This window comes from Arvicanthis niloticus, chromosome 2 (genome assembly GCF_011762505.2).
Source record: "Arvicanthis niloticus isolate mArvNil1 chromosome 2, mArvNil1.pat.X, whole genome shotgun sequence".
NCBI lineage: Eukaryota > Metazoa > Chordata > Mammalia > Rodentia > Muridae > Arvicanthis > Arvicanthis niloticus.
In genome coordinates, this window is record NC_047659.1 from 30,964,025 (window position 1) to 32,117,457 (window position 1,153,433).

Consider the following 1,153,433-nt stretch of genomic DNA (forward strand, 5'->3'; position numbering starts at 1 on the left):
AAAATGTGGATCTGGAGCCTGAGGCCAGACAGAAGGAAAATCAAGCCAGTTTGCAGACTCTAGAGTGAGAGGCAGACATGAGTTCTGGTCAATACAATCTTGGAATTTGGAAGGAGATGACATAAATTATTCACAATCAGAACTCAAAATAGTCCAACAAAGCTTGAACAGAGAAACTGCATGCTGAATTCTTGCTTCCAAACAGGCATTGTTCATTTTGACTGACAATTTTATAAATTTTCTTAAAAGGCAGGAATCATCCCTTTAACTTTACATGTAAGAGAAATAAGCCAGGGATCAATTAGTAGCCTTGTATAAAATGCAGTAGCTAGATACAGCTGGGGCAGGGCCTTGATTCCAATTGGACTCCCTCCACAGAGAGCAACCCTGACTCCTGGGACAGGTTACTCTCCACTTGGACATTTCTCAGCATAACTGAACTTAAGGGGACTCTGCCAGGTTTTGTTTCTTCATCTTCCTCCTGGGGAAAAGCACCATTATCCTGAATGTTATTTTCAAACTCCAAATTTCTTAGTAATATACAGGAACTACACTGATTGTTTCCCCTGAAGCATTTCTTCAAACTTTCTATGCCGAGGACCAGCCTCAGCTTGGAGAGTAATTCTGAGAGAAGAGGTGTCTGGGAGCAGCCAAAACACAGGATTCGAAGTCAAATCATGGGTCCAAGCTGGCAGCCTATGTTCTGTTGGAGACAACTTTCCAGCCTGCTTTTTCTCTGTCCTGCTTTCTTCCTCGCTAATCTGCTTTCTCTGGAGATCACTGGACAGCTCTTTTTCTGTTTTGCTTAAGACAATTCTCCAAGAGTTTTCTCTTGCTATCTAAACAATTCTGTGAATAGCTCACCTCCTGCAGACCATAGCCCAATCTTTTATTTTACATATCAATCCACTCATTTACTTCAGCCTTAAGGGCTGTCCTGAAGTTCCCAGAATTTACCATTCTGCTGAGACATTAGCTACACCTTTATCTCCTGGATTCATGCTGTCTGATTATCATGAAGTCATTAAGGTTAACAGGAAAGACTTTCCTTAAAGGAGGATGGTAAAATATGTACATTATTATACAAACAACCCTTATGCCCACAGCAGCCATCAACACTCTTGGAGGTCCAGATCCACTGGCCCTGTCCCAGGGCCATTACTATCTATAGGCATATTTTTCAGCCATAGTGTTAGAACTTAGTATTACAGATGGAAACAATTTGACATAATGTAACTATCATACTTTTTATGTGATTGAGTGGTTTGACAGCCAGTGATCTAGAGAACATCTTGATTTCCTATTGTTAATTTTACTCTGTAATGATTATTCCGAACATAGCCAATATGTCTCTCCACTAAAATTATAAGTTTACATCACAGACACAGAGAGTAGCTTTCTTGATTTGCTAATGCAACTATCATGATGTCTGCAAGATAACATATTCTCAACAAATAATTATAAACTTAGTTGGGGAGCAATGTGAGACCAGCTGGTCAAAGCTGCAGCTGATTTCTCATTTCCCTGCCCTCCAAAATGGCTATGTCAAGGCAAGAAGGCAGAAGACATAGAAAATGGCAGAATCAGTGGAGCTGGATCTAGTGCTGATTACCATGAACTTGTTTTTGTCTTATGATGAATAATGAGATGGCTAACCTAAGAAATATGAACTGTAGAAGAAACCACAGAAGGAGGAGAAGGAAGAGGAGGAGGAGAAAGAAGAGAAGAAGAGGAGAGGAAGGGGGAGGAGAAGGAGGAAGAGACACCTCTAATCTTAAAACTCAAAGACAATCACTCTCAATGTGTGTAGGTTTTACAATTAATGTTTGCTGTATTTTTCTGTGACAATGTTCTGATATACTCTGCATGTGTGCTTTACATTATAATTTCTAGTCAAAATATAATGTTGTTGGCTACAGAGGGACACACTATGCTTTAATGCAAGCCTACTTAGTCATTCTTCTATTGTCAAAAAATGTCACATGGTTTCTAATTTGTAGTAGTGTAATGACTTAACAATCATCTTTATATACAGCTTCTCCTTGTGTTTGTTGCCTTACATTCTCAGAAATAAAATCAATGGATCAAAAATAGTATTAACCTAACTCCTAATAACTTTTATTATATCTCTAGCTTAAGTCACCTTTCAATTCTTATAATAGGTTTTATTTACAGTAGGTGGTGATTAGCATGAGACTCCCCCCCCATCTGGCCATCATATAGATAATGAGACTGCTACATACTCAGCCCTAAAGAGAACATATAGACAACGCTCTCTACTCAAGGCTCAAGGATCATTGCTTGAAGAGGGGTAAAGGAGTGTGATTAAGAGCCAGTGGCAGTGGGTGACTATGACAGAACAGAGGATTTGCACTTAGGAACTTACAGTAATTTGTCAGCATCATGAAACACATGTTTCATAGAAGCCCAAGCCAGGAAAAAAAAAAATCCAGCATGGGGAAGGGGGTTGGCCACAGAAGTCCTCACTGGCAGAGAAGCTATTGGTCACTTATAGCAAGAATGTCTGTACATTTAAGAATATGTGGGCAGCACAAATTAGTCTAGACCAATTTAAATTAAGAATACATATGGGCACAAAGTTGAATGAGTAGGGATGAGAGATATCTGAGAAGAGTTGGGAGAGGAAATGAATATGATTAAAACATGTTATGTGAAATTCTCAAAAACTAATATTATTTAAATGAACCTGTGCAAGTAGTTGTGATGATTTGCATATGCTAGGCCCAGGAAGTGGTAGTATTAAAAGATGTGGCCCTGTTTGAGTAGGTGTGGCCTTGTTGGAGTGGATGTGTTACTATGGGTGTGGACTTTAAGACCTTCATCCTAGCTGCCTAGAAGCCAGTATTCTGTTAGCAGCCTTCAGATGAAGATGTAGAACTTTCAGTTTCTACTGAACCGTGCTTGCATGTATGCTGCCATGTTCCCATCTTGATGATAATGGACTGAACCTCTGAGCCTGTAAGGCAACCCCCATTAAATGCCGTTCTTATAATAGTTGCCTTGGTCATGGTATCTTTTCACAACAATAAAATCCTAACAGTAGTTTATGTTAACTTGACATAAGCTGAAGTCATTAGAGGAAGGAGCTTCAATTGAGAAAATGTCCCCTTAAGATCCTCTTTAAGCAGTTTGTTAATTAGTGATTGAAGGAGAAGGGCCCAGCCCATTGTGTGAGCAATACAGTAAGCAGCTCCACTCTGTGGCCTTTGCATCTGCCTCCAGGTTTCTGCCAAGTTTGAATTCCTGTCCTGAGCTCCTTTTATAATGAACTGTGAGGTGGAAAAGTAAGCCAAATAAACCCGTTCCTGTAGGCTTAGATATTTTCCTAAACCTATTTTAATTAGGTCTCTTAAATATTTTTAACCTCCCTTCTAAGCCACTTACCAGAGGTAGGGGAGAAAGAATGTTAATAGGAAAAGGAAATTGTGGGCCTGTCTAGAAATAGTTTCTTGGGGTGATTCCATATTTGTTGTCAGGATAATAGCAGTCCAGTTCAATAGCAAACAGCAAACATAAATCAGTAGGGTGGCACAAAGCAGCAGAAACAGCAAGTGCCACTGGATTGGCACAAGCAGTGGAAGCAGCTGGAATCAGCAGAATAGCATGAGAAGTTCTTTGGTGCGCTTCTCTCTGCAAAGTGAAGACTATCAAAGACAAGGGAAGGATTCCATGGTGTAACAGTGCAAGAGCATCCTTTCAATGTTTGTGGAGTTCTATTTATAGTCTTCCTTTAAACATATGTGCTCTCTCAAGTGTCTGTTTTCAGCAAGGCATCACATGCCTTCTCACAAGACAACTTCCAAGAAAATATCACATGTATTTTCTCTCACAAGACACCTTCCAGAAAAACAAAACAAAAAAAAAAAAAAAAAAAAAAAACCAATCATGTGACAAAACTGAGCTGGTAAAAGAAACCCAGAAATTTCCACTTCACTTTCATATCCAAATTAGTTTGGCCATGGTGTTTCATCACAGCAATAGTAACCTTTAAAGAACCATTAAGGCTCATGGTATATTGCTATGTCTTGGCTTGCTGAGATCAAATAAAGTGGTAAGACACTGTGTTCCAGGAAGCTGACATAAAGGAACACTGAGCTTGTGTGGTCTGCTGGTTGACTTTTTATTATCTCTAGACATTTTCCATTTTTGCTATCTGAAAGAGTGTCTGTTGAGCTTAATCTGAGTCTGTCTTGATTGAGCCTCAGAGCAATTAGCATCTCCTTTGAATGTTTAAAAAATCAAAACTCCAACTGTAAAGGAGCCTTGTAGAACCACCTTGGATTGTTTGTAACTTCAAATTAAGGAACTGATTGGGGTAAAATATTTATCCCGGTGCAGACAAAAAAAAAAAATACTATCTGAGTTTTTGTTCTATTTAGTGAGAAATAATTTTTCCATTGTCAACAGTGTGCACCATGTGAGTGGGTAGCACGGAAAATTAATAAAGAAAACTTGAAGCCAAGTTATTTTGTATGCTTTTCAGTTTATTTGAGTAGAATCCTATTTTCCTTCTATTCCTGTAACAGGTTATTTTTGATCAAGCAGACAAATCTTTGTAGTCTAGAAACAAAATTTCTACAATATTCCATTTATGTTAAATCTTTAGATATAAAAAGAGCTGCATTTAAGGGGTTAGTCTTTTTCTGTAGGCAGTAATTTGAGCAACTACTAAATCTGTGAACATAGATTTGTCTGCCAATGCAGTAAGGCAGGAACACATATTTCACCAATTAATAGGGTACTTGATTGCACTGTTTTGGGTTTTTGTTTTGTTGCTGTTGTTTTAAATGAATGTGCATTAAAGGCCAAAATAAAATAATAATAATAAAAAACATCAAAAGAGATTCTAGCAAATTTTAATGTTCTGTCTGAGGATATCTTTTAGGTTCCTTTGCTGATTAGGATAAATTTCTTCAGTCAGAGGCAGTGCAAAAAAATTGTGTGCTTCTAACAAATTTCTTATTTATTAAATCCTAACATGCTATGTAGCTGTGATTGGAGATAGAAATTATAACAATATAATCAAAGTTAACTGAGGTAGTGAATGTGGAGTACTAATGCAAATATCATTAGTGTTCTTAAAGAAGACACTGGTGAAGGCTATCCTTTAACAGAAGGCTACTACTGGTTATGTGGAGAACACAGGTGTCTACCAGGCAGAAAAAAAAACATCCTTATTGTGAGATAAATTAGCTGGAAACTTGATCTTAACACTTTCATCTTCTATAAATATTAGAAGAAAGTAAACTGTTTATTATGCCATTCAGTCTACAATATTTTGTTATGAATACTTTCTATGAAAACACTAACACAGGCAGACATGAGGCAATGGTTAGCTGTTTTCACCACTCCATTTCTTGCTAAGTCCTAGCCACCATGTCTTTGTTTACCATCAGACAGAACTATTTGCTGCTGTTCCACGGTTCTGGAATGACACCAACTTACCTTTGCCAGTCCCTACTTATTCTTATCTCAACAACTAAACCATCTATAAAATTGCTTTCTGTTCTAAATGTGTCTACTTCAAGGCCTTTCAGCATGACTGTGGCTGGCTGGTTGATTGAAAGCCATAGGTGAGGACCCAAAGGAGGCCAGAAATAAGCCCTTCACAGCTTCTCATGGGCCTGGAAACCTAATCGTTGTGTTTTATTGTTGTTTTGACATTAAAACTTTGTCTAATGAAAAGGATACTGCATGGATTGTCCACATGAGACAGAGATCAGTTGTTCACCAGGAGTGGGAAATTTATCAATGTTTGAGACCAAGCTTGAAAAGAAGCCAAGAAAAGAGAATCCAAAAAAGAACAAAGAACAGCATGTGATGATATGAACTTCATTTTAAAGATAAAAGATGCAAGCAGGTTCTGCAGAACATGGAGAGGTAAGATGAAGTGGAACTTAACCCAGAGTAACAGCTGTTGTCAGAAAGGGGGAAAAAAAGGTGTTGGAAGGTATGTAAGAAACATCCCAGGAACCTCTGGATGAATTCTATAACTTCATGAGAAAGATAATGCAGACACATTCAAAAGAACTGAGAAAGCTGAAGTTGAGTGTGAACAGGAGAGGTCTCGATTGAACCAGTATTTTCCTGTTATCAAAGAAGCTCAGCATGGAAGTAGGGAACACTTTTTAGTCAGAAATGCCACATGTTCCTTCTAACACATCGATTCAGGACATTCTACTTGGTAGTGTCAAGTCGTCTTCCTAGCTTAGGAAGATCTCATGGACTTCCAATCAAGCAATATTAGTTATGCCTTCTTAGACATAGTGTTCTGTGTTTGCCCCTGAAAGAAAACCACCTGACATACTCCACTTGGGCCACACCTACTCTAGTCTTGTATAAAGTTTGTCTGGCTCTTTAAGTCTTTCTGTTCTCAGATGTGTGATCTCACCTTGATCAATGAGGTCATGATGATGAAGTGTCATATATCCATATGATGGACATCCTGAAGACATGGATCAAGATAAGCATGGTGACAAGTACTGATGACAGAGATACTGATGGTTCGGATTGGGAAATCCAGGGGATGAATTTGTGCATAGTGATGATGATGAGCAAGAAAACCCTAAAGAGAAAAAAGTCAGATCTAAATACAATTTGTGGATATGCCTGCAAAAATCAAAGAAGGAAATGATAACTGTCTTAGTTAAGGTTTCTATTTCTGTGATAAAACATGATGACCAAAAGAAAGTTTGGGACAAAAGTGTTGCCGTGCTCACAATTCCATGTTACAGTTCATCATCAGAAGCTCTGAAGGCAGGAACTCATTAAATGCAGGAACCTGTGGGCAGGAGCTGATGTAGAGGCTATGGAGGGGTGCTGTTTAACTGGCTTGCTCCCCATGGCTTGCTCAGTCTGTGTTCTTATAGTACCACCCACAATGGCCTTGGCTTTCCCCCATCAATCACGAATAAGGAAAATGTCTTACAGTCAGATCTCATGGGGGTATTTTCTTAAGTGAAGTTCCTTCCTCTCAGATGACTTTAGCTTGTGTCATGTTGGCATATAACAATTCAGTACAATCACTAAAGATGTGATTCCTCATCAAGCCAGGATGATTTTTGTGGCAGGTCAGGAAATTTGTGAGAAGGTACTAAAAACTAAAAAAAACCTTCAGACAGTGATGAAGATGATCTCAGTGATTCTGCAGCGCAACAGTACCAGCATAACAAAGATTCTCATTCTGACAACACACCTACTGTTTTTTTTAGAGCAACAGAGTTCCCAGTCTCTGACTTCTCAGTTACCAGAGCCTTCCTGGCCAGAACTATCTCATTTTAGAACACTGCTTCCTCTGTTTAAAAGTCTCTGGGCTACCTTCAGGAACTTCTCCATTCCCAGGACTACCAAGAATGCCATGACTCTGAAGGCTAGGTAAAATCCCAGGTAAACCTCCATGTTTGCCTCTTGACTCTTTTCCCTGGGAATCACCATCAGAGCAATCTGTCTATATAGCCCCAGTATCCCTCCACTGTTGGGAGCTGACTCGTAGCAGAAAGCAACTATCAGCTTTGCAGCCATCTTGAGCCATATACCCTGACAAGAGACTTGTTTTCAACAGCCTACAACAACTGAGCACACTCTGATAAACATCTTGTTTTTCCCACATATCTTGTTTTGCTGTTTAGTGCCACCAGCTGCAAGGTGCTTGAGGTATCCATGCCTGCAAGGCAAGCGGTGCACGTGCTATCCACACTATCCATGCCTGTAAGGCGCACATGATGTCCACACCTGCAAGGCACGTGGCAAAAGTGTATAATACCCCGGACTTCCCTTCAATGAAAGATAATAAATGAGACTTGAAACTTGATCAGAATCTCTGTCTTGTCTCCATTCTTTGCATCTTTTCCCCTTCATCCCCACTCTCTCTCTTGCTAGACCCTGACCTGCAGACCAGAGCAACAACTCCGGCCAGGACATTTTGGCCCCCAAGAGTGGGGCAGAGGGGTCGGGACACTCCACCTCCTCTTCGCACAATAAATACATCTTTGGTGTAGAGCACTAATCATAAAGCAGAGACTATTCAGTTCTGCCTTGTGTATCCAAGGTATGAAGGAAGCTGTAGGATAGCTTAGCTCTGCTTCTTATCAAAGCATCTTCAATATAAACCAACAGTCGTATTTATGAAGCTTTCATGGAAGCACCACCAAGCACCTGTGATGGCTTTTGATGAGAAACAAGCGTGAGTCATAGGACAAGAGATTAATAATAAACTTAGGGGGAAGGAGCCCATGACATTGTCATAGGATTTTACAATTTCAGCTCAAAAGTTTGAGTAAGGGATATCTATGGAATTCATCACATGTAGAGAAGGCATTTCATTCAGAAGAGATGGGTCCCTGAAATGGTGATGAGGCATTCCCATCTATTTTTATCTTGTTCCTTTCCTGCTACCTTATTTGGGAATTTGTGATAAGGGGGACATTAGTATTTTTGCATTTTTTTTTATACTGGAGATGAAATTTTGGGGAAAACAGTATTATTTCATCTATACTTCCTTGTTTGATATCTTTTTAGCATTTTCCGGCAAATGCTTTGTGATATTTAACTTGAAGTAGGATGGACCCAGAGTGTCATTCCCTGGCACAAAAGAAGATAAGTGACAAGAAAAAAGTACAATTCTTTGATTAAGATTTGTCCATGCTACCTTAATCTTTGGATGTGCCATTAACAAATAAGTCAATAGATGTTCTACACCAAGTTCCAAAAGAAAAGAAAAGCTTAGGCCAGCGGTTCTTAACCTGTGGGTTGCAACCCCTTTGGAGGTTGCATATCAGATAACCTGCATATAAGATATTTACATTATGATAAATAACAGCAGAAAAATTACAGTTATGAGGTAGCAATGAAAATAGTTTTATGATTGGAACATCACCATAAGATGAGGAATTAAATAAAAGGGTCACAGCGTTAGAAAGGTTGAGAACCACTGGCTTAGGTTGTGGCTTCAGCTGTTTTGCACAGAGCTCCTCTTACAGAGACTGAGGCACATATTAATCTTTAAGTTTTCAGAAGATAGAGTGAGTTTTTCAGGTGATTTGTCCTTCAGGCAATCTTCAAAGGGTCCCAGGAATCTGCTCTGATTGACAGGTGAGCTGTGTGGAATCTGTCCTATTGTTATTTTGTACTGAAGCCTTTTTCTGAACTCATACTGCATTGACAGGGCCAAATGGCAAGTTCAAGGCATACTGTGAATGGCTGCATTCACTTTTTTTTCCACTCGTGCTCGTCCTCCTTCTTCTTACTAAAACACTTTTCTCTTGTTAGAAATATCTGTCACTCTGAATAAAAAAAAAAAAAAAAAAAAAAAAAAAAGGAACTAAAGTGATCCATGGACAAATTTAACACTCAGAGAAATCATGAACCCAGCCTCTCATCTCAGCATTGTAACTGCTTCTCTATGTTCTGGAAATGGTTCTAAAGATGGTATATTTGATGATGATTTCTGTCTTCCATGAACAATTGAGTTTTCTATGGCATATTTCAAGAAGTCTACAGAGGACTAGGTGATAACATTTCAATTAAAACCCATTCATTGTTTCAGGGGATGGATTTTCTATCTAATTCACCATAAATACAAAGTGCGTCTCATATTGTACTCTAACGTTTACCAAGTCTTCTATGGTGATATGATGAGTTTTCTTCTCTAGTGCTGAATATTTTGTGGTTAAATACCTATTAGTATAGAAATTTAACTTACAACTATATAAAGTACACAAATAGCATACTTTGTCACCTCAGAAAATATATTCTGATCCAAAATTCTTTGCAGTCATGAGTATACTCAGTACTTTTTATTTGTTTGCTTTAATACAGGGTCTTACTTTGTAACCCAGGTTGACCTAGAATTTACCATGTAGCTCATGCTGACTTTAAACTCAAAGCAATCTTGCTTTTCAGCTTGTGTAGTAACGGTATTACACACTAGGTTTGAAATGTATATATATACATATATATATGTATATATATGTATATATATATACACACATATATATGTATACACACATATATGTATATATACACACATATATGTATACACACACATATATATTATATATGTATATATACGTATATATATGTATATATACATATATATACACATATGTAGATATATACATATATACGTATATATACATGTGTATATATGTGTATATATATGCACATGTATATATATATACGTATATATATATACGTGTATATATATATATATAATACTTTTCTTATCTAACACTTTAGTAGCTTGATCTCCGTTATCTTTTCACCCATTTGCAACACTATCTGTTGTGACAGTGAGATGACAAATCTTTTAAATTCAGACTCCATTTTTAGAGAACCTGACCTAAGTTTGTACTCAGGGAAACTAACAGGCTGGTACCTAGCATTAGTATCCAAGTTGCCCCCCAACAAAACTTGAGCCTAGCTCCAGGCTTTAGGCTAATCCCCAACAAGACCAGTGTATCCAGGTTACACCCTCAACAAGACCAGCATTTTCAGGTTATTACTCTAGCAGACCTGCACACCCAGGTTACGAGCCCACACCCTGCCTAACAACCACTAAAGCAGAGGAGAGCAGAAATTAAGTTTATGATATGACTCCCAGCACCAGCCATTTGTTGAAGGCCACAGTAGCTTTCCAATTAGATGCTTGCAAATGTACTTCCTGCTTGCCACTTGCTATAAAGACTTGCCCTAAAGACATTCAGGGCTCTCCCCCACCAAAACTGTCCTGCATGATGGCATTGCATGGGGCGGGGGGGTCTGAGCTGGCTCAAATAGAACAAATACCCTGCTATGAGTGGCATCCGATTGGCTTCTGTCTGTTTTTCAGGGGGATCACTAACATTTCCCTGGGTCTACAACAGAAACCTTCTCTGCTTAAATATCAGTTAGACCTTGTAATATAAAATATTCTTTTTTCCCCTGAATCTTATGAAGACAATTTTAGTTACTAGTGAATGTATCACAAATGCTGTCATCAAATAATACTGAATTCTCACAAATTTGTGATACTGAGATGGAGACCACGAAATAGCATTTAACATCAATGTCCTTTACTCAGTGATATATATGCAACATAGAAAAATTAGAAATAAATGTCAGACTCAGAAACTGCATTCTTATTTTCCCCACAAAATTAGCATCTTTTTTTATTATTGTTACTTTTATTTTTTACAGTCCAGTCGTTTGACCCCCTTTCAGTCTGCCCTTCCACAGTTCCTCATTCCATTCCTCTTCCTCTTTGTCTCTAAGAGTATAGGCCCCACCCCCAGCAGGCCTACCCACTCCTTGGGGCCTCAAGTCCCTCTAGGGTCAGGTGCTTCTTCTCCAACTGAGGCCAGACTATACAGTTCTCTACTGTATATGTGTTGGGGGCCACAAATCAGCTGGTGTATGCTGCCTGGTTGGTGGCTCAGTGTCTGAGACATCTCAGGGGTTCAGGTTAGTTGAGACGGCTGGTCTTCTATTATTGGGCTGCCTTCCTTCTTAGCTTCTTCCAGTTTTTCACTAATTCAACCACATGAGTCCCTGATTTCAGTCCAATGGTTGGCTATAAGTATCTGCCTCTGTCTCAGTCAGCTGCTTGTTGGGCCTCTCAGAGGACAGCCATGCCAGGCTCCTGTCTGTAAGCACACGATAGCATCAGTAACAGTGTCAGGCCTTGGAGCCTCCCTTTGATATGGATGTCAAGTTGGGCAGGTCATTGGACCACCTTTCCCTCAGTGTCTTCTCCATTTTTGTCCCTGCAATTCTTTTAGACAGGAACAATTCTTGGTTTGGGGGTGGAATGGCAACCCCATCCCTCCATTTGATGCTCTGTCTTTATACTAGAGGTAGACTCTACGAGTTCCCTCTCCCCACTATTGGACATTTCATCTAAGGTCACTTTTTGAGTCCTGAGATTCTCTCACATCCCAGGTCTCTGGTACTTTCTAGAGGGTCCTGCAATCTTCCACCACTCCCCACTGAAGATGCATAGTCTCATTCATTCCACTGGCCCCTCAGGGCTTCTCTCTTGTCTCTGGCCCCCATACCTGATCATGTTCCCCTTTTCAACTCCTCCTCTTGTCCCCCACCTAGATCCCTCCTTCCCTCTGCCTCCCGTGATTGTCTTCTTCTCCCTCCCAAGTGGGATCCAAGTATTCTCACTTGGGCCCTTCTGCTTATTAACCTTGAATTACGTGGTTTGTATCCTAAGTATTCTGTATTTTTTGGCTAATATCCACTTATTAGTGAGTTAATATCATGCATGTTCTTTTGGGCCTGAGTTATCTCACTCAGGATGGTATTTTCTACTTCTATCTAGTTGCCTGAAAAACTCATGATGTCCTCATTCTTAATAGCTGAACAGTATTCTATTGTGTAAATGAACCACATTTTCTGTATCCATTCTTTTGTTGTGGGACATCTGGGTTGTTTCTAGCTGATGGCTTTCACAGGTAAGACTACTATGAACATAATAAAGCACATGGCCTTGTGATGTGGTATGGTGGGGCATCTTTTGGGTATATGCCCAAGACTGGTATACATTGGTCTTCAGGGAGATTTATTTCCAATTTTCTGAGGAACCTCCAGATTGATTTTCAGAGTGGCTGTATCAATTTGCAATCCCACCAGCAATGGAGGAGGGTTCCTCTTTCTCCAAATCCTTGCCAGCATGTAATGTCACCTGGGTTTTTGATGTTAGCCATTCTGATTGGTGTAAGGTGAAATGTCAGAGTTGTTTTTGATTTGCATTTCTCTAATTAACTAAGGACTTTGAACATTTCTTTAAGTGCTTCTCAGCCATTCAAGATTCCTGTCTTATGAATTCTCGGTTTAGTTCTATACCTCATTTTTTGATTGGGTTTTTTGGTGGTTAGCTTCTTGAGTTCTTTATATATTTTGGATATTAGCCCTCTACCGGATGTGAGGTTAGTGAAGATTTTTTTCCCAACCTTTAGGTTGTTGATTTGTCCTATTGACTATGTCATTTGCCTTACAGAAGCTTTTCAGCTTCATGAGGTCCCATTTATCAATTCTTGATCTTAGAGCCATTGGAGTTCTGTATAAGAAATTTTGCCCCCTATCGCCCCTCCACAAGTGCCAGTGAGTTTGAGGCACTTTCCCACTTTCTCTTCTATTCAGTTTAGTGTATCTTGTTGAGGTCCTTGATCTACTTGGACTTGAGCTTTGTGTAAGGTGACTAATGTGAATCTATTTTAATTTTTCTACATACACACTGGCAGTTAGACCGGCACCATTTATTGAAGATGCTTTCTTTATTCCATTGTATATTTTTTGGCTTCTCTGTGAAAGATCAAGTGTCCATAAGTGTGTGGGTTTATTTCTGGGTCTTCAATTCTATTCCACCAATCGATCTGTCTGTCTCTATACCAATACCATGCAGTTTTTAAAATCACTATTGCTCTGTAGTACAGCTTGAGGTTAAGGATGGTGATTCCCCCAGAAGTTCTTTTATTGTTGAGAATTGTTTTCACTATGTTGGGTTTTTTGTTTTTCCATATGAAATTAAGAATTGCTGTTTCCATGTCTGTGAAGAATTGAGTTGGAATTTTGATTGGGATTGCATTGAATTTGTAAATTGCTTTTGTTAGAATGGCCATTTTTACTATGTTAATCCTACCAATTCATGAGCATGAGAGATCTCTCCATTTTCTGAGATATTCAATTTCTTTCTTGAGAGACTTGAAGTTCTTGCCATGCAGATCTTTCATTTTCCAAACTAGCATCTTACAGTAACTCAAACAGCACTGTGTTTTTGCTCTGAGATAGAATTGAATTTGAGAGAAAAATTGTGTTGTGTGTGCTGTAAGTTTGCTGTGGAAAAACTTGGAACTAACGTTAGAGGCAGTGTCAGAATGATGCTTCCTTCCCTTCTTGCAATTAGAGTCTAGCCCCAGGTAGTAGGATAGATGTTCTCATGGGCCATTTGTTCTTGATTGACAGATGGGAGATTCCAGGAACTAAAGAGTGGATTCTTTTACCTTCAGGGTTGGTTTTGGAAAAGACTCTGGTTTCCTAACAAAAGAAAAGGTTATATTCTCTTCACAGGAGACAGAGTCAACCTTTGAGTGGGAGAGCACCTGAGAGACAAGCATCCTAAGTTGAGGATGGCAGAAATGACTTTCTTGAGTCCGTTCCACAGCTGACCTGCTTGACAGACTGCCTTGGCTCACATGTTCTCAGGACAGTTTTTTGGGACTGCAATTTCAGCACTTAGTTCTCTTTTTGTCAGTAAAGAGTTTCTCTCTAGTAGGTCTACAGATTAAATAACAAAGCATATGATATAAAAACAACATTATTTTCCTGAAGTTAATATATGGCTTTCAGATCAAATCATAAATTGGAGAATTAAAGTAAGAACTTTCCATAGTACATAAATAAAACTGTACAGGTACTAAATCTGGCATTAAGTACTTTTTTTATTTTTGAATAGTGGTAAATCATTTCAAGTTGGAAATCATTTCTTCTTATATAAGAACTGTTTTCTTAACCTCAGCTTTTTCCCTAAATACCCAGAACCCTACTTTAAGAAATTCATAAACCCAGCAACTACTTGTTGAGACCACATTTTCATAGATGGCTATAGAATAAAGTAGGCAGCAGAGACCTGGTCCTTAAATTTCAGGTAGTTATTATCTAATATTACTGCAAGGCTCTATCTGGATGCTCTGTGGATGAGTAACATTTCATCTTTAAATATCTGAAACCACAGTGTTGCTCTTTGAAAGGCATTTCCTGCTCCAGTATCTTTTGAGTCAGTGAATGCTTCTCCACCTGTTACCTTTTTTTTTTTTTTTTTTTTTCTATGAAAGAAAGAACCTAGGAAATTTTCCTACTCATTCTGATCTCTCATCTATTTAATTTCCTGTACTTACCACTCTTCCATCCCACTGCCAGTGATTTAGTCTAAGGCTTCAGTGTATCTTGAATTCAAGCTATGCCATGATGCCTGAGAAGATACAGGGCAGTATGTGCACATGTGTGCATTACTAAACACACTAATGTTCATAGTGTATAACAATATGTCAATATATAAATAATGCATGGATACTATCCTATACAAGAAATACTATGCACACATTAAAATATTGATATGAGCAGATGTGTAATACAATTCCATCTGTAAGTAAAAATGTAGAGACAGATATTCAAATAAAATATTTTACAGTTTCAAATAACATGATGTAGAGATCGTAAAGCAGTGTTTTTGGAAGACTGTGTAAAAGAGTTAAATGAAGAAAAAGGCTTTTCCTACTTATTTTAGATGATGATTTTGTCTTCATTTATTATCTTTTGTATTGGTTATTTTATTTATTCACATTTCAATATTCCTTTTCTCAGTTAACCCCTCCTATTCCCTCCCCTAACCCCCGGCTTTTATTAGGGTGCTCCCCCACCTACCCACCCACTCCCTCCTCACCTCCATTGGGCCATCGAGCCTCCACAGGACCCAGGGGCTCCCCTACCATTAAGGCCAGATAAGTCAATACTCTGCTACATATGCAGCTGGAGCCATGGGTCCCTCCATATGTACTCTTTGATTGGTAGTTTAGTCCTGGAAGCTTTGGGGAGTCTGGTTAGTTGATATTGTTGTTCTTCCTAGGGGTTGTTAACCCTGTCAGCTCCTTCATTCTTTTCCCTAACTCCTCCATTGGGGTCACCTCGCTTAGGCAGGTTGGCTGCCTGCATCTGCATCTGCATCTGCATCTGTATTGGTCAGGTTCTGGCCCTGCCTCTCAGGGGACAGCTATACCAGGCTCCTGTCAGCAAGGACTTCTTGAGGTCATCAATAGTGTCTGGATTTGCTGTCTGCAGATGAGATGGATCCCTAGGTGGGGTACTCTCTGGATGGCTTTTTCTTTAGTCTTTGTTCTACTCTTTGTCCCAATATTTCCTTTAAACACGGACAACTCTGTTAATATTTTTGAGATCAGTGGGTGGCCTTGTCCCACAGGGAACTGTCTAAACTCTAGATATTGTCTCTACAGCTTCTATCTCCCCTTGTTGGGTATTTCAGCTAATGTCATCCCTGTTGGGTCCTGGGAGCTTCTTGCTTTCCTGTCAACTGGAACTTTAGGGTAGCTACCCCCAGTTCCCCATCCCCTACTGCTAGACACCTACTTTCAATTTTCTGACCCTCTGTACTTCTCCCACACCTGATCCTGCCCCCTTTTTCCTCTTCCTCCTCTCCCCCTTCCACATCTCTCCCTTCCTCTACCTGCCATGATTATTTTATTCTGTTTTCTGAGTAGGACTGAAGCATCCACACTTTGGTCTTGCTTCTTCTTGGGTTTTATATGGTCTGTGTGTTGTATCATGGGTATTCTGAGCTCTTGTGTGTATGTGGGGGTGGGGCATAATATCCACTTACCAGAGGATGAATATCATCTGTGTCCTTTTGTGACTGGGTTAACTCACTCAGGATAATATTTTCTAGTTCCATCCATTTGCCTATGAATTTCATGAAGTCATCATTTTTAATAGCTGAGGTACTCCATTGTGTAAATGTACCACATTTTCTGTATCCATTCCTCTGTTGAAGGACATCTGGGTTCTTTCCAGCTTCTGACTATTATGAATAAAGCTGATATGAGCATAGTGGAGCATATGTCCTTGTTATATGTTGGAGCATCTTCTGGGTATATGCCCTGGAGTGGTATAGCTGGGTCCCCAGGTAATACTATGTCCAAATTTTCAAGGAACCACAAGACTGACTTCCAGAGTGGTTGTACTAGCTTAAAATTCCATCATCAATGGAGGAGTGTTCCTCTTTCTTCACATCCTCACCAGCATCTTCTGTCACCTGAGTTTTTGATCTTAGCCATTCTGACTGGTGTGAGGTGGAATTTCAGTGTCATTTTGATTTGCATTTCCCTAATGACTAATGATGTTGAACATTTCTTTAGGTGCTTCTTGGCCATTTGAGATTCCTCAGTTGAGAATTCTTTGTTTAACTCTGTACCTGATTTTTAATAATGTTATTTGGTTCTCTGGAGTCTAACTTCTTGAGTTCTTTGTATATATTGGATATTAGCCCTTTTACTTGTCCTTTTATAAGGTCTCTCTAAAATGGAAACTTTGTAGCATTTTAGTGTTTTATTTTAATAGAATATTTCAATTTTTCTTCAACAGTTTCACACACGTAAAAATTTATTTTGATCATACCCACTTTTGTCTGACTAAGGCATCCTGCTCCTCACTTTAAATCCTCACGTGTGTGGGGGGGATAATTTTTTTTCTGTAGCCCACTGAGTCCAGTTAATGCTGCTTGCTAGAATGTTGGCTTAATCATTTGCTGTTCATGTGCATGTAATCATAACCACAGTGTAGTTCTTGTGTAGTGGCTATGTCATCCACAAAACAGCATTTCCCAAGCATTTCTCCCATTCTTTAGTTCTTACATTTTATCATTCCATCTTCTCAAGACATTCCCTGGTCCTTGGAAATGGATAGAACTGATGTCCCACTGATGGACAAGCATATTCACTTATTCTCAGCTCTTTGGCCAGTTATAAGCATCTACATTAAATGCTGACCACAGCAGAGAAAAGCCTGTCTGGTCACAATTGAGGATAGTGAAAGTCTTTGTATAAAAACATAAATACATACAAGAAAATTTGGCAACATGACCATTTAGCAACAGTAGTAAGTTTCTCTCTAGGGTCTATAGCCCCTTGAGCCATGATTTATTTTTCAAATTTACAAACCTAGACAGAAATTATTTTCTGTGAATTGGGCTTCAAAGTCAAGCTAAAAGCAATTGGTTTCTACTATAACCTTCATGTCGTATAACCTTCAGGCACGTCTGTTCTGTAAGATCAGCATTATAGTGTGCAAAGTTCATTGTGGGACAATATCATTGGTGGCTTTTCTCACCTAGTGACCTACATAACACCTTCTGACGCTATGAAAGCTAGATATCAGAAAGGAACTTTTCAGATCAGTTCAGGCTACTTGATCTACTACCAAAATGTTTTGTGCCTTGGGTCTTACTAGCTAGTTCTGGTGGCACTAGCCTATGTTGTTTTGTGTATTTCTCAAACTTGCCTGATCAATAATTTATAGAGGGGTGTCTGGCACTCAGATTTTCATTTAACCCCTCAACACAAGGTAGGTAAGAAAGAAGGTTAGAGGGGGAAAAGGGAATAGATCTCTGTAAACTATTCCCTGATGATTAGGGGCAAGTTCTTTGGGGCAAGTCCAATTTCTGTAGTGAGGATATCTCTAAGAACCAGTAACCAGCAATAAATAGCAATTCAGCAATCCAGCACACAGCAAAGCCAGCAGCACAGCAAAGCCAGCAGCAGTGGCAGCAGTCGGGTGAGCAGCTGCCAGGCCTCTTGGGGCTCTGGCATTTTTTTTTTTTTTTACCTGCTAAAGAGTCCCCAGAATTCTAAACATAAACTATCTTCAGCTGGCAGAATCACTCCCCTGACAGAGCACGAGGCAATCGTTGTCAGCTGCTGTGAACAACCTGGAGCAGCCCCATTCAACAATCAAGCAGAGGTATTTGAATGTCACACCCGGGAGTAAAACAAATCATAGTCACATAACGAAACTGGGTTTTTAAAGAAACCAAAATTCTCATTACAGGTAACTTTCCCAATCACTCCCTCGCTCATCCTCCATCCTGCTTCATGTTCTAACTCCCAATATTCTGTTTCTATTTTGACATATGTATTGTATTAACACCTCACCTATTAAGACCTCCAAATTAAACATACATATGAGAGAGAACATGTGACTTTTGTCATTATAGGCCTAGGCGGTTACCTCATTTAATATATAATATTTTCCAGTTTTGTCCATTTTCTGTAAATTTTTTCTTTGTAGCTGCACAAAAATTCCCTTATGCATATAAACCACACCTTCATTATCCATTCTTCTAGGCTGATTTTTATCTCCTATGTATTGTGAATAAAGCAGCAATGAATATTGACATGCAAGTTTTCCTGTAGATTTGGTAGCATTTTGTAGAGATAGGTCACAGAGATAAAATACAGTAAACATTAGTTACAAATATTGAAGTACAAATGTATTGAAGACCTGTAACTGGGCAGAGATAATGTTTACAGAAAGCACAAGGGGTGAGTGCTTATCTGGAGTGATTCTCAGAGAATGAATATATAGATATAGACATAGATATAGATCAAGTTTCTCTAAAGTAATGGAACTGATAGAATTTTGTGTGTGTGTGTGTGTGTGATATGTGTGTGTGATGTTTGGATGTCTGTGTATATGATGTGTGTGTGCGCGATTTAATAGACCAGTTTAAAGGCTTGATCCAGAGAGTTCAACACTGACTGACCATCCTTCAGTGGAAAGGCCAAGATTCTGGTAATTGTTCAGTTTACAAGAATATCCCAGAAGTTCCAATCTGGTGCTGGAGTCCCAGAGGATTCTGTCAGAGCTATTGGATGTTTAACTTGTCAATAAGAGTTAGGGGATATGTAGGGGAGGTTGGCCTTGTCGGGCATCAGTGGGAGAGGAGATCCTTGGTCCCATGAAGGCTGGATGCCCCAGTGTGGGGGAATTTGAGGCCTGGGAGGTGGGAGTGGGTGGGTGGGTAGAGGGGCACATCCTCATAGAAGCAGGAGAATGTGGTATAGACTAGTGGGTTTCTGAGGGGGGATGGGGAAAGGGAATAACATCTGAAATGTAAATAAAATATCCAAAAGAAGAAAAAAGAAAGAAAGAAAGAAAGAAAGAAAGAAAGAAAGAAAGAAAGAAAGAAAGAAAGAAAAGAGTTAGGGTAAACAGGCAAAAAGCAAAAGTTTCCTTCTCCCATGCCTTTTTATGTAGACTGTAACCAGAAGGTATGGCCCAGATTTAGAATGAGTCTGAATTCAATCAAGAAAATCCCACCCAGGCATACCCATTTTATGTTTTAGTAATTTCGGATGTAGTCAAACTGACAATGGAGATTAGCCATCATAGTCGATGAGCTGAAGAGATTCATTTATGTATTGAAAGTGTCAGAGGAACATATGAGAAAAGTATTTGTTTCCACATTGTTTAAACAATGAACACTAATAATGTTTTTGAATGGCTTTGTATACATATTTTATATATTATTTATTTTTATTTATTTTTTGTTTTTTTTTCCCTAACAGTGCCCAGGTAGGCTTAAGGCTAACACACACACACACACACACACACACACACACACACACACACACACATACACACACACACATCTACAGCAACAAGGGCTTCTTTCTATTTCATCTACCTGGATCAGGAGAAGGAAGGGAGGCAGGAAGAGAGAAGATGGGGAAACATATATTTTGTTTTAATCCTCATTTAAATTTTATCTTTGGCACTATCAATATTCTTACTTTGCAGAGGGAAATAAACTAAAAAAGAAATAAGAAACTTGGCCATGACCAGAGAGTCATCCGAGCCAGCAGATACAATGTCTGAAGGAATGACTCTGGGAACATGGGGAGCATACATGTGGATGAGTGCAAATGCACACAGGTAATCATGGGCATCCCACAGAACCAACGTAAAGTAGCCAAACAGAAGTGCTGGCAGCTTCATGAGCCACAGAGCTTGACACATACCATCAGCTGCTGGGTTTCATTTTCTAGAAGCTAGAATCTGGTAAGGGCACTTCTCCATGCTCAGGACTTTCTGTCCTACTTTGGGTCAGTGCTGATTTTGAGAATCATCTTGACACAGAGTAGTCTGGCTTTTTGCTATTTCCTTGTTATACAGCCACTATGCATAGCTTGGGGTTCTTAATGCCTCTTGAGCTCCATATACTGGATGGACTGTCAAAATAAATGGGACTTGCTTTCATTTTGTATGGAGACAATTTAGACAACGTTGACAAAGCAGGTCAATAATTTTTTTTTTTAATCTCAGTTTCAAAATATATTACTCTTAAATGTGCCACCAAAAAAAGCTTTCCTGACTTCCGGATAGTGCCAGAGATCAGACGAAGCCAATAAAAGTCTTTGACTTGAGACAAATCTTGTCTCTGCTCCTTTCCCAAACAAATGGGATGAAAGCAGGGATGAGCAATGAGCCCAGCTTGAAATCAGGGCCACTTATTTTCTTTCTCTCCCCTGACTCTTAAAAGAACTGATTACAGTCTCATTGAACTAGACACTTTATCCATATTATTCTATTTAATCTATGTAAGAACACAGTGAGTAAATACTCGTTTTTACCGTGAAAAATGAAAAGTCAAGATTCTGAGAATTCTGTATTCTTTTTAAATCACCAAGTGAATAGAGCCTTGGAATTCAAACCTAGGTGTATATGATTCCAAAGATCACTGCCTAGTTTTTAATCTTTATTTCTGTATTTTCCTCATGACTCCAGCTTTCATTCTCAGTGTATCACTGTGAGGAGCATCGTCAACTGTTGCCAGGTTGGCCTCAAGCTTTTAACTACTATCTACTACCTCTAACCACACTCAAAGCTGTAACGTTAATTCCTTTATATCCAAGACCATCTTCATCTGAGAAGCCCAGAAAAGCCACCAATGCCTTTATCACTTTGCTTCTCTCCTAGTCAATCCGTCTTTTAAGCTGTATTAGTTTTCCCTCTTCAATGATGTTTAATTAAACACGTTTATTTTTTCTGTCTAAACGACTGTCATTCTAGATGAGACTACTGTAAGCTTTTGTCTTGCCCTCCTGTGGTAGATCCTCTTTGCTAATGGCCTCTTATGGTTCCTATGTGTTCTCCACAGAAAGCCAGGGTGATCCTTCTTTGTACATATTGAAGTCACTCCTATTGAAGCCAAAGTCCTTGCTCTCGCTAAATATTTCAACAGTGCTTCCTATCTCTCTAAGTACAAAGATCAGCATCTGTAACAGGACCTAAAATACCACCTCAGCTGACTCTCGTGTCCTTGCCATGACTTCGCATGCTGTGAGACCTTTATACCTGCTCTCTTAATTCTAGCTTCAAAGAGAAGAGAGCGTGTCACATTTCTACCATGTTTGGGCCTTTGTACAAAGGATTCTTTGTGCCTACTAAACTGCCACCATCCTTGGGTAAAAAAATACTCTTTTTTTTTTTTTTTTTTTTTTGCCATCAGTTTACTCATCCCACATGAGAAAAGTTTCCAGCACACCCATAGATGAATTGCTTCCACTATTTGATACCCAATTTCACTTCTCTGGACCAGTACTGAATTTAAAATTTTGTTTGATCGTATATAATTATCTGATAAATTCTAGAGCTCACAGTCTGGAGTTATTTTTATACACTATTATGTTTCCAAAACACATCTAATTTATTGGAAAGAAAATTGCTTAAGCCTAAGGTTGAAGAATAAAATGCTTTTGTAGCTTCTAATGCTCCCATGGAAATATGAAACGTTTTTCCCTCCTGTCACTACTGAAAAAGGCTTTTCCCAGTAAAACTCTTCCAGTGAGCAATAAGATATACCTTTCCATCTGACTCACTTGCTGATCCGTGTACTACACTGTTGGCTTTACTTTAATACCTGTGTTTGTGACATAAATAAAATACTCCAAGTTTAGATTCAGCTCTAGGCAACTGCTAATTAATGGAAGGCTATGTGAGCCTCACTAGGAAAGTCAAAGAAAACTTGAGGAAACAACAATAGCTGATAAGTACCACTCTGTTAGGAGCCGCAGTGAGCGTGACAACATTTGCCATCACAAGATGGTGCAGGCTCCCACAAGTAAACAACTAACTGCGCAGGTGCAAAAGGCAAAAGCGCGCCAAAGTCACTGCCTGGGCGTAATATGGGGTGATGAGTGAACAGCCAATCAGAAGTGAACACGCCACTCTAGGGTACATATAGCAGTGTCTTTCCCAGGCTTTGGGTCTTTTCCACTTCTGCTGATACAAGAATAAAGCCTCACTGTAGTAACCACCCGAACACTGCCTCACGTGTCTCTTTCGTGGGCAAAGGGGACTCAGAGAGGGGTGCGGAACACCACTCTCCTTTACCAGATTTACATGGTTCTGACTTTTATCCACATAAGGAATTCTTTAAAAAATGGAAAATATGATTTATCTATCTGTCAAAGTATTAGTGCTATTTAAAAAAAGCCAGTAAATATGGCAAAACCCTGGAAAAGTTTATATGTCACTTAAATAGTAGTTTTTTTGTTTCTTGTTTTCTTTCAGAAAATTAAATTCCATTAAGCATATTGACAGCGTTTGGCAACTTCCTCTGTTTCAGCAAATGCAGTTCACACAAAGGTTCCAGGTTTAAGAGAAATGTCTCAAATTATCTGTGTGGCTGAAATAAGCTCAACAGCTACTCTTCTTGTGCTGGTTGGTCAGCCCACGGACTCTGAATGTTCCGTCTCCTCCTGTACTGCTGTGCTATGGGTCTCCTTTATCATGGATTGTGGCTATTGTCATTTTCAGGTGGATGGAAACATAAAACCATTAGGTGTTTCTGAAGGAGCAATGCTCATTTTATCCATAACATAAATTTTATCACCTCAGACTCATTCACATTTGCGTTTAGTATAATACTTGCAGTCTCTTTGACTCATTACCTAACAGTTATGTTGATAGACCATGTATTAAGGTATTTTTAGGCTTTTGCTTTTTATATTAAAGATATATTTCATTAAAATGAACATTTTTATTTAATGCAGTGTACAAGGACTGAATTTTGTTATCACATAGATAAAAATGAAATTATACTGTATGATTTTTCATACTATAAATAATTATGACTGTCACAGAAATCAGGACTTGAAACTCATGAAATTTGCAATATGGGTTTTTGTATATTACAAAAAGAACTTTATTTATTTCCTTTGGGGGGGTGGGCAAGGATAACATGAATTTAATACTTTGTCCTGAAAGTTGTGTGACCTGTAAAGGCTCTGTAGAGGAAGAGATACTATGAACCCACACCTCAGGACCATTTTATATAGACAGAAGATATCTCAGAAAATGCCACTGTAAAAGTATGAGAGTAAGATTATACTGCCTCCATTTGGTTGAGGCCAAAGCATTGGAACATTGCAGCCTCATAACTATGGGTTGAATTCTGAGGAAAGAGACAAGGACTAATGGAAGGGAAGAAATAATTCATAGTGGAGCAGTCTCTACTACAAGCTAAGGTGCAGGGAAACAAGTTCCTGGTTGTGGTACCTGAGTTCACTGGGCAAAGTCTGAATTAGCTTCTGCCTGAATCTCTGTCTTCCAAATCCTTAGAATCCTTAGTTCTTACCCTCTCAATTAAGGCTTTAGGGAATAAGAAGAAATTTCCACTTGTTTCCATTTAAACTTGTTTTGTTGAACTTTTCAAAACAATGCACATTTCTTTTGTAATCATAAAGTAATAAAATAGTAATTGGTATTTAATCCCATATACATAAAATAGTAAAAAATAAATTCAAATTATTCGCTGAGGGTAGCACGTACATTTCCAAGGTAAAACTCTCTCTTACTTTCACTAAGTAGTCATTCATTGTGATTCCTACCAAAGCTAGGCAATTTTTGAAAGAATTACTGAAATAAATCGATGTGACTTGTGTCTGGAACCACAGTCATTTCATACTCTGCTTCTTCCTTTTAGAATACACAGGAATAAAGTTCTAGTTAGCCTCTCTGAACCTCAGGACTCAGCCTCTACTACCAGGGGTTTGAATTTTGTCACTGTTGAAAAGACTTGTCTCACAAGGAGGAAGTAGAAGCTGGTATCTTTGTGCACATACATGAAAGTGATGAAACATGCCCCATAATCCTGTATTATAAACAGGCTAGTCAGAACAGGTCTATGAAGCCATGACTTCTATCATTGCACAGAAAAACTGAGTAACTTTTTTTTTTTCAGAATCTAGAAAAGCAATTTTTTACTTTTGAATATTTACTTCCTTAAAATATAAATATTTTAGAAATCTTAATCCTTAATATTTACTTCTTTAATATTTACTTAATATTTACATCAAATTTAATGGAATGTTTCTCAAGAATATGCTTTCTGTTTACTCTTAAATATACAGAGGAAAAAAAAGTTTCTTTAAAAATATAATTTATAGCATGACCAACTTGACTTCTAGAATCCTCTTCCACATAAATCAACTCATGGAAATGAGGAGGGAGCTATCAGGATATGATAGTAAACAACCTAGCAAGCAATTTAACCTTGCCCTTCAAACTGTGGAAATATTAAAAAGAAAAGAGCAGGCCTTTCTCAGTTGACTCACCTTAAATGTTACAGGGGTTTTCTTAGTCACTATTTCTCAAATTCAGGACTCAAACACTATTGTGAGTCTTCTTCTTAGCCTGTCTATTTTGAGTACACAAACTCAAAACTTTACAAGTGAGTTAGGCTCTCATTCAATTTGTAAGCATAGGCAACAGCATAAACTAAGAACGGCTTCCTGGCTAACAGCTGTAGCCCAAGAAGAGTGGGCTTGCTGAAGCTGTAAGACCCCAAACTCTAGAACCTTCTCCACAATATCCCTTTTCTGATTTTACTTGTCAATATGACATAGCATACCAGATCTAGGCTGAAAGTGTGCCGGAGTCTTCTTATAGATTAGAGTAATAGAAAAAGAAAAGAAACCGTGTCTGCAGCTGCAGCTAACTCAGCTTTATCTTCGGTATCAGGTGAGCAAATCTAGCAGCCATCTAAATCCATGGATTCTGAAGGATGTTGTAAATCTGAGCTTTGTCAGAGTTCATGCTATAATTGTGACAAAACTGGTCACCTTCAGGTAGTACTGTGTTCAATGAGAAGGGGCAGGAGTTCTGAATGTTAGATTGTTCCTTGGAAAAGTTAAGGGTTCATTTGAACCAAGTTCAGTTCTTTGAGTGAAAAGTTTGAATGTGTGTTAGGATCAGTCAGATAGTGTATCAAAGAAAGGACCCAGTTGGTTATTTACCATCTCCTTACTGTGACAAAATATCTGATGGAAGTAACTTAATGGAGAAGATGTTTGTTTTGGCTCATGATTTTAAAGGTTTCAGTGTATTGTAGTGGGGAATAATAGCAGAATTTATATTGGTGGGATTCTATGCCCAGGGCTTTGAAAACATCTTATAGACCAGGAAGTAGTGAGCTAGACCAAAACTGGAGGCAAATATATTCTAAACCTCACTACTAGCGGTCTTTAGCCAAAATAGTACCATCATCTGCGGACCGAGAGTTCAATCATGTGACCCTGTTCAGAACATCTTACAGTTCACTACATCACATGGGCTGATTAGGTAGACACAGGGGCTAGAGGAAAGTTGTGGTTCTCTAGATCACTGTTAGCACAAACCCAGGAAGATTTGTGTGCTAAGATCTCATTTCAGGTTCCCTGGCTGCTGCTATGACATAGTAGTCTGGTCACATTTTACCCCGAAACTGAACAGGAATGATCCTTTAGGATCAGGCCTCAAAACTGAACATCAGCAGAGCTAAGGAAGTTGTAAGTGTCATTCATTTCTATAGCTCTCTAGTTGAGTCTTCTGCCCAGTTCTGGTGCTTCCAGATGCCCAGAGGACATGTGACATGGATAAACCACAGGACTCCTTCTAGGAAGCATTTCTCTCTGACAGTTTGAGACACATCATCTGTTATTTTTAAGTCTACGCTGGAAGATGATTTATTGTGGCTTCAAAGCATATGCTACTTTGTGTTTTATAAATGGAAACTGGGTGAGATGTATCCTCTGAAAGGCTTCGTTGGGCTATGTTTAATCAAGTCCTAGTGCTAAGAAAGATGGTGTTCTTGGCAGAATTTCAAAACAAAGGCCACTCTGAGGACAGGACATGAAATTACATTATAGCAAGAAGTATTTAAGCTAGATACCCAAATGACAATGCCAATTACAGTAACTTTGGAATAGAAAACTCTGAGGTCACACAATGATATAAAATTAGGTCAGGACATTTTTGATAATAAAATATACTGAAGCAAAATGCTACCTAGGTACAGACAACTTAGGTCTTATGATTTTTTTTTTTTGTTCTTTTCTCCCCTCTTTTACTATAAAATATAAAATCTGCCATTAAGAAGATATTTAACCAATACAAGGTAAATATCATTTTCTCTGCTAAAATAAATGCTGCTAAAAGCAACATGTACAAATTATAATTTTGCCACAATTTAATATTTGCATTTTGAAAACCAAATCATGGAGGAGCTATGCCAGCATTTAACAGAAGCAGAGTATGTCGTCACTCGAGAACTATTGTTGCTTTCGGAGAGATTGATGGCTCCTGCTCTGTAGCTTGCTCATCTGTGTCCACTAAGAACATCTCTACCACCTAGAAAGCCATCTAGACTATCTCTTGCCTGGTTTGTATTGTTACATGTGTTTTCTTGGAGACGTGGTAGCATAATAAACAACCACAGAACAGTAGAAAAGTGTTTCGGACTTACAACAGAACACTAGCAGAAATCGTACACCTTTCAGACCAGAGTCTAGTTTCTTCTCAAATGTTCCGAGACATAATGCTGTAACCACACATTTGAATTTTGTCTTTGCTCTCAAGCCTTTAGACAGAGATTTAGTTTTCCTTCCTAGAAACAAAGACATTTTTCTTACATTTGACTTTTACTATGACAGAGACCACATCATGTACTGGGTTATAAAGAACGGTTTACCCATTACACCTTTTATCCATAGGATTAGAAAACATAATCCTGTTAAATCCCAGAGCTGTCTGCCTCACGGATCCTTTTGTTTTGAATAAATAAGTGCCCTCTAGCTAGTTTAATTTCACTTTGGAAGCAGAGAGCTTAATATAAAGACCTGCCTTTGAACTTGGAGAAAGCTGAGAGTCCACAGCTACACCTGCCTCAGTAAAATAATCCGAAAGCCATTTTGAGGGGGGAATGTCTGAACAATCCTATTAGGGGTGATGCATTTAGAAGTGGGATCAAAGACTTAAGATATTTATGGCAAATATACATGGGGGAGTGTGAAAAGAGGCAGGCATACAAATGAGAAAGGACTTGCTAATTTTTCTTACTGTGCTTCTGAGCTTGTTAACTCAATAAAACACCCACATCCACTCAGGGCACACGTTCTCCAGTTCCCAACAAGGTTGTTGCTTGTTCCAGCCAGATAGCACAACCACCTGCAAGGTGTCTGAGCCTTCCTGTGTAAAACAAAAGAGTATGAAATCATAAATCTACAAGATAAGACATTCCAGTGATGTAGAGTTTAACCATCCATCTAATTTTTAAATCTCCTTTTAATATGTCCTCTATGTGGGCATCCACAAACAGAAAACACACTGTTCCCCAAACAGTTCATTTGGTAGTCACATAGCTCCAGTAAAAATACTATAGATGTTAAGATTTAGATTCTTTTTGTGCTCTCTCAACTTCTCATTGGCTAGTTGTACTATTTGAGTTTGTTCCGTATGTGCAGCTGCATATGCAAACTCATAGTGGTATGCACAAAACCTATGCAAACCCAAGCCATATCAAATCCCAGCATGAAGAGGGGAATTCCACCCCTAGCACTGGAAACATTGGCAGTTGTTAAGATGTTAGGAGTTGCTCCTGGTGAATCTGCCATAATCCAGTGGAAAACCAGATATCCAAGAATATTTGGACAACACAAATTGGCCTTGATAAGTTAAATTTTGAAAAAAAAAATTTAAAAAGGACACAAATTTGGAAGGATGAATAGATCTGGGAAGAGTTAAAGGGCTGAATATTATCAAACAGTATATACAACTCTGAAGAAATGGTTTTGCATGTGTATAGTTTTCTCTCTGCTTGAGGCAGCTCTTAAAATTGGAAGACAGAGGTATCCTATTATCCCCGAGGCTCTTTGCTTTCTGTTCCCAACATTAAATGCTACCAGGTCATTTAGCTTTCTTTTCTTTTCTTTTTTTTTTAATCTAGTCCACCCTTTTTAGTTGCTTTCCTTGGGATACATCTAAATTTGTTTATGATGGATAAAATATGATATTGAGATCAAACTCATGTTAAGGCTGGAATAAAGAAGGAACAGGAGAGTTGGACTTTTGCTTTCCACTTAAAAGATTTTGTTCTTCCGTATCAGTTTAAACCTACTTTGACTGAAAACATTGTTTACTTTTTTGCCAGCTTCTTCTGAGGAATATCCTGTGTCTTTTGTGCTGAGGATTTGTTGAGATGCTTTACTTTTCCTCTTCTGTACTGAGTAGGCAGTTTAGACTCAAGTACAGGAACTTGTATTTTTTTGGAGGGAGCAAAACTTTAGAAAAAGATATTTAGATGAGTACATCAAAGCAGTTACAGCAAGATGGGGGAAAAATTTCTGTAGGGATCAGATGCTATTTGATGACATTCTTAGCTGTTGATTTGGTGAAAGCTAGTGGTCTGCAAATTTAGAAGGTTTCAAAAAAGGTTTAATGTGTTAATCACAGGATGTTAGTTCTCACACAGAGGTGGGCAAGCGTGGCTGATTTTTCGAACTGGCCTTGATTATCTTCTTTATTCCTTAAAATTATAAAATTTGAAGAAATTGCTTTTACATGGAAATGTGGAATTTGGGGTAACCTATCCTCAGACCACGATCATCCAAATATGGCTTCAGAATAAACAATATCTTATTCGCTTTAAAAACCTCAAGTGACGAGAATTATGCATGCTTATGAAGAAGAACCTGGTGCTGCAACCCACATTCACAGTGTGTGATGATCCTATTAGAATGATTGGCATATTCACCAACTATAGCACATCACTTTTTTTTGTGTTGGCAGCATTCAAAATCCTCTCCATTAACAAGCTTGATGTATGAAGTGGGATGCCATCATCCAGAGTTACCCTCCAGTGCCATAGAACGTTAGAAAGTGTTCTCATCCAATGGCACCCTTGTACCTAATGATCTCTCTACAGGAACATTACTTCTCAGTTACTGGTAATCATTAGTCTCTCTACTTGTATGTGATTAATTTTGTTAGCTTTAGGCAAATGTTAAAAGTCTCAGGAAGTTCTCATTTATGTTGTCTTTGTCCTGGCTTACCTCACATAATATAATGTCTGCTATTTCTAGTCACACTGACAGAAATGATGGAACCTCACTGTTCTTCATGGCGAAATACCATTTCATTGTGTCCCTGTGGCATATTTTCTTTATTTAAGAAATAAATTAGTATATTCTTAGGGTGATTCTGTATCTTGGTTAATGTGACAGGCACTGATGTGGATATGGGAGTGGACCTTATTGAAATCATACCACAAATTAAGCCTCTCATGCTCTTTTTAAATACACACTTTTATATGTTCTTTCTGCATACCAATTACTTAGGTAACTGCAATAAACTCACCTTAAAAGATGTCTATGAGGACTATGTGACACAGCGTAAAGAAATTGGTCAGAATGGAACAAAGCTACAAGAGATAAATGAAGACAATTTTATTATAAATAAATATGCAAGTCCAGTTTATAAAATTGTTTTTTATTTTTCAGTTATTGACAGCATGCAAAGAAACCTTAACATCTTAGAATAAAATTTTTACTTAAATTGTAATTTGGGAAACCTGATTAAAATTGTAAGTAACATTATAAGTGAACATTAGAACCCTGTATAATTATAGAGTTTTACACACACACACACACACACACACACACACACACACACACACGCAGGCTATATAATCAGACAAGTTAAGACTCATTGTGAATTGCCTCCTAATAATCCACACTCCACCCCCTGGAGCCATCTGCCACTGGCAAACTCCAACTCCACCAAATGATGAATTGCTGTGCATTCCTCTATATGAAATCATTACTAAGAGCTGTAGGGGTGGATCCAAGTTGTTAATGATTAAGCCCCATGTGTGCGACAAAGTTGAAATGTTCTAACTGACAAATCTTTTCCCAGAAGAATTAGCTGGGCAGCAGTGTGGACAATGCATGGGTCAAGATGCCCTTAGACCTGGGTTCACACTTCAGCTCAAGAGCATTTTAACGTCGCTCCTGGGTAGGTTCCTAGTCCCTCAGTTTTCTCATTTTTCTTACATTGGGAGTATTGGTAACTTCTAAGTTGGTGGGCTTTAAAGTAACACGTGTAAAATAGTGTATTTACAACTAGCGGACTAGCAGTTACAGCTCATCACTCACCTGAAGGGATAACGAGGATGATGACAATAATCATTGAGGATTTATGTTATGCACAGTACATTTCTATAATGGAGTGTTGAGAATCAGCCTTGACTATGCCTATGGCATCATCTAATAGTGAGAGGAGGATACAGGAAATAGGACTACATCTTATGAAAATTGTGTGCCTTGGTCTCAGTGTGGAGGAGAAATCTATTTAAAACAATAACTTTAGAGGAATGGAGAGGTGGCTCAGCGGTTAAGATTACTTGCTTCTCTTGCAGAAGGCCCAGGTTGGGAATCCAGCACCCACAGAGTGACACATAACTTTCTGACTCCAATTTCAGGGGACCAGACACTGTCTTCTAACCTCCACAGGCATCAGGCATGGACACGGCACATGTACATGCATGTAGGCAAATCATTCATACACATAAAATAAGTAAATATTAAAAACTTAAATTAATAAAATAACAACGCTTCATGTTTCAATTTAACATATAAAACTGAGGAAAGTCAGATAAGTTTTAATATTGTTTAATATTCTTAATGTTCTTATATCTTAGTAGTCAGACATATAATTTCTGTGGAACATACAGTACAATAAGCTGTTTATAATTTTCACAGACCATTATTATTATTGTATAATGCACTCCAAGTAGACAATACTACTGGTGGCCATGTACTGTGTCTGACAGCATTTTCTTAGTGTCTCAACACTCTTTCTGAATCCTAGAAGTTATAAATTGAAAATATTTTCATCTCAAAAACAATTAAACTATGGAACCTACTTAACACTATCATTGTCTACACAGCACATAAAACATGCAATGAAACCCAGTATCAAAATCCCTAGATTCTCCTTTGAGCAGATTTTCTTTATCTAAATAGACATTGAAGTCTTTCTTTCCTTTGTGAAATGGAAGTTGGAAAAATACATCTACTCTGTGCAAAGAATTCAGTACAATATAATCTTTATTTGAGATTCTCAGGCACACTTATAAGTGTAGATTTACTTTTACTTAAAAGTAGATGTTTACAGAAACTCTATAGGAATCATTCAGTAAACACTCTTAAAATGGAGAATATTACTTGGGTCATTTTCTAGTTTTCTAACTGTAACTAGAAATGTAGTATAAAAATTAAATACTTAATCAAAGATCTTGAAGTCTTCATTATTCACTGATAAAATATAAAAATGACTATGTATTTAATTTGGCTTGCAAAGCTCTTTAAAAGTAGATGGGAATAGCAGATACTTTACTTTTTCACATGTAAAAGCATGGTTTTGTAAACATTGTATAAAGAGATTTAGCATTAGTCAAATGTTAATGTGTAAAAAGACCAGACAACAAACACTGGATCAGTAATGAGCAAAGCAGAATCGAAAAGAAAATGTGTAACTTGTTATTCAAGCTATAGGAGATAAAGTAATCAGTGAAAGATTAACCACAAGCTAAATAATGTCTGGGGATTTGGTGTTATGTTATTAGCTATTGAAAGTTTCAGGAAGTTATCAGTTCCTGAAAACTAAATTATCATAGTATAAATTGATCATCATGCCAGAAAAATGAGGACATGATGTCCAAAAATAATCATGTTCTCTCGCATTTGTCTAAATGGTCCTGGTAGGCAGTATGTGTGCCGCACACACTGCCAATGCTCACATACCTGTGCTCAGATTCAGCCCTCATTCCTGCAAACCAGAAGGAGAGAAGTGCTTCCCTGTGGACAAGAGTTGTATGAGAAACAAGCTCCCACACATCAGACTTCATGGTTGACAAAGTACTCAACCACACCATTAGCTCCCTACCCTCACCTCTACCTGAAAATAAGAATCAAGAAGGCCACTTGTGCACTGACAGAAGCTCCTGGCAAAGTGGATAGTTGCAATTAGGAGACTGGTTTCTTTCCTCAAAGGAAAGGCTGATAAAGTAGTTGGAAATCCAAAGAAATGAATAATGTTGGTTCCCTTTCTTTGTGGAAAGTTAACCTATCAGATAGAATAAGTTTAGATAATGATTATGGAAAATTTTGAAGCAGAGTTAGGGAATGCTCAAAGAATAGCCATAAAACATTATACATGTTTAACACACAAGATTTCCAAATCAGGAAGGCCATAAGTGCAACTCCATCAAAAAGATTTTGTCAAATCAACTTCTGTAATATTGGGTAAGTTTTATTGAAAATACTCTTTGTTGTTTTAATGGTGAATATTTTATTTATCCCATGGAGAGTCACAAATCTTTGAAGAAATTCTATCAGTAAATGGATCGATGGATCTACTTAAAGTTGTCTAATAATGTATTATTACAGGCTTTCTAATATAAAATGGGCCATCAATATACATCAATATACATCAATATACATCAATATACATCTAAAGCCAGCTAGGCAAAGTGAGGCCAAGTAATTCTCATCTCATGAGCAAATAGAGACGCTAGATGTTAAGGCTTAGATGGTCCAAGTTCATATTACCAGGTTCAAGGTAATCCAGAAATCCAGGATGTTGTCCAGGACACTTGGGGCTACATCAACTCAGATACAGAGAACCTCAAGAGAAATTATAAAAGTTAATCTTTGCATTTTATCCAGTTGTAGGTTTCTGTAATGATCTTTGTTGGCTGGTAAAACAGAGGATTTTTTTGATGAAGACTGAGTTATATTTACCTGTGAATATGAGAATAAGATTTAGAATGTGGTAAGAAATTTTGCTTCTCTAACAAAGTGGCAGTAATACATTCTCTTCCCAGATTCATGATCTCACTAGCCATGGAAAACTGACTAGGTCTGCAATACCAAGCATGATTTCCGTCCTGCTGAATGGGTCTTAGTCCAATTAGACAGCAGTTAGTTACCATGAACATGTAAGTGCTGCTGACTTGCATCCTTGTAGCTCTCTTGTCATACTGGTCATTGTTGTGATTCATAAGTGTTGCAATTGGGTAAGATTAATTGGGTAAGATTAATTGCTTGCATAGTATTTTAGAGTAGAAAGGAATCTAGACCACATGAAAAAAGGCTTTCAGGTTAGAATCTGCCAGAGTCCAGCTCCAGTAGGCTTCAGGTCCCAAAGAGGCATCGGTGAGGGAAAGAGACTAACACAATCTAAGGGTGAATCAGGATAACTCACGTATTTATTGAAAAAAAGTATATGTGAAGGGGGCAGATCTACAACTTTTAAACTATATTTGCATAGTGTCTTATTCACAGGCAATGTTGAAGGCAGACTTGATGATTCCAAGAAGTGTATGATCTTTTCACAGATGGTTTAAAACCCATTTTATCCCTGTTTACAACATCCAGAATGAAAGCAATAATCAACATTATTACAATATTTTTCTTTAAAGGAAAAGCAATGAATTCAGCAAGCATGTAAGTCCCTATTGTTTTCTAAGGTTCAGCAATCTCTCCAGGTGCCCCTTTACGCTTCTTCCTGCATACTCTCAGCCTTTGTGGCCAGGAGGTACCAGACACTGAGTCATAAGAAACAAACCCATAAGTGCAATTTTCATTCCTCAAGGGACATGATGCAGTGTTTGTACCGTGTAGCGTAACAAGCATTGAGTTGTTTCCTAATTGCCTTCCTATGTATCTTACAATATGGGCCTGTTCTCATACACTCCCCAAGGCTCTGACCTCTTACTCTTTCCCAATATGCCATATTATCTTGATTCCTTCAAGGCATTTTCCTGTACATGGCAAAGGGGGAATCAAGCCAGTCTAACTCCTTCACATAATCTGCTTCTTGTGGGGCATACCAGATCTTGCTGTTCATGCTGTCCATTATGTACCCACAGAATCTGTCATGGGTACTAGTCTATACTTATTAACTGAACTTTTGCCTTTAACTGCCAAGGCCCCAGGCTCTGGGTTTGGGCCCACTGTTTCTCTAGATTGTGTGCTTTTACCGTTGAGACCAGGTATATGTACTTAAGAGCTTCTGGAATCATCTTTCAGGTAATCAATCTTTAACTTCTCTCTTCTTGGTACAAACAGGGGACATACAGGGAACTCTTGTGTAGTAGGCAGAGTCATTGCACTGTATGGTTCCACAGTGGCAAAGAATTGTTTTCAAAGAGTTATTTTGTCTAGAGAAATTTTTATTGTATCCTTTCAAATCGTCTACCAAAGTCCAAACTAAATTCCCAAAGAACAGAGCATAAGGAAATTTGCATAACACACAGTGAGAATCATCGAAGATGAAAGTAAAGGTATGTTAGAGAACTGCGATTCACAACGTTCACATGCAGGAACTTTGTTAAGCAGCAGTGGTCGCCATGTGGTCCCTGCCAAGAACCAGCTTGAGTCATCCAAGTCCTGTGTCCTAAGTGTGCATGTGTTTGGAAATAAGGTCTTACCTTCAACCTAGGAGAGGAAATCAAAGATTACACTGATAGTCTGTATTGTCTAGATAGCCACTTGGAGTGTCCTGACCAACCATTCCAAAAGATGTTTCTCATGCCTGATACTAATATAAGATTTTCAGTCTAAGTAGAATATATATATATAGATATATATATACATATATATATATATATATGAGATTTGATATATATGATATATATTTGTTATGTATGATATATATGGAATTTTAGTCCACACACACATATATATAAAGAATTTATATTGTATATTAAATATCATAATAATATATTGTGCACCTATATGTATTGTTTATAATATTTGGTTAACATAAAAAAGCAGTAATGGGAATGTCAGTAGACATGCTAATGTGGAAAGGAGAAAATAGGGTCTCAGCCTTAGAAAAAGAATTATCAACAACTGATAACTACAGGGAGAGGGAGAATTAGTCATTCAGAGATGAGTCCCTTTATTGGCTATTTAATACAAAGTGGTCAGTCCTCAAATCATATACACACAAACAACCAAAATGAATGAATTTAAATAGTTGTACAAGCATATGTATATAGATGCATGTAGAAATAATAAGCACAGGAAACAAGTTTATCAATTTGAAAGTGGGGAGCCACATGATGGGCTTAAAGGGAGGCAAAAAGGAGAGGCTGGAGAGGGAAACTGGAAGACAAAATGGTGTAATACTATTTTAATGAAAATGTATTAAAATAATAAAAAAATTTCAATTTTTAAAAAAATATGTCAGCCTTGTTGAAAGACAGTTTTTAGAGATTTTAAGGAGTGCTATCTAGAGACACAGGGCTCTTTTAAAGAATAATTCTGAAGTCTTGAGAATTTCATATATATATACATATATTCAGTGAAAGTTGATCATGCCATTTCCACCTTGTGATTCCCTCCGTATCCCACATATCTATTCCCAATACATCCTCTTCCTAAGCGTTCCTCCTCCTCCTCTATATCCTTTTTTCCTCTCCTCCTCCCTTCCACTTCTTCCTCTTCCTCCTCCTCCTCTTCCTCCTCCTCTTCCTCTTCCTCTTCCTCCTCCTCTTCCTTTTCCTCCTCTTATACTTCTTTTCTTTCTTCTATAACCTACTAGATCCAAGTGCTCTGCTCAAAGGTACCCATATTAAACTCTTTATCACCTTCTCAACTCTGTGGATCTTTGGAAAGTGATCCAGTCTTTCTAGTGGCAGCTTTGTTCAGCTGGGTAACACTTGTTTACCATATCCACACCAGTTTTCTTGTTTCCTCTAAAAATCCATTCTACCAAAGACTAATAGCCCTGAGATTTGGGCAGACCCAACTCTACCTCCTTTGTTCTCTTTCCTCTTATAACACCAAGGTCCTTGCACATTTCCTAAGTACAACCTCTCTAAGTACCAGGGAACAATTACTAAATAAATACATTCTTCCCCTTTACATACCTAGGCACAGAAATTTATTCAAAGGTTACATGGGTGCAATTTCTTTCTGCTGGGATTGTTACATTGGTAACATGTGAGCATTGGACTAAGGGAGTTCATAACTATACACTCTCTTTTTTCTCCTTAACATATGGAAAGAGCTCATCTGGAAGCTGAAGCATCTGGATACATAAGTTAGCAGTTTCATATAGACCCAATGAAGTTGGATCTTTGAATCTACAACTTAACACTGTCAGGAAATTCGGTTTCAGTTTTCCTTTTAAAATGCGTTTAAATTGCATTTACAGTGGTTACAACCAAAAGAATAGTAATTAATTTGCCCATTTAGACTAAATAATTTAGTGATTGTAGGAGATACTTATCCTACTAAAACATGGGTGTAATTTTAATCATAAGAAGATTATGTATGTAGTATTTGGAGGGAGTTTTATATATAGTCTTTTTAATTAGACAGTTATTGACAATTCACAGTGAGGAAAATGAACAAAATACCTGCCCCTCAGCTGAATTTGTAGAAAAATATCAGAACCCTCAAGATACCCATTTAGAACTCTTTGTTCAGGCTTTCCACATTATGTCCATCTGAATTCACATGTATTAAGTAAAATTAGCTTTGAGTATGCTGCCAGAAGACATGAAAAAAAGTCAAATTAAGTTGTTTGCATCATTCATGGCTTGTATTAATTACCAAGAAGTGTGGAATTTTTTTTTCTAGAGGAGAAGTTATAGTATATGTGGCTTACACAGCCATATCTCTGAAGAACACGTGGACATGGATTCAGCAGGAAAAGAACAGAGTCACTAGCTCCTTTAAGGTCCATGATGCTTTGCCTTTCACTTCCAAAATCTGAGGTAGGACTCAGTGCAGAGTCATTTCTATTATAGATGTTAAATAATAGATATTTATTGACGACAAATATAGGAAGGGCTGGCAAGTTCTCTTTGTCCCTGAAAAATGAAACAATTCAGCCAAATGATGAAATGTGTGCAAATAGAATAGGGCTTCACAGAAGAGAGAAACGTAGGAAGGAATTAGCCATGGTCCACATTTGCCTTCCAATGCTTAGTCTTACCAGTCAGCAGTATTCAATTGTTTGATCAAATTGTCTAAATGTAGAATTTTCTTACTACTATTTAAAGAATACCAAGTTTGCTTGTAAAATTCTAGGAATTTATTTTCACTGACAATCAAGTTTGTAGCCTCTCTTATTTCAGCTAGCTTTAACATTTTTTTTCATGCTTGTACAATATATAATCTTCGTCTTTTCTGTCTCTTGCACTTTTTCTTCCCACCCCCATGTGTAAATGAAGATAAAAGCATATATCTTAAAACATAAATGTAAAGTATTTAATTCCAGCACTCTGGAGCCAGAAGCAGGCAGATCTCTGTGAGGTCAAGGGCAGTCTGGGAAAACCTGTCTTGAGAAAAATCGACCAAACAAACAAACAAACAAACATGACATGACTCCATGTACTTTTACTTTTACTTTATTTACTGAACATTTCAAGAAAATTTACTTGTAAATTTTCTCTAATTTTGTTATTATTTTTGTTATTGGTGTTATTATTATTATTAGAAACAAAAGTAATGTAAAATAAGGCACTAAGGGATTTGTAGTGCTTATGTTTGGTCTGTAGAAGGTTAAACACTTTTATACAGCATGGGATGAGCTGTCCATAGGAGTATGTAGGCATGCATGGACACACGTGCGCACACACACACACACACACACACCCCACACACATACCTGCCATAATCAATACTGCTTAGAATATAAACTGCAGGACCCTTCTCAGCTTACAGGAAAATAAATAAGGCAAAAGGGACACTCTGGATCCCAGGGGGATTCTTTTCCCAAAGCAATCAGACATATGGAGTCTTGGTCTGATAAAAATCAATGACTCTTTTGGGGCAGTGCATCTTTTAGATGCGACTGAGGAAAGCAGTGCATAATGATGAGAGAACTGGAGGCGAGGAAAGCAAAGAAAAATAATCATACGTAAAACTGTAACCTTTTCTGCTGTAGTAGACTGTGCCAACACATAGTCTATGGCATAATTATATACATATATTTATAGAAATCTGGATCTTGAAATGGTAGCAAAAAGCAATTCTTTAGTGTCTGACTTATGGGTAGAGTCCTTACTTTCTCTTTTGTATATCTGTCTCTGAGCTTGTGTCTTATGATTCAAATGTATAAGAACTATCTCATTTTATCCAGTAATAAGTATAGTGTGTTATGTGCACATAATTGCAGAAAAACACTACGTGGCAGTTTGAGTCATGATCTCATAAGGTAGCAGTTCTAATGGACACGGAATCTGAACTGAGAGGGGGCAGGACACAATGCTGCTAGCAACATCACAGATGACTTGACCTTTTCTGTATTGATTACTCCATGCTCACATTCACCCACTCAAAAAATATTGCAGCAAGCAAGTACTTACATACACTCATGCAGAAAACTACTCACTACTCCTTCAAAAACACATAGTCGAATACATAAAAATAAGACACGTTATTCTCATTCGTAAATACTGTTGTTCGGGTTATGAAGCAAGCTACCATTTACAAAGTGAATATTTGTAAAAATCTGTTTAATTTCTCTTATAAGTCTCTATTGAGCCTTCTGCTCAAATAGGTTTAGCTCCTCAAATATATTAAGAATGAAGCAAATAAAATATGAATATTAATTCAGCTTTTAAAGTTATGATCACTTTAATTAATGTGTAATTTCATATAACTATATGTTTTCATTTTCTTAGACTAGCTTTCCCAGAATTTTAAAATCATAGGTGTTACTATAAAACTTATCTGGACTTTCAACATCTTAAGCACTTATATCAATACAAAAAGACCTAGAATCTGAAGTAGGCCATGAAAACAAATAGTCAGAAAGCATTTAAATGCAGATGTTAGGAATCAGTTACTGCTGGAGCGGACCTTAAAACATACCCTGTTTGAGCTTTTGTGCACATGTCTAATAGGGATTTGGCAGGTGGATAAAAGATGTATTGATTTCTGTTTTGGAGATTGCTGCAGACTTACTGCTTCAATAGACTTTAAACTAGGCTTGGATCTTAAGAATCGGATACCTGGGATTCCTTCTTGGCATTATAATCTCCCTACCCTTCCCAAATATGACAAACATAAAAGCAGAGGCTTAGAACAGCTGCTGCCCAACCTCAAGAGAAAAATATTCTGGGGAAGAAAAACTGCTATTAATTTCTCTTTAACACATAAGAAGTTCTATCAGAAACCTTGCATCCTTGTTTGAATGAATACTTAGAAGAACTTCTTGATCCCCAGCTCCTGAGAGTTCTCTCCCTTCCCCCTCTCTCTCTTTTTCTCTCTCTCTCTCTCATTGAGTTACATCGCACTATGGTGTGTGAGTTACTGTATACATCTGGTGAGCTGTCTGAATTTGGCCTTGATTATTTAAAATAACATGCCTCAAGTGGATAAGTCTTTGGTTTTGGAAAAAAAAAAAAAAGACATTCTGAAAGCAACAAACTAGAAAACAAGATGCATTTTAAGACACATAGCTGAGATTTATAAAACATCTTGAAAATGTTAGGCAAATTAATTCAAAAGAATTGAAATATCCCTCCAGAATCATCCTTCATTGAGGCCTCCCAGCAGCTTAGAGACCAAAGTGACCCCAAAGTTCTAACCTGTATCTTTCCTTGAATAAGGCAAGAAGACATGGATTGACTCAGGGCTCCAGAGAAACCAAGTAGGCTGGCAGTCAGAAGTCACCGGTTACTCACTAGAGCAACCATGACCTCAAACTCAATACAGCAGGGTCACCTCTGCTCTGAATTCTCTCAATGTAACCAGCACTCAAGTCCTTGATTCATCTTCAGACCTTAGAAAAAATAAGGTGTGTTAGGTAGGGAAGGCTGCTTCTGTGGAGATCACTACATTAGGCTTAGAGGTGTCAGTGGCTCCCCATCTAGCCTGAAATTCTGCATACTTGCCACCTCCATTTCATGTAACCCTCTGCTCTCTCCTGCTGTAGTTCTAGGGAGGTGTTGGGACTTCAGGTAATTCTCCCTTGGGCTGAACAGATCAAGGGAGCTCTTAAAAAAAAAAAAAAAAACTGAGTGGCACCCCTGTCCTGTTATCTCCATCATTACTAAGCACCTGGTAGATATAAGCCTGGGACAGCAGAAACCCTTGTCTATATTTGCCCTCTCAATTCCCAGCCTCCTTAGGCTAACATTGATTTCTTAGGTAAAGTAGAGAATACGATTCAAAATCTATTTTCCTGAAAGCTTCTCTGCTAGAAAAGAAAAACACACCATAAACGCTGGGCAGGACTAAATAACGCAGAGATCCGGAGACTAAGTAGGAGGAGTGGAGTGGATCTGGAAAAGTGGTTGCTGTGTGGCCACCAGGGAAGAGGGTGTGTAAAAAGCTTCTAGCTTCACCTATGAAAACCAGAACCACTAGGCATCTCTAAGTAACAGATGGATGTGATCCAAAGAGAAGGGGTGTTGGCATGGAACTCTCTCCAGGGCTCTGCATTTTAGACTGCATTTCCCAGACATGCTCTGGTCAGGAATCTCAGCATTATGCTCCTAGAGCCTTTCTACCTAAGCACTAACCTTTATGGGGTCCCTTTTATCTCACAATCACAGCTCCCATAGAGCAAAGAACAGATATGGATGGAGAGACGAAAGTCTGCTGAGGTATAGGGAATATGTAAGAGAGGTAAAGAAATATTAAGAAGACAAAGGCAGAGGTGATATTAGACGCCTTCAGTCATACGAGGGCTGTTTTCTCAATTTGTGAGACTTTTAATTTCAATAAAAACCTGTTCCATGCAAAGCATTTCATATTGCCTTGAAGGGTTAATTTCTGTCCACTCTCTGCAGTTAGCTGGGAGCATGTATTTTGAACACATCGGACTATAAAGATAGATTTCTAGTACCTCTAGCAGATGTGTTTTTAGTGCAAATTCTTATCTCCAGAACCCTGAACATACTGTGGTGAGCTCATAAATCCTCTCCACAGACTGACCTTCAGTGGGTGCTTAACACACAAGAGTTAAGTATGAGATGCCTGACTTGTTACAAGATTGCAGTGTTTTGTTTTTCTTTGAAGCATGGAGGCAGCAGACTAACTTGGTGACACAGAAACTGTCTACAAAATAAGACATCTGTCTCATTTCCTCTCCCACACATTAACAAATGGCAAGGCCTTCCTTTCTACCTGTTGACTGTTGACCCTACTACTTCTACACAAGAACAGAAACAACCAAACCTTTTCTGTAAAAAAGACTAAACAGACCAAACTTCTGTTCTCTCTCTGTCTCTCTGTCTCTCTCTGTCTCTGTCTCTCTCTGTCTCTGTCTCTGTCTCTCTGTCTCTCTCTCTGTCTCTCTCTGTCTCTCTGTCTCTCTGTCTCTGTCTCTCTCTCTGTCTCTCTGTCTCTCTGTCTCTCTCTCTCTCTCTCTCTCTCTCTCTCTCTCTCTCTCTCTGTGTGTGTGTGTGTGTGTGCTTGCGTGTGTGTTCACTTTTATACTGTTAACATTAAAACCCCCAAACCCCTAGGCTACAATCCCTAAGATTGACTCTGAGAGGACCGGAGCCTTTGAAGTACAGGTCATGTTAGTGTTAGCTGTATCGTTTTTTTTTTTCTGTAAAAACGGGACACTGCATTTCTATTTCCTGGTACTATTACTGCTTCGATTATGTAGTCTTTGCATTTTTTTTTTCATTATTACAGTATCCTGGTAGAAAATAAGACAGGAAGAAAAACCTCTCAAACCTTTGATCGGGTTGAACTTCAAACTATTGGAAACTTTGAGTTGTTTTCTAGGCCCTTCTTTAACATTGTTCAGTTTCTGGGCCCTAAATGTGTCCGTGTGGCCTCCATCTATAGCTATTTCAGCCATATGTTCTAGTTTGGTTTCTAGTTGTCTCCAGCTAACTCCTTTGAGCCATTTGCCTGGCCCAGGTCTAATGGCTGACTAAAGATGCAGACAGATCTCTCTCTCTCTCTCTCTCTCTCTCTCTCTCTCTCTCTCTCTCTGTTTGTGTGTGTGTACATGTGTATTAATTTTAATTAATTGATGGATTGCATGTATTTCCCAGACACAATATAATGCTTGAATACATGTATCCATGATTAATTCATCACCTCAAACATGTGTCATTTTTTATGCTCTATTATCCTCCTTTCTCTAGAAATCCTAATACTTCAAAAACAACGAACCCCTCATGACTTGGAGACAATGGTTCATCCTGGGTAGTATTGCGAACTTTGAAGGCTACTTTTCCTCGCAATCTGTACTTTTCTTTTTCTGGAGCAGCATCCCGGTGCCTTCCTGCTGACGTGGGTGGGGGAAAGATGTTCTCCCTAAAGACTGGCTTGGCTGTCTCCTCCTTTCATTAGTGAGGTAACCTAGAGTTCCCCGAGGAGCCTGGCACGGAAGTGTAATTTTCCCGCGAGAATCTACCTGACATTCGAAACGAAATGAAATTTGAAGTCATGAATATGGGAGAAAACAAAGGCCGCTCTTTTCGAGATGGCTTTTATGCCTAGAGCTCTGTGTGTGTGTGTGTGTGTGTGTGTGTGTGTGTGTCTCTGTGTGTGTGTGTGTGTGTGTGTGTGTGTGTGTGTGTGTGTGTGTCGCAAATCCTTGGGCTCTCTGTCGGGCCCGTCCTCCCCTCCACGGATCTAAGGATCTACGAAGTGAAATCCCAGCTCTGGCCAGGCAAAACCTCATGTCTGGGACCCAGAGGCTGCGCAGCCGACCTTCCCCTCCGCCAGGAGAATAGAATGACTACCAGGAGGCCAGAAACAAAACACTTAAATGTTACATTTATTGAGGAAATGTTAAATAAGAAAAAAGTCAAACGGTGTCACGGATATCAAGAGCACTTTTGTGGCGTAAACCGTGCAGACACGAGCTAAGAATTCTACTCTGGATCTTTGTCCCGGGCTTAGCTGGAGCGCTAGCCTCCCATAAAGACCCAGCTGGAAATGCACTAAAAGAAAGCACTTACCCCATTCACAGTCTCAAGCTCCCATCCCCCCACCCGTTCTCCCAGAATGACAAAAACTCTAACCCGCAGGCAGGCAAACAGGCCACTAGGGCACAAAAGACTTATCAAATATTTGTATTCAAGCAAACTAACACAAATCCCTTCAAACCACAGGTTACTATCTATCAAAGTTTCACTCTCCTAGCAGGTAGCAAAACCCACACGCATTTATGTTCCCAGTTAGGTCTGCAGCGTGGCGTATAAACAGTCACTTTTTCAGGTCACTGGGCTACTGATGCCTCTGGATACCCACCCCTCCACACCATGCCTTGCTCGGCCTCTCAAGCTGTCCCCAGTGCTGAGCCCACCTGCAGGTGGAAAGGGGCCTTCGCCTCCAGGTTCATCTCCCCGCATCCCAAGGCAGCAGCCACTCCCAAAGTTCTGCGCCCTGCTTTTGCCACCTGCTGCTGAGTCCCGAAGTCTGGGCGCTCCTCGCCTACAGTCTTGCTTAGGGCCTTTCGAAGAGCGATCAGAAATCGGTCACTTTTTCCCCAAAGGCAGAAGTCAAGAGAAAAAACTGACTCCGACAGGTTTGCGTTGTTCGGTCCGTGATGGTGAAGGATGCATCGCGGCTGGCGGAGTACTGGAGATGCCTGTGGCACCTGCCTTGGGCGACCCGAGGGCCACTCAGTAGGGCCCCACGACCACTGCCTCCACCTCTTTAGACGGCCTCCGGTCTTTCACTAGGAAGTTGATCATGCCTTCGGACTTGATGAGCAGGTTACAGCCAAGAAAGAAGATGCCAAACACCACCGTGAGCGAGAGCACACACATGACTGCGATCTGCACCACGCGCATGATGTACAGGCTGCGCTCGTCGGGGCCGCCCTCGGCGAAGCCATCGTCGGTCACCACCGACGCCTGGGTGCAGCAGCGCACCGCGCGCTCCAGCGCCTCGCTACTGTTGGCCAGGAACAGGCCAGCCACGTCGGTCTGGTTGCCCAGCACTGAATTCATCACGAGAGCAAGCCGGCGCCGGGGAGGCAAGGATCGGAGGGGTGGGGACCAGAGTGGCTGTAGCGCGGGACGAACAGGTGCTCGGCGGAGCGCTGGCTTGATCACTTGTGCGAGCGGGGCTCCTCAGTCTCCCTTTCAAAGTCCCAGGTCCGTAAGTGTCTCAAGAACCTCTTCAGGGCGGGCCGCAAGCTGGCTCGTGTGCGCCGTGTGCTGCCCAGGCAGTGCTCGTTCCCGGCGCTCGCACGACTGGGAGCTCTTGGAACTTGGCGGGTTGGGCCGGAGGGGCCGTGGGAGGCGCGGGCCGTGGCGGTGGCCCGGCTGCTGCTCCGAGCGAACAGCGGCCCCTGCTGGTGACAGAGCCTAGCTGCGCTTTCTCGGCTTGGAAGGGAGGCAAAGAAAAGGCTTTGTGCCTTCTGCCATTCCAAAGGCTAGGCAGAAGTCACTAAGCACTCCTGATATGAAGAACGAGTAAAGAATTTGGGGGAGAAAGGCTGAAAGTTGCAGAGGACCCCGGGTCACACCCGCTCTTAAGTGTGTCCTTCGAAGTCACTCCTCTCACCTTTGAGCAGATGTAAAGTGGCCAGGTACTAGATGGTGCCGGGCAAGGCACAGGCCCACTGCCTGTGTTTGGCTGCTGCCTGTTCTTTTAAGATTTTTAGTGGAACATCATCGGAAGACAAAGCAGGTGGGAAGACTGGGAATTTCTTCTCTTTTCCCTTCTTTTTTTTGGGGGGGGGTGTAGAGGAAGTTGCTGATGTTATTGCTGTTTTAAGGAAGGGAGAATGAAGGAAAACCTTAGAAATCATTAAAGAACTACATCCCCACCCTACTTGGAAAGCGACTACATGCATAGTAAAGCAGGGTTTACAGTGAGCTGTGAGGCCCAGGCAAGGCGCAGGACTAAGGAGGTGCTCTGTTTGTGGTTTGTGTGTGGAGGTGGTTGCCAAGAACAGGGTCACCTCTCTGTTAAGGGAGGTGGACAGAGTGACCAAGCACTTCATTGCAACTTTAATTGCAGAAGAGTTTTTGGATGAGCTTCCAGTGTTTTCTGTCCTTGGCAGAAAATCAGTGGTTTAAGGGAATTGCTCATCCACCTAGAATGTCGGCCAGCAGCTGGGTGCCTCCCTCCAGAAGCTGATGCTCCCACCCACCCTTCCTTCCACATCACAAGGCAATCTGCAGAACATTTCAGGGAGCTAAGGACGCTCAGTCCATAGGAAGTGCTGTCGATTCTAAGTTCTAGCTGAGGAGTCTTATACACAGGCCACTTCCGTTTTGTCTTAGGCTCCAGAAGATACAGGATTCCCTCTTCTCCCTCCCTCTCCTTCCATTTTCTCTTCCCCTCCCGTAATTCCCATCATTCTTTGTTGTTCTACTTTTTGTTATAATGGCTGGAAATGAAAGGTTGAACTTCAATCAAACTTTTGAAAGTATAGTTTTATAACTTCTCTATAGGAGATATTGGAGCTAGGCTCTGTTGGGTATGGAGATGGGAAAGGATTGGTACTTAGCTCAAACTGTTCTTAAGTCGGTTGGTCAAAGCCTTAGAATTCCCCATTTGGTGATGATAGGTATGGTCAGAGCCTTCTAATTACACTATGCTTGCTTGTTAAATTTCCGCTGTAAGAAATCATCCACTCCACATTCAGGTCCTCTTAATGTATTGTCATTATTGGCATTCCTTTAATATGTTGCCACCCCTCAAGCACAAAAATGTGTGCCTTCTGGCAAGATTTTTTCTTTCCAGAAACTTCAGTATGTTCTAGCTATCTAGATGCTTTTATTTTCAAGAATGGGGAAGTATGAACAGCAAAGACCCAGGCTCCTGGACTTAGCCATACTTTCCTTGGTGTAGTGGCTCTAGTTTTCATATATATGTATTATACATATATGTGGCTATTACAATATATTACATATACAATATATAATTATATACTATATACAAATTATATATAATTCAAATATATGTCAAATTTATTATTAATGGATCATAAAGAGTTATTTACATTTTGTTATCCAGCTAATGGAATAACAGTGGCTGGATCCAAGTTCCACCCCCAGCCTCCTGCTAAGGCAGCCCACAGCCTCCTGCTAAGGCAGCCCACAGCCTCCTGCAATCCCAGTTTCAGAGGAGTCTCATGCCTCTGGCTTTCATAAGCACCTTCACTCACATACAAATACCCACGTGAAGACACATATACAAGCAATTAAAAATAAGACTGAGTCTTTAACAAGAATAAGAAGTAATGTATATTAAAAATTTACAAAAAGAACATTAAGAAACTATAACGTCATACTATGTGCATGACTGAGGCAAACATTGATTCAGGAAAAACAAATGGGCAGAGAACAGAACATGATTCATGAAAATGTGGCCCCACTATGAGTTTAGAAGGCGCACGTGATTGAACATCGAGGTACCAGTACTTTCTAGGAGTATTCAATATAATTGACTTGTCCTGCGTTTCCAGGGCCAGGATGCCAACATAGGCAAACCTTGGGGTTGAAGGAGAGAAAGGTGGAGAAGGAGAAAGGAAAGGAGAGAGTTGGGGAAGGAGGAAATGTTAATCTAATCATCGTTAGAATATATGTGAACTTGTCACTGCTAACAATTATTAGCAAATCATTTTAATGAGATCAGCGTTAAAATTATCAGATGTTTATCCACTGGATATTTCTATGGCTGAGCCAAACCTCATATTTGAGGAAATATCATAAGAAGGAGTTGGGCGGCATAGATTCTTTCCTTTCTTTCAGATGTAACTACTAACTAGACACAAACTCCCTCAAGTAGAAGGCAATGCCTCTCCCCATAAGACAGCACAGATCTATGGTTTTGTTCCTTTGATCCCCAGCCCTATGATTTTGTTCTGTAAAAATGTTTGAGTAGTTAAATAGAAATGAACTACAAAGCCAGTGAGCACAAAGCTTGCTCTGTCACCTCCTATTAGCACTAAAGTGGCCTGGGCTAACTAGAAATTTTCTTTCTATCAAACAAACAAACAAACAAACAAACAACAAACAAATAAAACAAAACAACCCCCCCCCTAAAAAACAAAAGCAAAAACAAAAAAACAAGAACCATGTCTTTCTTTTTTTTCCTGTTTTTGGTGTAGGGTTTTCCCATAGAGTCATGACTATTCCTTTACCTGCTTTGTGGAAAGTCTTAGGAGCTGTGGCATGGCAACCTTTAGGAAATATTCATATAACAGAACTTGAATTCCAGAGAAATAAGTGGTGATATGGCTGGGGAGATGGACTGGTGATTCACTTCCCCCCACCCCTGAGGCAGGGTTTCTCATGGAGCCCTGTGTGTCCTGGAACTCTATCTATAGACGAGGTCAGCCTCAAACTCACAGAGTCCCACCTGCCTCTGTATCTCTAATGCTGGCATTAAAGGTACATGCCACCACTGCCCAGCAATAATTCACTTTAATGGAAAGGTTTTGATACCTAGAGGGTCTCATTTGTATATATCTATGACTACTTCAGATTTTGTGAAGTAAGTTTGAGCTTTTGAGAACTAAATGCTTAGTATTTCAAATATTGTGCAAGGACAGAATCACTTGCTAGCTGTTTCTGAAAAGTACATCAGTAGCATGTAATAAATTCTCCCAGGACATTCTAGGCCAATGTTGATGGCAGTTATAATCTGTACTTTGGATAGCCTTGAGGGAAGACCAGATATTTTCAGTACCCAAATCCTTTTTCCCTGATGCTTTGTGCATTATGAAAATATCAAGTAGACATTTAAACAGTGTGTCAGACACTAAAAGGATGTTTATTGCTTTGGGGCAAGCACTTTTCTTAAATAAATTACGCTGTTTTTCACAATCAAAGTAAGATAAAGGAGAAGAGTTCACACACAGGAGTCATTCATAGTAACAGACTCAATGTCTGAAAACCAAGAAGAAAACCAAAATGAAGCAGTATAAGTCCGAGCCACCAAAACACATAACAAAAGGCAAACATCTAAGCTTCAGACCCTCAAATCCCCTCACAGCCTGCACACTCCCCCCATGCTTTTACTGCTTTATTTATATTAATAACAATACTGTGATGGTTTGTATATGCGCTTGGCCCAAGGAGTCACACTAGTAGGAGGTGAAGCCTTGTTGGAGTAGGTGTGGCCTTGTTGGGGAAGGTGTGGCCTTGTTGGAGTAGATGTGTCACTGTGGACATGAACTTTAATACCCTCATCCTAGCTGACTGGATGCTAGTCTTCTTCTATGGGCCTTCAGATGAAGATGTAGAACTCTCAACTCCTGCACCACATCTGTCTGAATGCTGCCATGCTCCCACCTTGATGATAATGGACAACCTCTGAACCTGTAAGCCAGGATGAATTAAAGGATTTCACCTCTTTCCAAATCCAAATTTCCAAATCCACATTCTTCCAAACAAAAGCACTGTCAGGCCTATCACAGATACCCTAGTCCCTAGTACCAACTTCTGTCTTAATTAAGGTTTTACTGCTATAAAGAGACACCATGACCAAGGCAACATTTTTAAGGACATATCAGAACCATAAAAGAAAGAAAAAGCATGATACCACTGACATGTACCACTTAAAATACTCATATCTTAATAGATGGAAGTGGAGCAGGTAACCAAGGTTTTACAGAAGAAACAGTAGAGGGTTAGTGTTTGATGAATACAGCCTCAGCTGGAGAAGATGAAAGGTTGTGTATGAACGCTAGTGGTTAGTGATGTTTTCACAATAATATGAATGTACCTAATGCCACTTAATTGTACACATGGAATTGTTGCCATGGTAAGTTTTATGGGTTTTATCCTAATGAAAATTCTAAATATTTTCATTAGTGTTAACATAAATACATGCAGTTTGGAAAGTATATCAAAAAAATACTTACTTTGAATTATCTGTCACTTCCATAGCCTGAATATTGTTGCCCTTGCAATAAATGTTTTCTTCCTATCTTTTTGTTCTTCTGCCATTACAGTCTCATACATGTTGTTTTCTTAATTCCAAAGTATAGTTTCATGACCTTAAATACTTGTAGGTACATTTTAAATGAAAGTAGCCACTATGTGAGCACACTTTTATCAAACTGTATCATTTGAACTAATGCCTTTGAACACTGTGTGAACCTCAAATATCTCTATGGTGCTTTCAAGTTTGTTTTCAAGGTGGTCTCATATACCCCAGGCTAGCGCCAAACCCATTATATAGTAAAGAACAACCCCAGAGCTTCTGAAATCCACCTTCCAAATGCTTGATTATAAAAAGGCATGTGTCGCCATGCCTGGTTTTACATGTTCCTGAACCCAGGGCTTTACACATACTACTCAAATGCTCTACCAATTAGCCACATCCCCTAATTTCAAATGTTCATTGAATCAGTAGGACATAGAGAATATTTTGGCCTATAAATGATTTCTCAACTTAGCTTGCACTCATAGGACAAATTTACAAAATTGCAATATTTTTTAAAAAATTATTGTTTTAAAATATACCCAGTCAGCTCATAATTACTTTCAATGTGCAGAAAACTTTTAGTTTCACGGCATCCCTTCTGTTGATAGTTGGGTATAGGTCCTTTGATATTGAGGTTCTCATCATAAAATTCTTGTCTCCCAGGTGTCTTGAGCAGTGTTCCCTATATGTTTTTACAGCAGCTTCAGCCTTTAAGGTTTTTAGTTAGAGTCTTTAGCTCATTTTTAAGTGCCATTTGTTGAATAGGCTTTTTTTTTTTCAATGCATTTCTTTTTCTACAGATGTCAAAAATTAGGTGGCATAGCTTCGTTAGTTTATTTCTGGATTCTCATTTTTTTTCCATAGGTTTACCTATTTTTTTATGCCAGCACTAGACTGTTTTTATCACTATTGCTCTGTAGTATGTCTGTTTTCGTGCAAAAGTAACATAGCCTATCCCAAATAGTCAAATACTTGATACAAAATAACATTGACTTTTTATTTAAAAATTTATTTAATCTTTTTTTTACAGTCCAGATTTTAGTCCCCTTCTGGTCCACCCTCTGACCAACATCCCATTCATACCTCCCTCCCCACCACTTCCACGAGGATGTCCTCATCCCCACACCCCCACCTCACCAGACCTCCCTACTCCCTGGGGCCTCCAGTCTCTTGAGGATTAGGTACATCTTCTCTGACTGAGTCCAGCCCCACAGTCCTTTGTTGTATATGTGTTGGGGTACTCATATCAGCTGGTGCATGCTGCCTGATTGGTAGCCCAGTGTCTGAGAGATCTTGGGGGTTCCAGGTTAGTTGAGACTGCAAGTCCTCGTACAGAGTTTCCCTCCCCCTTGGTTTTTTCTAGGTTTTCTTTAATTCAATCACAGGGGCCAGCAGCTACTGACCACTGGCTGGGTGTAAATATCTGCATCTGACTCTTTCAACTGCTTGTTGTGTCTTTCGGAGGACAGTCATGATAGGTCCCTTCTTAAGAGCCCACCATAGCCTCAGAAATAATGTCAGGCCTTGGGGCCTTTCCTTGAGTGGATCTGAATTTGAGCCTGAACATTGACTTTTTTTTTTTTTTAAATCTAAGAGTTAAATAAAAGATCTCAGAATTTTTATAATATGGTATGTGTTACCTTCCATTTTTATTAAATTTTTAATTCATTTCCCTTTTGAGGTACACAGAGAATGTCTAATTGATCCTTTGATTTTAATGGCTAGTCTACATTACTATTTATTGAATTTAGTTAAGAAGAAAATCAATCAGACAAGGCAAAGAATAAAGTTAAAACAAGTACCTGCCTCTTTCTCCTCTTTTGAGAACCCCTGAATCTCTTATCAATGCCATTACTGCAATTGACCTCTCCTTGTGCTACCCAGCTGAGTCCACTGACTCAGGGTTACCTCTATTGCACATGTCTGGCTGTGTGATAAGCACTTGCCAAGATATTCTTACTGGCTTATACTGTTCCAATGGGGTAAGAAATACATACAATAACCTATTCAAGCCCAACTGAAAACTCAGACCACTAAGATGTTCGGTTTAAAGACTGATAAATCGCAGACATATTCTTTTTTTTTTTTTTTTTTTTTGATATGTGGCTTTATTCACAGAATTTTGTCTGCATTTCATTCTGATTTTCTGCCCAATTTTTAAAACATGCATGGTTTAAGGAGAAAAAGCCACTAAACAGTTTAAAGCCTTTCATGACATTCTTCCCCATATTAAAGAAAAAAAGAGACAGTCTCAGCAGGAAAGAAGCAGGTGGCCCCAAAGAGGCATGAAAGATATAGTTTCTCCAGTTTTTCAGTTTCTGCTCAGTTGACTGGGACAGACTTGTATTTTCTATTTCTATGAGACATGTATTTTACTTCAGTAAAGGGCTTTAAAAAAAGCATACATGAGAAATCATCTTGGAAGCAATGAAGGGAAATAAATTCTATAGTGTCCAGTTTATGTTTATGTATCTGAGCTGAGAAAGACTTTTATTTTCTACAAACAGTAGACATACTTGTGGAAAAAAATAAGAGTTACTATTTCTGGATAACAACCAGGAGTAGCAGTGTTTCTGTTTTGTACACTTACCATTGTGACTACAACAGTACAACATTTCCTGTATGCACATCTGTTAATTCTGCTGTTGAAAATGTTAAGTCAGAGTGATAGATGTCCCTGGGCGGGTTGCTAGCTAGCACCATTCAGTGCTCAATTTTATCAACTTTTCAATCATTTCTCATTTCCTTGAAGATCTTTCTGATAACTGCTGTACTTATTTTGAAAACATTTATATAGCTTGTTATGTGCATAACAAGCACATAACAAGGTAGGACTAAGAGATAGTCCCTGTCTTCCAGAAATTGAGAAGACATATCAGAAAACAGGCAGTTTCTGTGGCCTGTGGGAAGTCTCATGGGCACTATCTGAAGAAAGTTTAATCTAGACTGGGTACTAGGAAGGTGCTCATGAGGACATTGCAAATGAGCCACAATTAAGGGTAAACAATGGAGGCACTGTTCAGGTGAAGCCCATTACACGAACAGACATGAAGCAACTTGGAATTTATTTTATTACTTGCATCTTCATGAAGTTCAACAATTTTAAAGTATTGACTTACAAATTGGGGAAATATTAAGGGGTTTTGAGGATAGATTTTTATGTTATATAGACTTTTTATTTCCACTTGTAAGCCATGTAGAGACAATGGTTTTAAGCAACAGAGCCAAAGAAATTCCAGATGCTCATATATCCCAGATGTTTACATTACAAAGAATCCCTGTGGGCAATGCTAAGGGGAAATATGGTAGGTGAAATTGGGTAGAGTATAAAATGCTGTACCTTGAATGCTAAATGAATCACACTGCTGCTTCCAGATAACTCAAGGTAATGACTACTACTTTCTGTAACTTGATTTTGCATTGTACTAATGTCAAAGTGCACAACTTGAACACTCACTGTTTGTTGTCCATTTTTTTTCAGTTGTGCTTAACATCCTCTGGAAAAGGGATGCTGTCTGTAGGGTCAGTCTGACTAAAATGACTACAGAAGGTATTTCTGCCTAGTGATTCTTTATTATTTCTCTGTGCTATTGTTATTTTGCTATCTGTCTCTGCCTTCTGAATGACACACTTTGGAACACTGAGCAGTGACTCAACCTTCTGGCAGGATGCTCTTTTCATCACTCCACACTTCTCAGCAACCCATAGCTATAACACCATGCTCCAAATAGGGCTTTCGTAGTGCTTCACAAATGATTCTTTTTTAGGCTGGTAGGTGACTCACTTTCCCTTTTGCGGTCACCAACCAACTCCATGACCTGCTCTTCAAATGATGTCTTTGATGGTTCTTGAATCAAGTAGTAGGCAACACCATCTATGGAAATCATACCTTAAATATTTTCACTGCAGGGCTCATTGCTGAAATTCATGTAAATTATGCAGGATGCATCTGTGACATGTCTAAGACCAGTCTCAATGTTAGGAGGCATAAAATAAAATTAATGTTACCAGATAGTTCATGTGTTATTAATGCACTAGTGTTAGAATGAGGAGGTTTAAAACATGCTTCTGTCATGAGGATTCTTTTCTGCATGAGGATGAGGATAGTAATATTCACTCTTACTCTTTTTTTTTTTTTTTTTTTTTTTTTTTTTTTTTTTTTTTTTTTTTTTTTTTTTTTTTGCAGGTACATCATGATGCAGTAGAAAACCCTCCAAACACTGGCACCTTTATCTTGGATGTTTTAGCCTCCAAAATTGTGTTCAGTAAATATCTGATTTTTTATGTTACTTGATCTGTAGCATCAGTAATATTAAATAGAGTAGCTGAAGATGGGATAAAAGAGATACTTCTAACAGAGGAATGAGGTGTTATTATATCAAATCCGTCTTTTCAAAAAGGAATACATAAAGAAGCTTTGGAACTCAGTCAAGAGGCTGGAACATTTTATAATTAAAAAATGAATGGTAAAAACACCTACACATTCATCAATATAGCCATACAGGACATTATAGCAATGGATTAGAAACAAAAAATAGTAGACAAAGCTTAACTTTTTGTAAAGATAGTTTTAGTCTTCACAACCAAAATGGTAGTTACTAAAAATCTTGTGGACAAGTAGATACTTCTCTATGAATTATCTGTGGGGGGATGCTTCAGAGGCATTCAAAACCAACATCACCATTGTTTGCGATTATCCATTACAAGTAAATGTTAAGCTTCTATAGCTGAAGACATCACACACTTTGTTTGCAGAGCATAAAGTAATCAGTTTGAACATGAGAGACTCTCTCTCCCTGATAGCTAGTTCTAATAGCACTGAAAGTTGCCATGTAGGCTTCTGGAGAGAAAAGATAAAAAAGATTTACCCAGCACTTGACTCTGCATACTACAATATCAATGAGTTGCCCAGTGAGTTTTGCCTACTGTGTAACAGTGGCATGGTGGTTATGGAGTTAAGTAACTGTGTTCTGGTCAGATTTGAGGCTCACTTCATGGGAACAATTTCTTTTATAATACCATAAGCTTGGTCAAAAGCCTATGACTGTGGGGAACACACAAAATCCTAGGTGTAAGAAAATGACTGGTGATCTTTTACTATTTGGTCACACTGTCAAACTACCTTCGTAATATTTGTGTTTCACACAGAGTTCTATTCTGCTTTCAGATTGAGGGGTTCTTCTATTGCAAAAGCAACATATCAAGGGTCATATCCTCTCCCTTCCTTAACAGTGAGTCATAATTTGCCAATAGCTACTCAGCTATTGGTGGGGCCATGGGATGCTCCTACTGTATCCAGGTTGCTTATTTCTCAAAAGATGGACCCCCAGCCATCTACAGATAGTTAGCACTAACTAGATGGGAAGGCTAATGATAATAGTAAGAGGAAAAGATAAAAAATCAGAAGGAAAATGGGTTGGTGGATTCTGGACAGAGCTGGGACAAGGAGATACTTGATGGTAAATCAAACCAAAATGCATTTTGTAGATTAATGAAGTTTCAGCAAACATATTAAAATAGTATATAAAATTAGAGCTAGTTTTAAGTGTTAGAGTAAGTAATTGTGTATTTTCTTGTTGCATATTTTCAAACAATTCAAAATGAAAAGCTCTTCTAAAAGACGATGTGCTTTTTATGAAAACAAGCAGTGATCATTTTATTCAGGCCCCAGAGTACTGGGTTTTAGGCATGAGCCTCCATACTCAGCTAGTACTTAGAAATTAAAGTGGGAATCCAACTAGTCATGCATGTGAGTGTGAGTTTTGACTGAATTGTTTTTGGAAGCATCACACACACACACACACACACACACACACACACACACACACACACACAAACACACACGGAGAAAAGGGGGCAAACAGAGGGAATTAACAATTAATACAATTTTTTAAATCCTCATTGGCTAACATTTCACCCATAACCTTGCCTTCCTGTGGTTCATCAAGTTCACCAAACTCTGAATTCAGCTAAGACTATGCTTTTGGGACGTTTCTCTTGAAGGAGCCTTAAATAATAGAAATGAAGCAACACTAAACCCTTAGGAAACCTTGAAGCATAGCATGAGACTCACTGTGCACATGAAATTTCTTGTAAGTTCCCTTCTGTTTGTTTCTGATAAATAATGGATGTGAGTATTGAATTGCACTAGAATTTTTTTTTTTGCTTTTGTTTAAAAGAACAGAAAAAAATGAAGTAAAAAATAATCTAGCTTTTCAAAATAACCACCTCAGGTTATTAATTTCCAATAATCATATTAAACCATAAAATTTTCTAAATCTAGAAAATATTTGGAGTCACAAATATAAGAATTTTCACATTCCCAAGGTCATCTGTCACTTCTATGTTTTAGTAAGAGATAAATACCATTCATCAGGAATCAAGTTCTATAATATTGGATCACTTTAAAAATATGAGACTTTCTTACTTCAGAGATTTTGTGGCCCCATGGGAAGAGCAACAGTACCAACCAACCAGAGCTCCCGGGATCTAAATCACAAGCCAGGGAGCACACAGAAAGGCACCCATGGGTCCAGCTGTATATGTAAGGGAGGATGGCCTTGTCCAGCATAGGTAGGAGAGGAGGTCCTTGGTCCCGGGAAGGCTAGATTCTCCAGTGTGGGGGAGTTTGAGGGTGGGGAGGTGTGGGTGGGTGGGTAGGTAGGGGCACACCCTCATAGAAGAAAGAGAAGGGGAGTTGTGATAGGGGGTGTCTGGAGGGAAATGGGGAAAGGGAATAACATCTGAAATATAAATAAATAAACTATTCAATAAAAAAAGAATAGTAGCAATTCAAGAAAATTCTGCAACTAAAAATGTGCATGTTAGTTTTTAATAGTTTTTAATTGGTTGTATAATTTCTTGGACAAATGTCTATCTATCTTTTATATTCAATATTAAGTATACTTGATAAATAATGCAAATATTTTGGCAACTTAAGATAGCATAGACAATAAACCACCTTCAATATGGACATCATTCAAAAGAATGTTCTTTATGTTACTTGAGGTCTGTTTCCCCCTTTAGAGTCTACCTGTACAGTAACACACACACACATACACACACATGCATGCAAATACTTATATTTATATTTCTTAGTGTTTCTTGATACTTCCAGCACACAGGGATCCAGGAACTATGTACTGAATCTGAAGTATACTAAGTTTATTAGATTTTTAGAATATTTGACATTGGTTATCCATATCTTTTTGTTTTTTGTTTTAATATCTAGTACAATATAAATGTAAATACAGTTTTGATGAAACAATGACAAGAATGTCTCTACACGTTTAATTGATGTGTACTTACATCCATACATCCTTTCTCTGTTTCTCCATCTCCCCTACCCTCTTCCTTTCCACTTTACCAATTCTCCCTACTCCTTTTATATCCATCTCACATATGCTGTTGCTTTCCTCAACACTTTCTTCAACATATTGGTTTTCATGGGCCCCTTTTTAATTTTCTTGTTTCTATACACATTTACTCCCACTTACATACACTGATTTAATATTTAGAACATAGAATCTGCTTGAGAGAGAACAAATGGTTTTTGTCCTTTTGAACTTGGGTTTCTTCACTTAATATAATATTATAGTTACACCAGTTTTTCAGAGTTGCCATAATTTCATTTTTCTTTATGGGTGAATACATTTCTATTGTGTACAAGTAAGTCATTTTCATTAGCCATTCATCTATTGGTTGTCATCCTGCTTGACTCCATTTTTTGACTATGTGAGCAGAGCAGCAATAACATGAATGTAGATTCCTTAGGGTATAAGCCCTGGAGTGGTATTACTGTATAATATAGAAGTTCTGCCTGCTTTTCTGGAAGCTATCACACTGATTTTTACTGCGGCTCCTTCCACAGGTCTACAACTCCATCAAGGGTAAATAAGTTTCTCTTTCTCTGAAAGGAGAAATCAACACATGCTCCATCTCTAACCCAGAAGCCATCTCCAAATGATAATAACTTGCAAATGAACAACTGATTTTCTCCAGGAGAGTCTCACTGGAGAAACAAACTACTCTTAAGGATAGATAGACCGCATGTCCTGCAGTAGGTGGACAAGAGAAAGTTAACTCAACAACACCGGTGGATGTTCCTTGTCTCATAATGTCATGTCAGACAGAGTGATCAGATCTAACTCCTACACATGCGTAGAAGTAAGAGTTGAACAGGCTCAGCCAGCAGAGTCAGTGCAGGAATGGTGGTCCCAGAAGGAAAGCCATGGCCTCATAAAGCAAAGACAAGCAGAAGATGGTGAACCAGTAGAATGATTAACACCAAGGATACTTACTATCCTGCGACATACATGCCTTAAGTTCATTTACCTCATATGCTTCATAAACTACACTTAGTTTAGGGGACAGGATGGGGCAGAATTCATTGGTAAATTAAGACCTTCATTTTTAAGTATCCTAACTACTGATAAATGTTTTCCATGACTTGATAGTATGTATTCCAAAGTAGAGTTTATGTTAGTAGTGAAGACAATGTTGTCTTTAATTATTTGAAACCCTATAACATAGCAAGCATACATTACACTAAGTAAACTGTAATGAGAATTATATGAAGGGGTGCTGGATTTTAACAAAAGGCCTTTTTATTGTCTAATGAGATAATCTTGTCATTTTTTTTTTCCTTTTAGTTTGTTTATATGGTGGATTATGTCCATGGATTTTTGTATATTGAAGCATCCCTGCATCCTATATAAATTAAAATACCTTTATCCTTTGTTAATATATGCAAAAATAATGAGATACTCACACACTGCATTTGAAATCTCATTGAGAAGACTAAGTATCACAACCAAGTTGGTTTCATCCCAGGGATGCAAGGTTGGTTCAACATATACAAATCAATAAAGGCAATCTACCATATAGATGGAATTATTTAATGTTCTCTGGTTTGATTGTCAAACCCTGTTTGATTCTTTCCTAATTTTCCTGTTTATCTCTTTCCACAAAGTATGTTTTCTTTTTCTGTGTTCTTGTATGTAAAACTGTCTTCACTTTTCCTCTGTCCATTTATTTCTTTCAAAATCTTCTGAAGTTCTACAACGTTAGCTTAGCTGTCATAAATTATCTTATCTTCTATTAATTTTGAAATATATTTTCTCCATCAATTTTAATAGATGAGTTCTCTGAGTGTCATAGTATTGGTTGACAATATTTAATTTTGAGATTTAGATGTTTATGTATCTGGGTTTGGAGAACTTTTGGCTGTGTTTTCATTGAATAAATTGTCTATGATTTGATTTTATCTCAGCTTCTTCTGCCATCCTTTGTATTCTTTTGTTTGGCCTTTTGAATGGGACTTTTAGGAAGTTTCCGTCATGCTTGCTGGCTTTTCCCTCACTAATATACCTGTATTAATTATTTTCTACACCTTAATTTCTTCCTTTTTTTTTTTTTTTTTTTTTTCAAGACAGGGTTTCTCTGTGTAGCCCTGGCTGTCCTGGAACTCACTCTGTAGACCAGGCTGGCCTTGAACTCAGAAATCTGCCTGCCTCTGCCTCCCATGTGCTGGGATCAAAGGTGTGCGCCACCACCTCCCGGCCTTAATTTCTATCCTTAAAATTTAGTCTGCTAGGTCTTTTAATGGTGTATTTTTATTTGCTGATTGATTCTTTCATTTCCAGAATTTCTATTTAGTTCCTTTTCTCAAAACCTCAATTTCTTTGAATTTTTCCACGTTTTTCATTTTTTTCTCCACTTTACCAATTTTTTCATTCATTTTCATGATTTTCTGAAATTAATTTTTGTAATTCCCCTCACTCTCGCCCCCGGTCTTGGATTAAATTCTTCATGTATTTGATATAGTCTTATGTTGGCTCATTAATATTTTTTAAAACAAGACTCAGAAATCTTTTGCAAACATTTCAACTTGAAATGTTTTATTTTCTAGTGTTGAGAAACTATCAGCTTATGGGGATGTTTGAATGGGGTGTGGTCTTGTGTTTCTTAATATCTTTGTTGTGTTTTGCATATCTCTTAGTGTTTTCCTTTCATGTTTATTGATGTGATAAAATACCCTGACAAAACGCAATCGAAGGAAGAAAGGGTTTATTTTCTTTTACAATACCAAGTTTTATTGTAATATCGTTTTGAGAAACATAGCAGGAAGTCGAGTCACATCACATCTACAGTCAAGAGCAGAGATAGATGTATGCAACCATGTTGCCTGTTTTCTTGTGCTGAACTATATTTCTTCTGATAAATATCAAGACTCTTGCTTAGGGAATGGTGTTGCCCACAATGGGCTGGATCATCACATATCTCATATCAACTAACACTTTACAGACATGTTCCCACATTAAACTGATAAAAAGTTACTGAAATGAGATTTTTTTTTCCCCAGATCATACCATTCAGGCTGTAGAGATGGATCAGTGGTTAAAAATACCATACCGGCTGCTCTTCTAGAAGACCCAAGTTCACAACTGTTTGTAACTCCTCTTCCAGAGGATTTGGCACTCTTTCAAGATATGCTGGTAAAACACCAATGCAAATAAAAATGAATAAATCTTTAAAAAATAAAAAATAAAGCAAACCATCCCATTTAGAGTATATGTATCTTTTGGTTTATAGCTTTTTGACCCATTAGTTACTGTGATATTTGTATGTATGATTTTTAATTTTATAAAATTATTATTAAATTATTAATGTTATTATTAAAGTCCTGGAAAAAAGTCACACACCAAAATTAAGCAAAGTCTATGCCATATATATGTATATATGTGTGTGTGTGTGTGTATGTACACATTGAGGCTTCAAGGTAAAAATCAACTTTGGTAACAACTATAATGGTTTGATAAAAGCCCTGCCAGTCTCAGGCACATGTTCTAGACTTTTATCCAATAGTTCTATCCTTCAACACACTGCATTAGTTTCCTGACAAATTTCCTGTGACCTATGCAGCCCTCCCTTCTATTGCCATGGTAAGTGGAATTGAGATTCTTTTGCCTTCAGAGTCCCTTAAAGTTCTGTTGTTTCTATAGCCTGTGGGACTAGGGGACTAATGCTTTGATCTGTAAGTCCTGCTGGGTTCCATGTTCTGCAGCTGAGTTGTAGAGAGTCTCTCAGCTTTAGACATCACTACTATACTGTTACTGCTACATCTACTCTATAGCTTGGGGTAGTCTATCTGATCCTGATTCTGCTCCAAATTTCATATTCTGCCTACTTTCTTCCAAGAGTTTTGAAGGGCATTTTATTCTGAGGTTCTGGGGGGGGGGGGTGCTCCAACTGGGGTTCTGAGCAGTGTGGAATGCCTCTGTGATGGAAGTCCTTCATGGGTGAGTCTTTCCTGTGGCAGTGGTGTTAAGATCAGAGGCAACCTGCTATGTGGATGAGGAGTTGAACATTTAGTGCTTATCAGCTGAGCCCTGGAACTGTTTTTCTTTTTCTATCAGACTCTATATTGAGCATGAACCCATTAGGTGGGGCTGTATTGCATGTACTCTTCCCTCTGAAATTTTTTTCTGTTTTATAGCAACGGTTTCTAAGATAATCAATGTTTATTTTTCTCTACAGTGTTGTTATTTTTCAAGATGAGAGTAATTACATATGCATTAAATGCAAACATTTTAACTTGATATTAGAGTGTGGGAAAGTAAGGGTTGATGTAAAAGAAAACTATAAGATTGCCTCCTTTTTTGTATACAATTTCTGAAGGAATTTCAAGAAGAATTCATTAGTATCCATATAATTGTCCAGTTAGAAGCCATATGTTGCAGTTTTAAAAATAGACCCAGAGATCATTTTATGCCCTGAGCTAATTTTGCCAATATTTTGCCAATATTTCAGGTCACGCAGTGACATCTAGTGTGTGTGGAAGAAACTGTGTTTGGATTCACATTCTAATTCGACTCCCAAAAAGAACATATTTTAAAGTGTTTTAATTTTCTACCCTGAAATTGTAAATGAATTGATTTTTTATGTGCTTATATTTAAAGGCGTAAAACTGTTTCTCATTAAATATTCAGAATATATTGTGGATAATAGAGAAAATACTTTTATAAAATGTTTAAGGACATTATAAATACATTATCTGAAACTTGTCAAAAATCTTCTTGGGGATAGATGCATAGTTATTTCTATATAAAGAGTGAGTGTCACTCTCTACTCCAGCCAAGCAAGACGCCCAAATGAAAGAAGGCCAAGGGTAAGAAGGTGGCTCCAGCCCAAGCCATCATCAAGAAACAAGAGGCCAAAAAGGTGCCCAATTCTTTGTTTCAGAAAAGTCCCAAGAACTTCAATATTAGGCAGAACATCCAGCTCAAAAGAGATCAATGACCCAGCTACATCAGTCTGCAGCAGCAAAGAGCCATCCTGTATAATCGGCTCAAAGTGCCTCCTGCCATTAACCAGTTCACCTAGGCCCTGGACAAGCAAATACCTTCTCTGCTGCTTAAGTACAGGCCACAAGGTACAGGCAAGAGACAAAGCAAGAGAAGAAGCAAAGGCTCCTGGCCAGTGCTGAGAAGAAAGCTGCTAGCAAAGGGGACATCCCAACTAAGAGACCACCTGACCTCCTAGCAGGAGTCAGTACAGTCATCACCTTGGCAAAGAACAAGAACGCTTAGCTGTTGGTGATTGCCCATGACGGAGACCCCATTGAGCTGGTGGTTTTCCTGACTGCCCTGTGTTGAAAGATGGGGGTGCCTTACTGCATCATCTAGGGAAAGGCCAGGTTCACATTGCCAAGCTGAAAAAGGCAAAGGCTAAAGAACTTGCCACTAAACTGGGTTAAATGTACCCTAAGTTTTCTGGACATAAATATAATTACAAAATTGTATTTCTCCCCACCCCCAAAAGAGTGAGTGTCACTGACTATGAGTATACAGCTGTGTAGTTTCTTGCTCTCTTGGGGTTGTACTATTAAAAAATTTGGTCTCCTAGATACTATTGGATCTGACTATACAAAAAAGACCTTTCCATTTTGAATGTGGAGACTATGAAGTTATTTTGCAAATAAACCTATATTTATTTCACATTTTAAAAATAATTAATTTATTTACTTTACATTCAGATCACAGATAGGAGTGCTGAGAGCAAAGTAGAGACCCCACATCAAGAGGTTTTAAAGGAGAATAGTAACTGCAGTAGATAGCATTCTTGTCATATTATGACAAAAAATGTAGTTGCTTTCTATCCTTGTCATAAAAATTTTCCTGAGGAAAAACAGAAAAATAATGGATTAAATTTCTTTGGCAGAGGAGATTTCTAGACATCCAAATACTAACTTTGCCCTATGGAAATTGGCTATCACTCTTATGTAGATCTACAGTAAAAAAGAGCAAGCAGGGAAATAGAAAAATGTACAGTTTGAAGAGAAAAGGGACACACAAAAAATCTATTATTGTTGGAGTCAAGGCTTATGCAGAAAGAGCTAAGGATAGGTCTGATTTTGATAAGAAATAAGCCAGCTCAGTCAGTCAACAGGGTCTCAAGGGAGGAACAAAGATTGAAAAGAAAAGAACAATTATACAACACTGTAGCATCTCCCCAGCATGGTGGCTAAAGTGGGTTTATTTTTTCCCAGTCTTCATTTATACCATTTTAAGTACATTCAAATAATAAGGTTTCTAGGGTCTTATCAAGATGATCAAGACAAAAGGAATGCCACACATTCCTCAGCTGAGCCTGTCCTTAGCTTTGCATTAACCCAAATGTAAATATTGTTGCCTGAGCCTAGTTCTATGTCTTGTTCCAATGTCAAATTCCTACAAGGTGGCCCCAAAAGCTCTCCACAATATATTGAATGCTTGGTCCCTAAGTGGCAACTCTGTTTTGGAAGGATTAAAAAGTATGGCCTTATTGGAGAATGTGTATCACAAGGGGCAGGCTTTGAGGTTTTAGAAGCCCACAACATCTTCATTTAACTCTCTTTACCACCTACATTTGGGTAAAGATATATACCCCCAGCAACTGCTACCATTCCATGCTTGCCTTCCTGTTCTCATGCTTCTAACCATGATGATCAATAGAATCACACTCTGAAACGGTAATCTCTTAATAAACTCTTTCTGAAACAAGTTGCTTTGGTCACAGTTTCTTTTCACAGCAATAGAAATGTAACTAAGACAATGCGATCAGATGTTTCTAAGGGCTGTAAAATGGTATAAGTCAGTTTTATTAAAAATGGGTCATTCTGCATATTACATTTTAGCAATAGTGGTAGGAACTGTTATGTTTAAAGAAAGAAGCAGGCTGCACTAATGAAAGAAGGAGGAGGAGGAGGAGGAGGAGGCAGAGGAGGAGGAGGTAGAGGAGGAGGAGGAGAAGGAGAAGGAGTAGTAGGAGGAGAAGGAGAAGGAGAAGGAGAAGGAGAAGGAGAAGGAGAAGGAGAAGGAGAAGGAGAAGGAGAAGGAGAAGGAGGAGAAGGAGAGAGAAGGAGAAGGAGAGAGAAGGAGAAGGAGAGAAGAAGAAGAAGAAGAAGAAGAAGAAGAAGAAGAAGAAGAAGAAGAAGAAGAAGAAGAAGAAGAAGAAGAAATGATAAATGATATTTTTGATGGATTTTGTTAGAATTGGCTGGCAGGTTGGATGTGGAATATAACAGTGAAGGCAGTACAAACAATGAGTCTGAAATAGGAACACTTATGTGTGGAAGAACCAATGTAGATTCAAAGATAAATTGATGGTTACCAAGAAGCAGATAAACACAGATGTAGTCTTGGAATGGAGAAATTAAGAAGTCAACTTTAGACAGGTTTTCTTTGGGAATTAATTCACATACGCAAATGTAGAGGACAGTAGGGAGGTATATATAAAATTTCAGTCTTAGAAGAAAAGGTTGGTCTACAAGTAGATATTTAGAAGATCCTAGGGCAACAAATCATGTGATATTGCTTAGAGAAGTGAATGCAGAAGAGACAGGAAGTCTGAGAGACCACCTTAGACATATCATGGATTCTAGGAACTCTCAGCCTTAGCACTATATTAGAGGTTTCTGGGATTCTTTTGAAGAGTTGGCTAAATTTGTTACTGCCCCCTTAGAGGTTCTTATTTAATTGGTCTGTTTGAAGGCTGGAACAGCAATTTATTCTTCAAAACTAATCAGGTGATCCTTATTTGTAGCAAGAATTGAGGAACACTTGTTTTAGGATGGAATATTGAGCAAAGGAGATATAAATAGTGTGGTCAGTGGGGTAGGAAGCAAACGGTACAGCTGCATTGTAGACTTCAGCCAAGAACAGACTGCAAGAACAGATCACCAGCTCACTTCCATAGAAGAAAAAGATGGACCACCATCTGGTACCTGGCAAAACTGAGGGTGCTAATTGGTTCAAGTAGATTCCCTAGAGGGACATGAATGAAAGTTTAGCAAGGTAGTAAGAGTGAGAAGAGGCAAGAGCAAGAATAAGACTACCTAGGGGCTTTTTCTCTCTTGTCAAAGAGAAATAGGTAAAATAGGATGTATCGTAGGAGTTCTCTCTCTCTCTTTCTTTCTCTCTCCCTCCCTCCCTCCCTCCCTCCCTCCCTCCCTCCCCCTTGCACACAAGTGTGTGTGTGTGTGTGTGTGTGTGTGTGTGTGTGTGCAGTCCAGAGTTGAATTCGTTTATCTTCTCAATCCTTCTCCACCTTGTTTTTAGAGACAGGGTCTTCTGATGAATTTTGATTCACATAGGCTGTGTGGCCAACGAGCTCTATGGATCTGCCTGTTTTTCCTCACACTTCGGTACAAGGATGACATGCATGCTTTCATCCAGCTTTTTACTTGTGTGCCATGTATCAAAACCCAGGTCCTCTTATTTATACAGCATTCAGTTTACTAATTAAGCTATAAACTTGGGTCCTTATTTCTCTCTTTTGTTGAAAATAATGGTTTTGGTTAATTCGTCAACTTGTCACAAACGAGACATGTTGCAAAACAGAACATCAACAGAGGAATTGTTGAAAAAATACTTATATTTGGGCATGTCTGTGGGACATTTCTTTATTAATGATTGACATGTGAGTGCCTGGCCCATTGTGTTGTTGCCACCAGACTGATCAAGTCAGGAAGAGCAAACCAGGAATATTCTTCCATGGTTTTTGCTTCAGTTCCTGACTCCAGGTTCCTATCTTAAGTTCATGGCCCAACTCCCACATTGATGCATTGTGTGATGGCTATTATCAGTTACTAACTTTACTATATTTGGAATGGACTACAATCCAGATATGGAGGACACACTTATGATCCAGATCTTGAGGATGGAAGACAACATGCTTTTGACCCAGATTTTGAGGCTGGAAGCCACAAGCTTTTGATCCAGATTGTGAGGTGTAATGATACACAATTTCCATACAGATCAACACACACTTATAATCTATATCTGATGATGCCTTTAATCTGGGCCATACTTTCAGCTGGAGGCCTATATAAGGATAATGGAAGAAGGAAGGATTCAGTTATTCTTTGCCTTCTTGTACTCACTTTGCCAGAACATTCATTGGAGCCTCCTTTTTTCGGAATTCCATCTTATACAGAAGACCAGCTGAAACACCCAGCCCCCTGAGATTGGGCAACTACTAGATTATTGGACTTTCCATTCATAGCTAATCATTGATGAGTTAGTTGAACTGCAGCCTGTAAGTCATTCCAATAAATTACACACATACACATACACACATGTAGGGGGTGATATTTAGAAAACGGTGCCTGGTCCTGCTTGTTCCCTGGTGGCCACCATGTTTCTGCTGCTCCTCAGCTCTGACCGGGGCTCTAGCTAGCTAGATACACAGGCCCTGGCACCCACGAGATGACAGTGTGGGGGATGGCTCTACCAATCTACCATGCTGTGTCCACAAAGCTCCACTGAACCCAGACAATATCTGCCATCCTCACAGTACCCTGTAGAATTGAGACTCTTAAAGCTTAATGATTATCTAAAGGATTTATATATTTAGAAATGCTCAGTCAACAAGATGCCCACACAGTTAGAGTTGTTACCCAATATCTAATCTTTTGATAGAAGTTGCTACCCAGGAAAGCTTTCCACCCATCCGTGGTTCTCCATGGCAGATAGCCTCCTTCTCCCCTATCTGTAGCCGCCTGCGGCCACAAGTCAACTGGTTCACCTGAAAGGGGGGCTGGGAATTGAAGGGGGAAGGAGGTCGAGAAGAGATGAGGCCAAGACAAAATTCTATGATCAAGGCCCAAAGCTTTAATGTTCAGCTCTCAATTTAAAGGGGAAGACCCAACCCACAACCCCTCTTGGTTTCAGATGGGTGGGATAATCCATAGTCCGTTCCAGGTCACGGCTGGAGATGTCTCAAGGCAAGCCCGGGGGGGGGGGGGCAGTTCTGCTTCTGTGTTCTGGGCAGCCAAGGTGGGTAACTCCACCTAGATCCTGTCACTTGACCTTGTTGTGGTAAACAAGGTCTCTCAGGCCTGCTCATGGTGGGGGGAAGGGTACAGTTTCCCCCATTTTGGTTAACTTAAAAAGAAAAGAGAGAGGTGAAGCAGGAATAGGGTCGTCGTGATATCTGGCTACTTCCAGCTGACATTGGGGGCGACGTGTCTCTAGAGGGAACCTAGAAGAATGGGTATGGGGAATGTTTGTCCAGCCTTAGGAGAGTTGGCTGTGTCCTGCTGTCCAGGGTTTATGGAGCCCATCTGAGGATAGGTCAGGAGGAACAGGTCCAGTAGAAGCAGCTGTGTGGGGTACACGATTTCATCCCATCTGGGGTGCCGAGTAGCTGGGCTTGTTGGGAGAGATCTTGTGTGAAGGCAACCTATCTGCTTGAGACACAAGGTTCAAAAGTTAACAGCAACATGATTATCCAAGCCAAGTAGGAAATAAGGTTGAAAGTGGAAATGTTTTAGTATCTAATCCAACTGCTGGTTGACAGGGATCAGATACAAGGTCTATGACTACTCAGGCTGGTAGATTTCAACAAAAGCTGTCTGTTTACAATAGTTTATAGCCCTCTGTTTCAGTGTTTTTCCATGGAGACCCAAGACTTTGAGCAGGCAAGTAAATCAGGCCTATTGTTGACTTTAGGCCCTCAGTGTACAGGCAGGGCTGTCCCTGACATCTCATCTCTTCGCCAAGTACCGTGGTGATTCTAATCTTCCCAAGGCAGGGATAGAGGCCTGACCTCCAGTAATTAAAGGGGACCTTGTAATGGCTCCAGTCCTCCTGTCGTTGTCCCGTAAGGCATAAGGGCCATACCCGTCTCGATGTCTTTTTCTTGGAGAAGGGATACTTTTGACATCAACCCCTATGCAGTCAGGCTTGTCTCTCAGGGAACCCAGAAACATATTCTTAACTTTTATTTCTATTCCCTTGCAGTGCTTAGCCTCACAGCCTTAGCAAGAATTCAGATCGCCAGACAGAGGGGGTTCTGGGTGGCCCCTCTCTGCTTGGTCTAGGGTTGGAAGTCCCCTCTTTTAGGTTGAGTGGAGGTGAGACTTGAGAACACCCTGGATAGAGTAACAGCCTAGAGTCTTGTGGTCCTCCATGGCTAACACACTCTGACTAGATTTGTTATCAGATTCTTCATTATCAGAATCATAATTATTAGGCTCAAGATCTGCGTCCACTGGATGGACCAATCTTTCAGGCAGCCATCAGGCTCCATTTTCTTTTTCTGAAAAAATACAGACTGATCCACGACCCCAAATTAAGACAGGGTCAGGACCATTCCAAGAATTAGTTAGGGGGTCTCTCCATTAGACCCTGGAAGTGACTGGATGCCAGTGGCGATCTGCTGCACACTGACCTTTAACATCAGTTTGCAGAAAATTTAAAACAAATAACTGTAAGCAGCTGACCTGACAGACCTGACGGCTGGAAGGCACTGCAGGTTTGTCAGCTTGAAAAGTGGTGGCACCACCACCGACTCAAAGCAGCTGCCCGTTTTTTCTCATGGCACCGCTGACTCAAAGCGGCTGCCTATTTTTACTCTCGGTGCCGCTGATTAAAAGCGGCTGCAGTTGCCAGCCGAGAGAAGCAGCGCCCCAGCCTCAAAGCGGCTGACAGCGCTGACGTTCGCGCGTCAGCCACTCTGAGGCACAATCCAAGATGGCGGCTACTCAGGCTCAGGTAAAACTATCAGTGCACTTAGGAATTTGACTCCAGCCCCTCCCAAACGGGGCATGCAAATGAGGTACAACTAGGGTACCACGAACCTGGCCAATCACCCCCGCCTGTGCGGGGTATGCTAATGAGCATGCTAATGAGTCATTGCAAATTGACCAATCGGACACCTCTATGTGCTTTGCCACGCCCAGGGCTGGGGGTATATAAGCAGCCCGTTCTGGGCATTCTAGGCAGTCTCTCCCAGAAAGCTAAAAGAGCGCTTCCAATAAAGGCTGTTGAGAAGAATCCGGTTTGTCTTCCTTGCTGGACAAGCGGGGTGCGACAAATAACACAAAAGCAAGATGTGCTTTTGGTGACCTTGGAGGGTATAATTTCCCTCCCCCTTTAGTTTAAAAAGCCAACCTTTTAGAGTTTTTGTAAAATCAGGGAAGAAGCACCAATAGTTGTTTTTCCCACACTCAGAGAGTTATAAAGATATTAAAGTCTCATAACCTCTCTTTCACAATTTTTTGTCCTTGAGGATAATAAGGAATCCTGGTAGTAAAGTTGTCAACAAAACATCTCAAATGTTTAACTGTAGTAAAATAACTGCAATAGTCAGTTCCATTACCTATCTTAGTCTGGTATGGAATACCAAGCACAGGAAAATAATATAGGCAATAACTAATTACATTTTTAGTTGCTTCTCTTGTTAAAGTAGTTGCAACTAAAAAATCTAAAAAGTGTCAAGTCATGTGTACATATTTTAATTTTTTTAAATCAAAAATAAGTAACATCTATTTGCCAACATTGATTACATATAAATCTTCAAGGTTTAACACCATTATGAAAAAAATTGAGAATACTGAAAACAAGTTTTTGCAATTTAACTTGCACACTTTTTAGAAATGCCAAATTATTGTATCAAGCTATTACTATTTTGATGCTGTAAGGAATAAGATAGTATGGCCAATTATTTGCGAGGCCTATAATCTGTCTAGTATACAAATCTGCTCTGGCATTGCCCTGGGGTTCAGGCAATCCAGTGAGCTTTTAAATGTTTTATAAAATTAAGAAACAGTACATGTTTTTAAAATTAAGCTGTATTTTTATAAATAACTATAAAATTTGAGAATTAGCAATATCTAAAAAGGAACAATTTTAAACAATTATAAATCATGAGCTGTATACTGGCTATAAGTGTATAAATTGAAAGCTTGATTTTCTAGCATTTTAAACAGTGGCTACAACACATAATTTAATTATTTGTGCTCAAGTAGAGAAAACTCAAGAAAATAAACGTGTGATCTAAACATGTGATCTAATTACATATACTGCCTTCTCAATAGATGAGGCATCTGTAAATACAACAAATATCTTTTCTATGAGCTGCATGCATAGTAAATTTCAGGAAATATAAAAGCATGCCGAGAAAAACTGTAACAACTTATCTTTTGGATAGGGATCACCAAATTTGCTTAAAACGTTTGCCATATAATAGACCAAATATTATTTTTTAATAACCAATAATAAGGGGGGAAGGTTACACCTCCCCTTCCTCTATTTCTCCCCTCCCCTTCCTTTTTTGGTCTATGTTTATTACAGCAACAGAGAAACCTAACTAATGCTAAGAAGACTAGGCTGACTCCATGATAGGCTTAAGATTGGAAGTTTAGGAGACTAGGCCTAAATCTCTATTTCCAAAAACTGAACAAGCCCAGGCAAGTCAGTTACTAGAGAAATTAAAAACAACAAACAAACAAACAAAACAAAACAAAAACCCAGGCTTCAGGCAGCTAGTCAATAACTGCCCTTCCATCAGAAGCTACCCTGCCACCTGGCCTGAGGCAAGAACAATAGGCCAGCAGCAGTTTTCAGACTTTTCTAGCAACAGTTTCTAGTTCCCAGGCCCCAGCAATGGTTCTGAAATTTTTTTAGAGACAGAGCCAAAATTAAGATAGAGGTCACCTACCCCTCCTTCTTCTAATGTTCTTTAAGTCTAGACAGCAAGCTCACTTCGGGGTCTCCTTATCTTAATAATGGGAGACTCCAGCATCCTGGAGTTTTGCAGCATAAAACATTCTTTGTGTTTACATCACTGTTCGAGTCCTGGGTATCATCCTTTGGCAAATCATGGACATTTACAATACAGTAATAAAGCATGTTTTTGTGGTTGTAGAATAAAAAATTATAAAGACCATTTTATAAAATATATACAGGCTTTTTCTTTACCCCTAGACCTGAGCAAAAGAATGCAGGTTCCAAAAAGCGGAACTAAATGTAGGATTTCAGGCCTTCACTGCCCCGGGATACATTCCTACATTCCAGGAAGAGTACATTATCCCTGAGCCAGAGGACACTTGCTGGATTAACATTCCTCAAGCCTCAGGGAAGAAACCCACCTGTGGATGGGGAAGGCCCAAAGCAGGAAGACACATTCCTGACTACAAAGAAAGATGCAAGTCATCTGGGTGGTCCCAGGAACTGGCTGACCACAAGATGAATGGTTGGGTGAGGTTACATCTTTACAAAAGATAAGTGTACTTTCTACTGTTTTTATGTTATGTCTCCTTGGTTACCCCTTCCCCCCAGTTGAGGTCTTCTCAGTGTTCCAGAAAGCTGTAATTTAAGTCTAACTAGATGCTCTGCTAACCTAGATAAGCTTCCGCCAGCAGGAACTGCCCTCTGCCTTCTGGTTCAGCCTGCTGATGTTCAAAAATTGTAAAGCAACCAATCACTTGTAACCACTCAAAAATTTCTCCCTTTCCCCACCCCATGCTATAAAAAGCCCCTCAGCTTGCTGGTCTTTTGTCAAATTCAGCTCCTGCATGAAAATGAAGGGGTGGTGTTGGACTGGGGAGAGTGCTATTCAGTTACAGGTTACAGAAGCAAAGGCAGAGTGTAAAGTATTCTGATACCGGCAGGTTTCAAGAGACAACGGAACTACTTTTCAAATTAATTTCTATTTCTTTAGCCTTAGTAAATCCATGAAAGAGAAAGTGCTATAGGAAAGATTGGGTTTGTGAAAAATGTAGAACTGTCAGCCTGCTTTCTATTTTGTGCTAGCCACAGTCACTCAAATGAGTACAGCTTAGGAATGTTTAAAGTGAATAAACAAGTGTCTTAGTCAGTATTTTATTGCTGTGAAGAAACACAATGACCATGGCAATTCTTATAAAAGAAAGCATCTAATTGACGGCTTGTTTACAATTCAGCAAGGTGGGAAGCATAGTGGCAGGCAGGTTTACTGCTGAAGACGTAGCTGAGAGCTACATTCTGGTCTCCTGAGAGAACCTTCCAGTTTGGTACAGGCTTTTGAAACCTCAGAGCCCACTCCTAGTTAAATACGTTCTACAACAAGGCCATGGCTGCTCCAACAAGGCCACATGTCCTAATTCTTTCAAACAGTGCTACTCCTTGGTGACTAATCAGTCAAATCTCTAAGCCTGTGGGCCCTTGGTAACCATTCTTATTCACACTACCACACCAAGGGAACTGATTTTACCAGAGTTTGAAACTTGCTGAATAAATTTTAAAAAACAAGATGGAAGCAAATTTGTTCCGAGTGAATACATTAAAAAAAAAAAAAAATCTCATAGTGTACCAGCAGGCTCATATTGGTAAGAGAAAACCTACAACAGGAAGGAGATGAGTAGCATGAACAGACGGACAAAGTAGTGGGGAAGGTTAGAAATGTTTGAATCTGAAGACCATTGTGGAGAAAGAAAGGGAGTGGTTAGAGAGGAGACTGGTTGAAGGTGTAGCCATTAGTGATCTGAGTCTTCGTTCTCGGTCAGGGGTGACAGGAAACAGCACCCTTGGGAGCAAAGGTGTTAGGATGTAGGGGGCTGAGAGGCAGGAGTTGGTAGTATCTCTATGAGCCTAGTGGAGCCACTAAAATTTACAGCAGAGGTAGTGTTAAGGAATGACTGTGTTGCAGCTTTTACGGGGAAAGGAGATGTCCCCTAAGTCCACAGTTTAAAAAAAAAATGGCAGTCATGGAGGGTCAGTTGTTTGGATGAAGCATGAACAACATTAACACCCTGTCTGTACACAGTGAAGAACATATGTTGGAGAACAAATATCCAGTTCTGGAAAGATGTATAGCTGTTTACAGCTGATGAGAATAAAAGTAGTGTGTGAATCCCTTCACAGGCTGTTAGAAGTGGGGGGGGGGGGGAGGTAGGGGGGAAAGTAGGGGGGAGGTAGGGGGGGAGGTAGGGGCGTGATTATTTAAATTTATCACAGCTCCTGAACTTACTGCTTTTTTGATGGTAATTATGCCTTGGTGACTTGTCTGCCTCCTGTGTAAAACTGGAGGTGGGGGTAGCAAAATCTTGTTTCATAGGGCTACTATGCAAAAAATAAATGAGTTAATGTATGTTAAAATATTTAGGATAACACCTGGCACATCTCAAGAACGTTCAGTCAACAAACATTAGCCATGGTGATGATCGCTTATTTTAATTTGCCTTGCAGAAGTGAAAAATATTGTTATTATTACTCATTTTTAATTTGCCTTTGGGGAGAGAAAAACAGATGTGTGGCAAAAAAGAAAAAAATACAGAATTGTTTTCAGCCCAGCTGAGTTTTCTCCAGTTTTCTTTGAACATTTGGTTTCCATATGCTATCCATGTATTTGAGGTTCTTTCAGGATTAGGCCTCTGTAGTATTAAATAATAATTTTCAGCATATGCTATTTTTAATTTTAAAAATTCCTAAAATATTCAGAGAAAAAGAAATCCCAAATAAGGGAGCCATCTGTTGGATGCCTGAACCCCTGAAATAGTCTGGATTTTAAAACCATTGGATAAAATAATCACCTCTGAGTTCATATACATGGAAGTAAACAATTGGATTAGTGAATATCTGGTTTTGACTTGTTTTCAATCTTTCACTTTATTAGATGCGATGTTTTCTCACGGGCATCTTATTCTTAGGCCTTTCTCATTTGAGATTTCTGAATCATATTTAGTCAGTTGTATACATGTATACCTAGTGAAATTGCTCTCTTGAAACGTCATTTTTCACTTTGTGTGTCTTGCCTGGTTCCTCATAACAAATCCAATTCTTTTGTTTGTTTGTTTGTTTGTTTTATGAAGTGTAGTTTAATTAAAAGCAGTTTTGGTTTCGATTTAAGTGAAGAAAGACATCAAGGGAAACCTCTCAGGCGAACAGTACGTGGCTGAGATGTGGGCACCGGCTTTTCAGGAGAGGAACAAATTAGACCCTACCCTTTTGGACATTGCATGTTCAGTTTTTATTTGTCCTGCAGTTCTGCACGCCCCTCACACTCTCCTGGTCTCTGGGTTCATCAACAACTGCCTGAGCTTGACAATAAAACGGCAACTGAGGGAACTTCTTCTTAGCTGAGATCACACTGTCTTGCTCTCTTCTGTTGTCAGTTTTGTGCCTGAGTTTTGGATGCTTTTGTTTTTCCATTTGTAAGGAGCAAAATGTGGCCATGGAAGCCAGGCTTGGCAGCGAGTGACAGCTAGATAAGGGGCGGAAGGCAAGGTGAACACCCAATGGAGCAGTATGTCCTCAATTATAATCAGCTGAGAGGTAGACATGATAAACTCCGATAAAACTCACTCCTCAGTTCTGATTGGTTGAAATTAGCTTAAAAATCTCCGTCTGGCCCACACAAAATTGCTCGTTCCCAGGAGCCCCAGGGAGATGTCATCATGCTGAGATCCAAGCCCTTGGCGAGGCTGCCCTTCATAGATCAAGAAAGGAGGCTGCCCTTCATAGATCAAGAAAGCCTGCATTCGCAGACCAAATAAATTCCCGCTGGTCCCCGGAAACGTCCCGAACCTTACCTGTGGCGAACCCCGTACCAGACCTAGGTTAGTAGAGTGAGTGAGTGTGTGTGTGTGTGTGTGTGAACAATGCGATCCCATTTCCCTATTTGTTTGTCTACTGTCATTTACAAATAAATAAGCTAGTGTGACCCTTCCTCCAAGTTTGAGATTTTTCTCCCCGGCTGTGTCCTTGGTCATGATTTGTGACAGTTTAAATAAAGCCTTTTATGACATCATTCATATTTAACTAGAGAACAAAATAGTACTAATTCTATCTGTGTCTCATTTTCCTGCCGTACCTGCGTCTACCTGCACACCTATGAGTCTTCTACCGCTTGCAGGCTCAGCGGAAGGCCAGGATATAGTCTTTCTGTCTCTTTTTTCCACTCCCCTTGTTTCTTCATTCTCCTTTTCTCCTCTCCTCCTGATCCCTTCTTTCTCCTTCCTCCCTGATGCTACCAGCTTAAAGACAGGACACCTGCACCTACACTGCCCCATTTTTGCTGTTGTTATTTTGTGCTCACTCACGCCACTTAGAATTGGAGTTACCAACAATTCCTGAGCCTATTAAATACTCCCCCAAACTGTTATAATACTGCAGTGCTTCTGATGTGAGATTTTATATTGCGAAGGCTAAGTTGACACCACCACAGGCCTCAAATTGTAAGTTCAGAAGACTAGGCCAAGAACTGGGCCAGTCCAGGAAAGTCAGTTACTAAAAAAAAAAAAAAAAAAAAAAAAACAGGCTTTAGGCAGCTAGTCAGAGACTGTCCTGCCATCAGAAGTTCTCCCACCACTGGTCCTGAATCAAGGGCAATGGGTCAGCAAGTTTCCAAACCTCCCCAGCAACGGTTTCCAGCTCTCACATCCTGGTAATGGTTCTGGAATATCCATAGAGATGGAGCAAGACAAAGGTCACCTACTCTGGAATCCCTCTAATGTGTTTTAAATCCGGCCTGTGAGCTCACCTGGTTGTCTCCATTTTGGAATGGGTGACCCCAGTATGCTGGACTTCTGCAGAATAGAATAAAATACTGTTTGCTTTTATATACTGTTTGAGTCCAGGGTATCATTCTTCGGTAAATCATGGGGGGGGGGGGGTATATAGCAAGACCTGAGGTTAGGTGTGTGTGTGTGTGTGTGTGTGTGTGTGCGAATTAGCAAGTCAAGAGTCTTCATTTCAGTAAGCAAGGCTGGTTGTGCCAACTGCACAGGATGTGCTTGATCACATGGAAGGAAAAGGAAATAGGTAAGCAGGAAGTATGTCAGCACATATACTTGTTCCTGGTGGTTTGAACCCAGGAAGTACATAACCTTGGGAGTTAACTTTACAAGCACCTAGTCAACATAGCTTGTGACCATTTCTCTGGAAATACCTTGCTAGTAAAAGGTATTTAGCTAGCAAGGTATTAGCTACAGAGGAGGTGGAGTTACAAGACAAAGGAGGTCCACTCGAGTCACAGGATAGCACGCACCCAAAGGACACACGAGAGACCGTCTTGCTGTAAAGTACATGAGGTGGTTTATTAAATCAGAGCTCTGGGCCAGCCCATATCCCCATATCTCACATAGGGGATAGAGGGACTGACCCCGTGGCTCAGAGGTCTAGTGATTATATATGGGCGGGGTAGGTAAAAAACGAACTTTCGCGCGGGCGCACAGGATTGGTTGTTTTACTTTTTTTGAACACTAGTAGGCCGTACCATGGGGGCAGGGTGTAGTTCCTCCCTTGGCCAGTCAGTTTCTGGGATGTTCTTAACAGGCCTTTGTCTTGTAACTCCACCTCCTCTGTAGCTAATTAAATGGGCCCAAACCTGCTGGCAGGCACTTTTAACTATTTAGGTTAGGGAAAGGGCCCTGTTATTATTATTAGTTTCGGCCTATTTCAAAAATTCCCTTTTATTAGTATTCGTCTTCCTGGCAGTATTAAATAAAGCTTGCTATCATGGCCAATCATGGTTTTGGCCTTTCTCCTGTCCGTTTTGAGATTTAACACTTACTCAGAATGTTTGCTTATAGCACCATCCACATAATGATGAATGTCATAATTTCTTTTTCTTAGAAAGTAAATAATATTCTATCATATACATACACAACATATTTATTATTCATTATTAGTTGATAACATCTAAACTAATTCTAATTTCTGTGTATTATGAATAGAACAGTATGAACATAGATGAGCAGATACGTCTACAGGAGGATATAATTTCCTTAGGGTACATGCCTAAGAGTGTTATACCTGGATAAAATGACAGATCTATTTTGAGGAAATTCCACAGTAATTTCCATACTGATTATATCAGTTTGCACTTTGAACAGCAGTGAATAAATATTCTTCTTTTGAGAGGCCAGATCTTAGGTTCAGACTCCATCTTATGATCTAAGGTTAAACTCAAGTTAATTAACAAGCCAGCACAAGTTTCCAGGTTACCCTCCAATAAATCTGCACCTCCAGGTTACAACTCTGCTTCTGACACTTCACTTCCTAACAACCACCAATCAGGAGGACAGTAGAAGTTGGGTATACGGTTTGGCTCCCAGCACCAGCCCATTATGTTAAAGGCCATAATGACCCCCCAATCAAATGTGTGCTAGGCTAGAAACCCCTTTGATTGTTTGCTTGCCTCTCTCTATAAATGCTTGCCTGAAACTCAGGGCTCCACCTTTTCATCCTGCTGTGTCAGTTTTTGCAGGGGGCCCAAGCTCGAGCTTGTAATAAAAGAGACCCTAATGTGCTTGCATGGGAATGGGCTCCTTGGTGGTCTTTTGGGTTTCAGGAAAGTTTCCTTGCATAACACTTTCCCCACATCAATTTCTATGTAGGACTTCATTGGAATTTTGATGGGGAGTGTGTTGACTCTCTAGATTTCTTTAGGAAGGATGGCCATTTTTATAACATTAATTCTATTGTGTATCATGATCATGAGAGGTCTTTCTGTCTCTAGCTTCTTTTTCAATGTCAAGGTTTTCATCACATAAGTCACTTTCTTGGTGGGATTTTGATTAGATTTATTCCAAGGTTTTGTTTTTTGGGTTTTTTTTTGTTTGTTTGTTTGTTTTTTCTTTTTTGAGGCTATTTTGAATGATACTGTTTCTTTGGTTACTTTCGTGATGTATCTGTCATTTGTATATATAAAAAAAAAAAAGACTGCATTTTGCATGTCAATTTTGTATTCTGCCACATTGCTGAATGTGTTCATCACCTGTAGTTTTCTCCTGCAAAATTTAACTTGTCTTTCAGTTATAACCAAGACTTAAAGTACTATGTTCAAAAAGAATGAGAAAAGGAGACATCACTGTCTTCTGTGGTGGTGGTTTGAATAGGAATGGTTTCCACAGACTCATATGTTTGAGTCCATATGAAGTAGCACTATTAGAAGATGTGGCCTTGTTGGAGGAAGTGTACCACTTTGGAGGTAGGCTTTGAGGTCTCCTACTCTCAAACTGCATCTCCAGGTACCTTCTTTCAAGATGTAGATCTCCTGGCTTCTCCAGCACCAAGTGTGCCTGCAAGCTGCCATGTTTCCCACTATGATGATAATGGACTAACCTCTGAAACTGTAAGCCAGCTCTAATTAAATGTTTTTCTTTGTCTCTTCACAGCAATAAAATCCTAACTAAAATATCTTGATTTTACTAGGTGTGCTTTGAATTTTTTTCCCCATTTAGGATGATCTTAACTGTGTTTCCTGTACATGTGTTTCCTGAGATTCTCTAGGGCTTTCATTGAAAAGGAATATTGAATTTTTTCAAAGGCCTTTATTGATCCTATAAAATGATTTTGTAGTTTCAGTACTTTAACCTATTTGTAAGATGGATTCTGTTTATTGATTTACAAATATTGAAGCATACTTTCAACTCTGGGATAATTTTCTTGGTTTTGGTATCAAAATAATATTGGCTTTATAAAGAAATTTGGAAATGATTTTTATGTTTCTACTCTGAAGAAGAGTTTGAAGAGTATTGGTAGTAGGTATTCTTTGAAAGTCTAGTAGAAGTCTGTACTGAATTCATCCGGTGCTAGGTTTTTATTTGTAAATTGGCTTTGTATTTGGAGATTTTAAATTACTGCTTCTACTCACAGGATGTTGTTTAAATTATTTGCTTAATTTTGATTTAACTTTGTACGATGTGTATGCATATATGTATGTGTGTATGTATGTATGTGTATATGTATGTATGTGTGTATGTATATCAGAACATGGTTAAAAGAATGACCCATGGTGAATAATGTCTTTGGGAACTGTGAGAGAAGCTCCTGGAAAAAGGCAGAGGGCCTTTTACCTCAGGTACATTTTGTTCTCTAGGCTGTTCTTGGATGTGATTCTGTGTCTCCTCAGTTAACTTTGTAAGATATGTTTTTTCTTGTTGGATTTCAGATCATATCTATAGAACCTAGTGTACCCTGAATCTGGATATGGTCTTCTGCCTTGCTTTCATGCACTCCCAGATAAAATCTATAGTGCATGCCAGGCAATTGTGTTGAAATTGGTCTGTCTTGAGAAAGTTCTGGGAAATGGCTATTCTGTTAATATTTAGTATGTGCTTACTGGCATTTATTTACATGTGTTTCTGATTATATTTTTCTGAACTTAGACACACTTACTCGGATCATTGCTTTCTTTGTTTCAGTCATGAATAGAAGTACACTGAAACTGAAGTATATTTGTCTACAGCATTGGACTCTAGTGTTCTCCATTCTTTTGGGTCCTCAGATCCCATGTCCAGCAGGCAAGCTCTGCAAAGGCCAGCTAAAAAGTTGACAAGTGGCACCTGAATCAGCTACCTGAATGAAAAGCTATGAGAGGCATGAAGACCTCTGCAAAAGGAGATAAATAGGGATTAAAGTGGGATCATAAAGTGGGAAACCCAGCACCATATATTGAGTTGTTTTATCATTCCTTAACAAGAGTGGTGCTGCAATGTCAAAGCCCAGCTGCAAGGATGTTGGTTTTTAGTAACAGAATATAATCCTTGGTTTCCTAAAAAGGGCACATTAGATCACAGAGAGTGGGCTCAAATTAAATTTTCTTGTCTTATTTTTTTTAAGCCAAATTTCATTTACTGCTTTGTTTTTTGGCCTCCAAAAGTTTGTGTGCTTTCTCCCTCTTTTTTGATTATATCCAGCTTTAATGTATGTTGGTCAGGTAAGTTGCAGAATATGATTTCAGCATTTCTGTTTTCACTGAAACTTGCTTTGTTTCTTAACATGTGTTCTATTTAGGAGACAGTTGTAGCCGGGCGGTGGTGGCACATGCCTTCGATCCCAGCACTTGGGAGGCAGAGGCAGGCAGATTTCTGAGTTTGAGGCCAGCAGGACAGCCAGGGCTACACAGAGAAACCCTGTCTTGAACCCCCCCCCAAAAAAAAAAACAACAACAACAAAAAAACAAAAACAAAAAACAAAACAAAACAAAAAAAAGAGACAGTCGTATAAGGTGCTAAAAGTTATCTGTATTGTTTAGTGTTTGGGTAGAATGTTCTATAGTTTTCTGTTAGGTCCTTTAATCTATGGTAGTATTTAACTTCAGATTTTATCTTTCTTTTTCCTCTGCCCTAGATGGCCTGTTTAGTAGTAATATCACTATTAGGATCAATCTGTAGTTTTAAATCTAACTGATTTCTTTTTAAAAAATTATGTGCCCTTTTTTGTTACATAGGAGTTTAGGATTGTACTGTCTTCTCATTGGGTGTTCTTCTTTGAGAGTTAAAAGCATCATTTCTCATCTCTTCTGACTAGTCTTGGTTTGATGTCTATTTTTCAGGTATTAGAAAGTTACATTTGCCTGTTACTTGTTTCATTTGCATGTAATCCCCCCCAATAAAGTTTACTCTAAGGTAGTAACTATTGTTGGTTGTAAGGTATGTGTCTTGGAGAGAACAAAATGATGAATCCTGTTTGCTAATTTGTAGTATATGTCTCTTGGGGAGTTGATAGCATCAATATTGAGTTATTGATTAGTATGAATGAATTCCTATTGCCGTTTTACTTTTTTTTTGTTTTTTTCATTTTTGTTTTTGTTTTGTGAAATCACTTTTGATTCAGTGTTCTGGAAATGGTTATTTAGGGCCAAAGAAAATAGCTTAAAACATCCACTCAAAAAGAGGAGACAGTGATTCCATACCAAAAGCACTACCAACAATCAAACACGTGATCTGGAATTATACTTGTATTTTAAAAATGTATTTGATTTTTATTTTCTAGCTACTGGACTTAATTAAAGAAACAGAATGAGTTCTCAATCCCAGAGAAACATTATTATTTAAGTGGAAACCCTGTAATTCTGGTCCTCTTAGTATCTAGTACATTTTTGCAATAGCACCTCATGCTTTTTTTTTACCTATTTTTATATCAGACCTAGATATGGAAATTGTCTTCATTTAATGGAAGATCTATTTGAAAGGAGAGGATCCTTGTATTGTCTAGAATAAAACTCTTCTGGAATTGGTTAAGGATCTCTGCCTTGTGGACATAGCAATGCATAGATTTGTATCATTCTCATCTCTAAAATAAAAGGCATACCATGTTCCTTTAATTCCTGGTAGCTGTGTAATTGAACTGATGTTTAGTTTGGTTCGTTTCCTCCTGTTCCTATGACAGGCCAGTGAGTTACTAGGTAAGTCTGTTAAGCCCAAGGGCCCTACTACCTTTCCAGACTGATTTTTGTCTAACTTTACTTTAAACAGCTGCTGCTTCCTGCATCGTATATGAATGTCTTGATAACTTTATGTATATATAGTCCAAAGTTTAGATGCTTTATTTCTAGCCCACAGTGTTTTAAACATTTTCATTATAAAATTTCAAGTGTTAGCACAGTTAATCAATTAATCCTGCAATTTTCTCAATTTCCTTGTAACTCTTTGAAATAGATTGGATGCAGCTAGACAAAGAATAAAATAATGAGCCAAAATGAAGGGATAGAGGAAAGTTCAAACTGGAAATTACAGTTAACCGAATAATAATCTAGTGATTATTAAATCTTCAATTGACTATTATGGATTGCAGTGCCACCTGCTGGCCAAAAGCATGTTTTTTCTTGTGTAAAATCCTGTTGTCTACCTAGGCGCGTTTTTTGCAGACATAATTTATTTCCCAATCAATTAAAAAAAAAAAAACAAACAAAAGACAAGGCATTCTACTGTGAGCACGTTATTTCTATACTAGGTTTGAATAGGAAACGTTTCGTGTGATAAAATTGCAATTGCTTGTTTTGTTATTCTTCTCCCATCTTCATACAACTTAAAGAATGTCACTGCCAAAGCTAAAGCTACATGACTCAGAAAATAGTGTGACAAGATACTGTCAGAATCAATCCCATTTCACTGCCTTGGGTTTGTCTAGCCCTTGAGGTACACTATTATTTCCTAGATGGAACTGGAGTAATGCACAGTATATCAAAGGGTGGCTACGTCCCAGCTTCATGCCAATGTGCCCCAAAGACTCTTAATTTTTAGAGCATGACTGCTTCAATCGGCTGTGCTGGCTGCAGATGTGCCCCATCTTTAATCTCTCTCCCCATAGAGCTGACAGCAGAGGCATTAGGTGAACCATTAAACATATGATGTTAGTGTGAGCTGGATGCCTTCCTGTCTTCCTAGAAAAAAAAAAATGCACTCACTTAAAAAATAATAGCTAGAGTAATTCTTGGGCCATTACTTATTTTAATTATTATTGTAGATATAATAGCATCTCTTTGAAGCATGAAGACACTTAAAGGGATGAGTAATTATTGAGTTGCTCATTTGATCACAGAAATAAGAGACTGTAAGTAATTCAAGGCAGTCTGGGTACTGATTTGTTGGGAAGATTAGCATTCAAATTTGATGAATTCAAGGAGGCCATTTGAGGTTCACAATTCTCTTTTAAAAATGGGGAAAATGGCCAGATAGTGATCTTCTATAGAGCTTTACAATTTTTATGAAATGACATTGAAAATTTAAAGGTTGCCCAGCCTCAATGAGAGGGATTTTGCCTCGTCTTATTGTATTTTGCTCTGTCCTGTTCAGTTGTCGCCTCCTGGAGGCTTGCTCTTTTCTGAAGAGGAAATGAAATGCAGGCGTAGTGGATCTAGGAGACAGGAGAGGTGTTGGGGGTTGGAGAAGTGGAGGGAAGTAAAACATGATGAAGATGTATTGTATGAGGGAAGAATCTATTTTCAATAAAAAATTTAAGATTTGAAGATTTATCAAAAGATATAATTCGGAAGAATCTCAGCTCAGTCTGACTTCAGGGATGCATAACTTCATTCTTGTTTTCTTTGTGACTAGCTTAGCAGAAAGGAACATCTGATTAGTGATTTCCAGGGATGGATTTTATCCTGATGCCTAAGAAATAAAAGATAACTACATGGAGGGTCAGCATGTTGACATTTCCCTGCTTTTAGACACCCCATTGCCTTTCATTTCTTTTATGACTCATTTTAAATACATTTCTCTTCTAATTTGGTGATTTCTAAAATAGTTTAAGAACTCTCAGTGACATAAGATTATCTTGATGGAAACCATTATAATAGAATCATCAACTCTGAATAATGCTTTTGTCCATAAAGAAAAGTATTCTGGATAAATGAGACCCTGAGATATTATGTAAATTACCAATAGGTTGTTTTGTTGAAAATGTGGGCTCATGGTAATAACGAAATAGAAATTGCTTTTAAATTGCACATTTTATTAGAAGATTTTTATTATATGTATTGTAGCTACAAAAATTCCCTTTTGGTGTGCAACAGAGCTAATCATCCGGTTTTATCCTTTAAGCAGTTGTGACTTTTCTTATGAAGGACAGTGATGGGCCATAGTTGGCCCTGTGAGATATATTTCACCCAGCTAATGCTGATGACAGATATATCTGACTTCGCCATGTATTGTAACTTATATGTTGCATTTTAAGTTTTTATCAGAATCTCATAGAGTACTTCTCCTGAAGACAGATGTATTAACTTTCCAAGGCAGCCGATTTTACCTAAGAGATTGGTGATAAATACATTTTCCTAATGGAATGACTTTTTTCCTCTCCATGATGTTTAAATTAGTTGTCTAAATTTTATAGGCACTTTTATAGGACATCAGCTACCTCTTTACAACAACTACTTTGATACAGAGTTTTATAGTAAAACTGAGAACAAGGTACACTTCATATATCTCCTGCCACATACATACTCCTCACCTCCTGTCAGAGTGTGTCCTATCTTATAGTTGGTGAGCAACTCTAATGTAGCATCAGGACCTCTTGCATGTAATTTAAAAGCATCAGGACCTCTTGCATGTAATTTTAAAAAATGCATGGTGGTTGCTCATTGCCCAGTCTCTTTCCCGGTGCCAAAGCCCCTCACAAATTAGCTCTGAAATTATGCTACTTTTGTCTCCACTTCCATCCATCCCTTTCCTCAGGCTGACTTGCTAAACCGCCCAACAACTATCCTTCCTGAGAATGCCTGGAGCTATAGGTCATGTTCCACAGACCGACTGCCCTGGCAGCTTGCTTTCTCCTGCTTACCTGAGTAGCCGTGGATGGAAAACACCAAACAATCTTACTATTTTAAAATCAGCCAGATGACACAACCATTGGGCACAGAATCTATTGCCCTTCATCTAAGGCTTTAAATCCAATTAGACAGGTACTGAGGAATGCAGGAAGAAAGGGCTCAGTTCTATTTAAGAGGTAGGCCACTGAGAATTTGATCATGATAAGATAATTGTTTTAGGGGTCTCTTGAACTCCCCTGACCGACAACTGGGTAGGGATTTCCCAAGTAAGATATTGGATATATGTGTATGTGTATATGATGTATCTGTATATGATGTATATGATATATATGATTGATGTATATGTATGTGTGTGTATGTGTATGTATGTACGCAGGTAAATAAAAATGATGACTCTGTCTTTTTCCTTCATTATTAATGTCCTTTATCCATCTGACCTCAATTTCTGAATTACCTTCCCTTCTCCCGTCTCAGTTAAAGACTTCTCAATTTCTGGTTTCTTCCTTCATTGAACTCATAACCTGCTGTTGCCAACTCTAGAGCCCCATCATAGTTCCTTCTTCCTTCCCTTGTCTCTGTGGTTACTCTATTGTATATATGCAGGTTTATAGATTCTGAGCTAAGAAGCACAAATAAGAGAAAGACATTTGGCTTTCTGGGCCTGGGTTACATCAATTGGTGTAATGTGTTCTAGTTCCCTCCGTTTACCTGCAAATTTCGTGATTTCGATTTTCTTTACAGCTGAGTAAAATTACCAGTAGCACATTTTCATTAACCATATGTTGAAGGACATTTAAGTTGTTTTAATTGCATTGCTTTTGTTAATAAAACAGGAATGAAAATGGCTGAACAAGTATCTGTGGATTATGATGTTTAGTCCTTTGGGTATATGGTAAATTCTGGCAAAACTGGATTATATGCTATATTTACTTTTAGCTTCTTGAGATTTCTCCACACTAATTTCCATAGTAGCTGGAAATTATTTATTTTCTTTATACACATTTTATTTTTAATTTTAATGTTTTTATTTTTTTAATATTTGTGTTAGTGTGTGTGTGTGTGTATGTGTGTGTGTTCATGTGCCATCAGAAAACAGACACAACTACCTGATCCCCTTAAGATAGAGTTGTAGATGATTCTGAGCCATAGATGTGGGTGCTCAGAGCCAAATTCTGGTTCTCTGAAATAGCAGCAAACACCTTTAACCTCAGTGATATACTTACAGGCCCTGGTTGTGGTGTTTTTATACAAAATTTTTTGCGTGTTTTAGTTTCTTTCTTTCTTGCTTTCTTTCTTTCTCTCTTCTTTTTTTTTTTTAATTTTTAGTATTTTGTTTATTGTTAATTCTTGCCTTAACTTTTAAAATATTGCAGTGATGAAATTATCTTTTTTATTGGGATGGATTATTATTATTATTAACTTTACATACCAATCGTTTTCTAATGTATGCCTTTTCCTTGTCTCCTTCCCTCTTCTTGCTCCAACATTACAAATTATCTCTGCCTTCATGTCATGGGTATTCTGTGGAGGCTAATCTTGATAATTTGTTTGGCTCTTTACAAAGTAAAAGATGAGCCTGTGGAGGACCTAAGAAGGTATTTTTCATATTAGCTAAAGAAAAGACCCATCCCTAGAGTGCTTAGCTTCTCACAGCATGAGGTGTGGGGGGAGGAGAGGAGTGTTGCCTAGATATGAACAGATCCAAACAGAAAATAGGTGAGTTTTTCTATCCCTGCTGCTGCTGTTCTTCACAAACCCCACACTACAGCTGGAGGTTGTAACGTGGACTGAAAGGCCCAGACTCTCCAGAGCTCTTCTAGACTTTTTGCACTGCACTGTGACTACTGAAGCAACAGTCATCATAGATAGAACAGCTACCTGATTCTCAGTCTCTCTATAAGAGGAATACTTCCAGCTTCTGGCTATTATAAATAAGGCTCCTATGAACATAGTGGAGCATGTGTCCTTGTGTTTTGGTGGAACATCTTTTGAGTATATGCCCAAGAGTGGTATAGCTAGATCTTCAGGTAGAACTACTTCCAATTTTCTAAGCAAATGCCAGATTGATTTCCAGAGTAGTTGTTCAAGCTTGCATTCCCACCAGCAATGGAGGAGTGTTCATCTTTCTCCACATTCTTGCTAGCATGTGCTGTCACTTACGGTTTTTATCTTATCCATTCTAACTGATGCAAGGTGGAATCTCAAGGTCATTTTGATTTGCATTTCCCTGATGACTAAGGATATTGAACATTTCTTTAAGTGCTTCTCCACCATTTGAGATTCCTCTTTTGAGAATTCTCTGTTTAGCTTTGTATCCCATTTTTAATTGGGTTATTTTTTTTGTAGGGTAACTTCTTGAGTTCTTTATATATTTTGGATATTAGCCCTCTATCGGACATAGGGTTAGTGATAATCTTTTCCCAATCTGTAGGTTGCCATTTTGTCCTAACGACACAACCTTATTCCTAATAGCCAGAAACTGGAAGCAACCCAGATGTCTCTCTACTGAAGAGTAGATACAGAAGATGTTGTTCATTTAAACAATGAAATACTATTCAGCTATTAAAAATGAGGACATCATGAATTTTGCAGGCAAATGGATGGAACTAGAAAAATATCATCCTGAGTAAGGTAACCCAGACCCAAAAGAACATGCTTATGTAGTCTCTGGTAAGTGGGTATTAATCCAAAAGTACAGAACACCCATGATATAATTAACAGATCATAAGAAGTTAAAAAAGAAGGAAGGCCCAAGTGAGGATGCTTCAATACCACTTAGGAGAGGGAACAAAATAATCATGTAAGGCAGAGGGAGGGAGGGTCCTGGTGGGAGAGTGACGGGGGAGGGGAAAAGGGGAGCGGGATCAGGTATGAGGAGGAACAGGAGAGAAGCTCGGAGGGCCAGGAGAATGAATGGAAATATGCACCTTCTGAAGTTGGGGGTTGGGGAGATCATCTAGAATGTCCCAGAGACCTGGGATGTAAGAGAATCCCAGGACTCAGTGAGGGTGATCTAGCTGAAATGCTCAATAGTGGAGAGATGAAACCTGAAGAAAGGTAAGCATAGTAAGATATTTTGAGAGATCATTTACATAATTTATTATAGCATATTCTTAAATTACTCTATTATATTCATATATATATATATATATATATATATATATATATATATAATTTATTGCATCAAATTTATGCACTAAGTTTTGTCGTGGGTTTATGTATACATAAAGAACCAGTATGGATAGAGTTTAGTACCATCTGTTGTGTTAGGCTTTTTTTCCAGTGGAAAATGAAGACTGCTGTGCTTAGCAATGACTCAGATGTGTGGATGCCCTATATGACCATGTTTCTTACAAACTTTGTTTTTGCAGTTGTATATACATGGCTTCCAGCATGTATATGTCAGTTATGTTTTAGTTATTCCTAAGCTAGCATTGGTTCCTTCAGAGAGTTTGGCTCCAATATGATTTGATACTCCAATATTAGAACAGGAAATTCATCTGTAATATCATTTGTCTCATAGTCCTGGAGACATTGCTAATTTTTCAATTTGTTCAGCTTTTTCTCTTGTTAGAACAAAGTATAAGTTTCTAAGTACTTTGCATGTGATGCCAGAATAACTATATCAACTTTCAAACTAAATAAAACAGGTTTGCTTCTTATTTGTGCTTTTGACTATGATAACTCTCTTCATTTAAATTTGCCATTTATTCATCCAACTAATATAGATATAAAATATAACAGATGGATGTGATCTTTGCATTGTGAAGTAAATGCTAATTTCTATAAGGCACTAGCACATTGCTGGGAAGACAGACATGCAAATTTAAATGATCAAAATAGTCTGATAAAGATATTTAGCCTAAGGATATTATATATGATTATAACATCATGAAAATAGGATAAGCATATGTATAGTTAAAATTAGAAAATTGATCTCATTCATATATGGATCTTTAGATTCCCATGTGTTGCCTCTTTAGATTCATGTTTTTAGGTTATGATCCTTATGGAATACAGGAAGTAAAAAGAGACCATTGGTGAGGAGAGGCAATAAATGTCTTAAGCAAAGGAGATCAACAATCTCACTTAACTATGAACCAGGTGATTTATAATAATGACCAGCATGCAAGCTATGTTGCTGTACCTATACTACATAGGTGCAGTAGTGACATGGATGCCATAGGAGTAACCAACCACTTTCTGATTGGATTTAAGATCTCTCTGGAGTATAAAACTCATGTCTGATACTGTAAATCTGGCGAATAACATAGAGCTGAAGAACTTACAGGCCCCGTAGGTGAACTTAATACAATTATTCTTCGAGATGTGGCATAATATCAGATAGACATCTATATTCATAACTCTATACCCATAAAATATTATAGCTTTCAGACTTCATCAGAGAAGTTTCTTTGTGCAGTGAGTGGATGGTGGTTAACAAAGAAACTTGTGACTGATCCAAATGCAGAAAATGTCAGTGGGGTGCTGATTCATATAAGGGACATCTAGATCATTCCTTCACTGAATACTTAGGGATTACCATAGAGGGTAGGAAGGGAAAATTGTAAGAGCCAGAAGACAGACAGGACTGCAGGGAAACAGTATATAGTGGACATAACAGGATATGACCTCAAAACAGTTGTGATTGCTGGTCCAAGACCTATACTAAATCAAGCTACTCAACATTCTTGTCTGGAGTGATGGGGAGCTGCCACCCCTAACTGAGGAGTTACTAAGAGTTGATGACTTTGACAGGAGAGACAGTTTTCTTTTCTTCTTCCTTTTTTTTTTTTTGAAATTAAAATACAATTACAACATTATCTATTCCCTTCCCCCAAACTTTCCCATATATGCCTCTCTGTGTTATTTTCTCTTTTTCAAATTCATGACCTAATTTTTGCTAATTGTTATTTCATGCATATATGTATATGTTTATACACATATATTCCTAAATATAACCTATTCATTCAGTATAATGTCACTTGTATATATGTTTTAGGGATGACCATTTCACATGTGAAAACCTGTTTCTAGATTTCCTCAGTTGCTTACAGTTCTTTATGTAGGGAAAGGATATGACTACTGCTAGGTCTGCCATTCTCCTGTGGACAGCCTCATCCTAACAGTGCATGATTGACCCAAAATGGACATCATAGATTCTTAATAACAAAGAGGACATGATGTTAAGATGGATGGAAAGAGTGAAGGGTAGAAGGAGTTAGAAAGAGTAATGAGGACCGAATATAATCAAAATACATTGTGTGGAATTTTCAAAGAATTAATAAAAAATATTAAAAACTAAATCACAAAAGGCATATTTAAATAATGTATAAATAAATACAGGCATTAATGCCACTTGTGTTTAGTTACAAACTAACTCTACCTGGCTAGAAATTACTGCATAAAGTTTTACTATATATGAGTTTTAAGAAATTTATCCAACACACAAGTGGGATTTAGGTTGCAATTATAGGGAACAGTGAGAAGAGTTCATGCATGAATGCACAGTGAGCAGTAGGCAGCTCACTGGGAGGGAGATGGGACGGAGATGTGAGACTGTGCAGGTCATCAGTATATATGGATGAAAACTCAGAGGGCCTTGGAAGCCTTGGAGACTCAGTGAAACATTTTCCTACAGGTCATACTTGTATTTTCTAAAGAACACTCTGGCAAAGGGAAGTCCTACTTGAGCGTGGTCCAACCACAGGGCAAAAGACTGAGGTGCATTTTGCCTATCGGGATGGACAGAAAAGACAGGATTTGAGGGCTGTTCTTAGGATGAACCTTTGGTAAGTAGGTGAACGTAAGAGAATTGTGAGGGACCAGCATATGCTATCAGTTGGGATGGCTGGTGAATGCTGGCATTTTCTGCTGAGTTGAAGGAACACCTATGTCAAGGAAAAAAAGAGAGTCAGGCAGTATTGTTATAAGAGCTAGTTTTATTCAGAACTATTTAGACAAATCAATGAGACCTCAGTATAGAATTGGACTACAGTGTAAACTCAGGACAGGCAAGCAGGAGGTCATAGCAGAGAGCACAGCTAAGCTCAGTAGACAGAGGTTGCTAAGAGGAAGTATAAGGAATAACTGAAGGACTCTGGGTAAATTGACAAAAAAAAAATCCATGTGCTAAGGAAATGGAGAGTTGATAAAAATTCATGAGCTGGGCAATGGTGCTTTCACCATGGAAGTCTGAAGATTTGAATTCGGCTACCCAACAGCCATGTAGTAAAAAAGTCAAACAACACAGTATGTACCTGTAATCCTAGTACTTTCCAGTCAGTACAGAAAAAAAAAATGAGCTTTAGATTTTGTGAAGAGACTCTGTCTCAAAACTAAAGCAGAATATAATCCAGGCTGGAGGAACATACCTAAAACTGACTTCTAGCTTCTACAGACCCATGAATAGTTGAGAACAAGCCCCACAGAAAATCAAACTAATATTAAAGAAAAACCCTGAACTATCCTAAATTTAATTACAAGGATTAGAGGAAAGAGTGGGAAGATATAAAAGGAAGTTAATCAGTTAATACCTTTGTGCTAAAACTAAAAATAGAGTTTGCTACATTGCTGAATCATTATTGAAACATTTTCAGACAGTTTATCCCAGCGAATTAAAAAGCAATAGGTCCTGCATATAGATTGACCTTCTATCTCAAACTCGGCCTGCTTCTTGTTACTTCAATATTTTCTAGATCAGTGTGGATTCAGTGTAAATATTTTGTGCTTTCTCTCTCAACTTTTTTTTTTTTCTTATTATAAGCGTGCATGGTGATTTGTGTGAAAACTATCTTCTGTAAGCTCAGGTATTTTAAAAACTTGGTCCTCATTGGTGTTTTCTTTGGGGAATTAGTAGAGCTTGACTGGGGAAGTACATCACTTGGAACAGGCCTTGAAGATTTATAGCCTCATTCCATTTCAACTCTTAGCTTCTCACTTGTGGGTGCAAATGATTTTTCTTAGCGTCTTGCTCTAGATAACTGCTACCATGCTCTCCCTCACCCCCAAATCATTATGTACTCTCAATCTGGTGTCCTGAGTGCAAATAAACTCTTCTTTCCATAAGTTACCTTGGTCATGGTATCTGATCACAGCAACAAAAGTAACTATCACATTAAGTTTTCATTCTGAAGCCCAGCAGCCATGTTTCCAACTGCTACCTCACTTCTGTACAGATGGTTGAGAACTTATTCATGGATAAGATCCTTCAGTGGTTAGCTCTGGTAATGGCTCAGAGAACCCTCAGTATTGACAGTTTGAGCCTAAAATGGATTAAAGGATTTTTTTTGTAGACAATGGGGTGTGTGATCATATGTCACTTGGGAAATGCTAAGGATAAGAAATCCAGTTATATGTCAAGGACTATCAGGTAAGGATTATGGAAATCCCAGCTAACCAAATTTAGTGGGCATTCTTATTAAAGTTTAATTGGCAAGAAATTATAAATATAGATCCAGGGGCCTGACTAAAACTTGAAGAAGCAAAGATTCTTTACTAGGAGAAACAGATTTGGTAAGAATTACCCCACAGCTTGTGGAAGCACACAGACACACAGACACACAGACACACACACACACACACACACACACACACCCCAAGACAGATACATTCACATAATTTGTATTTATATATTTTATCAAGTATATATATTCAGCAAAATGTACATCTACAGCATTTGAGTTTGACAATTTAATGTGGATTTATATTGATTTATATATCTATATGATTCTGTGTATAATGCTCATTTAAAATAAACATTAAGATCTGAGCACTTAAAAAAAACCTTTAATACCTGCAATTTTCTTTTCACACATAATTGATTACCTTGAAAATCACAGTTTGAAAGCTGCTGTTATAGAATCTGTCTATAGATGAGATTGCTCAAGAGTATTGAATAGACAGTGGGCAGTGCCTACTATTACAAAAGCATTTAAGAGTTGAACTGAGGAGTGAAGACTGAGATAGGGTGTCTATGAAATTTAAGGACAATCCTGCAGATGGTGAAGAAGAACAATAATTCTTCTGTTTATGGCACCAACCACACTTTATTTTTCAGTACATGATCCAGGATCAACACATCCAAGAGAGCTGAAAAATCAGTTTAAAGTATTACATTGTCCTTGCTTAAGAGTGGCAAAATACACATTGAAATTATATTTTAGGCCAATAAGTACTTTAGTAAAGGCTGTATACATTGTCTGCATCCTTAAATGAATGCATGTTTATATTAGGGAGGTAGAATGCTTAAGGATTTCTCAGAATAAGTTGTGACTTACCTGAATCTCTTCTCCCCAAGGCACCTTGGTTGGGTAGGAGACAAAATTAACAAAACATTGTAAGAAACCATCTTCTTAGCACAGTAATTATGGAGAATGCATGCAGTACAGCTCATTTATATTCTTGAGGGGTATTACATTCTTGCAAATTGTTACAGATAACACTACTCACATTTAAATGGAAACTTTTAAATACCTTTCTCTATTTATAGCAGGAAAGGGAAGAATTTTCCCTGAGTTCTGTTCCCTGGAGGCATTCATTAGGGAAAGTGTAATGAAGCTGACAAACAGGTGCTTCTTATGTGCTTTTTATAAAGGAATACAAGCTCTTGCCATTTCTTAGGCTTCCAACAGGGAGCATACGTCATCTACTGAGCTAATAGCTCACAGCAGGGTCCTTCGGTGTGGTGTGTACTTTATCAATATTCAGAGTTTTATCTTTTTCTGCTTGATGATGGATTATGAGCACAATGTATGAAGAAAGGTGGAAAAATAAGTACAGAAATGTTTGAATTGTGGGTCATAAATTTAAAGAAGTTTTGGAACAGTGAGATTTAAGTAAAAATTGAAAAGGCAAACACTAAATATAGATCTGGTGCTTGACCTATCACAACTCTTCTGATTACTATTAAAAACTTCTCTAAAATTTTCACTGTCCATGGAAATACAACTCTGTTTGGTAGCCATCTATTTTTGTTACTTTTAAATCTTGTTCCCTTGCTAACTAGTCATAAGTCTGTAACAAATTATATTCACAACCATTCTTAACATGTTAGTGATCTTGTAATATGGCAGGAATGAAGGCATTCTAAAGAGAACTTGTGTCCTTCCTTTTGGCTGTCAGACAATCGAAACAATAGTCCTGATCTGGAGCTTACCGGGAATATCTATTATGTTGGAAAAAATACCAGGTACCAGCCAAGGGAAAAAATTTCAGAGTTATTTCAATTTGCCAACCTATTTTACAGGTGATACTGAGGCCAAAGAAATGATTGAAAAATATGGACTAATCCACAGCTTATACAGTTTGTATAAGTTCTGATTGAATTTATACAAACTTCATGTTCATGGTTTAAACCTAAACCTGTATTAAGATCTTGAAGACAGACATGGCACGTGGGTGGGGCTTGTCACTGAACATCTTTCATTACTCTTTCCAATGTGGCTGCAGGGAATAAATCTCATATCTCTGCTTTCCTTTTTATTATTATTATTTTTTCTCTTATTTATGCCTTTCTTGTTCATTTGCTTTTGTGGGCTGTTTTGTACACTGATGGACCTAATTGGAGACCAGTAGTTAAGCTTATAAGTTGTCAGGGCTGCCAGTGTCCTGGCTTTAACGTAACTCTCTGGTGACAATAAAGCAAACATTTTATTTAATCTTTGTTGATTTCACTTTTTAAAAACTTGGGTATTTGGGGCATCTTTTGGGTATACACCCAAGAGTGGTATAGCCAGGTGGGTCTTCAGGTAGGTCTATTTTTAATTTTCTGCAGAAATGCTAGAATTATTTCCAGAGTGGTTGTACCAGTTTGCAATCCCACCAGCAATGGAAAAGTGTTCTTTCTCCACATCCTTGCCAATGTGTGCTGTCACCTGAGATTTTCATCTTAGCCATTCTGAATGGTGTAAGGTGGAATCTCAGGGTCATTTTGATTTGCATTTCCATGATGACTAAGAATATCGAACTTTTCTTTAAGTGCTTCTCAGCCATTCAAGATTCCTCTGTTGCTGTATTCTCTGTTTAGCTCCATACCCCATTTTTAAATTGGGTTATTTGGTGTTTTGGAAGTTAGCTTCTTGAGTTCTTTATATATTTTGGATATTAGCCTTCTATCCAATGTGGGGTTTGTGAATATTTTTTTCCATTATGTACATTGACGATTTGACCTATTGACTGTGTCTTTTGCCTTACAGAAGCTTTTCAGTTTCATGAGGTCTCATTTATCAACTGTTGATCTTAGAACCTGAGCTACTGGAGTTCTGTTTAGGAAATTCCCCCCACCCCCCCACCCCCCCCCATGCCAATGATTTCCAGGTTCTTTCCCACTTTCTCTTTTATTTGATTCAGTGTATTTGGTTTTATGTTGAGGTTTTTGATCCACTTAGACTTGAGCTTTGTGTAAGGTGATAAATATGGATCTATTTTCATATTCCTACTTACGCACTGCCAAAGAGGTTTTTGGGTGGGAGAGTAGAGGGGGAAGGGAAATATCATAAGGTATGGGGATGTGTGAGACAGGATAGAAGCCTAGAGGGCCAGCAGAATGAATGGAAATATGTAACCACAGTGGGGAGACCCTCTAGAAAGTACCAGAGTCCTGGGACGTGAGAGATTCTCAGGTTTCAATGGGAGTGACCTTACATGAAATGCCCAATAGTAGAGAGGAGGAACCGGAAGAGTCCACCTCTAATAGACAGACAGGGCCTCAAGAGGAGGAATGTTACCAACCCACAGTTAAAATTTCTGAACCAGAAGTGTTCCTGTATAGTACAACTGCAGGGACATAAAAAAAAAAAAAAAAAAAGAAGAGACTGAGGGAAAGGTAGTTCAGTGAGTCGACTAACTGTTGATCCACTTCATTCAGAGACACAAAGTCCTGACACTATTACTGATACTATGGTGTGCTTACAGATGGGAGTCTAGAATGGCTGGCTTCTGAGAGGCACAACCAGCAGCTGACTGAGACAGACACAGATACTTCACCCAACCATTGGAACAAAATTAGGGACCCTATGGTTGAATTACAAAGATTGAAGAAGCTGAAGGAGAGGGTGACCCCACAGTGATATCAGCAGTCTCAGTTAACCCAGACCCCAGGAAGCTTCCAGAGACTGAGCCACCAACCAGGCAGTATATACGAGGTGTTCCGAGGCCCCTGACACACATATATAACAGAGGCCTGCCTGGTTTGGCCTCAGTGGAAGAAGATGTAACTAATCCTCAAGCAACTTGAGATCCCAGGGAGAGAGTAGGCCTGGTGGTGGAGGAGCATCCTGGAGACAGGGGAAGGAGGAATGCGATGAGGAATTGTGAGAAGGGGTCAACAGCTGGATAGTAAATAAATAAAAAATGTTTATTTAAAAAAGAAATATCAAAAAACAAAATACAAAGCCCCAAATCAAAAATTAAACAACCAATAATATCAAACAAATGAAAACAAACAAAACATGACTATTCAGTATATTTTTCTCTCTAATTTTTTCATTTTTATCTTAGAAGCTCATTTAAGATATCCAGATAAACAAAATTTGCTAAAATGATTGTTAAATTTGATAAGATCCCATAATTCTATTAGGCCAGGGCTAATAGAATTATGAATTATGGCAGCTTCTAATCTATGGCCACTTTGAAGATCAGCTCAAAGGCAGTAATGCCATTTACTATGAGGATTCACTGCAACTTCCCTTCATAAAATGACATACCTAGCTCTGCTAAGCGTCACCTTGATTGGAGGCAGAGCATGCCAACCACCATGGTGGCCTACAGCAGGCAGCAGATCAAGGGAGTCAGGTGTCAGCACATGGGAACCCTGGCTTGTGTTCCCTAGATGCCATTCAGGTTTTTGCTTCCCTCACAAGACTCCAATTATGTTTGGATATATTCTTTATCTCCCTCCTAATGGTCTCTGTTTGTCTTGTATGGGTCTATTTTGCCCAGATTCTGTCACCCTCAAGGAATAAAGGACAAAACTTAATCGTAATTTCTTTCTTTTCTTGATTTTTTGAAACTTTTTTTTTAATTTAAAATAGATTTTTCTTTCATACAATACATCTCAACCAGAGGTTCTCCTCCCTCCACTCCTCCAAGATTCCCCTTACCTCCCTTCAGAAAGGACAAGATCTTTCTGAAGAGACAACAACCAAACAGGACAAAACAAAATGTGAGAATGCAAGCCAAAAATCCTCATATCAAGGCCAGATGAGGCAACCCAATAGGAGGAAAAGAGTACCAAGAGCAGCCCAAAGCATCAGAGACACCCCCAATCTCACTGTTAGGAGTATCACCTGATACAGACCTGTGTAGACCACATGCTTGTTATTTTGGTCTTTGTGAGCTCATATGAGACCTGCTTGGTTGATTCAGTGGGCCATACACTTTTGGCATTCTCCATCCCCTCTGAATCCTACCATCTTTTCTCTCTCTCTTCTGCATGGTTCCTCATTCTCCAAGGAGAGGGACCTGATGGAGACCTCCAATTTAGATATTCTTTACCACATGCCTGGCTGTGGCTCTCCATACCCACTCCCATCTCTTACCAGAGGAAGCCTCTCTTGTTGATGCCTGGACAAGGTAATGATCTACAAGCATAGCAGAATATCATTAGGATTTATTTTTCAGATTGTGTTTGCTTCTACCCTAGGTTTCTGGGATATCCAGTTTCTATACAAGCAATGTTGAGCGTGTTGAACATATGCTCTCTCTTTGAGTACAGGTCTCAGGTTAACCAGACACTTGGCTATTCCAACAAGTTCTGTACCACCATTGCTCCACCATATCTTGCAGGCAGGACAGATTACACTCCAAAGATTCTGTGGCTGGGTTGGTGTCCAGGTTTCTCTTCCTATAGCTTACAGCGTAACAATGAGACTAGAACATAATGGTGAAGGCTCCACGTAGGCACCAGCTTATCCTCTTTAAGTTCACTGACCTGTATGGATGTTGTCCTTGGCAACGGGGCCCCTTGCTGTTCATTGTGGAGAGCAACCATTTGTTCCAGCATCAGCTTGATTTGTTTGGGGATCTCCACGGGGCACCCTTAGTCCCATGCAACTCTGGCCCACAACTGGAAGACTTGCTTGACTATAAAACACGGTCAATTCAGACTCCATGTCCTCTCTATTAAGAGTTGCCCACTAGGATCACCCTTACAGATTCCAGGAAGTTTTCAATGCAGTAGGTTTTTACCCAACCCCGCAAATGCCCCTTACCCAATTTCAGCCTTCTCTGCCTGTTCTCTCTCCCTCCATCCCTTATCCTGTACACCTAATTATCCTGCTCTAGTTCTCACCTGCCACAAGTAAACCCTCCATGCCCAATCTATTTCTTTTCACTCTCCCATGGAGATCCATGTGTTCCCTCTAGAACAATGACATGCAGATTTTATTACTACAGCTTTGTGGTACAGCTTGATAGCAAGGATGCCCATACCTCTGGAATTTGTTTTATTGTTCAGGATTATTTTAGCAATCCTGTATTTTTGGTTTTCCATATGAAGTTGAGAATTGTTTTTTCAAGGTCTGTAAAAAATTGTGTTGGAATTTTGATGGGAATTGCACTGCATCTCTAGATTGTTTTTGGTAAGATGGTCACTTTTATTATGTTAATTTGATTGACCCATGAGTGTAGGAGATCTTACCATCTTCTGGTATTATCTTCAATTGTTTTCTTCAAAGAGTTAGGTCTTTCACTTGTTTGGTTAGAGCTAATTCAAAATATTTCATGTTGTTTAAAGCTATTGTGAAGGGTATTGTTTTCCTGTTTTTTTTTTTCCTCAGTCCATTTGTCATTTGTGTGTAGGAAGTTTCCCATTATCATCAGATGAGGGTCAGTATGTGATTGGAATAGTGTTTCTTTTACAAAAGTGAGAGTGCTCCTGTTTGGTGCATAGATGTTAAGAACCGAAATGTCATCTTAGTGAATTTTTCATCTGATGGGTGTGTAGTGTCCCTCCTCATCTCATTTGATTAATTTTGGATTGCAGGCTATTTTGTTAGATATTAAAATGTCAAGTGTAATTCTAATAGGTCTTTCCTTTTATGTTCCTTGGGTTTTTTTTTCTTGCAGCTTTTACTACTCTTTTTTTCAAAACACTTTATTTATCAATATTTGTATAAACATATATACTTATACACATATACATATATAAACAATAATCAAATAATAAGATGTATTTAAAAAGTATCGGCGGTTGGGAAAAGTGGGAGGAATGAGAGAAAGGGGAAAATTATGCAAATACAGTGTTCATATATGAAATTCTCAAAAAGGAATCCAGTTTTCAAAAATGTTCAACAGATCAACTAGCATTTTACAATACGAAAATAAATATGACCTATAATTATGCTAAAGGACATTTTAACTCACTACAAACTTTGAAGTTTAAAATGAGTTCCATAAAAATCATTTTACCCAGCATACTAACAAAAACCACAATAACGTTTTATAATTCAAAGTATTTCTAAAAACAAGAAAATAGATTGTCAGGAGCTAAGTCAGCAGAGCCAGGGGTACACTCTGTGTGTGTGTGTGTGTGTGTGTGTTTTTAATCAAATGAAAATTTTTACTTTTTAACATGAGGGTTATACACACAAAAATGCAAGATGTAGGGAAGGGGATGACACAGGAGCATAGGTGTTCAGAGGGAGTAATTTCAGAACAGGGTATCAGCTGGGTTCAGGGGTCAGGTCACTATGACTTTGCCTACGAGTCACTTGTCCTTATCTATTTTGGTACTATCTGCCAAAGGCTGCCTAATTACAAGGTCTATGACGACTCAGGCTGGTAGATTTCAACAAAAGCTGCTTGTTTACAATAGTTTATAGCCCTCTGTTTCAGTGTTTTTTCCACAGAGACCCAAGACTTTGTGTTAGCAGGCATGGAAGTCAGGCCTATTGCTGATTTTAGGCTTATGGCTGATTTTAGACCTTCAGTGTATAAGCAGGGCTGCCCTCAGGGGCTTTTACTATTCTTTATTTGTTCTGTGTATTTAGTGTTTTTCTTATTATGTGGTGAAGTCATTTTTTTCCCCAATTTTCTGGTCCAATCTATTTGGTGTTTTGTAAATGTCTTGTACCTTTAGAGGTTTTGTTTTATTCATATTGTTTCCAATTTCCTGGATGTCTTAAATCAGGAATTATTTAAAATTTAGTTACTTCTTTATTTGTTTGTTTGTTTTGTTGGCTTTGGTTTTCCAAGACAGGATTATCCACTTGCTTCTGCCTCCTGAGGGCTGGGATTAAAGGTGTGTACCACCACTGTCCAGCTGTGTCAGGAATTTCTTCAACTGATGCATTCATTTCTTCTATTATATCCTGAATGCTTTAGATTCTGTCTTCCATCTTCTGAATTCTGTTGGTCAAGCATGCATTTCTAAATTTTTCATTTCCAGTGTTCCCTCAGCTTGGGTTATCTTTACTGCTTCAATTTCCATTTGGGGGGCTTGAACACTTTTATACGTTTCTTTCATTTTTTTTTTTTTTTTTTTTTTTTTTGCTTTCTTTAAGGATATATTCATTTCCTCTTTAAGAAACTCTATTTTCTCCATGTAGTTGGTTTTAAGTTCTTTTGTGTGTGTGTGTGTGTGTGTGTGTGTGTGTGTGTGTGTGTGCTTCAGCTATGTTGGACTATTCCGCTTTGTCTGTGGTAGGATAGCTGGGCTCTGGTGGACACATATTGCCCTGAATATTATTGATTATATTCTTATGAGGATGTCTAAGCATCTAGGTTTGGGGTGATTATAGGTCTAGGTGCTTATTTCTGAGTTTATCTTTGTTGGGTAGATGTTTTGTTCCTTGGTTTCTGTTTCTTTTGTAAATTTTCAGAGTATGTTGGCTGTGTGTTGCCTGTTTTATTGGCAATCTGGGATGATGTGTTCACAGGTAGTATTAGTTGGTGTTAGAGGCTGGGAGAAGAAGGGGGAAGGTAGGGGTGAAGGTGAGATGTAGTGGGTAGTACGATAAGGAAGTGGCCTGTGGGATCTACATGAGGAATGGATTGAGGAAGACAGGCTTCAACTGGTCTTCTGTTACAATGTTAGAGATGAAGTTGAGAATTGGATGTTTGGGAACAAAGTGAATGAAAAAAGTCCACAGGCAGCCTACCGGGACTTCTGAAAGGCATGACCAATTCATACAACCTTAATTTCAATATATTCTGATAAGGCTGATTATTCAAAATGATATTTTGATATTTAAAGATGATGAAATTCAGGGCAGTAATTTTAAACCTCTAAATAATTCTTAGAATAACATTTACTAACGGATATGAAAATACCATGACATTCTGGGAGAGTGATGGCAGAAAGAAAAAAAAAATTTTTTTTTATTAGAGTTTCCTATTTCCATTTTCAGATTCAGTAGCTAATCCTATATCTCCATTGAAATGTAAGAAGATTTTCTTTTGTAGTGTTGGAGGCAGTGTTTTTGGTTTGTTTGTTTGTTTTATTTTATTTTTGTGGATTTTCTTTTAGCAGCTGTCACATAGGATTATACTCTCTCCTTCATCTTATTAACTACTTAGCCACTCATCACCCTCGATTCAATAAAATGCTACTTCATGTAAGAATTGTGTGTAGATCAAATTTGATCTTACCATTAGATACAAAATAGCCTTGTCAATAAATCAGTGTTTCTATTGCCTCAATAGCCATAATGAAATTTTTCTCATGTCTGGAATAGATTTATGCCTTCTTATATTCACAAAATACTTAAAGTATTGTGTTTTCATAAGTAATTTTGAATGATTGTGACCTTTCTTCTTATTGTCTCGATAGCCCAGACCACTTATATATATATATATTTAAATAAAAAAGACAAATTCATTTCTAAAAGATGAGATTAGATAAATAAATTGATTCCCTGTTTTCCTTTGGCCATGGCCCACCTACTCAGGGTGCTATTTATAAAGCTAGCTTAGCATGTAATTTGGTTGCTTAATGGAATGGAGGTGAATAGCAAGTGGTTCCATTGTAAAATAATCACGTAGAAGATGGATGTTGGTTTCAAGAATTTCTGCACTCTTTCTTCCTTGGGTAATACATCTTAATTTCTTTCAATGCATAGTGTGCCACCATTATCTTACACATTTCCATTCTTCTGAAAGGCCAGTTTGCCAGCCCCAGACTGACAGTCTACATAGATATTTCCTAATCAAACAACTGACAAGATACACTTTTAGTTTCAAATGTGGCACCCACAAGGTTGTGCTGTGTCAAAATACTCTGTTACCAGGTGGCATTTAAAGGAGTTATCGCTGATCTACAACTTTATATTACTTTTGTGCCATTGAAGATAAATTTACCTCGTCCACAAACCAACCATTAACATTCCCGTTGCAGATGGAAGTCAAGAATGAAAGATTGAAGGAGGCTTCAGTGATGATAAAATTATACTCCTTTTAGGAATCCATATATAAGGTTTTAATAATCTCTCTCATATATATGGGCACAAGTTATATATGTATGCATTTGTCTGTGTGTGTGCCCACATATGCATTTATAATTCAACACTTTATGTATTAATTAGCCAGGAATAATGATGTTAAATTTCCACAGAGCTCATTTTCTTTTTTTGACAAGGTACATACATGAATTGTTAATAAGGATTATAAGGTATACAGAGTCAGCCTTTTTTGTTTTGTTTCATAAAAAATGATTAAGATTGTAGAAATGATTTAGAGTTGATATAGAAATCACTGTCAAAAAAGAGTAGGAACAAGATAATAAACTGGACTTTGATTCCTCATCCTACGAATTCAAAGCCCTTACTTTCAACTTTGGGCAAGCAGCTCCCTTGAAACCCTCCCGTATTCTCCCTTCCCCCATATTCTCCTTCAAATTGATTGACTCCATTTTTATCAGCTGTTATTGTAGGCATATTTGTATTTGTTTATACATATACATTTCCAAATATAACATATTATGTCCATACAATGTTGTGTGTATATATATTTTCAAGTCTATGTGTTTGTCACTGGACAACCAGCTGGTGTGCTCGTCCCTCTAGAGGGCAACTTCTGCTCACAGCTTTACTCAGTTGCCTGTAGTTCTTTGTATAGGGTTAGGGCCTTGTGGGCTTTTCCTCATGTGGTTTGTCATGCCTGTTCATGTTCTCTTTGTTTAGCTAATGTTTGAGTGGTCAGGTTGGTGAGAATTTATGGGTACAGTTTTTGTTGTTACAGGAGAGTTTCCAAGCAAAGTCCTTGATCTTCTGACTCTCATAGTCTTTTCATCCATCTTCCAATTTCATTTTGTTTTATTTGGAAAAAAATATCCTGGAATTAAATAATAATAATGGTTTGCACAACCCTATAAATATGTTAAAAGCCACTGAACTGTATACCTTATAAAATGATTAATTTTACATTCTAAGAATTATAGTTTCATAAAACGATGAAAACCATAACATCAAATGATAAGTTTTGTAGTGGGAGACTTTAAGGCACAGTTCTTTCTTACCAGTTCCTTTCTTACTTCTTAGTTCCTGTATTATTTGATAGTGTTTAAAGGGGGCTTGTCTTTATTATAAAAGTCAACGGTTGATTTAAAGAAGATGTAAGTTCTTCTAATTCTCCTTCTGAAAGGATACTGTGTATTCTCCCTTTCTTTATCTGGAGTGCTTCATGACTCGCTTTTATGTGAGAGTTCCATGCTAGGGCCTCATGAGGAACTGTGGCCTCTTCCTTTACTTTCTTAGGTGACTGAAGCTATGTATCCAAAGTGAAGAAAAGTACACCATGGAGAACAGCCGCAGGCCATCATCTTATCTCTGCTATAGACATGGATAGCAGCTTGGGCTCTGTAGAAATGGGTATTTCATGAAGAGCTGAGTGCAAATTTTCTGTATGTCAAATGTATAATTACTTGAAATAATCAAATCTGGTGTTACTATATATCAAGACTTTTTTTTTTTTTAGCATAGTGCAAAGTGTTAATGATCGCATTACAAATGACAATGGTTAAAAATAGCTGGTCACATCTGCTCAGTTATCTTTTCTTTCTTTCTTTTCCCCTCACCTTTCCAGCTGTGTATTCTAGTGAATTAATAAAACACCAACCTGTAAGAGGATAGCCATCTCCAAGACACTTCACATATGGGTCTAAATGAGTTTCTGGTCTAGTATTATAGACCTTGAGAGAAAGATGTTTTCATTCCCCAATTCAGTAGAATATCATTTAAAATCCTGGTATCTGCAAGATAATAAATAGTTAGTAGAAGCACGTATTTTCAGTTTATTTGGGTTACTGCCGTATATGTCTTCATGCTGATAATCTATAAAAGCAATTTTGGTAATTGGCTACTTAAATTTTGATCTAAGCTTTCTAGTCAGTGAGCAGTGTCACTTTTGGATAATGTACTTCTACCACTAACTTTCATGATTGCTATTATTAGTTGTCAAACACTGCATTAGTACCTGAACTTTTTTTTTTTTTTTTTTTTTTTTTTTTTTTTTTTTTTTATAATCAGGCAGAAAAGCTTTGGGTTTGAGATTCAAGGGAGAAACTGAAGAAGGATGCCTTTCTGTGGTAATAAGTCAGAAGAGTTCTACTGCCATGAGCACACAGATAGAAAAAAAAAAAAAAAAAAAAAAAAAAAAAAAAAAAAAAAAAAAAAAAAAAAAAACCAGCATTGCCAGGACTCTAAAGAAAATACAGACCCAGCACCACAGACAAACTTCATGGCAGGGGTTCTAAGGAGAATTCAGTGTTCAAGCCATGATACTTACAGCAGTCTGGTCTGGATTCTAGCAATGGCTAGTTTCCAAACACTGAACTTTATGGAATTTATTTTAAGTGAGAGTTAATATTGTCATCGTGTATATCTAGCAACACATTACATAAATGAATAAACTATACAATTATTTAACTCATTTTTATATATTTTTAAATGATAATGATTTTCTAAGTACATGAGTTATAATAATGAAAAAAGACAAAGAAAGATCTTGCTTTTACAGACTGTACAGAATAAAAGTAAACCTACAGACTATAGACTAAATACTATGGAGAAACATTAAAATGGATGAGACTAGACAGGACAGCTGTGTTAGGTATTTTAGTGCTAAGTAAGGAAGTGAAATTGTGATGTAGAGCCAGGAGACTTTAACCTAATATGAATTAACCAGTAAAGGAATTTCTTATACAAGCATTTGAAGTCGTAAATTTAGCAATTGTAAATCATAGGGATGAGAAAGTGAGGGGCTGCAGATATCAAGAACACAGGATTACTACTACCCACCTCAGAGGTCACAAAAAGCGTTGACACAGGCTGGAGAGATGGCTCAGCACTTAAGAGCACTTGGTTCTAGCCCAGAGATCCTGAGTTCCCGGCAACCACATGGTGGCTTACAGCCATCTGTAGTGGGATCTGATACCCACTTCTGTCATACAGGCATACATGCAAATAGAGTACTCATATATAATCAATTCATTAAATAATAGCATCGGCACTTTATTGTCATTTTTTAATCTTGATTTCAAAATGTGTTTTGTTCATAGCAGGGAAGAGGGATAGCAATGTGTATGAAAGGGTTATGAGTGGATATGTTTGATGTGTGTATAAAAAACACCAAAATGAAATAAATTATTTTGCATAATTTATAGGCATTAATGAAATGCTTTAGAATGCTCTTGTATGTATGAAGAAAACAAAGAGAGACAATTTTTAATGTAGTATTTTTCTTTTTAGGTGGTCAACTCTGTTGCCACTGGCAGATTGGGCTGTGTGCGTCAAGGTCTACCTTAAACATATCAGGTCCTCTATAATACTTGATCGAAGAGATGGGCAAAAAAGGTTTAACTCTGTGATCTATTTTAGTTTCATTTCTTGATGCATTCCTACTGTTTGAGGTAATTGATGCTGTTCCTCTAGATAATTTTAATATCCTGAAAATAATTTTATTATTGAGAATTGATGTTTCAATTTAAATTAATAAACACTGACTGTGTATTGTGCACGAAGCAGTATTGTAGCAACTGGGAGTAATTAACTTCACTCCGTGCCAACCCTAGGAGATGACTTTCCTTATTATTGAGACATAACCTTTTTTTGAGCCACACAGTTGGAAAGAAGCAGTGTTTAGTCCCTGCCCCAAGCTGCTCTTGTTCTACTTTTGAGAAGGTGCTCTTAAGGACAGATTTAACCAACACAGTAGTAAAACCAAAGGGAATGATGGCAGTTATGTAAAGTGGTAAAGGGCTTAGTATTGCCATGTAACTTACTCAGATATATAGGATTCAATGCATTAAAACACAGCACAGTGCCCTTATCTACAGCTAAGGAAAAGGAATTTGATTTGAAAGGACAAATACCACTGTGAGTTTTATTATAAAGGTTGCAGCTAGATGATGGGTCTTTATCATTTTAATATGTCTTGTGCTATCATAGCAAAATAACTCGTATTCAGTCAAGTGCTTATGCGCATTTCAACACTTCTCATTCCTTATTCTCTTTTCATAGATGGTGATGCTTAAAATTGTGTAATGACTTCCCAGTTTTTCAAAATTAGACCCTGTAGGAATAAGGAGTTACAAGTGGTTGCCTAATGAAACAATTTCTATCATATTTAAAGGTTGGAGTATTCTAATTAGAAAGACGGGCAGTAAAACGCAGTTTAAATTAAAAGAAATTTTGTACATCATTTAAATGTCTGTTTCTGCACTAGACTATAAACCTTATATCCTTCACACATCAGGAAAGCTCTTATAAAATTTAAAACTAATATTCTATAGAGAATAAATGATTATGGTTCAGATACTATAGCATGTATCTTTGAGCAAATATCATTTCATAATATGATTTTATGAATTTTCCCATCAAAGACCTAACACTTTAAAAATGATTTCTCTGCCCACCCTTGTCACTTTAGCTCCATTCACCACCTCCTTTGCAGGCTCTGTCTCCATGCAAATGTATAATATAATGACATTGTTCAAGACTACCCTACATTCTCAAATGTCCTCAAAGCCAGCAAGTAATAAAAATGTGTTAAGGATCCTGGTAGAAGAGAGAGAAAACTGTTAAACTGGAAAATGTATTCCATATCAAGATATCCTTAAACTCAGAATAATTTAAAATATTTGGCTGGCAAGATACAAAATCAATCCTCCCTGCTAGCTTCAGTTTGAGGCTATTCTCCACCCTCTTTCTCTTCGGGAAATCCAACTTATGCTTTTAACATATGCGTTTGCCATATGGCTAATGACTCTCATATGCTTAGGTCTTTTCTTGTTCTACATATTTTTACGTTTACCTGACCATGTAGCACTTTCAATAAGATTTCCAAAAGTCAACATATCTGAGTCCAAACATCACCTTCAAATATAATTGTTTTTTTAAATATTTTATTTGTGATTATAATATTACAAAACAATGTATCATCCCTCCTCCCCTCTTCTATCTCCAAACCATCCCATCTGAATTTTTGTTCTTTTTCGAATTCAAAGCATCCTTTATCATTAATTGCTATTACTACTATGACTACTACTACCACTACCACTACTACACACACACACACACACACACACACACAGACACGTAGACACACCACACACAACCTACTCAGTCTGTATAATGTTACTTGTACATATGTTTTAAGGGCTGACCATTTGCTATTAGGTAACCAATTTGTGTGTGCTTCCCTGGGGAAGACTATTTCTCTCACTCCCAGCATTCCTACTTGCCTACAGTTCTGTGTGTAAGGTTGAAGCCTTATGGTATTTCCACCATCCACATTAGCATGTCAGCTATTGTCCTTGTTCAGTAATGCACAGGCGGAAAGATTGGTGAGATTCTACTTGTCTCTTCTTACATTTCTAGAAGAAACAACATCACAGAAAACTCCCCAATCCTCTGGCTCTTACAATCTTCTGCACCTTCTTCTGCAATGATTCCCGAGGCTTAGGTTTTTAAGATGTATTACGAATGTATCTGTTCTGGAGGAGGGGAAAGATAAATACAAAGGAAAGAGAGAAGAGGGTAATATAAGAGGAAGGATGTCTGAAAAGTCATAAAGAACCATATTATTAATTATAAACCTAAAAATATTTATACTGAATATAAGTGAGTGTGGTGATTTGAATAGGAATGACCCCCATAGACTCATGTGTGTGAATGCTTGGTGCATAGGGCGTGACACTATTAGGAGGTGTGGCCTTGTTAGGAGGTGTGGCCTTGTTGGAATAGGAGTGGTCTTAGTGTAGAGTGCATCACTGTAGATGCAGGATTAGAGGTCTCATATGCTCATGCTAAGCCCAGTGTAGCAGTCTCTTTCTGTCTGCAGACCAGGATATAGAATTGTCAGCTCATTCTCCAGCATCATATCTGACTGCATGTTGCCACGTTTCCCGCCATAACAATAATGGACTCTGAAACTAACAGCCAGCCCCAATTAAATTTTTTTCTTTATAAAAGTTGCCATGTAATGGTGGTTTTCCACAGCAATAAAACCCCAATTATGACACTTGGTGTATAAATCTACATATGCAGAATAAATTAAAATTTTCTATCAGGCCTTATAATATTCCTTCAAAGTCAAAGACCATCTAAGAAACACCTCCAACACAAGGTACGAGAAACCCTTAATTTAGTTGTTGGTAGGGTTGCCAAAAAGACTCCTAAAACATTAGAGGCTATTGCTATTACCCTTGGGCTTCCCCTCAGAGGCAGAGAGTGAGTGTCCATTGCTGAGAAGCCATGCATTCAAACACAGAGCCCAGAGGCATCCCAGCTGAAACTGACCTGAATGCTCACTCATTTTCTGAGGACCGGCTCCCATAGTGCCAGAGCTCATATGCAAGCTACCAAAGAAGAGAAAGTAAAAGTCCTACCCAGCTATGATGCATATGAACCACAATGACTACCACTGTAGGCAGGATAACCCCAAGGTTACAGTGATGTCATACATACCTTGGCAGTAACAAACAAAGTTCTAATTGGACATAAAACCTTCTTAACAAGAGGGAAACAATGCCTGTTGCTGGAAAACTAGCCATTTATCCAGGATAAGGAAGTAATTGATTTTTGGCAGAGAATCTACAACTGTCACTTTATTAAACCAGCACAATTCCTAACTATACTCTAAATATTTGTTGTCTTCTTTTAATGTTCTACATCTCTGAAAACATGGTATCCTCTCACCCCCACCTCTGATTTAGGCATAAAAACATGAAATCTAGGATTTCATCTTTGACTTCAGTCCTCTACTTCTGATCCCTTACTCAGCTGTCTGTCAACGCTTCTCACCCCTCACTGCCCAGTTCTTCAGTCCTATCTTCAGCTTCAGGATTACACACCTTCTTTTTCCTTTTTACATATAAAAGGTTCCATAACCTCTATATCCAGTGCCTCATTTGTTCATTTCATTTTTATTTGTGTGTGTGTGTGTGTCTCTCTCTCTGTGTGTGTGTGTGTGTGTGTGTGTGTATAAAAGTGTCCATGGTGGTGTACTGGGAGCTGAACTCTGGTCCTCTGCAAGAGCCTTCTCTCTAGCCCTTAACATTGCACCACCCAGACTTTCTTCCCTTGCTACCACATTTATTATCTATTTGTTCATTTGTAATATCTATTTGTATACTTACTAGTAAGTCTTCCTTACAATTCATTCTCAATACTGAAGCTAGAGTAATCATATTAAAACCTAACTGTGAGCATGTTACACTTCTACTTAGAATCTTGACTGACAGTTACTCTTAAAACAAAACTTCGCCTCCTAAATGGGGCTTTGGGTCATGAAGGTTTGAGCTGTCCCATTCTTGAAATTTTCCTCTTACTTGTTTATCCTAAAGCCTTTCTGACCTGTGGAAGCAGCTTTACTTTTCTGTTCCTCAAGCTAGATCAAGTTTTTCCAGAGTATACTTTCTGTTCTTTAAGCTTCTGGTAAAAGGGCATTTCCCAGGGAACATCCTGTCTAAACATCTGAGACTAGAAAAGAATTCCTTTGATATGGTGACTTGTGAAGGGTTGTTTTTTCACTCACCAAACTTTGTGTACATCACTGTGACTTGGTGAAAGCCCATTCCATTTTTTTGACCAGAAGTTTCTTTAGAGTTTTTCTGCCTTTTCTCAGAGATTCCATGCACCTTGAATAATTTTGAATGAACAGATGGTTAAATAAATAAAAGCATAAACTGACCTTCAGTGCAAACAGGACTTCCTCACTCAGAAAGACTGGAGGTACTTAGCAAATATCTGAGCTCCTCAGATATTGGCCGTTTGGAAAATCTGTCATTTTCTTCTGTTCCACTAGCTAAAGGGCCCTGGTCCCTCCATTCATACCCATTGTTCAGTGGGACTCCCCAAGAACATACCCAGACCAGTTTATGAGATCCCATTCCACCCTGGAGAGTCGTCCCCTTGCATCCCAGAAAACGTAAAGAACTAAACATCCACCGCTGTCCTTTTTCATGTGTTCTTCAGTGTTGTGTATTTTAAGTAGTAAATTGGGTTTCACTGTCTTCTCCTTCCCAAGACCCTCTGTAGGTTGGCATCATCTCTAAAACCAGAGTTATTTTCCCCCTCAATATCCCTGTATTTAGGTAATAGCCTTCCCAAAGAAGAAAACAATTCTATAGTATTTCCAAAGATAAATACCTTCCATTAAATACACTGGTTGCATATTTTCTGAAAGTGTTCCTATTATGCATTACAACTGTGCTAAAACAAATCATATACTCTGGTAGGTCAGAGATATTCAGTTGTTTTCATTTACCACAAAGAGAAAAATGAAATAATATTGTAGATACAGTGAAAATTTATAAATACCAGTATCTCAAAATCCAGGAACTCTGACCAATAAAATATGGTAGTCTGTGTGGAAAGTTGGGCATTTGGCATGTAGAAATGTCACTATATGTTGGTAGTCACAAATAAAAGTAGCTACCCTGAAAATCCAAGGTGAGTCTAATATATTATTTTACCCCAAAAATATGACTATGTATCTCAAGTGAATAAGAATACCAATTTTACATACCACTAATAGATAATGAAATTAGTACTTACCAATTTTACTCACTGCTCGACTTACGTTGTTTTCTTAAGTGTTAAATCTGTGTTTAATAGATGGATTGAGTAAGGATCCAAGATAAAATGCCACAAGAGTAATATAAGGAGGTGATTAGATTATATTCGTATTAGATTATTTGTCCTGACATCCTGATCGTGATACTCTGTCTTCCCAGTCATATTAGGAGACAACATGTCTGGTGATTTCACTTTGCAATGGGTAAATTAACCAACCAAAGGTAGTTAAGTAACAGTCGCTATCAAGGGTTTTGTTTTTGTTTGTTTGTTTGTTTTTGCCTAGTAACTGTTTTATTTTATTTTATTTTATTTTATTTTATTTTTTAATGTGTGGAACTCCATTAAGAGTTCCGTTGATGATTATAGACCTGCAACACCGTTTGATCCTGTACATGCCCATCAAAGAAATGGTGGACTTTCCGATTGGTTTGTAGAGGATAATAACATACAAAGTAACTTATACAACATCTCTGAGTAAGACTGTTCTTCAGCAATGGCTCAGGCACTAAGGTCAAGAATTAATAAATGGGACCTCATGAAACTGAGATGCTTCTGTAAGGCCAAGGACACTATAAGTAGGACAAAACAGAAATCTATAGATTGGGGAAAAAAATCTTCACTAATCCTTCATCTGACTGACAGCTAATATTCCAAATATGTAAGAACTCAAGAAGGTAGACAAAAACAAAACAACAACAAAAACCCAAATGAAAAAGATTCGCCTAATCCTGCAGAGACTTGATGCGCCAGGGTGGGGGATATGTGGGTGGGCTACCCTCTTAGAGGTGAATGGAAAGGGTATAGTGGGAGGAACTCTGTGAAGGTGGACAGGGAGGGGCAATATTTTAGATGTAATTAATTAATTAATTAATTTTAAAAAGGAGATGAAGAGTAAAATTTGTCACATGGGACAGCTTGCCAACACTTTTATTTTTGGGGGGGGGGGTGAAATCATACCACTTATTTAATGAATGTTTATCAGACAAGATCTCATGGTGTAGTTCCGATTGGCATTGAATTTACTACTAGGTAGCCTAGTCTGGCCTAGTGGCTATCCTGTCTCAGCCTCTAAGCATTTGAATTATAGGCAGGCACCACCACATGCAGGAAATCACATGATTATTTTTAATTGGATATTTTATTTATTTACATTTTAGATGCCATCCCCTTTCCCCATTTCCCCTCCCTAGAAACCCCTATCCCATCCCCCTTACTCCTTTTTGTTTTTATACCATGTTAATTACATGCAAGTATTAAAGTCAGTTCTAGTTTGAAGAACTAGCAATACATTAGATGCAAATAGTCAAGGAACAAGCAAGACAATAAACACAAATAGTCAAAGAGCAAGCAAGGCAATAAATAAAATTCCGTAAACACTCTCATGATCAGTTTACCAACGCTTAGTCTACAGACTTTGTGTCAAAAATAAATTTAAACTAAATAAAAACCAAAAATAAAAATGAAAAGAAAACCAAAAGACTGTGTTCTCATATCCATTTTGGGGGTCTTTGGTCACCTGGGCATACATAACCAAAATAGCCTCCATGTTTATTTCACAGATCTCAGCTTGGCCATTCACAGTCTCTGCCAGCTAGCACCTTGCTAAAGTCTCCAATGTTGTGTGTTGTGGTCAGAAAGGGGTTCCCTATACATACTAAATATTGATGAGCAAATGTGGCTCTCAACTCAGCATGCAGGCATGCCCGCTTGAAATGTAATCCTTCTTGCCTTCCTATTTCTTTGTATTTAGTTGTTTTTCGTATAATGCTATCTACAGCAAAGCCAAGGGCAGAAAGCCTACCCTCTGTGGCAACGTTTTCTACTTCCCCTTGGAGTAACCTTCAGCTTTTCTGTTTTTTATTTTTCAGGGGGCTCCCATTTTCCTGCCTTTTCCTTCCATTCTTGCTTAATCATATGGAAAGTGCTTAAACTGGGACTGATTTCTATCCAGCAGGTAGCAGCCAGCTCCCTGAGGGGCCTTCTCATCAGCCTCTCCTGAGCTGGTTTCTTTTCATACATCTTGATAGGCTTTTGCATTTGTATTTTCTCAGCATGGTGCTGTTTGTGGATGAGCTTAGGCTTCAGGCCAATCTTTTATGCCTTCCTAGAATGATCACAAGCCTCTCAACCATCCTTTCTTCTTCTCATAGTAATCTAAATAATATGCATAATATCTATAGTGCAATTCAGTACATTCATCTTGTGGCATGGAGTTCTCAGAGTGGTGCAGGTCCTGAATGAGGACTAGAGGCTGTTGCTTACCAAACAGGAAGGACCCACTCTCCACACAGTTATGATTCAAAGCCACCTCTTATTAAAGCTGCTCCTGACTTACAGTTTAAAAAAAATGCTGATTTTCCTCTTAAAAAAATTATCTTGATACTAAAATTTGAGAATTGTATATTGCAGAATGATCAGCCTTGGTGTATCGACTCATCAAACAGGCTGAGCAGACCTGCTCAAACCTCTGAGGTCCTGGAATTCCACCTGGATGTAGTGAAGACACAGCATCAGAGGCTTATCAATTTACTCTTACCTTCACCCCTCTTCTAATATCTCAACACCTGTAATCAGCTTGAAGAAGTTAATGAAGAGTCAGCATCCCTATTCCCTGGGCTTGGGGACTAAGGTGCTAAATATTGGGCTGTCTTTCTAGGGAAAAGTAGTGGTTTTATGGGAATAGAAAGGATTAGCTAGGATTTATTGCATAGCCATAACTTATTGGTAGAAATCTGTACAATTATTATCAAGATGGAGTTATAATTTCTTAAATGGCACAAATTTACTTTAATTTCAAATTTAAGGTTTTCATTGGTACAAGCTTCTTATTGATATACAAGTGAGATGAATATTGTTACTCTCATAGGCATTGTACCAGTATAACACATTTAAGAATACAAGGCTTAGACCCAGTCCCTCTTTAACTTTTTAAACAGATTTGAGATGGTTAGCCTATGAGTTAAGGGACTATAGCAAATTCATGGCTTGGAGTTTATTATAAGGGTGTTTCCTATGTTTTATTTAGAAATAGCTGAGTGGAGTTAACAGACAATAGTCCAGATTACCTTACATGGATAGTTGGTTTTCAAGACATCAGAAATCCACAGAATTGACGTTACAAACATTTCTATAGTAATGTTCGTTTTGATTAGAGACCTGTCTGCTCCTGACAGCATCCTGTCGTGGATTCTAAGAAGAAATTGAGCATCTTTGGAGTTACCCCAGTTGTGGTGAGACAGCCACTAGGCAAGAATTGCCTCTTTCTATCTACAGACAAATTACTGTCCAGAAAAGGACACACTTGCAGAATAGTCAACTGATTATATCTGCCAAGACAGAGTAATCAGCCCTTAATAATTCTGCATCACTAGGTCTGTCAGATGATCCTGGGCCAGAAGGCTGAAGATCAGATGCTCCAACGTTCTGTAGTATAGGGAGTGTCCAAGTGTTCGGTGGTCTCTATAAATTGGCTAAGTTTTAGAAGCTATGCTTTGTGCTTCCCATAATTTTAGTTAACTCGGCCATTCTGGATTTGTGACGCGGTTGAAAACTTATAGTCTCATAGCCAATCCTGGCTATTTACCTTGAGAGAAAAGATTTGAGTGGATGGTTTTCAGCTGACATTCATGAAGCCAAGGAAAAAGCCAGGTTCAGAACTAAGTGTTTTAGTTAGGAGAGATGACAGAGGTTCTGGTTAGTCAACAAAATGATGGACTGGGTATCAGGACTATCTTGTACCTCACTGGTACAATTAGGAATAACTATGCTCTAATTGCATTTTGAGAGAAAAGTTTTATTTTAACAGGAAGGGTGATATGTAGGAGGAACTAAGGTGAGAGGAAGAGAAGTAGTAAGGAGAGGAGGAGAAGAAGGAGAGGAGAAGCTAGGTGATGAGAGAAAGAAAGAGAGAGAAAGAGGGGGGGACATGGAGGCAGATGTTCACATGTCTCCACCAGTCAAAGATAGTTGATATATCTAGGTTGGGTATTGGGTTACACTTCTGATTGAGCATTACCAAACTTATAAAGCCTTTGATTAACATTTTTTTTTTAAAAAAATGTATAAAAGCAAAAAGGAGAAGGGGGCATGGGATAGGTGTTTTCTAGGGAGGGGAAATGGGGAAAGGGGATGGCATCTGAAACGTAAATAAAATATCCAATAAAAAATAAAAAAATTGCTGATTTTGTAAATTAATCACTTTGATGTTCTTTGTGACTATTATATGTATCTTATAAGTAAGAACTACATTTCACTAAATTCAATAAAAAAATATTTCTTAGAAAAGGTGGGTCACCCCAACAATACTAGCACTTCGGAGGCTGACTCAGAACAGTTGCCCCAGTACATGGCCAGCCTGGTCTACAAGTGAATGACCAGGCCATACTACAGGGTGAAAATGTGTCTCAAGAGAAAATTATTGGGGGAGGGGCACAAATTTTAAATCTTTAGGAATTATGAAAACACTTACTTAAAAGATTAGATTTCAAAATAACAACTTGTATTTCGGTAAACAATAAAAAATCTAGCCATCTTTTTATAATTACATTTATTTGTTTATTTATTTATTTATTTATTTATTTATTTGTAGGAGGGCATACTACCATGGTATAAGATGGAGGACAGAAGACAACTTCCCAGTGTTGAGACTTTCTTTTTCCAATCTACAATGTAGATTGTAGAGATCAAATTCAAGTCATTAGGTTTGGCAACTGGTACCTTTACCCACTGAGGCAACTTTGCAGTCCTCTAGCTCAGTGCTTCTCAACCTTGCTAATGCTGCAACCCTTTAATAAAGTTTCTCATGTTGTGGTGAAAACAGAAAATTGCTTACAAACATAAATCTTTTGTTGTTACTCTATAATTGTAATTTTGCTATAGTTATAAAATTGTACATAAATATCTGATATGCAGGATATCTAATATGTAACTCCTAAAAAGCTCACAACCCACAGGTTGAGAACCGACACTTGTCAGTTTTTAATAATAATAAAATAATAATAATAATAATAACAATAAATAATAATAACTCATATATTACTGGTTTTAATAATAGGATGTTTCCATATATTGTAGTGTCTATATTCCTTGATATTTAAACTTTACAAATCTATTTTTATATTAAAATATTAGACTCATTTGTAATGTATCCTGGAACATAATATACAGATTGGATCTTACAGTTTAATGCTAAAGCACTTGCCTAACATACATCAAAGCCCAGGACTCAATTTCAATTCCAAACACTTGAAAAGATATTTTGTTTAATATACATATATATATATATATATATATATATATATATATATATATGTATATATACACACACATATATATACATACATATATGTATATATACATATACACATATATATGTATGTGTATATATATATATCTTACAAATGTAAATATTTTGTTGTTACTTCCTAATTGTAATTCATAATTGTAATAATATATATAATATATATATTATCCCTGAAACTGTTACTCCCAGTGATTTTTTCTCCCAGTGATTTGAAATGACACATTTAGCATTAATAAATTCTATACCTATTTGAAAGTGTTTTGGATATTTTATTTTCAATTATTTTCAACAATACTATATGATGTTCACTTACTGTGGTCTTTAGTAATTGAATATTGGGCATGATAGTTCTCTCACACACTTTCCTCCTCTTATTTCAATGAAAAAATGTGTTAAGATTAAAACCATGAGGACAGGAACACTGACAGAGGCCTTGTGTCTGAATGTGAAAGAGTCCCACAGCAGGTATCAACAGAGCTATTGGAAAACAACAAAGCCAGTCTTGACTCTGATCAGGCCCTAATTACAAAGTTCTTTCCAGAGTAATGTGCTCAAGGACCTGTTGTCCTCTCCCCTAGTCACCTTATCAGCTTATGAGTAATTATGCATCTAATTGTAACAGACTAAATCATGGACAAGGCGAGCTTCTCAGAAGCCCTTCTCCCAGTCCATAAAGCTAATCACCCAGATCACCCACTAGGCAAGGTGCTAGATACACAAAACACCTACCGCTACATTTTTTTAAACTATGTTGTTATCAGGACGTTCCTTTGTATTTAAACCTCCTTAGGGCTGCACCTCCATGCACTTTAACAAAGGTTATGAATCCTTAGGAGATTTGACTTTGTTACAGTATTACTGACTTCCTCCTCTTCCTCCTCCTCTTCCTCCTCTTCCTTCTCCTCCTTTTACTTTTTGTGCAGATCATGGGTGATAAATATCCTGTAAGGGAGATCTGATTCACCATGATTTGGGAAAGAACATGGATATGCCATCCAACTCATAAATATTCATAAGATGTCTTTAAATGCCACTATGCAGAACCTCACCTTGGAGCAGCCCAGTTCAGTCACTGTTTGGAGTGTTTGAGATGCTTAATTTTGCTGAATAAAGTTCCAGTCAAACTATAAAATCTTGTTAAAACTGTCTATGTATGTTGAAAGAATTCTTTCCATCAAGAAGATTAAAAAACCAGTGACCCTTGAAACACATTCTCATATTCAAAATCAATCTATACATTTCCATTTTACAGATCCTGTGCATCTTTCCTTAGCATCTATAGTCTTATTAATCTTTTACCTCGCTTTTAAATACCTAAGTATTTTAGTTATTAGTTAATTATAATTTCCTTCCTATTATAGCTTCTTAATAATTGTGTTACTGTTTAAAAATATTAAGATTATGTATTTAAGAAATAAATGTATTTATCTATTTAGTGTGTGTGTATTGTAGGCATTACGGCATATGAGTGTTTATGGAGTGGGTATAAATATTTTTCTAAACAATTTGTTATCAAATTAAATTGGAGACATGTACATTTCCTAATTCAATGTACACCAAAGACTTGTTTTCCCATAATATGTGTAATACCTATGTAATATATACATATATCATATTATTTCATCAATACCATTACCAACTTAATAAAATAATTAGTGTGTAACTTACATTCTTTCATCCCTTTCTCAAAAATCAAATTAGATACTGATAGTCTCTTATGCTCATTTCCATCCTGTGAGGTAGTGAGCTTGTATGATCTACATGTATTTCTTCATTCATTATTTGTTAGCTGTGAAAGATTTCTTTTTGTCAGAGAACAATATATTTACAGCCTATTTGGCTAAGTTATCCTATTGATTGATGTTACCTTTATAGTTATATGCATTTAATTGCTTTAGCTGTAGTCTCAGAAAGAAATGTTGAAATTCCCTTTAATTCTTGCTTGACTACTCCTTGAGCAAGTCCGCAGGAAAGAATCTTGTGTTCAATATTCTCTGCACTCTTGCAAACTTACAGCAGTGATTAAAAATTAGTTTGGCTTACCTTTAAATTTTGTGCTCACAATTTTTCTTTAAGTATTTATGTCCCTATTATAGGGAAGCTCAGAGTTGGCTCAAAATACCCAAAGAGCAAGTACTTAGTGCAGAGGAGATTTATTTGCCCCAGAGGGACAGAGGGAAAAGTTAAAGTGCAAAGACAGGAGATAGAGGACAAGGGAGAAGGGGAAGGGAACAAGGGAGAGGGGAAAAGGTGGGCAAGGAAAAGGAGTAAGAAGTATTTTCCATGAGAGACAAAGGCCATCCTCTGGATGGAGAGGAGACACCAGGGCCCATAGAAAATAGTAGTTTATAAAGGAAAGGAGGAAACCTGTGTTAAGATGAAGTGTGAATTAGGTGAGCCAAAGGAGGCTTTTGATTGCTGGACCACAATACTTTGATAGCTGGACCTTGATTGACAGCTTTGGGAAGAGGAATTGACTTAATAAGGAAATAGACCTTGGTGAACAGCTTCAGGAATGCAATCTAATGTTTTTTAGCAAGGCAGAGTGAATTGCGGAAAAGAATAGGCCTGCAAGAGCCATGTTTGCCAAGCAAGCTAGAGGCCCCTCAACTATAACCCCGCTATCTTACATGGCAGAAATGCCATTGGTGTGTTCCCAGTATCATAATCTTTTCCTTGTAACGAACCACAGTTTTTTTTAACACTCAAGAAAATGCTCACCATCCACATATGCATGCACAAAGGCTTGAAAAGTGATTAAAAAAAAAAAGCAGAGGAGTTTTCCTCATAGCTTTAAGCTCACTAGTTTTTCAACAGTTGTGTGAGTATGACAGTTCAACAAAATATTTCACACTGTGTTAAGAATGATTGCAATTTAGGAATGCCAAGCTCTTCACTTTTAGGCTTCTTCAAATATGTAGTCACATGTGTGTTGATCAGCTCATCTCTTTCCACAACGCTCTTTGGCATCTGTGTGATCCTATCCATTCTTCTTGTCTATGCTCTGCATCTGTGTATCACATATATAATTTATGCTTCACATTTCTACACTTTACCCTTTAACTTCCTTACTTTCCATTCTTTTACAACTATAAAAATTAACATCAGACTTTTTCTTATTGAAAAAAAAAATCTTTTCTCCTTTTTTTTTCTAGTCCTCTTCTTTTTCTCTCCATACTTCCAAATCTTTTTAAGATTTTCCTCTTTTGATCTTTTTAGGTAATTTTCTCTTTCCAGCTTATACTAAGCAGTCAAATTGATAGTTTTCCGATTTTGTGTTTCCTCTTGTCTATATTCTGTTACTCCTTTGATGCCATTTCTCAGACATCTCAGTAGTCCTTTATGTTTTTGTATTAACTTTGCTCATTTTTATTCAGGAACTTTCCATAAGCTTTGATTGCATCTATTTATATTGTTCACATTAAATCATTTATTCTTTTTGACTATTGGAAGAATTTGTCCACTGTGTGAGGTCCCTTTATTACCCTACATTTTCCTGCCCTTCCTGATGGGATTTAGTGTTTGTCTTTTTCCTAGATGTTGATAGGGTTATTTAATAACCACATGGTTTGTAAGAGTCCCATGGTTTACTTCTATTATTTTAACAGTATTTTGTGTTTGAAGAAAACAGCGAGAAGGAGCATATCTTCATTGTTATTGTCAAATGGCATGTTTGTATGACATAATCATGTCATGAGACCCACATTACTTCTTGATATAAGTACTTTATAGAGTAATTATTAATTCAATATGGGAATCTAGTGGTCAATGCAAATATTTAAGTGATCCTGTGGGCATAAAACTCATGTGGAGTCAACATTAACTTAGTTTTTGAAACAAAAATAATTGTTTCTGATTTTTAAAATGTCTCTATAGAGTCAGTCAAGGTTGATTGTTACAAAGACAAATATAGCTAGGGATAATAGAATAAAAAAATCATACTAAAGTGGCATCTTATAGTGTAGCAACACATCCCATATTGACTGCTTGTGACACATGTCACACCGGATTATGAACTACAGACACAGCCATGTGACAAGGGGCTAGCATTATCCACCACAAGAAAATGCACTCTTCTGTCCACATGAGTGAGTTAAAATGCAGATTCTTACCCAGTTGTACCCAAAGAGTAGGATACTAGAAAAGCTAGGACAGATGACTAATAAGAGCTTTGCTCAAGCTCTGACCTACTAAAGCTGTGAGATGATGGATATGTATTATCTTGTGCTGTTAAGGTTTCAGATATTTGTTGTGTAGCCATAGCCTACAATGTATGTCATTACAAAGGGAAAAGGAGAGAGAAAAAGAAAAAGATGCATAAAGTAAAACACACTCAGTAAACATTTTTACCATGTGATCTCACTAAGTACCCAAACCATGCAAATCCAAGGAGTTTTCTTCGCATACAATAAAAAGAGATACTGTACCTTCAGAATTAACATGGGATGGGATATTTTACTTATTAGTTAGAAAATACTGTCTGTAATATTCTTTTGTTTCCACATAAGATTTTAGGAAGCCTTATTGCATTATAATATTAAGTGTGTTGTTTGTTCGTATAGAAGAAAGAATATTTGTGCATATATTTATATGTATAAATATATATAAAATGTCTGAGTATGCAAATGCATGTACACAGTATACAGATGTATATGCAAATAAATATCAATATATATAATATTGATATATATTTATCTGGAATTTTGACATCAAATTCTCTAGTGATATATAATAAAAATTCTCTCTTTATGGTTTATTATTTTTGCAAAAATAGATGAAAAGAAAACCTGAATTCAAAGTAATGACTAGCTGGCATGAATTATAGTGAAATACATGTGACTCCACATATCTCATGGCTACTTTTCATTAAATGCGTTTGTGCTATCCTGCTCCTTTACTTTGAAAGATCAAACACATTTACTTTGCAATTGTCCTTAGTGATAAAATGTATCCTTTTATGTTAGTGATAGCATAATGTTGCAGCCCGTACTGCCCGTTCCGGTCCGAGGGTCAGGGTTTAGCGAGAGAGAGAGTGGGGATAAAGGGGAAGAGACGCGAAGAATGGAGAGACAAGACAGAGATTCTGATCAAGTCTCGTTTATTGAAGGGAATTCTGAGCTATTTATAGGCTTTTGCCACGTGCCTTGTAGGCGCGTGGATACCACGTGCCTTGCAGGTGTTGATATGACGTAAGCCTTACAGGCGTCTATAGCGTGGACAGCACATGCACCGCAATGCCTTGCAGGCGTGGATAGCACATGCGCCTTATAAGCATGTATGGCGTAGATAGCACGTGGACAGCACGTGAACTGCATTACCTTGCAGGCGTGGCCACCACGTGCACCTTGCAGCTGGGGGCAGTAAACAGCAACACAAAATATGTGGGATATCAGAGTGTGCTTCAGCTGTTGTAGGCTATTGAAAACCAAATCTTTCGTCAGGGTATATGGTTCCAGATGGCTGCAAAGTTGATCTAGCCGCTTTCTGCTGAAGTCGGCTCCCAACAGCATAAACTCACCATTACCAAAAGAAAGAAATGATAAGCAAAAAGTCAAAATATAATAACTAATAATATGGTTGCTTCTTAAAACAGTGGGGAAATACGTTCCATTATAAAACTCAGGACATGGAGATCAATCTTATAAGAGGTTAAGGCTGAGAAGAATGATAATATTCCATCATCGTTTTTAATTTTTGTTTAGTAAAAAGTGATTAAAATATAATATATTCTGATTACAATTTCTTCTGTTCACACTCTTCCAGTTTCTCCCTACCTCCCCTCCCATGTGGATCCACAGCTTTCTGTCTCTCATTAAAAGAAAAAAAAACCAGAAATATGGGGAATAAAATAAGACAAATTAAAACAAATAAATTGGAATATAACCAAATAAGAGAAAGAGCCAGAGAAAAAGCCCAAGAAATGCACGTAGATACAGACAGACACACACATTCACATGCATAGAAATCTCATAAACTCAAATCCAAAAGCCATGATATGTACAGAAAAGCCCTAGAACATTAAAAATCAAATGCCCATACTAAATATTATGAGACAGGAACCTTCAAACCATTTTGTGTTGGGTATCTACTGCTGGGCATGGCATACTCTTAGGAGTGTCAACCACCCTCGAGGCACTCCCATGTCTCAGAGAATTGAAAGAAAATAGTAGGTAAGATTATTATTGTATGTAGAAATTGGAAAATACCAAGAAAATCTTCTAATCAAACTCTCTAGGTGAAGCAACTCAGGTTAGGCCATGCAGTCAAACATACTGAAGTGGGTAAGGGGAGAAATGTAGGTTTCAAGCTACATCAGGATTTATTTATAGTTTGCTATTCTTTTCCTTATTCTGGAATTCTTATTCATTGACCAAGGGATATTAAAATAAATATTTATACTACAAATATTTGAGTACCTCTAGACTGTGTGTTCAATGAAAATAACTCATTTCAATAAGCTATTTGCAGTATTTACACTTGAGGAAACTTCTCTTAGCTGACTATATTGTCACTGCTCAAGCAATGGAGTTCTAAGAACAAAATTCTACTCTGACCCTGGGACTACTATTAAATATGGTTAAGGGTCAGGCCTCTGATCTTCAATTCATTTCAGTGAAGGCATTAGAAAAGTCATTATGCTTATGACTTTCTGACTTTAGCAAATAGGAATTTTGCTCTTTAGATAGAGAACACTCATCATCCACTCTAGTCGAGCCCTTTGGATTAAGGGCAAGAATAAGTCAAGGACTATTCCTACCAAAGTTGTTTCTTATAATTAAAACAAATTAGAAACACAACCCCAGAAGATTTAATGTAAACATGTATTGATTAAATAAAAACAAGACAAGTGTAAAAACATCACTGCCAAAATGGATGCTGGGTTAAGTTTTATTCCTGGAGACTTTAAAAGAATGTTGTCACACAGTAGAACATAAATTGCTATGTCACAGTCTACCTTTTATATATGTTTACTTTTTTATGTTTTCTATCCCAATGTATGCTCAAGTGTGCAGTATATGATAATTTAAAGGTTAGGAAGATTCAAGCAATTTCTTACCTTATGACAGCCCAGGATTAAGACTATAACAAAAGAACTCTGTTTAACACTTCTATATTCTACTACTTAGTGAACTGGCTGCAACTAGGAGGTGAGGAAAAATTTCCAGAGTTGGATGGGAACTAAGAAATGAACAGTGTAAAAGATTCTAATAAGGCAGATTCAGAATGTGTGTTTTGCTCAGAGTATCTGTCTAGGTGCACTGAGGATATTGGAAAAAAATCTGAAAACTCATATTAATAGAAATGTGGAGTTCTTACAACAAGTAGCAAGTAGATATTCTGCTTTTTCAGACACTGCCTAGTTTTAGCAAAGCCTGGGAACTAATATTATTAGTTACATTGGCAAGAGTCATATAAGGTATTAGTACCAGCATCCAGTGACAGTCAATAAAGGTTTCATATAAGAGTCTAAGGCTGGGGAGAAGTGCTGCCAAACACTGTCTTCAGGACATGATATAATTGTTGTACTTAAAAATTCACAGCAGCAAAAGATTAGTCTAATTAACATTCTAGTATAGATGAGGGAGGGCCTTGTGAAGACATATCCCTAACTAAGGAGGTATATTGGCAGTTGATGGGTGCTGAAGGTGGGGGAATAACTCACTAGAATCGTTCCAATGCTCTGTTTGGAAATGGCCTCACATCTGGGTGCTCATTAGTGGTACTTGATTTAGTGAGCTTTTTAAAAGACATGAAGCTAATAAACAGATATATTGGAAAAATCTGTGGGGGCTTGAAGAGGAAAATATGGGTCAATATAATAATATTTCATTATATATGTATGCGTGTTTGAAATTATAAAAGAATACACTTTACAAAAGTATTCAATCCACAGAAAAATAGTCAATTAACACAAAGATTTCTGTTGATTTAAGTATGACTCCAATCAAAGTATCTTGGACAAAACTCTCAAAACCAGAAACCACAGAACAGGAATTGGGTAAGAACTGCTCAACAAAGAAAGAATAGTTATAATAAGAGTGAATAAGAAATAAATATATTTGCAAGTGTGTGTGTGTGTTCTACACTAGATAAAAATCAGGAATTACAGAATGAACATTACCAAGCCACTAAATTCTTAGTTCAAATTCATTAAAAATATCTCCCTTGTTGGGGCCTAGGCTGCCCCACTTTGGGCGGCCTAAAATGTTGGGACCCACACTAGTCCCACGTTCGGGTGTCAAAAAATGTCAGGAACCGCACTAGCCCCACGTTCGGGCACCAAAAATGTTGTGGCCTGAGCAAAATGTTGAGGCCCGGGCTATCCCGCGTTTGGTGGCTACTATATCCCGGCTCAAGCTGCCACTCCGGTCTGTGGGTCGGGGTTCAGCAAGAGAGAGAGTGAGGGCAGACTTGAAGAATGGAGACCAGACAGAGTGTGTTTCAATCCCGTTTATTCTTCAGTCTCTCTTCCTCTAAGTGTCTCAAGTCCTAAGTTCCTAGTCCCTAGTGCCTCCAAGTTCCAAGTTACTTCTTCCAAGTTCTCTTCCAAGTGCCTGCTTCTCTGTCCTCTCTCTGCTGTGTCTCCCTAATGTCTAATTCTCTGCCGTCTGCCTCTGCCTTTTATGTCTCACTTCTAAGCCATGCCTTTTGGTCACGCCTTTAATCATGCCCTTAGGTCTTGTCTCTAAATCTGATCTCTACACTTCTAAGTCACGCTCTTAAATTACACATTTTTAATCTCACACACCTTTAATCTCACACACCTTTAATCTCACACACCCAAGGTATCTAAACCAAGATTATCGGAGTGTGCTCAGCTGTTGTAGGCTATTGTAATCCAAGTCACATGTCAGGGTATATGGCTTAAGATGGTTGCAAAGCTGATAGCCGCTTTCTGCTAAAAGTCGGCCCCCAACACTCCCTAACAATTTTATCCTAAAATCTAAAATCTGTGGCAGTTTTGGGATTTGCACTGAACTTAGTTAACACATACTTTGAGTTTATGAGGAGGACAGATGAGAGAAATGCTTTTATTTACCAATGCTTGTATGGAATAGTTTCATCGAATACAGTATTTTTTTTTTATTTACTGAAACAAAAAATTTACATGTACTATGTTTTCTTGAGATTATATTTCACCTCTAATTTTATATTTGCTACTTCTCTACCCATTCTACTTCCTAGATTTTATCACAAACTCTCTCTCTCTCAAATAAAAACATAAAACTAAAGGCAAAGATCAAAACAAACAAACATCAACAAAAAGTAATAGAACAAGACAAAAAAGCAAAATAAAAATTTTCCACACCCATGGAGTCTAGTTTGATTTGGCCAGCTACTCTGGGCGTGGCTCCTGCCTTGTAGAGTGGTTACTATGCCTAGAGACACTTCATTGGAGAAAACTCATTTCTCCTTTCCCAGCAGATATCAATTGCAAATAGCTTCTTGGTTAGAGGTAGGACTTTGTAGCTGAACTGAATATATATTGAAGCTAAAATATTTCAGTGAAATTATTCTATATCTGAATAAAAAATTATATTTATATTATATTTACATTATATAAACACATATAAAATAAAATTTATCTTCTGAATATTGACACCATTTCTTTGTAGACCTAAATTTATAAATGTACAAGTATAGTTATACATAAACACATGAATAAAATCTACTTGAGCTTATAGTCAAAATGCTTATCTGTTTGTATATTTATATATGACTTTATAGGCATGCATATTGTTTTCCAAGTATTTGAAGTTTCAGAATCTATTCTTGTGTCTGAAACTCCATGTTCCGAAAGAAACCTGGCTTTACAATTCACATTCTTTCCTTTACAAGGCACAGGTGATAGGTGACTTTTGTTGTTGACATTTGAGGTTAACTCTCAAGGGTTGGTCAGCCACTAAGTCAACAAAACAATTTATCATTTGTTTTGGATGATATACTTTATTCTTTTTAGAGGAAATCATATAAACAAAATTAATTTTAATATCGAGTCTTCTTTCAGCATAACTTTGCAACATCAATGTTAAGAGAACACATTTGGCATTAAGATATCAGCATAGGACAGTTAAGATCAAATTAAGTCGAGAGGATGTTAAATTACCCAAAGTAGAAGAAGATGTACTACTTATAAACTCACATCTCTTCTTTGAATTAGAAGGAAAGGTAAAGTGTGTGACAAAGACTGATTGGCAGCTTCCCAGACTGTAGACCCATCAAAGGGTGACAATGAAAAGCTTACAATTTAGTAGGTTCATAGCAAAAAGCGTCAGTTGTTTAAACCTACAGAGGAGATTGAAGAAAATGAAGCAGATAACTGCTGTCATTGCATCTCTTATTGTGAGGACCTTTTTACATGCAAAATCAAGAGATCTAGGCACTGCAAGCCAAGGAGCAATGGTGAATGTTAGCTGGTGTTTGTGGCAATAGGTAGTTAATAATGTTTTAAGGTGTTGATCTCGCAAGTGCTAAGATTGATTGTGTATATAAAGCACCTTCGCTAGACTCATGGGATTGTTAGCAGTCACTTGCAATTTAAAAACAAGTAACAGAGGGCACCAATAGAAAAAGACATAAATGCTATGAACACTTAGATAAGGTAGTTTTCATCGCTAGCATGAAACATCAGACAATGGATGCAAGCCTTTCTTGATTGGGCAAGTTATCCAACTAGTCAATATTACAGTACCATCTTTAACCTCACAAAATTTCTTCAAAGAGTATTGATTTGTTGGAGTGGGTAGGAGAGAATGCTTAGAACCCTGCTGTTAAGTAATGGGTCTTTATTCGTCTATCTTTAGTGTAAAAGTTGAGCAGTATCCTACACAGAGGAAGGCCTTATCCCTATTGTAGAGTCTAACGTGGCAATTAACGGTGAGCCTGGGAGCCTATGGTATAGATGTTAACAAGATATAAAAATGTTTTCTAGCATGGTATTCCAGGACTTCAGTTGCTAATATATGCTTGCAAATTTAAAGTTTTCTATTTTCCCTCATCTTCAGGGAAAATAAAAAAAACAACCAATAAAAAAAACAAACAAACAACTAAACAACCAACCAACCAACCAAACAAACAAAAACCATCATAGGTATACAAAACATAATTCATGGGATAAAATGCACAAATTATGTAGAACTAAAACCTCTTTTCCAAAGCATGAAATCTCATATATATAAGCCCTCCAGAAGTCTTGTCATTCTGTAGAAAGTCTGCGGTTTTAGAGCAAGTCCTTGCAGAACCAATTTGCTTAAATGGTTTCTAACAGCAGAGAAATGTCCTTGGAGATGAGACAATGTTACTCTTAGTTCCTTGGGGACAATTAATAGGTTCACTAGGAAAGTCACCTTTTGCTGAGAACTCTAGGATGTTCAATTTTCCATTAACTGAAAAAAAAAAAAAACCAAGACAATGCAACATAAGAGGTAAGTTTTCCTAGAATAGAATTGTACACTTTAATAATAATAATAATAATAATAATAATAATAATAATAAAGATGGGAAAGATTTGAGCATGGATACAGGAAGTGCCCATAATTTAACTGAATGAACATAGAGAAGGAAATGAATTTTTAAAAAGTAGGGAATGAATGGCAGTTCTTTATCTTAAAATGAAAATGAAAGTGAAAAGTAAACTTTCCCAGAAAAATAACTTTAAAATTAAATCCACTCTATACGCGTATGTGACAGCTACTCAAAAAGTGAATGCTAATTTGTTACTGTAGACATTAATAGTACTTAAAAGTCAAATGCTAGAGTGTCCACTGTACTGACAATAGCAGCTAAAAGAGCGGAATGTTACCTCTGTCGTACCATGCTCTAAGCCAATTCTTTTCCACTTAGAGACCTTTAGAGCATCCTGTATAACAGGGTTCACCACCAACTGCTAATACACTTGATTGTGCAGTCTCTTTGTCATGCATCATGTCATCTTTATGAAGACATCCCTTGTATAATCTAAGTACTGTGTGTTTGGACAGTCTGTGTACTGTTGATCATGTAATAAATGTCCATCAGGTATATAGAAAAATGGTTATCTCTCCATGCAGACATTAATTCTGTTCTCAACCCAGAGTAATTTGCTTAATCAATGATTATTGACTAAACATCAAGCACACTGCCTCATCAAACACACTGCTAATTCTAACGTGTCTTCCCTCACTATCTGACTTTTTCTCATTTCTTCCATTTCCTTCCTTCTTTCATGTTTTATTAACAAAATTAGACATGTTTATTTCTGACCATGTCTTTATTAATAAATTTGTACACTTGTAAGAAACAAGTAATTTAAAAAATGAAATGTTGTCTAGTCAAATATTTCTTTTCAAAAGTTTATAATTTTCAGTGTGGGTGCATATGTATTTGTCTATTTAATTCCACAATTTTCATAAGAATTCAACTTGTCATATTTGGAAGAAAGGTCTTGTTTGCTCTTTTGGTAAGAATAAAGCATGATATGACAGAAAGAAGCACACAACCATCAATCCTTAACAATTTATTCTTGAACACTATTGATGTCTTCAGAGAGCTCTTTAGTTTCCTGCCTTCTTTCTTTATGCTGTAAGGGATATTCAATAACTTCAGCTAAATTTATTTCTCTTCTAAGTTGACTACATGCTAATGTAACCCTGTCTTCACATAGAAAATATTCAGAATTTATTGTTTACAAAATTGACTGAAGAGAATTGTTGTCCTCCTTGGAGATGCCCTTTTTAAAACAAAGCAGTATGCAAAAGGATGTGAGAAGGGTTAACATGTGCTTATCTTTTATTATCTACCTTACTGCTTGACAGGAACCACTAGACTATCTGGGAAAGTGATCAAACTATCTGGTAAGCTTGCCAAAACTTCCTGAATTCATAGGGTGATTATGGAAGGTGGAATCAGCCAGTGTTTCCTTTCAGTCAGGAAACTATTTGTGGTTCCTAAGCTATTAATTGCATCCAATTTTCACTCTGCTTGATTAATGTTCTCCATTGATGACCATCTTCAGAGTAAGTCCCTAGTTACCTCATGATTTCCAAGGGATTCTGTTTATTCATGAAAAAAACTTATTCTGTTTATGTGTTACTAGATTTTCAGGCATCAAATACTTGAACCAAATGCGATTAAATTGTGCTGTTAGGATTAATTAAGATTTAGTAATTGGTGAAATTCTCATTACACAGCAAGGATTTCAGGTACCAAATACTATTTAAAGTTTTTGTTCAAGTGAAATGTATTTCTTCCATTTAAAATAATTTAAACTTTCTATTAAGGACTGTAGTTTTAGTAAGGTGTTATAGCAACGAAACTCTAAGTTATAAAAATACAAGTGTATGGTAATTTCTTTAAGCATCATGCCTGTGGAATTGATGTCTTTGATAACAGCAGCTATAATTTACTCACTGCCATTTAAGTAAGTATGTGTCACTATAAATCTCTTTGAAATAAAAAAAAAACCAGCAGAAAATTAAGCATCCCTCTCTAAGCACTATGAGGTTTGACTGTATAAGATGCTTTTAGGATTTTGGTTGCAGTGTTGTTACTTTACAGGCTATAAATCTGTAAGTGCAGAGTACCCTTATTGGATATAGGAATATTGAATTTTTCAGATATTTCATTTCATCTGCCACATAAATAATTATTTGACATATGCTGTAGGGTAGGCATTGGGCTGAGTCCAGAGATTATGATATAAAGGAAAGCAAGTTGGATTCTACTCTTTTGTTTGCTAGGTATAGCAGGCAAGCTGTACATTAATAAAGTATTTTCCAGTATATGATAACTGTGACATCTACTAAAACTAAGCCAGTAGCCAGCACACTGCAGCAATTTTATCTGCACTTCACTACTATTGCAATGCAATTAGAAGCATCTATGACCACTTTCAGCTTCTTGACTCAGGTGCTTGTGCTGCTGCAGTAAAGCTTATCTGCTGAGTTACCATTCCAGTCTAGTTGTAGTTTTAGCAGTTTATCATAAAATATTCTGACCAATGTTAATATTTTATGTCACAGATACTCTATATTTGCTAATTATCCTTGCTAAAAAGGAATTCATTTATTTTCATTTTGTATGTATTATTAGGTGTTTTGCCTGTGTGTATGACTGTGCACTGTGTGAGTGACATGCACACAGAAGTCAGAAGACAGCACCTGATACCCCAAAACTGGAGTTACAGATGTTGTGAGCTGATCTGCAGGTGCTTGGAACTGAATCCAACTCCTCTGAAAGAGCAAGAAATGCTCTGAATCACTGAGCCATCTCTCCAGCTGTGGTCATCCATTATTGATAAATAATTTACATTAATAAGAGTAAGTAATATTAATTTTACATAGTCAAACAAGCATTTAATATAATATATATAATACCATATATATATATATATATATATATATATATATATATATATGGTATTTCTCTGAAATATAAACATTTAATATTGTGGAAACACTTCAGTTACATGTTGGTAAGTTTCAAGCTTTTAACACACACAGCTGATGGAGTTCCTCATCTCCACCCTCATCATTACCCATTGGGTTGGTCCACAGCACTCTCTGAAAATTGTTCTGATGAGAGCAGCCAATGGCTGAAGATCATCAGTGATGTATTACCTCTAAGTAAAAAGTCTAGAATCCATTATTATTAGACTTACCCTTTACATAAAAAGCATTTGTCATCCATCTCATAATTGAGTATTGCTAACATCAGAATTGGTCTTCCCACCTCAACTTCCAATCCAAAAAAAAAAAAAAAAATCGTCCACAGATATAACCACAGACCAACCTGAGCTAGACAATTCCTCAATTGAGACTCTATTTTCAAGTGATTCTAAATTGTGGCAAGTTGACATTTAAAAGAATTTTTTCCTACATTTGTCTTTTTTGGTTTGTTTTGTATCTTTGTTTATTGTTCAAATGATATTAAATGATATCTCTTCTGCTTGCCTTTAGTGATAATAGAGACAACGTTGCTATCTATTTTGGAGATGTATTTATCTAACAAATCAAGTCATTCCTTGTCTGCTAGGAGCTCTCAGCCAGCTCTGATGCTTCTCCTGAATTGCAAACCCATATTTTGTTTTGGATTTATCAAGTACATGTTTTGCATAAAATTATTTTCTGAATCTTAATGTTTCACCTTGAGTCTTTCCTCTGACTATTTAAGTATAATTGCTATTTTATAATTTCCAAATGTCATCTGTTTTACTGATAGATCTTGCATTTACCCAGCTAAGAACAAATATAAGCATGCAAAATTTCAGTTTTTTTTAAAACATGATTTTCAGGGTTGAAAAACATATACTAGAGAAATGATGAAAACTACGTTGATGGAAAATATCACACTAAAGTTATAAAAATTATGTACTCAGTTACATAATAAAAGTGAAGGTAATCAGTTGAATAACACAAAATCAAGTTGAAACCAAACATTGATAATAAATTTAAATAGAAGCAAGTATTAAAAATAAGAAAATTCTCTGATTAGATAGTAAAACAAATTCTATTATTTTTATGAAAAAGCTAAATATAATTATTTTAAAAAATACCTAACAAGAATATCTGTGCATTTAATACACATTATTGTAAAGAATGAGTACAATAATGCTACTGTATATGAATCAAATTTCAAATGTATTAACCAATACAATTAGATACACAAATAAAATAATTTGCATAAGTCCATGAAGACTAAAAATATTTTCAGATAAAAGGATTTTTTTGTGTGAGAAATCCAAATATTTAATTGAAAACATACAATTCAACAAAAATACTTAAAATTTTTATATATGAAATTATTATATAAATAAAATAATTTAGAAGTGTTTCTTGCATGCAAACAAAAAGAAAATAAAATAGAAGCAAAATATTTCTTTTATGTTTACAATGAAAAGGCGAATATTTAATGTTCTGATTATCCATTGCTTACTCCCTTACTCCCTTACTTAACGGCCTGAAGCAATGCATTTTTTATGAAGTGAAAAGACTAATATTTAATGTTCTTATTATCCATTGCTACTAAAAACTCACTTCCATACTGAATGGCCTGAAGCAATGCATTTGTTTGTGTGTAAACTGTATGTGTTGGGCTCAGTTGTATGGTTACTTTTATTTGTCTAAGACAGGCTCACATTGTGTATCCCAATTTGATGTGAAACTTGCTAACTACGGCAGATGGCTTCAACTTTGCTGTCATGCTCCTGCCTCTGGGATTATAGGCATGTACCACCAGTATGCAGGCACCTAAAGACCCAGCTATGCTCAACTTTCAAGATGGCTGTCTAACATGGTTGGCAATTTCTGGTTTCTTTGATAACTCCGTTGTGTCACATGATGTTTTTCTGAAAGCTGTCTTGTGAGAAAGCATGTGATGTTTTGCTGAAAACAGACACTTGAGGTGGTGAATGACATTTAGAAAGAATATAAATGAAACCCTGCAGTGAAAGGATGCTCTTGCATGGCAGTGTTTTGTTTTTTTTTCTGATCTTTGCTGATCTTTACTGGTCTTCACTGGTTTTCACTTTATAGAGAGAAACAAGCCAAAGAACCTTTTGTGGTATTCTGGATGATTCTGTCCTCTTCTGGTGACTTGTTTGGATTGGACAGAGTCTTGCTCTTTCTGCTGGACTGTGCTTTCACTACTGATTCATGTTTGGTGTTTGCTATTGAAATGCTAGTTTCCTGACAATGAAGAGTTGAATTGGCCCAAGGAACTACTTCTAAATAGGTCCATAACTCTCTTTTCATATTAACCTTCTTATTCCTCTATCTCTGGTTAGTGGGTGAAAAGAGAGGTTGAAGTGTTTAAGAACTCCAAATAAAGTTGCTTTTGAAAAAATTTAAGGGTACAGTTGCTACCTTTCCTATGACTACATCTCAGTTACAATTTCTCAAAAATATGGTGATTACATTCTGACAGGAAATGACCTGTGATTAAGATTTTAAACAACAAAAGTAACAGCATATATCAGATACAATTTATGTCCAAAATCAGCCTAGTGTCATTTTGCTAAGTTCTATTGAAAGGTAAGTAGCTAACTCAATATCAGAAAGTAAAGACATAGACTGAAGTTTTCAATGCAGACAGCTTTATAAAGAAATGATAAAAGAAGATATTATATAAAGATTTTGTGCCATAATTTTTTAATATATAGCCTATCATCTCTTAGTGATAAACTTAGAGGGATATATAAAATATCTAAAATAGAGCGTTATAGATGCCATAATGAAATTAAAAACCTCATACAGAATAAGGATTTATTTACTTAAAACTATTTGGTGTTAAATTGTGGCAATTATTTCTTAATTAATTTACAATTTCAACCCAATCTCAATTAAAATCACATGTTTATGTGTTTAATTTGACAGATTTTTATTTAAAATTTATGTGAAAACAACCACTTGATAAATTGTAGGAAAATTGTAAAAGGAAAATTTTAGTAATACCCATCACACATGTAAACAAAAAGGTGTGTGGATATAGACAAATGGAAGAATACCAGGGGGAAAGCAATAGAATTCCAGAAAGTGTAGCACATCATCAAGTTTTATTTCAGGGCAATGTATAAAGTGTGTGTTCCAACAAATGATGTAGAAACACTTTCTATAGCCCATCTAGCCTGGATATTGCAATTTTCCTGTATTAACCTCCTGATTAGGTTATATTATAGACTCATGCTAGTGTACTTCATATGTAACAAAAAAAGAAAAATCAATGTTAGTAAAAACTTACAAATATCCCATGCAGAGTGTTGGGGTCCACACTAGCCCCACATTGGGGCGGCCATAAAATGTCTCGGCCTGAGCAAAATGTCTCGGCCCGGGCTGCCCCGCGTTTGGGCAGCCACTGTATCCCGGCCCAAGCTGCCGCTCCAGTCCGCGGTTTGGGGTTCAGCAAGAGCGAGAGTGAAGACGGACTTGAAGAATGCAGACCAGACAGAGTGTGATTCAATCCCGTTTATTCTTCAGTCTAAGTCCTAAGTCTTGAGTTCCTAGTGCCTAGTTCCTAGTGCCTCCAAGTTCCAAGTTTCTTCTTCCAAGTGCTAAGTGCCTAATGTCTAATAACTACTCCAAGTTGTACTCTCTGAAGTTTCTCCTAAAAGTGTCTGCTCTGTCTGCTGTGTCTCCCTAATGTCTGATGTGTCTGATTCTCTCTAGAGCCAAGTGTCTTCTACCTAATGTCTGATGTGTCTAATGTGTCTCTGCCTTTTATATGTCTCACTTCTAAGCCACGCCTCTAAGTTTCACCTTTAATCATGCCCTTAGGTCTTGTCTCTAAATCTGATCTCTACACTTCTAAGTTAAACTCTTAAGTTACACACCTTTAATCTCACACACCTTTAATCTCACACACCTTTAATCTCACGCACCTTTAATCTCAAGGTATCTAAACCAAGATTATCGGAGTGTGCTCAGCTGTTGTAGGCTATTGTAATCCAAGTCTCCTGTCAGGGTATATGGCTCAAGATGGCTGCAAAGCTGATAGCTGCTTTCTGCTAAAAGTCGGCCTCCAACAGCAGAGGATAATGGAAAATAAAACTAAATTATTAACAGAAATACTTGCCAGACATGATACAAAATTAAATCTTTAAAGTTTTTATTTCTATGTGCATATATATGTCAATAGTGTGTGTGTGTGTGTGTGTGTGTGTGTGTGTGTGTGTGTGTGTGCCTGTGCCATATGTGTTTGGATACTCCTGAAGACCATAAAAATGTGTTACATCCTCTGCACTTGGAGTTACAGGTGGTAGTGTGCTGATAGTTGTGGATCCTGGGCATTGGACTCAAAAGCGTGTCTGCAAGATCAGCAATTGAATTTCACTCCTGAGCCTTCTCTTCATTCCCAAACTCAACTTCTAGAAAAGTATGAAGCATCATTTTTCCTACTTGTATGGTTTTGATATCATTGCATGGGTAGGTTAAGGCTTGTGTTAGAGAACTGGCTCTTCAGTATGATGATGTCAGAAGATAATGTAGATCTTTGAAAGGTGGTGCCTTGTCCAACAACTGACCAATGCAAATGTGGATTCTTGGAGCAAATTGTCAAACTGAGCTTGGGGACCTCGGTCCAGGAGCTAGCAGAAAAATTGGAGGAGCAGAGGGGTATTGCAACCCCATAGAAAGAACAATATCAGCTGGCTGGACCATCTAGTGCTCCCAGGGACTAGACCACCAACCAAGGAGTATACAGGGAGGAATCCATGGCTTCAGACACATATGTAACAGAGGATGGCCTTGTCTAACATCAATGGAGGTCCCACTGTAGGGGGATGCTGGAGCAATGGGGCAGGAGAGGGTGGGTGGGTAGGGGAACACTCTCACAGAGGCAAAGGGGAGGGAGAAGAGGGCAGATGTGAGATGGGAGGTTTGTAGAGGGGTAACAGGAAGTGGAATATCATTTGAGATATAACCGAATGGAAAGATTAATACAAAATAAAATAAAATAAAAATAAAAAGATGGTGCCTTGTGGGAACTCCTTAAGGCATTAAGGGTACTACCTTTGGAAGAGGTTAAACTGTTCTTCTGTGACACAGAGTTAGTTCTTAGAGAGAGAGATTTGTAAGAATAAGCTGATCCCTGAGTTGCTCTCTGGTTTCCTGTCTCAAGATGAGGTGTTTTCTTCCCACCTGGACTCTCATTATTGTGATTATATTAACCATAAATTCCTGCACAGCTATAAGAAACATCACTGCCAAGGTGTGGAATTTTCAGAACAATGAGATGAATAATATTCTCTGACATATATAATCAGGCTACCCTAGGTAATTTATTATAGAAACAAAAACTGATTAATATGCTATCTTTATTTCTTATAGTTTTATAAATATTTTAAATAACTATTTCATAATAATTTTATAACTGGGTCTAAGGCTTTTTTAAAAATCCCTATGGCCTTTCCATAACAACACAGTCATGTGACTTTAAGAGAGTATGAAATGAAAATCTGGGGATTTCATTAAGGAATTAATTAAAAATTTTAGCATAATTGTTGCAGAATATTAAAGCAAATTATGGCACAAACCTTGTAGACACAGGGCTTAATACAACTGTACAGCTCACTTGCTATAAAGTAGTCTCACTCTCTCCCTTTCTTCCTATCTGTCTCTCTCTGTCTCTCTCTCTCTCTCTCTCTCTCTCTCTCTCTCTCTCTCTCTCTCTCTCTCTCTCTCTCTGGGAGGTGGCGGTGTATAGTATACATGCATGTGTGTCTTTATGGTTATTTTTGTGTTGGGTTCACATGCATGTGGAAGCAAATGTTGGCTTTGTGTGTTTTCCTTGATCACTCTCCACATTATACATTGAGGAGGGATCTTTTGCTAAGCCAGTAGCTCCCCAATTTGAATAGTGTGGCTAGTCAGTTTTTTCCACAGATTCTCTATCATTACTTCCTGCATGCTGGGATTACAGGTGGGCTGTCAGGTACCTCTTGCCTTTATGTAGCTCTAGAAGTCTAAAATCGCATCTTCCCATTTGCAAGGTGAGTGCTTTACCTGCTAATATGTTCCTTTATAACTCATAGCATATTTGCAAAATATTATTTTTTGACAAGAGTCACACAAATAAATGGAAGAAAGAATAGCCCTTCCAGCAAATGATATTGGACAACTGAATAGCTATGTACAAAAACAAATTCATACTACAGTTGTAGATCTTACTAAAAAAGTTCATTGAAAATGAATCACAGAACTGACAGCTAAAACAAGAAAATTCTGGAAATAAAATATAACGGTAAATCTTTATGCTTGTGTGTTAAACAAAATAGCAAAGCAATAAAAGAAAAAGTAGAAAAAGTGAATATCAAAGTTTTTAAATTGTGTGGCAAACAATAGCACCAGCAAATCAAAATGGACAATAATGTATATCAATAAAGACCTTGTATCCAGAACATATGCCTGGTGTATTACTACAATTCAGTGATTTAAAAGAGTGGCAGCCCAATTCAGCATCAGCAACTCCAAAGAAAGACACTAGTGGCCAATGTGTACAGGAAATGATGCTCAATATTAGTCATTAATGAGGTCCTGAAAACCACAATGAGATAATTACTTTATAACCATTAATGTGGTTGCAATGTCAGTGTTTATGGAGGATATGGAGAAATTAGGGAGCCCAAACACTGCTGGCAGAATTTTAAAATAGCATAACCACCATGAAAAACAATTTGGTCATTCCTAAAATGGTAAATACAGAACCAGCATATGACTCCACAGTTCTTTTACTTGTTATATTTTCAAAAGTCACACAAACATTTGTATGCAAGCACACACACACACACACACACACACACACACACATTCATAGTAGTAGCACCATTCAAAAGTATTGCAAAGAGGAAAATACTCAAGCATCCACAAATGGTGAGTGGATGTGTTGAGAACATAAAATTAAGTATTTGAACATAGCAAAATATGAACTATTGATACCAGCTGCAATTTGATGGACACCACAGCAAAGAAAGAAACTCCATTAGAAAAGAATGTTAACTGTTCATATTGAAGAGCCATCTGTCTTAGTTAGGGTTTTAGTGCTGTGAACAGACATGATGACCAAGGCAACTCTTATGAGGACAACCTGTAATTGGGGCTGGCTTACATGTTCAGAGGGTCAGTCGATTATCATCAGTGTGGGAGCATGGCAGCATGCAGACAGGTATGTCACAGGAGGAGCTATGCATTCAATGTCTTGTTCCAAAGACAAACAGAAGACTGGGTTCTAGAAAGCTAAGGCGAGGGTCTTAAAGCTCATGCCCATAATAACACAGTTCCTTGAACAAGAGCACACCTACTCCAACAAGGCCATACCTCCTAATAATGTCATATCCTGAGCTAAACATTTTCAAACCATCACACCATCATGTAGAAATTCAGTGAGCTGGAGACATATCTTTCTTCTGGCTCACAACTAGGCCAGGGAAAGAGCAGGTGCTCCAGAACCCCTCCCATACCCAGAGAGCTTGACTTCCAGAAGGTTTGTCACAACCAGGCTCACAAGAGGGACAAGATCCAGTTACAGAAAGCAAAGCCTGTTTACACCCGAGATAACCAGATGACGAGCGGCAAGCACAAGAACATAAGCAACAAAAACTACACAATGGAATACTACTAAGCTATTAAAAACAATGACTTTATGAATTTTGCAAGCAAATAGGTGGAACTAGAAAATATCATCTTGAGTGAGGTAACCCAGACCCCAAAGTACATACATAGTATGTACTCACTGATAAGTGGATCTTAGCCCCTAAACTCAGAATACCCACAATACAACTCACAGACCATAACAAAAAGGAAGCTTAACAAGAAGGAAGGTCAAATGTGGATGCTTCAAATCCACTTAGAAGGGCAAACAAAATAATCATGAGAGGCAGAGGGAGGGGGGTACTTGGCTGAGCAAGGGGAGGAGGATGAAAATAAGGGGGATCAAGACCAGGTATGGGAAGAGACAGGAGAGAAGTCCACAGGGTTAGGAGAATGAATAGAAATAAGTAGCAATGGCGGGGATGGGGTAGGGAATTTGAAGAACCACTAGAATGTTCCAGACACCAGGTATGCAAGAGGATTCCAGAAAACCAATGGTGATGACATTAGTTGAAATACCCAACAGCAGAAGAGACCACCCCCAGTAGAGAGATGTCATGGCACCCAGTGGAGGGATGGGGCCACCCACCTATCTAAAAAAATTTAACCCAGACTTGTCCCCCTCTAAAGAAAATGCAGGGACAAAAATGGAGTAGATACTAAAGGAAAGGCCACACAGAAATCGCCATACTCTGGGATCCGTCCCATCCGCAGACACCAACCTGACAATATTGTTCATGCCTAGATGTGCTTGGAGACAGGAGCCTATTATGGCTGTCTTCTGAGAGGCTCTGCCAGCACCTAACTAAGACAGATGCAGATACTCACAGCCAATCATTGCACTAAGCCTGGGGACCCCAATTGAAGAGTTAAGGAAAGGGCTAAAGGAGCTGAAGGGGATTGCAACCCCATAGGAAGAACAACATCAACTAACCAGACCCCTCAGAGCTCCCAGGGACTAAACCACCAACCAAAAAGTATATATGGGCCAGTCTGAGGCTCTAGCTACATATGTAGCAGAGGATGGCCTTATCTGGCCACTCCCTCATCTGGCATCAGTGGGAAGGTATGCCCGTGATTTTATGGAGGCTTGATGTCCCAGAGGAGGAGAGTGCTAGAGAGGAGAGGCAAGGAGTAGGTGGGTGGATGGGCGTGGTTGCACCTACTTAGAGGCAAAGGGAAGGAGGTTGGGGTAGAAATTTTGTGGAGGGAGACTGGGAAGGAAGATTTCTCATTTGAAATGTAAACAAATAAAATGATTAATAAATATATAATTTAAAAATGGAAACTCATTGAGACAAAGGAAGAGAGTGATTTGTAGATGCAAATGGGTGTGGTATGAGGAATGACATGCACATTTACAAATTGGATATTTTAAGAGGATAAAAACTATGGTGTATAGAATATATCTTAATATATTGTTAAAAGTAGTCAACCCACTGCCAGGGCGATGGATTCATAGATAAATTTGCCATGCAAGCCTGGGGACCCAAGTTCTAGCCCCAGAACTCATGACACAAGAACAGCTCTCATCTGAACAGCAGTGAGTTTGTTTATTCTGGGGCCAAATATGAATAACCATAGCTCAGGAACACAAGCTAAAGTTATCCCATGTTTCATATTCCAATATGCTACAGAGTTTTATGAAGCTTTGACAGTAACAGTAAAAGGTAATCTACAACGAAGGCTTTAAAAATACTTTGGTGGAAATATCAGGGTAATTTGCTGGTTGTGCTCCAGGCCTCATACAAATTGACAGCATTCTTAGCCTTTTAGTTGGTAGAAGCTTGTAGTCTGTAATACATTCCAAAAGGTTTTACTTATCAGTCACAAAGACGTTAGGTCAGAAACAGAGGTGGCAAAGGAATGGCTCTTCAGGGGACTGAAAATAGCCCAAGATAAATTGTAATTGGGTTGTAGACCTGGAACTTCCAACTTCTCCACCATCACTGAGTGGATCTGAAAAATCAATAAGCTTCTCAGCAGGTTCATCGAAAGAAAGGTTCATTCCAAGGGCGTAATTTCACAGGTGAAGAAGACAGCTCTATCTCCACCTGCACATAGTAGCATGCCCACTTCTCCCCACTCCCACACACCATGCACACTATACACAGTAAGACTGATCTTTAGGTAAAGCTAGGGAGAGGTGAGAGAGTGCATGCGTACATAAATGCTATTCCACCACTTGTTCTCACATCTCTAAATCTGGCTTGCTGTTGCACTGTGTTTTTCCCATATATTTTAATACAACCAAATGTCTGCTTATTCCTCCAATCACATCTCTTATTCCTGTTTGTCTACAACCTTTTACTACAGCCATTCAGACTTTCCTGTGTTTCCTGAAGTTGCTGTATGGATTCTTTTCTGCTCCAGAGTCTTCACATGTTTCCACTTAGCCAATCTAGAAGTCTGCATGGGTCTGTTTTCTCCTTGGCGTAGGCAGATTTTATCGTGAAACACCAACTTATCTATAGGACCCTTAACAATGTCTGCAGCGCTTACAGTGGTGTCTGTCACCTTGAAAAATTTCAATATCATTGGTTTAACCAAACAAAGAAGGATTTTTGTCAAACCTCCAACAAAAATAACAAAACACACTATTTTGTTTTTGATTGAGTTACAACATTACCCAAGTATTTATAGTACTATATAAGCTGATTTTTTTATTAACTAGACTTTGAGAAATTAGGGAAAACAAAGAATACCCAAAGTCAATATTTCTCTTCTTGGGGAGGCAAATGATGGTTCCTAGAATTTTACTTTCCATTGAAGGTGGAAAAGCTGCTCTGACAGGTTCATCTTCTCTACCTACATCAGGCGACTCAAGTCTGTGGTTTGCTTGCTTTGCATCTCCCAGTTTTGTTTATAAATAATTTCCTTCTGAACAGTGCTTTTAGTAAATACAAGAAGTCCTAGCTTCTGTGATCTGAGATCTCAAAATATAAAGACATGGAAAACATTTCGACTTGTCATAAAAGTATAATAATAGTTTTAACTCATAGCTAACTACTGTTTTTGAAGCAAAAGTCATTGTGTAATGCTTTTAATATTTAAAGTCTCAATAATTAGTTCCTATGAAGATACATGTTAAATGCATTATACTTATCAACTATCGTTTAGAAAATAATAGAGGTGGAATTTAAATCAAAACCAGACATCAAGCACATATTTAAAGCCACCATAAGTACTGTCATTTCATGTCCTATGGCTTTACCATATGAATTTCTACATTTACCAATGACAAAGGAATGATTAAGATATGTATCACACTTCTTTTCTTCTAGATCTTCTGGGATGGTGCCAGAAGTGAATGAACACATAGTAGAAACTGGTCAGATACACATCATCACTGTTCTTTTTGGTTTCTGGACTGTGATAGACAAGAACACATAGCACATACATGCCTCTTTATTGGCTTTCTATAAGTCACCTGTGAATAGGTGCTTGGTGGGATACTATTCTCCCTTGTTCAGAGCTGCCACTAAATCACCAAAGCTATCGAGAACTTCAGCACTATAAAGACAGCCATGGGACCCGTCCAGCAGGCTAAATGAGAAGAGAGAACTGACTTTACATCAGCGATCACCTCTATGTGACCACCATTCCAAACCCAAAAGAGACATTTAGAGAAACTCTGTCCCCATTTGTTTAAAAATATGGTCACCCTTCAGCTAACACTCAGAGAATAAAAAGCATAAAACAGGCATAGAGGCGCTTCAGTGTTGGCCTCGCTCAAGGCCATCCATGCATCCTGTTTTGGCTGTGTCCCCGTTTCTTTTGTTTGTCGCTGGCAAATTCCTGACTTAAATGTGTTTGTAGATCCCCATCTTGTATTTTTTTAAACTTTTTAAAATCCCCATCTGTTATGTATGAAGTTACTAATTCAAAACTAAGTACGAATCATATTGTCTTCTAGTATTTAGCCTCAACTTTTGCATCTAAAATTCGTTACAGAGTAGTTTACTTTGCAGTTTTTAAAATATCTAAATATCTTTACAGAACTGCTGTTGTCAGCATCACTGTAAGCTAAGAATCAGGATTAATTCAGTACCAAAGGTGTAACATACAGAGATATGGTGTGAGCTACATTCTTATGAATATGGACCTATTCTATCCCCGGTTTTATGCTTTAAGTCTTTCCTTCTTTTTTCCCACTTTTCTTTAATTTTTCAAGACAAACATTTCTCTGTGTAACCCTGGCTATTTTGTATCTTACTCTCTAGACCAGGCTGTCCTTGAACTCATAGAGATTCACCTGCCTCTGCCTTCAGAGTGTTGAGATCAAAGTCATGAAACATCCACCACCTAGCACTTCTGACAGAATCTAATTGGCCAAGCATTACATCCCTCGACTTCCTAATCTCCTATTAGTAAGATTTTTTTCTTCTACATGGTTTTCCACCAATCGAGAGAAATTTGTGAGAGTTAAACAGACACAGCCTGTGTAAATATTTTTGTGTCAGATGTAGGGTGATAGTTCAGTAGGTAAGAGTGATTACTGCTCAAGAATGATTATCTGAGTTTGAATTCCTCTCATCAATGCAAAAAGCCAGGTACGACTATGAGTGTCTCTAATCCCAGAATTGGCAAGCATAAACAGAAGGATCTTGTCAGCTGGCTTGGCCAAATTTGTAAACTTTCAGGTTAGTGAGTGGCACTGCCTTAAGCCAGTAAGGCAATGAATGATAGAGGAAGACAGAAGTGTTTCCTCTGGCTTGTGCATGCACAAGAACTGACATGTGCACTCACATTCATTGTGATGGCTATTCTTGGTTGTCAACTTGATTACATTTGGAATTAACTAAAACTCAAAAATGGAGAAGCACATCTGTGACTGTTTATTTTATTTATTTATTTATTTATTTATTTATTTATTTATTTATTTTGCTTATTTTAAAGTTAGGAAATCCCTTTTAAATCCATATCTTTGAAGGGGGAAGATCTGTAATCCAGGTCTTTTTAGGAAGACCCACCTATAATGGGAGTCATGCCTTCTGCTGGAAGCCTATATAAAGACACAGAAGAAGGAACCTCTTGATCTTTGCCTCCTTGTTCTTGCCTTGCTAGGAAGTCCATTCCTTCACTGGCATTAAGTCCTACTTCTTCAGAATTGAATTCTGGCATATAGTGAAGACCAACTGAGACATCTAGCCTCATGGACTGAACAACTATTGGATTCTTGGCCCTCCCATTTATAGGCAACCATTGGTGGACTAGCTGGACTACAGTCTGTATAATACACTCCCCACACCAAGCATTCTACAAGTTTTGTTTCTCTGAGAGAGAACATAATGGCATTCTATAAGTTTTGTTACTCTAGAGAAGCCTGACTAATATATTCATATTCAGGCCATAAACATACACACACACACACACACACACACACACACAGAGAGAGAGAGAGAGAGAGAGAGAGAGAGAGAGAGAGAGAGAGAGAGAGAGAGAGAGAATGTGATGAATATGAGAAAGAGATTTGTTTAAGAGGTTGTTACATCATTTAGGAGGAAGATAAGAGTACAGAGAGTAATCAGAATACATTATATACATATATAGAATTGTCAAAGAACAAGATCAGTTATTAAAATTCAGGTGCAAAATAATATTTTGAGTAAATTGTAACCACAAGAAATCTATTATGGCTATAATAATCCCAGACAAAATGTTTAAATTTAAAAAGAAAAAAAAAACCCTATGCATTAACTTTCTCTTGGTTCTTGAACTGGTTGTGAATTCATTCATCCAAAACGTTTTAATTTAGATGAGCACCTCTGATTGAGAAAAGGCTGGGGGAGTTCTACAAATATCTGGTTCTAACTCTTAATGCTTACAAGGATTTGAAATGATTCACCAGGGGAAAGTAATAATGACCAAAAAGATGAAGTGTACAGAGTGGTCAGATCTAACTACTTCATGTGCATAGAAGTCAGTATTGGACAAACTTAACTTGCAGAGATGATTGTCAGCTCAAGAACAAGAATGGTGGTTCCAGAAGGAAAGTCAAGACCTGGAAAAGCAAAGACAAAAAGGAGATGTGAACCAGTAGAATGACTAACACCAAGGACACTATCCTGAGACATACACACCTTAAGTTCATTTATCTTATATGCTTCACTACTCATATGTTTAGGGGACAGGATGGGCCAGAAATTCATTGGTAAATCAAGAGCTTAATTTTATGTGTCTTGACTACTGATAAATGTTTTCCATGACTTGGTAATATGTCTTCCAAAGTAGAGTTTATGTTAGTAGTAATGACAAAATGTTGTCTTTAATGATTTGAAACTCTATAACATAATGAGCATAAATTACACTAAGTAAACTCTAATGAGAATTCTTAAATGATGCCAATATTTTTAATTGGTAAAGAACATAGTATTTATTTCTTGGAAGAAAGAAGCAAAGAATCACATTTATTCCTTTGGTAAATTTTCTTTCTCCTTTTTTTCCCAACACTCCCATATATTTCTTTTCATTTTCTGTCAGATGAAATTTCTCAAGCTGAACAGGGGTAAACTCTATTCATTTCCACATTGTCACTCCTCTTCAGTTTAGCTATAAATGAAATGAAAGCATATTGTGCAGCCAGAACCCACATGTCCTGAAATGACAAACCACGCTCTCAGCAAACACAGACAAGTGTTGTGTATATACGACCTTTTAGTTTCATATGGGCATGAGTTAGCTCCTGATTCCTACACTAAGGGGAGTATAAACAAAAAAGTAAGAAAAAGAAAAGAAGACTTCCTCAATAAATATCAAAATATCAATTTGAAGATAATATGCATTAAAAAATTCTTGGCAAGGAAGACATACAATGTGGCATTAGTGCCATGTAGACAAATGGGATTTAGTTATGGAGAGTTATTTGATTCATTGAGCTATGTGTGATAGGTCAATTAAAATGCTTAAATTGGCAAATTCTCAATAGAGTAAATATTTACTCCAATGTGGATCATTATCCAACAGATCTATTTCACTATATAAATAAAACAAAATCAGTGAAAGGCAAAATGCAGACAGCAGGGATTTAAACATCAGCAAGTCTGCATTAGTGATGCAGCTGGTGTAAGAACTGAACAGTATACACAAAGAGTGAACATAGCTCCTGTTTCCTCTTTTACAATTGAAGATATAATATGTTTCTATTTTAAACAAATAGTTATGTACCTTCTGTGCTCTAAGAACTGTTCTAGACATTAAATCTCTGTTAAGTAGCAGTCATCTGTATCTGGTTATCATGATGAATGAGAAACACAGGAATAAACATTACATTGGTAGTAGGTGGAGAATAGGATTTAGGAGACAGAGTAAGACAGGAGAGCTCACTGGTGGGTGGATGTGGGTAGAGGGGTCTTTTTAAATGGAGGATCAGAAAATACTTCTTTAGATAGGTGATATTTGAGAAAGACATAAAAGTGATCTTGATATATATAGGGCAAGGAAGTTTTAGAACTAAGGGACATCAAATGCGAAGTGCTTGAGGACTGTCATAGAGTGATCAATAGGAGAAACAGGGGCATAGGGATGACAACGAATATTATTTTACACAGGCTTTTGATGTTTATTATTGGCTTATGTCTTTTGGTGCTTGTTTTCCAGCTTGTAGGACTAATTTTGAAGGTTATAGAGTTTGGCATTTAGGAACTAGAGGGAGAAGTATGACATTGTGGTTGACTTTTGGAGGTTATATCTATCCCTAGGTTCCTAGATTGTTCTTTCTGCTTCCTAGCCAGGTATAAATCAAGCAACTCTCTTTTACTACTTACCACTTATACCTAATGCCACTTTGTTTTGACCCCACATGTATGGTCGAACAACCATGGAGTGAACCTTCTGAAAGCAATAGCTTCTTATCTAGAATATACCTTTCACATTTAAGTAGTTTTAATTAGATGGTTTGTCACAGTGACCATGACAAAGCTAAGCAATATAAGGTTGTTGTAGAAAACAACTCTTTAGGACTAGAGAGACACTTTCATCAGCCAAGCATATGGTTTACAAGCATGAGAACTTGAGTTTGGTTCCTGACCTTACACAGAATTCTTGGCTCTGTGGTTCATGCTCATAATCCTAGATATGGGAATCCCAGACTTGTAGAACTCTGGGGTTCAGTTTGTAGCTTCGTCTACCAGAAGTGCTCTGGTCTTACTTGAGACCTGTCTCAAATACAAAATGCTTGGAAAGTGACACTTATGATCTTTACACAAAGAGGCAAACATGTACACACACACACACACACACACACACACACACACACACACACCAGTAAAAAAAAGAAATGAAATATCTGTCAAATTAAGGAAGTATTAGAAAAATTATGTCATCTGAATTGGTATGCTGTGGTATTTTAATAGGTATTCCTCTGGCTGCCATATGATAGCAGATTACCTGGAAATAATCCATAGGAATTTAAAGGTAAGTAAGTCTTTCTAACTTTGCAAAATACATGATAGAGTTGATAATAATCTGGAAGAGAGTTATGGAAGAGAGAAATCCAAAGGGAGAGGATGTCCAACTTCTGGATGTGTGCTATTGGGTTGGATGTAGTAATGACAAATGAAGCAAAAAATTATCCCAGAGGAACTTGGTTTGACATGCAAAAAAAATACAATAGTGGAAAACAAATAGTGGAAAAGACTACAGAATAGGATAAGAAGAGAAAGCAGAAATCTTTACCTGGAGATGAGCTTCAGATATCTATATGTTATAGGAGCTATCAAAGCTACAGATGTCAAACACTGGGATTAACAGCCATTTGTTCTTATAGTCAAGACATTTTATATCAGGAAAACAATGACCACAGGGAAAATTAAGCAATGATGAAAAGTAAGGGAGCTATAGTCACTTTCATGTTTGTTTTTTATGGTCAAAGAAACAAAGTTTAACCAGCAAATTAGAAGAATGAAGAACGAACAAAAATGAAGAATGACATGAAGGTGTGGAGTCTTGAAGAACAAGGGAAGAATGCTTTTATACACAGTAGTGAGCACTGATGACTTACTATACTATGACTGGGTTTGACACATAGTGTCCTTATGAATGTAGTGAAATATTATGAGTATTGAGCCCTGTTAGAAGAAAATCAGTTTTGAAATGGCTGGTTTTGTGGTTGTGCTAAATTTAATATTCAAGCCTGGTTTCCTTTATGATTATTGGAATGCATATATGGGGTAGATTTTGAGGACTATGTGCTTTTTAATGTAGAACTAAAGGAGATATCATGAGAAAGAGGCATGCTATCTGGGTATAGCTCAAGGGTAGTCCCCTGCTCCTCAGATTGCATTCCTACCACAAAAACTAAGCAGGCAAACAAACAGAACAATTAAAAAAAATTAGCTTAATATCAAGGAACTCAGCATATAACTTAAAATGTTTCTAGGCATATATATATATATATATATATATATATGTGTGTGTGTGTGTGTGTGTGTGTGTGTGTGTGTGTGTGTGTGTATACATATATATATATCTTTGAAGGAAGTGGGGACTTCTGTGTATGTGCAGTCTTTATTAGAAAAGCACATTTTCTATGATTATCCTCTATGTTTGTTGTTAGTATTTTCTTCCATTAACAAATGACAATCACCATCATCAGCAAATTAATTGTTTTCAGCACAAAAGTGGCTGGCTACTGTGGTGGTTTGAATATGCTTGGCCCAATGGAAGTGGCACTATTAGTAGGTATGGCTTTCTTGGATTAGGTGTGGCCTTGTTGAAGGCAGTATGCCACTGTGTAGGTGGGCTTTGAGGGGTCCTAGTGTTCAAACTCTTCCCAGTGTAGAAGAGAGTGTCTTCTGCTACTGCCTTTGTATCAAGATGTAGAACTTTGGGCTCCTCCAACACAATGTCTGCCTGTAGGATGCCATACTTCCCAACATGATGATAATGGACTGAACTGTAAGCCAGCCCAAGTTAAATGTCCTGTATAAGACTTGCCTTGGTTATAAAATCCTAACTAAGGTAGACTCCTCACAGCAGTGAAACCCCAAGACAACTAGCATGGAGATGCTCACTAGGAGAGCACTTAGAAAACCATAGCACTTCTAAGGGGTCTCCTATTCCTCCAAGCATGGTATACTCTTATTAAATTACATGTTGATTGGACCTATATATTGACCTTTGCCATAGTCATTTCCTGGTATCCACTATTATTATGCAGCACACATTGCACCTACCTTTCTGAAAGGGGCATGGCATAAGTTAAGAAAACAGAGAGTATGGTTATCAGAGATGTGTGGGAATTTGCATAAGAATACTTTTCTGATCTTTGTGCCTATTGTTTATCTCTACTAGTCTACCCAAATCTCTTCTATGTCCAAGTAAGTACTAAGGACTTAATGAGAAAAATAGATTTCATTTACTTTAACCAATAATCTCGTCTCATCCCTCAGTTACTTGGCTTTTGGCCATTGTTATGATTAAAAACTAAGTTAAAATTTACCTACTATGATGTCCATTGAAATTGCTAGCCATATAAACATTGTAGAATAGGTATCAGTCATATCATTAGCAGGAATCCATATCCAAGTACTATCTTCATAACTCAGCATTTGCAATGTGGTTTCTTCGATTATATACTTTTATACTCTAGTCATTCACTGCATATTATTGGTAAATTTTATAATTTTTTTTAAATCTTTAAGTGTGCAAGTATAATAATTATAGTGCTATTTTATTAAAAAATGTCACTGATTATTCTGTTCACACAATTTGCTACTTACTGAGGTTAACAAGAAGTGCAGAGACCTTAACTTCTTGAAGTTCAGATACTAGTGTTTAGAAATTATCTAGTTCAATTATTAACATTATTGTTGAGAAAAATAAAGACCCACCATCAAGTTTAGTAAATCTCTAAGGTTTTAGACTCCAAGCCAGAGGCCAAATTCCATCTGCTGTCTGTCTAGTGAGTGCAATTTCTACTTCTATAACATTCTGACTTCCTGTCTGTCCCAAATGTTTTAATGGAAGAAGGAAAAAAAAAGGGTTTAGATGTTTGGTCCATTATTCACCTTTCTTGAAATGCCAAATAGCCTTGTAGCAGCCTTGTATTCTTCGAAGTCTAAATCTCATTCTTTTTGTTATCAGGAGCTGGTAATTGACAGGTGTTTTTTGAAGCTAGTGATTACCTCTTGATTGACTCCCGACTAGAATCAAACTCTCCTGGTAAGCATGGTCATTGCCTTCAGATCAGGGGCTTTCCAATTATTTGAGACCATCACACTTGCTCCTGTATTGTCTTGTTTCCTCTATTAATACAAATGTCTTCAAAAGCCTGCACTAAGCTGGCAGCTTTTTAAATATTGAATTTTTAAATGTCTAAAATATAAGACTGTTCTTTGAGACATCACGGAATACTTAAAGAAAGCTGTTTTGTTGTTACTGTTTTGTCGTGTGTGTGTGTGTGTGTGTGTGTGTGTGTGTGTGTGTGTTTCTCCGTCTTTGGTCCAGATATAAACAGTCTGCAATCAATTCCTTGGGAGCCACTTGTCATTTCTTGTCTTCATTTTCAGCAGTGTGGGTGAAGTCATGTCAGAATTTACTTTTACCCAGAGGTTTAAAAAATTGCTTATCACTTCTTGGCCTTGCTTCAACTGCTGTATAAAAAATAAATTGGCTTCTCTCCATACGTTTAAGAAGACCTGTTTTCAAGCAAGGCTTGTCAGAGACTGGAGGATATTATGCAGGCAAACAAAATATCATTCATGTGTTTGAAGGATTTTGAAAATATTCTGAATTAAGCCACTCTGAATAGAGCTCAGGGGAGAAAAAGGAGGCATCTACATTATTACTGTGGTTTCATGAAGTGGCACTATGAACATCATGAATTTCCACAATAAGTCTGTGACGTAGCTATGGTTCTCATGAGTAGGAGAGTGGCAAAAAGGAGTCTAGAGCTTAAGTTCTGATGCAGGCAGTATTCTGTTTCCCTGCTGGCAAAGAGCATCAGAGACAGTGGAAAACTCACGCAGAACAGCCTTCATGCAGGGAAAGAACAGGATTACAGCTCAGGAAGAGATCTCTTCTAAACTGTTTAGGACGAGAAGCACTTTGAACTTTAGAACATTTACATATATATGCACAATAAATGTCATAAAGATATTAAACTCATTGATGTTTCACACAAATCTTGTACACATAGCATTAATGTAAACTTACACAAGTTCCACTTATGATATTAAATCAGTACAGTTTGGATTTGGGGGTACAGACTGTGGTAAGCTTGACATACTCCAGTGGAGGGTTCTATATCATGCTCATACATGCAGTACCAAATAGAAACATTGTGTGTGTGTGTGTGTGTGTGTGTGTGTGTGTGTGTGTGTTTAAAAGGATATGAAAGAAATGGGGTGGTGGTTAGAGGAGTTGGGAATTGAATGTATTCAAAATGCAATATATGCATGTAAGATATTCTCAAACAATAATATTCTTTCAAAATATTCAGTTTTAGAACATTATTTGTTTTTTAATTACAGGTGTTCAACCTGTAAATCACACACACACACACACACACACACACACACACACACACACACACACACACACATTTTTAAAGGTAATTTCTAATTCTTAGAAATATATTTTTACTATAACAGCTAATATACCTTATTCATGATGATGCTTCTGAGACTGAAAGATATAGCCTTCAAGTGTCAAGCCAAAGCTTACATCTGTGATAATTTTTTACCTGTAACCTCTTAAGTAATACTACATGTATGTGAATTTAAGTTCTGTCACATTCTAAAGAAGGAAATTTGCTGGCTCTGCAGCCTTGGGGGCAGACTGAATTTTGTCTTAGTTATTTTTCTATTCCTATGATAAGACACTACCAGCAAGACAACTTATGAAAGAAAAGGTTTAGAGGGCTCTTATACTTTCAGGAGGTGAGTCCATGAGCATCATGGTTGGGAATGTGTCAGGAAGCAGGCAAGCATGATGCTGGAGCAGTTGCTAAAAGCTTAAGTCTTGAGATGCAATTATGAGGCAGAGACATAATTGGGAATAGTGTGGGCATTTGAAACCACAAATCCACTCCACAAGGCCACTCTATGTAATCCTTCCTGAATATGGGGGAAGCTTTTATTTTTTTTTCAGGTCCTTTTATTTTGACTGCCACTAGAAGCTGTCCCCACATTCAGGCTTAGTCTTTTCACAGCAATTAAACCAAACACCTACAGATATGCCCACAAGCCAATATGATGTAGACAGTCCCTCAATGAGACCCTTATCCAAGCTGATTCTCAGCTGTCAAGTTGACAGTTAAAACTAACCATCACTATAATCATATCTCATTTTCTTAATGTATCAACTTGAAAAAAAGACCCAAGTTCCAAATAAGTGTGCACTGTTGTAGGCACTTACGAGCAAAAGGAGATGAGAGAAATTCAAAGTTGTTATTTAATCTTCAGCAAATATTTTTCACCTTTTAATCTAAGTCTTTGTGTCTTAGTTCTTTTCCAGAGTAAAAGGCTAGGTATAGGTTAAAGCAGAGGTATTAGAGAAAAGTTGCATTTTCTCAGGGTCTCCAAAGCTTGATTTTCCTTGATTTGCCCACATACCTCCCATTTTTAACATGATTCTCCTTGGTAGATCTCCACAAATACTTTTCTCCTGATTTTTCAGTGATCATCTGGCCACTGAGAGGATCAAGGACATTTCTGAATGAGCATCAGAGACTTTAATCTGACACAGTTACCTCAGAAGTGTCAGACTATTCCCTGTTGGTCACAACTTGATGTAAAGGAGGTTAAAAGATTAATAACAAATGAATCACACTGTAAAGATGTTCTAACAAGTTGTATTTAAACTGTGTCCAAGTCTATAACATATTAAAAGGTGTTTCATTTCTCTGAGGGCTTAATAACGGGCATGAGGACAAGTGTCACTTTTTAAAATCTTACCACATTCTTCCTCTTCTATATCCCACCCGTAGAGGTAGAATGTATTGAGAGAGTAATAAGATTGTGTGGTGATTTCAAAGCAGTTAGAAGATTAAAAGGAAAATTTTCTACCGATTTTCTTTCAGATTCGCAATTCTGTATGGTTCACTTGCTAACAAAGCCCTAAAATGTTACCTGAGTACCCAACAAAATAGTAGGACTTTATGCTTTAACAGTGGGTTTTGCTTGATAAGATCAAGGGGAATTGGATATCATTTATGATATAGTGTTCTTCTTTGCTATCCTTTTATCATTTATATGAGACCCATAGAGAAACAAAATGAAGGAACAAAAATGCACAGTAGAATATTTTACTTTCCACTTTGTTTTTGATGTATGATCTCCTAAGTCAAGCTATTCTTGCCAAGAACGCTTTGCATCTAAGAGTATTCAGTGTCAAGAGGCTGTAACTTCTGTTGGTCCATAATGACATCTGACAATACCTGGTAATAGCTATCTATGGTAATTATTTGAGCATCCTTGTCACCACTGTTGACTCCTCTGCTTCTTCAATACCTCCTTCACCTCTTGCTTATGAGGACACTTTTAATTCTCATTTGTTCTGATAGTAAATTTTGACCTATTAGGCTTATTCTCGCCCAATAAAACCTCTTCTTGCAACTCAAACCCTTTCTTCATAAAGGTAGCTGTGGTATTTACCAGGTAGGAAAAAAAACTTACATAACCAGTTGTCTATGTAACTCATTCCCTTTGACAAACATACAAAACAATACATTAAAAACAAGGAAAACCTTGATGCATGCAAATGCAATTGCTTTCACCCTGTGCCCTTTGCATTCATGCAGTCCCAAGGTGAGTATGCACCATATCTGAAGAGGAAACTAGGAGGTAGATCTAAAGACAGCTCCAGTGTCTTTCCAACACACTATTTTGCAACAAAGTTTCATCGTTAGATATAAGTTAAATCGCAGGTCTGTACACTGCATTCTGACTTGGGAAATTACCTAATAAAAAACCCCTTTAACATCTTTGTTGACACATTTATCTGTAGAGAGTCCTGGATGATGATTACAGTTCAGGAGATGATCTGCTGACAAGCTTTGGGGATTTGTTCAAACAAATGCATAGTGCTCCCTAAGTGTTTTGCTTATAGGCTGTTTTGCCCAGGTATCGAGCAGGACAGCAAAGATGGGAGACAGGGGATTCTTCCTAATGGACCGCAGACAAAAACTCTTATTTGTGAAAAAGCAATCTGCTACACCATGTGACTATAAAAATTAGAACCATGGTTTCTGTAGGGCTTTTGCCATTGTTATTGTATATATATATGATTTCAAGACGGTAGATTAAATAAATATATTCAACTCCATTGTAATGAAAATTCTCAATATACCTTTAAAATAAGGAAAGAATGAAATTTCTGGGTAAAAAGTGATAACTTGATTCACCTGCTATAGTACTTGATAGAGGGGGGAGAGGGATGGGAGAGAGGAGAGAAGAGGGAAAGGGAGGGGGATGTGGAAAGAGAGTGGAGGGGGAGGGGGAAGAGAGAGGGGGAGAAGATGGAAAAAAAGGGTGATGGGGAAAGATTGGGGAAGGAAGAAGGAGAGGGGAGGGGAGGGGAAGGGGAGTGGAGAGGGAGAGGGAGAGGGAGAGGGAGAGGGAGAGGGAGAGGGAGAGGGAGAGGGAGAGGGAGAGGGAGAGGGAGAGGGAGAGGGAGAGGGAGAGGGAGAGGGACAGGGAGAGGGAGAGGGACAGGGAGAGGGAGAGGGAGAGGGACAGGGACAGGGACAGGGACAGGGACAGGGACAGGGACAGGGACAGGGACAGGGAGAGAAAGTCAGATCATTAATTACTTTCTCGGGGATGAAAGATACCCACTAAGGTTGAAGGAATCAGGATCTCTGGCAAGCTTTCACCTCCCCAGTTCTGGAGGAAAAGGTTGAGCATGGAGGTGCTGCTTAAAGCAAGGCAGCCACAGCCCTGTTTTCTTCTGCTGTACTGTTGTATGTATTGCACTCCAGTCTCTGGAAGCCAGTGAACATTGCTACTGCCTTCATGTAGGAATTCCTTTTTTCCAGTAACTCTGAAAACTCTTCAAACAGATGATTACAAGTGTACTAAGTCCTTCTCTTCTCTTCCTTTTCTTTGGCCTAGGGTTCTACTATATGGCCTAAGGTAAACCCAAGTATGGGATTCTTCTTGAGCTTCCTAAGGGCCAAGTTATAGTGTGACACTCTACTACCCTAAATGTTTTGAAGTCTAGACCAGTTTCTGTTCATTGTTTTACAGGTGATGGTATCTTCAGAAGGAACAAGGTAATTGCCTTAGTTGTGGTAGACATTTCTTTAGTTTTCTTAAGCTGTTTTGTTCCAGAGCCTGAAAGCATACCCAAACTTATACTGGAGGGTTGCTCTGGGCCCCAAGAAGTGAAGAAAAATCTCACACAGTGCTCTCAAGTCCTGTCACTCACAGTGAATAATATCAATGATTTTATCAAAGTCAGGGAATGTAACAATAAGAAACTGAGCATATTGGATATAAAGTTAGTAGTACAGGCAGTGCCAAGGAGCCTGACTATCCACACACAGCTGAACACATTAAAAACAAGCATGTGGGACAAAAAACGGAAATTGTTTATTAAAAATGGAAAAGTGTAGCAACAACAGCTTCAATATATTCTATTAAAAAACAAACACAAGGAAATATCCCAGCATTTACAGATAGGATAAAGGGATATATCCTTAAGTGAGATGCAGCAGACTCAGTCAAAAAGCAAAATCCAACTATAGACAGCATATATTAAAAACAGCTAAAATGAAATGTTTCAGAAATAGGAAAAGTAAAAAGTAAAGCATGATCAACAACATAGTACTAAGAAAATGCCAAATGTATAATTTAGAAAAGATTGACGTCAAGGCAAAATTTTCAAAGAGGAAGATAAATTTTTAAGATGTTAAAAGTCCAAATCACAACTAAAGGTTTTTGGACTAAAAATCATGTAGTATACCATGAAGGCATAATTTCAGGAAATACAAGGAAATGCCACAAACAGAAGACCCAAGAGCACACAAATTAGTTCAGGAATAGTTGGTAAAATCCTTATATTTGAAAGTATCAGAAAAATAGTATTTGTTTTAACCAACTTTGTGACAACTAGATAACAACAAAAATATAAAGTTATGTTTCTATGTTTTATGTGTTTTTCATTAAGTCCTAATTGAAACTTTGACTGTAGAAATGTATGACAAAAGTACTAAAAGAAAATTGCAAACACGCCCTATAAGTGATTTTATATTAATACTCACAAATATTTAATTAAATTGCTGAGATAACATGTGTAATATGTGTTAACTTTGAATTTTAACCCAAACAAACACATTCTAGGGCAATGCCCTTTAAATCTGTTTCTGAAACATGCACATACACACACAATAATAGCAATAAAAATACTGTATATTATCTCAGAGGAAGATTACAAGTATTTATTTTTTAAAATTTTATTTACTCTTTTTATTCCAGATTTAATCCCCCTGACTGTTCTCCATCCCGCATTTCCTCCCCAACCCCATGTCTCTATGAAGATGTCCCCACCCCGCAACCCCATACCCCATCAAACCTCTAAACTCCCTGGGGCTTCAAGTCTCTTGGGGAGTTAGGTGCATCTTCTCTGACTGAACCCAGACCTGGTAGCCCTCTGCTGTATATGTGTTGGGAGCCTCATATCAGCTGCCTTGTGGGTGGTCTAGTGTCTGAGAGATCTCAGATCTTGGGGATCATGTCAATTGAGACTGCAGGCCCTCCTATAGGGTCACTCTCCTCCTCAGCTTTTTTCAGCTTTTCCTACTTCAACCACACCACAGGGACCACCAGCTTCTGTCCATTGGTTGGGTACAAATATCTCCATCTGAAACTTCCAGCTGCTTGTTGGGTCTTTCAGAGGGCAGTCATGATAGGCCCCTTTTTGTGAGCACTCCATAGCCTCAGTAATAGCCTTGGGGCCTCCTGTTGAGCTGGATCCCACTTTGGGCCTGTTGCTGGACCTCCTGTTCCTCAGGCTCCTTTCCATCTCCATTGCTACAGTTATTTCAGACAGGAACAATGATGGGTCAGAGTTTTGACTGTAAGATGGAAACCCCCTCCCTCACTTGATATCCTGTCTTTCTGCTGGAGGTGGGCTCTACAAGTTTCCTCTCTCCACTGTAGGACATTTCGTCTAAGGTCTCTCCCTTTGAATCCTGAGAGTCTCTCACCTCGCAGGTCTCTGGTATATTCTGGAGGCTTCCCCCATCTCCTACCTCTCATGTTGCCTGTTTTCATTCATTCAGCTGGCCCTCAGGGCTTCAGTTCTTTTCCCTCATCCAATACCAGATTATGTTCCCCTCTTCTCCCTCCCCCCACCTGTCTTCTTTCCCACTCAGGTCCCTCTCCCCTTGTGATTGATTTCTTCTCTCTCCCAAGTGAGATGGAGGCATCCTCAGTTGGGCCCTTTAGCTTGTTGACTTTTTGTGGACTATATCTTGAGTATTGCATATTTTTTTGGGGGGGGGGCTAATATCCACTTATTAATGAGTTCATACCATGCATGTCCTTTTGGATCTAAGTTACCTCACTCAGAATATTTCTTAGTTTCATCCATTTGCCTACAAAACTCAGGATGTCCTCTTTCTTAATAGCTGAGAAGTATTTCATTGTGTAAATGAGCCACATTTTCTGTATCCATTCTTCTGTTGTGTAACATCTGTGTTGTTTCCAGCTTCTGGCTATCACAAACAAGGCTGCTATGAATGTAGTGAAACATATACCCCTGTGGCATCGTGGGGCATCATTTGGATATATTCCTAAGAGTGATATTGCTGGGTCTTCAGATCTATTTCCAATTTTCTGAGAAACCTCCAGATTGATTTCTGAGTGGTTGTACCAGTTATCAATCATGCTATCAATGGATGAGTGTTCCTCTTTCTCCACATCCTAGCCAACATGTGTTGTTACCTGAGGTTTTGATCTTAGCTCCATTTATTGAAGATGATTTCCTTTTTCAAAGATCAAGTGCTTCTTTATCAAAGATCAAGTGTCAGTAAGTATGTGGTTTTATTTCTTGGTCTTCAATTTTATTCCATTGATCAACATGACTGTCTTTGTACCGATACCATGCAGTTTTTAATCACTATTTCTCTGTGGTGAGACAATTGGGTTCTGATGATGCCCACATATATTGCCTTCTGTTTCCTATGGTCTTGCACTTGCCAATGGCTGTCTGGTTGTCCCTGGTGTTTGCTGGTCTGGGTGACTCTCTCTGGAATCTGCCTCTTTTGTCCCTGGGTTGCTTCAGGTCTCCTAGCAGGCCTGAGGCCCTGGCTGTACCATGTGGGGCCTTCCAACTGGTGGCTCTTCAGAGGGACCGAGAAACTGCTGATCTATTGCCTTGGCTGCAGCAGATCTCCTGGGAGTCCTTCAGACTGCTGGGTCTTCAGAGGAACAGTCAAGCTGTTGTCCTTCGTGAAGCTGTTCTCCAGGGAGCCCATGGACTGTGTTTTTTGTTTCCCTGTGTGCAGCAGAACTCCAGGGAGGCTTTCAGTCTGTTGGTTCAGTGCCCTGCATGCCATGGAGCCCCCAGGAGGTCTTCAGAGTCTGGTGTTGGTTGCCCTGTGTGCAGAGAAACTCCTGGGATGTCTTCAAGCTGTCTTTACTTCCGGAGAGCAGACAAGTTGGCTCAGTTGCCCTGTGTGCAGCAGATCTCCTTGGATGCCTTCAGGCTGTGGTGTCAGTTGCCAGATCTTCTGGGGTGCCTCAGGATGTGGTGTGTTCAGGGGAGCAGACTAGCTAGCAGTCTGTCTCCCAGCAGAAAGGACCATCTGGAAGGGGAGTGGAATTCAGTGGGCAGGGCTTTTGAGGGTTGATGGATTCAGAGTTCACTGGGATCCCAGTGGCTGCTGTGGGACTTCGGGAGGGTTCCTACTAGATGCTCTGATTGTAGCAAATTTTCTGGAATAGCTCAGGATGTGGTGTCTTCAGGGGAGCAGACTAGCTAGCTGTCTGTCCCAGCATAAAGGCAAGATTACAAGCATTTTAAAAGAGCCCGGAAGATTATTTCTAAAAAGAAGTCTTAGGACTGGTAAGGTAGCTCTGTTGGTGCAAAGTGATGCACTTGCTTTGCAAGTATGAAGAATAGAGTTCAGATTTCTAGCACCTTTGAAAAAGTTAGGCATGTGCTCTAATTTCAATATTGGAAAGTAGAGAAAGAAGGTAAGTTGCTGTCCAGTCAACTTAGCAGAAAAATAGTTGATGAGTTCTAGGTTTGCTGAGCAATCCTATATCACAAAATAAGATTGCGAGTTACAAAAATTGTTGATACCATCCTCTGGCCTTCCAGTTGCAAACACAACTACATCCACATGAACATTCATACACAGACACACACACACACACACACACACACACACACACAGAGAGAGAGAGAGAGAGAGAGAGAGAGAGAGAGACTAATAACTTTGACTGTATGAAAATTAAAATTCCTTTTATGTGAAAAATGTGTAAAAATAAAATTCAGAAATTTATAATAGTTATAATACATAGAATAAAAATAAACTATAAATATAACTTTATCATCTGTAATTTGTTAGAAGATTTTTTTTTTTTTGCCTGCAGAGTTTTCTTGTGTTACTGAATGGGAATGTTAAAAGAGTGAAAGAAAAGAGAACGGGTACATTACATTTATTTATTGTTTTCTACTAAAACACATGTTTCCTCTTCTTTCAAAACTTTCCAGATATTTCCCCTTACTACTCAGGCTCTTCAGATCTCATGGGAAGTGTCTTGATTAGTCCAGCAAATAGTAATTAGTGCATTTATCTTGCCAATGAATAACTAATGTGTGAACTTGAAGCAATATTTTATATCATAAAATAAAGAATATGCATAAATATGCTTAGAAAAAGGTTCTTCATTCTTAAACCAAGGCACAAATCAGAGCTCTAACCAACACTGTGTACTCTGGAATAAGAATGCAACATTCAGAAGCCTGCAACAACTTTATTGCTGGGAACAGAAAATAAATAAAATTGAAAACCCTCAGAACTGAAGGCCTCCTATTATTAAGCTTTCAAACAGCTACCTTGACCTATATCTTTCCTGGCTAGAAAGATAAATTTCTTCTTATCCATGTGACTTGGAAGAATTGAAGCTGCTATAGCAAAAATGGATTTGAAAGTTGATAGGAGAAAAGAATCTAAGAATGAAATAGTCATTGAATATTTTCAAGCTTTTCTACAAAATTTTGAGTGCAAAAAAATGAAGGTAATTTTGTACATGCACCTAGCAGATTGGACAAATAATATCAACAAGAGACCCAGCTTTTATACAATCTTTGCTGTTTCTTAATCAAATACAATCACACCTTTGTTACCTAATTTAAAGTTCCATAAATGTGTATATGACCCCCTGAATATAATTTATGTTTGTCTTTCAGGTGGATTCTATACCTTACACCCAGGTATCTCATATCTTGACACACAGATACTTCAAAAGGTTGGAGGTTTTAGGTGAAAAAAAAGAGAAGAGAACATGTTTCCTTGGGTAATGAGCAGTAAATATTTCTTTGAGATAACCCATGATCAAATGGTTTCAGCATACTAAATACACTCTTGACTTCTTAGAACCACAATATGCCAATTATTTAGAAAATATATAAGAAAGGTATTTGGCTGAGCATTTCCTGGAGTATAAAAAAATGTTTACAGATAAAGGAATTCCTGGAACTATACTCTGAGTGTGTCCAGTTGAATGCTTGAGGAACAATACATCTTTTACAGTGAGCGATAAACACTGTTTTAGACTATCTCTGGCATGTCCAATTCCAAATCAATAACAGCATTGCAGTGATGAAGCATCTTATATTTAAGGACATGAAATATAAATGGTATGCACACCATATTGCTGGGAGCATTATTGTAATGATTAGAGGAAATATTCCATCTAAAAAGTTTTCGGCATTGTAATCATATTACTACTGTTATAATTGTCACCGTTTCCTGAAGAGAATAGCAGAAGCAGTGATTATGGAATCTTTCAGTTCAGTGGAGAAAGTAATTTAGCGTCCTTAACAGAATGCAGGTTGACTATCTGTATCAGGGAAAGACAGCAGACTCCTTCTGTGTTAGCCTATTATGCCTGGGCATGAGGACTTGAGGACTGTTAGACTGCCAAGAATATTTTGTAACTATATTTTTATTTTACTGTCATTTTATACTCATCAATAATTCTCTTCTCTAAAGACTGCATGAGTTTCTATTTATAATTCCTATAAATCCACCACAGAACACAATGACTATAGTTTCTTCAACTTAAGGAAATTTATAGGATTGCTTTAAATTTTAAAAACATAAGCTAATATGGTAATAAAATTATGTATACATATATACATATATGTATATGTAAAATTAAAGACCAAAGGAACAAATACAAAACCATTAACTGGATAATTTTATTAAAGAAACAGTTCTCAAAAAGGACAATAGACCAATTTTAAGTGGAAATATATTCACAATCTTTATTCATCAGAAAGTACTAGGTCAGGAAATTCTCCTTTACCAGCAGTGGCTCCTAGAAATAGCTCTTCAAACAGGGATATGTTGAGATTTTGGCTGGCTAGATCTTGTGCATGTAGTCAAGCCATTGAGCTGTGAATTCATATGTGCAGTGGTTCTATCTTATTCAGAAAACATTTTTTTTTCAGGCTCCAAACCAGGTGCATATTGGGAACACAAAGTACACACAACTTAGTTAAAAGAGATTCATGAAATCTGGAACAAAAATTGTGGTGTTAGTGTAGTTGGAGGGGAAGGAGTGGAAAATGGGTTTGATAAAAACACATTATACTTATGAATAAAATTATCAAACAATAATTTTTGAAAGATTAAAAACAACAAAATTTGTTCCTTAAAAATTGAGGATATGCAAATCAATAGGCTATTGCTGCTACCTTAGATTTCCTACCAGAAATTGAAGATAATTATAATGCTTAGGACATCACACACTTTTAGCACAGAATTTTGAAGAATTAATTTGGAAGTAATATGGAAGAATGCACCATCAGGGCTAGTTCACAAGTATCCAAGGTTGTTATACAAGCTGCCAAGGAAGAAAAGCAATATTCAATAGTACTGCCCATCTGTAAAACTTATGAACTTTAACAATGCATGGCCAGTCAAGATATCCACAAGAGAGCAATAATGCCAGTTATGTCTTGGTAGTAACCAACAACTGCTATTAGGACTTAACAACCACTTGATTAGAAGGGATTTGTGACTGTTCGCGGGGGGACATGGGTTCTGTTGGACTGAGTTGTGGATCCTGTGTGTCTGCAGCTCCAGGTGGATGGAGCTGTGGCTCAGGGGGGCAGAAATACAGGAATTCAACTGAATTCACTCCACATGGTGCCAGGTTGGCCAGGCTATGGGAAGGCACAAGAGCTCTACTCTAGGCATGGGGAGATCCTAGTCTGAGGTCCTGTAGGGGTGGAGCTCTTGGGTTGGGGACCCATGGGCAAGAAGGCAGGCAGAGATCAGCTGGTCTCAAGCCCTTGGGCTCCCAGGCTCCACTGAGAGGCTGAGCAAAGACCAAGACATGGCAAGAGGGAAAAGATGAGCTCCAGTGGTGCCCCATGAGGAAATTAAATTCTTGGTCATGGTGATTCGCTTGGCTGGGCCTCGGTTGGCTTCACTTGCTTGCTTGAGTTGGTGGGCTCCATGGCTGGAATGTAGAGAAGTCTTTGTTAGTTGAAGGCTCCCTCTACGGTCCTCCACAGTGGGCCCCAAAGACGAGAGGTAGTCTATGGTTTTAAAACGTTTTTTTTTTTTTTTTTGTCATGGCAAAGAATGGATAAAGCTGTATTCAGTGTTCCCAGGGCGGGCGTGAGGTTAAATACCTTTTGCAAGTAGGAGGAGGGTCTGGGAAGGAATGCTTAATTGGCATGGTATCTCATGAATATGGAGATACATTGAGACTCTGCAGCCTGTAGTCATGCCCTCTACCTGTGGCATGTGACACAAACTTCTCTTTGGAAGGGGCTGTAGAAGGCTGTTCTAAGTGAAAGGAACTGGGGCCTAGGAGCAAGGCCAAACACCAACCCCTTTAGGTTCTCTGGGGTTTGACCAGGTACCCAGCTGACTCTCACAGCCCACCACTCCACAAGAAGTCACTACTATCACTAAATATCTATCCTCATACCTACAGAAAATTGTAGCTCTCACACTTCTAAGACACTTATTTTTTTTTCGAGAGATAAAGATTACTGTAGAGATCTACAAGTGATCAAAATTCAAAGAATGAATCACGATGCTCATCCTCTCTTGATGCATCTGTAATACATCCCCTACACCTAAGTAAGGCTCAGAGGATACTATGAGAAATGGAGTAGAAAGATTGTAGGAAATCAACCTGATTGCTTATACAATGAGGAGAAGCTGTCTAGGGGTGGCACCATGTAGTAGATTGGGTACTCCCACATCAATTATTAATCAAGAAAATCCGTGACAGACTCACCTACAGCAATCTAGTAGGAGCAATCCTTCAATTAAGGTTCCTTATTCCCAAATAGACACAAAGTCTAGATAACTTGTGTCAAGCTGACAAAAAAAAAGCCAACAAGAATAGTGGATTATTATTAAAGCATAAAAAACATAAATTATAGGCTAGGTATATGTGTTGACTTAGTAGTTAAGAGCATTGTGGTAACAGTACCAAGACTGGGGTGGGGGGTGTGAGAGGCAGTGGAATTAAGTGATGAATCCCAGGAAATTAGATTTTGCAGACCAGCATCAGGGTGCAGATCTTAATTTATTTTCTAAGAAGGAGCTATGGTTGGTTGGGGAGTGTAAAGTGGGATGACAGATATCATCACCTGTTAGGACTTCCATGGAGATGGGGGAAGCAGCCACTGCCCTGGCCTCTGTTTCTTTTTTACTGTCTCACCAGTATACCAGGAGCCATCTTAGATCAGGCAGATAAGGACTCTTCAAGGAGTCATAGGATTCTGTGGCACTTCACCATCCATTTCACTTTTTCCCTCACAAGATTGACTTCCACATCGCCCACAGGGCATGGGATGCTCTTCCAGGAGACTAGAGTTCAATTTCCAGCATCTATATGTAAGCTCATTGTTGTCTGTACATACAGTTTTCAAGGGATCAAACACCATCATAGGTGACCTTTGTGGGCACCTATATTCATAAGTAAATAAGAAAAAAAATAAAAATTAAAATTCAGCATTTGCAAGTACATGGGTGGAATGGGAGATTATCTTCTAAGAAATAAGCTTAACCCCACAAGAAAAATATTGCATTTGTTTCTCAAATGAGAGATTTAGTTTAAAGAAAAAAAGAGGCATGACATTAAAAAGGGTGTTGCTTATAAGCAGGCATATAACCAGTGTATGTAAAAAATGGGGCTGGAGGGGAGAAGATAGGTTAGAAGAATGGGCCAAGTATTGTAAAACAATATTACATAGAGTATTGACTTCTGTCTGCTTAGCCCAATTAGCCAACTATTGGCTGGATTATTCCTTTGGTGTTCAATCTGTAGTCTTTTAAGTATTTTATGCTAATCAGAGGAAGGGCAAGTGATTAGGTTACACTGTCTTGAAATGAGATATGATTTAAAAGAAGATATAAAATGGGTGATTTTTTTTTTTTGCTGTGGTGTTTTATATTAGTAATATCAGTGGTTTCATGGAAAGCATTCCAAAGAGACAACACTGAAAATAAAGCTGTTATGGATATGCCAATTTTCATGTTTTTATCTTTATAAATCTTACAACTCCTCATTTCTAATCCCCTTTCCTTCCCCTACATACACTGTGAGTTGTGTTCTAATATTAAATATAGAATTTATGGTTTGAATTTCACGGAGATCAAAAGTTCTTATTTACATAAACCTGTGGTGATGCTTTTCAGAATCTGACTCATATTCTTTTGTCAGTGAGATGCAAGGATAAGGTCATATTTTGAAATATTTCTAAAATCTGCTAAAGCAGTTGTTTGAATCATGATGCATTAAACTAGACACAGAAAGCAGCTTTTTGGGAACTTTTTTTTTTTTAAATTGAATGACTATGACCTCTCAAGGTTGAGGTGAAGCAAAGATGTTTGTGTGTTAAATTTATGTTCTAGCTGAGGGCCAGGGCATTGTGCTTATTGGTGGCACACACACAAGTCTTAGATATGAAAATGTGTGCTCCATAAATTCTCCCTGAAAAAGAGGCAAAATTTCTTGGGGAAATCCAAACACAATGCCACTTGTTACTGTGCTGGTGATCCTATTTACACTGCATTATGTGTATAATCAGACACAAATAAATCAAAGTCATTAATAGACTTATCTATGTCATAGGTAATGAGCCATTTTTTAGTCTTTACATGCTCCCATGAAGGCCTCACTTTTAAACAACGCTCTAAATTCTAACTTTATCTCAAATATTGAGTTACATTAAATAGTATATATGAATAACAATACAAATTATTTTATATGCAAAACTAAGGTATAAATATTCTGAACTCAGAATGATTTCTTGTTGAATAAGTTATTCTGACCAGCTCTGTTGAAATAAGCAAGTCTACTGTACTATCCCTGCTGATATAAATTCTTTAGTTTCTATGCTTTATGTGTGCCTGGAAGTGATATGGGTATTGTGATCATTCTTTATTCCAGTCCTCAGCTATTTATATTTGTTTTTCCTATTGAAATAGACTCTTGTGACAGAGCCTATTTATCCCTGCAGTAGAAAAGCTGCAGTATGAATGAGTGCTTGGTAATTTCTGTAATTCTTTTTTTCAGTGTAATCTATTAAGACCCTTTTTTCAAGATGTGCTTCTGACTCCACTGACATTGGGAAATTACTTTATACTCTTCCTCAACTCAGCTTACTTCATGTGCGGAAGGAGAGCACTTAGCTCTACTTATCTCAACAGGAAATGTGTTTTCTTAAAGGTCTACTTGCCTCTTAAGGATGAAATTCTAGTTTGGGTTGTGTTTGCTTTACTGTGGCTCTTGGCATCAGATCTTGTTTTTGAAATTTTTAAAAATGCCTGTCTCTATACATGTTCTCTGCAAGGTTAGAGGAAGAATTGTCACTATGCCACAAAAGAGGAAAGTGTCTATTCCACACACAGCTAAACCTAAGCAGGATCTGTCTGAATGATGGCTGACATATTTTAAGCATTTAAAATAAAATAGAATAGAATAACACCTCTAAACATAGAAGATAAGAATAAACATGATTATTATTAAAATGCTGTGGAACTTTATATAAGTATATATGGCCTATGTAGTAATACCTTTTGATATATTTAAAATATTTAACTAAAGGAACTTAGAAAAATGAAAATTATTTTAATTACTGTAGGGAGTAGACATAAAGGAAGGTAAAAAGATCAGTGATATCACTGTGTGTGCTATCACATGAGTTTTCTACCTTTGCTTTCTATTTAAAAATATGAAAAAGCAAATAATTGGTTTATAAATGAAGAACTGAAGAGCCTTTGTTTAAAGTATTATATCATATTTCATTGGATGATAGATATGCAGCTACTCCTTCACCTATAAAAGGATTTTTTCCTCTATACACCATCCTGGGATCACATTGTCTCTTCTGGTCCAGATAGTTCCCTGGTCTTTGGGTAATGGAATATGGACAAATTTAAGATCTAAAAGCCACATATAAGTGGACACTTTGGAAGATAACACATGATTCATCTAGTTTTCCTGCTTTGTTCCCTGTTGAGCCAGAGACTCGGCCTTCATGATGAATGGGGACACTTACAGTAGAGAGTCAGAGTATAAAGTATCATGACAACTTTAGCCTGAGGACAGTTTATGAAGACACATCCACTAAAGTAAAGGTGGTATTTGTTATAGTAACAGAAATGTCCTCTTTAGAAAGTATATGTGAAACCTCATGGTCTACAGCAGCAAACTGCCTAACATATGCTCGTGATAAAGGTTTTGTTGGGCACTAAATAAAGGCAGACTATTTCTGTGAACTGGAAAAATGTTGTACAGGGGCAAAATATTTAGTATCATTTTTTTGTAGCAGATGATTTGGAAGGTACTTTCTGTACTATAAAGTGTTGTAGCTTTAGGGTAAAGGGATTCAAAACAGTATGTTACTGGCATGAGCGGGTTGTTGTTGGCTGTGTCTGAAAAAGCTCTACAAGAAAACTGAGATCTGAAGAGAACTAGAGAATTGCAAATTAGGAATAGAAGGAAATAGAGCTGCTGGCAATGCTGGAACTTGTGTAATTGTGATGTAGGATGTTCTCTGCTGCAATGAAGAAAAAAAATAAAACAAGGAAGTTCTTGAACTTCTTAGGGTCAGTGTCAAGTAGGGTAATGTCATGCTTTGGGTAAATATTTCTAACTGTTGTGCCAAGATGATCCTTAAGGTAGAAAATGTAGCTTTAGGGGGAAGAGAAGAGTGAAATTCTGCAAAAATAAATTGGCCCCAAGTACCTGAAATAATTGCAGGAGATGGGGCAAGTTATATTTAAAGACAGTGGTGGGGCTAAGTGACTACACAGGAATGTGCTGTATTGAAATAGAAAACAGGGCCAGGGCTGCAGCTCAGTGGTATAGCATTTGTCTAATAAGTTGGCTGCTCTAGAATTGATGTCACAAGGAAAGAAAAGAATAAAAGAAAAAAAAGAAAAGAAAAGAAAAAGAAAAATGGTAAGACAGAAAACCAGTGAAAGAGAAGTAGGGTCATTCAAGACATTAGTGAATTCTTGGGCTTCCGAATTCATTTGAATAGAAAGAGAAAACTCTGAAGACCAGAAAAATATCAATGCACATTAATTCTCAAATATTAAACCTGTAGGCCCACCTCAGAGCAGAGCAGGAAGCACTTCTCACTGGGTTTGTGTTCTTTTCTCTCATTATGTTTCTCCACGGACTTGGTCTTCATGCTCCGTGGCATTCCTTTTTTTTTTTTTTTTTTGCCTTTTTTTTTGCCTTTTTTTTGCTAATCTTTGAAGAGGCACACATTCCTGAGTTACCCTGCTTGTTCCAAATCAACCACAACTTCCATATCTCACATAAAATTTTTGTTGCAAGGACAGCAAGATAATGTCCTTGCCATGCAAGCCTCCTGACCCTAGTGTCATCCTGATTAGTTAAAGTGGAAAGAGAAAAGCATCTGCACAAACTTGTCCTGCAATCACACCCATGCAAAGGAATGCATAAGGCCGCACAAATACTAAAAATATAGTTATTTTTATTATTTTATTTATTTATATTCCAGTCATTGTTCCTTCCTTGTCTGTCCTCCCACGGTTCCACATCCCATTCCTTCTCTCCCCTGTTTCCAAGAGGATGATGCTCCCTACCCCCACAAAGTCTCTCCACTTCCTTGGGCCTCAAGTCTCTTAGAAGTTAGACTTGTCAGACCAGGCAGATCTCTTCTTTATATGTGCTAGGGGCCTCCGACCAGCCTGTGTATGCTCCTGGTTGGTGTCTCAGTCTCTGGGAGCTCCCTGGGGTCTGGGTTAGTTGAGACTGCTAATCTTCCTATGGAGTGGCCCTCTATTTCAGCTTCTTCAGTCCTTTCCCTAATTCAACTATAGGAGTCTCTGACTTCAGTCCAATGGTTGGGTATCTGTCTCTGTCTCAGCCAGCCGCTGGTAGGGCCTTGCCATGCCAGGCTCCCACCTGTAAACACATCATAGCATCAGTAGTAGTGTCAGGTACTGGTGCTCCTCCCTGCCGAGGAGATTGATCCCAAGTTAGGCCCATCAATGGACAACTTTTTCTTTAGTCTCTTCTCCATTTTTGTCCCTATAGTTCTTTTAGACAGGAACAATTCTGGGTTTGAAATTTTAACTGTGAGTTAGTGACACATTCCCTCCACTTGTCTGTCTACTGGAGGTGAACTCTGTTCCCAAAGTTGAGCATTTTGGCTAAGGTTTACCCCATTGAGTCCTGAGAGTCTCTCAACTCCCAGGTCTCTGGTACTTTCTAGAGGGTCCTCCCACCTCCCTGAGACTGCTTATTTCCATTCAATCTTTAGGCACACTGGGCTTCTCTTCTGTCTCCCCTCCCTATACTTTATCCTGTTCCTCTTTTTCCCTTTCCCTCCCCTCTCCCACCCAGATTTCTCTCCCTATCTGTCTTCTGTGATTATTTTCTTCTCCCTTCTCAGTGGGATTGAAACATCCTTTCTTGAGCTTTTCTGCTTGTTACACTTCTTATGGTCTGGGAGTTGTATCCTACGTATTCTGTACTTTTTGGCTAATAACCACTTACCAGTGAGTACATACCATGCATATCCTTTTGGGTAAGATTTATCTTGCCCAGGATGATATTTTCTCGTTTTATCCATTTGCCTGCTCCACATAGCAATAACTGAATAGTATTCCATTGTGTAAATAAACCATATTTTCTGTATCTATTCTTTGGTTGAGGGACATATAGGTTGTTTCTGGTTTCTGGCTATTACAAATAAGGCTGCTATAAACATAGTATGTGTCCTTGTAGTATGGTGGAATATTTGAGGGGGCATATGCCCAAGAGTTGTATTTCTGGGTCTTCAGGTAGAACTATTTCAAAATATCTGAGGAATTGCCAAATTGTTTTACAGAACAATTGTACCAGTTTGCAATCCCCCCAGCAATGGAGGAATGTTTCTCTTTTTCCACATTCTTGCCAGTATATGCTGTCACTTGAGTTTTTGATCTTAGTCATTCTGATTGGTGTGAGGTGGAATCTCAGGGTCATTTTGATTTACATTTATCTGATGACTAATGACTTTGAACATTTCTTCTCTGCCATTCTAGATTCTTCTGTTATGAATTCTCTGTTTAGCTGTGCACAACATCTTTTAATTGAGTTATTTTTTGGGGGGAGGTGGTTAGCTTCCTGAGTTTTTATATATTTTGGATATTAGCCCTTTATTAGATGTAGGGTTAATGAGGATCTTTTTTTTAAATCTGTATGTTGCCAGTTTCTTCTATTGACTGTCTTCTGCCTTACAGAAGCTTTTCAGTTTCATGAGGTCCTGTTTATCAATTGTTCATCTTAGAGCCTGAGTCACTGGTGTTCTGCTCAGGAAATTTCCTACTGTGCCAGTGAGTTCAAGGCTTTTTCCCACTTTCTCTTCTATTAGATTCAATGTATCTGGTTTTATGTTGAGGTTCTTGATCCACTTGGACTTGAGCTTTGTGCAAATAAAAATATAATTTAAAACATTTTTATAGTGCTTTTACAGGTACAGATAGAAAATGTTTTCAGTTTGCTTAATGAAGGAAATCAAATTGTAAAGGAGGAGTACCTTGATATAATAAGGAAAACCTCCACAGAGATGATAAAAAGAGAATGTAGTTTGCACACAATCTTATACATGAAGATAAGGAATCTAGTCAATCAAAATGAGAACTTACTATGAAATACATTTTTATGAATACGGACTTTTCAAAAGACAGCATTTTCGGTTGGTGTATTATCGATAATAATGGAGATATCTAGTGTAGTTTGTGACTCGATAATCTTTCTCAGTGTAACACTCTTTGTGTAAAACAGAGCTAACTTTACCTGTTTTCAAGTTCATGGATTCACAGTTGTGATTGTACTTGATGCATTAAAAGTGCCATATAAATATTTGTTGAATTAAGTCAGACCTATAATAAAACATCAAACACCATATAATTGATCAAGTGTTTGTGAAAATTTACTGGCTAGATCTGGGATTGTGAGGCTACCACTTAGAACCTATTATAAACCCAAAGTGAGATTATTTTTCAACGCCTTTAAACTAGGCATAGCAAAAACATAATAAAAGAAATAATATTCTAGAAACCAATGATGCCCACTAATGCTAAACTATTTACTCTCTGGCAAATTATATCAAATGTTTGATGATCCATAATCTAAATTGAAAGGATGTTTTCTGGACTTAATCCTAGGCATGTGAAACATGTGCAGGAGCATATGTAGTAATGTTTCAGATTGGGAAACCTTATAAATAGAGGAAACATACCTAGCATCTGCTCTGATCATCTGGAAAAACTGTTTTAAGTCTTACAAGTGGATAGATATAGTCTTTTTCTTTTTCATAATCTCTGACTCTTGTTGTGAGGGGTCATAACCCCTAAAGCTATTTGCAGCCATCTTGAGACAATGAAGAAAAGCCTGATCATTAAAGACAATACAGAGGTTTGTAGAAGAAAATGATAGACAAAATTAGTTATTCACTTCTGGGTCTTTAATGCTGTCATTAAACCTCAGAGATGACAAACCTAAAAGTACTATGATTATCCATTTTGTTATACATGATATTATAAAAATATTTCCCCCCAGTGTTTAAGCACATTAAATCACATTTTTAAAAAATGTTTAATGACTGTAATTAGAGTTTGGAAACACAATATAATAAGCATACTTATATAGGATACACATGGTATGCTTTTGAAAGTTGCTTAGAAAAAAAGAGGACAGTCATACAAGTAAGTCCTCCATGTATCACGGGGTTATAAAATGAGAAAAAGAACTACAGGTAACTAAGGATCCTGGAAGAAGGGGAATTAACTTCTCTCATAGATGAACCCTTTATTGGTTTCCCAGTGCAGAATACACATCCCTCAAAACATATACACATGACTCACAAAAATGTATTTAGGATGTTGTATTTATATATTTGTACATACATGTAGTGAAGGATACATGCATGTAACAGTGATAATCAAAGAAACGGAGGCTATCAACTTGAGGATGGGAGGACATAGGAGGAATCTGAGGGAGAGAACCTGAATGGGACTTGAGGACAGAAAGGAGAGGGGAAAACTGATGTAATTCTAGTTCGATTAGAAATATATTTAAAAAATCAGTTTCATAGTGGCATAAAGCAGATACATGTACTTTGTACATCCTAAGTTTATGACATAATTATATAAATATTGTAGTACTTTCAAAAATATATATAGCAGAAAAACTGTAAGGATTGACATGATTTATTTAATTTGTGCCAAGTTATTATAGTAAACAAGTAGAAAACAGTCCTAGTAACATATAAGCCACAATCTTTCCAATTCAGCATAACTGATCATAGAACAGAAGCGACATTCAGACAAGGATATGATGTACTCATATTTGGGTATAACAATGAAACCCTTCAGAAACTATAAATATAACTTGGCCTTGGCCCAGAAAGACAAGTACTATGTGTTCTTTCTAATTCAGATTTTAGCTTCAAGTCTTTAATATTTTGTGTGTTTAAGTTGAAGTGCAGAAACTAGGGAGAAGACTTAAGGAAAATATTAAGGAAAGACAGATAAAACATTTAAATGTAACAGAAATAGAGATTTGGAAAACTGGATAAAAATGCTTAGGCAAGGGAGACAATGCAGCTGTGGAGAAATAGGGAGACTAATCCAAAAGAAGGGTACATAGAAATTCATATGGAAGCCTACTATTTTACAACCCAACTAAAATGTAATTAGAGGGAAAGCAGAACATACATAACATGAAAGAAAGGGAGGACCACTGGAGGCTAAAGGATTGAATGGGGATGGAGGCAGTAGGAGAGGGAAAAAGCAGGTAGGTTTCCTCAGTGTTGCAACTTGATTTCATTGTTAAATGCTTTACAGTTAAAAACAAATGTCCATGTATTATTATGTTAAGTACCACTATGTGTCCAGCTTCTCTATAGACATAGCCAGGTGGAAAAATATCACACATCCATCATTATTATATAATATTCAAATTTTTCAGCGACTGGGAAACAACCTGTGCTCTGGCTGTTCATATCCACAAGGAGTCACCACAGTTATAGAAACCATTGCCCCTGTATCTTTATTGTATCTGTCATTTTATTCTATTTTATTTTATTTGCACAGTGGAATAAGATATAGTTGGTTGTTATGTGGGTCCCTGCAAGTGCTATGGTCAGCAGAGAAATGAACCAGCAGAATGAAAAAGGAGATACGAGTCAACCCAGCTTAGGTAAGATGGTTCAAACATCTACAGTCTGACACCAGTCAGGTTTTTATTAGCCATATTTAATCATAAGAAAATTTTCAAAGCTTCCTAATGACAATTACCTCAGTTGTGTAATACAGCAAAGCTTAAGAAATGTTTATATTGAAACTCTTTATAAAGTATATATAACTTCTTCCATAAAGATGGGTACTGTTGAACCAGTACTGAGAAGCAATGCTCAAGATAAGGAAGGGTCCAGGAAACATCAGTCATAATAGCCTGTGGGAGTCAAGATAGGCTGGGTCCTAAGACAACACTAACGTTACTTAGTCTATTGTAAAATACAGGTGACATTTCACGTAAGGATGAGTTTTATCGACTATTAGGTAATGCTGAGGAACTGTGAGGAAAAGTCTAGGATTAATATATATATATATATATATATATATATATATCCTGAAGGATTCAAGTGACACCTAAGCCTACAAAGACCAAAAGATCACCAGGTTGTAAACTAAAACTATCCCAGCATTCCAGGTGGAAAAGAGGTAAACATATTCCCTTGAAGAGATAAGCATGTATGTTTAACTTTCCTGGTTTTCCTAGTATTTATATGAGGGCACAAGAACCTCATACCTTCTATAGGCCACAGAGTATGTGGTCTTTTCAGACTGGCCTTCTGCACTTAAAAAATGCATTTAAGATTTATCTATGCATTTTATTTACTTGAAAGTAAAATTTTAATTTATTCAGAATAATATTCCGTTGTATGGATGTTTTAAAAAGTGCTTGTCTCTTTAACCTTTGTAAACATCTTGGTAAGTTCTAATGCTTGCCAATTTTCAGTAATATCATTTGTGAATATTGTCTTTATTTTGAGTAGAAATTCTTTTCTAATGTACTTGCATGGATGGTTACCAAATAGAATCACCACAGTGTATCATGTCAAAACTATGTTCAGCTTTGTAAGACCTAGCAAACATTCTCACAAGAACTATAAACAACAATAATTCCACTACTGGACACAATAAGCATCCTTTCATATGGTTGGTCAGGGTAGTCCAAGTGAATCCTAAGAGGTTGAGATGGGATCTCTATTGCTGAACAAATTATACACAGACTCAGATGATTTAAACTAGATCTAACATGAAAACCACTTGCCTGCTGTCTAGCTTTGATGGTACCAAAAAATACTGTGCAAGCTTTCAAAAAAGAAAATTAAACAATCTTACATAGTTGCAAAAATTATGAACCATGACAATTAATAACATGATATCTGTAAATCAGTCTGGTGGTTCCTCAGAAAATTGGACATAGTACTACCTGAAAACCCAGCTATACTACTCCTGGGCATATTCCCAAAAGATGCTCCAACCTATAGTGAGGACACATACTCCACTATGTTCATAGCAGCCTTACTTATAATAGCCAGAAGCCGGAAAGAACCCAGATGTCCTTCAACAGAGGAATGGATACAGAAAATGTGGTACATTTACACAATGGAGTATTACTCAGTAATTAAAAATAAATGACTTCATGAAAATCACAGACAAATGGTTGGAACTAGGAAATATCATCCTGAGTGAGGTAACCCAGTCACAAAAGAACACACATGGTATGTACTTACTGATAAGTGGATATTAGGCAAAAAAGCTCTGAATACCCATGATACAACTCACAGACCATATGAAACTCAAGAAAAAGGAAGACCAAAGTGTCGATGCTTTATTCCTTCTTAGAAGGGGAAACAAAGTACTCACAGGAGGTAGATGGTGGAAGGGACTTGGGATGAAGAGAGGAGGGTGAGGGGGAAAAGAGGGCAGGATCAGGCATGGGAGGAGACTGGAATGATATTTAGAGGGTCAGGAAATTGAACAGAGGTGTATAGCAATGGGGAATGAAGAACTGGTGGTAGCCACCAGCAAGTTCCATATACCAAAAAAGTAAGCGGCTCCCAGGACCCAGTAAGAATGAGATTAGCTGAAATGCCCAACAAAGGGGAGAGAGAATCTCTAGAGACCATATCCAGAGGTTATGCAAGGCCCCCAGTAGGAGAATGGGGCCATCCACTCATCTCCAAAATTTTAACCCAGGATTGTTCCTGTCTAAAGGAAATGCAAGTGTGTGGAGCAGAGACTGAAGGAAAGACCATCCAGAGACTGCCTCACCTGGGGATCCATCCCATATACAGACATCCTTGTGGATGTCAAGAAGTACTTGCTGACAACCTGATATAGGTGTCTCTGGAGAGGTTCTGCCAGAGCATGACACAGAAAGGTGCATGCTGGCAGCCAACCATTGGACTGAGCTTGGAGACCCCAATGTAGGAGACAGGGAAAGGATTGAAGGATCTGAAGGGGTTTGAATAGCTCCAGCTGCATATGTAGCAGAGGATGGCCTTGTCGGACATTAATGGTAGAAGGGGTCATTGGTCTTGTGAAGGCTCAATGCCCCAGTATAGGGGAATGCCAAGGCAGTGACATGGTCACAGGTAGGTGGGTAGTTAGGGAAGCACCCTATAGAAGCAGGAGAAGAAAGGATGGGATAGAGGGTTTATGGAGGGGAAACCGGAAATGGGGATAACAGTTGAAATGTAAATAAATAAAACATTCAATACTTAAAAAGTGACATTCACTTATCAAGTGGCAATCAACAGCTATCTAATTGGACTTACAGCCTACTCATCATAAGGAAATCATGTTGAGTCATGAAAAGCTAGTTAGTTTGACAGTGCTAGTGAGGTCATGGATATTAGAAATGAATTTACTGCCATCACTTTGCTAAACCAGGATAATTTTTTACTACATTCTAAACCTTATTCTTATACTCACAGATAAGTGGAGCCACCACCCCTTACCGAAGAATCCTCTCCTTATAAATGGAGATCATCACAGAAAAGCAAACTGGACAAAATGCAGAAATGAATGGGTTAGGGTGGAGCCCAGTACATCTGTATATCAGCTCCAGCATTTTTGGCTCAGGGAATCAGACAAGCTGGGAGCAGGGAATGATAGTTTGTAAACATAAAAATAAACTAGGAAATCTCCTGTAAAACAGTACTTTCTAGAAGTGAATGCATAAATAAGATTGAGAAGCTGGAAACATCAATGGGGATATTAACATGGAAGTGGGATATTTTCTTGGGGTTCCAGGCTTAGATGATGAACTACAGGCAACTAGTGACTGCAGAGAGGAGAATTAGCCTCTCCAATGGATGAGTTCCATTATTGGTTGTACAATGCAAAGTGGTCAGCCCTGAAATACACAAATAAGAAAAGTGGACTTAGCATGTCATATTTATATATTTCTGTGTATGTGCAGATACAACAACAACAACAACTACAACAACAACAACAACAACAACAACATAGCAACGAGTTTGGGTCAGGCATAGGAGAAACAGAGGAAATGTATCTGGAAGAAGCTAGAGAGAAGAAAAGGAGGGTAGAATGTGACGTAATTCTATTTCAATTGAAAACAATTTTTAAATAGGAAAATAAGATTGCCAGTGTTTAGTACTTTGCTTAGCCTAGTAAGTAGGTAGCAGTATTTCATTACTTACTCTTCAATTCTTTGACAGCATACAATATTGAACGTATTTTTATATTGTTATCTTATGCCTGTATATTTTTCTGTATATGCTGTGCATTAATGTGTGTAGGTCATGAGTCCATGTGTACAGCTGAGTGTGGCCAGTAATCAACATAAAATATTTTCCCTATTGCTTTCTCCCTTATTGTTTAAAAAAGTTTTGAGCCTAGAGACCTCACTCAGGACAGCAGGACAGCAAGTCTCAGGTATCCACCAGTACTGAATTATAGACAGATACTACTTGTGGTAGTTAGAAAAAAAAAATGGTCTCCATAGGCTCATATATTTGAATGGTTTGGGAGTGGCATTAAAAGTTGTGGCATTTTGGGGGTAGGGTGCCCTTGCCCATGTAAATATGTCACTGGGGTGGTCTTGAGGTTTCAAATACTCAAGCCAGGAGTAGTGACTCTCTTCTTGCAGATCTGGATGCACAACTCTCAAGCTATTTCTCTTGCACCATGTGGGCCTATGTGTGTCCACGCTTCCCATCATAATGACAATGGGCTAAAGATTTCCGAACTGTAAGGCAGCCACAATCAAATGTTTTTCCTTTATGAGTGTTGCCTCTGTCATGGTGACTCTTCACAGCAATGAAACATTGACTAAGGATGAATGCACTTAAAGAATGCTATTTATCAACCTCATGCTGGCATAGTAAACATTTTATCTATGATACCATCTTGCTAGGCTTATATTCATCACTTTTACAGAAAATACGATCAATCAGAAATTTAACTGTCTTGTTTGTTTTCTCATTGTTCCCGTTTTAAAATTCTTTGTTTTGTATCCTCTTTGTCAGTTTCAGCAGTTGGAACTGGCGATCTTTTGTTATTGAACTCTGACTACAGAAAAGTGAACCATTGTCTGAACAAAGTATGTGTCTTGTGTGCAACACAAAGTTTGAAGACATGGAACTATGAGAAATGAGTGAGGGATGCATGTTTTCCATCATAATATCATCAGAATGTTCAATCTTAAGTATCCCATCTTTATTGTTTCCTTGGGAAGAGGAGATCATTTTATTAAAGGTATTTCTTGTTTGTTGTTATCCTTTGAAACTTTGATCCTATAATCCAAAGCATTCTGCACACATTTCAGCTGCTGTACATTAACAGTAAAAGTAAAATACAGAATTGCACAGAGTTCAGAGTGGCCATGCTTTTTTCTTCTCATGAAGTCATTCCACCAAATTTCAAGGAAATTGACAAATATATCTTTAAATTCCAACATATTTTAAATCGAAAGAGTAATCTATGCCTCCCTCTTGCCTTTAGATTAAATCTTTCTGCAGTTCAATCCATATTTGTGAATTACATAATAGAGAGCATAATATATTTTTAGGAAAAATATTTCTCTTAAGCTAGAAGGTTTTCCTAACACCCACCTCCTTTTTTTCCCATCCATTTCCTTCATTTTGTCACTCAAGATGATAACACATAAATACCAGCCTTTTTTATTTTTTTCTCCTTTTGAGGCTTAAGAGCATTCCATATAAAGACTAAAAACATATTTGGAAATCTCTTATGTTTAGACACTATAAAACCATAGCCTCTTCCATGAAACGCAGTCTTTTTTTTTTTTTTTTTCTGACTGTAGTTATTTCCCCACTAGGAAACATCCATCTCTTGATGCTAAATTACCTGCTGTAGTTTCTTAACAAGCCAGTCCTGTGCACCATATTTTTAAGGAGTGCCTAACTAAAGGTTCCAGTAGGTAATCTACTTGTAAGTATAATGTTCACTCTACTTTCAGACTACCTTTATCTTTGGATCTCTGACACTGAAGATCTATGACTTCTTTATTTCCTCTCCCACCCCCAAATAGTTTTAATAACACAGCATCCTGTAACCTGTAATACTGTTTTATTATGTCTCGTGATTTATAAATATCTTATTATAATCAATAAAGACTGTGGACAGAGCTGTCAGTCTCTTTTCTTTTAGTAATTCTTGATGTCTGACTTTTAAATCCTCCATACCCTAAAGACTTAAAAATCTAATTAGCCATCTTTTGAATGCTGTTGACTTAAGGATCATCATTCTCCATCATCTCATCCAAAGATGTCAGGTAAAAAGCAAAAGGATTTTCATAACTTATGGTGGCATATTGACAAATTGTCAGGAAAACAAACAGAAGTTGTACGGGGCCATGATAGTCCAGAACCCTCCGGGAAAACCCTTCAATAAATGAGTCAAGAATCATTTGAATTTTATGACTTCACCCAGAAGAAATTCATGGTGAGCATAAATAACTAACTATAAATTATTAATCAACTAGAATTCTTATCTTGTATGCTTCCTATGGTGACAGTTCTGGAAGGTTTTGTCTGAAACAGTGAGACATTTTAATGTAATGAATGTAGTAAGTGTTAAGCTGCGAGCATCTGCCTCTGTATATGTCAGATTCTGGCAGAGCCTCTCAGGAGACAGGTATATCATAGAACTGATCATGGGTTCCCCAATGGAGGAGGTAGAGAGAAGACTGAAGGAGCTGAAGGGGCTTGCAGCCCCATGGGAAGAGCAACAATACCAACCAACCAGAGCTCCCAGGGTCTATATCGCCAGCCTGGGAACATGCGTGGAGGGACCCATGGCTCCAGCTATATATGCAGTGGAGGATGGCCTTGTCAGGCACTGGTGAAAGAAGAGGTCCTTGGTCCTGTGAAGGTGGGATGCCCCAGTGTGGAGGAATTCGAGGGCGGGGAGGGGGAGTTGGTGGTTCGGTAAGGACACACCCTCATAGAAGCGGCAGGAGAGGGGACAAAATAGGGAGTTCCTGGGGGTGGAATGGAGAAAGGGGATAACATCTGAAATGTAAATAAGTAGAATATCCAATAAAAAATACATTAAAAAATAATGTAGTAACTGACTTCTTATTGTTGGAAGTTTTCTGTTTTTGTTTTTCATAATTGTTCTTCATGATAATTTGCTTTGAGAGGTCAGTTCATGAATTACACACTTAGGGAATCATTTTTCATACAGAAATAATTGTGAGGAATGAGACAGCATGTCACTAACCTGAGTTCTATGTAACGGTCGAATAAAGTAAGGTCTCGATGGAACATAATTTACAGACTAAGCCAGTGATGGATTTTTTGTACATGTGGTTTTATCTCTGGGCTCTAGGTGACCTCTGGAAGGCAGGCACCTGGACTTCCAAAAATGGGAATGTGAAATGTGAAGTGTTACAGTACAGGATCAGTCTCCCAGCTGCTGTGTTAAACTGGACCTGGAAAGACAAGAAAACAGACTGTACAAGAAGGGAACTGAGGATGACAGTAGATGCTCCCTCCGTCTTTTTTTTTTTTTTTTTTTTTTCTGTTCTTTATAAAACACCTAGGAAGTGGTGGTACCCAAAGGAAACACCCTTTTTCCCCAAGATTTCCTATCACCCCTAAAGTGACACGTATAAGAGAATGTCATCTTTCCACCAGTATATGCTCTTCTGTTTCAGGTAGTTTATCGAAATCTCCTGGTATTTGCAACCAAAGAACCTTTAACAGGATTTTTTTTTCTTCAATTTTTATTTGAATACCAGAGCAGGAAAAAAATAAGCTTTCAGTTTATCTTTTTAGACTTTGGAGATTTCAAGGAACTATTATTTGGATGACTGTAAGCAATTTCATGATACAAAAACTAAACTAGGGCAAACAGTGGATATTTAAAAATGTATATCAGGTGTTTAGCCTCAGGAGGAGATTTTGCAGAGTGGAAGAGGTACTTCCCCGCCTCACGAGGGAAAGAGAGGTCAAGGGCCCTGTGTTCGGGTTTGCTCCACATACAGGTAGAAGACCAGTGATTGCTACCTGCTCCAGCAGTTTCCACACTGAAAGTCATTAAACTTCAAAAGTTCTTCAGATTAATGTGTGGCTTAATTTTTTGCACTACCATATTTTAAGAAATAAACTTTTAGATTTTATTTCAGGTTTGTTGTAGCCTGAAAAAAATAAAGACTTCCTTCCAATAACAGATTCAATAGAAAATAAATAGGTAAACATGAAACATATGTGTGCTGATAGGGGTGGGAGAACTCTGTTAAAGAGAAATTCTGTATCTCATTTGTTGATTGCATTTTTAGCATGCTGGGAAGGAAATCAGGCACTAAACACCGATTATGTAAATCCCCCACCCCCAATTCTCTGGAATCCTTTTGAATGCACACCCACTTATGTATAATTCTACACATTCAAAATGCAGCCACATTCCAAATGGAAAAGAGCTTAAATAGAGACTAGCAGTTAACAACTAGTATTTATTTAAATTCCTTTCTGTTTCCAATTACTGTTTCTAATGTAGAGAAGAACAGTGGAGTACAAGTTTAAATAATTAAATATGCCCCAATAAATAGTTCAGAGCATCATATTTTATTTCATAGCTTACAACAGTCTAAAAAGAGAATTGAGAGTCTCAGTATAATGCTTAAATATACTTCTTCATAGTTTCCTTCTAGAATCTGAGATGGGAATATGGTTCTGTGGTAGAGTGCTAGCCTATGTGCATGAGGCTTAGATTCAATTCTCCACATTATATGAGTTAATTTTAAAAAATCAGATTTTCATTTGTGCTATTATTATTGGAAAGTATGTTAAGTGACTACAAAATATTTTCTACTCCCTGAAAGTGTTTCCTAACTTCAATGAAAGTCTGTTAGATAAAAATAAATGATTCTAATTTTGGTTTTGAGAAATTAAGGCTTTTGTAGTAGGTTATTAGTGCAAGGCATCACAAATCAATATTTGAAACAATATTGGAATCCAGGCTTCTATTGCCTTCTAAAAGGTATGGCTCTTGGTCTTCACCATGTATCATTTAAACCTCTTGAGAAAATTTTGTCCAATTATTATTCCAAATTTCTATGAACTTAAGAAAAGAAATGAAAAATCCAAGGGCTCAGTAACTGTTGGACTGTACAGTCTGTGCAGGAAAGATAATGCAGTTGGCCTAGTTTGCCTAGAGAAAAGAATACTGAAACATAACTTTATGCATTTGAGCAAAATTGAGCAAACATTACTTTGGAAAGGTAGTTATAATATGTCTGTGTGGATATGGTAAATTGTAATGGATAACTAGGTTCAATATAGGTAGCTTCTACTGGTAGTAAGCACAGTGAATTCACAGATAGATAAGAGGAATAGATGAAACTTCTCGTCACAGTGAAACCTTTAAAAGTTTTATTATCCTTTTTAGCTGATTATATTATAAAATGCCTTCTTCAAGCTTGTAATATTATAGCTCTGATCATGTACCAATTTGCCTAATTCCTAAAATGTGTAATCTCATATATGAAGATATCTGTATGAGGTATTAATTCCCTTTGAAGTTCACCTTGCCTCATTGCAATTGAATTGAATATTCTAACTGGAAAGAAACTCAGGATATTGAAGTGTATCACACAATCTTTAATTACCCATGGTACCTTAGGCGAAACTCAAGACTTCTCCTGTGCAATGGGAGGTCTCATGTCAGTTTCCTTCTGTCTGTTTTCTCTTTCTTTACTTCAGTTCTGTATTTCCTTACAGATATTGTGTCTTTGGATGTAAAGGCACAAGAGAGAGCTCAATATTTCCTAATGTTTCTATTTCTTACCATGCTTTTAAAAAGCAAAATAAATAAACAAATACCAAAGAAAATCTCTTGCACTTTCTTGAGGCTTTTAGGACTCTACTGTTAATAAGATTTTTAACATTTATGTAATATTTTATAAACACTTAAATTGGGCATTACTAAAGATTATATTTACAAGTGTTTAACATAAATATTATAATATACCAACTAACATGGCAAAGAGAAAAAAACCATTGATATAGTCATTTACTAACAATTGAACATAAAAAATACTATGCATATTGCTTCATTTATACATTCAGTAAAAACATTTCATCGTGCCCACCCTATGCCCAGAATAGAGAACTGGAAACTCTTTTCATCATGAAGCTACAGTTTTAATGAGGGTTCAGATGAGAAGCACACTATGCATTGATGAGTTCTGTTACACTAAAATACAAGAAAGTTAGAGGAGCATAGGCACAGTAAGATGTGAAGAAAATGTTATTATTATGACTAGCTGTGGAGGACTTCTTGATTTTCTGAAGGTACAGAAGCAAATCTCAGATATCATGGAAAGCCTTTTCAGGAAGGAGTTACAAGGGAATTAAGACTACATTTTTAATTTTCTGATGAGAATAAACTATTAATGAAGAAGAGGAAGGGGAGCTTATGTAACTCTAGAGAAACAGAACGGATAGAACAAATATATATCATAAAGGGGATATGCTATACTGACTTACATGACACAGGCTTGGTAATCCAAGAATGGCTGCCTGGGCTTTTGAGAAGCTGAGAATATGGCAGCATCTTAGTCCTTGAGCCTGTATTCCTTAAAAGTCTCAGTCTAGTGACAAAGGCACAGATGATGCTCAGAGAGTTGGTGGCTTCAGCTTCTGTTGGAAGAAGCTGAGTTCTGATGTCAGTGGAGAATGGAACAGCCTGGGCAACAACAGAGTTGATGAAAATATGGGCAATCAAACATAATACTTCTTCTTTCCCCTCAGACCTTTTGACATTTGGCCACCACTAGAAGGGCATGCTAGTGAGGAGAGGGTCTTCCCCACTAAGTTAATCTTCCTAGAAAATACCAGAACAGACCCAGTCATTGACTCCAGAGCCAATCAGAAGATAACCACATTTAACCACCATAGTGATTGGAATGAGTACACAATAGAGATCAGTTTCTCTATTATGACAACAGAAAGGTAAAACTACATGTCCTGACCTTGATTTTGCTTATACATAATTTACATGAGCACAGCAAGAGAAGATAGGTAGGTGAAGGAATGGGAGAAAGTTCTCTTCTGAAAATTATGCTTTCTTCTTTGGAGGAGAGATGGCACTGAGAGACAAGAAATCATAGTGATTTGAAGAAAATAGAAAAAAGGCACCATTTTCCTGAAAGAAGAAGAGTAGATCCACTGGCATAGTAGATGTTTTACTGATAAACACTAAGACTCCACTTGACATCATAAAATTAATATCTGTAGAGAGCAGCCTTGTGTATTTTTTTCCCGATCTTCCTCTATTGTGTGGGGCCAAAGTAGATCGACAGTATGCTTTATTAATAATTATTCTTTAGCATATGTGAAGGCAGCAATAACTGTTTAATGCTGTTACCTGAGTGAAGAAGGAAAGGGTATGAGTATGCTGGGATCAGTAAAAGGGGGTTCAAATTTGTAGTACTCTATCAAATTAATCATTTATTGAAACTGGGAAACAAAATTATGATGTAGAAAGGAAGTATAGCAATACAATTTATGAAAATATTTTTTATTTTCTATGAGACTGAAACTTTTGCTGGACTCACAGTTGAGTTAATAATAAACCGTGAGATCACTTGAGACTTAAGATTGATGCTCTGCTGTGTTGTCCTGTTTGTTGAACCTGGCTTTAAGAGATCAATGTAATGATCAAACTTTTTTGCTTTGGTTTTTCCATGGTAATCAGCTTTCACAACTGTCTCAATTAGGGGTTCCATCACTGTGACAAAACAACAGGACCAGTAGCTAATTAAAGAAGAACAATTTATTTCATCTTTCAGTTTATGGACCAAATGAAGGGAGGTCAGGACAGTAAATCAAGGTAGGAACCTAAAATGAAGAACTGAAGAAACGTTGATGGACAGATGTTGCTTATCAGTGTGCTCCTGATGACTTGCTCAGCCTGCTTTCTTATACAACTCAGAGCTACCCATGGGTGGTACTGTCAACAAAGGGCTGGGTACCCCTGACATTCATCATTAATTAAAAAAAAAATGTCTCCCAGATTTGCCTACATACCAGTCTGGTGGTGACCTTTAATCAGTTGAAATTGTCTTTTCTCAAATGTTTCTATATTGTGTCAAGTTGACATAAAATTGTCCAGCTCAACAACCTAAAGCAGTGAATAACTGTAATTTTAATTTATGTACTCTTCTATGATCCTGACTCAGCAATATGTGGATATATGTATTTGTGTTATGTTAATCATTTGCTGAAAACAGCAAATGCATCAGAAGTGAGCTCAGGCAACAAATGGCCACTGACAATGTGGAACACACCACAAGTGCTTTCAATAAATAAGACTATTTTTCAGTTGGAATAAATAATTCAATGCCTTGTAAAATTCTTCTCTTAAAGATTTCTGTAAAGTATCATTCACTCTTTCCCCACTTAATGCTTTTGTGTTCTAATAAACATAGAACAGAGCCCTTGGTTAGGAATAATGATGAGACATAGGAAATAGAGACAGTCATATTCACAGTTAGGATGTTAGGCGGGCAGGTACAGATAGACACACAACAGACAAAGGACAGACAAGCCAGAAACTGTAAGCTACAGATAGATAGAAGACTCCTGAAAAGAAGTGGAAAATTTAAACTTAGGTTCAGTCTTGGGCAAATCAGTCCAAAAGGAAAGGCTTTGTTTTCTTTCCTTAATGCAGCACCAGTACATGTAGTGCCTCTGAGCCTATCTTTAATTTATTTAATCAATGCAGGAAAGAAGGAAATACAAGAATCAAGATATTATAATTTTGGAGGGAAGTATAGTAATAAATAGAGTCAAAGTTTCTATGAACATAATTTAAGTATCCTAGGTAAGATGGATGTTATAATTTTATGAGAAAGAAACTTAATTAAATGAGTGTTTTGAATTTCAAACATTTCACATGTCAGCATTGAAATGACTCCCAAACAAGTTAAATTGCTGTTTCTTTGAAATAAAAGTTAGTATGTGGGGGATTAAAACTGTCACAGTTGTTGAAAACGATTGTGACATATCTAGATGAGGTTGCAGAAAAGGAAGTATATTTTGGAATAATTCATTTCCTCTCAAAGACGCAAAATAATGTATCAAACGTGAGTATTATTTATTTGAAAAGAACATGGCTTTAGATTGATTTTAGTTAAAACTAAAAGATGGAGAGTTTTGAGGAAGTCTGAGGATTTGGAAGATTTTACTAATGGCTGGCCAATAGTGCCATACGTACAGATGTGAGTGTTTCAGAAGATAAGTACAGATGTGTGAGTGTTTCAGAAGCTGGACAAGGTAGGAAGGAAAAACTAAATAAGAATCTAGAACACACTCTCAAAAGATACAGGTTGGCTTGGTAACTCTTGGCTTCCTATAATAAAGAATACAATTTGTTAGTCAGCTACATTTTGTTGTAAAAATATTCCCTATGAAGCCGAGCAGTGGTGGCACATGCCTTTAACCCCAGCACTTGGGAGGCAGAGGCAGGTGGATTTCTGAGTTTGAGGCCAGCCTGGTCTATAGAATGAGTTTCAGGATAGCCAAAGCTATACAGAGAAACCCTGTCTCAAAAAAAAAAAAAAAAAAAATTCCTATGACCAATGTGCCAAGAGAGAAGTTACATTTTGAATCTTGGTTTTAAAGGTCCTGTTTTGCTAGCTTTTCCTGTTTTCTGATCTGTTACAAAGCAGAAATCATGTGATGTGTATAATGAAAGGCAACACTATACATGCAATTGAAGATCTCTGACAATGGAAGAAAAGAGAAGAAACACTGTCTTAACATTGCTGTTAAGGGCACCCCCTCAAGTAATTAAGTGACAATGGAGCCCACCTCCTGGTTTCCACCACCCTATAGAATTACCAACTTTGAGAGTACCAAATGGGGTTTCCAGTGAGTTGCACAAACCATAGTGATTGGATTTGTCCTGAAGGTCTGAGGGCAAATATTCAGGGGAGTCTGAGAGCTGAGGATAGCAGGAGGTGATGCAATTTCCAGGTCTTCTACATTTTATAGATTGGAATTTACCTCATCATAGTAGCAAGAACTTTTGGGGAAAAAAAGAGTTGATTTTAAAAGCTGCAAGAAGATCTCTGTGGATCCCTCTTGTATGCAGGGAAGTTATAGAGAGGCAGTATAATCAAGGGATATTAAAAAAAAATTCAAAGGTATTGTAAAGGTATTAGAAGTTTGGCAGATGGGAGGGGCCATTTGCTACCTTGGAGGACACATACTGAAATGTAGAATAGCATAACGTGAGCTTTAAAACTGACAAGTTTCTACTAATTCTTTAAAAGTATCAAATATAGAGAGAAGATAAAATTATTTCTTTTAACCCTGCATCATCTTGGCAGAAAACCAAAGATGGAAAAAAAAACTTTTTAGAAACATCTGAGTGCTATTCCTTCTGTGCGCATCACAGGAAGTCAAACTAGTTCACAGTTCCAGTGTCTAACATTGTATTCTAGATATGGTTCCTTAAGCATACACTGACAGGAACCTGGTATAGATGTCCCCAGAGAGGCTCTGTCAATGCCTGACTAATACAAATGCAGATACCCAAAGCCAGCCATCGGACTGAGCCCAGGGACCCCAATGGAAGAGTTAGGGTAAGGATTGAAAGAGTAGAAGGGGACTGAAACCACATAGGGAGAACAACAGTATCAACTAACCGGACCCCCAGAGCTCACAGGGACTAAACTACCAACCAAAGAATACACATGAAGGGACCCATGTCTCCAGCTACATATGTAGCAGAGGATTGCTTCTGGCGTCAATGGGAGGGGTGACCCTTGGTCCTGTGGAGGTTTGATGCATAGGGAGATTCTAGAGCAGCGAGGTGGGAGTGGTTGGGTGGGTGGAGGAACACACTTATAGAGGCAAAGAGGGAGGAGAATGAGATGGGAGATTTGTAGAAGGGAGACCGGAAAGGGGGACAACATTTGAAATGTAATTAAATAAAATAACCAATAAAATTTTTAATATAAAAGCATACTTAATGGCAACAAGCAAAGTATTTTACATCATTTAAAAGTGGTCTACATCCCATGCCCAATTGCTTAGGTTGAGAACGAGGAATCTGCTGTATGCATAGTTTTACTCATTATATCTTCTATCTGCCATAGAGTCAGTAAAGTCATTAAGTTCTTTACTGTTGTTGAAGAGATAAATGTATGTAACTTACACAAACTAATACTTGGAAAAAAAACCAAAACAATGAATTTTCTCAGATAATAGCTATTTTGATGCAGATTTATGAAAATTTTCATTATATTTTCTATCACTAATATTCCTTACTCTTGGTTCAGAATTCTTGCACATTTGATTGACATATCCTATGTTAATGCTTTATATTTTTTCCATTCTTTTATGGAAGGTCCCCCTAATGTTACACAGTGAGACTTAAAAATGTGGACCTAATAACATGTATGCAGTTTTAATACTATTCTTTACTTCTTTGATTTTGCTAGAAAAGTATTTATACAAGCAAACTGCTATCTCCGGTAATAGAATCCAGGCTTGCCGAAGTCTGACTATTCCCCAGCCTGCCTGAGGATTATATATAATAGATTAATTTCCTCAGTGGAGGTGATTTCAAGACAGCTTAATATTGACTCTGTTATATAGTTATTGGTGATCACTCTTATGCAGGTTTACAATAAAAAAGAGCAATCTGGGCAAAAAGAAATATAAAATGTCGAGTTCAGGAAGAAAAATAACACCAAGAAATTTAATGTTGGAGCCAAGGCTTACACTGAAAGAGATTGGAAGCAATATCCCCATTCCCCTGAATGTATCTACAAGAAATAGTTCATCAGTAAAGGGTAAGGCCTCCTGAGTCCTTCCTGAGCCTTGTCTAGCTACAATTGGGATCATTCTTATACAAACCCAGTGCAAATATCAGTAGTCCTTGAATGTACAAGTCTCCATAAATATTAAATGTTATCTTGGTTATATATTGAGTAGGAGATGTCATTTTTCAACTCTCCTGCTCTTATCTCTTACCAATCTTCCTGCACTTACAGTCTGGTCTGTTTCCTTCACAATGTTTCCTGAGCCTTGGAAAGGATGGCATAAATACCTTACTTAGGAATGAAATCTCAGTTATCATTTATTCTCAGCAGACTGCAGAGCCATAAATCTTTGCCTTCATCACAGTTCAATAGAGAGGCTTATCTGATTAAGGCTTGTAATCATAATTGCCTGCATTTGTAACACACAAACACATAGACAAGTAGTTTGACATTATGTCAATTTAGCTAAGAAACAGGATTAAGCCCTCACCTCAAAGTTCTATGATCTCCATAGTCATGAGCTCCTGAAAGAGTTTATGATACTAGTTATATGCTTCCTTTTCTTGAATCCAATAACTGAGCAGTTAGTTATCTTCATAGTAATCACACCACTCTTCCGCCAGTAGCTCCACTTGCCTAAGAGAGTATCTCATAGTTTATAGGGTCATAGCTGTGCAGGACTATTGACTTTTCTCCCTCAGCAGTCTACTTAACACTTTCCAGCACTCTAAAAACATGGCAGCAGAGAAGAAGACCCAAGCTAATTCCCAGTTTGATTCCTTTTTGTTGTGCAATTTTCATTGCATGTGATTTGTTTAGCTATACGGTCTTATCATATAGTTCTGATGGGTGAGCAAGTGGAATAGCAAGAACCTGCACTGTTTTCAAATTCCCCGAGATCTCCATGATTAACTTATATGGAGTTATCCTATACCTGCCACTCAAGTTTTAGTCCAATAACCTGTAGCTTCATGCATAAGACTCTCCATTGCAGCTGATCTCCCTTTCAACATTCAAAGCTTGATTACAAGATTATAAATTTCCATATGGCTTTTTCATACCTCATTCATTTTGGCTGAATGGTTGACTATGTGTCTCCATCTCATTGGTCCATGGATTCCTCCTCCATTAGAATTACAGTGTGATGTATATTTTTAGGATCAACAAAAATATGAAAATTCTATGTTCTGTAGGATCCCAGCAAATAATATCAACTAGGATGGTTAAAATTTACCCCTTTGTCTTTTGATATTGCTTTTCTATCGGTTTCATTCATGTACAAATTTGTCAAGATGATGTGATGTATTGCCTTTGTTTTCATTATTTCAACATTAGTATGAAATGGTTTCTGTATATTTCTTTTTTAAAATTTATGTAAGAAAAAGCTCTATGTGTATATAGTATATCCCAGGATATTTGCTATTGCAAAACATTTTCCCTAATTAAAAACATTCATAAAAATTAAGTCTAAAGAGTTAGAGGCAAGGTTATTTCAGATTACAGCCAATAAGAAAATGAAGAAAAATGTGAACTTCATGTTATAATGCTCTCTACTGAGCAAGATGCTAGATGATTTTGCTCAAGGCTTGAGTTATATGCTTAATTTTTCACATTAAAATTTAATGACCTTTAAAATGTAATATGCCCTTATCAACCAGTGTTTATTTTCTCTGTAACATCATTTCATATAATTGTAGAAATAATAATTCATGCATGGTTCATGTGTTTTGGGTTTCCCCCCTCTCTATCTATACAACATTTATTTTTATTGATTTTTAAGAAGCTTTCCCTTTAATACCACATTTGAATTTTTCTAGTTCTGACAAAATGCTTAGACAAAACATTTTAAAATAATATTATGCTCTTTTTTACTTAGAGAAAAATTAAGGTTACCAAGCCCAATTTTTTTTTTTTTTTTTTTTTTTTTAATTGTCATTAAACCTATCACCACATGTGAATGCAGAGCAGTACTTTACTCATGATTTATGGGTTTTATACATTAAGATGATCTTGGACTATAGTATGTATATTTTGAAATATGACTTTGGAGCATTTGAGGTACATGTCAAGCAGGGAAAGCATACTCACCTGTAGGAGAAATGCTTGTTTCTTATATACTTACTTCTAAGCATCTCTGGCAAGCTTTCTTGGCATCTTAATTTTACATTCCTTCCTCCTTTGTATTTTTTTGTTTTACACTCAACAACTAAGGTATTGAGAAGTGGTTTCTGAGCAGAAATTTCTTTTGTTACATGAGGTAGCTAGGCAACCAGCATCCATTTCAGTGTTACACATAAAATACTACTAGCTTTACCTTTGTGAACAGTATTTTATGTTTTATGAAATCAGGTCACTTTTACATTGTCTCTTAACCTTGGCATGTGGAATATGCAAGGAAAGTAGTGTTTTTTCTACTTAGTTGTATAACACCAACCGACATGCTATAACAAATAGTAAAGAAAATAATTTAACTCAAGACCCTAAACTTCATACTTATTCTTCTTTTATCGACTTCCCAGAGGACTTTAAAATAATTGTTTATTAACTGAATAATAAAATAATGTTTCCCCATAACTCAAAAGCACCTATAAAATTTTTGAGAAAATATTACTACTTCTACAAAAGAAAGAGAAAAAAAAGACTGTAGGGTTGCTCTATTTTCAGTGAAATGGTTATTTTCTGTAATCATGATAACAATGTTCAAAACATATGGGGAAAATCCACAGAATTAAACTTGGAATGCTAGGCAAACAATAAGGAGGGGTTCCATGAATCTTAGCTACCAAGTATGTTAAACAAATAGCTTCATTAAACTGATTCAAACTATTTCAGAAAAGGGGCTCTGCTTTGAAGTGCACCAGTAATGTCACTGGTACTTGTGTACATTTTCATCTTCTGTAATGAAACAGGTGCCTTGGGAACTGACTTGTCCAACATATGAAAGAGGATTTAATTATCTATGTGAAAAAAAAACAGATGTAAGAATAAAAAAAAGCAGAATTATTACTATAGACTTGGTACATGATGTGGTCCCTATATTAACAACCAGTATGGTATACTTGAAGTTTTTGTAAAGGGACAGATCTTATGTTATGATTTGTTACTATAAACAGGTCACATTTGAAAGCAGGGAGAAAAAAATGTTGAAGTATAGAAGATGCAAGTAGAGTATGGAGAATGATGTAGAAGAGAGCAATAAGAAGAGGAAGATGAGGAGGGAAGAAGAAGAAGAAGAGAAAAATGAATATTAGTGAAACACTTTAGGTAGAGAATGGTGGAATTTATACTTTATTATATAGAATAATTTTTGGGTACTTATAAAAGGGTCAGGATATATTAACTTTACATTAAAATTATTAACACTATGGCTAAAGACAATTGATGATAACTTTTTTTTACAGTTTCCCCAATATCTCTGTTACCAATTATCCTACTCAGATCAGGGTATCCTGAGCCCGGCTTTATGAACTCCTGAAATAATTTTAAAATACTTTGGTATAAATTGTACTTTTGAGATAAATTGAATTCTATACATGAGACAGAAAAATGTTACCTTAATCATGGGGGTTTGAGCATACCTTGGTGGTGATGAAATGGACTAGTTTTAAGGAAGCATTATTTTTCTTTTGAAGATTATATATGGGCAAGGATTGAAGAATAGAATGCATCTTGATAAGACAAAGAAATAAAAATGTTATCTGATTGATTAATTCATTGATCAATGGGCTAGGTGTTACTCTCAGTATTCATTAAGGTAAAGGTGCGTTGTATCTGTTTGTATGTTATTTTATAGTCAATGCTAGTTATGAACTTCTTGATAGTTTTTTAAAATTATTTTTTAAAGTTATTATGCAAAGAGATCGGATTCATCATTTACCATTACAAAGCATTGTTGTATTTATTTCCTCTGCTCTCATTACCTTCTCCAGTTCCTTGCACCAATTGCTGGTTCCATTCTCAGTCCCCAATAACTGTCTTCTACTTTCAGGTATTTTTATTCCTCTTATTCCTCTCTTTTTTCCTTCTTTCACTCTCTTAAGAGCCTACCTTTTCCTTTCCTTGTCTTGTTTTTAGTTTCATATCACACACACACACACACACACACACACACACAGAGAGAGAGAGAGAGAGAGAGAGAGAGAGAGAGAGAGAGAGAGAGAAGAGGTTGAAGAAAGAAACTGTTGGATAGCCATTGCAAAAATCCATGGCTATCTTCCTATCTTCCTACATGGATGGCCTGTAGCTTCTTGGTATATGACTGCTAGAACCAAGCAACTACAACATCCATCACTTCAAAATCTTTTTCTGTCTCCATTTAGTTTATACTACTCTAGCTGTGTTATTTATTTATTTTCTTCGTGTGCTGCTGGCAAAGTACTTCATTAAACAAGGTGCAGGCTCAGTTTGGTTTAGCAATACAGTTTACCATAGTGAAGAATACATGAGACTTAAAGGGAGGGGCTTTCTGACATACACTGCCTGGGAAGGAGTTTAGGTAAAAACATTGGTTCCATCAGATTGGCCTGAAGAATTGAGGTAGGAACACCTAGCCCACTAGGGACAGTGCCATCACAGCAAAGATAGTCCTGGAGTCAGTCATGGTCAGTAAGGCAGTAGACAGTGTCCCTCAATGTCCTCTGCTTCTGGTCCTTCAGTGTGTTATTGGCCCTGACTTCTGTTGATGATGCGCTGGATTAAAAATAAAAACTGAAAAAAACCTCTTTCCTTTCCAAGTTGCTTTTGACTGTGGTACTGAATTGTAGTAATAGAAACCCAACTAAGGCAGTCAGAGCATTAGGGAGCTGCTCCCAATGTACCAGCAGTCAGAAGGAAGCAAGAGATGAATACTGAAGCTCAGATCACTCTCTCACTTTTACCTACTAGAGACTCAAACTCATTGAATGTTTATCCTCATATTTAAGGTGTATCTTTACTCCTATGTTTCAATTTTTTAGAAATAGTAACACAGACATACCCAACAGTTTGTCTTTTAGGTTATTATAAATCTCATTTAACTGACTTCAAATTAACGGTTAAACTATTTTATATATTTAAAAGAACTTCATTGTGTTTGTTGTATAGGTTTTGTGTCAAGTAAAGTGTTTGTTTTTGTGGGGTTATATATTGATCTCAGGATCTCACGTGTGACAGGAAAGTACACTGAGCCACCCTGTGAGTCTTCAACATTTAATTTTAGTGTCACCTCTTTGAGTTCAGATGAATATGATTTATACTAAATTAATAGATTCAAATATTTTTGGCTCACTCGAAAAGATTTAATAGTATTTTGCAACTGACTGACTTGAATTTGAGATAATTTGATGAATAAACTTTACTCAAATTTAGAATAAAAACCAACCAATAACTATGATTGGTATGTTTTTCTCTCTTTGGTTGTTAGTAGTTGAAATACAATTTTTAAAACCATTATTTACAAATGCAATTAGCTCCACATTCCTTTAGAAATTCCTTCCCACTTTTTTCATCATCTGAAAAGAATTTCTTTGGTTCTAATGCAGTATAATGATTAATATTATAGTATCAAAGAATTCATAGTGAGCCAAATAAAGTTGGTAGAAAGTATTAAATTGTTTATTTCTTTGTTTTTTACTTTGAAAGACCTTGAATATAGATATTCATCATAAAGCATACACCTATCTACATACATGTGTATTTATAGATCAGAAGTATAGAGGCTAGTTGTATATAATTTTGAGACATAGTTGCTCACTACATAAGGCAGTCAGGAAATATGTTTCACCTTTATTTAGTATTTTTAAAAAGCTGATTCTGAACTAACAATTGGTGCCAGAGACCTTTATGAGAGATCAACTTGTAAAATAAAGAAGGAGAAAACAAGACCAGGGAGCACAAGAAGTCAGGGCTTCAGGATCATCTGAACCACTGGGAGCTTTGAAGAAAGAAATACTCACAGGAATGGTCACACTGGACAAAATGGCTGATACGTATGTAGCTTGCTCATTGAGTTATAAGGTATTATTTTCTGTGGGAAAGTTATCATCCATGAAGAATCATTTTTGAATTATTTGATTGCTTTAAATATTATGTTTGAGAAAAATCTTTATTATTTAGAATAGCACATGAAGGATTTGTGAATATAAGTATATCATGCTTGAGATGAAGATAAAATGAGAAACCCAAGTTTAAGCAAAAGATGAGACAGTTTCATACTCACTCCCACCAAAAGATGACAGAAAATGAAAAGCCTGTGGAATATATAATGATACAGGAGCTTATAATAATGATTTTATGTAGTTGTATATTAGATGACTGTTTGAGTATCTGGTTAATAATTTGAGAATGGCTACTAGAGATTTCTAGTAATGTTTCTTTTTTTGCGACCTTCAAAATGTTAAAGGAGAGGGGATGAGGAGTTCTATTGTACATGGAAATTTTATGTAGCAAATGCAAAAGTGAATAGTTAAATATATGATAAAAATCCTTTCATATTATGTTATGAAAAATTATAATACAACCTGACATGACATGAAAAGTCCACAAATATGAGCCAAATATGGTGTTGAAAAGTTAACCAATGATTGAGGTAGAAATTACTGGAACTAATAATAGATCATACATAGTCTGGATAATTTTATACTGTTTGCTTCCTGATAAAACAAATTAAGACATGGCTATCATATCTTGTTGCTACAGGCCAAAGAATTATAGAATCAAGCCATATGATGAATCAAGTTTTTACCTTTTGAGACAATAGAATTCTATTGAGCTGCAAAGAAAATATAAATCATAAAATTTGAGAAGATGCAGAGGCCCCAGGAAGTTGAGAGGTCTGATAGGGTGTGGGGTGTGGGGTGAGAACATCCTCATGGAGATTGTGGGCTTGAGGGAAGGAGGTATGGGATGTGGAACAGTCAGAGGGTGGACAAGGAGAAGGAGAAATTCTGGAGGGTAAAAAAACAGATTAAATAAAATTTAAAAAAAAACATTAAAAATAATTGCTGTTATTATTACACATCATATGTGCTTTACAATGAACCTGAAATTAGCTCATTTTCACTAAGGTATCACATAGTTGTGGAAAGGGTACACACTATAATTCTAAACAGCCATTACCCGCAGACATTATCTTGGGTTTGGAGTGTAAGCGGAGAAAACTCACTTCAGATATGAAAGCTTAAAAACAAAAGCTTTAGTTTCTAAGCACTTCAAGGGAGACAGCCAGTTTGGGATCTGAACAGAGTTCGTGAAGGGAGGAGATTGTGCAACATTTTAAAAGGATGGGAACACAAAGCAGGGGCAGCCTTTGGGGGCGCTGCAGTGTTGTCCAATTTATTTTCACATTATGGATTAACCGAGGGAGTACTAATTGGAGACTGGGCTGCAGCTGGGGCACCTGACTTCAAAGTCCTTCATTCATTCTCTTAGACATTAGGTCTGGAGCTCAGAGTGACAAGGGGACAAAGGAGTATGTAGGTCAGCTGCATGCAGTTAATTAGGGAAAAATACATATGGTGGATAATAATATCAATTATTAATCAAACAAAACATCATTCATATTATTTATATATGAATATTATATTTACATTCCAATATATTGGTTATATATTCTTATAATTCATGTACCTTGATTTAGATAATGGCAATTTCTATATTCTTTACTGCTTAACAGACAATTAAGAAAACATTTGGAGAGATGGGATAGGTATTTCCTGTGAACATAAACTTGTTTGACGCTGCCATTGTCCTTGGGATGGTTGGACTTAGACAACTGTCTCCTTACACATTGTCCCTGAGATGTCTTGCCTCAGACAACTGTTTACAAAAGGAGCTTTTTAGCTATAGGGAAGTCCCCAGTTCTCCTAGGTCCTGGGACCTTGAATTTAGTTTCTCCGGATGACTAAATGGAGTCCAAAACCGAAATGGTAGTACCTAGGATTCGTTTCTTTTGATTGTTCCCAACAGTAGAGTGTACTAGGGAAGAGATGTTCCCATGGAAAAATTTGTATAGGAATAATGAAAGTCCTGAAAATTGTGGAGGCATGTTGCTTGCCTGGACATCCCATCCTACCATATTGAGTGATTTAGGAAGAGACTCTGGATTGAACTCTGAGAGTGAAAACCTTGTCCCTCAGGACATATGGTCCATTTCACATCAAGCATAGATCTGGGAGAATATCTCTGTCATTGCCAGCCTATAATTGCAGTAAGTAAGAGGATTTTGGAGGAGAAACTTTCTGCTAGAAATCTGTAGAGAATGGCAGACATCAGTAGACTTCTGTAAAGACCGCATCAGCAGGTCAGTGTGTGGAACCCAAGCTTTTCTGCGTCGAGTGAATGATCTCTTTCTGGTCTGGATAGAGTAGACAGAAAGCCAAGTTTCTGATTCACATATATGCTCTATGAGATTATTAACACTTTTCATTTTACAGAGAAATTTAGTGGGACAGAGTTCTGCTCAGTCAGGCAAACCTAAATCCTTGCACTCTCAGGATAAGAATTTGTAAGATACTCTCCCGCCCCTTGTGGGAGCATGGGCAGGGCGAAGGAGTCCCCCCACCCCCCAACTCCTGCTTTGCCTGGATGCACAGACCAGCAGGTGCCTCTTCAATAAATGAATGTGTGATGGAAGAGCAGAACAGTGTGCGTGCTGAGGAGAAGTGGAACTGGAGATGAGTTGTGATGGAGGTGACAGGAATGAGAGAGGGCAGAGGTTGACAGTGGAACTGGTCTTGCCTAGTGGGGTCAGTGGAGTGGTGTGCAGCAGTCTGGAGCTTATGAAGATTCACACTCAGCTCCTGAACACGCTGCTTGGCCAGGATTACCCTGGTTCTGGATGGAGGCCAAAGATGAGGAATGGTTCACTTTCTGGATTGGACCTCCTTGGAGAACTATTGTGGGCCACTGAGGGCCACCTCCTTGGAGGACCACTGTGGTCTGTGATACCACTGAGGTCCATGTGTGGGTTAGTGATTATGATGTACTTTGGGGCTTGGCCCATGGTCCATGTTACCATCTGATACCATACAGATATCTGTGGTCCATGCTGCAGTCATGGCTTGTGTTACTACTGAAGGTCATGTGGATGGATGTCTGTAGTCTGTTCTGCAACCTGAAAACATTTTGATGTCTGTGGACCATGCTGCCTCGGGGGGGGGGGAGTAGGGGGGTATATTGATGTGAGTGGCCTGTGTTGCCACTTGATGCCATGGTGATGTCTGTGGTCTGGACTGCCTCTGAGGGCCTTGTCTGTGGTCTTACTACAGCCAGGGACCATGTTTGTTGACAATACTGTCCTCAGAAACCATGAGGAAGCCCCTGATCTGAGCTGCAGCTGATCGTAAAAAGCAAGAAAGCTACTTTGGCAGTGATATTGATGATACACAGCTGAGAAACAGGGACATGGAAGGCTTCTGTGACAACCTACAGCCTAACTCCACCCTCAAGTCCCCCAAGAAATAACAGCCTAAAAAGGAAGCTAACAAAGAGAACTCTTAAAAACTTTTGATAAAGATGCTGAAGTGTAGGTCTCCACAAATAATGGCTTGTGGTGGGAATGCAGGTGGAGAAGGATTCAGTTTTCTTTAGGGAGAGGCCATTGGGAGTCTGACCATGCTCCAGCAAGTATATAGACACCACAAATTGTACTTTAAAAAGTTTGTTGCAGGGCAGTGGTGGCACATGCCTTTAGTGCCAGCACTTGGGAGGCAGAGGGAGGCGGATTTCTGAGTTCGAGGCCAGCCTGGTCTACAGAATGAGTTCCAGGACAGCCAGGGCTATACAAAGAAACCCTGTCTTGAAAAACAAAACAAAACAAAACACCCAAAAAATATTGTTGGTGGAAGAAGGTCATAAGCATGAGAGGAGGGTGGACATGAAAGGACTGGGAAATGTGTGTGTCTGAGGTGTGTGAAATTCCCAAAGAATCAATAAAGATACTATTTTGAAAAATAGAAAAAAATTGCAAGGCAATGAAGCGATCCGGAAAATAATAAACTGAACCCAGACTCAGAAAGACAAATGGTGCATGTTCTCTCTTCCCTGTAGATCCAAGCTCTGTGGAGTACAAACAAGAACTAATCACATAATCCTGAAAAGTAGGAAGGGACAATGAAGGGATATGGAGAAGGAGCTCTAGAGATACAAATGAAAGGATACAGAGCTCGGAAAAGGGAAAGGGTAGAGTGGGGGATTAACTGGAAAGGGTGGAGGAAGTGTAACAAAAAAGGAAAAAAGGAAAAGAAAAATAAATAACACCAAGTCCTTTTTTTTTTGTTGTTGTTGTTGTTGTTTTTTTTGTTGTTTTTTTTTTGTTTTGTTTTTCGAGACAGGGTTTCTCTGTGTAGCCCTGGCTGTCCTGGAACTCACTCCGTAGACCAGGCTGGCCTCGAACTCAGAAATTCGCCTGCCTCTGCCTCCCAAGTGCTGGGATTAAAGGTGTGCGCCACCACTGCCCGGCCCAAGTATTCTTGAAACAGTCATATATACATATTTTTGGGTGGAGAGAGAAGAGAGAGAGAGAGAGAGAAAGAGAGGGAGAGAGAGAGACAGAGAGAGAGAGAGAGAGAGAGAGAGAGAGAGGGAGAGAACATGGAATTATAATGCTCCCCCTCATGAGCTATAAACAATTTAATTAAACTCCCGTGCCATTGCAGTTGCCATTGATGGTCTTCCAGAACTTCAAAGAAAGGCCCTATTGCAAAAAATGTCACATACTTCAGACACAGGACTTAGGGAAATCAATCTGGGAGTAATCAGAAACCCTCTTCCCTAAGGAGTAAATTTCCTAGTATCCAAGGTTTCTATATAAGCTGACAAGGGAGAAAAGCAGGCAATGGTCCTATCTAGTTGTAAAGCCTATGAAACATTAACAGTGACTGGCTTGGCAAGATATACCTAAGGGTACAAAAGTGGCACTTATATCATGGGAGTAAATAACAGCTGTCTCATTTAACTTAGGGCTAGCTCAATAGGAGACATTCATACCTACTGTACACTTAGCCCAAATACTGGGTCTAGAGAAGTCACAAGCCTTAGAGGGGAAACTACTATTCTCACATTGATAAATGATGCAACTTCTAACCATATTATGAATATTTATCTGTAGGGAAAAAAATAAGGTTGGGGATCCAGGGTTTCTCCGGCCATGCTGTGGGTAGTCAGCTGGGAACGTTCTGGGTTCCTCCAGCTGGAAGTTGGTCCCGGATGCTCATTAACTAAAAGCCTCTCCCCGGCTCCTCACAATTCCTCATGGTGGCACGGCCCCAACACACGAGGAAGTCCTTGGGTTTCCAAAGCCGGTTTATTCACATGGCGGATGGTGGATGGATCTGGATGCATACCCCCTAAAACCCAGGATGGACCTGAGTTAAAAGGGGAGGGGATAAGGGGGGAGGGGCTGGGGAGGAATGTTTAATGGGCTCCACCTCTGGCCTCATTAGTATGTAAATCTCTCTAGGGCCTGTTCATCACACCCTCCACCTGTGTACATGACTGAAGGGTGAAGGTGGAATGGAGATTAGACCTTGTGTTAGGCCCCACATTTATCTTTATGTTACAGGTAAGTGTATCTTTCACCTTTTATCATAAAAGCTTTCTTTTACAACAGACAAAGTCTTCTACAGAGATCCATAAATGACCAAAATGCAGACAATAGTGATCATGGGGTGCCTAACCTCAAATGGTACTTCTATAATGCAACTGTGACAATTAAGACACTGGGAAATCCATAGAAGAGGTGACAGAAAAATTTAAAGTCAAAAGGTCATGAGGTCTGACCTTTTGTCAGTATTGATAGTATTTTCTCGGCATGATAAAAGAGTTGCACCATTGAATTGCAACAACATGATTGGTTGAAGAAGGATCGCATAATTCCAACATTAGTCAGAATAGCATATGAGAAATTTAAGAAAACGACATTCACAGATGAAGGCAATTATGGCTCCTGAGATGAAACAGAAACAGACTTCATGAAAATGTCACCAAATATATTATCCAAGTGATCATTCCTAAACCTATGTGTAAACAACACTACATAGGCTCAATAGGTTGAATGTGTGTGTGTGTGTTTGTGTGTGTTATTTTTTGAGTGCACACATGTACATATACATGACTATTACGTGAGTATAGTTTTCTATGAATGTGTGTATAAGCTCAGAGTTGACACTGGTGTTTTTTTCTCCATCACTCTCCCTTTGTTTATCAGGGAGGGCTCTCTTTCTTTTTTAGACCTAGAAGCTCAGAATGTCCATACCCAACCAACCATTACATGGGTCCTGGTTATCCAAACTCCAGCCTTCACATTTGCAAGGCATCTGCTTTAGCTACTGAGCTGTCTCCCCTATGCTGTCTTACTCTGTTTTTCAAATGGGTTGGGAGTGAGGCTACTTTATAGAGTTGGCAAAGCAGTCGTTCTTTGGAAAGGGAATGATTTCCCTGATTTGTTCTGTTTGACTAAAATTTTTATCCAGCTTATGGAGCTGTGGGAAAAAAAAAACCTGAATAAAAGTAGGTAAATGGGGAAATGGGATTTAGGGAGAAGCCATAGTGGGGCATATGTAAAGTGAATAAATAAATTAACGGAAAAATAATAATTTCATCTTCATATGCCCAATGAAGTAATACTATAATGCCTCACTAACAAAGAAGAAAATCTAGTAAATCATGATTAAATCAGATTACCTTTTAAGAATTTAATCGTAGTTTATGAAAACAGAGGACTGAAACATGGTTGGGATTTGGGGATCGCTACACAAACCACTCAAATGTCAATTTTAGTCAAATAGCAATGGTTTATTGAACGTCACATCCCAAGACTGATTGATCAGGGCCATGTTTCAGGTTTGGGAGCTGAACTGTGACCCTGAGTCAAGGTCCTACTGGGCTTGCAAGTCTGAAATATACAAACATCTGTCCCAAGTTATTCCTCCAATCAAAATTTAGGGGTAAGGGGAACATGTCTTTGTTGTATACTTATCCTGCTCCCATTGGTTGAGGTATTCAATTGTGGCAGGAGACTTGCCTTGTCTAGCATTCAGGTAGTAACTTGCCAACTGGGATGTTAGTTACTCATTTACATGTCTTTTATGCCAAGTAGGATGTTAGTTCCCAGGGAGGTTTTGGAGACTTAAATTTTACTTGACCCCTACTCAAAATGGAAGTCTTATTCCAAATAATTTCTTACGTTGATACAGGTATCTATTGTGTTAGGGTTCATTCCCAGGAGCAGTTTATAAAAACAAATACCATAAAAGCTTATACACAGGTGCAGGTAATGCTGTTGGGTGGTTGGTTCAGGTCCAAGCTTATTATGGGTAACTATACAAAACAATTATTCTGACTTCTATCATGGTTGATTTCCAAGGGCACAAAACATAAGAGAATATATAATCAACTTGGCATGAGACAGTTTCCTAGTAACAGCAGGAACATATAATGAAGTTTCCTTATAATCCAAGCTAGCCAGGTAGCTGTTACCTAGGCCTTAACATTTTACCCAGGCCTCAACAATCTATCTAGGCCTTAATGTTTTGCCTAGACTTAAACATACATTTGATATTTGTTCAGTTATTTTTTTTAAATTTGTTTTCAGTAAAGTTATTTACACATTTTGTTATTTTACTTTAATTTCTTTTCTTAGGCTTATTGGAATAAGAATTTTTGTTGCTACCAAGACTATGCTTTTATGGTTTTTCATATTTGAAGTGATTTTGAAAGGCAATAGGCAGAGAAAACATTTTCAAGTTGTGTTCTACCTACAGTTACATGTACTTCATTATATTCCTTAGCATTGTAAATCCAAGTGCTATATGTGCCTGTATTTTCATCCCCGTCACACTGCAATAAGATTTCTGATGGCAGAAATATCGTGACACTTTGCCTACATTAGTTATCATTAATTGTACATTAAGTGAATAAACATATAATTAATTAATACTATAACTTGCCTTTTATATGTAATTCTCTGAATGCCTCAAGGACACCTGTACTGAGTTTTCTTAAGCAATAATATAAATTTAGATGGTGAAGTAGAATTATTTGTCATAGATAATTAATCCATAGTAAGATATCTGAGCTATCACATATTTCTGTGCTTCATGATAGGCTGTTACAGTGACAAAGGCGAGATTAATCATTATTGAAAAAGGCTTGATTGACTTTTAAGTAGAGAATGACTCCACAGGTGCATGCCCCCTGAATAAATTAAGTTCTTAAATTTAAGTACTCCCTAGCCGCCATTTTTGATCCTTTAACTTAAGAGTTTTGCTTAGAATTTTTTCCTGCCAAAATGATGCTGAAATGGTCTATAAAGAGATACATCTTTATGAGTGCCAATAAATAGATCCAAGTCATAAACATGAGACTGGTGAATAGCCACGGCTTTGAAAATTGCCAGAAGAGTGGCCCATGTGAGGCCAGAGGAGGGCATTCAAAGTCACGCAGAACATTGGTTCCTGGGTGGTATGAGAATACTAAAGACTGATATTTTGTAGATACTGAGAATATAGAAACTAAGAGAGCTTCTATACTCAAATCATTTGTAGAAGACATTTTTTACTGTACTCACTAAGACATTTGATAAATGCGTATTTTCTTGTGAGATTATGTTTATCAGAACCTGATTGATGATGATGGATGGAAACTAAATATGTTATCACAAAGTTAGTAGGTTCATAGTCAAAGTGTATTAAAGCATTCTGAAATATATCTCTAAGTATTCTAATACTGCTTTCATTTGTATTTCATTTAGTCCTATATCTATCTGATATGCTGTATTAAATAGCAATGATTGTATCTCTTAAATATTTTAGGTTATGAATAAAAATTGAATGATCTTTGCAATAAACACCTAATTCTGAGATCTCTCAAGCATTTATTTATTATTATTTATATATTTACCTAGCACCTGCTGGACATTAAAGAATAAGTCAGGACTTTCTAGAGGAACAAAAGCAATGAATACATACACATGCACACAAATGCATATATGTCCACCTTACTTACATACATTATACACACATATAAGAATTTAGTAGGCTACTTTATACAATAAAGTTGAAATAATAACAACAGTTTTTTTGTACCCAAGATGCTGTGAAACAAGGAATTGCTCAGTTGTTGAAGCTATGAGCCTCAGATGTCTAGTCTGCTATGAAAAGTTACTAAAATGCCACTGGCTTCAGTCCAGAGTGGAAGTCTAAAAATAACTTAGAAGTCCACATGAGCAAAAGTTGAGTGACATTACATGTTCTATATACGTATTTATCTGGGCTACTAGGAGAAAGCGCCTCTCATGTTTAGTATGGGTTATTCCACATTGAGATAATCAAAACAATTCCTCATTTGAGATCTTTGCTCAGAGGATTCTAAACTGTACCAATTTGACATCTAGAACCAACCACCACAATTCACCCCTTGACAACCTGACACAGGAACACATCACTTAAAAAGTTATAAAGTTCAAAACTGGGGCATGAATATTGGCTCAGCTGTTAATTTTAATTGCTGCTCTTTTAAAGACTGAAATTCCATTTCCAGAACAAATTAAGTGGCTCACAACTATTTGTAATCGAGCTCAGGTGATTCAACATAATCCTCTGGCCTATGTGGGTATTAAGCACACATGTGATGCACATATGCATATACATTATACATATACATTATACACATACACACATACACATATACATTACATATACATATACACATATACATACATACAAAATAAAAAGTACTATATTCTTCCAATTTTTGTCTCCCAAATCTTGTGTTTATGTTGTAATATAAAATAGAGCCAACTTTAAAATGTCCCCCATGTTCTTATAATTTTCAAATCTTTTAAAATCTCAAATCTCTTAACTGTAAGAGCCTATAAATATCAAAACCAGATTACATATTCCCAATGTATTATGGAACAGAGTAAGCATTTTTATTTCAAAAGAGACTAACAAGGCCATAACAAATAATTAATTAGTGCAAAACAAAACCAAGCACAGCAGAGAACAAACCAAAATTTCCAGTTTCAATAACCACCATATGGAGCTTAGGATGAAATAGTCTAGACTTCAAAGAGAATGGGTAGCAAATGACCTTGAGGAATCATTAGCCCTTTAATGTTCCTTAACTTAAGGTAATAATATGGATTTGCAACACATAATAGTTGATATTAACTCAATCAGTGTCACAAATAAGGAAATAGAAGAATGAAAATACAAATATCTCTTCAGTCCTTTCTCTAACTCCTCCACTGGGAACCCCATGCTCAGTCCAATGGTTGGCTGTGAGCATCTGCCTTTGTATATGTCAGGCTCTGGAAAAACTTCTCAGGAGACAGCTATATCAGGCTCCTGTCAGCCAGCACAATAGTGGCATTTGCAATAGTGCAATTTGGTGACTGTATATGGGATGGATCCCCAGGTGAGGCAGTCTGTGGGTGGTCTTTCCTTCAGTCTCTGCTCCACACTTTGTCTCTATATTTCCTCCTGTGAGTATTCTGTTGCCCCTTTTAAGAAGGACTGAAGTATGGGGGTTTGCAACCCCATAGGAAGAACAATATCAACTAATGAGACACCCCCCCCAGAGCTACTAGGGGCTAAACCACCAACCAAAGAGTACACATAGAGTGACCCATGTCTCCAGCCATATATGTAACAGAAGACAGTCTTATCAGGCATCAATGGAAGGTGAGGCCTTTGCTCCTGTGAAGGCTCGATGCCCCAGTGTAGGGGAATGCCAGGGCAGGGAGGCAAGAGTGAGTGGGAAGGGAAACACCCTCATAGAAGCAGGGGTAGGGGGGATGTGATTGGGGGGGGGGGTTTCTGAAGGAGAAAACGGGAAAGTGGATAACATTTGAAATGTAAATAAAGAAAAAGAAAAAAAACAAATATCTATGTAATGTTTACTCAAGCATGTTCCTAAAATATGGAACAAAAATATTCATTTTAATTAGAAACCCAATTCCTGTAACAGAGGACATGGCTCTAGCTTGTATATAATAACTATCTTCTTCTACTACCCATTCTGCATTTCATCCACTGTTACCATGCACCTTAGTAGATCTTGATTCATTAGCTGGCAGGGTGCCTCATCCCTGTCTTCATTCCTGAAGGATCTGGACCTTTTATCTTTTGCCTGGGTTAGGTTGTGGTCATTTCCCCATGATCATAATCATTGTTTACAGTTACACCAAGAGTTACCCTAAATGATCTCTTGTACTCTTGATAGAATCTTCCTTTTCTTCATGCTTGAGATGCAATCCAATTTCTCTTTGGTAATCTCAATGCATCACTCTTCTTTAACACTATTTTCTCTTTCTTAACATGTTGACTAAAAAGCAACAGAATCCAAAGCCAGCAGGAATTCTTAGCTTCCAGTTCAATGGAATGTTTGTTGTATCTGCTTTCTGTCATACTTTGCCCTCTGTAATCAAAATTTTTAGGCCAGAACAGCACAAGATCATAGGAACAGGAAAAAAAAAAACCATTTTCCTCAGCGTTCATTAGGGGCACTAGTAAGATTAGTAATTCACATATGAATCATTTAATGTTTGAACCTGTGAACCCTGACTACTGATAATTCAAAGCATGCTTCAGGAGAACCCTGCTACATCCCTCCAGGTTATTGCTACTTAATTGGTATTTTAGCTATGGCTTTCTACTCTACACTTGTATCAAGCCAGCTGCTTCAAGACTATCAGCAGCACAATATGATCAATGAATTCTACGAGCATGAGTCCACTGCCATATTTCCTTACCTGTGAAATGAGCTCCCTGGTCAGAAGCAATGGTCTGTGAAAAGCCATGCTGGTATATAAAGTATTCTGTGAGTCCATGGATGGTAATTTAGCAGAAGCATTATGTGTAGAAAAGTCAAGTACATAAAAAGTGGAAGTTTCTATTCCTGCAGTGACATATACTGTCTTTTCCAAAATGGAAGTGGTCAGATTTAGTCAATCTGGTTTCAGTTTACTGACTGACCACTACAGAAAATGATGTCACCTAAGGTTGACACACAGCAGCAGTTGTAGCTAATTCAGCTTTATTAAGTGAAAGTCCATGTTGATGAACCAAAACGTAACGTCCATCTCGGCCACCACGACCACTTTGTTGATTGTCCAATTGGCAAATGTTAGGGATTAGAGAGTGGCTGTCTATAAAAATTAACAATATGTAGTTGATTATTAAATTCTTCTTCTTCTTCTGAAGTAATTTTTGCTGTTTATTTACATAACTTTCTTCATGTCTTTTGCCCATTTGACGACATATGTCCATATCCTGGAAAGTTGTAGGTATTCAGTGACTGTTGAATTATAAGCAGAAGAAAAAGGAAATAGTGTTAGCCACAGGTATACAGTTTCTGCAGCCACTAAGCCTCATGACAGATGATACCATGAACAATAAAATCACACCTGCCACCCAGGAATTTTTAGGACTATTACTTTTGGGTAAAAATTCGAAATACATTTCAAAATAACTGAAAGTGGTATGGAAACGTTTGCCAGGGGATTGTGTTAGGGATGAGCAGAAGGGAGCAGGAACATGAAATACTGGGTAGGAACTCTTGAGGTGGTAGATAACAGTCAGTCACTGAAGTCAAGCCTAAACAGTAAAGGTAAATCTGTGAAGTGTAAGCAATAATAGAAAGTATAACCAAAACTTTAAAGGGGCTGATTCAGTGTCCTCAGCAATGAGAAACGAAGTGAAGAGTGCAGTGTCAGGAGGACAGTTGCTCAGCTGTCCAAGTATCCCAGTGATGGAGAAGGAAAAGGGAAGTAAATAAGACAGGGTTGGGTGAATTTGGGGATGGTATTGAGCTGCTTCAGTAAAATCATGTTGGAACAACTGGCTTAACCATAGTAAACATAAGACATACTGAGATTATATCAGGTCTGTTTAATTTGGTCTAAGATAAGAAGGTATTCTAGGAAAATACACAGTAAACAGTGATCTTTAGTTAAGAAGTCCAAAGTAAAGAATATAGGTTGTTCTTTGTGGACACAACAGGGTTGCCAAAATTAATTTGAGAGTTAGAAGCTGAAATATGAGCTCCATGGGAAAGTCTTCAATAAGCAGAAGAGGGCAATAAATTAAGAACTAAATGTCAGGGAATTGAAAAAAACCTGAGTTGTGGTAGGCATAGTTCTAAGTTCTGAGGGACTTTCTCACAGGTCTCATGAAACAGACTCTGAAATTCCTACCACTTCATAGTGGGAAGGGTAGCAGAGGGAGAGTATACAACTTGCCTACAAAGCACTGGAAGGTGAAACACTGAAGCAGGAAGCAAGGTCTCAGAGTGAGAGCTGAGCCCTGGTTACATCAGACATATCCCCCACAGATGGTGATCTGCACTTAGAAGGAGACTTGGAATACATTTTAGAACAAAATATCTCTTTGAACCAAATTTTTAAAGATTTATGATAAATTCTTTAAAAATCTCTAATTAGTCTCTTACCAGCACAAAACCAATTAGGCGTATGTTTAAGATCAACTTGGCAGATTTCACTATTAAATATTAAGTCCATGTTCTTATTATCCGTTCCATGTGTGTCCTTTAGAGCCTTAGCAACAGCCTTTGGCTGACTCTGGGTATTGATTCCGTTTTGCTGCCAACATCCTTCAACTGATGTAGGAAATCCAGGTTGATCTATAAATATGCCTGTCTGTCTTCTGTAATATCAGCTGGAAGTAAATTTTTAAAGACTGTGTTTGCATTCAGCTGTATTTTGAGACCATTTACTTCATAGGAACACAGACAACAGGTCCAATAAAAATAGATACTACTTAGTTCAGGACACTTCAAAAATCTTTTGATAAACTCCCTCCAGCTTTATGTTTCCCATGACTTGCCATAAACATTTTTGCCTCAGTTTGGTATTGTACCTGGTTTTTTTTTTTTTTTTTTTTTTTTTTATCCTTGGCTTCCATGCTTTTCTTTATGTATATTAATTTGACCTGCTCCTTTCAAGGTCACATTGCACCACTACAAATGGTCAAAAGCAACAGCTCCTATGCCTTTAGCCCCAGCTAGATGTAACCCAAAAATTTTACTATTGATTCATCTATGTTATTAAAGTCATCTTTGTGACCAAACCAATCTAAGTTCAGAAGACTATAGAGAGTATCTTCCTCCTCAACTGGTTTAGAGTTTTAGGCTTAAGATTCATTTATCTTCCTGATAAGCATATTTCTTGTCATTTTATACTTAGTATCAATATAATCTTATTTGATTGTCATCTTTTAAAGCTATAAAAAGCTATCTTGTTATTAAATACAAAATTAAGTATGGGATGTTTATTTTAGGACTCTAAAATTCTAGTATAAAATAACATTAAACAAATTATTAGATGCAGTATATTAAAATAAAAAAAAATGTAAGAATGTAAGTTCGGCTCTACCAGACCTTGAATTTTAAGCCAGAAATCTATATTTTTGTTCAATTTCTTCACTGTTCAATACTTAAATAGGATTAAACACCAGGCAAGGTAAAACAAAAACATCTGTTATGCATTTTATTAGCCAATATTTGTACCTTGCAATATGTATGACACCTTAACATAGTATTTAAAATACAATGTACAAGTATCACTATTAAATTTAAATGCATTAAAACACATTAATTTTTACAGACAATAGTATAATCAAAAGTAAATGTAATCTTATCTTCATTACAAAATTACATTTCATATACATACATATATATACATATATATATATGTATATATACATATACACAGCATACACACACACACACACACACACACATATATATATATATATATATACATATATATATATATATATATATATATATATATATACACAGCAAGGTTTTATGAAAGTTTTCTATTTTACAGGAATGTACTAGTGATGGGAAATGCAGCCACCCACTCTAACATGAGTTACAGTATCATTTATAAAAGAATTAATGTGGACATTTGTCAAGCCCTAACAGCACTTGCCAAATTCTGTATCTGTAAGAATGAAACATTTCTGTGAAAGCCCAAAGAAGTGTAATCATTGCACATTTTCCTGCAGGTTGAGATTTCAGCTCAATTCAACCAACATACATTGAATGGCTGCTTTGACTGAAACTTTATGGTAGATTGTGAATACAAACATCAGTGAAATGGTTCATTCTCTGAACTTTTCTCCACAAACTTCTTGCCTATCTAAATTTTCCTATCCTCTCAAAATTGAGTAATTACTAAAGCAGTATGCATATACATATGCATATATAAAATACATAAAAATATATAAATATATATTTATATAAAATTTATTGTATAAATATATATATTTATACATAAATGTGTAAAATATATAAATATATAAAATGCATATGCATATATGTGTGATAAATGCATATATACAATATATATGTTACAAAATACATTATGGGAACTTTGTAAATCATGTGACAAAATACCTGGATGCACAAAATTACACAGTAAATCTCTTCATTTTCATTCTTAGCTTGTTAATTAATCAGTTGCAATTACAATTAAAAGAGATCAACATATCAAAGCGATAACTCAGTTTTATAGAAATAGGATAAGGATGGAAACAGGCAACCTCAGGAGGTAGGAGATGGGGGGACCCTCCAGAATGCATCAGAGACCTTGGTGGTGAGAGACTCTCAGGACTCAAAGGGAGGGACCTTAAATGAAATGCCTAGAGTAGGGAGAGGGAATTTATAGAGCCTACCTCCAGCAGAAAGACAGGATATCAAGTGAGGGAGGAGGTTGCCATCCCATGTCAAAACTCATTGTTCCTGTCTGGAAGAACTGCAGGGATGGAGATGGATAGGAGTCTGAGGAAAACAAGGTCCAGTGACAGACATAAAGTGGGATCCAGCTCAAGGGGAGATCCCAAGGCCTGATACTGTAACTGACTCTATGAAGCACTCACAAAGAGACCTCTCATGACTGCCCTTCAAAAGACCCACCAAGCAGTTGAAAGAGTCAGATACTGATATTTGCACCCAACCAATGGACAGAAGCTGCTGACTCCTGTTGTTGAATTGAGGAAAAACTTGAAGAAACTGAGGAGGAGGGCAACCCTGTAGGAGGAGCAGCAGTCTCAATTAACCTGGACCCCGGAGATCTCTCAAACATTGGACCACCAACCAAGCAGCATACACCAGCTGATATTAGGTCCCCAACGCATATACAGCAGAGAACTGCCCAATTGTGTTCAGTTAGAGAAGATGCACCTAACCCTCAAGAGACTGGAGGCCCCAGGAGTTTAGAGGTCTGGTCGGGTGTGGGTTGTGGGGTGGGGACCTCCTCATGGAGACAGGGGGTGGGGAGGAGTTATGGAATGTGGAACAGTCTGAAGGTGGAACGGGAGGGGAATAAAATCTGGAAAATAAATAAATAAATAAATAAATAAAAGATTAAAAAATAGGATAAGGATTCTCATGAAGCAATTAAAGGCAAGTTTACCAACAACCAGCTATGGGACTTTTAAAGGGTATTACATTACTAGTTCAGTATTATAGAGGTAAAATAAATGTATATGAGTTATTTGATATTATTTTGATGATTTGAGATGATAAGAATACAGTGTAAAATACTCTGACAAGGTTTCTTTTCACCATAGTCATTAAAGCAAACAATAATAAATGGCAATTTTGGTTGGGAAAAAATAGCCCACTGATGAAAATAAAAATCTAGTGTTATAGAAATTGACCAGTTGACCCTAAAGTTGGGTAATCATTGAAATTCTCTCTTGAGAAGTAACCAGAGATATGATTATCAAGAATTCAGGCAGAGTACATAAGAGACATACTCTTTAAGTGTAAAAACCAAGAGTGGAAAGAACCAGAATGGAGAGAATCTGAGTAGGAGTTAAGAACACAAGTCACATGTGGTTTTCTTGGCCCGCAGAAGGACTATTTGAACTGTATTGAGAAATGATTTAAAAGTTTTAATTTCAAAGTTAATATTATCACATTTGAATATTTGAAAGATCACTTTGTTTTTTAAAGACTGAATGTGTGGCACTTTATTTATTGAGACAAAACATTCCCTTTATTTCTGCCTATTAATGTAACAAAGAAGTTCTAAGTATTCCTTGAAATAGCTGATATTAACTCCCTTGCACTGTAATTGCACGAACAGACTTGTACATATGACCATTTCTATAATGCATAATTTAAATAATACTTAAGTTTTACAAATGAGTATTATTTCCCCATTTATTGTTCATACAATAAATGACATAAAAATCCTTGTGAAATCACATATAATGGGGCATTTATCTTCAAGGATTTTATAATTGTTCACAATATGAATGTGTTGCAATGAGCTTGAAAATTTACTCATGGAAGATATTAAATTTTTCTTAGAAAAATTTACATTAAATATAATAATTTTATTATATATTGATTTAAATGTTTAAACATAATTCTTCATATATAAACTTTATATTTATGATGTTTTTCATTATATGATAACAAAAGAATTATCAGTATAGTCTTAGTTTCATTATACTGATGTAATTACTGCTGTTGTACACACACCCTCATACCATATGATAGATGCTCCTAAGCAGAACTGCTATGCAAAGAAGATGTGCACATGTAGTTTGATTGGAGTAGCAGAAATGGTGTGCTTCTTAGTGCTCCCACTATGAGTACGAAACCAATATTGTAATTAGCTGAAGTGTTGATGGTCTTGACTGAGCTCTTCTTTGGTATTTGTTTTTGACTAATCAAATCTAAATAAGCCAGTATAATGGCCATTTCAAGGGACATTCATGTCTAAATACTGGTTGATGTAGGAGTTTGAAGATATAGTACTTAAAATTGTCAGAGTTGTAAAAGGCTCTTCTAGTTCCCAGTAGCCTCATGGAATTCACAGAGCCAATGGTCCACCTATAGCAAGATTCAACTTATCCTTCTCTTCAATGTTTTAAGAGTTGTAAGAGTTGTAATTAATTTGAACGGATTCTATTTCTACTAAAATTTACCTTTTAAAATGTCAAGAATGCAACAAAACTAATGTTTCCTGGGCCATGTAGAACATATATATATATATATATATATATATATATATATATATATATATATATATATCAGCAAAGGGATAATTGAACAATAACTAAAATACTAAGAGCTAAACTATACAAACTTTTTTTTTTCATATGAGTAAGAGAAAGCAAGTTCAGTTCGGGAAGAATATAGTTTCCATTGGTCGGTTTCCTCGTAATGCACTGACAATAAATCACTATTCAATTTTGGCCATGTCAGAAGAAAAAGAGGAGGGGAAAGAAAATGTTTACTGAGTTTTAAGCTATTCCAGGAGCTGCACGAAAATACAAGAGATCAATTTCATTACCTGAAAGTAACTGATTGACATTTTGAATGTCAGTTTGAAATATGGCTGTGACAAATCTTATCCAATTAAGGAGTGCCCTCATCAGAAACAGAACAATTTTCTGCAGTTCTGTACTGAGAGGCATCATTGTACTTATGATAATAAAGTCCATGGCAACAGCTGACATTTGAGTTCTCCTTTATTGTCTACACCGTGCCCTGCTAATTAGCTCAACTTCACCCTGGGGAGAGCTGTCTACTGGAGGTAGGGGAAGTTATTCTTTCGCATTGCCAGATTGCTTCTAATTCCTTCCTGAAAAGAAAGTGTCAGTCATGCTTAATTGCATTAAATTATGTGTGATAGTTTAAAACAGAACACCATGTACTTAATGCTCAGCTAAGTCATTCAAATTGTTGCTTCTATCTTGAGTCCTAGGTTGAGCTTTAGGTCATGTCTGGAGTTTTCATCCTAGGGAATTAAGAGGCCAAGGTCATCTAACCAAATTTTATGATGACATGTCATAATCATAGTCAAGAGGAATTAATGCCAAGATATTCATGGATCTCTCTTATACCTGGCCAGAGTGAGAAGCTTGGCAGTCCTCTTAGTAGGACCATGACTGACTATAAGAATGACCACACATGAGAATATAAAAAAATAAATAAAAAGTCTTTATTAAAGATTATTTGACTTCTTCCTTTCCATTTTGTATCACCTTGATCTCCTGTTGTTTTATTGTTTTAGCTATTTCAAGTACTATATTAAATACAGACAAAGTGGAAAACGTGTATTTTCCCAATTTTCATGGAATTAATTTGAATCTATGTTGATGATGGCTATGGTCTTCCTATAAACTGCCTTTATTAGTTGAGGAATGTTTCTTGTATCTCTAATCTCTCAAGAAATATTGTCATGAATCGGTGTTGGATTTTGTAAAAGGCCTCGTCTGCAACCAATGAGATGATATAGTTTTATCTTTCAGGGTTTTTTTTTATATAGTGGATTAAATTTATTGATTTACTTGTGTTGAACTATTCCTGAATCTCTGTGATTAAGCCTACTTGATCATGGTGGATGATTTTTTTAAATGAGTTCTTAGATTTGGTTTGCAAGTGTTTTACTGAGATTTTTTCCATTTTTATGTTCATAAGGGATATTGATCTGTTATTTTCTTTCAAGGATTGAATCTTTATGTAATTTAGGCACTTAGGTTAACTGTAACTTCATAAGATAAATTGGGCAATGTTCCTCTGTTTCTATTTGTGGAATAATTTCAGGAATATTGCAATTAAGTTTCCTTTGAAAGTCTGGTAAAACTCTGCACTCAAGCTAACTGTCTTTTTTGAAGAGTTGGGAGATTTAATGACCATTTCCATTTCATTAAGAATTATACGTCCATTTAAATTGCTTATCTAATCTAGATTTAACTCTTTTATAGTATGCATCAAAAAAATTATCCATTTCTTTTAGATTTTCCGGTTTGGCAGAGTATAGGTTTTTAAAGTGTATTCTTATGATTCTCTGACTTTCTCTGAGGCTCTTTTCCTTTTGTTTAGTTTTGGTCCAACTCCAATGTGTTGGTTTTTACCTTATTTTATTTTATTATTTTCCTTAAAAGGAAATTTTAAGAAAATTCATTTTCTAATGAAAGACAGAAAGGGAGTATATGTGTATTGAAGGAGAAAGAAAGAGAAATTGGGATAAATAGAGTAGGGAAAACCATAATCAGGATATATTACTTGAGAAAAAAACTATTTTTAGTAATAGGAAAAATTCATTATTAATTTATATCACTTGGTTAGAGTCACTAAATGTTCATTCCAAAGACTTTTTATTGTTGTTGTTGTTATTAAAGCTCATTTAATTTAGTTACCTTTCAGTAGAAGATAATTCAATGGCTTTGTGTTTGTGTGTGTGTGTGTGTGTGATTTTTAAAAATTTGTTATTTGATATTTTATTTAATTACATTTCAGATGTTATCTCCTTCCCCACTCTCACCCCCATTAATCCCCTATTCCATCCCTCTTCCTTCTTTTTGCTTTTATACGTTTAAATTACATGCAAGTATAAGGTCAGTTCTAGGCTGAGGAACTAGCAATACAATAGATGCAAATAGTCAAGAAACAAGCAAGACAATAAACCAGATAGTCAAAGAACACACAGGACAATGAACAGAGTCCTGTGATCACTCCTGTGATACTATCTCTAAGGGCTTATCAGGATGACCAAAATATCTGAGCCTACTTTTCTGTCCTAGCCCAAAGTCATTTTCATGCCTGAAGCCTACTTCTTTTTTCTAGCTTAAGAGTTAGATTCATTCCTGTAATTACTTCTTTGTTCTAGCCTAGGATTTAGATTTCTGCCTGAAGTTACTTCTTTGTTCTAGCCTAATGTCAGATTCCTGCCTGCAGTCATTTTCCTTGCCCTTTGCCTATGTCAGATTTCAGCCAGGCAGCCCCAAAAGCTCTCCACATCTCCCCACTTTTTTATTGCATAAACCAGACTCAGTCTGTCTTAGGTTGTTCTGACAAAATGCCTTTCTTACCCATTGTGAAATATGCATTATCAAAAAAATGCACTTTTGTCTTAGGTTGGTAAAGCTTTGTGCAGAATCTTACCCATCCTTGGCTTGCCAGTTTGTTAAATTAATAACTCTGTCTGAGGGTCCATTTTCATTTTCAAGTCATGTACTTTGGCCACCAACCTGTTGATGTAGTTAGAGACGAGCTTTAACACAATGGGCAGGTATAAAAATATTCCCAGGACAAAATGGGGTAAACCTGATCAAGCTATATACACCATTCCTAAAGTTTGACCAAAATGAAAATACTGACCTCAAGCCATGGATAACTTTATCAGCATTATCTGCAGCATCAAAGCTCAACAGAGCAGCATTCTTTAAATTCATAATCTTACTATGCAAAGTTAAAATATCCAGAGTTGTATTAAAATTATACCATATACCCTACAGGTGTCTTTAACTTTTTTCTAATTATAATGACTATCATTGTAAATTTTAGAAGTAACACCACTCCATTGGTATTTTTCATGACCCTCAAGATGGCTCCTAACTCTTAAACTCTGAACCTCCTTCTCATAATTTGAATAGGATATAGAACATAAATCCGTTGTTCCAAACACCTATATAAAATTTCTTATATACTCAACACGTTATTAACATTTTTTTGCTAGATAATTAACAAAAGTAGCTGTCTTAATTTCTGTGTCAAAGCTATTGCAGAAGCAGTGATGCTAGCAATTAGTGTAATTAAAGCTGTTATACCAGCAATAATCAAGCCCACTTCCCTCTCGCTTCTGCTTAAAGCCTAACTCACTTCTTTCAGCACTTTAAAGCTTATTTTCAGAGAATCAAGGTTTTTTAATACTCAGGGCAGTAAGACAAAAGCTGGTTGATAGACCCCCATAACAGACATGCCATGTTTCAACACACTAACACAATTAGAAAGTATACAGTCAATGCAACTTACAATAAGTACTGTAGATAAAACAAAGCCAATTTTAGCTTGAAAATTAAAAAAGCCTTAGAATGTGTTCCAACCCTTGTTTGAAATCCAGATCCTGTTCCAACTTTATCTCTTGCTAATATAACTTCATAGAAAACTGCAGCTAATTTCCAACTATGTCTCTGAAAATGTCCAGATCCTGCCTTCCAAATGAAGACTGTTATTTCCAATATTGGATTGATTTCTAGACAAGTCCTTTATTAAATTCAAATAACTGGTCACATTTAAGAAAAATACAAGTGTCATTATAATTTCTCTTTTTGATTCTCTTCCCACAAGGTTTAAAAACTTGAGGCAAGGCAGCTTGTCCCATCTGGGATATAAGCAAGCAAAGGTGGGTCAGGAACATATGTCCAATACAGCTTCCCAGTTATCCTAGTCAAGGTACTTAGCAAGGTAACAGGTCAGTATCATTCTTTGTCTCAGCAACAGCATGTCTCACCAATCATTCTGGCAGCCACCAGGCTCCTTCACATCCTGCATAAAAAACACAAACATGCCCTCTTTCCCATATTAGATACCTGCTCTGGATCATGCCATATGCCAGTAACTGGATCTTTTCTTTTCACTTAGGCATAAGTATGCATAGTTATAGGGTGCCATAGACACTCAGCAGAATTGTCCTTGGCATCCAAATTTGTTTTTTTAAAAATTGAAATAAAAAAAGCATGATTTAAATAAATTTGTAGTGTATGGGGATCTACCTCCTCCTTTTTTTATTTTATGAAGATACTGTTTTAAATTTCCATGGGCCCCTTCTGCAATACCTTGTCCTTGGGGGTTATAGGGAATCCCTATAATACACTGTTGACAAAAAGTTTCAACTGCTTGACTACAATAGCCAATTCCATTATCTGTTTTTTTTTTTTTTAAATTGGATATTTTACTTATTTACCTTTCAAATGTTATCTCCTCTTTCCATTCAATCCCCAAAATCCCTAATCCCATCCATCTCTACTACTTCTATGAAAGTATGCCCCCACCCATCCACCTCTTCCCTCCTTTCTGCTCTCGAATTCCCCAACACTAGGGCATCCAGACTTTCAGGGATCAAGACCCTCCTTTTTCACTGATGTTTGACAAGGCCATCCTCAACTAACTATACAGGTGAAGCCATGGGTCACTCCCTTTGTATTCTCAGGGTGGAGGTTTCAACCCTAGGAACTCTGGTTGATTGGTACTTTTGCTCTCCCCATGGGGCTGCCAGCCCCTTCAACTCCTTCAGTGTTCTTTCTAACTCTTCCACTGGGAATCCTGTGATCAGTTCAATGGTTAGTTGTGAGCATCTGCCTCTGTTTATGTCAGGCACTGGGAGAGTCTCTCAGGAGACAGGTATGACAGGCTACTGTCAGCATGTACTTCCTGGCATCAACAACAGTGTCTGCATTTGTTGATTGCACATGGGATAGATCCCCAGGTGGGGTGATTCCAGACAGTCCCTCCTCCAGTCTCTGCTCCAAACTTTGTCTTTGTACTTGCTTCCATGACATTTTTGTTACTCCTCCTAAGAAGGACCAAAGCACCCACACTTTGGTCTTTCTTCTTCATGGGGCTTCATTTGGTCTGTGAATTTTATCTTAGGTATTGTGAGCTTTTGGGATAATATCCACTTATCATTGAGTGCATATCATGTTTGTTCTTTTGTGATTGGGTTACCTCACTCAGGATGATATTTTCCAGTTCCATCCATTTGCCTAAGAATTTCTCTAATTCATTGTTTTTAATAGCAGAGTAATACTCCATTGTGGAAATATACCACATTTTCTGTATCCATTCCTCTGTTAAAGGACATCTGTGTTCTTTCCAGATTCTGGCTATTATAAATAAGGCTGCTATGAACATAGTGGAGGAGCATGTGTCCCTGTTATATGTTGGAACATTTTGGGGGGTATATGCCCAAGAGTGGTATAACTGTGTCTTCTTGTAATACTATGTCCAATTTTCTGAGGAACTGCCACACTAATTTCTAGAGAGGTGGTTTAAGCTTGCAATCTCACCAACACTGGAGGAGTGTTCCTCTTTCTCCACATCCTCTCCAACATCTACTATCACCTGCATTTTTAATCTTAGCCGTTCTGACTGGTGTGAGATGGAATCTCAGGGTTGTTTTGATTTGCATTTCTCTGATGACTAAGGATGTTGAACACTTCTTTATGTGCTTTTAGACCATTTGAGTTTCCTTGTTTGAAAATTCTTTGTTTAGCTCTGTACCCCATTTTTAATCAGTTTATTTGATTGTCTAGAGTCTAATTTCTTCAGTTCTTTGTAAACATTGGATATTAGCCTTCTATCAGATGCAGGATTGGTAAAGATTTTTTCCCAATCTCTTGGTGGCCACCGTGTCCTATTGACATTGTCCTTTGTTTCACAGAAGCTTTGCAGTTTTATGAGGTTCCATTTGTCTATTTTTAATCTTAGAGCGTAAGCCATTTCTGTTCTGTTCAGGAACTTTTCCCCTATGCCCATGTGTTCAAGGCTTTCCTCCATTTTTTCTTCTATTAGTTTCAATGTATCTGGTTTTATGTGGAGGTCCTTGATCCATTTGGACTTGCGCTTTGTACAAGGAGATAAGAATGGATCAATTTTCATTCTTCTACATGTTGACCACCAGTTGAACCAGCATCATTTGTTGAAAATGCTGTCTTTTTTCCACTGGATAGTTTTAGCTCTGTTGTCAAAGATTAAGTGACCATAGGTTTGTGGGTTCATTTCTGGGTCTTTAATTCTATTCCATTGGTTGTCCTGCCTGTCTCTGTAGCAATATCATGCAGTTTTTATCACTATTGCTCTGTATGTAGTACAGCTTGAGGTTAGGGATGGTGAGTGCCCCAGAAGTTCTTTCATTGTTGAGGATAGTTTTAGCTATCCTGGGTTTTTTTTGTTATTCCAAATTAGTTTGAGAATTGATTGCTCTTTCTAATTCTATGAAGACTTGAGTTGGAATTTTGATGGGGACTGCATTAAATCTGTAGATTGCTCTCATCAAGATGGCCATTTTTACTGTATCAATCCTGTCAATCCATGAGCATGGGAGAGATTTCCATCTTCTGAGATCTGCTTCGATTTCTTTTTTCAGGTGCTTGAAGTTCTTGTCATACAGATCTTTTACTTGCTTGGTTAGAGTCACACCAAGGTAGCTCTTATTATTTGTTACTATTGTGAATGGTGTCATTTTCCTAATTTCTTTCTCAGCCTGTTTATCCTTTGAGTAGAGGAAGTCTACTGATATGTTTGAGTTAATTTTGTATCTAGTCACTTTGCTGAAGTTGTTTATTAGGTTTAGGAGTTTTCTGGTGAAAGTTTTGGGGTAACTTAAGTATACTATCATATCATCTACAATTAATGAAATATTTACTTCTTCCTTTCCAATTTGTATCTCTTTGACCTCCATTTGTTGCCTAATTGCTCTGGCTAGGATTTCATGTACTATATTAAATAGGTAGGGAGACAGTGGGCAGCCTTGTCTAGTCCATGATCTTAGTGAGATTGTTTCAAGTTTTTCTCGATTTATTCTGATGTTGGCTACTAGTTTGTTGTATATTGCTTTTACTATATTAAAGTATGGGCCTTGGATTCCTGATCTTTCCAAGACTTTTACCATGAAGGGGTGTTGAATTTTGTCAAATGCTTTCTCATCACCAAAAGATGATCCTGTGTTTTTTTTCTTTGATTTGTTTATATAGTCATATATATATATATATATCCATATATTGAACCATCCCTGCATTCTTGGGATAAAGCCTACTTGATCATGATGGATGATTGTTTTGATGTGTTGTTGGATTCAGTTTATGAGAAATTTATTGAGTATTTTTACATCAATATTCATAAGGGAGATTGGTCTTAAGCTCTCTTTCTTCGTTGGGTCTTTGTGTGGTTTAGGTATGAGCATAATTGTGGCTTCATAGAATGAATTGGGTAAAGTTATTTTTGTTTCTATTTTTTTGGAACAGTTTAAAAAGAATTGGTATTAGGTCTTCTTTGAAGGTCTGATAGAACTCTGCACTAAAACCATCCAATCCAGGTCTTTTTTGGTACTTTTAATGACTGCTGGTATTTTTTTAGGGCTTATGGGACTGTTTAAATAGTTTATCTGGTCCTGATTTAACTTTGGTAACTGGAATCTGTCTAGAAAATTGTCCATTTCATCCAAATTTTCCAATTTTGTTGAGTATAAGCTTTTCTAGTAGAATCTGATAACTTTTTGAATTTCCTCAGTTTCTGTTGTTATGTCACCTTTTTCAGTTCTGATTTTATTAATTTGAATACTGTTTCTCTGCCCTTCCTTTGATTAGTCTGGCTAAGGATTTTTCTATTTTGTTGATTTTCTCAAAGAACCAGCTCTTGGTTTTATTGATTCTTTGTATAGTTCTTTTTGTTTCTACTTGGTTGATTTCAGCCCTGAGTTTGATTATTTCCTGCAGTCTACTCCGCTTTGGTGTGTTTGCTTCTTTTTGTTCTAGAGCTTTTAAGTGTGTTGTCAAGCTCCAAGTGTATGCTCCCTCCAGTTTCTTTTTATAGGCACTTAGAGCTCTGAGTTCTCCTCTTAGCACTGCTTTCGTTGTATCTCATAAGGTTTGGTATATTGTGTCTTCATTTTCATTAAATTCTAAAAAGTCTTTAATTTCTTTCCTGACCAAGTTATCATTGAGTAGAGCATCATTCAGTTTTCATGTGTATTTGGGTTTTCTATTGTTTTTGTCATTATTGAAGACCAGTCTTAATCTATGGTTATCTAATAGGATGCATGGGATTATTTCAGTACTCTTGTATCTGTTGAGGCCTGTTTTGTGTCCAATTATATGCTCAATTTTGTAGAAGGTATCTTGAAGTGCTGAGAAGAAGTTATATTCTTTTGTTTTGGGATGAAATGTTCTATAGATATTTGTTAAATTCATTTGGTTCATAACTTCCCTTAGTTTCAATGTGTTTCTATTTAATTTGTTTCTATGATCTGTCCATTGCTGAGTGTGGGGTGTTGAAGTCTCCCATCATTATTGTGTGAGGTTCAATGAGTGCTTTGAGATTTAGTAAGGTTTCTTTTATGAAATTAGGTGACATTTCATTTGGAACATAGATGCTTAGAATTGAGAGTTCATGTTGGTCGACTTTTCTTTTTAACAAGTATAAAGTATCCTTCCTTATCTTTTTTGATAGCTTTAAGTTGAACATCTATTTTATTTGATGTTAGAATAGCTACTCCAATTTGTTTCTTAGGACCATTTGCTTGAAAAAATTGTTTTTCAACCTTTTACTCTAAGGTAGTGTCTGTTTTGTCACTCAGGTGCATTTCCTGTATGCAGCAAAATGCTGAGGCCTGTTTACATATCCAGTCTGTTAGTCTACATAATTTTTATTGGGGAATTAGTCTATTGATGTTAAGAGATATTAAAGAAAGGTGATTGTTGCTTCCTGTTATTTTTGTTATTAGCGGTGGAATTATGTTTGTGTGTCTATCTTCTTTTGGATTTTTTGGAAGATTACTTTTTCGCTCTTTCTAGGGTATAATTTTTCTCCTTGTATTAGAATTTCCCCTATTATCCTTTATAGTGCTGGATTTGAAGAAAGATATTGTGTAAATTTGGTTTTGTCATGAAATATCTTGGTTTCTCCATCTATGGTAATTGTGAGTTTTGCTGGGTATAGTAGCCTGGACTGGTATTTGTGTTCTTTTAGGGTCTGTCTGACATCTGTCCAGAATCTTCTGACTTTTATGTTTTCTGGTGAGAAGTCTCATGTAATTCTTATATGTCTGCCTTTATATGTTACTTGACATTTTTCATGTATTGCTTTTAATATTCTTCCTTTGCTTTGTGCATTTGGCATTTTGATTATTATGCGACTGGAGGTATTTCTTTTCTGGTCTAGTCTATTTGGCATTCTATAGGCTTCTTGTATGTTTATGGGCATCTCGTTCTTTAGGTAAGGGAATTTTTTTTCTATAGTTTTGTTGAAGATATTTATTGGCCCTTTAATTTGGGAATCTTCACTCTCATCTATACCTATTATCCTTAGGTTTGGTATTCTCATTATGTCCTGGATCTCCTGGATGTTTTTGGGTTAGGAGCTTTTTGCACTTTGCATTTTTTTGATAGTTGTGTCAATATTTTTTATGGTATCTTCTGCACATGAGATTCTTTCTTCTCTTGTATTCTGTTGGCGATGCTTGCATCTATGACTTGTGATCTTTTTCCTAGGTTTTCTATCTCCAGGGTAATCTCCCTTTGTGATTTCTTTAGTATTTCAACTTCCATTTTTATGTCCTGGATGGTTTTGTTGTATGTCTTTAAGGTATTTTTGTGTTTTCTCTTTAAGGGCTTCTGCCTGTTTACCTGTGTTCTCCTCAATTTCTTTGAGAGTGCTATTTGTGTCCTTCTTAAAGTTCTCTATCATCATCATCAGAAGTTATTTTAATTCTGAATCCTGCTTTTCTGGTGTGCTGTGTTATTCTGGACTTGCTATGGTGGGAGAACTAGGTTCTGATGATGCCCAGTTCCCTTGGTTTCTGATACTTATGTTCTTGTGCTTGTCTTTTACCATCTGGTTATCTTTAGTGCTACCTGCACTCACTGTCTCTGACTGGTGCCTGTTTTTTCCTGTTATCTTGGTTGTGTCAGCATACTTCAGAGTCCAGCTGTCTCTGTGATCCTGTCCTGAGATCCTGTGTATAAGAGCTCCTGGGAGGCAGATTTCTGCATCTGGGATCCAGAAATCCTTGTGTGACTAATCTTCTGAGATCTGGTAATCCTATTATTCTATGTTCTTGAATGTGTTAGAGCTCCTGGGAGTTCAGCCCCCTCCTGGTTTTGTTCGGATTGTGTGTAGAGCTGAAGCTCAAGATCTGCTCAGTGCTCAGGAGCACACCAGAAGGGACCAGTGCCCCTGGCCAGGAGTGAGTTTCTGGGTCCCAATGAGTCCCTGTTACTCCTGTTTTGAGTGGGTGTTGCTGCCTTCTTACCTAAGATCCTGGAGGTAGTTAGAACTCCTGGGAGTCCAACCTCCTCTGGGATTTGTAGGATTGGGTGCAGAGCTGAAGCTCAAGATCTGCTCAGTGATCAGGCATAGACTGGAAGCAAGAGTTTTCTTTGAAAACAGAATTGTTAATGAAAATAACTAAAATAAGATTTCACAGAGAAATTTTCTTACAGAAAGAAATATCTTTGTATATGTACACACAGTAATGATTTAATTTTATTCTCATATTTATGCATTCAATCTTAGTTCAAAGTGTGCTTAATTAATTTATTTTTTATTAATTATTTAATGTGTTCAATGTTCAGTATATATTCTCTAAAACATAAAAGGAAAAAAATGTGTGGTGAAGCTATTACAACCCTCAAGACATTGATCTTTTAATTATTATTAAATATTTATTGTTAGTAGAATTGAACAAGTTGCCAGGACATCACTTTTAAATTTTTATTTTAATTTTTGTTTAATATTTAAGATTATAGTTTAATTACAACATTTCCTCATTCACTTTCCTCCCTTCAAACCTTCCAATATATCCCTCCATACTCTCTTTCATCTCATGGCCCTTTAATCACAAATTGTTATTGTTTGCATATATACATATCTTTTCATAAACATATTGTGTTGAGTTCATATAATATATATATATATATATATATACATATATATGTATACACACACACACACACATATATATATATTTTCAGTGCTGATTGTTTGGTACTGGGCAAACCATTTGATGAGCCAGCATGAGTGTGCTAAGAACCAAATCGAGGTCATTAAGGAGGAGCTGATGCTCTGAAATGCTGAACCATCCCTCCTGCTTCAGTTTATTTTTAAAACCTATCAAATATAGTTTGTGTTATTCACATACCCTCAGATATATAGCCTTCCACTAGAATGTACCATATACAATAACTTCAAAATAAACAGAGGAAGCATAGCCCAAGAAACATAAAATAAATCTAACCAAGTAATTGAAAGACTTGTAAAATGAAACTTGAAAACCGTGAAGAAAGTAACTGAAGAAAATACTAGAAGATAAAAAGTGCTCCAATGATCATGAACTGGAAGGATTAATAAAGTGAAAATAGTCTTCTTATCAAAAGCAATCTTCAGATTCAACACAACCTCCATTAAAATTCCATCACTTTTCTTCTCAGAAATTGAAAAACTAATCCTAAATTTCAAATGGAAGCACAAAAGTCACAGGTTATCCAAAACAATTCTAAATAACTATGACAAAGTGCTTGAGTCCTCACTATTAAAGACATAGATATGAGCCCACAGTCTTACATTCATCTGATTTTTCTCAGAGATCAACAATACATATTTGAATAAAGATAGAATCTTTTAACATGTGTTGCTGTATATGAGTGAAATTATATCCTTATTTCTCAGTGTCTATAAAACTAAACTCCAAATAGAATAGGATAATATAAGGCCTCATAGCCTAAATCAGGAAGGATAAATTAGGGAGTAAATTGAATTCAATTTTATAGAACAGAACTTTCTATAAAAGAGCCCAGCAGTATGGAGATTAACACGTGCAATTGAGCAATGGAATCTTAAGAAACTATACATATTCTATAGAGTAGAGGAAATAATCACTAAAGTAAATAGTCTACAGAGTGGGAGAAAATGTTTACAAGAAATACATCTGATGGGGGCTTTCGTGTCTAGAATATAAAAAATACTCAAAAAACTAAATATCAAGAAAATAAATAAAATCATTTTAAAATGGGACCTAGAACTAGCCATCACATTTTCAAAAGATGAAGTGCTAATGTCTAATGAATATGTTTAATATATATTCTGGTAAACGTAAAATAATATGATTCCTTAAAGCTTTAACAACTATTCTTAATGTTATCTTTTCTGTTCCTTCTCCCTCTCCTTGTGTAGAGTCCCCCCTTTCCGTTTTGGTAGTTAAAGTGCTGTATCCTATTGTACACTCTTTACCATCACTGATATTTTTATTTTCCTGGTTTCTGTGTTTACTTTGGATTAAGTATTCACATCAGAGGATTTGAAACTAGTTACTACAAATGAAAGATCATATGATTTTTTTTCCTCTTAGTATAGATAAGCACACCCAAAATCATAGTTTTAGTTCATACATTTACCTGAAAATTTCATGATTTTATTTTTCTTTACAGCTGAATAGTATTCAATTATCTATCTATCTATCTATATCTATCTATCTATATATATGCCCAATTTTCACAATCTATGATTCAAAGTCATAAAGATATTGTATTTATTGGAATTAATTTGAATATTAGACATAAAAATCACTTCATATTAAATTAAAACCAAATTTTATTTGTCAAAAAATAAACTTAATCCATAAGTAACCAAACCAAACACAGAAGTTAAGATAGGACCATCATAGTGTGGTGACTCCAAGAGTTCAGCAGTGCCATGCATACCTTAGCAATTGCTTACAGCTCTCTAATTGGATTTTGGAGCTGATCAACAAGAGGGAGACAATGTTTGGTACTGGAAACCTAGCTAACTACTCAGTGTTAGAAATTTTATAGTTATTTGAAAAGAAACTACAATGAGTAATTTACTAAACTGCATGATTCCTAACAAGAAACCATAATCATTCACCTTTACACCCGCAGATAAGTAGACCCCTTTTCAAGGAAACTTTTTTGTGTAACAGGTAGTGACTACTGTAGGAAACGACATCCAAGCAAAATGTGGAGCCAAGTCATAATGGAAACATCAATAAAATCTTCCCCAAACCTAAGGATCAGGGAACCTTGTAAAAGAAGAGGTTGAAAGATTATAAGAGCCATTAAGAAGATCAAGGAGTTTGTTTAGAGAATATGTTTACTTGTAATATCAGAAGCTACATATGCAAAGTCTTACCAACATTACTGTACAAGCATGAGCTTAATAAAGATGACTCAATGTACCTGTTAAACTGGACAGAGAAAAGCCCATGAGATGTCAACCCTACACAAAGAACAAGAGATGATTCAGGTGAGCTGGGGTTGGAAGAGGTAGATTTCCCCATGGAAGAGCACACTAACTGGTTTGTCCAGTGCCAATCAATCAGCACCAGAAATATACATACAAGTAACATTATATGAAGTCAGCACAATATATTTAAGAAAACATAAGTATGTACATATATGCATACAATAACAATTAGTGACTAAAGGACCATGAGATGAAAGAGGCTGTGGAGGGGTATATTGAAAGGTTTGAAGGTAGGAAAATAAATGGAGAAATGTTGTAATTAAACTATATTCTTGCAAATTTAAAAAATATAAAATATAAATTTTAAAATGATGTCTCTGTAACATGTTTCATTCTACTAACAATAAATACCTAATAATAATTTAAAGATCAGTGTTTTAAGGGTTATAATAGCTTCACCATACTTTGTTTTTTCCTTGTAGGCTCTAAAGTTTGCTTTCTTTAATCTCCAGTTCTAGGAGACTAATGAGCTTGTCTAGGCTTCTTGGCTACCAGGCATACACATCTTACACAAACATCATAGACAAACCTACCCATACACATACAATTTTTAATTACAAAGCAAATGAAAGAGAGTACAAAATTTGTTATATAGAGAAAGGGAGGATCTGGGGAAAGAACAAAATAATCAAAATACATTGTATGAAATTGTCCAATGATTAATTCTAAAATAAGAGGAAAGAAGATTTCAATGAGTGCAGAAATCATTTGTGTCAAATGCATTTGCTGATGTAGTGAGTCTTCCAGTGTTTCAAAACACTGGGTAATGGACTGTTTTCTGCTAGTTGTTTTAATGTATTTCTGTATCTACAGGATGATGTGCATCTACTATGGTTTATTTGAGGAAAGCAGAAGACAACTTGCAGGAGTCGTTTTCTAGAGCATGGGTTCTAGGGATCCAACTCAGGTCCTCAAGCTGGTTGTCAGGTCCTTAGCAGACAGCACTGCAACCTACTGAGTCATCTCTGACTTTCTGACTAGAGCATTTAATGCTAAAGAAGGTTAACAACAAATCTCTTTAACTTATATACCCCTCATCTAAAACATCCTTTACAATTTTTGTAGTACTTTATAACCCACTGTTTGAAGAGTTGGTGGATTTTTCAGAAGAAAATATTTTTAATCCTTTTTTGTACTTAATTACTTAACATCTCACTCACTGCCCTCTCCTCTTCATTCCCTCCCACAATCCTTCCCCCTGTTGCCTCTAGTCTTCTGCTCTCTGAGGGTGGGACCCCCTGGTTATTCCCCTACCCTGGCATTTCAAGTCTCTGCAAGGTGCTTCTACTCCCACTGAGACCAGACAAGGGAGCCCAGCTAGAACATATCCCAAATGCAGGTAGCAACTTTTGGGATAGTTCCTGCTCCAGATGTTCTGGACCCACATGAAGACCAAGCTGCAGAATTGTTAAATATGTGCATGGAGGCCTAAGTCCAGCCATTGTATGTTCTTTGGTTGTCGGGTCAGCCTTTGAAAGCCCCAAGCGTTCAGGTTAGTTGACTCCATTGGTCTTACTATGGAGTTCTTATCCCTTTAGCGGTTGCAATCCTTCCTCCTACTCTTCTATAAATGTCCCTAAGCTCTATCCACTGTTTGGCTGTGAGTGTATGCTACTATCAGAGTCAGTTAGAAGGTAAGGTCTCTCAGAGGACAGCCATGGAAAATGCCTGTCTTCAAGCATAAAAGAGTATCATTAATAGTATGGGCGACTGCTCCTTGAACATGGGATGAATCTCAAGTTAAGCTAGTTATTGGTTGGCCATTAAATCAGTCTTTGCTCCATCCCCTATCCCTGCATTTCTTGTACACAGGACAAAGTTTGGGTTGGAAGGTTAGTATTCCTACCAATCAATCCACAAGGGTTCCAGCCTGTCCACAGGAGATAGCCTCCCTAGGCTTCATATGCCCAATGCTGTGAGTCACAGCTAAGGACCATTGATTCTTGGTCACCTCCCCTATCTCAGGTCTGTGTCTCTTCATGGAGGTGACTCCTACGTCTCAACCCCTCATCGGTTGCAAATTTCCATTTATTCTCATGGCCATCCTGCTATGCCTGCTTCACTTTTGCACACCAGACCCAAAACCTCCCACTTTCATCTCCATCCTGTCTCCCACCCAGTTTCTTCCCTCCATCTTCCTTCCACTATTATCCATTCTCTCTTCCAAGTAAGGCTCAAGCATCCTTGCTTATGTGCTCCTTCCTGTCCAGCCTTCTTGGGTCTATAAAGTTTAGCATAGACAGCCTGTATTTTACGGCTAATATCTACTTATAAGTGAATACATATCATGCATGTCCTTTGGGGACTGAGTTACCTCACTCAGGATGATATTTTCTAGTTCCATACATTTGCCTGCAAAGTTCAGGATGTCTTTTTTTTTCATAGCTGAAGAACATTTCATTGTATAGATGCACCATATTTTTTTTATCCATTATTCAGTTGAGGGGCATCTAGGTTGCTTCTTGTTTCTGGATATTACAAATAAAGCTACTATGAACATAGTTGAGTAACTGTCATTACAGGATGGTAGAGCAGCTTTTGGGTTTATGCCAAGCAGTAGTATAGGTGGGTCTTGAGGTAGAATTATTCCAGGTTTTCTGAGAAACCATCAAATTGCTTTTCAAAGTGACTGTACAAGTTTACACTGCCACCAGCAATGGAGGAATATTCCCCTTGCCAGCATGTGCTATCACATAAGTCTTTGATCTTAGCTATTCTAATAGATGTAAGATGGAATCTCAAAGTTGTTTTGATTTGCATTTCCCTGACTAAGGACTAGAATAAAATAATTTTAATTGAGTCCAAGCACAACAAATTTGGGTTTGGATGCAACCAAGGCTTTGAAAAGTAAATTTCAACGTATTACTAATAGTATCTTGTTCATCCCAAAGCATATTTTATACAGAAGTATAAAATTTAGATGAGTGGATTGGCCATGTGACACTTTAGTAGTGAAAACTTCATTTTAAAAATGCATAATTTAATTACATAAATTATTTCCTTCAGGTGATGAAATTCCAGGAGCTCTTAGCAAGTTGCAGCTCTGTTTGCCTGAAAATGAAAACACAGCTTCTGACTAGTTTGAGAATAATTATGTGCACAGTGGGATAAGACAACACTTGGCCAAGTGTGTTGCTGTTTCAATCATCAGTAGGTTTTCTGCCAAACTTGTGGTCTATATTTGAGTGAATGCAAGGTGTGATTCTGTCTTCTGAAACAACACGGAAGTAGGGCACAGAAGTTGAGAAAATTTAATGGAGTATGCACTTACCAATGCACACTGAAAAAATAATAATTTCTTGAAAACACAATATCTAGAAAAGAAATGCATGTTATCTGATGAGGGCCATGTTCTAAAAGAACTGGATACCCATTGCCATAAAGTATTTCAAAGTATAAATAGGATTGTAGAAATCTGGGCATTATGGAATACCACCAATTCTTCTTAAGTGTCAGATTTTTAAAATTACTTTTCTTAGATTTGTTCCATATTAAAGATGAAGTATTTATGTTATACATTTTTGTACCATGTAGTTGTTATCACATTATCACTAATACTGAAGATATTGTACAAAGACTACTAGAACAGTCTAATTTCTCTTATTCATGTTTACACTATTTGACTGCCTATGTGTATAACCATAATGCTAACACTATAAGTTCTGTGTCTACATTTACCACATCTGAATTTCCTCAGTAGGTGGAGAGATGTTCTTTATCTCTACAATGACATTTGTTGAAGACAAACCTCTCAAGGGCTTGGCTGTTTGAGTAAATACGTACACTGCATGATTTGCTGTGTGAGTTTGTTGTTGTTGGCTTTTTTGTTTGTTTGTTTAAAATGGATTTTGTACAAACAAGGCTGTCTCTCACACTATTCCAGGTGAGTCTAGTTTAAACCAGGTACACAGTTACTAGCTATGGTGACAAGAAATTGTATTAATTTTCTTTCTTTTCTTTCTTTCTCTCTCTCTCTCTCTCTCTCTCCCTCCCTCCCTCCCTCCCTCCCTCCCTCCCTCCCTCCCTCCCTTCTTTCTTTCTTTCTTTCTTTCTTTCTTTCTTTCTTTCTTTCTTTCTTTTTTTCTTTCTTTCTTTCTTTCTTTCTTACCTTCTTGTAGATGGGATTTCTTTTCACATCCTTTACATACACGAAAGTGTCATTAGTGCATCTGAGTGTTTGTATGAGGACATATCTAATACCTGTCTATTGAGTAAAGTGGCCTGTAAAAGGCTCTCTTGTGACTTTCTATGTTTTTCAAAAAAGTTCACCTTCAAAGGTGATAATAGGGGAGAGAAGCTTACATACTAAGATGAGTGAGAAAGTGGGCCAGAGAATTGGTTGCACGGAGGGATAACTAGCTCTAAGAATATTTGAAATATCATATAGGAATTTATTGATTAATAAGGCACACACAGATGCAGTATTTTAGGCTTACAGAAGAGGCCAAAGTTTGACAAATTAAACAGCCAGTGGCGGTTGTGGAGTACCTTCCCTCTAGTTGTTCATCAGCATGTTAATTTTGTTGTTTTTGTTTTAATTTATATAGGAGAACACAGGACACTGTGAGCCTTAGCATCCCTACACATATGGGCCTAGGATATATAAGAAAAGTATTTTTACGTAAGCCTGAAAATAGACTAGTAAGTAAAATTTCTCTGTGATTCCTGCTTTCTCCAGTTTATACCTGGTCTTTTCTTATTCTTCAACAGATTCTTTAACAAGTAGCACAGTAAAATCTATATACCTTGTATGTTAGAGTTATTATTGTTATGACAAAATGCCATAACCCAAACGTAAGTTAGGGTGAAAGGATTTATTGACCTTACACTTCTATGTGGTAGTCCATCTCTGAAGGAAGCCAGGACAACAGGAACTCAAACAATGCAGGAACCTGGAGGTAGGAGCTGATGCAGAAACCATGTAGTAGTACTACTTCTGAACTTGATTGTATGGCTTTAAAAAAAAAAACAAAAAAAAAAAACTCAGGAACCCAAGCTCAGGGATGGCACTATTCACAATGACCTGGGCCCTTTCCCTTAAATCCTTTCTGCAGGTCAACCCACACACTGATATTATTAAGGTATTTTCTCAGATGAGGTTTCCTTCTTTTAGATGACTGTAGTGTGTGACAAGTTGAAACCAATCTAGTCAACACACCACATGCATTGGTCTGAAACTAAATCCTTATCACCTGCTATAATGTGCAGGTATGATAAACATCGTGAAAAAAAAGCAACTTGTAGAGGAAAGAGTTTATTTGCCCTCATATCCCAATCACAAACCATCACTGTAGGAAGCAAAATCATCCCCACAGACAAGCCCATAGTACAATCCCATGGAGTCAAATCCTCAACTGAAGTTCTCTCTTTCATGGTGTGTCAGATTGATAGCTGGGGCTGAACATGGTATTCTCCTCTTGTCAAAGTTGATAACATGAACATCAAACTGTAACCTTTTCTTTGTTTTTTGCTCCCAAGATCTTATATTAAATCACAAGATACAATACAATATAAATTTTAAGGTTTTTAACCACGGGCTTTTGCAAAATAGAAAAATAAAAACAAGTTAACCCATTTCTTACTCTAAAAGAGAAAGACATCAGCACAAAACAACCACATTTAAGCAAAACAAAAGTTCAAGTTCAGCATTGTAGCTCCAAAATCTTGTAGCTCAGTGTCTGATAATTGACAAAATTCTGGGCTCCAGAAGTCATTGGGAGTTCTACTGCTGTGGCTCTGCCACCTACACCACACACAGTTTGTTTTATATGGTCAGTCCACCTCTGTTTCATTCATGCTCCATTTCTTGGAGGATGTCTCAGAGACTTGGCAAACTTAATATTCTGGTATATCCAATGCAATGGCATTTTCAATGGCCTTTCCCGCATTCTCATGGTTTCACACCTCAACTTCTATTCATAACCCCTTCAGTCTTGGGTTCTCCATTGCAAGTAGGGCTGCACCTTCACCAATCACCTCCCCTGTATTTTAACAGTGCCTGTCTTTAGCTTGTCTATGTGAACTCTTCATGTCTTCAAAATCAATATAATGTGCCAAGCTCAGCTATCAGTTTCATATTCATCCATGGCCTCCTCCATGCTACTGTTCTTGTGCACTGACCCCAAGAAAATACTTCCCAGAAGATTTCACATCAACAATACTTTTTTTTTTTTTTTATTACAGCTGATTTTTTCAGCTACAGCTAACAAGCATGGTTTATCCTACTAAAATAAAGGTTGTTTCCCCCTACACAAACATCTTATCTGAGCTGCCACTAGAGGGTGTAGCCCAATATATGCTGATTCTTCCTCATTCAGATAATTGGATCAAGAAAATCCTTCACCAGAGTATGCAGGGACTTATGACTTACATGACTGCACATGCTGTTAAATCAACAGCAACAATGAACAATTACAAGCCCATTAGCGATCTGTCACTCAATCACATTACCTATGTCATGCCTTATTTTCAAATTAAAAGAATAAGGAGATCATAAAGTTGTCTATCATAACAGAGCTATCCCACCACATGCAGTCACAAACAGCTTTTATATTTTATAGTGTATAGTTAATTCCCTTAAGGAATATTTACTCTTCTTCCTATTGTTTCATAACTTATATATGATAACATTAATTTATAATATTTTGCCACTGATAGCATCTCAATCATCACAAGAAAACATAGAGGAAAGTTGAAATTTCTGCTGAATACTTGTATATGTATGAAGAATCACATATATTAAAAAATAGGACAGAAATACTGTTGTCAATTAAAATCATTATTTCTATAGATGGACATGTGGCCTTAGATGGCATTTATGAATACATTTCTCAACATTCCATTTTGTATTTCCTCTATTCTTACCAAATGCTTCAGCAAGTATTGGCTCTTTTACTAGAAGAGTGAGCCATACCTTCATCCCTGAAGGATCTGTGCTCTTTGTTATTCTGCCTCAGTTAAGGGTTGTTGTTTCCTATTCAGCCTTTATCAATCACATGGTATGATAATATCTAGAAATGTCCTAAAGTATCTCCTGCACTCCAGATATAATCTTTATTGTTTTTCCATGTAGAGAAGCAGTCCAATTTCCCGCTAATAGTTTAAATGAATCACCTCTCCTGACACTGTTATTCTGTTATAGCCTGTTGACTTAATGACATCAGAAGCCAAGAGTTGCCAGAGGGTTGTCTTAACTTCCAGTACAATAGAACTGTTCTGTACCCTGGCCAAAGACTTTCTTTTTTGGATTCAAAACATGTGAGCCAGCAAAACATGTGGTTAGGAAGACAGGAAGCAAAAATTTTTATATTGGATATCTAGGGGCTGATAGTAAGTGAAACCACTCACATTTCCACACTTTAAATTCTGGGACTTTGAGTCCTAGATATATGAAACAGACCATACATTGGATCCATACACAGCCTTTTGAGGAACTCTTCTGTAGGATCCCATATCCCTAGGGAATACTGCCACCTATTCGGTCTTTAAGTGTGTCATTAATAAACTACGGCACTCAAGCTCTCAGAGGAGTGAGAAATGTACTAAATCCAGTTAATTTCCTGAGCAAGGCTTCACTGGTTCACTTTTTTTGGCTGTGGAGTGGATTCCTTTGTCTGAAATGGTGCTGTATGTAGCTCTGTGATGGTGATTAAAGCATTCTGAAAGCCTGTGGGTGATCATTTCGGCAGAAGCATCTCATGGAGGAAAGTCAAGTCTGAAAGTAGAGTATCTATTCCAGTAAAGGCATCACAATGTTGTTTTTACAATAGAAATGGCTCAGTGCATACAGCTTACAACCAGGTTGCTGACTGGTCACGATAGAAGATAGTTCCATCGTGGGAGTTCAGTATTGGTCTCATTTCTGGGCAGTTCCTCCTATACTTGGCAGAAGCTGTACCAGAACAGGCTTGGTGAAAGAAAGTTCCTTTTGTAAAGTCCACACATAGTCCATATCTGCCAGCATGCCCATTTTGTTCTTAGGTCCATTTAGCGACAACAAGAATGGCCCAAGAAAGAGTATGGCTAACTATAAAGGGTATAATAAAAAGAACTAATAAGCAGGCAAATAGGAAAGGGGAATGGGTAGGAGAGGATTAAACAAAAATAATATAGGAAAGTGTCAAGAAACTCTGTTTGTTTTCATTTTAAATAAAATAATGCAAATAAAAATTACTACAAGAAAATAACAATTGAAGTTGCTGGGAGGAAAGACACTCTCAGGACTCAAAGGGTGGGAGGACCTTAGATAAATTGCACAATAGTGGGGAAAGTGGAACTTGTAGAGTCCACCTCCAGTAGGCAGACAGGGCATCAAGTGGAGGGATGGGGTTGCATCCCACAGTCAAAAACTCTGACTCAGAATTGTACATTTCTGAAAGACTTCAGGGACAAAAATGAAAGAGTCTGAGGGAAAGGTGGTCCAGTGACAGGTCCAAATTGGAACCCATCTCAAGGGGAGGGTCCAAGGCCTGACACTATTACTGATGTTATGTGTACTTACAGACAGGAGCCTAACATGGCTGCCCTCTGAGAGACCCAACAAGCAGGTGGTTGAGACAAAAGCAGATACTTATACCTAACCAATGGACAGAAACTGGGGACCCTTGTGGTTAAATTAGAGAAAAGTTGGAAGAAGTTGAGGAGGAGAGTGACATCATAGGAAGACCAGAGATCTCTCAGACAATGGACCACCAACCAGGCAGCTGATATGAGGCTCCCAACAGGTATACAGCAGAGAACTGCCTGGTCTGGCTTCAGTGAGAGAAGATGCACCTAATCCTGGAGAGACTTGAGGCTCCAGGCCTTGAGAAGGTCTGGCAGGGGTGGCAGTAGGGAGATGGGGACATCCTCTTGGAGACGGGGGGAAGAGTAATGGGATGAACAACTGTGAGAGGGTGGACCAGGAGGTGGGTAATGACTGTAGTGCAAAATAATAATAATAATAATAATAATAATAATAATAATAATAATAAATAATAAAAGTAATAAAAAATTAAAAGCTTCCTCATTTCCAAAAACAGTGTAACAGAGTAAAAAGTCATGTATATGGGATAGGAGAAAATATTTGCCAGTGGTTTATCTGACAGAATAGTAACATCTAGAATAAATAAAAAAACTTAAATTATTAAATGATTCCAAATCAGTAGTTCACTCAATAGATACATAAAATAATTTAACAAATACTTTTCAAAATAGTGATATAAATGGCACTTAAATTTATGATAAAATTTTAAACACCTTTTAAAGAAAAATTACATTGAGATGTAGCAGCCCAGTCAAAATATGTATCGGGGAAAAAAATTAAAATCTGAGCGAAATGTAAAGAGAATTTATTTATATACCTCAGTGAGGTGTCTGTCAATACGAAAAAAAAATAGAAAAAATATCATAACAATAAAGAAGAACAAAATCAAACTGTTTCTGTGAAAATGGACAGGTTTGGAAGTCAGAATGTTAAGCAAAATGAGCTAGACTTATACAAAATAATATAGACTGGAGCGGCCGGACCAACAGTCTCAGACTGTAAGTCTGCAGCTCTTAGCTTGAGGTGGCTTGGGCAGGACACACATTGTGCAGGGCATGATGAAGGATGCAGAAGTCACAAGGAGAACCCGAAGGGAAACCAACACGTGCTACATTTACCAGCCAAGCCATCCAAGTCTTTGGCCTCACAAACTAATTACTTTCCCAAAGAAGCATAAAAAGGAAAAAAAGTCTGAAAGCCATTACAGGAAGAAGATATAGCTGAAATACAACGTGCTGAAGAATTTTTTATCAAACCAGAATTCAAAATAGCTCAATTGGACACTTCTTAGTGGCCCTTATTACTAAAGAATTTTGTTAAGCTAAATGTAAGGACAATGCACTATACACCTATTCCTTGTGGCTCAAATCCTCTGAAGAGGGAGAGTCACAGGTAATCTTGACAAGTCCTCTATTTCCTCTTCCTGTGATTTAGTAGCCTGGATCCAATGAATACTTTAGGTAGAGAAGACAGGCCACAGTGGCACACTGGATTCCAAAGTGACTATTTAATTGTGTTCATTGAACGAGCCATTCATTTGGTGATATCGCAACAGTGTGCAGGCAAAGCGTATGTTGCAATTGTCTGGCTGCACAATGCTAGTGAAGTGGTATTCAGCGTTCTAGAGCCCTAACTGTCAGGTGCCCTGTTTCAGTGACCCATACTTATTGCTGTAATAAATAGACAGCTTTGAGTCAGGACTGTTTATGAGAGCAAAATGAAAGATTATGATCCTGAAGGAAGATTTGGAATCTTTTGAGTGAGCCGTGAAGCTGCAACCTACATTTGGACACTATGCTTACACCTTGGCTTGTTACTGGAAGCCCATCAGGCCGGAACTTTGGAGGGTGCATTCTGGAGTTATGAATGAAAAGGATCACATGGTGGCAATGCATGATGTACTTGATGCTTGGTGGCTGTATGATAACTATAGGATGAGAGTTACTTTTGGGGAGTGTTGTTTACCCATAGGAAAAGCCGTTGGCACCTCATAAACATCTGATTATGAAAATTTACAGTGAATGCAATCTGCTATGGGGCCAAGATCATGTGTACTCATGTTCTTCAATATGAGGTCATGACATTGAGCCCAACTAGAAGATTGTGGTCATTACCACTAAGGGGGAAGCTATCTGAATGGCTATTGCATTGATGACTACGGAAGTGATTTCTTCCTGTGTCCATGGTGTAGTAGCCAAGATTAAAAAGGGTGACCATGGAAAGATACCCTCATCCTCAAAAGTGGAGTTTAGGTCTAAAGAAAATTCAGAAGAAGATGATGATCAAGCAGGCTCTTCTGGACAAGCACAGCAAACCCACAGACAATACCCCTGTCACCTGGAAACAGGATTATATTGACTATACTAATTATGGCAAGAAAGCACTGTTTGCTGAATACAGCTCCTCAGCTGCTGAAGTTAAAAGGGAAGTGGGTTAGTGAGAGTAAAAGTGATGAGACCCCCTTCTGGAGTTCCCTGGTTGAAGAAGGAAAAGAAGAATATGAAGAAGAAGATGAAAATGAAGAAGAAGAAGAAGAAGAAGAAGAAGAAGAAGAGGAGGAGGAGGAGGAGGAGGAGGAGGAGGAGGAGGAGGAGGAGGAGGAGGAGGAGGAGGAGGAGGAGGAGGAGGAGGAAGAGGAAGAGGAGAGTAAAAATCCCAAAACTGTGATAGAAATTGGGGACGAGGATGCTGGAGATGGGAACAGTGGCACCACCAAAAAGGAAAATAAGAAGAAAGTAAAAGTTGTGGAAGAGACGTCTGAATAGTAAAAGCCACTTCTTGAAGTATTATGTTCAGCTGGGAGGAGAAATGAAAGCCTTATTGAAAAGACTTTTTGTTGAGGGAGTCGAACAGAGGTCCCAACATAGGAGAAAGTTCTGATACACTTTAGCTGCCACTTTTGACCAGTGGTTAGCTGGTGTGGCCATCTTATCCCATCCTGTCCTGTTCAAACTGTAGGAGAGATAAAATCAGTTTTTTATTTTTGCTGCCAACCCCTCTGCTTGCTTAAGGAAGCTGAAACTTTAGACATGGCATGGCCTAGTACCTGGCTGTAGCTATTTGCTAATGACCATTTTAAGCAATGCTGTACAAAGTCCTATCCTAGTTTGCTTTAAAAATGCTTTTAAAAATTAAATTTGCTAAATAAAGTGGTATACAACTTTCTGTGAATAAAAAAGAATGTCATGGAACTATGTTCACTAAGGAAGTCTTATCTCCGTTGACCTGTGAGAAGTGCTCTTTTCTGATATCAGACCCTGCTGGCCTGGTGATGTCCATGGAGTTTAAGCTAGCATTCTGTGTACTGTTGTGTGTAACAGGATTTATCTAGCTCCACCGGGCTGCTTGTGTTTGTTGTGGAAGCCAAAACATTCCTATACCTTCCTGTTTTAATGTTTGTTTTCCTTTGAAGAATGGAATTATCATTGCTGAGAGAATGCAATGTGTAGCTTTTAAAAAGTATTCCTGTTAGATTTACTAATTAATAATAGTCTTGGACTGTCAGAGCAAAAAATGAGAATATTTTCATTAAAAACTTCAGGATAGTGTGTCAAAAATTGTATATATTTACTCCCATATGTCAGAAATGGAAAGATGGATATAGTAGATGGAACTATTTGGAAGAGGAAGGGTTTACACAGAGGCTAAAAGGCTGCACATAATTAATGCATTCTATAAACATATGAGAAACTCACGGTGAAGCACATTTTTGTACAATTAATATAGTAATTAAAAACTTCCCTGGTAGAGAGAAAAGTAAGTTTTTAAACTTCTATGGACTTGTGGCTTTCAAAGTTTTTTTCTTATTCATTTCTAGCATTGCTGATGTGTTCTTAGAAAAATATTCAAACTGATTAAAAGTTTTAGAGTTAAAATTTGTTTCATAAGTAATCTTCTGATCTATTCCAGAAACCGGGCACAGGCAGGGGATGAAAATGGGTTTTGCCAGGTGTGAGACAGAGTGTCCTTCATGCTTTAGTATATTTGGTCTAGGGTACAATTTGATTCTTTTCTTTATTGTTTTTAATCCTTACAGTTTATCCACTGTTGATAGTGCAGTATTATAGGCCTCAGCTACTACACTGGAGTGTATGTCCTCTAAGTATTTGACATTTGTCTATATATTTGAATGCTTACATTTGTATATAATTGTATTTCTCTTGATTAATATTAAAACATAGTAGTATTGTATGTTCTTCTACCCATTTGCTTTCAGTCTGAATGTGACCTTACAGGCAGAGAAAACTTACAAGCAACATTTATTTTTTTAAAAAATAAATTGAATTCTGAGGAGTTACATTCAGTGTAATTGGTGGTAGTTATGGTTGCATTAACCTACTGACAGTATCTTCTATAGTTCTGTTATAGATCTTTTTCTCTCCAAAATTTTATGCTTTTTTATTAGTACATTTTGAGATTCTTCTTATTATACTTGATTTCTTTACTACAGATTCTTTGCTTTGTAGTTTTCACATGTTATTCACAAATATCTTCTGATAATAAAAAGCTAATTTTGATCTTTGTTTAAAATCTTTTGAGACAGGATCTCTTGTAACCCACGATGGGTTTCAACTCACTGGGTAGCTTAGGGTAACCCTGAACTCCTGTTTCTCTTGTTTTATTTTCTAAGTGCTAGAATTGCAGATATGTGAATACACACCTGGTTTTACATGGCACTAGGTAACAAAAACTGAGAGATTTTTATTTGTCAGGCAAGCATTTTATCAACTGGGTTATATCACTAAAAGTAGTACAACTCTGAGTTAGGACCATGGTCTAAATTTCTGAGGTGACAATTATTTCTAAGGTCTCATACTAATCTATGTTGCCTGGCCTTGAGATACAGTTGGTAAAACAGCCTCACCCCTTGGCAACTTGGGTTGATGCTAAGCTGTATTGTGCCCAACTCTTACAGTCTTAAGAGTTTTGGTGGTGCCAAGGCCTATACTTCAGGTGTAGTGTTACAGTTGTCAATATGAGTTTTTCTCACCTTGATGCAGACTGCAGGGTCTGAGGCTGTACTGTAGTTCTGTCTATGCACACTAAACTGTTGAGATATGCAGCCTAAAGTTGGGGTTAATTACTGGCGATAGTCATTTGATTATTGATAATCTGGAAACATTTAAGCCTCATAACTTCAGGGACATGTAAAGTCTTAGAAGGAATACTTGGAAGTCTAGGGGTTCTATCTATAGTTACTTATCTATACGTGGTAGTGTTCTTGTTAAATTTTTGTCATCCTGATATGAGCTAGAGTCATCAGGAAGGAGAAACCTCAAATGAGAAAATGCCTTCATCAGACATCACTTAGACAACTCTGTGGAAGCATTTTCTTGATTAACAATGAATTAACTAATCTCTATATGGTCTGCGCCACCCCTGAGCATGTGGGCCTGGGTTGTATAAGAAATTAGCTGAGCAGGCCATGGAGAGCAGTCCAATAAGCAGTGGTCCTCCATGGCTTCTGCTTCATTCCATGTCTTCATGTTCCTGCCTCAAGTTTCTGCTCTGACTTCACTCAGTGATAAACTGTGATGTAGAAGTATAAATCAGTAAAATCCCTTCTCAAGTTGCTTTTGGTCATAGTGTTTATTGTGGTGATAGAAAGAAAACATGAATAGCTGTCCTTAGTGCTTAATAAATAGTTGGCCTTTACTGCAGCATAGAGAATACTAGACCCTAAGACAGTCCCCTAGCAGAGTGAGTCCGGTTCTCTATTCAGTTGCCAAGTTTGGAAGAATGGTGATACAGCCAGTCATCCTTCTGACTTTATGAACTTTCAGTGACTCAATCTGCAGGTACAGATTTTGGGTCACGTTTTCTCTACTACTGCTCTGGTTTTCATTACTGTAGATCTAGTACTGTTTTCAAACCTGATACCACAACTCAATTCTATTTTCCTCCACAAAAGAACAACTGTGCTTACAGCAAAAATGCTTGGGATATGAAGGGGCATTTGTTACCAATGCTTTTCTAACTCCCTTCTTCAATGTGCCTTTCATTCTTAATAAAAGTGTGCACTTGTCTTCTCACTTATTTTCCTAGGTCTGTGCTGGTAGATTTATTTGATATCTTGAACTTGAAGTGTCTATGGAAAGACTCCATCACAGCAGCTTATACCTGTTTGGGCCCCAGCTAGTCTCTGCTATTGAGTAAAGCTACTGCCCTTGGCATTACTGTTGCTACATTTATTATCATAGGAAGTAAACATTATGCTGAATGTTCAAAGTCATGATAGGTAGATTAATGTGCACCATATATTTGTCTTTCATAAATTTTGTTGAGACCACCAGAAAACAGGCTTATCAACGTATATGTGACACTTTAAGATAGTTAAACGTGCAAAACCTTCCTCATGGGCTCTCCAGCTTCTTTATTTTAACTTTATTAATTACACTTATTCCCTTGACTGTCTGATAATGTTGACAGCTGGCTACCCAAATTCCCAGATCAACAGCTAAAGACCACTTTTTCAATTTTCTTCTTAGATTATGTATGTCCACCTGTGTTACAAATGAATGTTTTATCATTCTCACAAGACAAACACCTATTCTCAAATACAACTGATAATATTCCTTGGTGAATTGTCAAAGCTTTTATCCATGATTTAATTAGTTCTCAAATGACTTGTGAGTGCACCATACAGACTGAAGAACCAAGTTTTCAAAATTTGGTGTATATGGATGGTAATAAAATAAATAATAAAACTTATAGCCTCCTCTTTGTTATAGAAGGCCCTGTCAAGTACAGATAATAGTCACAGATAAATGTTATTGTTTTAAGTGTTTTAAAGAGATCATTGTCTAGTTTCTTTAGAAGAAGTATCAAGTGATAAAGTAACCAGTAGTCAGACATACGTTTTTCTGTGCTACACTGATTGACACATATGATATGTAGATTAATAAATTGAGTTATTGTATCTATACTCAGATTTATTTTACAGTTAGAAGAAGTTTGTTATGAAAGCCAGGTCCATCACAGAAAAAGAAAGACTAAAATACTTAACTTGAAGAAGAAACATAATAGGACCCACTGATTATTTTACCTGCTTAAAATGTTTGTATGCAGATTAGAGAGCTGCTCAACATCTTACCAATCAAGGGTTTCAACGCTGGCCATGCCAATCCATAGCTGTATGAAACCTGAGCAAGACACTTAACTTTCTACCTGGTACTTTTAGTAACTTTATGAGTTAATAAGATTTAAAATGAATCATACAGGCAAATAACAGGCACAGTATCTGGCTCATAGCAACCTGCTAATAAGTATCTTTCTATCAGGGAGTAGGAGATATGAGTAGATTTTAGCTTACCACATGCTCTTATTGAAAAGTGAAGTTCATATTTATGCAATTTGAAAGCTAAACATCATGAAATTTCTATTTATGAAGTTCAAGAAAAATACCTTCACAACTTTTTGATGTATTGAGGGGACTTAGGAGTTGTACTGTATACAAAAGGTGTGCGATAATTCTCAAATTTTACATTTTGTTGGAAGGAATAAGTGGATGAGATGAGCATTAAAAAACAGTGAAAGAGATATCCCTGTACTTTTAATTCCTCACACATCACCATTTTTTTTTCTAGAGGTACATGTCTCCTTTGGACACAACCTGTTTATTCAGGCTTTGAACTTGATCATTTAAATGTCTTACAGTTTTTGCATTTAATATTTTTTGAGAGAAATTGCATTTTCTGGGATCCCTTTATTCTTAGTAGTAAATGTCTTGATGTCTTCTAGAAATTCTTTGTATTCATTTCAAACCAGTGATGAAGAAAGAGGGGGGCAGGGAAGGCTGTAAATATGTGCTGAGAAACGATTTCCACCACTTGTCCTTGTCCTTCAACATCTGAAAGTTTGCATTAGAAATCACCACCCAACAGAAGAGTCAGTAGAGTCAACAACTCTTAAGAAAATCTGATAGCAATATTTCTTCATGATGAAAATGTATACATATCCCAGGCAAGGAGAATGTTCAATACATGTATTTAGAGGGTGAGATGTCATTTTACAGAGATCGTGGAAGCAGTTAAACTTTTACATGGAGAATGCATGAGAGTATGTACGATTAGTGGAAGCAAGAGAATAAAAGTTATTCTGACAATCACTAGTGTGAGTTATGTCGATATTTTCTTCACGTTCAACAATGTTCCCAGCCCATTTCCACAGCAGTTTCCTGGGTCATTGTGTCTGTGTTATGGCTCTTCTCACAACCATTATGCATGAACTCTTCAATGCTTCATGAGAAAAAACAGTATTTCATTCCAGTTAAATGCTACAAAAAGGTCAATTAACCTAATTTTTTTTTCTGCTTGAGAATCATATCATATCACATATTAAAATATTTAACTAGGGTAACAGGAAGCATCATTAAACACTCATCTGTGGGGAATGGTAAGAAGTGGTGTGAAACACCATTGCAGCACTCATTTATTCTGGCCTCAGTGATTTGTTCAAATCATTAATTCCCGATTAAGGTCATCATTGCTAGTACCAGTGTGTATGTCCGTGTGTGTGTGTGTGTGTGTGTGTGTGTGTGTGTGTGTGTGTGTGTAAATTATGTGAAAGCTACCTGCTGAGTTCATTTGTATGTATGTATACAGTTTCAGGGCTGACTACTTGACAAATGATTGACAAATGACAACTAATTGAAGGATGCATTCCTGGGAAAATGTGACTATCCTTTTCTCAGGAGTAGTCAGATGTCTGTAGTTCTTGTCCAGGAATAAAACCTCATGTGACACTGCCATTGTTTATGCCTTGTTTGTTTAGTCATTTAAATGAGAGGTTGTTTTACAATAGACTTCCTGGTATTCTGGCTCTTATGCTATTTCTGCCTTCACTTTTGTGCTAATTCCTGAACCAGAGACGAAGGAGTTGTGATGTAGGTGTATCCACTGGGACTGAATTTCCCACAATCCATTGATCTCGGCATTGTGTCCAATTGTGGATTTCTGTGGTAGTCACTTTCTGTAATAAAGACAGGCTTCTCTGATAGTGGTAGCTACATTTTTCTATGTGTATAAGGCTAAGGTTTAAAATCTGTTTAGAAATTATTGCTGGTCTAGCAAAGTGGCAATAGTAGACTCTCTTCTAAATTCCATGGCATCACTAGCTTCAGGAACCTGTTAGAATGTCATTATCAGGCATTGTTTCTTTCTTGCTGAGTCTTAAATCTAATTAGAAAGCTATTGATTACCTTCCAGATATAAGTGCCACTATTGTACCTTTAAGGATATCTTGCCATGTTGGCAGTTGCTGTGATTATTTTAGACATTGTAGCAGGATAGGTCTACTGATTTCTTCCCTCCACTGGAAGATTCCATAGTACTTTCTGGGGGTCAGTTTATACTTCCCTATTTTCTGTAGTTGCTCCATGTTCTATAGACTTACTTAAGTCTTACTTCTAAAGACTTGGATCTGGGAACCACAGCTGAGAGACAGAATGCAGTGTTTCCCTTATTAGCTCTGTGTTGCCACAGTCAATATAAGGTTTGCTACGTCCATTTGTTTACCTACACATTTCATTTTGACTTTTACAGCAGAGTACTATTCTACTGCATATATGTACCACATTTCATCTTTAACTTGTCTCTTAAAGGTCTTTTAGGTTGTTCCCTTTTCCTAGATATTGTGAATAGTGTGACAATGCACATTGCTGAGCAAGCGCCTGTGAAGTAGGATGTTGAGTCTTTTAGACATATGCCAAGGACTGGAATAGCTAGGTCATATAGTAGATTTATTTTTAGTTTCCTGAGGATTTTCCACATTGGTTTTTATAGTGTCTGCACCAGTTTGCATTCCCATCGATAGTGAATGAGGGCTTCCCTTTCCCTACAACATCACTGCCTTACATTGTTTTGACAATTTTATACATTTTATGCAATTTTGTACAGCAAATATTGTAATCACAGTTACTCCTCCTTACCTCCTCTCATTCCTGGCCACTTCTGTGGACGCTGTTCTTTCCCATTAATCTTTCTCCTGTATTTCTATACACTGTATCTATTTTTCTTTGACCTATAGATTTTAATTTGGGTTGCTTGTAAGAGTAAAAGAAACTGGTTATTTAATAGAATATAACCAATTTAACCAATGGCTATAGCACTGAGGCAGTGAAGGCTAAGATCATGTTTACTCCACCGCCCTAACCCATGAAGAAATGTTGAAGAGCCAAACATTGAGAAGTTCATGTGGAAATATCCGCAGCTGCTATATGTTAGTGATGCCTGGAAGACACTGCTTCATCAAATTTCTTGTTTTGCAGGTCTTTTGTATATTGTTTCTGCCATCTCTTTTACAGTGACCCTTGGTCCTTGAAAGGAGTAATATAGATGTTCCATTTGGGGTTGGGAACTCAATATTTACTAGTTCTCAGAATTTTACTCAGTTATGGGCATCTTTATCTTTATTAATGTCCATCCACTGGGGATAAAAACAACCTCCAAGGCTGAGATCAGCCCAAGATATGGATACATACATAAATATTTAGAAGATACGGGAGCTAGATTTCCATCTATCCCATCATCATCAGTACATTTCTCTTTATAGCCTGTGATTCCAGCCACAGACCTTGGGTTAGGCTAACAGTAACAGAAATGTATTTCTTCCTATGAAATAGTCCTCACATTCAATCAGAAAGTGGTTGGTTATTTCCCAAATAGTTATTGCCATTCTTGCCTCAGTAGGAATATCTTTCACAGCAGCATGGTATTATAACATACACGATCCATACCTAGGAAGGCTGCTGATGAATTTTCTCCCCAACTGGCCTACATAGCAACTTCTGACACTATGAACATTACAACAGTGAAGTTTGCATCTCTGTTCCAGTTTCCTTTACCTTTATTCCATGCCCAAAATATCTGGAGTATTCATCAACAGGTCTTTACTATTTAATTCTGATGAGTATGTCTCTGGGAGGTTCCTGTCCAAGAAGAATGCACAAACAAGTCTCTTCCATTTAAGAATGAGGTTTTTACACTAAAACCTGTGACTTTTGGTAACAGCATTATGCACCTTTGTAGTTTACCTCCAGTCAAACTCTTTAAAAAATGTAATATGGGTTTTATTCATATAGTAATTGGTTTTGATGTGGATTTTTTTTTTATAAATTTCCCTCTACATGTCCACAATCCCCCATTCTATCAACTTTCTTTTAATTAATACATTATTTTATTTATTTACATCCATGATGTTGCCCCCTTTCAGTCCTCCTCTGTAGAGTTCTTCTCCTCATGTCCCCTCCCCTTTGCCTCTGAGAGGGTGCCCCTCTCCCGGGTATCTCCCACCTTGAGGAATCAAATCTCTACAGGGCTAAGGGCACCCTCTTCCACTGAGGCCAAACAAGGTAACCCTAGGCTACATATGCGCCAGGAGGAGCCTCAGACCATCCCATGTATGCTCTTTGGTTGGTGTCTCAGTCTCCAGGAGCTCCCTGGGGTCTGGGTTAGTTGACACTGTTGGTGTTCCTATGGACTTGTCATCCCCTTCAATTTCTTCAGTCCTTTTCCTAAGTCTGCCATAGGATTGTGAACTTCATCGAATGCTGGGCTATGAGCATATGCATCTGTCTCAGTCAGCTGCTGTAGAACCTCTCAGAGTACAGTCATACTAGGCTCCTGTCTGAAAGTACAACATAGCATCAGCAATAGTTTGAGGGACTGGTTCTTGCCTATGAGATCAATCCCAAGTTGGGGTGGTCATTGGCTGACCAATCCTTCAGTTCATCTTTGCCACTGCATTTGTTTTAGATCCGATCAATTTTGGGTCAAAAGTTTTATATGTGGAATGGTGTCTCCAGCCCTCACTGGGGGTTGTCTGACTACTGAAGGGTGTCTCTTCAGGATCCATATCCCCACTGTTGGGCATTTTTTGGCTAAGGTCACCTACACTGAGTCCTGGGAGTCTCATCTATCTCAGGCCTCTGGAACTTTCTAGAGGTTCCCCCTGCCTCCCGTCCCCAGCAGCTGCATACTTCCATTCATTCTCCTGGCACTCTGGGCCTCTCTCCTGCCTCCACCAATACCTGATCCTGCCCCTCTACTCCCCTCTGCATCCCATGGTTATTTTATTCCTTCTTCTGAATGAGATTTAAGCATCCTCACTTGGGCCTTCCTTCTTGTTTAACTTCTTAGGGTCTGTGAAATGTATTGTGGGTATTCTGTACTTTTCGCCTAATATCCACTTTTCAGTAAGTACATACCATGCATGTACCTTAGGGTCTGGATTACCTCACTCTGGAGGATATTTTCTTTTCCTTTTTTTATTGTAAGGTATTTAATTTAAACACTTTTGTCTTTTTAATTTTTTATTGAATATTTTCTTTATTTACATTTCAAATATTATTCTCTTTCCCGGTTTCCCTTCTGAAAACTCCCTAAATCACCCCAATTCCCCATGCTTCTATGAGGGTGCATGCTCACCCACCTACCCACTCCCATTTCATTGCCCTAGCATCCCCCTACACTGGGGCATTCAGCCTTCACAGGACCAAGGGCCTCTCCTTCCATTGATGACAGATAGGGCCATCCTCTGCTACATATGAAGCTGGAGCCATGGGTTCCTACACGTGTATTCTTTGGTTGGTGGTTTAATCCCTGGGAGTTCTGAGGAGTCTGGTTGGTTGATACTGTTGTTATTCCTATGGGGTTGCAAACCCGTTCAGCTCCTTCAGAACTTTCCCAAATTCTTTCATTGGGGTCTCCATGCTCAATCCAATGGTTGGTTCCATCCATTTGCCTGCAAAATTCATGATGTTATTCTTTTTAAGAGCTGAATGGTATTCCATTATGTAAATGAATCACATCTTCTGTATTCATTGTTCAGCTGAGAGACATCTGGGTTGCCTTCAGTTTCTGGCTATTATGAATAAGGCTGATATGAACATAGTGGAACACATGTCCTTGTGATATGGTAGGGCATCTTTTGGGTATATACCCAGGAGTGGTATAGCTGGTTCTTCAGGTAGAACTATTTCCAATTTTCTGAGAAACCAACAGACTGATTTCCAGAGTGGATACCAGTTTGCACTCCCACCAGCAATGTAGGAGTGTTCCCATTTCTCCACATCCTTCCCACCATGCTCTGTCCCATGAGTTTTTGATCTTAATTATTCTGATGGATGTGAGGTGGATTCTCTTGGTCATTTTGACTTGCACTTCTCTGTTGAACATTCTTTAAATACTTCTTGGTGATTCCAGATTCTTCTGTTGGGAATTCTCTGTTTAGCTATGTAACCCCAATTTTAAATTGAGTAACTTGGTCTTTTGAAATCTTTCAGTGGTAGTATCCTTAAGGTTTCTCCACACCATGGGCCCTTCCTTGCTCCCTGGTGTTTTTAGCCATTCAGTCACCACCACCACCACCACCACCACCACCACCACCACCACCACCACCACCATCCATATTAAAAAGAATCTAAAACTTTGACAGAAAGATGCAGAAGACAATATATATCATTTGGGTTTTTTTGGGGGGTGGGGGGCTGAGTTACTTTCTACTTCATTCACTTTGTTGCAATGTTTATAATGTTAGTTTGCTTTAGTGTTGAGTAAGACTCCATTGTGTCTATTTACTACATTTTTATTATCCATTCATCAGCTCATGGTTATCTAGGCAAATTCTATTTCCTAGTTATTAAAAATAAATCAACAATAAAAATAGATGCAAGTATATTTCATGAATAGGATACAGATTCATTAGATTATTTATTGGGGAATGGTATAGTTGGGTCATATATTAGCTCTATTTTTTTGTAGCCATCCAGTGGCCATGGACGAACTGGGTACATCTGAAAGGAGGGCTGGAAATGAAAAAGAGACAGAGCCAAGACAAGTTTTCTGATCAAGGCTCAAAGTTTAATATTCAGCTCTTGTATATATAGGGAAAGCCCCACCTAATCCATCCTTTGTGTCTCAAGGCAAGCTCAGTGGGCAGTCTATTCTTCTAATTTCCTGTAGGAAGTTGTGCATGCAGGCAGGGTGGATAACTCTACCTAGGTTGTATTGTAGTAAACAAGGTCTTTCTGGCCTTCAAGGCTGGGGAGGGGCACATCTTTTCCTTTTAGAGAATCTGCCACACAGATTTACATCATGTCTCTTACCAGTTTATACTCCCTTTTCTTTTTTCCATACTCCCAAGTTCTGAAGTTGTATGTATAAAACACTATTTCCACATCCTTAATATTTTAAACTAAGATATTTAAATGAACTGAACAATATTCTTTCAGAATTCTTTTACTCAATTTTTTAAAATATAATATATATAGTTCAAAGAAATGCTACTAAATTAATGTGTGTTACTATTATTCAGATTACCAGATACTCTTCTCAAATTCTGACTTCCTTCCTCAGCTCAAGGTTGGCTAGTTTGAACTTCATTTTAAAGTTCCTGCATGCTATTTTTTTATGTCTTTTCCTTTCATTCAGCATAATGTTAATCCTCAAAAGTATTGTATGAAGCAATGGTTTACTTTTACCAACTCTTAGCATTGAATTTTATAAAAATAATTTAATTTGTTATTTGCTTTCTCTTTAATATTAAAAAAAACATTTTAAAATTTTTACAGTTTTGTTTGCTATTCACAATTTTGTCACCTTTTTCCTTGCAAGTATTATGGTAAGCTTTTGGTAGGTTTTGTTTGATATTTATCAGGAATTCAACTGTTGGGTCATACTACTGTGATATTTGTTATTATTCTGTCTAAACTCCACCTCCTCAGTTACCTGACAACAACAAGTATGCTCCTCCCCATAGTTACCTGGCAACAGCCAGGTAGACCTGGTCCACTATAAAATGGGCTGCTTGCCCCCTCTTCACTCTCTTACTCTCTTAATCTCTTACCCTCTTGCCTCTAGCTTCTCTGTCCCCTACCCCTCTTCTCTTCCTCTCTCCACATGGTCATGGCTGGCCTCTACTTTCCTTCTTCCTCTTCTTCTCTCTTCTTCTTCCATCTTCTTCTCCCCACCTTTGCCCTATCTCCTGAATTAGCCTCCTCCCCCTTGGAACCTTGTGGTCTGGAGTGGTCTGTTTGCTGCAGTCGGACAGCCAACAACTAACAAAGTTTGTGTGTGCACATGTGTGTGTGTGTTTATGCTTGTGTGTACACATATGTGTGCATATGAATGTATGAGTGCATGGTGTGGGTGTCTGCATATGTGTATGTGTTCAATAAGTAACACCAAACTGATTTTCAGGGTGAATGAACCAATTAATTTTTCGATAAGTATTGTATGAAACATGTGCTAATATATACCCATGTTAAAATTCTATATTTAGGTTTGTTCTGATTATTGAATTACATCATTTCATTAATTTGTATTTTCTTCACAACAAATAACGTCATATACTAGTATCCATCTTTTTGTTTAACCTATTTGTTCATTTTCTACTTGTCTCTGTTAGATTTTATACATATAGAGATAAATACTATTAAGGGAAACTTTGGCTGTGCTAATGATTTAGAGTTAATAAATCCAACTTGAGGATATGTTCAATATTCTTAGCCTTCAGGGAAATACATATTAAAACAATTTTGAGAATGAACCTCACCCCAGCCAGAATGATTATTATCTATAAGTCAAATAACAAAAGCTAGTAAGGCTGTGAGGAAAAGAAAAATCTGTATACACTGTTGGCAGGAGTGTAAACAAGTGCAGCCATTATGTAAATAGTTGTGGAAGTTTCACAATAAGTTAAATATAGGACTACTGTATGATCTAGCTGGACCACTCCTGGATATATACCAAAGGACTCTATATCCTACTCCAGAGATATGTGCACATCCTTGCTGATTTTACTCTAATCAAAATAGTTAGGAAAAGGAATTGGACTTTGTAGCCACCCACTGATGAGAAAATGAGATACATATGCACAACAGAGTTCTGTTCAGTTGTGAGATAAAGTGAAATACAACGTTTTTAGAAAAATGAGTGGAATAAAAAAAATCCTGAGCCTGGTGGCAAAGGCCCGGAAAGATAACTGCCCCATGTTCTCTCATATGTAAGTATTAGCAATTCTTTTTCTGACTTCTTTGTTTAATTTTGAGTATCTACATAATACAAGAATAAAAAGTTAGGCTAGGATGATTCCATGACAGACTTCAAATTGTCAGTTAAGGGGACTAGGCCTAAGAACTAGGCAAGTCTAGGCAAGCCCAGGCAAGTCAGTTACTAATAGAAAAAACACCAGACTCCAGCCATCATGCTCTGATAATGGTTCTGGAATGTCCAGAGATAAAGATAAAGTTCGTCTACCCCAGAATTCCAATGTGCTTTAAAGTGAACCTGAGAGCTCACTTGGTTGTTTCTCTATCTTGGTAATAGGAGACCTCAGCATGTTGAATTTCCACAGAATAAAACGTGCTTTGTGTTTACATACTATTTGAATCCAGGGTATTGTTCTTTGGCGAATCATGGACCTTTACCAAAGGAGGCCTTAATGTGGGGTGTTAGTTGTTAGAAATCCGACCGGAGTTCAGAACAGACCACTCCAGACCACACGGTTCCAAGGAGGAGGAGGAGGTTTATTCAGGAGATAGGGCAAAGGTGGGAGAAGAAGGTGGAAGGATGAGAGAGCGAGTCAGGGGGTCCTGCCTGTTTTATATGGGAGGTGATGTAGTATCTCCCAGGTAAAGGTGAGGTAGCCAGGTGGATTCTGGGAGTGTACGGCTGTTGCCTTGGCAATAATGTGGGGGGTCACCTAGATGTGATGTCACTGGGTTCGGAGCCTGATACCAACATGGGGGATATTGGATGACACAAATGATGTGAAAGTAGAGAGATTTGTGGGATACTAAAGTTAGAAATGTTAACGTAGAATGTCCAAGGGAGAATGGAGGAGAGAAGGGGTTGACGGAGAATGTTAACTAAAACTAAGAGGATATGAAAATGTCTAAAACTAAGGAGAAAATGTACTCATGTAAGCTATTTAAAAACATAGCTTTTTAAAAAGTGTATGGCTCAGTGGGCAGAGCTAATGGCCTTGCCTGGCCATATGAATATGATATTCAGAATCACAGGTTACAATAAGAAAACTCCACATATCGGTCAGGATATCCATATAACCATCCATATACACATACAAATACAAACACACACAGACACACAAAATAAGTAAATAATAAGTAAATAAGCAAAAACATTTTAAACAATGTTAGCAGAGGCACCCTGCATGGATGACCAATGGTGCTGTGCAAAAGTCATTGTTTTTCAAATGAGAATTCAAGTTCCAGATGTACTACCACCATTGAGTTATTGGTCAAGTAGGTCTGAGAGAAGCCAAAATAATACAGGTTGTTGCCACTGCTCTTTGTTACCAATTATAACTGTAAAGTAAGCCCTAATTGTGAATATACTACATTGTTTGGTTGCAAGGCATAAATAAATCAGGCAGAAACTGAACTGGACGCTTCCTCTATGCTGACTAGCATTTGTAGTGCTAGGTTGTGGTATACAGTTTGTAAGAAAAAGACATTGCCAACTCACAAAGCTCTGGGCTATACGCCACTGGTGCCATAGTGGCATTTTTCTTATGGAGGCAACCAACCATATTTGACTTGGATTTGAGGTCCATTCCACAACAAGAAATCCAGGGATTATGCTGTAAAACTGGCTAAAGCCCATGGCTTGTAAGGACAGAGGTTCTATGAGGATATCTACTAATTCCTTTCTAAATCAATTTATATTCACAAATGAGTGCTCCACTCAGCCTTGGTCAGAAATGCTCCCTGCAGTACTTAATGAAGATTTGTAACAGTAAAAGTTCTGAGAAAAGGAATTGTTAAGTTTTTAGACCTAAATGGAACATCTATACCCCCATCTTCAAGGGTCAGGTAACATTTCAGGGACAGAAAACATTTAAGTCAGTGTTTTTAGTGAATGCTTTCATAAATACTATCTTCTGGATATTACCTGACCATTATATTCATGAAATATCCTCGGTATAGTTAGCTATACAAGACTTACCTAAAAAGGTAGCCCTTCAATATTCCTTCATAGATTGGTGAGGGGTTTGGTAGTCTCCACTGCCCCCTTGTGAAGGCATTGCCAGTTAATGGCTACCTGGAAAGAAGGTATGGTTTCTTCCTTGGTGAAGCCATTGATTACTTACTAATTCCTCAACTAATAGTCCCTCATCCATACCCATAGTCACAGTTCTAATTAAATACAGCAAGTCCTGGCAAAAGAGGAATGAAAGTAGGAAGAAGACCAATTGGAGAGTAGGCAGAGTAGGCTAATGTAGACTAGACAAGACCTAAGAGGCCTCAACCCTACATAATGAAATAAAGCCAACTAAAGAATGCTGTATGGGACAAGTAGTCTTTCCTGGGGCAGAACACACCCGTTCATTAGTCTGTTTTTCTCATACAGCTCAGAACTACATGTCCATGGATGGCACCACCTTCTGTGTGCTGAGTCCACCTACATTAATCATTGACCAAGAAAATGCACTACAGATTTGCCTTTAAGTTCGCAATTGAGATTTATTTTCTTAGATAACTCTAAATCCAGCTTCTTTTTGGTGAAGAAAACACGTACATACATAGCCCAGAACAGAATCCTGTTAGTATGGATAATAAGTTTGGAAAATAAATTTGTTTCAAAAAATAATATATTTTGTTTCATTTTCTCGAGACAGGGTTTCTCTGTGTAGCCCTGGCTGTCCTGGAACTCACTCTGTAGACCAGGCTGGCCTCGAACTCAGAAATCTGCCTGCTTCTGCCTCCCAAGTGCTGGGATTAAAGGCGTGTGCCACCACTGCCCGGCTGAAGAAAAACTTTGAACCAGAACTGAAGTAAGTGTTACTACTGTTAAAGTCAAGCCTGACCCCAGTTGCTCTGATGCTTTTGAGTTGATCAGCTTCTCACGCATCTAGCAGAGCTGGCTGTTATTTGCTCAAGTGCTGCTGAAAACTCAAACAATATAACCGAACAACGTGAAAATGTACCCAATCTTATTAATGAATCTGAAAACCATGTTATTAAGACCTTAAGATAATATAAATATATAGAAGATTGCATGTTGTGTTTTAAGTCATATAAGCTATATAATTTGACAAAAATTAAAAGTAAACTACTATTAGAGATAATCAAGGCTAAGATGGATTCACAAAAATGAAAAATGTTCTTGTTTGTGGTGCTATTTGCATGGTTCTACTAAGAAGATGGATATTCATTCAGCTGTCCACTTATATTGTGTTCTTTTGGTATATATATATATATTGTACTTTGGCAGAATGACTTTACATCTATTGACAAAACGTGAGAATATATGCTTGATGCTTTGTTTCTGTTAAAATAATTTCATCCCAGCCACCTTGTCCCGCTTCATGGCACAGGTGACAGAAACCAGCCAGGCCATTTAGCCTCTCAGTGCAGGCCACAGGCACCACTAAGATGAGTGACTATGTGAGGGAGATAGTAAAGATGGAAAAATGGAGAGGTCCATGCACTCTAGAGAAAGATGGAACTGGAGATGCATCTTTACCAAGGGCCAAGCTGATGTGAGTGGCCTGAGCTGTTATGATATTCAGGCCTGTGATGTTACCTAGAGCCATGGCTGGGTTCTTGACACTACCACAGCCAGAGTCTGTGTTGATGTCTGTGTCCTATGTTACCACTGAAGGCCATGCACATGTCTGTGGCTTGCACTGCCTCCTCAAGACATGTTGATGTCTTTGGGCCATAAGGGATGTGTGTAGATTGTGCTGTCACTTGGGACCATAGTGATGTCACTGGTCCAGGCTGCCTAAGAGAGTCTTGTCTGGGTCTGTGGTCCTACTGCAACTGAGGGCCAGGTTTATGGCCTGTGATGTCATAAGAAGCCATGTGGAAGTCTATGACTTATGTTTTCACTAACTGCAAAGAGCAAGGAAGCTATTTCTTCAATGATATAAATGATTGCAGGCACATATTTGAGAAAGATAGACATGAAAGTTTTCTGTTAAAACTCCCACCGAACTCTCATCCCACAAAAAAGTCACATCCTAAACAATAGGAAGCCACTTAAAAGAACTTAAAAAATGAATTTTGTCTAAAATACATAAAAGTTCTTCCATGTCAACATGAGAAAAACTACATTCATTAGGAGAATAATGGACAAAATGCTTGAATAATACTGCACACACACACATCAAATAAATGATTGCACATTGAACATAGATTTTTTTTTTGTTGTGTGAAAACTATAGGATGATACCATTATGCACACATTAGGAAATTATAATGGAAAAGAACTGGAAAGCTGTTGTTGGTCAGTGTGTTGAGCAGCTGGAGCTCTCACTCACAGTTGGTGACAGTGAAAACCAGCACAGCTAGTTTGAGAAAAGAAACCTAAGTTTCTCCAAGTAAATGTGAACGTGTGCAGCTCTGGGAGCCCATGATTCTGATGCAGGACTATAATCCACAGATTATATAATATCTCCAACAAATACACTTTAAAATTTTCATAGCAGCAACATAAATGGGGCAAAAATGCAAATAACTCAAAACACCTGTTCAAAAAGAGAGGCTGAATAATATTTATTATACCTTCACAATAAACTACTACCCAGTAATGGCAATCAAAGATGCCTAGCTCCTTACAATAATATGAGCGAATCTCACAATACATTATTTTTATATACCATATACTATGATATTAGAAGAAGAAAATACAATGCAAAAGGTAAATAATTTATTATTACTCCCTCCACATCAATTATATAAAAATGGAGGAAAGCTACACTATTTTATTAGTGCTGAGATTGTTTTTCTCTTTGGAGTGGGTAATGATTAAGATACTCCTGTGGTTTATGGGGGATTGCTACTGCTCTGTTTATCAGGCATCTAGTTACAGTGTTTGCTCTTAAAAATCTGTCAAGCTGTACATTTATGAGGATTAGAGTTACATATGTTATAGTTAATGAAAACGGTAGCAGATACCTAGAGACACAGAAGCATTAGAGCCATTTTCAAAAGGCTTTCTGATAACAGAGTACAACAGGATCCTGAAGAGCATGGTTACCATCACAGAGCTCATGTGGTCTTGATGTCATCTGTTACAGATGCTAACTCATTTGTTGGGATAAATTAACTAACTCTGTCTCAGATTTCTAGTACACAACAATTGATGTAGCTAAAAGAATTCTCTCTATATTGATTAGCAAAAACAATCTGAAGAATTTTATACTCATATAGCAGGTAAGGTTTTTTTTGGGAGGGGCTCCCAGCTAGCAAGATAAATATGTGAGTTTGAAGTTCAGAACTAAGATTGCATTGAAAACATACATTTTGTACTAAAAAATTTAAAAGTAGAAAGTAAAGGCATGAATCCAGATGAAATCACTTGGTGAGTGGGCATGAATTTAAGGCAAAGGATTAATCCCTAAACTCCTCAATATCACAAGTTGGAAAGATCATGAAAGGGCAAGGGCAGCAAGATAAGATGACAGTAAGGCACATGGGCTTCCTGAAGTCAAGTGAAATGAGATTTCAAGGGTGTAGGGCAAGTAACTATCAGATGAATAGAGGGAAGCAGATGGACGGGTAATGTAAAGTATGGAGTGAGCTTTTAGCTTCTCCAGTGTGACAAGTTTGATAATAGCAATTTCCATGACATGATATGAAGGAAAGTGTGATAGACACATGTTCTCTACTCTCACTGATGCTTTTTCTCAGTGCCCGTTGTCCTTGTCCCTTCTCGCCTTGTCACTAGAAACAAAATCTAAATCCTTCCAAGCAGCTGCCTGTGTTATTTACTGAATCTGATTGTTTTTAAGGTTAAAAGCTTCATGCTTGCTTTAACCTTTCACAAGTGTTTCGTATGCTCCAAGCTCTTTTCCTATCCTGCAGGACATAGACAATTTATATATATTTTCATTGTCTTATTAGGGTATATTTCTCTAGATTGTCACTGTCCCCACTTCTTTCTTTCCTTAATTGTTATTCTACATGTCTTTTTCTTGGCACTTTTGAGAGTTGCTCTTCATTTATTTTGTTTTTTCAAGACATCCCTATGTATAACTTTTGTTTACCTAGGTGTAGCTTGGTAAGATGGTGCTTCAAATCATCTCATCCTTCCATCTTTACTGGGCTTTATGTTTATCTTTATCAATCTTAGTTCAAAATAGGACTCCAGGGCCTGCATGATGATGGCTCAGCAGTTACTGATGCTTGCTACTAGGTCTGATAACCTGAATTTGACCCTTGGGTCTCACATGGTAGAAGGTGAAAACTGACTCTCTAGAATTCTTCTGTGACCTACACATGTGTGTAATGGCATATGTATGTTTACAAATAAAATGAATATAAATAAAATAGACTCCAACTAATCTTCTATGTCTTTTCATACAGTGACTGATTCAGTTTGCAAATTATGAGAAAAAAATTTCATAAACCCCAGTGGATGATCTGCTTAAAGATTCCACCAGATGTGGCATAGATTCCTACTACTAAAATCACGTAATCACCTTGATAGCTTATTCAGAGTAAATATAGAGATATAGTTTGATTATTCTTAAAGGTCTCTTTCTTGAAATGTCCAATTTTTTATTTGCTTAGTATGTTTTTACTTCATCAGAATATTACATTTTTAAAGTTACATAAATACTTTATTATATATTCAATAATCTATATATTTAAAATATCATGGTATTTCATTTTGATTAAAAATCTCTCACAGTAATGCTAATATACTAAAAATCAGAAGAAATGACTGACCTTTATCAATATAGCACTCTGTTATTTAAAAAGTTATCCCTAAAACATTAAAAAGAAAGAAATACTTAATATGTTGACTTTAGAGGATAATATTGTTAGCTCAGTTACTATATGTGTGATGAAATGCTAAACTATAGACTTATTAAATAAAATTTTTCACTTTTAAAAATTAAAGGAATCAAGGAATTCTTGTTTTATGCTGCAATAAATTCCTGTGTTGTTGGCACAACTCTATTATTTGGGCATCATATTAAATTTATTGAAACAATGTTAAACCACCTTTAAATTTATCCCACTTTCCACTTCACATTGAGTAGGATGAATATGGATTTTCTCATTGGAAACAGGAAGCACTCTCCTCTGGTTGTACAAATGCACCTCGGTGTTCAATGCAGAAACAGAAGTCTTTGCTGGAAGCTTTGGAGCTTGTAGGAATTGTGATGGAATAAGCAAAGTGGCTATTGTCTGAGTGCACATGTGAGTTGGGAGAACTGTCTGGGGAAGAGGCTATTTTTGTCTCTGCTTCTCTGCAGCAGCAGCCTCCTTTCTGGAATGTAAGTGGCATCTGAACCACTGACTTATTTCCAATCAGATAGCAAGTGTAGGCTGAAGCCTGCAGTTAGGTTAATAGAAATTCAAATATTTTCACACATACTAACAACACAGAAATTTATTGCAGCAGAGACTAAGCGTTATATTTCCAATAAATTTTTATAAGGTAATAAAAAAATTCCCAGAGGACTGAGCCCAAATAAGTTCCTGTATGCACACACAAGTTATTTGATAAACACTAACATTAAAGCTAGAATTGCAGAAAAATTCAATAACCTCATTTATACTGATCCAGTTAATTTTGGAATGGCCATGTCAACCATTGAACATTGCATACCTCAGCGTTCTTCAGAGCAGCCAGCTATATTCGACTGCACTAAATATTTTGCTGCAAGTGTAGATTTAGCAGCAGTGGTGGATTGGCTGCAAGAACTTGTTCTTATACCATAATGTCACACAAATATTGATAACTAGCAGGATTTGGAAGTCAGAGCATCTAGCTAGGAGTCAAAGTTGACTTTTGAAATACATACTGATTGATTAGTCTTGGGTAAGTCACTTGACTTTTCTGTCTTCTCTATCACCCATATTTCAGCTATTAGGATTGCTGAGAGCTATGGGCAGCACATACAAAATACTTCATAAACAGTTGCATTCATATTACCGCTTAATAAGATAATACAATAATTGCCATTGATTGAAAAATCAAAACAACAACAAATAACAGTGAATTACAAGAATCTGCTTTTATTTTACCTTGCTTCATTTACTTTATTTCTCAAGTCTCTGCATGTAGTTGGGGTGCAGCTGACAAAGGCAGAGTTAGATTGGCTTCCATCTCTACAGGTTAGATTCCACTCTGTCCTACCTGTCTTTCATCTTCAAAAAAAAAAAAAAAAAAAAAGCTACCCCAAAACCATATTTTTCTCAAAGAAACAGCCAGGCACATAAAAAGTAAGCCTAATTGTATTAATGCAACTCAAGCCTTTGATCCCAGCACTCTGTTTATTGCCAAAGCAAGTCACATGATGCAGGCAAGCAACAATTGAATGAGAAAAACTTGTTTTCTACTTTTTATGGAGAGGAAATGCATAGCAATATGACAAAGGGCATGGGTACAGAGGGGAGCAAAGCAGCATGCAGTGTCTAACAGCAAAATTTTCTCTTAGCATCAGTTTTCTTTAATATTTTACCCATATTGTACAGATTTTAAAGGGCTTCTGTAGTCATCATGACTATAAAACCATTATTAATAATGATCTTTTAATAATGACAAACCACCATAAAAAGAAATTAAAACTAGACAAAATATAACTGGATATACATGGTTCTTTGTCTCTTTGGTTTTTCTTCTTTCTTTCCTTTTTTTCTTCCTCCCTCCTCCCTTCTCTCTTCCCTTCATTTCTTTCTTTAGTGTCTTATTCTTTATCTAAGGGTGTGTGTGGCTTAGAACTTCTAACCTAGGCTGACCTTGAATTCATTGCCATTTTCCTATTCTTGTCTCTCAAGAGTTAGATTAGGTGAGAGTCCTCACATTCTACACTTGTTTATTTTTCATTGTCATCAAATACCTTCATTTTAGCATCTGATTGTCCATTGAGACACAGCAAGATTCCTATAAGTTTCCTATGTGTGCATAAACATTACTTTTTTGTAGGAAAAGACTTGATTACTCCATGAAATAGATGGACACATTCTTGGCATACACTTGATGTTTATCTCAATGTTGTCTTTTACTCTTTTCTTCTTCATTTTTCCTGGGATGGATATTAAGGGCTTCATTTCAGACCTTCTCTAACAGTATTATGAGTGTCCTCTTATGGTATATGCTAATTGAAAAGACCATGGATTGTTGTACTAAGCCCTCTGATACTTAATGTTTATTCAATACTGAATAAATTTTCTTGATTTTCGTAATTGCCTGTGTTTAAAAAAAATGAAGAAAATCAGACCTGTAATTTAAGTTGTGATAATAAATGTATTGATTTCTTGAATATTTGTATTGATCAAAGTCTATGTGGTTTATCTTTACCATGTTATACATCACCATACTTCTTATGGTTTGTTAGGTTGTGATCCTAGAATTTAATGGCTGAGTCATCTTTCCAGCCCATCATCATAATTCTTATAGTGTCCAACCCACATGTAGAGTATCTTCATCATCATTATGATTTACTTCTGCTGACATCTGAATCCAAGTTGTTTCTGAATCCTGTGTGTGGATAAATGCATGTGAGGTACACATTACGAATCAGGTACACACACTGTGCTGGTGCACTGACACTCTTTTACTGCTCTTAAGGGTGCACTGACACTCTTTTACTGACTTAAGGGTAACCTCACTCTGAAGGTTACTCCCAGAGAGGAACGAGGCTGCTTCATGGCCCCTTCTGTCACCTCTGATTCTCAGCATTGCCAGATTCTTATCCTGTTATGTTCTGAGAGACCAATTTAAAATTCAAGCTTGAGAGGGGAAGATCTACATGACTATAAACCTCCATTATATTTATGAGTCAGTAGGATGTTATATACTCTAGAGGAATAGTATGTCTCTTGAGATATAACAGATCAGTCCAAAGCTGTTGATACCAGTACAATAATAGAAGATGTCTTGACTGAATAGTAGAACTAGTGGAGTTGTGATAAATGTATTACTTTGATGATCCTAAGAGTTTTGTTTCTAAAATTCATTAAATGGCACTTAAATGTCAGAAAAAAATCCTTGGAATCATGAGAAGAAAGAAGCCCACATACAGAATATAGCTAGATTGTGTACTGAAACACTTCCTTCTTTTCATCTGTCTGCGTTTCCATACCAGAGGCATGCTTATTCACTTTGGTGCCATACAAAACCCTTATCTTCATTTTGAAAATTTAAAAGGGTAAATTCCCAATGGGTACTATGTGCATCAATTGGTATTTATTTTTTCTCTGTTAAAAAAAAAGTCTCATTTTGAGTATATAACCTCAGTCTTTACAAGGACCCTAAGTTGCTTGCTTTTTCGTGACAATATAATTCTTGGGGTATGTGTACTAGATAAAAAATAAAACTATTTTCCCTTCCTACTATATAAAATGCATGCATTTGATTGGCTATACTACAAAATAACATTTTTTAAAAAAATGCATATATATCTCAGAACCTACTACATCATTCAGACTTAAAATCTTATCAAGTAAACATAATTATTTATTGTTAAATTTTGAAATTAACATTCTTGGTGTTTTTATATGCTCTTAATACTTTGTAGGACCAGATGAACTTGTATATATTGGTTAACCTATTTGTAGATATTATGAAAGACAGTGTCTCATAGTGATGTTAGAAGCGACACCCATGAAGCCTCACCAACATGACTCTTCAAATGTGAGCTGAATGACAATAAGCATGTTGAAGTGGAAGGGCCGGGCTCACAAACTCATAACCATACACAAAGTATTACAGGCGATCACGGACTGATGAGGGTGAGAGAAACAGTCTTCTTCTGGGAAAAACACAGGAATTTGTTATTCAATAACAAATGGTCAGTTCTGAAAATATATATAAGACTGAGACATTATATGTAGGATGTATATGGATATAAATATGTGCACCCAAATACAATTTTTAAAAAAGAGGCCAGAAATTGAAAGAGAGCAAGGAGGGGTATTGGGGGATTTAGAAACATAAAGGAAAAGGAAGTAAGGCTGTTATTATAGTCTCAAAAGTCAAAAAGGGTTTTGAAAATTGCAAATTTGATGACATGAAAACATAAAACTGCACATTCCATTAAGTATAATAGAGAAAATTTGGCATGCAATCATAAAAGAATGCAAGCTAGAAAGTGGAATAGCACTTGGATGCTGTGAAGATATGTTGACCTTGTGGCTCCCTTCAAAAGTCACAGTGAAGGAAGTTTGTGAACTACGATGTGATAAATATAACCAGTATGAATTGCTTGCTTTTTGAGACTAATCTCTTCTCAACTTTCAGATAATTATCATCTGAACCTCATGCATAGCCTTTGAAGGAGAAGAAATATATATTCTGATTTTCCAGATAGACTGTAGCTCCTGGGGGCCTTGCCTATGGCTGTGTTTTTGTTTAACTAAGAGGTTTTGAAGTCCATCTATCACAACCATGCCTATTTGCTTAGTCTTTATGTATTTCTTTAATTTCATTTTCTCCTCATCATGGGAGTAGCTACCAGACATCGAGAATTGATTAAAATAAGTGACTTTCAGTAAGAATAACTAGCCATACATAAAAATTACATAAAATATATTTGATTGAAAGCTGGAAAAATAATAGCTCAGTGTTAAGAGCATTTGCTATTTTTTGAGAACTTGGGTTCAGTTACTATCACCTATGTAATGGTTCACAGATCTCTGTAATTCCAGTTCCTGGAGATTCAACATCGTTTCCCCCACCCCTGACACCCTCTCTGATCTCCACATATACTAGGTACACATGTGGTAAACTTGCATACATACAAACAAAATGCACATAAAATAAACATATCTAAAATATAAAAAACAATATATTTTGATCATTAATATTCTGTCCCACAACCTATCTACCTTCCTATCTGTCTAATTTCATTCTTTTTCTATCTTTGAAAAAACAAAACACAAATCAGCGAAGAAACAAAAGGGAAAAAAACAAACAAATAAGAAACCAATAAAGCAAAAGTACCAAAACAAGAGTGTTTTGTATTAGGCAACTACTTCTGGGCTTCAAGACTTGCCTTTGAATGTGGATGGTATACCTGGTGACATTACATTGATCCAAACTGATTATTTCTTTTCCGTCAAGGATCCATGGCAAATACCTTCTTTGGTTAGGCAGAGGTGACACTTTGTGTATTCTTTCCCTTTTACTGCAGAGATTCTAATCAGTTAACTTCTGTAGGTCTTTTGAATGTTGCCAAAGTCACTGTGAGTTCACACATGTATAAGCTCTGTTGTATTTAGATGATGTGTTGTTTGATAACTATTAACTACCAAGTAGTCTTGAACTCAAATTTCTAAAAAGCAATGGCATCTTATATTGTGAAAGTTAGTTCCTCTGAAGTAAATTTTTTGTTTTCAATTAGTTTGACTTAAGAATAAATGTCTTGTAAGTTAGTTTTGATGTTGTTTAAAAAATATTCAAGAACCATTTGTACTCTAAGTAAAAGGAAATGTCTGTAAAACATGTTTTAGTTCCCCATTATTTCAAGCTTTAACACAGGGATTTTTTTTTTGTACAGTTACTCATCTGTAACTTAGTTCTCCAAACCATTTTCAACCACTACTAAAGCCAAGTTTTTGAAGGAGTCATTTATCAAAATTACTAAGCTCAGAGTGCTGAAATGAATTCATAAAAAATTATTGTTTTGATTTGGCTTAAATATGGAGTTTTCTAACATTCACAACATGCATGGAGCTATATTAGTGGAAACATTAAATAAAAGTTTAGTCTTAAGTTAGAGCATGATATCATCATAAGAAATATGACATTGTTTCTGCTGGTTAGGGTTAGCTTAGTGTGAGGTGATGGGAAATTTCCAGCCCTTTCCACCTCTCCATTGTAGTCCATGTGGTAAGGTTATGCATTAGCTATGAATTTCCCATTTCATAGAATAAAATATGAAAGTTCAGACAAACTGGGGATCTTAACACTATATTAGTCTAGAGAGTGATAGAGCCAGGATTCGAATATTTTAAGCATCTTTTAAATGAGTGGTGAATTCCAACAGAAGATGTAATATAACTATATCCACTCCCATGTCCAGCATTTAGATGAATGGTAACAGCTGTTGTTAATGGTTTGAACCTAGTTAATACAAATGTGGAGTTTAATTTACATATATATTTGTGTGGTGGTGGTGGGGGTTTCATCAGGTATGAGACAATTATTTCTGAAACTGGTATTGGTGTAGCCATTAAACACTTTTGTCTTATAGGTAAAAGACAGAATGTACTTTGATGAAGAACATGCTGCCTAGAGTTGTTTCTCTTGTACAAACTAGTGTAGAGCCAATACAGCTTGAGTGGACATCACAGTGCTGTTGGCTTCAGTGACACTGGAAGTTCCAAGCATCTTGTTTCTGGAGCCTTTTCTTCCTTGTTAATATCTCAATGCCTCACACACTGTCAGTTGGATGAAGTCATTTTTTTTCTCTTGTTGACTGTCATTCAAGACTCCAGGCCCTTCTATTGACAGACTATACCTTCCAATGAGCATGATTAACTGGAGAAAATTCAAGTGGCTGGCACCCAGATAGCTATTCTGTCCCTACTAAATCGCCAACTCTCTCTCTCTCCCAATGTAATGTCATATGTTGCCACCTTTATGTAAAGACTGTTCCAGTCTGCCACAATTTTAATAATAACTACGTCTCTTCCCTAAATGATTTCTCAGTTGTTAGATATCCATCCCTAAATCTTGGGGGAAAGTACCTAAGTATGAGTCAGAGGATACTCAATGATAAAATGTTGCCTTTCTGAAGCATCAATACCCCTTATGATCCACACATTTCAAAAATACCCCTTAAATCAATGCTACATCATGATGTGTTTTTGCTAATCTGGGACACTAGATATTAAAACCTTTTGTCTTTTCAATTTAGAATTGATGATTGCACTGAGCCAGAATATTCTTACCTTTTCCAAACTTCTCAATATTGTCTTCTAGGAAGAAGAAAATTTCTCTACATATAAAAACGTTTTCAAGACATATTTCGATACACTAATGAAATAATGTTATAGGTTTATAGAAATATCTCTTTTAATATTTTGAAAAAATTAAAATATTTTCAAAAGTATTTTTCATACTTTCAAATACTGTATTAGATCTTTTACATTCAAGGATAGTAATGTATCCTTGAAAGCTCTGGAAGCCATTTTTCCCACTACTCAAAAACTGAATGAATCTATCATGGGCACACAAATTTTAAAATGGAGAAACACTTAAAGCATTAGGCTTTAATAACTTGCAAAAGTATAATTAAGGAAGGAAACGTGAGCCATTATCAAATGTTGAATAAAAAGTGCTTAAGGTCACTCACTATTCAATCTTCCGAGAAGACCCCCACCTGCTTAAGAGAAATAAAGCAAAATGAAATGGACAAAGTTTTTGAGTAGAAAGGCTCCTGTGCTAGCTTATTTTGCTATTTAGTCTAAATTTAGATCATAGGGAGAAAACAAAAAGGATAATGCCATTTTATGCATAACCCTTCTTTCCTTCTTATTCATCTCTAGTCGCAAATGCCAGTGTTATGAATATTGCCATAAGCTGTTAATTGAGAGCTAATTAAAATTCAAATGCCACTTGGAGATTGCACATTCTTATTCTCATAGTTTATCCGTGAATGTAAAATATATATCTGGAGAGGTTCATTTTCTCTGTTGGTGTCTGTCATTCAATTGCGCATAGTGGAGGAGGTTTTGCTCTTAGCACACTGTCAGCTTGTAGTGAACAGGAACCTCAGGGTTTCACATCACTTTCACCTAAAAACCCAATTGCTGGACTCTTGCAGCTCTCTGAATCTTCTAGGAACATGGTGTCCGATTTGTTGTTTAAACTGATTTATAAGGGTTAATTGTAATTGCAGATATTTTTATGTGCCTACTAAGTGTTAATTGTACCATTGGCTTTGCCAGTAATTTGATCTTCTCTTGAACAAACTGTCTTTAGAAATAGACAGAGCCTGTGAGCAGTTGCTGACTGCCTTGCAGCCCTTCCATCTCTTTGTCTCCCAAGGGGGTTAGGCAGGCTTTGGCCTTTCCACAGTGTGTCAGCAGCTCTCTCAACTGTGACTGTTGCACTGCCTTTTAACAACTTTAAATGGTAGATGCTAATGGCTCTGCAGCCTTGCCGTTCTCCCAGCAGCTTTCAGTGTCCTGTATTACTCTAAGCACTGTACTCTGAAAACATACATAAATTAAGGCTGTAATTCCATCTCCAGCTTTTGGCATGTGTTACTTGTCAACGTTTTTAAAAAAAAAACAAATGGCTGTTCCAAGGCTCTCCAGCAGGTTTGGGTCAGAGTATTTCCTCCCTGTGCTCCCCTACTAGCCTTCAGCCTTTCTTCTTTCATTCTTCAGTTTATTCTCTGATCTTTCCTCTTGCTAAGCTTGCAACCCCAATATGAAATTCATGTTCTTTATAATTAGTTAGCTGCTCTCTCTCTCTCTCTCTCTCTCTCTCTCTCTCTCTCTCTCTCTCTCTCTCTCTCTCACACACACACACACACACACACATCTGACTTGTAGTTTCACCATCAGAGCTGTGAACAACTACAATTTTGAGGTTGTTTCTTTTCATTTCACATACACATTTAGAAGAATTCCTGGAGAGACAGTTTTCCATGAAAGGGCTTAAGTACTGAAGTCTGTAACTGTTTATGGTTGTACAAGATTTAAGAGATGGGGTCGAACATAAAGGAAGATGTAGTGAGCTAGTAAGTAGGGGAAGTAAGGAAATGAAGTGGAGCTTGACTCTCGAGTGTAGGGGAAATTCAGCATCACTGGTAATGGCTGAGATCCTCAAGCCTTCTCAGTGGGCAGGATAACAACCAATATTGACATTCATTTAGGAATCATGCCTTTTGGACTGAGAGATGGTTCAGCTGTTAAGAGCCCTGGTTGCTCTTCTAGAGATCCTAGGTTCAATTCCTAGCAACCACATGGTGGCTCACAACTACCTATAATGTGATCTGATACCCTCTTCTGAAATGCAGGCATACATGCAAATAGCATTCATATTAATGAATAAATAAACCTTAAAAAAAAAGAAAAGAAATCATGCCTTTTCTAGTGGGGAATGTCCTTAGTTACATATGGCTCAGATTAAAATTTTGAGCTATACTGCCGAGCAATACTTCAGTAGGAAGATCCAAGCTGGAATGTAGACAGCTATGTCTGTAATTCACTTGTAATTCACTGAATTCTGAATAGTATATCAGTTAATACTAGAAAAGAACTTTTATATATCATTATCTGAGCTATTAGAAAGAAAAGTCACCATGATTACCACACGAAAGGAGCTAAACAATAAATAACTCCAAGCTTTTCTGTTTCTAAATTAACGAAGTTGGGGTGAGGGTCCTCAAAAAATGTAACAGAAGGAAAGTGTCTCTGTGATCTTCATAAGAGGGTTGTTCATTTTACATGACAGAGCCTAATCAAACTGGACTGTAAGTACTGTGGGTGTGTCTTCATCTCCCCTGGCATACTCTGACCTGCAATGCCTCCACTCATCCCTGGCACACCCGGAGCTCTCCAGTGCTCACTCACCTGATATAACACATTCCCTGACGAACCTCTCAAAATAACAAACATTGTGCTTCTGTTTTTTTTTTCTCCCTCGTCTTGGCTGTTTGTTGGTCTTAATTGCTAGCACTGTTACCACTTACGGGAAATAAAAGCTCCTATTAGGCAGTTCTGCTTCCGTTCTGCAGGGATTCCGTTCCAATTTGATATTCTTTTAGACAATAAATGAAGCAGACTGTGCGGCTAGTGTAGCATTTTAAGGAGAGATTTGAGCATCTAATGAAGAAATAACTTCTAAATGCTTCTGGGAACCCAATTTATTCATTTTTGGAAGCATACCTTTTCAAACACTACTAATTCACAACTACCTGGCTTTTGTTTAGAAAATAAAAAATAGCAATAGAAAAAAATTAAACATTTTTATATAGAGAATAAGAACAACTAAAATATATTTTGTGTCAACATTATCTTTTACATGAGACAACAGAAATTGAGTTTCTGTATCTAATATTTATAACTAATTTTAAACTGTATATATACAGATTTTTTAAGCCTTCATACGCTGGTGGTACATTTCATAGCAAGAAAAGAAAGACACAGCACACATGTTTAATATTTCAGCAACGTGCTAAATTTTTAACAACAGAGGCTCGTGATGAGTGCTAAACTAGCCTAATAGTATTCTGGTAGCTGGCATAGTCTGAGTAAAAATTTTGAAGACACATTCCTAGTCGGAAGTCTGACTGAAGCATGAAATCAAAACATTCTCATCATAACATACTATACACAGCAATCATTGACAGCTAGATTCACTTACAGTTGATCAGATCAAGTCAAGAGAAGACATCAAAACATCAAACAGCAACAAGTTTTGACTCAGAGCTTTTGTGGCTACAAACTCCTACTTGTAAGGTGTAGCTATGGACTCAATTTTGCTTTGCTAATTTTTAAACATTGATTTTAATTACTTAATTTTATTATTATTTTTGAGACAGGTTTTGCTCTGTAGCACAAACTTAGGAAACACTATCTCCCTTGATGCCTATGTGCTGGGATTAAAAGAATGTGCTACCATTGCCTGGCTAATCTTTTCTTTTCAATTTTAAAATATTTTTTAGACTTATTTTGAAAAATCAGGAAAAGCTTGAAATTTGCTAGTAAGATATAACAAAGCACTGCTGACTGAAGAACTAGAATTTGTGGAAATTGATTCTGTAGATTGGAAATATATAGTTTCAGCAATTAGTATCAGAACACAAATTGAACATATAAGCTGATGCAGCTATTAACCATCAAATGAACAAAGGAGGAGCAGGAGGAGGAGAAGGAGAAAAGAAGAAGAAGAAGAAGAAGAAGAAGAAGAAGAAGAAGAAGAAGAAGAAGAAGAAGAAGAAGAAGAAGAAGAAGAAGAAGAAGAAGAAGAGGAGGAGGAGGAGGAGGAGGAGGAGGAAGAGGAGGAGGAGGAGGAGGAGGAGGAGGAGGAGGAGGAGGAGGAGGAGGAGGAGGAGGAGGAGGAGAGAGCACAAAGCTTAGTTTAGAGAACAAAAGAAAATACAGAATTTATGATTATCTCTCACTATTATCTGTTAATCACCTTTGCTCCTAGTAACAAATATTAGGGTGTATCAGGTATTATGGTGTAAGCAATACATACACATATACACACATTAGCATTTAAATCAGTGATCCTCGACCTTCCTAATTATTTGACTTCATGTTGTGGTGACCCCTAACCATAAAATTATTTTGTTACTACTTCAAAAATGTAATTTTCCTATGTTATAAATCATAATGTAAATAGCTGATAAGCAGATATCTGATATGTGGCCCCTGTGAAAGGGTCATTTCATCCCCAGAAGAGCCACAGGTTAAGAACCACTGATTTAAATGCTGGGAAGCTCCTACAATAATAAATCGCATATCTAGTAGTGTAAGTGATATTTAAAGCCGATGAGATTTCTAGACCGCTTCACATCATGCCCTTCAGCTCTCTTCATATTCTTGTAACTGCATGATACTGAGATAGAAACTGTAGAGCATGAGAAGACCTTGTGGGTCAAAGTCCTACATGCTTGCTCCTTCACTCTACTCTCACAGTGTTGTGAGGGTTAGTATTGAAATGCATCCTGAAAACCAGAAGCTAGACAGAAGCATGTACGCTGTTCCTCAGGAGGACACTTAAATTTTTCACTCAAACAATATAATGTTTTTTTTGTTGTTGTTGTTGGGTGTCTGGAAGCTCAGCTTTTATTTATGTAAGAAGCAATGTAGTGGTACTTACGCTTAGGTTCTAGAAAAAGATTACCCATAGGTCATGAACAGCTGTATCTGAGTAATTTCCTTGATAGCTCATCAGAGTTTCTGTTCTAACAAGTTCTGACAACAATGGCAGGATGCTTTAAGCCTCATTTCTATATCTTTAGATTTATTTTTTTTGTTTGATTTTTCTTAATTAGTAACTATTTAAAATGTTAATTAAAGGCTTTATAAGTTTGGTAATGCTCAATAACAAGATGCACATACAATCAGAAGTGTAACCCAATATTCAACCTAGATATACCATCTTTGACTGGTGGAGACACGCAAACATCCGGCTCCATGTTCCACACCCCGCCCCCCCCCCCCCGTCTCTTGGCTCCTCCTCTCCCCCTCTTCCTCTCCTTACTCCTCCTCTTTCTTTTCTTCTCCTACCTTAGCTCCTCCTACATATCACCCTTCCTGTTAAAATAAAACTTTTCTCTCAAAAATACAATTAGACCATAGCTATACCAATTTGTATCAGTAAGGTACCATATAGACCTAATACCCAAGTCCATCATTTTGTTGATTAGATTAGCCAGAACCTCTGTCATCTCTCCTACCTAAAAGACTTAGTTCTGAACCTGGCTTCTTTTTTTTTGTTTGTTTGTTTTTGTTTTTGTTTTAGAATGAATGTCAGCTGAAAACCATCCTCTCAAATCTTTTCTCTCAAAGTAAATAGAAAGTAAATAGCCAGGATTGGCTATGAGACTATAAGTCTTCAACCCCATCAGAAATCCAGAATGACTGAATTAACTGAAATTATGGGAAGCACTAAGCATAGCTTCTAAAACTTAGTCAATTTATAGAGACCGCTGAACACCTGGATAGTCCCTATACTACAAAACATTGGAGCATCTGATCTTCAGCCTTCTGGCCCAGGATCATCTGAAAGACCTAGTGAAGCAGAATTATTAAGGGCTGATTACTCTTTCTTGGCAGATATAATCAGTCGACTATTCTGCAAGTGCGCCCTTTTCTGGACAGTAATTTGTCTATAGATGAAAAGAGACAATTCTTGTCTAGTGGCTGTCTCACCACAACTGGAGTAACTCCAAAAATGCTCAATTTCTTCTTAGAATCCAAGACAGGAAGCTGTCAAGAGCAGACAGGTCTCTAATCAAAATGAACATTAATACAGAAATGTTGGTAATTTCAATTCTGTGGACTTCTGATGTTTTGAATACCAACTATCCATGAGGCAATCTGGACTGTTGCCTGTTAACTTCTTTCAGCTATTTCTAAATAAAATACAGAAAACACCCTAACAATAAACTCAGAGCCATGAATTTTCTATAGGCCCTTAACTCACAGGCTAACCATCTCAAATCAGTTTTAAAAAGTTGAAGAAGGACTGAATCTAAGCCTTGTAGTTCTAAATGTGTTATATAGGCACAATGCCCATGAGAGTATCAATAGTCATCTCCCTTTTATATCAATAAGAAGCTCATACCAATGAAAACCTTAAATTTGAAATCAAAGTAAATTTTGTACCATTTAAGAAATTATAACTTCATCTTGATAACAATTATACAGATTTCTACCAATAGGTTATGGATATGCAATAAATCCTAGCTAATCTTCTCTGTTCCAACAAAACCACTAGTTTTTCCTAGAAAGACAACCCAGTATTAACCCCCTCAGTCCCCAAGACCAGGGAATGGGGGCGCTGACTCTTCATTAACTTCTTCAAGCTGATTACGGGCATTGAATATTAGAAGAAGGGTAAGGGGGAGAGTAAATTGATAAACCTCTGACACTGTGTCTTCACTGCATCCAGCTGAAATTCCAGGACATCAGAGGGTCGAGCAGGTCTGCTCAGCTTGCTTGTTGAGTAGATACACCAAGGCTGTGTATTCTGCAATATACAATTCTCAAAACAATAATAATGATAATTTTTTGTTTGAATTCTGGAATCTAGTCTTCTGGCGGCCTGCCTCTGTCATGTCTAGTCCATATAATTTTGGGAGTTTCTATGAGGGTATGCTCCCACCATTCTCCCATTCCCTCCTCCCTGCTCTTGAATTCTCCAACACTAGGGAATCCAAACTTTCAGGCATCAAGGCCCTCCACTTCCACTGATGCCGGAAAAGGCCACTCTCAACTACCAATACAGGTGGACCCATGAGTCCCTCCCTTTTTGTTCTCAGGCTGGAGATTTTAGAATGGCTACTCCAGCTTGTTTCTTAGGACCATTTGCTTGAAAAAATTGTTTTCCAGCCTTTTACTCTAAGGTAGAGTCTGTCTTTGTCACTGAGGTGGGTTTCCTGTATGCAGCAAAATGCTGGGTCTCGCCTACTTTTCCAGTTCATTAGTCTATGTCTTTTTATTGGGGAATTGAGTCCATTATGCTATGAGATATTAAGCAACAGTGATTGTTGCTTCCTGTTATTTTTGTTATTAGAGGTGGAATTATCTTTGTGTGCCTATCTTCTTTTGGATTTGTTGGAAGAGACTTACTTTCTTGCTTTTTCTAGGGTATAATTTCCCTCCTTGTATTAGAGCTTTCCCTCTATTATCCTTTGTAATGCTGGGTTTGTGAAAAGCTATTGTGTAAATTTGGTTTTGTTGTGGAATATCTTGGTTTCTCCATCTATGGTAATTGAGAGTTTTGTTGGGTATAGTAGTCTGGGCTGGCATTGGTATTCTCTTAGGATCTGTAAGACATCTGTCTAGCATCTTCTAGCTTTTATAGTATTTGGTGAGAAGTCTGGTTTAATTCTGATAGGTTTACCTTTATATGTTACTTGGCCTTTTTACCTTACTGCATTTAATATCCTTTTGTTATTTTGTGCATTTGATGTTTTGGTTATTATGTGATGAAAGGTATGTTTTTCCTGGTCTAGTCTATTTGGCATTCTATAGGCTTTTTTCCCATTTTTTATTGGATATTTTATTTACACTACAGATGCCATCCCCTTTCCCCATCCCCCCCTTAGAAAACCCCTATCCCATGCCCCCTTTTCCTTTTTTCATTTATACATTTTTTAAAAATGTTAATCAAAGGCTTTATAAGTTTGGTATTGCTCAATCAGAGGTGTAACCCACTACCCAATCTAGATATATCTACTATCTTTGACTGGTGGAGATACATGAACATCTGCCTCCCTGTCTTCCCCATCTTTCTCTCTTTCATGACCTAGCTTCTCCTCTCCTTCTTCTCCTCCTCTTCTTACTCCTTCTCTTCCTCTCAGTACTCCTCCCACCTTAGCTCCTCCTACATATCACCCTTCCTGTTAAAATGAAACTTTTCTCTCAAAATACAATTAGAGCATAATTATGCCAATTTGTTTGTACCAGTGAGGTACAAGATAGTCCTAGTACCCAGTCCATCATTTTGTTGACTAACCAGAACCTCTGTCATCTATCCTAACTAAAACACTTAGTTCTGAACCTGACTTTTTCCTTGGTTTTAGGATGAATGTCAGCTGATGACCATCCACTCAAATCTTTTCTCTCAAGGCAAATAGCCAGGATTGGCTATGAGGATATAAGTTTTCAACCCCGTCAGAAATCCAGAATGACTGAGTTAACTATAATTGTGGGAAGCACAAAGCATAGCTTCTAAAACTTTCTATAGGCTTCTTGTATGTTTATGGGCATCTCGTTCTTTAGGTTAGGGAAGTTTTTTTTTCTATAGTTTTGTTGAAGATATTTATTGGCCCTTTAATTTGGGAATCTTCATTCTCTTCTATACCTATTATCCTTAGGTTTGGTCTTCTCATTGTGTCCTGAATTTACTGGATGTTTTGTGTTAAGAACTTTTTGCATTTTGCGTTTTCTTTGAGAGTTGTGTCAATATTTTCAATGGTATCTTCTGTACCTGAGATTCTCTCTCCTATCTCTTGTATTATGTTGGTGATGCTTACATCTGACTGCTGATCTTTTTTCTAGGTTTTCTATCTCCAGGGTAATCTTCCTTTGTGATTTCTTTATTGTTTTTGCTTCCATTTTTACGTCCTGGATGGTTTTGTTCAATTCCGTCATTTGTTTGGTTGTGTTCTCTTATAATTCTTTAAGGGATTTTCGTGTTTCCTCTTTAAGGGCTTCTACCTGTTTACCTGTGTTCTCTTCAAATTCTTTGAGAGTGTTATTTATGTCCTTCTTAAAGGCCTCTATTATCATCATTAGAAGTGATTTTAAATCTGAATCTTGCTTTCCTGGTGATACGGGGAATTCATGACTTTCTAGTGTGGGAGAACTAGGTTCTAATGATGCCAAGTACCCTGGGTTGCTGATGCTTATGTTCTTGTGCTTGCCTTTTGCCATCTGGATCTTTTTAGTGCTACCTGCACTCACTGTCTCTGACTGGAGCCTGTCTTTCCTATTATCTTGGTTGTTTAAGAACTGTGTGGGGTGGGTGTTACTAATGGGGCCCAAGATCTCCTCAGTGCTTGGATGCAGACAGAAAGAAACCGGTGCTCTGGGCCAGGAGTGAATTCCTAGGTCCCAGTGGGTTCCAGTTACTTTCTGTTTGGGGCTAGTATTGCTGTCTCCTTACCTAAGATACTGCCTAGGTTAGAGCTCCTGGGAGGCCCCCTTCCTCTGGGTTTTGTAAGATTGGGTGCAGAGCTGCCACCCAGGATTTGCTCAGTGCTCAGGCCCAGGCCCAGACCAGAAGGATCTTTGGATTTATTGTTGGGTTTTTTAAAAGCATTACAAGAATCTAATTGTTAATTGCATGAAGAAACTAGCTTGGAATGAGGGAATTGGATGATACATTGAGACAGAAGTTATGGCTTGAGTGCTTTAAGATGTCTGGATCTCTGTCATAAAAAATGGTAAGATGTATTCATATTCTTTTCTAACCTGCTTGATGGTGTGTTTAAAACTTAGCTTTCAAACACCTTTCTGGAGACTCAATGACATGGATAAAGTCTGTGTTGTATATAATTGATAACAAGGACATAATTATTTCGACATTTTTCTACAATCCCTTGAAGAAACTAATGAGATTGAAATGCTAAAATAAAGTAGTTCTACCATTAAAATTTAAAACAATACTTACTGTTTTATTTATAATAAATTAAAACTTAAACCAGCATTTTTTTTATCTATATCTATCCATGTATACTGTTGTATAACATGAAGTTTTCAAGAAATGGATAAGGAAGGGTTAGGTTTGAGATGATATTTTTGGCAAAATAGAGAAAGGCATGTAATATCCATCTCCATAGTGTCCAAGAATCTGGTGTCACACTGCCAGCTTCACAGATGTTACTTTTGAGGAAGATAGATGCTACTGGCAGTTGGTTCCAAAACTGTAATTTAAAACTTTAATTGGCATTCCTAATGTGCTACACAGTTTAATCATGTAAAAGAACAGTGTTTCGTGAATTTTCACTTTATAAAGTATCCACGTTGTTCTGAAACTCTAAACAGTTTTTTTTCCTTTAACTTTGCCTGGGATACAAGCAAAGATCATCTGTAACATTGTCTGTGTGTATGTGGTCATCATAACTAGCAAAATGTTTTTATGTATTACTAGAAAAGGATTATATTTTTTTATTCCATAGTGACAAAATTAATAGGTTGCAGCCCCTCTTCTTCCTAAGTACTCCTTTCACACTGCAATCTCCTTATGGGCACCTATTGGCATAGTCATGCTGCCATGTTTCATAGCCTCATGTGCAAATCTATTTCCTGCTTTCTTTAAATTACCAATTCCAGTAAACTTGCTATTCTCCCCTTTTTAGTGGAGACTTTTTAGAATGGATGTTATTAAGTCTCAAAGTAGCTTCCTCTCTGTGTAGGCATTTAAAGTCGCTGTTGAGAAAAATGGTTATTGCCAATAACATGGTGCTTATATTTGTATCTTTAAAATTACATTCTTAATGTACTTATTTTCTTGGTGAGAAATTTAATTCCAATATAATCTCAAAGTGAATCCTTGCGAGATATTTAAACATTTGTTAAATGTATTTTGAATGGATTTTTATAGTTCTTCATTACTGTTACATCCATGCAAAATCATATTTACACACGTGTATGGGAAAGGTACACAAATATAGGAGAACAGATTTTTGACAGAACATTTTTTCAACCAGCAACCAAGTAAATGTGCACATTAATTATACTGAAAGGAGATGAATAGAAGATCATATATAATATTCTTGTTTGGGAATAATTGCCATTACAGTTGTTTATCATAAAAAATTACTGAGACAGAAGGTATGTACTTAGTTTTTGGATAGCCTAGATAGTTTTTGCATTGTAATATAGCCATAAATTGTAAGCTGGTACCTTTCAGAATTAAATATGTGCACAATGGCTGAACTAAGTCCAAGGCTCCTGTAAGATTCAAGTGTATCTTCTATACCAAGAAAAGAACTTCTGTCCCATCACTCTAAGGTTCCGAAAGGCAGGATCTATAATTCTCAATTTCTGAGTAGTTCCTATTGTAGTTCCTAAAGTTACAAGGCTTACAATAAACTTTTAGGATTATATTTTTTTATTCCATAGTGACAAAATTAATAGGTTGCAGCCCCTCTTCTTCCTAATTACTCCTTTCACACTGCAATCTCCTTATGGGCACCTATTGGCATAGTCATGCTGCCATGTTTCATAGCCTCATGTGCAAATCTATTTCCTGCTTTCTTTAAATTACCAATTCCAGTAAACTTGCTATTCTCCCCTTTTTAGTGGAGACTTTTAGAATGGATGTTATTAAGTCTCAAAGTAGCTTCCTCTCTGTGTAGGCATTTAAAGTCGCTGTTGAGAAAAATGGTTATTGCCAATAACATGGTGGTCTAATGTGTCAGCCACTGCAGGCAGAGAGAGCTGAAGTACTCCTTTCATAGTGGGTAAACTTGTGGAGTGAGTCTTAATGTAAGTCAAATTATTTTGAATAACCTAAGAGTATAGACTTAGGGACTCTGAATTTTCTATCAGACTATTTTTTTTTAAATGCCAAAATTCCCTCTTCCATTCAACAACCTTTTATTTCAAATTGTTAAGTTCATCTTGGAGCCTCTATTCTTCACCATTGAGTTAATGTCTACAATTTCTTCTCTTCTTTCTTAGGAAAGCAATCAGATCTCTTGATTGTCATGTACATCTCAGGGCCATGGTGAATATGTCTTTTACTGCTTATGTAGATGGTAAGTGTTCTCAACCAATCTATATAAAAATCCCCAGCAGCTTCAGTTAAGTTTTTTTTTTTTGCCTCTAGGGGAGTCCCTCCAGCACTTTCAAAAGTTTTTTGGGTTGTTTTGTTTTGTTTTGTTTTCATGTTGCTCATTGTGGTCCTATCCTCTACTCCATAAAGCTTCACTTTCTAGCAGTTTTGTTTCAGTTTAATGCCATAATTTATGTGCCTCAACAGTTGCTTTCCCTTTTAGCTCATGTGTGAACTTAGTGACTCTGGGTCTTTGAAAAATCATAGCTGTTAGTAGGAAAACAAAAGACAGTTCTCTAAACTACAACTGTTCGATTTGATGACTTAGGAAACTAGTTTTGCCAAGTTTGGTACCCTGAGAATTTGCAGTAGGCAGATAAGGTTGGAATGGAACCACCAGGGACATACACACAGGCCCACTGGAAAAAGTAGCCTGCTTAATCTGCAGTACCTGAGCATAGGAAGTTTCATGCATATATGCTAAAATTGTTGACTGGTTATAAGAGAGATGGATTCTGACCTGACTCTGGGCTACTTTCCTTTGTAGACATAACAATCTGCAATCTGGCTTATATCTTTTAGCACTCAAATGCCCATAGGTTTTTATTTCAGATAAATTTTCTGTTTTATTCAGTCTATTAGAAGCTAGAGTCTGAACAATTTGATAGTTTATGGATTAAGTTATGATTAAACATTTGGGGACTATTTATTTCTTATAATGGTAGAAATTCTTTATTGCTACTGGAAATTTCAGCATATAAATTTAAATTGGTAGGTGGCTAGAGGATCACAGTGAAGACCCACATTCATTTTTCATATCTCTTTCTTGGTCCCCAGTGATATGACTTTGAGCTATGGCATCTATATCAATACCTGCAGTTACCTTCATTCTCATCAAGGTAAGAGCATCACTGCATGATATTATTTGAAATGAAAAACATGAAAATGACAACCACTTGGCTTCCACCCCCACAGTGTTCTGTCTCAAGTCAAGAACGCATTTCTGAATTTTTACTGTCAGGGAGTTTAATTAATATCTGTAAGCATGCCTTATCTGTTCTTATTTCCACTTTAAATCAAATCTTATTTAAAGGTTTTTTTTTTTTAAATACACAATTGAAGTTGGATTCTGAAGCTCTTTTTTCTTAGTAAAATAGTTTGTATGTGTGAGAGTTTGTGTGTGTGAGAGAGTTTGTGTGTGTGTGTGTTAAACAAAAAGAAAAGACATTTTTTCTAACTTTTCCTGTACTGAGAGAATGATGCTGTCATACACATCGAATTTACTGATTAGCACACAATACCAGCTGCTTGTCTAGATGATTACAGTGCTCTTAACATTTCTTAGTTGCCTGTAGTTCTTTGTGTAGGACTGAGACTTTCCTTGGACCACAGTAACAGGTCTGTTATTGTGATTCTTATTTGAATTGTTATTGTGATTCTTATTTGGCTCACATTTAGGCAGTCATGTTTTAAAACTATATGGGTGTGGCTTCCAACATTCTCAGGAGAGAGAATTTCAGTAAACTCCTTTGTCCTCTGGCTCTTATAATCTTTCTGTCCTTCTTTCCCTATCATCTCTGGGTCTTGGATACCAGAATGGTACAGCAAATGCATTCTGAGTAGGCATGCCATAATATTTTCTAATAGCTAATATTTTACTTCCATTCATCCCATTATTTTTCATATTCATTTTTATAACTTAATTTATGCTGGTGATTTTTATATTTCCCTATTTTAACTATACTGGAGAGATGGTTCAGCAGTTAAGAGTACTTGCCTCATTTTAAAAGACTCGAGTCCAGTTCTGAGCACCACTGTCAGAAAGCTCTGCAACTGCCAGTAACTTTAACTCTAGGTGACTCAACATTTACTTCTGGCTTGAGGGTACCCAAAAGCATGTGCGTACACAGGTACTTGTACATATGCATAAGTAAAAATTCGTTTTTTAAAAATTGTACTTTTATATAAAAAATAGTAGTTAATATATGTGAAGATACTTTTGTTACTATGTAAACATCTCATTCATTATCAGAATTTTAGCAGCCAGCTTTAACATCTGCTCATGGTTTTGGCTGAATTAATCACCACAGTGATAGTTACCAAGCAAAGGGCATCCAATCCCTCTATAGTTTCTTTTATATATTTTCTAGCCAGTCTACCAAAATAGGGGCTTTTCTTTCCCCCCCCCCACACACACACATACACTCACACTTACACACACACATCACATACATATACACACATGAATTCAGATTTGGCAAGTGGTATGTCTTTAATATAGTTTTTGTTTCCTTTGACATGTCTTAATCATTTCCACCATGTTATAGGTTCCCTTGCCTTTTCCTTTCGAGCCTTGGAATCAAACAGTTCTCCCCCTGGGAATTTTCATTCTTTTTGTTGGCGAATTGTGATCAGAAACCAAAATTTATGTTGAAACTGTATTCATTGTTACTAGGATAATGGTGCCACTGTGTGCTATTCTGCAAATAGAAATTAGAAACATATAAATAAATAATAACACAAAATACTCCCATTTACATTACTTATAAAATATAAGTATATAATGTGTATATAAAGTATACCAGTCCATCAATTATCTACCTATCAAATGTTGTTAAATGGACATATTATTTAACCATCCTCTAATGGCATACCACTATTCTTCCAGGTTAACGCATCTGTCAACCATCATAAGAGACATTTCTATTTGTAGTTGATGGTGATTTACACAGATATTCAGTTGCTTAAATGGAAGAGAATGAGAGAGTGTAGAATGTTCAGCCCTAAACTACACATCTATGACACATTCGCTCTTCCCAAAGCTCGGAGGTCACCATGGAAAGGAATGTAAGTTCTAGTGTCATTGAGCAAATACAAGAAAATACTGTTGGACACAGAAAGGCAGCTGCACATATGAACTTATAAAGATTGTGACCACATGGGCAAGCCCCATGTTAGCTCAAGTCAAATGAAATTCCAGTACAGAGGGGAGAGGTGGATATGAATCCCACCCACAACTGAGAAGCTATTGGCAATTGGCTTTCAAGATAGAGTCAATTTTCTTTAAGTTTATTTTCCCTGGCAAGTTGATCCTGCCCCAGTGGAAGGCCACACATGCAAGGATATTTGAGCAGCACAAGCTGTACTTGGTAAATGGAAAGAAAAAAAAAGGGAACATAAAGTTGGGTGGATAGAAAAATGGGACTAGGTCTGGAAAGGGTGAATATAATTAAAATACATAAGAAATTCTCAAAGAATGAATCAAAGTAGAGATTAAAAATTCATAATTTATATTTCTTTATAGTTTGTGCCCTTTCTGATTCTTTCACAAGAATCAACTAGCTTTTTATTATAATCTATTCTAATTGTCTTTGTGTTTACACTGCGTTACATTCTTTAGAGGGTACTTATATTCTCCTTTCAAATTATCAATGTAAATAAACCTGCTAGCTATAAAGCTGGACTCTTTATTTTAGTGTAATATTTTCTGCACATTGATTTTTAGGAGAAATGATGTTGGTGATATAATTCTTGAACTATTAAACATGTGAACACACATACTATGCTATTGTGGGCCTATATTTTGATCAACTTAGTATATAGTCCTTTTAACACTTAGTTTACCCTCAACTACAGTGGACATTGCTTTGTTGCATTCTTTAATTCTTTTTAGTTTGTTACAAACTTTTAGACATAGTATGAAGTTGAAAGTAACAATAGACAATACCTAAATGTTGATCACTTATTTTTTATTCCTAGCCTGTTCCAGTTTTTTCATGCATCAGTCCATGTGTACATTGCTAAATGCCTTCATTAGTCCAATCTTATATGATACTTTTTTTTAATAAATTAAAGGTATCAAAGTTCTCCCTCTGGATACTTTTAAGTAAATCCAAAGTATCAGTATAGTTTTCCCTCTTGACACTTCACAAAAATATTATTAAATAAACTTTAATATCTTTATGCTTTTTAAATATAGAAAAAATACAGTCAGGGCAATGCTTTGGGAGAAAGTATAAGATAAAACACATGTACTATTAAAGAGCAAGGAGGGAAATACTAGGGTTGGAAAAGATTATACATGGCTTGGAGTTAGGGGATGCAGTATAGGTGAGGACAAGGGGAAGGGTCAACCACAACTTAAAATATACAGAAATATCATAAAGAAACCTATGAATGTTTTAGATTACCAAAAATTAGTTAATAGTTTTACCAATTGGGGAGCGAGTCCTCAATATATGAACCTATGGCGGCCTTTCCCATTCAAATGACCTCAGACTCTTTATTAAAGTGTCCACACACTTAAGTTGCACCACAAGTCAAGTTAGAACTAAAGAAACCTTCACGCTTATGACCACTGCCCCTTGTTCTAGAAGCTACAGTGGAAGTTGCTTGTGAAAAAAGGGAACCAACAATCTTACTTGACTGTCAAGCCTGCTCACTGAATTCTAATCAGTATAAAGATAGTCTCTATAGTGCAAAGTGTCACAACCGTGGTGGGGGGTGACCAATATTTTTTGATTGAATTTCAGGCCCAGCTCCATAGGAAGAAATGTATACCATGTACTGTAAACCTGCCCCCAAAATTATGGTTGAATGTATCCCAAGCCCTAGGGGGTGGGGAAAACTTACTGGTGATATCAAGCTAGATGGATGGATATATATTATAAATAACTTTCAAATATATTTATTACCTTAGATTTAGTCAGAGAAGTTTCTTTCACACTAAGTGATATTTGATGTAGAGACCTATAACTGGTCGCACTGCTGAGGATAAATGACCATTGAGTGTTCATCCCTAAACAGGACATTTATATTACTGCTTTCAAGACCCAGGGATCATTGTGAAAAAGGAACAGAGATTGTAAGAGCTGAAGGGTAGGGAGTGGTCTTGTGAAATCAGAACATGAAAACAGCTTTAGTTGGAAAGAAAAGGTTCTGAAGGATTTACATGTTGAAAAGAAAGAATAGCAGGGATGAATATGTTTACAATACATTGTGTAGGTATATGAAATTATTAAAAATTAAATTTAAAAAGGGGAAGTTCTCAAATCCCAAAAAGTTGCATTCATATGCACAAGGTATTCTGAAAAAATTTATCATATGTCCCATATCCCATCTAAAATTCGCATGCCTAACAATTTAGATTTGGTGTGTATTCAAACTCTATTTACTTATAAAATGTGATTTTATATATTATTATGACTGCTTACCTTTAAAATGTTTCTGTCAAAACACGTTAATGTTTTCTAAAATATAATCACAATACATGCCCAAATCTTCATCTTTCACTTAGTTTTGTCACAGAAGTATAAAATAATAGACAAGCATGTACCCTGAAGTGATGATTCTTGATTAGTGGATAGACCATATTGATTCTGCAAAAATCTTTCTGTCATTCTCTGTCGTGCCTCCAATGAAAAATACCCTTTAAGTAAGTTGCTAGAAAAGCACATTAATACAAAAGTATTCAATATGAGAAGTGAAAAAATATAAAGTCACGTAGCAAAATTGAAGAATTCTTTTGAGCATGCACTCTGTTTCCTGGAGGCTCTTTGATTTGAATATAAACTATATAGGCCTGAAATAAAACATTTTGTCATCTGAGAGCGTTCATATAACTTATGTTCACATGTGCACTTATTTACTAGGATTGATTAATATCTGTTTGGGAAATGCCAATTGTCACAAGGAATATCATTCTTATCTACAGAAAATAAACAAGCAGAAAAAAACCATATTGATAAACTTTATAAATTAAGGTGAATTTTTGCACTTATCAACTGTGCCTAGCTTTGTTAAATAACTCATTTAAAGGTGGCATCATTGAATTAAATTGTTTTTTTCATGTGAGCAAATGTTTAAGCTTAGGTTTGTCATATACAAAAAACCTCAAGACCAACTTGTATTTTAGAAACTCAAATCAACATTGTTATTACTTTCATTTAAATCTAATATTGAAAAATTATGCAGTACACATGTACGGAATTAAAAAATCTGAAAAAATAATGACTGTGTGGAAAAAGATATTGTAATAGCTAGCACATTTTGCTTGAACAGATGTTCTTCTTAATGTGATTGCACTGCTAGTCATCTAGTTTGTCATTTGATGGTCACATTTCCATGTGGATTATGCAATGTAATGAATAAAAACACTAACACCTTTCCAGTCCATAAAATTTTATACAATGTACTAATATATTACTGTTAATATTTTTGTAACATGTTAAAAATCAACCTGTAAAAACACTAGAATAGAATAAAATAAATACTGTGTCATCTGTAAGAGAAAGCATCTAGTATTTAAGGTGCCATTGTAAATGGGAAACTTGGCTTACCAATTCAGTGTATGACTCTGTTCTTGCAAAAGATCTGAGTTCAGCTCAAACAAGTGCAATCACTCACAACTGCATCTGAATTCAGCTCCTGGGAATCTGACACTGACTTCAGATTTCTGCAGATACCTGCACTCATGCACCTATCCAAATGTATGTATGCATGCATGCAAGTATGTATGTATGTATGTATTTTCTAAGAAAGAGGATATGCATAGATACATAATATAAGCAAATCCTGCTTATAACACCATCTTTATGGATACACATGCTGAATATGCGAACCACTTTTTTTTGGGAATATTGTCTTTTTTTTCTATTTTTATTGGTTATTTTATTTATTTACATTTCAAATGTTGTCCTCTTCCTGGTCTTCCCTCCACAAACTTCCCATCACATCGCCTTCCCTTTTGTCTCTCCACCCACCCACCCACTCCCACATTCCTGCTCTAGCATTCTCTATGCTGCGGCAGCCAGCCTCCACAGAACCAAGGACCTCTCTTCTCACTGATGCTAGATAAGGCAGTCCTCTGCTGCATATGTAGCTAGAGCCACAGACCCATCCACATATACTCTTTGGTTGGTGGTTTAGTTCCTGGGAGCTCTGGGGGGGGGGGAGGTTCAGTTAGTTGATATTGTTGTTCTTCCTATGGGGTTGCAATTCTCTTCAGGTCCTTCAATCCTTCCTCTAACTCTTCCTTTGGAGTCCCTGGGCTCTGTCCAAAGGTTGGCTATGAGAATCCGCATCTTAATTAGTCAGGCAGTGGCTTTAAAGAGGACATAAATAATTCGCTTAAAAAAAAATACGGGAGAACACAGGTAAACAGGTAGAAGCCCTTAAAGAGGATACACATCCAAGAAATGCAGGACACAGTGAAAAGACCAAACTTAAGAATAATAGGGATATTGTTTTTATATTTAGAAATGCAAGCTTGGGAAGATGGTTCAGCAAGTAAAGATACTTGCCCCAAGCCTAAGCAAGTGAGTTCTATTATGAGAAAACACATGGTAGAGAGAACTTACAAATTATCCTCTGATATCCACATGTATGGCATAGCCTGTGTGTGCATGTATGTGGGTGTGTGCATATAAATGCTGTCTGTCAGTCTGTCTTTCTGTCGGTCTGTCTGTCTCTATCTTTGTCTTTCTGTCACATACACTCATATACACAGAGAGACTCACACATAACAAAACATGAATTTTTTTTAAAAAATCTTTTATTAATACAAATATAATCCGTTATTACTTTCCAGCCATACTAATGTGAAATTCAGTACTGACTTCAGTAGCTTCTAGATCTTCCATGTCAGTCCTGTATCACCAAATTACAGAGAACCTATCAAGTGTATATCTCCTCCCTTCAAAGACAATTACTGTTTCACCCTCAGAGAATATGTAAAATGAATGCCATACTACTTGGACCTTCTCTTTCTCTTCTTTTCAGAATTTATTTCCAGTCAGTCTCTATGCCTCTCATACCTTAAGCCTTCAGGTCACCAATATTCTTCTCTTATTAAACTTATTATGGCATGGGATATTAAATCAGTCATTTGGCATTTTCATTTGAATAACTGAGATCACTGAGATTTTAAAATCTAAAGCCTCGTGTGTATAGACTATACTAACCCCTTATTGAAATAATTGTAAATGTTGAGAAGGGATTTCTAGCTCTTCCCCTTCTTTTTCATAATCTAATTGGTGGAGGAATGGTCCTTACATCATCCCTGAAGTAATGCTATATGGGTAATCACATTGTGATTTTAAAGGTTTTTTCAAGGTTCAAGGATGATCCAAACTAATTGAACATATTATCTTAGTATATTGTTTTGGGATAATATATTGCTATTTTCACACTTCAGAGTATCCAATTATATTTGGAAAGTGAAGAGCATCATAGCAATCTATAGAAGAGTAGAAAGATTCCTGAAGCTCTTAGGAACTATTAATTTCTTAGTCTCTCTTTTTTAAAAAATCTTAATCCTTATCTTATCACAAGAAAATCTACATAATTTTATATTGTGTGGGGCGCTGAGCTATGAGAGACAACCAGGCATCTGGTCGAACAAGCTTCCAAACCCCAGAGACCCTTAGGGAAGGCAGGAGTTCAGCTCTGTTCCTGGCCCCCTGGCTCTCTCAGCTTCCGCCCTGAACAGCCCCTCCCACAGAGAGGTTGAGAGGTCTATGACCATCGATCATCGGGTCATGCTCTCCTCACATGCATATAAGGCATCCCCAAAAAACCTCAGACTAAGCCAATGGGGTTACCTGCTGCTAAAACCTTCACCCACCCCAAACTGTATATATTGAGCTTAATTGAGAAGTAAGGTGCATGCAAGAATCATCCTGTTGTTGGAGAGCTTTTGTCGTGGACCCTCCCCTCTTCGCCAGCTAGCCGGCTCAAGAGCTGTAACACTTCAGAGCCCACCGGCTCTCACAGAGCACCCTCGGAGCTCTCCTGTCTTCGCTACAGAGAGGGCGACAGGCAGCAGCAGATCTTCCCCATTGGCGGTCTGCCCTGGACCATCCACGGGCAGGGACAGCGATAGCGACAGAGACAGCGGCTGTTTACATCCTATCTTCTGCTAAGGCAGAGACTTTGTGGGACCCAGCTGGAGATGGTCCCCACAATATTGGATCACTATACTTTGGTAAAAAAAGAGATGACACATGAAAATCAACTCCTAAGACCATAGCCTTACTTGATGGAAATACAGTATGGCATGTGCAGAACAAAACCACCTGAGAACTTGTTGTTAAGAACGTGTTCCTGCATTTAAATAATGCATGACTAGGTAAGTCTAACTGTGAGCCTCACTTAATCTTTTTTTTTATTGAAGTTAACTTTTTCCTGCAATATATTTTGATCATGATTTCTCCTCTCCCAAACCCTCCTAGTTTCTTCCCATCTCCCCATCAACCCAACTCTATACCCCTTCTCTCTCTTCTTAGAAAATAAGCAAAAAACTTTTTTTAGGAAGAAAAAGAGAAAAAGAAGAGACACAAGAAACAAACAAATGATACACAGAAAAACAGAAATTTGGAAACTAGAGGTTACAAATAGAAGAACAAAAATGCAAAAATTACCCAACCAAAGTAATATGAAAAGAAATCAAAAATAGCATTGAGGTCATTCTGTGTTGGCCATCCGTGGCTGGACATGAGTATATTAAGTGTGGTTAATATACTCAGTAAAATTTCAGAGGGGAAAACTAATATTTCCTTTTTAAGCAGACATGAACTGGACATTGAATCTAGGTTAGGAATGTGGCTTATGTCTAGTTCCCCCTCATAGTACTGTGATCCCATATGGCTAGAACCTGTGTGGGTGCTGTCATGGACAGCACAGTCATTTACTTAGTTCATTTGTATTTCAGTCCTGTTGTATCTAGAAAACACTGATATCTAGAAAACTTGATATCTGGAAGTGTTCTTAACTCAGTTCTAGGTATGAGCACTGTAGTAACACATGCCTATATTTATTTATATAATCAAATCATGATAGATTGGGTTGCAACCTAATTATACATTTTCTATGTATTTTGGATATTTGATAAAATTTACTAAAATATATAATTTTATGCTACAGAAACTGTAATATGGTTATGTATTTTGAATAGTATATGATAAAATATTTGGTGGTAGAGTGATAATCATAACACAAATAAATCTTAAGTGTGAATGAGTAAAATATTATAAATATCTCTAAAAAATTAAATCCTGTGATATGGAAAATAGCTCTTTAGTTGATATGATCAGACATTGGTAATCTACCATCACCTTTTCCATTTTTAAGATATATATGCATTGATTTCATAATAAGAAAATACTTGATTGTGGTGTAACTATCAAAACCATATAAAAACCTATTATTTTTAAATATGTTACACAGAAGTCTTCCTGGTATTCTGAATCCTGCAATATCTCTCTTCTCTCTTCTGTAGTGCTTCCCGTGGTATAGATAGCATGAGTTATAATGTAAATGTATGTATTAGCTCTGGGCATCCCATGATTTTTTTGATTTCTGAATTGTGTCCAGGTGTTTTCTAGAGTGGCATCCATTTGCGATAAAAAGAGAAGCTACTTTGGTGAGGAGTGGTAGCTATGGTCATCTGTGGGAATAAGGATAAAATTTAGAGTAAAACATTATGCTGGACTCATAGAAGTCATGTGATTACAAAAGGCAAAACTAATGCAAGTCTTCCTTAGGAAAAGAATTCCAGCTTACTGCTTTATTTAAAAGTTGTTAAACATGCTCGCTTTTTCTCATTCATAAGTAATGAGGGTAGGATGAAGGATGGTTTTGAGGAAAGGTGAAAGTTCTGTGCTTTATAGCATCTGCTGTAATATTGAAGTCATGGCATGCAGAGGGTATGAACAATTTCACTCTTTAAAACTTACTTAGGACATTCTTCTGGATATAATACTTTATTATGAGCAAAATCAAGTAAAACGTTGAGTCAAAACAGACTGTTATTAAACTAATATTGACTCATTTACCATGGCAGTTTTGAAATTTGGTTTTCAATATATTGTCAAAATAGGTAAAGAGATTGCATAGTAACTCCGCATTGCCTCATTCATATGTTGATATATTCTACTCAATTTCAGATTTCTATTAGAGGAAAAATCCAAAGTTATTAGGTAAAAATTGCTCATATTATCACATAAACTATTCCCTTACCAACAATAACTTTTCCTGTAAAGTTTCTTTATTCTTTCCCATGACCTAAATCTACTTGGACCAAAATATATAATTTTCAAGTAATATTGAAAACCATACATCTAATTCTTTTCACCATATGCTCAGCTTGTATCTTGCAACTAATATTCAATTTTATGTTGCCTTGGAAGATTAAAAATTCATGCATTTAACTAGGATCACAGCATTCGTTTTCTTCCCCCAACAAAGTGCAATGCACTGCATAATTTTGTATGATTAAGAATTAACAATTACCAACAACTGTCTACGATAAATATATTCTCTGAAAATTGAATTTCCTCTTCTTTATTAATATACTTTCTTCTTGCTACTGTATTAAAACCGATGGCTACTAAGAGAAAACTGTGTTGATACTAATTATGGCATTACCCCACAAATGAGACTGTGATCTTCTGGTTGCAAAAACAAGTGAATGAATGGTAAACATGAAAGAGTAGCGCAGATACTTTTGTTATCAATAGGAAAACCCAATCTCCCATTTCAAGCATTCTTTTATTTAACTAATAGCCATGAAATAATTTTATGGAAATCAATCATAAAACAAAACAGTATGATCTGCTCTTTCCTTTGAGGTGTATTTTTATTTAAGAAAAAAATGCTTGAGGTCAATTGCTTTAGAAATCTATAACCCAAGACAGCCTAGAAGTGAAGGTGCAGAGACTGTGTAAATATTCCCTAAGCATTCTAAAATTGAAATGCAGGGGTAGTGTAGATGTCTTACCAGTTCTGATCACTGGCTGATTTTGCATAGGACTGGAATTTAATTTTCATTACCCACATGTTGGCTCACTGTTATCTGAATCTCCAGTTCCACGACATCCAGTGCCCTCTTCTGAATTCAGGAGGCACTAATTGTAGTATGTGTAGTATACATAAACACCTTTAGACAAAACACTCACATATCAAAAAATAAACAAACCTCAAACCATTTTAAAATTAAAACAAAATAAATATATACATACAAAAGTGTTTATTTATAAATTTTACCTTGGAATGTGCTCATCGAGGCCAAAGAGTTTCCTCACATGTTCCTCTCATGAACCCTTTACCTTTCTCCAAGGACAACACATCTACAACATCCTCCTACAACTATGAAGTCACTTCTAAATGTCAATTCTAGCCATTTAACAACCTAGAGAAGCTTTGTTCAGTTTCCTTATTGTTCAGGCATTTCCCTCCTGATGATACTATCTGCTCCCAGAAAATCCTGTTCTAACTCCTTCTAAAGAACACATTTACTGAAAACATTTGTAAAGTGGATGCTTAAGAAAAAAGTCCGTCACCTTCTCCAAGCGTCTTGTAGCTTCTTTTCAGCATGTGACCTTGACATTTCAGTAATTGCTTCAACCTTAGTGAAGCCAGGCTTTGTGCCTCTGCCAGATGAAACACTTCCTGGGCTCTTTATTTTAGTTCTCCTCTTTGATTACTGAGCCACTAGCTTCTCCTCTGCCCTGGCTAAGGCCTCTTTCACACTGTCAACACATCTGAATCAAGTGTTTTTCCCTGTAAAACTGGAGAGCCCATGGTGAAAAGTGGTTTCATATTAGTTATCTTCGTTTATCCTTCACTTTGGTTGAACTAAATGTATTTTGGAAACTGATTTTTTACTAATTATTTTTAACTAAACCTGATTGACATTCCATAACATCTACAAAATGATTCAAATTAAATGTTTATAATATGAATATTTGATATTAGTGTCTCATGTTTACTGTGTTGGTGGTTAATATTATTTCAAATCAAGAAAAACAATGTAACAGAAAAAACAATGTAGTTATTGGATTTTATTGGATATTAAGGATGTTATTGGAGAAATAAATCAAAATTAAAGAAAGAATAAAAACTTACCTACTATATTTTTGTCAAGGAAGAATAAATTTTCTCTGTGCTTAAGTGTTACCTATATAAGTGAGATATTCTGGTGGGGAACAGAAAAGTCTTGCATGTTGTGTATGTCAAAGTAGTTTCTATGGCGAATGTTTCTGGACCTCCAAAATTCATTCCAAAACTTAGTACATGGCTCAGTAAACTACCTGTTGCACAAACATGAAGACTCAGGTTCAAATTTCTAGCACACACAAAGAAGGCTTTGAATGGTGGCTTCTTTGTGACCCTAGAAAAAAGAAGGCAGAATCAGGCTGAACTATATACCTCACTGGCCAGTTCATCTAGCCAGTCAGTGAGTGTTGAGTTCAGTAAGAGGGCTTGTCTCAAAAAACAGACAAACAAACAAACAAACAAAATCAAGAAAACAATACTGGACAATTGAGAAAAATACTTTATATTAAACTGGCCTCTATATACACTCCCATGTGCAAGCAAGCATACATACATACATACACACACATACACACCCTTGGCACATGCCCCTGGCACATGTACACACATACCCACACAACAAAAGAAAGAGAGAAAGAAGGAAGGAAAGGAGGGAGAGAGGGAGAGAGGGAGAGAGAGAGAGAGGGAGAGAGAGAGAGAGAGAGAGAGAGAGAGAGAGAGAGAGAGAGAGAGAGAGAGAGAGAGATTGATTTAACAGGTGTGTGGCTGTGGCTGTTGACTAGGTCATACAAATGCCTGACTAGGAATGTTTTAGGGTCCATATAAAAAGTACCCAACAAGAACTACCTGTCTCTTCTTTAATGTGACCACAGTCCTTGTGAACCAGAAAGTAGCCTTTCACAGGAAGCCCTGACCATTCCTTGGCTCAGATATTCAAGCTCTAGAGCTGTGAAAGGAAACTTCTGGCTTCATCAGCAGTGCAGTTTGGATAATGTTGTTATAGCAGCTTGAACAGACTACAAGAGAGGTCCTTTCCTAAAACTACAAACTGCTGCTTTTTCTAGGGAGATGCACTGCAATCCTTCACTAAGTGTGACAGTAATGAAGAATGCAATCTATATTAAGCACATCTATGAACAGCCTACTGTCAAAATCTCAGGTATCAATGATAACTGGTTTCTAAATTTTTAAAAAATTGAAAATCATTTGAATATTTTATTCATACTTTGTGTTGGCTATGAAAATTCCCAGAATGTGCCCAACATTTCTAGACAAACTGTGCTACATAACCTTTATATATGCGCTCACTATCTTTGTTTAAAACGCACTTTTTAAACTTGTCACTGTATGCACATAATTGTGGCTACAGTGTGACATTTTAGAATAGGTGATCGGTGACTAATAATCAAATTGGGATATCTGCCAACTATCACCATATTTATAATTAACTGACATTCTCATGGTCTTGCTTGCTTAATCCTGTTTTCTTCCTTCGTGAGAGTTTACTAGTGAGGGAATTTTCTATGTCATTCCCATGCTTTTCATTATGGTTTAACCCATATATTTTAACTATCCATATAGAGTTATATTTTTCATGATTTCTAACATTCTAGAAATAGAGTTTTGAACATATTCTTTGACTCACCTTTTCAACTTGGGTTGTCTTTCTGATTTTCATCCATGCATTGAAAGAGCCACTACCTAGTTCATTCCTTTGTGAAAATTAGAAAGAACAGCCCCTGTCCTGAAGTAATCTCCAGATGAGAAAATGATGAATCATCCTTCCTTTGATTCAAACATACAACGAGCTCAGTGTTCATCCATACCCTAAGGAAAAGACAATACTACAAAAGAAAGAAACAAGGAAATAAATTCATCATAGAGATTTTTAGTTCTATAATCCCACAGTGAATAGGAAGCACCGAGCTCATAAGCAATAGCTGTCTGATATGAAGATGGGGCTTGGGAAAGCCCTGCTGTAAACTCTACTGTAATTCTTATTCTGTATCAGGTCAATTTGTGATCTAATGGGGAAAACTTAAATGTAATTTAATGACTCAATTTATTTGCCAAATTTCTATGCTAAAACACGACTTGAGTTACTATTTTGTATTTCTAGGAAATCTGGACCAGAATCAGCCTCTGATAATTCCCTTATACTTTGAATGTTTCCAGGAGTAGCCTACTTCTTCATGTACTAAGAGTTATAATAGAGTATAGAAAAAAAAAACAGATTTGGGTGCTGGTGCCCTGTTTTTTTAGATTTGGGGCAAAACAGCAGGGTAGTAGAAGTGTACATGCCAACATGAAAGAGTCCTTTTAGGATCTCTTTTGTTTACTGAGCTTTAATGAGGATCATTGACACTAGAAACTGAAATAAATTACGATATTTTTACAGCACAATCTACTTCAGGAGCCTATGAATTTAAATAAGCTTAAGTAAATGGTCAAAGACAGTAATTGTGAAATAGTTTACGTATCTTTGATCCAGTGGAGAGAGAGCTCTTACTAAAGATTAAAATTAAATGTGATGTATAAAAATAAAGATATATTTTCTTCTTTGAGTGAGTAAGCTAAGGCTACTATGTCTTCTGCCACTTGTTTATATTGTAGCAATTTAAATTCCTGATGTATGTCTAACATAGAACCATTATTTCAGGTTATATCTAAACTGAGAGCAAGGAGTCTGCCCTAACAAAACTCTCAATAGCAGAAGAACAGAAAAAGCCCAGACCCTTTACAACCACTTCCCAAAAGATTTAAGGCAATATGTTCCATTCACTGTTAGTCCTAGTCAAAGAAAAGATGATAGCTCTCTTTTAAATTTGGCAAACATGTTGAATCTACAATAGATTTTTTTTAAAAAGTCAAAAGTGTTTCATTTTGTGCTCAATCTCCTACTTTATTTCCACTCTGTGAGTCTGTGGGAAAATGCAGCAATAAAATATTGTTGTCTTGGATTTTGTGAAAACTAGATGTTAAGATGGTTATTTGTCACAGGCTCTTGTGATCGCTATTTCTGATCATTTTTACTTTCCAACTTTTTCTTTTGCCTTAAAAATAAAAATTTGTTTTTTCATCTCTTCTTTCTTTACTCCTGTCAGTTATTTGACTTCTTATATATACTCTCTTACCTCCCACTCATTCAGCATGCATTACTCTCTCCTTCCTCCCAGGCTCTTCTCAACAACACACAGAATACACGTAAAATGCATCACAGAACAAAAATTATTTAGGTATGAATTAACACATCTGATTACTACTCTAAACAAGGCTTTCCTCATCTAAATTATTATAAATAAATAATTTAAAATCATAAAGAGGTAGTCTACAAAAATTAAGTCTAAAACTGCGAAAACAATACTTGACCATAATTAGAATGAAGACAATTCAAATAAAAGTATAACTGTTACCAAATTACTAGATTTCTAAAACTTTAAAGATGTTCAGCCTTAGTTTGGGTGAAATAAAGAAGTGTAAGGTATGAACATACAGGCAAACAGACACATACATAGATGATAGAATTACAAATTAATACAATGCCTTTGGCTATACCTATTCAGATTATTAGGTATATGTGGACAAATAATTTTAAGATTAAGTTTTATGTAAAATTAAAAGCAAGGTTTGTATTATAATATTGAATATATATATGTCATAATATGCTATTTATTGTTTATAACCACAAAGCCAGATCAGCTTTCAATGTCATTTAGAAGATGATTGATAAATAAAATGCTACATGATTTCTATGACTAGTTATGAGTGGATGAGCAAAAGATTTCATGTATTATGAACAGAAAACTAAGGAACTGCATTTGAATAATCTGACCACCTTTGTGTAAAAATAAAGACTGCATCCACGTGTATCGCTATGGCTGAATATCTAGAAATCTAAATATAAGTGGTCTAGTGATAGATGCCTGTACTCCCAGGATTTGAGCTACTAAGGCAGAAAAATGATGAGTTTGAACTTTCTTGAGGTAGATGAAGAAATTTACCTTAAAAATGAAATCACTAACTGAATAAGATAAAGAAACACTTGTTCAATTAGATCAATGTTATTGTATATCTTTGGGGTGGGGCAGAGAAATAAAAACTAGTAAAAACAGTTACATTTGATACAAAAGACAGACCTCTGAAGTAAAGGGTTGATTTGGGCTATATCATTCCTAACAAGTGTATATATTGAGGAACATAACTATTAGGAAGAATTCATATATACTAAAAAGTATTTATTAGCTTGCTTTACAGACTGTGGTCCAGATAGCTGTTTCCCAGTGAAAAGGCCAAGAATCCCATAGTATTCAATCCTCAAGTCTGGATGTCATAGCCAGTATTTATTCTATACTTAGATCCTCAAGAAGCAGGTTCTAATACCATTAAAGCAGTGCCTCCTCCATAGGGTAGATGAGCTAGTTCATGAAAGTGAGATCAACCAAGGGAAAAAGCAAAAATTTTCCTTTTCTAGGTACTTTCGTATAGATCACCAGCAGAAAGTGTGGCTCAAATTTAGAGTGGGTCTTCTACTCTCGAAGGAACAAAATTTAGGCTAGGACTTATTTTTTATTTTTTTTATCTTATTGATATTTTCTTTATTTACATTTTAAATGTTATCCCCTTTCCAGTTCTCCCCTCTGGAAACCCCCATGCCATCCTCCTTCTCCCTGCCTCTATGAGGATGCTCCTCCACCCATCTACCCACTCCCGCCTTCCCACCCTGGCATTGCCTACACTGGAGCATCAAACTCCCACAAGACCAAGGGCAGCTCTTCCCACTGTTGTACAATAAGGCCATCCTCTTCTATATACATGTTGGAAATTTTGTAGAATCTCTCTTCTTCCCCAGACTTCAAGTTGAACAGGTACTCACACTAAGTTCATGCCTATTTTTCACATGTAGTTTACTGTTAGTTTGAACTATGTACACATAGGTTATTATCACTAGATGATTGATAATTGAGGAATTTTACCATGTCATCCTTCTGGAAGTATTTTAAATCAATATATTTACTAATAACACATCATAAACCATGGTAGAATTTCGAATGTCATTGAGGTAGTACAAGACATGTATTCTTAGAATGAATACTACCTCTGTTATAAAATCAATCTTACAACAGAATATTGTATGCAAGGTATATGAAAAATTATATGTTATTATTTATATAATAAGAGTTTCTCAATTAGAGTAGGGTGTAGGTAAAAAAAAAAAAAAAAAAAAACGGCTGGGAAACTTCAGGGTTCCTCACGCCAGTCTGTGGGTAGTTGGCTGGGAACGCTCTGGGTTCCTCCAACTGGAAGTTAGGTCCAGCTGCTCAGTAAAGGCCTCTCCACGGTTCCTAACAGTGCAACCCCAACACACGAGGAAGTCCTTGAATTTCCAAAACCAGTTTATTGGCATGGCAGATGGTGCATGGATCTGGATGCCCGCCCCCCAAAACCCAGGGTGGACCTGAGTTAAATAGGGAGGGGAAGAAGGGGGAGGGGCTGGAGAGGAATGCTTAATTGACTCCATCCTCTGGCCTTCAGGTATCTCATTAGTATGTAAATCTCTCTAGGTCCTGGGGCCTCCACCTGTGGTTGACAGGAGCCTGGGTTCTGGGGGCATGGCCGAACCCACAACCCAAGAACCAGGATACCCTTCTATGGTCCAACAGTAGGGTAGATTTGTTACAGTAAGAAAATGCTGCACTATCTATATCAAATGTACTTTCTTGATACTAAAAGCAGGAAAGAGTAGACTAGATAGTTGAACAAAACCAATCCTTTCTGCCTATACACACAAGACATGTTCTTCATTTGGCTATGCAGTCACAAGGCAGTGTACACCTAAGAAATGAGGGCATACAGTTCTCCCACTGTTTAGAAAAGAAAGGAGACAAGTGGAAGCAATTGACATGCTGGACTGCTTTTATCTATTTACTGAATTTCATTTCCCAGTATTTTAACGCTAATAAAAGAAGTGTACAAAAATTACCACACTAGGAGTCTTCAGGTATAATCTCTGCTAAATAAGTCTAGCTCTCTTCACTCTCTATTATGCACTGCACATCTAAGCTTTGCCTAGGTATTCTTCTTTTTTTATTTTTTGAATTTTGAAATCTAGGTGTCAATCAATATGTAAAGGGGGAGCACATAAGGAGGAATAGTGAGTGACATTCTGAAATATATGCTTTATTTGGGAGTTTTAGAAATGAACATATAATTGTTATGAGCTTTTCACCCAGTGCCCAGAACAAATTAAGTACTCCATAAACGAACTGACTTTAAAAGTAGGTACATGTGGTCCTAGAGAGATGGATCAGTGGTTAAGAGCACTGGCTCCTCTTACTAATGATCGGGATTTGATTCCCAGTACCAACATGGATACATAAAATTAAAAATAACTAACTAAATCAATTAATGTATAAGTAAGTAAATTGTCTTAATCAAAAAATCAGGGAGAGGTGTTGGAGGGATGACTGGTTAAGAGCACTGGCAGTTCTTCCCAACAACCCTTGTTTCAGGGAATAAACTCAGGATCTCTGGAAGAGGTCTGTAATGAAATGTGATTTCCTCTTCAGCTGTGCATGTAAACAGAGCTCTCAGATACATAAAATAAATAAATATTTTAAAAAGTGGGCATATATGTGGGACAATGAACTTTTCCTAATTTTCTTCTATAAGGTGGTAGAGAATGCAAACTCATTTATGCTGTCTATAGAAAGCTTGTCTCCACTATTAAGCCTGTAAAGAGATGCTAATGACCATTGAAAGTGTTAGTAATTCACTGTTTTTCTACTAAAACTGAGCCAGTTGTGTGAACATGATTGTCAAGTCATAGTTTCAGTAAAGTTATTAGGGAAAGACTGATTCCAATCCTCAGGTGCCTCATTTTTTAAATCTATTTTTGTGGTTTAATTCTTAAACACATGTTCTTTAATACTTGCGTTTCAAGTCTTCAGTGAAGTTGAATGTATAGTGTAAATCAAACAAACTGTACTTAAACTTCATCTACCATGATCTACAAGAAAAAGTTTAAATAATACAGCTATTATTTTAGCATATTCCTTTGAGTAAGAAGTTCAATATTAGTCCCAAATGTATTTCTATGTTTCATTTTTATATTATAGAAATAATTTTAAAAAGCAACACTGGCATGTATGCTCCTAGACTCACAATAAAAAGGAAAGATGCAATTCCTCATGAAGGATGATTTTACTTGGAACTACTGCTTTCATAAAACATCTGCATTTACAGCAGCTAAACTGATGCTGGTTTTTCGTAGATGTAAAATAATGTCCATACATTATATAACAAGAAGAGTTTCAGACTTGTTTGTTTTTGTTAGCCTCTGTTGTCTCTGGATAAATCAAGATGTTTACCTTTTCTTCACTCTTCAGCTTCATTCCATCTAGCCCTACATTTGTATTGAGTATAATGTATCAGTTTTCAAGGAAATTCTCTATTCTTCTGACACTGTGCATGATTCAGCAAAACACCATGAGAGACAATAATAGGTCTGGTGAACTGCTCTCCTATCTCAGCCAGACTACTAAAATGTACTCTTAGAAAGTATCTAGAGTTCTTTTAAAATTTCATTTTCTGTGTTTGTGACCTACTATATAATGATTTCATATGGCTTGTATTCACATCAGACATCTAAGGCACCACAGTCTTCTGGTTGATAGACTTGAATGTGCATACATTAGAAACCATTCTTCTGTACAACTGACCTTAATCTAATTCCTTCTAAACTTCGCTTTAATCTACTTCAGAAATTACTAATGCATGTTTGCTATTTGGGCTGATGGTCCATTAGTGCTATTTTCGACAGTCATAGCGGGAGGTCTTAAATTTTCCAACCTCTGATTACTCCAAATTCTGTTCAGGTTCAAACCTCTTTTTTAATTCCCAAGTCACATCATATTTCTGTGCTGTAGATTACATAAATATTTGCTTAAACTAGCCAGTACTTGTATAAAATCTTGATGTTTGTAGTGTCACGCTTTAATAGCAATCACTAGATCACGTCTTGTGTTTACAGAGAAAGTTTTCTCCATGGAGGAAAATGGGGTACAAAATGTTCAACAGAATTTTATTTTACAAAAAAAAAAAAAGAAAGAAAAAAATGCCCCAAATGATTGCCTACATTTCCCTGAGATTTGAAAACCACAAAAATACTGGTTATTCACTTAAAGAAGTAGTTGCCTGTCATGTGCCAATGACTAAATGAGGGGCTAATGAATGGTGATGGCTAGGAAAGGTGTAGTTCCTGCATCCCTAGAGCACATGTATAGAGGCAAATATGGACAACTAAACAGATATAAACCCACAATTTGATAAAACCTATAATCCTTTGTTGATGAACATGAAGTAGGCAGATGCATGCTTCTAAAGATTGAACATATAAATATGTACCTGAGAGGCAATTAGGTGTAGGTTAATTGAAGTACGATGATTGAAGCAGGGGGAAGCCATGTGTAAGCAATCCAAGCAGGAGGAATATCATGTGGAAAAGGACTAGGAATTTTCATTTGCTTCTGGAAGCTGAAGTGCAGTTGCATAAGGTATTGGAATTCATAACAGATTTAACATTGCATTTTTTTTGACTTAGGGTATAACATATTAGACTGGAGAACAATCATAATGTCAGAAAGTATAAAATTGTTGCGTTAGTTTTTCCACTGAGCAAGCTCAGGAGTGTGGCATGACTTTCGATTGCTTCATTTTGTTCCTCTTTACCCTATCATTCTGTAGTGTTACAAGAAAATGCACTTACAGAGCTCTGGGTGTCACAGAATTAGAATGAACATATCTGTAGAGAATTGATTAGTTTTCTTTCTGGTTGAGATGTACAACATGCACGGGATGATGAAGCTTTGCTACGCATGCCAGGCAGGAATAAGTAGGCAATTACTCCCCAAAGCATGGATTCTTTCTCTGGCCATGAAAACTCTGCCATTTGTGAAGGGAGCTTTTGTTTTTTCAACCTAGGCAGCCATGTTACTCCATTTTTTTTTCAATCTTCTGTAAGGTTACTAAAGATGAGGCATTTCTTGAAAATGAAATCTCTGTAAAATTAAAAAGAAACCTAACATAACAAGACATGTGAGATGTTTCCTGCTGCCTGAAAATTAGTCAATATACATACAAATTGAGGGACACAAGTAGGAACTGCTCTACATTCTGAAGAGAATTATAAGGTGAGGTTAGACCTCACCTGCAGTGAGGAGGATATGAAAATTTGTGGTTGGACATCACTTTTAAAATATATTACAAACATACTCTGACCTTTTTGCCACTGACCTATTGGGAGATACAAGGACTGATAATTTTTAGTAGGCAAGTGCTGAGAACCTGAGGTCTGATGCTCTGGGCTGAAATTTTACTCATCTAAAACTCACATGTTCCCCGAATAAGGTCTTCATCTCTGACATCTTTAAATCAACTACAGTGTGGCCAATAGGATGGGAGTTAACCCAATATGACCTTAAAAGAGGAAACTTGACACATGAAGAATATAATGATAATGCAGAGAAACTGGTTATATATTAGCCAAGGATTAGCACCTGAAAGAGACCCTGACTTATAGTTCAAAGACGTCCTCATGCTTACAAGCACATGAGTTTGACAGTCTAGTCTTCAGAACACAGAGCAATTACATTTTAGCTGATTAGACTACTGGGCTTATGGAACATTGTTACGGCATTCCTGTGGTATATCTCTCAACAAGAATGACTGAATAAATGGAGAATGATATTGAAAGAAGCCTATCCCTAAGTTGAGCTGGAAAAAAGAGTTCAGCAGTATTGGGTACAGGTAAATCAGAAAAGGGGTCTAATGTGGAGTGAATTATATTTTTATGGCTTTTATTGTAACTGATGGAAGTAAATTCATCTGAAGACCTGAGAGGTGTTTGAGTGAAGGGGACTCTTGTTTGTTCAACCTAGGCAACTACATTTTCCCATTTTCCAAACTTCACCAAGGTTATTAATGAGGCACTTCTAACCTGGACCCCCTCAGTCTCTCAGACACTAAAACACCAACTAGGAAACATACACCAGCTGATATGAAGCCCAAACACATATACAGCAATGACTGCTGGGTCTGGGTGCAGTCAGAGAAGATGCACCTAACCCTCAAGAGACTGGAGGCCCCAGGGAGTTTAGAGGTCTGGAGGAGTGAAGTGGGGGAGGACGGGACATCCTCATGGAGACACAGGTGTGGGGAGGAGGTATGGGATGTGAAACAGTCAGAGGGTGGACCAGGAGGTGAATAAAATCTGGAGTGTAAAAATAAAGAAAAATAATAATTATAAAAATGAAATACTTGTAAAATCAAAAATAAATCTAACATAACAAAATATGAGAGATAATTTCTGCTGTCTCAAAAAAAGTTTGACTGAAGCCACTTCACGTGCATATAAGAAGTCTAATAATGAGAAGAGACCACATTTATTGGATGGAAAATGCAAAGCTAGAAAATCAATGTGTAAAGTATAAATATAAACTTTCAGAATTATGCATCTTTAGGGTAAGACTTGAAGAGAGGATCCACTATTAAAACCAAGGGGAAGAAATTCTTACAGTCACCGGGCAGTGGTGGCATATGCCTTTAATCCCAGCACTTGGGAAGCAGAGGCAGGTGGATTTCTGAGTTTGAGGCCAGCCTGGTCTACAGAGTGAGTCAAGGACAGCCAGGGCTACACAGAGAAACCCTGTCTTGAAAACACACACAAAAAAAAAAAAAAAAGAAGAAAGAAAAAGAAAAAAGAAATTCTTACAGTCCACAAGTCCACACACAAGTGCCTTGAAACCAAGATAAGAGGGACAAGATATGATCTTAGAATCATTCAAGAACAGATTTGTGACTTCTTTCCCCTTACTAGGAGTATATATTCAAAAAGCCTTTCAGGGCTGCATTTCTTTCTTTATCAATGACTTTCAAGATACTTCCTCTTTGAAGCTTCTTTTGAAGTTTAACCTGGATGTTCATCCCTCCTATCAGTTGGACAAGCCCAATCTTAGCTCTACTGGGAGTATGCTATGACTAGGGTACTGTGCCTACTGCTCTGAGCCTCATATCTTAATTGTTTTCTTACATCTACATTACTGTGTCCAGCTACCAAACAGAACCTTATTAAGCAGTAAATCAGATGATATTGAAATATAGTAAAAGTTAATAATTCTACTACTTGATGGAAACCAAGATTTTGTCCTCAGGGCTCTAGATAGATTGGTCAGCCTTTAAGAGCATACACTGTTCTTTCAGGACTTTCAAGTTTGAGTCCCAGAACCCATGTTGGGTGGGTAAGCTGTAACTAGAGATCCGAGTGATCTGACATCCTCTGCTGGCTTTTGCTGGTGCTGAATAAAAGTCTAAAGACTTTTATTTTATTAGAATATTTTATTATTTATTTGATTAAAAAGAAAAGTTTCTATTATTTCATTCAACTTAAATATATGATTTTATATTATACATTTTAATTATATATAATAGTACATAATATTACCATATATAAATATATATTATATATGTTTGTATGTTAGTGATTCATAGTGAGAATATAACTGATAGTGGAGTATGCTCACTCTTTTGTATCCCCAATGGATCAGTTATAGGACTTCATTCAAATATCAAAACATCATATAAAATGCATGGTATTTGCATGTAGTTACATACTTTTTCTATATATTTTATACTTACAAAAAGATCAAGAAAATATTCTCCTATATATATTCTTCACCTTCAAGTCATGTAATAAATAATATAATACACATGCCATGTTAAGTATTCTTATAATGTATTTCTTAAAGAATAATTGACAAAAAATAATGTCTATATGCATTTCATATAGGCACCTTTCAAATGTTTTCTAAGTTTGACTAAATCTGATACAGGACCTATAGATATTCAAGGAAGACTGGATAGTCTGCTTTTGGCATTTAAAATTTATGTTGACAGCTAACTTTCATTTAAGGTGATCTTCTTGGTAGTGACATAAAAAACCAAAAACTTTTCACATGTACATTGTGTCTGCTTCTATTAGACATGAGACTGTTTTCCTTCTATCTAGAAGCCTGTATTTGTTTCTCATCTTGTAGATTTGGGGGAAAGTTGTAAAAGAAAATAATCAGTCCCCTAAGGTATTTGATTAGATTTGCCATATAGGGAAGAACTGAACTGAGTGCAGACATGTTTCTTAATCGATTATCTCCATTCATTCCATTCAATTTTGATGCTATGAGATGCTTTATAGTTTTGAATATGTTTATAGGATTTGTTACATTGTGTATAACTTTGAGATAAAAATATTCTGTTATGTAGTCAAACCTTGGACATCTTTCAGAAAAATAAGCACAGTATTGGACAATATAAAGTTTATTTTGTTTTTTTCTTCACATTAAATATTCAAATGATTTTTATGAATTTAAAATTTTCTTACAATGTATTTTTATCCTACATGCCTCTCCATGCCTCCCCTTAATTCTTTCTAGATCTACCATACCTTTCAATTCCATGTACAGGGTAGTTTAATTGGAATTACCTTGCATAGAATTGCACTCATCGCAGAGCCATGGGTCACCAAACAAAAAACTCAGGAACAAATGTGGGATATGTACTTCAAGTTGTTAGTTAGTGGTTCCCAAGAGATTCTCTGCCAAATAATATGGAATATTGTCATTATTTTTGGTTAGCTACCAGGATTTGATAGTAAGACCCTAGTTTTGAAGTTACTATATACATTGATCACAGCACATGAAGAAATCAAGTTGATCCTGACCAGTGAGTTTCTTCCCAGCTGACTAGTTTTTATAATATTGGAAAGAATTATGCAGTCTGCTGGGTAAGAAAGTCATTAGCAGTTTTATCCAGCTGTGAACCCTATGCCCATAGGTTCAATAGTAGCCATAGAATATAGAGGTAACCAAACACTCTCTGATTGGGTTTAAAGCTGACTACACAGTGGAAATACATGCCTGGCAGCATAAATCTAGCCAGAAACCCTTGGTAGATGAACCTACAGAATCCAGAGGTGAAGTTATTTCTACTCAATTTAACTTCTTAACTATATTATAACAACATAGTAGAAAGTGTCTGAACCAAATTCAAATGTTACAGAGAAATTATGCTATCTATTGCTGCTCCTTCTCTGTTACCCCACTTCTGGAACTGAAGTTGTAGAGCTAAAACCCAAATTGATTTAGAATACGTTCCACAACTTAAAATTGAAGTTTTATTATTTTTTGCTATTTTACGGAGCAAAGTCTTCAGATGGATGATATATGTATATATCAAGGGACAACTCAATGTTTGGACTTAAGGACTTGTGGTGTATCTTAGGAGAATATAATGAGGGAAGACAAAAATTTTTATATATTTTATTCTGAATGTTTCTTAACACCAACTGTAATAAGTCAAATAAAACACTAAACAATTAGTGAATACTCTCCCACAGTGTGTAGATTTTTCTCTTTTTAGGAGGTTGAGTTTATTAAGGCATATATATATAGTCCGCCTCAATGTCAATATCAAGTGGAAGGGTTGAGGTTCATTTTAATCCAGAAACCAAAAAATAAACACAGGCAGTCTAATCATAAAATTCATTGTTATCCATGATACAAGATATTTCTATTTAAGGTTAATAAACTCTTACATCTAACTTTAAATTCATAAATATACTTTAAAATAATCTTATCATAAAAATTCTAAACAAGCTGTCCATGGTCCCATATCTCTTATTCCAGCACTTGGGAGGCAAAGGCAGGTAGAGTTCTCTAAATCAAAGACCAATCTGGTCTAAAGCTAGTTCAAGGAAGGCTAGGGAATATAAAGATCCTGTCTGAAATTTAAAAAAAAAAAAAAAAAAAAAAAAAAAAAAAAAAAAAAAAAAAAAACCCACACAGTCTTTACATTAGCATTCACAGTACAGAATGGATACAGGGCTGGCTGATGTCTACCCAGTGTTGATTCACTCCCTCTTTTAGAACATGGCCTATGTAAGCTCTGGGAGGTCACTTTGTATGAAATTTAAATATTGGTATTTAATTAAGGGGATTTAATTGGTGGTTCTCTTTAAATGAATCTCTCTTCTATTTTTTTTTCTTAGAATCCCCATACTGTCCTTGCTGTGGAATCATATCTAGTGCTATTAACTGAAGACAGAAACCTGTAATTGAACACAACTCTGCTTAAAGTTTTAAGAGCAGTGACTGTTAGTTTCTGAGAATAGACACTGTCAAATAGTGTCAAATAAATTTTTTACAGTGGTATGCCAGAGATATTTTTGAAGACGAGTGATGGTGGATTTGTGAATAGATTTGTCTTCCAGTTGTCTGAAAAATAAACACCTCACTTATAGATAAAACAGTACTCTGATAGAGTTATTTTCACTTTGTTTTTCCTTGTCACTGTTTCAAAACTCTAGTAATGCTTAAGTCAAAAATAATTGAGAAATTGAGGCAAACTTAGAGAGCTTGGCTTGTGGCAGAACTGGAGTGGTAACTGGAAAACAAAATTTGTTTGAACTTTTCCTTCTCCTGTTTTTTTTCTTCCTGTCTCTTTAAAAGAACTACTTTTCAAAGGACACTGTCATTTAGATAAAGCAGCAACCTGCAGAATGGGGAAAGATTTTTTTTTTAAACCAACTTTACATTCAATAGAGGGCTAATACCCAAAATATATAGTGAACTCATGAAACTAAAAATCTAAAAATCAAAATAAGCCAATTTTAAAAACAGAGTACATATCTAAACAGAGAATTCTCAATAAAGAAAACTCAGATGGCAAAGAAACATTTTTAAAAAAAAATGTTCAACATCCTTAGCAATCAAGGAAATGCAAAACAAAACTACTTTGACATTTCATCTTACACTTGTCAGGGTGGCTAAGATCAATAATGCAAGTGACAGCTCATGCTGGTGAAAATGTGGAATTAGGGCAAGTCATTTATTGCTGGTGGGAGTGCAAACTTGTACAGACACTATGTAAATCAGTGTGATGGTTCCTCAGAAAGATGGAAATTGACGTACTTCAGAATCTAGCTTTGCCACTATGAGCATACACCCAAAGAACACTCCATCCTAGCACAAGGACACTTTCTCAACCATGTTCAATGCTATTTCATTTATAATAGCCAGAAATTAAAACAACCTAAATGTCCTTCAATGTAGGAATAAATTAAGAAAATGAAGAATATTTACACAATAGAGTATTACTTAGTTGTTTAAAAAATGTGATCATGAAAATTCCAGGGAAATAGAACAAAAAAAGAGATTATCCTGAGTGAGATAACCCAGACCCTGAAAGATAATTATGAAATGTACTCACTTATGTGTGTGTATTAGCTCCTAAGCAATCAAGCCATAGAACCAGAGAAGTTAGATAAAAATGAAGGAACTAGGGGAAACACATGGATTTCTATGGGAAGAAGAAATAGAATAGATTTTATGAGTGGACTGGAAGAAATGGGACAGGAACAGAAGGACCAAGTGGAGATAGTAAGGAGATAACAGATTAAGAGAAGATACAGGAAGATATGGGTAAAATTGAATGACATTTGAGAGGTAGTATGGAAACCTAGTGTACTGGAAACTTCCTCAAATATATGAAAGCAATTTTAATAAAGTCTTCAAATAACAAGAAAGATGAAGTTCCAACTGACCATCTCTCTTGTCACCAAAGGAAGCTTCCAATACCAGGATTGGGTTGAATCCAGCTGAATTGTTGGCCAAAGCAGTCCCATGTAAATTCCCAAACCACATAGGCTGTTGTCAAGATAATATGTTGCTCTATACAAACTGACAGTAAGGACACATTGCAGAAGGCAGCATGCATATAACTCATTGCACGAGGAGTGGTCAGGCTGGTGCCAGAATAGAACCTTCACTTCTACTGTCTTACTTGGGATACCTGTTACTCAATGAAACGGCCTGATCAAAACCAACTTGGGGAGGAAAGGTTTTATTTCTTTCACAATTCCATATAACATTTCATCATAAAATACAGTGAAGGAAACTGCAAGTAGAATTTAATGCAGAGGCATGAAGGTGTGAGGCTTACTGGCTTGCTTCTTTTGAGTTGTTCTACCTGCTTTCTTATAGATTCCAAGACCACCAGCCCAGGTATGGTACCACCCACTGGCGATGCCCAAGGTCCTACTCCCATCAGTTCTTAATTAAGAACATGATCTACAGGCTTGCCTCCAGCACAAGGAAACATTTTCTTAACTGAAGTTTCTTCTTCTCAGGTAATTTTAGCTTGTGTCAAATTGATATAAAACTAGCCTGTATACCTTTAGTGTCCTTTGTATGGGAAGGCATTCTGAAGGCTACCATAAGAGAAACATAAACACCAACCTAGCCTCAAAACCTTTTCTCTACAATATTGTTCTGCCTGCAAAATATGCTAGGGCAATGTTGGCCTAAAGGTTGGGGGAGTAACTAACCCATGACTAATTTGAATTAAGGCCCACTCCAGGAGATGGATCTCATGACTCTACATGGGTAACTAAGAACCAGAGACAAAATAGAATAAAACCAAATACTACTGGTAAAATAACTAGTGATAAGAAGACTTCTCATGTTATTCTCTATACTCAGATCAGCACCCAGTTCTTCTGCATATATATTATAGCTTCCAATTTGGTTTAATTTTATGGAACTCTCGAGTGTAAACTAATGGGTCTGTAATTCTATTGTGTTCTCTGGGGCTCTTCTCCTTCTGTTGATTTGCCTTGTACAGTTTTGATTTAATTTTTTAAACCTTATTTTATTTTATCATTTTGTTGATATCTCTTAGATGTTCATTCTTTTCTAATGAGACACAGAAAGGGCATAGATCTCTGTGGGAGTGGAGGAGAAATTGGGAGAAGGAGCAGAAACAGTAATCGGAATATATTGTATGAGAAAAGTATCTCTCTTTAATAAAAGTGAAATGATAATAGAAGCAAAACTAAATTAAATAACTTCCCTTATATTGTTTTTAATGACTGACAATCCATTTGTAAGCATTATAATTTATATTTAAGTAACACTCTTGTATTATTTTAAATATTCAGGTTAGCAGGACACATACTGAAAACTGAATCAATTTGAGCTGATAATATTACCCACTGACTGATTTGTAGGTACATGCTTTGACGTGGGTAATGGAAACCGTGTTCTCTGTTTACTGGCATCAAAGATAAAGGGATTATTCTCAGTGCACCGAATGTCCTGACATGGTGTATGATACACACCTGCTATTCTATTTTGTAAACTGGGCAAAAATCAAGGAAATACTTTGGTGGAGGGACCAGATAAACACATATTTGTTTTGTTTCTGCTAAATTCTAGAGGGCAAAAAATATATTCTAAAATCAACTCTGGAAACTTGTAGATTCCACACATATGCTTGAATTTCTCTTGGTTGTTAGTTATAGATTACAGTAATTTGTGGGAATTCACTGTGGGAAAGGATTACTTCACACATTTATGATCAGGTCTGTTTGTTTTTCCAGTCGATTAAAAAATAGATCTCTACATTTGGTGAGTTTCTTAAGTTCCCCCTGTATCAAGGGTCAGAGAAGTACAAGCATGTAGTCAGTCTGTTAGAAACTAATAAACCACAACAGGATATTCAGTCTGGATTTCTCTTCACTCTGACTTTCTCTTTGGTGCTGGCAGATAAAATCATGAGGTACTTTCAGGGAGACAACCCTCATTTGCACTCTGAGAAATGTTCCTATGCCAGAGGAGAGTTCAACTATTCACTTCCACTGCTTCCTCACACACCTGGTAAGGTTATATCTGTGAAGGGAGATGATTTTTATACAGGAAGTGTTACTGTCCACTAGACTCATTGTTATCTCCAGGATTCTGAGATACCACAAATTGTGAGAATGTGGGGCCAATTACTCTATGAACAGAGGACAGATCAAATGTAAAGTGGAGAACATTTTCTCCCAGTGTACATTGTATAAAAAAAAATGATGTAAGATGTTGCCTAAGCTGGGATCCTGTATAATGAATTATTTAGTGAAATCTTTTCTATGCTTAGTGTCATAACTAAGCAAACTCTAGTGTTGGTACTCCACAGGGCATCAAGTGAGCTGATGAAATTCATGCGAGAGTAACTAATTTAAGCTCCAATTTATCAATTACCATGGTGGATGATCTCTTTTCAAAATAAAGATTATAGTTAAGCATAACAAAAGTGAGATCACAAATTTAAAACATTGCAAAGTACAGGAAAGAGCTATAGTAGTGTAAACTGTTTGAAATTCAGCTCTTGCTTCCAGGCAAACACAGAGGACGCTATGATGAAATACATTTCTTTTGTTCTGTGGTTGTTTGCCAAATCTTTTGTTTCTAATGTAGAGAGGTGTGGTTTCGTGAAGGGAAGGGGGGAACTTGTTTCAAAGTATTTTTACTAGTGTCAGAGTTAAAAACAAAATTAATGACAAGTTATCCTTCCCTGGCTGGATATTTGGAATCATTTATCTCTTCTACTATGGATTTAAAATTACATTTTAAAGATAATTTTAGCAAACAAAAGTAAACATTAAAGAAGGAAAATTCATCTTCCACACCTTGCTTCAGTGAGTTGAAAGATATATTTCCATCATCAAGCTCATTTTAGTTTCGGTTTTTGACAGCTGGAAAAAGGTGATTTAATCTTCACATTTTATGTGATTTGCATTATCAAAGGATAAGTTAACAATGCCTTTGATGAGCATTAACATGAAAGCCAGAGCTCAGGCCACAACTAATGCTTCCTTTGTCAGCAGACAGAGGAGAAGCAAGTAACAGCCTAATGGAGGGATTTTCAGATGAACAGTGGTCAGAAGCCTTTTTTTTTTTTTCTCCTAATAATAAACGCATCTAATGTTCAGTCTGAGAGAGAAAACATGTTCAGCAGCATCACCATCAGACTCTTAATCACTGTTAAATATGTGTGTGTTGCATTACCATAAATGGTTAGAAGTGATGTCTTAGTGATGTTTGTGGTCTTAAATGCTGAGTTGTATGTAATCTGACCACAGGAGCCCCTTTTATCACTCCATGAACTTCCAAAGCTATTCTCAATTTATACGGGCCACAGATCAACCATCCTAAAAATTAATCACCCTCCCCCACCCGTTTAATCTTAGGGATCCCTCTAGGACTTTTCAGAGACTCTGCTTCCCATTTCATCTGCAGGCAGCCTGGGCAGAGATCAGAGGCTAAAAGTGATTTCCCCTAAAGAACTCATCCTCTACAATCCTTTTGGTCCCTGGAAGTGCCTCATGAAAGAATCAGAAACCTCCTCCTGTGATCAGAGGCAAGTATTGCAGTGGGACACAGTCACACCTTCAGAGAAGGAGCTTTGAGGTAAAATAAAGAAAAAAATCAGCATAAAGACAGGCAGCAAAAAGGCCTGCCATTTGACCTTACTGAGACTCAGAGCCCCTGGACCACCAGCTGGTGCACAATGATATATACCAGTGAGTGATCTACAAGTAGAATGCTTTCTGGCTCAAAGATGGTCAAGAACACTTTCAATATTCCACTACCTTGTCCTTCTGACCTACATCTTCCCAGTTTCTAGCACCTATTTATGGGTCCAACGTCACTATTACAGAGTAGCTATTAGAAATTAAGAATTTCCCTTGAATCAAGGAACTGCATGCTTTAACAAAGCTACAAATATTTGTTTGTGCACTGAAATGTTAGAGAACCTGTTCTGTATTATTCCTGTTTGATTTAAGTCAGCACATGATTTGTTCTGTGCTAATACATAGATCGCCTGGCAATTACAAGGATTTGCTGGTGTTGTCTTCTTCACATCACTGGATAAATGGACAATGTGTGGTGAGGGAACAGTTTAGCATTCATTCAGAGAAATTATTTTGTTTCAATTAAATGATTCAACAAAAATTACTCTTTTATGATAATAGGTCTAACACACTCCTAGAACAGTTAGAGCTAGAAAGGAAGAGATTGGTAAATGTGCATATTCAGAGTTATTCTTTTTATTCACTGTTTTAATCCTGCATTTTATATGGATTTATGTCCTGAAATAGATGTTGTATTTACTGATGTTGAAGCAATTACAGAAAACTGGATTATAAAGTCTGAAAACTGTGGATTTTAAATGATATAGAATAATGTGCCCTAGTGGATTTCATAAAATCTACATTTGCAACCAGTTAGCTCTTTGCTTCTAATAAACAGAGAAAGGTTAAAGTAAGACTCTTGCAGAGCCAGCCTCAGGGGAAAATGTTCTTTGTGGTATTACAGAAAATTTATTTTATGTAAGTAATTATAACAGTCATTAATTTTCAAATTAGAGTCTCAAAATTTATCATAGCATATGGTATATTTCCATGGTATACTTAATTAATACTTATAGATTTTCTACTAATCTAATTCTTAGATTTTACTACTTTTAAATTTGAAGCAGTTGAACTGGCTTTTCTATATTATAATCAGCACTTAATTGAGCAGAATTAATGAATTTTTTCAAGATGTTATCAATACTCATATAGAACCAGATGCATCAGTGTTTCACAACATGTGGATCATGATACCTTTGGGGTGGTATCATATCAGATACCCTGCATATCAGATATTTACACTATAATTTATAAAAGTAGCAAAATTATAGTTATGGAGTGGCAATGAAACAGTTTTATGGTCATGGGGTCACTATAGCACGAGGAGCTAATTAAAAGTTTGTAGCATTAGGAAGGTTAACAAACACTGATACACATGAATCTGAGAAATGTCAAATGGTTATTTTCATATTAATGCAAAATCTCCATGTTTTACTAGTTCTAATAATATTGAAAGACTGTGATTTTACAAGATGCAAATTTTCTGCTTATTGAACTGCATTGATTGGGTAACTTAGATGACCATATTGACAGTGTGAGTAATATGCCCCATAGGAATAAATGAATAAAATATAGTTGAGTGTTTTGTTGCTATTTTCTACAAATATCATAATCTATTATTTAAAAACTAAATGTGATGTTGCTAGGTCAAGAGTATGAATTTGACCCTACCCAGAAAGAGAATTTCAGACAAATTTCCCTTATGAATATCAATAATAAAATACTCAAGAAAATTGTTGCAAATCAAATCCAAGAGCACATCAAAATGATCATTCACTGTGATGAAGTAGACTTCATTCCAGAGATACAGGGATGGTTCAATATATGGAAATCTATTAATGTAATCCACTATATAAACAAATTCAAAGAAAAAAAACACGCTATCATTTCATTAGTTGCTGAGAAAGCATTTGACAAAATTCAACAATCTTTCCTGATAAAAGTCTAGGAAAGATCAGGAATTCAAGGTCTATACCTAAACACAGAAAAGCATTACACAGCAACCAGTAGCCAACATCAAAATAATTGGAGAGAAACTTGAAGCAATCACACTAAAATCAGGGACTAAACAAAGCTGCCCACTCTCTCCCTATCTATTCAATATAGTACTCAAATCCATAGCCAGAGCAATTAGACAACAAAAGGAGGTCAAAAGAATACAAATTGGAAAGGAAGAGGTCAAAATATCAGTATTTACAGATGATATGATAGTATACTTAAGTGACCCCAAAACTTCCACCAGAGAACATATAAACATGATAAACAACTTCAGCAAAGTGGCTGGATATAAAATTAACTCAAACAAATCAGTAGCCTTCCTCCACTCAAAGGATAAACAGGCTGAGAATGAAATTAGGGAAACAACACCTTTCACAGTAATCATAAATAATATGAAATACCTTGGTGTGACACTAACCAAGCAAGTGAAACTTCTGAATGACAAGAATTTTAAGTCCCTGAAGAAAGAAATAGAAGATCTCAGAAGATGGAAAGATCTCCCATGCTCATGAATTGGCAAGATTAATAAAGTAAAAATGGCCATCTTGCTGAAAGCAATTTACAGATTCAATGCAATTGTCATCAAAATCCCCACTCAGTTTTTTATAGAGTAAGAAACAGCAATTTGCAAGTCCATTTGGCATAACCAAAAACCCAGGATAGCAAAACTATATTATAGCAAAAAGTATTCTTGACAATAAAGAACTTCTGGAGTAATCATCATCCCTGACCTCAAGCTGTATTACAGAGCAATAGTGATAAAAAAAACTGCATGGTATTGGTACAGTGACAGGGAGGTAGATCAATGGAATAGAATTGAAGACCCAGAAATGAACCCATGCACCTATGATCACTTGATCTTTGTCAAAGGAGCTAAAACCATCCAGTTGAAAATGGACAGCATCTTCAACAAATAGTGCTGGTTTAACTGGCAGTCAGCATGCAGAAGAATACAAATAGATCCATTCTTATCTTCTTGTACAAAGCTCAATTCCAAATGGATCAAGGGCATAAAATTAAAACCAGATACACTGAAACTTATAGAAGAGAAAGTGGGGAAGAGCCTCAAACACATGGACAATAAGGGAAAATGTCTTGAAAAGAACATCAATGGCTTATGCTCTAAGATCAACAATCCATAAATGGGACCTCATAAAATTGTGAAGTTTCTGTAAGGCAAAGGACATTGTCAAAAGGACAAAACAGGTGATCTTCACCAATCGTACATCTGATAGAGGAGTAGTGTCCAATATATACAAAGAACTCAATAAGTTAGACTCCAGAGAACCAAATAACCCTATTAAAATGGGGTACAGAGCTAAGCAAAGAATTCTCAACTGAGGAATTTTGAATGGCTGCGAAGTATCTAAAGAAATAAATGTTCAACATTCTTAGTTATTAGGGAAATGCAAATCAAAACAACCCTGAGATTCCACCTCACACCAGTCAGAATGGCTAAGATCAAAAACTCAGGTGACAGTGGATGCTGACGAAGATGTGAAGAAAGAGGAACACTCCTCCATTTGTGGGATTGCAAGCTGGTACAACCACTCTGGAAATCAGTCTGGAGGTTCCTCGGAAAATTGGACATAGTACTATCTGAGGATCCAGTTATACCAGTACTGGAAATATATCCAAAAGATGCTCCAATATATAACAAGGACACATGCTCCACTATGTTCATAGCAGCCTTATTTATAATAGCCAGAAGTTGTAAACAACCCGGATGTCATTCAACAGAGGAATGGTTACAGAAAATGTGGTACATTTACAAAATGGAATACTACATAGCTATTACAAACATGACTTCATGAAATTCTTAGGCAAAAGGATGGAACTAGAAAATAACATCCTGAGTCAGGTAACTCAGCCACAAAAGAACACACATGGTATTCACTCACCATGATATTAGCCCCAGAGCTAAGAATAGCCAAGATATAATTCACAAACCATATGAAGCTCAAGAAGAAGAAAAACCAAAATATGGATGCTTCAGTCCTTCTTAGAAGGGTGAATAAAATACTCATGGGACGTAGAGAGTGGGAGGAACTTGGGAGGAGTAGAGGAGGGGGAGGGGAAAATGGAGGCAGGATTAGGGATGAGAGGAGATGGGGATGATGTACAGAGGGTCAGAATTTGAACAGAGGTGTTTAGCAATGGGGGATGGGGAACTGAGGGAAACCACCAGCAAGTCCCAGATGCCAGGAAAACAAGAGGCTCCCAGGACACAAAAGGTATGAGATTAGCTGAAATGCCCAACAAAAAGGAGGGAGGACCTGAAGAGACCATATCCAGAGGTTAGGCAAGAACCCCATTTAAGGAATGGGGCCACCCACTCATCGCCAAATTCTTAACCCAGAAGGGCTCCTGTATAAAAGAAATAGGGGGACAATGTCTGGGACAGAGACTAAAGGAAAATCCAATCAGAGACTGCCCCACCTGGGGCTCCATCCCATATACATACTCCAAACCCAGGCACTATTGAGAATCCCAAGAAGTGCTTGGTGACAGGAGCCTGATATATCTGTCTCCTGAGAGGCTCTGCCAGAGCCTGACAAATACAAAGGTGGATACTGGCAGCCAACCATTGGACTTAGCAGGGGTCCTCTATGGTGGAGTTAGAGAAAAGACTGAAGGAACTGAAGGGGTTTGCAACTCCATAGGAAGAACAATTTCAACCAACCAAATTCCCCAGATTTCCTCAGGGACTAAATCATCAACCAAAGAGTATACATGGAGGGACCTATGGCTCTAGCTGCAAATGTAGTAGAGGATGGCATTGTCTAGCATCTGTGGGAAGAGAGGCCCTTGGTCCTGTGAAGGGCCAATTCCCCAGTGTAAGGGCATACCAGGGTTCAAGGTAGGATTGGGAGCATCCTCATAGAAGCAAGGGGAGGGGAGGGGTATGGGAAAGGGGAGTTCCGAAGGACAAACTGGGAAAGGGGATAACATCTGAAATGTAAATACATAAAATATCCAATAAAAAAATAAAATGAAAGCCTACAAAAAACAAGTGTGAATTTTGCTTTATTTGCATACAAGAAGTGGAAACTGTAGTCCAATGGCACAGTTTTTTTGGGACTCAGTGCTTATTCAGTATCTGCACTATCTGCTACTTCCCACAGCCCCCTCACCCAGAAAGGCTGCTACAGTTGTCAAAAGTCCTTGTCAACTCCCAACACCTATACAGTTATTGTGTTTCATGCAACTTCGAGATGTCCAAGAGTCAGCAATCACCATGCCAAGTTTGAGCCTGGAATATCCTTCAAATTCGCGACCTAGAGCTCCTGCTCAGGTGCTCTGCCTTATGCTTGGAGTAGTTCATCATACTGTCACAAGTTGTGGCTCATTCCTGTGAAACTCGTGTCTTACAACAACCCAATTCTATGACTTGATTTGGCCAATTTGGTCCAAAAATGAGCAAACCGTGACAAATCTTTTTTTTTTTTTTTTTTTTTTTTTTTTTTTTTTAAAAAAAACGTCTTTAAATTCTCCTCTCTCAACCTTCAGTTTGGGAATTATCATATGCTGCTTGGGGTTTTAATTCACCCTGAACACTGAAACAGAACAAGTGAGACATGGAGTTATGTTGTATGTAACATGGGTTAAAGCTAATACACACACATACACAGTATGTAGAATTGGAGTTGCACCTAGGGCCTCACAAATGGCTAAGCAAATGTTCTACCACTAGGCTCTCTATTCCAGCCCTCTTTTAGCTTTTGATTTTGAGACAGCACCTCTCTATGTTGCCCAAGCTGGGCTTGAACTCATTCTATAGCCCAGGCAGGCACCGAATTTGGCTGTTCCTTTACTCTCCTGAATATCATGGCTATAGACCTAAGGCACCTGGGCTAGATATCATTTTCACTCCCAAATAAATTCTTTCCCATTGAACATTCTAACTCTCTCATGCATATGTACCCATGTGCCTTTTCCTTACTCATTTTTCCTATTTGTGTATGGCTTTCATTGATTTATGTCTTCTTCTGGTTTTTGTTCCTTATGTCTTTCTTTTTCAGCTACCACCTCCTGCCAACTTTCTGAGTTTCTCATGAATATTCCCCAGCACATTAGTCATTTTATCATCCTTGTTGAACAGAATGTTCATGCCCAGCCAGTTAATTGGCCACTAGTCAGCCTTTATATTGGCATATATAAGAACTATGTGTGGCATACCATGCACCATATAAAAATACTTTTGATAACAATTTACATAATTTGAAAATGTCACATGACCTTAAGATACTTTTTTAGAAATAATGAATAGTTATTAGAATCTCTGTCTGCAATGCTTTCTCAAAGTGTTATCATCTATAAATGGAATAATTGTAACAATGCCATGGATTTTATTCAGGAAATCAAGATCTAATCAAAAGTTATAATACAACTGAAGAAAAACACAAGATTTTCAGCTGAGTTTTCTCTGTATTTACTAAAACACACATTTTAATGAGAAGGACAGGAACCTCTTATTTTAGAATGTTTTATTTGGTTTGTTCTAGTTTTAGTCACCCTAGTATTAGTCACAGGAGACAAATGATGTCATTCTGTTCAATGTTCCCTGTCATCATTTTCTCGCAAACTTTATAGTGGAAAAACTCATCTCCAGGCATTGCTCACTCTGCTGTGTTTATGAGTCTATCTAATTCTTACAACCACATTTTAGGTTGACAATTCTTAAAACACCAGTGGATATGGATGCCAATTTCATAAAATATCCCTGAGAATAATACATCCTGAGCTATTTTTGTAACTTGCAGTATTCACCCTGCAGAGGAGAAATTGCTTCAACTGTCTTTCATTTTGGTTCAATCAATTTTGAGAAATTTGTATTCCTAAGGAAGCCTCTTTCATTTGGTCCCAGCATTACAGAAACCAAAACCTCAAAATACCTTTAAAACTACTAAACAGAATCCAGTCAAAATGGAATCCAGGTTAGCATCTTCCCTCAGAAGAAAAGAAATGAAGCATTTGCAAAAGTGATGGAGGGAGCAGAGATGACATTAGAAACAACATGTTTTTAGAGAAAATTCTGTTTCTGCCACTGTCTGCATATGAGGTCCTCCCTTTTCAGTGACCCCAATAATAGCATAAATTAGATTTCATATGCACCACAAGAAAATGGTGACTCTGGTTAATATTATTCTGGAGCCTTCTACTTCTAAAACCAGAGTTCTCAGGACCACATTCTCCAAGCCTGACAGAATAAACCAGTGTCTCCTCTATCTCATGTGCCAAATCTAGATGGGTATTTGTATTATATTATGTAAAATGAGTCTTTATTTCATTACATTAATCCTACATGCTGAATTATGCCCACAAAATTCCTATTTGGAAATCTTAACCATCAAGGAGATTGCATTTAGAGATAGGTATTTCAAGTCACAATTAAGCTTAATGAGATATAAGGGCTGAGTCATAATCTAATAGGATTGGATGCCTTGAAAAAGAAAGAGATCTCTCCTCTACACATATCAGCAACTAAAGTCCTGTGAACACACAGCATAAAGGTGCAGAGGAGAGCCAAAAGGAGCAGCCTCTGAAGGAGCCTATTTTGCTTGTGGTTTGGTAGACTTCAAGTCTTTGGAAATATTTCTTTTTTAAAAAAATAGTTATTTAAGCAACATAGTTACTGGTTTTGAAAGATTAGTATAGTTAGCTAACTTTTCTACTGTCAACCTGTAGTCACACAAATTTTGGAGTGAAAACATCTGTGTTTGTCTAGGGCTTCTATAGACATTCTTAGACCAATAAAACAACATTGATGATCCCAGCCCTTGGGAAGCAGAGATAGACAGAGTTCCTTGAGTTCAAGGACAGTCAGTTCTATATTATGAGTTCCAGGGAATCAGTGCTATACTGTGAGACGTTGTCTAATGAATGAACGAATGAATGAATGAATGTAAAATTAATGTCAGGCTTGACAGGTCTAATGAAATAATTTCATATAAAAATGAGAAAAAATAAATTTTACTTGACAATAAAACCATGTTAAACTTTTAAAAAATGTTATAATTAAGAAGCAGAATGGTATTTATGGAAAATAAAAGCAAACCAGAAATGCATGGTCATAAAATTGTGCAAAATGTATATTTTGTTTCTAAATAATATATGAGGAAATAAAAAATATTGTAAAAATATAGAAAATGCTTTGATAAAAATTGGAAAAGACTATGACATAAGGAGAAAGGAGATTAAAATGATTGTTCACAAGTTAAGAGAGGCAAAGTAAAATGCAAGAAGATAATCATAGCAAGTTATAAAATGTAATATTATAGGAAATTTTTTTAACATACATTATGTGAAATATGGGTGAAAATAAAGGCACAAATAAGGAAAAGGAAGATTAAAATAGAAAAATGGTGAATTAAGAAAAAGATAAAATAATGCAACAGCTAAATAAGAAATGGGTAACAACAACAACAACAAAAAAGCCAACCTGTGAATGATGGGAAATCTCTGCAAGAAAAGACAGGAAAGCAAACCTGAAGATTAAGTACTAGATTACATCAGGTATGCTGAAGAAAATATACACCACTGGAAAAAATTTATACCAATGATGTAACCAAAACAAAAACAAGCTGTGTCTTAAAATAATCAAGTCATGAGAAATTAACACATGAGCTGCAGATTTCCTAGCAAAACTGACTTTCTCATGCAAAGGCATCAGACAAATCATGTCTGAAATGTAAGAATCTCAGGTAATATTATTCCCATCTCTTAAAGAATCTATTAAAATGGAAGAGTTAGAGGAACAATGAATAGGAAGCTATTGATAGATGAATCAATGATGAACGCTCATTGTGTATTGACTTATACAAAGGATGCTAAATGAACATTAAAAAGAGATAGTGGAATATCATAAGACTGTTCAGACTCATGATAACCATATTTGACTCCTGAATACATGTGACCACTCATGCACAAACACACAGGTTATACTCATAAACAAAAACAAATATGAAAGAAAATACTTTCTGTGACCAAAAATAATTATGAAAGAAAACAGTTTTGTGACCACACACAAGAAGCATGTTCTCATTAAGTTTTCTTCAAAATATTTGAGTAATTCCAACAATTTTTTCTGTTTTTCCATATCCAGTGGTGCCATTTCTGTTTCTAATTCACCGTCTAAGTCTAACTGATCTGGGACTTTCACCATTGAAATTTTCAACTCCACAAAGTCATTCATGAAAACTTGGATCAGCTACTCCAAAACTCCCCAGCTTCTGCATGAATCATGTGTTTTCTTGATAGCATCTACAATGGTTATTTCCTTTTCAGAAAGTTTTCAATTGACCTTGACCAAATCTAGTAGAGGAATCACTGGCTATGGCAGTTATAGCCTTGGGAGATATATTACTTAAAAATAAGAGTTGGAAATTGAAATTACTCACTTATCCATCAGCTACCGAATGGAAGTCATGTTAATCTCAGTATATATCTATATCCAAGCTTTTTGTTAAACAGAACACTGCCAGCGCACAGTATGACTATGAAATAATGCCTTTTTTCTGTTTGTTGTTATTGTTGTTTTCTGAATAGTAAGTCTTGGAAAAGCACACTGTGAACAGAAGAGCTGTCATTCACACTGTGAATACATTTACAGAACACAGTCTAATCAGTTTCCAACCACATTAGCACATTAGACCATAACAGAGTCTCTCCTGAAAGTTTCATTTTTTTTCTCTAGCTATGAAAGTCAATCCCATTATCTCTTGTCAAGATGGACTTTTAATTTACACTGAAAATCATTGATTTTTGTGGTCTCCTTTGCCAGTGATCTTAATTAGATTCCCTGGTCAACTTGCCGCAGTTTCAACAAAAGCACTTGTTGATTAGCACTTTACTTATGGAGAAAGTTTTTCTCTATATTATCTCAAGAACCAACCATTCTGGCTTCAAAATTGCCTGCCGCAAGCTCTTCATTTCACTCTGAGGCTTCACAGAATGAACTAGAGTTAGGGCATTGTTCTGGACTAGACTTTGGCTTACAGAAATATTGTGGGTGATTTATCTTCCACCTAGATCTCTCCTGTGAGCAATAAATCTCTTTTACTTTCTTATTTGTATGCTCATTGGAATAGCTTTGTATGGACAGCTTAGCTAACTCCATAGTAAAGAGGACTAGCTTCCAACCTTCAGCCTGCAATGGTTTCTCATATACGTTTTTCAACCAATCATTTCAAGCTTTTTTACTTAGAGTGAAAGGTATAAGTATCTTCATTTCACTTTAACACCTAGAGACCATAGTAAGGTTGTTACATAGCCTAGTTTCAATATTTTTGTATTTTAGGGAAGAAAGAGGTCAGAGAAGCAAGCAATGGGTTATGGAAACAAAATGCATGCATCTGTTAACTTTGCATTTTATATGGCATGGTTTATGGAGCCCCAAAATAATCACAACTGGTAACATCAAATATTGCTACTTCAATCCAGTATAACAAAGATACAGAATAATGAAAGATCTAAAAATGGCTTTAGAATTACCAAAGTGGCAGAGCAACACAAAACTGGACCAAGCTATTAGAAATATAGTACAAGCCTACAGGCATGCTGGACTCAGGGGTACCATATACTTTGAATATGTTTTTAAAAGCAGCATTTGAATGAGCAATGAAGCAAAGTGAACCGATGTAATATGCCTGTTTACCGTTAGCACTCATGAGCATGCTGTGAAAATGATTTCTTGAGCAGAGTTCTCAGTGTACCTGTGGGTCCACATCCTCTAATCTTTATTTTCATGTGTATTCCTTCTCCCATCTGCCATCCCTGAGCATTGCCATCTTATTCTCTATCATTTCTTTGATCAACTTTTAAAATCTCACATACAAGTAAAAACACATAAAATTAGCTCGGCCCAGCCATTTCTCTTCATATAACACTTCCCATACCCAGGTTTAATCATATACAAATAACAACATTTAACTCATAATGTAGTGAGCAAGCATGTTCAAGATAATAGCTCTTTGAGGAAAAGTCACTTGTTACCTATGGTTAATCATCCCACAATATGTATGAATGGTGATGGGTAACCTTGTCAGTCAACTTAATGGGATTTAAAAGCACCTAGGAGACAAACTCCTGGGTCTGTCTGTGAGGAAGCTTCTAGGTTGGGTTAACTGCAGTGAAAAGACACATTCTGATTGTAGATGTCAACATTCCATAGGCCAGAGTTCTAGAGTGAATAAAAAGGAGAAAGTATGTGTTAGCACTGGTTTCTCTGTTTCTTTAAGCAATGGAATTAGATCTATGATGATTCTGCTGCCATGAACCTTCTATTGTGATGGACTGAAACCTCAAACTGTAAGCAAAAATAAAACCTTTCTTTGAGTTTATTTTTTTGGATATTTTATCATAGGAATGAGAAAATTCTCTGAACCATTACATTGCAGAATTTATCTGTCAATGTAAAAAAAAAGATTACTGTGATATACCAGTCTCTCTCTCTCTCTCTCTCTCTCTCTCTCTCTCTCTCTCTCTCTCTCTCTCTCTCTCTCTGTGTGTGTGTGTGTGTGTGTGTCTGTCTGTCTGTCTGTCTGTCTGTCTGTGTCTCTGTGTGTCTGTGTATGTGAGTCTGTGAATGTGTAAAGAAATTTTGTTTGCCCTGAAACAGGGAATGAAACTATTATGCTAATTCTAGCATCTAACACTACCACATACTCTTGAAAACTCTACTTCTGAGCAAAATAGTCTAGGTGCTTGGAAAAATGTGTGACCCATCTAAGTGTGCAACACCGTATTATACCAACTCACAAGCAAACATTATCAGAGTAATTGTTTAAGTTATGTCAGTCTAGGAGGGGCAGAGGCCTAGATAAGCTGCTAAGTGTTTGCTGTGCAAGCATGGGCCAGCTGATGAGCATTTGCAATCCCAACACTAGAGAGCCAGAAACAGATAGACTCCTGAGTACTGCTGGCCAGACAGTCTACCATAATTAATGTGCCTATGTTTGTGAGAAACCATGTCTCACAAATAAGGTAGATAGTAGCTGATGTTGACCTCTGGCCTCCTCATCAGATACACACACAGACACACAGAAACACACACACACACACATACACCAAGTGCTCACAAATAAGCACACACACACACAAATGTTTAGCTTTGCCTAAATAAGACTACTTAATGAAAGCCTCCTTGGCCAAAGATAGGATAATTTGCATTTTAGTTTGAATACTACAAAAAGTAAACTTAAACACACCATATACTATATTTTGTACCAATAAATAAGGGAAATTAAATGGGTTTTTAATTTTATACCTAATAATTACTTCTTAAAATAATATTTATTATAAATTGAAGGAATAAATTATCACTCTGTTGCCAACTTCAATGTTTATAAATTTTAATATTGAATATCACCAGCTGTCAATTTCACTGAAACAGAAGCAATCACATATTATGTGCCTCTATGGGCAAGAAATCAATACCCTTATAGTCTTTTCACTGGGACTCAACACAGATCTGTTTAAGCCTCTGTATTCGCCTGTCAATTTGGCACTCACTAGGAGAATGTAAAGGTGTTCATCACAGATTTGAATTCAGAGAAATCGAGTCTCTGAGAAATATCACAGGTCAAATGATTCAGGTTTCTTTATAAAATTTACAGGCAAAGGTATAGGGGAAGCCTGTAGATCAAAATGAACTCTAAAACAACAATAGCAACAACAGAAATACTTAAGACATGATTAAATCTGCAAAGCCAGAGTCCAGAGAGTGGAGAAAAACAATTTGATGAAACAGCTAATTATGAAGAATACATGGAAAAGATTACCATAAAGGGTAAGAGCATCTTTACTTGCTGAAGAGATTGTGGTGGTGGAGACTGGGACTATGTTGGCTTGTGAATGTTCTTATTGAGTGTGGAGGCTTCAGCAACTTTTGTTATTATTAAATATGCTTAACATGTCTAACAATATCATAAAATGCAACATCTATTCTCTCTTTTTAACAATCTCCTCCTAATAAGTGATTCTGTGAATCACATTTGTGCATGCTATCCAATGTATTTTACAATCTTTTATATAATAAATGTTATATAATATATAAATAGACAGTAGAAAAATACAGATAGTAGAGGCAGATATACATAAGCAATGTCTGTTGATATGAATGATGTATCTGTTGGGTTTTGTTTTGCTGAATTAAAAAAAAAAACTCAGTCTCTTTTCCCCCCTATCATCTACACCATCAGATTTGGAGGTGATATCTCTGTCTTCTTTATTTCTCATTACTATTTGTAACCCACTTTTCCTTTCTACCATGAAGTACTGAGTCTAGTGAAAGGCCTGCTTGTGCATTAGCTCACTGGCTATACAACTGTATAATAGGTCATTATGTCATGTATAATCTCCAGTGTTCGTCTCATCTCAGTTTCTTACTAACTTTATTCTTTGTGTATTCTATATGACTTTAATTACTATTTTATTGATGTGTCCAATACCCAACTTCCCCCAAATCTCATACTTAAACATGATACTCTGACCACAACATGCCCTCTTTCAAGTCCTTATTAGTTGCGTCTTGATAGCAATTCTTTGTGTCTGACAAAAACATTCAGTCGTTTTACCCAGTCTATTCTTCACTGCCATCTACCTGATCTTTATCTCAGTTTTCTCATGCTAGCTATGACTAACCACTTTAACCACTTCCATGCAGAAGTCCTCAACTCTTTTACCTTGCTCTAGTGTTTAAAACCTTGACAGGCAAAATGCCAACACTGTTTAAGCACCTTATTCTGCTTACTGAAAGCACTTACATGCCTGAGCATACCTGGAGAAAAAGTATCAACGTGCTGACAGTGCTTCACTCTGAATTTATAGTCAGCAGTCTTCAGCGCACTCTCAAAAGCTCTTCCACACTTAGCTCTCTTGTTGTACGCATCTACTGTACTTACATGCCTACTCATCAAGATGCCTTTTTAAAGACCTTTCTCTTTCAAACAGCTTCAACTCTGTCATTGTGTTCACTAACTATAAAATCTATTCTTGCCAATCTTGCTTTTCTGCTCTCAGGAAAGCCATCAAGAGGAATGTTCTTGTTCTTTTATCATCATCATCATCATCATCATCATCATCATATCTTTCACTTCCATTTGTATGTATGTGATTTTTGAACAGGTTAGGTCAATTTTGGCACCAAGAACTGGGTATATTACTAAACTTGGGAAGAAACAAGGTTTTCAATATTATGTCAAAAAATAAGATATACGTGGTTTTGGGATCAGTTTGGTATGCTGTTATGGGTGTCTTCTGTACAATCCTCTTGGCCTTTGATTCTTCCTACATCTCAAACATGAACTAGTGTTTCAAAACATACATAGTAACAGTTTTTTAATAGTGTATTTTTAAAACTAAGGAATAAAACAAACCTCTTCAAGCTCAGACTTTCCTCCTTTTCTCTCTAATCATCAGTGTTATATGTCCATTCCTAAACAGATTATTCTCAAAAAGGCTATCACACACCCAGTCCATTAAACTGGATCCAGTGATATTTTAGAAAGATCCTGCAAGCTCATAAAAGAATGGAGAAAGAAATAGCAGTTGGGGAACAATTAATATCACACATTAATTTGTTACTGTGACCATTCCCATCAATAAGCTAAGTCTACGCTTGCTGAAGATCAGTCTCCTCAGCTATAAACTGGTCCACATGCCCTCTTGGTTGCTTAAAAAATTAGACTTTGAATGAGCCAATTTCCATTTTTATAAAAAAAATTCTCCATTTGTAAACAATTATTGTTATCACCATATACAGATGAAAAACATTTTAGATCACAAACGCTTATTTTGACTTGAAGATAGCATTCATTTCCATCAGAGTTTTCTTCCCAAAGGTTGCTAACCGTCATTGTCTCCATTTTAAATCTCCAGCAAGATTAATTACTGCTGATTTACGAGGTTAAAAAACTCGTATTTTTAATCATTGTGGTTTATTTTTATCAAAATTTATCTAAATATATTTTTCTTCTTTAAGGAATCTTTTGTTTTTTCACTCTTACCTATCTTATTTTAAAATTCTATTCTTTCAATTGATTAAAAAAGGGGGGATATAATTAGTAGGCCTTTCTGATCTCTAATTTCATCATTCATAAAATGAGGATGAATGAGGTTGTTCTGAGCGTTGAATCAACTCTACACAAAGCAAAGAGAAACCTCTGCTACATAACTTTTATTGTTACTGTTGTCTTTGTTGTTTAAAAGGCTGGAAAGTGGAAGTTTAGAAAATTTTTGAGTTTCTTTGTTGCAGATTGACAAATTTATAGTCAGAACACATGTTTATTTGCTTTTCCGTTTTAATCCAATGGTCTCTAATTTTTCATTTTGTTGGACAAAGTGAGTATCGCTTAGCATGGATTTTAACCCACTTTCAGTTTCAGATAAACTTATTTCCCTTTGGAGACTGATATTTGTATTCTTTCCTAACACTGAGAATTAAAAATCTGATTAGTTTTTCCGTCTCTTCACTGGCTGTTGAGACACGGGATCAAAGTTAAAGTGCAATCATCACAATTATCTATCTTCACTGCTTTTATCTTCATTGCCTTTATCTATCTTATTTGTATTCCGCTTTGCCCTGGTAATTACTTTTTACATACATTTTCCTATTAGCTGTCCTGAATTTCTTAAAGGAATTACGCTCAATTGTTGAATAAATAAATCTCTGCTTGCAAAGTAGAGTTGTCCCTGTGAATAACAGATAGATTTCAAGAAAGCCACATTTGGAGTGACCACCCTTGTGGCCCTTTCTTTAGAGCTCATAATTGAAGCCACTATTTGTTTTCTTTCTCTGTGATGTTTTAATATATGCAGAATGGTTCTTCCAATTGTCGGTTACACAAGCCTCTTTTATTTTTAAGGTTCAGCTGCTCTGGGGGGACGACAGTCTTTCTTTTGAAGTGCTCAAACCAGGGTTTTTTTTTTTTTTTCCAAAATTAACATTTTTTTTTCAACAGAGCCTATATATTGTTTTCAATCTCCAGGGTATGCTAAACTTTACATGTTTATATGTGTACACATTATCAAAGTATGTAAAACCCTACATTCCTAATTAAGTAATTTAATAATTATTTGAATATATTTGAATCTTTCCACTCACCCAGACCAAGATGTTGAATATTTCAAAAACTTTAAGTATTTTTGTGCCAAACCACCCATACTGTCTGCCCTATAGAAATGCTACTGTTCTGCCTTCTAACAGCAGTAATTAGTTTGATGTATTATTGAATCTTCTGTAATAAAACTAGAGATACAGAATGAGTATTTTATGTGTGTCAACACAAATATAAGATATATCTGTTTTCATTTATATATTCTACTGTCATTTTACTATACCTGAAAGCTGCTGTATTTCTCAAAATAGATTAAATTATTTATCTTCATGTTATGTTCCATTATATGAATATACAACAATGTACGCATCCATTAATTTTTTGATGAATTGATGAATTGAAACTGTATTCAGCTTAGGATTCTTGTGAGGAAATCTTTTATAAACACATTCTATTGAGAATAAATCCATTTTGATATTTATGTAATTCAAGAAGAGGAAAAATAATAGAAACCATTTATTTCAGTTTCATTTCTGGGTTTCTTTTGTTAATTTTCTCAATCTGATATGGAAAAACTGATGAGGGTAATTTTCTGAGAAAAAAAGAAAACTGCAATGCCTAGGATGACTGTGTTAGAGTAGAATAGGATACCTTCATTTTCTTTAAAAAAAAAAATTAAACATTCTTTCAGTCACAACAGTGAGAGATTACTCAATTTTCTCTACCTCAGACCCTGTGTATCTGTGTCAAAGAGCTACTGATATTTGGATGTAGCTCCTCCCACAAACGGTTCGCTCCAGTCATAATTAACAGTTATATTGACCTTTTGTCTCTTTCTTTGAGAGAGAAGCAAAGGGTTGTCGACTCATATTATTTGGATCTTCGGTGACATTTTCGTTCAACACACATATTCTTTTTCCCCGTGCAACACAGAGCAGTTCTTTTCTTATCCTATGTAAATAACAATATCTCTCAGGAATGTTGACTTTAAAAGATCCTTCATTCTTTCTTCCCTACAAAATTATCTGAATCTTTCTACGGGCAGGTTTTGTGTTATCGTGTTCTCTGATATTGTTCATAGATTATAATGTGCAAAAAAAAAAAAATTCAGTCATCTTCCTTTTCATCTTATCATCTACTTTATATGCTTCATTTCCTTATCAACTTTTTACAGACATGTAACTCCTTATTGGGTTCAACATTTCATTACCATTCTTCCTTTACAATGAGTCAGGGTATGAGTTCTGAATTCTTATCTATTTCCTTTCTGTTATTCAAAAACCTTAAATATACATGTCTGTACTACAAATGAATGAAGTGACACTGCCAATGTGGAGGCAAAGGTGTGGGGACAGATAGGCAAGAACAAGAAGGAGATTTCAGAATTCCTTGCTACAGCAATAACTTGATATTAGGAAAACTGAGTTCTTATTATCTCCATTTTGGTCCATTTTAAATCTACTTTAAATATTTATGGTCCTTGGAGGTTTGAAGAAAAATTACACCCTAGGTTCATATGTTTGCATGCTTGGTTTCTAGTTTGTAGGACTATTTCGGAAAGGATTGGGAGATGTAGCCTTGCTGGAGGAGGTATGTCACAGCAGGGTGGATTTTGAGATTTCAAAGGCCCACCTATGGTAGTCTCTCTCTCTCTCTCTCTCTCTCTCTCTCTCTCTCTCTCTCTCTCTCTCTCTCCTTGTCTAACTAACTTTTTCAAGTGTAAGAGTTAGGAAAATCACATTAATTATTTCACATTTTATTGGTTCAAACAAGTCACAGACAACCTGTTTTCAAGGGGTAGAGAAGTAGAAACAAACTTCAAAATTCCAAACCTTCAAAGCTGAAGCAGATCTATTATAGAAGGCATGGCTGGGAGCGTGGTGCCTCATTCAGAATTGAATGTTAGCCTGGACCACCTTTCTTTCTTTTACTCTCTGCCAATTTATTTGTCTGGTTCCTGCTTAATATTGTCTTTATGCACTGTTCAAAACCTTCTTACTCAGAGCTTTAAAATAGCCAGTCCTGCTTCTAATTCTAGACTACTTGGCTCCTAAAACGTGATGCCTGAGGTAGAAATTTCCACATCCTAGAAAAAAAGCAGAGTTGAATAGTGCATCCCCTTCATATTGAGGAACCTTTACCAAAGAATCTAAAAGAATGTCTTGAGTACCATGATTCCATTAGCTGAAAATATTAATATTTTCTGGCTCAATCTATAGAAGATATTTAAATAGTAATGATACTATGAATGTTCTCACTCAAGACTTTATTCACTCTTTAATATGAATCTCTTCTGCTGTTTTGTTCCAAAGTGTTTACTAATCTTAACACTCTTATAGGCAAGCTTCCTTTGGCTTATAGGTTTTATAATACAAATGCACTTTGTTTTAAAAAATAGAAAAGTACAAAGTAGATGATTTCATCTACATCCTGGCTCTAGAGGCTAAAAACCATTGACTATTTTGTACTGAGTTTGTGACCAAACAATACCTTTATGTTACATTCATATCTTCTTTTTAGTCATCTTTTTCTTTTTCGATAATTAGTACAACCACACTGTTGCAGAGAAATAGTGTGTATAGTCTTGGATGAACATTTTGAGAGGCATTCATAGTGGAAGTTCACTTGGTTGTAATTTGGGTAGAGTGTAAAAATCGATTTTTGAGATAGGCACATTTTAAATAAAATCTACTTAATGAGTATTTCAAAACTTAATGACTCTAAGGTTTACTCCCACAAATTTCTTATTCTTTAAGTGTAAAAATTTAAAATACTATTAGATGAAGTTGATAAACTACTTCATAACTAATGAAAGAAGAGGGGGCAGACGAAATCAACAATACATGTATCTCATAAGAGAGATATTTTTAGACTTTCTGTTTTTTTTTTTTTTTTTTTTTTTTGAACATACTGCAACATTCAGAAATGTCCTTAAGGATATAATTATGAAATTCTGACACAAAACCTCATTAGCCATCTACCTCCTTACATTTGTACTTCTATAAAATATATTGGCTTGGTCTTTTATGCAAGGTCTTTATGATTCCCTGTTCATGTTTATTTACTCAGTTAACGTGTCATATTATTTTGTCTACTGAATCACTACTCATAATGATTCCTTTGTTTCCTAAGTAGATTTATTCAGCATGTTTTCTAGATGGAGCCAGGGAGCAACATCATGTTCCCAGAAAGTTGGTAATGGTCCTTACAGATGAAAATAAATACATTTATGATATATTCATAGACACACATTTTTAGGGCAATTAAACAGAGAATTAAGGTGATAACACAAATGAAAGAAACATGAGTAACTCTCTCTCTCTCTCTCTCTCTCTCTCTCTCTCTCTCTCTCTCTGTGTGTGTGTGTGTGTGTGTGTGTGTGTGTATATGCACACAGATACTACTTTAAAGGCAACTAGGATATGTTCTTTGAATGAGAGTTCTAGTGTTTGGACAAAATGTGACTCAGCAGTAAGAATCCATCTGAAGAGCTGAGTGGGTAGAGCATGTGGTTAGAGTATGAAATACAGCACAGGCCATAGGTTCATCACAGCTGCATATTGGGAGGACGAGGAAAGTCATGTGAGTGACAGGAAGTAAAAGGAAGTGAAATGAGGTGAATAAATTGAGAAGATCCTATGTAGTGACTTACACATCATGATATGGTCAGCTTTTAGTTTATTTGCATTATTTTTGAGATTATCATACAATTATATATTTTTTCTTTACTTTTCCTCCTTTCAAACCCTCCCATATATCCAACTTGTGTTCTTTCAAATTCATGTCCTTCTTTCACTTTAATTGTTGCTGGTGATAATAGTGTGTATGCATGTGAGTATGTATTGTGTGTATTTGTATTCTTAAATACATAAATAAAACATGGTCAGTAGATAGATAGATAGATAGATAGATAGATAGATAGATAGAAGATAGATAGATAGATAGATAGATAGATAGTTCAATATTTATTTTTGAAGTAAGATAATTACTCCAAAATTGATTGTGAGAATGGATTCACAAGTGTATAAATTTTTTAAGTCACTGACCATGGCTACAGCTCAGCGCTAGTGCCTTTGCATTCTATTCATAAGTGCTTTGGTTCAATCCATGGTTCTGATAAAAAGAAAAATAAAAAGATGCTGTTGTATTACAAACTTTAGATGGCTACATTATATCTCAAAAAAAAACCTGATTTTATTTCTCTAAAAAGATAATTTGGGTTTTTCTAATACTGAAAGTTCAACATGGATATACTTCAAATATGTGCTTCAGCTCCTATGCTGAAACAGAGTTGTCCCTAAAAAATAACAGTGATGATAAGTGTTCCCAATAGTCAGAACTTTGAATGCAACATCAGATTATTACATTAAGAATGGGAGAATGAACGGTCCATGTTAAAAAACACACGCAGATTCCTAATTAGTGCAAATATTTAGACTACTAGTAAGGGTCATGATGGGAACAATAATGTCTCAGAAAGAGGCAATCAGATGGATGTATAGAAATAAACACCAAATATATAGAGCCTTTAAGTTCTCACTGATGGCTCTTAGGGACATTTGCTACACTGAATAAACAAATGGATGGGCTGATTGTACCACAGAGATCAGGCAGCTTCAACAGAAACCACTTCACTCTTTTAATAATGAGAACCAAAATTGAGGTAGGTTGAGAGGAAGGATATAACAAATGTTGGATCCAGGTTAATGATTTACTTCTGGAACTTTCATCAGCTAAGAAAGGCACTGGGCCTGCTTCTAAAAAATTTAGGAAGAACTTTAAACTAGTTGATTGCATAAAACTTTTCTTAACCTTTGAGGACAGTTATTTAGATTGAAATGTATTGTGAATATGGGTTTCATAGAAACAGTGCCTCAGCTCTCACGGCCACTGAAAGGTTCACATGATACCTGATTTTATCAAGATGTGTTCACTCAGAATCACATTAGTTTTAAGGAAGTATGAGCATGGAGAAATGAACATGAAACCAACAATTCAAGACTGAGAGGACACTAGTTTGATAGAGACATCAGAATCCTAAGCTGAGCCCTCAAACAAACCTTCATTATAGTGCTATGAAGCAATTCCCGCATGCATTTGATGTCTCAAATCAGTTTTCCTTCTACCACAGTCATTCTCTCCATTGATCTAATGGCTTAATTCCTTAATAGCCAAGAATTTTGTCTGGCTAAGATCATGAGGAGAAGTCACAGATTCAAGACACTAAAATGAATCAATGTTCTGCTGTTGATGTAAAATTGGAAATGGTTTCTTGGTAAAGAATGCAGTGACTCTTGTCAAGCTGATTGTGGACTTCACTGGGGAAGGGGGGAAAACAGTTACATAGGTACAAAATCAATGTAACATGAATGAGTTTGGAGGTCATTCCCCCACCCCACCTCTATATTAGAACTCAACCAAGCCAATTATTTAAGCTCTGGGATATTCTGAACCCAGTTAGACTATACTCTACAGCTGACCAAGAGAATTATGTACTAATTAGTTAATGTTGAAGTTCATGATGGTTTCTGGCAATTTTATATTAGCTAGAAAGAAAAGCATAGATGCCAGGGCATGAAAGGTTTCTATGAAAGGCCAGTTGTAAGAGGAGTCAAGATATAGTGTATACTATAAACTTATGACTATTATTTGGTGCTGTGCATCAAATAGTGAAATAAAAAGGAAGTGAGGTTAAGGAAGTAGAAGTACAAATACAAGAGCCTAATGTTATTCATAAAGTGCTATCCACTTAGCAATTTATACTTTTATCTTTATGAGATTAGCTGCTTGAGGACTAATGTTTCTAGCTCTAGAAATGAAATGAAGAGGCATTTTACAAAGGAAGAGAACACAGGTCAATTCTCACTAAATCACCATCTAGTCATTTATAAAAGCTTTTTGCAAAGAAGAACCATAGACAATTTAATTACTTTAGAGGTGACAAGAATGTACTGATTTCATGAAAAGATAGGGCTGCTGTGTTTTGTGGGAATGGAGACACATAAGCCCAAATCTTAGGAGTATTCTCTGGAGTTTCTTTTGTTTCTTTCATGCCAGTTGACAGCTGTGTTTAGATATCAGGTACTACAGTAAGATAATGGTATGATAAACTGAGACTCAAATTTCAGAGGACAGAAAATAATGATTAATTGAATAGTCAGTAGTCAGATGATACCAGCAACTCTTATCCAGGAAAGAATTTCCCCACTCATCATCCCAACTTCCCTTTCCAAGGCTATCAGGAAACAAGATTGGTGTTCACAGCTTAGTGGGAGGTATGCTGCTGATACTAAGACTGAAACCTACAATACACAGAATATCCTTTATAAAAAGAAGTCAATAGGAATAAGGTAGGATAGTTCCATATAGATCAGAAAATGTGCAGATAGCATTCAAAGGGAAACAATGGGAGAGGAAGAACACGGTCATTATAAATTTTACCCTTGAGATTAATTACAAAGATGGCTACTCCTATAGTTCATATGTGTGTAAAGACTATGGCAGGCCATTGTATTGGAATTTTATAATTTATGAATTTATTAAATGATTTTAACAGGCTGGAGAGATGCCATATGGTTAAAGATGCACCCTATTCTTAAGGAGGATTAGAGTACAATTCTCAGTACTCATGCTGGTTGGCTCAAAACAGCTTGTAACTTCATCTCTGGGCATTCCAACTCCCTTATCTGGACTCCACAGACACTACACTCAATATACACAAATTTATCTAGAGACAGACATGTTTACACATAATTCAAAGCAATAACATTGTGGATCGAAAACATGGCTAAGTGGTTAGGATTAGGAGTGCTTACTGTTTTGGCAGAAGTCCAGAATTTGGTTCCCAGCATCCATGTTAGATTCTTAGCCTGTAACATTGTAATGAAGTATCAGATTCTCTCTGGTCTCTTTAAGAAACAGATTCCTCACCCACATAACAGTATAGCCATGCACACACAATTAGAAAATAAATTATAAAATGTTTTTAAAAAGTGATTCAAAAGTATACTGTCAAACTATCCATCAGCACTTTGTGTCCCATTCATGACATTTTCCTCTTAATTTTGTGGGCATACAGGTCTGACTCTAATTGTCAGTGTCTGTTGCTCTTTACCTAGGGATTATTTGTGGGTCTGTGTGTGTATGTATGTGTGTGTGTGTGTGTGTTTCCATGGACATTAGCGTCTACTCCAATTAAGTGAAGGTGCTTAAGGATTTATAGCACAGAAGTAACTATACAGAAGGATATTTTAACAAGTCAAGAGAGATATGGACCAGAGCCAGCAACACTGTCCTGGGTTGGATTTGGACAAAGAATAGAGATAGAGATGGAAAAACCTGCCATTTTGGGGCCAAATAATCACATGTGTTCTACAAAAGATGAGGGAATTCTCTTAATAGAGACATGCCAGTGAGATAAGCTAGCATAGGAGGGGCACAAACTTCTATTTCTTGACATGTTCATCTGTGAGCTTCATTAGAATTCTCCATGGAGATGCTGAGTTGACAGTTAAATATATGTATTGGAGCTGAGGGAAGAAATCCAAAGGTAAAGTTGGAAGTAAAATACATATAAATGAGATTTAATCTGCTCCTTATAAAAGGAAATTTGTAATATTTGGAAAAATCTGACTGCCTTTTTAGGACATTTATAATTTAATCTAAAAACCCAATAGCTAATATTTAGTTAAAACTAGTGGAAAATGTAGATTTTTTTATTCTGTCTATGATACCTTAATGCAAAATCTGTATAAAAATCTGTGTGTTTTAGGATTTAGACATTTAGACTCGCCAGTTTAAAATGTATTTAGAAAGTAAATCATCATCTTCTAAGTCTATTCTGAGACTATTTTTTTTTATTATTTTAAATGTAACTTTGGTTTTCTGAAATATTTAGGACCAAAAATATTTCAGGTTTTAGAAATTTTTGGATTTGGGGACTTTTTTCAAAAACTAATAATTACTGATTAATTTATACTAATAGAGATATCCTATATTCTGCATTTTATATTTTTTATGACTTAAATTTTTATACTTTAAAATTTTTTTCCAGCTCGTTACACATATCTACCATATATTTTTCAAACAGTCCCCTATATTTCCTTACATGACTTCATCATCAGTTATTTATAATTAGGCTTGATAAATTTACAATTGAATTATTAATACAAATGATATGTGTCAAAAATAAAGAAAACCGAATAAATCAATACTTTAAACCTGGTTTCTTAGGATAAATTGCCTTTTCAAAGTTCAAAACAAAAAGTATAAAATGTTTATGTTACCTACATTTTGCCAATTATTAAAGAGGCCCCATTTTCAAATCTTTTTGCCATCTTTTTATATTCAAATCATTGCTTACCTCTCTCTCTCTCTCTCTCTCTCTCTCTGTATGTGTGTGTCTCATTGTTCTTGTTGCTGCTGTTTTGGTTTCTGGTTTTTTGTTTGTTTGTTTGTTTGTTCTGTTTTTCAAAACACAATCTTTCTGTGTAGCCTTGACTGTTCTAGAACTTTTTTGTAGACTAGGTTGGACTTGAACTCACAGATATCCCTTGCTCACTTTTCTAAGGAGGAACTTGCATTTCTTATTCATTTGTAAGGCATTTTGGATGACAAAAGCCTTATCTCTTTTTCAGTACAGATTTGCCACACTCTTTGGCATCACTATCCTTCTCTGATTTTGATGGCTTTGCTTACAGTTATCCATTATCTGAAGTTTAAACTATCCTTTGTTTTCCTGGAGTTGAATCCTTTTAAGTACAGGGAGATTTTTTTCTTCCTTCCCCCTCTTTTCTCATGATTCCTCCTTCTTTCCCTTTGTCTTGTGTGTTTATTTTATATAGTCAATTCTTTCATTTAGTTAAAAAAATAATTTTGGTTTTAGTATTATATATCAGATTAAGAGAGATAAAATTCCTTTAAACAATTTATAATTGCTACACAAAAGTTGGAAGATATTTAAAAAAAATATAAATTATATCTCAGTAATTTATTCCATTTAGTTGATTTATTGTATATTTAACCTATGGATTAGAATATTGCATCTCTTTTATTTTCATTCTCATGATGTTTAACCAATTTCAATATGATTGGCAATTAACTTTATTGTTTTATTTTTTTGATAATTGAGCTTTAAACTATTTTAACTGTGAAGTCTGCTGCCGTGTACACTGTACTCTGCTGCTGTCTACCACTGAAGCATGGTTCTACAAGACTCTGCCAACCATGTTTCCTGTTAGCTGCTGTCTCAGGCTCTGTGGTTACCAGGCACTAGTGGGAGAAAACAAGGCAAGGACAGGGATGTCAGATTACCTTCTTATCTCCCTTTGTGGTCTGCATTTTTTCTGTGCTTTCAGTGTCTCCCTAGCAATGCATTGCTACTTCAGTAACAACAATTTCTTTCTGTAGAAACAATAGTATCCATTTTGCATTTTTTTTCAATACAGAATCAACTTCAATGCTCCCTCTCAGAGACCAGCCACCAACTGCCATGTTCCCTTTCTCAATTGTAGCTCTGTATGTTTTGTGTTTGCTTGTGCTGATCTAACAAAATAGCTAAGAATAAATAACTTAGGGAAAAAAACAAAACAGAAATCTGCTTCACACGTTTCTGGAGACTGGGAAGGTTAAGGTTAAGGTACTGGCTGGTTCAGCTGTATGATGAAGGTGCATCGGGTTTCAAGATGAAACCTGTATGCTGTGCTCCAAAAGAGAGAAGTGTCAGGTTCTTATATAAAGGAAGGTTCAGAAATGCCAGTAAGGAAGGAATGTCTCCCATCAGATTGGTCCACAATGGTACTGAGTCCTCACTGTACCTAATAGGCCAACATCTTAATAGATCATATTGCCAATGTGTCTGTTTCTGAGAAGTAATCTCTAAATCATAGCAAGTCTTCTGCTCAGATATCAAGTACTAACAAGCTTGCATACCCTAGTTTGTCTCCATCCCCATCCTGGGTTACTAAAACTGGCAGGGGCTTTGGGGAACCATTCTACTCAGAGAATTATAAATGCTACTGGTGTTATAATCCATGAAGACATAAAAGAATTTTACTTTGGTATGTGAAAGTCTTGATAGGTCAGTTGTCTCAGGAGACAAACAAATGTAAACTGAATGGAGTGATTATGGGTCTAAGTTTTTGAGAGAATCAGGTATGCTGCAATTAAAGCTCTTCAGTTCGACTAAAATGCTAGTCTGGGAAGAATAATTAGTACAATAAAAGTTGGAGGGTGTGGTTAAGAAATGGCTATGTTGATAGCTTACTTCCAGAATTATGTGTGGATAAACACTTTCTAATGCTACTGAAGTGTAATTCTTCACTTCAACCACTTTCAGCATGAATTAAATTAAGCAAAAGAATTTAGACTGGGTAGAAGACTTGTAGTGAATGGTCACTGTGGTGTATTTTGAAAACTTATTCTGCTTTTCTCTATAATAGGCTAATTTCTTTTTTGTCATAGTTTATAAGTATTATATGTTCTGTGATCCAGACCATTTCTGTCATGGGTATGAACTTTTGCCTTTTTTGAGAATGACAGCCACCTCAATGATAAAAGACGAAGGAGACCAGAATGCAAAGTTAGTTGATTGGAAGTTAAAAATAGATATATGCAAGAAAAATAGAAACTCAAAAGAGTAATTACTGTACAGGAGATTTGAGAAACAGAGTAATAAAAGAGAGAGAAAAGGAAGGGAAAGAAAGGGGAAGTAAAAGAAGGGAAGGAAAGGGAAGAATAGGACTGTTCCTAGGTGTGGTGCAGGATAAAGTTTATTGTAAATAAAAGGGAGAACATAGCCAGATGCAAGGGCATGTGGGAGAGTCCAGAGTAGTCAGGAACTTTAGCTTTGTGAGGAGAACAGGAGGCCATGAGAGAAGGGAGAGAGAAGAAAAAGACAGAAGTTAGGAAGACAAAGGTACAAAAAAGGTAGGGCCAAGAACACCCCCTATACTTTAGATTCACCCCATTTGAGATCCTTTATGAAAGGCCCCCTTCCATGCTGCCTAACCTCTAGTCTGATATCTTAGCTAAATATAACCAACATAAGTTTTTTAAATCCTTAAAAACCCTCCATAGGGTCTAGAAACAACTGTGGCCTGCCATCTGCAAGGATTATGAGTTTGTCATAATCCCCCTAACCCCCCACTACTTTAAACCACATGATGAAGTCTAGATTAAGAGACATAACTACAATACTCTGGAACTTCTCTAGAATGTACCCCACACTGTGATCCTGACCACACCAACATTGGCTGTTAAGGTGGACCGGATCTGGACATGGATATACCACACCTATGTTAAGCCTGTTAGGAGAGAAACAATACAGCAGTTGAGATCTCTGTCACTAGAACAATAGAAGGTCACCCCACACCCTGTCAATCCACTGAAACTGGGACTCCAGTGATTCTGATCTTGCTGCTCAAGCTTTTCTATACCAACCACTAGCTCCCACTAGTCCCTGAGTCTAACATGGCAGATAGCTAATGTTGTGATGGGTAAGATTTCCAACTGTGCCTCCTACTATATGCTCCTCGAGCACCTGCATCTCTGATCTTCATGTGGACCTTTATGACTTAGTGGTGAGGGATGGGGACCCCTCAGATCAACAGCTCTTTCCTGGTTGTGGTTTCAACCCACCTAGGATCCAAAGGAACACAAGGTCTCAGGCCTTTCATATATGCTGGGTCACTCTTGGTATCAGTGCCAGCAAACCAAATATGGAGGTCCAGAGTACATTTTTCTGTGTAGCACGGGGATGAGAATGTACTGGGTAGATAAGGTAGAAGCCCCCCAACACCCATCAAAGATGACCTCATCACTGTGAGGTCACAGACAGTTTGGAGATACAGATATCCAGAGCTGGGTTCTCCATAAGAAAAGACACCCTGCTTTTTAGGAGAGAGACTGGCAGACCTTGTTTTGAGCCCCCTTACTATCTGGGTACCTCCAGGAAAGATGCAAGTCTTGTCATCAAGTTTACAGCAATTGTCAAGAAGGCTCTTTGGACTGCTGGTAAGACATGGGGACTAAGATTTAACATCTCTGGCTATGATCAGACACTCTTATTTAGTGTCCAATTGCTCTAACATAGCCTTGTGAGGCTCATGGTCCTTTTAAGGCCCTACAAGGTTTTAGCTAGGCTGAACCAACCCTTCCCCAATCTTTGCCTTTGCCCACAATCACTGACTCATCAGGACCTACCATCCTTTTACCCCAGGGAAGTTTCACTTCATCTAACCAACTACTGCCTAAAACTGTTCTACCTCCTATATCACTCATTTCATAACCCCAATCAAGACCCCTACAATTATTAGAAGTCACTTTCCAGGCAGGCTCTTAATTCCTCCCACCCAGACTTAACACAGGACTGTTGATTATGCTTAAATGCTCAACCCGTACTATGAAGGGAAAACTCTCCCTAGAGACTATTCACATAGACTACAGATAGTACTCAATGTAGATGGCAACAACCAAATAGAAGTATGCTAACCCTACAGTGAATAACAAGCCAGGAACGCTGTACTAAAAATAAGGTAGCCTCAGCCTATTCAGACCTCTATGGCTGCACTGTAATACCCCTACTGTTACAGGATACATGCTGCACCAGAGAATGCTTGGTGGCCTTGTACCTCAGGACTTACTCTATACATTTATGACCTGGCTGTAAATATGACTGAGGATTTTTGTGTTCTATGCAGCTTATACCTAGAATGACTTACTACTCTTGGGAAAGATGTCATCCACCAGCTAACATTTCCAAACAATCAAGTAAAAAGGGTGGCCATTTCCACTGTGTTACTAGGTTCTCTCCTTGACATAGGGCTGGCCAGAGCTGCTATTATAGGGGCCTCGGCCCTAATACTTCAAGATAAAAATTACGAGCTTCTACAGATTGATAGATGCAGATATATAGGAGATAGAAAAGTCCTTCACAGCCCTACAGATTCCCTGTCCTCCCTGCCAGAAATAGTCTTACAAAACAAAAGAGGCCTAGACTTGTTGTTCCTCAAGCAGGAGGACTCAGGGTTGGTATGGGTTTCTCTTCAACTAGTCTCCTTAGCTGACCAGCCTTGTCTCTGACCTGACCTCTTATCCTACTGATGTTAGCCTTGACTTGTGGACCCTGTGTAACCAATACTTTAATTAAGTTTATTAATGAATAGATTTCCACTGTTCAATTGATGATTCTCAAACAATACCAGCCCATAGAAATATCAGAACATCTCAAGGAATCCAGATGGCCCATCACTGGGGGAGAGGGGTGCGTTAAGAGGGATGAGGGGATGAGAGACGCTGGCTCAAAGGTAGTGAGCTACCTCTATTGATTGTTCAGTCAGTTGCAGATTGAACTCCTGTTCTATACTTTCCCCCTTCTCACTATTGCACTTGACTAGAGACAGAGGAAGACAATGCTCATCTACCCCAGGAATTCTCAGCAAGTTTTCAGCCCTCACACCCCAGTAATGGTTCCAGAATGACTGTAGAAATAGAGTAAGACAAAGCCCACTACCCCAGGATTCCCCTATGCTTTAAATTGGGCCTTTAAGCCCAACTGATTGCCTGTCCATCTTGGAATGAGAGACCCCCACATGCAGGGTTTGTATGGAATAAAATGCTCTCCTTGCTTTTATATACTATTTGAGTCTGGTGTATCATTCTTCAGCCAACAACAATGGACCCTTACAGGTCAAAGGTGTTTTGGTTGAATTTTAGTGAAAATAATTTATATGCCATACAGAAAAGGTTTGTTAAAACCCACTTAATTTATATTTCATTATATGAACATGGATTTTTATCTATTATAATTACTATTCTCATAATCTCAGTATTAGAACAGAGTTTACATATTAGAATGTTTTAAATTTACACTTAAGAGAAAATTTTGATTTTTAAGGACACCTGCAAAATTACTCTCAGAATTCAGTATATAATGAGTACAATTATTCCAATATGATTTGTGGTAATTTCCCTACTCTGAATGAATAACAGATATTAATCTGTTTTTGTAGGGGGGAATTTTCCCCACAAGTTGGGAGGAGCTAAAATGGGAGGAGTAAGGAGAGGAAAAGGAGAGGAAGAGGAGAAGGAAGAGGAGGATCTGGGGAGAGACACGGAGGATCCATGGATGGCCACACTTGTATCAAGAGCAGTCCAGGGTAACAACTTATATCAAAGTTAGATATTGGGACACACTTCTAATTATGTGAGCATCTTGTTAATTGAGCATTATCAAACATATAAAGTCTTTGATTAATCTTTAAGTATTAGAATCTCATTTCTACAGGGTACCATGTGGATGGCAGGATGGTCTGCACTCAGCGCAGCCTTGTAGAGACAGCCTGGAAGATTGGCAGAGCCATCTCCCACACTGGCATTTCGTGGCTGCCAGGGCGGGTACTTCTGGCCACCTGAACCAGCAGCCTGAACTGGCAACAATATGCTGCCACTGCTGCTTGTGGCCAGGCCTTGTCTAGTTGGGAAGATGGAGGCTGATTAAGACCAAGCCAGATTGAGTGCCGCCTATTTAAAATATTACCACATGTTTTTAGCCAGGTTAATTTTCTATTTGGAATAGTGACCGAGCTTAGTAATACAATTTAAATTGCTTTAATGTGATTATATAAAATAGAGTGACATCATCTGATATTTTCCACCTATCAGGAATTGTGATAAATACTTTAGGAAAACAATATTGGATGAACATTTCAAGTTAGCAATTTATCTAAAATATATCCCAGAATATACACTGTTTTAACTTTGGATTAAATGCATGAACGCATGAAGGGGAAAAAAAACTTAGGAAGGTGAAATACTTTACAAAATATATTTAGTATGGACAAAGTACATTTATGATATAAAAGGTAGTGTGAATTATTACCACAATCAAACAAATTTATCACATCATCATCCATTGTAGCTGATGCCCTTTCCTTCTCTCTCTCTCTTTCTCTCTCTTTCTTTCTTTCTTTCTTTCTTTCTTTCTTTCTTTCTTTCTTTCTTTCTTTCTTTCTTTCTTTCTAAAGAAAACATTTATTTGACGTGGCTGGCCGTAGTGTGCAGGTGTCCTAGTTGCGTGTGTCTGTGTCTCAGGATGGAGCGAGGTAGAATAGACAGATCTGACTTCAAGGCCAGCCTGGTCCACATAGTATTCCAGGCCAATCAGAGCTACAACAAAGATCCTCTCTCAAGCAATAAACAACTAAACAACAACAAAAAAACAACAAACTAAACAAAAAAGGTCTTGCCATTCATCTGAAAAATAAAGGTACATTATAAACTGCAACATTTTCTGCTGCATTCCGTGAGTCCAGGAAAATGGATATAGCAAGTCCCCTAATTTCCAAATGCATCACATGTTGGAAAAGAAAAATGAAATCTGAGTATATGCGGCTGCGGCTGAGGCTGCAGCAGTTCAAATGGCTCCGGGAAAATATGGGAGCAAAGGCTCTGTATATGGCAAATTTTGCAAAGGTTCAAGAAAAAAACCAAATCTACAACGAAGAACGGAAGAAACTTAGTGTCCAGCCTGTTAGCCAATGGAGCCTGTGAGTGGGCACCCTTTTCTGAAAAAGTGTACCATAGAGAGCATCTTCCCAGGTTTTGACAGCCAGGCATGCTGATGAGGTCTCTGAACACTGTTGCATGGGTTTCTATCATGTATTCCTGGTCCCCTCTGCAGCAGAATTTCATGGTGGAGGATGAGACGGTTTTGTGCAATATTCCCTACATGGGTGACGCAGTGAAGGAAGAAGATGAAACTTTCATCGAGGAGCTGATCAATAACTATGATGGCAAAGTCCACGGTGAAGAAGAGATGATCCCTGGATCTGTGCTGATCAGTGATGCTGTGTTTCTGGAGTTGGTAGATGCCCTCAATCAGTACTCAGATGAGGAGGAGGAAGGGCACAACAATACCTTCGATGGAAAGCAAGATGACAGCAAAGAGGACCTGCCAGTAACAAGAAAGAGGAAACGCCATGCTGTCGAAGCAACAGAAAGAGTTCCAAGAAGCAGTTTCCAAATGACATGATCTTCAGCGCCATTGCTTCCATGTTCCTTGAGAATAGTGTCCCTGACATGAAGGAGAGGTATTGAGAGCTGACAGAGATGTCGGACCCCAACGCACTTCCTCTTCAGTGCACACCCAACATCGATGGTCCCAATGCTAAGTCAGTGCAGCGGGAGCAGTCTCTGTACTCTTTCCACACCGTTTCCTGCTGGCACTGTTTTAAATACAACTTTTTCTTTCACCCTTTCCATGCCACCCCTAATGTATATAAGTGCAAGAACAAGGAAATCAAGATTGAGCTAGAACAATGTGGCACAGACTGCTTGGTTTTGCTGGAAGGAGAAAAGGAGTATGCCATGCTGCATAACCCTCTGTCCAAGTGCTCTAGGTGTCGCCGCCTAAGGCACCCAGTGGTCAATGCTTTCAGTTCCAATACATCAGCCTCTGCTATAGCCGAGACTAAAAAAGGAGACAGTGATAGACACACTGGACCTCCAATTCCTCAGAGGCTAACTCTTGCTGTCAGAGCCCCACGAAACAGAAAGCTAGTCCAGCCTCACTTCAGCTCTGTGTTGTGGAAGCCACCTCAAAGCCTATGGAATAGACTGAAGCTGAAGAACCTCTTTTCCGAGTGTTCCATGGTACCTACTTCAACAACTTCCGCTCAATAGCCAGGTTTCTGGAAACAAAGACATGCAAACAGATCTTTCAGTTTGCAGTCAAAGAATCACTTATCCTGAAGCTGCCAACAGATGAGCTCATGAACCCTGCACAGAGGAAGAAAAGAAATCACAGGTTGTAGGTTGCACACTGCAGGATAATCCAGCTAAAGAAAATAACAATTCTACACAAGTGTATAACTACCAACCCTGTGACCACCAGGACCATCCCTGTAACAGCACATGCCCCTGCATCATGACCCAGAATATTTATGAAAAGTTCTGTCAGTGCAGCCCAGACTGCCAAAATCATTTTCCTGGTTGTCTCTGTAAGACTCAGTGCAATACCAAGTAATGTCCATGCTATTTGGCAGTTCGTGAGTGTGACCCTGACTTGGGCCTCACCTGTGGGGACTCAGAGCACTGGGACTGTAAGGTGGTGTCCTGCAAAAACTGCAGCATCTAGTATGGCCTCAAAAATCACCTGCTGCTGGCCCCTTCTGGTATGGCCAGATGGGGCACCTTCATCTGTCTGTGCAGAAGAATAAATTAATTTCTGAATATTGTGGTGAGCTCATCTCTCAGGATGAGGCTGATTGACAAGGGAAGGTCTATGATAATTATATGTCCAGCTTCTTCTTAAACCTCAACAATGATTTTGTAGTGGATGCTACCCGGAAAGGAAACAAAATTCACCTTGCAAACCATTCAGTGAACCCCAACTATTATGCCAAAGTGGTCATGGTGAATGGAGATCACCACATTGGGATCTTTGCCAAGAGAGCAATTCAGGCTGATGAAGAGTTCTTCTTTGATTATAGGTACAGCCAAGTTGATGCCCTCAAGTATGTGGGCATTGGGAGAGAAGCGGACATCTTCTAGCCCTCTGGGCTCCGTGCCAGTGCTGTGGTGGCAGCACTGTCATGGCTTCAGGCATATACCACTGCTGCTCCAGCTCCTGCAATGTCTTCCGTGCCGAGAAACCCCACCCACTTCCACATAACTAGGCCTCCACTCTATTCCAAGGGGACACACTCCCTCAGTGAGAGGGGAAACAGAGGTGGTGAAGACCCGCTCTCCCACGAGAGTTCAGATGTGAGGAGCTACACTTCCATGTCAGAGGAGGAGGTTGCAGGCTTGGAATGATATCAGTGCTTGTTTTTTCCTCAGCTCCCAAGCTGTGGGCCCTCAGGAATCTACAGTGCTACCATTTTAGCTTTCTCAATCAAGAGTTCTTATGTCATTGGCTGTCAGCATTGCTAAATGAAACCAGGTCCCTGGAGCCTACAGGTGCTCAGGGTTAAAGGTGAGCCTGGCAGGCATGGCATACAGAAGGAAGTGTGTCTCCATGACATCAAAGCAGGAATTTAAGGATGCAGGAGGGAAACCTAAGTTCCTCCATCCTCCAGACATAGGGACAGTCACCTAGACCCTGGGAAAAGACCTATCCTATAGATTATTGGCGTGGTAGGGCATTTTCAGGCTCCCAGGAACATGTGCCAGTGACCAGACTCTTTCCAAAGTTCTGGTTCAGTGGCAGCATGCCTAAGGTGGCTGAGCATGGGCTGAGCCTGGTTGGGAGTGAGTACTCTGGGTCAGTGAAGCTGCAGGTGTCCTCAGGCCCTCCTTCCTCAGAGGCTTATCCACAGAGCGGATTAGGGAGTAGCTTTGCTTCTTTCTTCAGGCTAGCTGGCTCTAATCTAGACTAGAGGGAGATGTTAATAGTCCGGTTTACTTCCCGTCTGTCGTACCTGCTGTTGGTTGTGTTTATGGGTGGGTGAGGGGTGCCATTGCACATTTAGGAGGGTGTCACAGTGCAGGGTAGACTGGCAGGCAGACCACCATTCTCTGGGATTCATAGAGAACAAAGCACTTTAACTCTTTTAGAAGGTTTACAGATTGGTGTGGAGTTTGAGCCAAGGTCTCTGCTTGAATCCCACTTCTGGGGGAAGAAGAGAGTGGAAGATTCTGCAGTTCTATCTCATCTGAGAGGCAGGAGCTGGCTTGACACAAGAAAAAAAAAAAACTAGTCAGCACAGCTGTCAGTGGTCTGGTGTGCTGAGAACAGGGCATGTTCTGGAACGGTCTCAGGCAGGCACAGCTGCCCTAGGTAGTGGTAGAATGGGGGACAGGCTTCTTGCTTCCGGGAGAACCAGAGCTCCTGTGGTCCTTTCTAATCATTTCCTTCTCCCACCAAAGAAAACAGGCTCCCTTCCACCATACTGCTTCTTAGAGATTTGCATGGGACATGTAAGCTTGTGCACATACACACTCCTTCACTACACTGGTAGGTCCATGTGTACCTAACCCTCAGTACACACCCACCTCACAGCTCCTGCCAGTAGCCTCTCCCCACACACCAATTGGGCCAGTCCCCACCACAGTTCTGAAACTGACATCTGCCAGTGGTTTGTGTCTATTGTATGTATCAGGGATACCCTCAAGCCTAACTATAGGTGCTGAATTACTTATTCTCTGGGAAGCCAGAGACAGGTGGAGGAGCAATAGGTCATGAGAATGCTTTAAAACGTGTTGGCTCTAGACTGACCTAGGCCTTCCCTCCACCAGTATCACCCAGTATCACCGGCAGCCTCTCCTTCCACAGTGCAGGCCAATAATACTCATGCTCCTCCAGCGCTCATTCTTGGTTCCTACTGTCTTCTATTTTTTAAATGACGGGTTTGACTCCTCCTCTTCACTTCTGTCCCACATCATGTAAAATGATAGATAAAGTGAGGTGCTGTGGACTGGTGGGGAACTGGCATCCATGTGGCTTTATTGCCAGTGAATTTCTTACACATTAAAGTCCTGTGGCTTGTGACCTCTTATCTAATAAAGTGTTAGAGTCACAAAAAAAAAAAAAAAAAAAAGAAAAGAAAGAAAGAAAGAAAGAAAGAAAAAGAAAACATTTATTTTTCAAATTCAGAGATGGTTTACTACATTTCCAGTCATTGGAATTCCAGAGTGTGGTAAGTTAAAGAAATACTTTTTAAAAATTTTTATTGGATATTTTATTTATTTACATTCAGATGTTATCTCATTTTCCAACCCCCTCCACCCAGAAACTTCCTAACCCATCCCCCTTCCTTCTGCTTCTTTGAAGATCTTCCCCCACCCACCTACCTACTCCCACCTCCCCACTCTCAAATTCCCCCACACTGGGCCATCCAGCCTTGACAGGACCAAAAATCTCCTCTCCCACTGATGCCCAACAAGGCCATCCTCCCCTACATATACAGCTGGAGGCCTGGGTCCCTCCCTATGTGTTCCCAGGCTCCCTGCTTTAGACCCTGGGAGCTCTGGTTGGTTAGTACTGTTGCTCTCCCCATGGGGTCACAAACCCTTTCAGCTCCTTCAGTCTTCTCTCTAAGTCCTCCATTGGGAACCACATGATCAGTCCAATGGTTAGCTGTGAGCATCCCCTTATGTATATGTCAGGCTCTGGCAGACCCTCTCAGGAGACAGCTATATCAGGCTCCTGTCAGCATGCACTTGCTGATATCCACAACAGAATCTACAATTGGTAACTGCACATGGCATGGATTCCTAGGTGGGGCAGTCTCCAGACAGCCCCTTCTTTAGTCTCTGTTCCACATGTCTCCATATTTGCTCCCATGAGTATTTTGTTACTCCTTCTAAGAAGGACTGAAGCACCCACACTTTGATTTTTCTTCTTCATGGACTTCATGTAGTTTGTGAGTTGTATCTTGGTTATTCTGAGCTTTGGGGGTAATACCCACTTATCACTGAGTGCATACAATATGTGTTCTTTTGTGATTGGGTTTGCCTCACTCAGGATGATATTTTGTAGTTCCAATCATTTGCTAAGAATGTCATGAATTCATTGTTTTTGAAAGCTGAGTAGTATTCCATTGTGTAAATGTACCACATTTTCTGTATCCAGTCTTGTTGAAGGACATCTGGGTTGTTTCCAGCTTCTGGCTACTATAAATAAAGCTACTATGAACATAGTGGAACATGTGTCTTTGTTATATGTTGGGGCATTTGGGGGTATAAGCCCAGGAGTTGTATAGCTGGGTCCTCATGTAATACTAAGTCCATTTTTCTGAGGAACTGCTAGACTGATTTCCAGAGTAATTTTACCAGCTTGCAATCACAATGGAGGAGTGTTCCTCTTTCTCCACATCCTCACCAGCATCTGCTATCATCTGAGTTTTTGATATTAGCAATTCTGACTGGTGTGAGGTAGAATCTCATGGTTGTTTTGATTTGTATTTCCCTGGTGACTGAGGATGTTGAACATTTCTTTAGCTGCTTCTCTGCCATTTGAGTTTCCTCAGTTGAGAATTCCTTATTTAGCTCTGTCCCTATTTTTAATAGGGTTATTTGATTCTCTGGAGTCTAATTTCTTCAGTTCTTTTTATATATTAGGTATAAGTCCTCTATCAGATGTAGGATTGGTAAAGATCTTTTCCCAATCTGTTGGTTGCTGTTTTGTCTTATTGACAGTGTCCTTTGCTTTACAGAAGCTTTACAATTTTATGAGGTCCCATTTGTCAATTCTTGATCTTAGAGCATAAGCCATTGGTGTTTTGTTCAGGAACTTTTCTCCTGTGCCCAAGTATTTGAGGCTCTTACCCACCTTCTCTTCTATTAGTTTCAGTGTATCTGATTTTATGTGGAGGTCCTTAATCCACTTGAACTTGAGATGTGTACAAGGAGATAAGAATAGATTGATTTGCATTTTTCTACATGCTGACCTACATTTGAACCAGCACCATTTGTTGAATGTTCTGTCTTTTTCCCACTGGATGGTTTCAGCTCCTTTGTCAAAGATCAAGTGACCATAGGTGTGTAGGTTCATTTCTAGGTCTTCAAGTCTATTTTATTCATCTTTCTGCCTGTCTCTGTACGAATAGCATGCGGTTTTTATCATTATTGCTCTGTAGTACAGCTTGAGGTCAGGGATGGTGATTCCTCCAGAAGTTTTTTTATTGTTGAGAATAGTTTTCACTATCCTGGGTTTTTTGTTATTCCAAATGAATTTGCAAATTACTCTGTCAATCTCTATAAAGAATTGAGTTAGAATTTTGATGGGAATTGCATTGAATCTATAGATTTCTTTCGGCAAGATGGGCATTTTTACTAATTTACTAATAATGCCAATCCATGAGCATGGAAGATCTTCCATATTCTGAGAGCTACTATTTTTTTCTTCAGGGACTTGACTTTCTTTTCATGCAGATATTTTTCACTTGCTTGGTCAGATTCACACCAAGACATTTTATATTGTTTGAGACTATTGTAAAGGGTGTCATTTCCCTAACTTTTTTCTCATTCTATTTATCCTTTGAGTAACAGAAAAGTACTGACTTTTTTGAATTAATTTTATATCCAGCTACTTTGCTGAAGTTGTTTATCAGGTTTAGGAGTTTTCTAGTGGAAATATTGAGGTCACTTAAGTATACTATCATACCACTGCAAATAGTGATATTTTGACTTCTTCCTTCGAATAAAATTGACTTTCAACCAAAAGTTATCAAAAAAAGATAAAGAGAGACACTTCCTACTCTGTGTTTGTGCAAGCAAGATGTTTAACAGAAGCTAAACTAGCTAGTGCATAGTGACCTCCAGTTCCTAGAGTAAAGTTGGATAATTTTCCATGAGATCTTCATCAAGAAGATCAAAGTCTACTTAAACCTGAAATGCCCTCAGCAACAATAGAAGATGGAGGAACATATCTACCATATTGCAGTACCAGTTTTCAGTGACTCAATTTCTTATTTCTCTTTTTTTCCTTTCTTTCTTTCTTTCTTTCTTTCTTTCTTTCTTTCTTTCCTTCCCTTCCTTTCTTTCTTCTTCTTTCCCTTTCTTTTTCTTTTCTCTTTCTTTCTGCTGTTCAGAAACACAACAGTTTTTGTTTGTTGCCTGAGTTTTCTTATCCTATTTTTAATTTGGTGTGTTACCATAAAAGTTCTTTCAGAAACCAATGATAATGGGGCTTTCCTCATTTTTTTTTTACTTCAGAATTTTATGACTTCAGGTGTATATTTATGAGCAAGCAAACAGCTTTTTGTTGTTGTTGTTTTTGTTGTGTTCTGTCAAATGAGTCTGAGGTGTTCATCTATTTCCTATCAAACATTCAGTCATTCTTCCCCTCACTTTGAATTTCTAGGGTACATACTGAGCTGTCTCACTCACAAGCTTTCTTCTCAAGGTTGTCTCTTACTTTTACAAACTAGCTAAGCAAGTATAGAATAAAATGGTAAACCTCAGCTAAAGGGAAACAATTAAGCCCTACCCGCATTCATCTGCAGAGTATGAGCTAAAAAGACAAAGATCATTTAAAGTTGACATACTTTCTTTCCTACTTTTGGACAGCTAAGCACTGTGGAGCTGTTGCTCCCTCGTGGGTGTGAGTTCTGTTGGGCTGTGTTGTTGTTCCCCCATGTCTGCCTTCCCAGGCAGTGGCTGGAACCTTGGCTCTGGGGAGCAGAAGCACGGGAGTTTGACTGAGTTTTTTCTACGTGGCCCTGGGCAGATGCTGGGCTGTGAGAAGTTGTGGGGCTCTGCCCGGGTGTAGAGAGATCTCAGCCTGAATTCCTGTGGGAGCAGCAGAAGAACTGAGACAGAGGGCTGATGGGCTGGACTGGCCCGCAGCCTAGAGGAACAAGAGGGAGAGAAGCTCCAGCAATGCCCACAGTGGTAGTGGTATGAGACTCTTGGTTACCGGCACTTGCTTGGCTGGGTTGGCTAGCTTGTTTGAGTTGGCAGGCCTCCGAAGAGAAACGTAGAGAAGTCCTCCAGGCAGAAAATTAAGCAGCGGCTTGGTAGTCTAAGGCCTTCTCCATGCTTCCCCACTGCGGGGCCTCAATAATTACACGAGGAAGTCCTTGGTTTTAAAAGGTTTATTGTCATGGCAGAAAGTGGATCTGGTTGTACCTCAATGATTCTCAGGGCAAACCTGAGTTAAATAGGGAGGGAGGAGAGACGAGGATCTTATGCTTAATTGGCTATGCCCTCTGGCCTTTAGGTATCTCATTAATATGGAGATCTCTTGAGATGGAGGCCTGTAGTCACACCCTCTACCTGCTGGGTGACACAAACCTCTCTGTGGGAGGGGCTGTGGGGGCATTGCCCTAGTGACTGAAAGGTGAGATCAATGAAGGTCTTGGCAGCGTGTCAGGAGCCTAGAGTCTGGGAGCATGGATATTCTTAACTATTTTACTCCAAAAATATTATGGTGGTATATTAGTCAAGGTTCTGTAAAGTAAAATATATATACTTATATATAATTTCATATATATATATATATATATATATATGAATATATAAATTCACACACACACACACACACACACACACACACACACACACACACATATATATATATATATATATATATATATATATATATATATATATATATATATAAATTTATTAGCATGACTTACAGGCTGTAGTCCAGGTAGTCCAACAATGGTTGCCTATAAAAAGAAAAGATATTCTTATAGTATGTTCTTATGTTCTATAGTATATAGGTTCCCAGCAGAAGGGATGGTACAGATGAGAGGTGGGTTTTACAGCTAAAACGATTTTGATTAAAAGTGTGTCTTCCCACCTTAGTTTGTGGATTATAATAAAATCTTCCAACTTTAAATTAAGCAAAAGTCTTTCACTAGTATGCTCTTTCTTTTATGGGTTTTTGTTAATTCCAATTATAATCAAGTTGACAACCAAGACTTCCCATCACAGTTGGTTTGAATGAGAAATGCCTCCTGGATTCATGTACTTAAACATCTGGTTCTTTTTGTTTTATTTTGTTTTGTTTTTGTTTGTTGTTTGCTTGTTTGTTTTGAAATAAGGTCTTACTTAGTACTTTTACTGTCCTACGTAGGTCAGCCTGGTCTCAGACTCACAGAGATCTACCTTGTTTTGCCTCTGCCTCCTAAATCCTGGGATAAAGGAGTGTGCCACTGTCAGGAACACATTTGGTTCATTGTTGGTGGCACTGTTTGGAGAGATTATTGAGAAGTGAAGCCTTGTTGGAGAAAGCTGGGGCAGGCTTTAACAAGCTATAGATTCACTCTACTTCCAGTTTCTTCTCTGTTTTGAGGTTATGGCTGAAGGTATGATCTCTGTCTTCCTGCTTCTGTCCCAAGCCCGCTATTTGCTGCCATGGTTCCTCATCATGATGCACTCTTATTTCTTTAGAACTTTAGGCTAAATAAATGTTTTCATAAATTGCTGTTGGTTGATGTATTTTGTCACAATAACCGAAAAGTAACTAATCCAAACATGAGGGTTTTTTTTTTTTTTTTTTTTTTTTTTTTTTTTTTTTTTTTTTTTTTACTTACTTGTGACTTTCTTAGGTTCTTCCATCAGACTACAGTTACTTGGTCAATTCGTTTATAATATTTTACTCTTTTACTGTTACTCTTAATAATCTGTTTTGACCGTGTTTCATTTTATAGAGACAAGTGATTTTTGTGTGTTCACTCTGTATTCTATAAATTTGTTAGCTCTAGTAGCTTATTGAGTGGAGACTTTACTTTTTTATTCATATTTTAGATCATGTCATGAAAAACAATTTTGTTTCTAACTTTTAACTTTCTTGCCTAAATTTCTTGCCTAAATGGTAGGATGCCAGACCCGTATTGCAGTTGTGAGTAAAAGTCTTTTTTTTTTTTTTTTTTTTTTTTGTGCTAATGCTGAATGTCCTTTAGCTTTCATCATACAGTTTGATGTTTTCTGTGAACTCATTCATGTAGCTTGACGTTAGCTGTGGATGCATTGTTTATGGCCTTTCTATTGGTGTGCTTGATGAGGGTTCTTATTGTGAGAAAGTGTTGGATTTTTCTGAAGTTTCTCTGTATATGTTGCAAGTATCATGGATTTTGCCTTTATACTGTTACTCTTAAAGTAATAATTATGAATTATATAGATACTTCATTATTTTACTTATGTTTCCATATGTTTTAAAAAATTACTCATTGCTTGCAGCTTCAACACATGCTAAACTTTTGATATGTTTTTGGATATGCAGATTTATTATTTTTCATTATTAATAAATTGTATATGAGAACTTCGGAGCTTATTGTTTTGTTTCAGACACTGGACAAGGACTAGAGTGCATATTTTACATATCAAGGCAGACCTGGCCTCCAGAGTTTCCCAGTGTCTCTCAGTTACTACTTGATATCCACCAGAGGCTCTTTCCTATATAATTCAGAAATTTTGTGTTGTCTCTCTCTCTCTTTCTTTTTCTCTTCTCTCTTTGCATGTGGGCCCTTTCTCTCTTTCTCTGTCCCTCTCCTATTCCCCCATCCCCATGATGACTTCCTTCCTTGGTCCTTGGGGCCACTGACCATTCCCACCCAAGAGCAACTTCCCAATAAACCTGCCTTTAGTCTAATCTAATCTGGCTTGAATTGACTCATTTGTCTGATGGAAAAATACCTATCACGTATGTGGGATTTCTTCTCTGAACCATTGTGTATTTATTATCTAAAATACTTATGGCTTCAAAACACAGTTCATATGACACTTTTTAAAAAGGTGATAAGTATACTGATACAATCACAGACATCTGGCCCTACAGACAGCTTTACTTTATTATCAGATGATAATGTTGTAATGAGGAGAGGGCCATCTAGAACACTTATTCAAGAACTACTGAAAGAGAAGATACAGAAGAGTATTCATACTAAATTTCTATAGTCAACTACTGAGAAAGAAGATATGGAAGAGTATTCATGCTTCTTAACTGTAATTATTTCCTTTATTTTGAATGAATCATGTTATTATATTGTATTTATTACTTTTATTAACATATTTTATATAATATTTTCTCAATGCATGAAAGAACTCTATCAAACAATAAATAATTTTATATAAAAATCAACCAGCAATAAAATTGAGCAGTTGTTTATGTATTTTTCTCTGATTTTGAAACTATTTGGTTTTATGTTCTTATGATGCAGCAACATTTATTTAATATCTGCTCATTTTTTCCTAAAATTTAAAGATGAATATTAAGTAACAAAAATACTCGTATGAAATTATGACAGGAAACATTGGTCTTTTGAAACTATTTAGGAATCAGGTCATTCTGTGCAATCTGTGTAAGAAATCAATAACCTTTTGGGCAGCAATGGTTTAGTTACCATATTGAGAAGAAGAAAATGAACCACAACATTCTGAGTTTCCCGTTAAAGATATAATTTCTGTGCATCAGGGTCACAGCTAGAATAGAGATGGCACATACAACTGAGGAAGGCTATTTCATCAAGGGTACCACATAGGTAAAACACATTGGACAATACAGTACCCCGAGGCTTATAAAAGCAGCTTTTAAGAGCTGTGTGATAGAAATTGCCTGGTAGAAAATAAAACCTTAAGCAAAATAGTCAAGTTGGACTGACCCCAGAATGAGGTGGTCTGTTTTCATATGTCCTGACCTTATTTTTCTAGTTTTCTAATGTTGACTATGTGATAAACTCAACAGTTTTCAAAAACACAGAGAGCAATACAGGGTGAAGAGAACAATTGAGAGGTAAGTTAAAGTTTCTGGTATTTCTTTGTCCTTTTATATAAACACACACTTAGGAAGTTACCAAAAGATTTTGAGTCTGAGAATTCTTACACGTTAGATAAGATCTTTTACAATTAACTATAAACTGTCTCGAATCTCTAAGAGCAACATTGCAATCACTTGGACCTAAACATTAAGAAAAACAAACAAACAAACAAACAAACAAATCACAACATTTTGTTATTTAAACGAACATATCTTTACATTGCATCACTATTTAAAGATTTCCTAATGGTTTTATGATGACCACTTACTCTTGGTTATTTACATAAATTTTGATATTAAAGTATTCTATACCAACTTTGCTTGTTTATTTTTTTCTTACTCTTTTTAGAATGTTAAACATTATTTATTTATTTATTTATTTGCTTTTAAATTTAATGTGTATGTGTGTGTGCTTACTTGTCTGTATGTGAATCGTTTGCATTCAGATGCCTGTGGAGGTCAATGACACAAAAAGCCTAGGTGGGCTAAGAAACCAGGGGAGGAAGGCTGATAGCTGCTAACGCCTGTCAGGCTAGAGGAAAGGTTCTAATAAGGAAGATCGGTGGTCTCCTAAATAAGAACATGCTAATACTATAAGAAATATCATATATGCATCTTTTTTTTCCCAAATATTACAAAACCTGTGTTAAGGATGAGGAATGAAGGTCTTTTTCTCTCTTCTACCTTGTAAGACTTACAAATGTTTCAATCCTACACAACTGATAAAAGCTCTGTTACCCTTCCTTCTAGGCTCAACCCCACAGTTATCTGGCAACAGCCAGGTAGGCCTAGTTTACTCTAAAAGGGGCTGTTTGCCTCCCTATCTCTCTTATTCTCTCCACAACCCCGTTCTCCCTCTCACCCTTCCTCCTCTCTCTAAGTGTTCCTGGCTGGCCTCTGCTCTCTCTGTCTCTCTCTCTCTCTCTCTCTCTGTGTCTCTGTGTCTCTGTCTCTTTCTCTGTCTCTCTGTCTCTCTCTGTCTCTCTGTCTCTCTGTCTCTCTGTGTCTCTGTGTATCTGTGTCTCTGTCTCTTTCTCTGTCTCTCTGTCTCTCTCTGTCTCTCTGTCTCTCTGTCTCTGTCTCTCTCTCTTTCTCCTCTCTCTCTCTCTCTCTCTCTCTCTGTCTTTCTCTGTCTCTACTCCCTTCTCAACTCAACCTCTATTCTACACTATATCCGTTTTATAGCTGGTACCTCAGGGGGAAAAGATGCCTCAGTATGAGCCAGCCGAGGCACCTCTCCCACCTCACCATTCTGTGCTTCTATCAAGCCTATCTTGGCCTCTCTTTCTTACTTTTTCTTTTTTATAAACCATACCACCAGCTACACTGTTGCATTCTAAGAAGTTAATGGCCTGAAGCAGTGACCCCTTTCTCTATAGAGCAGTGACTCCACCACTTTCTATGCATCAATTCTTTGCATATTTCTTCTATAAGAAGGAATAAGTGTGACATTGACCCTCACCAATTAGAAACACACACTCACCACTTTGCTTGCACTAAAATCCAAATGCACTTATTGTCCAGGACTATTCACTATTATCCCATGATCATCCTCTGATCAAAAGTAAAGTCTATAGACACTTCAGTTGGAATAGTGGTCTCTTTATTTTTGACCCCAAAATAATATATTTCTAAGAACACTACAACCAGCAGCTACTAGGTCCAGAAACCTCCTGACATTCTAGAGACCCTAAAGGAATGGTTAGGTTAAGTCTCATTAACTAATAAGACTCACTTCCACCCTAAGACCAGTGGCCTGAGAACATCTGCCTTCCTAACAAGGCCCCACCAACCTCTCTTGGTAATTAAAATTTTGAGACTGTAGGAGAACAGACCGGGACAGAGAATTTTCCACCCCAAGACCTCCTGCTGCCTATAAAACTCCAATCCTCCCACCTCTGCGGGGAGTGTACACATACATCACCCCTCATTATTCTTACAAAAGAACAATATGCTGCTGTTTAATGTCCATTCATTCTTTCTTTTATTTCCACCTTGCTTTGATCAATTCTGATCTAACAGCCAGAAGAAATCATCTGATTCCCTTAGAGCTAGAGTTACAGGGGTTTGGAAGACACCCAATATTGATGATAAGAACCTGAATCAGGTCCTCAAGCAAAAACAGCAAGTGGTCTTAGTGGTGAACCACTTCTCTAGTCCTATGTTTTCCTTTCTACTGAAGAATTCTTTTGAATTTGATTCTTTCACTATAATTTATCTTGTTTTATATGTAAAAACTATCACTTATTTCTAGCCTTAATAATATATAGCTATTCAAGTTATAATAATTCACTCTTTTATTACATTAAATCCAATAATTCTGATTTATAACCAGATATTTTTACTTTAACAGGAAATTCGTAAAGAGTATGAATGGGCAACTAATACTGATTTTACACTGGGCTCAACTGAGTTTGAATTAAACATTTTATTTACATTATTATATTTAAACTTAGGCAACTCTACAATGCATAAATGCTGGATTACTATTTATCCAGAGAAAACCAAGATAGAAATGTAATTAATTCTAGGTCAAGTCATATTCATTTAACTGCAAAACTGAAAGCCTTCCTGAAATACACAATATGATTCTGCCATTCCTCTCCATGGTCTACAGCAGATTTTATCATTCATTTGGCAGTCTTGTTGTAACAACACATGAACATCTGTGTTATGGATGGGTTTCAAATCTAAACCACAGTGTTTGGAAGCAGGGATGGCAAAATGGTCTCTGCTTATTAAGTGGGCATTTCCTCTGTAACAATGCATTTTTGAAATTTAAGTGGTCCAAGTCAGCACTCATAACAAATTTGACAAAAGACAATGCTTATGTTTCTCCTGATTTCTCCTGTTGGCATAATGCAGGATTAAGGTTTAAGCTTGTTGATTCAGAGGGAGACAAGGGAAGCAAGTAAGAGCATCTGAGGAGCTGTGCTTTCCCATGCAAAGTGGTGCTTAAGAGATGGGAGATTCTGTGTGTGCTATGGGAGAAAAAGGCTATTGTGAAACAATTCTGCCAATAGAACAAGTAGAAAAATATGGGAACAGAAATAAAATAAAAATCTGGTCCACAGTATCAGAAATTTAACAAGTAGCCACAGTGTGAAGGAAGGAAAGCAAACTGAAATAAACCTGGTGTTCTTAGTCTCTTTCCTTATTTACAAGTTTATGCCATACAGCTGAGAAAGCCAAGCCCTTGAACAAAATCTTCACTTGGTGGATAAGAAATTGAGCAAGAATGTCTGCCAGTATACAGAAGAAGGAGACAAATATTAGAAATGAGTCTGAAAGAACAGAAGCTTAAGGTAAGACCCAGGACATATAACAAATAATCAGCCAGTGTTGTAGTCCAGGACACAAAGAATAGATAACATCTTCAAACCATCTTAAAATAGTGAATTCCTTTTTTTTCCCCTACTCAAATGGCTTCATACAACAAAAATATATGCTTTTGGGGGGGATTAAATATGTGCAAATCTCCACTATTTTATTATGTTTTAAAATTGTAATTTGGTTATATTAATCCCAAAGATGCAAGGAGAAAGATGACTGCCCTGGTTTAACCATCCTGGCTCCTCACTGAGCTTTCTGGAGAACTAAAGGGTGGAAGGTTCAGGTTGTTGGACAGATCACTCATCTTGGGTAGATGCCATTTTAAGACTGGAGAGGTAGTACCAGCCCTAATGTGCCAGGAGCTTGGCAGCTGAGGGGTTAGTGAGAATTACAATGTTGGGTCCTTTCCACTGAGCTCTAGAGACTTAGCAGATAACTTCTTAAGAAGCACTTGGTCTCCTGGGGAAAGTCGGGTAGGCTTGAGAAGAGTTGGTTTTGTTAGTGTGGGGGTGGGTAGGTAGCTTTCAGTATGTAAACAGAGAGGGGACATAGGAGGGAGAGTTATGGTAGGTACCAACTATGGTGTCTGGGCTTGAAGCTGGTGTCTTAAGAGGAGTAGCTTCTCACATAGACCTTGAAAAGGTTAGACCTATGTGGGTTTTCTCGGAGGAGAATGGGGCAATGAAGAAGAGGAAGAGTGATGATAACCTGAGTCTGAGGGAGAGCTTGGTGAGCTGCTGTTTGATGAGTCCATTGGCTCTCTCAACCTTTCCTGAGAATTGTGGGCAATAGGAAATGTGGAGTTTCCAGAGGATGTTTGGAGCTTCACACAGGAGTTGAATGACTCTGGAAATGAAAGTTGGACCATTGTTTATTTGGATGGTCTGTAGTATGTCAAAGTGAGTAATTATGTGTTGAAGGACCACCTGAGCAACCACATCCACCATTTCTCCAGAAATAAGGGGTGCTTAGCTCTACCTTGCAAAAGTGTCAACAAGGACTACTGTCACCACACAGTTGGTGTCCTCACAGCTGGTGCAGGGACTCGTATGTCTAGAGTGCCAACTGTTGATTGGCTTTGGCACATGTCTGTTAGAAAGTGTAGACCTTAAAAATTGCAGACCTGAAGGATGGTAGGGCCAGTGAGAGGCTTTAACAAGTGGAATAGCGCCTTCAGGCCAATGTTTGATTTGATGGATATCAGAGATAATGGAGAGTACTTGATTCTGGGGAAGGATAAGACAGTTAGTTGTTCAGATAGAATCATCCATTCTTTGTCTGTGTGGCCCCTTTATTAAGAAATGTGTCTTTATCCTCCTGCCAGAAAGAACCTGTGTACTCTGAATCCAGTAGCAGATGGGTTGGTTGCCTTGACCATTTCAGTGAAGGTTGCGTAGGCCACCTTAGGTTTCCTGTTCTATGAGAGAGACCCCATGCACAAAGCGGGTAAGTGGGAGCCTGTGAGTTTGGTCTAGAAGATCAGGCTGGTGATCTTCTAGCATAGGCTCTCCACAGCCTCTAGGAAGGAATAAGAGGTGCTATCAAATAGGTATGGCCCAGGGAGGAGGATTCAGGGAAGAATTGGATGTCAATGTAATTTGAGGGTTTTCTATGAACAGAAGATGAAAAGGCTTGGACACTTGAGGGCCTAAGAAGGGAAACAGAGGAACAACTAAGAAGGGCTAAGAGGTGATGAGTGGAGCATACTATGATAGGTAGAAAGAGGGTGATCTTGTGGACCTCTCGAGATAGTTCTGTGGCTGCTGCTAGGACTCTCAAACATGGCTGCCATCCACATATGGTAGGATTTAGATATTTGAACAAAAAAGCTATAGCCCTATATGAAAGCCCAACAAATTGAATTAAGATACCCATAGCCACTCCAGGAGAGCCAAGGGGCCTGATAAGAGGGCATCCTGCAACAAAGAGAAGTGACATCCCCCTGTCAGGGGAAGTTCACAGCTGAGCTTTAGGTGGAGAGATGCTTTAACCCAGGAAACCAAGATAGTTTAGAAGTGATGCAGGAATTTATTGTGACAGAGACAGGAAAGGGATACAGAGTAGAATGTCATCTACTTAAAGAAGAAGTGTGCTAAAATTAAGGTCTAAAGAGGACAGGTCCCACACTAAAATTTGGGAAAAAAATAAGGACTGTTCACATGATTTGTCTTGCAGTCCATGTATCAGTGTCCTCCCAACTGAAAACAAAGAGAAAATAGGAATTTATATGTAGAGGGATAGTAATGGTCCAGGATGATAAAGTGGGGAATTGTAAGAAGAATGTTAGAGAGGAGGATGTGGGGTGTAGGGATTGATAACCATAGAGTAGGTTGGGATTACTTCATCAATGGGGCAGAGGTTTTTTACTAAGTGGTTGCCACTAAAGGGCTTATGCACTGGAAGAATGGGAGTGGTACAAAGTGAGTCGATAGAAATTACAATTCCCTGAGATAGAAGAAGGGTTATGGTAGGCTTGTGACCAGAGCAGTGATGGGAAACTGGGGTCTGGAGGAAAAAAAAATGGGTCATTAAGGCAGACTAGGACCATTTGGTAGTGGGAGACAATCAGTGGTGTGGAGATATCCAATACCTGGGGGTTGAATGGATCTGGTAGGGAAGGGACAGGGAAGACTAGAATAAGGATCTGTGAGGCAACTAGAGGAAGAACAAAATGGGAGTCAGGAGATGTTATGGCAGGCAGGGAAAGGAAGGCATCAAAGTGACTGAGGATATTATGGCCAAGTAAAGGCACTAGGCAGATAGATGGGCATGACCAGAATAGAAAAATCACCCCTTAAGACTGCAGGAAAGTCACAGTAGCTTAGGTGAAAAGGAGAGGGTCTCATCCATTTCTGTAACAAAAATTGGTGATGGAACGGTGGGATCTGAGATGTTAAAACAGAGAAGGTAGCCCCCATGTCCATCAGGAAAGAGATGGACTTACCTGCTACCTAGACTCTCCATGATGCCAGCCCTTCACCAGGCCAAGGAGCTCAAACACTGGATGAGTTGGATGAGTCTGTGATAACTGTGCTAGTGTGGCTGGGTCTGCCATGGCTTGGCATAGAGGATAAGCCCATATGGGGGCATTCTGGCTTTCAGTGGTCAGAAATGGGTAATGGAGTTGTTTTCTGTTCCAGTGTGGCCAAGAGTTTCTCAACATATTGGGCGTGGGACCCAACTCCTCCTGGGTTCTCAGCACCAAGATAATAGGTTTTCTCCACCTATGAAATAAACCTATTCATCTCAATTAAAAGTTTTTGTTTTGTTTTGTTTGTTTGTTTTTAAAGCAAGTTTATTTGGGACTGATTCTTGGGCGAGTTCACCAGCATCAGAGATGAGTCTGGAAAAAAAGAGTCATATAGACTATAGTGGGAAAGCTCTTTAATTATTGTAAAGAAGGAACATGACATGTCTGCCTCATGCTGGGCTTGTTTCCAGGTATGGCTACCTAAGACAGAGATTTTGGTGGCTGATGACTTCACTGGAGGATGTTGTGACTGCAGTCAGGGATGTGAAGAATGTGGAAGTAGACTTTTGGTACCTTTACTCTGTTGGGGGGCTTTCTGAATGGCTGGGGTTTGAGATAGAGTTGCAGGGGCAAGCTCTAGATTCTGAATGAACAAGTATGACCAGGTTAATTTTGAAGAACAAGAAGAAGATAAATTAACAACTTTTATTGCAGAAATACAGAATTACATAATAAATAATTGTGAGAATATGATATTACTTCAAGAATAGGAAAAGTTGTTGAATGTTGAATAGACGTAGCATGGAACATGCTTTTGTAATGCTTTTAGTCATTTTTTTTTGAAAGGGAAGAATTGATTATTGTATATTTATCAGCATAAAAACTGACACAAGCTTGTACTTTCTTTATTAAATGTATAGAATTATATATATATAGCTTTGTGAACATCTCACTATGTTATACTCTAAATTGCAAATGTATGTTTAGAGTAGAATCTCCATTAGAAAAGAACACAAAGATGTAGGTCATATTTCCAGGTGAAACACTGGAAACACTTTGCAGAGATGTTCTACACATCTCTGGGGCAAAGATAAAGCTAAGCAATTTCAATTGCATTTTCTTTTAAACATTGAATAGTTACTAATTTCTTAGAGCATCAATTGTGAAAGGTCAATTTAAATGTTCCATATTAATACCACTGTGTTCTTTAAAGCTAATGGACTTTATTGCTATTACATTATGTTGATGACTTCTCCTCTCCTCCCCTCTCTTCTCCTCTCCTCTCCTCTCCTCTCCTCTCCTCTCCTCTCCTCTCCTCTCCTCTCCTCTCCTCTCCTCTCCTCTCCTTTCTTTTTCTCTTCTCTATATTAATGATGGCTAACTTTTCCCAATGGATGTGTTAATTTCTTTCTGTTTATTATTATAAAAAGTGTCTTTTCCCATAAATTGGGCGTTATATGTAGATTTAAAGTAAAAGATATTCTCATTTATATACAAACCTTAGCCAGATCTTTAGATAGGATCTGCAACCAGAATTATGGCTTCACTTAATACTTTCTACTTCATGTCATGTTCCTTATAAAATGCTGAATAATTTATATGTGTATTTAACATTTTCTTGAGCAATATCCATAATTTCTGTTTTGTACACTATGTTACAACATAAGTAATTGCTTTGAATAGGATAGCTGAAGAAAAATGAGCCTCGGGAAGAAAAATCTAAGTGATTCTGGGAATCTTTAAAATATTTAAATTTAAAAATAGTGGCTTTGGTATTTGTCTTTGTTTCTCAATTCTGACTCATCCTAACTGTATTAGCCATCAAAGCAAAAAGCAATAGTTATTGTTATGTAGAATAAGTATTGTTGTGAGTCAGCTATATAAGCTATCTCTGGTGAATAAAAGACTTTATAGTTATTGCATTCATTATGTTGGAGTTATGAGTGGAAACTCAAACAACTAGTTAGAACACACTGAGATATTTCTTATACAAGAGATTGATATTTTAAGAATAGTTTAAATTAAGTCCACAGACAAATAAAATTCTCTCTTATGTATTAGTCATTTTTGAAAAGCATTTATATTCAAAATTATATATAGCCAAATACTAAATTCATTTTTTTTTCAAGGCAGGGTTTCTCTGTATGTTCTAACTGCCCTAGAAGTCACTCTGTAATTCAGGGTTCCCTTGAACTCAGAGATCTCCCTGCGTATTTAGTTTTATTTTTTATTTTTGTAAGCTATGGATTCTTAACTAGAAATACATCTTGTCTAGTGTTATAGATTGGTTGTTCATAAACTTGAATAAGAAAGTATGGTATCCCTGGCAGAATGGTAATAATTAGTGCATATTGATTTGTATGTTATATTTAGTGGATTTATGAATAACTACTATGTGTCAGTTTTTAGTCTTGGAACTTAAGATATAATCCCTGGTTCATAGGGCTCATTTTAAAGATGTAAAGATTATTGATTTGGAAGTCCAGTGTGGTGGTATACATCTTTAATCCTCACACTTGTGAGCCAGAGACAGAAGTATCTCTGAGTTCCAGGTTAGCCTGTTTTATATAGTATGTTCCACTGCAACTAGGACCACATAGAGAGACCCCGTTTCAAAACACAAAACAAAACAAAAACAAGCAAACAAAAGCAACAAAAGGACTTTTGCTTTGAACATCAGTGGCATTTAAAATCTTAATTAGCATTTGCCTTTTTGGATAATGGAAATGTACCAAGTTTAAACTGTAGCAAAATATTTTCTTGGTGTCTGTATGGATAGACCTGTTTTCTATCCATATAATTTAGTCCTTGAATGCTGGATCCTTGTGTAGCATATCTTTCTCTCTCTCTCTCTCTCTCTCTCTCTCTCTCTCTCTCTCTCTCTCTCTCTCTCTCTCTCTCTCTCTCTCTCTCTCTCTCTCCTGTACTTACTTTTCTGTCTCTGTACTCTGAATGCAGAGTGACAGCATAGATTGCAGCATCCACAACTTTGGAAGACAGGCATTTGTTGCTCTCCATGGTACTGAATAAACACAGAGCGTTGGTAATTCTTTGTTTCCATAATTCTTTGCCCCAGCTGATTATTGTCCAAATAAGAATTCAAAACAGAGAGCAAAGGTATATTGAGGATAGTAAAGTTCACAATCAGAAAGATTTACACAAAAGATTTATTTCTTAAAAACACCTTGCATTATATTCATTCAACAGAAATTTAATGTACAAAGACTGCATTGAGCGAAACTACAATAACCTCTTAAATAGACAACTTTATTTGATTTTATACATCACAGTTTTTTTCAATATGTAACATTCATGAATATATCACATCTTTTTAATGATCATAAAAAATCCCAATGCATGAGAAGTAGTTGCTACGCTGTAAGCAATCTGTATATATTCACTGAGCAAATAGATAGAGATTCCATCAAGGTTGTATCAATTTTTACTTTATTCTTCCACACCTACCCATTCTTATCACATGGTAGATGTCTTAGTTAAGTTCCTACTGCTGTGATAAGACACCGTAGCCAAGGCAACTTCTGGAGAAAGGGTTTATTTGGGTTTATGGTTTCTAAGTGCTAGAGTCCATAACCATCTTGGCAAGGAACATGGCAGCAGGCAGTCAGATATGGCAATGGACCAGTGTTGAGAGCGTACATCTTTATCCACAAACACAAGACAGAGAGAACTAACTGAGAAAGACATTGGCTTTTGAAAGTTCAAAGCCTACACTTGAGTGACACACATCTTCCAACTAGGTTACATGTCCTAATCTTGCCCAAAGAGTTCCACTGGGAACTATATAGTGAAAATTTTGAGTAAGTTAGTAAGTAAGTAAGTAAATATTAAAAGGCCCCAGATTATAAACATCCATATAGAGTTGTGGTGCTTTGAATGAGATATTCCCTCATAGTCTTAGGCATATAAATAGGTGGTTCCCATTGGTGACACTGTTTTGGAAGGCTAGGAGCAGGTGGCCTTGCTGGAGGAAAAATGTCACTGGGAACAGACTTAGAGATTTCAAAAACCTATGCACTATTTCCAGTGTGCTCTCTCTGCTATCTGTCATGTGGAGATATAACCCCTCAGCCATCAGCTTCTAGCTCCAGTTGCCATGCCTGCCTACTGTCTCATTTCCCTGTTGTGATAAGAATATACATTAGCACTCCAGAACAGTAAGCCATAAGCCAATATACCATTTCTTCTGTAAGTTGCCTTGGACATTGAGTTTTACCACAGTGATTAAAAACAAAAACAAACAAAACCTAAGTAAGATTAGAACACTTTAGATATTTTATATTATTCCTTCCTTAGAAGTATGGAAACATCACTGCAATTTTATAATTACAAATCATTAGATTTCCATTTTACAATGTAAAGCCTTTGTTTCTCTAGATAATGACATTTCTATTCTCATAGTCATATAATCATAAATTGTTAAAGTCTTACAACCTTTCTTCCATCTTTTTTAGTCCTAATTATTTTCTAATATTTGGCAACTTAACTTCAGTAACACACTTAACTCATCCTTTACTTCTCATTTTAATAAGCCTTGGATATTGCCAGAATGGGTCACTATAGATGTTAAACCCACATTATGGGCATTTGTCTATTTCCACACTTAGTCACTGTCTTAGTTACAGTTTCATTGCTGTGTAAAGACACTGCGACCTCAGCAACTCTTAAAATAGAAAACATTTCATTGGAGTGGCTTACAGTTTCAAAGGTTCAGTCCATTGTCATCACGATGGGAAGCATGGCAATATGCAGGCTAACATGCGACTGGTGAAGATGCTGAGAGTTCTACATTCTGATCCAAAGTCAGCAGAAGGAGAATGTGTGCCACACTCAGTATAGTTTAAGCATAGGAAACTTCAAAACTCTCCCCTACAGTGACACACTTCCTCCAACAAGGGCACATCTCTTAACAGTGCCATAGGTCAAGCTTTCAAGCACACAAGTCTATGAAAGCCAGACCTATTCAAAGCACTACAGTCACCATGCTTTATAGTTAATTAATTTCATAACACTGAGCATTCTCATTAAACAAATTTCTGCAATTTCTCCTCTTTCATTTAAAATAAGTTTCTATATTTGTATTTTTAAAAGCACACTGTGAGTCTTTACGACTTTCAAACATTATTTAAACTTTGATGTTCAATCTGCGTGTGAGATAAGCAACTGTTTTGACTTCTATTTTTATTTAACTGACCTTAAGTGAGTTTTATATATTGCTACAAAGCATTTGAATTCTTTATGTAAGTTCATCAACAGTGACATGTTCTTAGTTTGTGTCGTCACGCATTGTATAGACATTTCTGGACCATCTGCAAAAGTATTATAAAATGAATGTCATTTTTTTAACTTCCAAATATTTCATTAGATATCCTTTTAAAGTGGTTTTAAAAATTACTTTTAATTGTGTGTACGAGTGTGCCTGTATATGCATATGTGCAGGTGGCCTAGAAAGCTACAGAGCATCTGAGGTCTGAAAACTGAAATCAGGTACTCTTGAAGAGCAGTGCATTCTTCTAATCACTGAGCCATCATCTCTCAAGCCCCTTATAATTCACTCCTTAAGAGCAAGTGCTTTCTCAGCTATAACCTAGTAAGCTATCCCATATTAAAAATTAATAATGATTAATTGTAAATCATAATAAATCAAAAAATTAAGACATATGTTGATATTTGTTCATTATTTGCTACTTATCCCAGATAGATACTGCTCCCAGACTATTATTCAGATTCACTTTTTACAACTTAGCGATGTTCTATTTTATTATTCTTTAGTATGGCCTTTTTTTTTTTTTAAACTTTAAAGTGGGTTTCATCACATTTACAATTGTTAAAACTTTGAACTTGTCTTTGCTTACTAATGATGCATTCAGCTAGGCCTTTCAGGACTGGAACTTTAAATAAGTTATGCTAATAAGGCCATTTCCTGCCTCAAGTCATGACCTTTGGCTATCACTTGTCGATTCTAACTTTGATCACTTAGTGAAATGTAATGTCCAGATTCATCCACTACAAGTAGTTTTTATCCCCTGGTAATTAAGAATCCACAGTAGGTGAGACAAATAGCCTTAAAGGCTTTGTATCATCTTCTGCAATATTTGCAGTTTCTTCCATCAAGACACAGACTATTCAAACTGAGGCATCCCAGGATGAAACCTTTCTTGACAAGCCAGAGAACTTGAAGATATTGCAGATGTTTATTGTTTTAGGCCATTAAGATATCAGATGATGTGTTATGCAGCAAAAACTAATAATTTCTAGAAGGCACATTGGGACTCCATAAATACCAGTTACATACATAACTTTTGCCAACTAGATTTATGAATCTTACCCAAGTTAAGTATTATTACAGAGGTTGTGAAAAGGTATTGCTTCTTTTTATAGCAATGACAAATGTAACGGTGGGGGCTATATGTCTCTCAAGGACACACACGAGTGGTAAGTTATTGTGCCCGCATTTGAACAGTAATCTTTTATTTGTTGGTTCATGGCATTTCTCAATGTGTCATGGAGGTAAACGGCCTGATGTCAGCATTGGAAGTCACAAGTGAGAAAAATAAAGACAAATTCTTGAAACTCTCCGGTGTTATCAGTGCAACCTTGTATTCTATCACATATAATAAAGTGCCCTGGTTAAGTGTTTCATAATTATTGCTAATTTTTATTTTGATACAGGTATTGCTATATTGTCTTGGTCGTCAACAGCTGGGGTCTAGTCATCCTATTACTCCTGCTTCTCTAGTAGCTAGAATTGCAAGCTGATGTTCTGTATTTATAATAGCATGATATGACAATGTGGAAGAAACATTTACTGTGGCTATACTAATTTAGATGGATAATTAATTCATGAAACGACGAAAAGCTACATCTCTAGAAATTGCTACTCTTGAGAATAATCAAGAACATCATTGACACGTTGCATTATAATTAATAGTATCATATGTTTGCACAATATAGCTCTTAATATTTTTGAAGTAGCTGTCATATTCTTCTCCATTGCGCCAAATAAGTCATGTCTCATAAGAATCTATAAGAAGAACTTGTCTTTGTCACGTCTTTTTAAAAATAAGATTAAAAAAAAAATGAACAAAACCAAGGACCAAAGGAGCGAATAAACAACTAAGCAGATCCTTGAACTCAGCAACTGCTGGTTTCCTGAATTACTACTCCCTCCCCCCGCCCCACACACGCCGCAGGGCAGTGAGGGGTATGTTCCCCGGGAATCTTCCAGATTCTATTACTTGAATATTGCAGCTATGCCTTGTGCCAGACACTGTTCTAAAATGCTACATGTAACTTAACACCGTTTAGAATGACAGAAGTTCTATTACATTATACTACACATTAATCTAGCTGTGTACATCTGTTACTTACAGGTGTGGGCGAAAATGCATGTGTATGTGCTTGGACAGTCAACTGCACCTTCCTGAAGGAGAAATTCAAAGCCCCACTTTCTTTTCCTTACCCCCACCCCCAAGATTACACCAGAGTGCTCTCCCTGAAATAGGGTTCAACTACAGGTCTCAGGGGGCGGGGGGTGGGGTGGGGTGGGGGGGCATTGAGTCCCAGGATCCTGGTAGGGAATCTAAACCTTAAAGGAAAAGAGGCCAAAGACTGTCTATCTCTTCTGCTTCAGAGCCTAAGTCCCAAGTTACTGGCTGCATCTCTCTACCAAAGAGCTGACCAACCGCCAGGGTGCGGTTTCTGGAACTTTCCCCGAGGGCAGTACCCAGGTCCTTGGTTCTCTTCTCGGATGCTCGCTGGCGCTGGCGCAGGGGCGAGCACAGGGCACCTCGGCTGGGCTTTGTGCGGGGGAGAGGGGGTTGGGGGGGGTCAGGGCTGGCAGCGATGTCCATACACTCTCCGGGCTAGGAGGCGACCCCACAGTTGCTTTGGGGGGCCGTGCCTGCCAAGTATCGCGGGACTTGTGCGCCTCGCAGGAGCCGCGGCTCCGGGAGCAGCTGGAGCGCGCTCGGGTGCGCAGCGCCCCAGCCCGGGGAGGAGCGGGAGCCGGGCGGGAGGAGGACCGGGGGTGCTGGTTACGTAAATGATCCTAGCCCAGTGACAGGCCTCCGGGCTGGGGCTGCGGGAGGGGGAGGGCCTGGCAGAGGGGGCGGGGGCGAAGTGACCAGGCGGTGGCGGCTCTGCCGAGGTGACAATGTGCTAGGAGCCCCGCTCCGTGTCTCCTGCGCCTCCCTCGGCCTGGGCTCCTCCTGGCAGCGCTCTCGGAGCCTCGCGGCCGCCTGCCGCGCTATGAGGGAGCATCTCCGGGGCTGGCCGAGGCCGGGGCCGCCTCGCTCTGTTCGCCGAGAAGTGTGAAGAGAGGGCGCGGGCGGGAGCCGGGGCTGCGCGCGGCGGCGACGGCTCCAGGTGAGCGCAGCTCTCCGCGCAGCCGGCCACCGGCCGGGGCTGGATCCAGGCAGCATCCCGTGCGCGGACCGCCGAGCTCTCTCCGCGGGATCGACAGCCACCATAGCAGGTCTCAATCTTTTCTCTCGCTGTCTTCTTCTTGGTGACGGTTTGGGACGGACCCCTCTCGGACCGCAGGAGAGTCCGGCTGGGCGCCGCAAAGTCCCGCCCGTGAGTGGCAGGGCGCAGAAAGCCCGACAGGGTAGGGGCAGGGACGCGGGTGGATCTGGACAATCTGTCTACCGGGACCTGGGAGAACCGCCGCCCGGGGCTGCAGGTGCGGCAGCAGGATGGAGAGGCGCAGAACTTTCTGCAGCCGCCCGCCCTCCTCTAGGCTTTTCCCGCTACCCTCTGAGCTGGGTTGCGCTGGTCCCCATCCACGCCCTGGGGGCGCTCTCCGGTGCCTTAAGTGCCTTAGCGTCCCTTCCTAGGCAACTTTCTCTCCCAGCTGCGGACACCCCCGGGTGCGATGCTGACGGTGCTACTACTCTTGACACCGGGGCACGCTCGGCTTCTTGGATATTTTCCTCGACAGCTTGCTCTTTCTGTCAATGCCCCAGCCTCCCAGTCTCACATTCTCCTCGTGTAGGTCTCTGAATCAGTTTGTAGGTCTGATTTTCTTTCAGGCTTTTGGTCCCCGTGCATATGCACCATCCTTGAGTCTGTTTCTCTTTCATTCTGTTTGCTCCGGTCTTTCTTGAGCTGTCACTGTGTCGCTGATGTACTGTTTCTTTCATTTGTTGCTCGTGCAGTGTTTCCCTCATTTCTGTGTTTATGCCCCTTGCTGCCTGTCTCTTCCCCTGCTTGCAGTCCGCTGATCTGTAGATGCTCTTGGTCTGGGAACTCCCAGATGCACAGACCTCTTTATTTTGCGCCTTTGGGAAAGCGGGAGTGAAGCAGCTTTTCTGCATCTGGGCTGCCTTGGAGCTGAATGAAAGGTTCAGGGGCCAGAACGGAGAGGGTGTCGCTCCATCCTTCCCACCCGGGGTTCAAGGGCGCCGCGCTATGGGAACCTAGTCCACGGAGGTTTCTGGTCTGACTAGCAAAAGCAGTGTGAGAGAGTGAAAGCACCTCACCTGTCCTGTGCCTTGGACTGTGCTTAGCTGAATTTCCAGGTGGAGAGTCTTCCGGTGGATGGGCAAATAGAGTCTTAGGGATTAAGGCAAGGCAAATGTCAAAAGGTGGATGCTCTCATGAGGTAAAGACATCACTAACGGTAAAGAAGCTCTGCCTTATCCATTTCATACTCAGCCTCTAGGAGAGCAGTGTCCCCTGGAGATGTACCAGCCACCAGAGTAGCCTGCAGATTTATTTGCAGGATTAAGGGTACTGGACCACCCCTATGACATTTTTCATTTTTTTGGTTTCCGTAGGGTCCTCAGCTTTTGGAGAAATCTTTTGCTCAAAATCAAAATCAATAAATCTCAATCTCTCTCTCTCTCTCTCTCTCTCTCTCTCTCTCTCTCTCTCTCTCTAACACACACACACACACACACACACACACACACACACACACACACACGGCTTTTTGTTTTTGTTTCTGTTCATGCCCTCTAGTGTTAAAGAAACCTGCTGGTCTGAGAATATTGGAAAGTAAGCTCACACTACTGATCTTCACTTTGGGCTTCTCTCCTCCAAGGGTCTCTTTCCCTTTGTCATACACATTCTTTCCTTTTCCTCATCAACTTTTGCAACGGCATTACTAATCTATTCGTTCCCTGCCTGCAATCTTCTTCTGCTGCAGAATTAGATTCTTAGTACTGAAACCGTCTTCCTTTGACTTCAGAGATAGATGGATCTAGAGAATGTCCATTGCCTAAGGCAGGTTTTGAAGGTTTAAGAAAGGTGCATTTTTTCCCCTGTTTGTTTGCCACAAACCAGGATTTCTCAACTCCTTTTTTAATGACCCCGATTACCTTCAACTCCACTGAGAATTTGGCTAGCTGCTCTTGCATGATCAAACGAAATGCTTTAAATTATTTTCTTTGTTGCCCATCCTATTTCAGGATGTAAGCTACTTGCTAATAAGGGGCATTTTGTATCAGACCAGACTTACAGGACAGGAAAGAAAGGGATTACAGGGTGCTGCCAGTGTAGATTAGCTCTGACACAGAACGTCTAGAGTGGAACCTGTGCTTCCATATATGTAGACTCTGGAAGTATGGGGAAGCAAGCTTTTAATGAAAACCTGTTGGTAAATGGATTTGAATGCAGGTCATGTCAAGATTCTAAGCTGCCCAGCTATGCTATTGAACATTTTTCCTAGAATCAAATTTCCTTCTACTTCTCTGCTTCTGTTTTTTTAGTCTTCTATAAGGGAGAGTTGAGAATGAGGAGGGTGGACTTCAGGGCAGAATTCTCTGCTACTTTCTCACAGTCCCAATGAGCACTTTAACCTCTCTTTGCACCAATTTAACTTGGCAGATTCTGTGGAGAAGTTAGAGGCTCTGATGGGTGTCAAGTTCAACCTTCCTATCTGAAAGTAAAATATGATGTGACTTCATTTTGTGTGAATACGTTCACTCAGATTTTCAAAGGTGAACGCTCATTTTTAATGTGAATAGCAGATGTATCAGCTTAAAAACATTTGGGGGCTATAAATTAATCAGAATGCTGAATCACTTACCCTAAATAGTTTATAGATCCTTTATGGCTTCAAAGTGTCTATGAGAAGCGAGACGATACACACATATGAGGATATGTCAGGCCGACTAGAATGAGGAGCTGTTCCAACCTTCTTTTGATGCCTTGCTAGTCACCACTTCAAACAGTTTATCATGGATTTGTGCAGGAGCGTGTTTAAGCAATTGGGCCTCATACTATTACTTGTAAATTACTCGATACCATCGTTTTACCTTAATTTTGTATGTAAAAATAACAAGGGTGATGAAAATGGAAATTCTGACACTGGTTGAGAAGCCTTCTAATTTCTTATTGATTTACACATTTAACTGTTAAACCTAATTCGAATTCACGTCAGGTCAAGCAATGTTATCAGAATGAAATGCATTTCATCTTGCAAAGCTGGCTTTTACAAGTGATGGCTGCAGCGGGAGCCTTTCTATTCAGCATTCTTGTGGTTCTTATTTGGTAGTGTGAGCTTATGAAACCGTGACCATTGTAGGAAGAAGGTGAGAAGCAACATAGATGTTTTTAGTTTCCTCCTCCTCTTCCTCTTCCTCTTCCTCTTCCTCCTCTTCCTCCTCTTCCTCTTCCTCCTCTTCTTTAAATTGGCAATGGCAAACAGTACTAAAAGAAACAAATTGAGAGCACAAAACTACTAGAATGAAATCTCACCATGTAAAGTGACAACCTTATTTTTAATAGATGATAATTACGTTTATGGTTAAAAAACAGTTCCCAGAGCACTGTCCTTTGATGGTTTGTCTTGGTATGTGTAGTGCTGGAAGTTACACCTGTGATAGTAACACAATCTTGACTGTGACTTTCAATGTATCACCTTCTTGGGGTTGTGTGTCTGTCAGTAGGAAAATGTAGACATCTTAAAGCTAATGGGATCTGGCAGGATTCCTGATTCCGAGTGAGTGTGTGGCTACTTATCAAAGAAGTTCAGCTGGGCTTTGCAAAACACCATGATACAGGGAATTCACAAATGTATGTACTGAATCGATTAGATAATGTCTTTGGTGGCCTTTCCTAAAGCAGCATATTTTCACTAAGCTGATGTCACATACATATTCCCTCCACACCACCAAGTAGATGTTTGAGACCATAGAATACAGTTACATTTATGCCACTGTGTGACTTGATAAACTGGTTTTAATAAATTAGATTTCTATTTGTAGTTCTTTTATTAAGGTACAGTGTTTGATTAAAATCTTGTGATCCAGGTTTCAAAAGAATCTAGTTTTCCATTGTGAAATTGAATCCAAAACGTCTTGGAAAATGTCTATGTATATCAATTTAGAAATAGCTGGCCATACATTTGCAACAGATCCTGTAATCCTGGGGTTACAGGTGGTTGTGAGGTGCCTGATATGAATGATGGGGACTTCACTAGAGCCTTCTGCAAGGTCAGTAAGTGCTCTTAACCTCTGAACTATCTCTAGGCCTTCAGACCTTTTCACTTTATTTTTTAAAAGAAGTGACTGAGTAAATGGGTGGGAGCTGTCCAAGGTATATGCTATCACGATTTTAATACGCTAGAAAATTAACTGAGAGTGTTTCAGTTAAACTGCAATGCATCACCACTAAATCTTATTTATACTCATGTACAACATTCAAGGAGAAGTGTGGTTAACCTGTTCACCAGCATGTTCTGAATATAATACAAGAGGCAAGCAGATACAGTAAACAGAATTTCAATCGAATCCTACAAATCACAAACATCTAGATGGTATCACAGACAGTTGTAAATGTCAAATTAGCTTCTTGTCTTATATTAATTGCTTTGATTTTTATAAGCAATAAATCTCTTTTTTTGCTATTAATAAAATGGGTTTTTAACATAAGAGGATGATTATGTAGCTTCTTGTAGATCTGAAGCATAATGACCGATTTAATTCCCTCTTAATGGCTTATTATATAATTAGTTTCATATAAAGAGGATGAGATTTATACGACTATCAAGAACAAACCCTTAGTTCGAAGAAAGAAAATGAGAGCAACAAAAAATACATGAAACAGATCCTTTCCACCTTACCTAAGAGGGGGATTAAAAGTAGTACATTGGATTATAACTGATGAAATAATAGAAAATTATTGTATACATATTTTCTATAAAGAATATGACAAGAAAATACCTGGCAGATTTTAGAATATTGCACCTTTATAACAGCCATATAAGAATGGACCGACTAGAAATTTTGTAGCTAATATGTGTTAGGGCTAAAAATGACACCTGTTCTTTCTGTCTCAAACTGACATTTTCATTAAGAAAAATATAATGTCAACTCCATGTGATCTTTTCTTTTGCATGGTAAGAATGATCTAAAATGTCTACTTATATTATAATCAGTTTTACAGTGGTGGACATTTTAACACTGACTGAGATGAAAGAACTGAATTTTAAAGAATAGTTATTGAAGTTCAGTAAATTTAGCTTCATCTCCTTTTTTTTCCTATTGCACATAAGTTTTATCTAATTTAACAACTTTAGTTAATAGATTAAAATTCATCACAGGACATTTTATTCTGTGGAATAACATTGTTCTTGGAAAGTTTTCTCAGTATGAACCACAATCATACCCTGCTTCCCCAGGCACTCACATGTTGAACGGTTGCCATAACTGTGATTCAGTGAGCCATGGCACCTCCAGCGTCTTCTTTTTGGTTGTGATCCTGTGTAATAAAATGTGGACCAAGGGAGGATGCTAGCAGTTGATTTGGCTTCAGGTTCCCACATCACTGACCGCTGACACGATTGGAGGATGAAAATGAGAGGTTCCTTTGCTGTAGTTAACTACAAGTCAATGTCACCAAGATGATGTCCAAAAAGAGCAGGTCACCAAAACGTTTCCCTCAGTCTTGAACATAAGGCCTGTGACTCTAACTTTAGACATCAATCTTCTTTGTTTTGACTTGTTTAGGGTAAAGAATGCCCATAAGTAAGAAATTTATATTTAATGGAAGTAACTAAGATGTAGCTTATTTTCCTGAAGGACTTCTAACAAATTCTTTAAATTACATTAAAATTTATTTATATTTTATTTAAAAGGTTGTGAAATCCATGGCAGATTTCCTCAAGTGTTGTTATGCAGTATTTTATTCTGATTGAATATCAACTCTGATTTATAATTATTTATACTGTATAAGAAAAAAAATCCCTTACTTTTAATGAATCTTCTGGCTTTTATTACTTTGACAGTTTGGCAGTTCATTTGCAAATGAGAATGTAGCCACTGACCACAGATCAGGTTTTACTAAAAAGAATACAAGCTTGCCTCTGGTTTCCTTTTATAGCAAACACTGTGCTTATTATTTCTCAGTGTTATTTTTCTTTTCTCCCCAGAGCTTTTCGCTTTCCATTCTTTCCTTCTTCACGGCTCTCCCTACTTTAAATTATCTTTCTTCTCTGCATTGTAACTCTTTATGTAGCTGGCTGAATTATAAACTGGCAATCTTCAGTGTGTTGCAAATCAAGTAAATAAAAAGCAGCTTCTGTTCGTTTAATCATCTGGCCTGTGTAGGTACAAAACAGACTTGAGAACTCTTGCATCTGGGTCATTTAACAGGAGGCCGGGGATGCTAAATTCACATCTCATTACCTTTTTCTACTTTTAGAACTCTGTGCCTGGGCCCTGTGGTCACTTGGCATTTGGCTGGCTTATGGCTCTGGAGGAATGCTGTTATTTGAGGATATGCCAATTCCAACTGACACCGGCTTGTTCCCTCATTGCTTGGTCAGATTTTCCTTTTAAAACAAGCAATTTATGTTTCATTACCAAGCGTAGATTATTGACTTCTTGTCAAAATTTTCTTATGGTAGTGATAGATTGTGATGCACATTTTTGATTATTTATGTTCTACAGTCCCTTCTACTTAAGAGAGTAGATACTATTTCCCTACTTGAAGTCTTAGAACAGACTTTTTTTTTTTTTTTTTTTTTTTTTTTTTTTTTGCCATACATTTTAAAAAGACTCTTCTTTTTGTGCCTAAGTTGAGATGAATTGTAGGTAATTGGATGGTGCAGCTGAATTAACACACTGAATTGCTAGTTATGAGACACTTCATTTACTGTTGCTGGCCACAATGGGCCCATTTTGCTCATACAATACACACATTCTTATTATCCATATAAGATTGTAATTGAAGTAGAACAACATGTATGATGCACTTCCATTCCTTCTGTAAAGAAAAATAACATCCACAAATGTAAGGGACTTGCAACCCTCTCATCAAATAATTTGGACTTTGATGTTCTTTCATTCATTCATTCATTCTTCCCTTTTTCTTTTTTTCTTTTCTTTTCTTTTTTTTTTTTTTTTGAGAATGTTAATCTGTTGTTTCCTTCTCCTCTGAAAGGGCTGGGAATGAAACATTTCAGAACCAAGAAGTCAGGATTGCAATGTTACCATGTGTGTATTAACATCATTGCAGGCGGGCACTTACTTTGAACAACATTATTGGCATTGTGCCTGCTATGATACACACTAGTGTATTAGGAATTCTTTGGGTTTTTTTTTTTTTTTTTTTCATTTTGGTATCTTAGGGATAGTGTTTTTTTGTGATTGTTATTGTTTCGTTTTGTTTTAGGTAACTGGATGTAGTTTTGGATAGCCGAGTACTCACTTTAAGATGAAAATTCGAATGCTCATTCACCTAGTTGTTGCTTTCATGAGTTGGCAGATTCAACTGTTATAAGGTGGATGAAAAAGCAAGACAGAGGGATTTGCAAGCAGCAGGGGAGTGGTCTGACGTTGGAGTGAGCCACTATGCCAAAGATCTCTCAAGGCTCAATAATGCCAAGAAAAGAAGTTTAGAAATTAAATACTGAGACTGCATTAGCTGAGCAAATGCAGCTATAAGTTTTTCCTCTCTGCCTCACCAGATCATCCACCCCTAAGCATAAACTAATGAAGCCTCATGAATCACAAAGTAATAGTGAGCAATGAGGGATGGGTCTTAGGAACATAGAGAGAAGTAAGGCCCTAGGATTCTGACCCTGTAGCTCCTCATGATCAGGTTCCAGATTACATTAAAGGAAAGTCTTCTGCTAGTCAAACTTGCTCAAGTACCAAGTGAATAACATTTTATACTCTTTGAACTTTAATTAATTAATTAATTAATTAATTATTTTTTGTGACAAAGTCCCATTCTGTAACCCGCATTGTCTTGGACCTTATCCTGGCTGGCCTAAGACTACTTACAATGATTCTCTTCCTTCAGCTTGTCAAGTAGCAGACAGATATGCATGCCCAATCACATTAGCTTTTTCTCATTCTTTTATTTAGAGTCCATTTTTAATTAATTTTTTTCATGCAATGTATTTTAATTATGTTTTCCCTTCTTCCCACTCCTCTAAGATCATCTGAAACTCCCTCCCACCCAGCTTTATGTTCTTTCTTCCTCTCCTTTAAAAAACTAAAGCAACAAAAAAGTTTCATGGAAATGAAAATCAAAATAAACAACCAAGGACTAAAAAAACAAAAAGTTCAAAACAACAACAACAACAACAACAACAACAACAACAACAACAATAGAAAGTCCACAAAACAAAACTTCAAACAAATGGAAGTCCATGGAATTCATTTTGTTTAGGCTACCTGTTCCTGGGAATGGGGTCTGTGTTTCAGTGTGGTTGATATACAGTGACATTGTTTTGGAGAAAACTGACTTTTACCTTGGTCAGTGTGTATCAACTGCAAAGAGCTTCATGATTATGGGTAAGACCCAATGTCCCTCTCATTGTTGGGACTCTGAGTGACTTGAACTAGATAGATACCAATGATTAACAAACATTTTATAAATAATTTAAAATATATTAGGAGATATGTAAAATATGAAACATTTAAAAAGGATAGCCTAGTCAAAAGAAACTTGATTTGAAACCAGACACTGAGACTACATTAAATGTACAAGTGAAGCTATAACCAGTTTTTCCTCTCTGTCTCACCTGATCATCCATCCCTAAGCATAACTAATGAAACTAATGTCATGGACTGCAAAGTGATCTTGTAAGATACTTAAACTAAGAAGTTATAATTTAGATTTTTGAAGCAACTCAAGAAAACTTTTTTTTGTATACAAAACAAGGGGATGATATAGAAATGACACCTACAAATTGATAGTCGTTAAAACTTACTTAGAAAAACTTACAATTACAAATACAGAAATTCTCTCAATAACAAAATCAACAAAAGATGGAAAAAGTAAAATGTAGTGAATCTTCACAGATTATATTTTAATTAAAATTCAGGTATGAAAACACATGTAAACATCAAGTATGAGTGAATTTAATTTCTCAAATTTATGAACCAAGATACTTGCAGCCTATCAAAATATTAATAAAATCCAAGGTTGGAGTAAATGGACATTTTTATCGAGACATTATAAATTATAGTTAGAGCCAAACAAAGGATAATGTTTTCAGATATAACCATTCTTAAAAAGTCATTTCAGGTGAAAGCCTAGCAAAGTATATTGAACAGAAACATAGCGTGAGTTTGATGACATCATCCTCAAATCACTCAGTTCTGTTGTAAGAGGAAGAGCCTTAGTTGGTAGCAGGGTCTTGGAAAAGGAGACATTATAAACATTTAACATTTAAAGAATTCTTGGAAGATAAGTTACAAGAAAAGACATTTGAAATCTACAGAAGAAAAAGAATATATACATGAAAAAATAACAGAGGAAAAATGATTGGCTCTTAAATGAACAATATAAAATAAGTGTAAATGATGGTTTTCCGATTTTCAACTTTTCCTTGACATTTGGCTGCCTAAAAGAAAAGGTCATCATGACCTTCAGATGGAGTGGAGCCACCATATTAAAAGTATACTCGCAGAGGTTAGAGAAAGATGAATGGAGTGAAACAGATTACAACTGTACAAAATGAGATCTATCAAAAAGAAAAACCAACTATGATGTAATCCACAAAAATGTGAAGACAACCAATGATGACTATTAGAGAGAAGGATGGTAAGGTAAAGAACACACTGAAATCATTCAGAAAAATTTACTTCAAGTATTTCAGAACTGTTTATTTTGGGGAGGGCAAACTTTTGCCTTTTTTATTTTCATGTTTGTATAAGATTCAGTATGCACCTTCCAGATTTTCTTAAACTCCAGTGATTCTCATTTGATTCATTTAGCTTCAGGAATTTAATCTAAATTTGAATTTTTTATTGTAGAGCTAATAAATACTTAAAGTGATTTCACCACAAAGAGAGAAATACTGGTGGGCACTGGGTAGGGAATGCACTATGTGAAGAAATGTGACCATTTTCACCAGATATATTAATACTCACTTGATTTTCTACTATATTGTTGGGCTTAAAAGACAGCATTGGGTTCAAGTTTTGATAAAGACGACTACTGAATTTTCTAGCAAGTTTTTGAATTCTTTGGATGCCAGTGCCCTCATCGTTCATATGTTAGAATTCCCAGCATCATTTAATATTCTAAAGTGTATACATTTCATGAAGCTGTATCTACCTTTTTTGTTGAGAATAAAATTAATTACAACTTTTCTAGATATGTTGAATTCCAAGACAAATGTACAATTATTGTAATTTCTGCTTACTATTAGGAAGGTGAATGTTACTGTCTTAACAGTAATTTGGTAGTTTTTTTTTTTTTAAATCTAATTTAGATAGCCATTTTACATCAGACCCATGCATCTTTATTTACTTAATTGGTAGTAGTTATTAATCAAATAGTGTCTTTTGTTGGTTTTTTTTTATTATTTAAGGTTTTATTTTTATACAATTAAAAATAATTACCTTTAATTAAAAATATAGCAAAGCACCTTTAAGTCATTATTTAATAGGTCCATTGCACTCCTGTTTTCCGAAGATTTTAAAAGTGTTAAACAGTAATTACATACAACATTTTGAAGTGGTTTATAGATAGTATAGCAGAAAATTTTCTAGTCACCTGAATCATTAATTTATTCTTGCTGCTTTGATTATCTGACATCCACACATACTTGAAGTAGAGTTGCTGGACGAGGAAGGCCTTGTCAGCATTACACACATGTAAAGCTGTGACCATGTTAATTCGCCAGCTGCTCTTGGAATTTTCACTGTCCTTACCATTTGAGCTAATGTTTGTTTTTGTTGGTGATCAAAAACAGTATTTTAAAGATGCACTAGTCAGTCCCATGAGTACATTGTTGTTCTCTTCAGACACATCAGAAGAGGGCGTCAGATCCCATTACAGATGATTGTGAGTCACCATATGGTTGCTGGGAATTGAACTCAGGACCTCTGGAAGAGCAGTTGGCACTCTTAATGGCTGAACCATCTCTTCAGCCCATGCTTTAGCACTTGGAAACTGTAAAGACTTCAGTGAGCACACAAGCATACAGGTCCCATTGTAGTGTGAGATCAAAATGTAAGGGGGAGAATGATTAGAATAAATGAATTGCTTTGTTTTTTTTTTTTTTTTTTTTTTTTTTTTTTTTTTTTTTTTTTTTTTTTTTTTTAGTTAGTTTTCTTTACCTTTGAGTAAATGTTGCATAAAAAATATAGACATACAAGAACAAAATGTAACTTTACTATAATCCTTATATGCATTCAAGCATTTTGTGATGTAGCAGGATAGGGAGAAAAAACGAATGAACAACAAGACATATTGAAAACCTGGCTCCTGTGTACAAGGATGATTAGAACCTGTTGGCCTCTGTCCTGCCAGATTTTGAGATAGTGACTTAGGGGAGAGTAACAGATCTTGGTCCTTTCATGTGCCTTGATAATCAAGAATGCATTGAGGCATTTTTTCTTTTGTTTTGTTTGGTTTGTTTGTTTGTTTTTTTGTGAATTTTTTTGCAATTAAATATAACACCTTTCAGCATAATGAGTAATTGATTTTAGGAAAAGAAAATTCTGAAAGTCAAGCTATGTGCAGCAACAGTACCACACAATTAGAAGTAATGACTTGAGTTTGAGACTATAGCATCTGGAATCTCACAAACAGATGAAAAATTATGACAATCGAATGATAAAGTGCAGTTGTATAGTCAGCATAAAATATAGATTGGGTACCAAGGTTTCTTTGAGTGCTTTATCTACTGTTACCTTAGTTCTGTCAACACTGTGAGATGTGTATGTTCATCTTAGTAATTTCAACTGCAATAGGGTTGAGGCTGCAGCATGTGTCATATACTGGTTGCTGTGTTTTGTACATAGTGACTGCTTTGTAAGTATGCTGTTGTTACAGATGCTTCTCTTTCACAGGTTGTCCCCTGTCATTTAGTGTGACTGACGCCCAGTAAATCTGACTTGCTTAATCAATTTCTAAAATAAAGTTCTCAGACCTGAAAGACTCATTGTATGAAGCTACTCCAAACTTGAGTTCTGGGTAACAATAAATAAATTGGAGTTAAGAACAGGATTGGAGCCAAGTGAAAGAGAAACAGTAAAGCTGTATTAGTGAAATACTTAGAAATTTATTGAGAAGAGAAAAAAATGATTGTGAGAAGAGAAAAAAAATGAAGTCAAACATGCATTCACTTTGGCGACTGCTAGAGTCTTTTATACATTGCACATATGCATGATACTGAAATGACCTTTGGGACAAAAAGAGCAGCTATTTTGAAAGCCATATTATAAGAATCTTCACACTATTAGGGAACTCTCAAAGTCACGGCTGATTTTTGTTAGGAGTTCTTGGTTAAGATTGTGAAGCCATCAATATCCCTTCATTTTCTGATCAGCTTTGACTGTATTGCTTGCTACTATGGGTGTTATTTTCAGAAATTTGAAGACAAAACTTTTTGTGTATTTGCCCATGAAAAATTAGTGAAAATTCAAGACTTAGAGTCATTTTAGCCTTCCTCTCTGAATCAAGATGATGAAGCAGGTGTTTTCATTCTTCAGAGACACAGACTTCATTCCTTGTGTGTGATGTAGGCTTGTTTTTGAATATATTTGTAGACATTTAATTGTGGACTTTGTTTCCTTAATATAAAATAAAGCAAAGTTTGAAATAACAAATTGAGATTCATTTGTCACTTAGATATATTTGAATTCTAATTCTCTTTTCTTATCATAGGAAGAAAATATGTTGTTTTGAGCAGGGATAGTTTGTCATTTCCTTCACAATAATTTGTGCAAATGATAATTATACGTAAATTAATAAACTGCTGGTGGGAATCTAATGATGTTTCATGCTGTTTTTGATTTATTTCTAAATTATTTCCAGAATGTTGAAATGTAGCAGAACTAATTTTTTTACTATAACCTGCAACTTTCTCAACTTCAAAAACATTTAATGAAGACGTTTTGTAAACCAAGCCAGTGAAGAAATACATCGCATTATGCTTTTCTAAATTGAGCCTGGCTTACAGGTTCAGAGGTTCAATCCATTATTGTCAAGGAGAGAGCATGGCAGTGTCCAGGCTGATGTGGAGCTGGAGGAGCTGAGACTTCTATATCTCCATTAAGATGTAGACAGAAGACTGGCTTCCAAGCAGCTAGGAGAGGCTCTTGAAGCCCATGCCCACTACAACATACTTCCTCCAACAAGGCCACACCTCTGGATAGTGCCACTCCCTTGGCCAAGCATATTTAAACCACATCAATGTTGTGAAATCTTCATATTCTAATTAATGACATTATTTGACCATTTATTTTTTCTCATTGGAATTGAAATATTTTTCTAACGTTGCTGAAATTATAATATTAAGACCCTGGTTTCCATTCCCTCTGAGCTCTGACTGCCTCCTAATCTGTTCTGTGTTGCCTTTCCATATTTTAAAAGCTACTAAGAAGTTTCATTGTAAGCTTCAATAACTTTGGAAGAATTTCTACTTAAAAAATATTTGAAATAAAGTAATAACTCTTACACTGTCTGGACATTTTGTGTGAGGTTAACTATTTTCAGCCAATGTTACATTAGTCCCCAGACAGACAATTGATTCATCTTCTTGTATGGCTGTCCTTGTCTGCCAAAATATTATACCTCCTGTCATAATTTTATATTATGAAAACCCTCTGAAAGTTAACTGTTGATGTTTATTTTATTTTTGAATAATTTTGTTTTATTTAACATTCAGTGCTTTGAAATCTAATAAAATCAGGAAAGGTCTTTGGAAGTTAGTAATACCAGTAGGTTCTTCATTGTTCTGTCTCTTCCTGTCTCTCCCTGTCTCTTTATTCATGGTCATATGTTTCTCCAAAGGCTACTACTGTGCCTTTTTTTCTTTTCCTTTTCTCTTATTTCACTTTTTCCTTCCTTCCCTCCCTCTCAAGGTTCTCTCTTTTCTTTTTTCCTTTCTCTTCTCCCTTCTGTCCCTCCATCTCCCTCCCTCCCTCCCTCCCCTTCCCTCCCTCCCTCCCTCCCCTTCCCTCCCTCCCTCCCCTTCCCTCCCTCCCTCCCCTTCTCTCCCTCCCTCCCGTTCCCTCCCTCCCTCCCTCCCCTTCCCTCCCTCCCTCCCCTTCCCTCCCTCCCTCCCTCCCTCCCTCCCTCCCTCCCTCCCTCCCTCCCTTCTTCTCTCCCTCACTTTATCTCTTCCCCACTCCCTCTCTGCTTCTTTCTTTTTGAGATAGGGTCCCATTCTGGTATCCTGAAACTCTCTGGGTAGAATACACTGCTCTAGCATTCACAGATTGTTGTTTGCCTCCCGAGTGCTAGAATCAACGGTTTGTGCCAACATCTCAGGTATTGTGGTTATTTTTAAACATGGACACCCATGGTTCTGTGTTCATGAGTCATTCAAGCCAAACATAAAGTACTGATCTTACTTACAGCAATTTAGATATATTCTTGACTTTCAGTTCTGTTGTCTACATTACCTTACATTGGAACAATAGTTTGCCAACCAGAGACATTTTTTCCTTTCCCTTCCCTTCCCTTCCCTTCCCTTCCCTTCCCTTCCCTTCCCTTCCCTTCCCTTCCCTTCCCTTCCCTTCCCTTCCCTTCCCTTCCCTTCCTTTCCTTTTTCCCCTTTTCTGCCCTCTCCCCTCTGTCCCCTCTCCCCTCTGTCCCTTCTCCCCTCTGTCCCCTCTCACCTCTGTCCCCTCTCCCCTCTGTCCCCTCTCCCCTCTCTCCTCTCCTCTCTCCCTTCTCTCCCCTCTCTCCTCTCCCCTCTCTCTTCCCTCTTTCCTCTCTCTCCCCCTCTCTCCCCTCTCTCCCCTCTCTTCCCTCTCTCCCCTCTCTCCCCATTCCCTTCTCTCCCCTTTCCCCCTTTCCCCTCTCCCCTCTCCTCTCTTTCTGTCTCTCTTGCTCTCTCTCTCTCTCTCTCTCTCTCTCTCTCTCTCTCTCTTCCTCTCTCCTCTCTTCCTCTCTCCTCTCTCCTCTCTCCTCTCTCCTCTCTCCTCTCTCCTCTCTCCTCTCTCCTCTCTCCTCTCTCCTCTCTCCTCTCTCCTCTCTCCTCTCTCCTCTCTCCTCTCTCCTCTCTCCTCTCTCCTCTCTCCTCTCTCCTCTCTCCTCTCTCTCCTCTCTTCTTTTCTTTTTTTTCAAGACTAGGGGAGCCCTTGCTTCCTGGAACTCTCTAAGTAGACTAGAAATCAGAGATTTGCCTGCCTCTGTCCTCTCCCCCAATTGCTGGGATTAATGATAGATGCCACCACAACCAGTAGTCTCTTCTTAAAAGCACTACTGTGTAAGAATATAGTTTAAATAACCCTTCTGTGGTGCTTCATTCAAACTGAAAGCTTCATATATGCTGTATATGTTCTCTTATATTGGGCGTTATCCTCAACCAAGTAAACCTGTATTATGATCAAGTTTTGCTCAATAATTCCAATCTTTAACCAACCTAAAATTACACATAACCTTTGGCCCTATCCTCATAGTAATGTCTTAAATCTTACACTTAGTAATAATGTTTTCACTGTTGTGAGTTATTCTATGTTTTTGTTTCCAAATCACATATATCTATTACTTGGTATAAAGTATTTTATTTCCTGATTTTAATCATATTATACATATTTGTCATTTTATTACAATTCTCTAAGTGCCCATGAAATTTTATTTGTTAAAGGGCCACATTTCACAATGAGCCAGGGTATAAAATTATGGACCAATAAAATGTTGCCACATTTTAATAAATAAGGGACTGCACTTCAGTGGTGCATGAAATGGTTTCTGCTTAAGGAGTCAGTTATATACACATTGTGCTAATAAATCTAGCAAGAGGTTTGAGGATCTACTTTAGGAATTATGCAAATGCAAGATCAGGTGCTCACAAAATCTTATCTGTAGGTACTTACCAAAGTGTTTTTCTGCTTCTGGCATGCAATAACTAAGTATACTTACAGTCAATGCACACAGACGCTGGGGGTGGGGAGAGGTAGGATCCACTAAAGAAATAGTCCTCATTTTCCTTATGTGTCCTCACTTCTTCTTGGCTTCCAGATGTCCCTGTTATTGTAATGGAGATTTTCTTATTCCTGCTTCTGAGGCTTGTCTTCACTCCCAGTGATAAATAGCATCTGAAACACAGAGATACTTTCTCCACAGGCCCACCCATTCTGCCAAGAAATCACTATTTTACCACAGATAAGACTAAAGATTATTTTTCTGCTTGAGCAGAAAATTGCTAATTTTTGATTTACATATAAGTAATGGTATATTGTTTTAGTAAAGGTTTGGTTTTTCTTTGTGTCTTCCTTAATATTTCTGTACTGTGCTATAACATCAGCAAGTGTGTGTCTCCTCGGTTCATTTCCTACTGTGCAGACGCTTCAAGGACAGGGAATGTCTGTAGTATCCAATGTACTGATTAAATGAAATGCTTGGCTGATTGCTACCAAGGATGTCATTCAGAGTACTACATTCTTTTCACATGCATCATGCACTGGGTATTAGGGATAAAATACTCATGTTATGTATCAATTTAAAACCTTTCTGTGATATTCTCTTCTCTTTTACTTTGGGTTTTGGTTTTTTTTTTTGGTTTTTGGGTTTTTGTTTTGTTTGTTTGTTTTCTTTCGAAGACAGGGTTTGATTCTGTGTAGTGTAGTATTGGCTGTCCTGGAACTCACTCTGTAGACCAAGGGGTATCAGACTCAGAGATCTGCCTACTTCTGCCTCCTATGTCCTGGGATTAAAAGAGAACACCACCATGGCTGGCTTGTGCTATTTTCCTAACCCAGGTTTACACAGGAAAATTCGTGTGTTCTTGTTTTCGTTCACACATATGCCAGGGACTCCTTCTGTAATCCCAAGTGCATTTATTAGACTCTTACTCTACCGAAACAGATAGTACACCCAATTGATACTGGGTATTTTTTCGTGGCCTGTTTTTCTTCCCTTTAATCACAGAATTCCTGCAGCATACTGTACCTCACACAATGTGACAGCCTTGTCTATTAATGCTAGTAAACCTGGTAGGAAAGGTTTTTCCTTCTCCAGGGAGCTAGTCACCTGTACTTGTTTTCTGAAACATCAACTCTGCTTACTCTTGAAAAGAAACTAATCAAGGAGTTGTCTTGCTTATTGATGCTCAGGAATCATTTAATGTCACTTTCCTGTTCTGTGGTAATTTAATAAATCAATTTTAACCTGGGTTGTAGATGCATATCTACTTTTGTTGCCCTTTTATAGGCCATTTCTAAGAAGCCAAAGGTAGTCACTTCTTTTAGTGACAGATGTAGCAAAATGCCCTACACAATTAAGTCCTTACCATGTGCATTTAAATAGATTGCATATGCGTAGCTAGGCCTGTGGGCTTCCAAGTGCTGCAGTGGCTACTTTGGAAAGTGATGCAGGCCAAAAAGTCGGTCAAATTTTTGTGTGGTCTTCCCAGTAGGATCACTAGAACTACCTATCAGCTGGGCTGTTTGAATTGATTGGTTTTCTTCCCATGTGATTGTTTTTTTTTTTTTCTGAATTCGACTGTCAATTAGTTAGAGCTTTTATACGTAATGTATTTCTTCTTAAACTTAGTAACTGTTTTAAATAGCAGTGTCCTGATAATGTTTACCCAAGACAAATTTAGGAAGAGATCTTTAAAAATAATTTATTGATTCTTTGTGAATTTCACATCATGCACCCCGATCAAACTCATCTCCCTATCCCTCCATATCTACTCTGTATCCTTGCAACCTCCTTCACCAAAGAAAACAAAATAAGTAAATTAAAATAAATCTTGCCATGGAAGCTTCAGTGTATATGAGACATTATACCCTTTTTGCCCAAACAGCTGTTCTTGCAAATACTCATTTCAAGGAGCCTTTGGTCTGTTTTGAAGCTTCTGACTTCTTCTACCCCCATCAATACTGGATCCTCACCTGGAATTCTTTTGGATATCTGGCAGTTGCCCTGTATCATGAATATTCTGCAGCTTTTGTTCTGAGGGACTGGCCTCCTCATGCACTCTAGAAGTTCATAGATGGAGTAAGTGTTGGAGTAAACCAACTCAAAACCCTGGATCTGAGCCTGGATGGTAGGTGAGTTGGTTAGCCCGGCAGCTGTCCTGAATTTCTGAAAAGAAGGATAGGGCCAGCTCTGGTGCTCTCACACCCTTGGAGATGCATTTCCGGTACCTGCACCACCAGGGCCAGCTCTACTATGCTGCCAAGACAATTTTCCAGTTCTGTAACAGTTGAGGGGCAGGGCCAGTTCTCTCAACCCACCCCAGTGCGGGGTGGGGCCAGCTCTATTTTATACCCACACCACCACATCCATCTTTACCATGCAGTCCAAGAAGGCATAGAAGATGGGTCTATCTCTACTGCAGAGGGGTACCGCCGTACAGCCTTTTAGGGCCAGCTCACCCAAGCTGGCCAGGTGAAGGAGTGGTAGAAAGAGACCTTGAAGGGAGAATCTTGTTAGCTCATTAGCACTCAGGCAAGGAAGTATTAAATCTAAAGCCAGTTATTGTAATTTGTTACTCTAAATTAAAAGCATCACATACTATGTTACATAGTCTTTTGTATAGTCCATCTTGACAGTGAAGGAATCTCTCAGAAAATAATTCTGATTATCATAGTCTGTGTTGGCTAGTTTTTAATGTCAATTACACATGAGGTAGAGTCACCTGAGAGGTGGAAATCTTGAGAAAATGCCCCTATAAGATCAGGATGTTGGCAAGCTTGTGTGGCATTTTCATAACCGGTGATTGATGTGGGAGTGCCCAGCCCATTGTGGGCTGATGGTCCTGGGTTCTATAAGAAAGCAGGATGAGCAAGCCCTAAAGAGCAAGCCAGTAAGCAACACTTTTCCATACATTAACTTCTGCCCCCAGCTTTTTGCCTGGTTTGTTTTCCTACCTTGGTTTCCTATTGTGGAGCAGGATTCAGGATATGTAAGGCAAATAAACCATTTCTTCTCCAATTTGCTTTTGGTATTGTCTATTCAGAGTTTTACTGCTATGAAGAGACACCATGACCAAGATAACTCTTATAAAAGAAAAAAAAATTAGTTCTGTCTGGTTTAACACTTTCAGAGATTCAGTTCATTATTATCATGGCAGGAAGCATGGCAGTTTGCAGTCAGACATGGCACTGGAGACAGAGCTGAGACTTCGACATCTTCATCCAAAGGTAGCCAGAAGACTATCCTCTATAGGTAGCCAGGAAGAGATTGAAATTTGACACTGGGAAGAGCAAAATCATAGGAGACTTCAAAGCCCATCCAGAGAGTGATACACTTCCTGAAACAAACCCATACTTACAGGCTACGCATCTGAAAAGTGCCATTTCCTGTGGCGCAAGCATTCAAATACATGAATGTGTGGGGGCCAGTGTGTGGGGGCCAAAGCTATTCAAACCACCACAGTCATGGTCCATCAATAGTAACCCCAAGTAAGACAGACAGCTAGGTGTTAAATCTTCAAAAGCCCTGAAAGTCAAATTTCACCATCTGCAGCCTATCACTCAAAGCCCTTTGTAGGAATCTGCCCTCAGTGACATATTGGTTTGACTACCTCTCAGCCTGTTTCTTAAGAGTTGCTGAATTTTTCTACATGACATAGACACATAATGACTGTACATGTCTCGTTTCCTTATCCAAATTCACTTAAATTGTCACTTGTGGAAGATAATTCCTTGTATAGTAATTTCTCCCCAAAAGAATGATTCCGTTTTCTGTATTTTTATGTATTTTCCCACTGCTGCTGCTTCTGCACATGTTATTATGGTTTTTGTCCCCACTGTCTCCCTTCGAAGATTATGGGGTCTTTCATGATGGCAGTCCATTCTAGATTATCCCCTAGGCTCCACAAAGGACATAATATAAGTAATTCAATAAGCACCTTGAAAAATTGTTACTATTGATTAAGGAGGATAAAGGGCTATCAAATGAGGCTTCTAATACTGTCTGTCTCTTTTTCCGGAATATGATGAGAAAATAAAAATTACTGTAGTAGCTTGCAAAGACAATTTCCACAGAGTTATTACAATCATGGGTCCAGGAGGAGGCTAAAAGCCATTTTGTTCCAGGTCATATTCACACTATACTTCTAATTGGGCTGTGTGGTTCAAAAGGCCACTGTTCTAAATTTAGGCTTAAAGATGTTCAGAATGGTCTTTAGTTTTTTTTTTTTTTTTTAATAAGCTACTATCTAAACAATCTTTAGTCTTCCTGAAAATTCAGTTTTGATTTATAGCAATGATGTCTACATTTCTCTTAATTTAGCTTTATAACTTGGTATTTAGCTTAATCTTTCAAATAACTAATATAATGAAACTATTAACACTTCACTTTGTATAATATAACTTTGTATAATACAAATTTATCAGTTTGGATCTTAAATGCATATTCTAATTTCTTAAATGTCATTTTTTGCTTTTGTTGTGTTATTTTTTTACATGCAATTTGATAGGTAAACCACAATAATCATCCAACCCATGGCAAATGTTATTTTTTACTTTTAATTTTTTTTCAAGACTGAGTTCCTCTGTGTAGCCTTTGCTATCTTGTAACTCCTTTGTAGACTAGGCTGGCCTCAATTTCAGAGATATGCCTGCTCCTGCCTTCCAAGTGCTGGGATTAAAGGCATGCACCACTGCTGCTTTGTGAAAAGTTTTATGTACATGCATTACCTAGAAATTACATTTTATCCATGGTTAGAGGGGCCTAAAGTAATGGTATTATTTATTTATTGTCCATACACTAACTTTTAAAGATTTCATCAGTTAGCTTATGGCCCAATTTTGTCCACTCCCACTTCCATTCCCCCCCCCCCTTCCATCTCTCTTACTCCTAGTGTTCTATTGAGTTTACAGTTGTGTGACTGTTTTTTTTTTTTTTTTTTTTTTTTTTTTTTTTTTTTTTTTTTTTAATGAGGCTTTTACTTTTGTTATTTTTGAGATTTTAAACTGGTGATAATTTTTGTTTTAGCATTTTACATATTTTGTAGCAGATTTAGAAAGTAAAGACATGTATGAGTAGGGAAATTAAAATTACACATAAATCATTATGTATTGTTTGTAGTAATGGCATGGAATTGCTTTTACATAGTTTAGTGTTTGCAACTGTTAGCATCTTTCTTTCATCTTGATATTGAGATAGCATATTGCTATATACTGTAGGCTGGCCTTGAACTTAAAGTCTTACCTCACACTCTTGGATGTTGGGACTATAGATGTGTATCACCATGCCTGGACAATTTTCTCAGTTTATATGCATGTATGTAGGTTTATAATTATTTGAATGATTTTATTTCACTCTCTATATTACTTTGAAGTTAAAAGTATGTGCTACCACCACTGCACAGCTGAATAAGATTTTAAAAGCATACAATATATTCAGTTGATCCTTGCTTATTAGACATAGTCATAGTCAGGGTTTCTATTACCATGACCAAGGCAACTTTTATAAAGGACAGATTTAATTGGGACTTGATTATAGGCTCAGAGGTTCAGATCATTTTCATCACGGGAGGAAGCACTGCAGCATCTAGGGAGACAAGGTCCTGGAAAAGGAGCTGAGAGTTCTACATCTTGATCTGAAGGCTGCTAGGAGAAGACTGACTTTCAGGGAGCTAGGAGAAGAGTCTCAACCCCCACCCCCAAAGTGCACACGTCCTCTAACAAAGCCACACCTAGTCCAACAAGGCCATATCCCTTAATAGGACCAGTCCCTGGGCTAACATATTCAAATCACCACAGATATTCTGGCTGCATTAATAGATTTATAGTTTAAAGCACTATAAATGACACTAGTGAACTTCTTTGAACTTTTTGCCTACATTCATGATGAATTATTAGAAAAACTTCATGATTTGAGACAGGTTAAAATACAAATCTATACAGAGAAAAGAGCACACATATTCAGGGGCCATGTGAAAACCAAGTGAAGGTTGTGACACAGGCCATACTTTGAGCATTTGTTTGTTGAGAATGAGATGTACAGAGCAAAGTAGAGTAGTTCTGGCTTTCTCTTCAGGCAGATGGGGCAAGGTTGACAAACAGCAAGGCTGAGAGTGCTTGGAACAACTTTTTTTTTTCCATTTCTTTAAACATTCAATTATGTCAGGGAATAAAAGTTTGACTGAGTCTACAAATGAGGTAAAAAATACAACTCTGGCATGTCCCTAACTGATTAAATACAGGACTGATAATAGCCTTCCTTCCATTTGTGACATTTATAATGGGAAACTTAACTGTGGTGTATAGCCTAGAAAGGAAGCCCTACACTGGCTGCTGTAGTTTGACAAATAGATACAGGAAAATTACATATACTTATTTCTACACACCAGGGGGTCCATATTTGTTATGTTTACAATTGAAGTTATTCAAATTTACAATAGAAAGCATGCACATACATTAGTTAGTTTAGGCTATGTGAAGGACAAATTGTGGGAGGGAGAACAGAGAAGAGAGGGAAGGGAGAAGGGAGTATGACACTTTAGTCATGACTAGAAGTTATAGATTAATCAGCTCACTTTGATATCTAGGAAAATAGAGGAATAAATCAAAGAGACAATTGATTTCCATACACTTCAAAGGGAAGAAAAAGTAGGATAACAACCAACCTGATTTAAAAAAGTAAATCACTCCGACTTAATCTAATTTTATTCTCTGACACATTGACAGGATTTAAATATGAGGAGATGCACAAAGAGTTCATATATCTTTACTTCAGTAAGGTTTAGGCTTTGTCTCTTATGACATTGTCATCAACCAGTAAAGGGAGGTGTAGCTTGATGTTTGTCAGTAATGACCTGCTGGGGAACACTAATTAAGACTTAAAGAGAGTTTATTGTGAGCTTAAATAGGATATATGTATTAATTTCCATAACTTAATTCACAATATGGAATCTCCAGAATAGGAAAGTTGTAAAACGTGGAAAAATTTGTAGGACACTGAATTGAATTTTGGAAGAAAGGTAAGTTGAAATGAATTGGATTTTGAAACGGATCATTGATTTAAGTGGCACTTTAAAAATATCTATTGCTGGGGAGGTAGTCTGACACTCTGCTGCTATAAATTAGAAAAAAACGATTTGGTACAGCTTTTTGCATTATTCAAAGGAATCCACTTTCCTGCCCGTCCTTGCACCTCTTGTGATGTAATCATGTCCCTTTGCATGTGCTGATTTATAAGACTCAATGTATTCATTGGTTTGTGGGAATATCTTTACTCACAGTTTAAAGTTCTTTATTGGAGATTTGTAAAGAATGAAGAAATTATGCTAAGTCCTTCTAAGTGATTATTGTATTAAAGCCTCTTTCCTCACACCTTCCCCCTAAAACATTAAAACCAGCATTGTTGGCTTTGGTTACAGAATTCTGAAAACTACATTAAAAGGTTAGTCAGTGTATTAAGTGTAATCCTGGAAATGTATATAGCTTAGCAAATGTGATTGCATGAAGAAGCAGGCCAAAGTGGAGCATAAGCCAGCAACGAATACTGTGTTGTGAGTACCACTGGCTGCAGTAATTGTGAAATATAACCTGATTTTGGAACCACATAAATAGAAAAATTATGGGCATCAACATTAATAAAATATGGTTCAAAATGGCATAAGCCTCACTCTGGTTAATCCAGCAATGCTGTTTTCTGCACGTCCTTGTTGAAAGGCATCATTTGAGCTGTGGCAGAAGACATATGCATAAGGCCCTTTGCAGCATTCTGGTTTTGAAGCAAATGTTCGGGGATAAACTAAACATTTTAAAAACAAAATTACTGATGGTGTGTTACAGCAGTGGCTATTGGCCAGTGACACAGATATGCAGTATGATGCTAAAAATGGTGGTGGAGCCACAGAAGGAAATTTGCAGTGAATCAAAAGACCCAGTTTTAAGAGTGCACTGGGGGTTGGAGAGATGCTTGGAGGTTAAGAGCCATTTCTACTTTTGTAGAGGACCAGAGTTTGGTTCTAAGCACCATGTCAGGTGCCTCATAACCACCTATAACTCCAGTTATAACACACACACACACACACACACACACACACACACACACACACACACACACACTTAATTTAAAAGCAAAAGTAAATCTAAAAACCAGTATATGGAGTCTAATGATCTATTCAATGAAAGTAAAAGACTAATTGTGATGAAATTACATAATTTTAGAAATTATAAGTGATTTTAAAACTGTTTATATTTTTTGAAATAGAAAAAAATAGTTTGGAACTTTTAGAAAAGAAATTATATCAGAAAAAAATCTATGTTTAAAATTATGTTTTTGATAATGGTCTCCTTTCTTTAATTTCTGTCTTGTTTCTTTTATTTGTTTAAATATGTTTAGTTTTAAACTTTACATTAACATGTTGACTATATTATTATGGATTTAAAAACTTAAAACTGATATTGTATATTTGTTTTTAATTATGTGTGTTTTACTCATTTAATACACTATAAATATATAACATCAATCAATAGCTTTAAATACCATATATGATTTTTTTATTAATTAAATTTGTTCTTTGACAATTTCATGCATGTACTCAGTGCACTCTGATTATGCTCACTCTGGACTTATCTTCCATCCATATCAACACTTCTCCCTATATAGGATCCTCTACTAGACTAATGTCTATTTTGTTTTGTAACCTACTGAGTTTAACTAGGGCCATCTTTATGATCATAGATTTGGGAACACCTATTGGAGCCTGGTGTGCAAACCCATGGTTCCAAAACTGGAGGCAGTGATTCTCCTGGAATTCATCAGTAGCTTCTAGTTCATCAGGGATCATGGAGTTCTAGAAGTTCCTTCCATGTCCATGGCTTACTGTGGACAGGGCCTTTATTGAGCAGACTGAATGTAGGTAATTACAACTGTTGTTTGTCCATGATTGGAAAGACTGCATTCTGCCCCAAATAATTCATTTTATAGTTTTTCCCCTTGTCTTCTACTTTTGGAGGAAGTGTCTAGTTCAGTTCCAGATTGAATTTAAATTTAATTGAGATACATAATACCATTAGCAATAGTGTCTTATCATCTCATTATGCTGGGCAACCAAGGGGAGTGGCCTGTAATATTTTATTCCATTCTGGGAGCTTCTTGACTAACAACTCAGAGGTTTTCCAATCTGCAGTGGGAATTTGTTTAATATATATCCCTTGTCTTATGAGAGCAGCTTCATTCACCTCTGCAGGCTATTTCCCCATTTGTTTTTAAATTATATTTTTATTAGATTATGAGATAATAGGTTGGCATATGACTTTTCATATATATATGCAGACATACATGTATATATGTACATATATATGATATAGACTTTGAGGATGATACATGCAGTTGACTAGATGAAACTTTTTAATATATGTATTACTACTATATCCTAAATCCTGTATACTATATCCTGTCTACTATCTACTATCTATCTACTATATAATATATAATGAGATAAGACACTCTTGCTAATGGTATTACATACCTCGATTAAAATTAAATTCAATAGCAGTCACAGAATTTACTTTGTAGACCAGGGTGGTCTCAAACTTAGAGGTCTTCCTGCCTTTCTCTCTCCATGGCATTGAAAACATACCATCATACCTGACTGACTTTCTTATATTATTCTTTGAGTTTGGTAGCCAGCTGTGTTGTATTTCCTTTCTTTTTTTTTTCTCTAGGCCCCACTCTATTCACTGCTTGAAGTTTCTGCCTACCGTTGCCGCTCTCTACTGCATATTATTTTTATTCTACTGTCCCCATACCATGGCTGCTTTCTTGTTTCCTGGCTTTGTATAGGCACTGTACATTGAACCCACATATGCAGAAGGATATGTAGCATATGGGCTTAGGATATCTGAAAATAATTTTTCTAGCTTAATTCATTTATTTACAAATTTGAGAATTTCCATTTCCTTTTCACTTGGAGAAAATCCCATTGTGTGTATGTGTGCAACCACATTTTCACTTTCAATCCATCAGTTGGTGAACACCTAGGTTGTTTACTTTTCAGGATTTCCTTATGTCTTTCTCTTTTACTCTTGCTGTGTTTTTTTTTTCCCTAGGATTTTCAGTTTTATGCTGAATCCTTGATCTATTTGAGGTTTATTTTGTACAGGGTGAAAGCTGAGGATCCAATTTCATTCTTTTATATATGGATAGCCAGTTTTCCAAATATAATTATAAAAGATAAATATAATATAAAAGATGCAGTCTTTTCTCCTTTGCTTATTTTAGACAACTTTTCAGAAACACAAGTGGCTGCTATGATGTGGCTTCACTCCATCCTCTTCATTGTTCCATTGGTCTATGTGTCTGTGCCTGTACCAGTGTCATGATGCTCTTATTTACCCTGGCTCTGTGGCATAACTGAAGTCTGCATGGAGCTGCTTGTAGCACTCTTATCTTGCTCAGGATTGCTTAGTCTACTCACGGACTTTGTGCTTTTAAAATGAATTTTAAGATTCATCTTTTATTTTCGGTAAAGAATGACACAGGGATTTTGATTAAGATTACATAATTTTATTTGGGTAGGATGGTCGTTTTCCTAATATTTGTTTTCCAATCAATAAATGTGGGAAATAGTTCTATCCAATAGAATATTTCTGTTTTTTTTTTTCTTCAGACTTTTGCATTTTTTCATTGTAGAAGTCTTTCATCTCTTTGGTTAGATTTATGTTTCATTATTTTTTAAACTCTATTAATCTATTGTTTTATTTCTTGGTATGTCTGTTGTTGCTATACACGGAGACTGATGATTTTTGTAGGTGATTTTGCATCATGTTATTTTGCTGAAGTTCGTTAGTTCTTTGTTTTTAGAGCTATGGCTAGATTATGGCTAGGGTTACAGGTAAGCTAGGTTGTGCTCTGACTGTCACAAAATTCACATTGTAGACAAGAGTTAGTGTTAGAGTTAGTAGTCAAATTAATTTGTCATCTAGAGTTAGGGTTTGGGTAGGGTTAGGGTGTGATGTTTAAACTATAATTTTTTTGTATTTTCTGACTCTTATTTTTATGTTTGTTTTATGTTTGTTTTATTTTAAAGTTGGTTTTAAGCTTTATTAATTGGTGTAATATAGAATATAAGGCCTGTTTCAATTTTTCTATATCTATTGAGGATTTCTTTTTGTCTCAGTATGTGTTCTAGTTTGGAGAAACTTCCTCGGACTGCTGAAAAGAATGTGCTCTTTAATGACTGAGTATAATATTTATCTGTTAGATTTATTTAATCTTTTTTGCCATTTATCTTCAGTATTCATTTGATAATTTTTATCTACATCTATCTGTTGTTGAAAGTGGGGCAGTGAATTCACTGTTATTACTGTGTTGCGGCTAATTTTTGACTAATACTTAGTAGTATTTGTAAAATTGGGTGCACTCAAGAATGGTGAACTTAGGGTTGTAGTGTTTTCTTCATGGCTTGTTCTCTGATCTCTTCTAATTACTTTTGAGTTAAACTTTATCTTGTCAGCATAGCTCCACTTTTTTTTTTTCTGGTCCCATTTGCTAGAATAATTTTTCCTCATCTTTTCACTCTAAGTAGTATCATTCCTTTGAAATGAAGTATGTTTCCTGTAGGCAACAAGAAGAAAAATAGTTCTTAAAATTGTTTGACTAGCTTGTGTCTTGTGATTGGGAAATTAAAGCCACTAATTTTGAAGGTTATTTTAATCGATTTGTATCAGTTGCTACCATGTTTGCTGATTGATTGGTGTTTGCTTTTCAGGTCTATTTTGCAAGACTACTGTTCTAGCATCATTTTTTTTCCTATAGATTCTTGAATATGTTTATTCTTCTCTTCAGTTTGAAGTATTCCTTTCAGTGCCCTTAGTTGAGATGACCTGGTGGCCTTAAATTCCTTCAGCCCTTTTTTATCATGGGAAGATTTTATTTTTCATTTAATTATGATGTAGGTTTGACAGGTGAGTTATTCTGGGTTAGCATCTGTGATCTTTTAGAACTTGATGACCACTTTGCTTCAAGCTCTTCTGACCTTTAAAATTTAAAAGAAACTCAGCTGTTATAGTGATGGGCTTGCCTTGATATGTGACTTGGGATTTCTTTCTTGAAGCTTCTAACGCCCTTTGTGTGTTCAGTATGTTTAATGTTTTAACTATACGATGGGGATTTCTTTCATGGTCTTTTCTATTTGATGTTCTCTGTGTCTCTTGTACCTGGATAAATGTCTTTTTTCGCCAGATTTTTTTTCTATGACTTTTTTTGAAAATGTTTTTTAAGTCTTTCACTTTCTTCTGTTCGTATAATTCATAGATTTTAGAAAGTGTAGATGCTTTGCAAAAATTTCATTCTGTTTTTGTGTTGGAGCCACATCAACCTTTTATCATTCCAATATTAGTTTTTAATGCAGATGAAACAAGCATTAGATATATACTTTAATTTTGGAATGTATAATTTGGGCCAGAAGGGTGACTCAGCAGTTAAGAATGCTTTTGCTTAGGCAGAAGACCACAGTTCAGTTCCCAGCATCCCAGTTAGGTGACTTACAACTGCCTGTAGCTCTAGCTCTAGAAAGATCTATCACCTCTATTATTTCTTGGCTCACTCACATTCATGTGTACATTGTAGGTGTTGCAGCTCTGTAGGAAAAGGTTTTCCTAATGGAGGTGTTGCAGTTCTCATGTGAAAAGTATCTTCACAGTCAGAAACCAAAAAATACCACAAAATCACACCACACAACAAATCTTACACACAAGATTTATTGGGAAAGACACAAGACAGTGGCTGCTTCTGTTTGGAAGAGAAACAGCAAAGAACTTAGTCCAAGGTAGGCTTCATATAGGGTTTATTGTTTAGAAGGGGTGGTGGAGCTTTTAAGGGTGGCCTCAAATTGGTGTCATTCTGAGGCCTGATCTTGGGACAAACTCAGGGATTGATGGGATTTTGTGGCCTGATCTGGAGCTTTTTCTTTCCGTGTAGGGTGGATTTTGGCCACTTGTATTTTGAGGGGCTGGAAATGCCAGTAGAGTAGTCTAGAGATGAGGCCTAACCACTCTTGGACATTAAGGGGCTGACATACATACTTACTCATAGACTCACAAATATCTAATGTAAAAAGTCTAAAATATAAAAATCATATTTATGTATATAATATATAAAACGCAGGAAGAGATGTGTATCACTAAGGATCTCTATATTATATTATTTTATTTTATATTATTAATTTTTTATATTAATTTTATAACTTAAAACAATTTTAATATTTAAATATATATTTTGATCATATTTTACCTCTCCCAAGTTCATCCAGATCCTCTCCTCTTTCCAACTCACTGAATTTTAAATTTTTTCACAAAACAAACTAAAACCCATGCAGCACTATAGTGCCCCAAAGGTAGAAAACAAAATAAGTGTCACCTCCAAACAAAGCAAGACAAACACCACGAAGCTCTTGTGGGTCTGGTGTAGCTCATACATTCACCATGCCTATGAATAGATCTTAGTAAGAAGAGGCTTTATTCTATCTTCCCCTCAGATACTCATGGCACCAGGATCGCAATTAAGAGTGCTCTCAAGATGTAGCAATTAGTCATATCAGTCCAAGGCTTAAAAGTCAAAAATCATTAGATTACATGTATGCTATTTGTGTGTATGCAGGGTCTTAGTTTAATATATGTCTGGCAGTTGTTGTAGGCATTGAGCAGAGTAAAGGAAGTTTTATTATAAAAGCAGAAATAGCAATTAGCCTTATCTTGCTAGAACATCAGTCTTTACAAGATCAGTCAATTTAAGAATAGTCTTCAATATTTGGGGCTTCTTGTGTATATCCTGTGTAAGCTAGGTTACATGTTAGAGGTATTTTTACTTTTTGGTTTCTCAGTATAATATGTCTCAACTTTAAGTGTAATATTAGTCATCACAGGCTATAACCAAACAAAAGCAAACATACAAGACCTGTGAAATCCTTTGTTGTTCAGCTACTCCTGAACATAAGATCTGTCTTAGAATAGTTGATAGACCCAGATTCACTTCATTAGAGAAAACTAATTCCTCCTTTCACAGCACGTATAAATGACAGTACCCTAGTGGCTCAGTTTAGATTATTCATTCATTTTTTGTTGTTGTTTTGTCTTTTAAATATTGTAAAATAAAATATAATAAGATAAAACAATAAATGATCACTTCAAAGTTGGACAAGACAGGCAACAAAGGGAAAAGTGCCCAAAAGAGAGCCTAAGAACCAGAGGGCATATGTGTTTACATGTTCAGGAATCCCATACAAACACTAAACTGGACACCAAAGTAAAAACACTGAGGACCTGGTACAGACCCACCTAGTACCTTGCATGCTGCTTCAGTCTCTGTGAGTTATAAATCATGTTGATTTATAGGACCTTGATTTCTTACTATCCCCTATCCTGTCTAATTCTTACATTCTTTACATTTCCTCCTCCACAGTATTCAATATCCCCGAGAGGAGGGGTTTGATAGAGTCATCTCATTTATGGCTGAGGCTTCCAAGGTCTCACACTCTTTATGTAATGTCTGGCCGTGAGCCTCAGTATTTGTTCCCAACTGCTGTTGGAATATCTGATGATGATTTGACAAGGTCTTGAGTCTGGGATACCTCACTCAGGATAATTTTTTTCCTAGTGCTATCCATTCGTAAATTTCATGATGTCCCTTTTTTTTTTTTTTTTTTGATAGCTGAGTAGTACTCCATTAGTGTAAATGTACCACATTTTCTTTATCTATTCTTATGTTAAGGGGCATCTAGCCTGTTTTCAATTTCTTGCTATTGTGAATGGAACAGCAATGAATTTAGTTGAGCAAGTGTCTCTGCGGTATGATGAAGCATCCTTTGGTGGAAATGCCAATGAGTGGTTTCTTAGGGTTTCTATTGCTGCAACAAAACACCATGACCAAACCAACTTGGGGAGGAAAAGGTTTATTTCATTCCCAGTTCCACATATCAGTTAATCATTAAAACTAGTGAGGGCAGGAACCCGGAAGCAGGAGCTGATGCAGAGGACATGGAGGAACACTACTTACTGGGTTTTTTTGTTTGTTTGGTTTTGGTTTTTTGTTTTATTTTTCCCCCTCATGGCTTGAGTAGTCTTCTTTCTTTTAGAAATTAGGACCTCAGGGATGACACCCCCCCCCCAAGCTGTGCCCTCCCCTATCAATCAGTAATTAATAAAATGTCTTGCGGGCTTGTGTATAAACTAATATTATGGAGGAATTTTGTCAAATGAGGCTTTATTATCTCAGATAAATTCAGTTATATCAAATTGACACAAAACTATCCATCACAAATAGTCTACTTGGATCTTGAGGTATATGTGTTTCTATTTTCCCAAGAAACCACCAACCTGATTTTCATAGTGGTTGTGTAAGAGTGCAGGGCCACCAGCAATATATAAATGTTCCACTTAGAACACATCCTTCTCTGCATGAGTCTGAAACAGCATGAGCTCTCTCTTGTTTTGTTTAACTTATCCATTCTGATAAGTAAAATTTTAAAATCTCAAAGTAGTTCTATTTGCATTTCTATGATGGCTAAGAAAGTTGAACATTTCTTTGACTGTTTTTCAGATCTTTGAGTTCTACTCTTGAGGATTCTCTGTTTAGATCTGTACCACATTTTTTTTTTTTTAATTTGTGTCATTTTCTTTTATGATATTCTGTTTCTCAAGATATATTTTGTATATTGGCTTGCTATTGGATGTGTAGTTGGTAAAAATCTTTTTCCATTCTGTAGAGTGCTACTATATCTAAATGACAGTGTTCTTTACAATGAAGAAAATTTTATTTGCATGAAGTCTCATTTATTAATTGTTGATATTAGTACCTACAGTAATGGTGTTATGTTCAGGAAGTTTTTTCCTATACCAACAAATTGAATTCAAGGCTATTCCCCACTTTTTTTTCTATCAAGTAGTGTTTCTCATTTTATGTTGAGGTCTTTGACCCATTTGAATTTGAGTTTTGTCCAGGGTGGTAAGTATGGATCTATTTGCATTGTTCTACATGAAGCCATCCGGTTTGACCAACACCATTTGCTGAAGATGCTGTCTTTTTTTCAATGTATTTCTGCCTTATTTATTAAAATAAAACCCCAAAACAAAACCACATGTTAATAGGTGTGTGAATTTATGTTTGGGTCTACAATTTCATTATTGATCAACTGGTCTGCTTTTGTCCTGATACCATGCTCCTTTTATTACTATAACTTCATAATATGACTTGAAAGTGGGAATCATGTTATCTCTAGCAGTTCTTTTGTCCTGGTTTTTTTTTTTGTGTGTGTGTTTCCATATGAAGCTGAAAATTGTTGTTTCAAGATCTGTGGTAAATTGGGCTGTAATTTTGAATCAAATAGCATTGAATTTGTAGATTGGTTTTTGTAGGATGGCTCTATTTTACTGTGTTAATTCTACAGATCCATGAGCCTGGGAAATCTTTTTATCTTATGATATCTTATTCAAGTCTTTCTTCAATGACTTGAATTTTTTATTATACAAGCCTTTCACTTCCTTGTTATGTGATATCCCAAGATAATTTATATTATTTTTGGCTTTTGTGAAAGTTGTTGTTTCCTGATTTTCTTTCTCTGACTATTTGTCTCTTGTATATTTGAGGGCTACTGATTTTTCTGAGTTAATTTTCTATTGAACTATTTTACTGAAAGTGCTTACTAACTATAGGAATTTTCTGGTGGAATTTTAAGGTCACTTATGTATAGTATAGTATTATCTGCAAATCTTCCTTGCATGTACACATACTAACTCATAGGTACAAAAGTATATAATATAAAAAAATCTTTAAAAATCTTGTAAAAATTATTCTTAAGTATACAATACACAAAATGAAGAAATAGGCTTTTATATAACTAAATATTTCTTATTGCCCTAGTTATTGACAAAACACTGGCTCCATAATTTGATTTTAGAAATTAAATTTATTTATTTTTTATTCATTTGTATGTATGTTCACCCCCCCACACACACACACATACACAGACATGCATAAGCCATAGCAACTATGTGGTAGTCAGATAACAACATGCAGGAGTTGGTTCCTTTCAGGATGTGGTTCTAGGCATTAAGCTCAGGTGGTTAGACAAAGGATTATACTCACTGAATCATCTCACCAACCCCCTGGTTGTCTACATTTGTTTATTTTATTTAAATCTATCACATTTCATATATGTATATCACATGTCCTGGTAACAACCACTCTAATTTCCCCATTCCATCTCTAGGACTCTCTGGACACACAACACTCTCCCAATTTAATGTGGTTTTTCATTTTTATTTTGTTATTGTTTTTCCACTTTCCTCCTCATACTCCTATTTTTCCTCTTTTCTCATAACACAACAAATCTAATTAGCATTTTTTCACAGGCATCACCCTCTGAAGAAGAGGTAATCTCTCAGTGGCCACCTCCAAAGAAAAGTGACTCTAGATTAGCAGATGTTAAACATTAATGTGCTCTCAGCTATGTCTAAGAAGCCCTTCTCACCTCCATGGTGTGAAATTTAACTGGCTTAATCCTGTGCAAATCTAGTGCAGGTAACCACTTTCATAAGATATCCAGAGGACAGCACTTTGCAGCCTAATTTAATGGTTAGTTTAAACTTATAATAACTGTAGTTGAACTTTGAGTACCTGTGCTACACTCAGTTGTTGACCTAGGCCTTTTGCTTTATGCTTTCTCTCTTATTGCATCTATACAGACAGCACACACATTTTTGCCTACATCAAATATTTGTTTCTGTTTTCTAATAATAAGGAGATTTTGTACACTCAGTCAAATCCCAATTATTAAAATTAAGACATTTTGCATCTTTGCAGCACTATTTTGTCTCACATTATTTAGCTTCAATTATAGAAGCATTTGTTTTTCTCTTTTAAATTTATTTTAATCTGAAACAGTTTGACAGTTTTTAATTTCTTTGGTGTTGGAATGGTTGAGACAGGTCTTTTAGACAAAGTCCTTTGGTTGGGTTTGCTTGATGTTTCTTAATGACCAATTCAGTTTATGCATTTTGGCATGCACATGCAGAGAACTACTGAGTATTTAAGTACATCCTGTGTATGTGCCCCATTATTGATGCAGTTGTTCTTGACAATTAGCTGAGAAAATCTCTGCCAAGTTTTTCCATTGAAAGTGAAATCTTCCCTTTTATAATTAATAACAAATTTGTGGGTAGATGCTTCCAGACTTTGGAAATGTACCCCTAGAAGAAACATCGATGTTTTCTTCTTAATAATTACATTTGCTTAAAACTTGGTCTCATACTTCCTACTTCCATTTATTTAGGGGATATTTAACTGAAAGGAAGAGTTTGCCGTGTTCATTTTATCATCTACTCATATGTTTTTTAATTTTAATCTTTCAAATAATAATTATGATTTTATTTCCATGTTTTTTTTCCAGGTTTATTCTGTGTGATACTGCTGATGCTAGTGGCTGTATTCTGTGGATGCCTTCGTGTCTTTTCTAAATTAATTTTTCTTTGAACATTTCTGTTTCTATTGTCACCTTAAATTCTACATGTGTGGTTTTTGGTTTGTTTTATATCATACAGAAAACAATGTAAGAAGGGTCTCAAAGTGACACAAATTTCATTAGTATACTCAACCCATGATCATACTAAGACATAATTCCAGGATAGTATAACATGAGATTTCAGGCCTTTATATAATAATATTTATGAAAAATGTGTTGATATTTCTAAAACGTTGCAGTATATGATAAATTAGACAAAGGTTTCAGATTTCTTCTTTAGTGTTCAGCATTCTCTTGATCAAGTTCATTGATATACATTGTATTTTCCTTTATAATTATTAAATGGCATATGTATCAAAATAGAAAATATCTCAGAATGACATGCCCATAGGATAATTTAAGATTGTTGCTTGAGACGACTAATTCTCTTGATGTGCCAACCATCTATGCTTACAAATTTCTCCCTTAGCTTTTAAAATTGTCAAATATAAGTATAGGTAAGGTGGCATGCCGCCAAACCTAATGATCCAAATTCAATTCACTGGGGCCAACATATGGCAGAGACAAGACTGATGGTGGAAGGGAAGAAGCAACTCCTGTCCATGCCAGGTGTGCCATGGCACATTCCCTGCTCAAATAAAATATATAAAACAGTGAAAATTGAAAAATTATCAAATAGGTACTGCAACAAATAGCAATTCAAACCCATTGAAGTTTAAAACATGAATATAGATTAATCTAATGTTTGAGCACATGATTTGGGGGTGCTGTGAATGACAGTATTCTAAGTAGTTGTTTCAGTAAGTAAGTATGCATAGGAGGTTAAGAGAAGGCACAAACTCTTGCTTTACATCATAGAATGCTAATGGGTGTTGGCAAGAAAGGAGGACTTCAACCAGGGGAAAGGGATTCCAGAAGTGTAAGGAAAATAAGGGCTAGGTGAACATAGCAAATGTGTTACATAAGAGAAACACACAGGGAAATGTTTTGTATGTGCTCTAAGCCCAGTATCACAAAGTATTTAGTTTTATTTTACTTGTGAAGGATCTTGTTTTTAAACACATCATGTACCCCAGTCCCTGTCTCTTCATATCCACACCCTTCCCTTGTAACTTTCTCCCCAAAAGAAAATGAGAAACAAACATACAAACAAAAATAACCAAACAAATCATAGAAAACATCTCATTATGAAAGCTTTAGTGTCACAATGTGTCCTACAGTAAACCCTTTTGTCAACACTTGTTTTGCTTGAAAAAGTTCTTTGCAATAAGTCATTGGTCTAGTTCAAGGCCTCTGCCTTCTACTACACCATCAGTACTGGATTGTCACTGGGATTTCTTTTGTTTGTCCTGTTGTTGCCCTGTGTCATGGAGATCCTACACAAAAGGGACAAAATTTTCAACCTGTTGAAAGTCACAGATTTCATTTTCTTTATGGTTTAATTGTATGCCATTTTCTTTACAAGCTCTGTTGATAATTACTAGTCCCCTCTCCCTGATTTTGTGACTATGTGAATTGGGCTGCAATGAACATAGACTGTAGATGTCTTTTCAACACACTGATGTCATTTCCACAGGAATAAGATTGCTCTATATTTGGAGGGTATATTTTGAATCTTTTGTGTTCTATAATATAAACTCATTGTCACTCCCACCAAACTGTATACTGGCTATGTTTTCTCCATATTCTTTCCTGCCCTTCCTTTCTTCAATCTTTTTTTTTTATAATAGCCATGTTTTCTAGAGTGAGTTAATATCTCTTGATTTATATATATATATATATATATATATATATATACACACATATATATATATATATATATATATATATATATATATATATATATATTGTTGACCTGGGATGTTGAATTATTTTTTAACATATTTATGAATTTTGGTAAATATTTAAGTCTACCATCTATTTTTAAATTAGGTTACTAGTTATGCACCTTGAGTTTTTGAAATACTTTGAATATTCTGAATATCAGCTTCTCATCTGATGTGTATTGAGCATATATTTTCTTGGATCCTGTGTATGATGATGACTTTCCTTTATTATTCAAAGGGTTTTAAATGGCATGCTCTCTTATTTGTTTATTGTCACTTTGGTTGTCTGTACCTTCATGGTTTTGTTCAACAAATAGTTGCTCTTTTCAATGTGCTGACATATTTTTTTCTTATCTTTTCTTTTGGTGCATCTTTAGTATCTAGATTTACTCATAAGTTTGTAATTAATCTTGAGTTAACTTTTATAATACAGAGATAGGGTTCTAGTTTCATTGCTCTGTATGTGATACCCAGTTTCCCATGAGCACTTTTTGGACAAGTGTTGATATCCCTAATTTGTCCTTTGGCTGTTTTAAAACAGCTCATTATTAATTTAAGGGTTTCTTCCTAGTCTCTCTATTCTACTCCATTACTCTGTGTCATTGTAAGTCAATACCATGCTGTTTTGAATCCTGCAGCCTTGAGGTATATTTAAAGTTATGTGGCATGATATGCCAAAGACCATCCTTGGTTTAGTAGGTGGTCCTGAGGGAGTGGTGTTTTGGAGAGATGAAAGAATGATTAGGAGTTAAGTGTGGGACAGAAGATGACATCCTGTGTTTTGCTTGAGGAAGCTTTCTCTGTAGATTTGTGGACAGCTCACTGATATATCTCAGTTCTTGCAGACCAAAGCCACATCTTTTATTTACATATTAATTCAATCATTTACTCCAAGTTCCCTTTTAATTATCACACAAATCAGAATTTCATGACCTCAGCTCTTGACTTTTAGAGATAGCAAGCACATTTTTTTAAAATATTGCAAATGAATTCAGAGATTACCTGCATCTGTAAGCACAAACAATAAGTTTAGCTGGGAGGGATCTTACCTAGAGACTACCACTCCCCAAAACTCTTTATCTCCTTCTGTAATAGCTTTCTGACAACCTGGCTCATAGTGCAGTCACTTTTGTTCTTTTAGGTCTGTAAAGCCCCTTATATAATTCATATGGAATGCTTATATTTTACATGCCCAGCATCCATCAATCCTTGTGGATGCCCACACCCTTCTGTTTCTGGTCTAGTCCCTTCCATGACCATGCAGGATTCAGCAATGATAGCTTCTGCTTGGTCCTTTTGTACATGGCTTTTTAAATATTGTTGTTGTTGATGATGATGATGGTGGTGGTGGTGGTGGTGGTGGTAGTGGTGTTTGTATGTATATGTATGTGTGTCCATATAAACTTTAATATTTATCTGTATAATTGTATGGATAATGGATAATTTCATTGATCAAATTTAATTATACCCCAGGTTACAACTTATCCCAAACACGCATAACCTTTTGACATTATGAAGTTATGTTGTTATCTATAATGATCAGGCTAGACGACCACAGAGCTGAGTTTCAATGTGATCATACAGAAGGTTCTATCTGGAGAATGATAGAATTGCTTTAGAAAATAAAATAAAAAGAGACCAAAAAGAAACCCTCATAGTATTTTAAGTATGTTTATGATTTTGCATTGGACTCCACTTATAACCATTTTCAGCTTTTCATGGACCAAGTAATGCATGCCTCCTAGCAAGTATGAAGGGATAGTTGTGAGGCAGTGAGAAACCACATGATTTGTGTTTAGCTCAGGCTCCCTTAATGTGCATTTACTTAGTAGGTACACTAATATAGCAATATGCTTCATATGATAACTTATTTTATTTAAAGTATATGTGAAGACAAGTTTATTTATTTATTCTGTTAAATTCTAAGAACTCTAAGGAAATACCTAGTTTATTGAATATTTCTAGGTTCATTCTTTTCATTTATCTTCTGTCTTGATAACTCTATCTAGCTTTTTTCTCCTGTTGCTAAGCTCTGAGTTAAGTGAAGCAAAATCATCTGTTCATGAGAGAGAAACAAGTCTCATCCTGATAGCTTTCCTATGCTCTAGAAAACAAATGACACCTTACCTTATGACACATTTTATAAATGTCAGAGATTTCACTGTTCTCTGAAAACATTCCCCTAAAGAGGCTTGCTAATCAGGGGAGTTGTAACTACAGTGGGCTTGATCAGTCTGAAATAACATCCTTTTAAAGGTTTAATATAATTTTTATTGATTTATGGTCTGTTTCTTTTGAATAATACTTTAATAAACATATGCTTAATAGCATAAAGTTCACTTAAGTAGAAATAGTTTTGGCTTTGAAGTTATTGTGCCCCTTTAATAGTAATCCTTTAAAACAAATTAATTAATAAAGCCTGACTAAATAGCTTTCTTCTTCTCCTCATGTTGACATTGCAGAAAGCAGAAGTCATATGTGGGTGTGTTTTTTGTGAAGTGTACAAGCATTTTTCCTTAGGAAATGACTTTCAATTAGAATTGAAATGCAATTACAGAGTGATTGGTGCACTTCTCTGGGATAATACAAGCAGAATTCTCTTCTAATTCAGTGATATTCATATTTACACAAAAGTGGATTTAAAATTTTTGTATGATTTAAATAATTACCTTAAATATCTACCTACAGTTTTGTAAAAACATACTATATAGTTTTAAGTTGCTTTGATGGGATTTTATAAATATTTTGGAAAAATGTGTACCTAAAAGTTATTCTGGAGTTTGAGTGCTATGTTCTTATATTTTATTAGTATCCTTGACAGTTATTTAAAATGTCTATATGTAGATAGAAATTTTTTTCTTTTTTTTTTCTTGGATATTTTATTTATTTACATTTCACATGTTATCCCTTTTTCTGGTTTCTCCTCTGGAACCTCCCTATTCGATTCTCCCTCCCCCTGCTTCTTCAAGGGTGCTCACCCAATCACCCACCCACTCCCACCTCCCCACCCTGGCATTCCCCTACACTAGGACATGGACCCTTCCCATGACAAAAGGCCTCACCTCTCATTGATGCAAAATAAGGCCATCCTCTGCTACATATGAGGCTAGAGCCATGGGTCCTTCCATGTGTACTCTGGTTGGTGTTTTAGTCCCAGGAAGCTCTGTGGGGAGGGGGTCTGATTCATTAATATTGTTGTTCTCCCTATGAGTTGCAAACCCCTTCACCTCCTTCAGTACTTTTTCTAACTCTTTTATTGGAAACCCAATGCTCAGTCCATTGGTTGCTGTGAGCATCTGCCTCTGTATCTGCCAGGCTCTGAAAGAGCCTTTTAGGATACAGCTATATCAGGTTCCTGTCAGCAAGCTTCTTGGCATCTATAATACTGTCTAGGTTTGGTGTATGTATATGGGATGGAGCCCCAGTTGGGGCAGTCTGTGGATGGTCTTTCCTTTAGTCTCTGCTCCACATTTTGTCTCTGTATTTTTTCCCATAAGTATATTGTTACCCCTTCTAAGAAGGACTGAATCATCCACACTTTGGTCTTCCTTCTTCTTGAGCTTCATGTGATCTGTGAATTGTATCTTGGGTATTCTGAGCTTTTAGGCTAATATCCACTTAACAAAGAGTGCATACCGTGTGTGCTCATTTGTGACTGAGTTACCTCACTCAGGATATTTTCTAGTTCCATTCATTTGCCTAAGAATTTCATGAATTAATTGTTTTTAATAGCTGAGGAGTAATCCATTGTGTAAATGTACCACATTTTCTGTATTCATTCTTTTTGTTGAAGGACATCTGGGTTCTTTCCAGCTTTTGACTGTTATAAAATGGCAGCTATGAACATAGTGGACCATGTGTCCTTGTTATATGTTGGAGCATCTTCTGGGTATATGCCCAGGAGTGGTATAACTGCATCATCAGCTATTACTATTTTTAATTTTTCTGAAGAACTGCTGGATTGATTTTCTTAATGGCTGTAGTAGCTTACAATCCCACCAAAAATGGAGGAGTGTTCCTCTTTCTCCACATCCTCACCAGCATCTGCTGTCACCTGAGTTTTTGATCTTAGCCTTTTAAATTGGTTTGAGGCAGAATCTCAGTGTTGTTGTTTTGATTTGCATTTCCCTGATGACTAAGGGTGTTGAACATTTCTTTAGATACGTCTTGGCCATTCGGTATTCCCTAGTTGAGAATTTTTTGTTTAGCTCTGTACCCCGTTTTTAATAGGTTTATCTGGTTCTTTGGAGTCTAACTTTTTGAGTTCTTTGTATATATATCTCATATAAGCCCTCTTTCAAATGTAGGGTTGGTAAAAGGTCTTTTCCCAATCTGTTGTTTGCTATTTTGTCCTATTGATGTTGTCTTTTGCCTTACAGAAGCTTTGCAATTTTATGAGGTTGTTTTTGTCAATTCTTGATCTTAGAAATAAGCCATTAGTGTTCTGTTCAGGAAATTTTCTCCTGTGCCTCTCTGTTTGAGGCTCTTCCCCACTTTCTCTTCTGTCAGTTTTTAGTGTGTCTGGTTTTATGTGGAGATCCTTGATCCACTTGGACTTGAGCTTTGTACAAGGAGGTAAAAATGGATGGATTTTCATTCTTCTACAATCTGACTTCCATTTGAACCAGCAGTATTCGTTGAAAATGTTGTCTGTTTCCCACTGGTAGATCTATGAAACAGAATTGAAGACCCAGAAATGAACCCATACACTATGGTCACTTGATCTTTGACAAAGAAGCTAGATGCAAATATTTTTGCTCAGCAGCCTTTCTACTTACTAGCTATATAATATTTGGTTTTCAAAATATTATTTCATAATATATAAACATCTATTGCCTGTTTATAGACTTTCATCGTTTTTTGGTGACATTGCTGAATTTTGTACATTTTGCATTTTTATTACAATACAGATATATTTTGTAGGAGTATTTTGAAGATGTATATTTTAAATCATTTGAAACAGTCAAATGCTATATACAGTAAGTGATCTATAATTTTGTTTTTCACTCACTTGTATTCATGGTTAATTTTTTGTCAGTCATTCAGAAAAGAAAGAATTCTTTTTTAAGGTTATTGACACTCATGATTAGAGAGACAATGTGTATAAAGCTCGGAAACTGGGTGTTTGTGAGTCTGAATTAAGTTGTGCATTTCAAGTTTCCTAATTACTGATTTCACTATTGTTATAGTTATTCATATAGATGATTTGGATTTCTTATGTCAGTGGCATTTTTATTATCTTTTCCTTCTACCTCTTTTCTTCTCTTTTCTTTTCTTTTCTTTTCTTTTCTTTTCTTTTCTCCTTCCTTCCTTCCTTCCTTCCTTCCTTCCTTCCTTCCTTCCTTCCTTCCTTCCTTCCTTCCTTCCTTCCTTCCTGGCTTTCAATGCATCCCTACTGCAGTTCCTTTTCTTTCCACTCCTCCCTGTTCCTGCTGCAACTCACTTCTCCATGAGACTCACTCCTCTATTTTCCTTTAGAAAAGAGCAGGCCTGTCAGGAATACCTACTGAACACAGCATAACAAGACACAATAAGGCTAGGCATAAACCATTATATCAAGGCAGGATGAGGCACTCCAGGAGGAGGAAAAGTCTATGTATCTCTTAACTTAGTTGACACAATAAAGGGAAGTTTAGTGATATTAACCAGGTTCTAATATAGTTTTTTTTTTAAAAAGTATTCATCCTATCTATCATCTATCTATCTATCTATCTATCTATCTATCTATCTACCTATCCATCTTATCCATTATTTATAAACATTAACTTTCGCATATCCCCTTCATGAATTGCTCAATAGTTTTTCAAAGTGATGAAGCTTGGCTTTCAAAAAAGACATTTGTTTCCATCAGTACTTTCTATGAAAAAGCTTACATATTAAGAGTTCATCATGTTCTGATTACTTCTGGGAATTTTGGATTTGTGTAAATATTATCTTCAAAGGGTTGAAAAATTTTTCCTGTTGTGTGTGTTTACACATTGGTCTAATTTATTATGTCTTTGGCTTCTTTTGTTTATTTTGAGTGATGTTTCATTCCCAAATTAAACAGTTTTGAGCTAGTAGGAAATGAATAAAAATATAAGTTCATGAAACAAAGTTGAAATTTTATTTGATAAAATAAAATTAAATTATTAAAGTTCTCAGGTATTTATTCATTAAAACAAATGAACGAACGAACAAACAAACCTCATAAAACTCATGTTGGGGATATAGGTCAGAGGTAGAGTTCTTGCCTAACCTAAGTAAAGTACAGCAAACAACTAAATATTACAAAACATCTACCATAACTGAGTACTGTTATATATGATAGAGACTTTAGAGACTATAGCACCAAAGTTTTAGCAATTATTTACACAATTGTCTGATTTAGTTAAAGAGTGTGACATGTGGACATTTTGGGAGTAGGCTTTCAAAGAAAAGAATTAGGGATACAGTAGTGGAAGTGCTGATATTTATGAATTTTTCCTAATATAATCCTGTCAACAATGAGGTATCATGACTAGGTACATTAAAATGCAGTTAGTAGATTCAGAAAAAATAGGCTTTAAATCTTGGACTTTACATTTAGCAGCTATTGGACAATGAATAAATTTCATAATGTCATTTTCAAATAAATATAAGAACAATAACTGTCTCATTCTTGTTGAACTCATGTATTCTGTAGATATATGTATATTGAATAAATGCTAGTAGTTGCTTATTTAGAATTCAGGTACTTGGAATTTTCCATTCAAGTATGTTTTATAATTAAACACCATAATTGATAATGATGCAATATAAAACATACAGTATGGATATTCAGTGAACACTCTTTATTGAAATGATAAAAAAAATTAACTTCAGTCTTTTTCATGAGCACCAAAATGTTCACTAGAACTTTGGTAGAAAACCAATCACTTGATCAATCAGCATTTGTAGTGTGTGTGTTTGTGTGTTTGTGTGTGTGTGTGTGTGTGTGGTATAAAATTCTGTGGTAACTACCAACCTAAGCTAAAAAATAAGTTTATGAGCTGTTTTAGAGATAGATCAAGCCAGGCGGTGGTGGCGCACGCCTTTAATCCCAGCACTTGGGAGGCAGAGGCAGGAGGATTTGTGAGTTCAAGGCCAGACTGGTCTACAGAGTTAGTTCCAGGACAGCCAGGGCTACACAGAGAAACCCTGTCTCGAAAAACCAAAAAAGTGAAGAGGCCATCACCATGCTCAATTCATGACAAGCTATATGGTACACAGAGTGAGTTTGTCAAGTAAAGCAAACAGATAGATTGAGATCAAAAGTTAGAGTCACACGTAGAATTTACTGGTAACCATTCAACACATTCAAACACAATTGATAGATAATTAAAAGGAGAGGAGGGAGAGTATATTCTGATCTCTAATCTGGTGGAAAAAAAAAAACATTCCCTTTCTTTAAATAAAACTTTGGCACTGTCTTCAGAATAGGTTTTGATTGAGGATTGGTAGACAAGAAGATCATGTACCAGGAGCTACAACCTCATTAGAATTAAAAGATGATGTTAGGACCCAAGGTCATAGCCACAGGGATGGAGAAGGATGAAGTGGTAGCAGAGATCTGGGAAGAAATAGAGTCAGAGAGGAGTTGGGATTTATTAAGTATCTGGCTCCTTTTAAATGCTCCCGACCTCCTTTCTATTCTGTCCAAAAGGATACTGAGACAAACATTAGTTAAAGAACTTCTCTGGGTTATCAAGTATAAAAATAGCACAGCCAACACTGGAGCCCCTTGCTCCTGGGACTGAAGTTTGCTTCTCTATTACTAGTGTTCAAGAAATAATTCATGTTTCCAGGGTGACTAGACTGGAAAGTGAGTTGCTAACAGCCTTTTGCCTTTTTTTTTTCCCCAGATTTTGTTCCCTCTTTAAACAGCTCCTTGGGTAGGGAATAAAAGCTTTTGACCTTTAGGGAGAAAGTTTCCTTACGGTGAGTGATGAGTCTCTTGTATACATTAACTTGTATGCTAGCAGCAGGAAGAGTGTAATTTATGATATTACTCAATTATAAATTAGAATAGTAAATATGTCAACTTAGTGTGATTTATCATCCTTTCTTAGCAGAGCTCAAAAAGAAACAAGCTAGAGTGTTAAATTAAAGATTTAATACCTTGGGCCCATGAAAGCCCAATATTTCAGACTTAGTTTACTTATCATGCTGACCAATAATTTTGACAAGGAGAGCTAGAGGTTCAGCTTAGGAAGTATCTCCATTTTTTTTTTTTCTATTCTAGAAAAGGAGTAAGTCACACTGCTGAAGAAAAGAGCTCAGTTTCTGTGCTGATTTTAAGGCAAACAGCCTCTGGTGTGTGTAGCTTTGGGATTTATTCAGTTCTCTGTTCAGGTTCTTCATCTTTAAAAGACTGTTGTAATAGGAAGTTGTCTTCTAAATAGTGGATTTGGAGTTCATGTTAGGTTATCAAACTTTATCTCATTTATTAATAATTTTAATTTATCAACCATAATTAGTATATTATTGTTATTTAAGATTTTGTTATGAAATTGTGTAAATCAAATGGACAAAATATTGTTTTTTTTTCTTAAAAATTATCCACATAGCCTTCACAAAGACCAAGAAGCCTTTTTGTATCCCAGATACATCTTCCACTCAAATAGTTCCTCATTTCTATTACTTCCAGAATATTCTGGCTTAAACATTAATTACTTCCTTGCTTTTTCCACATAGTTTTAATCTTCCAGCTCATGTTTCTCTCCACACAATTTTAATATAGTATAATTGAAAAACCTCTAACAAATAGTCACACATTCCACATACATTTTGTATGTGAGCATTTCTTTCCTGGGTGTGTTTTTGTAACTTATGTTAATGTTATGTGAGGTTCCCTAATTTTTATTGCCCATGTCATATTCCATTACACAAAATTACTACAGAATATTTATTCATTGCAATGTTAATGGGATCTGAGTTATTTCTAGATTTGAGTTACTATGAATCATGTCATTAGCAATCCTTTTGAATCTTTGCTGATCATGCTTATGTATTTCTGTTGGGTATATTCTTAGGAATAAAATTACTTGGGTCTATTGCATTCAATCCTTCAATTTTAGCAGTTACAACCAGACTGTTTTCCCAAAGTTCTTAACTAATTACGCAGCTGTCATCAACGTCTGCAAACTCCCATTGTTTACTCTTACTGAAGCTTAGTATAATCAATCTTTTTAATTTTAGCCAATTTGGTGAGACTTTATATCACATTTCCCTATTGAGCAATGCAGTTCTGAGCTCTGCTTTAACTTTATATGAATACCACTATATCTTGTCCAAACGTTTTTTTTTTTTACATTTCGTTTGGGTTGGTGGCTTTTAAATTATTGACACTCAGAACTTCGTTACATTTGCAGGAAAAATATTGCTTTAGCCAATATGGTAGAATGAAGATATTTCCACTGATTTTCCTCTTCTATAATAATTCTTTTCCTCCCTCTTTCCTCTCCATCCTCCCTCCCACTTCTCCCTCCCTTCCTTTGCCTCCCTCCCTCCCTCCCTTCCCCCCTTCCTCCCTCCCTCCCTTCCTCCCTCCCTCCCTCCCTCCCTCCCTTCTTTCCTTCCTTCCTTCCTTCCTTCCTTCCTTCCTTCCTTCCTTCCTTCCTTCCTTCCTTCCTATTTCTTTCCCTCTGTAGCTTGCCTCTCCTTTCTGCTTCCTGCCCCTCCCTTCGTTATGCGTCCCTCCCTTCCCTTCTCCTCTCTTCTCCTCTTTTTCTTCCTTTTCTATCCACTCCCCTACCTTACTCTCCCTGTACTTAGCTCTGTTTCCTTCCCATTTCCTTCCATCTTTTTGACCATCTTCTCTTCCATTTCCCTCTTTTTTCAAGTTACCTTTTTTATTGAAGATTTTCTGTATTTACATTTCAAATGTTATCCCCTTTACCAGTTCTCCCCCAAACCTCCTATCCTATCCCCTTCCCCTGCTACCTTGAGGGTGTTCCCCCACCCACCCACCCACTCCCGCCTCACTACCCTTGAATTCCCCTACACTGGGGCATCGAGCCTTCACAGGACCAAGGGCCTCTCTTTCCACTGATGCCTAACAAGGCCATCCTCTGCTACATATGTGGCTGGAGACATGGGTCTCTCCATGTGGACTCCTGGGTTGGTGGTTTAGTCCCTGGGAGCTCTGGGGGTCTCATTGGTTGATATTGTTGTTCTTCCTATGGGGTTGTGAACCCCTTCAGCTCCTTCAGTCCTTTAACTTTTCCATTGGGGACCCCATTGGAGACCCCATTGCAGACCTTGTGCTCAGATGACAGCAGTCAGTGAAGGCCATTCTTATTAAAACTACCACAGACCAGTATAGTTTCTTTTATACTGATTTCTGAGGTATATTCAATAAATTACTAATTACATGACATCAATTGAATTTCTTATTTGGTTTTATCATATTAGCTGTGAAAAGCTTTGACCATAATTATGTTGATATGTTATTTGTGGCTTATCTCATTCAGAATGGCAAATAAATATTATGTATATTCTAGTCATTTTATGTTAGTATAAATTTCATTAATACAAAGGTATCCTGTTTTTAAATCTTGGATAGAATTTTGTACTTTAAATAGTTAATAATCTTAATTAGTGTTTTCAGATATACAGTTTTTAAAAATGTACTTTATGTGTATGAATTTTTGTCTGTATGCATGTCTGCATCACATGTTTGCTAAAAGAGTCAGAAGAGGGTTTCAGATCCTCTGAAACTGGAAAGCCAGGTGGCTGTGAGCCACTATGTGTGTGTTAGGAATTAATCCTGTGTACTCTTAACCATCAAACCATTTATCCAGTTCCAAGTGTATAATATATATATATATATATATATATATATATATATATATATATATATATATAGTGCTACAATTATTTTTATAACAAAACTTTATGTAATATTACAATAAAATTATGTAAAACTAACAAATAGAGTTGATAATAGATTTTTCTATGAATTTTAAGTGTTCTAGGACTCAGTTTCCTTAACTGACAAACTAGTCAGCCAGGGAGTTGACCTGTTTCATCTGACAGTTTAAAAAACCTTTATATTGTGATTTTTTTCCTCTAGAAGGATTATTTTGTCGAAAAATTCCAAGGATGAACAAATAAGTGCAACTAAAGTTTGGTTTTTATAAAGATTTTCTTTGTTGAGGTGTTTTACCATAGTTTTAACAAAGTTTTTAAATGAATAACTTGATTTTATATATTAGAAAATCATCTTATAATTTTTATTTTGAAAATTGCTAGCTTTGACACAATGTTTAATTTTGGGTAAGTCATTTGACTTTTCTGACCATTGGGTTACACATTTATAAAATGGGTAACATATTAATATGACATAGACAATGTGAGATCATGGTGTTGAAAAATACTGTTCAAGTCAGTTTTGAGCTCTTCAGAAAATTTAATGCGAATTGACAGAAAAACCTCATTATGCTCTGAGGTTAAAGATTATTTGACAAATTTTAAAATTTGACAGTTAGCTATCATTTAAAACCTGTGTTAGCTTTTGCTAATCTGTCTTTGTTGTTATTGTTGTGTTGTTGTTTGTTGTTGTTTTGCCTCTATCATACCTATGGCAGTTCTGTGAGTTGGAGTTTACTGTATGCTCCAGTAGCTAGGCCAGCATGGGATGTCTGTACTGACTTTTGTGTGTGGCATGTTTCTCTGAGGCATTTCCCACATCTAATCTTTGCATCTGTAGCATGTGCTTGGGATCCAGTGAGGCTGAAACAAAGGGTGTGTCATTTACTCTGTGTGGCTATTGCTGCTGTCTGCTTTCTTGAATTTGCCCATCTGAACTGATATTTAGGGCTCCCTTCCTAAAAATAGCAAGTTATCAGTAAAAGTCTGGTTGCCACATGGCAAGATAGTGTATGTTGTTAAACTGATTAAATGCAACAAAAACTCCTGGTCTTTCAGAAGATGCTATGTTCCATTATAAAAGTGTGTGGAGTATATTTATTCTAAAACTAATATATAATGAGTGTGTAGGCCGTGTTTTTGTGTGTGCATATGCATGCTTATTCATACTACCATCGCCTTTAACTCTCTTGAATTGATATATTTCCCATGTACATTAAATTGTGTAAGTATAGAAAAAAGTTTTGCATCCTTCTGATATTGTTGTTTAGATAAAGATAGAGAACACAAATAGCCAGGAAGTTCACTTTGTATTTTTTGTCTTGTCAAAACTGATTTGTTTTTTAATGATTTTGAAATTTTGATTTAACACTAATGAACTTTCCAAAAACCTGTAAGCATCTTAAAGAAAAATTTTCAACATTTTAAAATTTTCTAAAAGCATTAATAATTTTGACAAGAAAAAAAAAAAACTCCACTTAACAATATTGATAGAATGCAGTGGACCACAACAATAACATTATAAGGAGTAAACTTAATTACACACCTGCTGAAATGAAACAGAATTGCTATGCAAAATATTCACGAAATTCAATCCAAATATCCCACCTGCAAGCCAGAAAATAGAGTTATCAAACATGCTGCTGAATATTCTGTCCTCCTGTTGCCAGGCAACTGACATCATACTCCTAGTTGAGCAGCCAGAGGGTCAGACTTGAAGCTATCTTGGTAACAGAAAGGTTCAATTGGAAATGAAGTGGAAAGACGGAGAAAGAGAAAGATAAGAAAGACAATAGTGTCATTTCAAAAGTTATCCATGTTAATCATGACCCCCATATTTTTCTAGTAACATGCATCTAGCTCAGTGCAAATTCACCTGGGGTTTTCCTGCCTTGGCCATGCTCTCTTTCCTTGCTTTTACATGTATGCATACAAAAGTTCGGCAGTGATTTTTAGTAGGGATATTGCTACAGATAATCGTTACAAAATTAGGGTGTGTTCCCTAAAAGTTCCATGAGATTTTAGTCATGTGATATAGTTTGATTTGCTCATGCTTGTTTGTTGCAGTGCTCGGTATCAAATTCATGCTCTCATGTGCTAAGCAAGTCATCGACAACTTGTTTAGTATCTCCGTCTCCGATTCACCCTGTCAGCTTAATTTAGTCATATTTTAGCTGACCTGCAATCTAAAGGGATAATTAGACAAAAGACTGAGAAGTCAAATTAAATTATGAACTAGTGGTTTTGGAATAAATGAATGGACAGAGAAAGAAGTGTTCCTTTTTTTTTTTTTTTTTTTTGGCATGATGGTTCTTGAAGATTAGACATGCCTAGCAGAGGGGGTGTATGTGAAAGGAGACTCTCTATTCATGAGAAAAAAAAATCTCTTTCTTTCCACACCATTTGATATCGAATATTTCTACTTTTCCGTTCTTTATCCTTACTGTGACTCTAAGTGACCCATGACATACAGAGAGAATACCATGTATGATGCTCAAAGATGAGGATTTTCTGCTAGTGTAGAGTTCAAGGATCCTTTCACCTTTGCCCTTCAGTGATTCCTCTACCTTTCAGAACAACTGTCTTCATGCATACTGGAGACCTTGCTTCTGTTTGTAGAACCCTAATTTAGATGAATGCTTTCCTTCACATATTCAATATTCTTCCTCTCTGCTGATTTTGCTTGTCACATTAAACACACCAAATACTTCTTCCTAAAAATACCATACAGGTGTGCATACATTCTTCTCTTTTCCAGGTCTGTTTTTGACCATGTTGTAATTCTTGTCTCTATTATTAGCCAAATACTTAAAAACTGTGCACATATCACCTTTCATGTCTACGTTTCAAGTCTTTCCTGTATGTTCCTCTGAAGATGCTCTAAGATCAGCTAATATAATCTTAACACTTGACATAGAAAATAATTTGGTTTTGACTTACTACAATATTTTTTCTTTTTTATTGGATATTTTATTCATTTACAGTACAGATGTCATCCCCTTTCCCCATTTCCCCTCCCTAGAACTCCCTATCCTATTCCCCCCTCTTCTTTCATGGTTTTATATCATTTTGATTACATGCCTGTATTAAGGTCAGTTTTAGGTTGAGCATCTAGCAATACAATAGATGCAAATAGTCGAGTAACAAACAATAAAATAAGCACAAATAGCCAAAGAAAAAGGAAGACATTAAACCCAGTTATGTGAACACTCCCATGATCACTGTTTTTAAAGGCTTATCAGGATGACCAAACTATCTGAGCCTACTTCTCTATTCTAGCCCAAGGTCATTTTCATGTCTGAAGCCTACTTTCTTATTCTAATCTAAAATTTAGAATCCTGTCTGAAATTACTTCTTTGTTCTGGCCTAATATTTAGATTCCTACCTGAGATTACTTCTTTTTTGTAGCCTACGATTTAGACTCCTACTTGAAATTACTTCTTTGTTCAAGTCAGATTCCTGTTTGAAGCCTAATTCCTGTCAAGTAGCCCATTTCCTTGTCCTTGTCCCATGTCAGCTTCTTGTCAAGCAGTCCCAAAGGCTCTCCACCTCTCCCCCTTTTTTTTTATTTTGTTAACAAGACTTAGGTCTTAGGTCATTCTGACAAGAATGCCTTCCTTACCCATCATGGAATATGCATTATCAAAGGCGATGAATTTCTGTCTTAGGTTGGTAAGGCTCTGTACAGAATCTTACCTGTCATTGCCTTGCCTGTTAATATAATAACTTTGTCTGGGGGTCCATTTTCAGGTTTAAGCCATGGACTTTGGCTGCCAGCATGTTGATGCTGTTAGAGATAAGCTTTAACATGATGAGCAGGAATAAAAGTATTCCTAGGACAAGAAAGGCTATCCTGATCAAGCTATATGCCATTCCTGAGGTTTGTCCAAATGAAAATACTGAGCTCAGGCCATGGGTAATTTTATCTGCATTATCTGCAGCATCAAAGGTCAACAGAGCATCATTCTTTAAATTGTTAATCTTACTATGCAAAGTTAACATAGAGGTTAACACCAGAGAGGTGTCAGGATTATGTCAAATATCCTACAGGTGTCTTTAAACTTTTTTTCTAATTATAATGACAATCATTGTGAATTTCAAAAGTAACACTACACCAATAATATTTGTCATGACACTTGGGATGGCTCCTAACTCTTGAACCCTGAACCTCCTTCAGTTAATTAGAATGGGTTATAAAGCATCATTCGTTGTTCCAGATACCTATATAAATCCTTTTGTATACTCAATACATTAGTAATACTTTTTGCTAGATGGTTAACAAAAATAGTTGTCTTAACTCCTTGTGTCAATACTATTGCAGAAGCAGTGGGGCTAGCAATTAATAGAATTAAAGCTGTTATACCAGCAATAATCAAGCCTGCTCCCCTCTTGCTTCTGCTTAAAGCCTAACTCACTTCTTCCCACACTTTCAAGCTTTTTTTTTTTTTTTTTTTTTTTTTTTTTTTCAGAGAATCAAGGTTTTCTAATACTCAGGGTAGTGAGACAAAACCTGGTCGATAGACTCCTGTAACAAACATGCTGGGTTTCAACACACTAACATAATTGGAAATTATACAGTCAATGCAACTTACAATAAATTCTATGGAAGAGACAAAACCAATTTTAGCTTGACTATTAAAAGAGCCTTAAAACATGTACTAACCATTGTTTGAAATCCAAATCCTGTCTCAACATTATCTCTTGCTATCCTAACATCATGGCAAGCTACAGCTAGCTTTCAAATATGTTCCTGACAAAGTTCAGATCCAGTCTTTCAAAAGTAGACTTTTATTTCTCATATTGGATTGCTTTCTAAACCAGTACATGATTGAGTCCTAGTAGCTGGGCACCTTTAAGAAGAATACAAGAGACATAGTTTCTCTTTTTGATTCTCTATCCCACAAGGTCTAAAAAAACTTGAGGCAAAGCAGTTTGTCCCATTTGGGATATAGTCAAGCAAAGGTGGATCAGGAACATATGTCCAATACAGTTCCCCAGTTGCCCTTGTCAAGGCACTCAACAAGCTCACAGGTCAGCATCATTCTTTGTCTCAGCAACAGTATGTCTCATCAATGTTTTTAAAGTTCCATGGTCCTCTTCCACAATACCTTGTTCTTGAGGATTATACAAAATCCCCATAATAAATTGTTGACAAAAAGTATCGACCACTCAACTACAATTACCAGACCCATTATCTGTTTTTTTTTTAAATTGGATATTTCATTTATTTACCTTTCAATGTTATCTTCTCTCCCATTCCCCCCCAAACCCCTTATCCCATCCTCCCTCCTCCTATTACTATGAGGGTGTGCCCCCACCATCCTCCAATTTCTGCCTCCTTGCTCTTGAATCCCCAACAGTAGGGGATGTAAACTTTCAGGCACCAAGGCTTTCCACTTCCACTGATGCCAGGCAAGGGTACCCTCAACTACCTATACAGGTGGAGCCATGAGACCCTACCTTTGTGTTCTCGGGCTAGAGGTTTTAGAATGGCTACTCCAGCTTTTTTCTTAAGACCATTTGATTGAAAAAAAATGTTTTCCAGCCTTTTACTCTAAGGTAGAGTCTGTCTTTGTCACTGAGGTTGGTTTCCTGTATGCAGCAAAATGCTGGGTCCTGTTTATCTATCCAGTCCATTAGCCTATGTCTTTTAATTGGGGAATTGAGTCCATTGATGTTAAGAGATATTAAGGAACAGTGATTGTTGCTTCCTGTTATTTTTGTTATTAGAGGTGGAATTATCTTTATGTGGCTATCTTCTTTTGGATTTGTTGGAAGAGGATTATTTTCTTGCTCTATCTGGGGTATAATTTCCTTCCTTATATTGGAGCTTTCTTGCTATTATCCTTTGTAGTGCTGGGTTTGTGGAAAGATATTGTGTAAATTTGGTTTTGTCATGGAATATCTTGGTTTCTCTATGTATGGTAATTGAGAGTTTTCTGGGTATAGTAGCTTGGGCTAGCATTTGTGTTCCTTAGGGTCTGTATGACATCTGTCCAGCATCTTCTTGCTTTTATAGTATCTGGTGAGAAGTCTGGTGTAATTCTGATAGGTCTGCCTTTATATGCTACTTGGCTTTTTTCCCTTACTGCATTTAATATTCTTTCTTTGTTTTGTGCACTTGGTGTTTTGATTATTATGTGACAGGAGGAAATAGACTGGTCTAGTCTATTTGGAGTTCTGTAGGCTTCTTGTATATTTACAGACACCACTTTCTTTATGTTAGGGAAGTTTTCTTCTATAATTTTGTTGAAGATATTTATTGGCCCTTTAAGTTGGGAATCTCCACTCTCATCTATACCTATTATCCTTAGGTTTGGCCTTCTCATTGTGTCCTCGATTTCCTGGATGTTTTTTATTAAGAACTTTTTGCATTTTCTTTGACAGCTGTGTCAATATTTTCTATGATATCGTTTGCACCTGATATTCTCTCTTCTGACTCTTATAGTCTGTTGGTGATGCTTGCATCTATGACTCCTGATTTCTTTCCTAGGTTTTCTATCTCCAGGGTACACTCCCTTTGTGATTTCTTTATTGTTTCTACTTCCATTTTTATGTCCTGGATGGTTTTATTCAATTCCTTCACCTGTTTGGTTGTGTTCTCTTGTAATTCTTTAAGGGATTTTTGTGTTTCCTCTTTAAGGGCTTCTACCCGTTTACTTGTGTTCTCCTCAAATTCTTTGAGAGTGTTATTTATGTCCTTCTTAATGTCCTCTATCATCATCATTAGAAGTGATTTTAAATCTGAATCTTGCTTTCTTAGTGATATGGGGAATTCAGGACTTTCTAGTGTGGGAGAACTAGGTTCTAATGATGCCAAGTACCCTGGGTTGCTGATGCTTATGTTCTTGTGCTTGCCTTTCACAATCTGGATCTCCTTAGTGCTGTTCCCTGTCTCTGACTGGAGTCTGTTGTTTCTATTATCTTTGTTGTATCAGAATTGTGTGTCAGTGCTCAGGCCCAGACAGGATGGGACCAGTGCTCAGGGCCAGGAGTGAATTCCTGGGTCCTAGTGGTCACAGTTACTTTCTGTTTGGGGCTGGTTTTGCTATCTCCTTACCTAAGATACTGTCTGGGTTAGAGCTCCTGGGAAGCCGGCTTCCTCTTGGTTTTGTGAGGTTGGGTACAGAGTTGTCGCCCACAATCTGCTGAGTGCTCGGGCCCAGACCGACTTACTACAATTTTATATCTTTTATCAGTCCTGGTTTTTAGAAACATACTGTCTTGAACTTCACAACACTGTGCATACAATACTCTTACCCTGATAATCCTTGCCTTACAGATTTGTATTTTATAAGAGTCACCTTTTCTCTATGTTGACAAATATAAGCTTAATTTTAAAATGTAACACCAGGATATAAAATGAATAAAGTAAAAATATAAAATGGTATTGTTTACCAATAGTGTTGAGTTTAACTTTATTCCTGAGCATTCCTTTGATTTTTGCCTAGATATGCTATGGTGTAAAATTCAGTGAACTTGAGTCAAAGTGTTTCTAATACTTCTAACAATTTTCATTGCATATTTTATTTATTTACATTTCAAATGCTGTCTTCTATCTGATTTTTCTTCTGCAAATCTCCCATCCCATTCCCTTCCCCTTTGCCTCTATGAGCGTGCTCCTCTACCTACTCACTTATTTCTGACCCTCTGCTCTAGCATCCCCTTATACTAGGGTGTTGATCCTCCACAGGAACAAGGGTTTTCCCTCCTCCTACTGATGCCAGATAAGGCAATCCTCTGTTACATATGTAGCTGTAGTCATGGGGCCCTCCATGTGTACTTTTTAGTTGGTGGTTTTAGTCCCTGGGAGCTCTGGGTGGTTCAGTTAATTGATATTGTTCATTCTATGGGGTTGCAATCTCCTTCAGCTCCTTCAGTTCTTTCTTATATTTTTTTATTGGAGTCCCTGTGCTCAGTTGGATGGTTGGCTGTGAGTATCTGCATCTGTATTGTTCAGGTGCTGGCATAGCCACTCAGAGGACAGTCATTCCTGGCTACTCTCAGCAAGTGCTTTTTGGCATCACCAATAGTGTCTGGGTTTGGTGTCTACAGATGGGATGGATCCTTAGGTGGGGTGGTCTCTCAATTTTACTTGTTTTTGTATGGTTTTTAAAAGAACAAATGATGCTTTTCTAGTAATTATTTATTGTTCTTTGCTACCATTTGACTATCTCTCAGACTTTCTGGAGTCTCAGTACTTCCATATGAGCATAGGGGTTATTCTAAGTCATCCTTAATTTTAATCTCAATTTGTGTGTGCTTGAGGAAAGAACGTGGTGTATGTCATACCACCGTCTTTTGGAAGAGAACCATTTTCAGTACAATGGCATATGTATACTGAATTCAAATGTAAGAATTAGTGTTTCTACATAGAACATGAAGTGGGTGTAGGAGAGATGGGAAAATATGAACCATTGACACATAAAAATAAATAGCTAATCATTAAATCCCACAGAACCAAATTTTAACTTGAAATGGAAAACTCAAGTTCGGTGACTTTTATAATTAAAAATTGAATATAGCAAAGATATCTGACACACAAAAAAATAAATGTAAGAGTTATGCTAGAAATATAACTTAAATATGCAGAAAGAGAATGTATTTTTAAAATATAAAAGGAATAGAATAATCAGGAATTAAAATGGCGTACTGAAAAAGCTCATAAACTGGTTAATATGCTTCCCTGATTTAGATTGCTGCCTTTGTACATACCCTCCAGAAATATGAGGCACAAAGCAAAATAAAGAGTTGATTGCTGTTCTGATGGGGTGAAGCTGAATGCATGTGGGAAACCAGAGAGTTTTATACTGATAATTTTTAAAGAGAGGAATCATACTAGCATTTTCTTTCTCAGTTTGAACACTTTCATTTCACAGAAATTAATAGATAGGAGATCTTTGAATCAAGCACACCTACTGATTTGTTCTGATGCCAATCAGTAGTTAGAATGCATTTATCTTGCTTATCAGAATCAAAGAAAAATACTATAACTGTTCAGCCACATAAATGGTGCAGCTTTTCCATGGGCTAAACAGATGTTATTGATCTTGAAGCTTTATATCTTTGCAGTTTGAGCTAAAGAAAGCTCCATAAAACCTTTGTAGATGATTTATGAACTATTTGTTTGTAGAATTTTGGCCTTGACTCAAATATAAAGTGCAATGAGAAAAACTGTTTATTATCTCATTGTATTTCACTGCATCAATGTCAGCTATAAAGATATCATTTCTAGAACTGAAAGCCTAGCAACTAAGGTAAACTAAGGTAGAATAATATTCATTCTCTTCTATCTCTTGTAGTGTTGCAAAGGCCATGTTTTGCATAAATAACTTATGGGTAATATTAAAAAAACTTATCAGACATGGGCTCATTTGTAAATGTTGAGACATACTGATGGTAGAAACTTAGATATATCTTACTTCTTACATTGGAAAGGTAGTAAGGCCATATGTAGTAACATTCTAGATTAGATATTTGTGAGAGGACTATAGATTATGTAAATCATTTACTTCTTATTTACAATTTTCTCTGAATAAAATCAAAGACTTTGCTTGCTTTTAAGATGGAGGTTCCCTTTCTCTCGATAATTTTATTTTCTAATCTGACCATTCCTATCATCTGAGTTGTATTTTTTCTAATTATAATATGAATACTTTTGTATCATAGCACTTACTGTAGTTTTTCAGGTGCCCCCATTGTCTTACAATTTTAGCCTCAATTGTGTAAAGGAAAAAATGTTGTAATTCTAGTATGATTGCCTTCCACATATTAGAGTTTCCTTAAATAAGTGCACAATAAGCTTGATTCATCTTATGTTAGTTGGAGTTGAGCAGCATTTAGACTTCTAATTGGTGAGTAATTAGAAATGAATATCATTCTCAATTTTCTGTGATCACTGACTATATATATATATATATATATATATATATATATATATATATAACCAGTGTGATAAACATTAAGAATAAAAACAATTTGAGAAGGAAAGGGATTATTTCATATCATGGTTTATAGTCAACCAGTCAACCATCTATGGAAGTCAGGGCAGGAATTCAAGCCTGGTAGGAATCTGGAAGCAAAAGCTATTGCAAAGGCCATGGATGGATAGTGCTTAGTGGCATGCTTGCCCTTCCTAGCTTACTCAGACTGTTTTTGTATACTACCCAGGACCTCAGTCTTAGGGTAGACATCATTCACAGTTATATTCTCTCATATTAATCACCAATCAAGAAAATGTCTCATATATTTGCCCACAGGGTAATTGAGTCAGGGCATTTTCTCTTGAGGAAGGTTTTTCTCCTCTACAAATGACTCCAGCTTTGTGTCAAGTTAACAAAGATGGCTATACCATCATCACTTTGGCTTTTGGCTTTGATAGATTTGAGAGTGCCATAGATATCAACAAAGGTCTTATTTACAGTAACAATAGCAACAATACAGATTCACTATGCAAACTTAGCTTTGGAAAGTTAGCCATTTTCTTCAAAGGAATGTAAAGTTTTACTAATAGTATATGTTCAGAGTCAGATATATTTTTGCAATAATGGTAAGACATTTTAACAATTGTTTAAAATTGGCCTTATTTAGTTGGCGGCTCTGCTTTTCTGTTCTTTCTCACTTTTCTTCTTGTGAATATTGAGAAAGTCTTTTGAACCTGTTTGTACATGATCCCTTCCTAATTCTGTATGTTCATGAACTCATAGACACAAATATAAATACCATATAACACAGAATTTTAGGTTTTATTAATAAAACAGTGTAATTTTTAGTATTCTAATTTAGTTTGTAACAAAATTGCATGTTTTTTTTTTGTATCATCAGGTAATATATACCATTTTCTGATTATATAGAGATAAACAATAATTAAAAAGGAGTGATTATATAGAGATGAAACAATAAAAAAGGAGTGCCAAGAAAACCCTGTCAGCCTCAACTACTTTTTGCACACTTTATGTGAGTATATTTCAAACAATTGCATTCATAAGAAATAAATGATGATACCTTAACTTGTTGATACTGCCATGTAACATTTCTTATAATACTAAAATTTTCCTTATAATTCTCATAGCTATATAACATGCTATCAACTAGCTATATCTATATATACATTTATTATTTCCTTTTAATAAATAGTATACTTATAACATCTGGAAATTAAGGCCTTTATAAGATAAATTATAAAGCATTTCTAGTAGGTAAATTATTAACTTAAAACACAATTTTAATACATGAACTAGGCTAAATATCTTACCTACTTTTAATAAATCCCATTTTTTTCTACAAATATTTTTAGCTGATTTACATTGACATCTTCAAAGTAGCTAAGACACTTTGAATTCTTTTTACTAAACCAGAATTTGGTTTAAAATAAAATTTGATTTCAACATAAAGTTCTCAGCCTAATTTTCAATTGAAAGATGATTCTGGTAGGAAAGGCATAATCATATTTATAGATTAGCTGCTTATGTACTTGTACACGTAATGATAGTTCTTATTTCTCTGTCAGAGCTTCTAAACACACATGAGTGTTGTCTTTTCTCATACATTTTAGCAGACTTCTTTAGCTTATAGTTTTCTGAGTTTGTTAAAGTTAGATTATTCAGTTTCATATTAAATTAATATATATTGAACAACAACTTGTAGTTTAAGTGATGCTGAATTACAAAGTTAGTTTGGTAATAGGAACTCATGCTTTGAGCTTTTGAGGATATAGTACTTTTAATTTGCCATTAATTAATTGGAGTCTAATTATTAAATATTCCAATTATTTAGCTTCTTTTTTTTTTTATTTACTTCTTACTACTAATTGTCTGTTTTTCCAGCGTGTAGTATATGATTAATAGCTTCACCAAGAAAAATTAAAGAAATAATTTAGGAAAACAGATTGAAAAATCTGTGTAATATTTACTGAGAATTTTTGATATAAAGTCAATTAAATATTTATTCCATTATTACTTCTACAGCTATTTGTAAGAAAGACACACAGTATTTTCTATTGATAAGTTCTATTTAATAACTTCTTAAATACATAAGTAAGTAAATCACCCTTCACGATAGTCACAAATAATATAAATTTCTTGGTGTAACTCTAACCAAGCAAGTAAAAAGATTTATATGACAAGAACTTCAAGTCTCAGAACAAAGAAATCAAAGAAGGTCTTAGAAGATGGAAAGATCTCCCATGTCCATGAATTGACAGGATTAATATAGTAAAAATGGCCATATTGCCAAAAGCAATCTACAAATTCAATGCATCCCCATCAAAATTCCAACTCAATTCTTCATAGAGTTAGAAAGAGCAATTTGCAAATTAATGTGGAATAACAGAAAACCCAGGATATTGAAAACTATTCTCAACAATAAAAGACCTTCTGATTCAAGTCATGTACTTTGGCTGCCAACATGTTGATGTTGTTAAAGACAAGCTTTAACACAATATGCAGGAATAAAAGTATTCCCAGGACCAAAAGGGCTTGCATGATCAAGCTATATATGCCATTCTTGAAGCTTGACCAAAATAGAAATACTGACCTCAGGCCATGGATAATTTTATCAGCAGTTTCTTTCGCATCAACCCTCAGCAGAAGAGCATTCTTTAAATTCATAAGCTCACTATGCAAAGTTAAAGCATCTAGAGAGTTGTTAGAATTATGCCAAATACATTTCAATGTCTTTAAACTTTTTCCTAATTATAATGACTACCACTGTAAATTTTAGAAGTAATGTGAATCCAATGGTATTTGACATGACACTTGAGATGGCTCCTTACTCTTATACCTCTGAACCTCCTTCCAATATTTTAAATAGAATAAAGAACATCGATCTATTGTTCCAAATGCCTATCTAAATCCTCTTGTATATTCAACACATTAGAATTTTTTTTTGCTAAATGATTAACAAAAGTAGCTGTCTTAACTTCTTTTGTCAAAGCAATTATAAAAGCAGTGGTGCTAGCTATTAATGTAATTAAAGCTGTTATACCAACAATAATCAAGTCTACTACTCTCTTGCTTCTGCTTAAAGCCTGACTTATTCTTTCATTACTTACAAGCATTTTTCAGAAGAACAAGATTCTGTGCTACTCAGGGCAATAAAACAAAAGCTGGTTGATAGACCTTCATAACTGACATGCCAGATTTCAACACACTAACACATTTAGAAAGTATACAATCAATGCAACATATATTACATACAGTAGAAAAAAATTAACTTCACAATTAAAAGAGCCCTAACACATATAGTAACACTTGCTTGAAATCCAGATCTTGTCCCAACTTTATCTCTTGCCAACATAACATCATAGAGAACTGCAGCTAACTTCCAAATATGTCTCTGAAAATATCCAGAAACAGACTTCCAAATGAAGACTGTTATTTCCAATATTAGATTGATTCTTGCCCATCATGTTATAGCTTGTCTTTAACAACATCAACATGTTGATAGCCAAAGTACATGACTTGAACCTGAAAATGGACCCCTGACCCCCAGATAGAGTTATTAAATTAATAGGCTAGCAAGCCAAGGACTGGTAAGATTTTGCACAGAGCCTTACCAACCTAAGACAAAAGTACATTGCTTTTGCTAATACGTATTTCATGATGGGTAAGGAAGGCATTCTTAGAAGAATGATCTAAGACAGACTCAGTCTTGTTTATGAAATAAAAAAAGGAGGGGAGTGGTGGAGAGCTTTTGGGGCTGCTTGGCAAGAATCTGGCATGAGCCAAAGACAAGGAAATGGGCTGCTTGGCAGGAATATGATATTGGACAACAACAAGGAAGTGGGCTTCAGGCAGGAATCTGACATTAGGCTAGAACAAAGAAGTAATTTCATGTTGGAATCTAAATCTTAGGCTAGAATAAAGTCTTAATTTCAGGCAGGAATCTATACCTTAGGCTAGAACAAGGAAGTAGGCTTCAGGCATGAAAACAACTTTGGGTTAGGACAGGGAAGTTTGCTCAGATATTTTGGTCATCCTGATGAGCCCTTAGAAATAGTGATCAAGGAAGTGTTCACTGGATTTTTTTTTTATTGCCTTGCTTGTTCTTTGATTATTTGGGTTCATTATCTTGCTTATTCCTCGACTATTTGCATCTATTGTAGTGCTAGTTCCTTAACTTCAAACTGACCTTAATACTTGCATATAATTAAAATGCTATAAAAGCAAAAAGGAGGAGGGAGAATGAAATAGGGGGTTTCTAGTGAGGGAAAATGAAAAAAATGGGTGCCATCTGAAATGCAAATAAATAAAATATTCAACAAAAACAAAACCAAAACAAACGAACAAACAAACAATAAAAGACCTTCTGTGGGAATTACCATCTCTGACTTTAAGCTGTATTATAGAGCAATAGTGATTAAAAAAAAAAGTATGGTATTGGTACAGAGACAGGCAGGAAGATCAATGGAATAGAATTGAAAACCCAGAAATGAACCCACACATCTATGGTCACTTGACCTTTGAAAAAAATGCCAAAACTATCCAGTGGAAAAAGGTCATCATTTTCAACAAATGATGCTGGTTCAACTGGAGGTCAGCATGTAGAAGAATGCAAATCGATCCACTTATCTCTTTGTCCAAAACTCAAGTTCAAGTGGATCAAGGACCTCCACATAAAACCAGATACACGAAAACTAATAGAAGAAAAAGTAGGGAAGGGTCTGGAACACATGGGCACTGTGGAAAATTTCTTGAACAGAACCCCAATGGCTTAATAAAATTGCAAAGCTTCTGTATGGCAAAGAACACTGTCAATAGGACAAAATGGCAACCAAAAGATTGGGAATAGATCTTTACTAACCCTACATCTGATAGAAGTCTAATATCCAATATATACCAAGAAATTAAGAAGTTAGACTACAGACAATCAAATAAGCCTATTAAAAACAGGGTACAGAGCCAAACAAAGAATTTTGAACAGAGGAATATATCAAATGGCCAATAAACACCTAAAGAGATATTCAACATCCTAAGTCATCAGGGAGATGCATATCAAAACAACCTGAGATTATACCTCACAGCAGTCTGAATGGCTAAGATCAAAAACTCAGATGATAGCAGATGCTGGCGAGGATTTGTATAAATAGGAACACTACTCCATTGTTGGTAGAATTGTAAGCTGGTACTACCACTCTTGAAATCAGTCTGGTGGTTCCTCAGAAAATTGGACATAGTATTATCTGAGGATTCAACTATACCACTCCTGGGCATATTCCCAAGAGATGCTTCAACAAATAACGAGGACACATGGTCTACTATGTTCATAGCAGCCTTATTTGTAATAGTCAGAAGCTGGAAAAAAAACCACTATTCACCTATTAAAAACAATGACTTCATGAAATTCTTAGGCAAATAGGTGAAACTAGAAAATAACATCCTGAAGGAAGTAACCCAATCACAAAAGAACACTCATGGTATGCACTCACTGATAAGTGAACATTAGCCCAAATGCTCAGAATAACCAAGATTCAATTCACAGATCACATGAAGCTCAAGAAGAAGGAAGACCAAAGTGTGGATGCTTCAGTCCTTCTTAGCATAGGGAACAAAATACTCATGGAAGGAGATATGGAGATAAAGTGTGAAGCAGAAACTGAAAGAATGGCCATCCGGACTGTTCCTGTGGGGCTCCATCCCACATAGAGTCACCAAATCCAGACACTATTGCTAATGCCAAGAAGTGCTTGTTAACAGGAGCCTGTTAGCTGTCTCCCGAGAGGCTTTGCCAGAGACTGACAAATAGAGGTGAATTCTGGCAGCCAACCATTGGACTGAGCATGGGGGGAGTTAGGGAAAGGACTGAAGGAGCTGAAGGGGTTTGCAACCCCATAGGAAGAGCAACAATATCAATCAAACTGACCCCCAGAGCTCCCAGGGACTAAACCACCCACCAAAGAGTACACATGGAGAGAACTATGGCTCCAGCCACATATCTAGCAAAGGATGGCTTTGTCAGGCATCAATGGGAGGAGAGGCCCTTGGTCCTGTGAAGGCTCGATGCCCCAGTGTAGGGGAATGCCAGGGTGAAGAGGCAGGAGCGAGTAGGTGGATGGGTACATACCCTCATACAAGCAGGCAGAGAGTGGATGACATAGGGGGTTTCCAGAGGGGAAACTGGGAAATGGGATAACATTTGACAATGCAAATAAAATATATACAATAAAAGAAAAGAAAAAATAAGTAAGCAAATCAATTTGGTAAGGCTACTTTTGTGCCCTCTCATTTTTGGTACCGGAGATATTTGTGTCCTTAGAATTCTGGTTTATATCTCTTTCTTTAGCTCTCTCATTAATTGCTTACCAGGGCAGAAAGAGTGACTCAGATAATGCTACGTGGTAAGTTATCTCACCCTTCATCATTTTCTATAATTGAATGCACTTGTTTTGAAGAGAACAGCTAGATTAGGAATTCACATATTGCCCTCCACATTTCACAGAAAGCACTTGGAATACATTCTTTAACTTTTGTTTTTTCCTTTTTGTCAGGAAAAATTTAGAGGCCTTAAGGTCAGCTTGACCTTAAAACTGCTGGTAAGACTGTGTAACTGTTTGACAACTCATAAAACCATTCATTTTTCTTTAACACTATAGTTTTGTCTTAAAGCTCCAGGTACTATATTCAGTTGAACATTTTAGATTTGTTTTTCTGCCTTGGTGACTACTAATTAATGAACTTAAACCACTCGTGTCAAGTGCTAAGAAAAATGTTGAAAATCACCATACACATCAATGATTCTTTAGTAAATTTCAAGTTGATGATTTCTTTCAAATAACTTTATTTTCTTTGTGATGAGCATACATTACTTTTCACAAGCATCATTTATGCAGTCTTAATTGAGTTATCATTTAATAATAACCTATTACTAGTATCACCTTATGATGTATTTTGGCTTTGGACAGGTATAGCATCTTCATGGAGTAGATAACCAGTGTGTACTCGTGGAAAGGTTAGTGTAGAACCTCTACTGACTCGACACATAACATTCCTTTTGTGAATCTTGTCATCTTGTAAATATTTTCTGTAAGAGAACCGTTATTTTACTCTTTGAGTTCATTTATTCCTTGGGGTTTCATTCTTGCCACATTAACAATTATGCAGTGAAAATGGTCCTTAACCAGAGTTTCACATCTTGTAAGTATTTCACCTTTGCTTTCCTTTCCAATCTCTACTCCAGTTCTCTCAATTATCCACATCCTTACTGGATATTAAGACAGAATACATGAAATATGTTTTTTTACATGTTTTTAAAATTAGTGCTTTGCATAGTGTTAACATCTTCATTGGCTCTTGCCTCTCTCAGTGGTGTGCATGAAAATAACATTTTACTTTTTAGGTCATAGTTACATTCTAAAGGTAATACAAGTATACCAAACATTAAAATCTAATTAAAAGTTTATTTCAACTTTAATACTAAGAGATTGGTAATTATCTTAGTCAGTATACTATTGTTTTGAAGAGACATCATGACCATGGCAACTCTTCCAAAAAAAAAAAAATTTGTTTGGGGCTTGCTTATGGTTTTTAAGGTTTAAGGAATTATCATAATGGCAAGGAGGATGATCACATGGAGGCAGACATGGTGCTGGAGAGGTAGCTGAGACTTCTACAACTGTATCCACAGACAGCAAAAGAGTTTGACATTGGGCCTAGCTAGGGCTTTTGAAATCTCAGTGACTCACTTCTTTCAACAAGGCCACACCTACTCAAAAAAGGCCACACCTCCTAATTCATCTTAAATAGTGCCACTCCTTGATAACTATGCATATATATATATATATATATATATATATATATATATATATGCATCATATATGGTGCTAGTATTCTTTTTTGAATAACCACCTGTTCCCTGGCCCCTATAGGTTTATATCTACATCATACTGCAAAATGCATTTAATTCAACTTCAAAAAAATGCAAAATGTACAGTTTGAAGAGAGAAGGAGCACCAGTAGGGGTAATGCTTCTAAATCTAGTGCTCAGGGAGATAAAAAGTTTAAAGAAAAACCCAATGCAAAAAGGAATATTAGGAGTGATGACTTCAGATCAAGGCCCTACTTCTGATATCGACTTATCTCAATTTTATTTAAAATTTATTTAAAGTTACTATTGCTGTGATGAAACACCATGGCCAAAGGAGCATGAGGAAGTAAGGGTTTATTTGAACTCAAACAAGGACCAAACCTGGAGGCAGGAGGTAATGTCAATGCCCGGGAGGAGTGCTGCTTACTGACTTGTTCTGCCTGCTTTTTTATAGAACCCGCCCGTTCAGGTATGATGTCACCAACAATTGGCTGCTCCCATTACTCGTCAATCACTAATTAATAAAATGCCTCATAGGGTTGTTACAGCCTAGTATTATGGAGTCATTTTCTTAATTGAGATTCTCTTTCTCAGATGACTTTAGCTTGTGTCAAGTTGACATTAAACTATCTGACACATTTGACCCCTTGTCAGCATGACACAAGAATATATCACCATTAAGCCACAACCTTCTCATTCATCCTCAAGGTCCCACATTAAAAGCACAAATAACTTTTAAAGTTTCACAACCTTTACAAATCCAAGCACATTAAAAGCCCAGACCCTTTAAAATATCCAGTCTCTTTAAAAATCCAAAATCCCTTTCTGTCTCTCTCAAGCTCTTTCTGTCCCTCTCTCTTTTTCTCTGTCTCTATTTGTCTTTCTGTCTCTCTCTCTCTCTGTCTTTGTTTCTCTGTGCCTCTGTGTCTCTCTTATTATCACTGTAAAAAATAAGGACACAATCTCTCTTAAAAGTCCAAACTCTTTGAATTGTGGACTTGTGTAAAAAAATAAAAATTAAGTTAAATACTTATTTTAAGAGAGAAGATTCAGGGAACAATCAATATCAGATTAAAACAAAATCAGACTCCCAACAACATCAATAACTCAATATCCAGTGTCTGGAACTCACTAACAATCATCTGGGCACCTCTAAAGGGCTTGGACCACATCTCCAGTTTACCTTCTGCAGCATACATAGCTTGACGCCTCCCCACTGCTGTTGCTATTCTTGGTGCTAATTTTATGCTAGTGGCATCTGCAAATCTCCAAACTACTGAAATCTTCTACTGCAACAGTGCTGCACTTTATCCAGTAATCTTTCCTGGGCTCTCTTCAAGAACTCTAACCTTACAACACAGTGCTAAGCTTCAGTTGCTCTCTGTGGCCACTTCATACCTTCAAAAGCAGCAGCACAGCTAAGCTCACCCTCATTGATTCCTGGGCTAAGGTGATAGGAACTCCACAGGAAATCAGAGTCTGAATCACCAACCAAAAACATATGTAGGCTGGACCTAGGCCTCTCTGCTCATATGGAGCAGATGTTCAACTTGACCTTCATGTAAGTTCTGAATGACTGGAACAGGGGCTATCCCCAAAAGCTGTTAACTCTTACATTTCAGAGTTTAGCTTCCAGCACAAGGTACAACCTTAGCTATCTCTGGGACACAGCTTCTGTTTGCTTTCTCTCAGGAAACACTTTACAGAAGATTTCATGTAAATGAGGTTGGTCTCTTCTTAATCACCACTAATTTCTCAGCTCCAGCCAACCAGCATCAAGTCTTCCAGCAAAGCAAGGTTTCACTGTAGTAAATCTGGTATCTTGTTAATCACAGATAATTCTTAAAGCCCTAGCTAACCAAAACAGCAAATTATCTCAATAGACTCTTTAAACTTTTTCTGAGACTTCACAATAGAGGCCTCAGTTATCTATATTGCTTTCAGCATTCTTATGTCCCAGGCACCTATAGACTAGCCCACTGAGATCTCAGTATTCAATGTTTTTTTTTTTTTTAGGAAAAGTTTCAAAATCCTCCCACAATCTGTCCCCAAACGAATGGTCAAGCCTCTCATAGCAACACCCCATTATCCTTGTTCCAACTTCTGTCTTAGTTTTCTATTGCTCTGATGAGACACCATGACCATGGCAACTCCTATAAAAGAAAACATTTAACTGGGGCTAGCTTATAGTTTCTGAGGTTTTGTACATTATCATAATGGTGGGGAGCACAGTTGCACACAGGCAGACATGGTGCTGCAGAGGTAGCTGAGAATTTACATCAGGATTTATATGCAAATGGAAGAGAGACACCACTTGGCTTGGACTTTTGAAACTTCAAAGCCTACTTTCAGTGACACACTTCTTCCAACAAGGCCACACCCACTCCACTAGGTCATACCTCCTAATCCTTTTCAAGCACTACCACTCACTGGTGAATAATCAGTGAAATATATTAGCCAAGAGGGGCCATTCTTATTCAAACTACCACACTATTGGTAGCTAATATATCTTTATAGAAATTTTCTGCATGTATGACAATGCCTACAATTCTCTCTCTCTCTCTCTCTCTCTCTCTCTCTCTGTGTGTGTGTGTGTGTGTGTGTGTGTGTGTGTGTGTGTGTGTGTGTGTGAGAGAGAGAGAGAGAGAGAGAGAGAGAGAGGTTATAAAGGGTCTGGAATCTGATTTTTCACTACTCAAAAGTCCATATGTTAGCTTGTTGTTATTTCATGGATATTGGCAGAACAAATTTCTATATTAGAGCAAAAGACATTTTTTCTCATGTCCCAGCAAGTAGTGTGCTTACTAATGCATTTGTATCTGTTCCACTTGCTATATTATCTTTTGTGAACAGACTAAATGGATGCCTGCATACTAACTAGATTGTACCACAGGAAAAACAATAGTATAGACCAAAATGAACCAGAAATGATAATGTCAAGAATCATTTAGTGGGTATTCACCATTGCATAGCAAGTGGGAAATTCTTTTCTATGTCCTGGAGGGGACATCCCACTTAATTCATCAAGATTGTTCACTGCCAAGACAACTGTCCAAATAGTCTGGTAAGAAATACTTGAAGACTTTAGTTTTTGGCATAGCCATTAGAAAGTACAGATGTTCAGGAGGTAGAAAAAGGATTGCTCAGGGATATTTATACTTTGGTCACAAATGACTTCTGCTGAATTTCCAAATGAATATATCACCTGAAAGAAGTTAGAATCAAATTTATTCATTATATTTTTGGGGGACTTATTTAAGGTTAATGTGAAAGGAATTTCAAGGAGCAGCGTAAAACCAAACTGTAACCTCAGTTGCATTGTCCTTGACTCAGTCACTGATTGCATCTTACCAAGAATGATTTCATACATGCCAGGTCTGGTTCAAGGGTGGTCAACTATCTAGCACCAATAGAGCAAAGTTTAAACTCATCTGCTGATTTATTGTTGACATTTCTGTAGGTAACAAACACTTTCAATTCCAAATGCAGATTGATCATGGTCCACTCTGTTCCATGTACAGACCCATAGTGCAATATGGCATGCATCTTTCTAGCTCATATTTCTCCAAACTCATAGTTCTTGGTATATCGTACGTGAGCTTAGTATACAAACATGAACTTTAGATTCATAGGTCAGTAAGTAGAATTTCATATGGTTTTTAGTCATCTATCACTTTGAATCAGACTTTGTTGTTTTTCTGTTTTGTTTTCAAGACAATCTCACTATGTAGTACTGGCTGTCCTGGAATTCTCTCTGTAGATAAAGCTTCCCTAAAACTCACAGAGATCTGCCTGCCTCTACCTCCCAAGTGCTAGTATTAGTGTGTACCACCACCGCCAGGCTTGAGTCAAACTTTTTATACATAACAGCTAAATGTAATAAATGAATATACAATATTGTAAAGCTTAAATGAGATAATTATAATATTGAATAATATCACAATGAGAGTTTAAAATTATGCATATGATGGTGCTGGATTGATCTTCAGCAATGGTATTGGAATAGTAGTAGAGTAGGACAAATATGAAGTTAGAACCAACAGAATTTTCATGTAGAAAATTTTCTAATGTGGAATATAAAAGAAATGCTAAAAACAAAAAGACATGATGTTTAGGAGGAGGGCGACCCTGTAGGAGGACCAGCAGTCCCAATTAACCTGGACCCCCGAGATCTCTCAGAAACGGGACCACCAACCAGACATCATACATCAGCTGATGTGAGGCCCCCAACACATATACAGCAGAGGACTGCTTGGTCTGGGTTCAGTCAGAGAAGAGGCACCTAACTGTCAAGAGAATGGAGAGGTCTTGGGGATGGGATGGGGTGGGGTGGGTAGTGTGGGGGTGGAGTCATCCTCGTGGAGACAGGGGGCTTGGATGGAGGTATGGGATGAGGAACAATCACAGGGTGGACCAGGAGGTGGATAAAATCTGGAGTGTAAAAAAAAAAAGATTAAATAAAATTTAAAAACTAAAATAAATAAATAAATAAATAAATAAATAAATAAATAAATACAGCAAAAAAAGTGTGTGTGCGTGTGTGTTGTATGAGTGTATAAGAGTAGGGGCCAGAGGGAAACTTCTCTTCTATCACTTCCTATCTACCTTTTCCCAGAGACAAGGCATCTCGCTGAACCTGGAGCTCATTGATTAGGCGAGTTTCCAGTAAGCTGGAGTGATTCTCTTGTCTTTTTCCTCCCCCAGAGCAGGAATACAGGCACATGTATGGCCATGTCTCACTCTTTAAGTGACTTCTTGGCATCAAACTCAGGTCTACATGCTTGTAGTGCAAGTGCTTGTACTGATGGAGCTGTCTTCCAATTTTTTTTTTTTTCCTTTCTAAGATATGTCAGGTGTAATTTAGGATTATTGAAGACAAAACAACAACAACAACAAAAGGATTATTGAAGACAACTGCTGAATTCACTATTCCAATTGGCCAACTTATTAGAATGAATTAAGATTTTCATAACATAGCAGATGCTAACCTGTTTGATTTAAGAGAGAACAGGAAGGTAAGGGTATGCATATCATGATGCTATATAAATCTTTCTTGAAGCTTACTGCCATATGATGTATTCAAGTTACTGGCTGCATATCTTCCTCATTATATAATTGAAAGAAGTAATTCAGTTGAGAGACACAGATAGTGCAAGAAGAATATTACTTGGTAAAGTGAAACAAAACATATGCTCTACTAGAGATTAGCTAGGCAATCTTAAAGTTGCTGATTAGTAGGCTTGGCATTGTGGTTCTTATGAAATCTTTACAAGTATTTGTGACATTAATATTCATCAAGTAGAAAATAACTCATAAGGAATTTCATTCTATGATACTCTTGAGTATCCCACAAAGGGGGAGGGGTAAAAATTATAATAAATATAATAGAACAAAGCAGAGCTCTTGAGATCGCAGCCCTGTGTTGAGTTCAGAGTTTGGTAATTGTGAATATTTTTTATCTGAGGTACCCACTCAATGTGAGGTGAATCTTAGATCAGAAAACAATGGGTGAAAGAGGCTAACTACTACAAGCCATGATAAGGGTGCAACTAGCACCAGCATAGCCCCAGGCTGTTGACTGTAGCCTGGAGTATCCTATGTGCATCTCTACTCAGATGAATCAAGTCCTAAAAATTTCACAGGAATTTCAATACAAGTCAGAGTGGATGGTGCACATTTTAAACAAAGGCACAAGGTCTTATCCAGAAAGTAGGGGGTCTGAAATCTGCTTATACCCTTTCCTTTGGGTCAGATTTCCATAGTGATTGTAATCAGAAGGATATAGTTGCAGCTAAAGGCAGAGACAAGATCAAATTAATTTGTTTTAAGATAATTGTTAAAGTTGGGATATTTATATGGTAACAACGACTCATTATAACAGATAAACTGAACCAGACAAGACAAGCTCATCAATAAAATATTTAAATATATAAGAAGAGAGGATTTACACTCTGAAATGACAGTTAATCCATTGAAACAATTGTACTTGCAGAGTCATGGGCGGTGATAGAAGTAAGCAAATAGGTGCATTCAGTCTGGCTGTATGAAAAAAAATTCTGGTTGTGTTTAATCTGGTCTGCTAACTTAGAAGCACAGTGATAAGTTGTGAGTAACGAACTTGAGATATGAGTAGAAGGAGAAGAGGAGAGGTGGGGAATTGCCTAAGGCATGGATTGATATTGAGGAACTGCTGAAGTATTGTTGTGAAACAAGGAAAGTTCACTGTGGTATGGGTTCAAAGATTTAAAGTATGAATGAAAGGAAAAAGCAGCTTGACACAAACTAGAATCATCTGAAAATCCAGAGCCTCAGTTGAGGAATTACCTTCATCAGATTAGCCTGTAGGTAAATTTGAGGGGTGTTTCTTGATTAATGGTTGATGTGCCAATCCCAGAGCATGTGATCAGTGCCAATCCTGAGAAGTCCTGGATTATATAACAAAACAACATGAACAATCCAGAGGATGAAAGCTTGTAAGCAGTGTTTTCCCCATGGTCTCTGATTTAGTTTCTGCCTCATTCTTGCCCTGAGTTCTTGCCTTGGCTTCCATCAGCTAAGGACTGTAAGCTGTAAGCCCTTTTCTTCTCAAATTGATTTCTGTCAGTGCTGGTTATAGGGATGGATAGCACCCATGTTTTCCTGCTTATTTGTCAAAGTGGGGTAGGGAAATTTGGTTTAATTGGTATATTACCTTGGCGAGACTTTCATTACAATGTATAATAAACTCAGTTCCTTAAACAGTAGAAATGTATTCTCCTAAATTTCATTTCATTATAAGAGATTACTTTTCCACTTTTAAAATTAACTTCATTTAGTGTGTGAAGTAGGCAGGGTGGGCTCATGTGCCACGGCACTTGTATGCTCAGGAAAAGCTTGTGGAATGGGTTCTCTCTTTTTACCATATATGTGGATCTAAAGATGTTATGACATCAGGAATGATGGCAAGCCTGGCCCCACACCCCCAGAGCTTTCTATGTGTCTGCTACATGGCTATCTTCAGCCTGTGTTTTTCTGTAGTATTTACTGTTTGTATGTTTGTGTTTATTTCTCTCCATACAAATACTGTAAGTATTATTGGATTAAGGCTAATCCATAATACTCTGTAACTCTGATTTTTCTTTATTCATTAATTTTCTTATTTATTGCGAAAAAGTTTATGTATTTTCAAAATGGTGTAGAGGTGTGTGTCTTGGTGTGCATGTTGGTGTGCCTATGTAGGTTACAGCACGTCTCTTTGATTTTGTTTCTATCTTCCCAGCTTGTGGTATTAATGGATAGAATTTATGTAATCAGCCATGGAACACAACTACTTACCATTGCAGAGCTCTCTCGCTGACCCATAATTACCTTCTTAAAGTTGAATCTTCATACATAGTCATTTTCTAATACACTGTGAATTAAGACACCCACATATGCCTTTTTAACTATGGGAGGAGTGAGATTTCTGTAATGACTAATGTTGGAGTTTTAAATTTTAAATATTTTAGAGTAAATAAGAACATAGATGGGAAATATAAAATCCTATTCTCATACAGATTGTTTTTTTATGACAGGATGCAACGGGAAAATCAGTTTTTAAATATATTGTAGACAGATGCTTAGGGAAAAAAGTAAGGTGCGGAGGAAGAGGTATGTGTTGTGTTAGTATGTGTTGTTAGGGGATAAGAGCAAGGGACCTGCCAATGTATCACTAGCTTGAGCTAATACTGTGTGCTCATTCCCAAGGCAAAGTAAGAAATGGCATACTAAAAAGAAACCCAGGAGGCCCAAGTGATTGGCATGGAGAACAAAAGTCCAGAATGAGATCAGAAAGGTTGTAAATAGATGGGAGGTCTTTTATCTGGTATAATTGCTTTGATAAATCAAATTCTGATGAGATCAGAGAATTATGATACTGAGACATGAGATCTGTTTTTACCTTACAGGGAAAGTTTAATTTTTTATTGAAGCAAAATGCACAGATCTCAAGTGCACACATTTTAATGCATTTTCAGTATCATAAAATCTGTGGAATTCATACCTCTTCAGGGGGATACATTTATTAAATGCAATATTTCTGCCATATAATATTTTTATTTTCCAAGTCCCTGAACAGTCACATACTGGACATGCACTGTGTCTGTAAGGGTGCACGAGTGTCCTCATGCTTTTTCCTTATTTTGAAGATAGTTCTGAAAATATTATTAGAATTATGAACAACACCAATAGCTAATATGTTTTGAGTCCCTCCCATGTGGTAGAGAATTTTGCAAGGGCTTTACTTGCCTTAATCCATTCTTATTAATCTCAGTCTTTTGTGGTAGGTACTAATGCTTATGAACCTCAAAAGACCACCAAGAAAGCAATTCTGATGCAATTGCACAGGAGTCTTTATTCAAACTCCAGCGTGGGCCACACTATTGTCCTCACTGACACAGCAGGATGGGAGAGTAAAGCTTTGATTCTAGTTTCAAGCAAGAAAATATAGTGGCAAGCAAACAAGCAAGGGGGTTTCCAGCTTGGCACATATCTGATTGGGAGGCTATTATGGAATTTGTTGCTCATTAAAATGATTGGCTCTTGTTGGAAGCCAAACCATAAACTTCCATAAGTAAATATCTTTAGGTACAACTGTAAACATCTGCTTTCTTCAAGATTGGTGGTTGTTAGGGAGTGACCTGGACACCAGTGTGACCTGGAGATCAGTACTGGGTGCAGGCCTGCTGTTTAACTCGAGTTCAACCTTAGGGCAGACTTTCTAAGATGGAGTCTGAATTCAAATGGACTTAGTCTGTTCCCTCAATACAAAGTTTATGCTACGATATCTTTTCTTGGTTGAATTTAATGTTATGACCTATTTTCTCTTTGTGCAGATACAAGTGAGGAAGCATTTTTTTTATTTCACTATCTTTACACAAAAGGCATATATTTAATTTTACCTTTGTTTGTCTCCTCAGTCTTAGTATATACCTTTTAGAATGGTATATACGTTTATTTTGGCTGTGAGTGGCTTCTCCAGACACGTACTAACTTTTATCTTCAGTCACCCAAAGGACAGCTTTTTTCCCAATCATATCTGGAGCTAAATCACTATAAATTTTTATTTCTAGTCACTGATTTATGTATGGGTCTATAAAAAAACATGTATGAAGTCTATGGTCCCTCTCAGTGAGTTTGTAATTATCTGTAATGTTAAAAATTTTCCAAGTAAATGAAACTTCTGGAAGCTCTATCAGCAATTTCAACATAGCTTCTAGAATACTCTGGCAGCATTAAGTATAGCTTCATAAAATAGGTTGAAAAAATTTCTCCCATTATGCAATTTTCTACTAAAGAGGATATATGCCTACAGATAAACATGTCTAATAGCAACTAAGCTATATTCCCCAGGGAAATAATAACCTTCTAATTGAAAACCCAAACAAACAAAGCAATGCCCTCATAAGAGTTTTGTTCTTATCTTAGTATGATTGTTTTCAACTATGTTAAAATTTACCCAGGTTTTAACTTTTATATTTGAAATCCTCTTTTTTTTAAAAAATAAAAGTAGGAAAATACTGCATATATTTAGGCAAAATCTCATAATATCTCATGTACTATTACTTATTTGGCAAGAAAGAAAAAAAATGTAACTTGCAAGTGGATGCTTGATACGTTTTGTTTCTTAAAACTTTCCTCCCTAGAGCAAAACTACGAAAAAGCTAAATGTTACTAGGCCTGGCATTTGTTATGTGCTTGTGAGCTCAGCACTCAGGAGGCTAGGGAAGAGGATTATAAGCTGAAGGCCCACTGAGGATATGTAGTAAGATTCTGTGTTTACTTTTTACTTACTTAAAGAAATGTAAGAAAAAATTAAAAATAAACATGAAAATAATTGTACTAAAAGATGTTTGAAATAATTAGAAAAGCAGCCAGATGACCTTGTCTGTGCAGATTATTCATGCTCTATGTTGGATCAGTCAACCAGAGATATTGCACAAGTTTGCTTTCATCATTCACTTAGAAGCAAAAACAGTCTTTGCAAATAAGTAGAAGTGTAATGGAATAAATGTATACTATAGATGCTGATTCTCTTAAATAACTGAGGCCACCAACTGTGCTCATGTTGTTAGTGGTCATGTGTACTGTGCCATTTTCCTGATCGTTAAAGTTTGCTTTCATAAGGAACATTAGAGTGCACATATAAGAGAGTTATTCCACATGTATCAGAGAATGTGATGCTGCCTTCCTGGTAGAGATACACTTAAGTCACAGATAGAGTTAAAAACTTGACTATATATATGTCAAGTGTGTCTTATAGGCAGACAAAAATATACAACAAATTTTGTCACTGAAATAGTTGACTCGGACTCTTCTCACTACTGTGGTCTTGCTGTACAAATCTAATAGGCTGTGAAAGTGGAGTAATTTAAATAATTCTGAAATGGTAATAGGATGTGGTTTGACTCTCTATCATAACTAAAGTTAAAATTAAATTCTTCATAACCTCAATTGCTAGACTCTTATTATGAAATGACTTATCTTAGGCATTTTAATATTTAATATTACATTATTTCAGAGTTTCTTGCAATAATAATCATACTTTTCTTTAAAATAGTCTCTGTCTTGCTTGAGCAATATTTTGTGAGGTGGATAGGGCAGAAAAGACGTTATCACCAAAAATGAAGAGTGCAGAGAGGCAGGATGCCTACGGTCATGTTTTCATTTGATGACAGAGCCAAGGGCAGTGCTACTCCCATCTTTAGAATCATTTATTGTGAGGTGTTTCTTCTAGGGAAGTTGAAAAGATTCAGTAGGTATTGTTATATACACTTTTCAATAGGTTTCTGTTTCTTACAATAAATTGAAGGGATAAATTCTATTTTAGAGTCAAAGTAAAAAAATTTTATAGACTGAGTTGTCTCATTTTTTTTGGTTAAAAAAATACATACAGTGATAGGAATACAAATAGGAAGCTGTTTTCTGGTTACTAGGATTGTAGGCTGAGTTCTAACATTTAGCTTTTATTTTTATAGAAAAGTAAAGTAGAAAGGAAATGTACTATATTATTAACATTCCAACACTGTCTTTTTCAAGAAAAAGCAAACTCCAAATGTTGTGTAATTTTTGGGTTTCTACACATGATCCATCTCTGTCCTTTGGTAAATATTTATACATATATCTGAATGAGCATAAATTTTATGTTGTTGTTGAAATTAGAATCTTTGCTCCATTTATATGAATTTTGATTTTGAATGTATTAACTTTCATTGATTGTCACAGGCAACAGTTTTATTATCTTATTCTGCTAAATTAGTTATGTAAATTTAAAGCGGTCTTTACCTAGCAAATTGTACTTTGTGTTACTATTTTGAAACATAGATATGAAGTATTTCAATTATCTTTGTCTTTAATATTATTCAGCTAAAGTGCCTGTGCCAAAACAATGTTATTATTCTTATATCTAACAATTTGTACTTTATGTGACATTTATTCATTTATTTTGTGGTACTAGAAATTTAACTTAGGTCTTTGTCTATGCTACAAAGAAGCAATGTCTACTTGATGCTATCCTTTTTCCTTTTATTGAAAATAGATTTTTTTTAACATAGTATATCCTGATTTCAATTTCCCCTCCTGTACTCATCACAGCTCCTCACCACCCCCATTCAGATCAATACTTGATAATTAAGAGTAAGTAATATGAGATTATGTTTGCTCTGATTTGTTCATTATACAGAAAGTAGTTAGTTATTTTTCAATGTGATACACACACATATATGTATGAGGCATTAATTTGTATTTCTTTGGATGTCTCTCAAGAATTTTGTAGCTTTTTTGTTTTGTTCTTTACAATGTCTACTTGTTTATTTTCCATAAATATGTTGTTTCCCACTGTTAAATAGGTCAAACACACAAGATCTATGCTAAGACATACATCTTCTCTGTATTTTTCTGTTGATCACATACTTTTAAAGACTAACAAGCATTGATTTATTTTTTTTATTATTTATTTTATAAATTGCTGATAAATTGATCATCTAAGAGGCTTTTTTGTTTGTTTTTTAAGATTTTACTTTGAGTCAGGGCTTCTATGTGTAGCTCTAGCTGTTCTATAAGTCACTCTGTAGACCAGACCAGCCTCAAAATCAGACATTTATTTGTCTCTGCCTCCCAGTGCTGGAATAAAAGGCATGTGCCACTACTGCTCTGCTAATGTTCGTTGAGATCCTTGGTAAGCTCGATGACATTCAATCCTAGCAAATCTTTAGATGTGCCAATGTTATGCTTATTTCAAAGATTACAAAATGGATTCAGAGGAGGTCTCTAAGTAATATCAAGTGAACAGACTCAGATTTACCCGTTATCTAAATGTCAGCCTCTGTGGAACGTTGCTATTTCAGAATGGTTTATATGTGAAAAACAATATTGCCTTGCCAAAAGAACAATGCCAGAGTAAGTGTGCCTTATTGACATCATAGTGCTATATAGGACATCATGATAATGTAAAGGTAAATTAAATACCATTCAAAGAAATCAAGTAGTATGTAAAAGGCCCACCCTGCAGTGTAGTGAGGACTCTGGGACCATATGCTAATTATATTACCTACCTGGATTGTTAAAGTCTGAGGCACTTTTAGTTTTTACATTTGAGGACCTGAATGCTGATATATCTGGGAATATGAATAAATGAACTAAGTCATTTATTTTTCATTCTACATACTTTGTGCAAAATATCCCTCTATCATAATAAAAATTCTTTCTTTCTTTCTTCTGTATCTTTTCTGTTCCAATATAGTGGGATGCATCTTGCTTTTGTCCTGGAGATCACCTCTGTGGCTTGGATTTATCTCAGGAACATCCGTCTTCAGTCTCCGTGTTAATTAGAAAGCAAGCATGAGGAGATTTGTCTACTGCAAGGTGGTTCTGGCCACTTCGCTGATGTGGGTGCTTGTTGATGTCTTTTTACTCCTGTACTTCAGTGAGTGTAACAAGTGTGATGACAAGAAGGAGAGATCCCTGCTGCCTGCGCTGCGGGGTAAGTGCTCATGGGGAAATAGGTGCAGATGCACCACAGAGCAGGAGACCTCAAACTAGATGGGTTCTGCTTTACTGTGTTAGAAGATCATTTTAGCAAACTGTTCACACATATTTAACCATATGGAAGCTGCTATACTTGTGTAGCCTTAAGTGTCTATGTGGCAGAAATGATAGTAGCTATCCAAACTCTAAGATAACTTCCAATTTTCACCATTCTAGTGCTATTTGAGGGTATATAAAGAATTACTTTGCAATGTTCCTATTAGACAGAATTTGAAGTCTGAGGTCTCAGAAACCAATCACCTTAAAGATCATAACACCGAGAGGAAATGACACAAGAGTGAGACAGGAGAAGACTAGAGATGATTGGAGATACATTCATCTTGTAGATTACCAGAGTTTTAGCTCCAGGCTAAAGGCAAAAATAATTTTAGGCATAGCATAAGGTCACTATTTCTTTAAGTATTGGTTTCAAGGACTAGATAGCAGCAAATTCTAAATAAATATGGTAATGTATGTTAAATGGTGATTTATGAAGGAAAACATGAGGTTCAGTGTCTGCAAACAGTTTTTGTATATTCTGTTTTGTGACATCAAGATCCAAAATATGTATATTTCTAAAATATTCATAATAAATGTGACTTCTAAAGTTTGAAAGATGCTTAAAGTGTTCAATCCATTGAATTAAAATGGATTCTGTGATATGTACATACACACACATATTACATAAAGAATTATTGTGGAATGTTCCTACTAGACAGAATTTGAAGTCTGAGGTCTCAGAAACCAATCACCTTAAAGATCAAGCACATAACATGGAAAGGAATTGATACAAGAGTGAGACAGCAGAGGAGATATATATATATATATATATATATATATATATATGTATATATATATATATGTATGTATATATATATATATACATATATATATGCAAAACAAACATTTTTCTTTCCATTTAAGATGAAATGTTTGAATCTATAAATTATTGAGTTAGGATTTTCATTTATTAATTTTGATTTAGCAATTTAAAGATTATTCTGTAGTCAAAAATACTCTGATGAATGCAATTAAGCTGGCAGAATTCTGCTGGAGGAAGCTTAGAAAAGCATGGAGCATTTCTTAAAGTTACTTTTAGTTTAGAGTGTTTTATACAGCTTTCAAAACTGCTTGCTCAGCTGGAAAGATTATAAGCATCCTCCCCTTTGCAAAAATTTGCCTGCATCTCTCATGGTAGCTTTGATTTAGCATAGGTAATTGAAAATACTGTGCAACTGATCACTGTATTTCCATTTAGATAGTTTATGTGTATTTTGAGCCTTTATTCAACAATTATTTGGTGAGGAGGACCTTATGAGCCCTACTTTTGATGAATGAACATGGGATCAATTTCCTCGTTTTTAAGGAAAACCCTAGAATTGGCCTTCTCTGCGTCTTTGCTGGAGTCATCTATGTGCCTTCTCTGCATCTTTGCTGGAGTCATCTAGCTGCTGCTTGATTGAAAGTGGGATGTGTTTGATGCAGTGTGTCAGTGTGGAATGTTCACTTTATCACTTTTTCACTGGAGACATCTAGCTTGGTCACAAAGAAATGCTATAATCTGATTCAGCAAAACCAGAGTGGTCTTTCCCACAGGTATGAAAAATATGCAGCTCTGCTGATTTACAGCTTTAGTGGAGAGATTTAAATATTCAAATGTGAAATATGATGCTGCAAGGCCAACTACTTTTTCTGCAGCTTATTTTGTGAAAGTAGCCCTATTTATAAAATACTGTCCTCGTCCATTAGGGCTTCTATAACACAGTGGGAACGCTGGGTGCCATTTATACAGCAGGTCTTTATTTTTTTATGGTTTCAAAAACTGAAAAGTCCAAGATTAAAGTGCTTGTTAGATCTCAAAGAAAGCCAGGACAAATGGCTAACCGAGGAGCCAGGACTTTGTTTGCCAGTCTTTCTCAGCATTACTTATACCTGTTAGAGTCCTGCAACAATTTGCCCCAGGTTTCTTTGAGACCCAACCATACTGAAAGATGTGCTGTTTTGGAAGACTTATGTCTTATAAAAGGCAGTTTTCCTACTAAACTCACATGGCTGCTGGTTGGAACATATCTAAGGATGTTTTTCCTAAACAGTGTCCCTGAAATTTTAATATTTTGTTAATATAATATTAAGTAAAATTATTAATACAAGCAAATGTCTAGGATACACAGTTCAAAATCAATACAGTTATTGAGGTGCTGTTACCTAAAAAATCCGACTGGGAAAAAGGGGGAGATGGTGGGGATTTTAATTAGGAAAAGGTTAGTGATAACTACAGAATTAGAAGTGAGTAAAATAACAGTAAGGATTTCTGAAAATGTCATAAATATTCATATCACTAACAATCTATATTCAACCCAAAATTGTTTTAGGAATACCACAAGAACACTGAGCTAAACAACCATGACATAAATGCAGAAAACCTCTGACTCTCTTGCCTGCCCTTGTGACTCCTTTTCTCCTACTAGATCCAGTCTTTATATGAAAATATCAAGGTTTTCTGGTGTTACTGTAGCTTGTTATGTCATATTTGCTTCATCTCCATGGAAGGCCTGCTCTTTTCTGTGGGGATATGAAGGGGGAGTGGATCTGTGGGAAAGAGGAGACTGTAAGGATGGGAGAAATTGTAGTCAGGATGTAATATTTGAGAGCAGAATAAATATAAAGAAAAAAAACCCTCAGAAAACAGACTATAATGTATGTAAATCTTTTAAAGATATGTATAGATAGTTTAAACTAAACTGAAGAACTGGCCTGAAACAGTCCTATTTGAGGACCAGACGGTGCCATACAAGCCTGCAAAGAAAGAAACCAACCAACATTTCTACCCAATTATGATACCTGTGAACCACAGCAATAACCAGCATGTCATGATAGCTTCAAGACTACAGTAGGGGCATCTTTGAAGTAATTAGTAACTCTTTAATCAGGCCTAAGACCAGCTCTACTAGAAGAAAATCATGCTTGGTACTGGAAACTTAGCCAACTGCCCAGTGTTAGTGACATCGTGGAACTTAATGGAGAACACACAACAAGCATAATCCTCTAACCACATTTTAAATAGTTGTTCTTATATCCACAGAAAAGTGTAGTTCTCACCACTCAACAAAGAAATTTCTATTTACAGCCAATGAAGACCATTATAAAATAACACACACATACACACACAAACACACAAACACACACACACACACACACACACACAAACACACACACACACACACACACACACACAAAATACCAAAATGAGGAGTTGTGGAGGCCAGGGATACATCTATACTATGGCCTAGGGAGGATATGATATTATACCATACCATACCATACCATACCATACCATACCATACCATGTCCTAGGGAACATTGCAGAAGGGGACCAAGAAAAATTGTATGAGCCAGAAGATCAATGAGATTCTATAATATTCAGTCTCTTACTATTGTCAGATGATACATTCATAAAATCTCAGCAACATGACTGCCTAAACATAAACTGAACAAGTACAATAACAATAAACACGCTAACATAGACTTAAAAGATCTCAACCCTAAACAAAATCTACAACCAACTGATGCATGCTGAGAGCACAGACGTAGTCTTTCCCAGGGAAGAGCACACTAATTGGTTATCCAATACCAAATGGTCAGCACTAAAAACATACATACAAGTGACCTTATACAGACTGAACAAGGTGTATTCATGCATTTAAGAACATATAAGAACACACACACACATATAAATATATGTTTGTACCAACAATTAACAAAAGAAAAGGACATGGTTTAAATAGATCAGGAGAATATACACTATGCTTTGAAGTAAAGAAAGGGAAGGGAGAAATGATGTAATTATGTTAATAACTACAAAAACAAGAAAGTGACAAAAGTAATTGGAACAACTGGTATCATTCTTTTATCCTTTAAATACTGGGCTATGCTCTGAGTCACGTACAAGTTCAATCAAGTGGGCCATTGCTTGTCTTTAAGAATCACTCACTCTAATCTACTCGTCTAGCTACATTACTAAATATAAAGGAGTGGCTGCTGAACAGACTATTTTCAGAATTAAGGGTTTTGAAGTATGGGAGATATCCTGCTTCATGAACGTTGCAAGTGAAAGGATTGCTTTTCAAAAGTAAAGGTCCTTGGAATCAGTAAATCAACTGATAAAATCTCAATCAGACAAAAAGAATTACTAGATTGTACACTGAAAGACAGGATAAAGACAGATTTTAAAGGACTTTGAGTGAGTAGAAAAGAATTTCACCATGTTCTTAGGAACAGCAGTATTACTGAAACTTGTTAGAAAGGGTAGTGTGTATTAATCATCCACTGAATTAGAAAAACAAAATCACATACACCATGCAATAGTAGTGGGCCGTTTTATCTTAAATTACATAATTAGATATTCAAGTTTTATTTCTTTATTAAAACCACTCAAATTAAATGGTAACTAATAAAATGTTAACTCATTTAAATTGTTCATATTGCAAACTCATAAGACGAGTATGACTTCCATTCTCAAAATATTAGTTTTTTAAAGTTTAATTTTATTATTATTATTTTTACTTATTCACTTTACATCCCAATCACTGCCCTCTCCCAGTCTTCTCCCAATTCTTCCCCTATCTCCCCTCCTCTTCTCCTCTGAGCGAGTAGGGCTCCCCTGATATCCTCTACCCTGGCATTCAAGTCTCTGCTAGGATAGATGCTTCCTCTTCCACTGAGGCCACACAAAACAGCCCAGTTTAAAGAACATATCCCAGGAACAGGCAGCTGCTTTTGGGATAGCCCCTGCTCCACTGGGAATTTGTCTGGCTACAGGAGGTGGCCTCTTCAGGTTCCATATCCTCTGTGAGTCACAGTTAAGGTTATCTCCATTGATTCTTGGGCACCTCCCTTATCCCAGGTCTCTATCTCCTCCACTTCCTCAACCCCATCAGTTGCAGATTTCCATTCATTTTTATGTCTATCTAGCCACCTCTCTTGTCCTTCCCCACACCTGATCCCTAATCCTGTATTCCCTTTCCCATGCTCCCTTCCCCCCAGCTCCCTCCCTCCATCTGCCTTTTATGACTATTATATTCTGCCTTCTAAGTGAGATTCAATCTTCTGCACTTGAGCCTTCCTTCTTGCTTAGCTTTGAGGCAAGGGGAACACTTCTTCATTTCTGGTGGGAATGCAAACTTGTACATCCACTTTGGATATAAATTTGGCAGTTTCTCAGAAAATTGGGAAAAGTTCTATCTCAAGACCCAGCTATACCATTTCTGGGTATATACCCAAAAGATCCTCCAACATACCACAAAGATACTTGCTTAACAATGTTCATAGAGGCTTTATTTGTAATATCCAGAAACTGGAAATAACCTTGGTGTCTCTCAATTGGAGAACAGATAAAGAAAGTGTGCTATATCTACACAATGGAGTACTATTCAGCTATTAAAAACAAAGACATCATGAATTTTGCAGGCAAAGGGATTGAACTTGGGAATATCATCCTGATTGAGGTACCCCAGTCACAAAAGAATATGTACTCACTGATAAGTGGATATTAGCCATAAAATGCAGGTACCATGGTATAGTCCACAGACCCAAAGCAAATAAACAATAAGGAAGGAACAAGCAAGAAAGCTTGAACCTAACTTAGAAGGGGAAATTTAATTTCGATATCTCAAAAAGAAGGTTCTCAAGTCTAAATTTGCTGCAATGTTGATATCACATATGCATATTTTTATTTATCAGTTTACCTCAGTAAATCACTAAAATGTAATTTCTAATTTTCTTTCTTACTTAATTAAAATGTAATTACGTTATTACTCTCTTTCATATCCATCTCTATACTTCTTCCAAAATTTAAGTCCCCTTCTTTAGCCATTGCTGGAACATATACAGATTAATGATTAGAAACACCAAAACAATCTTCTGAATCTGTTCAGGGTTGTTTACATGAGTTTATTACTAGGACTGACCACTTTTAATTAAGGTGTTCATCCCCGGGGAAGACTGACTCTTTCTCAGTAAATGCCAGTTGCTTATAGCTCTTCACCTAGGGATGAGGCTGCCTGTGATTTTTCTACCTACATTGGGATGGGAATTGTTAAAATTGTTTGGCTCTTTTTTAGGCAACACCAAGGCATGTTTTTGAGATTTCATGAGTGTAGCTTTCCTGTCACAGCTAGAAGGCATAATTCACAGCGGACTTCCTGATCCTCTGGTTTTTAAAATCTTCACACCTCCACTTCTAGGTTGGTATTTGAGCCTAAGTGCAGGTGTTATACTGTAGTTGTATCTGTTGTGGGTGGAATCCCACGGTTAGGTCTTCTCTATATTTTGACTAGTTGTGGATTTCTTTGATGGTCTCTTTTTACTTCAAACGAACCTTTTTTAATGAGGGAGGAGAGCTATACTTATTCATGAGAATGAGGATAAGTATTGCGGGTGCAGTTTAAAAATTATACTGGTTTAGTAAGTGGTAGATTGTCTTGTAAGATCCTTGACCTCACTAGCTAAAATTATCTGTCTGGAAAAAAACAGTACATCTTGTTTAATGTTATGTAAGGTCATATTTTAAATCCACCAAACATTATTTGAAAAATGGTTTATGTCAGAGCTAATGATAAAATTATAACTAAGAAGACACTGTATGCAGATTTGGCTCAGTGGCCAGATGTGATCTTGGATTCATTCCTTAATACTGAAAAAAAAAAAAAAAAAAAAAAAAAAAAAAAAAACAACCAACCATCCATCCAGGCAAACATTAGCAGTGGCATGCCCAGAAGACATGTTCCTGTTTTCATTTTTTAGCAAGGAGAAAAGTAATTAGAATTATGCAAATGAAATGTCAGGGTACCCATCCTTTGCTATCAAGGGGAGGTAGAGTGTATAAGTATTAAATAAAGATAACACAATCAGTAAGGCATAGTTGTCATTTAAGGGAAAACTTTAACTTTCATTTCTGGAAAGGCTGAAATTCAGTGTTAATTGAATACAGAAGACAGGGTGACACTACTTAATAACTGACCAATAAAATGACAGTGGCCAATTGAGTGTACCCAGTGGCAATCAGTGTCACAAATGAGGTGTGTTATATCAGAAACAAGTAAATAATTTTAATTTTCTGTTCATTTTGTCTGTTCCTACCATTATTACAGAAGGTAGTGCCTGTCTTATAATGCTCTCTTAGCATTAATTTTTAATGAAGAATTAATATATGGTCTGATTTAAAGTATGTTCTCATGATCATAGAATTTATGTTTATGATTTAAAGAAATAAATGAATTATTATATAGAAAGTAGGTTTTGGATTTGTTGTTACACAGATAGCCTTGCTTTAATTCTTAAAAGTGTCTTTCATTACTATTTATAATTTGATTTGCCATTCAATTTTACAGCCCAGAAGCTCTTTTTTTCTTTTCATAATCTGCTTTGTGTTTCAGCATTAATATTTCTTTTATCCTACAGAGGCATAGAAAATGTCATTGCATGTATGCGTGGTAATATTGGTCATATTGAAGGAGCTCCCATTCGAATGTGTGTCAGGTAGGCATGAGGAGTCAGTCTGTGCGCAGCAGTGATGCTGAGGATTTCGAGAAGAATCCAGTTAGTGGTTATTTACTCAGACAGGAAAAGCATGAAGTACAAAAAATCAGAGATAATGAATGATTACAATAAAACAATACTGTCAGCTTTGAAATGGAAAAATCCAGTTGAAAAGCAAGAAAATCAAGAATAAACTGATTTATAGACCAGGTCTCATGGTTAGTAAATGAGGAAATCCCTTAATGAATACAAGCTTGGGAACAATTAAGGGATGTATAACTTCAAATCACCATATTGAGGTGTCTATTCAAATGGTTAATTTAATTTAATGTTAAACAATTTTGATAGATTTTGAAATATTGGCCCCTGTCTCTTCCTCTTAATTTGGTATCATCCATGGCACATTATTACTTTATATTTTCAGTCAGCCAGTTTGACATTTACTAACATAATTTTAATAAATACTGTTTAGTTTGATCTATTGTAGAAATCTGAAGACTAAGGTCTTGTACCCTTCAACTCCTATGCTTGACCGTGTTTGCTCAGTGTTATGATTTTTAGGTTAATCATGGTTTTAAGCATTATCAGTGATTCCGTCAAACTGAATATCTGACACAGAATAATTTACTTAGAATTAAGTATATTTGCTCTAGCCCCTGAATGTTGATAATCTAAAGTCAAATAATTGAGATTTTTGATCCAAGAGGACACACTTCATACTCCAGAGTAAGACCATTTTATCTTAAAATGAGAGACCAAGTCAGGAAGACCCACCTCCCTCAGCTTAATGTAGCAGCCTCTTTCCACTGAGGAAGGTTCTGCCCCTGTTATCTAAACACCTCCTCTATATTCTACATCTAGACAGCTGCACATTGGAGAACAGGAATCCAAGACCTATGTATGAGGCATCCATTGAAATTTAAACTCTGACATATGGACAGACAGAATTGTTTATCTTTCCTTTAATGGGCATTTAGATTGTTCCCATTTTTTAATTGTGATGAATAGATCCTGCGACATTCATGTACAAGTCTATATGTGGACATATGTTTCCATAACTCCTGGATAAACACCAAGGAGTAGAAATGCTGAGTCATATGCTAAGTGTGTGTTTAATTTTGTGAGGCACTGCCAGTCTGTTTTGACAACTTGTTAGACTGTTTTCTGCTCTCCTCTTCAGCGTAGGAGCATTCTGGTTCCTCAGCATCCTTGCCAGAGCTTCATAGACACATGTGTTAACTTTAAACCAATTTAGTTAAGGTTTTGTAGTATCCATTGTTATTTTCATTATTTGTTTTTCTTTGTTAACTATAGCATGTTCCTATAATTTTATACTTTCTTTGTAGTTTTTAATGAACTGTTCAATGTTTTCTCATTTTCAAACTAGGTTATCTATTGGCTTACTTCTAAAAATATATTTTTGAAAGAGCAAAATTTTAAATTTTGATAAAATGTAATGTATTGTTACTATTATTTTGGTTTTTATAGACAGGGTTTCTCTGTATAGCCCTGGCTATCTCGGAACTCACTCTGTAGAGCAGGTTGACCTCAAACTCAGAGATTTACCTGCCTCTGCCTCTGCAAGTGCTGGGATTAAAGGCATGCACCACCACTGTCCAGCAGTAATAGTAATGCATTATTTTTAAAGATTTATTTCATATCTATCTATCTATCTATCTATCTATCTATCTATCTATCTATCTATCTATCTATCTGTCTGTGTGTTTATCCTTTATATATATATATGTATATATATATATATATATATATATATACATATATATATATATATGTATATATAAAATGTGTGTGTGTTGGTTGCATGTATGTATATATATATCATGTCTGCAGAGGCCAGAAAAGGGTGTTAGGTCACCTAGAACTAGACTTAAGGATTATTGTTAGCTGTTATGTGGGTGCTGGGAATCAAATCCAGGTCATCTGCAAAAGCTGCAAGTACTTTTAATGGCTGAGGCGTCACTCCAGCCCCATACAGAATATATTGTCATTATTTTTCTTTGCTGCTGCCTATCTATAATTTAAATTTGTTTTCTATCTGGAAGATCTTTGTGCCAAGGCCGTAACAGTCTTACTATGATAAGTTTTTCTAGAAAAGACATTTTTAATGGTTTCACTTAATTTTTGTATATAATAAAAGAGGTAATTATAAAATCTAAGATATTAATAACAGTAAAACAATAAAAATCCAAGTTATTATATATGTAATATATAATTTATTTTTATAAATATTTACTTTATAAAATTATTTTTATCATTTATAATTGAATACATTTTTTTTAAAGCACTAAAGCTTTATTACAAAAGGAGCTAACTGCTAGAGAGGACCCTCTCCAGTGTTTCTGTGTCCTCTTCCTTCCCAGTATATACCTTCAGGGGAGGTCAGTGGTCCATCATAGAAGAGGTGTCTGGGAAAATGAAATATGGTAATATTTTTTCTAAAGTCCTCCAAATCCTTCTAGGTGCTGTTGAGAATCTTCTGGTAGAAGATGTAGGAACTTTAGCTCTCATCTCCAAGATCCTCCATGTCTACATCCTGGGGAGCTTTTGTCTTCTTTTGTCTTTGGTCTGTGGCTGACTAGCCCTGGTTGACTTGGAGGGGACTTCCACTTCCATAGCTGCTTTTTCTTTCTGGGCAAGTCGGATCTGCTGCAAGAGTTTCCTGCGCTTCTTCCCAGATAGGGTGACGATGGCCCTAGCACTGGACACCAGCTTCTTGAGGTGGTGCCTTGTAGTCAGCCCTTTGTCTATCACAGCCCCTACCACCTGGTGCTTCCATCACTGATCCCTGCTTAGTACCCTGAGGCCATTTGAACAACTTCTTTTTCAGCTCCGTCCGGGGACGATTGATCTTTTCTCCCGGAGGTCCCATTGCTACACTCGGAGGCTCCGAATACAATCTTATTAAATAACTTTCCAAAATTTATTAGTTATATAAATGGCACTTTTGAATATTTCTTTTAATTTAAGTTTTGCTTTTAAAATATTCAATGTTTGTGGATTATATTGATAACATTATGCACTTCTTTCAGCCTCTCTCATGTCTACCTCCATTTCTTCTTAAGTTAATGGCCTCATTTTCTTTATTGTGTGTGTGTGTGTATATATATATATATATATATATATATATATATATATACACATATATACATGTATATATATGTATACATATATATGTACATATATATATACACGTGTATATACATATGTACATATATGTATATATATGTATACATATATATGTGTGAAATTTTGTTAGATATGTAATAATTTCTGCCTAAATCTTTAAGCATTGCATTAGAAAGGAAATGAAAATAGTAACATAATGTGCTGAGCTTTTTTCAAAGTAGTTCATGTTTGTTTCTCATAGTATAATTAATTTACACTCAACAGAAAAATCAAAATACAACAAAGATAAAGAAGAAAAGTAGCTTGGAATCATACACTAAATTTTTATATAAATTTTGTTAAATTTGAACATTTTATCCTGATAATACTTTTATTACTGTCATAAAAATTTTAAATTATTTGCAATTTTACCACTAAATATTATCAATATTTTATCATGAAGTTATCTGGAAATGTTATTGATTACTTCCTATAGAATATTGACATATTTTATAGTGGAGTCTAGATAATGAGATCAGTTTTTCAAATATATAAGTACTTTTTATATAGATATTTTTTAGCGATTTTTCTTGGAACCTAATTGATCAGGTCTCAGTACCACTATATGAGAATGTTCAGCTTAAGATTCTATTTAAAATATCATTTCTGATTCACCTGATGATTAATTACTTTACAATCAGATGTTATATTGAAAAAAAAAACACCTAGCACAAAATTTTAGCTGCTTATTTGCATAATGAAATATTTAAGAAACTTTCTCTGGCACAACTTATTGTATGTAATACATTGTAACTTTCTTAATTCTTTGCATTTCAAAATGAGAAATAAAAAAGTTAAAACTGTTACTTTGTTATTCATTTCTGGCATTGTTACTATGTCCTGTGGCTGTATTGTTCCTTCCCTCCTTCTTTAAAGTAGTCTCTAATATATAATTTGTTTCATTTTTATTGTATCTGTTTAGGACATGCCTATGTATTTCTTATATAGAGAGTGATTTGACCTCAAATACAACTTCTTAGAAGCCAGGAATTATTCTCCATCAAGTTGGTGTCAATGCCTTACTTAGGAGGACTGTGCATGCTGTCATCAGAGCGTCCACTGACTCAGATTTGACTATGCGTCAAGCCTTCAATTTCAGGCTTTTTGTTTTCTTCTCCATCTTCTTGTGTCTCTATGGAGAAATTAAGTATTATCTTAGGAAATTTTTATGTTCCACTAATCAGATCTCATAAGATCCTGTCCTTACACTGAATAAAAGCCAAAGTCATTACAATGGCTAACCAAATTTTGAACTGGTGTCATGAAGTCATTGTCACTAAATGTCTCACACTCATGCCTTGCTTTGACTATTCTGGGACCATGGGCAGTATATTACTACCCCAGGGCCTTCTCCTTTTTAACTGTTCTTTCTGTAATGTTGTTATTATTGTTATTATTATTATTATTATTATCATTATTGTTGTTGTTGTTATTTTTACACTTTCATATTCTTGTTTATTTCCACTTTTTTCAGATGTCATTGACACAAGTGGCCTCAAAGTCCACACCTTAAATGCCTCTTACTCCTGTCCTCTCTGCCTTCCATTATTAACCATTAATATTTAACTACCTGACACATTTTATGTGTTATTTACTGTTTACTGTAAGATTGCATTGTTGCTTAGACAGGCATTTCAGAATGAAGGAAATAACTTCATGATTGCTTTTTTCAAATGGTCATGATGGAAGACTCTGCAGAGCAAGAATTTGAATCTTGCTCCCACAATAAAACACTACTGGAATGAATTGTTTTAAGACTCTAACTAGAAATATAGAGAGTACGAATGATATATAAACATGACCAGTAGACAAAGAAAGCATAAAGTTCACCAACATTGTTTTGCCAGCAGTTTAAAACACCTTGACTGTTTTTAGTTTGTAACTATATAGTATTAAGAAAACTAAATGCATCACCATGCAGAAAAGATTTCAAGGAAATCTGCCACAATCTGGCATTTGTAGTGCCTTTGTAATGCCATCTAAGCAAAGGAAACAATTTTTTTTAATGCAGAATTCTTCTTTTTCTTTTTTTATTGGATATTATATTTATATTTCAGATTTAATCCCCTTACCCCATTTCCCCCACCACCCAGGACCCCTTATCCCATCCCCCCTCCTCTTGCTTCTATGAGGGTGTTCCCCCACCTACCCCCTACTTCCACCTCCCCACCCTCAAATTCCCCACCACTCAGTGTTCTGCCTTCATGTGACCAAAGATCTCCTCTCCCACCTATGTCCGACAAGGCCATCCTCCCCTATATATACAGCTGGAGCCATGGGTCCCTCCCTATGTGCTCCCAGGCTGGTGGTTTAGACCATGGGGAGCTTTGGTTGATTGGTATTGTTTCTCTCCTCATAGGGCCACCAACCTTTTCAGCTCCTTCAGTCTTCTCTCTAACTTCTCCATTGGGAACCCTTGATCAGATCAATGGTTAGCTGTGAGCATCTGTCTCTGGGTATGTCAGACTCTGGCAGACCTCTAAGGAGACAGCCATATCAGGCTCCTGTCAGCATGAACTTCCTGACATCCATATCGGCGTCTATCTTTGGTGACTGGACATGGGATGAATACCCAGGTGGAATGGAACAATCTTAATATAAACAGCATCAATAACACATATGGCAAACAACAATAAATAATTATTGTTGAACAGTATTACACAAAAATTCTGGGATTGCTGTAAAACTAGAAAATGGGGTCTTTGTAAAACTCGGAAATGGGGTCTTTGCAAATATAATTAAGTAATGTTGAAGGTATGATGGCAGTGGATTAGTACTTGAGATCAAATCCTGAGTAGTTGATATGACACCCTAATTCTGGACTCAGTGTCACGAAGTGAGAGAATCTTAGTAGTTTCCAGCCACCAAGATTATGGTCATTTTCTATTGATTTGTTTGTTTGTTTGCAGTCATAGTAAAGTTATTCACAATCTGAAACATTATTATATTTTTCAAATAAAAATAGGACTGTCCCAAATCATATGATATTTCATTCTTAATACTGAAGGAATATTTTTCCTTCCCCTTTTAAGAATCAGCTATAATCTAATGTACTATTATTACAACTTCAATAGTTGGATAAAAAACATTTTTAAAAAACTCTGTAAGCATAAGAATACATTTAGAGAATCTCATTCATATTTGAAAAAGTGAGATATTAAGAATATTTAGACACATTTTGTAGTAGGCTGCTCAGTCTCATGTTGCCTCATTTGATGTTTGTCTCATGACAAAATAAACTACAAATGCTCTCCCCTCAGATAATACCTACTTATTCTTTTCACATATAATTGTCTCATAGTGGGACTTAACCTTAGTGCCTTATTGGATCCTTGCTTTACTGTGCATGGGAGCTGGGTTCTATGCTACCCCTTCATGTGACTCTGTGTGTTCTCTCTGTGCATTTCTCCTTCTTTCATCACAACCATTCTGTGTATCACATCCTGTTTCCTATTCATTCAAGTCATAATTTAAGTCCTTGTAAGGGCTTTAAAAGCTATTTTAACTACTTTTTTTGATTTATGACTTAAACACTATAGAAATATTTTTTGATTGTGCACTCCTCTATAAAGAAAACTGGAAATACCAATGACCAAACACTTTTTTATCTTGACTGCATCAAAGAAGGATTCAAAGTTTGCTGAAGATGAATGTAGTTTCATTGATGTTGTATGAGCAAGCTCTGTAGTTCTAGTGCAGAATGGTGACAATAGTTAATAGTACCCTATTTTATCTGTGACATTTGTTAAAAGAATACATCTTATCCACACCAGTTCCATTTCACAACAACAAAAAAACCCCTCAAAACCAGTTTGCTTACTTATCTGGTTTTAATTTCCTCATGGTGTTTACCTTTTCCTGCCTCAAAGTTTGTCTTAAATATTTTTGTTTCTTTGCTTACCTCTTTAAAACTTTTGTTCTATAAAGATAGACTCTTTGTCTCAGTTGACATTTAATTCTTAGTATCTAGATTTAAAATGTTTGGAAATAGTATGTACATAGTAATTAATCAATTGTATAACAATGAGACCTTATCCCTAAGGTGGATAACATTTGCTATAAAGCCACTGAAGGTTAAAGTTTGGTTCTACATGTCATCATGAACCATTTTGTATTATATATGTTCTCTGAAATTCGTAAATTTCAAGTCTTATATGACTTAGGTATCTCATTTTCTCATATTAAATTTCCTTGCATTCAAGTATTAATTTTACAGATTATAATATTTGTTATACTTTAATTATGCTAGTAAATGATTCTTTTCTAAACAGTGGCCTATGCTGCATTCATGTGAGATGAGTAAGTAAAACATTTACAATCAACAAAGAAAGTTTGAGCATAAAGGTCATTTTGAATATCTAGATTTAGATTTTACCAGAGAAACAGTTTTTTGTTGTCATTTGTTTTTTTGAATGGGTATGTTATATATGATTATTTACATTGAGAAGCAAAGCAAATATACCAATTTTAAAGTGTTTGATGCTTAATTGCTACAGAATATTTGAAATTTTAAAAACATTTACAGAGTAGAACATTTTGACAAAAGTTAATTACATGAAAATGTGTGAGTTGACAATCCAGTGCTTTCCAGTAATGGTGTGGAAGTAAGAGGCTTTAAAATTCATTGATGTGAATGCATTTCAAATAAATTTGAATTTAGGTAGGATAAATTAATGAAATTATTTTATTTCAATATTATTAATGACATACACATTCTGTTCTAACAGATCATGGTGGTCTTTATTGTTGTAAAGACTATCAATGAATGTTTTTTTTTCTTTAAAAATCATTGTGGAAAAGTTCTTTAAAATGTTGCTCTTATTAATATAAGAGGATGTTTCTCTTGGAGAAACCAATGAGCTTAAGTATTGTACTTTATATAAAAATATGGGTGTAGTAAACTATTTTTCATGTTCTTTATAATTTGACGTAATTTAAGTAATTTTGATCCATTCCTGTGCTAATAAAAAGGTACTTCTGATAATATTTGAAGTATAAGTGGTTCTTTTCTGATAGTAAATGAGCTATAACATTATTTGGTTTGAATATTTTTGATAATTTTATAGATATATTTTGATCATAGTTTTTATTCTTCTGCAATTCTTCACAGAACTCCTCAAGTTTATGTTTTTTAGCTCTCTTAAAAATAAAAGAAAACAAAGAAAATAAAAAAGCACACACACACATACATACACACACACACAGACATATGGTGTCTGAATTGTGTGTGTGAGACCTATGAGGCCTCTTGTAAAATGTCCTTGATATACCCCATGTCATTCCACTGAAGACAGCTGACTCCTCTCACAGAAGCACCAATTTCAAATAGGTTCTTGGCTACTGTTGGGATTTTTGTGTGTGTGTGTGTCTACTCCCCATTTTTCATGCTGGGTGTTTGTCTGGCTTCAGCTTGTGCAGGTCTTGTAAATCTTTTCACAATTTCTAGGAGTTTATTTCTACTTGACCCTCCTTTGACTAGGAAATACATCTTTGAAGTTGCTTACCATCTCTCACTCTTAAAACATTCCCTCCTCCTCTTCCATGTATTTTTCAGAGCCTTGAGGGGAGGTGTGTAATAAAGACATTTACTGCTGAGTGGTCCAAAGTCTCCCAGTCTCTGCAAATTTTTCTTGCAATCTATGAGTCTCTGTAGTAATTAGCTCGAAACATGTTTATTTCAGGCTGAATATCCACAGGGATCAAGAAGAAAGAGGGGCTCTTCTAAAAAAGAGTAAATATAATATTGCAAATGGATACACAGAAAATTGTAACAGGAAGATGAGGTGAGAGGAGAATGAGAGGGTAGGAAAGAAGAGGAAATAAGGGAAAGGACACCTAACACCAAAGGCCTTTTGAAAAGCTATATGGTAATCAACTCCCTGAGAAGCTTCCTAAAATAAACACATGTGAAATGTGTTTAAGTGGAGGTATGGAGGTATGAGAAGATAATACCACAACTAGACATCATATACTATCAAATAAAATCACCAATGCTAGAAATGAGTTACATATTTTTAAGTTGTTGGCCCAAACATTACAAATATTATAGGCTATATTACTAATGGTACTGCTTTCCCTCCATAACTTGAAGACAAACACTATTCATTTGAGAAAGCATTTCACCCTGCAAGGGAGGAAAAAAGATAAACAACTCAAAATAACTTTAGAGAATCACCCCAACTGACCAGATTTATTAGACCCCTTTACTCGCCAAAAGTAAATAGTCAATACTGCTAACATCATTCCCAGACAAATCGTGCTGTAAGAAAAACTCTCAGAGGAGTTTAACTACAAAGAAGACCCTGAGTCCAGAAAAGCAGTTCCCCAGAAGCAACCAGCTAAGCACCTGGAGAGTACACTCTCCAGCCTTTTGAGTTATCTGCAAGCTGTGCATTGTGTTCTTCTGGCACTTTTGTGCTGTCATTCATGCTAGTGTGAGCTTTGATGATTCAGCTGTCTTTGGCTCAGTCCTATTCTTTCACCATATTCCTATAAGTAATCCTGATAAAACTCATCTGGTTCACCAAATGAGACTTAGGTAGTATCCATTCTATGACCTGTTATACGCTTCCTATATGGATTGAGTAGACATATCTGTGTATTATGTCTTCCCAGGAAAAATCTGACTTGTATCAGCTGACTATATTAAGGGCAAAGAACTCAGATTAGATAGGTCATGAGTCCAAGGGAAAACCTACTACTATTATTCTGCTAAATGAACATAGCATGAAACAACTCCTAATGACATATTGTTACATCCACAGCTCAGTTCTCAACCCTCATCAGAAAAGTTTCTTGAAGTAGAGTGAATAGAGACCCAAAGCATGGTTCTTAATATAAGAGTAACAATATTACATAAGAACATTTTATAATACCTTAATCTCAGGTTTACCCACAGCAACTGGATTGGAACCTGTGTAATAACAAAATCTTCAATATATTTTAGAAACATTCACATTTTAGATTAAAGTTGAAAATACCCTTTCCAGGTTTTGAAATTCTAATGTTTCTCAAGAACACTCTCATAGCTGCTACCAAATGAGCTCTCTCCTAGAACCTCTAGCATGATTAGAACTTTTGATCCAGAGAAATTTCGCCTTCAGTCACACTTATTTGGAGAAGTTTGCTTTTTGATGACAGTACATACACCTATCATCATCTGGGAAAAATATATTTCATACTTCTTCAAAAAAGTTTGTATCAAGGATTGCAACCAAGGTCCCCCCGATACAAATCTCAGGAATACCACATGCAATTCAACCTAAATTTAACAGAAGTAAGAAGGTAAATCATAGTCTACACAATCCTTAAAATACATCCTTAGTTGCTGGGTTTGTTGGTTATTAATTAGAACATTCCATCTTCTTACTGACACATAGTGTAGGAACAGAGGGTAAAATGGCTTCTTCTCCTTCCACTCTGGCTGTCACCTTAAATAATTTGATTGAGTCACACTTTCTATGGGAACTCAATAGGGTTATGGATCTGTGGTTTGCCTTCTTCCTTTGTGAGGCCTTTGGCCTTTGTCTTAATCTTTTATGCGCCAGATACCTCATCTTAATAAGAAAGAGTACTTTCTTCATGAAGCTATTTTCTGATTAAGTTATGCTGCATTTGCAGAACATTTTGTACTTTAGTATATGATGAACACTTGGAAACTGCTGTTTTTATTGCTCATTTTTATTTATTTGCTATTTGACTGGGAAATAGGAATTGTAAATATTTATCAAACACAATTTGAGCTCTTGTTCTCTCATCTTATTTTAGACTTGTATTATTTTTTTTTACTACGGTCATCTAAGCAAAGTTTGCATGTAATTATTAAAAACAAATTTATCATTACTTTTCATAAAATTTTCAAATTCAATAGATTTGAGTTTTAAGTACGGGCATTTCTGTAAAGCCTGTTATTCAGTTAGCCACATTTGGTTAAGTAATGTTTAAGGTTGCTGAAGGGCAGAGGATCAAAAATTGATGTGGCAATAAAAGCTTCCTTTCTTTTGAAAAGATCAATATATGTAAGTGAGCAAGAGGCACTAAAGACTGAATATTCCGGACTGAATTATAATAGATTCACATTTGGGGCCTGAGATTATGTTCTCTGTCTAAACTAGTAACTGAGTGCATATCTTCTCTCTAATATCTTTCTGTAGTGCTCATCAATTTTAATAGATATTGACATGCCTGAATGCTTGAAAGGACATTCAAGGGTTGAGCTATTTATTCAATAACAGCTTAGAAAATACAGATGCAAATTACAATCATTCTCTGGTAGAATCTTTGTACATAATGTCATATGCACAAATGAAATATTTGTATTATGATTCCAGACATTCTTCAATCTCATTAGAGACAAAGTGAAGCTGGTAAGTATAGAGAAGTGCAATGTCAGCTTTTAATTGAGTCGTATAGTTCTCTAGGAAAAAAAATGTAAACCGTGTTTAGATTTTCAAAACTGATCAGACTTCAGTGAAAAGTGACTGGCAGATAGACCATATTCTCCCACAGATTTTCATTTTTTTTGACTGGACCTGGTGGAGGGGCATGAAGCTTAATTCTATGAGGATTGTGATGGTATGTGCTGTGAAATTATGGAGGTGCAGAGGTTCCAGCAGTGTAGAACATAAACTTTATGGACTACATGCTGAATTATAATTTTGGTGCATCATATTGGAGCATGTGGGTGAAAAATCTGATCTTATCTGCCAAGGCCTAGGAAGCCTCATAATGTGACAATGTTTGAGAGCAGAGACTATTGGAACTCCAAGATCAAGTTTGCTGGTTCTATGGGCAAATCATTATAACAGATACTGAGTTTTTGCTTATAAGTTTAAAATCAGTGGAATGCCGTGATTTAACACAGGAAGGCTTTAAGGTCAGAGATGAATGTAAGAAGTATAACTGCTGTGCAAAATCATGAAACCTGACAAGTGGCTGGAAAATCAACTAACTGATAGGAAGTTATTGTCATAACTTATAAGTAGATCTAATAGTATCATGGCTCAGTTAGTGGCAGTTCAGTCAGGTAATAGGGAGGGTTGAGGAATGTAGAAATAAAAGATTTAGGAGGGCTAGTGGGTATAGTTTAGAGAGTGGAAATAGTTTGGAGTAAGCCAGGGGACTTGTTGTAGGATACCTTTCCTCTCGTGCAGCTGCTTTCTCATCAAGAGATTCATGGAAAAGTGTTAAATGTGCAGTTCACAACTTCTGAAGCATAGAAAAATGTGGAGTAACCTTAAAACACCGAGAACTGTCATTATTAGGCAAATGTCGTAGAAATTTCCTTTGTCTGGGATGATGTTTCAGTTGATGACGTTCTTGCTGTACCAGCCTGAAGACCTGGATTCATACTCAGGTCCTTAGGATCCATATACAAAGCTGCCATGAGTGGTTGTATTCCTGGATGCCTTGAGTTCACTGTCTAACTGGTCCTACCAACATGGTGAGCTTAAGTTCAGTGAGATACCCTATTCCAGGACTTTAGAACTCCATAAGCATGCAAATGTGTGCACATTTACTTACAAACAACATCATTTACCATGTACTTATATAAATAAAACCAAAGAATATATTTTAAAAAGAACAAAACATGTTGTTATTTCATACAGAATCTTAGGAAAATTGATTATGTATGTTTTCAATCTGAGTAGAAAAAGAAGGGGCTTTCCTGTGAGCTAAGAGTTAAAGTTTGGTTCCTTAGGGGTCAGACTATTCATGATGTCAACTAGAACATCTTGGGTGTTAAGAAAATTTCAGGATAGAGTGGACAAGCCAATAACTCATTTGACTAAGAAGCTTTGTTTTTAGATATTACATGTGTTTTGATTATCCATGATACTTGGTGTTGAAATATTTAAAAACGTAAACAATTAGGGGAAGAAATTCAGATATATTATTGAGTGGGAGAGTTCTTAGTTTACAGTTTGATAAATAATGATACCATCATAATGGGCAAATACAATACTTATATCTCAGATTATTTCTATAGAGACTAAATAATGGATTGTTCACTGTCTAATAACTGAATGTCTTTAATATTATGCAAAAAGCTTTGATAATTATGATTTTTCTTGAAATTCAGTTAATAGAAAGAATAATGCATAACCAATACTGTGATTTGCTCTCTCTCTGCTGAATCTTATAATGTAATGTATCAGGTTCTCATTTCAGCTTTCAGAATGTTTTAGAATGACTGGTGTGAGAGCTAGTGGTCCATATTCAGTAGTATTCTGCCTGAGATGACATTATAGACACATATCTTTCCATACTTTGATTATAATATGTACACATAACATATGCGTTTTGCCAAATACATATCTTATGCTATAATATTTTTTGTGAGATTGGTAAGGAATCACATTCTTTGTCCTGAACTCAAGGATGAAGCTGTTCTCACAGAGAATACCTACTTTCCTGTATAATCTTGGAGGGCCTTTTCAGCATTCTGATATTCTTGCAACCTGACATTCAATACTAACAAATGTGTTCTAGGAGATATTAACATTTTTTTCTCACACATCTCACTACAATCCAAGAGAAAGAACACAATCCTAAAATGTACAATGTTAGGCAGGTGAAACATTAGGAATCAAAGCGACAGGCACAGAGGAAAATGGAATAAAATTTTATGATCCATTTGCTTCGATGGAAATGCCCTTGGCTCATCTTAGTAAGTAAACACTGCTGAATTTATTTTAATATTGATCTGTTTTCAGTAAAATGAATTTCAAAACATCAAAGTTATAAATGTATCCAAAGCATTTTTGACTATGATACAAACTGTAAAGTGCTGTTTCACAAGTCTCTACGTAGGTTGCTGATAACTGCAAATCCTGCTGTATGTTCAGCAGTCATCTATCAGTGAGTTCCTCTGTTGTAATCAGTGAACCCCAGAAGAAATAGTGATAGGAACAGACCAGGTTTGCATAGCATCTGTCAGTATAGATAACTCTCTTTTTTGTAAGTGAGAAACTTAAATGTCAAAATGCTAGTATGGATCCTGTCTAACGTTTACCCGCTGTCTCCTTGAAGAGGTATCACAGAGCTGGAATTTTGAATTGACTTTCAGAGATGTTTAGTTAACTCAACAAAATGTGACTAATTTTTACTTTTATGAATGTTTATAGAATATGCAACATGCATTTACGTTACAAATGACATGATCTTTTTTGTTTTCTTTATTTTTAAAAAGTTTATTTTAAAAATAAAATACCCTATCCACCTCTATTTTCTTTCTCCAGTTCTATATGTATCTCTTGCAACATATCTTCTTCCCAATGTCGTATCTTCTTTTAGTTTTTGTTTGAGAACCCACTGAGTCTAATTAGTGCTGTATATATGTTCATAGGTTTGGAGCTTTCCTCTGAAGCAATGAAAACCTACCAGTGGAAATGCCCTTTACAAAGAATGATGCTTCATCCCCTAGCAGCTACTCATTACCAATAGCTCTTCATTAACTTATGGGCCCTGGAGGGCATCTCCCCATGTATGTCAAGTTTTTGGATGAGATAACTATAGTTCGTAACCTGTCTGAGAACAAAAATTTATTCCATAAGATGTTCTGACATTTTCTGTTACATTGCTGAGAATTTTTAAGGCAATGTGAATATTTAGAATGCTGAGAATTTTATTAAGCATTGAAAAATGAAACCAAAGAGAGTTATATTTTATAATTTGCTGAAAGAATATTTGCATATTTCTACATAGAAATAATCCAACCAAACCAAACAAAACAATTCATCAAAAAACAAACAACAAAAGCAAACTAGATAACAAAGTAAAGTTAAACTGAATGAAATATTTTAAAAAAGAAACTTGAAATACATTTGTTTTGTTTATAAACTGATTTTTTGTTACCCAGGGTGAAATATGGTATTAATTATGAATAGAAAAATTGCATAGTTTTCTTAAGTACTAAAAGATAAACTTCTGCGTGAATACAAATGCCATTTTAATCTTTATTAATTTCAGACTGAGATGAAATTTCCAAAGAATAATTTTACACATTGTGATACTAGTTTGACAAAATATAATTATGAATCTTATTGAAATGTTTCCATCTCCAAATTTCTGCTTTTTCCTTTACAGAGGATGTATAGTAATATCTATGAAGATTTAAAATAAATGTTAACATTATTGCTGATATTTTTACAATATCTGTATCCATTGGGAATAACATACAAAGTTACGCTTTTTTAAAAAAGCACTTTAATTCCCTTCCCTTTTCACCCTACATTTAATTTTCGGGTTGGTTGGCTTTACCTGATAGAATTAGCCCTCAACTATACACCGAAGTGTCAAATCAATGCTTATGTTCACAGTAATGAAAGATTTAAGCTTTAAACATTTTCTCCAGATCTGATATCCAAATATAACAAACTCAAACAGGATCTCATTTGCATAATAAAGTAATAAGCAAAGAATTTCAGTGTGATTTATTTCATTGCAACCCTTTATGTCCTTGGCATTCTATTTCAATTTTTAACACCCGTTTAACATGTGCCAGCCTGCACTGGTCTAAATGAATGAACATATTTCATTTTGTGCCCTTTGTAACGTGCTACAGTGGCATTTTCCAGAAAGGTGCCACTTCCCTTGTTTCATTGAGAGGAAATATTATTGTTCTTCCTAAGGAAAATGGTAGATAATGTGAGAAGGGAACAGGTTTGATACTGACAGAGCATTATAATGCCTTCTAATGCTTAGCTTAAGGAAAACATGGTTGCATTTAATTATATACATCGGCCTTAATTTAAAAGTTCTACTTTTACAGCAAATATTTATTAAATAATATCCACCGAATGATAACTTTTTGTTTTACTATTTTTTATAGGATTTTTTTCCCATTACATTTCAAATGTTATTCCCCTTTCCAGGTAACCTTCACCCCCGTCTGAAGCCCCTATCCCATCCCCTTTCCCCTGCTTGTATGAGGGTGTTCTCCAACCCACCCACCCACTCCTGCCTCCCAGCCCTCAAATTCCCCTACTCTGGGGGCATCGAACCTTCACAGGACCAAGGGCCTCTCCTCCTCCCATCTTTGCAGGACAAATCCATCCTCTGCTACATATGCAGCTTGAGCCATGGGTCTCTCCATATGTATTCCTTGGTTGGTGGTTTAGTTTCTGGGAGCTCAGAGGGCCCTGGTTGGTTGACATTATTGCTCTTCCCATGGGGTTGCGAACCACTTCAGCTCCTTCATTCCTCTGAGCAGAGTCCCCAATGGGGGTCCCAGTGAAAGGACTTAGATAATGATAGCTTTTTATGAATGGTGGACAGACGTAGCTTTCATGGTTGAGTGGTATATTTTATTGTAAAACTGTGTTTCTGGGAAGATGGATTTTCAGACATTCAGCTCTAGTGTTTCAGAATTAATATAAAATATGACCTGAGATTGGATTTATAGAAATCATAAATTATTTTTGTAATCAAATGGACAACTCACCCTACTTATCATGCATAGCAGATCATGCATATGCATCTTGTCCTATATACTTTAAAATATATTTCGATGCTACCTAATCAAGCATGTTATAACACCTCTGCAAAACTTTGATATACCAGTGTGAGAGAAATGCATCCATACCATGAAATTTAGCAAAACAAGAGGCTATTCTTTTTTTAGTATTGTGTGAAAATTAATAGCATTGTGAAAAATAATCAAACCTTGAATTTTCAAATGGACCATTACTCATTATTTAAATAGTTTTGACATTTAACATGGTTTTAATAAATATATTTTATAAAACATAAAGTTCAGCAGTTTATGATGATAGTGTGTATAGACACATTGGACAGCTTGACCAATCAACATGACCCCAACTTTCACCTCAGTCTGTGGAAACAATATGGCTGTTGGGAACTGTGTTTTCTTGTGCTATGTATCATTTGTAATCACCCACTATTTTTATTTTTTCCATTTTATTTCTAATAGTTATTATTATCAGGTTCAGCAGTCTCTTTTGTAGTACCAACTGCTGTTAATTCTACCAAGTTCATCGTTCTTTTGTTGTATTTTTATCTCTGCAGGGACTTCTCTAATGAAATATGCATATTTTGTCAAAATGTATTCAGTTTCAAAGTCTTTTGCTTTATGTTGAGGAGAATGCTTAACTATTCAGCACACTAGAACCTCTTATCCACAAAACTGGTAAAATTATTGCATCTATTTCACGGGACTAAACTGTAATTCTTTGAATGAGATGTTTAAGCATATCTTAAGCTCCTGACTGAGCAGTAGCTAATGCTTTGCTTGTCGCTTATACCTCATGACCCATTGGATTCCATTTCTTGGATAACCTGGTATTGTGTTACTTATTTGTAATTTTCTGAAGAAAAAAAAAAAAGTCGTATATTTAAGGACCGGTCCTTTCCAGCTGTAATCCTGTTTCTTGCCGAGACAGATCAAGTGTCATTGTGTTTTATAAGTGTTCTGCCAGGTGTTGTCCTCTTCACCCAAGCAAGACTGCTAACACACACTGTGAATATTTGAGCTGTGTAAGAACTCTTTAGCTATCCATATGGTATTCTTCATTTACATCACGTTTTATGCTAAACTTGAATTTTCCACTGAGATCCTATATAGTATCTGTCCACTACATTAGTTGTATTTTTTACCATCAAACACAGTTCCTTTCATATACTTATTTAATAATGTATGGAAAAAATTGAGTTGTGGAATAAATTTTAAAAAATTGTTTTTGTTGATTTAACTTTAGGAGTTTTAAGACAGCAACATTACATATTAATGGTGAAACCACAGAGCATGAGGCTCTTACCCTAGTCACTAGCTAACATCACAAGGCAAGAGGCCAGGCATTATTTACCTGATGATATTTCCTGTTTTATTATTTATTAAACTGTTTTTCAATAGAAAGCTGAATGAGGGGGTGCCTTGCCATGCTGTGTTTTATTGGAAATCTTTGGTTGCATTTAGTTTCCCTGATGTAAGTGGTTATGTGAACTTGGAATGCTTATCCAGGTCAGAGCACAGTTGCATTTGTATGCTAGTTGTAAAGCTGGCCCTTAGCCAGATGCATAAGCGTAATCTGTATAGAAAGCAATGCAAAATGGCAGGATGGTGTTTCCAGTGCTCAGGTACAGAAACAGTAGACAGGAGCCTATTTGATCTGGCAGCATAATAACCTTATCCTTGTGAGTTTATTAGTTTATTTAGTTTATGATTTTTCAAATCTTATCTAACACATGCTTTATAGAGTAAACAGTAGGTTTATATAGTAAAGGAACAGGTACGTGTTTCAGCAAGTAAGTGCATTATGCTCACCTTCGCTTAGAAATTGTGCCAGTTCCATATCTTTACTTTAGATATCCAAAACAGAGGAAACCATATCATCCTCAAAAATATAAAGGACTAATTTAAAGCAAGAAGAATGCACTCAAGAGTTAGTGAGAACACACTTGTCTAACAAGTGTGAAGCTGTAGGTTAAATCTCCAGTTCCATAAAGAAAATAAGAAGAGAGTAAAGGAACATAAAATGCTTACAAGTGAGATATTCCCATGTAAATTTGATATTATGTATAGTACTTGTGATCGTTAATATTAAACACTACATTGATCCTATCGTAACTGTCAACAGTATAAATACTGGACTCAGTAGTCACATATTTGAAAATTGCTAACCCACAGACCTACCCTTGACAGAAGTTTATTTTTTTTTTAATTTCACACATTAAAACTATTAAGTTGCTTCATACATTTATTTTTAATCTCTAAATCCCTTTAGCCCATACTTATCCTCATTAGAGTGACCACATTAAATTTTTTAGTATTTTTTCAAAGGATCATAAATTTTTATGAGAAATGAGTATTTACAGTCTAGAAGTGAATTATAATAAGTAGCACTGATGGTACCATTTCTACTACATTTTTATATTTGAGTACAAGGTTTAGGTCCACCCTACTGTTTCTTTCTTTCACTGAAAATAGATTTTTTAAATTATTTCTTTAATGCATTCTTCACTCATATATTACATTCTGACCACAGTTTCCCCTACCTTCCCTCTTTCCCAGATCCACTTCTCCTCCATTTTCTTTCAGAAAAGAGAAGACCTCTTCAACACAACATAACAAGGTACATTAACACTAGGTACGTATCCTCATATTAAGGTTGAATGAGACAACCCAGTAAGATGAAACAGAGTCAGAGAAAACCCCCATTTCTACTGTGAGAGGAATCTCACAAGAATATCAAGCTGACAAGCATAACATATGTGCAGTAGACCTAGTGCAGACCTAAGTAGGCTCTGTGATTGACACTTTAATCTCTGTGAGCCTCCATGAGCTCTGCTTAGTTGATTGTGTGTGCTGTGTTCTCCAGGTGTTCTTGACCTCTCTGGCTTCTACAATCCTTTCTCCACCTCTTTTTTTTTTTTTTTTTTTTTTTTTTTTTTTTTTTTTTTTTTTTTTTGTGGTTTTTCGAGACAGGGTTTCACTGTGTCTCCACCTCTTTCAGAGGCATTTCAAAAGCTCCAACTAATGTTTCCTTGTGGATTCCTGTATCTGCTCTCAGCAATTGCTTTGATGGTAATTGGGCTTCACTCCTGTTTGAATTTAGCAGTATATATATCTCATAGATATAGATATAGATATAGATATAGATATAGATATAGATATAGATATAGATATAGATATAGATATAGATATAGATATAGATATAGATAGATATATCTATCTATATGAGGCATATATGTGTGTATATGTATGTATGTATGTATATATGTATTTCTATTCAATATATTGTGATTGTCATTCCACTCCCTCTATTCCACCCAGTTCCTCTCCACTTATCCTCCTATCCCGATCTACCCCCTTTCTGTTTATTATTAGAAAACAATCAAGACTCTAAGGGATTAAAAAAAATAAAATCTAATAAGATAAAAAAAATCAGAATAAGAAAAAAATTCTGAGGAAAAGAGCCCAAGTAAAGACACAAGAGACCGATATAGATGCAGAAACACACTCATTTGCATATTCAGGAATTCCATATTAGTACAAAAATTGGAAGCAAAATGTACACGTGTAAAACATTTAAGGGGAAAAACTGTTTTGTCACAAAAGAAGGGGGAGATAGTACCTGCGAAGACCACCTTCAGTAGATAGGCATGGCCCCTGATCGAGGGATGGGGCCACCCACCCATCTCAGTTTTTAACCCAGAAATGTTTCTGTCCACAGGAAGAACAGGGGCAAAAATGGAACAGAGATTGAAGGAAGGGCCAAACAGGGACTGCCCCACCAGGGGGTCCATCATGTCTGCAGACACCAAACTCAGCTATTGCCATGATCATGAGGCGCTTGCTGACAGGAACCTTGTGGGGCGGTTCCTGGGGAGGTCCAGACAGCAACTGACAAATATAGATGGATCCAACCATCAGTCTGAGCTCAGGGAACCTGGTAGGGGAGCTGACAGAAGGACTTGGGGAGCAGAAGGGGATTGTAGCTCTGATGGAAGAACAACACAGTTCTCCCAGGGATTAGACCACCAACCAAGGAGTATACCTGGAAGAATCCATGGCTCCAGATACATATACAGCAGAGGATGGCCTTGTCTGACAGCAATGGGAGGGGTGGACATTGGTCCTGGGGAGGTTTGATGCCCCAGTGTAGGAGGATGCTGGAGCAGTGGGGTGGGAGAGTGTGATGGCTGCGCTAGCACCCTCATACAGCCAGAGGGGAAGGGTGAGGGCAGATGTGGATGGGGGGTGGGGTTGTGGAGGGATAGCCAGGAAGTGGGATATCATTTGATATATAAATGAATGGAACGATTAATAAAAGAAAGAAAGAAAGGAAGGAAGAAAGAAGAAAGAAAGAAGAAAGAAAGAAAGAAAGAAAGAAAGAAAGAAAGAAAGAAAGAAAGAAAGAATCTCTAAAGATGACATTGAGTTGGTTTTCTAGCCATCTACTTCTGGGCAAGCAGTCTACCATTAAGAGTAGTCTGTTGGAGTACTAGTCTCCAAGTTCCTTAGAGAAAACTAATTTTCCATTTGCAAGTAGTTGTTAGTAGGCAATAGCTTTTGGGTTAGGGATGGGGTGTGTTCCTACTACTTTCAGGCTTCAGGGCTGTATCTGGTGCAGGCTCCTGCAGGCCCTGTGTGTGCTGCCCAGTCTCTGTGAGTTCATATGTACATCACCCTTGCTATGTTTAGAAGGCCTTCCTTTATGGTGTCCTCCAACATGTCTGGCTCAAACATTTTCTCCTTTCCCCTCTCCAGGGTTCCCTGAACCCAGAAGGGAAGAATTTGATGGAGATATTTAAGGCTGAGTGATCTGACTGCCTCATTTTCTGGCTGTGACTCTCTGAGTTTGTTCCCATCTGAAGCAGGAAGAAGTTTCTCTGGTGATGGCTGAGCAAGGCACAGATCTTTGTGTTGAGCAGAATGCCATTAGGAGTCACTGTATTGCTACATCTCCCCCTAGAACAGTAGTGTTTGGTTTTGCCTTAATGTCCTGGGTAAATCTTAGGCTATTGGTACCCCAGCAGAAGTTGATTATGGGTTTCATCTCATGGAATGGGTTTTAACTTGAATCAGGTATTTATTGGTTGCTGAAAGAAGTTGGTACCACCATTGCACTGACATATACTGCAGGCAGGACACCATTGTAGATAGAAGCATTACTACTTGTGTTGAGGTTTATATGATGCAGAGTATCTTTTGTTACCAAGAACAGTTGCTAGTTGGGTGAAGGCTATAAGTAGGTACCTCCTCAACTCGGTGTTCAACAAGGTGTGTCACCTTGCCAGCATGAGCTAATATCTGTTTTATGGATCTTGGTCATTCTGACTGGTGATTAAGGATGTTGACCATTTAAATGATTCTCAGCCATTTGAGTTTCTTCTTTAGAGAATTTATCTGCTTAGATCTGTACTTCATTTTAAAAGTTGGGTTATTTGTTTTGTTGATATCTAATCTTTTGTGCTTTTTATATACTTTGCACACTAATCTCTGGTCATCTTGTGTCTCTGGTAAGTCTTTTCCATTCTGTAGACTGTCACTTTATCTGATTGACATTGTCCTTTGCCTTGAAAAAACTTTCTAGTTTTATGAGATCTCATTCATTAATTGTTAATCATAGTGCCTGTGCAATAGTCCTATATTCAGATACTTTTCCTATCCTAATGAGTTTAATGCTATTCCCAACTTACTCTTCTCTTAGATACAGTGGTCTTATGTTGAGGTATTTCATCTATTTGGAGTTAAGTTTGTGTAGGATGGTAAATATGAAACTACTGAGTGGATTTATTTTTAGGTATTTAATTCTATTCCATTGATCAACCTGTTTGCTATTTTGCCAATGCTATACTATTTTATTAATATAGTTCAGTATTACAACTTGAGGTATTGCAATACCTCCATCAATTCTTTTATTATTGAAGAATTTAAAAGACCTATTCTGGGTTTCTTATATTTTCATATAAAGATGAAAATTATAAAGATCTGTCAAGAATTTGGTTGAAATTTTGATTGGGATTGAATTGAATCTGCAGATTGTTTTAGTTTGGATGGCCATTTTTACTGTTAATCCTTCCAATTCGTGAACATGAAAGAACTTTTTATCTTCTTATATCTTCTTCAGTTTCTTTCTTTGGTGTTGTAAAGTTTTTATCATAGAAGTCTTTCCATTGTTTGCTAGAGTTATCCCAAGATAGTTTATATTATTTGAGGCTATTTTGAAAGGTGTTTTCCCTCCAGTTTCTTTCTCAATCTGTTTGTCATTTGTATATAGTAATGCTGCCTTTTTTGCGAGTTAATATTATATCAAGCTTCTTGATAATTATCAGCCGTAAGAGTTTCTGTATGGAGAACCAAAGAAGCCAAATAACAATTGAAGTTCCAAGGGAAAATTTTTGAATCTTTCTCAGAATGGTAACTAAAATAGACATTGGAGGTGAATGGAGGAGGAGTGGGTGGGAAAGGGAATGGGGAATCAGGTGCAGAGGAAGGAAAAGAACAGAAGTCAAAAGCATATAAGGGGCATATCTAGGACATACCAGAGACCTGCAATGGGAGTGGGAGAAGGATCCCCAGGGAGTCTATGGGAGTGGCTCTACCTGAGACAACTAGTAGTGGGGGGATATGGAAACTGAAGTGGCAACCTCCTGTTGCCAGGCAGGACTCCCAGTGGAGGAATAAGGGACACCAACACACCCAAAAACCTTCTACCCAAAATTTGTCCTGCCTACAAGACATTCAGGGTTAAAGATGGAAGAGAGACAGAGGGATGGCCAATCAATGCCTGGCCCAATTTGAGACACATCCCATGGCCAAGAACCAATTCCTGACATGATTATAGATACTCTATTTTACTAGCATAAATGTCTTCTTAGAACTCCACCAAGCAGCCGATGGAAACAGATGCAAAGATCCACAGCCAAACTTCAGTTAGAACTTGGGGAGTTTTGTGGAAGAGTTGTGGGTAGGATTGAGGGACTTGAAGGGCATAAAAATGGCACAAGAAGAGCAACAGAATCAACTAACCTGGACTCTTGGGGTTTTCCAGAGACTGAACCACCAACCAAAACCACACATGGGGGTGATATCCAAGTGGGGCCTCTGCTCCTCTCAGAGGATGAATAGGAATGGAAGAGGGATTGTGTGATGTGTAGACAAAGAGGAGGGGTGGGGCTATATTTGGTGTGTAATGTGAATAATAACAAATCATTTCTGTGTGGAAATTTTATGGTAATTAATATATAATCATATTATCTAGAAATAAAGATACTTTGACTTCTAGCCTTACAATTTGTAATCCTTTGTCTTGTTGCTATAGCCATTCCTTCAAGTGCTATATTGAAGATATATGGAGATGTGGGCAGCCTTGCCTTTTGTCTGATTTTAGTGATTTATTTTTTAAGTTTCTCTTCATTTAATTCGATGTCAGCCATGGGCTTGATGTAAATTGCCTTTATTATGTCGGGTTATTCCTAATCTTTCTAGGACTTTTTTTTTATCATAGGTGGGTATTAGAATTTGTCAAAGAGTTTTTCTGTATCTAATGAGATGATCATGTGCTTTTTGTCTGTTAGTTAGTTTATCTGGTGGATTGTATTAATTGGTTTACTTTTGTTGAACCATCTCCTCATCTTCAGGATGCAGCTAAATTAATCATGATGGACAATCATTTTTAAGTGTTCTTGGATTTGCTTTGCATATATTTTATAGAGAACTTTTACATTAATGTTTATAAAAGGAATTGGCCTATAATTCTTTTTCTTTGTTGGGTCTTTATGTAGTTTAGGCACCAGGGTAAGCATGTTGTTTTAAAATGAATTTGGCAATATTCATGTTTTTTCTAACTTGTGAAATAATTTGAGGAATATTCATTGGCATAAACTCTTCTTTGAATTTCTGCTAGAATTACTTGCTAAAAATCATCTTGCCATGGGTCTTTTTTTTTCTGTTGGGTGACTTTTAATGACTGCCTTTATTTTACTGCTATAGGTCTATTAAATTGATAATCTTAATCTTGGTTTTAACTTTTGATAAATGACACATATCTAGAAAATTATCTATTTCTTTTAGATATTCCGGTTTGATGGACTATAGGTATTTAAAATATGTCCTTATAATTCTCTAGATTTCTTTGGTATTTGATGTTAGTCACACTTTTTTTTTCAATTTATAACTATTTATATGGATATTTCCTTTATGCATTTTAGTTAATTTGAATAAGTGCTTGTTTGCCAATCTTACTGATTTTCTCAAAGAACTAAATTTTTGTTTGTATGTTTGTATTGTTTTTTGTTTTTTTCTTTTCTTAAACTTCAACTACAAGTTTAATTAGTTCTTTATGCCTGTATCTTTTGGGCATGCCTACTTCCTTTTGTTCTAGGTCTTTTAGATGTGCTGTTAAGTTACTAATATTTAATCTACCAATTTTTAAAATTCAGGATCTTTCCTCTTAGAATTGCCTTCATTGTACCCCAATTTGTTTGGGTGTGATGTGTTTTTATTTTCATTCCATTCTAATGCTGTTTTAACTTTTTAAAAATTTTTGTCTTGATCAGTTTTGTCATTTAGTAGTGAGTTGTACAGTTTTCAAGAGTTTGTAAATTCTTTTTGTTTCTATTTTTGTTGATATACAAGTTTAATCTTTGGTGGTCAGATAAGATATTGACACTTAAGAATGGGGATGAATTAGAGGTGACATACTGAGGTGGTCCACTGTAGGCTGAAAAGCATGGTCTTTTAGCAGATCTGCTTAGTCTCCTGGGAATGGGGCAGTCTGCTACTTGTGGTGATAAAGCTGAGGAAGTGTATAATAAAGGAAAGAAAGTAGTTTGCCTATCTGCTTTTCTGGTTTACAAGCTCTCTGGCAGGTTGGCTGGCAGTCCAATGGAATGCTGCTGAAGTTGGAAGCTGAAACAAAGGGATGATTGGGCCAGAATTTGGAGAAGAGAATATTCATCATCTTCTGAAGATGGGGTGGTACAGTGTAAGGAGAGCTATTAGCAGGTGTTCATCTGCAGGAGTGTGTGTGAAACTGGAGGATTGGCAATGTGATGTGAAGATAGACAGCTTCTAGGTAGCTTTCTATTTTGGCCTGCTGGCTGTTGTGTTCTCAGGGAATATTTGCTATAGATGGGGGCTGGGATAAGGAGATGTTTATATCTGAATTGGCAGGCAGCAAGAGAAGAGAGTGACACTGGAATGGCTTGGGCATTTGAGATCTCAAAGCCAACCCCCTGTGACACTTCTTCAACAAGGCCCCATCAAGTTCAAGAAGGTCACACCTGTGCAACTTCTTAAGAGCCTATGGGGACATTTTTATTCAAAACATCACTGGTGAATATTAAACAATATTTTCCCCTGGCCTAAACATGAAAGGCACAATCTTTGAATTGAAATATCTAACAGCTCCAGTAGATAGATGTTATATGTTTTAGTATATTTAGACCTAAATTAGTAGAACTTAATCTGACATTTCTTATAAGCAGTTTGAGTAGGGTAATTCATGGCACAGTGGCAAGTTGGGACTTTTATTATTTTAAGTCATCATGGAAGAATTGTTCTCCAAATGAAATTCTTGTCTCATAATCAATAATAAACAGAATTTGCTCCCTTTATTTATGGTACTAGATAATTCCTGAACTTACTATTAAATTGCTATCTCCAGAAAATGAATTTCAAATTTTTCATGTGGAAAATCTCAAGTAGATACATCTACAGAGTACAATGTAATTATAGCTATGATGAAATAAATTAAGGTAACATAGTCATTACATCATTTACCTATTAATTTTATACCCACGACATATAAATTTTGATTTTAGATACTTTGAAGTATACCTTCTGGTTGAATGTAAGGACCCTAGGGGACAGTAATTTGAAAATCTTTTCTCCTGAGACTTTGTACACTCCCCAGTAACTCCTCATTCCATACCTGACACCAGGCAGGAGTAACCAACATCCTAATCCACACTCTGTGTGTGATTGGTTATGACCTCACATGTAAGTACACATAGTCAGTACTTCCGGTTTTGTTACTGCTTTATTTTGCTCAGCATAACATCCTTAAGTTTTATCCATATTGTCACAAATACTTGAAATTTTATCTTCTTAAAGGGTAAAAAGTTTCTAAGAATACTTTGTTGATTGCTGTGGCAAATTTGACTAAAGCAAATTGCAAATTAATGAAGAAAACGTTTATTTTGGCTCATAGATTGAGGGTGGAGTTCATATATACTTTTAGGAAGAAGCTCATATAAGATACTGGATGTCCCAGCATTTGCAGAATTTGTGCACACCATTCAATAATGACACAGTAGGGTCACACTGCAATTGACTGTAAGTACAAAAATGTAAAGAGTAATGATAGAAATAATGCCTGCAGGTGTGTTAATATGCTTTTTGAATGCACACTGTTTCAGAAAAAGAAAGGAATAGATGTGAATTAATTTGCCACAAGCTGATAATGTGACCTGAAGTTTGAGTAAGATGATATTTACCTGCAGAGATTAAAAAAAATGAATCAGCAATCTATGAATACACACACACACACACACACACACACACGGATATATGTGTGTGTAAAATATACTTCTGAATACAAATCTAGTATAAATCCTCTTTGGACATACACACTATATAGGTGGATGTTTGTGTGTGTGTGTGTGTGTGTGTGTGTGTGTGTGTATACATCGAGAGAGAGAGAGTACAAAGAACAGCTATATTATTCATACCAGATTTGTATTTAGAAATATGCTTTACATTTAAATATATGGATTGTCTTTGTTCAGAATCACAAATTTTGGTAGTAGCAACATGTCTGCCAGTAAAGTGCTTGCATTGCAAGCATGAAGACCAGAGGTTGATTCCCAACACAAACACAAAAAAGCAAAGTATGGTGGCTCTTGCCTGCAGTCCTAGTTCTGGGAAAGTAGAAACAATAGAGTCCCTGGAACTTGCTACCAGCTCATCTTGCTAGATCAGTGAGCTCTAGAATCACTGAGATACCCCAACCAAAAAAAAAATAGGTGTTGAATAATTGATGAAGACACCCTGGATATTGAATTTCAACCTGTACACAGATATACACATATACACATGCACTCATATGTGTGCCACACATACACCACTCACATAACACAATGTATTAAATCAATGTAGTGCAAGGGAGAGTTTTAATAAATAAATGAGAATCCGACATGCATTTCACTTCCTTAGGAAAAAAAAAATTTTAACATATGTTGCAGAATTGATAATGAGCCAATGCAGGATGAAGAACTCCAGCAAACCTTCTTAAAAATGAGAAATGATTGTTTGAACATGTGATAAAAAAAGTGTTTGACTTTAGGATGACATTTGTTATGTAACACCTGAACACATCTTAAAGGCAGTGACAAAGCAAGGCTCAGTGAAGCATCTAATATGTCCTGTCCTAGGCATGCAGCACACAGAGGGTAACTTTCTGCAGCTTCAGACGGCAGCAAACCAATATGTTAGGAAATTGTTGTGCAAATAGTGATAACTATTGTTTGAACATTTGATGAGCAGATTGGAACTCAAAGTTGGCTATTAGCCTAAAGTCTAAGTACTCCATAGGAAAACAACTGAAGCGAGCAAATTGAGTTCCATTTGGGATGGGTGCCCAGTATCCTGAATAAACATGCTCGTGGTAACTTCCGAATCACTGGGGCCATATGTTCCTCCTGACCTTTGGTAAATAGAGCAAAGAGATTCAGGACATCTTGAAACAAAAACCACCCTTAGGGTTTTACTCAGCAAAACCTCTAAAAATACTCTAAAATTTGTTCAGCTAGAGCAAATCTAAGCAAACTTTCTTAGAAATTGAAGCAATGTTGGGGGATTATCAGTATATTGTTGTGAATATGTAGATCACCCTAATAAATCATGACTGTTCAGGTAATAAATGTATAAAACAGGAAGAATCTGATTTTGCCTGAGGACTGTATGAGCCCCAATAGTCAGAGAAAGGAAGGGGGAACTGTTTTATTCAGATCTGTGAGGAGCTAGGATACTGCACTGGAGAATGTGAGAGTGATTTACAGCTAACAAAGAAAAATAACACACCTGTTCAGAGGTCCATGTCAAGGAAAAACATATGGGTGACAGGTATAAAGAACATTTGCTTTTCCCTCGTGGTGCAGACATTGTTCCTTAAAAGAATAAGTTATTATTAAACCATTGTTGTGCTACTTCACAAGCAAAGCATGAATAAATAGTGTTATTAATACAGATTTAAGGCTTATATGTTAATGATTAGAATATAGACCTAATTTCCTCATGGTGGCATGTTGCTCAATAATGAACCGTGTATGCAGTAGTGTTCTGTCCGCTTTGAGTGGACCTGACAATTTCCTACCACATAGTGAATTTGCAGCTGATTAAATGAAAGACTACCAGAAAGAAGAAAAATAATTTAAAGAAGACTCACATAGAAAGGTTTAAAAACATAACCATCCACATTGAATGATATTTATTAGTAGACAACAACGTACTAATATTCTACTAACTTCACATAGATAAAACTGCTCTAAAGTTCTTATATTTAAAGTCATGATTTAGTGATCTCTCAGCACTATTAGAAAACCTTCTTTATGCAGAAGGTGAAAGTTTATGTAGAGACCAACAACCAGCCTAAGTGCTAGGTGCAAGAGAATAAGACATCATCTTAGAAACTAGTAGTTTCTCCAAATAACAGGTGCTTTCACATGAATGATTTCTTTGTAATTTCACATTCCCATACTTTTGGGAGGGTTAGCTCTAAGTGAGACCTCTCAAAGCACACACACACACACACACACACACAGAGAGAGAGAGAGAGAGAGAGAGAGAGAGAGAGAGAGAGAGAGAGAGAGAGATTGATTCACTCACCTACCACGGTTCAGAGACAATCATGGAAGAGTGGAAAGACTGTAACAATCAGAGGGAGTGCATGCCTATGGTGACGCATATTTGCCATATATGGCAGTACAATTGCACAAAATAACTTACAATGGCTAATACTGCATGCATAAGGCTTGTACAAGACCAAATCAACCAAAATCTCAGGATGCATGATGGCTACTGAGAGAAAAAGAGTTTTTTTTTTTTTTTTCAGTGAGAAAAGCCTAAAAAGCTGCTCATTCTCCAGTAGAGAGTTCCACACCATGCAAATATAGAGAATGCAATGGATAGAAACATGGTATGTGAATGTATGAATAGCAAATAAAATATTTAATTAAAAGGTGAGAATCGTGGAACTGGCTTTATCAATGTCTGAAGTATCATTTTGGAACTTTGAAGCTTATTAAATACTCCCAGTTTAAGAAGAACAGACTTGTACTTAATGACTCAGAAAGAAAGAAACAGTGTGCTCTCCACGTTTGCCAGAAATTATGGGAGTGTGAAATTACAGAGGGGATACTTATGTGAGAGCTGCTATTATTCAGGGAAACTAATACTTTTTAATACAGTCTTATTTTGTTTTGACCATCTCTACATATTTATGCTGTACTATTATCTTGTAAGTACTAAATCTCTATCCACAGCATTTTCTACTGTGTTTATGTACATATTTGATCACTGTGTCTTAAAAGTACTAAAAATGAAACAGTGGTAGTAGCCCTACATTTGAGCATCTTCTATACATGTAAACACTTGTGTGTTGAGATAATATACTTGTTCATTTTACTAATGCCTATGGAAATGCTCAGTTAGAAGCTGTGCATTTGTTATGTCAGAACATGTTTAATCCCATATACAGAACACCTTAAAATTCACCTTAGTCATGGAAATGTATCTAAGTCTAAAATGCAGTTGGAGCAGATAACTAACAAAACAGCTGTTTTCACATATTGACTGGGATGTTTGTATGGATAAAATCAAGTCCAAGCTGAGCACTGCAGCAGCAGAGTATACTACTTGCTCTATGCTTCTAGATTTCTACCCTGTATGCTGGCTCATGGGTCTATTACAATCTCATGGACCTCTCTATTAAGTTTTCAACAAAAAAATTTATGTATTTTGGTGTGCATAAACAATTATAGCAGCTGACAAATATTTTCTTTTTTTTTTAATGAAAGAGATTAGAAAAGGCTGATGGGATCTGAGAGCAGCATCATTTTGCTTATTGGAGAATGAGCTATTTTCCTCAAGGCCGCAGATGTAAACAAATGCTCATGAGGGCCGTCTTGCTCATCTCCCATCCTTTGGGAAGGAAACTCTGTTTCCTTCCATTGTTAAAATATTAAAGTCTTCCTAATGTCTACGTGATTATAAAACATATTGTGAAATCTGACAAGTTGTCGTCTACAGAAGCACTGTTTGATTATTAAAAGGTAATGTAAGCTTTTGTATGAAGTAATAGTAAGAATCCTGGAGTTGATATGTAATTCTAATATTCTTTATATTCCTTCAAACATATAAAGCACAGAATAATTTTGTAGCTAATTTTAATACCAAAGATTAAATTTACTAAGTTGGTGAAATTAAAACTTAACAAAGAGATACTTTAGTTATCTACTATGTACATTCTGTAAATAAACAGTTACTTCATTCTGAAAACCTGTATGTTATAGAGTAGAAAAAAATAATATTGAGTGTATGAGCTGGTCATTCAAGCTCTGTTACTTAAAGTTAAATAATGTTTCCCAAATTTTATTGCAACAATATGATTATATTCTATTGGTTTATTTAATGATAAGCATTGCAGGATACAACATTTTTACTTTCTTAAAATGTGTCGGATCTTTCCTTATATAGAAATGATCATATTTAATAAGTCAAGATTAAATAAATATGACTTAGCATTTGCATTTTCTAAAACCATTCCTTTCCTTCTGGAACTATTATAGAATATTGTAATCCAAGAAAGTTAAATCCAAGAAAGTTAGAGAAATAAGCTTGCATACATGTATAGAAGATAAAAAAGACCATAGATTTTATATTACTTCTATACTTTCACATTATTTGCATATAAGTTGATTTATGATGTTTCAAATTCAAGAAATTGGCTTAGATACTTATACATCTATTTTGAAGTATGTTCATACATTTTAAAGCAGTTTTTGGTAACTTGATTAAAATGTAGATGTCTAAATTTGTTTTTATTATATAGTTTACAATTTAAAACATCTCATTTTAATTATAACATATTTTATAATGTTATTTTTACTACTCTAAACGCAGTGCTTGGTCATATATACAAATAAACACTATTGCATATTCATTTGGAACCAAGGAATTATTACATATAAATTAATATGAATAAGATGTCATTGTTTCAGAAGCATGTGTTTTCAATTATTTTGTAGTCAACTTTTTAGTTTTTATAATGTTGTTGAATACAAAGTCTTTTGTCTACCTTTGATTCCTTTGCCCTTAATAGAATTCATTCATGACTTACCTTTTGCACCTTCTGCTTCAGTAATATTATAAAGCAATATCTCTTATGGCATGGCGATTAGAAAAAGTAATTAACTTTTTCAATCCCACTCATCTCCTCCCCCTTTGTAGCTGCTATCCACCTGTTCAACATCCCTCACATCAGAGGAAATACTGTCTTATGAAAACTGTAGTGTGTCACAGTGTGCTCCACATTGTATCCTTTTGTCCAAACTTTTTTCTTTGCAAATGTTCATTGCAGTGACTGGTTGATCTGGTACAAGACCTTTGGCTTCTGCTACCCTACCAACACTGGAAACTCACTGGGACGCCACTCAGATATCCTGTTGTTGCTCTGTGTCATTTTAAATTTGTAGGACTGAGCCCCTGTATGTACTCTAGCAGTTTACTCATGGGGTAGAGCAACTTAAAGCCTTGAATCTGGACTTGTCAAACTACTGGCTCTCCTTCTCTACTGTTCTGTGTTCTTGCTCACCAGACAAACCCAAACATCCAGATCCAGTTCTGCCCTGCTGCCTATACAGGGTGTATGGCTTGCTGTCCCTGGTCTTGTTGTCTGTGAGGGACATGACCAGTTCTTCCACCATAGGTGACATAGACATGGGATGGACAAGGGAGGGGAGGAAGGCATCTCTCCCTCATCCATGGCACTGAACTTTGTTAAGAAGCAGGGCAGGCTTTTCTATACTAATACTGGTAGGGCCTGCTCACCTACATCTGTTGTGGCCAGCTCTGCTGTGCTGCCCAGGTGAGATGGAGGCCCCACTCTACAAAGTGCTGCAGCTGGTGAGAGTCAGGGCCAATTCTTTAGGTGGTAAAGTGTGTGTGTGTAAAAGGGGTGGCGTCTCTCCCTCACCCATGTCACCACACAGCAAACAAGAGCCAGAGCTAGCTCTCCCACACTTACACCCTCAGGATGGCCAGCCTGTGCATCTGCCACCAGATTAGCTCCACTGTGCTACCCAGGCGAGGTGTAGAGCCTGCTCTCACAAGTAATGGCAGTGAGATCAGGTTCAGTTCTCTTGTTCTCATATCCCCAGGTCCAGCTTATTCAGGATGCTTAAGTGAGGTGTGGGACTAGTTCTGTACAACCCCCAGACATTAACATGTCCCCAAGGAGCAGCTCAGACTAGGGACATCCCTCTGGTCTTTGCTTGTAACAAACCCTCTGCTGCTACAGGGCCATGGACTTACATGTGAACTCTAGTGGCAGAACAGGCTAGAACCGCACCATGGTCTCAGGTAACATCTGTTGCTACTCACATCATGCTACTGTTGAGTCTCCAGTTCTCTTTTCTCTATGCTCACATCCTTCTGTTTCTCTTTCTCTTCCATTTCTCCATCATCTACTTGTTCATCTTAGTGGTGCCCAGGATCTTTAAATGTCTGCGGTCATCTAAGGAATGGTTGCAAAATTGCACAATGTCCTGCTCAAGTACTGTGCAGGAGTGACCTTGGGGATGATCTAAGACTGCACTGTGACTGACTGGTGGTCATCTCAGGCTAGCTCCCTGTCCCAGCATCCTGGCATTAGTTTGGTGGTCATCTCAGATTCACTCCTTGCTTGGGTCCACCCAGTTGCAAGTGGCCCCGTGTGAGGTCATCTGTTTTAGACTCACTCTTGTCTGATGTCTGCAGTCCAAGGGTAGAAGGTGTGTGTGTGTGTGTGTGTGTGTGTGTGTGTGTGTGTTACATCCTAGACATTGGCTTGTTCCATGCTCTGGGAACACTCAGTGCCTGCTCAGTACTCTACTGGTTGTCGTCCCAGGCTCACTTCTTTTTCAGGGAATGTTAAGCTACTATTCATTCATATATTCACAGATCAGAATATTGAGCTTAGACATAGCTTCTCTCCTCTCTGACACCTATTGAAGCTCATGACACACAGGAACCACATCTGCAATGCCTGCCCTAGGGGCAGAATATAGAATATTTTCATACACTTCTCCTTCCAAACTGTGTCCCTTATTGCAGAGAGTGAATCTTTACACAGTAATAAGGGGAAAACACTATTATCTGGGTAATGGCTTTGTGATAACCAGCATTTTATACAGTACTTATAGCTCATACTCTTAAAATAGTAAATCACTAAAAGATTGCATTCAATTGTTGGTTTATTATTTATTTTGCAATGCTGGAGGGTGAATTAGGACTCCATAAACACTAAGGAATACTCTACCTTTAAACTCTGTCTACAGTCAAAAAGTGAATTTAATTTGTATTAAGATATTTCTTATGTATATTTATATTTATGTTATATATGTATATATGTGTGTTTTATTTTATGATTATGCTATAATTGCATCATTTTGCCTCTTTTTAATTGTTGCAGCATAAGGTTATATTAACATAATTTTATGATATAAACTTTATATTAGCCATGCTGAACATCACTTTTTGTTATGTAAAAATTTACATTTAAATAAACCTATGAAATTCTTTGTGGCCAAAGCTTATTAGTCCAGTATAAATTCATAAAAAGGAGGTGCTTCCACTAAAATAACATGATAAAAATAGTTATTAGTAATTATTTTCGCAGAAATTAAAAGTTTAGGTATATCTGACAGAGAAGAAAGTTTACTCACTATCCTTGGTATTGTGTGGTATTATCAATCAAATTTATATATGCTTATTAATAAATGATAATTTTAAAACTTAACTGGTATGTTACTTACAGATTGTACTCATTAAAATCAAATAACTTTCTTTTTAATTTTACCATTACTACATTATCAGTGGTGTTCTAGACCTTGTGAATTGGTAGTAACGATTTGTCAGTGAGACTTTACAAAACACCAGAGGCCGTTTGTGTTTCTGTATTATTGGATCACATTGTTGTAGAAAGCTATATGGCATTTAAAACAATGTGCTAAAGTGTTAAAAATTAAATACAAAGTAATTTATAAATAAATACCTTTGTTTGTAGATCAAATAGTTATTAGGATAACAGGCACATGGGACCTGGAAGGAGGGAGAAGATCAGGAGGGGAGCCTGACATTCAATGAAAATGTTCTTTCTCTGCAATTGCCAATTTGCAAGTGACAGTTATAAGTCTAGAAACCACACAGGGACTCAGGTATTTCTTCAGTTCTTTAGACCTCACTCAGCATTCACAACCCAGCTGCTATAGTAAGGATCTGAGCCTTCACTTTATGTTATTGAAGGGCCACACCTTACTTGTCAGTAATGAGTACACATCGAAGCTAGTTCCAAATGTCACATGTCCTAAATTATCCACTGAATATGAGAAGAATGATGACGGTGATAATATGCTATGATTGTTACCTGTGATTAGGTTGTTATACGTGGCTGAAAGCAAAGGTTATTGCTTTGGGATTAGTTCCATGAAGGCTTAAATTTTTCCAAAACTTCTTTATTTAGGGTTCTCAAATACTTCAACCTTTCTTCTAGCCCACTGACCAGAAGTAGGAGAGCAAGGAGGTTAATAGGGAAAGGGTTTTGTGGAACTGTTTGGAAATAGTTTCTTTGGATGATTACACTCTTTGTTTTTAGCTCACTAGCAGTCCAACAAACAGTAAGCATGAATCAGTAGTAGTGGCTAGATCAAACGGAAACAGCAAAGCTCCTCTGAGCTGTTAAGAATCAACAGATGCAGTTATAATTAGCTGAAATACCATGAGAAGTCTTTGGGTGTGAAGTGAAGACCAGCAAAGAACAGTGAAGAAGTGAGATCAGCAAAGCAGCAAAGACCAGCAAAGAGGTGAAGCATTGCATGGAGTACCAATGCAAGAGCCTCCTAGTTCCATTTGTGGGGTTTCATTCATATTTTTTCTAATCATCATGTGCCCTGTTAAGTATCTGTTTTCAGAAAAAAAAAATCAGATGTCCTCTTACAAGACAGTTTCCAAAAAAAAAAAAAAAAAAAAAAAAAAAAAAAAAAAAAAAACCTCACATGACAACTGAATTGTTAAAGAAACCAGAAATTTCCACTTCAGTTCCCAAATTTTTTTTTTGTCATTGTTGAGATAGGGCCTTATGCTGTAATATTGGCTGGCCTACAACTCACTTTGTAGCCCAAGCTGCTTTGAAACTTGTGCCTGCCTTCTCCTCAAACTCCCAGTGCTGGGGTTAGAGGCTTGAGCTACCATGCCTGCCTGAATCTGAATAAATAACAAAGGGGTTGACCTTGCAGAAGCTAACCTAATAAGACAGATCATCAAAGACACCGGGCGAGCTTTCCTAAAAAGAGTGTTCTTCTTGAGGCTTTGAAGTAGTAAGGTGGCATTCTGTGAGATGATTCTTTGGCAAGGATCTAAGAGATCCTTCACAGCCACTAAGAGTGGCTTTCAACATTTAGAACAGCTTTCATATGAAGAAAACAGGATCTTCATTCTTATAACTCAAGTAGGAGGATGTGTAACTCATGTGAGCTTTCAAATAATGCTAAATTCCAGTAAGAGAAATGGCGTGATTTACATTTTGATTTTGTTTAGATGCCCCCAAATGATCCTTTCTCAGGTCAGCAAAGGCAAGTATATGTGTCTGAAGTTAGCTTCGCTGATAATGAGACCAAAGAAATTAAACAATGGCAAAACCATCTGCAGCTAAGTCTTATAGTAGAGCCAAGCTGTATCTTGCCTTCTGACCTAAAAAAAAAAAAAAAAGGGAAGATATTGGATGAAAAAAGTGAACAGTTTTCATTGGATAATCTGCAAAGTTTTTTTCATTTCTAAATATATCACTAATTTTTAAATATTATTTTATGGATTTTTTATTATTTATAATGTTTGATATGGTTTTATGTGATACAGTTCCTCAGGGCAAGGGAAGTGATGTTTTGGGTGCCTGTGTTGTAGGGCAGTATGTGATACATGCTTGCTCACATCAACGTAGACTAAGAGGCATATAGAGTGTAACAGGAATGAGGCAAAGATAAAACACAGCCAAGGATTTATAATTCAATAACCTTCTTCCGCTGGTTAGGTTTTAATTTTTGGAGGTTTCCAAACCTCTCAAAACGGGGCCACCAGCTAGAGCCTAAATGTTTAAACAAACAAATCTGGAAAGGATATTTCATATTCAGAGCATAACACTGTTTCATAAATTATGGATATCTCTAAAACCATCAGTTGTGTGTTTGGATAGCTTAGTAGATTTACATTTTAAATTGATTATGTGACAGCTGAAGATGAATTGCTTGGGTATAAAATTCGAAGAAGCTACTTAAAGTGGGCAATCTACTGAAATAGTCTGTGGCAGAAATGTGAGCTAATATTACCATATTAGTATTGGACAGAAATTAAGTTATAGCTATTTTGAGCAGATAATTTATGGTACTTGATATCTAATTGGCAGACAGAAATTGAAGGATAAAAGTAATCTCATATTCCTTTCTGTTTTCTGGCTTATTGATATTTATTGAGTTATAGAACAAAATAGCAGAACCAGCTTTACTAGAAACTGATACAGATATTTGGCTTGAGTTACATGCTGGACATTGAGATAGAAATAGCCGGTGGTTAGGTAACACACTGGTGATTTCGAATGCCATAAAAAAAAAAAAAAAAAAAAAACATAGACTAGAGGCTCTAAAAAGAAAAATTTATGGTCTTACAGGTAAAGATATTGATTTAATAATTTGTGATTTATTATCTACAAAACTCTTTTTCAAATTCTAAACACTTCCTTTATTGTCACACACATACACACACAAACAAATTTACAAACTCTCCTAATTATATGAATGCAACCTGTTCAGGCTGTATATATTTTTGCAGAGCTGATACATTGATAGCAGATAATAATTTGGTGTGCACTTCTATGGAAGACTATTTCTTCCATTCTCAACATTAGTTGTTATATTTCTTTGTGTATCACTGAGCCTCTTGGGTTTCCTCCTTTGTGTGAGTATTCTTGTGCTTGTTCAGGCTGTCATGTTTAAGCAGTCATGTTGAGGATTGAATCTCCTCACAACAAACACCCTGACATTATGGCTCTTATAATATCTCTGTTTTCTCTTCTGTACTGATGCCTAAGACATCTGCACAGGAGTTGCGTTCGGGACATATGCTTTGTGACTAGGCCCCATAACTCTGCATTTTGACTGATTGTTATTGTAATTTCCAACCCCAATAATTCCATATAAAAAACCCACAATCAACTTATTATAATTACAAGCTATGTGCCTAGATTGGGCAGATCTAGCACTGTACTAACTTCTCCAGCTATAAGACACTTTGCTATTTGCAGTTTCTCCTGGCCATGCATTTCTGATCTGCCATGGCTTCCTCATACTCTTCTTCTGTCCTTTCTTCACTTGTGGTCCTCCTCTCCTACCTGCCCCCACTCTTAAAGACCTTCAATTCCACCTTTCCCCTCCACTGCCTAATCACAGGCTTTAGCCTTTATTGACCAGTTAAAATGGGGAGACTGTTCACATGAGATCACCTGAGTATGTGGTCAACTGCTTTTGGGGGGCAACCCCTCTTGAGCAAGCAGAATTAACATCAGAATTTAAACAGCATCAGGGCAACCCACAACATTTCCCCCTTTTTGTCCAATTAAAAAGGCACTCACAAATATAAATTGAGTACAACCATAATAGTTATGTATATAAAGTATGATATACCTAACATGTAGTCCATTTGTCAATTTCGATAAAGTTCTCTACTATTTATCCTAAATAAGAGTTTACAATTCTGTGCTTGAATTATGCGGATTTTAACTTATATTACTATCTAAAATCCATTCTTTCAAATCTGGAACATATTTAATACTCAACAACTTAAGTTCAACTTTGAGACTATAACTAGTCATCAACCCTTCCAGAGATCTGAGAAGAAATTAAATATTACTTAAATATGTAGTAAGCACAAAAACATTGCTTCCAAAACCATACAGTTTGTAGAGACAGCTGACTGACTGAAGAATCCCTTAATTTCTTATAATGTTGGAGCATCTGTCTTCAACCTTGTGGTCCAGAAATATCTGTCCATCTTTAAGTGAAGTGGAAGTTATGAAGGACTAGCCTACCCTGTCTTGACAAAGCTTAGCAGTCTATTACCCCACATCTGTTTGTCATTTTTTGAACAGTATTTTTGTCTGCAGATGAATTCGGGCAATTTTTGCCCACTGGCTCCCTTGCCATGATTAAAGCAACTCTACCTGAAGATAATGATGCTCAATATCTTCATTGAAGTGGAATGGGGATACTGTCAGGAGCACACATGTGTTGTAGTCAATTGATCTTTAGTATGAAATAATATTAAATGCCATATTTTGTGGATTTCTGATACTTTTGAAGACTTTTGATTATATCTCATAACTGACTTGTCAAACATTGATTATTCTTAGCTCTTTACTATTTGAGTAATCTTGAAAATACTTGTAATTAACTAAATTAGAATCTAATATGACCATGAGTTTCACTATCTGACTATTAACCTGCATTACTTAATCATCCTAAACAGTTTGTAATATCACCTTTTATAAGGTCTGGATCTAAGACGTTGTGTTTTTTAGATGAGTTACATAGGCACAGTGCCTTTCAAGGAGTATCAATATTAATTTTAAATTTTGTTCCAATATATAAAAGTTCTATACCAATGAACACCTTAAACCAATGTAAGAATTTTATCTTCAATTTTGCATCAAATACAATAATTTTATCAATGTAATATAATGGCTATAATGGCTATACAATACTTTGTTTAATAATAAATTTAATATCTTGTCCATATTTTTCTATTTCTTTAATTTCTATGATATTACTATATCCCCTTTTTTCTTTGCCTAAGATAGAAGTAAAGAGAAGAGAAAAAGAAAGGTACAAATTCCTGAGTCTAAGCTCTCTAGTTTTCTCCTTGTAATATGTCATGTGAATTTTTTACCCAGTAAGAGTTACTATTTGTATATATATTTAAGTCTCAGCTGGTTGCAAAGCTGTCTCTGTGTACAGAGACATATACATCACCGTATATGTATTACTTATCTTGTTGATCTTGTCAATCGCTTTTTGTCTTTAGTCAAGGTCTTCAGGGTGTCTTCCTTTGTCATGTCTGATTTTTATCAACTTGAAAGAAATCCATAGCTTTTTTTTTCCCCCTGTGGAAATACAGGCATAACTTCACCCCCAGCATAACAAATTCCCTGTTTTTACCTTGATGTTAGGACATCCTTAAAATCTTAAAATAAACAGGCTTTTTGGGTTTTTTTTTTTTTACAACCCAATGTCTTTTAGCAGCTATAGTTTTTTTGTTCATTAGCATTTAAAATTTTTAAGATTAGTAAAGCACTATGTAATCCATTTTGGGGATCTTTGTTGTCCTCTTCTGTTTGTTAACTATCTTTTTTAGAGTATGATTAAAATTTTCTCCAATTGTTTGTCCTGTAGGACTATGCAACATGTCTGTAACATATTTTTAGAGATATTGGGCACTAATTTATTATATTAATTTCCCACCCCAATAAACCCATAAAAGGAACACACAATATATATCTAAATTAGACATATCTAACAGTATAATACCTTATTCCCCAGCTATAAGACCCTTTGTTGCTTACAGTTTCTCCTGGCTATACAGTTCTATTCCACCACGGCTTCCTCATCCACTTCTTTTATCTTCTCTTCCTTTCTTGCCCTCCTCTTTTATTTGTCCCCACTCTCAAAGATCTCCCATCCCACCTTTCCCCTCCACAGCCCAATCACAGGGTCTAGCTTTTATTGACCAATTAAATTTAAAAAAATAAGAAAATGTTCAAATGATATTGCCTAAATACATTATCAACTACTTGTCGGGAATAACCCCTCTTAAGAAAACAAAATTAATATTAAAATTCAAATAACATCAATACAACCCACAACAATTGACTTTCATTTTCCTATTATGTTCTTCCTTGATGAGCAGTAAGGTCTACATAGAATATGTGGGTATAAGGACAGATATTTAGAATAGTCAGGGATTATTTTGGATTATAATGTGACAGTTCTCTTCTATCATTCATGGCTTCAGTAGCCCTGGGTGGTTTTGCTATGTTTACAGTATTAGATATTCAGTATAGGGATTTGGCCTTGTTCTGGGGCAGGTAGTATAGGATGGCAAGTGTTCTTTACTTAGAAGTATTCAAACATTAACATTCCTGAAAAAAGTCAAATAAATAAAATGTGGCTTATTTTCATATGACAAGATACCACATATTTATAGCTAAAGCTAAGAGAATGATCTTAATAAAGAGTATAACAATATTTTCTTCCCTGTATAATACTTAGAAATATCATAGACATGCTTTAGTGTCATTTCTGTTGCTCTGTAAAATACTTTGACCAAAATCAATTTAGGGAATGGTATACTACATTGCCCCTTTTGGTTTTGTTTTTACTTTTGTTAGAGAAATCAATTTGGTAAGCCTCATAAATTCCTTTTCTAATAATCTTGCTAATGTTTTTGAAGACTAATCTCTTATAATTTTATTCTAGTTTTATAATTTACTTAATGTTTTATAATTTTCTTAAGCATTTTCTAAAGCAAAAACTCTAGATACATTGTTCTGTCATTTTATTATAGTCTAATGCACAATATCATGAGAGTTGTAACTATATAGACAAAGCTACACAAAACTGAAAACAAACAAAAAGGAGAGTGGCTTAAACACACCCCTGTTGTTTTATAAGAAAAGGGAGAGGAATATCTCTTAGCTCTAGGAGTAGACTGTAAGATGTACCAGAATGGTAAGGATTCCAACAATTTTAGACTCAGGGCTCTATTTCAGAGTTAGGCTTAATCTGAACAGCAAAGAATACATATCAGAAGAGTCTTCCAGAAGCCAGATTGACAAACTTCAAATAATAAGCAAAAAACACAGAGAGATAAAGAATATGGTGAGAGACTTCTGAAGTACTCAATGGTCACTCTTGAAATTGGCAGTAGAACAAATCTTAGAGAAAACCTTTATCTATCTATTGCCCACCCCAAACACAGGATTCTAATAGAGGTATTTGAAGCCTGGATAGTCAGAGAAACTTTGGTAAGAAGAAATCCCAAACTTTGCTCAATTGTTGTGTAAATGAATTCAAACCCCAGTAATAGCCAAAGGACAACCACTCTCATTTAAAGGCATAAAAACTCTTTACTCAGTTTCTAATGTTCTTCACAAGGTATTCAGCCTCAAGGAAAATTTATGAGCTGTGAGAAAACGGCAATAAAAGAAAATGAAAATATCGCCAAGATAAAAAGAACTCAACCAAGCTAAATATACGACCTACATAACAGAAATATCAGACAGAACATTTAAACTATTATTAAAATTGTTTAAACAAATAAAAGAGTGGGCAATATACATATCCATAGGTTATTGTAGTAGAGAGCTGGAAATGATAAAAAAATGGATCAAATGGCAAAGCTTTCAGACAGGACCACAGTAGCAGAAGTCAGAGTGCCTCTACTTGTATGCTTCATATGGGTGAAGAAAATAAATGTTTGTTTGGATGTAAATTAAACAGACTTAAGGTTCAAAGAAAAAATGTAAGCCAAAATCTCACAAAAATTACAGCAGAGCAAATACTGGCATGACATAAAGTTGTATTTTTGTGATCCCAGAGAAACTTGTGTTTTACATCTGTGATTCCAATCTGAAATATGATGAAACATCTAACAATGATAAAGCACTGTTTAGAGAAATAAAAGCAAAGAAGAGTACCAAGGAAATATAGAAATATTAATGAGAATTTAATGAGAAATCCTCAATAAAAGCCTAAAGCAGAGATTATAATAGCTAAAAATTAAATAAGTACATTCATAATACTGTAAAGGTTAATTCTGTTTAATCTGCTACAAGCCAAAGGCAGAAAGAGAAGTTTGGAGATAGCTAAAGAAGAAGATGCAAATACATGAAGAAGAAATGAAAGAAGTCTGAAGAAATGAAAGAAGTAAACGTATAATGTTATACTTTTAATATAAGTAAATAAAATGTTCTAGTCAAAATTGTATACTTGTAAGGTAAGAACATGACAAATCAGAAATAAAAGTGACTGATATTTTTGCTAAACATGGAAAAACGTATTAAATTAGTAAATTTATAATAAATGTTCAGTGGAGATTTGTTATTAGTATTAGTATTACTAATGTGTATGGGCAGTTCTGCCTGTGTGTATGTTTGAGCATGTGTGGTGACCTTGGAGGAAGAAAGAAATTGTTGAATCCTATGGGGCTGGAGTTACAGAGAGTTGTGAGACTCCATGTGAGTAGAGGGACTTGAATGCAGGTCCTCAGAAAGACTGGTCAGCACTTCTAACTACTGAGCTATCTCTCTTGCTAATTCCTTTTGAATTATTTTTATTTTATATATATTAATGCTTTGCCTGCATGTATGTCTGTCTTTATGAGGGTGTTAATGAAAACCTCTGGAACAGGACTTACAGACAGTTATGAGCTGCTATGTATACTGGGAATTGAACCTGGGTCCTCTGGAAGAGAAGCCAGTACTTTTAACTGCTGAGCTATCTTTCTAGCCCTCAATGGAGATTTTTAAGGATAGTGAGTATGATATCTGAAATTTATAATATATATATATATATTTCTTCCTATTGTATATATATACATATATGTATATATTTATGTATATTGTATATATGTATATTGTGTATATATATTGTGTGTATATACATATATACATATATATACATATATATGTGTGTATATATATGCATTATATATATTGTGTGTGTATATATATACATGCATGTATATTATATATACATTATATATATTGTGTGTGTGTATATATATATATACAAACAAATATATATACAAGAAAGAAATGAAAGGTCCTAAGGATGAATAAATCAAAGAATCAAAGTAAACAAGAAATTCTTTTTCTTTTATTTGTAATTTAACAAAAATTAACTAAGAAAAATTTAAGTCCTGGAAATGGTACTTGTCACCAAGCCTGACTATCTGAATTTCATCACCATGATGAACATTGGGGAAAAAATGCTGATTCTGGCAATTTGACTTCTGACTTACAATTGCCTACAACATACACATCACACACACACACACACACACACACACACACCACACACACACCACTCTCACACTCTCAAGTATTTAAAAGTTAAAAGCAAAATATTATAGAAGTAATATTTGATTACCACAAATGGAAACGTTCAAAGAAACTAGTTAAATTGTTTGGTGGATGAGGAGTTGGAATATGGTGTAGTGTTAATTTGTTTTATATTGCTACAATAAAGTCATCATGATGAAAAGCAAGTTGGGGAAGAAAGGGTTTATTTAGTTCACACTTACACATTGTAGCCCATTTTAGATAGAGTGAAGTCAACGTGGATTTCAGAATAGGAACCGTGAGGAAGTAACTGAAGCAGAAGCCACTGAGGAATACTGTTTACTGGCTTGCTTCATCTGACTTGTTTAGTTTGCTTCTTAATTACCCAGGACCATTTGGCAAAGGATTGTATTATTCCCAGTGGGGTAGCCACTAGAAAGTTCCAGATGCCAGGGACCAAAAAGGTTTCCATGACCCAACAGGGAGAAGTTTAGCTGAAATGCCCAACAAAGGGGAGATAGAACCTGTAGTGACCATATCCAGTGGATAGGTAAAGCCCCCAGTTGATGGATGGGGCTACCCACCCACCTCCAATATATTAATCCAGAATTCCTCCTGTCAAGAGGAAATACAAGGACAAAGAGTGGAACAGAAACTGAAGGAAAGGCCATCCAGTGTTGGGCTCCATTTTGGCCTTGGTTTGGGCATTGAGGACACACCCAAGCCTAACTTGAGTTTCTGCAGCCTTGTGGGAGAGCCTGTAATTTGAGGACTGGGAAATAGGAGTAGTAGGATCTTCTAGAAGTTCAAGCCTCCCTTCTCCCTCCTTTCATATGTCTTTAATGAACATTATGTCTACAAAGTTGATGGATGTGCATATAGGTATGCACATGCAGGTTTTTCACACAATTTTCACATTCATTCTTGTTTTATTTTTAGATACACTATCAACTGTAGCTCTTTGAACTCTAAAACCAAACAAATGTTTGAACTCTAATACAATTTGAAGAGGACACAATATAGCATAAGAATTTAGGACAACTCATCGTGAGAGTCCACTGACTTGGTCCTAATTAATAGCACTTGAGGAGCTTTGTAAGATATAAATATATTCACCACTTTCATTCCACCCAGGGTGTGTGTAGTAGATTGTAATTAGAATATTATTTTTTAAAAAGAACTACATAATGTGGTAGTTTGAGAAAAATGCCACCCCATAGGACCATAGGTGTTAGGAGCCACAGTGAGCGTGACAACATTCGCCATTACAAGATGGCGTGGGCATCCTGTGCTCCCACAAGTAAACAACTAACTGCACAGGTGCTAAAGGCAAAAGCGCGCCAAAGCCACTGCCCATCCCAGGGCGTAATATGGGTGATGAGTAAACAGTCAATCAGAAGTGAACACACCACTCTAGGGTACATATAGCAGTGCCTTTCCAGGGCTTGGGGTCTTCTGCTTCTGCTGATACAAGAATAAAGCCTCGTTGTAGTAATTACCCGAACACTGCCTCACGTGTCTCTTTCGCGGGTGAAGGGGACTCGGAAGGGGCGCGGAATATCTGGTGCCGAAACCTGGGAATTTCAAGGCGCTGCGGAGACCCCCCCCCCCCGAGATTTGGGGCGAGTTAAAAGACTACAGGATCGAGGTACGTCTCTGAGAGATATGTTTGGGGTGGAAGCCTTCGTTGCGAGCGGATTTTCACCCATTGCCTCCGCTGCACTAGTTGGCCTCTTGCTTGTGTTGCTTTTGTTTTTAGCTTATTTGTGTTGTGGGGATCCAGCTCGCAGCACAGCTATTAGTGCAAGTCAAGAGGTTTCAGGAGGGGTCCACTCCAGGGTATCAGAAACAAAGCATGTTAGCCGGCATCAGGCCAAGGAGCCTGGGGAAAAAAATAAGGCCAAGAAGAATGGAAAGGAGAAGCAGGCAAAAAAGGTGAGGGGACTAGGAAGGGGCGCGGAACACAATAGGGAATGACACTATTAGGAGGTGTAGCCTTGGAGTTGGTCTAGCTTTCTTGGAAGAGGTACAGGATTAGATCTTGAGCATTGTGGTTACATGAGTCTCAGAAGATACTCTGAACTTTATTCTTTGTCTTAGAGTTTCCATTGCTAAGAAAAGACACCATAACCAGGCAACTTTTATAAAGGACAACATTTAGTTGGGGCTACCACACAGGTTCTGAGGTTCATTACATTATCATCATGGTGGGAAGCATGGCACCATCCATACATGCATGGTGCTGTAGGGGCTGAGAGTTCTACATCTTCTTCCAGAAGGCAAACAGGAGAAGACTGGTTTCCACTCAGCTAAGAAAAGTCTCAATACTCACCCCCACAGTGACATACTTCCTCTAACAAGGTCACACTTAGTCCAACAAGGCCACACTTTCTAATACTGCCATTCTATGAGCAAAGCATATTCAAACTACCAGATACTTTTTAACAAGTTTGAGAGTATTATGAATTATGGGGACTTTTGAAGTTGGATTAAATGCATTTTGCAATATGATATGGTATCAAGCCTATGGGATATAGGGAGTGGAATGTGATGCTTTGAAAGAAAATGGCCCCCATAGGCTCAGAAAATGACATTATTAGGAGGTGTGCCTTGGAATAGGTGTGGCTTTATTGGAAAATGTGCATGACTAGGCGGTGTGCTTTGAGGTCACAAAAGCTCAAACCAATTCACTTTCTGCCTGATGATCCAAATAAAGAACTTCCAGTTCTTTCTCTAGCACCATATATTCCTATATGCTGCAACACTTTACTTCATGATGATAGTAGACTGAACCTCAGAAATTGTAAGCCAGCCCCAGTGAAATGTTTTCCTTTATAAGAATTGCCATGGTCATGATGTCTCTCACTGCAATAAAATCCTAAGACACTTGGATTAATGATTCAAGAAAATTGATTTTAGCGCAATTGTATATATTTAAAATATTTATTAATACTGTTATTTGCATACATATATATTGGAAAATTCAATAAATCAGAAGCAATTGGTAAGAAACCCCATTATTATATATCTATTCCAAGTAATACTTTTAAAATTATCTTTTTTTGAAAAAAATTCATATTATATATTTGAATCATGTTTTTAATGTCCCTTTATTCTACAAATTAGAATCATCTCAAGATTATTCTATTGTGAAGCAAAGAGTGATGATCACAGGATTCTTACCCACGTTTTGTATTGTATGTAATAAGCAGGAGATCCTCATATATTTTGATATAAAAATTGACTTTGTTTGTTAACATTTTGTGATAGATGGAAAGATTTAGTGGACCAGTTTGGAAAGGATTAGGAGTTTGACCTCGTTGGAGAAGGTGTGTCAGTGTGGTTTCAATCTGAGGTTTCCAGAGACTAGCTTTATTCCTAGCGTCTTTCTTCATTTCTGGGTCATAAGCTCTTACCTGTTTCTGTTGACATGCCTTTGCTCTGTTGTCATGGATTGTAATACCATGAAACTTTAAGCCCAATGAAACGATATCTTTTACGTGTGTTTTCTTGTATTTAATGTTTTTCACAGCAATAGAAAAAGTAAGAGAGTTTTTATCATTTAAAACATATAGGAGTTATTTCTATAAGTAATTTAAGGTGATTTAATGCACCATGTGTTTCTTTTGGTTAAATTCTTCAAGATAATGAATCTAAATTATAATATAATCTATTTTTCTTGTATAACATATGCAATAGTGAATGACCAAATTATGTGGAGTGGAGGTTCAGCCATTTCCTAAATACATTGCCAATGATAAAACTTTTTATAAAACTCATTTCTTTAAAAATTGCAGATGGCAAAACACTCCTTAATGTATTTTAAAGATTAAATTATCTGCCTGAGTTTTTTTTGAAGAAAAATGTTAAATTTTTGAGTGTCATAGAAATTTCTGGATTTATTACTTAGTACTCTCTATAGCCTGATTATAGCATTTCACATGCGTTAATTATTTTTCTGAGACCGTTTAGATAAAATATATCTATTGTTAACTCATCCATATATTTGCTCTTTGAATAATGATTTCTTTAATGTCTATTAGATACTGTCTGGATGTTGGTGATATTAATATTTTTTGAAAATTAAAAGTTCAAGATATGCATTTGCAAAATAAAAAATGTCAAATCAACAAGGTTATTTTAGTCATTAGAGACTAAAGCAAATCTCTAAGCATTTTTCAGATGCCTTATAGGCATTGACATTTTGGTGCACTGATTAGATAATATTTTTTATAAGGAGGCAGTATAAATGAATGAGAGTAGAAGTACAGGTTTTTATTTATTTACCCATGTAACCAAAATTTACATAGGGAAATTTTACTCTTCTGTTCATTGTCCTCATCTGTAAATACTGATAACAGTATTAATTTTCTTAGAGGGAGAATTAATGCAGTGATACCTGTAAGTCATTGAATGGTGCCTTACATATAGTGAGTGACTAATACTTGTTATTATCTTAAAATTGATTTTTATGATATGATCTATTTTGTTAGAATAAAATTTATTTTCATATCAGAATGATTAACTGAACATATTTCATCCTTAAGCAAAATTAATGAATTGAAAAAGTTATGCTCATCATTGAACATACTTCACACTTAAAGAAAATTAATGAATTGATAAAATCATGAATTAATCAGCAAGATGTAGGAACAAATTTGCATAAATAAAACACTTTTATTTTAAATTTATAAGTTAATATATTTGTTCTGTTTTGGCTCAACCTTTTTCATTATTATTTAGACAGTATTAAAGTTCTCTATTTAATAGCATATGTTGATTTTGAAGAGAACATCTGCGTTACAGAAGCAATACTCCTAAAGAAAAGTGCTGCTATGAAACTATCAGTAAAAAAAAAAAAGTAAAGTCATATAAAAAATTGTAGCAAAGACATGGGGTTATACTGGCTTGCTTTAACTGGCTGTGAAGAATAGGACACAATTATAAGCTAAACTATACACTTCAGATAGAATGATATTGTAAATTCAGTGGTTATCTTGTTCTTTGGTATAAAAATCTTTATTTTATAGATTTTTGGACCTCTGAAAGGTCACATAGAATATGGTTTCTTTGGTAACTGAATAGAATTTATCCAAGCAATCTTAATGGAGAGTTCTGACATTTTTAGAATATGTTGTGCTTGTCTTTAACAATAACTACATCATTACTTTCCTGCCTTGTTTCTGAGAAATTTAGTCATTAATCTCTCTTTTTCTCCCATCTTCCTTCCCTCCCTTTGTTCTTCAACATCTCTCTCCTCCCCTTTTCTAACCCTTCTCTGAGAGAGCTATCTCTTGATAGATTTATAAATTGTATGGTTTTCACAGCTGTCCTATTGTGTATGTTTATCTTAAAAATGTTCTGTGAATTTCTTTCTGGAAAATGTTAGAATAGGATCAATCATAACCATTGGGAGAATTTCATGTTCAAAATGAGGTTAGAATATGCCAGGAATTAACTGATAGACATTATCTGGACAGCATTAATCTGCTAAAAAATGAGTTTAGTATTCATTCAGCCTAACTTTTGTTGGGAATATGCATTTTAAGCAGGTATAAGAATTTGGAGAGACTTTATCAGTTTTTTAATGATAAAATATAATTTTTCACTGGGTGTGGTGGCACACATCTTTATTTCCAGCACTTAAGTGGCAGAGGAGTGCAGATCTCTTTGAGTTCAAGTTCTTCATCGACAGAGAACATATTCACTCTCTCTCTCTCTCTCTCTCTCTCTCTCTCTCTCTCTCTCTCTCTCTCTCTCTCTCTCCCTCTCTCACAAACACATTCACGTACAATTTTATGTAACTATGGTAATATATTGCATGTTTTATATTTCCAGGGATTTTTTGTTTTTATTGTTTTAATGATTGTGTTAGTCATTGAAGAATTTTATGTGTGTTGATCATGTCCACTCACTCTACACCCAACTTTGTGTTCATTTTTTAAAAATGTAAACCCATCAAGTCTACTTATACTACCCAGATATTCTTGAATGTTAATGTCTGAACTTCTACTGGACCATAGTCAATCTACCAGGGACTACAATCTCAATGAAAATAGACTTTTCTAGCACTATGAAAACTGTCCAATTGTGTTAAAGCATGTCTCTAACTACATCAGCAGGTTGCCAACTAAAGTACATGGCTTGAAACTGAAAATAGACCCCCAGACAGAGTTATTAATTTAACAAGCTGTCAAGCCAAGGATGGGTAAGATTCTACACAGAGCCTTATCAACCTAAGAAAGAAATGAATTGCTTTGATAATGCATATTCCACAACCTTAAGGAAGGCTTCTTGTCAGAGTGACTTAAGACATAATGACCTCAGTCTGGTTTATGCAATAAAAGGGGGAGAGGTGGAGAGCATTTGGGTCTGCCTGGCAGGAATATGACATTGGCCAAGGACAAGGAAATGGGCTGCTTGGCAGAAATATAACATTGGCCAAGGACAAGGAAGTGGGCTGCAGGCAGGAATCTGACATTAGGCTGAAACAAAGAAATAATTTCAGGAAGAAATCTAAATCCTATGCTAGAACAAAGAAGAAATTTCAGGCAGGAATCTAAATATTAGGCTAGAACAAAGAAGTAATTATATACAGGAATCTAAATTTTAAGCTAGAACAAAGAAGTAGGCTTCAGGCATGAAAATGATTTTGGGCTAGGACAGAGAACTAGGCTCAGATATTTTGGTCATCCTGATAATACCTTAGAAATAGTGATCACAGGGACTCTGTTTATTGTTGTGCATGTTCTTTGACTATCTGGGTTTATTGTCTTGCTTGTTCCTTGACTATTTGCATCTATTGAACTGTTAGTTCGTCAACCTAGAACTGACCTTAATACTTGCATGTTATTTAAACAGTATAAAGGCAAAAAAGGATAAGGAAGGATGGGATAGGGGATTAATGGGGGAAATGGGGAAGGGGGATGTCATGTGAAATGTAAATAAATAAAATATTGAATTAAAAAACTGAAAAAAGTAATCTCCCTGCATCTAAGTACCACTCAATAAACATATTAATGAATAAATAAAAAATAAAAGAATGAATGTATCACATCCATACTTGTTTGTTTCTTCCATGTTTTGAATATAATTTGTGGTTTCTTCAGCACTAAGGTTTCTTGCTTTCAGTAGGGCAACCAAGAGCTTTAGCAATAGCCTGTCATCTTCATCTCCAGTAGGAATCCTGGCACTCCATTCAAATGATAGTGTACTTTGCTGGACACAATTCTTTTAGCTTCATAAAATATCATACATTAAATACTATTCTTGATGCCTGCATTATTAGGACCCTTTTCAGAAGTTCCTCTTCCATACTAATGAGTTTAAATATATTTTCTTCTTTTTATCCTATTAGGTCTTGTTGGGGATCTTGATACATTTGGAGTTGAGTTTTGTACAGGGTGAGACATGAGGAACTTATTCTTCTATATGTAACTATCCAGTTTGATCAGAACCATTTGGTAACATAATCTATTTCTTCCAGTGTTTATTGTTCATTTTATCAAAATTATGAGGATTTAAGTGAAATTTTATTTTGTTGAAAATTATCATGGAGATAAGTTTTAATATATATATATGTTTTTCAAATATCAATTTTAATCTTTTCTTTGTTTTTCTACAATCTTTAACAGCAATAGAAGATAATCCTGTAGTATGAATTTTCTTCTCTTAATGAGGATATGGCTCTAACTTCATATTTTTAGAAATCACTTCAAGTCACAAAATGACTGTCAGTTTTGTGTTTTTTAGATGTATAAGAAAGTAGGTAGCAAGAAGAAAAAAGAAAAATTCTGAATATGAAAATCATTTGTCTACCTATATTTCAAAATACTACTTATGTATTAAATTAATCTGTATACAAGTGTTTTCTTGTTTGAATGAAACTTCTATAATACCCAGCAACAGACCTCTATATTGTGTTCAGATTCTATATTGTTGTCCTTTAAACATTTGATTGGTGCCTACTTTGTGTCTTTACTAGCCTATGTCTTATTATATGACCTTTGTTTTTCATGGTTTCTTTTTTTATTTTTTTCAAACTTAATGACACAAACCACTATAGTAAAGGGGTCCAATGACAGGCAACTGAGTCAGTGATGGCCTCCATTGCAAAACATCAGTCTATACTTGACAAATTTTATGGAAGAGTGAGAGATAGAATCAAGCTGGCTGGAGAGGTCAAGGACACCATAAGACCTACAGAATCAACCCAGTTGAGCCATGGGGGTTCACAGAGACCAAGTTTCCAACCAAAAGTTATTGAGGGGATAGACCTAGGTCCCTTACATATTTCTAGTAGATGTGCAGCTTCGTCTTCATGTGAGTTCCTTAAGTGGACTACCTAGTTGGGCTTAAGTGGGAGAGGATGTATAAGCTTACTGCAAATGGATGTTCCAGAGTAGTGTGGTACCCAAGAAGGGCTTCCCTTTCTTTGAGGAGAATAGGAGGAAGTAATAGGGGAAGGAATTTACAAGTATGGGACTGGGAGGAAAAGAAGGACTGGAGTGTGTGATTGACATGTAAAGTTAATAATGTTAATAATAATAAAAAAGAAGTAACAAGCAAAAATGAAACAAACAAACAAAAAAACAAGCACCCAAAGCACTATGGATTTGTTCTCTGCTTTCCCCATGACTTTATTTTTACTTTGTATAAACTTGGCTTTAGTAAATTTTTCGGTATCAATTGTAATATTTAGAATTGGAATCATTTATCATAGATTTTTTTTTTTAAATGCACTTATACTCCGAGGTTTGTTAACATTAAAACTATTACCTTATTACAAGTTTATATTTCTTTGGGCCTGTAAGCTTGTGCAAAATGAAGGTTTTGCTGGGCTAGAATACTGGTATAGGTCTCTTGTTCCAGTTGCTTGGAAGGATAAAACTACAAAGGTTGGCTGTGTTACTGAGTGGATTACGTACCAGCCTAAACAATTCAGTGAGGTTGTTTTGTGTAACACTATTTCTGGGGGCAGGGAAGTGAACAGAAATATACCAACAACAGATTGATAGGCCAAAGTCAAGATACTACCAGTGTTCATTTTGAATAATAAATTTTATTGGGGTTGTTTACAGAATATGGATGTGGGGTTACTTATGGTAAGAGAAAAGCCTCCAAGTATTGCACAAAGTGTATCCAACATAGCTGATGGCTCATAAACAATGGAAAACTGGAGCTTACTACATAGCTAGTTGGAAGCTAAATAGGCTAGAGGGTGTTTCTTTCAGGAAGCTTGGATGGTTTAAGTCTCTTCCAGGCAGTTTAGCTCATCTGATCCTCTGTTAGGCTGTCTAGATGGACTAAGAATGGGTCACAGCAATCCCTCCTGCTTATATAAGTTTGGGGATGATTGTGCCTTGCAAATCTGGTCAGGTTTTGTGATTTCTTGAATCTTTTAAGTTGTATACTTCCTGTTCTTTACAAACTTCTCTGTAGGAAGGAAGGCTTAACCTCACTTTTGAAAATGCTTTGTCTTAAGTAGTTTCCTTCTAAGATAGGAGGAAAGTGCTACAGAATAGCCTTTTTCAACAATATTTATCCTATGACAGTTTACATAAGTAACATTTTACCTCATATTTATGTGGCTCTATAGAGTTTGAAAGTACATCATATTTGGAATACTAAGTTAATAAGTCTAGGAGAAAGACACTGTGAAACTATATAATTTCATGGAATTTTACATACTCCAAGGAAATAGACTATAATAGCACATGTGTGCAGAATAAACCTGTATCCCATCAATTCATCCTCCTGAAGTATAAATCAGAAGCCTTGTTAGAAAGTTCAATTCAAACTCAGTTTTGGATGGTTTAACTCAGTTATGAATGAAATAACCAAGCCAGATCATCAGTCATGTAATATGCAGTGGGTTTGTGGTAGGGTAACAGAGGTCTTTAAAGAAAGCAAGAAGCTCATGTATGTAAACTCTATTGTGCTTTTGGCAGAGTGAGAGAGAAGTGACTGGGATGCTGGACTCAGAACTACAACACTTTCTGGTTTGTGTGTATAGCTGGTCTCAGAAAGCAAAGTATGAACTGAGAAAATATTGTCAGTAAAAGAAATGTCTAAAAAATATATATTCCTTACATATTTTACCCTGTGATATTACATCTTTCATTCTGTGTTGTTACATTCTTCATTCTGTGATGTTACTGAGTTACTTTGGAATATAAACATTTTGAAAAATTTGTCATCAAGTTTTTGTGAGCATTTTTTATCCGTACATGAACTACATACAGAGATAATATTTCCATGAAAGGGTTAAATCAACAATCATTTGCCAGTTTTACACTCAAAGGATTTATGAGAGTAAAAAAAAAAGGTGTCAAACTGAATTAAAATTCACTTTAGTGGATAAACACTAGAGAATGGTTCAGATGAAATAATAAATGTATGATTAAGTAAAAATATTTGTTGAATATCTCTCCTGCATTCATTGAGATAAAGCATTTAGTTTACTTTCAAGAGGTCCACTGGGAAGTGAAATTTACTTACATAAAAAGCATTGTAGCAAACACAGGACCTCTAGATCTTTTAAAGGAGATAATGAGACATATCTAAGCTTGATTGATTTAAAAATTATATAGGAGATAGGTTTGAATTAATTTTGTAAAAAAAGATGTTTATTTAAAAACCAGTGTGAAGAACATGAGAAATATGCATTAGAAATACATAAGGCCTAAGATGAAGAATTAGAAAATGTGAGAAAAATAACAGTTATTAAGTTTATACACAGACCAAGTTCAGCAGTATGAATACTGAAATCTTGATTGAAGGTGACCTTCGCACAATATATAAACTCAGTGTTTTGAATTATGAATTACAGCAAGAGAAACAACTCACTGATGGTATGCTAGAGAAACTGACTTAAATGAACCTTCTAAAGCACAGGAATATAATTTATATGAAAGTTGAAAATTTCAAGGTCAAGTATAATGTAAGTTTATATCAACTGAAATTTAATTCTTAATATACATTTTGTATCATTTTGTGAATGTTTGTGCTGTTACTATGTTACCTGGGAGTATGTGTGCATGTGCAGTGTATACACATGTTTCAAATGTTTGTGTTTAGATGTGTCTACCTCAACCTTTTATTTTTGGTCTAGGCATCGTACATAAACTGTCAGGTTTGCACTGTTGAGTGGTAAGTGATTTTGCCTGCTGAGGCATATCTCTGGAATTATATGCCTTTTAACTGAAGCAAAATTTAGGGAAAAAGAATAAAGTCCTAATGATATTATTTAGTGTTTAAACAAACTGGAATGAAATTAGAGGTTTCTGCATTCTAACCCTAGGGGTTCTGGTTATGTCTAGATGAGATAGCAGAACCTAATAGCCATGGTAGGCATAAAGAATAATGAAATGGAAATTTATAGAACAGTCATTCTATTTGTGATTCACAGAGCTTACAAAATATTTTGGTTGCTTTGCTGTTACAACTTAAGTCCCAGTTATCTAAGAAATTTTTGTGAACCTCTCTCCAATCATTCTTTCATTCATTCTTCTCTTCTGTGCTGTCCAGCACTGTTTTTTGGTCTTGTTTCTGCCAACCTGCTGGGTGTTCCAACAGCTATGTAGGCAAATAGTGTTGCTTCAGGAAGAGATGGAAAGGCCTTAGTCCGCAGTTACAATGCTGCTTTCCCATTGAACACAGAAAAGCAGACTTTCAAGTCAAGATAAAAAGGTACCCTTGTTTCAACATTGATATCCTGTTGTTCCTGTGAGTTTAAGAAAAATAGAAAACTAAACAAAAATCCAACAAAAAATAACAGGCAATAAAAACTGGAAAAAGAAAATAGAAAAATAAAAGAATCTTGAAGCAAATTATCATTTGCTATTTCCTTTGCTGATACAAAGGTTTGGTTTGTACTTGTGCTTAGGAAACTGAGACACTGAATAAAAATTTTTATGTCTGATGACCTCATTTTTCTGTCTAATAATACTATGACACTATAGGACTGTGATTGACACTCTATTGGGTCCTCTAAGGTTGGTGCATGTGAATTTCAGGTTACGTTTTATATGAAGTCCCCTTTAATCTTGTTCCCTGTAATACCATTATAAGATATAATATTGCTGTGTATTTTATTACTGTCTTGTAGAATTTGAGAAACTTTCCAAATTTCCCCAAGAAAATATTCCAGGTTATACCATTGTCTTCTTATAAATTATTATTCCTTATATTTTGCCTAAACTTATGTTTCTCCCAAACTCACATGTTGACGTCTTAATGCCAGTGTCTTAGAAACCACATCCAGTAAATCTTTGATGTTGGACTTAAGTCCTCCAAGTTTTTTGACAGATAATTTTGTTATTTAAACCATGTAGTCTCTGCTATTTTGTTATGACAGCTATAGAATACTATTATGCCTTTCAGTTGGTATGTTGTAACTTTCTCTGAATGGATTTTTCAAGCATGTGTGGTATCTCCGAGAAGTGATTATCAAGGGCCGATGATGGTTTGGTGTGCTTTACTTCCCAACTACTTGCCTTTATTCACTTGATGTTAAGCCAATGCCATGTGCTTTCTGTTCTTATTTTCTTGATACTGTTATGTATTTCACTTAGTTGAATTTTTCATCTTTTAGAGATTTTTGAGCACATTTGGTAAAATGAAAATGAGAGTCTCCATAAATGAATAAGTAATGATTTAGTGACACCTGCTGTGTGCTTGAACTTTTATTGATCTTCTGGAATGAAATTTTCAAGTAGAAACTAATCACCAGAGATTTCTGTAGATCTTATGAAATATGCTTCCATTTCCTTTGAAATATGTATTTAATAAAGCAGCTTTTCTTTTAGCTAGTTGTGGTGGCTTACTTTTATGATCCTAGCATTCCTAGTGTCGTGATTTCAAAGTCCGCATGTACTACATAAGAAGACTTACCATCAATTAAAGTAGGAAGGAATTTTTGGTTTATCATGAAGACACTGAGAGAACGATCGAGGGGATATAATCTTGATTTCAGGTGATGTGATTAAATCTCATATCTACCTTTGAAAACATTGTGACAATAAAGTAATCAATTTAAAGGCTTATTCTCCTCATTTAAGGAACAATGATATCTGTATACCATTCTTTTAAAACCGTATTGTTTTTATGTTATGAATATGAATGTTCCTTGTGTGCATGCGCGTGTGTGTGTGTGTGTGTGCGTGTGCGCCATATGTGTACCTTGGGTTTGGAAGATAGAAATAATATCAAATTCTCTAGAACTGGTGTTAAAGATGGCTGTAAGCTGACATATGGGCACTGTGAATCCAATCTAGGTTTCTGGAAGAACAACTAGTGCTCTTAACTGCTGAGGCAGAAATTCATAATTCTTCATGAAGATTAAGTAAGCCTCTTAAGAAGAGTATACCTGACTCATGGTAGATGCTACTATACATCTGGGCTATTATAGTTTTCCTGAATCCTATTGCCTAGTAATCTGATTTAAAAGAAGAAAACTGATTTAGGATTAACACTGAAACAGTTGGAAGATTATTTATTTTTACTCTTTTGACATTGTGTTTCTCCTTTAAGGCAGGCTTTCTGGCCTTAAATACTGCTAACATTTTGTGTTACATATTTATTTCCTGTGAGAATGTTCTACGTACAGAGGACATTTAGTAGTATCCATAAGTTTTAGCAACACATTTCATCCGTCCTTAAGTTATACCAACACAATTAAGCTCATGGTAAAGACACATGTACTTTGGAATCAAAACCTTGCCTTCAGTTGAGATTATGGAAAAATATTTGACTTAAAGGAACTACTTGCCTGGGAAGTTATTATATAGATATATTATAAATGAACTGGATCTGATGCTTGATGTATTTTAAGGACACATATTAGGATTTTGCCATATGATTTTAAAAAGTCAGCAAGAATGTAGTTTGTAATTTATTTTGTTACAGAACAAGTACAAAATATATTGACATGTCTAATTTTATGAAATAGTGTATAAAATAGGAAATGGAGTTGACATAGAAATTTATGAAAATATTTTTTGCATGATCTAAGTTATACCTCATCTTATGAGAGGTGACTCAAATGTGATCAGCAACAGGATAATTACTTTTAACTATTTCTCAAATATGTGAAATTTGTCTTAAGTAACACTGGAGGTAGGAAAGAGTAATTCAAATATTCATCAAAGGGTGTTGCAATATTTAGGGTTGAGGACACAGAAAGAATAGGTCCTATAAAAATATTACTTATTGTATGTTTTATATTGACAGAAAATGAAGTAAATGGCAACAATGCTTGTATACATGTTTATATCATCCTTCTAAATTAGAATATTAGTATGAACTCATTATGGTCAAAGGAATTTGTACAGAATTAAAACATCAGTGTAAACAGAGAAACTCATGGTACAATGGTATACATTGCATTTTGTCTATGGCACTTCTTGTGCTCAGTCCAAGATGTTAGTACTTTTCAGGAACTGTTAGGTATTGTGTCTAATTGTTCTTGATGGAAAATTGCAGCCTATCATCACTGATAATGCTAGTATGTTGGTTTTGGTTGAAAACTGCATCTGTGGATCTGTGGATTTTGTCCTAATAAATTCATTCAGATGATGTACACATTTAGAAACCTTTACTGGCAAGGTGACAAGAAGAAGATCATGGGTTGCTTTTCATCGATTTTCACTCTCTAAGAACACATTCTCTTTGGGTGCTGCAGGTTTTGTCAGTGTCGACATTTTCATTGCTATTTTAGCTAACCTCTTTTCTCTTTGAGAATACTGACAAATATTATCAAGGTGAGCAAGTACTTCTATGTAATCAAATGCCTATTATATTACTTGGTTAATGTTTGTGTTTATGTTATTTTAAAAATACTATTTAAAATTCTCTCCTCCATAATAGCAGCAATGATTTTGCAATAATATTCTCACTCATGAGTTTCCACAGTATTATAACAGTAGTAATATATGAATATAAATACCAATATCATTGTTTTGTGCCGGAAAAGTGTATCTGTAGGTGAGTGTGAGCTATCAGTGCAACAGAGTGACATGTTATCTGATTCTTCTCACTCCTGATCCTGAGCTCTAAAGGTGCATTACAGTTTCTGCTAGGTATTATTTCTTTACATTTATCATGGAGAAAAGGAACTTGAAGATCTTGAAGATTTGAATGGTGAGATCTTCAATAGATCGAAAACAACTAATTCATGACTAAATATTGATCTCCTGCTTCTTTCTGTCGTTGTTACTTTGTGTTTACCTGCTTTATAGAAGTTTCAATGATAATCCTGGATGGTATTTTTTTTTTTAAGCAGCCAACTAGATAAAGAAATAATATTAAAGCATAAGTTCATATTCTAGTAGTTAAAAAACAAGAGAGTCAAATAGTACTTTTGTGTTAAATCAACATTTATGTATATTTTGATGTATGGATGGATATGCTTTAATATTTTTTTATACAAATAAAAATATTTACAGAGTGTAAAGATGGAGGACTCAGCAATTAAATGCCTATAATTCTTTAGCCATGGTTCCAAATTCAGTTCTTAGGACTCACACTGGATGGCTCAGAACTACCTGTTACTCCAGACAAATTTAAGTAATTAAAATGAAAATTAGGATACCTTTTAAAAGCAAACAGGAATTGTCATGATTTAATATTTCACGTGTTTGCCTTTTTGTATTGTGTTCAGCACCAGTTACTGCTTACTTCAAAATTAAAGCATCCATCTGTAGCATCTTCCTGCAAAGTATAAAACTACATTTCTGAGAATATTAAAAAAAAAAGTCACACTTTTTGTATTTCAGGAACCAAAGCTGAGTATTTAATATTTTATCTCATGGCCACAGTTCTTGACTTTGCCCTCTGGATCATATTGTGATTACACTGTAGACTCTAAAGGTAGATTTCTTTTCAGTCACTTTGAGAGGATTCTCTCCTCTGGGGACTGGTGAGCAGAGGAGAGTTAGAAGCAGTTCAGTTCTCAGTAACAGTATCTGCCCTATCATCTGCTGCATCAGTGGTTGTCTTCATGGAAATCAGAAGATAATGCCAAGGAGTCTTCAAAAGTGCAGAATGTTCTTTTCCATGGAGTATAACTTATTAGATTTCACTTGAATTCAAATCTCATTTACTAGAAAATGTAGAAGTTACTTTGCCGATCATGTTGCTTACTCTGATAAGGAAGGACCTAGTGAATAAAAGAAAAAGTTACCTCAGCTTTTTCTTGAAGTTTAAGTCTTTATAATTAATTATTAATTTGGATTCAAGTCAAGTCAAAGGATCTATTCATTTAGCCTTTTCCTCCTCTATAGAGTATTTGTCTTCAGATACAACTATTCTTGAGTGGAGGATTGCTATTAAATTGTATAGCCTCATTCTTTTATGCATAGTAATATAATATATTTTATCCTGCATATGCTTTGTGGCAAAACCTTTCCTTGGGAGATACAACACACAATACACACACAAGATAGAACACATGACAGATGAACGTATGATACCACCAAAGTCCAAAATGATGAACCAATGAAATTTATTGGGGTTACTTACAGAAATTAGTGTGAAGGAGTTACAAAAGCAGAAATGACCCAGACCACTGTATCATAAAAGCTTACTCCAGCATGACAGCCCTCAAAGGTGGAATGGGAAGCTTAGAGCACACTGCATAGCCTGAAGACAGCTCTACAAGTTGCAGACTGTTCTTTCCAGGTGCCTTTGTTGTTTTAAGTATCGTGCACGCATTTATACAGGCTTCTGCTTCTTCCAGGCATCTGATCAGGTCTCAGAGTCTTCTTTGCAACTCTTATTGCTTATTCTGACAAGGAGGCACGTAGAATCTTTTCAGTTTCAGGGACTACCTGAAGCAGTTTTGAGTTGTGGATAAAGAGTTTTCCTGCTGTATATAATGTTTCAGTCTTGAGAAAACTGTTATATAACAGCATATCAGTTTTGTACTAATATTAAATAAAGATCTCAGTCTCTATCTGAACATTTTAATCAGTGCATTTCTTATCCTATTTCTGACATTTCCAATGTCTATTTATGAATGCTTAAAAAAAGTAAATTAGCACATAATATTAATTGTTTATATTTGTTTGTAAATTCAAAAATAACATGTGTGAGGAAGTAGCTTGTAATATTTTATCTGGAGCCTATGGTTATGCTAACCCTTCTGCCTAAATATAGTCTCATCTCAAATTTAGACTACCTGCTAGAAAATCTTCACCCATAGCCTTTACCTCTTAATTAAAGTCTAAATTTTTGAGGCTCTAGACTTTAATCTCTTTGAAGGAAGTTACTTGTGTATAATACTGGTGGTTAATATTATCCTTAGTTGACATTTTGAATGTCTTACAGTACAAAACTAGGAAATATTTGGAAAAGAAAAAGTATATAATAAATGCATTATTGAACTTAAAGACCTAAGTTCCCAGGTCACTTCCCATAATTTGTGTCTGCCATACTCTATGTTTTAATACATGAAAGTGTTTCTCTGACCACATTCATGGACCTTACTTTCTCAAAGCATTACATAAAAAAGTAGCTTGTCTTTACATCTACATATTTCATATTGCCTGTCATTCTAAGAGTGAATATGTTGCTCAAATTTCTTCCCAAGGGGAGACAAAAGAAACATCTATTTCCTCTTTTTAGGTTTACAATTCCATCAGAGTTCACTTTTGGTTTCCTTTTTACTTCTAAATGGGTGATCCTTTCCCCAAAAGCATGCCCTCGAAAAGCCCTTACCCAGTGGAGACAAAGTCTTCCTAGTAGCCATATCAATGGAGCATCCTTCTAGTCTTCCCTGGCCTATGTATTCTATAAGGCTTTCTGTAATGAAAGTAGACTACGTCCTATAGTGTTGAGTAGCTCTCATATTAGGTTCTTTTAACCATCTGTGACCTTTCATGTATTTGTGTGTGTCTGAATGAGAATTACTGGAAGGAAGCTATGTCTTTGCAAACACTCTTTTATTTATTTAAACTATGTTGATGTGGAGAGGTTGGAGAGTTGCTTGTCCAGAGGCTAATATCCTTACTTTAACCCTTTCAATTACCATTCCTTGCCCACCTCTGTCTGAACTTAAATTCCAGTGACTACTAGATAAAAGGCTTTTAAATATATTATATTAGAAAAACACTAGATCCCAATGACTCCAAAGAGTGTCATCAGATGGCATCTGAGGCCTATATAGAAGTTTCATTATCCTGGTATAACCAACTTACTGATGTTTCTACCGTATATTTTAAAACTGGCCTTGATTTATGTTCTGTAAATGAAACTGCTTCTACATGGGGATATAAAATTTGAGGTAAACTAAATCTCTGTTCCTGGGCTGTGGCCACTCCTAATTGTGGCTCTGAAATCAACTCTTTTATTTCCTTCAAAGCCAAAGCTGTGGTTTACTGAGCTGCAATAATCCTATATTGCAAGGGTGTACAGCTGAACTAGAGGTGGGGGGAGTATAGGGGTCAACCTTTCTGCAGTCAAACTCATGACAGTACTATCTCTGTGTCCTCATTTTTAGAACTGCAACTACTCGAAGTTTTTCTAGTTGCCTTATGTATTCATGTATTTATTCATATTCCATATAGCCAGGGCTATCTCACCCAGGCTGGCTCCACCCCTCTGGAGCTCTCTCCACCCAGCTCTAAGTTCCCATAACTGGCTGCTCTCACACCTGTCCTGTGCTCCCAAATTTCCTTGGCTAGCTGAGGTGCACTATTGCATACCCACGCTCTGTTGCACTTACCTTTCTCTCTGGAACCAAACTGAGTCACCATGTGAAGGAAATGCTACACAATCTTAGTTTAGAATCACAGTTGATGGGCGCAGAACCTAGCATCCTAATTATATAAACTAATCTATGTTATAAATCCTGGTGGACCAACCACTCAAACTTTTTGACAACCTCTGGCTTCCTACATTCTGTCTGCTTCTCTTGCTTCCTCCATCCAAAAGGGCCATCTCATTCTCCTGGGTTCCCTCTTTATCTTCCCAACCCAGAAGTCCTGCCTACTTTTCCAGTGATTGGTTGCTTGTAATGTTTATTCATTATGGGAAACTTCCAACACACTGCTTACTGGCTTGCTTCTCTTGGCTTGTTCAGTTTGCTTTCTTATAGAACTCAGGACTATTAGTCTAGGGATGTTACCACCCATAATGGACTGGGCCCTCTCCCATTGGTCACTACCTTAGTTAGGGTTTTACTACTGTGAACAGACACCATGACCAAGGCAACTCTTACAAGGACAATATTTAATTGGGGATGGCTTACAGTTTCAGAGGTTCAGCCCATAACCAACAAGGTGCGAGAATGGCAGTATCCAGGCATGCATGGTGCATGAGGAGCTGAGAGTTCTACATGTTCCTCTGAAGGCTTCTAATGGAAAACTGGCTTTCAGGCATGTAGGACTAGGGTTCTTAAGCCCATTCACACAGTGGCACACCTACTCCAACAAGGATACATCTACTACAACAAGGCCATATCTCCAAATAGTGCCACTTCCTGGGCCAAGCACATACAATCCATCACAGCCACTGTCATTATTAGGGTTTCTATTGCTGTGAAGTGGTACCTACAATGACCACTCTATCTATCTATCTATCTATCTATCTATCTATCTATCTATCTATCTATCTATTTTACATTCCACATTTTATTGGGCTCAGCTTGTTGAACTTTTTTATTTCTGTGAATTACATTATTTTTGGCTAATATCCATATATTAGTGAATACATACCATGCATGTCCTTTTGGGTCTGAGTTACCTCACTTATGATGATATTTTCTAGTTCTATTCATTTGCCTTCAAAACTCAGGATGTCCTTGTTCTTAATAGCTGAGTAGTATTCCATTGTGTGAATGAACCACATTTTCTGTATCCATTCTTCTGTTGTGGGACTTCTGGGTTGTTTCTAGTGTCTGGCTTTCACAAACCAGACAGCTATGAACATAGTGGAACACGTGCTCCTGTGGCATGGTGGGGCATCATTTGGGTATATTCCCAGAAGTGGCATTGCTGGGTCATAAAATATATCTCTTTCCAATTTTCTGAGGAACCTCCAGATTGATTTCCAGAGTGGTTGTAACAGTTTTCAGTCCCACCAGCGATGGAGGACTGTTCCTCTTTCTCCACATCCTCTCCAACATGTGCTATCACCTAAGGTTTTGATCTTGACCATTCTGAGTGGTGTAAAGTGGAATCTCAGGGTCATTTTAATTTGCATTTCTCTGATCACTAAGGACTTTGAATGTTTCTTTATGTGTTGAGTTTGCCTCTCACCATCTGGCTATCTCTGATGTTTGTTGGTCTGGGTGACTTTGTCTGGAGTCTGCTTCTTTTGTCCCTGGGTTGCTTCAGATCTCCTAATAGGCTTGCAGCCCTGGCTGTAGCAGACTACCTGTGGAGCCTTCAGAGGGCAGAGAAGCTACTAATCTGTTGTCCTGGCTCAAGTAGATATCCTGGAAGGTGTTCATATAGTTGGATCTTCAGTGGAGCTGTCAAGCTGTTGTTCTGTGTGACGATGTTCTCCAGGGGAGCCATGGACTGTGTTTTCTGTTTCCCTGTGTGCAGCAGAACTCCAGGGAGGATTTCAGTCTGTCTGGTCACTTGCTCCCATGAAGACACCATATCCAGAGCCATCCTATAAAATCCGCTGCACTCAGAGCAGTTGTCACCACAGCTTAAAGGCATGCAGGGCAAGTGACCTGACAGACTGAAAGCCTCTCTGGAGTTCTCCACACAAGGAAACAGAAAACACAGTATATGGTGTTGAAAGCCATTTACTATTTCTTTTGGGGATAACACTCTGTGAGTAAACAGTGCCGAGAGTAGCTTGCAGCACTGATATCGCCTCTTCCTTGCTAAGCGTTCTGTTTGGTTTCTTTTTCTTTTTCTTTTTTTTTTCTTTTCTATTCATTTTTTAAATAACTGAATAGTGTATCTGTTCTTTTGGGGTTAGTTGGTGATAAATACTCGTAGCAAAATTAATAGCTTTCTTGTTACTGTCCTTGATGCTTCTTTTTCTTATTTTATCATGGTTTTCTGTCTTGGGTTTTATTTTTATCTTATTTTATACTTACAGTATTTCTGTCCTCTGATTTTTACCCTCTAAGTATAAATGCAGTACATTGTCTTTCTATGGAGCTCTTTATTTTCCCTCCAACACTTTTAGTATGTTTAGATGAGAGCAGGGCAAAGGGAATGTTTCTATGTCCCATGGTGTAGGTCTTTTTATTTTTTCTGGAATGTTTTCTATGCTAGTTTCTCCACTTTTACAGAATGCATTCTGCAAAAAAATGTTGTGAATTTCCTTTTATTGTTTTTATTTATTTATTTAGTCACCTTACATATGGATTGCAGCCCCAACTCCCTTCCCCCCCCATATAGTCCTTACCCCCTCAGCCCCTCCCTTTCTCCTATGAGGAGATGGAGCCCTCCTCCCAGGTATTCTCCATCCTAGCATATCAAGTTTCTGCAGAGCTTGACGTATCCTCTCCCACTGATGCAAGGCAAAGAATCACAGTTTCAGGAAGACAATCTACAGATAGATAACAGATTTAAGGAAAATCCCCATTCTAGTTGTTATCTATTTGAAGACAGAGCTGTGTATCTGCTACATATATGCCATATATGTGGGAGTTCTAGGTTTAGCCAGTATATACTTTTTGGTTAGTGATTCAGTCTCTGAGGGCCCTCAGTGGTCTAGTTTAGTTGACTCTCTTGGTCTTCCTGTGGAATTCCTATCACCTCTGTGCCCTTCCATCCTTCTCCCATCTCTTCCTTAAGACTTCCCAAGCACTGTCCAATATTTGGCTGTGGCTTCTGCACATGTTTCAGTTAGCTGCTGGGTGGAGCCTGTCAGAGGACAGTTATGCTATGTTCCTGTCCGCAAACATAGCAAGAGTTTCATTAATGGAGTCAGGGAATGAAGCTTGCCCTTAGCATGGTTGTCAAGTTGGACTAGTTATCGTTTGGTCATTCCCTCATCTGGTCTATCTTTGTCCCTGAATTTCTTGTGGACAGGACACATTTTGAGTCAAAATTTTGTTGGCGTTCCATGTCCTTATCCCTACACCAGGGTTTTTGCCTGGCTACAGGAGGTGGCAACTTCAGGTTGATATCCCCATTAGTAGGAGTCTCTGCTAAAGTCATCTCCATAGACTCCTGGGGCTTCTCCCATCACATGCATCTGACTTATCATAAAGATGGCCTTCAACATCCCACCCCCTCTAGTCACCAGGTTTCATTCATTCTCCTGGCCCTCTGGCTCTCTCTCTAGTCTCTCCCCATACTTGAAGCCTGAAACAACACCCCCCCCTTCTTCTCTCCATCCCCTTTCTCATCTATTTCCCTCTCTCCACTTGTGTCCTGTGACTATTTTGTTATTCCTGCTAAGTCAGATTCAAGCATCATTGCTTGGGTCTTTCTTCTTGTTTAGTGTCTGTGGGTCTTGACTGTATCACAGTTATGCTGTATGTTTTTGGCTAATATCCACTTGTAACTGAGTACATACAATACATATATTTTTGAATCAGGGTTACCTAATGCAGGATAATATTTTCTAGTTCCATCCATTTGCCTGCAAAATTCATGATGTCCTTCTTTTCAATAACTGAATAGTATTTCATTGTGAAAATGAAGCACATTTTCTCTATCCATTCTTCAGTTGAGAGGCATCTAGGTTGTTTCCAATTTCTGGCTATTACAAATAAGGATGCTATGAACATAGTGGAGCATGTACCTTTGGAGTATGGTAGAGCATCTTTTGAGTATATGCCTGGGAGCATACATCTGCCAGGAGAAGACTCTTTTTTTTTCCAGCAAAACTGTCATTTATTTATTTTTTTATTATTAGATATTTTATTTACACTTCAGATGCCAACCCCTTTCCCCATTCCCCCCCCTTAGAAAATCCCTATCCCATGCCCCCTTTTCCTTTTTGCATTTATACATTTTTTAAGAAATGTTAATCATAGGCTTTATAAGTTTGGTATTGTTCAATCAGAGGTGTAACCCACTACCCAACCTAGATATAACCACTATCTTTGACTGGTGGAGATATATGAACATCTACCTCCCTGTCTCCCCCTTCTTTCTCTCTTTCATCACGTAGCTTCTCCTCTCATTCTTCTCCTCCTCTTCTTACTCCATCTCTTCCTCGCAGTACTCCTCCCACCTTAGCTCCTCCTACATATCACCCTTCCTGTTAAAATGAAACTTTTCTCTCAAAATACAATTAAAGCATAATTATGCCAATTTGTACCAGTGAGGTACAAGATAGTCCTAATACCCAGTCCATCCTTTTGTTGACTAACCAGCACCTCTGTCGTCTATCCTAACTGAAACATTTAGTTCTGAACCTGGCTTTAGAATGAATGTCAGCTGACGACCATCCACTCAAATCTTTTCTCTCAAAGTAAATAGTCAGGATTGGCTATGAGGCTATTTACACTGGCCAGACTTAAGCATATATCTGAGACCTCAATGCCCTGCCTCCACAGTGACACACTTTCTCTAATGTTGGGCTATGGCATGTGCATGTGCATGGGTCCTGTTGGGCTGAATTGTGGGTTACACATCTGCCGCCCCAAGGGGATGGGACCTCGGCTCAGAGAAGCAGAGATTTGGGAATTCTGCTGAGTTCACTCCTCGTGCCTGGAGGATGTTGGGATATGAGAAACTGCAAGGCTCCACTCCAGGGTTGGGGAGAACACAGTCTGAGACGCCTGTGGGGGCTGGAGCTCTTGGGTTGGAAATCTCCAAACCAAGGGGTGGCCAGGGACCAACTGGTCTGAAGCCCTTGGGCTCTCAGGCTGCAGAAAGGACCAAGACATGTGCATACAGGTTGGATCAACCCGCAGCCAAAGTGGTGAGAGGGACAAGCTCTGGTGGCTGGTAGCACCCTGCCTGAAGAGACTGTTGGTCAGGGTGACTCACTTGGCTGGGTCTTGGCTGGTTCTTGGCTGGGTCTTGTCTGTGTCTTGGTAGCTGGAACATAGAGAGGTCGTCAACAGGAGATTAGACAGCAGCTCTAGTTAAAGACCTTCTCCACTGTTCTCCACAGGGAGACCCAAAGAAGAGAGGTAATCCAGGGTCTTAAGATATGGTCTTAAGGGTGCTCTCAGGGTGGGCCTGAAGTTAAATACCTTAGGAGAAAGGTCTGGGAAGGAATGCTTAATTGGCTATACCCTCTGGCCTTTAGGTATCTGATGAATATGGAGATGTCTTGAGGATCTGTCTGTAGTCACACCCTCTATCCACAAACCTCTCTTTGGGAGGGGCTGTAGAGGGCTGTGGCTATGTGAAAGCAACCAAGGGTCACAGGAGCAAAGCCAAAATCCTACCTTCCCTGAGCATCTCCAGGGTTCTAAGCCAGTTTGACCTAGTACCCAGCTGCCTCTCACAGCCCACTGCCCCACACTCTAAGAAGGCTATACCTTCTCCAACAAAGCCACACTGCCTAGTAGTGTCATCAGCCATTTTTACTATATTATTCTACCAATCCACGAGCATGAGAGGTGTCTCTATTTACTGATATCTTCTTCAATAGACTTGAAGTTCTTGTAATAAAGGTCTTTTATTTACTTGGTTAGAGTAACACCAAGATATTTTATATTATTTGTGGCTATTGTGAAAGGTGTTCTTTCACTGATTTCTTTCTCAGTCCATTTATCATTTGTATAAATGAGGGCTGCTAAGATTTTTGAGTTAAATTTCTGCCCAGCCATATTGGAGAAGGTATAGATCAGCTGTAAGAGTTGTTTGGTAGAGTTTTGAAGGTCACTTGTGTATATTATTATATTATCTGCAAATAGTTATACTTTGACTTCTTTCTTTCCAAGTTGTATCCCCTTGAACTTCTTTAGTAGAATTGTTTTAGCTTTTCTTTCTTTAATTTAATGTTGGCTAATGGCTTGCTGTGGTGTGTGTGTGTGTGTATGTGTGTGTGTGTGTGTGTGTGTGTGTGTGTGTATTCCTTTTCATTTAACAACATGAAGATCATGAAAGTTAAAATTTCTGTTAAAATCCTTTCAGATGCTCCTGAAGTTTACTGCTGTTTTCCTTACTATAGAGTTATCTGACACACATACACATGCATGCACATACATATACACTTCTTATTATATTACTTTGTTATATTATATTATTCTATATTATGTTATAGTGTACAATATACAAATAGGTGGTGAGCAATGTGATTCATGATTTTTGCTTGTTTGTATACCATTTTAATTTACATGCAAGTATTAAGGTCAGTTCTAGGTTGAGAAACTAGCAGTATGATAGATGCAAATAGTCAAGGAACAAGCAAGACAATAAACAAATAGTCAAAGAACAAGCAAGGCAATAAACAAAATCTCATGATCACTTCCACGATCACTGTTTCTAAGGGCTTATGAGGATAACCAAAATATCTGAGCCTACTTCCCTGTTCTAGCCCAAAGTCATTTTCATGTCTGAAGCCTACTTCTTTGTTCTAGCCTAAGGTTTAGATTACTGCCTGAAATTATTTCTTTGTTCTAGGTATATGCCTTACATTCCTTATGTCTTATATCCCTTATCCCTCCATGACTTTTAACATGAGGTGAGGTGGATTTTGTCAAAGACTTTTTCAGTATCTAATGAGATTCTCTCTCTCTCTCTCTCTCTCTCTCTCTCTCTCTCTCTCTCTCTCTCTGTCTCTCTCTCCCTGTCTCTGTCTCTCTGTCTCTGTCTCTCTCTCTGTGTTCTTTCAATTTGTTAACATGATGGATTACATTGATGGATTTTTATATATTGAACTACTGCTTTGTCCATGGGATGAAGCCTACTTGATCATGGTGGATATGTTTTTGGTGTATTCTTGGCTTTGGTTTGTGAGTATTTTATTGAATATTTTTCATGAATTTTCATAAAGGAAATTAGTCTGAAATTCTGTTTCTTTCTTGTCATTGTGTGGTGAAGGTAGTAGGGTGACTGTGACCACTTAGAATGAGTTTAGCAGTGTTCCTTCTGTTTCTATTTTGTGGAATAATTTAAGGAATATTGTTACTAGCTCTTTTTTGAAGGTCTGGTAGAATTCTGTACTAAAATTATGTGGCCCTGGGCTGGTTTTGGCTATGAGGCTTTTGATGACTGCTTATGTTTCCTTAGAAACTATATAGAACTATTTGAATAGTTTGTCTGATCTTGATTTAACTTTGGTAAGTGGTACCAATGAAGAAAATCATCCATTTTGTATAGATTTTAAATTTTGTGGAGTACAGGCTTTTGAAGTAAGACATAATGATTTTTTTATTTTCTTACTCTCCTTTTTAATGTCTTTATTTCCTTTTTCAATTTTATTTTTTTAATTAATTTATTTATTTTATATTTTATATACATTTCAGATGCCTTCCCCTTTCCCCATTTCCCCTCCCTAGAAAGCCCTATCCCATTCCCCCTCCTCCTTTTTGCTTTTATACATGTCAGTTTTTAGCTGACATTCATTCTAAAGCCAAGAAAAAAAGCCAGGTTCAAAACTAAGTGCTTTAGTTGGGACAGATGACAGAGGTTCTGTTTAGTCAACAAAATGATGGACTGGGTATTAGGACCATCTTGTACCTCACTGGTACAATTAGGAATAACTATGCTCTAATTGCATTTTGAGAGAAAAGTTTTATTTTGACAGGGAGAGTGAAGCTAGGTGATGAGAGAGAGAGAGAGAGAGAGAGAGAGAGAGAGAGAGAGAGAGAGAGAGAGAGAGAGAGAGAGGGTGGGCATGGAGGCAGATGTTCACGTGTCTCCACCAGTCAAAGATAGTTTATATATCTAGGTTGGGTATTGAGTTACACTTCTCATTGAGCATTACCAAACTTATAAAGCCTTTGATTAACTTTTTTAAATTTTATTAATTTGCACACTGACTGATCACTGTTAGATAGTTTGGCTAAGGGTTTGTCTGCGTTGTTGACTCTCTCAAAGAACCAACTCTTGGTCTTGTTGATCCCTTGGATTGTTATCTTTCTTTGTAATTGATTGATTTCAGCCTGGAGATTGATTATTCCTTGCTGTCTATTTCCTTTGGCTGTGTTTGCATTTTTCCCTAGAGGTTTTAGGTGATCTTTTAAATCACTATTATAGAAACTCTCTAATTTCTTTATGAAGGTGCTAAGCTTTATGAACTTTCCTCTTAGCACTGCTTTTATTGTGTCTCATATGTTTGCATATGTTGTATTTTCATTTTTATTGAATTTTAGAAAAGTTTTTATTTCTTTCACATTCCTTCTGTACTGGCTGGTTTTGTGTATCAACTTGACTTATCATAGAGAAAGAGCCTCCTTTGAGGAAATGCTTCCATGAGATCCAGCTGTAAGGCATTTTCTCAATTAGTGATCAAGGGGGGGGGGAAGGGCCTAACCATTGTGAGTGGTGCCATCCTGGGCTGGTAGTCCTGTGTTCTATAAGAAAGCAAGCTGAGCAAGCCACGGGAAGCAAGCCAATAAGTAACATCCGTCCATGGCCTCTGCATCAGCTCCTGCTTCCTGACCTGCTTGAGTTCCAGTCCTGACTTCCTTTGGTGAACAGCAATGTGGAAGTATAAAGTGAATAAACCCTTTCTTCCCCAACTTGCTTCTTGGTCATGATGTTTTGTGCAAGAATAGAAACCCTGACTAAGACACCTTCTTTGACCTAGTAGTTGTTTAGTAGAGAGTTGTTCAGTTTCCATGAGTCTGTAAGGTTTCTATTTTGTCACTGTTGTTGTTGAAGTCCCATTTTAATCTATGGTGATCTATGGGGGTTATTTCAATCTTCTTATATCTGTTGAGTCTTGCTTTGTGACCTAGCACATGCTCAATTGTAGAGAATGTTCTATGAATTGCTGGTAAGAAAGTATGTTTTATTGTGTGTGTTTGGGTGAAACACTTTGTTGATATATGTTGGTACCATTTTGATTCATAACTTCTGTTAGTTTCACTATTTCTGTTTACTTTCTGTTTAGAAAACCTATCCATTTGGTGAGAGTGGGATGTTGAAGTCTCCCACTATTAATGTGTGGCATTCAATGTCTGATTTAAGCTTTTGTAAAGTTTATTTTACAAATGTAGGTGCCCTTGCATTTGAAGCATGGATGTTCATAATTGAGATACCATATTGGTAAATCTTTCCTTTGATGAGTATGCAGTGTCCTTTCCCATCTTTTTTGTTTACTTTTGGTTCAAAGTCTAGTTTTAGATATTAAAATGTCTACACTAGCTTGTTTCTTAGGTCTGTTTGCCTGGAAAATCTTTTTCCAGCCCTTTTCTCTTAAGCAGTAACTATCTTTGTTTCTGAGGGAGTTTCGTGTGTGCAGCAGAATGATGCATGCTTTTTCACATCCATTCTGCAAGCTGAATCTTAATGGTGAATTGAGTCCATTGATTTTGATAGATATTAAAGACCAATGACTGTTAGTTTTGGTTATTTTGATGCTGGTGATGTTAGTGTGTATGTGTGTTTCTCTTCTTTTGGATGTGCTGTAAAATTATTAATTTCTTGTGTATTCTTAGGTATAGCTCTTGTTGAAGTTTTTTTTCTAGTATCCTCTGTAGGTCTGGATTATTGGAAAGATAATGTTTAAATTTTATTTTTGTTATGGAATATCTTGGTTTCTACATCTATGATGATTGAAAATTTTGATGTGATTAGTAGTCTGGGCTGACTTCTGTGGTCTCTTAAGGTATGCAAGATACCTTTCTTCTTTGGTTTTAGAGTCTCTGTTAAGAAGTCAGGTATAATTTGATTTCTGTCCTTATATGTTATTTGGTCTTTTCCTTGCAGCTTTTAATATTCATTTTTTAATTTTCTACATTTAATGTTTTGATTTTTATGTGGTGGGAGGATTTTATTTTCTGTTCCAATCTGTTTGGTGCTCTGTAAGATTCATTTACACTTATTGCCAACTATTTCTTTAGGTTTGGGGAATTTTCTTCTGTCATTTTGTGGAAGGTATTTTCTTGACCTTAAATCTGAGAACCTTCTTCTATTTCTATTAATCTTAGGTTTAGTCTTCTCATAGGGGCCAAATTTTCTGGATGTTTTGTGCTAGAAAGTTTTTAAGTTTGTCATTTTTGTTGACCAGTGTATTGTTTCTTCTATCATATTTTCTATGTGTGAGATTCTTTCTTACATCTCTTGTATTCAGTTGCTGATGCTTGTGTCTGTTGTTCATGTTCTCTGTCCTAGGCTTTTCAGCTCCAGTGTTACCTGTATTTTTTGTTTGTTTGTTTTTTGTTTTTGTTTTCTTTGTTTAATTTTTTTTGGTCTTCCCTGATTTTCTAGGCATGGACCAAGCCTACAGAGATGCAGGTTGAACTGTGGCCTGTGAAGTGGAGTGCAGATATGCAATTCTGTGAATTTCAAATAATTCTTTTTTGCTATTGTGATATGTGGTGGCATTCTAAAACAAAAACATAAAAATGATAAAAGGATTGTAAACACAACCATTAAGTGACTGCCAATTAAAATCCCACTCTAGTAATTTAGATATATATGAAATATTTTTCATTTTGCTTTAGCATATGATAAATTAAAATGCATATTTTATTTACTAAAATTAAAGTAAAAATTGTATGTATAAATATATACATATATAGCCCTTCAAAAAGTTATAGTTTTATATATGAATATTCTCAAGTTGTTACTCTTTTATATGACTTCCTGTAGGCACACAGTCTATGTGTGACTTCTTTTCTTTGTAATATGCTGTGAGGAATGCATGCTGATAGCCAACAAAGCAATGCTAAGCTAAGAGGGAAAACCAAGTTGACAATAAAAATATTGATAGTTTTTCTTCATAGAAAGCTTTATGAAAACTATATTCATAAAATATCTAAGATATTGCAACTTGTGAACTCACATAAGCAACCTTTAAATATTGTGAATGAACAAAGGGTTGCAAGACTAATCCCGTGTCTAATTTTATTGCTGAAACATGACATAACTTTCATTAAAAATAAAATTTATTTGGTTAAACTTTGCAAAAATGTGAAAACTTACAATTTTTAAGCAAAATTAAGTGGAGGTTTGATTAAAATGCTCAGTCTTTTTGTTCATTAAATCCTACATAATGATTGTTTAATGATTTCCATCCACAGAATTTTTTGTCATTATTTATTTTATTGCCATACAAAGTCATGGAGAGAACTATCACTTTGAAATAGCAGTGATGTTTATGAGAAGGATGTTTTATACCTGGTTTTGGTTTATTTACCTTAGAGGTCCTTCCTTTTATGCTGTGTTTTTTAACATGTGATTTCTATATTTTATTATGATTGATAAAATTGTCCCTGAATTTGCAATATATAATCATGGGGAATTTAAAAATGATTGTTATTTGTCTATTCACTATTAATATTCATTGTGATACCCGAATTCACAAAATTTTCAGCATATCCCTTTCACTCCCATACATATGCTGTTTGGGAGACATAAAATCTTAAAAAAATGTTAGAGGCAAGCAGATAAACAACTTGAGTCTTATCCAAAAGAAATAGAGTGATTAACTACAGGAAATATTTTAGAAGTTCATGTAGTAGGAAAGGAAGCCCTTTTGGATAAAGTGCAGAACTAGTTCATAGAAGAACAACACCAGGGCTGGGAAATGGCTTGGTGGTTAAGATCACTGGCTGCTCTGCCACAGGATCCAGGTTTAACTCCCAGAACTCACATCACAATTGTCTGAAACTCCAGTTCCAGGGGATCTGACAACTTCACACAGACATATATATGCAAAGAGAAATCCAATGCACATAAAATTAAAAGAAATAAAATTTTGAAATAAAGCACCTACATAAATCAATAAACTCATGGAAGATGAGCTAGTGCCTATCTAAAGTATTTATTGCTACTGACAAATGGTCATGGTACTAGAAGCTATTCTACATGCTATGAAAAAGGAAAGGTAAAAATCAACCCAGCTACAAACCGTTTGATTGACAGTGATAACTAGAGTAAAAGTGATATGAAGCTTATGGGAGTAATAAACCAATATCTGATTGAACTTATAACCCACTCTGTGAGATACCATCCATTCCCAACATGGCTTTGGTACCCAAGAACATGAACTAGATTCCCAGAAATGTAGGGGTAAATCAAGTTTTACTGTCTTCTTAACTGGGAAGAGACACCATGATCAAGGTAACTCCTACCAAGGATAACATTTAATTGGTGCTGGCTTACAGTTTCAAAGGTCATAGAAGTAGAGGAAGGAGAGTGGGATAGGGTGTTTTTGGAGAGGAACCAGGAAGGGGGATAACATTTGAAATGTAAATAAATAAGAAATAAAAAGTTTTTTTTTAATTAGTCTATTATTGTCATGGAGCATGACAGCATTCATTTAGTCATGCTGCTGGAGAAGGAGCTGAGGGCTCTACATCTTTATCTGCAGGGAGCTAGGAGGCGAATGTGTCTCACTTACCATTCTTGAGCATATATATGAGACCTCAGAGGCCATAACTCATAAGAATGCTACTCTCTATGATTCAAGCATTCAAACGCATGCATCTATAGGAGCCATTCCTATTCAAACCTATTCAAACAACTATATTGTTACTGTAATAATAAAATTTAAAATGACTCCTAATGACATTCTACTGTACTCATAGATCAATATATTGCTCAACTCCCATCAGAGAAGATCTCTGCCTCAGTAGATGTGAATAATACAGAGACCCAAACCTGTACAATGTTCAGAGAGTTAAGAGATCTTGGAACACTCAGTCCTAAATGGGATGTCTCCATAAAATTCCTCCATTTAGGACTCAGATAATCCCATGGAAGATGAGATAGAACAAGCCCTTCTAAAGACAACCTGACCAATGAACATATGAACTCACAGAGACTGTGGCAGCATGCAAGAACCTGTATGGTTATGGGTCATATGGAGACCCAGTGCTGAGATAAGTAGACAAAGCACCCATCCTTAACCCAGAAGTTATCTCTCATTGATAACCACTCCCAGAAGAAAAATGGCTAGCAGTACATGGGCAACACAGTATGACGTCATTGACATTTTAGATTTCATTTGCATCATAATGCTTTGTTAGGACTTTTCCTTTTTTTTTCTTTTTTTTTTTTTCACTTACAGGTCCTTTGAGTACATATTATGGCTTCTAGGTTTGCATTTTCATGGGATTCTTGTGTGTGCAAATGTATTTCTCTGTGTCTGTATATGTTTCTTTGCTTTTTATTCTCTTTCTTTCTTTTATTTGACCCAGACACACACACACACACACATACACACACTGATGACACATCAGTCATTGCAGGACAGGGCATATCGTCTATCCCTAAGACAAGACAATACAGCCGAGTTAGGGAAATGGGATCCACAGGCAGTCAACAAATTCAGGGACAGACCCTACTTGTGGACCCTCATGAATACTAAGCTGTACATTTGCTACTACTGCCAAGGAGACCTAGATCCAGTCCATGTTTGATCATTGGTTTGTGGTTCAGTCTCTGGGACCTCCCAAAGATCCAGGTTATTTAACTCTGTTGGTCTTACTGTTGAGTTTGTATCCTCTTTGTATTTCAGTTCTTCCCCAAACTCTTCCCCAAGACTCCATGAGTTACATCTAATGTTTGACTATGGATCTCTGCATCTGTTTCTATCAGCTGCAGGGTTGAACCTCTTAGATTATCCATAGCTACTCTGGGCTCCTGTCTGTAAGCATAACAAGTATCATTTGTAGAATCAGGAATTAATTCATGTCCATGATGGGTCTCAATTTGGAGCAATCATTGGTTGGTCATTTTATCCTTCATTGCTCTGTCTTTGTCTCTGTATATTTTATATCAGGGCACCTTTTAGGTTAAAGGTTTTGTGGGTTGGTTGCTGTCCTTAGTTTTCCAATGGAAATCTTGCCTGTCTTTTGGAGATGGCAACTTCATGATTCATATCCCCCACAGCTAGGAGGTTGATCTAGAGTCACCTTCATAAACACCCTGAGACCTGCCTGCATCTCAAGTCACTCCCTTGTCTTAGAGATAGCCCTGCCTTGCCCACCACCAATTTCCATTCTCTCTCACCTGTTCTCCTTAGACTTGACCTCTCCACCTGGGTCCCCTTCTCATCCCTTCTCCCACAAATCTCCTTACCTCCACCCATCTCCAATATATATTTTATGTTCCCTTCTAAGAAAGATTCAACTAACCCGCCTTTAGCCCTCCTTGTTATTTTGGTTATTTGGGTCTGTGGATTGCAGCATAGCTATCCTGTACTTTATAACTAATATATACTTATAAGTGAGTACACACCATGCATGTCCTTTTGGATCTGGGTTACCTCACTCTGGATGATATTTTCTTGTTCTATCCATTTGACTACAAAATTCAGGATGTCCTTCTCTTTAAGAGCTGAGTACTATTTCATCTTGTAAACAAACAACTTTTTTTTAATTCATTCTAAAGTTGAGGGTAATCTATGTTGTTCCCAGTTTCTAGCTATTATGAAGAAAGCTGCTATCAACATAGTTAAGCATGTGTCTTTGTGGGATGTTGGAACATCTTTGGGGTATATGCCCAAGAATAGTATAGATGAGTCTTGAGGTAGAAATTTTTGTGTGAGAAGCTGCCAAAATGATTTACAGAGTGGTTGTACAAATTTGCACTCCCACCAGCAATATAAGAGTGTTTTTCTTGCTCCACATTCATTCCAGCATGTGTTGTCACTTGAGGTTTTGATTGTAGCTTTTTCAATGGATATAAAGTAGAATCTTAGAGTCATTTTGATTTTATTTCTGTGATGAGCAACAACATCTAACATTTCTTTGAGTGTTTCTTCACTACTAGAGAATTCTATGGTTATCTCTTTACCCCACTTTTAACTGGTGTGTTAGGATCTAACTTTTTGAGTTCCTTATATATTTTGGGTGGGTTCAAGGTTATAAAATGTTTTTTTTTTAGCAATAGGGAACTAGCAATGGAGACAACAGCTCAAAGGCTACATGTATTAAGATTCACAAACATTTTCTAGTTAAATTACAAACTTTTAAAACACAGTTTAAAATCCATTTTTTCATTAAAGTTATTAAATTTTCAGGTAATTCTTTTAGAGGATTGTGACCCAATCAAAGCAAAGATAATGATGTAAGATCTAATGATTACTCTGTGAAGTTTACAAAGTAATGCACCTATCTTTGCGTCAAGAGTTGACTATACTTAGGGCAAAGACAAGAGAAATCTAAATGTCAATAAAATCAGTAACATAGTTTATCCTTGTATTTATAACTTTGTGATAAATAAGCATTTTAACATGTCAATATTTCTTATCTTCATAAAAATATGTATACCTAGAAAAATGAACTAAAGTGATTTTTATCCTATTATTCAAAGTATGTATTTTTATGTTGCCTGGTGTGGAAGAATAAAATGCCATGGTTTTGATGAATGATAAGTATACTAGAAAATAGTAAATGCAATACATTTTTGACATTTTCTAAATGTACTCTTATTTTGTCTAAAAATCCATATTATGTTTTATCTAGTTAATATAATTTCATTATTAATGTGTTTATTTTATTCATCATAGAAGCATATTAGTTATATCTTTGACTTTTTATTGTAAGTGAAGATACTAATTGGCCCATTCTAGTACATAGGTACTAAAATAACCTCAATTGTCCTGATAGATTCAGTTTTATAAATTAAGGTTGCATATTGCTTACATAAATCCATGGCCTTCTTACTATTGTGTTTGAACTAATTTTTTTATTATTTCTCAGATAACAAAATTATAAATAATAGGGGCTTGATAAATGGGTCAGTGTTTAAGAGCATTATTTCATCCTCCAGAAGACCTGAGTTTGATTTCTAGTACCCACATGGTTCTAGGGGATTCAACTCCCTTTTCTCTGGCCAATTTGTGCCTCATTAATATACATGGTATAACAGACAGAACACTCATATACATAAAATAAAACAAAATTAGAAATAGATTAATATATATGGTACACTGAACACATTCAGTTGCCTACTTGCATGAAATTGGTTTTTTTTTTTTTATAAAATCAAACATTGAGTTTTATAATTAATACACTTACAACACAATACATTTATGGTTCATGGAGCCATGTGGAAGAGGGAGGCAGAAAGATTTTAACAGCCAGAGGATTAACACGTCTACTACAATACAGTCTTTTAAAAAAACAAAACAAAAGAAAATAAAACATAATAAAAGACACAGAAAGACATGGAGTGTGAATGTTAGGGAGTTTGGGAGATATTGGAGGGAGGGGTTGAAGATGATTGTAATCAAGGCACATTATATAAAATTCTCAAACATTTGATAATAATATTAAAATAAAATAGCCACCTTACTTAATGTTAAAAACCTGTCAGACAAAATCATTCAAAAATTAAAATGAAATAAATATAACGTGATATAATGTGTTTCTTTTTTCTCTGGTGTAACATTTCTAAAACCCAAGAATGTCTTTCTTTTATATAATGGCAAATAAAGAAAGCATTAGGAAAAATTATAGGAAAAAAACCTGGTAATTATCTTTTATTTCAACACTATGAAATTGGAAGCTGGAGACAAAATGTACAGGTAGGTTGCATACTTTCTGATACCACTTTTGTTCCTTTTACTCATTTAATATTTGCTTAATGCTGACTATAAATGCTGAGGAAGCTTTTATATGTGAAGGGCATTGTTATTGCAAATTTCATGCTTGGCTGTGGAATAAAGATGCATTAATAGCCCTAGGGGAGAGAATTGAATGCCACAGTGAAGCAGAGAAGTAGAATTGCCAAAATCATCTTAGATTCTGAAGTGGGTGGGGGATATGAAAGCAAATAATAATACAGGTAGTCTTACATGTTTTCATGTGTAAATTATTTGTTCAGATTTGTAGGCATTTTCAGACATTAGACTTTTTTTTTGGTACATAGCATTTAGAATTTTGCTAGTTAAGAGACTCAATATTTGTCAGAAGAATTGTATTTAGGCTGAGTGTTCCAAAGACTTTCACTGTCAGTACATGGCACAATTATGGGTCTTTGTGTCAGTTACAGTGTTGTGTAAGAAAAAGCTTCTCTGGTGAGGACTGCTTAACACTGATCTATGAGTATATTGCTATGTCATTTGAAGTCAGTTTATTGCCCTGTTCCTTTAGGAGAGTAATATTTGTATGATTTCCTCTAGGTCCCATGAATCTACTCTTAGTTTCTTATGGAGTATATCTTAAATCCAACAGCAGAGTAGAGTAATGTCCAATAAAAACATACTGCATATTCTTTTGGGGGGATGCTTGTTCTGGTATATTTTTTAATTCTCTCTCTCTCTCTCTCTCTCTCTCTCTCTCTAATTCTCTGTATTGATTTTCTGTCTTTGTTGATTTTCTGTTTTTCTGTTGTTGCTTTTTAAGAAAGAGAAGAGACTGGCATTTCCTGAAGTCAAGTGTATATGAAGATAGAGAAAGGACCTGAGTGGATGGTTAAGAATATAATGGAACATATTATATAGAAAAAAATTAAGTAAAAATAAAAAAGAATACTGTTAGAATGCACACAGTCCTGAGATTATTCAATTCATCATGCTACTACTGGTACCCAAGGCAGTTAGTTTGGAGATAAGGTCTTGAAGGGAAAAACCATGTCACAGTGGAATTCATCATTACACGAGACTCCCACTAACAACATTTTTCCGTCTTTCATCCACATAAAGACACAGTAAACTTGTAAGTTTTTGTAATTCAGGAAGACAGCTTCAAACATATCTGAATATGTACCATCCTTACCTTGAACTTCTAAACACCAGAGTTTTAGAAATACATATATCTGTTATTAGAGATGTTTATCATAGTATATATTATTATATCTGGCAAATCAGAATATATAGCTATAAAAGTATAATATGTAAATTATATTGGTGATATAATTTACCTTTTTACTATAAATGTAATAGACTTGGTGTGGTAGTACATTCTTATGATATCAGCAACAGGGCATCTGACATAGGATTGCCTTTATCACTTTAAAGCCAGTTAAATCAACATGGTGGCAGCCTGTTTCACATGTGGAACACTTTAAGATAAGAACTCTGAAAGAAGAAGGAAATTGTAGGAAAAATGGTATTGAAGATAGTAGGATAACAGTTGACTTAAGACGTTAAGCAGAATATCTAGGCTGTCCTTACAGTAAAGATGGCATTTAAACAAATGTCATATGAATAGAGGGGCACCTTTGTTTTCTAAAGAAAAAAATATCCACTGTAGAGGCTACATAGTGGAATTATGCCTACTGCTTGAGGAGCTTCAAAAGTGAAATTTGTTTGTAGGAGAGCAATGTTGAAAATTAATAGCTAGTAATTTTAGATGAGTAATAAAAACAATAGAGCCAGAACTTAGAAGTTTTAAAACAGCAAAACCTTTGTGTTGATGTCGAATGAAGTTTTATAGCATTTTTAGATTTACCAATTATGTCTTAGTCAGAAAAGTTTTCAGACCACCATGTTATGAGTACACTTCAGGAGGGATTATGTAAAAGCAACACTATCAATTCAAGGGCTGTTACAGATCTAGATAAGAAAAAATAGTTGGTGTAACTATGATATGGCGAAGGAGATGAAAAATTGTCAAATTCTATAGTTTTCAGTTAGATTAGTAGAATCAATGTGAATTAATGATACTAAACTATTTCTAATAATTTTTGAGACTGAGTAGTTGAGACAATCAAATTTCTAAAAGTTGAATAAGATAAAATATTTTTTACCTTTTAATTGAGCTTTTAACCAATGATAGAATTTTGAGACTTTGGTTTTAGAATGTGAACACAAGTCTGAGTAGAGAAGATAAAAGTTGACAACCACATTGTAGTACCTGAATTGTTATTTTTCTTGAATGATCTTTCCTGTCTTGACTAAGGATGCAAGGAGAGTAATGAAATTGACATAATAATTTACTATATAAAAACTTGATTCAAAATTGCAGAGACTTTATTTTGTGTGATGCATTGCTTCTGAGTTCTGTGTGTGTGTGTGTGTGTGTTTGTGTGAGTGTGTGTATATGAAACTACCATCACTTTATTCACTCACTATTCTATTATGTTCTTCTATAGAATTTCATTCACAAAATGTATAATTGTATCTTACCACAATTTCATTGGCTTACTTCATTGTTTATCTGTGAAACTCCTCATGTAGATCTTTCCTAAATGATTTGTTCATAGTTTCTCATAAAGCACTTCTAGTAAGAGTCATTTTTAAAAAGTATTAGTTCTTTTAGAACTTCATGCAGTATGCTTTGAACATATCCACTTTAAAGACATATTTCCCTGGTCCACTTCCCTTATTTACTCATCCAATTTTATTGTTTTGTTCTTTTTAAACCTTTCAAGGCCATTTTGTGCTACAGAAATAGTTTTGAATGTGTGATTTTTTGACTGTAACATGGTCAGCTCTATCAGGGGCTGCACTTTTACAGAGAACTGTCTTTCTCTGTTTTAGCAACTATCAATACACAGTATCTTCAAGGCTAGGGATTTAACTATGTACTCTATGCCCCTTTCCATTATTTGATCTGGCTTGGACTTTCACAGGTTTAGTGTGTGCTATTGCAACAAACACTGTAACTTTATGTGGAGCTTCCCTGCTGTGTCCAACACACACACACACACACACACACACACACACACACACGGGGAGAGAGAGAGGGAGAGAGAGAGAGAGAGAGAGAGAGAGAGAGAGAGAGAGAGAGAGAGAGAGAGAGAAGAATTCTATAGTTTCTTATTCTCTGTATTTTAGTCACTATGGTATTCACCATATTCTACAAATAGAAACTTCTCAGATGACATTTGAGAGATATACTGATTTATGAGTTTAATATTAAGTGTAGGAGTTGCTTTAGTACAGTGTCTTTTTAGTACAATAATATTATATGTGTCTCTCCCAGGGACTCTTACCTGTAGTGTCATGGGTCCTTTGAGCAATAGTTGTGACAGGTATGTTTCTTCTAGAGGGACAATCGATCCTCAAATCCAATCAGAAATTGGTTGGTTGTTCCTATGATGTTTTTTGTCACTATTACACCAGTAGGTATATCTTGTCAAGCCAGCAACTTTTATAGTTCACAGGATTTATAGCTGGGTATGACTTATGATTGATACCAATGCCCGTACTGCACACCAGAGACTATCACATAAAAAAAACCCAATGCCTAGAATTGGTTTACTTCTTTTGGAGTTGTTAGCAGCAAGTTCCATACATGCGCAAACATTATAAGCTATTGCTCTTAGATATCCTCCAGACATGGTAGTAAGATCCTACTGAGGAACATACCATATGCTTGTGTCGTTAAAAAAGATGAAAAAAAAAAAAAGAGGTATCGATTTGGGACCTTCACAATCATTGGCTCAAAGTCATAGTTCTCAAAGGGTACTGTATACCTAACTAGCTATACACTTACCACCCACAATTTTCAAAGTACTTCCAGTACTCAAATACTTTATATTATTTGTCTATTTTCCTCCTATTGGCATACATACAAAATAAGATTTCGAAAAGCATATAATAGCATACTATGAAAGAAAGTTCGTTAAAGGTGATATTTGTAAACTAGGGCAGAAGGTTAAGGAAAACTTAAAAGGATAGTAAAATTTGGGGAGCTGATGGTAACAAATATTTAATATTATAAGATTAAAAAATTAATCTTATACTCATATATTGAGTCCATACTCTATATTCTGATGGTATTTGTCTTTGAGATGTGGTTAGTTTTTGATGATGTCATAAGGCTAAGCACATATGATGAAGTGTTTTAAATAAGAGGAAGGAGAAAACCACAGAGCTTTTCTTTGCCTCAATTATAGATTTCCAGCATCCAGATTATTAAGAAATAAATGTCTACAGTTTAAGCCACATTATCCCTGGTATTTTATAGTAGTAATCTGAGTTGACTAAGGCAGCAGAAAGTCTCATAAGACCATGGCTGTTGTTATAGGCATCCTAAATAGAAGAAAGAGTGTTTTTTTTTTCTTAGAACCCGAAGAGAGAAATATTTTAAGTGTGATTAATATTGTAGGAGTAGCTGTTTCAAAGAAACTTCAAACTTTGGTAGTAGAACAAAGACTAGAGTAAAACAGGCTTGACATACTGGTCTTGCTATTATCTTCCATGATTAAACACAAAAACCAGTACTGTAGGAAAAAAGAAGATCATTACTAACGTCCTGAGTGGTCATTCGCTAAGAGAATATAATAAACCATTGAGATAGAAAGATAAGATTAGAAAAACCAGGATAGTTTATGAAGCAAACTTATAGTTTTAAATGGAATTATTAATTTATATTGATTTATATTGCGATTGATCATATTGAATCTTAAAAACCAATACTTATTTAATACGTTCTTGTTGCTGGTTAAGGCAGAATTTCTCTGTGTAAGCTTAGCTGGACTGGAGCTCACTCTGTAGACCAGGCTGTCCTTTAAGTCAGAGATCAACCTACCTCTGTCTCCCAAGTGCTGGGTTTAAAGGTGCGTGTCACTACCACATAACTATAAATAATGTTTTTCAGTCTATATGCATTGTAGAGATTTTTAATAGAAAGTATTTATAAATTTACAGAAAAGTTATAAATACCATACAACAAAGAACACTCATTTCATTTTCCTAGATATAGATATATATTTTAAAGCTTTACTGCACCTATATCATTATAGGTTCATATCTGTATCTTTCTAATATACATTATATAATTTTTCAAAAGAGTATGAACTTTCTGGCTCTTGACTGAATAAATTGCTTTATTTAAAAATTATAAAGCATGGACTTGGTACAATGTCTGGTGTGGGAATGGTTACTCATTTGGTTTATCAAATAAAGCCATAACTACTCAATTTAAGGCCTGAAAAATCTTATATAGAACATTACTCATGATGCAGAAACTTTAAAATTTTGTAGAAATTATAATTTTGCTTTGGTAATTATGACTATTATGTCTTATTCTAAAAGTAAAAATCAAATGCTCCCTCTCAGCCTTCAGTTATCTTGTCAGCTTGTTGACATTGTGCATTGTTCTGCAGATTCTTCAGGTCTTCCATAGAATCTTTTCTATGTGTATTGTGTCCTTGAGCCAATACACATTTAACTGCTTTTCTATATGCTGGGTACTTGAAAACTGATCATGAAATATCACATTTTGTCTGATATATCTCTTTTTTATTTCACTATTCCATTTGTGCCATGTTTTGTATGTTATTTTGGAGAAGCAAAGTAGAAATTCTAATTGTATTGCATTAAGAAGGTAGTGCATATCTTTCTTTGAATTCCCTAAAGTATTTATTTTTAAAATTTAATAACTCTTTGAGATACATAACAGAGTTAGTGAAATGATGTACTTAGATTTTGCTCAGTAAAATGAAGTCATTTTATTTGGGAAAATATCTCATGGTCTTCCTTTGTCTATTTTTTAATGTGAACAGCTTTATCTTAAACATGATTTTTATTTTTTGATGATTTTACTTCCTTATGTAATACTATTTGTTATTTCTCATTTCAATATGTTTCTTATCAATCTTTTTCTTAGACTTCAAATCTGATATTTTTTCATTCATTTTTTCCCACGTCTATTAAATCTTCTTACCATTTTTTCCTATCTCTCCATTATGAGATTAAGATTTGTATTATTTATTTCAAATATTTCTGTCATGAGATCAAGTGCATTTGTTTTAGAATGTTTAATTTAACTTAAATATTATTTTTCTAAGGGATGTTTATCAGCAGCATTTCTTACAGAATTTTATTACATTCAGCAACAAGCCTGAGGCAGAGTTTAGAATACTAGATTTTTTCCCTGTTAATGGCTGGAGGAAATAAATGTATGGATCCATGTGTATATGATATTTGATCATAGACGTACATATGAGAGACTCTCAACTAAGCACCAATTCAGGAATTTACAACTCAACATTACTTAGCATTAAAGTGACAAAGAGAAAACAGAGGACACTTCTGTTACTAAATAAGGGGAACTTTATTGTGTACACTGATGACTGAAATGTCTGCAGCAACATATTTCACTGATTCCATCCTGTAACCACAGGCTCAACATTAGTATTGTGAGAAATCTCAAAATTTTTAACAAGGATTCTAGTAATAAATATGTACATATAAAACAATGTAGTTTAATGTAAATAGATTATTCATAGACAACTGTGTCTTTTCATCAGTAATACATGGACATTGAAAAGAAACAAAACAAAGAAGCAGACAAAAATAATAGTGAAAACAAAAACAGTATCATCTTACTATATTTTTGTGTGTTGTGATAAAGAGAAATTTAAGTTTGTGACTTGGAAAAATGGAGCAAGTCCCCCACTTATAAAGATAAAAAGATTTCAATATGTTTATGTGTACCTTTAAGTGGGAAGAAATGAAGTTTTACTTATATATTTTTCTATTGAATGCTCCTTTGGACCCTTTGGAATCTGTTCATATGAAAGTAATAGTATTTTTTTAAAAAAAATTGAGAAGTTGAGAAATAGTGTATGGTTTATTATTTTTTTTTGTTGGAATGTGCCATGTTTCTTTCTTAGTGAATGTATTGTGATTACACATTTAGTATCCACTCATAACTCAAACTGGGCTCAGTATTTGACATCTGACCTTTGTGGCCAGTTGAGTTGAGAACTGAGTACTAAGACTATAATTTTTAAAAGTTTATGTTACATAGTAAGAAGAACTGCCTTAATAGCTTGAGTCTTTCTATTTGTCACATTCTCAGGCTGTAGAATGTTTATTTCATAGGTAAAGTAAACCTTTGGCTTCATTTACTTTGGCAGACTTCATCACTTTTACAGTTCTAAGTACCTTTGAGTTTTACATCTGTTAGCCTTGGCAGTCCCCATTAATATGGAAACTGTGTTTGTGGATTAAGCCTTTCCAGGAGCATAAATTTGTGGGTAGCAAACCCATACTCACATGCCTTTTTCTGCCATTCAGTGATGTTCTTAAAGCCCAGAAAAAAAGTTCTCCTAGCCAAAACATATGTAGTTGAGTATACACAAAGTCAGGCAACATTTTGCCTGACTCAAACATTTATTTTGGCTGTTATATTTAAAATCCCCTTTATTTTTGCAGTCTATTTAGTACCATATCCTTCATAAATCTGAAGTCTAAGTATGGTGTTGAAATACTGTTTATACAATGAAAGCAAACACAAGAGGCCTATGATGTTCTTTGCAAAATGAAAATAGGTGAGACAAGCTTTATTTTGCAAAGCTATGGCAAAGATGACAAAGTGGCTAAGTTTGTCATATTCATGATGTGACAACTAATAAAATTCAAAGTAAAGAGTTTTGTAAGACTAAGATAAACAATTTAAATTCATCTTATGCAAGGACCTGAAAAATATTCCATTCTTCTGGCCTAAATAGTTCATACATTTTAAAGTGTAAATATAGTCTTAAAATATTAAATGTAAAATGAAGGTAGTGTTTGCATTTTGGGAGCAGGATATAAGCATTTAAAAGTATTAAAACAAGTGTTTTTCTGAAAAGTAGTTGAGAGGGGAGTTGATTTTAAATAATGGCATATTATTTATTTTTCAAAACCCATAGTATTCTACATTGTAATTTCAACAATGAAAATGATAAAGTCAAAGTCTTCCCAGAATCTACCCTTACACTCCTACATGAAATTGAATCTTCACAAATTTAGTGTTTCCAGAGGCTTTATAGAGTGTAACTATCCAAAACTCAGTAATATACTAAATATGTAGTTAATATATTTGTTAACATCATGTCTGGATATAAGAATTCTATATAGAGTTGCTGTTCCTGTCTATAATGTAAATAATATTTTTTTATATGTTGAGACTAGAACTGTTTTAATTCTTTCTTATAACAATATTTTCTGGTCAGTAATATTGTGATTTCTGGTCATCTGTATCTGTGTACCATGTGTGTTTCTGGTGGGAGTGGAGGCCAGAGGAGAACATTATATTCCTTGACACTGGAGTTACAGAAGTTTGTAAGCGGCCACATAGGTCCTGGGATTCAAACCTGAGTCTATTGGAAGATCTGGCAGTGCTTTTTTCCACTGAGCCATTTATTCAACCTCAAGTTTTAAGTATTTTCTATTTTATTCACCAAGTATTGAAGACTTTGCTCAAATTCTTTCCATCTGGTCGTATTGCTCAAAAGTGCTAGTAATTTTCCAGAGTCCATCTATATTTTTACTAATTTAATTCTTTTTTATGTATTGTATGTTTTCAGTACAGTACAAAATAATTAAGAAATAATATAGCAATTGTCTCCTGTTCATAAATAACAGAACAACGAAGCTGTTCATCTGTCTACTACTAGGAAATCTTATAGAATTGATGGCTATGTCTGTACCCTCAGCATTGTATAAATCCAAATGATGACCCTACAATCTGCTTCCAGTTTTTTCTTTTGTTTTTTAAATAGTCGTGAGTATTAGTGACACAAAGAATTAAGAAAAAGACAGGGGGATATTCCTTCTAATCACACAAAGTGTAACGTTTTTTCGATTTACTTTATAGAGCTATGAAAGTGCAGACATTAGCATGAGATCAGGACTTAAAAAAACATGCTGTGTTAGTGATTCTTAAATTGTGGTCCTTGGATCTCTGTGGAACATTTAAACAATTTCAGAAAGCTCAAGAGGTCCATTAAAAGTATTAGTTATAAGATGCTCTATGCCTTGTTCAGACTCTCAACATTTCTACTGATTAAGACAAAAAATAAAAAAGAAGTAAGTAAGTAAATAAGTACATGGTCTGGCTGCTGATGCTTTGAAAGTGTGAAGGTTGCCTGGAATAAGTGCTAAATGATGTACTTTTTCAATTACCTGAGTTGCAAGCTAACCTAAGCATTATATCCTATGCTTCCCAAACTTTCTTTGTTCCTAAATTTTTATCATAGCAAAAAACAAATAAACCAACCAACAAACAAAAAAACCCAATTAAGACAATGCCCCAATCTTACATTTGTCCAACAATGGTATGTAAAATACGTATAGAGAAAATGCTCAGCAGCTTACAGCCTTTATTTATATATATTGTCCAAAATTATGTTTTATTTTTCTACCTTCAGTAAATGATAAATTGTTTGGTAGGCATGTGCTGGTATAATTTGAGACATTCCCAGGCTAACTAAGAGATGTGGTAAGACTAGAGGGCAAAGTTTAAAATCACTCTATTAGTATATACCTATTAAAAAAGCTTTTGAACATTTAGTGATGAATAGTTTTCAAGTAAGCATAGAGGCTTCAACAACAAAATAATAAACTAATACTCTGAAAAATAGGCAATCTGGATTGTGGTGTTTTCTATGCCAGATACTGTAAGTGGTGCTCACTGATGTTTGTAGAGGTTCCAAAGATTGTCTCTAATTTCTGCTCTACTTTTGTACTTTTTAACTACTACTTTAAATAATAAATATTCCACGGGAAGGCGCAATAGCAGGTCTAAGGTTTCAATCACTAAAATAGAGTGACTAATGAGACTTACAATGGAAATTTACTAGTATGAAAATGACAAGCATCGAAATTTCTAGGTCTGTGATTATACTCCTATTGTCAAATATATTTAGTGAATTAACTTCTAAATTCAGGAGTGTATACAAACTCTAAAACTTTAATATTATTTATTCATGTATTAGGAACTTTTATGAAAGTTTTGATTGTAAACTTTTGTAGATTTTTTTTTAAGAATCTTTATTGGTCTTGGCACAGCTTCATTAGTTTAAACATAAACTTCTAACTGCCTTCAGGGGACCAGGGACTTCCTTTCCCACCTATGGCCAACAAGGCCTTTCTCTCCTACCTATACAGCTGGAGCTATGGGTCCCTCCCTATGTACTCCCAGGCTGGTGGTTTAGACCCTGAAAGCTCTGGTTGAATGGTATTGTTCTCATGGGGCCATAAACCCTTTTAGCTTCTTCAGTCTTCTCTCTAACTTCTCCACTGAGAACCCCATGATCGGTTCAATGGTTAGCTGTCAGCATCCACCTCTGTATTTGTCAGGCTCTGGCAGACCTTTAAGCAGACAGCTATGTCAGGCTCCTGTCAGCATGCAATTCCTGGTATCCACCATGCCTTTGTTGACTGTGGGTAGGTGGGCGAGGGACCATCCTTATAGAAGCAGGAGGAGGGGGAATGGGATAAAGGGTTTCTGGATAGGGGGTGGAAAAATGAGGAAAGGGGATAATATCTAAAATGTAAATAAAATATCCAATAAAAATACACTTTAACACACACAGACAAACATACAGCGCTTCTAACTGGCAACCCATCTCTTCAGATATTTTTTCCTTTCTAATTCTCATAATAAGTATGGAGTATAATATATTTGGTACCCATATACTGTCCACTCATCTCATTCCTTTGCTCTCTGATGTATCTCTCAGTGAACAGAGTGAGAGTTTTCCTATGCAATAATTTCATTTCAGCGTGGTGGAAAGAATCCATGTGAAAGAACTCAATAGCATTAGTTTAATCTTTTATTCATTTCACAAATTGTCTCTGGACAAAGAATATTTCCTTGATTATATTAAAGTCCACTTATGTAATATATCATATTTGTAAAATTACACAGGTTGAACTATTCTTATGTTCGGTCATATATGATAATTTTCTTTATGTGTACTTATATTTGATTTGAAAGCATTCTATTGAAGGCCTTTTCACTTGTTTTCCTCACAGGTATTGGTAAGATTTGCTTTTTGTTGTGCCTATACCAGACTTTGGTGCATTGCCTTGATTGATTTAATTTAGAAGTGTTCTCTTGATTTTATTTTTTATTTTTTGAATAATGACTTGTAGTTCTTTGAAAGTCTAGTAGAACTCTTCAGTGAATCCTAATGGGACTGCTGTTTTAGTTAGAAAGGTTTTTAATGTGATTTTAAGCTCTTTATTTGTTGAGGATTTTATTTAAATTGTTGGTATCTTTTGGTTTAAGTTTGGCAGTTTGGATGATTCTACAAATCTATTCATTTTCTTTTTGATTTCCAACTTATTAGAGTATAGTCTTATGTTCTCCCCATCAGATGTGTTTCTTAGATTCTTTTGTTTTCAGACATGAGTCTATAACTTGAAATAACTGCAAATAAGAGAAAAGTAATAAAAAATGGGTGTGTGCATGTTCTTTAATATATTACTATTACCTCTCAGTTTATAATTCTACTTGTACACTTAAGTTTTTAGAACTAAGCAGTTCTTATCAGAGAACCAATTGGTGTGTTCTTCCCTGAGGAAAACTGCCTCTCTTTCAGCCTTCCTTATTTGCCTGTAGTTCTTTGTGTAGAGTTGACACCCTGTGATCTTTTCCCCATTCATGTTAGCAGGTCCTTCAGTGTCATCCTTGTTCTGCTTCTGTTTAAGTAGTCATGTTGTTGAGACTTTATGGGGGGGTTATTTTATGACATAAAATTTCTTTTGTCATATAGCCATAATATCCTTTGTAGTTTCTTGGTAAACTCAGTGAATCATGTTAAAAATTTGTAAGCTGGAGTCACAGGAACCAGGCCACTGTTTTTAAGTAAGTTGTTCATCATGTGCATAGCTAACTCTCCTGTGATATTACTATGGTATTTAGCTACATTTCAACACCTTGGTATTATATTATATACAGCCATTGTTCCAAGATCCATAAACTTTTCAGATAGGGTTTACAAGAGGAATCTCTGGAATTCAAGTGAAGAGGTAAGCCTTTGCCTCATTTTTTTCACCATAACTTTCAACTTTGACTACTTTCAATTTATTTATCTTATTATATTTTCCTTAATTTAAACTACTACATTACTAGGAGTGGAAACAGACAACCTCAGGAGTTAGGAGGGTGGGGGAAGGGAACCTCTCGAGAGTGTACCAGAGACCTGTGAGTTGAGAGACTTTTAGAACTAAAAGGCAGGTGGGGACCTTAGGTGAAACACCTGACAGTAGGGAGAGTGAAGTTGTAGAGCCCACCTCCAACTGGAAGACAGGGCATCAAATGAGGGAGTTGATTGTCATCCCACAGTCAAAATTTTGACCCATAACTGTTCCTATCTAAAAGAACTGCAGGGATGGAAATGGAGAGGAGCCTGAGGGAAAGAAGGACCAGGGACAGGCCCAAAAGTGGATCCAGCTCAAAGGAAGGTCTTAAGGACTGACACTATTAGTAAGACGTTACTAATTATTAACTGACTCTTAGCCAATATTAAAGTCACAACCCTTAAATGCACTGTGATGTATTTCTACTGGCTTTTCACATTAAAATCATTCTCTTTTAAGGCATACTGTGTTTTATTCTCATACATTAGAAGAACATCTTCTAGGTATAAATTCTGTCAGAGATCTGAATGAAATATAGTTTGCTTTGAAAGTAGTAAATTTCAAATACCCATCGATTTATCTTACTAATGCTTTGATATTATCTGTGGTGTTTAAAAGTATAAAGTTGCCTTAATCTTTAATGGATACTTGTGGTTGAGCCACAGTAAAACTGTGCTTGAGCCTTGATTTTCTTTAGTCTCTAGGCTATAATTTGAGCAATTTCCTTTTATATTACCATAGATTCCTCAAATATCACAGGAATATATGACTGTTCTATAGAACACTGAGTAGAAGCTAATATTTAGCTTCTGGTTTAGCAGTATCAGTAGAATATATTCTCAGATATATAATTTCAGTATGTCTCTATACTGATAGGTACACTGGAAAGCATGAGAACTTAGTGATTACTTCATAATACACTGTAAAAGGATTCTCACATGGGATGGGTATCCATCCCATGTGCAGTCACCAAGGGTACACAGTGATGTGGATGTCAGGAAGTGTATGCTGACAGGAGCCAGATATAGCTGTCTTCTTAGAGGTCTGCCAGAGTCTGACACATTCAGAGGCAGATGCTCACAGCTAACCACTGATCTGATCAAGGGTTTCCCAATGGAGATGTTAGAGAGAAGACTGAAGGAGCTGAAAGTGTTGGTGGCCCCATGAGGAGAACAACAATACCAACCAACCAGAGCTCCCCAGGGTGTAAACCACCAGCCTGGGAGCACATAGGGAGGGACCCATGACTCCATCTGTACATGTAGGGGAGGATGGCCTTTTTGGGCATAGGGGGGAGAGGAAATCCTTGGTCCCATGAAGGCTGAACACCGAGTGGGGGGAATTCGAGGGTGGGGAAGGTGGAGTGGGGGAGTATGAGGGGACCCATCGTCATAGAAGCATGAGGAGGGGGGATGGGATAGGAGGTTCCTGGGTAGTGGGGGGAATGGGGTAAGGGGATAAAATCTGAAATGTAAATATAATATCTAATAAAAATACAGAAAAAAGAATTCTCATATTTAAGTAATATGACTCATATCATGTTTTAAAAAAAGAATCGTTATAAAAAAAGACACAAAAGTATAATACCTTAGGTATTTGAACAAAGACTCAAATGGGATGAAATTTGGTACGCTGCTATATGCTATCAGAATAACAGCAAATCAATTGTAGTAGACACTAGATATGTCCTCATGACAAAAACTCATATTCATTTCATATAAAATTTGAAAATGAATTTGAGGGTTGATTTTGTTGAGAATTTTTTTGAGTGTTCTTGGTAAAGATATCTAGATATAGCTTTCTCCCGTTGAGTGTCATACAATGTAAGTGATGATTTCATTCCTCAAAGGGCAAACGATGAATATCAAATGCAGGATAGATATGATGGAGATCAGTTTATTATCAGAGCAGTCTCTTTATTTATTTACTTACTTTTAAGAGATTTTTGAATGAGAACTTGTATACTTATAAAGGAATACGTCATGGCTATCTTTAAAATTCAGCTTTTTCTAATGACTTTGATGATTGATAATCAAGCAGAATATCTGTATCATCTCACAAGATAATCACATTTCTTCTTGAAACAATTGCTAGTTAAGTGAAGAAGGCAACAAAGTTCTGGTCTCTGGTGACTGCAAATATCTTCATATTACAAGGGGATTGGCAATATTTGTTAGCCACTGGAAAGTGAGCTGTTCATGTGATCAAAATGATTCAAACATTATTTTTTATAGATAATATCAAGGTTTAAATGGTTATCTTTTAAACGAGTAAGTGGGTTACTATTTTCTGCCTGTCTAGTGTGAGTGAGTTACTTTCGATTTCAATGCTACCTATTCATTGCCATATTTGATCCCAAAGTTGTAATGTTTAAAACATGATATTTTCATTGTCACTTTTATTGTAATTTGTTAGAATTAAGAAATAATTTTATTATTTTTATTACATTTATTTTTCTGATTATCTGATTTATTTATTATGTATATGTGATTTATTATGCACTATTTTCTTACATGATTTTTGTCTTACATAAAGTGAAATACATCAGTTCTACCTGAGTTTTAAAAGTTAACATACCTTGACTATAAAAAACAATTTTTACATGTAATGTGTTTTTTACAAGACAATAACATTACTCCAATTACAGCCACTAATTACATGACATTATTTTAAAGTTGAATATAATATAATCTCTAAATTTCTCTATTATTTATGTGCTCTTTGGGAGGTATGTTAAGTGCTGGAACTATTTAATATAATATGAATGCTTTCACCACAGATGTTAAGTAGCTCTGTATTAAATCCATTTTATGCTACCTATAATCTTATTTGTTTTGGCTAGACTAAATGGAAGACTCATTGTTAATATTTATATAAGATTTTATTATATAAACAGTACCACTGAAGAAACAATTTATATATTACAAAAATTTCTTTTTTTTTTTTACTTTTGAGCTCTTTGACACATTGTGTCTTAGTAAGAGTGTATTTCAAATCATTATAAATATTTTTATAAATTGGGTAATTTGTCATGATGCCAGTTTTAGACATTAAGGTTTAGGTTCAAGATTGAAATTTTTATATTTACCTTCCTTATTTTTTCATGTTCAGTAAGGCAATTTAATGACTTTCCAGTAATTTCAAGGTCATGACTACTTACTGGCTCTGTGTTTTTCCAAAGAGGTGTTTCTGTAAAGAAAATATCTGAAAACGTATTCCCTTCCAATTATTCTTTATTTATTTTCCCACTGAGTTGTGTTAGTTCTCCTTTCTACTTTTTGTTCTTCTAGGAAATTTAAATATATGGTAAGACTAATTCTCCACTGATAAAAACATTTTAAATTGAAGAAAAGTTTCAATTCTTTGAAGAAAAAAATGTTCTGTAATTCGTGCAATAGTTTGAAATTAAAGCAGTTGAAAACTGTGAATTGATACTAATTTCTTTTCGGATTCAAAGAAAGTAGAAGCATAATTTTAATATAAGCAGTAATTGTAGTGTTTGAATACTCACTCTCAGCTATGTAGGTCTTTGCTTTCTTCAGGCAAACAATGGAATAGAACCTCATAAAGACATAATTACCTCCTTGTGCTACAACTGGGGAAAACATGAGTAAAGACTTCATTCAAGATATATTGGCATCATTGGTTAGGGTAGAATCAAAATGAGTGTTGGTTTTTTTGTATGTTTGTTTGTTTTGTTTGTTTCTTTGTTTTTTAAAGAAGCAGAAAATGGCTTCAGACTCCAAAGTCTTAGATTTGATTCATTCCCCCTTATTTATTGAAATATGTTCAGAAAGTCTATCTACTTCCTTATCCCTTGTACTCGTTGATCCTGCAATAAAGTTGCCATGGAAATACATTTTAAACATAAGTACAAGTGACATCTACAACCAACTTTCTCAATTTTTTTATTGAACTATTCATCCGTGGACATGATAGTTTCATAACAACTTTTTCAATTTGTACCTAATATAATAAATGTAATATGCACTATAAAATTATTGCACTCTGGTCTTTACCTATATTTAGTGGCCATTTGACTGAACATGATACCATTTCTTTTTTGTGTGTTTTTTTATTGTTGTGTGCATGTGTAATAGATATGTTTAGCATAGCTATATATACAAGTAATGATTTGTTTACCTGTTTTTCATGAACACTGTCTTTTTTAAGTATTTGTTTTTGACTAAGTTTGATTTAAATTTGGGTTACTTTTAAAATAATTAAATTATATTTTATAATTGAATAATATTTACTAAGGAAATATATAACCTTGTGTTTAAGTTTTATAAGCACAATACACAAGATCTGAAGAGGTTAATGGTTTCCAAAACAAATTCATGTTTTTTAAAGACATGATACACTGAATTTATAGGTAATTATACAAATAATACTTGGTAAAAACTACAACCTTAATTTGTGATGAAATTCTGTTCAATACCATTTGACACTCTTCTTAAACTAAAGATGAAGAAAACAGACATGCATATTTTACTCTGATGCTGACTGAAGGTTTCTTTTATCTTTTCTCCATATAATAAATACCCAAGATGCTCATTTTAAAAGAGAGAAAATGATTACTTTGATTTAGGCTGCAAATGTTCTCTCATTTGGAAGCTTGTAAGGCTTCTTCTGGTGCCATGAATATTATTTATTAGGGAGGATGCTTTCAGACCACTTCCAGCACAGAAGCCTCTGGGCCTTATGTCTGAGCCACATTGTCTTCAGCAATAGCTAAAAAGATATAAGGAATCATACTATTGCTACTACAAAACCTATAATATATGTAATTGTACATATATTATAATACATATGTACATATGTATTATAGGTATAATATATGTAATTGTACATATATTATAATATACATATATAATGTATGTAATATATACAAAATAAGTCAGTGTATATATATATGTATATGTATATATATATACATATATATATAATTTAAAACAATTTTTTCACCTGAGATGGAAATGCTTCTAAGAGCCAAAGACTATAAAGAAAACAAAACAAACCACCAGATAGTAATTCATGTTAAGACAAAGGGCTAGTTTATTAAATACATAAAATATTTTACATACATAAAATACCCAAATGGAAATGATAATTCTCTTCCTGGCTAAAATGCATTACTTTCAAGAAAAATATTATAACCTGATAAAAGCAATCATGTTTGAATAATCTGTATTAAGTGTCACAAATATATACTGAGAAGTAGATGGGTTAGTATACCTTGTAATTGTATATCATGTATCCTGTATATTTTTATCATGAAACTTAAGATTTTGACAGTGTGGGTTGTAATTATGCATTGCCCAGAGAAGGGCACTATTAGGAGGTATGGCCTTACTGGAGTACTTCCTTCCTTGTTGGAGGAAGTTTGTCACTGTGAGTGTGGGGTTTGAGAACCTACTTCTGGCTACCGGGAAGACAGTAGTCTTCTCATGTTTGTCTTCAGAACAAGGTGTAGAACTCTCAGCTACTCCAGCTACATGCCTGCCTGGACACTTCCATGTTTCCTGTCAGCCAGATGGAATTAAATTTTGTCTTTATAAGAGTTGCCTTGGTCATGTTGTCTCTTCACAGCAATGGTAATCCTAAAACAGAAGTTGGTATTGGGAATGGAGTATTTCTGTTATAAATCTGACCATGGTTTTGTTTGGAAGTATTTGGATTTTATAACTTTGTATGTGGGAAACAGTGGAATGCTTTAAGTGTGGCTTAGTAGACAATCCTTTTAAGGGTATGGAAAGCTTTGTTGCTGGGAGTTATTTAAACTGTGGAAGCTTGGCTCCAGAGGTTTCAGAGGAGAATTTCAATATGTGGTCTGTTCTTGTAATATTTTGGCAAATATGAAGCTGATTTTTGCCCTTGTCTGGAGAGTCTACCTGAGATTAAGTTAAAGAGATTTCAATTAATTGCATTTAAAAGAAAAGTCTCAAAAAAGCCCACCATGGACTTTGTCCTGTTTTACTTTCCTAAAGAACATTTTGATCAAACATAGCAATCTCAGGAAGGAAAAATACAAATGTATGGCTCAAGTAATAAAGGGGCACCATGCAGGGGAGCTAAACCCCATGTTCAAGTTTTAAATGGAATTAAGGGAGTGGTGACCTCAGAACAAAATCCCACCCAGCTAAGCTTACTGTTTATATGTCTGTAGTTGAACAAGAGTTAGTTACTTTTAATTTGAAATGAGCTACAATCCAGTTATGAAAGGCAAATCTGTGTTTTAGATCTCGAGGCATAGTGGCCACAGAAAGCTTAGGCCTAAGCTTCATGGTACAGACCTTTAATCCTAGGAGACAGAAGTAAGAAAATTGCTTGAGTTCAAGGCCAACCTGGTACAGAGCAAGTTCTAGGTAAAACAAAGATTTATGCATGGTCATATGTGCCTTTAATACCTGCATCAGGTGACAAAGCCATGCAGGTCTCTGAGTTAAATGTCTGCTAGCAGAGAAAGGTCCAGCATAGCCAAGCTTAGGCAGTGAAGGTGTTGAAAAACAGAAAAAGACAGTTAGTATAATGTAATAGAACAAAGGATACATTCCATCCCCAGAAAGCAGCAGAGTGGGGCAACTTTAATCATAACACTCTGGCTTTAGAGTCAAGAATAGAAGTTCCTGGGACAGTTGATGCTAGTTGCTGGAGCTAAGTCATTAGAAGTGATTAAGAAGAGACCAGCTCCACTGATATGAAATCTTTTGAAAAGTGTTTTCTGAGAGTACAAAGAAGCTGTATTCCAGAGATAACCAAGCTTGTGTGGCATGCTATAGCTAGACATAGTAATGTGTAAGAATCACCCAGATGGTACTGGTTTTGAAAGCATGAATCAGTCATGAAGAGATGTTGAGGCTTGATACCATGAAGCTAGCCTATGAGAAGCTATTAGTGAGAATTAGTTGCAGTGGAAGACTACAGTGAATTGGAGATTCCAGTACCATACAATGATAACCAAGAAAATCAGCAGTAGTGGAGTAGAGGGCAGAGCTGGAGAAGTGACCTAAAACCTCTGGGGAAGGACAGAAGATCATTTGTGGATCTCGGTCAATGGAATAAGAACTTATGAAATTGAAGTTGCCTTGGAGACCTCAAAATGTTAAAGATGCCGAGGAAAGCTGCTAATAGGTAGTGGAACCACACCAAAGCAAAGAAGATTTTTTTGTAGTCATCAATGCTGACATTAGTTGGATCGCAGACATGGAGACAGGGAGTTTGGAATTTGCTCAGCTGGTTTCCTGCCTTGCTTTGGTTTAGTAGTTTCCTCACTATGGAGTTTTAGAATGATAATGTATATCTTGTTATGTTCTGTATATGTGATCTGCTTTTGGCTTTTGATTTTATAGGGGATTACAGTTAAGAGATTGCTTGAATATCAGAGGAAACTTTGTACTTTGGACTTTTTACATTGTTGAGATTGTTGTAGAGGATGGGGATTTTGGAAGCTGGAATAAATGTACTTTGCATCATGTTATGGAAGGTATGGCCCCCATAGACTCATTGGTTTAAACAACCCTATGGGGGCCAGGGAGTGGTATGTGATGGTTTGAATATGCTTGACCCAGGGAGTGGTATTATTGGAAATGTAGCTCTGTTGGAATAGGTGTGGTCTTTTTGGAGGAAGTGTGTCACTGTGAGTGTAGGCTTTGAGAACCTTCTCCTAGCTACCTGGAAGACAGTAGTCTTCTTGTGTTTGCCTTCAGAACAAGATGTAGAACTCTCATGTACTCCAAGCTACATGCCTGACTGGACATTTCCATGATTCTTGCCATGATGAAACTGGAGTTAATATATAAATTCTGTAAACTAGCTCCAATTAAATGTTGTCCTTTATAAGAGTTGCCTTGGTCAATAGTTGAGTCAACCAAAATCCTAGTATGATACATGGGGAAGAACTGGAGAAGTGGCCCCAAACATATGGGGGAGCCCAAAAGATCATGTGAGGAGCTCAGACATTGGAGCAAGAATCTACCAAGTTGAAGTTGCCTTGGAGGTCCTTGGAGAAATGGCTCAGTCAGTACAGTGTTTACAACACAAGCATAAGGACATTACTTTGGATCCTCATAATTAAAATTCATAATTAAAATTCAAACACTTATAAGTTATAAGTGTTTTAGCATCTAGATTATAGATTATAATCTAGATGTAATTATAATCTAGATGTATAATTATAGTGATGGGCACTTATAATCTGGAATCTAGATGGTAAGACTAGTGAACTCTTAAAGCCCACTGGCCAACTAATCTCAAGTCTAAGAGCTTTACACTCTATTCAGGATCCTGTCTCAAAAATTATGGTGGAGAGTAGTAGAAAACACAAGGCATGACCTTCTGACCCCAACATATACATGTGTATATCTACACATTTGCAACAAGTACAAACATGTATACATGCACAGATTTTTCACTCACATCACATTAAATTGTTCTTATACATCTTTAAATGGTACTTACATTTTTCAAATTTCTCTTAGAAAATTGCATGCTGACCTGTTTTGTTTTATTGTATACCAGATTAATACAATTGTAAATATTCGTTGAGATATAAGATATGAACAAAAGGATTGATTACACAAACCAGTGATCTGCATAAGACTGTACAGTCAAGAAGTAAATGGCTAATTTTGGTAGCAGGACTGCTTTCGATAATTGGATATTTAATTGTACTATTGAGACCATAGTATGGAAATGTAGACTGACCTCTGTCTGATGACCTTGTAACACAAGCTAAATATAGAGACTCTTGTTGTCTACAGAAGAATTTCCTGATTTTTGACACAGTTTGTATACACTTTAGGTATATGCGGTTTTTCCAATGGTTTTATGCTAGTGCTTTAGACATGGCAAGTTTTATCTGCTCATGCCCATGAATTGTACTATGAAAAGTTATGAAATCTGAGGTTGTTGCAGTAATTGTTGTAAGATCTCATTTTATTGGTAAAAAAATTATTGTACATTAATCTCCTTATATCAAATTGAGTTTTAAAAGTAAGAACTAATTCCATTCATTTGTCTGCAAATTTCATTATGTCCCTGTTTTTAATAGCTGACTATTACCCTCATTGTGTAAATGTGCCACATTTTCATTATCCATTATTTAGTTGAGGGGCAACTCAATTGTTTCCAGTTTCTAGCTACTATGAATAAAGTTGCTATGAAGGTAGTTGAGACAGTGTCCATGTGGGATGGTGGAACATTTTGTTTTGATATATGCCCAGGAATGGTATAGTTGTGTCTTAAGGTAGAACTATTCTCAGTTTTCTAAGATTTTCAAAGTAGCTTTTCTTTTGTTCCACATCTTCACCAGCATATGCTGTCACATGAGTTTCAAGGACACCACAAAAAGACCTACAGACTAAACTAACCTGGCCCATAGGTGCTCACAGATATTGAACCACCAAATAACGAACATGCATAAGCTTGACCTAGGCCTGTATTGCTTTCCCCTAGTTGGGATACATTGTCTAGCATCATGCGGAGAGGATGCACCTAACCCTGCTGCAATGTGGTGTACCGTAGAGGGGAATAGAGTGAATGAAGTATAAAAATAGAACTGGGATGAAAGAAGTGAAAGGGGCTTGTGATCAGAATGTAAAGTGAATAAATAAATATATTAAAATAAGAACTAATTAAAATTATGAAGAAGAAAAGCTGAGGGAAATGTTTGACATTATGCACATATTAGAAAGTCCTGTCAATTTTTGAAGATGTTTTGCTAGACAGCATGATATATGCAAAATGCCTGTTATAAATAAATTGCATCTTTTGGAGTTTAAATTGACTATCCAATTTGAAACACATGTTCAATGTAGGGCTATCTTTAATGCTGAAAATATCTTTCCAATTTAGTTCATTACTGAAAACTGTCAAAATAGGAGTTGTATTAGAATAGCCAAACATTCAAAAAGTAATTATTCTTTCTAGATTAAAAATTTCTATAAATCTTTATACTTTTTAAAAAAAATTATGGGTAGTTAATTGTATTAATACTGATCAAAATCACAATTTTGACAAAATACCCTTTACTCCAAAATCAACATGAAAAGTTTTGGTTGAAATAAGGTCATGAATGAGCACCTCTTTTCTCAATGCAAATATACTGATATTGTTTTTGATGTAAGAATTAGGAATCTTTTAAAACATGGGTAAGAGATACTTATCTAGGTGAAAAGACTAAGTTTTAAAATTTAGTTGGCAGTTATGATGGTCTAGTAATGTGGTAATAGTAGGTTCTCTTCTAAGATCCTTGACTTCACTAGATCCAGGCAATTGGCTAGTCCTAAGCATTGTATTCTTCCCTGTTGAGTGGACCTTAAATACAATTACATAGCTATTGTATATCATCGATATATTTAGTGTCACTATTACTCCTTTAGTAATGTCTTGCCATGCTGGCCATTTTTGTCATTCATAGGCATAGTACTATTTGATACTATGAAAGCTAGGCTGTAGGAATGATTTCTTTAATTTAGATTATGGTTAAATCTTCTGAGACCCTCTTTCTACAGAGTAATCATCTGGGTAGAATATCACCTACCTCCCTAGTATGGGAGGTAAGTGATGTTCACTATCATTTTTTGTCTTCTATTCTGTTCTTTCAGACTTAACTCTTAGTCCCATAGCAACCTGCTTGCAGGAGCTCCTCTATTTGCCCTACTTCCATTCCTAGGAGATTCCATCTTTTTGTGTGGATCGAAATATCCTATTGTGTTGGTTTGAATATGCTTGGGAGTGGCAGTATTAGGAGTTGTGGCCTTCTTGCAGTAGGTATGGCCTTGTCAGGTGAAATGTGTCATTGTGGGTGTGGGTTTTAAGATCTTTCACCTAGCTGCCTAGAGGCCAGTCTTCTCCTGTTTGCCTTCAGAATAAGATGTAGAACTCTTAGCTCCTCCAGTGCCATGCCCGCTTGGATGCTGCTATGCTTGCTGCCATATTGATAGTGGACTGAACCTCAGAATCAGAAAGCCAGGCCAAATTAAATGTCTTTTATAAGAGTTGCCTTCCTCATGGTATCTTTTTATAGCAATAAAAACCCAAACTAAGGTATCACTTCTTGACAACAGTCTCAGTCTTCCCTTGTACTTCAACTCAATTCTTTTGTGATAGTTGACCATCCACTAAAGCACCCTCTAACAAGGACCCCACAGCACCTACACTTATATAGAATTTATAGTGGTCAACAACAGCCAAAAAATGCAACAACTAACCAACAAGACCACACAAAATTTAATACATAGAATAGCCTCATATCTCCATATGCCTAGACACTACCACAAAATGACAAACATGAACATCCAAGACAATATGCCTCCAACAGTAAACCCATTAGTATAAACCCTGAGAACTGTAATATAGCTGAAGCATATGTAAAGGGCTTCAAACAATGAATATGAGTATGTTCAAGGACATTATATAGGCTATGAATAAGTGCCTCAATAAAGTCCTTGAAAACCCAAATACCCCAATAAAATAAGGAAAACTATTCAAGCCATGAAAGTACAATTTGATGATAAATCACTAAATTTAGGTTTTCTTTAGGATCACAAAAAAAAAAAAAAAAAAAAAAACCTGAATCTAAATAAAACAGGAAATGAAAAATTTAGGACATAAAACAAATTTCAGAGATAAAACTTCAGACAATAGAAAAGAAATAAATACCTCTGTTAAAAAATGTTACATCTAAACAAAAATCAGCTACCAAATACTATAAAATTCTGGGACACGATGAAAATACTAAATTTAGGAATATTAGAAATAAAAGAATATACAAAGGTCAAAGTCACACAGAACATTATTTTAACAAAATTATTGAAGAAAATTTCTCTTACCTAAAGAAGGTGTTTATAAAGGTTCAGGAAACATACAGACCACTAAAGTGACAGGACCAGAAAAGAAATTTATCATAATATACAATAATAAAAATGCCAAATGTCCAGAACAAAGAACAGATATATAAAGCTTCAATGTAAAAAGACCAAGAAACATATAAAGTCAGATAAATTAAAATAATACCTCATTTATTTTTCTTTCTTTTTATTGGTTATTTTATTTATTTACAATTTAAATATTATCCCCTTTCCCGGTTTTCCCTCCAGAAATGCTCTCCTCCCTCCTCTGCTTCTATGAAGGTATTCACTCACCCGCCCACCCACTCCCACCAACTTGCCCTGGCATTCCCCAACACTGAGGCATGGAGCCTTCCCAGGACAAAGGGCCCCTCCTCCCATTGATGCCCAACAAAGCCATCCTCTGTTACATATGTAGCTGGAGATATGGAACCCTCCATGTGTCCTCTTTGGTTGGTGGTTTATTTCCTGGGAGTTTTGGGAGGTCTGGTTTGTTGATGTTGTTCTTTCTATGGGTTGCAAATCCCTTCAGCTCCTTCAGTCCTTTTTCTAACTCTTCCATTGGAGAACCCATGATGAAATGGAGATTTCACAAAATCACTGACCTAACCCTTAAAAAAAATCACATCATTGCCTCCTGCCTTGTCTAATGGCTCCATTTATATTTTTCATGTACAGGTATATTCTAGGAAGTATCTATAGTAATAGGTTAGGTTTTCTTGTTCCATCCATTTAACTGCACAGTTGGTAACAAGTAAATAATATTAGATCATGTAAATACACCATATTTTCATTATCCATTTATTAGTTTATGGACATGTAGGCTGTTTCCAATTCCATGATATTATAAAAGGAGCCAAAGTGAAATGGATCTAGGATGTTTGCAATTTTCTGTGTGGATTCTTCAGTCCTTCTCAGAAAAGGGAACAAAATTCTCATGGGAAGATATATGGAGACAAAGGGTAGAGCAGAGATTGAAGGAAAGGCCATCCAGAGACTGCTTGACCTGAGGCTCTATCCCATATAGAGACACCAAATGCAGATACTATTGTGGATGTCAAGAAGTGCTTGCTAACAGGAACCTGATATAGCTCTTTCCTAAGAGTTTTTTTTCAGAGCCTGTCAAATATAGAGGCAGATGCTCATGGACAACCCACGGCCAACACAAAATGAACTCATTGACATTTGTTCACATCTTGCGTCATATTGTTTTGGGGAACATTTTTTGTCTTAGTGGTCTTTTGGTTGTATATTATGATATCTTATATTGGGATTTCATACGTTGTGTGTTCTTAGTTTTTTTGTTTATCTTTTGGTTTGCATGTTTGCTTTAAAAGAGTGACAAAGTGGGTTGGGTTGGGTGAGTGGAAAGGTGGGAAAGATAGAAGCTGAGGGAAGAAAAGTGGTGATCAGAAGATATTCGATAATATTTTCTAGTTCTATCCATTTACCTAAGAATTTCACAAATTCATTGTTTTTAATAGCTGATCAATATTCTATTGTGTAAATGTACCACATTTTCTGTACCCATTCCTCTGTTGAAGGACATCTGGGTTCTTTTCAGCTTTTGGCTATTATAAATAAGGCTTCTATGAACATAGAGGAGTCCTTGGAACTAGAAAATATCATCCTGAGTGAGATAACCCAATTACAAAAGAACACACATGGTATGTACTCACTGATAATTGGATATTAGCCCAAAAGCTTGCAATATCCAAGATACAACTCACAGACCACATGAAGCTCACGAAGATGGAAGACCAAAGTGTGGGTGCTTTGGCTCTTCTTAGAAAGAGTGACAAAATACTCATGGGAGCAAATATGGAGACAAAGTATGGGACAGAAACTGAAGGAGGGGTCGTCCAGAGACTGCTCCACCTGGATATCCATCCCTTGTGCAGTCACCAAAGGTAGATGCTGATGTGGATGCCAGGAAGTGCATGCTGACAGGAGCCTGATATAGCTGTCTCCTTAGAGGTCTGCTAGAGCCTGAAATATACAGAAGTGGATGCTCACAGCTAACCATTGATCTGATCAAGGGGTTCCCAATGGAGAAGTTAGAAGACTGAAGGAGCTGAAAGGGTTTGAGGCCCCATGGGGAGAGCAACAATACCAACCAAACAGAGCTCCCAGGGTCTAAACAACAAGCCTGGGAGAACATAGGGAGGAACCCATGGCCCAAGCTGTATATGTAAGGGGAGGATGACATTGTCAGGCATAGGTGAGTGAGGAAGTCCTGGGCCCAATAAAGGCTAGATGACCAAGTGTGGGGGAAATCGTGGGTAGGGAGTGGGAGGGTGGGTGAGGGCACATTCTCATAGAAGCAGGAGAAGGGGGAATGGGATGGGGTTCCTGGGTGGGGGGAAATGGAGAAAGGGGATTACATCTGAATTGTAAATAAAATATCTAATTAAAAATTTTAAAACGGAAGATATTCTATGAAAGCAGTTTTCAATAAAAAGTTAATGTAAAAACTGTAAAACATTTATTTTAAACTTATAAATTGAAAATAATTCATTATAAATTCAAGTCCTTAAAGATGCAACAAATTATATGTACTATTATATGAAAATAATATAGCCCAATTTTGTCTCAATCCATCATAATTTGTAGAAGTAAATTAGTACTAATATAGAAAAATGAGATGGGAAAAATTTAGGACAGGCTAAACTTTTTTTTTAGTTAGATTGTATTTCTAGAAATGATTTGATTTTAGATACTTTTATCTTGTACCTTTATGCTTATTTTTACTTTTCCAAGCACAAATGAATACAGATTATTCATAGAAAATTAAAATACTAATGTTTACATTTTTTAAACTTTCAATGTAACTTAGTGCTACAATATTTACTTAGCACCTCTGCAATACTCTTTCTTCAACTAGGAAAACAACCAATACACAATTGTGTAGTTTCAATAGATAATTGAGGATATCATGAGACCACATAGAAGAAAAAGTTTTTGTATTTTATGTGAGGTAATAAGTGTAATAGTTATTGTATTCAAGATATGAGCAAAAGTGCCTGGGATGTTTAAAATATTTCATATGAATTTAATAGACACTATAGATACTTCTAAATATATTATTCTCATTGATAATCTGTTTATGCTCTTACCCAATGCACATGTATGCCACTATTCAACCAGCAAATCATAATAAATACCTCACAGGTAATATTGATTCAGTCTATTTACCATAATATTGCTGTTATAAGTAAACCGAATACAAAATAATTAAAACCATAACCATACAATGAGCAAACTAACTTGAGGAGAGAGGACTTCTGTCATACTAAATTATGTTTATGTTTGTCTATTAAGCTATTTAATGTTAACAGTTAGGCATTTGCCGGGCAGACGTGGCGCATGCCTTTAATCCCAGCACTTGGGAGGCAGAGGCAGATTTCTGAGTTCGAGGCCAGCCTGGTCTACAGAGTGAGTTCCGGGACAGCCAGGGCTACACAGAGAAACCTTGTCTCGAAAAACAAAAACAAAAACAAAACAACAACAACAACAAAAAAAAAAAACCAAAAAACAAAAAACCAAAACCAAAAACAAAAAAGTTAGGCATTTGAGTTCTTTAAGTAGTTACCTTGTGGTTTATAACAGTAAAGAACCTTTAAACCTGGAGGCAGGATCTATATAGAAAAATCATTATTATTGTCTTTCCCCAGCCTGCTGCTTCTGTTTAAAATTCTGTGCTGTTAAACAATTTGTTAAAGCCAACTGGATAATGTCTTTTAATAAATATAAGTCACCATGCAGTTTCCAGCACAATGAAGCATACTTCCCTCCCAAATAGAAGATGGGACTTTCAAGGAGAAAGGAGTATTTGGGTAGTGTCTGGTTATCTGAGGCTCTTCTTTGCCTCAAAATCTTAGTATTAAGCTTGGTGCTTTCGAAATGTATTGCATATTCATTATTATGATAGAGTTTTGACTAAAATGAGTATTAATTTAATAACATAATAGGGTAGCAAATGAGTAAAAGCCATTTCTCAGCAGTAATAATATTATAAAACTATAATGTCAGATATACTCTATTGTATTGTTTAGTTCAGAAAAAGTATCCTTCCAAATAAATATTAAATTTTCCACTTGACTGGTGAATATTTTACATTGTACTCAACTCAGCTGTATCTTGCATTCCCTCAAAAAACTCAAAATTGAATTTAATGCTGAGTAATTATACACCATATTATTGTAGAAGACCAACTTTTAACTTTAAAAATAAATTTTTGTAATTCTTTAATTCTTTTTACAATCCTGTCTTTATCTCTCTTCTGGTCCGTGCCCCAACTGCTGCTCATTTTATATCTCCCTCCATCTCCAAGATGATGTCCATACCCCTGTAACCCCACATTGCCAGACCTCCCAACTCCCTGGGCCCTCAGGTTTCTTGAGGGTTAATTGCATCTCTCACTGAGGTCAGACCAGGCAGTCATCTGCTGTATAGGTGTATTTTTATGAAATACAGCAACATCTTAATTGCTCCCAAGTTCCAATTAAATCTTATATTTGCGAAGGCAGAAATAAAAATAGTTTTATGTTCAAAATAATCTGTTTTTTGTTGTTATTTTATCACTCATAAAATCTTTCATTGTTTCCTACTTTAAAGTTTTTATTTACTTTGTGTATGTTTGTAGCATGTGTGTGTGTGTGTGTGTGTGTGTGTATCTGCATGAATGTCATAGAATACATGTTAAGCATGTGGAGATTTGAGGACTCCAATTTTTACTTTCCTATCATCATGTAGTTCTTAAGGATATACCCAGGTCATCAATCAAATGTTTTTACTCATTGGATCATCTTGATGGCCTTTATTTATTTTAATGCAAGTAGGTAGAAGTAGAAATAGAAGTTTTCTTGTCAAACTTATATAGCCTATTCTGATGTAAAAAGTAACTCTTATTTGCCAGATATAACTGTTGTCTTGGAAACTTACTGCTGAATGAGATCATCATTTCTAGTTTTTTTTTTTCTTTTTTCTGAACTATGGCTGGCTGGTTCAACTCAGCTGTTCTACCTCAAAGTACCTCTCCAAGCAGACTGATTCAATCTGGCTTCTTTTAGCTCCTCAATGAATTGTTCTGCTTTGCATCAAACAATATCTGACTATTTGTTCTACTCTTCCGGGTCTTTCTCATTCTTTGGCTTCAACTGCATCTGCTGACTTGCAATGAACTGCACTGACTCAACTCCACTGCACTGCCTCACTGAACTCAACTCAACTGACTGACATTTTCTCTCTATATATATACTGCTTTCCTTAGCCTCTGATTCCTGTCTGTTCTTGGGTATATCCTCTCTCTGACTCATTCTGTCAAATCGTTCTCTGATTTGTCCCTTTGCCCCTCAGTTAGAGATCACTTTCAAACATGGCTGCTTCCTTCTACAAACTAATTTTACGAACATTGTTTGGGATTAAAGGTGTGTACTAAGTGTGTGTCTGATTTCCAGCAGGATCATACAGACCACAGTGTTTGAACATGATCCCTTTCCAGAATAGAGCCATGTTATTAGGTTAAAATTCCTCTAAGTTCTAAGAAAGTAAAATCATAATTCATGTGAAGTGTTTTTTGATCTCTATAACATAATTAATGATAGGTACATACTCATTGTCCTTGTTGAAACTGGATTTGTAGCATATCCAGGTAACAGTAGTTCATAGGAATGTATAATAAGCAACAGTTCACATTTTATGCATTGCAACTAGTATTGGAAAAGATCAAATTAGTCTTGGGGGATTTTACAAAATAGAAATGAATGCAAAGTTTGTTAGTTAGGAGAGGGGCATGGATCTGAGAAGATTTGGCAGGAAAGGGCAATGAATTTGATCCAAGTATGTTGTATAAAATGCTCAAAGAGTTAAACAATATGCAGATAAAAAAGAAGTCAGGCACTAACAACTGTATATGATTATAAATACTTGGAATAAGTGAGTCTAAACTATGTTGACAGAGGCACACCTGTGTGGACTTCTAGAAAAGAGCACAATGTTACTTCTAGAGAATGACCTATAGCCTCTGCTGTAGTGATTACAAAAGTTTATATATTGAATCTATTGAATTGAATAAATTAAATTGATATATTTTATTGTGATTAAGTAAAACATCTAAAAGGTAGGCCTAGGAAATAATTATTAAATAGTAAGGCTATAAATTTGAAGTAATAGTAGTGTAAAATTTTCTTTCTTAACATGAACAAATCCTGTGGTTTGATCTCTAATACCACAAAAATTAAATATGTAAAATGAGAAATATGTCCAATTTCACTTCCCTCTTTCATTCCCCAAAAGGAGGATAATTAGAATTTACTTCACTGTCATAGGAAAAGGCTAGACAATAAAGCAGAGATGAATATAATTTATGAAATTATAATAACGATATAATAGATTAGGAACCTTTATATTCCCTTCGTAAACATTATTTTTAAAGGAAAGAAGAAATTACAGGGACTTTTGGTGTCTTTTGGGAGGAATGTATTCACAGACTAGAAAAATAGTTGCAAAATAAGAATCATTACATCTGCCATTGTGTATTAACATGATTTGTATGTTCTCATGCAGTAAAGGTCATTCTTTGCTTCTCTGATATAAGTCTCTGTGTAAGCGAAGATATGCAGACAATTCCAATACTGAATAGAATTTTGTGTTTCCTAAAGGAATAAATGTACTATTATGAAAAATCACTTTTCCTGTTGAAATATTTGAATACATAGCCTGTGATTTATCAAAACCTAAAAGAGTCATGGAATTATAGAATGATAAAGTATGTACCATATTTGTTAATACTTTCCGTCTTTCACTAGAAGGTAATATTTAATTAATTTTAACTAATGTGATTTTTTTCCAATTTAACATGAAGTATTACTAGTCCAGTATTAAAGGGAGATATTTTAAGTCAAAGACAATGAGATTAAGTTAAATTATTGAAGAAATGAGAAATGCCATTCTTTGAAAATTATATAATTAGATTTGAGGACTTTTAATTGCTTTATAAGTATATGATATATTTGAATTAGACTCAAAATTCTGAATCAAGTTTAAGCAGCTATTGAGCTCACAATTAGGTAATCATATTAAAGCCACTGTTCCTAATTCTTACTAAAGTGCTTTTAAACAGATAACAGTAAATAATACACATTCCTGAGCATTGATCAGGGAAAGCTTGGAATTGTTTTATATACTCAGTTTCTGTGTATCATCTTCTAGTTTGCTGCTACTAGGACATTATAAAAGGTACCTATCTTTTGGGGTTGTTATAAGGCTTAAATGAGTTAAGAAGCTGAGTAGGGTGGCAGTGCTTTCAATCCCCATACTGAGAAGACAGAGACAGGTAGATCTCTCGCCAGCCTGGTGTATATAGCAAGTTCCAGGACAGCCAGGGCTCTATTACACAAAGAAATTCTGTTTAAAAAAACCAAACCAAAATGACCAAACAAACAAACAAACAAATAAACCAACAAAAAATCCAAAACAGTTTGCCTGCATAATGAACACAGCATAATGTATTAGCATTTTACATGTAGTTTTGTTGGACAAAACATGTGACCCTTGAATATTATCTAGTGCTGCTGCTAGGAAGAAAGAATATTATCAGAGAAAATGGAACTTTAATCATAGCTTAAAATTTACAGCTATGGAATTGATGGTATTCTAAGAAGCATGAGAAATGTCTCTAATTTATTCAAATATTTTAGCTGTTTATTTACTAAGACCCCAGCATCTTTACAGATCCAGTTAGAGTCAATGTATACTTGTTGAACTGAACTAAGATGGTTTATCATGTTCCAATATAGAACTAAATTATATAAACAGTTATAATTGCATAATATACATAAAGAAAGAATTTAGCACTTTTTATAAAAGATTGCCACAAATATTAGAAAGGAAATCCTTGAATATAGTGCTGATAAAAAAAAGACCATAAAAATATGGCATGTATTTGGACAGAATAAAGAGAAGGCAACATTCAATAATTTATATCAGTTGGGAAACAAATGGGAATATATAGGGAAAATGTTAATAATCTATTGGAATTTGGACTCTATGAGGAAATACATAATTTTGAGCCTTTTCCAGTTAAGCTTAACAATCATTCCATTTCCCAATTTTCATTTTTCTTATCACAAAATTTAAATATGACTGATAAGAATGAAGGTCACTGAACAATTACAGTAAAAACTTTTATTCCTTCAGTGACAGATCAATTATTTTAATTTTATTTTTGAGATTTAATGTAATGACATCATTTCTCTTTTTCCATTTCCTCCCTCAAAATTCTCTTATATATCCTTGTTCTCTTTCAAATTCATAGCCTCTTGTCCCATTAATTGCTATTATATTTATATATATGCATATAAACTATTAAATATAACCTGCTCAATCTTTATAATCTTACTTGGATGAATGTTTGAAGGACCAACCATTTGATATTGGTTTGCTTTACACTGGAAAAGATTATTTCACTCCCAGCATTCCATATTTGCAGGCAGTTTTTTTTGTAGGGTTGAAGCCTCATAGTCTTTCCCATGCACTTTAGTATGTTTTTATGGTTTGTATATGCTCAACCCAGGGCGTGGCAATATTAGAAGGTGTGGCCTTGTTGGAGGAGGTGTGTCACTGTTGGTGTATGATTTAAAACCATCATCTGTCATCCTAGTTGCCTGGAAGCCAGTATTCTGCTAACAGTTTCAAATGACTTTGTGGAATTCTCAGCTCCTCCTGTACCATGTCCACCTGGATGCTGCTATGATCCTGCCTTGATGATAATGGATTGAACCTCTTAACCTAAAATATAGGTCCAATTAAATGTTGTCCTTACAAAAATTGTCTTGCTCATGATGTTTGTTCACAGAAGTCTATTGTTGTAGTCCTTGTTCAGTTCAAGGTTAGGCAGTCATGTTTCTAAAATTTTAATGGATGTATCTTATCACCTAACACCTAACTAGGAAACATAATCTCATAGCAAATTCCTTGACATTCCAACTCCCGCACCAACACACCTTTTGCAATGTTTCCTGACATTACACACCCACCTATACCCACCCCCACCCCATATATATATATATATATATATATATATATATATATATATATATGCACACATGTATACACATACATATGGGGACTGGAACTCTGCATATAATTGGTTGTAGTTTCTGTAGTCAGTTTTTCATTTTGTTGCAAAGAAATGTTTCAGAGGGGAAGGTATAAGGACAGATATGTAGAGTGTAGTTATGGTTATACTGGTTTAGAAAGTGAAAGCTATGGATTCTCTTCTATGATTCCTGAATTCACTAACCCAGTTGCCTAGGTTTCCAGAGCCAGAAGTGAGTTTCCTCTTGTTGAGTGAGTCTTCACTCCAATTAGTGTGACAAGCTAGTTTTGATGTCATAAAATGTGTTTTTTGTCCACAAATGCAGAATGTACTTTGTGCCCTCATATCTCTTAAAAGGGAGATTTTTACCTCCTGTAGGATTGCAACCTGGAAAATTTATGACTATTTTTTGGTGAGGTAGCATACATTTGAAGCAAATAGACAACGTCAGTTACCCAAATGGGAATAATGTAGTTTTAACCTTGTGAGTCTTGTTGACATGAATGCAATTCTCAATACAAAATAACTTCTCTGAACTATTCACTCTCCTTTTCTTGATCTATTTCCCCTAAAGACCAGGTATTTTTATTGTCTAACCTATTACAAATAAATGTCAATATTGTGAAAATTAATTTGCAATACTGTCTTTCTGACAAAGTCTAATTTGTAGCACAATCTATGCACACTATATAGAAATAAGGCTCCAAAATATTTCCTAATCAAAAGTTTATTATGTTATCCATAATTTAATGTCTCATAAACAGTCAATAGAGAGAGACTGTGATTGTATAATTCTAACAAGTTACGTTTTCTCATTTTTGAAGAATACAATGCAATCTTTAACATATGATACATGTTATTAACCAAATTGACTGTGTCTATTCATTTGGTTTCTCATATGAGCATGCATAAAATTATACAATACACAGAAAAAATGAGACCTGGGTGAGAAAACAGTATAGGAAGGCATCTTCCTGGCCTGTATCTAATGTAGACTTAAATATTTTGATCTGGTGCATTTGAATATGAGCTACCTTTTGATTGATAAATAATATTAATGGTTATTTCACATAAATGTAATTTTAAGATCATTATAATATATTCTTAAGTTTTTAAAGCATATAGTAAAAATAAAAATTCAGGTAAGATTAACATGGAAGTAACTACAGAATAAGTGGAAATTTAAACAGAATAATGATATATATTATATTTGCTCCTCTCCAGTAGCAATAATAAAAAGCTATTAACCTTAAACTGCACTAAAGTTACATATTGGGTGACATTAATGTAAAATGTAAAAGAACTATAAGGAAATTTTCTAAAGTTACTCTTGGTACTGTTTCTGTTGATATCTCAGTATATTACACAATATTGAAGTCAAGTATTCCAGAAGTAACTGGTTTTTTTCTTCTAGCCAAAATAATTTTTGAGAAACATTCTACAAAAGCTTTATAGTTACACTGGATATTTGATTGAGTATCAGAGTCCCTAATAAGAAATTAAAATTTATTTTATAGTAACTAGTATAGGATTTAAACTAGCTGTACATGTAAAGATACTCAAGTACTTCTCTAAATTGCTGTGAAAAGATAAAGCTGAGTCATGAAATATTATTAAAAAGCCAAACCAATAAAGGTAATTTAGACATTATAACTAAAAATTAAGGTTCTCTCTCTCTCTCTCTCTCTCTCTCTATATATATATATATATATATAATTTTATATATATTATATAATTATATATATAAATATATATAATTATATATATATTTATATATATATATATATTTATTTATATATATATAATTATATATATAAATATATATAATTATATATTATATATATATATATATATAAATAAAAATGCATATATGAAATACATTGATTGTATGAAAGCACATGTTAAAGGTTGTAAAGAAAATAGTACAGAGATTAGAGCAGAATATTTTGCTAATTCTCAAGATGAAATACAATGCATTTTTATATCAGATTTCTACTTTAATATTTAACTTTCAATATGAATAAACACCCACAATATGGCTTTCATGTTATGAAATAAGCAAAACTTCTGTATAGAACTGAACTGTAGATGCTCAATGACACAATGTATATGACAACATTCTGTGTTGATGAAATGCACTAAACTACAGAGTCATTAGATGATAAATTTTACCAATTATTGCCTATTATGTTAATTTTTATAATCACAGTTTAAAATTTTTATTGAAAATTGCTTTTTCTTTTTTTACATAATATACCTAAAATATGGTTTCCCTGCCCTCTAATCCTCTCAGCTCCACCTCACATCATTTTCTATCCACATTTCTGCTCTTTTTGTCTCTCCTTAGAAAACAAACAAGCTTTAAGGGAATAATAATATATAATAAAAAGAACAAATATTAGCACATTGAATACAAACAAACAAACAATCAAGAAAAGGCCCCCAAAAGGTCATAAGAAACACATGGATTTACAGTTTCAGATCTTGAATTTTTTTGGTTCCTTTTCGCCCATTGTTTGTGTTTTCATAGATTTCTTTAGGAGTTTGATTCATTTTCTCTTTAAAGACCTCTACAGTCTTTATGCCAGCTATTCTTAGTTCTTAATATTATGATTCCACTATGCTGCTATTCTCAGGGCCTACAATGATAGGGTTGCTGAACTCTAGTGAAGATATATTTTCCTGGATGATATTGTGTTTTTATGCTGGTATCTAGATATCTAGGTTTGGAAAGATTGTCTTATAGATGCTGATATTTGTCTTTTTCAGTGGGCGTTTTGTTTCTTTTATTCTGGTGTCTTCTCTCTCTCTCTCTCTCTCTCTCTCTCTCTCTCTCTCTCTTTTTTTTTTTTGTTGTTTTTCGAGACAGGGTTTCTCTGTGTAGCCCTGGCTGTTCTGGAACTCACTCTGTAGACCAGGCTGGCCTCGAACTCAGAAATCCACCTGCCTCTGCCTTCCAAGTGCTGGGATTAAAGGTGTGCGCCACCACCGCACAGCTTCTGGTGTCTTCTCTGGGTCTTAGGAAGATGTGATGGTTGTATATTTTCTAATCAGGAACTCTGAGATCTTGTTAGGTGAGGCTTGGGGTTTTAGGTAAAATGCATTTCTAGGTGTTAGAAGGTGACTCTTTGGGATGAGAATGTCCTGGGGGATAGAAAGGCTGGGTTGAAGCAGTACATATCAGGAGGGAAGCAGTATGTTCTGTCAGTATCTACTTAGTCTCTTGGGAATAGTGGCAGAGAATTAGAGAGAGGTTCCAATAGGTAGATTTAGAGGAGATAAGGAAGAATGAAAATCTGAAGCTGGTTTATCTACTTTGCTGGCTTACTTGCTACTCTGGAAGGCTTACTTGGTGGGTAACCAGGTAAATGCCTCTTGTGCTGAGACAAAGAAGTGATTGAAGAAAAAATGTTGGTGCAGAGTATCTGCATGACCCTCTGAATATGGAAGCAGAGAGAGAGAGAGGGGAGTCTGAAGAGGTAGTTTCTAAGCAGCTGTGGGTGAACCTAGAAGACTTGATTAGAAGAAGGGGATCTGGAGATTGGAAGTGAAGGTAGGGAGCTTCACTGTAGCCTCCCTGTTTCTCTGGACAGCTGGATGTTGGCACTCACAGCACAGTGTGGCCTCTGTGTTTTACAGAATGCCTGATAGAGTTGGGGCTGGGAAAAAGTGATAAATGTAAGAAAGGTTGTGGGAGAAGGTCCAAGTGAACCATTAGCCTTGGGAACAAACAAGCAGTAGCCACAAGTGGCCTACTACATAGCTAGGATGAGTCTGTGGGATTAGAACTGAAGAAGTAGAAACAAAGGTGAACGTTTGCCTTCACCCTATCTACTTCCCTGGTAGGAGTCTAACTCTTCCAAATACAGTTTGATTTTCAAATTAGCATATATCCTTGGATTCTTATAAAATGTGTATGTTGACTTAGACCCTGTGTGATCAGAGTGGTTAAGCTCTTACATTAAGATCCTTCAGGAAGATAGGGGTGGTATATGACTCACTACTAAAACCTTATGGTCTGTTTGCATTCTTCAGTGTATCTCATTTTATTTAATTCTTTTGACCATTAAATAAAGTTATACTTTACTACAGAACATTGATTTTTTATCCTGTTTCTTTTTATTAGCATTGTCTAATAAAAAATGTCTACAGCCCTGGAAAACAGAAAACTCTATATAAATTAATTACAACTGGTAAGATTCATAACACTGAGTATATACCAGAAAGGCAGCTGATTTATAGGAATGACCAATGAATGGTTGACATACTCAGAACAGACATGTAAGAGTGGATGGTGGGAGTTGGAGTGATTTGATATCTCATCTCTAAACTTAGCAGTTAGAGTATACATTTTTTATACAAGAGAATTTTTTCCATGTAAAATAAGCAATATGTCTTCTTAGAGTGTCTCTGTAACAGACTTCCCAAAGTTTATTTTGAAAATTTGAAATTATTGCAAGGACTTTTAAAAATATCTTTGAAAACTAAAGAAAGAAAGAAGAAAACCAAAATAGATGGAAAGCAGATATTTTTGACTTTTAAAATAACGAAGTTGTAAAAATTTTGTTTCTGAATTTACTAATGAGATTTGGGAGTGCTTTCTCACAGCTATGTCTGGTAATTCTGTACTGCAAATCTTCTAAACATTGATTAGCCTTGGTATTTTTTCCTGCAAGATTTCAGCCTTACTTGAAAGACTGCATTCTAATTCTGATGGTTATTGATAATAGAATTATCAAATGGATCTTCCATGTTTTTTTTATGTATCCCACAAATCAAGTTACCCTTCTATGTTTTGTTTCTTATTTTCTGTTCACTCATGATTCCACGCCACTATATCATGCACACACAGACAATACATTAAATAATACAAGTCACAAAAGGGTAACCTTGAGATTGATGGGAAAGATAGTAATCTTGTCTTATATTTATACTCTATCTACATTGTAGAACGTAGAAATCTGTTGAGGACCGCACTAGCCCCAAGTTGGGGCGGCCAAAATAAATGTCTCGGCCTGAGCAAAATATTGAGGCCCGGGCCGACCCACGTTTGGGCGGCCACTGTATCCCGGCCCAAGCTGCCGCTCCGGTCTTCAGGTCGGGGGTTCAGCAAGAGCGAGGGTGAAGGCAGATTCTACCTAATGTCTGAGATTCGTCTCTGATGATCCCCTGTATTCTCTGATCTCTGGTTCTGTCTTCTATAGTCTGACTAATGTCTTCTATCGTCTCAATTCTAATCTGTTCTGTCTCTGCCTTTTATATGTCTCACTTCTAAGCCACGCCTCTAAGTTACACCTTTAATCATGCCCTTAGGTCTTGTCTCTAACTCTGATCTCTATACTTCTAAGTATACTATTAAGTCACACACCTTTAATCTCACACACCTTTAATCTCAAGGTATCTAAACCAAGATTATCCGAGTGTTCTCAGCTGTTGTAGGCTATTGTAATTTAAATCTCATGTCAGGGTATATGGCTCAAGATGGCTGCAAAGCTGATAGCCGCTTTCTGCTAAAAGTCGGCCCCCAACAGAAATCCTATCCCGATATTTCTCTTTTCTTCCTATCAAGCTACTAAGATTAATAAAAAAAAAAAGTCCAAATACCATACTAAGATCAATAAGTGATAGTTAGAGTGGAATGCTACATACAACAACCAATGAAATATAGTTGGTAAAATATAGCTTAAAAGAAAGAGAAATACCCTTATCATCTCTTTATTTTCATTGATTTCTCAAAGCTGAAGCAAGTGCCCCAGGGAAGCATAAAACTATTTACAAAGCAGAAAATTTAAACATTTAAAATTTTAACTTTCCTTTAAATTTTCTATCCTTGGTCTATAAATAACCTTATATCATTTATCTGTGTATAAGCATAACTCTATACATAGCTAATTTAACTGATCAAATAGCAAGACCACAGTAAAAAAAATTAAAAGCATTAAGTAAATATAAGCATAAATTTTCACAACCTACTGTTGGTAAGTTCAACCTTTCCTCTAGTCTACCACCCAGAAGAGGCAGTGGAAGAGAAAAGTTATTAGAATGGCGTGGGGGGAAGTGGGGCTGTTCAGCAATAGTTCTTTGGGGGCAAGTTCAATCTTCTTTGGCAGCAGTTCAGTCCTGTAGCAACCACCAAATACAACCGAGCCGCTGCAGACCAGTCCTCTAAGCAAGCAGACATCAGACATGAATCAGCAGCTGTAGTTCAGTCCTGGAGAAACAGCAAGACATAGCAATCTGCTGAGTTGAGGCCGAGGAAGCAGCAAGCTGCTACAGGAACCCAGGAACCTCACTAGCAGTTCTCGTTGAGTTTTTCACAGTCACAGAGTTACCACAAGTTGAGCTCAACAATACTATGTAAGTTGAACCAATACATGCATTTTGTTATGGAAGAATAGCTAGGTGTACCAAACCAAACCAATGCTCAGTGCTCATCTCCCACTGTCTGTGTGGTCATATTTATACTCTTTCACACAGATCTCTTCCCATGATTGCTATATTAAAACATCCATTTGCCTGTGTCTGTTTCAGGAAAACATTCTTTCACGTGTCTGTCTGCTTTACCAGACATTTTTTTTTACCTGTATATCGCAGGAAAACATCATTTGACATAGCTAACTTTCCAAGAAAACTAGACGTTTCTACTTCAAGAAACTGTTTATAGACTTAAGATGGAATCCAATACAGAAAGAAAGAATAGTGGATTATAACTATAACGATTTAATTTGCCTTTGTTATATAAGTGAGGAATTTTTTACAGGTTTCTAATGCCTTTTAAAACTCTATCATCATTAGGAAAATAAAAATATAGTTAAAGTAACTAACTGTCATCAGCATGATGCAATAGGTGTACAGAGGTGTAAACAGAACTTAGAGAGTACGGAAGAGTAGTTTTACATTAGGGGCATGATTAGTTATTTATCTCCATGTTGTGAAAAAAAGTGTAAATTGAACACAAGGAGGCAAAGAAAGAAAGAGTTTATTCTAGCTCACAGTTCTGGTATTTTCTGTATAAGAAATGGACAATCATGGAAACAGGACTGGGTGTCACCTGGTCACATTGTACCTGCAATCAGGTAACAAAAGCCAATAAATGCTTGTGTTTAGTTATGATTCTTCTTCTTGGATTCAGCTCAAGACTTCAGCCCTGTACTCTCTGTAGGTAATTTTGAGCTTAACCCACTTAACTCAATGTAGATGATCTTTCACAGACAATTTCAGAAGCCTGTCATCTATGTGACTCTTTATTCCATTAAGTTGAAAACCAAGATGAACTATTGGAATTTGTGTATTTGACATCCAAACTCATCAGTTTTACGAAATAAATTTTCAGTCACTGACTCCATAGGCTCAAGGACATTTTATAATCCAAAATAAATTCAGTCCAACATAAAAATTTCCCATAATCTTTTATAATTTCAGCATGGTTCATAAATCCAAAGTTGAAGTTTGGGGCACCATGCAGATAAGAAATCATGGACCTCTCATGGCCTGTGCTTTAGCAAAGTGCCATGTTGATGCCTATGTTACATGTTGCCACTGGAGATCAAGTGGAAGTCCTTTCACATACTGATGCTGAAGACAATGTGAATGTTGGTTATCCGTGCTGTTGCCAGATGCCATATTGAAGCCCAAGATCTATGATCCCAGTTGCTATAAAGGACAAAGAAACTATTCTTGCAGTGATAGCAATGACTTAGGATGCACAGTTGAGAAAGAGGGATATAGAAGGGTTTTGTGACAACCCTTACCATCACCCCATACCATCTAAAAAGTAACAGCCTAAAAAGAAAGCCACTAAATAGAACTCTTTACATTGTAATAAGGATGCTGAAGTGTATAGTTTTCCACAACTCCTGGCTCTGGCAGGGGAAACCCATAGTGAAGGACTCAGCTTCCCTTAGAGGGATGACCACTGGAAGTTTAGCCATGCACCATTGAGTATACAGACAACACAAAATGGGCTTTCCCCTTGCCTCTTTTTTTTTCTTAATTGTGGGAATTTACATGATTTGGAGAGTGGGCATGAAAGGACTGGCAAGTGAGAATGGTCAGGGCTCAAGATGAGAAATTTCCAAATAATCAATGAAAATAATATGTTGGGAAAATTAAATGTTCATGAACCTTGATATCTCAGGTTTAATGCCTCTTGCTCTTAATAGGTCAAAGGGCAGAGGTGGGGTGCATTACTGTGAATACAAGTATCAACAATTCAAAACACTGAATAGTCTGAAGGCAATAAGATTTAGGTACCAAGACCAAACATAAATATTCAATATATTTGACCTATTTAAAATAGTACACATAATTGTCATGATCCTTTTTATTCACATATTTTCTTCAATATCAATTTATTAATTTATTATTTTTTTAATCTTTCTTTACAGTCTAGTCATTATCCCACTTCTGGTCCACCTTCAGACAGTTCCTCATTCCATCCCTCCTCCTCCTGTCTTCAAGAGGATGTCCCTGCCCCAGACCCCCACCCCATCAGATCTCTTCAATCCCTGGGGCTTCAATTCTCTTGAAGATTAGGTATGTCTTCTTTCATTGATTCCAGACCAAACAGTCCTCTGCTGTATATGAGTTGAGACCTCAGACCAGCAAGTATTTGCTGCCTGGTTGGTGACTCAGTGTTTGAGAAAGCTGAGGGGTCCAAAGTTGTTTAGATTGCTGGTTTTCCTATGGGGTTGCTCTTCTCCTCAACTTCTTCCAGCCATTCTCTAATACAACCACAGGGGTCCCTGACTTCAGAACATTGATGGGTGTAAGTATCTGCTTCTGTTTCTGTCAGATGCTTGTTGGGCCTCTCAGAGGGCACCCATGGTAGTCTTCTGTCTCTAAGTGAATAATAATATCAGTAATAGTGTCTGGCGTTGGAGCCTCCCATTGAGATGGGCCCCAATTTGGGCCAGTCACTGAGCCTCCTTTCCCTCAGGCTCTTCTCCATTTTTGTCCCTGAAATTCTTTCAGACAAAAACAACTCTGGGTCAGAGTTTGTGACTGTGGGATGGCAATCCCATTCCTTCACTTGATGCCCTGTCTTTCAATTGGAGGCAGATTCTACAAGTTCATTCTCTCCACTGTTGGGCATTTCATCTAATGTCCCTCCTTGTGATTCCTGAGATTATCTCATCTCCTAGGTCTCTGGTACATTCTAGAGAGTCACCCTGCCTCCTACCTCCCAAGGTTGTATATTTCCGTTCATTCTGAAATTGGAAATAGATCTACCTAAAGACTGAGCTATACCACGCCTGGGCATATACCCAGAAGATACGCTCCCATGATACAAGGGCACATGCTCCAGTATGTCATAGCAGCCTTATTTGTGATAGCCCAAAACTGGAAACAACCCAAATGTCTCAAAACAAAAGAATGGATACAGAAAATGTGTTTCACTTACACAATGTAATACTATTCAGCTATTAAAAACAAAGATATAATGAGTTTTGCAGGCAAATGGATAGAAATAGAAAATAGCATCCTGAGTGAGGTATCTCAGACCCAAAAAGACATGCATGTATTCACTAATAAATGGATATTAGCCCAAAAATGCACAGAATACCCAGGACACAACCCACAAAACTCAAGAAGGTAAACAAGTCAAAGGGCCCAAGTGAGGATGCTTCGGTCCCACTTGGGAGAGAGAAGAAATCAGAGGGCAGAGGGAAGGATGGAACTGGTTGGGAGAGGGTGGTGTGAGGAATAGGCGTAAGGGGAACATGATCAGGTGTTGGGGGAGGATCAGGAGTAAAGCCTCATTTATTAATCTTCAATGAAATTTTTGGCACGTATTTTTTCTACATGAACTCATAATAAGTCATCAAATACCACTTGACTTAACTAATCTCTAACAAATATTAGTCAATATGGGTCAGGTATAATACTTTATTTACCTTCATGATAAAAGGAATGCCTCACTTAGAATGTATTTAAATAAATGTATCTACTAGGTGTGGCCTATGAATCTAGTGCTCCTTTTTTGCCCGATAGTGTGTATTTTTTGTTAAGTAAATAAATCATACCAGAGTTGATCTTGGCCTATCTTAGAAATAGTTCAAAATAAAAATAATTAATACACAGAGAGCTATAAGATTTACCACTGTCCTGCTTGAACTATTCCTATGAAAGATGCTTCTTAAACCATTTGTGATCAAAATTGGTGATTTCCCTTACAAGTGATTTATCTTTCCTTGTTTAGTTTTTATCTATGCACATAGAAGTAGACTTATGAGAAGATTTCCAGCTTAAACTGAAATTAAAGCAGTTACTATGATCATTACATGATTAGGGCTTTTGAATGAGGAAGTTCATTCTTAATGCAGGAGGAAATGATTTCATATTTCATTGTTACTTTATTACATTAGTGAACACTTAGGAGTTTGGCCAATTGATTCCAGGAAACATTTATGATAGTAACATGTGCCAGACACCCTCTTATTGTACCAGTGGTGTAACATTAATGGATGTGTGGAATGCTTTGTAAGGATGATTATAATTGGAAAAATAGAGTTTTATTCCACATAAGATCCTTTCACTAAAAGCAATGCAGGAATGACTTTGCTCATATATGTCTATCTTCTGATTGTTTGGTCTATGAATTGTAAATGATTTCCTGGAAAGAAATTTCCTATAATAAGGTATACCCATAAAATCTCATGACCACAACCACCCAAAAGTGAGCTTAACAATGATGTAACCAGTGGATATACCAAAGTGGACAGAAAAAAGCACATAAGGCCACTACCCTACACAAAGAACTAAAGGCAACTAAAGAAAACTAGAAACAGAAGTAGTCTTTTGCAGAACAAACCAATTGGTTATACAGTGTCAAAGGATCGGCCTTACAAATATACAGACAAATAACACTGTATGAATTGAGTGTGTGTGTGTGTGTGTGTGTGTGTGTGTGTGTGTGTGTGTGTGCTCGTGTGCTCATGCATGTGCATGCACAATAACAGTTACTGGCTCAAAAGACCACTGTTTAGAGGAAGAAATAGGCAGAAGGAAGAAAGAGTAGGCAGAAGTTTAATTAACTTATAAATCAAAAAAATTAAAAAGAACAAACTAATTCTGAAGTATTCCCTTTCTGTTATGGTACATAACTTAAGATATTTGCTTTCTTCCTTGAAGTTTACAATTTTATTAAACTCTCCATGACATGAATATATCCCAACATCTACTTTGTGCTTGTCACTGTACAATATAAATGATACTTACTATTACTCTTGCAATTTTTGTAAGAAAATAGCTGTTATTGCATTATTAGGTAATGTTTAACTGGTTTAAAAACTGAAAATAATACAGTATAAAATAGGAAAGTCCTTAATTTTAGGAGCCAGTGATAATTTTACCTGCCACATATTCATTATTTGAATCTTTTCTACAAAACTAAGCTTATTTTATAACATTGTTTTTTGATACTGTTTAGTATAGACACTAACATTTCCCACATCATGAAACATTTCTGCAGTACAATTTTAAAGACGGCACAGTTTTCCTGACCTATTTAATTTTGGGGGATATGAATATAAATTGCTGAGACAAGATATTGTATTTGTGTTTGTGCAGATAAAGTCATCTGTAAGTATACTTATTGTTTTGATAGCCTGGACAGATAAATCTATGAGAAGATGTCTATTTTTCTCAAAATTTATGTTTGTAATGGATTCCCAAGTCATTCCTGAGCTTTGAAGGTACAATAGGTGCTATTAGAAAAGAGCAGTGGCATTTTATAAGATGTGAGCACTCTCATAGACAGTAGTATTCTACAGAGTTGATATAAACTATTGTATATGGTGTCATCTCTAGTACATTTGTACTTTTCCATGGGGGGTCTTCTCTTTAAATGTATGGTGGATGTGTAAAGAAAACACATTTTATCATTTGGGAGACTGTGGAGAGTGAAATAGTGGTCAAGATGAAATAGTCAAGATGAGCAGATGGTCCAAGACACCTTCAGTATCCTTCATATCAAAACCTTCATCATAAAAGTGTTTCATACTCTGGGACATTACTCTCAGATTTTAAAATCACATATTCAATACAATAAAAATGAAAAAGCCAGAGAATTGTGTCTAGGATACATAGGACAAAACAAGTTAATATTAACTGACATTAGTTTAACAAGTGTTTCTGTTGATAAACTCTGTACTTTAGAATAACAAATAAGCTGAATATTAATTATTCCTGATGGCAGAGATATGACACAATAGCCATTTGATGTGCTCTTTCTGATTCTACTTTAGATAGATTTATGAAGGATAAGACAAAAACTACTGTCTTTGGAAAATTTATACACAGACACACACACACACACACACACACACACACACACACACACACACACACACACATATATAATGTAATAGACTGTGCATGCATATCTATGAGAATGACTAAAGCTAAAATTTATAATTTATCATAACTCTCATATTGGTAGTTATGAATGTGAATGAAGCATTGCCTTGTTAAAGAGAATAAATATTTCCAAAGCACTGAAACCACAATGAGTGCATTTGACAATGCTGTTTTTGATGTGACAATTTTTAAGACTAAATTTTGAAAGTATGACATAATGTGTTGATGCTTTGTTTTTTGTTTAATATTTTACTCAACAAAATGTATTATGTATTGTTGAGTTCTTTCACAGAATAAAGCTACTAACTTAAAGCAAAATTAATGTATTTCACTGCACACTATCTTCTGGGAATAAAGTCCATCTGTCCTCCAACAGTCATGAACTGTGACAGAATTCTGAACAAAGTAAAAAGATGATGAAGAGCAAGCTTCAAGAGCAAATAATACTATTAATATGTGGTGATGAATTTGATATAATGCATTTGAAAATTACTTTCTTTACATTTTGTTTGTCTTTTATGAGAATGTACAGATAAAATCCATTTTCTTCCTATCTTAAAAGTAGTCTCCATGTTGAATGAAATGACAATGCTCACGCAGTAAAAATTCTCATAAAATAATTATGCATTCATGATAATTCTAGGGCCTTTAGATAATATTGAATGAAGTGTTAATCATTTTAATGGTTTTTCATAGAATGAGGAGAAGATAACATGTAATGCACATATTAATTACTTTTTGTAATCTAAACCAGTCTTTTAATGGGAGCCTTTCTGTCCACATATACACCAATCATAGAGAAACTAGAGGAGATTTAGCTGCCTGCACTACAAAGCTGATGCATTGACATGCTGATTATGGTGCCTATTAGGGGAGATGGGAAGCATACATACTTTATGACCATTCATTTTGCCTTTTTCCTTTGGCTGTGAGGAATTGTATTTTGTGGTATGTGGTAGTCTTCTGCTATGAAGAGAAAAGGAATCAATAGGTAAGAAAATTAAGAGTTACTATTTAAAAGTATAGCATGTCAAAAATAAACCACATAGCCAAATTGCTTATTCTTTCCAACATCATATTTGTGCTATTTAAAGCAACATTCTCTCTTTTATTTTCTCCACTAGCAAGATGCATTCCTTCAGGTACAATCCAGAAAAAGAAGTAGAAAAATTGCTGAATCCACACTATAATTACTTACCTTTTTTCCCCCTTTCAGAAAGGTGAAAAACAACAACCAGTAGGTCTTCCCACAGACATATATATATATATATATATATATATATATATATATATATATATATATATAACATTCTTGAAATATCAAATACATTTATTAGCTCTGATGGAGAAAAATGCATTGAACTTGAGGAGATACAAATTTTGATAAACAGTAAGCTGCTATTTTTTCTACTAAGACAATGTGATGGCTAAGGAAAACAACCACGTGTGCCTAGTGTTCTACAGTAAGGACATTGTTTATGATTATTTTAACTTTCTTGCTTTCTTACACTATAATATGATTGTCATACTCTTACTACTACAAATAAAAATACAAACCATATAATGCTAAAAGAACATCAACCTTTCTCTTACTATGTTACAAAAACAAATATACACGTTAACTTGATTCTCACCACATGATATGATAGTTGAGGCATTGCCTTCTCTAAACAGGGAAATTTTAAACTCATCCATTATTTAACCACCAAAAAATTTGTGTTTGCCATGACATTTTTCTTTGCAGTATAATAGATTTTTGTCATAGTTACAAGGAGTACAGGTGTTCCGAGTGTGTCTCCTCAAAATATACCACTGTGGCATATTGATTATTTTAATATGTAGGCACTTAATAAACAACACTTACAGGGGGCACTCTATGACCTCTAATCCTAAATTTTATATAATGAAAGAGATCATAAACTGGCCTATCAGTAATCTGGCTTCTTCACTGTATGAAGCAGAAAAGTCTCTATCAACAACCAGAAACCCAGAGTCAATACTAGTTCAAAGTCTTAAATTTGCTGAGATTCCCCATGTGTTTCCTACTCACTGGTATACTGTTGACTTCCTTATCCAAATTGTTTTGTCCTGCTATATACCCACAGCATCCAAAGAAAGGTGTAAAAGCCTATCTCTATCTTCTTTTCACTTCTAAATAATTTAGCGTACTCATATAAGGAAGCATGTGCTTTTCTCTTTTGAGAATGTCATATATATGTTAAATTATTTGGCTGTATTCATTACTCGAGTATAAAAAGAGGTTTGTCTTCCTTACAAACCATATTTGAAAAAAAATGTCAAGCCAGACTTGCTTTATCAACTTAAAAACAGGATAACATTTTTATGCCAAAATTTTGTAGTATATTGTTTCAGAATGATATACATTTTTATCAGATAAAATCCATTTATTTCATTACCATTAAGATTACAGTAAAACTTTGTGAAAAAAATCCATAAAGATCATTTGTTAGGTGATCTGTTCCGGGATTATGTTATTACTTCAGAATCCAAAGAAAACATAGAAAGTCCTTTCACAGTTCCTTTAAAAGAAAAACTTCTTTTCTGTCTTGAAAGTCCTTTATCCCTCAATTTCTGTCTTGATCCATTTTTATTTCATTAGTGAGTTATTCAATTTCTATTGAACTCATAAGGTTTCTGTTGCTTCTGTTGTTGAAATCAAGCTTTAGGGGATAGGAGATGAGCACTGGCTGATCTTAATCATGATTCAAATTCCAAGCACTCAGATGATGGCTTACAACAGTTTGTAACTCCAGTCTTATAATTTTATTTATATAATTATATATGTACATATATATGTAATTATATGTACATATAAATATATTAATATATCATATATTATATATAATTATATATATCTACATATATACTAAGGATATTATAATATAAATATTACAATGTATGTATTACATATGATATATTTTATATGATATACTGCAACCAAAAATAAACAAACAAAGCAACAGCAACAACAAGCACAACAACAAACCACAGAGCAGATCCAAGGTGACACATGGCTTTTTGTGGGCTAGAGTCAGAGACCTAGTAAAGTCTCTACAGACTCTCCTGGCTCCAGGTATCTGATACCAGGAGAGAGGTGAGGACCCGTAGCAGCTATGCTGAGCTTAATGTATGGATGAGAGATGCCACCATCAAAATGGTTCCCATTCCTGCTCTTGCCTTACATCCTGAAGCTGCCATGGAAAAGCCCAATTGTGAAATCCAAGCCCAGTCTGTGATCCTCGTTACAGCCAAGGGACATGCTAATATATATGGTTCGTTCTGAAGCCCCAGATTCTGTTAATACTGAAGTATATGCTTTGTGCTGATGCTGGTGGCCATCTCTATGCCTGTGATTCCTGCTCCTTCTGGAGCCTGGGTGGACAACTGTGGTCTGTGCTAAGTCTAGAGGTTAAAGTAGTGTCATGTTTGGGGGTCATGTTGATGTGCGTGGCCTATCCTGCAGCCTGAGACCATGTTGAACAACAAGGTCTGTCCTGATTTTGAGAGCCAAGTTGATGTCCTTAGTCTTGCTGAAGCCAGGGGCTTTTGGCCTCGCATTACCACTAACTGCCATGTGAATGTCCAAGGCCTGTGTTCCCTCCGGAGGCCATGTTGATGTTCGTAGTCCATGTTACCACCGAAGGCCATATCTTTGGTCTGTGCTGCTGCCTGTAGTCACATTGCTGGTGACCTTGTTAATGGCCTGCACTGTAACAGAGGGCTTTGATGGTGTTTTGGTGTCAGTACTGTTGGTCTAGGGCCATGTTGATATCCATAGTTTGCTGAGGTTGTGGATCTGTGCTGACACAAGAAACCATACGAATGTCTATGATCTGTGCTGCCACTGACTGTAAAGGGCATGAAAGCTTTTATTGAAATCTTATTGATGACTGCAGACTCACCGTTGAGAATGAGACAAAGACGTTTGTAACAACCTCTCTCCCTTATGCTGCTTCATCCAGGCCACAAAAGGAAGAAACACAGGAAGTCATGGAAGAGAAGGCTTAAAAAACGTGATAGGGATCCTGATGTGCAGCTCTTCACAGTTGATGGCTTCTGACAAACTTAGGGGTGGGGAACAACTCGGTTGTCTTTAAAGGGCTGGCCACGGGGAGTTTGACCAAGCTTCAATGAGTATATGAGCAACACAAATTAGAAATTGTATGCTTTCTTTTCTTTTCTTTCTGAAAAAGGAGTAGGAAGGACGTGGGAAGTAGATGCAGAGGTGAATATAATCAGAGTGCATTATGTGAAACTCCCAAATAATCATCGAAAACATTTTGTTGAGGGGAAGAAAGCCAGGTTTAATCAGACAGGATGAAGGGTGATGTTTCAATTATCTTGGTTCTATGGAGACTTGCTTTGTGTTAAATTATATTGTCATTATTAGAGAAAGTTAAATGGCGTGCCGAGAAAAAGGGACATGTGTTTGGATGGCATGCTCTGGCCTAAATGTCTGTTACGTTCATTTGATTTAGAATATATAACACAGCTCCGGCATTTATCTGTATAGTTTTTGTTTCAATGACCTGTCGTTTGTGTCAGAAGGTATTGAAGTCTCCAATTATCAGTGTGTGATAGTTAAAAATTGATTTAAGCTATAATGGTGTTGCTTTTATTATCCTTAGTGTCTGCTTGTTTGGCTCATAGTAAGAATCATAACACGCTGTTGGAGAATATTTCCTTCAATGAGTACTATTTCTTATGACTAGCTTTGTCTTAAAGTCTATTTGTCTGATATTAAAATGGCTGCATTTGCTTGAGTCTTCATCCATTTACTTGCAGTATCTTTTTCATCCATTTACTCTAAGTTAATGTCTATCCTTGATGTTGAAATGGGTTTCTTGGATGCTGCAGAAGGACGAATCCTGTTTTCCCTTCCATACTCTTAATCTATATGGATTTTTTATTATTAATTATTTTATTTGTTTACATTTCAAATGATATTCCACTTCTAGGTTACCTTTACAAATCTCCATCCAATCCCTCTTCCCCTTTGCCTCTATTAGGATGCTCCTCCACCCAATCATCCACTCCTTCCTCACTGCTATAGCATCCCCCTACACTGGGGCATCAAGCCTCCACAGGACCAAAGGTCTCCCACTGATGATAGATAAGATCATCCTCTGGTATATATGCAGCTGGAGTCATATATCACTCCATAAACACACTACTGCTGATGCCAAGAAGCACTTGCTAACAGGAGCCTATGTCCCCTGAGAGCTTCTGCCAGATGCAGATCCTCACAGCCACCCTTCAGACTGAGCCCAGGGACTCCAATAAATGAGCTATGGGAAAGACTGAAGGAGATGAAGGGTATAGTCTATATGTTTTAATTGACTAATTGATACCAGTATTCTGAAATATATCAATGAGCATTGTTTATTGACTCCTATATAGTATTGTAGTTTGTGTGTGTGCGTGTGTGTGTGTGTGTGTGTGTGTGTGTGTGTGTGTGTGTGTATGTGTGTGTGTGCTGCCTCTTTTAATTTGCTGGTCAGAGATTATTTACTCCTTTTGTTTTCATGGGTGTGACTAACCTCTGTACAATTACATATTCCCTCCAGGACTTTCTGTGTGGCTGTGTAAGTAGATAGATATTGCTTAAATTTGGTTTATTATAGAATGTCTTATTTTTTCATATATGGTGATTGGAAGTGTTGCTGGTTATAGTAGTCATGCAGTGTTTGCTGGTATCTGTGGTCTTTTAGAGTCTTTAGAACATCTATCCAGGCCCTACTGGATTTCAGAGTCACCAGTAAGAAGTCAGGTGTCAGTTTAATGGGTCTGCTTCTGTATGTTACTTGATTATTTCCCATTGCAGCTTTTAATATGCTTTCTTTGTTCTCGACATTAGAGTTTTGATTATTATATACTGAGAGTCCTTTCTTTTTCAGCTAAATCTATTTGGTTTCTGTTCACTTCTTTTACCATTATAGGCATCTCCTTTAAGTTAGGAAAATTTCTTTCTGTGACTTTTTTTTTTAAAACATATATTCTGTGTCTCCAACTTGGGTTTGCTTCTCATACCTCTATTCCTATTATCCTAAGCATTAGTCTTTTCATAGTGTCCTAGATTTCCTAGATGTTTTGTGGAAGGATGTTTTCTGTTTTAACTCCCCCCCCCCCCCCATGTATTTGTTTCTTCTATTGTGTCTCCACTGTCTGAAGATTCTTTCTTCCACTTTTTGTATTCTGGTGGTATGGATTATCTCTGAGATTCATGTTTGTGTTCCTAAATTTTTCATTTCCAGATTTCCCACAATTTGGGTTTTCTTTATCAATTCTATTTCTTCTTTCAACTTTTGAGCTATTTCATTTCTTTTATTGAATTGATTGTGCGATCATAGATCTCTCTTTAAGAGATTTACTAATTTCCCCTTAAGGACATTTATTATAAAGACTATTTTAAAGATGTTGTCTTCTGCTTCTTCTATGCTTTGATTCCAAGAGCCTATACTATAATAAGTTTGTTGTGCTCTTCTACAATATGTATTCCTGCAAATTTGACAAAAACCTTCAAGTGTCATTTCTTTATGTTGTTTCATGATTAAATATTAGTAACTGATTAGATCATATTTACTATGTTTATACTTGAAATATTGCATAGAGAGTTTCTGTGTATAACATGTAGTTTGTCAAAGATAGTTTAGGATGTTATGTTATTAAATATTAATATATACAAGAATTTTATTTAGGATTAGAACTTACTCTGTTCATCATATATCTATTTGTTTGTACCTCTATTTTCTTGCAGCTGTTATTTCAAGAAACCAAGAAGGTCCAGGAGAAATGGGAAAGGCTGTGCTCATTCCAAAAGATGACCAAGAGAAAATGAAAGAGTTGTTTAAAATCAATCAGTTTAACCTCATGGCAAGTGACTTGATTGCCCTTAACCGAAGTCTGCCAGATGTGAGATTGGAAGGGTAAGTTTGCCTGTGCAGCAAGAACTTGTGTGATGTCAAACTCCATGTTTCACAATTTTTCTTCTGACGATATGAATTTTATACCAAACTGGTCTAGAAGCCTATGAAATGCAATAACTGACTTTAGTTACATATGCTGAGAAATATGAATTATTTTCTTTTCAGATAATTCAAAAACATACTAGAATAGATATTGAAGATTCCAAAGACCTAATAAGTTTTTATCCATAAGGCCATCTTTGTTTTATTTTATCTTTCTGAATGCCAAACATGATATTTCATAAATTACTAGCATATAAACCTTCTTAGACTACTTCACAAACTTCATTTGAAAAAGATACATACCGGAACAAAATGAGCCAATTTATTACATACTTATTTGACCCTTTAATTTATTATTACACTATTATTACTGGGCAAAGGTTTAGCTAGTGGTAAAGCACTTGTCTAGTATTATTGAGACCCTGCATCTAATTTTCTATACCATGTAAAATTTTGTTATGGTTTTAGACATTTAAACTGTGATTTTAATTGTTTATTCATTTATCAACAATAGAAGTTATATTCCTTAGAAGTAATACTTTGTAAAAATTATGTTGAAAATTTCATCATGTATGTAATTGGCTATAATATGCTTTAATAAGTAAACATACTTTAAATACATGTAATAAAAATCAGAATATTTAGTGCTGGTTTTAGTACTCTACAGTCTTTGTAAAACACTCTCCACATTTACAAAAGATATATTTGGAGATTTTAAAAAGTTGTCATGTTTCCAAATAGATAGCAGTTCAGACTTCTTTGTAAATATATAGTGATTGCTTTTTATTTTATTTTATTCTACACAAACATATTCTTTATATAATGACATTATAAATGGAAGTCATGTTTTTCACTAATAATAGACTGTTTCATTAATAGGTGGTGATAATGACATTATATTTACTATGTGTGTATTCTTTTCTGAAAATGGTATGAATAAAACCTAAACCTTACTAAGATTGTAGGATTGGTGATTAGCACAAGATTCATTTGGTGAATATGTGAATGGTTCCTCATATTACAATATTCGGTCTGGAAGGTGTCTTTGAATGAAATCATAACTTTGACATGGTACCATATCCTGTAATTTCATCATTTGGGAGAACAGAACAGAAAGATCTCAGGTTTGACAAGAACATAGATCAAGCTAGAAAGTTCCAGGCATACTTAGACAAAGGAGTATACAGTGGGTCCAAAATATTCTGGGGCAGGAAGTAAGACACATGTGATCATGGGGTATACACACCATTGTTGCTCAGAAAATGGATTTTAAGCATTAGATGCAATAATTATAAGCTTTATATTTATAACTATATTTCTATGTGCTTACATTTGCTTATATGTATTTAGATGTTTGTATTTAAAGATACATGTGAATCATTTTCAAAATAATTTTGTACACTTTAGATGCCATTTACTGTTGTGTTACAGTATTACATGTATTTATTTGTTTTATAAGCCATGGTGTGAAAATATATAAATGTCATACTTTTAGATTTTGGAAAGCTAAGCATTTGCTTTTGATTTTTTAAAATTGTTACTTCTAGCTGTCATAAAATGAACTGAATTTTGTATCAGATCTATAATTTCTAAGAGAAAAAGAGAGACTTTTTTGGTAAAAAGAAAAAGCAATAAAATCAACCAAAAACAGCAGCAAATTCTACATTTAAGATAGTTTTGAGCAATAAATATTTGATAATATCTAAACTGTGGAAAATTCAACATGCATAAATGGAAAGTTTAAACAATCAGAAAAGCACATAAAATACCATATTTACATGACTATTACATGAAATACTGATAGTTAATAAATATACTATGAGATGATATCAGTAAAGTACATAAATTTCAGTTGCGATGTTTCCTTATTTCACAGTGTGTGTTATCAGTAACAGAGATATTCTCAGAAGAGGCTAGATAAATCATTCTGTGTGAAATTTCTCAGAGATGTTCACCTGAGTTCCTGAATGACTCAGTCTACCACTATTAGGGAATAATTAAATATGAATTTTTGCCACAAGTCAAGTTTCCAAACTTGTATCTAAAAGCCAAGAAATAATTTTGTATTCATTTTATCTACAAAATTGTTTTAGATTTTGTTAGTCGTTAATTTTTACATGATTGAATCATAATACAGACATAGGGATTAGAAAATATTTCAGCTGTAAAATTCCTTTTTTGTGTGCTGATTGTATCATAATAAAGACAGGGATTAGGAAATATTTCAGCTGTAAAATTTCTTTTTTTGTGCTTAACTTTTATTTTTATCTCTTCAAAAATAAAGAATGGAAGTAGAAAAGGCATGAATATAGAAATGGATTTTCTATGCTAGTAAAAAATTAATAATTAGCCACAAGAATGATAAATTATTACACATGTATATCCATAAAATTTATATATTTAAATATTTTGCTGAAATTCTTTCACATGTGTTTGTGAAAAATTTGACTTACTACTTATAAAAATAACACCCAACAAATTACTTCATGTATCTATTTTGCTACAATAAACTGTTTACAATAAATTGTCAAATTATCTAAAAATAATACTAGTAATGTTTAACTTGAATGTCAGTCTAAAACTTATTTACAAATGGAGAATGTTGTGATGACTCAGTAAATAGAGTGGTTGACTTAAAGCACAAGGGCTGAAATTTCATTCCAAGGACTCATCTAAAAAGGCCAGAAATGGCTGCATGCATGTTCAATCCCAATACTCGGTAAGAAAGATAGGCAAATGCCCAAAGGTAAAGAAAGGGAGGTGCATTCATGAGATTCAGTAGACTCAGCAGCCTATATTAATTACAGAGACCCAAGTTCCAGTGAGAGATCCTTTCTCAAAGAGCAAGATGAGAAGCTACAAAGAAATTACATCTGAGATGGATGTTTGTCTCCAGACAGATATGGTCACATGTGTACACACACCCCCACACACGTACATACACACCATGGCGAGAAGAGAGACAGAGACAGAGAGAGGTAGGAGAGAGAACCTAAGATTCTGTCCTAGAATGTTGAAAATGGTAAGGCTGACATGATTGATGAATGTATATTGTTTATATTTCATAAGCTTAGTTGTTAATAAACATTTTTGTATCAAAAGAGTAAATAAATAGAGACCATTTTGTTCATTTTTAATGTATTCTTTCTGTTAATAATTGGAGAAGTGGGGCGGATAAAGAAACTTATTCACTGATACTGAGTATATCGTTTTGATCACCAGCTCCCTGTAAGTACATCACATGAAAGAAATGAGAAAAAGTAGACACTAGAGTCGGGAATCCTCTTTAACAAAGAGCTTTGTTGAGCAAGATGCATACACCTTCAAGCTTTGTTATTTCATATTTTTAATAACCCATAGAATGACCAACTGCTTTATGTTCCTTAAATGATTATTTCATTATTTTTAATTAAGTATTTCATGCTTTTTGCATAAGAATGATACATTGGACTCTTAAGTCAATTCAGAGTCCAATGTTACTGTCGCTAGCTTTTTGGAAGTAAAAGAAACAATCTGACTCTAATAGTAATCACTGTGCTGGGAACAGAGTACATTCTGCTATGCACAAAACGGGCCAAGTGAACAGAGAGGAAATTGTTCTTCAAACATGCAGCCAAATCATGCAGTTTTAAGACCTGACTCCGTGCCTCACTTCTGCTTCTTAGCAACTCATTATTCTCCTAAGGCACAGATTCCTTTCACTACTTGGACCAACTAATCAGTCACTCAGCCAACCAGCAAAATGTGTTGTTTAACTAATATAGGTAGCCTTCAGAAAAATAATAAGACTGGGCCTATTGAGCAATGACAAAATTATTTGTATAAAATCTAATTATCGTATTTCATGAGCACACATAATTGGAAACACTAATGAAAACAGTTCTCTTAAGTTCTTAATGATATACATATGTAAAATATTTTCAAGTCTCTTTATTTCTATTATTCTTTGCAATTCTGTGCCCTCTAGCTATTGGTTTGGATTCAAAAAAAACTTTTAAGCTACCCACTTCTTTTTCTATGCTTTGTAATTATTTTGAAGTAAGAAGTTAACATTTATTATTGAGTGAATATTTTTAAAGCCGCAAGCAATTGAAATAAAATGGCAAAGTTCTTTGCATTTACTTGAATGCAGAAATTAACAGCACTCTCAAGTACTGGTATTGAGCTATTTGAAGGTTATAATGTAGCTGGCATTTAAATATAATTCATGGACAAGATCAGGGAATAGGGTATTTATTTCAATTATTTATATCCTAGACCAAATGACTTCGTCTTATGTATGCACACCCGCAAGCTGAAAAGTAGAAAACAGTCTCTAGCAGACTGGCATTAGCCGGGGAAGACCCATTGAATACAAATTTTGAGTAAGTTTTTCTCAAAAGATAAAGAGTTTATTTACTACCTAAAATATAAATAAGTCATAGTATATATTTTTGTGTGCTCAATCTCAGGAGTGCCTGTCTATTCATATAAATTGCCTTTCCTATCAATTAAAATATGATAAATGTAGCAGTAGCTGCACAAAGGAGAAAAGAAAATGAGAATATTAATTGGATTTCTGATCTTTCTTCCACATCTTTTCTTTTTAATTTGAGAATTACTGTAATTCTCATATGCTGGTGGATTTTTTTTTTCTGTGACAATAATAATGACTTCTCTAATACTTTGGCATATGTGCTCATGTGTGGAATTAATTTCATTACTCAATGTATAAGCTCACCCTTCCTTTCTCCTTGCTCACCCCTCTCTGTGTATTACCTTGGTGATGGTAATTTTATTAGCCTATAAGCCTTCTTTCTAATGAAGGAGTAGTATAAGCCTGCTTATGCATGTAGTGGGAACACATTTTAGTACCAATGCTGTCACGGAGCATGCTGCTTCACCTCACTTACACTTAACTACTGTTCTACTGTCCCCATTAATAAGCCAGTTTTTGACTTGCTGGTTAGGTTTTAATGACTATTATAAAACATGTGAAACATAAAATCATCTTATGTATTCTTCAATCACAGTTCAGTAGTAGTGAGTTTAAAGGAGAGGTTAGAATGTGCTATCTCCAAAGATTCAACATTATGGCCAAGATGAGTTTTACCTGAGCATAATGGACATAAAAGTAGGCTCAGGTAAAATTCATTCTTCCTCTTCGTTCACCTAAACATAGTACATACATTTCAAATGTGACAGTACAGTAAACATCTCATCCAAGGAGGGGAAAAAGCAACTTGAACAGTAGAAATGAGTACAAAACCAAGATAAACTCTATGAACTAAATATTACTGAATAATTTTTGTCTTACATTAAATTAACTCATTAAAAGCTATGTAACAATCTCTCACTTCTGTAACACTCCTTCACTTTTCTTTGTTTTATAGTTTCACAATTTATCACTTATTGTTAAAAGGATATTCAAGGAAAACTTCACTACTGGTTTTTATATGAGTATCAATTTGCAAAGGTACAAAGTGTTACAAGAACCGAAACAGCAACACAAATCCACTATTAACCAAACATGATTTTCTTGGAGATTTCAATACAAAACCATGTGCTAGGCAGTAGCAAGAGAAGTGGCTCCCTTATCTTCTAACAGGAGAAGGAGTTAAGCTATGTGAGGCAAAGGTGGTCTGTGGTCAGATGGATTAAACCTTGATATTGAAAGGCTTCACCATGCTCAATATCAGACAAGAAGCATTCTGGGCTTCAGTGGGTAGTGAATCACTCTCACTCTTAATTACCTCACTTTCTCTATAGGCTTTGAGTTGTGTGAGAGAGTGATTGGGCAGGCCAAAAAAGGAAGCTACAACCAAGAAGAGTAGTCATGTCTAATCTCTAAAAAGTAATAAGGTCACTGCTTTGATTCACTGTGGTATATTTTCATTCCTTTCCATAAAAATTACAATCAAGTGAAAATCTAATTATCAACAAAAGTACTGATATTCTTCTTTTGTTTCCCATTTATCATTTAGTATAAAAACCTCTGCTACATACCTAAGAAAAGAGGAGAGAAGAGATCTTGCCTCCCTATAGGTACATTTAAATTGTGAAGTAGCCAGTATTCAAAATTCTTGTCCTTTTGAATTGTGTGTGTGTGTGTGTGTGTGTGTGTGTGTGTGTGTATACTGTGCATGGTTGCTCTTATTTATCATTTCAGCACTTGGGAGCTTGAGAAAGACAAATTGACACTTCAAGAGAGCCTTCGGCTATCAAATGAATTCAAGTGTGCACTACATAATACTGTATGTCAAAATAAAAATAAAATAAAATAAAATAAAATAAAATAAAATAAAATAAAATAAAATAAAATGATTAAAACACATTGTCCAAGTTCTTGGCCACTAACATTCTTCCTATCTCTGTACACTTTATAACTGTAGGTGGTGGGAATATGGCTTTAATTGAAGCAAAATTACACCATTTTTTCCCCCTCAAATTCCTTTCATGGCCTAAAATACTTCAAAGTGATAGGCTTTTTTTTTAAATTAGTGATACACATGCAGACACACACACACACAGACATGCACACAGAGAGAGACACACACACACATAGACAGACAGACAGACAGACTGATTGGTTGATTGATTATGTGCATGTATGTTATTATGTGTATGTGCAATATATAACTTAACTATCCAAGTCTACTTTTATTGTGTGTATGTATGTGGACTCAGGGGTAACCACTCTAAATTGGACAGCCAGGAAGGGAAGTCATCCTCAGGAAATGCTAATTATCTTTCATCTAGCAGACATTAACTGCTGGTAGTTCTTTGTCAGGCGTATTACTCTACAAAATTATTTTCCTTCCATGTTAACATGTCCATTGTTCTGGTCTTGTTTATGCAGCCATTTCTTGGAGAGACTAACATGGCAGAGTTCCTGGTAATCTGTCTCTTGCAATCATTTTGTTCTACCTTTCATGGTATTTCTGAGCCATAGATGCAGTATCTACAGATATATCTGTAGGGGGCTGGGTTTCTTATCATCCATTCATCTCTAAGTTGTGTCCAACTTCAGTTTCTTTGATATTCACTTTGATGAGCTATGGTAGCTACACTTATGCTGCCCCATTGGTATCCTCTCTGAGTTTATGAGTGGGCCCCTATTGCCAAAGACAGTATGTTGTTAGGATTCAGGACTCCAGGAATTATATCTGAAATGAAGGTCTCTTCCTATGGTCTAGATATATGCCTGCAACACTCTGTTTTGATTACTATAGTAGTGTTGTAAATTTTGAGAACAGGAATTATCAAATATCAAACCCTATACTCTAATCTTTTAAATGATGATTTTTTTCCTGCAGCTTGAAATTTAACATTTATTTTTGTAATGTTTGCAAACATTCAGTTTGCTGTAGTTTAAATCTTCATTTTGCTAAATGTGTCCTTTGTTGTCAGAGCTTTTTAATTTTCTATGATCTTATTACTTCACTATTGTCTTTATTTCTTGAGGTGTCACGGTTCTGTTCTGGCAATTACTGTGCAGTGTTGGTACCTTAAACATGCTTCTAAAAGTTTTTCACATTTTTCCATTATCAAAGTATCAAAGTTTATTCAGATTTCTAACCTGATGTTTTTATTGTATGAAATTTGTATAAAAATGTATTTCTGCTTAATTCCCTTAAAAAATAAGAGTTGTGTGCTTTAATGGGAGTTGGCAGGCATAGAACAAACAGTGGGATCTCTGTTTTTATTACTTTAACTCTTTAATAAATCTGGAAAACTGAAAGAGTCATCATTCCAACATTGCTCTTTTAGTTCACCATTGTTTTGGACAGCTTAACTCTTCTAAGGTTCCACATGAATTTTAGGATATTAATCTATTTCTGTGAATGATGTTGTCGGGGCTTCTATTAAGGTTTAGTAGCCTTTGTAAATCTCCTTTTGTTAAATGGTTTAAGAGACTTCCCAAACTATGCAAGCTACTATTGTTTTTTTCATTGCTTCTTAGTAATTGAAGGCAAGTCCCTGTTGCCAATGAAACTACATACTTTCAATACAGACCCAAAGAGTTTTAGCAGGATCAGACCTAAAACCAGTACCAGAAGGTTCTATGCCAGCTGCAAATAAAGCAAAGCAACATCTGTAATACCTATAAACCACAACAATCATTAGGATTCCTAAAAGTACAATAGTGGATCTAAAATCTTAGTGTTAACCTACTGCTGTCTAATTGAATTTATGTCCCACTCAACAATAGGAAAATCATACCTGATACTGTAAATCTAGTTGGCTACCCACGACTAGTGATGGCACATTTCTTAGAGGAGAAAGTACTACTGCCATTTTTCTAAACCAATAAAATGTATAATTTGCATTATAAATACTTACCCCTATAACTATAAATAAGTGTAATTTTTAGCCTTTACCCAAGAATTTATTTGACCACAGACTGAGACAATCACAGATATACACTAGTTAAAATGCAAAGAATGATTGATCTTTGGGTGTCTAGTCTCAGATCATAAATTTACACCATATCCTCTACACATGAGGTTCAGGGAATATCATGGAAGTGGGGACAAAAAAAACCCATAGATGAGCCAGAGGATAAAACTATTTACTGCAATAATATGTGCTGTATTTATGTTGAAAGACTACAACTATGAAATATGAACAGTATGGCTGCTTAAATAAATCACATGGTGATGATAATAATTGACATGATAATATAAATGTTTTTAAAAAGGTCCATGGTGCCCCATCACTTGATGAAGCACTATAGACAATTAATGAATGCAGAGATGTGAAGAATTATTATTATTCAAGGTAAAGCTTTTGCCTCCCAAGTGCTGGTATCAAAGATATGTACCCCCTTCCTTGTTACAAACTATAACTTTTAATGCTTAAAGTCTGAAGAAGTAGAGATATGTAGTGGTTTATCTGTCTGGTTTTGTAAGCATAAATATGAATCCTGAGAGAAACTCTTGAAGTAAAATCCACTTTTACTGTGATGGTAGAATAATTTTGCTCATAGGGACATGGAATAGATCAAATTACTTTGGAAACTATTATTTTTTTAACTTCATTGGCATTTTTGCTAGTGCTATGAAAATTATAGTCCTTCCAAGTTACATAGAAAAGGTATGTAAAATAGATAAGAAATACAATTAATAGTCTCATTTTCTTTTTCTCTTTTACAAACACAATGCCACATTTATGAACATTACCTCAGCATAAGTGTATAATATACCATTTTAAATCATTTTGAGCTTCTTTATTTGTACTTGGTCCTTGACTTGTTTAATGTAGTTAGAATTTGTACATTCTTTACTAGCTATAGAAATATATAATTTAAAAACTAAAGATGGTTTCATAAATAACATTTGTAGATTCAGGTAACAGAATAAATCAGATAAATTACTAGTTCTCATATTATTTGAAAACTCTCCTTGAGAATATCTTTGATTTCAGAATCTCTTTCTTCCTTTTTCTATTCTGCTGTTGACAGATGTTTTCTGTGCATATGACAATGTCTTTGGAGAAGGCTGAGATGCTGCTCTAATGCCAACGTATAATGCTATTCTGCTATAGAAGAATTATATTTCACAGTTAAAGAATTTAAGTTGTGATACTAAGATGTGGTTTCATTGACCTTGGAGACATTGACATATGTTTTCAAATTCTTGTTGTATATCTTAATTAGTTTTCTCAGAAGCATAAAATTTCTCCCTGTAGAAACCTGTAAACATCTGAGTGGTAATTGGTATGTATATGAGAAAATTTTTATTTAGGAGTTGAATGTCAACTCTCAGTATTTTATCATTGCTTTTTAAATTGAATGCAATATAGCACATTGAAAATAATTCTAAAAGAAATTTTATTTTCATATTCTATGTCCAATTTTACAGCAGGAAAATATACATAGTGGTCATAATTTTATGATAAAATGTAGTAATACAAATGTATCTATCACATGTTAATGCAGTGCATTGATAGCATCTATTTCATTTTCCCTTGAAAGAAGAACATTCTATTACCTCAGTTTGTGTTTTGCTTGGGATAATGCATGTAGATATATGTGAGACAACTTCACTACAATCTGATAAGACTATCCTCACAGTATTATCTGAGAGAGTGTTCTACCTTCAAATCACAATAGCAAACTCCAGGACAATATAACTATGTAATCATTACTCTATGAAAATTAATGTGTCATTTATACCAGAAACATATTAACAAAATGTATATGTAAAATTCAGATTTTAAAAATACACATTCAGTGCTTTCTGTCACCTATATTTTATGAGAAATTTAAAGCCAAGTTTCACATTGTCTTGTCCTCAATTAACTTGTATGTATTAAATAGAGAATATGGGGAAAATTCTCGGACTTTTTACAAAAACATATACAAATGAAATAAGTTATATGAACATAGTGAAAGTAGTTAGGAGGCAATAATTATTGAATTTTATTTTGTGTGCATAAATATACATATAATGAATGTTTTCATTATGCAGCTTAGCCACACAGTCCCATGCAATTTCCAATATGAACCTCATGAAGTGCATCTTATATTTTATTGTGTTTTTTTTATAAACTAGAAAATACACTCTCTGAGGATAAAAGACTGCCCCAAGGTCAGTCTCAAGTATGAACCTTCATCTACCATAGAACACCAAATAATGCAAACAGGAAAAAGTCTAAGTTGAGATTTATATTACTAAAAGTTTCATTTAAAAATCAATTATGGATTTTCTCTTGAACAATATGGGACATCTGAACAATATCTGAACAATATGGGACATCTGTAGCAAATTCCTCACTTTCTTACTGCTTTCCTTCCTTGGAGGAAGAAATGAGATGAACAAAATAGAATGAATTTGTACACTAGGGATGACACTGAAAACAGTCCAGGGTGTTTACTTGGGATCTAGTTATTGTGATTCTGCTGCAGTTACTGACTTTTCATAATCACAAGTTTATGTAGGCCTTAATGCTGTCGCCATCACTTTATATTTTCTTTTCTCTACTTCTCTCCACTGTGTATATTACCAGTTCATAATTTCATGTTGCCTCAGCCTACGTTATCAATCTCATTCTCAGTTTTCATTGACAAAAATGTAAGCAATTAGAATAAAAGCAAAACCAACAAAATCCTCTTACTGTTTTCACCACAGCATCTGTCCACTGCTTGAATTCATGTTCGTATTTTCTATCATCTAGATTATTGTTACAGATACTTGCCCATGTTTCGAATCACAGCCCTCTGATTTTCTATATACCATCTCCTAAGCTACCTAAGCTCATTCTTCCACCACACCAGCCTACTACTTGCATGTGCCTATTCTTTTTGTCTCTTCTGGTTATTCCAGTGTGTTCATGGCTTTTTTTTCTGGTTTAAGTGTAAACCATTCAACACTATTCATGGGTATTTCTATTCATTTTTCTTCCAAACTGTTCACGAAATAGATGGCTAGACTCTTCTTTTCTGTTTTATTTTAATTATAATTCTGCTGAGTTTTATTATCACAAGATCAGTTAAATTCTTTTGTCAAAGGTCACTAATGGTTTCTACATTAATATGTAGGAATGATTGACACCTATGTTGCTATATGTAATAGGCAATTACTAGTCCTCATATTTTTTGACACACCATAATTTTCCTGTCAGTTGCTATCTCTAATTTGAAACAAAAATTATCTTTGATTTTAACACATTATAGTGTCTAAGTCCCACCCCCCCAGCCACCAACTTCTCTGGCCACTCCCTTGTTATTTGCAAGTGACTGAATTATCATTTGAAGATTTCATAGGTGCTTATAATATATTTTAGCAAATCCATCCCTCAGTTTCTTTGCTCCAATTCCTTTCCTGTTCCTTATTACTTTTCTCCCAGGTTCATGTGCTCTTTTATAAAACCAAGGAAGCCCACTAAGTCATGCCACCTTATGAGTGGAGTGAAGCCATTTTTGGATTAAGGATAGTGTATTAGTGGCTTCATTCATGAAGAAAACAAACTCTCCCTACTCCAGTTGGCATCAATTGCATCTCCTTAGCTAGGTCAGGAATTCCACAACCCATTTACTATCAATGCTGGTGTTATGGTTGGTGTGATTTTGGCTAGGTCTTGTAGAACTGCCATGAGTTCATGTTAGAGTGGCCCTTTCATATACAAAATATACAGTTTGGATCTTCATACATAGTATGCAATGATCCCTGAATTTTGTGTAAGGTGCGTATGATTTTGATCCTTCTCATACTGCTAAACACTCCACATTCTCATATTCTCTGCATGTTGACCTATTCCAAGTCCTCTTATTAATCACCATGTAAAGCAAAATATACATTTTTGATGAAATGCACTGATCTATGAATACAAAAGTAAGTATGAAAGTGACCGTGAAAACCTATGAATAATAGTAATAGTTTCTTACCAATGGCCTAGAACTTATATAGCCATGGATTTTTTTAGTCAATTAATAGCATAAAGCATGAGTTCCATCTCATTAGGCAGAGTTCTTGTGTTGGTTTTGTTTTGTTTGTTTGTTTGTTTGCTTGTTTTATAACCCAAACTCCTGTACTTAAGTATGACCTAAGGATAAAAGATGTTATACTGTTCAGCATTCTGGAAGGGTTTAATCTCTTAATATCTTAGAATCTCTCCTTTAAAAAAAAGTTTTGTGAGCTCAGTCAATGAAAACTCTACTCTTTGGTTGGTAGTTTAGTTCCTGGGAGCTCTGGGGGATTCTAGTTGGTTGATATTGTTCTTCTTATGGGGTTGCAAACCCCTTCGGCTCCTTCAATCCTTCCCCTAACTTCCCCACTGAGATCTCTGTACTCAGTCTGATGGTTGGCTGCACATATCTGCATCTGTATCAGTAAGTCTCTGGCAGATCCTCTCAGTAGACATTCATAACAAGCTCCTCTCAGCAAGCACTTCTTGGCATCAGCAATAGTGACTGGGTTTGGTGGCTGCATATGGGATGGATCCACAGGTGATGCAGACTCTGGATGATGGCCTTTCCTTCAGTCTCTGCTCTACTCTTTGTCCCTGTATTTCCTTTAGACCAAAATAATTCTGGGTTAAAATTTTGAGAGCAATAGGTAGCACCGTCCCCCAACCAGGGGCCATGACTAACCTCTAAATATGGTCTCTATAGGTTCTCTCTCCCCTTTATTTGGTATTTCAGCTAATGTCATCTCTACTGGGTCCTGGGAGCCTCTTTCTCTCCTGGCATCTGGGACTTTCTGGTAGCTACCCCCAGTTCTCCATCTCCTATTGCTACACATCTCTGTTCAATTTCCTGACCCTCTAAACATCTTCCCTGTCTTCTCCCACAGCTGATCCTGCCACCCTTTTCCCTTCCCCTCATTTCTTCTTCTCAAGTCCCTCCAGTGGTTATTTTGTTCCCACTTCTAAATAGGACCAAAGCACTCACACTTTGGTCTTCCTTTTTCTTGAGCTTCATAGAAGTATCCCTATATATGCTTCTGAATCCTATTACAAGTTTGCTTCCTTTCTTTTTGTTCTAGCCGCATGTGCACAGTGGAGCATATCAAGAATATTTCTACTTCAGAGCTTTGTACTTTCAATTCCCATTCCCCATGGCATGTGTTTCTTAATGTTAATGTAACATCCTGTTATGATTGCTTATTACTCATGGTCATCTTATCCAAAGTTTTACTTTACCCAATTACATATGATTATACCACCGGATGACATAGTCTATCCATTTACTCTGCTAACCTAAGATATTTAGATACTTCCCAACTCTGTTTTACCCTTAAAATTTTCTTTCAGTTTATAATTTCAAAGTCATTTATATTTACTTAAAATATGTTGATTTTTTAGAATTCCTGCTGCAACATAGGTAATTGATGACCTTCAGCACTTATTTGAGGAGTAAAATGTACCGTTATTAAAGTCGGACATGCAACAGCATACCCAATAGTTTCCTTCCGTCTGAATCTTACTTTTTTCCACAGATGCTACAAATGGCCAAGCATGACAGTGAATGTGTCAGCCTGTCTTTCCAACAGCTTTTTAGAAGTTTAGTTATTTATTACAAGCTAACCTCAGTTTTGAGACTTGATACTTTTAGAAAAATGTGTCTTTCTTATGTCATTATACTTATTCATGTTTCTTCTTATGTAGAGTTGAACCTGCAAAAGTTGTGTTTGAATTTGGTTCTGATTCCAAAGTTCAATAGTTTTTTATACCTTTAATTTATTGAAAGAATAGAGAATAGTGACGTATTTATGGAATGAATAGGAAATTAAGAACAATGATATCACACAATCTAAATAAGTTTAAAACTGGTAAGTTTACTTGTTTCAATAAGCATCCACATATCTGATGCCTATACAATTCTGATTTAGTAGTATTCAACACCAGTGGGTATTTCTGAATGTAATAATTCTCAATATATTTGGTCAACATTGCTAGAAGAATGAGCATAAAAGGAGAGTAAATTTGAGTTCAACAAGTGTTTCACTAAGGTAAGTATATGATTGACATGCACAGTGGAAAGAATGGGATAGAGCAGAATAAGAATAATCAAAAGATATGATATAAATTTTGAACAGAGAAACCCAGTGCATAGGGAATAATAAATGCAATAACATGGGTATTAAGGAATACTTGCATATTCCATGTAAGGATCCAAAAATTATAAGTCCTTTGCATATCTATTACCTTTATCTATGAAAATAATGAAATAACAAATACTTGAAAAATATTTTGAGTGTTGACTGTAACATAGAGGACTAGGTCACAGATAAAGATAAGTGGTTGATCAACATGAAAAAAAATACATGTTTTTCTGGAATTTTATTTATTACTCTGTATGAGAAGGTAACAAATAACACCAAATAATATTTGTAATAAAATAAGAAGGTGCAGATGAGGGTGACCCTGTAGGAAGACCAGCAGTCTCAATTAACTTGGAACCCTGAGACCTCTCAAACACTGGACTACCAACTAGGCAGCATACACCAACTGATATGAGGCCCCCAATACATATGCAGCAGAGGACTGCTGGGTCTGGGTTCAGTCAGAGAATATGCATCTAATCCTCAAGAGACTGGAGGCCCTTCAAGAGACTGGAGTTTAGCAGTCAGGTGGGTAGGTGGTAGGTGGTGGGGACATCCTCATGGAGATGGGGGCAGGAAGGAGGTATGGAATCAGAGGATGGACCGGGAGAGAAATAAAATCTGAATATATATATAATTAAATTAAAAATATCACCATAAAGCTGTACTTTTACTACAAAGAAATTATTAGTAGGTCATGAGCTGTCAGCATATATGTAAAAATGTCTGCTTATTAGTCTCTTATTTTGTGTAGATTTTTAAATTATAAGTGTTAAAACTATATTCAGTGCTTTTCATAAAAAATGGCACTTGAGGAGCAATTCAGCTGTGAGAATTTTTAATAACAGCAAACAATTTTAGCTGTGTGATTAATAGACTGTTTCACAAAACTGAAGTCTGTAAAAGGAGAAGCTGAGGACAAGGTATCCATGTGGTACACATGATTCAGACATTACCAGAGTAGGAAAAATCTACTTGAGTGATCCTACTCTGAGCTTTATCCATTTTTCATAATATAGAACATAAACACAAAGTCTACAAAACAAAATATATTAATTTGTTTAACATAATATTTGTGCCTTATTTTATTTTTAGAGTTAAAGAGACCAACAATAACATGCTTTCATATGCATTGTGATTAAAATGACAGCTCAAAATAATTATTGGAAAATGTTATATAATATGAAATCTTATATTGTATACTTCTGTGAATTTATAGGAAGCTTATACACAATAATTAATAACATGTATGTTACTTAAACACTATTTGCTTTCATCACTCTGAATGTCAGATATTTTAAATTATCCTGATTATGCCTATAGATGACCATATATAGAGAAGTTAGCTTGATTTTTCAAACACATTTATGAAACAACATAATTCCACCTCTGTTTATATTCTTTGAATAATTTAGTTTTCATGTGTTCATCTCATTAGCTTGTCCATCCATGTTCTGATGTCTTTTTGATAATCTTCACAGTTTGACATCTAACACATACTATCTAGGAAAGCTGTGTGACTCTACATGTTCATAGTTCAATTACAATTCACGCAGTAATAAGTAACTGGGAGTCATAAGCACAGATTATTAAATGCATATGAGTATCATGCAGGTTAAGGAAATACACTGAAAATTAGAAGACATGCTCAAGTTAAGTACAGGCACATAGAAATAGCTGTTTTTAGTATTCATTTTAGAACAGAAATGGAAAATAATTAAGAATAACATTTTAAAAAATGTTCCTCATTATAAGCCAACTAGGTGTCTTATTGTACAGCACTGATAGTACACAGCTAATGGTATTTTATTTATAATAGTGTTGAACTTATTTTATGTTATTCATGAGATATTCTATTTCAAAGTATGAATTTATTCAATTGTGAATAATTTCTAATGAAACTTGCTGTACCACATGGCTGGGAATTTATAAAAGACCTTTGTGTCATTATCAAATTATAAAGGCTTGAATATTTTTTAAAACCTTCTTGTAGCTATTGTTGATGATAGTGTAGGAAATATATCATTCATTTTAATGTATCTATCCTCCCAGAGCTCCCAGAGACTAATCCACCAACCTATGAGCATACAAGTGCTAGTCCATGGGTCCCAGCATATCTGTAGCAAAGGACCACCTTGTCTGGTCTCAGTGGGAGATTTGCTGAATCCTGCAGAGACTTTTTCTCCAGGGAAATAGTATGCTGTGGGTGAAGTGGGGATGGAAGGGTGAGGGAGTACTCTCTCAGACAAAAAGGGGAGAGGGATTGCCTGAAGAACTCTGGGCAGCTGGGGAGGGTGCAGGGACTGGGAAAGGGGCAACATTTGGAATGTAAATAAATAAAATAATTTGATTTAAAAAATAAAAGGAAAGGAAAAAAAGAATGCAAATAATAACTTCAAAATTCAAAATAATGTCATAGAATTATTAAGGAAAAATACCACCAAATCTGGAAATGGATTTTTTGTAACGTTAGAAAAATAGCATATAAATACCATAGAAAGATAATTAGTGGCATGCTCTGTCTCTGCTTCTGTCTCTTTCTCTCTCTCTTTGTGCACACACACACACACACACACACACACATATGATATCGTAATATTAGAAATATGTATATATTATTTCAGTAACTTGTCATAATTTTTAAAAAGGTAAAGGTATATGTGAGGAGAAATATATCATATATCATATATATCATGTATATATTATATACATTAAAACTTACATGATGACTAACACTTGGTATACCAAAAGTCTTTTTAGGTATGTGTGTATCTACTACAAAATTATTGACCACCTCTATATGCTTATAAAATTTAGGAAGACAGATCTGAGGTTCTTGTGATGGTTGTACAATGAATGACAAATCATTAAGTAATACAAGAGGAGATTATTAATTGTAGCACAAAGGGGTCAAAGATACATTTCAAGTGTCCATGATGAAAGAAAAATAAACATACTTCATTAATTTCTAAATTAGGCTCAAGCTTAATCATGAGTATAATCAGAAAACAATAGAATAATATCTGTTATTATCACTGAAAGATATCCTAGATATTCTCATAAATATATTGTTGCTGTAGGTATATGTTGTTCATTATCCCTGTACTTCTAAATATCATAATAGTTTTCAAAAATCCCTAAGAGAAAAGGAATGCCACGGAGCACAGTAATTTATCAGAAACAAGCTTTAAAATATTTTGTTGACTATGCATCTTCTTATCTTGTTGCCTTTTTAAACTTAAATTGAAAAACTTTATTTTAAATATAAATGCATGTGATTAAGTGGATTTCCCCAAAAGCCCATGCCATTTTAAAGTTAAGATTCCTGAACCATTTGGTAAAAACATCATTCATGTTGCAAATGCCATGAAGAATCTAACTGGCTTAATAATTCATTCCTCCTAGTTTCCATGCCACATGACCAGCATCTTATATAACCAGTGTGTCCTAGAAATGTGTTCATTAACCAGCAGAGGTCTATGTCTTCTGACACAGAACAAATGACTCCAGATATGTTCTAAGAACCAGGATATATGATCCCTGTACACTTATTTTACCACAGAATTTAGTAGGGGAAAGATGGAATCAGCTATTACCTCATCATTTTTAAATTAAAATGCTCCAGAAAACTACAAAATCCCACACCTAATGCTGAATATAATCTTAATAATATATATTTGTTTGAAAAAGAGATTTGCATTAATCTGGATTACTGCTTCTTTTCCGTGATTGGAAAACCTAAGTTTACAGTTACCTAACTGAATTAGCACAGTGACAGGGACCATTACTCATGGAAAAGATACTTAATTCAGCTTAATATGCTGAGTCTCTCTCATAATAGTAGCAGTATAGTAAAATTAGCATTTAAATTTCCCAAGACTGAAACCTCTTTGAATGAAATGTCTGTTTAACTGACATACAGCTAAAAAAAAAAAAAAAAAACCAAAACAAACAGACAAACAAACAAAAACCAGTTGGTGGTTCTCTAATGTAGCCAGAAAAAAAAAAAAAAAAAAAAAAAAAAAAAAAAAGAAAGATAGCAAAGAACAAACCTTTGCCTGCTCACCTAAAGTCACCACAATTCTAGACATGGTGATTGTTATCAAAAGTCCTTACGAAAGAAGTAATGTCAAGGAACACAGTACTCCTTTGGAAGCTGGCTTTAAAATACTTCTGTGCCTATGTATCTTCTTCTTATGTTTTCCTTCTCTTGGAAGTGCTTTGAATTTTCAAAGAGCTTCTGTGCTCTTTTCCTTTGACAGTTTTGAAAGTCAGAGAACTTCTCATAAACACTTGCATTGAGAAAAATATATATATAAAGTGTATATTTTAAAGTAAAGTCAAAGACTCCTAAACTCAGTCACCTGGGAAACTTTCTGTAACTATCAAAGCTTATTCTAGACTAGCTATCTCATATTTTTCTAAATTTATATATACACCTCTTTCAAGAAAAACTTGTCAATATGTTTATGTAACTGTGTGCAAGCTTGGAAAATTCTCAGACTTATCATTCTGACTCTCCTGTTAATAACAGCCTTGGCAACTCAGAGTTCATCTGCTTTCCAGGTTATTGACCTGTGATAACTGACAGTTGGACATATGAGTCACAGGTGTGATAACCTAAAGCACTGGTAAAGCAGCTCAGAATGAATGTACCCATGAGTGTCTCACAGTGATGATAGGAGTGGAATTTGATGCAAACATACAAACTCCATGTGGTACTAATTAGCTGACTACATTTAAGACCTCCAGACTGCCAGTGGAGGAGTTATTAGTACGCAATTTCAATGCAACTTAAACTAAATTTTGAAAAATAATAAATTGAGCAAAAGGTAAAGTTCAACCTCATTATAATTTCTAATAGTCAAAAATTATTTTGACTGAAAAATGGACATAAAAAATGACCCTTCACAAAAGCCCTGTTTTCACATGGCAAAGTTAATGAGAATCTCAGTGTATCAGAAATTTAGGTTCATTTTTGAACATTAAAACTCCAGAAGAATTAAGAGACTATGATTTAGGTTCAAATGTGTGTCTACATGTATCTGTGTATGACTTACCTCATTTTGGTATTTATCACAACTATTATGTCTTCTTAACAAAATAAAAATGGAACAGAAAGTTATAACAAGTCATTAATAATAAGAAACTCCTAACTGAGTTATCATAACCTAGCCTTTATCATCACCTTCCAAAATGGATTATATCATTAGTGTCTCACAGCAGGCCAGAAGTACAAACCACTCAAGTGGAACTGCCTTGAAATAGCTGGTAAGTCAAGCTGTGAAGCTGAGAAATAGTTTAGCTCTGATGTGTTCGTACTTCACTGCTGTCAGCCTCAATCAGATATCCAAGGGTTTCTGTTGCAAAGGCCAGGACCTGGGTATGATCAAAGCAGACAAGGCAGTTGCTTTGGAGCTAATGAAGTTAGGCTGGGATCCTGGCTGTCGCTTCTCATTCTCAACTGCATCATCTAGAAAAATCAGATAACCTCTTAGAAGTTCTTATTTACCATCTGTAAAATGAGGTCAACTGATATAGTTAACTCCTAAGTGAGACTTAGTGTGTAAAGCCACTTTATAAACTGAAAACAACAACAAAAAAATGCCAATCCTGTATATATAAGTGGCATTAAAGGCAAAATCCTACATCTGTATCTGGAGTGTATCTATGCCACCCTCCCTTTGAGTGTTATTTCAAATTAAGGTGCACTTAAGGATAAATGTGTATAGCCTTTGTTATGTTTGCTGAGATTTCTGCCAAATAAGTTGTTTCATCTTAAGTATTTCAAATATTAGTGACTTTTTTCATCAAGAAAAAGAAAATTAATATAAATGAATGCTAAAAAAAAAAAAAAAAAGCCATGAAGGCACTTTTAGCTCAAAATATTTTTTTTTTTGGTTTGTTCCATGTCTTCTATGCATATGTTATTGTTTCTAGTTTAGTGTTTTATGAGATTCCTCAGTGTGTGAACAAGTAGGTCTCTGATTCTTCTTATGCTTCCTTTTTGATCTTTTCATTCTATTTCTTTGTTTTCTCCAATTCTGATGTGATATTTTCTTTAAATTGTATCTTTTTTGTTTGTTTGTTTGTTTGTTTGCTTTTTCAAGACAGGGTTTCTCTGTATAGCTGTATAGCCTTGGCTGTCCTGGAAATCACTCCGTAGACCAGGCTGGCCTCGAACTCAGAAATCCACCTGCCTCTGCCTCCCAAGTGCTGGGATTAAAGGCGTGTGCCACCACTGCCAGGCTTAAATTGTATCTTATGTTTATCATTTTTATTGGAATTTTCTTTATTAACATTTCACATATTATCCCCTTTCCTGGTTTCCTTTCTGGAAAACCCCTATCCTGTCTTCCCTTCCCCTGTTTCTATGAGGGTGCTTCCCCACCCACATATCCATTCTTGCCTCCCCGCCCTGTCATTCCCCTACAGTGGGGCATCGGCCCCCCTGTATTCCAGGAACAAGGTCCTCTCCTTCCATTGATGTCTAACAATGTCATCCTCTGCTACATATGCGGCTAGAGCCATGGTTTCCTCCATGTGTAGTCTTTGGTTAGTGGTTTAGTCCCTGGGAGCTTTGGGGTGGTCTATTTGGTTGATAATGTTCTTCCTATGCCTTGCAAAACCCTTCAGTTATTGTTGTTAATTATATGCAACTGTAGGGCAAAATGAATATGCTAAACACATTTAGGAAGGAAAACCTAACTCTAGGTTTTAGAATTTGTGTGTATTAAATCCATCTTCAACTTACAATAGGTTGATAAAGGCATAATTCCATTATAAATGGGTAGTGTCTTCACTTATGGCCATCCACACTAGGATTTATGCATAAATAGTATATATCGTATAGGTTATATATGTTCACTTGCACATATATTTTATTTATATGTATTGTTTAGATTCAATCATGGTGTGCCATCACCAAGTATAATAGATGCTACAATTCTTGTTCCAGGAATGAAAGATTTATTATACAGTATGCTAAGAGTACTTCTGGCAAACACTTCCAGTTAGCAAAGTTTTAAAAGTTGAATAGATTAATAGAGCTGCTTTTTTAAGCTATGACCTCTTCTGAAGAAGGCTTGTATCAATTAATAATGAACACAGTGTTTATTCATTTGATTCAGTTGTGTTAATCTGAGACTGAAGGAGATTCTCATCCTCAAAACCCTCCATAGTTGAAATACCATTCTAAAGGCAGCCAAACCCAACTCAGAAGTATGCTATAGTTGACTAGTACTATATCAATAGAGCTGTCATGTTTAAGTCTTCTCTACTCCAAATCCAGGGTATTATGTCTACAGCTTAAAACATAAGTATATTAAGTATACTTATGTTTAGAATCTACTTTCTAAGAGCAATAGTTAATTGTATCTGTCTTCTTGGCTAGTTCAGACACTTGGTCAAACACTATTTTAACATACCTTTTTTATAGTTTTTGTGAAATTTTAATAAATTAGATATTTCATAGTGTAGGTAGGTCAGTTTTAGTCAGATTGAGTACCAAAGAAAACACTGGGCTTTTCTAGAAAAAGGGCTTCTTCCAAAAGATTCCATTCCAGTGGGAAATGTTACATCTCTTCTCAAGACCTCCAATCACCAGCCTATTCCTCCTGAGTATTCCCATGTGGCAAACCCTTAATTTAAATTTTCATGGCATATTTTTCTATATAACCTACCTAAACAGCAGCTCCTTTTGTGGCTCAAGGCTCCTGGCTTGGAGCCACTCTTGCTCTGATCTAATCTGTGAAGAACACTTACAAAGATACACTCTTTATCCTTCTTAAGAATTGGCTCTTCACAACAGGCTACTTCTCATGAAATTAACTCTCAAATCTATAGAGAACTCATAGCCAACCAAGCTTCCTGAAAACATTCCATCTCTGCTTTGACTAACCAAGGATCTCATGACTACTACCACCTCTTTACTTTGGGCTAAAGTGTATATAAAGAAATGAGGAATTGTAAAAACAATATGAGGAAAAGGCATCAATTTATGCTATTTGGTTATCACAAAACACTCATTCAAAGAAAGCGATGCTTTTTCAAATAGTATCTTTTCTGATCATCACATGCCCAATACCATAATCTCAATATTTTAACAATTCGTGGTTTAAAAAGTTTTTGAAGTGGTATATGCTGATTCCAGCAACAGTTTAATTAATAATGTAGTATCTAATATGTAACCATTCCTTGTGTACTTAACTCTTTCTCTCAACCAGACAGTAAATCTTAGAATAGCAAGAATATATCTCACTCATATTTGCAATCACAGGACTTGGCACAGTTCCTGGAACCTGCTGTGCCTTAACCATATTTATTTAGTGAATGAGTTGAGTTTCCCCAGCCCAGTCTTCCAGAACAAATACAAGACTGATTTGTTTAGTCTTAGGAGATTTAAGAAGAAATTAACTAGTTTAGCAGACTTACATCATGACTTCATAACTTCATAACTTCTCACACAGAATTTTATCTAGTAACTTGTTATACACCCAATGATTCCCAGGATAAATTACCCCTGACTGTTACTCTCTAGATTTTACAATCAATTAGAAACCTGGCACTCTGTGGAATTTGACCCAGGGTATCCTTTCTAGTAAGTCCAGTAAGAACTAGCCTTTTTCTTTGTGTGAATTTCCTCTCACCTTTTTTAGCTCTTTGGTCTCATTTGATAACTCTTTGGCTAGACTCTCTCTACATCCCACCAAAAGACCCAGAACAGCCTTTAAATATTTCACTAGAAGGAATTGTATATGGATATTTTATCTCCATAAATTATATTATAATACTTTTGATACAAAATAAACAAAAAGCTAAATATGAATACAAATTTCATCATATTTCAAAATGAAGATTAACTCAGTTTCTTGTATTTTTATAAAGTTTTTTTCATGTATATTAGCAACATAGTTAAGTTGTAAAAATATGCTCAAGTTGGCTGCCAACCTTCAAATATTGTCATACTAGCTAATATGTGAAAAACAAAAAGAAATAATGCAACTAAAGACTTCCAAACAAAAACAAATGGGATATCTGTCATTTATTGATAGGGTTTTAGAAGACATGTAAGAAAGCAGAAATCTCCAAACAAAAATGTTATACTACTAATTGACATGATTTTCTTCTGTTCCTTGAAGAGTAATCCTTTTATATCTATTTTCACCAATGTTGTCTTAAAAGTGAAAACAAAATAAGAGAACAAATAATTCTATAATAAATATTTTAGTCATGTGTTTTACTCCTTTGAACTATCATTTTAAATACTCTGAGTAAAAACATGTATTGATCTGGGACTTTTCACTTCATGTTGAAGGTTCAAACTACACTTATTAATTTAATTAAGGTACCTGAACATAATTGATCAGGTACTTTGCAAGATGTTGAAATTCTTAGAATGAAAATCACAGGCCAAACATCTGGCCACTTAGGCTCAAGATCAGCTTTAAGATACAAACAAACAAAAACAAAACAAAACAAAACATATTTTTTAGTTTTAATAGATGATGGTTATGCTTTTCCAAATATTTTGATTTTCTGAATTTTAAATTTGAATATATATTTGTTATCTATTCTATAAACAAAATCTAATCTTAAATTCCTATAACTTGATGTTAATATATTATGTGTTTTCCTATGATCCATTTTCTATTAAACTACTATGATCCATAGTAACATTTTTATTAAATTGCATGTAGGGGATATTCAGGACATATATAACCATAAAAAAGTAATTTATATCAAACCCAATGCTTGTTCAACCTAAATGGAGAGAAACTCAAAGCATTTCCATTAAAACCAGGACCAAGACTCATTATCCATTCTCTTCATACTTGTTTGATATAGTACCAGAAGATATACCTAGAACAATTTTATAACTAAAGGAAGATAAAAATAGGAAAAGAAGATGTCAATCTATTTTTTATTAGCAGACAAAATGATTTTATGCATAAATGCCTCCAAATCTCTACCAAACACTTCAGAACTGATAAACATTTTCAGGAAAGTAGCACAGCACAAATTGCTATACAAAAATTAGTAGCCTTACTGTATGCGAATGACAAATGGACTTAGAAAGAAACCTTTCACAATAGACTCAAATGAACAAACAAAACCAGCCAAACAAATCACAACCACAATCAAAAACAATACCCACAAACCTCAAGATTTATATAACAAAGTAAATAAAAACTTTTATAGTAAAAAATGTAAGATATTTAAGAAAGCAAGTGAAGGAGATATCAAACTATGAAAATATCTCTCATGCTCATGGACCAGTAAAATTAGTATAGTGAAAACAGACATCCTACTATAAGCATTCTACAGATTCAATGTAATCCCCATTGAAATTCCGACACAATTGCTCATAAAACTATTTTGTCTTCATAGTAAAACAAACAAGGTAGTTGAAGTAATCTTAAGTCAGTAAAGAATTGCTTCAGTTGTACTACAAAGCTATAGTTATAAAACAGAATGTGGTTTGCAAACAAAAGACTTGTGAATCAATGGAATTGAGTTGAAGACTGAAACATAATTTGAAATACATTTGAAAGCATGACTTTTGACAAAGGCCAGAATACAAACTGGAAAAACTACAACATGTTCAACAAGTTGTGCTATTCTTTTTTTTTTTTTTTAATTGGTAGAAATCCTTATAATTGATACAAAGTTAAAGTTATTATTTCTTACATTGGTACAGAACTTATTTTTGATACAGATTTAAGGTTTTAATTAGTGTGAATTTCTTTTTTTTTTTAGATCTTTCATTTACACTTCAGATACCATCCTGTTTCCCCATTCCCCCCCCCCTTAGAAAACCCCTATCCCATGCCCCCTTTTCATTTTGCATTTATACATTTTTTTAAGAAATGTTAATCATAGGCTTTATAAGTTTGGTATTGTTCAATCAGAGGTGTAACCCACTACCCAACCTAGATATATCAACTATCTTTGACTGGTGGAGATACATGAACATCTGCTTCCCTGTCTCCCCCCTCTATCTCTCTTTCATCACCTAGCTTCTCCTCTCCTTCTTCTTCTCCTCTTCTTACTCCTTTTCTTCCTCTCAGTACTCCTCCCACCTTAGCTCCTCCTACACATCACCCTTCCTGTTAAAAGGAAACTTTTCTCTCAAAATACAATTAGAGCATAATTATGCCTATTTGTACCAAGTTGTGCTATTCAAACTTGATGGTTGTATGTAGAAGAATGCAAGTTGACCAATATTTATCCCCTTGTACAAATTACAACTTTAAGGGAATCGAGAACCTAAACACAAGACCAGCAAAAATGATAGAAAGAAGCAAAATTCTTGAATTTATTGACACTTTTAAAAAGTTTCAGAACAGGACAACTGATAGCACAATCATAAAACGAACCCAAATAACCCTATTAAAATGAAGTATGGAGCAAAACTTAAAAGATCAACCCCCCCCAAAAAATGGCTGAGAACATTCAAGAACATCCTCTATCATTAGAGAAATACAAATCAAAACAATTGACATTTTATCACTTCTATCATAGTAACCAAGATCAATAACTTAAATGATAGCTCATACTGAAATGACTTGGTGCAAGGCAAAACATTTATCTGTGTAAACTTGTGTGGTCACTATGGAAGTCTATGTGGCAGTTTTTCAGTAAGCCAGGGACAGCTTATCTCAAGATTCAATTATACCACTCTTGGCATATACCAAAAAGACTTGATATTTTATTGCAGATATACATGTTCGTCAGTGTTTATTGTTACTCTCTATATAATATACAAAATTCAAAAATTGCCTAAATATTCCTCAACAGACTAATGGATAAGGGAAATGTGGTAAATTTACACAATGGAATATTACTTAGCTATTAGAAAAAATAAAATCATGAGACTTATAGATAAATGGATGGACCTAGAAAAAAGTCAGTGAGAATGAGGTGGCTCAGAACCCAAAGGGCAAATATGAATTATATTCTTTTATATGTAAATATAACTTTTGTTTATCAGATGTATTGTCTAGGAGGCTTGCTTATCCTTTCTAGTTCTTTCTGAATTATGGCTGGTCAGTTCAATTGTTCTGAATAGTCTTCTGACTAAATTGCTGTTTCAAACTAACTCTGGGAATCTATTCTACTCTCTGGCTTCTTCTTATTCTCTGGCTCATTCTGTCTTCCTCTCTAACATCTCTCTCTCTCTCTCTCTCTCTCTCTCTCTCTCTCGCTCTCTCTCTCTCTCTCTCGCCCTCTCTTCCTCCCTCTCCCCTCTCTTCCCACTGCTCACTTAAGTCACTTCTTATTCTTATATGCTCTTTCTGGAGTTAAGCAAATCACATCTATGACTCATTCTGTCAGTTATAACCAAGTCTACTGTTTTATCTGTAGAATGGATGTTAAGAACTTACTGCTGTAGATAACACTTACAAATATTATTAATCACAGAGAAGTCATGTTTTTGCCAATATAGCATCTTTACCACTACTGATTAGTATTTATAGTACTTGATGGTATTTTTCAAGTTACCAGAACAGAAAAGTAAACAAATCAGCTAAAATCTACTCAATGAAGATCTGACCGGATGTTAAAAGGATGCTATGGTAAGACAAAAATTATGGGAGTAACCAATCAATCACTTTCTCATTAGGAATTTAAAAAAAAGCAATTCATGAAACAGAACCCATGACTGACACTGTGTAGCCCAGATCCTGTGATTAGACAGGGTATGGACCTTGGGGGAAAAAAGATCCTACTATTTCCCTATAGGAACTTAGCAATAAAATGACTCTTACTGACATCCTGCTATATTTGCAGATTAAATGTCTTTTCTCAGCCTTCATTATAGAACCTTTCTCCTACTATAGATGGGAACAAATATAGAGACCTAAAACTGGCCCATGTGCAGAGAGTGAAAGGCCTTGGAACACTCAGTCCTAAATGAGATGTCTTCATGAGATTGATTCTTTCAGAGTTCTGGAACTATGCTGACAAAAAGATAATAAGATACTCTGAGTCAGTAGTGGTGATGGAAGATTGAAAGGAAGCAGTGCTTTCCAGACATAACAGAGTGATACACATATAAACTCACAGAGATTGTGGCAGCATGCAGAGGGCCTGCAGAGGTTGAAGCCCTCCTGCTTAATTCAAAATGTACCTCCAACTGATAACCACTCACATACAAGAGTACTGGTTCCTCTAATGGTAGTTATCTGGGTATTGAAACCACATTTAAGGGAAAGCCCCTTTGGAACCCATTAAAGGACCACACACAAAAAATGGTATTTTTTGGAAGTGATGTTTTCTTGTCTTAGTTTGGCTACTTTGTTTCTTTTCTCTTTGTTTGTTTTGTTTTGTATTCTTTTGTTGTTTTTAGCTTATATTGCATTGTTTGTGCATTATTTATAAACTTACTGATCTTTTGCTTATATTTAACAGTTTGGAGGGTTTTTTTATATGTGAGTATGTGTGTCTGCTAGTGTTTTTCATGATTTTTTCCTGTTTTCTTTGTTGTTGCTTTATTCTAGATTGTTTGTATAATTTCTCAGGATTATCTCATTGGTTTTAACAAATGAAGTGCATTATTAATAAAGGAGATGATGCCTAGCAGAAGGGGGTAAAAGGAAGCAGGATTTGTATCAACACTCTCAATATTGATATATTTCTATATTTCTATTGATATATTAGTAAACAGGGATCTAGAATCACCAGGATAGATACTTGATGTAACACCACTCTACAGACCAGTCACTGTCTTTCCAGGAGTCAAGAGTCTTTTTGCCTCAGTGACAAGATTGTTAAGGTAAGAATTTGACTTATGGTGAAAACACTTAAGTTATAGCACACCGTTAATTCTAGCAGTCAGGAAGCAGATCCAGGATGTGAGCTTGAAGCTGGTCTGATGGAGATAGTGAATTTTAGGACAGACATATCTATATAGTAAGATCAATGGCAGCACTACCACCACTTTAAGTCTCCATTCATCAATACTACTTACAGAGGGACAACCACTGTGCATGTGCTTTTTCTATTCTATTCTTTTCCTACTCATTCATATTCTTCACATGAACTAGCTGCAAAGAATCAGCAGCAGCTGGCTGCAGGAATATTAGTACTAGATGGAAAGGAGCGGTGACTTTTGTCTCCTAAACTGCCAGACTCCAGAGCTAGTAGCCCACATCACTCATCTATATCAACATGATTCTCACAACTTTAGCATTTGGTAGGTTAGCTAAGGATTTTCAACTTGAGTTAGAATAGAGTGTATAAAAATTATTGAAAATATAAAAATCTGCTCAGCAAACAAACACTGAAAATGGACAGAGCTTTCTTCTCTTCAACTACATATCCAGTTAGTTGACAAATCTTTTAAGTCCATGAATTACATGTTATTCGACTTTTCTTTCTCTCCCAATCCTTTTGTCTCTATCACAGGCTGTCTGAAGTCTCCAATAGACTCTTAGTTTATCTGCCTGCTACCAACTTTGTGATCAACATCTTCCCTCTCTAACAAATCTTTCTCTCACAGGTGTATAAGAAGTTTGTTCTCATCATCAATTTGATTTGATCTCATGGATCCTTTTACATCATTCTCTATGATTCTAGTCTAAACATGGAAACATCCTTTAGAAGTCATCAGACCTCTTTTCTCAATGTATCTACAGCTTCTGTGTTGAAAGTGTTATGATAAAGTCACACAAAACACTCAGTTTTATATAACCTCTTGACTCATTCTATTCTGTTTACAAAAATTACTGTAATCACAAAATACACATGATACATTTCCAAAGACCCTGTTTGCCCCACCCCCCACAACCATTGCTTCATCTGGAAATTTATATATATTATAAATTAGTGTGTGTCTTATAACCTTTGAGCATTCTTTCTTTCTTTTATTGGATATTTTTTTCTTTACATTTCAAATATTATCCCGTTTCCTAGTTTCCCCTCCATAAACTTCCTATCCTATTCACCCTCCCACTGCTTCTATAAGGGTTTTCCCCTACCCAAATACTCACTCTCATCTCACTGCCCTGGCATTCCCCTACACTGGGGATTTTAGCTGTCCCAGGACCAAGGGCCTCTCCTATCACTGATGCCCAATAAGGCCATTCTCTGCTACACCTGAAGCTGGAGCCGTGGATCGCCTTATGAGTAGACTTTGATTGATGGTTTGCCCTGGGAGTTCTGCAGAGGCAGGGGATCTGGTTGGTTGATATTGTTGTTCTTCCTATGGGTTGCAAACCACTTCAGCTTATTCAGTTCTTTCTCTAACTCCTCCATTCTGGACCTAGTGATCAGAGTAATAGTTGGGTGCGAGCATCTGCCTCTGTATTTGTCAGGCTCTGGCTGGTCTTTTACCATTCTCTTCATTTTGTGAGAATTACCTTATTCACAAAGACAACATAGTGTATCTGCAGACACTCTTCATGCCCACCAAACCATCTCTTCTTATGGAATATTTTTTTTATACACACACACAGAGAGAGAGAGAGAGAGAGAGAGAGAGAGAGAGAGAGAGAGAGAGAGAGAGAGAGAGAGACAGAAACACACACATGTATCTGTGTGTGTCTGTGTTTGTGTGAAAGTAGACTTTCATATGTGCTCAGGCAAACAAAGTGCATGTGTGTAGGTCAAAGAACAACTCGAACAACTTGCTGGTTGTTCAGTTCTTGTCTCCCAATTTTTCCTTAGGGTTAACCACAATTCTACTAGGTTGACAGCATCCAACTTCACCCAGCTGAGCTATCTTGCTGCTGCTCCTCTGAAATATTCCATAGCTGCTTAATACAATGTGTATCTTTAATATCCCCCAAATTTTATATTTTGATGTTTTGGTTCATAGCTCTGGATGCTTTAGTAATGGGGCTGAGTGCTTTTGAGTGTGGGGTCTATCTGGAAGCAAATATTATCTGAGTATGCCTTTGATACATGCATCTGATTGCCAGTTCCTGTTCTTACCTTCCTGGTTGTCATGAGGTGTACAGCTGTTCTTTATCATGCTCCCTCGACAGTGATATTCTATCTCATAATAGTTCCAGAAATACCCAAATGATAACTGCCTAAAAATTCTAAACATCTAAGCAAAATAAATGTTGTTTAAGTTAAATTTGTTTATCTCAGAGATTTTGTCACAGTCAGAAAGTCCCCTAGCATTCTCCGCCCTCCCTTAACTTTAGCTTAAGTATGAGTGATAGGATTCTAACATCCTGCTCATGCCTCTGATATAAGATAGTAAACAACTTAATAGAATTCATTTCATTTATGAGTTTTCTTGCTTAAGAATGTACATTGGAGACTAGTTTCTTTGTCTCTTCTTCCCTAGCAGATTGTAAATACTCAAGTGGTTTTAGTGAACAGGTAGATTAGAAATAAATGAGCAAATGAAGCTTCTCTTGAAATATATGAAACTATTTTTTCTTTAATAGTTTTTTTATAAGAAATTATGAAAGAAAAATTTGGAAAATTACCCATGTGATTTAGCTTCTCGATGTTGCTGAAATTAAACTTCAAAATGAACAAGAAGGACTTTTTCTAGTGAGAAAGCTGGATACAGATATTCATGCCTGTTATCTTGTTTCTCAGAAGGCTGAGGAAGGAGGGTGGTAATAAATTCAAGCCAAGCGATGGTACAAAGTGAGCACAAGCTGCCCTGGACACACTGCTTCAAAATAGTGATGAGTAGGAAAGGAAAGAAGGGACGAAGAGAGGGAAAGAAAGAGGAAGAAATGGGTGAAGGGAAGACAGGAGGGAGGGAAGGAAGGAAGGAAAAAGGAATGAAGGATGGAGGTAGGGCTGTAGGATGGAAGGAAGGAGAGGGAAAGGGAGGGAGGGAAGGAAGGAGAGAAGGAAGGAGGAAAGAAAGGAGGGAAGAAGGAAGGAAAGAAGAAAGGTAGGAAGGGGAAAAGGAATTGGAAAACAAAGCAGTAGGGGAAAGTGACGAAGTGAGAGTGGAGCAGGCACTACCTGCTTTACAAAACAGTGGCTTTTCCAAGGTTATGGAGTTGAATGCTGATAATTTTTACTAATATTTATGTAGAATACCTATCCTTTGTTTGCTTTACATTAAAACAAAATATGAAGAAACTGTAGAACTAACAGATTTTAAAATTTATTCATGTATTACTTACGTGCTATATCACATATTACTTATGTCTTTGTGTTAGAATTCATGTGTGTGCAAGTGTCCAGGGAACCCAGAAGGCACCTTATTTGAGTGTTGAAAACAATTCAGGTCCTTGAGAAGAGATACATGTCTTTTTAGCTGCTGAGTCAAGTTCCTAGTCCTATATGCTAACTATTAAGAACATTTTCTCTGATCTGGCATATACACCTAAGAGACTTAAGCTACAATTTTCAGCCCAAGCAAAGAGGCTGTTAGTAAAAAGCTACTTAAGTGTCAGAATTATTGGTATGAGGATCACCTTCTCTTCTAAATATCTGGGAAAAGACGCTTTCAGATAACTCTGACATAATTCTATTTGTTATTTGACTTTATAGCCACACAGGTGGTTTAGGAGGCAGATGTTTTGGACAGACATTTTGCAGTAGCTGGCATCAAGTGTATTTTACTATGTGGTAGATTTGAAAGCAGATTCCACAGGAAAATATACTGAGATCTGTTGCTGAGTTTATAATGTGATTCACATACTCACAGTGAATGCTAGTTTATGAAGGTGTCATTAAGTTGTTTAAACCAACAGAAACATCACATTATACAGATGGCATTGAAGGCATTATGCCTGGAAAATAATTTGTGACATCTGTGGTTTTTTCATAATCATTTTGAGTTTTGTGCCTTTTGTTCAGAGATTCTTAAGCTGTTTCAAAGTGGATGCAGACGCATAGCAACATTGAAATTGGTTTAATTAAGAGTAAAAATAAAAACAGTACATAATATTGTGCCTTAATTTTTCATTACTTTAACATAACTATTTTGTTAAATGTGTTTTGATAGTTCATTTGCTTTCCTTGAATTTTAGGTTTTGTTTTTAATCATGAACTCCCTCTTTTAATTTTCACATTGATTTTATACAATTATTGCTATGATACAGTTAGGAGTGTGTGTGTGTGTGTGTGTCTGTATATCTGTGTGTGTGTGTGTGTGTGTGTGTGTGTGTGTGTGTCTGTGTGTGTGTATGTCTCTCTCTCTCTCTCTCTCTCTCTCTCTGTGTGTGTGCGTGTGTGTATGTGTACGTAAACACGTTCCATGGCATAGAAGAAGAACTCAGATGATAACTTGCAGATGTAAGTTATCTCCCTTTACCATGTAATTCTTGCAGGCTGAGTTCAGGTCTTAAAGCTAGATGACTAATAACTTCATCTAGTGACATAGCTTGTTAACTCATGATATTGTTATAATAACCTGTATGTGAACTGTCCTTGAAGAAAAGTATTTCGAGAATTATTACTGTACTTCATGACCCACAGAAGTTTCTAAGCACTGTATTATTTCCTTAAACAACCACCGGTAATCACACTTAGAGAAAACTCTTTAAACTGGAGCTACAGTCAGGTGAGAGAGCATTTGCCTGCCATGCACATGGTGCCTCTTGGAAGAGCAAAATTGTTTGAGTAATATATAATGCTGATGAAAAACATTAAAATGTCAATTTTAACATTATTCTTAAGATAAAATTAAAATATTGTGTTTCTATGACTGTATAAAAGATTTTCTTGACTATAAGTCATAGAACACAGAGAAGAGTGGTGTCCTAGAAGGGGTAAGTGGTGTAGTGTCCATTCAGCCAGTACTGATAAGAATTTTCTTAGCCAATTCACAGAAAAGGGTAGTGGGGCAATTTGGAACCAGACATTCTCTTCTGTGCATCATTTTTGTTCTCTCTACATTGACATCACTAAGTCTTCAACATTTTTTTTAAATTTTTTATTGGATATTTTATTTACATTTCAGATGTAATCTCCTTTCCCCATTTTCCCCTTACCTCAAGCAGTACTACAGAGCAATGGTGATAAAAACTGCATGGTATTGGTATGGAGACACGAAGGAAGAACAATGGAATAGAATTGAAGTTCCAGAAATGAACCCACACACCTATGGTCACTTGATCTTTGACAAAGGAGTTAAAACCATCCAGTGGGAAAAGGACAACATTTCAACAAATGGTGCTATTTCAACTGGAGGTCAGCATGTAGAAGAATGCAAATCAATCCATTCTTATTCTCTTGTACAAAGCTCAAGTGCAAGTGGATAAAGGACCTTCACATAAAACCAGATACACAGAAACTAACAGAAGAGAAGATGGGGAAGACCCTCGAATACCTAGGCACAGAGGAAAAGTTCCTGAACAGAACACCAAGGGCTTATGATCTAAGATCAAGAATTGACAAATTGGACCTCATAAAATTGCAAAGCTTCTGTAAGGCAAAGGATACTGTCAATAGGTCAGAAAGGCAACCAACAGATTGGGGAAAGATCTTTACCAATCCTACATCCGATAGAGGGCTAATATTCAATATTCAAAGAACTCAAGAAATTAGACTCCAGACAACCAAATAAGCCTATTAAAAATGGTGTACTTAGATAAACAAATAATTCTCAACTGAGGAAACTCGAATACCTGAGAAGTCTAGAACATTTTAACAAATCATCAAACATGGCCCCCAAAGTTATTATTAGAAGTCAGCACTTTCCTGATTCTAGAATTCTAGAAATCACATGAAAGGAACTTATTTTGCAGTCAGATAAATGTTCTGGGATCAGAAAATTTTACTAACATTTGAGCTATGTAGGCAGAGAATGAGCCCCTGAAAATTACCAAAGTAATTTTTTTTATTCTCAGAAAAGAAAAGGGTATTAGCTAGACCAATGAAAGCAAGATTTATACCACAGAGATTTACCATTGCAGTATGATTTTAATTAGGTCTATTAAAATTTATTATAAATTAGACTTATATAATGTATCTGTGTTGAATAAAAATAAAATCCATTACTGGGCTAGTTGCCAGGTGCTGAAAGCAAAATACAAAAAGATACTGTGGTTTTGAGCCCAGGTTCACATTCAAATTAGTTAGCATTGGTTAATATTAAACCAAAAAGAAAAACATGTTTGTCATCTGACTACAAAGAGTACTTTATTAAGTCTTTTTCAACATACAATATTCTAATGTATTTTATGTAACAAACAAAGTTAGATTTGACCATTTATACTTTTATTATGCAATACAAGAAACAAAAGTTATCATAGGTGAAAATACACAAAATTTCACACTTAAAATAAAATTCAATCTTTAATGCTTAAAATGTGACCTTTTGTTATCTCCACAGTTTATGATATAGGAAAATATTTTAATCCTCTCTCTAATTGTAGTTGCTTAACTTGAATATAAATAGTTTCTTATTATAAAAAAAAGCAAATCTGGGAATTCTGTCTAGTATGGTTAATTTTGTTAATGTAATAGATATTTTTTAAAAACTGGCTAGCCATTTTAATTTCTACAACTTTATTTTTTTTTTGCTCTTCAAACTAGTATATAACTAAAATATAAATACAGAATATTATCTTAATCATAAACATGGTACTTAAAATTGATGAATTAGATAATGATATTGATCAAATAGTTATATCCCCCAAATGTATATATTGAAGTCCTTACCATTACTGTCTTAGTTTTTATAACTGTAGTTTAAGGCTGAATTGGTGTAGTATTGTAAGATGAATGCATTAGAGGGGAAAAGATAATTTCTTCACTCCTTTTCAACTTTCCCCCAAGGGAATGGCATATGTGCACACAGCTAGAAGTCACCTTCTATCACACTGTGAGTACTCACCTCAATCTGATCCTACAGGTGCCCTGCTCCTGGACAGCCAGTTTCTCCAACTCTGACAATATTATTCTACTTTTCAGACACTGCAAAGACAAAAGAAGTTAGAAGTTTATTCATAAGAAATAATTGAATTAAAATAGAAAACATACTAGTCCCAACAGTTCCCATCTTGGTCAATACTGTAGCAAAACTACATTTAATTCTGGTATTTGCCTAACAAAGGCAGCATCAGAAGAGAATTCTGAATGAAAAGTAAAAATGACCATTATTAGAAAAAATTATCTCTTAGAAATGTAAAACAACAATTCTCAGGTAGAATAGTAGTCATACTTGTTTATAATTAACAAGAAAACTGCTTGGATTCTTTTATCATATCACCTGTAAAATGCCAGTGGTTATCAAATAAGTAAAAACAGGAATTTGAAGCATTTTGAAGCAGAATTGTCAGATCTTAAGAAGATGCCTTATTGCCATCTGATGTGCATTTCTTTTCAGCATCTTATCCTCAAGAAAGTTCCCCCCAATGTTCCTTAGAGAAATGCTTGCTTTTAGCCTGGCACATAATGTGAGAGGACTGTAACTCGATTTTCTGATTTAATAGTGCAGGGTTATTCAAGCATGAAATTGCCTCCTCCATGTAGAGCAATCCCCTTTGCCTGTCAAAGCAAGGCTCAAAAGCTTGATGTCTACTGTGATTACCACTGTTGACCCAACCAATTGTTGCTGGGAGCAGAGTTAAGCTTTTCTATATGATCCACTGAAGAACCATCTCTCCAAACAGTCAAAGGCAAAAACAGGTGTGTGGTTCCTCTTAGAGTCTTATCGCTGTATGCTCATGTTCTGGGTACAAATTGTAGTAAAATGGAAAATATTATGTATTAAATTGACTACTTTGTTTTTCATAAGTATTAACAACTTTCTTTTAATAAAGCATCCACCAAATTTAAGAATTACATAGGAAAAATATCCATCTCTGCTTTCTCTGTGACCATCTGCTATTCAACAAATAATGGAAAAAGAATTTTGTCCTCAATAATTTAATTAAACATTGTACTGCTGTTTGCTTGCATTACAAATTTGAAGTCTGATTATGTTAGTATTGCCTTATAAGATACAACTTAAGGTATGTGTGTAGTTGCGTGGTTTTTTTACAATAGTAAAAAGTAAAAATAATGAGATGAAATAGTATTAACAACATATATTTTATTTACACAATATATTAAACAGATCATTTGAAGACATCCTTTAAGGTATCTTATAAGTTACCTTTCTAGAGATTTAATTTTTTATTTTTCAAAATTAAGATAAAATTGCATCCCTCCTTTTCTTCTGAACCCTTACCATATACTTACTTTTTTCTGTCTCAAATTCATTGACTCCAATTATTGTAATATATACATACATATATTTATATATACACACAAATATATATAGAGAGAGAAAGAGACAGAGAGACAGAGAGACAGAGAAAGAGACAGAAACGGGCAGAGACAGAAAGAGACAGAGAGGTGTGAGTAATATGTTTCTCTCTATATATCATGAATATATGAATAATATTTATAGAAATATGTGCATATACATACACAGATATACATATATAAGTATTCCTAAAAACATAAACACAAAACATGGCTCTGAACATCTATTATTACTACTTTATATGATGTATATATAATCATTTGGAAAACCATTTCTTCGGGTTCTTCTCTGGGAAGGATTCCTTCTCTTAACTTGTTTAAGGTTAGGGCCTCATAAGATTTTGCCCTTCCATAGTAGCATGTCTATTGGTGTGTGTGTGGTGTGTGTGTGTGTGTGTGTGTGTGTGTATGTGTGTAAGTGTGTGTATATAAAACTGCTAGTATGTGTTGATATCTCCTAAAGCTGGAGTACAGAAGTTGGTGACCTAAGATGTGGTTGTTCAGACCTGAACTCACATATTTAACAGCTATCCATTCTATTAATAGGTAACCTGTAGGCTTAGATTTTTCAAAACCTATTTAATAAGGATTCTTAAATGTATTAACCTCTCTTCTAGCCCATCAAAGACCAGAGGTAGTAGAAAGGAAGGGTATATAGGGCAAAAGGGGGATATGGACCTGTTTAGAAATATTTCTTTAGGATGATTCCAATCTTTATGATTAGGATAGCAACATTTCACATAAATTAGCAGCAGAAGCTTGATCCACTCACAAACACAATTCATGAATCAGCAGTGGGAGGTCAATCTGGAAGAAACCTGATATTCACTGTCTGAATGGGCCAATGGAACTGGGTTTAAGTCTCAGTTTCCCTAATCATTAGCCATGCAGATTTGGAAATACTACTTAAATATTCATGAGCCTTGATTTTTCTCAACTGCAAAATTGAAATTATGACAGTAGCCTTCCTTTAAGGGTCATTGTGAAGATGAGATACCTTGTAGGTTGAATGTGCTAATTCATATAAACTGCACTAAACAATGCCCAGCATTGGATAATCAAACAAGACGTGCCAAGTTTTATTAACAACCTGTGGGGGTATCCATCCTGCAGTAGATTCTAGGTGGTATACATCAAAATTACCTACAGCTAGGTTTAAAAGGATATTCCTTTACCTGTTTTAACCTAGTATTACCGAATTAGAAATCTGAGAGCTGTTTTATATTAAAAATCCTTTAACCAAACATGTACACAGTAGATTCTAACCTATGCAAAATTTTGTTCTGGTTACAGTGAGAAGCAATTTTTCTTCTTAGTCATGTGCAGTGGACTCATATAAAATTAACAATGAAATAATCTTAACTATTTGTGTTTCATTGACTCTAGACCATTATATTACTAAATACCATCATAAATCGGCAAAACACAAATGAGAGGCAATGATCATTTTTTTCTTATGTCATTCATATGTTGTTTAAATTGAAGAACATTTGAACCAGATTCAAGCATACAGAAGGTAGAAAATGGAGAAACAAATTGTTTATATAATGCTTAATTAAAATGGAGGATGTGAGGAATACCTGGCTTAACTGGGACACCCCAGAGCCCATGGGAGGCAGAAAACCCCACCCAGCCAGAGGGGTCTTTCCAGGTTGAACCAGCATCCAAAGGTTGAGGCTGTGCTCCGGCCATCCCCAACCCAACTACACCCAGAAATAGCTTGACCCCTAGGAGTTCTGACACATCCAGGATCACAGTATTGCAAAAAGGACAGGCTCCAGTCAGAGACAGCAAGGCCAGTTAAAACCAGAGGTAAACAGATGGAGAGAGGCAAGTGCAAGGACATAAGCAACAGACACCAATACTACTTGGCAACATCAGACCTTAGTTCTTCCACCACAGCAAGCCCTCCCAAGACACCTGAAAAGCAAGATTCAGATCTAAAATTCTATTCCATGAAAATGATAGAGTACTTTAAGAAGGACATAAATAACTCCCATAAAGAAATACAGGAGAACACAGGTAAACAAGTAAAAGCCATTAAAGAGGAAACACATAAATTTCTTAAAGAAATACAGTAAAACAAATCACACAGGTGAAGAAATTAAACAAAACCATCTAGGACTTAAAAATGGAAATAGAAACAATTAAGTAAACATAAAGGGAGACAACTCTGGAGACAGAAAACTTAGAAAAAAGAGCTGGAGACACAGATGCAAGCATCACCAACAGAATAACAGAGATAGAAGAGTGAATCTCAGGCATAGAAGATACCATAGAAGACATTGACACAATAGTCAAAGAATATACAAAAACCCAAAAAGCTCCTAACACAAAACATTCAAGAAATCCAGGACACAATGAAAAGACCCATCCTAAGAATAATAGGAATAGAAGAGAGTGACAATTCCCACCTCAAAGGGCCAGCAAACATCTTTAACAAAATTATAGAAGAATATTTCCCTAACCTAAAGAATGAGATGCCCATAAAAATACAAGAAACCTACCAAACACCAAATAGATTGGACCAGAAAAGGAATTCATCCTGTCACATAATAATCAAAACACCAAATGCACAGAACAAAGAAAGAGTGTTGAAAATAGTAAGGGAAAAATATCAAGTAACATATAAAGGCTGACCTATCAGAATTATACCAGATTTCTCAACAGAGAGTCTAAAAACCAGAAGATCTTCAGGCCATATCCCTTATGAATATTAACACAAAACTACTCAATAAAATTCTTACAAAACAAGAATATTTCAAAACAACCTTTCACTACAATCAAGTAGCCTTCATCCCTGGGATCCAGGGTTGGTTCAATATATGAAAATCCATCTACATAATCCATTATATAAACAAGCTCAAGTCCAAGTGGATCATGGACCTCTAAATATAAACAGAAATGTTGAACCTAATAGAAAAGAAAATGGGGAAGAACCTTGAACACATCAGCATAGAGGAAAATTTTCTAAACAGAACACCAATGGCTCATATTCTCAGATCAACAATCGGCAAATGGGACCTCATATTGAATAGTTTCTGTAAGGCAAAAGACACTGTCAATAGGACAAAATGACTACTCACAAATTTTGAAAAGATCTTTAACAACTCTACGTCCATCAGAGGGCTAATATCTAAAATATACAAAGAATTCAAGAAGTTAGACTCGAGAGAACCAAATTATCCTATTAAAAATGGGGTACAGAGCTAAAAATGAATTATCAACTATGGAATCTTGAATGATTGAGAAGCACTTAAAGAAATATTGGACATTCTTCATCATCAGGGAAATAAAAAAAAAAACTAATAATAACCCAGAGATTCCATCTCACACCAGTCAGAATGGATAAGATCAAAAATGCAAGGTGATAAGAGATGTTGGTGAGGATGTGGAGAAAGAGGAATACTCCTCCATTGTTGGTGGAACTGCAAGCTGGAAGAACCACTTTGGAAAACAATCTGCCGGTTCCTGAGAAAATTTGAAATAGTTCTACCTGAAGACCCTGCTATACCCCTACTGGACATATACCCAAATAATGTTTTAACATATCCCAATAACACATGCTCCACTATGTTTATAGCAACCTTATTTATAATAGCCAGAAGATGGAAACAACAGATGTCCCTCAACAGAAAAACAGATACAGAAAATGTGGTACATTTACACAATGAAGTACTACTCAGCTTTTAAAAACAATGACTTTATGGAATTCTTAAGCAAATAGATGGAACTAGAAAATATCTTCCCGAGTAAGGTAACACAGGCCTGAAAGGACACACATGGTAAATTTTCACTGATAAGTGAGTATTAGCCCAACAGCTCAGAATACCTGTGAAACAACCTACAAATCATTTGGAGCTTAAGAAGATGGAAGATCAAACTGTGAATATTTCAATCCTACATAGAAAGGGGAACAAAATAACCACAGTAGACAGAGAGAGGGAGAGATCTGGAAGGCAGCAAGGATGGGGAGGGAAAAGGGAGGTCAGGAAAGAGAATACAAATATGTAGTATTGGCAGATAGTTAACTGGCAGTAGCCACTAAAAGTTTTCAGACTCCAGGGAAGCAAGGAACTGCCAGGACATATCAGGGAAGACATTGTGGCCAAAACACCTAAAAATGGGAGATACAACCTGTAGAGACCACCTTCAGTAAATAGGCATGACCACCAATTGAGATATGAGGCCACATAACTATCTCAAAAATGTTAACCCAGAAATGTTCCTGTCCAAAAGAAAGACAAGAACAAAATTTGCATCTATTGTATTGCTAGTTCCTTAACCTATAACTGACCTTAATACTTGCATGTAATTAAAATGGTTTAAAAGCAAAAAGAAAGAGGGGGATGGGATAGGGGTTTTCTGTGGAGGGGAAATGGGAAAAGGAGAAGGCATCTGAAATGAAAATAAATAAAATATCAAATAAAATGCAGAGATATTTTGTATGAAAATGTAATGGAACAGAGACTGAAGGATAGGCTATCCAGAGACCGCCTCACCTAGAGATCCGTCCCATCTGCACATACCAAAACCTGGCATTGTTGATGCCAATGTGCTTGCTAACAGCAGCCTGGTATGGCTGTTCCCTGTGAGGTTCTACCAACACCTGACCAATATAGATGTAGATACTCATGGCCAACCTGGCAACACCAATGGAAGAGCCAGGGGGAAGACTGAAGGAGTTGAAGGGGATTGCAACCCCATAGGAAGAACAACATCAATTAACCAGTCTACCCAGAGATCCCAGAGATTAAACCACCAACCAGAGGGATCCATTGCTCCAGATACATATGGAACAGAAAATGGCCTTATCTGCTATGAATGGGAAGGGAGCCCCTTGGTCCTGTTGAAGTTTAATAAGCCAACATAGGGTAAGGCTATGAGGCAGGAGTGAGTGGGTCGAGGAGCACCCTCATAAAGTCACAGGGAAGAAGAGAGAGGGGGAATGGGATAGGGAACAGTTGTGGAGTAGTAATTGGGGAAAGGGATATCATTTGAAATGTAAATGAATAAAATAATTTATTAAAAAATGGAGGATGCATATAAAGCAATACGGAATTCTATTTTCATGTATTTTTGTTGTTTTGTTCCTGTTTGTCAGTTTAACACAAACTAGTGTCATGTGGGAAATGGAAGCATATTTGAGAAAATACCTCCATGAGATTGCTTATAGGATATTTTCTTTTATAATGGATGAGCCCAGACCACTACAGTGTGTGTATTTCCACTTAGAGGATGGTCCTGAATCTTGAGTTCTATAGGGAATAGAGAACGTCTCAGAATCAAGCCAGTACAGAGTTCCTCTTTGGCTTCTACATCCATTCATGCCTCTAGGTTCCTTCCTTGGCTTTCCTTAATGGAATATGTTCCTGAATATCTAACCCTAATAAATCTCCCCAATTACCTTTAGTTTATGATGTTTTAGTTCTGCAACAAAAAGCAAACTAAAATACTTAAAATCTTCTAACATTCTTCCATTACTAAAATGGACCAAGAGCACACCCAACATGAAAGGGGAGATACTTGATGTTAAAATTTTAAGTAAGGATAGCTAGATTAGAAAGAAGAGAATGTAAGGATTAGGTTAACTAAAACAAATTACATATGAAGGTGCCATATGGAAATTCATTAGTAACTAAACTGAAAGAATGTATAAATTATTTAATTAAGCCTATTAAGTAATATAAATTATTGTTATACGTATATACATACACATGCACACGCACATACATACACATACATATACTGGTTAAACTGGAAATTCATAGGTGAACAATGTACTACTTCCAGAAATCATAGTTTATTAAATGAAAGTCTCAATGCCAGCCACAAGATATTTTCCTACCAGTTATTTGTCAAGGAGTCTCTGGAGGCAACCAGATTAACAATCTATAGTCATTGTTCCTGCCTATACCATAATGAGATAATAAGACCTTATCAATTAAGAGAACATACATTTTGGTTACAGGTGGAGAGAAATCAAACTTGAACTTGCCAGGAAATGCACTCATTCTCTCTCTCTTCTCTCTTCTCTTCTCTCCTCTTCTTCTTCTTCTTCTTCTTCTTCTTCTTCTTCTTCTTCTTCTTCTTCTTCTTCTTCTTCTTCTTCTTCTTCTTCTCTCTCTCTCTCTCTCTCTCTCTCTCTCTCTCTCTCTCTCTCTCTCTCTCTCTCTCTCTCTCTCTCTCCCTGTCTGTCTCTCTTGGTTAGCTTTTACAGTTCAAGATATGTAGGCTTCCGAAATAGAAAGGGCATCTATGATCTTCTCTACCATAGACCAGCATAGATTTTTGACATTCCCAACTTGTGTTAAAAAGCTTGATTTTGTAAATGGCAGTTGCTAATCTCAAGACTTTAATTGGTCAAAGTCCTCAGAATAAAGGACTATAAATATTCAGATATAAAACCATCATCCTATCCCACAGCCATGGCTCAGAGAGTAATTTAAGAAGTAGACGGTGGAGTGTGAGACCTTGATGAGTAACAGAGCTATAATAGATAATTTTTAGACACAACATGGTTATTCAGTTAACTCACTTAATGTTGAGAACCGAGCTGGCCCACATTTGAGGGCCAAAATGTCGTGGACTGCTTTATCAATGTTGGGACCCACACTGCCAAAAGCCTTGGGGGCTAAATTGTTAGAGCTCGCACTGCCCAAGGGTCAAGTCCAAGGGTCGGGGTTCAGCAAGAGAGAGAGAGTGAGGACGGACGTGAAGAATGGAAACCAGACAGAGTGTGATTCAATCCTGTTTATTCTTTAGTCTCTCTTCCTAGTCCAAGTCCCAAGTCTTGAGTTCTTAGTCCCTAGTTCCTAGTCCCTAGTGCCTCCAAGTTCTAAGTTACTTCTTCCAAGTACTAAGTGCCTAATGTCTAATTCCAAGTTCTTTCTCCAAGTGCCAAGTGCCTAATACCTAATAATTCTTGCGAGTTCTCTAGTCCAAGTGTCTTCTTCCTCAATGCCTAATTCCTACTCCAAGTTGTACTCTAAGTTGTACTCTCTAACCTAATTCCTAGTTCCAAGTTGTACTGAACTCTTCTGTTTGCCTCTTGCCTTTTATATATCTCACTTCTAAGCCATGCCTCTAAGTCATACCTTTAAGTCATGCCCTAGGCCTTGTCTCTAAATCTGATCTCTAAGTCACGCCCTTAAGTCTTGGCTCTAAATCACACCTTTAAGTCTCACACACCCAAGGGAAGATCCTGGGTATCTAAAACAAGATGTTATCAGAGTGTGCTCAGCTGTTGTAGGCTGATGTAATCAATTCTCTTGCCAGGGTATATGGCTCAAAATGGCTTCAAGGATGATAGCCACTTTCTGTTGGCTCCCCACAACTTAAGAGAACTATGGTTGTGTACAGATAATCTACATCAGAACTACCTAGTCAAAATTCCAAATAATGTCCTACACCTAAAAGAGGAGCATTTGACTCTTTGTAGCAGCAGAGGCAGGCAAAATCATTATCCTTTGAAGACCTCATAGCTAGTGGATTGCCCACATCTCAGTATATGTACCATTTATAAATTGGTAGCACTAATGTTACTCAGGGATGATCAATAACAATAAAACAACAGAACATGAAATAAAGTCACTAGAAAAAATTGCTGAGGAGATAGTGGTAAGTGGGTATTACCAAAATAGACTATATAAACTCATGAAATTTTCAAAGAAGAAATAAAATAATTTTAAAATTCTTAGCAAAACTTTGACATTACAGTGTCAAGTTTTTGTGTAATATATTTTCATTAAACTTGATTGCAGGGTAATTTAAAACTAAAATGTTCAAATATTAAAGTTAAAAATTAATTTGGAGGAGGTCCACAGAGAGTTCAAATTTAACTATTAAAGTATAATGTAGATCAAATAACTCTCCTTCCTAGTATGTTCACTCTTTTTTTGCCTTGGCTGGTGGCTTATATTTGTATCACACAGTAAATCCAGATGTATCCTCGTTGGTTCCTTAGAAATTACTGCAGCCCCTCAGAGCACATTTGCTCCATACTTTGGTGAAACTTAGTGTTCGTCCCAATGTTAGTGTACTACTATGATTATTAAAGATTTTTATTATTTTATATAATAAAAATATTTATATTTTCATTATTTTATTATTAAAGATTATTATTAAAGGTTATTTTTATGATTTATTAAATATCCTCTGGGTTTCAAGATCCATATGTTCTATTGGATTCATATAATATAGACAAGCAATACTAATATCACAATTTAAACAGCCTCTGGCTTATGGTCAGAAAGATGGAACAGAGTGCCATAAGCCACACTATTTGTATTTGATGTAGCCAGGATTTTAAGCTGTTTAGGCCCAGGAGTTATACTCCAGAGCCTCATTCTTAATGCTTTCTCTCATCTGGGCTATAGTATCCCTCAACTGCAGTTATTTAGCCAGACACACATGAAAATGAATACATCATCTACCGCCATCTCTAGGAAATAACAATATTCCTACCAGGTGAATTACTTTCTTCTTCCTGGATTTCATCCTCAGTCTCATTTTGACCACTGACATGTCTTTTTACTTGAAATAGTTAATCCTTAGCATTATCAAGTTCTAGTACTGTTAAGAGCAATTTTCTATTTTCTTCTAAAACATTACTACAGGATAAAGGATTTTCCCCTTCAAGGTTTTCTTCCTTTCAACATGATTAAATAATCTATACCAATAAATGAAATCAACGGGGTAAAGCTGGATTCTTGAGATACTGTAGTTTTAACTCTAAACTCCAATTGCTCAGATAAAGTATTTTCATTTTAAATTTTATATTACTCATATTTTACTAATCTGTGACTATGATGTTTTTTAAATTTATGACACATTGGTATACGAATTTTAAATTATTTTATTTTACAATAAAACACAATAGATATCATTTCTTTCTTTACAATTGCTATAATTTATATCTTCTTTGTGGACACTAAAGATGAATCTCTTCAAGTTTTTTAAAAAAATCTCCAGAATGGGATTACATTAATTTTACTGGCTCATGTCTTATTCTATTAGATATCAATGTGCATGATTCAATTCTATGCAGTTTATCACTTACAGTGAAGTAATTTTGCAAATCTTTCTACCTCATTACTTTTTCCAGGTAACTGAACCTAGCTCTTCTGAAAAATGATCCCTCTTTTATTTGTAGAACTATATTTGGGATACTGTGAAGCCAGTTGGGCTGGAATCTGAAACGGTATCTTATCTTGCCCACATTAATTTTTCCTAGGTGATTATCTGAGTCAGCTTCAGCTAAGGGCCATCATATGTGTATGCTTTGAATCTGCTAAAGAAGCTTTCTCTTTTCTTGAGAGCTACACAATATATGGTGTGTGCATGTTTAATGTGCATGCATGTTCATCCATTCATGTATGTGTGTTTGCATGTTTATCGTTGGCAAGTTTGTGTGCACATGCACATACATGGGTGTGTACATATTTATGTGTGTGTAGTATGTGTATGTGTGTGCATTTGCACATGCATGTGTGTGTGTATGTGTGTGCATGTGTATTTGTTCTTCGGGGATGCTATAAAATCTTTTCTACTGAGTATTGGATACAAGAAATAAAAACTTAAATAGTTATTATCATTTCCAATGTAAAGACAAAGGCTAATCTTAGACAGAATTTGATGCTCATGGGGAAGAGAAATTATATAAGTTGTTTTATGAGGATTCAGACCAAACAATATGTGAAGTAAGTGAAATCACATCATTTCAATTCATTTTCCTGCTGTAGGCTGTACTGTCTGTGATTTTGATTATACAGAGCAAAATGGGTCCTAAATGGAACTTCAAAAAAGAAAATGAATTCATGCTTGAATCATAAACATTTGTAGCAGTTATTTGCTTAAAAAAGAAAAGCCCACAGATATTACTCATACTGAAGACAGAAAGTTAAAATGCTTAATTAATTATATATTCAAGAACAGCATGAAAACAAAATAAAAACCAGGGTATGATAAAACACAATACCTGTCTTAAGACTTTGGTTTAATCAATATGTAATGATTAGTATGTAAACACCTGTTATTTTAGTAGGATGCTGATGTTAGTCATTGTGAGTTTATGTTGAATTATGCCATATAAACTTGATGATAATTTTAGATAAAAACATGTTTAGTCAGTAATAAGAATATAAACTTTCAGAATAAAACCTATAGCTCTTTGATGGTTTTATATTCATTTGTAAAAGGTTGGTCTTTAAAACTCATTTTATAATCTTTCTGCACCAGCCTTCGTTGTGACATTCTCTTGGTTAAGTGATCATATTGGCAAGTTTTAAGCACCATGTGCTGGGATTTTGGTTAGTTCCTACTCTCACTATCATTTAATTCCTCGTTACTTTATTATTCTGTTAATGTTATAACAAAATTCTACTTACAAACATGAGTCTTTTGAAAACTCAAAGTTATCCTTCAAGTCATCATTGATTATTAATAAGTATTGTAATAATAATTTTACTTATTAATTATTTTATTAATTTATTCTTTTTACATCCCTTTTGCAGCCCCCTCCCTCCTCTCCTCAAACTCCTCACTTACATATTCCTTCCCGTTTACCTCCTCCCTTTTTCTTCAGAGAAGGGGAAGCCTCACTTTGCTACCATCTCACCAAGGGATAGGAAGTCAAGGTAGGACTATGTGTGTCTACTCCCACTGAGGACAAACCAGGCAGTCCAGCTAGCTGAAGGGGATCCAATGGCAGGTAATAGAGTCAGAGATAACCCCTTCTCCAATTGTTATGCAATACTCATGAAGACTAAGCTGTATATCTGCTACAAATGTGTGGGGGTCCTAGGTCCAGGCTCTATATACTTTTTCCTTGGTGTTTCAGTCTCTATGATGCCCCCATGAGCCAGGGTTAGTTGACACTCTAGGTTTGGTTTTTTGGTTTGTTTTTTTGTTTGTTTGTTTGTTTTTGTTTTTTTTTTTTTGTTTTTTGTTTGTTTGTTTGGTTGGGTTTTTTTTGTATCCTTGACTCCTTGGCTCAATCAATTCTATCCTCCAACTCTTGCAAAAAAAAAAAAAAAAAAAAAAAAAAGAAAGAAAAACTCTCTGAGCTCCAGATGATGTTTGGCTATGGCTCTCTGCATGGTTTTTCATATGCTGTTTGATGAAACCACTCAAAAGATAACTAGGCTAAGGATCTTCCTGTAAGCACAGCAGAGAATCATTAATAGTGTCAGGAATTGCTAGTATCCCATGGGATGGGTCTCAAATTGGGCCAGTCATTGGTTAACTAATCCCTAAATCTCAGATCCATCATTATCACTGCTCATCTTGTATGCAGGACAAATTTTGCTTTGGTGGTTGTGTGGGTAGGTTGGTGTCTCCCTCCCTTCACTGGAAGTTCCAAATGACAACAGGAGGTGGCCACTTCAATCCCCATAGTCTCAGCTGATAGGAATCTCAGTTAGGATCATTCCTATAGACTTCCCTGTCCCAGGTCTCTCCAGCTAGTCTAGAAGATTCCCTCCACCATTTTTTCTCTATCCAAGCCCACTCCTGACCACCTCTCCCACAAGCAATACCCACGTAAGCTCCACTCATCACTCCCTCTCCTATCCAGTTATCTCCCTCGTTAAATCTCCAAGTCTATTCTTTTATTTTTTATTGGATATTTTATTTATTTACATTTCCTATGTTATCCACTTTTCTCATTCCCCCCCCCCATAAAACCCCCATCCCATCTATCCTCCTCCTTTTTTCTTTTATACCATTTGAATTACATGCAAGTATTAAGGTCAGTTGTATGTTGAGGAACTAGCAATACAGTGATGCAAATAGTCAGGAAACAAGAAAGACAATAAACACAAATAGTCAAAGAACAAGCAAGGCAATTTCCCCTTTTGAGTGATATTAAAGCATCTTTCATTTGGCCCTCCTTATTACTTAATTTCTATAGGTCTGTGAGTTTTAGCATGATCATCCTGTACTTTATGGTTAATGTCCACTTATAAGTGAGTAGATATCACATGTGTCTGTCTCAGTCATTTATTCAGGATGATATTTTATGTTTTTGTATATTTGGATGCAAATATCATGATGTCCTTATTTTTAATAATTTAATATTATAATATTATTTATAATATTGTATAAATGAGCCACATTTTCTTTGTCCATTTTTCAGTTGAGGGACATGGAGTTGTTTCAAGTTTCTTGACTATTACAAATGAAGGTATTATGAACATAATTGAACAAGTGGTTCAGTGTCTGAGAAATCTCAGGGATCCAGGTTAGTTGAGACTGGGGTCTTCTTATGGGATGGCTCTCTTCCTCAGCTTCTTCTATCTTTTCCCTAATTCAACCACAGGGGTCCCCAGCTTCTGTTCATTGGTTGAGTGTAAGTATCTGCGTCTGTCTCTTTCAGGTGCTTGTTGGGCTTCCCAGAGGTTAGTCACACTAGGCTTCTATTTGTAAGCACGCCATAGCATTAGTAATAGTGCCAAACCTTAGGGCATCCCCTTGCGCTGGATCTCAATTTGGGCCTGTCATTGGACTTCCTTTCCCCCAAGCGCTTCTCCATTTTTGTCCCTGCAGTTCTTTCAGGGAGGAAATATTCTGAGTCAGAGCTTTTGACTGTGGGATGGCAATACTAACCCTCCGTATGATATCCCATCTTTCTATCAGAGGTAAACTCTACAAGTTTCCTCTCCCCACTGTAGGGTATTTCACCTAAAGTCCCTGACTTTGAATCTTGAGAATCATTTATCTCCAGGGTCTCATGTACATTCTAGATGGTGCCTTACCTCCTATCTCCTGAGAGATTGCCTTTTCCATTCTTTGTGATGGCAGTGAGGGCTTTAGTCCTGTCTCCCCCAATACCTGGTCATGTTCCCCTTTTCTCCTCTCAATCTCCTTTCACACTGAGGTCCCTTCCTCCCTCTGCTCCCTGAAATTGCCTTTTTCTCTTTCCCATGTTGGATTGAAACATCCTTACTTGGATCCTTTTGCTTGTTAACCTTCTTGAGTTCTGTGGATTTTATCCTGGGTATTCTGTTTTTTGGGTCTGCGTTACCTCACTCAGGATGATATTTTCTATTTTCATCCATTTGCCTGCGAAGCACATGATGTCCATGTTCTTAATAGCTCAGGATTATTCAATTGTGTGAATTAACCACATTTTATGTAACCATTCTTCCACCGTGCAACATCTAAGCTGTTTCCAGCTTCTAGCTGGCTATAACAAATAAGGCTGCTATGAACATACTGGAACACATGTCCCTTGTACTGGTGGGGCATGTTTGGGGTATATGCCTAAGAGTGGTATAGCTGGGTCTTCAGGTAGATCCATTTCAAATTTTCTGAGGAACCTCCAGATTGATTACCAGAGTTATTGTACCAGTTTTCAATCCCACCAGCAATGGAGTAGGTGTCTTCTTTATCCACATCCTTGAAAATATTTGCTGTCACCTGAGTTTTTGATCTTAGCCATTCTGATTGGTGTAAGATGAAATCTCAGGATCATTTTGATTTGCAATTCTCTAATCACTAAAGACTTTGAACATTTCCTTAAGTTCTTCAAAGACATGAAAAGAGCAATTCTCAAATTTATCTGGTAAAACAAAACAGATTAGATAAATCAATTCTTACCAAGAAAAGAACTCAGAGAATCACCATCCCTGACCTCAAGCTGTACTATAGAACAATAGTGATTTAAAAAAAAAAAACTGCATGATATCGATATCGAGATAGACAGGTTGATCAATGGAAGAATTGAAGACCCAAACATAAAACTACACACTTATGAACACTTGGCCTTTGACAAAGAAGCCAAAAGTAAACAGTGGAAAAAAACACATCTCTAATAAATGATTCTGGCCTAACTGGCAGTCTGTATGTAGAAAAATTATAAATTAAAGTAGACCCATATTTATCACCTTCCACAAACCTCAAGACCAAGTGGATCAAGGACCTCAACATAAAACCAGATACACTGAATCTAATAGAAGATAAAGTGGGGAAGAGCCTTGAACTCATTGGCACAGGGGGAATTTCCTAAACAGAACTCCAATGGTTCAGGCTCTAAGATTAAAAATTGACCAATGGAACCTCATAAAACTGGAAAGCTTCTGTAAAGCAAAGGATGTAGTCAATAAGACAAATTGGCAACCTACAGATTGGGAAAAAAAATCTTCACTGAACTTCTTCTTTTACAATTTGGATTTTTTCAAAACTTTTTAGCATCTAATAAAATGATTGTGAGGTTTTTTTTTTTTTTCCCTTCACTTTGTATATATGACGGTTTGCATTGATGGGATTTTCATGTATTGTACCATCCCTGCATTCCTGGAATGAAGCCTACTTTATTATGGTGGCTGATTGTTTTGATATGTTCCTGGATTCAGCTTGGCAGTATTTCATTGTTCATAAAGAAAATTGGTGAGAGAGGGGAACATGGCAGTGGATGTGCGTGTGTCTCTAGCAGTCAAAGTGATCTCACTGGGAACCACCCACTTGCCTTGAACCTCTCACAGCCAAGAAGGCTATGATATTGTGAATGTTCACAGAGAAATTTGCAAGCAATGAGGATAAAAGTGATTGTTCCATGCCTGAACTTCCATGTAATCTCGAGGTCTCTGCATCCCCCATAACTTACTCCAGCTCCAGCTTTTGGTTCCTGGCACAGGACAGATGATACTCTAAAGGACTGACAGAGAAGAAAGCCTGTATAAATCACTTCACACCCAATGAAAAGAGTGCTACACTGGATTGTGTTGCAAGAAATTTTCAAGGTTGTAAAATGACATGAGGAGATATTCATAATGCTAGGTTGGGAGAAAACAAGATCAGATATTTGGGATGCTATATGATCTATGTTTAAAGAAAGGAATTAATCAAAAGAAAAATGAGAATAAACTAAATAAAATATGAAAAAAAAAGAAAATTGGTATGCAGTTCTCTTCCTTTATTGAACCTTTATGTGATTTAGGTATCAGGGTGAATGTGGACTCCTAGAATGAGTTTGACAATGTACTTTCTGGATGTATTTTTTAGGAAAGTTTTAGGAGTATTTATATTCTCTGTTCTTTGATAATCTGGTAGAACTCTACACTACAACCATCTGGCTAAGGGCTGGGTTTTTCTCTTTTCCTTTTTTTCTGGGTGGGGGAAGGCTTTTAATGGCTGCTTCTATTTCCATATGTTATAGGATTATTTGAGTTGTTTACAGGGTCTTTATTTAACTTGACACATTGTATATATCAAGAAAATCATCCAATTAATTTAGATTTTTTTTTTAAATTTTGTGGAGTACAAGTTATTTAAGTAAGACCTAAAGATTCTTTGGATTTTCTCAGCGTCTGTTGTTGCTTTTCTTCTTTTCCATTCATAAATATTGTTTTTCTGCCTTTTAGTTAGTTTTGTTAAGAGTTTGTTATCTTATTGATTTTCTCACAGAACAAACTCTTGGTTTCATTCATTCTTTCTATTGTTCTTTTTCTTTTTAATTTATTGATTTAAGCACTGAATTTGAGTATTTCTCACTGTCTATGCCTCTTGTGTATCTTTGCTTCTTTTGGTTCTACAGCTTTCAGGTGTGTTTTTAAGTCACAGTATGGGATCTCTCCATTTTCTTTATGAAGTTACTTAATGGTATAAACGTTTCTCTTACCACAGGTTTCTATGTGTTCTACGTTTGGCTATGTTGTGCCTTCATTTTAATTGAATTCTACAAAGTTTTTAATTTCCTTCTTTATATCTTTCATGACCTAATGGTCATTCAGTTGATAGTTATTCTGTTTCTATGAGTATGTAGGTTTTTTGTTGTTTTTGCTGGTGCTGATGTACACCTTTAAATCATGGTGGTCTGATAAGATACAGGAGTTATTTTAAAATTTTCATATCTGTTAAGGCTTGCATTGTGGCCAAGCATATGCTCAATTTTGAAGAATGTTTAGTAGTTGCAGTAAAAAAAGCTATATTCTTTTGTGTTTTCTGAAATCTTCTGTAGATATTTGTTAGGTCCATTACAATCATAGAATTTGTTAGTTTCGTTATTTCTATTTAGTTTATTTTGTAATGACCTCTCCATTGGTGAGAGTTGAGTGTTGAAGTCTTCCACTATTAATGTGTGAGACTCAATGTATGATTTAAGCTTTAGTACTGTTACTTCTGTGAATGTGGGTATAGATTTGAGTCATAGATATTCAGATAGGATAATCTTGGTAGATTTTTCCTTTGATGTGTATGAAGTGCTCTTCCCAATCTCTGTTTTTTTTTTAATTTGGTTCACAGTCTACTTTATGAGATATTAGAATGGCTACTCTAGCTTGTTCTTGTGTTCACTTGCTTGGAAATCCTTTTTCTAGTCTTTTACTCTGAGGTAATATGTATATCCAAGGTGTGTTTCTTGTATGCAGTAGAATTTTGCATTCACTCTGTTAGCCTGTATTTTTTTTATTGGGAAATTGAGTCCATTGAGGTTGAAAAATATTAGTGACCAGTATTTGTCAATTCCTGTCATTGTTTTCTTTGTAGTTGTTTTGTTTGTGTGTGTGTGTGTATGTGTGTGTGTGTGTGTGTGTGTGTGTGTGAGAGAGAGAGAGAGAGAGAGAGAGAGAGAGAGAGAGAGAGAGAGAGAGAGAGAGAGAGTTTCCTTTACTTGAGTTCGCTGGTGTGAGATCGTTTATTTACTATGTTTTCTTGGGTATAGTTAGCCTACTTATACTAAAGTGTTTTCTTCTAGTATTTCCTGTAGGATTTGATATTTGAATAGATATTGTTTAAATTTGGTTCTGTTGTGTTCTTTTGAAGTATATAAGACATCTGCCCTGATTCTTTTGACTTTCAGACTCTTCATCGAGAAGTTGGGTGCAATTCTGATGGTTCTGCCTTTATATGTTACTTGGTCTTTTTTTTTTTTTCTTAAAGCTTTTATTATTCCTTATGTTGTTATTTTGTTTTATACATTTAGTATTAAGTGGCAGGAGAATTTTCTTTCCTGATTCAACATATTTTCTTTTCTGTAAGTTTTTTGTATGTACCTAGGCATATGATTCTTTACATTTTGGCAATTTTCTTGTATCATGTTGTTGTTGAAACTGTTTTCTGGAACTTATAGCTGGGAATCTTCTTTTTTTTTTACTACTTATATTATTGTTAGGTTTGGTCTTTTAGTATCTTCCCAAATTTCTTCCATGTTTTGTGACATAGAATTTTTAGATTTAGCATTTTTCTTTGACCAATGTATTCATTTCTTTAGTTGTATCTTTTACACCTGAGATTTTCTCTTCCATCTCCTGTATTATATTGGTGGTACTTGCATCTGTGCTTACTGTTCTCTGTCCTAGGTTTTCCTTTTCCAGGATTCCCTCAGTTTCTGATTTCTTTTTTTCTTCTATTTCCATGTTCAGTTTTTGAACATATTTATTCATGTTTTTACCTGTTTGATGATATTTTCTTGCATTTATTTGAGGTATTTATTCATTTCCTCTTTAAAGGCCTTTATCATCTTTATAATATTGTATTTAAGTTCATCTTTTTTGTCACTCTAACAGGATATTCAGGGCAATCCTCTTTGCTATAACAGGATACCTGAGCTCTGGTGGTGCCATATTGCCCTGTCTCTTGATGATTGTGTTCTTAGGCTGTATATTAGCCATCTAGGTGTTCAAGGTATGGAGTAGATGTCCCTAATACAAGCAGAACTTCACAGGGAGGCAGTCATAGCCTGATAATGGATCTCTGAAAACAGCTCAATGGTAATCTCTGCTGGCTGTGCCACAGGTGGACCAGAGAGAAAGGGTATTGGCTGGGGAGGTGTCTGAACTAGGTAGTCCTAGGCCTCTGCAAGGCTCCTCAGGAAGACAAGGAAAACCATGGGCCAAATGTTGGAAATCATGTGACAGAAAGATGCTCAACTATGGCTATAACATTACTTGAACATATTATAAGCATAGCTTTGTAAATTTTTTTTGTTGTTGAACAGAAAATTTTGGTAGACTTCTACAGCATGAAGCATGTTATTCAAAATGTCCTTTAAATATAAAATGTTTACAACTTTTATTATAAAATAGAATGCAAATGTTTTTAAATTCAGGAGAAAAAATAAAACAATGAAGGATAACAAATCAGAAAACAGAAGTCAGTAGAATGTTTAGGAGTACATAAAAGCATTTTACAAAAGGAATATTCATAGCATGATTTATAGCTGTTTTGGCTGAAAATATAGAGGTTTGTATGCAATATATAAAATAGAAAAAAGGATGATTTTGTAAATGTGTACATAGACAGTGGCTGGAGACAGTACAGAAACAGAGGATTGTGGGAGAGACTACTAACTCTAAGGTTGTTTGGATGAAATCTACTGCTTTAAACTCTTTCTTAATAAATTCACACAAACAATATCTTGTGTTTGTGTGCATATGCATGAGACAGAGACAGAGAGAAAGAGAGGAAGAGAGAGAGAGAGAAGAATAAATAAAGGGATAAAGAGTTTATATAAAGAGAATTACCCCTGTATGGAGAGATAGTACTTCTTCTGGATGGCCATAGGCCATGAAGAATAAACTTCATTTCTAATTCTGGATGCCATCTTTTGTGTTGGCCCAATAGACTCCCAAACAAAAGTGTTTGCTATCAATACTCTTGATTATCTACAATGGTATATCTCTAATTCTAAAAAGAAAGGAAACGTGGGTTCAGGAAATCCAGAAAACATGCCAGTACTTATGTGTACATATTATCCCTGTAATTTAGCATTCATGGTTCTAGAAGATGCTGCATTGTCTGCTAGAGAAAAAAAACATCAGCAACTCACTGAGAGCCCTTTGAAGTATAATAATTATGGATCAGTCATAAATTAGCCATTGGCTTAATACTGCCACAAATGCTATGTTGATAACCAACCACTTTCTGATCTTATTTAATGCTCACTTTATAGAATGGATCTCATGCAAATCCAAAAACCTATGGCTGATGATGTTACATGTCTTAGAGGGAAACATACTGTTACTTTTTAAAATGGGCACAATATCAAACTACCTTCTAAATATGTACTTATATATCCATAGATTAGTGCAGTAGTCAACTTTCATTAGCAATTCCTCCACCAGTGGATAGTAATAAATGCTGAGACACATAACAGATAGAATGGAAAGAATGAATGACAGTATAGTATTCAGCACTTAATGGGTCTACACTATACTTTCTTATTTTTTATTTTTATTTTTTATTTTTTCCCAATCTGCTTTTATAGCATTTTAACTACACGCAAGTATTAAAGTCAGTTCTAGGTTAAGGAACTAACAATACAATAAATGCAAATTTTGACTGGCATGGTTCAAAGAACATTGTGGGGGAAAGCAGAAGAAAGATTGTAAGATATATTTGAATAGGACTTCTATGAAACAGTGCCTTCTGGACACAGAGATCTTTGCAGTCATAAGCTTGCTGTGATTACCTTCACAGGGATGCACAAAATCAAACCAATCAAAACTCCAGCATATACCTGGGACAGACTCATGGATCTCTTTTCCTATCTTAGGAGTTTTTCTGTTGAAAGCCCTGGTAAGAACAGTGAGTTTTCTCCAGGGACATTGCTGTTGGTAGATTGTTCCACTGGACTACACAACTTCCATGCACTCTCAGACAACACTGACTAGACTCAGTCATAAAATTAGAACAGGAAATTAAGATGGAGGAGCTGAAAGGGTTGGTGGCCCCAAGAGGACAGCAACAGTGCCAGCCAACCATAGCTCTCCAGGGTCTAAACCACCAGCCTGGGAGCACAAAGGGAGGCACCCATGACTTCAGCTGTATACTTAGGGGAGGATGGCCTTGTCGGGCACGGGTGGGAGAGGAGATCCCTGGTCCCATGAAGGCTGAACACTGAGTGGGGACACACTCTTGTGGAGGCAGGAGGGGGGACAGGATAGGGAGTTTCTGGGTGATGATGGGAATTGGGTGAGGGGATAAAATCTGAAATGTATTTTAAATAAAAAAATAAAATAAAATTCTGAGGCCTTGGTCATCCAAAAAAAAAAAAAAAAGATGGAGAATTGGTGATGGGGATCAGGAGGAAATTGGAGAGAAATGGGTTTTGGGTCTTAACAAAATACTTAATAAAATTGTATATATGTATGCAAGGCTAACACAATGAACAACATAAAACATCTGGACTCACATTACATTTGTGAAATTCAAAAATTATGAGTTAAACACTTTCATATTGATATAAATCTTATATGCTAGGTACTCTTATTTTACTATGAAATGTTTTGTTTTTAAAGGCATGTGAAGTTTTTTTTTTACCATGACTTCAAAATATATTTCTCTTATACTGTTAAATATAGTTATACTTAATCTAAATGTATAAATATGTAATTACATTGTTTCTCCCTTTCCTTTCTATCCCCAAACCTGTGGCCTCTGAGTGGCCATGGCACACACTGAAATTCTGATACTTGAAAGACAAGAGACAATAGGATCATGATCATTCTGGTTGACATAGGGTGACACTGTCAGACACAAGCAAAAGCAATCACAAATTGAAGACAGAGAATATTGTGAGTTTATATATTTGACATCACTTGCATGTCTCTTTATGTAGTCCTATCATGTGGTATACATACAACATAAACTGTACATTAGCTTTCTAGAGCAACTTTATATTTTACTTCACAGGAATTACCAAGAGCCTAAATAGAGCTGTCACAGTGCTAATAATGCAATAACCATAACTCCCTAATGAAGTCAACACTGTCAGTTCTTAATGAAGATAATAGGAAAGCTTACATGAGTGTGCATTGATGACATTTTGGGAGAAGAATTCTCTCTAGGTACACTTGGAAATTCTGGCATGTCATATAAGCTATGTTTGATTTGTTGTTGCTGCTTTCCTGGCAGAATTCAATTTAGGGAGGAAGCTCTGAGACCAGTGCATCTGTTACCTGCTTTGTGAAGCATGGCCTCAATGATAAGCTCATACCTATTAGCAATCATGAAACGAAAACATTTGTAACCATGGCAATGCATGCAGCATCAGCCTCTGAGTTTAGTTAGAGTGTACTTTAGATAAGTTGTCAAATAGGTTTAGGTACTTTTACAGCTTAAACATATTCAGGAAATCAAACCATTGACCATAAAATGTACTTCACATCACTGTATTAAAAAAAAAGTCTTTGGGCATCTACCTCTTTTACAGTCTTCATTTATCTTTGTTTCATGCTAAAAGAAAAGTCATTTCTGAATCCTTCCCCCCCCCCAAAAAAAAATTGTATTTGACAATTCTCTATTTCTCGCTTGCAGAATCGGCATCTTGTTTAGCATATATGTACAGAAAGATTGATTCCTGCCTCATAGTGATTTTCATCCAATTCACTTGAAGTCTTTCTTATTACGAGAGACTACTGACTCGATGGCCGCACTGATAGAACCTCGTCCTTCACATCTTGGGAATGAGAGGTTCACGTAATTTTATTACAGCCGTTTAAAACTGTCTCTTGCCAGTCATGATTTTTCCCAACTGAGCTACACTGGTGGTAGTGACCTTCATGCTTGCTCTCCGCTTATCTTGCTTATTGTAGATTTCATTCACTCCAAAACACCTTTATGGAATGCCTACTGTGTGCCTGGCTGTACGACAAGTTTTTCTCTCTAGCAGGGAAGACAGACAACTATGTAACAATAATAATGAAGGTATTTTTTAAAATTTAATATGGAACTCTTCATTGCAAGGACAGAGCAGAAACACTTTTAGAGGCCTGAATAAAATTACACCTGCACTAGATTTTGAAGGATTTTGATATCAAAGTGCATATATTAACTGTCATGTCTTCCTTGTTTAATCTCTCAGGGGACAATACTTCTCTCCATGTGTATGGCAATGCAGTTCTTAAAATGTGAATTCCAATAGTGTTTTATTGTTACTTTAAAAATATCTCCATGATAAATTCTTCGCATTTATGGTTATGACTATCAAACACTACACTCCTTAAACACAATTAAGAATACCAGTGTAATTAAAACCATACAAAAAGATCAATAAGATATAGAAAAAGACTCTCTGGGTCTTATTATCTGCCTGATAAGACATATCAATAATCAGCCTTCATGACTAAAAGGAATTTGTATGTTGAATCTTGTGTTAATCAAAACATACGTGTCCATTTTACCACCTTGATTTTCCATTGAGAGATACTAAGGAGATTGTCCTGATTATACTCTGCTTTCCGGTGTCATATTCTGGTAGGTTGAAATCAGTTCACCTAGAACTTAAGGGTCTATAACAATAACTCATGCCATGAGTCCTGCTTCCATTCTAACTGTACATTACCAGCACCCAGAGACTGTTTTTTTTTAATCTCAAATATTATATCTTGACTGGAGTTCTCAGCCCCCCCACTCCCTAGTCTCCCTGCCATGTCACCTTTCTCCCAGATTCATTCCCCCTTCTTTTCCCCTCAAAAAAGAGGAGGCCCTTTTTTCAGGAACATGCACAAAATCTGGCATAACAAACTATAAGAGGACCAGGTACATACTTTCATATTTAGGCTGCACAAGGCAACCCAGTAAAAGAAAAGGTAACCAAAGTCAAGAAAAAGAATCAGAGATATCCCCTGCTCTAACTGATGGGAATCACACAAAAGCACAGACGAACATAACCATAACGTATCTGCAGAGGACCTAGGTCAGACCCATACAGGCCCCCTGATCTCTGTGAGCCTACATGAGTCCTTGCCAGTTGATTGTGTGGACCTTATTTTTGTGGTGTTCTTGATCCCTCTGGCTTCTTCAGGCCTTTCTTACCCAAAATGTGTAACTCAGGCTGGCCTCGAAATCATGTCTCTCCTGCATCTGCCTCCTTTCACTGTGAATATGAAACTTTCACTTTAATATTCAACTGGCACATGTTACCATAACTGGCCTGCAGAGAGTTTAATAGAGGTACACAATCTTGAAGCTAGTATCAGACATTTTGCTGCAGTAAGTCTGGGTAAGACTAGTAAGCCAAGAGTTTATTTTTATTTAGAAAATAATAATTTTAGGCATGGAGAGTAAGTACAGTGTGCAGTTATACCTACCAAGAGGATTTGGTATATTGGACAGTGTTCATTCGTCAGCTTCTGATACATGGACTTTTACATTATCTGTAACATTTGCCATTTATTTTGGGAAACATTAAATATCACAATTTCTAGGTGTTTTAAATTATACAATACAGTGTTAGTTACAATCCCTCCTGACTGACTATAATTAGAACAGCAAAACATTAAAATAAAAACATTGTAAAAGAGTATAACAAGCAAATTTGCCTCTGTTAGTCTATGAAATGTAATGTGGAAACAAGAGAACTAGAGCTCATATTTGTACAATTAGAAATACACTCTATTTATTTATTTATTTATCTATTTTTATTACATTTTACATTTTCTAGTCTGTGTGGAACCATGAGATATTACTGGCCACTTGTCAAAAATATGCTAGAATTTACTGTTTATTACAAATAATATTAGGCAAGAGAAAGTGTAATCTATGAAATAATGAAATTCATGTTGAGTAGGCCTAACCAGTTAGTCACTTGTGCCTGGAACAGCCCAGCAGAAAATGACATGGGAAAAATGATCCTTTAAAAAACCCTACTTGGTAATTTTGAATTTTATTTTTATGTTAAACATCTGGGTGGGTAATAGCATATTAACATTCAACATCAGGGCACTCTCAGTTTATTAAAGCTGAGCACCTTGCTGTCCAGCTGTCAGGATTGTCATTCCCAGTTGTAACAACATAACTTTTTTATGAACTGACTCAAGTCACTATATTATTTGAAGCTTTTTTTTTTCAAATTTAAGATAGTTTTTGTATGAATACATATATGATTCCAACAATCATGTTATTATGAAATCTCCTCCTAGTCATGTAATTCATTTCCCATTCTAACAATACAGGCCTGAAAGTTATTTCAAGCTCATCATTCCCAGGACACCCTACTCCTCTGTCCTCCTAAGCATTAGTAAATAAATCTTTTGATTCTGTGTCTGGAAGAAAACTCCATGATCCTCTATTGGCTGTCCCTCTGTTTATATATATAAAACCCATCTTCTCTTTCATCTACTTTTGTCATATGTCCTGAATTAATTCTCTCTTTCTCTCTTTGCCAAGTCACTTTCTCTGATTGAATTTTTACTATTGTGTGTTCAGTAGCCACAATCCATGAAGTATCACCATGAAACTCTATGGACACACTTAATACTGCCACATTCTATGTAATTCATTGATATGTTATATTGTATCAAATTTTGCTACCCCTGCCTTAACAAAAATGGTATAATGATGTGAGTTTTTCCTCTTGCAGCTATTTAGAGTGTATCTCATTTTCATCTTTCAGTTTGATCCACACTTAGACTGTGCTGTGTTCTACAGGCCTTCAACCTCGTCACTGAGCTATTGATAACATGGCCTCTTAAACTCTTTAAGCTGAATCAGTAGAATACAAGTACAAAATCATTATCGACAAAGAGTTTTCTCTAAGTCAGCCAAGCTATGCTGTGTGCATTCATCTCATTCTTTTGGAAATTAACCCCATTTAATTATCTCATGTAACTTATAGTTATGCATTTTTAGAATCATAGTTTTATTATATATAAGTCAGCTTCCTGAAAGCATAATGCTTTGTCTGCCTTATCATTACTATATTGTTAACCCTGTAAAAAAAAAGCTTAGCTATTATAGGTGTAAATATTCTTTGAATAAACAAATTTTAGTACACTTCAAAGTGATAATAACCTTCATTTTTTTATGTCATGCTTCTGCTGTAAAAATCCCTGCATTCTGAGACTAAGTATTTTAAACCACAGTTTATAATATTCTAAATTTTTTTTCTCTTTTAATTTTGGTCCTACAGGCTTGATCTTTTGTAAAATTTCTAATAACAAACATCTAAACCAGTAGAAGTACTTAGGTGTCATTTTTGAGACCTCTATTATCCATAATCCATAAGATAATGTCAAAATCTGGGCACGTTCCAAAGGCTTTGTTATTCCTCACCTTTCTTCTACTCTCAGATCTTCTGCTTCTTGTACCGAATTTATTGTGCAATCCAAAACTATGAATGAGTTCTGACACCTCACTCTTTGTTGATTCATGCCCTTACTATACTAGCACCTGATTCCTGTTGAGTCTCTCGTAATGTCAGTTGTTTCAAGTCTGTCATAACACTTGTAAAATGTAAAAGCTAGTAATATATTATATGTGGCTCTATCCCTAGAGATTAAAGCAGTGATTGATGAAATTTTCATGTGTGAGTTGAGTGAGTGGCAGATAGAATGGACAGATAGTTGGAAAGATGGGTACATAAAAGATGCCTACAAACTCATGATTACCATGTCATTATTGATAGATCCTTTCTAATTTATCAGTGGCTCCAGGGAAAGGACATTAAACATCTTAAGAACTCAGTACCATGTTGAGTAGATGAAATGACAGGAAGTTCGTGTATTTCATAAACATTAACATTTACATACTTAGTAAAGATAAATGGTTTTCTTAATTCTATTTCCTATTTTATAAATATGTATTTTCAAATATAATATCTATTAATCATCTGAGAGTAGCAAGCATGAAAAATACAGCTACTTTTAGAGAAATTGTTCTGTAAAATTAAGTGTATACTTACTAGAAATATGTAAAAATTTTAAGTGATGTGTAGTTTACCTATTAAGAAGTCAAAAGTTTATATTGAGAGTATTGGTTTGTGAAAGATATGTAATTAAAATGTAATTGCCTATTGATTTGATGCCTTTTATGCAATAATAAAAAAAAAATTAGAATTATACATGTGGCCTGAATCATACTTCTATATTATCACAGGTATACTAGTCATGTTTTACTATATTTGTGTGTCTGCTCTGGCTCACTTACAGCATTGGGTATGGAAACTTTTTTGTATCACATTTTGATTTCTATAGGAATAAAAATGGGTCCATTTTTCTTCCCAAGAAAGTCCTGTGTTCCCCCCTCCCAACCCCAAGCCCCAGAACTTACACTGTCCTTGTTACTTAGCTTCTTGGTCTGTGTATTATAGCATGATTATTTTTTACTTTACAGCCAATATTCACTTATAGATGAGCATACCATGTTTGTCTTTCTGTATCTTGGTTACCTCACTCAGGGTGATAATGTTCTAATTACATCAATTTGTCAGCAAATTTTATGGTGCCATTTATTTTAACAGATTGTGTAAATATACCACAATTTTTTTCCATTCTTTGTTTGAAGGACATCTAGGCTGTTTCCAGTTTCAGACTCTTATAGATAAAGCTCCCAAGTGTCTTTGTAGTAAGATAGACTGTCTTTTGGGTATATGGTCAGGATTTGTATGGATGGGTCTTGAAGTAGATCAATTTCCAATTTTCTAAAAAAACAAAAAACAAAAAACCCACATACTATTTCCTATAGTAGATGTACTATTTTGCACCACTGCCAGCATTGGATGGGCTTCCCCTTGCTCCACATCCTCAACTACATGAGATGTCACTTGTGTATTTTATCTTGGCAGTTCTGACAGATATAAGATGGAATCTCAAAATTGTTTTGATTTGCATTTCCATGATGGCTAAGGATGTGGAATATTTCTTTAAGTGCTTCTCAGCAGTTTGAGATTCTTCTATTGAGAATTCTCTGTTTATATCTGTACCCTATTTTAATTGAATTATTTAGTTTATTGATGTCCAGGAAGCAAACTGGGGAGGGGGAACATGAGAAGAGGAGGTTTCAGGTTGGGAAGATAGAATGCTAAGAGAGAATACTAGCATTTGGGGGTTATTTGGGGGAGAAGAAACCTAGTGCGATGGAAATTTCATGGAATCTACAAGAGTGACACTAGCCATGAGTCCTAGTAATGTGGGACGTGAAGCTTGAATCTGCCACCTTCTGTAACAATTCATGTGGAGGAATTTGGACACCAACCTTTTCACAAAATATTTCACCTAAAGTTTATCATACCTTCATGATGTACTGTGACCAAAGCCTAGTATAATTTTGATTAGAGAGACAAAAAAGACTTCATCCAGCAACTAATGGGAATAGATGCAATGTCCCACAACCAAATATAAGGAAGAACTATAAGATTCCTGCAAAATACTTGGAAGAAGAAATGGAGGAGCCAGAGGGATCAAGGACATCACCAGAACAGGGCCCACAGAGTCAACTGACTGGGACTCATGTGGGTTCACAGGGATTAGGAAGCCTGTATGAGTCTGACCTAGGTCTTCTGAATACACATTATGGTTGTGTAGCTTAGAGTTCTTGCAGGATTCTTAACAGTGGGGTTGGGGTCTGATTCTGACTATTTTGATTGCTTTTGAGACATTTTCTCTTACTGGGCTGCCTAATCCAGCCTTGGTGTGTGAATGTGTGACTGGTCCTATTGTAGCTTGTTACAACATATTTAACGGATATCTCTGGAAGGACTGCTCTTTTCTGAGAGGGGAGTATCTTGCGTAAAGGAGAAGCTGAGATGGAGAAGACTGGAGCATAGTAGATTGGGAAAGTAGAGGGAAGGGGAACTGTGGTTGGCATGTAGTATTTGAGAGAAGAAGAAATAAATCAGAAATTAAATGGCCAAAAAGTTTGATCAGATGAGTTAAAGATGAGGGAAAGGTCATCTTTTGACTTATATCAGTTATTTATCATTAATCCTCTTGAGACATTAAATTAGGTCACCCATATTTCCTTTGCCTATACTGCTACAAAAATTCTAGGGATAATGTATTTCTAAAATTGAAGGAAATTGAAGGAAAGTTTTTTATTTATATTTCAATTTAATTCTCAATATTTTGTCTCTTATTAAAGTATTTAAACTTACCCCCAAATTTAAAAGTACTCATATGATTATTTTATATTTAACATTTGCTAGAAGACAGATTTAGTTTTGAACACATGTTATATATGTATTATATTTTCATTGAGTGAAAGTAAATCTAAGTAAGTCTTCTTAAATGTCCACTAATATTTTTCAATTAAACATCAATAAGTGTGGAGCAGTAATTATCTAAAAATATGATGTAAGCAGAGGCCTAAGACCAAAAACAGAGAAGCATGTTGACCACACTGAATCAACCATCTGAGCATACTAAATGTTTTCATTATTCTGATAACTGGCATTGTTAATTACTCAGGGGCTTTGTTTCTCCCCCCCCCCCCCGATGACTTCAATAGTCATCTCCCTTGTCTCTTTCAAATCTATCCTACATATTGCGACTAAAGAAATGATTAATTTATTGATCATCCAAACATATCATTTCTAGACATTTCCTAACTTAGACAGACCCTCATTTAATCACTACTTGTAAAGTCAATGCAGACAGCACATAGCAGGGAACTAGCAGCTAGAGTATGCAGGCATGCTTCTGTGTACCTGAACCTGTCACTTCTCCAGCACTATAATTTGCTTACTACTCTCTTTTCTTAAAAAATAATTCCAGCAACATTAGCCCAATCTCCTCATTTTTGTTCCCTCCTCAGTTTGATTTTACTGAATTCATAGATTCCCAATTCCTTAATAATTTATTTATTTTTCTATTAAATCCATACTAAATGCAATCTTGAATCTACTTACTATGTATCCCACAAGATGATTATGCATGTCACAAATTCTTTCTACTCTGTGGGGTTTATTTTTATCAGTAGACATTTTTGAATAATACATTATTTACTAAGTATCAGAACTGAATGATCATACTTGTGCCTGGAGGATAAGTATCAAAGTGTTTGCCTTTTCATGACTACTGTTATGGTTTGCCAGGCAGAGAAGAAGTCTGCTACCACACTGTGAACATAGGTTAGCCTCTCAGCAAATGCAGTAAAAGGAATGTAGATCATCTGATCAGCTACATAATGGGGGGAAAAAGAAGTGACAGCAGAATATTTCACACTGGAACTTTGAAAAATGACATAAAACTAAAATGTCTTGAAGCAAAATTTCCAAGCTTAATAGTGGTGCTTCTTCCTGCCTGAAACCTCATTCAGTAGCATAGGCATTACTCGCTCCTGAGTCTCCACTCCCTGCTTATTTCTTGTAAGTTCCATAAAAGGTTGGACCATAGCAGCATACATAGTTTTGGAGGATTTTTCATCATATCCTCTATGTTTGAGTACTGATTTATTTATTATATGTTATAGGCTCTTTTCTATTTAAATATCAGTTACCGAAGATACTGTTTTAGCAACCAGTAAGCATTTTAGCGTTGAGTATTGCTGTTTTCAATTGTATTGAAGTGGAGACAGACCATGTAGATGGTAATAACAGAATTAACAAGTAAAAGGTCACTACAAAAACAACTTCAGAACGTGCAGAAATGTCCTATAAGACGTAATAGGTGGTTATTTTCTCATGTCTAGACTCATAAGGTCATTCAGTGAGATTATATACATACTTTCCAGACATCTAATCCTAGTTTCTAGACATATAACCCATAATTTTGATCATAACACAATACTGAATTTATATAAAATTTTAAATTACTGTTTATACTTCTCCAAATATAGTATCAAAGTGTGTTAAATGAAATACTGTTAATTTGCATTTATTGTAAATGTATTGATTTTCTGTATATAGTCTTTTTAATCATTTGGATCAAAGGTTGCATGGGTCTCCTGGAGGGTGACACATGGTGTCGGCTCATCAAGATGCAGTCAACATCTGTTTTACTCTAGAGTCTAATATATGAAGTGTGTGGAGACCTTGCCTTGGTTGCACTGGCGTCAGCTTGTGTTTCTGTTTGTGTCTGACTGTTTAAACTAGATGAGCACTAGCTTCTATGATTAAAATCATATATTATATTGCCTGATATGATCTCCAGTATCATAGTTTCTAATAATGTTTATTATAATTTAGCTCTCTAATCTTCTGAGATATCACTGACATATTTTACGATGAGATTCTTTATCTTGGGATCCATAACTATATTACTTGGATTGCAGTAGATAAGGGCTAAAAATGTCTCTTAATTAAGTTTCTCTTTGTCCTGGAGCAAAGGGTATAAATGGGAATGCTACTACTTTAAGGTATAAATGAATAGAATCCTGTTTCCTTTCTATCCTTCCTTTTGCACTTTATAATACTAATTTAGATACAGAAATTAGATTTCTTCCACCACATGCCAATTTTTCTTAAAAGGATAAGAGACGTCAGTGTTTGGGGACATAACAACAAACCTTGAAGAATTATGGAATTGCCAAAACAAAACAAGCAAAACGTAGTAGATTTGTAAAAATTTAGGAAAGAAAATAATGTCACTAAGAATTCACGTGGTGTTTTTGACCAGATAAAATAAGACTCCACAAATTTTCATAAAAGCCAATTTAATTAAAACTCAGAGTGCAAAAGTGTACACTATTAATGGTGGTTGTTGACCTATCTAGGTCATTAACCTCAGTAGAAGATGTAATGTTAAAAAAAAAAAAAGATGCAATGTAAGCTGAGGTTGTTTTTAGTCAGCCATAAAGCATGTATGCAAATAAAAACAAACTTTAAAATAAGATTTCAAGGAATAGTATCCAAAAGACGAACCCAAGGTTAATAACTTCTGACTACGTCTATAAATTGAGGCCATATTACTTATTGGCTTCAGTTTTCACTATCCTCTGATAATGATTTTTCTCAAAGCATAAATTTTCATTGCTTAACTACTTCTCTCCTCTTATAACATACATAATGCAATTATTGGTGTTATTGAAGCCTTGAAGTGAATCCCTCCCCACATTGTGAAGCCTTGAAGTGAATTTTACCCCCTCCCCCAGTGAAATTTAATTTAGAAAGAAAAGCATCTTTTAAAACTGGTTTCACATGTCCAGCTGCTCAGTACATTTGGGCAATATATCAGAATAGGCAGTCTATGTACCTTTAATGGTATTCATTAAAAAAAAATCTTATTTACAACCAACCAATGGACAGAAGTTGGTGACCTCTGTGGTTGAATTAGGAAAAGCTGAAAGAAACTGAGGAGGAGGGCAACCCTATAGGAAGACCAGAAGTCTCAAGTGACTTGGACCCCCAGGATCTCTGAGACACTGATCCACCAACCAGACAGCATACACCAGCTGATATGAAGCCCCCAACACATATACAACAGAGGACTGCCGGTTCTGCACTCAGTCAGAGAAGTTGCCCCTAACCCTCGAGAGACTTGAGGCCCCAGTTTGTGGACAGGTCTGGTGGATAGGAGGATGGAGACATCCTCCTGGAGACTGGGCAAAGGAAAGAGGTGTGGGATGTAGAACAGTTGGAGGGTGATGTGGACTGTAATGAAAGAATAAAGAATAAAAATAATAGAATAATCTTAGTATTTGTATATACAGTACAGTATGATGTTGTGATGTACATAAGGTAGAAAAATGAAGTGAAGATAATGAAATTGTCCACAATCTTAAAATATTTATTTTATATTAAAACATTTGAAATTAATATCCCTAGCAATTCCTAAAAATATGTAAGTAAAGAACAATAAAGTTCACAAGCACTCATTTCTCCTTAAATAAGATGTTTTTATTCCTCTTTAAGGAACAACTCCTCTCCCCTTTTCAATCATCATTCAAATAACAGAAATCAGTATTGTGAATTAAATACAAACAAGAGACATATATTTTACCTAGGATTAGTTCTTCCCGGGTGTTTTCTATGAAATTTTCTTGTTATCTTTCATTTAACCTCTTAGTCCTTGCTGAGTTGATTTTTTTGTGTGAGATGTTAGATAAGGATTGTATTTTTCTGCATGCCCATTTGTATATTGTTCTCCCAGGTTAGTTTTGAAACAACTGTTTTTATCTCACATTATACTCAGAACTTTCACAGAAAAGTAACAAGCAATAATTTAGTGTTTGTTTTTCTCTTTTTCTGTTTTCTTTTTTGTATTGTTGTTGATTTTTATACATTTATTTGTTTTTAGGTCTAAGTGTGCTTTGTATAAGTCATGATTGTTTTGTTTTTGTTTACTTTTATGACTCCAGAGAGTTCTAAGGATTTCTCCTTCCCTTTGTTGTTTTATTTTCCTAAAGTTTAATAGTAAAAAGAAATGTAATTAATATGTGTTTTGTGTTCTATATTTTTAGTGAACATGTTCATTGTAGCAATATTATAATCTTCATTATCAAAGGAAACAGTTGGTAAATTTTTATGCTGTTGTTTTTGCAAGTATATCTGTGTACCACATGTACACAGAGTGTTCATAGAGGCCAGAGGAGGTCATTGGATTCCCTGGAAATGGTGTAAGAGGCACCTGTGAGCCTTTTTATATGGGTGATGAGAATTGAACCTGAGTCATCTGGGACAGTACCCAGTGCACCAAATCACTCAGCCATCTTCCCAGTCCTAGTCTAAACATTTCTAAAAATATTTTTATTATTATCCCTTTTATTTCTCAGTGGTGCCTAATTGTTCTAGTGAGGATGTACTGTACTTTATGACTTTTTATTTTAAAATCCCACTCATTCATGTTTCTATATTTCTAATAACAAATCAATCCATTTAAACTTTTTGAAGTATAATAATATATATCTTTTGGTCCAGTAATAATTTTCTTTGTTACTGTTTTCTTGTTGTGAAGAGATACCACAACCAAGGATACTTATAAAAGAAAACATTTAGTTAGGTGCTTGCTTACAATTTTAGAGGGTTATCCCATAACCATTGTAGTGGAAAGTGAGGTGGTAGACAGGTAGGCAGACATGGTGCTGCAGCAGTTGCTGAGAGCTTACATCTGATTTGAAAAACTGTGGTGGAGCAGTGTTAGAAAGTAATCCTAGATGTGTGTTTAAATAAGCTAATGGATGTAGATTCATCAATAGAGATGCTGACAATGGGATGAATGTTGGCTTGATAGCTGAATTTAGGATATTTTAAATATGAATTGCCTGTTAAGCAATCAACATGAAATGTCAAGTTCATAGACCAGGAGAGAGATTAGGGCTTCATAAAGAAATGCCTCATCAGCATGTAAATATATGTAGATCCACTAGACATTATTTCCTAAATGAAACAAAAAATTGAGGGAATGATTTAGTTAGTGTGGGAAGAGCATAAAACAAGGAAGACTATAAGAAACAATGAGAAATGAATGGGAGTGATAACCAGACAAGAAAAATAACAATCTGTGAAGAATCTACAAAGTAGCATCAAATTCAGAAAATGCCCATTGATCTCTAAATAGCTTTTTTAAAATTTAATGTTTAAAATGTGGACTTATTGACATCTGAAAAAGAATAAGATAAAAAAAATATATAGAGGCAACAGATACAGGTGATTTCAAAGACAATTGGGTAGTATACTGGAGATACTCATTCTGCAAATATTTTTAGTATATACGTATTGCTCTGTGTATTTCTGTCCCTGTTCCTCTTTTTCTTTCTCCATTTATTTTTCTTCTATCCTTATCTTTCTGGTTGCTTCCCCTTCATTTGTTACTTGTCTCTTTCTCTGTATTGTAAATATTAAATAAATCATAAATGACTACAATGATAATTAAATAAATACAATAAAGTTGTTGAGATAAAAACTTCTAACCTCATCAATATACCACAATGATTATTTAAAAGTACACCAATTCCTTTCTCAACAATAGAAGTAAAAACATATGCCTCAATATTTAACTGTAGATAGTGCGAGCCATGCACTATGTAAACCACTTCTGTTGGTGACTGAACTTGTGTACACTCTTAACCATGGAACCATCTTTTCAGTCCCAGGAATAATTGTTTTTAAATTTGATTTTCTCTGCCACAAATGAGTTTCCTAGTAGCATTATCCTTGTTGTTAATCATTGTTTTAGCAATTTTTTTTATCCTTTGATAGAGTATTTCACTTAAATCAATGTGAAGGTGGGAAGATTGTTAGCTAACCATTTCAGAGGTGTTAGTCCAAAGTATTTGGCTTTGTTGGTTTTAGGGCTATGGTGAGGCACAGATTCACAATAAGGAGAGTGTATGACAGGCATTACTAAATTCACTGGAGACATGCAGAGACAGAAAGAAAAATGGGTGAGTGGCTTGATAAGATGCAACCACCAAAAATGTAACTCCAGCAATCTCCATCTTACACTGATATCTAAATTATCTTATCATTTCCCAAACCTCTTCAAATAGTTCCATGAGTTGAAGAACAAGACTATACAAAACAGTAGTCTTTTTCAGGTACACTATATAAAAATTATAACAATGAGGATCAATTTAAAATTATTAATTTAAAGTGAAACAGTTTCAATCTGAGAAATTATCTCAATATTAATAATTTCTATAATGATGAAATTAAAACAATAATGTATAATATTCAGAAATGTATAATTCTTCTTTTTTCTTTTTTTTTTTTTCTTTTTTGATACAGGGTTTCACTGTGTAGCCCTGGCTGTCCTGGAACTTGTGTTTTTTATATTGCTTGTTCTTTGACTATTTGCATCTGTTGTATTGCTAGACCCTCAACCTAGAACTGACCTTATTACATACATATAATCAAAATGATATAAAAGCATAAAGGAGGAGGGGAATGGGATAGAGGCTTCTAGGGAGAGTAATGGGGAAAGAGGATGATATCTGTATTGTAAATAAATAAAATATCCAATAAAAAAACAAAAAAGAAATTCATAAATCTTATAATTCTGAAAGGCTAATTTTTCATGAGAAATTATTTTTCGACTTAGGAAATTTCAAAGCTTTGTATATCTTATTTATTCTGGCATAAATAAAAATTTTCAGGATTACCATTACAAATAGAGTCACTTATGTCTTTGCAGAGATTTATTCAAAAGAATGTATGAAAGTTAGCTGTTTTTATCTTTGCTTTAGATTTTTTTATAGTGGCAGTTAGATCAAGTACCTCTCATGTGTTTCTATAATATTTGTTTTTACTGAGATATCCCAGTTGCTTCTGTCTTATAAAAAGAGTCATATTTTATAAGGTTGGTGATTAACTGAGGATAGTACCATTGGCCTTATGCTTTATTATCACCATCAACAAATAATATGACAGATAAAAGATAAAATGTGAGCCTCAAATTCAAGCAATAGAATTCCTAGTGTTGAGAACACAATTCACTTGAATGCCTTACTTGAAACATAACAATGAACAAAGTACTATTTCTGGAGGGGATTACATCTGGCTATATATTTTTAAACCAACTCAGTATATTTGATGGGAAAATAAAATTGATTAAATTTGAGGAAACAAAGGTGAACAACAGTATTCTCTAAATTTATGTTTTAATTTTATACATCACATGTTCCATTCCAATTTAAACATATTGACTTTAATGACATCAAATAATATTATACATATGTTCTCACAGTTGTTAACTTTATAAATTTTATTGAGAATAAAATTTTATTCTCACTCTGATTATTCCCTTATATACTCAAAGCTTTAGAAATGCCTAAGTTAAAAAATAACTTCCCATGAAGCATGAAGAATTAACCTCCCAGTAATATGAGAATTATGTGAATAAAAGATTGGCATGATTTTAAAAGCAATGTATGTTCATGTTTACGAAAGAAGAATAAATCATATCCTGCATAAGTTTAATAAGTGCTTCTAAAGTATACACAGATTATTTATGTGCAGGTTAGTTTTTGTCAATTAGATTTGTCAAAAATTCTTCTTGGGAGGAAATTTTGTGGGACTATCACCATCAAACAGCTTTGTTGGCATTTTGTCTATTCCTGATTTATGTGGGAAAGACCTGCATACTAAGGATGTTATCATTCTTCCACATGTGGTCTTGAATTATGTAATGAAGATAGCTAAGTAAACCAGAAAAAGTGAATGGGTAGTTATATTAGTGTTCTCTAGATAAACAGAACCAATAGGATGAGCGAGGCAGAGAGACAGAGACAGAGAAACACAGAGAGAGAAAAAGAGAGAGAAATAGAGAGAGGGAGGGAGAGAGGGATAAAGATGAAGAGAGAGGTAGTGAAGGGTCTTACTGTGGTTTGGCTAGTTCAGCAATAGCTGCCAATGCACAGAAACTCCAAGGATGCAGTAGTTGTTCAGTCCACAAGTCATAATATCTTTCTTGGTCTTCAGTATAAATTAGAATCCCAAGAAATAGGTTCTAGTCTCATTGAAAGAATGGACTAGCTAATAAGGGCAAAAGCAAGCAGGGAAATGAATTGTTTCCTTCTTCCATGACCTGGGCCGTCAGGTGGTATAGCCCAGATTAAAGATTGGTACCTCAAAAGATCTGGATTAAAGTTGAATCTTCCCACCTGTGAATGTCATTTTTATTTCCTCAGATAAAGAGATGAGATGAGAGCTGTACTCAAGCTGTGGTAACAAATGACATTGGCTGAGCCCAGAGCATTTTTTTCTTCTATCTAATTATTCCTAAACCTAGGCAAGGAAGCTTTTAGCCTCTATACACTTTAATGTTCTGCAAGCCTGGACCTTGAAGCCTTCATTTTCCAGTCTTCATCTTCTATCCTAGGACTAGATTGTTTAAACCATTGAGGCTTTCTGATGAATTAACTCACTCTTTCTAGCTCTTTCTGAACTCTGGCTGGCAGATTCAACTCAGATGTTCTGGTTCAACCTCTTCTCCAAACTGACTGACTCAAATTTGCTTCTCTTGGCTTCTGAATTAATTTCTCTCCTTGAAAAATCTGTCTGTGAACTTTCTAAACCCCACAAACTTAACTGCACTGATTGTAACTACATAACAGAACTGAATGGAACTGCAAGAACTAAACTGAACTCCTGTACATTCAATTCAGTTGTACAGACTTCAGCTGACCTCCCTGCCATTCAAATGAATGGCAATGAACTCAACTAAACTCCTCTTCAATCTGTCCTTGAACTGCTTTTAAGTAGCTTTTCTTTCCTGTCCTCATAAGAGTTGGGCATATCCTGTGTCTGACTCTTTCTTTGACTTGTTACTTTGTCTGATCCTCAATTAGACATCATCATTTTGAGATTAATTGTATGTACACAGACCTAAGTCTTTGGATGTGATCTCTTGCCAGAATATTCATGCTGCTGGTTTAAATTCTTGTACACCCACCTGTAATATTCCTAATAAAATATGGGTTTTTTTCAATTCAAATGACTTAATTAAGAAAAAAAAAATCTCTTAATAGAAAAGTAAAACTGCTTCAAAATCTACAATAAACCTGTATCCAAAGGAGTGATGGGTGTCATGCTGAACTTTTGTTCTGGGGTCCGGCTGTGCAATAGACTTGCTTGGTCAACTGGCATGGGTAGGGCTCATTTCCTGCCTGTTGAAGGATGATTATGCTACACAGAGTTACGATGGTTTCTCAGTGGTAAAATTAACACAAGTTCTTGGTAATTTGTATCAGGATCATTTCTTGTGCAAACTTTGACGTAGATGAAGATAAAGGGGTTTCTTGATTAATAATTGATAGACTATTTTCTTATTGTCACTACTATCCTGTTTCCTCGACAGTACTGTTGTGGTAGATGTGCAAAACTTCAGACAATGCAGCTATAAGAATGTGCTAGAGTTTACATCTCTGCTTACTGATGCTCCAGGATGCTTTTCTGTTTTAAATGTTACACTGTGGGTTGAGGTAGGTAGAACTGCTCTGAGAGGAATTGGACTAGTTACATTTCCTAGCAAAGACTCCTTAGAAAAGACCTAGTCTGATGCCTTGGGTGTCCTGCATAGAAAATATGGCCTGGTCAGATCAGAATCTCACACTGAGTGCTCCCTGGATGACTAGATGGATTTCCTGAAGACAGCACATGTATAGTTAGGTGGATTATCTGTTCTCTATTGTACTACTAACTCTTTCTGGTAGATTCTAGGGTTAACATTAGAACCATATCAGAATAACTACTGATTGTAAAATGTGCTTACAGTATCTTTTAAATTGTATCATTTAGGAATATTTGAGTCAGATGTTAAGATGCTTTGAAATATCTGCTGCTTTCCTGACTACCAGTGGTGAGATCTTAAGACCACATACCTCTCCTCAGTATGCAAAAATCTGGAAAGACAGTCTTTTTAATATAGGTAGATAGAATTGCCATTTATTTCCTATTTAGATATACAGTCATTCATCCATATGAAAATATGCATGCCCTTAGTTTATTTTGAATGACTCTTTACTTTTGGTGTAACAAGGAATAAATAAAACTTTGATAGAAAAAAAGTATAAAGAAAACAATCTCTCATGGAGTACCCAAACTTTTGGGTTTTAGGTTTTCCTAGATATAGTCAGCTTGATAATCAAGAATAATCACTACAAATAAGTCCACCAATTATCAACAGGACTTACAATCATACCTTCTTATGTCACGATTAATTTCCAAATGAAGACAATAACTAGGCATTAGTTATGCTTAACATGATACAGATATTCTAATACAACAACAAATGCATTATTAATTTTTAAATAGGTAGCCATGTACTTTAAGCAATATTCTTTTAGTATCTCAAAGCTAAATACAATGACCACTGATATTCTGTAATGTACAGAATGTTACATTACGTGTTAAAGAGATTCATGAATGAAAACATAAAAATGTGTACAAAAACATTCTTAACAATATACAACAGAACCATTTCTGTCTATTAGAATCCTAGTTTCTACCACTAGTTACATGACCTCAGCTGGTATTTATAAATACCTTTCTCTGATCTCTATTCTACAGTTATCCACTCACAGGAAGCACCCCAGCAGGCCTGGAATCTTTTCTTGGAGGACTGGCTGATATCTTTGTTCCTAAAGGGTTTCCACATTTTGTCACCTGTCTGGATTGGATAGGTTGTTGTAGTTTCCCATTGACTTTAATCACAGGACATGGTAACACCAAAAGATACCCTAAATGATCTTCTGCACTATAAATACAAACTTTCTTATCTCCACTAACACTATTATCTCTTTCTTACCCTATTGGCTTAAGAGACTCAGAAGCCTAAGGTAGCCAAGAAGGAATTCTGAGCTTCCAGTTCAATGGGATGTTTATGAAGTCACTGATAGGAGTGCTTCCCTATCTGGAAAAACAAACAAACAAACAAACAAACAAACAAAATCTTCTGGAAAGCAGAGCTTAAGGTTGTGAGAACAGGATCAATTCCTTTTCTAGTTGGTCACTACGGATGATAATGAATGAACCAAATCTTTTCCACCCTTTGACTGCTGAATCTTTGGATCCTGGCTGATTACCTGTGAGCCCAATTGATAATGTACACTAAAAGAGATTTTGGCTTGTAAGTATACACTTGGGCGATATATACAGGATATAGCCAGGACATCTGGCTATCAGTTTGGATGTGGATGAGATTTAAAAAGTGTCAGTGAACTGAAAAAATGTCTGTGAATTTTCATCTGAGGTCATGATAGCCTGGGGGAAAGAAAGTCTAAAGGAATGTCTTTGATATGCTTGCTCAATGGCTATGATACTATATCATTTTTATGAAGCAAGTTTTCTGGTAACTTTTTTTTTTGACTGTGAATCATCATGTTAGTTGTTCTTTCACTACCATGGCAAAATTCCTGGCATAATCCAATAGAAGGGAGTGCAATCATTTAGTTTAGATTATTGGTGCATAGATGTTGGATAACAGTTCTTGATTCTGTTGAATTGGTTCCTGGGATGAGAAAAATTCATGAAATATTATAAAGAGATATCAAAATATATTTTAGAGTCTGTCATTTGTAGATATATAAAGCTATATACATTTTTGTTCTAAAATTAAATCCTATCCTTACACTTTTCTTGCTTATATGTACTCTACCATAATTTCTATGGTATAATCAAATAAGCAATGAAGAAACATGCCCTTGCTTAATCAGGAATCTGTTTTATAAATATTTTGGTGATGGGTTCCTTTCCACCTTAGACCATCTATGTTCTCGGATGAAGCACACACACACACGCACACACACACACACACACACACACACACACGCATGCACGCACTTGCATGTGCACCTGCACAAACACACAGCCTCTATATTTAAATATTGTACCCTTTTATATTAATATTTTGTGCAGTACAATAGCTGGGCAACTGCCTACCATCCATGCTGTCAGAATTTACCTATAATTGATTATCCAAGTTATGACTTACTATGTTTCATCTCAGATGCTCTTAGCTCTAACCAGACAACTTCCTGGGACATCTTCTATTGGCCCAGAGGCCATGGCCACTCTTCTTTCTTCACTATCCCATGGCCTCTCTCTCATGTCCTGCACACAATTCTAAGGAATAGCTATTCTCTCCCTCTTCCTTCCACTTTGTCCCAAGCCCCAGAAACTTAAACCCCATCTATGTCTCTTCTACCCAGCTATTGGCTGCACTTGTCTTTATTTACAAATCAGAATTAACTGGAGGGCAGGGTCCCTCAGTGTCCTATGTGCAGAATCTCTTGTGCAAACAGTTTTGAGGGACCCAAATTAACATTAGAATACAAGCAATATTAGTCCAAACCTACTACAGGAATCATCCTTTGTATTTTGCTTATTTATTTTCCTCAGCAGCTAAAATTTAAGGAAAAAAAAAATGAACTCTACTCTTTGTCTCACCTTACCTCTAGTGTATTTATCCACTCACTATATCCTGGTGCACATTATTCGTCTGTTACCATAGGTCTTTTCAATACTTCCAGAGAGAACATTATATTGAAAGTAGAAGAGACTATTTAATGTATTTTTCAAATATGCTTTTAATAAATGTAGAAGTGGAAACTTAAGAGTTCTTTGTTTAGTTGGTTCCATGGTATTTTCCTGGGGAAAACACATAAAGGAATATTAGCTGAATTGGATACAGGTACAAGACAAAGGCAGACTCATGAAGAAACATTTAGCTGAAGCAGATTCAGGAGAAAGGGTGTTCTGCTAGAGCAAGCAGATGAAAGGACATGTTATGAAAGATTTTTGCTAAGGACACATGTATTGCCCTGCCTTACATTGCTTACTTATTTGTCAGGTCTCCATAGAGAGAAATGCACCATTTTTTGGGTGTGTGTGCTGCAGTTTCTTGCTGCTTCTGCAGACTCTGGCTGATTGGCAGGGTGATGTCAGGTGGGACAGATGCATGTGCTGAGGCAAGATCTGTTGAGGACACATGATGTATGGAGAGATATAAGTAGGACTTGACAGACAGTGGAGGAGGCTGAGCTTGGCTTGCTTGTGTAGCTAAATGCTTGTTGGTCTGGATTCTTCCCTGATCTTCACTTTGCTGAGAGAGGCACAGCTGAGAACTTTTCCTGGCATTTCTGTTGGCCCAGGTTCCTCCTGCTGACTTATAGCTAAAGACTGAGACCTGGCTGTCTCTGCTAGATAGTGCCACTGCTGCTGAATCATGTTTGCTATTCCAACTCTACCAAACGAGATTGCTGGTGTATCCGTAAAGTGTTTATATGTGGATTGAACTGCCACTGCTAACCTGTGGACTGACCTGCTGATATTCGGACAACACAGAAACGAGAGTTGCTCCAAAAAAATCACTTCTATACAGGTCCACTTCCCCTACATCCATTCTTTTCCACTACCTTTGGTAGGTGGTGGGCTAAAAGAGAGGTTGAAGTATTTAAGAATCATCATTAAAAACAAGATTTGAAAAAAATGAAAGTTATAGTATGTCTTTTACCAATAAACCAACAAACAAAACAAACAAACAAACAAACAAACAAACAGATCACTTTTTCTTGAATCTCATCCAGATTTTCTCAATGTTTTTTCCTTAAGCTTCTCTACATGTTCCTTTATTCTCTCACTTAAGTATTAATGCTCATTTTGATAGGAAAATTCTTATACAATGTTACTGCTTTGAAAATTTTATGTTTTCATTGTTTCCCATTATATCTATTAATATTTGGACATATTGTCAGCTTATAACCTTAAATGATACATCCAGTTCTTACTTTTCCCATAATGAGTATTTGAGGCATGTATTATGTTTATTATATTATACTTTCAGATCTGTAGCAATTTCCACTGATCTTTACCTTTTATCACACACAATAGCAAATATCTAAAACTAAAAATTATTTTTTAAATTGTGATGTGCATCTTAGATTATTTTCATAATAATGATAAAGTGTGAGCATAATAATAATGATTAACATTGATAGAAAGATAATTATGACACAGGCATTTTGCCAAGAGCTTTATACATACCAATTTATTTGATTCCTAGAATACTTTTAAGAAGTAAACGTTGTTAATAATTTCATGTTAAGTATGAGAAAATTAAAGTAAAAGGTGATTAAGCCACCTCATCAAAGTTTCATTCCAAAAAAGTGAGAGCTCAAGGAGTGGACTTAAGACACACTCAAAAAGAGTGAGATCATGTCTGGTACTAAAAACATAGCTAAATACACATTGCTAATGATTTCATGATTATTGAAGAAGAATCTGCAACCTCTAATTTACTAAAATAGCATAATATCTAGTAAAAAATCTATAAACATTTGTCCATATACTTATATATAAGTTTAGTCTTCACTGTCTTCAGGGACATATCTCTTTGCAATAGGCCACTACATCTATTCAAAACTTGAAGTTTTAGAATGCAGCTCTAATAAGTATATCTATCTATCTATCTATCTATCTACTTATCTACCATCTATCTATCCATCTATCCATTAATATATATATTCATGAATATATGTGTTCATATATATATATATATATATATATATATATATATATTACTAACACTTATGGAAAACTGTACAAGAAAGGAAAAAAAGATTGTAAGAGCCAGAGAGGCCGGGCAGTGGTGGCGCACGCCTTTAATCCCAGCACTTGGGAGGCAGAGGCAGGCGGATTTCTGAGTTCGAGGCCAGCCTGGTCTACCGAGTGAGTTCCAGGACAGCCAAGGCTATACAGAGAAACCCTGTCTCGAAAAACCAAAAAAAAAAAAAAAAAAAAAAAAAAAAAAAAAAAAAAAAAAGAGCCAGAGAGAGAGAGAGTTTGCTGTGAGATTTTATCTTCCATCAATGTCAGAAGCTAAACCCATAAGCTCTCACAAACATAACCACCCAATTGTGAACTGAACATGGATGATACCAATCACCATTTCTAACTGGATGAAGAAAAGTCACCAAGACTTCAATCCTACACAAAGGATTATAGGCAACTGAGGAAAACTGAGAGTAAGAAAGTTGATTCTCCCCAAGCAAGAACATACAAGCTGGTTGCCCAAAGCCAAATGATCTGTCCTGAAAGTATGCATACTAGCAACATTATATGGACTGAGCAGGAGATATATATATATATATATATATATATATATATATATATATATATTAATAATATATATATATATATTAATAATATATATATATATATATTATATCAATAATATATCAATCATATATCTATCATCTATCATATATCTATCATCTATCATATAATATATATTAATATATACATGCTTTACATGCTTACACACACATAATGTATATTTGTGTGGTAATATATTATAGAGGTCCATATGAAAAAGATACAGACAACCATATTGATTAATTAAATATATGTGAGTCCTTTGTTTGCCAATGGCCAACAGAGGGTTCATGCCTCATAGGCTCTAGGCGCTGCTGCTCAAGGATATAATATTGTTAAAGTAAAAAATCAAAGAGACTATAGTTTATATCAAAGTTACAATGAGGGTGAGAGTAAGCCTGAGATATTCATTCCTGGCAGAATATAATTATTTAAGACATAACATGACAATTATTTTTTACTTATACCTTCTTCAGGTATTTTAGTTTAAATTAATTGTTTTGGTCAATACATTCAGACCGAGGTAAAGGCCATGGAAATCTAAAATATATTGCAAAACCAGGTATAATTTTTGAAGTTGTATGGGGATGAGAATAGTCTCAGTAAATATAAAAGACAGTGAGGACAATATGGTTTTACCTTAGCCACTTCAATATGGCATTCATTCATTAATTTATTTGTTTGTTTAAATTTTATTCTGTTGAAATATAATGTATCTGTAGATCTCAGGCTAGTCTTAAACTCTCAGTCTGAAAAGCTCATGCTTCAGCCTTTCATGCAGGTGATACTATTTTATGCTATAGGTAGACCATGTAACATTCATATGAATGAAACAAAGATGTGTTCTCAGAAAGAAACAAACTTATTTCAGATAAGTAAGGAAAGAAGGCACACATTACATATACACACAGAAATGTGGGGCCAAGCTAGTTTTGCACTATTTCACATCTAAGATAATTTGAGGTTGTCTTGAAAGAATGTACAATTACTTCTTTTTTATTGTGGTATAATTTTTTAATTTTTAATTTATTTTTTATTGGATATTATATTTATATTTCAGATTTTATCCCCTTTCCCCATTTCCCCCATTACCCAGGAACCCTCTATATCACCCCCCCTCCTCCTGCTTCTATGAGGATGTGTCCCTACCTACCTCCCCACTCCTACCTCCCCACCCTCGAATTCTTCCCCACTCGGTGTTCAGCCTTCATGGGACCAAGTATCTCCTTTCCCACCTATGCCAGACAAGGCTATCCTCCCCTACATTTATTGATAGTCCTGGGTCCCTCCCTATGTGCTCCCAGGCTGGTGATTTAGACCCTGCAGAGCTCTGTTGGTTGGTATTGTTGCTCTACTCATGGGGCCACAAACCCTTTCAGCTCCTTCAGTCTTCTCTCTAACTCGTCCATTGGGAACCCTATGTGTATAAAGGGTGAGTTTCAGCTCCATTTGTACAAAGTCAGGACATCACTGCTCCAAAGTATGATTGAGTGGGAAAATTTTTAGATATGAGAGCGCATTCAGCAAGGAACATCTGGATGAGTCCATAGCAGGGAAAGAAAAATTAAACGTGGCTACAGAATTCACTGCTCTGTGAGAGGAAGTGGGAAGGGTGGAGGGAAAAGAGGACCAAGAGAGGGTTGCAAGAAAGTGGAGACCAAGAGAGGGGATATAGAGAGAATCTATCCAAAATGGCTAGATGTACAGGAATGAGAGATTGAAAGGAGGGGAAGGGTTAAGAAGATTCTCAGAGTAGCCAGAGGTGCTGACTGAACATGTAAGCAAGCATGTGTTTTATTATTCTATTAAACACCCAAGTTAGCCCTTAGTTCTATTTATTTCAGATCTGATAATGTGTAAGCATCCTTGGTGTTTTTCTGCAGCTGCCTCTATCTCCATAACCCTAAGCTATGGAGTCATATCTATGCAACACTTTTCTCAGGAATGAATGTCCACATATGTTCTAAGCACTAATGACATAAGTATAGCAATAAATTATTTTAAAAATAATTTGAAGAGACTGCAACTTTTACTGAATGTTACAATTGAGTTAATAATGTACCCTGAGGTCATTTAAGGCTTAAAACTGACATCCTGCTATGTGTTAACTTGTTGATTAACCTGCCTATAGAGAGAAATAAAACAATCCCTTGATTGCCTTGGATTTCTCATGTAATCAGTTTTTACAACCTAAGCTAATGCATAGCTGTAATCTCACTTTTTTCCCATGCCCCTGACTTTGCAATATATGTTTATTTATATGTGCTTTAAGGTAGTAATTTTCTGAAAACATCAAATGACTTAAAACTGATCTTATAAAACAAATATCCATCATAAGTTTAGAAAGCTGCACTGCAGGAAAATAGGTCATTTGCAGTATTGCTTGTGAGAGTTAGAGTCAGTAAAGTTTCATCCCACGTAAAATTTTGTGAAACATTTTTGTAAAGTATCCCTGAATGCACAGGCAGGAGCATATTGGGACTTATGCAATAGATATTATACAGCTAAACCAGAAACAATGCCTACAGAAAGAAGAAAGACACAGAGCAAGAGGTGGAGAATTCCACCTTGGGCTACTGATGGACAAACTACTCCAAGAAGTGCTGTGTGGCCTTAAAGTGATACTGATGCGTCTCTGTAACTCAGAAACTGTAATGCGTTAAACAAAGCAACATACCATAGATGACTCACAGGCCTTCTAGTACATATATTCCATTAGCAATTTTAAAGTTTATTTATGTCTAGATCTTACGCTTTTAGATATGAATGACTTCATTTCTTTATCAAAATCTTTAATTTCATGAATATACAAATATAATTATGAAATTAACACGTTATATAAATATGTATAGTTTAATGGATAGGTATATTTTATTGAAAATTTGTGATAGAATTTCTACATTGTTCAAAAATAAATCTGAATTTCTTATTATGAATTCTACTTTATGGTGTTAACTAGAGCAATGATGTAAGCTGAAATACCAGCAGGCAAATAATAATCACTATGAGCATGTGATCAGAAGTTAGTCTCTACCCAGGAACTGTCTATATAGATGATTGTGTGAACCTGACTTTGTTCCTTAATCTGGGAATTTGTACTTATAGGATAATGTACCATTTGGGAACTGCAAGAAAAATAACCTTGAACACTTAATAGATTTACACTCACAGCTGTAGTCCTATCTTCATAGATAGGGAAATTACAATCTATGTTTGGTTTCTTGTGGCAGGTTCCAGTGACAGCTACTCCCTTCTGCAGCATATGGAAAGTTGAATCAAATGTCAGAGACTGATTATACTTGTAGCTCCAGAAACTTCCTTAAGGCATGGAAACATTCCGTTTTAAAGGTGTTAATTAAAATTGTTTTTGACACTATTATGAATGTCCAAAATATGTTATGATTATTTTCACCCACACACTTTCATATCTCTGTCACTTCCTACCTTCATTCATTCTGTCCTCCTTATAGGTCCCATATCCACATTCATAGCTCTTTTCTTTGTTGTATGACTGACTGGGCAATCTATGTCATCATGGCTATGGAACTTTACAGTTGAACTTGAGAGGCTCATCAGCGGATAAACACAATCTCAATCTCTCCCTCCTTCTCTCCCTCATTCTATCCCTCCTTTTTCTCTGTCTCTCTGTCTCTGTCTGTCTCTGTCTCTGTCTCTGTCTCTCTCTCTCTCTCTCTCTCTCTCTCTCTCTCTTTTAATCTATTTATTTTGCAGAAAAGATGTGTTGGTAACTCTATGTCATCTTCACATAAAATAGAGTATATTTGGGAAGAGGGACACTCAATTGAAAAAATACTTCTGTCAGATTGGCATAAAGGAAAGTTTGTCAAGTGTTTTGTTGATTAATGGTTGATGTAGGACGGTCCATGTAAGCCCTACAATCTATTGTGGATGTTGACTACTTTGAGGAGGTGATCCTAAGTTGCATACAAAAGCAGGTTGATCAAGTAGTACTTGTCTATGGCTTTTGCTTCAGTTACTAACTTGGTAAGATTCCTACATTGTTCTGACTTCTCTTAGTAATGTATCATCACCTGAATGTGTAAGCTGAAATAACATCCTTCCCCAAGGTGCTTTGGTCATGGTGTTTTATCACACCAATAGAAATCCTATAACAGAGTGTGAAGACTCAATGAAGCTCAACTGTTGAGTTCATGATTGAAATGGCTGCATCATGCCCAGAAATTGCATTTCACAGATTTTCTTCTTTGACCCTGTTCTCAAATTTAACTACAGTTTCATTTTTGTTGCATTAATCAAATACATGGATCAAATGCAAAAATATATATCAAAGATGATATATTTGGTTATAGTTCCATCATTAAACCTTTCCCTTCACTGTGTCCCCATGTCTATCTCTTACTCCCCAGCTTGTCCTTGCTTAAATCTTTCTACTTCAACTCTCTCATATCACAAAACTGAGCTACTAACTCCTTCCCCCCAACCCCCATGATGCTTGCTCCTTTCAAAGATGTCAGACCATTTCTTTCATTCAGTACAGGAAGTCATCAGTTTTGTTTTTACTTATATTAAAATGGGGGGGGGTATTGTTGGCTTTTTTTCTCTTTTCCCAAATATCCTAATCTCAGAGGTCAAGAAGCAATCCTGTATTTTACCAGAATTAAATTTCTTTCATAGTAGTTAGAATTAAACTTTTATTTGCTATAATAAAAAACTGTAAAGCACTGTACATAGTTGCTTCTGTATCAGAAAAGCCACTATCTTATCCTTTTTTTCATTCATTTTCTAAAAATTTGTATTTTGTTTTTACCTTTTCTTGTTGATCCCACAGCCCCTAGGAAAGAAAACATTGCGTATTTTGTCTGCAAATATTGTGTCTAAAACCAAATATTTAATTTGAACAAAAGCTAAATTCCTAAAAGAATGTTATTAAACTCTACAATTGTTTTTTTTAATTATCGATTAATGGAAAAAGGCTTTTAAATATATTATGTATTTTATTCGTGAGACTAAATTGTTTCATTGAATATATTTTCTGAACATCTAACACCATGATAGATAGATAAGAGTGGTTTAATAATAAGAAACTCAAATGAGAAAAGACTTTATGAAGACAAAATATCCTGTATTAGTTTAGTCCTTAAGTTGTTATTTTACATAGTAAGTTATATTGAAATGACATAATCATTATGTTTTTATACTGTTAGTGATTCTTAACAGGTGAGCTACTTATAAACTTTGTGTTTATTAGTTAATTTTGAACCATTAACCCCTGGATTATTCCTGAAGAAGAGATTTATAGGGAGATACAAGGATTATTTATAGGGAGATACAAGACATACACTGATTGTATCAGGACCAGAGTTGAATTATAGTTTCTTTTCAAAATTCAAGAGCTTGTCATAATGGAAATGATATAAAACTTACTTGCACAATACCCTAAGACTTCTTACCATTTTTTGTTTTACCATTTTTTAAATTTTATGTAAAGAAAACTTTTTTTAAAACTATTGACATCATAGTAATAACTATTGTGGAAGAATATAACAGCTATTTCTACAGTATAAATAAGAGTTGAAGCATTCAATATTTTATTTTTTTGCTTGACATATTGTCAGTTTATACACTAAATGTATATATGCCCCTTTTCTTTACATATTTTATAATAGTGAGAAAACACATCTCATGTCATTTTGGCAGCTTATGGTGTATTTCCACACCCATAAAAACAGTAAATCTTCAAAAAACATTCAGGTTTCTGATTATATGAATATATCAGAATTACAGTGAAAAATGATAGCATAGGACTTCTATATTTAAAAGCTCTTACTCATAGACTCTGTTTATTATTTCATCTTTGCCAGCTTGGAACTTTCCTCAGTAGACCATGTAGCATGAAGTCTTTATAGACATGTTTTTCCAGAAAGGAAACTGGGTTAACACTCATGGGAGTAAATCCCAATTCTAGCATCAAGGGATTAACCCATCTGGAAAGGAAAGAAAAGGTGTTAGAATGGGGATATAGAAACCAATCTTCCCATTGTGTCTCTTACTCAGGGAAAACAGAAAGAAAAAGAGTCTGGTTGAACATATGTTCTTTCTTAAAGCAAGAATTTGTTCTGCCATTCTCAGTCCTTGAATTCAGTTAGCTGAGCAAGGGACATACTACAAGACAATAGGTGTTATGGGTGTCAGCAGAAAAGAGACATACAGAAAATTTAAATCCTCTTTTATTCAAAATGGATTTAAGGACAAAGTGAAATTATGACTCTTTAATAAAACTTAAAGCTTAATATATTTTTCTCAGTCTGGTTGAGAATTTTCATGTTATAGAAAAAGAGAAATAACTTCAATTAACTATGTGGTTTCTATTTATTAGGTGAACATTACAGTTCTTATTTCAATTATTTTAAGGTAGAGTCTAAAATATCTTTAGTTTGCATAGGAATAACTATATGATCAGATTGTCTTACATCTTTAATAATTATTTTCTGGAGACAGAGAGATTGCTCAGTAGTTAAGGTCACTTCCAGAAGACCTGAGGCCATCTCTCAGTACCCAATCAGGTGGCCAACAACCATCTATATCTCCAACTCTAACCTCCATTGGCACTCTCCCATATATGTGCATATACCTACACACAGATACACACACACAGACACAGACACACACATACACATAAACACACAAATAACAGTATTTTTTAAAAAGTAACTCATTACATTTTTAACTGCTTTGTTTTATTTTATATAAATATAAACCTGAAAATGGATAATGAAGATAAAGAAACATATACCATGTTTTAGAGAGTTCCATATATTAGCTATTAGCACCTTATAAAAGTTGATAAGCAAAAACCTCCTTGGTGTAGGGATGATTAAATTATTTTTTATTTTCACTGTATAATTGAGTATCCAAATTTATTATTTCATTTTTAATAAATCATTTGCAAATGATCTCATTACAAGTTGTGATGTTTATCACCAACAATGCTCAGTCTTCAGCAATAAAGGCTGGCCTTAAGTAGTTTAATTCTGACAGGAAAAATATGAAAAATAGATATATTTAATAGTTTGATATTTCATGCAAGCACTGAGGCATGATATTTTATGTCATGTTTAGCATAACAATTTATCATGAATTCACTTATAAGATGTTAATAATAGGAAGGGATGAGTTGATACATGGAAATTGCTTTGACGGGTTATTCAATATAATTTAGAAACTGTTAAGCAGTGTGATATTTTTCAGAATCTTATATATAAGAAATGTTTATGTCATATTTTCATTGGATATATAATATGATGTATATTGTTACAATGGCATATATTTTTATTGTGTGTGTGTGAAACTTGAAGAGAGAGACAAGTAGTATAAAAGAACCCATTTATAAATCAATCAAGAGTGAATGGAGATAGTTCAGCAGTTGAGAGCACTAGCTGCTCTTCCAGAGGACCTGAGTTCAATTCCCAGTACCATCTATAAAGAGATCTGATGCTTTCTTCGGGCATGCAGGTGTACATGTTGTGCAGAATATTCATATATATTAAATAAATAAATAAAATTTAAAAATATATTAAATAATAAATATATTTTATGATAGGACAATAATTCCATGGGGAAACAGCTGATTATTTGAGTCAATAGGTAAATCTTATAAAAATGGTCCATTGTTGTCCTAGTGTTTCATAAATCAGTGGGAGGTAAGATTACATCATAACACATGTTTATCAAAGTGTAGAAACAAGTGAAAATAAATATATTTAATTGTATATGTGATACATTTTGTATTAAGTAAAAATATTGAAGTTAGATTCAATCTGTAGTTATATTGACAAATAGGGGAGATCTGTGATAGTGAAAAATTAGAATGTGTACAATGAATTTAAGGGGGCAAAATATGCTAGAAAATGGTTAAGAAATAGAAAAGCAAAGTAATACTCAAGTAAAGAATTAGCCTTAGCTGATATGGAAACATGGTATAAATTTTTATAATTGAACACAGTGGCAATGAAGCATAAAAATTATATAGGTAATTTAAATGAAATAGAAATTATGGTTAGAAAAATATGAACAAAAATGAAGCTTGCTTAAAGAGTATAATGGCATCTTAAAACATTACTACACAGAATGACTACTCCTATAGCAACTGGTTAATAGGATACGTTCAGAACCATATCTTGCATCTCATAGAAGTGTAGCTGCCATCAGTAAAACAAAATAAACAAGGAAAAAAAAACCAACAAAACCAAAACTGACTATACTACATTTCTATGAACATGGATCAATAGAATTACTCATTCTCTGATCACTGTATGTAAACACTAAGAGAAAATATTAGTATATTTGAATACAGAACGCAAGAAACCTCTACACTACACATAAATTAAAAAATATGCATCTGACAGTCTTTGAAGTGTGAGGCTGGAGAGATGGCTGAGAACTTAAGTGAACATGCTGCTATTGTCTAATCTCCACATTTGTTTCCTGGATTCACATAGTGATACTGAATGTTAATCATTTCAGGAGGATTAATTCTGTACTCTGAAGCCACTGTTTCCTTATGCTTCACATTCAGACATGTGGACAACACACCCATACACAAAAAGGTCTTTTAAAAAGATCAAGGTAATATTAATCTGTTTAGGGACCTTTCTAAACTTTTTGTTTTGTTCATTTTAGTTTTGGGTTTTGAGAACAATGCTTAAAATATTGTGGAGAATTTTCTGCCCTTCTCTGAATCACTCCAACTTCTTAGTGGCTTAATTTTACCAAGTCTATTCATATGAAAGAAGAAGCACTTGAAATATACTGGGCGATTAATAGAGCACATAGCAGAATATACCTTGAAGAATAAATTTAAATAAAGAGTGTACCTTGAGCTCCGCCAGGGAGAGTATGGGTAATTTCTTGAGAAACGGTACAACTATAAAGAATTCTATAGATCACAAGAGGTGATGACATGAGAAATCTTTCTTAAAGTAATCTTGAGATGGCCAGTACTACTAGTGTAGATTGTGATGGCTCTAGATTCTCTGGTAGCAAGCTGTGCTGGGAACAGGCCAATCTCAAAGGGAGGAAGACAAGTAGAGAGAAGAGGGTTGTCACCAGCAGGCAGTCCTAGGACTTCACAGGAGCACAGTGTTTGCTGAAAGTTTTCTGTTTAAATCAAGATATGATCAACTTATATCACAACACAATTGTCATTAGAAATCCAGAACACTTCTCAGGATTATTTAGTTTCTTTATATACTGAATGGTTTTCTGATAGCTTTTTAAAAATTGTTTTCTGTCCTTTCCACAGTTGCCTCATGATGAACTGTGGCTACTCCCTCAAGTTGGAAATATAGTCACAAAGACACTAATGTAAGACATCTTGGAATGGCCTGAATTTAGGGCACAATAGGAGCACATTTGAGGTTACACTGAAACATGTAATTAGCCCAGAAACTTAAATTTCACTCAAGATGTTTCAAATTAATTAATTTATTTGTACACTTTACATCCTAATATCAGCAATTTTTTGTCTTCCTGAGGAGTCGCTGTCTTCTTCAGGTCCCTCAGTCCTTCCACAAACTTTTACACATCACTCCTTGAGCTCCATTTAATGTTTGGTTTTGGGTCTCTGCATCTCTTTCCATTGGCTGCTTGATGGAACCTCTCACAGGACAGTTGTGCTAGGCTCCCTCAGGCAGTCAAGAGACTCAGGGACAGAGGTGAATGGAGGGAGGGAAATAGGTGGGAGAGAGGGTGGGAAGGGGACATTGGGATCAGAGGTAAGGAAAACAGGGGAAAGAGAATAGAAATCACAGTGAAGAAGGAACAAAGGCTAGGAACTGCCAGAGACTTGGGATGGAGAGAAGCCCCTTAGGGTCTATGGGACAAGTCTAACTGAGACTCCTAGGAGTTACGGTTATAGATCCTGAAGTGGCCACTTTCTTTAACCAGGAAGGATGCCTAGTGGAGAGATAAATGTTCTGCAGCTGACATGTGACTTAAGACATCCTGATCTGCCTTTTTTGGCAATTTTCCTTTTATCCTCCCCTCATTTCTTTGCCCTCTCAGCTGTCCATCTGGCCATCAGGTTTCAAATGGTTTTCCTCCACCTATTCCATAATGGTACATTCTTTTATTTACTTTCTTCTATTTTCCCCCTTAACATATAAGATGTGTTAGGTGGGAAGTAACTGTTCTGTTCTTCATTCAGATCATTTAGTGATTTCCTATTTTATGATAGTCAGTACCTACAAGCTGATGTCTGCTTCAACAGCTGATTTTTTTGAAAGAAGTGTTACCCTGAAAGGCATGCTTCCCCTCCCCCCCCCTCCACCGCCACACACAATCCCCAGGGTTATCCCAGTATTTAGTGACACAGTAATGATTTATTTTTCCTCAATGGAGAATCCTGTCTATTCTTCATAGTTCAAATACTCCATGGCTTCTTCAAATAATCACCCTTAAGTACTCACTTTCACATTAGTACTCTTCAAAAGGAATGGATTATGTTTGTTTGTTTGTTTGCTCCTTTTGGTTTCCATTGGCTGTGCTATTTCTTTTGTGAAGTATTACATTAATTAAAAAAGAACTATGGATATTTATTAAAGAAGCTTCATCAGCACCAAATACTCTCATGTGTTAGTATTTTGTTAGGAAATCTCTTTCTTATGATTTTAGTTACCACTCATAGAGAGTAGGTTTTCTTTTTTTTCATCAGTGGAATGAAGAATTAGCCAAAAAAGATATATACTTTGGACCAATTTTATTTCAATTGAATTTTCTATATTTTTCACATTAATATAGGACAACTATATCAATAAGCAATTAAAAACATAGAGATAATGAAATCTCTACACATGTTAAATGGATATTGTATTCTAAGTATTGGCATAAAAGGTTCGCATACATTGCATCTTTTTACCCTCCTTGCTCTGTAAGTTAGCTGCTGTTTTATTGTTTTCTGTTTTATAGCTATGTAAATTAATATGTGGGAAATTAAAAATATAAACAGCTTGACTCTGAGTTTATACTACCCTGAGGCCTCAGAGCAATTATTGGGTTCAGTTATGAAAAGCATGTTCCCTCTGTCTTTGCAGATCTTGAGAGATTCTAGGCACCAAGCTTTGATAGTTATTCAACAGGATTAAATTCCAAATTGATTGTTGGCCAATTGATTACTGAATGAAGTAAATATATCTTCAAGTTTTATATATTTTTGTAAGAAAATTGAAACAAATAATTTGTCGTTTTATTACACAGGCTGTTGAATTAAAATATGATACAACATTGATACCAGAAATAATTCCAGTATTAAATGAAAAGATACAACTAAGTCAATAAAATCATATCCCACTAGGTGAGAGAAATAATTACAACTTTTGAAATCTAATGTCCTTGTTTTGAAGCCCAGCTTTACAACTGAAAAGCGAGTTAATTACTAGTTTTAACATTAAGTTATTTATTTGTTAAATGGCAGTTTTCAGTCAAGAACAGGATCAGGATTATCAGATCTGCTATTTCCAAACCACTAGAAAAGGCTGTTAATGAAAATAAGAGTCCATTTCTGTGTACTGGGAACTTTTGTTTAGCAGACAGTCTCCTTATATTGTCAAAGACACGCCATTATGAGGAATTATAGAGCTGGAATGTCTAAACTTAAATGATATGATACAGATCTTTCAATAAAGATAGAGCATTATTGATAGATATCAACCAACCAGACACGCCAGAGGTCCCAGGGATTAAACCACCAACCAAGGAGTACACATAGAGGGACCAATGGCTCCAGCTACATATGTAGCAGAGGATGGCCTTGTCAGGCATTAGTGGGAAAAGAGGCACTTTGTCCTGTGAAAGCTCAATGCCCCAGTGTAGGGGAATGTGGGTGCAGGAAGCAGGAGTGGGTGGGTGAGGGAACACTCTCATTGAAGAAAGGGAAGGGTGATGGAGAGAGGGTTTCTGACGGGGGAACTGGAAAAGGAAATATCAATTGAAATGTAAATAAAGAAAATATCCAATTTTAAAAAAAAAGAAAATATGTGATATTATTTTTAGACTTTCTTGACAGTATGACTGTCTTGAACTGTACTCAAGATCAACCTTGTTGTTCATATAAAATGTATATTGTCCTTTGAAGAGAAGTGTTTGCCCATGTTAGTATCCCCTCCTAGAGCAAAGAAGGCAGTTTGAATTTGCAGCATAAACAAATATTTACTTCAAATTCTTGAAACATGAAGATAAGTTATACATGTTATTGATGAAATTGCACTTTTATTGTATTTCAGAGAGTCTATAAGTCATAGAAGTCTGTGATCAAATGAGATTTATTTTTAAAGCACATATACAGTCATTGCTGTATAATCACGAGAATTACTATCATCTTTTCAGTTATGTGGTTATTGAATCACCTGTGATTAAGGGTAGTGTGGCCTGAGTTTGCTAAAGCTTTCAAGACATGATAATTAGGCAGACACTTTAGACCAAGTAGATGTGTGTTGTTCACATGAGTCAAATTAGAGAGAAGTCGCATGAGTTATTACACAGTAGACTATGGATGTTTAAAAGGAAATAGGCAGTAAAACATTCAGCAGACAGGCAGACATAACCTCCTTGATTGTTTAAGCAGACAATATTGAGCTGAAATTTAAAAAATGGGCATAAAAATCTAAGAGTAGGAAAACACAGGAAGTCAGAGAAATCTGGAATGAAGGGAAATATATGATATACAAGGACTTGAAAAGAAAGACACACGATGCCTGTTGCATTGCTTCATGTTGAATCTCCACTGGGCAAGCAAAACAATTCTGAATCCTGGATGATCTGTGAATGAAGATGTGTTTGAGGTAGAAAGATGTGAAAATGTAGCCACAGGAGCAAAGAGAAAACTACAAATGGGTAAAACCCTTTTGATGGTCAAAATCCTACTAGAAATAAGGTCAATTTGAGCAATTTTAGAGACTTCATAATATTTATGTTAAGTTTTATAATCTAAGATGCCTATGATCATAAAATACATTCTTGATATTCATTTATGATTACATTGCATCTCCTCAAAAGTTCTGTATATGTGTTATGACAATTTTACTGAACTGAAGTGATGAAAATGCTGGCATTTAGAGGGTGTACACATAGGTGCCCAATAAAACAGGACCTCAGTCTTTCAAGGTACCAAGTTTTCTCAATATGTCCAAACAGGAACTATTTTGCTTGACTTTAAAGGGGCTGCATTAGAATAGAATGACTTGTGAATCTTTTCTTTGGCTTTCTCGTTTCAATATGATTTGCCCAATTATTTTTCTGCTTTTAGATGCTTGGGGAAAAGAATCAATGAAATACTCACAAAATTGTAGGAAAAATGTATCTGTATACCTCTTGTTCAGATTATAATAATGGAGAGGAATGACTGGGGAGTTGATTTCATGCTTCCTATAGGAACCTGCCTAATCATTAAGTTTTAATTCACATATTTCCTTATCAGATATATTTTGTGGCATGCAGAGTGACAGATAATGGAGTGAAAGGAAATTTACTCTTTGATCTATTTTAAAAACTCTCCTACTTTGATGTTATATTTATTATAAAAGAGTAATAAGTAAAAATGTTGAGGTATATGAGATATAGAACAGGAAGGGGTTAAATAACTTTACATGGGATTAGATAAGAGAAAATGAAAAAATTCTCTACTCTCTATTTCTGTTCCCTACAGCACAATGTCTAGACAATGTCCTAAGTTTAGAAGGGCAATATATACAACTAAATCCAAGAAAAGAAGAAAAAAAGTTAGAAAATTGTGGAGTAACATCTTGGCCAGAGGCAGGCTTTCCTATCTCCACCAATATGTATAAGAAAACAGAGGAAGCAAGGGTGGATCCAAAAGCAGGCAGGATAAAGATAATAAAATGTATACTTGTATTTTAAATAAATATAAAACTTGATTTACATAAAATTTAAGGTACTCAGTCAGTTTTGTGAAAATCATCTGATTTTTGATGACTTTAACAAATTATACTTATAAAGCAATCTATAGAAATATATGCAAAATTAAGTACTATATTTTACTTAAGGCCCCAAGCTGACCAAGACTGTGAAGGAACTATTTTCTCATTGCCTGAATTTGATTTACATGGATGCATTGGGATGTGTCATAAATTCCGTCTGTGGTTATTCTCACTGGGGAACGGAAGCCACATGTAATTCTGCAAATTCTCATAGATCTTAAAAATAAGAAATATATAGAGGACCTTTGTTACAAGTCTTCAGTTTAATTGCTATTATTAATCTTCTTTATTTGAGGCAGTAAAAGGTAACCACTGGCTCACTGAGCAGCCTGCCAGCAAGCCAAGCACACCATAGTGTTGACAGCCTTTGTTGGGAGTCCTAGATGGATTGTTTCTAACTAAACCACTGTGCAATTATGGCTCCTTTGTGATTTCACATTCTCATCTTACAGTCGATTTTTCTTCCTTTGATGTATCATGTCGTGTTGAGTAGCTTATCTGAAAACATCAATATGCCTTTGAAAAGGAGAAAATCAAATTGTAACAGTTTATGTTCTCCTAATGTGTGCATAGCCAAGGGGAGAGATGGCAAATAGGTTCACTGTTTCACGCATTTCCAGATTTCAGCTGTTTGAAACATCCCTGTACTCCCATATTCTCTCCAAAGTAGCACAACTGTATTTTCTTTTGTATTTATACATCGCCAACCAAAAGGCAGGGGATTGAACATTACTGTACATCTAAATGACATATACATTACAAGGTAAGGAGCTAAGACTCTTTTACTTCTCAGATCTACAACTGTAGAAAATAGTTTCAAAACATATTAACATACATTTCAAAACATACATTTCATTTTCAATATCTTTTAAGCAAAGAGGATGTTTCATTTGTTTTAATATATCTGTGAGTAAAAAAATTTAAGTTTATGGTTCTCAGTTTCTATTTCACAAAATATGTGTCTAAATATAATATTTTGATTGAATTGTAAAAATTTCTTACATGTGTTCAAGTTACTTTGATCTTATTTGCCCAATTTCCTGTCCTTAGTTATCACTGTGAATGTCTTTTCCCCAACTTAATTTCCTCGTTATTATTATTATTATTATTATTATTATTATTATTATTATTATTATTTTGTCATTATTATTATCCTTATGACTCCAATTAGTGTTGACTATATTGCCTGGTATCGCATCATTCTCTGGAAAATGAGAAAACTGCTGATGCTAGATCTCTGAAGCAAATCAACTCTGCCTCCCTCGGGGGTCATAAACAGCTGACAGCATTTTAGCCAAGGATGGGGCACTGGAAGCATTTTCTTCATCTCTGCTGGAATTTTTACTGGCTTTATCTTGTACAGTTCTTCTGCCAACAGCCACAGCTGTTGTGAATTCATGTGCATATAAGCCAGGTTATGTTTAAAACAGCATTTCATGAAAGTCCTCCTAATCTTGCAGCTCTTATATTCTTTCACCCTCTTTCTCAATGTTTTCTGAACTTTTAAAGGGTTTATATAAATAATCCCTTCACATCTGAGCACTCACAGTCAGTTAGCACCTTGACCAATTCTAAATTTCTGCATTAGATACCTACTGTAATAAGAGTGTCATTGGGCAAAGTTGAGAGCAACACAAGTTAATGGTTATAAATAGAGATACTAAGAAGTATATTGACAGCATCACCATGTATCAAAACAACAGGATTAGTTTCATCCCTAAAGTCTGTGTTCTATCCATTCATGGTCTCTTATTATAAGGTTTAAATCATCAGTCATGAACTCACTTCAGTGAATTAAAAGGTAGTGTTTCCCATAATTGTCATACCATTACTGTATGAGTGAATACAATTTACCTGAATGGTCAGTATTATACCATAGAACATCTATTGTTGGGCAAGGCAATTGATGCTTTTTTTTTCCCACAGCAGCATGCATAGAACCTTCCAGCACTATGAAAACTAACCACTGCAGAGAGAGTTTCTTGTTCAACTTTTAATTGATTTCTCAGTGCTTGCAACCAAAGAATTTGTATCCAGGAATAGGATCTTCTAATTCAGTTATTCTTATTCTCAAATGCCTATATTTTAATGTCCAATATAAAGAATTAAAGGTTGTAAATCTCATTACCCATGCATGACCATGTCACAACTATTTTACTCAGCATCTCTGTGATGGAAACTAATACAATATTTTTCAAAATCACAATAGGGTGATTCCCAAATTGATTGAATATTATTAAGGGTCATAGACATAGTCTTAAAAGTGTTCAAAGGAATCCTCTGCACTGGTTCGATTTTGGCTCAAAGGATTAATCCATATAAAAAACAAAACAAAAAATATTTTTTTGAAAAGAAGCAAGTTTTAACTTCTTTGCCTGAATTCTATAAGTTTATTATCTGACAACTCTGTACCTATATGAAATGCTTACATGACCAAATTTATGATTTCTCTTGAGAACCATATTATATGTTCTTCCTATAGATTTTAAAAAATTTTAAGTACAGCCTTTCATTTTTATCATCAGTGTTAACTACATAAACAGTGGTTACAAACAAATACAAAATTTTAATAATTCTATTTATTATTATAAAAACAAACATACAATTATAAAAACAAACAATATTGATTTATGAAATATTGCTTAAAATTTATTTAACATTTATGAGAATCTTAAAGACAGTTAATTTTTCACTATTCTAATATAGAACTGGAGGCCCCTTTAAGGGCATGAAAAATATACCCCAACTCCTAAATGGTAAGTTTAAATGTTAAAGTCTACTAAAGTAGCCCTAGGGTAATGGCTATTTCTCCTCTCATGTAACCATCCATAATTCACTTTAATTCTAGGTCTATTATTTTATGTAACTTATTGTTTCTTTTTTCTATTAAAAATAGAAATTAGCCCTCAAGGCAGTGTCAGGGATGAGCTACTCTCTTGGCATTAGTCTCACACTGTACCAGTCATTGATTGGCCACTTCCTCATGACTATACCACCTTCACCCCAGTACATCCTGTAGGCAGAAAAATTGTACATCCAAGGATATGTAGCTGGGTTGGTGTCCCTATTCCTCCACTAGAAATCTTATCTGGTTATAGGAGATGTCCAATTCAGGCTCTGTATCACTCCTTGTTAGGAGTCTTAGATGCTAGCAACACCAGAAGATAGATAGCCTAGAGAACAAAAATAGAACCAAACAAGACAAAAAATACAATGAAATTATTCTATTTTTCCCAATCTGCTTTTATACTATTTTAATTACATGCTAGTATTAAGGTCAGTTCTAGGTTGAGTAACAAGCAATACAATATATGCAAATAGTCAAGAAAGAAGCAAGACAATAAACACAAATAGTCAAGGATAAGCAAGGCAATAAACAAAATTCCATGAACTCTCCCAAGATCACTGTTTCTAAGGGCTTGTCAGGATGAACAAAATATCTGAGCCTACTTACCTGTCCTAGCCCAAAGTCATTTTCATGCCTGAAGCCTACTTTTTTGTTCTAGCCTAAGATTTAGATTTCTGCCTGAAATTACTTCTTTGTTCTAGCCTAATGCCAGATTCCTGCCTGAAGCCCATTTCTTTTTTCTTGGACAATGTCAGATTCCTGCCAAGCAGCCAATTTCCTTGTCCTTGACCAATGTTAAATTTCTGTCAAGCAGCCCCAAAAGCTCTCCACATCTCCACATTTTCTATTTCATAAACAAGAGTCAGCTTGTCTTAGGTCATTCTGACAAAAATGCCTTCCTTACCTGTTGTAGAATATACATTATCAGAAGCAATGCAATTATGTCTTAGGTTGGTAAGGCTCTGTGAATTATTTTACCCATCCCTGGCTTGCCAGGCTGTTAAATTAATAACTCTGTCTGGGAGTCCATTTTCAGTTTCAAGTCATATACTTTGGCTGCCAACATGTTGCTGTTGTTAAAGACAAGCTTTAACACAATGGGCAGAAATAAATGTATTCCCAGGACAAAAAAAGCTAGCATGATCAAGCTATGTATGCCATTCTTGAAACATGACAAAAACAGAAATACTGAACTCAAGCCATGGATAATTTCTTCAGCAGTATCTGCAGCATCAAATCTCAGCAGAGCAGGATTCTTTACATTTATAATCTCACTACACAAATTTAAAGCATCTAGAGAGGTGTTAGAATTATGACAAATACCCTATAAGTGTCTTTAAACATTTTCTTAATTATAATGACTATCATTGTAAATTTTAGAAGTAACTCAACTCCATTGGTATTTGGCATGACACTTGAGATGGCTCCTTACTCTTAAACTTTGAACCTTCTTCCAAAAATTTGAATAGGATATAGAACATCAATCCAATTTTCCAAATGCCATTCTAAATCCTCTTGTATACTCAACACATTAGTAACATTTATTTTTGCTAAATGATTAACAAAAGTAGCTGTCTTAACTTCTTGTGTCAAAGCAATTGCAGAAGCAGTTGTGCTAACAATTAATGTAATTAAAGCTGTAATACCAGCAATAATCAAGCCCTGTAACCTCTTGCTTCTGCTTAAAGCCTAACTCACTTCTTCCAGTACTTGCAAACTTTTTTCAGAAAATCAAGGTTCTGTAATACTCAGGGCAATAAAACAAAAGCTGGGTGATAGACCTCTGTAACAGACATGCTAGGTTTCAATACACTAACACAATTAGAAATTGTACAACTGATACAACTTACAATATATACTGTAGAAGAAACAAAAGTAATTTTAACTTGATAATTAAAAGAGCCCTAACGCATGTACTAACATTTGTCTGAAATCCAGGTCGTGTCTCAACTTTATCTCTTGCTAACATAACATCATAGAGAACTGCAGCTAACTGCCAAATATGTCTCAATGACCAGATCCACCCTTCCCAATGAAGACTGTTATTTCCAATATTGGATTGAATTCTAGACCAGTTCATGATTGAATTCTAAAATCTGGTCACATTTAAGAAAAATACAAGAGTCATTATAACTTCTCTTTTTGATTCTTTGTCCCACTAGGTATAAAAACTTGAGGCAAGGCAGCATGTCCCATTTGGAATATAGGAAAGCAAAGGTGGGTCAGTAACATATGTCCAATAGAGCTTCCCAGTCACCATCGCCAGGGCAATCAGCAAGCTCAAAGGCCAGCATCATTCTTTGTTGCAACATCTGTGTGTCTCCCCAATCACTCTGGCAGCCAACATGATCCTTCATCATCCTGCAGAAAAAAACACAAACATGTTCTCTTTCCCATATTAGTTACCTGATCAGGATCATGCTATATGCCTGTAAGTAGATCCTTCCTTTTCACCTAAGTATAAGTATACCTAGTTGTAGGGTAGCATACACACTCAGCATTCTGGCAGCTGAGCTCCTTGGCATCCAAATATTTTTTTAAAAAAAATTAAAATAAAAAGACCATAATTAAAACAAATTTGTGGTATATGGAATATACCTCCTGTTTTTTTTTTATTTTATGAGGATATTGTTTTAAAGTTCCTTGAGTCTATTCCAGAATACCTTGTCCTTGAGGATTGTAAGGAATCCCAGTAATATGGGTAATATTGAATTGTTGACAAAAAGTCTCAAATGCTCGACTGCAATACTATCTGTTTTTTTAATTACTGGATATTTTATTTATTTACATTTCTGATGTTATCCCTTTTTCCAATTCCCCCCTGAGAAAACACTTATTCCATCCCACCTCCTACTATTTCTATGAGGGTGTGCTCCAGCTATCTACCCACTCCTGCCTCCCTGCCTTAAAATTCCCCTACACTGGGTCATTTAGCCTTCATAGAACCAAGGATCTCCTCTCCCACTGATGCCCTACAAGGTCTTCCTCTACTACATATACAGCTGGAGCCATGAGTCCCTCCATGTGTGTTTCCAGGCTGGCAGTTTAGACCCTGGGAGCTCTGGTTGGTTGGTATTGTTGCTCTCCCCATGAGGCTGCCAGGCCCTTCAGTTTATTCAGTCTTCTCCCTAACTTCTCCATTTCAGACCCCATGATCAGTTAAATGGTTAGCTGTGAACATATATCTCTGTATATGTCAGGCTCTGACAGAGCCTCTCAGGAGACAGGTATATCAGGCTTCTCTCATCATGCACTTCCTGGCATCCAAAACAGTGTCTACATTTGGTGACTGAAAATGGGATGGATCCCCAAGTGGAACAGATGGTCCCTCCTCCAGTCTCTGCCCCACACTTTGTCTCTGTACTTGCTTTCATGAGTATTTTGTTACTCCTAAGAAGGACCAAAGCACCTATACTTTGGTCTTCCTTCTTCTTGAGCTTCATGTGGTCTGTGAGTTGTATCTTAGGTATTGTGAGCTTATGGGCTGATATCTACATAACATGTATGTTCTTCTCTGATTTGATAACCTCACTCAGGTTAATATTTTCTAGTTCATTCCATTTGCCTATGAATTTCATGAATTTATTGTTTTTAATAGCTGAGTAGTACTCCATTGTGTAAGTGTACTACATTTTCTGTATGCATTCCTCTGTTGAAGGGTATCTGGGGTTTTCCAACCTCTAGCTATTATAAAAAAAAGGCTGCTATGAACACAGTGGAACATGTGTCTTTGTTATATATTGAAGCATCTTTTGGTTATATGCTCAGGCATGGTATAGCTCTGCCCTCAGGTAATACTATGCCCAATTTTCTGAGGAACGTTCAGACTGCTTTCCAGAGTCATTATATCAGCTTACAATCCTACCAACAATGGAGGAGTGTTCCCCTTTCTCCATATCCTTGCCAGCAATTGCTATCACCTGAGTTTTTGATCTTAGCCATTCTGAATGGTGTGAGATGGAATCTGAGTTGTTTTGATTTGCATTTCTCTGATGACTAAAGATGATGAACATTTCTTTAAGTGCTTTTTGACTATTTGAGTTACCTCAGTTGAGAATTTTTTTTATTTAACTCTGTACCCCATTTTTAATAGGGTTATTTGGTTGTCTGGAGTCTAATTACTTGAGTTCTTTGTATACATTGGATATTGGTCCTCTATGGGATGTAGGATTGTTAAAGATCTTTTCCAATTTGTTTGTTGCCACTTTGTTTTATTGACCGTGTCCTTTGCCTTATAGAAGCTTTGTAATTTTATGAGGTCCCATTTGTAAATTCTTGATCTTAGACATAAGCCATTGTTGTTCTGTTCAGGAACTGTTCCTCTGTGCCCATGTGTTCAAGGCTATTCCCTACTTTCTCTTCTATTAGTTTCAGTGTATCAGGTTTTATGTGGAGGTCCTTGATCCACTTGGACTTGAGCTTTGTACAAGGAGATAAGAATGAATCGATTTGCATTCTTTTGTATGCTGACCTCCAATTGAACAAGCACCATTGGTTGGAAAAGCTGTCTTTTTATCACTAGATGGTTTTAGCTCCTTTGTCAATGATCAAGTGACCATAGGCATGTGGTTTCATTTCTGTGTCTTCAGTTCTAGTCCATTGATTTTCCTGCCTGTCTCTGAACCAATACCATTCAGTTTTTATCACTATTGCTCTGTAGTACAGCTTGACATCCTGAATGCTGATTCCCCAAGAATTGTTTTTATTGTTGAGAATATTTTTTGATATCCTGGATTTTTTGTTATTCCAAATAAATTTGAAAATTGCTTTTTCTAACTCTACAAAGAATTGAGTTGGTATTTTGATGGGGATTGCCTTGAATCTGTAGATTGCTTTTTGCAAGGTGGCCATTTTTACTCTATTAATCCTGCCTATTGCTGAGCATAGGAGATCTTTCCATCTTCTGAGATCTTCTTTGATTTCTTTCTTCAGGGACTTGAAGTTCTTTTCATACAGCTCTTTCACTTGCTTGGTTAGATTCACACCAAGGTATTTTATATTATTTGTGACTATTGTGAAAGGTGTTGTTTTCTTAATTTCTTTCTCAGCCTGTTTATTCTTTGAGTAGATGAAGGCTACTGATTTGTTTGAGTTAATTTTATATTTAGCCACTTTGCTGAAGTTGTTTATCAGGTTTAGGGGTTCTGTGGTGGAAGTTTTGGGGTCACTTAAGTATACTATCATATCATCTGAAAATAGTGATATTTTGTTTTTTTTCTTTCCAATTTGTATCTCTTAGACCTCTTTTGTTGCCCAATTGTTCTGTCTAGGACTTCAAGTGCTATACTGAATGCATAGGGAGAGAGTGGGCAGCTAGTTCCTGATTTTATTGGGATTGCTTCAGGTTTTTCTCCATTTAGTTTGATGTTGGCTACTCGCTTTATGTGTATGTTTTTACTATGTTTATGTATGGACCTTGAATTCCTGATCTTTCCATGTCTTTTACCATGAAGGGGTACTGAATTTTGTCAAATGCTTTCTCAGTGTCTAGTGTTTTTTTTCTTTGAGTTTGTTTATGTAGTGGATTACGTTGGAGGATTTTCATTGAACCATCCCTGCAGTCTTGGGATAAAGCTTACTCGATCATGATAGATGATTGTTTTAATGTATTCTTGAATCTGGTTTTTGAGGATTTTATTGAGTTTTTTTGGCATCGAATTTTATAAGGGAGTTTGGTCTGAAGTTCTCTTTCTTTGTTGGGTCTTTGTGTGGTTTAAGTATGAGGGTAACTGTGGCTTCATAAAACAAAGTGGGTAGTGTTCCCTCTATTTCTATTTTGTGAAATTGTATAAAGAGAATTGGTATTAGGTCTTCCCTGAAGGTCTGATGGAATTCTGCTCTAAAACCATATGGTCCTAGGCATTTTTGGTGGGGAAGACTTTTTTTTATTAGATCTTTTATTTACACTTCATCCCCCCCCTTAGGAAACCCCTATCCCATGCCCCCTTTTCCTTTTTGCATTTATACATTTTTTTAAATGTTAATCATAAGCTTTATAAGTTTGGTATTGTTCAATCAGAGGTGTAACCCACTACCCAACCTAGATATAACAACTATCTTTGACTGGTGGAGATAGATGAACATCTGCCTCCCTGTCTCCCCCCTCTTTCTCTCTTTCATCACCTAGCTTCTCCTCTCCTTCTTCTTCTCCCCTTCTTACTCCTTTTCTTCCTCTCAGTACTCCTCCTACCTTAGCTCCTCCTACACATCACCCTTCCTGTTAAAATGAAAATTTTCTCTCAAAATACAATTAGAGCATAATTATGCCAATTTGTACCAGTGAGGTACAAGATAGTCCTAAGCTGGTTGTTGTGGCGCAGGCCAGTAGGATTTGCTGAAGGAGGGGAAGACTTTTAATGACCGTTGCTATATGAAATGATTCCTAATGACACTTTGCTATATGCACAGATTGGTACCTAGCTCAATTGTCATTAGAGAGACTTACTTCATCCAGCAACTAATGGGAGCAAACATTAGGCAGAGCTCAGGGAATCCTGAAGTAGTTGAGGATGAAAGATTATGAAAGCAAGAGGTTTCAAAACACCATATGAATACCCTCAGAATCAACTAATTTGGGCTGATGGGACCTCCCACAGAGTGAATGGATAACCAAAGAGCCTACATGGGACCTACCTAGGCACTCTGCTATATGTCACAGTTGTGTAGCTTAGTCTTCTTGTGAGATTCTTAACATGAGAGTAGGGACTTAATCTGACTCTTTTGCTAGCTGTTGGGGCCATTTCCTCCCACCTGGTTGCCTCATCCAGTCTTAATATGAGGGGATGTGTCCAGTTTAACACAACTTTATATGCCCTGTTTGATACCTATTGGAGGTCTGCATTTTATGAAGAGAAACAAAGGAGAAGCAGAAAAGGTAGTGTAGCAGAGGTGGCAGAGCAAAATATGTGGGAGTGAGAAAGTGGGAGTAGAGGAGAGAGGGGGAACTGCAGTCAGGATGTAAAAAAAATAAAGTAAATAAAAATTAGCCATAGATGTTTTTCTAACCTGTATCATTTAAAACTTGATTAAACATACAAGAGAGTATGATAAAAATATCATTATTCTTTAATTATTTAATTTATTCAATAAATTGTTTTCTTTTCATTTTACAATGATTTTTCTTTTTATTGAAAATAGTATTTATTCTTTCAAAAATATACCCTGATTACGTTTTCCCTCTCTTCCTGCCAGTTTTGCCATACCTTCACTTTAATTAGATTCAATCCCTTTCTGTCTCTCAGACAATAAAAAATATTTCTAAGAAATAATAATAAATATAATATAATATAATAAGATGAGACAAAAAGAAACACATTAAGGTTAGACAAGACAAATCAACAGCAGTAAAAGAGCCCAAAAGAATACAAAAGAATCAGAGAAATGCTCTTTTGAACACTAAGGAATTCCATAAAAGACTGATCTTAAACCACAGCACAAGTGCAAATGTCTGGTGCAGAGCCAATTAGGCCCTTTGCATGCTGCCTCAGTCCCTGAAATTTCAAATGAGCTTTGATTGTTTTGATTTAAAGGACCTTGATTTCTAGGTACCTTCCATCCTTTCTAGCCCTTAAACTCTTTTGCCTCTTCTTTCCCAAAATTCCTTGAGTCATGAGGGGTGGGATTTAATAGAGAAAAAGTCTCCCAATGTCTGCATAATATCTGGCTGTTGGTCTCTGTACTTCTTCCCACCTGCTTCAGAAGAAAGCTTCTCTGTAGATGACTGAGGAAGACACTAATCTATAAGTATAGCAAAATATGTCATTAGGAGTCATTCCACTGTTATATTTTTTAAAGGATAGTAGTATTGAATTTTACTATAAGTTCCTGGGCTATCTAGTCTGAAGTTCTTGGTCACTCAAGCAATTTGGGTATGAGTTGCATCTCTTGAGGTGAGACTTAATACAAATATGATAATGATTTTATATATATATATATATATATATATATATATATATATATATATATATTACAGACAGGACAGTATTGTGAATATATGACTTCAAACGTGTTTTTATGGTTTTGTAAAGTAAGTTTGTAACTCAGTGAACATTGACATTTTTTTGCAATCCATCTATTATGATATACTAAGCTTCATTCTCTGAGTATATGAAATACTGTTCTTCAAAGCCTTTGGTAAGACCTATAGTTTTTGGTGATTTCAAACCCATTTTGTAAAATACAAAAATGGAGGTGAGAAATGGTAAAATTACTACCCACCTCTATTACAAACACACACACATACAGAGGCATACACATGCTCTCATGATTATATTTCATGTCTTATGGAAAGAAGTTTATTTATTCTATTATTTCAATGCTCAACTAAACTTTATTCTTACTGGTTCCTTCGTTTGTATTACTAATGAAAAAAACAATGAGTGAAAATTCTGCCATATTTAAGGTGAAAATAAAATGTAAAGACCATTCTGTACTATACATGAATTTTACTGTGTTCATGTATATAAAATATTCATATGGACCTGAAATTACATTGGGTGTTAGAATCTACTGTTAGTTATGTCAGGGTGTGCTAGTTGGCAGTAGATAGATAGACAAAATTCTAACTGCTCAGCTATAGCATCAGGTAAATTGTATGTGATGCACTCTGTATGCTACATGTGCAAGTGGTAATATAATTCTCCATTTATTCATGACTATTAGGTTATTTAGTATGATCATTTAAAGAAAAGGCAGCAAGAAGCATCAAAAAATTAAATTCCAGTTGATGAAGCTAAATATATTTTTGGAGAAATGACTGTATTTCTGTTTTTTTGCTAATCATAAATTGAATATTTTGGATAACTTGATATTTATATTAACTGTGGACTAGCAGTGATGCCATCTCCTAGAATTTCATTAGAAATACAGAATATATGGAGCATCCAAGTTTTACTGAAGCAGAAGAACAAAAATCCCAATATAATTCATTTGAGCCTTAGTATTTAGAAAGCACTTCATATGAATCCTATGAAAAAGGGTCAGTGAAACTATTCACAGGTGAAATATTTGTTTTCTGAGGTTTGAGCTCGGTTTTTGCCTCTAGTCAACTAAATGACACAAATTGACAATTGAGAAATGATTTTAAAGAAAGTGAAGAAAACTTAAGACAGTACAAAATCAATGTTACTGATTCAAAAAGTAAATGTAATATTGTCATAGGAAGTGACGTCTACATGAATTTGATAGATTTTCTTCTATAGTCTATTGAACAATTAAATAGATAATAATAAGTAAAAATTGTGCTGTAGATCATTTGGTAATGTTACTTTTCTTCCCTTGTAGTTCACAAAGTCATGGTGTATTTTGCAATAGATGAATATTTTGTATATAAAATGCAAATGCTAATACAATTTTTGTGTTATCATCTAATCAGAAAGCAAGAGAATCACAACACATTTTTTAATTAATTGAAAATATATTCTACTCTTATATAAAACATCACACCCAGTTTTCTCTTCCTCTACTCCTCCTAGGTCCATCCCCACTAACTCCTATCTCCCTACCTTCCAACTCACTTCCCCTCCATTTCCACATCAGAGAAAAAAAGTCTTCAAAGAGAAGACAAAACAAGATACAATAAAATAGGCAAAAACTCATATTGAGGCTGGACAAAGAATCACAATAGGAGTAAAAGTATCTCAAGAGTAGACAAAAGAATGAGAAATATACCTGTTCTCACTTATAGTAGTCCCATAAAAGCACCAAGCTAACAGCGATTACATATATGTGTATGACATGGTATAGGTTTGATATTTGAGATTTCCATCTCAGTGAGGCCATGTGAAACTGCTTAGTTGACTAAGTGGGCAATGTTCTCCTTTGTGTTCTCCATACCCTCTGACACCTATATGTCTTTCCTTCATGCCTTTTCTGGTTTCTCTAGCTGACCTGATGAAGACTTCTAATATAGACACTCTCTTTGCATAATGTCTGACTGTAGGTCCCTGAACCTCCTCTCATCTGCTGCCATAGGAAGCCTCTGATGACTACTGGATAAGGCACCAGTATATGAATATAGCAAAACAACATCAGGAATCCTTTCTGCTTTTTCATCTGTGTTTAGCTAAGTCTCCAGTTTCAGGACATCCAGGAGAATGTTGGGAAGACCTCCATCTTGTGGCATGAATCTCAAGTTAAACCAAACATTTATTGGCTATTCCCATGTGTTCTGTACCACCATTGCCCCAACAAACTTTACAGGCAGGAACAATTGTAGGTAGAAGGCTTTGTGGCTGTCTGGATGTCCAGGTTTTTTTTCCATCACCTTCTTAGGCTGAAGAGACTAGAATTTAGTGGTGAAGGCTCCAAGTCCACCCCAGCTTGATTTCTCTATATTCAATGAGCTGAGTGGAAGTTGTCATCATCACTGGAGCCCCATTGTCAGTTTTCAGAGGCCAACTTTCTGTCCTAACATGAGCCTGGGTAATTTAGGGGTCACTATGAGAGCTACTTAGCCAATAATTCAACTGGATACAACACACTTTCACCACTAGAAATCTTGCTGATTACAAAAGACGATCAGTTGAGAGTTTCTCTGTATCTTCTGTTACTAGGATTCCTCACTAGGTCACCCTCATAGATTCTAGAAAGTTTACACTGCACAAGGTATCCACACTGTCCCCAGAACATCCCTCCAATTCCAGCTGTATGTCTCAAATTCTCTCCCTCCACTCCTACCTGATTTCCTCTATTCCTATCCTTATGTGTCTCCAGTCCACCTGTAGAATCTCTTCTATTTCTTCTTCCAAAGGAAATTGAGATTCTTTTATTGAGAATTCTTTGTTTAGATCTCTACACTATGTTAATTGATTTGTTTATTTTTTGTCTATAATATCTAGGTTGTTTTGAGTTCTTTACATGGAACATCTATGGGATGTAGAGTTGGTAAAAAATCTTTTCCCAATGGTACAGAAAGTTCCATGATATGCTGAGAGGAATGTATATTCTACTGTGTTTTGGTAGAATCTTTTCTAAATATCTTTGATTTATAACACCAGTTAGCTCCATCATGTCTATGTTTAGTTTTTATCTGGATGACCTGACCACTGGTGAGAGTGGGGTATTGATGTATCCCATTATCAGTCTATGAGGTTAATGTATGACTTAAGCTTAAGTAGTTTTTCTTTGACAAAGGTGGATGCCATTGTGTTTGGGGTATAGATGTTAAGAATTAAAATGTCATCTTGGTGTCACCTTCACATGATGAGTGTGTATGTCCTTTCCTATCTTTTGATTTTTTTTCTTGGTTTGAAGTACATTTTGTTAGTTAATAAATTGGTTATACCTTGCTTCTTAGGTCCATTTACTTGGAATATCTTCTGTTAATACTTTATTCTGAGGTAATATATATCCTTGATGTGGAGAAGTATTTCTTGTATGAAGCAAAATGATAGGTTCTGGTTTTGTATCCACTCTGTTAATCTGTGTCTTTTTATTTGGGGAATTGAGGAAATTGATATTGAGAGATACTAATTAACAATGATTGATAATTCCTGTTATGTAGTAGTAGTAGTAGCAGGAGTGGTAGCAGTAGTAGGTGGTGGTGGTATGTGTGTTTGTTCTTTCCTTCATTTGGTTTTTCTGATGGGAGATTATTATTTCCCATATTTTCATGTGTGTAGTTAACTTTCTTGATTTAAATTTTTCCTTCTAGCACCTTCTGCAGGACTATATTTACAGCTAGTAACTCTTTACATTTGACTTTTTAATGGGATATCTTATTTTCTCCACGTATAGTGTTTGAAACATTTCCTGGGTGTAGTAACTGGGCTGGCATCTGTGATTTTTTTTCCTTCTTTTTTTTTTATTGGATATTATATTTACATTTCAAATTTTATCCCCTTATCCCATTCCCCCTACCACCCAGGAGAGCTCCTTATCCCACCCCCTCCTCCTACTTCTATGAGGGTGTGTCCCCACCTACCCCACCCTCAGGTTTCCCCCCACCACTCAGTTTTTAGCCTTCATGGGACCAAAGATATCCTCTCCCACCTATGCCCAACAAGGCCTTCCTCCCCTATGTATTCAGCTGGAGTCATGTGTCCCTCCTTATGTGCTCCTAGCCTGGTGGTTTAGACCCTGTGGAGCTCTGGCTGGTTGGTATTGTTGCTCTCCTCATGGGGCGACCAACCCTTCCAGCTCCTTAAGTCTTCTCTCTAACTTCTCCATTGGGAACCCTTGATCAAATCAATGGTTAGCTGTGAGTATCTGTCTCTGGGTATGTCAGACTCTGGAGGACCTCTAAGGAGACAGCCCTATCAGGCTCCTGTTAGTATGCACTTTCTGTCATTCATATCAGCATCTATTTTTGGTATGAATATCCAGGTGGAATGGTCTCCAGACAGCCTCCCCTTCAGTTTCTGTCCCACACTTTGTCTGCATATTTGCTCCATTGGGTATTTTGTTACTTCTTCTAAGTAAGACCTAGGAATCCATACTTGTTCTTCCTTCTTCATGAGCTTCATGTGGTCTGTTAGTTGAATCTTTGTTTCAAACTTTTGGGCTAATGTCCGCTTATCAGTGAGAATACCATGTGTGTTATTTTGTGATTGGGTTACCTCACTCAGGATATTATTTTCTAGTTCCATCCATTTACCTAAGAATTTCTCGAATTCGTTATTTTTAATAGCTGAGTAATATTCCATTGTGTAAATGTAACACATTTTTTGTATCCATTCCTCTGTTGAAGGGCATCTGGGTTCTTTCCAGCTTCTGGCTATTATAAATAAGGCTGCTATGAACATAGTGGAACATATGTCCTTGTTATATGTTGGAGCATTTTCTGGGTATATGCCCAGGAGTGGTATAGCTGGGTCCTCAGGTAGTGCTATGTCCAATTTTCTGAGGAACTGCCAGACTGATTTCCAGAGTGGTTGTACCAGCTTGCAAAACCACCAACAATGGAGGAGTTTTCCTCTTTCTTCACATCCTCACCAGCATCTACTATCACCTGAGTTTTTGATCTTAGCCATTGTGACTGGTGTGAGATGGTATCTCAGTGTTGTTTTGATTTGCATTTCCCTGATGACTAAGGATGTTGAGCATTTCTTAAGGTGCTTCAAGTTTCCTCAGTTGAGAATTCTTTGTTTAGCTCTTCACCCCGTTTTTAATGGGGTTCTTTTGTTGTCTGGCACCTAATTTCTTGATTTCTGTGATTTCTTAAAGTCTGGATCATATTAATACAAGGCCATGTGTCTTATAGTGTCTGGAATGAGTAGTCAGGTGTAATCCTAACATTTTGCCTTCATGTGTTATGTAATGCTTTTCCTTTGAGCTACCAATATTCTTTCTTTGTTCTTTATGTTTAGTGTTTTGACTATTATGTGTTCTTGTTATTTTCTTTTCTGTTTCAATCTATTTGATGTTTCTGCATGCTTCTTCTAACTTTATTGACATCTCTTTCTTTACGTTAAAGAAAAGTCTTCTATGGATCTGTTGAAAATATTTTCTAGGGCTTTAGGTTGTGATTTTTCTTGTTCTTCTATTCCTATTATTCATAGGTTTGATCTTTTAATAGTGTTCCAGGTTTACTAGATGTTTTGTGTCAGATTGTTTTTTATATTTTCTATTCCTTTTGACTGATTATGAATTCCTTGAATTGTATATTCAGTGCCTAAGATTTTCTTCTATCTCTTGTACTGTATTGGTAGAGCTTGTCTCTGTATTTCCTGTTTGCAATTCTAATTTTTTTTTATTTTCAGATTTCCCTCATTTTTTGTTATCTTTGTTGCTTCTGTTTCCACTTTCAGGTCTTGAATATTTTAATTTGTTTCTTTTTTTCATTTTTTTCCTACAATTAAATTCCTTAGATAATATAAAATATAATATTCAATCAATGCTATGATGGGTAATCACCAGTACCTCTATCAGATCACTCCATAACTTAAACACCTGTGTCATGTGGTTAATGCCTGTTCCTCTTTAGTAAGAAGAAAGAACTGATAAACATATTCACTACATTTTAAATAAGTCATTGGAGATCCTCTGTTAATATAGTATCTGCATTAAGATTAACTTCTTTCATTATATAAGGAATAGATGAATATAGAATTAACATTAGTGATTTTTTTTCAAACACAAAATAAACTTAATGAAAATCATTTAAAGTACTACGTTACATTTTACAGTTTTCATTATTGTTTCAAACAGGTTCTCAATGTGCAGACCAAGATGTCCTGGAATTTACTGTGTAGATAGTCAGGATATCCTCCAATTCAGGGCAATCATCGTACTTCTGACTCAAAGATGGTAGGATGATAGGCATGATCTACCATACACAAATAACTTTATTTCTTAACTTTATTGTGTATGAATCCAAATTTTCATAGTTGCCATTTAGAATTCAAAACAGGAAATTCTGATTTAAAGGAATTTCATAAAAATAATATCTGACACTGGGTATCATTTATTAACTGTTTTATTGCTGGTTTAAACCAGTAGTTGTTGAATGTTGGATTCTCTTCACATCATTTGTGTACATTTACTTCAGTGATGATATTTATTATACTGTCATATTGCACTTGGCATGCTGATGGTGATGGGAGTTTTTGACGAGGCAGAGAGTTCAGGATTGAAGAAAATGGTGGAGAAACACTTCACATTTACTGAGATGGCTTTCTCAGTTCATTTAGTGCTGAACTGCCTGGAGCTAGGAGTGAGAAGATGATGAAGCACAAAGATGTTTTCTGAACATTTACACAGAGTGGAGGGAGCTGTGAGACCATCACATTTTCTTTTCTTATATGCACACTAGCTATTGCATTGTAGAGCTTAGTGCATCTTTATTTTCAAATAGGTTCATTCAAAAATGTTAGAAATGATATATATGTTGTATACACAGATATTTGTACCTAGCTGTATATAGAAGATTTCACTGACTGGGTGACATTTTAGATTGTTTTAAAAGAGGAAAGTCTTAATGGACATGCTCAGTTTTATTCTATTGTTTATCTTTAACACATCCTATATTTCATTGAATGTTTTGTCCCTTCCCTGTGAAAAAAATTAATTCTAATAATACTGCATTGTGTAATATAAAATCATAAATGGCAGGAGGTATGTGGTTTGTTTTACATCATGAAATTATTTTAAGTTTTTACTTCTTAGAATATTTTACATTTAACATGTCCTAGGGTGAATAAGCTTCTACTCCTGTTTCAGAAGTCCACTGACATATTTCCCAGTCATAGTGATGAAGATTTAAAATTACATGACAGACAGATCTAATGGTTGAAAAGTTGACAGAGGAAAAGACTATCTGCATATTCCACTTCAGGGTGCCTGCTTACAAAATTACACAAATCAAACCTTTTTGAATTTTTGAATTGACAACCTGTGGAGTAAGATCTTGGCCCATCTGAATTTGAAAACACGTTTAAAATTGTTCTTTTCAAAAATAGTAAATTGTAAAATTGTGATAGTTTTCATTCAACTGCTTATTGATCCATCTGTTCCTCAGACCAGCAGCAAAGCAAGACTTTAGGCTCCATCTCAGACTTAGCAAATTAGGTTTCTGTTTTAACAAACTCTCTAGTGGGGTTTGTACACATTAGAGTTTGAAAAATACTGGTAAACAAATTCTTCCCCATATGTCTATGGGAAAGGCATTGTAATATCAAGGCATTGTAGGAGCCATGGGCCATAACCTTCCTTTGAATGTGGAAATATATTACTGTACTCTCAAATGCAGTGAAAAGCTTATTTTCTTAAATTTTACAAGAGATAAATAATTTCAGTCTTACATGCTTTAAAACTGTACAGATTCATGTCTATTTATACCCATAGAGCTTTTTGAGCTTTTTTTTTTGTTAATCAAAGAATAATTTTTTTCTAGTAAATTAATTTGTCTGGCTCTATTGTATCTAGTGTTCTTAATTATTTGACAGTTTGTGAATATTATTTCGGTTTTCTCAGATTTTTCTTAGAATTATGGAAATCATGCTGCTTTGTTCCCTGCAGGAGTTAAAATAAAATATTGGTAATTATGCATATTTAACTTTCAAAAGGCCAAATGATTACTCACAGTGCTTATAAAAAGGAAAATTATTCCAGATATTCATAATTCAGCTCCTTGGTAAAGGACTTTGAAGTCTGAAGTTTTATTGTTATGAATCTTCCTACTGATGAAGATCAGGATGAACCATGAATTTATTTTGATCACTGTTCTTTGCTTTTTTCCCAGATGCAAGACTAAAGTCTACCCTGATGAACTTCCAAACACAAGTGTAGTCATTGTGTTCCATAATGAAGCTTGGAGCACTCTACTTAGAACTGTCTATAGTGTCATAAATCGTTCTCCACATTACCTGCTCTCTGAGGTCATCTTGGTCGATGATGCCAGTGAAAGAGGTATACGTTGCACATCTGTAAATAGGAATCGTTTTTATAGTCAGGAAGTAGCTAGGATGATATATATTTTGATGTGTAGCATTATTTAATCGATTAGCTTTTTATTTTTGCATCTGTTTTAAAACTCTGTATATGTGAATGTAATTACACACACATTTGATATCTGCATGTATGAGCTTGCTACTGCCCCTCTTTGTCTTGTTCTAAAATGTCTCCAAACCTTCCTTTTACATTCTTGTTACAGATTTTCTCAAGTTGACATTAGAGAACTACGTGAAAACTTTAGAAGTTCCAGTGAAAATTATCAGGATGGAAGAGCGCTCTGGGTTAATACGTGCCCGTCTCCGAGGAGCAGCTGCTTCAAAAGGACAGGTCATAACTTTTCTGGATGCACACTGTGAGTGCACCTTAGGATGGCTGGAGCCCTTGCTGGCAAGAATAAAGGAAGACAGGTAGGAAGCCCTGTGTTAAGTCTGCAAGGCTTACACCTGAACCTTTTGAGGGCAGCTCCAGCTGTCTATCACAATGCCTAGTTCAAAATGCTATTTTCAGAAGATTTATTTCATATGCTTTGAAAAAGGCAGCTTTCTCATTTTTAAGATGAAAATCATACTGATTCGTGTTAAGCATGTGTAAGTGATTAAGAATAATCCAATGATACAATAAAAATTGTTTTGAGCATTTACAGGTGAAGTTTATCATTCCAGTTTGACAGCATAATGTACAGCATAATGTGTTGTAGGAAATTTTCAAAGCACCTTTGGTCCTCCTAACTCCCTTGTGCAGGGATTGCAGATGTTCTAACAAACTTGCTTATGTTACTGGAAGTGCAGTAAATAATTCAGTTCTTCCCATGCAGGCTTTTCTTCATTGCCTCTGTGCCTTCAATCAATCTAGTTCAACTTCATCTTGAAGATCTTGAAAACATAACACACACACACACACAGACATGTTCGTATGTGCACACACACATAGCTTCCTGAAATAATACTATTTGTTTCAAAAAATAAGTAGAGCATATTATAATTATTTAAACAGTATTCTTTCTATCTATCAAATTCAAAATTTGAAACAGTGAACTTTGTAGAATTAAGACCCTGCAATTCTTCTTAATGATTATGACATTTTGTAGCTATTCATATGAGTGGCTGCTAAATTAGTGTAATTCTTAGTACCTAATGAAGATAAAAAAAACACTGAATGCTATCTGATGTGATATATCATTGTAAAACACCTCTTTTGCATTGCCATTTCATGCACAGTAGAAGAACCCAGGATTGAAATTTTTAATTAAAAGTTCAGAACAATGGCTTCTAGTGTAAACTAGTTCAGCCACATCACATGAATGGCAGGGGCTGCTACTTGCCATGAAGATAGATAAAGGCTATCAATAAAATGAACCACAGCAGTTCAAGAAGCCAGGGGAAAACTCTAAGTCAACTCAGTGCAGTCTACAGAGAATAAGAGTTTGTGTATTGTACAGTGCCCACAGGTGATTGAGGCTGACAAAGCAAAATGAACTTAGAATATCTTCAATATATGATCTGGTAACATTTTGTACATTATGCTCTTCTTTAAACGTGTGTTTTATATTCAACTTAGTATGTTTTTAATGTAATCTTTCATATTTCCATGCATAAATCATTTGCTTTTATTCTAACAATTCATTTGTATTATATATATATATATATGTCATTTTGTTTCTGATTATATATTTTTACATTGCTGTAACAGCAGACGTGCTCAAAAGATATAGATCTGATTTCTGCCCCACTAAATGTTAAATAATTAAATCTAGTAAAAAATAAATTAATTAATTAATAAATGTTATGATTTGCTTGTGACTAGATTCATCAAGAATCTGGTCACAAGCAAAGGTAGGATGAAGCTTCATGATTTCAAAAAACTTCAGGCAATGGAAACTTGTGTATCATATATAAGACTACATGATAATGAATGACAGTAATATTGCAGATATCACTGAAGTCCTGTTATCACCTATGGATGACTTAGGATGTGCATGATGCTCTGTTATTCAGAATTAGCTGCAATCAATGTCATCTTGAGTAGACTTGCATATTTCCTTGTGGAGATGATTGGTGGTTGGCCTGTAGTAAACCACTAAGGTTACAAAAAGTCAAGAATGAGAGAAGCCATGACATGGATGGAAAACAAAGTGCCCAAAGAAATACCTAAGTGAAACATTTGTACCCTAAATAGACTCACAAAAAGCTAAAACCTCTTGACTATGTTTTAGTATAGGAAACTAGGCTAGAACATAAGTTACTGTCTTGTTTAACACAGTACCTATATTGAGACAGCAATAGACTGTGAGTTCTCTGACAGCTTGCTGCTAAGTTGTCATGGTCCTGTTGTCCTTCATAGATACTGCTTATTGGTATTTATAGATCGCGATTTAAATTTTTGCTGATTATTTTTCCTAAAGGGAATTTTCTCTGTGACAAGTTTTCCTATAATCTTTAAACTAACTTGATCTATTTGAAATGCAAAGTTTCAGATCTAATTTTCTCTCATCCACTCTCCCTCACTGTATGCTATTGCTTTTCAGTGGGTTATAGCTGAAAATGAGACATAATATCAAAGCAACTTGACTAATCATGCTGTGGGTGGTAGTTTGTGAAAAATAGACAATATTCATCCTGCTGAGTTAGTACTTAGAATGCATTCTGAAATCAGCTTTAAGGTCAATTAGAATATTTTATTAGATTTCACATCATAGCGTTAAGGTAAAGGTGAGGAGGAAAAGCAATCTCAGAGGAAATGATTCATCAGAGAATAAGGATAAGAAAAAATTAAAGGTATAGTCGGGTCATAAAAATGATTAGATGTTATCACATTACCTAAATCCACTTAAAGAGCTAATGTAAATTATCATTTGTGTAAAAAATGACTTTTGTTTTTCTACAGGAAAACGGTTGTGTGTCCGATCATTGATGTTATTAGTGATGACACCTTTGAGTACATGGCTGGTTCAGACATGACTTATGGTGGTTTTAACTGGAAGCTAAATTTTCGATGGTATCCTGTCCCTCAAAGAGAAATGGATAGGAGAAAAGGAGACAGGACACTACCTGTCAGGTATGCAGATCATTATTTCCAAAATAGTCATATTTTTATTCTTATGTTTTATTCTTATGTAAGTATGGTTTCAATTTTCAAAAATGCATTGAAATATTTACTACTCTCTGTATTATTTTACACATTAAACAATCATATAAGAATCAATGACAGTATTGAATAAGGTTAGCATGGGCAAACTTGTGTTGATATGAATGCCAGGAAATTTGGATACTTTGTGTGTGTTAATAAAATATGTATAATTTCTAAATACCTTGATACTTCAAATAAATGTGTGTAATATAAAATGTATTTATAATAGAAATGTTCTTAAAAGTAAAGTGACTAAAATGTTTTGATAAATATTCTAAATTTATAACTCTTAAAAAGTTGTATTCCTTTCACAATCATAGAAATAATCATTTGGAAAATGATAATATATTGAACATATATGTGTGCTTTTTGGTCTAAATTTTTAAAATCCCTTAATTTGAAGCATTTACCATTAAAATACATCTTACTATTAGTTTTGAATGATATTCATCATTATGTTCTAGAAGACTACTCACTTAAGTAACACTAAAATATATCTGTCCTATTGTAAGTCTCTTGCCTGCATAGAAAAATCAATTGCCTAAAAGTATTAGAGAATTACTTTATTAAATTTCCTTTTAAAAGATGAATTTAACAAATCACTGTTCTCTTGAAAAATTGTGAAAATGTAGTCTTCAAAAATAACACATACACATTCTGATCTGTAGAATGCATGGTATACCAGTGTCAGGTAGGGTAACTTTACTTCCTTTTTAAATTTTAGATTATGCAAAAATTTATTTAAAAAGGGACATGACTATAAATATAAAATATTACATTGAATTACAAAAATAATACCTTCTTTTTTAAAAATCAAACAATATAAAATATAAAGTATGCCACAGATGAGAAAAACATATTAGACAAATAATTTATATACAATTTATAAAATATGTTATGATAATTCAGCAATGAGAAGATAAATGAGGTTTATCTCCTGTAGGATACTGAGGCTATGGAGATCTTTTCTTTGAGGGAAGAATGAGCAATTTAGCAAAATCATGTCTTAGGGAAAATAACTGAAGATTTGCAGAGATTGTAAGAGTCAGAGGAACAACATGTCCTCTTTCAAAGATATTCTTCTAGATGTGACAGGAAAGCTGAACATATGAATTCTCAGCAATATGGTTGCCTAATTAAGATTTAATTATGTAGAGGAATTTTAATCCCGTAATATAACTGCTCTGGTAAGGGATCACATCTAAAGACCTTCTATGTGAACTGACTAGCATAATATGCAGTTAATCTCGCTGGCTGTAATACAGACACACCCTTACTACATGACTTTACTCTTAAACAAGGAAGGTAAAGTTAGTTTGTAGGAGGAAGCAGTCATGCTTGAAAGTGAAGACTAATTAAAGGGCAGACAAAGAGACAAATCTGAGAAAGATTTGAAGAATGAGTCAGAGATAAGATATGCCCAACTCTCAGGAGAACAGACAGAAATGAGAGGCTATTTAATAGTAATACAAAGTAAGTTAGGAGTGGAGGGCAATTCAGTAAGTGCAGTTCAGTTGAGCTCCGCCAATGCAGTGTAGATTAGTTGAATGAAGATCAGTTCAGCTGAGCTTTTGCAGTCAATGCAGTTCAGTTCATGGAGTTAGGTCAGTTAAGTTGATCCAATGTGGTTCCTGCAGTTCCATTTAGTTTAGCTAAATGCAATTAGAATAATGCAGATGAGTTCAGGTTGGTTGAGTCAGTTCTGTTTGGTGCACTCAGTACAGTGCAGATTAATTAGTTCATGAACATAGGAAATTTAACTGGGACACTTTTACAGAGACTCAAATAAAGACAGATTGAGCCAGATAATAAGAAAGCCAGAAGATTAGAACAAGTTGCCAGAGTTAGTTTGAGGCCAACAGAGCAATTAAGTGAGAAACCAAGAGAAGCCCGATTGAATCAGTTAGTTGGAAGAGGATGTAGAGCCAGAAAAGCTGTGTTGAACCAGCCACCTGAAATTCAGAAAGAGCTAGAGAGCATGACCTTATTCAACTGTAAGCCTCTGAATAAAAGTTCCTTTAACAGAGGAGTAGCATATGGACTTCCTTAACTGCTGAGTCATCACTTTGCTCTGTACCAGTAAGTTCCAAGTGATGCAGCAGCTGGTAAACAATTTCACAGTTGGATGTGCAAATTTCTACTGGAGTGTAGTCAAATTATCAGAGGCTACACTCTAGAAACAACTGTGTCTCCTTTCTTAGTTTCATTACACCCCTTACTACTTGATGTGCAGCCTTCTTAAGATACATGTGCAGTAAAACAGGATAGTCTTTCTAAATGAAGTATGATCAGTTATTGGTCAAGTGCATATGAGTAACTGTGCGCCACTGCTGGATCCTCTAAGCAAGCACTCATTTATCCCTTAACAAACTTTGTCTACATACTTTACTTCCTGTTCTTGTATCTGCACTGTAGATTTTAAGAGTAATTTGATATCTTAAAATGTCTTGCATTTACATTGCTATTATCTATATCATATTATCATCACATTTATGTTTCATGTGCTGTTATTATTACTTAATATTAAATAGTAGAAATAAACAGATATTTCCTCTTCACTTTTTTCTTTTAAATAATTTCATACAAGTGACAATTTATATGAAGTAGTTCATCAAAGTATCAAAATGTATTTTATCATTTTTTTACATTTAAATTTAGAGTTTACTTTCTAGTAATATAATGCATTAAATTAAGATTAAAAATTCTGGGTAGTAGAAGAGACCAGTTTAATTATATGTTACTGGATAATGTAGTAGTAAAAATTGGTAACATATTTAGGAGACATACTACTACTGTGAGAAAAAATTGAGTGTGGCCCCTAATAATTATATAAGACCTGTCAGTGTTTAGAGTATATAATTTAACAGTTTTTAAATACATCTACCCATCCTGGTTGTTCCTTACATTAACATGCTGAGGATATACAGTAACTCTCAGATTTATGAATAATACTCTTGTCCTGTATTCTAGTTTTATTTAACTTTTAAAGTTTTTAATCCCAATTGAAGACTACCAAACCACTTGAAACACACACACTCAAATATTGTTATAATGCAATAAATTGAATAAGTACATATGCAATAGAAAGTGAAGTGTGTATAAATATGTTTAAGAAAACTTCTGAAATACAGTAACAAAGGCATATTGTATTTAACTTGTTATCTTAAGTTGGAAAGGTAAAATTAAGTTAGCCAACACTCTAGTAAGACTTACCTAATCTCATTCGTAAAGGAAGATAAGTGACAAAGAAAGCAGCCACTATGCCCATCTCTTGCTCACAAAAATACAATGCAAGTCATCTTGTACACTATACAATAACTACATGTTGTATGGTTTTAATGAAACTTATTAGAACCAATCAAATCTCTTTCTTTTCTTTACGGACCAAACATTATATTGTTTTCTAAAACAATGAAAGATAAATGAAGAAACCTCAGTGTCTGCTGAAGTTTGAAGATTCCTATAGCAAAAGGTTAATTAATTCATGAGCACTGTTGTAACAGCAGGCAGGTAATTTTCATCAGCAGTGCTACAGTGTGAACTTTATACTTCTAGTGCATTACTCAGAGATGGGATCATTTCTCTCACCTTCATGCAAACAAATAAATCATTTTATGTGTTGAAGACAGATTTTTTCCCCACTTGATTAACAGAACTATGAATAGCTAAAGGGATCAAAATGAAGTTGAGATTTTATTTGTGTTTAGGAGAATGCTTAATTTAAAATGTCCCTTATGACAGGACTTTGTAGTCACTTTAATTGGTTAGTCATTACATGGATATGCAACTGCAACTAGTTCATCAACTTTAACAAGTAACCTAAACTCAGCCATATTAATGGTAAAATGTATAGTGGTGATATTATACCATACCATACTATAGTTTTGACAATATACTACAGTATAATAAAAGGCTATACAAAAAGGAGTTTTGAGCCTATTTAGTTTTCTTTAATCAGTAAAGGTTCTTGGCGACATTTAGCATCTCAACTGCACAAGACAGTAACCAGCATTTTAAGCTTGAGAGCAAGATCTAGCAACATGGGTGGCAAACATGCCCTTTACATGCTTAGTTCTAGTATTTCATATTTGTAGAAGACCACCAACATTGAAATGAGGGGTTTGAAATAAAAGTTGGCTCTTGTGGCTATTGTAAACTCTTGTTAAAATGGCACAACCTTTCTTCCTGTCTACACTCAAGACAGCTAAGTAGAACCACCTATATACCAGAGGCATGAGAACCCAGAGCTTTCCTTGTAACTTCTATGATTGTCTCTCTGACTCTAAGCTTAAGACTCAATTGTCAGCTATCGTCTTTATTGTGCTTAAAGAATTAAAATTTATTTTAACACCTCTGCTTCAAACCATAATTAACTATGGTTATAGTCATTCAATTTTCTGAATCTACTTCCTGGGAAATGATTTAAGTTTGAAAGATATTGAACACATGAGTTTGTATGAGTATAAGTATATATTACCCACTGAAATAGACCAGCACAAGCAAGGTTGCCTGCTGAAGATGCCCCTGCCAAACAGGGGGCTACCTTACTACAATTTATGTTTTTGTAATAAACTACCTTGACAAAAGACAACTTAGTATAGAGAGGGTTTATACTGGCTCAAAATTCCAGATTACGGTCAATCATAGCACATGTGTCAAGAGATGAGAAAATGAAGCAACCATTCACATCACATTTATAATCAAGAGAAGAGAGATGGGAATGCAGGCATTTTCTCTATTAGGTTTATCTTCTCTTACAAAGTCCAGAGTCCTGAACTTAGGAATGGTGCTGTTCATTTAGAATCTGAGTCTTAGAACCTCAATAAAGCCAGTTAAGACATTTTGACCTAAACATGCTTACAGGACAGCCTGATAGTCACAAAATCTGTTTGATTCTCTCTTCCCAGTGATTCTAGGCTGCATCAAGTTGACAATTAAAACTAAAAATCACTGAAATAATATATCCACTTTATTTCTAGCATCTAATTTTTGAGTTGATTTAATTTAGATGTTGAGGTGAATATGATCCTGCGTTGAATGCACATGTATGTATCTTTCTGGTCACAGTGTTGGGTCATGCACATATAAAACTCTCAGAGCAATCTCTTCTGTACAGTTATTTATTGTTTAATATTGGACTTCCAAACTCCTGATGAAGCAAGAATATGCAGAATATGCAGATTGATTATAGGTATACAAGATATAACTATGTTAATACTATAGCAGTGTATATTTCTAGAAAAAAAGCCTGGGTTAATTTTTATGAATCACATTAGTATTTTAATTATGCTCTGTATGTAACCCTAAATAAATAATTATAAGGATACCTGTTCCCACTTAAATTTCTCAGTGATTAAAATACATTTCTTTATAAGAGACATACTGGTTATGTTAACCATCTAATGTTTCACTCTTTACACCTGGGGTCTCATTTAGTCGCTATTAATATTCTTAATATAATTTCTTTCATTCTTCCACCCAGTATACTCTTAAGTGTATTCTGATAGTAACTGAAGAGCTTTAGGTATTTATTTAATTTTGCAATTATAATTAACCACACTCCTAGATTTCATTATCGGCTTTTATTCAAACTTTACTTACTTTTATATCCACTATTATCAGCAATTGACTGATACACAATTACTCTTTATTTAATTACAGTTAGGTATGTCTAAAGAATATCAGATAAACTTGATAATTTGATTAGTAATACTTTAGACTACAAATGCTATGCCCTCATTTGAAAAGATAAGAAATTTCTCAAGTACTCTATCTATACTATTCTACTGTGCTCTCAAAGAAGCAAGTGTTGGGGAGACACAAAGTTCTTTTCTTAACAGTAAAACTGAAAATTATTCTTTTTGCCTTGCTTAAATTATGTAAGGAATTAAAAGTGACAAAAAGTATTAAATGAGAAATATCCTTAACAGGAGTCAGAAGTTGAGTTTTAATTTCATTCCTGAGAATGGAACATGTATGCAATGTATAGTCAACAGGACAGATGTATAAACACGTAATACAGCATAAGACTAAGGGGCCCCATCTCAGTCTGTGTCATATTTCCTTCTAAAGCCTCTCTTCAACTGTATTTAATCATAGTTTAAATTTTGTCATACTATTCATTAATATTTTATGTTATTAAAGTTGGTGTTGTTTTACTTTTTGGTTTTGCATAAAAAATTTGATTAAATGCTGCTATCTTCCCAGTTCATACCCTACTTTATATAGCAAAACCTGATTGAAGATTCATTTTTCTCATTTTTGTTTATTTTCTGTTTCATTTTGTTTTCAAAATTAGGTCTCTTTTATCTTATATTGACTACTAATTCATTATAGAGCTGATTTAATATGATTTTTAATTTTTTATGAACATCCTGCCTCCACCTACACAGTACTAGGGTTTATACATGGCATATGCTATTGCATCTGAGTTTTATGTAGAGATGGAACCTAGGGCTGTGTGCATACTAAGCAAGTTCTTAACCAAAAGATGACCAACTTGAACTTCCAAATAGAAATTTTTATCGGAATTTTTATTTACATTTGTTCTTTCTATTTGTTCTTTCTATTTCTATTTCTATTTCTATTTGTTTTTCTCCTCAGTACTAGAAATAGAACAGGAGTCTTATACTTTGTAGGCAGGTGCCCTGCCCCTGAATTACACCTTCAGTCTCTTACACTTTGCTTTTACCACAACTTGTTCAAAGCTCTTCTTGCCTTGTTATCTCTTACAAGTTTTGAGATTCTGGCCCCTCAAGTCATTACTGATCTCACTTCCTAGTTTCTGTACTATAAAAAATTAAAAGTACATTTTTTATTCTGTACAGTCATCTTCAGAGAAGAGATTCTTATATTTAATTCTTAACAAAGCATCAAAACAAAAGCACAGAGAATGTCAGCGAATTTAAGCAGAATAAGTGTTTGGAAAGAAAAAAATTGTTGAGCTGCTCCCATTCTTGCATCCTTAGTTTCAAGCCTAATGCATGTGTCTTGGAAAGAGTGTAAGCATTCCATCTTAAACAGAATCTTTGAAGCTGTATTATTTATGTAAAGAATAACTTTGCATTTTCTTACTTCCCTCTGATTACAGGACATTGTCAGATTTTTATTGTAATCTGTTAATATGAAAATAAACTGGGCAAGATACAAACGTTTCAGTGAGATTCATTAAACTATGATATTTATTTACTGAATAATATTTCCATACTAGTCAAAGCATTAGTCATTTTGTTCAACTAGTCTTTAGTATGAAATTAAAGTAAGTATGGAAAACAATAATTAAAACTCTAATGCACCAAATATTAAGCAAAATAGTAAGCATCCTTTTGGGGATTAAGATATCAGTTGTGAATATTATGGAAAAAAAGAGATAAAGAGACGAGGCAGGATTTTCTGTGTTGAATGTGAAGTCTTTAAGCACAGGACAAAATATTTGAGTTCCAGACTTATTAGGAAATGATTTATTTAACTACAAAAAGAGAATTTTTGTTCTCGATAACTAGAATTGAGCTTTTAGCCTCTAAAACAGCACTGGAATTGTGTTTTCCACCCTCTAAGAATTGAGTAAGTGTGTGTGTGTGTGTGTGTGTGTGTGTGTGTGTGTGTGTGTGTGTAAGCCAGTGTAAATTTTTCTAAAGCTGGGATGATATGAGGAGAGATAGGGGAAGAAGTATTTGAGGAGGAACTTGGAGGGGGCAACATTTTGGATATAAATAAATAGAACAACTAACAAAAAAACCCAAATAAACAAAAAGTAGCAATAGCTTTTTCTTAGCCAAATGCACTTTTCCCACACACATGCCCAATGATCAATGTACTATGCAATAGCCCACAGAGCTTATTTTGTGTGTAAAACTTTTAAGTTACATTCAACATTTAACAGCAGTCATCTTAAAAGAAAGGCTCTGGGTCTTTGCTCACTTCCTTACTTCTGAATACATTGTACAATGAGAACAAAGGAAAAAAGCATTTAATTTTCATCTATGTTCTGACTGTGCAAAGTGCTAAATCAAATGAAGCCATAATATAAAATTAAATATAAACTGAAAATATGCTAAAATACTCCATGTTAATGTTTACTGTTATAATTATTTGTAATAACTGAGACATATTGTTTTTAATTAATTTTTTCTTCTCTGATATTCCATATCTTTTCTCCCAGAACCACCCCCTACTCCTACCTCCTCCCCCATCTACTTCTCCCATTGTCTTGCATGGCCCCATGGATATCAACCTAATTTGGCATATCAAGTTGCAGTAAGGCTAGGCACCTCCCCTCCTAGTAAGGCTGGATGAAGTACTGAGATGTATTATTAGAACAGATTTAGACTTAAAAATCTAAAACTTATTCTTACATTGCATAAGTCTAGAGCTGTCCTTTGAAGGAAACATGTAATGAGCAATTAGAAAGATGCAGTTAGTACAAGGCAAGAAATGAGAAAACACAGATCAACAGTCAGCCTCCAAACTAAAAGCACATGATGAATGAATGACCTTACAGAACTAAAGAACACAGAATAAGAATGGCACCCAGGAAGACTCTAGGAAGGACACAGATCACAGAGGGTTTGATAGTTATTAAGTGAATACACAGACAGTGCTTGTAATTCTGTATTTTACATGAGTGACATTTGCTAATTTAAACACAAGCCACAATCAAACGGCAGCAAGATAAGGAAGTGGAAGGTCTATCAGTAAGAATCATTGAAATAGCAAATGCAAGAGAGCCACAAATGGAAAGAATTTTACCAGGTAGGCTGATGAATTGTGCTAAATGCTTTCAGAGGGAGGAGTTAAAGAAAGGCTGCCTGAGTTCAGAATCAATGGGAACCATAACAAATAACTCACTGCAGTAGTGGCAGACAGATCCATGTTCACTTAGGAGGTGAAAGGGAATCCAGGGAGTAGGCAGAAAGCATCTCATCCATATGATCTCCAGTAAAGCCATTAAAAATATCAGTCCCTCATATGAAAGAATCCTGAGATGGAGTGAAGATTATTTTGGTTCAGTGTAGACTTTTAACTGAGCAGGTATGTAAGCTCAAGGGAACAACCTAGAAATCCAACTCCAACGCATGAAACATAAATGCAACAAGAAATAAACAAGGGGTCAGCTGTAGTCAGAACACCTGAGATCATGCAATGAATTTTAATGTACAAGAGAAATTAAAATTTATTTTCTTGTGAAATAAGAAAGAATAGAGGAGTATGGGGTAATCAACCCAAAAGGTTCAAAAAGAGCCTGGGGGCATTTGTCTTTAATGATTCTAGACTTTGGAGTGTGTGTATTAATTTATAGATAATTAAGATTTCCAATTTTAAAAATATTTGTAAATAAGACAAACGGATGGGTAAGAACACAGAAAAGAATATTTTGTGTATCAGATACAAAATCTATAGCTTGGACTTTAATAACCAGTTACCTCATCTCAATATTCTTACAAGATTTCTCTGGGTATCTGTGTCAAAATTGTAAGAAGTAAATTGCAATTTTCTTCAGACATATTGCATTAATGAATGAATTAGCTTATTCAAAATAAGGGCATGTTGGGCCTTGGACGAGGTAACTCCATTTAACCTGTTACCTTCAGTCACGTAGGACACAGGTAGAGGGCGTGATTAACAAGTCTCTACCTCCAGAGATTTAAATATTAATGAATTATCAAAAGGCCAGGGGCATAGCTAATTAAGTTATTCCCTCTCCTTTTTCCTTCCCTATAAAATGAGACTCCCCTGGCCTTTGGCAGGGGAAGCACTTACCACCTACATCCATTTACCATGCCATGAACAATAAAAGCTTTGGAAAACTGGACTCCACGTGTCGCATGGTCTCTCCGCTAGATTCCCAGCTTTTGGAACCCTGGAACCTTGCCGATGCAGCCGCTGGCCCGCCCACTGACAGCTGCATGAATGTGGGACCTTCCTGGCAGGGTGGGAAGCCCGCCACCGAGACCCCACCACCGGACTCCCACCCCACCCCCCCGCCCGCGAGATTTCTTCCCCACAAGGGCACATAACCATAAGTTCTCACTTGTAGCAGAACATTAGACAGGGTATAAGAGGATGAAGGAAAAATTTACCCAAAAGATGTTATTAATGTGAGACTATGGATTAAATCAGGAAACTTATCTACCAACAGAGGATGATAATCATCAAATAACCATGTGAACAAGGACACATTGGCTAATATATTAACCTTGTTAATGATTTATGGAATGCTGGGTACTAAGTATTTTGCCTCTGAGATCTTAATTCATCTTCACCTGTCCATAAAAGTTGGAGTGCTTACAATCACTGGGATTACTATTACCCAATTTATGTTAATGGTTTTAGTTGGTGGTTTCATATACACCTTGCAAAATAATAATTTCAGCTAATTCAGTAATAACCCAGCCTTTTCCTTTTCTAGGCACTGAACATTGAAAGTGCACATACTTGAATACACAGCTCATTTGCCACGATAAAGCAGTTAACAGGATTAGCATGCTGAAAAACATGGGCAATGTTCATAATTATTTAAAAATATTATACAGTGTTCTATTTATATAACAAACTAATACATAATCCAAATATAAATTCAATCCAACTCAAAGCTTCTGTTTTCAGAAAATATGAGATTATTTTTAGAAATTCTGTTTTTCTTTTCTACCATTCAAACGTAAGTGAAAATTATTTGATTTTTCCTTATAATTTCATATAGTGTATTTTTATCTATTCTGTATTTCTCACACACTCATAGGGATGATAGCCATCTCTAAGATAAAATTTAAAGCACATGCTTAAAATGCATTAGTTCTTTGTCAAAAGAAGCTAAGTAGATGACCTCAAAATTATTAACAATGCATAGCTTAACATTCTCAAGCATTTGGTTGCATTATGATAAAGCAATTGCAGTAATTTTGTCACTAAATGTATGAAATATACTCTGTAGCACTATAATATCTGTGTAGATATTATTATAGAGTTCCCAAGGCCCAGTCAGGTAAAGTGATGTCCACTTTATAATTACCATCTGTTTAACTTTGTTGCAGTTCCACATTACAACTCAGAAGGTCAATGATACTTTATATGATAGGAACCCAGCAAGAGTAGATGAAATAGAGCAGCTCTGAGACCACCAAGGTGAAACTACTTCAGCTGATCGACAGCTCATTACTTGAGCATAAAACTGTGAGAACACGGGAGAAATAGTTTTGCAGATTGTTGGTGTCCACCTTCAATATTTTTAGGCAGTTTCATAACTAACTACATTATTTAATTAGAAAACATTAGTGTATTTTCTAGTAAAGGTATATATAATTTCTATAAAACAATGAGTTTTGTTGATTTAGTCTTAAAATTTCAGAAAATAAGCAGGTACATTACAAATCTAATTTACTTTTTCACTACTTCTCTTCTTTAGCAGAGCATCAAAATGAAACTCCTCATTACCACTTGGGACTCAGCCCATGTCAATGTGACCTCAGTGGATTGGGGGATAGAAACCAAGCATGAGAATTGTTTCTGAATTGTACCACATAGCTAGGTACAATGGCCCATGTCTGTGCTCCCAACACTAAGATACAGGATTGTGAGTTCCAGGCATGCCTGGGTGACAAACTGAAAACTGGCCTCAAATGGACTAAATATTAAAAGAAAGAACTGAGTCTGGTAGTTTACAGTGGAGGTTGGAATGCTCCGGTAACATTCAAACCTCATCGCCACTGTAATTCTACCTGGGAACAGGCAAGACATGTCTTAGCATATCTGTTTTCCATTCCCTAAAAGAGAGATGAGTTTATATATAAAATGCTGTCCTAATTAGCAAATCAAATTTAATTAAACTTTTAGAATCTGTTGTTTTTTATAATACAATAAAGTAAAATATAATAAGATTAAACAAAAAGCAACACATCATAATTAGAAAAAGCAAACAATAGAAGGCAAAGAGCCCAAGAGAAGGCAGAAGCTACAGAAAGCCACTTACTTACACATTCAGGAGTCCCATAACAACACTTAACTTAAGGTCATAATATATACACAGAAGATTTGTAGGGTAAAAAGGAAGAAGAATATATATATAATTAAAATAAAATAAATATAAAAATAATATTTTACAAAAAAGGCAAAGCCCTCATTGTTAGACAAAGCACCTCCAAAGAGGTAATGGAGTTCCTTTTGTTTGTTTGTTTGGCCATCTACTGATGGCCATTACCCCTCCAGTGAGACTCTATTGGAGGAAATGAAGTTTTTGATTGTATCTGGTTATAAACTGGAAAGTACTTTGGGGTTAAGGATGGAGACACAGGTCCATTTCTCCTTTCAACTTTAGGACCCTAGACTGTTGTCTCAGTCTATGTTCATATGTGCTTTGATCCTGTTGATTTAGAGGGCTTTGCATATTTTGTACCCAATCTCCTCTGGCTCTTTTTTCTTTTGTCTCTTCTTCCCCAGGATTCCCTGATTCCTGAGAGGAGGGATTTGAAGGAGACCTCCCATTTATGGCTGAGAATTTCAACATGCCTAACTGTCTGACTATGGGTCTCTGTATTTTTTTTTTTTACATTTGCTGCAGGAGGAAGCATCTCTTATCATGGTTGAGCAAAGCTCTGAGGAGAGCAGAATGTCATTAGGAGTTATTTTATTATGGCATCGTTGTTTGTTTGTTTTTGTTATGTTTTGTTTTGATTTTTAAATAACATGCATGTTCATTTTTGCCCCACGTTCCTGGGCTACCTAGTCTCAGGACTTAGTCACCCAAACAGTGTAAGATATGACTTATTTCTCGGGTGGACTTTAACTCAAATCAAATATTCCCTGATTACTCTTACAAATTTTGTGTCACCATTGTTTTGGCATAACTTGTAGGCAAGACACCGTTTTAGATCCAATGGTTTGTACCTGGGTTGATGTTTGCATTTCTTCTTTGACAACATGGAGAGTATCTTCCCGAACAAAAACTCTAGAATATAGGTGTGAAGGATGATTGTGGGCACTATCTCAGTTTTTCATGTTCAATAAATTTTGTTAGTGTTGTCTTAAGCAATGAAGTCTTGCTGTCACTTGGTAGAGAGCAATCTGTAGTCTTGGAAACTGCATGGGTTGTTTGTTGTTCTCGTGTGATACCTTGTGACTCTAATTGTCACTCAGTCCTAGTATTAGAAGCTTCACTTGGTGACATGAAATGGAAAGTTGGGTATCTTTATTCCTCAGTATTTGGTGACTTAATTTAGATCAGAGAGAGAGAGAGAGAGAGAGAGAGAGAGAGAGAGAGAGAGAGAGAGAGAGAGAGAGAAGAGAAGCTTTTATTGTTCTGTTTCCATACTACTCAAATGGCCCTTTCTTTCCTCACATATTCTGTCCCTCATCCCCCTGTACATTTCTTATCCCCCTGTCCACTTTATTCTCCATAACTATTCTATTTCTATCTTCCCTCCAAATCTTTCCCTCCTAGTCCCTTATTCTATTCCTAGCCTCTGTGTTTCTATAGATTGTAACTTTCTCTTCAATGAATTAACAGCTAACATCCACATATAAGTGAATACGTAACATATTTGTCTTTCTGTGCCTGGATTACCTTACTCAGAATGATTTTTTTTCTAGTTCCATACAATCCATAGCAATTTTATTATTTTATTTTTTTCACTTCTGAAAGATACTTTATAGTATAACTCTGCCACAGTTTATATATCCATATTCCTGTTGAGGGACTTCTAGTTAAGTTTCCAATTTTTGGCTAATATGCTTAGAGCTTCAATAAGCACAGCTGGGCATATGTTAGTCTTGTATAATTAAGCTTCCTTCAGGTACCTGGTTAAGAGTGGTATACCTGGTTTTCAAGGTAGATATGTTTCCATCTTCCTGAAGATGGAACCAACACACTAATTTGCATAGTGATATACAAGTTTGCCCTCTTATCAGCAATGGATGAGCATTCCATTTACTCCACATACTCACCAGGATCAGCAATTACTTGCTTTATTGATCTAATTCATTCTGAAGGTGAAAGATAAAATTCTGAAATAGTTTTGATTTGCATTCCCCTGATGACTAAGGTTATGAAACTATTCTTTAAGTGTTTCTCACCATTTGTTTCTTCTTTTGAGAATTCTGTTTAACTCTATACTCTATTTTTCAGTTAGGTTATGTATTTTCTAGATATATAGTTGATGCAGTTCTTTATATCGTTTGAATATTATCCAAATATCAGATATGTAGTTGACGAAAATCTTTTCTTATTATGTACCTTGCAACTGTGTGTGAATAATGGTGTGCTTTGCTGTGCAGAAGCTTCTTAGGTTCATGAGGGTCACATTTATCAGTTGTTGATTATAGTGCCTTTGATAAGAGTGGTCTCTTCAAGTCTTTTCTTGTGGCAATAAGTTCAAAGCTATTCTCCACTTTCTATTCTAACTAGGTAAGTGTATCTGGTTCTATGTTGAGGTATTTGATCCATTTGAAGTTGAGTTTTGTTCAAGATGAAAAGAATGTATATATTTGGATATTTCTACACGAAAACATTCAGTTTGACTAGCATCATTTTTTAGTGTGTATTTCTAGCATCTTTATCAAAAATCACATATTCATAGGTATGTGGATTTATCTCTGGGCCTTCAATTTGATTCAATTGATTAAATTGTCAGTTTTTGCACCAAATACCATGCTGTTTTATAAATATAGTTCATCACTACTACTTCAGGTTATGATAAATAAAAATGAGTTGGGTAGTATCCACAGCAAGGTGTTTCACCAGGTTCTGGTTAGTCTTCAGAGGATGGAAAGGGTGACAAAAAACCAATGCAGATGGTTTACCACAAAGCTCTTAGAATGAGGATCGGGGATTGTAATTGGAAGAATTGAGGGAGAGGTGACGATCTGCAGTTTGGCTGCTGGGTTCCATGTTTTCAGAGGTCTGTGGGTTCTCAGGGTGAGCCTGCAGGATTTGGGGCTTAAATAAAGTTGTAAGTGGAGGGATGTTAGTTACAAAGGGAGGCTCCATCTGCATGATCCACTGCAGATAGGTGCAGAGAGTGAGGAAATATTTTGGCAGGTGCTCTACTGCAGAGCTAAGGCTAAGACTGGGAAATTGGATTTGTAGGAAAGGCACGAGAGGAGAGGATAGGAAGATAACCTACTTGTTTCCATGACGATATCTGATGTTTTGCCTTTGTAGGGAAATTTCAAGAATGTAAGCTAAATACAAATTTATTTGTTGGTGGAAATTTTTAGATTCTATGTTAAAATCCTTTTAAAATACTGACTAGTATGTAAGATATGTACGTATGTCTGAATTTAAACAAATAATTTTCTTTAAGTATATATAATGAGTAATAAACAATTGGATGTAAAGCCCCTTTACTGACTTTGTTTAAAACACTTGTAATTAACAGTAGATGTTTTCCACAAACATTGTCATAGCAGTTTATACTTCTGTATTCTGATAGATGTTTTTATAGAGAAAATTTATTCTCAGTTTCCCAGAGTTCACATTAATGTGATTTGTAATTCTGTGACCAAGATCACAACTGGTACTTTTGAAACCAGGTAATCTCTTTAAGCACCAAGTAAAAGGCAGAGACCTCTCTTTGCTTTGCCTTGGGGAAAGTACAAGCTGCGAGTTTAACTGGGCATTGTTTCTTCAGTGTTTCTATTTTATCACCTATAATAGAACAAAGTAATTTAATCTGATTTTGCAAAATGTGTGAAATATAAAGGCAATTTAAAAATTTTAAATGCTTTCACACCTTGACATTGTACTTTCAGCTTGAATTTTTGAGGAATATTCTAATATTTAAGGTGTCAAAAGTATTTGCTGTAGTATCACTAAACTTCACACATGGTTTTCAAAACATATTCTTTTCTTTTTGTTTTGTTTTCAACTAGGACCCCTACTATGGCTGGTGGCCTATTTTCTATTGACAGAAACTACTTTGAAGAGATAGGAACTTACGATGCAGGAATGGATATCTGGGGTGGAGAGAATCTTGAAATGTCTTTTAGGGTAATTGCATTTTTCTTTATTTTTAAAATCTGAACATAGTGTATGGTAGCATGTATCTAATACACACAATAATTTACTGTCAGTTTTTTAAGTGACTCAATTTAGTGTTTGTTTGGTCAATATGTGTTTCTTTAAAACCTTTATTTGAGTCCTATTGCATGTAAATTTTACTGTTAAATTTGAGGATTTACATTTTCCAAATCATTTTTACTTTTAGTCAAAATATATTAAAGTTTTCACTTGTTGAATTAGAGTAGCCTCATTTTCTAATTGAAGATTTCCCCATAAATCAATCTTGTGCTTTTATGTGATGCTTGGAAGTGTTTATGTGTCCTGAACTACACATACTGCATGAGTTTCTTTTTAAGGAACTTCAAGTTTGACTGTACTCAAAGGATTCTGATAATCCAGCTAGAGGCATGACTGTTTTTGCAACCATAGACATGATTGTTTGTAAGTTTTGTTTTTTGTTGTTTATCTTTTGAAAAATTTAAATTTACAAATAAAGGAAAATTTAGACCTAAGCTTAGTGCATATTTTATAGGCAAAATTGGAAATACTGGTTTCCAAATGTGTTATTGTTTTAGTACTAGAAAAGAGATTTCAAGTATGTTACATTCAATCATGCATATTATTTTAAAATGAATTAATTTAATGACTAGTTATACTTCAAGAAAATTCAATACAAACACTTAAAACAGTATCATTTAAAATAAGACCAGTTAGTCTGGACATATTTATGTAAATATTTGAAAACTAGTTTTGAACCTCAAGTTAAAGTTTGTTTTCCAGTGACAGCAAATATGTGTGATGCCTTGTAAGAAATTATTTAAAATTGAGGGACTAAAAAGATAACTCAATGGTAAAAAAAAACACATGCTGTGCTTGTAGACTCTACAAAAGAATTCTACATTAATTCCCAGCACCTATGTGATACTTCACAGTCATGTATAATGTTAGTTCTAGGGAACTGTCATACTCTTGTGACTTGTTCAGGCACCAGGCACATGTGATACACATATATACATGAAGATGAAATAAAATAAAAATTTAGAACATATTCCTCCTCAAAATTTAAAAGATGGCTATTAAATTATTGAATTAAGTTTATTTTTTTTCTAATATAGAATTTAGTTTGTCTGATTATGGGTTTTTTTCTAAAGCAGTAGAACAACCATTTTGTGTTAAATTTGTCTCTAATTGTATTGACTGTCATGACTATAGATTTATTATTGTTTATGTGTATATGTATACTGTATATAACTTGTTCAAAAAAAAGATTAGAACTGTCTTCCTGCTATCAAGTCTGTGTAGTGTTTTGTGGAAACTTTGAAGCCATTTGGAGATCTAATCTTTTTAACATAGACCAAAGATGATAGAAATAAGAAATTTACTCTCCCCTAAATCAAAACATGTAAAGAAAAATATTGATAAACATAAAAGTAATTTGCTTTTATTCTTAGAGGAAATAATCAAAATCTGTAAGGTTTTACTGTAAGAAACTCCCTGAGTATGTGCTATGCTTGTGGGAAGAGAACAATTAACAATCATTTATCATGTGTGTGTGTGTGTGTGTGTGTGTGTATGTGTATATATACATACGTGTGTGTGTTTAAAAGTATTCTCATACATATTTTTTACATATTAAGCTAGATTATCTGGCAGTACCCTTCCTTGTCTCGATCAATCACTTACCTTAGAGGGAGACTTTATGATATGGTTGACAATAACTACATAACTATTAAGACCATTAAAAAAGGCCAAGTGAGGATGTCAAAGTTACACATGTATGAGAGTGCTGTGCAGATGTCAAAGAGGCAAAATGGAGATAACTGGCAAATACAAGCTGTCATTCTCCAGAGCTCTGATTATCCTCAGAGCTGCCAGTCACCTTCCTCACTGTTATGTGTCCTGTCATTACATCCTCAGCCATTCTCATGTACTAGAGTGGACTGGAGAGTTGTTAATAGTGAAGAATGATGAAACCAGCACACACATACATTCCTCTTCCAGGTTTCTGACATGGTTGCTTTATCTGTGATATTACCTTTCTTTGATTGTTCCCTTTTGTGGTAGAAAATATGTATCCAGCAGCAGCAATAATAGCTAAGAGAAACCCTAATGCAAACTAATAATTTCAGATCTTTCTCCTCATTAAATTGTGCATGTCACTGATATAACACAAATCCTAAGAATAATATCTAAACACAAATGAATTAATATAATCAGCATTTATTGAGTTCAATAAATTGTGAGTATATAATACTAGTAGACATATTTGATGGGCTTATGGTACTTACATTGTAATAAAGATTATTGATGATATATTACACAAGATCAAGAAATTTTATTGATACATTAGTCATTAGTGTTTAAGGAAATAATTACAGAAGGAAAGAGAACAGTGAGCTGTTGTTTCTTAAGAGGGGTTAATGGATTGGGATTTTACAGACTTTATGGATTTGTAGATTTTATGGAAGGAAGTTTGGGAAAGAAAAATGATAAAATGAAAATAATTCTAAATTACTCTAATAATGTCATCCATCTTTAAATGATAATCTTATGAGCATGTCACCCAACATAAATTGCTACTAAAATTCCTTACATTTCATAAACCTTAAGACATGGAGCAGTAGCCATGACACAAAGAACAATAATTCTAAAAGTCCATATTATTTTGTGTATGTGATGAAGAACATATTTTGGTAAGAAACAAAAATTGTGAAGGCCTTCCTCCAAGCCACAATAGAATAATACTTAGAAGTTTGTATTGGGAGTTATTCAGCCCGTGTCCAAACCCTATCTATTCAACTCTCTATGAGAGTAAGTTTGAATAAGTTAGCAAATCTGCAAAGTTTTAGTTTTTCAATTTCTAAAATGGAAAAGACAGAGCAATAATTTTTATGTTAGAAAGAAGTATAAAATGAATTATGGATACAGTTTTTTAGTATGCTGTTTCCCATATGAATTGTATCATGGAAGTCATCTCTTGAAATATGGTAATAAAGTTTGCAGATTTAAGCAAACCACATCATTCTTGGGTATCATTTAATAATAACCCTATCCTTAAAATATGGCCACAAGAGAATGCCATATAAAGCCCTTCAATACCTGCATATCCAAGACGTATATAAAGTATCTCTCAAATTCCCCACACAAGAAGAAATGATGAGCATGAAAGCAAATATGAATTAATTATAAAAGAAGAAAAATTTTAAAGAAACATGGTGAAGAGAAAACTTTGTTTCCTTAGGAAAATCAATAAAATATTTAAATTTGTTTCTGAACTTGTGAAAAACAGAGAGATTACAAACATCACCAATAGTGAAAAAGGGAAAGGAGATATAGTGATGGATTTGTGAGTTATATTAAAGATGTGTAGGGTTTGTATGGACAGTACAGCATTATATGATACCCTAGGAAACTTGATTAAATGAACAGTTTCATTAAAAGTGTCAGAGCACATAGGAAATCAACATATTAATCTCATATCTGATAAAGAAATATGTGAACCTTGGGAAATATTTTTCAGACAGGAACTCTTTAGCTATATAAAACTGCTGCTGAATTCTGTCAAAGGGTTCTATAGGAATACATAGATTTTAGCACATATATTTTCAGAAAATTAAAAAAGGAGATAGTATCTCCCTATTGACTTTATAAAACCAGAATTTCTCTGATAAAGCCACTACAATATTTCACTACAAACCAGTGACCCTTGTGAGCATAGATTTAAAAAATAATCTAATAAGATTTTAAGTTAATCTCTAATATGACAAATATTACACCTAAGTGGAATTAATTTATAGTGAAGATTTTGTAGTGCAATAATGTTAAAACATCAAATCAAAATACATTGGGAGGGGAAAAGTTTAGCACTTTTATTGTAGATTATCTAAAATCTCCCATAGAATTTATGAAATGCTGTTAAAATATGCAATAGTACTTTGCAATTCCACATAGGGCCTAAGTCTATCAGATTGAAAAAAATATATTATTACATGAAAAATATGATACAGTGATTATTATCCAGTAGTAAGATTGCAATTTTTACTATGAGAAACAAAAGATTTAAATAAACCAATGAATGTACAACATTAATTGGTTGATAGCTTCCACGTCATAAAGACAGCTTCCCCATTTCATTCATTAAGAATAAGTAGGCTCCACAGGACTTTGCTTCTTAGAATTCAACTAGCTCATTCTAAAACCCATATGAAAACATATGTGTTACAGAATGCTTGAAGTTACTTTTGTAAACCAAAAAGTTGAAAAACAGTATGATTTCAAAATGCATTGCCAGTGATAGTAATTAAGACTAAGGAATAGGCATAAAAGCAAGGCCATGAAATAAAACTGAAAGTCTAGAAACAAACCTACAATATATAAGCATAGTATTGTCAGCAAATATTGAAAGGTTGATGTAAACAAAAAGATAATTTTTCAATAAATGGGTTTGGAACATTCCAAACAATGTTTTTCTATATCTTGAATACAATCAGATTGAATAATTAATTCAAGTGTAAGCCTATAGTTCAAAAAAATAAAATAAATTGCATTTTAGAAAATATACTTTGGTTATTCTTATGGGATTTTTCATTTATTATTGTTATTAGTATCAATAATACATATTTATACCAATAACTGAATGTTCACTTGAGAAAGAGGAATTTACTTTCTGTACCAATTTTCTTTTCTTACAAAGTCCATTCTAAAGTGCAATATGTTTATTTGGTTTATATAACCAAGGAAAGGACATCTTGGTGTTTAAAATTGACTTTTTTAAAACTGTACAAGCAATGGTGTAGAAAGAATTTAGTAAACACAATAAACAACAGAAAAACAAAAGGCAGAGTTTCTACAAATAGTGTGAAAGATGCTGAAGAGACTGTTTTATAATATTACAAGAAACCAAAAACTGTCCCATCAGATTTTAATTCTAACATATGAAAGTCAGTCAGAATAATGTGCTAGCTGGAAATCCCTTTCAACAAATGTCTTCCTAACGTGCTTATGCTAGAACCCACTGCCTTTTTATATACTTCTTTCTTAATAAGGAAAGTATATATCTGTCAATGTAGAAAACTTGACTAATTTTTTTTATTTGAAAAATTTTAGGACCTAGAATATGAAGGAATTTTTTCACTCAGTTAAAATTAATGTAAGCATGCTCATATTTTGTTCATAATTTTTATTTGTATGACTTTATGAAGCACTTTTCTTTAAACATGTCACATGAAACTATAATATATGATTTATATAGTTATTAATTTTGCCATCTTTTAATAATTATGGGATGATAAACTGAGATTATATGTATATATGACTCCATCATATGAAATTTACAAATAATCAGTAAAATATTTTTAAGTCATTATAAACAAATATTAATGAACTGAACCAGCAAACAACTCCCTGATTACCTGTTGACTAGATGCTAAATCTAAATGTTCTTCTATACTTTATAGCTTTTTTTCTGGTTGTTGCTGACAGAATCTTACTGGATAGCCCATTCTAGCCAAGGACTTACAACAGTTATCTTCTGACTGCTGATATTAAAACTACCAGGTAGTAGTATCTGGCTTTGTATCTGGGGTTTCTGATGTCTATTCTACCCCTTTAGATTGACCCATTATTTAAACATTTCTCTATATTCAAAGGGAGGCAAGTTAATTTAAATCACAGAATAAAACCCTAGAGACTTTAACTTCTATAATTTTCAATGACATTGAATAAATATCATATAAGAAATTTAGTTGTTTTAAGAGTACTCTGATGATTTTGTGTTTTATGTTGATGTGTCTGTATCATCATTTATCTACTTTTGTTTAGATCGTATGTTTGGTTGGTTGGTTGGTTTTCAAAGAGAAAGTGAAATAGTATGGGGTTTGGTGAATGAGTGGACCTCGAAGGGGTAAGAGGGTGTGAAAATTTTAATAATATTTTATTGTGAGTTATGATGTTATAATTATATGATTCTCTATATGTCCATGGATAAAACAAGGGCAATGGCCAAATAGATTAGATACTAATAAAACTTTAGAATGTTATTGACAAACCCTCTTTGATTTTATTGCTTCTAAATTTATAAAAGATTAAAGTTTCAAAACTTGGAGGATTAAATGTGTTAAATAAAACCAGAAAATGTAAAAGAATTCTTTTATATATTCTTTAATCCATTCTGTAACTTGCAAAAATATTATATAAGGAAAGAACATGTAGCATTTTTCTTTCAAGTTTATAGTCTCTCACTTAGGGAATCACTTATTTTCTGGTTTTGTCATGACACCACCCACTTTTTACAGGTTAATAATAATCTATTGCATACATGTATCACATTTTTATCATTGTACATCAGTTTAAGGATATTTTATTTGTTTTATTTCCTAGGTGTTATGAATAGACTGTCAACAAATATAACAATGCAAGTATCTGTAGAGTATGATATTGAGCCTATTGGGCCTATGTTGAAGAAAGGCACAGCAGTATCATGTGGTTGATCTATTTTAGTTTGTTGTTTTTGTTGATCTTGTTGTTGATGATGATGATGATGTTTGATTTTGGTCTGTTTTCTTTTTCTCTCTTATTTTGAGATTTGTCCACACTGAATTCAGCAGTGGCTACAGCATGTTTCCAATCTGACCAATACTTCATTTCATATTTGTCTTGGAAGCATTTGTTACCTGCTTCCATAACCTGAAATGTTCTCACTAGAGTTAGAAACAAAATCTGAAAAATGTTTAACTTGAATCTCCTTTAATTGCTGAAGATTTTTGAGACTAAGACATTCTTATTCATTTTTCTTTCTTATTTTGAGAACTCTCTGTATTGTTGAATAGCTTATTTATTAACTGAATTGTATTCTTTACTCTGTTTTTGAGGCCTTGTTATATCCTTGACAGCAAAAGTATAGCAGTCAGAAGTAAGGTAGTAAATTTTAGAACTAACACAAATCCAATCATATTTGGATTTGGCATGACACTCAAGATGGCTCCTTACTCTTAAACTCTAAACCTCCTTCCAATAATTTGAATAGGAAATAGAGCATCAGTCTGCTGTCCCAAATGCCTATCTAAATCCTCTTGTATATCCAACACATTAGTAACATTTTTTGCTAAATGATTAATGAAAATAGCTGTCCTGACTTCTTGTGCCAAAACAATTGCAGAAGCAGTGATGTTATGAAATAATGGAATTAAAGCTGTTATACCAGCAATAATCAAGCCCACTACCCTCTTGCTTCTGCTTAAAGCCTGACTTACTTCTTCCAGTACTTGCTAGCTTTTTTCAGAATACCAAGGTTCTGTGATACTGGGGCAATAAAACAAAATCTGGTTGATAGTCCTCTGTAACTGACATGCCGGACTTCAACACACTAACACATTAGAAAGGGTAATGCAACAACCAATGCAACTTACATTAAATACTGTAGAAGAAACAAAAGTAATTTTAACTTGACAATTAAAAGAGCCTTAACACATGTACTAACACTTGTTTGAAATCCAGTGGTAGTCATTATAATTAGGAAAATGTTTAAAGACACTTGCAGTATATTTGGCATAATTCTAACACATCTCTGGATGTTTTAACTTTGAAAAGTGAGCTTATGAATTTAAAGAATGCTGCTCTGCTGAGTGTTGAAGCAGCAGATACTGCTAATCAACTTACCACGGCCTGAGGTCAGTATTTCTATTTCTGTCAATCTTCACGAATGGCATATATAGCTTGACCATGCTAGCCCTTTTTGTCCTGGGAATATTCCTGCCAATCATGTTAAAACTTGTCTTTAACAACATAAACATGTAGGCAGCCAAAGTACATGGCTTGAAACTGAAAATGGACCCCCAGACAGAGTTACTAAATTAACAAGCTGGCAAGCCAAGGAAGGGTAAGATTCAGCACAGAGCCTTACCAACCAAGGACAGAATTGTATTGCTTTTGATAATGCATATTCCACAATGGGTAAGGAAGGCATTCTTGACAGAATTACCTAAGAACAGGTTTAGTCTTGTTTATGAAATAAAAAATGGGGAGAGGCGGAGAGCCTTTGGGGCTGCTTGGCAAGAATCTAACATCTGCCAAGGACAAGGAAATAGGCTGCTTGGCAGGAATATGACATTGGCCAAGGACAAGGAAGTGGGCTTCAGGAAGGAAGCTGACATGCTAGAACAAAGAAGTAATTTCAGGCAGAAATCTAAATATTAGGCTAGAACAAAGAAGTAATTGTAGATAGAAATCTACATCTTAGGGTAGAACAAGGAAGTAGGCTTCAGAAATAAAAATGACTTTGGGCTAGGACAGGAAAGTTGGCTCAGATATTTTGTTCATTCTGATAAGCCTTTAGAAACAGTGATCACAGGAGTGTTCATGGAATTTTGTTTATTGCCTTGCTTGTTCTTTGACTATTTGTGTTTATTGTCTTGCTTGTTCCTTTATTATTTGCATCTATTGTATTGCTAGTTCCTCAAGCTAGAATTGACCTTAATACTTGCATGTAATTAAATGGTATAAAAACAAAAAGGACGAGGGGGGATGGGATAGGGTGTTTCTAGGGAGGGGAAATGGGAAAGGGGGATGGCATATGAAAGGGAAATAAATAAAATACCCAATAAAAACAAACAACCCCCACAAAACCCACAAAAAACACAAAATAAATGAAAAATAAAAATAAAAAAACCCCCCAAAATAAGGTGGTAATAACAACATATATTTGTGTTTGGGTCTTCTATCTCATTCTTCTTATACCTGTGTCCATTTCTGTGCCACACTCATCCTTGTTCTATTACTAGGAGCTCCATGGAAGAGCTTGAAATCTGCTATGGTAGACCTTCCATGACTCTTAGTTTTGCTTATGATCACTTTGGCCACCTATAGTCTTTTGTGATTCACATTAACTTGAGAATGTGTTTTTCTTTTTCTATAGAAAATGATAATGAGATCATGATTGGACTTCCATTGAACCTGTCAATTGCTTTTTGTATCTTGGTGATTTTCTCAAACACAGCTCTACCAATCTTTCACATAGAAAGTCTTTTCTTTTTGTAATTAATATCTTCTTCAGTATGTTTCATCAGAAATTTAAATCACACCCAAAGTCCCTGAGTCAGCAATGACCAAAAACCACCCTGCAACTGGGGCTCTAGCATTTATATCCTCTGAAAATTTCCCAGCATTCCAAAAGTCACACAGTCACAGAAATTATCTGCTGCTGGCAAAACCACCCTTCTGATGGAGTGCAAGGCAAATCATAAACAGGTATTATAGACAGTCTGAATCCACCCCACATCTTGGCAAATGGGATTCAAAAAGAGCACATTCTTATAATATTTCTGTATTTTTAAAGAAATCAAAATTTCAGAATTCTCACTATAATGTTGAAAGGTGTAGGGAAGTGGACAGCCCAGCCATATTATTGAATTGTTTGAATTGAATTTCATAAGGTTGCTTCAGGTTTTTGCATTTCGAATGGTATTACCTGTGGGTGTGTCATATATAATTTTTATTAAATTGAGGTGTAATCACTCCAAATCTAATTTTTCTGGATTATTATTATGAAAGTATGGTATATTTTCTCAAAGCCCTGTTCTGAATCTACTGAGGTGAAGCTGTAAATTTTTGCATTTAAGTCAATTTATATCACTGTTTTGTTTTTTAAATGTAAAAATGTCACAACATTTGTGGGATAAACTCAACTCTATCATGGTGGATAATATTTTTCATGTATGTTTGTATCTTGTTTGCTAGGATTAGTGAGGACTTTTGCATGTATGTTTATCAGGCATGTTTACTGCAATTTTCATGTATTTTTACCTGGTTTATAAATTAAAGTGATACTAGCTTCACAAATTTCTTATTTTGAATTCTTCTGTTTTTCTTATTTTGAATAAACTACAAAGTATTTCTATATAACTTCTTTGAAAGTCTGTTATAATTGTGCAGTTAATTTAGCATGGCCTGGTTTGTTTTTTAGTCTAAAAAAATTTTTTTTATTAATCTTTCAATCAACTTAGTTTGTATAAACTATTAATGTCTTCATTTTAAATTGTTCATTGATACAGTGGAATATTGCAATTACTTCCTTATACTGAATTGGAATTTAATTGTGTCTTTAAGTCCTGTATTAATCTGTTTATGATACTGAGTGCACCAGGATTTATTTTGTGTATAGTTAAGATTGTGGTGTCTTCTTTATTAACTGTTTCTTTGATTAGAATGAAGTGTGCTTCTTCATCTCTTCTGATTGATTTAATTTCAGTAGTTTGGATGAATCTAGAAATGTCCATTCCTTTTATAATTTCAAGTTTAATGATATATAGGATATATATATATATATATATATATATATATATATATATATATTATTTTACCTCTTATTTTTTGTTGGCTAATTGGGCCAAAGGTCTGTTAATCATTTTTGTCTTTTCAGAGAGGCTGCTTTTACATTCCTTGATCCTTTATATGAAAAGAGATTTCAAGTAGTTAATTTGCATAAAATTGTACATTTAAAAATTTTGTTGTATTATTTTTCCACAAAATTTTGTATAGCCTCCCATTAAATATACTTAATTAAACAAAATAGAGTTGAGCAGGCACAGTTTGCCCCCCCCCCCAAATATGAACTCTATGGTACTTTGTGTAATTTTTGTTTCCTTTTGCTTTGTTTTGACATTATTGGTTTCATTAGTCTTTTGTAAGAATTGATTATTTTTGTGTTTTTTAAAACTTGTTTGACCCTTGTTTGGGAAGAAGTTTGAAAGAGAGAGGAAAAGGGAGAGAGAGGGAGAGAGACAGAGATAGAGAGAGGGAGAGGGAGAGGGGGAAGGAGAGAAAGCATATTAAATTGTGCAGGTCTAGAAATGAGATAGATTAGGGAGAAGTTGAGGGTGGTGAAACATTATTGAAATACAGTGTATGAATAGTATTTTAATATAAATATAGGGTAAGAAAAATGAAATATTATCCCTGTGATTTATATTTAATGTACACTGAAATATTCTTTTATGAAATTAATGTTTATTTTTATATATAAATATGACTAATGAACTTAGAACTATTTATCTTAGATACTGAGCTTTGATTTTTCTCATATAAAACTGAAAAATTTAAGAAAACACTAGATAAAGTAGCTTTATATTTTTATCAACATATATATATATATATATATATATATATATAATTTTGTTGTTGAAATACTTGCAACGAAATTAAAATGTTGTTTACAAATCATTTAAATTAAGGCATTTACTCTTTATCTAAAAAATATATTCATATGTTTGGATCATGTACATGCAATATCTCCTAAAGCTTATGCTACTGGGAAATGACAGACAGACAATAAAATGAGTAAACTCTAAATGATCACTCTTCAGTTTTAGATAAAAAGATGTGCCTAGTAAAATATTAAAGTTATATTAGGGTCATAACAAACATGATGGAGAGTGAAGTAAAATTTTATTATTTAGAGTATCCTAGATACCTTTAAGAGGATATTTAAGCCTAATCTAACATGATATGAAAAAGTTAATTGTGCAAGTTTTTGCAAAGGGATATTAAAGATAAAGCATATAGTGTATGTAAAAATGTTTTGGGGAGCTATGAAATTAGCTAAGTCTGTCCTTGCTAAATGTACAGGATCTGAAGGACATGAAAGTGTTGGAAGTATAACTCATTGTCTCAGAAAATAACTTTAACTTGCTTATTTGCTACTTATAAAGCTTTGTTCTAGGTAAAAGATGTGTGTGTGTGTGTGTGTGTGTGTGTGTGTGTGTGTATCAGCCAAATAGTCAAGATCATGTTCTAAGAGTTTATATTGTTTTGAAGACCTCTTATATTTTGAAGACCTCTTGTTATTATATTATAACAAATTGTTATAACATAATGTAGCAAACATGTGCCCAACTATCCACACTTTATATATAGTTAGCATAGTGTGTACCTAAACTTTCACTAGTCTCCATGAATGCTTTTTACAATATATGGTTTCTCAATTTCAGTTGGTATGGGATTTTTAGGGAAAACACCATAAAATGGCATACCTCTAGGTCTCTTTACATCGTACATCATGTGTACACAGGAACAAGATTACTGTGGTTTCATAAAGCCAGGGTTCAATGAATAAATTATAAAATTTAAATCTTACATAGAATTCTCGGTGGGTAAATGTGCTTGTCATGCAATTCTGGTGACCTGAGTTTAATTTTCACAACATACTGTTAGAAGGAAAACAAGGATTTCTCAAAGTTGCCTTGGGCTCAAATAGTTCAATAGGATTGTAGGTAACATGAGACATAACAATCTGAGTTTGGATTCTCACATAAAAAGCCTTATGTGGTCTTATGGCCTGCAGCATCTGCACTGGGGATCAAAGCCAGGAAGTTCACTTGGAATATATTTAACCAAAAAAGTGGTGTCTGAAGTTCAGGGGAAAACCTTGTTTTAGCAAGTTAGTTGGAAATCATTATAGGATGGTGCCAGACATCTTTGTTGGCCTTCATTGAACACACTTGCACCTGTACACAGATGCATGAACACACACACACACACACACACACACACACACACACACACACACACCAGAAAGTTAGAGGAGAGAGAGGGAGAAGGGGAGAGAGAAAGAGACAGAAACACAGACACAGAGAGATAGAGACAAAGAGGTAGACACAGAGACAGAAATTTTATGTCTGACATATTGTTTCCCCTCTGAGAAATTAAATGAATGAGCTATCACAAAAGAATTGTATAATGTGGTTCTTGGAGCTAGCATTTCATTGACAGACATTGTAAGTAAAGTATCCATTAAAATCTCAAGAAATTGATGATAATAATTTTAAGTATGTGATCCCACAATAACTTCTAGGACCAAGTTCCAACAATGCTGCTTTCCTAAACAGTTGACTAGGAGAGTTATTGCTAGCCAGAATTAATGCATTCAAAGTCAATCCAGTGTACTTGTTATTAAAGAGCCAAATTTAAATCTCTATGGTAACGACTGCAATAAATGTGCAACATCTTAAGCTATGATTATACTGTCACCCTTAGCAATGTCTATCTTAAGTGCTTGACTACCAATCATTTCACTGTTGTTCTAGTCAACCAGAAATGTAGTTAAAAAAAGAAACTTATTATGAAATTCGTTTAAATAAGCCTCAGCATTTTCTGCAATAACAGATCTTAGATATGAGAAATGACTCTGAGGTGTGAGATAATACTAAGAGAATGTTTTAATATAACTTCAAAAATGAGTTTTAAGTACTAACAAAACAGTAATTAAGAATCACTGAAAACTGATTGTAGATTTTAGCAGATTTTTAATTATCTTTTAAAATTAACATTATTCACTACATATGAAAATCTGACTGGAAGGATGAAAAGTACCAAGAAAGGTTTCATTAATTTTCAAACCAACCACTAATTTGCACTACAAATATGCTAAAATGGATTGGAAATTTTCTTGTGAAATTATTAATCGACTTTTAGTGCCAACAGGGTGATCCGTAGTATTAAATCTTTTTCCATGATGTCTCAATCCATTATAAAAGACTTTTGTACATTTCCATTTATATCACCATTTTATAGCTAATCGACATTCAATCCTTGCTTTATACCATCTCTTTATTTTAATCAAGGAATTAAATTTTGTATTTATGTTTTTGTGTCTATATTTTAACAGATCAAACCACTGTGTGGTTTATTTCTTAAATGGTCATCTAAAATTTAAGAGGTTTTGAGAAATCATCCAAATGTTTGAAAGTATTTAAATGAGAAACTTTCATTAAGAGTCTATTTAGAAAAAGCACCTCACAAATCCTTTGATGGCATGTTTCAGTTTAGTAATTCTGAAAGTGACTAATCGTTGGTCATCTCTATAAACTCTGCAGAAAGAGGCCAGGAACTCAAAACATTGTCATCACATTTGGTGACAAGAATGGAAACTCTAGACTCCTTAAGGTAATGTAAAGTTAAAGATATACTTGATGAAGTTAGAGACTGTGTTGCAGAGTTTAGGCAAAGTATAGACAGGAAGACAGATTTGAACATTAGCTTTGGGGATTTCTAATTAAATAAGTATCTGATCATGGATAGGTTTGCTAAGAGAAAAAAATAGGAAAAGAAACAGAGCAGGGCATGTCCTTAAGTTACACCTACATCTAAGGGTGGGAGAAGGAAGGGAAAGTGAAGGCAAAGGCAAACCTGTCACAGAAGAACTAATATAATGTCACAAAAACTTAGAAAGTTATGGCGATTGTCAACAGTGTCAACTGCTGCAGAGAGGCAAGAAAGTAAGAATAATGAAAGCTCATAAAAGGCTTCATGAGCACTTCTAGATGATGGATTCAGGATTCTGAAAAATAAGATAAGGTAATTGGATTTTGAAGATATGTAGGGGAAGAAAAACTTTTAAAATACATTTACCAGAAAACAGGAAAAAAAACCTGCAGAACAACCTAAGGGGTAAATATGATCAATATAATTATTTTATATTTTCTATGCTTTTAGCCTAAGGAAATAAAAGAAAATATATACTGATACAAAGTATTTAAATACACAGTGATATGAAAATAAAATGGATAGTTGATTAAATAACTGCCTATAGTATTTGAGAATTACTAAGGAGATGATAAAGTAATGTGTGTTATATATTTTGTTGGCAAAAAGGTGCATATTCATTATTTGACTACATCCTTAGCAGAACACTGTGTAATTTTATTATATAGCAGAGCATTTGGGGTATCATAGAAAAAGCTGTGAGGTTAGCAATCGGTAATGCTGAATATCAAAACATCCTCTTTTGGGTCCAAGTCTAGATCTCACATCTAAATTCTGTAAGCTTGGGGTAGTTTTTAACTTTAGAGAAGAGTATAAAATGTCTTCCTGAAGGAGGTGATAGGAAACTAAATCTGATTGACATATTCCTTTTTCGTAAATGAGTCCAAGGTCTAGTCAAGCCTTCATTAGCTAAAGAAATGTGAAAGAGAAGATTGAATATGGAACCCAATAAGAAACAAAAGTTTTTTTTACTATCCTTGGCTTATTTAGAAAATATTTAACAGGAAGTAACCTTAAATGTCAAAAGATAGTTATCTTGCAAGTATAGAGAAAGAGGAGAGGGAATTATCCTTATTATATTTTAAGCATCATGTTGAGTGAAATCAATATTATATCCACTGACTACATAAGCAGAGTAACATGTTAAATGGTGTTTCATGTATCTATGATACACATACACACACACACACACACACACACACACACACACACAGCGTTCACATTGAAACCAGGTCATTATGCATGTTAGGACAGTACATTGTCACTAAGCTACATCCTCAGTCTTCTCTTGATTGTTTATGAACTAGTTTCTAGTCTGCAATGTGATTGAGATTGGCAGCTACTAATTTATTTTACTAATCAAAACCTGTGACTAGTATCATATCATCACCTCATAGTAGGGTTTGTGGACATTATAATGAGACCTGGGGATGATATGAATGTGGTTATTTTATGTGTTTCTTACATGTATTAATTCACAAAAAGGTACCTGTAAGATGGCTATTGAAAGAAAACCATAGATTTTCACCAATAGCATTAGAATTATTTATATTGTCTTCCCCACCTGAAAAGGTACGTATTTAAAATAAAACTCAAAAAAATTTTCACTTGTCTCTAACAGATACAGCTGATAACAGTAAGGAGTTGTGAATCCTGGCTCAGAATGGAGTTAGCTTGGCATGAATGATATCCCCTTTGTAAGCATCTTCCTTGAAGGCATAAAATTCTCCTCTTCTGCTGTCAAATGCAAATAGAGAACTAGACTTTTATATGCCCATGTCTACCATTCACAATTCAACTGGCCTATGGGCTACTTGAAAACAGAGCCATATGCTATTTCTCCTTCTGTGCATTCACAGATCAGCAGCATGCTTGACACAAAGTCAATGGCCAATGTGTATTTGCAGAACAGATGCCAGCCAAATTCTTAGAGAAAATGCTGGAGAGAAAAGACAAGTCACTCCCAGCCCCCAAGTCCATCATCATGCAGGCAAATCATTTGACCCCTTTACAAGTCATACATGAGGACCAGTTTACATATTACACAGGAAGACCACTTACGTGTTACACTGGAGACTTCACTTTCACTTAATGAAACAACTTTAATGAGACAACCAAAGTTCCATGAGGATTTACTGTGGAGAATCTCAGGAACAGAAGGGCAACTATTTTCTGGGATACCAGGTTTTTCTCCTAGTTCTTTGCATATATTTCTGGCATGTGTAGAAGAACAAGAGTTACCACACACCGCAGCTGCATACCCAGGTGGTCTTCTGATATTCAGAGGGGGATGTTTTGGCATGAATTCTAGGGCAGCCTCATGCAGCTGTCATGAATTTCTCTGTGGCAAGAGGTAGCAGATGTTACTGATTTCTGACAATTTCACCTTAATTTCATTTAACAAATCATAGGCTTTTCATTTCTGCATTTGCTCTTGTCTACATACGATAAATTGAGATTTATTTAAAAATTAACTGTAAAACGGAATTACATAGTCTAATATTTTGGTAATTTTCTTTAATGTTCCCCTTAAGTATACTGCTAAAGTTCCCCAAATTTCTAAGATTTTTGATTATGAAAAATGATAAAGAATGAAATGTTTTCCTATATAATGCTTTATTTTCTTTTTCTAATGTTATCTCCCTAGTGACACCTATAGTGTAACAAGAAAATAATAATTACTTTTTAAACACAGTAATCTAGTCACTATTTTTTTTATTAGGGTCACCTTATATACTGGGATTTTCAATAACCCAGAGACTACTTTGTATTCTTCATTCCTAACTTGCTCTATTCATACAATTAATTTAAGCAGAAAATGGAACATTTGCCACAACACAGTCATGGTCATATGTTGCCCTGTAGATCTAAAAGAGCAAGTGGTTTTCTAAAAATATCAGAGCAACCCTAATAAGATGCAGATAAATAACCCCATAAAATGCAGTTCTGTAATGCTGTGAATTTTAAGGTCAGAAAACTGCAGGGTCAGAATTTTTTTGAAAGGTGAAAGTATCAATAGTATAATGATAAAATGTTGGCATGTGCATTCTATGAGAATCTCCACTGGGAATATGAATTGTAGTGGATGGGAATTTTTGTTTAAGAGTATAAAACAAAATTAAGGACTCCATCTGGGCTACCACTAGTTTATCATGCATATTGGACACCCTGACTTTTTTTCTTTTCTTTTTTCCCATTTTTATTGGATATTTTATTTACACTTCAGATGCCATCCTCTTTTCCCATTCCCCCCCTTAGAAAACCCCTATCCCATGCCTCCTTTTCCTTTTTGCACTTATACATTTTTTTAAAAAAAAAATGTTATTCAAAGGCTTTATAAGTTTGGTATTGCTCAGTCAGAGGTGTAACCCACTACCCAACCTAGATATATCAACTATCTTTGACTGGTGGGGACACGTGAACATCTGCCTCCCTGTCTCCCCCCTCTTTCTCTCTCTCATTACCTAGCTTCTCCTCTCCTTCTTCTCCTCTTCTTACTCCTTCTCTTCCTCTCAGTACTCCTCCCACCTTAGCTCCTCCTAAATCTCACCCTTCCTGTTAAAATGAAACAAGATAGTCCTAATACCCAGTCCATCATTTTGTTGACTAACCAGAACCTCTGTCATCTATCCTAACTAAAACACTTAGTTCTGAACCTGGTTTTTTCCTTGGTTTTAGGATGGATGTCAGCTGATGACCATCCACTCAAATCTTTTCTCTCAAGGTAAATAGCCAGGATTGGCTATGAGGGTATAAGTTTTCAACTCCATCAGAAATCCAGAATGACTGAGTTAACTATAATTGTGGGAAGCACAAAGCATAGCTTCTAAAACTTAGCCAATTTATAGAGACCTCTGAACACCTGGACACTCCCTCTATTACAAAATGTTGGAGCATCTGTTCTTCCACCTTCTGGCCCAGGATCATCTGACAAACCTTAGTGCTGCAGGATTATTAAGGGCTGATTACTCTGTCTAGGCAGATATAATCAGTCGACTATTCTGCAAGTGTGTACTTTTCTGGACAGTAATTTGTCTGTAGAAGGAAAGAGGCAATTCTTGCCTAGTGGCTGTCCCACCACAACTGGAGTAACTCCAAAGATGTTCAATTTCTTCTTAGAATTCAATACAGGAAGCTGTCAGGAGCAGACAGGTCTCTAATCAAAATGAACATTAATACCGAAATGTTTGTCATGTCAATTCTGTGGATTTCTGATGTTTTGAAAACCAAGTATCCATGTAAGGTAATCTGGACTGTTGTCTGTTAACTCTACTCAGCTATTTCTAAATAACACATAGAAAACACCCTAACAATAAACTCCAAGCCATGAATTTGCTATAGTCCCTTAACTCACAGGCTGACCATCTCAAATCAGTTAAAAAAGTTAAAGAAGGACTGGGTCTAAGCCTTGTATTCCTAAATGTGTTATACTGGTACAATGCCTATGAGAGTAACAGTATTCATCTCACTTTTATATCAATAAGAAGCTCATACCAATGAAAACCTTAAAATTTGTAATCAAAGTAAATTGGTGCCATTTAAGAATTTATATCTTAATCTTGATAATAATTATACAGATTTCTACTAATAGGTTATGGCTATGCAATAAACCTTAGCTAATCCTCTCTATTCCCACAAAACCACTACTTTTCCCTAGAAAGAAAGCCAACATTTACCACCTTAGTCCCCAAGCCCAGGTAATAGGGGCACTGACTCTTCATTAGCTTCTTCAAGCTGATTATGGGCACTGAGATTAGAAGAGGAGTGGGGGGGGGAAGAGCAAATTGATAAGCCTCTGATGCTGTGTCTTCACTGCCTCCAGATAGAATTCCCGGACCTCAGAGGTTTGAGCAGGTCTGCCCAGCTTGCTTGTTGAGTAGATACACCAAGGCTGATCATTCTGCAATATACAATTCTCAAAACAAACTTTAGTATCAAGATAGTTTTTTTTTTTTTTAAGAGGGCTGACATTTTATTAAGGATGTTGGTTCTAACCGCTTTTATTTTTTTCCCCTCTTTTATTGGATATAATATTTACATTTCAAATTTTATCCCCTTACTGCATTGCCCCCACCACCCAGGAACCCCTTAATCCATCCCCCCTCCTCCTGCTTCTATGAGGGTGTTTACCCACCTACCCCCCTCCCCCTCCACACCCTCAGACCCCCCCCCCCACTCAGTGCTCAGCCTTCAAGGTACCAATGACCTCATCTCCCACCTATGCCCAACAAAGCCATCCTCCCCTACATATACAGCTGGAGTCATGTGTCTCTCCATATGTACTCCTAGGCTGGTGGTTTATACCCTGGGGAGCTCTGGCCTGTTGGCATTGTTGCTCTCCTCATGGGACCACAAACCCTTTAGGCTCCTTCAGTTTACTCTCTAACTTCTCCATTGGGAACCTTTGATCAGATTAATGGTTAGCTGTAAGTATCTGCCTATGGGTATGTCAGACTCTGGGGGACCTCTAATGAGACAGCCTTATCAGGCTGCTGTCAGCTTTCCCTTCCTGACATCCATATCAGCATCTGGTTTTGGTGACTGCACATGGAATGAATACTCAGGTGGAATGGTCTCCATACAACCTCTCCTTCAGATTCTGTCCCACACTTTGTCTCCATATTTGCTCCCTTGGGTATTAAATTACTCCTTCTAAGAAAGACCTAGGCATCCTCACTTGTTCTTTCTTCTTCATGAGCTTCATGTTGTCGGGTAGTTGAATCTTTGTTGTTTCAAACTTTTGCACTAATCTCTGCTTATCAGTGAGTAAATACCTTCCCTGTGTGTTCTTTTGTGATTGGGTTACCTCACTCAGGATGATATCTTCTAGTTCCATCCATTAACCTAAAATTTCTCGAATTCATTATTTTTAATAGCTGAGTAATATTCCATTGTGTAAATGTACCACATTTTTTTTTGTATCCATTCCTCTGTTGAAGGGCATCTGGGTTCTTTCCAGCTTCTGTCTATTATAAATAAGGCTGCTATGAACATAGTGGAACATATGTCCTTGTTATATGTTGGAGCATTTTCTGGGTATATGCCCAGGAGTGGTATAGCTGGGTCCTCAGGTAGTGCTATGTCTAATTTTCTGAGGAACCGCCAGAATGACTTCCAGATTGGTTGTACCAGCTTGCAACCCCACCAACAATGAAGGAGTGTTCCTCTTTCTTCGCATCCTCTATCTTCACATCTTTTCTTCACATCTACTATCACCTGAATTTTTGATCTTAGCCATTCTGACTGGTGTCAGGTGGTATCTCAGTGTTGTTTTGATTTGCATTTCCCTGATGACTAAGGATGTTGAGCATTTCTTAAGGTGCTTCTCAGCCATTCGAGTTTCCTCAGCTGAGAATTCTTTGTTTAGCTCTGTACCCCATTTTTAATAGGGTTATTTTGTTATTTGGAGTCTAATTTCTTGAGTCTTTTGTATATATATTCGATATTAGCCCTCTATCAGATGTAGGATTGGTAATGATCTTTTCACAATCTGTTGGTTACCGTTTTGTCTTGTTGACAGTGTCCTTTGCCTTACAGAAGCTTTGCAATTTGATGAGGTCCTATTTGTCGATTCTTGATCTTAGAGCATAAGCCATTGGTGTTCTGTTCAGGAACTTTTCCCCTGTGCCTAGGTATTCTAGGGTCTTCCCCAACTTCTCTTCTAATAGTTTCAGTGTATCTGGCTTTATGTGAAGGTCCTTTATCCACTTGGAGTTGAGCTTTGTACAAGGGGATAAGAATGGATTAATTTGCATTCTTCTACATGTTGACCTCCCGTTGAGCCAGCACCACTTGTTGAAAATGCTGTCCTTTTTCCACTGGATGGTTTTAGCTCCCTTGTTAATGATCAAGTGACCTTAGGTGTGCGGGTTCATTTCTGGGTCTTCAATTCTATTCCATTGATCTTCCTGTCTGTCTCTGTACCAATACCATGCAGTTTTTATCACTACTGCTCTGTAGTACAGTTTGAGGTCAGGGATAGTGATTCCCCCAGAAGTTCTTTTATTGTTGAGAATAGTTCTAGCTATCCTGTTTTTTTTTTTTTTTTTTTTTTTTGTTATTCCAAATGAATTTGTAGATTGCTCTTTCTATCTCTATGAAGAATTGATTTAGAATTTTGATGGGTATTGCATTGAATCTGTAGATTTCTTTTGGCAGGATGGCTATTTTTACTAAGTTAATCCTGCCAATCCAGGAGAATAGATCTTTCCATCTTCTGAGATCTTCTTCAATTTCTTTCTTCAGAGAATTGAAGTTCTTGTCATACAGATCTTTCACTTGCTTGGTTAGATTCACTCCAAGATATTTTATTTTATTTGTGGCTATTGTGAAGGGTGTCATTTCCCTAATTTTTTTCTCAGCCTTTTTATCCTTTGAATAGAGGAAGGCTACTGATTTGTTTGAGTTGATTTTATATCCAGCCATATTGCTAAAGTTGTCTATCAGGTTTAGGAGTTCTCTGGTGAAAATTTTAGGGTCACTTAATTATACTATCATATCATCTGCAAATAGCGAAATTTTGACCTATCTGTATCCCTTTGACTTCCTTTTGTTGTCTAATTTCTCTAGCTAGGACTTCCAGTACTATATTGAATAGGTAAGTTGAAAGTGGCAGCCTTGTCTAGTCCCTGATCTTAGTGGAATTGCTTCAAGTTTCTCTCCATTGAGTTTGATGTTGGCTACTGGCTTGCTGTATAATGCTTTTAATATGTTTAGGTATGGGCCTTGAATTCCTGATCTTTCCAAGACTTTTAACATGAAGGGATGTTGAATTTTGTCAAATGCTTTCTCAAAGTCTAGTGAGATGACCATGTGGTTTTTTTTTCTTTGAGTTTATTTATGTAGTGGATTACATTGATGGATTTCCGAATATTGAACCATCCCTGCCTTCCTGGGATAAAGCCTACTTGATCTTGATGGATAATTGTTTTGATGTGTTGTTGGATTCAGTTTGTGAGAATTTTATTGAGTATTTTTGCATCAATATTCATAAGAGAGATTGGTCTGTAGTTCTCTTTCTTTGTTGGGTCTTTCTGTGGTTTAGGTATGAGCGTAATGGTAGCTTCATAGAACGAATTGGGTAGTGTTTCTTCTGGTTCTATTCGATAGAATAGCTTGAAGAGGATTGGTATTAGGTCTTTTTTGAAGGTCTGAAAAAATTCTGCACTGAAACCATCTGACCCCAGACATTTTTTGGTGGGAAAAATTTTTTAATGACTTTCTATTTCTTTAGGAGTTATGCGACTGTTTAGATGGTTTATCTGCTCCTTGTTTAACTTTGGTACCTGGTATCTATCTAGAAAATTGTCCATTTCATCCAGATTTTCCAATTTTGTTGAGTATAGGCCTTTGTAGTAGGATCTGATGATTTTTTTAAAATTTCCTCTGTTTCTGTTGTTATGTTTCCCTTTTCAGTTCTGATTTTATTAATTTGAATACTGTCTCTGCGCCCTTTGGTTAGTCTGGCTATGGGTTTGTCTATCTTGTTGATTTTCTCAAAGAACCAGCTCCTGGTTTTGTTGATATTTTGTATAGTTCTTTTTGTTTCAACTTGGTTGATTTCAGCCCTGAGTTTGATTATTTCCTGATGTCTACTCCTCTTGGGTATATTAGCTTCTTTTTGTTCTAAGGCTTTCAGGTTTGCTGTCAAGTTGTTGATGTATGCTCTTTCCATTTTCTTTTTGTGAGCACTTAGAGCTATGATTTTTCCTCTTAGTACTGCTTTCAGTAAGTCCCACAAGTTTTGATATGATGTGTCCTCATTTTCATTTAATTCTAAAAAGTCTTTAATTTCTTTCTTTATTTGTTCCTTGACCAAGTTATCATTGATTAGAGCATTGTTCAGTTTCCAAGTGTATGTGGGCTTTCTGTTGTTTTTGTCCATGTCAAAGACGAGTCTTAGTCCATGGTGGTCTGATAAGGTATAAGGGATTATTTCAATCTTTTTGTATCTATTGAGGCCTGTTTTGTGACCAATTATATGGTCTATTTTGGAGAAAGTACCATAAGGTGCTGAGAAGAAGGTATATTCTTTTGTTTTAGGATGAAATGTTCTATAGATGTCAGTTAAGTCCAATTGGTTCATAATTTCTGTTACTTTCATTGTGTCTTGGTTTAGTTTCTGTTTCCATGATCTTTCCATAGCTGAGAGTGGGGTGTTGAAATCTCCCACTATTATTGTGTAGGGTGCAATGTATGCTTTAAGCTTTAGGAAAGTTTCTTTTATGTATGTGGGTGCCCTTGAATTTGGGGCACAGATGTTGAGAATTGCGAGTTCCTCTTGGTACATTTTTCCTTTGATAAATATGAAGTGTCCTTCTTCATCTTTTTTGATTACTTCTGGTTGAAAAGGATTTTATTTGATATTAGAATCGCTACTCCCGCTTGTTTCTTGGGACCATTTGCTTGGAAGATTGTTTTCTAACCTTTTACTCTGAGGTAGTGTCTGTCTTTTTCACAGAGGTGCGTTTCCTGAATTCAACAAAATGTTGGGTCCAGCTTACTTATCCAGTCTGATAGTCTATATCATTTTATTGGAGAATTGAGTCCATTGATATTAAGAGATATTAAAGAAAAATAAGTGTTGTTTCCTGTTATTTTTGTTATTGGCAGTAGAGATATGTTTGTGTTGCTACCTTCTTTTAGGGTTTTTGGAAGATTACTTTCTTGCTTTTTCTAGGTTGTGCTTTCCCTCCTTGTGTTGGAGTTTTCCACCAATTATCCTTTGAAGTGTTGGATTTGTGTTGAGATACTGTGTAAATTTGGATTTGTCATGGAATATTTTGGTTTCTCCATCAACAATGATTGACAGTTTTGCTGGGTATAGTAGTCTGGGCTGACATTTGTGTTCTCTTAGGGTCTGTATGATATCAGTCCAGGATCTTCTGGCTTTTATTGTCTCTGGTGAGAAGTCTGGTGTAATTCTTCTAGGTCTGCCTTTATATGTTACTTTGCCTTTTTTCCTTACTGCTTTTAGTATTTTTTCTTTGTTTTGTACATTTGATGTTTTGACTATTATGTGGCAGGAAGTATTTCTTTTCTGGTCTAAACTATTTGGAGTTCTTTAGGCTTCTTGTATATTTATGGACATCTCTTTCTTTAGGTTAGGGAAGTTTTCCTCTATAATTTTTGAGGATATTTACTGGTCCTTTAAGTTGGGAGTCTTCCCCCTCATCTATACCTATTATCCTTAGGTTTGGCCTTCTCATTCTGTCTTGGATTTCTTGTATATTTTGGGTTAGTAGCTTTTTGTATTTTGTATTTTCTTTGACAGTTGTGTCAATGTTTTCCATGGTATCTTCTGCACATGAGATTCTCTCTTCCATCTCTTGTATTCTGTTGGTGATACTTGTGCCTATGACTCCTGATCTTTTTTTTAGGTTTTCTATCTCCAGGGTATTGTCCCTTTGTGATTTCTTTATTGTTTCTACTTCCATTTTAGATCCTGCATGGTTTTGTTTAATTCCTTCTCCCGTTTGGTTGTGTTTTCTTGCAATTCCTTAAGGGATTTTTGTGTTTCCTCTTTAAGGGTTTCTATCTGTCTATCAGTGTTCTCCTTAAGTTCTTTGAGATTGTTATTTATGTCTTTCTTAAAGTCCTCTATCATCATCATGAGAAGTGATTTTAATTCTGAATCCTTCTTTTCTGGTGTGATGGGTGTTTAGGGCTTGCTATGATGGGGGAACTGGGTTCTGATGATGCCATGTAACTTTGGTTTCTGTTGCTTATGTTCTTGCACTTGCCTTTCACCCTCTGGTTAACTCTAGTGCTGCCTATACTTGCTGTCTCTGACTGAAGCCTGCCTTTCCAGTTATCTTCCTTTTGTCTGATCTCCTCAGGGTCCAGATGTCTCTGTGATCTTTTCCAGCTGCACTGAGTATAGTGGTACTTCTAGAATGCCTCAGGATATGGTGCCTCCAAGGTAGCAGTCCAGCTAGGTGTCTGCTGTTCTGGGTGCAGTGTCTCCTCTAGGATATCTCAGGATATGTTGTCTGACACTCTGAGTTCAGTTGTTCCTCTGTGGCTTTGGGTTGAGTAGACCTTCCAGAATGTCTCAGGTGGAATCCGGGGTCCACACAACAGCAGACCGGGCTGAGGTCTGGTCTAGGAGATCCAGGAGAGGGGCGGAAGGAAGTGCTAGTCAGGGAGGGGGGTGGGTATCTGCTGGAATCTGAGCACTCACAGAACCCAGCTATGGGCTAAGGGCAGCGTGTTGGTCTTCCTACCTAGGCTGGCTGTGGGATCTGTGGAGCCTCCAGGATGTCTCGGGCGGAATCCAGGGTCCACACAACAGCAGACAGGGCAGAGGTATGGTCCAGGCCTCAGATCCTAGACAACCTGACTTAAACACACCTGATTTAGTTTTAAACGTGTAGTTTTCCTCAATTCTATGCTCAGTAAAAGAACACTTGTGTTTTCTCTTTTTCTAAGTTATATTTTCCCCTTTCCTCCCAAAGTTTTCCTCCAGTCACATCTAACAGTAAGGGTAATGACAAACAGACTCACTAAAGTTAAAGCCATTGAAAATTTAGTTCTTTGAAAATTTTGTACAATAATTTCTGTTCTTTTTCACCCCTTCCCTCAATTCCTTCCTGGCCGACACTCTTTTCCCTAGCATACAATCTTCTGGGCTGTTCTATCCTTCTCCTATGCCCCAATGAATCAAATCAAGTTTGTACTGCCCTTAAATTAATGCTTGTGTGGCCTTCTACTGGAACTTTTTAGATCTACTAGTAGCAAAATTTTCAAGAAATTTACTTTCCATTCCCAGCAGCTATCAGTTGCCAGTATCACCAGGGTTTGGGTAGGATTTTATGTCTAGCTTCCCTCTGTTGGCTAGGATTTCTCTGGCTTAAGCTTGTATGGGAAACCTAATTTAGATCCAATTTATTATGCCCTCTAGAAAGTTAGTAGATATAAAAGGGACAACTCTGCTGCTTTTAGGAAGCTTATTGCTGTGTTAAGTTGGGTAATCCTTAAGAAGCAAATTTATAGGCTATATTAGTTCTTCTTCTTCTTCTTCTTCTTCTTCTTCTTCTTCTTCTTCTTCTTCTTCTTCTTCTTCTTCTTCTTCCTTTTCTTCTTCCTTCTACTTATTTTATTTTCTTCCTCCTCCTCTTCCTCCTCCTACCCATCCTTCTTTCTGAGACAAATTTTCTCTGTCCTTGAACTCACACTGCATCTGCTGCATGTCTGAGCTTCTCAAACTACATGTAAGCTGTTTTGAACTGATAATATTTTTTAAGAATAAAAGTATAGGGATACAAAAAATTGATATACCAATTAAACATTTACTGAAAATATACCATATTTATTTAATTTAAACTTATTAAAGATGAAATTTGAATATATTAAATGGATATATTTTTTTATTCAGTACAAATAACTTGAAATGAGTTTTTAATACTTTAGAACATTGGTTCTTACCCTGTTGAGTTTTGACTGCTTTGTGGGTTTGAGGACTCTTTTACAAGTGTTGCCTAAGAGTGTGGATATTTACATAATGATTTATATCATGAGAAAAATTGATGTTATGAAGTAGCAACAAAAATACTTCCATGGTTGCAAGTCACCACAGCATGAGAAACTGAATTAAAGTGTCATAGCAATAAGAAGGTTGAGAACCACTGCTTTAGGACACAGAAAATGTTCAATGATTTTCAGAATTCATCTATGTTTTGATTTTATAATTGTTAATAATGAGAATGCCACTAACTGTAAATACTCAGTACAAAAATGAAAAAATTGTACATAAAGCCCCCTTAATTCAAGACAAAATTTATTTTAAAAAATTACCCTTCATCAACAATTTCAACAATTTGAAAGTCAAGCATCCTAATGTAGTACAAATACTAACTTAATATTTAGATGTCAAGCAATGATGATAGGAAAATATGTCTTTGATTTCCAAAATTACCATTAAGTTTTTTTTTTTTAACAAAAGCTTTCCATCTAGAGTAAAAAGATTGCTAGCCATAGGATACAGCTGCCTCAGATCTAAGCTGGTTGACTTCAGGAGGTGTGGTGTTGCACAGTGTGAAAGCAATCATTAGGAGTACAAAGTATGAATACTGTATTACAGAACCAAGGCTATAGTAAAGTCTTACATGGTACTGCAAGTGAAGGCTTAGTAATGTCAGATATAATTAGGATGCAGTAATCATCTGACTTTTAATTAGTCTTTTAGTTCAGGACATTCAGAAGATGTTTCCTGTTTATATCTTTAGGGCCAAACATTTAGTTTTGTTGCCTCCGAATGGTGTCATGACCCTCAGATTAAGAAAAAGCTGTGCTATATAGCTTAATCCAAATTTCCAATCTTCTGGCCTCAGCCTTCATTCTGTTCATATTTTAGAAATGTAGGTCTATGTTTGATATTTTACTAGTTTTATAAAATTTGAGACTATCTAAAACAAGATATACTTCACTTGCAGAGGGGAAATGTATTGTTTACTAATGAGCTTGACAAGACTACAGTATTAGATTTCCTTTCCGTGTGTGTGTGTGTGTGTGTGTGTGTGTGTGTGTGTGTGTGTGTAATGTGAGTTTGTGTGTAATTTGGAGGCATTTATATAGATTGCATGTAGAGCTTACATTTCAACCTCACTTGTCCTTCCTCAGAAGCCATCGACTTTTAAAAACTTTTTTTGAGATTAATATAATTAATATTGTTTTCCTCTCCCTTTTCCTCTATCCAAACCTTCCTATATAAGCATTCCTTGTCTCTTTCAATTTTCTTACATCTTTTTTCTCATTAAATTTGTTATATGCATAAATGTATATGTATATTTATATATATTTCTTAATACTAACTCTCAGACTGTATGTTACTCATACACATGCCCTCAGTGTGGAATATTTGTTATTGGCTAAATATTGCTGCAATCTTACCAGAGAAAACCTATTTGTTCTACACTCAGCATTCCTTATTTAGCTGTAGTTCTTTGAGTGGGGCTGAGAACTCCTTGGGTTTTTCCCGTTCATGTTAGCATGTCCATCGTTGTTGACCTTATTGAGCCTATGTTTCAGCAGTTGTCAAGTAGATAAAACTTCAAGGGTGCAGCTTCTATCTACAAGAAGACAATCTTATTATAACTCTCTGATATTCTAGCTCTAATAATCTTTTAGCTCCAGTCTTCTGCAATATTTCCTGAGCCTTAGGTGCGGGAGTTATTTTACAGATGTATACACCAGGACTGGGCTCTACAACCCTACATTTTGATTTGTGATTGTTTTCTGTAATGATCTTGATCTGTTCCAAACAGAAGTTTCTTTAGTGGGAGATGAGGATTACACTTATCTCTGAGTATAAGGACATATATTTATGCTGAGAGCCATGCAGGAGGAACGACAACTGAATTGCAGCCCACAGGTCACCACAGCCAATTGGTTGAGCCTTGGTGTGGCACAGCTGAGAGAACTATGTGTTCTTAGGACTTTAGGCTGATATGGAGCTCAGCTCTGCTTGCTGTCCTCACATCCCTCTTAATCTAAGAATTAGATGAAAACACTAAGGGAGCTTTCAGTCCCTCAATATGCAGTATCTCTTGCACTAACAAAAGTAATGCTTGATGTCTTTCAGGTGTTGCTACTCGATCAGATTAATGATTCAGTCACCACCCTAGGAAAGAACTTAGAGACATAGGTTGTCAGAAATGACCACCACACTTAGAAAGCATTTGAAAAAATAAACTTGTTAGTGAAGCTGGGTTGAGATCTTTTTATTATTTGTTCTGACTTAGAAATCATAGGGAACAATTTGAAGTTTAGAAAAGCATGCTTATATTAGTTAAGCTAGGACCTTTATGGTCATGGAACAAGAGCAATGGTAGCACTGGCTGACAAGACTCTCACTGATGGGAGACTGCTGCTGATTGATGTCTTATATCCAATTTTGCCTTCAGCTTACAGATGTTATTTATTAATAATTGCTGATGAGTAGATATGCATTCATAGTATTTAAGATAGATATGACTGATTTTTATATAAAAGTTTATATTTGTGATTCTTTTAAGATTCTTACAAGATTACTTTATAAATAATAAAATAATTATTCCTTTTTACTCCTTTCTTTGTAACTGCAAATGCTGCCTGCCAGTAAGAAAAACTGGTTGAGAAACTACCTAGTTTGTGTACACTTTGTTAATCTATAACTAGAATTTTTAGTTTCGAATGTAGGTGAATTGGCAATAATTTTTAACCTGTACTATGTAATGTTGTTTCTTGGAAAGGTATTGAAAACACATTGATTTCTCATAACCACCAACTAGAAGAAAACTATCACATAATTACACTATAATTTTATATTGCTTGAAAGATTTTGCTGAAATCTATAATGATAGAAGAAAGAATAAATATGAGGGTTATAGAGCATCCATCAACTATGTGTATGTGTAAGTTTTTTTGGTTTATGGTGGGTTGCAGCACTGTTCCTTCCATCCAGCAACTGTGTGTTTATGTGTGTGTGTAAACATATGAATTTTCTCTGTCCTTATTTTCTTGCCAGCCTCAAGCAATTAACAGAGTTCATAGCTTTTCCACTGGCCACAGGGAGTACCATCCCCAGTACATTAAGCTTTGTTCCCTCAGAATAAAAGCCTGCCAAGTAACTTCTCTAATTGCTGGCTGCCTTTGACAATAGCTCCTGTATGTATCTTGATCCACCTCTGACTCTGACATTAGCTCCAAGCACAGATCCCTAACAGTTGCCTGCCTCAGTTTACCTACCACATGGATACATATTTTAACTTATTAACTTATTATTATTATCATTATTATTATTTTTGTTGTTATGGATTAATATTTTAACTTAGTATTAACTTATTTTTAAGGATACATATAGTTATAAAATATGCTAGGTTTTTATATGATGATTCCAGGTCTCCTCCAAAAATGATTACTTCACTAGTCCCAGATAGTTGACTAGGTTTCTAGTAGCAGGCATGGTTTCCTTCTTGTTGAGTGGGTTGTAAATAAAACTAGAGAGTTATTGGTTACAGACACAATGTCACCTTCAGTTCTTAGTGCTTTGTTGTTCTGAAATGTGATTGCAAACCCAGGAGTAATTGTAGAATCCAGGAAAGTAGAAAGAGACCAGTGTCTGGTCAGGGACCAATAGAGAATGGAGTAAACTATAAGTTGTTTTTTGTTTAAGAGACAACTGACCTGATGGGTGGAAATGTAGGCTCTACTTAGAGACAGAGATAAATACAGAAAGAGAAAGTGGGTAAAATAACAGGATGTCGAAAAAAAGTCATAAGGAATTATACTGTTAACTAGCTCCTCCCAAACCTTATAATACACATAAATCTCTGTGTAAATATAAATATGCATACATAGTTTAAATGAAACTTTACATCTAGTTAAGAATATTCACTCCAAGAGCCAAAGATCATTTAACAAAACTACATCTATGCTTTTTATTTGAGTTGTTGATCAGGCTTTTCCAAGAAACTCCCAAGGCATCATAGATTATTACTGTTATGCTTTGTTAACACCCTAGAGGTAGAAGTTAAGTCTCTATTGCTGAAGACACCATGTACTTTAGACATAGGGCCCAGAGGTACCTGCTCTGGAATTTACCTAAATGCCTCTTCCTTGAGGGCTATATTCTTGGTACAAGAAGGTGCCTTGCAAGCTTACAAAGGAGGGAAGCAACCAGCATTCCTACCCCGCTATGGCATCTATGAATCAGACTTTGTTTTGGGGGACAAGGTCATAACTGTTCTGGAACTTGCCATATTAGATATGAAGGCTGGCTATGGAGGCTCTGACATCTTTCAGACTATATTCCTGGAGGTAAGATTATAAATGTGTATTGCCATTTTCTTCTATATATTTGTGTTCTTGGTATTAAACCCAGGTTCTCATATCCGTGTGGCAGTTACTGACAGTGATCTCCTCAGCACCTACCAAATTTTTATCATGTTCTTCTAATATAGATAAAGTAAATTTAGCTTACCCAAGTAATGATGTGTCGATTTAAAACTTGGGTTTTACTTTTTGGATCCAAAATAATTTTCTATCTTGCTTCCCCTTCTATCCATTCTCTATTTTCTCAAGATGCTTAGGACTTAGTATCTTTCACTAATTCTATAATCTCATTGTGTCTTGTTCGAGACCAGAGTCTTTCTTTACAAATCTAAATATAATGATTTCTGTTATTTTTCCATAAAAATCAGTTCATTTTCCAAGATAAATTTTCAATTGGCCTGAGTTGTAGCTTAGTACTAGCAAGCTTGATTGCCCTGCATCAACTCTGGTATGACCCACAGTATTGTCAAACAAAATGAAGCATTGTGTTATGAAGAAGAAAGTACTGCATAGATTCTTTCAGAAGCTGAATCTTTCTGTTACCCCTGGAAAGTGAAAAGATGAAGGCCACAGCAGATTGACATAGACATTTTTTTTTTACCTTCAGTTCTATCTACACTAAGATATGATTCTATAGTCAGATACAGACATGGTGGCACACATCTCTGATCTAGCAATGAGCGGACATATGTAGGATCATGAGTTTGGACAGCTAAAGCTGTGTAACAAGAACTTGTCTCAAAGAAACTACCAGAAAGAAATGATTTCAGTTCTAATGAGTTACAAATCACATTAATCTCCTATAACAAAGTAAATAAGATGTAGACCACAATGCAACCAACAAAGATGGCATTCCCAGTCACAGTAATTACTAGGTGCCATGCTGGTAATAGTTGGCCAACACAAAACAAACACTAGTCTTTGAGTGTGTTTTGTTTTGGTTCTCTCTCTCTCTCTCTCTCTCTCTCTCTCTCTCTCTCTCTCTCTGTGTGTGTGTATGTGTATGTGTGTGTGACAGAGAAAGAGAGAGAGAGAGAGAGAGAGAGAGAGAGAGAGAGAGAGAGAGAGAATAGAATGTTAGTATCAATGGTGATTAGAATATACACTATCATTATCACCAGTTTTCTCTTTTTAAGGACAATGAAAAAAATATTTGTTGCTCCTCATACATTTCCATTTAATAAATTAATCAGTATATACTATGAACCTAAATTAGATATATATTTAATTAGAATCTAGACTGGTTAATCTTTTTAAATTCAGAGTTAATTTTTTACTATCTAAATTGCATAACATCTTTACACAGTAAAACATGATACTTCTCAAATACAATGTATGTATATATGCCACATAGCTTTATAAAAGTATGCATAAATAAAACCCCCAAATAAAAGCACAAATATATAATGGTATACGAATCTGAAAATTAAGTGCTGAGTGACAGGTCATAGAGGGATAGTGTTATATTTCAGTGCAAACCAATCAATGAAAGATAGCCTAGTCAAGAACTGTTTACCCAAAGCAAGCATGAGAGCTGTGCCTAATAGAGGATATAATGGGTAGAAAAACACATGCATTAATTCATAATTTTAATTTTCCAAATTGTGTCAGGCTATTACATGCCTCTCTGTTTCATTATCATCACCCTAGGACATTATCATCTTGCCCCTAGATTATTGCAATGACTCCTTAATACATCTCTCCAGTTTACTGTGTTCAAATTCATTTTCCCAGTAAAGGCTAAATGTCTTTATGTACCCTAGTTTACCTTAATTATCACAACAGCCCTCTTGGGTACATCTTTCTAATCTTTTTTATTACCTACAACCTAAAGCATAAAGAGAAGCAAGTGAGGTCACTCAGCTGGTAAGGGCCAAGCAGGAATTGAATTTCTGCATCTAAAGACACACTCATAACATTGTCCATGTGGAACCTATTGTATATCATTTGTTTTTATTATTGAGGATGTCATAAGCAATGATTCAATGCAGTGATGGTAACAGAGAGGGAAGAAGTTGAAACTCAGAATAAAACAGTGTGGGAACAGCCTTACGCTGGAAACAGTTCGTTTTGAAATACAACTCCAGATTCTAGTTTATGACAATTGTTTTTATTTTTTCTTTACATTTTACTTAGCTGAGATACGGGCTCATACTCTAGATTAGGCTAACCTAGGACTAAGTATGTAGCTCAGGTTAGGCTTGAACTTGCAGGCATCCTGCTGCCTTAGTCTTTGGCGCTCTGAGATCATAAGCATGAGCCACCACAACCAGCTGTTTCTGGATTGTATGATCCTTAATTAGACTGTCACTGCTGTAAGTGTCAACACACACACACACACACACACACACACACACAGAGAGAGAGAGAGAGAGAGAGAGAGAGAGAGAGAGAGAGAGAGAGAGACATAAAGTAAGTTAATTTTCTTTTGAAAATTAGAGGAAAATCAGACACACAATTGACACTTTACATTTCGATTAATTACTCAACATCATAAAAAGAAGTTTATAAAAACCATCTGGAAACAAACACAGTTACTAGCTTCAATTTCCATGGACAAAAGACTATATTTTCTACATAGTCAAATTAGGTTGAAAGAGATAAAACACATAAATATTAATCTGTTGGGAGCCTCAAAACCAATAATCACATATGCTTGATGATACAAAGAAAAATTGGGCAATACCTGCTCATGTGGAAGGAACAAATGTTTTTATTCAGGTTACCCTATTTATTTAGCCCTTATAAAATATTTTCAGAAAACATGTTATATTCTAGTTGAAAAAATAGCTGACAATACTTTTAAACTCATCATGTGTACCTAAAATGTTAGACATTATAATTTTTACAGAAACATAAAATTCAAGATTTGAATGTTTTCTTTCAAAAGACAAGAGTCAGAAACACTATATCAACAACAAAAAATAAATGATAGACAAGCAATGATTTTACAACTGTTGATCATAGCACCTGAGCCATTCAGGAAATTTTCTATTCAGGAAATTTTCTCCTATGCCAATATATTCAAGGCTATTTCCCACTTGCTCTTCTATTAGGTCTTCTCTCTCCTCTGTATCAGGTTTTATGTTGAGGTCCTTGATCCACATGGACACACACACACACACGCAGAGAGAGAGAGAGAGAGAGAGAGAGAGAGAGAGAGAGAGAGAGAGAGAGAGAGAGAGAGAAAGTAAGTTAATTTTCTTTTGAAAACTAGAGGAAAATCAGACATACCAAGAGAAAATTATTAAAAAGTACTTTAGGAAACTGTTATCTGAGGTGGGAGATTTTAGAATTGGTGCACATTTTAATTTTAATTAAAGGGAAATGAGTGAGTCATCAAATATGACCAAACTAATGTGAGTGATGTAATGTAATAAAAAGAGGAATTCAAGGTAGAAGAATTTAGCCAGGATTGTTTGTTCAGATTGACCTTGGCTATAGAGCATGGTCTAAGACAAAATGCAGGTCTCATAACTGATTTTCCTGTTACACAGGTCAGGAATTTTTTTTTTTTTTTTTTTTTTTTGAATCTGGTGTGGGAGGCACTTGGAAATCAGGGTGAACTTTTGAATTATATAGCATTTTTTCCCAAATTCCAGCTTCAGATATTTGGGATTACTATGTTCTGAGTCCTGTTATTAACATAGAATCCTTAAACCCGCAACTATGGTAGTGCCAATGATTTCTTTATTTTTTTTCTCCATGTTTTTTACATTTTGAAATATAGCCATTCACAGTGCTAATGATTGTCACTTAAGATAAGGTCTTTATTTTTCTGACGCTTCCAATTATTAAAATTTCTTCTCTCCTGTGTAATGCCTTGTTACATAAACAATGGCTGACATTTGTGTCGTTGCTCATAGTTTCATGCTGACGAAGGAGGTTTTAGTGTTTATTATTAGTGGTTAAATATTCTCTTTCAACATCAGATCCCGGTAAAAGTGGGCTAGGGAAATGGTAGATAATAGATACATTGGATTACATTATGGCTTGCTGTGATTGGCTCTGTATAAATCCACCTGTTCTTAGCTATCTTCTTAAATACACACTTTCATCATTTTTTATGGTGGTTCATTTTTTTCTTTATTGGATATTTTATTTATTTACATTTCAAATGTTATTTCATTTCCCGGTTTCCCCTCCACAAACACCCTATCCCATCTGTCCTTCCCCTGTTTCTATGAAAGTGCTTCCTCACCCACCCACTCCCACCTCAATACGCTTGAATTCCCCTATACTGGCATCGAGGCTTCGCAGGAACAAGAGTCTTTCCTCCCATTGATGCCCGACAAGGCCATCCTCAGCTACATATGCGGCTAGAGCTATGGGTCCCCCTATGTGTCCACGTTGGTTGTTGGATTAGTCCCTGGGAACTCTGGGGAATCTGGTTGGTTGATACTGTTGTTCTTTCTATGAGGTTGCAAACCTGCCTTCCCTGACCCCTGTGGGCTCCGGGCAGGTCCCTCTCAGGGCAGGTATTGGAGCAATAGTAGTGGTTTTACCTATGACTTTAGGTGTGTCAGCATTCCTGGGAGGCCAGCTCTCTCATAGCTGGATTTGGGTATGGAAAGGTGTGGCACAGAGTTAGCTCCAAGCACAGATGTCCCATCATTTTCTTTCAACTGTGCTTAGCTTTAAGCGTCCTCTCTCTGACTCACAAGAGTCTTTAAGATAGTGGTCTTAGTGTCCCTGTCACAGCAGAGAGCCAACAACTGTCTTTCTTACCTGTGCTAACACAGGCTGGTCGGTTTTGTTGATAGTATATAGCTGAATCTCTCTTTTATGTGCACCAGGTTCTACAGGTAAGGTCCAGAAACCAGTTGAGTCTAGCAGTACTTTTGCTCAGTACATCTTTTGACTTGTCAGATCTGCTATATCGTTATCTTCGAAACATATTCTGAAAATTCCTTAGATTAGACATTATTCTCATTGCACACTTATATTCCATGCTGTATACTTTTCCAAAAACATTAAACATGTATTTATTCGTTCAAATGGCAGGATTTAAGTAGCTACCCTATGAGTTACTCATAGGATTTTATATGGTAAGGAAGGGCTAGTTTCTCCTGTATGCACTAAATTCCATTCTAAGTTTGTGCCTAGCAAAGATTATTTGTTGTTGTTGTTGTTAGTGGGGATTTTGTTTGTTTGCTTTGGTTTGGTTTGGTTTTGGAATTTGCTTGTTGGTTTGTTTTGATTCTTTAGGTTTTTGTTTGTTTTATTTTGCTTTTGACTTTTTTGTTTTATTTTTTGCTTTGCTGTAATCACTTAAGTAAGTTAAGAAAAAATCTTTCATTGTATTAACATTAATCTCCTTACAGTAATGGAAAGATTTTTAATTTCCTCTATTTTGATACATTCTGTGTATTACATTTCTGAATTCCTGTCACTTTTAAGAAAAACTTGTTTTTCTTGAAAATGTTGAGTACTTTGCTAAATCATGTTATTTTAGGGAATGAGAGATTACTGTGAGATTCCATAAATGTATGTTGGTAGTGCCTGGAGAGTCATGACTGTGTCAATCCACAGCCTCATTCACCTTAAACCATGGATCATTTTTTAATTTGGCTCTTGTGCTGCATAACACCCCCTAAAAATGTCCCAGTTTCCATGAACAGCATACATTTGACAAGGTAATTTGTCTTAATCTCTATTTTAAAATACATCACAATATGTAACTTTCTATGCATCCCCAAATGTGCTTGTCTCATCATTCCTCTACAAGTGCTTTATTTTCTTCATGTCAACCTTGATAGTTAAATCTGCCTATTTGGGCAACACACAGCTAATTGTCATATTGCTTCAAGATGGTATTTGGCTGTATGAGCTACAAAAATACTCATCTTTGCCTTTTTATAGTGTATATTCTAGTTGAGAAGAGAAGAAATGTAGGGATACAGAAAACCTATCTTTTAAAAATATTTTTAAAATTTTAATATCTTTTGAAGTTATGTGTATAATTGTTGGAGGGAGATGGTCAAGCCCTTGAGCACATACCCATGTAGGCTAGTGGTCTACCATAGGTTGTGGAAGTTTAACTCATGACTAAGGGAACTACACTTGAGAGTTCATCAAGAGCTGTACAAGTATGACTGAGATATCTCTCCAGCCTATAGAAATGTCTCCTGTGAGATGATGCTTTAACTGGGAAAAGAATGAGAAAGACACATCTCATCTAATGAGAAAGAGGCATGCCAGAATTAGGGGGTATGTAGAGTAAGCGTGTGAGGAAGTTTTGATATATAATAAAATGCAGTGTGATTATAGAAAACAACCAAGATTCAATATCACTAGGCTTTTAATAAAGAGAAAGAATTATGTATCATATTAGCAGAACTAGGAATGAATTTTGTTTATATTTTCACTTTGGTGAGATAACATTGAAAAATATAGGCAGTGAAGCAAAGTCAAATGGTTAAGTAATTAAAAGATTTTTTATTCTTAAAAATAAACTAGTTGTCATAGTGCAAACATCGATGAAGCAACTGAAAAACAAGAGAATTAATCTAGTTTAAAGATGGTGACCTTGAAAACAGAGATGTAGTGTCATGATTTGATTCATATTTTTCTAAAATTCATATGTTGAACGGCAGAATCCTATATGACTGCACCTGGAGAATGAATCTGTCAGTAGGTGATCATTAGTTCACAAAAGTGAAGCTTTAATCCAAAATACCTGGGAGTATTATAAGAGAAGGAAATGACAACCTACCTTTCTTTATATTAGTCTATAAGGAGACAAAAAGCAGGTGACAATTTATGATCCAGGAAGAATGCTTTCATCATTCTAGCAGCATGATGATAGATATCCCAACTTCTTCAACATTAAAACTGCATATTTGTTCTTGAAATCATTATCTAGCCAGGATGTAGTATTTTGTAATGGCATCCTGAGCAAGTAAATATTCTCTAAATTATCTGTAACTTCCAAGTATAGTTAATGTGTTGAATGTGTTTTTTATTTAAAAAATAAAAATAAAGAGATATCAGCAATGACAATAGTTTGATTATACTACATTTCTTTTTTATTTTGACTATCCATCTGGGAGACTGGTAACATTTAATGACAGTTTATAAATTTCTGGATCAAAATAAGACCAGACTGGTGGAGGAGGATTGACTCAAAAATTCAACTATCGACATGCATATTTGTTTGTCTTTGAAACAAACAAAAATATTTTCAGTAAATATTTGGCTACACTAAACCATGTACTATTGGAAAAGTCTAGTCTGAGTTATGAGCATTGGGGTTTCAGCATTTAGATCTTATCTACATTAATAGAACAAGATTTCAATTGCAAACCTATGAAGAAAAATGGAGATCAAATTGTTTTTATATTTTATTGCATATTTTATTTATTTACATTTCAAATTTTATCCCCTTTCTTGGTTTCACCTCCACATACCCTCTATCCTGTCCCTCTTCCCATGCTTCTATATATGTGTTTCCCCAACCAACACCCCACTCCCACCTGGCATCAATGTCAGGACCAATGTTTTGGGACCTATTCATGCCAGATAAGACCATCCTCTGCTACATATTCAGCTGCAACCATGGATCCCTCCATGTGTACTCTTAGGTTGGTGGTTTAGTCCTTGGGAGCTCTGGGGGGGATATGGCTGGTTGGTATTGTTGTTCTTCCTATAGTGTTGCAAACCCTTTCAGCTCCTTCAGTCCTTTCCCTAAATTCTCCATTGAGGTTTCTGTGTTCAGTCCAATGGTTGGCTGTGAGCATTTGTGTCTGGTTTTGTCAGGCTCTGGCAGAGCCTCTCAGAAGACAAGCTCCTGTCAGCAGGCACTTCTTGGTATCTGCAATCGTTTCTGGGTTTGGTGTCTGTATATGGGATGGATCCTCAATTGGGGCTGTCTCTAGATGACCTTTCCTTCAGTCTCTGCTCCACACCTTGTCCCTACATTTCCTCCTGTGAGTATTTTGTTCCCACTTCTAAAAAGACTAAAGCATCCACACTTTGGTCTTCCTTCTGCTTGAACTTCATATGTTCTGTGTATTGTATCATGGTAGTTTAGAAAGAGGAGAAGGCTGAGAAGCAACACATAGAAAAGGAGATTCCCAGAACGTGAAATAAACTCATCTAGATAAATATTTCTGGCATCAACCATACATATTTTAAGGAAGATACAGAAATAAGCATCATTCACAGGTAGAAAACCAAATGAAAAGGAGAGATGTTTCATGTGTCTATAAAATATAATTGTCTTAGTCAGGATTTCTATTCCTGCACAAGGCATCATGACCAAGAATCAAGTTGGTGAGGAGTTTATTCATATTACATGTCCACACTGCTCTTCATCACCAAAGGAAGTCAGGACTGGAACTCAAACAGGTCAGGAAGCAGGAGCTGATGCAGAGGCCATGGATGGATGTTCCTTACTGGCTTGCTTCCCTTGGCTTGCTCAGCCTGCTTTCTTATAGAACCCAGGACTACCAGCCCAGGGATGGCACCACCGACAGTGGTTCTTTCCCATGGATCACTAATTGAGAAAATGCCTTACAGCTGGATCTTATGAAGGCATTTCCTCAACTCAAGCTCTTTTCTCCGTGATAACTCCACCTTTCTTTCATCAAGTTGACACACAAAACCAGTCAGTACAATAGTTTGTGGTATTTTAAAAGGTGTAAATGAAACATACCAAATGTGAATTTGTATGTCTGGGAAGATGTTCAAGACAGACACGTGGTACCTGAGTATAGGTAACCAAACATGTGACAGAATGTAGGCTAAAATAAAACGAGTTATCTTTAGTTATAATCTAATCATAGTAGAGTGTAGCTATATGGCCAAGATAAATATATTCTGAGTCTGAGTCCTATTTTGGGGAGGAAAAACCAGACCTTAACTTCAATAGATGTAAGTAATGTGCCTAGACTGATTTCTAAGCATTGATTTACAATATGGGAAAAAAGATCAACTACTTCCATTTGAAGGACAGAAGAATCTAATCATGCCTACAATTGCAAGATGTGTTTCAGAATTCATTTTCAAAGTGTGCCTTGGTTATGGTTTCTAAGGCTGCAATGAACACCATGACCAAAAATCAAGTTTGAGAGGAAAGGATTTATGAAACTTACTTTTCCATGTTGCTATTCATTATTGAAGAAATTCAGAACAGAAACTCAATCAGAGCAGTGTCCTGGATGCAGGAGTTGATATAGAGCCATGGAGAAGTGCTGCTTACTGACTGGCTCAGCCTACTTTCATAAAACACCCAGTACCACCCAGCCAGGGATTGTACCACCCACAATGACCTAGTCGCTCCCACATTGATCACTAGTTGAAAAAAATGCCTTAAAGCTGAATCTCATGGAAGAATTTTCTCAACTGATATTCCTTCCTCTCTGATAATTCTAGCCTGTGTCAAGTTGACACAGGAGACCAGCCAGTACAAAAGGTAAAGGAGTTATGAGACTATGAAGTATTTTAGGAAAAGATGCTTGACCTTGGAGAGGGATAAAGAATGCCACCATTCTGGTCTCTGCTTAAGTGTTGGATTTCTCATCTCTTCCACTTGTTTAGCCTTGGGAAGATAGAAGACAAAAACAATACAAATCAAATATGCAAACCTTGTGGTGGGTACAATTTGTCATCATTCTCAGTCTCCTTGTGGTGAAATGTAAATATCCTTAAGTCCAATACAGGATCATTTTCAAACAACATTACATTCATAGTCAGTTGCTAAAAATTGTTTTTTTAAAAAAAGCATTAAGCAGATATATAAGAGTATAAATATTATCCACATGAATGATGGGCTTTGAAAAAAAACTACCAAGGCATGAAAACTATTTTTACAGTCTAAAACTAAAATCTTGAATGTATGTAACTACTATAATTATATAACTACTGTAATAATAGCTACTAGTTTATTAGTAATCAACACATATCTGTAATGTTTGTAAATAGCAGTAGTAATAACTCTCTCTCTCTCTCTCTCTCTCTCTCTCTCTCTCTCTGTGTGTGTGTGTGTGTGTGTGTGTGTGTGTGTGTGTGTGTTCATGTACTTGTACTCTGGCAGTCTTTAATATGTATGGGGATGGGATAATTAGTTTCAAGTCCTGGCATAGTATCTTAGAGTTTCTATTGCTGTGAAGAGATGGCATGACCACAGAAACTATTATAAAGAAAAACATGCAGTTCAAACATTTAGTCCATATGCATCATGGTGGGAAGCATGGAGGCATGCAGGCAGACATGGTCTTAGAAAGGTAGCTGAGAGTTCCACAGTTCTATGTCTGGTTCCACAGACAGCTGGAAGAGATAGGGAGACACTGGGCCTGTCTTGATCATCTGAGACCTCAAAGCCTACCAACCTCAGTAACACCCTTCCTCCCTTCCTCCAATAAGGCCATATGTACACACCTCCTAATAATACCAAGTCTCTATGAGCACATGAAGGCATTTTTATTTAAACTACCATACACTGTGAGTCAAGAGCTGTGACTATTCAAGTCCATTATATAAAAGTCACAATATTTGAATATGAGCATTTCATTCTGTGAACTTGAAAACATCTGAAGATTGTTTATTTTGAATACATTGCAACGTTGCTATACAATAGTTTGTATTCTGTATTTATGTTCTGTTATATAAATGTGTGTGTGTGTGTGTGTGTGTGTGTGTGTGTGTGTGTGTGTGTGTGTGTGTTTTATGGTACACATGCTTATGTAGGTTAGAGAACAACCTTCTAGAATCGTGTATCCCGTCCCACCGTTCAGGTTCTGGAAACTTAACTATGCTTGTCAGACTGCAAGGAGAGTCATTATTCCATGAGCCATCTTACTTGCCAAATTGGTTATTTTCAACAACATAAAAGCATGTTTATGTTTAATAAACATAATAAACAGAGCATGCTTAATAAAGATAGCATTTCCTAATATTTTCAATCCAAAATTACTTAAATACAGAGATTCAAAACCTATTGACATGAGAGCCAGTGTAAACATTGATTCATACAAAATGCTAATAAATGTTTGGCTATACAATGAAATTTTTTTAAAATAAAACTTTGTGAAAACATTATATAAGACTTGCCTTCAACTACACACATATGAAAATATCAAGAAATTCAAGGTATGTTTTCCAAAAGTTCCTCCTTTCAAAGAATCTTTCTTTAACAGTATTTTTCTTGAATCAATAAATGGTCACAATGTAATACACTCTTGCTCATTGCTAAAACAATGCTTATGGTTTAATTAATTAAAACAATACTCAGTCTCTCCAAAGAATGGCTTAGAAAAAAATAATTTTGAAGGATATATACATGGTTAACAGAAGGAAAAGTATCCTAAAACATTAGTAAGAATAATGACATCAGTGTGTATATAGTTTAGGGAAAATTTGATGGCTGAGGCTGGGTAACCATTTACAATCCCAAATAGAGGAATATTTTGATAGATTTTTCTGCAAATCAAATTTGTATTTTGACATTGCATGTCTATATCCCTTCACAATGAGACTCACTCATACAGAATTCAGATACTAAATTATCTACCAAATAATAAGTAGGTGAATACTTGTCTTTATAACTTGGGTTACCAAGTTAAAAATGACATGAAAAGAAATACATCTTAGCTACAAATATTTAAAGAGTTGATCTTCCTTAATAAAATATCATTATCCTAGCACAAAATCTGCATATATAGAATATTTTTTGAAATATGCAACATCTGTAGTTTCTGCCTAAGCTTTGGTCATGACAAGAATTTTCATTGTATAATTCCTATTGGTTCTTACATGGGATTATTCTTCTCCCCAGATCTGGCAATGTGGAGGCTCTTTGGAGATTGTGACTTGCTCTCATGTAGGCCATGTTTTTCGAAAGGCAACTCCATACACATTCCCTGGTGGCACTGGCCATGTCATTAACAAGAACAACAGAAGACTGGCAGAAGTGTGGATGGATGAATTCAAAGATTTCTTCTATATCATATCCCCAGGTATGCAGTTCTGAAATTTTCCATCTTCTAAAAGTGGAAGTAAAATTTTAAACATGTTGAATATCTGTTTCATTGTTCTCATTATCCTAAAACCTAAAGTAAAATGTTATTCATTATCAGAATATGATGAAAAATTTCTCTGAGATCATTTTAGGCTAAAGTAATTTTCACCTAAAATAAGAATCTCAAACAGACATTTTAAAATCTCTCCTAACTTTTTAAATTCACTTCTCAATTAAAAAAGATGTACCTATAAATATTCAAATTTATTTTAATACATACTAGGAACCTTTTAACTTGTATTTAAACAGGGATGATAAATTTACTTAATAAGTTTAAGCAAAGAAGAAAAAACTTTTTTACATTCTCTAAAATGTACAAACATTTAAATATTACTTATTTGACAAATATTTTATGAATAAAGAGTTTTATAATAAGTCAATTTCATGATGGTAAAATTTTGTGGGAGTTATTTTTATTATTTCTCTTTGATTTACTTCTTTCTCCAATAGCTATATTACTTATTTCTAGAAAAAGACAGAATATTAGTATATTAAAATGAGAAGAAAACAATCAGGATTTCAAGGATACCCAGTTTTTTAAACAAACAAACAACTAACTAAATACATAAATGTTGCAAGAGAAATATGGTGATTATCTTCAAGGTGTCAAAATATACAATGGAATATCAAAATAAAAATGAAAGGATTTTGGATATATTAATAAAACTATTGAATATTTTTCTTGGATATTTTAGATATGGCTTCAAAGTATTCAGTGGCCTTCTTATGTTACCCATAAGAACAACAACAATTCGTACCTTCATATTCTTTTTCACAAAGTAATCTATTATATAGCTTAAAAGAGCAGTTTGCATTATAAATGGTATGCACTGATTTTTGAAGGTGTATATAATGTCAGTAACTGGTTTTATAATAAATAAGTATGAAGAATAGAAAAGTCAATAATGACCTTCTTATAATCCAGAATTCTAGATGAGAAAGAAAAATTGAGGTATTGTGTGTGTGAATGTGAAATTAGAAAGACCTTTTCACACATTTTTTCAAGCCCTGTCAGTGTCAAGTCAAACTGCTATTTCAAGAATACTACTTTGTGACTAGAAGTATTTCCTTTTATAGTAGAAATTCTGTCCAGATGTTCACAGAGTTCAACAGAAAATGTAAAATCTGCAGGAAAGAAGTGACATTTATATAACCTTTACCTATTACTTTGTTGGTATTTCTTGAATGCAAATCATTACTTATAGAAAATTTTAAAGTACAATATAAATAAAGAACTAATGGAGGAAGGAAGTGCATTATGAGAAGTTATGTGGAGCTTGCATTAACAATGTGAGTGACTTGGGATCATTGGAAATATGTGCAATGGAATAATTCTCAATGAACAACATGGGTGTCAAGTAACGCTAGGGCAGTCTAAGAGGCCTTTTTTCTCCAGTCTCTGAAGTTTGAATGAAATGAACTGACAAGAAAAAAAGGGCAGATAAACACACTAATATGCAAAAGGGGTGAAAGCTCACATGACTGTGAATTTGCAATAAGACCATAAGATTGGGAAACCTCTATACCATTTTCTATAAAAGATGTGGGGCATGTGGAACAGTAAATAAATTTTAGAGAAGTTCAATTGATTTGAAAAATATACAACATAGGTAAATGTCCACTTGGAGTCCATGAGCTCATGTGCACATACACACACACAGACACACACACACACACACACACACACACACACACACACATTGTTAGTATTTATGGATGGAACATGGTAACCAATGTTCTATGACAAAAGCATAAGCTTGTTACTCTTCATATCATGAACACTGCTCTTGTGGTATGAGTTTAGTAATGAAAGTTTAGGGAAGGAAGCAGAGATATTCCTTACTTGTATGGCAGGTGGGAAGTTTTGAACTCCTATAGATAGATCAACTGTGGATAAAGCTTATCCCTGTCCTGGTCCAGGGGAAAAACAGCTGGGAGACAAGTTTGGGGCTCATTTTTAAAGGTATTTTAATTTGTTCCATATCTTATTGCTTTGAATAAAAAATGTCTTATTTGTGGGATATTGATCTTAAAACCTCAGTATTAGATATTTTGTGTAATTTTTAACTGATTGTAAAATATATATGAAGGAAAACTGTTTTACAAACTGCACAGGAACGGTCAGTTTCAGAGTTTATATGATGTAGTTTCTATGTGAACTAAGGACTTGACACTGAAGAGCAGAGCTGACTGTGTAGCCTGGAAAATGCTCATTTCCCATCACATTCATGAGCTGGGATGTTCTTGTTCTTACTTCCCAGGTTTGTTCTTTAGCACATGTGAGAAAGGAGATGGCCAGATAGAACTGTTATTACCCAAGACTTTTCAAGGGGCCATTGAGCTTAGAGAAAGGAGGCAATCTGCTTGCAAAGGTAGAAACTGAAGAAACTATAACTTTTCAATAGGAAAAGGAGAGTTAAAGTAGGTCAGAAGCGAGATCTAAATGACTCCAAACAAAACCAAAATGTGGCATGTAAGATCACCCTCAATCACATAGTTAAAAATATTCAGGAAGCTAGAAATTTTTATGATAAAGATTTTAGCTATTATTGAATTATGCTATAGATTATGATGAATGCTGCAATTTAAAAGTCAAAATCTCAAAAGTACTTATTATTTTTCTTCAGTAGTGAATGTATGACTGTGTGTGTCCTGTGGCAATAAGTGGATTTTTAAAATTGAAATACAGGCTTTTGCATGCATGCCTAAAATTGTATCATTCACTGTACTAAACACACAGATCTGTGTGCTTCTGTTGATGAAGACCCATTCCATTGTGAGTAGTATAATCCCCAAGGTACTGAGACTTGTATAAGGGAAGAGAAATCAAGCAAGCAAGCAAGCAGGCAGGCAAGCTGGCAGGCAAGCAGGTAGCCCTAAGTATATTTATTTCTCTCATCCTTAAAATGACTGAGGAATGAATGGCTGCTTTGAGCTCCTACCACTGTGACTTCCTGCTAGGATGATCTATAACCTAGAAGACTAAGTCACCATTGTACTATAAGCTGTTTTCTGATCAGGGTATTTTTTCAGAGCAGTGAAAATGAAATGAACACACAGACCATGGGCAATCCACCTTTAGCACTTGCTGTGTCATGTTAGCTTTATTTACTTATCTCTCTGGGTAAAGTCTTTTCAGATTTATGTTCCTAGTATCTAGATGTTTCCCTATAGCTTTGTAGAGCTTAACAATATTTGTTGGATAGTTTGAAGAACTTAAAAGTAAGAAATGCATTTTGATGGGAGCCCCTTTGTTTTATATTCTGTTGAATTACCTATCTATACATGTACTGCTTACCCCCAAAAATCACATTACTACAGTTGTCCATCCTCTCGTATCCACAACCTGGTTAAATACCCACAGATAATAAAAGGTGAAAGTATTGTTCACATGCCTGGAAAGAATTCCATCTGGTTTATGTGTGGCCTGTCTTTATAATTTTTACATAAAAATAGAACTATACTGCCAAGGGCCAGCTTCAGCTTTGTCCTAGGTCTTGAGGAAGGGGTTTTTGGGAGCCACTAAAGAACAACTGGGTACAAGCTGACTGCTCTGTCATCTGCTCAAGACAGCTCTCTAGACAGCACTCTTTAGATAATTCTTGTCTCTGTAGTCTATTCAAGATAGCTTTCTGCTCTCTCTTGCTAGAAGAAATTCTAAAAGCTCCCTGGATAGCTCATGCATTTTCTGACTAAAGTCAAAAATACTGCTACAAAAAGAAATCTAAAAGCACTGTTAACATCTCTCTAGGATAGCTTTTTGGTTTTCTGACCATAGTCAGAAATCCTGCTACAAAAATTATAAAGGACCTATGTTCACTCTCCAGGCAGTTCTCTCTAGGTAGCTTTCTCTCTCTCATGCAGACCAAAGCCTATCTTTTATTTGCATATCAATCAATCCTCCATCCCAGGTTCCCTTTTGATTACCCCCATGAAACAGCATTTTATGACATTAGTCCCTTGATTCTTAGAAAAGACAACAAGTATATATTTTTTTAACATAGCTGTGAATTTAGAGATATGCCTGCCTTTGTAAGCACAGACAATAAGATAGCAGGATTCACTCTGAGATCATTCCTACCATGCCTGGGCCTAAACTATTCCAGGCTGACTTTGAACTTAAAAATCTGCCTGTCTTTGTAAGCACAAACAATAAACTTAGCTGGGTAGGATCTTGCCCTCCAATCATTAATCTGGAAATCTCTTTATCTCCTTTCTTAATATTTTTCTGATAAGCTGGCTCATAGTGCAGCTGCCTGTGATTTTCTTAGGTCTGTGGAATCCCTCATATAATTCATATTGCATCCTTATATTTTGCATAGTTGAGAAATTACAGTTTCTTCAAGTCATGTTTTCAAAGTTTTTTCCAACAACTTTATGGACTGTCCTGAAGGTCACAGTGTTCACCATTTTTGCTGAGGATACTAGACACACCCTTGCTTTCTGGATTCATGCTGTTTCTAATTATGGAGTCATTAACCTTGGCAGGGAAAATATCTCCAGAGAAAGGACTATAAAGTAAATTATCAAGCCTTATTCCTAGCAACCATCAACACTCTTGGAGGCCCATACCCTGCTGGCTCTACTCCAGGGGCAAGAACAGTGTTGCAAGCCATGCAGGACTCGGCACTTCACTTAATGCAACCCTCCTCACTATAATTTATTCAAAATTTTTAAAGATACAAATCATCCTAATACAAGTCTCTTAAATATATAAAACGAAGCTGTTTTTACACTTGTTGATTTCTATGTTTTCTGTGTCCTGATTTGCTTAATGTTTGAAGAGCTCTAATTCTGTGAAAACCTACAAATGTAAGCTCTTTTATCTGTTTATTCTGCCATTTATTTTATGTCCTGTTTCTATTGGCCTTCACTCCTTTGACATTTGGCTACTTTGAAAGCATGAGAACTAATTCTATCTGTACCTGGAATTTAATGAGGAGCAATACCACTTTGGAGCAGTGTTAAGAATAGTTTCTACCAAGTGTTTAGTGTGGTTTCTGCCTGGCTCCTTAAAGATGCTAATGTTCCACCTAGCATCATGGATTTTAAAGCCCATAGGCCCCTAAGGCCTGAGGCAGTTTTTACTAGTAATTGGGCTGTTTCAGCTAGAGCCAAACTGATGGCCCTAGAAAACCCTTTTAAATGAAGTGATGTAAGTAGAAATCACTCTTCAAAGAACACGCCTTGTAAATGTGGGTGTTCTTTTTCTTTCTTTTGGTCACAGGCATTTTAGGAACTTGAAAATCAAGTGTTATCATAAAACCACATCTTTGAAACCATTGCTTTTCTATTAACATTGGTTTTCTTTCTTTGGAGATGTGGCTTTCTAGCTGTATATCAACAGTCATGATGACTAGGGCCAGCTATCTGGATATTACCCCTGGGTTTTCTTTTTCTCAGTTTATAGTTTGTGATCTTGCTTTGAACAAAAATAAAGAAGAAATTAAATAGGAATGGTCTAGGAACACACCTCTAATATTTTAATGGAAACAACATATCTTCTTCAGCAATACTGTAAAAACCAACTTCCTCTCTTTTACCAGACAGTGATTGCCAGTAGCTCTTTGACTAGATATATGACTACATATATCCGTAACTCCCCTCTCTGTGTTGAAATATTGTCTGGCTTGTGCTTGCACAGGACTTGGGTGTACTGTCACAGCCATACTGAATTTAGATGTGTACAGACCCACCCAGTTGTGTATGGAAGACATAGATCTATGCATATTATAGAGTGTTCTTAGCACTGGTTAGTTTTCCATATGAGTTTTTGATACCCCAAACTTGATAGAGGAGTATACTCGAACTTATTGGCACAGGAAAGAACTTTCTGACTAGAAACAGACTCTCAGAGTAAACTCCATGATACTATGGATATTACTATCTGTCCAACCTCTCTTCTGAGTGTAATGATTTTTTTTCTTTACTGCAACTAGTTCTTGTACTCTCACATCATTAAATCAGCCCTCAAAATTCCTCCTTCTTGGATTTTACTTATATGTCTTTCTTTATCACCATCTCATTGGGATTTTTTTTGTTGTTCTTGTTGCCAATGAGTCAAAACCTTTTTCAGTTATTTTTATTGTTGACATTCAGGTTTCTTCTGTGAAGAAAGCTTTTACAAAAATTAAAACTAATAATATTGATTCAATTGCTATTGGTTATTTTGTCATTTTATGGATTTTTATATAATTTGGCAATAAAATTATATATGTTACTAAATATTTTCCTTAAATATTTACATATATTTAACTGTTAGTAAACAGTATTTTAAAATAATTTATTTTTTAAAGTATATCTATTTTAGAATTTATTATTTCTTTGGACACTATGTAATTTTTGGTAGCATGTACCAATTCTTATGTAGTATAAACAATGAACAATATTCTTTAATATAATATTTGATTTCATAAAGGTCACACTCCTTTTTCAGTGAAATCAGTAATTTTTCAGAAAAATAAGCATAACGCTGGATCAGGATTAGATAGTTCTATACATGATTATGTTTACAACTTTATTCATAAAAATATCATATATAATAGTTATACTTTTAAATATATTAAAGTAATTGTATTTTTTTTATTATATTAACTCTAAATATCCAGAATTTACTCATGATCTGTAATACTATTCAGCAAATGATATAAATAATACTTACTGGAAGTTAAAGAAACTCGTATTTGAAGACTAGCAGTATAATATTCTCTTCATGTAATTAGTCCCACAAAATAATTTTATCACTATAAAATCTGAGTAGTCTCCAAGCATTTTTAAAGTGAGCAGCACTAAGTTCTATTATAAATGAAATCACAGTATAGCAACTACTTCCAATGTTCAGACAACAAAATGCCTATGTAGTTAAATAAATTTTTGTCCTTAACACATACATTGCTCTATCTTAATTATAATTTTCTGCAATTCTAGTGAATAAAGCTGTTTGCAATTTCCAATAAGTAAGTTTTACCCGAAATAGATTGGAAAAGTTGATGGTTAATGTTCAAGTCTCCTAGACTTGTTGAACCAGTCAAATTAAGAAATTTAATAATTTTTGAGTTTGGGCGAATGATCCAAATCACTTTATAAGATGCATAATTTTTTTTTCTTTTTGGAGGTTAGGAGATGGCTGAAATTTTTATTTAATATAAGAGGATTAAAAATGAATCAACTGTGACTTGAACACATGCAGTGAGGTTTTATCATAACTACTTTTATCTTGTCAGTATTTTCAGAGTGTCCTCATTTTATCATTGAGTTATGTCGTAAGTAAAATTGAGCAGCTTATGAGTTATATAATAATTAATTACTTTTAAACTTTCAAGTCTAATTCTTGGCAGAATTGAATGGATCACTGTGACACTAAGCAGCAGTCATTTACATGAAACCACTAGTGTCTAGGTGGGTTATAATACAGACTTTTTATTTCTAATACTCTAAGAGTAAGTTTTCAATATTAGTTGTTCTGGTAAGTCATTTTGCCAGGATCCTTATCTTATATTCATTTTTTGCTATTTAAAATAAAATATGATTTAAAATCAAGAATTACCTAGTTATGTAAACTATTAGGAAAGTTAAAAAAAAGTTAAAAGTTGACTTTGAAAGATTTGGAGTATCTCATCTTTTCTGGATTGAATAATGGAAACAGTTAACTGTACTTCCTTCAGTGTGCTAAGTTGACGTTATGGTAGTCACTTTAAAAACCAAAAGAAAATAAAACAAAATAAAAGAAACAAACAAAAACATAACACACACACTCATCTTCCTCTTAGCCCATAAATTCATAGCTATTTAGTGTCAGATTACCTCAGATATATTACCTAATAATTTGTGTTTCATGGGAGTCATTTTCCATTTATATACTCACAAAAATTATTTAAAAAATATTTTAATAAATATCTGAATTAAACTAGCTACACAAGACTTTCATCGAAAAGAATTCAAAACAATAGATATGGGCTGGGAAAGAAAAGACATATCAGAAGTGTTGGTTTTGATTTTGCAAAGGGAAGAGAATTTTTTTTTAAACAAAGATAGAGACCTAGTTAATAAATAAACTGCATACTTTTATCAGCAGCACAATAATTATTCAATCATCAACTCTGAAGAGGTGAGAGCCATTGGGTTGTTAATTGGCTATAACCTACATAGTGTGAAAGATCTGGCTTAGACAACGTAAATACATATGGATTATTCATTAAGGTGGCTAGTGACCTAAGTACTAGTTTATGCACATAAACTAAATTATGTCAAATAAAAGCATCAAACAGTAAAAGCTTTCCAATTTACATATGTTGTATTGAAGAAGAAGGAAATCTGTTCCCATTAATGAAAATGAATTTTTTCCGATCTGCCTTCTCCATAGCTGGGTTTGGTGGCATACACATATAATTCAGCAACTAAGTTTGAGTTATGAAGGCACTCTGGTTTACATAGTGAGATTGAGGCCAGTTTGAACTTCAGAGTAAGACTGTGCCTAAGGTGAAAGAGCAGGAAATAAAGAAAAGGAAATGTCACTATTATCTATTTCTATCATTTAATTATTTTTTTTCTTAATATTATATATCAATGCAATCCTAGTGCAGTATATTTACAAATAAAGCATTACTTATTTTTTAAGCATGGTAAACTAAGGATTTTGTATTGCTTAATATTTTATAAAATTTTATCATTACAGTATATTAATTTAAGTATATTTTTCTATTTAAAAGTCTATATTTTATTTAGAAATAACTGAGAGGAGTTAACAGACAACAGTCCAGATTACATTACATGGATAGTTGGTTTTCGTAATGTCAGAAGTCCACAGAATTGACGTTACAAACATTTCTGTATTAATGTTCATTTTGATTAGAGACCTGTCTGCTCCTGACAACTTCCTGTCTTGGATTCTAAGAAGAAATTGAGCATCTTTGGAGTTACTCCAGTTGTGGGGAGACAGCCACTAGGCAAGAATTGCCTCTTTCAATCTACAGACAAATTACTGTCCAGAAAAGGACACACTTGCAGAATAGTTGACTGATTATATCTGCCTAGACAGAGTAATGAGCAGAATCAGTAATTCTGCAGCACTAAGGTCTGTCAGATGATCCTGGGCCAGAAGGCTGAAGATCAGATGCTCCAACATTTTGTAGTATAGGGACTGTCCAGCTGTTCAGCAGTCTCTATAAATTGGCTAAGTTTTAGAAGCTATGCATTGTGGTTCCCATAATTTCAGTTAACTCAGTCATTCTGGATTTCTGACGGGGTTGAAACTTATAGTCTCATAGCCAATCATGGCTATTTACTTTGAGAGAAAAGATTTGAGTGGATGGTTTTCAGCTGACATTCATTCTAAAGCCAAGAAAAAAACCAGGTTCAGAACTAAGTGTTTTAGTTAGGAGAGATGACAGAGGTTCTGGTTAGTCAACAAAATGATGGACTGGGTATTAGGACTATCTTGTACCTCACTGTTACAAATTGGTATAATTATGCTCTAATTGTATTTTTGAGAGAAAAGTTTTATTTTAACAGGTAGGGTGATATGTAGGAGGAGCTAAGGTGGGAGGAGTACCGAGAGGAAGAGAAGGAGTAAGGAGAAGAGAAGGAGAGGATAAGCTAGGTGATGAGGGAGAGAAAGAGAGAGAAAGGGAGGGGGGCATGGAGGCAGATGTTCACGTGTCCCCACCAGTCAAAGATAGTTGATATATCTATGTTGGGTATTGGGTTACACTTCTGATTGAGCATTACCAAACTTATAAAGTCTTTGATTAACATTTTTTAAAAAGTGTATAAAAGCAAAAAGGAAAAGGGGGCATTGGATAGGGGTTTTCTAGGGAGGGGAAATGGGGAAAGGGGATGGCATCTGAAATGTAAATAAAATATCTCATAAAAATAAACAAAAAAAATCTTATTGAAGTAAAAAAAATACCATAAATTTCAAGTGCCTGAATGAGGTTTTAATTGAATAGAATGGATAGAAGATTATATATATACATATATATGTATATATAACACATAAATAGTATTTATAATATATATTTATGTATGTATATATTATATATACATATATACTTATTCTAATAATCTTAGACTAAGTCTCTAATATTAGTTGTTCTGTTAAGTCATTTTGCCAGGATCCTTATCTTATATTCATTTTTTGCTATTTAATATTTATTTATTTGATATATATATATATATATATATATATATATATATATATATATATATATATAACAAATATAGTACACACACACACATCAGCCTTTGATCAATATCATATAAACAAAGTAAAAAACGAAAAATACCAGGATTTCATTTTGAACTAAGACCTGAGAGAATAGTACTTTTACTAATAGAATGTATTATGTAGAAGACCTTGTATATTTTTACAGAGTAAGAAAATAAATTATAAGAAGTCATTTTTACATTTTATACAGATAAGCTTTCTAGAATTATGATAAATTCAGTTGTCATTAAATAAGCTTCCTGTTTGGAAATGTTAAACCAGAAATAAGATGTTTACCTTCTAAGGAGATATGGTGACAATTGAATGAGCCATAGTATATGAACTCTTATCACAGTTTTCATTTCTAAAAACCCTGTTATCATAGAAAAATACATCAATGCTTAGTAACATTTTCTGATGACCACAGTACTTAAAATGAAAAGACAATAGATTCCATTCAACGTGGTAAATTTTAAAACATTTTTCAACCATGTAAATAGAGAAACCCTGAGTATATACCTGTGCATGGTAGAAACAATGTGAGTTTTCAAATGATGTCTGGAACTAATGAACAATAGCATCCACTTTCACTAACACCAGTATCTAGTTTGGAGCATTCAGTTATATGAATGTAATTGAGTAGCTTGTTCATTTAAGTGAGTATTAGTGAGGAATCAATGGACTGACATCCTTGGCAGCAATTCTTGGTAGAGGGATATTCCTCTCATTTGGGAAGACGTTTGTTTCACTTAATTCTCAGGAAAAAGTTATAAGTACTTTAGGCTTCTAGGTAATTAATGTATGTGTAAAATCTTTGATTTAATGATTTTCTTGATACTTACTAGAAATGCTCTGTATTAAAATGTTCCCAGGGTGCTGGAGAGATGGCTCAGTGGTTAAGAGCACTGACTGCTCTTCCAGAGGTCCTGAGGTCCTGAGTTCAATTCCCAGCAACCACATGGTGGCTCATGACCATCTGCAATAGGATATGATGTCCTCTTCTGGTGTGTCTGAAGACAGAGACAGAATACTCATATACATAAAATAAATAAATTTTAAAAAATAAATAAAATGCTCCCTAAAGTGTCTACACAGGTTTTTTTTTATTTTGGGGGGGGGGGTTAAAATTATATCACTGTTGTATCATGGGCCTTCTGCAAATTGACTTTCATGCATCTCTTTTATCAATTTGTGTAAATGAAGTCCGAACTTTAACAAAAAAGCCAAATTGCCAATAAAATACTAATGATCTACCTCAGAATATTTTCAGACATCTCCATGAGAATTTCAGTTTTTACCAAAAATCTTTTGAAATCTATTTACTGTTACAAACCAATTGAATGCATAGCATGGATTTTGGTAAGAAAAGGTAATTGATGAGTTAGTAACTTTACCTGCTTAAGCATGATGACTGAGAATCAATATTTAAAATTACTAAAAAAAGTAATTTCCTGCAAAGGAAAAAAAGAGTAAATAGTGTAAGATTACGGAGTTCTATTCAGTGAGTCACCACCGCATGTTTATACATGATCCTTTATTCTATTTTCTTATCTGCCTATGCCTTTCTCTGTATCTCTCAACCTCTTTCCATGTATATGTGTGTGTGTGTTTGAATATAACATATCCCTTTGATCACTATTTGTCTCTAACACTGTACACCTATAAAATAACAAATTAAGATTCATCAAATGTTTATCATATTGATAACATTCCTAGTGAAGACTAAACACAGACATTTCCTCTAACTACAGATTTAAATTTTAAGGCCCAGTGAGGTAGATGGAAAAGTGACAACTAAGTTGAAATAATACACCTCATTTGAATTATTTATATTGAAGATTAAATGTGAAAACTATGGTGAATTATGGAAAATAGAAGGAAATAGAAGTTTAAAGGACATAAAAAATTTAAACAGATTATTGTTAAGAAAAGCTTTTCTTTCACTTTGAAAGCCTGAGAAAGATGAGCAGTGATGCATAATTAATACAAATGCCTATTTAAATCACTGGATCACAATACTGAATGGGGCTCAATTGGCTGCCATTTTTGTCTCGGGTAAATTCTTAATAATATGATCTTATTTTAGATTAAATTTTATCTTGATGATAGTTTGTTATATAAATATTATTTAAAATGATAATTATTTCAATGTTAACAACAATATTGAACTCTAAATATTATTTTTACTTAATAATATGCTTTGATTAATTTTTTAAGTATATTTACTTTGTGAACTTCTTACATAAAAGTATTTAAATTTTGTTTATAAAATTACTCAAGTGTATTTGATTTTAATTGTTTGATAGATTTATACATACATATCATGTGTTTTCATTACATCTATCAATTCCCTCCTGTCTCCTTCTTCCACTATCTTCAACCATTATATACTCTCAGTTTTGTGTACTCTTGGATGTTGTATCATCTATTAATCTATCTTCCTTCCTTCCTTCCTTCCTTCCTTCCTTCCTTCCTTCCTTCCTTTCTTCCTTCCTTCCTTCCTTCCTTCCATTTTTTCTTTTTTCTTTCTTTTACTTTCTTTCTTTTCCTTCTTTATTTCATCAATTTATCATTATCTATCTATCTATCTATCTATCACTTATCAATCATCTATCTCCTCTCTATCATGTTAAGCTTAGTGCATTCGATTAGAACTGCCAAATTTACATGGGTGCCAGACCTTTTATGGGAGAATATTTAGCCTCTCATAGGCTGCATCCTTAAAGAAAATTAATTCTCCCTTTCCAACAGCTCCAGATGTGGATATATTTTCAGCTAAAGGTAAAATATCAAGAACCTCTTTCCCAACATGCTAAAATTGCCTGAATTTATCTTGTGCAGCTTTGAGCATAGTGTCTCAATTGCTGTGAGTTTATGTATGCCCTGTTTTATCAAGAGGACAGGTTGGTTTTGGGGGTCATCTGGCTCTTACAGTCTTGATGCTCACTCTTCCACTGTGATTCCCTGAGCCTTGATAGGCTTGGATGTGATATAGTTATCCTATTTAGGGCTAAGTACTCCAAAGCCTCTTATTACCTTGACCATGTGTGGGTCTCTGTGTTAATCTCCATCCACTACTTAAGGAAGCATATGTGGTGAGGATTAAGAGATACACTAATCTATAATCATGAGGATAAGTAATTAGGAGTTAGTTTAAAAGTATGTCTATTTAGTAGATTAATAGTAAAAAGTTCTTCCCAGAACCTATCACCTGTCTAGCCATACGTTTGTATACTTGACAAAGTCCCAGATATAGATTTCTTCTTGAGGAATGATTATTAAATCAAACTAGAAAGTAGTTGGTTACTTCCATGATATTCTTGCTGCCATTGCACCAGTGGGCATATCTTTTCAGTCTGGCTATTGTTTTATCTCACTGGGATGACTGCTTGGTAGTATTGATTTCTTTTCTCATTTGACAGTGCACATCTCTATTCAGCACTGTGAAAGTTAGCCAGTAAGGATGATGATTCCAGTTCAGTGTCAGCTTGATTTTCCCTTGCTATCTATATCAACTATGTGACCTATTTAATAACAATTGTCTTCCACTAAGTTCTGGAAGTTATTTCAAGAGTAATGGAAGTAGTATGTCATGTATGGAGTCTAGAAGTTCTACTAGTGAACAGCACATAAAGACATTCTATTTCCATAATTGAGTTATTATTTGATAGCCAATAGTTTTCAGTAAGGGCATTGTCTTCCTTTTTTTAGGGATGACTCCATTTGAACTCTTCATAGTTATGTTTATATGTATTTGAGAAAACCTCTTCAATAATAAATTTTTATAAGAACTTTTCTATGGTGTTTATTGTTAGTATTGCCACCCAATACTTTCTAGTCTAACCTGTCTTCCTCTCTTCACCCACTTAATCCTCTATTATTTCTCATTCCTCATTTATAACACATGCACTCATGTCTTCTCCCATTAAGCCCCCCTTGGCTACCTAATAGTTTTCTGTGCTTTGTATATATTCTAATTAATGAAAAATTTTATGTGAAGTACTGATGTGTAAGTCTATTTAATATATGTTTTTTTCTCAGGATAAGATTTCTTTGAGAAACACTGACTACTGCCATCTAACTTCTGATTTTTTAATATTTAGAATCTTTTTAGTGATGCTAAATATGCCTCACCTTAATTGTAGTAAAAAGCGAATCTTACAAAGTTATCATTTTTATTGATATGTCTTGTCAGATTACAATAGTATAATCATACTTGATCATAGATTTTGTTGCAGATTTCTAAGTTTATGACCCAGTCTAAAAATATTTGTCTATATAATTCTTTTTAATAATAAGTACTCTTCCCATAAAGAGATTATATAAATTCAGTCCTATCTAATTGTCTTCTTTCCCACTTCAATACTACTTCTGTTGGTACTTTCTATAGTAGACATGTGTGTACTTGTCCCTGCCTTGTCCCTGCCATTAGTTTCCATGGCACCCAGTTAACACATTTTCTTTAAACACATTTTCTTCTCATTTACATTTATGCCTGCTAAATAGTTGTACTTCTAAATGGACATAGAAATATCCATGTGTTCTACAGAAAAATAAATAAAATCACATATGTTAGATGAAATATTACCGAGTACAGTGATTTTTAAATGATACAGATCTTTCTTTTGTGAAAATTTGCATATCATAATGAGCTATTGCGAATGTGTACACTGCAGATCCGAACCTAGAAACTTACATTCCTGCTAAATAGATGAATCATAAAGTCTCAATGCATTTATACTCTCAAATTAATTATAATTTAGCATAAACAAAAACTCCAAGCAAATAAAAAGAAAACCTAGAAGCCAAAGCTAATGGCCGATTGACCACTTAGTGACATTTTGTATCTATTCTGCTCTATTTCCTCTAACAGATTTTTCCTCATTTTTATCCTCCATGTTTTGTTCATTTTAGTGAAATCAGAATGCAAAGGAAGCAGTGAGTTCTAGACTGTTTGTCAGGATTCTGAATGTATACTCTAAGGGATATCAGCCAGCCTCATTCACTTGTGGAAGTGTGCTCACCGAAGTCTGTTTTCTCTATTGCTCTTGCCAAATGGTAGTAAAGTGGGTGGCTGTGTGAGAAAAATAGCAAACACATGAATTAAAATAATATTTATGTTTTATTTATAAGGAAAATCCATGTCCCATGTCCAATCTTCACCACTTATACTGCAGTGTTTCCTCAGTTGGTTTTCAGGAGATACTCCAGCCTGCTCCAGACCCTGACCAAAGAGGATAAAGGTCTCTTGATTGTTATTTTCAGATTTCCTAACCTAGTACTGACATGAAAATGTCTCTGAGCGAAAAGATTTGAGTGAATGGTTTTCAGCTGACATTCATTCTAAAGCCAAGAAAAAAAGCCAGGTTCAGAACTAAGTGTTTTAGTTAGGAGAGATGAAAGAGGTTCTAGTTAGTCAACAAAATGATGGGCTGGGTATTAGGACTATCTTGTATCTCACTGGTACAAATTATGCTCTAAATGTATTTTTGAGAGAAAAGTTTTGTTTTAACAGGAAGGGTGATATGTAGGAGGAGCTAAGGTGGGAGGAGTACCGAGAGGAAGAGAAGGAGTAAGGAGAGGAGGAAAAGAAGGAGAGGAGAAGCTAGGTGATGAGAGACACAAAGAGAGAGAAAGAGAGGGGGAACACAGAGGCAGATGTTCACATGTCTCCACCAGTCAAAGATAGTTGATATATCTAGGTTGGGTATTGGGTTACACTTTTGATTGAACATTGCCAAACTTATAAAGCCTTTGATTAACATTTTTAAAAAATTGTATAAAAGCAAAAAGGAAAAGGGGGCATGGGATAGGGGTTTTCTAGGGAGGGGAATTGGGGAAAGGTGATGGCATCTGAAATGTAAATAAAATATCCAATAAAAAAGGAATGGAAAAAAATATTTTCAAGTATTATAAAATATCTCAAGAAAAATTTTAGAGTGTAAAAAGAAAATTATAATTACTGAAATTCTATTACAGTTGATAATATGATAGTATTATTTTTCTTCATTTGTTGGCCTGATATTTTGAAGAACAGACAGAATTACAGGTGATAACATGGTTCATATGACTGTGTAGAAAAACATGACATTCAATATGACTGTGTAGAAAAACATGGCATTCACTCTCATTTTGTAGATTACATTTGATTTTTTATTGATATGCACTTTAACTTTGATGAAATCTAATATATCTATTTTGCTTTTTATATTTTGATATTATACTAAAGAAACCATTCTCTTATTTAAATATATATCAACATATTACAAATTTAACACTGCTAGAGATTTTTAATCAGAAATATTTAGTAAAATTTTCTTCTATTAATTTAAAACTTTAAATTCTAGCATTTATGTCTATGGCTGATAGCAAGTTAATCCGAGTAGACAAAGTGAGCTCTATGGCACCACTTCATCCTCAACATGTGAATATCCTCTTACTTGGGAACATCCTCAACATGTGATCAGCCTCTACATGTGAGCACTCAGTTGTTCAGTGGTACTTTTGTAAAGACTATTTTTCCCTATTGAATGATGTGGGCATTTGTGAAACCACACTTGAGCAAAGACATACATCTGGATTCTCAATTCTTTTTGCTAACTTACACATCAATCCTTTCACAATACCATACCCTCTAGGAAAATACAGCTTCACATAATTTTTGAAATTGTGAAGTATGTGTTCTTCAACTCTGCTTTTTTCCAAAATATTCAGCTATTTGGGATTATGGCAATGTTAAGACTATCTTGTCAATTTCTTCAAAAAAGCCATCCAAGCTTCTAATGGGGGTTACACTGAACTTTAATGTTGTATTTCAGTTCTTTCAACAATATTTTATAGTTTTTAATGTGTAAAAATTACAGTTATTTTTCAATTTACTTTTAATAGTATGATTTTCTTGGCTTTGTTCTCATACCATTAATTACTAGCATACAGCAATACTATTCTTTAGTGTTTACTGATTTTGCAGACTACACATTGTTAAACTTCATTATTTTTTATGAATTTGCCTTTTTGATGTGTGCTCCTTATGATTTTCTATATATAAATATATCACCTGCAAATAAACAGTGGTGTTTCTTTAAAAAAAAATAGAAAGAAAATGTCTCTGAGCCATCTGACATCTTACAAGAGATCAAATTTGACCATAAAGTATATCTTAGATCGTATTACTAGATCAATAATATTGAAAATGTATTCTCCTATTAGAAACTTTAATAATAAAAAATACATAAAATAAATGATTTATCAGTTTCTTTTGTAATACACTAAATAATTTATGGAGAAAGTATCAATAAGATTATAAAGACAATATCTGTGAAACACATGAAGGAAATTGTTCTAGCAACTAGTAGCAGAAATGTGTTTTGTTTGGATTGTGCAAATAGTTTAATTAGTAAAGTCTTTATTGACTAAGTATAAGAACATGAATTTTTATCCCCAGCATTCAGTCTATAAAACATCTGGGCATGGTGACATGTACCTGGATATACTAGCACTGGCTACATAGGGCTCAATATCCAACCAGTCTTGCTAGCTAAGTGTACAATCTAGTTTCAGTGAGACACTGTGTCCAACAATAGTGAAGTAAGTGTTTGAGAAACATAGCTGATATTGACAGCTGGCTTTCACAGTAACATGTATACGTGTACACATGAACACAGACACTATGGTAGTTTCAATGAGAATGACCTACATAAGTTCATCTATTAGAATATTTGCTCCCAGTTGGTGGATTGCTTGGAAGGATTAGGAGATATGGCCTTACTAGAGATGTATCACTTCAGTTGGGCTTTGAGAGTTCAAAAACCGACACTAGACACAGTATCTCTTTTTTGCTGTTTCTGCTTGAGGATAAGGACATAGACTCTCATGTTCTGTCCAATTACCATGACTTTTTGCTCCCCGCCAATGAGATAATTGATTAACCCTCTGAAAATGTAAGCTAGTTTCCAGAAAAATAAATGGTATTTTTCATAAGAGTTACCTCAATCATGGTATTTCTTCACAGCAGTAGAAGAGTGATTAGGGCATGTAAACCTGTGTGTGTGTGTGTTCTGTGATAATATTTACCTGTAATTACCCACTTTACTGGGAATAGGAGAATCTGCAAGATTTGCACTATAATGATACAGTAAAAAAGGAGACTGATACATGCCATCATAGAAGAAAAGAAGAGCTCATGTTTATAAACCTGGAGTCACTGAGAATATTTCCCATTGAAAAGTCAAACTTAGATGACCAAACTTGTAATACCAGAGCCCATCTCCCAAACCACAGGTATATTCATTACACCAGTTATCAAACTTTTAGTTTTCTCTTGTGTTAAGCTTCGTGAAGAGTGATATTTATTTTCTGTTTGTACTCCCAAATATTCCATTCAACTGGCTTTTAAAAACTATTAATGTATTTAGTATATCCAAAACCTGCCATTTCTTTTTAACCCCTTTTTTCTTTCTCTCTCTCTCTTTCTTCCTTCCTTCCTTCCTTCCTTCCTTCCTTCCTTCCTTCCTTCCTTCCTTCCTTCCTTCCTTTCTTTCTTTCTTTCTTTTTTTCTTTTGTCTTTCTTCTTCTCCTTCTTCTCCTTCTTCTCCTCTTCTCCTTCTCCTTCTTCTCTCTTCTTCCTTCTTCTCCTTCTTCTCCTCCTTCTCCTCCTTCTCCTCCTTCTCCTCCTCCTCCTCCTCCTCCTCCTCCTCCTCCTCCTCCTCCTCCTCCTCCTCCTCCTCCTCTTTCTCCTCCTCCTCCTCCTCCTCCTCCTTCTCATTAGGACAGAAACAAAGAAAATAGGTTAACTTAACTTTGTAGTAAAAAATGTCTTAATGGAGCACTAGCTATTTAAACTTAAATAAGTTAATACAGACTGCTTTTGTATCAGTTTATGTATAAACTAGATAGGGCTGTTAATATTTAGCTAAATATATTTGTAAGACTCAAGAAAATAAATTATTCAAAGACAATGCTATAGCACTTGGATTGCAGTAAAGATTTGGTGATTTAAAATTACAATGCAAAAGTTATATAGAGAAAATAATAGATACCACTGAGATATATAAAATATGTTAAAAATAAATGTTTATGTTCATTCTTTTACATTAGTTATTACTTAAAATATTTTCATAATGAAAAAGTTTTATTGATACTGTTTTATAAAATAATATACTTTTTAACAGATAATCATGAAAATCAGTAGAGTACAATATAATAAAATGTAAATGTAATATACATGTAATAAAATAATATAAATATATTTATATGTAATATAAATGTAAACATAAATGTAGTATAAATATATTTATATTCAGAGAAAAACATATGCCCAACTTTATTCACACAAATATGAAGTTCATGGAAGCTATGATTCCCATTTATGGAATTTCCAAGAGTTTAAAACCCCAGTGCTAAGATTCTAGCTTTAAAGGACAATAACTAAAGTTAAATTTTGAATTAGAGTCTACAGATTAGAGATACACATTTTTAATTTGAGGAAATTCATTTAATTTTGTCAGTAGAGAAAACATTGTATCTATTTCCAACTCTAATTTCTATGTTTTTATGAAAAGGCTTGGTCAAATTTTTTGAACTCTGAATCTGTTTTCTGCTGTTGATTGTATGGTGTGAACATGATGCTTCAGTAACACTAACTACGTGATATAGGCCTATGCTTTAGGGATAGTCTCAGTGTGAAGGACCCTGACTGAGCTTGGGGAACATCTTCAGAATGTTAAGAAGTTTAATTTGTCTTTAGTTCACATTGATTTCTGGCCTATTGTCTTTAAAGTAGTCTTTTACTGTTTGTTTTGAGACTGGATTTTTTGCAGCTGATTCTCACATCATCTACAGATTTATTGGTTTGTTCCAAGCATATGAATATTATGTGGTGATTCTGTGAATCAAGAGTTGAGCACAAAATGAATTAGGGTCTAGCACAGAAATTTCTCTGATGCTGTAAGTGGTATATAACTCCTTGCTATTTCCTGTAACTTGCAAAAGTCCACTCATTGATGATGGTCAGCTCTAAGATGGCCTGTTTTGTGAAATCCAAGATGGCTTTTGTCTCCTCTGGCCTTTAGGTGTGATGGTTCAGTTAAATTACAGTTGTTAACTAGCATGATAACCATTGGCTATAACAGAGCTGTGTTTGGGATTGCAGTAGTTTGACAGAAGTTCCCTTTCCCTGAAACACAAGCTGAGAGGATTGTGACCACCTAGACTTGAGAAGCCTAATATGACTTACACAAAAAGAAATAGATCTTAAACTCCATGCCTTATAAAGCAAAGTAGAGAAGACTTGTGGCACTTGTGTGGTATAACTGCGTCCTTAGGTAGTACTATGTCCAATTTTCTGAGGAACTGTCAGACTACTTTCCAGAGTAGTTGTAGCAGCTTGTAATCCCAACAACAATGAAGGAGTGTTTCTCTTTCTCCACATCCTTGCCAGCATCTGCTGTCACCTGAGTTTTTGATCTTAGCTATTCTGAGTGGTGTGAGGTAGAATCTCAGGGTTGTTTGATTTGCATTTCCCTGATGAGCAAGGATGCTAAACATTTCTTTAGGTGCTTCTCAGCCATTTGAGCTTCCTCAATTGAGATTTTTTCAGTTCTGTACCCCATTTTTAATAGGGTTATTTGTTTCTCTGAAGTGCATTTTTGAGTTCTCAGTACATATTGGATATTAGCTCTCTATCAGATGTGTGACTGATAAAGATCTTTTCCTAATCTGTTGGTTGTCGTTTTGATTTATTGACAGTGTCCTTTGCCTTACAGAAGATTTTCAATCCAAATTGGAAAAGAAAAAGTCAAAATATTACTATTTGTAGATGATATGATAATATACTTAAGTGACCTTCAAAAATTCCACTGGAGAACTCCTAAGCCTGATAAACAACTTCAACAAAATAGCCGGATATATGATTAACCCAAAGAAATCAGTAGCTTTCTTCTACTCAAAAGATAAACAGGCTGAGAAAGAAATTAAGGAAACAACACCCTTCACAATAGTCACAAATAATATAAATTACCTTGGTGTGATACTAACTAAGCAAGTGAAAGATCTGTATGAAAAAACTTCAAGTACTTGAGAAAAGAAATCAAATATCTCAGAAGATGGAAAAAATCTCTCATGCTCATGGATTGGCAGGATTAATATAGTAAAAATGGCCATCTTGCCAAAAGCAATCTTCAGAGTCAATGCAATCCCCATCAAAATTCCCACTAAATTCTTTAAAGAGTTAGAAAGAGCAATTTTCAAATTCATTTGAAGTAACAAAATAGCCAGAATAGTGAAAACTGTCCTCAACAGTAAAAGAATTTTTGGGGGAATCACTATCCCTGACCTTAAGCAGTACTACAGAGCAATAGTGATAAAAACTGCATGGTATTGGTACAGTGATCGTCACATAGATCAATGGAATAGAATTGAAGACCCTGAAATGAGCCTGCACACCTATGGTCACTTGATCTTTGACAAAGGAACAAACACCATCCAGTGGAAAAAAGACAGCATTTTCAAAAAAAAAAAAAAATGATACTGGTTCAATTAGAGGTCAGCATTTGATAGGATGCACAGCAATTTATTCTTATCTCCTTGTACAAAGCTCAAATCAAAGTGGATCAAGGACCTCCACGTAAAACCAGATACACTGAACCTAATAGAAGAGAAAGTGGGGAAGAGCCTCAAACACATGGCCACAAGGGAAATTTTCCTGAACAGAATACCAATGGCTTATGTGCTAAGATCAATAATCAACGAAAGAGACTTCATAAAATTCTATTCCTTTTTATACCATCTCTTTCCTCCAACTTATTTTAGTTTTATGTCTTTTCTCTTTGTTTTTGTGTGTGTGTATGTGTGTGTGCAATGGCTATCTTTTTTCATATTTTGGTTTATGCTTTTGACATTTTAGTTCTTTCTTCCTTTAACATAATTTTTTAATCTCACTATGATTTGGTCTCTTCCTGTCTTACTTTCAATCATTTCTTTACTTATTAATTCTTAGGTCACACAGAAGTATGATTTTATTAGTTGCTGTATAGATTTTTGTCTTTGTCCTCTAGAAAATCATCAGGAGGTCATGTGAGAGTGATACATTTAAATGACTAATTTTCAGATCCTATTTGAATAATCTGACAGAAGTTGCTAGAACATGTTTTATACACTCTTATTCTGTGGGAAATAGTTAGATCAGTTTGCATGTAGATTTCATTGTCATTCACATGAGGTAAGTAATTATCTTCCCAATTAAAGATCTACTTATTAAATGAGAGTGGCCTCAAACCAGGGAGTAGACTGTGTAGCAGGAAGAAAGGATTGACACAGTGAGTTAGAAAGGAAGGGAGTAGATATCATGATTCTAGTGCATATAAAAAGATGAGGCCACTGTTTATCATTTTTTAGCACCAAGTGCTAGCTGCTACCCATGGAAGATGAGTTATTAGGGACTGAGGAGAGTCCTGTATCTCAGAGGACTTTTGCTTCCCCTCTGATATCTGTACAGAGATCCCTAAAGCTCCAGAAGTTGAGTTTGACAATGAAGAGATGTGACATTGTTTATGAGATGGGCACTGGTTAAAGTGATTACCTTATCTTTATTTCTATCAGTTTATAGGGAATCCAGCCTACCCATTGTTGCTGAGTTCTGCATGCAATGGCACTACTATAATCTATGTCATTGACTATATAATCTATGTCATTGTATTTCTATGTGGACAAATCCTGGAATAACCTAGCTCATTAACACCTGGGTTTGGATATCAGAAATGTTTCACATTAGAGTTCTTGAGCACATCTGAACATGAATATCCTCACTGCTAATCATAAACCTGAGATAAGTTCAGGCCATGCACAGAAGAGAATATAAGACATCGCTATCACATATGTCTCTAATCTTGTCCTTTATGTGAGCAACAATTCAAAGTCATAATAATCATAAGTTTCTCTAGTATTTTCATATTATATTATATTGGAATTAGGTTAATCTTCGAAAAATATTTGTCTACATTAACATAAGTAGTCCAGACCTGGAAAACAGATCTTGCTATTATTGGCTCTAGGATTTTAACTGTATAACCTAGGGCTATTTGAGCTGTATAGCCTGTACTTTATACATCATAGTCTTTGTGAACTTTTTATTGTATGTATTTAAATTATTCTTTTATATTTTAAAACATTTCTATAGGCAGGCATTTCCTCTTAATTATATATAATTAAGCACAGTTCCTTGTTTAGTCTTGTTCTTTAAATAACCCATGTAGATACCAAATTTGAGATATTTTTCTAAACCTATAATTTTTTTTTTGCCTACCAGCCTACTACTATTCTCAACCAGCAAAACCAAATCCAACTGATAATTTATTAGAATCAAACTGTGAGCCCCCCAGCTGATTCCAATAGAAGTGAAGTTTGATTCGGACTCTGTGAACACTTTCTATATTATGAGTACTATGCTTTTTTTTATACTTAATAATAAGTAGTTCATTTCACTACTGTTGCCCTGTTGTTGCTTCTATAGCCCACATTTTTTCATGAACAAGGTAATTAAGTGTTAATCTATAAAACACAAAACTATTAACCTTCATAATATCAATTACTAGATATAGAAGTGAATTCCTAAAGAGAGATTCCTCCGCCTTGAATTCCAGATCAACAACAAGATTTAAGTATGCGTCTGTCCCATTTAATACTGACATTCTTACAATAAATTTTTGTTGAAATGAAACTAAAGTTACATTGGAATGATTTGTTTCTATTTGCTGTGTATAGATCAAAACTGTCTTCCATGAGAGTTAACAAACCCTACTAGCATCAAAGTAAACACTTTTTAAGACAACACTGGTTTTACAGGTTTTTTGAGTTCCTTTTGGAAAAAAACGAAGTTAAATTTCATATTTCCACTCCCTATTAAGCCATCAACTTGATGGCCTTTTGTACTTATTTATAAGCATATTTAAATAATCAATAGAGTCCAGCTTTGATACTTCAGATGAGAACTGAATTTAGCATATAAAGCTAAATAACCCTTGTAAGAAAGAAGCACTGAAAATATGCTATTAAAAAATTATGATTGGGAAACTTTCTCTAACACATGAAAGTCAGCATCAACTAATTTACAGTGGTGGATTAAAACTTCATGAGCCTGAAAGCACATTTTACATCTGAAATTCTAGCTTGTCTAGAAGGGAATTTTGTTGCTTTAAATGTGATTTCCTCATCTACTTGACAGATGATATATAGTCTTCTTGTATTACGACTGTGTGGTAACATTTGCTGTGAACAGTTTCTCCCCAACTCCTTTTCTGTCCCTTTAGATTCAATATCCCTGCTGTGATATCTGTTAAAGAATTGCTTTCAAATACAGGTTAAATGTGACAAAGAACTATGATACTTTTCAGAAGGCATCTCTTACTAGTCACTCTCCGCTTAAATTCTTATGAACATGAAGTGTGATTTTATTTTCATGAAGGTGCTGTATAAGTAAAACTCTAATTTCAATAATAGATGGTAAAGTCTCTACTGCAGCATGTACTTGTCAGAAGGTATATAAATATCATTAATGTAAAATGTCACAGAATTAAAATTTAGAGTAATACCATAGAAATAGAATTTGATTGCTTCTCAGTTTGTTTGTTTTGTATTTTGATGTACTTGGCCAGTTCATTTTAGCTGGCTATTTAATCTTGTGTGGTTTTGGATATCAAGTCCATGTGGAAATTCAAACATTTAGACTTACCAGTCTACCTGTTATAGCCAGTGGTTTCCTAGGATGTACAGAGAAAACATATTGACATTGTGCATTATTGTCCATACTTCAATTAAGGCAATGAAACCTGTTCTTAAAGAAAATTATTACAGATGTAGGAGTTCTCTGGTAGAATTTTTGGGGTTGCTTGTGTATACTATCATACTATCCACAAATAATGATATGTTGACTTTCTCCTTCCCAATTTGTATCCCCTTGATCTCATTTTGTTGTCGAATTGCTCTGGGTAGAATAGTGTATTATATTGAATAGATAGGGGGAGAGTGGGCTGCCTTGTTTTGTGCCTGATTTTAGTGGGATTGCTTCAAGTGTCTCTTCATTTAGTTTGATGTTGGCTATTGGTTTGCAGTATATTATTTTTATTATGTTTAGGAGTGGACCATGAATTTCTAATCTCTCCAATACTTAAACATGAAGAGATGTTTTATTTTGTCAAAAGCTTTTTAAGCATCTAATGAGATGATCATGTGGTTTTATTTCTTTGAGTTTCTTTATATAGTGGATTACATTGATGGATTTTCATATATTGAATCATCTCTGCATCCCTGAGATGAAGCCTTCTTGATAATTTTCATCTGTTCTTAGATTCAGTTTGTGAGAATTTTATTGAATATTTTTGCATTGATATTCATAAAATATATTGGTCTGAAGTTCTCTTTGTTGGGTTATTGTGTGGTTTAGGTATCAACTTAACTGTGGCTTCATAGAAAGAGTTGGGTAGTGTTCCTTCTGTTTCTATTTTGTGGAATAGTTTGAGAGCAAAGTGGCCAGATATAAGATTAACTCAAAGAAATCAGTAGCCTTCCTCTACTCAAAGGATAAATGGGCTGCGAATGAAATTAGAAAAATTATACCCTTCACAATAGTCATAAATAATATAAATTACCTTGGTGTGAATCTAACCAAGCAAGTGAAAACTCTGCATGACAAGAACATCAAGTCTCTGAAGAAACAAATTAAAGAAGACCTCAGAAGATGGAAATATCTTCCATGTTCATGGATCAGCAGAATTAACATAGTAAAAATAGCCATCTTATGAAAAGCAATCTGCAGATTCAATTCAATCCACATCAATATTTTAACACAATTTTTTCACAGAGATACAAAGAGCAAATCGAAAATTCACCTTGAATAACACAAAACCCAGGATAGCAAAAAGTATTCTCAACAATAAAAGAACACTTGAGAGAATCACCATCCCTGACCTCAAGCTGTATTACAGAGCAATAGAGATAAAACACCACATGGTATTGGTACAGCAACAGTCAGGTAGATCACTGGAATAGAATTAAAGACCCAGAAATAAACTCACACGGCTATGGTCACTTGATCTTTGCCAAAGAATCCAAAACCATCAAATGAAAAATAAAAGACAGCATTTTCAACAAATGGTGCTTGTTCAAGTGTCAACATTTAGAAGAATCAAAATCAATCTATTCTTATCTTCTTATAAACAAACAGCTCAAGTCCAAGTGGTTCGTGGACCTCCACATAAAACTAAATATGCTGAACCTAATAGAAGAGAAAGTGGCTAAGAATCTTGAACACAAGGGAAATTATCCTGAACAAAACACCAATGTCTTTCCTTTTTGAGGAGACAGTGAGGAAGGGACCTAGATGGGAAAGACAAAAGGAAATGGAAGAGGGAAACATGATCAGGTATTCAGTGGAGGGGAGGAGGGGGAACAGGACTGAAGCTCTGAAGGATAGTAGAAAGAATCAAAATAGGCATCATTTTGAGGTAGGAGACCTGGGAGGTAAAAGACTCTCATGATTCAAATATAGGTACCTTAAATGAAATGCTTTATAGTGGGGAGAGGGAACTTCTAGACTTGACCTTCAGTAAGTCTAGATAAGGCATCAAGTGGAGGGATGGAGTTGCTATCCCACAGTTAAGAACTCAGATCCAAAATTGTTCTGGTGGGGTGCAGAAGAGAGGGGACACCTTCTCGGAGATGGTGGGGGTACAGCAGGAGGAGTTGTAGGTTATGGAACAGTTGGAGGGTGGACCAGGAGGGTGTTAAAGTCTGGACTGTAAAAAAAAGATTGAAGAATAAATAAATAAATATAAAAAAACGTTAGTGGCTCATGCTGTTAGATCACCAATCAATAAATGGGACCTCATAAAATTGAAAAGATTCTGTAAGACAAAAGTCACTGTCAACAGTACAAAATGAGAATCCAAAGATTGGGAAAATATCTTTACCTCCCCTACATCTGATAGAGGGCTAATATACAAACTATACAAAGGACTCACGAAGTTAGACTCCAGAGAACTAATAATGCTATCAAAAATGGAGGACAGAGATCTAAACAGAATTATCAACTGAGGAGTCTCAAGTGGTTGAGAAGCACCTAAAAAATGTTCAACATCCTTAGTCATCATGGAAATGCAAATCCAAACAACCCTGAGATTCTACCTCATAGCAATAAGAATGGCTAAGATAAAAATCTGAGGTGAGAGCAGATGCTAGTTAGGATGTGAAAAAAGAGGAACACTACTCCATTGGTGGTGGGACTGAAAGCTGGTAAAACCCACTTTGGAAATCAATCTGGCAGTTCCTCAGAAAATAGTTCCTTGAAATAGTTCTAACAAAGATCCAGCTATACCACTTCTGGGCGTATACCCAAAACATGTTCCAACATATAACAAAAGTACATGATCCACTATGTATATTTATGGCAGCCTTATGTATAATAGCCAGAAACTGGAAGCAACCCAATGTCCCTCAACAGATAAATGGATATAGAAATTGTGGCACATTTACACAATAGAGTACTACTCAGCTAAAAACAATGCCTTTGTGTAATTCACAGGCAGATGAATGAAACTAGAAAACATCATCTTGAGTAAAGTAACCCAGACACAAAAGAACATACATGGTATGTACTCACTGATAAGTGGTATTACCCCCAAATCTCAGAATACCCATGATATATTCCACACAATACATGAAGAGTAAGAAGAAGGAAGACCAAAGTATGGATGCATTAATCCAAAATAGAAGGGGGAACAAAATTATCATAGGATATAGAGGGAGAGAGGGACCTGAGACTGAGAGAGGAGGGGAAGGGAAAAAACTGGAGTCAGGATCAGGTATTGGAAGGGACAAGAAAGAAGTAGCCTGGAAATCAAATAGAAGTATGTTGCAGTTGGGGATGGGAAACTGGAGGTAGCCATTAGAAAGTCCTAGATGTCTGGGAAATTTGAGGCTCCCAGGATCCAAAGAGATGACAAAATACAAAGGGGACATAGAACCGGTAGAAACCATCTCCAGTAGACAGGCAAGGCCCCCAGTTGAGGGATGAGGCCACCCACCCATCTCAAATTGTTAACCCAAAAATGTTCCTGTCCAAAGGAAAGACAGGAACAAAAAATGTAGCAGAGACTGAAGGAAAGGCTATCCAGAGACTGCCTCACCTAGTGATCCATCCCATCTGCAGACACAAAACCCTGATACTGTTTGTGGTGCCAAGAAGCACTTGCTGACCAGAGACTGGTATGGCTGTTCCTTGAGATGTTCTATCAGCACTTGATCAATACAGATGCATATACTTGCACCCAATCATCAGACTGAGCCTGGGTACAATGGAAAAGTTAGGGGAAGGACTAAAGGAGCTAAAGAGGATTGCAATTCAATAAGAAGAATAATATCAACCAACTGGACTACCCAGAGCTCTCAGAGACTAAACCACCAACCAAAGAGTATACATAGAGGGATCCATGGCTCAGGATACATATGTAGCAGAGGACGGCCTTAACTGACATCAATGGGAGGGCAGGCCCTTGGACCTGTGACAACTTGATGCCCCAAGCATAGGGGGATGCTAGAACAGCGAAGTGGGAGTGGGTGAGTGGGTGAGTGGGTAGAGGACCACTTTCATAGAGACAATGGGGAGGGGACTGAAGGGGATGAGATGGAGGTAACCAGGAAGGGTGATACCATTTGAAATGTAAATGAATAAAATAATTAATTAAAAGAAAGTGTTTACAGATTTACCTAGAAGGTCAGGGAGAAGGAAGTTTTAAAAAATAAAAATAAATAAATAAAAAAGAAGAAGAAAATGAAAAAAATTATTGTAGAAAGAATAATCAACATCCCTTCACTAAGCAATGAGGAAGTCAGAAGGGTCAAGGAGCAGAGCCTGAAACAAACACATACATAAGAGTTCTCTGAGTTTGCAACCCCATAGGAAGAACAACATCAACCAACCAGACCTTCCAGAGCTCCCAGGGACTAAACCCCCAACCAAAGAGTACACATCTCTCCAGCCACATATGGAGAAGAGAATAGTCTTGTTGGGCATCAGTGGTAGGAGAGGCCTTTGGTCCTGTGGAGGCTCAATGCCCTAGTGTAGGGGAATACTAGGGTGAGGAGGCAGGAAAGGGTTGGTGGGTAACACTCTCATAGAATCAGGAGAAGCAGGGATGAGATAAGGGGTTTCTGGAAGGAAAACAAGGATAGGAAATGTAAGTAAATAAAATATCCAATAAAAGAAAAAATAAATAATTTTTAATTATTTATTTATATATTTACACTCCAGATTTTATCCCCCCCCCCCATCCACCCTCTGACTGTTAGACATCCCATACCTACTCCTCACTCCCCCGTCTCCACAAGGATGTCCCTACTCCCTACCCCCACCCCACCTCACCTCTAAACTCTCTGGGCCCTCCAGTCTCTTGAGGGTTAGGTGCATCATCTCTGATTGAACACAAACCCGGCAGTCCTCTGCTGCATATGTGTTGAGGGTCTCATATCAACTGGTATATGGGGCCATTTTGGTGGCCCAGTGTTTGAGAGATCTTGGGGTCCAGATTAATTGAGACTGCTTGTCCTCCTACAGGGTCTCTCTCCTCCTCAGATTTTTTTCAGCCTTTCCCTAATTCAACCACAGAGTCAGCAGCTTCTGTCCATTGGTTGGGCACAAATATCTGCATCTTGTTTGTTTGTTTGTTTGTTTGTTTGTGAGTACCCCATAGTCTCAATAATAGTGTCAGGCCTTGGGGTCTCCCCTTGAGCTGGATCCTGCTTTCAGCCTGTTGCTGGGCCTTCTTTTCCTCAGGTTCCTCTCCATTTTCATTCCTGTAGTTTATGCATGTCCTATTGGGTCAGAGTTACCTCACTCAGGGTGATATTTTCTAGTTCCATCCATTTGCTTGCAAAACTCAAGATGTCCTCATTCTTAATAGCTGAGTAGTATTCCATTGTGTAAATGGACCACATTTTCTTTATCCATTCTTCTGTCGTGGGACATCTGGGTTGTTTCTATCTTCTGGCTATTCCAAACCAGTCAGCTATAAACATAGTGGAACATGTGCTCCTGTGTCATGGTAGGCATCTTTTGGGTGTATTTCTGAGTCTTCAGGTAGATCTTTTTAAAATTTTCTAAGGAACCTCCAGATTGATTTTCCAGAGTGGTTGTAACAGTTTTCAATCCCACCAGCAATGGAGGAGTGTTCCTCTTTCTCCACATCTTTGCCAACATGTGGTGTCACCTGAGGTTTTGATCTTGGCCATTCTGAGTGGTATAAGGTGGAATCTAGGATCATTTTGATTTGAATTTCTCTGATCACTTTAGATGGTGCTCAGCCATTCTAGATTCCTTTGTTGTGAATTCTCAGTTTAGTTCTATACCCCATTTTTTGATTGGGTTGTTTGGTTTTTCAGTGGTTAGCTTCATTATTTCTTTCTCTTCTATTAAATTCATTAGGTTTTATGTTGAGGTCCTTGATCCACTTGGACTTGACCTTTAAGCAAAGTGACAAATATGGGTCTATTTTTATTTTTCTACATACAGACAGGACAGCCAGTTAGACCAGCATCATTTGTTGAAGACGCTTTCTTTTTTCCATTGTATATTTTTGGTGTCTTGTCAAAGATCAAGTGTCCATAAGTGTGTGGTTTTATTTCTAGGTCTTCAATTCTATTCTATTGATCAATATGCCTGTCTTTGTACCAATATCATGCTGTTTTTTTGTCACTATTGCTTTGAAGTCAGGGATGGTGATCACTTGAGGTCAGGGATGGCTGGCCATTATTTTATTTTTAGGAATTGTTTTCACTATTCTGTTTTTTTGTTTTTTGTTTTTTTTTTTTTGCCTTTCCAGATGAATTTGAAAATTGCTCTTTCAATGACTTTGAAAAATTGTGTTGGGATTTTGATGGGGATTGCGTTGAATCTGTAGATTGTGTTTGGTAGAATGGCCATTTTTACTATATTAATTCTGCCCTACCAAAAAATGAACTTGGGAAATCTCTCCATTTTCTGAGATATTCTTTGATTTCTTTCTTGAGAGACTTGAATTTATTGTCATACAGGTTTTTCACTTCTTTGGTTTGAGTTACCCCAAGTTATTTTGTATTATTTGTAGCAATTGTGAACAGAGTTCTTTTCCTAATATCTTTTTCATCCTGTTTATCATTTGCATAAAGGAAGGCTACTGAGAGTTAATTTTATATCTGGCCACTTTGCTGAAGTTGTTTAACAGCTAAAAAAGTTCTTTGGTAGAATTTTTGGGGTCGCTTACATGTACTATCCTATCATCTGCAAACAGTGATACCATTATTTCTTCTTTGCCAATTTGTATCCCCTTGATGTCTTTTAAATACAATCTGGGTTTTCTACCCTGCTTTGACCATTTAGTTCTTGGATAAAAGACACACACCACCTTTATTTCTACAATAGCCATAATCAGCAATAGAGCTGAGAAGACATCTACCTCCTATGCTATTAAAATCTATTTGCTATTGATAACCCTGAGTTATTACTTACTTTGCTTCATCTGGGCTTCTCTTTACTACAATTAGCCAGCCTTCAGACCCATCTTTTCTTGACTATTAACCCATGGCTAAGTTCTCTTCCTAATCACCCTTCTCTATTGTGTGCTTCTCCTCAGACCCCCAAGCCCAGAAACCCTAAACTCTGAGTGTGTTTCTTATGCTATTGTCTGTTAGCATCTTAATTCTCTAATCAAAAATGAGGAAAGATATTGGAAAACTGCACTTAACATTACAATATACAGCAAAAGACCAAATTCAACAATTGGATTTGAGTCCAGTCAAATTTTAATACCTTCCTCCATACCTGAGGAGGAATAACAGCATGGTTTTTTTCTGTGTTAATTATGTTTTCAGTTTGAGACAGAAGAGTAGTAAGAAAAAGAAAATATGTAACAGAGTACTTGAATTAATTAATGTGCATAAACTCTGTTTATCATCATTATAAACATTATAAAGAAATATTTGCAGGTTCTTTCCTTTTAAATTATGCAGGTTTTAAATATTCCTTCTTATAACATTCCTATTGTATTAGTATACCTTATTCTTATTAAGATAGAATATATTCAAGCCATTGGCTACATGTGATATGCAAAATTTAGGCAAGCATTTTTAAAAGAAGGGAAAATTATGTGTTGGTAATTTGATAGTATCTTTTAATGTATGCTGAAAATTTTCTCTTTAAAAATTTACTTTTGTCTATTATTTAAAAATATACCTATTATAAGAGAATTTTTTAGAATCTTTACAAAATGATTTCTATTAAATTAATTCATAGAAGAGTGAAGAGAAAATGTAATTTTGACAATGTATTATTTATGTACTATTTATGGGCTCTGAGTGATAGCTGTCTTATTGACCATTGAGGTGATTAGGATACGTGGGTATCAATCTCAGAATAAGGAGTCTTAAATGGAAATAACATGTATTTTTCTCCACAAACCACAAACATCTAGCTGTTAGAATAAGCATATAGTTGCTTCTAACTGAATAAACAGAAAGGGGTAGTATGCTATTTGTGCAAGACATTAGCATGCTAGAGGCAAATGCCCATGACAATCTTCAGTCATGTAATTACAATGGCATAAAAACAAAAAAGGAGGAGGGGGATGGGATGGGGGTTTCTAGGGAAGGGAAAGTGGGAAAGGGGATGGCATCTGAAATATAAATAAATAAAATATCCAATAAAAATAAAAGAATATACATATATTTGACTGGGTTGAACAATTTTAAAAGGAAACATGCTCTGTCTATATGGTCTATTTAAGTCTTTAGTGCAGGTGTTCTGGATCAAATAATATATTTTATCTTATGGAAAACATTTGAATTATTCTAAAGATTTAAGATCTTTCTTCTCATTTTTGAATAGCAATCAGGAAATATTTACCATATCTATATATGTACAGCCTTTTATTTAACCTCTAAATATCACTGTCTTTTATTAATTAAATTTTTTATTTTTTATTTTTTTGGTTTTTCGAGACAGGGTTTCTCTGTGTATCCCTGGCTGTCCTGGAATTCACTCTGTACACCAGGCTGGCCTCAAATTCAGAGATCTGCCTGCCTCTGCCTCCCAAGTCTTGAGATTAAAGGTGTGCGCCACCACTGCCCAGTTAATTAAAAAATTCTTAATGACCCCATTCTATTACTGTGTTTTTGGTTATTTTTCCCATAGCACTTTACTGTAAACACATATTTGCATGTATAACTATATTTTTATAGCTATTTCACTCAAATGGACACTTTTAAAGAGAAAGCCAATTTATTCATATATCTTTGGTGAGGTGCTGCTACAAATGCTACAAAAAAATAAATATCAAATAACCAAGAGGTAAATTAACTTCTAAAGAAAGGAAGTAATATTTACAGATGAGAGAGATGGCTTTGTAATTAAAGTACTTTAAGCTCTTAGAGAGAACCTTAGTTTGGTTCTCAGCAGTCACTTACATGGTGGATCACACACATCTGCCCCTATCTCTACTACTCAGGGGACCTAATACCTCATGCTGACTTCCCTGGACATCAGACATATATGTGGTACAAATAATTATATGCAGGAAACATTTGTGCATATTAATAATAGTAACTAAGCTTTAAAATAGAATTTATGTGTTAAAACACATTTAAGCACTCTAAATCTCCCAATTATCTCTACTGCTCTTGGATGTGGAGATGGAAAAAAATCTTTTTATTTTTTTTATTTTTTTTATTTTTTTAATTTTATATTTTATTTACATTTAAGATGCCATCCCCTTTCCACATTTCCCCTCCCTAGAACACCCCTGTCCCATGCCCCCCCTTTCCTTTTTACTTTTATACGATTTTTTAAAAATATTAATCAAAGGATTTATAAGTTTGGTAATACTCAATCAGAAGCGTAACCCAATACCCAACCTAGATATAAAAACTATCTTTGACTGGTGGAGACATGTGAACATCTGCCTCCATGCCCACTCTCTCTTTCTCTCTCTCATCACCTAGCTTCTCCTCTTCTTCATCTTCTCTCCTTGCTCCATCTCTTCCTCTCAGTACTCATTCCCACTTAGCTCCTCCTACATATCACTCTTCCTGCTAAAGTAAAACTTTTCTCTCAAAATACAATTAGAGCATACTTATTCCTAATTGTACCAGTGAGGTACAAGATAGTCCTAATACCCAGTCCATCATTTTGTTGACTAACTAGAACCTCTATCATCTCTTCTAACTAAAATACTTACTTTTGATCCTGGTTTTTTGGCTTTAGAATGAATGTCAGCTGAAAACCATCTACTCAGGTCTTTTCTCTCAAAGTAAATAGCCAGGATTGGCTATGAGACTATAGGTCTTCAACCCCATCAGAAATCCAGAATGACTGATTTAACTGAAGTTATGGAAAGCACTAAACATAACTTCTAAAACTTAGCCAATTTATAGAGACCGCTGAACACCTGACAAGCCCCTATACTACCGAACGTTGGAGCATCAAATCTTCAGCCTTCTGGCCCAGAATCATCTGACAGACCTTAGTGATGCAGGATTATTAAGGGCTGATTACTCTGTCTAGGCAGATATAATCAGTCGACTATTCTGCATGTGTGTCCTTTTCTGGACAGTAATTTGTCTGTAGATGGAGAGAGGCAATTCTTGCCTAGTGGCTATCACCACACAACTGGAGTATCTCCAAGGATGCTCAATTTCTTCTTAGAATCCAAGACAGGAAGCTGTCAGGAGCAGATAGGTCTCTAATCAAAATGAACATTAATACAGAGATGTTTGTCATGTCAGTTCTGTGGATTTCTGATATTTTGAAAACCAACTATCCATGTAAGGTAACCTGGACTGTTGTCTGTTCACTCCTCTCAGCTATTTCTAAATAAAATATGGAAAACACCCTAACAATAAACTCAAAAATACGAATTTGCTATAGTCCCTTAGCTCATAGGTTAACCGTTTCAAATCAGTTAAAAAAGTTTAAAAAAGGGCTGGGTGTAGGCCTTGTATTCCTAAATGTGTTATACAGGCACAATGCCCATGAGAGTATCAATATTCATCTCATTTTTATATTAATAAGAGGCTCGGCTCATACCAATGAAAACCTTAAATTTGAAATCAAAGTAAATTTTGAACCATTTAAGAAATTATAACTTCATCTTGATAATAATTATACAGATTTCTACCAATAGGTTATGGCTATGCAATAAGTCCTAGCTAATCCCCCCTGTTCCAACAAAACCACTACTTTTCCCTAGAAAGACAGACCATTATTAACTACATTAGTCCTCAAGCTCAGGGAATAGGGGCACTGACTCTTCTTTAACTTCTTCAAGCTGATTAAGGGCATTGAGATTTTAGAAGAGGGGTGGGGGGGGAAGAGTAAATTGATAAGCCTCTGATGTTGTGTCTTCACTGAATCCAGATGGAATTCCAGGACAACGGAGGTTTGGACAGGTCTGCTCAGTATGGTTGATGAGTAGATACACCAAGTCTGTGTATTCTGCAATATACAATTCTCAGAAAAAGTTTTAGTATCAAGAAAAAAAATTCCCCCCCCAGGGGGCTGGCATTTTTTTTTAGAAAGATGTTGGTTCTCACAACTTTTTTTTTTCGGTTGTTAAAATTGGTTGTAGTATTTATGTTTCAGATTTTATCCCCTTACCCTACTTCCTCCCACCACCCAGAAACCTCCTATCCCGTCCCCCTCCTCATGCTTCTATGAAGCAGTGATTGCACCTATCCCCCCTCATTATCCCCTCCCCGTCCTCACACCCCCCCACACACACTGTGTTCATTTTTTTTATGGGACCAAGAAACTCCTCTCCCACCTATGTCTGACAAGGCCATCCTCCCCTACATATACCTCTGGAGTCTTGGGTCCCTCCCTATGTGTTCCCAGGCTGGTGGTTTAGACCCTGGGGGGCTCTGCTTGTTTGGTATTGTTGCTTTCCACCTGGGGTCACTAACCCTTTCTGCTCCTTTAGTCCTCTCATTAAGTTCTCCATTGGGAAACCCCTGATCATATCAGTGGTTAACTGTGCACATCATTCTCTGAGTGTGTTAGTCTTTGGCAGACCTCTAAGGAGACAGCTATATCATGTCCTCACATTATGCACTTCCAGCCATCCACAACAGTGTTTAGCTTAGGTGGCTGTACATGGGATGAATACCCAGGTGGAATGGTCTCCTGATGGCCCCTCCTTCAGTTTCTGTTCCATGTTTTGTTTCCCTATTTGCTCCCTTGAGCATTTTTGTCTTTCGTTCTAAGTAGAACTGAGGCATCCCCTCTTGGTCTTCCTTCTTCATGAGCTTCTTGTGGTCTTTGGGTTGAGTCTTCCGCTAATCCAAGCTTTTGGGCTATCATCCTTGGAGATATGTTTGTGTAGCTACCTTCCTTTACGGTTTTTGTAAGATTACTTTCTTGCTTTTTCTAGGTTGTAGTTTCCCTCCTTGTGTTGTAGTTTCCACCAATTATTCTTTGAAGTGCTGGATTTGTGTTGAGATACTGTGTAAATTTGGATTTGTCATGGAATATTTTGGTTTCTCCATCAATAATGATTGAGAGTTTTGCTGGGTATAGTAGTCTGGGCTGGCATTTGTGTTCTCTTAGGGTCTGTATGATGTCGGTCCAGGATCTTCTGGCTTTTATGGTCTCTGGTGAGAAGTCTGGTGTAATTCTTATAGGTCTGCCTTTATATGTTACTTTGCTTTTTTCCCTTACTGCTTTTAGTATTTTTTCTTTGTTTTGTACATTTGATATTTTGACATTATGTGGCGGGAAGTATTTCTTTTCTGGTCTAAACTATTTGGAGTTCTGTTGGCTTCTTGTATGTTTATGGATATCTCTTTCTTTAGGTTAGGGAAGTTTTCCTCTATAATTTTGTTGAGGATATTTACTGGTCCTTTAAGTTGGGTGTCTTCCCCCTCATCTATACCTATTATCCTTAGGTTTGGCCTTCTCATTGTGTCTTGGATTTCTTGTATATTTTGGGTTAGTAGCTTTTTGTATTTTGTATTTTCTTTGACAGTTGTGTCAATGTTTTCCATGGTATCTTCTGCACATGAGATTCTCTCTTCCATCTCTTGTATTCTGTTGGTGACACTTGTGTCTATGACTCCTGATCTTTTTTTTAGGTTTTCTATCTCCAGGGTATTGTCCCTTTGTGATTTCTTTATTGTTTCTACTTCCATTTTAGATCCTGCATGGTTTTGTTTAATTCCTTCTTCCGTTTGGTTGCATTTTGTAAGGGATTTTTGTGTTTCCTCTTTAAGGGTTTCTGTCTACCAGTGCTCTCCTTAATTTCTTTGAGAGTGTTACTTTTGTCTTTCTTAAAGCCCTCTATCATCATCATGAGAAGTGATTTTAATTCTGAATCCTGCTTTTCTGGTGTGATGGGGTGTTCAGGGCTTGCTCTGATGGGGGAGCTGGGTTCTGATGATGCCATGTAACTTTGGTTTCTGTTGCTTACGTTCTTGCGCTTGCCTTTTGCCATCTGGTTAACTCTAGTGCTGCCTGTACTTGCTGTCTCTGACTGAAGCCTGCCTTTCCAGTTATCTAGTTTGTGTCTGATCTCCTAGGGGTCCAGATGTCTCTGTGATCTTTTCCAGTTGCACTGATTACAGTGGTACCTCTAGAATGCCTCAGGATATGGTGCCTCCAAGGTAGCAGTCCAGCTAGGTATCTTCTGTTCTGGGTGCAGTGTCTCCTCTAGAATATCTCAGGATATGTTGTCTGATGCTCTGAGTTCAGTTGTTCCTCTGTGGCACTGGGTTGAGTGGACTTTCCAGTATGTCTCAGGTGGAATCCGGGGTCCACACAACAGCAGACCTGGCAGAGGTCTGGTCCAGGCCTCAGATCCTAGAACTAGTTTCTATGACACTGTCCAAGTTAGAGCGCCTGGGATCCCTGCTTCCTCTGGGTTCTTGGAGGTTGGGGACAGAACTGCCACCCAAGATCTGCTCAGTGCTCTGGTCCAGACCGGAAGGAACCAGTGTTCCGGGCCGGGAGTGACTTCCTGGGTCCTCTTGGGTCCCGGTTACTCCCTGTTTAGGGCAGGCCCTGCTGTCTGCTTACCTAAGATACTGCCCGAGTTAGAGTGTCTGGGATCCCCACTTCCTCTGGGTTCTTGGAGGTTGGGGGCAAAGCTGCCACCCAAGATTTGCTCAGTGCTCTGGCCCAGACTGGAAGGAGGAAAAAATCTTTTCATATTCTGTATGCTGCTGCTTTGTCCAAATGGCAGTGTGCTTTGACTTAAGGAAGATTTTCAATTTCTTGAGGTTCTATTTATCAACTACCAACCTCAGTGCCTGTGCTAACTTTTTGGAAAATCATCTCCTTTGCCAGTGTTCAAGGTTATTCCCCACTTTCTCTTCCATCTGGATAAATATATCTGGTTTTATGTTGGGGTAATTGATCTGTGTGGAGTTGGGTTTTGTGAGGGTGATAGGTATAGATCTAAGTGTTTCCTTCTACACGTAGACATTGAATTTGACTAGCATCAATTGTTGAATGTGCTGTCTTTTTTCCAGTGTGTATTTCTGGATTCTTAATCAAAAGTCAGGTGTCTATAGGTGTATGGATGGATTTGATGTCTGTGTCTACAATTCAATTCTACTGATCAATGTGTCTGATAGTATGCCAATACCATGTGTGTTTTCTTCTATAGCGGTGTTTTACAACTTGAGTTCAGGAATAGTGATACCTCCAGAATTTCTTTTATTTTTCCAGATTGTTTTAATGATGTTGGGGTTTTTGATTTTCCATATCAATTTTTTTAAGTGTACAAAAAGTTGTACCATATTGTTGATGAGGAGTGCACTGATTCTGTAGATAGCGTTTTGTAGGATAACCATTTTTACTATGTTAATTCTCCTGACCCACAAGCATGGGAGATCTTTCCACTTTTGTATTTTCTTTACTTTCTCTCCTCAAATACTTGAAGCTTTTATAATAGAGGTCTTTCACTTTCTTGGTTAGAATTATCCCCAAAGTATGTTATATTATTTGAATCTATTGAGAATGGTGCTGTTTTTTCTAATTTTTTCTCAGTTTGTCATCTGTTAGAGGCCTATTGATTTTTTTTTTTAATTTTGTATGTTAAAAGTGTTTGTTATCTGTACGAGTTTCATGGTTGAATTATTAGAGTCACTTATGTATACTATCATACCATATGCACACAATGATCCTTTGAGTTCTTCAATTGCCTTTTGTGTTCTCTTGATCTCCTTCAGTTGTCTTTTTCCTCTAAATGTGAAGAGAATGGACAAACTCCTCTTGTTGATTTTAGTGGAATTGCCTTGAGTTCCTCTCGATTTAATTTGATGTTGGGTATTGGCTTGCTACAAATTACTTTTTCTTATGTTTGGTATGTTCATTTTATATCTAATATCTCTAGAACTTTTATCACCAAGGGGTGCTGGATTTTTTTAAGTGAAGTGATCATGTGATTTTTTTCTTTGTTTATGTGGTATGTATTTATTGATTTTCATATTGAACCAACCCTACAACTCTGGAATAAAGCCTACTCGATCATGATCTCCTTGTGGGGGGAGAAGCAAAGGGGAGGAGGATGTCTTGTGTTTGTGGAGGGGAGGCCAGGAAGGGGGATAATATTTGAAATGTAAACAAGTAAAATGATTAATTTTTTAAAAAAGAAAAAAATCAAATTTGATTTATAATTATTTTATTGAGTATTTTTACATGTATGTTGATAAGGGAAATTGGTATTTAATTTTCTTTCTTTCTGAGTTATTTATTTAGTTTAGGTATTAGGGAAACTGGCCTCATAAAATGAATCAGGCAATGTACTTATGTTTTTATTTTGTGGAATAATTTGAGGATCACTGTAGCTAACAATTATTGGAAGGCCTGGTGGAATTCTGCATTCAAGCTATCTGACATTGACTTTTAGGGGATGGAAGTCTTTTAATGACAGTTTCTATTTTACTACAGTAATATGTCTATTTAAATTGTTCATTTTATTTTGATTTAACTTTGATAAATGATACCTCTTAAGAAAAATTTCCATTTGTTTTATATTTTCCATTTGGTGTATTACAGGTTTATAAATTGTGTACTTATGATACGCAGGACTTCCTTGGTATCTGTTGTTATGTTGGTTATTTCATTTTTTATTTTGTTCATGTGGATATTCTCTCTCTTTAGTTGTTAGCTTGGATAAATGTTTTTCTATCTTGTTGATTTTCTCTAAGAACCATAATTTTGTTTCATTGATTCTTTGTATTGTCCTATTTGTTTTTATTTTATTAACTTCAGTCCTGAGCTTGATTTTTTCTGTTGTCTATTCTTTGTGTGTTTGCTTCTTTTTGTTCTAGAACTTTCAGGTGTGCTGTTACTTTGCTAGCAAGAGATCCCACAGATTTCTTTAGTAAGGCGCTTAGTGCTATGAACTTTCCTCTTAGCACTACTTTCATTTGTGTCCCATAAGTTTGGGTATGTTGTGGATTCATTGTCTTTGAAGTATAAGAAGTATTTAATAAATTTATTTATTTTTGCCTTCACTCAGTAGTCATTTAGTAGAGAGTTGTTCAAGTTCCATGAGTTTATAGTCTTCTGTTGCTATTGAAATCTAATTTTAATCAGTGGTGGTCCTGTTAAATAAAGAGGCATATTTCAATTTCCTTGTATCTACTCAGATTTTAATCTGTGACCAAATATGTGCTTAGTTTTGGAGAAGGTTCCTAGAAACTCTGAGAAGATATACTCTTTTGTGTTTATGTGAAATATTCTGTAGATATCTGTTAGGTGTATTTTGTTCATAATGTCTGCTAGCTCTTATTTAATTCATTGTTTAGTTTTTTTGTGGATGACCAGTCATTGGTGAGAGTGTGGTGTTGATGTCTTTCACTATTGGTATAAGGGGCTCCATGTGGTTTTAATAAGAGTAATGTTTTTTTTTTTGTTGTTGTTTTTTGTTTCTTTTTTTAAATAAACTTGTGTGCCATTCTGGTTTGAGCATAAACCTTAATAATTAAAATGTTGATTTTTGTATCTAGTGCTCTTCTCTAAGAGTTTCATTAGTTTTGTTTTGAAATGCATTTTAAAAATATTAAAATGGTTATACCCTCTTGCTTCTTAGGTCTATTTGCTTGCAATATCTTTTTTTCCAGCCCTTTACCCTAAGGTACTGTGTATAATTGATGGTGAGGTTTGTTTCTTAAATTACACAGAAGGATGGATCATGTTTTCACATCCATCTGTTAGCCTGTGTCATTTTACTGGGGAATTGAGACCACTGATATTGAGAGATATAAATGACCAATGAATGTTTACTCCTGTAATTTTGTTGATGGTGATTGTGGAGGTGGTTGTGTGTGTGTGTGTGTGTGTGTGTGTGTGTGTGTACCCTTCTTTTATTTTTGCTGGTGTGAGATTATTTATTTCCTTTGTTTTCATGGGTGTAATCAACTTCCTTAGGTTGGAATTTTCCTTCTAGCACCTTCTGAAGGGCTGAATTTGTAGATAAATGTTCTTTGAATTTGACTTTATTATGGAATTTATTTTCTTCACTTATGGTTATTGAAAATTTTTGCTGCATATAAGAATCTAGGCTGCTTTTGTAATTTTTTAGAGTCCATAAGACATCTGTCAAGATTGTTTTGTTTTTTAGGGTCACCATTGAGAATTTACATGTCATTAGAATGAGTCTGCCTTTATATGTTAATTGTCTTTCACATCTGAAGCTTTCAATATTCTCTTTGTTCTATTTATTTAGTGTTTTGATTATTATGTGTAGAGAAGATTTATGTTTCTGCTCCAATGCATTTGATGCTTCTTGTACCTGGATTGTGTTAGAAATAGTTTCAACCATGATATTATAGAAAATATCTTCTGGGACTTTGAGATGGGATTCTTCTGATTCCTATTCTCCTATTATTTGTATGTATGGTCCTTTAATACTGTCCCAGATTCTCTGGTTTTTTTTGTGTGTCAGGAGAGTTTAGATTTAACATTTTCTTTTACTGATGCATACATTCCTTCTATTGTATCTCCAAAACCACAGATTCTTTCATCTCTTGTATTTTGTTGGTAAAGTTTTCCTCTGTCATCAAAGTTCAAATTCGTAAAATTTTCATTTGTAAAATTTCCTACACTCATATTTTCTTTATCAATTTTATTTTTATTTTCTAGTATTGAACAGTTTTATTTATTTTGTTCAGCTGTTTGTGTTTTCTTGGATTGGCTAAGGAAATTGTTAATTTTCTCTTTAATGAATTTTATTCTCTTCATACAGTTAGTTTTAACATATTTTACTTGGGCTTAAGCTTTGCTTGAATATTTGGTGCCTGCTGTGTTAGGATAGTCAAGCTATAGCGGGAACATATTGACCGGCTGTTTTGATTGTGCTTTTAGGCTAGCACCTAGGTGTCTGGGTTTGAGTTGATTACAGGTCTGAGTGCCAATTTTGACATTTGTCTTTGTTGGGTGGATGTTATGTTCCTTGTTTTATGATTCCTCCCTGGATTTTCAGAAAGTGTTATGGCTGTGTATTGTCTGTTTTCCTGACCTGTTCAGCTGGTATGTTCACAGGGAATGCCTGCCTATATTGGAGGATGGATAACTGGGATAAACTGGCAAAAGGAAAAGATAGAAGAAATGGTTTTTGTGATCCATTTGGAATGGGGTCATAGGGGAAAGGGAGACCATAGCAGATCTCCTGTTACAGATCTGGAGATAAGATAGGAATAGAAAATGGTCAGTCTCAGGAACAGCAAAACAAGTGTGGGTTCTCCTTTGGCCTACTTGTTGCCCTGAGAAGAGAACCCTTTGGTTTAGCAGTGGGTACCTGCTGGAGTTGAGATCTGAAACAAGGCAACAAATGAGTGGAGACGGAAGCAGGGAGGCTTTCTAGGGTCTTCTCCTCTTGATCTGGGGATGAGACTAGGGGATAGGAACTTGGGTAATAAAGAGAGAAGAGAATGTCTACAGGAAACCTATTTGGTTTTCTGGCAGTCATGGCTTATGAGCTAGCAGGGAAGGCCTGCTGGAGTTGGGCACTGTGAAAAAAAAAACCAATAAAAATGGGGAGGCATGTTAAAAAGGGACAATCTATGGGATCCTTAGGAGATGGGAGCAGGGGTGAGGGGTGGCAGGGAAGTTTGCCAAGGGTATTCTGCTGCAGAGCTGGGAGAGACTGGGAGATTGGAGCTGGGAAAACAGAGAGAAGTGACAGTCTGAAGGGAGCCTGCCTGGCTTTCTCCATGTCTCTTTTTCTTAGCCCTTTAAAAGCAGAATTAATCACTGCACTTTCAGTGTTCAGTAGATTTCCTTAAAACTGGATTTTAAATGTCATATGGGTTTAGTATGGTTAGTTCTTGACTTCTGCCCATGCTTTTCCAGCTCTGTGACTTTAACTCTGTGATGCCAGGGAAGTATTTAATTTTTACAAGCATGGGGCTTATAACATTTCCTCCAGACCCTTTAGAATTGAATATTTTGTAAAAAAAAAAAAAAAAAAAAAAAAAAATAGAAGGAAAGAAGGCATAAAACGTGACATAGAACCAAGAATAGCCACATGAGCTTACTTTTCAGAAACCTTGGTAAATTGGACCACTGTCTCACTGCTTCAACACAGTACTGAAGCTAACAGGAACTTTTCACTTATTTTGACATTGTACAGTTTTCACTCATGAACATCTATTGAAAGAAAAATGGAAAGAGTCACTTATTCATAGCGGAATATCCTTGGTGTTTTGCAAGTGTACGGTCTCAGCTATAAAATAAAAAGCTTGCCTGTGAGAAACAAGTAGGTCTTTAATTTGACTAGAAAACAGAAAACTTCCCAGCCTCTGAGAAGAGGAAAAAGAAAAGACAAACATTTGAAGTAGAATAAAAAAATGGTGCCTGTAGAATTTTGTATGACATCATCTTAGATATTTAGAGAGAGCTAAAGAATAGACAACCCTATATAGAAAAAGATCAAATAAGTTTACAATTAATTTGAGTCATAATGGGATGTTTATAAATAACAATTCTTGCTATTGGATCTTAATTCACTCATTGTTTTTCCTTAAGAAAATGTAAAACAAGAAATCATTCTGCTAATCTTTATTCTTGTAATTTATAGAAGTGAATATTCCAAGTAAGCAATCAATTGGAATAAAATCCAAACTAAGATGTAATATAAAGAAAGAATGACAAAGCATAGGGAAGCTTTCAACAATAATTTCACAAAGTCAGAGGAGTCTTTTGAATTCATTGACTTCTAAGATGAATAGAAGTTAACCTCGGAAAAGAAAAACTAGTCTGGGAAATGCAGTTTTTTGATGGAAAGCTACTGTTTATGCCTGCAGAGAATTAGGAGCAAGCATGAGCTGTCGAAGAACTAAGAAGAAAAAATAATTCAAGTGGAAGAGTTTAGCACCAGCATGGGTTCTCAAAGGCAATTGTTTGCCAGTGAAGGACATAAATGGAGATTGAATCACTTCAGCCCTTACACAAGAGAAAAATCAGAGTGGGGAGAGAATTGGAGACTGTACTATGTATGGGTTTCTGTAAACCAAACATAAAATTCAGTTGGTATGAACACATGCTTAGTGATCATGGGGAGAAACATGAAAAGCTTATATTTTAGAGGAAAAAAAATAATATATAGTGACAACTTGAAACTTCAATTTAGGGAGGTGGGGTTTGATGGCATAAGATGATAGTTTCTAATGCAAACTAAAAGGTTTATGTATTCTCTTCTCTTTTACTGCAGTGATACATCACCCTCCTACACATACACAGGTTTAATATTTTGGCCTCTGCTGTTAGACAACATAGATTTAAAATTTTATGAGCTATGTTCCATTACTTGCTGAGTTATATTTAAAGGTTATTATTTTTTTCTGTATTGAGAATTTTTTTCAATTCTGTTTAAAAGTTGTTGAGTGTGTGTGTGTGTGTGTGTGTGTGTGTGTGTGTGTGTTTGTGTGTGTGTACATCAGTGAGTGACCCTTCTTGAAGGGATAAGAACCATAAGGAACTTATGTGTATGAAATCCTCCATCAGGCAAGAGGAAGAGAGTTATTAAGATAATAGTAAAATGTGGATTCAGAAATTTTTGAGATTAGTTTGAGTATTCAACTTTCTAATAGTGATATAAAGAAACCATCTCTATTCTTTATTATGGCAAAGGGATTTTAACAAGTATCCTCCAGAATGCTATTTGTAAGGAGATAGAACTGAATGTTTAAACACCCCAGGAACAAGAAGAGAAGTGTCCATGAGGAAACATAGCACTGGGAGATCAACAGCAATACAAATGACTGGCTGTGTGACTGACAGCCTGAATATAATGAACGCAGCTGCCTGTGAAGCTTTGAAAGTTACTGTGACTGTGAAAGTAGCCCCTCTGACATTATCTGCCCTGGTTAGAAACCAAGCAAAGACATTAGGTTATTTTCCTTTGTGAAAACAAAAGGCAACTTTGGAATAAAGCAATAGCTCTCACATGAAGATTTGGTAGTATAGCTCACTTTCTCCTCTCAAGAGAAATATTTTTCGTTTTAATTTGTCTAAGAGGAGGGATAATGTGCTAATTGGATTTACAGTAGCTAGCACTGGTATTAGTCATTGCCCAACAGGGCCTATTCAAAACATTTCTATATATTTTTATAGTTAAATATAGGTATAATGTGTTCATTGTTGCTGTAAGAATGTTCAGGTCTAATATAGTGTGACATCCTAGTAAAATTACATAATTTTACTATTACTGTGAGAAGTACATATATTTCAATTTTGTTATTTGAATTTAGTTTATTTTCAAAGATAAAAATGTTTAGATAAAACAGAACATATTTACTGAAAAAGGACCATTTCATTTACACCCAAAATGTCTTATTTGTTAGCCTTTGATAAATATTTTTGGTCATAAAATGAATTTTTCCTCTATGTGAAAATATTGAGAAAAGTATGAGAGCCAATGAAAAATAACTTTATACCAATTCCAGTGAAAAGAACTTAAAAATTGCATACATTCTCCTAATCTCTGAACAAAAAGAATTATTTAACTTATATACCTTGAGCATTTCTCTGGACAAAATAACTATTTATGTTTCATCTACTACAGCTGCATGGTTTTCTATTCTAAGATAAATTAAAATTATTTGTCTAAGTAGTGATTGGTGACATTCTAGGTCATTAGTATAAAGGATCAAGTGGTGCTTTGAAAATAAAAATTGTCATATTCTTAGTATAAATCATAGTAGTAAGTAATAAAAAATAACGTATGTGGGGTGAATCTGACAGAAATGTTAACTGGTTATGGAATTGTTAAGGTCTTGTTTAGGCAGCCATGTTGTCACAGATGTGGCTTCTCTGTTGTATGTATAAATCACAGTTTCACAACAGAACTTTTGGTCTTCAGGATGTTATAATCTTCCTGTTCCCTCTTCTATGATTTCTCTGAGCCTTACATGGAGAAGTTGTGTTTTAGATGTATTAACTGGGGATGGATACGCCAAGGTCAGTTATTCTCCATCGTTTGATTAGTTGCAGGTTTTTTGGTAATAGTTTTCTTTTGCTGCAGAAAGAAAGTTCTTTGATGACGGTGAGATCTATACTTACCTGTGGGTATAAAATAAGAAGTTAGAATGAAGTTAGGGATCATATTGGTTTAGAAAATTGTAGTAGAAGATTCTCCTCTAAGTTCTATGACTTCACCAACCATATGCATTTGGCTGGTTTTATAGTACCAGGCTTGTTTTTATTCTGTCAAGTAAGCCTTGAGTCTCGTTAGACAGCTGTGCCACTATTGCACTTTGAGGAATATTTTGCCATAGTGCTGAGTGTTCTGGTTCACAGGCATCAAAGCTAAGCACATATGTTCTTTGCTTTCTTCCCTTATCAGCTTGTAAAGCACCTTTCATTATTATGATTAGTTCATACAGAAGGCTTTTAGGTCAGTTATAGCTCAAATCCAGTCAGTACTATGTCTAAAATATTTGGTGTCTCAGCTATGCGGTCTTAGATTCAACTTCTGAGAGGCAAAATTATAATAGCAACAGCCAACAGTGTTTTGGGGAGTTTCATGAACTCCCATGACCAACAATTTACAATTTTTTCTCTGGATGGTTCTTAGAATTTTTGTTAATCTAAGATTAGGAAATGAAGTATTCTCATACCCAATACTGTAACGTCACTTAAGTATATATACACATCAAATTATATGTATACTATAAGTAATGTAACTAAATATAAAATAATGATTTCCTATATTGTTATCAGTAAGTATTTATATTTCTGAACGTGGTGATGCATGCATGTAATAATGGTACTCCAGAAGTTAATAAAGGAAGTTAGCTTGAGATCAGGTTTGAGGCCAGCCAGAATAACCTACTAAACTTTGACTTAAGTAAAATAAAATAGACTAAAATTGTCAGTCTGAGGAGCTCAATGGGCTTTTCACATGCATGGTATGAAAGAAATGGATAGCAGTTCTAAGAGTCACTTTCAGATTATGGACATTCTTGGTAATTGGGTTTATTTCACTCACAGAACCTCTTTAGACAGTGAAGTTAGTGAAAAGACAAGACAGATCATTTCTTTTCAAATATGGTTTTCTTAAGGGGTGCTTTTAGAATTTAATTTTTAATTCAGATATCCTAGACAGTTCCTTTATCTAAGCAAACAATAGGAACATACATACTTTTAGATATAATTATAAAATGAAATTGAAAATTATCCAATTAATTCCTGATTAGAGGTCCTTAGAAGAATTATAATTATAGCTAGGCACATTTTTTAAACTGTTAATGTTTCTAATTTATTAGTAAGAAGAACTGCAGTGAAATTATTTTTAATTAATGTGGTGTTTCTTCTATTACAGGGCTTTGTTGTTGCAAAAATGTAACTGAACTGGTTAAAAATCTGTGACAAGCATATCAATTTTCTCAGAATGTTAAGTTTTTGGTCTAATATTCTAAATATCACTTCAGCAAAATTAAACATCCTTATGTAATTATTAACTAAAGAGTATAATTTTACGTATTTAAAATATTTGTTTAAAAAATCTGTCATTATTAAGTGATCCTGATAGGTTTGGCAAATTGCAGTAGGTCCTATCAGTAAATATTCCGAGTTAAAATTGGAAAGCAATGTCCAAAGCAAATTTCTACAATTTTAAGATGAAAAGTTGTGAGGAACACTGACATCAGTTCAACACGGAAAGGTGCTGCAGTATCACTCCAGATAATTTTTAAATGGTTTTTCTGATTACAAAGTAATATATGTTCACAGTAGAAACTTTTAAAAATGTTTATAAAAGATAGATTGCTTCCGTTGTAAATTATGATCAAAAAAGAAGAGGGATGAAGTGAGGTTTCCAGTTATAGTGATACTTGTTTTAAGAAAGATATGAAAGCAATATTGTAACAGTTTTTATTACATTTTACTTATATACTGGGTGTATTGTATATCTTCTTCAATTTTTAATTTTTTTAATTTAAAATAAAATGTTTGGAACATCTATAAACCTACTTCATTCAGCCATGACTTAGACTCTTGTGTGAATACTAAAATGCATAAGTTTAGAGTTATAAATTTGATGTTTTTCTCTGAACATTGTATAATACATATCTTATGCATATATATATATATCTCATGTACAGTTTATATAATATCTTTATATCTTCGAGATCATACCATTTTATATGTATTAGACAGCTTAGCTAGCTAGCATATTTGTTTTTTATTTCTTTTTCCTTAATCACAACCTAAGTTAAATAATCCTATAATGCCTTTAATATTACCAAAGTATCCTATATAAAATCTGTATCAAATTAAACTCAGAATAACCATTTTAAAATTGTGGACAATTACATAGGTAAAAAGTCTCACATTACTTTTATTATTTCACCAAAATTGGAGTCACTCTTTATGTTTCCAGAAGAAGAATGCTTGAGGCTTTTTTAGCCCAGCCTTGGAAGTGACTGTCCAGGTAACAGAAAGCCCTGAGCGCTGAAGACATCACATATCATATGAAAGACCACAAGGAAAAATAAGAAGGGAAGTTAGGATGCAGAATGTATAGAAACGAGGGTTATGGTTTCTGTAATGAGGAAAGAGAAGGGAAAGTAGGACAGTATAGGATTATCTACAATGTAAGAGCTGACCTAGTTGTCAGATATCAGCATGGAGGAGTTAGAGTATAGGCAGTGGCTTAAATTTGATTTTGCTACAAAGTAAGTAGGTAATAATGTGAATTGTGATTAATTGATTTACATTTAAAATAATAAGCTTTCTTCAGAAGTGCTGTACCTAGGAATAAATTATCTTGGGATTATAAATACCTTGTATCTCAAGGTGTATCTCAGAAAATAAATATATATGGGTAATGAGTATGAAATATGATAATCATGAAAGTATTTTTAATTTATATTTTGTCAAATATTTCCTGAACATGTGTGAGACAGTTTAGGGAAAATTAAAATACAAACAACAACAACAACAGCCAAACAACCAACCAACAAACAACAATCTTCCATTGTTTGGTGGCTTGTCTTTGAGCTCTTCAGTTCTTTGATTCTCTCAGTTTAGATGCTTTGAGTTTTGTGCACCCACTTTAACTGGCATCTCTACTAAGATTCACCCTCTCATATTTCCACTTATTTATACTGTACATGTTTTTTCTCTCAGCACACTTCATGGGAATAGTTTAGCTCTTAATGTAATTTTACATTGAGTTTTTTTTTTTTTTTTGGTGACCTCAATCATTTTCATAAAATTGTTTCTTAATTTACTTCTTTTTATTATTCTTTTTGTGGACTTATATACTTTGTTGTATGGTAATGACAAATCTAAATGTTTTCCCAAGACTCTTAGTATTTTTTTTCTGTCAGAGTTGAAGAAAAAAAATAATTGTTCTCTCAAACTAAACTCAAAACTAGATCCTACTTAAATTTAGACTTAAAACTTCATGAGAGAAAAATAAATATGGGACTATGACTTTGCCTACTAACCTAAAATGATTAGTAAAGTTATATACACCAAGCTTTTGTGATTATCCCACATTCAATGACAATTCACATGATAGCCTCCAAAAGTTCAGATTTTATGCTCATGAAGCTGTGATGATAGATCTAGGTATGTCTATGTCTGATTATGTTTTATTTGTTTCAAACTGTGTATTGGATATATATATATATATATATATATATATATATATATATATATATATATAATTTTAATAAAAAACAGAGATATGTTTTAATTTGATTTTAGTGATAAAATATCGAACCCTATGACCTTTGCTCACAGGTCACACCCAGATCTTATGATATCTTCAAACATACTTTTGCTGTTCTTTCTAAGCTAATCATTTTTCCACCACACTGCAGTATCTATTTATACTCTTCTACCCTCAGTAGTCTCAGGTTAAATGGATTCTATTGTCTTCTCCTCCCACCTTTCTGTAAATCTCCTATTCCTATATCATGGTCCCTTTTCTAGCATGATAACTACTGTCCTCTTTTATTCTCACATATTTATACAAATATAACAATTAAAAACAAAATTCTGCTTGAGACAGAGAACATGTGTTTCTCTAGAACACTACACTTAATATAATTGAAAGTTTGGTTTGGGAAAGTGTCTCACTATACAGGCCAAGCTGGCCTTAAATTACCTTGTATCTCAGCTGACCTAAAATTTGCATAATTCCTTCCTCTGCCTCTCAAGTGCTAGGACAGGCATATAGTACCATATCCAACTCTCCTCCAGTTGTTAATTTGAAAAAAAATGAACAACTACTGTTTTCTATTTTTTGAAAGACAATTTAGTTAGAATAACCCTGCTTTATTACCACCATATATCATATGCTAAAACCTTTGTATATATAATCACATTTAGTATTTTTTCTCTCCAATTTAAAGACTCAGAATATAAGATCGAAGAAGTTGAATGGGTTTATGCAACACTGATTCAGATTATTCTATATCTCAAGCCCCTTTACTCTACCTCAAATCCTGTCACATTACAGGAAATTTATACAGAAAATCAGTCCCTAAAATACTACTATATGAAATATAGCCTGATCCTTTAAGATCAAGATATAGAAAATACCTACTAAATTTCTTTTTAAGCCTGGTGGTGGTGGCGCATGCCTTTAATCCCAGCACTTGGGAGGCAGAGGCAGTGGCAGAGGCAGGCAGATTTCTGAGTTCGAGGCCAGCCTGGTCTACAAAGTGAGTTCCAGGACAGCCAGGGCTACACAGAGAAACCCTGTCTCGAAAAAAAAAAAAAAAAAAAAAAAAAAAAAAAAAAAAGTTAAAATGCAGTATTAAGTAACTGTTACAATCCTCAGAACACTAGGACTATTTATTGGCAGGGGTAAGGGTAAGAAATAAAGTGATAAAGTAAGTAAATAGATTATTCATAAATTCCAGATAAAATTTAACATCGGATTTGATTTTAATATGTTGTTCAAATTTAATATACTGTTACCAAAAATAAAGTGATAAATGACAAGTAACAAAGAGTAATGTTCAATCCAACCTGAGAATAGGCAGATTACCATACAGGAGAAAAATAGTGTTTGACCTCAGACATGGTACAGTGTATGACTAGCACTTTCATTAATAAACATGTTGTAGTAGTTAGTGACAAACTCTTAAATTTTGGTGAAATGAGTCAATATCCCACAGACATATTCTTGCCCAGGGTGCTTTTGTCGCATCTGGAAAATAGCATCTAATTTGAAGGGACCTTGTCTTTGAGTCTTAGAAGGCCTTCTCCTCCATGATTACCTCACCATTCCCAGCTCCCACAGAGAAAGGCACAGTGAATCAAGATCACTCTTAATTACTGAAATAATTAGAAAGGAATAGGACTCCTCTCAGAAATTTTAGTTGCATGAAATTAGATAATAGAATATGAAAATATTTTGGAAAACAAAATTTTATGGGTGATTCAGGATAGGAAGATAGCTGCTCTGACTGTCTTTACTGCAACTAATTGAACCCCTGAGAAAGACACTTTGCATTTTGAGAAGATATGTAATTTTTGTCACTCGAGTCTATTTATAGGCAAAATATTTCAGTGAGTATCACCTTAGTGACTTGGAAATAGGAAGAAATGTCCAAATGTATACTGTCTTTGCCCTCTTATTCTAATGCAGCCACCAGGTAGAGTGTGGTTTCAGAAGAATTTTTATATATTGTCTCGATTTACAAATTCATTAACCTGTGATTTTTTTTAAGTTCTGTTTTTAAAGCACAAAAGATTTGTTTGAGAATAGCATAATCACATCATGCAGTTTTTAAAAATAAATAAAGAAAATTCATTGTATTTCTGCATAGCTCATCCATGAAGGGATTTCTTGCTCACCAACTGTCCAGACAGAGATTTTTCACAAGTCGATATGCTGCTGTTACTGTCATCCTTTTATCTTTGAACTAACAAATTATATTCTGACAGTGTTAAAGGACATCTGAGTTTTTTTTTTCAGAAACAGCCATAAGCTGACACATGCTCACAGAGAATAGAAGAAAACCAGTGACAAAAGAAGTTTGACATTGTGGGGGAAATTTTCAGGAATAGATTTATATTCAAATACATTATTCTATTTAATCTGGGAAAAAATGTGTCATGGAAGTATTAAGTCCATTTTTTTCATATGTAGAATCCAGCTTAAAATGATGAAAGAATACCTATGACTACACAATTAAAAAAGACATGGATTGTCTAGGAGTATTGACTCAGTGGTAGGGTATTTGCCTAATGTGCAGGCTCAGGTTTTAGTTGTCTGCAGTATAACTAGAAAATGCAAAATGATCTGTAACCTAGAATCAAAAAAATCACATGTTGATGTGATTATCAAAAATGAAGAACTACACAAAAATAATTCACGTGGTGGTTTGATGGCATGCTATGTTGTTTGAGTTGAGTGTTTTCCTCTCAGGCCAAATGGCCATGTTTAGGGAGGTTTTTTGCTAAATAGAGTATATTAGACTAATGAAGCTGCTCCTTACAACACTGTTCAGTATGGTAGCTCCTAGATAGATGATACTCTGGGACATTTTTGAGTGTCCTGAGAACAATGGACCTACTGGGACCTACTGGAATTTTATTTCTTTTATTTTGATATTAAGTTAATTTTAAATTTATCTGATCTTCACTGATCTAGAATAAAGAGTGGATACAAACATGGACCTGACACATACTAAAATAAAATTTCTTTGGGAGTCTCCTGAAGGATGCTTGAGTAACACACCCTCCCTGAAATTAGGAAACTCAGAATCTCGTGAAAACTTTATCTAACCAACCTACCATGGAGAGTCTCAGATTACTTTTAAGTATTAACTGGATCTCCACTAAGTATCTCCTTCCACTATAAAGACTTTCAGGTCAGAATTACAGTCCGTTTTTCACTTTTTTAGCAACCTGTGGGTCCACTTAACATTTATTCAGATATATGAAATGGAAAAAGTGTAAGAAATCTCCATTCGTACTAGTTTACACTCTAATTTTGCCATCTATTCCAACTAAATTATCCTAAAAATCTACACAATGCAAACTGTCTTATAATTTACAGTAGCATAGATTTCTTTACTGTTTATACTTTTATGAGTAGATCCAGTTTAACATAATAGAAAAAGTAAATATAGAGAAAAAACTTTTTTTTAAATCTACACAGAGTTTCAGGAAATCATAACCTTGTTTGATGACAGAAACCCCATCTGTAAAAGTAAATGATATATGTTTTACAAAATTATTAATGACATAAAATTGTATCGATTAACTGCATTAATAAAACTAAAGCATCAATTAAAATATTACAAAAAACAGAGTTATTCTTTCAACCATCTCTTCTAACAGTTCTAAGGCAACTTATAAAAGGAAGTAATCAATTGAGGAATTTATTACAGTTTCAGAGGCTGAGTCCAAGACCACTATAGTAGGAAGCATGGCAGCAGGCAGCCAGTCACAGAACTGCAACAGTACCTGAGAGATTACACAAGCAATAGTCACTGCGGTGAGGGGTGGCAGTGATAGACATGGAGACAAGAAAGAGAATGGGCTTTGAGGGTCTTTTAAAACCTGAAAACACAACTTAAGTAACATATTTCTTTCTACAAAAGCCATACCTCTTTTTTACTGGATATTTTATTTACATTTCAGATGTGATTCTCTTTCCCCATTTCACCCCCACCCAGGAATCCCTATCCTATCACCCTCCTCCTGCTTCTATAAAAATGTGTCCCCATCCAACTGCCCACTCCCAACTCCCCACCCTCCAATTCCCTCACACTGGGGCATCCAAGCCTTCACTGGACCAAGGACCTCTTCTTCCACAATGCCCCTGGGTTCCTCCCTAAGTGCTCCCAGACTGGTGGTTTAGACCCTGGGAGCTCTGTTTGGTTGGTATTTTTGCTCTCCCCAAAAAAGGGGCCACAAACCCTTTCAGCTCCTTCAGTCTTCTCTCTCACTTCTCCATTGGAAACCCCATGATCAGTTCAATAGTTAACTGTGAGCATCCACCTCTGTATATGTCAGACTCTGGCAGACCTCTAAGGAGACAGCTATATCAGGCTCCTGTCAGCACACACTTCCTGGTATCCTCATCAGTGTCTACCTTTGGTAACTGAACATAGGATAGATACCCAGGTGGAACAGTCTCTAGATGACCCCTAGTTCAGTTTCTGTCCTACGCTTTGTCTCCATATTTTCTCCTATAAGTAAAGGAGTAAAAACCCATACCTCTTAATTGTTACCAATAAAGTTCAATCAACTGGGCACCAACCTTAACTTATTAGTGCAATTTTATCAAAACAATTACAATACACTTAATAATATCTTAAATTCATTTGTAATATTATATTTACCGGCTGCTTTATGATTTAATAGTGTCTATTTTATTTTCTAGAATTGGTTCAGATATGTATGCAACTTATATTTTTGAGAAATATCCTTAAAGGAAAATTGATGTTATGTACAGAAATAACATATAGTATGTACAGGAAATAAATAAAATAAATATAAGTATATACAAAACAAATGAACTCTCTAGTTTTGCTTTTGCTCATTTATTAGTACCTTTGTCTATTTCTTGCCAACTCATGTGATCACATACTAAGAAAAAAGATGCTTCTTGGATACATATAATTATTATAATGCAAAATGTTTCCCATTCTTTTATAAAAATCTTTCTCAAATACTTCAGACCAACTATTTCAAAACCTAATTATTTAGCTAGAATTTTTAGTTAAAGTTATATAAACTTATTCATAGAATTTTAAAATTAAAGAAATAGTTTCTGGCCCTTCAATTTGTGTTTCTTCTCCTTCCTCTCATTCTAGTATTCTTAGGTGTTTGCATGGTGTTCCAGATTTCCTGGAAAGAAAAGCTGTAGGAGGTGTTCTGCTAAGGGACTGGGGCTGGGATGAGGGGGATGGATTCGGTTTGGAGGTCAGAAAGAAAGTAGAAAATCTGCAGTATGTTTTATGGTTTCTTTGGGTATGATATTCATCTGTAAATATTATTAGAGTAACTGGTAGATCATGAACAAATGATTTGTGTTACCATGTGTTAGCTATGACATGTGCTTGAAACAATTAAAATTTGTGTATCTTTTCCTTATGATTATTCAATATTTATGTTTCTTCTATCATCAACTCTTTATCCTTAGAATCATGCATGATATGAACTCATCGATAATTCCTGAAATCAGGAAGGACAGAGTATCAAACATTTAAGACTAGCCAAATTTATATAACCAGTTTGAGGTCATTCTAAACTAAATGAGGGTCTGTAAAAATCAAATTAATTAATTAATAACCAAACAAATAAGTGTATAAACAAACAGATAAATATTATTTTTGCTTTGGCTGATTTATCAGTACCTTAATATATTGCTTGCCTATTTATGTGACCACATACTATAGAAAAGAGATAACTCTTAGATTCTCATAATTACCATAAATATTACATTTTCTTCCAAATGCCTCTATGAGTTGTAGGAAAACAATTAATTAGAGATCAGTGTGCTAGCTAGTCTTATATCACTTTGACACATCTAGACTTCTTGGAGGGGGGGCAAAACAAAACCAAAAACTTAACTGAGAAGATAATCCCACTGGATTGAACTGTGGGTGAGGCTGTGCTACATTTTCTTAGTGATTGATATGGCCCAGGTCACTCTTGGCTGCACTACCACTGGCCTTTCTGGTTCTAGATGCTTTAAGAAAGCAAACAAAATAAGAAACCCTGTCCTGTCCAATATACTTTTAAGGTTTTTTGTTGTTATTGTTGTTTTGTTTTTTGTTTTGTTTGTTTGTTTTATCAAAAAAATAGATACCTAGTTCTTAAAACCTGATCTTTATTCACCTGGTATATCTAAGTCTTAAACACTTACCTTTACAACTTTTTCTTTTTTCAATTTTTAAAGTCATCCTATTGCTTTGACACCTTTCCAGTACTTTGACCATTTAATTGTAAGATTTGTTCTCTACAAAAATAGAGATTTCGGTGGTTTTCTTTTTCTTTTCTTTTGTTTTTGTTTGTTTGTTTCACAAACCATATTGTTCCAAATACTAGAACTAGTATGGTTAAGAGTACTATTATTAGATAAAAATAATGAAAAAAACATTTGTTATTTTCAGTTCTGTTCAAATGAAATTATACACAAAACTTATTCCCGTGGATTTCCAGTGAAAGCAAAAAATAATAAACCAGTTGCAACCCTGACCCTTGTGATATGTGCCCTTATTTCAAAACCATTACATTACTTGTATGGGAAGTAATTTTAAAAAGGAGAGGTCAAGTACGAATATTAGACAGAGATTGGAATACCTCTCTTCCTTATCTAGATCCAACCAGTGAACACTCAGTTACATTTTAACAGATTATGTTTCTTCTTAAATCACTCCCTTATAAATTGCCTATTATGACAAAATACCCTGAGAAAGCACTTTATGGAAGAGTTTGTCTCACAGTTGAAAGGTACTGTGCATGACAACAAGAACTTGAATCAACTGCTCACACTGTATCTAATAAAGAGGAAGTAAGCAATGAATGTTCAGCTAAACTGTCCTCCTTTCCCCAGCATAGGCAATGGTACCACTTTTAGGGTTTTTCCATTTCAATTAAAACTTGGTCAAAATAGTTCCTTGCATACACATTCAGAGGCTTGTCTCTTTGGGGATTCTAGATGTAATCATTGGGAATGCTAAACACCACATGGACAAATTCATGCTTTTAATGACTGAAATACACCATACAAGAAGGTGAGCCTTCCATCTAAGGCTTGTCCAGCTTTATATAAGTGGTTTCATCACAGTTACATAATTGGATTAGATCTTCCTTTTAAAGATGAAGAAGAGCCCATTATCGTAGAATAATTGCCTTAGAAGAAGTCCATAACCTTTTGCTGTTCTTCATGTTCCTTAGTTGCTCTATAATTGGGCTACAAACTTCTGTTTGGTTTTTTCAGACCTTACATGACTTCTAAGTCATAGATGGAAAATTCTGCTCTAATGAATGGCTTCTTGAAAAGTTTCTTTGTATGATTAGGTGCTATTAATGTAATCATATCTATTGAATGGCAGTTAAGAGTACTTTGTGGATTCAGAGGGTTAATATGTATCTTTATGCTTGATTTGGTCTGAGTTCATAGTTAAATGGCAAGAAATCTCTACTAAGTCTTTGTCTCTCCATTTCTTGTAGGAAAGACAAATTTTGGGTCAAGAGTTTTTTGGGTGGGTTGGTATCAAAATCCTTTTACTGTGAGTCCTGCCTGGCTACTGGGGGTGAGTGATTCAGGTTCCATATCACTCACTTCTAGGAGTCTCATCTAGAGTCACCCCCATAGACTCCCATAATCCTCTCCTGTCCTACGTATCTGGCACTTCCTAAAATGCCCTGCCAAGCAGCAATTTCCATTCACTCTCCAGGTCCTCTCTCCTCACCTCTCCTTATACCTGATCCCTAACTTCCCCATACCATCCCCTATCATACCAAGTTTCCTTATTCCATCTGCCTTTGAGGAATATTTTATTTCCCCCTTTGAGTGAGAATCAGGCATCCCCACATGGACCTTTCTTGCTATTTAGCATCATTAGTTGTGTGGATTCTAACACAGGTATCTTCTATTTTATAGCTAATGTCCACATACCAGTCATCTTCTTTTGGGTCTTGGTTACCTCACTCAGGATGATATTTTCTAGTTCCAGCCATTTGCCTGCAAATTTCATGATGTCCTTGTTTTTAATAGCAGAGTAGTATTTCATCGTGTAAATGAAGCATTTTTTCTTTATCCATTCTTCTGTTGAGGGATATCTGGGTTGTTTCCAGTATGTTGCTATGACGAATAAAGTAGCAGAGACTGAGGGAATGACCAACCAATGACTGCCCCAACTTGAGACAAATCTCGTGTAAGAGTGCTAACACCTGACACTATTAATGAGATGATATTCTGCTATGCTTGCAGACAGGAGCCTAGCATAGATAGGCTCCGAGAGGCTCGACTGATCAGCTGGCTGAAATAGATGCAGAGGACCCTAGCCAAACATTGGTTAGAGCTTGGGGAATCTTATGGAATAGTTGGGGGAAGGACTGAGGGATGCAGTACGGGTAAAAATTCACAGAAAAACCAACATAGTCAAATAATCTGGATCTTTTGGGGATCCCAGAAACTGAACCACCAACCAAAAAGCATATATTGGCTGGACTTACAACCCCCATACACATATGTAGCTGATGTGCTGCTCAGTCTTCATGTGGGTCCCCCAGCCACAGGAGAGGGGGCTGTTCCTAAATCTGTCTGCCGCCTGCCTATGGATCCCATTCTCTTGACTGAACCACCTTTTCTGTTCTCAGTTGAAGATGATGTGACTAGTCCTTCAATGACTTGATTGCCAGGGTGGGGTGATATTGGAGGTCACCCCTCAGAGGCAAGGAAGGAAGATCTGTGTGGGGGCTGGACCAAGAGGGGGTGACTGAAATCGGGGTGTTAAGTAAATAATGGGGAAAAAGAGAGGCAGAAAATCCTCATACAGTTTTAGGTTTCCCTGCATGTCCCAAGGCTCCTTTGAAAAATAGTGTGCATTTCCTCTCTTCAGGAGCAATGACCCTGAAGTCTGTCATATTCATAACAAAGGCACAACATCTATTTTATGTCTGAGCCTGGTCTGTGTCTGATGTCCTATGCAATGCCTCCTAACTGTGCACCTCAGCAGGGGACTCTCTTTGAGGAAGTCTCAGTATCACTTTATGGTAAAGCACAGGATAGGCCCCACAAAGCATTCTGCAAACTTTTATTCTATAAGCTCCTGGAAATGCGCTTGAATATCTGGCTCTATGGAGTCAGCACATTTTTCACAGTTGAGCGTTAAGGATGAAAGAACACAGTCAAAACCAAAGAGAGCTTTTCCAGAGTTTCTGAGGGGTCACATTAAAAACAAATCAAAACAAAAACCAACAACAACAAAAAGCAAAGAAATTAGTGAATTTCTTCAGATACTCCTTTCTAAAGGTTTCCACTAGCTTTATAAAAATGAATGCTAAGTTTTCAGATAAATTTTGATACAGTCCTTAAAACATTTTAAATATCTATTTGCTAATAATTTCTCTATCAGATAAAAATAGTATAGAACTAAAATGAGCTCTATTAGCAACATGCACATATAGATATTACTAAGAATGTCTATCATTGGTCATATGGCATTTATTAGTAAATAGAGCTAATAGAATCTAGTGAGAGTTATAACTTAAAAGATTAAGGTCTAAATTTCAATATCATTATAACCAGTCAATAAAAATATAAATGATGATAACATCATTGTCTTTACTGTCATGTTTTTCTTTTGATGAAATGCAAATAAAGTACAAGGATTACATATTGCTCATACACACATGGGATAAATTAAAATAGAAAGCTATATTAAATAAAATGAAGTGATCTCTTCATTTGTCCTTTTTCTAAAATTTAAATAAGCACACTGAACATTTTTAATCATAAATATTTTCATTAGAAGATAGAAAGTTTCATTTTATAGGTACACTTTTTTCAGACATTGCTGCAAGATCCAGTATTAAAGCTGGTACAAGTGACTTTTTAGTCTGTTGCTAAGCATAGCTCAATTTAAGATGGAATACTTCTAATTGAGAAGACACTGAAAATGGATGCAAATCCTAAGCCCCAGGGTTACACAGGTGTAGAGATAAAAGTCAGAACAGTAGGATATGTTAGGAAGATATCTAATCCAGTGAGCAGTGTAATATTTTTCCTCTATGGATTTGATAATAAATGAACTTCTTCATTGACAAGCAATGCAAAATGAATCTAGTGTTAAGTCATTCTGTGGAATGTAGTTGTGGAATGTGAAATGCTAAGTTAAAAGCAGAGATAGGAATAAAAGTAGTGAAGTCTTATTGAAAAATAAGAACTATGGTTCATTAGTCTGCATACAGTTCAGAAACAGACACAATTTTCTTAAGCATGGCTAAAACTACTGCAGAATGTCAGTAATGAGTCTATTATAGTTACTGGTCAAATGATTCAAGTCATAGCATTAATAATATGTCATTAAAATCAGAACATCAGTAAGGATGACTTAATTATTATCTAGAGAATATTCCTACATACAAAAAGACACAGTATTTATAGAAAATAAGAAGGGAAAAACATGCTAGTTTCAATACATTTATGGGGTTTTTTTTTTTGTTTTCTTGTTTTTGTTTTTCTTTTTTTGAGTCAGGTGCATAAATAGAAGGCAACCAGTAATTTATTGTGTTTCAGGAGTTGCCAGGAATATGCTTCATGAACCTCAAACTTTAATAATGATGAGAAAGTAACATTTTCTTTTCCATGTTGATATTTTTAATTTTATGTGTGGGTTTCTTGTCTGCTTGTATACATATATACCAACATGCTTTCCTGGTACCCATGGAGTTCAAAAGTGGTTGCCAGATTCCCAGGAACTGGAGTTACAGATGGTGGCTAGTCAGTGTATGGGTGCTTGGAATCAAAACTGGTTTTTTTGCAAAAGCAACAAGTGCTCTTACTTGCTGATCCAATTTTCTAGCCTCTGAAAACACTTTTTTTTCACATGCTTCTAGATTTAATACAGTTGCAAGAAATATATATCACAAATATGAATGTTTATTGGAGACAAGTAAGTAAGGGGGCATAGGAGGACTTTGCACCATGGGATTGACTGAGAGCACTTATCTGATTCAGTCTATTTTTGATGATAAAGCCATAATACCATGGTGACATAAAGCCTGATTTGTTGTTTTTGAAAGATTTCAGATTTATATAAGTTAAAATATTTCATTTTGTGCCAGTTCATAGACATGTACAATTTTAAGTCTCTAGCTGAACTAGAAAAGTATATGCAATAAAAACTTGCTTATAATTTATAAGATTACTCAGTTACTTCTAAACAAACAAATCTCATTTAGACTACATTGATCCATGTGTTTCTATAACAAAGTAAATATAGTTTCTAGACATTTCCGATAAAACAAGTGATTGTATGCATTTGTATAAACCATAAAATGAACCATGGGCATGTCATTAAACTTTATTTCAACTATTTCAGCATTACATCCTCCCATCTAGGCCAGCTCCTCTGTAGGATTGAATAAACATTGGTATATGAACCAGTTTCATACATGATGCTATGATAAAATGGCATTACAAAACATAGATTGTAGGAGAAATTTTTTCATTTTAGTTCATATTTTCAGGGTCTAGTCTATTAGTTTAGGATAGACACAGGAACAGGTGTTACAGCCATATCACACCTGCACTCAAATGCTAAGGGAGAATTAATTTGTGCATGCTTGTTTGCTTGCTTGCTTGTTTGCTTGCTTGTGCTAAACTTGATTTTTCTTTGTCAGACCTCCTGCCTAGGGAATGTTGCCACCCACAGTGAGCTTGGTCTTTTCTTACCAGTTAACTTATGAAGACAATCTACCACAAACATGCTAACAGAAAAACCCAATATAGATAGTCTATCACTGAGAGTCTCTCCCCAGGTAATCCCAGGTTGTGACATGTTGATAATTAATGCTAATCATTAGCATCCTAAGAACTTGCCTTGAATTACAGGTGAACTAAAAAAAAAGTGATTACTCTAGCATGGCATGAAAATGATGTCATGACACAGTTCCTGCCCCTGGAGCAAAGCTAGAAGAACGTGAGCCTCTATAAGCATTGATGGCTGCTAAGACTTGTTTGTATAATAATGTAGATCATTTACTTTATGTTCCTCCTTTGGGAAATATTCTCCCTGCCGAGGTTAATGACTCCATGATAATCAGAGACAGCACCAGTCCAGAATGCAAGGCTATGTCTGATGTCCTTATCAAAATGTTAAATGCTGTGACCTTCAGGACAGTCCTTAAGGTTGTAGGAAAGAAGTCAGAGAGCACAAGTTCAAGAATCTATAATTTTTTCCTTTTTTTTATTAGATATTTTATTTACACTTTAGATGCCATCCCCTTTCCCCATTCCCCCCCACTTAGAAAACTGTTATCCCATGCCCCCTTTTCCTTCTTGCATTTATACTTTTTTTAAAAAAATGTTAATCATAGGCTTTATAAGTTTGGTATTGCTCAGTCAGAGGTGTAACCCACTACCCAATCTCGATATATCAACTATCTTTGACTGGTAAAGATGCATAAACATCTGCCTCCCTGTGTCCCCCCTCTTTCTCTCTTTCATCACTTAGTTTCTCCTCTCCTTCTTCTCCTACTCTTCTTACTCCTTCTCTTCCTCTCAGTACTCCTCCCACCTTAGCTCCTCCTACATATCACCCTTCCTGTTAAAATGAAACTTTTCTCTCAAAATACAATTAGAGCATAATTATGCCGATTTGTACCAGTGAGGTACAAGATAGTCCTAATACCCAGTCCATCATTTTGTTGACTAACCAGCACCTCTGTCGTCTATCCTAACTAAAACATTTAGTTCTGAACCTGGCTTTAGGATGAATGTCAGTTGACGACCTTCCACTCAAATCTTTTCTCTCAAGGTAAATAACCAGGATTGGCTATGAGGCTATAAGTTTTCAACCCCATCAGAGATCCAGAATGACTGAGTTAACTATAATTGTGGGAAGCTCAAAGCATAGCTTCTAAAACTTAGCGAATTTATAGAGACCGCTGAACACCTAGACAGTCCCTGTACTTCAAAACATTGGAGCATCTGTTCTTCCACCTTCTGGCCCAGGATCATCTGACAAACCTTAGTGCTGCAGAATTATTAAGGGCTGATTACTCTGTCCAGGCAGATATAATCAATCGACTATTCTGCAAGTGTGTCCTTTTCTGGACAGTAATTTGTCTGTAGATTGAAAGAGACAATTCTTGCCTACTGGCTGTCTCACCACAACTGGAGTAACTCCAAAGATGCTCAATTTCTTCTTAGAATTCAATATAGGAAGCTGTCAGGAGCAGACAGGTAAATCAAAATGAACATTAATACAGAAATGTTTGTCATGTCAATTTTGTGGATTTCTGATGTTTTGAAAACCAACTATCCATGTAAAGTAATCTGGACTGTTGCCTGTTCACTCCACTCAGCTATTTCTAAATAAAACATAGAAAACACCCTAACAATAAACTCCAAGCCATGAATTTGCTATAGTCCCTTAACTCACAGGCTGACCATCTCAAATCAGTTAAAAAAGTTAAAGAAAGAAGGGCTTTGTTTAAAGAAGGGCTGGGTCTAAGCCTTGTATTCCTAAATGTGTTATACTGGTACAATGCCTACAAGAGTAACAATATTCATCTCATTCTTATATCAATAAGAAGCTCATACCAATGAAAACCTTAAAAATTGTAATCAAAATAAATTGGTGCCATTTAAGAATTTATATCTTCCTCTTGATACTAATTATACATGTTTCTACTAATAGGTTATGGCTATGCAATAAACCCTAGCTAATCCTCTGTATTCCCACAAAACCACTACTTTTCTCTAGAAAGACAGCCCAACATTTACCACCTTAGTCCCCAAGCCCAGGGAATAGGGGCGCTGACTCTTCATTAGCTTCTTCAAGCTGATTATGGGCGTTGAGATATTAGAAGAGGAGTGGGGGGAAGAGCAAATTGACAAGCCTCAGATGCTGTGTCTTCACTGCCTCCAGATGGAATTCCCGGACCTCAGAGGTTCGAGCAGGTCTGCCCAGCTTGCTTGTTGAGTAGATACACCAAGGCTGATCATTCTGCAACATACAATCTCAAAACAAACTTTAGTATCAAGATAGATTTTTTTTTTTAAAGAGGGCTGACATTTTATTAAGGATATTGGTTCTAACCGCTTTTCTTTTTTCCCCTCTTTTATTGGATATAATATTTACATTTCAAATTTTATCCCCTTACCTCATTCCCCCACCCACCCAGGAACCCCTTATCCCATCCCCCCTCCTCCTGCTTCTATGAGGGTGTTTACCCACCTACCCCCCAATCCCTCTCCCCCTCTCCACCCTCAGATTCCACCCCCCACTCAGTGCTCAGCCTTCAAGGTACCAATGAACTCATCTCCCACCTATGCTCAACAAGGCCATCCTCCCCTACATATACAACTGGAGTCATGTGTCCCTCCATATGTGCTTCTAGGCTGGTGGTTTAGACCCTGGGGAGCTCTGGCTGGTTGGTATTGTTGCTCTCCTCATGGGGCCAGCAACCCTTAAGGCTCCTTCAGTTTACTCTCTAACTTCTCCATTGGGAACCTTTGATCAGATTAATGGTTAGCTGCCAGTATCTGTCTCTGGGTATGTCAGACTCTGGGGGACCTCTAAGGAGACAGCCTTATCAGGCTGCTGTCAGCTTTCCCTTCCTGACATCCATATCAGCATCTGTTTTTGGTGACTGCACATGGAATGAATACCCAGGTGGAATGGTCACTATATAACCTCTCCTTCAGATTCTGTCCCACACTTTGTCTCCATATTTGCTCCCTTGGGTATTAAGTTACTCCTTCTAAGAAAGACCTAGACATCCTCACTTGTTCTTTCTTCTTCATGAGCTTCATGTTGTCTGGTAGTTGAATCTTTGTTGTTTGAAACTTTTGGGCTAATCTCCGCTTATCAGTGAGTAAATACCCTGTGTGTTCTTTTGTGATTGGGTTACCTCACTCAGGATGATATTTTCTAGTTCCATCCATTTACCTAAGAATTTCTCGAATTCATTATTTTTAATAGCTGAGTAATATTCCATTGTGTAAATGTACCACATTTTTTGTATCCATTCCTTTGTTGAAGGGAATCTGGGTTCTTTCCAGCTTCTGGCTATTATAAATAAGGCTGCTATGAACATAGTGGAGCATATGTCTTTGTTATATGTTAGGGCATTTTCTGGGTATATGCCCAGGAGTGGTATAGCTGGGTCCTCAGGTAGTGCTATGTCCAATTTTCTGAGGAACCGCCAGAATGACTTCCAGATTGGTTGTACCAGCTTGCAACCCCACCAACAATGGAAGAGTGTTCCTCTTTCTTCACATCCTCACCAGCATCTACTATCACCTGAGTTTTTGATCTTAGCCATTCTGACTGGTGTCAGGTGGTATCTCAGTGTTGTTTTGATTTGCATTTCCCTGATGACTAAGGATGTTGAGCATTTCTTAAGGTGCTTCTCCGCCATTTGTGTTTCCTCAGTTAAGAATTCTTTGTTTAGCTCTGTACCCCATATTAATGGGGATTTTTTTTGTTTGGTGTCCGATTTCTTGAGTCCTTTGTATATATTCGATATTAGCCCTCAACTCAAACAAATCAGTAGTTTTCCTCTATTCAAAGGATAAACAGGCTGAGAAAGCAATTAGGGAAATGACACCCTTCACAATAGCCACACACACACAAAAAATATCTTGGAGTGAATCTAACCAAGCAAGTGAAAGATCTGTATGACAAGAACTTCAATTCTCTGAAGAAAGAAATTGAAGAAGATCTCAGAAGATGGAAAGATCTCCTATGCTCCTGGATTGGCAGGATTAACTTAATAAAAATGGCTATCCTGCCAAAAGCAATCTACAGATTCAATGCAATACCCATCAAAATTCCAAATCAATTCTTCATAGAGATAGAAAGAGCAATCTACAAATTCATTTGGAATAACAAAAAACCTAGGATAGCTCGAACTATTCTCAACAATAAAAGAACTTCTGGGGGAATTACCATCCCGGACCTCAAACTGTACTACAGAGCAGTAGTGATAAAAACTGCATGGTATTGGTACAGAGACAGACAGGATGATCAATGGAATAGAATTGAAGACCCAGAAATGAACCCGCACACCTATGGTCACTTGATCTTTGACAAGGTAGCTAAAACCATCCAGTGGAAAAAGGACAGCATTTTCAACAAGTGGTGCTGGATCAACTGGAGGTCAACATGTAGAAGAATGCAAATTAATCCATTCTTATCCCCTTGCACAAAGCTCAACTCCAAGTGGATAAAGGACCTTCACATAAAGCCAGATACACTGAAACTAATAGAAGAGAAGTTGGGGAAGACCCTCGAATACCTAAGCACAAGGGAAAAGTTCCTGAACCGAACACCAATGGCTTATGCTCTAAGATCAAGAATCGACAAATGGGACCTCATCAAATTGCAAAGCTTCTGTAAGGCAAAGGACAATGTCAACAAGACAAAACGGCAACCAACAGATTGGGAAAAGATCATTACCAATCCTACATCTGATAGAAGAATCTATAATTTTCAACTGTGCAAAATATTATGATGCAATATATATTATATAGGGGGCTTTGCAGACCTAAATAACACAGACAGCTGCACTATGATCCAGCTTATCAGAAGGATATAAAGAGGTTTGGATAGTGGTGATCACAGGGCAAGAACCTACCTAGCTAAGTTTATTGTTTGTGATTCCAAATGTTGGCTGATCTTAAATTAAAGGTCAGCCTGGGACACAGCTAGTTTAGGGCCAGGAGGATGGAAATGGTGGTCTCAAAGCCAGATCCTACCCAGCTAGCTTATTGTCTGTGCTTAGACATATGGGCATACCTCTGAATTTATTACTATAGCATCCCTCATATTTAGGATTTTCTAATGGTCCTCCCACTATGTTCTACACCTCCCATGGCTACATATTTCTATTCATTCTCCTGTCCTTCTGAACTTCTTTCCTTTCCCTTCCCATATACCTTCCCCCATTTGCCCTTCCCATCCCTTCTCCCAAACAGGTCCCTCCCTCTCTCCCTGTGTCCTGTGATTATTATGTTTTGTTCAATCCCCTTCAAAGTGGGATTAAAGCATTCACACTTTGGACTTCCTTCTAGTTAAGCTTCACATAGTCTGTCAGTAGCATTGTGGGTATTCTGAGCTTTTGGGTTAATATTCACTTATTAGTGAGTAAACATCATGAATGTCCTTTTGCGTCTGGGTTACCTCACTCAGGATACTTTGTACTTCTATCCATTTACCTACAAAATTCATGAAGTCATTGGTTTTAATAACTGAATTGTATTCCATTGTGTAAATGCACCACATTTTCTGTATCCATTCTTCCATTGACAGATATCTATCTAGGTTGTTTCCAGCTTCTGACTATTATAGATAAGGCTGCTATGAATACAGTGTAGCAGGTATCTTTATTATATTTTGGAGAAACTTTGGGGTATATATCCAGTAGTAGTATAGCTGGGTCTTCAGGTAGAACTGTATCTATTTTTCTAAGGAACCGCCAGATTTATTTTCAAAGTCTTTATACAAGCTTGCAATCTCACCAGCAATAGAGGAGTGTTCCTTTTTGTCCACATACTAGCCAGCATCTGTGGACACCTAAACTTTATCATTAGCCATTCTTATTGGTTTAAGGTAGAGTCTCAAGATCATTTTGATTTGCATTTCCTAGATGACTAAGAATGTTGAGCATTTCTTTAATGGCTTATCAGCCATTTGAGATTCCTAAGTTGAGAATTCTTTGTTTAGCTCAGTACCCCATTTTTAACAGGGTTTTTATTATTATTAACTTTTTTTGCAGTCTAAGTTCTTGAGTTCTTTGTATATTTTGGATATTAGCCCTTTATTGGATGTAGGCTTGGTAAAGATTTTTTTCCCAATGTGTAGGTTGCCATGTTGTCCTATTGACAGAGTCATGGGCTTTATAGAAGCTTTTTAGTTTCAGAGGTCTGATTTGTCAATTGCTGATCTTAGAGCCTAGCCCTTAGTGTTCTCTTCAGGAAATGTATTTGAGACTCTTTCTCAGTTTCTTTTCTATTATATTCAACTTATCTGGTTTTCAGTGGAGGTCCTTGATCCACTTGAATTGAGCTTATTTCTAGGATAAAAAAATGAATTAATTTGCATTCTTATACATGTAGACCTCCAGTTAGACCAGCAGCATTTGTTGAAAATGCTGTCTTTTTTCCACTGTATGGTTTTAGCTTCTTTGGCAAAGATCAAGTGCCCATAGGTATGTAGGTTTATTTCTGCATTTTCAATTCTATTCCATTGATTTACCTGTCTTTGTATCAGTAATCTGGTTTTTAATTACTATTGCTCTGTAGTACAGCTTGAGGTTAAGGATGGTGATTCCATGAGAAGTTCTTTTATTGTTGAGGATTATTTTCACTCTCCTGGGTTTTTTGTCATTTCAGATAAAGTTAAGAATTACTATTTTTATCTCTATGAAGAATTAAGTTGGAATTTTGATTAGAAGTGAATTGAATCTGTAGATTGCTTTTGGTAAGATGGCCATTTTTACTATGTTAATCCTACCAATTCATGAACATAGGAGATCTATCTTCTGAGGTCTTCTTTGATTACTTTCTTCAGAGACTTGAAGTTCTTGTCATGCAGATCTTTCACTTAGTTAGAGTCACACCAACATATTTTATATTATTTGTTACTATTGTTGTTGAGGCCCGAGCCGGAGCCTCAATTTGGGCTGCCAAAAATGTTGCATCCCTCTCCACTCCACGCTTGGCGGCTACTGTTTCCTGGCCCAAGCTGCCACTCCAGTCTGCGTGTCAGGGCTCAGCAAGAGAGAGAGTGAAGATGGACTCAAAGAATGGAGACCAGACAGAGTGTGATTCAGTCCCGTTTATTCTTCAGTCTCTCTTCCTAGTCCAAGTCCCAAGTCTTGAGTTCCTAGTTCCTAGTTCCTAGTTGTACTCATCCTAGTTCCTAGTTGTACTCAATGAAGTGTCTGATTTTTTGTTACTCCAAATTGTTCTGTGTTGTACTGTCCTAATTGTTCTGAACTCTCCTGTCTGCCACTCACCTTTTATATGTCTCACTTCTAAGCCGTGCCTTTAGGTCACGCCTTTAAGTCCTGCCCTTAGGTCTTGTCTCTAAATCTGATCTCTAAGTCACACCTTTAAGTCACACACCTTTAATCTCACACACCTTTAATCTCACACACCCAAAGTATCTAAACCAAGATGTTATCAAAGTGTGCTCAGCTATTGTAGGCTATTGTAATCACATCTCTTATCAAGGTATATGGCTCAAGATGGCTGAAAGAATGATAGCCGCCTTCCATCGGCTCCCCACATATTGTGAAAGGTATTTCCCTAATTTCATTCTCAGCTCATTTATCCTTTGCATACAGAATGTCTACTGATTTGTATGAGTTAATTTTATATCCAGCCACTTTGCTGAAGTTGCTTATCAGGTGCAGGAGGTCTCTGGTAGAATATTTGGGGTCACTTATGTACACTATCATATAGTCTGCAAATGGGTATACGTTGACTTCTTTCTTTCCAATTTTTTTTCCTTTGACCTCCTTTTCTTGGCTAAATGGTCTACCTAGAATTTCAAGTACTTTAGCATGATATTTCCCCCCACTACAATTGCAATAATGTTCGGTAATTTGGGAGAAGATAATGTGGGAGGAACAAAGAGTGGGAAGGAGAAAGGAGAGGAAGAGAAGGAGAGAAGAGAAAGGAGGAGGGGAGAAGATGGCGGCAGATGTACGATTATCTCTAGCAGAGGTAGTTATTAATATCAAGGTTAGGTAATTGGGTTTACAATTCTAATTGTGTGGGCATCTTGTTAATTGAGCATTTCCAAATGTATGAACCAGTTGAATAACCTTAAGCTCTAAGAGTCTTCATTCTACTGGGTACTGTGAGCATGGTGGGTATTGCCTGGGGTTCAGTTGAACTTTGTGGAGACAGCGTGGAAGATTGGCAGAGCCATCGTCCATGCTGGTGTTTCGTGGGTACCAGGGCTGGTGTTTCTAGATAGTAGGAGCTGTGGTCCAGAGCCAGAGCCACGGGAAAATGGCTGTTGTCTGGGAATAGCCAGGACTGGGAGCCATTTTTAAAATATTACCTGCAACAGAGTATTATATTGAATAAATAGTGAGAGAATGGGCAGACTTGTATTGTCTCTGATTTTAGTTGCTTCAGTTTTCTCTCCATTTAACTTGAACCTGGCTGTTGGTTTTCTCTTTATTGCTTTTATTATATTTAGGTATGTACCTTGACTTCCTGATCTCTCCAATACTTTTAGCCTGAAGTGGTGTTGTATTTTGTCAAAGGCTTTTTTCAACATCTATTGAGATGATCATGTGGTTTTTTTTTTTTTTACTTTGTTTATATAGTGGATTATATTGATGGACTTCCATATATCGATCCATCTCTGCATCACTGGGATGAAGCCTACTTGATCTTGGTGAATGATTATTTTTATGTATTCTTGGATTCAGTTTGTGAGCATTTTATTGAGTATTTTTGCATTGATATTCATAAGCAAAATTGGTCTGAAGTTCTCTTTCTTTATTGGGTCTTTGTGTGGGTTAGGTATCAGCATAACTGTGGCTTCATAGAACGAATTAGGTAGTGTTCCTTTTGTTTCTATTTTGTGGAATAATTTAAGGAATATTGGCATTAGGTCTTTATTTTTGAAGGTTTGATAGCATTCTGAGCTAAAACCATCTGGATCCAGGTTTTGTTTTGTTTTTGTTTTTGTTGTTTTGTTCTCTATTTTGGTCGGGAAACTTTTTCTGTCTCCTTAGTGATTATGGGAGTATTTTGATATATTGTCTGATCCTGATTTAATGTTGAAACTTGATATCTGTCTACAAAATAGTTCATTTAATCTAGAATTTCCAGGACTTTTGAGTATAGGCTTTTGTAGTAGGATCTGATAACTTTTTAATTTCCTCAATTTCTGTTGTTATCTTCCTTTTCATTTCTTATTTTGTTAATTTAGTTACTTTCTCTGTGCCCTTAGTTAGTTTGGATAAGGCTTTACCTATTTTTTTCTCAAATAACCAGCTCTTAGTTTTGTTCTTTGTAAAGTTCTCTGTGTTTCTAATTGGTTGATTTCAGCCCTGAGATTGGTTATTTCATGCCATTTATTCTTCTAGAGTGTGGTTACTTTTTTTGTTCTAGAGCTTTCCGATGTCCTGTTAATTTGCTAGTGTAGGATTTCTTTATGAAGACACTCAGGTATGTGAGTTTTGCTCTTAAGCCTGCTTTCCTTGTGTCTCACGTGTTTGAGTATGCTGTGTCTTCATTTTGGTTAAATTCTAAAAAGTCTTAATTTCCTTCTTTATTTCTTACCTAACCATGTTATCATTGAGTAGAGCATAGTTCAGTTTCCATGAGTATGTGGGCTTTCTGTTGTTTTTGTTATTATTGAAGATAAGACTTATTCCATGGTAAGCTGATAGAATACATGGGATTATTTCAATCTCTTGTATCTACTGAAACATGTTTTATGTCTCATCATATGGTCAGTTTTGGAAAAGGTTACATGAGGTGCTGAGATTAATGTATATTCTTTTGTTTTAGGGTGAAATGCTCTATAGATATTCACTAAACCATTTATTTAATAAGTTATGTTAGTTTCACAGTCTCTCTTTAGTTTCTTTTTCCATTGTCTGTCCATTGGCAAAAGTGAGGAGTCTTCCATTATTTTCGGGTGTGTGTTTTGAGTTTTAGTAATGTTTCTTTTAAAAATGTAGGTACCCTTCAATTTGGGGCATGGATGTTTGGAATTGACAGATCATCTTGATAGATCTTTCCTTTGTTAAGTATGAAGTGTCCTTCTCTATCTCTTTTGATAAAATTTTGTTAAAATCTATTTTATCAAATATTAGAATGGCTACTTCAGCTTGTTACTTTGGGTGATTTGCTTTGAAAATAATCTAGCCTTATACTCTGAGGGAGTGTCTGTCTTTGTCACTGAAATGTGTTTCTTGCATGTTGCAAAATATTTAGTCCTGTTTATGTATCAAGTCTGTTAGCCTATGTCTTTTTATTGGTGAGTTGAGTTCATTGATATAGAGAGATATTAAGACCAATTATTGTTGGCTCCTGTTACTTTTATTGTTAGAGGTGGTATTATGTTTGTGTGGTACTCTTTTTGTTTTTTTATTTGTTTGTTGTTTGATTACTTTCTTGGTTTTTCTTGGGTATATACTTCCTTGTGTTGGAGTTGTTCTTCTATTATCCTCTGTAGGGCTGGGTTACTGGATATATACTGATTAAATTTGGTTTTGTCATGGTATATCTTGGGTTTTTTACCTATGGTGATTGAGAATTTCTGAGCATAGTAGCCTCAGATGGCATTTGTGTGCTCTTTGCATGACATCTGACCAAGATTTTCTTATATTTAGAATCTCTGTTAAGAAGTCTGGTGTAATTCTCATAATTTTGCCTTTACATGTTACTTGGTCTTTTCCTCTTACTACTTTTAATTTCTTCTTTGTTCTGTGTATTTAGTGTTTTGGTTATTATGTGATAGGAAGAATTTCTTTTCTGGCCCAATCTATTTGGTGTTCTGTAGTATTTTTGTACATTTATGGCCACCACTTTCCTTAGGTTAGGGCTGTTTTCTTAGATGATGTTGTTGAAGATGTTTTCTGGCTCTTTAAATTGGGAATCTTCACTCTCTTTTATTCCTGTTAGTTTTAGGTTTGGTCTTTTCATGGTGTCCTGAATTTCCTGGGTATTTAGGGTTAGGAGCTTTTTGTGCTTTGTAAATTTCTTTGACTGTTATGTCAATATCTTCTATGGTATCCTCTATACCTGAGATTCTTTCTTCTACCTCTTGGATTTTGTTGCTGATGCTTGCATCTGTAACTCCTGATCTATTTTCTAGGTTTTCTATCTCCAGGGTTAGCTCCTTTTGTTGTTTCTTTAGTGTTTCTCTTCCCATTTTTACATCTTGGATATTTTTGTTCAATTCCTTCACCTGTTTGTTTGTATTTTCCTATATTTTTTAGAAGGGATTCACGTGGTTCCTTTTTAAAGGCTTCTACCTGCTTGCCTGTGGTCTATATTTCTTCAAGGGAGTTATTTGTGTCCTCCTTAAGGTCCTCTATCATCTTTACAACATTAAATTTTAGGTCAGAATCTTTCTTTTCAGGTTAGGGTATCCCAGGCTTGCTGTGGTGGGAGTAATGGGTTCTCATTTTGCTAAGTGACATTGGCTTCTGTTACTTATGTTCTTCTGCTTACTTCTCACCAACTGGTTATCTTTGATGTTAACTGGCTTTGCTATCTCTGTTCCTCCTGTGAGCCTGGTTATGATGGACCTCCTCAAGTGAGGATATATCTCGGTGTAGGAGAGGGTCTGGAGAGCCTGATCTGGGAGTCTGGCTGTGTCTGCATTCCTGGGTGTCAAATTGTCTCTGGATATGAGCTATGAGTGTGGCCTGGAGCACCTGTTCTGCCACCATGCATTGTTGTGAACAGGAAGGCCATTGTTATGTTTAAAGATTTTCTTGTTGTCTCTTTTAATAAGCAAGGGTGTAAGCTCATAAAATGCAGATTCCCAGGATAATAAAAAGTGAACCTGCATTGAATGATTAAATTGATATGTAATTCAAGACTGGGCTTTATTTTGTAAGAGCTGAGCTGTCTTGAGATCTCTGGAGATCTATCTGGAGCAGAGCAGAAGGCTTTCAGTTGGTACCCATGTTTGACTTCAAGTCATTTTTTGGCATTCCTAAATACCCCTTTCTAAGAACTAGTCTCCAAGATGAGGCTGGTCCTTATCAATAAGATAGAGTTTATTATTTTTATCTACTACATTTTTTCTGAGGATCAAGGTTAGGTCATGAGTCTTCATTGCAAGTACCATCTTCCTACCTGGGACTCAAGGTTTAATATAGGTAGATTTAATTCTAGAACACTCACTTGTATATGGGCTATGCTCATACTTTTGAGGAATTTTAAATGCTTTTTGATTGTTTACTACAAATACTGATATTAAAACATGAATATTGTTCTATTATTATAGAAAGTATCAATTATTATTTCTCTTTAGATAAATATATGGTATCAGGAGAAATGTATTACAATTGTGGCTACAGTTTTTAAAATGTATCATTTGAAAAAATATTTCAGGTTGTGATGTATGATACTTTAAGCACATATATGATGAGTTATATGGAAATGTATCTTTAAATATTCATATTAGTGTATGTATATATGTATGCATCTGTATATACATTCAAACATGCTTATGTCTATTTCATATGTATATTCAAAGAGTATAAGACATATATATGGTGATAAAAGTTTGCAGAACTGTGAAAAGCAAGCTTTCTTCTGCTCTTATGCCTGATATGTATAACTGATAACTGTAGTTTACTTATAAGTATCATAATAATTCTCACAGCCTCCACAGACAGCTTTTAGCTTGAGAGATTGCTCAGAGTAGTACTTTTCCATGAATTACTAAGGCAAAATTATCCACTTAATAATGTTCTAGAATGTTAGACACAATGTTCTGGGGGCAGATCATTTTTGATAATGGACTGTAAGGTCATTCTTTGTCTTGATACCATTGTGATGAGGTGGGAATTGAAGTTTCCCTAGTTGGAGATCAAAGTCTCAGTTTCTACCCTATTTTTCCCTGCTAGTATTTTTACCTGCTGTCTGTTCTTATTGGGGATAGAATTTATCACTTTTCATTAAGGTTCCCTTGAGTTGAATATGGCTTCAAACTTCTCAGTCTGCCTTTTTCCAGATCTAATATTACGACTGCATGGCTGCTAAACACATTCTAGAGATTTTTCTCTGATACCATTCTGCTTCTGTTTTTGAGATAAACTTCTCAGTGCTGGCCAAAACTCATTTTAACTTTCAATAGTTACTTCTATATCAGTCAAGTTAAACTTAAAGCTAAGAGTTATAATGCACATCTATTCTTAGTTACCTAAATTAAAAAAAAATGTTGATAAAATGAATGACAGCTGATTATTCTGATTTTTGTAACTCAGAGTCTAAGCCTTTACGTTTTCAGTTAAGAGTGTGCAAAATGTAAGTATTCAATTAGTAGATATTGAATTTTAGTTACGTGAAATCTAAGTTTATGATAGACATGCTTTATTATCAGTTCTGGAAATCAATGTAGCTATCAAGTAATAGAAGAGAAATAAATTTTTTAAATGTCCAGAGCAACTATGAAGGAGCATTTTAGCTGTTTTCAAATTTTATATAAAGTATTCTTTTCACCTCTATATTACTGTACTGCCTTGGATAATATTGGCATATCTTTTGTTAAGTAACCACTCTATTATTTTTTATAAATCCAATATATTTTGATTTATATTAGATCTTTGTGACATTATTTTTTAACTTTGTTCATTTCTCTAGCCAGGTATTAATCAATATTTATTTCACTTTCATTAAGTTGATTTTATGTATTGCTAGAGTTTAACTGTGATTTAAGCTATAGAACTGCAAGTCCATGTATCTCATATTTTTCAAAGGTGCATTAGCTGTTAATGAGAAAATTAATAATCATCTGTCACCTATAGATATCATGTCTGTACCAGATTAGATATTTTAAATTTATCTGAGTACTAAAAACTTTTGATTGCCTTTTATAAGATCCATTTAAAGAGGAATATTTAATAGTCATTGTTTTTAATAACTTGGGAATTGATTGAGCTTAATTTGAAGCCTTATAATTCACCAAATACATTGAAAATGACCATTGCATTGAGTACATAAATAGAGTAAAGATTAATCTTCTCATTGCTTTGACAGCTCCTGGTAGTGATGTAGTTCTGGGAAACTTGAGTTTGAATCAGTTGCTTCATATACTTATTAAATCCATAGCTCTCTAGTCTGTCATCTCTTCTCTCTTTCTAGAATAAGAAAAATATTTTCCAACTTTCTTAGTGATACTTTAGAGCTGAATCTTGCATGTTTTTAAAATAATATTCTTTGTTTATCTTTTATTATTTTTCTCCAAGCTCTATATTTAATCTGAATTATGATTCTCTTATTAAATGTCTGTGTAGAGATTTGAATATCAAGTCAACTCTAGTGACTACCTGTTACTTCTTCAAAGCAAAGTGTTGCACTCCCTTAAAGAAAGCAAATAATTCCATTAGTTGTGTTCAGTCACTGATAGGAGGTTAGCACAGCCTTAAGTTTACTGAAGCACACTTGAAGAAGGAGACGCCTTGAACATTTCCTCTGGCACTGTGCAATCTTCGCTCAAGTATTCTAATTCTACACCTCTACATCAGTAACAAAGTTTCAGTTTTTATATCCTATAGATCAAGAAATAAATGATCATCTCATGGAATGTTCTGGACACTAAAGTGCCCCTCTTTACCCAAATGAAATGTCTTCCAAGACCCTAATAGAGGCTTGAAAATACAATTAGTACAAAACTCTACAAATGCTATATTTGTTCTTAGACATCTACAAACACAATAAATTTTAAACATGGACTAGAAATATATATGTATATAGTATGTCTCAAAGTATCTATTTCTACCATATTCACACATCTCTTAGAATTATATGAAATGATTCAATGCCTACATGAAAAGGTGAAACAGGTGAAATGAAATAGTAATTGGACCATAGCAAATATTACTAAGCATTAATTGCTAGTTACACAGTTAATTTGATTAATGAAGTGGCTCCTAGGTAATAAGAGGCAGATGATGTATACAGTGTGGCTACATTACCAAAAAGTTACAACCTGTATTCAAGTCAAGTTCAGTGGGATAAGAAGAGACTATTAAACTTATTAAACATTCATACATATGAAATTTAATAATTTTAGACCACAGATGATCATTGAAAGTCAATAATATCCTAAAATCACTTACATTTAGCATTGAATTGTAATGATGGAAGAAGCAGATGCATATCATTGACCTTTCATTGAGTACCTTATGGAGGATGAAGGAGAGTTTGCTGCTAAATATTTTCAAATAAGATATATGAAATACACCAATTAACCAAGTAGTAAATAGTGAAATTAAGTAGCTTCTGCTCTTTAAATTTAGTAATTATTTTTTTATTTAGTCATGCCAACAAAATTTAACTATATCTTATTTAGACTGGACTGTGCCCTGTCAAAATATATTTCAAAGTGAATGTAAATATGTTTATGCTGTTTACAGAATAGTTGACTTCTTGAAGCCCTCTTCTAGTTTGCTATGCTCATGTGTGTGTGTGTGTATGTGTGTATGTGTGTATGTGTGTGTGTGTGTTATTTTTCCATTGTTACTTTGAAAAAATACTCACACAAAAGCAACTATGGTGAAGGAAAGTCAAGGCAGTGGAAACTTGAAGGAGCTGAGTACACCTGCAGTCACAAGAACACACTATGCAGTATGCTTATGCTCACTGACTCATCTTTATTCAGTCCAGGACACCACACCTAGGAAATGGTCTCACCCATAACCAAGATGCATCATCTAATATTGATTAAATTAATCAAGATAATCAATCTCTCTTTCAGGCATGCTCTGAAACCCATCTCCCAGGTAATTCTGAACTTCATCATGTTGATGACACTAACCATCCCAAAAAATTACATGATGCTCTATCTGTGTACCATGAAGTTAAGAAAGATGCATGCTAACAGAAAATTTATTGTCATGGAAATATTTGTTTGCCTTTGACACCTTTCCTTGTCTTTTATTTTCTTCTAATGAACAGTTAAATCATTTTTTTAATGCCCACATTTTTATAGGCACCTTATTTCAGGTTATTATTCATGTGGTTGGAAACATCTTTCTTGCTTGCTTGTTTTCATTTTTTCTTTCTCTTTGCCACATGGTAATTCTTTTCTTTGGTTAACAATCAATAAATAGAAGTCACTGGTCATTCTAAAGCATCCATTCATGACACTATGTCTACTTTACTATAAAATTATACAATGATTTATATTTTGAACTAATATCTATGTTCAAAATAATTTAAAATGTTTTTCAATTTTCCTGCAAGCAGTTGGAAAGCTACATAATACTGAAGAGCAAAATCACTATTGGTCCTGTTTTCATTTTGCTTGCTATTTTTTTCTAGTATTAAAAACAGGACCAATGATATGTCTCAGTCAATAAATAAAGAACCAGTGGACCATGAAGTCTGCTGTGGAATTGTGTCTTCACCCTATAAAAGGGCATCTACACTATGAAATCTCAATACTGTGACTGCCTAAACAAGACCTGGACAATTCCAGAATCAGATATGAGAAATCTCATGTGGCTCAACCCTAGAAAAAAAAAACTATAGGAAACTAATGACTGCTAAGAAACTGAGAATAAATCTTCCTCAAGGATGAGCCCTCAATTAGTTTTTTAACACCAAGAGTTCAGACCTAGAAAGGAGACAGTAGGAACAGATAAAACTGAAAAGATTCAGCAGGTAGTATTTATAATTTGTTTTATATATGTAATAACAATGATTTAAAAAGATGGTGCCAGAAACTTTGGACTGAGTTGGGAGGCAGACATAGGAAGGGGATGATAGAAAAATGAAATAATCAAATTATATTTTAATTAAGTTTTTAAAATTTGATTACATTGATAACAAGATATCCTTAGTCCAGTCCTAAGATCATATATGAAAAACCAAACCTAGTGTCATGTAGTTCCATCATGAGGTCCACAGAAAGAGGCAGATTTTGGGGCTCACTGATCAGCCTGCTTAGGCTACTTAGAGAACTCGAGATTAGTGAAAGACAGTCTCAAAAATCAAGTGCATGATACCTGCTGAGTCAATTTGTCCTCTGCCCCCTGATATGTGCACCAACACTTGTACATGTGGGCATCCATATACTTGCACACACACACATGTACATGCATATACACATTCACACACCAATCAAGGTTTTCAAAATGAGTTCATATTTGCTGATTTGGTTCGTGAATTTTTTTTGAATGGGATATTTGTCAATTTTTGTCCATAATTCCAATTTTCATATGCCAAACATTACTTTGTAAGTACTTGCCATGTTTAATGTCTAGCTCCTTTAGTCCACGAGATTCTTTAGTGAACAAAATGTTTCTCTTCCATTCATGGTCTGTGAATTTGTTCAGTCACTGAAATCACAAAAAGCAGAACCTGTTTATAGCTCTTTCTTATTTCAACATCCATTGCTTATCTGAATAACTATAATAAAACAGGACAAACAGATTTTGATGGGCAGTTTCATTCCAGTCCATCTGTTCCTCTTTGCTGAAAAGCAGGAACCTGGACTGATTTTCCCCACACTTGAAGAGCTGCTTAAATGTAAAGCATAACAATGAGAATGGCAGAATCTCATTTACTTTTATGTCTACCACTGTTCTTTGGACACCTCTCCTGTCTCCCTTCAAAGATGCGTATAGCCACACTGACACCCACGCTGTAAGTTGAAGTGCATTTGGAACAGGCACAGGTCTTCTGTTCAAAGTGATTTTTAGCACAATGTCAGTGTGGCCGGTTTAAGTAAAAGTCCACAATGACAAATTGATATCAGACATTAGAGATGCCATGTATGTGCTCCAAGTTGAATGTGAAGGATGAAAAATATGAAATGAGACTGTAGCTGAGAGTGAGTAGGTGCTCAGCTCAATAGTAGAGCTGATCACAATTCAGGGAATAAAACTGCCTCTTGAAGCCATTTTACTGAGAACTACAGTTCACCGATTAGAGGGTTCCTAAGAGAAAGACCTTGTGATTGTTGACAATGACATCAGCATTGCAAACTGAATGGAGGCAAAGGTAAGACAGCCATCTCTTTAATTTCCTGAGAACATTCATCACCTCTGCTTCACTTAAGTAAAGCACAATGTAGAGCAATCTACTTATGATCCATGGGTCATGAATTCATTCTCCAGGATGGCCTTGAACATTTTATAATATTTTATTTGAATGTAAACATAATTACTAGAGAGTAAATAATGATTTTCTATCTTCATTGATTACTCAGTGTGAGATGCATTGATCTGTACAAACCTAGCCTAAAATGCAGCAGATGGGTATGTAAAGGTTTACTCAGAATCAATACCAATTAGATTTCTACTCCCCAACAAAAATGAATGAATTATAAGTTAGAATGACTATTTTCTTAACTTAATGCAGTAGAATGCTGTCTAAAGCAATCTGTTACACCGGATTGACTGAAAACATGGCCATAGATGTGGGGAAAAAAACACAAAAAGTGTTCTGAAAAAATGTATTTTAATGAGTGTAGATATAAATAATCTTATGTAGGGACCATATTTTGTCTCTAAAAATGCAGTTAATTAAAATGGAACTCTGGGAAAATGTGAAGAAAGATAAAGGTGATCGCATCTTTTGTGTCACTTGCTATTTCCGTGGCTACCCTTCTTGCTTGATCAGGTTTTCTCATAGATCCCATGTGTATATGCTACAGACAGTTCTTTAATTCTGTCCTCATTTAATGCAGCAGTGCTGGATGGATGGCTTCTAGTTAAGGGAAGATCATTAACATTTATGTCCTTGTTTATTGGTCTTGCTTACAATGTAAAGAAAATGACAGTCAATGTACAATTCATATTTCTTTATGAATTTGCTTTGACATAAAAACAATCTAGCTATTCATGTCCCAGGATATTTACCAATAGGCAGTCATCACTCTTATTGTTCATAACTGGAAGTTTGTAAAAAAAAAAAAATCAGACAACAAAGTTTGGTGCAGATGAGATGCCATAGCATAAAATGAGTTTTACAAGAATGGGGGTAATATTTCATGAAAAATATGAAAAATTGTTTGAAATGATTGTGAGCTTTTAACTTCAACTAAAAATGCCATCAGATGGTTGTTTTTATGATGTCATGTCCATAGTTAAAATTATTGTAATTTGTCATAGTATACCTATATGGGTTTCAATGCCTTACAGAAGTCCATCATATAAGTCCTAAATTAAATTATTTAAGAAACCTTTGTTAATCTCATATATATATATTATATATATATATATATATATATATATATATATATATATATGTATAAGTATATATATGTACTTCTATTTTATTTTTAACTATATATTTCAAAATATTTAGCAATACATGATGAATCAGATCTATACTCATTTTTTATTTATCTTTTATTGATTGGCTATTTTACTTATTTACATTTCAAATGTTGTCCACCTTGACAGTTTCCCCACTTCCTTGCCACTCTGAGGGTGTTCCTTCACCCACTTCATACACTGTCACCTCACCGCTGTAGCATCCCCATATGCTGGTTCATCAAGGTTCCAAAGGACAAAGGTCCTATCCTCACACTGATGCCAGATAAGGCCACCCTCTGCTACATAGGTAGCTAAAACCATGGATCCCTCCCTGTATGCTCTTTGATTGGTGGTTTAGTCCCTGGGAACTCTGGGTGGTCCAGTTAGTTGATATTGTTCTTCCTATTGGGTTGCAATCCCCACTGGGGTTTCCTGTGCTCAGCCCAGTGGTTGGCTGTGAGTATCAGCATCTGTATTTGCCAGGATCTGGCAGATCCTCTTAGAAGAGAGCTATATTACACTCCTATCATCAAATACTTCTTGGCATCAACAATATGTCTGGGTTTGGTCTCTGTATATGGGATGGATCCCCAGGTAGGGCAATCTCTGGATTGCCTTTCCTTCAGTCTCTGCTCCATGTTTTGTCCCAGTATTTCCTTTAGACAGGAACACTTCTGGTTTAAAAATTTGGGGATGAGTGGCTGGCCCCATAACCCAACCCAGGGCCTTTCCTAAACTCTAGATATGGTCTCTACAGGTTCTTCCTCACCTTTGTTGGGTATTTCAGTGAATGTTATCCCCATTTGGTACTAGGAGTCGCTGGCTTTCCTAGCATCTGGGACTTTCTGATGACTACACCAAGTTCCCCATTCCCCATTGCTACACACCTCCGTTCAATTTCCTGACCCTGTGCATATCATCCCTGTCTCCTCTCATACCTGATCCTGTTCCCTTCCCCCTGTGCAGATGTGTCTGAGGGTCTCTATTATTATAACTTGTCTGGTTTTATGTGGAGGTCACTGAACCACTTGCACTTGAGCTTTGTACAAGGAGATAAAAATTGAATCAATTTGCATTCTTCTACATGCAGAATGCCAGTTGAACCAGTACCATTTGTTGAAAATACTGTCTTTATTCCACTGGATTGTTTTGGTTTCTTTGTTAAAGTTCAAGTGACCACAGGTGTGTGGGTTTATTTTTGGGTCTTCAATTCTATTCCATTGATCTATGTGCCTATCTCTGTACCAATACCATGCAGTTTTTATCACTATTGCTCTGTAGTACAGCTTGAGGTCAGGGATGGTGATACCTCCAGAAGTTCATTTATTGTTGAGAATAGGTTTCCATATCCTGGTTTTCTTGTTATCCTAGATGAATTTTGAAAATTACTTTTTTTTTTTTACATCTGTAAACAATTGAGTTGGAATGCTGGTGAAAATTGCATTGGATCTCTATATTTCTTTTGGCAAGATGGTAAATTTTGCTATGATAATTCTCCTGATCCATGAGCATGGTAGATCTTTTCATCTTCTGAGGTCTTCTTTAATTTCTTTCTGCAGAGATTTGAATTTCTTGTCATACGGATCTTTTACTTGTTTGGTTAGAGTCACACCAAGACATTTTATATTTGTGACTATTGTGAAGGGTATAATTTACCTAATTTCTTTCTCAGCCAAATTATCCTTTGAGAAGAGGAAGGGTAATGATTTGTTGGAGTTAATTTTATATCCAGGCACAGTGCTGAGGTTGTTTATCAGCTATAGGTGTTTTCTGGTGAAATTTTTGGGGTCTCTCTATATATATACTGTCATATCATCCACAGATATTGATATCTTGAAATCTTTCTTTCCAATTTGTATCCCTTTGACTTCCTTTTGTTGTCTAATTGCTCTAGCTAGAATTTCAAATACTATATTGAATAAATATGAAGAAAGTGGTCACTCTCATCTTGTTCCTGATATTAGTGAGATTGTTTCAAGTTTCACTCCATTTAATTTAATGTTTGCTATTGATTTGCTGTATATTGCCTTTATTATGTTTAGGTATATTCTTTGAATGCCTGTTGTTTCCAAGACTTTTAATATGAAGGGTGTTATATTTTTTCAAAGGCTTTTTTAGCATCTAATGACATGATCATGTGTTTTTTTCTTTTGTTATATAGTTGATGGATTTCCATATATTGAACCATCCCTGCATTCCTGGGATGAAGCCGATTTCATCTTGGTGAATGATCTTTTTGATGTATTCTTGAATTTGGTTTGTGAGAATTTTATTCAGTATTTTTGTATCTATATTCATAAGAAAAGATCTGAATTTCTTTTTTTGTTGGGTCTTTGTGTGGTTTAGGCATTATTGCAAGTGTGGCTTCACAGAAAGAATTAGGTAGTGTTACTTCTATTTCTGCTTTGTGGAATAATTCGAAAAATATTGGCATTAGGTCTTCTTTGAAATTCTGATAGAATTCTGCACTAAAACCATCTGGCTCTGGGCCTTTTTTTGGTTGGGAGAATTTTAATGACTGCTTATATTTCATTAGGAGTTAGAGGACTGTTTAGATAGTTTATCTGGTCCTGATTTAACTTTGGTAATTGGTAAAGCTCTAGAACATTATCCGTTTCATCTAGAATTTCCTGTTTTGTTGAGTGTAAGCATTTGTAGTTGGATCTGATGATTTTTTAACTTTCTCATGTTCTGTTGTTATGCTATTTCTTCCATGACCAAGTCATAATTGAGTAACGAGCTGATCAGCTTCCATGAGTATGTGGGTTTTTTGTTGTTTTTATAATTATCTTTAGTCTGTCATGGTCCTATAGAATGCATGCATGGGACTAATTCAATCTTCTTATGTCTGTTGAGTCTCGTTTTGAGTCTGTTTATATGGTCAATTTTTGGGAATGTACCATAATGTGATGAGAAAAAGTTATATTCTTTGTTTTAGGTTGAAAAGATCTGTAGATATCTGTTAAATATTTTGGTTCATAACTTCTGTTAGTTTCACTGTATCTCTGGTTAGTTTCTGTTTCCATGATCTGCCATTGGTGAGAATGGGGTAGTGAAGTCTCCCACTATTACTGTGTTTGTTGCAATGCATGCTTTGAGCTTTAGTAATTTTTTTCCTTTCCTTTCCTTTTCTTTCCTTTCCTTTCCTTTCCTTTGCTTTCCTTTCCTTTCCTTTCCTTTCCTTTCCTTTCCTTTCCTTTCCTTTCCTTTCCTTTTCTTTTCTTTTCTTTTCTCTCTTTCTCTTTTTTTTTTTTCTAATTTTGGTGCCCCTTGCATTTGGGGCATAGATGTTTAAAATCATCTTGGTGAATTTTTCTTTTGATGAGTATGAAGTGTCCTTCTCCATATTTTTGGTAACATTTGGTTGAAAGTTTAGTTTATTGAATATTAAAATGACAAGTCCAACTTGTTTCTTGGTATCATGTTCTTGGAAATCTTTTTCCAGCCTCTTAATCTGAGGTAGTATCTGTCTTTGTCACTGACATGGGTTTCGATTTTGCAGCTAAATGCTCGGTCCTGTTTACATATCCAGTCTGTTGGCCTATGTCTTTTGGGGGGACAAAGGGAATTGAGTCCATTGATATTAGGACCAATGATTATTGCTTCCTCTTATTTTTGTTGTTAGAGGTGGGATTGTTTGTGTGATTCTCTTCTTTTGGGTTTGTTGTGAGAAGATTAATTTCTTGCTTTTTCTTGGGTGTAGTTTCCTTCCTTGTGTTGGAGGATTTATGTGTTTTTTTTTCAAGACATCTACCTGTTTTCCTGTGTTCTCCTTTATTTGTTTAAGGGAGTTATTGATGTCCTTCTTAAAGTCCTCTATCATGATCATGAGAAGTGATTTTTCAATCTGAATCTTGCTTTTCCAGTGTGATGGGGTATTCAGGACTTGCTATGGTGAGAGAACTGGGTTCTGATGATTCCAAGTAACCTTGGTTTCTGTTGCTTATATTTTTGCACTTGCATCTCACCATCTGGTTATCTCTAGTGCTACCTGCCCCTGCTGGCTCTGACTGGAACCTGTACCTCCTGTGATCCTGGTTGTGTCAGAACTCCTCAGAGTCCAGGTGTCTCTGTGATTCTATGATTCTGGAATCCTATGATCCTAAGATACTGAGTGTGTCAGAGCTCCTGGGAGTCAAGTTGCCTCTGAGATCCTAAAATCCTGGTGTGACCAAGCTCCTGAGATCCTGTAATCCTGGACATGTTAGAACACCTGGGAGTCAAGCTTCCTCCGGGTGTTGTGGAATTGGGTACAGACTCAACAGTCAAGGCCCGGCCTGCCTCCTGCCACTGGCCTGGCAGGAGTTTCTGTGTCCCTGGATGCCAGTGGGTGGGGGTCGGAGTGGGTCTCAGTTATTCCCAGTATTGAGGCAGATGTTGTGACCTCTGCACCTTTGATCCTGGGTATGTTAGAGCACCTGGAAATCGAGCTTCCTCTGGGTATTTTGGGACTGGGAGCCAGGCCAGCTCCCAAGGTCTGCTCAGGGAACCAGCTCAGACTGGAAGGAACCCACATTTTCATTTTCTAAGCTTAGCTACTGCTGTATTCCCTCACATTGATTAAAACTCAATCAGCTCATTAAGCCAGATTTGTGCTTTTCCCATCATACCACCCCTATTTAAACCATGACTTTATAGATATTGCTGTCATTCTATTAGGGCTTAGATGTTTCCATGCTTTGGCTCAACTCCAAACTTTTAGAACTTTAGAATGGTACTCTGAATTATGTATAACATACTTGTTATATTTTTGAAGGATAAACATCCTGTTCATTTATTCTATGGATTTCTGTGAAAGAACCAGTGAGTATTGTACCAGCTATTGCTATCTCTCCCAATCCATCAGCTAATTGCAGGATCTCTTCTTTTTAAAAGGCAATCTGTTCCAATCAATCTTCTGCATGCTCTGACCCATTATTGCATACTCTGACCCATTTTGGTAATAAAAGAAAATTAAACCGTACTCAAAATTTAAAAGAAATAAAGCAAAGAGCACTGTGACCAAATGAAATGGTTATATCTACAGTCTGAAATCTAAATACGGGCTAATTCTTTGTCTAGGGAGAGTTTTTATGTGAAACATTTTAGAAATAGATACAATAGATAAAGGCTTTAGTTAACCAGAACTGTTGAATTGATTCCTTGGCCTGTGCTTTTTACATATTTATGCAATTGTGTTTTTAAGTCAATGTCCTTATTCAGCTGAAAATATCACCCTAGTGCTTTTTCCCATCTACAAAGGCAACATGGGCAAGCTCTGCTCGGTGGTTGGCATAAATGTTTCAATCCCTGTAAAACCATCAGAAGAAACTAATAAGGCATCAGACTGAAGGTGAGAGGGTCTCAATCAAGTACCTCTAAATAATTCTTTTTGATTTACAGAGTGAGTAAAGCCTATCATTTTTCAGCTGAAAATTATATAAGCTAAAATTTGCATGGTTGTAGATTGAATGAAATGCAATGAAAAGTACATGATTTTGAACAGAGATTCGATAATGTCTCCTTGTGGAATTCAAATTATGTCTTAATAACTATTTCTAGGCCATTAAGATTTGCTTGAAGAAAAGAAATGATTTGTAAGTCACAATTATAGAAAGATAAGTTCTAGTTTTATCTCACAGAGTTAAAATAGAGATAAATTTTCAATTAACCCTATTTTAGGAAGTAACATAGCACAAAGTGCTTGTTTTCTGGAACATATTTAATCAAACTTTATAAAGATTTAACATATAATTCAATGTTACACTTTGTCGAAATACTATAGAATCTAATTATTGTAGAACATAATTTAAGTAATTCAAGAGAGAAAGTCTTGTTTCCAGAATATTCTATCAAGAATAAGAATATGAGAAAGAACAGGAAGTAAATACCCCTTAGAATTGTGTTGAATCTAACAATATTTATAAATCAGACCAAATTTTCAAAGTTATTTTTCTCCTGGTTTCTTTGGATGATTTTTTTTTTCAGAACCATTCTTATTTATTTATTTATTTATTTATTTATTTTTGTATAATTAGCTATTGGTATAGCTCCAGAATTTTTTTTTTTTTTTTGTTTAGGATTGTTTTTGTTAACAAGGGGCTGTTGGTTTCTTTATAAAGTTTAGGATTGCTTTGAGTTCTCTGAAGAGTTTCTAGACTATTCACACAGATTGCATTATAATTATAGATTTCTCCTTATCTGACCACATGTTGTGCATGATCTTTTTGTGTTCTATTTTCTTCAAATTTTTCAGTGTTTTAAAGATGTCACAGAATATATCTTTCATCTCCTCTGTCATATTTGTCCTCAGGTATTTATACATATTTTATTTATTCTCCCAATTTTGCTCTCTCTCTCTCTGTCTCTCCCTCCCTCTCACTCTCCATACCTAACCCACATACACTTTGGATGTGTACATACCCATAAATTCTATAGCTAACTACCAAACTAAAAAATAAAACACTGAGTTTTATTCTTTAAACATGAATTATAGCTCTTCATATTATAGAATATGAAGATTATTAGAAATATGTAAAATAATAATGAATTTACAATTACCAAGATTCCCAGAGATATTTATTCATTTAACCCTGGATCTCAAAAAGTAACATGACATTATTTGAAAACACTGAGAAACTTGTTTTTTTTCCCTATGCTGTGTTTTAATTCTAAAATGTATTATTGCTGTTGAATAAAGGTACCTTTTAAATAAAAAAAGAAAAATTAGTAAGGAAAAAAAGATTTACATAAAATGGGAAAAATTAGCATAATGGCTTTTAAAGTAAAAATACTACCTAAAGAATAATAAAACTAAGAAGGAAAGACACATAAAACAAGGAAGTATTGGAGTGGCCTTTTCTGGAGGCTTAGGCTACCCAATTGTCAGGATTGGGTCACACTGTATCTTTTATACCATTTAGAATGATATTAAACCTGTACTGGACAGGCACTATTTGCCTGACAGAAATATCTAAATATTAGTATCTCTCATTTGTGTTTCAGGTGTCTGTACTGGCCATACTTACCTATGCATTTTCTGGATGTGTCATACACCCCTAAGTTCCATTTTGTTTACTTTGAACAAAAATATGGATAGTAACTTTAATGAGAATGACCCATATAGGCTCATATGTTTGAATAATTGTTCCCCAGTGAGTGTATCTGTTTGGGATGGTTTAGCATTGTGGCCTTATTGAAGTAGATTTGTCCTTGTTGGAAGAAGCTTTTCTCTGATGATGTGTTTTGAGGTTTCAAAAAATCCAACTCTGGACCTTGTCTCTCTGTTTTTGGTTACTATGTGCAGATCAGAATGAAATTATCTCAGTTACTGCTCCATTGACATGACTGTATGCTTCCTGTCCTGAAGATCATGAAATAATCCTCCATAGCTGTCAGCAATCTCTAAATTAATGTTTTCTGTTACAAAAATTGCCTTGGTCATAGGGTCTTTTAACTTCAATAGAACAGCCAGAAGTTGGTACCAGGGACTCAGATATTACTATGACAGACCTGGTCATGCTATTGTTTGGAGGAATATTGAAGACCTTGGGACTTTGGAATATAAAATTGTTTATGCTTTATGTGAGGCTCAATGGACTATCCTAATAGGGTATTGAAGACAGTAGTGCTGTAAGCAATGTGAACTTTCAGGAACAAATTTAAGAGATATAAATGGGAAAGAATATTATCAGCAGGCCTATAGATGATTTTTGAGATAGTTTGGAGAAGAATGTGCCTGTTTTGTGCCTTGGTCCTAAAAATCTGCCAGAGGCTAACTTGAAGAGATTTGGACTAATACCTACCATTGGCAAAAATTATCAAGACATCTAGGATTGACTGTTCATTAGATATATGTACATATACATGTACATGTTCATGTATATGAATACATATATATCATATATATCATATTATAATATGTTATATATTATTGCTTTTATATACATCTACAATAAGAAGGAATAGCAAGACAAAAAGTAATATAAAACACAGTTTGAGGAGAAAAAAACAAGACCAGGAAGTAATCTTGTACCCAGGTCCTATGGGCCTAGGAATGGTAGCATGGTGTGGTTTGAATAAGTTGACCCCATCAACTCATATATATGAATGCTTGGGCCCTACTTAGTGGAACTATTTGGGAAAAATTAGAGGTGTGAGCTTATTGGAGTATAGCTTTGTGCACAGAATTGTGCCAAGCTACACTCATTCTCTCTGTCTTTGTCTTTGTCTCTGTCTCTGTCTCTGTCTCTCTCTCTGTCTCTCTCTCTCTGTCTCTCTCTCTCTGTCTCTCTCTCTCTCTGTCTCTCTCTCTCTGTCTCTCTCTGTCTCTCTCTCTCTCTCTCTCTCTCTCTCTCTCTCTCTCTCTCTCTCTCTCTCTCTCTCTGTGTGTGTGTGTGTGTGTGTGTGTGTGTGTGTGTGTGTAATCTGCTTGCTTCCTTCTGAGGATGTAAAATTGAAGGAGCAGAAGTTAAGCCAAAATCTTGTGACTTTTTATTGTTCTTCCTAATTTGTCCCCAGGTGTAGTTGATCATTAAAATGGAGGTTCCATCACAAGATAGTGCCCAAGCACAGCCTTCAGAGAGTGTGGAGAGTATAAAGACCCTCTGATTAAGCCATCATGATGGAGAGTAACTATTTTCTTCATAAGTTGTCAACAATATCTGAGAGTTAAGAGGACTGCAGTATTGTCCTGAGTGGACTATTAAAAGCTACTTGCCTTACTTTCTAGATAAGGCTCATGACTGTAGATACCATTCCTATAGCCATGCATGGCTGGAGCTTTGTGTTATTACTTTTTTCTTGGTATTCTGCTTTCTTTATTCCATGCACTTTTTAGCTGTCTTATTACTTTGTTTGCAGTTTCTGGTCATCTTCCAATTTTCTCACTTTGATATAGAGTCTATTTTGTAATCAGAACTTTTAGTCTCTATGTCACATAGAACAAGTTCTAATTTGTGTAAAAATGCTGTTTTTCCAACTCTACACTAGTGTAGGGGAATTCAAGGGTAGGGAGGCAGGAGTGGGTGGGTGGGTGGGGAAATAACCTCATAGAATCAGGGAAGGAGGATGGGATAGGCAGGTTTTTTTGGGGGGTGGGGAAGACTGAGAAAGGGGATAACATTTGAAATGTAAACAAAGAAAATATCCAATAAAAATGGGATATAAAAAAATACTGTTTTCATGCAGTGCTTTTTAAATGAAAATCTGTTCTATTTATAAAAAAAAATACAACTGAATGTTATTTTGCAAACTACTAGATACAATTGTGTCAATAACTAGTAAAAGGAATGAGTGTGTGTGTCTATGTGTATGTTTGTATAAGGACGTGTGCATATACACCTTCCTATATCACAGTCAAGAAGCATCATGAGGTTCTTATTATTATTAAATAAAAATTTGTCATTGCTTGTTTAATGTTACAAATTTTGCTGTTTCCAACATAAAAAGTAATTAAATAGCTGAATTTCTTTTTCCCATATTTTTGGACAGTTCTATATTCTCAAATTTTCTAGAGAAGATACAAATAGAATCATTTGGCAGGGACAGAGAATAAAGCAATCTGGAAGATAACCAATACTACTATACTTTTTAAAATTTGAGACAATATTTATGACCTTGTCAGTTACTATACTGAAGCAAGAGTATAGAAAGATGATCTATGTCATATGTTAAGTGACATACATGGGTTAAGGGTTGTCTAAAGAGAATGTTATGTAATAAAATTAGTTAAGGGTGAAAATTTTTCATAGAGCAGGAGAAGACTGGGTTAAAACTCAGTGTAAAAGTGAAGTATGGTGATTTATGATAATAGAGATTCTCACAATACTTTTTAAAATGTGCTTGGTTAAAATGAATAGCAGTTGATTAATTGAAGAGAAAAACATTCAATAGGTTATAAATACAGGCAAAAATGTATTGTGACTGGTCCAAGAATATCTTTTGAAGGGTGGGGTCTTTTGGGGAGTTAAAAAAGGGTTTTGTTTGTTTGTTTGTTTGTTTGTTTGATCAATTGATTGATTTATATGATTCCAGTGAATTCTCTTTGATTACAAGAAAAATCCTGTGGGTTATAAAAGGGCTGAAATGTGTGAAAAGTACTTCTTGGGTCAGATAATAAAACCCAACAATCAAGGTCTGATCTCCTATATTAGTAATACTTCTAAGTAATTAGAAACATACATAAAAATACTTTTTTCTTGATATTTAAATATGAACTTATTTTCATAGGAAATTAGTCGGTATAAAGATAAGCATTCCTCAGAAAAAGCTGATCATGACACAAAAGCTCCTGATATAGTGCTGAACCCCTGGGGCAGAACTGAAAGCAACATACATATCAGTCTTTCTCCAAGGGAAATAAGGAGCAAGTGATATGAAAGGAAGGGCAATCTTAATGTCTAAAGTACTGAAGCAGATGCTTCCCTGTTAATGTTATCCTTATTGGTAGTTTGAAATAAAATATCTTTAATTTCTTAGATTTATTTTGAGATTATGTATAATTACTTCATTTCTCCCTTACTTACCTTTCTCCAAACCTACCTGTAGACTCTTCCTTGACCTCCTTCTCATCCGTAACCTCTCATCATTAAATGTTTTTTCATGTATACATTCTCCTAAACAATTTGCTCATTCTGTATAATGTTACCTTCCTTTTTTTATTTTTTTAGTTTTAGAACTATTCATTATTGACTAAAATTGATATGCTCTACCCCACGGAAAACTATTTCTTTTCCTTTCACCATTTCTTGCTTGCCTGTAATTTTTGTGTAGGCTTTCTGAGAAGGTGGCCTTTGGAGCAATGTATGACTTTTAGAATTTTCAAATCTTAAGATGAAGATATGATTGATGTTTCTGAAGAAAGGCCTCCTGAGCTTTTCTTTGTTCATGTTAGCTTCCTTGTGTTTGAGCAATCATGTTGATGAGACTTTACAGGCATAAGTTCTGTCATTACTACAAGACAGAAGCTCACATTAAGCTTCCTTTCCTCTGGGTCTTACAATCTTTCTAACATCTTTCATATGTTTCCTGAACTTTAGATACAGAACATGTATCCCTTACAACTGGGCTCCACAATTCACCATTTTGATTAATTGTTACATTTTTTCTGTAAGGTTTTCTTCCATCTGTTGAATAGAGAAATTACTTTAATGAGGGGTGAGAATTATACTTATCAGTGTATAGAAGGACAATTATTGAGCTTTGATGATATCAGAAAGTTGCATGCAAAATTCCAATGGAAAGAAGCAATCAGCCGGGCGGTGGTGGCGCACGCCTTTAATCCCAGCACTTGGGAGGCAGAGGCAGGCGGATTTCTGAGTTCGAGGCCAGCCTGCTCTACAGAGTGAGTTCCAGGACAGCCAGGACTACACAGAGAAACCCTGTCTCGAAAAAAAAAAAAAAAAAAAAAAAAAAAAAAAAAAAAAACAAAAAAAGAAAGAAGCAATCAACAAACTTACTCAGTTATAATGCCTATAAATCAAAACAATGATCAGCATACCACAATAGTCCTAAGGTGCAGTAGTGGTACATACATCTTGGTGGTAACCATGAAGGAAATCAATTTCAGGACTGGACAATTAGTCAGTAAACCAAGGCTAGTGAATTCATGAAACTTGGTGGAGAATCTACAACCACCACTTTCCTAAAACTAAACTTTTAACCACCAGACATATTGTCATGTCAGAAGGAAAAAAGTTAGATAACGTTATCCTGAAATACAGATTAAGAAAATGCTAGCTTACAAAAAAAAAAATTATCAAATTGAATTCTGTTTCTTACCACTGTATTGTTATTAAATCACATACTTTATTTGACTTGTATGTGCCTCAGTTTTTTTATTACTAAAATGGATTTAACATCTGCCTGATGGTGTTGTCTTTTGAACAGGCCCTGTAGCAGACAGTCCTCAGTAATTGTAGATTTCTTTCATTCCTTCCTCAATTTAACACCCTACAAATTGTCTGTGCTAAGAGAGTCTCAGGTACAAGAAGTTGATATTAAATCACCATTAACTTCAACCTTTTGCAGTCAAGTTTTGCTTTATGCCACAAGCTATGAGTTATATTGGCTTATCTTCTAGAATTGTAAAGCACCTATTGTAGACTATGAGTCCATTAAGTTCATTATCTTGAGGATTGTACTTAATTTAAGGTATAAAATTTCTTTGGAGATCTTTAAATACCTGAGATACAATTTATTTTAACTGATCTGAAATATCTAGGTGAATCAGAAAGAACTTTGGGGAGGACATCATGGCACTTTGAGTATACAATTTAGAAAGGCTGAGAAAATCCTTCTCATTGACATGTAGGCTTGAGTAATATTTAGACTTAGGGATTTTAATTTTCTCAATTGAAGTGAAACAAATTAAATGCCCAGATTATTCTTAAAATATAAATAAATGATAGTCACATAACTCTTCTATTTTATTAGCACCACCGCTTTAACAAGTAAGGACAAACAGATACCTTATTTTCCGCATTGCCTGATGGTCAATACTATGTCAACTTCATGTCTTTCTCTTAAATCTCAGGAATCTTTCATAAACACAGGGAGAGAGGATAGCTGACTTTTCATTGTGCACCCCAGATGTTTCTACATCAATATGCATTTATAAACCATGACTGTATGCCAGGCATTCTGTTAGAAATACCATAGTTAGCAGGCCAGATACTGTCTAGTTTTCACAGAGTTTAAGTGTGGTAGGTACATGAATACCTGAGGAGTGAGAAGGAAATAGTTAAGATATAAAAGGCATTCATTTAATGCATAGAAAATAACATAAGATTAAAATCTACTGGAAGAAGATGGCTGCTATGGCCAAATAGTTCAGGAAGGCTTTTCTTAAATGATAACATTTGCAGCAATGTATCCCTTTTAGAGTGTTCAAATCATGAGATAGGAATATGCTTGACATTTTTGAAGAAAAGAAAAAAAAGCTGTATTCATTTATATATGTTATCATAACAGAGTGTCATAGACATGGTAGGTTAAACAACAGGAATCATTTACACCAGTAGGATTAATACTAGGGCAAAAAAACAGAAAGAGACTCATCAACCAAGGTCACCTAGGATATTCTACAGAGTTTGCATTTATCCTATGTAACATAAACATTTTGAAGGAATTTTGAAAGTATATTAACCAAATTATTTCTCAAAAAATACTATGGTATCACTATAAAAAGAACAAAGTAGTTATTAGCCAAGGTTATAACCAATGAGATATACATGTAGATATGTGATAGGGGATTTATTATTGATTGCCTCCTATAAATACGGTGGCTGAGAAATCCCCATGGCAGAGTATAAGCTACTAACTCAGAGATACAAATAGTGTCAATCAGTCCAAGTCTGAAAGTTTCAGTGATAAATAAATAAATGAATGAATAAATAAATAAAGCTGAGACATAACTCTCAGGTTAAGGCAGAAAGTCAAGCAACCCGTGAGCTTACTAATGAAGTTACAGGTGGATAAGACATGAAGTGAGGAATGAGAAAAGTACAGTTTCCCTTGTTTATTTGTGCCTTCCTTGTCCCTATCCTCATGGATAGTGTATCTATTCTATCTAATTTACTAGATATACATAAAAGTGATCTCTAAATGTGTCTTGCAAAATAAACCCAAACTAGCTGTTTTATAGCTTTATAAAATTTTCTTAATGTTTTATAATAATATGTAAAATTAAGTTTTATAGTATTTAACTAAGGAATTCATCTAGAAGAATACCTCACAGTCAAAAGAATTTTAATGAACAATAGTGAGAGAATGCCACATGTTAGTTGGATGTGTAGTAAGACAGAAACAAAAAGCTTTGAACAATAGGGTGGATAGAAAGGCCATAAGGGAAACAGAATTATAAACATTTCTGACCATTAGGTTTAGTTACTCATTGAATATAAACATCATTTGCTGAAATGAAGAAAATTAATAGAAAGTTGTTTTAAATTGTGCTAATTCCAGGATATGTTGGATTTGTTCTGTTGCCTTCACAGATATTCAAGTAAACTATCAAATAAGCAATTTGACTTATAAATCTTCAGCCAAGTGGGGATCAGTGTTAACAACAGAAGAAGGAGATGTTTGTATATGTGAGCAGTGTTTAGATCCAATGAACTAAAAGAGATTTCCAAGGGATTAAATTTATTCTGAAACAAAACTTGATTTCAACGTTGAGCCTCAGAGCATAATATTCAGAAATCCTGCTGAAAATGAAACTCTATCAAAGGAAATCAGAGGTTGCTGTTGATATAAAAAGCATATGAGTGGAGTATAATTTTGCAGAAGCCAAGAAAAACTGATTGTCAAGTGGGAAATGTTGGCCTGTGTTAGCAACTGCTTTGAAAGGGTGGGAAGGATCCAGAAGCTTTTCCTTGATATGGTAACATGGGGTTGATTGAGAATTTTGTTCTAGACTAATCTCAGATTGCTGACTCAAGCCCACTTCCTTTTCCTTGGCCAAAGTCATTCCTGCCAAGCAGTCCATTTCCTTGTCCTTGGCCCATGTCAGATTCTTGCTGAGCAGTCACAAAAGCTCTCTGCCTCTTCCTCTTTTTTTATATTGTAAAAAAGACTGAGTTTGTCTTAAGTCGTTCTGACAAGAATGCCTTTTTTACCTGTCATGGAATATTCATTATCAAAAGCAATGCACTCCTGTCTAAGGTTGGTAAGGCTCTGTGCATAATCCTAACCGTCCTTGGCTTGCTAGACTGTTAATTTGATAACTCTGTTTGGGGGCCATTTTTAGTTTCAGTCCATGTGCTTTGGCTGCCAACTTTTTGATGTTGTTAAAGATAACACAGTGGGCAGGAATAAAAGTGACATTAGGCTAGAACAAAGAAGTAATTTGAGGCAGGAATCTAAATCTTAGGCTAGAACAAAGAAGTAATTTCAGGCAGGAATCTAAATCTTATGCTAGAACAAGGAAGTAGGCTTCAGGCATGAAAATGACTTTGGATTAGAACAGGGAAGTTGGTTCCAATATTTTGGTCATCCTAATAAGCTCTTAGAAACAGTGATCATAAGAGTGTTCATGGAACTTTCTTTATTGCCTTGCTTATTCTTTGACTAATTATGTTTATTGTCTTTCTTGTTCCTTGACTGTTTGCATCTATTGTATTGCTAGTTCCTCAACCTAAAACTGACCTTAACACTTGCATGTAATTAAAATGGTATAAAAGCAAAAAGGGGGAAAGGAGATGCAATAAGGGGTTTCTAGGAAGGGGAAATGGGGAAAGTGGATGACATCTAAAATGTAAGTAAATAAAATATCCAATAAAAAAGAATTTTATGTATTCAAATTTAATTGGGATGCTTCCTTACTTGTGGATTCATTTTGTAATAGCCTGGGAAACTACTAAAGCACAACTTCCTAGCAGTCTAATCTTACATCACATATCAATCTTGTGCTGAAGAAAGTGGAGGAATGTGGATATATTTTGTGAAGCTCAGGCCAGTTTAAAAAGCATTCTCCAGATGACCAAAGAATGTTACAAACACAGAGTCAACACCATAGAAATTAATCACATATGTGTGAAGAAACCTGAAGAACCATCATGTGATAGAAAAGCTATTGTTTGTTTATAATTGCTATAATTTTAATTGCCTTTTTGTGAAAATACCATAAAGCATTTCTATACTTCTGAGACAGACAGCATAAATATAAGACCAAATGATTAAAGATGAAGAGAAAACAAATGCAGGAGAAAAAAAAATCTCTGAGGTTGGGGAAACTTTCTTCATGATTACAGCTTTGCCTTCTTCCTTAGCTGCAATAAGGATTATTGTTTCCCATCTCTGGAAGAATTATTGTGACACCTTTATCGTGTGATTCTGAGTGGAAAAAAATGAAGATATAAAGCAAGTTCTTAAATTTTTATTTGAATTTCTGAAAAATGAAATTTTAAATAAGTTTTGTATAATAAATAATTATAAAAAAAATTTCTCTAACATGTTTGTGCTTTAGCTAAGTACTCATTTCCCATAGAAACATTATTTTCGGGGTTATTATTGCCCAAGCTGCGGACAAAGTATTTACAGATAAGTTTAGTAATTGTTTGCTTTATTGCATGTGAATGAAAATGTGTGAGCACCAGTTTCCAGTATATGCACAACACCAGGAAACACATACCACACTGGAAAATTACAACCTAGCATCTTTATAATTCATTGACATGTACTTAGAAAAATATAAGATGCTTTTAGCAACACTGGAAAGTATACAAGGCTACTTCTGATAAACATTTCAGACACCTTTTTAAAAATATCTAAATTTGATGACTTTTCAAAAGACAAAATTTTTTTTAGATTGTAAGTAACCTATTCAAATTCATTGAAAATAAAAAATATTTGGCTTAATTCAACATGTCCAAAATTCTATAAGGTTGGGCAACATTTATCATTGAAATTCACCTAGATTAAGAACAGAGTAGAACTTTCTCAGGATAGTAATGCAAAGTGATCCTGATTAAGCCTGCAAACAGAGGCAGGTTCATTTTCTCAAATGGCAGAAAGAAATGTCAAAAATGTTGCGTTCTTCTATAAGATCCATCATATAGTACCCAGCAAATAAGGGTCTTTTCTTAGGGTTCCTGGTATTATAAATAAAGGAACTTAAGAATAAACATAAAAGAAAGTTCCCAGATACAGAAGATACTGAAATGGAACTTTGTGGATAGTTTATAGGCCTTGAAAAGGAAAATGTCATGGCAGTCAAACTAAATTTCAAAGCATCATGGAGAGATTGGAGAAGGTAAATTGTCACAAAAGTTGGCTACTTGATGAAAGGCAACCACATGGCAGGAAACTGAGCTTTAAAGAGAAAGAGAGACAGACAGACAGACAGACAGAGAGAGAGAGAGAGAGAGAGAGAGAGAGAGAGAGACAGAGACAGACAGAGACAGAGAGAGACAGAGACAGAGGGAGAGAGAGAGAGGGAGACAGAGAGACAGAGGGAGAGAGACAGAGACAGAGACAGAGACAGAGAGAGAATGTCCAAAGTGTTAGGTATTAGGGAGTCTAAAAGCATACCTAGGCTCTTCACTGTGTTTGAAAGAAAAAGATTGAAAAGAAAAAAATTAATATATTTTTCTGAGGCTTAACTCAAAAGAGCTGACAAGTTAATCAACCTGCATGGAGACAGCACAGGGGTGAGGGATGGGGGAGCTATGAGAATGAAAAAATATATTATATGAATGTGAAACTGACTTGACATACATAGGTGGTACCCTGGTCAGTTTCCTGATCTGTCTCACTGGATTAACCCTTAGGGAAGACACAGGTGCATGTCTCCACCTAGGGGTAGATTTCCATTGTTTACAAAAGCAAGTTCTGAAGTGAGCAAGCAAGCATCTGGTATTCCTTCTACTCTGATGAGTTACCCATGTCATCTAAATTGATCCCTGAAGCTTTGTTGAGAAGTTGGTTTACATATAATTACAAAATTCATACAAATAATTATTCACTCACATTCATCAGGGTGTTATTTCACATACTCTATATGATTGAAATCTGAGACAAGACTGAACAGCTAATCCATTTTTCATGAATTATATTATCATGCATTCGTAAAATATCTGCACAGTTCATTAAAAAAACTGTTAAATAAATAACAGAAAATACAAAAAGTCAGATGGAAATGCATTATTGGTAAATAGAAAATAATATTTAAAAGAAATGTTACTGTTGCTTATGTCTTTGTAGTGGAGCTGCATGAGATTTTCCTTTATTCTTCCTTATTTGAATATTTAAATTTTCATATTTAAAATGCTCCACATTTCAAAATATGTGCATTTTATGGATGTCTTACTTTTCTATTTCTGTGAAGAAACATCATGGCAGTGGCTACTTTTAAAATAAAGAATTTAATTGGAAAGTGCTTTACACTTTTAGGTTACCCCATGATCCTCATGGAGGGAAGTCTGGCAGCTACCAGGCAGGATGGCATTGGAACAGTAGCTGAGAGCTTGCATATGTTCCACAAGTTGGAGGCAGAAAACAGACTGGATGTGGCATGGCCTTTTTAAACCTTCAAATTCACCCACAGTGACATACTTTCTCCAACAAAGTCATACATTCAAATCCTTCTGAATTAAGCATATGAATATATGAGCCTATGAATGTCATTATTATTCAATCCTCTACAATGGCTTTTTAAAAAATTTTTCATCTTTTAACTATTTAAATCTGAAACATAGTTACAAATGAAAATATGATATTAATATTTACTTTAACTACTAGCACTATGTGAGAATGTATTATTATTAGGATATATTTTAACACTATTCCTAGTAGATGATAAGCTAAAATTTTAAGAAAGAAAGTTTACTAAGCATTTTAATACCAATGTCACTGGGGATGATAGGAGTTGAGAGAAAGTGTCTCCTTTCTAAACTGTTAGAATTATAGGAAAAGATTATCTGTGTTTCTGGTGTGTAGCTAGCTCTGAGAGGTAAATGGTTTTAAAGTTTATATAGTCAATAAGCTGAGGAACTGAAGTCAGAATGCCTTGGCTTATCAAGGTTTTAGCTGACCACAAGCCTTGGACCTTTCACTTCCTCGTCTTATACACACAGACACAGACACACACAAAGACACACAGATACACACACAACACACACACACACACACAGAGTGACAAACAGACACATGAACAGCACAGAGAGTGAGAGAGAGCAACAAAGACAAAGACGGAAAAAGACACACACACACACACACACACACACACACACACACAGAGAGAGAGAGAGAGAGACCTGGAACATTCTTGGAGGGCTGCCTGTCCCTGGCTTTTCTGTGTAATTTGTTTTAACCCATTGACAAATCAGAAGTCTGCACATGGATTCAAATTAACCAAACAGATTAATCAAAACTAAATGCCAAACCTAAATGTTGGTGGAACTATATCAATCAGTTCCCATGGTACAAAAAGCCTTGTCCCAAAAGCTACTTGGCAACTCATTTTCAAGACTCCTCCCCACTTCAAGGATTTCTTGCTCTTCCTTTTTGCTTGCTTGCTCCCCTTCTTCAGTCCTCATTTATCATTCTTCCCAATTATGAGAAAATAAATCATTGACTCAATGTCAGATTGGGGGCCATTGAGTTTCTGGAATTTTGTTTCCTTGAGATAAGACCATCAAGACTATCAAGAAAGGCTTTGTCATCCTCAGAGAATTAAAAAAATTGAGACTGTTTTATAAATGAATAACAAACAAAATAAACTTACTATGTTTTGTGCAATTCAACCATTTATTATCAGATGCAGATGCCGAGACTGTAACAATGAGCAGCTACCCCGAAAAGAAGCAAAGGGGAAAACATTGAATTTTGACATTTTGTAAGGAAGTCAAATATAATTATTTTTATCTCTAAATTCAACTGGCATCATATATAACTCATTCTGAATTGCACTTTTTATCCTTTTAGTATTTGATCTGATTAGACCATATCATTATCATAAAAATCTTGAAGAAAATATTAAGTTTTAAAGTCAAACTTTGACCATTTCTCATCTACTTCTCAACCCTAATTTGATAGGACAGTGTCACAAGTTATATTTTTATTTATAATCATATGCGTAGCAGGTACACCAGGTACAGAAGCCTATTAATCATTTTTTTTCTAGAAAAATGTTTTTCCTTCTTATCTACCAAAAGAGCCTGGGTTTGGTCCCTGGGATTCACATTGAAGAATGAGAGAATTATCTCCTGAAGCTTGTCCTCTGACCCCACCTCCATCACTCATATGAATGAATTAATAAATACAAATTTTAAAATTATTCTGCTTTTAGAATAAATGAATGAGAAATATAAAAATATTCTACATTTCTACTATAGATACTTTAAACTTTTTGGTTTAGAAAATAATTCTCAAAGGACACAAAACACTTTTGGTCACAGAATAGTGACAACTGTTTTTGTATCTTGGACACAAAACTTGCCTTGGGTTTGGAAGTATAATAGCTTATAATTGTGTCAAGTGAACTGTTTTAAGAAATTTGAAAATTTCCAAATGGCCATTTGGAACTCTATAGACGGTATACCACATAGTGCTTAGTTTGGTTTGTTCAAGGGAGACTTTAGCCATAGGAATGCCACCTTTCTCTAAAGTTACATACAAAATGTACTGTGTTAGTTCCTCTATCAGGCTTAATGATTTTCTCTATCAGACTTCCTCTATCAGCCCACGTGAGTAAGGAACAACTGCGCAGAGGCACAACCCCACCCCCTTTACCTCCAGGTTTCTGGCCTCTTGATTCTTATGCAGTACAGAAATTGAGGTTGTGATTTGGTTTCAACCTTTAACTGCACTTCTGAAAGCTATTTAGACTTTTGGTATATTTCCAAAGTTTACAAAATATTGTCTAAATATATAAAACTAAATAAATAAATGTTACCCTATACCTGTCTATGGATACTTACATTCTGTTAACCTGGTGAGTTGGGTGGTTGTTGTTTTTCAAATCTTAATTAAGCATAACTGCCTTTGTGTCCTTAAAAACATATGGGGAAATGTTTAAATGAGTTTTCAGTGAAATGTGATCTGATTCCTTCTGCTTTAAACCAGAGAAATGAATGAGTGGTTACAGCAGTTAGGAGCCATTACTAGAGACAAGGCTCTAAATTAAGATTAACTATAAACTTGAGAAATAATGAAAAGAAAACAAAACCTTCATTACCTAATTACAATGTAATTCAATGGAAACTATATAATGTTGGTTTTGTGACTTGGCTACACAAGAGAAGGAGAGCACCCTCAAACAGATTTGCTTTATTTATTCTACAACTAAGCATAAACTCTTTTCAGGTACCCATTTTAGAGAGAAATGGTCTCCTCAACAAAATATTAATTTGATACTGTGGTTTGAGATGACAAAAACATTACCTTATACTTCACATTGAAGGGCTCTCTAGAATTCTGACTATCGCTCTTTTAAGTATCTTTCACAGAGACAGTGATCTAAGGAGCTAATCTAATAGATGAATAGTGATGTAATCCATTGTAATGATTAAATCTGATCAGTTATTTAGAGTAGTCATTCATATCCTGGACAGTCAAGGTCAGGGCCAACTCTGGGCATTCTCAGAGGTATTATTCAAGTATTATGAGAAGGTAATGATGACCAGCATGGGAATGAAATAGCAGCTGCAGTCTGGGGAAGGAGGAGTCAGAGTATACACTGGAGTCCTTGGAAGATTCTAAGTTCTGTTTTGTTTTGGTTTTTTCCCTTACAGAAGGATCTAATTTAGATCTTTCTCTACTCATTTGTGGTTTTCTTCCAATAAGCTATGATGGACAGAAACAGATGTAGCCATTAGGCTAGTGAATATATCACCATAAAAGAGGAAGAGAAATATAGACACTGATGCAGCAAGACAATCCAAACTGCAGCCACTGTGAACCTGAGGTCAGCAATCAATCAATACATTCTTCTTTATTTCATTCAAGTCATGGATGTCAAAAATAACTTGACTTTGAGAATATAATTTTCAAACCACTTAGAAAGCAGGTAAATTGTGGGCTTTCTGCTATGCTTTTAGGAGGACATTTTTCCCTCCCTATCTATTTCCAGTTCCTCTGTTTTGAGACTAGGAAGTAAAACCACATGCATTTGAAACAGCTTTATTATTTAAAGGGAAACGTCTCCATCTACTGGTTTGTTTCGGTAATAAAGAGAGAAAGTTGACATTACAGTTTGGTACCCATTCAAAGGCTTTTGTTTTATTAAAATATATCACTGAACATATAACAATTTTTAAAATATAAGCCCACATTATGTCATAAAAGGTAGTAGAAAGGAATATATAATTCCCATCTTTTCTTGTTGGTATGAAGCATATGAATCAAATATATAAGCTCTACTTACTGGTACAACCTGTAGTAAGATAAATGAACCTTAGATCAAAGTGATGGAGGAGGTGCTTTTCACTTCAGTTTCTATTTTTTTCTTTCAAAAATCTGTGCTAAGTTTCCTAAACATGGAATATCTCCATTATACTTCTCATGATTTGAGTTCAGACACTGATATTTGATGACTATATTCTCATATATATTATTGAGTGGTTAGATTAAAAACAGCAATCGTACAGAAAACAGCAAAGTAGATGTTATGACTACACAGAAAATGTTTTATAAAAGTGAGGTGGTGTCTGTGGCGTGAGTGTGTGTTTGTATGTGTGTTTGAACAAATTTGAGTGTTTAAAATGTAGTAAAGCTTGGGCTTTTGTTTAAAGTCAACTCACTTAACAGAATGACAAGTGTCCACATGTAACATACATTTTGTACACTTATTAAACTTCTTAAATTGATGCTTTAATTTCAATAAAATTAAATGAAACAATAGCTAATACAGGATGATAACTTACTTTAAAAAATATACTTTCCCCTTCCCAACTCCTCCCAACCCCACCCACCTCCTCACTGTGTGCCCCATTACATGTTCTTCCTCCCTCAAAAAAGCACCCATAAAATGAAATTCAAAACAAAGAGACAAGAGATCAATAAGACAATAATGTCAAAAAGTAGCAAAAATTCCACAAAATCACACATTGAATTTACTTTGTGTTGACCAGCTTCTCATGGAAGCTGATGTATGTTAGTGTTTTAAAATACAGGATTTGAGTGTGATGCCCCCATGCATGTATAATACCACCTTTGATCATGTTCATTCATCCAGTGAGTTTTTTAGGACACTACCCATTTCCCTCTCCCTCCATTCTACTTTCATGTGTAGTTGTCTTTAACTAGAGTTCATATATGAGAGAAAAACACTTTTAAATGTGACTTATTTTACTAAGCATAATAATATCCAATTCCATCAATTTTTCAAGAAATTATTTAATTTCTGTTTTATGGTTTAATAACACACACACACACACACACACACACACACACACATGCACACAATCACTCACTGAAAGGAACCTATATTGACTCCATAACCTGCATTGCATTGTGGTAAACTCTGTTTTGAATTATTTCTATTCATTGTTGATGTTGACATGTTAGGTATATTCTCAGAGTATAGTAATTTTTAAAAATCTAATCCTCTTCTCATGTACAGTTAAGAATTAGGTATTAACTTGTATGTTGTGCATAGTACTCACATGAATCTGGATCATAAATATATTGATTTTATATATCATTTAATAATGTAATTGCTAGCTTTTGTGGTAGTGCTGTTTTTAACTTTCTAGGGAGATCCATACTCTGTCTTTCATATGTCTCTTCTAATTTACAATTCAACAAGTACAAGAGGGTTCCCTTTCTCTACACACCCAACAATACATTGTGCGCTTTTAAGAAAATACATAATTGACATGATAACTGAAGTGAGGTGACATTTCATTGTGGTCTTAATGATAACTGGTGATGCTGGTCACCTTTCCAGTTGTCCATTAGCTGGTTATATATGTTTGTTTGAAAAGAATCTATTCTAAAATATTGCAGATATTTTTATTGGATATTTTATGTATTTACATTTCAAATGTTATCCCCTGTCCTGGTTTCCCCTCCAGAACTGCCCTATCTTATCCCCCATCCCACTGCTTTTATAAGGGTGCTCAACCACCCACCTACCCACTCCCACCTCACTGCCCTGGCATTCCCCTACACTGGGGTATCCAGCCTTCACAGAACAAAGGGCTTCTCCTCCCATTGAAGCCAGACAATGCCAACCTCTGCTACATATGAGGCTGGAGCCATGGGTCCTTCCATGTGTACTCTGGTTGGTGGTTTAGTCCCAGGAAGCTCTGGGGGAGGGGGTCTAGTTTGTTAATATTGTTGTTCTCCCTATGGGTTTGCAAACACCTTCAGCTCTTTCAGTCCTTTCTCTAATACCTCTAGTGGCGTCCCCGTGCTCAGTCTTATAGTTGGCTGTGAGCATCCATCTCTATATTTGTCAGGCTCTAGCAGAGCCTCTCAGGAGACAGCTATAACAAGCTCCTGTCAGCAAGCACTTCTTAGCATCTGCAATAGTGTCTGAGTTTGGTGTCTGTATATGGGATAGGTCTGCAGGTGGGGCAGTCTTTGTTTGTTTTCTTGAAACTGAGCTGTTTTAGTTCCTACATATTTTAGTTATTAACATCTTGTGAACTGAATTATTTATATTTGCGTTCTCCTCCTCTCCAGGATGTCTCTTCACTCTGGTGATTGTCTCATTTATTGGACAGAAATGTATTGTCATGTGGCTGTATTTACATTTGTTGCCCATGCTCTGAGGGTCATATTTTGCCAGTACTCGAAGCCTCACCACCCAAACCAAAGTCATCGATGTGTACTTTATTTGCATATTGCCATAGTATCTGTTGTGTTTCTTGTTATTGTAGTTGTTCTTCCTCAAGAGCTCAGGTATTCCAGGCTGGTCTCAGACTTGTGCACTCAAGACTGAACTTAGACTTTATTTTTCTTTATAGGTGAATATTGTTCTACAGTGTATATGTCTTCATTATTCATTTTTTAGTTAAAGGACTCCTTAGTTGTGTTCATTTTTCTGTAGATTATTAAATAGAACAGCAGTGAACATGGCAGAGCAAAGACCTATGGAATAGAATGTAGAGTCCCTTGAGTATGTCTAAAAGACATTGTTGGGACAAATAGATTTGTTTTGAGCTTTTTTTTGAGGATTTTCTTCACTTGTTTCCAATGAGGCTGTCAAATTTGGACTGAAACCTAGAGTGAATGAGGCTCTTCTTCCTTATGACATCCTCTCATGAGGTTTTGTTAGCGGTTTTGTTGATATTAGTGATTTTCGCAAGAATAAAGTAAAATTTCAAAGCTATTTTGATTTGTACTTTCCTGATTGCTAAGAATAATAAACTTAAACAAACAAAAAATTGTTAGCCACTTTCAGTTGTTTTTTTCCTTTCTTTTTTTTGTTTGATTTGTTTTTCAAATTTTTCTGTTTAGAATCCAAGAACATTTTTAAATGGAATATTTTTGTTTTTTTTTCTTTTTGAGGGGCTATTTATATATTCTGAATAGTAATCTTCTGTCAGGTGTGTAGCTAGCAATGGTTTTCTATATATGAACATATGTATCCTTGTAGGTCCAGAGAGATGAGAAATAGAGAAGGGAATATTGGGTAAAGTGATATGAAAGTCTAAAATAGGAAAAAAAACAGAAGAGAGCCTTGTAAAATAACAGTAAAGATGTATGAAAACATAAGAAATCATACTCTTAATGATTTACCTAAAGATGTCTATAGTACACGTAATTCTGTATATAAATACCCACGCATGATTTAAGTAAATAATTTTCCATCTAGACTGACTTTGCTCCCCAAGAGACATGAACTATCATCTATATATATATATATATATATATATATATATATATATATATATGTGTGTGTGTGTGTGTGTGTGTGTGTGTTTGTGTGTGTGTGTATGTGTGTGTGTGTGTGTGTATGATACATTGATATATACCTTACTAATACATAATACAGGGAATGCTCTGTGAGATTGTGTCTCCTAGAAATATCCAAAAAGTGAAAGTCATGAAATCTCTCCAGCATGTCTGACTAAACTTGATTTAGGCATGTATGATACTCATAAAAATGCTAATATAGGAGAGAGAAAGTTAATAATGAGGCCTCAACTCTAGAAAAGGTACTAGAGGCAATGAATTAATGTTGAGAGCAATAGAAATAGGTTTCCCTGGGGAAAGAACACCAGTTGATATTCCTATAACAAATGGTCAGCTAAGAGAGCATACTGAATAGATTGTGTGTGTGTGTGTGTGTGCGCGCACATGGGTGTGTGCATGCATGTGTGTATTATACAATATATAATGTACAAGTATACATATATATGGATGTACATATAGTCATATAACAACAATGAATGAAAAAAGAGTTCATGAATTTGAAAGCAAGAAAGGAAGATTGTATGGGAAGGTGTTGAAAGAGAAATGGGTAGGAGAAAATAATGTAAATATGTTATAATATTAGAAATAAAAGAAATAGTAAAAAATCGTCAGCCAAAACTAAGTTGAGTTAGTTCAGAGATTCATGAATAGTTTAAAAAGTGTAATACATGGGGATGAAGACTGTCAGAAGCCATCTTTGAGAGACTATGGCTAGCAGGTTACTTTCCTGGAGGGGGCCCATTACTTTTCCATGGCTTACAATAGGTGAACTTTGAGAGGCAAGTTCCCAAGAGACTTCATCTCCAGATTGCTTCTTGCAGCCAATATGCCTTTTCCTGTCTTTATTATGCAGCCTAATGTTTATGGGTATTAGATCACCCTATTGAACAGATTTTCTACAGATCAACATAAAGATGAATTAATAATGTTTAGATGAATTAATGACTTTTATAGAATTTCTGATTTTATTCAAATAATTTTAAGAAGAGAATTTTAAGAGATGGTTTTCATTGTTTTGCTAAAAAGATATAATAAAATTATAATTAAGAATGTGCTTATCCCTCATGAAACAGTAAGTAAAGGAGGCTGCTTAATAAGGAATACAGTGAGCTTTCACATTTACACTAAAAAGAGAAATAGGCTTGGACCAAAACCCTAGTATGCAACCTGAAATGTTAGGATTGCTAGAACTGCTAAAAAGAAACACAAGCAGTTCCCTATAAGAAATAAGTTCAAGAAGTGACTTTCTGAACAGGACTCAACATACTCAGCAGTTAAAGCCAATGACTAACAAATAGAATGCCATAAAGCTAAAAACCCTTGGAGCAAAGGAAAGAAGTGAAGAGGAAGTCTAACAAATGGGAATCTCTGCCAGCCATACATTCAATAAAGCATTGATATTAAAAATATAAAAAACCACAAAAATACAAAACAAAACAAAGAATCAGTTAAACAAATGATTCAGTTCTAAATTGTGCCAAGAATCTGAAAAGAAAGTTCCCAAAATGAAAAAACAAAAATGGCTAAGAAATTTCACTAAAATGATTAACATTTTTAACAATTAGTAAAATGCAAATTTGAAGTATTTTAAGGTATCTTCATAGCCCATTTAGAGTGACTAATAAGCAAAGAAAATAACTGAACAAAAAAGCAAGGGATGCAAGGAAAGAGGAGCACATTTTCATCTTGATGAGAGTACAACCTGATGCAGCCACTATAAAAATCAGGATGCAGACTTCTCAAGAAACAAAGAAAAAACTAAAATTACAATATGACCCAATTATACCATCGCTTGAATTATGCCCAAAGGACTTGATATACACTTATGGAAAGCTTACTCAGCCATTTTCATTGTCTGTTCACAAGATCTTGGAAGTGGAACCTACCTAAGTGTTATTCAACTGATATATGAATAACAAAAATATGGTACATATGGAATACCATTACATCATAAAGAAAAATGATAGGGTAAAATTTGAGTTAAGTAGATATATCTAGGAAGACAAATACTGTATGTATTCTAAATAGAGTGAAAAAAGGATATTTCATAAGGTCCAACTTTTTGATGATGAGTTTCATGTAATCCATAGATATTTAGAAAGAGATAATCCATTTGATTCCCTGGTAGATTAGACAGTCCCAAGAGAACATATGTAAATACAAGTATAAATGCCAAACAGAATCAATAATAAAATTGTGTGTGTGTGTGTGTGTTTTAATAAATAAAAGAGGTCATGAATTTAAGAGAAGAGGGAATCATGGACTGAACTGGAGAGGGTAGAACGAGGACAATGATTTAAGTACAGTATTCATGAAAAAAATTTTCAAAATATTTAAAAATCATTTCAAAATCAATAAATAATCAACAAAATTTTAAAAGGGAGGAATTGTAGTAATAATGCTTCTGTCCAAGGCAGTAAGGGCTTACAGATACTGCTGCTCACATGTCATAGGCTAAGACTCATCAGATGCCAGAGGTGGCATAATCTTGAAATGCCCACCATGGCAGCCTACTGTAAAGGCCAGACAATGTAAAGGTTCAATGAACAACAAGAACCTCAAACAGGGGACATTACAGTTTAAACATGAGGTATGGAAGGCACTGAGGATTCAATCTGTAGCAATGACTGTGGAATGATGTTTTAATCATTTATGACTAAGTCCACTGAAAATTGGTTTAAATTTTTCCTAATCTAGTAAAAAGAACATAATTAAATTATAATGATTTTCATTTCTATTAAAAATATCAGTCAAGTGAAAACAGTAGTATCATCCCTTACTAGATTGCTTTACTGGCTTGATTATGTAACTAAACAGACAATTTTAGATTTTTGCTGTGGTACACATTAATATTTTTGTTTGTGCTATGGTACAGCTACTTTGAACATATAATCTTATTTATAAACTGATGATATTATGAAATAGTTAAAATTATCATAGTTACTATATGCTGAAAAATAAAATAACATAAAAATTCATGTGAATAACATACAGTGAATCCGGGTTGTATGAATGTGGTTATTTTAGTTGGGGTTCCTATTGCAGTGATAAAACACCATGGCCAAAAAAGCAAATTTGTGAGGAAAAGATTTATTTGGCTTACACATCTAAACTGCTGCTCATCACTGAAGGACAAGGAACCCAAACAGGGCAGGAATTTGGAGGCAGAGATTATTCAGAGGACATGAAGGGGTATTACTTACTGGCCTGATCCCAATGGCTTACTTAGACTGCTTCCTTATGAAACCCAGGACCACCGTCCAAGAGATGGCACTACCCACTATGGGCTGGACCCTCTCCCATCAATCACTAATTAAGAAATATCTTACAGATAAGTTTTATGAAGACACTTTCTCAATTACAGTTCCCTCCTTTCAGATAAGTCTAGTTTGTATTTCAAGTTGTGCTACTAGCAAGCACAGTTCATAATCAATATCTCTGTTTCCTCAGTTTTAGCTTAAAACTTTCTCAGATCTTAGTAAAATTTGTAAAACTTTAGGAGGGAACATTGTATAATATCTGGTTTTAAATTTTTATTGTCAATTATCTCTAGAATTTCTACTCATAAACTTTTTACAAATATGTTAAAAATCCAAAGATTATCTAAAAACTTTGTAACTTTCATTTCTTCAGTTTATTTTAGAATTGTATACATGATAACTGACTTACTGCTACCAGTATCAAATGAAGATATAAATGACACTATTATATTATCTACTAATATAAAGAGCTACAAAGTTGGTAGCTTAAAAGCATGAATGTTTATCATCTCAATCCCTTTGGGTCTGGAGTTCAAGAGTAAATTATGTATGTTCAATGAGTAGAGTTTTCAATCTGTAATGTATATGCTCACTTGGTCTAGTGGATGTCTGTCTGTCTGTCTAGGGTACCAGGGTGTATCAGTCATAGTTTTTTAGTGTAACAGAATTGATAGGATATATATATATATATATATATATATATATATATATGTATCACATTCATACATACATATATACATACTTATAATCTATTACAATGGTATTCAGGCTATGGTCTGGCTAGCACAATAGCTATCTCCCCCCCCCAAAAAATTCAAAAATCCCTTAGTTGTTTGGTCTATGAGACTGGATGTCTCAGTTCCATATACTTTTTAATCCAAAAGAAGTAGGTTCTAATGCCAGTGAAAGAATATATCAGAGAGTTAGGGCAAGCAGTCAACAAACATATGTTTCCTTCTTCATGTACTTTTACCAAAGCTGACACCAGAAAATGTGACCCAGATCTAAGAAGGGTCTTCTGACATTAAATGATCTAGACTGAGGTTGTGTCTTCCAACCTCAAGTGATCTAATCATGAAAAATCCTTTACATGTATGCCCAGCTGTTTGGGTTTCAGTTGAATCCAGACATAGTCAAGTAGACAACCAACATCACCTATGATAGTAGGGAACAGTTATCCTCACAATTTTATGGGAATGTTGTTAGAATTTTGCTTCTTGCATACATTATTACTGAAGTCTTTAGTTTACTTGGGGCCATTATCTAGATGCTTTGCCATGTGTGTCTTTCCCTAGAGGAAATAACAAACAAATAGGCATAAAGGAATATAACCATTTTGGCAATTGCCAAAGAAACAATACTTTCCTTAATTACATTTTTCTTATACATTTTAAATATATTTTGTCAAATATATTTAATATATTATGTCAACTCATATATTGTGTCAACTCATCCCACCCCATCCATCTCATCTTACATGTTTTCAGATGATCCTTCATTAGAAAAAATGCTAATCTTCCTCTTCTTAACCATTACTGGCAGTTTCTATGCTCAATATACTATGTAAATTTACCAGAAACATTTATAATTTCACATACATTCATTTTGATTACTGTTGGTAAGTTAATTATTCAGGTAAAACTTCATTTGGTCAGGCTACAAAGAATGCACACGTGTTGCTCACTATCCTGACCCCTGTCATTCACCACAGTTTATAATAAATAAAAAGAAACAATACGAATGTGTAAGAAGAGCCGGGCAGTGGTGGTGCACGCCTTTAATCCCAGCACTTGGGAGGCAGAGGCAGGAGGATTTCTGAGTTCGAGGCCAGCCTGGTCTACAGAGTGAGTTCCAGGACAGACAGGACTACACAGAGAAACCCTATCTCAAAGGAAAAAAAATGTGTAAGAAGGATGAAACCCACAGAATGACTTTCTATTACCAGGAGTCACAGGTATTTTATATGCACTTTCATCTTCTCAGTCTTAAATCTTTCATCTGTAAAAGGTCACTAATATGACAAATAATTAGAATTTTCATGCAATTTGTGATTTAATAATGACTCTAATGATCACTTTTTACTGCATGAAATTTTCTAACACCTGCCCTTTTCATCTTCTGACCAACAATTTTGATATATTAACCTTTGGCAACAGGCAATGTCAGAGGACAGGAGAAATAATGTAAGAAGGTGAAAATCAACACTTACAAATACATAAATTTAAAGGAACAGTCGATGTTCTTCAGCATCTATAGAATTAGATAACCCAATTCTAAATGTTTTTCTTTCCTATAGACAAATAAAGCATTACCCAAACAAAGAGTATGTTATACATGTATATTGCCTTTAAAAAATGTTGACATTTTTCCATACTCCTCACTTGCCAAAATTACATCTTTGTAGACAAAGAGTATGTTAAATTATAAGGAAATATAGTCCTGTACCAATGGTGTTATAGGACAGTTAGTAAGATTTTTAAAAAGGGACATTCAATGGGATAGAGAATTAATGAACTGTGTAGAAGAGTTCTGCATCACAAATGGTGCAGATAACAAAGTTGGACATTTTTCATCCTTACTGGGTATTGACTTTACTTAGAAACTGCTGAGATGTCCAAGCAATATTGGGTCTGATATAAAAACTGCTTCTTGGGTACACAATAAATAAATTTTGCTTTGATTTTAGAATCAGTTCTTTAGCAGTGTTAGAAAAACACAGATTCTGTATGGAATACCCAGGAGCAAAAATGCCACTCTACCCTTCACAGAAAGAATAAGTCAAGCTTATGCTTACTAAAATTGTTGTCACTGTTTGTCACTAAGCTGCAGTGCACAGTTTCCCCAGGGGTGACTAATGATTCTTCTATAGCCTTTTTCAGCTCACTCATTTATAATAGCTTAGGACAGATGGAAAAAAATGGTTGACAATAGAGGCAAGAATAAATTTTACAATCATTTGCTTAGAGCATAATCAACATGTTCTCTGTGAGCAGTTATAGAAAAATCTTACTCCTACTATTCACAATATAGTATCTTAATTGAGACTGTAATTGTGCAATTTGTGTTCTTCTTTGTTAAATGTGCCACATGTGCCCAAATCTCTCCAGTGCACAATGTAGGCAGGAGAGTGGGTACTTGCACAAGGAGTATAGCTTTGGCTTCATTTTTAGTAGTACTATGGGGTTAAAATTAATCTTTAGATTGAGACTGCAAATGATCCCTACAGGAATAGAGGCTTTGAAATGTCTTGAAAGTGATGTATGGAATACTTCTGACTGAAAGGGCATCAGGGCTAAAGGAATGGTTGGTTTCCTATACACCGTTCATCTGATATACCTCAGCGATAGATTCAGAGTGAAACAGGCTTACTTTGCTGTTGAAAATGATATGCTTCTGGAAGTTCACATGTGTGTTAAAATAGCAAATATAAATAGTAACCATTTGGTCACATTTGCATCTGGGATTGATTATGTTTTCCTTCACTTACTAATTACAATACTCAGAAGAAGAGGTCATTTCATGTGGTTTAATAGGGTAGGACTCAAGGACTTCTGATATATGTGATTTACTCAGCATTATATGTCTAATATAAGGCAGAGTAGGATACATCTTTACATGAATTAACTAGTTTCCAAATCAACTATTATTATCTACATTTTAAGTGATTAATGTTATTTATTTACTTTACATCATGATTGCAGCTTTGTTTCTCACCCTCCTCCTAGTTCCTCCCTCCCTCCCCCCCCTTCACCTAGCTCTCTGTCCCTTCTCTTCAGAGAAGGGGATACTTCCTTTAGATATCAACCAGCGTTGGCATGAAAAGTTTCAGTAAGACTAAGTGAATCTTTGTTTATTGAGACTAAACAAGGTAGCCCAATTAAGGAGAAAGGTATTCAAAAGCAGACAATACAGAGTCAGCCCTGCTTCCTCTATTGGAGTCTAACATGAAGTCTCAGCTGCACAACTGTTAAATATGTACAGAGGGCATGGGTTCATTCCATGTATACCTTCTGGTTAGCAATCTAGTCTTTATGAAACCCTATGGGTTTAAGTTAGTTTATTCTGTAGGTTTTCTTGTGGTGTCCTTGACTTCTCTGCATCCTTCAGTCAGTCCTTCCCCTCTTTCACAGGATTCCCCAAGGACCATTTAATGCTTGGCTGTGGTTCTCTGCATTAGTTTCCTTCAATTGCTGATTGAAGCCTCTCTGATGACAGTTATGCTGTCTGCAAGTATAGGAGAATATCACTAATAGTGTTAGGGGTGGTCTCCCTCTTATAGGTCTCAAGCTGGGCCAGTCATTGGTTGGCCCTTCCCTCAAATTCTGCACCATCTTTTACACTTGCACATTTTGGTGGCAGGAAAAATTGTTGGCCTAAGGTTTTGTGGATAGGTGAGTGTTCTAGTCCCTCCATTGCAAGCCTTGCCTGCTGTCTTAGTTAGGATTTACTGTTGTGAACAGACACCATGACCAAGGCAACTCTTATAAAGATAACATTTAATTGGGGCTGGCTTACAGGTTCAGAGGTTCAGTCCATTATCAACAGGTAGGAACATGGCAAGCATGGTGCAGGAAGAACTGAGAGTTCTACATCTTTATCAGAAGGCTGTTAGCAAAATACTGCCTTTCAGGCAGCGTAGATGAGGGTCTCAAAGCTCACTCCTACAGTGACACACCTACTCTAACAAGACTACACTTCTTAATAGTGTCACTCCTTGAGCCAAACATATACAAGCTATTACATTCTTCTTCCTAGTTCACATAGGCTTACACAAACTCATGAGTCCACGGGGTGCATACGAACCCATAACATAATAAAAATACATTTATTCAAACTTCTAAGTTCCTTATACAGCCTCAACAATGTTAAAAGTTCAAAGTCTCTTCTGAGATTTATCACAGTCACTTAACTGTAATTCCCAAACCAAGATAGGAAACCATCTGGGCAACTCCAAACTCTGTATCTTCATGTCTGATGGCAAATCGATCTTCAGATCTCTAACTTCTTTTTTATCTTTGTTGACTGCAACAAAGTTCTTTTCCCTGGGTTGGTTCCACTCCCCACTAGCAGCTTTTCTCAGTAGATAGCCCATGGCTCTGGCATCTAGAACATCTTGGGGTCTCCAACACAAGTTCAATGTTACAGCTTCTTGTTTCAATATCTGGGATACACACATGAGCTTGTGGGCTCCTTCAAAGGTCTGGTTCTTTTCTCCAGCTCTGCCCTCTGTAGCACTCTAAGCTCAGGTTGATCCATTCAATTTTTGCTGCTATTCTTGGTGGACATCCCATGGTACTGGCATCTCCAATACACTGGGGTCTTCTACTACAACTAGGCTTCATTAATAGTCTCTTATAGACTCTCTTCATAATGCTAAGCCTCAAATCCATTGCACGACCCCTTCAGTCCAGGTTCTTTAACTGTAACTGGTGCTACACCTTCACCAATGGCTTTCCATGGCTTTTCACAGTGCCAAGGGGGAGAGATGGAGAGCCTTTGGGGCTGCTTGGCAAGAAGCTGACATAGGCCAACACAAGGAACGGGCTGCTTAGCAGGAATATGACATTGGCCAAGGACAAGGAAGTAGGCTTCAAGGACAAATCTGATATTAGACTAGAACAAAGAATTAATTTTAGGTAGGAATCTAAATCATAGGGTACAACAAAGAAGTAATCTCAGGCATAAATCTAAATATTTGACCAGAACAAAGAAGTAATTTCAGACAAGAATCAAAATTTTAGGCTAGAACAAGGAAGTAGGCTTCAGACATGAAAATGACCTTGGGCGGATAGGGAAGTAGGCTCAGATACTTCAGTCATCCCGATAAGCCTTTAGAAACAGTGTTCATGGGAGTGTTCACATAACTGAGTTTAATGCTTTGCTTTTTCTTTGTCTATTTGTGCTTATTTTATAGCTTGTTCCTTGACTATTTGCATCTATTGTATTGCTAGATCTTCAACCTAGAACTGACCTTAATACAGGCATGTAATCAAAATGGTATAAAAGCATAAAGGAAGAAGGGGTATAGGATAGGGGATTCTAGGGAGGGGAAATGGGGAAAGGTGATGACATCTGTATTGTAAATAAATAAAATATCCAATAAAAATGAATAAATAAATAAATAAATAATAGATGTTAGAATTTATGTAGAAAAACTTCAAATTTTCTTTTTGTTTAGTAGAATAATACCACGAATTTTGAGGTTAAAAGAGGAAGTGTCCTGTAAACCAGTCATTTGAAATATTCTGCTATGAGTTGCTATTTCTTATGCTATGTTCTGTGACTTATTTAATTATTCAAAGTCTTGATTTCATTCCTTGATGTAGCAAAATCAACAGGAATCCACAGGGACATCATAGATATTTAATGAGAAGTGGTACACTGCTATGTTTACTACAGAATCGATTTCCATAAGGAACAATTTGTCCCTTCTGCCTACACTTTAGAGTATATTCTGGATGAATATATGCATTACTATTTTATTTCAAAGAGCTTGGAGTTGGCCTTCTAAATTCTTTTCACATCAGTTGTGATAAATAGATAATAGAAGAACACTTTTACAGTTGCACAGGTAGTCATTATACTAAATAAAATATTCACTATGAGTGGAGTTTGGAACCACACAAAATACTGCCACATTGACTAGTTTAGAACAACTACATTTTGTTGAACTAAAGTGAAAATATTATCACAATGATTACTATTCACTCAGATATTACAGACATGAACATGACATTGAAAAAATAGGTATATCTCCCTCAGTTGATTCTGGAATAACTATACAGCATACACATGCAGCTCAAATTATAAGGTGCATTAGTGTTTTCAGATAAATTATACTGAGCCAGGTGTGGTAGAGCACACCTGGGACTCTGGGTAGGGATGGTTGAGGTAAGACGACCCTAAGTAGAAGTTCATCATAGACAACAGAAGAAAACCTGGAACGAAACTAAAACCAAATAGTTAAGAAAATTTGAAGTATCTGAATCATGATATTATCTGTAGACGAAAAATAGTTAAATAGAAGAGAAGCATAGTACGTTAATTACTAAAATAAATTTTAGTAAGTCAATTAATATTAAGGAAGTGTAGGGTAAAATATTTTAAATGCTAAATGGCATGCTTGGGGGAGTTTTGATATCTCAAGACAATGAAAACATTTGTAAACCAATGCAAAGGAGAGAAAACCAAAAGAGAGTACATGCCACTGTTACAGTATATGTGCCTACCATTATAGCGAAGTTCTTAATTGGAGTCAGTTCTCTTACTCTAAGTGGATTTGAGGGATCCAACTCAGATTCTTGTGCTTAGCAGAAATCATCTTAACTCTATTAGCCATCTTGAAGTTCTTTATTATTATTTTAAATTTATGTTGATATTTTAAATTATGGGAATTTAAAATAACAATGGTATGTCAGGAAGCTCTGTCAAATGAAGGTGACAAGTTAAAGAACAAATTGAAGTATCTCATTTTTAAGAGATTTTTTCTTATTATACTGCTGAAATACATATAAATTTTTAGCAAGTACAAGTGCATATCCAATCTTCCCACTGTATCGCAGGGAGGAATAGTTCTTCAGAATTATCTGAGAGTTCTACATCTGGATCTGCAGGCAGTAGTAAGAGAAAGAGATTCAGAGCAATGCATGAACATCTAAAGTTTCCTACAGCTATCAAAGTTAATGTGTTATGGACATGAAACAACATAGAGTCATCATATAACTGCAAATTCTTCCACTTTCCTTTAGTGATTTCTAGATTACCTTTAATGCTAATATAAGTTTTATACAACTATTGTTGTACTTCAAGGAAGAATCATAAAATTATTTAACATGCTCAGAATGGAGCTTCCTTTTCAATCAGCCTTTAATCTGTGGTTCATTGATGCTTCAAATATAAGACCCTACAAGATAAAGTCAGTATATAAACTATCATATTTTTCTGGTAGAAATTATTCTTTGGAAATAGTTAAGAGTATTATAGAAACTGTACAACATATTTCTTGAATGTAAAGTGTAAAATTGGAAACTGTTTTAATGTTGAACTTTAAATGTCCTGGTCAGTGTTCTATTGCTCTGAAGAGACACTATGTTAACCGCAACTCTTACAAGAAAGACTTTAATTGAGGCATGATGGTACTTAGTCAGGAATAGTTCTACAGAATTATTTGAGAGTCTACATCTGTATATGTAGGCAGGAGAGAGGGACAGAAAGAGAGAGGAGAGAGAGAGAGAGAGAGAGAGAGAGAGAGAGAGAGAGAGAGAGAGAGAGAGAGATGCTGACTTAGGGCCATGCTTGAGCGTCTGAAAACTCTAAGCTCATCTCCAGTGATGCACTTTCTTCAACATGGCCACATGTCCTAATCCTTCAAGTGTCAATTTTTGATTACTAAGAATTACTAAGAAACATATGAATATATGGGTTTCATTCCTATTCAAACTACTGCAATAAAGGACTGGTTGAATAATTTATTATTGTTATTATACTTAATATATCTTATTTATTTTTAATTAATTGATTTATTTACAGTCCAAATGCTGCCTCCCTTCTGGTCCCCATTTAGATGATTCCACCCTACATCACCCCTCCCCTTCTCCTTTAAGAGAGTACTCACCTGGTATTCCCCCACCCTGTTTCATCAAGTCTCTGCAGGATTAGGCAAATCCTCTCCCACCAAGGTCAGACAAGGCATGCCTGTGCTATTTAAATGTCAGGAATCTTGGACCAGCCTGCATATGCTCTTTGGTTGATAGATTCTACCTAACAACTGACTAAGACAGATACAAATAACCACAGCCAAAATTGAATGGAGGTTGTGACCCCTATAGAAGGGTTAAGGGAAGAATTGAAGACCCTGAAGATACTGGCAGTCCCACAGGAAGACAAATAGTGTCAATTAACCTGAATCCCTGGGAGCTCTCAAATACTGAGCTACCAACCATTGACTTTAAATAAATTATTATGATTAATATGTAAAACAGATTGCAGTATCAGTATTAAAAATCCCAGCTAGAAGAGGTTGAGACTATAAAGGTGCAAAAACTGTAGCTAGGTTTCAACAGTCCATACTATATACCTATGCTGAAATGTAATGTTCTGCATTTTTACAGATTTTGCTTGACTTGGAAAAGTGTTGATGATTTTAGAAAAAGAGTATGTTCCAAATAAGTAGGATATCATTTGAAACATAAACAAATAAAATTATTAATAAAAAATTTAAAAAATTAATTTTAGTAATAAAAGTCATACCTATGTATTTATATACATATAGAAAATGATTGTAAGCACTACTGTGAGATTACTAGTGGCATATTATAGGTTATATTTAAATTTTCATATTTATTTTGCATTTTAGTATTATTGGAGATAAATATAAACATCAAAACTAGTTTTAAGAAGCTTAGAATAATTAACACATAATTTATATAAAAAGTGTTCCTTACCATGGGAATAAAAAACAATAACAAAATGAAGACCAGGGTGTTCACAAGTAAATTAATAGCATTACAAGCATGTCACCATTTCCTCTGTATTTTCAGTGGGATTGAAAACATTCTCAGACTGATAATGAAGAAATCCTACCTTGATGTGACTTACAGAAACCTTTTCTAGAGAAAGCAGATTTTATAATCCACTTGCCTCAAATAATACCAAATAGATATTTGGTTGAAAAGCTACTATACATGCTCATATTTTTATTTCTCATTGACACATTGAATATAAGATCTTTTTTTAATACATTGAATTGAATTTTGAGATGATGAACTAGAAAATTCAACCTTAAGACCTGACCTAAATTTTGACTATTAATATGAGCCAGAAGTAAATAAATTGAAACTTAGATTTGGTGTATCCACAGATGCAATTTAAAATTTACTATAGACACTAGACTACAATTGCTCTAATAGAAGAAGTGATAAATTAAACATATAATCATTGTACTACAGCTGGGACAATCAACATGTTATTGTATATCTGCCCAGTGACATCTTGAGAATTCAGCAGCCTGGGTCCTTTGCATGTACAAAATGAAATGATACATTCAGAATGGATTAAATGGGAAGCTTTGAATTAAAACCATAATTCCAAGCAAACTTCTCATATAATATATACCTCAGAGTACTATAATATAATATAATTAGTAGGCATTATAATATTCTTTACTGATATTATTATTATTTCAATAGAAGAAAAAAGTGCAAATCTTTATTTAGAAAGTTTATAAAGGTAATTGCTCAAAGTAAATAGCAAAATAACAAAATAAAATGTTTTCTACTTATATTAAAGTTATCAGATATAAAAATAAATTAATCACTTTAAAATTCACATACACTGCTTTACTCCTCTCATATGCAAATAAATAGTTAATAAGTCATAATTTTGTACAACTCTGATTGGCTGCATGGTTCTTACCATGTGTGTGCATAGGGAGTTCCTTTGTTCATGTATTTTAAGCAGCAAAGGAAAGATACTGTTATTTTCAGTCATTTTTATAAATTTCACTTTAATTAGTTGAAATAACACTAGTAAACTTGTATTTATTAATATTTTTATATTCTCACATAATTTAAAGTGTAAATTATATTTTACTGATAATTTACTAATAATTGAAACATTCTGTACTCATGAAAAGTAATTTCCTCTTTCTCTACTCCATTTATGGTGCAAAATAGATTCACATGATTACCATTCCAAGGATTAACACGAATTATGGCCTTTTGTCTTCTTGTCATCTGGAAATCAGGAAACCCAAACTCTCCTGCTTACTAAGTACCCATCAGGAAAGAATCTACCTAAGATAATAATAATCTTTGATCTAACACCTGTTTAGAATCTTAAGCCACACTTTCTCAAAGTATATGTTTAAATTAATGCAATTATACAACACGTGTAGGAATGATGAAGAGCAAGTTAGTAATAAAATATATCAACCAAGGCTAAGATGCTACCGCAAGATCCAGACCAGTAGGCCTAGATTGTTTCAAACCTATTTTTATAAGGGTTCTCAAATGCTTCCACCCCCACTCCCCCTCAAGCTCACCATCCAAAGGTAGGGAAGAAAAGTAGGTAAATAGGACAAGGGAATGTAAGTACGTTTAGAAGTAGTTCCTTGGGATGCTTCAAACCTCTGTTTGTCAGGATACCAGCAGCCCAGTTCAGTAGTATCAAGATCGCAAACATACATCAGCAGCTTATGCCCTAGCAGAAACCTCTTGGCTTCCTCCTAACCAGCAAGAGGCATCCAGAGGGCCTAGGACCAACTAAGTCACCAGGAGGTCTTGTTGGTGGCCGACATTTAGCAGAAAGTGGCTATCAGCTTTGCAGCCATCTTGAGCCATATACCCTGACATGTGACTTGGATTACAATAGCCTACAACAGCTGAGCACACTCCGATAATCTTGGTTTAGATACCTTGAGATTAAAGGTGTGTGACTTAAGAGTGTAATTAGAGATAAGATTTAGAGACAAGACCTAAGGGCATGGTTAAATGTGTGACCAAAAGGCATGGCTTAGAAGTGAGACATATAAAAGGCAGAGACAGAACAGAACAGAGAACCAGACACAGCAGAGAGAAGACAGGTAGCAGGCACTTGGAAGAGAACTTGGAAGAAGTAACTTGGAACTTGGAGGGACTAGGAGCTAGGGACTAGGCACTAGGAACTCAAGACTTAGGACTTAGACTGAAGAATAAACGGGATTGAATTACACTCTGTCTGGTCTGCATTCTTTGAGTCCGTCCTCACTCTCGCTCTTGCTGAACCCCGACCCGCAGACCGGAGCAGCAGCTTGGACCGGGATACAGTGGCCGCCCAAACGTGGGTCGGCCCGGGCCTCAACATTTTGCTTGGGCCGCAACATTTTTTGGCCACCCCAACGTGGGGCTAGTGTGGACCCCAACAAGGTCTCAACTCAGCCTCTCTCAAGGAAGCGAAGATCAGTGAAGACAAGACATTAGATCAACTAAGTGCTGCAATGCTAGATATGCAGGCACCACCAATGGAATCTGCATAACATGATCCAACAAAAAACTTTAATCCCAGGCTTGAGAAACTTCCTTTAGAGTTGTTGGTCAGGGTTATCCAAGAGACTCCCAAAACATTATAAGGTAATAGTATTGTCCTTGATTGCTTCAGAGAAGTTGAAGGTAAGTCCTTATTCTGTATGACACCATGGACTTCAGACACATGAAACAGAGTTCCAAGTTGTATCCAACCTAAAGGCCACTTTCCTGGAGACTAGGTTTTATGGTGCCATAAGGTAGCATTAGAAAGGCCAAGGAAGGGAAGCAGCCAGTAATCCTTCTTGGATGTAAGGCCTCTGAAGTACAACCACCCACATGGAATGAATACTGACATGAATATCATAATAGTTATAAACAGCTCTCTAACTGGACTCTTGGTGCAGACAACTAAAGACAACTCATGCTTTATACTATCAACCTAGCCCACTGGGGCCAGCAAGTTCATAAATTTGGAGAATAACTAATAACCGCAATTTTACTAAACTAGCATAATTCCTAACTGCATTTCGAACCCACAAGTTAGTAAAGCTATTACCCCTCATTATCTTTGCAACATAAAAAAACCATTACAGAAAACCACAACCAATAAAGATTCAGATAATGACTGATTTGTAACAGACATAGCAACAACGGATACACACACACACTAACCTACAGAGAAGTTTCTTAAACAGGAAGAAAAACAATTCAAAATAGCTTCAGGAAGACCTTCCTCTTCCACACAAACCAGAATAAACAATAAGGCTGAGAATCTTCATATAAGCTGCAAGGGAGTATTAGACAAGCCAAGCTGCAATTATTCTGAGAGCAGACCAGACTTCTGACTGAAAGAAGCAGAAATTAGCTGAGCTTCCTGGTAAAGGTTTAGACCGACTTATGCAGGAAGGACACTCTTTAACATGTCGAGCTTCCTGCCTGGTACAGTGTGTACCAGGTTCACAGTTTTGTGAGCTGTCAGCCCCGCTGGTTGAACTTTTGGTGATCCAGCTGTTTTTGAGTAATTTATGTTCCTATAATTAACTCCTCACTCATATTTTTTAGGTAACCCAAAACCTTCATTGGTTCAGCAAGTGTATCTTTCAGTTTGATCTGTTGTAGGCTCACAATCTGAGGTGAGTAGATGTATGTATAAAGCATCATTCCAGGAAAAGTTTTATCACATAACAACACTCTTCAGAACTTTTGAACCTAAAGCTTAGGAAACATCATGGAAAAAGGTACAAAGAAATATTGTAAAAGCCAGAGGACCAAGAAATCTGTGAACTGCTGTGACATTGTGTCTCACACAAATTTTAGGGAAGCTACACACATGAAGGCTCAACAGCATGGTCACCCAAGCAAGACCTGAATAAGAACAACACCAACAGGCATGCTAACATGAAATGGTAGAATCTCACAGGTCCCCAATCCCCAAAATCTATGGAAAATTTAGGAATGTTGAGAATAGGAGACACTCTCTTCTCTGCAGGAAAAAAAAGCCCTCTAACTGGTTATCCAATACCGTATCTTCAGACGTGAAATCATCTCTATACGTTTAATATTTATGGATTGAGCAGATTATACTTTTGTATTTAAGAATCAATCTCTCTTTCTCTCTCTCCCTCTCCCTCTCTGTCTGTTCTCTCTCTCTCTCTCTCTCTCTCTCTCTCTCTCTCTCTCTCTCTCTCTCTCTCTGTGTGTGTGTGTGTGTGTGTGTGTGTGTGTTTGTGTATGTGTGAACACAAATTTGAGAGGCAGCAAGGTGGTACATGTCATGAGTTAGAGGGAAAGAGAAAAGATAAATGAAATAATTATATTTTAATTTTAAAAAATGAAAAATATTAAATGGTTACCTATAAAGTATTATCATTTACTTTTTAATAAAGTATACAAACCTCTGGTTACTCCTTTTTTAAAAAATTATTTATTTTTATTTTTAATCCTTTTTTACAGTCCAGACTTCATCCATTTCCTGGTTCCCCTTTAACTTAGCTTTTATCTCATTGTTAATTCCTTTCCAAGTTCCTGAAAATCTCATTGGAAGACTTGCCAGGAAACATTGCAAATTTTATAAATTTTCCTTGGAAAGTACTAATTCATTAAGACATAATCAGAAGTAAATTCCTCTCCCTATTTATCTATTTATCTCATTTTCACTAAGGTGTGTCTTTGTTCCTGTGCTACTTTCTTGATATCTAGAATATGTAGACATGTAGGTTATCTCTGTAGGTAGTGTCACCTCTTCTCTTCCCCTTTCCTCTTTCCTCCCTTCCCCTCCCTTTTCTGCCTTTCCCTCCCCTTCCTACCTCTCTCCTCCCCTCCCTCCACTTCCCCTCCCTTTCCTTCTTCCCTTCCCTTTTCTCCCCTTCCCTCCCCTACCATCTTCTCCCCTCTTTATTTCCATCTCTTCTGCTTCTCTCCCCCCTTGTGTGTGTGTGTGTGTGTGTGTGTGTTTGTGTGTGTGTGTATGTGTGTGTATGTATGTATGTATGTATGTATGTATGTATGTATGTGACTTAGAGAAGTATGATTGTGGAGATATGTATTGGCTTTTCTTATTCCTACATGGATGTTGCTGTCTGAAACCTACTTATGCAATAGTTTCAGAATCTCCAAGATTAACTTACCTTTATACTTGCTAATACAGAGAAAGTAGAAATTTGAATTACTAGTTGTCCCAACAACTTTTTGGGGGAAGGGGTATACATTCTTTTCTAGTCCTTTTTTTATTTGTTTGTTTAAGTGCTTCAGAGACCTTTTGCTGAGCCAAACATGATCTGTTTGTATGTAAGTTTGAATAATGTTATGCCTTGTTTGCCTTAAATGCTACTAGAATTCTAGCTTGAAAAAGATTTCCTGGATGCTTGTAACAAATGTAAACTTCCAGGTCAGAAATGGACTAACAGTGCTAGAATGTACATTTTTTAAAAAAAGGATTCTCCGATGATGGAATTTTAGTCTTTGTAGCTATATGAAGCTAACAAGGAAGAGAAAGAAAAAAGTCCCACAAACTGAAAATCAAGGAGAAAGAATTTCTCAAAGAAAACTTATATTTATGCCAGAGAACAAACTGAATGTTAAACATACAAAAGAAACTAATATTTATAACCACATGTATTACATCATAATATTATTGTATATGTTACTGCATTAGGGATTTTCCAGACAATATTTAGAATTCATAGTTATCAGTAACATATTATTAATGTGGTGCTTTAGGCTTCAACAGATGAGATTGTGTAACCAAAATTCTTATTGGCAATGATCAAATGAGGCTATATTATATAATTAAGTCTTAATGAGTACAGTAAGCAATGGCTGAGAAAGAGAAGGATATAGAATATGGATAGGTATGACAAAAAGGAAGTGATTAACTTAGAAAAGTAGATAAGGGTTAGTCTGGAAAAGTAAAGTCTGAGCAAAGACTTGTACTAAGTAGAGGACAATTCAGAGTCCCATAGCAATATCCCAGACATAAAAAAAAGGTACTTATAAAGCATTGGGTTGGGAGTGAGCTTGATACTTCTAAAGAGAAGCAAAGATAAAAATAAATAATGTATGGCTCTAATGATAAATTTACAGAAATAGACAAGAGATATTTGATAAGTAGTATCAGGCAATGATAGATGTCCAAATATTATGATGGAAAATCACTAAAACTTTGAGTTGGGAAATGACATTTAATTTGTTCGTTAAAGGTAGTATCTAAGGTACAGGCACTAGTGATTGAATTATCAATAGAAAAATTCAGATATTAGGAGTGAGTTAGGATATAACTGTAGTGGAAATCAAAGACAGAACCAGTAAAAGACAGAAATATACTATGATGATGAAAACAGTGGGAGTTGCTAATAAGACTGCATGTGTTTGTGTGTATGTGTGTATTGAAAATATATTTCTAATATTTTGCTATGAGAAATTGCTAGATATTTGTTCTAATCAAGGAAATCCAGAGCATTGGCAATGAAGCAGAGAAATCAACTTTGGCCTTGTTAAGTTGGAAATATCCAACAGAGATCACAGTGACACTGCTGGAGTAACAATTGGACCAACTATTTTGGAGAGCTTTGGGTCAGAGATATAAGTCTGGGAAACAAATTAGTTGCTGTTTCAAGCCACAGTACAAAGATCCTCATTCAGATTTTATATCACCTTCACCATTAGTCAGGCAATCATGCAAACACCAGTTCTTCTGTCTTGTAATTTCACCAATGGATACATGACATCTATTACCTCTGCAGTAGAGGAATGGTAAGCTGGAGAGGGTTATAGCTACTCGTCTCCCTTTATGACCATGACTCACTCCAATAGTTATTAATCAGACCCAGTCAAATGCCCCACCTAACTGGAAAGTTCTTGGAATACGAAGATGTTGTAGTCCCTGGTTGGTCCTGCTGGTTCTTATGTCAAATTTTATTTCTCAGTAGAAAAGTAAAGCTATAGAGCAGTGATTCTCAGCCTTCCTAAAGCTGCGAGCCTTTAAGAAAGTTTATCATGTTATGGAGCCGCTAAACATAAAATTATTTTCATTGCTAATTTACAATTGTAATTGTGCTACCGTTATGAATTAAAATTTATATATTTTTGGAGATAGAGATTTGCCAAAGGGGTTGGAATCCCCAGGTTGAGAACCACTGCCTTAGGTGGTAAAATACCAATCCAAATTATTGAGATAAGCCACAATAATGTGCATTTCTGTAGTTAATTTAACATAATCATTTGAAACTATGCCAGTTTTGGTGACAATGCCAAAGGGTGAATTTAAGGAGGCAGGCAGATAAAGTTTGAGTTTTTTTCTTAATAAACTCTCATTTTTCATTCTTTATTCAACCCAATGTGAGCACTTAGTGCTCTCTCCAATCTATTTTAAAGTGATATCCAAATAAATCTTCAAACATAACTTTTGGGCAGAAAACCACTAATGAAATATTTTTGGAAAAATAAATCCTGAAGACAGTATAGCTCAGTCATAATGTGCTGAAAAATGAGAATGTGGACATCAAATAAGTCATTTCAATTAACTTCATCTAACACAGAAAAATGAACCCTGAACACTAATATCACTATTGAATTAAAGCACGGGAGGGTTCAGTGCTTTCTTTCTAGACTTGCGGGCATCTCTTTATAATCTTGAGGGCTATGTTTATGCAGTTTTAACTGTCATAACTTTTACTACAATAAGCCATTCTTTCCCTGACCATTTTATCAGCATATGATATTCTTTTTCTTTTTTTATTTCTTTAAAATATATTTCAGACTTTGTCCCCTCACCCCATTCCCCCACCACCTAGGAACCCCCTATCCCATCCCCCCTCCTGCCTCCACAAGGGTGCACCCCCACCTACCCTCCACTACCCCCTCCCCACCCTCAAATAACCCCCTGCTCAGTGTTCAGGCTTCATGGGACCAGGGATCTCCTCTCCCACCCATGCCTGAGAAGTCCATCCTCCCCTAAGTATACAGCTGAAGTCATGGGTACCTCTCTTTGTGCTCCCAGGCTGGTGGTTTAGAACCTGGGGAGCTCTGGTTGGCTGGCACTGTTGATCTCTTGGGGCCACCAACCCTTTTAGCTCCTTCAATCCTCTAACGTCTTCATTGGGAACACTTGATCAGATCAATGGGTAGCTGCGAGCATCCTCCTCTGGATATGTCAGACTCCAGAAGACCTTTGAGGAGACAGCTGTATCAGGCTCCTGTCAGCATGCACTTCCTGACATCCATATCAGAGTCTATCTTTGGTGACTGCACATGGGACAGATATCAAGGTAGAATGGTCTCCCGATGGCCCCTCCTTGACTTTCTGTCCCACACTTTGTCACCTTATTTGCTCTCTTGAGCATTCTGTCACTCCTTCCCAGAAGGACCAAGGCATCCACACTTTGTCTTCCTTCTTCATGAGCTTCATGTGGTCAGTGAGTTGAATCTTGACTATTTCAAGCTTTTGGGCTAACATCCGCTTATCAGAGAGTAAATACCATGTGTGTTCTTTTGTGATTGGGTTACCTCATTCAGGATGATATTTTCTAGTTCCATCCATTTACCTAAGAATTTCTCAAATTCATTATTTTTAATGAATATTTTATATTTACCATTGTGTAAATATACCACAGTTTTTGTATCCATTCATCTGTTGAAGGACATCTGGGTTTTTTTTCCAGCTTCTGATTATTATAAATAAGGCTGCTATGAACATAGTGGAACATATGTCCTTGTTATATGTTGGAGCATCTTCTGGGTATATGCCCAGGAGTGGTGTAGCTGGGTCCTCAGGTAGTGCTATGTCCAATTTTCTGAGGAACCACCAGACTGATTTCCAGAGTGGTTGTACCAGCTTGTAACCCCACCAACAATGGAGGAGTGTTCCTCTTTCTCCATATCCTCACCAGCATCTATCATCACTTGAATTTTTTATCTTAGCCATTCTGACTGGTTTGAGGTGGTATCTCAGGGTTGTTTTGATTTGCATTTCCCTGATGACTAAGGATGTTGAACATTTCTTTAGGTGCTTCTTGGCCATTCAAGTTTCCTCAGTTGAGAATTCTTTGTTTAGCTCTGTACCCCATTTTTAATAGGGTTATTTGGTTATCTGGAGTCTAACTTATTAAGTTCTTTGTATATATTGGATAATAGCCCTCTATCGGATCTAGAATTGGTAATGATCTTTTCCCAATCTGTTGGTTGCTGTTTTGTCTTATTGACAGTATCTTTTGCCTTACAGAAGCTTTGCAATTTTATGAGGTCCCATTTGTCAATTCTTGATCTTAGAGCATAAGCCATTGGTGTTCTGTTCAGGAACTTTTCCCCTGTGCCCAGGTATTCAAGGGTCTTCCCCACCTTCTCTTCTATTAGTTTCAGTGTATCTGGTTTTATGTGAAGGTCCTTTATCCACTTGGACTTGAGCTTTGTACAAGGGGATGAATTCACGTGTCTCCACCAGTCAAAGATAGTTTATATATCTAGGTTGGGTATTGGGTTACACTTCTGATTGAACATTACCAAACTTATAAAGCCTTTGATTAACATTTTAAAAATTGTATAAAAGCAAAAAGGAAAGGGGGGATGGGATAGGGGCTTCTAAGGAGGAGAAATGGGGAAAAGGAATGGCATCTCAAATGTAAATATAATATAAAATAAAAAAAGAATGGATTGATTTGCATTTTTCTACATGCAGTTGATCCAGCGCCATTTGTTAAAAATACTGTCCTTTTTCCACTGAAAGGTTTTAGCTCATTTGTCAAAGATAAAGTGACCATAGGTGTGTGGGCTCATTTCTGGATCTTCAATTCTATTCCATTGATCTTCCTGCCTGTCTCTGTACCAATACCATGCAGTTTTTATTACTATTGCTCTGTAGTACAGTTTGAGGTCAAAGGTGGTGATTCCCCCAGAAGTTCTTTTATTGTTAAGAATGATTCTCACTATCCTGGGTTTTTTGTTATTTCAAATGAATTTGTAAATTGCTCTTTCTATCTCTATGAAGAATTGGTTTGGAATTTTGATGGGTATTGCATTGAATTTATAGATTGCATTTGGCAAGATGGCCATTTTTACTAAGTTAATCCTGCCAATCCAGGAGCATGGGAGATCTTTCCATCTTCTGAGATCTTCTTCAATTTCTTTCTTCAGAGACTTGAAGTTCTTGTCATACAGATCTTTCAATTGCTTAGTTAGATTCACTCAAAGATATTTTATATTATTTGTGACTATTGTGAAGGATGTCATTTCCCTAATTTCTTTCTCAGCCTGTTTATCCTTTGAGTAGAGGAAGGCTACTGCTTTGTTTAAGTTGATTTTATATACAGCTACTTTGCTGAAGTTGTTTATCAGATTTAGGAGTTCTCTGGTGGAAGTTTTAGGGTCACTTAAGTATACTATCATATACATCTGCAAATAGTGAAATTTTGACTTCTTCTTTTCCTATTTGAATTCCTTTGACTTCCTTTTGTTGTCTAATTGCTCTGGCTAGGACTTCCAGTACTATATTGAATAGGTAGGGTGAGAGTGGGCAGCCTTGTCTAGTCCCTGATCTTAGTGGGATTGCTTCAAGGTTCTCTCCATTTAGTTTGATGTTGGCTACTGGCTTGCTGTATATTGCTTTCACTGTGTTTAGGTATGTGCCTTGAATTTCTGATCTTTCCAATATTTTTAACATGAAGGGATGTTGAATTTTGTCAAATGCTTTCTCGGCATCTATTGAGATGATCATGTGTTTTTTTTTTCTTTGAGTTTATTTATGTAGTGGATTACATCAATGGATTTTCAAATATTGAACCATTCCTGCATTTTTGGGATAAAGCCTACTTGATCATGATGTATGATTGTTTTGATGCGTTCTTGGATTCGGTTTGTGAGAATTTTATTGAGTATTTTTTCATCAATATTCATAATCAAGATTGGTCTGTAGTTCTCTTTCTTTGTTGGGTCTTTGTGAGATGTAGGTATGAGCGTAATTGTAGCTTCATAGAACGAATTGGGTATTGTTCCTTCTGTTTCTATTCTGTGGAATAGTTTGAAGAGAATTGGTCTTAGATCTTCCTTGAAGATCTGATAGAATTCTGCACTAAACCATCTGGACCCGGACTCTTTTTGGTGTGGAGACTTTTAATGATTGCTTCTATTTCTTTAGGGGTTATGGGACTGTTTAGATGATTTATCTGCTCCTTGTTTAACTTTGGTACCTGGTGTCTGTCTAGAAAATTGTCCATTTCATCCAGATTTTCCAATTTTGTTGAGTATAGGCCTTTGTAGTAGGATCTGATGATTTTTTGAATTTCCTCAGTTTCTGTTGTTATGTCTTCCTTTTCAGTTCTCATTTTATTAATTTGTATACTGTCTCTGTGCACTGTGATTAGTCTGGCTAAGGCTTTATCTATCTTGTTTATTTTCTCAAAGAACCAGCTCTTAGTTTTGTTGATGTTCTTTATAGTTCTTTCTGTTTCTACTTGGTTGATTTCAGCTTTGAGTTTGATTATTTCCTGCTATCTACTCTTGGGAATGTTAGCTTCTTTTTGTTCTAAAGCTTTCAGGTGTGCTGTCAAGTTCTTAGTGTATGCTCTCTCCAGTTTTTTTGTTTGTTTGTTTGTTTGTTTTTTGTAAGCATTTAGAGCTATGAATTTTCCTCTTAGTACTGCTTTCATGAAGTCCCACAAGTTTGGTATGATGTGTCCTCCTTTTTATTAAATTCTAAAAAGTCTTTAATTTCTTTCTTTACTTCTTCCTTGACCAAGTCATCATTGAGTAGAGCATTGTTCAGTTTCTACATGTATGTGGGCTCTCCATTGTTTTTGTTGTTATTGAGGACCAGCCTTAGTCCATGGTGGTCTGATAGGGTACATGGGATTATTTCAATCTTTTTGTATATTTTGAGGCCTGTTTTGTGACGAATTATATGGTCTATTTTGGAGAAGGTACCATGAGTTGATGAGAAAAAGGTATATTCTTTTTTTAAGATGAAATGTTCTATAGATATCAGTTAAATCCATTTGTTTCATAGCTTCTGTTAGTTTCATTGTGTCTCGGTTTAGTTTCTGTTTCCACGATCTGTCCATTGCTGGGAGTGGGGTGTTGAAATCCCCCACTATTATTGTATGAGGTGCAAAGTATGTTTGAGCTTTAGTAAAGTTTCTTTTATGTATGTGGGTGCCCTTGCATTTCCGGCATAGATGTTCAGAATTGAGAGTTCTTCTTGGTACATTTTTCCTTTGATGAGTATTTCTTCCTTATCTTTTTTGATTACTTCTGGTTGAAAATCAATTTTATTTGGTATTAGAATGGCTACTCCAGTTTGTTTCTTGTGACCATCTGCTTGGAAGATTGTTTTCCATCCTCTTACTGTGATGTAGTGTCTGTCTTTGTCACAGAGTTGCATTTCCTGTATGCAGCAAAATTCTGGTTCCTGTTTATGTATCCAGTCTTATAGTCTACATCTTTTTATTGGAGAATTGAGTCCATTGATATTAAGATATATTAAGGAAAATTATTGTTGCTTTCTGTTATTTTTGTTATTAGAGGTAGAATTATGTTTGTGTAACTATCTTCTTTTGGGGTTTCTGGAAGACTACTTTCTTGCTTTTTCTTGGTTGTAGTTTCCCTCCTTGTGTTGGAGTTTTCCATCCATTATCCTTTGAAGTGCTGGATTTGTGGAAAGATATTGTGTAAATTTGCTTTTGTCATGAAATATCTTGATGTCTTCATCAATAGTGATTGAAGAGTTTTGCTGGGTATAGTAGTTTGGGCTGGCATTTTTGATCTCTTAGGGTCTATATAATATCAGTCCAGGATCTTCTGGCTTTTATAGTCTCTGGTGAGAAGTCTGGTGTAATTCTTATAGGTCTGCCTTTATATGTTACTTTGCCTTTTTCCCTTACTGCTTTTAGTATCTTCTCTTTGTTTTGTATATTTGATGTTTTGATTATTATGTGTCGGGAGGTATTCTTTTTCTTTTTGGTCTAGTCTATTTGGGGTTCTGTAGGCTTCTTGTATATTTAAGGACATCTCTTTCTTTAGGTTAGGGAAGTTTTCCTCTGTAATTTTGTTGAAGATATTTACTGACCCTTTAAGTTGGGAATCTTCCCCCTCATCTATACCTATTATCCTTAGGTTTGGTTGTCTCGTTGTGTCCTGGATTTCCTGGATGTTTTGTGTTAGGAGCTTTTTGCATTTCACATTTTCTTTGACCATTGTGTCTATGTTTTCCATGGTATCTTCTGGGCATGAGATTCTCTCTTCTGTCTCTTGTATTCTGTTGATGATGCTTGCATCTATGACTTCTGATCTTTTTCCTAGGTTTTCTATCTCCAGGGTAGTTTCTTTTTGAGATTTCTTTGTTATTTCTACTTCCATTTTTAGAACATGGACAGTTTTGTGTAATTCCTTCACCTGTTTGATTGTGTTTTCTTGAATTTCTTTAAGGGCTTCTACATGTTTACCTGTGTTCTCCTCAAATTCTTTGAGAGTGTTGTTTATGTCCTTTTTAAAGTCCTCTATCATCATCATGAGAAGTGATTTTAATTCTGAATCCTGCTTTTCCTGTGTGATATGCTGTTCAGGACTTGCTATGTTGGGAGAACTGGGTTCTGGTGATGCCAAGTAACTTTGGTTTCTGTTGTTTACATTCTTATTCTTGCCTTTCGCCATTTGGTTAGCTCTAGTGCTACCTGCACTCACTGGTTCTGACTGGAGCCTGCCTTTCCAGTTATCTTGGTTGTGTCAGAACTCCTCGGGGTCTGGATGTCTCTGCGATTCTGAGCTCTAGCTGTTCTGGGTGCAGTGGCTCCTCTAGGATATCTCAGGATATGGTGTCTCCATGGTAGTAGACCAGCTAGGTGTTTGCTGCTCTGAGTATAGTTGATCCTCTAGGATGCCTCAGGATATGGTGTCCCCTGCTCTGAGGTCAGTGGCTTCTCTAGGATGCCTCTGGACGCAGCTTCCACAAAGGAGCAGATCAGCTGGGTGTCTGCTCCAGTCACCAGAATCTGAGTGAGGGGCGGAAGGTGAGTGGTATTCTGCAGGGGTGGGGTCTGGATGCCAAGTGCACTCTGAGGGCTCCCTACTGCCACTTGTGCCTCTGGGGCCTAGGGCAGTGTGCCGGTGCTCCTACCTGCAGCTCTCGGGACTGTGGCCTCTCTAGGATGCCTCCAAACCAAACGCAGTTTCCACAGGGGAGTAGATCAGCTGGGTGTCTCATGATATTTTTTTAAATCTCATTATTTTAAGATTACATTCCAGGTTGTAGGTTCTGGATAAAAATATTTTAAAAACAGGTATTTATTTCTTAAACAAAAACCATCAAAACAAAAAGATGACATTTTCTGTCTACAGACCAGTTTAAATAATTGATATTTCTGTTGGAAATATTGCTTTTGCTGTTGGAGTGTCATTGGAATAAGACTTTGGCATTAAACTCCAAATTAACCAAAGTTCTCGAGAGGCAGAGGAGGTAGAATAATGGATATTGGGATTTGGATTGCAGTTGCTTTTGAAACTTGTGGCCTGATGATGGGATTTGTCATAGACACTGGGTGTCTAAGCAACTGTTGCTTAGATACTGCTTCACTGTAGAAATATAATAACCTAAGTACTAGAAATTTGTACTATCAGAATATAATAGTCACTGGCCTTAATTATTGATTGTACAAAATAGTGTAAGAAATAATTGGAATCTTGACACAATTATTGGATGATCTTATGCAAATAATGAACAAATTGTTATACTTTTATTGTTCCTATAGAAATACTAATTAAAAATGTTAGTATTTTTTTTTCTAAAAGAAAATATCTTTGTATGGTTACCAGTAAAATAGTTATTTTAATCCAAATGGTCTTCTGTCATCTGAAATAAAGTTATAAAAATTAAACAAAATGTGTATATATTCCTGTACATTGTTTATGCTAGTTTTTAAATATTTACTTACTTACTTACTTACTAATTTTTTCAAAGCACTTAGGTGATGTTTGGTAAGCTCATAATATAGAATAAATCAATAAGTCATGAACACAGTCTTTGGTAAGCTTAGAAAGAAGTACAGGAAGAAAAATTGAGCATATGTACGCTCTATTATGAACATCATATTTACATAAATTTCCCATAAAGTCTACAAATAGAGAATAAATGATTCTAATGGGAAAATATGAGCATTAGCAAAGCAATGAAGTTTTCATTGAGTAAAAAAAAAATCACATTAGATAGTTGAGTTAAGCTTTGCATATTAGACACCACATTAACACCAGTTTATATTTAGCAGATGATTTTTTTCAATTCAAGAATGACAAGTAATTTGCATCAAACATTTATATTTCAAAAGTCATAAGCAATAAAAGAATTGATTTTCTTATATCTAATGAATTGGATGGTACTGAAAAAGATCTAGCTTAGTGCCAACTATACATGCAAATAAGTTTTATGGAATTATAAAGAAAGTAGACAGCAAGTATACAGACTAAAATTGAGCAAAAATAGCACAACTCATTTGTGTTTTCTGAAACATTCCAGGTGTTGTCAAAGTGGATTATGGAGATGTGTCAGTCAGAAAAACACTAAGGGAAAATCTGAAGTGTAAGCCTTTTTCTTGGTACCTAGAAAACATCTATCCGGACTCCCAGATTCCAAGACGTTATTACTCACTTGGTGAGGTATGAATTTTTATTTTCCTTAAGTTATAAATATATTTTGCAAATGGAGCAATTTCTAAGGAGCTCAATTTTTTGTGTTATGAATAAAATACTATAAAGATTTTAAATGGATCTATTTTAAATGATTTCTCTTTTTTTTTTCAAGGACTGTGAAGTTTTTCAACTTGGGAAATTGTAAAGTATGGGGTAGTTTAGGACTGTACAAACAATATTTTATTGTTTCTTTACCAACAAACAACAGTGTGTTGGTAATATGGTAATAATTATTCTCTTAATTATTTTGTCTGTGAACTCCAAATAGTTTTTACTTCTGAGTATTATAACTATTAATGTTTTCTGGATTGAAAGCAAAATTGATATTTGAAACATTGCAGACTACTTAAGTTATGTAGCCACAAATTTTGTTACAGTCATGTATTTTTGAACAATAAAATATATTTTCTAAATGAAATCTAAGATTGAAACATCTGTCATCACTTATAATTTATAGGTTATCATAAAAACCATTTGACCACAATAATATAGTTAATTTACAAAACATTTAATAAATATAACTTTACATTTTAATTATCATTTGTATATCATAATTGTAAAATACATAATAGTTAATCATGTTCAATTTAGTATTTTTGTAGTCCACCTGTATGGAAAGAAAACAATAAAAGAAAATTTAATTATGTTGAATGGAGCTGAGTAGTTTTTAATGGTTATTTTGAAGTGCCTTCCCAATGTTTTATTGGCCAAAAGTCTATCCTTCATCTGTTGTCAATGCAGTTCTTTAAACTGAATTTCAGTTTCCATGTATTTAATCTGAATTGTGTAATGAAAAGTCTTACATATAGTAACATTGACAATTTTTCACATGTAGTTTAAGTCACTAATTAGTTCAAATTTTATTTTGTTTCTATAAATAGGATATTATATTTGTTTCTTTCTAATATATAATATTTACATGTTAACATTGATTTCACAGAGGCTTATATTTAGAGTGTATGAGAATGCACTTTAAACAAGAACATTCATCTCCCACAAACTATGATAATCAATTAATAATGTCTAGTAAAGTGTTTAATATTCCTATCTCTATATTTAAAAATCTCATTGATCATGAATTCCAATCTACCTTATAGAAGAGCAGTATTTCTCTTCTTGATATAGAGTATTCTTTCCAGTTTCTCAGAAACATATGAGAAGAATACTGATCTCCTTTTAATTAAGTGAGTGAAAATAATCAAGGAGCGAAACTTTGGCAAACTCACGGGGACCTACAAATTAACTCTTGAAAATACTTGAAGTTTATTGACAAAACAGATCTAGATACTTACAGTCAAAATAAAAAATTAATTTTAAGTGTTGTGCATATCCAGGAAATCTAATTAATTTCCTTTTAAATTAAAATTTAGTCCAGGCAAATTCCTTTTGATAATGTGCTAATTTTAAATTATCGATTTTCTGTAAAAATCAGAAATGTGAAAAATATTCCTCAAATTTTATATACTGATTGGTTTGTTTGTGTGTGTGTTTTTTGTTTGTAATATACATAGAATAGTATACATAGTGCATTGGGGAAAATCCTGAGACATCAACGGGCAAGAAAGGCTCATATCTAATCTCATAGCATCATTGAAATTCAGAAAGTGCGGCTTTAGTAAGTACCTAAGCTAGATTGTCTGCTACAGATCCTGGGAAGACAAGGTAGTGAAACTGATTTTTTCATGATGTTAATAATGGTCTAGGTAGTTTCCATTAATTTTATTATTTCTACCTGACAATACTTCTTCAATGTAGGCTGTTTTTGTGTTTTAGTTTCTGAAAGAATTTGGATGACTGGCCTAAATGTCACTTAGCAAGTTAATTATTGAAGTCAGAATTCAAATAAATATCGAAGTCTTGCACTATAGCTCATACATTTCTGATTTCATGAAAGAAAATAACTGCATTATATTCACTAAAATATTTTTATTCCATAAAACCTGAGTCCTTTTTCATATGCTAAGAATGCAAAGTTAAATAAAAAAACAAACAAGATCCTGTATTTTAGAGCCATTCTACTGAAATTGAATGTGAATGAAATTGAGAGTGAATGCAGGAGGGCCAAGATATAATCAAACAGTCAAGAAAAATGTGGAGGTCAAAGTGCCCTGAATGAACTACATAATGGTATGGTCTTACTGAAACACGAAATAAATTTAAAGTTTTCAGCTTCCTGGAATGTTAGTGTACTATAGCTTTCTACCTTAAAAGCAGACTCCAAAGAAATTCAACACAACATCTGTATCCATGGAAACAGAAAGGGAAATTCACCAAGATCTCCTCAATTCCATTTTGCTTAGCTGTGTATACACAATTTAATATGGGCACCTTGAGAATGTGTTAGTGTTTAACTGCTAATGGACAACAGTCACGATATGAGGCTTTTTCTTTTTACTACCGGTCATGTTTTCCATTATGTTAGAAGGGACATTCTAATAGAATTTGGAGGTTGTGCCAGATGTAGAAGATACTTGTTATCAAATTATTTTTTAATCTAATCATAGACTTCTTTAATGCCTAGTCAATTTTAACTATTTAAGATGTTGCATACTCTTTAATGTCAGTTTTCTAAATAGTCTTTATATTTATTATTGTTCTAAGTTGATAAAAGGAAACATTTCTCCATCAAATTTTCTTTATAGTTTTCTCCACTTTGTTTGATGATTTAGAGGCTCGTGGCAATCAGTTTTTATAGATCAGCAATGAAATGAACATCAGTAAAGCTACTCATGTCAGACATATTATATTACTGTCTGATGTTTACATCTTATTCAGATAATTGAAATATTACTTTCTCCAACCCAAAAAATATTCAAGATTGACAATCAGAAGTTAAAAGATGTGCAATTGCTTTGAACTCAAACCTTTAAGTAACTTAATGAAGCATGTGCCTTTTAGACTCAGTAAGCAGCTCATAATGGAATAAGAAGGTTGAGCCCTTTGCAGCATTAACTTCTCTCTTAAGTAACCCTTTAGCTTATGTAGATTTAACACAACAGGTTCAGATATTCTAAATATAAAGACTAATTCAAATACAAGATTGAAATAAATAACCTTGGAAATAGAATGCTAGTCTAATTTCTGAGCTTTGACGGGGTATTATTCTGTGTGTATTGTAAGCTATTTGGAACAAAAGACTATCAGAGGGCAAGCAGATGAAAGGAGGATTTCTGGAGCCAAGTGACTTAACCCTTGGTACTTAAAATTTCCATTTGCTTGGTCCCTAGACATGTTTTGACATTGGTCTGTTCATTTTGTATTGTACTGTTGACCTCAGCACTTTCTTTTCCTCTTAGATCCTTTAACCATATCAGCTAGTTAATGCCCTTAAATGCATGGTATTTTATTTCTTAAATATTTCTGTGGAGCATACTTAAACAGACAAAAATAGACATATGTAAAGCTGCGAGACTGCATGGATTATGGATACAATCAGTTACTAATAAGTGTGGAAGCTAAAATACTTAAAGGCTTACCATCCTTGGTAATCAGATTTATTTATAGATTCACAATGTTCTTGACCTTTTAAATTGGATAACCCAGTAAAAATAAGTCTCTTTCTAGGTCAGACACACAAATGTGGGCATTTTCTATTCATGGTTTAATTCCAATATCTTGGGGACCCAGCAGCTGATTTTAATCCAGAATAAATGAGTATGCCCATCTGTAGGTGAAATAAGTCATATTTTGATAATTTAGAGCTGAATTCAGTTTGATTTTACTACTTAAATATTGTATCAAATACTTGATTTTGATACAAAAAGCTGCAGTAAACTTATAACTATATGCAGTTCGGCATTTGAGTAAAGAAACTTTGGATTTGTTAACTATTCAAACTACTTTCCTTAGGATTCAATCAAGTTTAGAGTGTAAAATATAATTATCATATATACAACAAAGTAACTATGTTATGAAAGTTAATGTAGAGTCAGTATTAATATTTAAGGTTAAGTAATGATAACCAATTAAAATATAAATATACTGATGTGATTAATATTTCTAAGGTTCTTGTGCAAGCATAAATGATTTTATTCTTCACTTCTACAATGGAATTTTTATTGTAAAGATTGATTGGTGGCAAGAGGACAATCTCACTATTTTTAGATTGCAGTAACTCTGTTCTTGGCAGTCCAGCTAAGGGAATAAAGCTAAGTACTGCTAAGAGAGCTTCTAGTGAACAGAAAAAAGCTGTGTAATGGCTTGCTCACTTCAAACATCAACAATAAAGTATTACAAACAGTACCCTCATTTATATCTTTAAGAATTATTTCTAATCAATAAAAAGATAATATGTAAACAAAGAAACTTAAAAGCAGATAACCAATTAAAATTAGAAATGTCTTGGTCTTATGCCATGCAGTCAACGCTATATCACAGCATAGAAAATAAGTCAATGAGTTTTCAGACTTTCAAACTCCAGCCTTGCTCTGGTTACTTTGATGTAGGTCATAGAACACACACATGAGGGATTCTTAAAGGATAAAATACTTTGCTGGTTGATTGCTATTTCTCAAGACAGATATCAGTGGCAGGACAGAACCTTGCCCATTGTTGTCACAGATACCCTTTAGGAGCACACACTTGTCTGGACTGTGATACCAAATTGTCCTTAGGTTTCTGGTTTTAAACTCACATACACAATAGTAACTCTAGTAGGTCAGAGGCAAATTTACACTATGCCGACCCTAGTGATAGAAGTTAAGTTTTCAGGTTTGGAAGAAAATGACAATTCCCTGCTGAGCCATCTTACTGACCCTGTTTTTAGTCTACAGAACTGGATTCCCAACTGTGTTTCTGGATGATTTATGACTTACAATTATGGCTTTAGTTGCCTCTGATCTACAACAACTCTTTTCTTACATGTTCCTTCTAGGCCTTTTTTATAACAATCACTTATCTGAAAGCTGGGCCTAGCAGTTTCCAGCTTCAATATAATAACTATATTCATTACCTGTAAAAACTACTTAACTTTAGTTCAATGTTTGTCACTTCTTTGTCTTAATGGGAGATAAATCTTGATTTTCAAAATGATTGGATTTAAAAGTGCCCAGGAGTTTAATTAACTACACCTGTGAGTTTGTCTGTTCCTTTAAATTCTATAGACATAAAGTAGAAAAGAACACCTTCCCTAAATGTGGACTGAACTAGCCACATAGTGCGGAGAAAGGGAGTGGTGTAGACACTCTTTCGATTGGCTCTGTTAATCTACACCTGCTCTGCCATAATGGATTAAAATCTCTGAGAGTATCTATGAAAACCACCTTTTTCTCCATTACGTTATTTTGTTTAGGTATTTTTGTATAAGTGACAAGGACAAAAGGGAAAAAATTAACACAGTGGGTAAAAGTTCATTACATATAAGTAAATATTTTTATTATGGTGGAGGTGGAGTTGGCTGAATAAGCTAATATGAAGGTTAAGCTTCAGCAGCTTATATAAGTGTGCACTGATTGCAGGCAACACATTTGACAAGTTTTCTAAACCATCCGTCCATGTTATTTCTAGTCTCCCAACTTTAGTATCCAGGCAGCTTGACAGACTTAGCTTTATTTCAGATACAATAACCACTCCATGCTACATTCTGAAGGACGAGTGACACTACTTGCACTTAAATTAAGAAGCCACAAGCATGGTTGCATCTTCAAAAATAGGGCAGGCTTCTACTAATAAAAATAGATCTATTTTGAAATTCTTTGGGAATGACATCATTGAACTAAAACAAAAAGAACACCAGGTCACAGACTAAAAACAAAAAATGGATAGAAAGAGGAAAAAGAAGAAAACATGATGTGACTTTGACACATCAATATCATATAAATGAGATATTGAGAGAGACTCACTGACTATATAATGAGAGGTGCCACATTCATCACTGGCATGACACTGACATGTTTGCAGAGAGAACAGAAGGAAGAAAGGAGAGGTAGATAGAAACTTGGACACAGTAATACCTGTATTATCAATACAGGTATTATCTGAAATTTTAATATATATGTATTATCTATATTGGTATATATTTCCTGGTTTTATAGTCATTTAACATTCATTCCTTTGTATATATTTTTTCAAATTATTATTTCTTATTATTATTATTTCTATTCAATAATGTCCTGTAGTTACTGATGAGATTTTTTTTCCAGTTAATTTACAATTAGTAGTTGAACTGAAAAAGGGCATTTTGCACCTAGGTGGAGTTTCCACTTTCTCATCTGAAGTGTTTCAGTGTCCTGTTTCCTGTGGATTCTTGAATCTTACTTTATGAACCCCCCTCCCCGCCCCTTTAAGAAAAAACAGAGAATGAAACCAAAGTCTAAAGGTAATGTCAAAGAGAGAAAATCAAGTTTCAGACCAACAAAACAAAACAAAAAACTAAGAGATTATAAAACATAGTAGAAACCTTTTAATCAATAATCTTTAAAAGCACAGAGAAGACAATTCTCAGTCTGAAGTAGAAAATGGCCCCGATCAACCTTCCCACTGAAAAAATAGTATTTATGCAAAGAAAGAAAAAATAATTTTGAAAAAACTATATAAAGAAATGAATGTTAAACAACTGTAAAACCTGGAAATATAGACCATTATAGATACTACAAATATATTGAGATTTCAGATACAAACTAATCATTAACAAAAACAAAATATAAGGTAAATATTGTGAACTGTAATCTAGAAAGGAACATTAATATTCAAATTTAGCAAAGCGCTAAAGGTATGATTAAAATATAAGAAACTATCAGATATTAAAGGGAAAATATTCTCAGAAATAATTGCTTAACAATTGATGAAAAATAATCCATAGTCTTAACAGAACAAGCCATTTTAATTGTAAAAGAAGAAAAGATTGCTGTTTTGTCTTGTTGACAATGTCCTTTGCCTTACAGAAACTTGCTTTGTGCTTCCCATAATTTCAGTTAACTCAGTCATTCTGGATCTCTGACAGGGTTGAAAACTTACAGTCTCATAGCCAATCCTGGCTATTTACTTTGAGAGAAAAAAATTGAATGGATGGTTTTCAGCTGACATTCATTCTAAAGCCAAGAAAAAAGCCAGGTTCAGAGCTAAGTGTTTTAGTTAGGAGAGATGACAGAGGTTCTGGTTAGTCAACAAAATAATGGACTGGGTATTAGAACTATTTTGTACCTCATTGGTACAAATTAACATAATTATGCTCTAATTGTATTTTGAAAGAAAAGTTTTATTTTATCAGGAAGGGTGATATGTAGGAGGAGCTAAGGTGTGAGGAGTACCGAGAGGAAGAGAAGGATTAAGGAGAGGAGGAGAAGAAGGACAGGAGAAGCTAGGTGATGAGAGAGAGAAAGAGAGAGAAAGAGAGGGGGGACATGGAGGCATGTTCACATGTCTCCACCAGTCAAAGATAGTTGATATATCTAGGTTGGGTATTGGGTTACATTTCTGATTGAGCATTACCAAACTTATAAAGCCTTTGATTAACATTTTTTAAAAGTGTATAAAAGCAAAAAGGAAAAGAGGGCATGGGATAGGGGTTTTCTGGGGCGGGGGGTAGAACGGGGAAATGGGATGGCATCTGAAATGTAAATAAAATATCCAATAAAAAATAATAAAAAGAAGAAGAAAAGAAGGGAGAATGACAGACAGATGCCCTGCCAAGTTACAGGATACCATAACTGATTAGTAGCTGTGGCCATAGAAGAGTGAGCAAGGAGAAATCCATGCATTATTTAGTCTTGAACTAATCTGGTGTTCTCGGGATATGCATGCACAGTAAAACCTCACTTTGGCTGCTGATAGTGAGTTAGAAACAAGACAGGGAGCCAGAAAGAAAATGTTTCCTGCTGCCATAATCTCAAGAAGAGCAGTGGGTTTTTAGAGTAGAGGACAATAGTGGAGATCAGGAGGTAAAGTATGGTGGCCTTAACCCACAGCATCCATGGAACCAGAAGAGCTTCCAAATAGCTGGAATATGATGCAGGAAGTAAAATATACATCACAAAATAGCCCAAGTTCAGTCCCTAAAAATGAACAAATATGCCCTTATTTATTGAGAACAATATCCTAAATTCATGTATGTTGCAACCTTAGTGCTATTTATATTTGAAAATCAAGTTGGTAAATCCAAAGTTCTTCATTGGCAACCTGACTTTGCATACTTTGAAAAGTCAAGTGATAATTTGGTTTGTTCCACCTTAATTTTTACAAGAATATGTTTTCCTGGATATCATATTGTCTTTACTTATTTAAAGACTAATCAATCTTTTGCTTCTAAATACCTTGATATTTCTTATTATAAAAAATATGTTTTATACTATTATTTTTCTCAATAAAAATTAGATTTTCAGGACTATCTCCTTGAGTTATGCCCAATAATACTATTTAGAGTAAAACATAATTCATTGCTTTCCCATTTCTCTTTCTCCCTTTAACTCCACCATGGCATACTCATGGCCCCTTTCCTTTGGTTATTAAGATTACACACATATGCATAAATACATACATATAACACTGTGAGTTTATTTAGTATAGCTTATGTGTATATGACTTCAGGGCCAACCATTTTGTATTGAATAACTAATGGAGAGTCATATTTTTGGGAGACAGTAATTATCCTTCTCCCATAAGAAATTTTAATCTTCCGACTTGCTATGAATATATTTTTAATGCTCTCTGTCATTCTTCTTTTTTTTTTTTTTGGATAATTTATTTACATTTCAGATGTTATCCCCTTCCCCCATTTCTCCCCGCACAGGAAACCCTTATCCTCTCCCCCCTCCTCCTACTTCTATGAGGATGTGTCCCCACCTACCCCCCACTTCCACCTCTCCAGGCTCGAATTCCACCCTACTGGGCGTCCAGCCTTCATTGGGTCAAGGATCTCCTCTCCCACCTATGCACAATAAGGCCATCCTTCCCTACATATACAACTGGAACCATGGGTGCCTCTGTGCTCCCAGGCTGGTAGTGTAGACCCTAGGAGTTCTGGTTGGTTAGTATTGTTGCTCTCCCTATAAGGCCACAAACCCTTTCTGCTCCTTCAGTCTTCTAATTCCTCCATTGGAAACCCCATGATCAATTCAAGGGTTAGCTGTGAGCATCTGCCTCTGTATATATCAGGCTCTGGCAGACCTCTAAAGACACAACTATATCAGGCGCCTGTCAGCATGCACTTCCTGACATCCACATCAGAGGCTATCTTTGGTGACTGAACATAGGATGGATACTTAGGTGGAATAGTCTCCAGACAGTCCCTCCTTCAGTTTCTGTCCCACACTTTGTCTCCATATTTGCTCCTTGAATATTTTGTTACTCCTTCTAAGAAGGACTGAAGCACCCACAGTTTGGTCTTGCATCTTCATGAGCTTCATGTGGTCTGTGAGTTGCATCTTGAGAATTGCGAGCTTCTGGGCTAATATCCAGTTATCAGTGAGTGAATACTATGTGTGTTCTTTTGTGATTGGGTTATCTCACTCAGGATGATATTCTTAAATGTAAGCTGTACAACCACGAAATTATGTTTACTTTATTTCTGGAATATCTTACCCCAAGCAGTGCTTGATATAAGATGTGGAATTTTTAAATGCTTTTTTATTCAATCACTGAATTCATAAGAGAAGGCAAAGAACAGAAATCAAGTGTATATGTCATAGATGGTGGATCAATAACACATTGTTACTATGGATAACATATTTTAGGCATTCTTTTTTATTATAATAAATCATGTTATTGTCATTCATTCACAAATAAAATCACAACATACCTAAATTAAAGTAGACATTCAAATACTTGCTCAGCCCCAAACTTGGAGGCTTTTTTTTTTCAAAATTTGTACCTAATTTATCAGAGTTAAATGATAAGTGCCTATTTAATATCTTTTTTAAATGATACTATCAGGTTTTGCAATGAGGAATGTATGCTTTGCTATTTTTTAAATTATGAACAACATTTTGTTTCTACCAGAGGCTTTATCACCAGTACATGGTTCTGACTTCAGTGCCACTTTCAGACTGCAAAGGAATCTCGGGGTCCAGAAGCTGCTCAGAGAAAAACAAGGGAATAACTCTTTATTAAGAAAATCCTAATAATATAATATAAAACTAGGGTACTGAATTCAATTATAAGTTACAAACTCAAAACAGGGCTGCCTCAATATCTATACAGTTGTTCTACTGATTATAAATAAGTGAAAACAGATCAGTTACAAAATTCTATATATATGTTATATAGAGTTACATCTGTTACATATGTTACTTTGGTGAGCACCTGGATATATTAACTATTAGAATTCCTTTTATATAAATGTCAAAAATGCTAATTATGTGCCATTTTTAAGCTTAAAGATAAACAAAAAAGGACATTTTAAATTAAAACTGAAATGATCCACACAAAATAAGAGAACTTTTTCTGTTGCCACTGATTCATAGGGTCAGCTTCAAAGTACCCTTTTCAAACTAATATACTTGAACCATGGATTAAACATGGTTGTCACACAAAAATAATTTGCTTAATGAATTACTTTAAAAGAAAAGCTGGGTGGTACTTATTCAGTGAAGTCTGAATATATAGATCAACAAGCACACAATTTAGTAAGTCCAACTGAGGCAAGAAAAGGCAAGAGGAAAATAAGGATACTGGATTCAAAGCCATACAGATAACTTAACATATAATACTGTAACTTTTACCTAGTATTTAATCAAGTGGCATTAACCTTGAGAGATCCAACTTTTTAACAAATTAACAGAAGGTATGATGATATAATTCAACCATATAGTGTATGATTTTCTAGGTTATATGAACTACACACAGAACTATTTGCTACACCTTCTAAAAAATATTACCTTCATTATTGTTGTTCATGTGCTAGTTCTTTTATTATTATTATTATAAATTTTTACTTATTCACTTTACATCTCTCTTACTGTCCCCCTCTCACCCACCCCTTCCCTCAATCACCCCCCATTCCTTATCTCCTTCTCCTACCCACCCCGGCACATCAAGTCTCTGTGAGGCTAGGTGCGTCTTCTCCCACTGAGGCTAGAAATGGCAGTCCAGCTAGAAAAACATATCCAACACACAGGCAACAGCTTTTGGGATAGCTGCTGCTCCAGTTGTTCAGGACCCACATGAAGATCAAGCTGCACATCTGCCACATAAGTGCTAGTCTTGAAAAGATTTATCTAGAGGCTCAGTTCTCAAACAACTTTCATCAGCCTTAGAATACAATTCAACACTATACCACCTTAGGTATACTTGCAGAAGCCTAAATGTTCTCAGTGCAATAAACACTGTGTTTTCTGTCCAGTCTGTGGAGGTTGTTGCATAGATTTCTTGATGAACATGTCTGTAACTCTGAATTAAGTGTCAAACCATTGAAATAGGGTTTGAGAATCTCTAAACACTTCCAACACTCGCCCAGTAAAATCATAACTGTTCATATTTCCTCTTTGAGGTTTTACTGCAAATAAAAATACTTCTTTCTCATTCCCAAAAAAGCACCATGTAGCCATAATACTCACAAAATAGAAACATTGAATCATATAAACCACATTTATATTCTATAAACTTATATCCATCATCTCTAATTTTATTAATTTCTAAAAAGAAAGACTTTTGTATCCAATCCATAATAACCATGTAAAAATACAATATCAAGGTGATTTCACAGTGAACAATAAAAATGCATATTTCTTTATGTGGAACAGAGGTACAGAATTCTCAGAAACAAGGTAGATAATACTAAATAGGTGCTTGTGTGTTGAATAAGGACAATGATTTTAAAAATGCATCACTTAACAGAAGTATTCCTCTGGCCAATTCTTTTTATAACAGCTTATGCTTAATTTACAAATTTTAGCATCTTTTATCTTAATAAATATCTTTTTGAGTTACATCAAGCTCAAATGTGTAACTTTATGTTAATTGTAGACAAAAAATTACTTATTTATAACAAGTCAATACTTTGTTATAAATAAGTAATTTTTATCTGTACTTGGAAACATAGTATTACTTTTGAGGAAATGTCAATATTCTGAGGCATTTATCTTGCAACTGCTTTTTATTATCAAAATCTTTCTGTTAAGTTTAACATCCAGAATCAAAGAAAATGAACAAGTGTGTCTTAGTCACAGAAACAATGTAAATAATCACATTTATTATGAATAAGGTAGAGTATATGTTATAGATATCTAAAAATATTAACTCAAGTACAAATTCAATTTATTTTTATTTTTATATATGATTCTATAGAACTTTAATAACTAATTAATCTCTATGGAATTTCAAAATATCCCAATGTTTCAAAGTTTTTTATTTTTTTTTTTATAACAGAGTGTTTCTCTCATTTCTTGATTAGATGCTAATTTCAAAACTAACATTGTTTCAATTCAAACTTGGTAAAGTTTAAAAGTAAATTTAAGACTAATCATAAATAGAAAAATAGAAAGCAAAAGTTAAAACATATTTCTAGAGGCATTTTCTTACAAATTTGTATTATTTCATTAACAATCTGTAATTCATGAACAGCAGAATGAGTTTATGTCTTAAGTATTTAGATTTGTTTAACTCTCCCATTTTTGTGTGTTCTTTTTAGATACGAAATGTTGAAACCAATCAATGCTTAGATAACATGGGCCGCAAAGAAAATGAAAAAGTGGGTATATTCAACTGTCACGGCATGGGAGGTAACCAGGTATACAGCCTTTTGTTGTCAGCTTCTTCTTTGGGGGTGGGAAAGAATGAACACTGTTCAAACCATCCCTGTATGAATGCCAACAATGAAAGAACAAGTAGGCATCCAATAAACAATATATTATTCTTTTTTTAAAACTAATGCCTTCCTTTTATTTATTTTTAAATTTTAATTCAATATTTTATTTATTTACATTTCAGATGTTATGTCCTTTCCCCATTCCCCATCCCATTAATTTCTTACCCCATCCCTCTTCCTCGTCCCTTTTTACTTTTATACTGTTTAAATCAATGCAAGTATATGTGTCAGTTCTAGGTTGAGAGACTAGTAACACAATAAACAATGAACAAACAAGACAGTAAACCCAGATAGTCAAAGAACAATAAACAGAGTCCTATGATCAGTCCTATGATCACTATTTCTAAGGGCTTATCAAGATGACCAAAATATCTGCACCTACTTCCTTGTCCTAGCCCAAAGTCATTTTCATGCCTGAAGCCTTCTTCTTTTTTTTAGCTTAAGATGTAGATTCCTACTTGTAATTACTTCTTTGTTCTAGCCTAAGATTTAGATTTTTGCCTGAAATTGCTTCTTTGTTCCAGCCTGATGACAGATTCTTGCCTGAAACCCACTTTTTTTTTGTCCTTGGCCAATGTCATATTCCTGACAAGCAGCCTATTTTCTTGTCCTTGGCCAATGTCAGATTCCTGCCAGGCAGCTCCAAAGCTCTCCACATCTCCCCCTTTTTATTGCATAAACCAGACTTATCCTGTCTTAGGTCATTCTGACAAGAATACCTTCCTTACCTGTCATAGAATATGCATTATCAAAAGAAATGCACTTCTGTCTTAGGTTGGTAAGACTCTGTGCAGAATCTTACCCATCCTTGGCTTGCCAGGCTGTTAAATTAATTACTCTGTCTGGGGGTCCATTTTCAGTTTCAAGTCATGTACTTGGCTGCCAACATGTTGATGTAGTTAGAGACAAGCTTTAACACGATAAGCAGGAATAAAAAATTCTTATCTCATTGTCTGAACTATCTGAAGACAGCAATGTAATATTATATGAAAAGGCCAAAACTTAAAAATGAGACTACATTTAATAAGGACAGTCAGTATGTTATAACATTTCATTGTATTATGATGCATAAATGCCTATTCTTTGCTCTGCTATTAACTGGATAAGAAAATAATGTTTCTAGCAAGGAAATATCTTCCCAGGGGTGATTATTCTGTATTTGCTTTGTAAATTTATTTTTTATATGGCTTTCTAAGAGTTTTTGAATTTCAATAAATTTAATAAATTTTGAACTGTATGAGTCAGTATGAGCAGATAAAATTCAAGGGTGAGTTTTCTGAGTGGCAGTCCAATTAATTATCATAAATATACCAGAGCACAAAGAGGATTCTTATAATATTCTTGAGCTCTGAGAAGGTTCACTGGGAGGTACACCAAGAGTCCACTTGACTGTGAGTCACTGAACTGCAGCTGTAATACTCCATGGTCACTTTAGGAAACAGCATTTGGAATCACTGGAAACTGTAATGACAATGCAGAGTTTGAGAGAGCAGATAATCAGTAAGCAAGCTGTCTATAAGATCAGATAGGGACAGCAGCAGAAAGTTTCAAGTCAGTGGTAAATATTACAAATACTTATATTTATAGGAAGAGTAAATTGAGATTGCAATTCCTATTCTGTCCAGCTTGTATCAACATCCTGTACAGTGATGACACATTGACATTGGTTCTATAAATCAAGAACAAAATGAACCGAGTTGAATTTGGGATCATGTTTCATGAAGAGTGTTCATGATAGAGTGAGAAATGAGAAAAGAAATTTTCCCCCATTAAAAACAAAAGAAAATTATTAAAATTCGAATTAATACATTTAAAGTTTCAGTTCTAGTAAAAAGATATTCAAAATCATTTATAAATTATTTCATTTGAGCAAAAGAGTTATTGAAGATAATTAAAAAATTTAGGGGAAAATACCAGTTTTAAAACTACAAAAACTCCCATTATTCTACCATCTCTATAATATAACCTTAATGAGAACCACAGAGATATAATTTTTTCAGGACTCTTTAGTCTACAAATCAACTAATATAAACAACTAAATGTTTAATGTTTGATTATTTACAACATGAAGAAAAATATTTCATTGACTTTTTTTCTAAAGATACATGATTAACAATCTAACTAAGTGGGCATGTTGCACACAGAATGATCAGTTCATTCTTGCCCTCTGACATTATCTTGATGATTATTCATATGTATGATCTCATATATCTCCCTTTACTGTCTACAGTGAAAAAAGTTGCTATAAATAATCAATTGTGATCTGCCCTAAAAATCTACAGATGTTACTCTATAGACCAGGATGTTCATGTTCATGTTTTTAGGGATGTATACTTATGTCAATCTTTTTTTGTGTATATATATATATATAAATATAAGTGTAATTTACACACACACATATATGTATATATATATATATATATATTAACATTAAAAAGAAAAATAGATTGTAAATTTGAGAGAGAGCAAGGAGAGATATATGAGAAAGTTTGCCAGGAGGAAGAAGAAAGCCGAAATTATGTAATTATAATCTCAAAAATAATTTAAACATTTGAAAACCAAAATATCATTTAGAAGCTTATGCTGAAAATAAGAAAAAGATATCTTGCATCTTTTAGTATTGCTCAGTTAACACTAACTTCTTTATTCTAAAAAACTAAATAGTATAAAAAGTTAAACCATATATAATACTATTGTGATGATATTGCTTTGTTGAAACTCAGTATTTTCAAGATCTTTAATAGAGACTTGTTAAAATGATTAACTTCTTTACTTTAAGTACGTCTTTTAAGATTTTATTTTGAGTTACCTCTTTTGTATGTTTTATTCTTTTATGTTGCCCTTAGAACAATATCAATTTTTGTAGTTATCCATTTATTAATTTTTAGAAGTAGTCCAGAGCCCATAGAAATATTCACGCTTTCCATCCAACTACTACACAAAAGTTGTAACAAACCCACATATTTTTACTTCATACCTAGTTGTAGGGGTTTTGCTTATTGGTCTGCTTTTAAGAGGTCCCTTGTAGCCCAACTAGCCTTGGGTTTCTTATATTCCTGAGGATGGCATTGAAATCTTAATCCTCCAGACTATATCTTTTATGTTCTGGATTACAAGCTTGAACCACATGGCCAAGTTAACTCATCTGCATTATAAAACAAAATATTTGTTTCTTGATAAGCATGGTTGCTACAATTCTTTTCTTTAAAATTTTTGATATTTGAGCTTACTTTAAATTAATTTTAACTTAGCCTACAAAATAATGGGGTTTCCTAAGATGTTATTAATTATTTGCCTGTTAACTGTCATTCTTCATTCCCACTGCCCTCTTACAACCCTCTTCTACTCTGATGAGTCCCATTCCTCCTCCCAAAATATTCCTCTACTTTCATGTCTTTTATCTTTCACTCAAGTTTCCTGCTCCCTCTTTCCCTCTCCTTTTATAACTTTTTCCACCCTTAGTAGACACCATTCTATTTTTTGTCTTCTACCTCCATATATCTATAAGGTATGTCCACCTTGAACCACATATGAGAGAAAACCTTCAGTATTTGACTTTATGAGTTTGAATTATTCTGCTTCTCTGATGATCTTCAACACTATGCTTCTTCAAAAAACATAATTCCATCTTTATTACAGATAAGTAAAAATTCCATTGTACAAATGCATCACAATATTAATCTATTGGTGCTTCTATATCCTAGTTATTGTGAATAGTGCAGCAATAAACACTATCCCCATACTGACTCACCCACACATACACCACCAGTTCTCCCCATTCCCTTGGTGCTTCTCAGCCATCAGAGATTACTTTGTTGGAAATTATCTGTTTAGCTATATACCCCATTTTTAATTGGGTTGTTTGGTTTGTTAATTTCTAATTTTTGAGTTAGTTATATATTTTGTATATTATTCCTTTATCAGATTTAGTGTTGGTCAAGATCTTTACTCACTTTGTAGGCTGCTATTTTGTCCTACTGATGGTGTCCTTAGCCTTGCAAAAGCTTTTCAGTTCCATGAGCTCCCATTTATTAATTATTGATTGTAGTGTCTTAACTATTGGTATTCTTTTGAAAAATTTGTCTCTTGTGACAATGAGTTCTATGCAATTCTCCAACTACTCTTCTATTAGATTGAGATTGTCCAGATTTATGTTGATGTCTTTGATCCATTTGGACATGACTTTTGCTCAGGGTAATAGATAGACTCTATTTGCATGCTTCTATCGGACATGCAGAAATCGAGTTAGACCAGAACCATTTATTGAATGTTTTTATTTTCCTTTGGATAATTTTGGCTTTGTCAAACATTAAGTGTCCATAGATGTGTGGGTTTGTTTCTGTGTTTTTTATTCTTATCTAATGATGAACATGTTTGTTTCTTTGCCATGCAGTTTTTGTTACTATTACTTTGAGGTACAGCTTGAAATCATGAATGGTGATACCTCTAAAAAAGTCTTTTTACACTACAAAAAGTCTTTTGTACAGTATTGCTGTAGCTATCTTGGGTTTTTATGTTTGTTTGTTTATTTTTTAGTTTCCCATATAAAGGTAAAAATTGCTCTTTCAAGGTCTATAAATAAATGTGTTGTAATATTTATGGGAATTTTATGGACTCTGTAGATTACTTTTGGTAAAATGTCCATGTTTAATATGTTAATCCTATCAATCCAGAAACATGGGTTATCTTTCTGTCTTCTGATATCTTCCTCAATTTTTTTTCTTTAGTCACTTAAAGTTCTTGCCATACAACATGTTTACTTGCTTGGTTATAGTACATTAAAATATTTTATATTATTTGTGGCTGTATAATATAATATAATATAATATAATAATATCATATTATTTGTAAAGGCTGTTGTTTCTCTAATTTCTTTCTTACCCCATATATACTTTATTTAAAGGGGAACTACTTATTTACTTTAATTGATTTTGTGTCCAGCCACTTTGCTAAAGGGATTTATCATCTGTATGATTTCTCTCATGTAATTTCCAGGGACAATCGTGTAAACTATAAACTCATTTGTGAATATGATACTATGACTTCTTCTTTTATGATATTTATCCTCTTGATCAATTTTCATTGTCTTATTGCTCTAGCTAGAACTTCAAGCACATTTTGAATAGGAAGGGAAAGAGTAGGCAGCCTTGTTTGTCCCTGATTTAAGTGGAATTGTTTATTTTTTGTTTTTTTGTGTGGGTTTTTTGGGGTTTATTTGGATTTCATGTCTTTTTTTATTTTTAAAATATTTTTTATTGAATATTTTATTTACATTTCAGATGCTATCCCCTTTCTCCATTTACCCTCCCTAGAAAACCCCTATCACATCTCCCCTTTTCCTTTTGCTTTTATACAATTTATTTAATGTTAATGAAAGGCTTTATAAGTTTGGTAATGCTCAATAACAAGATGCCCATACAATCAGAAATGTAACCCAATACCAAACCTAGATATATCAACTATCTTTGACTGGCAGAGACACGCGAACATCTGCCTCCATGTTCCCTCCCCTTCCATGGCTCATCATCTAGCTTCTCCTCTCCTCTCCTTACTCCTCCCACCTTAGCTCCTCCTACATATCACCATTCCTGATAAAATAAAACCTTTCTCTCAAAGTACAATTAGAGCATAATTATACCAATTTGTACCAATGAGGTACAAGATAGACCTAATACCCAGTCCATCATTTTGTTGACTAACCAGAACCTCTGTCATCTCTCCTAACTAAAACACTTAGCTCTGAACTTGGCATTTTTCTTGGCTTTAGAATGAATGTCAGCTGAAAACCATTCTTTCAAATCTTTTCTCTCAAAGTAAAAGGCTGGGATTGGCTGTGAGATTATAAGTTTTCAACCCCATCAGATATCCTGAATGACTGAGTTAACTGAAATTATGGGAAGCACAAAGCATAGCTTCTAAAACTTGGCCAATTTATAGAGACCGCTAAACACCTGGACAGTCCCTATAATATAAAATATTGGAGCATCCAATCTTCAGCCTTCTGGCCCAGGATCATCTGACAGACCTAGTGATGCAGAATTATTAAGAGCTGATTACTGTCTTGGCAGATATAATCAGTCATCTATTCCACCTTTTCTGTGTCTTTTTCTAGACAGTAATTTGTCTGTAGGTGAAAATAGGCAATTCTTGCCTAGTGGCTATCTCACCACAACTGGAGTAACTCCAAAGATGCTCAATTTCTTCTTAGAATCCAAGACAGGAAGGTGTCAGGAGCAGACAGGTCTCTAATCAAAATGAACATTAATACAGAAATGTTTGTAATGTCAATTCTGTGGACTTCTGATGTTTTAAAAACCAACTATCCATGTAAGGCAATCTGGACTGTTGTTTGTTAACGCCTCTCAGCTATTTCTAAATAAAATATAGAAAACACCCTAACAATAAACTTAGAGCCATGAATTTGCTATAGGCCCTTAACTCACAGGCTAACTATCTCAAATCAGTTAGAAAGGTTAAAGAAGGATTGGGTCTAAGTTTTGTATTCCTAAATGTGTTATGTAAGCACAATGCCTATGAGTGTAACAATATTAATTTCACTTTTATATTAACCTCATACCAATTAAAACCTTAAATTTGAAATCAAAGTAAATTTTGTACCATTTAAGAAATTATAACTTCATCTTAATAACAATTATACATATTTCTACCAATAGGTTATGGCTATGCAATAAATCCTAGCTAATCCTCCATGTTCCAACAAAATCACTACTTTCCCTGGAAAGACAGCCCAAATATTAACCACCTCAGTCCCCAAGCCCAGGGAATAGGGGCGCTGACTCTTCATTAACTTCTTCAAGCTGATTATGGGCATTGAGATATTACAAGAGGGGCAATGGGAAGAGTAAATTGATAACCTCCTGACACTGTGTCTTCACTGCATCCAGCTGGAATTCCAGGACATCAGAGGTTTGAGCAGGTCTGCTCAGCTTGCTTGATGAGTAGATAAACCAAGGCTTTTTATTCTGCAATATACAATTCTCAAAACAAATTTTAGTAACACGATAATTTTTTGTTTGAATTCTGTAATCTAGTCTTCTGGTGGCCTTCCTCTGTCATGTCTAATGCATGTAATAATGGGAGTTTCTATGAGGGTATACTCCCATTATCCTCCTATTCCCGCCTCTCTGCTCTTGAATTCCCCAACACTAGGGAATCCAAACTTTTAGGCACCAAGGCTGTCCACTTCCACTGATGCCTAACTTTTTACCCCATAACCCCTCCTCCAATTACTATGAGTGTGTGTTTTTAATATCCTCCCATTCCCACCTCCCTCTCGAAATTCCAGAACACTAGGGAATCCAAACTTTCAGGCACCAAGGCCATCCACTTCCACTGATGCCTGGCAAGGCCACCCTCAACTACCTATACAGGTAGAGCCATGAGTCTCTCCCTTTGTGTTCTCAGGCTGGAGATTTTTAGAATGACTTGTTCCAGCTTGTTTCTTAGGACTATTTGCTTGAAAAATTATTTTCCAGCCTTTTACTCTAAGGTAAAATCTATCTTTGTCACTGAGGTGTGTTTCCTGTATGCAGCAAAATTCTGGGTCCTGTTTATGTATCCAGTCAATTAGCCTATGCCTTTTAATTGGGGGATTGAGTCCACTGATGTTAAGAGATATTAAGGAACACTGATTTTTGCTTCCTGTTATTTTTGTTAGTAGAGGTAGAGTTATCTTTGTGTGGCTATCTTCTTTTGGATTTTTTGGAAGATGATTACTTTCTTGATCTTTCTAGGGTATAATTTCCCTCCTTGTATTGGAGCTTTCCAGCTATTATTCTTTGTAATGCTGGGTTTGTGGAAAGATATTATGTAAATTTGGTTTTGTCATGGAATAGCTTGGTTAGTCTATCTATGATAATTGAGAGTTTTGCTGGGTATAGTAGCCTGGACTAGCATTTGTGTTCTCTTAAGGTCTGTATGACATTTGTCCAGCATCTTCTAGCTTTTATAGTATCTGGAGAGAAGTCTGGTGTAATTCTGATCTGTCTGCCTTTATATGTTACTTGGCCTTTTTCCCTTAGTGCATTTAATATTCTTTCTTTGTTTTGTGCACTTGGTGTTTTGATTATTATGTGACAGGAGGTATTTCTTTTCTCGTCTAGTCTATTTGGCGTTCTATAGGCTTCTTCTATGTTTATGGGGATCTCATTCATTAGATTATGGAAGTTTTCTTCTATAATTTTGTTGAAGATATTTATTGGCCCTTTAATCTTCACTCTCATTTATACCTATTACCCTTAGGTTTGGTCTTCTCATTGAGGCCTGGATTTCCTGGGTATTTTGTGTTAAGAACTTTTTGCATTTTGCATTTTCTTTGACAGTTGTGTCAATATTTTCTATGGTATCTTCTGTACCTGAAATCCTGTCTTCTAGCTTTTGTATTCTGTTGGTGATGCTTGCATCTATGACTCCTGGGTTCTTTCCTAGGTTTTTTTATCTTCAGGGTACCCTTCCTTTGTGATTTCTTGATTGTTTCTACTTCCATTTTTATGTCCTGGATGGTTTTGTTAATAATAATTAACAAAATTACTAATTTTGTTAATAATAATTTTGTGGATGTGAACACACCTGTTTGGTTGTGTTCTCTTTTAATTCTTTAAGGGATTTTTGTGCTTCCTCTTTAAGGACTTCTACCTGTTTACCTGTGTTCTCCTCAAATTCTTTGAGTATGTTATTTATGTCCTTCTTAAAGTCCTCTATCATCATCATTAGAAGTGATTTTAAATCTAAATCTTACTTTCCTAGTGATATGGGGAATCCAGGACTTTCTTGTGTGGGTGAACTAGGTTCTAATGATGCCAAGTATCCTGTGTTGCTGATGCTTATGTTTTTGTGCTTGCCTTTCACCATCTGAATCTCCTTAGTGCTACCTGCCATGTCTCTGACTAGAGCCTGTCTTTCCTATTATCTAGGTTGTATCAGAACTGTGTGGGGTGGGTATTACTACTGGGGATAGAGCTGGGGCTCAAGATCTGCTCAGTGCTCAGGCACACAAGAAGGAAACAGTGTTCTAGGCCAGGAGTGACTTCCTGGGTCCTAGTGGGTTCCCAGTTTCTTCCTGTTTGGGGCCCGTTTTGGTTACTCCTTACCTAAGATACTGCCCAGGTTAGAGCTCCTGGGAGACCCACTTCCTCAGAATTCTGTGAGACTGGGGGCAGAACTGCTGCCCGGAATCTGCTCTGGCTTTCACATCTTAATCAGGGTTATCTGAAGAGAAGTCAGGACAGGAACTGAAGCCATGGAAGAACACTTCTCACTCTCCAATTGGAATTGTTTTAAATTTCTCTCCATTTAATATGATGTTAGCTGTTGGCTTTCTGTACCTTGCCTTTGTTGTATTTAGGTATGTGTCTTGTATTTCTCATCTCTCCAAGACTTTTAACATAAAGGGGTATTAGAATTGTCAAAGTATTTTTCAGCTTCTAATGAGATGATTATGCAATCTGTTTTCTTTTATTTGCTTTATATGGTGGATTACTTTGATGGATTTTTCTATATCATCCATGCATTATTGGAGTCCCTACTTGATCATGTTGGATGATGGTTTTTTATCTGTTCTTGGATTCAATTTGTGAGTATTTTACCGAGATTTTTTGCATCAATGTTTGTTAAAGAAGTTGGTTTGTAATTCTCTTTCTTCCTTAAGTCTTTGTTTGGTTTAGGTATCAGGATGACTGTTGTCTGATAGAATGAGATTTTTCTCTTTCTATTTTATGAAATACTTTGAAGGATATTGGTATTTTTTTCTCCCTTGAAAATCTGATAGAATTCTACACTAAAACCATCTTGTTCTGGGCTTTCTTTTAGTTGGGGAACTTTCAATGAATGCTTCTATTTCCTTAGAGATAACAGGACAATTTATATATTTTACTTGATATTGGCTTAACTTTGGTAAGTTGTTTCTATATCTAGAAAATCATCCATTTCATTTAGATTTTTGAATTTTGTGGAGTACAGGTTTTGTAGCAAGAACTAATGGTTCATTAAATTTCTTTAGTGGCTGTTGTTATGTCTTCCATCCATTTCTGATTTTGTTACTGTCTTTCTGAGTTTTGTTTCATTTGTCTAAGGGTTTGTCTACATTTTTGATTTTCTCAAGGAACAGGTTTTCTGTTTTTTTTTCTTTGTATTGTTCTCTTTGTTTCCAATTTATTGATTTTAGTCCCAAGTTTGATTATTCCTTGCTGTCTACTGTTCTTGGGTGTCTTTGCTTCTCTTTTCATTCTAGAACTTTTGAGTGTGCTTCACAGTGGGAGTATGAGATCTTTCTAATTTCTTTATAAAGGCACTTAATTCTCAGAATTTATTCCTCCTAGCTAATTTCTCTTAACACTGATTTAATTGTGTCCCAATGTTAATGTTTGGGTATGCTGTGCCTTCATTTTCATTGAATTCTAGGAAATTGAATTTCTTACTTTATTTTCCCTGCCCAGTTATCATTTAATAAAGAATTGTTCAGTTTCCATGGGTTTGTAGGTTTTCTATTGTTTCTATTTTTGTTGAAGCACAGATTTAATTCATGGTAGCTTGATAGATAAAATAAGATATTTCAGTTTTCTTGTATCTGTTAATACTTTTTTAGTTATAGAGTGTATGATCAATTTTGGAGAAGGTTCCTTGAAATGCTGAGATGTATTCTTATGTGTTGTAAGTTAAAGCTTTATAGATATCTTTTAGGTCCATTTGATTTACTACTTCTCTTTGTTTAATTGTTTCTCCTTTTAGTTTCTGTCTCCATGACCTATCCACTAGTTAGAGAGGGGTGTTTAGTCTACCACTATTAATGTGTGGAGCGTTATGTATTGTTTAAGCTTTAACAGTGTTTTTGTTTTGTTTTGTTTTTATGAATGTGGGTGTCCTTACATTTGAGGAAATAAATTTGCATTTGAGGAAATAAATTTGCATTTATTTTCAGAATTAAAATATCATCTTTGTGGGGTATGAAGTATCCTTTGTGAAATATGAAAGTTTTCCATCTCTTTTGATTAATTTTGGTTGAATGTCTACTTTATTAGATATTAAAATGGCTACTCTAGCTTGTTTCTTCGGCCAGTTTGCTTGGAAACTTTTTTCTAGCCTGTTACCCTGAGATAATGTCTATCTTTGTTTATGAGGTGTTTTTCTTGTACCCAACAGGATGATGAATCCTGTTTTGCTTCATCCTGCTAGTGTGTATATCTTTATTGGGAATTTGGTGGTGGTACTGTTTGTATGTGTGTGTGTTTGTGTGTATTTGTGTGTACTTAAGAGTGTCCTTCCTTTACTGTTTTTTTATGTTGTTTTGCTTTGGATTTTTAGTTTTTTGTTTGTTTGTTTTATTTTGTTATGTTTTGATGATGTTATTTTCTGTATTTTCTTTTATCTCAGAGTTTTTCTTCAAATATTTTTAAGGGCTGGAGTTCTGGATAAATGTTATTCAAATTTGTGAATAGGCATCTCTTTCTTTAGGTTGGAATATTTTCTTCTATGATTTTGTTGAAATTATTTTCTAGTCCTTAGAGTAAGGACCTTTGTCTATTCCTACTATTTTTAAGTAAGGGTTTTTCATAATAACACAGTTTTCCTGGATGTTTTGTGTCAGAAATTTTTTAGATGTAACAAGTTTTTTGACTGATATAGCAATTTCTTCCATCGTATCTTTTATGTCTGAGATTCTCTCTTCTGTCTCTTATATTTTCTTGGTGGTGCTTGTGTCTTTTGTCTTGTTTTCTTTCTTAGGTTTTCCATCTTTAGTTTTCTCTCAGGTTGTGTTTTCATTATTGTTTATATTTCTATTTTCAGGACTTGATCAGTTTTATTCATTGGCTTTGCTCATTTAATCATATTTTTCTATACTTCTTTAAGGGATCTATTTTCTCTTTAAAGACTTCCACCTATTTAATTTCATTTTTTTGTTTCTTTGAGGAGGTTATTCATTTTTTTCTTCAAAGATATCTATCATATTTATAAGGATAGATATATGGCTGTTTTCCTGTACTTTGGTTTTATTAGGACATACTGGGCTTGTAGTAGTAGGATAGTTTTGCTCTGATGGTGCCATGTTGCTCTGGCTCTCATTCATGTTCTTAAGGTTGCCTTTTGCATTTTGTTGCTCCATGGATGTTCCTGGTATCACAGGTATTGTGTTGGTAGACCTAATCTGGATGTATGATGTGCAGCAGGCCTCCTCTGAGAAGCTTTGGTCTAGATGTTTTTGGTATAATAGCCAAGAAGCTTTCCAGAGCAGGTGGGCATATCTTGGGGGATAGACAAAAACATGGGGAGGAAGGCATCTAACCTAGATGTTCCTAATTAGGTAGGCCTGATGGAGGCCAGATGAGCAGTGGCCAAAATAGATAGCCAATTTTTAAAATCCCATTTTTTAACCAAGTTAAGGATTAAATATTATCTACACTTTTATACAAATGATCTCTTCTTTCTAAATGTACTCAATGTATATGTTTTTATTCTAAAATTTGTGTTTCTGAACACATTTTATTATCTTAAGACATCTGAAAAGTATCTGCCCAATTTCAAAGACTTTGTAGAATATAATGAAAACTTACCAGTGATATAACAAAGTAAACTTTCAAATAAATTAAATAGTTTCTTGGGGAGGACAGAACATCTACTATTAATAAATTACTTAAGTAATATGGATGTTTGAAAAATAAAAGTAATCAGTTATCATTTTTACAAAAAAAGAATCTTTTCCAATGGACTTTTTTACTCTGTAGCACTTGACAGACAAGAGAAAACTTCTGTGGGTTATTGACCTAATAGAGCCCATTTGGGTTCTAGGGTACACATCTAGGTTGAGTGGCTTATAAGCAGCAAAGATTTACCACATGTTCTGCCAGTGATGGACTCAGAAAATGTGATGTCTGATGAGCATGTTTGTTCACTGATTCACAAATTTAACATTTCAAATGTGTTTACATGTGTTGAATGGGAACAGTCAGATATCTAGGATTTTCTTTTTTATGTCTTCCGTATAATGACAGGGTTGTAATGATATAAACACTTGTTAAAATGCCATTTTCTAATACTATTACATTGAAGATTATATCAAAAGATGTAAGTTAGGAGGTAAGGATACAGGTATTCATACCACAGCAAATTCTAAATTGTCTCAATCATTTGTTCATAAAGTACGCAGCCATCAACCTGATTATATACAGTCTATATATCTACATCTATATATATATCTGTATCTCTCTCTCTCTCTCTCTCTATATATATATATATATATATATATATATATATATATATATATATATATAGCTATACATATATGACATTGAATAATATTTTAAAATATACAATGTGAAAATAAACATTTCCCATTGGCCTGGAATTATAGATATTTATTTATTTTTAAATGTTCAAAGCAAGCAAGAATCCATTTCATCTCTATTAAATATCAGAAGGAGGAGCAGAAATGGCATCAATAAGACCTTATAGGTGTTTACTCAGTAAATTGACTTGTTACAATGTTTACTCTTTGTTCTTCACATTTTGTCCCTAGAAACTTGATTTTCTTAAAGAAACTATAAAATCATATTCATCCCTAGGAATCTGCCAGTTCCTTTAGACTGACTAATGCATAATTCTACTTGAAAGAGCAAACATAGCTCTGTATGAACTGTGTCGATAAGTTTCTCACTCTTTATTCCAAGTCTTTGTCCTATAATCTTTCCATTATTTTGATTTCTCTCTCATCTTCCATTGCCTCTTACCTTCTCACAGGTAGTGAGCACTATAAAGTCTTCCTACTACACTTTTTTTCTATTTTTTTGTTCTTGTCTCCCACTAGTAATTCTATTTCTCAATCCAGGCCTTGTTAGTCTCATGTTAAAATTATTGCAATAGTTTTTAACATGGTTACTGTGTTCCTTAAGGCAATAAAATGGTGACTTCATGCAAAACTACCACTGCAATCTGTAGATACCAACCAAACATAAGAACAGATTTCCAGCGATGCTCCAGGCATTAATTATCTAACAGTCAATGCTCTCTTTGGGGTAAACTCTTCTTCCTTCCTTTTGCAATGTTATGTATTTCACAGATTCACACAAACTCCACAGTACTATTTACAAGGACTAGGTTTTTAAAAAGGTGTATTGTTAGTTGTTAGGGTTTTTTTTTTTGTTGTTGTTGTTAAGATAACCTTGTCTCTTTATATATCCATTTAAGGATTGTTTTTCTCAGCATTCTATCCTACAAATGCTATTTCTTTGGCCCTATTTAAAACCTACCTTCCCTGCCCAATGTTGTATGTTTCCTGATTTTTAGCATATATAGGACACACCTTTATTTGAATTCTGAGTACCAACCAACAATTATTTTCTCTTTTTTTAAATTTAGCAATATATAATTTTTCAGCATTTTTAACCTCTTTGTTGTCATTCGAGTGTGGATGTATACTTATTTTTATCTCTAGACAAAAGATCTTGTAACATCTTGAAAGAAACTAGCTTATCTTTAAAAACATTCACACATGAGAATAAGCTCATTGAAAATCTGAGCAAGTAGTCTAATTGAAAGAGAAATTTCAAAGCTACTCCAGATTCCATTAGTGTTTAATGGAAGGCTTCAAAAGTTCAGGCAAACATATAAAGAAAATTCACCCCTCATAAATGATGACACTGATGTTCTGAAAATACTTAGATAAGAGTCTGTGCTTATGAGACATGATCCCTTCAAACATTTATATCTTACTCTTTGGAGTCTCTACTAGTTTGGCCAAAACTACCTTGAAGACGTAGGTGAGTGTGATAAGAATCTTAAAGTGGAGGAGACATTTCTCAGTGATTATTTGATTGGTCAAAGCAAAGTGATGGTTGTGGTTTTTCTGTTTATAAGAGGAGAAAGTTTTATAACCAAGAAGGCAGATATTGCTGTGCTATGGCCATAAGATAGCTTTCTTTCCATTATTTTTGCAATATTAAAATACTAGCTTTTAAAAGCTCAACAATACCTAATATTCAGATCCTCTAAAATATTTCCTGCATTTTGATAAGAAAAATAGTGTATTGGTGTCAGTAGCTAGTAACAGCAAAGAAAGTTTCTCCCTCTGAAGCCTCTGGAGAGCTGTCATTTCTAATAAGGTCTCAGTTTCCACTTACTTGGATTTGAGGCAGAGAAGTCTCCTTTATGAAGTGTGAGAGCATATATTGGTATAGCTTTAACTAGCCAAGTTTCTAGCTCTTTATTTCAGCTTATATAAGAAACTAATATAAGAAATAAGAAAAAGGTCAGAAGCAACTGGGGGAGTGTCCATAAATGTCACCTCAAATTAGAAGAGAAACCGAGTACACGAAGCCTTTGTCAATGGTAAAACCACCATCCATCACTTCAAAAATATTGCCCATCCTATTATATTATTTCTTCATTATAGTAGTAATTTTCATGACAAATGTTCATGAAAAAGTTTTACTTAGCATATTAAATTATGTAATTTTCAAATATTTATATGATTGTATTCCTTGCTCTTCTTACTCCCACCAAAAATATTCCCACACAAAATCTATACAAAGTGCAATCTTTTAAAAAAGTTACACCTTCGAGTCTATTCTTTGTACCTTTATTCCTTATGTCAGTACTGTAAAACCATCATCTATTTAAAAGTTCAATGCCCTGTTCAGCAGGGCATTGAGCAGGGTCTGGGGGACCACCTGAATGAGAGAATGGTGGAACAGGCAAATGCAAAGAACCATAGCTTGTCTATAGTCTGATCAAATGGTTATTTTAATATTTTCACAAGGAGTTTTATGCACTTAGAGGCAGAATATGGGGAAGGGGATGACACAGGAGCCTAGGTGTTCTCAGGTAGAGTACAGATATCTTCCAGAACAGGGTTTTTGCTGGGTAAAAGTTCACAGAAGCAGGGAGCAGGTCACTATGACTCTGTCTATAATTCATTTGTTCTTATCTAAGCTAGTGTTTTCCACCAAGGTACTTATTCACAAGACCTATGACTATCCACACTGGTAGTTTTCCACCAAGGCTGCCTGTTTATAAGATCTATAGTTATCTGTTCTAGGATGAGTGTTTTCCCACAGAGACCAAGACTTTTTGTTAGGCATGTATGTCAGAGTTAGGCTTATGGCTGACTTTAGGCCTTCAGTGTATAATCAAGGCTGCTCATGACAGTTCAGTTATACTTGATATTCAAATTCTAAACATTTCATCTATGGATTTTGATAAGGACAGCAGATATGGAAAAGGGAAATGGGAGAAACACAAGAGTAGAGTCAGACTAAGCTTGCATGAGCAGACAGACTGTGAGAATTCATTTTGGGAAATGATGATGATAACAGAGTATGTCAAGGCATGCAGCAGAACAAAAGACACATTCTATTAATATATACAATTTGAGTACACCTCTGCAATACCCCCAAGCTTTAATTCATTTTATTTCTATTTCTATAAGACATAAACTAAAACAATACCCTTGTATGGAAAATATTTGAAAATATATATACCCTTGTATGAATTTAGATAATGAATTACCAGATCTTTTGAAAAACTAATTTTATGAATTAAGACACTCTACTGTTAGGGAGAAGATAATTTACATATAGCCTCAACCTAGTTTAACAAGCATCTTCTACTATGCACATTCACTTAACAAGACATGCACCTCTCATAAATCCCACTTCTGATGTGGAAACTTAAGGGTTCTTTGGAAAGTCAGTTGTGTTGGATGCTGTTTTGCTGCAGTGAACAGTGAAGGTGTGTTTTCCTGAAGTAGACATGGGTGAAAGACTAAGGCAGACTCGTGAAGGAACATTTGGCTGAAGCAGACATAGGTCAAAGTGTGTTCTAATAAAACAAGCATATGAAAGGACAAGTGATGAAGAAATCACCTATAATGTCATGCCTATATTGGTCTGCCTTACATAGTTGAGTTGAGCTGCATTTGTCAGAATTCCATAGAGAGTTTTTTGGGAGGACCAAAAACTTCTGGTAATGTGCTACAATTTCTTGCTACTTCCTTGAACTATGGCTGGTTGACAGAGTGATGTCAGTTGAAACAGATACACATGCCGAGGCAAGACATGAACTCTGGCAAGACCTGTGCTGAGGCAAGACCCGTGGAGGACATGTTATGTTTGGAGGGTATAAATAGGACTCTAGGGACAGTGACAGAGACTGAGCTCTACTTGCTTATAGAGCTAGCTGTGGGTTTCCAGTCTTCACTGATCTTTGCTTTGCTGAAGAGGCACAGCAGAAAACTTCACCTGGTGTACCTCCTACTCTCTCCTATTGACTTTTGCAGAGGCTGAGTCCTTGCTCTCTTTGCTGCTGATTCACATTTGCTATACAGACTCTTCCCAAATTGTACTGCTGGTGTATCCATGAAGTGTTTGAAAGTGGATGGAGCTGATGCTGCTAACCTGTGAACTGAACTGCTGATTTCTAGAAAACACAGACAAGAATTGATCCAAAGAATTTTTCTAAACAATTCTACTTCCCTACCCCCATATTCTTTCCTGCCCACTTCTTCTGATAGGCAGTAGGCTAAAAGGGAGGTCAAAGCATTTAAGAACTACCATTAAAAGAGAAGTTGAAAAGAATTTTCTGAGGAACCACCAGACTTATTTCCAGAGTGGTTGTACCAGCCTGGGAATACCCAGGCTGTACCCAGAAGATTCTCCAACATATAACAAGGACATATGCTCCACTGTGTTCATAGAAGCCTTATTTATAATAGCCAGAGGCTGGAAAGAACCCAGATGTCCTTCAACAGAGGAATGGATACAAAAAAAAAATGTGGTACATTTACACAATGGAGTATTACTCAGCTATTAAAAACAATGAATTCAAGAAATTCTTAGGTAAATGGATGGAACTAGAAAATATCATTCTTAGTAAGGTAACCCAATCACAAAAGGACACACATGATATTCACTCACTGATAAGTGGATATTAGCCCAAAAGCTTGAAATAGTTAAGATTCAACTCACAGACCACATGAAGCTCATGAAGGAAGACCAAGGGTGGATGCCTCAGTCCTACTTAGAAGGAGTAACAAAAATCTCAAGGGAGTAAATATGGAGACAAAGTGTGAGACAGAAACTGAAGGAGGGACCATCTGGAGACCATTCCACCTGGGTAGCCATCCCATGTGCAGTCACCATAGGTAGACACTGATGTGGATGTAAGAAAGAGCATGCTGATAGGAGCCTGATAGATCTGTCTTTCTGAGGTCTACCAGATTCTGACACATTCAGAGGTGGATGCTCACAGCTAAACATTGATCTGATCAAAGGTTTCCCAATGGAGGAGTTAGAGAGAAGACTGAAGTAGCTGAAAGGGTTTGTGGCCACATGAGGAGAGCAACAATACCAACCAACCAGAGCTCCCCAGGGTTTAAACCATCAGCCTGTGAGCACATAGGTAGAGAGCAATGACTCCTGCTGTATGTGTAGGGGAGGATGACCTTGTAGGGCATAGGTGCGAGAGGAGATCCTTGTTCCCATGAAGGCTGAACACTGAGTGGGGGAGGGGGAAATTCAAAGGTGGGGAGGTGGGAGTGGGGAGTAGGTGGGGGCACATCCTCATAGAGGCAGGAGAAGGGGGATGGGATAGGGAGTTACTGGGTGGTGGGGGGAATGGGGTAATGGGATAAAATCTGAAATGTAAACATAATATCCAATAAAAAATAATTAAAGTTACACAATTTCAATAAATTTTTCATTATAATAGAAAGCTGTTTATACAAAACCATACTAAATATAAATGTTTGCTTCTAGCAAAATTGACATTACTTACAAGAGTTAGTAGTGTGGCTTATAAACGTACTCATACCCCATTTCTTAAGGCAGATGATTAATTATTGATCCTGAAAATCCATTAAACATGAAGAGGAGGAGGGAACTAATACTTTAAGAGACTCCAAATATTACATGAATAATCGCTCTCTAAAATTATAAATGCCACATAATATATTTTGCAATGGAAATAAACTGTCCTTTTATCATAGAAATTTTAATAATTAGTTTCATTATATATCTATTTTATACATTTATCTTATTGTGTGTGTGATAGACATTTTGTTGTTTTCAACATATAAACCAGAATATTAAATCTTTGATTATATCTCCTGGCTATCTATCATATATATATATATATATATATATATATATATATATATATATATGTGTGTGTGTGTGTGTGTGTGTGTGTGTGTGTGTGTGTGTGTGTGTGTACATACATATATATATGCATTTCTAATTTGAACAAAATACAAATACAATTTACATGGGTTCGGCATGTATGATGTCTTACCCACCTGTATTTTGGTAGGTAAGAACATAGAATGAAAATGGGCATCAGCAACCAGGTTTGACTAAGTACAGATCATAAAAGATTTTACAAAGCAGCAAACAAAGAAATAATGGAGAGCGTGGGAAACTACAGCAGTTAAAGTTAGTGTCATGGATTGACTTGCAGGCGTGGATCCAGACAGTAGAAAGTTAAGTTTATAAGTGAAGGGACTAATATTGTAATGGAATATAAACGCCAGAAAGGAAAATTTTATTTAAGGTAACAACAACAACAAAACAATGGGAACAACAAAAGAGACAATGGTTAGAATAGAAAGCTGGTGGAAGGATAACCAGCACCCTACTAGAAATAATCCTTATATAAACACTTGGACATGAACATTTGCTATGAAAAATGACATAGTGAAAACAGCTCAAATGAACATGGCTTTTTATTTTTGGTACTTGCTGTCCAAGTATAATTTCACAGCAAACAGGGACAGAGCATAGAACATTTCTATAATTTATTTCTTTTATTCTGTTATCAAATGTTTGATTAAATGCAAAGCAAAAAGCTACATGTGACATATACAGAAATGATATCTTTCCAGTATAAGAAAACGGTTTCAGTGGGTTACCATGGAAACTACCTAGTGTCAATTCAAATAGCCATTCTTAATCTGCTAATGAAGAGTTACCAAATAGATGTATGTTCATTGCAGCCCTCTAGTTGCAATTCTCTAGGAAGACTTGGGATGTTTATTTTATCTGAAAAGGTAAAATAACAAACAGTTGTTACATTATAAAGTGATTTTAGGGTTTTTAATGGCAAAAATTCAGAACTACATCTTAAGGTCATAGTAACCATAGGATGATCAAAAAAGCTTTGAGAAGTTGCCATGCCAGTGAGTTTAGTTTGTTGCCTCTAGAGTTATTAACAGCAAGTGTTCTGCCATTGCAAAATGGCATAAATTGTCATGGCCCTATCCAACTACTAGCAACAATACATGGATTTTCTCTTTGTTTAGAGAGTCAATACAACAAATCATCAACTGAAATTTCCAAATATAAAAATTTTAATCTAGTTTTAATTTAAGGATCACTCTGAACTTCAACTTTTCTGACTATTTAGTCTCTGCTTCTTGAAAGGTTATCATCCAGATGTCCATCACCAGGCTTTTATGTTGGCAGATACCAGGGATTGGTCCCAGGGATTCCTACATACTAATCAAGAACTCTACCAAGTTATACTTCAACCTACACTATGCAATGTATTTTAAATTATAACTTCACTAAATCATAACTTTATAACTACTTTTCTGAAGGAGACTTTGCTAGAATCTAGTACGCATGATGCACTTCTAAATGTTGTTTATTTTCTCAGTTATCCTCTTGTTTCCAGCTCAGCATCAGAATGCCAGCTCCTTTGCCCCACTGACTGAGAGTTTTCATGGTCAGACATTACATTGCTTACCTGGGCACACCAAGGAAATTATTTGATTTTTATTCAACTACACAGTTGTAAGCACTTACAAACAAATTTAAGACACATGGTATATTGACATGGAACACCTTGATTCTATAAAGGACATGGCCTTGAGGTGATTTTTCTATACTAGCTGAGGACACTCTTAGCAAGACTATGCTAAGTTCTGCATAGTCTGATACTTTGACAATATGCCATTCATTGGCTCTTGCCCTCTCCTAATTCAGTGCTTATCTTTCTTGGAATCCTTTCTCTAATCAACTGCATACATATGGAGGAATCTAGTGTATAAGAAATGTTCTCTGTGTATCCAACAATGCTGAATGACATAAGTCAATCAGAAATCATAGAACATAGAACAACCAAGAAAAAAATAGTATCATTTGGGCCCAATGAAATGTTGTGCTGAGATGAAAAGTTAACTTTTTAGATCATGTATGCATTTACAGACATAATGTAGCTGAAAATAATATATAACAAGTGTGTATTTGTACCACCAAAATACTATAATTTGTCCTCTGAGATTTTCCATATTACTAATTTATCTAATTGTGTATCACATAATTATTTTAGGAAATGCTTTAAGATCATGAGTGAAATTCTTTCAGGACAATTAAATGTAATAAAAAAAGCAGTTTAAACAATCTTCACAAAGCAAACAGAAGGTTCTTTTATCATTTACTTGTCAACATTAAACAAGCAGTTAACACACACACATTTGTGCACACACACACAGATACACACACACACACACCCTCATATAAATGCATAGAAATTGGTCTTATGTCAACATAACATAAGCTAGAGTCATTTTGAAAGATGGAATTTCAAAAGAGAAAACATACCCATTTTACTGGCTGATGGGCAAGCCTGTGGTACATTTCTTTAATTTATGGTTGATGTGGAAGGGCCTGACTCACTGTGGGCATTGACTATTCTGGGATGGTCATCCTTAGTACTATAAAAGTAGGCTGAGCGATCCATAAAAAGCAAGCCAGTGAATACCACTCTTACATGGACTCTATCAGTTCCTACCTCCATGTTCCTATCATGCTTGAACTTCTGCCATTACTTACATCAGTAATGGACTGTGGTGTATAAGTATAAGTTGAAATAAATATTTTCCTCCCAACTTGCTTTGCTTTTAGTCATATCACACACACACACACACACACACACACACCACATATGGATATATGCTTAGAAATGTTCAGAAAAAGTATATGCTATAACACATCCTGTACATTTAGGACTTACACTAAAGCCTAAATCAGGTCACACCTCCTTAGAGCTACCTAATGTCCATCTATATCCCAACATTAAACAGTCTGTACTGTGACTTCCAGCTCTAAGTTTATGGTGCTGAGTCTTCCACATACCCTGCCACATAGAATATCCTGAACTAAATCATGTGGTATGAAACTCCCTGCTCTCCTTAAAAGGTTATAGAAAGTCAGACCTTTTCTTCTGTCTTCATGTTCTATCACTGTGAAGAGACATCATGGTCACAGCAACTCTTATAAAGGGAATCATTTAATTGGGGCTGGCTTATAGTTCAGAGGCTTAGTCCATTATGGTCAAGGTGGGAAGAATGGAGCTGTAAATATAGCTGAGACTTCAACATCTGGATCCACAGGTACGGGAAGGGAAGACAAAACCACTAGGCCTGGCTTAGACTTCTAAGACCTCAAAAGACTGCCACCAGTGACACTTCTTCTTCCAATAAGAAAGACTCTCTCTCTCTCTCTCTCTCTCTCTCTCTCTCTCTCTCTCTCTCTCTCTCTCTCTCTCTCTCCATATTCTACCTTTCTTTCATTTGATATTAAATCTCCATATGTAGCATTGTTTTTTTTTTTTAAATATTTTCCACTCTAACTGGAGTCCCAGTCATGGCTCATTCATGCTAATAAACATTATTAAAGAAAATGTTTCATCAGATTCCTTTGAGGACCATCTGCTCTTCCCCTTTTTATGACAATAACTTGCTTTGCTGTGTTCCTAATCAATGAAAAAGTCCAAAGTAGTGTGCATGTGTTTGTGTGTTTGTGTGTGTGTGTGTGTAAAATGTTGTCCATTACTCAACAGTATCTTACCCATAGTTTCACATCGCTTCTTCTGCAAATAATATGCATAAAATAATGCAATTTTGAAAAAAAAAAGAAAAGATAGTCTCAAGAGAAAAAATTTGTCCATTCTGGTATACATAGCAAATAACAGAGTAGTCAGTGGTGGATAGAAAGACTATGTTACATTTCTTATTAATGATATTAATACTTTAATTACATATAACAAAAAACATATACATATTACATATAACAAAAAAAACAAAGAAAACAAGGTTGGATGTAGTTTAAATAGAGGGTAAACTATTTTTATTCCTAGATGCTTATGTGATATAATCAGTTTACAACAAAAGCATAGTGGTTTGGCTAAAACAGGGCACTTGGAATATTGAGATTCTAAAATTCAGATCTTTGACTTGGTTCTGAGACTTATATATCTATAGTCAAGATTTTGTAGGATGCTATGGTTCCATCTATGGATTACATTTTAAGTTTCATACCTATTATCAAAATCTGCCCTCTTGTAGGTATAAGGCTGATCACATCATTCTTTCTTTGTTTTGATGATTTCTGCAAGTTAGTTACCAACAGATGCTTCCTTAAGCTCCCTATCATGTGCTCTCTTCCAAACAGCCGAATCATCCACAAGCAGTAGTAACTTCTCTGTTGTCTAGTTTGAGGTCTTACATAACACCTTACATAACACCATCAGGGAGTCACTTTTCTGTCATGATCACAACCTCATACACAAGGGAAAGATTTTATATAGGACAGTACACCAGAGCATAAGAACATTGTGCCATCTGTACATTGTTCTACACCCACAATCAAGCAACATCTGCAAATTCAAGGAGACCTAGTTGGAAATAGTTGGGGAAAGATTCTCAGTTGGATTTAACTTTCCTACTTATAACCATTAATCCTGCATTAACAAAGTATTGATATATTTAAACCACTTAGAGTGAATAAAGTATTAAGAATGCACACATTTTACGACCAATTTTATTAAAAACAGGAGGCTTTAGTAGTCACCTAGGATGGCAACATAAAAATCAGTCTAAGTATTTAATTCTTTAATGTGTTTGGCCTATTGTATCATTTTATACTCTTGTTCTTTTTTCTACAAAGTAAAGTCAAGGATTTTAAAAACAGAGGGATTTCACTACAGTATAGAAGGCAATTATTGGACTAATAGTAGCTCCTTCAGTTGCTAAAGAGTACCACCTGGGAAAAGTTTTGGTACTGTTATTGGGAGAATAAGGTTTTACATAATAACCATGGCTTTCTTGGGAAAATTTTAAGGTAGGATGCAACCAAATAATATTTTGCATGAATGTACCAAAGATGATTATTACTATTTAGATATTTGATATTATCACTTACATAGGCAAATTTTATTATTCTAACTTGAATACAGCCTCCAAATGTAACAAGCCTCTATTGCTTCTTCCAGGTAAAGAATCCAAGGCTTTTTATTCACTGTATCCACAGCTCTGGAAAGTAATAGATCTCAAAGCCCCATGACTGGTTAACTTTCCAAAGACCTCAATTTTCTGCTTTCCCAGTAACAGAGTGTACATAAATGATATTAGCCCGTGGTAAATTAAAAATAAGCTGTCTAGTGAAGCATGTTCACAAAGACCCAAAGAAAAAACGCAAGAGAATGTTGATATCCAAAATGAATTGAAAATGATCATGCAGATAGCATATCAGGGAGAATGAATAAGACAATTTTAAGGGCATACAGAAAGGAACTTCATATTACATAAAGTTCACTAGAAGGAACAATAGTTACAGTTTCACAAGTGATGTTGAAAATAAGATGAGGTCATTACATCAGTGCACACACCCACATCCTGTTTTTTTGTGTGTGCACATACTCATACGTATATGCAGGTGTGGATATACGTCTATGTGCATTTCTGTGAGCATGCACACTCATTCTTTTGGATGTTAGGAATCAGTCATGCAGAAGGTTATTTCTTAAGAGGCAAACACCTTAATTTTTGATACAGGGTCTCTTCCCAGGAACCTGGGCTTCTCCAATTAAACTAGGCTAGTAAGTTAGCCTTGTGATCTGTCTTCTCTTCTTCTGCAGTGGTGTTACAAGTGCTCATTACCATCTTTGGATTGGTATGCACATACTGGGTGTCAGACTCAGTTTTTGTCTGTTGACACATCAAGCACCTTACAGACAGAGCCACCCTTAATCCTATTTTTTGTGATAGAATTTAGAATACTAAATTTGTAATACACTGCAGATAACACCTACATGTGTATGGCTTCCTTAAGGATCATGAATGGTAGTCAAATAAATTGTATCCTCTACACAACCAACTTGGCTAACTGTCTATACATGAACTTGAATTAATTAGAGATTAGAAAAAGGTATCACCTGAGGAAATCTCTACTGAGCAGCTTCACTGAGGAGCTCCAGTCCATCTCTGTTTATTTCAAAATAGTCAAAATTACAGTGAAAGAAATAGAAAGACAGAGACAAAAAAATGTTTTAAGAAGTAAATTATATCTTGTGAAAAGCCTAATTTTTGTTGGTAAAATTTTTTTACTTTTTATTGTACTATCATTTTTTTCTTACTAATATGGGTGTTTTATCTTTACTGCAACAGGAAGCTAAGTGTGGGGTTATTGTATTTTAATTTTGTAATATTTGTGTTTTTCATCTAGAGAGTGAAGTAATTGACATGATATATGGACAAGCCTCAAGCTGAGACATTTTACAGTAAATATAGTTACAAAAACTGCAACAAAAATAATTTATAAAATAGAACCTAAATAAACAAAAGTCGCAACTTGTGTTGTAAAGCTAATTTCTATGTACCATATCTGATATTCGTCTAAAAATAATAATTTAAAAAATAATAATAAAAAACTTTTTGAAAATTTAAAGCCAGCAGAGGGCGCCCAGCTCCCAATCAGTTTTCTGAAGATGTTATGCAGGAGCTAACAAATCTCTAGCTTTTGTAGCTTGTACTGTTATAACCAAGCTTTCCTTCATCTGCTTAGGCTAAGATTTAAGAGAAAGGAAAAAAGACTATATGTTTGTGTGTGTGTGTGTGTGTGTTTATATTGTATTTTAATTTTGTAATATTTATATAATAGTGTTTTCATCTATATATATATATGTGTGTAAACACATATATATATATATGTATGTATAACAGTATTTTGAAGATGTGATTTCAAAAATATGGACTTACATGTTCATGCTCTGAAATAAAAGCATTAAGATAATGAAGAATAGATTATTTTAATAACTAATTAAATGAGAACAAATGAAATAGTTGCATGAAATAAGAAAAACAGGATTACCTCCTCTGAAATAATTATATATAGAATGAAGGAAATTGAGGTTGGAATAAACTGCCATACTCTGTGTATTTTATACTTTTAAGAAAATTACTTCAGGGGAAGGAGTTTATCCAACATCAACCAAATATCTTAATGTCAGTTAATGTACCTAGTCATAGTAAAAGGAAACTACATTTGAAAGATGAATCTAAACAGAAATAATGAAGAAGATAAATGACATTATACTTTGATGAAATATAACTCTCAGCTGTTAAATATTTTAATACAGACACTAAGATTCAACTCACTTAAAGCCTAAATCTTATGCTTCATAATAGAGATTGACTCAGCCATAAAGCATTTTCCCAGTACGATAGTTGACAGTTCTCAACTTTTACAATGCTGTGACCCTTTAATACAGTTCCTCATGTTGTGGTAATACCAAACTATATTTTTTGTTGTTTTCATAATTGTAATTATCAAGGTAATGTAAATATTTTCAGAGAAAGTGGTTTACCTAGGTTGTCATGACCCACAGTTTGAAAACTACTGGAGTATATAAAAGGACTTGAATTGAATTTCTAGTACCATAAAAAAGGATTGATAGATAGACAGATGGACAGAGAGAGAGAGAAAAGAGAGAGAGAGAGAGAGAGAGAGAGAGAGAGAGAGAGAGAGAGAGAGAGAGATGAAGAGATGGGTGGGTGGGTAGGTACATGAATAAACTCATGTTCTTATATGAAATACTGAAGCACTGTTTGGAAAATTGACTCTATGCCTTTAAGATTCTTCAGGTCACACCAGTAGCATAAGATCTGTTAGTTTTTTTTAACTACTGTAACAGATTGGCACAACAAACTCTGTCTGAAAACACAATATTGTTATTTTAAAGGCTGAAGGCTAAAATCAAAATATCAGAAATGCCTCATGCTTCAGAAACATAGAGGGGTATTATTGTTACCCGTATACATCTTCAATGCTTCAGTTCTTGGTGTTCTGTAGTTTGCAAATATCTCATTCTTCTGTTAACTCTTTTGAGAGATGCAATCAAATGCCCACTCACGGCAGAGGGCACTAATTGCAAACCACAGTGTAACTGGAAAAAAAAAAAATCTAACTTGATGTCTCCAGCTAGTTCCGTAGGATTTTTTTTTTTTCAGAACACAGTCAGGGAATAATAATAAGATCAAGGGTGATCTCCAAACAACTGTATCACCAGAAAGTTCTACTTCATCATGGACGATGATTTCCTAGAAGACTCATCATGGAGTAACACTTTCAATCAACCCTTCAGTTATTATATAGTCTAGCATCTCTGAGATTACTGACAGCTGGGAGAGGATGTAACAGCTGGAATCTTAGGCAAGAATCTTTAGAGCATTTCTAGGAAGAGTAATAGCTGCATTGTTAATGACATATACCTGCTTACTACTGTATTGTTCTCTGGTTGCCATGACTGCAGAAACAAAGTATGACATGGCATCTATTTGTGACCATAGGGAAACATTCAATAAAGCAGTCACTCCAGGCTGTGCATCAATCTCCCAAAGCTCCTTTTGTCTATGTGTCATTATCTTCTAAATACACCAGTCATTTTGGATTAAGAACCCTCTAGCACGGATATGATCTTATCTTAACCATCAATTACAAATTTAATAGCATTCCCGAAAAGAGATTACAACTAAAGAACATGATATTAAGGTCATATGTTGTTTTAGAGGATATAATTCAGTACCTATCTTGAGGCAAGAATGTGGATGAAACTATATGATTTTCTATAAAGAGGGTAGGTGCTCTCCCCATAGGAAAAAAAAATTGATGACTGGGAAGATTTGTGGGTATGGACACCATGCAGCACTATGGAATCACACCACTGTGAAAGACTTGGCTATATTCTTCATGAACAAGGCAATGAAGATTACACAGGACAGAACTTAGAGATAAACTCTGTGCTTCTGGAACTTGACAGGTATATCAGTCTGTGACCTGATTCATATATGATAATATTGATCTGCACCAACTGAAATGAGGGGTATGAGCTGTTCTGCCTGTGGTCATCATTTCCCAGAGCTTCTTGGGCCTGATAATCTTCATTGGCTTCCTTGTATCTTGGGAAGAGATGATCCAGAATGAGAAGCTCTAAAAAGCAACAGATGATCACTGAGCAGGGAGTTCTGATTCTCCTAGAGTAGGAAAAAGAAAGGAGTTACAATGGGAAAGTTTGAGTAAGAGTATTGACTGCCCTACATGAGAATTGAGAGTATGCAGAAGCAACAGTAAGTTGAGGGGTTTTCAGGGTAATTTAAACTTCCCTTGCACTTCACCCGTGAAACCTAAAGCGAATTCAGTTTTAAAGGGAGGATAAATTTTAATGTGAGGATAAACATCACATTCAGAGTTTTGTTTAAATTTGCTAAAGAACACATTCTAAACTCTATGTTATCAAACCATAATCAGTAAACTACTGTTATTAGTACTATTTTTTACTATCTATAATACAGTTTTACCTTGAGAGTAAACCAGAATATGTTCTTTCAATATTTATGATAGGATTAAAAGGTATTGTAAGCTGAATTTTAACAACATATATGCATTGAACACATTCTTTTTATATATGAAGATTTGAATTTTCATATTTTTCCATATATATATATATATATATATATATATATATATATATATATGAAATATAAAGCTAGGCAGACAATAAAAAATCCTGAAAATTTAATACAATAGTGTATATAAAGCATTCAATATGGAGTTCCTTATGCACATGGAGATTCCATTATTGCTTAGTTCTTCTTATTTGCTCCTGACTAATAGAAAAAAAAAGCACACAGATAATTCACTCCCTATCATGTTAGCTTAATTAAAATGAATGAACTTTAGCTCAATCTGTATTAAAACCAATTTAGACAATAGAAAACAGAAAACATTCAAAATCATCAGTTTCTATAATTTAGCTCTAATTCTAATAAGTACCAATTATTACTGGTAAAGACATTTGGTTGGCAATTAGAAAAAGAGGAAGTTATCATATATGTATGTGTATATGTGGAAGAATGTATGATAAAATTTCACTAATGAAGGAAATATATTTCACCAACATGTGTGATAGAAAAAGTTAAAAGATTTTCTTTTTATTTAGGTTGGAGATAGTGTATTTTGCTTTGTGGTTCAATATGTAAATGTCTCAGCTACGGTAGAAAATGAACTAAAACCCCTGTTTTGGGTACAGTTTTGAGAAAATTAAATTATTCAAAGTGGCCAGATTCACTTTTAATACATATCTTTTGAGTTTGGGAGATGTGCCTTTAGTCCAGACCCTTGATGACCTTTCATTGGGGATACTTTTTGGTAGTGATTTATATAAAGGATAAGGAAGAAGGAAGCAAACTTTTTTGCCTAATTACTCTCACTGTCAATGGCCGGTTTCTAGAGTAATTGTTCTCAATCGTCCTAAATCTGTGACACTTTAATACAACTCCTCATGTTGTAGTGACATTAAAAATGTACAATTAAAAAATATAAAATTATTTTTGTTGCCATTTTAACTGTAATGATTGCTACCTTTATGAATCATTTTTCTAATGGTCATAGGTGACCTGTAAAAGGGTCATTCAATCACCAAAGGTGTTACAACCCATAGGTTAAAAAAAACACTGTTCTAAAAGACCAGAACTGGTAGAATACATTTGCATTTCTATTCTATCATCTATACCTATGCTTTTCTCCATATATATGTGTATATATATATATATATATATATATATATATATATATATATATATATATAATTTTAATACTAGTATGAAAGTACTACATAGATATAGACATAGATATAGATCTTCCTTCACTGGTACTAAAGCTTATGTCTTCAGGATTCTGGAACACCCAGAAGACCAATTGAGATATTGTGGACTGAACAACTCTACTAGATTCTTAAACTTTCCATTTGTAGATAGCAGGTGTTAGACTACCTGGACCATAACCTGTAAGCTACTCTAATAAAGCCCCTTTCTAAATCTATAGTTATATCTACAACATTTTTTATCTACATCTACACCTATATCATATATCATATATCTATATCTATATCTATCTATCTCTATCTCTAACTCTATCTCTATCTCTGTAGTACTTTCATACTAGAATTAAAATAATATATATGGGGAGAAAAGTATAGGTATAGATGATAGAATAGAGATACAAATGTATTCTATCAGTTCTGGTCTTTTAGAACAGTGTTTTTTTTAACCTATGGGTTGTGACATCTTTGGTGATTGAATGACCCTTTTATAGGTCACCTATGACCATTAGAAAAAATGCTTCATAAAAGTAGCAATCATTATAGTTAAAATGGCAACAAAAATAATTTTATATTTTTTAATTGTACATTTTTAATGTCACTACAACATGAGGAGTTGTATTAAAGTGTCACAGAATTAGGAAGATTGAGAACAATTGCTCTAGAGAACCCTGAGTAGATCTAGGCTCTTACCTCAAGTTCTGGAAAGCAACCAAAGGCAATAGCAGAGGCTTACATTATTTTGGGAGTCTTTTGGACAATTCTGAACAAGACACATAAAAGGGAGGTTTTGCACGCATGGCTCTGGGATTTTTGTTAGATAATCTATGGCTCTTGAAGGCAGCTATTGTGGTGTAACTCTTTCTGTCTCTCTGTCTCTCCCTCTGCACCTCCCCCCGAGTATGTGTTTAAGCAATGTTTATTGTACAATATTTTTCTTATATTTTTCAAACATCCTTAGTGCTAGTTAATTTTCCCTCCTTTCCCTTCCTCTTACTTCACTTTCTTCATTCGTCCCTAGATAAAGAACACACATTTTCTCTTTGTTTGCTTCATAGCTCCTGTTTCCTACTGATCACTATATCTCCTTCTCCTCTGAGTTTAGGTATTCTAGAAATTACTTTTACAAGAGCACTGCAGCAAAGAAATGTCAGCTTTGCAGAATGTTCTGTAATACTGACCTAGTCCAGTAATGAGTAAAATAAATTTCTTCAGCCCTTTACTTTCTGTAGATTCACAATTTTTTACATTTAGTATTTTCTCAAGATAATATATTTTTCTGTGTTATTTTCCTTTTCCTGTTTCCCTTGCTACTAATGACCTTCTCATAAGCAGGATGAACAAAAAAATGTAAAAAAAAAAATAGAAATGTATGTTTGAGTTTTATGTACAGTCTATAATATATAAAATTAATTTACCATCTTATACTTTTCAAATATTTTATATAGAATGTATTAGCTTCTTGAAAAAGTTTGTTTTCATTGGTAGATATATGAGGATTTTAGATCCATCATAGACCTTGAAAAGTTTTTCACACTCTACGTGATTGTTTTTATGTAACAGCAACTGTTTTTACCTTTTAAATAATTTAAATAATTATTTAAATAATAATTTTTAAACATTTAAATGATAAATTTGTAATTTTACACATGCATATAAACTATTTTGATCATGGTTTTTCCTTATTCACCTCTTCTATGTTATCTACTTCATATTTTTCTAGAGCCATTGTTTAAAGCAACACATCCCTCATCTTTCAGTTACTTTTTTAATTATAAAATTCACTGGGATTAAATAAGAATTTAATGCATATGCATGATTGTGAGGTTATTACTACATCAAGGCCAATTTGCCAGTGACTATAATACTAAAGAACGATAACCCTCCTCTGGTGGACATTAACTACAATGAACTATGGGGTCTAATTTGTCCTCACAACAATCATGCTGGAAAATTGATGGACTTTATTTTATGCATGATTTATGTAGGTAACCATATCCACCTTGAATTTATGAATGCAATAACCATTTCACATTAATAATACAGTGCTTACATCATTTACTCATATCCTGGGTCTTACATTCATTCTTTCTGTCTCCTCTTCCATGATGATACCTGAGTCTTTTGGGGAAGGGAACAGACTATAATAGTTACTTATTCTCTGATCATTTACTAATCATGAGCTTCTTTATTTACCAATGCTTGCTGAGCAAAAACCTTCTTTGGCCAAGGACACAAACACAATCTGTAGGTATAAACATAAATATGTATAACATTAATGGTTCCCTCCATATGGTCAGTGACTTTCTGAGAGTTATGGACCAGATTTGACTTCATCTATACAATGTATCTCAGGTCCACAAAGAAGTTATTGATTATTCTGTAACAATAATGAGACTATCATACAAATGTGCATATTCCATGTGCTAGGTCAAAATTGTAGACTTCAGGGTCCATTGTGGAGTAAGTTTACTGACTGACATTTCTATCAGCATCCTGCATGGTACGCACCAGAGCTATGAAAGCTAACCAACAAGAAGGAAATTTTTAGCTGTGTGCTAGCTCCATTTCTCTGTGTTTTGCAGTCAAACTATGGAGCACCTTCACCAGTAGAATCTTACCATCAAATTCTGGAAGGCCAAGTGTAGATGCATTGGTCCTACTTAGAAGGAGTAACAAAATACTCAAGGGAGCAAATATGGAGACAAAGTGTCGGACAGAAACTCAAGGAGTGGCTGTCTGGAGACCATTCTACCTTGGTATCCATCCCAGGTGCAGTCCCCAAAGATAGACGCTGATATAGATGGCAAGAATTGCATGCTGACAGGAGCCTGATATAGCTCTCTCCTCAGAGGCCTTCCAGAGTCTAACATATCCAGAGGCAGATGCTCACAGCTAACCATTGATCTGATCAATGGTTCCCAAAGGAGAATTAAAAGACTGAAGGAGCTGAAAGAGTTGGTGGCACCAAGAGGAGAGCAACAGTACCAAACAACCAGAGCTCCCCAAGATCTAAACTACCAGCATGGGAACACATAGGGAGGGACCCATGACTCCAGTCATATATGTAGGGGAGGATGGCCTTGTTGGGCATAGGTAAGAGAGGAGATCCTTGGTCCCATGAAGGCTGAACACCAATCGGGGAGGAATTCAAGAGTGGGGAGGTGGGAGTGGGGGGACAGGTGGGGTCACACCATCATAGAAGCAGGAAGAGGGGGGATAGGATAAGGGGTTCCTGGGTGGAGGGGAAAATGGGGTAAGGGGATAAAATCTGAAATGTGAATATAATGTAAATAAAATTAAAAAAAAAAAATTTCTGGTGAGCAACAAAGAGCAACAATACCCTGAATTGTTGTGGAGGCCTCTGGGGCTTTTTTGATGGGCAACTCATAGGGAGGCAGCCTGTGCCTCACACTGGCCTTTTAAAATATCACATGGTTTCAGGAAGAAGCATTATCCACCAATGCAATTCAATTTATTTTATTCTAATTTTTAAAATTAGCCTACAACCTAATGGGTTTCTGTAAGAGATTTCCATTTATTTTTAGTATTGTTAAAGCCCTCCCTACCCTCTCACCTCCCAAATTTAAAATAATGCCAATTTATTGTAAATTTAATTATTGTTTGATTTTTTGTGGATACTATAGGTTAAGTTTAGGCCCTACACATGTTATTTAAATGTTCCAACACGAGTTACATCCTCCAGCTCTACAGTATTTTTAAAACTAACTGGTCAGCCTTTAGTTTAGGACTCCAAATTGTTTCAGTTCTTACAGAATTCATTGCCTCAGAATTCTTTGAAAAACAAAAACCTTTGAGTTGACCTTTCTAATTATACTAAAACTGACATCTAAATTTTAAAAAGAAGAACACACAGAATAGTGGAGTGTGCTGATCATAGATAAAAGAAGTAAACTTATTTTACAATTATTCCCATAATAACCCTCATGAAACATAGTTAATATTTTAAATAATGTTTATTGCCACTAACACAAAACTATAAAATTTGTAATTTCAGTTTGAATTTTCAGTGAATCAATAATCTGCTTTGGCATTTCTTTTGTATTTTGAAAAGCATTGTTTTGTCAAGATTAGCCAGAATCATAGACAAAGGAGAATTATAGTAAATGTAAGGGTACAGTTATGGAGACCTTGAAAAGACAATTATCCTACAGTTATAAATCTGCTGCAAGCATTGGTAAAATTCACAAAATGTCATTAAACTTCTAAATAAATGATTGCTTAGATGTAAAGGATTTGTGATAAGTGTGGAGAAGGACAGTTCTCAGAAGAGCTCTTCTGTCTATAGATTTAAATATTAACACGGGTACTTCATAAAGCTTGTGTCATATAGGAAAGCAAGGCCAGCATATAAGCACTTACTGATATTGTTAAAGCAAAGCTTCACTACAGTATTCTACAGAAGATGATGTTTTAGTGTTTGTTTGTTAAACAAAATGAAAGCAAAGTGATACAGCATTTGTAAGCTCAACAGAGAGGATTGGAACCATGTGGATAGATATGGAACTGTCCAGAGGCACCAGTGTGTTTTGTAAACCAGATATTATTTTATTAGCTCAATTCTCTATTTTCAGGTATTTTCTTATACTGCTGACAAAGAAATACGAACTGATGACTTGTGTCTGGATGTATCCAGACTCAGTGGACCTGTAATCATGTTAAAATGTCACCACATGAGAGGAAATCAGCTATGGGAATATGATGCTGAGGTATGAAATTTTCTATGGCTTACTTGTCACTGAATACTTAAGCTCAGTTATTTCCTCCAAAAAGCAAAGCCAAAGCATAAATGCATTTTTGCATAACTATATGTAGATAACAATAGGGTGGTATATCATATAAAAAGTTAGATTTTGTCAAACTATTCTATTGTTATGAAAATAACTTTATATAGTTAAATTTTTTTATTTTCATGTATATTTCCAATGTAAATTCAGCAAATTATGCTTCCATAATATGTATGTGTAAATACATAGAGGAAAATATTGAAACATGTTTATATTTTTAAATCTTGCAATTATAATATCTGGTGTTTATGATTCTCAATCTAACATTTAAAAGATCTGATAATATTAACACGTTGTGTTTTTTAGAAAGAAAAGTAAAAGGAATCTATTTCTATTTAACATAGTGGTTGATTCGTAGAGTTGAATCCACTAAATATATATATATATATATATATATATATATATATATATATATATCCAAGCAATTTTTTCTTAGCATATAATACCCTTATGATGAAGAGCAAAGTAGCAAAACAACAAAATTACAGTGAGAATTTAGTTAGACCATGTGCAAATATTAATTCAGCCATCAGATGGAGCTAATAAAAAAGAAATACATTCTCTTCTGAAGGACAAGCCTCAAAAATGGCTTAATTTTTTTCCATTCACTTGCTTAAGCAAGATGAATTGGTCATCATGTCACATCTTAGACATCATTAAATGGCAACTGACACAATCTCAACAAAAGCTAGACTTTATTCTTATGAAATAGAAACATAATAGAGGTAAAGGCACTCTACGATGCAGCTATCTACAAAAGCGCAACACTTGGTTAAAGAAATATTAGGTCTCTGTGTCTCTGATACTGTTGCTGTAACAAGATCCTGTCTAACACATTTTGTGGACTCATATACTGACTAGAAAAAAAACATCAATTCTTACAGAATTAAATGTGAGTGCAGGGCTAATTTGGAGACTAAATTTTGCACTCTGCCAGGCTCTGAGGACACCAGATATTTTTCTGTGACATAAAGACAAGCATTTTGAATCCTTCAATTTTTCATTAATGATCTCTCTGCTGACACTGTTCCTTATTTGGACTCCATTTTGTTTTTCTGAACTATGGTCTCTTATTATCACCTTTTGTGTTAAGTCTCCTGAAGACAATCTCCCTACTAAATACAAGCATGAAATCTGGACATCAAATCAATTTTTCCTTCTTCTATGAGGAAAAGAACAGAAAAACATGAGTCCAGTGAATATCTTTTTTAAATCAAACATTGTGTTGTTGTTACTTAATTTGTTTCCAGTCCATACAAATTTATTAGGTTTTTCCTAAAAGCAAGAGATACGTGCATATTAAGAAAGAAGAAGGATTATGTATTTTATAAGGTTGGTTTCAGTATAACACTTCAATCTTTAAAGTTTTCTGAAGGTAAACAGTAGCTTCTATATTCAAAATTGAAATTTATTTGTTCTGATAACATTGTTGATACTATTTACATCGTATTTTTCTATCAGTTACATTTACATTGAATAGTAAGTAATTGTTAAAGAAAAATGAAAATGCATAATTTTACAACTAAGCATATGTTTGCATACTTCATATCTTGTATTATATTTTTTCTGCAATATTTCGTAGAACTGTAAACTTTGAGACTTGTTAGGCTTTTGAGCTCATCCTAAAATGCTGACAACATGTCATTCTGTTTAAGAATTTTTATTAAAAACATGTAATCTCATATCAAAAGCATGTGTCATCATTTCATTTACTCTTATCCATTAGAAACTCCACTTACAAAATGACACCACTGGCCATTTTTTTCTAAAAACAAAGTATGTCAGTCTACAGAGATGGTTCAGCAGGTAAAAATGCTTAACGTACAAGTCTGGCATCTGGATCTCAAATGCTAGAACCCATGGAAAACTGTAAGGAGGCAACAAACTCCATAAAACTGTCTTCATACTTCTACACATGTATTATGGACCCAACATAGTTTTCATGTATACATACATGTGTGTGTGAGAGCTCACTACTCTCTCTACCATCTCCCTTTCCCTTTCTCTCCCTCTCCCTCTCCCCCTTCTCCTTCTCCTTCCCCTCCCTCTGTCTCTCTCTCTCCCTTCTTCTTTTTACATAATAGTGAATAAAAGTAATAAAAATATGTATGCTAATGCAGAGAAACCATGTGAGAATGGTAGAATAATAGATTGTCATGCTCTGCCTTTAAAATGTTAATTTCAAATTTTGATTTTGTTTTGTGGTAACTTAAAAAGGTATAATGTGATTATGAAGTTAAGTGCTTTCATGACTGCCTGTACTTCTAAGTCTTACATTTAAGGACCTTTCTTTGCACAGCATACTCTAATAACTACTGTAAGCATTGATTCTAGAGCTAGCTAAATCTTTTGGGACTTGTTAGAAATTTAGAATGTATCACATGATATTTTAACATATTAAATCCAAGTTTCTGGGTATTTTTAATATCCAGGTTATTCATATACACATTAATGTTTGTTCTATTCTCTCAACAGCGATGAATGAATAAATTTTAAAAAAAAATGGGGGGTTGAGGGCAGATTACTTACTTTAATTTTATGTGTATGTGTCTTTGTCTGATGGCAGTCTGTGCATGTAGAGCACATTAAGGGCAGAAGCAGGTGGCAGATCTCCTGGGACCGTAGTTACAGGCAATTGTGAGCTGTTCTCAGTATTCTTAACTGCTGAGACTTCTCTCCAGACCACTTTTTTAATAGACTATTGGAAACCAATGTGAACTTAGGAAAGGACAAAAACTACTTTTGAAAATTCAAATAAGGCCCCTCAAGGACCCAAGGGAAGAAAAAGAAACAAACAGATGAGAGAAGCTGAGTGTGAAGGAGAAGTCCTTGCTCAGAGACTCTGTTCTCTCTTTCTAATAGTGGAAGGTCGAAAGACCTGCTTGCTTCCTCTTTAATTTAGTTCTTTGTCATCTGCTACCAAGGGTAAAATTCCTCTTCTTAGAGAAACCTCTGAGGTGGCACAGTTTCCAGGAAGAATAAAAACTGGTGGAGTCCACAAAATTACAGAGCTGAAATGAACCTTAAACTCCACTCCTTTGAGCTTTGTCAGGACAAAGCTAAAAGCACAAAGATTGCCCCGTGAGGAGCAGAGCTAGGATTTAGGTCCTAATAAAGTTTTCAAAGAAAGCTAGTTACTAGTCCAATTGTGAGTCTCACAGTGTGAACTGTTGAAATATTCCACCACCTTCTGTGACACTTTCTTGCAGTATTAGAAGAGGAAGAGTCATAAATAGGACAGAACTATTAGAACACAGAGAGCAGCAGGTGCCTCTAAGCATGGAGATTCTCTGGCTGGTTGGGTTTGTTATCTGGTTAGAAGAACAAGGAGAAAGAAGGAAACAAAGATAACAGAATGCTTTGATTTTCCCGTTTGATTAGGCCATTCTTGCCACAACCTTATACAGCTATTATTAGTATCTGTATCTTTAATTAAGTATTGTCAGTGGGAGCATCAATGTGTCTGGCACTAAATTCAGCAGTTTTCCCCAGTAATTTGCCTCCTGAGGTAATGGAAATATTATAAATAATTAGGTGCTTCCAGTGATGAGGATCCTATAGGCTGGATAGACAGTGGGACCACATTACAGTCAAATGATAACAACCATTTGCAGTATCAGATTGCATTCATATACAAATGTCTCTTTGTCTTAACAATAAGAAATTCCATCTGCGAGAAATACAATCTGTTTAAAGAGGCACACAGCCATACACTTACAATGTCTTAATACTGCCTAGGAAACTTTAGTTAAATGCCTTCATAATGTAATCAATATATAATTTTTAATTGAATAAAACTGAGTATGTATTGATTAAAAGATGACTATGCATTGATCAAAAATGTCTATCTCTGCCTAAAAGATTTCTAATACAGTATTTTGACATGCCTAAGTACATATGTAGAATACACACACACACACACATATACATGTATATATATATTTATATATACATGTATATATATATTTATATATACATGTATATATATATGTAATATATATATATATATATATATGTAATTTGTTTTTTCAAGACAGGGTTTCTCTGTGCATCTCTGGCTGTTCTGGAATGTAGACTAGGCTGGTCTTGAACTCAGAAATCCACTTGCCTCTGTCTCCCAAGTGCTGGAATTAAAGTCATTTGCCACCACTGCACAGCTATAAAATATATTTTGGTTAAAATGTAATTACAGCCCTTTCCCCTTCCCTGTTCTTCCTCCATCCACTTCCATGTCTCCTCCCTACAAATTTCAAACTTCTCACTCTCTTTCAAATTGATTATTGATCATTACTTTTCCATATATATGTATGTATGTATATATCTCTCTCAACATACACACACACACACACACACACACACACACACACACACACACACCCTGCTGGGCACATATATGTCAATGTTTCTTAAACAACACAGCCTGGATATTATTTGCTCTTCTTCTATGGTTGGCTTCTCCGCTTGATTTAGTCAGAATGTGAGCGTTTACACCAGCATCACAGGATACACTTGGTATATATCAATGAAAATATCTAGATATTTCAGTGCCACAAACTACCTGTTTGCAGCAAATTCAAACAAAGGAAGAAAACACTAAATTTTACATCATGAGGTAATTAAGTATTTTTTTTTATTAAAGTGCCTTGTCCATCCATTTTATTTATTTTCTGGATTTGTTTGTATATGGTTTCAGCATCACAAATATGCTCAAATGTATTCCAAATTTACACTTTCCTGCAACATATGTGCTTAATCACATTTCTTTGTGAACATCCAGGCAGCTATGTACAGGGAAGCAGTCTAATTTTAGATCAGAGCACGTCTGCTTAACAAACAATATTCCACAAAGAGAAAGAGGGAGCCAAATAGGATGCTAAGAATAAATGCTTCTTTTCACATGACTGAGCAAATCAGCTGAGAAACCACTTGTTATATATTCTGTCCTTATGAAATATATCCATAGGTTGACATTGCTTGAAATTACCAAAACCACACAGGCTTGTATTATATCATTCTTCTTTTCTATTCGTTAATTTATTTATTTATTTATATTTTAAATGTTATCCCCTTCCAGGTTCTCCCTCCACAAGCACCTTATCCCCTGCCTCACTCCCCCTGTCTCTATGAGGGTGCTCCCCTATCCCCTCACCCGACCACCCACTTCCTGCCTCAGTGCCCTAATGTCTTGTGTCACCAAGCCTCCACAGAACCAAGGGGCTCCACTCCCAGGGATGCCAGATAAGGCAATCCTATTCTTCTTATGCTGCTAGAGCCATTTGTACCCACTGTGTACTTTTTGGGTGCTGGTTTAGTCCCTGGGAGCTTTTGGTGTTCTTGTTGGTTGATATTGTTGTTCTTCCTATGTGGTTGGAAATCCCTTTGGCTCCTACACTCCCTGCCTTAACTTCTCCAGTGGGGTCCCCACGTTCAGTCCAATGTTTGGCTGTGTACATTCACATCTGTATTGGTCAGGTTCTGACACTAACCAAACTCTTTTATTTGCCCTTATTAGAAAGCAGGTAAATGGGAATATAATTTTAAGGTAAGTGGTTTATGATTACAACCCTCCCACACTTCTGTGTAGAATTTCTAATAAACAGTAGCTCAGTTTACCTTTTGGAAGTGGTATCCATTAGATTAGTATTACCCTTCCATGGCCCCAGTGACCCATAGCTTTGATTTCTTATTAGAATCAGTTCACGGAATTTCAATGAATTATGTTGCATTTACATACCCTTCTTGAACAATTTCATTTGATTTTTATCCTGAAGTGTTCTGATTGTGCAGTGTGTACTCGTAAGGCGCCACACTAATTGCTTCAATACAAACATTTTGAGATGACGCCTTAGCCACGTGCTATATAGTATTTGGTCTAGAGATTTTGAAACCTATGACTTCTTATTAAGTAAGTAATAAAATAATCTAAGGTCTGTCATACTTATTTTTCTGTCTAAGAAGGTGAATTTAGTGTTATTTTTGTTTCTTTGTTTTGTTTTGGTTTTATAGACAGTGTTTCTTTTTGTCTAACAGCCTTGGCTGTCCTAGAACTTTCTTTGTAGACCATGCTAGCCTCAAAGAGATGATAATGCCTCAGCCTCCCGAGTGCTGGGATTAAAGTTGTGTGCCACCACACCAGAATTGAATTTATTGTTATTTATTTTAAACTTATTTTAAACCCAGTAAACTGAGATTTCTGTAGTCATTTCTACCATCAGCTATGCAATAAGCTGTATGTGTATCAAAATGTCGAGTTGGTTTTTAAATCGTATTTTTGATACAAGTGTTGTTTTGTTTTATCGCCAAAATTGTTTTCTTTGTCTGATTCCAATTGACTGTAGTTCACATTTGGAGAGTAGATTTTTAAGTAGTTCATGACCTATCAGATACAAATGTGTAATTTAAAAAGGAACAAATTTGTCTTATATGTTAGATATTATGATTAGTATTCTGCAAATAACAATGACTCAAAATGCCCAACATTTTAGAACAGCATGGTTAGGTGATGCTGTACTGTATACAAAAGATAATACTAGTTTCTGACTCATATAACTCTGTTTAGTAATAAGCATTTTTAAAAAAAGCCATACATGGCTGAGAGCCACTATTTTTTTTCCAAAGTATCCAGGTTCAAATACCAGCATACACATGGCAGTCCACAAATGTCTGTAACCCCAGTTCCAGGAGATTTGACACCTTCACAGAGATCTGACAGAGACATACATGAGGGTAGAACACCAATGTAGAGAAAGTTTAAAAAAACCTAAAAATTAAGAAATTCCATATAAAAGACTTCAAGGTGCATGGGTGCATGTCAAATTTTTCCAAAACTTTATTTGAAGTGACAGCTTCATAAAAAAGCATTCATTGAAAATTTCACACAGAACTGACATGAAATGATCAAAGAGTTAATAAAAATATTTAGTAAAAAATGTGTATCTTATAAAAACATATAAGATATATACATAAACAAAGTAAAATACAGATAGCTCATGAAAATTATTTATTGAAGTAACTATGAGAAATAGAAACATAAAAATATTGTATGCATTTCTTTTATTTTTGCCCCTTACATTATTTCAGTAAGGCAAAAAATGTTAAAAACCAATAGATAATATGCTGAAGATTCAATGAAATTGAACCTGTACCTCTCCTCATATTTACTATACAACAGCTGCTATTATTACTAATTGTATTAAGTTGTTTATATCTTTCACTTAATAACTCATGTGAGATTCATTTAAAAGAAATTATAGTCATGAAGCATTATCTGCAGTGGCTCTAAATCACAGTGACATTAATATCAAATGAAAGATTTAAGTTAATTTTGAAAATCTATTTCACATAAAACCTCTATTGTATTAAGATTAATGATAGAAGGTATTCCCATACTATAAATGAAAGGGAGAGATTTAATTCAATGACTTCAATCTTATTGGTAGATATGTGAATAATTAATAAAGCATAAACTACATAAGTCAATCGTCCTCTCTTGGAGCAGAAAGATTTGGAAAAATGAATACATCTTTTTATGCTTTCAAGTAAATAAAACTGAACACATACATTGGAAAATAAAAAAATATTTAGGTGTGCTTAGGATTTTTAATTTTTCTCTTGGTTTATAGCTTTGAAAAAGTATTACCTAGAGCATTTTTGTGGTCATTATAATCTTTTGGGAGAAAATGAAATATGTATATTGTATCTGTGGCATTGTCTTTTTTTTTTCTTGGATCCAATCTCTTAAGCTAAATCAGTTCATTATTTTTTGGCTGGGGATAATTTTATAATCCTCTTTAATGATGTATGAGATTTTCAATTCCTAGCAAGAAAGCCTTGTGTATTAAGAATTTTTTTTTTTCTAAAAAAGTTTGGAACAATAAAATATTCAATTGAGCAGTAGATTATATGTAGTTTGACAATATAGATAAATACTATTAGTTAAAACAACTAGTCAAACTGTTACCACCAGCATCATTTCATAGTAATACATGAGGCTTTATGATGCTACCTTTGCTAGCATTACAAATCACTATGTATCATTTATCTATAGAGGGTAACGCTTAGGAAGGTAAATCTAGGGATTGCATCCATTATGCTGCCCACAAATTGGAGTTTACTTCAATAAAATGTATTTTCTTCATTGGCCTTACTAAATATTTATATCAACAAAATTATTTAGTATTTCTCTGAGCTGGTACTGGAGTTGATTATACACACACACACACATATGTGTGTATATGTATGTGTGTATATATATATATGTATATTAATATAGATATATAGGGATATAGATATAGATACATACACAAACACACACACACACACACACACACACACACACACATATATATATATATATATATATATATATATATATATATATATATAATTTTGAGCTTGTTCTGGGAAAAAAGATACAGTCAGATATGTAATTATATACAAAAGACATTTGATCTTTCCCTTCCATGTTCTTTCTCTTCATGTACTCAGTCACACTAACTAAGCATGCCATAACATGTGTGGATGGAAAAGTGCAGCCTCACCCTTTGAAAATATAAATCAAAGTAATCTCAAAGAGTCTTTCTTGGTGTCTTCTCAAGTTTGAGGCAAACATGAGAACACTAATATGAACTGTGCATTAATCAACTACTTAAAATAACTTCTCACAAAATAACCCACTAAGCACTAAAATGTCTTTCATTATAAGATAAGAACAAACTCTATCAAAAACAGCATTTTGCCAGAAATGTTCCACCGTCTGATGTCAAATTCCTCCTTAATAGTCTCTGTCTTAACTCCATTTTCATACTGAGTAAAGCTGATATTGAATCCATCTGAAAGACTGACACTCACAGCTTCATGGATGCAATTATTGTGATGTGTGTCTCCCATCTTTTTTAGGAGAAATTGTATGTTGTCTAGGATGATTGATTTATTACTGCCTTGGTACTTGATTTGTCATTATTCATTATTTTCTTTGTCAAACAGACCCACACTCTTGTTCACATAATCACGCAGTCCTGCCTCTCACTGGGCAAAGTAGAGGATGGCTCTCAACAACTTACCATGGAGACTTGTAATGATAGCACATTGCAAAAATGGCTACTAAGAAACTATTCAAGAGCAGAAGTTTTTAGAAATGTTTTTGGAAATCTTACTGATTATTTTCCTTAATGACTTGTAGAGGTTTGTGTTTTGGACTTATTCAATTCATTTAGTAATTTTATTGTTACTAAAATGTGACATTTTGATAGAACATTTATGAAGTTATTTTTTCTGTCTTTTACTCCTTTGCTGCTCATTAATTTAAAGATTGGATATTTTAAATAGTAACTAGTCTATCATTAACAAAAATGTATTTTGAGTTTCTATTTAAAATGTGTATATATACATATACTTGTCTGTGAGTATAATAGGTTAAATAAATTATGAAGTATTATTTTGTTTTATCTTAACAATACCCATATCTATATGAGAACAAATTTTGTATCAAAGGTGGAAACATAACCAAATATAGGTTAAAATGGATAATTTGGAAATTTTGAAATTATTTAATTTTGTTAAATTTTATTCAGATGGCTCAACTCCATGTGTGTGTGTGTGTGTGTGTGTGTGTGTGTGTGTGTGTGTACCACATTTCTCACCTTTCAAAATTACCATTGTTTTATTCTGAGATCCTAAGTAAATCCATTTCTAAAGACTAGGTTACTTTCAACAATTTCATGGAAAAAGCACCTGCATCTTCACATTTCTTTGGTGGTTGCTCAGGTTATATAATGATAAGAATCAAAACTTTTCAAAAGGATACATTTTATTTATTATGTATATAAATTGTGACTACTTTTCTCTAAATAATTAAATGAATTGTTATTCAGTTAATATCAACAAATACTCATGGAATGTTTTGTAAACACTAAAAATAAGATCATTTTTGAGTTATTGGACTTAAGGGAATATTTTTTACAAATCCAAAAAATAAATGATTTTGTATGGTTCAGCCACTGGTTGTGAGAACACATAGGAAGTTCCTAGCTTTTCACTTAACCACCTGTGGCACACTGAAGAACAGAAGCAGGGGACCAAAAGGCAGAACAGCCATTGTTTGGACTAGAGTACATTTAAGTGAGGAACAGTCCACCTAAGAGAGAAAAGTTGCAGCTGCCAAGTCAGTTTGCATAAAGAGGATTTATCCAGAAGCAATTTACATGCAACATTTGAATTTATTTTCTATGCCTTTTTATTTCTTTGTACTAATGTACAACAAGATGCTTGGGGTTTAAACATTTAATGTATCATTGAGTGCTCTGGCAAGAGGGTTCTCTCAGCAGAAAAGCATGTGGCAGTTGCCTCAGCATCATTTATTTCCATTTATCTTTTCACTTTATATCCAAATATCATTCTCACACTCTCCTTCAAGTACCCCATCAAACAAGGCTTTGATTTTTCAAAACCTACTTTAATAAGGGATTTTAAATGGTGCAACCTTCCTCCAACCTACAACCTACAAAAAAGGGTACAAAAAAAGTAATAGGAAACAAGGATTTTGGACCTGTTAAGAAATAGTTCTTTGGGGCTATTTCAATCTTCATTGTCATCAATCCAGTCCTCTAGTAAACCACTAACATGAGTCAGTAAAAGCAATTCAATCCTTAAGAAACTTCTAGGCTCCACCAATCTGCCTGAGCCATGGTATCAGCAAGAAGCGACCAGAATATATCACCAGTTCTTGGCAAGTTACTCTCTACATAGTCATGACAAGGAAGATCAGCAATGTGATGTAAGTTGAACCAATACAAGAGCATCATCAGCAAAAATTAGTGAGATGGAGCAAGGCGAACCAATGCCAGAGCCTCTTGCCTTTGTCTGTGCTGTCAGATTAATATTCTCTTTAAACATCAATTGTTATCTCACATGGCAGCTTCAACAAAATATCTTTTTACCTGTCTGCCCCAGCAAAACATCATATGACATAACTGAGTTTCCAAAGAAACCAGAAACTGCTACTTCACATAACCCTTCCTCAACCCCTGTCCCTTCTCCTCCAACAAGGGGGAGCACTTCCCTACATCTCCCTGCCCTGACACCTCATATCACTGCAGGACTAGGAACAGCCTATTCCACAGATGCCATACAAAGCAGTAAGAGGAACGAAATCCATATGCAGGTAACAGAGTCAGGGACAGCCCCCATTATGAAGACCAAGCTGTGTATCTGTTACATATGTTCTCTATTATGCTTGCAGATAGGAGCCTAGTATACCTGTCCTTGAGAAGTTCCACCAAGCAGCTGACTGAAACAAATGAAGAGACCTACAACCAAACATTAGATGGATCTCTGGAAGTCTCGTGGATGAGTTAGAGGAAGGATTGAGAAACCCAGAGGGGATAGGAACTCTATTAAAAAATCAACAGAGTCAGCTAATCTGAAACCTTGAGGGTTTCCAGACATTGAATCACAAACCAAAGAACATACATGGGCTGAACCTAGGCCCCCTGCACATGTGCAGCGGTTGTACAACCTCAGCACTTGTTGCATCTTCTTGAAGCTAGCTTTTCTACAGGTCAATTTCTGGCCCAAAGTTTTGATATCTCCAACTGATGAGGAATCTACCTGTGCTGAATAGGCATGTTAGCCAAACACAGGGTTAACAGTTTTATTGTTACTTGGTTTCTAAGGGTGTTGAGTTCATTGACTGAAGTTCAAAGGTATGATTAGAAGGGGAAGGAGGTTTGTAAGCATTTGTTAAATGTAACTCAGATTTTTCTAATGAAGAATCAGTCTTCACAATGATTTTAGTTGCTTTCCCCTGTTCCCATAGCAAGTAAAAGTGGGAAAATAAATTTACATTGAGGTCTACTTAAAGCTGAAATGTCTGGCTTTGTAATGTGCTTCATTGGTTAGGTTTTGGTTTGTTACCTTTGAAGTAGTAGCTTTTGAATGCTGCTAATACATTTTTCAAGGGGCATATTTGCATACTGATTTGATAGAACAATACTAAATACAAAAGTCTCAATTGACATTACCTGTGTCATTAAAAATTATTCAATGTATTTTTAAGAAAATCTTTTTATTCCAATATGACATAAGGTAATTGATCATATTTTTAAACTACTAGAATAGGTGCTCAGACTATAATAAATTAATATCAGTACATTGTGGTATAAGTCAATGTGTGGTAAGCTACTCAATAAATACAAAGTTTGTTGTTTAGAGAAGGATTTATTAGAAGCATGAAATGGTAAGTGCTTCTATGCAGAAGTAGGTATGCATAAGCTAACTCAGACTTGAGACAAAGACATGATTTTCTTTGTTGATGTTGCTCTTACCTACACCTTTCTTAAAAAGTAAAATAGTAGTTTTATTTAGGTTCATATATGATTTTCACACTGGCTAATAGTTGGATTTCCTGTCATACTAAGAATATACCAACCATCTTCTTGTTTTCTTGCTATCTTAGGCAATTTCTTTTTTACTTCACATTTTTTCTACCAAAAATGGCTTGGAGCGCTGTATTAAAAAATGATAACAGAGGCCCCAGTCTTGACATCACCTTCTTTTTAAATCGCCTTGCCTTTTAATTTCCTGCTTGAGGTCAGAGAGCCTCCTTCACAGCAGCCTGTCTGCTATTATATCTTCTCCTAAAATAGTGATGTTACAGGTGTTTGTTTATATTTTTACCATGCACACAACTGAACATATTATAAAGAGTGAGAAAATACTATAAAAAGAGGACTTTCCCCACACTTAATTCTGTTAATTTGCAAGAACTATGTGTTTCAGATGTAATTTCAAAGACCTACTTGCAAATAGCCTCAAACACGTATGAACACTTAAAGTTAGAGCATATTTCCTGTGATTTTAAGCATGGGTCATGAAATTAGAAAAATATATAATTAACCGGTTGAAAGCATATTGCCTTTAAACATGCTGGAATGTGACATCCCAGAAAGTGACTTCGATTACAAATGGAAACAAGAGTGTGTGATGATTAAGCACAATGCAATCATTAGAATTGTGTAGAAAAAAATACTACATCATTTCCTTTTTTAATTTAATATTGATGAATTTATAGATCCTTAACTATGATAAACATCCTATGAAGGAAGATAGATCTTGCTTGAGAAATCACTAGTCTACAGTTAATGTCTCAGATACTGTAGTTTAATAATTTTAATGGAAGCATATTTAGTCATTTTGTTTTTTTTATGTAACAGTTTGTGTGTTAGACTTCTATGTTTATCAAAATGTTACTGAACTAACATATGGGTATAAAGTTGAGTTTCTTTTTAAGTTTGTTACTATTGACAAATTTAACTGGATTCCACGGTTAAGAATATGCTTTTGAAAAAGATGTCTGAATTTTCAGCAACCTGTAATAAATATCAGTCAATTTTTTTAATCACCTTTAAATAGAGGTATATTAGACAATGATGATCTTTTATGGCAAAATTGTACATGTAATTTAGAGAAAGTTATACACAGTTCTGTTTAAAGACATGTCATATTTCTATACATTAAAAATATATAGACTATTTTTAAAGAGCAGCCTTCATCTAATGAACCAGTAAGTTACTGAATGTGGTTATCTTTTACAGAGACTCACTTTGAGACATGCTAACAGTAACCAATGTCTTGATGAACCTTCTGAGGAAGACAAAATGGTGCCTACCATGCAGGACTGCAGTGGCAGCAGATCCCAACAATGGCTGTTGAGGAACATGACCTTGGGGACATGAAGAACTTTTATCCCAAGACATGAAAGTCTCTACATATTTGTTTGTTCATTATTTCAGTTTGGTGAAAATATTAACTTTGCTGAAATAAAAGTTTTAAAAATAATTTTAGTAATATAAAACACAATTGTTTATAATTCATTTTTAGGAATGTTTATTTCCCTACTAAAAAAAATTTGTATCTGATTAAAAAAGCACATAAAATATATATAATAAGAAACTATTATTAAACATTTGAACTGTTTGGGAAAAAACACACCTTGTATTTACTTTTAAAATGTCTTTGTTAGCCTCTTGTCACAGGGTTACTTGGGATTGGTTTATTTTGTGTTGTAATAACAATTAAAAGAGAGATTATGTAATGCCTTATACAATATCATAATTATAAAATATTACCATAGCTTTATAAAACATTCTTTTTACAAAAGCATCATGGGACCCTGGTTGAATTACTATGCCAACAATTAGAATCCATATGAAATCATTTCTGAGAGCATTGAATTCATCAAACAAAATATAAGGTACTAGGAAAGAAATGAAGCTAGTTTTGAATTTGTAAAATATAAAATCATCACAGAAAATAAAGAAAAGAATTTTAAAAAAATACTTTAAATAGTAAATTTAAATCAAATGATGTAAGGAGTACATCAGGTATTGAGGATGATGAGTTCTATATAAACTACATGAGTTGCTGTGAAAGAATCTTCAGTACAAACACAAGCTGAAGACTGTCTTGCCCTGAGATGGGATGTCAGGACATGAAGTTCCAGTTTCTCTCTGTCTTCATACAGAGAGTAAGCGTCCATCAGGTGTGTCTTTGCCCTTCACTCTAGAGGGTGAGATTTGTCACAGCCTACAGAACTGTAGTTGAAGGGTGACCTTTTAAATTTAATTATTAAACTACTATCTCTTTTAGTTCAGTTAGTATTGCCATTGGTAATTTGTATTTTATAAAAAGTATGACACTCTCAAAATTTATTGCTATGCTATAAAATCCAACATTGGTCACTGGAAAATTCAAGTTATTAAAGTGCTATTAATTAAACTACTAGACATGATTTTGCATAAACTACAGATCAGTCATAATTAGGACAATTTCATGTGTCATTTCCACTTAAAACCTCTTTGTTCACAGTGCATGGACTAAATATATGAAAAAGAAAACTACCAACTGATGGGATAGTAATAACTGTTTTATATTTGCTACCATTTTAGGTGGCCATATAGTTGCTGTGCATGTATGTTTTGGTAATAGATCTAGCAGCCAGAAGATCTCTATGGGGGTGAAGATAAAAGATTCTTCAGGAACAGAAGGTCCATTCTTTTGACCTTTCATTTTAAAGGTTCTTCTATTAAAGTGTTAATTGGCTTGTTACACTTGTTTTCTATGTCTACTCCCTCTATCTCTGTCTTTCATTGATTCTCTCCTCTATTGTTGTCACTGTCTTTCTGTTTTTGTTGCTATCTCTCTTTTACACACACACACATACACACACACACACACACACACACACACACACACACACACACACAAACCTGAGCTGGGCTAGTGTATTTTTTATACTGCTTCAGTCTACCCATTCCAGTCAGTGTTTGTTCTCATCAGAACAAATGCATTTTTCTTTCTTTTTCTTCTTCTTCTTTTTTTTAATGCATTTTTCAAGTTCTGGATGCTCAAGTCAAAACTATGAAACTGGGAACTGTGGGGTTGCTCACTCAGTTGGTGCTTGCCCCTCAACCAAGAGGACTTGATCCTGATTCCAAGTAAAATAACCACTAGATGTGGGAGGACATGCTTTTAACTCTAATACTGGGGAGGTGAGAGAGAGAGAGAGAGAGAGAGAGAGAGAGAGAGAGAGAGAGAGAGAAAGAGAGAGAGAGCGAATTTCTTGAGTTTCCTCACCAGACAGATTGTCTTAATGGATAAGCTCTCACCCAAATTAGAGACTTGTTCCCTAAAATCAAGTGATAATATCTTTCAAACTTTTCAAGCCTGTCTTAACTGTAGCTCACAGGCTTCATGAAACTGCCTGCTGTCAAAGTTAATTTTGTGTTGGCCCAACACAAAATTTTAACTTGTTTTAAATTTTCATTTTAGATAGTCACACTATTTTGATACCAAGTGTTGATTTTTGTAGATGACAATATTGTTGAAATGTAAAACTTTGGCCAAATTGAGTCTAACCATCTTAAAAGTAACTTGATGCTATCTTAGACATATAACAGTAAACCAATAACTTGCTACTACGACCACAGTGTGTTGCAACTTCTGACCTTTCAAATCACAGGAAATATGCATATAGACATAATTCTCTGTTTATGCCAAGTCTTACCCAGTCCTCTACTTGGTTTCTTAATATGAGTAATACAGATACTATCATGTATGAACGTGTGTATTTTCCTGAACCTAATCTTTCCACTAATCCTCAAATCATTTCATACCCATCATGTCTCTATACACAGACCAATATACTCCACAAATATATACACAAATACCTTGTACAGACACCTCTGTGTTTCTTATCTCTTACTGTCTTGCATTTCATTACATTGTTTTGGCTGCCAAACAAGTTTCTGCTTTAGTGTTGGTTCTATAAGTCCCATAGACATCATTCACTTAATTACTTTAGGTCTCTATTCAAACATTACCTCTTCAATACAACAAACTCTTGTCCTGCCTGTACTCACTCATTCCCGTCTTTCTTAGCAAATCTAAGTTTACTCTTTTGATTATTTCCATTTCTTCCAGTCTCATACACCAACACACTTGGGCATACAATAACATTTATTTATGTTTTTTTTTTTCAGTGTCAGGGCCACATCTTTGTTAAGTAAGCACACTACCACTGATCTACATACACATTCACCTAAATTCTTTTAAAGACAGGGTCTATTTTACTTTTGTCCACTGGCTATGTTCAGCTTTTTATGTTATCTCTTGGCTTATGCTAACTACGCCTTTTGAACTAATAAACTTAAGCGTTTGTTAAAGTTGTTAAGCAGCATAGTAGCATATGTTTCCATGTTTAAAAACTTAAAGTGTCCAGTAGTGTCTTTATAGAGACTTTCTGAAGCTTTGTTTACAAATGTTAATTTTCCTTCTACTATTCTTGATATTAATGTATGGGCTTTATGTTGTCCTTTGTGTTAAAAATCAACAGCTTTGTGGAAATGAAATACAGCATTTTATTAAAATAATGTTATAATATATAAGTCACTTTGCTTAACTAAAAATAATTATAGTTTCGGTGTTTTGGTTGTATTAGATTGACTACAGAAGGGCTAAGATTATGAGTTTTAAAAAGAGGATAAGTACATTCTTTTAAAATCATATTTATTTTCATGGTTTGATAATGACTATACAAAGTTTATTTTCAATGTAAAAATCTAACAAACAAAAGATAATATAGAAATTAACAAAAGATAATGTAGAAATATAGATAATATAGAAATCTTAAAACATTAAAGATGTTATAATATTAATTTCTATGTTTATAGATAATAAAACTGAGCCATGGACAAATACTATCTTTTTCTCATAGATCGTAGAGTTATAAAACTATGTGCCCAAGTCTCCTAATACTACTGCCAAAAAAACTTATAAGATCAAGATAATGAAAAAAAATGCCTTTATTAAAAACTCTCTGATTATTAATTTGATTCTTAAAAATGTTTAAATTATTTGTTTTTTCATACTTTAATAAAATTTGTTCAATAAAATAAGACCACAGGCAATAGGAGAAGACGTGCAGAAGAATCACAGAATACCCTACATCAGTGGGCAAGTAGTCTGAGGAAAGTATCATCAAGCCTCTTTAGCAGTAATTTATTGAACTCTGTTTTTGCTTGTTTGTTTGGTTGGTTTGTTTTTATGTTTTCTTGCAATTCCCTTTAAGCTTCAAGTAAAGCTGACCTACAGCTTGCACAGAGTATTAGACCATCTATCCCTATGAACACTGGGTGAGTTCTTTGAAGCTTTGTTGACTACAGAGAAACCAGCAAATATCTCTAGGCTTCCCAGTGTCACTTTATTATAAATGTAAGTTACACATTTTATTTTTTTCTTTAGCGCGTAGAAATGGCATAATAAATTTAAAAAGGTAAAATGGTGGAATGTAAACTGGTACAACAAAATAACATAACTGGTTTATAATTTTTTTTTAATTTAGTGGGAGGTTGTAAATACAGTACAATTGCTTCAGCAAACTCAGACTATTGGCTTGCTCCAACATAGATCGTCACTCTATTTCAGAAGTGATCAAGCATAATTATTGCCAGTGCATTTGCATCTTATCTATAGATTCAAGCTGTAGTTTCAAGGGGGCCAAATACAATACAGTCATAAATTACAGGAATAATGATTTGAAGAAATATGAAAAAAAATTAAAGATTTCACCAAACGTTAATCATTGTCTGTGAGGTATTATTTTGTACAACTGAGAACTCCCAGTCTTGACTAAAAGCCAAGTTTAGCTGGGCAGCAGGAATGGAACTGTATCAAGGCAGCTTGTGTTTCAGGATTTAGTTACTACCCACCATTGTGTCAGATATGGAGTAGAAACACTCAACTATTCTTCTCTATAGGTTAGGAGCATCTGGTTTGACTGCACCATGTTCAGAGTGTTATCAAGTATGAAATACTGTACAAATCTAAAGTGTTAGATAAGCTGTAGCATTTCTTTAAAAGAAGTTTGTATAGATTTATTTCCCCAATTTTGCTTTAAGCTGTTTAATCCATTCTGAAGAAAATTTTCATTGAATCTGCATTCAAAAATCCCTCTGAGAAAGTAGGGATGCAGTACAGTCTTTTGTCAATAAATGTATTTAAGATGAGGACCACTTCTGTGATAATTGGCTCATTAAGTACAGTAACGCTTTACTTCCCTTGCTAATGGGGTACAATGAATCACCCTCCCATGTTGGGTGACATAGAATAAAAAATATAGAGACTGCTCCATCTCAAATGCAACTGTTTCAAAACTGAATTTTTCATTTGTGTTCAACTGGTGAGCTTAAGAATTTAAAGACACTGTCTTTGTTTCCTAGTGTACCTGCAAATAAAAATAGCTCAAGAGAGAAACAAGAATCCATAGTCATTAAGACTTTCTTTGAGTGAGGTAGGGACCTTCTCTTTTTAAAATCAGTGTAGTCACAGATAGAGAACATAATTTCAAAAATGTTTAGACATGCTCAGTGCAGTCTTTAACATTTATAACAGTAGATTGTGCATAAAGATTTAAACATTTTAAACGTTGTAAGCTTTACTAAATGGTATAATTGTTCTTTTTCTGTAAATTTAAATATTTATACATTTTTGTAGAATTAAAGTATGCCAATTTAGTTTTCTTTTGGTATATGTTGTCTTTTTTCAAAATAAATTTTGCTAGTATTTCAAACAGATAATTTTAGTATTCCATGATTATGCTCTATTTTATAAAAGGAGTGACTATTTATAGCTATTTCTCAGAAGCAAGACAGTCTTGTTAACCCAATGTAAGCTTATAGCCCAAATATGTAAAACAGAAGCATTAAAATGCGATATATACAGATATAAAATCTTAACTATCTCATGAGATGATTGGAGATTGACTGTTTCTGCTCTGAAAAAATTATTAAAAGAAGTTACCGAGAGGAAGAGATGGAGTAAGGAGAGGAGAAGATGATGGAGAGGAGAAGCTAGGTGATGAGGGAGAAAAAGAGAGAGAAAAAGAGGGGGGAATGAAGGCAGACGTTCACGTGTCTCCACCAGTCAAAGATAGTATATATACCTAGGTTGGGTATTGGGTTACACTTCTGATTGAGCATTACGAAACTTATAAAGCCTTCGATTAACATTTTAAAAAAAAAGTGTATAAAAGCAAAAAGGAAAAGGGGGCATGGAATAGGGGTTTTCTAGAGAGGGAAAAGGGGAAAGGGGGAAAGGGGATGGCATCTGAAATGTAAATAAAATATCCAATAAAAAAAAAGAAGTTAGTATGTTTTCAAGTACATGAGAATACTGATTTTCAGGTCATGCCTAGATTCCAAATTGTGATGGAGGAATAGTGAAAAGCTCCCTGTGTGTTGGTTGTGCAGGACTTTGTGAAGTACATCACAGCAAGATCCAGAGCCAGAATCCAGACAAAAATAGAGAAGAAAGGGGAAAAAAAATAAACAAAAGAAGGAAATGGGGAGAGGTAGACAGATGGAGGGAAGGGCAAAAAGCTCCAGTCTTAACTACTTTAATAGTGCCATTTTAAATGATCCAATACATTAACGTGTTCAGAAGCTCATTGATTGACAGTCATCACGAATGCTTCATTAGTTGTCAGCAAATATAAAGGGTATGTATTTTCTTTTCTTTGAAATTAATTTTTTATTAGATATTTTATTTACATTTCAGATGTCATCCCCTTTCCTCATCTCCACCCCTAGAAACCCCCTTTCTCATCCCCTCCTCCTGCTTCTATGAGGGTGTGCCCCCACCCACCCACCCACTCTCACCTACCTGCCTTCGAATTCCCCCACACTGGGGCATCCAGTCTTCACAGGACCAAGGACCTCCTCTCCCACTTATGCCCAACAAGGCCATCCTCCTTTACATATACAGCTGGAGCCATGGGGCCCTCCCTATGTGCTCCAAGGCTGGTGATTTAGACCCTGGGAGCTCTAGTTGGTTGGTATTGTTGCTCTCCCCATGGGGCCGAACACCCCTTCAGCTCCTTCAATCTTCTCTCTACCTTCTCCATTGAGAATTCCTTGATCAGTTCAATAGTTAGCTGTGAGCATCTGCCTCTGTATATGTCAGGCTCAGGCAGACCTCTAAGGAGACAGCTATATCAGGCTCCTGTCAGCATGTACTTCCTGGCGACCATATCAACATCTGCCTTTGGTGACTGCACATGGATGGGATGGGTACCCAGGTGAAGCTGTCTGTGGATGCCCCTCCTTCAGTTTCTATCCCACACCTTGTCTCCATATTTGCTCCAATGAGTAATTTGTTACTCCTTCTAAGAAGAACCGAAGCACCCACACTTTGGTCTTTCATAAAATGTCAAATTTTGGACTTATATAAGTGGCAGTGGAGGACAGGGCACTCGTGTATTAAGTCTGCAGATTTTGCTGTTGTTGTTAATTTGTGCAAGAGCATGGCATTGCATTTCTACATATAACTGAGTGCTTTATTTAAGTCAGGGAAACTGCACTAGCTGGTCAAGCATTTGACAGATGAGTATCTTACCTCATACCTTTCTGTGCCTGATGGAGGAAACAGTGTGGCTTTTCCTGCTCAAAGAAAATAATGGAGGCCTCTCTGCTTACATGTTTACTTTCTGAAATAATTATTCTTTTTTCTACCTTGCCTAGGATATTTTGCACCACTTTCCTTCTATGGTCATCACAAGAGTGGCTAGTCATGAGAAGACTGGATTGATTTATGCAGAAATTTCTCCATGAGTAAAATCCTAGGCAAACAAGGATCTGAAATAGGCTTTAAATGTTTTTGTGAGATAATATATTACCTTGTTACAGCAATCATCTTTCATATTCCTCATAGTAACTTAGGTAAGGTGGAGGCTTTCAGAACAACTTGTGCAATATATAGAGGCAAGAATTTTAATAGCCTTCATTGAGATTAATGGGACCTATGCTTTTGAATACTGAGACTGAAGCTGGATTTCTTTAGGTGCATATGTAAATTTTGCCTTCAAACTACACACTAAGTACAATTGAATACTTGTATTTGATATAGTATCAAATGGATGTTTGTAGAAATATTTTTACAGTATCTATTCATGCAGACTAAACTGAGTAGTAGATCTGGTTTTGTCACTCACTTACCTCTTCATAACTCCAGTTTCCAGTATCCAATGAACAACTATATCCCTTGGATATGCCCTATGTTTCCACCTACATTAGGGTTTTTACAGTGTGATTACCCCCTGACCACTCCATCTTTTAATTTTGAATAGCTTTGGGATGTAGAACTTTGCATTCTTCTCTATTTTTAGTGTAACCTCATCTAATACTATAGATTCCAACACTTCTGGCATTCTTGTAGCTAACAGATGTCATTTCCTAATTTAGAACTTTTTGGTGTTCAATAACTAGTAGACAGTTTTGTAAGATTTAAACAAAACTGATCACGTTACCACCACATAATTTCAACACAACTTAGTCCTTTTGAAGCAGCCAACACCCAAGGTTTGACAATATTTGATGAATAGGAATCTATTTGCCTTTGTAGCATCTTACTAGAGCCTCCCATTTAATTTAACATCCCTCGATGGAATGCAGAAAGATAATAGAAATTGAGATCAAGCAAGCAGGATCAACATAACCCTACTTTTATTTAAGAACAAATCTACTTGAAAAATATCGAGCCTAATCTTGGAATTAAGAGAACCCTTGTGACCTATGTTACATTTTTGTTAGAAAGCAGTTCCTGTCATTTTTGGAATGGGGATATTTCCAGGCTATGAACTTTAAGAGAAACATGGAAGTTAATGATAGTAAGAATCTACTAAGAAAGGCTCATATGAACTCACAGAGGATAAAGCTGCACTCATGAAGCCAGTATCCATCTACACTAAGTCCTCCACATATATGTTTTGACTGTTAACATGGTGTTTTGTGGGACTTCTAAGTGTGGGATTGGGGTTATCTCAGACTCTTTTGCCTGATCTTGGGACTCTGCTTCTTACTGAGTAGCCTTGCCCATCCCTGATGTGAGGATTTGTACATATTATTGAATTCTTGTTTTGCATGAAGCAAAGATCATTCTCATAATAATGCTCAGAAGGCCTTGACAAACTCGGCCCTGCTAACTCCAATTTCTTAGGATGTTTCCAATTTACCTCATCTTAGTGACACTCTCCTCGATATTTCTGTGAACAAAGTGGTCATGCTTTTGCATTAGGTCCTCAACTTAGAATGCTAGTTCCTTCATATGCTCATACTAGTGCTTTAATGTAGAACACAATTTAAATCACAGTAAGATCCCCAAAATACCCTTTCTAATTCTGTAACCTTTCTCCCAACCCTCCTCTAGATATGTGACCATAGTCTTGCAACTGCAAGTCATATTTCATATTGCTTTTCTATGGCTCACATATTACATAATTTAATAATTTATGACTTTCATGGTTTAGTTGTTTATTGCAATTCTTTGTCAATGCCTGTTCCTACTGAGAAACAGTCACTTGACTATGAGATAACCAGAAAATGAACAAGCATTTTATTGTGGTATATTACAAACATGAAAAATAAAGAGGTACATCCCAGTTGGGTTAAAATGAATTTGTTTTCTCCTTATGTTGCTCGTACACTGTCTTGTATGTTAGAGGTTGACAAGGAGGTGGAGGCAGAAAGAAAAGAATCTTAGGTTTTGCTTTCTGTGTTGATCCATTTAAACATCCTCTTTGTTTTTTAAAATGTGCTCCTATTAAAAGCATTTTACTCTTTCCTCGTGACAAAACTATTAATTTTTAAGAGAGTGTGTGTACTTAGAACTTGAGAGAACTCCATAATTACATGAGTATTAGAGTAATTAAATTTGATATGACCCAGATGGGCATTTTCCTCTAATAGAAGCCTGGTCTTTTGAGATAGGATAATGAAATGTTAGCATGACAACACAGCTGGAGATGTGATCAGCCTCAGAATAATAAAATAATATTTGCAATCAAAGATGAACCTAATTTGTGGAGATCAACTATAGTTGCTTCTTAAAGCTTATTTCTAAAAACAACATATATACTGCATATAATGACTATGAGACATTTAAGAATATCTAGTATAAATATATATAATTTAAGTGTAAAACATTGAATCTGAATATTTTCCTGCTACACCCTAAGGTCCAGCATTTTATGTATCACTCTCAGGAGAAGGACAGAAAGAGGAGCTTATCTCTTCTAAGTTACTCTGATAAGTGATGCGTACCCTCTGCATATTATAACATTCGTTGATATTGCATCTAATATAGGCAGGTCCTGGAGGAGCTATCCACTGTATTTTTTAGACAGGACATAAGAGTGCAGGTTCCTGCTGGTTGAACTATTGGGACAGATTCTGAAATCTAAGGACTGATATTTGCATCTGACAGAAATCACTTATATTAACAACCAATCTACGGAAAGCCGTTTGCACTTAGGCATACATTCAGATTAGATTTACTTATTTTTAAATAGATTCTGATTTATAGTAATGTCTGACGATTAGAAAGTATTGAGAGGAATAATGTCTATGAAGCCACTTGAGTTTGCTTTTCATTTCTATGAACCATTTACCAGCTGAACCAAAATGAGCTAAAATCTCCTAACCCCATTAATAAACAGTGGCCTCTTCCAGCAGTTCTTGGAAGGCTCCCATGAGAACTACCCATGATTCATGTAAGAGACACTTTATCTATCACTGCCTTCTGTTTTGTACTATCACAGTCAAACTAAAGCTCCTATATTTTGTTCCCATATGTGTAAAGTTTAAACTAGAGTACTAGAGTACTCCTAAGGAAAAAAAAAATTTTAAGGCAATGGTGCTTTTATCAAAAGCAGCACATTAGAGGTATTGGTGTATTGATCTCACTTTCATTTAGATCATTTTAGTATCAGGAATCACATTTCAAAATACTGCTATGTATTAGCAATATTTAAAACATGAACCATTTACTTTTTCTATTTGAGATTGATTAGCATATCTTCATATATAAAATTTCAGGCTTTCTATATAGCAAATCACCAAATTAACAACATTTGCTAATATGTGAGTAGTACATCTTAGGTACAGCTTTACGTGTGAAATTCCTATTGGGTTGTAAACAAATGCTGCATTCCCTTATAATGGTAAAATCTTGAACTGTAGCTCCCTGAATTGTTGCCAGAAGCTTAGTATAAATATGCTTTCTATTCAAGTTAATGGATGTTGTTGTGATGTGAGTTATATTTTAAGCAGCAAGAATCAATTATTATGTGATACAATATCTACTGTCAACACCTTAGAAATTAGAGAAAAATGAAGACAGCCATCTGTCTTCATTTTTACTAATTCAGTGCAGATTAATGAGCCATATTTTTTAAAGAGCAAAGGAGACCCAATGACAGAGAAGAATAAAATATCTGTATTGGATATTTACTCTGCCCTAATATTTCAATCTCATTTTACCTCTTTAATCCTAACCTGTTCTCTCTATGTATAGAAAGACTTGAAATTCACAATTGCAAAGGCAATAGCTTTCTGCCCCTTGTGGGTAAGAGCTGAAGCAATGAAAAATCGGTTTAAGTGAAAATAACTTGGAAAAATGAGAGAATTTTGCAAGAAAAGAAATGTTAATAACATTTTAAAACTCTTTTATTTCTTTCGTTTTCCATTTGCATCATTTATTTTTATTGTACATAAAATATTTTCTTAACTTAATTTACTTTTTTACTTATTCACTTTACATCCTTCTCACTGCCCCCCTCAGGTCACCCCCCTTCACAATCCTTCCCCCATTCCCCCCTCTCTTCCTCCTCTGGGGAGGTGGGGCACCCTGGGTAGCTCCCAAATCTGGGACTTCAAGTCTCTGAAAGGCTAGGTGCTTCTTCTCAAAATGTTTAAACTTTTTTTTTTTGTTCTATGTTATGTAGCAAAAGCTAACTTACCTAATAAATCTTAGTTTTAACTTTTTAATTTTTAAAAATTAATTCACTTTGCATTCTGATTGCTGCCTCCATTCCTGCTCACCCCCTCCCATGATCTTTCCCCCATCACCCCTCTCCTTTTCCTCTGAGAATGTGTAGGTCAGCCTGGATATCCTCCATCCCTAGTACATCAAATCTCTGTGAGGCTGGACACATTCTTTCCCACTGAAGCCAGAGAAGGCAGCCAGCTAGAAAAAAACATAACCCACAGACAGGAAACAGCTTTTGGGATAGCCCTCAGTCCAGTTGTTTGGGAGCAACATAAAGACCCAGCTGCATATCTGCTACATATGGGGGTTGGGAGCACTGGGTTCAGCCCATGTATGTTCTTTAGTTGGTCATTCCATCTCTGAGAGCCCCAAAGGTTCAGGTTAGTTGACTCTATTAGTCTTCCTACAGAGTTCCTGTCTCTTATGGGGCCCTCAGTCCTTGCCCCAACTCTTCCAGCTGTGTCCACAATTTGTCTGTGGGTATCTGCATATATGAATCAGCTGCTGCGTGGAGCCTCTCAGAGGACAGAATGCTCCTGTCTGCAAGCATAACATAGTATCATTAATAGTGTCAGGGACTGGTGCCTGTTCATGGGATGGGTCTAAAGTTGGGCTGATTATTGCTTGGCCATTCCCCGTCTCTGCTCCACCCCTGTATTTCTTTTACATAGGATATATTTTGGTTCAAATGTTTTGTGGGGATGTTGGTAGTCGAGCCACTGAGATTCCTGCCTACAGTAGGTAGCCTCTTCAGGTTCCCCAATGTTGTGAGTCACAACCAAGGTCTTAATAAAAACCAAATTCAAAGATCGAAGCCATATGAATAGCCTACCAAAGATTGCCATTTTGCTAATAGGATGCACTGAAATGAAGCACAATTCATTGGCATAATTCTTTATGCTGTATTACAGTTAAAAAGTATAATTTAACAAAGGTATTTTGCAATTAAAAATCCTTTACAAACATGCAGTAAAAGAAATCTTGTCCCTGATTATTATTCTGAAACCAGATTACTTGACTGTTTGATGGTGCAAAGATGGGTGGATGCAAAAAAGTACCTCAAAAATATAACTTTAATATATTTCATGACTTTCTACTGGTTGTATCTAGTATTAGTTACTCTGAAGTAAGAGATCTCTAAAATGAAGCTTGACAGTAAAAGAATACATGGTGATGAACTTTGAAATTTTGCTTGGTTCAAGTTTTAATCACAAACCTTAATATGTATAGAAAATCTGTTAAAATACCATTGTATAAGTCAAAGAACAGCCTCAAAGTGACCATAATAGGAATCATATGACAAGTACACAGTACCACAGAAGCACTACACAGATATTTTTTAATGCCCAACTCTCAAACACCCATCTTCACTTTTCCTCTCTTCTGATATAAGTGTAAGTGAAACCCTAACCAACCAAATAAGCCAATCATTAAAACCTTTGAATCAATTATATTGATTGCCCTGGAGAAATAAAAGATATCAGGCCAATTAGGTTTCTTTTCTATAAGTTTATAATATGAAAGTGATGGAAAATAATGCCATTTACTTTCATAGTTCATTAAAAAATAATGTCTATGCTTTAAATTAAAACTGAATGTTTTACCATACTAAAATTTCCCTTAAGCAAAAATAGTCAATAGATTGAATATAAACATTTTGCAAAGTATTTTAGGAGTTCATGAATTATTATGTTTCAATACTGATATTATGAAAACATTAAAATTTTTACCACTAATTCATATCTAAAGATGACTTCTAAAAATACACTATATTGATATTTTACTTAGGGTAATGGTATATTATGTAATATTGTAGTCCCATCTAATTATTTTGACAATAACTTTCAAAATGCATGATACTCACTTATATCTAAGTGAATAAACTAAAGAAGTGGTGTCTTAGCAAGAAAAGAATATCTCTAAGTTATTTCCATACATGTGAAAAGTGATAGGTAACTGTTTCCATGGCTGGTATCTCTGGTCAATATTTAAACTAGAGACTTAGCAGATACAATAGTTGGACCAACATTAACTTTCAAAGTGACAATATTCTCAGATTTCCTTGACAAACAAAAAGTATTTCAAAATTATTCATTCATTGTGCATATAAAATACATACATTTGATATGATGAGCATAATGTGTTTGGGGAAGACAATAAGGACAGAGAGCTCCTACATGAAGTACTATAAATTGGTTTTTTATATTCTTTGGAATATCTTGTAAATTTGTGTGATGTCATGGGGTAGGAATTGAACTCAGAGTGAGGGGATCTGAACTCTTTCAGTTAAGCCTCTAATTTCATCAGGCAAGAATTGGCAGACCTGTCATTTGCTACGGGTTGAGCACGGGCGTTGAGAAGTGAGGTAATTCTTGTCATGAATATTTTCTGTTGAACTTGATTTAAGTCTGCTGCTTTCCCAACTGTCTTTATTGATGCCCTTCATGTATTATTAATCTATGACTTTTGTATAAACAACAAAGACAAGCAAAAGGAAAAAAACCACAAAACTAGCAACAGAAATAGATTCTGTCATGACTTGACTCTGGAGGTCAAATTCCAAATTTGCCTTCTCCCTCTGTGCTCTCAATCTTCTACTTCATAGTCCATTCTTTGGTTAAGTTTATGCTATGTCATGACATTCTTCAGTCTTTAATGAGAGAGGACATTCTCTGCTAATAACTGTAGCATCTCTTTTTCACCAGCTTGACTTGTGACACGGTAGTCTTGTTTCCCGTGTAATAAATGTGTGACATAAAGCGTTAGCTCTATACTTATAAAACACAGTGCACAGAGATTACCTAAAGTACACCTATAATCAAAGTTAGATCTATTATTGTGGGGAAGAAATCTCGCGGGCGGGGAAGAGGGAGTCCGGTGGCCAGGTCCCAGGGCGGTCTGGCATCAGGGTCCCGGGCGGGCTTCCCACACCGCAGGCAGAGGGTCCCACATTGGTACAGCCACCACGGGCTGGCAGTGTGCAGCTCAAGTTTCCAAAGGCTGGGAACCTGGCGGTGGCAGATCAGGAGACACGTGGAGTCCGGTTTTCCAAAGCTTTTATTGTTCATGGCATGGTAAATGGATGTAGGTGGTATGCACTTCCCCCACCAAAGGCCAGGGGAGCCTAATTTTATAGGGAGGGTAAAAAGGGGGAGGGAATAACTTAATTAGCTACGTCCCTGGCCTTTAGATAACTCATTAATATTTAAATCTCTGGAGGTGGAGACCTCTACCGGTGCTACATGATTGAAGGTTGCAGGTTAAATGGAGTTACCTCGTCCAAGGCCCAACATATTATCACAGTATAAAAAAGGGACAAGTCACACCATGGTGAACTCTGGTTTTTCAATGGAAAGGTATTGGTAAATGAAAGGGCAGAACTTTCTGAGCAGAGGAAGAAAGATGTGCAATGTATAGCTATGAATCATGAAGGTACAGTTAGACAGTTATATGAGATTTGTTAGGACAGAAATGTAAGCTCATGTGGGGGTAAACAAGAATAAAAAATAAGTTAAATATTAGCCATCCTGGAATCCATTCAATAAGAATTCAGTAAAAAAAAATGTGCTCTCTCTCTCTCTCTCTCTCTCTATATATATATATATATACATATATATAATACATAATATAATATATGTAATATAATATATACTTATATATAATTATATATTATAATATTTATATAAGTTATATATAATATATATTATATATAACATATAATATATATTATGTATATAATATATATTATATATATAATTATATATTATATATTATATATAGAGAGAGCATTTATATATATATATTTTATATATTGTATATATTTTATGTATCTATATTATATATAGATATATATTGTGTATATTGTGTATGTGTACACACACACATACACACACACACCAAGAAGAGCCACTGAAGGGTCAGGATCAAAACCAGGCTGGTTTTGTAGTCATTGGTGATATAGTCAGACTTAAATTTTGGAAGTGATTCTTTAAAACAAGATGGAAAGATAGAACTGTAGGATTGCCAGTTTTACCATAGTTTCTGCCAAAAAGGCAGAAACACAAATCTAGAGATAATCCTTTAGAACTGATTTGCATTATGTCAGAGATGAAACTGTAGGACATAACAGGTGATAGGGATGATGTACAAGATACCCAGAGCTGAGATAATAAACATATTTTAATATAAAGAGGAAATTTTATAATACCAAGGTATTTCCTGAACTTTTCAGTTACTGAAGTGTGAGGGAAGTAATTAATGAAGCACATCTGGCAGGTGAGAAAAATGGATTACGCATTTCATGTGGAATGGCATCACTACTACTTAAGTGGTACCATTTCGTAATTCCTTATTCTTTGCAAATCCTCAGATCTTCTAGAAAATGCCAGTCTTCTGGAATGTGGTTCATGTTACTCATGCAAAATGTATTAGCAATAAGAACTTCAGTAGAAACTACAATCAATTCCTAATGCAAGCATATAGTGATGGCTGTTACATTCAACGTTTCCTTAATTGAAAATTTCAGTGGAATTGGTTCAGGGAGGGCCTCCACATCAAGGTGAATCAATTTTTCACTTGAATTAAAGTCTCTTTGTCACAGAGGTAGTTACAGTATGAGTTATAAGAGATCTCCAGAGATTCTGCTAAATCAAAACTATATTCTACCTTTAAATAGATGTGAAAAGTATAGACAAGTGTTCCAAGTGTTCCATAGGATTTGATGGAGCCTCACAAGTTTGATAGTGCCTTTTTATTTGTTTTTGGTTTTTTTTTTTTTTTTTTTTTTTTTTTTTTTTTTTTTTTTTTTTTTTTTTTTTTTTTTTTTTTGACAGGGTTTCTCTGTGTAGCCCTGGCTGTCCTGGAACTCACTCTGTAGACAAGGCTGGCCTCGAACTCAGAAACCTTCCTGCCTCTGCCTCCCAAATGCTGGGATTAAAGGCTTGCGCCACCACCGCCCAGCTTGATAGTGCCTCTTAACAAACCAACTGTATTTTACAACTCATGCTTCCTTTGTAATTGTTTTGAATGTAATTAAGACTCTCATGCTCTCTCCTCAGGATACATACCACAGAATAAAATTTCAAATAGTTTTTCTATTCAGTGATTGCTTCTTTCCTGTGTAATAAATATTATCATTTCAAACATATGAAAATGAAAGCAGGCAATTTTAAAATGCAAATTTTACCATAAAGGTGCTCAAAGATTAAAATATGAAGGAGTCAGTCATAAATAAAGTTATTCATTGCGGCATCATTTGTAGTCTAAATAATTTTGTAAGTCAAAACTTTATGTGTAACAACATAATTAAAGTATGCATCATGAGGAAGCAGGGTGAGAAACACAGGGCCTCAATGACCCAATGCCACATAAAAATGATATAGCTATAACACTGAAAACAATGTCTCTGACTGTAGTGAGGTTCTGCAGAAACTTCCTCTAAGATGAAGCATTTTCTCCTTGAAAAAGGAAGAGGCTCCTAAGACTAAATAGAAAAAACAAAGCAAAGCAAAACAAAATATACCCCAAACAAGGTTCTCAAGACCATTGCAAGGTTATTTGGCAGAAATTATCCTAGGGAGATTTCTTTGACTAGCAGACAAACCCAACTACAGGTTTTGAAAGGTGCTCTCATCGGCTTTATGCCTCCACACAGCCTGGAGTGAATATTTTGGTGATACAGCTTTCTTTTAGGGATACCTGCTCCTAAAAATGACAACTCCCTGTAAGTGTTCCTAATAAATTCATGGAGTTAGGTGAAGGTAGAATCATTTGTGGTCTGTCTAGAGTATATAAATGCTTATTAGCATGCCCCCAGGAAGAAGCTCACACTAATGAACTTCATTATGCATTGCTGTATAAAAAAAGTAAGATACTGAAGAGTAACAGATATTTTCCCAGAACAATATAACACCAATATTCAATATGTGCCATGTACACCATCTTTTCCTTTTAAAATTCACAATACTTTAAGACTAGGTCAGGTAATAGATTACTGACATAATATCACTTCAGAAACATAACTGCACACATTTAAGTCATGGGTAAGTCTTCTTCATTTTTGAGTCAAGTAAGTCATCTTTTCTTCTTAGTTCCACTTTTCCATCACATGCTAATAAAAATAGGCATTACAACTTAATATGTAAGTTATAGAATTCCAAAGAGTCTAGCGTATACATGCATGTATATACACTGTATCTATATTTTATCAATACATAAACATATGTGTAATTTGAATTATTACAAATGACTTTAAGAAACGTAATACTTTGACCCAAAGGGGAATAAGAACACATTCTAGTCATTAAGAACTATTCATAGGAGCATGAAATGGTGAATAATTTTAATTCTCAACTCTATGATATATATGAACTATTTATACATAATTATAAGGAGATAAAATTATGCTAATTTCATTCACAATCTGAAATTTTTAGAAAGAAAAAGAGATATCTACTTTTAAAAATCAAGTTAAGTTTTACACATTAAATAAAACTTGTTAATGTCAAGTGTAAATGTCAGTATGAATTCATGACTTATTGTATTTATAAGATGCATGCTTATTTTTAGCTTTAAATCCTGAAATGTTCTAGAAGCAAGGAGTATCCCTAAAGCTTAGAATGGCATCTCTATATTCAGCTTTATTATAAAATGTCCTATGACTCTTTCAGAATTGACTGACTCAGAATCTGGGGCAGAGCATGGATAAAGTGAACATGAAGTATCCTGGCATATTTCAAATCAATAAATATATTAAAGAAAAAGAAGCCTCCTTCACTTCTTTTTTCAGAATCATTTTTGTGGTAGGGAGAGAAGAAGCCAGATTATGGGAACCACTCCTTTCATTCCACCTCCATGCCTTAAGGTCTCCTATTATTGGTGTGGACTCAAAGTCTCCTTAGATCTTTCATGCTGCCATTTTTAGACCCTCTCAGTTCCAGGTATGATCTATAGACAAACAGAAGTCCTATCTAACAAGGATTTTGGAGCCACCACAGTAACCTAAGACCTAAAGTGGGTAACATAAACTAAAAGAAAGAATATCCAAGAAGACAAGACCATATACCTAATCCAAAATCTTCTCAGATACCTTAACTATAGATGTCTAGATGCCAGTGGAGAAACACAAGCATGAGTAGTGAAGATAAGATACTTCTCAGAAGCCAGCAATCCTGTTATAAGAAGTCCTGAGAAAGGCAAATTAAACTTAACCACAAGGTAAAGACCTCCAAATAGAAGTTATAAATATATTCAAGAAACTCAAAGATGATATGAATCAATGTCTTAATAAAAATCATGAAAACACAAATAATTGAATAAAGTAATGAAATTATTCAAGATATGACAAAAAATATAATGAAGAAATTGAACCAGTAGGAAAGTATAAACTGAAATAAAACTGGATATGAAAAACTCATGATGTCAACCAAAGAATGATAGGTATAGGAGAAGGCCAAAGACATAAGAAATCTTTTTAGTAAAATTTCCCAATCTAAAGAAATGGTTTCCCAGCAAGGTACAAGAAGCATACAGAACACCAATAGACAGGGTGAGAAAAGAAATTCCCTATGAAGCATAATAATCAAAACATTGTACATTTATAACAAGGAAGGGATATCAAAGTCTCTGAGAGAAAAAAGACTAAGTCAAATATAAAGACATATAGTAAAATAACACCAAAATCAATGCCTATTCTGAAAGTCAGAAGGATATGGGTAGATGTTCTACAAACTCTAAAAAATGACAGATGCCAACACTAAATACTGTACCTAGCAAACCTATCGGTTACAATTGACAGAGAAAAGAAAGTATTAAATGTACTGACTACATTTGGTCAGACATGGTGGTAGCTTGTAATGTCCACCTCCAATAGAAAGACAGGGCATCAAGTAGAGGGATGGAGTTGCCATCAAACAGTCAAAAACTCTGACTAGAATTGTTTCTGTCTAAAAGAACTGCAGGGACAAAAATGGATAAGAGACTGAGGAAAAGGAGGTCCAGTAATTAGCTCAACTTGGGATCCATTTCAAGGGGTGGCTCCAAAGCCTCACACTATTACTGATAATACAGTGTGCTTACAGAGAGGAGCCTAATATGGCTGTCCTCCGAGAGGCTCAACAAGCAGCAGAGTGAGACAGATGGATATACTTACACCTAACCAGTGGACTGAAGTCAGGGACCCTTGTGGTTGAATTAGGAAAAATGCTGGAAGAAGCTGAGGAGGATGGTGTTCCCATAGGAAAACCAACAGTCTCAACTAACCGGAACCCCTGAAATCTTTCAGACGCTGAGCCACCACCTAGGCAGCATACAGTAGCTGATCTAAGGCCCCTGACACATGTATAAAAGATGACTGCATGGTCTGGCCTCAGTGAGAGAAGATGTGCCTAGCCCTTGAGAGACTTGAGACCCCAGGGAGTGGTGAGGACTTGTGGGTGGTCGGTGTCTCTTGGAGACATAGGTGGGGAGGAGGAATGGGTTGACAAACTGTTGGAAGGCAGACCAGGAGGGGGATAACAACTTGACTGTAAAAATATAAAAGTAAGAAAAAATTTTTTCTATCTACCAATTCTGTTCTACAACAGACACTAAAAGAAACTTTTAGTTTGAAGAGGTTAAGTACATCCCAGAGGACACAAGAAACAACCCAAAAACAGTAAATCCAAAGAAGGGCATAGTTCCATACCACCACAACAAAAATAACACTTAACAGTCAGCACTACCCGTCAATAATTCTCAATATTAAATATCTCAGTTCCCTCAAAATATACTAACAGATTGGATTAGAAAACAGAATCCTCTTTTCAGCTGCATTCAAAAACCCTGGCTCACTATGAAGGATGTAGATCACCTCAGGTTAAAATGATTTAAAAAGATACTCTAAATTGGACGTGGTGATATATGCCTTTAATCCCAACACTGGGAGGAAGAGTCAGGAGAACTTCTAAGTTGGGGCCAAGCTTGATCTAGAAAAATTGTTTCAGGACAGCAAGGGCTACACAGAGAAACCCTGCTCTATAAACCACAAAGAAAAAGAGAGAGCTAGTCTAAGCAAATAGACACAAGAAGCAAGCCAGTGTAGCTGTCTTTTGGTATCTGATAAAACAGACACAAACCTAAACTAATAAGAGGTAGGGAAAGACATACACACCCATCAAAAAAGTCCATCAAGAAGACATTACAGTTCTAAACATTTACACACTAAAAACAAGGGACACTCATGTTCACAAAAGAAACACTACTACAGCTAAAATTACATATCAACCCTCACACACTGACGGAGATTTTTCAGTATCTTAACCATGCCAATAGACTGGTTATCCAAATCCAACAGAGAAATGCAGAATCTCACTGTTGTCATAAATTAGAAGGACTGGGAGGAGCTGAGGGTTCTACATCTTGATTGGAAGGCAGCCAGGTTTCTGCAAGCAGCCAGGAGAATGATCTGATTCCATGGAGAGATTAAGCACTAGGAGATCTCAAAGCCCATCTACACAATGAAGCACTTTCTCCAATGATGCCACATTTCCTACAACAAGAACACACCTCCTCATAGTGCCACTCCCTATGGCCAAGCATTTAAACATAGAAATCTATGGGAGCCGAGTCTATTCACACTACCATGGCCCCCGAACTGCTGGAATTGCAGGTAATTATGAGACACTTGAGATTAGTGATTAAAACTGAACTAAACTCATGTCCTCTGCAAAAACTGTACTAACTTAACTTCTGAGCTATTTCCCCAGCCTCTGAAGGTATTAACATTTTTTTTTTTATAGACATTTCTGTGGGATGATGGTTGAGGCAGAGCAAAACATCTTTCTTTCCTTAGTTCTGAAAGGAATATATTCCCAATATTTAATGTCTTCTTTTTCTCTAATCTAAAAATGAAAAAGGTCACAGAAATTTTGTTCATTAAATCTGCTGCAAATCTGCTAAAGTTTTATACATAAATTGTAAAGGAAAAAGAACAAGATTAGCAGATGATATGAAATTCAAGAACACTGAGTTTAGGAATTTTCTGTGCAAATTTTTTGTTTGTTTGTTTGTTTTTCTTTTTTTGCTTTATTGTCAAAAGATAAATCTGAATATTTAGTGGTGGAAATTCTTTCTATTAATATTTAACGAGAGAACAGGAGAGGTGTGTTCCCTGATTTCTGTCTTGTTCCTCTCCAGTTTACCTCCCTTTGATCAAAATTGTTTGTAAATAAATGCCTGTCTGTGTCATGTCCACATAAATTTGATTGAGGAAGTAGGGTTATTTGCTTTCAAAGTCTGTAAATGTATTAGCACATTAGTCTTAGAAAATTCAGCAGGTTAACTCTTTTTCTTGTACTGTAGGGTAAAACCATGTAGCTATGTATTAACTAAAGCTTGCTGGGTAGAATAAATCATGTTCAGATATGTCACAAACTTCAGGACTAGTGAAGTAAAACAGATTTCACTTCACCATGTGCGTGCATACACACACACACACACACACACACACACACTTATAAATAATATGAGAAATTATAATTCCTTCAGCTAGGTTTATTTTTTGAAATTAAGTTATTGTTAATTTAGTCTTTATATAATAAGTGAGCCTTAAGAACAGGGAAGGGGATTTATTTGCTATTATTTGGTAGTCTAAAGAGACTTAATAAACAGAAAATTATTTCTCAAACTACTTATATCATGAATAGTGCTTTTCCATTACATTTAAAATAACTCAAGCATGAGACAGACATCTCACAAATAACTGTTGCATAGATGATTTACAATAAAATGATCAAAAAGTACTTCATCATACTGTAATTAGATCTACTTAAAAATCAAGACATTTTTGATAATGGAACATCTGGGACTTTACACAGGCAGAGAAAGATAAATTGAGCATCAGGAGATAATCTAGAGTCCAACAAATTCATCTTAATTTGACGAATTAACTGCTTTGCCTAGAACTTTTGATAAAAGTCATATTCATCTTTTTATTAATTTGAGGAAAATACTGACAATGAAGCATTAGAAATGAGATTGAATAATCTTTGGGAGAAAAGTTAGAAAAACCTTTAGAAAGATATTTTGACTAGGATGAGATGAAATCTCATTGTAATTTTCATTTGAATTTCCCTGGTAGGGATGATGGACATTTTTGAGATACTTCTTGGTTCTCTCTCTCTCTCTCTCTCTCTCTCTCTCTCTCTCTCTCTCTCTCTCTCTCTCTTTCTCTCTCTCTCTCTCTCTCTCTGAGAATTCTCTATTCAGGTTTCAGGCATATATTTTTCAATAAGTAATTTATTTTTTTACTCTTTGTTTTTTGAGTTCTTTATATATTCTGGATGTCAACCTTGTATCAGATATATGGCTAGATGGGTTCTTGTCCATGTGAAAGTTGACAGAAAGCAGCCACATTCTTCACCAAACTATCACAAGAATAGACTCTTGGTCCCATATTAATATTTGTCTTCTCTGAAACCTCTTGAGAATGGCCCTCACAATTCAAATCACTCTCAGCACAACTGTTTTCCATGATACTATTAGAATGGCCAAATAATGCCCACTTAAAATATTCAACTCCCTTTTTAATTTATAGTTCCAGTAAGTTCACATTCATCCAAATAAAGTCATCGCCAGGCCTATGACAGAAATACCCAGTCCCTAGCATCAACTCCTATCTTAGGGTTTATACTGCTGTGAAAATACACCATGACCACCACAATTCTTATAAAGAAAAATATTTAATTGGCACTAGCCTAACATTTCATAAGTTTAGTTCATTGTCATTATGGTGGGAAACATAGTGTTATGAAGGTAGACATGGTACTGGTGAACTAGGAGAGAGTTTAACATCTAAATCCACGAACAGCAGAGATAGTATTATTTGGTGGAAAACTGTTTTTATTTGTGTGTCTCAGCCTTAGCGTGCACCTGTGCCCTTCCCCCAGGCCTGAGCAGGCCTACAAAGTCATTTACCACAATAGACCAAGCAACAGTAGGACCTAGGAGATGCATTGCATTACCAACCTTGGCCCTTGGAGCCAGCTACCTGTGTTAAGAAGAATGGACTGCCTGCTGAGCTAGCCTTGACACCTTCCTTGCCCAGCCCCTGGGTGAACGGAGAAGAGACTCTGGGGGGTGGGGCTTCCCCTTTATATGTGAAAGCAAATTATTAAACTTCGAGCCTTGATCAGAGAACTTTGTCTTGGCTTCATCTCTTCCAGCCTGTTTCCCTATTCTCAGCCTCTCTTACAGGTGAACCCGGTTCAGCTGTTGCTGCTGGAGGCAACATGCACCTTTAATCTGAGAGCTTTCTGCTTGAAAGTTGTAAACAGAATTAAATAAAGTCAACCATAGGTCAAGAAGTGGATCAAGTAGCCAGTTCACAGGAACTGAACATAGAAAGAAACCATAGGGGTTTTTTGTTTGTTTCTTTCTTTATTTTGTTTTTTAAGAAAAAGAAAACATAGAGAATAAGAGAGGGTCTGGAGGACAGATAGAGAGAAACACAGGAGGTAGAGAGGACTTTTTTATTTTTTTGAGATTGGAGATGGTGTGATAGAGGGGCATTTTTTTTTTCCTGGGACATTGGCTGAGGGGGGAAGGTCAGCTAGGGTAAGGTCTTTCCCTCTCTGAAGTAGCAGGCTTATAGCTCCCAAGTCTTCATTGGTAAAATTAAATGATTGAGAAAAAACAACAACAAAACAAAACAAAACAAAAAAACACCAACCAGCTACACACTTCCTCCAAAACCACACCTAATCCACAAAGGCCACAATCTTAATAGTGCCACTTTCTATCCGCCCATGGGACCCATTGTTATTCACTCCACTACAAAAGAATTGCCCCTCTTTTCTTCTAGAAGCATCAGTGTTTCAAGTTTTAGGTTTAGGTCTGATTCATTTAAGGTTAGTTTTTGTACAAGGTGATAGTCATGGGTCTAATTTCATACATCAGCATATAGCTTCCAGTTTTCCCAGCACCCTTTCTTGAAGGTGTTTTTCTCTCTCTCTCCAGCTTATATTTTTGGTATCTTTGTTTATATTACATGTCAGTAGCTACATTTAGTCATGTTTTAGTTTTTAATTTTGCACATTTAGTCTACACACTCATGTTTGAGCCATATATATTTAAAGTTATGCCTCTGTATATTGTGATCTAGAATGATAATCCCTCCAGAATTTTTCTCTTTGCTCAGGATTGCTTCAGAGTCCAAGGGTCTTTTGTAGTTTCATATGAATTTTAGAATAGTTTTTCTTATTTTAGAAAGAATGATATGAGGATTTTGATTGAGATTGGATGGAATCTGGAAGTATCAACTCGAGCTGTTTGATGAGTACAGGGTTTTTCTCCATTTTCTAGTTGTTTTCTATTTCTTTCTTCAGAAACTCAATGTTCTCATCACATTTTATTTACTTCATTAATTTTATTTCTACATACTTTTCTCTGAGATTATTGTTACCAAGAGTTTGTCAGTGTACTTTTTGAATATTTGCTTTTGGTTTATAAAAAACCTATTTATATGTGCATGTTGACTCTGTATCCTTTTATATTGCTGGATTTGTTATTTCTAGAAAATTGTTATAAATATTTTTGTGATAGGTAATGTCTATAGCATCAGACCATCTACAAATAAAATAGTTCATTCTTTTCCAATTTGCAAATGAAGAGCTCCAAACTCCGGAGACCCTTCCTCAAGTCTTAGGACATTGCGGCCACCCAAAAATCACAAGAAACCATACCTGGATGCAATCAGCAGAGGTTTATTAGGGGAGGAGCCGGAGGTCAAAACGACAAGCTCTTTAGCTCCAAGAGCAGGGTTTTGGCCTAGAGTGGTGGGTTAAAGGGTCTTTTATAGCATGGGGTGGGGGGAGGAAGGCATTTTCACGCGCTTACACATGAATGGTTGCATTTTCGCGCAGTTACACATGATTGGTTGTTTTACAAATTTTGAACATAGCACTGGGAAGACCAAGGGAGGGGTAACCAAGAACAGTGGAACATTCCAGAGAATCTAGCCCAAATGACCTAGAGTCATGTGAAAATCACTGCACACTCATTTTTCTCAAAAATGTGGTTTCACCAAGTCACTGCCCTACCTTGTATTCTCACTAGCTCCAGCTGTAAAGCCACAGCCCTGTCATTGTGTTTTTACCACCTGAATGACTTTCACTCCTTACAGCCAGTTCCTGGAACTGGCCTGGCTTGTTTCAGAGAAAATTTTCCATGTCCCTAAAAGAACTTAAAGGGCATCTATACATGTATATATTCTATAAAAATGATTTTTATAATTTTTCATTCTTCACAACCATTTAATTTTCTCCTCTTGCCTTATTGTTCCAATTAGAGCTTTGAGTACACTATTGAAAAAGTATGAGAATAGTTGAGAGTTCTTTCTCATTTGTGACTTTCTGGAACTGCTCCAAGGTTTCTCTCTCTGTTCAGAATGATATTGTCTATAGAGTTCTCATGTACAACTTCTTCTATGGTGAGGTGTGTTTTCTCTAGAACTTATATCCTCCAGGACTTTAATCTCGAAGACATGGTGAGGTTTGTCAAAGTCATTTTCTGCATTGAAAAGATGATCATGTGATTTTTATAATTTAGTCCACGAATGTAGTATTACACATTAATGTGTATGTTGTGACTGACATCCCTGTCCCTGCATTTCAGAGATAAAGTAAGATTGATCGTGGCTTTAGATTTTATTGAGCTTTTTGAATCTATATTTGCCAAAAAAATTGGTCTGTAGTTTCATTTCACTTTTTTTCTTACATTTTGTGTGTCTTTAACTGGCTTTATATTAGAGTAATACTAGAATCATAGAAGGTGCTTGTAAGTACTTCTCTCAAATATCTCTCTCTCTCTCTCTCTCTCTCTCTCTCTCTCTCTCTCTCTCTCTTTCATAGTTTAAGATAAATTCACTGTTAGTCTTCTTTAAAGGTCTGGTAAAGGTCTGGTAGAAGTCTACTGTGAATTTATCTGTTTCTGCCCCCCCTTTTTTAAATTTTAAAATGTTTTTTTTTTTTTGCTTGGAAGCCTTTTTATTCCCATTTCAATCTCATAAATTGTTATGGGTATGGTTTTGTTGTTGACTTATTCTTGGCCTAGTTTTGGTGATTTGGGATGAATCTGGAAATATTATCCATTTTTTTTATTTTTCCAATTTAATAGTGTACAGGTTTTTAAAATAATTACCTTATAATACTCTGCATTTCTTTGTTGAATGTGATAATATTTCACTACTCATTTCTGATTTTGTTTATTTGAATTCTCTTTCTTTTGGTTAGTAGGAACAATAGTCTCCTGATCTTGTTTAATTTTTTTCAGCAGAACAGCTCATATTTGTTGATTCTTTGCATTTTTGTTTCTATTTCTTTAATTTCTGCTCTAAGTTTTATTATTCCTACCACTGACTGGTTTTGGATTTGGTGTTTTGTTTGTTTTTGGTTTATTTCGATTTCTGTTTTTAAAGTTTTGAGTTACATCCTTAATTTGTGCTTTTTCCAGTTTATCTTTAAATGAGACATTTAGAGGTATAAAGTGCCCTCAGAGGACTGACTCCATTGTATACCAGAGATTATGTTGTGTTTTATTTTTTAAATTTAATTTAATCTAATTTAATTTAATTTTTTTTACTTATTTATTCTATATCTTGCTCATTGTCCCACTCCAGGCCACTCTCTCCCAAAGTCCTCCACAATCCTTCTTTTCTCCTCAGTACTGGTAGGAGCACCCCTGTGTATCCTGCCCTACCCTGATACTTCATGTCTCTGAGAGACTAGGTGGTTCCTCTCCCACTGAGGCCAGACAAGGCAACCAAACTAGAAAAACATATCATACATATAGACAAAAGATATTGGGATAGCCACTAATCCAGTTGTTCGGGACCCACATGAAGATCAAGCTGCACATCTGCTACATATGAGTGGGAGGCTTACTTAGGTCCAGTTCATGTTTGTTCTTTGATAAATGGTTCAGTCTCTGACAGCCCCAAAGGTTCAGGTTAGTTGACTCTGTTGGTCTTCTTGTGGAGGTTCTATTCCCTTCTGGACCTGAAATTCTTCCTTCTATTCTTCCATAAGAGTTCCCAAGCTCCATCCATTGCTTGGCTGTATCTGTCTGACACAGATGCTGGGTGGAGTGTCTCAGAGAACAACATCCTCCTGTCTGTAAGCATTAGCTTGAGGAATTTTCTTTCTTGACTACTTCTTTGAAATATTCATCATTCAGTTATGAGTTGTTTAATCTCATGAGTGTGTTTATTTACTAGAATGTATTTGGTGTCCATTTTAAGTTTTATTTTATTGTGATCAAATAGTATTTCCTTTTTTAAAATTTGTAAACAGTTATTCTGTGTTACAGGTTGTGAACTATTTTAGAAAAGCTTCTGTGAGCTACTGAGTAGAATGCGTGCTCTTTGAATTTAGGGTAGAATATTCTGAAGATAGCCATTAAAAATGGCATTAATTATGCCATTTTTCTTGGTTTTGTCCAGATGATCCCTTCATTACTACAAGTGGGGTATTGAAATTGCCTACTATTAATGAATTGATTTTAAAATTTAATCTGTGTTTTTAAATCAAGTAGTCTCCCTCTCTCTCTCCCCGTGTGTGTATGTGTGTGTATGTGTGTGTGTGTGTGTGTGTGTGTGTGTGTGTGTGTGTGTGTAAAATTGGGTACACCAGCATTTTATGCATACATGTTTAAGACAGCAATGTATTCTTGGTTAACTCTTCCCTTGATTAGAATAAATTATACTTCTTCATCTCATGACCAGTCCTGGCAGAATCTTAAAAGATATTTGTGGTGCCGGTTGGGGTAGCCAGACTAGGCTGGGGCATTGAATGTGGGACCTAGACTAGCCTGTGGGTTGGGGAGGGTACAGCGAGGGAAAGATTAGGCAGGCTCAGAGGCTAGACCTTGGAGAAAATTGTTTTGGCTGGTTTTGGACTGCTTTTTTTCTTTGTTCCTACCAATAAATAAATAAATAAATAAATAAACAAACAAACAAACTTTAAATGACCACTCAGCTTGCTGTTGTTTGTTTCTGCCATTTTCAATCATTTCAAGGCAACCAAACTAGAAAAACATATCATACATATAGACAAAAGATATTGGGATAGCCACTAATCCAGTTGTTCGGGACCCACATGAAGATCAAGCTGCACATCTGCTACATATGAGTGGGAGGCTTACTTAGGTCCAGTTCATGTTTGTTCTTTGATAAATGGTTCAGTCTCTGACAGCCCCAAAGGTTCAGGTTAGTTGACTCTGTTGGTCTTCTTGTGGAGGTTCTATTCCCTTCTGGACCTGAAATTCTTCCTTCTATTCTTCCATAAGAGTTCCCAAGCTCCATCCATTGCTTGGCTGTATCTGTCTGACACAGATGCTGGGTGGAGTGTCTCAGAGAACAACATCCTCCTGTCTGTAAGCATTAGCTTGAGGAATTTTCTTTCTTGACTACTTCTTTGAAATATTCATCATTCAGTTATGAGTTGTTTAATCTCATGAGTGTGTTTATTTACTAGAATGTATTTGGTGTCCATTTTAAGTTTTATTTTATTGTGATCAAATAGTATTTCCTTTTTTAAAATTTGTAAACAGTTATTCTGTGTTACAGGTTGTGAACTATTTTAGAAAAGCTTCTGTGAGCTACTGAGTAGAATGCGTGCTCTTTGAATTTAGGGTAGAATATTCTGAAGATAGCCATTAAAAATGGCATTAATTATGCCATTTTTCTTGGTTTTGTCCAGATGATCCCTTCATTACTACAAGTGGGGTATTGAAATTGCCTACTATTAATGAATTGATTTTAAAATTTAATCTGTGTTTTTAAATCAAGTAGTCTCCCTCTCTCTCTCCCCGTGTGTGTATGTGTGTGTATGTGTGTGTGTGTGTGTGTGTGTGTGTGTGTGTGTGTGTGTGTGTGTAAAATTGGGTACACCAGCATTTTATGCATACATGTTTAAGACAGCAATGTATTCTTGGTTAACTCTTCCCTTGATTAGAATAAATTATACTTCTTCATCTCATGACCAGTCCTGGCAGAATCTTAAAAGATATTTGTGGTGCCGGTTGGGGTAGCCAGACTAGGCTGGGGCATTGAATGTGGGACCTAGACTAGCCTGTGGGTTGGGGAGGGTACAGCGAGGGAAAGATTAGGCAGGCTCAGAGGCTAGACCTTGGAGAAAATTGTTTTGGCTGGTTTTGGACTGCTTTTTTTCTTTGTTCCTACCAATAAATAAATAAATAAATAAATAAACAAACAAACAAACTTTAAATGACCACTCAGCTTGCTGTTGTTTGTTTCTGCCATTTTCAATCATTTCAATGCATAAAATGAAGTAAGTGCTGCTCAGTCCATTGAAGTGGCCATTTTATTTCATAAAGTATTGCATGGTGATACAATCAAAAGCAAAAATGATATAACATCTGTAAATTGTTATTTTTACACTTTCACAGTACTTAGGATCTTATTTTGTTATTATTGAATAGATTTAGTTACTGGAAAGTTAATATGAAATTTTGAAGTATTTTCTCATGCTTTGTGCTATAAACAATTTTGAGCATATCTGTTCAGACTCCAAGGTGAGTTTTTCTGTTTCCAAGATCGTACAAGGACTTAGTGTACAGTTTTTAAAATTCAAAAATGAAAAGAGAATGCATAGTGATCCTCAGAACACTCCTAAAATTTGTTAATATTTTCAAAAGAAGATGAACTATGGTTTCCAAAACCCTTGAGAATACTTGTTAAAAAGAGCAAGAGTTTGGTGTGGGCTTTGTTCTATTTTTATTCCTGCCTGGAAATTCTTTGTGGTTTTTAAATAAAGAAGTGCCAGAAGGAATGACAATACTAATTAATATTTTATCTTTATATTTTTCAGAAGCTGCAGGAATATATATTGCAGAAAAAAATCTGAAACATATGAGAGTCTAAGAGAAGAATAAATATATACATGGATATTCTATCCTATATAGATAGCTCAGAGGTTGATATAAAGCAAGTGTTGTACTAAGATAGTGTCTGAAATACTTCATGAAATGTAAAGACATTGAATTAAATTACTCTATGTTGATAGTGTTTAGATTTTACTGAGGCATGAACAACAACTATTCATCCTAAACATGGCACCAAGGAAAGTTCAAAGACATGATTCCACTAAAGCCCAGCTTAGTGGTACAGTGATTTATAAGGGTTACATCTGGCAGAATGGGTGAAGAGTTACTCTAAAGAGGCATCAACCATTCAGAGATAGATTCACCACCAAAAAGTTAACTGTAGCATGGGGGACAGGACTTCATCATGAGCTGAATCAATGCAGTACCTTGCAAGACGTGTAGGCAGCTGGTCAAGTTGGATAGCATCTCCCCAGCAGCTGGTATATAATCTACTGGAAGGGCTTTGTGAACTTTGGCATTTTAAGACATGTTTTGAAATTTGTGCAATATTGACCTCTTGAGTCTTAAAAACCCATCTCCCATCCCTGTACAGAATGAAACATTAGAATTTGGAAGAATTAAACAATCACCTTTCACAGAATTTTGTTTGTACATTTCAGTTGATAAAACAAAGAAATGAGACTATTCTGAGCATAATTCCTAATTTAGCATGGGAAACCTATTTTTAAAATTCAGCTACTAAGGTATGTATAGGAATAAAGGAATTCAGATAACAAACAGAATCAAGGTTAAGAACTCCATTCAAAAATGTTCTACCTTAAGATGTTATTTACTGCCTTTAAAATATTATATTTTTCCATATTTTTTTGAATTTTTGAAATTATAATTACATAATTCTATACTTCCCTTTATTGGTCCAAACAACTCCCATGACCCTCCTTGCTCTCTTCCAAGTTCATGGTCTTTTTTTCTTTACTTGTTCACAAAGACAAAGTGTGTTTCTGAGTATGCATATATGTATATATACATATAAATTGTTGTATCAAAATATATATATAAACACACACATATATATATATATATATATTACTAATAAAAATAGTATGTATCAAAGGCAATTATTTTGAAGGTTAATTGAAATTGTGCATATATATCTAGTTTTAATAAGAGTAGGTCTAGAACACAAGTACTCAAAGTAATGATAATAATGATTAAATTAATCCTTAATTATTCATATAACAATAAACAATATTATTCATAATGTCTATAAAATAAATAGTGATTTTGTTTTCTCATATGGCTTATGAATAAGATTTCATGGTACTGAGGATGACATGCCATTTACCTTTGAAAATATGAAAAACAATGAAAAAGAATAGAGATTCTGGTTGTAAGCCCACACATCTACAAGCAACTGATTCAGTCAAGGTGCTAATAGATAATGAAATTATGTCAAGTTGTTTGGGATGACTCAAAAATATAGATACCTACAGTAAGAAGAATGGATCTAGACTCTTATCTATCAATAGTTTAAAAAATCAACTTAGTAAAAACTTTTAATATAGGTTGAAAATGCTAAAAGAAAACTCTGAATTTGCAATAAGTAAGGAGATTTTGGAACACTTTCCAAACTATATGAAGCAAAATCAAAAGCATACAGATGGGATTGCATTGAACAATGAAAAAAGTAAAAGACAATGCAGAGAATGAGTGGAAACTACGCATCTGACAAAAAGTTAATGATTAGAACACACAAAATATTGAAAGAGTCAACAACATAACTGTCGGGGACCTCTCTGCCAAATGTTGGAACCCACACTGCCAAAAGCTTGGGGGCCAAAATTGTTAGAGCCAGCACTGCCCCAAGCTTTGGGGGCTAAGCTTTGGGGGCTAAATTGTCCTGGCTTGTACTGCTGCTCCGGTCTGCGGGTCAGGGTTCAGCAAGAGAGAGAGTGAGGGCTGACCTGAAGAATGGAGACCAGACAGAGTGTGATTCAATCCCATTTATTCTCAAGTCTCTCTTCTCTCTTTCCAAGTCCCTCATTCCTAATCTAAGTCCCAAGTCTTGAGTTCCTAGTCCCTAGTGCCTCCAAGTTCCAAGTTTTCCAGTCCCCTCTTCTGTCTGCCTCTCGCCTTTTATAAGTCTCACTTCTTAAGTCATGCCCTTAAGTCACACCTTTAAGTCCCCCACACACAAGGGAAAATACTGGGTGTATAAAACAAGATGTTATCAGAGTGTGCTCAGCTGTTGTAGGCTGTTGAAAACAAGTCTCCTGTCAGGGTAAATGGCTCAAGATGGCTGCAAGCATGATAGCCGCCTTCTGTCGGCTCCCCACACATAACAACAAGTAATCCAATTTTTTTAAAGGCCCAATAAATCTATGTAGACCTTTTTCAATAGATGCCCAATAGCAATATTTGAAAAAATGTCAAAAATCACTAATCATAAAAAAAAGTAACTAAAACCTCATAACTAAAGATGACAAGTGCTAGAAAGCTGGAGAAGGTGGAACCCTTCTGCATTATGACTTGGAATATAAATCAGTACATTCAATATAGAAAATAGAAAGGAGATTTCTCAAATAATTAACAGTAGAAGTACCATATGTTTCAGCATTCCTACCACTCACATAGCCAAAGAAAATGAAATCACTGTGTCATGGAGACCTTTTCATATCTGTAATTTTGTGGCACTATTCATACTTATCTTAGTTTGTATCTTCATAATTGTGATAAAATATTGATGCACAGCAATGTGGGTAAAGAAAGTCTGGGTTACAGATTAAAGTCAATTCATTGTCTTTCACTGAAAGCCAATGAAGTAAACAAAGCAGAAAACCATGGACGAGGATTACTTACTAGCATCCTCTTCATGACTTTTTCAACTCACATTTTTATGCATCCTAGGTTAGCCTGCCTAAGCATGACAGTGAGGTGTGTATGGGTTTGGGTAAAGGTTACCAGCCTATATATCAATTAAATTATGAAGGAATAAAGAATATGCAGTAAGTATATGATGTAGTAGTGTTTGGCCATTAACTAAATAGAATTCTGACATTTATGAGTCACCATGAAAAGGCAAAAACAAAAGTATAAATAAAAATAGAAAAGAAATATGGAATAAAAATGCAAACTTGTTTATTACAGGTGGGGTTTTTCTTAGAAATAAGTGCCTGTGTCAGTGTTGGAGAGTAATTTAGTTATAGACCAGAGGTAAATGTTCTACATGTGTTAAATCCCTGAAGCCAAGTCTCCACATTCTTAACACTTTTTCATGTCCCACTCTCCTTTTTTCTATTTAACAGTTATGTACTAAAAACTGTTGAATATTAAAGCTAAACATACTTTCAATTTCTGTATATACATAAAGAATAATACCTGTTTCCACATGTAATGCAACCACAAATAATAAATAACAGCACTTCCTGGACCTAGGGAACTGTAGGAAGAGAAGCTAGATCAAAGATTTGTGCAATGACAGCCTAGCCTGGAGTTCTAACACACTCAGCTCTCAGGGGAAAACATGTGTATAGTATATACATTTTGACTGTGAAAAATACTCCTAAGATTGTGTCTGCTATTTTTACAATTTATCTTTTTCCATTTTTATAAATAGTATCACTGTGCAGTCTGTGAATACATAAATCGTGTTTTATCTGAAGACCAAGGGTCTTTTTTTGTCATGGGTTTCTTCCTTTCAAGTAGCAGAAGTCTATTGTTTATTAGTCACTTTGTGTGAAAGACATTCTTTTTTTACTGGATAGTATATTTAAATTTCAGATGTTATCCCCTTTCCCCATTCCCCCCACCAGAAATCACTCATTTCATTCCCTCCTCCTGCTTCTCTGAGGATATACCCCCACCCACATACCTACTCCCACCTCAGGGTTCTTTAATTACTCCACACTGGAGCATCCAGCCTTCACTGGACCAAGGAACTTCTCCATTGAAACCCCACGTTCAGTTCAATGATTAGCTGTGAACATCTGCCTCAATATATGTCAGGCTCTCGCAGACCTTTAAAGAGACAGCTATATCAGGCTACTGTCACCATGCACTTCCTGGCATCCACATCCGCTTCTGCCTATGGTGACTGTGCATGGGATGGATACCCAAGGATAGCAGTCTCTGAATGGCCCCTCCTTCAGTTTCTGTTCCACACTTTGTCTCCATATTTCCTCCAATGAGTATTTTGTTAGCCCTCCATTGTTGGTGGGATTGCAAGCTGATACAATCACTCTATAAATCAGTCTGGTTGTTCCTCGAAAAATTGGATATAGTATTATCTGAGGAACCATCTATACCCCTCCTGGGCATATACCCAATAGATGCTCCAACATATAACAAGGACACATGCTCCACTATGTACATAGCAGCCTTATTTATAATAGCTGGAAGCTGGAAGGAACCCTAATGTTCTTCAACAGAGGAATGGATACTGAATATGTGGTACATTTATACAATGGAGTACTACTCAGCTATTAAAAACAATGAATTTGTGAAGTTCTTAGGCAAATAGATGGAACTAGAAAATAATCATCCTGAGTGATATAACCCAATCACAAAAGAAAACAAATGGTATGCACTCACTGGTATGTGGATACTAGCCAAAAAGCTCACAATACCCAAGATACAACTCAGAGACCACATGAAGCTCATGAAAAAGAAAGACCAAATTGTGGCTGCTTCAGTCCTTCTTAGAAGAAGACATTCTTTTTTTTTTTTTTAAACAGGGTTAGTTATCTTAGCTAGCAGAGCTTTCTCCTGCTTTCATGCCTAGGGATTTTGTGACTGGTGCTGATCAAGATCTAGTTTGCCTATGACTATCCCACTCCTTGCCTGGCAAGACTAGAGCCATTCCTTTCAAGGCATGGTTCTTCACTAGTAATTCATATTTTCTAAAGTTATTCCAACAATGTTCAATTATTTACTAAGCTCTATTTTCAGGCACATGTGGAAAAAGTTTCTTAAATATTTCCACCATGACCTAAGTCCTGGGCATCAAGTAGATACCCAATAAATATTTGATTCACAATACTTCATCCTCCATTCACCAGGGATAACTCGGTCACTCTGGTCTCCTGGGACAAATATTTGCATGACCAAGCACTGACTGTTTTCTATTTCACTATCCATACTCAGATCATTAGTTTTTCAATATTCCATTACAAATCAAACTTTTTATTTTGATTGAAGAGCCTAATTCTTCATTTGTAGAGATCATTAGCAGAGGACAAACTGAAATACCTAAATACTGGCTGACAATTACCTCTCAATATTTACTCAAACCAGGAATCTCAGTGGATCATTAAACTTGTCTGGTTCATGTACCACCCAACATAATATTCCTTTGATGATAATTTGTTTACAGTTCTATGGCAAACATTTCGATGGCAGTCCAAGTCAGAAATTGGAAGTCCTAAAACAACAGGGGGTGCAAATAATCTGTTAAGAAATCAAATATCTAGGAAAGGTGAACTTTTAAGCATTTTTTTATTGGCTTGTCTGAGAATTTCAATTTTAATTTTGTCTTGTAAGTCTTTTGTTTTGATAATCTCTCACTCAGAACCTGGCACAAACCAGGATTCTTAGGTTGTACTTATACATCCCCAGATGCTACCTGTGTAAGCCACATGTTTATGCAAGTATCGCCTTCACTGTAGCTTCACCCCATCTTCTTATAGAGATGTTTTACCATTGTCATAATCAATAACGAATATAATAACCATGCCCTCCCCTCCCTCTCCTTCCTCCCTCCCTCCTCTCTCTTTCTCTCTTTCAATGTGTGTCCATAGCAATGGCTTTGATTTCCATAAAGGGATGGATATAAAGTTCACTCTGACTTTGACCTCTTAGTGGAATGCAGTCACTCTCTCTCTCTCTCTCTCTCTCTCTCTCTCTCTCTCTCTCTCTCTCTCTCTCTCTCTTTCTGTTTATATTTGTGTTTGATTGTAGGGTATAATGTATGCCAATGTGCACACATGATAACAGGATAGTTTCAGCTGTCAGCCCTTGCTTTTCAACTTTTTTTAGTTACATTCTCTAGTCATTTGCTGCTGTATGAGCATAGTTAGTTCACCTCTGGCCTCTCTAGAATTATCCAGTCTCCATCTTCAATTTCAACACAGGAACACTGGGATTGTATTATACACATGTGTTACTATACTCAGCCCAACTTGGGTTCTGGGAATCAAAATGAAAGTATTATAAGGACTTTACCCACAGACCTATCTTTCAGCTCCAGACTTCAACTTCCTGATATATAGTCATAAGTAGAACATGAAGTATCCTATGTTGAGTCTTAGTTATCTGTATGTACTCATATCTACATACAACCTGGATCAGATGCACTGTCTTACACATGCATCTACCTTGTCAACTGCCCTCTTCTTTCTTTCTATAAACAAAAAATATGGGCAGGCTCCAGATTTTTAAAAAAATGATACCAAATTGATTCTGCTTCACACTGTCTCATTCTCTTTTATAAGTGGAAATACCTCTTCAAAAGATTTCCAGGAATTCAATCTATTTAGATTTATATCATCTTGGTCACTTTCTTTCCTCCTTGTGTTAGGATATTCTCTAAATTCCATTTCACTATTATTCTAATTCATCAGATGGTTTTATACTTTGTCTTAGTTTTCAAAAGCAAAGAAAGACTTTCCTGATATTAATAACTTGCAGTAAAATGTAGCAGAGACAATATATTTCCATGAGATATTTTCCTTTGAAACATTTACTAGACAAATGAATTTCAGGTTGATGAGATAGACCAGAATGTAGGAGCACTGGCTACTCTTCCAAAGGACCTAGGTTTAATTCTGAGCACAGACATGACAGATAATAGATTGATAAATGTGTGGGAAAGTGTGCTTTAGCGCACCACCTTGCCCACTGAACTAGGTTCTCATCATTTTTCTTGGTTGTGCAGCATCTCATTCAGAAGAAGAGAAGGATGGAGGATTACAAAAGTTTTTTAAAATCTAGACTCAATCTTTTAAAGAAAATGTAAGAACCATACAGTACAAATAAAGAGAAATCCACTTAAAACCATAGTTGAAAAAGCAAATATTTGGTTATCTTTGTCATTACTTTATTAATAACTTATATGATCCATTATTTTCAGTTTCAACTTTTCTATATGTCAATAAAAATACGGTTAAATATTAGACATCTTTTACACTGCCTGCATCTCTTGGACTTCCCAGAAAAAAAATGGTAAGTTCTTTATGTATCTTAGCTATAAGAGAGTCAACCTTTAATTTCCATGAGAAGGGAAACATTCTCTTTCACTATTAGGTTTATTATGAAAATGATGGTTTGGATAGAGCCATGTTGACTCCTGTTTCTATCACTGTATTCATCTGCCTAAAATAGTTTCTTATGAACTAAGAAAGCATTTATTTGAAAACTGCTTTCATGTAACCCTGGTATGTAGTTATCATGTTATGTTCATATGTGCTTATTAGTTGTTGTCATCTTAGCACAAATGAGGGGCAAGTTGGAAGAGGGAACATCAGTTTAGGAATTGTCTTCATCACATTTGCCTATTAGCATTTCTGTGAACATTTTTTTTGATAATGATCAGTGTGGGATAGTCCAGCCTACTGTGGGCAGAATCACCACTGAATAGCTTCTATTGAGATGCTAAGAAAACAAGCTATGCAAGTACTGTTCTTCCATGGCCTGGGCTTCAGTTCCTACTCCAGGTTGCTGCATTGGTTTCCCTCAGTGATATTAGTAGTCTGGTGATCTAGACCTAGAAGTTTAAACCATTGCTCCCCATGCCTTGCCGCCTCAACAAGGTATTATGTACAAGGTATTTGGTTTCAGCCACAGAAACCAAACTGGAACACTACTAGTACCTGAAAAGACCACCACCAGTAGATAGGCATGGCCCCCATTCGAGGGATGGAGTCACCCATCCATCTCAAATATTTTTAATCCAGTAATGTTCCTGTCCAAAGGAAAGACAGGGACAAAAACTGGAGCAGAGACTGAAGGAAAGGCCATCTGGGGACTGCCCCACCTGTGGATCCATCCTGTCTGCAGACACCAAACCCCAACACTGGTGGTGTTGCCAAGAGTCACTTGCTGACATGAAACTGGTGTGGCTGTTCCTTAGGAGGTTCTGCCAGCAACTGAACAGTGGGGGAACTGGTTGAAGAACTGGGGGAACAACCCCATAGGAAGAACAATATTGTCTGGCTGGACCACCCAGTGCTCCCATGGACTAGGCCACCAACCAAGGAGTGTCCAGGGAGGGATTCATGATTCTAGATAAATATGTATCAGAGGATGGCCTTGTCTGACATCAATGGGAGGGATGGCCCTAGGTCCTATGGAGGTCTGATGTGCCAGCGTAGGGGAATGCTGGACCCATGGGATGGGAGAAGGTGGGTGGGTGGGGGGTACACCCTCATAGAGGCAAGGGGGAGAGGGAAACGGGTGGATGTCGGCTGGGGGTGTTTGTGAAAGGGTAACCAAGAAGTGGAATATCACTTGAGCTGTAAACAAATGAAATAATTCATTTTAAAAAAAGAAAAGAAAGAAGGAAAACCTACAGGGTTAACTAACCTGGGCTCATGGGGACTCACAGAGACTGAACCACCAACCAAAGAACGTGCATGGGCTGAACCTTAGGCCCCCTCCACATTTATAGGAGATTCCCTGCTTGGTCTTCCTGTGAGTTCTCTAAGAAATGGAGTGGGCTGTGTAGGTCTCTGTTCCCTGCCATTGGATCCTGTACCCTAACCAGAAAACCTGGTTGGGCCTCAGTGGAAGAGGACGCACTTATTCTTACTATGATTGGACTTCCCAAGGTAAAGAGTTGCACAATGGGAGCTTCACTTTCTCTGGGAAGATAGAAGGTAACAGGAGGGGGGAAGGGGAGGGTATAATTGAGATATAAAGTGAATAAATAAAAATTTATTTAAAAGGCTAAAGTAAAAAAGAAGACTTCTTTACCAATGAGAGGTATAGATGAGTTTGGAAATGGGTTTCATTTGCACAAAGGAAGATATGGGAACTTAATCACTTTTGAGAATTAGCGAAAATGGTGAAAGCAGTTTGATGAATTGGGTGCCTGTCTGAGGATTCGTTGACAGCTCTTATGAAAAGATTATTACAAAATTCTGAGAGAGACTGTACTCTAAAAAGAGGGAGGCTACTGGGACCTACTGTCAGGAAGTTGTAACTCAATGTTAAATAGAGGCCTGAGAGTATCAATATGTCTATCAATTAAACCTAAGTAGTGCTAAAGAAAACACATCCAAAAAAAAAAAAAAGAAAAGAAAAAAAAAAAAAGAAAAGAAAACTTTGGGCCTAATGAATCTGAAAATTAAAATTTAGTGATCAAAAATCAACTAATTTGAAAGCATATCAATTGAAATTTGAGTATTTGATGTTGCAATAGTTAGCTTTAATTGTCAGCTTGACAGGATGTAGAATCACCTGAGAAGAGAGTCTCAGTGACTGACAGATTGTCACTATTGGTCTGCTTGTGGACATATCTGTGGAGGCTTGTCTTACTCATTTTAGCTGGTGTGAAAAGACCCAACATCCTGGGCAAGACCACTCCCAACATCATGAAATTTAGGCTTCCTAAGAGTGTAGAAATCAAGTTGAACACAAACACACAAGGAATCATTAATACATTGATTTCTCTGATTGTGGCTATGACGTGATTTTCTGCTTCAAGGTGCTGCCATTGTAATTTCTCTTCACTGATGAAAAATAGCCTGGAAGTATAAGCTGCAACAAACCCCTTCTTTTGTTAGTTGTGTATTGTCAGGGTATTTTTCTCAACAAAAGAAATGAAGGCAGGACACATGTCTACATGACTCTATTTACAGTATCACATTCTAAACTTCTTTGACTGAGTTATAAGTACCTGCTTAGATTTCATTATCTTGTGGTAAATGTCCTTCCAGAATAAAGGGAAAGTAACAGTGACATGGTATTGGTGACATCACTGTAACATAGAGCACCCAATCAGAAAATCTCTTACCATGTGTGGAGACAAAGTGGCTAAAGTGCAAAAATCAACTAAAGGAAAGTCTATAAGGCAATGCACTGCTGTGTTATGGGATCAGCTTTTGAATGTGAATCCCCTGAGCCAGACCTGGCACTAATTAAATGAGGCTTACTGGCTGAAAGCTTCAGTGTTCCATCCATTTCTCTGTTGGAGCAAACATTATTTCCACCTTCAATGACAGTGACTGTCTTGTTAACTTCTCATTTTAGTTTGTGGTGATACTTTTGTTTTATAGATTTTCATATATATATATATATATATAAATATATATGTGTATATATACACATATATGTATATATATATATATATATATATATATATATATATATATATATATAACATTCTAGAAGGCTATTGACACACTCATGGATAGCAGGCCCTCCATATATTTAGGTAAATTTTTTTTCCTTTGCCAACTGATTCCTCTAGAAAAAACATGAAACAACATTGACCAAACACACACACACACACACACACACACACACACACACACACACGGGATGAATATTCTAGAAGGCTATTGAGTAGTATTTGTTTTTTCTCAGTGAGAACTCTTAACTGAGATTTTGTGATAGTTTAACAATGTTTGACTTAGGGAGTATGAGAAGGTGTGGACTTGTTTGAGTAGGTGTGGCCTTGTTGGAGGAAATGTGTCATTGTGGGCATGGGCTTTGAGACCCTCATTCTAGGTCTCTGGAATCCAGTTTTCTGCTGTTTGCCTTCTGAACAAGATAAAGAACTCAGCTCCTCCTACACCATGACTACCTGAAAACTGCCATGCTCTTGCCTTGAGGATATTGGACTGAAACTCTGAACCTGTAAGCTAGCCCCAATTAAATATCGTCCTTATAAGAGTTGCATTGGTCATGGTGTCTTTTTACAGCAGTATAACCGTAACTAAGATAGTCTTCTTCCTTGAACTTAATATAGCATCTGGTACTCAAGGATGAAAAAGCCATCTTAAATTGAGGAAGTAATAACTCAAATGGTGAAAGATCAAGCCCTGTAGGTGAGAATAGGAAATTGAAAACTAAGAAACCAGTACTTAAGACAGTTATGCTGCCAAGTTTATCTCATCACTATTTAGAAGAGTGAAGACAGAAAATCAACGTATGTTTAATGATGGGTAAAAGGTAAAAAAAAAAAATAATGTTAATATTTGAATGTTACCAAGACATAAAAATTCAGTCTTGTTATTTGTGACATGGATAACACTTGATGTCATTACAAAAAATTCAACCATAGAAATAAAGAGTATTTTCACATGTAGAAACAAAATTTGAAGAAAAATGAACAAAGCTCAAATAAAATAGTGAATAATAATTCATGAGAATGGTGATGAAGAAAGAACTGGAAAAAGTAATTAATGATCATAGGGATGCAGCTGGACAGTTGAATAACAAGAATTTTTTTATATTCTATAACAGAAGAAATAACAGTGGAATATTTCAAAATATGTATTAGACAGGATATTGATGTTCCGAAGACATAAAGTGAGACATATTTGAGATAGTATATATGTAAATACCCTGATCTGATCATCGATCAGCAAATTGCTAAACACCATACATATATATATATTTATACATATTATATAATTAATTAATAGCAATAATTATTAGTTAATATATAAATATATATTTTAAATAATACTCAGTAATTAATACTACCTAATGAAAATAATTAATATATAATATAATGTGATATAGTTAATGTGTAATGTAAATTTATTGTATTAATGTGATTAATGTAATTAATATATGTTTATGTATAATTATTATATATTAATATAAAGTAATATATTTAGCATGTATAATTTAATATATAAAATAAATAATTATACACACACACACACACAGATGTTCTATCTGTACTTCCTAATATTTTAAAGAACCTGGAACATTAGTAATATCACAAGCTCTCAGAATAGTCTATTTGCAGCCTACTTTTATGTGGGGCAAATTTTCTTTTCCCAACTAATCTAATGTTAGGTAATTATCACTGTCCTTGCAAGAAAAAACATTCCACTTGATAGTATTTTCTAAATAATGAACTAAGGCAAATTCCAAAAGAAATTGCAAATGACATGAAGGAGTTACTCTTTGAGAAACCATGTATTCAGAACATATTTCTTTTTCGAAAATGTATGAACTCATAGAGATTCCATTATCTTGAAACTTCTGGTATGTGTGTCCCTCTTTCATATTGAACTGTGAGTTCCTGGAGGTTTGGTGCTATGTGCTATTTATCTTTAGTCTCCTCTACCTCAGCTTTCATTCTTTACAAGTGTTGTTTGTCAGTGAGTGTTAATGAAGTGAAGTGATGTTAGAGGTCAGTAGCTGAGTGATTTGTGGAAAGTTGGATGATGTGTGAATTGAATCAAGTTCTCCATAGTGATAAGAATGTTGAGCGGATGAAACATGTTTCTAAAATAAAAAATAAAAAAACCTCTGAAATTAAATTGAAAAATGTTCTTAAATTAATTTCTGTACCATTACCATGATATCATGAACAGTTGAATTAGTAGGAATATGTTACTTATATTCCTCAGCTATCATGCCTTTGGTATCTAATTTCTTCAGGGTAAGCATGTGATATCATTCACTAGAATGATATTCTTTATTTTGCTTATGGGGACTAACTTTTCAAAGTTGTTCTTTGTCCTAAGTTATCAGTGACATTACTGGCTGTGCCTCAGTCTCTTTCACCTCAGTAATAGAAACATCAAGTGTCTCAATTGTCTCACAAGGATAATCCTGTGTATGGATAGGGGAGTTAAAAATAATTCTCTCTGCTCAAAACTCAGGATAAGCAGGAACATCAGCAACAACAGCCTTTCAGAATTGTCAACTTTGACTCAAGGGATTTCACATATCTGCAAGGCTTTTCCATATTACATATTTTCTCCACAGCTAAAGATGTTTCAGGCATGTGCAATAAAGTAGGAAATCCACCAAGGGTGTGATCTCAAGTGTTGTCATATGCTAAAGTCATGTGAATTCTTATTTAGCATTGCAATTTATTTGCACGTATAGCTCTCAGGTATTTATCATGAAAAACTTGAGAGGCATAAAGGCTTGTAACTTTAGGGGAGATTTGGCTGACAACATTCACTGCATGTTACTGGCTGTTCAACATAAAGATTTCCAAATATGAATACTTGATTACACTGAATACAATTTAGTTGGCATAAAGGAAGGTGATTACTTACTCAAACTCTGAAATTACAGTAAACATTCTATCAAGGTGACATTGTCCAATGGAGAGAAGGAGCCACTTTAAATCTGTCTGTAAAGACTATTATATCCATCAGTTCAGAACTAATGGTTATCTATAAACCAGATTCATAGAATTTTTTTTCTCTCAGAGAATGTTATTTTCAACCTAGGTGCTTATTAAGGTGACCCATTGCAGTCAGCACTCACAAGACTAACAACTTCATCACCTTAGTCCACAAGGGGTCCTATTGACTCATTCCATACGTGAGTCTTTGAAGTAACAACTTAAGTGAGTACTTCTCCCTCATTTTTGTGAAGGCAAATATAACTGTTTCTCAGACAACTTATGTTTATCTTTTGATGTCTCTCAATTACATACATATGAAAACAATAGAGAAATTGTATATATACAATGTAATTTAATATCATGAGTTATATAATACTCAATTACATGTGTTTTGTTAGTTCAAATATTTATATTATTAAGGTGTTAACTCTTCTGAATCTATAGTATATCAGAAAGATTTCTTATAGAAAATGATGATTGGTGTTTCAAATTCACAAGCATATCCCAAATATACAGCCAAGACACATTTAAAAGGATATTAGTATATTTAAAGTATGATTCTATATGATTTCAAAATATATTTAATAATGATGAAATCATTGTTGTGGTATGGGTGTTGCCATCAACAAATGTCAATTAAACAAACATTAAGGTGGTGATATAAAAAATGTTTGAGGGCAATTCAGCAGAGAATGGACACTCAATAAATAAATCACAATAACAATAAGAGTGCTATGGAAAAAGAAAACAAAGAATTTAAATTTATATTCACATCTTCATATCTTTTTTAAAATATATATAATAAAAAATTAAACATGATGGCTAGAGAGGTAGCTCAGTGGTTAAGAGCACTGATTGCTCTTCCAGAGTCCTGAGTTCAATTCTCAGCAACCACACAGTGGCTCACAACCATTTGTAATGGGATCCGATGCCCTCTTTTATTGTGTGTCTAAAGAAAGCTGCAGTGTACTTATATAAATAAAAATAAATAAATAAAATTTTAAAAATTAAACACAAAAAATAACAATGATATAAATTAATAAATTAATTTAAATGATATAAATTAAAAGAAAAAACTTTATGATAGCCATTAGAAAAAGATTGCTTAGATATTATCCTGAGCATACATCCATAAAATTGATGGGGAAATAAAGACCTTCCAAAGTAAACACAAACTAAAGAGAATCATGTAGCTTAAGCCAACACTGAAGAAAATGTGTAAAGGAGCCCTACCCTGGAAAGAAAGGAACATTGCAAAGAGATACAAGGAAGTAATAAATTACATGCTAGGACTAAATGGCCTAATGAGAACTAGGAAAGAATTGTTTGCAGTTTACAGAATTGGGAAACCACAATATGAACATGGCAGGAAAAATGAATAAGGAACATTTAAGGAAGGTCATGAAGGAATCAGCAAATCTTAAGTAAAAATAGCCCTACATGTAAATGGCCTTAATTCTTTAATTAAAGGATGCAAACCATTTAATCTTATTGAAAAAAAAATGATGTAATGATTTGTTCTTTGCAGAAATATATCTCCATGGAAAAGAAATGTATATTGAAAATTAAGACAGAATGCCAGTCAAGGTGAACACAAAACCAAGCAGGACTGGCTACACTCATATCTATCTTAGTAATTTTAGCCTACAACAAAGAAAAAAAGATTAATATCACTACTTATTAGTGAATGGAATGAGTCACGTCATTTATTTAGCTTTTAAGTTTTTCAGGTGTGACCTGAAATTCTGTGAACATTAATTAAGTCTAGCTCTCAGTATATATTTCAAAACTTGGAACTCTGGTCTCTGTCAAATGCAAAGGTAAGAACTCCATAAATGCAGAAGCCTATAGTTCTCCATATTACTATTATCATTTAATAATGCTGCCAACATATTTGTTGAAGTGATCAATAATTTACTTGATTTGTTATTTGGCTGTGTTAACTAATGTAATCCCTTTCACCACATTTGTAGCATTTCATTCATCTTAAATTGAATTTACTCATATTTAGTTAAGAATATCTCTCTCATTTCCTTTAAAATGAATATTTTCTCATTTTTAAAAACAGAATTGTTTCATTATAACCAGAGTAGAAAAGCTCAATATCATCAATTTTAATTATAAATTTTTATATTAAAACTTTGAAGGGTTTCTATAACAAGGCTTAGCAAGGATATGGTAGAAACAAATCCCTGCAGATATCTGGCGGGATTGTAAAGGAATTCAATCACATTGTAAACAATCATCAGTTTCTTTAAACGATTTTATGTAAAACTCGGTCATTCTACTTCTACTTGTTCAACAAAGAGTAATGGAAACACATAGACACGCAAAGCTGTATGCAAGAGTTTATGGGAGTTTGCTTGTAAGAGTCCTGTTGGCCAAGAATAAGTCAGTGAAAATAAGAACAAAGAAAAATGTTGCCTTAGTTTAGGTTACTATTGCTATAATAAAACACCTTGGCTAAAAGCAATTTGGAGAGGAAGAGTTTTATGTGACTTATTTTTCCACATCTATAGGTCATCACTGTAGGAGTTAGGACAGGAACTCAAACAGGTCAAGAACCTGGAGGCAGGAGCTGATGCAAAGTACATGGAAGGGTGCTGTTTATTGGCTTACTCCTATGGTGTGCTCAGCCTGCTTTCTTATGGAACCCAGAAACATCAGCACAGGGGTGGCATTATCCACAGTGGGCTGAGCCACATCAATCACTAATTAAAAGTGTTTTACAGTCTGATCTTATTAGGCATTTTCTCAGCTGGGGTTCCCTCTTCTCTGATATCCCTAGTCTAGGTCAAATTGACATAAAATTAGCCAGCATAGTTGTGTTATTCGAGGTGTTTAGATTGGGTTTTTGGAAAAGTATTGAATACAGGTTAAATGCACATCCTTTTGTCTGCATATTTGCTCCCCGATGACTTAGATTTTCATGAATATTTTGAATAATTAACTAACTGTCTCATTTTTCCATACATTAAAATATTCCCACAATATTAAGGAAATCCCCACTTTCACTTGGCTAAAACTATCACCTCTCTCCTATCTTTGGTTTCATTAAGCTTGCCACTTACAAAGGAATAGCCACCAAAGTGGGCCTCAATGTTGCTATTTTTCTTACTACTAGCTGTCTCCAACTCATGTTCCAGCACAGGTGCAGACTCACTATAATTTGACTGTTATCTAAATTTGTCTGTGTCTTTCTTTGTACTTTCTACATGCTTCTCTTTCCTTTGGATGATGTTGTGGCTTCCTAAATGATCCATCCCATTTTTATCCTTGCCTTTAGTAGCCAGACCTTCTTGGTCCTTGGTTTTCATGGATGAATAATCTTGACAACCTAGTCCTAGCCATGTAATTAGAATGTATGTTTGTTGGGGGGGAGGGAGGAGGGTTCTTTCTAGATAATACAAAATACTAGCTCACTTCTGTAGGCATCCCACCTCACTCTTCTATTAGAAAAGTATCTCTTGTTTCCCACTACTTGGGAGGTGATATGTTTCTACTGTCGAGTCCTTGTTTCCCTTTGCCACAAGTCCAACACCAGCTGAAGTATAACCTAGGAAAACAGGTAACAATTACTGGTTGTTGTGGCTGTCTAACTTCAGACAACACACTGTAGGTACTGCAGGGAATTCACTAGAGTACCACTTCACTTAACTAAAGGAGGTAATAGTTTCTTTTTCCTCTGGATTAAAGGGCAATGTAAAAACAGGATGCAGTCAATTTCTGCAAAGTAACTTTCTTCCAGAAAATCCTGAGCATTCTTTTATATCACCTGGAGGTGGAGACAAGGATCATGTTAAACGTTGCTCTAAAAAATGTTGGTGAATTTGTCTTTTCTTTTTAGTGTACCTTATCCATGAGTCCCAAATACTGCCTCCTATTACCGATGATAAAGTATTTAACAAAATCAAAGAATTCAACAAAAATATAAAGAAAGGTTTGTTAGTTAAAGATTTGTGTCTTTGCAGTTTTAATGTCCTAGTAATAAAACAATGATCATTATGTCAGATCAAAAATATCTATTAATATAATCCAAGACTTGCTAAAACAAAGTATTAAGTACAGATCACTGAGAAAAAAAATATTTTTGAGTCAGGAATAAGAGACTGAGTGGATAAGATTGAGTTTGGGAAGTGAGATGCCACAGTGATTGCTAATTTAGCCAGAATGTTTGAATGAGTAGGAGAATGAACTATTTATTTTCATTTTCAAGCTAATCTTGGGTAGTAGAGACACCACCTTCTATAATGATAAACTTTCATCTCTTACACAAGCCTTTTAAATTGTACTGTAATGTAACAACCATCATTATTGTAGACAAGATATTATAGATGTATACAATATATTTATATTTTATATTATTTTATATTATATTTTATATTATAATTTAAGTGATGTATAGAATTGCCAAATGAATTTAATGTATAACAAATGTATTGCCTATTATTAGAAAAAATATATTTATCTCCAATACAAAGTCATTATTTTATATGTATATTTGATATTCTTATATATAAGTGACTGCATATTTTGCAAACCTTTTACCATATATTGAGTTTTTCCATCTTGATTAAACATTGCTGAAACAATATTTTTCATATAAAAAAGAAGAGTTTTGACTGTTGTCCTTTAAATCTACTAATATACAAAAGGTGGCTTAATGTAGTTTTATTTTAATCCAAACGAAAATGGTTTATATTTCAGTTATTAAGACTTCTCATTGTATATTTTAGGAGCCATATTCAAATAAGTAAAACTGAAAATATAAAACATGTTTAAATAAGTGACATGACACCCAAAGAGCATTTTAATATAGTTTTCATTAATTAAATTACATGATAATAATATCTAGTAGATCTGAGCAACTACATAGTATATATTAATATCTTGTTATATAAATGAAATCAAACAGATAATTACCAAACAAGTCTCCCATGACAAGAAGTATTTTTTATCTGCATATGGAATTTGATCTTACAAATGTCATAAGGCATTTGGATTGACAAAGCTAATAAAAACAAAGAAAAACAAGTAGAATTGATTTACTGTTTAAATGATTTTTAAGAGTGAAAATACCAATCTCGATTTTCATTTGAATATATATTAGTTAAATTAATATAATTATTTATTATACAGGGACCAATTTAATTGTTGTAATATCTTCAATTTCTATACCAAAACATGAATATTACAATTTTTATTCAGCATTCATCTTTTACTTTTTCTTTAACAGTCCACCCCTCATTTCCTCTTTATTTTAACTATTAGGGTTTATCTACTTTTCAGTCATGCTTTCTTTCAAAGCATTTCAGCTGAGAATTTCTTGATTAGAAAGTATTTGTTTGCTTATTTTGGCGTATATGTGGTTTTTTGTTGTTGTTTTATTTTTTTAGCTAGCTATAGAGTTGACTGCAGACATGTGTAAACAATTTTCAGAAATCTCAGGTAACTGCAATTATGTAATAGCATTTAAACAAAATCTGATGTAAGACCAGAAAGACTTTTGTACATAGATTTGTAAGGGAAATAGTGGCCTGAAGGATTTGTATTCAAGATAATCTCTTCAGAAATGTTGGAGTTGAACTTAAGTGCCTCCAATACTCTTCTGTTTCAGAATATAAGGAGAAGACCACTGATGTCAACTTTATCAAAACATTTCTTCATGAAACTCTTACCCAGAAATATGATATAAAAGAGTCAAGTAACCTAAGAAAATTCTTTTAAAATCTGTTTTCCAAGCAAGTTATTTACTCACTTCAACAATATCAAACTGAACACACAAATAATTCATTAATTCTGAATTAAGCAATGCAGATGTCTCTCAAAAATCCAGGTTCAGAATGAGTGTCGTTCATCTAGATAGCATTAAAGCTATTGACATGCTACTCACTCTAGAATACCTTTAATCAACATTGCTTTTGCTTTACCTTCTATTTTATGGTTAATTTTGGCAGAAGAAAGCCAGTGATAACACATAGCGTAGTTCTATTGATGATCAGGCCAGTCTCTGTTGTTCTGTGCTATCATAGCAGATTATTTCATGGAATATACACTCTCCATTTTTGTCTGCCATCCTTGCAGTCTTCAGAAATATATCATTGATCTCTTCTATCCTCCATCCCCACTGGACAAACATTCTGTCTTTAAACCTATTCTCATGTTAGTGCTTGTGATTATGCCTCCTTATAAACTGCAGTCTCCACTTAGAATAATTTCCCATCTCTGATTTATCTTTCTAGTGACTACTGCCTAAATTTAGGTCAATTAATAATGATTTCTACTAAATGATTTTAGTAAGAAGTATTAACTGAAGTCTCTGAATGCAAATATTTCTGTCAGTTCTCAACCGAGGCTGTCCTCGAAGTATCACTTGATGAACACCATGACACATTCTATTCCAATAATACCATTCTACAGTGGCTGGCTTGTTTGTTAATTTATATTTACTATTTATGGGAGTTCATTGGAATCTTCTTGAGTCTCAGTGCTTGAAACAATCAGCCATTTAAGAGTAAAATTTCACAACTGTCAAGTTCAAAGATCAGCAGGAACTGAGAGCACAAAGTGATTGCTTATACTCTCAGAATATACTCTCTAAGGATTAAAATGATTTCCAAAAACTTACAAAGTTGTTATTGTTCACGTGGCATGAAATTATTACAAAAACATATAGGTTTTAAGACACTAGAAATTCCCCACCTTTAATGAGGTTAACCACATATTACACAGAACACTGGATTTTAATAAATTAACAACACCTTTTGTTTTTATGGACACTAGCGTAGTGTTGAGCAATAAAAATGGAAAGAAAGATAAAGTCATAAAACTTGAGGAAAATAGATGAAAGGCAGGGAGTGTAGCAACCCACAGGCAGAAATGGCACTGGAGAAGTAGCTGAGACATATTGACAGGCAACAGAAAAAAAGTACTTTTAACAGTTTCTTCTCAAACTGTACATTCTGTATTTTTCTTTGTTTACCTGTTTTTATTCATTATATATCTGTATCAAAGTGATGGTTAATAACAACAATAAAATCTCCTTGGCCAATTTCAATAATTCAAAATTCTAGTATGTCGATTCGGGAAGATATATTTTTGCCAACATATCACGAGAATGATCTCTAAACTGTCATATTCTACATTGATCTCCCACCCATGGTCTTCCATGTTCCCGCAAGTATGGTTCATCAAGCCCCACTTGAAGTATTTAACTGCTTTCTAATTCAAAGTCTCATGAAGCATGGTCATGGTCCAGCCTGTCACAGCACTACCTCACTCCTATTAATAACTTCTGTCTTGGTCAGTGTTTTCTTGCTATAAAGAGACACCATGACCATGGCAACTCTTATGAAGAAAACATTTGGCCGGGCAGTGGTGGCGCACGCCTTTAATCCCAGCACTTGGGAGGCAGAGGCAGGCGGATTTCTGAGTTCGAGGCCAGCCTGGTCTACAGAGTGAGTTCCAGGACAGCCAGGGCTACACAGAGAAACCCTGTCTCGAAAAACCAAAAAAAAAAAAAAAAAAAAAAAAAAAAAAAAAAAAAGAAAAGAAAACATTTAATTTGGGCTTTCTTACAGCTTCAGAAATTTAGTCTGTTATGGTAGGGAGCATAACAAAATGCAAACATGATGTTGGAGAAATAGCAGAGATAGCAGGAAGCAGATAGAGACACTGAGTAAGGTTTGGGCATTTAAAACCTCAAATTCTACCACAAGTTGCACACTTCCTTCAACAAGGCTACTATGTCTCCACTAACAAGATCATATCTCCTATTTTCACCTCAAGCATTGCCACTCATTGATGACTAAACATCCAAGTATATAAGCTAATGGGGGCCATTTTTATTCAAACAACTACACACAGGTCTGTCAATCTTCTATCATTTTATTTTTTTTTTCAGCATCTTAACATTTCATACAAAGAAGTTTTTAAATTTTTTGTTCTGGTTTATTTCTAGATACCTAGGTACGTCCTCTCCCACCCAAGCCTGACAAGTCCATCCTCCAATATATATATAGCTGGAGCTATGGATCCCACAATGCCTGTTCTCAGGCTGGTGGTTTAGACTCTGGGAACTCTGGTTGGATGTTATTGTCACTGTTTCCATGGGGCCACAAGCCTCCTCAGCTCCTTCAGTCGCCTCTCTAACTATTCCACTGGGGACCTCATGATCAATTCAATGGTTAGCTGTGATCATCCACATCTGTATTTGTTGCTGAAGTGGTTTATCAGGTTTAGGAGTTCTCTGGTGGAAGTTTTAGGGTCACTTTGGTATAGTATCATATCATCTGCAAATAATGGTATTTTGACTCCTTCTTTTCCAATTTGTATCCCTTTGACCTCCTTTTGTTGTCTAATTGCTCTGGTTAAGACTTCAAGTACTATATTAAATAGGTAGGGAGAGAGTGGGAAGCCTTGTCTAGTCCCTGATTTTAGTGTGATAGGTTCAAGTTTCTCTCCATTTAGTTTGATGTTGGCTACTGGTTTGCTGTTGGCTACTGGTTTGCTGTATATTGTTTTTTCTATGTTTAGTTATGGGCCTTGAGTTCCTGTTCTTTCCAAGACTTTTACCATGAAGTTTGTCAAGTGTTTTCTCAGTATCTAGTGAGATGATCATGTGTTTCCCCCCCCCTTAGAGTTTGTTTATATAGTGGATTATGTTGATAGATTTCCATATATTGAACCATCCCTGCATTCCTGGGAGAAAGACTACTTGATCATGATGGATAATTGTTTTGATGTGTTCTCAGATTCGGTTTGCAAGAATTTTATTGAGCATTTTTGCATTGATAATCATAAGGAAGCTTGGTCTGAAGTTCTCTTTCTTTGGTGGGTCTTTGTGTAGTTTAGATATGAGCATAATTGTGGCTTCATAGAATGAATTGGATAGTGTTCCTTCCGTTTTTAGTATGTGGAATAGTTTGAAGAGAGTTGGTATTAGGTCTTCTTGGAAGGTCTGATAGAATTCTAGACTAACACCATCAGGTACTAGGCTTTTGTGTGAGACTTAATGACTACTGCTATTTCTTTAGGGGTTATGGGACTGTTTAGGTGGTTTATCTGATAATGATTTAACTTTGGTACCTGGTATCTGTCTAGAAAAGTATCAATTTCATGCAGATTTTTCAATTTTGTTGAGTATAGGATTTTGTAGTAGGATCTGTTGATTTTTTTTTGAATTTTCTGTTTCTGTTGTTATGTCTCCTATTTCATTACTGATTTTATTAATTTGGATACTGTCTCTGTGCCCTCTGGTTAGTTTGGCTAAGGGTTTAATCTATCTTGTTGTTTTTCTCAAAGAACCAGTTCCTTGTTTTGTTGATTCTTTGTCTAGTTCTTTTTGTTTCTACTTGGTTGATTTCAGCTCTGAGTTTGTTTATTTTCTAAGGTCTACTCCTCTTAGATGTATTTGCTTCTTTTTGTTCAAAAGCTTTCAGGTGTGCTGTCAAAGTTGTTAGTATATGCACTCTCCAGTTTCTTTTTAGAAACATTTTAGGCACTTAGAGCTATGAGTTTTCCTCTTAGCACTGCTTTCATTGTGTCCCATAAGTAGTAGTATGGCGAGCCTTCATTTTCATTAAATTCAAAAAAATCTTTAATTTTTTTTATTTCTTCCTTTACCCAGTCATCATTTAGTAGAATTTTGTTCAGTTTCCACGTGTATGTGGACTTTCCTTTTTTTTTTTTTTTTGTTATTATTGAAGACCAGCTTTAGTCTGTGGTGATCTGATAGGATGCAAGGGATTGTTTCAATCTTTTTGTATCTGTTGAGGCCTGTTTTGTGACCAATCATGGCCTATTTTGGAGAAGGTATCATGAGGTGCTGAGACGAAGGTATATTCTTTTATTTTAGGATGAAATGTTCCATAAATATCTGCTAAATCCACTTGGTTCATAACTTCTCTTCACTGTGTCTCTGTTTAGTTTTTGTTTCCATGATACGTACATTGGTGAGAATTGGGGTGCTGAAATCTTCTACCATTATTGAGTATAATGTATATTATTGTGTATAATGTAAGGTATAATAAGTGCTTTGAGCTTTAGTAAAGTTTCTTTTATGAATGTGGGTGCCCTTGCATTTGGAGCATAGATATTCAGAACTGATAGTTTGTCTTGGTAGATTTTTCTTTTGATGTGTATGAAGTGTCCTTCTTTATCTTTCTTGATAATTTTTGGTTGAAATTCGATTTTATTCTATATTAGAATGGCTACTTCAGCTTGTTTCTTGGAACCATTTGCTTGAAAAATTGTTTTCCAGTCTTTTACTCTGAGATAGTGTCTGTCTTTATTACTGAGGTGTGTTTCTCGTATGCAACAAAATGCTAGGTCCTGTTTACTTATTCAGTCGGATAGTCTATGTCTTTTTATTGGGGAATTGAGTCCATTGTTGTTAAGAGATATTAAGGAAAAGTTATTGTTGCTTCCTGCTATTTTTGTTATTAGAGTTGGAATTATGTTTTTGTGGCTATTTGGGGATTTGTTGGAAGATTAATTTCTTGCCTTTTCTAGGGTGTAATTTCCCTCCTTGTGTTGGTGGTTCTCCTCTATTATTCTTTGTAATACTGAATTTGTGGAAAGATATTGTGTACATTTGGTTTTGTCATAGCCTATCTTGGTTCCTCCATCTATGGTAATTTAAAATTTTGCTAGGTATAATAGCCTGGGCTAGCATTTGTGTTCTCTTAGAGGCTGCATGACATCTGTCCAGGAACTTCTTCCTTTTATAGTCTCTGGTGAGAAGCTTGTTGTAATTCTTATAAGCCTGCCATTATAAGTTACTTGACCTTTTCCCCTTACTGCTTTTAATATTCTTTCTTTCTTTTGTGCAATTGGTGTTTTGATTATTATGTGACTGGATTAATTTCTTTTGTGATCCAGTCTATTTGGAGTTCTGAGAGTTTCTTTTATGTTCATGGGCATCTCCTTTTTATAGATTAGTGAAGTTTTCTTCTATAATTTTGTTGAAATTTTTACTGACTCTTTAAGTTGATAATTTTCACTTTATTCTATACCTCTTATCCTTAGGTATGGTCTTCTCATTGTGTCCTGGATTTCCTGGATATTTTGGGTTAGAAGCTTATTTCATTTTGCATTTTCTTTGACTATTGTGTCAATGTTTTTTATGGCATCTTCTGCACCTGATATTCTCTCTTCTAACTTTTGTATTCATTGGTGATGCTTGCATTTATGACCCCTAATCTCTTTCCCAGGTTTTCTATCTCCAGGGTCTCCCTTTGTGATTCTTTTTTTTTTTTTTTTTAATATTGTTTCTACTTCCATTTTTATGTCCTGGATAGCTTTGTTCATTTCCTTCACCTGTTTGCTTGTGTTTTCCTTTAATTCTTTAAGGAATTTTTGTATTTCCTCTTTAAGAATTTCTACCTGTTTACCTGTGTTCTCCTGTATTTCTTTAAGGGAGTTATTTATGTCCTTCTTACAGTCCTCTATCATCATGAGAAATGATTTAAAATCTGAATCTTGCTTTTCTGGTGTGATGGAATATTTAGGACTTACTATGTTTGGTGAACTGGGTTCTGATAATGCCAAGTAACACTGGTTTCTGTTGCTTACATTCTTGGGCTTGCGTTTTGACATTCAGTTATTTCTAGAACTACCTGCAGTCATTGTCTTTGACTGGCGCCTGTCTCTCCTGCTTTCTTGGTTTTTATCAGGGCTCCTCAGAGTCCAGCTGACTCTTTGATCCTGCTTTTTGGAGTTCCTGGGAATCAGGCTGCCTCTGGAATCTTATAATCTATGATCCTGGGCATTTTAAATCTCCTGGGAGTTCAGCTACCTCTATGATTCTGGGTGTGTTAGAGTTCCTGGGAGTCCAGCTTCCTCTATGATCTTGAGTGTGTTAGAGCTCTTGGGAATCCAGCTTCCTCTGGGTGTTGTGGAATTGGTTGCAGAGGTAATGCCCAAGGTCAGCTCAGTGCATTGGCTTAGATCAAAAGGAATCCATGCCAGTGGGTCAGGGTATGGTATTTTTACTGGAGCAAACTAGCAAAGAGTTAAGTGCTCTGTGTGCACTGGATCCTCAACTGCTCTGAGTGCAGCAGATCCTCTGGGATGGGTCTGAATATGGTGTCTTCCTGGGGGCACACCAACTATGAGTCTGCTCAAGCAGGAAGGACTAGGGGGAGGGGATGGAAGGGGAGTGGTTTTCCAGAGAGTGGAGTTTTGGTGGGTGATGGGTCCCTAGTGAGCCACAGCTGGTCTCCCACCTTCAGCTTTGGGATTTTGGGTTGTCGGGGAGAGTTCTTACCGACTGCTCTTAGTGCAGCAGATACTCTGGGATGAGTCTGAATACAGTGTCTTCCCAGGAGCAGCTCAGGGCATATTCTTATCTTGGTTGCAAGGTCAGCTGAGTTCAGTCTCTTCAAAGGGAATAGAAATCTTTGAGAAAATATGTTACCAAGGGAAAATATATTACCACCACTGTGATGATTTTACTGCAGTCTTGGTAACAATTTGTATGTATCACAAGACTTCATAGTAATTGAAGTATTTGGTAAGAGTTACCCATACTCCTGTATGTAGCTTACGATCCTGTATATGATCTCTCACCTGTGCTCTCTAATGCAGCCCAGTAAAGTTGGATATCAATGTGATCATACTGTGTATACCATTGTTGCCCATTTAGGTGACTGAACACTCATCTGAATCCCTCCCCCCTCCCCCAGGAACACTTTACACAGTGTGGGACTATACCATTTACAAAACAACCTATTCTAAATCTCTCTCAGTCTTTCAGACCATCAGGCATTTCAGGCTCAGTGTCTTCTAAGCAAAAGCTTTAAAATGGCAAAAACATATCATGGGCTACTAAAGGTACACATGTGCACTAGTAGCAATTTTAAAGCTTCTATGAGGTTTAAATATGATAATATAGGAAAGGTACCTATTACAGTGCCTACAGATAGAAACATGCAGAAATGGGAACTTCTTTTGGTTTAAACACAACGCTAATATGAACATATACATGATTCAACTTAAACTGTGACTGTATAATTTTACTCTATTCATAGATCCCCATGCATCTTTTTTAAAAATCACATTCAGATTCTTTCACTGGAGAAAGGGACCTGAGTCTCTGCATTTCTAATAGTCTTCAAGAGGACATTGATACTGTTGGTCTGAGACCCACACACTGAGAAACAGACTTCCAAAACATTCAAAACCAGCCGTGCTGTGGGCTTGTCACATGTGTTTGTGACAAGCCTAAGAGTAGTGTTTAAACATCAAACACATAGATATTTATTTAGGTTAATGTATTATTTCTTAGATGGCAACATCATAACGTCCATAGATCAACAGCATTTTACACTCATACTCTGAACCAATGAGCACTCCAGTTCATCAAATGACCTAGTCTTCAGTAAAAGACACAACAAAAGGGATGAGAGGCATATACTCTCTGTTCTTTGTCAGTGCTGCTTGGCAAATGACCTGAAGGTTTGCCCTAACTCTGCTTTGGCTACTAAATGACAAATGAGCACTAATAGCAAAATGAAAATTGAGATGAAATTATCCCTGAAGGTTCAGCACAAAGAGTTCCCTAAAATGTCTAAGAACAACATAGCGGGGATTATAAGGCACTTATTCTGTTCATATTTGTTCTAAAAGATAATAAGTACTGTGTTATGATTCATTTTTAAAAGAGGAATATAAAATCATTCTTTAGTTTAAAAATTAAGCTTATTAGAACTGATGACTTACTTTCTTGCCAACGCCCTAATTGCTCCTGCTAACAAATGAGAGGAGTACAAAATCCTACTAAAATGTCTATTACTGCTGTATTTCTCAGAAGATCCACATTTACAGGCAGCCTTAATCTAGTTTCCAAAATTTAATTTACATGCATTGTGTGTGTTTCCTGAAACAAGCCCTGATTCACAGACAGAGCCACATTGTCTCTCCAGCATCAAGTCTTCCACAGCAACTCTACTCAGGGTTTAGAGCAGCCCTGACAATTTAGAAAAGCCAGCGGTATATCTGGAGCATCCCTGACAATTTAACAAAGCCCGCGGTCTAACAGGAACAGCCCTGGCAATTTAGAGAAGCCCAGTGCTGTCCTCTGACTGTTTTCATTGCATTACACTCATCTGAACAATTTTACAATGCACTCTCCTGTCAAGAGAAAGCTCTATCTACATCGAGGAGCTGGGACTTAATGTAAAGAGTAACAGACCTGTGGTGCTTGACAGTCATCCTGACAGGTGTACATTTAGGAGGATGTGGCACAATACAATGATGGTAATTACTTCTGGGAGAAGGCTTAATCATAGTTTTAGTACAGAGCTGTGCACTAAATTTAGCTGAAACTTTACAGAATGAAATAAGAGGTCATGAATTTGAAAAAAGTGCAAGGGCTAGTGTATGAGAGTGTATGAGAATATTTGGATGGAAGAAAGTGTTTGAAAGGAGAAATAATGCCATTTTATTATAACCTCAAGGGATATGTTTTTAAGTTAAGGATGCCAAGTTGGTAAGGATGGAGTTGTGATCAATATTCTTGGTTGCCAACTTGACTGCATCTATAACTAAAACCCCCAAATGGAGGACATACCTGTGAGAAATTTTTGCTTAATTTGAAGTAGAGGATTTTGAAATAGTAGCTGTAGTAGAATCTGCTTTTAATCCAGCTCTTAGAAGTAGGAGAGTATGACTTTAATCCAGATCTTTGAAGCTGTGAAGACTCGTGCCTTTATTCTGGGTCACACCTTCTACTGGAAGTCTGTACAACAACATGGAAGAAGGAAACCTTTGCTCTTTACCTGCTTGCCCTTGTTAATACAAAGGAAAAGGAAAAGTTAAAAATAAAAGTCATCTTTATGAATGGAAAGAAGATATCAGATGGAGTGGTACAAACATTAACTAACACAGAAGAAGAGTAGTTAAATGATACCTAATAAAGCTCATTTATCTTCAGTAAAGAACTATGTTCTCAGAAAGGGAGCTCTGCTTATGAAATTAGATCATAAATTTCCTACGAGAGATACAAGTCTCAAAAGAATTAGAATCTTTCAATAAGGGAAACTGTAAATTCTTTTTGCTCCTCCTCCTTTCAACTATTATCCAATGCCTTTTATGGCCAAACTGAAAATATACATTATTTAAAGAAAAGACTATTAATGCCTAGCATTAACATTTTGTCTTGTATCTCTCAGTCTATCTTTGTTACCTACAACACACTAGCTAGCATGTTTTCAAGTTAGCTTGAAAAGTGGTTAGCATCTAGCTCTAGTTCATTGCTTTCTCTGTTTTCAGGAAGCTGGGGTGGTAGGCAGATCAGGTGGAGGCACTTGAATGCTGGCAGCTGATAAAAGAAACAGTGGGCTTCCTCATGTTGGTTGTGTTCATGTGTATGGTTCTGACTAACAAGAACGGCAGTAGTGAGAATAAAGTTGAGGAAAAAGACAACGTGCCTGTGGAAGCAAGGGATTGATTTTTTAATAATACTATATTCTCTATGAATAAAAATAGTCTGCTTGGAGGATTCAACAGTTATGTGTGAGCTATGAAAGTAGTTAATAAGAAAGGTAGCCATTTAACTCACCTACTTGGCTTATGTGTTAATTCCTACCTTACACGCTATTTATATTTAAAAATGTATTATATGAACATTTCAAGGAGTTACTAAAATAGAAAAAAATAAAACTTACTTTCACCTACCTTTAAATTTGTAACAAAATGTGCATAACATAAAATTTACCATTTTCATAATTTTCCAATTATTGTTTTGTGGCATTTAACTATCTTTCCATTGTTGTTAACCATTATAACCATCAATTTCTGCCCCTTTTACAGTTTTTAAAACTGAACTTGTGTGTCTACTAAAAATCTCTTTGCTTCTTTCTTCCCTGCTCATGCTTATGTTTAAGAAAGCCTTCTGTCTTCTGCTCTATTTCCTTTTACATAGTGTCAAGTCTATCTGTACTGTAGCTTGCTTTGAAATTTCTTTCTTTTTAGAGGTTATATACTATTGAACTTCACAAATATACTTCATGTTCTTTATTCATTTTTCTGTCAGTGGATACTTAGGTTTTTTTCTACCTTTGAATTCTGACTAATGATGCTGTAAATATGGCTACAATTTCTCTTTGCAAATATCTGTATGTGGAGTTGTTTAACTACATGTTTCTTGTAGGATTACCATATTGTTTCTCAAAAGGCTGAAACTGTTTGTATTCTCAGCAATGCACATCCATGCTCAGTTAACTTTTAGACTATTAAGAAAAAATTCATAGGAGAATTTTACTAAAGAAAATGCTCTTTGCTATATGATGGGTTTACTTGCTGCCAGAGATAAACCAAAGACCAATAAAATTACACAATACAATAGAAATTAGAATAGCTTGATTCAATGTACTATTTTATTTTATTTATTACACTGTATGTAAAAATAGCCATCTCCAAGTCTCTTCATTTGCTTGAGATTATTAGATTGTCAGACACAAAATCTCTCACCCACTTTAGTGCTTGTGAAGCACATCAACACACAAGTGTTGGTTGCTGGCAGCAGGGTACAAAGGAAAGAGTCAGAATCTACTGGGGTATTTGAAACAGAATGGTGTTTTGTGCACACATCAGTAACGGGAGTGTTTTAAACTCTCAGTTTCTCCTCACAATTCCAGAGGTTAAAAAATCTTGACTTTAACCATGTATGTAAAATTTGATATTTAACTGGATTTAACATAGTTAATGGTCTTTTATTCTGTGCTTTCAAATGAATATAAAATTATAGACTTCTGGTTTTAACTACAATAGGACCAGCATATGTGGACCATGTGGGACTTATGAATAAAGCAACTTGGTGGGCCAACAGCATCAATGCCAGCCTAATTGTTCCAAGCAGTGTTTTGTTCCTTAATGAAGATTCCACAATGTAATTGTTGTAGAAACACAGCGATTACTTTAGGACAGATGGCAAAGTGGCAAGATGGGGAAATTGTTCACATAATTGTAACTAAAGCCTGAGTCTGATGAAGAATGTGCTTGAAGAAGTATGCTGTGGGGATATTTAGAGAGCTCTACTTATTGCTTGGGACTTCATTGTCCTTCACTTAAATAATGCAGTCTTGAACTGTAGAACTGAAACAATGAGTGCCATTGTTAATCTCTAAACTAATTAGATTATGTGAATGAGGCCAAATAAATTTGTATGTTCTAAATTCTGAAGTTAACAAAAAAAAAAAAGAAAAAAAGGAAAAACAAATGTCAAGATAAATATATTTAAAATACTAAAGTATCACTTGCTCAACTATTCAAATATTAAAAATGAATATCTAGTTTTTAACCTTTATACTTCTGTAGCTGTAGTCCTTGACCAAAGTATCATCTGTGGATGCATTTCGAAGCATTACTCTTTGAAACTATATTCAAGCACACACACCTTAATAACAAAATACTCAGTGTGTTCTACTGTCAGAGCTAATTTATAATTGACCTATTATTATTCTAACAGCAAGAATTTGCCTTTAGGCTAAACTCTCCTCTCAGAGAATATGTACTAATTTTGTAGTTTTTCTGATACAACTTTTAAATACACTCAACCAAGCAAGAAAGAAATTAACTATTGATTAAAGCAGGGTTTTTTTTTAAGCTAAACTCAATAAGGGTAATAAAATTTCATACACAAATTTATGATTGCAAATATATATACCTAAAGATTTTCTTCTAAAAGTACTTTTTTTACACTCATCTAATTGCCATAAAAATGTTGTGCAATTCAAATCAGGTGAAGCTAAGTATATTATACCAATTATGGTCAGTATGAAATTGTACACACAATGTTTTCAAAGTTCTTGTATAGTTGTGATGTAGTTCCTTTGGTTTTGGTCCTTCATAGGAAGATATACATATGCACTTTTCTTTTCTCATTGGTGTGCATGCATCCAAATTTCCTTGTCAGCTGTGTTCACTACTATTGTGAACAATGTGTGCTTGACTTCAGAATACTCTTTTGCTGTCTATTAATTCTTTTTCTCATCATGCATGATAATCTGCTGTATTAGATTGTTAGCATTTGTTCATCTTTGAACATGTTTGGCATACCACTAATTATTATATATGGTGAGCCATTAATTATTTAAGTGAGTGTAAGTACTGGAAAAGCAATAATAGGTTAGTCAGATAATCAGAATTAGGGTAAGAATTTGAAATTTGTTTTTGTAAAAAATAAAAAGGCACAGGAGGGTTTTAGTCTTGTGACTGCATTTTATTTTCATTTGGCAATAAGCTTAATGGTGACTTTTAGGAGGATAAAGTCAGAGGCAACAGTAGGAGTGATAAGGAACCCCCAATATGCTGAGCAGAGATTGGGATATGAAAGAACACACTAATTTTAGAGACTCATAGCAGGAAACAGCTGGAGTACAGAAATTCACTTAGCAGCAATTGAGACAGAGAGGCCAGAACTGGGAGTCTTGGAAGAGATCCTAACTTATCTGTTAGAATTTTCATTTTCTGGCTTACTTTATGCCCAGCTGGAACTATACACAGACATATTAAGATGAAATCTTGAAGCTTGGGTTATGAATTTGGTTATAAATAGACTTGAATTTAATTCCCTAATTTTAAAAATAAACACATGAAGGAGATACTGTAGGAGACATCTTATGGTCTATTATGAACCCAAAGGGATAAAAAATGCACAAGAAGAAAGTCTAGCAAGTTGATAATGATGTCCATATGCATACAGTAAAGCATTCGCCCTTTGTGATACAGATATCTCCACATATCTGATTGTGCCTTTCAGTAAATATAAAACATTGCATTAACAACAATGTAATGTATTCTGAGCTTTTGGGCTAATATCCACTTATCAGTGAGTATACATCATTTATGTACATTTGGGTCTGGGTTACCTCATTAAGGATGATATTTTCTAGTTCCATTCATTTGATTGCAAAATTCATGAAATTGTTTTTAATAGCTGAGTAGTACTTCATTGTATAAATGTACCACATTTCTATAGACATTCTCCTGTTGGGGGACAACTGGGTTGTTTTCATCTTCTAGCTATTATAAATAGGCTGCTATGAACATAATGGAGCATGTGTACTCTTATATGTTGGAACATATTTTGGGTATATGTCCAGTAATGGTATAGCTGGGTCTTGAGGTAGAAATATTTCTAATTTTCTGAGGATCCAGCAGACTAATTTCCAAAGTGGTTGTATAAGCTTGCAACCCCACCAGCAATGAAGGAGTGTTTCTCTTTCTCCACATCCTAGTCAGCATCTGCTGTTGCCAGAGTTTTTGATCTTAGCCATTCTGACTGGTGTAATGTGGAATCTCAGGGTTGTATTGATTTGCATTTCCCTAATGACTAAGGATGTTGAAAACTCAGAGATCATATGAAGCTTAAAAAGAAGGAAGGCCAATGTGTGGATATTTAAGTCCCATTTAGAAGGGGGAACAAAATAATTAGAGGAGACAGAAGGAGTGAGGCACCTGGGTGGGAGAGGTTGGGGGGATGAGGAAAAGAGAGCAGGATCAGGTATGGGAGGAGACAGGAGAAAAGTCCAGAGGGCCAGGAGAATGAATAGAAATATGTAGCAATGTGTGGGGACCAGGGAAAAGACCACTAGAAAGTCCCAGATGCCAGGGATGCAAGAGGCTCCCAGGACACAATGTGGATTACATTAGCTGAAATAACCAACAGCAGAACCTGAAGAGACCACCTCCAGTAGATAGAGAGATTCAGGGATGAGACCACCCACCCATCTCACATCTCAAAATCTTTAACCCAGAATTGTTCCTGTCTAAAGAAGAGACAGGGACAAAAATAAAGCAGAGACTGAAGGAAAGACCACCCTGAGACTGCCCCACCTAGGGATTCATCCCATCAGCAGATACCAGACCCTGACACTATTGCTGATGGCAAAAGTGCTTCCTGACAGGAGGCTGGTATAGCTGTTCTGTGATATGCTCTGCCAATACCTGACTCATGAAGATGTAGATACTCACAGCCAACCATTGAACTGAGCCTGGGGACCCCAATGGAAGAGTTAGGGGAAGGACTGAAGAAACTGAAGGGGATTGCAACTCCATAAGAAGAACAACAATGTCAACTCACCATACACCACAGAGCTCCCAGGGACTAAACTAACAACCAAAGAATATGCATGAGTGGGTCCATGGCTTCAGCTATACATGTATCAGAGGACTGCCTCATCAGGCATCGGTTGAAGGGAAGGTGCTTGGTCCTGTGAAGGTTTCTTGCCCCAGTGAAGGAGAAATATTAGAGAGGTGAGGCGGGAGTGGGTGGGTGTGTGGGGTTGCACATTCTTAGAGGCAAACTGGAGGGGGAATGGGGTGGAGAATTGTGGATGAGAGACCAGGAAGGGTGACAACATTTGAAATGTGAATAAATAAAATAATTAATACAAAAAAAAAAGAACAATTTAAGATTGAATGTTGTTCTTACTGTGGAAACACATTGGTTCTCAGCATTCAGCTCAGAAAGGTCACAACAACCTGTACCTCAGGTTATAGGGATTTGTCACTTCTAGTTTCAGAGATGCCTGTATAGATTAGGACACACACACATAATATACACATACACACACATATATACATACAGAGTGGGAGGAGGGAGAGGGAGAATTAATATAAATGTTTTGTCATTTTCCTTTTATATGCAAAACATGCAAGTTTACATGTTGCATATCTATATTTCAAGTTACATTTCTTCTGATCAACAAATAAAGTGGTGCTATATACTTACTCATGAGAAAGTTAATGCGATATCATTGTCTTCCATGAATATTTCATTTCACTTTGCCCAGCAGTATAGACCAACCATCAGCTCAAGTTTGCCTCAGACAATGTCATAGTTTTAAGAGACACAGATATTTTGGCCCTGAACTTCAGTGAGCTTATCAGTGGGCAGCTTGATATCTAGAAGAATATTGAGTCCTAATGTCTAATGTTGTCCAACAGCACAGCATGTAGGATTATCATTCTTGTTAGACAAATACATAGAAGCTGGACTAAGTATCTGATTAAGTATGAACTAAACTTAGTGACTAAATAAAAGATAGATATTGTATCACTACAAGAGGGTGTATGATGGGATATGTGTTACATGAAAGTGAAAGGGAGGTGGTAGGAGTAGAAGTGTTAATTCTGGGTTTCCTGGTGATGTAGTAAGGTGTTGTGGGGAAGAGGAGGGAATGAAGGAGGTCAGCTAAAACCATGCAGGTATGAAAATGCCATAAGAAAATCTGTTGCTTTTTTTTTTGTTTTGTTTTTGCTTTTTAAGCAATAACAAGAACTTAGAGGCTGAGAAGATAATTCAGTTTGTAATGCTCTTTCCTGGACATGAATTCGGTTTCCAGAACAAACATTGAGTGGCTCATAACCCCTTATAACTCCAGCTACAGGAGATCCAGTGCTCAGTTTGGTCCCCTATTGTGATCTGTACTTACAGGCACAAACCTCACACGGAGACATGCATATGCAAGTAAGTTTTAAGAAAAAATACAAAGAAAACATGAGTTTGACATGTTAGCATAAGAATATTAAACACTGAATGAAAACATATCAAATATTTTGAGGTCTTTCAGAAAGTTAACTTTATTTCTCTGCTTGCCCGAGACAAGTGCATTTTTTTTTCACTGAAAATGCACAGTAAGAAACTCATATAAGTCATGACAGTGAGACACAGGAAGATGCTTTTGTCCTCTCAAACTTGAGATGCCAGAAATTTTAACTGTTATGTTTACTCTCACCATGAGCTACAACAAGTCAACAAGTTTAGAATAAAGTGTGCCTCTGACAACTGGTACCTAAAGTGGAAGCTGTCCCGAGCTGCGTTCTCCTGTCTGTCTCTGTCCTTTGGAGTCAACACTTTTCCTTGTCTCAATTCTCTGATGCATTCATGAGTATTTGCTTAAATTTTCAGTTGTATCATTATCTAAGTTGGTTTTTGGATATATATATCCAAAAGCCAACTTATTCATCCCTAATTCTGTAGATGACTACTATTGTGGCCTGTCCTCACTCTCTACCACATTCCTTAAGAACTAAGTAGATCCTGCTGTAACACCCTGCTTTCCTTCTTCCTGTGGACCTACTTGACCTACTTCACCCCTTCTATTCTTCCTCCAATCCAAAGGATCAGTTCCCAATACCTGGAGACACATCCTACCTGAGTTTCCCAGTGGCCAAACCTTCAGGTTCTCAGAAGAATTACCTACCATACAAAACACAGATACCACACTCTGCTAAGGACCAGATACAGCAAAATAAATCAAAGAACAAAAGAATCAATCACAAGGACAAGAGGAAATATCAGTACTTAAAGTTACAATTATCTCAGAGCCAAATAATGGGACAAGATGAAGACACAATCAATGACAGTCAGGACATCATAGCTCCAGTATAGCCAATCAACCATGTGAGAAAGGCAACAGAGCAGAGCATAAGACAAAGACCTTAAAACAGCACTTATGAATATGATAGAGGTTCTTAAAGAGGACATGAATAAGTTCCATAAGAAAATCTATGAAAACACAAAAAGTATAAGAAAAGGATTAAAACAATTAAGACCTAAAAGTGGAAACAAATTCAATAAAGAAAATCAAAACCTAGGGAAATCTGGAATTAAAAATTTTGGGAATAGGAACCTCAGAGGCAAATCTTCCTGAAAGAAAAGAACAGACAGAAGAGAGAATCTCGAGTGCTGAAGACAAAGGTGGAAGAAATGGATATCTCAGGGGAAAAATGTTAAATCTAAAATACACCCTGGTATGAAACTGCCCAGAAATCTGTGAAAAATAGAAAAACTCTAAGAATAATATGAATAGAAGGAGAACAAATTGAGGTCATAGACTCAGAAAATACTTTGTAGGAGAAATTTTCTCCAATCTAAAAAACCAGGTACATATCAAGGTATATGAAGTATACAGAAGACAAATTATATAGACCAGCAAATAAATTTCTCTTGGCACATAATAATCAAAATATTAAGTATAAGAAAAAAGAAAGAATATTAAAAACTGTAAGGGGAAAAGAGCAAATAGAACATAAATGTAGACCCATTAGATTAAGAACTGACTTCTCAATGGAAACTCTAAATCCTAGAATGAACTGGTCAAATATTCTACAAACACTAGTGAACACCAATGCCAGCCAGAGTACTATAACCAGAAAGAACTTTTAATCATAATAGAATGGATAAAATACAATATTTCATGATAAAAAGTGAAACAGATTTAAGTAATGTCTATCAACAAATTTAACCCCATAGGAATCATTAGAAGGAAAATTTAATCTTAAAAGATTAACCACATCAAAAAAATATGAAATGAATGATCCCAATGCAGTAAATAAAAAATGGAAATTACACACACACACACACACACACACACACACACACACACACAACCCCCACCACCACCACAACAACATTAACAAAAAATATGAATCAACAAACACTGCTGGTTGACATTTCTCAATACCAGAGGTCTCATTTCCACAATAAAAGGACATGTACTGATAGAATGGACGTGAAAAAGAGATTTCTCCTTATGATGCATCCAAGAAACATAGGTTAACATCAAGGACAGACATCACCTTGGGAATAAAAGAATGGAAAAGGATACTCCAAGGAATAAACATAAAAGCAAGCTATTATAGCCATTTTGGTATCTGACAAAGTAGATTTAAAACAAAAAATGAGTCACAGGAGATAAGAATGGAAACTTCATAATCAGCCAAGAAAAATCCAGCAGGATTTGTAATTCTTAAAGCCTCTGCACCAAAACCAAGAGCACCAAAGTTTATAAAAGAAACACTACTGCAGCTTAATTCACATGACTTCAATACCTAACACTCAACAATAGTCAGGTCATCCAGATAAAAACTAAACAGAGAAATACTGGAACTAACAGACATAAACCAAATGGAACTAACATATATTTTCAGGAAATTTTGTCCAAACCTGAAAGAAGGCACTGTCTTTTTAGCAACTCGCCTGTTTAAAATTGACCACATACTTGAACACAAACCAGTTCTCAACATAGACAAGAAAAATTACAATAACACCCTGCATCCTATCTAACCACCATGAATTAAAGATGGACATAAACAACAGTAGAAACATTCTCATGAAAACAGAACAAATCACTACTGAATGATAAATGAATCAAATCAAAAATAAAAAAAACAAATTGACTTTCTAGAATTAAATGAAAATACAACATATTCAAACTTATGAAACAAAAGAAATTGTAAGAAAACGTTCATAGCACTAAGTAACTAGATGAGAGATAGATAGATAGATAGATAGATAGATAGATAGATAGATAGATAGATAGAGATAATAACTTAACAGCATGTTAAATGTTGGGTACAACATTTCTAGGACAATGGCAATCCTTTAATACAGTTGATCACCTTATGGTGACCCTGAACAAGAAAATTATTTTTGTCGCCAATTTGTAACTAAAATTTTGCTACTTTATGAATCATAAACATAGGTAAATATGCAAGATATCTAATATGTGACAAGAAATAATACAGCTAGGGACTGAAATCAATAAAATAGTACCAAACAAACAACCAATTAATGCAAAGTATAAATGACACAAAGAGTTACTTCCTTGAGAAACCAATAAAATCCCAAAACACTTATTCAACTCACCTAAAAGCAGAAAGAAATGATCCAAATGAAAAAAATTTAAAAAGAAAAGAAAGACATATGGCAGACACTTTATGATTCTAATCATAAAGACATACTTTATAAATCTGTATACCAAAAAACTGGAAATCCAAAAGAAATTCATATGTTTATAAATATATACCATTTACTAAAGTTAAATCAAGAATACCATCTATAACCTAAATGAAAAAGAATCAGCAATTAAAAGTCTACCAACCAAAACCAGCCCATATCCAGATAGATTTTGTGCAAAATTCTACCAGATTTTCAAGAAAGAGTTAATGTCAATGCTCAAATTATTGTGTAAAATAGAAACAGAAGGAACATTGCCCACTTTATTTTATGAGGACACAGTTCCCCTGGTATCTAAAGCACATAAAGACCCAACAAAGGTGGAGGATTACAGACTAATTTCCCTTATGAACAAAGATGCAAAAATTCTCAAAATGCTTGTAAACCAAATCTAATAAGACATCAAAAAGATCATCCACTATGGCCGAATAGATTTTATCCTAGAGATAATGGGAAGGTTCAACATATATAAGTCAATAAATGTAATCCACCATATAAACAGACTCACAATCTATACTCTGGACCTCTTTACAGGAATAGTAAGTAAAGAACTGCGTGGGAGTTTGGCAGTGAAGTCTTTGTGTGTGATATCTATGTAAATTTCCCTTAAATATACACATATATTCCTTTGCCAGAGCTCTTGATTTCCACAGCTGAACTCATGTTTCTGACTATAATCTGAAATTTCTCCTTTTTGATCCAATTTACTTACACTTGCTCCAATTCAATTGAGTATGTACTTCCAATTAACAATCATCTGTACACCCATTTATAAGCTTAGCATTTGTAACTGAGGTAAAAGTCCTTTTCTAAAATGAGTGAACTATGATGCTACTGCTCTATCTGTGAAAAACATCCCAAAGAATATGAGTGTAGACACTGATCTTAGGTCTCGGCCTATCCCCATTCTAGAGGAGGAGCAATTGTAAACAGCGTTAATATTTTCTTAGACTTGAGACTTTGTCTTCTGTTTTGACTACCCTTTAACACAATCTCTCTAACTATGATGAGTATTCAAAAACTCTTCATAACTACCAAGGCTCAAAGCAGGTGTTGTTTCTCACCTACAACTGAAATCATTTTAGAAGTTTGGGCAGGAGTTTGAGTTAAAAATTACCTTTTGCTCTTTAGGAAGAAGAGCCTGTGCTGCCTAAGATATTGTTTAAAGACATCACAAATTAATTCATTAAAACATCTTAATTAAAAGCAAAATAAAATCAAGTCTTTTGGCTCCTCAATCAATATCTATTTATAATGTAGACCACGCAGGAAAGATGACAATCTGTCAAGATGTGTACTGGGCTCTTCATAGGTATCACTAGTTGGTTGTAATGTTAACTCAGTTTCAAATTCTTCAACCTCATTTTCTGGAAGTTATCACAGACCTATGACATAGAATTTATTTTTTAGATTAACCCCAATAGGTATTTCTAGATATTAAGATTTTAAATCTTATTACTTTAACAACTGCATTATTCTACAGTGCTCAATTGTTTATGTGCATGTTCTTCACTAGATAGAGCTAAGAATCATTTCATCAATCAATTGCTTTCTCAGTGTTTGGCACAAAGTGAAGCAACAATAAAGATGGTTTATGACTGTATAACTTAATAATATTGGTTTTTTTGGAAAAATGCTGTATAACTATAGAGATGATGATACAGATGTGAGTGTATGTGTGTATGTATGTATGTATTTTTGTATTCTCACACTTCAGAAACTTTCTGCTTTTTTTGTTCCTTAGATTGAAGCCTCATTCAATTGAAATCTTCTTAATATCACAATTGAAATTAAGAGGCAGAAGTAAATTAGCTTAAGTAATAAGTTCATTGTATGATTTAGATGCCATAAAGATTATTAATCTAAGATATTACACTGAAGTTTTCTTTCTGTTGGTTTGAATAAAGAATTAGAAACTGTCCATTCATGACCATAGTGACATAGTGACAGAAGATTAGAAATCTAAGTCTATTCTTGTCATTGGATAAATATATTTTTTTGAATATTCTCTAAGTCTCTGATTTTAAATATACAAAGGTTTTACACTCTTGACCTGCTGTTAATAACACTTCTCCCCCCTAATGTATCAAGACATTTTACTGTAATGCAATTGGAATAATCAGAAATAATGGAACCAGAAGGAATGAATTTGTATAACAAAATAAGCATTAAAATTTCTGTGGGACACGTTATTAACAAGTGTTATTTATAGCATATGGATTTATTTAACAAGTATTCTCTGAAGAGCTCAAAATAAAAAGATTTTGTTGAAGACAGTTGATCAATTTAATAAGCTGATTCCTCAAATAAGTAATTAATGTGAGTGGAAAAATAAACAAGTTAACTTTGTAAGCTATTTATACACTTTCTTGGAAACAAGAACAAGTTTGATGAAGAATTATCTAGCAAGAAATACTTTATATTAGCTGGTATATCCATAAACGGGATGAAGGTTCTGGAGTGATTTTTCCTGAGACATAAAAGGATTTATTGTGGGGTTTTATTATTGTTGTTGTTTTACTAAAGCTCTCTTGACAGTTACCATATATGACGTTTTTCTACATATCCCCAAATTAACTGGTTAACAAAGGTCTGAACTAGACATTGAGGTTGAGAATTTTCCATGCAAATTACCAAAGTTATACATTGGTGTCTTTTGGAATATCATTTTTTTATTGCTACTGTTTGAAAGCATTATGCAGAGTTATAATTGTCACGAGCAATTACTTTTGTCTACTTGAGAGGATACTGTCCAGAAATAAACGTTTGAGAGAAATGAAAGACAAAATACATCTAATGTTATTAATTATTGAATTGCTTGATTGATAATAAATGCAAATGAATAAGGCCCAAGATCATTGGTAGTGCACTGGTTAAGAAATCAAGTTGATTACCTTTATCTAAGTTGATAGTAAAAATTAGTAACTTTCAAAAAATAATGTTCATGTTGTTCACTGTTTAGAAATGAGGATAATATATGCATATATTTTCTTATTTATTCATTTTTCTTTTAACTTATGCAACTGTGAAACTTAAATTAAGTGCTAATATTTGTGATATGATCATAAAATATCTATTCATATTCTAGACCTTATGTCATATGATCATAAAATTATTTAAAAAGTAACTGCAGCTTTGAAACATTAAATAATTATCAATAGAGGTCTAAATATCAGAGTTTTCTCTGAGTTTGGAGCATGGCCTCATCACTTTTTATTCAATTTGAGTAACTACACTTATTCCTCATAGATTATAGGTATATCTTCAAAATGTTAGTGCATTATTTAATCTGAATCTTCTGGTAAGTACTGAAAAAGATAGTATGTGGAAAGCATAGTCCTACACAAAGTAACACTCAGTAAGTGAGATAGTAAAACACAGAAAAATAGCCTACTTATCTTAAATCTCACAGACCGTTTTAACAAGAGCTTTGCTATAATTTGCAGGTTACATACTGAGGTGGGATTTCTCACTATATGAATTTGCAACGCTGAAGGTTCCAAATGATGTACTTGTTAAACATAATTACTTTCTCTGTGTTCATTCTCCCCAGTCACTATGGTTTCCAATTTCCTTTCTCATTTTCTGAATAGCAGTAAGGTCCAGTGCTTATACAATTTAGGCAGATCATCAGTGAGTTCTACCTCTGCTGCACACAGACACATGATGCTCAGGAAAGTTTCTGGGCACTGAGTCCCCAGAGTTAGAACAGAGGTCTCCTGTAAACTTGGGTTTGGAGAGATCCATTTTATGCATTTTGGCTGATAGATTTTTGTTTGTTTGTTTGTTTGTTTGTTTTTTGTTTTTCAAGACAGGGTTTCTCTGTGTAGCCCTGGCTGTCCTGGTACTCACTCTGTAGACCAGGCTGGCCTCGAACTCAGAAATCCACCTGCCTCTGCATAGATTCTTTTTAAAATGGCTCTTGCTAAATGTCCTGAGTTTATTTCTTTGTTGTTTGTTTTTGATTTTGTTTTTGGTTGTTGTTTTTTTCTATGAACCATTTAAATTTTCACTGAGTCTGTGTTAGCTTTTTGATTTTTAGTTTTATTGTTATCGTCTTTGCTTGTTCTTTATCTTCATCTTCCTGCATATGCTTCCTTTTTTTACAAAACTGAGACAAATACAGGCATTCCTAAGATTAAGTCCTGCTGACCTACTCCAGTAATGAATACAGATAGACCATATCAACCAGAAATTGACCTAATGATACTATTAGTTACATGCGCATGTTACCTTTCTCTGTAGTGTAATAAATGATGCTTGAAATATGATTGTTTGCTTGTTAATGTGTTATTTCCAAGGCTGAAATTTTGCCTCTCTTAGGTACTCAGAAAGAAGCTATTGATTGTTCCTTGTAAGTAGGTGGAAACTGGATCATCTTTTTTTTTCCCCAAAAATTCTACATTTCAAATCAGAAATGATTATCTAGCCATAGCAATTTCTATTCAATAGTCTGTTTTGTAAACTATTTTTAAAGTAGTAACTAGTAAAACTTGAGCATGTGAAAATATATTTACTGACTGAAGTATAATTAGTATGACATGATGCTTGTTTTGGATTAATTGAAAAGACCAGTAACCCCATTTTATTTATGTATTTGTATACTTATTTATTTATTTATTCACTTTGCATTCCTATATCAGCCCCCCTCCTTTCAATAGCCTCACACAAGTCTTTCCCCATTCTGCCTTCTCCTTTTCTTTTGAGAAAGGGAAGCACTCTTCTGGGTAGCACTCCCACTAGCAGCCCCCCTCACACACACACACTTACTCACATCAAATTGCTGTAAGACTCAGATTCGGAACATCCTCTCCTACTGAGGCCAGACAAGGCAATCCATTTAGAAGAGCGAGATCCATAGGTAGACAGGCCACTGCCTCAGGGACAGCCTCCGCTCCAGTTCCTGAGGGACACACATGAAGAAAAAACTGCTCCTTTGTTACATATGTGATGGAGGCCTAGACCCAACCTGTGGTCACTATTTGATTGATGATTCAGTCTTTGGGATCCTCCAAGGGTCCAGGTTAATTGATATTATTGGTCTTTCTGTGGAGTCTTTGGCCTCTTCAAGTCCCTCAATTCTTTTCCCAACTCTTCTATAAGACTCCCAGAATTTCATCTAATATTTGGCTGTACAGCTACTCTATTTTTGATACTTGTCCTGCAAAATATATGTTAATAAAGGTCTTCCAGTAAAGAAGGTATTAAGATAGCATTAAATTTAAGAGACATACCTTAGATTATCACCGTAAAAGATAAAAGCAGGAGCTGCAGAAAGCATGAGTAATACTGAAAAACAAAAGATAGACTGAGTGATTTGAATTAGGTCATCAGTAAATTGCCTAAAAGCTTGTTTATCCTGGGTAAGCCAGTGAGACAACTTGCAAGGGACTTTTGAAGCCGGGGTAAACATTCATATAATTTCCAGTGAAAGTATTCCTATATATCTCAGTGAATGTGGACAGAAGCAAGGAATGATAGCATGATGCAAGTTAAGTGTTTACAGAATGATAATCTCATAGGATAGGAAAACAATAAGAGACAAGCATCAACTATCAATACACAGGTCAGATGGAAGGGTTTGCGAGAAAAGCTTCAAAATGTAGGAATGTTAGTAGGAAGTTACCTCTCCATATTTAACAATTCCTGGTTGATTCTATAATATGCTCTTCTGACAAAATCTCTATTACAAAATAATGTAACATCTATGTGGAAAGGATGAAAAGGGGTGCTGATAAGCATACTATTAGGCACTCACTGTAACCTAAGCTTTCATATAGGATTGCCTAAGAGAAAGTTTTATAATCTTGGCCAAGTTTTCCCATGAACCAGCTACTGATACAGGTGATCTCTGTACCAGTAGTTGTGTTATGTTGAAAGAGCGGTTTTAAAAAATTTTTTTAAAGAAAAACACGTTTAAAGAGAATAGTAAGATTCGACTGTTAACTGCAGAGGATGATGGAATCCAATTGAGAACTCTAGAAACAAGAGGAAAAAAAATAACTCTTCCCAAGAGGAGTCTCTGGTCCATATTGGTAATGCAAATGACCTAGAAAATCACATGGATGATCATTATGGAAGGGGAAATTGAAAATTTAGTCTTCATTCTCAAATAATTGACAGCTGAAATATTATGCATAAGTGGGTGTGGAGAGAACACAGTAGGGTTGACAGTAGTGGAGAGAAAGAAGCTTGAAAGTCATCTGAGGAGTCATCCCAGCTACCAGAAAATAATGGAAAATACATTAATGACTCTGGAATGAAGCTGGGGGGGGGCAGTCAGTGTTATGGAAACTGTGTGTGACATATAGATTTAAAAGCAGAAAATTTAATAATTACAGGCTTATAAGAGTTTATAAGAATTATAAGAGTTTTACTTTGTAAAATGGAAAACTAAGATGAAAAATTGTTTTAGACAGGATCCTAACAATAGTTCTCTGGTAAAGCTGAGATGTAAGGTGGATCTAGGAGTCACCTGGGTGCTATGCCTATGTGATGGGCCATTGATCTTTGATGCAAATGAGACATCATTCCCCTAGAAGTGGGGAAAGAGCAAGGAGAGTAGCTTTGTCCTAAAGAAAAGTGAGGAAGGACTATCACCTTTAAAAGCTAAGTGATGTATCACAAACAAGGCTATGACTGCTATTGAGCTTGCCTTGAGGCATAAAACTGGTACAAATCAGGATAAAGGTAATGTTAGGTTTCTAGACCATGAAACAAGGGATTAAGGTGTATACCTTACATACCAAAGCAAACCTGGTCCCTGGTCTCCAGGTTTTCCCAGCCTCCTTCAGTCCCTACCTGACATACCTTGCCTCAAACTCTGAACTTCCCAGGGGCTGAGCTTCCCTCCCCCAGAGGTTCCTCCCTATATAATCCAGATATTTCTCTCTCTCTTTTCTTCTTCCTCCTCCTCTTTTCTTTTTGCTCTTGTGTCCTTTCTCTCTTTCTCTCTTCCCCAGCCCACCTCCCTCCTCTCCCCATTGTGACATACCTGGCCTCAGTCTTTGGGGTCATGAACTCCCCCACCAGAGGGAAGCTTCCCAATAAACCTGCCTTTATATACTCTAATCTGGCTTGAATTGTCTCACTGCACTAGTATCAGAGGAGAAGGGGTAGTAGGAGAGGAGAGAGAGAGAGAGAGAGAGAGAGAGAGAGAGAGAGAGAGAGAGAGAGAGAGAGAGAGAGCACTTACACTGTGCTTAGGACTTATGAACTGAATTGAGGATAGGAGTCTATAAAATCATAGCGTTCGCACCTCATATTTTTAGAACTCATTAATTTTGTTTTCTCTAGATTTTATTATGACATAGCTTGTCATAAAAATGCAACCTTATAAAGGTCAACCCTATTAAAAAGTAGTCTCTGGAGGTTCCCTCATTCTTTTGCATGATACACCCTAACTTAGAATTGTTAATTGGAACCCATCTTTAACCTAATGCTGAGTTGTACTGAAAACGCTAGGCTGATTCCATGACAGACTTTAAATTGGCAGTTAAGGAGACTAGGCTAAAATCTCTGTTTCCAAGAACTCAGTAATTCCAGGCAAGTCCAGGCCTCAGAAGCTGCCACCATCTGGCCTGAGGCAATCACAATGGATCAGACTTCCTCAGCTACTTCCTCAGCAAAAGTTTCCAGACCTCCCCAGCAAGTTTCCAGCCCCCACACTCCAGTAATGGAATGTTTGTAGAAATGGACTCAACAGATTAACATAGAGGTCACCTACCCCAGAATTCCTTAATGTGCTTTAAATCGGGCCTGCAAACTCATTTGGGTGTCTGTCTATTCTGGTAATGGGGACTGACCACAGCATGCTGGACTTTTGCAGAATAAAATACATACTATTTGAGCCTTGGGTATCATTCTTCAGAGAATCATGGACCCTTGTAGTACTTGCAGACAAACTTGTCTTATAATAGCACAGGTTGTCAGATTGATTTACTTCATTAGGCCAAGTGCCCATTCCACCATCGAAATGGAAACCAGCAAGGCTTTGAGCTTCACTGACATTGGGATGAAACAGAAACAATCCCTTACTAGTTTTCTGTTAGTGTTAAACATTCTATTGTGCTCATTCAAGTGCCCTATTTAACCATGATGTGGTCTCTCATTACCAGATCCCATCACCCTGGAAAGCTTGCTTTCTATGTCAAAGTACTAAGTTTTTCTGGGAAAGTGGACAGTTTGTCCGGGAAGGATCACAAATCCTCTATCACTAGATTTAATTCATTTAAGAAGCCATGATTCTCAGTGTTAAACAAATCTAGGGCAAGCAATTGTTGTGGATTAGATTCCTGCATTAGATCCCAGTGGAGCAGATCAAAGAAGTCTTTCCTGGGAAGAGGCACAGAATCAAATGGAAACTCAGACTCTGAGGAAGGTAAATGCAAAACCAGGCTAACATCCCCCCACACAAACGTCTACCACCAAAACAAAAACAAAACCAACCAACCAAACCAAAACTAAACAACAACACACACCACAAACAAACAAACAAACAAACAAACACGCTGTAGATTCAGAGTATCCTACGGGAAAAGAGCCAGGCTATTGCAGCTAGCACAAAGAGGTTTTGTGCTGATCCCTTGTAGGTCACATGACTGCTTCAGCCACTGCCTTTTACTGTTGTACTGTTTCCTTATTTCTATCTTATAAAAACCAGATTTTTCTGCAACTCCCTTTTATTATTATTATTATTATTAAGTACTGAAGGGACCCAGATTAGTCACAGACCTCACCCATCCACCAATTTCCAACACAAAAAATTCTTTATTAAGCAAAACTGCAGAGACAGGATGGCTGAATCTGAATTGAGCAGAAATTTGAGCAAGTGCCTTGGCAGGAGTTGTTTTCAAAGTAAAAGAGGGGAAGTCTGTGCTGGTGAGTTGTTAATTCCTCATTGGAATAGGTCGAGTGTGTGGTCACACTGTTCTGCCAATCATATTGTGTCTAGTTGCTGCAGCTCGATTTCACCCCTGGAAACTATAAAAACTCACCGAACAAGCTGCCCAGGGTTTTTGCCTCTCCATTGGGTGCAGTAGAGCCCCAGTGGGTTGGAACAATAAACTCCACTTGCTTTTTCATCAATTGCCAACTCCATGTGGTTCACTCAGGGAATCCCCAGTAGGTAAGGCTCATCAGAGTCACATTTAGAATGAACCAGATCCTGCCAAAGGCTGCCAGGGCCAGCAAAGCTGGATATGGGGCTTTTGCATGAACATCAAACTAATGAACTGCTCAGTGTCCCAGTATTAAAATCAAAATTTCTCCCCAAATTGTTGAAAACTGCTCTGTGGTCCAATATTTATTAATCTCGCATTCTTTTATATCTCTCCATTTTTTTTTCTATAATCAAACCAGAATTTCAATTCAGGCTTCAAACTCCCTTAGAAATTGAAGAATTAACAATAATAACCTTGTAGATGAGCAAATTTCTTTTCCAGCAAAACTATTCACTAAATCAAAACCCAATATTTGTGTAACAATTAGAAAATTTTTTATATGCTGTGCTTCATATTGTTAAGCAGAGACTGTCTACTCTCTGCTCAGCACATAGAATACTGTTTTCATTGCATGAACAAACCTGTTTTATTGAGTGGTGGAGCAAAGCTGTGAGCTGTGTAATCTCTGCTAACTTTTGTTAACACAGGAGGCAATCAATAAAATGAATTGTGGATATTGCTTGATTATATAAAACCAACCCCCTCCCCCAAATCTGTGTCCTCCCTTGCTTTCTACCATTCACTGCCACCTTTCTGCAGTTCTCTATTTAACAAATCAAATATCCCCAGATGTTTTAGCAGCCTAGTCAATGTGGATGAGAGGATCAGTGGTGCAGTTAAAGCTCACCAGTATTTTTCCTTAGAAACCTCTATTTTCAGAGGCTTGTCACTTAGCTACAAAAATACTGTTATGGTTTAGAACTTGTTGTACATGAACTCACTAGAGACAAGATGGTCACAGATGCTTTTTGCTTCTTTCTAAAATGAGCTATTTGGACTACTTGCTTTCAAAAAAGCTGAGCTAAAATAAGAGGTTGTCATTTTTATACTTACTCTTACAGCTATAAAAACAGCTCCAGTTAATTGAGGAAAACTGTTTTAGGTCACTATATTACCATGTAGAAGCAAATACATTTATTTAGTAACACATAGAAATATGACATTAAGTGTTTTACAAGAATAATAGATTGATGACTGAGCAAAAGTATACATATATTGAAGACACTTCAAATATTTTTTTATTGCTATTTGGTTTTTCTGTATTTGATTAAGACAGGGTCACATTATATAGCTTAGACTGGCCTCAAAACCACTGTTTGTCCTAGGCTGGCTTTAAACTCATGATTTTCCTGTTCCATGTACACAGATACTAGGAATAAGGGCATATATCACCAATTTATTATTGGGAATTGATGTATTAGGTCATCTTGGAGTTATTGACTTTTTAAAAAATTCACATGTATGATATATGTTTTAATTTTTGTCTTTTTAAATTCTTAGACATTTATATTTACTGAATAGAAGGAAAAGATGTAGCATTCTCAGACACACATGAGTGAAACAGGGGTATTAAATCACTATAAACGTACAAATGATGTAGTCCTAGCAACCATGAAATTCTACCATTTACAACATGGAAGAAACTGGAGATATGTACAACAAGTAAAGGATCCATGAACAGGAAGAGAGGTACATATTACCTTATTTATGTATGCCATATAAAATTATTGTTTCCCTAGAAGTTGTGAGTACCTGAGTCCAAGGAAAATGGGGGAAGAGGGGGAAGAAAATCAATAGAGGCTAAATTCAGTGAGATAGGAAAGAAGTTCAATGTGGTTAAGTGTAAAGGTCGCTTTTATTTCCTCTGATGAAGTGATGAGATGAGAGCCAAATTCAAGCTGTGCAAATACAAGTCCCCTGTTGAGCCCAGAATGTTTCCTTTTATATTTTAATTATAATTAGGCCTAGGCCTGAAAGTTTCTAGTCTGTATAATCCAATTTTTCAAGCTTACTGAGTCAATCCAGATTCTCTTGGCTACTGACTGAAGTGTTCTGCTTGACCTCATACTAACTTTAATAATATGTTCTAATCTTCTGGTTCCTCATTCTCTGGCTTTTTATCTTCTCTTGAGTCTAGCTTGTTTTCTCTGCAATCTGCCTCTAAAATTGTTCTAGTAAGACAGCCATATACATACACCCCATACCACTCACCCCCTCTCTTTATCTGTTTCTCTGTATATGAGTAGCCTCTCTTTGCTATGCTGTTTTCATGAGGGTTGAGCACATCTTATCTCTGAGTCATTCTGTCAAATCTTTGTCACCTTGTCTGCCTCTCAACTAGAATTCACTTTCAAACATGGCTGTTTGTTTCTACAAGCTAACCATATTTACATTATTAGGGATTAAAGTTGTGTACTAAGGGCATGTCTGTATTCTAGCCAGATCATACTGTAATACAGTGCTTGTCTACATTGCAGTTGGGTCTTAGGGTATGATCTGTGCCAGAAGAGCCATGTACTACTGCATGTGAAAAACAGTAATGATTTCTATGATTGCAAAGCTAAAGAAAAGTATTAAGGTTTAGAAATTGTGCCACAAACCACACAAACACCAATCTCAGTCAGACAGGAATAGTTTATTGAACATATGCTCCAGGACAGATCAACCAGGGCCATTGTCCAGATTCAGAAAATGAACCATGACCCTGAGTTAAGATATTACAGGCTTTTTAAGCACCATATTCACAAAGCCAAATTATTTTACCAATCAATATTTATAAATAGGAAATTTTCTTAGAAACGTATCTTTGTTGTACAATTTCCCTACTCTCATTGGTTGGGGTATTCAACTGTGGCAGGAGACTTGCCTATTCTAACATTCATGTCATAGCATGTCTACCAGTATTTTCAACATTCATGTCTTACCTTGCTGACAAGGATATCCATTTCTAGGAAGATCTTGGGAACTTAAACTTTACTGGACACTACTCAAAATGAATTCTTATTCCAACCAGTTTATTATATTGAGGCAGGTGTCTCTCTTATACTAGGGTCTTTCCCAGGGAGCAACTTAGATCATAAAAGCTTATAAATGGGTACAGAAAGTGCTATTGGATAGATTGTTTGGATCCAAGTATATTGTGGGTAACTATAGACAACAATTCTATTTTATCATGACTGATTTCCAAGAGGTGTAACATAACAGAAAATGTAATCAAAATTAGCATTAGAAAGTTTCCTAGTAGCAGCTGAAACATATGAGAAAATTTCCTTATAACGGCAGGCTAGCCAAAAAACTGTTATAGTCTTGACATTTTACCTAGTCCTTAACATTTCATCTAGGCCTTAATATTTTGCCTAGGCCTTAATAGAAATTATATTAAAAGTTTTAACTATAAAGAAATGATGTTTGAGAAGATATATTTAATCCAATTTAAACAATATGAATATGCCCAAACATCACAATGCACCCATTATTATGTATAATTCTTATATTTTATATGCAATGAAAAATGTTTTAAATAAAAGTATGGCAAGAATGGCTTACTAATATATTATAGATATAGGCCATTTATAAATAATCAATATTACTTTCTTTTAATAAAAACTTAATAGCTTTTAATTCATTTGCTAAGATTTTATATTACCTTCCCAGTGATGAGGGAAACAGAAATATTATCTTAATTTTCTGGGAATACTAGTAAAAGACTGAAAATATGGACATATTTTATTCTGTTGCTCTTTCTCTACTCAGAAGTCCTACATTACTGTGCTACATTTTTTGGACATGGCCACACACACACACACACACAAACACACAAATATATGTATACACATTTATATACATATACACATATGTGTGTGTGTGCGTGAGAGAGAGCATTTATGTACATAAAGAGAAAAAAATGTATTGCTTCTTTTTCTAACAAGAAGGTGCCTTTCTTTTCTTCCATTATAACCCTCATGTCATGTGGGAATGATGTATCTCTGAGCAAATAGGGTATTATTTTCTTGCTATTATAACCAGAAAAGGCAGGGATTTCCCTTAGTTGATCCGTCTCTATTCTTTGTTATATGGTTTGCTTTAACTTGCTTTTAAATATAATAACTATAAATTTGTTTTGTGTTCTTCATTACTTACTAAATATCTGTCAGTTTCTAAGTTACTTGATTATTCTGTGAGCAAAAAACACCGATGACTTTGAGGTTGTGGTTTTGTTTCCTTGTGTGTGTTGGTAATACTGTGCAGTATTACCATATATGCAGTGGTGGTTGTTATAGTAACCAGCTATCTTCAACAGAGAAAGGGGTATGGGAGTTTTACAATGCTTAAGACTTAATAGAAATATATAAAGTTCTTAGATTTCACATTTCACTAGATTATTGAAGTGAATTTGCACATTTTTAGTCTCTAGTGTGAAGTAAAAGGTAGATTTTACTTCTAAAGCTGTTGATCTTTCTGAATTAATGTCGATAAATTCAGTCTTCATCTCACATTCAAATTGATTCATGTAATTATTCAGCAAACGAATGTCTCAGTTACCAAAATAATGAAATCATTCTTTGTGGTCAGTTGTGTGTGCCATTGCCTCTCAGAGACAGCATTCGATTTGTAAATGACTAAGTTCTTGCTAATTCTCTTTCAAGCTTTAGTCCCTGTGCTGGAAACAAAAGTGAATATGTGCATACATAACATGTTATCCAACAGTCACTTACATCTGTTTCACTTATTTTTTTATATTCTGTTATTTTGAAATGTTTATTCTCTTTTATATTTTAATTTCAATAGCCCCATTAGTAAATCTGCTCATGAAATTAGAGTATTATGCTTTGGTTTAATTATTGTTTACACACACACACACACACACACACACACACACACACACACACACACACAGAAACTTTTAAAATGCATATATTTGATCAATGTGATGATTTGCATATGCTTGGCCCAGGGAGTGGCACTGTTGGGAGGTGTGGCCTGGTTGGAGTAGGTGTGGCCATGTGGGTGTGGGTGAGCTTTAATACCATTGCCCTAGCTTCCTGGAGGCTAGTATTCTGCTAGCAGGCTTCAGATGAAGATGTAGAAGCTTCACTGTCAGAGAAGCTTCATCCACAATGTCTCACCAACATAGCTACCTAAACAAAACTTGAACAATAATACCATCCATATGCTACCACAGAAAGAGGGAAGCTCAGAAGGCTTCAACCCTAATAAAAGAATCACAGGTAGTTAAGAAATGCTGAGAGCAAGAACATCTTTTTAATTCATTTGATATAAGAGTATAAGTTTTATGTTTAGAGATCTTACTTATTAAAGATTTCAATGTTTTTCTTCATGACTAATAAGAAGAGCCTCTGGAATAAGTACATTATAACTTTTCCACTAATTTTCACTTGTATGAGTCTATTTTACATTCCATTCTTCTTCATTGATTGTAGTGATTTGAATTGGTATGACTCCTATAGACTCCCGTTTTTGAATGCTTGGTCACAGTAAGTTTCACTATTTAGAGGGATTGTGTTGTTGGAGTATGTGTGGCTTTGTTGGAGGAAGTATTCCAGTAGGGAATTGGCTTTATGGTCTCAGAAGCTCAGAAACATGTGTTGTGACTCACAGCCATTGCTTGTCGCCTGCCAATACTGGTGTAGAAGCATAGTATCTACTCTGCCCTGTGGTGATTAGTATTCACTCTTATGCAGATCAATAATAAAAAGGAGTGAGCTGAAAAAGGAAAAATGGAAAAATCACAATTAAAGGAAAAACAACAGCACAGGAAGTGGAATGGTGTTAAGTCCTGTGACAAGCTCCTGCTTAAGCTGCATGTCCTCCTACATGCTTCCATGCTTCCTACCATGATGATAATGCACTAACCCTCTGAAACCATAAGCCAACTCCAGTAAATATTTTTTTTACTTGTTGACCTGGTGTCTACAGCAATAGAAACCCTAACTAAGGCAGCAGTTGTTAACAGGGACTGGAGTATTGCTGTGACAAGCCTGACCATGCTTTTGTTTGGTGGGATGTAGATAATTGGGATTTTATATTAGAAAAGCAGTTGTATGCAGTGGACCTTAATGGACCATTTTAATAGGAACATGGGGGACAGTGATACTGAGGGTGATTTATACAGTTGTGGCCTGGCTCAAAAGATTTCAGAGGAGAAGGATGTTAGCATATGGCCAAGAGACTATTCTTATGATATTTTGGTGAAGAATGCAGATGCTTTCTGACCTTGTCCAAAAAGTCTACCCGAGGCTTATTGGATTATTTACTTTGGCAGATAAAAAATTCAAAACAGCCTAGTATCAACTCAGTCCTGTGGTTATTAGTGTTTACTTTTATGCAGATCTATAATGAAAAGGAGCATGCTGAACAAGAAGAAATAGAAAGTGAACAATTTGAAGACAAAAGGGGTACCAGAAAATGGAATGGAGCTAAGTCCATTCCACTTCAAGAAAATAAACTGATTAAACCAAATCTTAATGTTAAACGGAATAAACTGAGTGGTGAGTTCGGGGCAAGATCCTAATCAACTAAGCTTCCAATTTATCAATAAAGAAAAGAAAGAAAGAAAGAAAGAAAGAAAGAAAGAAAGAAAGAAAGAAAGAAAGGAAGGAAGGAAGAGAAAGAAGAGAAAGAAAGAAAAAAGAAAATCTCAGAGCCAGTTGTGGTTGTACATACTTTTAATTCCGGTATTCAGATAGCAGAGGGTGGTAAATCTCCAAGTTCAAGGCCAGCCTGGTCTACAGATTGGGTTTTAGGTCAGCCAAGCATAGGCCATGAAAAAAAAAAAAAAAAAACATTGAAAATAGAAAGCTGATGAAGATTTGATTGAATAAAGGGCCCCTGTTCCAGTCTCAACAAGCAGCAGAACTTAACAGCTTTAGCCACGTGGTTCTGGCTTTAGATACAAAAAAGGGGTTGGGAGAGATCCTCCCATGACTATGGAAAGCTGCTGAGGCCAGGCATGCATCAGGTTTATCCCTGTGTGGAGACCCAGTGAGGCTGTTATGTGAAGCTCTGAAGGTAAAGCCTTAAAGAGCCAAAGACATTGAAAGTGCCAGATTGTTAAATACTTGCTGTGGAGAGCTACTAATGGGGAATTGAACCAGCTCAAAAGAAAAAAGTGTGCTTCTGTCAACAAATCTGAAAGGAGTTGGATATCTGAAGAGTGTGAGTCCATCAGACATGGAGATGTAGAGTTTGGAGTTTGACCAGCTTGTTTTGCTTTGATCCAGTATTTCTTCACTATGCTTTTTTCCCACCTTTTTGGAATGGGAATGTATATTCTCTGTTATTATATGTTGGAAGCATGTAATCTGTTTTTGATTTTGATTTTACAGGAGATTACAGTTAAGATATTGCATGAATTTCTGAAGAGACTTTGAAATTTGGACTTTTAAACATGTTTGAAACTGTTGTCAAATGTGAGGACTTTTGAAATTAGGTTGACTGCATTTCTGCATTACAGTATGGCTACCAGCTAATGGGAATCAGGGAGTGGAACATGGTAGTTTAAATAGGAATGCCCCCACCCCAGAGTAGCCATGTTTGAAGGCTTGGCAATAAGGAGTGATGGTATAAAGAGGTGTGGACTTGTTGGCATAGGTGTGGTATTGTTAGAGGAAGCCTGTTTTCCCCACTAGGGTGTGGGCTTTGAGGTCTCAGAAATTCAAAACCAAACCTAGTGGTTCACTGTTACTACCTGTTACATGTTGGTATAGATGTAGCATTTTCAACTTTTTCCCCAGAACCATGTCTTCCTGTATGCTGTAATGCTTCCCACTTATGACTTTGACAATAATAGACTAAACTTCTGAAACTGCAAGCCACCTTCAATAGTTGTTTTCCTTTATAAGAGTTATCAGAGTTATGATATATCTTCACTACAATAGACACTAAGACACCTATAGATTTGTTAATGTCTCAAGCAATCCAAATACACATATGCATACATACATATATACATATACATACATACATAATTTACTGATTAATCTGTTACATATAAACAAGCTTGTATACAGAAATATTTCCAATTTTTTGCAGATATTTTTCTATAGAAGGATTTACATTCCCTATTAGCAAGGTTTAGCATAGTATATGTGGTCATAACTTTTCAACAAATTTTTAAGTTTGTTCCCATTAAGATCCAGGGCAGGTAGGAGGGAGTGGATAGGTGGGTGGGTGAGCCCCCTCACAGAAGCAGGGGGAAGGAGGGTGAGATTCTGGAGGGGAAACCAGGAAAGGGGATAACATTTTAAATGTAAATAAATAAAATATTCAATCAAAAAATAGTGGTAGTCTTACAAATAATTTTTAACATGTTATAATTTTCTTAATTGTGGTATATATTATATAAAATAAAAATCTACATGATGTCAGTTGACACTTTGTTCAAGTAACTTACTATTTTTTTATATTTTTGCTTATATTTTACAAACATTTTTCAGTGGGGATATTTATTTTATTCGTAATTGAAATAATATCAGTATTTAGATGTTTCTAGATGGCATAATTCATCAAGAAGCATTATTTTTGTCTAATTGTTAAAACAGACACTGAACAGTGAACTCCCATGAACTAGCGTGTTTGATTCCTAGAAATATGTATAGGATATTTTGTAAGATCTATATTTGTTTTTTTTTTCCTGTTCCTTTTCAGTTTCCAAGAGGAGAAACTCAGAAATAGGAGTTAAGAAAAACCGACTTTGCTTTATAGCTAAATACATAGATAGGCAAGATACCAAGGAGCTTGGAGAGCAGCAGCCAAGTGGGATGGAACAGCTAGGCCTGGGTGCACATTCTGGATAATAGAAGGCTCGGAGTTTCTGGATACCCTTTCAGGCAAGTTAGAAGTGCATAACCATTATGAGGTTTTATTGGAAACTTCAAATGAGTATTGCAGGAATTCCATAGAACACATCTAAGAGATTTGACATAGACTAAGTGAAACACTGATAGATTTTCATCAATAAATGAAAACCTTAATTCTCCATGATATCCAGATGATTTACTCACTTTAGTTAATAGGGATATGATCAGCATTTTCAAAAGAAGACAGAGGTGTCTGCTTATCATACCAAAATCAGGAAATCACAATGTACAATGAAACACTAATACACATCTTAATATTTAAATGCAGAATAGATAGATAGATAGATAGATAGATAGATAGATAGATAATAGATAGACAGACAGACAGAGAGGGGGGGATACTCATAACTATAATAATCAAATAGGACTACAAAGGATGAAAATGGAAGTGGTGAAAACATTAGGAGAGAAATGAAAATTGTACTGTAAGAAATGGGAAGAATTCCAAAGTGGTTGTACCAGTTTGCAATCCCACCAGCAATTGAAGAGTGTTCCTCTTTCTCCACATCCTCATCAACATGTGTTGTCACCTGAGCTTTTGATCTTAGCCATTCTGATTGGTGTAAGGTGAAATCTCAGGGTTATTTTGATTTTCATTTCTCTGATCACTAAGGACTTTGAACATTTCTTTAAGTGCTTCTCAGCCATTTGAAATTCCTCTGCTGTAAATTATGTTTAGTTCTATACCCTGTGGTATAAATAAAAATAAGGAATACATAATCTCACACAAGAAAATTTAAATGGGACACAATCATGCACACACACACACACACACACACACACACACAAACACACACCACTGCCATCACTGCAGCTGCTGCCATCACTATCACCACCACCACCAACAACAACAACATAACAGGAAATAACCCAGCAATTATTGATCATTGATATCTTTCCACATCAAAGTTTTCCATTCCCCAATACAAAAGACACAGACTAATAAAAAGTATCCCAACTCAGTATGCGTTCTTCTATTGCATCCAACAAAAACAACTCAACATCAAGGATAAACCTCAAATACAAGGAATGGAAAAAGATATTCCAAGAAAATGGACACAAGTTGTCTACTCTCCCCATACCTATTCTTGATAATATTTGAAGTTTTAGCTAGACAATGAGACAACTAGACAATAACAGGTGGATTCATTTAGAAAACAAAGAAGTCAAAATACATTTATTTACAGATGATATCATAATATATGTGAGTGACCCAACCCTGAAACTCCTACAGATGATAAACACATTCAGCAAAGTAACTGGATTAAAAAAACTAACTCACAAAAGTCATTAATCCTCCTATATGTAAGTGGCAAATGGTCTAAAAAAGAAATCAGAAAAAATAACACCTTTCACAATAACATTAAAGAATGTATAAAATATTTTGGGATTTTTTTTTACCAAACAAGTCACACTTTGAGTAATTGAAGAAAGAAACTGAAGAACATATTATAAAATGGAAAAATATCCCATGCTTATGGATCATGAGGATTAACAGAGTAAAGAAAGTTGTCCTACCAAATGCAATATACAGAATAAGTGCAATTTCCAACAAAATTTCAAAACACTTCTTCATAGATCTTAAAGAATGATTTTCAACTTCATATGGACACACACACACACACAAACACACACAAACACACACAAACACACACACACACACACACACACACACACACACACACACATACTCCAAAATGAAGCAAAAACAATATAACAACAACACACTGTATGGCCAAAAATAATTGTAAATATTAATGGAGGTATCACAATTCTTAGTTTCAAGTTGTACTACAGAGCTATACTAATGAAAAACAGAATGATATTAGCACAAAAATAGACACTTTGATTATTGGAATCAAATTGAAGGCCTATACTTAAATCCTCATAAAATGAGAATCTTCTGCATGACAACGGACACTATCATTCAGACAAATTATTATTCTATAATTTTCACAAACCACAATGGAGTATTAGTCAACTGTTTAAAAAGATGACATCATCGAATTTTCAGGAAAATGGGTGGAAGTAGAAAACAATCATCCTGAGGGAGTTACCCCAGATCCAGAAAGACAAAAATGGCCTGTATGCAGATATTAGCTTTTAAGTCAATGATAAGAAAGTTACAATCCATAAACCCACGGAATATAGGTATATAATAAGAAATTATAGGGGACAGACAGCTCTCATTAGGGAATGGAAATAGAGTGAATATTAGTTGATGGATTGTGGTGTTTGGAATGGAATAGTCAAGTAGGGATCAGAATGCTGTAGGTGGTTGAGAGAGGGAATATAGAAGAGACAGAAACATTTAACGGGCATTTGAGGTGTAGTATGGCAACCTAATACGGTAGAAACAGCTTGCTTCTCTCTCTCTCTCTCTCTCTCTCTCTCTCTCTCTCTCTCTCTCTCTCTCTCTCTCCCCACACACACACACACACACACACACACACACACACACACACACCCATATATACCAAATAATGACAAGACAGAGACCCAACTGGCCAACTCTTGTCACCAATCAAAGCAAGTAAAGCTTGGGTAGGATTTAATTGGTTTGTTGGCCAAAGGGACCTCATAAGAATATTTAAACAATCTAAGATGTTTCCAGGACTATAGCTTGTTCTTCATAAACTGATAACCACGCCACATTGCTGAAAACAATATATGACCCATATAGGTAATTGAATCTAGAGAGGTCAAGCTGATGCCTAAATAGAGGCTTCATCCCTATGTTCCAGTGTCTGTGTTACATGAAGGTACTCTGCATACTCTCAAAGAGAAACACAAACACCACTCCAGCCACAATCAGAAACTGTCCATGTACAATCGTGTATTACCTGCAAGATATGCAATGGTGGCACATAGCTTGTAGGCATAACCAAATGATGTTTAAGTTGTTTAAGGTTTACTCCATAAGATGGAACACATATTGAGCACTGCTTGAGTGATCAATGCCCTGAGATTAAATAGCTCAGGTAATAAGGACAAAAGTAGATAATAGCGGTAGTAACAAAAGAAAAAATAGTGATAAAAATGACTCCTAATAATATTTCTAAACTCATAGATCTGCGCCTTGCTTAATCATTATCACAAAGGCTTCATCCTTCAGCAGATGGGAATATTATAGATATTCATAGACAGATATTACACAGAAAGCAATAGACTTTGAAACCCTCAGTCTTAATTGAGATTTCTCCATCAAAATCTTACTCTCTGAGCTCAGAGTCCTGTGGATGTGGAGGTGGAAAGAGTGTAAGAGCCAAAGATGATGGATGTGGGACAATGATTCTTGCTGGGATGCTTGGTAAGGTACAACAGATCTAAGTCCCTGGCACCCGGACATCTACCTAAGATGGTAGGTGGTTCCCTGCCCCCTGCCAGATTCCTGGCCTGGAATATGTACCACATTCCTCATGTCAGTCATGTAGCCCAAGACAGAATTAGCTATATTAATGAAGTGCCTAGAGGCTCTGAGGGTTTAGGCAATAAAATCTCCTTCCTGGATATTCCTCCTTGCAAGAGGTATATAATCTCTGTTCTACCTTGAGACGTTGGTAAGCATCAATTTTTCACGATGAACATGGATAAATATGGGCTGTTACTTCCATCAAAACTGACATGAGGAGCATGGAGAAATGCTTTTGCCTACAGAGCCACAGCCTATGTCTCCCATAGAAGGCCTTTCTGAACTTCCAGACTATCTCTGCTACCTTCACCAATGAGCTAAGCCAGAGTTCCCCCATTTCCCCGGCCTTCCCTCAGTTTGTAGTCACTCTCACCCTGTGGGCTCTCAATGGTTCTGACCTTATCGCCGTCCGGTCTGTGGACCCATAATCCATCATTCCCAACTCCTCTGTGTGGCACTCCAGCAGCGACTGCATGTCCAGAAATCAGGGAACCTCAGCTTCACCCTCCTACTGCGTAGACTGTATTGTCCCACCCCCTGAGCAGTGTCCCAGTGCTCCTCTAAAGCACAGCAACCAAGCAGTCAAGCATTCCCCGTGTTTTAGAATCCCAGTAGCCATGCCCAGCACCTCAGAGGCAGGGTTGAATGCAGACCCACATGTGGAGGACACCAGAGAACAAGAACCTCTATATCAACATAAGCAAAGCTCATATGAACTCACAGATACCAAAGCAGCATGGACGGACCTACATGATCTGTGATCTGTGCCATGACTTTCGTGCTTATATTAAAGCCCGTACTTTAATGTTTTTATGGGATTCCTAAGCATGTGAATTAGTGGGTTTCTTATTCTTGTACCCTCTTTTGGGCCCCTTTCTTTCTGTTTTTTGGATTGTCTGACTTCAATGTGATAACTCTTGTTTTATGGTATTAGATTATATTTTCTTGTTATTTCTAAAACAAATAGATGAATGAGTTTATGAAAACCTAGACAGAGAGAGAGAGAGAGAGAGAGAGAGAGAGAGAGAGAGAGAGAGAGAGAAGGAAGAAAGGAAAAGAAGAAAGAAACTGAAAGTATTGTTATGAAATAACGTTGACTGAAATGGAATGTTGTCTGGATTGAATATAAAGTGCACAGACTTAAAAGATAAGCAAGTATAGAAATATTATAATTTATTCTATGTGAAGAATAGATAGACAGGACAAATGGGGCAGGTAATAAGCTTAAATGATGAGGAAGGAGAAATTTCTTTTGATTGGGAAAGACGATAGAGATTGAAAGATATTTGAAAAACTATGACCAAGTTTCTACATTTCTTGGGAAATATCAAGAATTGAATGAGGCTGTGAAGGCAGATGTTAGAAAAAACAAAACTAGTTGCTCACATTTCAATTAAAAAAAATTGCCTAGAATAGAAAAGTTTTAAGGCACACACAGAAAGTAGCTAAGTATGTGTATGTGTATGCATGTATGTGTTGTGCTGGTGTTGATTTAAAGACACAACAGCCCATGCTAGGGAGAGTGGGATAGAGTCTGTAAACTTTGCTTGAGCCCAAGTCAGTGTAGCCACTATGAAAATCAACATGGAGAATCACTGGAACACTGAAAATAAAAATGCCTATACATTTCTGGGCATGTATCTCAAAGAACTGAAGTTAACATATCGCAGAAAATACACCAGCATGTCCATGTTTGTTAGATATATTATGGAAGTAGACAGGTGCCAATCAATATAGAAGTGGATAAAGAAAATGTGGCACATAAACAGTAAAATTTCTCTCAGCATAATGAAAGTATGCAATTTGCATGAAAACATACAAGAAAGACAATTCTATTAAGTAAAATCAGCTATACTCAGAAAGACAAATACAACATTTTTTCTTATACTTGTAAATTTTATTTGCGTGTATATTTATATATGAGTATACTATGCACTCACATATATTTGACATGAGAAAGAAGTTAGCCACTATTTGTAGGAAAGAAAGAAACCGGCAAAAGGAAGTTGAAAGATAAAGGAATGTAATGGAGGGTGAATATAAGCAAAATACAAATATATATATATATATATTTGGAAATCACTACTTTCATATTAAAAACAAGTGTCAAGATTGAAAAAAATGATAGAGGCAAAAATACCATACACATAGAATTTTTTGAAAATGATGTTCCACTGATACTTCCTAGGATGATATATGACATCATTTTACTACTGAAAAGAAAAAAGGATGAAAGAATGAACAAACAAACACATGGTAAGCTTAAATTCTACATTTATTAAAATATAATTTAAAATGAATAATAAATTTGTCTTTAACAATAGCATAAAAATAAATGTTTCCAAAAGGAGCTTTAAAGATATTTTAGAAGACAAAATAAAACACACTCAGTAATCAAGCTGAAGAATAGAACACTAGAAAGTACAAGCATGTTAATAAGTAAATAAAGTAATTTTAAATTCATATTACACACATATTAGTCTCATAATGTATTGTTTGTTTGAAGGAATAACAATATAAGTTACATATGTAAAAACAGATGTACTGATAAAATATGAATCAAACAAAATTGAGACAATACAAATTGACCTTATATCAGGATTTTATACTCTTCTTTAAATTTTTATATAGAGCTGTTTTGAATACACAATTATTAAACGTATTCATTTCTGTATAAATACAAAGGAGAAGAAGCAGAGAACATATAGCAATTGAGACAAATAAAAATTAAATTATGATAGGCAGGGATTCTGTCCAAACTTAATAATTATATCAAGTGTAAGTAGACTGATACTTTGATAAAAATGTTTTCCTACTGGGTATTATTTAGAAAGAATAAACTACTATGTATATTGTTAAGTAGACATAGCTGACACACAAAGTTACATACTAATACAACATAAGTTAAAATAATGAAAAGTTTTTAAAAAGTTTATTATCAAGAAGAATGTCAACTTTTCCAACTAAAATCCAACTAATTGAGAAAATATATAGTGTATGCATTTAGAATCTAATACTAAAACCATCTAAATTATGAAGAAAAAATATTAGAACAAAACTGAAATATAAAGTTATCCATATTAATTACAGAGAATTGCTGCAGTTTCAGGCAGAAAAATAAATACAAAGCCATGAGTATGTGACTTGGACAATATATACTAATTTATATACTAATTAATCAATCTATTAATTAACATTAAGAAATTATTTTACACCCTCAAAATTGAAGATTAAGAGTTTCTCGGTGTATGAGTATCAAAAAGTCACATGAGAAAGAACAAATGTTTATAGTTAAGGAAATAATAGAAACAAACAATACTATTTTATTTTCACTCCATCAGCTGTTCAACTTTCCAGGATGCATGGGATCAATGCCCTAACCAACATCTTCTACCATTAGGCTGCACTTTTCACAACAATAAATCCTTCTGACTCTAGCAATTCATAGAAATTGCTATGAACTACAAGCCCAATAACAACAAATCTATATGTGCTATACGAATAGAGATTTTGTACCAATAGGGGTCCCCAGTCACTGCCACTGAAACTACCAATAGTGCTTCAATAGAAAACTGCAAATTGTTGGTCTTAAGTGCAAGCTCTAAACAGAGCTTCAGAACTTCAAAAAACCATTGCAGAACAACGGGAAGTACAGTGACTAAAACAGGATAGGCCTTGCTTGGGATATGTGCAGTTGACAGAAATCTTTACATAGAAGTAGAGTTGAACATCCACGTGAAAAGAACAGGATGCATAAAAATCACCAGAGAGAACTGAGCAGGGACACAGCAAACAGATTGTCCACAGAGATAAGAATTTTTCCACATCATTGTCCTCTATCCAGAACAATGACTTAATTTTTAATTTATTTTTAAGAATTTCATAGCTGTATATAATGTAATTTGATTGTATTCATGTCACACCTAACTCTTCCCAGTGAAATGCCTTAATTTTTAAATGACCAACGAATCTATTTCTTGTCAATATTTCATATTATAGGTAACACTGATTGTTAAAAAATTAGTACCAAATATATACAATAATATCCTGACAAACTGCTTGTTTTCCTTCCTTCCTTCCTTCCTTCCTTCCTTCCTTCCTTCCTTCCTTTCTTTCTTTCTTTCTTTCTTTCTTTCTTTCTTTCTTTCTTTCTCTCTTTCTTTTTCTTTCTTTCTTTTTTCCTTCTCTCTTTTTCTTTCTTTCTTTAAAGCATGCCAAGGGAAAGATGAGTGAGGAGTAGAACTGATTATTCTTTTGTGACTATTTAAAGTACCGAAGTGAGAAATCTGCTGCTTGAAATAGAAAACAAACAAATGCAATCAATGTTCCCCTAGCAACAAATGCTCAAGCTATTGTGTTTTGCAGTAAGCTGTGACAGTGTGGAAGTGGGATTCTGGGGTGTGTGCATTGACACGAAGTGAGAGCTATCATCATTTAGAAATGCCCTTCTGTAAGTTGGTCCTCTCTCACTTTTTCATCTCTGTCTGAACCTGTTCCATACTCTCAGTGTCACTGTGTTTTACTGTTTGTAGCCCTATTCTTTAACTCTGATAATTCTCATCAATATCATCCAATCTTATTTGCCATGTATTTCAGATTTTGTTGGGAACAGAGAGAAGCCAGAAATTAGAATAAATTAATCTTAGCTAGACCAGCTGTTATTTCAGAAATCATTGGCAATCAAATTATTAGACTGGAGCTTTAACAAGACTATGCTATTTTTACAAAAAATAATTCATACAAAATGTAAAATTACACACATACATATTGGGATAACAGAATATTTTCATACATGTATACATTATGTTATAGAACTTCAATTTATACACAGAAATCTCCTAAAATACCAACCATCTCTATATGTTGAAATGTATGGCATATCATTGTTATCTATAGTCACCAGCCATCAGATGAAAACCAGAACTTCTCATTCCTTCCTAACTGTAACTTAACATCTGTTGATCAGTTTTCCATCATCCATTCTTTCTCTCTATACTCCCCAGCCACCAGTAACCACTACCTCATTTTCAATGTTTATAAGTTCAATGATTTTATATATTGCAAGAATGGTGACATTGTGCACTTGAAAGAATAAGGTATTTGAATGCATATATGTAAAACACAGTCTTGATTTTGGCAGAAGTGTGACAAATCAGTTTTTTTTTTCTAATTTACAAGTATTATATGAGATACCAAGTAATTCCCATTATTGTTTCATTTATTTGTTTATTAAATAACAAATTGAAATACCTATTTGTCAAGGGCAGCCCTGCTTATACACTGAAGGCCTGGAATCAGCCATAGGCCTAAAATCAATAGGCCTGACATATATGTCTGCTAACACAAAGTCTTGGGTATCTGTGGAAAAACACTGTAACAGATGGCTAGAAGCTATTGTAAACAAGCAGCTTTGGTGGAAAGTTGCCAAGCCTGAGTAGTCATAGACCTTGTAGATAGGTAGCCTTGGTGGATAGTACCAACTTAAATAAGGACAAGTGAATCATAGGTGGAGTAATAGTGATCTGTTCCCTGAACCTTCACCCAGCTGACACTCTGTTATGGAAGATATCTGTACTTCCCCTGAACACCTATGCTTCTGCATCATCCCACATCTTGCCTTTTTGTGTATTTAACTCCTGTGTGAAGAAGTAAAATTTATGGTTTGATCAGCTTGTAGACAAGCTGTGTTTCTTTGCGTTCGCCCATTTTTCCCCCATTCTCTCTTAGGTGATCTCCTCGGACCCTGTTTAATGCCCTGCTGGCCAGGACACCCATTATTATATTCATTTCAGAACTGAAGAGGAAATTAATAGTAAAACTATGATGAACATAAGAAAAGTGAAGTAAATGACAATAAATGAAACTTCAGTTTTTACAGTAGCCTGTGTCCAATCATAAATGTCTTATTGAGTAATGTACTACAATTTATAATTTTTATAGATTTTTATAAAACATTTTTAAAGGATGCTATTGAGATATACTTTATGAACATTAGTGTAAACAAAGCTTACTGGCATAAGACTTTTTTTTTTATATTTCTTTTGCAAGTCCCATGAAAATTGCTAAAAACAAAACAAAACAAAACAAAACAAAACATGATTTTGAGAATAAATTCAACATAATACCCACAGGCTAGAAAGATGCCAGTAGAGTAGAAAGGGATTCAGACAACTATGGAGCATATTCTGTCGCCTTGAGCATAAACCCCATGGCCACTATGAATTCTGCAACCCTAGAGAAATGAAAATGAAAACCTCTCTGAGGGCTGAATGTCCTCAGTAGAACAATAAAGATTTAATTATCAGAAATAGTGAAGGTCAAACAAAGGAAATGGCCTTGTATCAGAGCTTCTTTATTTTTTCTATCATTTTCAGAGTCAACCTACATATATAATTCCTCAAAGGAGGGGGATGTTACTGCCCATGACACAGAGTTGGCATGTGGGCAAAATAATCACAGCAGTGAGAATCATGGGTATTTCTATCTAATGAAAGGTAAAATCATCTTTACTACAGGAAAGATTTCTGGGAGACATTGTTCTTCTGTATACACGGTTTGGATTTTTCTTTTGAAACTCCACCTCTCATCATACACAACCAACACTGCTCTGCTTTCATCATCAATTCTTCTTCACTTTGATAACTTGGATCCTACAATATTTCTAGTGAACACTGGAAGAGATCAACCTTGGAACGCATTCTCATTTTTTGTTCTCTGTCCCCACACTGGTTTTTGGAGTATTTTTGTGGGACTTACTTGACGGGTTACTTTTGTCTGTTCATTTTTCATAATTCAGTCTGTAAATTCTATCACTGATCTTGTTCTGTGCTCATGGTGCTTTTATCTTTATGACTCAGAACCTAGTACATCCAGAAAAAAAATGAGGAAAAAAAGAACAACAAAAGGTTTGCAAATACTCATGTGGAGAGTACTAACACTAGTCAGGGTTCACTTGTGAGAAAATACTTTAAAAATTAACTACAGAGAAAATGTCACATTATTGTTTGATCATTTGTTTTCTTTTCTCCAGGTCCATGGTAAGGTAGCAGCTCACAGTAAGAAAAACTTGATAGAACAAATATGCTTATCCTTGTGCGGCCTTGTTAGAGAAAATGTTTCACTAAGCATAGGCTTTGAGGTATCAAATGGTCAAGACAGACCAAATATTGATCTCTTTTCCTGCTGGCTGCCTATCCAGATGTAGAACTCTGGACTCCTTCTCCAGTATCATGTCTGCCTATATGCCAGAATGCGTCCTGCCATTGATAATGGATTGAACCACTGAAACTGTAAGTCAGCTCCAGATGTTTTTCTTAGTAAGAGTTATCATGATCATGGTGTTCCTTCACAGCAATAGAAAAATGAATAGGACAATTCCACATTGCAAAACAATATTATAGAAACATATCCCACGATAATGCAAAGTAATCAAAAATATTCCAAGCTCTCAATAATTTATATGGCCCAACAGAGGCATAGCATGGTCCTATAGTTTTCCAAAAATTGTGAGGTTTATCACTTGAGGGAGCAAAAACATCTGTGAACCATTATATTTCATGTAGAATTGTTAAGAATAATTTCTCAAAAGTAAATTAACAACTATACTGAACTGACTGGGACATTTAGTTGCTTTTCAAAACCAGTAATTTACTTTTAAGAAAATACTCCTAACATTTCTCCTTGAAATGTAATGCTTCATATACAAGGCTTAATGCTAAAGTAGCTTTTTGCAACCTACTCTTTATACAATAATAGTCTTTAAGTCCTATAAGTAGTTGCTTTTGAAACAGGAGACATCGGATTCTTGGATTTCTAAGTAAAATGAAGTAGCATTTACATATTAAAGAAAGTATACATAAAATTAATGTGCTTGAATATATAAATAAATATATATGTTCGGATTACTGAGGGAGGAAAGTAGGAGGTATTGGAAAGATTACAAATACAATCTGAATACTTATTGTGTCTATACAATGTGAAAACAGAAATACTTCCTTAGTAAGAGAAATCTGTCCGGTGTGTGTTAGACAGAAATCTTTTTTTTTCTTGGATATTATATTTATGTTTCAGATTTTATCCCCTTACCCCATTCCAGCCACCACCCAGAAACCTCCTATCCTACCCCTCTACTCCTGCTTCTATGAGGATATGCCCCCACCTACCCCCCACTCCCACCTCCCCACTCTCAAATCCTCCCCCCGCCCCCGACTCAGTGTTCAGCCTTCATGGGACCAAGGATCTCCTCTCCCACCTATGCTCAAAGAAAGGAGAACAATATTATTTCTACACAGTATGTTACTTTAGATGTCTGTCAGCTAAAGTATTTGGGGAAAGCTACACTCAACAGGAGAGCAGACTTGACATTCTCTTAATGTCAGTGTATGTCTGCACCCAAATTGCTGTTTGCTCTTGGCAATTAATTCCATAGTAATTAATCTTAGGGGCTTCCTTGAAGATAGGATGTATCTAACAATGCTATGCCTTTTCAGTCATCCTAGCAATCTTACTGCCATATCTTCTAGTAACTATTCTTTGTATGAAATAACTATTAAGAGAATGCTTTCTAGTTTCCAGGCTGGAGTGGTGTAAGGGAATATGAAGACTTAGTAGTGTTATAGAACATAATAGTGAAGCCATAAACTATGACGTATAATGATGTAATGAAGATCTTGAGGAGACAGTGCTAATTAAATACTAACAGCTGTTATTTATTCCCATTCTTTGCAGAACAATAATAACATTATAGAATTAAATTGAAGCAATGATTAGTGTATTGTATGTGTATATGTGGGAAGGCAGTTGTTAATTTGATGAAGTATAATAACGCAAACTCCTAGATCTCAGTCTATAGGCTATTCTTCTGTTTCTTTCATTATACAAACCATCAGAGCTATGGCAACTTGCCATGTTCTTTTCTGTAGCCCTTATAATTTTGGTGGAATCTGTTCTCCTTTGACATATATATATATATTTTTCAAAGTCAAAGTTCCAAGAAATCATTTTAATTTATTATTGTCTTGGAAATCTGCTTACTACAAATGTCTGTATCTTAGGATTCAGTATGCCAATAGAGTTTGTCACAAATATAATCTGCATCAAGCACACAACATTCTAGAACAGTGTTTCTCAATCTTCCTAATGCTTGACCACTTAATATCATCCCTCATGTTGCAGTGAACCCCCAACCATAAAAATTATTTTTGCTGTCACTTCATAAATTAAATTTTGCTATTGTTATAAATTGTTATGTAAATATTTACTATACAGATAAACTTAGTCTCTGGGAAGAGACAGTGATGCACTGGTTGAAAACTCCTGCCATAGTAAGACTCAGACATTGCCTTGAAGTATATTAATCCGAATAATCTTGTTTATATCCCCCAAATTTCTATGGACCAGCTTTGTCTTTGCCATTTCTAGGTGCTAGGAAAAGTCAAAAAGTTATCACTTGATTACTTGGAAGACAGTAGAAAATGTTCTTGGAAAAGCTTTTGATACTTGATTTAAAATATAAAATCTGTAATATACAGTTTTGTATTAATTAGAAAGCATGGAAATTATGCAATCCATAAGATTTTGTGGGTGTAAACATCATCTCTGTGTAGGATGCAATATTAGTTTCCAAAAACATGTGTTACATACCCATAGATCTCTTACAAAGCCATTAGGCTTATAAATTCAGAAACATAATATTAAATACGTTAACTAAAGAACTGTATACACGTCTCCTCAAGTGTTAAAAAAAAAGTTCTATAGAGTAGATTATTCTAGAAAAAATAATATCACATGAGATAATTTTTGAAAAATAGCTGTTTAAAAATAAATACTTGAAGACCTAAAAATTATGTGTGTCTACATCTCTTTTTACATATTTATACATATATCTATGTGTGCTTGTCTTATTCCTCTATATAGAATAACTAATACAAAAAATAGAAGCAAGTTAATTTCAGTTCTTAAATTTTTTTATAACACGTCTGCTTGAGATTTTTCCCAACTTTGGTGAAGAGAGCTTGGCACATGGGTTGGGAATTGATATTCTAAAGACGTCTTGCACTGATTCACACAGACTAAACCAGTTGTCTCCCTGTGCTTGTTCTTGGGATGGTGAAGGAAGTGTCAGCCTTTGGATTCCTGAATGTAATATGAAAATAATATAAATGGTCTTAAGGTTATTAATGTGTTCTTTTTTAGTCTCAATTTGTGAATTGATAAGAATTTGTGCTTTTGTGAAATAAGTCTAAAATCCAGAATAGGAATGTAAAATAGAAGAAGACTATGTTTATAAAGCCAAACAGCTGATTTCCAGAGAACAACATCACACGAGATCTATTCCTAGGTGATATTCTGGATTGCCTGAGACCCAGCTAAGAAAGAAAAAAACAAAAACAAAGCTCTTATATTGTCTTTCATTGGCATCATAGCTGGTTAGGACTTTGAGTTGCTTCCCTCTTTTGGATGTTTTCATGGAGACTTTTTGTACTATGAAAGATATTTCTCAGGAAGAAGGCTTTGAAATCAGCAACTTTTGGTTTGAAACTATGAAATCAATGAGAGATAAAGGTTCCAGAACCTGGAATGTTGTATCCTGTTACTTTGCTCATTGTATTTATTACCTATAAGTGTTTCCTTGTGGAGTTTTTAGTGTGTTTTATGCATAAATTCATATAATGTGAAAATAATGATATTTTGAATGCTTTTTTTCTATTTGTATACATTTTATTTTATTTATTTATTTTATTGCTTTAGCTAAGTGGGCATTGTGTTCATGGTCTTAGAGGAGATGCTTTGAGTATTTTGTATTTGGCATGATATTGGCTGTGAGAATGTTATAAATTGTCTTTTATTCATGATCCTTTTATTTTGATTGTATAGTGATTTACAGTTTGCATGAATCTCAGAAGAGACTTTGATCTTGGGATTTTAAACACTGTTGAGACTTTGATCTTGGGATTTTAAACACTGTTGAGACTGTTTTTTTTTTTTTTTTTTTTTTTTAGATTATGGGAACTTTTGAAATTGGACTAAATGTATTTTGCATTATGCTACACCTAGGTATGGCCTCCATAGGCTCTTATGTCAAGCCTATGGGGGCCAGGGAGTAGAATGTGGTGGTTTAAATATGCTTGGCTCATCGGAAGTGACCGTAGGTGTGGCCTTGTTGGAGTAGTTATGGCCTTGTCAGAGTAAGTGCATCACTGTGGGTGTGGACTTTACGGTCCTATGGCCAAGCTCTGTCCAGTGTAGAAAAGAGACTCCTTCTGGATACCTGCAGAAATCTGTCTTCTTTGGGATGCCTACAGAAGCCAGTCTCCTTCTGGCTGCCTTGGATCAAGAACTCTCAGCAACTTCTCCAGCAACATGCCTGCCCACATGTGGTCATGCTCCCTGCTATAATGAAAATGAACTTCTGAAACTCTAAGCCAGCCCCAAGTAAATGTTTTCCTTTATAAGAGTTGCTTTGGACATAGTGTCTTTTCATAGCAATGAAATCTTAAGACACACATTCTTAACAAAACATTTCAGATATACTCATATGTCAACTGTACTTCTCTTTTCTGTCACTGGTTATGTGACTTTAGCTGGTACTTATTACTACCTTCCTCTAGTAACCATTCTGTTTTCTCTCATCTTGCCAAGAACCTCACCAGGTCTTGGCTTTTTTTATTAAAGGAATGACCTTTACCTTTATTCCTAATAAGTCTGAGCCATTTGTCATCCTGCCTAGACTAGGTAGTTGGCGTTTCCCATTGACTTTAATCACAGTGCATAGTAGCAGCAAGAGATGCCCTAAAGGATCTCCTGCACTCTAGACATAATCTTTCTTACTACCTCCATTTTTGAGAAGCAATTCAGTTTCTCAATGGCAATCTGGATCAATCACCTATTGACATAAGCAATAGTTTCTGAGTTTGGTGTCTGCAGATAGAATGGATCCCTAGGTGAGGCAGTCTCTGGATTGCCTTTCCTTCAATCTCAGTTCCATTATTTGTCTCTGCATTTCATTTAGACAGTTCTGAGTTAAAATTTTTGAGATGGATGGGTGGCCTCATCCTTCAACTAAGGGCTATATCTATTTACTGAAGGTAGTCTCTTCATGTTCTGGTTCCCCTTTGTTATGTATTTAGGCTGATTTGAGCCCTGTGGGGTGCTGTAAGACTCTATAATCCCTAGCATCTGAGATTTTCTAGTAGCTACCTCAGTTCCCTATTTGCCACTGCTACATGTTTCTATTCAATATCCTGACCCTCTGTTCTTTCTTGTCCATATTCTCATACGTGATTCTGCACCCCCTTTGTCCCTCTCCCTCCCCACTTCCTCCCAGATCCCTCTATCCCTCTACCTTCTGTTATTATTTTGTTTCCCCTTAGGTATGATTGAAGCATCCACACTTTGATCTTCCTTCTTCTAAAACTTCATATAGTTTGTGGGTTATATCATGAGTGTTCAGAGCTTTTGGGCTATTATCTACTTATCAGTAAGTATATCCCATCCCCCCTCTTGCTTTTTGATTTTATACCATTTTAATTACTTGCAAGTATTAAGGTCAGTTCTAGGTTGAGGAACAAGCAATACAATAGATACAAATAGTCAAAAAAAAAGGAAGACAATAAACAATATCAAACGATCACTTCCCTGATCATTGTTTCTAAGGGTATATCAGGATGACCAAAATATCTGAGACTACTTCCGTGTTTTAGCCCAAAGTCATTTTCATGCCTGAAGCCTACTTCTTTGTTCTAGTCTAATATTTATATTACTGCCTGAAATTGCTTTTTTGTTCTAGCCTAAGGTTTAGATTCCTGCCTGAAATTACTTCTTTGTTCTAGCCTAATGTCAGATTCCTGCCTGAATCCCATTTCCTTGTCTTTGGTCAATGTCAGATTCCTGCCAAGTAGCCCACATTTCCCCAAGCTCTCCACATTTCCGCTTTCTTATTTTATAGACAAGACTGAGTCGGTCTTAGGTTGTTCTGACAAGAATGCCTTCCTTACCCATTATAGAATATGCCTTATCAAAAGCAATGCACTTCTGTTTTAGGTTGACTCTGTGCAGAATCCTATCCAACCTTGGCTTAGCTGGGCTGGTATTTGTATTCTCTTAGGGTCTGAATGCCATGTAACCAGGATCTTCTTGCTTTTATAGTCTCTGCTGAGAAGTCTGGTATAATTCTTATAGGTCTGCCTTTATATGTTATTTGACCTCTTTCCCTTACTACATTTAATATTCTTTCTTTGTTTTGTGCATTTGGTATTTTGAGTATTGAGTGAGTGGAGAAATTTCTTTTCTTGTTTAGTCTATTTTGAGTTTTGTAGGATTCTTGTATGTTCATGGGAATCTCCTTTTTTATGTTATGGAAGTTGTCTTCTATAATTTTGTTGAAGATATTTACTGGCCCTTTAAGTTGCCAATCTTTGCTCTCTTCTATGCCTATTATCCTCAGGTTTGGTCTTCTTATTGTGTCCTGGATTTCCTGGATGTTTTGGGTTAAAAGCTTTTTGAATTTTGCATTTTCTTTGACCATCTGTCAATGTTTTCTGTGGCATCTTATGTACTTAAGATTCTTTATTTTATCTCTTGTATTCTGTCAGTGATGCTTGCATCTATGACTCCTGTTCTTTTTCCTAGGTTTTCTATCTCCAGGGTAGTCTCCCTTTGTGATTTCTTTATTGTTTCTTCTTTTATTTTTATATTATGGATAAATGGTTTTGTTCAATTTATTTACCTGTTTAGTTATATTTTTCTGTAATTCGTTAAGAAACTTTTGTTTCCTATTTAAGAGCCTTTACCTGTTTACCTGTGTTCTCCTGTATTTCTTTAAGAAAGTTATTTATTTCCTTTTTAATGTTCTTTATCATCTTCATGAGAAGTGTTTTTAAATTTGACTCTTGCTTTTCTGGTGTGATGGGGTATACAGGACTTGCTATGGTGGGAGAATTGGGTTCTGATGATGCCAAGAAACCTTGGTTTCTGTTGCTTGTATTTTTGCACTTGCCTTTTGCCATCTGGTTATCTCTAGTGCTACCTCCACTCACTGTCTCTGAGTGGTACCTATCTCTCCTGTTATTTTATTTGTGTCAGAGCTTCTCAGAGTCCAGCTGTCTCTGTGATCCTGTGATTTTGGGTGTCAAAGCTCCTGGGAGTCAGGCTGCCTCTGGGATTCTGTAATCCTATGATCCTGTGTATGTTAGAGCTCCTGGGAGTCCAGCTTTTTCTATGATGTTGGGAGTATTAGAGGTTGTGGGAGTCCAGCTTATTTTGGGTGCTGTGGTTGTGTGTGGTTACAAAAGTAGTGCCCAAGGTCTGCTCAGTGCACTGGCTCAGAACAGAAGAAATTCATGCCAATGGGTCAGTGTATTGTTTCTTCACAGGAGCAGACCAGCTAGGAATCAAATGCTCTGAGTGAAGCAGATTCTCTGGTATGGGTCAGAATATGGTATCTTCACAGGAGCAGATTAGCTAGGAGTCTGCCCCCACAGAAAGTACCAGGCAGAGGGGGCAAAAGTGGGTGGTACTGCCAGCATGCATTTTAAAAAATTACACACAACAATTTCTTCTCTGCTGATCTGAAATAGAAGCCTTGAGTTTGATATTGGGGTCTGTGGGGGGCCTCCTAGGATGTTTACCAACAAGGAGTTATCCTGTTCCTCCCTTGTTGATTCATTAGTTCAATGCCCAGTTTTATCACACCTTCTGCATATTCCAAAGGTTCAGACCTACTTTCAGAATTAGCTTGGCATTTATTACTATTCCTTTTGAAATTACCTTGCTTACCCCTGCCAAGACATTTGATAGGTTGGCTTCTTTCAAAACCTTTAGAAATTACTGCTTCTATTAAAGTACAACAATATGTATGAGATTCAATATCAGCCTTATCTCTAAAGCATTCATCTATTGATGCTAATCTTTCCCTTAGAGGCCTGATCACCTTTTTGCAATCACAATTAGCATTTCAAAAGCCAAAGATTTGATCAGTACTTGCTTAGCTTCTTGATCAGCTACCCTTCCCTTCTATTTGAGCTGAAGTCAATCTTTGTTAAAAAAAAAAAAAAAAAAAAAAAATCAGTGAATATTTTTTTGGAACTTGTATAATTTTAGTCACAGTTCAGAACATTTTATTTTTCTGTTTCTTCAAATTTGTTCTAAGCACTTAAGATTGCCATATAGCCATTATCATATTCAACCTGCATTTGTAACTCAGCATATTTACCTCCATTAAGCAGCTGATCTTAAGAAATACTGATACCTCTAGCCTTATTTCTCTTTTCTATCTTTTTAGGTTCTTCCTTTCACTAGGATAGCCATTATAACTGAAGAACACCTTGTAATATTGCTTTTGTCATATCTTTATAGTCTTTGGGGATTACACCCAGGAATTTAATGTTTCCTGAATGGTGAATGCAGATCATATAAAATAATAGCTTCTTTAAGTCTTTTTAAATCCAGCATTTCTAGAGGCATCCAATTTTTTCATAACTTTAGAGGTACCTGTCATCTGTTGGCAATTGTTAAATAATAACTGTATAAGTTAAGTTTCGTTTTCTAACAACTTTTGGTTGACTTTCTTTAAGTTCATTATATGGTGGTTCTTCTCTTAATTCTTCTGTCTCTTAGTATCTTCTACATTTTCTTTAAAAAGTCTTTTCAATTTTGTTTTAAGGGTTGTCTTTTTTCATATTTTTCTTTTTCTTGTATCTTTAAAAACTTTTTCTTTAAGAGGGCACAAAGAGCCACAGTGGCTATTAAGAGTAAGATATAAAATAGGAGAATGATAATAATAATCATAATCGATATTGAGCCAATCCCAGTTAAATCATTTATCTTTTCATTTTCTGTCTCTATTTTCAACCCACCCAAGATAGCATTATATAGGATCCAAATGCTTTCTTATTGTGTTTTTCATCCTTAAGGAAGAAAAGGTCCAGCAATAGGCCCAAATTGAGATCCAGCTCAAGAGGAGGTCCCAAAACCTGACACTATTATTGAGGCTATAGAGCACTAACAAAAAGAGGTCTATCATTACTGCCTTTTGGAAGACCCAACAAGCAGCTGAAAGAGTCAAATGCAAATATTTGCACCCAACCAATGGACAGAAGCTGCTGACCCCTGTGTTTGAATTAGGGAAAGGCTGATAGAAACTGAGGAGAAGGGTGACCCTATAGGAGGATCAGAAGTCTTAATTAATCTGGACCCCCAGGTCTCTCAAACACTGGACAACCAAAAGTGCAGCATATGCCAGCTGTTATGAGGCCCCCAAAACAAATACAGCAGAGGACTGCCCAGTCTGTGTTCAATCAGAGATGACGCACCTAACCCTCAAGATACTGGAGGCCCTAGGGAGTTTAGAGGTCAGGTGGGGCAGGGGTTAGAGGGTAGGAACAGCTTCATGGAGACAGTGGGGGTTGGTTTGGAGGTATGGGATGTAGAACAGTAGGAGGGTAGAAGGGGGATCAGGAATAAAATCTGGAGTGTAAAAAAAATGAAAAATAGATAAGAAAAAACTAAAAAAAAATATTTCACTTTATTTTTAAATTGTTTATTTCTTTTCATGAGTTTTTTTTTCAATGCTATTTGCTTTCTTTCTTGGCACTAAAGTACAATCCAAACATATTTATCTGATCGAGGTTCATATCTGGACTTGAATTTTTTCTGCGTATTTTCTCTAGTGCTTCTTTTGAGCTACTCAGCTTAATATGTGAAGCTAGCAGCTGACTCCGCCCCTTGGGCTCAATTTAGCAGGTGGACTTTGCTGGTTCTGGGCTGGAGACATTGTTTGTTGGCTTGCATTCCAAGCTACTCATCTCACAAGCCTCTGTGTGTCCAAAAAAATGTTTGAGGCTCTGGTTTGCCATAGTTGGATTTGCTGCTCACCAGGGTCTTTAAAAGGAGTCACCCATGGCACACACAAACACCCACTCACAAACACACACACACACAAACATACTTGGAGCTCTTGGGGTTTTCTATTCCTGTGTGCGCCTGCCTCAGAGGCTGTGTCACTAGGAAGCAGTATTTGTGTGCCTTCCAAACCACTTCCAGGGCTTTTGTGCTTAACTTGGCCTAATGTCTGAATCTGTCTGAGTTTGGATTTCTAGTCCCTTCTTTTGTGAAAATTTTCTCAGGCTCTAAGCTTGTTTATGTGTGCTGTTACATTGGTGCGCCATTTAAAAAGGTACTTTCTATGCCCACCCTATTCTAGCTCTGAATAATGATATGTAGACTTATATTTATTTATTTTAAGGCCTTAGACCTTAGCTTACTAGTTCCCAACTATCTCTTATAACATAACCCATTTATTCTAGTGGATGTTATGCCATACGACTAGTTACCTCTCAGTGTTTCATACTGGCTTCTGCTTTTTCCTCTGTGTCAGGCAGGTGAATTCTCTCATGCCTGACTCTTCCAGAATTTCTATCTCAATCAGAAGTTCTGCCTATTCTCTTCTCCTTTACCATAGGCCATCAGATTTTTGATAAACTATTCCAAAGGTGCATGAGAGACTGTTTACGAAATATCTAGGCAGGATAACATCCAAATAAAAAAATACAAAAAAATTGGTATGTACTCAACTTTCTGCCAGGACAAAAACCAGCATTTGAATAAATCAAAGGCAATCTTTACACAGTGCAGAATAATATTGTCTCAATACATCAGATTTGCTAGTCTACTGTTCCAGTGTGATTTCTTCTTTAATGTGCCCTTTTGGTGGGTTTTTCTTATTACACTGTATAATATGTACCAGTGTGAAACAAGGCTGTGAATTCTTTTATTTATACTTACCATGAAAAGTCACTTTATCCTTCAATTCAGAAAGATAGCTGCAGGATTTAATCTATCTTTGCAGTTATTTTCACATGGTATTGGAAATACAGCATTTCGTGATCTTGTAGCTTTCAGAGTTCCAGTGATAATTCCATTACTGTTTTTATAATGTTGGTTTTATAAGTGAACTGATGATTTCCTCCTGTGACTTTCCATGTTTCTGGTTTCTTGCTGCTGGCATTTTCATAAAATGGGAATAGGTAGTATTTTTTTTAATTGTTATCGTTTAGGGTTCTAATTGTCTCCTCTACCTATATTTGTTTTCTTTCTTTTTTTATTTTATTTATTTTATTTTTAGAAATTTGACTTTCTTTTTTTATTGGATATTTTATTTACATTTCAGATGACATCCCCTTTCCCCATTCCCCCAGAAAACTCCTATCCCATGCCCCCTTTTCCTTTTTGCTTTTATACACTTTTTAAAAATGTTAATCAAAGGCTTTATAAGTTTTATAATGCTCAATCAGAAGTGTAACCCAATACCCAACCTAGATATATCAACTATCTTTGACTGGTGGAGACACCTGAACATTTGCTTCGATATCCTTCCTCTCTCTTTCTCTCTGTCTCTCTCTCTCATCACCTAGCTTCTCCTCTCCTTCTTCTCCTCGTCTCCTTACTCCTTCTCTTCCTCTCGGTACTCCTCCCACCTTAGCTCCTCCTACATATCACCCTTCCTGTTAAAATAAAACTTTTCTCTCAAAATACAATTAGAACATAATTATTTCTAATTGTCCCAGTGAGGTACAAAATAGTCCTAATATCCAGTCCATCATTTTGTTGACTAACCAGAACCTCTGTCATCTCTCCTAACTAAAACACTTAGTTCTGAAGCTGGCTTTTTCCTTGGCTTTAGAATGAATGTCAGCTGAAAACCATCCACTCAAATCATTTCTCTCAGTGTAAATAGCTAGGATTGTCTATGAGACTATAAGTTTTCAACCCCGTCAGAAATCCAGAATGGCTGAGTTAACTAAAATTATGGGAAGCACAAAGCATAGCTTCTAAAACTTAGCCAATTTATAGAGACCACTGAATAACTGGACGTTCCCTATACTACAAAATGTTGGACCATCAGATCTTGAGCCTTCTGACCCAGGATCATCTGACAGACTTTAGTGCTGCAGAATTATTAAGGGCTGATTACTCTGTCTAGGCAGATATAATTAGTCGACTATTCTGCAAGTATGTCCTTTTCTGGACAATAATTTGTCTGTAGATGAAAAGAGGCAATTCTTGCCTAGTGGCTGTCTCACCACAACTGGAGTAACTCCAAAGATGCTCAATTTCTTCTTAGAATCCAAGACAGGAAGCTGTCAGGAGCAGACAGGTCTCTAATCAAAATGAACATTATTACAGAAATGTTTGTAATGTCAATTCTGTGGAATTCTAATGTTTTGAAAACCAAAACATTATCATCATCATCATGTAAGGTAATCTGGACTGTTGTCTGTTAACTCCACTCAGCTATTTCTAAATAAAACATAGAAAACACCATAACAATAAACTCCAAGCCATGAATTTGTTATACTCCCTTAACTCACAGGCTAACCATCTCAAATCTGTTTTAAAAAAGTAAAGAAGGACTGGGTCTAAGCCTTGTATTCCTAAATGTGTTATCCAGGTACAATGCCTATGAGAGTATCAATATTCATCTCACTTTTATATCAATAAGAAGCTCGTACAAATGAAAACCTTAAATTTGAAATCAAAATAAATTTGTGCCATTTAAAAAATTAAATCTTCATCTTGATAATAATTGTACAGATTTCTACCAATAGGTTATGGCTATGCAATAAATCCTAACTAATCTTCCCTATTCTCACAAAAGCACTACTTTTCCCTAGAAAGACAGCCCAATATTTACCACCTTAGTCCCCAAGCCCAGGGAATAGGGGCGCTGACTCTTCATTAACTTCTTCAAGCTGATTATGGGTGTTGAGATATTAGAAGAGCGGTAGGGGGAAGACTGAATTGATAAGCCTCTGAGGCTGTGTCTTTACTGCATCCAATGGAATTCCAGGACCTCAGAGATTTGAGCAGGTCTGCTCAGCTTGCTTGATGAGTAGATACACCAAGGCTGTGTATTCTGCAGTATACAATCTCAAAACAAATTTTAGTATAAAGATAATTTTTAGAGGGCTGACCTTTTATTAAATGTAGGGAGCCGCAGCAAACGGTGACAATATTCGCCATTACAAGTTGGCGCTGGCATCTGGTGCTCCCACAAGTAAACAACTAAACTGCGCAGGTGCAAGAGGTGAAAGCACGCCAAGTCACTGCCCATCCCGGGGCGTAATATGGGGTGAAGAGTGAACAGCCAATCAGAAGTGAACATGCCACTCTAGGGTGCATATAAGCAGTGCCTTTTCTGGGCTTGGCATCTTCCACTTCAGCTGATACAAGAATAAAGCCTCGCTGTAGTAACTACCCGAACACTGCCTCCCGTGTCTCTCTTGCGGGCAAGGGGACTCAGAAGGGGTGCGGAACATCTGGTGCCGAAAACCGGGAACTTCAAGGTGCCGCGGAGACCCCCCGCCCCGAGACTCAGGGTGGGTTAAAAGACTACAGGTACGTCTCTGAGAGGTATGTTTGGGGTGGAAGCCTTGGTTGTGAGCAGATTTTCACCCATTGCCACCGCTGCACTAGTTGGCCTCTTGCTTGTGTTGCTTTCGCTTTTAGCTTATTTGTGTTGTGAAGATCCAGCTTGCAGCACAGCTATTAATGCAAGTCAAGAGGTTTTAGAAGCGGTCCACTCCAGTATATCAGAAACAGAGCATGTTAGCCGGCATCAGGCCAAGGAGCCTGGGGAAAAAGATAAGGCCAAGGAGCCTGGGAAAGGGAAGCAGGCAAGAAGGCCTGAACAAAAGAAGCAGACCCAGGAGTCTGGTAAAAATGGAGAGTACTCAAAAGAAACAGAGGCCACTGCAGGGCCTATTAAGAATAAGGACCCTTCACCGGCTGGTGAAGAGAGAGTGGAGGTCAAAAGGACCCTCCTTTACCCCATTAAGGAGCTTGCTGCCATAGACCTTAGCAACTCCGAAGAAGATCTAACGCAAGGAGAGGAAGAAAGCCTAGAGGAAGAGGCAGCCGCCTATGAACAAAACAGATATGGACCAAAAAATAACCGTCCTGAGATAAGACTAAGAAAGACCTTGAGTCCCTTGGCCCCGCCCTTGCCTCCGGCCTATGCCCTGGGCAGCGTCTCTAATTCATTTCTCAGCCCAAGAGATCGGAGACAGCTACAGCTGGCATTTCCGGTCTTTGAAGGGGCAGAGGGAGCCCGTGTTCATGCCCCAGTAGAGTATAGACAGGTCAAAGAATTAGCTGAAGCAGTACGCACATATGGAGTTGGGGCTAATTTTACCGTATCCCAAGTGGAGAGATTAATTGCAGCTGCTATGATGCCAGGAGACTGGCAGGACACAGTGAAGGTGGTACTTACCAATATGGGCCAATATTTGGAATGGAAAGCGCTCTGGCATGAGCATTTACAAGCACAAGCCAGAGCTAATGCAAGCATTGAGGGTCAACAATTATGGACTTTTGACATGCTGGCTGGAGGTGGTGTACACGCGAACAACCAGACCACTCATCCCTGGCAGGTCTAGGCACAGATAGCATCAGCTGCAATAAAGGCATGGAAGTCTCTCCCTAGGAAGGAAGGCAGTAACCTTTATTTGTCCAAGATAATTCAGACATCTAATGAGTCTTTTTCTGATTTTGTAGGATTTTTGGTGACCCGGAACAGGTGATGCCATTGATAGAACAAATGGTCTTTGAAAATGCTACAGTGGAATGCTGCACAGTCATTGCCCCTCGTAGGAACAGAGGGTTACAAGACTGGTTGAGAGCCTGTTGCGGCTTGGGAGGTCCCCTTACTAATGCCGGACTTGCAGCAGCAAACTTAGAAATGGCTGCAGTCCTCCTTAAAGGTCAGAATCGTGGAAAATTCCCTTCAAAACAAATGGCCCGATGCTTTGCCTGTGGAAAGGTGGGACATATGAAGAAAGAGTGCCCAAATAATCAAATACCATCAAAACTGTGCACCAGGTGTGGAAAGGGTGGTCATCTGGCTCGGGATTGCCACTCTGTTAGAGATATAAGAGGTCAGATCCTCCCTCCAAATCCCTCAGCCATTAAGGAAGAAAAATTTTCAAAAAACGGACATACGGGCCCAAGATCCCAGGGCCCCAAAAGATATGGGACACTGCTGAACACTCAGGGGACTCTTTTCACTGCAGAGCCACAAGGGGTTCTGCAGGAGTAGATCTCCATTCCACCTCCCGAGTCCTACTAATGCCACACACGGGGAGGTACAGCCGATCCCGGTTGATAATAGAGGTCCCCTGCCAGGGGGAAGTGTCAGCCTTATTTTAGGCCACTCTTCTCTTACTTTAAAAGGACTCGTGATACACCCCGGTGTAATAGGTCAAGATTACCAAAGAACTTCAAGATACCAGAGAACTTCAAGTTCTCTGTTCTAGCCCACAAGGCGTATTCTCCATCTCCCCTGGGGACAGGATTGCTCAATTGGTTGTCCTTCCAAGCTTTCATGATTGTTTTCCATCCACCAGGAAGCTTAGAGGTGCTCACAGGCTTGGTTCCTCAGGAACTGACTTCGCTCATCTGGTGGTTGACCTTAAAACTAGGCCCACCTTACAGTTAGCAATAGAGGGGAAGAACTTTACTGGAATTCTGGACACAGGAGCAGATAAAAGTATTATTTCTTCTAATTGGTGGCCCAAGGCATGGCCTGTCACACGATCGTCCCACTCCCTACAAGGATTGGGATATGAGGCCAGCCCCGCAGTCAGTTCTTGCTTGTTGACTTGGCAGACACCAGAAGGTCAAACAGGAACTTTTATACCTTATGTGCTTCCTCTCCCTGTCAATCTCTGGGGAAGAGACATCTTACAAGACTGAGGGCTAGTTCTGACCAGTGAGTACTCCCCACAAGCTATAAACATTATGAGGAGAATGGGATTTAAAGAAGGGAAGGGTCTTGGCAGGAACGAACAAGGAAGGTTAGATCCTGTCCCACAAGAATCAAAACAGGAAGACAAGACCTGGGTTTTCCCTAGTTGCCATTGAGGGTTCTATGCCCATACCCTGGCTCACAGAGGAGGTCATATGGGTTCCTCAGTGACCCCTATCTTTTGAAAAATTGGAAGCTGCTACAAGACTAATTAAAGAACAAGTGCAGCTTGGTCATCTAGAACCTTCTACCTCTCCCTGGAATACACCCATATTTGTGATTAAAAAGAAATCTGGAAAATGGAGACTTTTACATGATTTAAGAGCCATCAATGCACAGATGCGACCAATTTGCTCTGTGCAACGAGGCTTGCCTTTACTCTCTGCCTTGCCTAAGCAGTGGAAAATCATAATTATAGATATTAAAGATTGTTTTTTCTCAATTCCTTTGTGTTCACAAGATAGACCAAGATTTGCATTTACACTACCTACTATTAATCATTTCGAACCTGATAAAAGATATCAGTGGAAAGTTCTGCCTCAGGGCATGGCCAACAGCCCCACTATATGTCAGCTGTATGTACAAATGGCCCTCGAGCCAATTAGGAAACAATTTCCCTCTCTGCTGCTGGTCCATTACACAGATGACATTATTATGTGTCATAAGGATTTAATTACTTTACAGACCTCATACCCCTTATTATTAAACACCTTGGAACAGTGGGGTCTGCATTTTGCTACTGAGAAAGTTCAAATTTCAGAAATTGGCTCCTTTTTAGGGACAGTTATCTATCCAGAAAAGATAATTCCTCAGAAATTAGAGATTCGTAGAGACCATTTACATACTTTGAATGATTTTCAGAAATTATTAGGTGATATAAATTGGTTAAGACCATTTTTAAAAATTCCCTCAGCCGAGCTGAAACCTTTATTTGATATTTTGGAAGGGGATGCTTATATTTCCTCACCGAGGGCCTTAGCACCGGTGGCGGGCCGTGTTCTACAAGTAGTAGTAAATGCTTTACAAGATGCCCAGTTGAAATGCATAGATGAAACCAAAACCTTTGATTTATGTGTTTTCAAAACCAGATGCTTACCCACCGCTGTATTATGGCAAGAGGGGCCTTTGTTATGGATTCATCTCAATGCTTCTCCTGCAAAGATTATTGAATGGTATCCAGATTCAGTCGCTCAGCTTGCCCTTCGTGGACTAAAAGCAGCCATTACCCATTTTGGAAGGGAGCCTAAGCTTTTGATAATGCCTTATACTGCCCATCAAATCCAAATATTAACGGCGACCTCTGATGTTTGGGCAGTGCTGGTTACTTCCTTCAATGGTTAAATAGATAATCATTATCTTAAGCATCCTGTCTTACAATTTGCCTTAACTCAAGCTATCATATTTCCACATATTGTGTCTCAGGAGCCACTCCCAGATGGAATGGTAGTTTATACAGATGGGTCAAAAACAGGAGTGGGTGCCTATGTGGTTAATGATAAGGTTACATCCAAACAATACCATGAAACCTCACCTCAAATTGTGGAATGCCTATTGGTGTCAGAGGTTCTGGAAATCTTTCCAGGTCCCTTAAATATTGTTTCAGATTCCTTCTATGTGGTTAATGCAGTAAAAGCATTAGAAGTTGCTGGGTTAATTAAGACATCTAGCAGACTTGTAGAAGTTTTTCAAAAGATTCAGCTTACCCTGGCTAGTGAAGATTCCCTTTCTTTATAACTCATATTAGGGCTCACTCAGGCTTACCGGGACCTATGTCCCATGGAAATGACCTGGCAGATCGAGCCACAAAGTTGATTGCAATTGCCCTTTTGCCAAAATTGGATTTGGCTAAAGCCTTTCATAAAAGGTTTCATGTGACAGCTGAGACGCTATGATGTCGATTTAACATCACTAGAAAGGAGGCTAGAGATATCGTGACTCAATGCCAAAACTGCTGTCAATTCCTACCTGTTCCCCATACAGGAATTAACCCTCAGGGAATTAGGCCATTACAGATCTGGCAAATGGATGTTACCCACATCCCATCCTTTGGCAAATTACAATATTTGCATGTCTCCATTGATACCTGTTCTGGAGTTATGTTCGCCTCTCCATTGACCAGAGAAAAGGCAGCCCATGGTATTCAACATTGTCTCGAGGCTTGGAGTACCTGGGGAAAGCCTAAAATCCTTAAAACTGACAATGGACCAGCCTACACTTCTCAAAAGTTTGGACAATTTTGTCGCCAAATGGAGGTGACACACCTGACAGGTCTTCCTTACAACCCTCAGGGACAGGGAATCATTGAGCGTGCTCATTGTACCCTTAAAACTTATTTGATAAAACAAAAAGGAGAAGTTGAGGAAGCTCTGCCCACGGTGCCATGGGTTATTGTCTCTCTGGCACTTTTTACTCTTAATTTTTTGAATTTGGACAGTCAGGGCAACACGGCAGCTGATAGCCATTGCCTGGAACCAACTAGGCCAAAAGAAATGATAAAATGGAAAGATGTTTTGACTGGTCAATGGAAAGGCCCGGATCCCATTTTAATAAGATTCAGAGGAGCGGTTTGTGTTTTTCCACAGGAAGAAGACAACCTGTTTTGGTTCCCGGAACGCCTGGCATGAAGCCTCACAGTTGTGGACGATGATTCCTCAGTGGGTTCCCCTACGAATGCCTTTGATCGCTACATGGATTCTCCAAGCTTGGGTTCCTAGTATATATAGTGAATTTAGATGGGCTATCCTATCTGCTTTTCCAAAACCTATGCCCTTGCCTTCTTAAAAGGTGCCGCTTCTGCTAAACAGAATTTCTCCTATACCTTTAACTATACTGAGCGAATTAATGCTTCAAACCAGTTTGTGTGTATCCTCCATTTCTTTTCATCTTATCCAACCACTCCTTTAATACTTGTACCAATGTAACTTGCTTTATGTCCCAGTGCTGGTCTGCTCTTGTCTATAAGCAGGCCCTAATAGCCAGAATACCACAATGGATCCCTATCACTGTTCAGACGTCTGGGACCTTGACTTTATTTCGACAGAAGAGAGATTTTGGTATAACGGCAGCCATTGTCACAGCTATTATGCTCAGAGCAGATGGTGCTACCGTTGGAGCTATTGCCATGTTTCACCAAGTACAAACCACTGAATTTGTCAATATTTGGCAGAAAGAGTTAGCTAGGCAATGGCTACCCACTCTTCCTCCACAGCAGAATTGAAAGGAGGTATTATGATACTCAATCAGAGATTAGATTTGGGTGAGGAAAGACTGGATATATTATTTCATTTGACATAAATTGGCTGTGAAAGGAAATTCGGAGCTTTGTGTATTACTAACATTCAATATGAAAACTTTACAAAAGCAGCCAATCTCTCACGTAAATTGTCCTTATATCTTTCAGAAAATTGGTCTGAAAATTTTGGTAATCTTCTTGAACAACTTCGCAGAGAAATTATTCTTGTCAACTCCACCCGCCTGGATCCCTCCATCGTTAAAGGACTTTCTTCTTGAATTTCTTCTGCCTTTTCTTTCTTTAAGGAAAGGGTGGGGATAGGCCTATTTGGTGCAGCCCTATGTTGTAGATTAGTGTTCATGTTATGGTTGGTCTGCAAGCTCAGAGCCCAACAAAAACGTGACAAGGTCGCTATCGCCCAAGCACTCGTAGCTTTGGAACAAGGATCTTCCCCTGAAATTTAGCTATCTATGCTAAGAAAGTAACTGATAACTGAGACCCTCAGTAGATGCACCCCAAAGGTTCAGCCCATTGCACTGAGTTGATGAGAGGTCTAAGTCTAGCCAGCCCTTGCCTGAATAACTGTGGTACCTGAATATTTAGAAGTGTTTGAGAGTGGGTACTCGACAGGGAATATTCCACGAGTGTGGATAGATTTCCTGAAAGTATGCCTAATTGCACAAAAGTTTGATGCCAAGAAACCTCCTCCCCTGGTGGCGCCCCAGGGTGGAGGCTCCCTTTCCCCAACAAAAGGCATCGAGATGGGTATGGGAAGTATTACTCATTGCACGATGACGACAAGAGAAGAAACCCATTACAATATCTCATTTTGCACAAGGGATCAGGCCTCTGCTTTCCCTCACTGAGTTGGTGCCACGCTTGATAGGCAAAAGGATGTTCCATCTTAATAAAATAGAAAGGGGGGAGATGTAGGGAGCCACGGCGAGCGGTGACAACATTCGCCATTACAAGATGGCGCTGGCATCCGGTGCTCCCACAAGTAAACAACTAAACTGCGCAGGTGCAAGAGTCGAACGCGTGCCAAGTCACTGCCCATCCCGGGGCGTAATATGGGGTGATGAGTGAACAGCCAATCAGAAGTGAACACGCCACTCTAGGGTGCATATAAGCAGTGCCTTTTCTGGGCTTGGGGTCTTCCGCTTCAGCTGATACAAGAATAAAGCCTCGCTGTAGTAACTACCCGAACACTGCCTCCCGTGTCTCTCTTGTGGGCGAGGGGACTCGGAAGGGGCGCGGAACAATTAAAGATGTTGGTTCTAACAGCTTTTCTTTTTTTCCCCTCTTTTATTAGATATAATATTTACATTTTGAATTTTATCCCCTTACCCCATTCCCCTCACCACCCAGGAACCCCTTATCCCATTCCCCCTCCTCCTGCTTCTCGGAGGGTGTGCACCGACCTTCCCCCCACCCCCCATTGTTCAGCCTTCATACTATGACATTGAAAAATCTGTTTCCTATAATACTATACTCTTTCCTTTTTGCATATTGGTTTTATCTTCTATGTGTAGCTCCAGTAGTTCTCTATTTGAAAAGTAGACCAAGTATGTCTATATTTTGTATGCTCAGTTCAAATATTTTTTTCTGATAAAACATGTAACTAGTATATGAAATGATATTTTTTACATCTTTTTATTAAATTAAACCCACTATGTTCCACAGATTGGTCTTACACTCTTCAAGCTCCTGCATCAGTCTTTTGAGTGCTAAAGTTATAGGCATGTGACATTATTTAGTAACTTCCCAACAGTGAAAATCTTGGAAAAAATAATTTGTTTCAACTTCAGACAAATTTGTTATTTGCTATTATGCAAAATGAAAAATTTTGATTTTGTTGGAGACTCAGGTTATAATGATGTTTTGCTGGGGCACATAGGTGAAAAAAGTTTTGCTGAAGTAGGCACAGGTGAAAAGATGTTTTGCTATTAAAAAAAACACATGAAATAATTCACGATATTTGGAAGGAATGTAAATATGACCTCACATATGTGCAGGAGCTCAAGCATTGGTTCACATGGCTCTCATTGGACTTCACTGATGACAGGCATGTATTGCCTTATATTGATTGCATTGCAGAGCTTAGCTTATGGTGGCTTCATAGAGAGAAACTCAAAAAATCTTGTGAGAGTCCTGTGGCTTCTTGCTGCTTCCATGGACTCGGTCCAATTGGTAAGCCTTGGGTTTCCTTTGGATTGCACTACCCTTGCTGATTCATGTGTGGTGTCTGCTGAGTAGACTCGACTGCCATTGCTGATTTGTGTATAGTGTCTGATGAGTGGACTGAAACACAGGTGCTAATTCATGTTTGACGTTTGCTAGTGGACTGGGCTGAGAACAACAAAGATTGGAATTGTCCCAAAGAACTATATCTAAACAGGTCCACATTCTCTGTATCCTAATTCTTTTCCACTACCTTTGGTAGGTGCTAGGCTAGAGGAGAGGTTAAACTCTTATTAAAGTAGGTTGTGAAAAATATATGCCTACAATTATCACTCACCAAATATAAGCAAATACAAACAAAATTATTTACTTTTTTGTTTTTTATAACTATGAAAAATGGATAAACTTACAATACATATGATTCTGCATTTTTACCTCATTCACTGTTATCAAAATCTTTTTCATATTTCACTTTTTATTCTCACACCCTTAAAGGTGCATTTCTACTTACTTTGTTGAACTAAGAAAAAGCACATGCAAAAAAATAGCTTGCCTTATCCAAGTACTTATTCTATTTACTATTCAACAACTGATATCTTATTACTCTCTTCAAGAGACTAAGTGGCTTCATTAACACTTAAACAAGAGTTTCAAAAATTTCTATAAAAGTGGGATTGATTAGTCAAAACAAGGAAAAGAAAATTAGCCTTACTCTGTTAAACATTAACATCTGAGAAAATTACTTAATAACTCTACATCAAAATTTTAATTTACATAATCAATCTATGGCAGCATTCCATGTGCTATTCATTTACATTTTTCCTCTTTCATTATGAGAATTAAATAAAATCAATGATTATACTCAATTTAATTAGCAGTCAAATTTCAATAATGAAAGCATTTTTATATATTAAATTAAATAAAGATATAACTGTTGTTTCAAATCAGTTAAGTACATAAGCCCAATTTTAATAATATAATTTTAAATAATTATATTACTTTTCTTACTTTTATAAAATATAATGTATAAGTTCTTTCTTGAGTAAATTAATTTAGCTTATTCATTTTTACCTGCATTTGAAAATTAATTGCTATCCTGATCTTGTCATAATTTAGTCAAGCTGTAAATAGAAAACTCAAATTTAAATTCCCTAGGATTAACTAAATTTTATTTAAATTTAAAATTAATAACAATCACATTGATATTTATAATGTATGAAGATAATAGTTAATCTTATATCTCTTTGAAATTTGTTGCAAGGATTGACCTTTTATACCAAACATTTCAATGTATCATCAAAAATATGAATAAATGAATAATCCAAGGTTATAGCTGTTGTACTTTTGTGTCTACTTAAAGTGTGACATATGACTGAGTCTCTCTACCAAAAATGGAACTATAATTGACAGATAAATTACAACTTCGCTAGAAGGTCAAAGACTGTTGTCTTCAAGAATATAAAACTAAAGTAATTTTAAAATAGATGCTAGAACAAATACAACATTTCTGTTGAGATAATATCATTCGTGGATAGCATGCCACTATTATCCATGTTACAATTGCATATTGATAAAAAGTTTTTCTATAATCTATACTACAATCTTAAGAACTGAGTTATGAAAACTGAGAAATCTGAAATTACAACCATTTTCCTTAACTGAGCATATTTCTTTACATTTCTCAATTTTACATTCATTTTACATAAAATTAGGAAGAAGTATAACTAATTTACAATACCATTTGAGGCATTGCAAGATAAAAAAAAAATTATTAAAAAGTAAATACAAGAATTAGCTCCCAGTTTTGTACCAGTATAGTTATGAGTCTTATCATATAAATTCCCTAAATACCTTAAAGTAGATGGTACTATTGTCCTCCGTTTACAATGAAAAAACTGAGGTCCTAGAGACAAAGCTCATGACCAGCTCTCAAACTCCTGCAATCAGACATTTAAATCCACCCCGTATTTCCTTCAATACCATAGGTTTAAGATCTGTATTTTCCATAAAGCTAGGGGCATAGTACGTACTCAAGAAGTAATGGCAATTGTGGTTTCATTTAGAAACATCATCCACAGGTTCAGTTTATGAATAGAAAATTCCCAGCTGCTATACTATTCCGAAAGCTGTGGATTCCTTAGGTGGCATGGACTGGACAGTTGAACTGAGAAACTAAAACTTACCTCTGAAGACCATGATCTCCCTCCTAAATCTGTATTATGTGAACAAATCACAACTTTATGTATGTTCCATCATTCTGGCTCTCATTCTTTTCTGTATCATACTGACATTGTCTTTGAATAGTTAAATGTGGTGGTTGACTAGGAGTGGCTCTCGTAGACCCATGTGTTTCAATGTTTGACCTATAGGGAGGTGTGGACATGACAAAGTAGGTGTGGCCTTTCTGGAGAAAGTGACTGTCAGGGCAAGCTGTGAGGTCTCATTTGCTTAAGATAGAACAGAAGTTCTCTGTTTCTTTTAATTGCAGACATAAAGTTATGTACAGACTCCCAGTTGACTTTACAGCAACTAATTATATGTTACTTTATCAGACTAAATTATACTTTATAACTTTAACACATAGGGTGGGTGTATTGGAATCTATGCACCTTGTTTCTTGATTGAGAAAGCCTTAATATTTTAATTGATATGAAGTACTTATTCTTTTTATCCTGTGTTGCCAAGCTGAAGGTAAGGCAGGAGGATAAAAGACAATGTCCCTCTTTGATTACTTTGTATTTTGTTGCTATTATTTTTTGAGAATTTCACACATGAATACACTATCCTTCCATTATTTTCACCCTTGCTTTGTCCTTTAAATTTCTTCTGTTTGCCCATCATTTTTCTAATTCTTGATCACTCCCTTTAATATATATTCTAATATTTATGAATACATACACACACCACACATATACACATATATATATGAATATATATGTTGATATTTCTTCTCTGAAGGAAAAAATTCAATCCTTCAGCAATCATCAACAACATATAGCTTTTTATCTATGGATGTATGGTATGGGTGGGACCTGGTAACATTTTCCTTCATTGATACTGGCATTACAGCTGGCATGGCCTTTTCAAGACTTCTGCAGGTGACCATATTGTTGCAAGTTCAAGGTTATTACACTCTTCTTTAACCAAAAGCCACTATGCTACATCAGCAATTCCTGTCCTGAGGGTCTTATAGTTTTCTCATATACTCTTCTATGAAAGTATATGACACTTATGTACAGAGGTTGTATTATAAACTTTAGACTTGATACTGAGCACCCAACAGTTTCTTACACTTAGCAGCTTGTCCACTTGTGGATTTCTCTTTGAGTCTCTGATGGGAAAATAAAAAAGATGTATAGCAATTTTAATCTGGAACATGGTTTTTCTGATTTCATGTAAACATTTTCTAGATCTGTGTGATCTGGCTGGATAAAGACACACCCTTATTTCACACCTTTAATCTCTAGTTAGAATCCTTTAGTCCATACCTTTAATCCCAAACAATGCCATCTAACTGGGTAAAGTGATGAATCAGAGAGAGAGATTTGACATAATAAAAATATGTTTAAGAGTAACACAGGGAGATAGATAGCAGGAGGAAGGGGAAGGGTGAAGAAAGGAAGAAAGGAGAGAGAGACAGAGACAAAGAGAGAGATAAAGACAGACAGAGAGAGAGAGAGAGAGAGAGAGAGAGAGAGAGAGAGAGAGAGAGTTTGTCAGTCATTTAGAAGTCAGTGCAGTAGCCCAAGTTGAGTTGAATTTGTTTGTGAGTTTTTACAGTTCAATGAAGGTCAGCAGAGGCAGTTGAAGCCAAAGAATAAAAAGAAGCCAGAAGATTAGAACAAACTGCCAGAGTTAGTTTGAAGCCAGACATTGAGAAGCTGATAAAAGCAAGATTGAATCAGTCAGGTTGAAGAGGTGCTTGACTCAGAAAACCTGAGTTTAACCATCCAGCCCAAGTTCAGAAGGAACTAGAAAAGGTGAGTTGATTCATTAGTAAGCCTTCCAGATCACAATTAAATCTGGTAAATGAAAGTTACTTTTACAAAAAGATAATGGTGAGTGCCCCATATATTTATGGGTATAACTGTAAGTATCTAGATGGCAACTGGAAACTATTCTACTTAAACAACATGCTAGTAGCATGTTAATTTTTAATAAATGCATAAATAACCATCATAAAGTTTTATCATGCCATCTTAAATATGTAATAAAAATAGAGCACTTGGTATTATATGAATGAATTGCCTGCTATCACACTTAGGGTGTAAAATTTTCCATAAAAAGAAACTTTCTTAACATAAGTCTCTAGACTGTGGAAGCTATTATGAATATTTTAAACTTGCCATAGATCTAAGACCAGCAGAACAATTAAAATTAAAAGAAATGAACCAGAGCTATGTGGTTGTAGATTTGGGATGTAGTAGCTTAGAAAATATTATACCTTTGCATCAGAAAAATATTGCATAATATGAATATTAGATATAAGTATGAACTTGCCAAATTTGTATCCATGGGTAAAACCATCACCATGCTAGTCAGAGTGGTATTTAAAGACACTAACAACTGAGATTTGCCTTCCTGGATGTTCTAGATCATGTATTAAAGTAAACTTTTTATTATTTGTTTTGAGAGATTTTGAGAGTTGGGGCCTTGGATGACCATAGAGACATTTATTTTCTCTCATAGTTAGTTAAATCCTCACTATAGTCAATACCTCACCCCAGCACTGTTTTCATTGCAAACTTATTGATCTAGAGTCTGTAGCCTAAACACCTTCCTGCTGAGCTCATATTCTCCGCCACTAGCCACATGCCATAATCACCCCACACCCACACTCTGAGAGATAGTCCATCCATCAGAGCTACTGAGATGAGTCTCACTAGTTGACCAAGAAATTGCTTGTTGTTCCATTCTCCACTCCTTTATTTCCCAGAGAAAGAAAACATAAAGCTTGTTCTCAGCTTTTTCCATCCATATTCTTTTAAATAACCATGGTGCTTCCTTGCCGACATGAATGTATTATATCATAAACATCATCAAACCTGTTTGTGTCTTTCCAAAATCTCAGAATATACTCAAAAAACGACTGACAAGGCAAACAGTTATGATAATAGCAATTAGACATAAAATCCACTCACTTTTGTAGCTTGGCTGAGGTTAATTCAAGTTATTTATTCCAGGCTAAATTATTAGTTAACTATCATATATCACTCGTATATGAAAAATATATCCCATATATACATATCCCATATATGGAAATGACTTCATTTCTGAGTCCATGATATTCAGTGCAGGTCATCAGAAGCCAGAGAACAAGGAAGAGCCAGAAGATTAGAACAACCTCTCAGAGTTAGTTTGAAATACATATATATATTATATACATATATAATCAAAATGATGATATATATGATATAGATATATCATCATCATCTGTTCTGGTTCAAACAACTCTTTAAGCTGAATTATTCAATCTGGCTTCCCTCAGCTCTGCTTGTCCTCAAACTAACTCTGAGAGGTTGTTCTAATATTCTGGCTTCTTCTTCTTCTCTGGCTTCTGTTGCCTCTGCTGACTTGGACTGAACTTCATGCACTCAGAAATGAACTCAACTCCATTGCCCTATACTCTCTGCACTGACCCCCAGCTGACTGATTCTATATCCCTGTGCTGCTCCTGAACAGCCTCTCCTTCCTGTGCTGTTCTTGTGAGAACTGGGAATATCCTATCTGACTTACTCTGTCAAATCATTTTCTATTTAGTCACTTTTTCTGCCTCTCAATTTTATGTCACATTTAAACATGGCTTATTTCCTCTATAAACTATATTTACCTTATATGAGTGTGCTAAGGGCATATCTCCATGCCAGCCAGATGGATTAAAGGTGTACAACGTATCTTCATTCTAGCCAGATCACACAGACCTGGGTCTTTGGACATGATTCTTTGCTGGATTAGAATTTCTTTACATTCTTTCCTTTCTTACGTGTGTCTAATAAATTGTTGAACCTCTTTGTTCTTGAAATGATTTTAATACACTCATGTGTTTCTGCTGCAGATGTTCTCAACCTGTGGGTAAATACTCCTTTGGGATATATTGCATATCAGCTAATTACATTAAATTCCATGACAGCAGCCAAATTACAGTTATGAAGTAGCAACAAAAAATATTTTTATGGTTGTTGGTCACCACAACATGATGAACAGTATTAAAGGGTCATAGCATTAGAAATACTGAGAACCACTGCTCTTCAATGCTAATTATTTCAAATTAATGGAAAATGTGTCTTGTTTTTTCAAGTATTTATCAGTCTTTGCTGAATGTGTGGTGCCTAACATTGCAGGTTTGGGGCCCACCATAGGCTAGAATTATATTTCTCCCTCAAAATGGTGTTAAAAAATGCTTCTAAAATGGAGGTTTCTAATACAATGCACATTCTAAAACATGCTGTCTTATATAATACAGTGTAACTTAGAATAGTGTTGAAGTTGGTATGTTGTTATGTATTCTAACGGTATATACTGACCCCTATTGTCTAGTTGCCCCCACAAATAGGGAAATCTTCATGTATGTCAAGTGATGCTATGTAATCTTACTCCTTAATTTAAAACTATTGATTGAATAAAGATACCTACAGCCTATAGCTGGATAGACGAGACATTAGGCAGAGTTTTGGATCTGGAGTTTTGTGTTCAAGGCCAAATCATGAGAGAAGAAGAGAGGGGAAGAGACAGAAGAAGATGCCATGGGTTAATGATCCATGAAAAAAAAATGGCCATTAGGGTTGGCCAATCAGAATAAGAGCAACTTAGGCAGAACGTAGCAAATTATAGCTCAGGGTTATTGACAGGGAAGTAGAGAAAATAGCCGCAAAGGATTGATGTCTGCCCACCTCTAATACTATTAAGGCTTATTATAAATGTAAAGGTGTTGTGAGAATTGAATGATCAAAGACAGGCTATCAATCCCCAATGAATTTTAATATTAACCACAGCAGAATAAGGCGGAGCATGCTCACAACACTTGTATTATTACCCTCATCCCTGCTTGATGGCTTTGTATAATCATCCCTTTAGGAACTGTTACTATTGTTTCAGTGAAAACTTCCCCCAGATCTGTTAGTCTTTCTATGTCTCAAATAAGCTATCAATATACTAAGTATTTTATCATTTATTTTTAGTTAGGATATATGTGTCGGTTTTAAGTTATGCATGTAGGTATGTGTGTGCATGAGTACAGGTGTTCAAGGAGGCCAGAAGCATAGGGATGGGTACTTGTAACTGAACTTGAGTACTCTGGAAGGGTTTCAAATATACTTAACCACTGAGCCACCATTCCGGCCTCTAATATACTATTTTTAAAGCCACAAGTTTGTAAGAATCTTTAAATAATAATACTGATATATTGATATATTGTTAGCAGTATCACTACTACTAAAGTGAGACCCTCCTGGGAGCCAGGTCTTGATGGGAAAATGGCTTGTGTGAAGGTTTCACCTGTTTCACCTGTAGGGACCACATTAGATTCTTATGATGAAGAGCCAAGTTGGATCCCCAACAGCTTCATCAGAGCTAAGCCTATTTTGAAATGAAGCAAGATATTCTTTATAATAAAAGCCTCATTTGGGGAATACCGTTTCTTTAAAGATGCTTTAGTTTACATGCCTCCTTAGTGCAGTGAGTGAAAGAGCAAAAAGAAAACTACAAAAAAAAAGTCACACGTAAGGACACAGCCTCGATAATGTAGATTTAATTAAAAAGTATTTTTTCCTTTTCATACCTTAATAGTGCCCTGAAATGCACTGCAATAATAGTATATGGCCATTTCAGTGACAGCTATGCATACATACTTTATCTAGATAGCAGTTTTCAGGAAAGCTAAGGACTAAAGTAGTAAGAACAAAGAAACTATTAGGAAGAAATTTAAAGCTTGTCACAAACATCATACATAACCTACATTCAATAAGGATTAACAGAAAACCTCGCCCAGGTTCCTATCAACCTCAGTTCCATATTTCTACACAGTATCCAATTTTTTAATAAAATTATTTGTGAGTCATTTTGAAAGCTGAAAAAAAATCTTGTTTCACAGCCATAATCAGGTAGAGATGATACAGCATATACGAATGAAGAATTGAAACTTCAAGAAGGAGAAGGGACAATTAACTGGTTGACAAACCTTCAATTTTGTTCTTTGTTTTTGAGGTTATAATATACTCACATAATTTCTTTTTTCACTTTTCCCATCCAACTCCCCTAATATAATTCTTGCTCTCTTTCAAATTTATGTTCTCTTTTTTATCGTTATTCTATACATATCTATGTATATGTATATAATGTATGTATACATATGGGTTTATAGTTATATGTAAGACTAGAACCTCGGTAACAAATTTAATCAGAATATAGATGTATGCACACATACATACACATATGTATGTATGTAAATAAACATGTAAATATACACACATATATAATATTTAAGTATAAATATATATATAATACATATATAAGACATATATATAATACTATGTATACATATGGGTTTATAGTTATATGTAAGACTAGAACCTCGGTAACAAATTTAATCAGAATATAGAAGTATGCACACATACATACACATATGTATGTATGTAAATAAACATGTAAATATACACACATATATAATATTTAAGTATAAATATATATAAGACATATATAAGACATATATATATATAATACTATATATTAATATATGCACATATATATATACACATATATTGGTGTGTATATATACATATACTTAAATATAACCTGCTCCAACTATATAATATTACTTATATGCATGTTTTCATGGCTGGCCACTTAATATTATATAAGCAGTTGATATGTTTGTCCTAAAAATGCAGTTTCTCCCAGCGTCATCATTCCTTATTGCCTATACTTCTTTGTGTATGGTTAAGACCTTTTCACCCCATCCATTTTGACATGTCTATTGTTTTTGCGCAGCTTAAGTTTATGCAGTCACACTGGCAGAGTGTATGGGTGTAGTTTCTGACATTACTAGGATATGTAATCGCACAACAAACTCCCTGATTCCCTGGTCCTTATAATCTTCCAGCCTCCTCATTTACAATATTCTCTGATGATTAGAGAAACTCAGGTTAAATACCTGAGAAGCAAATTCAGACACAAACAGTGAGTGACTTTCTTCAGACATAATATTCTTAGTGACAGAGCAAATGATTGTTAAATTTTATTGTGCATCAAGATCACTGGAAGGCATACCAAAACACAGATCTTTTTTTCTTTTTCAAGAGTTTCTGATTCATTACAGATATAGTATGGTATGCAATAAATTTCTGACAATTCTTCAGGCAAATTTCCAGTTACCAATCTAGGCACTGCTCTCTAAGATCTCTAAGATGTATTAAGCTACATACTACCTCTCTGTGTTTTGAATCTTCAAAATACATAGAAATAATTTTAAATTGTCTGGTTTTGGGGAGATAACTAAATCAAAATGAGTGATATGCCTTGAGAAAGCCAGTGTTTTAAAATAATTTTGTGATTAAAAGTATTATAATGAATTTTCATTTGGTTCCCTATAATTAAAAATTATAAAATTCAAACTATTTTGGAATGTTTTAGAACATATACATATTTAATATTTCATGAATAACTTTTTCTGGTAATTCTATCTAGGCTATTTCTCACCATTTCTCTTTTATTCAGGAAAAATATGCCTTTTTAAGTATTTGACTTAATACAAATACTCATTTTTGACTCTGGACTTCTAGGGCACACAACAATTTAGGTTAGAAGTAGGGGAAGCCTGACATATCCCTCACATGCCCTTGTTTCTTATTAATTATGTGGATTTCCTTCAAAGACCACACAACCCGATGTTCTCCTTTAAAATATGTCTTAGATTGATCTAATTTTTTTCTCTGGAATTCTTTGAATGACAGTTCAAGACTCATTACTAATGACCCATCTGCAGCAGATCAGAACCCTGCTTCAGTGACTCTACGGTGTTCCAATGATGTGTTCCTATGGCTTTCGTGTTACTAAAACAGAGGAAATAAAAGAGAACTCTGTCAGCAGTCCACTAATCATGAATCTGTACAACACTGACAGCTAATCTCCTCTTCCTGTTAATAGATGCAGGTGCCTAGAGGGGCTTAACATTTTTCTAGCTTAATAAGAAGAAAAAGATTGAAGCAGAGGCAGAGATGGATAATTGCACAGCTTGCTGCTATGGCAGCATTCCTTAAAGGAATGTTCAAAGAGAAGGGGAGACCAGATGGAAATTCCTCATCAGCCATGCCCAAAAGTTGTCTACAAAGCAAATCTAAAGCAAGTGATTTTGCATGTGGGAGGGTAAAACAAGAGAATTTCTATGATGGCGAAGGTAGTTTGACTGCATTTGGGGTACAGAATGACACAGCTACAAAGACAATGAGAACAATAAAATTAGCAAGTTATTTTGACTGCATCAGCATCTGCACCTTAAATTTAAAAACCGTATGAAATTTCTCTCAGTAGACTTTCCCATTTTATAAAGCAAAGGTCCTTGATCTCTATGAGCATGCCACTGAACACATACTGCAAATTTACAAAATGAGCACAAAACCCTCTGGCTTTAAAAATTCATTGTAGTTGCCACTTTAGGAAGTCATTAAACCTTATAGTGTTCAGATGTTTCATAAGCATTTGAAGACATGAAGCTTGTGATACAGAATTGTGCGTTTGGAATTCAAATTATTTGTGGCTTTTGTGACCTTCTTTTTATGCTAGTTTAGTTTCAGGCTAAATGAATAGTTATTCTCTACTCTTATCATAATCCCCTCCCCCAAAGTGAAAAGAGTAAAGAAGACAATAAGTAGTTATATACCATAGAGCAAGTCTTGCTCATTAATTGAAATCATGGTTTAAAAACTTTAACAGTAACAGCATTATACAGGAGCTCTCTGATAATGCAAATTCAGTTCCACAAGAACGTTATGAAGCAAGTTAATACTTAAATAGAGCAAAATCTTTGCTAGCTACCTACTAGAAATTCCCCCATATTTAGAAAGCTGAATCTGGATGGCAGACAATAAGAGGTAACTAATTTGATGATTTATATGTTAATGGACCACCATAGGCTCAAATATTTGAATGCTTCCTCCTTAGTGAATATAACAGTATGGCTTTGGTGGAGGATATGTATCACTGTAGGGGTGGGTATTGAGGTTTCAAAAGTCCACATCATTCCCAATGAGCTCTCCCTAACCTCTCCCTTTCCCTCTTCCTTTCTTTCTCTCACTCCCTCTTCCTCTATTTCTCTCCCTGTCACCCTCTCTCTTTACCTTATGTCTGTGGATCAGGTACAAATTCTCAGGTACTGTGCCAACAACATGCCTGCTTGCTCTCCTGCTCCCAGTCATAATGGTCATGGATTGTAAACCCCAATATACTATTCTATAAGTTCCCTAGGTCATTGGGCTTTATTACAGCTATCAAAACCTAAGAAGCGAATGTCTATTAAACTGTAAATGGAAGTGTGTGTCATTTAGCAAGAACAAGAGTTTACTCAGGAGAGTCTGAGAATGATTACACATATCAGAACATCTGAGCAAATTAGAAATTAGGTAACTTTTCAGCATTACAGAATATCATCAAGATGCTCTCTAAAGAAGCTTACACAGCCTACCCTGTGTTGGTTAAATGCTAAAGATAACTGTAGAGGCACCAATATGTATTGCTGTCATGTGTCATATTAAGAAAACTCAGCATTTTCCATTGGATTAATTTGACCAAGAACAAGCTAGCATGTGGATTCTCTACTCCTCTTCCTGTATCTTCTCTTTGTTTGTCTGAAGTCTTTGGTTACCAGGCTGCTATATCTATGAATCTGATTGTGACCTTATAGCTGTCTGTGTATCTATGCCTGCCTCATGTTTATGTCTGAATTCGAATGTCCATAACAAAGAATCCACTCTATGTTTATTGAATATCACAGAAAATATCCCAACAGAAAGGATTTTTTACAGAAGTTTTTAACAGTATGCTGCAAGGGATTCAATTACTTCACTAACTCTGACTAAGAATAGTAAATAATACTTCAAGCATATACTATCAGTCTACATCCATCGTTTATTTCAACATTTAAGATAGATATTTGCCATATAAGTTTGTTTTTCAAACCTGTTAGCTGCTCATGCATGCATTTATGATTAGCATTTATCATTATGCTCAGTTAGGCACCTGTAAGAATACATAATTTAAGTTTAAAACTATGTATTAATTTAGGATATAGAAGGTGATTACTTTGAAAATCCAAGACATGTAATGATGGTTGTTATATTGTTCTCTTAAAGGCAGGTTAAACATACAAGCAGAAGACATAGCAGGATACCAGGTTATCTCATAACCTCAAGGTATATTAACTGAATTGTGAAATCCAGTAAAAATTCTAGCCTTTAAATAAATTTAAATGTTAAATAATTTCAAGAAATCACATTCCTGTATCCATCTAACTTGTACAGTTTCTATTGTCCACCTTTCTGACAACAGTCAAACATGTAACAACTTATGAGTGTGAGAGTATATAAGGTAGATAAGAGTAGTCCTTCTTCCTCTCCTTTCCTAATGAAAAACAGGTCAGAAAGAGATAAATGGCAGTAATTTGATTATCTAGTATGTTGACAGTTGTGATGATTTGTATATGCTCAGCCCAGGGAGTGGAACTATCAGAAGTATGGCCTTGTTGGAGTAGGTGTGTCACTGTGGATGTCGGCTTTAAGACCCTCATCCTAGCTGCCTGGAAGTCAGTCTTCTACTAGCAGCCTTCAGATGAAGATGTAGAACTCTCAGTTCCTCCTGCACCATGCCTGCCTAGATGCTGCCATGCTCCCACCTTGATGATGATGGACTAAATCTCTGAACCTGTAAGCCAGCCCCAATTAAATGTTGTCCTTTATAAGAGTTGCCTTGGTCATGGTGTCTGTTCACAGTAGTAAAACCCTAATTAAGACAGTAGTTTTGTTTGCATAATACAAATCAGAATCACTAGGAAAGATGGGCCCGCATTTGAGGAATTCCACTTCATCAGGTTTTGTTTTCTGGGAAAACAGGAATAAGAGCACCACCATTTCCAGTTTAGTCTGTGAGTGTTGGGAACTAATTTCAGCTCCCTGCCTGTGTGGAAAACACCTTACTATGTAAGCTACCTCCCCAGACACTGTTTTACTTCTCTTATAAACTTTCAATTTCATCTGTGTTTTGACTGAAAAGTGGTTTTAAAACTTTTTGCAATATATTTTCTTTCTATTCTATGTAATTATTTTTAACTATAGACCAGTCACTGGTTTGGGTCTTTTTACATGATATTGTATTACTTCTTAGTTATTTAAGAACTAAAAAAGATAAAATTATTGGATGTGAATGTTTATTTTCTATATTTTAATTACTCATATATCATTTCAAAGTATATTAAATTTCAATATTTTATATCATATATATCATAATAAATGTAAAATCAGTTTAAGTAATCTCTTCTCTATTTGAAATGCTGTTTTCTTATCTTTAATATGAAGACAATTTAGTACACATTAGAAAATTTTATGAGGACTAAATATCATATAGATTACAAAGAACTTAAAATGCTTCTACTTTAAATAAGTGTTTAAATGGTAAACATTTGTATTTAAGAATTTTTTGTACTATAAGTAAAAATTAACTCCATATTATTAACTCCAGGAGAAAATATTAGATGAGGTTTATAATACTATACTGAGGCTTTATGGTTGGTTAGGGAGGATGGAATCTTGTTTCTATGGCTTGCTCTGGAGAAGAGAAATGACTGTTTCTGTGTGTAGAAGAAGCATGTATATTCAGGTGCGTGCACTGTTGTGTGGGTGCTATAGGGTTTGAAAAAATTAATCTCTTGATAGCTTAATATTTGCTTTTTTGTATGCTATATCCAAGATGTTATAAACCTTGAGTTTATCACTCACCACTTTGTGGTAATATGAATGTCATGAGAATTATTATATTTTAATGATAATTTATAAATGTTTACTTGTCTGTCATTTTTGTAACAATGGCTAATCATGCATAATCCACTTTTGATTATATGAATGCTTTTATAATTGTACATCATAAAGTGTTTGAATTAATGAGAACTAAAGATTGTCAAATGGTATACCTGTGAATAAGAGAGATTAGAAATGCTGTTGCTTAAAATGTAGAAGAATCACACACAGAAATGCACACACACATACACACAAAAGCAATATACTTATTCATACACTTACACATATACATATATATGCAAGTACATACATTTACACACACATGTATGTATAGTTATAGACACAGACAGACAGACACACACACACACACACCCTTGAACTTGTCACCACTAGGATAGTAAGTGAACCCAACCTTTAGTAAGTAAAGTTTCTGTTTAAATTTAAATTCATTCTAGGTAACAAATTTCTTTTTAGTCACAAGGAGCTTAAGAGTAACAAATGTACTCATGGTGATCTTCCCGGCTCTTGAGTGTTGAACTTAAAGGTTTGCTTCATCAGGCCATTAATATAAAGTTTTATATTCAGATAATAAAAAAAATGGGCACATGATCTATATTGTATGGACCAATTGCATTCATTGGTACAATGTAGACCTTATCTCAGGTGCTCAAATGCTGATAACCATCAGGGTTGGCCTTGCTAAGCTATAAAAGAGCATGGCAAGGTTTTACTGTGCATGGGCTATGATAAGGCAACAACAAATATAAGCAGCAGTGTTTTGATGAACACTATTGAATGAATTTACAGTATTTGTGAAAGAATGTGTGATATCAGGTAGTTCACCAGGGTCTGGTAATTTCTTAAATGAGAGCAGAAAGAAAATCCTTTCAATATGCAAACATTCTTTCTGTTAAAATGCAGTGTCTTCAAAGACAGATGAAGCTTGATATAATATTCATTCAAAACAATGTTGTAATACATTGTAAATTGTGAGAAATCTTGAGTAATATTTTATTTCTGGAATTGGTTCATGTCTTCTTTCATGGTTATTTGTGTGTATAAATTTTACTTATGTCATAAAAGAGATGTTTTAGATTTCTTATTCATCTTATGTTTGCTTTTATTTCATTATTTTCTTCATTGAAGTTAATTATTAATTACATTCTACTTTGAGTTTAAGCATTACTTTTTGCTTTAATGCTTTGTTAAATTGAAACTCTTTTTAAATGTTTTACAATTATTTTTATAAAAGATTAAATTCCAAATATAGAATTCCTAAAGTTTGCATTGATTCTTTTATTTTCTTTAAAAGTTTTTCATCCCCATCTCAGTTTCCTCTCCTTCTTCTCCCCCTAGTCCTTCCTCTACCTCTCCTCTACCTATCCCACCATCCACTCATCCTCCTTATCTCTTTGAAAAGGGCAGACATCCCATGGATACCAAACATACATACCATATTAAGTTGCAGTAGGACTAGGCACCTCCTTTTATATTAGGGCTAAATGAGCCATCATGTGAGGAAGAGTCTCAAGAGCAAGCAAAGCAGTCAGAGACAGTCCTTGCTCACTATGAAGAATCTCACAAGAACACCAAGCTATGCAAATGTAATACATATGTAAACTGTCTAGGTCAGTCTCAAGTAGGCTCCCTGGTTGTCATATCTGTGTCTGTGGGACCCACTGAGCCCATGTCATTCCAGCTAAGATGCCTAGGAATGGGGATAGGCAGGTTAAACAGGCCATCTTCTTTATCTAGGCAAGTCCTCCGTGCAGAAATTGGAACACCAACTCAGCCAACAAAAAATGTTTGATCTACAATTTGTTCTGCCCACAAAGTGTCCTAGGGTAAAGATGGCACAGAAATTGTGGAAGTAGTCAATTAATGACTTCTCCAGCTTTTCACTATTCCATGAGAGGGAGCCCACCCTTGATACTGCCTAGAGGACCAGGACCCAGAGTCTGTATAGCCAAGAGAAATCTAAAGACCTAGTATAGAACCAAACATAACCAGCACAAAAAAAGTAAATCAAATGATTTCTAGTGATATTCTGCTGTACTCAGAGATTGGTGCCTAGCCTGATTATCATCAGAGAGGTTATATCCAGCAAGTGATGAAAACAGATGCAGAGATCCACTGCCAAACATTAGGTATAGCTTGGGGAATTCTGCAGAAGATGTAGAGAAAGTGAAGCAAAGGCTGTAGAAGCCAGAGTTGTCAAGGGCACCACAAAGAAACCCACAGAATCAAAAATCATTGTTTGCATACTTACATGCTTTTTTTTTTTTTTTTTACCAAATTATCTTCATCTCTTAGTAAAAGAGATTAGCTTCATCACGTTCCTTTCTATTTTGATTTGGTTCTGTTTTTATTTAACTCACAGTTTATTCCTTGTAATCATGTTTTATAAGTAAAAACAGGCATTTTGTATTATTTTTGTCTCTACTATAATTTCAATATGTTGAGAGGATAATTACTAATATAATACATTTATGTGTAGGTATGTGTTTATTTCATGGGGACTCACAGTTTTTTTTATAAATTTGTACAATTTTTTTAGAATTTTCATTATTTCTGTTCACATGAGAATAACAATAACTAATCAAATTCAGTTTGAGTGATCATTTTTTTCTTGTTTCTTCTGAAACCTTTGCATTTTCTCCATTTAGATTTTGTTGTTGTTGAAAATAGATTTTTTCAAACAATATATTGTGATTATATATCTTCCCTCTGCACTTTCCAGTTCCTCCCAATCTCCTTTTCCATCTGAATCCCCACACTGTCAGAACTTACTAGAAAACAAAAAGAAACCTAAGAAGAAATAATACAATAAAATAAATAAAAACAAGCAAATTGGTGTATGACAAAATAAACAAGAAAAGCAGCCAAAGAAAAAGCACAATCACTTCCTAGAGACTCCAAAACACACATGTTCACACATACAGCAAACACATAAAAGCCCCAAACTAAAAGACATACTACATTCTTCGAAAAGGACCTGGAAGGGTAAAGAGAGAGAGAGAGAGCAGAGAGAGAGAGAGGCAGAGAGAGAGAGAGGCAGAGAGAGAGAGAGGCAGAGAGAGAGGCAGAGAGAGAAGCTCTGATTAAAACTATTTACCATCTTCTGTTGTGCCTGGGTCCTCCCTTAATAATGGTTTCTGTCCTCACTGAAACTCTTTTGGAGAAAACTAATGTTTCATTTGCAAGTAGTTATCAACTGGAGATGGATTCTGGGTTAGAGATGGGGACTTATGTCCAAGTCTTCCAGTTCTAGGACCTAATCTGATGATGCAGACCCTTACAGGCCTGTGCTTGTTACCACAACCTCTATGAGTTCATTTGTGCAATGGCCCTGTAGTATCTATAAGGCCCTGATTACTTGGAGGTCTGTATCCCCTCTGTATCCTACAATCTTTTTGCTTCCTCTTCTACAGTATTCTCTGAGCCTCGAAGGGAAGGTTTTGATGGAGACATTCTGTTTAGGACTGAATCTTTCAAGGTTTCTCACTCTGCGTATCTGGATCAGGGTCTCTGCATTTGTTTATATCTGCTGCAGGAGGAAGCCTTTTTGATTATGGTTGAGCAAGGTGTGGATCTACAAATACAGCAGAAAGTCATCAGGGGTTATTTTCTTACTACTTTCCTTTAGCAGTACAGTAATATTTTGTTTTTCCCTTTTTCTCTGGCCTATCTAGTTTCAGATAGAAGTGTTGTGTATGGGTTCCATTTCATGGAGTGGGCTTTAATTCAAACCAGTTATGGGTTGGTTACTCCCACAAGCTTGTTTCCATTATTGTACTAACATATCCTGCAGATAGGTCACTATTGTAGCATGAAGGTTTTGTATCTGCCTGGTATTTACCTGCCGGTTTTGTAGCCCAGTATCATGTGTACTAGTACATGGAAATGAAGTCTATAGGTCGGTAACAGCTTGACCTCTCTGTGTTCAATGAGTTTCATAAGCATTGCCTTCAACAATAGAGCCTTACTATCAATTTGTGGAGAGCCACCAATAGCCTTGGCAGTAGCATGGGCTATCTTTCATTTGAATGTTAGATGTTATTGTTTCTCTTTAGGTTGTATTAGGTTTTGTTTAAAAAAAATAACGTATGAATATGTAAGTCAATATTATTTCATGAAAGACAATACTTCTAACATCTCTCAGATGCAAAGTTTTTCTAGAGCTTTAATGGTATTAATGTCTTCCTGAAAAAATTAATGATAGCCTCACTCTGGTACTGGTCTTGCTATTGCTTTGTGGAGATTTGAAAGATGTACTTCAGCTCCCTAGTAAAACTTTGAGCTTCTGATATTTTGTATATATCTAATCTACTTAGTAAATGATTTATAATTGAAAATAGGAAAAGTCTCATTTTGTTTTTTATTTGAAGATGAATATCCATCACATGACATAGGATTAAGTGCTGTCAATAACCAAATTTTGATACAAGAAAACAAACTACTACAATAAATAGATGCTAGCTATAATCTAAATAATCCTAGAAATGGATTCATTTCTCTTTACTTTTTAATGGTTTTAATATGCATTTGATTATGTTTTGTGAAATGTTTCAGAATAATATGTGGGTAATTCTTGAAGATCTTACCTAGACAGTTGGGAAGGGTCAGTAAATCATTCCTTTGCCATCTAGAGTTTGGCATCTGCCATGTCTTAATACTTGGACTTTACAGAAAAGTATATATTTCTAACTTTGAGGCATGGAAAGATGGCTTAACAATTGATAAACTGTACTGCTTTTGCAGAGGACTCAAGTTCAGTTTCCAGTATCCACAACACATTGCTCTTTACAAGACATCCCTCCATTTCCTGGAAATCCAATGTCTTTAATTAGTGCCTGTTGGCACCTACACTCACATGCATACACACTACACTTAGACTCATATTTAAAATTCTATCAAGCTCTACTAGAGAGCAATAGTGATAAAAAACAGCATGGTATTGATACAAAGACAGGCATGCAGATCAATGGAATGCAATTGAAGACCTAGAAATGAACACATACATTTATGATCACTTGATCTTTGACAAAGAATGTAAAACCCGTGGAAAAAAGACAGCATTTTCAATAAATGGTGCTAGTTTAAGTGGAGGTCAGGATGTAAAAGAATGCAAATAGACCCCTCTAATCTCCTTCTACAAAGCTCAGGTCCAACTGTATCAAAGACCTCCACATAAAACCAGATACCCTGAATCTATTAGAAGAGAAACTGGGAAATAGCCTCAAACACATCACACAGGGGAAAACATAACGTAACACCAATGGCCAGGCTTTAAGTTCCACTATTGACAAATGGGATCTCATAAAATTAAAAAGCTTCTGTAAGGCAACGGATATTGTCATCAGGACAAAAAGGCAACCTACAGATTGGGAAAAGATCTTTACCAATCCTACATCTAAGGGAGGGCTAATACCTAATATGTAAAAAGAAATCAAGAAGTTAGACTCCAGAGAACAAAATAACTCTATTAAAAAATGGAGTACAGAGCTAAACAAAGAATTCTCAACTGAGGAATCTCAAATGGACGAGAAGCAATTCCATGCACTGAAGAAATGTTTCCCTTATTCATAAGGGAAATGTACATCAAAACAACCCTGAGATTCCACATCATACCAATCAGCATGGCTAAGATCAAAAACTCAGATGACAGCAGATGCTAGGGAGGATGTGGAGAAAGAGGAACATTCCTCCATTGTTGGTGGCATTGCAAGCTGATACAACCACTCTGAAAATCATTCTGGTGGTTCCTCAGAAAATTGGACACAGTACTACGTGAGGATCCAGCTATAACACTACTGGGTGTATACCTAAAAGATGCTCCAACATGTGACAAGGACAACATGTTCCACTATGTTCATAGCAGCCTCATTTATAATAGCCAGAAGCTGGAAAGAACTCAGATGTTCTTCAACAGAGGAATGGATACAGAAAATGTGGTACATTTACACAATGGAGTACTACTCAGTCATTAAAAACAATGAATTCATCAAATTCTTAGACAAATGGATGGAACTAGAAACTCCTGAGTGAGGTAACATAATCACAAAAGAACACACATGGTATGTATTCACTGATAAGTGGATATTAGGAAAAAAAGGCCTCTCCCCTCTCTTCCTTCCTCCCTTCCTCCCTCCATTTCTTCCCCTCCTCCCGTCTTTTACACAAGGTTTCACTTAACTCAGGATGATATGGAACTCCTGATCCATTGGACTTCACGTCCTGATTGCTGGGATTACGTGTGTGTACCACCTACATGATTTTACTTGAAGTTGGGGACTAAAACCAGGGCTTCCTCCATTCGAGATAAACACTGTACCAAATGAGAAATATTTTTGGCCCAAATTTTCCATTATACTTTAAAAATATTGCTGTTTATTGTTGTTGTTCTTGTATGTTTGTGTATTTTATTACATAATGTGTGTGGATGGGGAATGCACATGGAACAGCATGCTTATAGAGGTCAGAGGGCATCCTTGGGAATTATTTCTCTCTTTTTACATTTACTTGGGTTTCAGGAGTTAAACTCAGGATATTAAGCCCTTATCCACTGAGTTTCTCTTTATTTTTTATCCTCCTTCAAAAAAAAAGTCCTTTTGTTTGACATAGAATTTTATTTCAAAATGGTACTTTTCCTCAGCATTTGATCTTTTCTAAGATTCAAATTATCAATTAAAGATTTTGTCTTTAAAGAAATCCTTCTATCTGCTTTTTTAAACAGAGTGTCACTCTGCAGCCCTGGGTTGCTACAGACGAGTCTGGCTTTTAATTGACAGTGATTGTCCTTCATGTACCTCCTGTTGTGTTTTATAATGCCAAGCAAAAGTAATCTTTCTAATTGTATTTTATGTTTTATTTATTCTTAAACCTTATTATTTTTGTTCTTATGATTACATAAATATGGATTTGTATCTATCTCCTGTTCATGACTTAAATCTATTCTCTGTTTTATAAAATTATCAGACAGTACATAGTCACATGTTCTCTCTAGGCTATTCTATTTTAATCTTAATCTAGAATTTACTATAAAGATTTTAAACATTGATCTTTTGCCTTTAACATTTTTTTTATTTCTTTTCAATTTGTGACAATCAGGGTTTTATTTAATTGATAGCTGAGCTTATTCTTTAGTGAGATCTTGGATATTATTTAGAGTATTTATGAATATTTATATTACTAATTCATGGAGAAACATAATATATTTAAGTAATATATTTTCAATAACTATTTCTCTTGACTATTAATACCTCCTGTTTGATGAAAATGTTGTTACTTCCTGATAAAATATGTGTTTACCCATTGGCATACTTTTCTTTGATATATATGTTAAAATTACAAGGACTAAGATATGGTTATTCATTGAATCTTACTCTATTGCTTCTCTATCATATGTTCATATTTACCAAAAATAGATCACAAATATTAATGTCCCAGTGATGAAAGGTAAGATCATTCTTTTAAGATTGTGTTACCTTTTACCCATTCGTTTAGATATGATTATTAATATTAGTCTTCTAGTTACTTATTCACCTCAACTGACTTTTATTATAAAATATTGATAAATAAATTTTTGCAAAGTTTAATATAGCTTTATATTAGGTACTAAGATGTTAGATGCTATATTCAAATTTCTAAATAATTTAATCTACCTTTAAAATATTTTTCATTTTTGGTAGTCTGCTTTTGAGTAGCTTACTTCACATATGCATGATGTGTTTCTGAAACATTACTCACATATAACTGCAAATACCTCTGCCGACACTGATGCAGGTTAATGTGCAGCAGCCCCTGCTGTTGAATTTACATCATTATGATCTTTTCTTTTCTTTCACTTTCAAGGCTTGACTTTCACATTTTATTCTTTTTATTCATAGTCAGTCCTATCCTTTTTTTGTCCTGCATGGTCCTGGTGAGTCTACAGGGATTCATAGGCTCTCAGCATAGATGCAATCTAAGAAAAGGCCATGTTTTAAATAGGTAATGCAGACATATTGTCTAGGCTATAAATGCAGCCTTGGCAGCTCCACTACCTGTGCTAAACTTGTCTAGGAATATCAAAGACTTAAAGTATTTTAAACAATCTATTTTGTATGTTGACTCAGCATCCTTAGATACAGATATTAAAGTGGAATTTCCTTTGAATGAAAGGAATTTACTAGGTATGATCTCAGGAAGATCCTCTTAGGAATTAGAGGATAAGAAATAATGATCAAAGTATATGTGTTCAGTGAGTCTAATTTTAGTAGAACATCTCAAGAAATTTTTGTCCACATGTTTTGATGGATATTCTTACCACATTGTAGTTAGTATGGTGGGATTAAGTACCCTTTCCCAGGTTATAACTGAATATTCACTTGGTGGTATAATGTTAATGTATTTACTGGACAGTGTTCTTGTATGTTCACAGGTAATCTGAGATATCATTGGAAAAATCTACAAGTGAATCTTGAGGAATACTTGTGCTGCTAAGGGCACAGTGATCAAGGATAAATGCTCTGAGTGATAACTCACTGAACAAAGACAGATATGATAAGAGATGGCATACTAAATAAGGACAAGGGTGGAGAGGGAAGATACACTGAATAAGGGCAAAGATCCCCAGCCATAGCCATCAAGATCATCTCTTAATTTTTTGCACCTGTGAACACTCTCTTTTTCCATAAGTCAATACCTATATGAAACACCAATTTCACTGTTAGTCATTACTACTTATAGTTCTTAGTGGCATTTTTTGTTATATTAAAATTATGAGAAATCTGCAAATCTGACTGTATCCATAATTTTGGAAGTATAATTTTGACTCCATAAATAGACCCAGCATTATATAGAAGGATTACAATTTTAAAAAAATCATATGCTAAAGTGGAATGCCCTGATAAACGTATTGATGAAATTAGACTAACAATTAGACTGGCAAGCTCCCCTCCCCCCACACACACAGTTTTATCTCCCTCTTCACCTCCTATTCCTTCTTCTGCACCTACCATTAAGACCAACAATTAGTAAGTGGCAAGCTTTTATATAAAAACTGTTCTCCTGCTGGGCATAATGATACATGTATTTAATCCTTGCACTTAGGAAACAGAGGCAGGCAGATTTCTATGAGTTTAATGCAACCCTGGTCTGCATAGTGAATTTCAGGCCAGGCAGGATTTCATAGTGATGCACTGTTTCACACCCATCATCATCATCATCATCATCATCATCATCATCATCATCATGAACAACAACAACCAGCTATTTCCTACCCTTTCTTTCTGAGATTCACCTGTTTTCAGATGACCTCTGCTGGAAGGGTTATGTGACTGGGTTGCAGTCACTAGATTGTCCATCTAGATGATAGATGTGACAACTACACCCATTTGATTTACAGAATCTTTCTGTAGGGACTAAAAGAATGTCGAAGTACATGATGACCTTCAATAGTATGTATTCAAGTTAAATCTCCAGCAACACTGTGAGCTCCCGAATCACTTAAGAGATTGCATCCCTTCCTTTGCCTTAAAATGGATCCTAAATGCACCATAAATTAACATCCATAAAAGAAATCAACGAAGATTTGAGTATGTAATGACTACAGTAGCTATAATAGTATTGTTCTATATATATTTGGCATTTTATGCCTTCAGGAGCCCTTGGTACTAAAATTCCTTAAAAACGTTCTGAAAAGTCTGCATTTAAATATATGGCTTAAAAGCTAAGATTAAAATACTTTTTCTATCTATCAAACTTTTAATGTTATGTGCGTGAGTGTGGTTGTAGGTGCATGGTGTTTATATTTATGCATGTGTCATGTGTGAACATGTATAAGCATGTATACCTGTAAATGGAGGCCAAACGTTGATGTAAGTAAGCTGACTTGATCATTCCTGACCTTACATTTTGAGACAGTATCACAGTGATCTAAAGTTTTACTTACTGAGTACACTAGCTCTTCAGTGAGCTACAGAGATGTTTTTTCCTCTATCCTTTCCATTGCAGTATCATGGCAAGGTTTACAGACATTCTGCACATTGCCTGGCTTTTCTGTGGTATAGGGTTATAAAGTCAGGTTCTTATGTTTTTGCAGCAAGCACTTTCCCTACTGAATTATTTCTCTAGCTTAGATTTTCAGATATACTAAATCATAAATTAAATTTTCCTTAGTTTTGCATCTTCTGCCCAATGCTTAAAGTAATTACTGACGATCAAGAAAACATGAAGTAATTTTAGAAGATATTGAACAGAGACATCCTAATGCTGCCTGACATTCTCAGGAGTAATTGCTGTGTTTCATAAAGCAATCTATGTTTGATTTCCTTGCCTGTTACAAAAGCAGATGATTTGGAGGCTCAGAAAGTCCCTGATCATTCATTTCTCTGCTCACAGCTTCCATATTGAAGCTACAATCTAGCTCCTTGGGGAAAATCAGAAAAATACCCACTTTGTCAGCTACAAATTTCATTTTACAGAACTCTCCAGGCACTTTAGGTAACCTTTTACTTGCATGGTAAGAGGCAAATAAAGTCAGCTTGGATGTAATATTTTACATGCTTAATATTCTTCCAACTGAAATTATTCCCTAGAAGGTAGAATCCCCAGAAATGTAATTTCAAACAAGGAAAGTTCACAGATAATTCAATAATATTCATTACTGCAATATCTGAATTTTTCACACAAATATTCATTCTAGACCAGGGCATGGGATGTAATTCAGGTCAGTTTTGAGAAAAAGAAGATTCAAAATGAACACTTGGGTTCAGTTTTCTTTTCTTACTGTCATAGGAATAAAATGTTACTTGTCCCCAAAAGTGGAAATAGTTGAATCCCAGTCCCATTAAGAATAAGACAGTAGCAAAAGTTCTTGATCAGCCTTAATAAAACTATAAAATTCTGCCATTTGTCATTATATAAATATTGCTAGAAATCTAGCAGGCATCAGGGTCAAGTACACCAGTACCTGGGGAGAAAGCTAATCTCATAAAAATTAAGCATCTAGGGGAGGTTTCCCAAGGAGGATATGGAAGGAGGGGCATGGATATGGTCTGAATGGGTACTGCATTCAGTACAGACAGACAGAGGCAATATGCTGGTTCTATTATGCAGAAGAGTAAGGACTGACAATGATGGGCTGTACATTTGAAAATGCTTGATAAAAGGAAAGCAATTTGATAGTGTTTACCAGAAAAAATATCATAAGTGTTTCAACAAGCCACATGATGATCTACATGTTTGAAACATGGAGTTTCATTAATATGAATGTTTTGTGTTTTTAATGTATTATTAAAAATATTAAGAATTCTTTCTACTGTGGAATTTTAGGCAGCATCAGTTTTTCTCAACAAAAATACTGATGATAGTTTGAACTTGTCCATGATAGTGTTTTTCTGAGACATTTTCTACCATGTGGCCATGATAAGGAATACTCGTTTTGTGTTTATTTTTAGTAAAAATGTGTATTTAATTTGAAAAAGTGCTAAGATGTTACATGTGTCATTGTTTCCTGAAATTGAAAATTATTTGAGGATTAAATAACATAATAATCTCTTCCTTCCTTTCTAGGCTATTGTCTCTGCAGTAACATAATTATGTCCATAATTATGGCTTCTTAGATATTGTGTATGGTATTTTGGAAAGCAAATGCATGTTTTATTTTAAAAGGTCAAAGCATTTATACTCAACATTAATTTTATTTTTTTTCTGGTATGGCACAATGAAATCATATCCTCAAACATGTTATACAAATAGTCTACCACTGAGCTCCACCCAGCTCTGAAGATTTAATAAGCATCTATTTAATTTAAGACATTGTAGGAGAAGAACACTTACATTTTAAATATGTCTGACTTCATTTCTGATATTTAAATATGAATGAGGTGATTTGAACTATTTTTTAGAAGGCTTTCATTATAATGTTTCCTTCAGTGGCACAATTCTAAAATTTTACATTATTGAAATTTTTTAATTTGTAAAGCAATGACTAGCTGTATTGCTTTGCCAGGAACTGTGTGAGAATATTCAGAACGTTTTTTAAAGACCTGGCTGTAACTATGCACAAATTTGCATGCCCCCCTGTAGACAAAGTTATTTAAGATGTGTAAAATAAGTCAAAGTCCTACCTTTAATTATTTTTATTTCATTGGTGATATGAGTCAGAGTGTACTTTTATGAATTTGTGCTTAGAAAATTTCAAGATTATCAGCATTAGAAAGTATTAAATTGAGAATGAAAGCTTTTCATTGTCGTTCAAACTCAAGTTCCAATTTTTCTCCTCAATAAGATGACACATATTTCAACAATAGGAGATACTACTCAATTATCTATTGGTTATAATGACTTCATTCCAAAGGCAGCTATGATATGTGGCATGTTTTAGGTACTATAGGAAAATAATAAACTCTCTCGAGCATTTGAGAGATTTTCGTAAAGACTCATTTGCTCTCCTTTAACTGTAAAATTACTTAGGTAAAGTTCATATTTGGGAAATGTATAGAGTACTTAGACCTTGAGGGAAGGACAAGCTCTCTTATAACTTATAGTACTTGCTGAACTTTGGAGTGGTTTATTATCCCTGCCAGGTGTGATTTGAACTATTACTTTATTTTTTGAGCCTAATTGAAACAAGTTTTATTAAATCTTGCCCAGGGTACTGGGTACAGGCTATGTATATACTTGGAATTCCCAGAGAAGGGCTGTGAATTATGTTAGCTGGCTGCTTATAAAGGCAAGATCCACTAGGTTACATACTTCTTGCCTTTGTTCGATCAGGTGCAAGCTTACATCCTAATACCCATCCTGCCTACATGTAATCAAGCATATCCTGTATAGTTGAGACAGCCAACCTTGTTTACAAGAGTGAAAACGTGTGGCTTGTTATCTTAGATGAATAACAGCTCCCAGCATTCCAGGAAGCTGTCCGTGTTTTATAGATCTCTTAAGCCCAGTAATTAAAACTTAAAGCCTAACAGTTTTTCATGTATTTTATTGAATATTCATGATAGCCCTACAAATTAAACCTTAGTTCTCCTTTAGTATGAAATACTGTCTTCATTAGCTACTATAAAGAAATGCAGATACAAAGCTTAATTCTATTTGGTTGCTTTAGTTTCTAATGTGCCTGCCTCTTTACTTTGTGGCTCCTAAGTTTAGTTCAGCTTCATGTGATGGCACACACTCATAATTCCACCATTTGGGAAGTTGACACGTGAAGACCAAGGAAGCCAATCAGAGTGAGACACTATCCTGAAATAACAAAGAGCTTACTCTAAATCTGTAACTTCTACAGGAAATTCTCTCCTGCCTTAGTCATTCCTGAACTATTTGCTCTTAAATGTTTTTGCTTTGTAGAAGGCAATAAAATCAAAGATATAAAAACTATAGGACCATTGACAGATTAAGGCCCATGTTTCTGTGTGAAGATATCTGACAACAGGGAAGCTCAAAGATTGTTTATCTAGAATAATCCAAATGTTTAGGTTGTGAAACAAAGGCAGTTGCTTACACCTAATCAAGAAAAAGTGTGGCATCTTTGAAATGGTATTTACCCTGGTAATTAACATTTCAAGAGATCAGCTTGGTCACAGTGTAAAATCTTAATCTTTGCATACCAGGAATGCAAAGATTAAGGTCTTCCAGTTAGGTTGGCTCTTGTTTGCCCCAGCCATCTCTTTACAAACCAAGGGGCAGAGTTTTGGGATCACTCAAATGCAGCTTTAGCCCACTCATACATCCCATTCTAACACCATTCTGAGTGTTAGGTAAAGGCATAGCAAAAGGCTGTCATCTTACCAGCTCTTTTATACACAGAAAATCGGTGTGTAATCCTTCTGTTATTTGTGCTGTTTAGAGCTATCACTACTTCACAGAGTTTCATGAGTCTGGCACCACAGGAGGCAGCAATAACATTGAGAAGCAAAGTCATGTATGTAAAAGACACAGAGAAAGTGTTCTGTTGTATTCTTTGTTTTACTGATCCCTTTACATTATTGATGGAAAAATTTCAAATTAGATAGAATACATAAAAAAATACTTACTGCATTCTACTATGTCTTCATAAAGAAATCAATAAACTGAAAGACAAGATTTAGCTTTTTGTGGAATGTGCTATCATAGGCATTTTAAAACGTAGGGTAAGGGAAAAGAATTTTAATTATGTACAAGCATGCTTGCAGTCTTCTCAATTAAAAGAAAACAAAATTGACTAAAATGTGGGAAAACTCTACTTTTAGTAAAATCAAAATGATTGGTAGAATAGAGAAGAGTCTCCAAATACCCTTCTGAAAACTTTTGTACTCTGTAACTATTCTGATTTCAACTGTAAAAATGGGTTCAGACTTCCTAATGAAATCTAAGGCAATGTACTTATATTTTATTTATTTATCTGTATTTATTAGTCTATTTTCAGAATTTTGGCAGTGTAACTCAATATCATTCTTGCTTCCTACCTTTTTATAAATAATCATAGTATGTCTAACTACGCTTGAAAGTATGTCAGGCTGTTTGAAAGTCATTTCCGTTTCTTTTGCAGACTAATTGTCTCCTTCAATCCTATGTCTTCTCTCAGAAATTTAAAATTAAGCCCTAGAAAATTAAACCTGATATATAGTTCATAGCAAAAGAATTGGTACTGACATATATCAAAAACTTAGTAAAAAACAAATGCTTCCCCAAAATATAGTATAACAAAGTTGGTATTGAAAATTGCAAAGCTAACAGAAACTGATTTCTCTGGGTAGATATCAATACAACATATGTTAGTGTAGAACTTTTGGGTTCTTTCGGGTTTAAATTTAAGATTAAAAGAATACCACTGTCCCAGGACACATCCCAAGAGGGGCACATTTCTTAGTCAGAGGACACTTGCTGGATTAACACTCAGAAGCGGAAGGGAGAGGCTGATTAACAAACCTCAGACCACAAAAGAAGAGAACCCACCTGAGGGTGGGAAGGCCCAGAGCACAGAAACACATTCCAGGATGGGAGGTGGTCAGAAAAAAAAAGTAATGTGTGAATCTGAGTCATCTATAGACCGGACCTGAGAAGGTCAGCCTTTGGGGTCCTTTGTGGTTGCCCTCCTGTACTAAGTGAAGACCCCCATACTCGGGAGATCCTTTCTCAAGTCTTAGGAAATCACGACCACCCAAAGATAACAAGAAACCATACCTGGATGCAATCAGCAGAGGCTTTATTAGGGAAGTTGGCCAGTGGTCAAACCACAAGCTCTCTCTCAAGGGCAAGGTTTGGCCACGAGTGATGGGTTAAGGGGTCTTTTAAAGAGGAAAACCATAAACCAGGGGAGTGGGGGGGGGTGAGGGGTTGTCAAGGATACATAACATAAGAATAGCGAAACATTCCAGAGAAACCCACCCTGAATGGTTAATAGCCATGGAAATTACTCAGTACACTCATTTTTCTCAAAAATGTGGTTTTACCATATCACTGCCCTGCCCTGTCAACTATCTATTAACTATTTCTCACTAGCTCCAGCCGTAGAGCCACAGCCCTGTCATTGTGTTTTTACCACCCGAATGACTTTCATTCTTTACAGCCAGTTCCTGAAACTGGCCTGGCTTGTTTCAGAGAAAAGTTTCCATGTCTTTAAAAGAACTTAAAAAGCATCTATATATGTATATATTCTATAAAAATGATTTTTATAATTTTTCATTCTTCATCTGTATAAGAACCACTTCCAGCTTTTGTTCGGAGCTCTCTTGCTGACATGCGAGGGAGTCCTGGTGCACCAGTATCATTAAACCTCAAGTTGTTGCAGAGAATCCTCTGTCTGTGTGTTTCTGGGGGAGTGCGTCCCCTGGTTTGGATCTTAGAATCCAACATTCCAACATCAGTAGATATGAATGGTGACAAACATAACAAGCAATCTTTGTCTGTAGATGTCTCCACTATCATATTTCCCTTGATACCTGATTTTTAGCTATGCTGACTGAAGCTCAAATACAATGCATATGTACTGTTTCTGTTGTGAATGCAAGCCAATTACAATTTTAACATTTAGTAGGCAACAATATTTTAGATATTATCATGCCATTGAAAAAAGATTGAGTTCTTAATCAACTGTCACTTAATAAATAGAGCGATAAAGTAATGGGATAGTCTTAAGGTATATTTGTTTTAGGCCATGAAAATAACAACAGCAGTAACAGCAGTTAGAAAACAGAACCTCAACTTAGGAAAACATGTTTTAGATATTAATAAGCTTTTAGGTTTTGTTAGAATACTCTTCCTGAATATATGAAGCTGTTATGATAATCCTCAGGAGAATGGTAAAGGTTCCTGTTTACATAACTATTCTCTTATAGTCCCATTTATTTATTCCTTTATTTATTCAGCAATGAATGTGAATTAAGCACAAACCCCTGGCATCAGTCATAAAAGGTAAGCACAGACTACTGGCAATAAATCACTTCAAATTGCTTGTGTCTAAATTGGTAGGAATAATATCTAATCAAATCATAGAGGACACATTTCCAAAATTGCCAGTATCTATGAATTGCTTTTCATTAAATATTTAGTTATAGACATACATTTTCAGGCATTAAAATGTACATTTTTATGAGATACTCACTACTTCTAATATACTGTGATAGTTTCAATATTGAATGTCCCCTAAAGACCCCACGTTGAAGCTGTGTTTCCAAGATAATTCTATCTATACTGGTGGAAACATTAAATGAAACCTGGTGGGAGAACTTTCTGAGAACAACATTGATGGGGATTGTAGCACCCTGTTGCTATACCTTCCTCTTATATACTTCCTAAATTTGAGACAATCAGTTCTCTGTCACAGGTTATTTATGCTGACTAGTCATGGGCGAAATGTAACATGATCCAGCTAATTGTAGACTAGATCATCCTAAACAATGGAACTATGAATAATACACATATACACATACACACATGAATGAGAAAATAAATACATATATAGTATATACATATATATGCATATGTACTATATATACATACTATAGTACTAGAGCATTTTGTTATTATTCATGCTGCTGTGTTGATTTTACATCACACATTCCCTGAAGCCTTGTCATATTTCCCAATATAATCAACCCATTACACATTCAAATGGATAGGTATTATGTCTATGTCTTCTAAATTCTCCTATGTACATAACAAACATAAGTAGTTAGCCTTTGTTAAAGACCTTACTGCCATGACACTTGCTTAAATTAAAAATCTAAAGAATAAAATGAAGAGTAGCTCTGTTCCCAAACCTGGTTGCAGTGACTTCTCAGGGGAAATTTCAGAAAGGAGAGAGGCTATAACATGTGTGATTCTCCTGTTATTGCCTAAGTCATAAATCTATATAAACTGCCCTGTTGATACTTATTTGTACTGCACAGAAAAACTTCAGTAGTTGTTTTCAGCAATATATTTTACTCTTTCCAATATATTTTGTTTAAGAAAAAGAATTAATAAAATTCTATTGTTTTGGTGACACTATGAGTTTTGTTGATTTTCTAAGCTTTAGGCTCTTACCCCCCCCCCCATTATTTTATTTCTGCAGTTGTTACAAAACTGTTTCATTTAATGGGTTACCAGATACGTCTATTATATTTTATAAGGGTTAATAAAACAAAATTTTGGCAACCTTTTCTCCTGCTTTTCTTGTTTCCTTTTATCTCCCTCGAGAATTTTAAAATAGTTTTTAATTTTCTTTTAATTTTTGACTTAGTAGAAATATATCACCTTGTCTTTTACAGTGAGTTGTATCATGTGCTTCTTTCATGAGTTGTGATGTCTGGTATCTTTGCTAGACTGCATAATTCTTGCTGTACTCAGAACTGCTTATACAGCCACAAATATTCAACCTTGTGTTCATAAACAATATGATCTCCAAGTAACCACTTGGCATGTTTGCTGGTTAGTCTTATGTCAACTCTAGTTAACAAAAACTAGAGCTATCTGAAAGGAAGGAACCTCAACTGAGAGTTGAGAGCTTCCATAAGATGCAGCTGTAAAGCATTTTATTATTAATAATTAAAGGCAGAGGTCCCAGCCCATTGTGGGTGGTGCTATCCATGGGCTAATTTTCCTGGGCTCTCTATGTCAGCAGGCTGAGCAAAGCAATGATGAGCAAGGCACTAAAAAGCCCACCCACATATTGCTTCATCATTAGCTCCTGCCTCCAGTTCCCTGCCCTGTTGGAATTTCCTGTCCTGACTTAATTCAAAGAACAGCAATATGGAAGTTTAAGTCAAATAAACCCTTTCCATCTTAACTTGCTTTTTGGTCATGGTGTTTCATTACAGCAATGGAAATGCTGAGATACGACATCTAGATTATTTACTAAATAATAAATCAACCCTGTTCTTGGCTTCCTTGACTAGACACGCATTTTTTGCAAGTCTACTTTTTGCTCTTGAGTGTGTGTTTTGGTCCAGGCCTAGGAGCTGTGCTTCAAGCTGTTTCTAGATTGTTACAAAAAAATTATATCTGTGTATTGCAGCGTTGTCTGGATGATCTGAAGATACAAATGCGTTCACTTTTTTAGCAAAATAATAGGGTTTTGCTTGGATAGACAGACTTACATTTAAAGAGGATACATAACTGTTTTAAGCAAATAAATATGTAACTTTGTTAAGTTCTTAGGTTTTCTGAGTAAAAATGTTTAAAAGGGGGAAAAATAGAAGTTCTGAATCTAATTGTATGTAATTAATGCACTGTGACTGTCTTCTTTTTATAGTTTAATCTTTCAGCTTTATGTCAGTATTATCTAGGATTTATGTTGTTGGTTATAGGTCAGCATATCTTAATGAGCCATACAAACTGTCTATATGAAATGGGAAACATGCCAATCAAATCTTTTCCGCCATCAATTACTTAACTTTCTGTTAGAAATGCTTCCTTCCAATAAAAACATAATTTGTAAAGCTAGTTACTCATGAAAATGGATTTATCTGGTAACTCATTAGATTCAGAAGATTTCTGAAAACATCTGAAAAAAATAAAATAATGAAAAATTCCTATACCTTAGAAAATAAACAAAACTAATGATGTAGCTAAGAATAAGTAAATGGAAAGTTTTGGAGAATTTTAATGGCCATTTCCTAAGATTTCTTGATACTGTGACAAAATCAAAAAGTATTTTAATGAGCCTAAAACTATGAATTCAGTAACATCAATGTTACAAGGGAAATACACTTTTCAATTTATTTACACTTCCTGCCTAAGACCTTCCAATGTTTATAGCGAGGTGGGGAGCTTTTATTTACTTCAAATCTCTCATTAGTCACTCCATTTTATTTTTCCTCCTCAAAATTATTTTCAATTGAATAATGAATGTGATGGGTTGCTTTACATTGATAAGGTATGTTGTGTTATATGTGATATGTGTTGCCTCTTAGTTTTGTCAGTGTATCTAACATTTGATTTCACAGGTAAAACAAATTATACTCAAAACTTGTTCACATTAAGTGAGAAGAAGATCACAAAACCCTGGACCTACATACTTTTCACTTATGATTGAAGCCACGTCTTCTACTCATGAATTCAATTTCCTTCCATTATATCACCTTGCAAAATACAGAGAACATGGGTTTATAATGTGCTACTGGTGATACAAATTCACAGGTAGATGATTTGTACTACAAAAAAAAAATAGAAGAAATTAGGACAGCTATTTTTAAAATTAAGGATTTTCATTTCACTGGTCAAAAAATAGGGCAACGATCGAGCTGATTAATTGAAAGGATAAAGTCAAGGGCACAGTTTCTTTTAATGTGATTTTTTTCTTTTTTGTTTCCTTTGTTTTGCATTGCCATATTTATTGCACAAGGTAGTCCTTTTAGAATGGTTGTTTGCACAGATGTGTCGTGTATTAGTGTAAAGTCCTTTCGAGCATGTTCTAGGCCCTGTGTCAGGTTATTACTAGTATTTGCTCTAGTTTAAATCTGTTTTTAATATGTGCTTGTGTTATTCTCTTATTTTGATCATTTGTCTACTTAATAAACTAATAAATAATGTCTATCTTTACAGTACCATATTGTACCCTTCCCTCAGCCTTGACCAGGCCTGAAGGAGTTGTTTACCAGGGTAGATAACTATAGGACCCAGGAGGCATTACCCTCCCTGGTGGCCTGTAGTCTGCTACAAGAGCTAAGAAGAATAGACTGCCTGCTGAGCTTGCCTTGACACACATCTGGTTGTGATCCCCTCACCCTGCAACTAGGCATACTTATGCCTAGGTGAAAAGAAAGGATCTACTTACTGGTATATGCCATGTTCCCAATCAGGTATTTAATATAGGGAAGAGGGCATGTTTGTGTTTTTTCTGCAGAATGCTGAAGGAGCATGGCTGCAAGAGTGATTGGTGAGACACGCTGATGCTGGGACAAGGAATGATGCTGATTTGTGAGCTTGCTGAGTACCCTGACAATGGTGACCCGGACGTATATATTGGACATATGTTCCTGACCCACCTTTGTTTGCCTATATCCCAGACGGGACAAACTGCCTTGCCTCAAGATTTTAGACCTTGTGGGATAGAGAATCAAAAAGAGAAGTTATAATAACTTGTATTTTTCTTAAATGTGACCAGTTATTTGGACTCCTTCAGTTTTTTTAAAATTTTATGTCTGACTGTCATTTTTATATAAATCTTTGTAAGAAGCAGGTCCTTAACAGAGCTGACTCCATATTGTAATAGGAAAGAAAACAAGTCTGGACAAGTCCAGAAAACAAGTTTGGACATGTTTTAAAGTATGATGATAACTAAAAGTCTGCCTGCAATGAAGTCATAGCCCACAGATAACCAGACACATCTGGTTATCTGCCATGTACGTCAGCAGTAACCCCAATTCAAACATTAAAGAGGAGCCCTTGGCCAGAGTACTTCATCACACTGGTAGCAATGGTTACCTAGTGTGATCCTCCATTCAGACCTCCTCTGCAGCTGAGAGACCAAACACTCTACAGCTTGGATCATCAAAGCAGCAGCCGAGAGACTGAGCACTCTGTACCTGATCATCAAGGAGACAGCTGAGAGACCAAAGCCTCCAACTTCGTGGTCAAACACTCTCTGGACCTGAGCTGCTGGAAGCCGCAGAACACCCCTATCTTCTTGGTCAAGCACTCTCCTCCGGACCTAAGCTGCTGGAAACTACAGTCATAAAGACTCAGGTCATATAACTCATGAATAATAATGTACTTACTACTATGTTTATTTCTTCTGTAATTAGCAACTTACTATTTGTGTTTATTGTATTGATATTGATAGAGACAATGTATAGGAAATGTGGCAATACCTCATTGTTACAATAGCTTTAGCATTGGTGATAATATATTGTTTGTTGTGCATTATTAAAGAGCAATTAAATATCAAACCTCTGTCTCTGGCGTACTCTCTCCCTTCTCGGGGAACTGACCATCTCACAGTCAATCCTGTACATGATTCCTGAGTGGAGAGGACTTGTTGCTCCTCTCCCCTCAGGGACCCTAAAACCTTATCACATTTATGTTAATTGACGGGGTCTCAGAACTAATTTAAATAATTAAAGTGTAGCTCTGGAGATACAGAGTATCTGTCTATGTCTTTTTTTCTTTATTGTTCTGGATTGAGTTCCAGCTGTCCTACATCCTGGTATGGCTTCTCCAATTGTCTGGACACTAGTAGCATCTTTTATATATGAAGGCCAGATTGAAATATCATGATTCAATTTTTAAAGTGTTTTCCACTGGAGTTGGAGAGTTGGCTCGATGGTTAAGACCATTGACTGCTCCTCCAGAGGACCCAATCTATTCTTCCAGAGGACAGAAGTGTTTTTCCAAGAACCCACATGGTAGTTCACAGACACTTATAACTCTAGTTTTTTGGGATCAGACAGTCTTCTCTGGCCTCCACAATCACAGAATATACATACGTATAGATATATGCGTAGACAAACCACTCACAGCATAGAATTAAAGTAAATAAACCTAAAACATTTATCAACCTCTTTTACTAAAAAGTGCTTCATCCTATGAAAAACCTATCCTGTTCTTTTTTACATCATCTCATTTTCTGTTTGTTTTTGTAATGTAAATTGTGTAAATAATTTAAAATCACAATTTATATAAACTATTTATTTAACATATAAGAAGATTGATGGACAATAAAAATAGGAACTGTCCAAAATTAAAACAATAGTGATACATTAAACACAACTGCATCTCAAAAATGTTAAGTATCTTATAGGGTCTACTGCTTATATACTACTTACTATTTTACTGCTTAATATTACTTACTCTGTAGCAGTATTTATATGATATTCGAAAAAATAAAAGACAAAATTGTAGTTAAGTTTAAGCACTTCTTTGAGTACCTGTAACAAACCACAAAGAAATTTTTTGAATACTAGGATATTTTTGTCATGATTATCCTGGTTATATTGCACATATGTCTATGTGTATAAATTAATCTGGCCATGCTTATTAAATGTGTGCGTTCTATTTTATCTTAATTATACTTCATTATTCACTCTTGGTGTTATCTATGATTAAAGTCTTCATCTGACTTTATTAAAATACCAAAACTCAAGATCTGAAGACAATGTCTTTTAAATTGTGAAACTATGTGAGCTGTTTAGGTACTTAGGGGTGCACAGGAGAGTTCAGGAGTAGCTCCGTTCAGCTCTGCAGCTGCGGGCCCAGACTGTCGTGCTGCGATGGGTAAGTGTAGGACCCAGCTTCCAGGATGTGGTGGTCCTTGAGCCCTATCTCTTGCTTTCTGGCACTGACCTGTGCCTATGACAAGCCTTCTTTCTACCCACTGTCGAATGACCTGATTAGCTATATCAACAAGCAGAATACAGCATGGCAGGCTGGACACAACTTCTACAATGTTGACATAAGCTATCTGAAGAAGTTGTGTGGTACAGTCCTGGGTGGACTCAAGCTACCAGAAAGGGTTGGGTTCTGTGAGAACCTAAATCTACCTGAAACCTTTGATGCAGGGGAACAGTGGTCAAACTGCCTGACCATCGAACAGATTAGAGATTAGGGGTCGTGGGGCTCTTGTTGGGCATTTGTGATAGTGAAAGCCATTTCTGACCGAATATGCATTCATACCAATGGCCGAGTCAACGTGGAGGTGTCTGCTGAGGACCTGCTTACCTGCTATGGTATCCAGTGTGGGGACGGCTGTAATGGTGGCTATCCCTCTGGAGCATGGACCTTCTGGACGATAAAAGGCCTGGTTTCTAGTAGAATCTACAATTCTCATGTAAGTTGTTTGCCATACACCATTCCTTCCTGTGAGCGTCATGTTAATGGTTCTCGTCCTCCCTCCCCTCTCTCCCCCCCCCCCGCCCCCCGTGCACTGGAGGAGATACTCCCAAGTACAAGAGCTGTGAGGCTGGCTACTCCCCATTCTATAAAGACAATAAGAATTATGGGTGCACTTCTACAGCATGTCTGACAGCAAGAAGGAGATAGTGGTGGAAATACACAAAATTGGCCCAGTGGAGGTTGCCTTCACTGTGTTTGCTGACTTCTTGTGTTACAAATCAGGAGTATACAAGCATGAAGCCGGTGATATGATGGGTGACCACGCCATCTGCATCCTGGACTTGAGGTGTGTGCCTGTGTGTGTGTGTGTGTGTGTGTGTGTGTGTGTGTAGTTCCCTTATGGCTGACAGCCAACTCTTGGAACATTGACTGAGGAGATAATGACTTCTTTAAAATCCTCAGAGGAGAGAACCACTGTGGGACTGAATCAGAAGTTGTGGCCTGAATCCCACACACTAACCAGTACTGGGGAAGATTCTAATCTACTGTGACTTGATTATCTAGTCCTTAGGGGCTTTTTCTAAAATTTAGCAACCCAGGCAGGGAGTGAGGCAGACAGTAGAGTCTTTGATTCTTTGAGTTCACCTAATATCCATGATGCTTTCAGCAAGGTTTGGGCAATTGGACAGAGCTGCCTGCCATCAGAGCTTCCCTCCAAGCACTCTGTCCTGTCCCATGAGAGTGATTACAGCCTCCATCCTAACCTGACCCTAGACTAGTGCTGTTTGTAGTACCTGCTCTGTAGTATAGCTCTGCCTGCCTTCCCTCCCACCCCCATCCCAGCATCCCCAGACCCAAGGGCTTTCGCTGCAGGATTTCCAAAAGAATGAACACCAACTTCATGATGAGAGGACAATGCCACCTGTCAGCTGCGCCTTGAAGCTAGTCACTTCCAGGTCTGTGGCAGGTATTGATGGTGGCTCAATGCAGTTCTCTGAAGAACACTACCTTTTCAGAAGGCATCTGCATCCATCAACATTGGTAATGTGGCCAGCTCTCCTTGGTCCTGTCCTCAGCCGATGCTTTTTTAATAGGATATTATGCCTTGTCACCTCAACTGAGTATGAAGAGCTGTACTAGTTTTAAAGATCATGTCCTAATTCTTTGGCTTAAAACAAGCTTTGTGGTCACGGTTTGCTGGGTGATCAACAGACATCGCAATAAAGCTAGTCTGGGAAAACCTCCTTTTTGTTGTAGTCATCACTTAACCCTATGAATTTAACAAGGAATGCCTGTGCCAATAAACCAATTCTTCCTCAGTTTGAAAAAATAAATGTGAAACCATGTTATTAAATATTGTTCTTTCATTTGTAGGTCACACTGCTTTTCATATCAACATTAAAATTACATAATTAACATCTTCATCTGAGCTTACCATATTACCTCAATTTTTCTGCCTCAAGTGGATACTACTAAATATTTTGTAATCTTTGTTAATATGTGTCCTGATTATTAATTGTTCTTCCATTTTAAAAAATATTATTTTTGATTACAAATTTATTTAGCTTTCTGAATTGCTCTTGCAATGGGCTTTCTACTCCAGGGATTCTCATGTCCACAATATTTATTTATAATATGGCCTTGTTGTTTAGTAGAATAGCACTCTTAAATAAAAGGGATGGCTGAGGTTTACAGAAGTCAGAAACTAACTCAGAATGAGAGAAAAAAATACATATAAGTAGAGGCCATTGCTGCGATTAGAAAAATAATTAAAGGGGGATGAGAAGGAATAGGCAAAAGAAAGGGGATGGGCAAGAAGATCAAAAAAGGATGTATATATGAAACATCACATGGAAGCATAATATTTTGAGAACTACTTAAAATATAATAACAAAGTGAAACTCTAAATGGAAGTACTCTGCATGAGTAAGTAATGCGGCACACAGAAGTCATAGGTTATTCAGAAACATCACAGTGCTGGGTACTAAACATCTCCCTGTGAATTTTCTGCCAAGAAGGTCTCAGAGCCCTCACCCAAACAATACAGGATACTGTCATTGTTCTTCATTGCCAACCTGCACTGTATGATAGAATCCAGTTGTTGATGATACCACACAATTTGGTTGCAAGGTACAGAGAAATCAGATTGGAATTAAGAGAGAAATTTCCTCCTTGCAGGCTAGTGTTCATTGTACTGGAAGTTGTAATGCAGGTGTAGGGAGTGGGGAGGGGGGGTTCATCAATGGTGTTATCCAGCTCTGAACCCTGAAAACCAAATATCAACACGAAAGGCAACACAAAGCTGGTGTGACTGTTAGGGGTACAAACAACGGCTTTTATTCCAAAAGAGGAAAGCTATGCTTGCTACTATAAACCTTGCCAAAAGCCCATAGCTGTTGTGGAAGTCACAAACCCTCAAACCTTCTACTACACTTTTGCTAAGTGAACATGGTGTGAAGCTGCCTTCAAAAAATTTACGTTTATGCCCCATAGATTAATGCTACATTCAGCTTTGATCAGACAAGTTTCTGCTTATAGTAGGCAATGGTTAATGCAGACTCACAAATAAATGATCAAAGTATTAAAAATAAATGGCTATTGAGTATTCAACTCTAAATGGGACATCCAAATGAGCCGTCCAAGACTCAAGGAACAATAGGAGAGGAGATTGAAATTTTCTAAGAAGTTGATGGTGGAGAAAAATGATGTCTATGTAGCCAAAGCACTTACAAACTCCTATCAGCTGTGGTCACCTGAACAACAAGAGGCTCATCAACATTTTTTCATGGGTGGGATGCATGCCTCATCTCTCTCTGAGGGAATATTGGCAATTAATGGTTGTTAGGGGAGGCGTTTTTCTTTTTTCTTTATTATTATAGGAATTGCTAACTCACCCATGTTTTTTGAAATAACCCCCTACCTTTGCTCATGTTGAACAACCCTAATTAAATGCAACAGGTCATTCAAAAACAACAACAAAACAAGACAAGATGCAAAAAATAAGAGGGAGCTTGCTGGCAAGAAGGGATTTGGTGGTGGTAGAAGCTCTAGGAGAGAGTGTAGTGTAGATGTAAGCAAAGCACATACATGTATAAAATTGTTTATTAATAAAATTATGATATGCATGCAAAGACAAACTAATAAGTTAATATGTTTATCATTTTAGGTATTAAAATATACAAAGGTTGAAAACATGACTGTTAAAAGCACAACTTGTTAAATGTATTTGCAAACCATGCAGTTTATAAAATTTAATTGCAATAATCTGAGAAGTGATGATAAGTAACAAAACAAAAGTTCCATTTCTTGGTCAAAAATATGTGTGCTGAGAAAAAACTCCAGCCTTCACTCAGATGATGTTCTTAGGGAGCTCAACGGTTCTACATAGCATTTCTCAGGCTGACATTAGTTTTGCAAATTTACAAACCATGACCTCACGTAACCACACAAATTTCTTATAGATATAACAGATTCTTACTATGTTTATTTTATTTCTTATCTCAAATGGTGCTTGGAGGTTTTAATGTTCATAGGTTAAACAGCTTCTAAAGTGTTGGTGTGTAGTTGTGGTTAAAAAGAACTTTAAAACAAATAGCAGATTTTTAAGCAGTTTTCTGTAACAACAACAACAACAAATTCCCCAGAGGAAATCTCAGGGTAGATGCAGTTACTTCTAATGTTTATCTTATTAGTGACTATTCCATTCATTGTGGAGAAATAAAACCTATTTGGAAGAATATTTTCATGCTCTCTTACTCTAATTTTTAGAAGTCTCTTATGTAAATGTTTTGTGAGGCTTAATATCAAATTTTGTTTCTCATAAAAAATGCATTTGATGATTGTTCATTTGGATAATTTTATAAATTATCTTGGTATTCTATAATGTATGTATCTCCATTTATACAAATTGTTTTATATTCATGTTGAATAGTGCTTATTTTATTTAATAATTTACATGAGAAATGAAAGCTGTTATTCATTAAGTTTTGATTTTATTTCAGTTATGTTCAGGCAGCAAAACCACAGATATAAAGCAGTAGGAAGATGCTGTAGATTTGGCAAAGCCAAGCACCTTTTGATATATAACATATGCATATACACACATATATATGTATATGTACATATATGTACATATATACATATATACACATACATATATATGGATACATATATACAAGAACAATAGATATATTTATGTCACCTTTCTGACATGCAATATTTAGAAACAAGGAATTGACAAGATATACATTAGGATTCACATTTGTAATTAATAGAGACTACTCCTGAAAATGAACTTGATATATTGGATTGATTCATATAAAGCAGAAAGACTTCAGAGAAGAATGGACTAATGCCCGTGACTTTTATCAGGGACTAGAAAACAAGAACAAATTGTCCTAAAGCTGGAAGAATGACTTGCATAATAGAGAAAACAAACTACTATAATCAGAGCCTGCTGAGATGAATCAACTTGTTGTGCCCCCAACCCCCATAACTTGTTATGCCCTGCTTCAGATGGTCGAGTCAATGTTCATAAAGGGGACTGTTCATTACTGGAAGAGCCGGTACACAGGGCTAAGAGAAGAAGAAGGTGGTGTCCTATGTCCTCCATATCAGGTTTTCAATTCTTCCAAGATGGTTGAAATTGGAGAAAAACAAGTTTATTCCTTATTAGAAATTTGAGGTGATATCAGGAAGTAGCGATGATTCATTCCAGATACAAATAGACTGATGTGTTATTCACCAAACTAACAAGCAAAACTTAATGTCTCATTAACTTTAATATTGGCTCTTCATGTAATAAACATAGCTTGCAATGTATAGCTGTAGAATTCCAAAAGTTTTAGGCAATTTTTAATATTTTTTGAATTTTTCATGTATTTATACACATTATACTGGTCATATCTATCCAAAACTATTCCCCTCCAACTGCCCCAGCCCCTACCTTCCCAACTTAGTATTCTCTTTCTGTATTGTTATCAATAATCCTGAGTCCAATTTTATTAAAAAAAAAAACCCAAACCTATATCTACTAATGAAGATGTTATATATAAAAGAAAAAGTAATTGATTCAAATAAGAATGTAATTGATCTTCCACAAATTAGAATGGAAAATTATTAATGTTTCATGGAGTGTCATAAAATCAGTAGGCAGGTTTTCTATGAGGAATATATATACACATATATGTGTGTATATATATGTATATATATACATATATATGTATATGTATACATATATATGTGTATATATACATATATATACACACATATATGTGTATATATATACATATATATGTATACACACACATATGTGTGTGTGGTGTGTGTGTGTTAAAAATATAAGAATTAAAACATATCATGAAAATTATTTCGATATTTTACTTTTGTGCATGTGTCATGACCATATCCTAATAGAATTAAGGTCATGCAAATTGACATTACAATGGTATTAAAATATCCCAAATCATGAAAAATTAGGTACTCAATGTATAAACCATACTCAAAGATGTTATAGAATATATAAATGCACATGTTTAAGCAGTATGTAAATGTTAATTTAAAGTGACTTAGATGTTTATTCTGATTTTAGTTAGAACTTTATATGCTTAATGCTGTATCAGATGACTGTTTCTTGGTTGAATACATAGCATATTTTAAAGTTCCATATATGGTGGATGCTTACAATAGGTGAAAAGTGTGGATATGTGAAAAATTAGGTCCTGATATTGGCTTATTGTATTGTACTTCCACTAAAATCTCTTAGAAAAGTAGGAATAATGTATTGTTCAGATCACACACAATCTGAAACTGATCTTCTGCTAATGGCTAATGTTATTTGACATTTAGTACTAATACAGACTTAGATGCCTTAAGTGCAAAAATTAGTTAAAAATACTCAACAACAAAACAACAACAAAAAATAAGTAAATTAAACTGATCATTAGTTTGCTAGAGCTAAGAAACCAACTAGAATCTATACAAACTATATTTCTAACTTGTCTTATTCCTTTAAAAAAATGTAAATCTCTTGTAGTCCTAAGGGCATCAAATAATAGCAGAATTTTCATGTATGCAATTGAAATAGGAATGGGGAATGCTTACATTTGATCCATGTTAATATTATTTCACACTTAATACGGGTGCATAAATGAAAGATATCACCATCATTTTGTTGGTTTATTTTTTTTTTTATTTCCTCAGTTTAATTAGTCAGTAACTATCAGCTTTTTTTTATCTCAGCCTTCCATAGGTTGATCTTTGGCTGTATATGTTTGTTCAAAATTCCCATAAGAAAACTACCTTGTATGTTACATGGTTGATTTATTTTTATGTGAATTTATCTAAGAATTTATAGCTAGAGGATGTGGTTTAACGATGACCAAAATTAATCAATGTGGCAAAGTATCTTGTTAAAGTCTTTTGATTAGCCAGACACTGAATTGCCAAAGACCAATTGGCTATAACTAAAGACAAAGATGATTTGCTGAAGTGAGTGTTCTAACTTGAAGCTTATAGAGATTCGTTCATTTTTAAAGAGAATTTTGTTTAATCAACCAAACCACTTGAATAATTTTTTTTTTGGTCAATGTGTGGCCACTGTTTTAACACACTTTAGAAAACAGGTACCCTATCACATTTTTATGGACTGGCAAAGAGACTTTTCCATGATCTTTCATCAATAAAATTTTTTTCATTAACATGTGCAATTATTTTATAGCTTACAATGATTTTATATCTCATCAATGTAAATTGTTTAAATATTTATATTTTTAAAACAAGAAGACAGTGAAACAGCTTTAGGCATAAGTTTTAGGCATTTTCTTCTTTGAAAAATTTATATGATTCAAGGGGGCTAGAGCATGGTCAGAGGTAAAGAGCACTGACTGCTTTTTTCAGAAGATTTGGATTTGATTCCCAGTACCCACATATCAACACATAACCTAACATAACTCCAGTTTCAGGGCATCTAATGCCTTTCTGGGGTCTGCTGGTGGGCACACACATGGTAAATACAAGCACAACATTCATGCACATAAAATTATAAATAAAATTTTAACTTACCAAATTTCAGTGGAAAAAAAAGTATTTATTGCATCTAGTTCATTATTATAACAATTTTACATGATGTTAAAAGACAACACAATAATCTTTTCCCCATACAATGGAAGTATCTGGGTGACATTATGACTGGAGGGTCTGGTGATCAATACCAATACCAATATTAATATACTTAATCTGCTTACTAACATGTAGAATTTTGAGTTCTGCATCATCCATATGATTTGGTAGATTTTCAATATCACCTTATAAAAATTCTTCTGAGAGCCTCAAAGTTGGCTATGAAATAGAAATAATTTTTTGGTGATATTTGAACTCCACTGATAATTATTACCAACTCACCAGGTCATTACCTGGGATATATATTTCAGCCTCAGTTTTGCAGAAATCTGTCTTATTAAAGGTTTGTCTGTAATAGTGCATAGCACTGTCCTGTATCTTTTTCTAAATCATGGTGGTAAATGCTGCAATTTTTTTGTACTGCCCATGACCTGTTAAATTGCTATTACTGTCAGTGAAAAGATAGAGAAAATCAAGTATATGTGTAGAAGAATAACACTAAACTTGAGTCATCAATGCCTTGCTAGAATGTGCAGGTCTGTCAAAGACTATACTTATTGCAGTACAAATAATAATATACTGATCCACTTTCTGTGGCCATTGGATAGCACCATTTTTTCCCTCAATTATAGCAGAGGGATTCATCCATTCAGTGTCTTGTATGACTACCTTGCTGACACTGGCTGTTTTAAACATCATTATGTTTCTTTTATTAGTTGTGTTGCCCGGAGTCATATAACTGACTCTGCTGTTGGCATGTCTCTGCACTGCTTTATAATCTTCCACTAACTGATTGAATCTCCAGTTCCAAAGAAAGTTGACATGTTCAATGATAATTATTCTCTATGGCATGGCAAAAGAAAAACCTGTGCAGACTTATAAACTGTTCATTTAGAGAATATAAGAATGAAATGTCACATTGCATGAGAAAAATAATGTGATTTCTGTCAGACCTGCAATAGTGAAGCCTTTCATACTTCTTAAGCTTTGAAAACTTTCAATATCTGCTAATACACCCCATAAACCTGAGTTTTACAAAGAAACAGAAACAATAGGGTAGGCAGGTGGCTGGAAAGGTAGGGATATAGGTAGACTGATACTCTTAGAACTTGGTTCACAAGACTATATCAACTTAGGCGCGTCATGACTTACACCCACAAGCTGGTCAGTGGAACCCCATGGTACAATTTGAGATAGGACCTGAAGATTTCAGAATCAAGGTATTCAGTAAAATTTCCATTTTCTCTTACTCTTCTGTTGCTGTGAAGAGACATTATAACCAAGGCAATTTATAAAAAAAAAAAAAAAAAAAAAAAGCATTTAATTGGAGGCTTTCTAGTTCATATTTTTGAGGGTAGGTCTATGACCATTATAGTTGGGAACCTGGCAGCAAAAAGACAGGCATGCTGCTGGAGCAGTAGCTGTCAGCTTACATCTGATCCACTAGTCGTAGGTAGAGAGAGCAAAGTGGAGTGGTGTGGCCTTTTGACATCTCAAAGCTGACCTCCAGTGGCATAGGTACTTCAACAAGGCCACACCTCCCAATTTACCAAACAGTCCCACCTATTAGAGATTAAGTATTCAAACAAAATCTACTGGAGGCCATTGCCATTCAAATTATTACACATTTTAACACCAAAGACATAAGAATGAAATGGCTGGTATAAATTTGGGAGTTTTATACTATCTGGATCCTTCCAGACTATCCACATTGTAAACTAAAAAGAAGCATAACAATCTTTTGTTCTTTCTTTGTTTTACAGTCTCCTAACTTTATAGGTTAAAGATTGAAGTCACTATTTTTTTGAGAAATTAAATTAAAAATTATGACTGCTGTGGCAAGGGATTGTATCCAAAGACCTTCTATGTCTGTGTGGTTGGACTAAAATGCTGACTCAACACACACCATTAATCCTTTTGGTTAGAATACACACCATTAGTCTCTCCAGCTGTATTAGAGACATGTCTTTAATACTCACCTTTAATCCCAAACAATGAAATCTAACTGAGGGGCTGACAAAGTGGTGAATCAGAGAAAGATTTGACAGATAAGTTAGGGATAGTATATCCACAATGCATACCCTATCAGGACAATAGACAGGAAAGAGAGGCAACTTAAGAGCAGTTCAGGGACAGAGAGAGTTAGGGAGAGAGGAGAGAGGAGAGAGGGGAGAGAGAGAAAGAGAGAGAGAGAGAGAGAGAGAGAGAGAGAGAGAGAGAGAGAGTTCATTTGAGTGTATTAAGCTAAGTTCAGTTCCAAGTAGGTCAGTTAGGAGCAGTCCAATTCAGAGCAAGTAGTCAAGATCCAAGCAGTTTGGTTTGTGCAGTCAGTGTAGTTCAGTTCTTGGAATTCACAGGCAGTCTTTTCAAGCAGAGAAATTTAGTGAAAATCCTCAAGAAGCCAATTTGAATCAGTCAGTTTCGACAGGATTTTGAGCCAGAACAGTAAAGATGAGCTAGCCAGCCAGAGTTCAGAAAGAGTGAGTTTTTTGAGTGATAACTCTTGGAGCCTGAAGCATTCTAAGCCTAGGTTAGCATACTGAGTTTGGTAGCTGAAGCCTTCAAAGTCTGGGCTTGCAGAAGCTAGAAGCTGCCAGGCCTAGGCCTAGGCCTAGGCCTAGGGATAGAATGAAACCGGATGGGTTTAGCTTAAGCCGTGTATCTGTAAAGCTTGGGTATAGCTCTCATCATGCCATCTGAGGAAATACAAACTACATTTATAATATTTTTGTTATAAACAACTTTCAAAATCAGAACATGTTTTAAACCTATTTCCAGCAAGATTTTTTTTAAGTTCTGTGGAAGAGACTATATCTCATGGAAGTATTCCTTAGATAGGATAAAAATAGATGTGTTCAAAGTGATAAATCGAGCTTTTGTGAATTGGGGCCCTCTTCTTAGAATTATAGAAGTGGAAAATGAGCTGCTTTGCTCTGCAGCAGGCATATTTATAATCTAGACTCCCTGCTGACTGTAAACTGCATCAGCATGAAAAGCACATGAGCCGGCAGAGGCAGAGCAGGGATTTTGGTATCATAGGTTAGGTTAACAGGATAAATGCTCTGTCCTTCTGTGTATAGCCATAGTCCCTTTGCATATTCATATTTTAAAATTTGTTTTAAATTTATATTTGTCTCCAAATTGTTTGCACTTTAGATTTTATTTTTGTTTGTTTTTTTTTATCACAAAGAAACTCTCATTTATACAAGAGCATCCATGATGAAAATAATAAAAAGTAACCAGTGAGAGATATGTCCAACTACTTATAAGCTAAATGTAAAAACCAAGTGGGCGTTGTTTGCTCTTCGCTTCTTTTTGACCAGGATAATAGTAAACCAAGTTACTGCATTATTGCATTTTTTTTATCATTTCTTCAATAGAAATACTAAAATTGTCACATGATATGTAAACCAGAATGAGATCTCATAATTAGTGATCACATCCATGATAAATTCATGACAAAAGTCACAACAATTTTAACATGACCACTTATTTCCAATTCACACCAAACTATTCACTGTCCTGTAAAAGTCATGCTAACAAACTTTAAATAATATCATCCAAACATGTTTTTTCTGGTGGCCAAAATAAGATATGGCAACAAATAATAAAAACCATTTTATGTGATGGAATATAAGAAGTATTTCCTTGGAAAGACTTTTCCACTAGTGTTACTCCATCAGCTAAGATTTTAACCATAAGTGGGTTGATATGGAATGATGAATGACCTACAATGATGAGTGAGAACATGACATCTTTCTGACCTACTAGCAGCATCACAAAGAATATCAACTGTTTTCTCCTCATTAAATATTGCACCACTTTTGCACTGAGACTCTCCAGAAACTATGCTTGCTTTTAATTTTTTTCTAAATTTTGACATTTTTCTTGCTTTCAGTATTATGTACAAGCAAAATAAAGGCCCTTGATTTTCTCCTTAATTCCCATAGCATCTGCACATGAACTACTTTGATGATCCTCAGTCATTATCTAGGTCCAAATTCATCAAATAGTGAATGCCTCTATTCTTTTACTCATCAACTGCCAATCTTAGTAATTACAATATTCCCTACTTCTAAAAGATTTCTATAACCAAGTCCATCTTCCATGATCCTTTTGTCCATTTCTCTTCTTAGTAGCTACGATCTCTTCAAGGCTGGATTTGGTGTGCTAACCACGATGCTATCCTCATCAGATTGGCAGATGGTCTTCCTTTATTTCCTGGGCCTTGCCTTTTTGTGCTCTGAAGCTAGCATCTCTTTGCCTCAGCTTCCGCTAATGGCAGAGCACCTCTGCTTACAGGTCTGCATGCAAGGTCCATTCCTTCCAACCTTGGTGACACCCTTAACAGATAATTCATAAAAGGCATCATAGGAAATATTCTAAATCTTGTGTTCCTCACAGGGAATGGCTCTGAGGCAATGTTCTACTGTGGATATCAAAATTCTACATCAATGAACTCCAGTAGCTTCAATAGTATACTTCCAAATCACGGCCCTTATTTGGCTTCATTCTGTCCCTGTCCCACTTCTCTCTTCCCATAACCAGGTGCTTCTTTAAATCACTTTCCAAAAAAAAATAACTTGCAATCAAATCCTTATTTTGAGTTTGATTTGGGAATCTCAGAGGCTATTACATTGCTCATTGCATTTGTTGAGTGAACAAATTAAAATGAGTAAGAAACCATGCATTTCACCATTTACTTTAATGTATGTGAGTTTAACATATCTTAAGGTTTCAAATGACTCAGACACTTCTTTGCCACGTTTGTCAGTATACTTAATTCAGAATTGTGTCTACACTGCAGTAAACTTAAACTTAGACTGTCATTGCTATAACCTGCTTTACCATGTCAGCATTCCTTTATGATATGTTTTCTAGAATAGAACACATTTCCAGAAGAATAAGTTATAGGGATGGTCTACAAATAGCAGACTTTTTAGTACATTTACAATGTGTACATAGGGGTGATTCACAGACAGAACATGTTTAAAGCATGCACTATGTACATGTAGTCAGAATTTGTTCAAAATATGCATAGTGCCCCTTCCTCCGCTCGCCTCTCTTCTGGTCTGAGGCCTGGGCCGGACCTCTGCCCAGCCAGCTTGTGAGTACACCCCGGATTCCGCCAGACACATTCTGGGGGATCCATAGAACCCATAGGCAGCCCTAGCACTCCTCTTCCGCTGTACGCCCCTCTTCCAGCCTGAGGCCTGGGCCGGACCTCTGCTCGGCCAGCTTGTGAGTGCACCCCGGATTCTGCCAGACACATTCTGGGGGATCCATAGAACCCATAGCCAACGCTAGCACTCCTCTTCCATCTCTCGCCCCTCTTCCGGTCTGAGGCCTGCGGGTAAGTGCACCCTGGTTACCGCTGCCAGACACATTCTGGGGGCTCCACAGATCCCACAAACAGCTTTAGGTAGGAAAACCCACATACTACCCTGAGCTCATAGCTGGGCGCCCTGAGTGCTCAGAATCCAGCAGATACCCACCCCCCCCCGCCCCTGCGGGCTAGCACCCCCCTTCTGCCCATCTCCCGGGTCTGAGGCCTAGACCAGACCTCTGCCAGGTCTGCAGTTGTGTGGACCCCGGATTCTGCCTGAGACATACAAGAAGGTCCACTCAACCCAGAGCCACAGAGGAACAACTGAACTCAGAGTGTCAGACAACATATCCTGAGATATCCAAGAGGAGACACGGCACCCAGAACAGCAGACAACTAGCTGGACTGCTACCTTGGAGGCACCATATCCTGAGGCATCCTAGAGATACCACCGTAATCAGTGCAGCTGGAAAAAATCACAGAGACATCTGGACCCCTAGAAGACCAAATACAAGCAAGACAACAGGAAAGGCAGGCTACAATCAGAGACAGAAGTACAGGTAGCACTAGATTTAACCAGATGGCAAAAGGCAGGCTCAAGAACTTAAGCAACAGAAACCAAAGTTACATGGCATCATCAGAATCCAGTTCCCACATCATAGCAAGGCTTGAACACCCCATCACACCAGAAAAGCAAGATTCAGAATTAAAATCACTTCTCATGATGATGATAGAGGACTTTAAGAAATACATAAATAACACTCTCAAAGAACAGATGGAAACCCTTAAAGAGGAAACACAAAAATCCCTTAAGGAATTGCAAGAAAATGCAAACAAACAGGAGAAGGAATTAAACAAAACCATGCAGGATCTAAAAATGGAAGTAGAAACAATAAAGAAATCACAAAGGGAGAATACCCTGGAGATAGAAAACTTAAAAAAATGATCAGGAGACATAGCACAAGTATTACCAACAGAATACAGGAGATGGAAGAGAGAATCTCATGTGCAGAAGATACCATGGAAAACATTGACACAACTGTCAAAGAAAATGCAAAATACAAAAAGCTACTAACCCAAAATATACAAGAAATCCAAGACACAATGAGAAGGCCAAACCTAAGGATAATAGGAATAGATGAGGGGGAAGACTCCCAAATTAAAGGACCAGTAAATATCCTCAACAAAATTATAGAGGAAAACTTCCCTAACCTAAAGAAAGAGCTGTCCATAAATATACAAGAAGCCTACAGAACTCCAAATAGTTTAGACCAGAAAAGAAATACTTCCCCCCACATAATAGTCAAAACATCAAATGTACAAAACAAAGAAAAAAAACTAAAAGCAGTAAGGGAAAAAGGCAAAGTAACATATAAAGGCAGACCTATAAGAATTACACCAGACTTCTCACCAGAGACCATAAAAGCCAGAAGATCCTGGACTGATATCATACAGACCCAAAAAGAACATAAATGTCAGCCCAGACTACTATACCCAGCAAAACTGTCAATCATTACTGATGGAGAAACCAAAATAATCCATGACAAATCCAAATTTACACAGTATCTCAACACAAACCCAGCACTTCAAAGGATAATTGGTGGAAAACTCCATCATAAGGAGAGAAACTACAACCTAGAAAAAGCAGGAAAGTAATCTTCCAAAAACCATAAAAGAAGGTAGCTACACAAACATATCTCCACTGCCAATAACAAAAATAACAGGAAACAACACTAATTTTTCCTTAGTATCTCTTAATATCAATGGACTCAATTCTCCAGTAAAAAAGACATAGACTATCAGACTGGATATGTAAACAGGACCCAACATTTTGCTGCATTCAGGAAACACAGCTCTGTGGAAAGGACAGACACTACCTCAGAGTAAAAGGTTGGAAAACAATCTACCAAGCAAATGGTCCCAAGAAACAAGCTGGAGTAGCGATTCTAATATCAAATAAAATCAGTTTTCAACCAGAAGTAATCAAAAAAGGTAAAGAAGGACACTTCATATTCATCAAAGGAAAAATTTACCAAGAGGAACTCGCAATTCTCAACATATATGCCCCAAATGTAAGGGCACCCACATACATAAAAGACACTTTACTAAAGCTTAAAGTATACATTGCACACTACACAATAATAGTGGGAGATTTCAACACCCCACTCTCAGCTATGGAAAGATCATGGAAGCAGAAACTAAATCGAGACACAATGAAACTAACAGAAGTTATGAACCAATTGGACCTAACTGACATCTATAGAACATTTCATCCTAAAAAAAAAAAACAAAAAAAACCAAATATACCTTCTTCTCAGCACCTCATGGTACCGTCTCCAAAATAGACCATATAATTGGTCACAAAACAGGCCTCAACAGGTACAAAAAGATTGAAATAATCCCTAGTACCTTATCAGACCACCTTGGATTAAGACTTGTCTTTGACATAGACAAAAACAACAGAAAGCCCACATACACTTGGCAACTGAACAATGCTCTACTCAATGATAACTTGGTCAAGGAAGAAATTAAGAAAGAAATTAAAGACTTTTTAGATTTAAATGAAAATGAGGACACATTGTATCAAAACATGTGGGACTCATTGAAAGCAGTACTAAGAGGAAAAATCATAGCTCTAAGTGCTCACAAAAAGAAAGTGGAAAGAGCATACATTAACAACTTGACAGCAAACCTGAAAGCATTAGAACAAAAAGAAGCTAGTATACCCAAGAGGAGTAGACGGCAGGAAATAATCAAACTCAGGGCTGAAATCAACCAAGTCGAAACAAAAAGAACTATACAAAATATCAACAAAACTAGGAGCTGGTTCTTTGAGAAAATCAACAAGATAGACAAACCCTTAGCCAGACTAACCAAAGGGCACAGAGACAACATTCAAATTAATAAAATCAGAACTGAAAAGGGAGACATAACAACAGAAACAGAGGAAATTAAAAAAATTGTCAGATCCTACTACAAAGGCCTATACTCAACAAAATTGGAAAATCTGGAGGAAATGGACAATTTTCTAGATAGATACCAGGTACCAAAGTTAAACGAGGAGCAGATAAACCACCTAAACAGTCCCATAACGCCTAAAGAAATAGACACAGTCACTAAAAATCTTCCCACCAAAAAAATGTCCGGGGCCAGATGGTTTCAGTGCAGAATTCTTTCAGACCTTCAAGGAAGACCTAATACCAATCCTCTTCAAGCTATTCCATCGAATAGAAACAGAAGGAACACTACCCAATTCATTCTATGAAGCTACCATTACACTCATACCTAAACCACAGAAAGACCCAACAAAGAAAGAGAACTACAGACCAATCTGTCTTATGAATATTGATGCAAAAATACTCAATAAAATTCTCACAAACCGAATCCAACAACACATCAAAACAATTATCCATCAAGATCAAGTAGGCTTTATCCCAGGAATGCAGGGATGGTTCAATATTCAGAAATCCATCAATGTAATCCACTACATAAATAAACTCAAAGAGAAAAACCACATGGTCATCTCACTAGACGCTGAGAAAGCATTTGACAAAATTCAACATCCCTTCATGTTAAAAGTCTTGGAAAGACCAGGAATTCAAGGCCCATATCTAAACATAGTAAAAGCAATATACAGCAAGCCAGTAGCCAACATCAAACTAAATGGAGAGAAACTTGAAGCAATCCCACTAAGATCAGGGTCTAGGCAAGGCTGCCCACTCTCACCTTACCTATTCAATATAGTACTGGAAGTCTTAGCTAGAGCAATTAGACAATGAAAGGAAGTCAAAGGGATACAGATAGGAAAGGAAGAAGTTAAAATTTCACTATTTGCAGATGATATGATAGTATACTTAAGTGAACCTAAAACTTCCACCAGAGAACTCCTAAACCTGATAAACAACTTTAGCAATGTGGCTGGATAAAAAATCAACTCAAACAAATCAGTAGCCTTCCTCTATTCAAAGGATAAACAGGCAGAGAAAGAAATTAGGGAAATGACACCCTTCACAATATCCACAAATAAAATAAATTATCTTGGAGTGAATCTAACAAAGCAAGTGAAAGATCTGTATGACAAGAACTTCAAGTCTCTGAAGAAAGAAACTGAAGAAGATCTCAGAAGATGGAAAGATCTCCCATGCTCCTGGATTGGCAGGATTAACTTAGTAAAAATGGCTATCCTGCCAAAAGCAATCTACAGATTCAATGCAATACCCATCAAAATTCCAAATCAATTCTTCAGAGAGGTAGAAAGAGAAATTTACAAATTCATTTGGAATAACAAAAAACCTAGGATAGCGAGAACTATTCTCAACAATAAAGGAACCTCTGGGGGAATCACCATTCCGGACCTCAAACTGTACTACAGAGCAGTAGTGATAAAAACTGCATGGTATTGGTACAGAGACAGACAGGATGATCAATGGAAGAGAATTGAAGACCCAGAAATGAACCCGCACACCTATGGTCACTTGATCTTTGACAAAGAAGCTAAATTCATCCAGTGGAAAAAGGACAGCATTTTCAACAAGTGGTGCTGGCTCAACTGGAGGTCAACATGTAGAAGAATGCAAATTAATCCATTCTTATCCCCTTGCACAAAGCTCAACTCCAAGTGGATAAAGGACCTTCACATATAGCCAGATACACTGAAACTATTAGAAGAGAAATTGGGGAAGACCCTCGAATACCTAGGCACAGGGGAAAAGTTACTGAAAAGAACACCAATGGCTTATGCTCTAAGATCAAGAATCGACAAATGGGACCTCATCAAATTGCAAAGCTTCTGTAAGGCAAAGGACACTGTCAACAAGACAAAACGGCAACCAACAGATTGGGAAAAGATCATTACCAATCCTACATCCGATAGGGGGCTAATATCGAATATTTACAAAGAACTCAAGAAATTAGACGCCAAACAACAAAATAACCCCATTAAAAATGGGGTACAGAGCTAAACAAAGAATTCTCAACTGATGAAACTCGAATGGCTGAGAAGCACCTTAAGAAATGCTCAACATCCTTAGTCATCAGAGAAATGCAAATCAAAACAACACTGAGATACCACCTCACACCAGTCAGAATGGCTAAGATCAAAAACTCAGGTGATAGTAGATGCTGGTGAGGATGTGAAGAAAGAGGAACACTCCTGCATTGTTGGTGGGGTTGCAAGCTGGTACAACCACTTTGGAAGTCAATCTGGCAGTTCCTCAGAAAATTAGACATAGCACTACCTGAGGACCCAGCTATACCACTCCTGGGCATATACCCAGAAAATGCCCCAACAAATAACAAAAACATATGCTCCACTATGTTCATAGCAGCCTTATTTATAATAGCCAGAAGCTGGAAAGGACCCAAATGCCCTTTAACAGAGGAATGGATACAAAAAATGTGGTACATTTACACAATGGAATATTACTCAGCTATTAAAAATAATGAATTTGGGAAATTCTTAGGTAAATGGATGGAACTAGAAAATATCATCCTGAATGAGGTAACCCAATCACAAAAGAACACACATGGTATTTACTCACTGACAAGCGGAGATTAGCCCAAAAATCTGAAACAACAAAGATTCAACTACCAGACGACATGAAGCTCATGAAGAAGAAAGAACAAGTGAGGATGCCTATGTCTTTCTTAGAAGGAGTAACTAAATACCCAAGGGAGCAAACATGGAGACAAAGTGTGGGACAGAATCTGAAGGGGGTGTTTTAGGGAGACCATTCCATCTGGGTATTCATTCCATGGGCAGTCACCAAAAATAGACGCTGATAGGGATGTCAGGATGGGAAAGCTGACAGCAGCCTGATAAGGCTGTCTCCTTAGAGGTCCCTCAGAGTCGGACATACCCAGAGACAGATACCCACAGCTATCCATTAATCTGATCAAAGGTTCCCAATGGAGGAGTTAGAGAGTAAATTGAAGGAACCTTAAGGGCTGGTGGCCCCGTGAGAAGAGCAAAAATACCAACCAGCCAGAGCTCCCCAGGGTCTAAAACACCAGCCTAGAAGCACATATGGAGAGACACATGACTCCAGCTGTATATGTAGGGGCGGATGGCCTTGTTGGGCATAGGTGGGAGACAAGATCATTGGTACCCTGAAGGCTGAGCACTGAGGCGGGGGAATCTTAGGGTGGGGAGGGAGGCTGGGGGTAGGTGGGTAAACACCTTCATAGAAGCAGGAGTAGGGGGGATGGGATAAGGGGTTCCTGGGTGGTGGGGGAAATATGGTAAGGGGATAAAATTTGAAATGTAAATATTATATCCAATAAAAGAGGGGAAAAATAGAAAAGTGGTTAGAACCAACATTCTTAATAAAATGTCAGCCCTCTTAAAAAAAAAAAAAAACCATCTTGATACTAAAATTTGTTTTGAGAATTGTATATTGCAGAATGATCAGCCTTGGTGTATCTACTCAACAAGCAAGCTGGGCAGACCTGCTCAAACCTCTGAGGTCCAGGAATTCCATCTGGAGGCAGCGAAGACACAGCATCCGAGGACTGTCAATTTGCTCTCCCCCTACTCCTCTTCTAATATCTCAACGCCCATAATCAGCTTGAAGAAGCTAATGATGAGTCAGCGCCCCTATTCCCTGGGCTAGGGGACTAAGGTGGTAAATGTTGGGCTGTCTCTCTAGGGAAAAGTAGTGGTTTTGTCGGAATAGAGAGGATTAGCTAGGATTTATTGCATAGCCATAACCTATTAGTAGGAATCTGTATAATTAATATCAAGATGAAGATATGGATTCTTAAATGGCACCAATTTACTTTGTTTACAAATTTTAAGGTTTTCATTGGCATGAGCTTCTTAGTGATATAAGAGTGAGATGAATATTGTTACTCTCATAGGCATTGTACCAGTATAACACATTTAGGAATACAAAGCTTAGACCCAGTCCTTCTTTAACTTTTTTAACTGATTTGAGATGGTCAGCCTGTGAGTTAAGGGACTATAGCAAATTCATGACTTGGAGTTTATTATAAGGGTGTTCTCTTTGTTTTATTTAGAAATAGCTGAGTGGAGTTAACAGGCAACAGTCCAGATTACCTTACATGGATAGCTAGTTTTCAAAACATCAGAAATCCTTAGAATTGACATGACAAACATTTCAGTATTAATGTTCATTTTCATTCGAGACCTGTTGCTCCGGACAGCTTCCTATATTGAATTCTAAGAAGAAATTGAGCATCCTTGGAGTTACTCCAGTTGTGGTGAGACAGCCACTAGGCAAGAATTGCCAGCTTCCTTCTACAGACAAATTACTGTCGAGAAAAGGACACACTTGCAGAATAGTCGACTGATTATATCTGCCTAGACAGAGTAATTAGTCCGTAATAATTCTGCAGCACTAAGGTCTGTCAAATGATCCTGGGCCAGAAGGCAGAAGAACAGATGCTCCAACGTTTTGAAGTAGAGCGAGTGTCCAGGTGTTCAGAGGTCTCTATAAATTGGCTAAGTTTTAGAAACTATGATTTGTGCTTCTCACAATTATAGTTAACTCAGTCATTCTGGATTTCTGATGGGGTTGAAAACATATAGCCATTGACCTTAGGAGAAAAGATTTGAGTGGATGGTCATCAGCTGACATTCATCCTAAAACCAGGTTCAGAACTAAATGTTTTAGTTAGAATAGATGACAGAAGAGCTGGTTAGTCAACAAAAGGATGGACTGGGTATTAGGACTATCCTGTACTCACTGGTACGAATCGGCATAATTATGCTCTAATTGTATTTTGAGAGAAAAGTTTCATTTTAACAGGAAGGGTGATGTGTAGGAGGAGCTAAGGTAGGAGGAGTACTGAGAGGAAGAAAAGGAGTAAGAAGAGGAGAAGAAGAAAGAGAGGAGAAGCTAGGTGATGAAAGAGAGAAAGAGGGTTGAGACAGGGAGGCAGATGTTCAAGTATCTCCACCAGTCAAAGATAGTTGTTATATCTAGGTTGGTCAGTGGGTTACACCTCTGATTGAACAATTCCAAACCTATAAAGCCTATGATTAACATTATTTTTAAAAAATGTATAAATGCAAAAAGGAAAAGGGGGCATGGGATAGGGGTTTCCTAAGGGGGTGGGAGGGAATTGGGAAAGGGGATGCCATCTGAAGTGTAAATAAAATATCTAATAAAAAAATAAACTCAAAAAAATATGCATAGTGTATACACATATGCCAAATACATATATTATAGATTTGAGATAGAAATGCTAGTTTTGTCTTCAAAACAAATCAATAGAAATGCTTAGATAAAAATCATCTTTGATTTCCTCATTGATTTAAAAATAAGATGGGATGGGGGAGCAACAGAAGACACATCTGTACTTAGAGAAAGGCCTCGCTAGAAGCTCGTAATGATTCTCAATGATTTGTAGCCATTTTGCCTTTAAATTTCTTGGAATTGTTGTTGTCTACATTAATTTCTCTACCAGTGTAATGAAAATTAGATATTATATGAAACCTTTAAAAGAATTTGAAGATGTTCCTTACTTTACTCTGCCCTCCATTGTCCAGCAGAGGGAGCAATGTGCCATCAAGAGCCCTCTGGATAAATTCTTTTTTGTTTTGGTTTGTTTTGGTTTGTTTTGGTTTGGTTGATTGGTTTCTGTTTTCAGTTCTTATTTTGTTTAAAAAATTTTTTGTAATGTTTAATATTATAACTGCATCATTCCTACTTTTCCTTAGCTCCCTTCATACCCTTCCATATACCTTTGGTTATTTCAAATTCACAGATTATTTTCATTAATGGTTGTTGTATGCATGTGTAAGTACACATATGTTCCTAAACATACCCTACTCACTTTTTATAATGTGTTACATCTACATATGTTTTTAGCACTAGACATTTGGTTCTGGATAACCAATTTAGGTACTCTTCCCTGGACAAGGCTATTTCTTCTACTTTCAACATTTGTTAATTGCCTAAAGTTCTTTGTGTAGGGTTGAGTTTTTGTCATTCTTTCCCAGTCCCTTTTTGCTTGTTGACTGCTATGGTTCTTCTTTGGGTTAAGTTTATACAGTTATCTTGTTAAGAGTTTATGAGCATAGTTTCTGATTATTAGAAAGGACAGTCTCACCCCAAACTTCTTGCTCTTCTAGCTCTTACTATCTATCTCCTTTTCTGTGATGTTCCCTGAACCTTACTTGTGAGAGTTGTCTTATATGTGTATCTAATAGGACTAGTCTCTCCTACTCTGTATTTGTCTGTTGCTGTTTTCCAGGATGTTGTTCATCTGCTAAAATGAGAAGTTTCCTTGATACAGGATGATGAAATTTATTTGTCACCACACTTTTACCTGAACATGGTTTCTACTAAAAGAAGCTGAAATATCAGTATAACATTATCTCTGACAGAACTAGTGAGTAAAAATGCAAGCCAAAATGCCAGGGATGGATGAAAGCTAACTCACTTCTCATCAGAACTCTGCCTAAAATCTGTATTCATTGTCTGATCTTTCTGTTGGTTTACCAGATTCTTCTAGAAAAAAAAGATGGAAATCATTTTTAGAAAAATCACTTCTAGATATGGCAACACAGCTGACTGATATAGTCACACACATGAGGTAGCAGCAGTCAGTGAGTGTGGAGATGAAAAGAAGGAACATCTGAGTCACATTGCATCCATCTATGACCTGTTTGCATAGTAACTGTGACTAGAGTCCTGGTCTTAAAAATGGTGATACCATTAATTTCTGAGTGCAAACATAACTGTTAAAATACTATGAAATGATTGATCAAAGAAACAGCAACAGTTTGGTATCGATTTTAATGTAAATAGAGAAAAAAGCATAATTTTAAAGAGGAACAAAATGGGAAAATGAAATGAAATGATGGCCATTGAATCCTGGACTCTATTTATTTTGTTCTTGAGTATTTGGCACTTAGTGTAGAAGTGCAGAAGGGGTCACCAAAAGGATTGTGGAACTGATTACTATAGGTTTACTGGCTTGATTTTGCCATGAAATTCTATTCAATAGGAGGGTGAAATAGCTAATATCAATGCTCAACCTTTTTCACATCAATTATTACAGCATATAAATAATTTTAAAGTTGTTTTATAAGCCCCTTCAATCAAAAACAGCATGGTGACTGACTGGTGGTCAAGGCTAGCTGGCCTTCCTTTTCTGTTTTTAGTCTCTCCTCAGTAGTATTTGACTACACATCAACCTTGGTAGGTAATGCATTCCCCACTCCTTCCTGTAGCATCATCTCTGTGTCCAGTCTCCTTGTCAGCATTTCGTTAGCACCATCCACCAGCTTTAGATTGTCCAAAGGTATCTCCAAAGCTTCCTAAGGCCAGAGGCAATAAAGCTAAAAACTCATTCATATCATGTGCAGTGAGGTCATTTCAGTCTTTACATATCCCTTAGAATTTTTATTTCACCCTCAAAAGTCAACTCTATTTCATTCCATAGTCCAATAAATTTTAGCTTGATTCCCCACCCCTCCTCAATTTCACTCATGTATATAGAAGGGTTGTTGCTGCAGCAACCTTCTCTAAGGAAGCTTTAGAGTTCTTCTATTTCTATATATTAAGGTAGATTGTTGCTGAGGGAGTCATTTCCAAAACAGAAATAAATTTAACCAAAATTATATCTAAACATTTTAACGCACCAGGACTCTTGGTGTAAAACTATTGTATAACTGACTTCATCACTTACAAACATTATTGGTGTTATTAGTCTTTGTGCTTATTTTCACCTTGGTTTGAAAAACTACTCCCATTTCTTTGTCTTGGCTTCTGCCTCAAGAGCACATTTTAAATTGGCATGTAGTACAATTATTCTCAAATGCTTTTCTCATTGTGGGCTAAGACGTGCATCTCTCTCTCAATCTGCGTTTTCTCTAATTTTTAAGAAATATTTGCTTATGATTTTTCTTTTCATACTCTGAATTATTTTATGTGGGAAAAATATACCCATTCCTCAAAGATGAATGGGGCCCTCTGCTAGGTGCATCTGTCATGTCACAGAGCATTGTGAACCCAGTGGCTTGGAAATTGTGATTTCTGTAGGTACCTCCTGCTGAATATTAAGAGGAGTGCCAGGCATGAATTCTAGCCTTCTTAATGTCCTCTTTTCATTCATTGGCATAGCTCTGTTTATGAATAGTAGATTTTGTGAATTACTGATATGTCTATTGAATCCCCACTTCAATTCATAGTTGAAAAACTTAATAGGAATTTACTCATAGATTTAGGAGAGGAAGGCTGCAAGTTATTATAATGGCTTCATTTCTGAGGCTCTCTAACATCTTTATTGTCCACATTTTTGAGCCTGTGTCTTTTTTTCCCATAATTATGAGATTCAGTATATTGAAGACTCTGAAGCATAAGCAGAATTTTTTAATGAAAAGAGACACATATTTTATTCCTTCACAAGATCTTGCCAATTAGATTAAATATAAAAGTTGTGTGGTATAGCATAATGAACAGCATGTAGATATTATTTCTCAAAATATATTATTCTTAAGCATTTTGATGCTTAGTTACAGGATTTAATGATGGATGTAGACACTATACAACTATGGTAAGAAATACATGGAAATTAAGTAAATTTATATTAATGTTGTTTCACATTTGGAATGAATTATGTGGATAATTTACACTATTTTTTTATCTAATCTACTGGCAGTTTGCATAAATGCTTCCACTGTTGAATGTATTGATACTGTTTGGACTTACAAGAATCCTAAGTGGTTAAGGGATTCTGCACCGTGTGTGTGTGTGTGTGTGTGTGTGTGTGTGTGTGTGTGTGTGTGTGTACCTAAAAGACAACTTTGAATGTTGGTCCTCACCTTCACTTTTTTAGCTTGGGATGTTAATTTAGTTTTCTATTCCAGTCATTATTCAAGGAAATTATATTTAAAAATGTCTTTTGTCATAAATTTTTACGTATTTCAGAATGACAAGTGATATGGTTCATATTCATTACAAAAGGTGACAGTTCAGCAACACTTCAAGGGCTTTGCATATGTATGCATATTTATACCTCTTTATAAATCTTATACTACCTTATCTCCTCACCTGAAAGAAATGGATAATTCAATTAAATGATACCTACCTTCTGTTTTTGCATGATTTTGCTTCTAAGAATAAACCTATCTACAGCTCATAAGCATCTATCACTTGAAGTTCTTCTATTGCTCCCTATTCCAATGGCTGTCCACAAACTGAAGACAAGTATTTCTCGATGTGTCCTTCCCTTTCAGCCTATATAATATGTCATAATTCTTGCTAGCGTATTTTCTCAGTTTTCGAAAACAGATCATATCTATTTCTCTATAGCAGGCTATATGTAATACACTAATCTAATAGGTATATGATCATTTTTCACACATTATAATCATAACTAAGTTGTCTCCTCTAATCTCATGTTAATCTGTTCCAAACTTGTTTTCACAGAGATTCTTTAAGGCCTAGAATATGACCACATTTTTTTTTCTCACTTACATTTAATTGAGAGGGAAAAAGAACCACCTCTGTCAAATATCAGATAGCTACACTTACAAGTACTCATGTTTGGGTCTCCTACTTATTCCATTGGTCTGCAGGTCTGTTTTTGTGCTAGTACCATAGTTTGTGCCACCCATATAATCTATCTTGAAGCTTATAATAACAATTTCTCCAGCATTCTTTTGGTTCAGGATTGCATTGTTTATCAGGTTTATATTCCGGATCCATTTAAACTTTATGATAGTTTTTTTTCATATTGATGTGTGTTATAGTGTGGGTATTTTGGTTGAGACTGCATTTAATCTGTAAAGTACATTTAATAGAAAGGTCATTTTTATATTAATTCTGATGATTCTTAAACACAAGATATTTTTTTCTATTTTCTAGTGTCTTCTTCAATCTGTTACATTAAAATTCTGAAGAGTTCAATTTAGAGTTCTATCTCCTTAATTTTGTTTATTCTAAGATACATTATTGGTTTTGAAGCTATTGTAAATGAGAGTATACCAATGAATGATCTCTTCTTGGATGTTTTTGGTATGCAGAAAAGCTACAGATTTGTATAAGATGATTTTGTACCCTCCCATTTTGCTGAAAATTTTTATGGTTTCTAGAAATTGTCTGGTAGGATTTTTGAGATTTCTTATGTTTAAAATTTTATCATCTGTAAATAGAGATAGTCTGACTTCTTCTTACTCTAATTCTATTCCATTAATTTCATTCACTTGTCTTATTGGTCTACTGGCATTAGGTTGAATATTAATACTGATAGTGGGCAGCCCTATCTTACTCCTGATTTTAGTGGTATTGCTTTAAGTTTTCTCCATTTAGAATTAGGTTGGCTGTGAACCTATCATATCTAGAATTTATTATACTGAAGTATGTTCTCTTCAGTCCTACTCTGTTTAGACATTAATCATGAAAACTTTGTCAATGGATTTTATGCATCTATTAAATCACAGTGTAATTTTATTATTAAATCCATTTCTAGAATTCATAATATTAATTCACTTCCATATGCTAAACCAAGCTTGCATTTTAAAGACAAAGCTAACTAGATCAATATAAATGATTTTCTGGTTATGTGCTTCTCTTCAGTTTGCAGAATATTTATTTAGGAATTTTGTACCTGTGTTCATCATAGACACAGGTCTGAGGTTTTTGTGTTTCATATGTGTGTGTGTATATGTGTGTGTGTGAGTGTGCTTGTTTGTGTGTATGTATGTGATTTTGAATGGAAATCATGACTAATATTAGAAACCTATACAGTTTTCTAGGATTAATGACAGGACATAGATCTTAGAAAAAAACCTAACTACTACACTTTATTAGACCAGAATAAACCTTAACTACATTTTAAGTCTTGGCATTATATTGTCAGATAAGTGTAATTAACACTCCCCATCAAAGAAACATATCTTTACATCACAGAAAACTATAAATAGTCATAATGTAGATATTAGTGAACCCTGACTAGCACATTAGGTACACCTTCATCACAGCTCTTTCAGCTCTTGCTCAAAAATCTTTGAGGAATAGTTGCAAAGAACCAGAATATCAAGGACACTTATTTAAGACAGTATCTCCTAGAAATGGCTGAACAAACAAGACCTGAACAAAGGGAAATATCTATAAACATGTTAAAGCAAAAGGAGAGAAATCTTACAAGCTCTCACTCCTAGACACAGAACTATAGGTAACTAATGACTGCTGAGAGAGAGGATTAATTTCTTTCAGCAACAATCCCCTTAACTGATTACCAGATACAAAGTTGTCAGGCCTAAAACTATATGCACACAAACAACAATAATAGACTCAATAGAACATATGTATATACTTTTTGCATATATGTGTACATATACATTTATGGGAATAATAATTTTAAAAAACAAGGTATAAATTTGAGATACAGGCATAGGAAGGGTTGTAAGGAAGGAACATGAAAGGGACTAATGGGAAGATTAGGAAAAGCAAAGTTGTCTAGTTATACTTTAATTACAATACAAATATAAATAAAATTAAACCTGTTCTTTCTCTTACATAAAAAGGTAGTGTTATAACTTCATCACAATGTCATCAATATAATTACTCTATTAATTTGTCTCCAAATAAAAGTTATTTTCTCTTTATTATAACTCTATAAAAACTGCTACTCACACTTTTATATTTGGAACTTATTTTATTGAATAAAATTTAAAAATTTGCAAGACATGTACTACAAAAGAACAGTATGGTGAGTGTGCTATTTTTTCCATTTCAAGTGTCCACTGAAATATACGTCAAATATAACATGTACAAATTGGTACACTATTTGTTTTCACTTGTAGTAATGTAAGGAGATTTTCAAGATCTTATTGTCTATAACTTGAAGAAGTAGGATCACCTCACATTCATTTCTTGCCATAAAATTTTTTTATCTGTGCTCAAATTAATTTTCTCTGAAATTTACAATCTATCCTGGTCTTTATTAGACACTTTTGAGGAGATCAAATAAAAATCTTCCAAATTTTCTTTAGTTGTTTTTCTTACATCAATATTTTTCAACCAATAGCCTCGACAACAAGAAGGTAGTACTAATCTCTGGTTAAGAAAGATAACTGATTCTCAAGGTAAAGCCTGAGCTCTGACTCTATAGTTATGTTGGGTTGAGTCAAATTGCCTAATTTTTATGTTTCATTGATCTTAACTGAAACAATTAATAATGCTATTTAAACTGAACAATACTATTTAAAATGTTTATCTATTTGAAGTCATTCATTGGAAATTATTTTCTAGAATTTTGTTTATAATGTAATCATTAGTCAGTTATTCAGAGTCTCTCTCTCTCTCTCTCTCTCTCTCTCTCTCTCTCTCTCTCTCTGTTTCTCTCATTCTCAGAATTCAGAGGGCATCTGAATCATCTAGAAGATTTGATGAGTCCTTTGGTTGCTGTCCCAAATCTCCTTGTCCCTTACTCCATCAGTAGATTTTTCTGATTGGACATATTATGGTAAGTACTATGAATTTGATGAACTTATATTTTTAGTAAGTTTGCTGAAGGTGATGGTACTAATCCAGTGTGAGTCCCACACTGATAATCCCTAAGGTAGATTTTCACTGTTTAAAATGAGGGAGCAAATGGTGCCTAACTCACATCCTTGCTTCTCATCACTAATTGTAAAGTTACTGATCCTCCTTCTGCTTGATATACAACTTAATTTTAGTTTTAGTTTTAATGTTATAATTTGGCACTGGCCATTTGATATCTAAAAATATCTTATAGAAAATTCTGAAGACAGATACTAATGCTAGGAAATCTCATCATACTAAATAGGATCTCATACATAGAATTACAACATATATAGAAAATATATAGAAAAATTTGTGTTTTTAAATTATTTCATTATTACTTGGTCAGTTATCAGATACAGACAGTTATGTTTTCAAATAATATTGACAAATAACATGGTAATGCTAAACAGAGACTTCAGCCTCTGGTGTGTTCTTAGTTACAGAGCATTCACTGTGGTACAAAGTCCATGTTACTGATAATATTTATAACTGTGGCACCAATTTGGCGTGTATTTACAGTGCCTGCCATGTTTCCAATTAGGCAAGGCCTGAGGCCATGAGAGGCAATGGGAACACGCAGCTGTTCAGCACAGGTGGGCCAGAGACACTGGCCCTTGCACCCACAAGACGCCATTGTGGGAGATGGCTCTGCCAATCTACCATGCTGTTTCCACAATGCTTGGCTGAGCCCAGACCATCCCACCATCTGTGTGGTTCCCGGTGGAAATGAGAGTCTAATGTTTAAAGATTATCCAATAGCTTTATATATTTGGTAATGTTAAATTAACATGATGCCCACACAATTAGAGGTGTGTCCAATATCTAACCTTAAATATAAATCGTTACCCAAGATCATCATGGACCCACTCGTGGTTCTCCATGGATCCTACTTCCTGCTTTTTCCTAGCTCCTTCTCTTCCTTTCCTTACTCCTACATTAGCTCTTCCCAAATTACCAAGTTTATGGTAAATGTTGTGGGGAAAATATCCTGATACAAGTCCATATATAAACTGTGGATGAACAATAGCATGAAATTTCTATTCAATAATACCACTTGAAGCCATAGGAGTTGATAGGATATAGGAGACTCTTGGTGCACCTGAACTCTGTTTTCACCTTTATACTTGGCTCGAGTCACACACAAGCTGTCACACCTTCAAGTCTCTTCTCAGTTATTTCTTATTGTACAGACAAATATATCTTTAAATTTTATGTGTAAGGTGATGTCTATGAAATTTGAAAACTATTACTTAATAATTTGACCTTCTCTGCAAAACTTCAAGATTACAGTTAAAATCATGTGCATATAGTCTATCTCTATAAATTGACATATTTATGGATTATGCACATTGCATTTATATATACATAAATATACAATATTATCTTTACATATGTATATATACATATATATTGTATATATTGATATATAAAGATGGATTGATTTCTTTGATTTCCTCTTAAAATTTTCTGGGTCAGATGGTTGACCTGAATCATATGACAGGATTTCCAGCATCATAAGCAGATGTAAAACTTTTCTGTATTTCCTTAATTTATCTGTGGACCTAATTCAGTTTTCATAGTAGAGCATTCTTTCCATTGGACATTTTGTAGAAACCCCTTTTCTGGTCTCTCGTGTCCTTTTTTGCAATGAGTAGAAAACTATAAAACATATCCTTTTTATTTCTTAGCTTTATTATAGAAAAAACTTTTCTAAACCTAATATGTTAACTAAAGGTGGCAGTTGAAGTTGATAATTATTAGGTGTCAGCTTCAGTGATTGGGATTCTGGACTTCTTTTTACCAAATACTGGGATTTTCAAGGTTTTCTGTTGTGTGCTCTAAATATAGCTATTAGAAATTTTATTATTTAATCTTGGAAAATACATTGCTTTTATTTTCTATTAAAATACTTATTTTGTTATTCTGAGGTCGATTTCATTCTTCTGTTTGAACATATTTTACTTCTCAACTCCAGCAGAAAGTTGAAAACTGGACAGCATTTCTCCTCCTGGTGAGCTGGGAGGATTTCCTTTTCTTCACATGGAAATATTTTAGCAGTGAAAAGGAAATGTGTAATCCATCTCCTAAAAACACAAATATTTTTATTATTTCAAGTTATTTCTTTGCCATCTGTGTAAATATAGAAAAGTTAGTCCTTAAATTCTATTAACTGCAATTCTTATTGTTGTGGTTTGGTCTAATGCTTGTATTATGTTCACTGGGTCCCCTAATGAAGATTGCATGAGAATCTTCAATGTCCCTTCACCAAGTTAGTTTAGCTTGGTAAATAAAGTTGCTGGTCACGAGTGGCTGGGCAGAGAGGCAGAGGCAAGATGTTTAGGATTCCCCAGCAAGGGACTGAGGGAGGAGGAAGGAGATAGCGCCATATTGGGAAAAACAATAAAAAAATAAAGTTCTGGAAAAACATATTCCAAGCAAATGAACCCAGGAAATAAGATGGAGAGTAGCCATTGTAATATCTAATAAAACAGTATTTCAATCTAAAGTAATCAAAAGAGACAGGGAAGGACACCTCATATCCATCAATGAAAAAATCCACAAAGAGGACATCTCAATTCTGAACATTTATGCTCCAAATGCAAGGAAAATGCAAGCATGGTAAAGTAAACACTATTAAAGCTTAAATTGCATATTGAACTCCACACATTAATAGTGGAAGTCCTCAATAATTCAGTTTCACAAATGGACAGGTCAGTGAGACAGAATCCAAACATAAATAGTAAAACTAGCAGAAGTTGATTCAAATGGACCTAACAGGTATCTACAGAACATTTCACTGAAACACAAAAGAATATACTTTCTTATCAGCACCTCATGGAACCTTCTGCAATATTGACCATATAATCAGTCACAAAGCAAGACTGAACAGATAAAGATTAAAATAACCCCATGCATCTTATCAGATAATCATAGATTAAAGCTAGACTTTGACAATAACGGAAACAACAGAAAGCCTACATATTCATGGAAACTGAACAATTCTCTATTCAGTGATCACTGGATCAGGGAAGAAATAAATAAATTAAAGACCTTCTAAAATTCAATGAAAATGAGAGGACCACATACCTGAATTTATCTGATACCATGAAAGTGCTAAGAGGACACTTCATTGCTCTAAGTGCCCTCAGTAAAAAATAAACTTGGAGAGTCCTCATACTAAGGAATTAAAAATGCATCTGAAGGCTATAGGAAAAAAAAAAGAATAAGCAAACACACCCAGAATTAGTAAATGGCAGAAAATAATCAAACTCAGGGCTGAAGTCAATCATTTACAAACAAAGAGAACAATATAATAAATCAATGAAACCAAAAGCTGGTTCTATGGGAAAATTAATAAGACAGACAAACCCTTAGCCAAGCTGAATAAAAGGTGAAGAGACGGTACCCAAATTAACAAAATCTGAGATGAAAAGGGAGACATAACACCAGATAATGAAGAAATTCAAGAAACTAGGTATTACTTCAAAAGCCTGTACTCCACAATGATTGAAAATCTAAATGAAATGAATGATTTTTTTAGATAAGTATCAATTACCAAAGCTAAATCAAGACAAGGTAAACTATCTGAATCCTCCTATAACAACTACAGAAATAAAAGCAGTTATTAATAGTTTCCAAACAAAAGAAAGCCATGAGCCAGATGGTTTCAGTGTAGAATTCTACCAGACTTTCACAGAATTAATGCCAATACTCTTCAATCTATTCCACAAAACAGAAGCAGAAGGAACTCTCCCAAACTCATTCTGTGATGACACAGTCACCCTGGGCTTAAACTACAAAAAGATTCAACAAAGAAAGAGAATTTCAAACCATTTTTTTTCTTATGAACACTGATGTAAAAAAATACTCAACAAATACTTGCAAACCAAATCAAAGAACACATCAAAGACATCATCCATTATGATCAAGTACAATTTATCCCAGGAATGGAGGAATGGTTCAATATACAAACATCCATCAACATAATCCACCATATAAAGAAGATGAAAGAAAAAAAAAACCATAAGATCATCTCATTAGATGCCCAAAAAAGCATTTGATAAAATCCACCACCCCGTAATAGTACAAGTATTGGAGAGATGGGATACTAGGTCCATACCTAAACACAATAAAAACAATTCACAGCAAGCCAATAGCAAACAACAAAATTAAATGGAGAGGAACTTAAGGCATTTACACTGAAATCAGAGACAAGACATGGCTCTCCTCACTTCCCATAACTCTAGCTAGAGCAATAAAACAACTATACTCCTATAGTTGAGACCAAGGGGATACAAATTGGGAAGGTGGAAGTGAAAGAATTGGATTTGCTGGTGATATGATAGCATATGTGAATAACCCAAAAGTTCTACCAAAGAACTACAACAGCTGATAAACACTTACATCAAAGTGACTGAACAAATTAACTTAAAGAAATAAGTATCCCTCCTTTATACAAATGATAAATGGGAGTAGGAAAAAATAATAAAACAACACTCTATAGTAGCCATGAATAATAGAAGATATCTTGGTGTAACTCTAATCAATCAAGTGAAATACTTGTATAACATGAACTTCAAGCCTCTGAAAAAAGAAATTGAGGAAGATATCAGAAGATGAAAATGTCTCCCATGTAGGATTAATGTAGTGAAAATGTCCAACCTACCAAAAGCAATCTACAGATTCAGTGCAATTTCCAACAAAATTCCAACACAGCTCTTCACATATCTTGAATGAAGAATTCTCAACTTAATATGGAAAAACAAACAAACAAAAAACAGGATAGCTAAACTGATCATGAACAATAAAAGAACTTCTGGAGGTCTAACTATCCCTGACTTGAAGCTGCACTACAGAGCAATTGTAATAAAAACTGCATGGTATAGTTATAAAAACAGAGTGATCAGTGGAATCAAATTGAAGGTCCAGAAATAAACCCACTCACCTATGAACATTTGATTTTTGACAAAGAAGCCAAAATCATACAATAAAAAAGGAGGGCATCTTCACCAAATTATGCTGATCTAACTGGATGTCTGCCTGTAGAAGAATGGAAATTGATCTGTATTTATCAACCCTGAACAAAACTCAAGTACAAATGAATCAAATCCTTCAATGCAAAACCAGACACACTAAATCTAATAGAACAGAAAGTGGGAAAGACTATGAACTCCTCAATAGAAGACAACTTCCTGAACAGAACACTAGGGGCTCAGGCACCAAGGTCAGGAATTAATAAATGGGACCCCATGAAACTGAAACTTGAAAATTTCTGTAAGTCAAAGGACATTGTCCTTAGGGCAAACTGACAGCCTACAGATTGGGAAAAGATCTTCATGAACCATATATTTGATAGAGAACTAATATCCAATATATAAAAAGAGCACAAGAAATTAGACATCAATAATTCAAATAGCCCAATTAAAAATTGGGGCACAGAGTTAAGTTAGAGTATTCTTTAAAAAAAAAAAAAAAAAAAAAAAAAAAAAAAAAAAAAAAAAAAAGAAAAAAGAAAAAAGAATCTTAGGTGGTGAGAAGCACCAAAAGAATTGTTCAACATTCTTAGTCATCAAGAAAATGCAATTTAAAATGACTCTGAGATTCCACACATCAGAATGACTAAGATAAAATACTCAAAAAACAGCAAATGCTGACAAGGTTGTGAAGCAAGGGGAACAAACACTCCTCCAGTGCTAGTAGAAGTACAAACTTGTACAACCACTTTAGAATTTAATTTGGCAGTTTATCAGAAGATTAAAAATAGTAGTTCTACCTCAAGACCTAGGAATAAGCCTCCTGGGCACACACACACACACACACACACACACACACACACACACACACAAAACAAAACCGTCCACTATCTCACAAGGAAACTTTGTAAACAAGTTTCCAGAAACTGGAAACAACCCAGATGTCTCTCAACTGAAGAATAAATATAGACAATGTGGTAAAGTTACACAATAGAATACTATTCAGCCATTGTAAACAAACTCATCATGAATTTATTAGAAAAAAAGATAAAAATAGAAAATATCATTCCAAGAGAAGTAACCTAGACCCCAAAAGATATGCATGGTATTATCTCATAGGTGAATATTAACCAGAAAGTACAGGATAACCATGCTATAATCAACAGACACAAAGAAGTAAAATAACAAGGAGGGTTCAAAGAAGGATGGTTGAATCTTTCTCAGAAGGGCAAACAAAATAGATATCTGAGCTGGATAGTGGGAGAGAGCTGGGTGGAAGAGGTGACGGGTAGGGAATCATGGGAAATTTGGGGGAGATCACATAGAGGATAGAGACATACCAGAAACTGAGATGAGGAGAAGCCCCCAGAGGGTTTGTGTGGGTGAGTCTAGCTGAGACTCTTAGCAATGAGATATATGGATCCTAAACTGGCCATTTCCTGTAGCCAGGAAGGACTCACAGGGAAAGGATAAGGACAGTAACCCACCCACAAACCATTAATCAAAATGTGATGTGTCCTTCCTATAACACATGCAGAGACAAAGAACAGAGACTGAGGGAATGGGTAACCAATAACTGCCCAAATTGAGACACATCCCTTGGGCAAAAACCAATTTCTGACACTATTATTGTTATTCTGCTGTGCATTGCAGAGAGGAACCTAACATAACAGTCCTCTGAGAGGCTCCATCAAGCAGCCAATAGAAAACAATATAGAGACTTAAAAGCAAATGTTAGATAGAGTTAGAGGAGTCTTATGGCAGAGTTGGGAGAAGGACTGAGTTATCCACTGAGGAGAGAGACTCTACAGGAAGACCAAGAAAGTCAAGTAACCTATACTCTTTCTCAGAGACTGAATTACCAACCAAAGAGTGAGCATGAGCTAGACCTAGGTTCACTGCACATAAATAGCAGATGAGTAGCTTGGTCTTCATTGGGGTCCCCCAACAACTGGAGCAGGGACTGTCTCTGAGCCTGTTGCCTGCTTGCCTGTGGATCCCATGTCCCTAAATTGGCCACTTTGTCTGGCCTCAGTCTAAGAGGATGCACGTAGTCTTGCAGCAACTTGATATGTGCCATTGGGAGAGGTGGGAAGATATGGAATAGGGGTGAGGGTGGTGGATGAGGAGTTGGGTTCATAGGTGAGGGAATCACTGAGAGTTTCTCAAAAGAAAAGGGGAAGGGAGGATAGGGGGAGAACTTGTGGGAGGTTGTACTGGGAGGAGAGGAAGGGCTGATATTAGGTTGTAAAGTGAATAAACAAATACTACATACATACATACATACATACATACATACATACATACATAAAAGAATAATTAATTAAAACAAAAACAAAACAATTTTTTTTAAAAAAGGATAATAGGAATAGAGGAAAGAAAAGAATCCCAGTTCAAAGACACAGAAAATGTTTTCAAAAAAATTAAAGAAGAAATGGATTTTATATTGAGTAGAAACTCATGTTCCCAATGCAGCTGCAACAGAGGCAAGAACACATATCACTTTAGTGTCTTTATTGGTTTCACTTCAGTCCTTATTACATTTCATGTATAAAATATAATTTTTGACTTTGGGGTGTAATTGGCTGTTTATTAGAAGTGAATTTATGACTTTTTTTTTTAAAGCTTTGGAGTAGTCTAAACGTTTTGGCTGGGAAAGGAGATTCAAGTTAGTTGCCCTTGGTAATCTTGAGGGTGAATGGAATCATTAGATGGTAGACTGTTAGTTAGCACAAACTAATCTAAATCTAAATATGTTAGAGAAGACCATCCATCTCTCAGAGTGGTAAACCTCAAGATATCCTGTAGCTCTTTCTTGTTTCACCAATCCTAACTAAAGCACCATCTCCAGACACTATATGAATTGTTCTGAGACAGATAGGTGAAACTTGTGTTCTATCCTTTCCTAAGCATTTATGGTTAAGAAAATTTCTTAACTCTGAAACCATAGATATTTAAGATTGGAATGCTTGGAAGTTATGGAAACAATTTGAACATAGTTTAAGAGGACAATAATTCTGCCTACACCTTGAAGCTGTATTAAACAGAAGTTTTCAGAGCAGATATTTATCTGGCCAGCACATAGGATAATAAATACCTGTTAAGATCTTTGAGAAGAAGAAAATGACACATAATTTTAAAACTGAGATTAGCATATTTACTTGAAAAAAATACAAAGTGCTAGGCATTAAAATCATCAAGAACGGCAGCAGAACGAAAATCAAACTTAGCATAGAGATGGAGCAAGATGCAGTCATAAAATTTACAAAGGCAAGCTGAGCATTTTGATTATCCAGAAGGAAAGAGGTAGTGTACATATTGATTTAGAATGGTGACTCAGAGAGTTGCATAATAAAGAAATGATAGAAACAGGATGGGGATCTCTAGGCTGAGCTATTGTAACACTGCATGGTTAGTAATACAGAGTTACACATTACAGGGCAATAGAAAATGACTTCCTGATGTTTTCTTAGAGATTAAAAAAAAGTATGTACTATTGATTAGATGATGTTTGGAAAGTTGAAAAGGAAACTTCTAAGTTTCAAATTGTATGAAGCAAAATGCAGTCAAAGGATAATATAAGTGAAGATAGAATTTTAATTGTAGACTGTGGATTTAGTAAAGTTTGATATCTATTTATATATAAAGCTATCTAGAAAAAACAATTTAATGTTCAATCACAAATTCTGTGATAAATACAGTATCATGGAGAGTAAGTAGGATCACAGATACATAAGAAATCAACCAAAGAGACATGAGGATCAAGAAAAACATCACACAAGAAAAGATGTATTGAAATATTCTGTTTTGTAAGTTAATTAACAATCAGAAAAAAGTAAATTCACAATATGGTTTTGTTAAATGAGAGATTCTTAGATACAATTAAAAATGACAACACAGATTTATCACAGCACAATCATAACAAGAACTTACTCAAAATGGGACAGAATCTATGACCAGCTTTCCCATTATGGTCAGAATAACTTGAAAATTTCTCAAATTTAAGTTATTTACAGCTTCCAATATTAACATAAAATACTTGGTAGAAGCAATTACAGTTGCATGCATGAAAAGAGAGACAGAAAAAACTCCTCACATTTACTCAAATAATAGTCTCTTCAGCATCATGGTCATTGTCATGGAGTGTAGGAGTACCACACCTTGACTAATGCGGACTTAATAAACAGTCCCTACACTAAAGCTAAAAATGATCACAACAACTTTTAAGTCACAAAAGGGTGTTGATAGAAACATGAAATATTAACTAATTAGGGTGAGTGCTAGGAACAGGCTTTAGGTAAGCAAGCAATAATCTCTACCACATGGGGCAGAAAGTGACAATTTAAATTGCCTATAATTAGTAACATTTAGAAATGTTAATATGTAGTTCCTAGTGTTAACTATTTTTCTTAAAGAATGATTTAAAACATGCACTTATTACAGAATAGTACTATGTCTATGTGGGAAAATCACATCATGGGGCCATGTTAGTTTTATGAGAGCAGTTCCTTGGGCATTTGTAGATAATAGCTATCATTTGGTGAATAATTTCTCAGTCTACATTTTTTTTTTCATGTGAATGATCACAACTGATTCTTTCAATACATTGAATAAGCTCACATATCACTAGCATTTACTTGGATGAAGTTCTTATAAATGCAGAGTAAAAGTCAACATTTGTGTTTACCTGAGAGCCTCTTGGTTGTTAGTTCTTTATAATATGATCACAATAAATGAGGATGGACTAAATGCATGTCACAATTTTAGACGTTTCTGTCCAGGGGCAGCTGGACTCATTGCTTTCCACTTGCAGAAAATAAGGCTATCACGGTGTCAGGAAATTTATTGGAATAAAAAAATGGCAAAATTGTTCAGGTTAGGAGAAGATTAAGGTTTTAAAAAAATCTCAGTGTGAAGCTAGCAGTTGCCAAAACATGTTAATTTACTTAGTTTGGTATTTCAAAATCCCCTATTGAGATTCTATTGCTTCTATGAGGCCAATATTTTGGCCATTTTAGAAAAACACTGTTTATATACATCAAGGATGTTGTTCTTTTAACTGACTTATTCATTTTTTCTTGTCTTCTAAGGCATTTAAGTGCCTACACCTGAATCTTTTTAATTAATATTTTCCCTGGTCTCATATATGGATACATGTATGTATGCTATGTATATATGAATGCATAGGTGTGTATTAATTATATATCCAATAATATGTATATACATATATATGTAAACACACAAACATATATATATGTACAACATATATATATATATATATATATATATATATATATATATATATGTTGTACATGTATATACATGAACTTAAAAGTATTATATTATTCCCTGAATGCTGAGTCCACCTGGGACACAGCCAGCAGAGGTGAGCTTTGTTCTGTCCCCTAACCTCCACTGTTGGGCCCATGGTCCACCCTGCCTTCTTGGGGTGGTCTGGGGGCCCAAGGCACATTCAAGTCTACCTGGACATTGCCAGCAGATGTAAACATCAAGCTGTTTCCTGAATTTTATTGTCAGAGCCCATGTCATTTCCTGCCTCCTCAAGGCATCTTGGATCAAAAATATCCAGCTAATAACACCCACAAACACATGGCTAAAGACCAATGTACAAAATCAACAAGAAGCCTCAACAATATGACACCAATGGAGGCCAGCTATCCTACTACAAAAAGCCTTGGCTATTCTAAAATAGCTAAAGCACAAGAAGATGACCTTAAATCTAATCTTATAAAGATGATAGATGCCTCAAAAGAGGAAATGAATAAATCCCTTAAAGAAATACAGGAAAATGCAATCAAAGAGGATAAGGCAATGAATAAAATTGTTCAGGACCTAAAAAAGGAAATAGAAATAATAAATAAAACAAGGGCTAACAGAATGTATATGAAAACAGGATCTATTATTCTACTACTATAAGAAACAAATCTCATCTACAAAGATAGATATTACCTCAGAGTAAATGGCTGGGAAAAGGTTGTTCAAGCAAACAGACCTAAGAAGCAATATGGAGTAGTTACTCTAATATCTAATAAAGTAGATTTTCAACAAAAATTAATCAAAAAAATGGGGAAGGATACTTCATAGTCATTATGAAGGATACTTCATAGTCATAGTCAAGTGAAAAATGCACTGAGATGATATCTCAACTCTGAACATCTATGTCCCAAATTCAAGGCACCCACATGCATAAAAGAAATATTACTAAAGCTAAAATCACACATTGAACCCTACTCTCACCAATAGAATCACACCAGGTCATTGATACAGAAACTAAATCAAGAAATAATGACACTAACAGAGGTTATGCTTCAAATAGCCCTAACAGATATTTACAGAAAATTTTACCTAAACACAACAGAATAAACCTTCTACTCAGCACCTCTAAAACCTTCTCCAAAATCGACCATATACTTGGCCACAAACCAAACCTCAAGAGATACAACAAAACTGAGATAACCCCATGTATCTTGTCAGATCACCATGGATTTATGCTAGAATTCAAAAAACACAGAAACTCTACATAGTCATGGAAGCTGAACAACTCTACTGAATGACCGCCAAGTCAAGAAAGATATAAAAAAGAAATTAAGGACTTTCTAGAAGTCAATAAAAATGAAGGCCCAATATACCCAAACTTTTGGGGCACAATGAGAGCAGTGCTAAGATGAAATCTCTTAGCATTAAGTGCCTTGATAAAGAATTTGAGACATCTCATACTAGCAATTTAAAAGCACACATGAAAACTCTGTAACAACAAGAAGCAAATGCGCCAAAGAGGAATAGACAACAGAAATTATCAAGCTCACAGCTTAAATCTATAAATTACAAAAAAAGAGAGATCAATACAATGAATCAATGCAACCAAAAACTAACTAAAATGGCAGAGAAACAGTATTTAAATTAACAAAATCAGAAAAGTGAGACATAGCCACAGACACTGAGCAAATTCAACATGTTATTACATATTGTAGCTGCTTGTATTCTCTGCTAATTATGTTTCTCAAAAACCTGTTTGCAGTGTTCCCCTACATAAAATACTGTGGGACCCTGCTCCCAAGTTGGTTCTGATTGGTAAATAAAGATGCAAAGAGCCAATGACTTGGCAGTGTAGACCGAGGTGGGACTTATAGTTTTCCCAGGCTACAGACAGATAGGAAGAAAGAAGAAGATCTGCCATGTTGGAAGAAGGTAGAGAAGAGGAGAAACTGTGCCTGAGAAGGTTGAGAGCAAAGAGCATAGCCTCCATGTAGGAGCTGGAGAAGTGTGGCACCAAGAGGGCCCCCAACTGGGTCTAGTCCAAGAAAGATGAAATGTAGATTTTTGTAAGCAATACCTTGGGAATGTCAGAGGGAGGCCATGTGGATGTCAGAAAGTGGCCCAGTCATTGACCTGTTTTAGGCATATCAAAATATAAAAGTTATATGTATGTATATTTCATTCAGTAACTTAGAACATTGTTTTGGCAGGTTGCACAGAGTGCAGCCACTACTGGGATAAATTAAGTAGATATAATTGACAACTGCTAAAACATATTATTTCAAAATCCTATAACTGACAAAACTGAAAAATCTAAATGAAATGGATGGTTTTCTTGATAGATGCCACAAACCAAAGTTAAATCAAGATCAGGTAAACAATTTAAATAGTACTATAACGTCTAAGGAATTGGAAGCATTCATTGAAAGAAGTTATTGAGAGTCTCCCAATCAGAAAGAGCACTGGGCCAAATAGTTTTAGTGCAGTCATAGCGGAGTTTGAAAAATGAAGTAATGCAAATATTCTGCAAAGTATTAGACAAAATAGAAGTAGAAGGAACATTTTTTTTCTTTTTAAGGTCACAGTAACCCTGATACATAAACTATATGGACACTCAACAGATAAGGAGAATTTCAGACTAATTTCCCTTATGAATATTGATGCAAAAATACTCAATAAAATATTTGCATATTGAATTACAGGAACACATCAAGAAACGTCATACACCATTATTAAGTATGCATCATTACAGGGATGCAGGGATGGTTCGATATATGAGAAACTATCAGTGTAATGAAAAATATAAACAAACTAAAAGAAAAAGAAAAAAATCACATGATCATCTCAATGGATGTTGATAAAACCTTTGAGAAATCCTATACCCCTTCATGTCAATAGTCTTGCAGAAATCAGGAATAAAAGTAACATACTTAAACACAGTAAATTTAATATGCAGCATGCCAATAGCAAATATTAATTAAATCAAGAGAATCAGATGATGTGATAGTATATATGCAGGACCCCAAAGCTCTACCCCAGAATTCCTACAGAGGTTGGTAGATATCTTTGGAAAAGTGGCTGGACAGTAAAATTAACTCAAAAAATTTCTAGCCCTCTTATATATAAATGATAAAGAGGTTGAGAATGTAATTAGGGAAACAACACCTTTTACAATAGCTACAAACAATGTAAAATATCTGGTGTAACTTTAACCTGATTTCAAGCTATACTTCAAAGCAGTAGTAACAAATCTGTGCAGCACTGGCATAAAAACAGGTGGGGTAATCAGAGGAATAGAATCAAACCCCCAGAAGCACAATGACATACATATGAAAATTTGATTTTTGACAAAGAAGCAAAACCAATACAATGGTCAAAAAAGCATTTTCAACAAATGGTACTGGTCTACCTGGATGTCTGCATATAGACACATGCAAATATACCATTAAATCATCCTGCACAAAATTCAAGTTCAAGTGGATCAAGGACCTCAACATAAAACCAGAAACACTAGATCTAATAGAAGTGGAGGACTTCCATGAACACATATGCACAGGAGACAAATTTCTCAACAGAACAGCAACAGCTCAGGCACTGAGATCAACAATTAATATATGGACCTCATAAAACTGAAAAGCTTTTTTTAGACAAAGGGCACTGAAAATAAGACAAAACAGCAGCCTTCAGAATGGGAAAATATCTTCTCCAACTTTGTATCCAACAGAGAACTAATATCCAAAATATATAAAGAACTGAAGAAATTAGACACCAACACACCACATAACAAGTTTTAACAATGAGGTACAGAACTAAACAAAGAATTCCAAAGAGAGGACTCTCTAATGACCAAGAAGCACTTAAAGAAAATGTTCAACATTTTTAGTCATCAGGGAAATATAGATCAAAAGGACTCTGAGGTTCCATCTTAAACCTTTGAGAATGGCTAAGATGAAAAAAAAAAAAAACACAAGTAACAGCACATGCTGTAGAGTATGTGGATCATGGGCAACACTACCACTTTGCTGCTAGGAGTAAAACTTGTACAGTCATTTTGGAAGTCGTTCTTGCAGTTTTATAAAATTGGGAATATTTCTACTTTCAGCTATACCATTCCTGGACATATACTGAAAAGATGCTCCACAATACAACACAGACACTTGTTTATCTATGTTCATAGTAGCTTTATTTGTAAAATCCAGAAACTGGAAACATTCTAAATGTTTCTCAAACAAAGAATGGACATAAGATGTGGTCATTTACACAAGGAAGTACTAAGCAGCTATTAAAAACCAACACATCATGAACTTTGTATGCAAATGGATGGAACTAGAAACTATCATCCTAAGGGAGGTAACTCAGACCCAGAAAGACATGCATAGTATGTAGTCAATTATACATGTTCTTTATTACCCATAAAATACAGGATAACCATGCTACAATCTACAGACCCAAAGAAGCAAAATTGAAAAAAGACCCCTAGGGTGGATGCTTGATTCTTACTTCGAAGGGGAAATAAATAGACATTGGAGGTGGATGAAAGGAGGGAACTGGTAGGAAGAAGGAGATGGGAATTGTGTATTGGAAGAGGAGGGAGAAGTCTCTGTGATGAGGAGACCTGGGACTAAGTAGCCTCCAAAAAGTCTAGGGGGGTTACCCTAGCTGAGATTCCTAGCATCTGGGAATATGAAGATTAAAGTAGCCACCTCCTGTTGCCAAGCAGAACTTCAAGTGAAAAGAAGAGGACACAATCTACCCAGAAAACCTTTGACACAAAATGAATCCTTCCTATAAAATGTGCAGGGATAAAGATGGGACAGAGATTGAGGAAATAGCCAACCAATGACTTGCCCAACTTGAAACTCACTCGTGGGAGTGAGCCAGGCCCTGACACTATTAATCATACTCTGGTATGATTAATACCAGACAGGAGCCTAGTATAACTGTCCTCTGAGAAGCTTCAGGTGGAAACAGATGCACGGACCCAAAACCAAACATTAATCAGTTTTATGAAGTCTTGGGGAGAAGTAGGGGAACAGATTGGGGAAGCCAGATGAAAGACACCATGAGAAGATCTATAGAATCACCTAACCTGGGCCCATGGAGTCTCACAGAGACTAAACCACCAATAAAAGAGCATGCATGAATTGGACCAAGGCTCCCCACACATGTGCAGCAGATCTTCATGTAGGTCTCTTAACAATTGGAGTATGATTGTCTCTGACTCTCTGGTCTGGTTTGGGATTCTCTTGAACTATTTGAGCTGACTTGTCTGGTCTCAGTGGGAGATGCTGTGCTTCTAATGTGTTTTAATGTGCCATTGCAGGTTGGTACCCACGGGGGCTTCCCATTCTTTGAGAAAAAATAAGGGTAATGGGGGAGGAATATGTGAAAGCAGTCCTGGGAAGAGAAGAAGGAGAGTCTGCTATTGTGATGTAAAGTAAATAAATAAAGTGAATAAAGCAGTATTACATAATAAGTTTAATATGTATACATAGATCAGTGGTTCTCAACCTGTAGGTTAATGGATCTGCTTTTGATGTTGAACATCAGAAGCCTCAGAAACATACATTACAATTCATTACATTAGCAAAATTAAGATCATGAAGTAGCAATAATAACAATTTTTGGTTTATATCACAAAAACATGAAGAACTGTATTAAAGTATCACAGCATTAGGAATGTTGAGTACCACTGTCATATGTAGTCAAAGCCAACTTGAAAATAACTAATGTGGATATGGTTGTGCATGTTTAGCTGGTGTCCTGTTTGCACAAGTCACACATAACAGTTGTGATCCGGTTTTTCCAATATAACATTTTCATGATTATACCATGACTGAAGCAGATTAAACACTTGTTCCCACCTTTCTTTAAAACTATAAGAAAGATGTGCTTACAAAAACAAAGCTCATAACTTACCCACTGTCAGACTGTGAAAGGCAGCCTCATTTCTGGTCGAGCACAGGCTAGACATTGCTGGAGACCCCAGATGATCCTAAGGGGCAGCATGTGTTTCG

At 35.9% G+C, this 1,153,433-nt stretch overlaps 2 protein-coding genes, 1 non-coding gene and 4 pseudogenes across 7 annotated transcripts; 4 read left to right on the forward strand and 3 right to left on the reverse strand.

Annotated features, from left to right (window-relative positions):
- Nucleotides 1–43,643: 43,643 nt before the first annotated feature.
- Nucleotides 43,644–45,114, reverse strand: Rprm (reprimo, TP53 dependent G2 arrest mediator homolog). Its single transcript, XM_034495805.2, has one exon. The coding sequence runs from the start codon at nucleotides 44,840–44,842 to the stop codon at nucleotides 44,513–44,515; it is 330 nt and encodes a 109-aa protein (XP_034351696.1). The 5' UTR covers nucleotides 44,843–45,114; the 3' UTR covers nucleotides 43,644–44,512.
- Nucleotides 45,115–233,857: 188,743 nt separating this feature from the next.
- LOC117704357 (H/ACA ribonucleoprotein complex subunit DKC1-like) lies at nucleotides 233,858–235,557 on the forward strand (annotated as a pseudogene).
- Nucleotides 235,558–338,241: 102,684 nt separating this feature from the next.
- Nucleotides 338,242–340,476, forward strand: LOC117703969 (histone-lysine N-methyltransferase EZH1 pseudogene; annotated as a pseudogene).
- A 24,122-nt stretch (nucleotides 340,477–364,598) lies between these two features.
- Nucleotides 364,599–957,548, forward strand: Galnt13 (polypeptide N-acetylgalactosaminyltransferase 13). 5 transcript variants are annotated; one of them, XM_034495195.2, is made up of 14 exons: nucleotides 364,609–364,932; nucleotides 442,507–442,746; nucleotides 582,243–582,411; nucleotides 695,348–695,514; nucleotides 695,759–695,966; nucleotides 698,443–698,613; nucleotides 714,547–714,664; nucleotides 757,299–757,479; nucleotides 892,504–892,643; nucleotides 905,239–905,337; nucleotides 939,951–940,085; nucleotides 945,676–945,705; nucleotides 949,149–949,346; nucleotides 953,756–953,841. In XM_034495195.2, exons 2-13 carry the CDS (start codon nucleotides 442,605–442,607, stop codon nucleotides 949,332–949,334), a joined length of 1,746 nt encoding a protein of 581 aa, XP_034351086.1. In that variant the 5' UTR covers nucleotides 364,609–364,932; nucleotides 442,507–442,604; the 3' UTR covers nucleotides 949,335–949,346; nucleotides 953,756–953,841. The 5 variants fall into 5 exon arrangements, with proteins under 5 accessions (XP_034351088.1, XP_034351086.1, XP_034351087.1 ...); XM_034495198.2 differs by lacking the exon at nucleotides 364,609–364,932 and adding an exon at nucleotides 571,492–571,639 and having other exon boundaries at nucleotides 442,664–442,746; XM_034495196.2 differs by lacking the exon at nucleotides 949,149–949,346 and having other exon boundaries at nucleotides 953,756–957,548.
- On the reverse strand, nucleotides 452,625–453,216 carry LOC117703509 (uncharacterized protein C11orf98 homolog pseudogene; annotated as a pseudogene).
- Nucleotides 484,164–484,298, reverse strand: LOC117704790 (small nucleolar RNA SNORA17). Its single transcript, XR_004606319.1, has one exon. It is a non-coding gene; the product is annotated as a small nucleolar RNA SNORA17 (small nucleolar RNA).
- A 151,137-nt stretch (nucleotides 957,549–1,108,685) lies between the features above and the next one.
- LOC117704129 (cathepsin B-like) lies at nucleotides 1,108,686–1,109,759 on the forward strand (annotated as a pseudogene).
- Nucleotides 1,109,760–1,153,433: the final 43,674 nt, after the last annotated feature.

Coding starts and splice junctions, on each gene's coding strand:
- Rprm (XM_034495805.2), bottom strand. CDS start 44,842: ATGAATTCAGTGCTGGGCAACCAGACCGACGTGGCTGGCCTGTTCCTG.
- Galnt13 (XM_034495195.2), top strand. CDS start 442,605: ATGAGGAGATTTGTCTACTGCAAGGTGGTTCTGGCCACTTCGCTGATG. Junction 582,412..695,347: donor CCAGATGTGAGATTGGAAGG/GTAAGTTTGCCT, acceptor CTTTTTTCCCAG/ATGCAAGACTAAAGTCTACC. Junction 892,644..905,238: donor GTTATTACTCACTTGGTGAG/GTATGAATTTTT, acceptor TGTTCTTTTTAG/ATACGAAATGTTGAAACCAA.